Consider the following 1072765-nt stretch of genomic DNA (forward strand, 5'->3'; position numbering starts at 1 on the left):
TTTTAAAAAAAAAAAAAGAACTCACTGGTTAAAAGGAGAAGACAGTGTTCTTTGGGGGGAACCCAAGGCCCACATCCAGCAAAACACTTACACCAACATGAATTTAGACATACTATTGAATTTAGTAAGAGTACCCTTCTCTTTAAAACCGCATACAAATGTGTGCCTACAGCATAGATGGTAGGAAAAAATGCCCAGAAAACATTGTGGACAAACACTTACATGCAACTGCCTAGTCAAGCAAATTATGCTATGGTTGACTCTGTGTTGGAGATTTTACTGAATAATTCAGAATCATCTTTATAAACCATGTGGCCATTGGCCCTCCTGAAGCATACATGCCTTAGGGAATGTAAGGAATGTAATGATTTTTGCCTTTTTATGTTTATGCATACTTTATTTTCTTAATTCCTTTAGTCTTTTGGCTCACAGCCTCAAGCAAGGGAATGAAGCGTAGTGTTAATGTAACTTACTGGAGGATGTTTGAAGCACAGAATAAGACATTAAATGTGTATCTACTATGCTGCTGAGAGCTTGAGACTAATTTCCAGATGACATATGTTGTTACCACTACTATGTGGATTACAGCTTAGGGGCCAAAGTCATAGATCAAGACACCCACTGAGATAGAAGCTGTGCAAACATGTGGTGAAAAGAAGATCTCTGGGTTGCAGAACTTTACTATAACCTCTGCACACTTCTTTGTTCAACCTACTATCATTTTTCTCCCAAGATTATTTTCTTACATCCATTAACAGCAATAGATTTTCCTCGTCTGGAAATTGCATGCCTTGCTTAGTGTTTGTTTCATGAAATCAATAAGTGAAAAATGTCTGTGTTAACATGGTAGATTCCTCGCTCTTGCGTCTACTGGCATCAATGAATCATTCCCACTTCAAATAGCAGATTTAGAATGTAATCAAATATCTCTCCTTTCCAAGACAGCATCGCTTCCCACACTGTGTTCCTGAGTGTTTTACCTCTTCTGGTGTTAATCATTCACACAGGCAGTTCACAAACATCTGAAAAAGTCTGTATCTGGTTTGGGTGCTGTTGTTCGAGTTTTTTTTTTGTTTTTTTTTTACTTAGGGCACTTGGGCTGGCCAGCTTTTCCTCCAACAGTTCTTAGAAGCACAAATGCTGCTTATGTAATTTATTTTATCTGCCAACATTTAAACAGCACATTCACTGTGTCAGTGTTTCTGAACAGTTTCTCCTGGGGTCTAAACCTGAAAATCAAATCCTCCAGTGCTAATACCTCTTTGATACCTGGCCCAGAGAAGAGAGAGCTTTTTCAGAACCCAAATGCAGCACTTAGCTGTCCTGCCCCAGCTCATGTATTCAGTTTCAGAAAGCCCTAGCTCAGTCCGTGCTGTTGGCAAGCTGTCACGCTGATGTCTATCATACTGGTACATTAGAAGAGGCTTGTCTGGCACTGGACTTTTTGTCCAATGCCAGCCACTGGACTGTACGTGCCACATACTTGACAAAAATTAACTTCTCTGTGGTGGCCTCTATCTTGATGGCACTGATGACTGAAGAGGAAATGTTGTGAGCTGGTGCTTTGCCGAGTTACCCCGAGAAGCCCGAGAGCACAGGGAGGTGGGAGAGCACAGAAAGAACTGGGAGAGAGGAGTCACACTGGTAAATGACCAAGTACTGCATGAATACAGCAAGTAAGCACTAGGCATACATTCAACACTGCCTAAAGAAAATACATAATCTTATATGGCAATACATAATCATAATGGCAAGTGAGTAAATGATTGCCCAAAATACAGGGAAAAAATACACTACCACATTCTTTTAATTCTTTTAAGTCTTTTAAGCATGCACAACTCCACTGCTTTAGAATTTATCTATTCTGTAACTGAACATACGTGAGCTCACTTGGTAGCAGGTAGTGAGCTAGGTAGCAGGTTCAGGCAGCATGTAAAGAAAAGATAAGAATAAATGAGCTGATTGTTTCTTATATTGTATCATTTGTTACTATGATTTCTATGAATCTGACCATTTTTCTTTCCTGTCTTCTGGCCTAATAGTTTTCAGTGATCAGCTGAAACCAAACTGCTTTGAAACCAGTTAAGAAGCCTGATTGCCAGACTTTTTGAAAAAGGGGATATTTGGAATGCTTTTGTGCTCGATTTCAAGATGACATTTTCTAGCAAAACTACTGGTATGGTTGTTAGTGTCTGTGTCAGACAAGGACTCCAGTGAGGTAGGCACTGAGTACTTAGTGACATGAAGAGATCAGAAGGAATAGGGAGAGAAGAGGAACAGAGAATGTTATGTGAAAGATTATTAAGAGCACAGGCAGTGTTTACTGGTTCTCAAATTATTGCCAGGCCCCATAAACTGCAGTGAATTTATGGGGCTGAAGTGGTTTGACCCCTAGCACTCTTGCTGCTACTCTGTCCTCAGGTGGGGACCCTGATGGAAACCACCAAGACTTGTGCAAAATCCCCATTTGTGAGCACACTCAAAAATACTTTCCTTGCTTGAAATAAGCCCCACTGACTGATGCAAGAAAAGGTCACTATTGGGCTCATAGCAGGAACAGTTTATATAAACAACATGCCTTGCCACCAACATAATTTTACCTTAGCATTTTCCCTTCTATGCTTTTTCCCCTGTGAGGGCTGTCGGCCGCTCTATTGAAGATTCCCGTAATTTCAGCAGTAAGCCACAGCGGCTCCTTTCAATCAACAGCAGCAGCATCACAGCAAGCAACACAAGTAATACGTTTACCTCCAAGGAAGCATGTTCTGACTTCATTCAGGCACACAGATGTACTCCAAATCCCAAATCACCATCTCCCAGCCCAGCAAGACAAAGGCTGCAAACTGAGTTAAGACAAAACAGATAAGCAAGTTGAAACATTTTCTTCTTGCAGAAAAATAACCCAAATATTTGTACTTTGCCTACCTGTGGTAACCTCTGCTCCTTCTCATGGTCCCACTGTAGTGTTTCTCTCCTCTGGGCTGAGGGCCCAAGCCCATGGTGTGGGAAACACAACCATTCTCTGACTGGAAGTTGAGAATTCCTCATGTTTCTTGAGAGATATGAAGAGACTCCTACTTTTGGGAACCTTGGTACCAAAGGAAACAGCCTTGAAAAGCTGCTTTCATTGATATTAATCAAATTTTCTCTTCCAAGCAATGGAGAAAGGAACCATGGTTTCTTCACCTTTATTTCTTGAACTTCCAGTTCACAATTTGCTTAACTGCTGTAGCCTTGTTTTCCAACTGAAGGCACAATGGGTCTTTCATTAAACAGACAGAGAGACAGAGTAGATGCTGGAGGTCGTTGTTACTTCTGAGCATTGGCATTTGCTGAGCAGTGAGACCATAAGTAACTCCCTGCTAGGAAATGCTTGCTGAGAAGCAGAAGAGACATTTTCATACGCACCCCAGAAAGGGTACTGCTAGAAGTTAATGCCATATCTAGGGGTCTAGTAAGATTTATAATTGCCCATGAATGCTATTTCTCACAAATGCAGTCTGAAGCTATTTTAAAATATTATACTTAAAAAGAGGTAAAATCACAAATTCATACAAAAATAACACATTACATCGTGCCATTTCTACATACCAGATGTAGAAAATACTTTAGAATATAGGGCTGCACTACTTTTCCTCCTTTCTTTTTTATAGAAGGGTGTAGAAAGATTTAAAAAAAAAAAAGAATGTCAGAAAAGACATGAAATATGTAGAACATAAAGGGTGATAAGGACAACTGTGAAGGTTGCAGTAGGTCTGAAGAACATTAAAATCTGGACCAGTTTGTCATCAGTCTAATTTTTATCAGAGCAGGAGAAACTCAGCATGAGCCCATTCTGTATTGAGCACTCTTTCCTCTTCTGTCCTGACAGATTCCCTCTTGAAGAATTGGAAGCATATAAGATATATAAAACACTTTAACAGACTATTATTATTTAAAAGTTTAATTACTTTTCAATTGAAAAAATATTTTAAAATATTAAATTGTTATCTTTAAACAAAAGCATAATTAAAATGTGAATTAAATTTGACATTAATTTACTTCTTTAAAATGTCATCACAGATTTCTCAGACAAAAATATGTTATTGTATCTAAATAATTTTTTACATAATAAGGTCTTGTGACAGCATCAAATCAATGGAATCTACAGGGCTGCAAACACTGGAGATCTTAGAAAACCAGAGTGATGGACATAACTGATTTTCCACTTCTGTGCAGACTATACTGTGTGGAAAAAATCCTTCCCCTTACTAACTAAGCATGACTATTCCAAACTGTGTGTCCAATTGTACTCTAATGAGAAAAAAAAATTGCAGTTGTGAATGTATGTTATCCTGCAGGTTTATCTTCAGGGGTCAGGTTCATTTCTCACAGCTGATGGGTTGCTAAGGCCAGCTGATGGATACAGATATAGTCTGCTTGTGGCCTGCATATATGGACTGTACTGAAGACATTCAAATGGATTCTGCTCTTGGTTCTTCTATACAATTTTCTGTTTGAACAATTTTTTGAATACAATTTGAGATACGCCTGGAGTGTAACACAGAACCAAATGCTGAGTGGTCTGTATATACCAGAGACTCCGCCAACATTTTTTCCATAAACTGTGTTTTGGGATTTTTTTTTTCAAGAAGGAAGAAAAAAGAAAGAACAGTAAATTCCACAGTCAGCCCACTGATATGCTGTTGCATGTCCATGATAACTGCAGAAATTTCAATGGAGGAAAAAAAACAACAACAAACACAAACAAACAAAAAAACAACCAACCAAACAAAACAACAACAAAACACAACACAGGAAATAGGGGCTAAAGCCTCTTTGAAGCCAGGCAGTAAGAAGCCTGGAGACATCTTCTGTATCTAAATTAGCAGCTGGTGCAGGGCAGACCCAAGGTAAATTGCAAGGTGCCAGATACATAACTCCTGCTAGTTTTACCAGGTGCAATTAACTTATTGTTCACTTTCCAAAACCATGTCTCTCTCAAACACTAGTAGGCCTCACTCACAAAGCATGTTTAAGCCTATCCCTCCTACCTTGTCTCTTTTGCCATCCTATTGCATTGATTATGCTCTAGTGTGCATATGTTAAATGAATGTGCAGCAAATCTCTTTCTAAGGGCAGGAGATGTGGTTAAATCTGACTGGTAAAACAAACAAACCAGAGGAAAATATACATCTTTTAGACATCTTTCTTTCAGCTACAATCTTGTAGCTTTTTTTCTGAAAATTATTGTAAAGTGTTTATATTCTACTTTCTAAGCAATTAAGGTAGTGGAAAATGGTAAAATTATTAATTTCTAGAACACTTACAAAATTCGGAGTTCTTATCCATATTGCTCAGCAGACATGTAGCAACCTTCAAACTCTGTCTAAAGGTTCTGTAAATTTGAATGTGAATTTTGCCCCTTTGCTGCAAGCTTGAACAATTCATGAACACATCTGTCAAGGCTTTACTCCACTCTGACAGATTTTAGCAAATAGCTTTAATGGGATATTCAACAAATAATGGTTTTACTTATTTGACAAATCTAATTAATTTTGATAACATTTCCTTCAGGTGCCACTTTTGTGAAAAACTGTTTTTTTCTTTCTTTTATTGCTCAGCTCTTGGTGTACAAAATCATCATGGCCCAGTACATACCCCCTTGGACAAAACTCAACCAACATGGGCTTTCTATGTGACCTTCAGTAGATGATTTATTTTTTTCAAATTATGAGTTTATATTTTCTTATCTGTGAGATGAGAATGCATATCTTGAGCTGTTTTAGTGCTTTATGTCCAAGTTAAAGGAAGGAGGGAAGGAGGGAAGGAAGGAAGAAAGGAAGGGAGGGAGAGAAGAAAGAAAGAGAGAGAGAGAAACGTGCTATAATCCTGAGAAGCAAGGAGAGCTGTAAGTCACCCCGGCACCTCTATTTGGTGTTTGCTTTAATAGCCCAAAACTTAATAGCTCTAAAAGACAGCCTCTTAACTGTTCTGCTAAGTAGGGCTCTTCATCACTTGAGCTACTTTCTGAGTTCTTGAAAGACACTCTGCAGGCTAGGAAAGATTGGGAAGTCTATAATTTTACATCAATCAATACTACTGATAAATTGCCAGTCACAAGAAAGGATGTGACAAAATACAATAGGACAAGCTATTAACAGAGAATCCCCAGTGCACCAGATATAGCTTTATTACATGAAGAATGGAAGAAAAAAATCATTAAGCAGTAAAGCTTATTAAACAGCTAAGATTGAGGGGAACATAAACTACATGAGGCCGCTATGGGTTGTGAAAGAGAGCAGCCGGGCTGTTTCACTGCAGGAAAATGGTTGCAGCTCAGAACAGCAGGGCACCCAGAACAGACTGCTCAAGGAAGCACTGGTCTAATCTGACCTCTTTTGGAATAATTACTGTGGGGAGAGGCAGGAGGTATGATGGGTTACTGACAGGTTCTTTTAGCATTTATGCTGGGAACAAGCCAATGCGTTATTCATGAGACATTCAGGGGCTGTATATGTCTTGTCTGCTCTTGCATTGCCCTGTTCTTCTCCAGCAACACATACACTTCCCAACCTGTCCCTGGAACCAGTTTGCCTCCCTAAAGAAATGGAAAGATACTTCAGATGTTTCATTTGCCCGTTCCTCAGTTGCAAGTACTCTGCTTTGAAAAAAAAAAAAAAAAGAGTACAAAAAAATCCCTGATGTAAAGACAAAGCGTGCAGTGATCACGGACCATGAGCAGCAGGAGTGGAACTTGGGAGTCCCTGGTCTCAGTTTCATGCCCAAGCTGAACTTTGTCATGTTCAAGCACATGATGTTGCAGTAAATTGAACACAGTGAGGTCTTATGGTCTCTGAAGTCTTTTATCATATATGTTTTTATATCCTCAACTGGTTTAGAAAGATCCTTTTCTGACATCCCAAATACAAAGCTACAGGCTATAATTACCCATACAGACATAAAATGTTCTGCCCTGCTTTTTACTGATGTACCTACATGCAGTGAGGACCAATAATCAGCTTTTTATTTTATTTTTTATTTTTTGCTTAACACTGCTAATATCTTGACCCTGCTCCCATCACAGAACAGACACAGAATTTTGCTTTCTCCTTCAGTGGTCTTCAAACCTTTAGTCATACCAAGGAAGGAACTTACAAAAAACTTTCATCTTTTTACAAAAACAAACTTTGTCATCTTATTTCTGTGCTGAGGGAAATACATAATAAATACTAAACTGAATTTTACAGAAATGGGTAAAAGCTAGAAAAGAATAAAAATGTTTCTATTTTAAGTGATTTCAGCTACGTACTGCAGTAAAAATTGCTTAGGTTTATCTGTGATTTAGTGTAACAGTGTCAAATCACGAGACAGGCATAAGGGACCTGATCAGGCTATGACTAAAGCCAATTGCAAAAACATGACTCGGTAGTTATGTGTCTGAACTGGGGCCAACAGTTCTGGAGCTGCAGTCATTCCTGATCTCTGATTCCAGTAACTTCAATTTCTTTTCACTCCTTGAATACACACAGGAAGTTGGCTTAATTTCCACAGACAATTGCATTTTCTGAGAGACTCCAGTGGTTTGAAGACTGTTTCTAGAGCTGATGCTGTCTGGAATTGTGTTTCCGGTGCATACAGGCAAAGTATTCAGTTTTGATTACTTGGGTGGTATCACAGTATTGTATAGATAAAGGATGTATGATAAGTAAGACTAAAACTTAGAAGTCCAAACTCAAAGCTCCTGCAATTTGGACCTCAATGTATTCAATGTACTGCAGAATGTATTCTCCCCTTCTTAACAATTTTGGGTTCTGTACAAAGAAATAGTTCTGGTTTCTAATACATCACTTTATGTCCAATGTATTGTAAAGCTGCTGAGGTCAAGGCCTTCTGTGATTTCCCAGGCTTAGCTCTCCAGGAAACCCCAAGTTTTTTCCAGGAAACTGTGCAGTATGAACACAGTGCATCTGTGAGAGGTGAAGATAGCCAACCCAGTGATGTTTGTGCTGCAGTGCTCTTAACCACTGTGTACACAAAGCAGCTGAAACCCTTGCACTCTCTGGAACTTGTAAACGAAATGCAGGGTGGAAAAGCTGGAATTATTCCATTGATCTACCAGAAATTTTGTTGCATCTGGGAGACTTTGACCCTTAGCGATTTTTTGGAGTCTGCTGGCATGAAATATTAGAACTGCGTAAGATCAGTGAACCCTGGTGTTTTCAGCAGAAGCTTAGCTGGGATAAGACACTTTCTTTCTCTCCTGAAACAAGTCTCAGCGTACAGAAGGTCTCTGAGTAAAGGCTAAAGCTGTGCCGAGATCACACTGATGACATGCAAGTGAAGCAGCTGGCTAGCAAGCAGCCTTTTATAAAACTTACTGAATGTTGGTCTCGCTGTAAAATGGAGGATGGGAGCAGACACACTCACAATCTGGCCATGGGATTTGTTTCTGCACAATATGGCTACATGTCTATTCCATACTCCATTAACTTTTCTAAGGGAAAGGTTCAAACCCCTCTAAGTCTTCCCGCAAATGCATGCCTGGATGACCCACAGTGGGATTGGTTCAAAATCTGCTCAAACCTTCATTATGCTTTACATTTGTGTCTTGGGGATAGGAGTTAGGGCTGTTGGGGAAGGAGCAGTTGGGAGAGCAGTTTGGGAAGCCAAATGAAACCACTATTTTGCAAGGGCATAACTCTAGCAAAGTAAAGGGAGATTTGATCTGTGCTCGGACCAATTCTTGCACCTTGACACTTGTGTGAGCATACCAGGTGATGCCAATTAGATTCACTGTTGCTCATGGTAAACGTCAATAAAGCTACAGTGTTTTAACACCCTCCTGATAGAACCTTGGGAAAACAATTCTTTCAGAGTCATCCAGGAATGAAATAGGACTCCCTATTTCATCAGGGATGAAATGGGAAATTTACATAGGTTTTGACATTTCTTGGGAACAGCAACCCTGAAGAGTGAAAACTGTTGGTGTCAATGTGTATTTCAGGTTCTTGTCTATTGCTGGCTTCTTTAGTGAGTAATCCCAATACATAAATTTCCCAAAACACAAATTGTAAAGGGTAGAGGGCATGTTCCAACAGTGAACTACAGAAAAGATCAAAATTTTCTTTCTGATTTCAGTATCTTCTGACTTTAATCACATCTTAGTGGGCTGAATAGGGTGGGGCAGCAGATGTGATTTGGAAGGAGTTTGGCAGCTTTAGCACTGCCCTAGCTTCCCCCCAGTAAGTAGCTATAGCAAGCTTACTGTGCGCCAGAGCAAAGTGAAAGGAGTTGATTTAAACTGCAGGTCCTGTTTTCATGCTGAACTGAGAACTTGACTACAACGGAAAGTTTCTAACTCCTTAACCTGCTTGGACTTTCTCCTGAGAACAAAGCTGACAACATCACCAGTTAGTAGTTCTTGGTGAACTGGAAAAGCAGTAATATTTGTGCTCCTCCCTCGCAGATTCCCACTTTAAAAATCCTACTTCCTCTTGATGAGCACGGCTGTGCTCTTTGTCTCTGCTATGTCAATAAGAACTTACAACAGCAACTCTGACTCTTTTCAGGAAAGAAGCAAGCAGAGGTAACCAGCTCCGTGGGGACCATACTGGTTTCCAAGGGGGACTATATTTAACCCATCTCTTCATTTTAAAATAGTCATAATCATAAAGATGAGATACTTTTTTTAATATCTTGTTTGTTAACTCTGGGGTAGTATTCAAACTCCAAAATGTCATTGTAAACACTCTGCAATTTACAAATATTAGCATATCAACAGGATATGCTTTGAAATCAAGAACCGTAAGGTCACCCTGTAAGTCTCATCAGAAGCATTTTAATACAAAAGCTGTAATCACAGAATTACTGACCTTAAACTACTAAATTCCCTAAGGGAAGTTTTATAGTGCAAAGGAGTGTAATCATGTTTGATTTTCTTTATTGCTAACTCTGCATGGAGATCTGAAAAAAAAAATCACTATTAATCTAAGCCAGACAACATAGGCCTTAAATGAAAATGTAAAACAATGTCTTAAAATGATGTTCATACTGATTGCAGCTTCTGATTTATGGGGAAAAAAAAAAAGTCTACTAAAATGTCCTTTTTTCCTGCTGTGTTTCTGCATATGCTATGCAGTGTTTATGTGCTAAAAATAAAAAACCTTTTTAAGACTAGAACTTGGTTTATCTCAAGCAAAACCTGGTGATTTTAGGAGAGCAGATAAGCGGGAATTTGGATTTGGTCCTGGTCTTCAAAGACTTACAAATTTTGATTTCTTGTAGCTTAGAAATCTCTGTTCCAGAAGAGTAAATATTGAATTATTCTGAAAAAAATCAGTCTTCAGAGAGTTTTGTTGATACATACACTGTTCTGATATGGGATTTCAGACTTATTTTTGATTTACAAAAGCAATTGGAAAAACACATGAGTAATTGTTCCTGAAAAATTGTTGCTAAATTTGGAAAGGATGCAGTGGCATTCAGACTGTTTTGAGTAGCATTAAAAAAAAAAAAAAAAAAAAAAAAGAGAGATACTGAAGTTATGTGACTGTTCAGAATCCAGGACCATGTGAATAGGCAGCTTATATATTCAAGGCTTGATATTACTCATATTGAAATTACTGGAAAATTGCCATTGATTTCTTTGAGTCTTTGCTGGGCCTTGAGCACACATCTGGCCTTGATGCCCTCTGTTCCATTGGACACCATTAAGAAAATAACATTTGATTTAGCTGCAGAAATGCTGATGCTACCAGGAAGATGGTAAGTGTAATCCAAAAAATCTTTGTTTGGAACAAAAGCACTGTGGCAGTGAATATATTGTATTGCCTTTAGAACAGCACAATTCTTGTCAATTGATCATTTTTTGGTGTGTTTTTATAGATGACTGTGAAGATAATGTCTGTCAATATTCAAGTGCAGGAGTTATAGAGGAACATAAAGTTATCAGTAAATAAGTCATGAATGAATGGCTCATCAATACTTTATTAATATATGTTAATTTTTCACATCTCACATTAACACAGTGTGCTGTTTGTCTTAACTGCCTAGCTATGTTGATGTTTAAACATAAGTCAGGAGTTTACACAAATGAAGGGCAAATGGATTGAAAAGCTGTAATAATCCAAATAGGAGTCAAAAAGACATGTCAGTCTATTAGGAATGACTATTTAATGAACAGAGACAACTCACTGCTCTGCAAGTTGTTAGAACTATTTTGGTTCACGGAGGGTCTTGTCATGTGAAATCATGAAAGACATTTTGGAAGACTCATTAGGCTCTCAGTCTACAAGGAGGAAGTCAGATGTAAAAAGAAATAGAGTAACTCTTGGATGCTGTTTGGAGTAATTTTTTATGACTTCATATTTTCTGCATGCAAAGCAATCCCAAACTGCTCCTGCTTATACCATGTCTGTATTCTATGAATGTGTTTCTTGTGCACAAAACAATCACATGAAGATTGGGGGTTTACTGGCAAATTAGTTATTCCCTTTATTTGGAATGTCACTTTAAAGTCCTTTCACAAGAATTTAAGCAATTACATTAACAGGATGTAAGCCCTTGGCTTGGTTAGAAGGTAACTCTTAGCAGTTGAAATGTGTTAAACTATAAATGCAGTTCTCCTTTGCTAATGCAAAAGGAAATGGGTTAACTTAAGCACCGTGCTGAAAGGCAGTGATTTCTATATGCTACTGCTATCGTCTGCTTGAATGAACATAACCTCAGTAACATGATATGCTTCTGTTTTTTGACTGGATGACTAAAGCTTTGAATGGGTGAGTAATAAACAAAAGAATAACAAAAGCAAGTGATGCTTTCCAGACAACATTTTAGATGAATAGTCATGGATCAATGTTTTGAAAGCTTCCCTATTTTGCACACACTTTTACATGTAAATAGTGGCAATCCAGCTAATTAAGTATGGGATATCAGCTGGTGATACAATCTGTCCATGTCTACTTATGGAAAATATCACTAGGTCTGAATTTATCAGCTCTCTGGATTTGTAGATGCTGCAAGCTCTGAGCTCACAGCCACCAGCTCAGGGTCTCACCCACTGCATTCAATTCTAATCAATCTTTCCCTGAAAGGTTACAGCAGGATTATATTGGTTTCAAAGGTAGGTGATGCAAGTAACACAGGTAGTTAAAAATCATAAGCAGAGAGACTGAAAGTTCCCCTACTTCATATGAATTTGTTCCTTTTTTTTTTTTTTTTTTTTTCCTTCCCAAAATCAGTTATTCTGAAAGAACGGTGGTAGATACCACAGGGGAACATTAGAACCTCTAATTTATATGAAAATACACATCATTTGGCTCCTATCATTTTAATCTCTTCACCATTATGGAGAAACCAAAAACACAACTTCCTTTTGGTTTTTATTCTGTGGGTTTACCCTACAGGAACTGCACAGATTTTAACTTCAATACAATAATAATGTGGATATGCTTTTCACCTGTTTCCATTTGGCACAAATTTCACAAGAAATCATTCCTATTTACCTCAAAAACTGTGAATGGCAGTAACATTTTCATAAGCGGGGGCTGGTGGGCTATTTCCCTGTATAAATACCACCAGCAATTCTTTTTGTCGGGGGCCTACTGGAGTCGCCGGGCTGGGGGACATCCCCGGGGGATGTTCGGCCGGCAGGGCGGTAGGGGGCTGTGCCGGGCCGGGCCGGGCCGGGCCGGAGCATCCACGGAGCATCCCTGCAGCCGCCGCTCCCCAAGACGGGGGCGGGTCCCAGAAGAAGGAGAAAGGGAAGGGAAATTTTCTCTCTTTTCCTCATCCCCTTTATGAACTCGGGGAAGTTCGGCCAACCGGCCCCGCTGCTACCCCCCCGCTTTCCCAATCCTAGCGGGGAGGGAAAAAAAGATAATCTCGACCCAACGCAGCGCTTGCACCCCACAAGCCCCCACCGTCCTCGGTGCCGGGACCCCCAGGTGCCGGTGGTGCTCAGCTCCTCCGGGGGGCACTGATGTCCTCCCCAGCCGGGGAGTGCCGCCGGGGCAGCGCAGGGCACGGATTCCGGCCACCCTGCGGGGCTCCGCGCTCCCCAGCGGGGGTCTGGGAGGAGAAAAAGCAGAGGGAGGATCCGCGAGGATCCAGGTAGATCCAGCTTTTACAGCTCACCAAAAGGCACCAGCAGCAGGACCTCCGCCTCTTCCCTCCCTCCTTCCCTCCCTCCTCCCCTAACTCCCTCCCTCCCCTGCCCTCCGCGATGAGAGCCGGGCCAAGTCCCTGCGAGCCAGCAGCGAGCGCTGCCAGGGGCGCCCGGATCTCTGGCATGTCGCAGGGTGACCGAACCCTGCCTACGAGGCTTCCCCCGGGCCGGGCCGGGCTGGGACCACGGCGGCGGCGGGCGGACAGACGGACGGACGGGCGGTCGGTCGGTCGGGCAGCTGCCCGGCCCCGGGGTGCCTGCCGGCGCGCCCCGCGGGATGCTGGCGGCGGGGGATGAGGACTAACATGGGGGGCAGCCACTCCCACAGGGCGCCCGTGTTCGACGAGAACGAGGACGGTGAGTGCGGAGCTGTCCGGTACCCCACCGAATCCCGGCGCTGCCGGCCTTGGGTTATCCTCGGGCCGAAGGTAGCATCCTCACCCTCAGCCGGGTGCCGGCAGCCTTCCTCCGGTGAGGCGTTTTGGCTGGATCCTCCAGCGGGCTGTTTTCTCCCGGTAAACTCCCTGGAGATGGAGGAGGGAGAACCCACCTTTGTTTAGCCGGTCGCGCTCGTTGTGTAGGTTTTTTGCTTTTATCCGAGCTAATCCGGAGTCTAGCACACCGCGCTTGGGTTTTAAACACATGGCAGGTAACTTCATAAACGCGTTTGTGAACCGCATTGTTTTGGAGATGGATGCCTGCTTTTCTGTTTTCATTTGTGGTTGAGTCTTTGCCCACCTTCCCATTCTAAATGGTGGTGTATCTGCCAGTCACCGTACTTCTACAACCACCTTTACTTTCTGAAACTTTTTTTTATCTTGTTCTATTACTTTGAGATTCCTCCCCCCCCCCCCCCCCCCCCCCCCCCCCCCCCCCCCCCCCCCCCCCCCCCCCCCCCCCCCCCCCCCCCCCCCGGTTAGATAATAAGTCAGAAGAAAGTGTATCCTGTAAAGTTTTTGGAAAACAATGAGAAAGTTTGCACAAAACATGTCATTTCTTCATTTTATGTGTTTCATGTCATTTCATAAAACAATTATGTTTGTCTGGGATTATGTGACTTTCAATTGCAATCATTTTGGCTTTTAAAGCAAGGAGAACACAGAACTTTTAAGAATCAGCTATTTGCATATTATTGGTATAAATGTTTTAACATTACTTATGGCATACATGTTGATGCATATCTGGAAAATTGAGACATTTTTGAATATATTCCTTTCAACATAGTTCCCAATATATTGACTGAGAGGTGGTTGTGCCTCAGCAGACTATCACATTGCTTTGCCTTTCTGAGGCTGATAACAAATCAGAGACATTTATGCTCTTCCCTATAATTCAGGACATATGGAAACAATTGTATTGTTTGCTAGTACGGAGGAAATATATTAAATGCTTGTAAAGTGTTTAAAAAGGTGAATACATATTTACTTGTATTTAAAACACAGATATCATTCCCTAATGCTTGACAAATCCTGAAGAGGTATTTGGTGAGGTTTGGTTTACAAGACTTCATCATTTGTGTAGAGAATGGGACGGATTGTTCAGTAGTGGTGTGTCGTGATGCAATAGCTGTGATTTTCCTGTAATGACATAAAATTTCAGTCATTTACTATATGTCATGCTATGTCATTTACTATATGTCATACTATAGGTCATGCTATGTAAACAAGTGAGAGAGAAAGAAACCATCCCCTGTTGTAAAATTCCAGGTTGATCATTTATAACTAGTCGTGTAAATCTTGATGCAACACCCAAGACTGAAAGCACAGTGTTAATCGTCTAGATACCCTAAAGTAAAAAATAGCCATGCCTTTGCCTTTGTATTTGACTGAGCTGTCTTGAGTTAACGGGTCTGTGAATTATTACCATTTTTTTTCTTTTTTCTTTTCTTTTTTTCAATAAGACAAGGTGTGGTCAGTTTCGAACAAAATGAACAAAGTTGAATAATGAATTACTACAGAGAAGACTTCCTGCCACTTTGTTCTTTTATCTTCAGGAAAACATTTCTGTAGTGCAGCCATTACTAAGACCTAATAAAAACAAGAGCATAAAGTATTTATGGATTCTATTAGGTCATTATTTATTCTTGCTTGTTCACCCACCCCACAATATGAATATTCCTAACATTGTCTTTTTTTCTTGTAAGATATAATCCTTACCACAGCCATCTAGTTCAGAAGAGACCATTGCTTTTGAAAAAATAGCCTATTTTCTATACTACGTATGAATTATTATTCAGAATGGAATTTTTCCAAGTGCCTAAATGATATGGGAAAATATCTCATTTAAAAATCCATCTTGCAAGTTTTAGTCCAAAACCAAACAGTATTTCATACTCCCCTAGCAACTACAAGAGTCACTGTATTCCACAGTATGGGACTCAGTTTGAAAATTTCAAAAAAACACTGTAACAAGAGAACTAGATTTGTTTCTTGAGACAGTATAATTTTGCTCAAGTGACAATACTTACCAATTCAAATAAAACTAGAATAAATGAGTTGTGTGTGAATATGTAGGTATAATAAAAAGCAAGGTATTTAAAGTATTGTGTGCAATGTCACAGCTGCCTCTTAATATGAGAAAATGAGCAAGAAAAAAATATTGTCATTTATGTTCATACATAAAACATGTATCCATCATATGTCAGTGACAGATGTGGAATAAAACATGAAATTTGGAAGAGGCTTAAAACAATTTATTGTCACTTTGTAAATCATAGAAAAAGTTGCATATTCAGTGTACTATTTAAGAAACAAGTATATGGAAATAGTACTTGAAGAGCAGCCAAGTACTGCCTGACAAGCCTGTTCTGGGGTTACCACTCATGCCTTCTGTCTAATGAAGATAGGTGTTGATCCATTGAGTAGATCTAAAAAATACAAATTGCTTGTAGAGTTCTCACTGTGCATAGGATAGACAAAAATAATCCAGCCAGAAAGCTGGAAGGCATGCTGGAAGCCATGTTGTTCCATCCCCAGTTATCACAGTACTGTAACCTATCATTATTGTACATTGATCTTTTAAAAGGCCACACTATACACCGTTTTTAACTAGCTATATTTGTTCTCTATGTCCTATTTTTGTTAGAAGGATCTTGCAGAACCTCACTCTTCAAATGGGTAGAAACATCTGCTTTCTTGATTAAAAGATTCTTGACCTATATATCAGATTTATGTTTATTTTAACTTTATTTTTGTTGGCTTAAGCAGCTCTTCACCCTCCATGATGATTACTCAGTGTGTAGACAGGACAATAGCAAGCCTCCTTTTACTCTTTTTTTTTTTTTTTTGTAAGAAAAACCTCTCCTAGTTTTCTTTGTTTTCTCCCACTTTTTCATTCCCATGTCCCCGCATCTCCATGTATATGAACTCATCTCAATTACACACAGATAAGCCAAATTATACACAGAATTATGGGTAAGTTTTCACCGGAACCTTGTACTGGAAACAGTATCTCCTGATCTCTACTGGAACTTACTTTCCCAGTATGGCCTAAAACAACATATGCCCTTTGCATGGACATATCATATGGATAGTATATGGTCATCTTGTGAACAATTGGCTCACTAGTACCATGTTCAGTAACTTCCACTGATGAGCTCCAATCTGCAGCAGGAATTTTTGGTGTTCCTATGTATGTTACCTTGCACTTTGCACTGAAGTGGACTGAATTTCAGTCGATTTCTCGTGTTCAGATTCTCACTGAATCTAACCTCAACTTCTTTCCTTGTAATGCTCTGACTGTCCATTACTTTAATAATGTTTTGTATTATCACAACTCTCACTAGCTCAATGGCAGTTTCAATATTTTGTGGACATACTAAATTGTATCATTTCCAGACCTCATCATCTTTGCAGTTAACCCTCTTCAGCCTGATAATTCTCATTTCAAAATAATATTGTGTTCTGTATCTGCTGTCTTCTTGCATTTTGTCAGATAATCCTCAACTTCTTCAGCCTTGCTTATGCTTTCACTCTACTAAAATTCAGAAAAATGAAATCTAAGGCAAGTGTACTGTACACGATATGAATTTCTCATCAAAGAAAAGTATTTTATTAGTCTCATGCATCAACTTTTGGTAGACTCATGCTGATTTTATTTTATTTTTTCTTCTTAGCCTAGGTTAAAGCACAACAAGAGCTAGGAAAATCCAGTGAACAGAATACTTTATTTGCCTAAACTTACACCCTTGCTAAGAAAGGTCAATGAAAAAAATATGCGTCATTTCTTGATTTTCATTACTGTATGGTTTGGATAGACCATTATGTTTATGTTTGGGTGTAGCAGCACCACTACCTCATCTCAAAGCTAAATGCTTTAATGGGTTGGAATTGCAAGATTTTTTTTCCCCAGACATTTTAAATTGTCTTCAAGCTAGATACTACACAGTTGTGTAGTCAGTTCAGTATGCAGAAAAAAGGAAAACAGTTTCATTTTGATTAATGTTGCTGAAGCAAGAGAACTTTGACTCTTTTTATCTGGAATATTTCCTCATAAAGAAACAGAACAGCTTTCCTCTCCTGAATATGCGTTTCCAGAGGAAGGGAAAGGAGTATATCTTTCCTCAGATTCAGCTCCTGGGAATAACACTAAGTTCATAAGAATAGCAATAGAAGGTTGCAAGGAATATTCACCATTGGTAACTGTTACTTGCAAATTCTTAGTAAATATCATAAGTAACAAAATGTTAGCAATAGCCTGGTGAGTCTAAGGAATATCTTTCATGTTAGATCTGCTTGACCGTGCTCTGTTAAAACTTTAATGATATTTAACAGTTGAAAATGAATAATAGGAAAGAGTCATTTACTACTATCAAGTAGTAATAACACTTATTTGCCTATGTGATGGTGGAAGATACACAGGGAAGGATAAGAAACAGAAGTGTTAGAATCTAGAAAGTGAACTGATATGGCAGATGCATTTGCGTTTGATTATTTGGGGCTTAACAAGTCAGTTTTGCTACAGTGGCTTTTAAAAACAAGTGGGCTGAACTTTTTAAAAGCTTGCTTTTATTTCTGATAAAGTCACTTTACGTTTAAAGCAAACATGTATTTCCAAAGAACCTTTCACTAAGCATCCTGAAGCTATAAAGTTTGAACATTCCATTGCAGAGGTCAGTGTGTCATGCTATGCCTCAGTACTATAATCTTATATGAGGGAAATGAGGCATAGCACCATGCCTTGACTTATATCTACATGGCGAGTCCATGATTCCCTGTGGTGCTTATGTATGTACTTCAAGCAAGTGCTGAAGTCCCACTGCCTCCCCTGAGCCATAAGGTTTCGTTCTGCTGTAGTGTCATAGCTATAGAGCTCAACAGGAATCTTATGTTAGGAAATAAACTTTAAATTCTAAGTTGTAATTTCAAATTGATTTCAACCTCTCCTCTTTAGACAAGACTTCAGCTTAAATGAAGAATTTTAAGTTGTTGGGGAGTTGCAGAAAAAGTCATAATTAAATGACCAGCTGTTCAAAAGACCGTCTTGTACTAGCAGTGTAAAAAAATAGATACATATCCTAACAAAAGGCCTGCAATTAATATAGATTCAGGTAGCTAAATTCAGAGCATAATGGCTGAGTTTATATAAAGTACTGTGGAAACTGAAGATCTATAAAAGTGACACAGGGAAAAAAATGACACACAAGGGTTTCACTTGGAAACCAATTTAAAGCCATGGTTAAATGTCAAAATGAGTTAGATTCAAAATAGAGTATGCAGTGTCCAGTTACTGTCGGTGATATGATAGAGGTCTTCAGCCTGCTGCCACAAAGCTGTAATAGAAAATGTCCTGAGACATCCACGTAATAACTGTAAACAGCCTAAATCACAATATGAACAACATACTCTTTTCTAACTAATTATTTAATAAGATATAACCCTGCATTGCAGTTATGGTGAAATAAGTCAAATAAAGGGTTTAAAATCTAAATAAGGCTTGATATTTTGGGTCTGTATATGCAATTTCTACAGCAGGTTATGTAGCATTTAATTTGTCCTTTTGAAAGATGAATATTCCAATTCCCTTTTAGAACTGAATTGGGTAGGAATACCACATTGTCATTTAAAAATCTTCCATGTCAAAAAAAAAAAAAAAAAAAAAAAAAAAAGATTAACCACTGATTTTGAAGTCATTGTTTTATGAAGGTGTTTAATAACCAAATCCAAACCATTCGATTTCTACATTTTGTTTTATGACCATGTTGGATTATGCAATTTTATTTTTTATTTATCAAACTTTAAACTTTAATTCATATAGTACAATATAATTCAAAAACCCTGATGCTTGTTAGGGCCTCTGTCTTAGATAAAGGTGTTGTGTCAGTCTCTGCTGCTGCTTTTGTAGTCTTCCAGAATTTACACAGGTTGTTGGTGTGGCACCTACCTCCGAGAGTGTTACAGAATTTCTTTGTGGCTTGTTATGTAAGAAGTGTGAGTATTTAGGTAGCATTTTACCGATGTTGATGTGCGTGTTACATAGTGTGCCTGGAACTCAGGATAGACTTTTGGGGTAACTGAATATAAATAGTTCAAGGCTAACCAAGCATCAAGATAAGCTTAGAGAATCCAAATCAAGATCAGGACAAAACTCTGAATGTTAAAGGAACTGGGATAAAACATGATTGTTATCTAAATCAGCACCACTTCTTTTGCAATCACTCCTTTACAAAATTATGTTTCCCATATCTGCCCATAGATGACTGTTGCAGGTCCTGCTCCTGCAGCTGTGCTGCTGTGGTGTTCTGTGCCAAAAGAACAGGCTTTCAGAGAGCTGGGTTCTGCAGGACTAGAGAAGCTGAAAGGTGAAAGAAGCACACTGGAAAAGTAAATGTTCCTGGACTGGCTTTTAGTTTGCAGGGGACTGAGTGTTGTTGTGGAGAGAATCAACAGCGTAACAGGCTTAGGCACATGTAATGTCGATTTTATACTCTTAAAGAATAGCATGAGCTGGAACTAGAAGATTTAAATTAACCTGAAATTAATATGTAGATCAACATCTGAGTACCTCTTTGCTGACTTCTGTACAAAACTTCAGAAGAAGCTGTCTTAGGAAAACTTTCTCATTATGTGGGATTGCCTGTGGAAAAGTACCTGAAAAAGCTTGATTTTCTCATAGACATATGGTGTTTGAATTTATGGAGGTATGACTCTAGAGTATGACTCTACTCCACAATTTTGTCTTCACTCCTAGCTGCATTCAAAACACCAATCTTCTGTCAGGGTAATCATCAGGCTGGTTGCATTCATTCCTCTGACACCTTTCCATAGGGTGAGTTGAAAAAGGTGTACCTCCTCACAGCAGGCAATGTGACATCCAATGGGTCATCGGTTGCATTTGGCACAAAAGCAAAAGACTTCCCTGATGTGGGTGTGTGGACACGGCTTACAAAGCCAGCAATAACGTGAGAATGCAGTTTCTTGTGAATCTTGAGTACCGTTTGTGGTGGTTTTACTCTGCTGGGCAGCTAAACTCCAGCTCAACCATTCTCTCACTCTCCCTCAAAAGAAGACCAAGAAAATCTTTGGAGAAAAAATAATGAGGAATTATGATCTTACTCACAAATACTCAAAGAAGCTAGGTCTGAATTCCATCAGGATTATTAGAATTATACAAACTCTTCTGAATGTGAGTGTGAGAATGAAGAAGGGAGGGATTTTGCTGGCCAAACACAAGACTCACTTTCATCTAGATTCCTCCTGGCACAGCAAGGCTGGGAAAGCATAAACAGAAACCTTCCTGATGCTAAACCTAGTGGGCAGTGGAATCTGGGACCAAGTACTGCAAGGCAGAAAAGAGGAAAGGATTGCCAGGTTCATTTTGGTGGTTCCACAGTATTTTGAAGTAGCTGGAGTGAGCTAATGCTGAGGTGGCAGGAAAGGTGTAGAGGAGAAAAAGATGTTACTGAGATCAATCAATGTGAAACAAAAAATTATGAGGGTGTATGCAAGAGAAAAGAATGAGAACTTCAAGATCAGCCTGTTAGTGGAACTCAGTGGCATTTTTCCATTGTAAAAAGAGAGAAATGACAAAGCTCAGGGGAGTTACACAGTGAATTCAGCAGGAAAAGCAGGGATTTCTGGAGGGGATAAAGGAGCAGTAGTAAGCAGTGTGCACTGGCCAGTTCAGCTGACCTGATATCTCTTGAGCACAATTCTGCTTAATTTCATGAACTAGTTAAATCAATTACCTTAAACTACATTACCTAATGCCTAATGTAAGCCTATATTTAGCTGTTGATGAATTTGCTGATGTATTTCTGAATACTGTATACATATGTATACATAAACTTCCCTAAAACAGGAAAAAGCAAAAGATCATTATTATATAAAGATCAAAATCTTGTGCTGGCAATAAACACTTCTCCTAACCAAATCTTATCCTGAATTTCCTTCGACTCAATCACAGTTTTGCAAGTATAGCAAATAGGGGTGTTTCCAGAAACAGAACAGGCTAACGTCTGTGTATTTTCCTCTTTTGTTAAAGAAGAAGAAAGCTGTCTTGCTGTCTGGGGTTCAGTCTCTAATACAATAACTATTCTGAAGAATTATGCTGGCTTTATTTGTCCACATTTGATGCCAAGAAACTAATTACTTTATGAGAAATACTTGTTCATATTGCACAGTATCTTCAGATGAGTGTTGATGAGACTCAAGGTGCCTATACCATCTCAGTATGCACGGAGGTTAAGTACTTATAACAGAGCTATCAGGACCTAGAACTGATTCTCTTAATACTGTGTCTCATAGAACATCTGATTTCATTTTAAATTCTGAGAATTTAACATTATACTCTATGTATTACACATTATGTGTGTACGGTATAACATTACACTGTACATTTCAAGTTCTTAATCTTTATTTTAATATTTTGGAGGATGTAGTAGATGGGCTTTTATTGTACTTCCTGTGTACAGAGAGTTTTTGAATAGATACTAACATTTACTCCTATAAAACACAAACAAATTTTCAGAGAAAAAAGGAAAGAAGAAAGGCAGTCGTTGCTTCACAGGTGAGTACTACCAGTCTTTCCTTTTCACATTCTTTGCTTAACAGAATCTTACAAAAATAATGAAAGTGCAACACGTGACCTGTTTTTGGGAAAGTCTTAGTGAGTCAACATTCTTCTGAAGTGTTCAGCAACAAGGGGCTCTAAGAATATAGGTGTACTTTTGTGTCACAGAAATGAGGACTTTCCTCCTTTTATTCCCAAACACGTTCTTTTTTTACCCCAAGAGCCAGAAGAATTGTTTGCACTGTAATTATCTGATCAGCTGATCAGTCTGACCTTATCTTTAGCTTCCATATTTCCACAGTGACTCTTATCAAAGCGTGTATTTTCTTAAGGAAATCAAACAGTCTAAATGAACAGGGTAGGATTTGTAAGGCAATTTGACAGTTTTGGTTTTAACTGCTGGAAATTAGAACTCTGTAAAAAGCATCCATAGAATCATAGAATCATGGAATATCCCAAGTTGGAAGGGACCCATAAGGTTCATCGAGTCCAACTCCTGGCACTACACAGGTCTACCCAAAAATTCATAAAAGTCTGACATCTCTACTTAAATTACCCAGGTCTAGAGACTGTCAGCTTTCAGTATTTTCCAATCTGGCCTTCTCTGTCCATCAGGAGATTTAGCAGTATGCACTCATGAAAGCTTACTGGATATTGCAGTTTATCGTACTTGTATGCAGTCCATCAAGGTTCTTTTTTCATTTTTGTGTATGCTTAGTTTCTTCTCAAACTCATGGAAGATTCTTTCTATCTATAATCAGTTTTTCTTCTACATCCTTTTTCTGTGATGTCGGTCACAAGTCTTGACACAAGAGTATTAACTTCTATAAATCTTTTATTCTTAGAAATGTTTTACCCTATTTTCTGATATGCTTATTAAATGCAATATAATCACATAAGTTATTTTCATTTATTCTATAATCAACACAAATACATTTTCCTTTTAAATTAAAGGAGACCCTCTTAGAATGTAATTACACAGCATTACTGGAGTTGGTGGCAGCCTATTATGCAGGTTTCTAAGGCTTTAATAATAACTAAACATGGTTGATGAAACTGTAATTTATTTACCAAATTTTATATCCCTGAAAGTATTTTCTTCACAATATCATATCATAAAACTCTGTTTTATATTTCATTAATCCTTTTCTACATTTTTTGAAAATATTTATTTTGCATATATTCTATCAAGTCAACCCTACATTTTTGTTATCTGACTCAAATTTAAATATATATTAATAATGCGATTTTTAGCCTCCTACTTCTATTTGTCAATATTTTCCTTTTTATTTTACTTCCACTTAATCTCTCATTTTCTCTCTCTTTTTTTTTTTTTTTAATTTCAGTTCCTTGAAGTTTGAAAACTTTTGGATACCTGCCAAAGCTGATATACTTTTCTGCCCTGTCATTTTTAATGTTTTTTATTATTATTATTATTTTTTTACCAAGGAAAATAGAGCGCTAGCTGTGTCAAAGTATTACTAACACTATTCTCTATAAGACTGCTGTATTAAGTAAGATAAATACATCTATGAAGAAATCTACACCAACGGATCATACAAAAAATATTTTCCTTCTTTTTCCAACATTTGAAATAATAGTAAGGGAACACCTGCCATTCCGTATTTAAGATCTAAAAATGCAAACTGAGTTAATCCCTCCAGTAATTATTATTTCCTTATGATATTGTTCTGCCTCTCCTGCTGAGCGATAAAAACTGTTCTTAGTTTTCATTCACTGTTTCCTGTGATTAGCTGTTGCCCTGATAAAACAGAGATGTAATGTAATTGTGAAATTGCCATTAGCCTCCTGAGTGTCCTCCACATCTCTGAAACCATCTTCTGCTTTCTCCTGGATTGCTTTCTCATTATGTTATGACTATCGTGTTTATGTCTTTTGGGGTTAGGTTTAGAAAAATCTTTGTTCAATCTGTAAAGCCTGCAAACTCTTGGAACAATACTGCACCTTAAGCACTGTGATTACAAAGGACTTGAAGTCAAAGAACAAACTAATCAAAAGATTCTTTCTAAGAAGTAGGAAAAAGTTATTATTTTATGCTCAGCTCCACATTTGACTGTTTTGCCTATGAAGACTACAGAGGTAGCTACACAATCCCTTGTGTAGGGTATTACTAAGTTAGGCTTTACTGAGATAGATTTGGATATAATGGGAGGAAAAGTCACCAATAAGCGCTGTAAGATTTTGCTAACAAACGGTCATAGAATAGGGAAATTTCTTCTAATGATCCAAACTTTCAGCAGGGAAGCCCCTGTTCTTTTAGAGTTAGGGAGCTCTCTACTAATGAACCAGAGAAGAGAGCAGCTCGAGAGTAGTTGTAGGTGGTGGTAGACATTGTCTGTGGGAGACAGGACATGCAAGTGGAGCTGGTCTGGTGGTCAGGCAAATTCTTGCTGTTGCTAGGATTGCATTTTCCCTCTGAAAGGCTTTTCACAAGGCTTTTCTGGGAGTTGGGAGAGTTTATGTCTGCTGCTTAGAAAAGATTAACTAATACATGACAGTTAAGAAATGCCATGTTTTCAGTGGTTTTTGAGCACTTATATTGAGTGCTCCCCTGACTTCAGACCTTTGGTTCTCCTAAGCCAGGAGTCATCAGTCTATTTTACAGGTATTGAAGGAAAAACAGTCACAGGTTTTAAATATTTGAATAGAAAGCCACATTTTCAGTATAGATGTTATCTCTTAGAAAGAAAAGATACTGCTTGTGGCATTCAGTTTTCTCAGTTTCCAGTGAGATGTGGAGAATTTTGAATGTTTCCCTGGGCATACAAATGCTAATGAACAGCTACAGGATCGGCTCTCAGCATCCTAGCCTTCCTCTGCTGGGTAGATCATACACATCTTTTGATCCACAGACATATGTGGATCAACAGCATCCTAATGTTTCAAGTGACAGGATATCCTGGATGTTGCAAAGAACATCCTGTGGTGCTACATTCTAATTTGGAAAAGAAAAATGTAGCCCAGCAGACCACCTGGGAAAGATTGCTGATTACTATCATACGCAATATATTTCTTCTAGTCTCTAATGACTTTAAGCTGATTTCCTGACCTTTTTTCATCTGTGTTTGTTGATTAACATAGCCAAAACAAACAAACAAAAAAGGATAGACCTGGTGGTGGGAAATAAATTTTTTTTTCTATTCTGAAAGTTTTTCTTTTTGAAATGTGAAGAAAGCACGAGTGTTCAATATTCTTTTTATAAACAGCCAGACAAAACTCTGATCTACCAATTTACCATATTATCCCAGTTAAGAAAATATAGATACACGTATATTTATAGACCTCTCTCTTTCCATAGATGTTTTTTTTATATGTACATTCTTCTCGTCAAAACAAACCCAGTGTACATGGTAGAGAGCACTAGAAATGAGTTAACAATATTCATTATTTTCATCTAACATCTATAATTAATCTTGTTTGAGATTCTATTTCTGTGTTTATAGAGAACTGGTATGAGCACACTTAATAGCACCAAATGTTTCAGGCATTAAGACTAACAAACCTTCTGCTGCATTGAACAATTTTATCCTCTGCAGTTTGCTATTTGTTTATGCTTTGCAGCTAATCATTTCTGTTGTTAAAATTAGAAGTTATGTTCCTTCCATTAATACCTGTTAGCTACACACCCTCTAGATTAAATTAATCTTTTTATTCATTCCTTTTGTGTGGTGATATAAGGTAAGTCTTTGTAAGTTAAGTTGTGGCTAAAAGAAGCAAATGACTTTCTACTGTTACTGGGTACCCCTAGACATAAATCTGGGAAACATGTCTGGTCTGAAGTCCTCCTCCCCTCAGTCACCCCTGTGCCAGCTGACATGGAGCCTATTAGCAGAGATGGGGTGGATTTGTTTTGTTTTGTTTTGTTTTCTGAGTGTATCTATGCTTACATTAAATCTTTCATGTACCAGTGGAAAAATCAGACAAAGGCTCCAATTTTCTTACTCATATTTACTGTTTTCAACAGTGCTTGGGTATATCAGCTTTGGTATAATTGCTTGTGGTGTGTAAATAAGCATACTTTTATCAGGATGGAACTATCTCAGCTTCTCCACTGGAAGGATTCCCCAGAGGTAGGTAGAGCAATGATGAGAGAATAAATAATGAGCTCCAAATAAAAAACTGCTACATTTAGGTGGCTATTGTATGTACAGCAGCTAAACCATCTTTTTTAGTCTCAGTACCAAAACTACCAATTCTATCATCATTAAATATTTACCTGTAAACCTTGAGATGAAGGAATTTGAGTTGCACTGAAATTCTGCAGGTTCTTTATGAATTAAACATTGCTGTTACCATCAAGACTTTTTTCTTCCCTTTCTATGCACCTTGAAGGAAAAAGTTACAAAAAAAATGAAATACCAAAACAGAAAAGAAAAGAGAAAGTATTTTAATGCTAACTAATAATTCAGGTTACTGCTTCAACTGAAGTTGAGAAAAATTGATCATTTTGGAACAATGATTCAAATTCAACAAAAGTTTTATCTTGAACATGTAGATAAAATAAATAAATAAATAAAATAAAATAAAAACTTGGGAGTCCCACAGGAGATTTTACTCCAAAACGGCAGGCAAAGTGAAGTGATTCTCATGAAATTAAATTATTCATAAAGTGAAATAGTAAGAATCTTAGCAATAATAATAATAATAATAATAATAATAATAATAATGTGCCTTTTCAACTCCAGATCATTTCAAAAATCAAAACTGTAAAGATAGATTCAGGTCAGTTTCCCTGGAATCTCAAAGGTTTGGACTTGAGGTTCCATCCCTAAAATGGATTTTATTTTCGTTTAGAAGTACAGTTTAGTTTTAAATGTTTATGACACCTATACCATAAGTGAGATGTAACTCAAGTGCTAATTTATATAGTGAAAATCATTTCATTGCAGAGCATAGTGGATGATGAGTGGGCTAATGGGTGGAGTTAATGGAGGATATCACCCCCCCTTAAAAGTCAATGGAAATCTGGTTGGTATAAGAGATGTCTGTGGGATTCTAAGGCTCTTCTTTGTGCCCATGCACTATTGCAGTACTCGAAATTTTCTTTAATTCTTCCATATGGGAGCACAGGGACTTAATTGTACTCATTATATGTGTTGTTAATTTAAATAAACACTGCCCTTTTCCGTAATGAGAGATGATTTTTCCTGTTTCCAGTCTCCATACTATCCTCAGTTACTGTTGTGCAGCTTTGCTACCTGCAGTTACATGCCATTACTGTAAAACCATTGCCCAGGCTGGAAATGGCACTGCACAGCAGGAGCAGCCAGGGGTGGTGGCCTCAATGCAGGTTCAGCCTGCTGTCCGCAAGCCAGATGAGCAGAGTAGGTCAGTGATGGAAAGGACAGGGTCAGCCAAGAGTCTGAACAGCAGACCAGGCATGGACATAACTGCAGCCCAGCTCAGGTGAAGCACAGCTCAACAAAGGCAGGACAGGTCCCAGCCAGGCTTCTCGCAGCTCTTTTACACACAGTGGGTTTCACAGTGGCCTGATCCAGGCCTCAGCATCAGTGGGGCTCCTGAGCCCATGTGCAGTGTGGTGATGGAGAGTGGGGGAGCAGGGGAAGAGGTTCGTGGCCAGTAGATTTAATTGGTGCCTTCACAACACGGAGACATATAGATTGTTCTTCATGTTAACACTTGTGACTTTTTTGACGAGGAAGAACCATGAGACAGAAATGCCTGGACATCCACAGAAGTGAATCTCAGTGTTCTGAAAGTTTTTGCTATTTTGATATTAGTTTCATATCCTAAAAGATAAACCAGACCTAGACAGCCACATTTACATCTGGCAGGTTTTCCTACTTGTTTTGAAAGTTTTTTCCCTGAGGGAACATCACTGGTATCAAACCGAGGAACAGTAATCTTACAATGACAAATGTAAAACAAGTCTATTGCTTCACATTTCAGGCACGCTCCTGCTACATGTTAGAACTGTCATAATTCTTTTGAAATCTATGAAGCTTGCTTGAGTTTAAAAACACTAAATGGGAAGTAATGCCAATTGAAAAATGCATCTTTCTGATCCTTTAGTGTCCTTATTTGCCACCAGGGTTTTGTTTGTAGTCATGATTAAAAATAAACAAACAAATAAACAAAAGAGTTAATTCTTCCATATTCAATTTTAGAGACAGAAAGGGACCTGAACTTGAAAGAAAAAGAGGGCAACAACTCATAATTTGTCTAGATGTTTGGATTAAGTCTTATTCACATGGTTTCCTAGCCTCCTATAAACATAGTACTAAGACTCATTTTCTGAAACCTATCTGCAAGAAAAGTGGTCTTGGAGCCAACACCCAAAGAATCCTAAAGCAACAGGGTTTCTTAGCCTCCCCTGCCCCATTTGGCATTATAGAGGCCTCCATCTGGATAAGATTGACTAATGCCTTGCTGATAATTTTGTCAATAACTTCATTTAAAGAATTGTTTTTCACCTGGAGGTGACTCTGGTGAATTTTATTGTAGGAGAAAACAGTTTGGTCCACTGAAATTTGACATTTTATTCCCATAGCAACTTCCCTCAGCCTTCCAGTTCAGTTATTAATGAGGTTATCCTCATAGTAACTGAGGGAGGTGAATATTCCTACTTTCTAGTTGGAAAAAAAAAAAAAAAAAAAGCTTCATAGTCTGTTGTGTATTTACTGATCTCACGGGGAAGGCTATTATAGCTAAAGTGGAATTTAGACCTTCTGTATTTTAGCAATACATTTTCTTAAAGATTACCTTTTCTATTGGACGTACCTGTCAGCCTATTTCTCCTAGCAATAGATTTCAGAGATTCTTTTTGTCAGCTCATTCATAAGTAAGCAATACCATCAGTCAGAAACCCTCTTTTCTCAACAAAAGGGAGATACGTTTCATTACTTATGAAAAGTCTTAAAGGCATTTTATACTTGAGCAGGTCCCGAAACTTTTCTCCTTAGTTTCAATGTCACGCTTACCCACTGAAAGAGCTTAAGAACAGCATGAGTCTCAGAAAGGCTTCCTTGCTATTCACTGGCAGCGATAAGGTCTATTACGTCAGTTCTGTTCTTGATGATTTTTGATGTTTCCACTGTTGCTACTAAGTTAATAGCTTTTTTGAATTAAAGCTCAATCCTGTAGCAAAATGGAACTGTTTTCATAATAACTTAATTAAAATGTTCATTGATCTTAAAAAAAATAAATTTACTGACTCGTGAATTTATAATAGTAAAATTGTATAAATTATTACTTTATAATAGAATACCTGGATGAGTGATTAAGATGACAATAGAAGTTCTAATTACCTTCCACTAAAGAATTTAGTCTATGCAAAAGAAACCTTTCTACACTAGAAAAAGGTTACCTGAATGTTATGTGCTAACAGAATGTAGATACAACTAAAGCAGTTGCAAGATCTTATGCTGAGGTAAACTAACCTATGGTTATCCTGAAGATTTGACAGTGCCTAACTAAGTCCTAGTTATTTTGAATTGGCAATTGACGTCATGGCTTGGAATTAAGTTGCAATTGATGGCCATTATTACCCAATGCACCAAGCCCCATAACCTAATAATTTAAATTCTTCATGTCATGTAACTCCAGTGCCAGCTTACCTGGAGAAAGAATCATGTGCTTTCATGCAGCCAGTCACAATGAATCTTGTGCACAATAAGTGAACATCCCTACAGCACTAATACAGTACTAATACATAACTGTTCCCAGCTACAACCAAAACTTTTCTGGGCTTTAGGCTGGTGTGGTTACACAGGCTCTGGCCACTGATAAACACCAACAATAGCTATATGGCAAAGGTGAGAATTTTTACATTTCAGTCCATTCTAAGGAACATCTGACTTCTGATGTTATTTTTCATAACATTAAATTATACACCAATACATAAAATCCATGATCAGTCATTACAGGCCTTTCACAACAATCTGTGGTTATTTGCTGCTTGTGGAAAAAGAGTAGTTGATTTGGTAATGCAAATTCCTTTCACTTTTACGTTAAACCTAAAAGTGAAAGTCCCTGTATTTGAAGTCCAATTATATTTTCAGCTTAATGTACGGATGATTGACCAGTCATTGTGTCAGAAGACCAATGAGCTGCTGAGAAAGGTTGCTTCAAAATAATGCTGCAAAAGGTTTACACTAATCTGACCCACAGGAGCAAGACCATCTAGGTAGAAGGACCATCATCAGACTCTTGCTCTCAGTCTAAGGTACCAAATTACTATTTTCAGACCGATCTAATCAACAGTCCTCCACCCCCATGGGTATGGAAGTAGCATTAGAAGAATGTCTTTTCTGTGGTTCCCCTGCTTGGCTTGGCTCTGCAGAGATTCCTCTTCTTAGTTACAGCCTCAGTCTCTTCCCCACCCCAGGTCTGCACTATCCTATAGTTCTACTTTTTTTCAGAACTTGTAGATGCTTTTCATTTAAATGACATCCTGTATCAGGAAATATAAATTGAGTTGCTTTTTCACAGTATTGTTTTCCATTCATGTTTGCCACTATTGTATTTTGTCTATTTTTTCTTTTGGAGCTGTTTCAGCCACTGCTATTTTAAATCTTAGGTACCCATCAAGGGAGCTTCATCTTGGTTGTTGCCTGTACCATTACTCATCACTGGAATTTCTGAAGACCTTGCCTGATCCCTACAAAAAAGACAAGTAAAACATATCACACTCTGTGCTAATTTTTGCAGCTCACATCATCAATGGTGACGTTAAACAGACAGTCATTCTTTTCTATTTTATACTGCACTCCACATGAGGACATGCCATCAGCTTGGGTTGGATCCCTACAAGATGGGAATGCTGGCTTTTTGCAAATACAACAACAAATTTGGTGTTCCTTCTATTTTCTGCCTAGCTGTCAGGTTTATTCAGCTTTTTATTGTTGTTGTTGTTTTGTTTTGTTAATAAGAAATAATTTTAAATCCATTAGATTAAATGAGTAACAATGTTTTCAAATATGAGTGGTTGTACATTAGACTATATTAATTTAAATCTTTCTGGCTTAGCATGTTTTTTACTATTCCTATTTATTTTCAATAGGCAGATTGGTTGCCTTTACCTTTATTGCCTGTGCTTGCTTAAGTTTGAGGAGAAAATGGAGGAATCGTGGTCAGCATATTTTAGTAGAAGAGGGATGAGTGTTTGATCCCCCCTTTTGCATAAAAAAGTCTGTAAATGTATAATACATAAACTGCGGGTTTTACAGACTGTAATGTCTATATGATAGGTATAAATTAGCAAAAATGATCAAGTTAGACCATCTCAGATTTACTTTCTTTACAATAAAATTTCTTTGAGCTGATTTACCTTTTTTTTTTTTTTTTTTTTCCAATACAAAAAATGTTTTCTATAGCGCAAAGTGAGCAGGATTCTGGATGCATTCAAACTGCTCAGCTTTGACATCTTGCTCATTTGCTTAAATAGTGAAGTGCCTGCAGACTCCCTTTGTACACTGACAGAACAGATTATCTGCTTTCATAGGGTTTCCTACGGTAGTAAGTGAAAAAAACTTCCTTATGAAGGTGACTATCTCATTCTACTGCCCTTGAAAGTAGACTTATAATAAAACTAACCTTGTAGTATATCATGAGGTACACCCAACTAGTTTAATCCAATCTAAAAGTCCATCTGCCACCAGAAGGGATGCTCCTGCTCTCCTCCCTGTTTTCTGTCACATGAATGATGTTGGGAAATAGAAGTGTTTTCTACTTCATTTCATTTTTAGGTTGATGGAAAACGAAATCTTTAAAAAGATAAAAAACAAATGATTTTTTTTTGAAATATACTGATTTCAGCAAAGAAGCACTCAGAAATGCATACATTCAATGCAGACACAAATGGACAATAACAGAAAAACAAAAATGATCATAAATATTCAACAGCAAGGAATTTTGAATTTCAGCTGAGACCAAAACTTCTTCATTTTGTAATTCCTTCACTTCCTTCTCAAGTGAAAAAGAGGTAAAATGGAAAGCAGGCACAAAGCAAAAAGATGAGAAATCTAGATAATTTTCTATTTGCTTTCCTTGGAGATAAAATTGAATTCTTAATCAAAAGATCAGAACTTTCAAACTGCTTTTGCATGCTTCACATTGGAAATATTTATTAAAAGAAACTATTTTTTTTTCCTTTAATCTCTCCTTATATTTGCTCAAGCAAACCATCACAAGCAAACATTTGCTTTTCAATTACATTCTTTTTCCCAGGTACCTCAATGTGTGTGTGCTGCTGAAACAGAGTAAGCTGTCTGAAGACCACAGAGGCAGCACACCAAGCGCTCTGAATATGATTTATAATGGTTAAATTTTGGACAAGTTTTAGAGGCATAAAGCCAAGAAATATTTATTTCTTAATCTAATGCTCCTAAGAAAGACTGTGGCAGAGATATGCAGTCACAAGAGCTTTTCTGATTGATATCATTATCTTGTGCCATTAAACACCTCTACGGGCTCAATCATTCAGAATGCAGGAGCTAATTTCATTCAGTTGGTGTTAAAATTCTCATGGGGCAATGCAACCACCAAACATTCCCACACCTACCACAGAGCAAGAGCCTTTTTGCTTTTCTCCTGTGTAATGCTCACAATAATCCCTGCCATTCCAGGAGCTTCTGATGAAGCTTCTGAAGAGCTTATTAAGGTAACTTTGAGAAGATTTTAGGCATAAAAGAATGGCAGTGCTCAAATCAGAATGCTACTATGGTTTATGGCTATAGGACTTTTTGTATTGATTTCAGTGACTTGTGGACAAGTCTCTGCTATTTGTAAATCCCTCCCAGTAGCTCATGGCATACAACATTCTCAAATCCTAGGTATTACTTTTTTTTTTTGGGGGGGGTGGGGGGGGATGGGATGATGTGTCTCAAATTCCACAGAACAGGTATTCAGGTTGTAGAATGGCACTCAGTAGTTTCAGTTTAAGCTCCTCTCAGAAAGCTGTAATGATTTGCAGCTTGTATGACTTGCCCAAGGAGCACACTTTATTTTACAGTTTTCAGCTTGCTGCTTGAAATATTTTACAAACTAGATGTATTTAATGGCAATATAATTTTATTTTGCCTTATTAGAAGAGTAAACAGCTCTGGAGAGAAATTATTTCACTTAAATCCTAGGCTTAAGCAGATTCTTGTTTTCCTAGGTGTCACAACCTTCTTGGGAATGCAAAACTGCATCTTTATTTCTTTTCCAACATTTGCAAAATAACGTTACAAAAGGTTTTATGTTCTTTTACAGCATTAAAAGGGAAAGCAGATTTTGAGTATCAGTCCTAGCATCTTTTTCTTTAGCAGCTTGGTTGTTTTCAAATATTATGTAATGCATCACAACAGATGTTATTGTATCTTCAATCTATAGTAACAGATATTTCTTAAGAGAATATACAAATAAGAGATATAGAACGATACTTTTCCATAGTACTAAGGTTTTATCCCAGTTTCCGGCAATCTAGAGCAGAGGTTGTTACACTTCACCATGTTTTAAAGATGACGTAGCTGGGAGATATCAAACAATACTGACAATCACTCCCCTCCATCCCCCCCCCCCCCCCCCCGAAAAGTAATTTTTTTCAAAAAAAAATTGAACTTTCCTCTGAATAATTTTTAATGTGAAATTAAAACTTATGGAAAATGGGAAACACTGCAAAATTAAAATGCTGTTAATTTCTGTTACAAAAAGTAAGTTTTATATTGGGAAAACAAGGCTGGTTTTGGAATGGAATTCAAATTTATCTTTTCAAGCTGATTTCCTTTTGGGTCCATTTAAAGCTATACTACATTTCTGTGATAGGATATTTCTACAAAGATGTTGGATTCTGATACTCCTTTTCCTTTACAAAGACCCAAATCTTGTACCTGACTACATCTTCCATTATCCAACACACCACCGCCTCTGAGTGAACAAAATGTGCATCATTCAAGTGCTAAGAGTATACCGAAGTTATGGAAGATATAGTTCGGTCAATGACCTCTGGTCATAGATGACTGGATACAGTCATAATCACAAGACATAGATCTTAGTACTGAACAAACTGTAAAGAAACCACTCTTGATCAATCAGGAAGTCTGAAATGGAAGTTTCTCAGTATCACGAAAACATTTCATTTTGATAGAGAAAACCGAAATACATATTTCCCTTTGTAAGATTAACTCTTTTCTGAACTTCTTCAGCTGGAGTTGTAGTAGGGTGGAAGTTGATTATTATTGTGATCTGCTTCTGATATTTTAAAATACAAGAAATGGTATCAGTTCAAAATGAAAAGGTTATTTCAAATGATAATAGGAAAGTTACTTTTAAAAATCAGTAGTCATAACTATTCTTCTCCATTTGAAATAATTTTTATTTTGAGAATAGACTAATGTTCAAGTATCAGAATTTTCCATGAGACAGGAATTACACTTTCCATATGTTCAGACTGCAAACATAATCAGGCTGAAATGTGTTTTTAAATTCAAAGAAAAATTAGCTGAATTTTGAATTACATTTATCTAACATAAAAAGATCTTCAATTTTTTCTAATTGCAACTAAACTCTGGATAATTATAAAAAAAGATTAACATAATAATTAGAAACAGTTTATACTGAGACTAAAACACTCATTAAGCTTGAAGAATTGAGCCATCGTAATGCAATTTAAATGCAAGGCCCCTAAATACAATGATAAAAAATGCCATGCTCCATCATTAATGAGATAAAATCAGCTCTGAAACTATTTTTTTTCGTGTCCTTCAGTTATGTAACTTTCTAATTAGCATGTTCCCCAATCAATTAGTATATAGGGATGGCTCATTCCACCCATAAACCTAATGAAGCTACACAGATTTCGTATTCTTTGCTAGCCTCAAAGGTATGGCTGGCTTTTCTGTTCCATCAACAAAAATTCATTTCATACTTAAACAGAATCTTTCTTCACTAGTGCATTTCCCATCAATAGAGCATGATGGAATGTGACTCTTTATGACTACCTTAACCATTTTATGCCTCTTAATCTAATTTTTAAGCACTCGTCATGTTTCTCCTGTCTATATCCATTCAAGCTGGTGACTCCAGCTTGAGTACTAAATCATGAGTACTGAATATATATGACTGTATCTACTTAGTTATTCATCTTGTGTGTTTCTGTATAGAAGTACTATAGTAATTTTAACAAGCTTTGAAGGCTGCTGAGACATACTGAGGTTCTGCCAGCACAGCATAGTGGCTCTCTCTGAGAAAGGCTGGAGAATCTGAAAAGTAGACACACATAAAGACTGCAGAACTAGTCTGAAACCCTAATAGCAGTGCTGTTCAGTGAGTACAGCAGGTCTAAAGCAGGACTTACAGGCCAAATCTAGAAGAAAAAAGTGATTTAGGTATTATTACGTTTTTCTGATTCACCCAGAAGGAGGAATCATTAAAACACCCTGAAATAGAGTTGCAACATCTAAGAGAGTGCTCAGACTTAAACAAAAGTCTGTTTCCTTGGCTGATGGCCATATCACATTTCCTGATTCTGTTTCCTGTGAAAATGAAGCTAGATGTCTTGAAATGCTTTGTGTTACAAATATGGCTTTATTGTACACTTCCTAATGCTTTAGAAGTCATGTTCTGGTTTTGACTACTGCCACAGAGACCAGTGGAAAGTCAGTGGGAATCAGCTAGAGAAGAAAAGTTGGATTTAGCTCTGGAAGCTTGTCAAGTTATTTATTTATTTATCTTAATTAATTATTATTATTTTTTAATAAAGTTCCTAATTTCTTTTATGTGATGCAAAGTAAGTCAGTGTTTTTCCTTTGACCACTTTCAATTGGATAGTTGCTCTTGTAGATACAAAATTATTTCAGATAATGGTTATTAATTGTCTTTGGACTAATCACGTAAGTATACTATCAATATCCCTCAGCTGCAGTAAGAGCAACAGCTCTTTGTAGCATCCACCTCATATACATATTTCCTCTTGAGCTAGACTTAATTTACACTCAAACAAATGCTAGGTAGCATGAGAATATTTTAGAGTAGTAAAACTACAATTCAAAGGGTAGAAATGTTGGGTTCTTGTGTGATATCATAAATGAAATATAAAGATTTGTAATGAGGTAACAGTTTGCTTGTTTTGGCTTCATTCAAATCACTGTACTGTTTGTGAATAACATAGCAGAAGTAAATTCATATAAAATAATTATTTTAACACATCATTATTCATATAATGGTGAGTAATTTGTACAAAAGAAAAAAAAAAAAAAACAAAGAAAGAAAAAGAATAATAGTCCTTTCTATTAAAGCTATTCAGTGTTTTCGCAGGATAGCTGTAAAAAAAAATAATAGTTTCTGAGGTGCAAATTTTCCCCATAGTTTACGTTATCCTTGAGCAAGAGTTGAGCAAGAAAAATTTATTTTATCTTTCACCACAAAGTTTTATATTAAATGGCTGCTCCATCAAAACTCATGCAGTTGGAAAGATGTGCCAGAGAAAATGGTGTGGTCTGAAGAGGGACCTAGGTTCTGTTCTCAGCTCTGCAGAAACTTGACGTGTGAGATTAGAGTCAACCATCTACTTATTTCTGTACCTCCACTTCCACAGCAGGATATACTTTTCATCACTTTGAAAATTGCTTTCAATCTTTATAGGGAAAACACTATTACTTGAATTGACTGTCACTACTCTCCTGAATACTTGTGTGTCCGAGCACTAAACTACTTCCTATACCTAATTTTAGAGCTGCTTAGAAATGTAATGATTCCCTTTTCTACAGACAGGGGCAGAAGGTATTGAAGCACTTATCCAAGGTCACATGAAAAGGCTGTGCCAGAAGAGAGACTCTTGTAACCAAGCTGGTCACAAACCACTGTGTTATCCTTCTAAATATGCCTGATATTTTTGAGTGAAATAATGTATTTGATCAAGTATCTGTACTAGCTAGGACCACCTTTTTTTCACTTTTTCATGGCAGGCAGGGTGCAAACTTTCATTCATATTGTAAGTTCCATCACCATCATCCAAGATTTTATTAGTTCTATATTAAACTACTGGAAAAAGAAACACAAGGTTATTTCAAAACCATGAAAATGATCAAAGCAAGGTATACTTGTAGTTATAATAATTAACAAAGACTTGGAGCTGTGCAATGGAATTCATTTAAGATTTGAGTTTAACTAAACTTAAAGAAACAAAATTCTTTATTTTATATGCATATCTCATTACTGAAATTAACAGGTGTCAGTCACTCTGATACTGTATCATGCAACAGACACCATAAACACTGATCTATTTTCTCCCTTAGTTAGCCTAATATCTTTGTTTTATTCCATAGTCTTTCTCAGCTTTTAATTAATGGTGACTTTTTTTGGTGGAAGATGATGAGTGGAAAACACGGTTCTTCTTGATTTTTCCAAAATGTTGAAAATCAAAGAAACTGAAAGGAAATCCCCTCATATTGTTGTGGGATCACTCATAATTTCATTCTGTGGATTTGTCTTTATGAAAAAATAGCTGAAGACAATATAAACTAATTTTGGTTTCTGAAAAATGTCTGTTCTCTAAAACTGAAGTTCAAAGGTGGTATCTCAGATCACCTAAGTATGGCATAATAGTAAAATTAAAGAAATTATCAGAAAGTTGCAACATATTTTTTTTTTCCTTCTTGAGTAAAATATCATAGAATCATAGAATCATAGAATATCCCGAGTTGGAAGGGACCCATAAGGATCATCAAGTCCAACTTTTGGCACCGCACAGGTTTACCCAAAAGTTTAGACCATGTGATTAAGTGCACAGTCCAATCTCTTCTTAAATTCAGACAGGCTTGGTGCAGTGACTACTTCACTGGGGAGCCTGTTCCAGTGTGCAACCACCCTTTCGGTGAAGAGCCTCTTCCTGATGTCCAGCCTAAACTTCCCGTGCTTCAGCTTAACATCGTTCCCACGGGTCCTGTCACTGGTGATAACGGAGAATAGGTCACCTGCCTCTCCACTCCCCCTTGCGAGGAAGTTGTAGACTGCAATGAGGTCCCCTCTCAGCCTCCTCTTCTCCAGGCTGAACAGTCCAAGTGACCTCAGCCGCTCCTCATATGTCTTCCCCTCTAGGCCCTTCACCATCTTCGTTGCCCTCCTCTGGACACTCTCCAACAGTTTAACGTCCTTTTTGTACTGTGGTGCCCAAAACAGCACACAGTACTCAAGGTGAGGCCGCACCAGCGCAGAGTAGAGTGGGACAATCACTTCCCTTGACCGACTAGCAATGCTGTGCTTGATGCATCCCAGGATACGGTTGGCCCTCCTGGCTGCCAGGGCACACTGCTGGCTCATATTCAACTTGCTGTCAACCACAACCCCCAGATCCCTCTCTGCAGGGCTGCTCTCCATCGTCTTGTCGCCCAGTCTGTACATATAGCCAGGAGTCTGTACGTATAGCCAGGACAAATATGACAAACTATTTCTAAAAAGGTAATAGTTATATTAGTGTTACTGAAGAAATTGTCCTTCTGCAACCACACCATTATCTCAGCTGGGCTTTGTGCTAGGAAAATGTCATTAGCTACAACACCAGGCTCCACAAGAGAGTTAGACATGTCATGTTTTAGAGGACAAGAATACAATACTTGTGATATCTTCTTTACACAGAGGAAAAGGCAGTGTCTGATCTTGATGATATTTTGAACATTGGAAATGCTAGAGGTCATAGAGAGCTGTAATTCTTCTCAGAATAAGTGGTGACCCAGTGGTGTTGAATTTTCACTGGAAGGGAGAAAAATACATACAGAACAGAAAAAAAAAATAAATAAAAGTGTGATGAACAAAATAAGCCATAAAATCGGACAGTTGGAGATTAAAAAAGCCTGAAGAGAATGATTAGTCTAGCAACAAGGTGTCAGTAAACTTAACTTGACTGTTCACTCTTTATTAGGATTGTGGTGCTAACATTACTTCTACATGGCTGATGTGCCATTGATGGAACTGTTTCTTAAAACATCTTAATTTTGCCTCAGCTGAACTTGGCATTGGTCTTAACTGCAAAATTATCCCTTTTATTATCCTTTCCTACCATCCCAAGGGATGAACTTCACCAGTATCTGAGTATACACTGAGAGTATATTTGGATGGTTAAAAGAGATCAAGTTGTCTCAGCTTAGGGAATTAACCCTTTTCAGAAAACTGCAGTGGCTACAACTTCAGCTCATTTCAAATGCAGACTCATGTTTTCAAATACTTCAACAGTCATTTAAGATGATTTTTCTTTTCTGTCACGCAAAACATTGCAATCACTGTCCCTTGATTTAAGATAAGGCTTATGATACAGTGAACTACAGAAAGAAAGTACTCTTTTTTCTTAATGAAGGTTTGAAATTGTTACATCCCACTTTCTAGTCATGTTAAATATAAAAATTGAGAAAATTTGATCAATTATTATAGTTATGTTTTTTAACCACTTATTTGACTTACTAATAATCCATGGCCATATAACTCATGGCCAAATGCATTATTTAATAATTTCTTTCTTATGGAAGTCCAATTTATAATTAAATCCAATAACAAAAGAAGTTGCTTTACTTGTTCAGAGCAATAAGGACCACTAGAGAAATACAGATAAACAGAATAAAAATTATATGGACAACAAAAAATGTCCTTCTCATAGCTAATAATAAATGCTTTATTGCAGTTTCATAAAAAAAAAAATCAAAATGAAAATGAAAAAATGAAATAGTTTATCAAACTGATATATTTCAAAACCAGCCAGGCTTCAGCTCAATAATATAGTCAAGTTCTACTGAAATGTGACTTGAATTAAAACCAGATAATTATAGACTGCATCACCAGTTTTCCAGTTGTACTTGGGAGCTGGCCTCAGTTGGATGCCTGCAAGGTAAAGGACAAAGTCAAAATAAGCTTTCTTTAATTAAAATTTTTGTTAAAACTTGGTAAGATGAACAGGAAACATCAGAAGGCTTGAAAGCAGGGGAGTGACCTGAAGAACACCAGCTGGAGGTGATGGAGGGAAAAGCCGCAGAATTTTCCACACTGAATAAATGAATGAGATGAACATATTGTTTTGCACCTTTTCAATGCTGTGTTCAATTCCTATGAGAACTTAATGATCATCTTAAAGATTGCAGTCATTACTTGGGAAGGATGACTTGTGGGAACAAGATTTAAGTTGACATGACTGTGTGGAAGGCATTATTCTAAACTGACCATCTTGCCTATCACACCAGTAATGACCAACAAGAGCTCCAAGACAGCATCCCACTGCTAAAATCTGTGGGCAGGGAACAAACATGCAAGTCATTGACAGAAAATCTTGCTTCTTTCAAACATTTGGATAACCCTAACTCTTACATGATTCATCACAAAATTTGTTTTCCAGCGATAACAGCTTATTAATCCTTTGCAAAGTTATGCATTTTTTAATTTTAGTAACCAAATCCCAAAACTACTGTATTCACAATTAACATCTTTGCTCAAGATGAGAGTCAGCTGCTTTCAGATCTGTTAGCTCTGGATTTGATTTAGTCTCCAGCAATTACCAGGAAGATGGTTGCTATAGCTGCACTAATGAAAGGGGTAACCATGTTTCCTTGAAGACAGTGTAAGCAAGCATAAATAAACAAATGTTTAAATATATTATGTGATATTAATAGTGTAAATGAGATACCACTGCAAAAGGGAAAATAAGATTTTTGCCTCTTTCAGTGGCTTGATATACATCGACCTTACAGCACTCTACTCATAACGTAGCTTGAGCTGATATAATTTTTTTATATAAATATTTAACCTATTATTAGATTTATATGATTTCCTTCTTCATCATGATGTAAGTCATATTTTATTGTATTTGTTCATGTTATCACATTTTTACAGTGACAGTCTGTTTGCATAATTTTGCTGATTACTCTTATGGCAATAATAGGCATATAGTTGAAGGTACATGACCAAAGCCAGGAACATAGAAGAAAAAAAAATCCTGTTAAGTTGCAGTGAACTTTGTCAACTTCAGTTCACTGAATTTAGCTTTAAGTGAGATTCTTTTTTGACAAATGACTGTAAAATCTGTATCACACATTGTCATGTTTGTGTTTCAATGACTCTAAATCAATTCTGTTCAGGATGTTGTTGGATTTTTTTAACCACCAGACCTACCAATGAACCAGAGATTTGAAGGTCATGCTGTGTTCAGTCTCATACAACACCAACAATAATGACATTTCTGAAAAATGAAATCTCTCACTCACTTTCACAGTAAACCACTTTAATGTTTAGGACAGACTCTGTCAGATTTTCATGAAATGGGAGTAAATCCGTTCTACTGACAAGCTAAAATGAAAATTTCCCAAACAAATTTATTCTACATCTACAAAATAGTCTTAAAATATTAGAATTATGTACTGTATTAAGGTGGCAAAGTCTAGAAGGGTTGATCCTACTAGTTCACCATGTGGCAAGCTTTCATCACTATAAAAGAATATGGTAATCACTGCACGGTGATTACTTGAAAAATACTATCCTTATATCACTGCATATTCTGTTAGCAGGTAGTATTTATTACTTGAATTATTCAATACCCACTTAAAAGGTCTTAATTGTTCTAAAAAACACTGAGCAGTTTTCTCTTGTAGATGTGTAATTGTAACCTTGTCTTGTTACTTGGTTAAGGCAGGTTAATTGTCTTGTTTCTAGGTTAAGGCAGGGATATGTTTTTTTTGGTGATACTGGGCATTGGATGTATTGGGCCAACATGGATTGATGAATAAAATTAATGGAACTTGTTTTAATGGAAACTTTTTGTTAGCTATTAAATATATTTAGTGTTTTAAGGGTAGAAGGTAAATATCACATGGTAAAATGACATTAATTGGAATCATTGTCATTTCTTTTGTTATCTGTTTTCTGATTCTGACTTACCACTCTACAAACTGTACTCCTTCTCTTCTCTTCTCTCCTTTGTTTTGCAGTTAACTTTGACCATTTTCAAATATTGCGGGCTATTGGGAAGGGGAGTTTTGGAAAGGTAAGAATGAATTTATTTTTAGCAGTTAAAAATCTAATAGAGAATTCATTTGTTTTTCCATCCTTGATCAGGTTAAAGGAATGTACGTTTGTAGTCTTTTGCTTCTAAAGAACATCTCATCACAACCATACTGACTCTCATTATTCATTAAACCATTTCTGTTACAATGTATTCACTCAGCTAAGTGATTAAAAAATGATTATAATAATTAAGCCTTTTCAATGGGGATTAGGAAAGTTTAGAAATCAGTCCCCAAGACAAGAATATACAAAAAAGTAAGAGCATACTACTTTTTTAGACAGTCCACCAGAGAGCTCTTGTTCTGAAATCTTTGGACTCATTCATGTCTCTAAAATAATTGAAATATTTTAAAGGCACTTTGCATAGATTCAACGCGCTTCAGACTGTATAAACTGACATACACTGTAATTATGATCATTGAGTAAATGTTTGTTTAATTCAATGGGCTTTTGCTGAAACAGAGAAGATTAATGGTTTGTTTACACATGAGTAGATGACCTTTCTTTGCTATAATAAAGACTATAACAAGGTTTTAAATTTTAATATGGGTAAATACAAGGCCATGCAGCCAGAGAAAATCATATTATAAAAACATTAGAAACCATTACTTGCAGGAATACATTTGGATGTGAAATATAACTTCAGTTACTGATCAAGCAATATCTCTCTAGATCTTATTTTAAATGATTCTCCAATATATGCCAGATGAGTGCTAGTGAGATACTGTATTTACACATTAAACTCTTACATAGGATTTTGTTGGCTTTTGGTCTTCCATGCATAAAAATTACTTCCAGTTTGCAGTAGGCTGAAATACTTTGTGAAGAACCTCATGGTCCTTCATAGTATGGTCCTTATCTGGTTCAGTATATTCCAAGAGAAGCCCTCTCTGAAGTAAACGGGAGAATATACTGCTAGCACAAAATACAGGTTAAGAATCCCTTAAAAGTAAGGGCAGCTGGAGATTTGTGACTGTTTATTATCACAATACACTGATGGAATATCATGTCAAACCAAACAGAGGTCCATTGCTGGACTGAAGTTAGGTCCAGAATAAACTATTAAAGGTATATCTAAATCATGCTGGTCATCACAAAGATTACCGCACCCATCTTTCCTCGAAGCCTTCCCATTCACACCTCTATTGTCTGTGCCTTCTCAAACGGGCCCTCATCTTTCCACGTCATGCAGAAAAAATAACATAAGCCTACACACTTTTTATAAGTTTGTTGTTTGATGGTGACCCATTCTTCTCCATAGCATTTAGGAAACATTTATGAATGTTTCTAAGACATTTATAGAAACTTCTAATTTTCTAACAGGTTCATATGGCTGCAATGTCCTTGTGAACCCATTTAGATGATATGTGTGTGTGAGAATAGTTTCACTACCCTGAGAGAACATGTTACTCATGCCTAAGGTCCCCTTTAAACTTGAATCCTTATTTTGTAGTTGTCTATGCAACAGTCCTTGGCGTAACAGTCTTATTTTTCCCAAATGAATGCAAGTATCTAACCAATCAGCTGATTTTTCCTTCTACAGACAGGGAAAGAAAGGAACACATTTCAAAATGACCTATTATACCACAGCCAAAAGTGCAATAGCAAATCAGTCACCATTTCAAGTGTCTTTCTCAGTGAGTCAGTCTTGCCTTTAACATTCATTTAGAAGCCCCTTTGCTGGCAACTTTTCCTATTACAGTCTTTCTGGAAGCACCTGGCAGCAGAAAATGTCAACAAATGATGCAAAGTCTTTAATCTCTATTGACTCGCTGTTTACTGTTTGGGGTATATTGTGCTCTAGCATCCTACAACATGTAAAAAGCCATGTTTGGTATTACACTTTCCTTAAACTGCTTTATTCCTTTATGATTACTCTGTGGCCTTTTTGTTTTCTGACAGCACTAGAATTTTTTAAGGTATGTTCTACTTTTTTATTTTATTACTGTTGGTACAATCACTTTTTCTCTCTCAATATTTCACAGAATCACAGAATGGTTTGGAAAGGACAGAATGTCAGAAAGGACATTAATGGTCACCCATTTCCAACCCCCCTGCCATGGGCAGGGACACTTCCCACTAGACCAGGCAGCTCAAAGCCCCATCTAACCTGGCCTTGAACACTTCCAGAAATGGGGCTTCCACAGCTTTTCTGGGCAACCTGTTACAGTGCTTCACTGCTCTCTGAGTGAAGAATTTCTTCTGAAGATCTAATCTAAATCTACCCTCTTTTGGTTTAAAGCCATTATCTCTTGTCCCATCACTACATACCCTTGTAAAAAGTCCCTCTTCAGCTTTCTTGTAGGCCTCCTTTAGATACCGAAAGGTGACTATAAGGTCTTCCTGAAGCCTTCTCTTCTCCAGGCTGAATAACCACAACTCTCCATCATTCTTCATAGGAGAGGTTCTCCAGCCCTCTGATCATCCTTGTGGCCCTCCTTTTGACTTTTTCCAACAGGTGCATGTCCTTCTTATGTTGGGTGCCCCACAGTTGAATGCAGTACCTCAGGTGTGACATGTCAGTGACAAAGACGCTGCTGGTTTCTGTACTGACCCCTGAGGAATGTCACTCACTGATCTCCAATTGGACATTGACCCACTGACCACAATTCTTTGAGTGCAACCGAGTGGTCCATCCCTCAAATCCATGTCTCCAACTGAGTGGTCCATCCCTTAAATCCATGTCTCTAATTTAGAGAGAAGGATGTTGTGTAGGACGGTGTCAAATGCTTTGCACAAGTCCAGGCAAATGATGTCAGTTGCTCTTCACCTATCCACCAGTGCTGTAACCCCATCATAGAAGACCACAAGATTTTCAGGCACAATCTGCCCTTAGGTGAAGCCATGCTGGCTGTCATCAATCACTTCCTTATTTTCCATGTGCCTTAGCATAGTTTCCATGAGGATCTGCTTCATGATCTTGCCAGGCACAGATGTGAGACTGACTGGTCTGTCGTTTCCTGGGTCTTCCTTTTTCTCCTTTTTAAAAATGGGGGTTATATTTCCCCTCTTCCAGTCAGTGGGAAATTCACCAGACTGCCACGAGTTCCCTTTGGACCTATGGATGCATCTAATCTGATCTCATGGACTTGCACTCCTTCAGGTTCCTTAGATGGTCTTGAACCTTGTCTTGTCTTACAGTGGGCAGTTCTTAAATATTTCTTAAATTACTGTGGTTGCTACAGCAACCTTAGGCCTCAACAGGATATTGCTGCAGTAGGTATCTGATATAGCAGAGATTCCATGCATTTCAGCTTTCATTTGTGCACAGAGCTCAAGGTGGTCCTCAGCACCTTCCCTCCTGTGATAGGTATGTGGCATTCCTCTAAAAGTGTCTTTGCTGGCTTCAGTGAACTTGCTTTGCTAGGTTGATGAAGGTAGCTCTTTTCTTAAACCTTGGTGTCCATTGAATGTAGTTGGAAATAAATTCTCTCTCTCTTTTTTTTTTTTTTTTTTTAAGACCTGTAGGCTGATTATGCTTTACACATTTCAGCTGTTAGTATTTCTAAACACATTTGAGATAGTCAAGGTCAGAAATTATTTCCTCCAAAGAGCTTTTTATTCACATATTAAATATTTTTCTTCTAAGTAAATTCAGAAGCCAACAATTTAAAATCCTCAAAACAGAAATTCCAAACACTGGTCTAAGTAGATATTTCTCTATGCCATGTCTTAACTTAGAACCATTCTCTTACATTTAATATGGCTAATTTTTCTGTTTTTTTATATGTAGAGCCATCATTCCTATCAACTAAAATATCCCCCCAAAATTGGATATTTATCCCCTCAGTAACTACGATACTGACTAGGAATGAAATACAAGAATTAACATTGTTCTTTACAATGATAGTAACCATATAACTGGTTTTGCAGGCTTATAATTCCAGGCGAAATAATTTGTATTCAGGTGCAACAACAAGTTTTAAGGGATGTTATAGTACCAATTTTCTTTAAGTTCTCTGTTCATGTGAGTAGGTATATTGAACAATCTGACCTGCTTAAATTAAATTCAAATTATAACGTGAACGTACAGACTCTTTCTCCTATCTGTCTACGATGTTGAGACACAGGACTTAGTTTTGATTAATTTGGTGGTATAAAACAGTGACTTCCTTCACTGAAGTAATTGAAATTGCACTGGTGTAAAACAGATGGGAGCCCAGAATCACGTCTGCACTGATCAAGGGTACTTTACTAAATAATATGCAAAGTATTTCAGAAAAAAAAAATAAATCTGCTGCTATCCTTAAAGCAATATAATGCACTACTGCAGAATATTAATATTGTTTGGCAGTGTAGCCACCTTTTTCTTTAGCTTGAGTTAATATGAAACGATACTAAGCAGATGCTTGGTCCCTTCTCCAGCTGTCATGCTTTGCTCAGGGGAATGTGGGAATGAATCTCCCTATTTCAAGGGAATTCCCTAACAGTGTAAATCCAAACTTATGACATCCATTCTCCAGCTTCTGTGTGTATATCTTTCCAAGACTGTTTGTAGGCTGAGACTATGATCATTAATTTTTTAGAGTATCTGGGTAAGAAAAAATAAGGTGGCAATATTTCAAGCCCATGCTTCATAGCAGATTTACCAATTCACAAACTCAGTGTGAAACATACAGATGATTTCTGTCTTGTAGTCCCCTATGTCTAGGTGAGTCTCTTCTGCCTATGCAGTGCCACAGTCCTCTCCTGGACTGTAATTACTCATGGCAGCTGTAGGTACCTCACTTGGTCTACTGACCTGACATCCACGAAGCATAAGACAGGAGTCTTATGCACAGGAGTCTTAAGCATAGTACAGGAGAAAGGCTGAGGTGGGTTCTACAGCTGCTAGCCCTCCACCTACCAGCAATGCTGCACAGAGGATTTTTCTCTGGCTGCAGTTTTGCATCTCTCATGATTCACGACCTGTCATGAAACCATATTATATGGTAGTTAGAGAAGTCGAAGTACTGATATACCAAACTCAGACAAAAAATGGCTTTATTGAGACTAAGTGCACCTGTTCTCTCTGGACCGAGCACAAGACAGCTAGAAATCTTTTGAGGTTAACGGGAAAGAGAAGGGAAGAGCTTCCCTGAATCTGCCTATGGCTGCTCCTATGTAGCAGTGTGCAGCCTGTGGCAGCAAACCAGTAGCAAATTCTGGCCCACAACAGCTTGTGTGATCTATTAATCTGTAGATCAGACTGGATCTGTATGTGCTCTATTTTTTTACATGTGAAATCACAGGAAACCAGAGATGGTAGTTAGAAGTGGACCATAGAATATTTTTCTTCTGAAAAGTGTAGTTTAGTCCTGCAGTCATACCCTATGGGTTTTCTTCCTCTGGTTCTAAGGGTAAGTGGCTCTAAGTCACACTGGTGAAATTTCTTTTAACTTGTTAGTTCTGAAAACAATTCATTTTTATCTTCTGACAAATATATATATATATATATTAAAAAAACAAAACAAAACAAAACAAAAAAACTCAGTGCTAACAGTTATGACACATCGCCCTTTTAGGAAAGGGAATATTTTCACATGAGACTTTTCAAATATAAGGACCATTTGACTCCAAAGAAAATTAATGAGGATTTGTATTACGTACGTTTTGACTTGCCTACATTCAAGCTAGTCATCTACAGTCACTTTAGAGGGACTTCAGAAGAGAAGACATCCTTCTAGAGGTGGTTTCCTGGATCTATTTAGACCCATACCTTAGGCAGAGATGGATGTGTCTATCACTGCTGACTATAAAGCTATATTGGGTTTGAAGTATCTCCTACAGAGACTGATGAAGCAGTGATATCAATTTGAGCAAGGCACAGTCTGGGCTCTGGTAAATGATATTCACAGAAAAATTGAAAGAGGATGTTTTCGTAATGTGAGCAAGACAGGCTTCTATGTTGATATGTGTAAATTCTGTAAACTCTGCTCAGACTTCCACAATAATGAGTCATCACAGAATTTGTTGGTTGAGGTGCCAAAGCACCTGTTTGTCCCTATTTTAAATAACTCCTTTGGAAATAATAACCATAAACAAACAAAACAAAACAACAACAACAACAAAACAATTTAAACATTCCCCATTAAGACTGCACATGTGAGGAAAGCTGGAGGTTTTTTCCCTTCTTTCCTGCAGCAGTGGAGTATTTTCAGCCCATTAACATCCTGCTCAGAAGAAGAGATGACAGCCAGCAGGTAAAAATGCCAGGGAGGATCTTCACTACTATTCAACACTGACATAGAAATGTCAAACATTTTTCACAATAATATCAATGTGATCATAGCTTGGATTTCCTTATTTCCAGCAGAGCAACTTTTGTATATTAATGAAAATCCCATTGACTCTGAAAACGTTAGAAGATCTGTATAGATACACATTGCTAGAAAATGTTTGCTATGATTCTAGCAACAGAAAGCCTGCTTTTGCCTTGATGAATACCCTTGCCGTGATGAATACCCTTGTCTTTACTGGAAGATGAGAGAAATGAATACATTCTCCAGTCACACCAGTGTTTTAAAACTGAATCTATTTACATTACCTATTTAGGTGCTGTATATGACCCTAGTTTAACCCATTTGTGAAACCTGTCAATTCTCAGTTGAGTAAAGCCCCATTCTTAGTCATCAATTGTTTAATGGAAAGGCTTTTCATGTAATGAAACGAGAGACTTCCACAAACAGCTCAGTCTCAGCCAAGCTTCATAAGAAAATCACACCATAAATTCATATAATTGAATGAAGTTCTAGTCTTAGGTCCTGAGCCAAAATCTATAAACATAATATTTTATAATGTAGAAACATTATATTTTATAATGTGATTCACTAAATTGGAGCGTCCACATAATCTCAGCAAGGATATCAGGAATTGCCACAATGAATCCTGCTTACACTTTTTAAGAACCTGTGGAAGCTCGAACTACTCCTTTCCATCCCTCCACTTCAGTTCAGACCCACATATTGTCTCTTCCACAAAAAGACCAATGTCACTTCCCCATAGTTCCACAGCTTGGCTTCTTTCTATATCATTTTGAACACTTACTTATCTTAAGCACATCACAAACATTCAGACTTTCCATAACAGTCCCAGGGAAGAAAATGAAACAAAATTTTGGTACTTACCATTGTGCAGCATTGATGGGCTCAAGACAAAATACTGCCTTCCATATTTTACTTAATTAGCAGAACACCTCCTGATTTAGGAGAGATAATTAGAAACTCTGCTTAAGCACATCTTATCATTATATGTTAAAAGTACTCTATTAACTCCTATGTTTGGAGTAGATTTGAGCCCGAGAACACACTTCCTGGAAAAAGAGTTGCAGAGAAATAATCGTTTCACTGAGACAATTCCTCTTGGAGGCACTGGAAAAAGGTAGAGCAAGTAAAGTATGATGATTGTACATTCCTGGAACCTTCCCTCTAAGATTAAGATAGAAGTGACGATGGAGTACCTCTCTCTAGGCCCCTCACCCTAGCGCTGGTGGTTCATTACCAGGCCTAGAATTCAGATGACATCTTTTAAAGTCGCTGAAGAGGTTTCAGCTGTTGAAAATTGCCTCAGTTGCTCCAGATCATTTCTGAATTTTGAGTACCCAAAACCCTTTTTTTGTTTTGTTTGTTTTGTTTGTTGGCACAGTGTTGTAATTTGATCTCTGAGCATTAATTTTAGGTATGTATATATATGCATATATTATAGTATGTGTGTGTGTGTAAGTGTGTATGTACATATATATATATATAAAATAATAATGTCCATACCAAATAAATTCTTCATACTCTTGAACTTAGGCACCACAGAGCTATGACACAGAAACCAGATGCTTTCAGCGCATAGTCTACATATGCCCTGATGGTGAAAAATTCTGATTAGAGCCTATGGCTCTATCAGCAATAGAAATGCTGCACCAAAATAAAATTTTCAGCTAATATTTTATTGGCTGTCAAGACACACCGGATCTGTCAGTTTAAAAAGCCCTGATCAGTTAATGAGAAAGGCCTTCAGAGTTAAAGTCTGTTGGAGAAGTAGTTTTGCCCTGTGTGTGCATGTAGGGCTTTTATGAAGAGAAGATTCATACCACCTTTGGGGATGAAATGTTCATCTATAATATATTTCTGTGTTGACAAAAATCATATTTAAAATGATGGTTCTTAGATGTGGTGCAAGGTACAGTTTCCAGCTTTATTCACAAGGAAAGCTATCACAATGGCAAATGAAAATAAATAAATAAAAATAAAGAAAAATCCAGGCATGTTACATGGGTGTTCTCAAGATTTTTACGTTGCATTTACAAAATTTTGTCAAAAAAGGTAAATAATGTTAAAGCAAAGAAAATTACTGTTAGAGACTAAGTCATTGTAATTGTGACTTCAAAAATAACATGATGAACCTCTGTATGAAAAATTCATTTCAACTATAATGAAGGGAGAATAATTTTGATACTAAGACTAAATATTGAGCCTTCTGAACATAGGTTATGTTTATGATGCAATAATCACAATGAGGGTATCAACCTGTAGGAATGAGGACAGTAATTGTGCATTTTCCTAAGCAGGAGGCAATAATTTCTGTGACTAACAAAATAGACTGTGATTCAAGCAATTCAAGTATATTACTCCTAGAATAAATTCTGGAAATTACGATGCCACTTTTCTGGGTTTCTCACTCTGTAGGGATATCTGTTCTTTTGTTAATTTATTAATTGAAGTCTAATCCTGCCTAGCTATAACATGGACTTTGAGAAGTTGTTCTTTGGTTGTGGTATCCAGATCTCCTTAGAATCTTGAAAAAATTGTGAAAAACTTTTTTTTTTTTTTTCCAAAGTCACAACTGAATTTCCTTTTGTAGGTGTCAAACTTTGCCTTTTTCTTTGCTGTCAATTAGGTGTGCATTGTACAGAAGAGAGACACCAAGAAAATGTATGCCATGAAATACATGAATAAACAGAAATGTATTGAGAGAGATGAAGTTCGAAATGTTTTTCGGGAGCTACAGATAATGCAAGGCCTGGAGCATCCCTTCCTAGTCAATCTGTGGTAAGAAACTGAAATTCTTTCAAGGGTCTCTTGTTTGCTCCTTATTGCTGAATCAGTTCAGGCTGTGGAAGGCTGGAAAATGAAAAATATGAAAAAAAATATTGGTGACATCTTTTTTAAGGTATTTTGGTTTTGAAGAGCTTTTTATTTTTCATGAATATTTCAAAAGTGCCCTTTTACACTGGAATATTTAAACATCACATTCACCTTTTCATTTCTAGTGTGGTTTCTCTCCATGTTGTTACAGCAGCACATGGAGATGTGTAGTTCTGTCCAGCTTCATCATTTCTTTTTGACAATACCTGGATTAAATAACTGTTACAAGGTTGTGAAATATCAAAACCAACTATTCAATTAAAAATGTTTTGAGTCAATTCACAGAAAATTTGAAATTCAACTACTATTTTAAAAATGGGTGACATGGAACAACAGAAAAACATCTTTTCAGCACCTGGAATTTCTCTTATCTTCCCTATAATAGCCACTGAAAGCTTCATTCACATATGAGTATGAGAAAATGTTGGTCAAGTAATGAGTAGCTTCAACTACACCACCAACTTAAAATATTTGATGGTTTTTATGTAGTGATAGTTATAATGGGATGCATACTTTTCCTCTCTTATCTAAAAATGACCAATATCATTAAAAAAAAAAAAAAAGTATACATAGGATACATAAATCATGATGATATGTTTTTTTTTTCCAGTTTGTGAATAGCTTGATTGGCTGTAGATGGTCAGAGTGCATACAGACCTTCAGTTTTGTGAGTTTTAGCTGTCATACTGGAGGTCATTGCTTTTTGCTCTTACTTTACTTCACTTTATAGGCGAGCAATTTCTTGTAGACATCTTAGCACTTTTCAAGAGCTAAAAGCCAAATGATTTTCTGGCTTTGGTGAGCATAGTTTTAGTATAGTTGCACGCACTTATACCAGCAGAGAATTTGATCACAAAATTCATTTGAAAGGGACCTAATCATATACATATGTCTCAAGTGCTCTACTCTTGACATGGATGATCATACTTGAGCTAACCTAATGTCTTGTTGGAAGGTTAAAGAAAAATTGCACACATTGTAAGTGTAATACAAAATTTTCCTTGTATATTTCCAAGGTTCCAGCAACATGTACTCTAGGGATCTCATCACCAAAATAGTGGTATCTCTTATCTTAAGAGCCTGTGGAATTTTCTTTCATGCATTTGAATAATGTCTTTTGAACCCATGAAAACTTTTGTTCTTTAACAAAAGAGGGCAAAGATTTCCACTGTGTACCTAAACACTGTGCAGAAACAGAAAAAGATTGATATGACTGACAAGATATTTCAGTAAACATAATGATGCTGAAGAATTAAATATCAAACATTTATTGTGAAACAAAAAATATGCTAGATTACAATTACTGAATTAAAACCAGCTAACAAACTTTCATCCTTCCTATTTTCATGCCAAAGATTAAACATGGAACAGGCAATAGTTTAAAATGTGTTGGATGTGATGATGATTTCTGTTTCAAGTAATTAATTTATTCTTCTCATGCTTCTGAGATATTGTCACAAGATCTCAAGACTCAAATGTTATACTATATGTTTATTTGAGAAAAGTAGAAAATGAAAGATAACTCTAGAATTAGCAAAACATTTCAGGCAAAAAGGACACTATTCAAAATACACCAGTGCATGAACAGTGTTCTACATTCAATGTCTCTAGCAATGCTTATAGCTGACCAGTCTGTCTGGGGTACTTATTTGGGAAAATGACAAGATTTTTCTTCGAAGGGAAGGCACAGAAGAATCCTGCCCACCCTGTCAGATCATGTAATAAGGGACAGGACACCTGCCACATATGGGGCCTGGAATTCATCACCTGCATTAATGCATATGACACATCACCAAGGTTATTTTTCAAGATTATGATATGAGAGAAGATAATATGTAATAGCCTGAAGACTTACATCTGGGTCTAAAAGCACTAGCCACATTCAATGGGTAGTCTTGTGAAGACATGCAGTTGACTTGTACAATCATAAAGCCCTTGTTGCTGTAGCATACACAGTGCTTTGTAGCCTGAAATGTCCATGTAGACAGCCTTTGATTATCCTTATGGCTAAAACATGATCTTGCAAAGGTACATCTAACCTAGTAGGGAAAAGAGCATCTGGGAGCACTTCCAGGGACTGCCTGGTGCAGCTGGACCAACCCTTGGCATGTGCATGTCCCGTATGAGCCAGCCATTTCCCAAAGAAGCTCCTGGGATAGTTCCAGAGTTACAGTGTCCCAGGGATCACCCTGGTGTGGCTGGCACAGCAGTAGGGACTTCTTAGCAGAGGCAGAAGTTCTCTGTCAGCTGGTCTGAAATGCTCCCCAGCATGTTTAGTCTACTATTATAACCAGAGTGGCTAAGCTGTAGCATACCCTGCCCTAGGGATCTCTCTCCATTCTTCCTACCGAAAGTGGATACCATGTGGTCAAACCCCAGATATGTGTGACATTGATGATTGAAGGACTTGGACATGCACAATGAGAGTTGTAGAAAATTAACCAGAAACAATGTTATTAACAAATACATAATATTTTCAGCTGAAGTGTTCACTTCAAACACTAAACATTCAAATTTCCAGCGATTCCAAGCCTTGACTCCAGAGTGAGCTACCAAACCACTTGAGAGCCTATATCACACCAAAGGAAACTCTTGAAACCAGGCCTCCCCAGAATTAATCTTGTCTACCCCAAATAACTTTTTCTTTGTACCAAGACCATAATATGATTCTATAATTAGCCTTGCACAATCATAAATGCATTTAAAATAGCTTCTGATATATTTCTGGAGTGTCTCCTCTTGCAGATGACAGTCACACAATCCCAACCTTCAAACACTCTATCTCAGCTTTTGCCTGAATTTCAAGATATTCTGCACCTTGTCTTCAAATAATGGCTTTTGTTGTTGAACTACCGGGGCAAAACACAAAAATCACAACTAACCCATTAATACCAGTCACACCTGTTTTAACAGTTCTAAGCCATATGAAGCTATTAAATATATTAAACATATTGCATTTATTTAATAATTGAAACAATTTTATTTGTTTATTTACTAGAATGAAAAATGGAACACTGCAAGTACAAATGGAATATTCCTTAAATATACTTCATGCGTTCCCAGCAATAATCTCTTAAAATAACAGCATTTTCATTGATTGTTTGTGAATTAGCAGCCTGTTTAATGTATTTTCACTTGCAGTCTAGATGCAATAATAATTTGCATCCAATACGCTTACATTGTAGCTATAACATGTATTAGATGATTAGCAGGAATCCATGGGATTTCCTCTTGAGTCAATTCCTGGCATACTAATGGAAGGAAACAGTTGAAGCTGCATTTCTTCTATAGCAACTGCAGCTATATTTGTGTCTTGTTTTTCTGAGTCAGATTTTTTTTCTGTTCATTTTGTTCATTGCATTGTAAATGTACAAAGGGATGGTAACAGGAGCTGCTAACTCTATCTTGTCTCACAAACTGGAATATGAGTATAAAAAGAGAAAGTTATGTCATGGTGTATGGGTATGAACAGAGCTGCAGCTCATGTAAAGGTTGCATTCCCTTTTTCTGTGACATTTTGGACTGATTTGTCTTTCTAGACTCTATCACGCTCACTAAGGGCATATGCTTTCATGTCAGTTTTCAGTAATCCAGCATAAGGTATGATTTTTGGTGAATAAAACACAGAAACCCCATCAGTCTACTAAATGTAAGTTGCATCTCCCTAATTAGCTAGGGTATCCAACTTTGATTTCCCACAGATATTCAGACGTAGTTGTTCAGAGAAGGTAAGTACTAACGTGCCACCTAAAGCTCTGTTGCAACCCCTGTTTAAGTAGACAGTCAATGACACTGTTCACCTAACTAAAAAAACACTAGCAGCCCTATAGAAAGTCAGAAATTCAGTTGTAAGCAGGACTCACACCAAGATGAGCAGTGGTGCACAGCTTTTCAAAAATGTTTAAATCATGGTGTATATGTGTTTTACATTAGATTTTCACTGGATAAAGGCCAAAACCAGCCTTAGGAACTGTAGTAAAGTTTGTATAAAATACTTTGTGAGCTTGTAGTTAAACAGTTTTGTAGTCTATGAAAAAAAAAAAACACACAACCAAGTGACCAAACAGGAATCTGGCTGCCCAGGCTGAGCAGAACCTAGGGCTTGTGTCTCCTACTTCTCCTACTTTCCAGGAGTGATGGTAGTGCCAACAGCATTTTTCTGATATAAATGTATCTTATTTGCCCCCTTGCCATCTTTTATCTGGAAGGGATGATGGAAAAAATAAGGAATTTATTATCAAAATACTTGCAATTTTAACAAAATATTTTCTATAAGAACTTCAGTATCATCAGATTTGGTGTTTGTTTTTTTTTTTTTAAAGATTCTTATAAAATTAAAAAGAATAAAATATATAATACATAAGAAATTTTATAAAATCATATGTCTTATTTCATTCAAAATGTCAAATCCCCAAATTCATACTGAAAAACATAGTTGGAGGAAATTCCACTGTTGGCAATTTTTCTTGAGTTTGTAGGACTTTCTTACCAGAATTGCTGATTTTCAAATGTTAATCATCCAACCTTTCAAGATATAGAATAAAATGAATATAGCATTAAATCTCAAAACAGTTCCTTGAACCAAAGGGAATACTAACCAATCACATTGATCTTTCTTTGAGGAATTGCATCATGAGAGAGAAAGGTTCGCAACTCAGGAAACAAATATGAAGACAAGAAAGCCCTGTAGTTATATATTTATAACTGCACAAAGAGGTAATGAGACATAGAATCAGTTAAATCCTTCTGTGAAGAAAGAGAAGAGGAAAGAATGTAAAGCTTCTGTAGTGGGTAATCTGTTAATATCCACCTGTAATCCCAGTATATACCAGAATACAGAACAGCTAATATAAAACAAGGGTAGCATCTTGACTCCAAAAGTTCTCTATTAAAAAGCTTTTTGAGGCTCATGAATCTTCTCTGAGCTTTATTAAATTTAACTTCACAGTCTGAACTCATAAATCATATTATTTGAAGTATGAACTGTCTTTTATAACATCTGACACAGAAAAGAATCATTCTTCTGTAAATGTCCATAATAGCTTGGAGGATAACTGTTTTTCAGGAAGGGCTTGGGATAGATTTATAACCTTCATTTTAGAAATGAAATTGAATAAATGCTTAAAGATACGTGAGCCTTGTAGCCAGTTTTATCATTGTTAGAGGCATTTCTGGTAATAGAAATTTCTTCTTAAAATGAAAAGCAGTCCTGTATTTTTATCAGACCCTTTGTATGTTATGTGTATTTTGCATAGATGAATGAGCTGTAGAAATGTCAGCTCATAACACAGTCCCACCTGGGACTACAACATGCTCCTCCAGGATCTAGCATTTTATCCTGTGTTTATCCTTCCCCAAATATCTGAACGTCCCTTGAGCAAGATAAGCAGCATTTCTGAAACCACCCATATTTTAAATATCTTTCTTACACCATGCATTAGGACTGAGCCAAGATCCAAGTTACTCCTTATCTACCAATGTGGTTGTCACTTGTCATTATGTTCAAACATGAGTAGATACACTGGCTACTTTGAAAATAATACAGTTTAGTACAAAAGACAGAAGTTTTTGACCAAAAAAAAAAAAAAAAAGCTATCAAAATGCTTTTTTTCTGATGATTTTGATCAGAAAAATATGTTTTGTAGACCATTCCTCAAAACTTCTGGAAAATAAGTGATCTTATTTTTAATAGCTTAGCTTAAAGCTGTTATGTCATTTTTTTAATTGTTAGAACATATTCAAAGGCAGCAGAGGGAGACAAATGAGGATTTACTTTTGTCAGCTTACAGGTCATTTCCTAGTATAGCCAGAACAATATGCTTGATATATTTAACAACCCATAAAGAAGTGTTAGCTGCATTCACAGAGTGGCTCTATATTTTGAAGTATTTTTCTTTCTACTAATCAGTTTCTGGAAAATGCATGTATTCTGTAAGATAGACCTACAAGAGTACATTACTCCTACCAGCTACAGTAAGACTAAGTTTCAAATACAGTGAAAACTGGAAGAAGTAAAGAACACATGTCATAGCAGAAATGTTCGTGGATGTCTGAATTTACATAATACTCCAGTCGGTCTTAAAAAAAAAAAAAGAAGAAGAAAAAAAAAAGGAGGGAAAAGAAGGATGGAAAAAAGAGCTGGAGAGAAGAAATTATCTATTGTCTCAAGAGCTGGATGGATAATGTACAGACACATACAAATATCACTTCGCTGTGAAAGCGTCATCTCTAGATTAGACAGGAAGAAACAGCATTTTGGACTGCCCCATAAAACAGCTCTTCTCCTCAGACTGGAATCAGAAATGTGCATGAACCTAAAAACTCAGTGAAGCAAGCACACCTGGTCAAACATCCTGCTGCTGGCTGGAGCTGTAAATAACTCATCCAGGTGCACCAGTTACCTATCAGAGACCTGGAGCACCAACTGTAGGTGGTTCAGTTCAGTTCCAGCTGAGTTTCCTTAGTGGCTGTACTGTTGTGGATGTGAAACTTGCCCTGACCTAGCAGATCTAATCTAGAGAGAAAATATTTTATAAGACATGGAAAAATTCTTTTCTGAGATCTAATATGACCAGCTTTCTGAGCTTCACGAGTCTCCATACCAAAGGCTGAGTAAAAGCCATGATCTAACAGAAAAATGATTTAATATTTTTGGAAGGGAGTGAGGGCTTGTGGTGGTTCCTGTTAGGGCATAGCTCTGTGCTGGGATTGCAACTAGCCTGACAGCCTCTGCAAAGTATAGTGTGCTGCTGAAAATGAAAGTCAGTCCATAATGATGTCTATCTTTCTAAAGTATGTGGTGGATCCCCAAAAAGTCATGAAACCACAGATCCTGACAAGCAATCAGTCTTTCTGGAGAGTAATGAAGGTGTCCAATGCTCTTAGCTTTCTTTTGGTTATACTCAGTTCCTCTAAGCTTACTCCATGTTGCTAATTTTTTTTGAACGTACTCCTGCAGATGAGAGCTGGGGCATGAGCCTTCCCAGGAAAACCCCAGGTGCAGCCAGAGACTGCTCCCAATAGGCAGCTTGCATGCCATCAGCCTGTTTTGGAAGCTGACTGTTTAATAATACAGGCACAAGCTTTTCTGTGCCATTTGGTCACAGTGCTGGAGAACAGTCACGGACATGTTATACAGCATGTGTTTCTTACTTCTTTTGTGAATCTAGCAGAGGTCATGAACCCCAGGTCACATAATTCTAGGTCATTCTAGATATCTAATGGGCTCCAAGATTCCATTCTAGGCAAGAAGATCCTGCAAATCAATGGAGAAAGGTATATTTAGAATACGTCTTGCAATGACATTAGATGGGTGAAATCCTTTCATTGTAGAGGGAGCCAAGGGTGAGTACTTTCCTCAAAAAGCTAGATCAGTTCACCACTGAATAAATATAAATCTGGAATAGGTAAAGATATAGAAATCTTAGATGTAAGACTGAAAAAAATAGTAATAAATCTGTTCTCCAGAGCCTGCTAAAAGATAACAATGGAGGAAAAAGGGCTGTGAAAGGTGACAAGGCAGCAGGAAGGGTAGTCTAATTGGAAGAAGAGAATACAGGAAAGATTTGTCTTCAGTTGTAAATATTCAGGATATTATTTCTGGCTGTGAAAAGTATATTGGACTCAGCACTGCCAATAGGTAACCTTTGAATTCTTGTGCTAAATGAGAGCATTAGCTGCATGACCCAACAATTCTTTATTTTGTGCTGATTTTAGTACCCTAAGATACTATCTGCCAGTATTGGAATGCTGTCTTGAGTCTACCTATATTGAATTTTGTTCTACTGACTAATTGCTTCCTGTGAGAAATTGCTGTCACCTTGAAATATATATCTTTGGAATTATTTTAATTCTTTCCTCCTAAAAGCATGTTGGAATTGGCCTTTGGCATGGTTTAAGTTTTGATCTTTTTTGCATTAAAAATACTGCAATAGGTATTTCACATCTTTTATGTCTTGTTGCATTCTGGGACTATTCTTAAGAGCTTGTTTTCTGCATCAATCTTACTGAGACAAAGACCTTATTTACTGACCCATAATAAATTTTCTCATGCAAAACTTTCACTGCAAGAGGAATTTTATTATAAACACTGGTAAATTTCAAGCTGCTGAGAAAAATAGTCCCTTTAAGTGTTCAGTTTTGGTCAAGTTCCTCTTATGAATTCAGGATTATTGCCCCAATCTGACTTCACAGGGAGATAGTTATTCCATATCCATATGCAGACCCTCATGAATATGTGGTTAGCCTTGCCTCTGCGCTGGGTCTGTGGTGCACAGTCACGATAATCATTCTCTTGATTCTGAAGCAGTGCTGGGGAGTGGGTATTCTCAGGAGACCTTGCTGGAGAGCAGGATTGCAGTGCTCTCAGCCTAATGAGGTGGGAAAGACAGCCCTGAAGACATAGACATTGCTTCAGACTCCTCAATTGCCAATTTAGGAAAACAGTGCTTTTTTTTTTTCTTTTTTTTTTTCTCTCTCTTTGCTTTGCTTTAAAGGTTATGAATGCCAAACATGATATCTAGAGTGTGTAATTAAACTGATAACCAAGGTCCTATAGGTAAAGCAGTTCTCATAATCAGTGCCAGAGTAATGAGTTCATCATGCACAACTACTATTTTCAGGCAGGCACAAGTGATTCTTACCTATGCTATGGAAACAAGGACTGCAATTAGCCTGTAGTAAAAGCTCTGCTAGAGGCAGACTATACAAGATGCAGCTCAGCGCTGCGTTAACAAAGCCTTGCAATTGTGGAATAGCTGTCAGATTGTAATACTGTCTTGCATGTACTTGTAAAATAGTTCATAAATATACATCCAGAGAGTGAATGCAAAGTAGGTGATCATTAGAGAATGAAAATAAGTGCCTAATAGTTGCACTGCAAAATACTGATACTGAACAGATCCTGCAGATCTACACATAATCTCCAAGAATAATTTTAACATTTTTGGACTATAAGTGGTGTAATATGGCTTTGAAATTACTCCTAGTAGTTTATCCTAAAATATATTTTAGGTTTTAGAACACTTTTAGTTCAAAGCAGAGATAAAACATATAGCTAAGTTCCTCTTTATGAATAACAGGTTGATAAGTCAGGGCCTCGATATTATAAATAAACAAACAAACAACCTCATGGAACTAGCAAGCAATATGAAAACAGTGATAATTATAGTAATAGTATAGTAATTATAAGTCCTATGAGGAGCGGCTGAGGGAACTGGAGTTGTCTAGTCTAGAGAAGAGGAGGCTCATGGGAGACCTTATTGGTCTCTACAGCTACCTGAAAGGAAGGTGTGGGGAGCTGCGGGTCAGCCTCTTCTTACAGGTAAACTAGTGACAGGACTAGAGGGAATGGCCTCAAGTTGCAATAGGAGAGGTTCAGGTTTGAAATTAGGAGACATTTCTTTTCAGAAAGAGCAGTCAGGCATTCCAATGCCTGGATAAAGGTTGCCCAGGAAGGTGGTAGAGTCACTGTCCCTGGGGGTGTTCAAGGAAAGGTTGGATGTGATGCTTAGGAAAATGGCTTAGTGGGTGACATTAGTAGTAGGGGGATGGCTGGACCAGATGATCTTGAAGGTCTCTTCCAACCTTTTCTATGATTCTATGATTCTATGATTCTATAATTATGTTCTTTGGGTAATAAGTTCAGATCTTTTCTTTTTACATCTGCTAGAATGCCAAGACTATTTTTCATATTACTAAATATTAAAAGTTGAGAACCTTTTTGAACAAATTTGCAAAGGACAGAACAGAAGCTGAAAGTCTATCTGTATACATATGAGATAAATAAATAAATAAATAAATAAATCAGTCATGAGTGCAAGACAATTTACACTTTGCATTAAAAAACAAACAAACAAACAAACAAAAAGTATCAGAGTGGTTTTAAAATAGTAGATAGTGGAATTGAAGCAAAGAGGAAAGTTCCAGATGCATTGTTGTTTTAATATTGCCTGCCTGTTTAAGAGATTCTTTGCCTTAGTTCATTAAAATTTATCAAAGCTTATTTTAAGATCAGACTCCAGACTTTTACAACATAAGAATGCATTTAATTCAATTTTATTGAACTATAATGGTATTTATTGTACTTGCAGAGTGCAGAGAGGAACTCATACTAAGACTTCAGAAAAATGATTAATGGTATCCTGTTTCTAAATTAATGACAGTTTTGCAGTGTAAAGTTCTCCTTAGAGAGACTAACTCTCATGTTTCATCAGTATATGCCACATAAAGGAGGATTTAGGGTTCCTTTTTTCTTGATGATGTACTTTTTACAGGTTGTGTCCTGACCATGGAAATGTCATGGCCTCTGAAGAAGATGGATATTTAAATTCCTCTGTGAAACAGTTATGGACAGGATGAACATGACTTCTGCCTGTGACATTCTCTCTAACTATCTAAACTAGAATTTATTCAGGACATAGGGAGTAATCTCTTTCTTGCCAAAACCCAGGGTGCTGGGACTGAGTCTTGATGCCCAACTGATAAGCGAAACAGAACTAATAGAAATAACTCTTCTTCTTGACTATAACTTTCATTGCCTCAACAACAGATGGCCTGGGAGAAGGTTGAGAGAAGACAAGAAAGCAAACAGAAGTGATAATGAGCCTGGGGAGGGATGTAAACTGTGGAATGAAAAGAGAAGGCATTTTTCCCGTTCAGTCTTCACAAAAAATGAAGCCTAATCACAAAATGTAGGCAGTATGGGTGTAAAAATCAGATTTTTCAATATCTGAGCTTGAAGACCAACATTTACTTTAAAAACATTTGAAAATAAATTAATAAATAAATCTTGTAAAGTTTTGGTGGCAAATAATTTTAATGAGATTTAAATTAATGTCACTGAAAAAAACTATCTGAAAACACTTGGTGTCCGAAAATAATCCATGGGACATGAAATTCAGTAGTTTTCATAACTTAGTCATTGAAATCTCATAAAGTATTTGTCAGACTGAACACTACTCAGCCACTTCAGTCTTTTCTAGCGTTTTTTTTTTCTTAATTCACTGCTATCTTTTTTGATATCAAATTCTCCAATATATGTAGATACTATTAGGAGTTTCTTCTGAGTATATGAAGAATACCTTCTGGCTATATTTAATAACCCAATTCCTAGTTTTTAAACAAGATAAGTATCTGCTACTTTATGCTGGAAAACCTCTCAGATTCTGAGTGGGTGTGCCCATGTTTTTAAACATTCCTGTATTCTTAAAAGTATAATAGCATCCATCTCAATTTTAAAGAGAAAATAAACAAAATCCTGTGTCAAGAAATAAATTTGCTATTGCTGAATTTAAATTGGAGAATATGCATTTTCCATCATCCTAGAAAGCAGCAGAGTAGGTTAGGTTTTGTATTTCAGATCTCTCAAAAGAGGAAGAGAGAACAATTACAGACCTCTGGACATACTGTTTTTCCTGTGGGAGCTGAAAGCTCTACAGTCAGTTTTAAAAAATGACCAAAATACTTTTGCATACCTTGAACTAGAACTCTTAAAATGCTCCCTTGAGAAAAATCTCTATTTGCAGACAATACTCTGAAATTGAAATGAAAATGAAAATGTTCTGTCATACAGAAAATTTGAAAATGATAATCAAATAATTTGATAAAAAATGGAACAGCATATTCTAAGCTATATGCATTTAAAAGGAATTTTAGGAATTAAGATTCATAGGACACTGGAAAAATATAGAAGTATCACTTAAGATATTAACATCTAAGAAGGACAAAATATGTTATGCTGGTCTCAACTGTTGTTGGCTTATTGTTTATCACGTAGCAAATAGTCTTGCCTATAGTTTTGTTAGTGCAGTACTTAGAGAAGTGTAAGCATTGTTTTTTTATAGTCAGTACAACTAATTCTGTATGAATGATGAGTAATACAGTTTTCACCTCTTGAAACAGCTTTACTGGATAATCTGGGTTTGTCTGTGAACACCTGCATATTTTTACTAGATCTGGGAGGCAACATCAACATCATCTTCTTCCCTTTGTGTTCAGTACAGTTTAGTTTGCCTGCATTTAAGCCTGTCATTAGTGAAGTATGGGCTTAGATAAGTTACTTGCAGTTCTGTTATCACTATTCTGAAAGCCTGGTGTCATCTGATGTTTAAAAAGGTATTTATAAAAAAAAAAAAAAAAAAAAAAAAAAAAGGGAAAAAGTCTGATTCTGATCAATATTTGGAACCACAAAATCATGGGGCAATACTAATGAAGCATGGTGTTGTTTGCTAACATTTTTTTAACAGGAAAGAAGACTTTTTACTTTACAGAAAAAGCAGGTTAAGCTGTGAGGGTATAAAAATGTAGAAAGATGAATTAAGTGTTTGTTTGTTTGTTTGTTTGTTTTAAGAAACTGAGACATTGAAAATGATATTGTGAGCATCTAGAACCACAGAAAGCAGTGTCTTTGGCAGTAGCTCTGATGTGGTGTCCTCATGTACATGTGTTATTGAGAAATGAACAACTTTTCCTCCATATCCCAGATAGAAGTCTCTAACATACTGCATATGGACAGGGACAGCCTGGGACAGCTGAACAGCACAATATGATTCACTCAGGAAGAGGGGGAAAATACTACATTTATGACTCTTTGATCCAGTTCAGTGCTGAGAAAGAAATAAAACTTTTCTGTCGGCACTGCTCTGTTATCTGTTTAAGTGAACTTGTATTTCATTTTCATCTGAGCACCTAAACAACTCCAAACTGCATCTCTGCTCCTGATCAATCAAGTCAGGCCTTATCTTGCTCAGCTAGGTATAGTAATCACTTGTGATGTACAGAGAAATTTTTGCTTGACTGTAGTCTTCTGGATTTCCTCTCTTGTTCCTCAGTCCCATGATTCTCTGGAGCTGTCTGGCTGGGGGCGTGTTTCATTTTATGAACATTGGCAATGTCTGGTGAACTCTTTAAACTTTATTTATTTCCTGAAATTCATCTGAATAACCTGAGTATTTATTATTATTATTATTATTACTATTTATTCATTTTATTTCTATTTTTATGTAAATAATTCAAAAGTATGTTAAAATATTTTGAATACTGTTCTGACATGCCAAGTTTGGGATGCCCCATCAACAAATACCGAGTTGCCTGTGGTTCCATTTTTTGCTGTTTGGTACACCTGATGCCCAATACACTTTAACTGCATAACTAGTGGCAATGGCTAATACATTTAGATGAAATAACATCTTTAATTAGTGCTATCACAATCTTTGACAAGTATAGCCTGCTTGAATGACATCCTACATTCATTATTCTGTAACTGTTCATTAGAACAGTTTCATTTCACAGTCCAGAAAGTCACTTTTGTTTGCTTTTATCTCGCTTACTCAGGAGACGACTGCAGGCTTAGCACGTCGCTAAGGCTCTTTTGCTCTCCTGAGGTGTCTATACTCTTTTCCAATGACAAGAGACAACTGAGGCCCTTCAGATCAGTCTCTGCTCAAGCAGGGAGTCCTGTCTGTATAACACCTTCTGCGTACTGGCAGGCACGACCTGTTTTTATGTATGAGGCACAAGCAACTAAGGGCACTGTCAGTGACTTCAGAATAATGAAGTTGTCAAGTGCAATCATATTGGGAGAAGCAGAACTGCGCACAGAAAAGGACAGGAGTCATGGCCAAGACTTCCCAGCCAGGCTGATGATCCAGGGCAGTGGGCAGCAGGGTCCGATTACTGCCGCTGTCAGCCCTTACAGTGCTGTGTTAGCAGAAACAGGTCCACTCTCTGCTCAAACATTTTTTTTCCTGCCTCCTCCCTATCTCCCCTCCATTTCATCAGTTGTGTGTAAATTGATTCAGATGCTTTGTTCTGGTTTATTCATTCATACTCCAAAAGTGGAGAAAGCATAGTTATAGTGAAATTAAATGACAGTGTCTCTTTCACTGAGACGTGGTGTTTTTTGTTAGGTGATCAGTGGTAAAGGCAAAGTCTTATAACCATCTATTAATTAATTTGGGGAAAACAAACAAACAACAACAACAAAAAAAACACGCCACATTTCTTTTAATCTCCTGTCTTCCTTACTTAGAGAACTTGAACAAAAAAAAAAAAAAAGTTGTGCTATCCTCTACCCTATTCCATGTTCTCAATGAATAATGAATTTTCACCTGAAGCTGAAGCAGGAACATAAAAGCATCACCTGTTTTTGTCACACCTGCAGAACATTCTTCTAAGGACCAGTCTAGAAAAGTAAGATGTGATGGTTCCTACATTTTCAAACATCAAACATTTGGAGAAAAATCATGTCTGTAAATAATATATATAGATATCATTGCAGATGAATGAGAGAAGGTGGATGGCAAAATGTTTAACAAGGAGAAATCCTTCTTTTCCAACTATTTCTTTAACATCCTCTTGTTACCACCTTGATGCTTCCTCCCTCTACCAGTGTCTATACCCTTATGTCTCCTCACAAGGCAACCTTACAGGCTGTTGTTTCTAACCAGGCCAGTTTTTGCTCTTATGGAGCAACTGCCAGGCTTCAGAAAGTAAATGAAAGGTCAGCTCAAATTGACCTTTTGCCCTTTAATACTACACACCCTCCAAAATATGTGAGGTAGAGAGGGAGGTGGAGTCTCTTCCATCCATCCTGTGCTTGTGCCATCTCATTTCTCTTTATATATTTTTATATTTTATACACATACTTTTATTTATTCCTTTATTTATTGGAGAAGCAATGCTTGGACTATGCATTTGAAAAGCATGTCATGGGTGCTGCCATAATGTTCCGAATAACTGCACAGTACTTCTGCTGTACAGGAGATGCATGGGACATTAATTAATTAGGTTCTATTGTTTCTTTGTCTTTAATTTTATGTGGGTTTCCATGACAGCAAAGAGAGACAAATCAATCAAAGCCAGTAGTTAAAACTGACAATTCACATTCTAGTCACTAGCCTTAAAAATGTGACATACATTTAAATAATTAGATTGAGTGTTTGGTCACATGTTATACTGCTGTCTCTTCATTTACAGCAGCCTTCTATAAAAGTGTAAACTATTATGGGCTGTTGATCTGCAACTCCAGTTCTTTGCTATTTACAGAGTAGTATGTTTAAATCTAAGAAGGATTTTTATCCTAACTGATGCAGTAATAACAGTAGTGAAACAGAGCGTGGCTGTCATGCTGTATGTCAACTACATGTTTATAAGAAAGTTGTATATAAGAGGTCTTTGAAAGTTGTTTTAACAATAAATTTAATGGAAAATAGCTTGTTGATTAAAATTATTTATTTTTTGAAATATCTTTCTTCTACTGGAAAACTTCAGAATATTTGGAAACATCTTGATTCTCTAATGCTGACCCCAGTTCTGCTGCAAATTGAAGTCATACATTTGCTCACTGCTTCAGTCAGGAGGCAAAGACAAGAAGAGCTCAGGTACCTGCAACAGTCTCATTTGCATACATATTTTAGAGAAAGCTTGTTTCTTACCATAAGAAGTGTTTAGAGAAACGCCTCTTTAAACATAAGTCATATTACTACTCTTAATCATTAGTGTTACCCTGTAGCATTTAAGATAGCTGTAGGCTTCCCCATGGGGGGAGATATGAAGTCAATGTACATTTTCACAAATGCCGGCAGAGAAGAAACTTGGGGCAAGTAAAGGTCTGAATACTCTCTGCACACTTACTGTCAAATTGATCTGATTAAGGTCTTCAAAATATGGCAGCCATCTCCAAAATGGTCAGCTGACTTTGTATGAACAGTGTATTCCACTTTAAAATGCTATTTCTGTTTTGTGAGATGGAGAGCACTGACATATTTTGTCGAAACACACACATGCAGAATATCTCTTCCTATTTTCAGCTGCCTTTCTAGAGCATCAGTGTCGGTGAATACTTCTCCTAAAATAGCTCCAAAAATAATTAAACATGAGGTGTTGCATCTGTGTCTCTGGCACAAGCCAGAGAAGTTGCTGTGCTTGTGGTTCCCCCTCCCCACAAGAAAAATTCAAAGCAGAAGAAGCTTCAAAGTATGATGAAACTCAGGCTCAGACACCTGTGGGGCAGTTGCCATAGTTTATGACAAAACAAATAAAAGTGCCTAATTCAACTAATGAGCATATTCAGTTGAAAAATACGTAGCAGCATCTGGAGAGGATGATCTGAAGTCTCTGCCTCGATAAGCCCCCATTCTTGGTGGTAGGCAAAAGTTGGTCAGCTACAAAAACTGTGTGTGTGTGTCCCCTGCTCCACACACACACTATCACTCTGAGCCCTTCTAGAGGTGGTCTTATGGAAGTCTAAGAATGCTCAAACAATTGACTGCAGGATATCTGGTTACAAGCAAGCCCTGGTACGTACCCACCCTGCTCCACCTAACTAGTAATGTGCTATCCGTAAGAAATGATATTTCATACCTTATATAATCATATGACAAATGGTAGAAAACTTTGCAGGACTTCAATACCAAAACCACTAAACAGCACAAAGATGTATACTCTGAAGGGGGCTAGAGTGCTGGGAAAAGGACTTGCTTGTTTTGTTTGGGGTTTTTAAGGAAAACAAACACTGAAAACAACTGCAGTGAGAAAGAAGACAAGGTCACATCCAGATTTTTGAGACAAACAGTCTCACATTAAGGTTTAATCAAGTATTGGGATGCATCTTATAGACTTCTATTGAGTAGGTAACTTGGGACTTCAGTAAGTGCTTGCTGTTACTACTTGCCTCTAAGGAGAAATACCAGGCAAAAATTGATTTTTTTAAATTCTGCCTTTGACAATTAAAAGGTCCACTTTGTACAAGGAGTTTGCCAAATCAAACCTGTTGATTCTGTTAACATTTTAGGAAAGCAAAGCATTGCCTGCTGAGAAAAATAAGTCTGAAAAATAAGCAAAGCCTGAGGATGGAAGTATGAGGTAGCTATGTGAAAAAGGAACCTCTGAAAGTGGACTTGATGTGTAAAGATGTGATGGAGAGTGAAAAGAATTACAAATGAAAGCCCAAACTGAACCTCCTAATACAGGATGCATTGGAGAATTAGGTCATTACAAAAATGGATGGGTTGAATAGGCGTCTGATTACAGTGGTGACAGCCTTCATTCAAAGAGAAGGAATTACAGGAGAGTGTTAGAGACTGGTTCATTATTTGTGGGGATACTCAAAACCCTCCCCTTTGGCTCAGTTTATCTTAGAGTAATACTGCCTTCCCTTCTATGTACTGCTGACATAATCTGAGTATAAGACAAAGTTGAAAGCATCTGAAGAAGCAGAAATAATGACAGTGACAATAGTAATGGGGCTTTTGGAAATGAATAAGTCTTGGAGATGAAGGATGGATTAACTTTTTGTCTGTAAAGGGTTATTGAAAGAGTATGTGCAATCCTCTCCTACTGATCCTGGAGACTGATCTGACAGGAAATATGCATAGAAGCTCTAAGGGATGTGGTACTGTGGTTTATCTATGAAACTACCACAGAAAACACAAGCCTGTTTAGTCCAATCACTAACCTTCCACCTCTGCCACCACCCCTGCCCCCACTCCCCACCTCCCTCACCCAAAAAAAAAAGAAAAAAAAAGAAAGAAAAGAAAGCATGAAGTGGGCCAGAAGAGAACTAAATACAGTTCTAGTGATTTTCAAGTCAGACGCAGGACAGTAGAGGAGTGCAGGGGCCAGGGAGATGGGGGTGCCTTGTATTTAAGCCCATTGGTAGTTCCTGGGCAAAAGAGTAGATATTCTTTAGCGCTGGGAGGCTTATTCAAGATAATTTTTCAGTATCTCGGGGTCTGTTTTTAGGCTGAATTTAGTCAAGATTGACATTTATACAAATTAATCCAGGAGCAGTTTACTGCAAACTGTTGTGACACACAGGCATATTTAAGCTGTAACTGGTTCTATGAATAGTAACTATGCTACACAAGGAAAGAAGTATGTCCAAAAAGCTGGGAAGCAGGAGGTCTTAAGTACTTGGCAGAAGAACTCTTTGACCCTGAAATTGCCAAAGGAAATTTTTTATTATTCTTTTTTATTAATTTAAAAATGGGAACAATCAAAATTCTAGTAAGTGGTAACTTCCCCTGCAATAATGTTCTTCTGGCATGTAACATAAAGCAATGTAAAGATATCTTAAAGAAAAAAAAAAAAGTCTCAATTCCCTTCTTTGCCAAAAGGAAAGGGAAAAATTCAACAGTGCAAAATACCATGTGAAAAGTACCCAATGCCTGTAACTTCAATAGCTCCTAACCCTCACAAAGGCTTCTGTAATCCCCCCAGCCCCCTCAGGGGCAAGAGAACTAGAAGAGCTCTTCTGGAGGGAGGAAGATGCTTCTTGACTTTGGTGGGGGAGAAAAAGCAGCATGATGGGATAAACAGGGTATAGCTGAAGTCTAACTGGTGCAGAAAAAAAGGGGATTCTGTGCCAAAAAAAAATGGGGTACAGTCTGAAAAAGTCTTTTATTTTTAAGGGTTTGTTGTGCATGTTTTGCCTTTGTTTTTCATAGTATCCTGACCTGTATTTCCCACATGAGATCTACCTATCAAAGCACCTCACTAACTCACAGGAAAAAAACACATTAGACAACTAAGCTTAGGTCTATAGTTCATCTGGGGCCCAATAAAGGAAAGATACTTACTTTAGACATGTTTGCTTGTTTTTTAAGATATTGTTGCAAAAGATATATTAAAGTTGCCTTCTACTCTTCTTAATTTTTAGGCTAATAAATGCATTACCTTCTCTACTGAAAAGCAAAGCTTTCTATCCAGACTGGCAATGTAAATGTCCTTTCCTACTAATGCAATCATAAACTTTCCTTCATGACCTTGAGAAAACTTAGCTAGGTAGAGTTATTTCCTATGATTTGAGTTTGATGTTGTCCTCTCATCTAAGTTGCAGCAGATTGTTTTGCATGATGAACTGGTTTTTTGAACTGAGAATTCAAATGAAGCTAACATCTCTTCTGTAGGAGACTGTGAAGGAGACCAAAGATTCAAGGCTTTTGTTTTTTTCTCTTTAGTTAGTCTTCCAAAACCCACAGGCTTATTAGTTCAGGTCAGTTTTGATTGAGAATGAACTGGGACATCTTGGTCTTTATTACAGAAACATAAAATGATGATGAATGATGGGTGAAGAGGTAGATGAATTTATCCATAGAACAGCAGTAAGTGACAGTTCTGTTTGGAGAAACAGGAAAAACTTTTACAACCAGCAGTCAATAGATAACAGGTAACTAAAATTTCTGACTACATTTTATTATGTTCTCTAAGGCTGTGTTTATACTAGCAAGAAGAACACGACTTGCCCTTTTGGAATGGATTTGTAGAATTAAGCAATTGTTGCTGAGGGTTTAAGAACCCCGTTATATTAATTTAAAGGTGCTTTACTTCAACCTAAATCTAGGGCCTGTGGGCTGTGTGTCTCATGATGTGTACCAGCTGCATCTCTAAAGTGCATCTTCCTGTTCATTCCAAATGAATGGGCTTCTAGACTGCTCAGTAAAGTGTATCAGACCACAGTAGCTGGGGCTGTGGGGCTAATCACTTCAGAATTATGCCCCTCATCTAAAGCTGTAATTTAGACACACTTTGTGGTATCTCTCAACTGTCTCAATGTAATTCTCAATATAGTATGGAGCTCTAGGCTTATGTCACTTAGAAGACATTTAAAAGCACACCTGTAATGCCTTACTTAGACACTGAAATCAAGAGCCTATCAAAAAAAAAAAAAAAAAAAAAGGAAACAGCAAAGCTCTCCTAGAGGACACCGATGTCCAAAGGAGCACCAATATGGTGCAAAAAAAGTTGAGACAAGCTTGCCTGCTGAAAGGTATAGCAGCAGGGTCCACAACTGATGGCACAAAGTTAGCAGAGAGAAGAGAGTCGTGTGTGTGTGTGTGTGTCCTGTTGCATTAAGAAAAGAGGAGGAAAAATAGAGATGGGAAAAACTCAGTAGTGGCCAGCTGGAAGATGTGGCAGGGAAGTGCCAGATGGACATTCTTTCCAGTGCACAAGTGTCTACAAACACTTTTCCATGGGAATGACGTACCTTTCCTCAGGATTCCCTCAATCTTCCTGGCATTTTCTTGCTTATGATGCCATTAGAACTCATGGGAGAACACTTCACATGCATGTTTCATATGATGACTGGCTGCTAAGCTCTGTGAATGGATATTGTTAGGCAACTTTGAGATATGTAACCAATTACATACTATATTATCTACTGGGTTGTGAGGTTACAAACTAGAAGCTGCAAGGAGTATCGGGTAACAGAATAAAAGCTATAGGGCCAACTTGCAAGCATAGTGTTGCAGAATCTGGCAATGCAGTGCTGTGATAGGGATGGTTCTCTTTAAGGTGAAGACACTGACACTGCCTCTTTGGGGTTAGCAGGTAAAATGTTAGAACTGAAGGGTGGGCAGCATGATTAGAAATTAAAGGTCTTCAGTAGTACAGTAGTTAAAGCACCTAAGGCACCGTGCAACAAATATTGTTTTGGAATCGGTCTCCAAGGACCCAGTTCAGAACAGTGAAAAGCTTTAAGCCTCATTAAGTGATAAACACCCCACAGTTCATACATACTGCAAATAACTATATCTTTGTCCTTTCAGACATCCGCTGCTGATTTAAATGCCTTTGTGTTCAGAGAAGTCTCCTGCTAATTGCCAGTCCTAAATATCCACATTTTGTTCCTTCCTGTCACTGAAAGTAAAATTATTTGATCAGTATTTTATATTGGTGACTTCTTTAGAGGCAGAATCATTGATTCTAATATTTTAAGTCAAAGATAGAGGGCTGTCATAATTCCACAATGGTAATTACCTTGTCATAATTAGAGTTAGGTACTTAGCAATAAGTAACAATGGTAGAATGCAAAAATAATAACTGGAGGCTTTTATAATTAAAATTGCTAATAGTGAGTCACAAACAGGAGCAACTGAAAGGGAGGAAATGAAAGATGCATCTGTGTGGCACTTTCAGCAATCAAATCTGTCTCTGTTTAAACAGGAAGCAGTCAGGGCATCAGAATAATTTTTTATGTTTCAGAGAAATAAACAGACAGCTATGGAAAAGTGGTACCTCTCCTTCCTTCAGTGAAGCATGTACCTATTTGACGAATGTGACTGTGCTTCCCTTTGGGCTGGAGTTCTTATCCATATAAGAAAAGAAGAATGTATCTGTAATGTAAAAAAATAGCTACCCCATGTCTAGATGAAAGATTAGGAGCTGGCTGTGGAGAGACAAGTTATTACTTACTCTTCATCTAGACTTTCCCCTATCCTTGAATTTCCTGAGCTTCAGAAGTCCACAGGTCAGTGCTGTCACATGTGCTCTTGGTGTGTCCATGGCATTTGTCTTTCCTCTAGGTGTCTACCCTTTCCTGGTAACATCTCACTTTTCCCTCACCTTCTGAAGGTACTGCTAGGAAAAAAATATAACCCAAGGGTGATTTTGCCTCAGTTTACTTAAAATTAAAGTTTAAAATGAAGATGAAAATTTCTTCTACTTCAGGAAGAGGTTCTTGAGATCCACTGAATTTACTAACAGCATTTAATTTTTACTTGTAATTTTACTTTAATTTTAACTTGTAATTTTTGTTTTACGCTTAAAGTAGAAAACAGAGAACAACAGAGAACAGAGAGAACAGAGAACAACAGCAGAGAATTAGTTTAAATATGACAAGCTTTTTTTTGGCTGAAGTCTCTGCTGTTTTGAATCATATATACATTCCCACAGAGAATGGGTGTGAAATGCTTTCATTCGGTTATGACAGCACTTTTACAGCAATTAGCACCATTCATGCCTTCTTTGTGCTAACAGAAAGGATTACAGCAGGTTGGAAACAAGGAAATGTCTGACCTAACTACTACATATTTGGGGTTTTTGTTTTGTGTTCTAGCTGTATGGACAAGAATATTTTCATTAAATCTGAGTTGTATCACCAGATTTGCATCAGTGTTATTTTTTGAGTTAACAAGACTACTCTAATTTCGCTCTTAGCTCAGAATACTCTCTCTAATTTTTTTCCTTTAGATCAAAATATGAAAGTAAAACTGTTCACAGAAATAGGTTTTCTAGTTGTTTAGAAGTCTGTTTTTTTCCTTAGACTTGTTTTCATCCTCCTTTTCCTTTTGTTCTCCAGGGTGTTGACTGAAAAACAATTAAAATTTCTTGCTGTGGAAACTAAGCTTTACCTCAGAATTACATCGGTAGCTGTCACCACCCACCCTTCTCTGTCTTCAGTAGGTCCCAAGACTTTTTGGCTGGGGATTTATAAAGTTGAAAGTTGTGAAACGTACAAACTTATCTCTTGTGTGCCATTACCTGTAGCAGTCTTCAGAGGAGCCTCAGGTCATCCAAGTGTAACTGATTTGTGCTCTGGGACTGACAAATTTCTGCCTTATTTCTTATCATCCCTTTTCTGTCCTCTCCATGCCTGCTCCTTCGTCCTTTTTTCTTTCCTGATCTTTGTTTCTTTTTCAGCTGTTTGCTCATATTATTCGTCTTTTTAGCATATTTTTTCTTTACTTTCTTTCTATGAAAGTAGCACCAATAACACCCTATATTTTCGCATCTATTTGTAAATATTAATGTAATATTTTCTAGAACACAGGAAATATGACCTCACTTTCCCAACGTTGCAGATGTTTTCCACCCGTATATCAGCCTCTCATGCATATCTTGTAAATACAGTTATCTGACTAAAAACATTCTATATGGTCAAGAACCAGTTCTATCTTTAGCAAGCAATCTATTGAATGCAAGTACAAGACACTGAGATATCTGAGAGATCATTGCATCTATTTCTAAGGATCCAACACTAATTTTCTGTCCTATTGGATGCTTCAACCTAATATTGTTACAGTATTGTGTCCAAGGCATTGTGCAAGTACGTGGGACTATTGCATCTGACTTTGTCCTTGCCTTGTAATCAGCAGACCATTTGTTATAGCTGTATTGCTCTGTGGGTTTCTCTTTTTTTGTACTTTTGCAGGTGATGTACAACCTTAAAGCCCTTACCCATAGAAACATTTGGTACTAAAGTAAAGTTCAGCACTATAAGTAGAGTTTCACTGAAATTAATTTATTTAATGTAGACAGGTTTTATTAGAGCTAAAACTTTCTGAAGATTTTTTTTTCTCATGTAAGCCAATGCTGTGTCTGCTTCAGGAACACTGAAGTGGTCATAATAGATATAAACAAGAGAGGAACTTGTTTATTCTGTCATGAATGTAAGAGGAAGTGTGGCACGTAAGAGGAAAATGTAAGGATATTTTTGCTACCTAAATAGAAAAAAAAATATATCAGAAATACCTGATTGAATAAAATAACCTGTAAACTGACCAAACTATCTTTCTTAGATTTGAGATTTACTGATATTACACTGTATAGATGAAGGTTTTAAGGTTGTACAATTGTTTCTGAGAGTAAAATTTAGTCTTTTGTATTATGCTATCTGTAAGACAGATTATGACAAATGTATACAAGATGCCCAAATGTCTCAATGGTTTGCCTCCAGCAGACTCTACACAGATTCAGATTTTAAAACAGATGCATCTTTGCCATCACATATATTTCATTTTATAAGAGGATAGGACTAAGACATCATCTAAAACCTTTGGATCTGTGATTAGTTGGCAGTGAAGCTTTAGGTAATCTTTTTATGAGAAGAATTCATTGACAAATCTTCCAATAATAAAGTGTTAGGTCAGAGTTAATTTGAAGGCTGTGCACTGAGATGTCCTTCTTTCCTTGCATTAACATTGCACTGCATTAAGGCAGGCTAATAATACTGTGTTGCATCCAAACTGTCAGCAGTGCTCTCCTGTGATTTATTAAATTTCTTTTTCCTGAGGGCTGCTGTGATGACAGTCTTCATTTTCCTGTACTAAGATGGTGCAGATTTTGGACCACTCATTTCTTCTCAAACACTCCAACTCCTGACTCTAAGGACATCTTTGTTATGCTATTGTTTGTTGTTGTTGTTGCTTTTTCAATTTGTTTTGCTTTTGTACTTTTCAGTAAATTTACTGTTTATTTGCTACTTCCATATGTCCCTTGAACTCCCTTAGAGTTTGGAAAATGGTAGCACTTTTTCCTTGTGCTATACTTGTAAAGTCTGCCCTCAAAGATTTTTTGCTGCAGACTGATATCTATAGCACTGCCACAGTCGCAATAGTTAAATGTGCAAATCTTTTCTGAAATGAGCATTTTGGAGCAACTGCTCCAGTTAGGATTGAATTGGTCGCATTCATGATATTATGTTTTCGTCAGTGGGAAAGTATGTGATCTATCTGTGAGCTGCAACCTCTTCGTTATTCAGAACCACATGGTCCTTGATCTCTAAGAAGTGTCTTAAGGTTAGCTCATTTTCTGTTTCCTCTCAGGAAAAGGTGTGTAGAAATCTCTAGAATTTAAGAAACCATAAGTCAAACACTTTTTCTAGTAAAACATATATTTTTTGGTAATAGTAAAAGAACGGTATTTATATCTCTCTACAAAATATGTTACTGATATGAATTCACTTATTTTGTATGTAAATTTGTATTTTGAAAAAGGGATACATTTTCTATATCATTAGATACTGCTTGTTGAACCTGCTCCCCCCCCAAAAAAAAAAACAAACAACCAACCAAACAAACAAACAAAAACCTCCCAACAGTACAACATAAAATATTTTCAGAAAACAAGACAACAACAACAAACAGAGACATATTCTGCTGGAAAAAGAAAGTACCAATTACCATGCAAATGACAAAATTTGGTAGAAGAAAAAGTAGTCCATTAGCAATGTTCATAGTCCCCCTTTTATTAAAAAAAATATCATTTTTTACCAGAACAGGTCAGTTTTGTCACATTCTTCAATCTATTACTGGAAAACAAAAACATATTCTTTGGTCTGAAGTATTTCATTGTCAAAAGAAAAAAAAAAATGAGAGAAGAAAAAAAGGTAAGTTTTAATGACAATGAAATAGAGATACAGATGTTTCATCAGACCTGCTACAGTTTATAATATGTACAGGTTGTAAAGGATTTTAATAATATAATTATTAATATATTAATAATTTTAATAATTTCTAAGATATTGTACTACCAAAGTGATTTATTTCAGTTGCTTCCTAAAGCATTTCACAAAATTCAGATATGCTAACATTTTCTTCAAAATCTCAAATAAGAAATGGTTTTAAAACCTTAATATTACATTTTAGATGGAAAGCCCATTTTCATCTGTTGCTCCTCAGAGCACTTTTATTTATTCTATATTTAAAATTGTATCATGACACCATTCAGTTAAAACTTCATCAGCTTTCATCCTCAACTTAAAAAAAAAATAAAAATATTGTCAATCTCCCAAAATTTGACCAGATCAAAATCCAGTAATTCCCACTATGACCATAGATATGTGTATTTTTAAATATATTTAAAATAAGTAAGTTAAATTCTATTCATATTTGTTTAAACCCACACACTCTACCTATTCACTTTTAATCTTGGATGCCTAAAGATGTATTTCTGAATCATAGTTGGCTTTTTGTTTTGCTGTAAGATTGGTTTCTTTGTTTGCTTGTTTTTTAAATGCCCAGCTACTTCATTTCATGCCAAAGCTAATGGGAACAATAGGAAACCAGAGTGGCATTTTATTTTTTTCCCTAATTAATCTATACAGTTGAAACAGTCATTTGGATTTAAAAGTGATGGTCATTGCAGTGAGACAAATCCCATAAATATTCCATCACCCTGTAGGGCTCTGCTTTCCTGTTTCTAAGGACGTTATTTTAGCCAGTGTCACACAGCCTTCTCTTTGATACAAGCAACACTTCCATTGCAGGCACTCTCACAGCTGACCTAGCTTCCTGTAAGTTACCAATACACAGCTGTCTATGAAAACATGGCAAATCTAGCATTTCTGACTGTTGAGAAAGAACATTCAGCCAGAAGCTATCTATACATGGAAATGCAGCAATAAATATGTCAATGTCTGTGTTAAAAGCTAAGATAGCCCCACAGGACACGCTTGAAGAGCAGCAGCCCTGTTGTACCCATTGTGACAATTTCACATTGGACTAACTCTGGTCTGGTCCTGCTAACTGAATGCCATTTAGTGGCTGGAGAACATGAAAAGCAATACTATACTCTGCCTTAACATTTAATTTCATCCAAAAAGAACTTTGCTTGTGTCCTGCCAGACCAGTCTCATGTAAGACGTGGTCCTGAACCAAACTAAAAGGATAGTGTAATCATATCCTCTGCTAGAAACAGGCTGTTCATTCATTAGCCTTTCAAATACAAAATTAACGGACACAGGAGTGGAAGTCTCTTTATATGTATTTTAATTATAAGTCTAGCTAAATACTGTGACAGGTTTGCTTTTTAGAAATGAAAAGCTAATGACCCATGTAATGAATAAATTAAATGGTTTTATTCATTTTGCACATGTTTTCTTACAAAATGAATCAGAAATGGAGAAGCTTGTTTAATCAAAGAATGTCTTGTTGAAACGGATGTTTATCAGCCTCCCAAACGGAATATTTGCTGTCAAAGCTTCTGTGCAAAACTTTTGTGTATTTGGCTTTCACTGGAAGGAGTCGTAACTAAGCAGCCCCTTAATTAGTATTTTGTCACATCTTTCCTCAAGCAATGTTTGTTTGTGACTGTGTTATTGCTATGCAGGATGTAAGGGTGTCACAGCTAATTTTTTTTGAGGAAGATCAAGAATATCATATTTTCACTGGGAAGCTCTATGACCCACACACCACTACGCTCCCTTAGGAGCCAACAATAGTTTGAAAGATGTAGCTGTCTACCTTTGTTTAATAGCTACTTTGGTAAGAGTGCAGAGATTTTGTTCAGATACTGTGTTTAAAAACTAGTTAGTGTTACTAACTCCCGCTGCTATTGTCATGTCACTTTTCACCCCTTAATTTCAGGTTTTCTAAAGCTTTGAGTCCTTTGGAGCAGCACCAGGAGAACAGGGTAAAGTGAAACGTAACAGATAACTCCATCAACAATGGTTTAGGTTTCAGATGTAGAGGTTGATCATATAGACTTCCACCTTAACAGAGGAACAGTGTATAACTACATTGTATGATTCAATGCAGTCTGTTGCATGCATTTTTTTTATTTTTATTTTTTATTTTTTGCTATCAGTAAAAGTTGGAGGTTTTCTGAAAGTTACTTTTTAGTTACTCAATTATAGACTAGGAAAATTGGTTTCAGAACTCAACTTTGGTCAGATTGGTATATATCTCCTGACGAAAAGCTGTTTCAGTAGTGAATTTGGAGAGAGAATTTAACTTCAACCAGAATAACTCTCTGTTTATGTCTGGTGTATATTCCTAACTTCAAGGAAGACCAATTTGTCTGCAATGACCATTGCTTTTTATTTTCTTTCTATAAAATACATATTGACCTCATAGCATCATATAACATAAACTATGGTTTCATTCCATATTGAGCAGGAGTTTCTTTTACAATCTTAACTTCTACAAATCACACGTAAAAATGGTGTATTAATAATTATATATTACTCTTTCTTTATTGTGGTCATAACTCAAGAATAAAAATATTTTTGCTACTCATTAAGTTTTCTAGATTCGATTTTTGGGTTTATTTGTAAAAGGTCTGTGATTTTGGAAAAAAAAGGGGGGGGAGGGGGGGGCTTATGAACAATTTGAGGGCAGAATGAAACCCATTGTGTTCTGTTTTCACATCCCATAGCAGAGCTCTGATATTACTGATAGTCTAAGAGTGGTGTGGTGTTCTTTGATGGTTTCTTTTTTTGGTGTGTATGTGTGTTTGTGTGTGTGCTTGTTTGTTTTTTAAGAAAAAAACATATGAGGATGCTTCTAATATTCAAAGAAAATCCAAAAATATCTTGTAAGAACTTCCATTTTAATATTTTAATCTTGCTTCTACACACCTAAGAACTTTCTGCACTCTTTCATCTGAACCATCTAAACGAGTGAGTTTGATTCACTTAAATGCCTGGAAGCTACTTTATGTAGTCAAATCCAGATTACTGAACTCAATACATGAGAGCTTGAGTGAAATTCTTCTGACCCATGCTGTGTGGTACTCTAGGGGAGATAAGCCACTAGTTATTTCTGAATGTAGACTAAACACAGTCAAAAAAAAAATAGAACATGCATAATGAATTGTGCTCAGCAGCACGGGAGAAAATATGTAACTGGGCATCTAGAATGTTCTGTTTTCCACTTGCACATCTCAATAAATTGCAATGAACCTCAGAAGTGATTGCGCATGATCAGACTTAATTAAATTCTGAGATTTAGTCCCCAAGATATGCATTTGTATAGGACGTCTGACTGTTTTTATGAATTGGGCTTTTTAGGATGTAGGGAAGCATAAATGGCAGTCTTGGAGACAAATTGAGATGCTTTAATATCTCTCCCACAAAATTAAAAAATACTCTCATAAACATTATGGGACATGCAGGAGTACCACAAAGAGTTATTGTGTTCTGTTTTCCTGATTGAATCTGGCCTGCAAATGTGAAAAAGCAGAATTTTAGTCCTGCTTTAAATGCAGATCACAGAACAACAGTAGAAAGCAATCACTACTGACTTTGCCAGATCTGGTACACGTATGTGTTACAGAAAGGAACAGCAATAACGAAATAGGAACTTGTGCCCTGAGCAGTTGTGGGTATAAGTTAGTCAGCATTGGCCGTAAGTGCGGTATATATCTTTATTGCTAACAATCTGAGCTTTTCCATCAGGCAGCCCTGGATTTTTCTCAGTGTTACGTTATTTGGGAACCCCACCTGAATTCCTGCTAAATTGCTAGCAGCTCTGTTTGTATCTCAGTCTGTGTCTTTGGGTCTTTACAGACAAATGGGGGCCCTTGGGGCAAGGACCTAGGTCCTGGATCATTTTGTCTCCAGGTGCCTCAAGCACAAAGATACACACACACCTGTAAATGGCTCTCTCAGTCAGCCTGCAGATCATCCCACAGCCTCCCTGGCAGTTGTCCAGGACCTTGTGGACCCTCCCATAGTCAGCTCCCCCTGTTGTCTCACTCATAGAGATGAGTATGTCCAGCCCAGACTTATTACCCTATCAATACTTGGCTCCCAGTCCGCTTATCCTGCTCACCTTCCCTACATCCTATAACCACTAGGTCCTAACTAACTCTCCTGTTCCCTCTGAAAAGTGATCTGGAGAGCCTCTCCCATTGCCTCATAGTGGTGAGAAATGTGCCCGGCCCATAAGGCTGATAGATCTTGTGGTAGTCCTGGAAACAGCCAGGTGAGGGAACATTTTCATTCTTAGAATGGTTTAGATTGGAAGGGACTCTGGAGGTTATCTGTTCCAAACCCCAGCTCAAGTAGGGACACACAGAGCAGGTTGCCCATGACCGTGTTGAGATTGCTTTTGAAGATCTCCAAGGAGGAGACAATATAACCTCTCTGGGAAACCCATGCCAGTGCTTCATCACCTGCATAGTAAAGTTTTCCCTCCTGTTTAGATGGAGCCTCTCATGTTTCAGTTTGGGCCCATTGCCTCTTGCCCTGGCACTGGGAAACACTGAAAAGAGCCTGGCTCTGTCCTCTTTGCACCCTCCCTTCAGGTGTTTATACACGTTGATACCCTCTTCTCCAGGCTGAACAGTCCCAGTTCTCTCCCTTCTGCCATTGTTCATCTGAGATCTTTTGCATGTGTACTTGTCAAAATGACTCTTACCATAAAACCCAATAGCTTTTGTATTATCTTCATGAACTTCTAAGCAAAGGTTTAGAATTTCTGCTAAATATTAGCTCAAGTCTAGATGAATGTGGCTTGAATTCTGCTTCAAGCATGAACCCCGTGTTGCCACTACAGTCCCAGGGTCACATTTAAAAAGGCATCACCATATACTTACTAGATTCAGAAGGGCACTGAAGGTCTGCCACAATGATCCTGTGAGATTAGTAGAAAGCCATTGCAACATGGCTGAAAAATGAATGAAGCTTATGCATAAAGCACCAGCATAGTAAAGGCCTTTTGGCACATTAACGCCATGTGGGCTTATTTATCTTCTACAGGAAGAGTCAACACCTACTCTTCTAACCATTAATGTAAAACAGCTGCTGTCTACTAACAGTACACACGTGCCATAATTTTGAAATGTTCCTTGTACAGAATAAATCAGAACCTCACATCTCATTCTTTGTTTTTATGTCTGTTCTCACAGGCGGATCTAACATCAGAGTAACACCAGGATTAGACGGAGATTGATGAGATTTTCTTTTCTACTCAGAAAGTCTCATAGGTGTGTTTTTCCTCTTTTGAGCACCAAGCAGCCTATTAAGAGGGGAGTCTTCTTCAAGGAGACAATCTTCATTTCTCCTCTTCAAGAGAATCTGTAACAGTTTTGAAATATTGAGAGTTTTGATATATTGAGCATGTCTCAAAGCAGTAAAGAAAAGAACAGAAGCAATTTCTCTGAGCTGTAGAGGAAATGCTAGTGTACACTTTCAATGCAGGACCTACAGCCTCACTGGTTGAGGTATAGAATGTAAGTGTTATTTGATAAAGATCAACTCATATGTGCTGTGTGTGTACAAGAGACTTCTCAAGCTGTGTTTTCTGTGTTATTTATAACCTGAGATATTTGAAGTTCATTGAAACAGATGGAAAAAGTGGTTGGTTCAGCAGCCATATGGTATTGCTCTCCCCAAAACATTGCTTTGTGCTTTGGTTTTCATTTGGGAACATCTTCCGATTGTTAGGAAATAGTTGACTTGTTTTGTGTGGTGCTATCTGACTAATTTTGACAAATAAGTGAGGAATTCCCTGCTGAGATACTGTTTGTCCTCATTGCTCTCCCTTCATGTATTTTCATGTGTTGTTTTTTTCCCTTCAAATTACTCTTCTACATATAAATTAAAGCAATCTTGCTTGTTAGGTTTTGTTTTCCAATCTTCCATAGAAATTGAAAAGCTTGTAAATTAACTTCTCTTTTCTTGTGTATCTTGATTCCATTGCAGATTATTAGCTGCTATTTTGCCTTTCTATTCGTGCAAAGATAATACAGCCATCCATAATTCAAAACTCAGAGTTGAGCTCAAATCACATTCCACCTCCTGCTATAATTCTCTTTCATTCCATTAAGTACATAGCCAAGTAGAAAAGTTCAGAAATAATAGTGCAACTATAGCTCTGCTACTCTGAAATTAACTGAAACTCTGGGGTATATCTTTTCTTTGATTCATGCGTACATGTCTTCCAAATTAAGGGCTTAGATGTTCACATCAAAGGCAGAATATGCAGTACTTCATTATACATTTTCCATGTCTGAGTTTCAGGAATCAGTGGCTAGCAAATTTGGCATCTTGGCTGCAAAAGTTGTATTTCACCATACAGCAGCAATCACTTCAATCAAATACAGTTCAGTAACATTTCTAATGCTCTATAAGCAAACCCATTGTGCCCAGGGACTTCTATTGGTTAAATTTTTTTTAGACAAATCATTTTTTCACCAAAGCGAATAAACAGTTATGAGTAACCTGAGTCCTTCAGAAGCAAATCCAAAAGATCAGAGTGTTCATAAGATGGGAAATTAAATACAGTGGAATAAGAAAGACTAACCCTGATGGAGTATTTGAGAAAGTCTGAAAGACTCTTTGTTTGTTTGTTTGTTTGTTTGTTTTTTAACATGTGCTATTTTTATGTATTTATCAGTTTCTGGAGATGAGAAACTGTTGAAAACAGATTCACATCTGAAGCACATTACTTAGTATGAGGCTATCATATGAAGAACTCAAATATATTAATTTAAAAAAAAAAAAAAGAAAAGAAAAGCCTGAAAAACATATTTGTTTGGCCTTAAATCATATTTTTATTCAAACATTATGGCTTGGGAGGCACATGAGTGTATTTGGCTTATCAATATTAGTATTCTTTACTGCCCAAATGTCACTATCTTTCTGTGGGCTTAACAGAAAAATGCTGTTGATTAATTAACAAAATCAACCATGAAATCTTTTTATACTGAATTGTATTCCAACAGTTAAATTAAATGAGTATTTTCAAACAGATGGAGTTTTGAGAGAGGGAAAAAGTAAGGAATGAACATGGCACTATCAACTATCCCTTTCATAAAGTGAAAATGGCATCTTGTGCCACAGGAATGTTCAGCTAATTGATTGCTCTTAAACCCTTACTCTCCTCCAAAAGTATGCAAAACTACTTTTGACTTTTGTAGGCTGAATAAATTGGACATTTGTGTATCAAATGGATATTTATTCTTTCAATTAATGGTGGTCAAAAGTGGAACTGATAGTTTACTGGTTTGACAAATGTACAGGGTCTCCCATACGCCTTCTCCAAAACTTCTACATTTTGGAAAATTTTCAGATGCTCTTTACTCATCTTATCCTAATTGTTTATTTGCACTGGCTTGGGATAATTTTCTTAAGTAACCCTTCCTCCTCTTCTTCCCGCCGCCCCCCTCGCTTTTTTATTTAAAAAACACTCACTGTATTTTCTTTGCTATGAAATCCCTTACACATGAGCTGTGAGTTAAGAAATAGCTCCAAATGTTTGTTCATCCAAGGTCATGGTTTATCATAGTTAATCTTAGTTAACCACTATCATGAGATGACCCCTCATATTCAAGTGGAATATATTCAAGTGGAATCACTTGAATATCCCAGCACCAGTAGCAAATTATATTTGCAGACAAAATAGCTCAGGAACCATTCTGGTAGAAGAGCACTCACATTCTCACATTCCTATGAGCAGTAGCTGACAACTGGTCAGCTAGTGGTTAAAATGTCTGGTAATTCACCTAAAGAAGCAGCACATCGTTTTCATTATTAAGTAGCAAATCTCAGTTAGACTTTTCAGCTCACTTGTTTCCCAAGTTGTTTTTTTCATGGGTGAATTCCAAATGTCCTGACTCTTACATCTTTCTTCTAAGAATTTGTCAAAATATCCAGATTAAAAGATCATGGCATTATACCACACATTCAGGTAGTGCTTCTGCAACATGTATTAAAACTGAGGTTTAGATCATATGTTTGTTTGTTTTTCTTTTTTTTTTCTTTTGAAACATCTGAAATATCAATATCCTAATTTTCTATTTAAGAAAAAACTGTAACTATGACATACTAACAAATTGGTTCATAATTATAATCATCCATTCGAGAAAAAAACAATTACTTTCACTATTTCACATAGTGAAATGATACACACCACAACATTGAACTTTATTTCTTTTTATGATAGAAGTGAGCTGAACTCTTATGGCAGAATTGGGATAGGAATTGGGAAATCCTGTCTTTTTTAATGTCAGGTTCCTGTGCTGATGAGATAAAGCAACTTAAGGTTATCTGAGTGTTTCAAATATATATTACTAGAATGGACACATGAATGTTGCCCACACAATTTGCAGGAATGTTATGGTGCAATTAGTAATCATTAATCAGCATTGCACTTGAGATCTATTAATCCTTTAATTCATATCAATGTGATATTCTTTCTCTTTAATGGCCTTTTCTGCATAAAAATGACTGAAGAAGACTTGCTTTTGCAGGAAGCTCATATCTTTTGTTTTGAAAAGCTCGGTATGGTTCTGCTGTATCTCATCACTCCTGAGGTATGGGGGGAAACAACTGTAGACAAAAAGAACAGAAAAAGGGAGACAAAGCAAGCAGTGAATTTATGCAGGAAGATTTTCTTCTGACGTAAAAAAGGCCAGCCCTGCTAGAATTAGCACCCCTGACATTATTGTATGAATAACTGCTCACACAGTCTCATGTTGCCTCTGTGGGCAGACTATGACATGGAGAGATAGAAGGAGGGGATGGAGCAGTTTGCACATGCACCTCTTCTTGGTGCTGGTGACTTGGTGAGCTGAACTTGAATAGTCAGACAGAAGCAAAGAAAAAGCAGGATATGGCTTGAGATGAAGAATTAATTTCTGGAATGAGAGGCAGTGGGGAACAATAACTCCCATGACAAGAAATGGGTCCTAGTGTTCTGGGAGATGTGACAGCAATCATGATTTAATAGACAGGGTAAGTGCTAATGAACTGTGAGCACTTTAGTCTTAATTTTAACCAAGGGATTGATTCCCTGAGTTGGTACTACCCCTGACACTGAGTGTGCTCAACTGGAATGGGAGTTGATAGCAAAATGAGGAGGACTGCATTTAGAAATTGCTTACATTTATATAAAGTTTAGAACGAAAAGTGAGCGATGTGCTGATATAGCTAATTTATTAGAAATTGAAGCTGGCATTTTTAAAGTCACACGCCTCACTAATTTGACTTCATGAAATAAAGATTCAGCTAATATTATCTCTTTCTTCTACTTCTTAGTCTGCTTCATTTTGGTGCTAGTAGGAATAGTAATTGATGTGACCATGGAAAATGGGAGAAATGGTGGCTGCTAGAAAGTCTTATCATTCAGAGTTGTCCTAAGCTACAAAATTCAGATTTTGAGCCACTATGTCAAAATGCAAGAGATATGAGGGTAAAAAGAGACCTAAACCAATCAATAACTTTTCGTGAATTATTGTTCAGATGTGCAAGCACACACACACAAAATCTCTGTTGGGAATCAAACAAATACTCAGTATGGTGTATTAAGTATATATAGGTGAAGTCATAAAAAAAAAAAAAGGCAAAAAAAAGCAGAATATGATACTTATTTCTTGTCTAAATGTACTTTGGTAACTTTTTTGTTTCACAGAAATGCCAGAAAAGACTAATCCACTAGTACGAGGGGTGAAATTGCTAACTTGCTAAAACAGTATTCTACCCTTCTCCTTCCCATTCCCTTCAAATCTGAAGTCTGGATAACTAGAAAAGTAGGAAAAAGACTTGCTGTAGCTGAGGAAAAAAAGCATACCTCAGGATATTTGAAAAATTCAGATGTACACATCACCATGTCTGACAAATGTGTGAGCACATGCAAAGAATTTAATCGTGCTGCTGATTTGGAAAAAAGCTGGGGATCTATGGAAAGTACAGAAGATGTAACTTTCCCAGCTGTCAAACTGTTGATCTGAAAATATTTAGGTAGGGATATCCGGTGGCCTTTTTCTGTGGTCTCTGATGAGACCCTGGTGCTTCAAAGGACTTCCTCCCTGCCTTTTAAATATTCATTTCATACACAATTTATGCCATTGGCACATAGACCAAACTTCAGTACTGCTGGTGCCTTGATGGCCTCATGCTGCCATCAGCTGATTGTGCAGTTTTTACCCTTTTAGCATTTCAATAATCGCTGATGTTCTTCTGTTTCCCTTTCCCACCGAATTGTCTCTTTGAGAACTGGTGCATCAGTGGTGTCAATAGCAAAGCAAGTGGGCTATAACAGTGGCAAAGAAAGAAACAAATGGTTCATAATTCCTTACGAGTACTTTAAATAGATCTTGTAAAGGTACTTTTTACTTTGCTAGTAATTGCTTTGCCTGTTTTTGTTGAGTTCTGTGGAGTTTTGTGCCATGAATGTAATGTGAATTTTTATAACTGATTATTTCTCTTCCATATTGTGACAGCAGACTTGAATTTGTGAGGCAAGGTGACTTACCATACGGCATGTGGGAAAATAATTGTACTAGCACACTTTTATGCTAAATATTACTCCCTTGATAATTCTTTTGAGGTGAATTGTTATCTTCTGCTCTGCCCTTATCTTTCTGAGCACCTTCATCACATATACCACCATCACAAATTTCATGTTACAGATGCGATTACGAGATCTTCTGATTCAATTCTGATTTTCTTTCCTCATTTTATAAGTAACAAAATGCCAGCTAGTTATAATACTGGTTCAAAAATATTGAACTTCATTTTGAAAGACCTACCTCCCAACAGGTGAGAAGACTTGCTTATAAGATGTGCTTTTCCAGACTGGATCTACTTTTCCATAGGAAGTAATGTAAATAGTCAAGTCTCTGCTCTGCTGGCTGTTACCCAGCTTCATTCTCAGAATTTCAGCTCTCTTGTCTGTTTTCACTGTATTTCTGAAGCAATAGTAAAAACTACAACTAGCCCATGTGTTCACAGAGGATGATTTCTTCAGCTCTTTGCCTCTGTCAGAAGATAAGTTTACTACTTCAGTCTACATATGTATATGCTAAAAGTATTTTTCTACTTTCAATTACTATAGTATGTAAATTGCCATCAGCTACTGTTAGAGGCTTTAGTTAATGTCTACAAGTGGCATTTCTTTCCTAGTCCCAACCCAAGATGTTTTTCAGTCTCACACTAGCTTATTAAAGCAATATATTGTTTCCATTGTCCTATCCAATTTAGCTACAGCTGCCAGCCTTAGCACCTAAAGCCAGATCCACTGCAATTATTACTTCAAATTAAGATAAATACAACTTGGGAGAACAACTTATAATGATTTTCTCTTTGTGCATAGTAAGATAAATTTGCTGTTATTGGAGCTGGATGTAATTTTTCCAGGGGAATTTTATATGAGGAAAAACTCAAGGTGAATCAAATGGTCTGGAGATGTATGCCAATTAAGACAAAATTTTGTTGGAAACTTGCACCCTTCTCATCTTGCCTGGAGGAATGTTTGACAACAAGGATCCAGGTTCCTTTCTTGTTCTAGGTTGTGAACAAGAAAGGGCTCCCAGCTGGACTTTCTGCCTGCTTCCCCTGCATACAGCCAGAAGATCTCCACCTGCTTTGGTGCCTAGACTATCCAGCTCTGAGTCTGTCACATCTGCAGGTCACTGGTGACTCTTCTGTACCGCACAGGAACAAGCTCTGTAGCAACATGTAAGCTCAGGAGCTTCTGGTGCAAGCTTTCCTCAGGGAAATACTTCAAAGGAAATACTCAGAATGCTATAGTCCCAGAAACTCTTCCCCTCTACTCCACTTGTATCCAGAATTAAGGATAATAATATTTTTAAATACAAGACTCTTGTACTCTGGCTGTGGTAGTTCTTCTACCAACTTTTGCAGTGATTAATTATAAGGTTAAAAAGGAAAAAAAAAAAATAAAAAGGAAAAAAAATGAAAAGGATAAAAACCTGAGATTTCCAGGTATGTTTTGAACACCAGTGAACAAATTTTGAAGCATTTATCTTGAATCTCCTTCCTCCTCCTATTTTATTTATAAAGAAAGGGGTTGAGAGACATGCATTGTAAGATCCAGCCATACATGTGATGACATAAGATGAGTCATGAAAGGAAGTATTACTGGATCATATCATGAGCCACCTAAAGAAGAACCTGTTCAGCCATTAGTTTAGCAATACAGAGAAAGAACTGTAACTCTTCAGCTGTAGATAGGGACACCCACAGGAATTGCAGCCAACTTATTCCCTATCTTGCTGTCTTAACCAATAACACAACCTGCCTCTATCAGGAGGCCTATACTGGTGCAGGCCATACAGCCAGGGAATTCTTCCCGAAAGACACCAGTAAGTCCACTGATAGCTACTGTGTGCAATTAATACTCACTGGATTCTTAATATTTAAAAAATGACTCAAGAAGATCTACATGTGGAAGCTGGGAAGTAGTGCTTGGAAGGAAGTATGTGTGCTTTCAGTGTTACTCCTTCATATCTGGTCCTGTTTGCTGCTAGAGATCAGATGCCTGATGACATAGGCTCAGGGTGCAGCCCCAGAGTTAATGATCCCTTTTTAATGCAATGTTGTTTTCGGAGATGATCTTCTTTACTGTCACTGGGGCCTCTCTCTTATTCCTGACAGTACGATATGCTCCTCCTCACTGCACCTCAGTTATGCCAAGTGCTGTTACCACAAATAACATCACTGTGCCACGTTAAAATTAATAAAAACGAGTAAACCTTGAAGGCTTGGCAGGCTATCTTGCAGAATAAATTTAAATGTCGAGATAGAATGATTGTAGTTGACAACTGAAGTTCCTTCTTCGTGATTGCTCTGAATCAACCTGATAAACTGAACTGTAAACTAAGATGGTAAGAGGTAACTGAGTTTTATAATAAATCTTGCCAGTTATTGTGATTAAAATTGGAAGTGGCAAAAAAGATGCCGAATCTAAGTGACAATGAGATCTGATTATTCATATTCTGAAATAAAATTCCACTATACGAAAAACATTGTTCTTTGGTAGTAGTTACAATGATTAAAGAATAGTGAGTAATTTACAGTAGTTCCCAGAAAATAATAATAATAATAAAAAATAAAAAAAAATAATAATAAAATAAAGAGAAAAAATAGAATTAAAGTTCATTATTATTTGAATATCAAAAGGTCATAAAATCCTATTCCTGGGCAAAGGGGTCCAAGCTCTAGGTCATGCTCTGTATATATTTGTGCCAGGTGTTCTGCTTGGAGGATGGGTTGAGGAAGACCTAACCACTCAGCAGCTGCCATTCTGCTGGTTGTTCTCCTAGGACTTAGATAACCATACAGTGCTCAGGCTTATTCAGAGCCTTGGCTAATTCATGACACTGAAGTTGGATAAAGTAATGTAGTAGAAGTATTTTTTTCTTTTTTCTTTTTTTTTTTTTTTTAGAGACATAGACTACCCCACGATCTGAGGGCCATATCAAACCACTTATCTTTCTGCAGAGAAAAATAAAGAGCTTTTCTAACAGTAAATAAGAGCTTTTCTAACACATTTCTCACAATGTTATATAATTAGGAAAACAAAAAGACCCAAAAGCTCTGCTAAGGGAAGATGTCCCACTCTACTTGCTAAGAAAAGGTGGGAAGGGCATGAACATACGACACATATGCAGTGGTGTCATGCAAAATACTGACAAAAGCCCTTAGTTCTTATGGTGATGAGTATGGCACAAGAAATACCATGAAACATAATGCTAAAAAAGAAAAAGGATTTGGTTATATGGCTGCTTGTATTCAAATTAATTTAGTTTTAAAGGCTGAGAAATAGCCATAGATGTATTCTAGCCTGTATCTTTATAGCTATGCTAACTGATGTAGGCTATTTTGTGACCAGATGTGCGCCTGATCACTATGGTTTGTGTGCCAACTCAGTTGCATATAGTTGAATGAGAGTAAGATGTGTGAGAGAAGTGATTTTTCAGTAGCTTTTCTTCCTTTAAGTTTCACTGATATGCTGGTATTAAGTTAGAGACAACGATATAAGAGATCAAATTTTTTTTATGTAATCTAAAGGGGTATACTGCTCTCAAAAGCATAGGGAAATGGTTTATTGTTAAATTCTACTTATTTCTAGATTTATAACTGCCTTAAAAACCTTCTTTTCTGACTACAGGATCCCTAACCTAAAGGGTTCCTCGTTATGTCCATGTCTCCTTCACGTGAATCTTGTTCTTGTTGAAGAAGAAGGTGTCATTTACATGGGATTGAACAGGAATTAACAGCTGCTTCAGAAGTGGTTGAGGAACAGAGACAGAAAATTAGGGAAGTTCTCATTTTCTTCTCCTTGGATTATGCATTGTGATTTATTGCATTTGTAACTTAATACCTTTCCTCTCCTTTTAATGTGAATAAATGGAAGTCTGTTTTCCTGGAGCTAAATGTAAAATTGATTAGGTGATCAGAAGCCAGATATGCACCACAGTTAAAAGAAGGAACTCAGAACTTGTAAGACCAGCATAAATCAGAAATGTTGTCTTTTTTCTTGCTTTTGCTGATTGAACAAAAAAAATATGTTCACTGTCAGTTACATTTACCAATCCTTCTTTAGCAGCCAGAATGTACAGGTGAATGTGATGCGCTGCTCATATTAGTGACTTCCCAAAACACAAGAGACAAGCTCTAGTGGACTTGAATTCTTCCTGGCTGACTTCTCATATCAGCCCCATCTCCTTAGGCTACCTCTGTAATCAGTAGAAAAAGGAAGGGCTCTCCAGAGAGTAGTTCAGTACACCCACAATCAGGACTGTGTCCTTACTATGTAGTGATCCTAGGGAAACTACTCTCCTAACCCACAGCACGTTAATAAAATGCCTGAAGGTAGTCAGGGCAAAACTAGGTCTAAAGTAGCTCAATCACAGTAAGCTGTTGAGTTAAGCCCATCTTGTCCCATTGAATTTATGACTAATGTTCTAGAAAGTAAACCAAAATATTTTTAATTCTATGTTTTCAAAGTTTTCTCTTAAATTTGGTGTGCAGGTGATAACAATAAAAAGAAAAGGTTGCTTTGTGTATGCTTGTGCTGTGTGAGGAATCACTTAAATCACACTACTGTCTTATGTCTCTTCCAGAAGAATCAATTGTAAGAAAATTTTTCTGAAGAAAAAATTATCTCTAAGTTGAAACTACAGACAGCTTTCTGTCCTCAGTTAAAATGACTGAGACAATAAGCTTGATTTTCTCTGTTCTATATTCTTCACATTACTATTCAGATTTTTACTCTGTCTTTTGGGCCTGGAAAGCTTGCAAAACATCTTTTATGCCAATTCAGAAGGTATGCGTGAAATGAGCTAGTACAGATTCAACAGTGTGAACAGTGTTTCCATCCAACTTCATTAATTTATTTTGATGGTTTAGAAATGTTCACAAATAAAAAATGAGATATATATTGTTAAGAGGTATGTCTGGTTTCACTGAAAATGTTAGTGAGCATCTACTTGTATTTGAAAGTCTTACACTTGAGCACCTCAGTTTTAAAATAACTAATTTTGGGGGAAAAAAAGAAAAGAGAGAACAAAAAGCTGCTTGTGTGAAACCTTTTGAGTGGTGAGTTTTATTCACCAGCAATAATACAATAATATCACAGTGGAGGACATTCTGCTAGAAACAGGATGAAAAGTGTTTGGGTGTTTCTGACAAAAAAAAAAAAGAAGATAAAGCATTCATTGCAGTAGCAGAGAGAGGTTTTAGTCTACAGTAAAGTCAGGGTTGTAAATGGAAATCTGCCAATTCCAGTGAGATACAGAAGGCGTACACATGCAAGGAAAACCTAACGTGCTTTTTCTAGGTCACATAAAAGGAAAAATGAAGGTTTTCATGTAGCTCAGAGGGAAAACCTGGTTCATAACTAAACAAATAAAAAAGAAAAGCACTATTTTAAGTCTCTCAACCCGTGCAGCTCCACACACACAGGTGTGTGTACAACCACTGTAGTGTCTAAGGTTATATACTGCAAGGACTTATGCCTATTCTTAATTCCAAAATGTGTTCATTTATTTTTCATTCAATGAAGTTTTTCATGTGCTGAAGGTTAAATTTTGTTATGATTGAAGCTTAATGGTGAGCACTGCAACTTTGATGTTTCTTTTCTTTATAGACCTGAAAAAGAAAAAAAAAAAATCTTACAAAATTGTTTCCAAAACAGAACAGTGTTTGAAGTTAAAAATAGAGAAGATTTAGAAATCATTTATTGTAATCTATAACAAGTTTGCTTACTGAACCTTGGGTTACAATAAAGTATGAATCCAGACTTTCAACAGATCTGTTACCCCAGCTAAACCTAAGATTTAAATACTTTGAAACTTTGGGTTATTTATCTTGCTGAAATTCTTGTTTAGTAACTAAAAGTTATCCCTATTTAGAAATATGGCAATTTTAAAAAATCTTCCATTAAATTAAGTATTGTGTACCTCAGATAATGAGGTTGTGTGAAAGAGGGAAGTGAAGCAAAGGATATGCTCCATGAGACAAATATATGCTTGAACTCCATTCTTTGACACTCTTTTTCTTGTATGTAGCCACACTTTAGAGAGTCAGTCTGCTGGTGTCAGCCTCCAGCTGACCCAGGTCCTTCTGATGGCAGTACACCCAGCTGGTGTATATGCCATTCTTCCCAGGTTTGTATTATGTGTGATCTTGCTGGAGGTGCACTCCTGTCCCAACATGTAGGTCATTAATGAAGATCAGGTTATTCAAGCATGATTTCCCCTTCATAAATCTTTGTTGACTACTAATTACCTTCCTGCACTTCATGTGTTTGGAGATGATTTCCAGGTTTAGTTGCTCCACCACTTTCCTAAGTAAAAATGTGAGGCTGACCAGACTGTAGCTTCCCAGATCTTCCTCATTGCCTTTCTTGAAGTCTGGAGTGACGTTTGCTTTTCTCTAGTCCTCAGGCACCTTTCACAATTGCCAGGACCTTCCAAAGATAATTGTCAGCAGACTTGAAATGACATCAGCCAGCTCTCTCAGCTATAATGGGGGCAACCCATTTATATATCCCCAGTTTGTTAAATTGCTTCCTAATCTGGTCCTTTTCCTCCCAGGCTAAATTCCTGCTCCAGGCTTTCCCTGTGGTTTTAGGGCCATTGATAATGCAGCATTGCCTGAGAAGTATTTTTCCTGAGTTCTTCATATACGCTCTCTGCTGCTTGCTTTATTTGGGTGTGTTTGTGACAAACAGAAGACAAGAGCAACTATCTAGTACTGTACAAAGAATTGCTACTGCTGCAATGTCATGTGCATATTGAAGTGATATAAATTAACAGTGGTAATAACACAAAATGATAACAAGAACTTGTCAAACATTTACTAAGTACAACAAGCATAACCAGTCACAGCACATCTCTGACACAGCTGAATGGATTTTAAAGACTAGGTTCAGATCAGCAAATTCCAAGTACCTTCTATATATGCTCTTGTTCACTCAACTGGAATGGAGCTTTCATGAGTAATTATAATGTACCTACTCTAAAGAAGGCTGTACACAGAACATAAGATAGGAGAGATTTTTCTTTAATCCCCTTAACAAAATATATATGAAAGATAAAACACTTGGAAAAAACAAACAAACAAAAAAACCCCAAAATTAAAACAAAAACAAAAACAAAACAACTTGATGAAGAATGAAGCTAATTTGGGACTCAGTAAAACTGAGTGAACTTGGTGAAAGCTGCAGTGCTCTTTGTAATAGATCAATTAAAATGAGCTTTGATGATATTGCATCCAAGTCTGCTAAAATATCCTAAACGAATAGTCTGAGACATGAGACTATTTTGCATTCATTTGCAAGTCTTACTTTATCATGGGTCTAATAATATTTGAGAAAACAGACTTTATCATGAGACTGTGCCATTAAGTCTACGAGTATATGAGCAAATGAGCCAGAAAGTAATTAATTTTCTCCTGAAAAACAAATTATCAGAAAGTACTTTTAGAGATGGACCACTTGAAAAAAAATGGATCACTTAGTGTATGAGCATAAAAATATTGTCAGAGTCATAGTAATTGCTGTCAATTGTGGCCGCTTGGTAGTTTTTCCATTTTCAGTCGTTCACAGTGTTCCAAAAGTTCGTTCTATTTGTCTGGAACTTTATAAGCCCCTAATAAATGTTTGTGAAGGGTTCAGAAAATGTCATGGATTATCTCAAAAATTACCTCCTGTGGGGTCTGTCTTGGAAAATGTTATTGTCTACAAGATTATTATGTTTTGGAGGAGCACTGTCACTTCTGGGTTAGAGAGCAGAGCTGGGATATGATGCTGCTGAGCTCCGACTTTGATTCTGCCTGTCCTCATGGTCTTTGGGAAGACCACGCAGCACATACTAAGGTTCAGTAGCAAAATCATAGCCAGCACATGATGGAAACTCTGGCACCTGTGAGTCACATCTGGAGAACTGTGTCAAGTTTGGGGTCTTCCAGTGCAAGCAAGATGTCAGCAAACTGGAGGAAGTCCAATGGAGGTCCACTAAAATGACTGAGGGCAGGCACATTTGATGTTCAAGTGGATACTGGTAGGTTGTTAAACTTGGAGAAGAAAGGAGTAAAGGACAGGAGTATGAGGGAAAAAACTAATTAGAATCCTTCACTACCCATGGGGGTGGTGGTGATGACATAAAGATGGCAACATCTAAAGATGCAGAAAAACCCTTTTTAGAGATGTACACTGAGAGGACAATTGGCAAAAGTGACATGGTGCAGCAAGGGAAATCCCAGCTGGACAGAGGAAAAAAAATCTCTTCAAAACTCAGTGACTGGCCGGAACAGTATCCTTGCAGAAGCTGCAGAACTTCCATCCTTGGAAATTTCCAAACTTCCTTTGGTGAGGCCCTGAGCAACCTGACCTAAGTTTAAAATTAGCCCTGAGTAATACAGTAAGAAGTTGAACTTGGTGACCCTCAGAGAACCCTTCAAACCTAAATTATTGTATGAGTCTTTTTCAATGTTCAGTGAACACTATTCAAAAACAATACAAAAAATGTGTATCTCACTTGACGGTGGGTATTAAGCAATATCTGGCTTTAAGCTCTTCATCTCCAGTCTAGAGGAACAGAAAACAGTTTAAACAGTGAGAATGTTCTTCTAGTACAGAAGATGACCAGAAATATTTTGATTACATGGTTTGTCTACCATATTGGAAAGGACATCAGGATTGTGGTCAGGCAAAATATCCACAGTTATCATCATAACTCACATCTCAAATAACCTCATCTTCAGCATGTGCAAAATCAGAGGCAGAAATTAAGTTACTTTTAGAGGGAGTTAACTATTAGTCGATTACAGCCAGGTGAAGGACAAAAATAGAAGCAGCTCGGAGGTACACCATCTCAAATGATCAGGATTTACAAAGCACTTGAACAGTTCAAAAAAGTTTTATTAATAACCTATAGTTTATGTATATGAAAGTAGAGTAATGAGGTTTATTTCATTAGGTGAAGGCAAAGTGCATAGTAAAACAGTAAACACCAGTTATTTGTTTTGCATTTTGATTGTATATCTTCAGTTCATTACTGTTTGTTGCTGCCTGCCTGCTGTATGGTTGGACAGTGTGTTGAGGATGAGCTGAGACAAATGTTATGGCAGTGCACATGGGAACGACAAGCAGTTGTTTTTCATACCAGTGAGGGTTTGTGACCTCTCCTCATCCTCCTGGAGGGAAAAAAAACAACTTTTCTCCACGTGTGGATGAATACTAAACTGGCTCTAATTGACAACACTTAGCTGGTTGGGAGCTAATATTAATTGGTGTTGGTTATATAAATATATACCATTCTAATGACTCTACTTACATATTTCTTACTATTATTGTTGAGACAGAAATTCAGGGCAACTTTCAGCTTCATTTCAGGCTATTTTTTATGTAGTCAATTTTCTTAGCTGTCCCCTCTGGTCACATCTGCTCTAAACAGAATTTGAAAAGGTGTTTCAAATAAGCATAAAAAATTTAATTTTTATGGAATTGTTTTCCTGTTCTTAAAAGTTTTTTTTTAAATAATCTTGAAAGGTATTTTTTACATTTTTATAAAGAAATAAAGGAAGTAATCTTCCTTTGTTCTTTACAGCATTTGGAGAAATAACTTGTTTTTCTGAGCTTCAAAATAAATGTATTTCAATTTCTTTGCAACAATAGACTTCTATTAAATGTTTTGCAAGCAGAAATTGCAAATTCCAATAACCTATGTTTACCCAGTTTCCAAAAAGAAAAAAGAAATCTACAGAAATGTAAGCAAAACAGACGTTATGAAGGAACATTTCAAACATGCCTCCATAATACTTGCATACTCAGAATCACAGAATCACAGAACGCTCTGGGTTGGAAGAATCCTTAAAAATCATCTAATTCCAAACCCCTACCATGGGCAGGGACACCTCTCACCAGACCAGGTTGCTCAAAGCCCCATCCAGCCTGGCCTTGAACACCTCCAGGGATGAGGCATCCACAGCTTCTCTGGGCTACCTGTGCCAGTGCCTCACCACCCTCTGAGTGAAGAATTTCTTCTGAATATCTAATCTAAATCACACCTCTTTCAGTTTAAAGCCATCTTCCCTTGTATTATCACTATACTCCCTGACAAAGAGTCCTTCTCCAGCTTTCCTGTACGCTCCTTTTAGGTATTGGAAAGTTGCTATAAGGTCTCCCTTAAGCCTTCTCTTCTCCAGGCTGAACAGCCTCAGCTGTCTCAGCCTTTATTCATAGGAGAGGTGCTCCAGCCCTCTGACCATCTTCATGGTCCTCCTCTGGGCTCATTCTAATGTCCATGTCCTTCTTGTGCTGGGGGCCCCAGAGCTGAACACAGCATTCCAGGTAGGGTCTCACAAGAGCAGAGTAGAGAGGGAGATTCACCCCCCTTGACCTGCCTGACATGTTTCTTTTGATGCAGCCCAGGATATGTTGTCTTTCTGTTTCAACAGTTTTTTGGTTCAACTCTTTGCTCTTTTTCAGGTAACTAAACATAACAAAGCTTTGTGTTTTACTTTGTAAAGGAAGGATAAAATGTGTATTTTTTATCGTGTCAAAATACAAACCCTCATACAAACTACAAGGCAGTTAGATATGGCATCATAGTTACCTAGAATACAAATCTTAGTGAATGTTATTCTGTTATCAACACTTAGGTACCCTAGCCTTGGTGTCTTCTTTATGCTATGTATCATGCAGACATTACAGAAAAGTTTCTCCTGTCCCCAAAAGCTTGGAGGACAAGTAGAAGAACTGGGAAAGTTCCCAGAGTGCTTGCACTGGAGGGAGGAAGGGCAGTGCAGCCAGGAAGCTTCAGATTCCCTGTGTTTTCTATTGTCCTCTATCCGCAGGCTGTTTCTATCCATGCTTATTTTGTGCAGAAACCAAAGTCCTGTTTTAGTAGTCTCATGACATTCACTGTGTATCTTAGGCAAATACAACTGCAGCATTAACATCCTCTGTTTAGCTATGTAGCAAGATGATTTCTTCAAGTTAGGAGTCATGTAGAATTATTCATAATGTAAAAACAAATTCAGTAACAATTATGCTGGTAAAAATTTCTGTTTCACCAATATGAAAACCAAGCAGAATAAGCTGTGGTAATGTGAGGATTCACATTGGCTTTCCAGCAGAAAGCAAGAGTTTTCAAAAGAGCTTGTCCTCAAGTAAAAGTCCCAGTTTTCAGATTTGCTGTACCTTCCAAGATGTTTTTCCAGATCTTTGGGATCCACTTCTTACTGGCATAGTTTCCTAGGAGATGGTATTAACATCAACACTCTACTGGTTCTGAAGAAAGCTGCTATGAGATCTACAGATCCCTGGAAACATCTGGAGATTCCTAGCTCAGAGCTAGAAATTGTGAGAGCCTGGTTTGGGCTAATGGCTCTGAAATTTGCATGAAAATTAGCTTTTGAACAATCTGTTTGAAATTAGAAACTTTTATTTTCTTCAGAATTTCCCTTCTATGGGAATCTTGAAATTCTTCTTTTCATTCTAAAGATGAGAACCATTTTTAGCATAGTGCTGGAGGTTCTTACAGAAGGGAAGTTCTTACTCATGGACAGGGTTAGTGGTAACTCAGGCAATTCAAAATCCATCTGAACATTTCAACACCAGTGAGGCACTGGTAAACAGAACTTACTTCCCAGAGAAGCTGCTATGTTCACACAACACTGCACAGAGGTGCCAGTTTAGGCTCAGGAAGCCAGACTGGCCTAATTAGGCTAGCCTCATGCTTTGACAGAGATAATAAATTCTGCTTTCACAAAAGGGGCAGCACCAGGGTACTGTAACTAATGTTATGTCTGGGTGAGGTGGTTTCTTCAGACCCATCTCAGAAATCTCCATGAGATTCCACTAGGCAGTCCAGATGTCGCCACATGATTTCTTGGAAAGAGACCAGTTAATGAGGGTTAAGCCATTAACTGCCTGCCCCCTCTTGGACAGGCTGGCTTACACAATTTAGAGAAGAGTTATCCTTATTGGGATTTGTATGCGTCTGAAAGGTTACTCAAGGCCTTGCTAATTCAGACCAAGACCGAACAGCTCTGCAACAGGTATTGAGAAGAGCTCACAGAGAGAATCCAAAAGACACCAAGACACAAGGCCAGTTCTTCCTAAGCCCTTTGCATTACTTGTTTTGACTGTAAATTTAGGAACCAGTGCACTGCTGCAGTTCTCTGCTTTGCACTATTCTGGAATGTAAAATGTCTGTAAAGAGAACGTCAGGCTCTGGTATGTTCTGTTAACTTTTCTAACACACAGGAAAATATACATTTATTAGCAGCTTCATGTCACACAAATAATAAATAAATAACATTGCCTCCTCCTCTTAATATTACCAGCGGAAAAATGGAAAATGATCCCTTTTAAATTTCTAGGTAGGAGCTACACAGACTTAATCATTTATCATATTCAATAAAGACCAAAGGTGTTATCTGAATATCTGAACTGCATATATCTTGCTTTAACTGATTACCTCAGATTATGAAGTTTGGTTTGGGCTTAATGATGAAAATTATGTAATACATTTTTTACTCTTAATTAAAGTCATACACAGAATATCATCCTGATTTCCTTTTCCCCAGGTAATATATATGAAACAAAAGCTCTGGATAGTGAGTACCTCATCTAGTAGGATTTCAGCAAAAAATACCCTAACTAACTAAGATGATGGAATGTAAAGGGGAAAAAATGACGTTAATAACTCATCTGTAACTGCTTTTGTGAAGAGACAGAGATATAAATAACGAATATAAATATAAATATAAATATATATTATTAAAACAAGTATACAGATAAAAATATGAAAACAGATATAACTTATTCAGAAAGTACTCTGTTTAAATTGTTCCATGGAGGATTTTGTTCAACTGTAATTTATCTTCCAGTCTGAAGATAATCAAAATCCAATTTGCTTTTGCTAGGGGCATTATTATTTTATCTTAATTTGAAGAAAAGCTTATTCTAATGTATTAAAGCTTCTCTTCAAGCAAAAGAAAGCAGAGGCTAGCTTTGTAATTAGAACAGTTTTCCTACAACTGGCTCATGACACTACTTAAAATCAAAACAAAACAAAACAAAACAAAACAAACAAACAAAAAACACAGGAAATTTACTCCAAGCCATTTATTCTTTCATTTCACTGAGGTTTAAAGTTTGGGTTTTACAGCAACTTAGTAATGTAGTATTCAATATGAGACACGAAACTGTAATACATTCAGTAAGGTATTTCTCACCTGGTTAACATAAAGATCCCAAATAACCCCTGATTTTACTTCAAAACCAATCAGTCTTTTTGTGTGTTATTTGCCTTTGATCAGATAAGAAGCTTTGCAAAAGTAAAATTACAGTGCTTACACAAAAAACTAATCTCCATTGGGTTGATTTGCCACCAGCCCCTCCCTAGACTACAGCAATAGTTTCAAAGATTCATTTTTCATGTTCCTAATATTTCACTTGCTGTCAATTTCAATTCTTAGACCAATAAATCAAAACCACTTATTTCTTGAAATATTGAAAAGCAAGAAGCTAAAAGGGAATACTTCATTTCTTGTATAAAGAAAGAATATTGGATTTGTATAAGGGAGAAAGACAGAGGACAAAACTGCTTGTGATCATGACAAACGAAACCAGTCAGGAGCTGGTACAACCAAGTCCTATGAATCCTTAACACAGAGCAGGAGCCACAGTATTTGGTACTATCAGCTGCACAGCAAGACCTGGAGCAATTCCTTCTGTGCATTCAGTGGCTTAACAATTTGTAGCTGCGGGAGCTACTTAGTGGAGTGCCCATCAGCTCCAGAGGCCTTCGGCTGTTGTTCATGTCCAAGCTCTCCTCTAGGCCGTAGGCACATAATTTCTCTATGATCAACTCATTACCCTCAAAAAAAAATCTCCTGGAATGGTCTTGTTTCCAGCACCTTTTATCTCACCCTGGTCTGATCCAGATAGCCAGAGAAATGCCATCCACAGAGGTTTGAGCCAACTGGACTTACTGTGCAGGAAAAACATCACTATTCATAGATATATTTGTATGTTTAGCATAGTGATGTGTGTCAGGTGCAATATAATTTAGCATGGGTGAAAATGTCTGCTCTGTATACTGAACATACCCATTTACAGCATCTGTTCTTTCAAACTGGACATATGCAGCTCACATCTTTACTACACCAGTATGAATACACAACACTGCTGACAGGACCAACAGAATTACCACACATATACATCAATAAAAAATGGAAGCAAATTCTGGCTCCAAGTGAAGGAGAGGATATACAGAACTCCTTAAGAGCTGTGTCTGGGGTCTGCATCATTTTAGCTTTAATGTCTAAATAAAACTGGCGTTTGAGCCATTTAGAGGGTTGTGACAGATACAGGAAGACTGGTGAATGGAAACATTAACCATGTTTCTGAATCCTGGTTTGGTTTGTTCTTATTTCATTTGTTATCTCTTATTTTTATTGGTTATCTCTTATTAATTTTTTATCTCTTTTTAAATCATTCATGATTGACAGATGTGCCAAAGGCTGCTTGGGAAATAATGCAAGATCACCATTCTCCCGCCCAGAAGCACAGGAACCAAAGAGCCTCAGCATAAATACAAGCTTGGAGTACAAACCCAGATCCATTAAGTGTTATCATACACCTGGATATGCACAAGATTTCATTTATTTCTTGATTGTTCTGATGGCTCTTTTATTTGGACTAAATATTATAAGTACTCTTTCTAACACATTCATTTTTCTCCCAGAAATGGGAATAGTTGTTGCATTTAAAAACAATTCACAGCAGTCAATCTTTACCCTGCTTTCACCCTCTGCCTCGTGATGGCTGAGTCAGTAAAGAAATGACTCAGGACATTTTCTTTCTTGAGATCAGAGTAGTATCATCATAACCATCTCTACAAGCATGTCATCATATGATTCTAGACACAAGAGCTCTGTAGTCCCAGACTAAACACAGTATTTCAATCCATGACTTTTCATTTCATATATACATATTTTAATTGTAAGAGGGAACCAGACAAAATCTACACTTCACTTAGTAATAATTGAAGAAAAAAAAATAATAGCATCTTTCACTACATCTGCTCAAAGCTACAACTACTCTATTAAAAAACATACCAGTGTCAAAAAAACAAAAAACAAAAAACAAAAAAACAAAAACAAAAACAACACAACAACAACAACAAAAACAACTTAAACATAGTTATATGTTTAATCTTTTCTTTTGCAATTGCTCCAGGCTTAATAATGTGCAACATTCAGTGGAATTTGAATATAATTGAAGCCTTCTCTTTTTAGCACATGTTATGAAATTCTGAGGTCTCTGGAGGTGAGCAGACACCATGTTCCACCCACTTTATGATTTTGTTTCAGAGATTTGACTTCTTGAGAAGTAAGCTTAATGCAAATAAAATGGTTTTCCCCTCCTGGCATTTGGCAGGCATATAGACACATAACAGAAGAGTAGAGTACTTAGAGACACTCACTTCTCAGAAGTGTGTTCAGAAAGAATAGAAAGCATTTAAATTCAAAACAAATCATTTGTGACAACCCCTAAGCAGTGCCTCATTTCAGAAAATGCAAACCTGGGAATGAAAGTGAAACTGTATGTAACTGTCAATTAAAATAAGCTAATATTGACTTTTCTGCCTTTTTTTTTTAGTACAGATTTTCTGGAAATCCACTCTTTTCAATTTCCTTATATATTTTACAGTTCAGGACAACTGAATCTAATCTATAACCAACATATGTTACACACCTCATAGGATAAAAGATGATGGAAAAGGCACTGTCGTTGTGGATCACTTCTCAGTAGTTCATATCCACAACAGATATAAGCTATTATAACTTCACAACTAAATGAATTCTAAAACCATTTCTCAGAGAAGATTGACTTCGTATTAGAAATAAGGTATTCATCATTCTCTATTTGGGAAATCTAAAATACTATGTCTTAGATAGTTGCATTCAGAAATTAAATCCAGTGAGTTTCTGTCAGTTTTCTCAGATCAGAAGAAAGTAGAGCAATGGCAGCTTATCCATGGTAAGTAGAAACACATGGAAATTCCTGCTTGCCCAAGCACTATGTACACTATACATTGGCTGGCTACACCTTTGGATTTACAGGCTTTAAATCAGATCAGAATTTGGTCCTCAGAGTATTCAACATGCGGTTCTGGGAAAGGATCCAGAAGAATTCAGTCAGTAACCATGAAGACTGTCATTTTGTAAGATGTAAGTTGGAGGCTGAAAAAATATGTATTGTTACAGTAAAGTTGCAGTGTTATTTCTTATTGAATTTGGAACTACGTTGGAAGCTATTGAAAATACTCAGCTAATAGAACACTGCATATGTTTAATGAATGTGGAATATATCCCTGGGACAGCAGCTCTCAATTCTGTGAGGATACTTTCTGTAGGTGCTGAACTACAGTCATATGTGTGTGAATACCAAGTGTGTTTCAAGGCCTTCCATTTTAACTGCTGCTACTTAGTAAGCCATTTTGACAAGTGAATGTCTATATAGGCTATTTTAAAATGTATAAACCTGAAATGTATTTTTAGCACTGTTTTATCAACATTCAGGTGTTATTTTATGGTTAAAACAGTTGCTAGTAGCACAGCAGCAGTCCACGCTCTGCTTGCCTTGAATACACAGAGTCTATCACAATCAAAGAAAGTTTGGCCATAGATTGGACCACAGCAGTGGAGAAATCAGATTTGCCTTTTGAACAAATCATGGACTTGCAATGAGCAGATCTACATCTGAGAGCTACCCTAGGGCCACAGCTGTGGCTGCTTCACTGACCCTGAAATCTCTGCTGTAACTCCTTCTTCCAGGTATTCCTTTCAAGATGAAGAAGACATGTTCATGGTGGTTGATCTCTTACTTGGAGGAGATCTGCGCTACCATTTGCAGCAGAACGGCCACGTTAACGAAGGAACTGTTAAACTGTACATCTGTGAGCTGGCACTTTCCCTGGATTATTTGCAGAGATACCACATCATTCACAGGTGAGAGATTCTCATTTGAGGGATGGGCTGCTTTCTTTTCACAGACTAGAGGAATTTGACCACATATCAGATTATATGGCTCTGTTTATTCAGAAACTGTGCACCCCTTTGAAAAGTTTTTATCATTGTTGTACAGGTGTGTCCTAGGGCAGAATTTGGCTCTGAAAAGGTATTTCAAGTGTTTTCTTTCAGTAGCTCCCTTTCCATACGTCCTTTTCATGTTCTTGTTTTATCTCATACTATGATGTACATTTTTTAAACACTAAATACAACACGTAACAGCCTCCTGGCTGCTTTTAATTTAGTTTAAATTCTCCAGTGCCACAAAGTTCCTGAACGCACAAAAATTATAATTCAAGGCAACAACTTCACACAGCATCAGGGAAAGGTCACAACATCAAAGGCTGGGAATGAAGAATAACTTGTTTGTTTCCAGAATCTGCACGAAGGTCACAGGGAGAAGAGGTGGGGAAACTAGAGAAATAGTAGAATAAATTGGAACAGGAATAGATGGTGTATCCTTTTTGCACTTCTGAGATTACAACAATCTATCACTTTTACTGCCTAACTGCTGGCAATCACATATTCGTGTCAAAAAAAGGTGTCAAGCAACAGGGTCTGTTTGTTTTTGTTGAACAATTGAGTATTTAAGTGAACAGTGGAGTAAATTCTTTTTTATGTTAGCACCGCAACTATGAAATTATAAAATGATAGGCTTGATCCTCTACTTTACTCATTTTAGGCTAAATTCAGGATATTTTCTCCCTGATTTAATGGCCACTGGTCTGAAAAAAAAAAAAAAAATAGTTTTGTGTGTTACTAAAGTTGGCTGTGAGTTTCAGAGAGCAAACTGAACTAAACCGCCATAGATCGTCCAGTAGCCAGTATAAATAAGTTCCTCCAAAGGTATTAATTGACAGTTTTCTAGTTAAAAAAAAAAAAAAAAAGTGTGATCCAACTTTATGAAGAGGGAGGGTCAATACAAAATCTCTCTCATCTGAGGTCCAATGGTAGTTGTGTGTCCTGTATTACTGAAACTGTGCAAGAAAAAATAATAAATCAAGTAAACATTGCAACAGTTGTTTTGTTTGCAATTTAAATGCCAGCAAATGTTGTAAGCATTTTCTGAAGTTTTGTATCTTCAACACGCTGTTATTATTTCAGCGCAGTTCCATATATTCTGCATACGTTTTCCTTTCTCAGTGAATATTTAAAAGTTGAGCTCAGAATTTCAGCTGACCTTTGTTTCTATGCCTTGAGGAATGCTCTTGTGAAAAACAAATTGATGAGCATTTTTCTCACCCTCATTTTAATGATGAGACATTTTATGCAAATAGGCTCTCAAAACATTCATGAGAGAATCTAGTTTGTAATCAAAACTTGTATTTTATTACAGGCCTGTGACTTAAAAATGTTTCACAGAAAAGTCTTTGAAAGGTGGCAGATGTCTTAAGAGAATGGAAGACTGGATTCAAGGTCAATGTATTTTGTAGGTTTTTTTCTGACTGTATGCATTGCCATGGTCCACCTGTGACATTGGGCAATGCTATTTTGTTCTTTTCGTATTAATTTATCATGGCTGGTAAACAATTTTACTTAATTTTCTGGTTTGCACTGGTTGTAGTAACACCACTGACTTCAAAATTAGTTGTTGATTTGCACCAAGGCAGGTGGGAGGTGTAGGAACACCAGGAGCAGCTGGAGCTGTTTTGGGGCTCCATTTGGTGGCAAGTTCTGGAACTGGGATTTTGCTTTCAACTTACAGTGGAAGTTTCCACAAAACCAGACATATTAAAATACCTGGTTCTTAGCCTGTGGTGGGTCTCACTGGCTGGTGTGTTAGGACTGTTGTTTAGGACATGAAGGACCTGGCTCTCCCACTCCACTGTTGCTATTGAAGAGAAGCAGACCTGAGGCCTGCATGTGGCTCTCCCACTTCACTGCTTACTGCCCAAATCATCCAGCTGTGGCACAAGGAGCCTTTTGTCCTTCATTTTCACACCAAGTACCAGAAAACCCCAGATGATCCACTTGCCAGGAAGGGGATTATTTACTCAGGAACATCCTGTCACGTTCTGCTGTTCACCAGGCCTCAGCTGCAGCCTAGAGCAGTGCTCTGTGGGGCAGGCCTTCAGCTGCCACGCATGTCACCAGCATTATTAACATCACAAACACAATGCTGATTTACGTTGGCTAAGGAGCTGAGCCAGCAGTATTGCACAGCAGGGAAATGTGTTGTCATTACTTTCCTGCCACAAACACCCCATCTTAGTCAAAAATTAAACCAATGAGCTGGCTGGTATTTACGCTTGGTGGTAGCAGACCTCAGCACTATCATTATGAGGAAGCCCTTCTAGTCAGCGTTCACATGTTAACCTACAAAACTGTATTAGATCTTTCACTTTTAAATGAGCATATTGGTAGCAAAAAAAAAAAAAAAAAGGTTAGTGAGTCAGAGAGTCATTGAGAAACCCTACTAGATTTTATCTGTTCTACGAAGAATAGTTGAATGATTCATCAGACTGGGTAGGTGGATTTTCAAATCACAGTATTATAAAGAGCTGAATTTATGATGTGTGAGTCAGGAACTTAAGTCCTCCTCAATATTTACAGATGTGTGTGAAATGTGTACAGGTTTCCATTACTATTACATCCGGCAGCATGACAGAAGGGATTTTTCAAGATTAACCTGTGGCCCCAGGATTTTACTAGAAAAGGAGGTGGGAATGAGGGGGGCAGGAATTATCAGGCATGTGTGAATAGGTGTAGGAGTGCCTAGGTCAGTGCTATACCAATTCCTGTCAGAGCTGCCATACAATGTCCCTGCATTTGCTGATGTGGTTAGTTTTTTGTGTTTTGAATGTGGCAATCATTTCAGCACAAATAGTGTTTCTGCAGGGACAACTTAATCTGTAGTGTAAAAACTACTACCATTCTGTTTATTAAAACTGCCATTTTTATTAATTGCATACTTGTATATAAATCCATAGTTGTCACACAATCCTGCAAATGTGATTTTATTTCTTATGGCAGCATTATAACAAATGCTGCACTGTGTGTCTGTCACTTGCAGCTCTATTGTAAATGTTTTCATTTACACATATGATCAGCCAGAATTATAAACACTTTAAAAGAAAAAAATGCTCTAAGTTTCAGGCTATGACCTGAAGCCTATTCTGGGCAAATTTTTCACTTTACCTTAAACAATGGCTAACTAAATATTGAGATATCTCTGTTGCTCATTGGTAACAGCTACATCAAAAACCTGTATTTTCCCACAGCTCTGCCATAATAATATCTTATCCACATAAAATTTAAAAATACTTGCTTAAAATCTGGATGAGTGGGCCCTCATGGAATCTTGGATCCAATACATACAGAAAGGCTTCTGACAATTCACGTGGTCTCATTCGCTCCAAAATGTTGGATCAAATCCAGCATACTGCATTAGCTGACATCAAGTTTCAAGACTGTATGACTAAATGTATTCTTCCCAGTGCTGCTTGTAATACCAGTGAATAATATAGGACAAAAGTTTTCCCATCAAAGGCTGAATAAACTTATTTCAGACATGAGCAACGCAACCTCCTCCTTTCACAAATGTTGCTGTTCATACATTTCAGTAAAACCACCTGCTTCCTCGCTGAAGTAGGCTGCACATTTTCATTCAGTTATTTCTTCCAGCAGTAGCTGTGCAGTTGTCCCTCCCAGGATACTCTTGCAGACAGAGCCTTGGCTCGGAGCAACACAGCGGCTGCAGCCCAAGTAACATGCTTGTGCTGATAACACTACATTTTCTTTCTAAGGGGGCAAGTGTTAGCTGCATTTCCCTTACAACTTTTCATCATTGTTTGGCTCCGTTGGTTTCATCTGGTCAGAAAGGAGGCTGGATGTGACAGATGTCTGGAAAAGAAAATGCAGTAACCTTCCAGCCCAATTTTAGGATACTGGACTAGCTGTTTGATCTACATGCCTAGGGCTTTTCAGTGGGTTTTTGTTGTTGTTATTGTTTGTTTGTTTGTTGAATGCAAAACCATGTGTGTAAGTATACATCTAAATCTTTGGTTGAAGCATTATTTGACCAGAATTTGTGCAGGTGGCAGGTCTGTGCTTTGTTGTTTCTGTGATCACTGCTCTCTACCTTCTATCCCCACAAGCACCAGGAGTCATTTGAGCTTTGAACAGCTATTCAGCAGCAGTGCAGGGGGGACAAAAACTAATGGAAAACAGTGACAAATTGAGCATGGTGTTCCGTTGCAGAGTAAGGGTGTCTTGCTACTACCAGCTAGGCAAGAGGTACTTATTCAACACTTCCAGGTGTGTGTTATGGGTAGGAGATTCCTGTTTGTTCATTACCATTGAGCTCTTCACGGTGGCCAGCAGTCTAGTGAAGCAAGATAATGTGTCCAAATGACAAAAGCCTCTCTCATTAAAATGGGCCTTCCTAGTCTCACTTGTGAAACTAACAGCCCAAAAGAACAAACTGGTATTAAAAATGGTCCCTTCATAATGCTGTCCATTTAGCGTGTAAGCAGTAAATAAGTTTTGGAAATTATTTGAAAACAAGAGACTTCTCGCTTCATTGGTTTTCACAGATGTTACAGGCAGAATAGTGCCAACATGAGGTATACCAGGACAAGTTAAGAGGACAATATTCCTTACCAATTTCAGCTCATACTAGTAGTCTTTTTGTTTCTGGTAAGAGTGTGCAGATAAAGAATAAAATGCAGTAGATTCTGAAGCAGACATAATGAAAAACCCAATAACCATAATGTCACTATTATTCACGTGTACTCCCAGGGATCATGACAGGTCAAGAGGCCTGTCCATTGAATTTTCTTCATTTGTCTCCCCATGTCTCTTCCATTTCTTTGTATAATGTTCTTTAACCAAGTGCAAACCCTCATTGTTTCCAAGGACGAATTGCAGGAACTGCACAATAAGTTATGTAAGAGAATCAAATCAGAAAATATATCAAAACCAGCTAATAAATAAATAAATAAATAAATAAATAAAAGCTGTGTAAACACAAAGCACAGAAAATCTGCTGAATGCTTATGAACCAGCACTGATCAAAAAGAAAGTGATTTACAAATTTTATGCACAAAAGATGTTTGGATTTTACTTGAGTCCTTAGGAAGAAAAAAAGATTACATATCACCAGATATGAATATGTAGAGAACAAGCCTTTCAACTTTTGAACAGAGTTCTTTACCTACAAGAATAAATTACTTGTTTGGCAAGAGTAAAAGAAAAATTATTAGATATCTCAGATGACATACTGCAAATAAAAGAAGTTGGTTTGAAAACACTCTGAGACTTCAATATCCAGAGACTACATTACAAGTAAAAATGCTTGTGTCAGGAAAGAGACAGAGGGAGCATGCAGAGATGTATGCTGCAACATCAGGTGATCCAGTCTTGCCACCGCCACTGATATATCTTTTATTGTGGACATAAGTGTACTCTTCCTTCCTCACTCACGCCAAATATTAGAAGATAACCATCATGCCCTCACTTCTTTTTTACCCCGTTGCTGAGAGATTCGCCTTGCAGTCAACAGAGGATTGTTTGGTTCCTTACAGTTTTGCAGTGAGTAAATGAAGTCTATTCACCAGATATGAAGGACTGTTGGTCCTTTCATCCTCCTTCTTTCATTATTGAGATGTTGCAACAATGTGCTGACATGAAATATTTGCTTAGCCAAAGAAAATTAATCTTAAAAGCCCCACATCGTTTAAAATTTAGCTGTTCAAACAAAGTTGGGGAAAGTCTGAACTGCAGATGGAGGCTGGCCAACTATCTTGCATTAGGTGACAAATTTCCAGTGACCAAACACAACTTAAGCCAACATAATCCTAGATTTTTTTTTTTTTTTGGTGCTGTATAGAGCTCTAGAGAACAAGTGTCCTTCACTAAAAAAATAATTAAAAAAAATAAAAAAATTGTTTTGTCACTGTAGTTGGTTTTCTTATTACTCATTTCTTCTTAATCACAGACACCCAAACAAGCATAGATATAATGTAGAACTAGATTTAGATTTAGAAGAAAGTTATGTATTAATGCTGAGTATCATTTTTACTGATTCTTCTATAACTCAACTAAAATAATTTCAAATAATTTTATCTGAATTCTATGTTTTATAAACATTTGATGTTTTTTTCTGAATCCTTCTTGCCTCACCTCTATGCCATTTACCTGCAACCAATACAATGAACACAAACAATCCTGTTTTTTCTTAAACTCTAAAATCCCAGTACCATAATTAGGGCATTGTGGACTCCTGTGTGTCTGACTTGCTCTTATTAGTTGTAGATCCATATTCCTTACTGACAGAAAACCCAACTCCCTTGGAGAAAGCATTCCAGAGACCATAGAGGGAATCAGTACTTTATTCTGTTTCTAGCTAAGAACACAGGAAAAGGAGACAGTGTTAAGTCAGTGGAAGAGGGCCAGCTGAAGGTTTTCAGAGCTGCTCAAGGTCACCATCCATTTAACCCTTCCTTACAATTCTGAATCATCTTGTGAACCAGAAACTTCTGGAAAAAGTAGAAACCAATAAGTAGTAACTACTGGGAGGAGAGGCAGTTATGGACAGCACTGGAAAAGCTTTTACCACCCCAGCAGAATGCAATCCTACTGGATTATTCATTCTGAAGTAGTTTCACCTCTGAGGGTATACAGAAACTGAGGGTCAGGTAAATTCAGACCTTTGACACATGTCAGGAGGTACAAATGCAAATTGAAAATGAGCAATAAAAAGCTACTAGGCAATTACCTTGCTGTAGAGCTGCTGCTCCAGTTAAGTGCGATAGCCAGCATCCACACTGCTGTGTACTAGCAAGGGTCACTGTTTTAATAGCATATTGTTATAATTCCAAATATAATTATCAGAGTACTAATAACTATAGTTGATTAACTTTGATGAAGTAATACATCTAGAAAGGCATTACAGTATCCACAATATTAATTGCCTTCCTCATGTGGTGCTGCCTGGTTAACTTGGTTTTGTGGGTCCTCCACACCCCATCCCAGGGCAGTGCTGCTGCCTCGACCCTACCTGCTCTAGCTGGGAGAGGAATGAAGTCTCCTCTTACCAGAAAGATCAGATTCAGAATGAATTCATATCTTAATAAAAGGGGTGATGTTGTAAGAGGAAAAAAAAAAACCCACAACAACAAAAAAAAAACAAACAGCAAAACCCTCTGATAGATTCTTTCAGAGGAAGAATTGCTTGATTCTTCCTTGGGAAGTTTGGTGTTAAAGTGGTATAAAAGCATTCTCATATGTTTGCTATTACTGTCTTGGAAATTTCACAAATCACTGCTGTCCATCAGGTATATTCTCCCACTAAAGTGGCAGATTGCATGCAGTGCACTTGAGTTATTTTTGTTTGTAAACTAGAAGAAATTTAAAATCTTGATTAAGTAGGTAGATGGAGAGTGGTAATATGGAAAAAGAATGTAAAATTAAGGCTGAGGAAGTAGAAACCATATAGCACAGATGGACATTGCTTCTTTTCTCCAGTTTCAGCTTTAATGGCTGCATCATTTCTTCAGCTTGGATGAGCATTACATATAGAATTATTCTAGCATTCCCTTGAGATTTCCTTACAATTTTAATACTATGGCAAAATAACACGACTTAAGGCAAAAAAAAACGCACATTTGCGTTAATTGTTTCTGAATGCTGTAGTCTTTTATATCTCAGGAATTTAGAAGGTTGTCCATGGTGCAGTAGAAAGAATTTCATTAAAGGATATTGCCAATTTTAGCTTCTTTCTTTGCTTAAAAATGCATTCAGCAGCTTTCAGCACAACTCTAATATTCCAGGTGAGATGTGGTCTGAACTGCATAATTTTTGGCTTAGATACACCCTCCAGAGGGCTGAGAAAGAGAGGAAGTTATAATACTGATCATCTTTCAAAACAAAAGGCAGGGACTGTAATTAAGGTAGAGATTTCTGAGTTTTGTTCTGCTGAAGTTGCCTTCTAGACTTTTTTTCTCCTGTATTTATTCTTCATATATTTCATGGGAGCTCCTCAGGAAAATTCCCTTGAGGTTATTTTGAACATATCTATATCCTCTGTGAATTTCTGTCCTGAATTCCCCAGATAAGTTTTACAGAGGAGAAAACACAGAAGCTCAAAGCTTTGATGCTGTATGACAGTCCTATCGACAAGACTACTTCTCCCAACATGTATGTATGCTCACACCCATGGGAATTTCCTATTGACCCAGTGGGAACAATTACGGTTTTTCTCCAGCAGAGGAGACAAGGCAAGCCTGCGATTCAGCAGCCATGGTGTTCTCATGTATGCAGAAATGTTATCAGAAGGGAAAGACGTTAAAATATGTTGCTGAACTAAGGCCTTGTAAGGTGAGAACAGCACTTGGTAGCCAGTAACTAATGCACCAAAAATGTATTAATGAACCAAAATTTATTAAATGAGATTGTGTTGAATTTGGTCATCTGTACGCAGTCAGACTAACAAGACGAGAAACCACGTCTCACCAGTGCCAACATTTTTTGTTCACATCATTTATTTGTTCATTTTGGTATGCATATGAAACTCGGCACAGTTCTGGGTGCAGGATGCAGAGGAGGTGCTTTCTAGTCTGATGATAAAAATAATACAAGGCTTCAGCTTCTCTCTCTCTTTTTTTTTTTTCTTTCACAGTGACTATTCTGCATGTAATCAGATTAAAGTCTCTCAGTTTATTTCAGTCATATAACATATTTCACACTTTTTTCTTTTTTTTTTTTTTTTTTGTCTTGGATGTTTACATCTGAGCACAGGTTCTTTAGAAAATAAGTATGAGTTACTTGTTACTTATAATAAAACTGTGGCCCTCTTCCTATGCACAGAGATTGTCTCTATCCACGGCCAGTTTTAGTTCAGATCGTATTTTGAGGTTCAAAGCATAATTTTCTATGGCTTTATACAGCTCTCAAACTGTTAAGTTTTAGTAAAAAGCAGCACTGCTTAAAATCTCATCTTTCTTTGTATTTGTTATAATTCAACATCAAATGATATGCCATGGAACTGGAATGACAAAAGACCTCAGAAATTAAAAAAAAAAAAAAAAAAAAAAAAAAAGATGAAAAAAAGATGAAAAATAACAGGCAGAAGGTATCAATTTTTTAACAGTGTCAGAAGAACAAACTTGTCAGACAGTCTTGCTCTGAACTCTGGATGTCTGGCCCATGTGCTCATAATGAAAGTGGCCAAGTTTTCAACCAGCTGAGCATCTACTCTTTGTAGAGTCAATAGCAAGGAAAGACAAAATTGGGGGTAAGATAGCTTACCAAGAAGAAAAAGGATGTCATCTCCCTGTTCAAGAGTTTGGGGAAGTTGCTGGGAAATAACCAGGGAAATGAAAAGGGGAGCATTCATGATGCAGCTTGGCAGGAGAAAAAGGAAATTTGGAAGCATTTCCAGAGAGTGGATAAAAGATTAATATCCTGGGGGGAACTTCTGCATTAAGCATGGAGGAGATGGCCAGACAGTCTCTGGGAGGTCTGAAGAAGAGATCGGGGAATGCAGAGCATGGATTGGGAAGTGGGCAAGGGAAACATGCTGGGGAGAGGGACAGTCCCTGAAACTCCAATTCAGGAGTGACCAGAAGATTGGAGAATGTGCAAGAGCTACTATGAAGTGGGGGGATGCATAACAGGTGAAATAGGGAATACCTATCAGTATATGAATTCTGGTAAGGTTAAATGAAGGTTGAGTGGTTTTAAATATGTCTTGGTCAAACAGCTTTATTTGCCAGCTGTGAAGAACCCTGCCTCTAGTTCTTCATAAAGATAGGAAAAATTAAATTGTATGTGTATACCTAGGAAAAGTGCTGATGTGGGGAAACACAGTCTTAGATTTGCTGTTACTCTCTCAAGTTGCTACAAAAGTTAAGAGATGGTCTTTGAAAAGGTCAGATCATTATGTCTACTCAATGTGTTTTATAGGTCTATTTTGAATTCAAGTCAATAAACAATTGAGACATTGATTATTAAGACTTACTCTTATTAAGACTTACTCTAAATAATCAATAACAAATACTAATATGTCACTTAGCAAGACATGCTGATGTGAAAACCTTTTGCCAGAAAGCTGCATTTCTCAGCTTTCATGCTAATTAAATATATTAATTATCTAGAGTTCTGCCTTTAAAATCTACAGGGACTTGTAGCTTGCCTCTTAATTTGAGACACTGCAGAATTTTCCCATGATGGTTCTCCTTCAACTCTCTTTTGCAAACCAACTCTCAGCCACAGAAATGCTCTACAGACAGACCATGATGCAGACACATGCACTTACATATGTATGGAGAGTTGAACACTAATTAAAGTACCATCTTATTTCCCTGAGTCCCAGAGTACCTCTGCTGCTGAAACTAAGAATTATGAGCACACAGGCAAAGATCTCCATTTGCAGTCAACACACTTTCTTCCAATCATTATTATTTAATGTTTGCTTTTGGAAGAAACAGTGTCAAAAGATATAGCATAGGAGATCTAAAGCTGAGAAATTGAATTATTATGCCCTAGCTGTCTAGATTTCTGAATACGTTTATCAAGCTAGTGTAACTCTTTGGTTAGTGAGAACAGCGGTGCTTGGTCATTGCCTACTCTTCCCTCCTAAGGAATTCTAGATTACCAGTTTCCTTCCATCAGGCAAGATTTTATCTCTCAGAGATGAAATGTGTCTCCAGCTGTTTGAAAGCAGCTCTGTGTGGCAGTGTCAGGTCCCTCAAATGACATAGATGGCTGGGCTTTTGATGGCCACCTGTCTAGGACGGAGCAAGGAACCCGCAGGCTCGGACATCCCTCTCTTAATCATACCCTGGGAGAAGGCCATGCAGAACCTCAGAGTCTTTCATCCCACAAATGATGAGGATGTTTTATTTGATGGCACCAGCTAAGAACATTCTTAGCCATACAACCTATTTTAGCTATGACTCAATTTATCATGTGTGAAGGATTGAGCTCTTTGTGGTGTGAGATGACGTCAAACGAGATGATGAGCGCCAGAAGCGTGACTCCTGCAAGAGGCTTAAGTACCTGCCTGTGCCTCTGTGATAACACATTACAATAATTTGACTCAAGAACATCCCCAGTTGTTTTCATAATCCTGTGCTGCATGCAAGATGTTTCTTATGTTTTTAAAAACTTATTCCTCAGTTCACCAAGATATAAATGCAAGAGTCTATATTTGAATTGGCTGTCCAAGCAAATGGATACCTAGTCAAAACAACCATCAGAATCTAAAAAGCTATTCAGCTCATCCAAACATAGACATTTAGTCATCTGGCTGATTCTTTACACTCCGGTGACTGGATTGTCTAGACATCCATTGAATAAAAATTGGAATGTAAACACCTAATTCACAATAGAACCTAATCCAAGTGTCTTAATTTAAGAGTTGCTTCCCATCTCAATTTTCGGTTGAATAAGTAGCAAGAATAATCCTTATAGTAATGTCACTACTAGGAGTTACTGTAACAACTGTTTCTTTGCAGAGTCTTATTTAAAAACACCTTCACTTGTACTGTATTCTTGCCTAGTGGTCTTAACTAGAATGATGCCACTACAGTCTGTGAACTTAAGTAATATTGCAGATCCTTCATTCCTTATCCAGATTCATCAAGAAGACTTGGAATAATTAGGTAATTGATTGCAAGCAACATTTTGCTGCATCTCTTAGAATAGAGAGGCTTCTTAAAAAGGTGGTGTACTGATTCAAATGGTTCTTGTCAAATCTCGACTATCCTAAACAGGAATCTGCAGGAATACACATATTTATTGCTGTGGGAGTTTCTTAGAAAGTTTTCCTTCTTAAAAAACATCCAGAGTTGTTCTTAGAAGCAATTTATTATATTTCTTCCGAGGATAGGTGAGGCTGGAGACAGAAAATTGTCATGAAACTTGTGTTTGATGTGTTAGACTGGTTGGAGGGAGGTGATGCAGCATAAAGTCAGATATTAACCCCTCTACTCCATAGAATTAATCCATCTATTGGTGCTTTTCACAAGAAGACCTGGCAGCTGCAACTGCCAGTTCAGGTAGTAACAGGTCAAGTTTTTTAATCATTTACCAAATATGATTTTCTTTTCACATACCTACCAGCCTGTATTACTGCAGCTCAATATTACATATATTAAATGCATAGAACCACTCAGAAGGGGAACCATGAAAAGGAAGCCAAAGCCTACTTGTGTGTGGAACATATTCAGCCTCCTCTGTATCATATCTCCCAATCGTATGTATCACAGGGTCAGAGATGGTCAATTTGAAGAATAAAGGCCCAACTACTTATATCCATGCTTTTCTTGTCACAGGCACAACCCAACAGCAAATGATGGTGGTGGTGAGGGTGATGGGGTATCTTACATTCAAGCTAGTATTTGGGGTTTTGGATCAGGGAGAACAAGACAGCATTGTTTACAGGTATATTGTTGTTTTCTGCTTGCTGGTCAGTAGCCCTTCTCCCTGATGCATTGTAGTGCTGAAACTCAGATTAGCAGAAAATGTGCTTGGTGGGATGCTTCACAACCACACTAAAGGGGGCGACTGCTGAGGCACTCAATGACAGCCTGAAACCATTGAATCTTCCTTGGCCTGCATGTGAAGTCCACCATGTTATATATAAAATAAATATAAATATATATATAAAATAAAGACATACTTTAATTACCAGCCACATTGTCTGTAATCTGTGTAGTCTGCATTGCACTTTCGTATGCATGAAGGAAACAGTTGTTAAACAATGTTTTATTATTTTTTTGTGTATAATGCTCTTCCAACAACTTCTGATGAACTTTTATATAGAGATGTCAACAGAGTTTTTAAGGCAAATTTTAGAGATATACATTGTGAGCAGTGGTTGACTCAGGTATAGTCTCTTAAGCATGTGTGTTTGGTATTTATTTTCATTTTGAGTTTGAATGGTAAGCTGAGCAAACTCTGAGAGATCTGATACATCCAAGTGTATCTATTCCATATTTCAATTAGTGGAAAATGATGGAAGAGCTATACATATTTCAGTCATTGCAAAAACACCAGTTTCCACTCTAGCTTTTTACAACAGACAAAGCCAAATGTGCTTATCAGTAACAATGTTCTCCTGATTTATCTTTAGGCAGAGGACAAACGTCATCAATTCCTTCTTTCATTTGCTCTCATACATGATTTTCTGCCTGTATAAATTAGGAGAGGGCCTGTGTCTTTTACTGGAAGCAGACCAACACTTGTGCAACGGCTGGCAGAGTACATGCCGAGCACATTTTTCCCCTTCTTCCCAGTCAAAAGCTCTCATATGGTATCTCTGAGGAAAGAAGTGTCCCCATTGGAATGTATATACTTTTCTGCTGGACCAGATAATTCTTTCCAAATGCCACTCTCTAGTAAGTGTCTAATAAGCTGTGCATTTCCCATGGTTATCAGAGATGTCACCTGTTCTTGCAAGCTGATTCACACATAAAGGTATGACACTTATATGCACAGAATGTCTCAGAAAATCTTGAAGCTACAACACAGAAAAGATTACAGTCCTTGACAGTGAGGTTATCAACAAGTTATTGCTACATGGTGATTCTTCACATCTCCTCCATGCACACTGGAGAAACATTTGACTGAAAAGATTTTTTGTTTTGAAATGTGGTGATGTTTTGGCATCACCACAGTGCTAACAGTTATTCAAGGTTCCTCCCAGAGATACCTAAAAGTCCAAGTGCTCTAGATGTGAGGCATGTCCAGTGTTAGCTCTAGAAAGTTGTTCTAACAAAGGAAGCAGCACATTTGCCATTGAGTCCTACATGCAAGATAAAAGCTAACTATTGAATTGCCTGCCAGTCATTTAGGCTGGGTAATGCTCACTTGGAAGAGAACATCTGCATCCACAAGAGGAATCCTGGGTACCATAGTCTGGGTTTTGTAATGTAAAAGCTCAGTTTATATGGCCACAGTGGTGCTTTTCTGAGACATTATTCAATGAAACATAGAGGAGTCAAAGTGCAGGTTCACATTTTCCTTTGGTCAAATCTTTCTAGCTTTTATAGCATATAAGAATCTTCATCATTTTTTCTTGCAGCTGAAGAATATAATTACCTTTATGATAAAATCTTATTGGATCTTCAGGAAGAACAATATAATGAAATATTCTGTATTTGCTATTTTTTATTTTAATCTAGTATCTATGCAAATTCAGATGCCAAACCTAGCCAAAAACAATTGCTATCTGCCAATATGTGCCCAGAAAAGTGGAAGTCTCAGTATTGAATTCCTGTTCTTAAAAAGGCCATTTTCTTCAACCTATGATAACAATATCTATTACAGCTATTTCTCTAAACCATACTTGACAAATACAGCGTTCCCAAGACCACTGGCCGAACAGACAAATGTAGATGTCATTACTGCCACCTATTGTTACAAGTAGAGAACTGAACATATTTTCATAATTACATTTGTTCAAAAGGAAATATAATTGGAAAATAACAACCTTGTTCCAGCTGAAATATTTGTAAATAAGCATGCTTTAGTTGCATCTTTACTAGCTTTATCTTCAGATCTATTAAAAATTGGCTATTACAAGTGCTAAGAAAATTCAAGATTCATGGATGCCTGGTAAAAAATATCACTAAACCAAAAGGAATGACAGGTGCCATAACACTCAACAGCAGAGTAACTTATTTCCATACATAATACAACTCCAAACGTGGAGCCAAGCCCCCATGCTCTCTTTAGAGGTGTGCGGGGAGAGGTAGGGTCCTTAGAGTCCTTCACTAGTGAGAGCTTTTTCACTTATCCTGTGATAATTACTACGGTAATTATATCTTGCATTTGAACCAGAAAACTGTCTTGTTGCCACACAGGCTGCCACACAGAAGGAAAAAGCCCCAAAGTGTGATAATGGACTGGGTGATAGGATTCTGATTAGTGTCATATGATTGCATGCTAATAAATAATTAGTTGGAAGTAGTTATGGATTTTTTTTTCTGCATTAAAGCCCCAGGAGTGGGAATTGCAGAGAAAACAAAAGATTTCAAACAACACAGAAGAATTTAAATAGGAAAACCCAATATAATATCAGTTTATTTTTGTAAAGGCAACTGAATTTTTAGGTACTTCAGGTTCACAAGTAATATGACACAGATTGTATAATAACAAAATTACATGTTTCTGTTTGGCGATAAATATTTTATTTGGGACTAAATGTATAGAATCTTGGAAAAGACATTTCAGTTTTATGGAATGGTTTTTAAACCCTGAAGTCTTTACTGATTTCTTTTTTACATAGAATTCTGTGTGATTCTATCAATTTTTAATTAAAATATCATACAAGAATTTAAACACAGTGATAAAAAGAGACCTTTTTCAACTTGTAAAGTTGAATGTTTGTTAGTCTGAGTCTTTCTTCAGGGAAAGAAAGAGTTAATCTTTTAAAAACATCTAATATATATCTATCCATATCCATATTCATATCTATATGTATATTATTTTTTTAATATATATGTTTTCCTGGATGGAAATAGGACTAAGTAAGTTCCACTGGATGGATTTCAGACCAATTAATATTTTAGGCTTTTTGATATTTCAAACTAGAACAGGGCACTGTAAATGATGCCCTTTGACATTGCAAGTCCTCTGCATAACAGGCTGCAGAAGGTGCATATGGAAATGGCAGAGTTGATTGAATGAACTGTTGTACCCTTAGCTTCTCAAAAGATAAATTCATGCATGCACATCCTGGTGCTAAATAACAGTTTATTTTGCTTTCAGGCAGAATTACTGAAACTCAACTGTAGCGAAGTTTACTCCTTTCTCAAGGGAGAAATAGCTAAAAAAGGTGGATTCTTCTTTATAAATAGCTTGGCTTAGCAAAAGCCATGTAACACGAAATAACCTGCCTCTGCAACTTGTCTCTGGCTGTCAGTGAATAAGCCTAAGTCTAAATAGGTAAAGTTCAGGACTTTGAGATTTCAGCATCTCAGTTGCTTGTTTCTGCATTTCATTTCCACACATATAACCAGTGGCTTTTATTAACAGAAATTGTTTCTTCCTTCCTGCTTTGTTCAGACACCATGATCTGGGAAAGTCCACTTCTGAAATTAAGTATTTTGGTGGTTTTGGTGTTAATGTGGCAGGTGCCTTGTGGAAGCATATCCAGATTCATACAAACAAACAGCTACAAGATATATATATGTATATTTCCAGATCTCTCATAATCTAATACCACATATACTCAGCTAATTTCCAATTATACTGAAGACTTTAAATTTCAAAATTACAGTGATTCACAGTGTCATGTCATGCCATGGTGTTCATTAGAGCAAGAACAGAAGACTCTGAAGGTCATTTTATAAAGACAGTACACAACAGCAATTACTAGTGAGAACTAAGTGAGGGGTACATGAACTAGCAATCAGAGGTCTGGAGCATTTTATTGCCATCCATCTGATAGGAAGTCACAGCAAATAACTCTCAGGTTCTTTCTGTGATTTTGTTTTAATACCATTTAATGTTTCTTGAGACTAGGAAGGATGTTGGTCAGAAGCAAAAAGCTAAAAAGATAAATGAGTGATAAGGTGTCGATGACAGAAAGAAAGGACACAGCAGACTTCATTAAGACTACTTCTTGAACAAGCACTCTGTGTAGAAACTCTGCATAGTTTGGCTCCTGGGGATACATCATTTCTATGCTACCCTTATAGAAGCAGAGTCGTTGACTAAATTCCTCTCTTGTCTATACAGTGGCCCATAAATATTCAGTTTTCCTTCATCCAAAGCTTCAACAAATTTGCCTTATATAATCATTATATATGCACTCACTGTCTTTACTAACTACATACCTTATACATGTGTATTATTTATGAATCTAAATATCAAATCAGAAGGAAGTGAGGTTCTTATCTGTGAAAAAACAGAAATTGTTCACTTTTCTTTCTATAATCAGGAGAAGCCCCTTTATAATGTATTGATATGGTTCACTTCACATCTCTGATATAATGATAAGTCTCATGTGGACTTGAATATTCCATAGCTGAAACTTATATTTCCCAACTCACTGCAATTTTTATGGCTGTTAAGAACTGTTCTACAGCTAATACTAATCTTAATGAAAATTGTCCGGGATTACTCATGTCATATTAGTTTATCATGATGTGGCAGGTATATGTTTGTGATTTAATGTGAAACATTAGTGTGACTAACTGAACCTTAAAAAATAAAATAAAATGAAAAAATAACAGGCTCTGTTCAGGTATAGTCTGTAGCATATAAAAGGGTTATAAGCAAATAAATGAGAATAATTTAATATTTGAGAGAATCAGGTACTTGGTAAACTGAGGTTATTGTAATTATCCCTGCACGACTTGAGGTTGCTATTCAGAAGTTGTTGTTTCTTTACTATGTTTCTTAATGATAGCAGCTGCCCTCTAGAATTTAACACATAGCTAATGGTGCAGACTACAAGTCTTTGTCTAGCATTCCCTATATCCAAGAGTACAACTAATGCTCACTTTCAGGCATTATTATTGGGACTGTCTTGACACAGTGCAGACCAGTAGGATTGGAAAAGGGGATAGTGAATGTCATTGTAGGTTAAAAAACAGTTAATGTGATTTTCTGTGATCTTAACACAATGTTCTTATTCTTAGTGGAAAAAAAAAAAAAAAAAAAAGTAATTTCAAATACCTATTTCTGCATAAAGAGAAAAATATTAATATAAGAAATGAGCTGCATAATTAAGAAATAGAAAGACTTACCTAAACATTTAGGTTCAGTTTTTCAAGGTTCAACCTATACGGCATACAGTTAGATTGTTAGCACTAAAAAGAAAAGAGCACAAGAACAATTGTTAAGGATGAAGCAACATCTCCTGAATCCATTGTAATCCTTCCACTGATTTCAAGGGCCTTTGTCTGGATCTTGCTTCTTTTGTATCCTTATAAGAAGGCAAAATCCTTTTAATTTAATTTCCCTGTTGTATATTTTGACATGATCTCTGAGAAAAAAATCTTAGCATTCTGCAAGGGCATAGGCTGCCTTAACTGTAAGTCAGTGAACTCTGGTGATATACATATAAATTTGGGCCCACCTCATACAGGCTAAAATGAGCATCTCTTGTGACCCATGGTGTTTTGTTGTCAGTAGGCTGCAAGCATCCTCAGTGCTCCTGGAGGAGGTTTGTAAGTGGGTAAGGTAGTTTACAGGAACCTACTCAGCTGCTGCTGCCAACCTGGATAATAGAGAAAACCCTCTTTGTTCCCTGCAGAACTCACCTATAGATATAGGAGCACAGAGAAATTTAAGGTTGGAAGGGACCTCAAGGGGTTTCTAGACCAACTTCCTGCTCAAAGCTTGATGAGGTATGAGATCAGACCAGGCTTCCCAGGGCTTTATGTAGCCATGTCAGTCAGGGACAGCACAACCCTTGTGGGCAGCCTGTTTCACTGTTCAGCTACCCTCAGAGTAATATTTTTTCTTTATATCCAGTCTGAACCTCTTTTGTTTTATATTATACCTCTTCTTTGTATGTTAGTTTCTGTCTTTTGAATAAGAGTGAATATGTTTTCTGTCTATCCAAATGAAAGCAGCTAAGAGTGGCTTTTTAAAAAAATCTAAGACTTCATTTTGTGAGTTTGTACACAACTGAGCTTTCTTTGTAAGTTATCTTAGGTTAGTGAAGAGTTGAAACCTCAACATTCCACATTCAGAGAAAACCAATCACCATTAAAAAGTGAAAATACTTCTAATGAGTCATGCTGGTAAAACTGCTATCAACCAAAATGCTCATAGATGCTACTGTGGGAATTTAGACGGCCAAGAGAATGGAAATATGATAATACATTAAATCTTGTTCTGAGACAGCAAGGCAAAGAATGAAATCCACCAGATATAAAGTCGAAAGAATGTACTTTGCATTTTACTGATACAAATAAAGGGTTAAAGTTTACTACACATATAAATTCAGACCTATCCAGAACTGTTATAGCTGAAATAACTCCTCTGATAATATTAAAAAGTAGCTTGGACTGGCAAAGAGCAGCTGTCCATTTGTTGGGAACAAAAGAATACATGAAATCTTTTGATGAAATAAAGAGAAAACATAGGCAGAAGAAGGAAATCATAATTTTTTAATGGCAGGAATTTAGTCTGTGTTGACTGTATGTTTGCTGCAAATACAAAAGCAGAATAAAACAGATGGGCAATGTTAATTTTTCAATTCTCACAGGTTTAAGAACAAGCATAGACCTTGCATTTAGAATTATTATTGATGTGTTTCAAAAAGGTGAGGCGAAGCCAGCATCTGTACTTGCTGTAGAAGTGCTTTCCTAAATCAATTAGATTAATCTTAGCTGGAGGAGCTCTAGCTGGTATTCCTGTTACTCACATCAATGGCTAAATCTTTTTTTAAGCTTCCTAAGCATTTTTATGCAATTATGTCTTGTAGTAATCAACATGAGTTTAATTCTCAGTTGTATAAATAAAATCCTGTTTGTTTAGTTCACTTCATTTTTATGAAATATGAACCTTGCTTTCATGTTCCAAAAGCAAATACAAAAGCTCTATTGACCATTTAGATACTATTTATTATTTGATATACCTGTCACATAACATCTTACAGATCTCTTCTGTTAACTAAACAGCTCAGTCTATTGGTTGTTTCATCTCAGCATTTTTTTTGTTTGATTTTTTTTGTTTTGCCTTCCCCACACCTTTTCTTTTTTTTGGCTGTTTTCTTTCAAATGACATGAAATCAGGTAACCTGAAAGACCTACCATTGTTCTAAATTACAACAAAATATATTTTTTTTAATATTTCCTTCAGGAAACTGTTGATTTCACCAACCACAAGCTTTTCATTTCTAGATCAGTGTTTGAAGTCTAGGCAAGATTAATAGAAAACAGAAGTGACATCCTGGTTGCAAGTTTGTAGCAGTACATGTAAAACGTTTTGGAGATTGCTCTGGATTTCAAACTTTAGAGCACATACCATCACCACATGCTTTGCAGTCTTCACAGAATCATCACAGAATGTCTTGGTTTGGAAGGGACCTTAAAGATCATCTAATTCCAACCCCCCTGCCATGGGCAGGGATGTCACCCGCCAGACCAGGTTGCCCAGGGACTCATCCAACCTGGCCTTGAACATCTCCAGGGATGGGGCATCCACAGCTTCTCTGGGCAACCTGTTCCAGTGCCTCGCCATCCTCTGAGTGAAGAATTTCCACATAACATCTAATCTAAATCTACACTCTTTTAGTTTAAGACCATTCCCCCTTTTCCTATCACTGGCTGCCCAAGCAAAAAGTTGCACTCTTTTTTATAAGCCCTCTTCAAGTACTGAAAGGCTGCAATGAGGTCTCCCCGGAGCCTTCCTATCTGCAGGCTGAACATCCCCAGCTCTCTCAGCCTTTCCCCATAGGACAGGTGCTCCAGCCCTCTGATCATCTTTGTGGCCCTCCTCTGGACCTGCTCTAACAGCTCCAAATTCTTCTTGTGCTGAGGGCCCCAGACCTGGCTGTAGCACTCCAAGTGGGGCCTCACAAGGGCAGAGCAGAGGGGGAAAATCCCCTCCCTTCACCTGCAGGCCACTCTGCTGTTGTAGCCCAGGATGCAGTTGGCCTTCTGGGCTGCTGGCTCATGTTGAGCTTTTCATCCACCAGAACCCCCAAATCCCTCTCAGTGAGTACTTCTCCCAGTCTCATGTCTGTGATTGCCCTGACACAAGTGCAGCACCTTGCACTCGGACTTGTTGAACTTCATTAGGTTCACGTGGGCCTAATTTTCTGGTTTGCCCAGGTCCCTTTGGGTGACATCCCTTCCTTTTGTTGTATCAGCTACATAACACAGCTTGGTGTCATCTGCCAACTTGCTGAGGGTGCACTCGATCCCATTGTCTATGTCACTGATAAGGCTCTTAAACTGTACCGCTCCCAAGATAGAACCCTGAGGAACACCACTCACCACCAGGCTCCACCTGGACACAGAGCCATTGATCTCTGGTGTGGCCATTCAGCCAATTCCTTATCCACCAAATAGTCCACCCTTCAAATGCATCTCCAGTTTAGAGAAAGGATGTCACGTGGGACTGTGTCAAAGACATTATAGAAGTCCAGGTAGATGAAATCAGTCATTCTTCCCTTGTCAACTGATGCAGTCTCTCTAACACAGAAGGCTGCCAGATTGACCAGGCATGATTTGTCCTTGGTGAAGCTGTGGTAGCTGTCGTGGATCACCTCCTTGTCTTGCATGTGCCTTGATACTGCTTCCAGTAGGATCTGTTCCATGATCTTGCCAGGCTGACCGGTTGCCAGTCCCCATGGGTCCTCCTTTCTAACCTTTTTAAAAGTGGGAGTGATGTTTCCCTTTTTCCAGTCACCAGGGACTTCACCTGACTGCCAGGACTTTTCAAATATGATGGAGAGAGGCATGACAACTCCATCAGCCAATTCATTCAGGACACAAAGATGCATGTCATCAGGCCCCTTGGACTTGGATTTGTTCATTTTCATCAGGTGGTCTCGAACTTGCTCTTTGCTTACAGTGGGAGGGACTTTGCTTCCCCAGTCCTCATCTACAGGTTCAGGGAAATGAGAGACACGGGAAGCCTGATTGGCAGTGAAGACAGAGGCAAAGAAGTTGTTGAGTACCTTCAGCCTTCTCCATGTCTGTTGTTACCATTCTCCCTTCTCGCTTATCAGAGGGGTATACTCTCCTTGACCTTTATTTGCTGACAAATGTACCTACAGAATTTCTTCTTGTTATTCTTTGCATCCCTTGCCATGTTCAATTCCATCTGTGCCTTGGCTTTCCTGATCGCATCCCTACACATCCCTGGATGGTAAATGATACATGTAAACATAAATATTATTTTACACCTATAATGAGCTGCAGATTATTTGAATTTTAAACTGCTTTCATTCTGGAGATAGGCTATTTATTCCTATTATTTTCTTCATGAGTATTCAAGCCCCAGGACAAATTTTAACATGTGGGAGTTCTGACTAGCTTCCAACTGCACTGGACTATACCAAAGACTCACTGAATACACATATATAGTCCCTTTCCAAGTCCCTTTTATATCTTTCATGAACTTCCTTGCAGCTAAACAGAGGAGGGAAAAGAACAATGGACAATTAGATACATTATGTTTCATAGACTCACAAACTAATTCATGTTGGAAGGAACGCCCAGAGGCCTCTAGTCCACGATTCTGCTCACTACAGGGTCAGTTGTATCTGACCTGGTTGTTTGGCTTTTATCTAGTCAGGTCTTGAAAACCTCAGAGGATGTAGACTGTGCAACCTTTTCATTTCTGAGTTTAGAAAATCACTTCTACCCCACCTAGTAATACCAGAAAGGAACATAGATAGAAGCAGTGATTTGAACTGAAAATACTTGAATCTTAGTCCTTTATAATCATTGTGAGCCTTTCAAGTGAGCTCAGGGGACTCTGATTGGTATATGAAGTGAACATGAGTTGAGCAACACTCATGGATTTCCTGCATGTAGAGGGAATGTCTTAAAGCAGTGAATGTCCCCTCAGTCTAGACATTATAGAAGATACAAATAGATTATTAATCATTCTTTATTACTTAGAAAGTATATAGAGCACCTTAATGTGCTTTCAGGCAGCTTTATTTGACATTTCTAGCTGGGCAACTGAAGAAAGCTATAAAAAGTTTCACAGGCAGTAGCAACAAGTGGAATGATTTTTTTTTTCAAATATTTTTCTCATCTGTCTTCAACTGTGAGGTTTCGGGTCAGCTGTTATATTAGTTATACTTGGTCCTGTCACTGAGTGAAGACTTTGAAGGCCTCTTTAATTCCTTTTCTATGAGTGTCTGATTTTTCCGTGTGTAAAAAAAAAAGAGCTGGAGTAGCAACAGTACAGACTGGGAAAGTTGTGGTTATGAAATCAGTGTCAACGACAGCTGCCAGTGAAAGGTTTGAAGGCAGCCCAGGGCTCTTCTGAATCTTTAACGTAAGTTAATTTTCTATTTGCAAAAGTCATTAGGTTTCTCTTGTGAGCTAGATCATGATACTTGGATTATGAAACATGTCTTTCAATTCATCCTCTCAGCTGGGGATATGCATAGCAGGAAAACTCTGAAGTTAAAGCACTGGATTTCACATACTGCTTGTGCATGTTTGAACATGCTTGCTAACATGGGAAATGTTCTGAAAATTTGATGTGCAGTCAAAACAGAATTTCACTTATTTAACATTTTTGAATTTAAACTGCTTAACTAAAGATTTTTTTATCTTTTAAATCCACCTTTGTACATAAACAGTGTTTTCACTATTTAAATGAATTTAACCAAAGTATTTATTTAAAGGAAATATCTGTCTTCTGGATAAAACTGCAAGCTGTCCATTCTGAATATATCCAGCAACTATAATTGCAATGCTCCTAGACCTGCCAAGTCTTCACACTGAGTCTGTTGAATCCTCCCCACTGGCCACTGAAAGGTCTCAAAAGTGTTAAGTCGTGGCTGTGGGCTTGTTCCTGTACAGTGTGTGGAGATTTCAACAAACTGCTTCTGGAGCTCTGATCTTCTAGAGCTGTGCAGAAAACTGGTGATAAGCACATCACAGACTGCTATTGGAAGGCACACAGGCACACTCTTCACTGTTAATCTGTGCTTTGCTTTCTCACTTGTCATGCGAATCTATGCATCTCCAGGCACGTGATCCGAAAACAGCAGTATCTTACATTCGGGGGGGAAAAAATACTTAGGAAACTTGTTCTCCTTCTGGCTTAAGTTAGCCCATGACATTTGCTTGCTGTAAAAGCAGTTTAAAATAGGTTGAGATCTGAGACATGGTTATGAGTCTATCAAAGTTGCCTCAGAGACGGATGAGTCTATCAAGTTGCCGCTGCAAGGTGATACACCCTGCTGTACATGCCCCCAGCTGCAGTCCTGCCTCAGAGCAAAATGAGCAAAACCAGTAGTGGAAAAGATCCTTTAGGTAGGAAAGGCTCTATGGTCTGTGTGCATTTGTACCAAGTATAAGCTACTGCCTGAGTTAGTCACAGGAAGACAAGCACTGATCTAATTTTACTGCTCAACTTTCTGAATGTTGCAGATACAACTGCACGTAGAATATATTTGGTGTTATATGCAGTTGTCAAGTGGATTTGTCAATGTCTTTTCTGGTGGCAATAAAAATATATAGTCTATGTTATGGTGCAAAACCACAGCACATATTCATATTGTTCAAACTCTTCTTAAAAAAACATTGAAAAATCATGGGCTTGTAATGACCAATCCCTGGGAACAGCATTCCTATAGACATGACAGTAGCTCTTAAAGCTGAATTTCTCCTTTTCCTCAGTTTTATTCTCAATGAAGTACTAGTGATTTTACCATTCCAATTCTATTTTTTTTTTGTTTGTTTCTTTAAGTTGGGGAAAACAGTTTGAAGTGATGTTGTACATATCACTGATATTATTAAGCCACAGAAAGATCCTAATGTACCTGGCTGTGACTCCATTATTTTTACCCATGTGAGAAGTGCAGAGTCCATTTTATTCCATTTACGGGAACACTGGACAAAACTTATTAGTGAAGTCTAAGTATATATAAGTACATATTTCAGTCAGGAGAGGTTTTACTGAGAAATGTTTAAATTGGAATAATCAAGTCATCCCTTGGCTAAAATAAGATACACAGTTAGAAAGAAGTCTTTGGAATTCATTTGCAGGCTCATTTGTTGGATTATTCTGACAGTTTGCAGTGCCTTCTCTTTTGAGATCAGTGGAGAAATTAGCTAAAGGGGCTAAATATTTTGCTCAAGGTGGACCAATGCATCGCCCCTTCTGGCAGTGCCACAGCAAGAACACTGCTCCAAAATTGCATTAGGTGCAAGCTGCAGTGAGAAGGCAGTGCCATGTACCAGCTCCACAACACACTCACCAAGCCACAGGATGAGCCAAATGAGGGAGCATGTCAGGCTGGCAAAAGGAAGAGATGGGTTTCCCCAGAATTTCTCCATGCCAAGAGGAATTCTGGCCCAAGAAAGAGGGTGTGAATTCCCAGCAGTGGTGGGGAAAAGCTGTCTCCATCCTTTTTGAGAGCAGCCTGAATGTAGGTCAACTTAAAATGATCCTGAAGGAGATGATCTCAAAGGCAATGCATTTTCCTTGTGCCAAGAATTGCGGAGTTAAGCTGATGTTTTGCACATCATGATCTCCACCCTTCCTTAGACCCACTCCTTCCCCCAGATGCTACCTGCCATTATAGACAACTAAGGGGGGATTCAAGGGCTAAAAGGGGATCTGCTAGACCTACCCGGGCAGTATAAGATAGCTAGCTGGACTCTACAATATGTGAGTGATCATGTCCATGAGCATGGCAGATTAGTGGGGTATGACAGAAAGGTTAGATCACTGATGTTTCCAATTAAGTGATTTCTTGGGTCTGTCAAACGCAGAGTCCCTGAGGCAATCAGGCACCTCCAAGATGCAAATCTTCCATTTCATTGTTCTGACTGCTATAAAGAATAATGTAATAATCTCGAAAACCAAATCCATGTCAATGCTAACCATATGAAAACAAAACCACATGAAATGGAAAGCTAGAAAGCCTCTTTAGTATGCATGTTTTTTCAGGCCAATAAAAAGATGTAGATAAAAATCATTTGCCTTTTTGCATGACATGGTTTTCATTGGTTTTATAATAATTTAAATGACTTGGCCCACATAACCAGATGGGAAAACCTTTAAAATTGCAGGTCTTCTTTTGGTATGAAATATGACGTATTCATGTCCTTATTTTACAGGGATATCAAACCTGACAACATACTACTGGATGAGCACGGTAAGTGAATTTTGACTGTTTTCTCTCAGATATCTCTAATTCGTGAGCTCTCTGTAACATGGTGGCTCATGCTTTGTGAGTCAGCCTGAGATGATGGATTCCAATCTAAATCTGGATGTTCTCTGCATGTCCCTCTGTCCATCTTGGGCCTTTTGTAATATCCCTTCCTATTGAAAACAAAAAAAAATGCTGATCTGACACTTGAAAGACCTGAACATGAAGGAATTTAATATGACTGGAGATCACAAGGGACATCTGTCAAAACAAAGTTAATATTTTAATAACACAATTAAAGTAAGTCACTGCAATCACTGTTCAGGGACCTTCCAGTAGAACAGTACCAAGCGTTTATTTTCTCTTCTTCTGAACTCCTGAAGGGCTAGAAAATTTCAAATAACAAATTATTTCTCATGTAGGTATCTGAAATTATTTTTCTGAATTTAAATATGGAATTTGGAAATGTGCATCTAAAGTCTCTGTAAAATTTTGAAGGTTCCATATATTGTTTTGGCACAAATGATGCCAAAAAATGACTAGGCAACATAATCAGCTTTGAAGTTTAAACACTAATTCCATGATCTCAAGCTAAAAATGTGGGGTATGAATATGTGGTATGAAATACTATTTTTTTTTCAATGTAAACCTTATACATATAGGCAATATACGAAGCATTTTTCTAAAATGTCATGCATCTTTTTGCAACTATTCATAACAAGGACATGAGAAAATAAAAATAAAGAAAACATTAACCTTGTATCAGTTAGAAAAGAAATATAAGGGGAAGACAATATGGAAAAAAGATGTGTGTTTGCTGCTGTGGGAAAGCTTTGTTTTGCTTTGTACACCTCAGAAATTGATTAAGAACAGTTAATCTCTGAGAAAATACAGACTTGAAATGATGCCAAAGTTACCATTATTTTTCAAAATCTATTGCAGAGCTGCTGGGTATACAAGTTAAAATTGATTAAAGAGGTAACATTGCAAACAGCTGGAGTTTGTCCCTGGGAATATTGAAGCCAATAAAGCTAAATCACATTTGAGTTTTAAACCATCTAGGACTTTGGGTATTCAGTGTTTCAGACTCGTAAGCGTTAATGTTCCCTAGACACAAATATCTGCAAATAAGCATGAAATAGAAATCTCTTGTCTTTAAGTCCTGGGTGAATTAAAGATGTCAAAGGCAACATGAAATGACTGAGAGTGTTAAATCTCTGATTGACAGACTTTGAAGTACTGTTACCCTTATCTCTCCTTGCCCCTCATCAAGGTCAATTACAGCATAAAATCAGCCTCTTGGAAGAGTTTTCCTATGGGAGCTCAAGTGTTGTAGAGAAGAAGCAACACCAGAGTCAGTAATATGCTGCAAAATCATTTTTTTGGTGACTATAAAATGATCAGCAAAGTTATCTATAGAGAGTTTGGAAATTTGGGGATGGATAGCCCCTTTTTTTGCAAAGCAGCATACTGCTGCTCCCTCATAGCACACCTGCAGACAGGTGATGAAATAACCGTGCTTCTCCTGGCTTGCAGATAGGCCTTGGTTGGCACAATTAATCAGCTCACAGATCCTTGGCTCACAAACAAGTTATGTGACTGGGACATGTAGTTCTCCTAACCTAGGTAAGAGTTCATGCACTCACTATATGATGTGACACCAATAGGACAGGCATCCGTACCATGCTAGTCATCTTAGGCTTCTTTTACAGATAACAGAATGATGTAGGCACACTTAAATCTGATTTAAATCTGATTAAACCTGATCTATTTTGGATGTTCGCACTAAACACTAGCATCTATTTCTTTTCAGTGAATAATACTTAGGAAGTTTTGTGTGGATAACCAGCTCATAGATTCGCATTTAGCCAGATGAATCCTATCCCTGAAGTCCAAAAAAGCTTCAATTAAACTGCGACATGTCACAATAACATATTTTTTTAAGGAACCATCAGCTTTCACTTAACAGAAAAATGTGCTCAATATATGCACCGTAAATATGGTAGGCTGTATAAGAAGCATAACACATTCACCTAATACAAGTCTAACCAGGTGCACAGGAACTTTATTTTAGCCTGTGGCCTCCAGGATGGTATAATAGTTTCCTATATGCTTCACTGTACTCTTCATTCTTTCTTACAGTTTATAAAACAACCGTGTTTACCCAAAAGTGTTATGGAATTGGATATGCTCAAAATTTAGGACTGAGAGTTTGTCTCAATAAATTACATTTATTTGACCTCACTGAAGAAACCTGTTTTGGCTGAAGTCCTTTCACATTGCCTTACATCTTCAAGCCATTACAGAATCACAGAATCACATTACGCTGACTGAATTTCATAGCTTACACTAAGATCATAGATATTTCTGTTTGTTAAAACCAGTTGCTCTACAGTTTATCTGTATGGCTTAGGAAACCTACCTCAGGAATACGAAAGTAGTAAAACCAGGAGATTTTTCTCAATCCATTAAAATGGTTAATCTAAACTTCAAAGCAAAAAGCATGAAATATATGCATCTTGTTCAAAATCATTCTATCAGACCAAGCCTGAATTTTCCCATATACTTTTCAGCAAAGCCACATCTCAACATTGCTGAGCAGATGTTCTGTTGCATCGATGGATATAAATGTTTGATGATCACAAGACATGTAATGCTATATGAGAACTGGGAAAACAGATGCTTAAAATAATGTTTCAGCCCCTACCAGAAGATGACCTCCTGCAGAGATTTACTCCCTCATAGAAGAGTCTTCCTTGAGTAGTGAGATTAGGAATGTTTTCAGTGTGCTGGAGCAGGAGCAGTGTGGTGTTTCATTTCAGTTCTCTCTCTAAATCAGAATTAGACCTCACTAAGGAAACGAATGCTGCCTATAAAGCTCTTCTGTTTTATTTGCCTATCTCCTGTCTCAGAAAGCTCTCTTATAACTAACACTAATCTCTGAATTTAGTAGTAGTGCTCTGTCCTGCTAACATGCATCTGAAACAGTTATTCCACGATAACTGAAGGGACTAGCTTGTGGTTCAGGAGAGCTATTATTACTGTGTTGTACACAGAAAAGCATTACAGAATTCTCATAATAACAGTATTCTGCTTCCCCCACTACTCCTTTCACTTTAATGGTTTAGATCAATATGTCTGAAATGACAGTGTTTAGAACTGAGCACTGGCAAATCTCATCCATGTTGTATTTTTCTTGAATTGTCAAAGAAATTAAAGATGCCTTAAAATCTCTTAAGGATCTATTAGCTATTATGTAATCTGAAGAGACATGGAATGGCTAAAACACAGGCAAAGAAGATGTGGCAACCAGATTAGTACATTGTCTTTTTTTCCAGAGATGATTACTTGCTATTTCTATAGCTACTTGGTAGTATCATTGATAATAACATTTCTGGTCATCCTGCAGAAATCATAAAGCTCTGCTCTGGGCATCCAGGTTTCACATTGTGCAGGGTGACCACACCATTGTTATGCTCTACTTACAGAAAATTTGCAAGGGTTTTATGTCCTCTTGGGCAAGCATTTCAAGGCATTATTTCACACAACCCTGTAAGGTCCCTGCATGGCTTACCAAGGAAGAATTCCCTGTAGGATCAGACACAGGATCTCAGCCAGCATTCTGTCACAGACAGCGGCAAAAGGAGATACTCATCACAGGGAGTGCCCTTTGCCACTTTTAGTCAACAAATGATTCAGCACTCCCTATTATCCACATTTTTAATAGTTTTTTTGTCTTTGTATATTCCTGTTAGAATCTGGATGGGCTTTTGTTAATGCATTCTTCTACTTCCTATTTGAAGTTGCTGCTATTATTGCTCCAACCACATGGAGAAACAAGTTCTAGAAGTTCACCATCCTTCATGAAAGAAAAATTTTCTTTTATCTGTTTTGAAATGTTCCTTTCTAAAAACTGTCCCCTGCTTCTAAAATTGCAGAATTTGATTAATAATAGCTTACATTTACCTTTTTCTCCATCTTCATGATATTAAAAAAAATGCAACCTCTTTTTATAGATTGGATTTTTGCATCTCTAATAGTGATAATTTTACTCAGTAATCGTTTCTCATATGAGGGAGTAAGGCAGACTCAAGTTGGCATTTTTATGTGCCTTTTTATATATGATTATATTATTTTATGATCATCAAAGTTTTCCTTAAAACTCTATTTCCTTGGTTATATGAGACTCAGCTCTCATTTGAAAATTAACAGCAAGGTTGAAAAATACAGCCAACAAGCAATCTTGGCCTTAAAACCAGAAATAGGATGAAAAAAAAAAAAAAAAAAAAAAAAAAACAACAAATAAACAAAAATTAAAAACTTTGAGCCCTGACTGCTGACTTCTGAACAGCATAACTGACAACATTGACTCTGCATAAAGATGTCTGGGAGTCATAAAGTCTCCACTGAAGATGTACCTGGTGTGTCTGCAGTAGGGCTTATCCCCATAGTATCCACAGACAATATTCAGGGACTTTATGTCATTTAACGCTCTGATGTTGATTAATAGAGTGTTCTGAGCATAACTCTTAAACCTGAAGCTTTCTGCACTTTGAAAATGTATTCGAAAGTTTTGCATGCCTACACAAGCCATTAAGCAGCCTATCCCTTTGAAACACACAGCCTTTCTGAACCCACCTATAGCAGGAACATCAGGTTTCTAACAGTCTCCCTGATGATAAGTGGCAGGCTGCCAAGTCATGCCAAGTTCACCAGGATACAAGCTGATGCTCTTGTACATGGTATAGATGAACCCAAAAAGATGTTTTTTAAATAGTTCATAGGGTTTGACCCTCTAAAGGCATACTGGATCTGAATTTGCTCCAAAACATTTCTATGCTGATACTTGCCATCAGCTCTGATGCATATTGAGCTGGCAGTATTAACTCTAGTCTGATATTTTTTTCTCTCTGCCCTCACATTCACCCCTTCAATTTCTTACCCTGGGAAATTCAATAAGGTTTGAAATCATGTACTTTTTTCTCTGCTAAATGTTAGTCAGCCAGCCTCAGCCACCTTTAAGGACTTGTTTTAGCTGTAATTATGAGTTATTCTCATTTAATAAAAATTTAATAATAGTCAAAAATGAGTAGCTGTTTGCCTCAGATATTGGGATTTGGAGAAGTGAGGTATATATGCCATTCGGCACTTCTGAGATGCATGTATAAAGCTTCACAAAGTCACACACTGCTGAAGGTATTAACTTACAAATTCTCCCTCTAGATGAATGCAATTCTTAAAACAACTGCCATCGATATATATTCTGCTTAGAATGTATGTGTTGATATACATGAAATCTTATACAAGCCACTCTGCAGAGAACCAGAAGAATGTGGTCTTTCGTCTTCTTTTCTCTCCAACAGCCTCTTACTACCAAAAGGGGTCATGCAGTCAGGGAGATTAAGCAATGAGCTCTTCCCCTGTGATATCTGAATTTAGTCAGTATTGCTGAACCTGCTGTGTGCTCCTGGTCTTTATAGCCCTTAACAACTAAACCCAAGTGGTACTGACGTACTGCCCAGTTCAGTACCTGACACCTGAGGAGAGAGTGAGGGTACTGGGCTTAGGTTTGGTCATCGCTTATTGTTCAAGATAATATCCAGAAATGGAGATCAAGTACAAAGACGTGAAGCTCAGATGGGAAAATGTTCCCATGAACTGAAATCTTGGAAACAGTGTGAAGTAGCCAGTATTGTAGCATATTTACTGCAGCAATAGCTATCTTTCTCTTTCCTACACGCAACAGTCAAAGTAAAAATGTCTTAGAGGCTGATTAGAAAGACTCCTATAGAAAACCGGGGTCTTCTTGTCACCTGATATATTTACACCAGGAATAATAACAACAACAACAACAACAACAACAATAATAATAATAATAACAACAACAATAACAATAATATGTATTTATTATTATTTATTATTATTATAAAATGTAATATAATGCATTATAGTAATTTATTATTATTATTATTATTATTATTATTATTATTATTATTACTATTACTATTTTAAATACAAGTCCCTGGGCTCAAAGAAGTTGAAACTACTGAAAGTTGTGTGCAGACAGGCAGAACTCTGCTTCACCATCCCTCCAGCCCTCCTCCACTGCCAAAACTGCAGCAGGGTTGCACTGTAGGGGGGGAATGTTCCCCATCACCCCCTGCTCTGGCTCCATCCCAGGGTTTGTTCCCCATCAGCCCCTGCTCTAGCTTCATCCCAGACATAGCTTCTCTCCCTCCCCCAGCTCCCACCACGTGCTGTTTGCTGTCCCCATGGCAGCACAGCCACCTACCTGCCCTCAGGACATCTTGCTTGTACTCCACAGTAAATTAGCAGCCCTCTGAGCCACTGAGGCAAAAGCTGTCTGCAGGCAGCCCGTGGGCCATGGAAGAAAAAAGGTAGATTTTTTTTCCAGCGGCCACTCCCGCAGTGGTATAGATGTGGTTTTGCTGTGTGGTTCTATGAGCACAGGAGCAGAGCATTGCTGCTGTATCAGCAGCAGGATGCAGAGGAGCTCTGTAGGTCCTACCCCTTACCCTGCAGAAGGCATTTTTTACAAAAAACATCAACCGGCATAGATAACACCTCATGTGTGTGCTATTTTGGTTTTGTTAAATGAAAACAAATCTAATAAAAGGGATAGAAAACAGTGCACTGCAGGAGAAGCAATTTTCATTGCAAATCAACTGTTTGGATCAGTCTGAACGGATATTATGTGATAGGTGTTTTGCAACAGGCTATCATGCTGGCACTCTAATAGGGAGAATCACTTACAATGGTGTCATTTAAATGACAGAACTTCATATTTATCTGTCAAAGGAAAAAAAAAGAGAGAGAGAGAGAGAAAGAAAAGAAAGTATCAGACTGCTGGGATCCTTATAGCTTTTCATTGTATGATGCACATGGAATTACTTAAAACATTGCTACCATGGGGTGGCTGTGTGTGGTTCAATTATCTTTTTCAAGAAGCTTTCTGCCGTGGTGTTTTACTGCAGGAATAATCTGCAGACATGTTCCTCACCAGCCATGAACTGCAGCCACCAGGAAGGAGAAATGCCATTTTGAAACCTGAGGGCAGGCCAGGCCGTGCACGCTATTTTTTGTTATGGGAACCCAAATCCCTCGACCCTTTATGAGTGATTACTTACGTTTGCCCACAGTTTTTGCCTGCCTTCTGTGAATGTATTCTGGGAAGGGTGTCTTAGAAGCAAAGTGTCAACAAAATGTAAGAAGTCTTTGAGAAAACTGCAAAAAGCATGCAAACCACTTCATCAGTAATTTCTGCTGTGTCTTCCATTTGAAGAAATTGGTTTAAGTTTGGCAGTGAGATGTGCCTTCTTATTTTTTAGTTTCAAAACCAGCTCAGACCTGGCCAAATGAGGGGACCGTGAATTTCAGTTCACACGTGGGTGACTGCAGGCTTCTTAGAGGCTGGCAGGTACATTTCCTGCAGACTTCAAGCAGGATCTACGTTAGACTGTCAGAGCAGCGTAATCGTCTGTTAAGATTGCTGTTCCTCAGTCAGGCACTGGGGAAATGTTCAGTGTCAGGACCAAAAGCAAGTCATTTGTTACACTCTTTTCAACTTTGGCAGCAAGTATGATAACAACCTCCTTCACTTAATAACCGCATCATGCCCAAAGCCTGCTCCATGCTATGGACTGAATGAGGTTGAGATCCTGATCAGAAAAACAAACAAACAAAAAAACCAAAAACACAGAGGAATCTGTCATTCACGACTCTAGCTAAAGACGAGATGTCTTAATCCTGATCTGAGTTGATCTGAGCACATGGTTAAGCTGAGGAAGGGAGCACCTTTCTCTGTACTCCGCCTTCCACAATGGTATTGCCAAGTGAATGTCTGCATCTCTCCACAGAATGAAATTAGCCCTTAGAAGATGCAAAATCTACCAGCAGACTTATCAGGCTAAAAGTCTGCAGATACATTTTCAGGCTGGATTTGCATTTATTTACCTGCTTAGGGCAAGTCAGGATTAGCAACTATTGCCTCACTGTGGTGGAGTAATTTAACCTACACTTGTCATAAACTACCCTAGGGAAAAAATAATGATGGCAGGTTGGGGCTATCCAACCTGATTAGCTGAGTTTAAATCAGCTGTCTTGCTGGTCAGGCAGCAAGTCCACGGGCTGCCTTGTGTCACATATCTTTCATCTAGTAATCTGCTGTCAAATGAGGGATCATTTGGGACCTGCTGTTGTTGCATACATGCTGTTCTCCTACCATGAATCTAATTTTGTAGTTATTGTACTATAAAAATACCCTTTTTCTTCTCAGCTCCCTTTTTGCCCTGAGGAGACTGTGAAAAGCCAGGCTGATTGTAACCCAAAGTGGATGTGATGGCAGACAGGTGTCACGAGTACATGAGATTGTGAGGGACAGCTCTAGTTAGAGATAAGGTGAGGGAGATTTCACACATCATTACAGCAAATTCAGTGCTGCTCCTGCACATCACTGCTCTGAAAAAACAGTTACTGTCCTTGTTGTTCACAGCAGGAGGAGGTTCAGGGGTGACCAACACATAAGGTTCAGCATGCAAGCAAATAATGGGAACAACACAAGAAAAGAAGCATGACATCATTTTGTTGTCATTATAGTTTTTCTAGCTATGAACAATGTTTAATAGTAATTTGTTTAATTGACAATTTATTTTATTTCTATTATCTCTTAAACACTGAATAAAGCAAGGAATGTTTGTATGATGTGCTATTTTGACTTCTGTTTTTATTACGTGTAATTGCAGGACATGTTCATATCACTGACTTCAACATTGCAACCATAGTGAAAGGCTCAGAAAAGGCTTCTTCTATGGCTGGCACAAAACCTTATATGGGTAAGTTTTCAAGACAATTAAAAAGATAAAAGAAATTTCATACATTGATGTGGACTAATGGTATTTTAAAAGGATTTCAACTTGTAAAACCACATAATAAATGATAAATGTGATTTATTTATTTATTTATTTTTATAGCATCTGTGTATTGACAATGGAAAATATCAGAGAGGAAGGAATTGGACAGGACTTGGTCTCTACAGTGCTTTTAGTCTGGTTCTGCTTGGTTTTGTGAAGCAAACTGAAGAGAGACTCAGCTGTTATTTTGTGCAAACCCCCACAGCTGGAGACAAGAATACATGATCATGTTTGCACTGCTCTGGCTATGATCTAGCAGAGAACATGTCATGTCAGTTAAAAAGAATCTAGGCACATCTTTAATTGCATTGCTTTGTTGAATTCCTCAAAAAAATTTCTGCTTAATTACAGTCCTAGGTAACTACCCACTTAAGTGTTTGACCTGTGGTGTTAAGGGGCATTTTATACATTTTAATAACATATTTTAAATGCATAGATTGAAGGCTGGGAGAGTAAAATGCAGTTCATCTGTCTTTGTGTGTCTAAAAGCTAAGCATCTGGGATAAGTTAATGATTCAAACTTCCCCTGGAGCTGAAGGACAGAAGGCATCTCCTAAAGATCATTTGTCCCACCAAATTGTCCACTAGCTTCCATGACTAAGAATAGGAGTGATTTATCCTACCTGTGACTTCCTACACATCTGCTGTTTTAATTTTCTTTATACAGAATTGCTGTAACGTGAGGAGATGGTTAGCTAGAAACTAAACATATTTTGGTTCTAGAAAATAGATACGTGTGTCTACAAAAGACTTTCTCTAACAGGCATGCTCAGAGCACGTGTAAAAACCACGCAATGGCAAAATATCAGAAAATTACCATATTCTGAAAATGTCATTCAGGGAAATGAAGGTCACTGTGCTACTTCACTTCTGCATAATAACAGAGAGTAAAAGTGTTTGCCCAAGAAATCGGAATTAATCCATTATGCATTTTCACAGCAAAAAATGCACTGTGTAAACCTGCAAGTAGATGAAGCAGGCAGGCATCTTCAGGACACCTCTGTACCAGCTGTGAATGTGTCAGAGCAGTCCCAGGCACTGGAGCAGACTTGTATTTTTCAGAAATAGCTCTCCTGTTTGGGGGATTAATAGGATACAACAGCATACATTTGACCAGAACGGGCCACTTGCCCCTGTGCCCAGACTGCTGACTTGACGCTGGGCAGCTTACTTCTACAAATGTACTCAAAACATGCCAAGAAATATTTTATGTAGTCCTGACTCAAGCATTTAAGTGATGCAGAGGAACAAGACTTCAGACAAATTTTCTGTTTTGCACTGATTAGCTCTAGCTGAGTGTCTGGTGTCCTTTACTTGGAAGAGATGGCAAACACGGCATGGGCATCAGATATAGAATGTGAGGAGACCAGATCTGGGTCCTGTGCTTCCTCTTGTGGCCAGTACCTGAGTGTTCGATGCTGCACCACAGGTTCCCTACTGGATGTGGTGAAATGAGAGGGGGAGAGATGCTGCAACCTTACTTACATCAACGGCTTTAATTTTAAAGAATTCCCTTGAGTGGTTTTGCCAGTATGCGATGGTTTTATTCATGGTAAAGAAACAAAAAATAAAAATTCAGAAAACAAGCAATTTTTCTCTGTAAGTAATTTGACCTTACCCCCAACACGTACGGACAAATAGCCATACAATTTACACGTTCAACTGATTACACTCACGGAAATGCCTTTACACACACGATGAGAGGAATATTAAAAAATTCCAAAATTTTAAGGATTGTAGTTTTGCATTTCTATGAAAAGTTTGTCTCAGGGTTCACGCATTCTGCTTAAATAGCTACCTACAATCTTCTAGTAGACATAGTCATTAGATGTGCAAATTCTTATTACATAGATTATTCAAAAATACTCTTGAAGAACAGACATTTTGCAGGAGCTCAGATTCAGAATAGACATTTTCCACATTTAAATGTGATGATGACAGCAGGCATAACAATAGAGTCTTTTCTGAGATTTAATTTGCTAGTCGATTAAATGACAGTTTTGATGGCCTTACATTTTTAATCTTGAAGCGGTTGCACAGTTTTACATTAGAAAGCAGAATTATTATGAAAGCAGAAGAAAGCTGAGTACTTGCTTAGGGGTCAGTTAGCATTTTAGCATCTGTCTGTCACCGTCTGAATGTGTGTAATGAAGGGATCGTCTGGCTGCTAATGATCAGAGGCAGATTAGTTAAAGCAGCTGTACAAGAATGTGAGTATTCTTCAAAGATTCTGCTGAGAGTTAACAGGAAACTTAACATTTTTTGGAACATCTTTCAGTCCATCTTTATTCATAGGTGAACACCACCTTTTTGTTCATTAGTGGCCTTTGTTTGCAGGCTTTTCTCATAAGAGAAAAAGAAAAAGCTAATTTTTAACAACTGAAAGCACAAAATTTTTTAGCAAGTGCTAAGTAAAGTAATTTGTTATTTTAGAGATAAAATTACAAGAAATGACTCCATCCTGTTTGAATTCCAAGTCTCCAACCCCACCCTAAGGAGGAGGAGTAACCTGTTCTTTGTTGAGTTGACATTTGCGAAGAGATGGTACAAGGAAGGGAAATGTTGAGATTCATCTTAAGAAAAGTGTCTATTCAATGCAGAAACTCGCAAACCCCATCCATCCTGCCTAAACTCCACTTACATCCCCCTCCATGGTATTGCCCGTTTGCTAGAAAATTCAGGAGTTCTTGTACCCAATAGGAAATGCTAATCTCTGGCATAGGTATGTCCTTACAAACTTGTTTTGTAATCACCTCCCCAGCTTAACATTGTGACAAATAGTTTCTCTGACCTAAGTCTGAAGTGCCACAATAGCTGAGCCAGGGTTGCCACTATCTTCTCCTCTCATTCATTCTCCCTCTTCACCCGTCTTCCTCGCTGCCTCATCCTCTTCCTTCTTGACGGAGTGTGTCAGAAACCTTCACTGAGCCAATGCAACTCATTATGGCAGAATGCTATCTCCTTTTTCCTGGCAGCAGTTGTGGTGGGTTTTTGCCTTTCGTGGGTGCTAAATGAGCTGGAGGAGTATTCCCATGAGATCCTGAGCCGACCCAAGGTGTTACAGAGCTGGAGAGGGGTAGAGATGAGAGTAAGAGCAAGACTTTACCTTCACAAGCTGCTGAGGTGTTATCTAGGTTCACCTCAGTTCATGGAGCCATTCTGTCCCTGAACCTTCCTCCCTCATATCCAACAATCTCACAACAAAAGAAACAGTAAAAGAAAAATGCTCTTTCCCTTTTTGTAGAGACTACAGCACCATCCACCAGCACACTTTCTCTCCTGTGCACCTTGCTCACCTGTTGGAAATGTAAAAATACTGCAGAAGTCACGGGTTCAGTCTCTGCTACTCAGAAAGAGTCAGAAGAGTCATCTTTGCATTTATTTGGAGCTGTGAGAAGGCAGGAAAGCTTTTAGAGCTGTTAACTTTCTCTGCTTTGTCTGAAAAGTGAGGGGTAAGAATTTTCTGTTGCACAAGTTGGGTATCAAAGCATCAGCAAAGAGCCTGACAGATATGGTTAGACACTTGTAAATGTCACTGTTTTCTCTAAAAGCATTGATTTCATTTTTTTTCCTCTTAATTTTGTGAATAGTTATATCTTTAAGTGAAATGCTACAAGTACTCTTCAACTGCAGTGTTCAAATTAGAAAAGCTTTGTTTTCAGCCAAGATGTTCATTTAAGTCCGTATGATTTCTGGCTTTAAGGCTGTATCCCAGACTTAAATGTGGATTTACGTAAGCCATTTTAGACAATGACCAAAACAAGGGGAAAAAAAGGCATGGGGACTGTGGCACCATGTTTGGTGACAAGCTTTCATTATAGAATCATCTAGGTTGGAAAAGACCTTCAAGATAAGTCCAACCATCAACCTGACCGATCAAGTCCCATCACAAAACCTTGTCACGTCCACCCATCTCTTCAATACCTCCAGGGATAGGAACTCCACCGCTTTCCTGGGCAGCCCGTTCCAGTGCTTGACCACTGTCTCCATGAAGAAATTCTTCCAAAAATCCTGTCTAAACCTCCTCTGATGCAACTTGAGGCCACTTCCTCACTCCCTATCACTTGGCACTTGAGAAAAGATTACCAGGAGATTAAATCATACTTTAACCTCACTGCAAGAAGACAAAATCACCTTCAGGCAAGTCACTTGCTGAGCACCAAAACCAAGGAAATTTAGTGGTTCCTGGAAGACATGCCTTATGCTGTGCTGGTTTTTATGGCAATGAGGGTATGAGATGTGATGAAAGTTGTTTCCCTATCTGGGATGTTTATATAGTCTTGCTCCCATGTGGATCCTGTTACATTTAATCAGATATGAGGGCTCACTCCAGCCTTTCCCTTACTAGAAGTACTTAAAGATTTCTCACTTCTTCCTATGGTCAATTTAAAGAAATATATAGGAAAATGTTATCTTTAAAGCCTCTATTCCTATTTGAAATCTGATTGGAATAGGCTGAGAAATTGCTAGGGAGCAATTCACTTGCATGCAGCATGACCGCATGAAAACGGTATCCAGAAAAAAATGCAGTGAATTGATATTGTAAAAATGCACTAGCTGTTCTGATTAAGATACCTATCTTGTAATTCTAAGCATTGTGTGAGTCAGCTCTCATAGCCTTTGCTTAATCCCACTTCATGGGGCCTTTCTGCCCCTAAGTCTTTCTCAGCCTGAAATTTTCCATGCTTATTTCCCTATTTACTAAATGGTTACACTGAACACGATGTATTTGAACCTGAACAGTTCTCCAGAAACCTTGGTGGTTTCTCTATGTTCCTCCTTTCCAGCTGATTCATCCAGGCAAGTAAAATACCTGCCACACATAGGCAACAAAAACATGGAAACAGTGAATCTGGAAGGAACGAGACCAACAGCCTGGTGAGACAAGCTATTTCCATCTACTTCTGCAGTTTTAGTTCTCAAAGCCATTAACTTGAAATGCTGAAGTGAATTCAGCTTCTTAACATTCAGGGGTCTTTAAACCCTCTGTCTCATACTCTTCAGATAACTGCAGCCATGAAACACAGTGTGTGCCTTAATTGAGCTAAGGAAACTTTTGTGTCTCGCCCATGCATGATTTTATCATTACAAATTTACTGCTCAAACCTTCTACACCACTAGTGACTGTGGGTGCTGTCAAAGGTTTTACTGTACCAGCAGCCTTTGGAAACTCATAGGTTTTCAGGCTGTCATACTCCTGTGTAACAAGCATTGCAAAATGTGCTTTGAGATGCAGCTGACCTTTAACAGACGTATGCTATCAACAATTGCCCACAAGTATGTGTGGGTATCCCCCTTCAATCTGCTCTGGTAGCATGGATCAGCACAGGGCAGGATGAAGCCCCTGGCATCAGCCTGTGCCTGGGATATTATGTTTTGACTCTTTCTTCTTTCAGAAGGCTGTTCATTAGGGCTGTTGTGTTTTAAAGAAAGTCTGCATTTGTCTGGCTGGAACACAATCAGGAAAAAAAAAAAAGGTTTCTTATATTGCCCCTCGTACAAGTTGCAAGCAATACACTTGTGTCACAGAGTGCTGGGCACCAGTTTGCAATATTGGACCTTCCACCCTGGAGCAGTCTGGCAAACTACAAAGCAAAATGTTAAATACTAAAATATATCCAGAAAATGTTACAGATACTACCTTTTGCTTATTCCTCACACTTGGGTAATTTAGAAGTACTAGAGTCCTATAGCACATGATTTTTGCTCATTGGAATGTTTCCTTTCTGAATGGTGTATTTCTGTACATCTGTGTGTTATTTGGGAGTGTTGCAGAAACTGTCCATTCACAGGTTACATATTTTTCTATTATTTTCTGTTTCTGGTGGTAGAGGAGTTAGAGGCTTTGGGGCTTTTTTCAGCAGAGACTGGAGTTATCCAAGTAATGCACCATGTCTTAACTTCAAATCAAACTAATAAAATACATTTTATGATATGAATAAACCTGGAAAAAAAATTCAAAGTCAATAAAATCAGCAGTAAATTACTTGAAAAGTTTCAGCTACACCTTCCTACCTTACAGACTTATTATCTCAGATTTTCACAGCTGCTTTCATACGTTGTTGTCAGTGTGAATAATGGCTGCATGTCTGAGATTACCAGAAGAATGTGGATTTACAGAGAGGTCCACTGGATTTTTAAAATGTGTGAGCCGTCCATATCTATTAATTAATGCTGTGTGGGAGTACTATTTGGAGTCAGAGAAGAGCTAGTGGATGTCCTGATAGCAACCATACAGGTAAAGCAAAAATATTCTGTAGGACCAAATTTGTTCCTGAGGTAGTTACAATATATCAGGGATAAATTTGGAGTTGGATTTTCAAAATTGTTCAATGCTGGCCTTATTTGTGTTCATAATAAGCAATGCTCTGAAATGAAATAGTGCTTAGCAGGTCATCGCTTTTGGTGTGCAGTCAAGGCAGTGTTTAGGTTTTTAAAAATCAAACTCTTTTCCTATGGAGGGTTTGACTGCCTATATATAGAGTCTCTCTGGTAATGTCTCTACCTGCCCTTTTGATCTCAGAGAAATATCACAACTTCTGCTGCTTCTGATAAGCAAGAACTGAGAGCAGACACGAGGCTTGGAGGCGCCCAAATAAAGGCTCCCCTGTGCTGATGAGTTTTCAGCTTGTGCTAGCAGCACCACAGCTGAGGGGGTTAAACACTGAGCTGCAAGTGGGTATTCAGGTTTTAGTTCTGCTCTGGCATTAAATGTAGATGCACAATTAGCTGTAAAACCTCAGGAGATCAGGAAAGATGTTCCTGTCTCCAGCCACTTTTTTCCTCTCTGTGCTCTCCAACCTGCTACTACTCTTTTCTTCCAGCAAAACTGCTAATGTAATCATTTATTTGACTATTTTAGTCAAAAATAAACAAAATTCAAATTTCTCTACACAAACACAAGGACAAGAATTCGATTCTGTTCAGTGGTTAAGTAATGCAGAGGGTTTTATGAGGACAGCACTCTATGAGTGAGGGCGGGTGGGGTAGCTTGGCCATAGAGTAAACCAACAAGGCATTCTGAATGCGGTATCGATATTCAGACAGTGGTATGTAAAATTGATTTGAATAATTTTGATTCAAACTTTGATTGAATAATTGCACTAAATATAAGTATTAAAACTATTGAGGTGTATTATGTGAATAAAGGTAGAAAATCAGTTACACTGCTGTAACGCTTCTAGACTTCATACCAGAAAATTGGCAGCCCAGCATGGTCAGGCTTTAAGCAGCACTTCACCTTGTATGATAGAAGTTAGCAGTTTGATAGACTGTAGCTCTAAGTCAGAAAGTTGTCCATTATAATTTAGACCTTTTTAGCACATGAGAAAGTAAATTCTAGGAGGTAAATTGATAGTTTACCAAAGTCCACGTGTAGTTTCAGGGAGAGAGAAGTTTTCCTCCATTTTGCTCTTAAAAAGTCTTCTTCAGTAAACAGAATATCACTTGTCATCACTATAGTCTGATTTCTGTTTTCTATTTAAACTGTGACCTGGAAGAATTAATGACCTTCTCTGTTTTTATTTTTCTGAGGAGAAAAAAAAATATCTTACCACAGTGTTACTATTTCACTGTACCGTCTCAGTCTAAGGCTTTTGGAATATTATTTTAAAAATCAAGTTCACTTTTTATACAGCTCAGCCTGTCATCCATTAAACCCGAGTCAGCAAAGCACATGCATGTGGCTAAACTATAACCATGTTATATGCATCAAGTCATCCACACATTTTAAAACTGGAAATCTCTAAGCTTTTTGCTGCTTATCCTGTGCTAGACAATGCAAATGTTGTTTATACTGTATACATTGTATGTGTGTGTATATATTTACTTATATTCCTAGAGAGCAATATGTGGAAGCAGAATGATACCTGACAGCATGGTATTTCTCTGAACCTCAGTTAATGACACTGGAATTGCTTTTCCTATCTATGGAATCTCAGGCACTACATTAAAGTTTACATTACTGAGGTATGATTTGCTACATGGCAGAGTGCATTTCTTTGCAGCCCCTGAAGCACACCACGTACATCTGATTCCTCTTACTGACATGTAGGGTCTCTGCTAAGATGCAATTTGGCTACAGAGAGCTCTAACCAACCAACTGGATGACTAATGTCAGTGCTTTCAGTCTTGAGAAATGTTTTAGACATGCACATCTGAACTTGGTCATCAAAAAAACAAACAAAAAAAAAAGAGAAAAAAAAATGAGGCCAAACCATTATGGCTTTATTTTAAAATCTATTTTCAGTCTGTCATATTAATAACATTGACACAGGGCATTTTGTGGGAATTTACAGCCAGCTCTTCTGGCAACATTTACTTATGCACGGACGATTAGCTCTTTACAGCTAATCGATCTGCAGGAATCACTTGCAATTTATTGCTTAAATATACTGTAAACAAGGAGACTTGTTAGTATGTAGCAAAAACCACTTGAAGACAGGTCTGGTGCATTTGTGCATTCATCTCACTGCACTTCCCCTCTCACCGTTTTTGCAAAGTTTCAAGGCAGCCCATGGAAGTCAGCAATGCTTCAGAATAACAGCTCTGTAAGCTTCTTAATCAACACTCGGTAGTCTCCCGTGTAGTGACAGGAAAGTACACCACTCTTTGATTAGGTTCTTGCTAAGGAAATGAACCTCAAATCAGTTCATCAGACAAAAAACTTCACGTTGTGATATTTGAGATTTGTATCAGAGCCACTCCAAGCCTTTCATTTTATGTTTTAGCCTGATGAATTGTCTTTATGATTGAACCAGTATGCTCCATTGAAAACGATAACAGCTTTTCTCTGTGCCAACCATAATAAGTGATGGGCCACTAATTGACTATTTTACCACGGATAGCCTTTTCAAACTCACTATTGGACACCAAATTAAAATGGCCTGAATTTCAGAGACCTAGAGCACTTACAATTTAACCATGGAGTTCAGTGATACCTAGGAATGCTCAGCAGATTTTTAAAAACCCTACTTAAAAGCATTTTATTCTACATACAAAATGATCTTTCATAGCAAGAAAAAAGTTAAAATTGGGTTCAGTGTGTTTGCACTTACAGCTATACTCTCTTTTATTTCAAGCTTATGAAACATATCAGTTGATACTGATAACCTTCCAAAAATGGGATACGGTATTACCAGCCAGTTAACAAAAATTTCAGTTTTGTAATTTTTTTTTAAACTCATCTTTTGGGAAATATGCATACAATAAGAAATCCATCCCCTACATCATTTACAATGTAGATCATCTGACTGCTGTGACAATTGCAATGGGTAGTTGTATCTATGAACTGATTTGTCAGAAATTACTCTTTTTCTCAAAATTATTTGGAGCTGCAAATATGGCAAAACCCCCAGAACAGGAGAATGGGTATCACAGGAAGCTGCTGTTTCTGAGATGGATGTAGACTCACTAGGTTTGCTTTCACATTCATGTTTTTCTTAGCCATTCTCTAGTATGGTTTTATTCTAAAGTGAAATAACCATTTATTTACTTCCATGGAATCACCTGCTGAGTACAGAGAGAGTCTACAATGATATGGTATTAATAGAAGGACGCAGTGAAAAAAAAAAAAAAAAAAAAGTAAAAATCACAGGATAAAGCTCTAGAGGAGGGTTTATTTTAATTTAATATTTGGGGAAAAAAAGAAAAAGAAAAAGCACCATTAACTAGAAATACATATTAGGGACAGCCATGGAAGGCACTGAAACACATTTAATGCAACAAAAGCTTGTGTTCACTTTATTATTTTTCAAGAAGCAAAGCAGATAGACAGTGAAAACATGAAAGTATATTACTAAGAGAAAATAACGGAGTGGAAGTTGAAAAGGAAAAATAAATCTGTTTTTTTAGCTCATTGTGTTGCTGAAGTTGTGTCCATTTGTTCATTACCATACAAGCCAAGTAAACAGTCCTGATTATATTGCTTGCCTTGTTAAAATTAGCACAGATGTCCTACCTTGGAATGGCAATAGTTTTGAAGTGCTCTGTGTTTATAGTTACTGAAGCCTTTTATGAAAGGTGGCTGGTCACACTCCTACCACACGTGAAGAGAATTCCCTGCCTAGGCCAAAAGATTGTGTGGCTTCTCAGATCTGGTTTTCAGAAGTCCCCAGTTCTTTCAGTGACAGGTTTCCCATGTGTCTGAGCAGAGGTGAAGAGCCATGCAGTTTATGGTGATTACTGAGAGGAACAGGCTGTAATGACCCCATTGAGACTTCTAGCTTTAGACACCTTCATCACCCCACTAAGGGAGGCTTAGCACGAATATGGTCACTTGACCTTCATTAGCATCAATCAGGGTGATTCACATTGTCAGTCCTCAGAAGTCTCTAGTCCAATCTCCTGCTCAAAGCAGGGTGAGCAATGAGGCTGGACCAGGTTTCTGCTGTTGAAGATGCTCTTTTGGGCAGGTCTAGTAAAGCAGTTCTCCGTTACATCAAAGATACCTAGAGAGCCATGAAGATCCATAAGACCTACTGATTACATTGCTTCTCCACTTGTCTTGAATTCTTTCTTGCTGCTAGACTGGCTATTACTTGATTTAGATTCATTAATTATAAGCTGTGCTTCCACCATGCACCATTCTACTGCCTCCTCTCTGACTGTATGGGGTAATAACCACAAGCCTCAACCAAAACAATCTGCAGGATCAAAACAATGTTAACGCTACATATTCTTCGCCCCCAAAAAACCCTTTGTTCAATAGAACTTTCTTGGAGAAAAAGATCTGAAACTGTTGTTCTTACAAGCATTCTTTCACTTTTGTTCCTATGAATGAACTTTTGCAGGCAGTATCCTTTCATTTAGATAGATGTATGGGGGTAAAAGACATAAGTATTCTTTTCTTCCAGAAACTGAAGTTATGATATGAGAAGCTGCTTGCAGAAAGGGTGCACGCAGCAAAGCTGTTGCCCTTGCTCCTATCTGGTGAGCTCAACTGTTATGTTCCTTGTAAAGAACCTAAGAACCTACCCACATCAGGCTTCAGGCTGCACGATGGCTGTCCAAGCAGAGACTGAGATCAAATTCAAGTTTTAAAAGATTACAAATAGACTATTTCAATGATAATCTTAAAGAAAATCAATGTAGAATTTTAACTTTCAGATTTTTTTACTAACTTTAATCCACCATCCAATTTATGCTCAGAATTGGTTCTTAGAGGAGAAAAACAAACAAACAAACAAACAAACAAACAAAAAGAAACCTGACATTTCTTTCTGTATTTCACAGCTACAGCTCTTCAGGTCTAGTCTAACATATATCACTTGGAGGATCTGCTGTCTTTCTGAACTGAGCAAGGATCCTGAAGCAGGCAAACTACCGAATTCTTCTGTACAGGCTAGAGGCCTTCATTTGGACCTAATGTCTCAGATCCAAAAGGTTTTTAGACTCATTAAGCACAAGCTTAGTGTGAGATCGGTATTCAGCTTTGCTAAACTAGGGAAAGGTCTTTTGATTTCAGTAGGGTTGCGATTTCTCCCTGAGAATAAACTTGTGTGTAGGAAACCACAAATCATATTTCACCTTCCAGCAGTCTCTCCTTGTCTTGCAAAGCACGTGCTTACAGGAGTTCCTCTGGAGCTAGCTGGATGCAAAGAGTCAGTCCAGCTGGACCCCAAATACTGCTAACACAGGGAAAAGTGGATATCTGCTTTAAGAAGCAGGATCCCAGCTGCCCATTTTCTGACCTTAGGATGCTGTTATCAGCTTAAGGTGAGAAAACAGGGTTTCAAAATACTGGGGCTAGTGGGTAAAAGAAAGCATTTTCTGCCGATCTGCTTAATGTGGAATCAGTTGGTGCTGAAGCTTTTGGAACAAGCAAATACAATAAAAGTGGATCTCAGTCACTGAATTAGCAAAACAGCTGCACTGTTCTGGCAATGTCATAGGTTACATCAATAAAGTACTCTCATCTCTACCTCACAGAAATCAGATAGTGATCCTTCACATTATTACAATGCTAAAGCTATAAAAGAAAGAATGAAACCAATATTATACATATTTAACTGAGTAAAAAAGTCCACAAAGGTTATTTTCTTTAATGAGATATTATGCGTCATCTAGGCACTGCTGGCAAAAGCCATTCCAAATGTGGAAAAAAAAAAACCCAAAAAATAATAATAAAAAAAATCTTTCACTAAAAGGTGCCTATGGTGATATTCAAAATATTGCTTTAGTGCCTAATGTGCAGTTTAGGAAGAATTGAGGTGCATTTATCCACTAAAGTAAAACAAGAAAACCTGTCTGCCCTCTTAGCATCTATCTATATAATAAACCACATACATAAGTAAGTTGTGCCCATACAGAGCCTTAGAAGAATGTAAACGATCTGAAGTATATCTGAATATATAACATGCCAGGTTAAGCTACCTGGAGGTGAGACAGAGTTAACTCAGAAAGACAACTTTTACAGTTTTGTTGGCTCATGCCATGGGTCACAAAACAACTTTACATATAGCTGAGATTCAATCTTTAACTATTCTCTAGCTATTCATATTGTAGCAAAAAAAGAAGTGTTTACTTAGGTACCTGCGGTTCTCCTACCACACCTATTTAGAGACAGTCCTACCAGGTAAAGAATATAGGACCATTTCCATTCACTCATTGCTTTTTATTCTTTAGATTTGAGTTTTGTCACAATAAATTCATGGATGCCAAAATCCTCTATTGGGTTTGTCTCTTCAGGACTCTGAACTCAGCTCTGGAGTTGTATATTTTTAGTTTGCCATCTGTAATGATGCATGTACTGCAAAAACTCCTCTGGAGGGAAAGCCTTTTCTTTAATTAAAGGTGCTTCTCTAGGTGCCATGCATAGTCAAATCCCAAACTGCCAGTCAGAACTAAGTGTGACCAGACTATGTTATTCATTGCAGTATGCACATTAGAAAGAGATGAGATGGTAATCAGGTGGTAATGTGGTACATTGGACTCAGTATCATGGCCAGAAGAGGCTCACATGGTAATTGCAATCTAGCATGATGTTATGGTTGGTGATAGTGTTGTTCAGAGAATCCCCAGGGAAAGTGTTGTTTTCACAAAGTGTACTGAGATTCTGCTGTGAAATAATTAGAAAAGCATGACTAACTTTTCATTTCATTTCATATCCTGTCTTATTTATATATGGTATTCTGAAAGAACTACAGCAACATTATTTAGTATGTCTTCATTGCTGAAATTAGCCAACTGGATCCTTGTTTTGAAAAGATCAAATTTTCCCCCTAGGAAAGATATTTTTATGGAATCCATTACTTTATTGATAAGGTATTTTTTTCCAGTCATGACAGAGTTTCTCATGGTATTAAACCACTGTCAGGATTTGTATTTAATTATCATTTTCCTGTGTTAAATATCTTTAAAAGCCCTCTGATTAATTCTACCCAAATGTAGAATTGAGGCTGAGGCTGAGATCTACCATGTTCAGTATCTCCATCAATCTCACAAAGAATGACCTCGCGTGAAAATATTTGTCCCAGAAAATGTATACATTATCCTAAACATTCCAAGTCACACTTCAGTTTAGAAATTCCTCTGCTGTAACTTATTTTTATTCACAAAACATTAAATCTAAAAGGACCAGACTGGAAACAACATGAAATTGAAAAATTCTGGCCAGTGAAGGTTCCCTAGAAGCATATAATGCAGATGATAAAATAGGGGGTTCGATTTGAGAGCCAGGCATAAAGGTAATCTGGGATCCAACTCTGACCCACCTTGATTACCCTCCTGGCTCCAGCTCTGCTCAGCACTAGGTGAAACATGGCAAGAATCATGGAATAACCCACAGCTCAAGCAGTGTGTGTGGCTGGTCAAAACCTGGTGTGTGTGTATACAGAGAGAGACCTTGCTTTGGTGGAGTGCCATGTGAGAGTATTGCATTGTAGAAAAACCCAGCCAGGGTCAAGCCTTCCCTGCCTTCTAACCTTTCAGCAAAGCAACAAACACACGAAGCCCAGCACACTGCCTGTTGTACAAACCACTCATTGTCAGTGAACCAAGGCACTAAAACTGTGTCCTGAAAATGTTGTGTTTGCGAATGTCTTTAATTCTATTTTATTGTATCCTTGTTCATTATTCAAATACAAATGTGAATGATACATACTCTAACCTTAATATAATGGTTTTTGTTTGGTCTGATTTGATTTATTATTTTAGCTCCAGAAGTGTTCCAGGCCTTTATGGATGGAGGCCCAGGATACTCATACCCTGTCGACTGGTGGTCACTAGGAATTACAGCATACGAATTGCTGAGGGGCTGGGTAAGAATGATAGATTTTGTTGTTATTTAGTGCATTGCCTGACAGAAGGCCAAATGTTTACAGTGCCCCTGAGCATACCCTTAGTGATAAAATGTGAGTGACCAAGGCTGAGTCTGTGCTCAGGAATGCAGTCCTGAGCTCTTCCCAGCTGAAAACATTTTCGGGAAAGTTTCACCCCAAACTCATTTACGTTATAAAGTTTGCCTAAAGTGGATGCAGGCTTTCAGTGTGTGCTCAGGAAGAGCCAAATGTTTTAATGGCTACTCAAAGTGCTGAATTGGAAATAATGACATTTTTTTCCAAATAATGGTTTACTTCAGGCTTTACTATATCTTTGATTGTCTTGGCTAATACCTTAAAAGAGCTAATATAATATCCTAAGATGCTTGGCCCAACTACGGAAAATGCTTATCTGCCAGTACAACCATTAGTTATCTAATCAATTATGTGAATAAGCTTAATGAAAAATCTTCCTGAGCATGGTCAAATATCACAGAAGATAATGGAAAATTCTTTTCCATTTTGGTTCAAAGGGCTTAATTTGGTTGCTTAAATATTTACTATTCCCTATGGAAAACAGTAATTTAGATACCATTTAAGGATAATGACATATAGTTAAAGTAACTGGTTTTTGTTGTTGTTGTTGTTTTATGTTGTTTTTGTTTTTAACAGTCTTAATTCCTACTTTGGCTACTTTGGCAAAAAGATTTCGTTGCACTGCAGCATGCTGTCTTTAAGGGAGGATTATTTATTATTATATGGCACTAGCACAGTACTTCTATCCTGTCCTGATAAGCACTTTGTAATGTAAAACAGTTCATCCCACAAAGATCTCACAGTTTCATATGGGATGACAAATAAAGGAAACTGGGAATAAAAAAACAATTATTATTCCCATTTTTAGAGAGAAAACTAAGTTTCATTGTTACGTCAATCCAGAAGCTATATTTTTCAAAGATCTAGATCTTTGCCAAACTTTTTTCTTTCCATAGGAATGGCAAAAGTCACACTCCTGATACAAAGATCTCTCCCATGCCAAATATCAGTTCCTGCTCTCAAACGCTAGGTGTATTAAAAACATATTAAAAAAAAAAAAAGTCTTTGTATTTTTTCTTTATCATCATTCTCCAAAAAATTACTGGGTGTTTACCTGACATTCTTCCCAAGATGGAAAATTTTAACCTGAAGAGCAAAGTTCTGGCAATGATAATCAAAACACATTCTGAACCCCAGCCACAGAGGGAAGTATTGGATGGACATATAATACATTGAAAAAATATCCAGCTGTTTTTATATCACTCCTTTCACCAGAGTGTCTCCAAGAAAGGAGCACAATGCGTGATCATGTAAGGATAGCTGAACTCCCAAGACTAATCACAAAAGCTGCATAGTCACTTCAATAAATGAAAAACCATCTAGAAAGGTATCCATTTGCCAAGACCAGTACAGTTGTCTCTGAATGTCTGTCTGGCTAGAGATAAGGCAAAGCTGAGACTGAACCAAAATGTTCTGTTAAAATGAAAACATTGCCATCTGTCCATGCTCTAGTCAACCAAGCCAGCTGCTTGTTTTCTTCTGAAGAGCAGCCGTTGCCCACTCAGCAAGGCAGAGGGTGACTTGGCAGCACACACCTTTGTATAGACTAGGAAAAGGTGTATTTTTCCTGAATTGTATTTCTAATTTTTTTTTAGTCTAGTTAAGACCTAAACTGACAGGGGTGATGACAAGGGAAGTAGTGGCGGGTTGTGGAACTGTGCTTAACTTGAGGCATATCACCGTCTGCAAAAACCGTGAACTCCAAAGCTCCATCTGCAGCAGCAGCACTGTGCAGATGGCTGCAAAGAGACGGCTCACGCGTGCAAGGCTCCAAATTAAAATAGCAGGCCAGCAGCCCCCTCCTCCGCCATGCAGCCCACCCATTCCTATTACGGCAGCCCTGGGGAAAGAGGAGAATGTGTCAATGGGCAGAGCCACCTGGAGATATGGCTCTCTCCATTTGGAGCACGGCATATCCTTGTGTACTGGGAGAGAAGGAAGGAAAGGTGAAAGACAGCAAGGAGGGAAGGAAGCAAGGAAGGAAGGAGCAAGCAAGCAAGCAAGCAAAAAAATAATGAGGTTCTTTAAATCATTTTACACCTCTGAGCTGTGGGTAGCATATGAAGTTACCTGCCTGAGTTCAAGAGGAGCTAAGCAAAGATGAGTTGCTTTTTGTTGATCTGAATTTTTTTTTATTTGCCTCTAATGTTATTGATAGAAGAGTTGTCAGAGGAGTCTCTGGTCAAAGGCATTGCAGCACATTGCTGGAAATGAGGCTGGAGATTCCAGCTACAGCTGCAACTGGTGCTAAGCAGTCTGGTTCTTTTTTCTTTTTTTCTTTATTTTTTCTTCTTTTTTTGATAATTCACAATAGGATGAGCATTTCACACATCGCATGCACATTTCTCTCCTTAGCCAGTTGCTAGTAAAAGAAATAATAACCCAAAAACCAAACAAATAAACAAACAAAAAAGTAAAGCTTGGCATCAAATTTTTCTTTTTCCCCAAGTCCATGATGCATACCTTAACACTTGTTAGTCTGTTCCCATGTCATAGACAATGACTGTATATACCATGTCCTCAGTGGAGACTAAGTGAAATGAGGATGAAGGAAAAAAGCAGTAGGCGGGATTCTTGGACTTGGACTTGGTTCCATACTTATTCAAAGTTAAACATGTACATGAATCTTCTCAAGATAAAAATATTTGCTGGCCCTTTATGAGGAGTTGTTATAATTCATTATCAGATTACATAACTAATCCCTAGAAATGTGCCAATAACCTGTTGAAAAAGTCAAGGTGATTCAGTTCTCATTGAAGGCAATAAGTGTCAGCTCTCTGCTGTTGAGGATCTTGGATTTCAAGGTAACTCTGTGTACTGTATGAATTATGATCCATCAATTTGCACATTGTTGCTCTTATGGCATTTGGCTGCAGATCTTATATCAGGTATCACACATTTGTTACCTACTGGGTACAACTTAATTCACAAGGAATCCACACTCTATCCTAGTTTTAAAAAGTACATCAACAGAGTAACATTCTAACTTGCTTCAGAAACGCATGCCTTTAAAAAATACATATATAATAATTAAGAAGAAAATACATTTATAGGTAGTACTTTCATTTACAAATGGTATGTTTAATAAACAAAAAACAAACATTAAAAAAAAAAAGAAAAAAAAAGATAAATTACAGCAATCTTTGTGAACAAAGCACTGTGAAGTCTAGGGCCTCTCTTTACCTATAATTGAATTTAGGCACTGCATATAGTCCATAGGTCCATGCAGTGAATTAATTAATTTTAGATTTTGAAAAGGGCAGTGAAGAAGAATTGGGATTTGGAAGGTCTAAATTTTTACTGTAATTCTTACACAGGTTTTTGTATGCCTATACATCATCTCTTAATTTATCTTTCTACTACTCATTAAAATCAGGATGATAAAGCTTTCTTTAGCCAGCAGTATTGCATTTTGTCACTTTAGATTACAAGACTTTCTAGTACTACAAGTAAAAAATAGCAAATCCAATTTCATATAAAATGCCACAGGAACAAAATTATTCAGCCACCTAATTTAAAATGGATTCTTCTTAACAAGTGTCCTAGTTTCACCTGAGATAGAGTTAATTTTCTTCCTAGCAGCTGGTATTGTGCTGTGTTTTGTATTTAGGATGAGAATAACGCTGATAACACGCTGATGTTTTAGTTGTTGCTGAGTGGTGTTTATGCTAAGTCAAGGGCTTTTCAGCTGCTCGTGCTGCCCTGCCAGCGAGGAGGCTGGTGTGCACCAAGAGCTGGGAGGGAACAGAACCAGGACAGCTGGCCCAGACTGTCAGAAGGACTGTCCCGTATCCCATATCACATGGCATCATGCTCAGCAATAAAAGTGGGGGGAGTTGAGTGCCAGGTTAAACCACAACAGCGTAAGAGAAAAATTTGCAGAGGAAATGCATCTATGAGTAATTACATTCATTATAACCAAAGAAGAGCACGCACACAAAGAAGGATTAGCCTCAGAATTGTTACAAGATGTTTTGGTGTTTCGATATTTCCAGTATAAACAATACTGAGCTCAGGGAAATGTGAATTGTCTGTAGTCTTTTATCCATTCTTGCTGACTTGATATTGCTTTAATTTTATCCCAGAGGCCCTATGAAATTCATTCAGCCACCCCCATTGATGAGATACTCAACATGTTCAAGATAGAAAGAGTTCACTACTCATCTACATGGTGCAAGGGCATGATAGCATTACTGAAAAAGGTAAGAAAGCACCAACACCTTCCATCCTCTTTTCTCTCTTCTCCCAGAAACCCCTTCAACAGTGCAGGTCATCTGGCAAGTACACTCATTAGTCAAAATTTCAAGGACAAAAAGGGAGTATTTTTTCCTAGTCTTTTCTGAATGGTGTTGGTGCCGTATTTTCTTTTGAGAAGCTGGATTATTCTTATTCTCAAACTCAGGCTTTTAATGGCCTGAAAGAAATAGAAACCTTTTATTTTATTATTATTATTATTATTTTAAAACTGATTCGCTAACAAAAACTGATAACAAAACTATGGGAAACAGTAATTCCCACTCTGTGCCTTAGCCCCATTATCTCCAGCCCCAGTTGTGCATGTGAAAGAGGGAAGGAAGGACTGTTATGCCCTTTGAATTTCTGATGCAGTTTCCAGACATTAAGTTTAGAAATGAAAAGGGCTGAATTTCTCCCTGTCCCACGTTGCTATAGTTGCAACAACAAAAGTCAAGCCATTTTTCTGGAAATGTCACTAAGCTACAAGATAGGGTTCTTTCTGAATGCATCATGACACTGCAAGTTGCTTTCTTCCTAAAATCCCAGTTTGTTTTAATTTTTTGGCCATGCTGCAAGGTTCATCTATCTTTTAGGTATTTCAAATCATCTATAATGATGATTCTGAGCAGGAAATATTTGTGAATGTGCGAATAGAGCAACAAAAGATCAATTTCCTTTGCAGCTATGAGCAATATATTTTTGATAGATGGAGCAACGAAGTGGTTAATTTTAATTGCTGCCAGGATGTTCAGGGTAACTATATCTTCAAATAAATTGAAGACAAAATGCAAACTGGGGTTGCATTGAACTGTGATGTTTCATATCACTTGGACTCTTGTCTATTTGCAAAAACTTTTGTTACTAATTCATGTACACAGTTCAGGCCTGCAATAGCTGTCTGGTGGCAATTAAATTAGATTAATATCAAATGAGTTATTACTTTCATTTTTTTAGATTGTGCCTGCTAGGAGTTGTTAGAGGATCCCTTGACCATTTGCTCACTCTAATTTTGCAACATACAATTTATGGGTGTGACACATTTACTATTTTATATGGCATCCGGTCCCTTAGAAACTGCCTTGTTCTCGATCACAGCTCCTCACTAAGGATGCAGAGTGCCGTCTTTCAAGTCTCGCAGATATCCAAAGCTCTCCATACCTAGCTGATGTCAACTGGGATGCTGTTCTAGAGAAATCTGTGACCCCAGGCTTTGTTCCTAATGTAAGTTGATATTGCAGCTGAACTGCGTTTGCAAATTCCAACTTTAATTATCACTGCTGTTTTACTTGTTTACACATGTATTTATTGGTCTTCAGTGATTTACCTCTCACAGAAGCTTTACTTTGGATTCTACTTTTGTTTACTCAGTCACAGCTAAGAAAATTTGGCCCATTTCATTAGACCACAATAAAAACTAATTAACCTTGGTTCATGTTTTGTTCTCTTTCAAATAAAAGATATTTTCCAGACTTTGCATTTCAGCTGTTAGAGCAACAGATTGTCAGTGTTAACTCTGAGCCAAAGAATGCCAAGAAGATTGTTGTTTTTCTGAAAATTAGATATCTGGCATAACATTTACAAGACTTTTTAATATCCTAATATTCTGACCATTTTTCACTTTAAAAAAAAAAAAAAAAAGGTTAAAAAGACTGACCTACTTCCTTTCTGCAAGTTTCCTACATTAAAACATTCAGATTCTGTGAGACGATTTTGTGGGAATTCGTTTTTCTGTGATTCCATTTTGTTGATATTTTCTGAATATTTTGGTTTTGTTCCTTTGGAAGTTGAATGGATTTGAGGACCATGAATAAAAGGCAATGACTGTGGAGTTAACATGTTTCTTCACTTTGTTCAGATATAGAAGCTATATTGCACCATAATTCTTCTCCAAACAATACATACGTAGCATACTAAGGATTTTTTTTTCTTTTCTTTTGATGCAACTGTGAATAAAGACAAGAAATGCGGAATAGCTGGATCCTGTCCTCACCTAGGTACATGTTAGAGTTCTTGCTAAATCTGATAGGGACAGGATCCAGCCCTGCAGGAGCTGAGTGAGAGAGAGAATTTCCTAATGGAGCAGAGGTAGCCAGGTGGGTTGCCAAGGCAATGCTAGGACTGTTTTCTGCGTTTCTTGGCACTTGAACAGAGCCCTTCCTGGAGCAACATCCTGCAGGAGTAGAGCTGTGGGTGGACAAACAGGGCTTCCCTCACAGAGCGTAGGGAAAGACCAGAAACTCAACAGGTAACTAGCACAACAATCAAGGAGAGGGTTTCCCATACCCTTTATATTTTTTATAATTATTTTATATTATTATTATTATATAATTATCATATAATCATTATATTATTATTATACAATTATTATGTTATTATATTATTATTATATTATTTTATTTATTTATAATATTATTATTATATTATTATTATATTGTTATTATTATTTTATAATTATTTTATATTATTTTATACTGCAAATATGCAGTATACACAGGGATCCAGGGATATGGACTTTACAGTCCCAGATTCTCTAAAGCCCATTTATGCGTAGGTACATATTTTATGGCTTAAAATCAAGAGAAAAGACTTCAACCTGCTTCAGCAAAATCAGATACTGACGTCTGTCTTTGGCAAACCTGTTCTCTGCTTTCATTTCTCTCCCAGCATTATCCTTCCCCCAAACATTTCTTTGGTCTTCTCCCTGCTACAGCTCATGTTTGAATTTCTAGGGACATAAACTCCATCTTCACTTGCTCCTGAGGACTGGACATGAGTGTACAGCCAACTAATGTGATGTGTGTCACTCTGCTAGCCCTGTCTGCTGAACAGTGAGGTGTGGTATTTTGACTGTAGTTGCCACTGCAAATTTTCCATATACAGCTGGCTCACGCCCAGTCTGCCCAGAGTCTGGGCACAACCAATGGTCTCTATCTAGCCATAGAGGAACATCTTGAACTCCTTAATTCAAAGTTCCTATGTGGATGTTTGGTTCTTTCCACTTGGGTTTAGATTTATTTGAGGGTACCTTACTCCTGAGAGAGTGTATCTAAGTTCCTGACTTCCTAAGGAGGCTGAAAAAAAGTCATTTTAGATACAACTTCAGAAAGAATTGTGGAACCTATCAGTCTGGTACTGCTCTGTTGGCCAAGTGTTTTTTTCTCTGTGGCTGTTTTTGACAATGGTGAACATAATGGAGACTGTGAAAAGAAGCAGCTTTCCTGAAATACTTTCAACTCTCTACCATTAAATATGCATCCAAAGACATATATTCTTGTCATATTGGAATTCATCTCACTCATATTTTGGAGACATTACAGAAGTAAGACTTGAGAAAGTTAATTTGCTCAAATAACATTGTGGCGCTAAAGACAATTAGATGGAAAAGGATTCAAAACCTAAAATTTCTTGACTTACTCATTTTTGTTTTCCTCATTTTACAACTGAAGAAGAATTGCAAGAGGGAAAATGATACCAGTAAAATCTAATAGCCAGAATAGTTCAGAAATTTGAAGATTAAGGTTCAGTTTGGAAGACTCTGGTCCTCACTTGGTGCTAGGAAAATAATATTCTATGTCTAAAAGCAAATAATAGTAAAACGGTTTTATCTACACAGATTAATCTGCAAGTCCTATTAAAAAGTCTACTAGACACTTCAGGATAAAGGTTGATATTGCAGGACTTTCTCCACTTGATCTATCAGGTATATTAGGAAAATCAGTGACAAGGTGAAAGTCAAAGTGTCTTTTCCAGGATGACACATCTTTATATAGTATGCTTTGGTATTTCAGGACATCAGGTTTGGACAGGGATTTTCCAAGAACATTTCCCTCTCTTGGCCAAGCAAAGTATTCACTGATTAACTGGGGCCACGCAACAAAATATTTCGTTTCTAGTCTTTGGGTGAGAGGTGAGTTGAAGTCAATATATGCTGTGGTCTGGGTAGAGTTTTATACCTTTTTTACAGATTGGTATTTCAGACAGGAGCTTGCCTCCCTTCTCCAGGCAACAAGGCACATGGGAAGCATGTGATAGGAATGCCCCCATAGATTAATTTCTCCCTCTGCAGTCTGATCCATGGACATCATTCTTACTTAACTGCTACATGTATTTCTTTATAATTTACCTAGTTTCTTTATATTCAGCTTGGAGTCATAAATTATTTATAGCTTTTTGTATTGTTAAATATTTGATAAAGGAAGCAAGAAATTATTTAAGTGTAATTTGGTTTCATTTTTTAAACTTCAGAAGTAATGTAATTTTAAAGTGCTCCAAAAAAGTCTTAAAACTGCACGTGCTCACAAAAAGAACCGAGAATGATCAAAAGTAAATATTTATTTATTTATAAATAAACATAAATAAGTTATAAACCTCTACTAATGAAAAAATAAATCAAATTTTCTAAACCTGGCTGGGTAGTATGCAAGAAAAGGAAGCATAGAGCTTAATATTCTAGTTTGATTATATAGATGTTGCTGGAAATAAAAATGATGGAGTGATCTCTAAATCAAATGTTTCAGTGCAGGACACCAAAAGTTTTATAAATGGTTTCTGATGTGATTTTACTGTTTATAAATAATATCTGCCACATATGTGTGACTTGTTTTAGTCCTTCCACCTTGACAGTGAAAATAGAGTGCTTGAACTCCCAGAAGTTCAAGAGGAAAACAGTCTGCTTTTAAGATCCACTTCCTGAAGCAATCCATCACACAGTTCAAGTTGTTTGCAAATTTTTTGAAATGCTTTGAGAGAATGAGGAAAAGAAAGGAGCTCATGTTATTCTGATCATAGGAGTAACAAAACAATGATCCAGTAGTCTGGATGCCAACTATTGTACTGGGTTCTGCTGAAGCTTTTCTGTAAATTTTCTGAACATAACCTAGATTTTATCCCTAAATAAGAGATGTGTAGTTCATCCCAAATGCTGTGAAAAGACAGCTATACTTTATTAACAAATAGAATAATAAATAATAATTCAAGACCTAACCTATGTTCCTGTAAACTTTTGTGATGAACAGATCTCAAAATCAAGGAAGGAAATGACCATATAGAAATGGTATTCCCAATCACCCTTATTAATCAGGGACTCCCTGATACAACAACAAATCTTAAGATTTGGTTCAAGCTTCATAAATTAATGTAAAAATGGAGAGTCCAGAATACTTAGGTAATGTATGTAATGGGTATGAAACTAATAATAATAAAGTCAGTTTTTGAGTTTATTCTATGGGGATATAAATGCTTTTAACAGGAAAAACAAACAAACAAAACACTTTAAAAACTACTAGTTCTTCCTTTGGCATCATGTATAGGATCAAGGTAACAGAATCTACCTGCAGCTCTTCAGAAAATCACATTTTTGTAAGTCAGGTCTCAGAGGTACCTCTCATTCTTCCTGCACCATTACAGTTACCATTGAAGTTCTAAGACGCTAACTTATATTCTGATGAAGACCTTGCATCAGATTCCTCTCATTGGGATAACATAATTCTAGTCACTCAGAGGATCTAACTCTTTATTCTTTCTTTATAATATGATTTTTATCTTAATACCTTTATTTAAACTTTAACCATGACTCCAGGCCCAAAAAAAGATAGTTTTCATTTTACAGCTGTGTTTGGGAAGCCAGCTCATTATTAATGCTATTAACATTGGCCAGACAAACTAAAAAAATACAATGGCTCTTCAAAGAGTGACTTTGAATCCTTTTGTACCAGAAAGGAAGACTGAACTGTGATCCAACATTTGAACTTGAAGAAATGATTTTAGAGTCCAAGCCTCTCCATAAAAAGAAAAAGCGACTTGCCAAAAATAAATCCAAGGATGGAGCTAAGGAAACCTGCCCACTGGTAAGTTGTAGGCTGTGGCTTCAGTCAGTGGCATTTAATTTATATTCTCTAATGGGCATAATAATATAATTTCAATTTTACCATCTCTGAAAATAGTCTTGGTCCCCATGTCTGCCACTTTACATATAGTTGCATAAACCATTTCCAAAGCAAGATGAAAAACAACCATTTATTTCAGTCAAATAGTAACAGCATGTTGTAGCTATAGTCAATTTAAAGATTCTCACAGATGCTCATTTAAAGTATGAAGAAGTGTTGCCAGTTAGCAAATAAGCTTCCCACACATGGACAGATAGTTAGGAGGAGTATTTATTCACTGCTAGTACCAAAAATGAAAAGTATGCAGTGGAAAGCTTGTTATTTATATATGTTTTAAAGCTGTCTCTCATGGACTTGACTAATGTGTTCCACATAGAAAGACCCATTGTATAAACAGTGTAAACCTCTGAGGAGATTAAGAAATAACCATTTCTGAAACCTGAAATATCAATTCAGTGATTTTTTTAATGACTTCTGTTGCTACTCCTGATAATTTTGAATGCTCATACAAACTATTCTTCTTAGAGCTATCAGAATTAAAAATCCTCAGGAATTCTTTGTGGGGAACATCTCCCAAAAGAAAGATTGATTGTGCTATCATGGCCCACTTTTGAACAGTCTTCAAAATGTCTTTTGGTAGTATTCATTCATAAGATGTTTTGTTCAGTATCATTTCTGTTGTGATTTTGTCTACGATTTTCTGTCACTTTTAATCAACCTATTCATGCTGTCTTTTGAAGAATGTACACCTGCAGCAGTGCTTGGAAACCGTTAGGAAAGAATTCATCATATTCAACAGAGAGAAGTAAGTGCATTTCTAAACGCCTGTTTAGCATTCACTACTGAAATTAATTTGAGAAAGATTTTTTTTTCTTCCAGTGTAAAGAAAAGTGATTAATGATCACAGCAGCAGCAGCTAAAAGGCTGGGTTTCCAATGACTTTTTCCTCTTAGTTTCTGGTGTGACAGTTTTGTAGTTCCATCTCTGAAAGCAAGCAGAAGTGCTTATGGTGAAAGTATGTTATAGAGAGAAGGTAAATGTCACCAACACTTCTCCAGATAAGTCATTAACAAATAAGGAAAGGGAATAATATACAAGGGGCTGCTTTTTCACAATTCAGACAACACCAAAGGAAATGACACCTCATGAAATTTTGATGATATGAACTGAAATGTTCTGACTTGGAAACCCTATTCGTATTTCACCACCATGAAACAGGTTATTTCATCATAGGCTATTTCAACAGGACTAAATATTAAAACTACATCAGACAGAGAGAAAATGCTTCATATTTTAGGTATCAGCCAGAATCAGTAGAGACACATGTCTGAATCCCAGGGATGTCAATAATCTTCCTAGTCCTATTAATACACCACATTTCAGATTGTTTACTGTATTAGAGCCACTCTGGACCTGTTTTTATTATGGATATAGCTCGTAACAGGAGAGTTGTTTGTGCCTTTGATCAATTTTTTCCATTTCATCCTAGTATGTTCCGTGGTTTCATTTGACCTAATTATATCTGCAAGCTTTTCTAATGGAGTTGTGAAATGTTAGAAATTAATGTAAAAGTTCTGAATATCTTAATGCTTATAATGCAAGTAATTACTGTTTTATGTAATTAAAACTGGGAAAGGCATTGTCAACTTTGCACAGTTGACACAATGTCATAAAAGAAATTAGCACCCTGTTTTTCTGCTGCAAAGGACTCTGAGAGGCTGATGAGAGATCAAAAAGTTTAAATGGAATACCAGTAAAATGGAAGAGAAGGCTAAAACACATGCACTTTATTCAGAATATGTGTTTCAGGCATTGCTAGATTATCTTTGGCAAGTTAAAGGAAAAATATCTTGTATAGACCCACAACAGATCCTGTGTTGTCTTATGCCAGATCCCTATCATTTATTTAAATTGTGTTAGAGCTGAAGAAGGACACAGAGAAATTTCTGTAATACCTTTCAAAGACAAAAAGAAAAAAAGTTAAAGAAAAACAAATTTGGGGAGAAGCAGAGGTCAAATTTTTGAAGCACAAAGTAAATTCAGGTTAATAGGAACAAAACAAGAACAACAACAGACACAGATATCATAGTGGAGAGAAGAGGCTATACAGTGTATGCCAGTGTAACTCACCCTGGGTTTCCTTAGAGCTTCCTGTGAGTACAGGCTTAGGACTGGGTGTACAGGTTGAGGATGCATTTACGTGGATTTCCAAAGACATGAGCTGTTCCTATGAAAACCATATCCAGTAAGTGATTATATCATTTGCATAGGTGTTAATCTCAAGAAGTCTCAGATTAGTTTTAAATTAGTCTCAGATTAGCACAGCTGGATGTTTTGATATTCATCCACGTTCCTCTGCACAGAGCAGAACTGATTATATAGTCTAGCTGTTTGAAAATATCTGCATATTTACTTAGATATTCATTACAGTCAGCTTAAAAAGTCACATTTCATTGTGATATAAGCCTTCCACTCAGTTTACTTCAGTGGCACAGAGTAGCACGTAAATCCTAAGAAATCATAGATGAAAAAATTTAGCCCATATTTCAAGGTAAAAGAAACTCCAAACTAGAAGTAGGCTAGGGAAAAATAAATAAATAAATAAATAATCAGGTGTTTCTAATTGAGCAACATAGAGTCATGTAGTAATGTCATACCGATAGAGTGCAGTATTAACCATTGCAATTCCACATCTTGCAGTGCAGTACTTGCTAAACATCTCCTATGAAAAGCAGACTTTGTTTTTATTGAACATCTTGTTGATAATCCCAAACGGTGTCTCTTTTTAACTTTGTATCTTTCATCCCACAACAGATATTACAAATCTTTGAATAAGCCATATTAATTTCCTTTCAAAGAAGTACAGGAGGAAAAACCGAACTTTTCGGTTAAAGAAAAGTCTCACTATGCTGAAAATAATTCAAAAAAGAATCAAGAGACCAAATGAAATAACTTAATAGTGCAAATTAATGCTGGCAAATAGAGAATGTGTACATTTTCATTTTCCTATTGCTTTCAGAAGTTAGGTAATTTGTAATGAGTATTTATGGGAATGTTTTAAGGAAAATGAGAGAATGAGGAAGGAAGAATCCATTTTAGCTAAGCCATGCAGTCAAATGAGTACACAGTTAAAAGAACTAATGTTTTTTCCAGATAGCAGCGTTCAGCAATATACTTTCTCAGTAAGACTTGCATTGTCCTTGACCTTAATTTATTTGGTTGGACTGTGGTTTAACTATGTAGCTGATATCTTCACTTTTACTACTTAATGAGAGAGGATGAAACGATTTGAAGAATTGCAAAGAAGTAAGATGTTGTGTACAGTCAGAGAGCACAAACATACACTAGAGAATGATAAGGCAGGTGTGTTTTCTTAAAATAAGAACTCGGAAAGAAAGAATTGGAGTCACAATGTTAGCTGTTTTCTTTATATGTTGGATTGAACTGTACATGGCTTCCTGAGTAAAGTGTAGTCAGTGTTTGTCATCAACGGGTAACAAAAGTTATATTTTTGTGCCTTTACTTACAAATAGCTGACGACACAGCTTCTTCTGGTGATACTATTCAGAATTCACTAGGCTGATGAGAAAGACTGAAGGGAGGACCAACTATTCCCAGTTTCTCTCTAGAAAAAGCCAGAAAACAACTATATCAAACAGAGATGCTTCCATAACATGAAAAAAATATATCAATTTTCCTAAGATTTTTATTAGTGCAAAAATCTGTCCTATGTACTAAAAATAACATTTATAGAAGAGAACTCCAAGTGTAGTTCTGTGTTTCAGTTTAGCTAGGTTTGTTCTCATTACTGTTAATCCTATAAAACAGTCAGGAGAAACTTAAGAAATCTGATGGGAATGCAGCCTTCATGTCTGTGAAATGGATCCTGAACACTCCGGTCTTTTTGTGATTGAGTCAACAGTCATTCCTATGATACCCCATTTCTTCTAAGGAAATAGTTTATGAAAACTGAATCTGAGCCACATTCAGCCTCCAAACCCAATGTCCTTTACTTTTGGGACACTTATATACAACTCCAAATAATGTAATAGCAGATGAGGAGCAGCTTCAGGGATGTGCAATGTACATGGTTTGCAAATGCTTTCTATTTCATGTAAAATGCTTAAGCTTTTCTGAAGACGTAGTTTTATACCTTCATCTGCATTTATGCAGGAAAACATAAAGTATCCATAATATAATCCCTTACATTGTAAATCGATTTTATCCTGATTTTATTTTTCCCAGCGCTTCAGATATCTGAGTGGCTGAAGTATCTCTAGATGGAAGTCTTTACTCTTATTAACATCAATATGTCACTAAATGGGAGCTACAAATTAAGATATAACACAAGTGTATGTCATCTGTACACACTGGTTTTATTTTGCAGTAACTTTAAGACAGAGTTACACAATGTCCCAGTGCAAAGTAAAATAATAATAAAAAAAACAGCCTTTTGCAATACAAGTTTGAAAGTGGTGGAGACAATGTTTTCTATTCTTCTGCAAGAGTTTCAGTAAAATCTCTTGCTTAACTTTGAATGTGTAAACTAAATAAACTGTGATCTAAAATGGTCTGTGTGCTGGTTCTTAGTTGGAGAATATTGTCTGATGTTGATTTCATGGACCTGGTTGGCTCTTTCTGCTGACAAATGGAATTTATCTGTTTTTAAATATATTTCTACAGATAAATGTTTTATTATATCTAGAAATGACACACTGAATGTTCTGCACTATCTGAACATGTAGTCCCATAATATTGCCAGCAATTTTTTGAGAAGTTGATCTTATTTAGAAGCTGTAGACTACACTTTATTCAGGGTTAAAAAAAAAAAAAAAAAATGATTGCACAGATAAAGCCACAATGTTTGTTCATAGCTTTATTAAAAAGCTGAGCAGAGATTATATTGCTATTTTAGTGCTGTTATCGCTAAACAAATATTCGTGTACAACTACATTTGTTTATGAACATCCAAAACGTGAAATAGCCAAAAATGAAGAAATAGAGGCAATATTTGCTTGTAGTAGAATCAAATTTCTTACCCTTTATGGTTCCTGAGCCTCTTCCTCTCCCTGAAAGACGTCTTTAAGATTAAAGAGATGAGCAAACAAAGAACAGCAGAGAAAACACAGGAAATATCTGCACCTCAGGCAGAATAATCCTTCAGCTGAATGCTTCACAAACTTGTCATCAAAATTATCAGCTTACTAATGAAAGCAAAATCATATAGCCACATTTTACTGAACGGAACAGGCATTTCATATATACAATGGATATTAAAATGGATTCAAATTCTGCAGAGCTACTTTAATAAAAGGGATGGAGCGATGAGAAAAATATCCATATTTTTATCAATCTTAGTGGAAACTTTCAAAAACTTTCTAATGATTTTAAAGTTGGAGTTTTTTCACTTAATACTAATATCCTGTAATAACACTGCTATGATATTCAGCTTTCTAGTTTCCATTGATTTGAGCAGTCTTGCCTCTTTCTTAAGCCCCTGGGACACCTTATTTTTCTTAATATTCATTCAAAGCAAACACACTAAAAATTATACCACGAACTGAAGCAGTCAGATGGCTGCTTCACAATTTCTCCTCTTTTCCAGCCACAGTACATACTGTTTGGCCATACCTAGTTTTTCCTAAAAGATGCTAAACAACTCTAGGTAAACAGACAGAAATCTACTTCCAGAATAAACAGCAAAAGGTGAGGGACCAAATTTTAAGCATATTATGATGTTTAAAATCACATTGCATGATTTTGTCCATATCACATGCAAAAAACTGACATAATATTCTCTGCATTTTTATAAGACCAAAATTATTTTCTCTTTCCTGTAGTTCCTTTTCTTTCCTTTCAATTGTCTTTTCAGATTCAAAACCAGAGTTCTGGAGAGCTGTCTCTCATTTCAGTTTGATTGGAATAGAATATTCATAATGATTTGCAGTACACCTCTCTCAATGTGCTTTTCTTAGTAGATATTTTATGTCATTCAGTATCTCTGGAGATATTTATATTTTCACAATCCCCACAATATCTGAATGCTTTTTGGCTGGGGCTACAGCACAACTTTTCTTCTCCTGCCACTTCTGATGACCTTGATTCAACTTAAACCCATCTCTATCGGAGCATTTCAAGTGGTTCTGCTGCTCTTCACTGATGTCTTTCTTGTCGCTTTTGTAATGGATATGTCTGCTTTTGGAGATTGCTCCTGCAATCTCACCTAATTAGAAAGATGCCTTACTAAACATGATTAAATCTAACTTGTTTTTCAGTGCTAATAACCACTGCATGGTCACACAGACCCTTTCACTTCTGTCTTTGATTCCCACTCATTATTACTGGCTTAGAATTGTCAAGCCAAATGTGTCTCCTTTCTTGGCAAGCCACACTGCCTAGATTTAAGCATTAGCAAGTCCAAGCTGATTATTTTTCTGTAGACGTACCTTCAAATTCACTGTTTTGAGAAAACAGGAGTCACACAAAAGCCATTGTTTCAATAATGTCTTTCTTTCATACTTTCATGGAAGGAAAATAAAAAGGTTAATGAATATATGGAACCTCTTTTTCAAAGCCTCCCAGGAAAAATGGCCTAAGTTTTCCCAAGAAAGTAGGCACATCTTTGTGGTAGATACACTTTATCAAGTGAACGTCCAGGGAAGGTTGCATATATCAGAGCAATCTCACTGTCACAGCAGTGGAGAGGATTAAAGGTTCAGGATAATCAATACAGATCCTCAGCACTGTTGGCCAGCAATTCTTTTTCATTTATATCAAAACTTAAAACAAATACACATGAAATACACATTTCATACTCGAAAACAAAAGTCTATTCAAATGCAGAGAAAAGGCAAAAATATCTTCATTGTTGCACCTCAGAATTCAGAATCAATTTTTTATGGTTCTTATCATCATAGAATACATTTTTTTAAATAAGTTACATTGGAAAAATCATGTCTATGATAAATGAAGACTGTATACATAACACAGCACAAATATTGTCTGTAGGGCACTACCTTCATGATTTTCCTTCATTTCTCCTCATGTCCTACACTGGCATAAATTCTCACTCATTAGGAGTCTCCATAAGTTAAGAATGAATCATTGAGGCTGAGCTCCTCACCCTGGAGTAGGGAAGCACTGGGAACTGTTGCTGAAGTAATGCAGAAATAAACTAATTATGATATTACCTGATTATTGAGAGCCATTCTGATACTTTGTGTATTTACTAAATATATTCATAGATAGGTTGGAAAGGGAGATGAATGCTGAGGTGACAAAATCCACTTAAGATACCAGGATAGCCAAAATTATATCTGTTGCAAAGAGCTGCAGTAGATGATGATAGTCACAGGTTTGAGTTGCAGGGTAATAAGAAAATGGCAGCTGAAATTCAGCTGATAATTGCATAGAAGTTAGGAAGAAATTAATCTAAAATTTACCTTTAAGACGATAGACTATAACTTAGCTTCAGTTATGAAGGGGAGAGATTTTGAAAAATGAGTGGTTAGCCCAATGTCTAGTGGACATCCGAGAGCTGTTAATTTGTTCAAAATTGCAAAGAAAGCTATAAAGAAATGAACATCAAGATGCTATCGTGTTCATACATGTATATGTTCAAATACATATATCTGCACAATTTTGTGTATAAGTTCACTTCCTTATTTCAAAAAAAAATAATTGTAGACTTAGAATGATAAAAAACAAACAAACAAACAACGAAAAAAAAACAGAAATAAAAGGAAAAACAAAAACAGGATTAAAAAAAATGTGTCAGGGCTTACACTGAAGAATTTCATAGACTCAAAGTAGTTTAAACTCAGAGAAGAGACAACTGAAAAGAAGGAAACTGGCTAAATAATAATATGTTATGAAAGTTATTGAAGAGACAGCTAAGAAATGAATATTCACTCTTTCTGGTAACTCAAGGGCATAAAGTTATCAGGCTGCAGGTTAAAAAGAAAACAAACCATGCCTTGTAGTGCAATGCAGCATATCACCAAGGGGTGTTCTTGGTATTAAAAGTATGAAAAGATTCAAAGAGAAAGAGAAATTCATGGCGAAAAATCCATCAAGGTCCATGGGTCCCCCACGTGTTCATTGGCTTAGAAAGTCTGGAAATTTCAGCAGAGGGGAGGATAAGCCACAGCAGACATTTGTCTCCATTTGACTTGTTCTTTGACATTGTCCACTCTGAGATGAGAAGAGGGCCACTCTGAGATGGGAGTCTGTGTTAGATGGGATGGCTGAATATGTGCTTTTATGTTATCTCAGTGCTTATATTGTCTCCAACTTCATATAGAGTCTTCATAATAGCACAAGGTTTGCAGTAAAATGTACATACATATGTATATGGATGTATATATACAGGTATATATATATTCTTTTCATAAATAAGGAAAGTAAAGCAAATTTTTGACAGTAAGAGATTTAGGGAAGATTCAATGTCTCCTGCTGTGTTTTAGGGGATGTCTGGTGTCCCGTCTGTGTTGTGGTGGGTATAACTCAGAGACTAACCCAGACAGCTTTGTGTTCAACACAGTGGCTTCTGTGGATCCCTCTGTTAGACACCAACTTTCCATGCATTGTGAAAGGAGGTTTGGTGATTACTGAAGGCTGATATTTTGCTGTGTGATCACAAGCAAGCTACTTGCTAAGTCTCCTTTTGGTGAGGGTGTCTCTCCTTCAGCGAATAAAAGAGCTACACAAGATCTAGACTTCTTGTGAGTCTAAGTTTTGGACTTTAGCAGAGAAATCTCTAATGAAGAATAGGTGGAGAGACATGAGACAGCAGGGAGGTCAGTGCAGGCTGTGGTTGTTCCCTGGAAACTCACAGCACAATTCCTGGAAACTTGTTGTTGCAAGAGTAGGAGAAGTGAATTACTGCACCAGCCACCTCCCTCGCACTTATTCCAGTTTGAGAGTGTTTATTGTCAAGTCCCAATAATCAGGCAGAGCCAGACTAGCTTTCCACATACCTTAATTCTTAAATTATTGATTGCATGGCTCTTATGGAGCTGCAGTTTTAATTAGAGATGCCACATTAAAGAAATTGGAGATGATATGCAAAAAAAAAGATGTCATAGCTATGATACTCCTTACTCATCTCTGAACCAGGATCCTCTCCTCAGCAGTAGGGGACAGGGATGAAAGGCAAAGAGAAGAAATGAGATGGGATTGAATGACAACATCACAGTGATGGCTGGCTGCCCATTTGTTCAGTCCTGCTTTGTGATGGTAATCGACCACGCTGGGTAACTGGCACAGAGCTGCAGACACCATCACTGCAAAGGCAGCAGGCATGTCACAGGCACCACGTTACTATTTGCCTTTAAGTTCTCAGTCTGTTAGTAGAACTATGCTCACTGGTGTGATCTGCTGTCTGTCAACAGGCATCTTCACTCCATCTCCTCTGTAACATGTTCTGAGTCTCAGTGTCTCAATGGAGATAGCTGTTGTCGTTTTCCAGTAAAGTAGGTCTCCCTCTGCATGCAGACAAGGAATTGTCCTTCTCCCCATATATTTCATTTGGATGTGACTCAAAAGATCACTCTACCTAGAAACTTCCACCAAAAGAATAAAGAGAATATGCCAAAGCAACTCCTGTGAGCTCCCTAATTGCTGACAGGGTGACGCCGTGTCTTTCAGGAGATACACCTGAGGCAGGCTAGGAAGCATGTGTCCTTTTTGAGAATGAGTTTTGGCTCACGCTGCTGAGAGATGTCCTTATTCACAGGCAAGTATTTGCAGTTTATAAACTGGATTCTAACAAATTGGGAAAAAAAATCTTCTTGTATTCCCACAGTCTAATAACCAATACATTACTGGGAAAATTCAGAGCTGCTTTCCTGTTGCTTGTGCATGTGGATCTGTAGATACAGCTAAACTAAAACATTTCACATTTTACAATGTGAATTTGAAAAGAACAGGACATATATTGTTCATGCATCTGGTCTTGGACAGCCAATAGCCCATTTCTAAGAGACACCTATGCTTCTAGTCTGAGCATGGTTTTAATGTTAGTGATAATCGGTTGTTTTACTTTCATTTTCTTAAATGCTTGCACCTCATTTGCTGTTTTCATTTATTTACTTCATCTCGTCTCTCTTATTTTGCTTTATCAATTCCCAAGGTAAACCTGAGATCTCAAGACACTATAGGTCAACATGCTGCAGCATCCAGTATAATTTGTTACTTGACTTCCACATACTAGTATTTCACATGTCACTCACTCCATATGTGCACCTGAACCCATTATGCTTGATTATAAATTGCTGGTTGATAGAAAATTATATTCACAGGCATTTAGTGAGTGTAATTACTCAGCAGGAACCATCAACCTGAATCAATTACCCATAGTGTAAGCATATTTCCCGAAGGATTTTTGGAAAAGGTGGAAGTAAATGTCATGAGTGTCAATGGTGCAAGAAGACATCTGTGCTACACAGGGATACTTCTCCAAAATTTTCCTTTTCACATTCAGCTGTAATAAAGCATAACTTCTAGTCTGTGCCTCAGTCATTTAAATTTAAATGGAGTTAAAACAGAGTTATTTGAATGATTACATGGTAATCTACTGAGCAATCAAAACACATACGTCACAGTGTATTAGGAAAACAGATCTGAGAATGTGCTTGTTTCTACTGAAGCAGTCAAAACCAAGGGGACATGTTTAGGGTCAAAAACAGACTGAGTTAAATATTGGTTAGATGCAGAACAACAACTACTTCAAAGGGTTTGTGCAAGATTTTCAAAGGTATCTGAAATAAATAGGAATTAGATGGCATGTCTGCATGGATGAACAGGTAATTGCGCCCCTGTGCTTCAGAGTGACTTCCTTACCCAGCCCTTGGCAGTGTTTATCAGCTTGTGGTATGTGCCAGGCTGATGGGACTATTCAGCTTCTGCTCGCCTGAACATTGTGGGTATAAATTAGCTCTAATCCAGAAGCAAATTGCCTCTGCTAAGCAGTGCAGCATGCAGAGAGTTTATACAGCTGCTAGACAGGAAGGGACTTGAGTCTGTGGTTCAGAGAGGGAAGGGTATCTCTATTTTTCTGGGGAAGCAACAGGACTGTATTCCTCTAAACTAATCAATTTAAAATCATTCATTTAGTTTAAGCTCCTTTAGTAGTCAGTGAGGAGGGACTTGTATCTCTCAAGGTTGGTCTGTGACACATATATCAGATAACTTAGGCTGGAACTCATTATTCTATGTCAGAGCCTCTATTTATCTTGTACAGAGAGCCTGAACTAATCTTTCAGTTGTCTACAGTTAGCTGGCATAAAATCTATCCCACAGCTGTGGGCTCAGTTCATTTATGTGAAAATAAATGCCTAGCTGCCAGTCCAACAGGCACAACTCTTCTGTGGTCTGCTGTTGTATCTGCTTTCTGTCGATGTCAGGTAATCGAGGGCATCTCATATGGCACTAAACTCCGCTTTTGGGGCAACCGCATTTGAGCTGTATGTACCTAGCCATGTGAGCAGGCCAAGAACAAGCAAATTGTAAGAGCAAATGTTTTTAAAGTAGAGCTAAGGACTCATGAGACTTCCACCCTTGCTACTGGTTTGGTGAGGATACTGCTTGGAGCCAGGTCTCCCAAAATGCATGCCCACTATTACATAAGCAAACAATACCATTGTGTTTCACTTAGAGCTTCTGTGTATAAGCTGGTTCGCCACACAAAATCTAGAGTGGGGAAAAATTATCTGACTTTGCAGACTCTTCTTTTCAGTCTGGAGTTGTGTGACTCAACGCTGATGTTGCTGCATGATGAGTGTTGAGTCTGCTCCAGCCCATCCTTAAGTCTGTCCTGGTCTGCCCCAAACCTCCTCTGGCACAGAGTTCTTTGTTTATTTGAAAATCTTTCTAAATTCGAGCACTTTTCAGATATTTCTGTTTTCATGAAAACACAACACGAGCTGTACACAGACTAAAGAAAAGAAGAGCTCAATATTAACTCTGCCATGGTTACTGCCCATCTGCTGTGTGTAAAGACTTCATTAAATAAAGAAGCACATTAGCTATATACAACTGTCTCAGGAGTTAGTTTCAATTAGATGTATGATTAGTTAGTTAAATTAATTAGATCTCCAATTTTGACATTCTTTTAAATACTTTCTCATTTTTCAGGTGTCTAGTTCTTTTTCCACTTCCATTTCCTTTCTTTTTCTTATTCTGCATTTTACACCTTCAATGCTGTATTTTTTCTACTTTTACTTCTTTATTCTACATTTTTTTCCTATGTATTTCATGTCTACCTATGTCTCTTCCAAATGGGTAAAGGGCAGCACAATCATTAAGCTGGTATTATCAAATATTTAAAAGGAGGAATATAGGCAGTCTTCCATGGTCCCTGGCATATTTCTTTGCCTGACCAAAATCATTCCCTGAAGCAAACTCCTTCACATTTCAAAGATTAATATAGAAAAAAAAAAAAGTATTTTGGAGATTAGAGAGTTTATCCAAAAAGATGCAACCCAGCCTATGCCACTTAGCTTCCAGGCATCTATCCCTCCACCATTTTATCTTCTGGTATGAATGCAGTCAATGAGATCAATGACATTTACACGCAGAACATTATTTGCTGTTTGTCATAAGAACCCTCCTGGATAGCACTGGGGGCTATGACATAAATTCGTAGTTTGGCAGATACTCAGGTTACCAGGTAACTTAATCTTATGCTGGATTATTATTTCAATTAGTTCTGATATATATTGTAATGAAATCAAAACTCTTCTTTTACAAATGAGAAATTTCTAAGACTTAGGCCAGAGACTGAAGACCAGGACTTACCTCTGTTCATGTGTTCTAGTCATACGCCAGCTCTTCAGCCTGCACCATTGGAAAGCAGTCCTAAGCATGAAAGGTCACAATGGAATCTGTAGCTTGCACCAACGGGATTTCCTGTGAGGACAATCCAGAAGTGTTCTATTTGCTCTTTTTTGTTAGCATGTTTCCTTAATATTTACTTTGGGCAAAAGGTAGTGTTCTTTTTATGCATGGAAGTATAAAGTAAGCAACTTTTCTGAACTTCTAATCTACTCGCAAACTCATTTTAGTTAGCTTTTTAGAAAAGAAACCAGACAGGAATTTTAACACTTTTCTGATATATTTGGTGGCTATTTTGTTTCAGAAATTAAAAGTACTCTTTCCAAATACACCCATTCAGGTAAAAAAAAATTTCATCAGATGTTTTGCTCACTTCTTTGTTCTTCTTTATTTTACCTTTTCACTAAAAAATATAGTTGAATAAAAAACCTGGCAGATGAGAACTAGTAAGCAGAATAATGGAGATATAAGAGAAAGAGTAGAACTCATTTACAATTGCAAAATACTGCCAGCTTCTTCAATTTTATAAAATAGGAAAAAGCAAGAGTCAATTTTTAAGAAAAACCTTCAAAAATGTAGGCAGAAAATTATTAAGTGTCCATGTATCAAATTCAATTCTTATTCCCCACAGTGGCAGCCAGATGACAAGCCAAGCTGCTTATTGTCCCAGAAATCATGCTCAGTTATCAATATTTCTACAGTCATTGCCTGCAATTGATGATAAAATGATGGCACAAAAATAGCAGGGAAAATTTTCAAAGTGGAGTATAAGATGCGTATGCATAAAACCCATTATTTTTGAAAAAGACGTGTGCACACTGCAGGACCTACATATTATTGCCAAATAACTGCCCTGATTTTGTAGTATGTACACTTTTGCTGAAGGGTACAAGCTTCTATAAAGCTTAAATAAGGGATTTAAAAAAAATAAAGAAATAAAATAAAATAAAATAAAATAAAATAAAATAAAATAAAATAAAATAAAATATTGCACGTGCTTGGGGAAGTAAATCTGTTCTGGCTAAACCACAACAAATTATGGGTGCCATGAACGTTTTTACTGAGCATGAAACAAGGGAACAGAGTCTTTTTGGATCTGCTGGAAGAGCTGATCCAGAAAATGAGCTGCTATGACAAACATTGTTAGCTTTTCCCTGTTTTATTTAGGTTGGAGAGTTGGACCAAAACATATGCTTTCTCTTAACAGTTATACAGACATGTAATGTTCAAGTTATCCAGCAGCTTTCTGCTTATACTTTCTATCACACTCCAAGTTAGCAATACCAAGGGTAATGTTGGACTTTAGGTGACAAGATGAGTGCTTTTGAATCTTCACAGTCCAAATGCTTTCTCAGAACAAGTTTCTCTGTGTAAAACCACTCCAAAATGTAAGGAACACAGTTATATACTTGTTCCACAAGGAAGAAATAAAAAAGTTTTATTGCCAGTTAGACTCCAAAATCCCATTAAGTTTTCTTTTAACACCTTTTGACTGGAATGAAGGAAATGGGTGGGGATATACTTTGTGGAGCTCTAGAGTGCCATATCAGTTTACCAAAATGTTTGAGTTGAAAGTCTCATCTTTGCTTTATGTGTAACAGAGCAGGGAACACAGTTCTGATGAGGTTACAACCAGCCACTAACCATTTTCCTTTCTTTAGATAGCAAATTCTTGACTATTTGGTAAAACAGTGCTTAGTTATTATCACCACAGATTAGTTATCATTATGGACATATGGGAAGTTATCCCATGGCTACCACCCTGAGGAAGCAGTCATATTGACCACATCTGATTCCTTCACCCAGAGTTTTTTGCTGCCTTGCTCCAGCCCTTCCCAGCCACATAGAGAGGGCAGGGAATCCAGATTTCACCCTCAAGGTGGTGTTATCTCTTTACTGCCTGCTATCAATCCCTGGGGGATAATATTAGGGCTTCACCACAGCCCTTTTCTGGCATATAGTGGAAGGAGACTTTGTACATATGTAGTACTTACTCAGTTCTGGTCATTATCAACCATATTTGTTACACAGGCTTCAGTTTGTTCACAGATTTTGTTGCATCATTATCATATTGAACAATGACTAAGATTAAAAAAAATAGTGGTGATAGTAGCGGGCACCAGACTGACACCTAGTGTACCATCAGCACCTTGACTTTCTACAGCTAGCCAGTATCTTGGCTAGAGACATTGGGTATTCCCAGATCTGTAAGTATCCCTGTGAGATGTTGCTGCTGTAGGATACTTCGTGATTTATGGGGTCCACCTTTACAGTATTATATCGCTCTGTAAAAATCATTTTCAGTTTGGCTGGGATTTTTGCAATGTTGCTGGATGTTTTCCAGAATACCCATCAGTTTTAGTTATATTGCATAATTTCCACATTTCTATTTTTTAGAACCAGGATATAACAAAACAATACCTGTGTCTGTAACTTTCTGGTTTCTTCCTTACAAAATGTCATTGATAGCTATTTTCTATTGAGAATGAAAATGTTCAGTGTACTGAGAGGATACTGACTTACAAAAAGTCTATGTTTACTGACTGATATTCTAACAATATGGTATTTGGAGTGTCTTTATTGTTGCTCTGAAATCCCCCTTGTAACATCTGTATTTGTGCTCCAGTAGGCAAGCCAGACTGATATGCATAGAGACAATACAGTTGAAATAGTGTTTTTCTTAGCACTGTCATTTATCGTAGTATATCAGTTGCTTTTTCTTTTTTTTTCTTTTTTTTTCTTCATTTTCTTTTCCTCCTGATTTGGACATGTTTGTAATTAGCCTTCCAGAAAGGCCATCTGCAGAAGACATCAGCATTACTTACATGTAGCTACTAAATCATAGAACTGAGGTGTGTTTCTAACTATTTAGCAATCTGTCCCCCAGGATACTTGAATTTGAAAAGCTAGCAGAGACATGCTTGCTCTTTTCTGACCTCAGACCTCCCCCCTTGTGAAGAATAACTGGGATAAAATGTTCCACAGATTTATCTACTCCTAAGGGTTTCTTTCAAGAGATGTAAAAGTTTCCTTTAGTGGAACTCTTTTTACTGCAATAAAGCTACAATTTCTAAAGATTGACTTATTATTCCCAGTTTCTAAAGCTTGACTTATTAAGCTCACCTTCTCCCCAAACCACAAGCAAATGCATCTGTTTTCACTGGAAAGGGGGTGGAAATATCAATAGGCCAAGGTAAAATGCTAAATCTAGAAATGATAAAGCAAATTCCACTATCCACTCACACCATTTTCTTTCTTACACACCCAGGACACTGATTTGTAAAACTGGCAAGCTCACTTGCAAATTATCTGTAATAAAAAGAGTGTCCTGTAGGACCTGGTACACATGGAGTGGAAGTTCTGGCTGGCTTAAATTATCTTTCTGTTAATAGAAGTTCTTTCCTGTATGGTTGCTGAGTGTATTCCCACTGTTTGAAATGCTTCTGAGGGTTTGGTTTCAAACTGGCAGCTGGACAGCACCCACTGGTAAGTATACCAGCTGCACCAAGGTGTTATCATCAAGGTATGGCCTGGCTAGAACAAACAAGAGTGACAGGCAGCATAACAGACTTCTTAAAGCTCTCAAACAGGACATTTTGCAAGCCTGATGCCACTGCTTTACATTGATACAGAGTTGTTGTTTTTTTTAGGGGGGGGGCAATAATTTTTCCCTCTTATTTGAATTTTCTTCTACTTACCAATATCTGATTCAAGACCCAGCACTAGAAATTGACACTGCAGGGATTCCACTATAATTTCTGGAAATCAAGATAAGAATCTTTAAAACCTCTTCATACATGACAGAGCCACTTTTCCTTAACCAGAAATGCTGATGAAGCCCAAGACTTGACTGAGGGCTCAGTTACTTTTCTTGATGCATTCCCAAATGGTCAGTACAGCCTCTTTCTTCCTCGCTGCCAGAGAGGAGGTTGCTCTATGCTCAGTGTCACACATTACTGATATTGCATGGATCTATGGTGAAGGCAAAGAAATCTGTGCTTATCTATTCATTGGTTCAGCAGAGCCACTCTTAATTCCCAGCATAACTGTCTCTGAGCTTACTTATCTATTTGTACAGAATTTTGTGGCATAAATATAATAGACATTGTGCAAACTCCTTTTCAGCCTCTTTTCCCTGCAGGTTTTTTCTTCCTAAATATTCACTAGAGCCACTTGTTCACTTTTTTCACCCACAGCTGGACATTTCACTATTTAACCTCTCTTCATAACATTCAGCAAAGGAATAGCTACCTGGTTTGGATCCACAGCAGCTAAGTCCCCATCAACTCATTCATTTTCCCTGGGCCTTTATCAAGTTATTGCAGGCTGTAGCTGTATCAACTTAAAGGAAAGAAAAGTCACACACTAGAAAGCAGTTTCTGACAAATGTTTTATTGCACTAGTGCTATTTTTAAACAGAATGGACCAGAGTGCATTCATTTTGCAATGATCACAGGGACTGTGTTGAGCTATCCGTGTTTTTGTAAATCTGAGAAACTCTCATGGAAAATGGCCCAACCTTTTAATTGAAGAGACTGCTTGTTCACACACTCCTGCTGTGGTGAGATTTGTTTAGGTCTTGACCTGAGCCTCTTTGCACTTTAGAGCTAGATGGAAATACAAACCAATTGCCTTATTTTACTTTTTCACTACAGTGGTTTGAAGGGAGAGAAAATATTCTCCACTAACATTTCTGAGACCGATTAGATGATTATGATTGGGATTTCCTATGCCTTAGTCTTTTACAAATCTGAAATTATAACTGTCATGTTGAATCTGCAACTTTTGTTCCTTTTCTATTAAACTTATTATACAGCCTAAAGACAAACTTTTGAGATTTTTGTTCACCTGGTGAACAAAGCTGAGCCTTAAACACTTTCCTGCGGATTCCAAGTTTACTACCAGGTTTCGTTAGATGTTTGTGATACTCTGACCTCCCATAGTTGTTTCAATCTTCTTTTTTTTTTTTTTTTCATATTTCTCATGCAAGTCTTTGGCCAGTCTGCTGTCTTTGCTTTTGTATTTTTATACATGCTTTTTTGCTAGTTTTTAGCCACAATTTTTCCAGCTCAGATGTATGACTATCTCCAGTCCATGTGAGATTCTAGACAGATATTATTCCATCTCAGCTTCACTCCCCTACATTGTCTCCACGTGTTGGGAGAGAGGCTGAGGAACAGAAAAGGGCTGCAATTTCCCCACAGGGTGACAGAGGTAGAAACAGAATCAGCATCTCCTGATTCTTAGTCTAATTTCCCATTCTCCAAGACACACTAGTAGGTAGTTGTTAGCATGCCCATAATAAATCCTTATAACGGAATCTTTAACATAATTTTAAACACTGAATAAAGTGATTTATAAATTATTAAATAGCTAAATAACAGTTAAATTTTTGACTACATGATCTGATATATAGCCTATTGCTTACTTTGGTAGTTTATAAATATCTGTAGTGAATCTAGGTAGAGAAATAGAAAATGTCTGAAAAGAGAATACAATGAAGCACTGCTAAAACAATATACTTTTTTTTACCACTTCCAACCTCCCATAATCCAATTATGCTTCAATAAGAGCCCTTGGGAGCAGGGATAGGATAAAAGAAAATAACTGGAAATAAAACAACAATAGAAAATATCTCTATGAAGAGTGGGAATTTCAAGGCTGGTCTGTCATGTTTTTTGAACCTTTACATGCTGCCTTTGAGCCAGTTTGAGTGATTTGGAAAAATATAAAAATAAAAAAGCAACAACAAACAAAACCAACAAACTTGTGTTTTTCTGTTTTATGCTGTTATTGAGAGACTTAGTTTCCAAACACTGTAGCCTTTTGCCTTGATGCCTACAAATACCTTACTCTTGTAAGGGCCAGTAGCTCAGACCCTGAGCTTCAAGGCTTTGTCTGATTCAGTTGCTCCCCTGGTAGTCCCATGGATCTTCTCTGAAGCCCTTATAAAATAAAAGGCAACAAATCAAACAAAAAAACCCACACTATCACATTTGCTGCCTTGCAATCATTGGTGTCAAGATAGTTTCAACAGTAAGTTATATACTCCATTCAGCTGTGCAGAAATTATATATTTCAGTGTTCTTAGAGCCATTGGTTGAAAATCTTCTGTCTTGATGATTTGTCAACATTCATTTGAAAAAACAGTTTGAAAAAACGGTTTGACTGGAGATGATGGACAAGTTTCTCATAAAGAAAGGAATGTCCCTCAGCTCATTTGTCATGAGTATTGGTGAAGATAATTCATTGGCCTTTCAGCTAGGGACTAATATTTCTTGTGCTATCCTCTAATAACTCAGTCATCCACTGGCCTATAGACTCACTGCTAGACTTCATTTCTGGTGCACTGCTTTTAGTAATTTTTTCCTTTAACATAGTGTTTTGGTTTTTTTGTGTGCGTTTTGGTTTGTTGGTTTGTTTTTTTTGGGGGGGGGGATTGGTTGTTTGTTTGGTTTTAGTACGCCTTATATTTTTTATTTAATGTGTCAATGTTTGTGCTCTTTTAAACTTAACCTATTTGGACAGTATTTTGTTTATTTTAATATTAAATAGTCTCCTTAATTCCTCTATTTACCTATGACAGAATTTTAAAGAGAATTTCTCATTCTTTTCTGAGTCTTCAGTTTGTGTCTTTATTTTACCCTTTTTTAAACTGACCCTTTATGTTTCATTTTTGCACGCTTTTCATTATTGAATAATTTCTATGTATTCAATGTTACTTGCAAAGGTTTTTTTTTGTTTTGGTTTGTTTTTGTGTTTTTTTTTTTTAATATATCATACATACCACTTATAGTCACTGTTAAAAACAGCTTCTTCCACAGTGTCTCTGGTGCCAATTCTTTGTGCATTTTTGGGGAATACATCACCAGCTGTTTCCCATTTTAAGAAAACAAATGGAGAAAAATTCCTAAAAAAAAAAAAAAAAAGGCTGTTAATTTTCCTAAAACTGGTCTCTACTATATAGCTTCCCCCTTGAAGCTTTCCCCCCCTTCCCCCATGAATTTTCCCCCTCCTCATGAAAATACTTACATTGTGCCTTTTGTTTTTGGAAAACAACATTAAGTATCACAAGAATCACAATAAAATCACAGACGTTGATACTAGGGTTGTACAGAAAGGCTGAGAAATTTGCTGATAAAATTACAGGTGGGGAATGCAAGTGCCACCAGGGCTGTGACTGTTCTCCAGAAAATAATACCTGCAGAAGATGACTTTGCAAAGTCCTTAAACAATGCAGGATTTTTTGTTGTTGTTGTCCCTTGAAACCACTTTGGAAGCTTTGACCATGTATGAAGTAATAACAAGAGGAACACTGAATATACATTCACCTCATGTTTTTTCCTTTGCTGGTGGAGGCTTTGTCAAGTTATGTCCAGGCAAAGGTGCCAAACCCAGGGAAAGCACAATCCTCTGCTGGCCCTTTGTGATAGGATTTAATGGGAACAGTATTTAACCAAGATTCAACCACACATATTTAGGAGGAGGAATTCATCAGTGTTTAAAAGACAAATAAAGATAGTGAAGTTAACAGAGATTGAATGGTGCAGGAGTCTATTTTATACTCAGGTGTATGTAGTTATCCATAAAACAGACAATGGCTGTTATTCTCATGCAGTTATCTGCATATCATAGCTATAAACCTTTTGATGTTTTTAACCTCGGGCAGACTAAGAAGACAGCAGGATCAAAGCGGACAGACTTCCAGCACAGAGAGCAGAGCATCCCTGCAGAGCCACGGGAAACTTCAAGATGGACGTAACAACAACTTACTCGGACACGGATGCACAAGAGGCTGCAGCAGCTAGTGAGCTACAGCCCCATTCTTGCTTTCACCCTGGGGGGGGGCCGGGGGCAAGGAAAGGTCCTCTCCACGCATGCCTTCACATTTGCCTGTTGGATCCCAAGCAATCTTACTTCTCCAGCAGGATCCCCAGCTGAGGACATGTCCATGGAGCACACCGGTTGAGAAATTCTACCTATGACCCTGCTCTTCATTTGACTCTGCCACTGGAAAAAATGACCATCAGCAACAAAATACAGTTTTATAGGTTTGACTCTCCTTTTCAAAATCCTGGAAGAAAACTTGAAACAATTCATTAGGCAGCCTCTCAAAGATTGCCATGTTTCTGGCTACCTGCAAGAGACAAGGTTATACTGGGGCCAGCTTTATCTTGAAGGCTTTACATTGTCCTCTCTGTCTCTGTTAATCAAAATGGTCCAGTATGGAATTCCGTGAAACTGCTAGACATAGCTGTTTCTGAACATCTGCTGTTGAATTTATAACAGATGTATATGATGTAAATACGCGAATGTAGTGTCAAATAGGCTAAACACTGAATAATTTCATTTAACTACCTGAAACCCATTGGAAATGTTACAGGGTGAATGTCTTCACTTTGTTGTTTAACTTCATGCATTCTGCTTTGTAGTAAGAGATGTGACCCTGGCCAAGTCAAAGTTTTGCTAGTGACTTTTGTGGATGCAGGTTTAGACACATTAGCAGTGTTTCATAATTATGACAAAGAAAGACCTTTTTATTTGTAAGAATAAGCTGACTGAGCCAGAGTTGAAAAGCAACTTAGCAAGGAGAGCTAAAAACATTAGGAAATTTCTCAGATTCATAGCTAGTTGTTATAAAATGTGAAGAAGTTACATGTGTCTTTGTTTTCATGGCTCTATTTTGGATGAGGATTGTCTTTAAAAGAAAAATACTTTATCCAAAGTATTCTTGACATGAAAAGTTTTTTTGTTTGTTTGTTTTTAAGAGCATCCACATATCCATACATCTATGTATTTTACAACTTGTACATCCACATTTTGATAATAAATGCTTATTTGTTCTGTCCTATTGTGCTTTTATTTTTAAAGGGTTATCATTCATAAGCAAATTTCATTTCAACTTTTTTAAAAAAGTAAGTTAGGCTTTTGGAAGTGATAAACATTTTGTTTGTAGTAATCTGTTTTTACTGTATTGTTTCCATTTTATCTTTTACAAAACGAAGTTCTTTGTAATTGAATCAATTTTTAAATTTGGTTTCACATTATATGTAATTTTTGTCACAAAATTTTCATAAAATACAGATTTTTATTGCTTCATGAAATGATATGGTGTTCCTATCAACAACAGAGAAGTTTACTAATGTACTAAGGTACATATTTTATATCTGTCATGAGCATGGTATGGGTTTATTTGTTTAATTTGAGCAGAGACTGAAATCACAGGATCAAGCAAAGGGGCAGAGTTTGTTCTTTAGAGGACAGTTTTCATTTCCCAGAATAAACTGTTTCATGCTCATCCCTTCTTACAATGACCTTTTATATTTTTATTTTTATTTTTATTTTTTTCCCTTAATATTTATTTAACTTGGGAAGGACCAAAGTGAATAACATTTGACATAATTTCCAGAAAAATCTATTTCTCTGTTTCAATTAAAATACATCATGATCTTGGATCTCAGTCTGGATCTTGATCCTAGGCAGAAATGAAAGATTTTATTTACTTAAGTAATCCTACAGAAATTAATAACACTACTTGTTAGTGCTTGCAGGATCCATGCTGTATCAGATAATATAAGTTAAAGCCATGAAGCTTTTGGAAGTAAGGTCAGTAACATGTGAAACAGGAAATATTCCTGGGATGTGCCTCATGTGGATGTCAGGTCTGCATCCACTCTGCAGAGCGCCTCCTGCCAGGCTACGCTGCCTGCTAAAGCACAGACAGCCACCACACAGACTGAATTTATAGGATCACAAGTCACAATCCACAGTCTTTAAAGTATAAGAATTTCATCAATGGCATATTAAAATCTGAGGGGTCTTCCTGCAGGTAGAATTTAATTAACAGCAGGAGCCTTCTGAACATTTGCAATCCGATCTGGCTGGCCGCAGGGTGTCTTTTTGCCAATGCTTCACTAAGCTGTTTTTGAGATGAGCCTGGTTATTTGATGGATGGCACCTCCTTGAATATGTGTGTAGAGTATTATGCATGAATGCAAGCCCACTCAGACACTTTAATTTCATGGTCGTTACCACATGGTCATTTCTCAAACAACCTTACTACTTGAAAAAAAAAAATAAATCATGGCAGTGATGCTCAGCTTTATTTGGAGACCATGACACTGACTGCAAATTGAACCTTATGTTGCATATAACTGTCTTCCTCAACTTACTACACAGGTCAATGAATACTCTCAGCTACATTTTGGTGGCACAATGCTCTCTTAGTTCATCTTTCTTTTCAAATGCTGTAAGGAACTGGCCTGTCATGCAGGCACCAATAACGGTTCAGCAGAAGAAAAAGAAGACAGCTCGTTCTTTATAAGACGATCATTGTGAGGATCAAACAAGTATTACAAGGAAAATCACACAGCCTAGTAATAATTCTGAGAAATTCTGGCGTAGGACTTTTCCTCTCTAGCTTTAGACATGAACAAAATGTACATTCCTGCAGTTCAGTTAGCCAGATCTAGGCTCAAAGATATAAAGAGGGGAGAAAAAATGCTTTTAGGATGTGATACATTTGGTCTGTCTTGATTGTCTCCTTCAGCAGATGGATCTCCCTGTAGCTCTGCCTCTATGGAGGATAAAGTCAATATACACAAGCAGTCCAGATTCAGATGTGCACATTGTGCACTGACATTTAGTTAGATGAATCCTGTTTGTTATGGCACAGACATTTTGTGGAGATACAGTCTAATCCTTATGAAAAAATGGGAACAATTCTGATCATTTCAGCAGGAGTAAGAATGAGCCATTTAAACAGTTTCTATCCTTCCATGGGAAAGTGGTATTAGAGTGCTGGAGAAATTATGCAAAAAGACATACTTGCAATGAATGTTGCCTTGTTTCTCCAGAAGAAATGAAAACAAGGAAGGCAACCCAAATAAGATGTGGAGGTTTTTTTACAAAACAGTCTGTGAGATGGAGGGGAAAAACAAAGTGTGGAAGTCATAAAGCCAAAAGAAGCTCCTCGGGACTCATTTATTCTATGCAGCTTTATTGCTTTGCAAAAGCAGCCAGTGATCTTAACTCCCAAAGTCTCATCTGGTTTCTTCACATCATTTCAAGGGTAAAATATTTTTTCTCATTTCTCTTCCAGGGGAGAGAGAAGAAAGTCTAACACAGCTGGAAAAGCAGTTTGCTGCTGCAACATTTTATTGCAATGCCATTTGCTCTGCAGTGTTACAGTTCTGCTCACACACGCACATTCCCACAGCATCACTCCACCTTAAACTCTGCCAAATTTACCTTCTGTTCAGTTTGCTCCTTCTAGATTGTATATAAATATTGGCACAGTACTGTAAATGTTTAATTACCAACTGTCATAAAATACAAATGGCTCCTTTTATCTTTAGTCTTGAACAAAATGATTAATGAAATATTTCCAGAAGTTTTTTTCTTTAGATTTGAGGAGGTGGGAGGGATGGTGATAGATCTTGGCACACTAGTTAAAATTATATCGAAGTACATAACAGAGTAAGTACTAGGCAGCAATTCATTCCATCCATGTAGATGTTTTCTGTTTGCAGAAATACATGAGCACAATTTAAAACTGATTTCTAGCAGTTTAAGCTAAAGCTAAATATTGGTGTATTGGGATGTACTAGGGAACAGTGACTGGCTGAGTAAGAAAAAAAAAGCATTTTTCTGTTTTCCCATTGTGTAGCTATGCCAACACTTCTATTAGAAAAAAAAAAAAAGTGTCTGTCAACACAGGAGAAGTTTGGAGGTTTTGGAGAGGTACATTTACAGCTGTAATTGGAGATGGAAAGCAAGCAGATATTCAAAGTGCATTCATGTAAAAAAAATCCACAGGTATACTCTTGAACCTCCTGTGCTAGAATCTTCCTCAAGAGCAGATCTGGAACAAATCACTGTCCAGCAAATAATCACCATTATGTCTATATCTGCCCCAAATTTCACCCTTGGCTAAACAGGCTCTTACTACAAGTGAGAGAAGGCAAGACACTACCTGCTTGCAGTGCGGGGCTGCTCAGACTCCACCTTCTTGTATGCCAAAAGGAACAACAACTTGTAGCAGCTGCTGGAGCCAAAGTCATTAGCCCTGCTAGGGAAACTAGAAATTATTTTTTCCTATGCAGCAGCTGCAACTTAGTCCCTCAGCACGTGCTGCCAACAGGCCCTGTGGTAAATTTTGAATGAGAAATAATATAAGGCTTTTGTAGATCCTTCTGGTGCCACACAAAAGCTTCGATTGGTGTAATTTTTAAACAAGAGCTTTGCTGTTCTTCTTGGGAGCATATTGTTAGATAAATAACTAATTTTGTATGCATATTGTGCTTAATCGTCTTAGCTTCCATCAGAGTAGTTACTTCTGTTTATCTTTATTTTAATGATTGGATCAACTACTCTCTGGCCAGTAGAGAAAAATGTTTTGATATTTTTAGCATTCGTTTAGCAATGCAAATTAGCTTGCTATAATCATGTTTACAAGAAAACTCACAGTACAATCAGGGTTTTAATAATAGTTGATATTAACCATGCTCTATACATCAGTGAGCTTGGCTCAGATACACAAACTCCATTTTTTGGTAATTTTTAATTGGGAAGGACATATGTATCTAATCAATTAGAGTACTTTCTAACAAAATACCCAAACAGCCCTCTTGAGTCCTCCCAGACACTCAAAATCATAACATAGGACAGAGTTTTGTCGCTGAATCTTTAAGTCAGTTATAAACAATAAAGCAAGGATATCAAAATCTCATTAAGATTCAATAGTCATTAAGAGAAACAGCACTAAAAAATAGTCCTAAAATCCAAGTCCTTCTAAAATTTATGTCCATGAATATAAAATCAGATAAAATCAGTGTCCTTTGAATCTAATTACTTCAATAGATTTAGTCATAGACACTTTCATGGGCAAAAATATGTTGGAACTTGAGCTCTAGAGAATTTTTTCATTTTACTTTTTCATTGTTTTGATATGTGCTATATTACATTCCTAAAATTTTCCCACAGTGATTATTCTGTACTTGAAAAATCCCTCTTGGAAGAGTACTGTACAATTTAATTAGTAGTTATAACTTTGCTATACAATTCTGCAGTGAGGATAATATTCCACAGTCAATGAGCTAAGATAGCGAGGCAATTTCTGTGTGATTAATTAGTAATGAGGGAATGATTTAAGTCTTGAGCCCTATCATGATATATCCATACTATATCCATACATTAAGGTAAGTCAGACACTGCTGCAAGGAATTTAGATTTTGAACTGGCTTTATAAGATGTAACTTGAAGACAGAGATAAACTGGAGAAAGCATTGTTCAGGGAGGCAGGTAATAGTGAAATCAGCTTATTAACTGTAATAAGCAACCATATAATGCAGATTTATGGATTTTTTCTCTGTTAAATTATATGCAAAATCTCCCTTAAGGCTATAAGTTTCCCATTTAATTTGAAAGTTGAGGCTAAACAGTCTCGGCGAGAAGGGAATGTGGTGAGGGTGTGGAGAGGAGGCCTTGTCGTCTGTCCAGCTTAGGCCAACAGGAGCACAGGACATTGGTTTCAGTGAGTGAAAAATCTCTGCAACTGCATAATTTAAAAAAAAAGAGACCAGTGAAGACCTGAAATGAAGAAGTACGTGAGGAGGATTAGAGCCACAAGCAGAGATAGCTTGTTCCTTGAGAGAAGCATCACATTAGCCTAAACAATGTGCAGAGCAGACACTGTCCTTCAGCTGTGATGTATTCCTTATGAAGGGTCATCCATTGAGTTTTAATTTTCCTTTACACCTTGAAAATGATCCCTGACAGAAGTCCACCAGTGGACATAGTGCCTGTAAGTGAGAAGCAAGCCTGCCTGCATGCAGCATGCCAGATGCAATTGGCATCAGGAGCAAGCAAGCCCTTCCACCAAAAATGCCTGCTGAAAATACATAAACATATATAAGCCATGCCTGGGGGTGTTCACTCCCCCTGCTCCTCCTTCGGGGACATCCACACACAAACACTGCAGGGCAGAGAGATATCGATCTCCACTGAGCACCGGCCATTTTGACTGACACAGATTGGGCACTTCTCTCCCAAAGTCCTGCCCTGCACTACACAAGGACGTACATCCCACCTCCTTCTTCTACCCAGTCAAACAAAAGATTCAGCTTGTAACAGACATACACTGTTACTGTAAAGATGAGTCACAGTCTCCCGGAAATAAAGTTCCTGGAAATAGTGATGGCCTGCTGAAAACCTACCAAATAGACTGATCGCAGTGCTACAGAGTCTTTTCCTGTAGCTAACATTCCTCTTACTTCAGTACAGGGCTTTATTTTCCATTTTTCAGAGATGCACATTAATACTGAACATCTAATAAAAAAGAAAGAACACAAAATAGATCAAGACAACCAGCAAAATAATATTTATTTTAAAGAGACTCCTGAAATAAATATTTTTGTCACCATCTCATAAGCACAGCTTTGAATAAGCAAAGTAGTCTTCTTGCAAATAAGAGACGCAGTTACTCAATCTGGGCAGAGAAATGTCCCTAAATATACATAAATGTTAGTGTACTTTCCTTAGTAGAGGAGCAACTTCCATTACCACCTTCTCATTATTTTCTTCAAGGTAAAACCCTGTTAAAGCCTGTGTTAGTAACATTATGTGAACTATCCTGAGAACAATAATACTATTTCATATTATTATATTTTAATTTTATTCCACTTCTTTTTTTTTCTTTTTTTTTCTTTTTTTTTTCTTTTTTTTTAAGCTGAATAGGAGTACTCTACCATTCTTTTCTGGATCCTTCATTGCTTCACGTTATCCTCACTCATATTTACGTCCTCTTTAAAAACACAAATATTCCCCTGTTAACACAGAACACAAACACCCTCCTGTCACTAGGTTTTCAATTTTTCCACAGAAATGAAGCTCTCTGCATCTCTAAGACATCAAGCTATCCATCTCTGGAAAAACTCTCTGAACTGCAGTGTTTTTTTAAATTTACAGGACAGTAAATTATTCATGTGAAGCTGCAAAATCATTTTAAGCTGTATGAATTTAGTAGTGTTTCATACAATCACATTCTTCATACTACTGTATGATCTTGGGAAGAGGGTTTTTTTAAGGAGTTAAGGATTTATTTATTTATTTGACTATTAATAAGTGTTCAGCAGCTACTTGCATAACAAAGCCCTGGGCTATCTTATTGCATGGCTTTAGCTCATTTATACTATATGAATACAGATGCATGTAATGCCCCAATCCGGCTCATTTTAACCCTGAATACATCAATACTGACTTCCACCTTCCACCCTGTTGTACTACCATCTCTTATTGGTAGGACCAAGGTTATTGGTTTATTGAGCCAGTACCTATATGAGGAGCATATCCCTGGCTTTTTTTGAAGAGCACAGATATGCATAAACAGATTAACTGACAGTATTTGTCTCCTTAAAGAAAAAGAAGTATTTACTTTGGCTAGCTGAGAATAATATATCAAACTTTCTCCATTTAGCACACTTCATACTAAAACTTTTCTCACTTCGCATCAACTGCTCAAGTCAGTTAATCAATGAATGTCATGAGATTTAAAATGTATTACCTGCTGAAAATGTGTTTCTATTTTTCTGGAAGACATTTATTCTAAAACTCCTATAGAAATAATGCAGTGATCCCTGTGATTTTTTTACACAGCGACATACCCATTATGTGGCATATACACATTAATGTATAATGAAAAGGGTTGGATGTGGGAGATACATCTTATCAAAGCTGCCTTACTAGCAGCTTTGGAAAGTCTGTCTCTTTACAAGTGACAAGTATGGGAAAAAAATAGTGGCATTAAAAACAGATTTTTCCTGTCAATAGGTGGCAGAAACCTCAGTCTCCCGAGCTAAATAGTGCACTTAAATATAATGAGACATAATGCAAACACATCTGCAAGTGTGTTAGAAAATAAAATCTTTCTCGCTTTCTCTCCAGGGACTTGAGACTTGCGCATTTTCTGCCAGAAAACATAGAAAATGGATTTAGAGTAGGCTGGAGAGAAAGAAGTGATTCTAGGAGACAGAATATGCACTCTGGACCAATATTTGGAATATGATAATGTTTTGCTATTAAGTCCTGTGTCTTCCTGAATAACAGTGATTTTCTTGATATAACAAGCCAAGAGTAAGCATAATACAAACTTTTAAACATATTTGTGAAGCTCCAGTCCTAGTTTATTGTTACTTGATGTTCTGTACTGAAAGGGAAAGATTTTATTTGCAACAAGTTTCTATGTGATGTATATTCTGTCATATTATCAGGAGTAATTACAGACTTTTCTATGTATTTATGAGAATTTTCTGAAGCTTTTTGATCTTCTCTTCAGCATTACTCCTTTCTACACTGATGTGATTAGCTCCTCTTCTTCTCTCATGATTTCAGTTCAACTCTGAACTAAGCACCTCTGCTTCCACCAAGTCTAATTTTCAAGTAGAATCAACTTTTTATCAGCTTTAGTGACAGCAAATTTTGTACTTCAAAGAAAGGTCTACCTTAACCATAATAGATATCATTTCTGCCACGGAGATAAGAAATTTTCATTTCTATGACCGTCCTTCCTGGATCCATGCTTAGCCATATATTCTGGCTCTTATGATCTAGAAGATATTATGAGGTAGATCTAAGAAGGGGCTTCAGTGGCTAAAATACTGGAGTGCTCTAAATCTGGATGTCTGAATCACAGTACCCAGGAAAACCTGTGTTTAGAGCCTACTCTTTTCTACTATTTCACAGGGAGACTAAGGCACCTCAAGGGCCCAGAGCAGCTACGTCAGACACCAGTAAAATGTTCTAACCACGGGTCTATTTCCTCCTTTTCTTGAGGTAATGGAGCTTCTCTATAGCTCATATCTACAGCTATCCTAGAGATTTTTTACTTCTAGACCAGAAATACCTATGGCAGCTTCACAGTGAGAAGATTCATCCAGCAAATGGAAAAATTGACTATAAAGCTTTCCACAGCTTGGGAAGCTTAAAATATGTCCTTCCAGGGGGCTCTCTTTTTTTTCCCAGTCTCTGAAGAAAGAATTCAAGATTAACAGAACCATCTTAAAAATCTTCAACTAGGGGGGAAAAAGGTTTAAAAAAAAAAAAAAAAAAGAGAAAGAAAAAAAAAAGATACCATTATATAGAAGACTGTAGAGAAGAGCACAAAGTGTGCAGTACACTCAACATAAAATTCAAACAAAACTAAATATGTGCCTTTCAAGTTCCACATCTATGTTACTTGCTCTCAAGATCAGCCACAGTACAAAAAGTGATTGCTATTTAATCAGTATTCATATGAAAGTGTTCAAACTTTAATTTAGGATCCTGAGAGACTGGAACCTTTCTTAGCCCATCTTTTTAAAATGAGAATTAATTTCATTTCAAATATTAGCTTTGATATATTTCATATACTTTTTCACACTGGTTGGAAGAAAATAATTTGTTCCAACAAGTCTTAATGACTGTATGTTTTGCTTTTTTTCCTTTACTATACATTTGGTAGCAAACATTTTTTTTATTTTTTATTTTTTTAGGAAAGAAAAAACATTTTATGAAGGCATATTTAAAAACATCTATCTCCTGATTTTAAGACATACTAGAAATTAGGCTTGCTTTAAATAGTACAACTATTTTGAGTGATCTTTGTTGTTACGTGAAAACATTGTCATAGTGTGTAGGGTGAGAGAGAAGTTTTTTTGTTGTTTTTTTTTTCTTTTTTTAAACACATAATGCAAATGGAAAAAGTTGTTCATTAACACTCATGCTGTATTTTACTGTGATGGAAGGACAAGAAGTGTGTACCACAGGGAAAGATGAGGGACATAAGGCTAAGAAAATTCATTCAATTTTCTGCAAAATGAATTGGCAAGTGAACACCATTAGGCCAAAGTAAGGAGCTCTATATCCCTTGGTCTTTTATCAACAAATCATTCCCTGAAATGGTCTTTTCAATTTAAAGTATGCAAGGAAAGCTACTAGTGCTATTACAGATCCATTTCCATTGGATGATGAAAGCAGTAACATAAAAGCAAGTGTCAGCTGAAGTATTTTGAGTTTCAAAGTAAAAGGTAAAAACTGTTGAATGGAAACCTATCGAAATATTTTCTTCTGACATCCTCTTGGTAATTATCAGGACTGACATGAACCCTGTTAAACAGCCACTGGTGTCTGCTAGAAAAGCAGAGAATGGAGTCCCTTCCCACCACCAGTGTAAATATAAATGTCTTAGGGAAAGACAACCAAGATGAAAAAGTTCTTTGGTTACAACTGAGCACAAACAGATGTATAGACAAACATTATTTATACTGTAAGTAAGTTTTGCTTACCACTTTACATTTCCAGGAGCATTTTTCTTTCTCCAATTTTAATTTGGCATTTGGTGCAGGTTGATTTTATTTTTAAGGTAACAGAAAGCTTTATGGTGCTTTACTCACCTTTTTAAAAAAGCCGTCTTCATCTCTAGCACCATTCTCACACACTGTTCCCACTTCACAGCTGCAAGCAGATGGAAAGAAATCAACACAGTCCAAAGACTGGGCTTCTCTGCAGAGGCACAACCCAAACACACCTAGCACCTGGGCATAATCTCAAATTCACTCTGTCTGAAGAACTGGGTGAAAACAAGGCCAAGTTTGCTACAGCCGCAACCACAAGCAGCTCTCTGGATGTCACCTTATTCTATCTCTATGACAGCCTTTTTGTTCCCAATAAAAGCCAAGTTACTGCCAATAATCTGGGCGGAAAGATGACGGGCATAGGGAGGCTGATGCTCTCTGATGACATGACCCACTAGTGTATTGCACCAAGTTCAGTAAAATGCTAAGAAACTTAAAATCAAAGTGGTGTATGATATCTAAACATTCTCTGGTATGATTGTGTATGTGAACAAAGAGAGATAGACTGGAAGACAAGGAACAAAGCTGGGGTTAGTTGAGGGGAAATTCTGGAATTACATGGACAGAAAAGCTGAGTCTGAGAACAGAGAAATGGAAAACCAAGGAAAGAGTCTACAACCTGAGACTACACAAGGAGACTGGTCTGGAGATCCGGGTTGGGATACAGTCAACAAAGAGACAGACAATACCTGGATCCTGTGACTGTTGGCAGAGCTCAGGCAGGGACAGGCTGCATGGATGAAAGAGCCCAGGGGTGAGTAAGTGAGAAGGGGAGGGAGAACACAAAGAACAAGGGCAGGGAGAGACCCGGGACGAAGATGAATTTGACAGAGAGGGACAAAGCAGGCTTCTGAGGAGTGGATGAAAGTGTTGGTGCCCAGTGGGTCATATTCCCTTCCAGAGATGGGAAATAAGGGAAAATACAGCTACTGGGGACAGAGGTGTGTGTAACAGACCAAACAGCCCCAGGCTTGCTGAGGAAACGTGAGTGCAAATAAAATAACGTATGATTAGAGCTCACCAGCTCTGAGCAAGACATTGTTTCAAAAACATCATTTGATTTCTTTTTCAGGGACCAGAAGGTGCATTTGTTCACCTTGAAACAATCAAAGCACTCTCACAGCAGGCATTTCTTGGTGCCTCCAAAACTGGAGAGCAGCAAAGCTGACACCCCATGGGCTGCCAGGATTCAGCGGGTGGGGAAGGCGCTGGCAGGAAGGCTCCCTCTGACCTTTCATGGAAACAAAGATATCCCTTGAAACCTGGGGATTTCTGCAAATTTGTTTATTTATTTATTTATTTTATAGAACACACTGTCTTGAAAATTTCCAAATGGCTCAAAACAAGAAGGAATTCCTGGTTTTCTGGATTCTTGACAAAGTTAGTGATTTACACAGAAAAGTAATATTAAGAGATGGTTATGGAAAACAGCCAAAACTTAGAGAATGCCAGAACAAAGATGTGTTGCCACAAGAGCCTGATAAAAAAAAAAAAAAAAAAAAAAAAAAAAAAAAAAAAGAAAGACAGAAAGATAGAAAGCCCAAACACGATTTAGCAGTCAGTGGAAAAATTCTGTTTTCTTTTTTTTTTTTTTTTTTTAACAGCAACTTTTTTTTTTTTTTGTAGATATGTTTTTTCTCTTCTGGAGGAGATTGTTTAATGGCCAGCAATTATGGTCAGTGTTTATATTAGTCAAGTAATAAGAAATTATAGAGCGTCACAGATTTATAACAAGAAAGGTTTTTGGATCCTCAGTAGGATTTATAGGGAAGCAGGATGTGGTAAAGCCCCTTTCCACTCTCAGCATCCTTCTGTCTTTATATATGCTCGTCAGTTGTGGGGCTTCAATAAGAGTCATGGCAAATGCACCCACAGAGAAAACCTTTTTTCTGTGTATGGTTAATGAACACTGAAAAACTACTTCCCCCTGATCACTTGAAATGGAAACACCTTCACCTTGGAAGGAAGATTTTAAAGGGAAAGGTCTCACAGGAGGAGCAGAGAGTCTCAGCTCAGTGCTACAGAGACTGAATGATAAATGCATTTCCCTGGGATCCTGAGGTTTTGGGAACCTACAAGAAATCTGTCGAAGGCATTCATTGCTCAAGTTAAACACTGGGAATGGTTTGCATCACAAATCTCATGGGTACACATTAGGTTTGAATACAAAAAGGAAAAAAGAAATTGAGGTTGCTTGCCTCTGTTTCCATTTTCTGTGAAGACTGAACATTTCCAGTTTTTCTCTTATTTGTTTAGGATCGTGCATTATTTCAATACTCAGCATCTGGTCTCAAAAAGCCCAGCAGAAACCACTTGCAAAACTCAAATGCCATGGGACATTAGTCCTCTGCAACAGACAAACATCCCGCCTCATTAAAATGCGTTGATGGGAAAAGGAAACCACAGGCAAGAGCAGAGCCCTGGGTCCCTCCCAGGGCAGAAGACGGAAAAACAAAACTACACTTGCAAAACTCCCGTAAACATACTGCACAATAAGGTACAACAGTCCTGTGGAAACGAACAGTTGATGGACAGCGATTTGGGATGATTTTCCTGTGAGCAGCCACTGAACTTCAGAGATGGGTGTTCAGTCCCTCGTGCTTGTGGAGATGCAGCTGCTCAGGCAGCTGAGAAAAGGGTCCAGGCACCCAGCACTGCCCTGTCAGGAAACGAGTGCTGCACTGGGGGATGCTGCCAGCCCCTAAGCAAAACCAGAGGGGTGGGGGATTTTTTTTTTGGTCTTATGCTCTTTTAGTTAATGTCTGGATTCAATGGGACAAGAAGTGAAAGAAATCCTGTCTTTCTAACCTTCCTTCATGGTGATTTCATGAGGTTTAATGGATAAGTGTTGGTAGTCTCTTAAGTACATCCATGTTAAGATTAACTTCCCACAGTCTTGTTTTCTATGCAAATATTCAGCACCTTTCTTTCTCCAGTTTTGATTCCCTTTCTGGAAAGCTATTGAACCTTTTCACCTTGTTTTATTACACAATTTTATCGAAGCTGGGACATTCACATGGAAAGTAATCTGAAAAAAAAAAAGGATTTGGGGGTACTGCCAGTGCCCCAGTGGACACTGAAAGTTCAAGTACACAGGTGATGTCTTTAATGTCTCATTTAGGATTCTAACCTCCACTTCAGGAGCAAGAATCAAAGAACCTAGTTTGTTAGCAGGATTTGGTAGCTCATAACAGGAGCACACAAATACATGTCCAGCAGTATGCAGTAGGTTTTGCACATGAAAGCTTAGAGGTAAACAACAGGGGAAAGCTAAGGGCAGGAATAAGACCAGAAGCCCTCACCTCTCGCTGCATATATCATCTAGTCCTTTTACACAAAACAGAAAAGAGATGTGGAGAGTGCCCGCATTTTACCCCTTCCAGCAGTCTAGTTGGTCAGAGCTCGCTCTCCTGAGACATCAAAACATGGGTTGGGATCTGCCGTCGCCTAAGGGAGGCGTTGAACTTTCTGAGTGACTGCTATTTAACAAAATGTAAGAAGTGTCTGCTCTTCAGGCTATGACTTGAAAGAAAAAATAAGAAAAAAAAATGAAAAAAAAAAAAAAGAGCTGATGCACTGATGCTTCATAAAGTAATCACAATGCGGGGATCGCAGTCCAGGAGGGCAAGGGAGGCAGAGCCCAGAAGTGATGCAGGGTGTTTGTACCTCTCCTCTCCCATGTTGATGCTGGTCCGCACCAGCACGAGCACTGGGTTGGGCTGGGGGAACCTCCTTCCTCCTTCCCCGGTCCCTGCTCCCCATGCTGCACAGGGAAGTGGGGCAGCACCTCTGCCAAAGCCAGGCATGCTGGACCTGACTGCTGGTTTTGACATTACACCCCCACCGTAATACAATATTAATAACATTTCCCTTCACTGCATGCCTGATAACGAATTGCTCTAATTTCCAAAGTTACTGTGCATTTGTTCTTGTCGCATGTTCAGGTTCAGTAAGTGTCACATCAATGCGCAGCTGTAAAGGAATATTTAAGCACTTTGGAAAGAGGCTACTTACTAGGGAGGGATTTTCTATTCTTGATATTTTGCTGGGATCAGTGTTTAAGACAGCATAGATTGCTTTGTCTGAATCACACATTTCTAATAACTTCAAAACAGGAAACCTATAGAGTGTTGAATTCTCATATATTTAGTTTTTTAGTGTACATGGAGACAACTCTTATGTCCTTCCATGTATTTGCCTGTCAGGCTTGCACAGATTAGATAGCATTTCTAGTCTTTGTCCTTCATCTAAGAGTAAGACAAAACAATAAATGGAAGCTGAAAATTAATGATGGAAAAAATATTTTCTTGTCTTGAACAGTTAATGCCAAGTCATTGTTTACTATTTTTGATTCCCCCTTTTAAAATCTTACCATTTTTATATTATCATTTTTGTTATATACCTTTTTCTTCAGACTTTTTTTTTCCTTTTCTCATGCATGTTTGAGGTAGCCAACTGTTGTAGTTATATGCAGTCACTAATACTCCTGAGAAACACTACATATCCCTGTTTGGACTCTGACCTAACCTGGGCATCATGGACAATTTTCACTCTTGAGTTATGGTAGATAAAGAGAAGGGCTTTGCTCTTTGACTCCTTCCAAATAATGTGGCCATGGTGCTGATGACTTCTAGCTTATTAGGGTCAGCAGGAATTTCAAATTCTGCCTGACATATTCTACTGATACTATCATCTTTCAAAGAGAATTGAAATTCAATGATCATTACAGGTCTTTTGGTATTTACAGCAAAGGAATGTATCATAAATCTGAAGACGGAACAGGATTTCACCCTCCTCCCTATTCTATTATGATATTGCCTAGGAGCTTATGTTCCAGTGTCTAATGAGAAACTGGAAATGGGTAAGGAGAGAATACTAATCTGAAGATAGGGCACGTAAGAATAAACCAAAGACCTTGCAGAATTTAGTTTGAGTACAAAGACCTCTGACGCAGCAGGTCTAGATACTAGTTGCCAAAGAGAAACAGGTAACATACACAGGACAATTTTTAACAGAGTCTCCATTTGATAATATGACAAAAATCCAGTTTAAATGTAATTTCTGAATTTCATGTCATTTAAATTTATCCAGTTCCTATGAGCTAGAAAGACTTTAAGGTAATTTTATCAGCAATAACTTACCTCCAATAGCAATACTGTGTCTAGATAATACATTTTATTCATATTCTATAAAAGTTATGTGGTAGATGGGGAAAAATAGTGATGAGTTGGTTTATACTGAATGTGAAGCACAATTAGAACCAGCAGTCAATATTATCACTAGGCTTCTTTGTTCTGGGAAGGATTTCCTCAAAGGACGTCGTTACATTTTTTAGTATTTTTTGCAGGTTCTCCAAAAACTTATTGGAATAGTAGGTGCCTATTTACCATATTTGTTCTTGAAATGTAAATAAATGTGCCACATCATCATTCCTACACAAGTTTTACTAGAATTAATTCTGTATTAACCTTTTATTTCTTTGAAATAACTTTTTTTTAATTATTATTATTTTTATACTATAAATAAAGGCAAAAAGGTGGGTGTGAAAAGCAACTACAGAAATTTGCAGCAGCCTATGGCAGATATAATGCACCTGAATTAAATTTGTTTGTTTCAGTGGAAATTCTAAGTTCATTATTGTTCAGGAAGTTTCTAGCAATACAGTGACAGTTTTAGAAATCAAACTCTCTCAGGAAATTTGTTTATACTTCTTTTTTTATTTAAAAAAAATCATAATTCTTGATTTTTTCTTTGTCAAACAAAAACTGATTTTTGTCTTTTGTGAACAAGGAAAATCAAACTGATGCAATGTTCATTGTTTTTTGCACAGCATTTCAAAATTCAAGGCAAAATATAATTGAAATAGAAGAATATTCCATAGACTGCAAATTATGGATAGACAATTTTCTAGCTAGTTCCAGTACATAGTTTCAATAGTTCCTCAGTTACAAGTCTTTTAAAGGTATTTTACATATTTAGCATGCTGAGCTTCAATTACCTGGTTTATTTTCAGAAATGTTAGCAATGGTTCACAGGCTCCCCAAACACCTACTTTTTTAAAAAATAGGCTCAGTTTCTGCATCCCACTCCTTTAAGCTCCTTCTGAGCTGGCTGATTACTGTAATAACTTGGCCTCATGTTATGGCAAATTTGCCCTCGGGTTAGCCCTATTAAATTACAATTTCAGAAGCTGTGTTACACAAAAGCTTACAACAAACATGGGGAAGGTCTAGTATTAGATTGAGTCATCAACTAAACAATTTATTTAGAATGTGAATAGGTGTAGCTCAACAGCACTTTATGTATTTTAGGCTTTTTTCTTTCTTTTTTTTTTTTTTTTAATCTGCCAAAGAACACTAGAATGTAATAAAAGGAATGTCAGAAATAGTGTTCTTATCCCCCAGAAGCCTCATCAGTTATTTATACATCAATTGCTGCTATTTTTGGGGGTTTTATTACTTTTTAAAAGTGTCTCCTAGAGATGTCACCCAAGTCTGCAGCTCTGTTATGCTTGGACCTGCAGTGTTAGATAAATAAAGCCTTAGCCTCAAGTCGACCTGACTGGGAGAGGAACAGCTATTTTCTACATATGAAGTGGTAATACATATTTATAAGTTTAAGTATGGGACTCCAGCATTTGCATTTTAGGGCCTATTCATCTGCAAGTTTGTCACTATTTACATTTGATCTTCCAAGAATGGCTTGCTATTAAATGCCACACCATTTCACCCATAACTTATTTTATGAGCACCTTAGAACATGAGAAGAAAACCAAGTATCTTTTAGTTGTATAGCAAATCAGAAAATCTCTTGAATGTTCAGCCCAGAACAAAATAATGCAAGACTTGAATGTTCAGCCCAGAACAAAATAATGCAAGACTTGGACTTACTAGTCTGTGTCAAAGCTATATGAATGGTATTTGAAAATGTGGAGGAAGTAAAGAATGATGGAAATAAAAAATATGGACCTAGAGATTCAGTCTGCAGATCAGTGTTGTGCAATAAGCCCAAACTTATCTAGTTAGCCACTTAATTAAATGAATGAAGTACTAAAATAAACATCCTGCTGTAATGGATTTGGTAATAGTTGCATCTGAATGATTTATTTTCACCGTTTCAGGTTTTTATGCAGTTGATTGATTACTAAATTCAGTCTTGTAGTTTAATAGTAAATATATGTAGTGGCCCACATGATTTAATGACCAAAGAATTCAGCTTTAATTTACTATGAGACCAAAAGAGCCAGAAAAAAATCATGTTTCAATTGCTGGCAGTTGTTATTGCTGTATTTTATAAATTCAGGGGCTAGCATACATATAGGAGACCTAGTCATATCACTAGCATTCTAGCACAAACTAGTAGTTAGCCAAAAATACAGTTTTGGTTAAATTAGCTCTGTCCTACTTTTCTACTTATTTGTAAGTACATGTGTAGTACCACCTAAAATCACAGTAGCATTTCACAGCAAGAACTGCTCCACTGGGAGTAAAGATCCCTCCCTCCATGACTGCTATTTTTGCTAGCAATGTCTAAGTATTTCTTATGACTGTTTCAGGAATATTCATCCAGCAATATATCATACTTGCTTATATCCTACATTGTTTGCCTTCCTCTGGAACTGTAAGCAGTTTTTGAAAGGTGGAACTCAGAAGAACATTTGTGTTAGTAAAACTTCTTCAATGAGTGTTAAGTACAGTAATGGAGTCATTCAATTGAACTAGGGGAAAAAAAAGAAAGAAAGAAAAAAAAAGGAAACAAATTCACACTAATGTTTTAGGCTATTTTGTGGAAATGTTATAACACTTTAAAAATAAATTCTCATTCAACATCCTAGAAAAAAATAAATATGCAGAGAAAGTAACTAAAAAAAAAAAAAAAAAAGAGAGAGTTTTCAGAATATGTCTTCCCCTGTTGCTTCCAAAAGCAAAGTAGAAAAGTAAGAGTTAAAATAAGAAAGAGGGGACAGCAACTATATGGCATTTTTTATTCACATACAAAACTTAATTTTACATGGTCTGTTGCCACAGAAAATGAATTATTAGAGAACTATTTATCACTGGAGGAAATCTTTGGAAAAATTAGGATGTATAAATTGTATCAAAATACAGTAGCTTACCCTACTAGATCCACTTCAAGAAAATAACGTAGCAGTCTGATGCTGCCAATATTTTCTGATCCCGAGAGAAAATAAAATTGTATCAGTGCTCCTTCACCCACTGGTCTATAGTTTTGGAAACTGCACTTTTTAATTGATTACAAACATTAAGCAGAAAATGCATGACAGGCATCAAAATATTTTAATCATTTCCACGTTAGAGTTGAAGATGAATGGGTAAATTGTGACAAGCCAAAACACCCCAAAATCTGGAAAGATATAGAAAAAGAGGGAAAAACTGGTCCAGGGGTTAAAATACTGATCTGTTACTCTGTTCTCAGCTCTGCCACTGACTCCTTGTTTGACCTTTAGCAAGCAGGCTTGTCATCCACTTTCCTGGGTGTTAGACCAGCTCTTTAATGCCTCAGCTCTCCCTATGTAAAAGAAGGATAATAATGCCCTGGAGAGCAATTGTGATGATAAATTGTGAGAGGCTTAGACACTGTGGTGATAAGCACCATACAAAAACAAACCACAGCAACATAAAACTTGGGGTGTCACTCACTGTGCTGCTAGGAGGTATTATTCAAAGTGACATTTTCATATTATTTATTATAAAGAAGGGAAAAATTTACTTCTCTTTTCAATTAGCAGTAGAGCAGATGAGATAAGAGAGAGAGGAGTAAACACTGAGTGATGCCATGCCATGCTAAGACTCGTATTTACACCTCTCCCTCTGGCAGCCCACTTGAAGTCCCAAGAAAGCAGAGATGGAGCTGGTGACGGATGGACTGCAGAAAAGACACTTTGAAGGGGCTTGGCACACTGTTATTCATGTCCTAAGCCAATTCCTTTTTATACAAAAGAAGTGAAATTACGTGCTTCTTAACAAATAGATCTGTGGAACTGCTTGCCAAAGGATGCTGTGAGTGTTAAAATTTATGTGGGTACAAGGGTGGAGAAAGAGATGAAAGAGAAACCCAAAGAAAACATAGAAAACACTAGATGTCATAGAGTTAAAAATAGTAGCTAGCTGGGAAAGGATGATACCTGCTTGCCCAGTTGTTGTTTTTCACTTGGCACTGACTTATGATACCACTGGGGACAGCACACTGACTTTAAAAGACCCTCAGATGGACCTGCTCAAGCCTTTCTTAAGTCATTTTGAAATAAACATGCCAGGACACACACACTTTCTTGTTGCCAAGACCTAACTCACACCTGGCTCCAAGGGGAGCGTACAAGGTGGTACATCTTCACACCACATGCTGAGGCTGCGTTAGGAACAGCACCGCCAAGGCCAGTAGCTTCAGCAGAGACCTTCCTCCATGTTAAAGGGGGAGCTTCTCTTTCTCCTCTAATACAAGGAGTCCACATTTCTCAAGTTGTCCTTTCTTCAGAAATAAGGACCCAAATTTTTTTTTTCACATCAACAGGAAAGTGAGCCTTTATTTTGGAACAAGTATGATTATCTGCTGAGGAACATTTCCTTGTCACAGAGGAAAAAGCTGCCATGCTAAATCAGAACAACTGCACGTCTCACGCGGTACATCTTGAGTTGTGTTTCTCCAGGGTATCCGATTAACCTCTGGAGAGAGGATAACAAATATGTGACCTAAAACCACTCTTGGTACTTACTAAGTAAATGACTGATGCTGCTGTCAGCTCACAAATGGAGGAATAGTAAAGAACTACAGTAAAAAGATGTATAGCCATCAGAAACTCAAGCTCTCGCAGTTCCCTGTGTGTGTTCACTCATGCATTAGCATTGTTCAGCGTGCCCTATATATGGGCCTCCACTCACAGAAAAAGCAGCACCTTTGGATTGAAACGTGCTTCAGCTCTAAGACAAACACTTTAATAGAAGGTATTTGCTACCGGTACAAGATACAGAGTGCAGTTTAATTACACAGCCTGTGATAGTGGATTTTTCTCTTTTAATTTCATTAGAGTGCAATAATGCTAATCCATGCCCTGACCTGCTGGTGTGTTTAGAAAAGCTATCGGTCTTATGCCACTGATATAAGTCTGAGGCACTGGTGTGTGCAAGGGCAGGACAGGGTTTGGACATGGCAGAGCTTCCAGGGGGCAAGGCCACCTGTGTCACCAAGAGGTGCTCCACAGCGTGGCAGCTCCTTCACACAAAGGCTGGGCTGGAGCTCAGCCTCTCACTGGTGGCCAGGGCTTCAGTGCAGGATGTGCAAAGGGCTGTGAATCTCCTCTGCTCTGTGTCCAGAGAAAGGATGCAAGATTTACCTGGTCTATAACAGCTAGGTGCCGGTGTGATATCTGCATCACAGCAAATTAAACCAGCATTAAAAAAAAAATGATGACCACTAATGCTAGAGCAGGGAGCTATGGTACAGCTCAGACTCACAGTAAATGTTATTTTATTTGGTTGATTTGGTTTTGGTTTTGATTTTGTTTTGTTGTTGTTGCTGTTATTTGTTTTGTTTTGTTTTGTTTTCATGAGGCTCCATTGATGATTTTATTCCAGAGGACCTCTTTGTGATGTCAGCTGGCATGGACTGCATAATGTTTTGTAAAGTTGTAAATAAATAAATTGTCCCCTAGTTTGCACATGTTGACAAACACAGCATCTCTCATGTCTGTCTCTGCACACACCCATTCTGAGTCTACTGAAACACTTGAGAAGTGTTAAAAAACAGGCCTGCAGACCTTTCTTTCACATTGCATTTATTCTACATTTTCTCAAGGCAAAAACAAGCACAATTTCTCTACCAGCTGGGGTACACTGTGTTAATTTTTATAGAGTAAATAGATGCAGACAGACAAAGCTGTAAACATGTACAAGAGCTATCCAAGGTTCAGGGATATGACTACAGACGCCCTAGTATGAGCACCATAGCAACAACCTCTATTACAGCTTTTTAACCTTATCTTAAAGATATAAAGAAGGAGAGGAAAATGGTTAAGGCATTTGAAATGTGAAAGATGAAGTGAAATTCAATTAAACACCATGGTTTACCTCTTTCTCTTCAGCTGTAGAGAGGAATTCTTTTAGACATAAAATACGTTTATTTTTCAGTCTTTTTAATGACATTAAAGTATTTAACTGTCTCTTTAGGGAAAAGAGAGGACCCAGGATTGTTGCTGCTCCTTGAGCCTGATTCTGATTCTTCAAAGACAAAATAAGAGAGGACAGAAGAGCAGAGAGACTTGTTTAGATCTGGTACATCTCAGACTGGTGGAGCATTACAGAGAGATGCATTCACTGCCTCTCGTTGTGCTGTTGCTAAAGATACCTATTTTTTAATTTTTTTTTCTTCTCCGCTTTCTTTCTTTTTTTTTATTTTATACTTTTCCTTCCTTCCTTCCTTCCTTCCTTCCTTCCTTCCTTCCTTCCTTCTTTCCTTCCTTCTTTCCTTCCTCCATCCCTCCCTCCCTTCCTCTCTTTCTTTCACTTTTCTTACCTCTTTTTCCCTAGCAGAAACCAAAAGGCAATGGATGCTCCACCCCAGGAACAGCATGGGGAAGGCACGGAGGAGACCAGAGCCCTGCGGGAGCCCAGGACAAAGGTGGTGGCAGGCCCAGCCTCAGCTGCCCTTTCCCTGTTTCCATCTTCGTGGAGGATCAGAGCAATGATGGACCCATGGTAGCACAGTGAGGGTCCCCAAACACCCCAGAGATGATCTGGCTCCTGGCCCACCGGCCTTGTTTCTCCTTTGGGTACCAAAGGCAGCCCCAGGCTGAGACGTGACAGGAAGGGCCTAAGTCCATGCCTGCCCCTGGTGCCAGCAGGTGAGCCCTGCCCATAGCAGGGATAGCAAGGGGACACATTCCTAGCCCAGGCACTTGAGGTTTGAGCTGAGTGTTCCTTATGTGAACTTTGTGGAAACAAATTGAAATTTTCTTCAAGAAAAAGCAACCAGAATAGCTATTTTCCAATCAGCTACAATCAACAGTTATGATTATAGTAATTTAAATATCATTATTTCATGTTATTAATAGCACCAGCATTCAGACAAAACATGAAGTGACTAATCTGAGACAACATAAATGATAACCATGAACTCGAGTTCTCCCAATTCAGTGCTCACACTGCCATGCCAGGAAAAATGCATGCATTTGAAAACTGCCACCTGAAACTGCCTCAGGAGCGCTGCACCCACACACAGCCTTTTACAGTTTTTATACTCCCCGCGTGCTGACTGCAGCCCTTCCTGATGGCTCCATCCTTACTTGTGAATTTTAGATCTGACTCCATATCCATTTAACCTCTTGACAACCTGAACAGATTTCTATCCAAGGTAGAAAAGAAAGAAACTCGCATCCCATCTGTATCTTTCTCCACACATTTCCCTGAAATAGTACTGGTGGAATAGGCTTGATAGCCCTTCATGGCACACTAACTTTTTTGTAATCAACTCTTTGTTTCTTTCTTTCCTTCTTTCTTTCTTGCCTTCCTTCTTTCCTTTCTCTTTCTCTCTCTTTCTCTCTTTCTTTCTCTCTCTCTCTCTCTCTTTCCTTCTTTCTTTCTTTCTTTGATTAGTTTTAGCTTCACAATGGCATAGAAACTAAACCACTTCTGAACACATTTTATTCTCAAGGAATAACTGAAATAATGTCAGCAATAGAGATGGGATTTTTTAATAACCAGCATGCATCACCTAAGATAAAGAGTTCCAGTTCTTCATTTACATTGTTTTCCTCACTTAAAAAGGGGAAGAAAGGGCATGCTCCATTGTACTTCTCTCATTGCCTTGTTTTTCCCATCTGCTCTCACTGGCCTTCGTGCTCAGGGCACGTGCAAAAATGCCAGCTGTTCTTCACTCTTTGGAAAGGGATGGCATCACCTACTCATAACTGAGGCTCATGGAATAAGTGCCACCTGACAGCACTTGCTGAAAAGTCCACTCTCTTTCCTTGAATCTATTTATTCTGTGCTTCATTTCTCCCTCTGATAAATGGCAGTAGAAATGCTTCTTTACCGTGTTTATTCAAAACAAATACTGGAAGAATGGAAGTAAGGAGAAGTCCGTATTGCTTAAACACAAATAACTGCTTTTTAAATGAAAAAAAAAAAAATCAAGCAAAGTGAGTATAAGGGATGCAAATTATGCGTTGATGTATGGGCCCAAAATGTGCGGCATCAGAATGGTAATTGTCAATCCACCTGCAATTCCCTACACCCTGCAAGACTGCTTGGTATTACCAGACAGTCCACATGCATAGTTAGAATTACAACTGAATCATGTGCCAATGGAAGGATAGACAAGGATGAATAGAGAGAAATGGATTTCAGGCCTAAGAATTTGTTTCCAGTTACAACACAGAAATCATGCACAGATGTATTTATTTCTTCTGTTTATATGTTTATGCTAAACAACAACAAAAAAAAAAGAAGAGAGCAAAAACACATGAATCATCAAGAGAGCTTCAAGGGGTACCAATTAGGATGCATCTGTTAACATCAATGGATCTGTGCTCAAGATCTGGCTGTAAGTGCAATTTTCACAGATGTGTAATATAACAGTACTGTTTCATAAAGGACATATGCATACTTCGCTTGCTGGTTATTTAATTCAAGCCTCGGGAAGAACTGGGGAAAGAAAAACACCATACAATTTCCTCTTGGGACTGATGGAAAGACACCCACAGATATGATCAACACTCTAAACTTCTGTAACACAACTGGATGGCACGTGAGTAACTACTTGCATTTCAGACCACCGCCGCAGCAGTTCCCGGACACGATGGCATCGTCTTCGACAAAAAGACCTGGCGGATTTCTATGTCAGCAGCATGGCAGTGCACTCCCAGGCAGCCTTTTAGGCTCTTTAGATATTAGCTTTCACAAAAGGAGTCTAAAGATTTGTTGGTGTTCATCTTGATTAACACTATCTGCAGCGATGAAACCAGCACTCGTGCCCACAGCACATCTTCCCATCAGGTTGCACAAAGGGTCCGGAATGAGGCAAACACTGAGGCTGGATGAATCTAATAGTTCTCAATCAACTAATTTGGGGTGGCAGTTTTAATCTCTCAAATTAAGACATTTGAGTGATTGATTTTCAGACTTTAGACAAGTATATATAGGATTTTAGAGAATTTAGACAGTGTAGAGGCTAACTCTATAGCAGTATCATGAACCAGCTGCGCAGTGGGAATACCTCTGCTTTCAAGCTTACGTTGCCCCCATTCATACAAGCAGTGCAACGCTCTAAAGTTGTATCTCTGCAAAAATTCTAGGGCTGTTTTTTAAGCATTTGACTGTTTCCTGAAGATGAAACACTAAAACATCTTTTACAAAAACACTCTTACCTTGTAAAGCCTTGGTGGCTCACCAGGAAGGCATCAGAAGGAAAAAATAAACATAACAAGCAAAACAAAACAAAACAAGAAACACATACAAAAAAGCTTGTGTGTGAAGCATAGCTTGATTCCTCTAGTATGTGTCATTACCAATAAACATTTAGGTAACTGGAAAATAAAATTTCAAGGCTTATAAATTTTAGGTGCTTCTAGAATTAGACTGTAGTGGAGGAAAATTCATTGAATATCACATTTTGGGTGCTGAATATTTAAATACATACTCTAAGTACTAATACAAGCTCCCAAGATCATGGATTTAGCCCAATATGACTGGTTTAAAATGACCGGTTTAAAATGACCAACTCTTCCAACTCTTTTATCCAAGTATTTTGTAGTATGTTTTGTGTCTATTAAAAAAGGCTTATTTTCATAAATTCAAGGAAAAGGGAAAATAAGATTTTCAGCCATTTAAAAGGATTAAGCAAAAGAAGAGAAAGGAAGCGGAAACAAATCAGACTAAATGTTTTTATTTCCAATTTTGTTTAATATGTGCTACACAAGTTTGTGTTGAAAATGAAAACCATTCTTTCATTAAAAATATTGACCAGCTGTAATCATGTATTTGTTTGAAATTGTTCCCATGGCAACTGCAGCCAGAAGCTGAAAAGAGCTTCTGTTTTTGTTTGAAGAAAGACTTAAACCCTGAAAAGCTCCTCTGCTTTGCCCAGTTACTAGCTAGTCTCATAAAATACAGTTCTGCCCTCCAACCATGATTTCTTGCATTCAATATCTTTTCTAAGAGGAGGTTCTAAGACCCACACTGAAAGTGTATAGAAGAGCCCAAGAGAAGGATAAATAGATTTTTATCTGAATATTTTTTTCCTACTCAGTGGCATAAAGTCAAATTTCCCAGTTCTTCCTCTTTTGTACTCTCTGTAACAAAGCAGTAAGAGACTCAAAGCACACCTTATATTGCCTGTTGAAGGTGTTACATGAAACATCCTACAGGAGTGCCTGCACCTGCCTCTCAGCTATGGGGAGAGCCACAACATTTAGCTTCGATTAGACACTGTGACATTTAGATGGTCAAAATAAAGCAAAATAAATTGTGGCGTATACCTTGTGTACAGAGCATGCTCTGACAGCCAGAACATATTAGCAGGAGTTTGTGCCACACTGCATTACTCTGTTCTGACACTCAATTACAGTGTACGTGGGGTTGTATTAACCAAATCCTGACATCTTTATTTAGGTAAATAATACTGTTGCATTTAAGGAGCTATTCACTTGCATAAGTACTAGAGGAGCCAGGAAGCTGCATGGTCATGTCTGCAGGGCTTTTTTCTCCCCAGGATTTACAGAGCTCTTTGTCACATTTTCCTTATCACATATTCTTGGCAAATACTATTTCCACATGCCAGAATTAGAGTGCTCTCTTTCTCAATACACTCCGATTAGGAAGAAAACCTCTCGAAAACACACACAATGGCAGCACTACAACTATTCTCAGAATAAAGTCATTTCATAATCTCATTTCCCTCATTCCACAGTATAGGCCTGGTATCAAAAAATCACTTCACTCTTGACAGCAACATGCATGATGCTTTTGAAGATCTTTATCAGCAGATGCTGCATGGAGTATTACAGCTTCCTGCTTTGCATCAAGCACATACCAAAGTAAATTTGCTAAACCCATGGCTTTGCTGTACCCAGTTTGTAGGAGACAGACGGCGCCTGAAATTGCTCTCCTGTTGCAGTGCTATTCATGAGTCAATTCTCCTGAGAGACCACATTGCATATTCAGCAGTTGTCTGAGAGCTGCCTTATCCTGGTGCTGGTGATTTTTCAGTCACTGTTTTATTCACAAATGAAATGCAGTGCACTGGGGCTCTGTTCCCCAACCTTTATTCAGTCACCTCTGGGAGGCTTCCTGCTTTAACTCCCTCACAACAGAAAAGCAAATCCAGATGAAAGGAATTGACAAGAAAGCCTGGAGCTCTCCCCAGGTTGTGTGCTCCCAGCTTATCTAACAAATTGTCACATTTCAGTGCAACAAGGCAGACTGGATGGTACACGAGAAGCTGACCTCTAAGGAATCACTTTATCCCTGGTGCTTCATAGGGGTGTTGAGCAGAGATAGAAGAAAAGCGATCAGATAACTCATCAGATAAACTGGTGCTCTCACTGGAAGCAGAATGATTATCTGGGCTTGGTGGCTGAAGATATGGACCCAACAACGTAGGCAGTTCCTTAAGTGATAGTGCAATTAGGACCACAGGCAAAAGAGATTATAAAGTAAGCCTATAATTCTATATTTAAACTTCCTAGCAGACCTCATAAAAATATAAAAATAAAATAAAAAGCGACCCCCAAGGATTCTCTTCCTAAACTGGGACCACAACGGGTTTCTAGGACACTGCTGCCAGCACTAGCTGTTGCACAGAGCCACTCTTCGTAGCGGGAGCATCCCACAATTTCAGCTCTGCAGTGGCCTGGAGCTGTCTGAGACCAGCACAGTACTGTTCCTGCTGACAGGTTTTATCTGCACAACCAGCTCTTCACCACCGGCACTGACAGAGCCTAATGCGTCTGGCTTTCCTTCTGCAACGCACCGATCCTGCACAGGTGCAACCTGCAACCTCATTTATTCTGGTATCCCTGCAACCACAAACAAAGACTATATTCCTTCAAAATAAAATTAGGTTAACAGCATGCTGACTTCTGCAAATAAACAAATGTACCTTATACAAATAAGGTCAAAAGTCAATGAACAGAATTGTGAATTTAACATTTATGTACATGGAAATAGCTAGATGCAGCTTATCCTCTTCTTTACTGGGGAAGAGTTGCAGTCTTGTTCTTGTTCTAAGGCTCATTCATATCTGTAAGGCTGCACAAATTGTACTGAGGGATTCTGTGGTAAACATGGTACCATTTTTGTATAATTTTTTTCTAAAACTTATTTTTTTAAACGCAGCACAGCTTTTAAGTGAATGTATTTAAAAGCAAAACACTTTTCAGCCCTCCCACCCTTCAGAATCCCATGATTTGGCTTATGTGGAACAATCCTTGCAACAAAACAGAGCATCATGTACCCTTCTCTTTAGAAGTTCTCTGTCTTCAGGTATGAGCTGAAGATGTGACTTCAGGTCTTGGGTTACTCCTGATTTCCTTTCTATTTCACTGTGACTGCTAACAACTGTAGCTTCTTGTACTGAAATTTGTAAAACATCCCATTTTTTTTTACTGATCATCTGGAAAATGAAATAGAGAGCATTCTTACTAAATGTGTGAACAATACTTAAGTGGGAAGGGCAGCAAGCACACTGAAGGAAAACATCACACAGTGACGAAATGGAGACACGGTTAGCATAGATAGTCTGTTGTACAGAAGATATAAAGAAAATACTGTACTTCATTTACATGAAGTGGATGAGCTGTATCAGTATGGGAGACAATTCTGAACACCTCAAATTTCCTGCATTTTTATATGGCTGGCAGGACTGAGCATTAGCTGGGCAGAAGCGTAAGAGGGCCCTGGGTGGTACTTTCTCAGAAGGAAAACCAGTGTGCATCAAGACAGACTTGGCCCTATCAGGCCTCCAGTTAACCATGAAGCTCCTCACTGTTCGTCAAACCACTTTGTAACCTTCCAACCACATGGAAAATAAATAAATTAAAAATTTATATGTAGGTATTCATTTGGGTTTAAAACAGTCAAGGAGCATCACATTTTCTAAACTATTCATCCTGCCTGGGGGAAAAAAAAAAAAAAGAGGGAAAAAAAAAAAAAGGATGTTGATTATGAAGGAAACCTATGTTAAAGCACAGACTTGATCTCCCAGCTTTCAGGATGGAGATACAGCTTTTTCTGTGTTCCCCAGTGAAAAGCAGACATCAAAGAGACAAATCTTTTCTTAAGGATTTTTTTTGTGTGTGTGTGTGTGAGAGAAAAATATATCTTACATTTTTAAAACAGAACAACTGAAACAACTGTGTTAAAACTGTCATGGATTACTCTTCCTTCTCATTTGATAAGCTGAGAAAATGCGAAAATCTATTAATTGCATAGGAGTTGTAAAAGAAAGAAAGATATTGTTTATGGAAGATTGAGATTTTTTTTGTATTATCAGAACACAAATTTTGTTAAAAATATTGCAAGAAAGAATATTTTAGATAGTCTGAAGATCCGAAAAAATAAACTCTCAAGGACAGCTTCTAATTCCTGATGTGCCCTTTATATTCTCCAAGATAGAACCATGTGAAATGACTACCTTTGAAAGAGGCCACTTTCAAAAATGATGCAACCCTGAATTACTATATATTCCTATAGTGTACAAAGAGGAATGACAAACATACTCCTGTGTAAGTAGTACACAAGCCAATCTGCAGATACAGACACAATGGTAATTTTAGAACAATGAATTACCAGTGATCAACAGCAAATTAAGAAAAAACAGCTGGCATACATTACTAGATTTATGTCTAGTAACAGTCAAGCCATAAGCAGAATGAAAATATACTGGGAAAATATACTTTTACTCCAATTAGCACAGACATTGCCCATCTATCCACTCAAAATATTTTGTAAAGGCCTTTCAATGCATACTTTTTATGAAGTAACTTTTTCTCTTCCTGAAACACTCTGCATATGAATATTTTTGTTCAGTTGAACAACCACAAAACCACTCAGACTTTTTTAAAAAGATGTCATTCTCAAATGCATTTTATCAAGGGCTAAAGCCTAACACCAATGCTCAAACTTATCCAAGTTCTGACCTCAGATTCTGAGTGCTAATTTGGCTTGTACCTGCCACTTTCAGGTTTTAATTTATTTCCTTACTTAGTCATCTTCCTTCAAACAAAAGTGTTTGAAAGTACAAAATCTCTTTTCTGAAGGTAGGTCTCTGGCATAATTAAGAACAAGCTCCAAAGAAGTTGGCTTTTTCCAATTATAATTGAATTTCCTGCATGTATAGCCAACTAAGCTATGTTGTGCTAAAACCAAATGCCTATCTCCTGCTCTCCGGAGGAATGCTTGAACATTGGGAAAAAAAAACTGCTTTCAGTTGATGTGGCTTTCAGGCTTCTTGATACAACTGAGATGGAAAAAATAATTAGGGTAAAAAAATAATACACGAGAAAGCACAGACTGTCCAAGTACAGAGATGGACTTTATCAGTTTGCACTAAATAGCCCATTTATATTACAGCTTGTCTGCAACACAAAGGCAAGCAGTGAGCACACCGTGAAGTCTTTCACAAGCATTGAGTCTGACCTTCCCTATCTTGTTCCCTGTGAACGACAAGAAAATGAATAGAAAGAAAGCTCTGCAGACCGGAGCTGCTGGCCTTGCCAGCCATTTTGCAGAAGGGGAACTGGGCGGACAAGCCGCAAAGGCTGGATCCCACCAGGAGCACTCTGCTGGCAGGATCACGTTTATCACTTTCACCATATTGCCTGACCAGTACACATGTTCATACGAACTCTCATGCAGCACTCAATGACCTGTGACAATAAAACTTCTCCTAAAGTAGCTTTCACAATTTGGTAGGCAAAATCAGAATGCTTGATGCTGGGACAGCTATGTCTGCACCAGTCGTATCAGCACAGCAGCAAAAGCTGTCAGCACAGAGCAGAGGAGGAAGTGGGTCAGCTGAATTAGGGGACTTGGCATTTGGTGCTTTGAAAATCCTGCTCTCAGACTCTCAGGAAGCAAGAGCCATCTATGAAAGGCAGTATAATTACTGGCTCTAGGTTGTATTAAGATAGCTGCATAAAAACTTAACATTCCCCAGAAGAAATAAAGGTGTTAAAATAGCAACTGGGTAAATACAAGATAATGAAAGAAAGCAGCATGATTTCCCCAGGTTCAAATAAAGCAGATGAGCATTTTGCAGAATTGACCTTATTAAAGAGACATTGTCATTTTAGAAGTTAATCTGAAAACAAAATTATGATAGCCATGAGTAAAGATATCTATTTATAGATATCTATATATCTATATAGCCATGATAAAGATATCTACTAAATACAATGATTATTTCCACAAAAATGTTAATCTTTTCAATTCCATTTTTACATTTTTTTCATTGCAGAAGTGCCAAGTCCACGTAGGTATTTTCACTTTCTTTTACAGTTGATTGAATTTTTGACATAATGTTGATTGTTTCTACCAGAATATCCAGTCATTCATTCTTGGTATTAATTATCCTTTATTAGGCTTAGAATGTATACTGTATTTCATAACAAATTAATATATAATAGTGAGGACAGGGAAATGAAATCTCAACTTCGTTGTTTCAAGGAAACATTTTCAGTTCAGTCACTGCAGAACTCTTTATAGAGAGAACACTTTTCCCTAGGGTGTATTTTTTTTTTTTAACAATATCTTTCTTGTTAAAGAAACCTTTAAAATTGAATCTTTTTTTAAAAAAAAAAAAACAGCTTGACTTCAGAGACAAACTAAACAACTGAGTAAGGAACATTTCTGGCATGCTAATCCAGTATCTGTATCTCTGATAAGCCAAACCAGAAAAAGAGATAGGAAAATAAACAAGCTTTTAAAATCCTACCTTGTCTAAAGGGCACTCTGCAGGTTGTACACTGTTATCTACAACGTGATTTTGTTTCAACCTCTCTTAAGAGACGTAGCAAAGAACTTCATTACTCTAATTAATTACACTTCAGTAAATGCACTCATGAAGAAACTGCAGCATACATGAACACCACTACCATAACAACACCGCAGAAAATGTGATAGATACATACCTCACTGCAAATGGCTGCACAGGTCCAGAAGCCTATGGATACTGCATGTTTTTTAATCTATGGACACCGAGGATCGTGTCAATTTCAAACATTCCAGTAAGTGCCCATTTCATTTTAAAAGGACTGAAGTATTTTAAAATCTTTTCCTTTGAGTCTTTATATGGTGCTAGCACCAAGTTTGTATGATAACATGGAAAAGCAAATCTCTCTCAGCAAGAGCTCCTCTTAGAGCTTTTCTGGGGCATTTCGTTCCCTACCAGTGCAAACCTTTAATTTACAAACACCACATGGTCCTTCAGGAGGGATCACACTATCAGTGGAAAACCGGGATAATGATAATGCTAAGAGGAGCCTACAGCAGAGCCCCCACATCTGCTAAACCTGAGGACTGACCATTTTGCACAACTGATAAGACTCCTGAAAATCCAGAAGTGGGGCCAGTTAGTGAACAGGAATTGCCTCTGGACATGAGAGAGGTGCTGTGCACAGTGGAAGCTAACATTAAGTGCCCAGTGAAGAAAGGATAACAAAGCTACAGTCCAACATAGAGAATTCACTTCTTCAATAAATTACACCATTATTTCTCCTGTGTAGATTAAAGTGTCACTGCCCAACAACTGCTATTTTTTCCTGTTCTCTCCATGTTTTGGCTCCTTGGTCAACGGCCTCAGGTAGAGGGGAGATGACAACCACGATGTGGGTATAATGTCCAGGGTCAGGGACAAGATGAAAAATAATGAACTTCCAGGGGAAAGCAATTAAATGGGGTGTTAATGAGAGGCTCCTTCATTTCCAATACTTTCGATCCAAGTAAAATGCATTATATAACCAGGCAGAAACCAGGAGAGTTGCTAAACAACGCTGGGGTGGTTTTGTGTTTTTGTTTGTCTTGTTTTTGTTTTTTTTTGGTTGTTGTTGTTTTGTTTTTTGATTTTTTAATAAGTCCTAATTCTACAGTCAGCACAGTATTAAGCACCAGTATCAGATACTTGAAGCGTTTTATTTTTGCTTCATCTGTTTAAAAATAAGAGACTGATAAGACATCCTTTTCTCATGCTAGTCTAGTGAGAATGAAGAACAATTTGCCCCATGTGGATAATGTTCAAAATGCTGAAGAATTTGGCTTTATATTAGTTATTTTATTGACAATGACAATTAAACCCAATGGGCTTAATTTGACCAGCTTGTCCAGTATGCACATCTTGGAAGACTTCAACTGTGAAATAAGGATGCTAATACCTATAGTACACACACAGGAACTGCACACACACCAAGGGCCTTCCCCTGTCTTCTGAGTGACTCAAAGATGAATATAAATCAAACATTTATTGAAGTGGGCAGTTACCTAGATAGTACCTATTTTGTAAGGTGAGAGAGATTTTAAGGTTAGCACATTTCTTTGAATATGCACTGCATGATATGAAACTGATCCAGATCAGGGTATGACAGTTCCCCACTAGAACAGTTACAATCACTGAGCTGCTTCAAATTTGTGATGAGTTAGAGTTGCAAATTAGCCTTCTGCTACTAGACATGCAGATTATCTGTTGAGGATAATAAATTGACATTGCAATCAATATTCAGATTTCGCATTGTATCAACATCTTATCTGTGAGTAGTGCTGCTGTTTCCCTTTTCATATAGTAACAGCCTAAGGTCTGGGCTTGGGAGAAGTCTTACTTGCATCAGGTGAGGATACTACAGCTTTCAAGTGCTCCTTGCAGCCCTGACTACAGCTCAGCTTTTCCTACTGCTTAGTCTTGCACAGGGGCTGTTGGAGACATGACTCTTCTGAACCTTTTTCTGAAACACCTGAGCCTCCTCCAGAGGCAGCTCTGACCTGCCTCAAAATAGGGCAGACCTTACCTTAACCTACCCTAGCCTTCAGGAGGACATACAAGATGCCTTAAAACACAGCAACTCTGAACTCCCACTACCCTGACACGCTCCTTTTTCTGTGAGAGTGATGACTTCTTTCAAGAGACTGAAGAATGCAATCAGAAAATAATTAGGATTATCAGGCTAATTACTACATAGAACATTTTCTAATGTTAATAGTGATAAGAAACACTAATTGCTGTTTACTGTGGAATGAATATTTAAACTTGTCAAGTGAAGAGGGAAAAAATGTTTTTTTCCACTGGGAATAGATGACAACTGCAGACACACATACAAAGTAACATTTTAATTTTTAAAATGAAATTGGTGTCCTATTAATACAAAGGCATAGAAACTTCATACCTCAAAAACAGCAAAATACACAATCACAGTACCCTCACAGCACAGCATTTGAACACAGTTCAAAAAATCCTTTGAAACCAGCTTGAATATCGTGAATTATCAAATACATGCATTCCTTTTAATTTATATTTTCCTACTACAGTTTTTAGGGTTCATATTTACGGACTTCTTTCCATCAACTAGAAGGGTTTGAAAATTAACTCTTTTTTGAAATGTAAAACGATATCCTCGTAATTTAGAGAAATTTGGGAATAAGAACTTCAAAAATACCCACATAAAATTACAACAGTTGGCAGCACTGTAATAAAAAAAAAAAAAAAAAGAAAACTTTTGAAGGTATTACATGTCCATTTACAAGTTTCCCTTTTCTACTAACATATATGATGACATTGCTTCAAGAAGAAAAACACTGCTACGGGTTGCAAATATTTAAGACTTAAAACTTAAATTCTGAACTGAAGCCACATTCCTAGTTCTACTGAAGTAAATTTATAAACAAAAGTGAAAAGATGAAACTACTCTGGGTTGAAAGGCTTAGTGCATATGCATACACTGAAGATCTGGACTATCAGCTACCACTGGAGAACACAGACTGCAGAAGTAACATTCAAAGCTTATTAACAGCACAAGATTAAACTAAATTAGCTAGACTAAGAGAAAATCAGACAACAGAGGACTTGTGGGTCATCTACTTCATCTCTTCATGTCATCTGCTATACCACAGCTTATTACAAGAATACATAAATACAAGAACAGTAAATCAGTACCTGCTTTATATAATAAATAACCTTTCTATATAAATTATGAACAGCTACAGTAAAATCAGTGCAAAGCACTGAAGGAACACTGAGTCCTGTCTGCCAGAACGTGCATCACAAAACACCCATATTTCATCTGTTGCATCATTAAACGAATCATCGAATGGTTTGGGTTGGAAGGGACCTTAAAGATCACTCAGTTCCAACCTCCTGCCATGGGCAGGGACACCTCCCACCAGACCAGGTTGCTCAAAGCCCCATCCAACCTGGCCCTGAACACTTCCAGGGATAGGGCATCCACAGCTTCTCTGGGCAACCCAATCCAGTGCCTCACTGCCCTCAGAGTAAAGAATTTCTTCCAAATATCTAATCTAAATCCCCCTTTTTTCAGTTTAAAACCATTACTGTTGTGGTATCACTACACCCCCATAAGAGTCCTTCCCCAGCTTTTCTGTAGGCCCCCTTTAAGTACTGGAAGGCCACTATAAGGTCTCCCTGGAGCCTTCTCCAGGCTGAAGAACCCCAACTCTCTCAGCCTTTCTTCACAGGAGAGGTGCTTCAGTCCTTTGATCATCTTCATGGCCCTCCTCTGGACTTGTTTTAATACATCCATGTCTTTTTTGTTCTGGGGGCCCCAGAGCTGAACACAGTACTCTAGGTGGGGTCTCACAAGAGCAGAGGGGGAGAATCACCTTGCTCAATGTACTGGCCATGCTTCTTTTGATGCAGCCCAGGATACGGTTGGCTTTTTGGTCTGCAAGCGCACATTGCCAGCTCATGTTGAGCTTCTCATCAACCAACACCTCCAGATTCATCTCATCAGGGCTGCTCTCAATCCATTCTCCACCCAGCCTGTGTTTATGCTTAGGGTTGCCCCAGCCCAGATGCAGGACCTTGCACCTGGCCTTGAACTTCTTGAGGTTTGTATAGGCCCACCTTTCAAACCTGTCCAGGTCCCTCTGGATGGTATCCTTTCCTCCAGCATTATGACCGCACAACACAGCGTGGTGTCATGGGCAAACATGCTGAGAGTGCACTCAATCCCACTGTCCACATCACCAACAAAGATGTTAAACAGTGCCTATCCCAGCACTGACTTGTGAGGAACACTGTTCATTACTGATCTTCAACTGGACATTGAGCCATTGACCGCAACTCTTTGAGTGTGACCATTCAACCAATTCCTTACACACTGAGTGGTCCATCCATCAGAAGATGCACTGATGAGAACTGAAAGATGCACAACGCTCATTGTGAAGTTCGACAACGTAAAACTACAACTATTTACAATGTCAGAAAATTGATATTAAAACAATACAAGTGTTATCTAAGCTGCATACTTCATTCTTTCTAATTTTTAAATAACTTCCTCTTCCCTAATTGATTCTTCAAATGGAAGTCTCCCTCATTAATCCATACTTGCATGTGCAGCTTTTTTGGAATTAAGAAAGTTCTTTTTCTTTTTCCTTGGAGAATTATGAAAAGAAAGTACTGGATCACTCTGCTCACGGAACAAAAATACCTTCTCCCCTGTGTCTAATACTTCTATGGATTCAACGGTTGCAGTGTTCAAGGAAACATATTGACCAGACTGTTCCATAGGAGGATGCGTAGACAAACATCCACGATGAATGAATGCTTCTTCTTCCAGGAGGACAAGTTGCTTCTTCTTTATCAAGCTACATTAATGAGAAAAAAAAAAAAAAAAAAAGAATTAAAAATGAAAACTTGGCAGAAAAACAGCATCACTTTCTGTATCATACCATGACATAGGAGTGGTGACTTTCCTCTGGAAGCTAAAGAAAATCTTATTTTAGACAGAAATGTAATTTCTCTTCCAATCCCCAATAATTTGCATAACATTTTACAAGATACAAAACTGCATAAGAAAAGTTAACCTTATACTAAGTAACATAGGGAAGGTGAGGCAATGTTTATGAAAAATGTGTGAATTTTGTTGGTAAGTACAGAAAAACCTTTTTAGGTATTTAATATTATTGCATATTATGTATAAATGTGTTGCATAAGCATAAAAGATTAGAACAGTGTCAGAAAAGGCACATTTATGAACTTATTTTCTGAGAGATGTAGAAGAAACTTTGGAGATGAAAAAGTATAAGAAAATAATAATTTTAAAAAATCATGTGTTTCGTCCTCTTTTTTTTTTCCTTTACCTGTCTTCTCTCCTGTTTAGAGAAGGAATTCTTTCCAAACTTCTGTTTATCAGATCTTCCCTTACTTTGTTCTCCAGTGCTTGCCACCTCTCTTGGTTCTTCCTGAAGGAGAAGGAAAGAAAAAATTCCCAGCAGCAAACCCCTAACTACACATACTTTTTCCCCTTTTCTTATTTTAACTACCAAAACCCTAACATTAATGCAATAAATGCAACCAGTAAGAGCACACAAGGGTTTCTGCACAAGTTATTTAAATCACATAAGATCATATGGTCCCAAGGACCCTTAGCCATTCCTTGACAACTCACATCCAACAACTAGAGGGTTCAGTGCCATGTCTGCTTTTCATAGAATCATACCATAGAATGGCTTGGGTTGGAAGGGACCTTAAAGATCACCCAGTTCCAACCCCCCTGCCATGGGCAGGGATGCCACCCACTAGACCAGGCTGCTCAGGGCCTCGTCCAACCTGGCCTTGAACACCTCCAGGGATGGGGCATCCACAGCTTCTCTGGGCAACCTGTTCCAGTGCCTCACCAACCTCTGAGTGAAGAATTTCCCCCTAACATCTAATGCAAATCTCCCCTAAACTTAAGATTAGTTTACAACTATTCCCCCTTGTCCTGTCACTATCTGCCCAAGCAAAAAGTTGCTCTCCATCTTTTTTATAGTAGTACTGAAATACTTTAAGTACCGAAGCCTTTAAGTACTGAAAGGCTGCAATGAGGTCTCCCTGGAGCTTTCTCTTCACGCTGAATAGCCCCCGCTCTCAGCCTTTCTTCACGGGAAAGTTGCTATGATCATCAGCCCTCTGATCATCTTCATGGACCTCCTCTGGCTCTAACAGGTCCATATCCTTCTTTTTCTGAGGGACACCCTTCAAACCCAACTCTCTCCAATTTGGAGATATTTTTTTTTAATTTAAAAATAATCTTTTCTCCTTTTCTCATGTCATGCACAGCAGGGAGTTGGGAGAGAGACTTCATTATTTTAATAAACTCAAGTCAACAAAAAGAAAATGATCAGAGTAAGGTTTATAAATCTATAAAATAATTGCCTAATTCAGTTAAATTATACTCCTAAACTTATAAAACTTATGAGCTTTTCATCAATCAATTTTATTTCATAAAATAAAGCACCAGTTTCAAAACACTTTACACCATGAAAATATTTCACAGAAGAAACTTACGAACCCCCTATTTTTCTATCATCAATCTGCCTGTCAAGCAAATAAATATATAAAGAAAGCAATAATCTTTTGCAACAGTCTACCAGAAAAGATCACACTTACCTTTTTTTACAGCTGCCAGACTCATCTGCAGCACTATCACCTTCAGCAACAGCATCTGTATATTTATTGATGGAATCAAGGACAGAAAGAACCTCACTTTGTGAACTGGAGGGCAGCAACAAGTTCAGAATCCCGTGCAACGTTCCCATTGGCACCCTTGTCAGTTTGGATAAATAACCTGCCAGTCGGAGCTCCTGGAGGATTAATGAGTGGAAGCAGCATAGGAAGAGAAGGGAAGGAAAGGGTTAGTGAATTTTAATTGCTAGTGGTAAAAAATAATTCATCATAGAAACAAAAAGTATTACTGAAAATCATTTTAGTGGTTTTGGTGTCAAGTGGTCACAGTCCTGCGTTCATTGCTTCCATCCACACTGGCCCACATGCATTGAAGTATTCCATTTCATTACAAATACATGCAATTTAAATTCTAAACAACCGGTTCCTCTCATTTTGTCTGCTTAAAGGAGATACTCAATGCCAGAAAAATCACAATGCAATCATATTCTAGAATGTAAGGTTTACTTAATTTATGGATTGTAATGTTATCAACATAGGAATGAAGCAATATGGCATTTTTTGGTCTGCAAAATCAGAAAAAAATAACCTCTGAAACCTAATGACAACATTTACATGTCACCATGGTTGGGCATTTCATTGTTTAGCTTCTCATAACACCACATTCTGTGATAAGCTCAGAGAATAGCTTGTAATACTTGTCAGTAAGAGAAGGAAACATCTTCAGCCCCCTAAAAATGTTTTTTCTTTTCTTTTCTGGCCCAAAGGTTGTTGGTAAATTATATTCACACAGTGTCCAAACAGACTAAGTTCAAATTCAGTTGTTCCCTAGACGATGAATCAGACCAATTCCCTGTCTCTCTCTAAGCACCCAAACCACATTGTTACTTGCTGCTCAGCTGTCAAAACTACTCTGTCCCCAGGGCTGTTTCTGCAGATTTCTCATGTGTATCAAATATAAAACAGCCTACAGTATACTGAGACAAGCAGAGATTTCTCTCCAAAATGCAGAAGTAGTCACTCCCCAAAGTCTCCTAGGCTCTTAAGTATTGCTGCATGTTTTCCATGGAAACCACTGAGATACCAGAATGAATGAGACAAAATGCTAAGATTGATCACAGATTACTAAGTTGTTGGGTATTTCAAATATCCATTATTTTCATCCTGAAATGGGTACCGTAGTTAGGAAAGAGAGACATCTGTTCATGGTTCTTAAGTAAGAAGTCATTTGATTCTTCTGTAGGGAAGATGTAAAGAAGGCCTTAAATCTTAATACAGACAGATAAGTTTAATTTCTGTAGTCAATGTATACAGACTGCTTGGTCTTTAAAAACTGTTGTTCCAGAAACTTGCAAAAAAACATAAAAATGGCATCTCTGTGACCCATCCGTCCCTCTGACAGAATGGTCTCAGCAGGACCTTTAACTCCATAATTTATATGCGGATGATTATTTATATGCGTCATGACTTCAGTACTGCTTTCCTCTGTAATAGTTTCCTCTTTAAAATATTCCTTCCTCCACTCTGACCCTTACCTTTCTGCATCAAGTATGATTTGTACTGGAAGGCAACCCTCAGTGGTATTCTAACCCAGCAGAATTCATGATTAAGTCATCCTCCAAGGTGCCACAGTGCTGTCAACAGTACCAAAAGTGGCACCAGCCAGGTGCACCTAGCATATGTCTGACAAAGTGAGTGCTGATGTGTGAGCAGGCACCTGCAGTAGCACTTAGAAAAACCCACAGGTACCTGGACCAGCTTGCGTAAACAGGAAGGAGAAGTGAATGTGCATTCAAATACAGGAATGGTCATGCTAGTCAGACCAAAGGCTCTCCAGTATGGGGTGAATTTCAATCTTCAGGCATATTAGAGACAGTAAAGTACTGCAAAGATTAGAAATTTGTGTGTTTTGTAACATTAATGGATAAAAATGTTATTTGTGCCACCAATAACCTCATCTGTATTCTCTGAATTTCGCCAGAGTATAAATAGGGATGTATGAACTGTGGTTTGCAAACAGTAGAATTACTTTTAAGTATTTTGTCTGAGCAATGTGTATTTAAACACCTATATGCAAGAATCAATTAACTTGATTCATGCTGTGTTTCAAGCTTACCGTGCTGTTACCCCATGACAGTCTGTCTCCATCATTTGTTTTCTCTAAAAATCAACTAGTGTACCTGGGGCTATAGCTACATGCTCATTTATAAGTAACTTCTCACCGAGAGGCTTATGATCCTGAACTCACTATCATTCTAGCAAATCTCTTATCGACCTAGATCTGCTTCCATAGGGACATAAGCTGCAAGACAAAATGTAGGAAAGTGAAACTTATCTGGTTTTCCAAGAAGGCTACATCCACAGTTCTAAAAACTAGTTTAAAGGAGAAAATCCTCTATAAAGAAAAGAATAAGTGTAAGATACAGAGGTACAATACTATAGTTTCTTAATACGTGTCAGTATAATGTGCCTATAAATTGTAAGAAAACGGGGAAAAAAGATTTAAAAATCAATTCCTATATCAACACACAGGATAAACATATCCCAAAGAAGGAACATATTACACTGTGAGCCTTAATAAATTAATAAACTCCTATTCTACTAAGTGTGTACTTCTTTACAGTTGAATTACTACTATTCAAGTTTGGAATTACAGTTGGAATTATTATATTATGAAAATTGCTGTGAACAGAATTCATTTTTGTGTATCTGAAGGGGCTATCTGTATAGGTCTTATGGAATTTCATAAACTCCATGTCCCAAAGTATCCCTGGACTACCTTTTATAACACTAAATGTAAATACAAAAAATCCCACTCTGGTGTATCTAATACATATTTCTACACGCTAAAAATTTCTTCAGGGAATCTTATGAACAAAACATACAGCACAGTCCCCCAGGTATACACTGAACAGTGTGTCCAGTTTTTCAGCTGTAGTGAGTTGACAATAATGCTCATAAACCTCCTTCTGTCTTCAAGATATAAAAATTATAGTTATCAAGGTCACTGCTCACCTGCTAGGGTGCTAAAGGGACTGGGTACTGTGAAAATTATGACATACTGTTTGCATGCATCTGTAATCTGCACAACAATTATTTTAATTTCTGAACTTGCAGAATGCCTACCATGCTGTTCAGAAGCTGTTTCAGGATACATCTGTGCCAAAGGATTAGAAACCCAACAGTCATCACAAGAAGACAATTGAATTGTCAGCAACATAATCAACAGGGTATACCTATGCTGTAGAAAAGCAAGATCCAGCTTTCCCCAAGCCAAATGGTAAGATCTTCGGGAATGTAACACAAGAAGTGTCACTATTAAAAAACTTCTAGAATAGACACTAGCTTACAGTAACATGCAAAACCAGAATATTCCTGGTTAGTACTGGGCAGTTAATTGATAAACATAATCAATACTTCCCAATGAAAAAGAGCATTATATTTGAACTGAAATGCTAAGAAAAGAGCGAAGGTCTGTTGGGAAAGGACCAACATTTCTCTTGTAATGATTCAAAGTCAGAAGAAGTAGCACTTAGCCACTGGGTTTGCCTCTCTTCTTGGTGTCCCTTCCACTAAGTCCTACACTGCTGCTTCATCATTCAGCTGATCTTAATATGGCACACATCTTGAATTTAATGCCTTCACGAGAGAGGTAAATGTTGAGGCTCTATCACACACAGCTAACTCAGAAGCAGCAGAAAACCATTTCACATCATCCTTTGCAAGATAAGAAGTCTTCTGCTGAGCAGCTGTCTTGTTATATGCAACTTCTTCCTACCGTTCTATGCCCAGGGGTATGGCAAGCTAAGAACCAGAGTACAAGATTAATGCAGTGTTCATGCTCTTTTTTAAGAGTTCCCACTTAGTGCTGAGTGTTTTCACCAGCCCAGGAAATAGCTAAATGAACACTGTACAAGGCCCCAGCCATTCCTTCAATTAGTCCAAAATCACAAAGCAACAGCAGATTTAAAAGCACTGAAATTACACTATGATAATGGTCTCAGTAGTGTTAATCTGGAAGAGTTGGTCTGTGCTGTTTAAAGCCTACGTAACAGTCAGCATTTCTGGATGCAAAATGTTTTGTCAGATAAAAATATAATGAACTAGGAAAAAAAAGTATAAAAGAATTTACAAGACTGGTCCACCAAGACCTATGACTTAAACTACAGCAGTATAGGGAAAGACGAGCAAAGGCCAAAGGACCTTTCAAAGCATTTTCAATTTCTGTATGTGTTCTGATGTTTATTTTTCACTGATGCTGAAAATAATTTATTTCTTATCTTACATTTACGATATTTAACAAGTATCTGAAGTATTGTATGTTTCAGCAAAACATTCATAGAAGCCTGTTAAATCCTTACCCGTTTTACCAAATTAAAAAAAAAAAAAAAAATGTTGAACAGGACAAAAGATCCATTCTCTTTTCACCTAGAAACATGTTCTGAAATTTTCAGTTGTTACACAAACTGCAATTACAAATGGGAAAATGAAGCCTCAATTTAATATCACCTCTGAAAAGTGTTATAGCTGTTGCTGCCCATGTTACTGTTCCACAACTTAATGCATAACTGAAAATAGTTGGTGACTGCCTCATCAGCAGTACACAGGTTATTTTAATGGAACATAAATGAATACATGTAAAATTTAAAGCTATAAAGAAATAATCAGATTAAAACTCACCATCTTGTGAATATTTACCACATAAACATCCTACAAAGGCAGACAGCAGAAAGTTTTTTTCAGGAGCTCTGCGTGCAGCAGCCATGGGGGCAGGAAACACAATGAGAAGGAGTTTAAGGCTGCAGTAGAATTCAGCAGTTGCTGACAGCCATATCTGTTTACCATATGCCAAACTGTCAAGGTGAATATGGTAGCAAGACAGTTTGAAAAAAAGGGGTTGCAACATAAAAATTAAAGAGAAAAACAATAATAATAAAAAAGCTACAAAAACACATAGCTTGGATTTAAAACTAGAAGGCTGGTAAAGCTGGTTGTGACCTCCTCAGCAACACCTTCAAATGCTACACTTTGTAAAACATGTCAGAATGGATTTTTGGTGCTTATATTATTATGCCCAGAGAATAGGAAACCTTGAAAGCATAAGACCAGGTTTGAATTCCACTCTAACTTAATTCATTAGCACAAAGTGAGATAGTCCATTCCAGGACAGCACCTTAACCATCAGGCTGCCAGATGAGTCAAGTCTCTTCCAGTGAGGCTAATGCAATGATTCCACTTTGAATGGAGCCCGAGTGTCCCCATGAGAGACAGACTGAAGTGATTATCAAACTCCTGTGAGCTTTAGGAGATCTTGCTGCAAGTTCCTTGCCCAAATCAGAGTAAGGGTCTGAAAGCATGTGTGACCTACCACGTGAATCTCCTAATGCAAATATAATATACAGGAGTCCCGCTCCAAGCTGATCTCAAGTAGACATCTAACTCAACAGAAGATAAAGAGTTCAGAAACCTGAGTAGAAACAAACCCGAGACTCAGGAAAAGCTGACAGCCCCTTAGTCTAAGTTATCCCTCCTTGGCTCGCTAGCATATGAAGTTCCCAATTTGTGATACAGGTGGCTGCAACTGCAACTGTCCTTGAAAGGTAAGACACCTAGATGGTAAAAGCTGTAGAACCTATAGTCTTTTTTTTTTTTTTTTTACCCTGATATTAGTTACTTAGCTAAACCAAAACCTGCAAATAGAATTTAGGAACAACAGTGATTCACTTTTAATGCCCTTTGTGGCACTGACAGGCAGCCAACAAACAATAAATTATGACCAACGAAGAAGAAATGTTCTTTCTGAAAATAGTATGAGTAATGACACTAGAAAATTTAACTAGCAGTGCTTTTATCATTTAGTTTTGTAACACAATCAATGCTATTCATTTCTCACATAGACTGAAACCTAAACAGAACCCCTGTCTTAACACGTGGAAATCAAACAATAAATCTGTCTGTAAACCAGAAACTCATGCAATTTAGTTCTCTCCACAGAATGAAATGCAGTAAGACAACTGCTGGAAAGGATTTATAAGTGAAGAAGAAGTAGTGTAACTTAGTAAAATTAAAAAAGCTGAAAAGTAGATCAGAATTAATTGAAGTCAACAGTAATATATGCTGCAAACACCAGAACTGGTAGTGACTATTAGCAGAACTGGGTCCAAATATATCTGCAACAGTTCCCAAAAAAGAAGAAAAGCTGATCTGCTGATACAGCTGTAATTTAAACCTGGAAGCTTTGTTCAATTTCATGCTTACCTGACTATAAAGTGCCAAAAATGCATCCATTTCTATATTTTCCAGAAGATCTTCAAGCACCATGCAATTCCACTGCTCATCTCTCAAGCTGAAGTGAAAGACAGAATTAACATTGAAATCTTCTCAGGTGCAATGACTGTATTATAGGAAACAATAACTGAAAGTCATCCATTCAGGAGGCAAAACTCTGTCAGCCAAGTTGGCTGAGCAGCATAACCTCTAAAATAAGTCAGTTTCTCCTCCTCTCTTCTCCCCTAAACCACAACACAAAATCAGAGCAGAATCTGAGGCCATGTTCTTGCACATAATACAAATCTGAAATTGCTCCAAAGGACTGTCATTCAACCAGTCCCCCCATCACCTCATTTTCATCACAATGCTTTTCAGCATTTTGTGGACTTTTTTGTTTCTGAAATAACAATAAATTGTTACCTTCCTCATTACTGATTTTTTTTCTTTCCAGACCAACTTATGAAGCCATTACAATGTTATCTGGGAAAAGTGCAAGATTCATTTCTTCCATTATGTTTACAGGTAAATAGTAAAGACTAGCTGTTGCTCCTTTGAAGGCCTGACTGACACACCTGTATCCTGTAGTATTCCCAAGCCAGTAACCTGTTTGCTCTTCTAAGAGAGACATCAATGACAGCTCCAGCCCCTTTAGAGTTAAAACAGACTTAAGAGTGCTACAACTCCACTCAAAGCCTATCTAAGCTATTTTAATAAACCAATTGGTTCAAAGGAAACCCTCTTTGTAATGGAAAACACCCTCTACGAATCTTACATGAAACTTGAGATGTGGTAGGCTTTTAATAGTGTGCAATACAAGTGGAAATGTACTTTCTAACTCCTGTAACCCTAATGTAATACAGTATTTTGTAATTTTGCACATTATCATCTATTTTTGCTAGGTGACCTTCATACAAGACAGGTATTTCTACATCTCTCCTAAGAGGCATTTTTTTTTCCCCACTGACACCTTTACTTAAAGGTACTTAACTTTTCCACTGATACCTTTACTTATATATGACATCAAAAATAACTGTGGGACAGGGAATTCAGTCTACAGTGGAGATGGAAATTCGATTTTATTTTCTCAGTTACTTCCTCTGACCCCAACTGAGCAGGTTTCATTGAAGTCCTTAGTCACCTTCTTGGGAGATGAAGAAACAGGATTAGAATTCTTTTCCCCCTTGCTGCTAGAAGTATTGTTACGTTTTCACTGGCTCCATCAAGATATGGTGACTGTCACGAAGAACATCACCATCCAAATGCAACTAAGTTATTTCCTATTTCTTATTTCAGTGCTCCTGAGACTTCTCAGTTATGCTCTGGGCCACAGTCCCTCTCCAGCACAGCAGACATTTCGTCTGTTGTTTCTCTGTGCTATCTTAAAGTCTGTAATGACTGTGGTGATTTAGCAATACCTGAGACCAAAGCACTCACCTTTGCTGGTGCAGATTTATAAATTGGTTACATTTATTCATGGCCTGTCTTAGCAGAACTGTCACCTGTCTGTCTGCATTCATTTCTACAGGTTCACTTGAAAGCCCCAATCCATCCGGTGTCCACCTCTGCTTATTCATTAGATGTTGTTGCTGCTGAGCTGACTCCTTATGCAACATTTCATACTCCAGCTTCCTGTCAAGTTCTTCAATCTCCTAGAGGTTGAAAACACAATCTTGAAGTTCATAAATTATCTTACAAGAACAAGTTCTAATTGGAGTGAAGAAAGAAGAGGGTATCGTAGCTTGTGTTATTAGTTTATTCATTTTCTCATTCCACCCAGCCACGTGCAGTCATTACACTTTCCAACTCATTGAATGGCTTCAGTAAACATGACTTGCATGCTGTGAACATATGAGAACAATGCCTAAAGGTATGAGCCAATTTTCATTGCGTTAAACGCTGATACTCTCTGAAACCTTCCTATGTAGAAGACATCTAGAAAGAAGACTACCGGCAAGCCTGAGATCCAAACAAAAGAATGGCACCATCAGAATTAATCTATGAGCTACATAAAGCCACCGGAACAGCTTGTGAAACTCAGCAAGACTAGTTTTAGTTATATTGCATCAATGGCTAGTATCAAAGAGATGTGAGTTCAAAGACAGTAATTCAATAAATTCACAATAGTACACTAAATTGTGTAATAAAATTAGGATTCAAATACAATGGTCTAAAAATCAAAGGTTTAAAACCCAAAGTTTTAAGTGGACTGGATCTCTCATGCCAAAGACCTCTTTGAACAAAGAATCAAAGTAGACATCAGAAGGAAGGGTTCATATTCCAGTCTTCCAATGTCATTTTTGTCTGACCTCAAAAAAGTTGCTTACTAAATATCTTAGCACCTTTCTTCCCAACCTGTAGCTTGGAAAAAATACTGAATTTTTTATCTAACTATTCTTCCACTTCATCAGCTGTATTCACACTACACATTCATTAAAGTATGGTATCTCTAAGTAAGCATCTGCTCCCTGGTCAGCAAGATGTGACACTGGAGCTCAGATCTACTCTCCTAACACCTAAAAATAATATTAACTTGCTATCTCTAAGAGTATAAAGCAAATTCACATACAGCCAGATGTGCTTTGTTTCATTGATTGGTAAAACTATCACTGATGTAGTTAAGCATTAGAGAATCCTGTGTAATCTGACATATTTGTTTTAAAGTAACAGGTGTTAATGTTTGTCAGGCAGAGGAACAAAGGAGCAGAAATAAAACACAGCAAGAGACAAAGGTTTGATTACCAGGAGATAGTTTCTGTAAACCAACAATGCCTAAAATATATTTTTCCCCAAATAAGGCTTAGCTCAGTTCCTGCACACTGGGTAAAGAATTCAGTGCTAGTTATTCTATCTTCAGTCTCTCCTTCAATACTTTTTTGCCATTTCTTCAAGGACAGAGAAGCTAAAAGCAGCCTCTTTGCAGAGGATGGGACAAAGCCCCATCTTTTCTTTGGGACTTCTTAAAATTCCTGCATTAAAAGCAATAATCCCAGATTAAATAATTTTAATACTCTGTCTATGCAGAACTTTCTCCATTCTCTACAGATTTAATGATTTATTTTTTAAATGGAATAGTATAAGCATACTAACTGCCATTTTAAGAGAAGCTCTATAGAGATGAGAGCATTAAAATTTAAGCTGGAGTTTTCATAGCAATAGCTTTCTAATGATGCCCTCAAGCAAAGAGATTCTGCTCTTAAAAAATCATTTTGTTTGTTCAACTCCAATGCTCTCCCAAGCCTCACTTGGATGGTCACAAATAGCAGACAAAACCCATCCTTATGAATACAGAGCACTGAAGTATTAAAAAAGGAATAGAAAACTGTCACATACATGTAACGTGTGTAATAAATCCAATGAACAATGAAGGGAAGAGGTCTTTCTGAAGTTTCTACTATAGAAACAATGTGAGTATGCTTGGAGGGAGACAGACAGGTAAGTATATTTATACATTTTTATTTATATATATATATAAAAAAAAAACTTTAAAAGCTCCATGATTTAAGTATATTGTGTATTTATGGATTTTCCTGTATGGCTAGCATCATATTGTCAAAAAATTTGTAACACATTCATGACGAATCATGACACTATCTCTTCCCAACGTTCTTTCTTGTAATCAACAAAATTTAACTAGTCATCAAAATACTGCTCTTCCTGACTGTATATCTCTGGATGGTACTGTAACAAAAATAAATAATCACAATATACAATCTTCTCTGGCACTAATATTTTCCTTTACTTTAGTTCTTTTATATAGAACAGTAGAGTGCACATAAACACAGAAATTCAAGGCAAGACCATCAAGAGCTGCAAACCAGTGCAACTAAATCAAAGTCAAATAAACCACTGTCACAGTTGCTGTCTCCTAATAGGAGTTTTTCTTTCTCACAACCTCATTACTTACTGGATTATGGGCTTCCAAAATCTGAATACATTCCAATTTTGACATGGTTTTTGACATGCTCAGTTGCTCAAAGAGCAAAGCTTGTACACTTATGATAGCAGTATATAGCTCCAACATTTTGATTTTTTTAACAGTCTTTTGAAACTGTAAAGAAGCAATATACTCTCCAAGTTTATTTTCCAGATCACGCAGCTGACAGTCTTTCTCAAGCAGCAACTCGTAATTAACCTAAAAAAATAATGAAACACAAAAGATAACAAGATTAACATAAAACCTTAAAACCTTACATGAACACTCATGATTTTACTACTCTGCAATTAACAAGCTGGATTAAAGCAGCAAAGAAATCAAAGCTGTTATCTTATAATGAGATACATTGTTTAAAAGAGTGTTTTTAAACATTCAATTCCAAGCTTTTACTGTATATAAATGATCACAAAATACTGCAGGAAGGTGAGATACCAATTAGATCAGGCTTTTTTTTTTTTTTTTTTTGGGGGGGGGAGGGGGGGTACAGATAACTCTAATAATACTAACCTGGAATACAGGAATACAGGGTCTATATTAATTTTTAATATAACAAAGGTAAAAATTAATAACACAAACAAATCTCTGCTTACATACATGAGTGACTAAAGAGGAAGACAAAATACATCCTTCCAATTAGTTAAAACAATACAAAGTTTATAGAAAGACTATAGTTTCAACTTAGCATGTGTTAGTTGATATTGACCAATAAAATTCAACCTACAATTCTTTAACCAAATAATGAAAAATCCTCTTATACAAACAGGTTAAACTCTAAATCAAGAGTCCACTGGTAATGGATTTCAAACAGAATTAAAATTGGACTGAATAGACTCAAACAGGATTAAATCAATATGCTTTAACTCAATTACTATGTTGCTGCCACGTATCTAACGGGATATACACAGAGAAAACCCAAGGGTGAAAGGCAAACTCTGCATTCCCAAGCACAGAATCAGATGCAATGGCATTGACAAGCCCTCCATACTCCACCACTGACATTCAGAGACAGTGAAATTGCCCCTGAATCTGTTTTTCTGCAGGACAATGTGGCCAGTGAGCAGCTGTGATTACCCTGTTTAGATGCTTCCATCTGAGCTTGTCACTCTAAGCCCCCTTTACAGTCAAAGAAAAGGGAAAAGGTGCCTGTTGGTGCGTGTCATACCCTAAAAAAACTCTTTCTACTGACATTTAAGTGTGGATGTCTAGGTTAGACTACACTGCACATATAACATTTGGGTAAGTGAATCCTCAAAGACATCAAATAATTTTCATCTTAGTTTTATTCTCTCTCGCTGTGTTACCTATCCATGCCGGCCCAGAATTTTTATTGTAAGAGAGGGAAGACAGAGCGAGCATACACAAGCATGAGAGCTGCAACCCCATTACTTAGAATTTACATCAAGTGCTGCACTACAGACTGGATTTTGAATCCAGAATCTACACACAGAAACAGCCCAACTATGACACTGCTGGGTATCTGAGTGCAGGGTTTTTCCTCTCACTCCATCTCTAAATTCTCTTCTGCTCCTAAAAAAAATCTAAGAAGTTTCACAGCATGTAAAAAAGTTTTCAGAAATAATATTGGAAACTTAAGAAAATGCTTATTTATTTTAACAGAAATGCACAAGCAACCGCTCCCTGTGACAGAATGGAAGGACCACAGCCACCAGAGGAGGCATCTCAAAACCTTTTAAAGATGTTTTGATTAATTTACTGTCACTCAGAGCAGGTATTCCCATTTGCATGCTATGGAAAGGTAGTTATCCCATCCAGTTTGGCCCCTCTCTTAAAGAATGGGAAGAGATGAACATCCCTATTTAATTCAGATATCTACATGGTAGGTATCTTAGCACGGATCCTAAGGCATCCGGTGAGATACATTTATATGTGCAGCCTTAATCTCTCTACAGTTCTGTCTAGAAAATAGGAATAATAATAAAGACCAGTATGTTTATTAGAAAGGTTAGCATTACATTTATAGTCCTCCAAGATACTCTGCTATACGGCACCACAGAGTTCTTACACAATAAATTCAATAATCTCAAACGAGATTTCTTTAAAAATATCTGAAGTTAGTTACAACATTTCATTAGTGTAAATAGCACTGTGTTGCACCACCATACATACTCTTAGCCTTATCCCTTCATTAAAATATTTGAGATGCCCACAATTAACAATAGTACCTGAGAAGCCCAGCTTAAGGAGGTGCTCCAGCAGGCCCTGCCACTTGCTCTGTGGAAAGGCCCCAGGGAGAGGTGAAGGGCAAAGCTCTACCAGGCACGTGTCAACATATACCCTGTGGCACTGGTGAGTCACACCATTTATAGGAAAAAGAATTATCAAGTAGTTGTCCATCAAGTGTGAACAATAACACTGAAGGTGAACTGCAGTCTTTAGACACTATATGACTTGCCATTGGCGCAGATCTGATTTGGCCCCTCAGTATCTCTCTGCACAAATAAAGAAAGATGATGCATATTCAAGTCATTAACACCTTATTAGCTTTCCATTCATGTTAGCTTTGTATTCTATTTGTGTTAATCAGAATTATATATCTTTTACTCTATTCACAATTAGCCTTAAAGCATCATTTATGGAGACTGCCACCAATCTTTTAGATCCCTGAGACAATATACATGCAATATGATGCCCAAGAATTTTCTCTGGAAATTATATTGATAAGAAACTTGCCAAGAGAGATTGTGTTTCATCCAAATTCTATTACCCGATAGACGGAGTTAAATTTACAATGTGATTTGCAACCAAATATGCTTGTGATATGTTCATGTGATATTCTCCAAAGTCTCCATTATATCATCTGGAATGTCCTTGAACACAAGGGAAGGAAGGTTACCATCAGGAAGTATTTCCTACTAATGTGAATTAAGCCAAGTACAACTCAAGAGTAAGAAACCACGCTACAGTCACAAAGTAGAGACAAGAATAATTTTCTTGTTATTTTTAACAAGTCTCCATCTTAAAAGACAGACATTGTCTTTCAACATTACTGTTATCTAAAGAATTGATCTTGAAAAATATAGGTGTAGGACACTAAAAACTAAGAAAGCATATGGGTAACACACACATTGGATATTTGGGTTTGGAAGAGAATTCAGCTCAGAGATCACACTGGAAATACAGTAAAACAAAATTCTAAAAACTAAGTTGTTATTTTTTAGCACTGGAGGCAGAGATCTCTAGTGAAAACCAAAAGTAATGGCCGAAATTTGGAGTTTATGGAAAAAGAGCTGAGCTGCCTCCAAGTGCTCATAAAAAAAACCACAACATTAAAAAGTAGATGACTTGTACCTTAGGCCAGACACAGAAATATCCATTGCTTGTTCCTACGTTCCAGTTTTTAGTAGGAAATATTCAATACTAATATTACTTTTATGTATATATCTTCTATATTCTTTGCAGGCAGGTGAGAAACAAGTAAAATGAATTTGAGACCTTTTCTTCTCTGTGTAATGCTTTTTACTGAAAAGCTAGTAACTTTAACATTTCCCATCTAACCTCACAATCCAACAGCTCATAAGCATTCAGAGCCCCATACTGTACTCTAGCAACACCAATTGGAAATCAAATAAAATCAAAAACTGCAGAACATTCTACGAATCATGACTTTGAATTAGATTGCACAAGACAGACAAGCCCACCTGACTGGGGTTTGTTTGTTGTTGTTTCATTGTTTTATCTCCCCAAAGCAAACTGATTTCCAAAATCCAAATAGTTATTTCAAGATATTCTTATGAGCCATTGACACAAGACAAAGGCCTGGAAGCAAGACTATTCCACACATCAGTGCTGAGGCAAATTTTTAAACAAAATCTTCCTTTGAAAGCCTGCGCACAAGACAAACTTCTCCAATAAGACTCAAGTTTTTGTTTTGAAAGGCATGTTGAATTAATGATTATACTACTGATCTTTGTTACATTCTGCCCTTTGCGACAGAGGATAAAGCTCTCAAAAGCAATTAGCAATTTTCAGAGCCACACTGTCTGACTATCTGATCTTTCAAGGTCTCAGTTCTTAAGTTCCCACTGACTTGCCCTGAAAATGTATTTCATTACCTGTAATTCTAAAGACTTTTCTCATGCATGTCTATTACTATTGATTTTTTTTAGCCCAGAAGGGTAAACAGAAGAAACAATGTATTTTACTACTGTCTTTCTTTCGATACAGGTAAATGCTTTTTCAGAAAGGAACTGCTACATAATCATGCCAAGTGCACAGGACACCTCAACACAGCTATGAAACGCAGATGAATTAGATAGTCCGCATACTGTAAGACTAGGCCGTAAACTTTCTTCCATGGCCTCTCAGCTCACTACATCCTGTCTAAAATTTCTTCTCTGGCATGTCTGTTTTATAGGATTTCAAAACAATATATCCCACTGCTGTTTTCATAAGCACTGGCTAGAAAAAAGTTTATAGCCATCCTGTAGGCTGCAAAACAGAGACAAGAACCCACAACACCATGCGAACACCGCAGGAGAAAAGCAACAGTGAACAGAGGAGAAATAAAGCAGAACATTGCTCCATTGTTCCCCCCCCCTTTGAATTGGCTGTGAAAAATCGGATAGTTAATTCTGAGTTAGATGACAGAAGTGTTTACATTAATGCAAAATTTAGAAGCATAAGATTCTAAATGAGGAATGAGGCAACAAACTGCAAAAGGCAGAAAAAAAAAAAACAAAAACTTTTCTTCTGTGATCAACATAATGTTTATTGTAGTACTTCTTTGTTCTAATGATAATGTGAGAACTAATGAGTTTCCTTAACAATAGTTTAGTTTCCTTATTGGGAAAAGCTCAAAGCATTTGGCTTTTCACAACTAATATGCAGCTGTACAATTAAAACAACAACAGGTATGCCAGATGGCACATGTAAAACTAAAATAATGAGGCTTAGAGAAGCTAACTTTCCAATTTTAAAACAAGATTCTAACAAAAGTTTAAGTCAATGATCACACCAAATGTGTTATCAAAACGAATGCCTAAGAGAAGGACCTATACTCAATTGTCCTTTTAAGCAACAGTAAAAAAAAAAAAAATTAAAAATGAAAGGAGATTTTGGAGGTCATGATATTAGGAATTGAAAACAAAAGTACAAATGCCTCCAGTTATGAATTAGATACAATTAGATACATCCTTGGATAAAAGCTGTTAAATTATTAAAGACTGGTAAAACACACTTGGCCACTCTTTGCGTTCTTGTCTAAGCATCTGCTCTCAGTTTCAAAGACTGGATGTTGGACTAGATAAACCTTTGCTTTTACCATCTGCAACCAATAATAACAATATGCTAATCTCACATAAAATTATTTCTGAATAAACATATTGACCCATTCCTTGGGATCCAGGTACAAAAAGCAGAAGAAACAGGTGTACAAAATTTCTTCCAAATTTATGATAAAATTGGTATTGCAGTCATTCGTGAAATTATTTTTTATCTGCCATTGGAACAATTTGCCCAGGGAGGTGGTGGAGTCACCATCACTGTGGGTGTTTAAGGAAAGACTGGGCATGGTGCTTAGGGACATGGTTTAGCGGGTGATATTGGTGGTAGGGAGGTGTTTGGACCAGATGATCTTGAAGGTCTTTTCCAACCTTAATAATTCTATGATTCTACCAATTTCAACTTCCAATGACACTTGCTCTGGCTAGTGCTTATATAGCTGAGCACTACTTATGTCTAACTGTTGTCATTGTAATATACCTCAGATACAGAGAAGTAATATTACTCATATTTCACAAATGGGAAAATGAAGCAGAGAGAGGTTAAAGAAGATGAATATCTCATGGAAAGTCTACTGGCAGAGAAGGAAAAAACCTCCAAAACCCCATATTGACACTGGTCCTTCCATTCCTTAAGGATTAACAATAGATTGGGACTGGGACCCTTTCAAAAGGTACCAACAAGAATCAAGGCTCCCCTTCAATGAGTTGTGTATAAATAAACTCAGTATAAAACTACCCAAAATGTATTGGAATCTAAGAACCCGTTTCTGTGTTTTCAGTAGCATTAACAAGGCCCATGAATAAAAAATCTTGTTCAGTAGTGAAGCACAATCCACTGTTCTATGATTCTATGATTTCAAAGGTCTGCTAGGAAACCCAGAGGACCTAGGGGAATCTTGCAATCATGCATAAACCAAGCCCCAGAACCATCAGAGGAAAAAAAGAGTGAGACACGAAAGCAGTTCTGTAATTAAGGTGCAAAAATTAAAACAAAGCCAAAACTATCTTTAAATACATCTTGACAAATGCAGGTATGAGTAAAAAGATAGATCATGCCACTGCACCTCATGCCTTCTTTATCTGGATATTATTCATGACTGAGAACTGTTATTCTTTAATTACTTAAAATATAGGTTCTGACCCCAGAACAGGAAAATCTTACTTTTACCTTATTCACATTTGCATCTTTCACTGAGTCTTCATAAATGAAAATTTTGTCCTGTAAAGATTTCTTCAGAATATCTATTTTATTTCTACTCCTGGATCCTGATTTTTTCATTTTAGAATGCTGCTGTGATAAGATGAGCAAAAAAGACATTATTTGTAAGAGGTAGATGGGGATGGTACCATTAAGATTACTACTTACTATTTTGGGCAGATTCACCAATTAATGAAACACTTGACAAGGACAAATTTCACTAAGAAAATATTTCTGAAATGCATGTGCTGTGCATTCATTCTGATGATTCCTTTCAGACATTCAGATAAAACTGGAAACTCCTTTTTAAAATTTCATTCATTTCATTTAAATTTCATTCATTCACCCTTTCCATGAAAACTGCTATAAATTTGATTTTATACAACCTTTAGTAGTGACAATAAAAGAAGATGTTAACTGATACATACTGATACATAGTTTCCTCAGCACAGTTAAAAATGAACAAAGAAAATTAATTTAAGAACTGCATTGTTTTCGAGAGACAGTATATGAATCACAAATGAACCTGATAGTATTAATAGGCACCAATTTATGTAATCAAATTATTCTTGACCTTTATATATCTTTACAAGAATATCAACTAAGTATAATGAACTCTGACGGAAATGGTAACACTTGTTCAACTATAAAGCTATTGCAAAGTCATTTTCCTTCTTAAGTAATTCAGAAATTATTAAGGTTTTGAACTAGCCTACTTCCCAATATAATTATACCAAGTTAGTTTACACATTTAGAAAACATAACTGAACCAAAACAAAGCAAGGGAAAGTACTCCTTTTACGATTGTATCAGAAAAATTATACAGGAAACAATTTTCTTTCTCATGTTTAAGAACAGAAAACAATTTATGATTCCACAGATTTTACATCTTACAAAAGGAATTTAACACCCTTCAGTGTTATTAAAAACAAAACAAAACAGACAAACAAAAAAAGTGCTACATTTGATAGATATTTCTTGTTGGGAAAGTCTCTCTAACTTTAAATCTACTTATTAGACTATCTAGATTATCTTATTATCTAGATTTAAAATAAACAAAGTAAAACTACCTCTGTACGTGTCCAATTATTTTGGAAAGAAGAATCTGAAATCAAGCCCATATTATTATCAAGAGGCAATAGTGTCCTTCCTTACTTTAGTGCCAAATTTAGTGAAGTGAAGGGTTTGCAAGAGAAATCTCAGTTTGGGTTGTAAAGGACCTAACTTGTCCCTGATATTCAGAGTCAGGCTTATCATCTCTCCAGTTTTTGACATTTCAGTGGACTCTCCTCAGATGAAAAGTCCCCTTTTGGTCACCCAACCGTTTCTTTATACAGATGCCTTCATCTTGGCAAGGCTGGAGGACACACAAGCAGTAGATCTATGCAGGTGTGCAGGTGTATGTGAAGGAAGTATATCTGACTGCTGCTCAAACAGTTATCTTTAAGGTTTACCAATCCACACACAGGAGAAGCATACATCGCTGTCATCTCTATGGAGAAGCTATGGACTTCATCTGCAGATCAGGCCGACAACTGTGGATGCATGCATGAACACCTCACCCATCCCCACACCGATCCCACATTGTGCCTACCTGTTTATTGGTCATTGCTAAATTCTGATCAACTTTCAGCAGCTCCGCATCCCTTTGCTCCAGCTCAAAAGCCTGAAGCAAAGTTCTAGCTCTTATCTTGGGCAGAGCCAAGCTGCTATCCACCTGAGAAAAGCAGCAGTGGAACTCTTGTCTCATTTTAACCAATTCCTCTTCGGATAGTGAAAGGGGCAAACTTAGAAGATGCCTGTTAAAAGAAAAAAATAAACAATGAAAGCCATTTGCTGTTCAGTGATACAGACAATTTTCCATAAAATTTTAAAGACATGCACAAGAATACTTTACAGGACCATGATCATTCTTCTTTACATTGTGTATAAATCAGTTATTCATCTCACATAGGACTGAGCTGCTCAGTATGTTTAAAATACCCATGAGCATACCTTAAATTCTAAGTACAGTACCTCCTTGACTGTAAAACATCATTTTCAAAAGGAAACACGTTTGGAATAAAAAATAATACAAATTTGAGCAAACTTCCTAAGTACAGAATCTTTCTACCACTTCAGACAATACAAACCCCAAATTTAGGGCTGTTAGGGCTGTAATCAAGACAAAGGCTTCTTGTAAAGCCTCCCTGTGCTGTTTCTCAGCACTTAGCAGTCCAAGCGACTGAGAGGGGAGAAAAATAAAATGAAAAAGTATGTCTGTATTATAAACTCACGTATGTCACCTGCCCCATCACCAAGTGGTTTGACCTATTCTTTGTAAAAAAGCTTTTAGCAGTCTGAACAACATGGATTATATTTTAACAATTTGAATCACTCAAAAAGTTCCTATTTTGTCAAAGGAAGGTTCTCAACACAGAAGTCTAGGGAACTATGCATCAGGCCAAGCTGAAGTTGACTTAAAAATAGAACATGCTAAAGCCTAAATTCATCTTCCAGTTTTGACGAACCTTAGACTATACTCATGTTCTGATCTTGTGACTGAAATATTTAAGAGTATTTCATAAAAGTAGTTTAACTTTTCTTTTGAACAAATTCTCTTTCCCAAAAATGCATTTGCATTAAAAGCATGAACATCACTTTTTTTAAAGTAGCTTATTATTATTATATTATACTGTATGTTCCATTAAGATTGAAGCTTATTCAACATATCATAGTTATACAGTACCTCATAGTTCCACTAAAATATTCCTGGGTTTAGAAATCCTGCGTCTAAATAGATCTTATTTCTGCTTACTGATTCAGCAAAGTACCGTTACATCCTAAATTAAAACATCTTAATATGCTCTAAAGTTTTCACCTAAAAAAATTAATGCAGTATTACTCTAAATAAGCATTTCCAATATACTTACCATTTCTCATGTTGTCTTAAGACATTCATTAGGAGAAAATACAGTGTGTGTGCGTGTGTATACGTGTATGTGTGTGTGTGTGTGTATGTAAAGACTGCAAATCACAATTTTGTAAAGTCTATACTTAATAAGGACTTTCAGCATTGAAAAAAAAAGTCTTCACAGGAATTTTGGACTAACTTATTATCTCTTCAGTAGCAACAGAAATGAAAAGCTATCATTCAAAATAATTCTTTGTGAAAAATAGCAGATGAGAACACAAAAGAAAGAGCTGGGAACTGTGATAGAAATCTCAGAATTGACAGTGGACTGAACATAAAGTGACAGATTTTAAGAGACTTTTGGTAGAATAGTTGCGTAATGCTGCAGTTTTTGTATGTATTTGCCAGTATTTTACTGGAAAAAACAATCAGCTTACTATTGCAGTAAACAGATAGCATCTAACAATACATCAGGTGACACTGCAGACTAGAACACAATTATCGTGGAATCATAAGTTATAAAAACGAAAGACTTGCTGGGTCATACAATCTACTTCCTTGTTCTTGCAGTTCTGTTCTCAGCAATATATTCAGAGATAATAAGACAAGTTAGAAGATACACTGAAATAGCTTACAGAAAAAGTATTTAAAATGCTGAATAAAGTACAAGGGCTTTGAAATTAAAAACTAAACTAAGACACAAATGGATTTTTTTCCTCTAACAAAGCAAACATGCAATGGGCAAGGTTTCTTTTCCTATTTCTTTTATGTGGCTTTACACGGTACAGCAGAAAAACTAACAGAGATGCTGTCAGGACAAAACTGCCTGCACAAAACTGTTTTACTTTAAAGAAGAGGTATGAAGCAGCTAGGGGCCTCGGTATCAGCAGCACTTTGAGAGCAGGACAGATTGGCCAAGTGTCATGTGTGGATCTCTTGAACCACACAGGTACGCTACTGTGCTGTATATTTATGAAATACGTAGAAATGCTTCTGTAAAGCATAAAATGAGCACCCGATGAATAAGGCTTGACTTGTAGCTGGAACGAATGTATCAAAATTGAGTGCAGGGCTCATTAGGCTTGACATACAAAATGACATTTGCTGGACATTTGTTGGACCTCTGAGAATGAACCAAGAATAATAATGAACAATGCACAAGTGACACCTGATACAAAGTGAAGTCAAGTATAAAAATACCACTACACCTTTTGGTTTCAAAAATTCTGTTTCCTGGAAACTCTACTGAAGTGTCAGACTGTCAGTGCATGTTGCTGGCTCTGCAGGGGCTGAGCACTTGTGAGAAATCAATTCCCAGGTGCATGACATATAATTGATCATTAACAATTACATTCAGACAGGTATGACAACTCCTAGCTCATCATTGTTTACAAGAATAACTAAGAAAAAGGCATAGAGATACTTGCATGAATACCGACTGTTCCCAGCTCCTTAGTTTTTTTTGTTCCGAAAACCTAGCTTCCAGTTCTTGGCTTAGTTTTTGTCTCGTGAGCTGCAGCAATTCTTCAACAACCATGCTCTTTTCATGTTCTTCCCTTTCAAGCTGTTCACGTTTAACAATGATCTCCTTTTTATGCTCTTCCACAGCTTCCAGCAGGAACATCTTTGGCACGTTGAGCTTTACCAGCTCTTGCACAAATATTCCATACTGAACACGCTTAAGCTCCTCAACAGCTTTCTCTGTTAGACTAAATATAAGGTCTTTCAGGTCTTCACTGGCCTCATTATCAAGCTTTTCAGTAAGTTCTTCAAATTCAATGGCGTGATCATTCAGAAGATTTTTCCAGTGGCTCAGGTAGTGAGTGACCTCCTTAGTGGTTTTGAAGGGGTCCCCTAGTGACAGCTGCTCCTTTCGATGCTCTTTCTGCTGATTCATTTTTGAAAAGAGGAACAAGATTAAGAGAAGGAACAGCTCTCAAATTCCAGCTCTTTAATTACACATTTCATAGCAAAGCAAAGTTTCTACTTTTGGTTTTGAGTGCTCTCGAAACTGCTTTTCAGCATCCAGAGACTAACTTAATCCTCAACATCATGGCTTTGTGTGCAACAAGCAGGCCTGTGATAATTTGGATTATTGTTAGATAGAAGGGCTAACACCTAAAAAAAGTATGACCTCGCAGTTTGACATAATGACAAACAGCTGAATTGTAATGATCTGGCAGTGTTCCAGAAGTAAATCTGGATCAAATAAATACCGATGAAGAAGAAAATAAAATAAAAATGTTTTGTTGTTGTTCTTTGTATTTGTTTTTGATTTTCCCCGTCTTACAGCAAGCAGCAATTTCATCAGAAAGCTAAACCAAAGCTACCTATACTGAGAATAAAGACAACAAATGGAAGTCTCCATCTTTATACCTACCGTCCCTCTTTGCAGCGACATCTGTTAAAGAGTAGAAAACACTGAAACACATATCCCACAAAAGGTAAAATTAATCTCACCTAATTTTGGTCACCTAGAGATATATCACCTAATCCAATGTAAAGAACCTAATGTAGTTTTTTCTACATCCTTTAGGCAGAGTTTTGTAGTTGACCTGCAGGAATTTTAACTGTGCAATAAAAAAACATTTAAGTCCCAGCCAGAAAATCCACAGGAAACAATGACTGTCACAGATCTGTGGCATCTCCCTCACTGATTCCAGAACCTCGCTGGTCTTTTGCCTGTCTGCACAGAGGCTTCTAACACCTCCCTGGAACAGGTAAGACTAAGTAGATAGGGTTCATGAGTTTCTCTACTTAGGTCAATTTCTTGCATTTTTAAAATTTTTAATTTTTAAAGAACAGCTATTAATTTCTGAATACTTAACACAGCAAATGGTGGCACACAGATAAAAAGAACAGACATTTATTTTCATCTGTGCTCCTGGCAGTGTCGACCCCCATCCTAAGAACTATGCTTTACTTTTTAACTCATTCAATTTTTTCTTCATGTTAAGCCCTGTGAAAATAAATATACTGAAAATAATTACCTTTTGCAACATTTCCCGCCTTCGCTTGATAATGAGTTTCTGATGAAGCTTTTGCTTTTCTTGTTTCAAATCATGATCAAATTTCTGTTTAACAGAATTAATTTCAGTCTCAGCTCGATCCAGCAGAAGTCCCAAATGACTTTCAGGTAGATGACCCGCTCTGTAATAATAGTGTTTGAAGTCTGTTATCCTAAATTCTTATGAGCAAACGGATATTTGAAGTAATTAGTACCATTCTACTGCTAAAAAAAAATAAAGATCTTTCTGTGTGGCTACTTTGTTGAGCCTTTGAATGAAAGGCTCAACAAAGTAGCCACACAGAAAGATCTTTATTTTTTTTAGCAGTAATATCTGGGGAGACTCAAAGAAACAAGTGGATAATAGAGAGTCGTAATCTCAAAGATGAGTGCAAAATGAAGCCAGTTTGTGAGGGTAGAGTGAAGGTTTATAAAGAAGGAATGTGAAGAAGGAAGGAAGGGAAGGCAAATGCAAAACCAACTACATATCAGTTAGTAATGTAAGCAATATTCAAATGAGACATTTTAAACCTTATATATTATTCATAATATTTACATTTTTCATTTAACGCCACTGGAATGCAACTCTGGATGTCCTTTATAAATCATAATTAGAAACAATTTTCTCTTTTAAGGATGTAATTTAACCAAATAAAAACACTTAAAAAATATTTTAAAGATACAAAGCAATCATATCCATGAACAGACTTATATTCACATTTTCTATTGCATTTAAATCAGAACATTTTTAAACATTTCAAGCTAACAGTGAAATACAATACTCTGGCAGCGCAAATCCTCACTCTTAAGCGCACAGTGCTTTCAAATTGAAGTTTAGGACAATGATCTACCTCCAGCTGCTGTATTACTTAACATCAAAGAGTAAGCAAAATCCCAATCGTAGTTACTTAGACAGCATGATGGTTAAGAAAATCTCCCTCTATATAAACTGAAATTGAACTTCTAAAATTTCCCACTATCCTATCTACACCAGAATTTTCCCAAATCTTTCTCAGAAAACAGAAGAATAAATGAAAATCTTAATGCAGTCAGACAAGGCTGTTGGGCATTTTTAACTTGTAATTTTTAATATTAAGCATAGTGAGCTTCCAAAATGCAGGGTTAAAAAGGTCAAAATGGAATTTTGAACAGAAAGCACCAATTCCTAAACTGAATTTGGATGTTGTCTAAACACCTTCTGGTTTATTTTCCAAATCCCCATTTTCATAAGACATGAACATTATTTTTCAATTTTCATTCAAAATAATTTTGCAAAATCTCTGAAAATCAAGACATTAATATGTTGCTCTTCCAAATCCCCATTCCAAAAATAATACCTAGCCCAAATAATAAACTAGAGATGTGGCTAAAGATTGCAATCTACCACCAGAATCCTTTTCCAGAAAGTACAGGATCCTACTCTATTAGGATTTGTTGATACTGTCATAGCTTTATTCCAAGTAAAATCTTCAACATATAAATATGTTCACTCAAAACATATAAATAACGCAGAAGATGTACGTCTTAGCTTGTTTGCAGGCACTGCAATAGAAATGTGGTATCCAGATTCCACAATTCACACCTCTCTATCTACTGCTCAAGCAGCTGCAGGTATCTGAGTAGGCCAGAAAATATCCCCTGCGTACTGAAAGTGCTGGAAAGAAACTCTGAGCTGCTTTATTACACAGTTATGTCAACCAGACAGGGCTTTCTTTTACAAAGGTTTCTTCCAATGTCTGCTGAATTTTTCTAATATTCTACAGAAGGCAGATTAAAATACCTCTCAGTAACTTGAGAGCATCATTCACCAGACATCATTCACAGATCTTCTGGCAAAGTCATTTTTGTCTTGAAAGCAAATAATTTCAGTGTTATGTTCAAAAAACCCCCAACAATAACAGACTCAACAGCACCAAGTTTTCTATCTATACTTGTTAGCTCTAATACCTCCTTTTCATCAAGCCCAACGCAAAAGATTAGTGAATCAAAGGTAGATTTATTATAGTAAGAAAGTAAGGTAAGATAATAACCAAGATATTATTTTTAACACCTTCAGCCTGCCTCGTGTTGAAGAAATAAACCCAGCCTTGCTGCATCCAATTAAAATCCCCGTCCAGGGCAGTGAAAGGGACTGCAATAGAAAAAGATGGATGTGCTGGAACCATCCCACAAGTGAAAGATTTCAGAATAGCCATGCAACATTGAACGACTGGAAGACGATATATACCCACCTATTCTTAGGATTAAAAAAAAAAAAAAAAAAAAAAGAGTTACGTTATTTCAGTTTGGGGTTGTTGATTTATTTAGAGATCCAGCAGGTCCACAACCCAAACTGCATGTTATGTAGTACTGTAAGATCTATCTCTTTATTTATTTGGAATCTACTTATTTAGAAAGCCCAGGTAACAAAATAGTGCCACTATGACAGTCTATAGAAATTTAATTAGTATTATGGTAATTCTATGGCAAGAGACCTTCATTTCTGGTTTCATATAAATACAGTATAAAAGTAATTAGAATACTAGAATTAAAAGACGCCCTGTTCCCAAAGGACTGTGAACTAAAATACAAAATAAAAGGAGAGAAGAAAGATAGTGAGACAGTATAGACTGTGTGATAAACTGCTTGCTCTCCGCATATGAGACATCTAATCACCGAAGAAATGTGCAGACACATGTTTAATGTCTTTGAACAAGGAGAATGTTAATGAAGGAAAATACTGCAGTAACGACAAGGATGTTTACAGGCGGATTCGCCTAAATGCAGTAAGCATCTTTGAAGGTACAGAGATGAAATGTGCACTCATGAGCAGCCAGTATCAGAGGTCAATTGGAGGCAAACCTTGATTTCGTTGTACTGAGCAAAAGTCAACAAGTTTAGGAGAAAATGTGAAATGAGGGTACTAAAAGTAAAAAGCAGCAGTTCATATTACATGCTATGGAGAACTGTCTATGGAAAGCTGGACCAGAGCAAAGGAAGATTGATTTATGAAAGCTAGAGAAGATGCAGGAGAGACTGAAGCATAACTGATGAAGCAGAAAAACTGTGTATGGAGGTTGACACAGAACAAACCATACAGACAGAACCTGTAAGACAATGTTGATGTTACTGAACTTCAGCTACTTCAGGATTTCACCCATGAGCTAGCATATTGCCATCACAATTGAGGGAAATAATTCAGGACAATAAATGCCTTATACAGAAAAGAGCTGCAAGCAGAAAAGGTTAAGAGATTATGAGAAAGCTTTATACTGATGCATTACCACTGGATGCGTTCACTTTCCAGTGCCTACTTCCTGAAAGGTCCAGCAAGACAGATTGGAAAACTACTTTGGTTATATCAAGATCCACATAAATGAAGAATATTCACAAGAATAAGAGACCAACATAAGATGTTTTGCTTTGATCTTTTATGTCAAAGATAATCAACTGCCTACTTTAAAAACAATTCACAAGAAATGCTTGAGGTCTCATAAATATTACAATTTTTGGAGAAATTTATAAAGGAGCTTGAATTGTTCATAACTAGTGAATCAGCAGAACTGGACTAAGCTTTTTAGGAGAGCAAACAAGAAATTAAACTTCTTGTGGGAGTTCAGATACTCACTAAAGAACAATGCAACATGCTACAAATGCTGTAGTTTAAATATGTCACGAACCTGGCACCTCTGGGTATACCCAGAACAACATCAGGGTAAATATTGCCTCAAGTATCACTTTTTGACTCATTTATTTGTTAAGGGAAAACACAAAACGCCTAGCTAGACAACCCTACAAATCTATAATTACCATCTGAATTTTAGAACTTGCTTTCCTGCGTTTTGGCACTGCAGCTCACAGACTTGCTTTCCAAACAGCATTGAGTACACACAGCCAGTCCTAACAAATGGGATATTTTATTTAACTGCTATCTTTAGAAAGCTCAGCTTGAAAACCATGGCTGCTTTACTTCATTTAAAATCTTCACAAATCTCTCTAGAATTGTTTTGGCTTGGTTTCATTTTGCTTTTTATAACCTTTTTTTCTGGCTACACATAATCTTTTTCATGTTAATTTTGAATTGCCTTTCTATCTGATAAATTTTAAACATCTTATTACGACCTCTCCCCTCATCATTTATGTGCTGTTTTATGTATTCCTCAATTCTGTTTACCTGTGGTATATCAGTTTCTCTTCTCAATATAAATAGCTCTGCATTTTAGAATTCCATTTTTTAACTGTAAGTTTAAGTACCATTATCAATGTTAGGCGTAACAGATTAAGACAGACCTGTATTTATATTTAGACAAGCAAATTCAATGCTAATATGAAACTTAAGAGGATATTATGGATACAAATTTAAAGTACCAAACCATCAAACCAAACTACACCTGCTCAAATTGTAACACCCCGAATTATAAATATTCCCCAAATCAGTTTAGAGTTAAAAACTGAAATTTAAGCCTTCCTAGCACAGATTGTAACTTCCTCTGGGTTTATACAGAGATATTTCAGTTTGCTTGTAGAAAAAGGTCTAGCAAATAATCTGTATTACTAGATTCTGCAGCTTTATAATCTCAACATCTAAAGAATAAATAACATAACAGTTTGGCCAAAATGTGCTTGAATGGAATTCATGCCCCAGCAGGTATGGGAAGTTAGAGAAAAATAAGTAGTTCTACACCCAAAAAATCAGATGGGATTTCTTCTCTACAAATGCCATCTGCAACTACGGTCACGTTTCCTTTGCCTGCAGAGTACTACCACTCTATGAAGTTTGAAAAGAGAGTGCTACAGAATTTATTTTTCCTCATGTTAACGATGCTTTAAGGGGAAAGAGGTTGATTGTTTTTGCAGAGAGTTTTGTTTTTTTGTGTGCAAGCATCCCTCCCATTAAAATGTATTTTTGGGGATGAGATCTACAAGGTCTTGGATTACTAATACTAGATGTTTCCTCCCCGTCCTGTTGTTAATATGTTTTTTGACTATTAAGTGCAGCAACAGGCATACAACTATTTTTCCAGCTTGAGAAGTCCCAGTTGTTCATTTCAATGATTTGATCCATGGATGCAGTGGTCGTACAGAAAAGAGTTTCTCATTAAGGCTCTTCACATAACGACATCTGTGAAAACATCTCGGAACATTTCTTATATAATCCAATTCTAAAAAGAAGCATGAACTTATGGAAAGGAACTCTCTGTGGAAGATGTGCCTAAATTGTATTTCCTATGCCAAGAGATTTATTTTTGTCTTTGAGCCACACAGCTGCAGATTTTAGCAAAACAGGCAAATCAGTGCAAGCATACTGGAAGAACCTCTCTGATCAACAAAATCTTGAGGCTAAACTTAAGAGTATGATTCCAACATGGCAGCAAACAGGACAAGTAAAAAGATGAGCAAGCAAAGGTTAAAAAAAAATAGGTAAATCAGATTATCATACCAACAGATGCAATATTTGGTAATTTTTAAACTGACTTTAAAACTGACTTAAAAAATCAGCTGAGATATTTACCTTTCCATCTTATTAATGAGAGCTGATATCTGGGTTGCTGCTGCATTTATAAGAGTAGAAGCTTGAGAATCCATTAACTGTACCTTACTTATAAGATACTCTCTGTAAGCAAATCTTCTATTCAGATGGTATTTCTTGCTAGCTTGCAAAAAATCCATTAACTCTTCAATGTCTCCCTACAGGTAGGAAGGAATGTGAACAAATATATCTACTTAGATGTAATGTTAATTTCAACTAACACCTATGGATATCAGGCCAAATTTGTTCATTAATAATGAAAAGTTAAAAATTTCTTACAGGTGAAAAAACAGTGAGCTTATATATATATATAACAACATATGTACGTTGTGTAGATATCTAAATGTCCATAATGATAGCAATATATATTTTGAATGTTATTCCTACGAAAATTAGTTATAAAAAGTGCTAACATATGGATAATATCTTCTATATATGAGTGCAGATATTTTCCTGAAACATTTCACAGAAGTTACTGTGCGTTTGGATTCTGTCATTAAGTTAGGAATGAAGCTGTCATCCTATTACCTGTATTATAGAGTAATCTTGCACTAATGCTTTAGCTGCTTCCAATTTCAGTTCTCCCTTTAAGGTAGCATTTGTTATCTGTGTAAAAAAGATGTTATGGAGCTCCTTTCTCTGGGAAATAGCCAGTTGTCTATAAGCTTTTGCAAAATATTCCTCCTGCTTCACCAGAAGGAACCTCTTCAGGTGGTCCTGCTCCAGCCTGTGAAGTCTATCCAGAAGAGTTCTGTATTCAACAGCAGGCTGCAGAGAAGAGAAAAATAAATATATCTGAAGTGATATTCAGTATTCAACATTTTTTAAAGTATCATTGCTACTAGTTCATATGTATTTTATGCATACTCTGATTACTGTCGTTTCAGGTTTGAATGCAGACTAATACTAAATCAATGTACACTTCCCATGTTTTTCATCTCTTGGAATGATGGGTTGTACAACAGTCAGTTTATAACCCAGGTAACACTTCCAAGGCATTATGAAGTCTTTTTAGAATATACATGTAATGAATTTCTTATGTTTCATCAATTCTGCAATCATATTAAAATTGAATAGACTTCCAGAATTCAGAAAGAATGAAAGAACAATAAACACGCATTTTAAAAACAATATAAATTAGAAAAAATACTCTACTGCAAATCTTCAGAAGTTCTTATTATCAGTGACCTACTTTATCTATTGGTTTCTACAAATTAATCCAAGAGCACCACTTTAGAGTTACAACAATGGTGCAGAATTAAATGGCAATTAATTTAAAAGCCTCTTTGCAAGAAATACTTTCTCATAGTTCTCTAGTAAGACTTAACATATTCATAGTTTTAATCTCAGACGGCATAAACTCATTTTAGAATCAAAAAATACATTTCCCAAAGAGCAAAGGAAGTTTCTAATGTCAGCAGAACTACTAAACAATAGGCATGTTGGTCTTGTTCCGAATTTCATCCTATTAATATGGGGAGAACTGTCCTCTGCACTGAGCCCCCCCACAGGTCACCCCTCATTCCCAAGTGATGCATTGAAGGCAGCAAACAATTAATCCAAAAGGGTAGGGAATATATATTGTGTTTTGACTGAGAAGGGTGAAGAGGCTGGTGCTGCAGCTGTTTTTTTACTGCTGTTTTTCAGATGTCACCCACTGGCAGGAGTTCTAGTGTGAGCCATGCCTAGCTCCCCAGCATGTCCTTTTGGACCAGGTTCCACAGGGAGTATTAAAACACATTCCTTCATAGATCCTGGTGCTTCTTGCTGTGTTCAGAAAGCATAATTAGTATTACGGTTTTAGGGGATAAAGGTGGATAACAGGACATAAGTAGATGATAAATGCACGAGGACAAGAATTGGATTGGCTTTAATTCTTTCACTGACTCCTAACACTGAGGATTTCTAATATAAACCAGACTGAAACAATATCAAATGTATTTTGTGCAAAGAAAAATTGCCAGACTAAGAGCATATTGAGAGTTCACTAAATATGGTTCACTGGAGTCACAATCTAAAATTATCTGGAAACCCCAAAGAAGTTCAGCTGGCTTACTAAGTCCACCAGCTTTCTCCACACAACAGCCTGATAAATTAAAGTTCTTCCAGAGAACCTCAGCATACTATAGTACCTTTGCCTACAATTACAGCATACATAAGCATGTGCAAGGGAATATACTGGTGTAACAGAACCTATTCCAAACAAAACTTATTTTGTCTCTATAACCCATATGAAACAGCTGAAAATTCAGAAGTGCCGCATCCAATACTCACGCATCCACTTGCACATCCAGAAACAAATCCCCACTGGTAAATAACAAACTGTACTATTTATTCCCACAAGTCATCCTAATAAGCTGAGTTATAGACAAGCATGGAACATTAACTTGGGTATGTTAGCATTTTAAGGTTACAGAGGTAGAATATTCAAAACCTAGCAGACTTCCCTCCAGACATAAAAAATGAAAAGGAAAAAGATCAGTCCATTTTATTGTAAAAAAATCATTATACCTGAAAGATGACATTGAAGAACAGAGCATGATTTTGCAGATAGGATATTGGACCAGAGGATGTTAAGACTTAGGCACTGCTTCCAGCTAATGACTATCTATGAAATCCTAGGCAATAATACCCATTCAGAAAGAGATCTTTGGATGAAAGTAACACACATAAGCATTAAGCTTTTACTTAAGCAGAGCCCCTAAACTTGTAAAGGATTATATTCTGTCTTAACACAACTTATCTCTCTGCTCCCCAGAGGCTATTTTCAAGAGAAGTCCACTACCTGCTTTGCATATAGACTGTTCTGCGTGCCTTTACTTGGCCTGGAAGAAATCAGTCTTTGGTGGAGCTTATATTTTCATTTCCTTCAAAATAAGAATATAAATCTTGGAGAATTTTTACCTAGATTGTTAAGGTGTATGATGCAGATAAGGTTTATGATTCTGCTCTGAATGTGCAATATACTTTACACAGTGTCTGACTGGATTTCTTTGGAATCACTACCATACAAAATAACAAATAATAACACACTACTTTGCAAGGGTGGCTAAAAGTGACTATACAATAAATAAATAAATAAATAAATAAAAATCAGGGTAATAATAGTCTTCTGTTTTCAAGTGTCGATACTCTTGATATAATTTCATTTTCCTGGTAAAGTAAAACACGCAGAAAATGTCTATTCAATCACTCTATTTATCAAATCTGAGTTTCTGAACACATTTAAATTGTATAGTCTTAGTCTTCTAAGCAAACAACTCACCATCCTAGTCTAAAAGAGAAACCATCTACATAAAACCACATCATGCAAAGTATCTTGATTTTATACAAGATTTACCTTTTCATTCACTTTCTTCATTAATTCTTCAGCTTCTTCATTCGCAGCTCTCTCTTTTTGGCGTTGAGCCTCCATTTTCTTCCTAGTTTCCAGATTACATTCAGCTGTGAAAGCCACAACCTTTCTTTCATACTCTTCCTGAATCTCCTTCTCCATTGCAAGAAACTGTTTTTTAAAAATTGAACTCATCCTCTTCTCCACATGAGGAAAGAGGCTGTGACTTAAAACCATGTTCTTCATCATCATAGCAATCACTTCTTTACATATCTGCATTCGATATGCCTCCAAATCAGCATCTGCCCGAGTCAGGCTGGCAACCTCCAGGCTGTAGAAAGGCAATTGGGACTGTTTAAAATCTCAGACCACAGGAAATTTCTATCATAAAACAAGGATATCTAGACTTATTGTGTAACTGAGAATGGCACTCAGACAAGTGCAGAAATATCTCAGCACATGAGTTTACTAATCATGATAGTAATCATTCATTTAAAAGCAGAGTGAACTAATTTCTACTAAACTAACTTCTATTTTATATATATATATATATATATATATATATATATATATATATATGTATTCATACACTTCTGGTTTAGACCAAAAAAGGAAAAGCTTTACTTTGGAACACAAAACTTTCCCTCAATTTAAAAGCAAACAAAAACCTCCAACAGAAAATAAACTTATGTTGGGAAGCACACAGTGCAGATGAAGTATCTGAATGGACTATAAATTCTGCTGACTCTGTAAAATAGTTCTAAACTCACTGACCCATCCATATTAATGCATTACTGGTTTGTGTTCTCCTCTGGTATATTTCCTTCCCTGCAGGGAAGAGGGAAAAGTTTTTTGATTATGTGCTGATATAAACAAATTAAAGAAGCTGAAAAAGCTGATGCCTCTGTCTCTCATTAAGAGTAACAGAGTCCTAGAAAAGACCAGAGGTGTTTTTTTGTTTAAAAAAACAAACAAACAAAAAAAAAAACCACCAAAATACAGTAAATGAATACAGTCTTATTTATATTAATTTAAACTGGAATGACACTCTCATTTCATACAATACTTATCTATTGTAATTTCTGTAGCTTTGCCTATTCTCCAGTTGATTCAGTATTGGAGAACTTGATATTTTTTGCCCTCGTATGCCAGTTTACATGAACACACAGCAGTATATGCTTCTGTGTGCAGATTAAGTACACAGTAATTTTTTGGGACCTAAAATATACACTATTAAAAACTTAAATCCATTCTTTTTTTTTTTTTCAGTTAGGCTAAAGCATTGATTGGTTCTGCAGCCAAATCTTAGACTAAATTTCAAATCCACAGAAAAGGTCTTGGGAAGATTTGCAAAGTATGAGAATGTTACTACATTTAGAATGCTATATATGAAAGCACACGGATCTGTAAGCACCTCGCCTTTTTGTTAATTTTTCCTTTCCTTATATAAGCAAATTAAGTTTAATTAAAAGAAAGTTAGTGATATATTATCACTACCCCTCTGTTAAACATGAGAGATGTACTTTTCCCATTCAGAAATCAATGTGATGTAATTAAGTTACTTTCTTACCATGACTCAAATTCTCTCCAAGTATTTAAGAGGTAATAGATTAAGTTTTGTTAGTTAATCATAAAGAAGCAGAGAGACATTTCTGTTGCAGTCTCTCAAAAGCCCAGAAGCACACTGGTGATGCCCATATTTGTCTTGCTGATCTCCTGCAAGGCTACCTGTTGCATCCGCAAAACCAATGGTGGAACAGAGGTCCTTTCCTTCTGATCTTTTCTCCCATATAGAAGCAGGAATCAGACCTCTGTGCCTGAAACAGCTTGTGCCTGAAACATTCCTCACAGTAATTTGAAGATCCTGTAAGAGCTAATATTTTCTGCAACATCGCCAAGAAAATACAACAATCCAGCTCCTACGTGCAGCATGCAGGTGGATATTGCAGGAGAGCGTCTGCAGGTACAGCCTTCTTGGGTGGTGGTAGAGGACTGGCACAGCTACACCCACACTGACCATGGTCAAGTCCCCCAGGACACTGACATGCTCCCTCTCCCTGGCGAGAGTACTTCTTGCTCCAGCACAGTGAAAAAGCCACAGAGGACACATGACGGCAGGGTCAAGGGAACAGGATGCCAAAGCAACACAGCAAGCACTTCAAATTGGCAGCACAGATGCGTACTTCTGTCTCAGTCTTCTCTGTTTACAGAAGACCTAGGACACTTGCTGATATAGCCAGCTAGTGCTAAGCTGTTTACTTAAGACAACTTCTACTTACCAACTTTTAAAAAGTAAGTGTATCAGTTTCATGTAAATGTACTTAAATAAAAAGAAGGATCCAAAAAAAATGGGAGATTTATGCTATAACATTTCCCTAATGACTGTCCCAATTAATTATTAGCCTGCAAAATTCAAGCCACTAGAGTTATGTCTCTGAATTCCTGTTTCAAGTCTCGTAGCTGTTTTAACTGAAGCGTATCTGTCTTCCGCAAGAAATAGCACATCTTGGTTTTCAAGCATTCCCTACTGGAGAACCAAAAAACATTTCACTTCCTAATTCCTTTAAGGCCTAAAAAAGGTCGCCTTATCCTCAGCTTGAATTTGACTAGTTTCCGCTTCCAACTATCTTTGTCTGCTGGAGTAACAAATTCCTTAGTCGCTATTTTTCTCCTCTTCATTTGTGCACTGATAGATGGTGCTCACAGCACTCCATAACCCTTTCTTATTGAAGTGTGAAAGACTGAATTCCTTAACTCTCTCACTGGAAGGCAACACCTCGCAGTTTCATTGTGCTGATACACAGCTGGTAACACAACATTAATTTCTTATCACATATGCAGGATTTTTTCCACCGTGCTTGGAATAAAAAGTTAAGCCATTCCTCATCCACCTCCTTACTAGTTAGTTTTATGGTCTTCAGCAGTGATCCAAGAATGAAAATCAAAACCAAACACCATTACAAAATTTTCTGTCGTTATCTTTCTCTTAGTCTTCTCCTAGCACTTCTTTCTTTTCCTGCAAGTTATTACAGACTAGACTTGATTTCATTTTGAGCAAGATTTCCATGCTCCTTCCTGTCTACAGAAAGAACTATGGTACCCACCTGGCAGCAAATCTGTGAAGAAGAGAATGAAGCAGAGGAAGCACATGAGCAGTTCCACCAATCCAAGGTTAATAACATGGAGAACAAGTAATTAGAAGCCACACTTCTCCCATGTCACATCCTGGCATACAGCAGTCTTTTTTCAATGGAAGCTGAAGAAAGGTTGTGTCTATTAAAACTTGGTATCTACCTTACATGTGATGTGCTCTGCTTCTGGTTTGCCTCCTCCACAGCAGGCTGAAGGAGTGAATCAAGCCTACCACATGTGCACCTTGCCTCAAGCTCTCACGCCAAATGAGATATGTGCCCAGTATTGAGGGCAGCCCTGATCCTTAGCAAGCTGCATCAATATTGTCTTGGAGTCTAAGATGTCAACTGGCAGTCTTTAACCTACTTCTTTCAATTTTTGACACTAACAGCCAGTAAAAAACAGGAATCTTCTACATACAATAAAACTAATGTTTTCAGACACAAGTCTCCCAGAAGAACAATGCTTACAATCATCCAGATTAAATGTGCAATAGTGACTCATATGAAAAAAAAAAATATCATAACCTGACGCTGTGCATCCTGAGACCAAGGTAGATTTAGTAAGTTGCTTTTAACGATCTGCGCTCTTCCTGTTACAGCAATTCATGTTTAAAAGGTCTTGTATCTCTTCCTAAGCATATTCAACATAATAGTAACATGAAAGCCAATAAAGTACAGTTAGCAGATTGCAATCTATTGATGAAACAGATCAAAGCTTCTTTTGGGCAAAGCATGCAGAGAAAGGATAAGGACAGGACAGCAGGTACGTAATACAAAAGGGGAGTGGAAATGAGAAGCAAACAGACATAGAAAATGAAGCTGCAAACAGCAAGTGTAAAGATTTTTCACTCACTTGAAGAGGAAGAGTGTTTAAAGATCTGTCAGAGAAGATCTGGGAGGTGAGAATCCCAGATGCCAAACACAGAGAAGCAGAGAGAGTGTCTGAACATCTGATGTCTTCCACAGACCTAATGAAAGAATACAGGAAAGCAACTAGAGTCAGGGAAGAAACAAGCATAGTTAATTAAAACAAACAACAAAGGAAAAGTTTTAACTAACTACAAAATAATTACGTCTTTAAGTTTTATTACTAAAATTAGAGGCCCAGAGAGGGAATTTTAAAACAGGAGAATTAATAGCTGCTGAATGGCACAGTCCTAAAATGAACTAAGTGCTTTTAGACACATTTTTAAGTGTCTGGAGAGTTCAAAAAGGTAAGAAACTACTGTGACACAATTTTCTGAATTCTAAAGGGATGAGGAACATCAATCAAATTCCCCTTCAGTGATATTTTTCACCAAAACTAACCAAATCATTTACTTTTAGAAAACTCATCTCTCATCTGCAAATGGTACTCAATTAGTAACATACTACAACAGCATCCTGAGGAGACTGGAGCCCCGTGCTGGCGGTTTCTGCAAAGGCCTCCCTTCATGGTACGCAGCGTTGCCAAAAAGCATACGACTTAAGGCTATTTGTGGATGGCTTGTGACTCCACCATGCTGCACACATTGCTGTAGCCATGACCTGGGGCACCATGGCCTGATGGCTGCACCAGCTCCTGCTGGGGAGAGGAGGAAGGGGGGGAAAACACGGCCCCTCCAGCCCGGGGGCACCCATTGCAGCCTGCACATGGCACCGCACTCGCAGGCACAATGTCAGCGGGCAAGCTGCGGCATGGAAGGGAAGAGGGGATGAGAAAGAAGTGCTGAGGTCCATGTTGCCTTGTTACACTTCACAGAAGTGAACATGGACAGAGGGAAACCCCTCTGGGGTCAGACAGGAGAATCACACAGCTGTGACTTCAAACAGTACCTTCCAGTGGTGGCTCTAGTAACAGTAAGCGGAAAAAGCCAATTGCAGTATAATGGGCATCAAACGCATTCAGCTGCAGATGTGGTTTGTTTCCTAAATCATCCATTTATTGACAGATTAATAATATAGTAAGTTGGGCTGTATTGTTTTTTAAACAGGGGAATGCTTTTATTATAAAAGCTCATGACTATACTTGAGATTTCCAACCCCCCAGAGTCAGACTATGAAGCATATCAATGCTAATATTTTACAGAATCCTGGTTCTAAAACAGAAAGAAAGAGGAGAACAAAAATTAATCTCCTGGTGACCCTCTTGTGCTTTAAACACCACAGGAAATTACATAACAGCAAACACTGATCAACTACTGTCACTATTATTTCATTCATTTCAGTGAACATGAAATTACTGTGCTGATGTGGCCCATTTGTGGTGACATAGCTTGCTCCTTTCTGCCTCTCCCTCCCTTCTTCCTCCCTCTGCTTCTCATGCTCTCCAGCTGTGTCAAGTCACAAAAGAGACTGCAAACACTCTGGAGCAGGCATCTTACCCACGCTGCACCATGATGAGGTGAAAATCTCTGCGAGAAACCCAAACTGTGCTACAGTAGAAGCAGATGTAAAGACGTGAGGTCTAAATGACCACTAACAGCTACCAAATGCCCAAAGCCAAAGTCTTCAGCCCTCATGTGCAGGGCGTATTGCCTTGCCCATCTGCGTTGGTGGACATCAGAAGATGCTTTGCACTATACCAGTAGCTGTAATGGTCTGCAGCCAGCTCTGAACTGGGAGAGGTCATCCATCAGTCCTACGACACTGCTACACAACTAAGCATAAACTCAGCACCTGAAATGTGAGCCTACAGAGAACACAGGACATCTCGTAAATAAATAAAATAGTTAAGAAAGGGACTTGACTATTATCTAAGGATATATTCACATGGATGAGTCACAGATTAAGTTTAGCTTTCCTAAAAAAGACTACATGCTGACAAACACAGAAATAGGATTGTCGTGGTAGATAGATAAAGATTTAAGGAAAAATAAAAAAGATGATAAATTGAGCTGAGAGATCACTGTTTCTTCTTCAGAGAAAACTGACTCATGAAAAATTGCTGAACATGTAAGTACCAGATTTGGCAGCTGTTTCATCATGAAATTCTTTTAAGTTGCCACAGCAAGAGAGCAGAGGTATTTCAATTCTTAAATTCTTTCTTTGCTTCCTCTACCTTATGAGCTACTTCCTATTACCTATCAAGCATTTGTGTTTCTCTCATGGAAAAAAAAAAAAAGGATACTTTATGCATTTCTCAGATTTATAACAGCATTTATAACACAGAACTACAAACGCAGGGTCTGGAGTTCATTCCATGTGTAGGTGCTTTATCTTACTGTTACATCTACGTGATTATTATTTATTTTTATATTCCTGCATTGTACACATTGCACAAAAACAGAGCTATGAATATGACCTCCCTCCAAAAATTCTAAAATTTCTGTTATACATTTTATAAGTTATGAAGTACAGAAATTTAGCACCTCCATTTTTTTGCATTAAAAACGTAATTATTTGTCACCATTTTCTATGGAGGAATATTCAGGTCTAGCTGCTATGACAATGTGATCTTTTTCTTCTTACGTTTCATTTGAATTCAGGTTTAAAAAACAACAAAAACACATTGACTTCATAGCAAATTAAACTGAGATGTATGGCAAAAAATTTACATTTAGAAAGAAAAGGTGAACTTCTAATATGGTAGTAAATTGTTTTTGACTTTTCTGTCAAGCATCTCTGGAAACGTTTTGATCTTGTTCTCTAGTACGTTGGCCTCAATGCCCTCTACCATCAGAAAAAAATAAGCTTCAGTGAATACATATTACTTAGTGATCTGCCAAAATAATTGGCAGAGTTTATTGTGTATCAGCAATGAGGTCAAGTTCAGCCAGAAATTCAGCTAGAGCTTTGCAAAATTCAAGTAAGCTGAGTTGTAGGAAATAAAGATGAAAAAGAAAAGCTGTAGCAGTGGAAAGTCATTTAAAGAAATAAAGTTGCCTTTAAAATAGCTGTATCTTCTGATACTATGAGCGTGGTCAGACTTCATCACATTGGACACAAAGCCAAACTGCTCAGCTATTTTCACATTCTGTTCCAGATACACAGTAAAAGAGACCTACAACATTTTACAACACAATTTTCTAGTGCTTATGTTAAATATTCAAATCATATAGCTTCTTCTCATTAGCATTCATTGCCAATGGGCCAATATTAAGGAATATACACAGTAAGGAACCTACTGAGAATAAAAGCCAAACTATTTTGCTGCATAATGTACATCAAGGATATGACTTACTAAGACTAAACTCACAAAGTAAGTAACTAAGAAGCTTTCTTATGAAATATTAAAAGTATGTTTTGTTCTCTTGCCAATCCTCCTGACATCGCAAACTGTCTACACCCCAAAGATGTCCCTGTCCATAAATATTGAACGCATGCTCCTAATGTATTTGCTAAACAATTTGGCACTGTCACTTCTTAAAAGATATTAACTATTAACCTAGCTTCATGCTATAAAGAGGACAAAAAATTCTGTGGCTCTTAGTTTTCTGAGTAATTTTCTCATTTGTGTCTGGACAACTGAACAAAACACCAGAATGATTACACCTGTTTACTATCACAGTGTAATTCAAAAAGAATATATCAGTTACGTTGGCAAGTTTATATGTTCACCATGTAGAGAAAATGACACACAGCTACACTGAAAGAATTATCAAACTAGAATATGCTTGCTGAATAAAAATATAAGCAAGATTTTGTTGGTTGAAATATGTGAAGTATCAACCCATCTCTAACAAAAGCCCATATATTTTTGCCTCCCTAAATAAAAAAATGCAGGATTATGATGCTGAAATTCATATTCAGTATACACATGACATGAAAACACTGCGTTCAAAATACAAGCTCAGCTCTTAGTATACTGTCACTCCTCTGAGACAAATCAATCCTCAACCCTTTGTTCCTTACAGAACACCCAACCATTCTACTGGGTAACACTAAATGTAAAAAAATAAAAAATAAAAAATAAAAAAATAAAAATGCAATGTTGTTGAAAAAATGATTCTGTGACCATAATCAGTAAAACTATAACATTTCATCCCAGCACAAAGTCCATTCAAATCGACTGCAATTATCCATTAATAAGTTACAAATGCACATTCTTTCTTTTCCCATTATGTTTTGCAAAGCACTATCCTTAAAACAGATAATTCAGTAAAAATAAGGATTACTCTATTCTGTTTTTAGCACAGATTGTTGTCATAGAAGCCCCTAAGGCAATGGTACAGTATTTTATCTTTGTCTTTCGAATCTGCTAAAAGCCTGGATAATGTACAACAGTTTATATATTAAAATACTAAGATGAAAACCTTTAAGGAATATAGATGTGAAACTAAAGGACTGTCTTCCCCAGCTTATGTAAAGAATATGGAACAAAAATTAAGAGACAGGGAAGCATCCCAGGCTTAGTATCATAAAAGAGTGCTAACAATGAGAGATAAAACAAGGTTTATATTCTAGCTGTTGAAAAATGCAGGAACAATATTACATATACCTAATATAGGCATTAAGTTAATGCTGTAGCGTTTTAGACCCACCATCCTGCAAGACTGGGATTTGTCTCACTTACCTCCAGACTCCTGTATCTGGGTTAATCAGCCCAGGCTTCAGACTTTGCAATCAGTGGGCACAGCATTCATATGACTAATTTCTGGATGTCTACTTTAGGTTAAGAGGGGTTATACCCTAGAAGTGCTCTTTTTCACCACTGAGTAAAAAAGGGAACTCACGACAAGTTAGTGTAGAAGTTTCCATCACAGAGATCCTCATTTGGCCAGATAAACTGTGTCGCCAGCAAGAGAAGGGACAGGCATGCAGTAATTTAAAACCCATGAGTGCCAATGAATGGTCAATTCACCTGTGTGTTATCTCCTAACAGTAAATAAACTAGACAAAAAAAATACATGAAAGAAGATTTGGGATAATGTAAATATCAATGGCTACTTCCTAACCCCTAACAGAGGCTGATCTGAGCCCTTCACAGTAACATCTATCACCCTTTCAATCCTCTCTTAAAGGAGGAACCACAGCAATTCTGGATGTTTTTGTGGTCCATCTATCATTCTCATCCCAGAAAAATCAATAGAAAACTCAAAAACTGAAAAAGATTAGTGACTGTTTGCTAACAAGCATTTATTTTATTTGCTATGATGCTCTACCTCCTTACAAAAGCATGAACAAATTGAAGACTATCAAAGTTTTCTCTTGAAAAAAGCAACTTGCCCAGAATAGAGTAAATTTGTTTCATCTGCCATCAACACTGATGCTGCTTGTTGTGTCTCCCATTCCTGACGGAGAAGGGGATTAAGGAAGTGATTTCCTCTCCCTAAGACTCTTTCAGACATTTCTAGTTGCCTAACTGCCAAATTTTGAAATGACCAGCGATGGTAACCTACGTAAAGGGATTGAAAACTCAAATGCAAAGGTTTGGGGCAAAAAGTTAGACATCTGCACTAAATCAACAGTCCACCATAATGTCTATCAGAGGAGAATTCTTCTACAAAAAGATGTTGTCTCCCACATGCAGAATATAAAATCACACTTTTAAAAATCTTACAAGCTCTTTCTGCTTCCTATGATCAGTGAAATCCTGTGCAAATTCCAAGCCTGATAACTATTTACATTGATTTTAAATCAGCCAAAAATATTCAACAGAAATACAGATGCTCTTCAATCCAATAATGTGGAATAGTGGTTTCAGTGGAGACCATACACAATGCTTAAAATAAGCTGATGGCCACTGTAGTCTTTTACAATCACAGCTCTCTGCATGATAAAATCATTGTATGCTCTATCAGCAACTGAAAAGTCATCAGTAAGGATAAGCTGGTCCAGTATGTTTCCAAAAGAGACACAGATGAATCCAGGTGCCCTAAGACAGATAAATCCCCCAAATGGGTCTAGTGAGCATCATATCTACTGTTGTTCGTGTAGGATGGTGTAATGACATGAAAGCATTCCTTTCTATTCCAGCTATTTCAGACTATACCAGCATTTTTATCTAATATTTTACACTATAGCTGAGAAAATCCTTTTATTTTCTTGAACATCCAAAGAGACAAGACAATCTCTGCATTTCTGCTTTCAGGAGAACTGCCAACTCAAGCAGTTCTGAGGCCATTTTTGAGGCAGTATTTTCAATTTTGCGTAAGTGACTTTGTAACTTATATCCTACTGGACACCTTTACTGCCTTCAATGAGGAATGCTTCAAACAAGTGCCTGTTTTGGGGCCAGACCTGACTCCATACAGTTGCAAGGACTTCCTACAAGTACTCCAATCATATAACAAGCATCGGCTGTACACTAATTCCACTTGTGTTCTAAAATTACTTCCTTTATTACAATGGAAAATCAATTAAATCAGTTATAAAATTTCAAACTGTTACCTAAAGGAAATTGTTGGAATGGGAAGCAGATAAATGAAGTGGTTTGATTAAAAAAAAAAAGAAAAGAAAAAAAGGATATGGAAGGGGGGAAAGAAGCAGAAACAAGAGAGACATTTGCATTAACTGCATAAGAATATTACAAAAACATGGCCCTAGGACACGTACTCAAACTAAGAAATGAATCCCATTTTAAGGGTTTAGCTATATAAATAATCCAGTTATTCAAATAACCCTTTTCAAGGGTTTGCAAGAATATTTACCTTTCTAAATCACAACGTGTCTCAAAACAGTCCAGTATTTTTGTTAAATCTAGCAAGATATTCTCTATCTCTAATATAAAATAATACTGAAATGAGTTTAAAAAATGTTTGACCCTCTTCTTTTTAACATTCACATAACAATTTCTAGGATAAGTCTTTTAAAAACCTGCATTGCTTTATAGTTATAAAAGCAAAGACCAACGTGCAATTCACAGAGATAAGCATCCCAATTATCAACAAAATGCAGGAAATAATAATGCTGTTAGTTACCCTTTAACAAAGAAAATTACTTCCATGGTCCCTTAACTTTTCGTCTTCTGCAGATTTTATAGTTGCATAATACTGCCTGTAACCTGACTTGCCAGGAGCTAACTATAAGACTGAACAAACAAAATCTGCTCTGTCCTCACATCAGACCTTTTTTTCCAGTTCTACTGAAGAACAGATGCCCTTTATTAGCTGCATGTTTCTGTCAAACAACCCTGACTGGCCTTTCAACAAAACCAGGAGAGTTTCTCTGCTCTACCCAGTGGTCCTGCTGATCCCATCTACATGGTATCTTTCTGTTAGCACTACAAACTGTCACTCCTTAGACTCTGATCCAGGTGTTTCCAAAATATGCTGCTACACAGAAATGCCAGCACCCAGAAGGGGTGCGCTAGGATAAAAGCCGCAGTTCTGAAAGCAGAACTGTGTTCAGCAATTGTAGAATATACCCTTTCAACATCATCTTGTACACAGAAGTTTCCCCTCATTTAATGAACCACAGGGAAGCAAAAACAGATGTTCATTTGAATTGGAAAACTTGCATGCCTCAGGCCTATCTAGAGCTGTGACTTCTATAAGTGAAGCAATGTAAATTATAACAATTTTCAGTTCCCACAGATGGCTATCTTAATACATTTCAAAAATCTAAGGTAACACAGTCATATGTGCAAATGGACACTACAAAAATAACAATTAAAGGGTAGATAGTCAAAACATGTTCAAAGATTTAGATGACGATAAACGTGATTAATGTGATGTAACAGCAGTAATTCTTACTCTTCTAAAGCCTGAAGCATATTCCCCGATTCTTCAAAGGTCAGTATATCAATGATTTGGTCATTCATAATTACATCTTCACTAAAGAGATCACCTGAACTGAACTGAGAATGTTCCAGTTTGTGATTTTGACTGAGTTCATGTTGTATCTCCTAAAAAAGAAGACGACAAAAGTAAGCTTCAGATTATAAAAAAACTTACAGTGAAGTTGATCTCATTTTATTGCAGGTAACCCTGAGTTACTGGAAAGACTCCCACTTATCATCACATTGTACAGCTGGAAACGGTATAGAGCGATTGTGTAGTTCAAATACATATCTAGGATCAACTGTAACACTTTTGTCTCAGGCTGAACTTTTTTTATATAACTGATCAGGAGTACTAATGAAGAAATTAATGCAAAGGATAGCAGACTTTACATTGACATCAGTAGGCTTGCAAAAGCCTTCCAAGGAGGTTATTTTCTACTATAAACTTTCTAGTAAAATTTTTAAAAAATTTCTATGGTATACACATTACATATGGCAAGATTATACTACTAGACAGTTCACAGGTCAGTGAGGCTCCCTTGAGATGGGCTAAGAAAATCACTATACGGAAAATTGCTGTAAGTAGCTCATGCTAGGACCAAATCGGTCTTTTTTTTATAACAATGTTATCTGAGGTTTTTCTGTTAAAAAAAAAAAAAAAGACAAGCCGTTTAAATGGAAAGGGATTATTTCTTCAGGCCTAAAAGAAATAAAAATTGTTAATGTAGTAATTTTCAACCAGAGAGAGTAAAGCTGGAAGTGATTTCTGAGCTCATCTGGTCCATCCACTGGTCTGAGACTGGATCCCCTCTGCATAATGAGACGAATTAGAAATTTACCTATCATTAGATAGAAAAATTACTGCAAATATATTTAAAAAAATAAATAAAACCTTCTTTTGTCATTTGTCAAAAATAATAGAAAAGATAAGTTGTTCACAGAATTTAAATCACAAAGAAAATACATCTTCTTTCCTCACTTTTTGTTGCTTCAGTAGAGCAAATATAGATGACTTAGCACATGCACTGTCTTCAAAATCTATCGTACATTGTAAAAAGTTACATCTGACACAGCATTTTTACCTAGAGATAGGAAACCAATACTCGTAGTTGTATAAAGCAAACTGCACACATCTAGTCCTGAAACAAATTATCTCCAGCAAGACCACCCCAGCCTCTGAAATCTGCTATGCCCCACTGCAATGCTTCCCAGATAGCCTGTCTCAAGCAGAGCAATATGTGGAAGCTGAGGTCTCCGAGCAGAGTGCTACGTCTGGGTACATGCTTCTCAACACATCTGTCCTCTGTGCAAAAGCACTCCAACTGCTATGCAGAAGAGCAGAGCACTGCAAGTGCATTACCATCCCTGGACTGCCTCCACACTCCACAAATGCCACAGCACAGCAGTGTCCCTGAGAAACACATCTAAAGGGTTTCTTCATTTTGAAGTCGGTTGGCATAGGAAGAATAAAACCCCAATGTGCTCTCCAGACAGCCAGATTAATGTGCCTACAGAAATGTTTCAACCAAATCTTTAAACTTAACGTGGAATTTTTTTGAAACCTTTAAACAGACACTTTCATTATAGATTATAAATTAAAGCTTTCTGGGCGTTTGAAAAATCAGATCACTGAAGAAAAAATATCAAACTGAAATCCAAAAGTAGAGTGAGAACACAGCCACCACTTACATTTCTGTCAGTCTTAATTGCCTCAATTTGACAGCACCAGCCAGCACAGTTTATACTATCCAACAGCCCCAGAGGGAGTCTCAAATGATATGTCTCTCACCTGTACCATCGCCTCCAACCTAAACCAACATATTCAGACCATGCCCAAGTGAAACTGCAATAGACAGAGTGACGCTGCCTGCTTGACCTGGCAACCCAGTAGGAGATCTACCACCACCTGAGCAGAGGAAGGTTTCAAACCTTTGACACCCCCCTTTCTTAGAGGATTGTTCTCATCACTGTAATAGTGATTGAGGTCTCTATCTCCCTCCCACTGAAGTTGTTCTACTTCATATAAATATCAAAATAATTTTAAAAAGCAAGGACTGGAACTTGGGCCAATCTGATGAACATTCATCAGACTGTATTTTCTCTCTCTGACCCAGTATGTACTGAAATACTTTCTAAGAACTGGAATGATCTGGATAAAGAGCACTGTAAGTGCTCCATCTCCAGACCCAACTGTTTTGCTTAATCACTCGAGAGACCAAGGTAAATCCAAAGATCTAAGAGACCCAGATTCAAACCCCTGTTCCTGATAATCAGAAATACAATTTGGACTCATGTCTTCTGCATTCAAGGTGAGTGGTCTACTCAGAGTTATTCTGCCTCTCATTCTGGGAGCAAAAGAAGAGATGAGGACAAGGAAGAAGATGAAAACAAATGCAAAGCCAGTGGGTAGTATCGCTCCCCTATGAAGCTTAACAACCAGTTATTGACAGCAGTTCTTTTGATCGGACTATTCTTACATCACCTCTAAATCTGACTGTGCTAAAGATTTAGGGTTGTAAAGATTATAGTACCAGTGAATTCAATCCAGCACTTGGTGCCTTTTTATTTAGCCTCAAAAACACTTTAGGCAATCCGTATTAGTTTGCATGTTATATCAGCAGAGATGGTTAATAACAAAGTTATATAAAGTACTGTTACACAAAGTATGACTCACCTGGTTTTTACTATGGAAATTCCATTTTAATATTTTGGTTTGATAAAGAATGAAAAAAACAGCACATGTCAATACAAAGGAAACGAAAAAAGCAATGAAGAACCCTGAAGCATGGATGGCATGGCTGTATGAAATCTGAAATGGAAAGACCATATTATTTAAATTAAATTTCCTATATATACAAAGATCAGACTTAAAGATCACAGCAGTAAGCAACATAGTAAATTACTTTTAAATGGCTTCATAAAACTTCAGTGTTACTCACCATTAAATTACAATTAGTAATTTTTATTTATTAATATTTTCCAACAAGTGTCTATTTTCCATAGATTTTGAAGTCTGCACGCCTTTATGTCCACCTAGTCCAAATGCCTCTGTAATTCCAACAACAGATCTCTCATGGATTGAATTGTAGCTGCTGTGACTTTTGGGAAGGCTGTACTTAATAGCCTGTGTTGCCAATCTCTCCAAAATCTCATCGAAATTAATGGCATTTGACATTGCCCAGAGCCTCTGAAAAATCAGTCTGATGTTGACTTCCTGAAATTAATGGCCATTTCTTGATTCAATAAAACTCAGTAAACAACACTGGGATAAAGCACTAACGGGAGTTCAGAATAAACAGGTAACCGACAATTGATAAAACTCCCTAATTTGTGTACATCGTACCAGTTTCTCCATGAGACAGAGTCAGAAAAGAATAACAGGAGCACTGGAACTACAATTCAACTAATATCTTTGCAGGCCTTTCACTTCAGGTCTTAATTTAATCTTTAAATGGAATGGCATTAAAAATTAATTTTTACTTCATGCTCCATGTAGCAAAAGTTAATTTAATGTTTGTTTAGTTCTTTGAAATGTCTGCATGAAAAATATAGCACAGCTACTAGTATAATGTTTCACCACAAAATAATCACTCTGCTGGGGCTAGAAAGTGTAAATAATTAACATGCCGCTTGCCAGCAGGGCTTGGTCATCTCATAAAGCAGAAAGCTGGGAGCATTCCATAGAACAAACAGAATTCGGCACAGGAAGCAACAATCAAATGCAGTCTGCAATTTAGAAAGTATTTATTCTAATTTAACAGCAGAATTTGATCCTTTTACTGGCTGCTTATGGAAAAAAGTCCTTGGATAGGGAATTATCTGTGCTTTTATACAACAGTAAAACGAGTTTTGGAGGTACAGTCCATTTCCCTGGATACAGCCTTGGATTACAGGCTGTAATGCCTGAAAGCATCATGGTGGATGCTGTGGCATAGGGAACCAGAGACCCCATACAAACAATGCCATAGGACCAGTTCAGCACTGCAGGCTGACCTCCAAACCACTGGCACATCAGTGAGCTTCAAGACCCATATGCAAAGTTAACTTCTTAAGCCATCTCAATAGTGTGAGGTGAAGAGGCATTCCAGGCCTGATTTTCTTTCAAACGTTGCTGCGCTCCCACTGATTTAAAGGATGCTGAGGGAAACAAGCTTGGGAACAATCAGGTCAACGTAATTATTATCACAAATCCCATGCAATGTAGATAGACAGGAAAAATGCTTTTTGCTTTCACTACAGCTTCCTATTCAGCATCAAAACCGCTCAGCCAAGGGCAGAGGCATGCAGTATTCACAGCCCCTGAAGCACTGTGGGAAGACATCTGGCATGGGCCAACAGGTAAGCTACGCTCATATTTTTTCATAACCCACATTTTTCATAACCCATATTTTTTCATTTACCTTGTCACAGGCAACCAAGCACTTTCTTTCAGCAACACAGAAGAGAAAATCCACAGGGTATGAAAAACTTTAAAGAACAGCACAACAACAAGTGTGCAATTAAATCACACGTAAGCTCACAGGACCAGCTTAGGATGGTACTGCCATGGCTGTGTAAGTAATTCTTCATTTTTCTAGCCCCAACTCAACATTTAGAATCCATGTAGTCACATAAGCATTTTGGTTGTTCACTGTTCACCACAATCATGAACAGTTTTAAATAATTTTTAATAAAATAAAATTCAAGATTGAGAACATTTATGATACCTGAAGCTATGGACAAAATACAGTCTTACAAAATACATCTCAATCATTTCAGCATGATACACAAACATTTTCTCAATAGGTGGAGGATAACTCCACACTTTTGGAAAGGCAAACAGCTTTCTTGTGGTAGCTATGCCCACGAGCACGTGAGCAATTTCCTCACCACAGTTCTCTGTGGCTGGACAATGCTTCAGACAAAAAAAAAAAAAAAGGCTACAAATATAATGGAACTTTGTAGATTTTCTATGCTAAATATTGCTGCTTTAAGACAACAAAGCCCCACTACCTTGACTCCTGTTTTCTTCCTCTTAAAATTGGAGAAGGCAGAACTTGTCTATGATTAATAGCCAGATGAGATTTAAGTACCTAAGTACATTCTTAGCCCCCTAAGATTTAGTTTAGATTATCCATGAGTTTAAGAAGAGGAGTCAGTGTAATGCCAAGTCATAGCATTTACCTTGGTCTTTTCTTCTTCAGTTATGGTGAACGATGCCATCAATGATACAAGATGTGTTTTATTCTGAGAGAAATATAAAAACATTACAAGCATTAAAAAATGAGCAGAATCCAATTTATAACACTGGCAAATAGCCCAGAATTGTTACAAAAGCTTCTCCTCAAAAGAAATGCTATATTTCTCACGAAGTGTAAAGCTGAATAAAATCTGATAGCTAAATGTACCGGTAACAGTGCTCTGTGGGATATACTCCCCTCCTAACCATGCACAGGCTTATTCAGTGCTCACAGATTTACGCTTTTTCTACACTTATAAAATCCGTGGTGACTGAAAGTGTACAGAACAGGAGTCAAAATCACTGCATATGTCTTGCAGGGATCAAAGTTTGCAGCTCAGAGTCTATCAGTTCTGCTAAACATCCACCTGTATCCTCTACTCTTATTGTTCCTTGGTTTTTGAAGTCTTGCTGTCTCTCTAGTATGCCCTCATGCGCATCGATCATTTTTTCCTCTAAAACAAGCGAGATACAGCAGCTGGAAATGAAAATATATCTGCAAGGTCTAACTACATGCACTTAAGAAAACCATGGGGAAAATATCAAACCATATTTAAGAATGAGGAATAAGTTACTTTGGAGGAAACCACTTTTCCTGTGTCATTAGTTCTGCTTCCTACTTAGGCTAATTCCAGTGTTGTTAGATCTATGATCAGTTCTCTTGGAGCCTGGTGCAACTGAGTTCTCAAAAAATCACCTAAGATGGAGATTGCCCAGCTTCTCTCGATTTTTGATCTTCAAGGTCCTTAAAACACTCATATTAAAACAGTGGTTTTGGTTACAAGAAAATATTTTTTTTAATAAAAACGTGTCAAAACTTCAACCTCTCACAGACTACAGGAAGACACATATAAGGAGGTGGGATACTGTTATTTTCAGGATACACAGATAAACTGGAAAGAAATATAAAAAGTAGAGAGAAATGCTACAGGACAACACACAAACATCCTTTACCTATTTAAGGAGGCCTAAGACTTCCTAACCTTTGAAGAATAACTCACATATTTAAAAATTCATGTTAAACAACCAGGGAGCCTAAGAACTTCATTGCAGTACATGCACGCCTCATCACAGGTCTCGTAGCTTAGGCAGACAACCATAGAATCACAGAATAGCTTGGGCTGGAAGGGACCTTAAAGACCGTCTAACTCCAACCCCCCTGCCATAGGCAGGGCTGCCACCCACTAGATCAGGCTGGCCAAGGCCCCATCCAGCCTGACCTTGAACACCTCCAGGGACGGGGCATCCACAGCTTCTCTGGGCAACCTGTTCCAGTGCCTCACCACCTTTACAGTGAAGAATTTCTTCCTAATGTCTAATCTAATCCATCCTCTTTCAGTTTAAGACCATTCGCCCTTCTCCTATCATTATCTACCCAAGTAAAGAGTCCCTCTCCACTCTTTTTATAAGACCCCTCTAGGTACTGAAAGGCTGCAGTGAGGTCTCCCTGGAGCCTTCTCTTCTCCAGGATGAACATTCCCAGCTCTCTTAGCCTTTCTTCATAGGAGAGGTACTCCAGCCCTCTGAACAAGAACTGCTTTCAAGACTTGTACAGGAAATACCTGTGATGAACTCCTGAAAGTTAACTTTGCAGGCAATGTCAAGACCCTGCCATTCCATGTTTCCTTTGCATCAAGAAGTGCAGTGTAGTTGATTGCAAAGTATTCTCCAACTGTTAAAAGAAAGGGAAAAAGTTTGTAGATGAGGTACATTTACCTATACAATATTGGCCCCTTAAGGAATTGTCTGCATTTTCTTAAATAAAACAGTAGCTACACTGTCTCGAAAATAACCCAGCAGAGTTGCACTTTTTTTTTTTTAACACAAGAAGACTGAAGAGTTGAGCACCCAGCTGAGCTCAGCTGCAGTTACAGATGTTTGCAAAATATGAAAAGCAAGTCCAATATGAATAAAACATCTGAGAGGCTTTTCAGGCTCCCCTTTAGACTGTGCTTCCTCACTGGCAAAAGTGCTCTCCTAGGAGCCTAGCTGCAGTAAGCTCCTCAGTAGGGGAGGCAGCCAGAGCCTACCAGCATAGTCCAGAGAGGAAGAATATGGATAAATTTACTTTATCCCAGGAAAATTTCTCAAAGTTCTCTGAGGAAGACCTGGGTCAGCACTGGAGCTTTTCTTTTCCAACACAGCACAACCCCCACGTGAAAAAATCGTAACCCTAACAAGCAATTTATTAATTTTCTATGGACATGTGCTTAGAAAAGGAGAGAGAAAGAAATCAAGAAAGAAAAATTTTCATGAATGTGCAAGGATCCAACTGCTATCTAAGGAACAAACTAACTCCAAGACTGGAATGGTCATTTTGGTCTATTATTTGCTTCAATTTTATAATTTGCTCAAGTCAGTGGAAAATGGATACAGAGCAGAGCTGCCTTCTTTCTGATTAATCATTCTGCCTGTTTGCATGGCCTTTTGCAATTCCAGTGTACTCCTACCTCAGCAAGCTAATCTGCCATGGTTTTAAAGCCACTACTCAGTAAAGTGTTTGCTTACTTTCTACCTTTTTAGCTTGGCTAAATAAGAAAGACATTTCAATTAAAATTGTTTGTGCAGCAGTTTTTTAAAATATCCAAAACAAACAAATACCATCATGAAAGATTCTGTTTCGGTTTGATAGCAGTGACTTTTACAGAGCACAAGGGCTCACTTCCGTGCCTGGAAGAGGCAGTTCAAAGGTGGGAGCCAAAATGGGAATTAATAGAATTTTGAACTGCAGCACAAAACTTGTTATAGGGTATTTCACCAATATCAACTAATAATTACAGAGTTTACATCATCAAAAATAAATAAATATCCTGATTTGAACAGATGCTCTTCCACATGTGTAATCAGAGCTACTTCTCTGCGGGATTTGTTACCTTGCAAGAATCTTTTCCTGTAAATCTGTACACCATCTGTTGTCTTATTACCACTGTTTTTTTGAACATGTAGACCGGTGATATTGTCCAGGAGGATAAGATCAGTAATGTTCCTTGAGAGCAGTGTGTTGGTGTTATTAATCAGAAGTCTAACATAGGCAGTTTGAGGATCATGTTCAACATCCACCTGAAAACAGAGATATTAACGGTGCAAAACATGTATGTGCATCAACAGCAAAATCTGTAGTCTTGATTGCTAGTGAATAGTTCACTCTTTGTGTAACCCAATTTTCTGAAGGCATTCTGAGAAACCTGCAAACAGCATTACACTCAGTTTGATCGCAAACTCCCAAGGAGATTTTAATCTTTGGTATGCCTGGATGTTGCTCAGAGAAAAAGGGACATAAAACAGAAGTTGGAAACCCAGTTCCTGCTAAGCCAGAAGTAAGTGAAAACAAGAATACGAATACCCCTGTGGCACACAGAACTGGAACATAACTTCATAACCAGATTCTGGAAAATTCTTAGCTTTTGTATCATGAAGATGTTTCTTTTGCAAGCTGTCCTCATTGCCAATTCATTCTCTTCATGCATTTTTGTTCTCTAGTTCTCTTTTTCCACAGCAACCACACGCTGAAAAGGGTGCCAGCTGCTTCCATTTGTCCTTCCCACATAAGGGCTGACAGAGCCACTAGCAGACTTGGAGTTCAAGGCTCTGTTTCCAGTTAGAGATGAAGTTCATAAATTAATAGGCAATCTCTAGCAACACAGTCACATGACTTTATCTATTTATTCCATTAGGCATTCATTAACTCTCACTGAATAATTACACCCTCTAAATGAAATTACCTTGAGCACAGAGTCACTTACTGACCTCTCACTTTTCAAAGTGCCTTCCCTTATAAAACTGTATTAAACCAAAACTGTCCAAAACTCCATCAGGCCTATAATATGATGGCCCATAACATAGCCATGATGGCATAGTGGTCTTCTAATAATGACACCAAATTAACACTTTGTGAAATAACCAAAGTGTGATTCAGGGACAATCTTTCCCTTTTCCCCTCCTTTTTTTTTTTTTTTTTTTGTTTAAGGAAATGTCTCTTCTCTATCTGGACACTAGGAAAAATAGTAATAAAGCAGCCCCCCTGAAATGAGTACTAAAAACATTAATTGTGAGAGATGTCAGAAATCATATAATTTATTGCAGCCACAGGATTCAACATATGTAGTTATGGTTTTATTGTACACCTCGATCCCTGCATTTCATTTTAATTCAGCATAGAAACAGATGAAAGTTTCGGAATGTTTTATGAATCAAGGAGAAAAAAAAGCTTTATTAAAATTATATTTGCTTAGTTTGCATTTTCCTACATAAACGACAATAATTGCATTTGAATAAATCTGTTTATGTAAGTAGCTCTTCTCATTATACTACACTAAATTTTCCAAACTCATTACAGCAAGTTCAAACTCAACTGTATTAAATAAATCTTATGGGGGAAAAAAGCAACTACCTATTGTACCAGATTCTGCAAATAAATGCCAGCAGGTATGAAAGTAGGCCTGATCATATTTGTGAAGAAAGCTTTGCCAATTTCATACGTTCATATGTCATGAACTAGACCCAACATTTATGAGATTTAAAAACACCAAATGTTAAAAGTGTGATATATTTGGGGCAGATTGTCTCCTGGTTTTCTGAACTGGTATGATGCAGTCAGCATATCTTTCAGCCTTTCCTATGCAGTCACAAAGCTAGAAACTTGTTTTAGAAAACACAACAAAATGAAACAGGAAAAAAAGCTTCAAAGCACAAAAAGAAAATCCAAAGCCACAAAGCAGAGACCCTGACCCAATCAATGAATCAAGAAAGCACACATTGAAAGACCCCAGGTTCAAACTGCATGAGTTGTTAATACAATATTATGTTCCACAATAAGCGTGGATGGGCTTGTGCACACAAATAATTATGCACTACCAAGAGAAGGAGCTGGGAAAAGTTGGGAAAACAGAAAGCCTTTCCCTTCCTTTACTATCCCATACCTTTCTCTTGCTCTTCTCTGAGATGAAGGCAAAAATTAGGATTTCATGATCTCTTCCCATGCTTTTAACCAGACACAAATATATTCCTTTACATCTGGAGCAAGGAGATGTAAACAGTAATTTAGCTAAATTCTTACAATAGAATAGGCAGAAAAAGTAGGATGTGTATATTCATAGGTAGGTGAAGGAATATGGCAGCGCTACTCTCCTTCCTTTAGTTAGGAGGTTTAATATACACTCCCACATACAGTTCATTATCTTTCTCCAACTAAATTTGCATTTTCTCTTCTTTTCATTTAACAAAATTCTTAATTCAGTGACTTAACAAAGCAACCCTTCTGAGGAATCAAAAATCTATCACCTATCTCCTACTGCAATTTTTCTCAGGCAGCCAAAAGGTTGTGTTTTTTACATTTGTCAATGACTTCAAATAGAGGTTTTACTTTCATTATTTCTGAATGGCAATGAATTTTAAGCTAAATGGCAATAGGGAAAATTTGGATTATTTTTCATCTACTGATAGCAGTGGATGAAATAGCAGAAGAGAATGAAGCAGCAGGTAATCCGTTGGGTTTGACCTCTCCTAGAAAGAATCTCCTCCATATGCCGCTGCCATTGGGATCACTGGCCACTGGACATCTCCTTTGAGTTGCTATTCTAAGTAGCAACAAGATATTTTTTCTTGCATTTGGAGCAGATGATTACGCTGCCAGCCACCTACAGAAACAAAGCACAATGGCAGCCACTGACAATGGTGATTAAGTGCTTTATTTCGGTTTTCCTCTGCCACTGAAGTGTTATCACCCCCTACAACAGATGTCACTTCAGGTACATGGGTGAGTGGAATGAAAGAACCACAGCAAGAGCAAAAACATTTTATGAGGAATTGGCTTAGGAGTGAAAGGAACAGAGGATCTCCAAGAAGTTTGAACAAAGATGACATGCAATGAAAGAACGCTTAGAAAACAGAAATGAGACAGGTAAAAGTTTTAAAAGCCAAACAGACAAATTTAAAGATTTATTTCAGCTCTGCTAAAGATTACTATCATTATGAAGTACTACCTCAGAAGTGTTCATGCCACACTGTGGCATGAAGTCCTACAGGAACTTCTTTCTTGTGAAAGAATGAAGGACTGCGCCCTCAAAGCATGGGTAAATTTTAAACACCCCAATTTCAACCATGGTATTTCTATGATTAGATGTTGGAAAAATACTGCCTTCAAGAAGTAAACATATGTCATCTCCATGCTCTGAGGAGTCACTTACAGGTGGTGGGTAGGAAATGTGCCAAATTCACTTTTTTTTCATTTAAAACAGCTAAAGACAACCATATGGCCAGTCTGCCTCTTAGCAGAAAACCATCTGTTCAAATGAATTAAGATTGAAGAGGATGACAAGGTAAGCAAAGAGAAATAAAACATGAAATGCATTTCAACATGGAAGACAATTCACATACAGTTGCACAGTTTTCAGTAATGTACAGCAGGTAGCACATTACAATTATTTTCTGGTAATCCTAGCATCTACAACTGACTATCTTTCATCTGGTACAGCAGGATTTCACAATTTTTAATGAGTCTGTATGAGGCTGTGCTATGAATAGCAGAAAAAACAATATGTAATTGTCTCAAACTCTCATTCTGAGAAGCTTTGATACAAAAATTGAGAATCCACAGTGCAAAACCCTGAAGATTCTGTGTCACTGCTTCTTATGCTTGAAATGCTCACTATTTGGCCTCATTAATTATGATATGCAGCTACTTCAATAATGACATTATACATAATTAGTGCCATGTGATGTGATGCATATTCATTCTCTGTGTAAATGATCCGGCGCAGGTCATAATGTCACCTCTTCTGTACTGGGTACTAAATTCTCTGTCATCATATGAAACATTTCAGTGGCTGAATTCAGATTTGCCTTAAAGTTGGATGCACGTTCTCCCTCAAAGGGACAGGCATGGTGAACTGTCTCTAATGATAAAAAATTCAGATTTGATTCATCCAGTGTGGGAAAAAGAAAAAAGAAAATAGGAGAAAAAATGAAAGGAAAAATAATAGTCTAGGTAGATCTATGCCACCTAAAAATGTAAAATGGAAAGTTTAAAAATTCTTTACAGCAGGGAGGTCTTTGCTCCTCATATGCATTTTATGCAAGCCAAATGAAAACTTTTATCTATTAAATACTGTAGCTGAGTCCCACTAAGTATGCTGATGGTGACACATGGGCTCTTCCATGGCTTTGTGACAGGATGTCCCCAGACACAGTGGACTTCACAGGGCTCAGCTCCCCATGATTGGAAAGGAGTCCACACTTGACACAGTTAGGGCACACATGGAAGACAGAGGAACACCTAAAAAGGCTCATCACATTCTCTAAAGAAATTTCTCTCTGTCATTACCCAGCCTCCTGATTGATACACAGAACTCACTAACTTTTGCACATTTATACTCTTTATAGATTCATACCGAGGTATTTAACACTGGTCAAAAACCCCAATCCCCTGTAGTCTGAGAAAATATTTCACTGACTTAATTCAGTTTTGAACCAACAATGCAAAATTGCTCCTCTTGCGGAGGGTGCAACCATCTCAACAGAAAAATGGAAATATTCCCAAATACACAGTACGGGTACAATTCTGTTTCCAGTTTTAAAGGACACTTTTTGAGTACAAATTTCCTATCAAATTAACAAGAGAAATGAAAAAAAAAACAGAAAACAAAACAAAAAAAAAACACCAAACAACTTACCACAGCACATTTCTGAAGGGTTATTCCAAATCCAGAGGACACATCTTCAGGCTGTGGAGGAAGAGGAAAAGTCTACACAGTGCAGGAAACTATCATAAGTCACGAACTGCAGCACAAGTAAAATTACGTAAATAAGGAAATGAGAAAAATAATTAATCACCTTCAAGTTTAAGAGCTTTGTTATCCCAGCAATTACTTTTTTTTTTTTAAGTCCAAATCTGTTTGAACTACTTATTCCCACTTGACATATGCATCTTTTGGCTATCAGACTTCCTTAAGTTCATTAGACTATATGGATGCAATTCATTTTTATGTGTCTATCAGAGTTTACACAGCAATCACGTAGCTGTATCTGTCACAATAATTATTTGGAAGTCTCACAACCAGTTGGTATTTCTGAAACCATCTAAAGTGAACACGACCACCTGAGACAGAATTAGAAACATACTAATTGGGTAGTAAGTTCCAAGCAACATCCAGTTTTGATGTAATTGCTATGATGCTTATAAATACTATAAGTAGCAAACTATGATTTACTGACCAGCTCATGGTTAACGGAAGACTCTCGTTTAAACAAAATCTTCTTTGTCCATGAAGGTATCAAAGCAAAAACCGAATGGCTCCACTGATCATCCGAGGCTGCAGAAGTCAAGAGCAGGTCATGGACTTCACTTGCTTGAATTACCAGAGGCAACTGCAGTGCTGAAAACCAAGGCAAGACTCTGCATTAGAGCTAAAGGCAGCTCCGGCGCGGCAGCCGCTTGGTGTGTGTCACCCCTGAAGATTCCAGCCAGAGACAGGGCTTGTGGTACCTGGTGCTCAGCATGCACACCATGAGCAGCACACTCTCCCCCAAAGAATTTAAAATGTAAATAGGCAATAAAGATGAGAGGGTAGGTAGGAAGCAGAGATGGGACTTGCCCCAGAAAAGCCAGCAAGAGTTAAAACAAAACCGTGTCCTACCTAGGGAACTCCACTGAAAATTTCTTGCCACTTAACCATAAATCATCTAATCCATGAATTAAAAGGTTCCCACATTAAATCAACTGTTAATATTTTCAACACAAAGAATTTTACAGCAAGGCATAAATAATTGAAGCACTCTACAATGTGAGTGGCCTCATTGCTAAGGGTGTTCTGCTTCAAAGATACAGTCTGCCAATTAACCGTCACGTATTTCAGTACATAGAACAAAAATACTTCAGTTGACTAAGGGTGTCAATTACTTTTCAGATTAATTGGAGTGCAATCAAATCAAATACTCCGCAATTTGGTAATTTGCAATATCAATGCTATCCTATACCCCCTCTCTCACATTTTTTAGTAGAGATTAGCCCAGGATATCACATGAAACTACAATAATACCTTTGGAATTGCAATATGATAATCATTTTCATCTAATGAAGTAAAAGCACCTATGACATTAATAATAGGAGCTTATACTAAAAATCAGTAATTTAATCTAATTGTAAAACAGTACAGCTGCTGAACAGAGAAAAAAATGTAGTGAAAATTTATAAAAGGACTGTGGGCTTTCTGTGTTTAAAGAAGATACATTTTTATCATTCTTTGCAAAATAGTTTTAATTTATTACTTATTTTTAAACCCCACATTTTAATCATTAGTTTATCATATTTTAATCATTAATTTATCATTATATATTCATATGAACAAAAAACTAATCAAAAAGCAAAGATTTTTGGCAAATGACACTGTTACGTAAGCTTTCATTTTTTTCAGCTATTAAATGTTAATGAAACATGAAAAGTTGAACATACTGACAATCTCAGAAAAAATGAGAAGCTTCATGTTTTTGGAAACGCACTGTTCTGTTGGAAGAACAATACAGAGAAATACTGTCAGTTGTAAATGTAAAAGACATGCACAGCGCATTCAGAACTAGATGTTTAGAAGAAGGTCCTATAAAGTGCCTTGAGGCATTGATGGGTTTCTGTTAACATAATGAATGAGATGCATTCCTGCTGCTTACAGAACCCAGATGGACATGTACACCTCAGGGACCTTCACTGTCTTCCCATGGAGGAATAGCATGCTTTTAATTTGGGAGAGTGTGGTTTATACTGGATAAAAATGTGATTATACCCACCAGGAAAAGCTACTCGTTTATATTTTACAATTAGCTTTAATTCACTTCCCTAAATTTCACTTACATACTTAAACCATTATTACACAGTGAAACAGACTCAGACTAATCTAGGGGCCGTAAAAATAAGGAAAATTTGGCGAGGAGAACAGTGGTATGTAATTACAATACCAAATGCCTGCATACCTTTTGGGTTGGTATTTTCAAGGGTAGTCACGCATGCTGCATTTCAGTTTCGATACTAAGCAACAGCCCAAATCACTCAGAATGCCACCAGTGCTGAACTGATGTGCTGGCTACCAGTCTGAACCCACCTGGCCATTGCACTCCCCAGCAGATCAAGTATGATACTATATCCAGCCTAACATGGCTCTAAACCTATATTCTGACAACTTAATCATGCCTCTTCTTAGTTTTGTACAGATATATCCAAACATCAAAAGGATTCATTTCATATTTGCTGTGCCTCTGAGATGTTAATCCAATTGCCACCCCATTCCTATGGAGGTAGGAAATCAGCTCTCCTTTTCATTTTCTTGCCAGACTACCATAGATGAACTTTCCCTTATAATAAACAGAAACTCTAATTGACAACATGAAGCAGCTTCTTAGAGCTTCAAAAGAGCCAGAATTCAATACAGAAAAATGTATGGGCTTGGCTGAACAACTACTGCCTTGAAAGTGCTTCTTGCTTAGCAGATCACCTCCTTTTGTATTTCCTATGAGGGAGGTTAGTCAACAAGAATTTGTTTTATGAAATACCTTTTGTTCTCGTGCCCTATGTAGCATGAGATCTCTCCATCATTATACCCAACTGTATTTTCCATGTGACAGCAAATCCTGATACTCCCCTCTGGAAAGTACCAAGTCCATAGTAACCAATTTGATTAACTGATCGTGTTCTTTGCCTCTGAATAAATCTCTGGATTATTAATTATACGAGATGACTGTTTTCAAGTTGTGCTTTGTCATCACTTACAATCCTGCAATAATGTGGCTAGCTCCCAGACTAAGTCTCCAGGCACATTATTTGGCTGCTCCATCATTGGTAACGAGAGGTTGGGGATTTTGCAGGTTCTTGACATTATGCTAAGCAGCCTCAATGGTGATGATGATTACAAGGATACTTCTGCAAATTCACTTGTACTTTCCCAGCATTTAGTGGAAGGCTTTGCTCAAGAAGATACAATCAGTGTGAGGTACATCCATAATGCAACACGTGCCACTGCCTCGCTCCAGATTTTTTCTCATCCTTTATATTTATTTTTAACAGCACAGGCTGTTTGCTAATACCCTGGTCTCCCTTGCCAGTAAAGCAGCACTATTCTATCTCATTATTTTTTGTAGTTTCAAATGTCAGTTAAAAAAAATACTCTTTTCCTGATCCCCAAATATTTATCTGTCACTAGAACATTACACACACCTCAGTCCAGCTGACCTACAAGAACATAACCGCTTTTCCACATAAGTCATTGAATACTCGTAACCTCAAGCCAACATAATTGTACTTATCAATTAATCTTGATAGGTGAATTTCAGACTTGTCTCTTTTCAGACAAGGTCTAGATCGATTATAGATAGCTGATCATTGCTTGAAAAGCCAGACACTGAACACCTGAGAAAGGATGTTACAGGCATAACACATTCTGCGGTTTTCAAGTTTATCCCAGATTTCTGTTCTGAAATTGTTTTTGTTACAAGTAATCTACTTGTCTGAGGTCTGATTTGTCTGAGGTTAGAAAATACAAAATACTAACGCTTGACTCCTGAGGCCTTTCACTAACAAGCATCCAGCTTTCTTTTTGATACCCTGCTGTTCAGAAATGAGAGCACAGCATTGTCAGTGCCTCTTCAGAGGTGCATCCCAATCCTTACACTAGCTCTGCACTCTCTTTATTCCTTCCACTCTCTTTTCTTACAGTTTCAATCTTTGCCACTTTTCTGGCTGTTTAAAAAAAAAAAAAAAAAAAGACATTATTTGAGCTGCACAGTCTTCACTGCCATTAGTTCCTAGATGGAAGCTATTCCCATTCCTTTTTGAAACAGAAATTTTGCTAAGCAGAGGAACAGTTTCAGCTGCACAGCCCAAATCTCAGCCCAGATTGCCAGGCTGCTGCTGGGAGCACCCGGGTACAGCACCTCAGGCCAAAACATTTCCCGGCGAGCAAAGCAGCAAGGCATGAGGCTTCATCGGGGGCTTTTCTGTAAACATCCCCAAAGATGTCAAATCAAACAGTTCATCAAAGAAAGGCAACAATTTCACTTTTTTTTTTTTGAGATGTGAGAAAATATAACTGTCTCCAAGATGAAATTTTCTTTGTTTTCCTTAATGACATAAATTAAACATTCCACACATTTACAGTCTACGATCAAGTTGTTAAATATTTTATCTCCCTTTCATCAGCATGTTATTAAAATATTTTCTCATTATTTAATCCTTCATAAACCAAATAGAAACAGACATACCAGAACCCTGTCTTAAATTGCATATTCCTAGATAATTACCAGCACTGGTAGGTTGACTTTGTATTGAATTACCAAAGGAAAACATGAAATTAAATATTAATGTAGCTGAAACAACTGGAAGATTGTCATAATATTTTACCACACCAATATTTTCCTATAACATTCACTCAGTCCCACATACACACAGTGCCACAACAATGGAAAACGACAAGTGCACAATTGATCAGCACACTCTCAAATGCAAAACCAGATCAGAACAACAATTGGATGCTGCTCAAATTTCTTTGCTGCTACCCCCAGGCAGTCGATTGCCAACTCCTTTGCTTTGTGCACTACTGCTTTGTGTGGTGATCTTCTGTTTTGGACTCCTAGCAGCCACAGTCAAGCCACATACAGCACATTTAGAGAGAAGTCTCCTACTACCACCTCTCATTTCACTTGCTTGCTGCAAATTACAGAGAGGATCCAATGTGGTACCAAATGCACCTACAGTGTGAAGTCTGTGGTGATGGTGGGTCTGTGTTCATATTGGCTGGAGATGGAAGAATAGGTATGCAAGAAAAGGAACCGTCCTCTGTGATCAGTCCTTTGCTAAGAAGTCAGTTTTGAGTAATGACAAGGACCTTCAGCGTCAGGTTCAGCCTTACATACTGGACTAAAAAGGCTGCATCCTGAACGTGTTAGTGGTGCTGATTAATACCCGTGGACGACCATTAAAAGGGTAGGTATAACACGCAAGAACTATAATGCCTTATTTGTTCTTGATAGCAGTTAAGATTATTATTAGGCGCAGCAATTAAGTAGGATGATACGAAATTAAATGGTCTTGTAATAGGTTTCCAGCAAAGACTCCAGTAGGTCCTTAAGGCCCCCATACCTTTACAACATCTCCTAAGCTGTTAATATACAATAGAAAAGTGAAGACTGAGACAAGTTTGTGAAATGTCAAGTCAACTATTAAAAATTAATTGACACTAGGAGGAAAAAAGCAATTTAGCAAAACATGTTAATTGTTAGCTCTCACAGGTTGCATATTGCAAGTCCCAAATCTGCAGTCTGATTTGCTTTTCCCCAGAATTTATCCGTAAAGCTTCGAATTATCTTGCTTTATTTCGGTGTGGAAGAAGAGTTGAATATACTTGTTTACTATGGTTTTGTTGTTGTTGTTCTGAATTATGCCTTGTCCTGAAAACCAACCAGGATACAAGATCCAATTTAAAGTCCATTCAATTACACGCAACAATGAACAAGCAAAGGTAGTAATTTACTGTATTCCAGTTTTGAATGCTGCTATTACCTTTCCTTGTTACAAAGTCAAAGAAACTATGGGCATCGATGACACAAAACAAATCTACTTTTCATGCCTTGTTTTGATAAGTCAGGCCAGACTAGAACATAATTCTAAAAATCCACTATGTTCCCCAATTATATGGCTATTCTGGGGCTGTTTTTGTCATCGTATCCAGAAACAACTTGAAAAAACTTCAAGCAGAAACTATAAGATCAGTGTGCTGTCACAAACAATTTCAATTCAATACACTGCCATTTTCAATGACAAATGTTTTATGCAGTTTTTCTTTCACTGGGAACTTCTTCAGTAGGAATAAACATTCTAGTATCTTGATTAAGCAAACCACTAAGAACTTAGCTGTAAATATGTTAAAATTTATGCTTACTAGAATGGGACAATTCTCAGTCATAAAATCAGCACACAATTCAGTGTTTGTAGCAGCCCTTCCTTTAACATGAATATTTACCTACTAACAAAATGGAAAACTAATCAATCACTAACACAAAACTATACTCTCAAAATCCTCCAATTGCGCCACTTTGTCTAACACCATTAGGTTCTTCTGAACTATAAAACCACATGCATTTCCTTTCTCAGTGGACAGTACCTTATTAATTTGCAACCCATCAGCAAGGAAGATGTGAGCAGCAAACATTATGTTGTATAAACACAGGAAAAAAAAAACAACAACAAGGAAGCTAAGCAAATCTGAATTATTTGCTTTCATATTTAAATTAATAAACTCATTTCTGAATTAGCCATGGCATAGGGCAAAGAAATTAGAGGCATCTCACTGGATGACTGCTTCAGAGCGTGTAATTTCTTGGCAAATGCATGTTATGGAATCACCTCCTGGGGAATGGTATCCTCTGCCATGGGGGAAGGGTCTATTACAGACATTACATTGCCCCTCTTAATGTGCTATATGAGAATGTCATAACCTTTCAGTGTACTCATCTCCACCACACTTCAATGAAGTAGCACGCTGTTTATTATCTCCATGTAAAGAACACGAAGACCAGAGTCTCTGAGAAACTAAATGATTTGTTCAAATGTAGACAAAGTCTGGCAGTCAGCCCTCTGATGCAAATCTTCTAAGATGTGACTCCTCTAAGTATAGGACCACCCTATTTCAACCAGATTAGGCGAAAACCACTAAATACGTGCTGTGTATTTGAGATCAGTAACCAGTACACTTGATACCCACTGTAAACCGAATTTGAACTTATTATTTGAACTTGAACACTGGGACAAGATCTCAGGTACTAACCTTGATGGGATGCCTCCAGAACCAGACTGCTTCACTTTTTCTCCCTTTCCTTCCTCCAAAGTCAGAGAGCAAGTAAAATCTGGGCATGGCTTCAGAAACCTGCCCACCTACACACCCATCCCCCTGTAGAGCTGAGACCCCCACAGGCTGAAAATAGAGAGAAAGCAATTGCATACCTGCCATTCCCAGGCATTCAGTCCCATTTTGTAGCCACAGATCATCTATAATAACCTAGAGTTAACAGAGAAGACAGCAATTATAAAAAAAAAATTGTTTTCATAAATATTGCTTAATTAAATTTTTAAGCTGAATTTATGCTTTACAATTAGACAGAATCCTGTTCCACAAAGCCTTGAGTTTCCCAAAATTAACTAGTAGAAGAAATACAACACTGGTCTAGAGGCAGTTTGTCAAGCAGTATGAGGCACTGCTGCTTCCTAGCATGGGTATGCATGCTTGGGGCTCAGACTGTGTTTACAGTGGATATTACGAGGCTGAGACTTCGCACAATAGTGGAGCAGAAGTGTTTGCTATGAAGTATTAGTTTGTTCTTATAAAATAATTCTTCTTGTCATTTCCAAATGCAGAACTGAGGACCCAGGAAAATCTTATCACTAGGAGTCAGCAGGAATTTGTCCATATCGGATGAATGAGTCTACACAGATCCACTCGAAGAGCCCACAGGCTAAAATCTGTAGCTTATGAGACTCCTGGCTGTGCCCAGACCGTGGAGATCAGAAATCACATCTCTAAAACTTCCGTAAAAGAAACCAGTGCTTTTAAGGATTTTAATGCCCAGTGTTTTGATCAGGATGAAGTAGTCACACAAGCAAGTTCTCATTTAATAAAAATGTTTCCCTGCGGGAGAAAAGACAGTTACGAATACCAGCTGATTAACAGCTATCGTCTACATCCGCTGAATGCGTGAGTAATGTTAGTTCTGACTCATGTCAACACTACTGTTATAGTAGAGTGAGTTATGGGCAATTTTATTCTTCACCTGCTTGAGCAATTCATCATTTAGATTATTGATAGAGCTGTAACTTTAGTTAACCTTGTGTAGAAGCAGTTCTCACTTCCGATAGGACACTTTCCATCAACATAACAGAAAATGCAAGACGTTTCATAAATTTGGATGCACCAGGAGCCGTGGGTCTTAAGCAGAAAACAAGTACAGATAGCTAGCTGGGAGACAGACAGCTCTTGTGGAGGAGGAAGAAAGGACAAAGAACTCTGGGAAGCCCTGGCATGCAGCTCGGGGAGGCACGAGGCACTGAGCTCTTCACTGCGTGCTATTCGCATCTCTCTCACATATCCAATTGTACCGTTCTTCCTGTATAACAAAATTATTGCATGCAAACTAAATTATGCCAGAGATCTCTAGTTCCACGACTAATTTCTTCTCATTAGTTAAATGATCAATTAAATGAATCTGAGTTTTGACTAGTCAAAACACAAAAACCAACAGGAAACTCCATTAGAAAACTTAAACAAAAAAATTGCCTGGTGACGATATATATATATGTATATACTCACATATTTGTCATATATATGGATATACAGCAATAGAAATCTCATTAGAAGGGAATTAACCTTTGCCAGATATTTCTAGAGCAGTCTTTGAGGGAATGTGTACCAGTACAGTAAATGGCTGGAATGACACTAGTGTAAAACACTGATGAAAAGATAGTAGGACAGCCTATTATGTTAAGTATTAACATAAATCTTGTTCATGAACATAAATACTAAATATGACTCTCCTGCATTACATGACATGGGCATTAAATGCCAACAGTTTCTTTGTAAATAAGCCTGTAACAGAAGTAGACAAACACTGGTTCAAGCATGTATAAAGACATGTATAAAATGTGGCTTGCTAGATGATCCTGCTTCCTATGAAATTTATGTACAAATGGCTCAGGATTTCCAGAGACACCAGGCAGTCATTCATCTGCGGTTTTACAACAGCTCACACAAAAACCTGTGGTGTTTGTATAGGCATTTGCATCAACTATGAATGACACTACAGCACTCCTTGCTTTCTCTTCTGCCTTATCTGACATTCTGTCCTCACTACTCTGCGCTGAATATTTAACATATTTCTTCCAGTCTATTGTAGAGTGCATCCGTAATACCAGAGGGCATCATGAGGAGCTCCACATCAGCCAACAGGGAGCCCAGTGCCAACCCTACAGGCCAGCAGTGACATTAAGCATCAAAAGTAATTAATTTAATGCAGCAAAATTGCCAGCACACATTTTCCCAAGTTTTACATTATTTTTATGGTGGAAAAAATAAAGTTTGGGGAAAAAAAAAAACACTACTATTTCCTCCTGATTAGTGTTTTTTGTAAACAAAGCACACAGTAATTGTTTGTAACTCTCTTCATCCTGCACCACACATTTTCTGGTACTCTTCACATGGTCAAAAGAAAACTGTGCTGGCACAGCCTGCTGGATAGATAACTAGAAACAGAAATAAAAATAAGAGCTGTATCTTAAAACACCGATGGCATCCCAAACAGCAGGCTGACACCAGTGAGCTGGAGTGCTGTTATTTGATAACAAAATCAAATGCATCCGCTCAGGAAGAGATAAACAGTGTCAGTGTCAGCGTGTGGGGTTTTGCAGTGGCCCCATCATGACGATCCATGGGAGGTGTTCCCATCTTCGATACCACCACAAGGTCCGTGGTGCCTGCAGGGCCACAGAAGGGTGCCTGACATGGTTTTGGCTGCAGAGGATGCCTGCTAGAGCACCCACCCCACGTTGGACCTGGGAGCCTTCCAAGGGAAATTAGCTCCCTTTGCTTCAGTAGGGCAAGGCTTAACCACAACTACTCGCACCACAGGGCCCTCCTGGGGCGAAAGAGATGGGACCAGCCTGCGACGACGGCTGCACCCCGGGCTGCCAAACCACCCGGGGCCACCAGGCCGGGGCACCCCTCTACCCTCAGGGTCCCCGAGCCCGCCGCCGAGGCTCCTTCCCCCGCCGCAGCCCCCTGAGGAGGGGTTCGGCCCCGCGGCGCCCCCGCCTTACCCCAGCCGCCGTTCTCCCGCAGGGCTCCCGGGGCGGGCCGGCTGGGGGGCGCCAGGCGGCCGCTCCGAGGGGCCGAGCGGGGAGCAGCGCCATGAGGACGGCGGCCAGCAGCCGCCGGGCCCCCCGCGGGGGCGCAGGAGCTCCGCGGAGCCCTCCTCGCCGCTGCCCCCAGCCAGGCCGGGCCGCAGCCATCCGCCATCGGTCTCCTCCCACGATAGGCGGGGGGAACGGGCGGCGGGACCTCCCTTTTCTCTCCCTCCCCTCCGGCCGAGCCGAGCCGGGGCCCGATGGCGGGGGTCGGGGCGTGCTTGCGGACGGTGGGGCTGCAGTTCTGGGCCGGCTCGCTGCGGGTGCTGCCCGCCTTGCTGGCCCCCGCCGTGCTGCTGGGGCTGCTGCTGGGCGTCGCCGCCGCTGCCCTGCTCTGCCGCTGCGCCACGGGGCCGCGCCGGCGGAGAGAGGTACGGGGAGGCCGGGCGGGGAAAAGGGGCGCCCGGGGGGCTCGGAGAAAGGACTTCAAGCGACTTTGGGACGGGCCCCGCAGCGCTGCTGGCCCGGCCCGTCGAGGGGAAGCATCGCTGGGCCCCGGTCCGGCGTCGGATTAACTCCGGATCGGCTGCGGGTGAACTCAGCGGTGGGTGGCGTAACTCGCGACACCCCTCTTTAAAGTGGTTTTACTGCTTACTCCTTTAAAAACGTACCCAAAGTAAATGGGTTGACTCAAAACACAACAACACCGCTTTTGGAATGTAAACGGGTTGACTCAAAAAAAAACAACACTGTTTTTGGTTTATATGTATTCTGAATAGTGCCCTCCTGGCCTTTATCCCTGAAAATACCTTCAGCTGACCCACTAGTTGTCTCTCACAGCCATCACTTCGTGTAGAAGGCTGTGCAGCTTTTTGGGGACAGCGGAAGATGAACCCCGTTTGCAGAAACTTCCTGAGATACTTGAAAATGACCACTTGTTTGTTTCCATTCTGCAACAGGAGGAACAACTCGATTTCCAGAGCAGGAAAATGAACAGCGTAAGCAGAGAGGATGAATACTCACCCACAGCAATAAATTTGCCCTGTGGGTACACTCGTAGACGTGAGACACACAGGAGGCAGAATATATTTGGCAGTTTGCTCAATGCAAAAGTATCAGGGTTTTCTAAAGTGTATGATTTTGTTAATGACATACCTGGCTCGCTGTTTTAAGGACGGGGGTGTAAGGCTCATACGTCTTTATTACACAGCGTTTGTTTTGACCACAGAATAACAGAGGTAGCACATACCTGCAGAATCACTACCCGGCAGGTACGTTTTCCGAGAATTGTTACCAACTTCTGCTACCTTTGTGGACCACGTTTGGTCTCGGGTCATGTTGGGTTACCTGGGTGCAGCAGTGGTTGGCACAGCTGGGAAATTCGGAGCCCCGCAAAGCATTGTCAGTGTTCAACGGGGTGTCTGGTTCAGCCTGATTTTTAACTGCACCTTTTTTCAACTATAACTGGTTTGCTGCACGTGCATATCTGCTAGGGTTGATCATCACCAAGTATGACATAAGAGAAAAATCCTCTTGCTCCCAACTGCTTTTAAGTGGGAGGTTTGAAACTCTGTTTGAAGCCATGCTTTAGCCTAATAATGGATTCACTTCAAATGCTGGATCAATGCATCCTATGTGAGTGTAAGCCTCTCTGATTCAGTTGCTCATTTTCCCTGCCTTAATAGACGGTATCTTTATTGTACTGTCACTACTAACTCAAATATAGCCAAGTACAATTTTATCCTTTATGTCACTTATGTCAATAGGGAATAGAGGCTGTCAGTTCTCTCTGGCCCAGATCTTTAGATGCGTTTAGGTGCTTAAATGCCGTTAAAATCAATGCTGCTGCTGTAAAAGAGTTGTTTATTTCAAAAGAAAAATAAACTGCCTGCTGCTGCATACAGAACACATTGCAGGGTGGTCAGATTGTATCCTAGGGGTCTGATTTCCCAAATGCAAACAGGGTGACATTAAGCTCTACCCATTCCTTTCGCATACTGTCTGCTGCACCTGTGCTGTGGAGCAGCTTACTGCATGTATAGCAGTTCTGAACTATTATTCTTACTGTATCATAGTTACTATATAGTTGCTACTATAATATGGTAGTATTCTGACTAGTTACTATATAGTTACTACTATAATATAGTAACATGCTTACTATATCATAAATACTATGTTGTTACGATTATAATATAGTAGTTACTCTATTATAGCCTTCTGTACCCAAAATAAAAGCAGGGATATTTTACCTGTTTTACCATGTTGCTTCCCAAGCATCTGAGTTATACGTGCAGTGGGAGCAGGGCAAGTACCTGGAGTACAGAGCATCTGTAGGAACTGCAGTAAGCCACCAGCATTTGTCACTCAGCCCCATTTAATTAGTTCTATATATTCAGCCTGAATCTGTGGGACTTGAATGCATGCAGTTAAGTGCCTTATTGGTGTAAGGATCTGTGCATACTGGGAAAGTTTTAAGAAAGCTTTACCATGGTAACTTCAGACATTACAGTGCACTGTAATGCATTTCTATCAATAAAACTCTCCTGTTAGACTTAATGGCATTGCCTAGAGGCTCTTGTGACCCTTTGGGTTGGAGCTTGTCTCATTATGATATTAGATTAGCTTGAAGAAGTATTACAGTAATTACAGTTAAACTCAGTTTTATTAAACTTCTTAATGATCTGAAAGGGAAGCTCGGTAGCACTTCAGTTTCATTTGTAGATATTATTCAGGAGGAGTTGCAAAAACAAGGACAAAAATGGTGAGGAAAGGCATGAGATCAGAAATGCTAGCAAAAAATGAATGTATCCTGGAAAAAATTAAAATGCAGTACAAAACTGCAAAGATGAGAAAAGAAAATTCTGAATGGCTGTGGTGTGATGGACAGTGTTGAATCCAATGTGGCTAATTCCACAGCTGCCAGTCACTCGACCTAAATTTTGCAAACTCATGGTTCAGGGCAAATAAGTGATAAAATTGAGAAAGTAGATTTGTAGCTGTTCTTTTGTCATTAATTGATTTTTAGAAAACAATATCTTATATTTAGCATGTCTTGGAGACTTTAACACAAGAACATGACCTGTATTATTGAGCACCTATGTTCCAGAGAGGTGACAGAGGCAAGTCATAAGAAATGAAATCTATTCCAAGGCTAGGCAATTCTCTCAATAAAATGGACTATTTTACATGCCGAGTGACCAAACAATTCAAGGAGAATTTTTCCATAAGACAGTTATTTGCATAGTGGCTGCAGCCATATAATTCGACTACGTCAGAAAGCAGTTAGTTGAACGAAAACCTGAAAAGTAAAAGAAAAAAGTCATCAGGGTAGGGTGGCTGCCCTTGTCCACAAGATCTTTTCCATCACTACAAGATTCCTTGCAGTGCTGCGTTTGGATGCATTGACTGGTGTTAGCATTTTTTGGTCTATGCTAGTGCACAGAGAAGCGTGCATGCAGAACTTTGTGCCCTCACAGTTTGTGTCTGTACCAGAGGCTGTGTGTGTTTGTTAGGGAAGTAGGGACCAGTAATGTATGCTGCTTTTGGGGAAGGAAAATTGTAAACATTTTGTGATGGTTAGTTGTTCTTGACAGGAACTTTCCCACACAAAAAACTTCATTTAGGAAGTTTTTCTTGTGGCAGGTGAGCAAAAATATTGGGCATTCTCCTTGTTTTAAACAATTACAGACAATTTTAGTTAACTTGCTTTAAGTAAGGAGTTTGAACCAAGACTGTGAGCTTGATAGTAATCAGGAGTAAGACATTTTGAGAGCAGGTGGATTGATTTGACACATTCACAGCCTTCTACAAATTTTGGGGATAAAGTTCTACTTCCAGGCTGACAAATCAAATTCATAATGTTCAGTAATTTAGAAAAAAATTATTCTTGAATATATAAAACTCTTTTTTTCATTCATTTTCAGTTCATATTTTTCCAAAATTATCATTTTCAACTGATACTGAAATCATTTTCAGAATGGAGATGTGAGAGTATCCAGGCTGCTGTCAGAGATCTTCCAGGTGAATCTGTATGATCTCAGAGTTACATTTTACCTGTTTTCTCTCGGAATTTCAGAAGGATGATTCCCAGAGACTTCTGGAAAGCTTCAACTGTGATGAAAAAGAGCACACACTCACAAAAAGTAAAGCAGAGCCCTATACTTCAGAAGAGGAAATGGTGCTGGAGGTAAAGCTACATTCTTTTTGGTGGATGTCCATTTTTTTTGGATGTAGTAATCGGCACATTAAGGGCCTTGTCCAAGCTGTCTTGATTGTAGTGGTTTGGAATTGAGCCCCTAAAAAACATTCAGGAAAAGTGTAAGGAGATTGAGCATCTTCTTAGGAATGCAACCATTTCAGGTATTCATTTCCCATATGAATTCTTTTTAATTTGAGCTACTTGTTTGGACATTTCAGTCAAGATCCTCAGTTCTTTTTGGACATGGGCTTGTTTTAGTTTAAGGTTTAACATCCTTGATTTCAAAAGGTTGGTGAAAACAGTTCACACTATTAACATAGGAAGAAGTACATAAATACTGAAATCAGTCCTGGTAGTTGATAATGGATTCTTTTCTGGAGAAGTTTTATTAGAGAAAATTTGACAGTGACAAAGTTGTTTCATCAGATCTAATCTGGAACAAATACTTCTTCCTAGTGCCTCTTTAGGATATGGGTATAGATCTGGGTTGGATTGTATAGGTCAATGGAGGGACATAGAATAAATGAACCAAACTTAGTATGTTTGAGAACAGCATCTTTAATGTCTTTCTCATATAGGAAACTCTCTCATCAAGTACCAGCTGAAGATAGAGTGCAGAGGTCAAATGACCTCAAGTAGTGAAACACCCACTAGTAGCAAGCTGGGATACAAGGACAAATAGAAGAATAATTTGGAGAGAATGTGGTAGAAGGTACAGGGTTAACCCACCCTCACTAAAAAATCCAAATAACTCTTTCTTTTTCTTTTTTTTTGTGGTAATCTCAAAATAATCATGAGAACCAGTCCTACCGTGTAGCTTTGCCTTTCACCCAAGGCTGATTTTACTGCTCTTGAAGAAGCTAAAAGTTGAGAGTAGAAATACTTAAAAATTGTGCAGTCCAACTCACTCTATTATGCGTAAATTAAATACATGCAGAAAGTGTCAGTTAAAGCCAGACAGCCTGTTGCTTAGCTTGTAATGAGGATTGGTTCCAAGACAAAGAGAAGATAGACATCATTGTAAACATTTTACTGTTGATTTAAATCCTGGCAGGCAATTAATCTTCATTTCAGTTTTGTGATGAAGAATGGTGACAAACTATGGTTGGTCCTTTTCCTTGAGTTAAATTACAGCATAACAAGTGAGCATTGAATAGATTCTCTTTTGGAGTGTAAATCCTGTGAGAGAAATTATGCAACGATATAAATGTGTGAATATTACCAACCCTTTTGAAATGATACCACAGCCTTTAAAAGGTTATCCTTCACAACTATATCCATTTCTCAAACAAGCCAACTCATTTATAACACATTAAGAAGTAGCCTTGTTATTTGAAAGGGCTTTCTCCTGTCTATTTGCCAAACTACTGAAGTTATATGTGTTTTTTTTCTACTCATTTGCTCCAATTCCCAGAGGCTTTGGCTTTTACTGACATCAGATTGACAGTTCAGGAAGATGCATAGTTGGAAAAATGCTTTTAGTTAGGTTAGAGCACTTCAGAAGAACAGATATTTTCATTCTGAGACCTTCCACACTGCAATAATACCACAATTACCATATTAATAATAACTGTGTATTACTCATGCCTGCTGAGAAGCAGGATGTATGAGCTCCAGCATACTGTGACATGGCTTTATGGCTTTGGACTGGAGCTGCTTTGCTCCCAGCCATTTCAGAGCAATGGATCTGTCGGGTTCTATCCCTGAATATGTAGCAGTGGGGCTACTTAGTATAAGCAAATGTTTTACATGCTGACCCCTTGCTTTTTACTTTATCAGTAAATCCAAAAATGACTTCTGGAAATAAATGAAATAGAGATGAAAAGGTGCAACAATAAAAGAGTCTAATGAATGACGTGGTTTGCTCCTCTCTTCCCATCTCTATTTTTAGATTCTATTAGTGATTTGATATTTCCTAGAAAAATCTATATAAAGAAAATTATTTTAACAAATCAGATTCTTTCATTTCATGTTAAAAAAAAAAAAAAAAAAAAAGGGTTAGAACAGGAAATCTCCTAAAGCTTGAGTTTAACTATTCTATTTGTTGCATACAGCCAACCAACCTTTTAATTGGCCGTGCATAACCTCACAAAACAAAGCTGATTACCCCATTGTTCCAGTGCATAAAGCAGTGGATAGGAGAGAGGAGGAGCACAAAGTCAGACTATGTGAAATAGCAGATTGTATGAAAAGAATGAATTCTCTATAAAAAGTTCTTTGGAGGAACATGGGTATTTTCTCTAGATTATAGGTGAGGGTTGCACTATAAAAGCTCTTCCTGGAAAAATGACTAGTTTTGTTTAATCTATTGTTTCTTTATTTAAATTGAAAGGCAGAATTTATAGCCATGATGATATCTGTGGAGCTTATTCCTCAGTACTTTCTATTATTAAGATTATTTCAATCTCCCATGTGAAGTCTTTACTTGCTGCTTAAAGGGAAAAGAAAGGAAATGAAAATAACTTGTGAATATAATAAACTATTGCTCATTTTCCCTTGCAGGTGTGAAAAAATTCTGGAGCAGTGCTAATGACAGAGTTCTCTTTTCTGAATTTTAAGCTCTGACCTGAATTGAGTCCTAGGAGAAGACTCCTCATGCCAAAGCTGAAAGTCAATAAGCATTCTGTTATCAATTGGAATTTCTGGGTTATATAACCAAAAGTGGCATGCAGTAGTTATAGTGAACAACCATCAGGTCCGCTGCCATTCTCAAACTTTAAAGTAGTTTTCTGTTCTTTTCCATACAGGAAAATGAGTCTCCTCTGAACAGTAACATCACGGCATTTGCATTAAAGGCAAAAGTCATCTATCCTATCAATCAGAAATTTAGGGTAAGATTTTAGACTCTACTTGTAAATATTAATAACAAACGTTCTGTGTCAAAGTAAATTGCAGAATCAAGTACCAGAAGAAAACTTACTGCCAATCTGCTTAATAGGGATCTTTGTTTATGGTCCATTGACTTGGGGTTTATTCTGTAAGGCATCAGCTGCTTTCATCTCCCCCTGAAACCTGCAGTGCTTTACATGATGTTCAGTCCATTTTCACTGTAGTCAAGAAACCTTTTCTTCCCATTAACATTAATGAAGGTTGTATCTGTCCAAGGAGACACAAGAAACACCCCACAAGGATCTGCCCTTCAGTCAGGAAGAATGCCCCAAACAGATAACCTCAACAGAAGAGTGCTTTTCCAGGCAATGCAGAAACCTGTCAGGATGATAAATGTTAATTCATGTGGAAACACTTTCACTGTGTATGTTGTTTAATTTTTTGCTTGAAAGCAAACACTGCAAATTGATGAGATGTTTATCTCCAGATTGTGTTGTATTAATTAACCTTGTAAATTTTCTTTGACTGTAGCCTTTGGCAGATGGCTCGTCCAATCCATCTTTGCATGAGAATCCAAAGCAGGCAGTTCTGCCTAATCAGGTAATGGAGACATCTACGTCAGGCAGCCTGGGATCCCTTAGCCAGGGAGACAAGGAGGACTGTAGTTCCTCCACAACGATACATTCCACGACAAGTGATGACAGATTTCAGGCTCGAGCCTTCCTCAAGGTGACCTGCTTCCCTGAAGTGCTAACGTGTGAGAGGTAAGCAGTAAATCTGGCCTCGTGTTTGGTTGTTTCCTAGTGCCCTAGTGGTTTTCAGGACAACCAGTAAAAGGCTGGCATAAATGAAAGACTGGGCTTGTGTGCATACATTCACCACATCGAGACAGGGTTTTGGCCTATAGCCCTAAAGCAGTGGTTGGAGAGACTAAAGAAATGCATTGTGCTGTACACTGAAAGTCAGTTTATTCTTTATGAAATTTGGGGAATCAGAACTTCAGAAAAGAAGTCTCATGAAAGGAATTATCACTGTTACAATAAGGAGATCCCTTTGTTTTGTCTTGTATGCTCAGTTCACTCGTGTAGTAGATTGTTGCTCATCTGGAGCCCTCTGCACTGTACAAAATCAAGTCACACAACTTGTGTCTTGAGAACAGCAAATGGCAGAGGTCTGTTCTCTTTGTTTTAGTAGGAACTATTCCTGTCATGTCTTGATACTGTACGCTTCTCAGATGCACAGTTGATGAGTATGTAGAGCTAATCTAAATGGACTATCAGCTCTATTTTTCTTTTAGCTACACAACAGTGAGATACCCTTAGATGAATGTGTGTCTGTATTCTCATTAGTGAAAATAAAGAAAATTGTATTTATGTCACCTTGAGGACTGAGGAAGGAACTAGCAATGAAAAATTATTTTCTAAATGTCCGCTCTTATGACAACTGTTTTAATTAAAAGCTTTGTTTTTGCTTTGTTGTAGCCATTCATGCTTATATTTACCATTCCTTTTTCTAAAGAGAACTGCATCTCCAACTTTGTATGTAGAGATATTTTATCTGAAATAGAAGGCAATGTAGAAATGAAGTGACTCAGCTGCTGTTCTAGAGGCAATGCTTTTAGAAGAATTTAGCAATTAAATGAAACCATTATATGTTGTTGCTCTTTTATGTGACCTTTATTTAGATTGATTTTAACACTTTTTAAATCTTTGTTTTAGTTTTGATATTAAGCTCTGCCTTTGCAGTCTTCTTTTAAAAGATCTCATGCTTCTTGATACTGAGCTCAGAAAAGAAAAGCATGTGGTAGGTACTCATGTCTCATTTATAGATATTTGATCTGAACACATTAGTTGAATATCAGTTTAGGGAATAATCAACATTAACCACTGGCTACATTGGAAGTAGTTTAGCAGAGTTGCACCTTTATAGTATTCTGTATTTTTCCTCTCTGTTCTGCGTGTGTATGATCTTCACAAAGGAGTAAAATATAATGAAATATATTGGGCTATGAAATACAGGAGGCCAAACTGCATAATCTAACAATTTAAATTTTTATTCCAGATAATAATATATAGTATTTGGGATTCACAAAAAGAGAAAAAAAATAAAATGAGTTTATGTTTTTGGGACAATGCTTATACATTGCAGCTCCAGGGACCCTAAGTGTTTTGGATAAAATTGAAAATTCAGTTCAGCTGAATCAGTACTATTGTGAGAAGTACAATAGTCTTGATTTTGTAGGGCAAAGGAACTAAGGTACCCTTTTAAACCATAGATAGATACCTTCATCAAGTCACAGCATCCAAAGCTGACAGGAAAATAAAAGGATTTATACAATTAAAGCCACAGAATACTTGGTTAGGAGAATTGTTTATGGTAACTGATTGCGATCAAGTGCAGAATCAATACCATTAATGAGTTTTAGCACAGGTAATATAAATCTAGACATACAGTACATAGATTTCTCCTCCCCTTCTTTCTTGACCTTAGACTGATCATTTGTGATATAATTTGTTAAAAGTGCTAGGAATATTTCAAGACGTGAGATTTCCTGAGCTAATTTATAAACAATCCTAAAGAGGAAGCATGAAAGTAAACCTGGAAAGCAATTTCACTTCTGATGGGTTTTTACTCTGTGAGTAGATGAGAAAGGGAACTTGAGATCAGCTTCCAGAAAGACATTCAGTTTGACTAGGGAAGGTTAAACTTGATCTCAAAGTTAATCATCAATTTGTAAATGAAGATAAAATAACAACATGGTGATGTAACCACAGAAACACTGAGGAAAAAAAAGCATTTAGCACACTTTGTGGCCCACCAGAAATTACCACAACAGGCTGGTGACTTGACCTTTAGCTGAAGCTTTGAATAAATTTGTATTTTCGCTAGAAGGGAACAAAGGCAAAAAAAGCTGGGGAATAGTTCCTTCTTCTTCCACTGTCATTTCTCTGACTTCAGAGTCAGTCTTTCTTAGAACCAGGTCTAGGAAAAGGAAACAAAACCTCTTTCATCAATGCTTTCCTGAATTCTTCACACACACACACATCCTTTTTGCAGTATGTGGTGTCTTGGTGCTTTGTGTTCAAAACTTGGCAAAATCCCATCCAAAGCATTGTCAAGTGAGATCCAAAACATGGCTACTTTAGCATTTTCTGTGCTGGGCAATAATGATAACATATTTCCCAGATTTTGCTCTTTTTTAATAGGTAAATGTGTTTTTATGTGTTTTTACATTAAATGTTAAAAACAGTTAACTTCTGCATCATCTGTTTTCAAGTACATGAGTAATATGCAAGTGGCTGTTAAATTTCATGTTTTTGCCTTCATCTTGGAAAAGCATCTTCTACAGCAGATAAGTAAATTGTCTGACATTCTAAAACAGTCAAGGGGGTAAGAGGTTAATGAAGAATTATCCTGGGGTTCAAAAATATCTTTTTGAAGAAACTAGTCTGACAATCTTAAATAAAAGAAAAAAAATAGTCATACCTTTTGTAAAAGAAGGTAGCTAAAACTTGAGATGACTACTTTTGGGTTACAGGTTTTATATAAAAATGTTTGATACTTTTTCTTAACTACAGTTGAAACCATTGTAATGAATATATTAGTATCCTTCATCTTAGGGGTTCATTAAACTTTAGAAAAATGGGCTTTCTATTTTTGAGTGATCTGTACTCTCCAGTAAAGGATAGTTTCAAATGTGTCAGTTTGGTTACAAGGATATATTAGATTAGTCCTTGTCTTCGTGTGAACATAACACCATCTTCCAGTACTCTTACTGAAGACAAAGCCAAATAATTTTTTTGTAATGGAAATACTACAGAGTTGCTGATGATGTTTCTGTTATTTTCTTATGACTCACTACAGTCTCAATGATTGACTTCAATCCACAAAACTTACCACAACAATATCCATATCATGTTCAATAGGCACTTACCATGAGTTTTGTTTCTTTCCTTTTAAATAGATGTTTATTCAGATTCTCAAAATATACCTCACAGACTTCTGTCATAAAAAGAAGATTAATGATGATTTGTTCAAGAAGATCCTTTTAATTCAGGAAAATGTAAGTGTTTTTGTTGGTTAATATTTCAGACAACAAAACATAGGAGTTAATCCCACCAACTGGTGCAGGCTGCCACAGCAGGCTATCTCACCTACTATTTTTAAACAGCAATGTCATTGGTAATCTATTTCAGAAGAAATTCAAAGAAACTCGCTTGTTAGTTGATTCTCTACATTACCTCTCCATGACCTTGTTTGCATTTCCCCTTTGCTGTTGTCTGAGGAGATCAGGACAGCTATGTGTGTAATCTGTTAAGAACAGAAGTATTTTGTAGTTGAATCCACTCAAGTAAACAGAACACCATGAATCTTATTCACTCAGAATTAATAATTTCTAATTATCAGGTCTTCGTCTGGTCCCATGAATCATAATTTATAATAAAACAGCAGGAAATAAAGTACCAGAAGGAAACTCAGGGTTTCTATCAACAGAAAATATACATAATGTCCTCTTTGTCCCTTTTTCTTCCATATACTTTTATCAAAATCCATTTTCCACTTCTGAACCAGAAGACATATGTATACAGTCAACATGCATTTCAGGTGGAGTCACAATACTATTTTTAATATTATTAGGAGGAAAAAAAAGGCTTTACAAAACTGAACAAAATAGGAGAGCTGCTGGTTCCACATTCCATTTTCCAGATCAGAATCACAGAAAAGTCTACATTGAAAGACACCCATGGAGATTTACTAAACTTCTGTAGGAAGCAAGGCCTTCAGTAAAGTTATCCAGTGTCCTGTCAAGCCAACTCTTGAATATTTCCAGTGAAGGGGAGTACACTATTTCTCTGGGCAGTCTAGTCCAATATCTAATTGCACTCACAGTAATGTTTGGTTGGTTTGTTGTTGTTTTGCATCGATTTAATGCATTGACACCCAAAGTTGTGTGATATAAAAAATAAATGCTTGTTACGTAAGGCATGTTTAAGCAACTGAAGGATCATACATTGCAGTACCAATCTACTAAGTAAGGGCAGAGGAGTAGTATTTGTCATTATTATTAGCTTTGAGGAAAAATCATCCAGGTTTCAACGTATTGAAAAACTTGAAAACCCAGATAATCATGTAAACTACAGTTTGTCACTTATGAACATTACAGGTATGTTCATCCATGTGTGTTAGCACTCTGCAAGCAACACTATCTGATTAGCATATCCAGATGCTTACCTGTACTTTTAAACACACATGTACACTCATAGCTGCCATGTAAGATGGGGCATGTGTGTTAAAATTAAAACATTTGTGGATAGATTCAGAGTACAAAAGCTCATGGACCAGTATTTACTAAAACTTGAGTTCAGTGGAGGTGAACAACAGTACTTACTAGTAGAAATGTATATATTTGTATTAAGTGTAAATCAGAGCTGCCGTATACTTCAAGTTTTCTTTCCTTGCTGCTGGAAGTGCATTACCCAGAGAGCGAGCTTTCTGAATCCTGTTGTTCAGTTTCTTTGTCATATGCAAGAATCAACATACAGATACACCCCCAAAATTAGAAATAATATATGTTTTCCAGTTTAACAAATCATCTGCCTTTTTTTTCAGGATTTTGAAGAATTACAGAAGCAACTTGATTGTAGACTCCAGAATACTGAGATGTCAGGAGCCCATAATTCAGAGTACCAAACTCTACAAGACTTAGAAAGGAAAGAAAGGGAATATTCTGAGCACATAATAGACAATGTAACTTTCTAATTTTTCTCTCATAAAATTTTATTCCAATGTTATTCTTTTGATGGGGAATGTTTGTTTTTGTTTTTGTTTCTTTAATGCTTTTTTAACTCTTGTGTTGACTAGTCCATGGTTAGTACTTCAGATGTCCATGAGTTCAGAAAACATTTTTATATTGCTCTAGCAGAGTATTTCGAACTCCCTTCGGCAGCCAACATTTTTTATACAAACACTTGTTTTATCACACTGGGTTTAGAGATGAAAAATGTCTACTGCTTGTCTGATGGTAAGATATATTTCAAGCCTAGGTGTATAGTCTGACTTCCAGGAATTTTATCATAGCACCTTGTTTTCTTCAATACTGTATAACTGAAAGAGTATTAAGAAAATATAATTTCTTTTCAGCTGAAATAATTACTAAGAAAATAATTATGTACAACCTTTTAGTATACTTTGCATATTTGCATTAGCAAAGCATTTTGCTTTAGCAGTTTTGCACATTATAATACATTTACATGCTTTTAATGTAAAAAAGCTTAATTGTAGGCATTTAAAAAAATGCAAGTTTTTTTCTCTTCAGTAGTATCCCTGTATCCAAACTAGCTTGTTGTCCAGAAAACTGGAGGTTAAAAGTATTCTGCATATTATTTCCCAGTATACCACATAACCTGGATGATAATCTACTTCCCAGTCCTGTTTCTGAGGTTTGAGCAAATTCACTGCTGATGAAAAGGAGAGACTGACAAGTCAGACTGATGGCTCTGTGGGCTGCCTGCACTGATTGACCACAGCACTTCAGCTCTGAACTAAACAGTCCATTATCTCAGCCTTGGGCCTTTCTTGTAGAGGAGTTAACATTTTTTAGTGTCTGATGGTTAAGTGCTTCACTAGAAATTTTCTCAGCTTTCTTTTGGTTCTCTGTGCATTTCGCTTTATAGGGGAAGAAGTCCTAGTAACGATGGTAGACCTTTGTGAGGTTTCTTTTGCAGTTTAATTTTGTTCTGTGAGAAGTTGATTGTTTAGCGTTCTGCAGTGTTAGTCACATAAAAACTCCCCGGCAGCCTTGCTGAGCAACATGAGGCAGTTATTCACTGATGGCAGTCATCCTTCAGTGGATCTGTCACTCTTAATGACAGCAGAAGCTTTTTATCTGTGTTTAGAATTATTTCCCTCTATGCAGATTCTTATACATCAGGACCTTGAACTAATCCACTCTCTCCCAGTAATATAAAGGTTTCCTTTGCCATATAACTGCAGAACTCACAGAACTTTAACATAAATCTTGCTGACAAATACATTTGCTTATCTTTATGCATGCTAGTAATCCCACTGAAGCCCACAGAATATTCACAGTTGTGCACAGTCATAAGTGTTTGTGGGATCAGAGCCTAAAACTAGAAATTGCCCTTACAATAATATATTAGAATCGACACATGCACTCTGCCAATACTGCATAAAGTAGTTAATTCTGGTACAGTTAATAAAGTCATTATGTAGCATGTGGCTGTGAAAGGTTTTGATGGTGAAAAACAGTGAAGATTTTTAGTTTTCCTTTTTCAGCAAAAATCATGTTTGACTGGAATTCCTACTCTTATAGATGAAGAAACTTTCCAGAAAATAAGTTTGTTACCCTTTCTACTTTTCCTATTAACACTAACAATATCATGGGCTTTAGCAGATGCAGTATGTGGAGAAGTAACAAACTCAGGATTTGTTACTTCTAAAAAGTCAGGATTGGCCAAACATACAACATACTGTTTATGTGCCATCAACACGTATATCATCATACGGTAAATAGTCTCAGGATAATGCTTTCTGCTGTAATTAACACTGATAGCTGTGTGTAGTTGCAGTGACTTGAATCTCATAGTATACTCATATGCCTCTCAGGGTAATGAAATACTAGATGATTAATGAGGGAAAATGGATTGTTATTTGATTCGTATTCGACAGATGGAAGCTTTCTGGAAGCAGACTGACAAAGCCCAGCAGGTTTTTTTGGACCAATCAAAATGCTCAAGTGCCAAAGCAACAAAGATAACGATGGATCTGACCGAGAGGATGATTGCAGTAGAAGGCTTATTAAATGAATGCCAGGATTTGCAGGCAATGGTAAAGTACAAAAAGAAGTGAAAGTTGAGAAATCTGTAGTCAATCTGAACACAAAGCATGATGCAAGTGTACAGAGTCTGTCAGTCCTATCTTCAGAATGCTGTAGACTGCTTACTCCAATTGTGTTTCTTTCAGCTTCATTGCAAAGACTTCAGCTTCTGTTGGCACTTTATAAAGACTCACAGGAGGGTGAACTCTCTCCCCATCAGTTCTAATTCTCAACATACAGTTTAGGCGGTCATGTTAGGAAAAAGTGATGTGCACGATATAAATGCAGCCAGTGAGCCAGGAGCCGAGAGCATTAGATCCAGTGTGAGGGAGAATCATTACCATGGGCATTAGGACATTTTTTTTCTTTCAAAATATTTACTACACTTTGTCTGAGAAATTCTAATTTAGATTGAGATTGTCATTTGAGGGCAATTCTGTGTGTCCAGTGACTTTAACTGAAATTGAAAACCCTTAGCATCTCTTAGGGTTATGGTCTTAAAAAGGAAAAATACGCTTATAGATGCATCAACACTGTGCTTTTTGTTCTGTTACCTTGCCCATATCTTTGCTTTGCTTTGCATAGGAGATACTGAAAGAGTTACTTAGAATTTATAGATTAACAGTACAATCAGAATCTGTCCCACTGCATTTTCTAGTAACTTGGAGAATAAGTGGATAGCTATCTTTATTTTGATAACTAATAAAAAGATGCAGTGATTATTAACTTGTTCGTTTTGCAGCTAAGTAAACCAAGCTGGCCATATATTAATATAATCTTTGCAGCTGCTCACACTTGACCCACGCTGTGCTTTTGTACAGTAATTCTTTCAAGTGGGCAGTCTTCAAATGAGGTGTTTGGATACAAAATAGAGCAAATATTCCTGCCTGAGGTCACTACCATTATACTTGCATCTCATTGCAAAGTCAGAGTCTGTGTGTCTCCATTAACTAGAGTAGTTGTCATGCTCTTTCCAAACTTACATCATTTACTAAAGTAGTTCCAGTTTCACACAGGAAATTTTGCTTCCTACTGTAATCCTGGGCTTCTCTAATAATGCAATGGAAGCTACTAGGTCATAAGCAGTTACAGTCATTTTTCATATATTTACTGAACTCCAGCTAACCAAACACTTGATGGAATCCCAGCAGTGTCAAAATGAGATATGTGTTCTCAATTCAAAATAAAGGCATGCAGTTGTGTGCCATACAGTATCTTGAAAAAAGGTCAAGGATTTACATGTTGTCCTTCTCTCCATCTTTACCCCATGAGAATTTGAGTTTGTTCTGCAAGCTTGTTATTGTTTTTTTCCCTCTTTAACATCTTGACATTGCAGGTAGTGAAAAGAGCAGTAGTTTTAAATTTGCTTTGTCAAGTGAATGTGCACTAAAACCTGCTGCTATCCTAAACAGGTCAAGATTTTCTGAAGTATTTAAGTACATCAAGGTTATTATCCATGTGGTCTTGAGAAGCCTTCTGAGTTTTTTGCATTGTTGGGAATTGAATAATAAAAGGACAAGCACAACCAAAGACCCATTCTTAGTTTCTTAACAGGATTGTTTGTTTGTTTGTTTTAGGACATTCAGGAAAGGTTATTTAATTGGGAGCTTATGGTGAAAATGATTGATTCATTGAAGTCCTATATACCAGAAGAGTGTAAGTGTAGATTAAATATTGTATCAAATATTCTGGACCATTTAACTGTAAAGAATAACCTCTCAGTCCGACAAAAGGAAGAACTTTTAACAGACCTGCACAAGGCATTCTGGGAACAACTAGCACATTTCACTAATGGTGAGTACGTAGACAGGACGTCATGACTTAACTAATTTGGGTATGAGTTGTCATAATTTTATTAAGTAGTACAAAAATTACGGCTTTGGTCCTATATCCCTCTGTTTTAAAAACATTGATGAATTGGCCAAGAATTCTGTTATTGTGAAGGGTGGACGCTTTGGGTTTAAGCCTTCTAGGTTTTGTTCCAGGCATCGCTTTGTACTTACTCTGCAGTTCATATAATCTATATCTTATTTCATTGATTTGAAGATTGAAGAAGAGTCACATCTGCTGCAAGTATTTTTTTTTAAGATTTCTCCATTTACTGTTTATGTACTTGACATTGTTGGTGATACTGGCTAATGTTAGGAACAGAAATACCTAGATATGTGAAAAATGTTGTTTTATGATCTATTACTACTACCATGTGGAGCCAAGAGAAGGTACACAAAAACAGTTCTGCTGTCACTCTTGTGAGAAGATAATTTTAACAGTTACTATCTTTAGAAATTATTCTGTTTTGCTGTGTCAGACTTAAGATATTCTAAATAGTCTTTTCTTCTTCCTTGTACAACCATTCAGATTGCCTAGCTGTAAAGTATGCAATTGTAATGAAGTCTCATCTGACTGTCTTACTGATTTAAGGTTCTTCTTGGTGTCACTTTGGGTGTTACCTAATGTCCACTATGTTGCAAAACATGCCCCCACCTTCTCAGATAGGTGCTGAATGAAGGGCTTAGTGATTCCCATCAGCACTCATGGAAAATGTTAGTATTTGTTCAGTCAAAAGCAGAATAATGAGAAGTGTTTTAATCTCACCGATTTTTTCAGAACCATATCTATTACTCATGGGCATACTTAAAGAAAACTGTTCTAGTGGAACAGCGTCAGGGTTGGAGTTCAGTAAAAGAAATAGTCAGACAATATATATTCTTGTTGCAGTATATTATTTCTGCATGCAAGAATATATCATCACTAAGCTTGAATATGAAATTGTGCCATATCTCAGGGTCAGCAATTCATAGAATCACAGAATGTTTGAGGTTGGAAGGGACCTCTGGATGTCATCTGGTTCAAACCCCTTCTGCTTCAAAATTCCCATGCTACAGACTAGCTCCACTTGAAAAGCATCAACTAATCATGTGAACAGTTTGCTGGTACTCACAGACTCAAACAACTCATGTCACAGATTATTTCATGGATGTTTATTTCTATAACTGGCACGCCTAATTCATCGTCTTCGCATATGTTCAGCCACTAACATTCCTTAAAAATCAACTTATATCTATGTTTGTTTGTGTTTTTTTTTTTCCTCTGGTTTTGTAATGCTTCTCTTGTTCCACAGCAGAAATATCTCTGTCAAGGCTTTGATTTTATGCAAAGTTGGTGTTTATAAATGATTATAAAATACCTATAGTCAGTAAAACCTAAATGCAGAAGGGCATTATTTAACAACCTCCTTATTTTAGATAGAAGTGAAACCAGTGAAGGGGAGGGTGTAGGATGGTAGTGAACCAAAAAAACTGATAGATTTAAGTCCCATGTAGCAACCCAAAAGTTTGCATCTAAAAAGACCATCAGAGTAAGAAACAAATTTGAAATCCTGTTTGGTAATTACTTTCCTGTTTTGTTCACTAACAGCTTTCCATGAGCTTATGTTGTGCGACAGCAGCAGATGCTACTTTCTCCCTGTGGAGTTAGGGTATCTAATCATTGGTGTTTTATGTTCCAGAATGTATCCAGCAAAGTAAAGACCTGATGCTGAAACGACTGGAGTGCCGTGCAAAGAAGAGAGAAGAGTTCAAACACAAACAGAAAGCTGAACAAGAGAGTCTCCTTAGTAAAACATTTCATACTGGAAATTTTGATGATTTTCTTAAGGTGAGCACATAAAAATGTTATATTAGTTTTTAAGGCTATATATGCTTCAGATTTCTCCCAGTTCCATAAAATTGGATGGTTCTCCTGAAAATCGTCTACAGTAGCACAGGTAGGAAAGGGTCCGACATCCTGTTGTCTAGGCTTGCCTGGGGTGTTTTCTTCCAGTGTTGGACTTGTCACATTGAAACCAAATGCCAAAGGGAGTTAATGCTAGATTGCATGTAGAAAACATCCTTTACTTAGATACTTTGTGTTTGGTTCAATACAGGAAATCTCAGGATGAAAGTATCTGGCCTACATTACAGGACTGCACTGATCTAATTGCATTCTATGAGTGAGGTTACTGAGGCTCAAAAGGCTATTAAATTTCACATAAGCAGAGGGAAAACTCATTATGAACACTGGCAGGATACCTTAGAGAAGGTTTGCAATAGATAATTTAATATGGTATACAGTGACCAATGTAATATTTTCTTGGCCATATTTTCTATAGAGAAAAATACCTCTGTTGTTACTGTTCAGAATGTATATAGTAAATCAGAGCTCTCAGCTGTAAATGCTGACAGGTGCAAAACTCCTGTAACTACTGAGAACCATAGACCCAAGTTATTAAAAAATAAAAATAAAAAAAATCAATGGTCAGTTTTCATGAAAGAAGTAATTTCAGGTTAAAATTGTTATATCCAGCAGCGTTAAAATTTTGATGAAATCTAATAACTTTGATAAACTGCTACATGAGAAGACCCAGATTCCAACTGTAGCAAACTGTCAAAGTTAGTTACTCTCAACAATCTTGTACTGCACACCAAGTTCTATATTGTATGAATTAGATAATGCCATTACTGTTCTTATTTGCCACACCTGTCTGGCATAGTTCTCTTCAATACTCCTTTTACTATCACATATAGACAAATGAGGTTTCAGGCACTTTAAAATACTAGAACACATTTTACTTCTTTGTCTTTTCATAACTTGAGACAGATAATTGTCACACATTTTTGTATCCACTGAGCACTTGTGAATGGATTTATCTTTATATACATCACTCATAAACGTCCTTGACACATCCCAACTTAGTTAAACAAAGCTTAGAAATTGTGTCAAAATCTCTCCCCTACAAAGTTACAGCCACACAGCTTCATGCAGGAAATGCTCTATTCTGTTTGCCTTAGAAAGCTAACAATTACACTTAGTTAAACTGTAGAGTAATGAGCTGCTTATGTCAGGCTAATCAGGAATGTGCAGAAGTAACAATTTGTTCTTTATGCTGCAGAACAGAACACAATTCTTAATGTTATAAAATGCCTGCGAGCAAGTATTAAAGGACAGAAATGTAAGCCTTTCTACTACCACAATGGAGAGACCCTCTTGTACTAAAACAGATGGGGCCTTGAGTCCAGAGACTCTTTGAATAGTAAGAAAAATATGTATATATGCAGCTCCCTAGTTTGATTTTAATAGTCCAATAATTATTTTGCGCAAACAGTCCCATTAACCTTGAGGAGCTATTTTAAACCTGGTTCACAGTTTCAGAGATAGTCCAGCAGTGAAGGAGTTGGCCTGAATCATCACCATAAGCCATCAAATACCCATCAAATGCACTTTTTTCTCTGCCTTCCCAGCGCCACCCCACCAAAGGGCTCATACCACCATGGTTACAGCCTGCACAGTAACTGACCTTTCTGATGGACTTGAAGTTGTTGCCAATCAGGGAGGTGAATTTTACAGTAAACCTTCTTCACATTGGTTTCTCCTGAACACCCACAAGTTAGATGGTAATGATTTTCTTGCTGCAACTCTGTTTTGTGTTTTTTTATATGACAGCATGACAGATTATAAAGTAAAGGTTAGAGTCCTCACATCCTTCTGTCTCCTTCATCTATGTTTCCACTGGGAAAGAAGCATTTTATTTATTTTTTACTGGCAGAAAACATAGGAATGATCCAGTGAAGCACCCAAGCCAAAAAGTCCCAGTTGTAGTAAGCCAGTCTTGCTCAGCCCTACCTCCAGTGGATATACAAGTCACAGTTATGAAAGACAGTCCAGTTAGACAGAGATTCTCCTCTATCAGGTTACCACATCCTTGGCTTCAGCTGCATTTTTCAATTTGAAAGTCTAGTAAGAAGGTCTTGAAATCAGAGTAGTGTGTTCCAACACAAAAACTGTGGGTTTAGGGCATAGGTGATTTTTATTTTTATTTTTTAAATATTAGTCTGATAGGAAGACAGAAGTTGACTCTGTCCTGAGTTTGTTCAGGCTTAATGGGATAAATGAACTTGTGTGCATGCAGGCCTTTAATATTATATACTGCAGCAGCAGATGCTGCTGGCTGGAAGAATAACGGTAAGAAATACGAAGCCAAAGGGAAATGGTATCAGAAACAACAACTCAAAAAAAAAAAAAAAAGAAAACAACATACAAACAGGAAAAAAAAAGCATCAAGAATATTGCCCTGCAATTTGGTCATAGTATCTCTGCAGCCCTATTGTCAACCGGTGTCTAGCAATGTTGCAGCCCATTAGTACTGTAGTCTGCCTGAGGTTCCCCAGTCGTGAACCATGACCTCTCTTCTTTCTCCCATCTTCACTGTTGCAGGTATGGCTAACACAGATGTTTCTGGACTACCACAGGGCTCATTAATGCGCAGTTAGGCCAGTGACGTATGTTACAGTGACAGATGTTCTGTGTCACAGCCTTCAGTCACTGCTGATAGTGGAGTGGGCGGTTGTTTTGGCATTCGTTTTAGCTATCATTCTAGGCAATGTTATGAGAGGATGCAGTTGGGCATGCAAAGCTGTTTTCCTTCATGCACCAGGAACATATTAAAGCTCTCTTCTGTTTTTTTGTTTTGTTTTGTTTTCATTTTTCTTTCTATTTTTCTAAATAAAAAATAATAATTTATTTTTTAATAAAGAAAAAAAGCCACCTTACATTTTCCCACTTGCTCTTGCAAATCAGATACTGGATCTTTTTTTCCCTACTCTGTGAATGGGAAAAGTATCTGTTAGATACCTACAAAGTATTTCAGATATTGGGGAAGAAAAAAGGACTAAAGTGGAACATTATGACAAGAGAGGATTGCTCTGCAGAGACAGAGGAAGATCATAAGTGCTCCATTTTCTGCATGTTCTGCTAACTCTGCAAAGCCTTTTGCAAAAATTGTATTGGAAAAGCTGCCAGGTCCTTGTCTCTGACTGAAATTTCCTATACACTGCCCTTGAACAAGTGTCTACCTCACATCCAGGACCAAGTCTTAGATCAGCCTTTCAGGTGGAGAGCCATCTGACCATGCTATGGGACACAATGATCAACCCCAATGCAAAAGTCCCGTACAGTGTGATAGAGTTATAAGAGATGTTTATGTTGGTTATTCTGCACCTCAGTCCTGGGTATGATGAGGTGATACACATACAGAGGCAAGCAGTATGTGAATCAGGTGATTTCAAATGTTTTCCAGTATTAGGTACCCCAAACTGCCTAGGCTGTAGAGTCTCATACATAAGACTGAATATGCCCAAATTAAGGTGCTAAGGTTTCATGTCCCTCTGAGTTATGATTCCACATAACCACTTATTATTATGGGGGTACATGAGAAGGTGCTGCGGAAGGGGAGGGAGAGGATCACAAGGTATTAAAACAACATTTCCAGCTACTTAAATATACTATTTATATACCTATTGTTTTTCTCTTAGGCTTACCATGATCTGTTAGAGAAGCATTGGCAGGCGCAGTGGGAACTGGAAGAGGAAGATGACTATGAGAGCACAGAGGCTGTTGCAATTCTCTACAAGGTACCACCTCTAGTGATATGTTATTAACTAAAATAATTCTGAAGATCCAGTAGCTTCGTGACACAGTGTGTGGTCTCAGGGAGGGACTGGAGAATTGCAGAAGAGATGGTGGCTTTTCCAGAAAGCTAGGTTGGCAAAACAGATTGAAACAGTCTCCCATTAGCTTGCCTTTTCCATTTTATTCCCAACACAGTATGTTTCCTAACCTTGTATAAGTCAGAAAATACCTAAATGGTCTGCCAAAATGTGCTACCTGAGTGGCTGACAAATCTGTAATAACATTTAGAGTATACTATGCCTGGCATTAATATCAGGAGAGAGACTTCATTTATGTGACATAATTATCTCCTCCACACTGTGGTGGGATGATACTATTCTTAACTTCACTACATGTCCAAAAATAGTTTTCTCATCCCTTTTTCCTCTCAAAAAATTATTTTGACTCTAGTTAGTTTCTTGAAATAAGTTCAGATCTTTGTTATAAGTAATATTTTTACACCTCTTAATCTTACTGATTTGGAAAATATGTAGATGCATCATGCCTTTGCGTCATCTTTAATTATTTTCTGTCTGTACTGAAAAAATAAGATAACATGATCTATCTGATGAAGACTAAAAGCGTATCTGGCAGTGACCTTTAATTAGGCTGAAACTAATCACTTTCAGCTCAACAGGATCCTTGTCATGATTAATTATGACCAGATCAGGGTGTTATGGAAACTTGTAGTCTCCAGCACATCAAGATAAGATACCCACACAATCTTAATTAGCACTGGTCCACATGCACTTTTTGAAATTCAACTGAAAAAAAAATAATAATTTTCTGTATTTAGAACAAAAAAGCAGTTTTTACCATGGTTTTATGTAATAAAGCAAACAACAGGATGTTTGAGAAAAATTACTGCTTTGGAGAAGGAAAAAATTTTCTTGGAGGGCTATGCCCATGAATCAGAGTAGATTAATTGTAGAAAACTATATAAGAAAAGTCAGCATGTCTGCTGATATTACTGTGAGCACTCAGTTCTCCAGAGTTACTGACTTCTTCTCCAGCCCCTTCCTCATTTCACATGAAGTCTCTGGAGACCAAACATTTTTTTCCCCTGCACAGTTTCACTTATTTGTAAAGTTATATTGCTTTCCTTTGTTGAGTACTCTGCTTTACTGACACTAAAACCAGACTGAACATCCTACTTCTTTCAGCAGTGTAGCTAAGTTTTCTTTTTCATTAAAGAAAAATTGGTTTGGGTGAATTAAGTGTTTCTAGAATGGCCAAGTTGCCAGGAGAGCTGCACAAACTTGATCTCTGCCAATTCACTCAGCTCAAAGCCATTATGTTCCATATTACAGCTGCTCTCTTATTCCTAGACCCATACAAATACTGCCAGAAATGAAAAACTGCAAGAAGTACTGTAATCCAACTGGCATCTATTGGATGAGGGTCCACAAATCTTGTTTTCCAGCTATTTTTACAATAAAACATTTTTATTGTGACATTTAACATGGTGCACACCTGCACTTTACTCTCTTAGCCCTAAATGCAGATAGTACAGACTGTTTCAGAAGGGCATACCGCTTCTCAGTATACCTTGCAAGCAGCAGAAGCTAGAAAGAAGAGAAAATACAAGAGCACAGCCCTACTATAGATAAATGGAACTGCTCTGACTTCTACAGATGAGGGAAGTGCAGTAGTTAAACAATTTGCCTGTTACCCAGGGCATAAAAGCAAACATAGATTTAACACTGAGGGAAGGAATTGCATCTCACAACCACAATGCCTTTGCTTCTTCCTCTGTTTCACCACACTTTCAGAGCAAAACTGCACCTTGGACAACCAGAAGCCTTTCCCTGAACAGCAGGGCTTCACCTCTTTGCTTCATTTCTCCATCCTTCTGCTAGGGAGAAGCTCCTGCTTCCAATGGCGAGGGCAAGACACTCCTGGGAAGGCAAAAAGAATTTGAGATACTCCACAGTGCAGTGGTGTGACTGCAGCTCAAGTAGACCCAAGCAAGCAAACATTAGACTAACCAGCTGGTACCAGCAACCCTCCCAAGGCAATATTCAGCCCTGTGCTGCAAGAGCTATGTCCCACATGGGTTTGAAACAGCTAGTTTGTAGAAACAGCTGTTTTGGGCACATCTGCCAACACTGCAGAGCTCCATGTTGTTGTTCCAGAAGGTCTGTACTCCGTGTAGCTTAACTGATAGTCATTTGCTTTGCAGTCATTTGTAGGGTTTGGACTCCGTTGTTGCTGTTCTACCACAAGCAAGGAAGAGGATAAACTAAAGACTGTTTTTAAACAATCTATTGTTCACTTAATCTCCATGTTTTCATAATTGTCAGCATGTGTGACTAAATAAGTTAGAAGAAAAGACTTCTAACAATAGAGAGTTCTGTTCAGTTGCTTTTTATCCCTCCAGTAGAAACTGAAGCCTAGTAATATTACTGAAAAACTGCTTGAAACTCTGTATAGCCACATTAGCATGCTCTTCATGTATGTAGATAAATAGTCCTCGGACTATGGTCCTCAAGGCATCCAAAGAATGCAAGACGATTTCAAAAAGATTAATTCATATATTTGTAAACACAGAGTGGAAAAAACTAGTAGTAGTTAAATATTTAGCATTAAGCCTAATTTTTATTTTGTTGCAAATAACAATTAGCTCTCCAAAGCTGCACATGGTACTTACTCTTTCCCCCCTCCAACACACACACAAATTAAATAGCCCCTGGATTTAGGAGAAATAGGACTGAGGTGTCCTACTAGGAGCTAATTACCTAAACCCAAGAGGAGCAAAGTGTTACATAGATCACAACTTCTCCATAACCATGATTTAGCAATGCTATTCTATATACCCCCTTTACCAAGTAGCTCATATTCTCTGCTGGCCCAGGACTAAAAGCAATCACTTACCTATTTTTTCTGGGCTGAACAATCTAATATCATCCAGTACCCACAGTATTTAGGGTTCCAGTCAAGTTCCTGCTTGTGTACCCATTGCCATCTTGGCTTTAGCTGTAAGCCCCCGGAACTGGAATCAATCCCAGTGTTCTGTTCAGATTAATGGCAGTAGAACCCAAAGTAAGTTGTTTTTTTCCACATCCAAGTCCTCTGCTCTTTTAAGTTGGTCCTTGGAGCTTCATCAATACTGAAATTAATCAGACAAACACCAATATCATAGTAAAGAGCAACCATGTTGGCTGAGATAGAAGACCATTTGGTCCAATACCCAGTAAGTTCATCTACCAATGTAACAGCACCAGTGCTGGAGAGGTGCATAGCACCCAGTTAGATAAAGTCCCTTTCTAGGGTATAACTTCAGCTAAGGACATTTACTAGCAGCTTTCAAAGCAACTGTCATAGAGCATACAGGTGCAAACTTTCTAAACCATCCACTCTTAGTTAAGTACCATATCAAAACCTGCACTGTAGATTACCAGCTGGAAGAAATCCTCAAAGACAACAGCAGAATGCCATCACCATCAGGCCCTGTTTTGTCCAGCCCCTTGCTGGCTGCTGCCTATGCTGAGCAAGCCTGCATCTGCAGCACATTGTGGTCCCCACAAGCATCATGGTCCTCTGCTTGCTCAGCCAAGGCACAAAGTTCTCAAGAGCTGCACCCTGACAGATTCACTTGGCCAAGCGCAGAAACCCGGGTGCCTGGGCACGGTCCTAAACTGCTGTATTGGAAGGTCATTCCACCTTTTTTTCAAGGGAAGAGGACTTGGCAAGACTCAGATCTGCCTTCCCCAAGGCCCAGCTCCACACCCTCAGAACCATTCTTTTTGCTGTTTTTCACCCCACATTTCTACCATCCTTTCTAAAAACTTTTATCACCTCTGTATTTACTCTTATTCTGTTCAAACTGCAGTCATTTACAGCAGCTGTTTCCACATAGTTGAGTGGTGTTTATTTATTTTTATAATTTTGTTTTTGTAACAGATTGTGGAGACCTCTTAACACCTCTTCCTAGGATGGTGTAATGCATAAACATGATCATAGCCACTAAAATGCTATTTTGTGGTAGTTTAAAAGCAAATCACCAAAGCTCTAATTCCCTATAAGAAGCTAAAAAAGCAATTTGGTCTTTAAATTATAGGTTGTCCAGCTTATACGTGATAGAAAGTTTAGGTCCTCCTTTCTTCCTTCAGTTGCACACTAGTGTTACTTGATTTCTTTCCGCAGAGTTACCTTGGTTTGTTCTAGTATAAGCAAGCAGGAAGGCAAACCTGACAGACTTAGTTTCATGAATAAGTAGAATATTCTAGGTACTGGATGAATAAGTGAGTATCCTAGGTACGGAAAAAAAAAAAGTCACTTCACTACAAGTGCCACTCACTTGTGGGAGAACAACCTAATCTTGTTCTCACAATGTTCTAATAAGCCCTTCTCACTTTTTTTTTTTCATTTTTTCACCTTTTAAACAGTTTGTGAGTTCACCAAGATTTATGTAGCCCTGTAGCGCTACCGTACCCTGTGGTGCTACAGTACATTAAAAAATTATTCAAATTGGTGAAGAAATATATAAAAATGCAATGGTCTGGAAGCTGACTGTGTTTGCAAAGAATAATTGAGTAGGTTTGTTTTGTGTACACATGAATAAATCAATTAAAATTGTTTAACTAAGGTCAGTGGAATCTGTTGATGCCTGAAGTGAATGAAGGAGTTGTATTTGGATTGCATAGGACTTTTCAGCCATAGCAGTGGATTAAAATAGTGCACTGTAGGTGAGTAGTCTTGTGTCTAAGCACAAGCTCCGTAACTAATTTTTGAAGTGCAAGTTGAGGAATGGGGGACAAGTGATTTTGATTCTTGCAGTATGTCATAACTGAAGAAGGAGTTGTGTCAGAGCTAATGGAAAGGCTTAGCCTAATACTTTCAGTAAACATAGTCTTCAGAGTTTTCCCATACACAAGGGATACTGTGTCACAATAACAGTTTTGTATTGGCTTGGGTAGCTTTTGAGTTGGAAAATTATTACTGTAATTTTCTTTCACAGGTCAGTTAAAGCATCTCCTTCTCCTCCCATACCCATTATGTTCTCTTCTGTTTTTCCTGAACTCTGGGAAGGATTAATGAATAGCTCCTCGCACGTCTGTCTCGAGTTTACCATATGAGAGAGGTGTTAACCAACCTTTAATCTTTTCTTTCTCCTTCTATTTATTTATTTATTTATTTTGGTGAACTACCTGCTTATTTCAGCAGGGAAGGGAGAATTGAAAAGAGCTTGGTGGTTAACAGCTCGTTATTAAGAAAACAGACATGCAGATTACACAAAAGGAAATCAATTAACAGACGGGAATTACATAGTCCCTCGTAAAATAATTATTTTTCCTCAGCCTTAACATCAAAACCATAAAAATACAAAATTTACTGTCATTTATAATTCCTCTTTGCTGATAGCAGTTCACCAGAATGTTATTTGATTTGACTTGACAGAACATAGAAATGCACAAGAATTTAGATTAAAAGCTATTAAGTAGTGAGTATTATCAACAGGCAAGGCAATAAACATTTTATGAATGGGTAAACATTGAATGTGAGGTTGAAGCAAAGTATTTGATGTTTTCCTCGGTTAATAGAAGGGGAAAAATTATCTTTGTCAAAATCATGAGTACAGATTCTTAGAGATTTGCTCTTTCTTTGCTTCCTTTATATAATTTAATTAACATGAGATATGGTTGGGGATGCTTTCATAGAGTGGATGGCATGTGTGGCTATTCAAAGCTAGCTGCTTTTCAAGCTGAGTCACCCACAGCTTGTCTCAAATGCTCACTTTTGAAAATTTTGCTGTGTGACTTGACGCAAAAAGGTTGAAAGACTGTGTGATCTGGTAGATTAAATATGTGAACTCTTACCACATGAACTCACTCTAATTCCGGGTTGGTGGACTGATTAAATTTGGTCTGGTCATTTCAGTCAAAGCTTTGAGCTCCTTATCTCTACTATGTTTGCACATTCAGTTAAAGTTCTGAAAATGTTTGTTATATTTGTAAAATCATACCCAAATGTTTCATCCATTAGCCACTACTAAAGTTTATATGAAGTTGATGAGTTTATAGCTGTGTATTACCTAGAACCTTGATAGAAGTCCTAATAGCCTTCTTGGCATTTCCTATCTCATCACCAAACAACATGGATCATTCTGGGTGCCCAAAGCGATTGGCTGGCCTCAGTCACGAGTCAGCAATGAGGTGAAGAAATTCAGCCCAGCTGTAGGTATTCTCAAAGAGTCACTATGAACATATGTGCTGATATGAAATACAGGGTGTGTGGTATGGATAGGCTTATTTCTGAAGTTTTCTTCTTGCCTTATTACATAAGAAAATGTGTTTTATCTCTGTAAGGATTCATAGTCTGCTGATAGCTTGATCTAGTAAAGGATATCACTATATCTCAGAGGCACATTCCTAGAAAGGTAGGAGAGTACAGAAAGCTAGGGTTGGAACTGCCTCCTGAATTAATCAAGGACCAATGAGAGGGCAAACTGTAATTTCAAGGAAGTCCCATTTTTATTGTATGGAATTCAAAGTATTTTTTATTATTATTAGCTTGTGCCTAAGGATGACTTCCATGTCATCGTGTTGTGTTGGTGTCGATGCTTAAAAGCAGGGTGCAGTAAGCATGCCAGAATTCTTCTTGTGGAATAGAGGAAGAAATGTATGCAGTCAGCTTTTCCCCACTTAGCCTGAGTTTTTGATGGGAAGTATCTTCTAGTGGCTAGTGGTGTCCAAGAACATTTGGAATTGTTGTAGGTTGTATGATCTACTGAATTTCTTTCCTCAATAAGACACAGTATGAGTTGGGAGACGAATCTCTTGCCCCCTAAAAAAGTGTCCTAGCCTTTGGACATGGGGTGCAGAAGTGTTCTACAGCTTTGACCAGAAATGTTAATTATTTTAATGAAATGTTGTTGTATCTGAAGTTAACAAGTAACTATCGCAAGTCAACAAATAACTATGCAGTTGCCTCTTAGAGATAATAAATACTAGACAGTGGCATTTAAAATACAATGCAACCAGCATTTCTAAATATATTTTCCTGCTTCACAATTTAATTATTTGCTTTATTCTCATCTGCATGTAGGAACCCTTTAATCATTTGTCTTTAAGGGAAAGCATTAATACTGATTTTCGGATTTGTAGTGAAATCTGATAAACTGTGTATTTCCCTTGGTTTTTGACAAAATTATATATTTACTGCCTTGTTTGAAATTCAGATGTACTCAGCATTTCAATCTGAGCCCATTTTATTTCTGCATCTACCCTGTGGTATCTCTTTATGCTTGATGAATTTCTCTTGAGATTTTTTGAAAAGCTTTCAGACTAACTGCCAGGTACTACGAACAGGTTCATTCAGCGTTGCAATCAGCTATTCTATTAATGGAATCAATTTGAATAAATTTCATTAAGTAAAAGTTCTACAAACAAGAAATGGCATATCAGGAAGTTTATACGAACTATTTCATAGGGGTTCTAGTCCAAAAATCAGATGCTCAAGCAGTAGGATTTCTAACTGGTTTTGTTCTTTTCCTAGAGAAAATAGCCTTTATAATATGCAGCACACTATCCTTGTTTCAGATGGACTTTATTGCTGTTTCATATTGAGTATATTCCTTAGGGTACAAATATTTTGAACTATTTTCTTAGCTTGAGTCATACTCATAGAACTAAATCACATCTGCATTTTTTTTCTTAAATGGAGACTTACCATTTCACCTACCAAATCTTACAAGGCCATTCTACTGCATTTCTACAAGTGTTGCATTAAACCATGTAGCCATCACATTGTACGTGTGCTATGTTCTCTGTGTAGGGCATGCTGTAATGTTAGGGTTTTTGCTGGACTGCATGGGCTGTAATGTACATCCTATTACGTGTTCAGGTTAAAAAACCCAGTGACCAGCTGAAGGGAAGTTAGTATTTTGATAGTCATCACTGATGGAGGTTTATTTTTTGATCCCAGACTGCAGCTGAGACCAGTAAGTGCAGGATTTGTGTCCTGCACAGAACAGAATTTATAATAGAAGTTAAAGTGTTCAGTACTGTTGAAAATCACTCTCAGAGGGACTTAGAGCACTTGACCAAGCTTTCTGTTCCTCTGTCTGTTGGCAGCATCTGTGAGATGAGAAGTACGTACCACTCAGTCCTGTTTGTTTTCCATGTATTTGCCCAGCTTTGTCCTTTCTAAAGGAACTGTTGATGTGAAAAACTGTTCCTGGATTTCTAGTCCTGCTTTCTTGTCCTTTCACACCAATTTCAGCAGAGGACCATGAAGTATTTTGCAAATAATTAAGCACCTGTGATCTGAAGATAGCTTTGCCCATCACACTAACGAGGTTGTATAGTTAAGTATGTTGTGGGAACAGGATGTAGTCACAGTTTTCCTGGGTATCTGTGTTCCCGCTCTGGTAGCACCAACAGTAAGTATACAATATAAGCATAGTGTCTTTGCAGTGATATATGCAGCCTGAGGCACTTCTGTGCTGTATGGGGCACGTTTCAACCAATAATTTAGGACTGGTGTGGTAGATTTCATTCCACTTTTCAGTGTTTCCTAGTGCCCAGTCTAGCTGTTTAATCTGGGAGATTTTAGCAGAGCAGACATAGCCACATTCAGCACCTGCACAGTAGGCATCTGTGGACAGGTATCCAGAATTCTTTGGACTGCAGTTCCGTGTAAAACCATCTTCAGTTTATTGCAGAATAGTTGTTTAACATTGTCTCCCCACTGCCCTGTTCCTGTGCTGCCAGAAACACCATGAGACCAAGTTTTCCATGCATCCACAGAGTCAGGCCTCAATGTGTGTGCCAGCAGCAGTAACCACGGGCACCAAGCAGGTCCCAGCACAGTCACTCCAGTGTCACCTCCAGCAGTAGAGCAGCCCCATCACCGGGTGCACTCTGACCACAAAGTGCCTCAAACCAAACTACCAAAGAGTGAAGAACTTTGCTTTTTGACAGAAGTTGTTGCATACTAAGCAGGCTAGCCCAGCCAGCCAAACCATTTCATAGTAAGAAAAGGCACTGCATAGAGAAATATATCACTGGTCAGACGTTACCCTAATGACACTGTCATGTCCAGATTGTGAGCAATAGCCAGAAATGAGGGAAGTGTTACCAGAAATGAGGTATCCAATTGTGTCTCCAACTATCATTTCTGGCCAGGACCCAGTCGGAGGTTAAACAAAGTCAATGGGAGCTGGATTCATAAAATTCTGCATGTTTTTAACAAGTAAGAGAGTGGAAAAAAAGAGACATCTCATCTCGAAGGTGTAGTGAACACTTCTGATAGTGTTGTGCCTCGATTTTATCCATAAGAAGAGGTTGCTGCAGGGAGCTATTAAACTAAGCTATTTATTGTTTGTGAAACAGCTCATTAATATGGTGATTAGCATCCTACAGGGATCCCAGGAGGAAAATAATAATTTAGTATTCAGTGCACAGCTTGGGTATTTTACAATAACTGAGACATACAAAATAAATTAAAAAAAAAAAAGAATTAAAAATCTGTCCACTCAATGGGTATTGATAAACCTAAACATTGAACAAATAAAGGTTCTGTGGAAACAGTATGTGAAGCCAAAATTGATCATTAAGGGGGCATATGCACAGAGCCAGATTTAATGTGCAGCCTAAATTATGTTCGTTGCTTGTTTCTGAGTAGTTTGCAAATTTAACATCCTTCTTCATTTATTTATTTATTTTTATGATACCACATCTAGAAATTGGAATGGGTTCTTAGACAGTAATACATTATATCAGTGTGTCCCCCAAAACCAGACAAGTCCACTAGAAATTTTCACGTTTATGAGCTGCAGACAAATGTTTTTGACATTTGGATGAATGTGACTGTGCTTCTTTTGAGAGATTCTGGATTTTAATCACTTACGAGATTGTGATTAAACATATTTAACGGAAAGCTACAGCTAGAAGGCTTGACTTGGTTTTGCAAGAGAAATGCTTAAAAGAGTTTTAAAAATATTAACTGTATTTTACAGGAAAAGATATAAATTTAAGTATTTTCAGGAGGGCTAACAATGATTTACAATGAAAGCAAAAACTCGCAGACAATAAAGCTTTTTTGATTGGTATGACGATGGTGAACTCGCACAAAAACAGCTCTTCATATGCTGGAATACTGCAGTGTCTGTGTGACCTTTCCAATGTCTTTGTTTTCTCTCTTCCTCTAGGGAAAGCTACCTGCACTCAGTTATCTCAGGGATTATCTCAAATTTCTAGCAAGTTTGCAAAGGCAGCTCATATCATCACTGTGTATTTGACATTGAAATTACAGGTTTTGAAAAGATTTAGTAGCTTGGATGCCATCTGACTAAATCACCCAAACTCCTCTTGCGAATGAAACAGGCTCAGCAATTCAAAAACAGAAGATGTTTGTTTTCTTAGGCTTGAAGCTGTTCTGTATCAAGATGGATTTGAATAATTCTGTCCTTCCAGAAGGCATTGAAGAATGTCATATTTCAGAGCAGCAACTGTTAACATGACTAGTGTCAATTTTGTCTACCTAAATGCCACACTGTGCCTTTTAACTCTTCTTTATTTCTTGCCTTTATTCAGTTTATGTCACCACCTTTAAAAATATGCCTATGAGGTGTTGTGCTACACAGGATTCTTCCCACAGTGACAGGCAAAATCTGTGGAATTTACAACACCTCACTACAGCCAGTAGAACATGATATTACTTGCATTGGAGTTGCAGGTAGGCAGCAGTTAGGGTTCAAAATCTTGTGCTAATGCCACTATTGCATTTGAAATTCCTTTGTGTGCCTTAAACTAAAACATGTATGTTGTTGCAGGTTCCATCTACAAAACCTGGTATAACTCAGGTGTTACTGGCATTGGATTTTATCTCTAGGGGTTACTGGTCCAATGTGTTAACTGAGACAGGGTTCCCTCACTGGCATTGTACAGCATGCAGTCATATAGCTCCAAAGGGACATGAGGTTCGCTTTCTCACCTGCCTCATTTTGTCCCTCTTTGTCCCCCTAGGAGCTGTATTCTAAAGCTTCCAGTGTTTTAGCAGAGTTGGTGAATGAGCTGTTTCTTCAGACCCTGCCTGTTGTGACCGGCCTCTCTGTAAGAGAATGTGAACTGTTGAAAGAGGAATGGCAGGAGAATTTGGTCCCTCAGCTGGAGAAGTGGGACACCCACCACCAGAAACGCTGGAAGCTTTTTCAGGAACAGCTACTACAAGAAAAAAAGGTAAGACCCATATCACATCTTGGGACCCCAGGTTCTGAAACAGAGCTATGGAAAGAAATTGTCAAGGTACTAATCTGTGGGGAGTATTTTTTGTGTAGATATACAGCCCAGATCCAGACACAAATCCAGACTCAGGATGGGCACTTTGAGCTGCATTATGAAGTGAATATATATGCTGTGCATGTAGACTTAGCATAGAGGAGTCAGAGAATAATTACTGAACATCTGTCCACAGTGTTTGACAGCTTTGTCAGCACATAAACATTTTTTGGCAAGGCTTCTGTCTGATTTCACAGTGTCCTCAGTTCTTGAGCATCTACAGAAACAGTTCAAAAAACCCCTTCAGCTGGTCCTTCTGGAGAGAGTATACTTTACAGGAAAGGAAGCCTTACAATGATAAATGTTTCTTAATAATTTCTTTGTATTAATACTATAATAATTGGAAACACATGATAAACTTTTTATATAAAACATACTTTTTACTCTGAGGAGGTGAAGAAACACACATCCCTCTTTTTTGTTCTGTTTGCGTCCATCAAAGGAGGTATTGAGACCAGAGGAGAAAACCAACAGCAATAAATTCATGTTAGGGCTCCTTTGCCTGGTGCTTTCACTGTCCTATTGAATCTCAACCATTGCTCAGGGTCAGAGAGGATGTACTTTAACAGCTAGGATAAACCCCACAGAGGGGGTGATCTCAAGTCTAAATGTTTTTTTTCCAAAGACACTTTATGCATTCCTCCAGCACTATCATTGGACACAGTATGTACAAATATGAAGTGGAGAAACCAGCACCCCTGGGATTGCTTCTCAAGAGATTAAAAGAATTAGTTTGTCTCCAGCAGTCAATTGCTGGATAATAGTTCCTTGAACAGCACTGTATGATGAATTCATTGTATGTGAATTCAGATATTCCAGTAATAGCATAGGATAGTTAAAATTAAACATTGACTTTCCATACTTTCTGTGTACTGTAGCATTCATAATATAAAGCAGATGGCTTCCTAGCTGGGAGAATAAAAAAAAAACACAAAAACAGTAAAGGATTTGCTGACATCATTAACAGTAATTACTGAGCTATAGGGAAATTCACTTAAACAAGGACATAGCTTTCACATTGGTCTCTGGGTCACCAGCACTGTAGCTGGACATTCTTCAACGTAAAAATTGCCTGAGCAACAGACAGAGCTTTCCTATGGATGAGTGGATAAGTGTGGGATAAAATTCTAGAAGAGGGTTTCTCCTGTTGGGAATATGTATGATTCTTCAAGACGATAGTCTTTGCAGCTTTTTTCACTTACACGTGGCCTTTCAGAAGTAGTTTGAACTAAACTGGAAAAAAGACTGCTATATCTCTATCTGAAGAGAGTATGCAGGGAAACGGCTATTCCACCAAGGCTAGGCTGGCAGATTTTCGTGTATAAACAAGTTTGAAAAGTATCACACAACTCACTATATTACATTTAAATGCCAAGTGCATTTATTGGCACATTCATAGTATAAAAACAGCAACATGTACACTTAAACAATAAGTTGACACTTGTATCCTACTGAAAAGAACAGGGCTTTAGAAAAGAAGAGAGATCAGACACTTGTGGCAGGTGATCATGTCATCTGGGAGATCCCATAGATGTTACAGTGCTGAAAATATGTGAAGATCCATAAATAAACATTCATATTGACAGGCCTTTTAATTTATCAGGCATTTTCCAGCAGGAGATAAGTCTCTCATTTTCCTTTTGATAAATATGATATACTGAGAGTTACATAGTCACTTGCTTTACAGACCTTGGAAGTCTACCACCAGAAGGCTTTTCGCCAGGATATTTAAGCTTTCCAAGGTGGCTCAAAAAGACATTTTCCCCATTTATCTGAACTACATTTATTTTGAGATTACCTTTCCTAGCATTTATACATATCTGGAATATAATGTGCTTTGGGGAAACAGAATCTCTTTTGTGCTTGAAAAGGAAAATTTAGTTTCATATTTAACTTTTGTCTTATAAGCTTGACTATGTAAGTGAGGCAAAATATAGGAATTTAGGAATAAATGACTAATGAAAATAAATTATGAGCATTTTCCCACATAGCTCCTACCTCATGATGTCTCTGGAAGAGCACTGCTGCACTAGGGTAAGGTACTTGCTTGACATTCAGTGTGCATCACACACCATCTACAGGCTGTTAGAGAGAAATTGCTTTCCTCTGATTTCCTGAAGAATCTGTGCTAAAAATGTCAGAGAGCTGCAGAAGAAACCGTGCTTACTTGGGTCTAATTTGCTGTTTTATCTGAAGTCTAACTCAAAACATTTTATGGGTTTCATTACTTACTAAAGGCATATTCCACACATTTATTGCCAAAGAGTAATGCTTAATGTTAGCTCTGCTGCAGAAGGTCTTACAATGGACTTGTTGCCAGGAGACAAAACACCAAGAAACTTACAGAGACAAAATGGGGTGAGGAGATTTCCTTCCATTCACACACCATTGCTTGGCACCCAGAGAGGTGAATCAGCATCTGCTTATCAGCCTTGACATGCTGTGCTTTTTTGCCTTCTCTTTGTTTTACAGATACTGATTTCTTTCACAGTGATTGGAATGACTCTTCTTTTCAAATAGCCAAACATTCCTCGGAGCTTTACTGCGCCAGTGATGATGATTTTGTCCCTGGTTTTAGTGGTTAAATGCAGGTTAGGAATCAGAGAGCCAAGCTCTTTTCCAGCCACTGTCAGTGTTTAATAGTATTTTGGAGACAGGCTATAGTGGACGACTGTGGGGATGAAAAGGCAAGTGATGTGGGATGCCAGGTCAGGAGAGGTGAGAGCTGGCAGTCCCACAGGGGACAGTGCTGTTCCTCTCCAGGCAGCCCAGGCCCAGGCTGACTTTCTGGTAGCCTCTCAGCCTTTTCGATTCTCCACTCAGTGCTCCCAATGCCAAGCCATAGAGGAAAAACCACAACACAGGTACAAGATTCTTGTCTAATAGTGTTAGGTCTCAAAGCAATGTAAGGCCATTCCCAAGAAAACAAAACTTTTGAAAGGCAGCTGGCAACTTGGCCTGGTATTGGAAGAGTAGTGCAGTGCATCAAAGCACTTTTCCACCTGGATAGATTAAATAGTTGTGTCTGTTTTGCTATTTATCAGCCATAAATTAAGATTCCCTTCAGTGTTGCATTTGGGTCTGTATGTTTGAGTTCTTGTAGTGTTTTGGGGAGTCAAAAATACCCAGCCCTCCAGTTCTATCCCAGTGAGCAGCTGAAGTATTGCTTCCAGTAAAATATGCAATAACTGTTCTGTTCCTACCCCCATCTGATCCTTCCCTTCTTGATCATCTTGTTCCTTAAGGAAGCAAAACACTGGCTTAGTATTTGGTCCAAATCTCAATCTTCCTTATTTAACACCCCTACTTAAATGCATAGTAATGTCCATTCTTTCCTCTTTGTTCTCATGCTACTTTATGGCTGATGTACTTGTACTGCTAAGTTTAACAACAGTGCATGGGGGGAATTTTTTGCTGTGTTCTAAGCTTTCTGTTGGTCTCAGAGGATTGAAGAGACTCATTATAAATTTTGCATACAGGTTATGTTAGATGCACTCTCAATTAAAAGGTGACTCATTCTTTTCCGCTAAAAGAAAGTCTGTGCTCACCACTACAGAACTACACTATTTCCTCAGAAACAGTAAGAAGTAAACAATTCCTGCTGCAATTCCTACTACAGTCCCTGTCTGTGTTATCATTCTGAGTGTCTTTTTGGATAGGTTTTATGGGCAGCAGCTGAGGTGTTACATTTTTGTTTCTTGACTGTAATATTATATCATTTACAATTCCAGTAAACCTCTCCTGTATCTTGGTGGACTACTTCTGATTTAAACTGCATGCTGTTGGAGAGCAGGTGGGCAGACAGGCCCTTCAAGAACAACTTCTTGATGAATACCAAGTCTCCAAAAATAATGGGGAGCCACATCTGAGCCACAGGCAGCATCTCGTTGAAAAAGCTTCTCTAGAAAGTAAAAGGTCCTTTTCAGCCCTATTTTAACGGCTGAAAGAGACAGTGAAATATGCAGTGCAGTGTATCAGCTTGGTCAACCAAAGAATTTACTAGACACATGCAGAGAGGTGTGAAACACTAGGGAACCATATCCATAAAGCTGCTAAAGGGAAATACTGATACAGCTATTATTGGCATCTGTCACAGTGATACCTGGAGACCTGGTAGACTTTAATTTGTCACTCACAGTATGCAGTTGGAGATGACACTGTGCGTGGCTGTGCTCTGTGATTTTCAGAATCACCCAGGCTCAAATCAGTTGAGGTCTGGCTACCCGGGCATATCTTGCAGCAACTTGTGAAAGTAGCTCAGGGGGCTCCCCAGCACTGTGCAGACTTAAGTGCTGTGCCTCTCATGCCCTTTCCATCTGTAATGTTGACTGACAGCCCATACTTCCCAGGCACCCCGCGCGGGAGAACGTGCTTTGGTAAGGTTTTCTTCATGGAGAGGCAATAACAGTATGTGCTGCTGTGTATGCTGCAGAGAATGCACTGTCCGAGAAAGAGATGCATTTTTCTTTTAAAGCCAAAGATGAAGTGCTTTCTGATGTTCTGCACTTCCCTGGGGAGTTAATTCTGTGTTCACATATAAAGCCTCTCCTGCACAGATCACTGCTTCCCAGGGAAAAGACTATCAAATCCAATATGAAGGCCCAGGACCACTCCTAATACCTTGCACTAAGAGAGGCTGCACTTATGCATCTAATTCTTTGCTGGACATATTGATCTAGTGAAATCTTGCTGTCTACAATAACAGAAAATTTACTCCCTCATGTTCTGAATGAAGATGGAACATGAAGTAAAGCTGTCAGAGAGCCAGAGTATTATATTTAATTTAGGACTCTGCATATGTCTGCAAGCAACCTGCTTTTACCCAGCTGCCAGTGTAGCCTGATATATACTCTTCATCTCACAGTAATGGAGTTTGAGCCTTACAGTCATTTCATCTTATGGCCTATTATTCATTAAACGCTGGCAATACACTAAACAAAATCTAAGTCTGTATCTCCAAAAGTTTACAGTCTAATGGTGAGTCCATCAAAACATTTCAAGATTAAATTCTTTGATCTAAATATCACCTTGAAGGAGCTGTAAACTCACAGTCCTAAACCTAATCACAACATCTCCATTTCTAACTAGTAGCACTGTGTACTATATACAAAGTGTAATGAAAGATACTTTTATTTTGTTAGGTGAAAGTAAAAACTACATCTCTACTAGTGAAAAAAATGAAACAGAAAGCCCACTGCAACCTGCTGATAAGAGTCGATGCAGTATTTTGTGCCACGTTGTTCTTTTTTCCATTGGTTCTCTGTTGATGAAACCAGGGAATCTGTAGGAGACACAGCTCAGGGCTGATCCAAATCAGTGCAGTTTCTTTTCAGTGAATTTTGATTAAGACTTTGATCATTAAGAAAAAAATATTCCTAAGAAAATAATTTGAATTCAGCATAAATTTGTTTCATGGAAGAGGGGAATTACTGTTTCTAACCAGAACAAAACAAAACAAAACCAACTTTAGATAATTGATATGGTTACTGAAATCAGAGTATCTTACAGTTGTGATTTTTTCCCTGCTTTTAGCTATGGATAAATGAATATGCTCTCTCTAATGTGATGCAAAAGCACCTGTCTGAGAAACAGGAGAAGATAATTCAAGGTGTCGTGAGCAGACTAGGCTGCCTCAGTGATGAGTAAGTATGGTTTTATCGGTAAGCAGTGCAGTAAAACTGCAATGCTGCATGCACAGATAAAAACCCATATATATTACATTGCAGAAAGCAGTGTTGAGGGATTCTGAGCATCCTCAGACAGAGAGACAGTTTCTGTAGGTTTTAGTCTGAATATTAAGACAAAATGCCGACAGATAGGATGATTCCTGGTAAGGCAAACGTAAAGTCTTCTTTGATTTGTCAAGTGGTGTACATTCTGTATATCTGTTCCTGTGTTTGTGAGTTATTCCTAATCTCAAAAGTACATCGAAGTTCGCTTTGTACTCTGTATCTCATGCTGGAGTTGGATATCTGTCAATATAAAATGTTCAGTCACTCACCTCTACCTTTGCTTTCTGATATTACAATACTACTGACCATATCTTTGCATGTAAATGACTCCTGTCTTGCATTATCTGTCTATATTCACCAAGGAAACTTGTAGTTTTGTCTCATCTTTGTTCAACTAAAGTCTCTTTGAGAGACATACCTCTCAATAAATAAATAGATAGATAAATAAAATTTGTGTTATCTGCCTTATTTTGATTAAGATAACAAATGACTTCATTCATCATAGTATCCACATTATCAAAGATCAATGCAGTTAAAGACTTGACTATCTGGAATATTGGTGTTATTGCCAATGCACTCCTGTATTTTGCATCTACTTCTCAGTTCAGCCTCCCCTTTTCATGTTCTCTGACTTCAACATTGCCCAAGATTCAGTACCTAGAGAGCTCGTTGCACACAGTAAGTAGAGACACAAACCCGCCTTGAAGAGTATCATCCCAAATGTGCACACAGCACATTTCATTCATTTTGTCCATAATCTACTTCAAAATGTGTTCTTTTGAAAATTCACCAAAAACTTGCTCCAGCCATGTCTGCACTGCCAGCTAACACTATCCCCTTCAGTGTCTCATCCCCCCCTGTTAATCCAAGACATGCATTTTCTTCAGCTTGAAATAGCTTTCCTGTAGGTCTGATTACATTCTCCTTTAATCTTATTTCAAGTCTCTTATTTAAAAAAAATGTAATCACAGATGTTTATTTATCTTTTTCTTCCTATTTTTATTTTAATTTAACTTCAGAGTGACAGAATTATATGTATATCACAGTGTTATCCATTCATTACACCTGAGAAACATTGTAAGGCATGCTTAAAATGTGTGAGATGTCACAGAGTGAATAGTAGCTGTCATCTTTCAGCAATGACTTTTCCTGAGCATGGGTGTGCAAAATCAGCAAGTAGCTTAGCTGGTTGATTTTTAATGAATTTTTTTTACAGGTCTGTTAACTACATATTGCAAAAACACCGGCTCCTGCTGTGTTCAGTACTGAGAAGGTTAACTCTTCGAAGCATTGGAATGGCAGCTCTGGCCTGCATGAGGATGTCCAGGAAGAAGAGCTTGCTTCAGGAGCTCAGAGAGCAGCACATCCTGCAGAAGGGCTCTTCCCACTGCCAAGACGAAGACCAGTGGCAGCTGCAGAAGGCAGTGGTAGGACTGTTGTCATTTTTCATTTTTCTCTTTTCTTTCTCCTCTGTCGATGAGATGCTCAGCATCTGTTCAACTGACATCTTTCAAAATAATCTGATTCCTGTAGGTCGGGAGATGGGAGAAAATTTAACAGATTTTTAGACTTGATATTCCCACAGGTCACTTTCATATCTATTTGCAACTGTGTTTTTAGGGTTACTCTTCCTGGTTAATATTAGGTTTTGTAGGTTATTTATTTACTTGGACTGGATACTTACCTAGAACAACACTGCATTGCTGATGTCAGCATCAGAGGACCCTTCCCAGCTGGCATCAGTGTTAGCCCCTGCCCAACCCAGTGCTGCTGCACATCTGGATTGAACCCACCCAACACCTCGTAGCTGTGTGCTCCATGCCATCACTGTGCAATTAGCAGAGAATTAATATTGTGTATGCCTTCCAATTTTGATGTGCGTAACGTGAACGCTAATTCTCTTCTTGAAAGAGGAATAAGGAAATTCTGTCTGCTGCCAGTTTCATATTTGATACTTCTATCGAAGTAGTTCCTCTTAAGTGTGAAAATCTCAAAATATCATTAACCTTCACAAGAAGTAAAATAAAATACAAATGCATGTGACTGCATTCCTCTTGTTTCTGCATTTGTGTGCTTTCCACTGTTACATCTCACTTAGTTCCCACAGGGACATTAATTGATTCAATCACTGTGTTCCCTAGAAAAATGATATGTTCCCAGGTATTACTGTTATTTTGGTCTCTCTCCATTACAGCCTCTTTCCAAGGCCAGCTAAAACCAATCTCACAAAGACATCCTAAAAATACACATATAAGATCCTTGCTGCCAAACAAGTAGAGCCTAGATGTGGAACTGTGAAAAGTCAGCAAGAAAAAAAATGTTAGGAACAACTTCCAAAACTAGAACCAATGTATAAGGAGTTAAGGAAGAGGTTAATTTGCAGACACTCAAACAGAGTTTAAGGCATACTGTGTTGTTTTAACTAAATTTAATTTAAGTTTGTTCCAATTTTAGGCTAGTGTAGATATTGTTATGCCAGTCTGTTTATTTCATATAAAATGTAAACTTTATTCAGGAAAATACCACTATAAAATCCTACCTTGGTCAGAATGACATGACCAAAAAAAAAAAAAAAAGAGAATAATTTTAATGATATTCCATCTGTCTTTAAAAAATGTCAAAAACATGTCTGAGCTATAAATGAAGACATGTCAGAATAGCCAGCATTAATAGGGACATCGTTATTTTCCACAGATGAATGTGGGCAGAGCAGGTTCTTTTCCTACTTGCATTTTTTATTTCCAAGAGGGAATCAAATAGGTAGTGTTGAATCCCCCAGAATAATTTAATTATATTTAGGCTTAAATGAGAGTATTAGTATAAGAGAGACATCAGCAACTCAATAGAAGGCTATCTGTGGAAGACTGTGATACACATAAGAAAGAAAGAGCAGGTTATTCTGGTGTGTCCTATTGTGTGCTGAAGAGAGTTTGGAGTGAAAGTGAGTTTAAAAAGAAGCATAGAAAATGGATGGTCCAAAGGACTCAAGGGACTGGAAGCCTTAAGAAGATGCATCTTCTGAAGTGTCATAAGTTTTAAAACTGGCATAAAGTATGTAAGTAGGGAACAATTTTTCACTTGTTTCTTATTTCTTGTTTCTAATAAAAGAACAAGAGAGCACCAAGCAAAGCTACTAGATGGCAGGTTCAAAATTAATATGTTAAGCCACAGAACTCACCAGGTGCACAGAGTGCAAGTGGTCTCCAAGTGCTATTAAGCACATTCATGAAAGGCTGGAAATACAAATATGCCAAGTTTTTCTCAGGTAGACCCCAAAACTGTTAGAGTGTTCCAGAAACATAACTGCATGCTTGCCTTGTTCTTCTGCTCTTTATCAAGGTATCCACAACTATCCCTTACTGGAGTCAGGGTATTTGAGCTTGATTGTATTTTTAATGGAAATAAGACCCAATTCAACAGTACAGAACACAAAAACAGGAATGCATCACATGGAAATGACTAGTTGGACAGGATATAGCTGTTGTACATATCATGACAGAGACAATAGCTTTGGTGCCAAGACAAATATATTAAGTGGCTGTACTGGAACTATACTGGAATTAAGCATTACGCTTGATAATTATTATATAAAGAAATTATACTGGAATTAAGTGACTGTACTGACTTATGCTGGAAATGAGATTAAGTATTAAAACAGTAACATTCTGAGTGGCTGTAGGACTTTCTTTTACAGTGATGCTGACTAAATTTGTGAATGCATTTAAACGGCAGTGCCTGCTATCATTTTGTCTGATTACCAGGAGTCCCACATTTTGGAAGAGGAAGAGAAGCTTGTGGAAGAAATGCAGCAAACCCGTTTAGAATTTCACCAGCAGTTAGTCACAGAAATGCAAGAAGCTCTTCAGTTTCTTCAGCAACACATGGAGCAAGTGATTGGGCGGACACTGCTACAGCATGCCCGACAGGAAGCTGGAAAAAAGAAATCAGATGATGAACAGGATTTCAAGGTATGGAATTGTTCAATAGCAGCTTTCTTAACAAATTGAGTACTACTTTAATAAATTGGAGGGCAACCTTATATATATGCATTACCCTATGTCTAGAAGTATCAACAGGAGAACATTACAACCTGTTTTAAAACTGAAGATAACTTGCTGTCTATTTACAAACTTAACACCAATGTCAACCTACTGTATTTTTGATGGACTCACTGGAACAGTCAGAAGAGGTTTTACTAAACCAAACCTCAGAACATAAAAAGAATGGAAAGTTCTTGATGACAGAAAATCACAAACATGAGGAAGAAATGGAGAATTATCTATTGATAAAGATTTTGAAGTTAATTAATAGTATTCATATATTAACAGCTTAATGGATATATTAAATAGATTAAATTATCTTGTAGATAAACACATAAAAATGAAACTCAATTCATAGATTAATAAATGCAGTTGTTGCAAATATTTGGATTTTCTATATAAAGGAAAATTGTACCAGAACTACACATATATTGATTTACTGTACTGGCAGTGGGGTTGACATGCAAAATGGGCTATGGAGATAGAACAGATAGAAGAATGGTCCCTTCCCAGATGTAGTTGAGGCACATTAGAAAGATTTTACTGTAATTTTTCATGTTGAAGTGTTCCATGGATGAATAGAAATACCTGTTTTCCAGGATATCAGTTTGTAACTTTTTTAAAGCACAAAATTCATAATCTTTTATGCACATTAAAAATTAAATTTGGTGTTCAGTTTTAGGCAGATCAAAGCAACTAGTTTTTGACTTAGAAAATGAGTCATTGCTTGTACTGTGTACTGCAGGAGAGGCTGGTGGAAGCTGCTGTAGAAAGTGTATATGGGACCAGCAATAATATCAATAGACTGGTGCAAAACTACTACCAGCAGGTAGGAAAAATCACGGAAGGCTATGAAGGGAAAAAAATTCAGCAACTGAAATCCTTACAAGGTATGTATGGTATTAACTGTAAGATAATACTTGTTTTTTAGTAGATAAATTCATTTTCTTATTGCTGTAAAGATCTCATAAAGATAACAGAAATACATTATTTTAAATCAAACAAAGTAAAATAAATGTGTACGTCCATTTCCATCTTTGAAGGAAAAGTAGTAGAGCTATTATCATCAATAATTTCTTGAATTGCAGTCATAGATGCAGGATGTTGTTACTCAAGGTTTGTATAACCACACATAGAATAATGACTTAGTATCAGATAGTTTAACCATGAATTCTGATTCACCAAGCTAAGATCAGAGATACTACCACCGTCACAACCACCAGTAACTGATTTTCTGGTGCTCTAAAGCTTAACACAAGGCAGAAGGATTTAGAATGCGACAGCTGTACAAGTCTTAGGTTGTACATCCAACCTCTACCATGAGCACAGTTCAACTTACTATATTTATCTATGAAACTAAAATGAATTAATGGATTAAATACTGATAGGGAAAGTGAGAGGGTATATGACTGGAGTCTACAAGTTGGATCTTTCTCCTATAATGGGGGAGATCTGTGTCTTCAGTCCTCGCTCCCACATTAGAAAACATAAGCATCATTGGCAGACAGTCTGCTTCCTCTGAGGTGACTGCCCTCAATTTTAAGAAGGAGATTCTCTTTTTTGACTCAGTGAAATGTTGTTCTCTCTGCAATAGAGAAGATTCATGGGAGGATCAGCAAAAAGTCAATCATTCCTATCCTGGAATGACGTATGAACTTCTGCATTATTTCTTAACTGTCAACTATGACCCTCTCACAGGTTGTGAAACTGCTGATGAGGTTTATGAACTCCTGGATCCCACAGAAACACAGGCTCTTTTTCTTGGAATTATTTCTAATTGTTCAGTTCCTTTAGGACAGGAAAAAAAGCAAGCTGTAATTATTGATTTTTTCTGTAAACACTCTCCCCTCCCCTGGATGAAGGCTGTTGGCATTAAATGAAGATAGCGAGTTAGTAGAATGGCAATAGCATCTAAGACTAAGTATTTGAGACACGTGGAGTGGATAAATAAAAACTGTTTTCAAAATGAAAGTTAGCAAATTTAAATAAATTTGATTCTTTAACCACAAAAGAGAATTTTTGAAGAGAAACAGGCCTATCCACTCAAGGCTTGGGTCCAGAGATAAGGCATACTTGGGTAGGAAAGATTCATGAGCCCCAGTTAACAGATAGCTATGCTTACTGGTTACAGGAGAACCCATGTGTTTTGCAGTGCCCTGCTGTGGACCTTTAAGCCTTTAATATTGGAAGCTGAAATAAAAGGGTTAGGCAAAATCTGTGCAGGGATTTTTGATGATCTATGTTGTAGACATCGGCAGCCAACAAGGCATCCAGTTACTCAAGTTCTCACGAAGTCTCTCTGAAGACTTCTTTGGCCCTGATTCAGCCGACTACAAGCAGAGTCTAAAATCCCTTCGATGTGGATTGCTTTAAGCAGGAACTACAACAGAAGCTTGTTCCAGAACACTCCTCTGACGTGAACTGAGCTGATCCAGTATCATTACATACTTGAATGTTTTGCTTCATTGGCATTTTGGTATTGCTGTCTACTGGTTTCCCAAATAGCCTGTGAGACCTGGAATACCAGTCACTAGAGCCACAGTCAGCCTGGTAATTGCTCTTTTAGATCATTTCTTTCTCCTACTGTTTGTGTGGATATATTGTTGTTTCAGTGCATTGATGTTCCATGAACTATGAGAAAGAAAATTAAGTGTGTAAGCAGCTACTAAAAGAGCACATTTTCTTTTCAACTGAGGAAAAATAAAATCCTTTCTTGCTGCAGTGTAAGCCTACAGGCATGGGGGAAGATGAGAGAATTTATGTTGATAATAAAAGCAGGCGTGTTTTAGATTTGGGTGACCAGAGAGAAACCAAGCTGAAACTGAAAGGTCAGATGAACTGGTACAGTGAAAAAAATACTGCAAACGTATATAAACGTGCATACTCTAAACTGGCTCGTTTTTTCTGTAACAGCTCCTTCAACTCCTTCTGCTTTGTTGGTAGCTTTTCCATTAGGAGGAGTGAGCAGTGGGTCTAATGAGGGTCTCTGATGTTTAGTTCACATAAGTCCTTTTTTAACCTGAGTCTAATTTGTGATGCAGACTGCATGTCTTTCTCATTTCAGTTGTTGTATGGCCCCCAGAAGCACTTAAATTTCTCCCTGTGATTCTTAACAGCCTGAAGTGCTGCCCCTGGGCACAGCCAGACCCTCTATGCCCTGCCATCGAGCCAGGAGGCAGGACACACGTTTCTTAATTTTCAGAAGGGCCTGATCTGTTATGTGATCTTCAAGCACGTTTACCACAATGAGAGAGCGATTCCCCTCACCAAATACACTGTCAACCTCAGAGGTGCCTGCCATCCTCTCCCAGCATTCAGAAAAAGTTGGATGCCCCCCATATAAATGTTATATACCTAAATTTGTTGTATACCCATCCATCTCCCTCCTGTATTTTAGAAAAAAACAGTGGTCCACAGCAGTAGGTGTGAGGAAATAGGTCGTATCTGGCAGATTGCTACTAGGCAGGACTTTGAAGACAAGACTCAGGACCCTGCTCAGCAGATAAACACCAAGCAGAACTACCAGAATTACTTCCCCTTCAAACGAGGGGAAGCATAGTGAAGTTAGGCATTCCCAGGACTAAGTGGCCTCGGAGCTGAGGGTTTTTTTGTTTGGCAGTTTTCATTTAGGTATTTCAGTTTTTGCTTAAGGCATTAGGGTGTTTTCATAAAATGTCTCCTTTGAATTCTGTGTTAATCAATCACTTAGTGGGAGAAGCGGATAAGAATAATAAGAATTCCCTGACATTACCATCACAGCTGAACAATGCACAACTTATTGTCTGATGTTTCAGCAAATCACAGTGGCAGAGCAAGTGGATGTAAGAAGTACTTGAGATCTCTAAGGAGCAGTGACTTTGGAAGGACTACCTAGAACAGGAATTAATTTATGCTGATGAAAGGCATAAATTGTCAGGTTGCCAGAACTCAAAGCGGGGTTTGTAGTTTTGAGCAGAAGATTTTACTGAACCATTATTTCAGCAGAAAGAAGTGAAAGGAACAGACTTAGAAAGAAAGAAGAGAATGAACAGACAATGAAAGAAGAACAGACCAAAGGCATCCTGAACATATCATCCACAGTCCACCAAAGGTAAGAGCAGGCACAAGTGCTACTGACTCAGTTTAAATGCTTTGACTTTTTGCAGATCTATATAAATGTCTAGCTGAATAAATCTTCTGGGCTTGCATTTTATATTTTGTCCCTGATGGAAAAGAAATATCTGTTGCCAAATTTTGTCTACTCTTTGATCTCGAGAATTACTTTTTGATGCTCATTAATTACAGACTGAAGAACTATATAGAGACAGTTTGAAAAGAGAGAGTGAAAAGCAATGCCAAAACACATGCCAAATTAAAAAAAAAAAGATAATACAAATGTAGGATGGGAGCTGATGGTGTCCAATTCATTACATTCCATTGTTTCTGCTTTAAAAATCAAGAATATATATTAATTTGCTGTTGAGTAAATATACCATATTAGATAGCATTTTTGAAGTATAAATAATATCAAAATGGCAAAATTTCATTGAATGCCTTTGGACAGTCAAGATTACTTGCACAAAATTTAGGCTTGAGTGCCACAAATGTTAAATAAAAATCATGTTTAATACATTATTTATTTTTTGAAATTTAGACTCTAGACAAAAAGCACTGACAATACAAAGGAATAAGTTGTCATAAAAAGCTGTATTATATAAGTTTGAAGGACTTTCAAAATGACATGCACATAATGTATTTTTGTAATCCTTTTATTTTCTTTACTCTTGGTTTATTATCCAAAATAACATAGCCTGTGCAATTTTTTCATTGTAAAGAGGTTCATTCTTTTTTAGACATTCTGCTACTTCTAAATTGAAAGAAATTATTGCCCACTTTCTGTTTTTCATCCGTGTTTGAATTAGTATAGAAATAGATTCATCTAACAAAGGGCTTCAGAAAAGATCTGTTAAGTATTCATTATCAAGTTCATCGTTTATTCTGACATACAAATTCACTTTTAGCTGTTCTCTCAATTTTTTCTCCCATAACCTGTTCTAGTACCTTAAAATAAAATACAATTAAATTGGGCTTCATGCAAGCAGTAAAAATGTAACAATTTTTTTATCTAAGCTGGTCTCATAACAATCAGTCAGTAATCAAATTCAGTTTCTTGTTGCCATTCTGATTTCTTTTAGGGTCAAATCCCAGTCGTGCATTAAATCAATGACAAAATTTCTATTAATTATCTAACTCCTGTTAAACTCAGCAGAATTTTTTATTTGCTTTTGCCCTTGATGGGAGGTTATGAGTGTGAGTGCAAAGAACAAATTTTGAAAGCTAACCTTCTGTGAGCATTGACCATTACAATAGCAACTGCAGTATGTGTAAATGTCAGAAACGTTTTGTGTTATCTCCTTCCCTGGGGAATGCGATGGGTGATTGACAGTTTTGCTTCAAGGTAGATCAGGTAGAACAGAAGAATTACAGATTCAGCAAAGTTGCAGCCGTTCAGGTTCTACTGTATTAATATTAACATTAATCCTTAACAAGCACAATAAAACAAGCAATGAATATAGTTGTCAATGCTCACAACACTGGGTTTCAGATTATCATGTTTCTGGCTCAGTGTCAACTTGGTACTGAAGAGCCCTGAATGAGATGCCTAATTCTTAATCCATTATCCTCACACCTGATCTTCTAACAGCTTGTCTTTTTGGCAAGCAGATAGGAAAAGTGACTTGATTCATTGCAGAAAACATACAATGGTTTTGAAAACAAACTTCAAAATTAGAGCTGAACTCCAGCTCCCAAAGTCCAGGCGTGGATGGCCCAAACTGCTCCACCCTTAGAAAGGAGCTTGTATTCTGTGGTGCAGGCAGGTTATTAAAATAAGTAAAGCTAATTAAAAATCTACAGCAAAATTATTTGTCCCAGCAGAGACTGGATGGGCTGATACTGCCTTTCTCTCTACAAAATCTTCTAAATGCCCTTCAGCAATATTGTATTCCTCCCTTGAACTGAACAACAAAGGTACTTTAAAATTTCCCTTTACCAGGATGATGCTGCAGCAAAAGAAGGTTCTGAGTCAGTTTGAACTGCACCAGCAGATTCGTCTGGAGTCTCTGAAACAGAAGCTGCAGGGATTGCATCACCTAGAAACAGAGCTGGAGAATCAGCTGAGGGTAAATCAGGATAAAATGACTCACAGATCTGAACCAGTCAATGGCAAAACATCTGTTGTTTTGACTCTTATTGTTTGACAGATTGTAAGGGTCTCTTCACTGGCCCAGTTGAAATTAATGCTAAGATTCACTACTGGTTTCACCCCTGAAGCTATGGCTCAGACCCCAGCAACACATGTGGACAGTTAACAGTTTGAAACCATATACTACAAAGAGAACCTGGGACTTGGATGAGGGCATTATATTCTTTATCTTATTTATTGACAGTTCTGCATCATGTCTATGGTGAGTACAGGCTCACATTTTGGTTACTTGAACGTCTCTGTCTAATCAGATGGAGACTGTTCAACCTCTTTACTAGTACATCGGTGTGCTTGAGTTCACAGCCACAACAAGGAGGATCAGGCCCAAATGCCAGGTAGTCGCAACCAGCCAGGTTGCACAGCAGATCTCCTACTCTTCATCACACACATGCACTCAGCATGTTTGAGTTTAGTGCTGTTAATGGGATGCTGTATTTTGTTGTCCTCAGTGAATCCCTTTCCATTAGGAAACACATCCCCAGTGTGTTCACATTGTTTCATGTGCTTCCGCAATGACATACACATTTTTTTGTCATGCCACGTGTAGAATAACATAACCAGAATCAAAACGTTTTGTGTTAACTGACTGCTGCTTTATCCTTGCATGTAGAATGCAGAGCAGGACTTTGTTACTGAGTTGGCTGCGCTGGCCCGAATTCCAGTCACTGTGAAGAAGCAGCCTTCCAAAAGGAGCAAGCCAGCAGGTTGGTACGATCCTGGATTGTCTTAAAAACATATCATTCCATTTAATCGGTTCATAGAGTGCAATATGACAAGATAGAGTTTTAGGAGAGATTTATTTTTTTTTTTCATCAGTGACATGTCCCTAATAGATGAGGGAATTGGGGTGTAGAAAAGTAAAGTGACCTTCCAAGATCATCTGGGTTGCCTGTAGCTGAACCACAAGTAAATGTCTCCATTGCTGACTCCAAAGCTGTCCTTTAGCCAATAGACCACATTTTGTCCATTGAGGTAAGGCTTTGCCTTGCTCAGTCTCAAATTATTTTTCATGTCTTTATCATGTTCTTTAAAAAGGTCTCTGTTCACCTTGATCACTAGGTTTCTGGGAGTACAGCAGGACTGAATCACCCAGCTTTCATTCTCTTGGTAGAATGGAAGAATCAGCTATCCCACACACATACTCAAAAGTAAAATCTTACTGAATCAGGAAGATTGAAATATTTATATGAATTTGTTGCAGGTTTAACAGATTAGACTATTTTATTATTCAAGAGATACTTAGGGACAAATTGTCAGAATAGCAGTTGTGTTCCCTGATGCATATTTGGAATGGGGTGTACATACTCTCATCCTTTGAGCCATGAAATCATCCTGTCATTATCAAAAGGAGACATTTTGCATTACACCTGAAAGATGCTGAAAGGTGAGATCAGTGTCTGAAAGGGAAAAGCAACTCACTCACTTGGACAATTTTGAATCTCTTTCCCCAGTCAGTTTTTTCCAAGCGTGCAGAGCTGTTTGTCCTGGTATGGACAGTGACCCCAGGGATACATGTGGAAGCGTGGCTCAGGACACTAAAAGCAGTGACTTTTTAACGTCCCAGTGTACTGCTTCAAATCACATAAAATGATGTAGTGACTGTACCTCTGTTCGCTAGTGGTAAGGAGCCATTTTCAATTACTTGCTAAGAAAATATGTGATAGCGCTTTCCATGGTTGCACCTTGCAGACACTTACATCAGCCTGCAGCAAATTTGAAAGTTGAAGTCTACTCTGTGAGAACTTATAGTCAAAAAACAATATTCTAGATTAATGTAAAGTTGAGTGATTTTCTTGTAATAACTTTTATGTATAAAGTGCTACTGTGCTAGAAGTTAGTGTTTTGTTTTGCTTTAAATTAATCAAAACCAAACAAGCTCTAATATCTGTGATCTATTTATTTATTTGTTAATCCACATATCTTTGGTAATTCAGGGGAAAGAACAGAAAGAAGGAGTATTCACTCTCCAGAATCGGAAGACAAAGATAATTATTGTGAAAATATTCAAGAGCCTCCTGGACTGAAGTCCAGTTTATGCAGGTACAGTAGAGGCTATAAAAAAAAAGGCTTGTGAAAAAAACTGTTTACACAAAGCAGTAAAACATCTACTTCACAAGCAGGTATGCCAATCAAAACTAAAATATAACACCTACACTAGCTGATCTTCTTCCTTAACACTTATTTCTCCCATGTACTTGACCTTTTTTCCCATATTCTTTTTTAAATGTTGGAAAATCATCTGAGTTTGCTTGTCTGTGTTGTTATGTATTTTATAAATAACTTCTGAAGTAGAGAAATGAGAAATTCTGTTTCCAAATTTCCTTTAATTAGATTTTTAAAAACCTGAGTCACAGACAGCATAAATCAGCACAGACAATTGAATCCAGTGGAACTAGGCTGACTTGTAGCAACCAAAATATGGCCTGTGGTATTTAGGCTTTCAACTACCACCTTTATTTCATGAACAAAGGAAAGCGCCAGTCTTTGGCTGATGAGGGTAGCAGTTCTAACAATGATTTTCTTGATAGATGTTTCAGTTGGCTTATGCTGGGGTGCTAACTAGAGGAGAAGAAATGGCTACAAACCTGAAAGATGCCAGCTGATTAGTACAGGCAGATCAAACCAGCCAGCTGGTCACTGGGGCTTGATATATTGAGCAGAGAAAATCCTGTTGACAGGCAAAGCAAACAGTTGGTTCTCAGGAGCCACAGGCCTTTGGGGAAAAGTATTTATCCCCTGAGTGACCTCAGCCTGGGACTGACTTTAGGAGATGGCTCCTTTCCCTGATGGCATCAACCCTTTTCACACACTCCTTTCCCACAGCCAACAAGGGATACGTGTGTAGGGAACAGGGACGCAACAAAGGAACATTGATCTTTATGCAACTTTGTTCTGGCAGCCTAAACAGAGGCAGCTGAAACCAGTGAGTGCAAAAGTTATAGTCACATAGCAAGTGCCTTTCTTCTTATATCAAAATGAATTTAGTTTAAGACAGAATTGTAGCCTTCGAAAAACTTGGTCTACAATTTTGTTTTATTGTTTATTTTTTTCAGAGAGAAGTTACAGAGGCCACATAAAGAGCAGGCTGAACCAAGGAAAAACTCAAAGATGCTAAAAAAAAAAGGGAACAGGTAGTAAAAGTATTTCTATGAGCTGTCTGAACACAGAGTACCAAAGCATTCTTCTGGGAGATCTCAGCAGCTATAAATACTTACTGAGCTGGTTTACTGAGGAACAATGAAGAACATCAATAATAACCGAGAAATCTTCTTTAGCTACAGACCGAGACTCAACCCCATGTGTTTGTCTCGCTGTTAATGAAACATTCGCACTTGATTTTGGCAAGGGGGAACAAAGAAGGCTTTAAGGTCTTCCAGATCGTGTTGGGAACATGAGAGGAAGATCGTTTTAGATTAGGAATATACCTGAGGAAAGTGCAGAACAGATAGATACACACTAGACTGAATGAGGTTAGTACATCTCAGGAAGGTTTCGTTGTAATATTGATGTACCATTTGCTTTTGAGCCTTAAATGTTGTGGATCTGGTCTTAGTATTTTGTGATTGATGCTTTGGACTAAAAAAAAAATAGAAAGAAATTTAAAGAATACTTAAAGAGACTTCAGATTTTATTGGTACATCGAAAGATTGTTTGGTTTCTCCTTTGATATGTTTTAATGCTTCCAAGGCTACATATGTTTTTTAAAATTTGTACAAAGATTTTTGTAAATCTGTTTCCCTGTGTTTGTCTCAGATTTCAAATTATTTTTTTTTTTTTGGAAAGAGACAAAACTGGCTATTTGATTTTTTTATACTTCACTTTCTATTCTTTGATAAATAAACTTGTTTTCAGCATACTTTGTTGTGCTCTTTATGTTTCTTACAGGAAGTCTTGTTATGCAAAGCAGCTAATTCTCACTGTCTCTATAGAGCACCTGTATTGTGTAATTAATTGCCCCACTTAAGCAATCTTACAGCTTTCAAGAAATTAAAATTTTCTGTCTTTTTAAAATGAACATATGAACATATATGAATATAATAATATATAATATATATATTCATATATAGTCATATATATATAATATATACGAACATGTATATTCATTATAAAATGAACATATAAACATATATTATGTTTATTTTATGCCTAACTAAAAGGCCGTCCTTTGGCACTTGATGTAAAATCCTGCATCAGTTATGCAGTTTACTTCAGATAAAAGTGCCACCACACAAATGATTTTACTAGGCATGTTACACACAATTGTTAAATGGTTAATTTTCACTGCAATCATTGTCAAAACCACTTTTCTTTTTTTTTCTAAATTGTACCACTTTGAGCATTAGATTCTGCTGTTTCAGCAATTGCTCTCCATGGTCTCTCTGCCTTACTGAAGGAGACATTTTATTGCCTGTTCGATGTGCTTTTTTTCAAAAGGATGCAGCCTACTTCCCTCTATTTGAACATCTTAATTCTGCAGTGGACTCTATACAGATAGCGAGAAGGCAGCTTTTCATAATAGTTGATTATGTCTAAAGATGCTGTTATAAACCGTGCAGTGTGGTAGAGCCACAGTCAGGATGCAGCAGTCCGCCTGGATGCACTGTGTGATTCATTTAACTAGGCAGGGCTTATATGGCTTTTTCTCTGTCTTCGAGAGGTTCAGCTTATCCCAAAAGCAGGGCAGCAGTGCCCTCTCTCGGAGATCTAGCAGGCTTTCTTTCCCTTGCTGGTGGAGGTCACCAGAGGAGCAGGGAAGGGTCGCTGGGCTCAGGCAGCTGGTACCAGCTCTTCCCACAGCCCCTCGAGGTGGGACCCCTTCTGCTACCTTCCCCATGCCACTGGGTCTGCCCTGCAGGCATCTCCCTGCCCTCTCATCTCTCTGGGCTCTAATCTCTACGAACAGCCATTTCTCCTATTCTCTCTCAGAATCACCTTCGCTTCATGACAAAAATCAACTGCTACTCTTGTCCCTGTTACTAACTTCAGTCTTCCTGCATTACTCCCAGATTCACTGTCCTGCTTAAATTAAAGTCCTGTACAGATTTCATGGGCGGTGTGGCACTCATAATTCCCTGTCAGCGATGCAGGTATTGAACAAGGACACTTGTGAGAACTTCATTGGCCTAAGAAACAAGTATAGTAAATGCCAAGTTAATCTCACAACAGTTGCTCTGTGTATTACGTTGTTCAACCTTAACCACTGTGCCAGTCAGTATCTATATCCTGATGCCAAACCCCCCCCTCATCCTCTGATAGTCATTACAGATGGATTTTTTTTTATCTGATCCCCTCAGTTCAGTTTAAGTCCATGTGACTGCTTATTGCCAAGACAATACAAAGTAACACAAAGATTTTTCCTGATGTTGTGAAATACTTTGTCACCAGCAGACATGCACATTGCAACAGTCCTAAGTTTTAGCACAGAAGTTCCAATTACTTACTCTTCAGGAAAAACAAAATTCTTTGCCAGGAACAGGTTATTCAAGGGAGGGTGCAGAATATCCATCCATGCAGACTTTCAGCACTCAGCTGGACAAGATCCTGAGCAACCTGTTTTAACTTGGAAGTTAGCCCTGCTTGGAGTAGGAGGCTGGACTACCTGACCTCCAGGTACCTTTTCCAACCTAATTTTTTCCATGAGTCTAATATTCCTTCCTACTGATCTGTTGCTGATTTTTTTTCCTTTCCTTTTTTATCTTCCCTGTGTCTTAAGGGACCATAGAAATAGCCTTTGAGCCAGGGATTGCGTCTAGAGAGTCCCTGGAAGATTGCTAAGCAGGTTTTCCAGCAAAGAGCAGTCTCCAGCATAGTGGGTGTCAGATAGGGGAAAATGGAGATCCCTAGGCACCCATCACAGCTCAAAACACCTTCTTTATAGCATAAAGCTGTAAAGCACTATCTTTTAGTTCATTCAGGAGAGACTCACAAGGAGCTTTGATCGTGCTTTACAGATACGTACAACAAATACTGCAGAAATTTAAGAAAAAAAAGTCTTTTTTTCTTAACATCAAGGCTAACAACTATAACAACAGCTTCTGGTTGCGCTGAACCTCATTCACAACTTTATGACAACAGGATATCTAAAATCCTAGGCGTGGTGTTGAGAGTCACTGAGTGCACTGTATATCATCAAAAAATAAAATAGCCCATCACAGTGGTCACTCTGCTGTAGAAAAAGCTGTTAGAGCTTAAAGATTTTTTTTTAAACCAGTGTATACGACTGTATAAAGTTAGCTTTGCACCTCCCTGTGCTAGAAAATTACAGAATATGCAGTCAGGGAGCAGAAGGACAGGGTGCTGAGACCTAACTACTTTATCCATATCACTGCAAATACTTTCTGTTATGTGATACTCAAAGAAACGGTATCCATAAGTGCATTTTTACTGTATTGGAAGACATTATTCCCTCTCCTGCACACAATTTAATTGAATACCACTTACTGTCATCACTGAAATACAGCTGGAAAGCATGTGCAAAGTTCACCAAAATTGAGATGGAAAACCGTTCTCAAATCAGTTTGTTTTGATCACTGAGATTTAATACTGGCCAAGGCTAAATAGCAAGAATTAACTGGTGTCAAGTAAATAACTTGACAGTGATGGCAGATTTAAAAGGAAGCACTTAGAACATTAAGCTGTGCAAATCCTTGCCTCAGGAAGCCACAAATGCCCAGATTTTACATTGGTTTTAAAGGTGCCTTAGCAAATTCACGGCAAAACAATCCACTGAGAGCTACGGAGCGGAGAGATGCTACTGCTTCTTAAAGGATATATTCAGAAGAATATTGGCATTGTAAGTTTCCTCTTTTTTCCTAACTTCCCTTAAGCTTACGTTGTTGCTAATGGAACAACATAATGCTAACAGTTCCTGTGGTTTTAATTCTTAAGGGTGAAGATCACTGTATTGCTAGCAAGAAATATTTATCAGCTGGGACAGGTCAGTTTTGGAACAGCCTTAGCATCATCATTAACAGACTTGTCAAGGGAGGTGCAGGAGAAGGTCGGACCCGTGGAGAGTTTCTCAAGTGATAGTTTGGACAAGTTTGCTTTACGATTTGCCTGCTACCAGAGTAATGCAGTTACATGTTTAAATCTTGGAGTTTGTAACAAAGATAGTCCTCAGACTGTTTAGATCATAGGGACTAACTTTAAGGGGGTCTGCAAATGGCAATGGGGAAGAGCTAGTTTTACATCATTAGGGCTATTTTATAAACTATTAAAACGTTAAAGCCCTGCTACATTTTTTTTTTAGAAGTTTGACAATTCAAAAACCATGAAAATGACTTCTCAAACTATAAGAAAGCAGGGAGGTAACAACTGCTCCCACCCACATGCTTACAGATTGAACATTGCCCAGATGGGTGTTCCTGCAAGAGAGCAAATTCCAGAATAGTTTCCTGCTCTGCAAATGTAACCAGGATCACAAACCAATTTACTTTTTTTTTTTTTTTTTTTTTTTAAGGATAACTTAGCAATGTAGGGGCAGGGACACTGCTGTGAAATAGGCCTTGGAGTGGGAAGGGAAGCACCACTTACCTTGTTCAAACCCCCCCTTGGTGCCAGCTCTCTGGTGGTGTATCACAGTAGCTGTCCAGGTGAGGTATCCATCTTTCACCTTACCGTGCTGGTGACCACGCAGTAAGCTCCCTGTGCTCAAACGTAAAAGAGGTCTTTGAACCACATCCAGGTAGTAGTTCTTGTCCAGAGTGGCGAGACCCAGGCACAGCACAGGATCCACAAGCTTAATGCAGGCTCTCCCCAGGCAGTGGCACAGGAGCGTGCTCAGGCTGCAGGGGCTTCCGAACACCATGAGCACACCGGCACATTTCTCCTCAGAGAAATCACAGCAGAGTTAGACTGACCTGACAGGCACAGTCTTGTCATGCAGAACCACTGAGCCACGAAGCACCTTACAAACGTGTAGGTGTATTCATTCACAGACACCACAGACACTTCAGCATGAAAAATGTGTGTTAACAACAATGGAGCTTGACTGGCTCACACGCAAAGGGTTCTTTGGTTTAGGATTATGTTTTGCATGGAGGAAAAGTGGAATCTGTCAATACTAGTTACACAATTCCTTGTTATCACCTCAAAGGTGAAAAGCCTCGTAGATTGAGTAGTGTTACTCGGAGGTAAGCAAACATTGCTACCCAGACAAACACAGAAGAAAATCACTACGGAAACTGAAATCAGCGGTTCCAAAATTTTCACACTATGTCATATTTGCCAGATGATAGTTTCACAAGCCAGCTTGCTTTCTGTTTTCAGGGTTAGATCACCAGACCTGTTGCTGGCACTGTCAACACTTAGAGCAAACAGGCTGAAATAAGACAGTGGAGGTGGAGTCTTGGTTCAAGACTGCTAACAAGATGGGTCACCTGGTAGGCTGTAGGTTATTCCAGAGCAGTTTGTCCTCAGACTTCTATGCTGCCATTGCTTTATATAATAAAATACACAGATCTCCAAGCAAGCAAGCAAGCAAGCCTGGAGATGAGGGCACTCTCCAGGCAATAGGAAACATGGATTTGAATCCTTGGGCAGGGGGAAGGGTGTTGGTTTATTTTTGTTTGTTTACAAGCACAAGAAGGAAAATAATTGTATTCATGAAAGGCGATATTTTTCTTCTATTTTGGAAACAGAATCAATTCAGTTGACTTCAGGCTGAATTGCAGTGTTTGTTCACTGGTTCAGATCAAAGCCAAAGCAAAAAGAAAAGCCGGTTATCAGACCAGCTCTGCTGCCAGGTTTTCAGGCCAAGCTAACAGAAATGAAGTTTTCTAGGGTAGTGGTTCCCTTCCTAGGAAAGTTGGAGGTAATAGCGCACTGCCTTCAGAGTAAGATGACAGGCTTCAGGTAGGCTATCTTCCAGAACTTGACCAGTGCTACATGGTCAAGCCCGAGACTAGGTAAAATCATTCCACTGGCACTGTGCTCCTACAGTACTTTTCCTGTTGCAGCTTGGTAGTGTAGGAAATTGCACAAGGCCAGTGGGAGATGTTTTGCTGACCTGCTTAATTTCAGAGCACCCCACCCTCTGCTATAGCACCCACTTCCCACAACATCTGCAACACAATCAGACAGGTAAAAAGTGATAGAAAATGTTCCTTTTTCTAATTATCTCACAGACTATGTAAAACAGGACAAAACATTTCTTTCACTCTTACAGAAAAAGATAATACAAGTCCATGTCCTCTCACCTTTTCTGCATCATGTCTTGTTCATGACATGCCTAAACACTGCCAAAGGGCAGATAGATCAGCACAGAGCACACCAAGAAAACCAATACTAAGTCAAATACAGCTTCGGTCAAACTGGAACATTGCTTACTCTTTCTGTACAGATGAAGATGCTGGCAATCAAGTCCATTTGAAACAAGTTAGGTAAACTTGAAAGCCTTGGAAGAAAGCTAATTTAGGTTTCACTTGGCCAAAATTGAGGCAGCTGCAATATAAGTGGTAAGTATATTTTTACAGTGAGCTCTAATTAAGACAGATTATGGCATGCTTACAGTATGCATATGCAGACATCTATACAAGGCCCCTTGTGATCTAGGGAGGTCAGTTCCTTCTTTCACATGATGCCAACCTAAAAGACAGTTTCTCATGAGTTTCTCCATTCTACATTTTCAATCATTGAGTAACAGCACTGGAAAGCAGAGGAAGACGCTTACCCATCAATTAATTTCCTTTATTTCACAAGCTTTGAATTCAGAAATAGAACCACAACTAGTAGATCTTGATACGGTAGAGTAAGTAAAAATGCATGTGATTACAAAGGAAAAACTTTGTACAAAAAACTTTAAAAATCCGACGGCAACTTGGATTATCTGTAAGTACCAAAAAACTCATGCAGAAGGAGAGCACTACTGTCCAGGTGGAGAAATCCCTGCAGGGGTGGCAATGGCATTGCTTTGCATAAATTATGGCGCTGTTGAAAATGGAAACAATGAAGACACAGACTTGAAACCTACTGAGTGGGTACAGACAGGTGCTACAAAGACCATTTGTCATTCTAAGTTCTGGTGATTTTCTGTGTCTGACAAATTCTGAAGTGCTTCTTGGGTTTATAATAAATTAAAGATAAAACAGAAGCTGCCTATACTACTCTACTGCATACTTTCAAGATGGCCATTTTCTTCCTTCATAAGTGTTTTTGGTGATAGTTATCAAATACAGACATTAATCTTGGCATTGTGTCTAGTCAATTGTTGGCAACGTGTTCTATAGGGTCTCACTCACTGAATGCAACTTGCATAAATAACTCAGTAACATGCATTAACTATTCTAATACAGCGAAAGGGTGCAAAGGAACCATCATTCAGTTACGAGACGAAGCTAAAACCTGTAGTCACTAAAGGGGCAATGGAAGCACCATGCTTTAAGGTGACTATGGCATGAAAGCACAATTGTGAGGCAAGTAGTTCCAAGCAAACACACCACACTATTATCACCTCTTCCTATACAAAAAAAAAAAGACATTTTTTATTTCCATTAGTACCAAATAAAACTGTGGGTTTGATAACACAGATATTGAAGGGAATGTACATTATTCCCATGATACTTCCTCCTTGTGTTTCTGTCCATCATCATTTTTCAGCCAAGACTGGTAATATTAGAGCGACCACCAGGAGGTGCCACGATGCGGTGTCCAGTACGGCGTGGGTTATTGTCATCTATCTGAGCTCCTGCAACAAGAGGAATACAGGAAAAAAATCTATGAAAAGGAAAAAATCATTAGCGGTGATGTTTTACCTGACATTCCAGCTATGTTTCCCTCACATCAGTTGGTTTATCCTGAGTCAGACCCCTGCCTGAAGTGCTAGAGAGATCTTCAAAGGCACACTTCTGTGCCTAGCTCCAGTCATCTTCAATCAGAACTGTAGGCTTAAATGTTTGGGATCAGACTGATGCTCATCCTACATGGGCAATTGTCTTCCACTAACGTGACAAAGAGCCCATGCAGGGATGACAATCTACAGACTGGATTCCCTTCATGAGATCAGACCCTGAAAAATATTGCTGCTCTAACTGGGAAATCACTTATGTGTAGAGTGGCTTTTTCAAACCTGCCTCATTGATTTAGAACACCTTTCCCCACTGGGTCCATGGGTTAACAGTACAGAAAATTTGATGTTAGTGATCGTAAGTCCACATGAAAAGGAACATGGATCTGATGTAAACTCACACCCGCTTCAAAATGCATTTTAAAATGCTGTAAGATTAAACTTGTGACAGCAAGCTTTCTGCCAGACCAAATATCATGTGATCACAGTACAAGCTTCTTATAGGTAACATAACACTACTATGAAAGTGTAGGATCATATTAAATGCTATCATAAGTCTCTGGTTCTGCTTAATTCCATAAACAGTAATGTGCATTTGCCTGATTTGGATCATACTTGTTAGCACCAGATGCCATGGTAATACACAGATCCAGCAGTGGACTGTGAAACCTCAGCTTCAGGTGCTTTTGAAAATCCCACTTGTTTATTATTCTTAGAGGTCAAGATTGAAAGCACTTTTGTTGCTTTATAGAGATTTACATATTTGTATATGCTCACCATGGACCTAACTGTACAGGGAAAAATGCACTCCAATTCACCAGAAGGGTCTTTAAAATATTTGCTCTCCTTAGGCATTCTTCCAGAGGTTTCATTTAGTTTCTAAAGACAGGATCTGTCAGGGATGAAAACTCCACCAATTGGCTCCCACAGGGGAGAAAATCCAGTCACTTTCATAACATAAAGAGCCACTTATTTACCAATTGGGCCATAGACTTTTGAAGGACAATGATTTGGCACACTTGTCTCTTCAAACGTCAGGAATTATTTCCAACAACCCCAAAGGATGATTTTCTTGTCTATTTCTTATGTACCACAGAAAATGTTTTGGGCACCAAGAGCAAAGAGACAAGAAATACTATAATCGGCATATTAATAGATTCTGCACGTGGTTTTCCAACCATGGACAAGGACAGTTGAAGTTTCTGTGTCTAGCAGTTTCTGGTGATGCAGCAAGAAGGAAATCTGAGGTGTTTGAGCCACATGAGTCACACCAGGCCCAAGTCCATCAACCATACATACCAACAGGCCTCAGTCGTATCAACCAGAGACCTCAGCTAACCATAAGGTGTCAGGTAAATAATACTAAAAGACTGCAAGCAGATAAATATTTTAGATGACAAACATTTTGAATATTTGGTAATTTGTAAAATATTCCTAGGGAAAGAATGTATATGAACATACCTAACTACAGATGTTCTTACGTACACGTATATATGTGCATATATATTTCATACATATATGGTTAAAGAGGTAATTTTTATAATTGAAATTTATCAGCAACAATCCATACATACTGAAGGCTTTAAAGGCATTTCGAATGAGTCAGGTTGACTTACCTGATAAGCTAAAATTAGACTGGTGGAGGTTCCTGATTGGTGGGGGCTGGTTTTTGGCAGGAGAAGATTTAGTTGAGGGTGCAGGAGTTGCATATTTTGGCGTAGCTGGGATTTCATACACAGGCCCATCATACATTCCTCTGGAGACTCCTTGCAGTCCTCCCACCTAGAGCAAATAAATATCAGAGAATAAATACAGAATAAAATCAGACACTGAATGCTCTGATAATGCTGCCTAATGATACTGGTATACAGAGGCCACTGAGCACAGACCTATATTCTTCATTAGCTGAAGTAAAAACACATCTGTATTCTTGTCAAAGCTACAGTCTGCTTTATATACAAAGGAAGCTATAAAGTCACCTCTCATCATTTTATAAATGTATATATATAATAAACATATATAAAACATGAGATCAAGACTTAATAGGCTTCCTTCGCAGTCAATGGAGAGAGATTGGATCTCAAAAAGAACAATAGATCTCACCTACGACATTATTTTAAGTAAGATCAATCATTGTCATCTCTTTTCTCTCCATTCAAAGGGTTTTCAGCAGGGTTGGATCAGGTGAGTCTCACATCTGAGCTTCTGAATCCCATTTTGGTTGTGGTAAGACTGATAGTCACTGTACTGATCGTAGCAATTTCACTCTTACCTGCTTTCTCTGCTCCTCCCCTTCAAATATCACATTATTTTCATTAGAACCTCATTGAAAAGCAGTGACAATTTTTTAAATAAAATTTCAAAAGTTTCCACTTCTTGTCACGAACTAGAAAAGCAATTATACAACAGACTGTGGCATGGGACCCATCTTTCATTATCTGTCAATAGACTACCTGTCACCTGAGCTTTGATTTCAGTTTAAGGTCTCTGTATCTTATCCCTGTACAGTTCCTATGACAACTATGAGAAAAGAGAATCATAACAGTCTCATTGGCCTTAAAAACACAGAAATCTAGGAAACAGTATTTTAAGAAACACTTTAAATTTTCAGGAAGAATCAGAAGCCACTGAATTTCTTAATCCAAAGCCCATCCTAAAGATTATAAATCTAAGGGTTACACGACTATTGTTTCAGGACCGTTTCCCCAGTGAGTTAACAGTACAATTAAAGTACTGGGGAGGAAGGGCACGCTATTCACAGGGGTCTGATCTTGTTCTTACATAAATCAGTGCATTTTCCTTGCTTTTGGTGACAGGGACATCAGGCTCAGAAGAGACGCTGTCTCGCAAGCTGAGCCAAAGCTAATGCCCAGAGGGAAGCAGCTGCTGATCACAGCAGTGAATCCACTATCCAGGGCTCCACAAAGGCAGGGATTTGCACTGCTATCCCTGTTCCAGGAGGTTTTTCCTGGGCCAGCTAAAGCTTTGCAGACCCTTGTGTGATGGGTTTTGCTGTGTGGTGACATAGCCACATGATGGTGGCTGATATCACCATCAGTGGGTTTTTCTAAATCTTTTCCATTAAAAAAATTTGACTGTGAAAAGAAACACAAGATATAAGACTGCTCTCACTTCCTCTCGGCAGGCAGCAGAGGGAGCTGGACGAGCAATAATGTCAATGCCTCACTTGGTCCCTCTGCAGACCTTTGCCTATGTATCGAGAATCAAAGGTCTTTCCCCAAATCCGGGCCCACTGCAAGATGCAAGTTATTTGGGCCGGTTACTTTTGAGCAAATACCCGGCGTAAGGCACTACTCTCTGATACTTGTTTTTCAAGTGCTGTTTTCACTATTTAAATAACATCGTCACTCCAATTTATATAGCATTCCCATGTGCTAAACCCTTGAAAGGCAGATGTGGAGACGCATGTCATCTAACTGATTAATGTAAAAAAAAAATAAGAAGAAAGAAAGAAAAATTAACTTGTTGGTATTTTGCAAAACTCCTTTGCAGATGCATTTTATTTTTATGCCTCTTATCCTTCCCACTTGTAGACTTAATTTCAGCTGCCACCCTTACAGGCAATGGCATATGCCTTGTTGAAGAAAATACATTTTTTTTGGTAAATTTGTCTTTGTTACCTGTTCTCACAAAGTACTGTATTGCCCAGTGGCAAAAAGCAATTTCCAAACCACCCAAAACTAGTGCCAAGCCAACTGGTTTTCAACAGAGGAGCGTGAATATAATTCAAAACCAGAACTGACCCAGTCATGATCTTGGTCATTTCCCAAGCTTCTATTTAAATACACAATAAAAGCTTTCTGAGCTGTGAATGCTGCTAATTCTCAGCTTAGCAAATGCACCAACAGCAGTTCAGAGATGCCAAATATTATAATAAGCATCTCTGACTTAGATGCTTTTCTTCTCTGCAATGGGGCTGTTCAGTATGCAAAGCTTAGTAGCAATTTAAAATGCTATTTTTCTTCTGGCTAACCCTCCTTCCAAAGAATCTATCTTTTTGCTGACATCTAACTAAAAGTAAATTCTATCACTATTCCACCTCCCTTCAAAAGACTGCACAGCTGGGCATACGGCAATTATATACCCAAATGGCACTTACGTGCTCTACCCACTGAAGTGCAATTTTAAGTTATATCAGCTCGCACTTGCAGAGGAGCCAGTTTTGGTCATATTTTGACCATATACAAACATAGGTCAGACATATGTCATACATAGGTCATCTTATACAGATTTATATTAGCACACTAGTAATAATAATTAAAATTTGCTAATGTGGTTCTGAAAAGGTATGCCTTGGAAGAAAATTAAGTAATATCTGACATTACCTTATTCCTGATTTTGACGCGCTGGTAAAGATACTCAGGGAAAGGTTTGCGAGGGATGAAGCGGCCCATTCCTTTATTTACGTGCAGGTTTCCATCTTCAAACACTATCTTCCCTTGGCTTATGACCACTAGCGGGGCACCGTGGCACTCCATTCCTTCAAAGATGTTGTACTCAACAGCCTGAGGATCAACCAACATACTGCAAGTTCAGTACAAGGTCTCCTTCAGTTAGTAACTTACAATACACATTTGTAGTCATATTTTTAAGCAACTGCCATTAACAGGCATATAAAATTGCTTTTTCTGAAGGAAAAGCAATGCATTTCTATGCATTATTATTGATTAAATGATTAAAAAGAATCTGTCCAATCAGACTGCCCTGTATGTATTGCTCACTTTCCATCAAGACTTTATCTCATTTGCTCTTGAGGACTTACCCTGTTTATCCAGAACCTCTAGAAATTCAGTAATCTTAATAAGAAGGAAAATTCTGACTCAGCTGTTGGATACCCAGAAGCCTGAGTCCCATCATGTACACGCTGTGACTGGATAAGGGAATTTCAAAGGCCTAGCAGAGCAAGCTTCAGACTTGCAGCAAGTACTGAGTTTTCAGAGCCAGCATATTTCTGTCTGAACTTTTCTGTCTGAAAAAGCCCAGAAAGGACCAGGAAAGCTTGAAACTAAATGGAAATGACTGTCAAGTGGCAGGTGATTATTACTTTCTCAAAAATACTGCGATATCTCAAGACAGAGAAATAAAAAATGCATCATCTAAAGCTTTTAAAGGTTTTCAAATGTTTGTGCCTTTTTAATATAAACCATATCACTGGATATTCAGTACAATTTTTGGAAGAATTTCCCAATATAAAAAAACAAAGCACTGAACAACAAGATAAAAACTTTGAGATAGATAACACATAAGATAAACACATAAGACCTGTAACTGCCAAAATGAAAGTGACTGTGAGTCACTGGTATTCTGTGCTATGGGAAAGAGTAGTACACATCAAGGATTTGGAATTAAATACGAAATCCCATCCATGAAGCTGATCAGAGCTGTATTATCAAAATATTCAATCATCTATAATATGCTAGAATACTGTTGATTTAACTGTGCATTTTCTATCAGGTGTTTTTCATACAAGCAAAAGAAGTAAGCTGGTTTTAGATTTATTTTCACAGCTTTTATTAACCTCAGCTGCAGACCTGCTGATTCACACCTGTTTACAGATCAGGCACAAGCATATAAAAATAGTGCAATTGTATACGCTGAGAGAAAAGAAATCCTTCCTGATCCCAGTGCTTCCAATGCAAGATTCATTACTTTCATTTTCAGAAATATTTACATGTTTTAGAAAAGGATCAGGCAGTTACCCCAACTCCTCTATATCCAATATGTTAGTTCACGTAATTTCGACATTTGAAAAGCAAGAGAGACATTTCATTGCTTGTTTTCTTTTTCTTCTTACCGATTTATGGCTTTTAGCTGTTATAGTCTTCACCTTATCAGGGTCCCAAATAACAACATCGGCATCCGATCCTACAGCAATCCGTCCTTTTCTTGGATACAGATTAAAGATTTTGGCAGCATTGGTGCTGGTGACAGCTACAAACTGGCTTTCGTCCATCTTACCTGTGGCCTAAAAACAACATGTTTATAAGATAGCAATTGAGTATTCAGAGTGCTGAATGGCTGAGGAGACATGGGAAAGGGTGTAGTTCATATATCTGGTGATGCTGCGTGAAACAGAGGCTTTATTAAGCAGGTTTTTATACAAGGCACATTACTTTGGAGTTTCCGGTAAGTGAATGTGTTATTCCTGGCATCCCAAAGAACAGACAATAAAACCTGAATGCAGATGATACCATCAAGTTTCTCAGCTAAGGTCCCTTTCCCTACACTGATGCATGTGTGCTTTTCTGCTAGTCCTAGTAATTTCCATTTAAACATTTTACTGATTTTAAACCAGGGAAATTATATGAGTATTACAAGATTAAATAAAATTTCAAGTCTAAAGAATGCTCAGACTGTTTTAGAAACTTTTTTTTTTTTTTTTTGCAAATTAAGTCCATTCTACTCGTAGCATTACAAAATCTATAAATCTAAGTAATACAACCCCAGTTATAAAGCTCTTGCCTGGAGAAATGTCACCACCAATTGAACTTTTTATACAGTCAGTGATAGCTTAATAGCAGCTGTTCACTGCACCTTTTGATTTTTCAGCAGAGTATTTTGGGGTCTTCCCTGGAAACAAAAAAGAGCAATGTTTATTTGTTTAACACGTATTTTCTGCCTAGTCAACCAGGAGATTCCCAAAATATAAGCTACTCAGTGGTCCAGGAATTAATGTCACCTGTAAATCCCATTTTGTAACACTTGTGGCAGCTCTTTCCCTTCATATGAGTAACAAAAGGGAAACATCACTGGCTGGTTGCATTTTGCTTGCTTTCCTGCTTTGCTCCTACATGGCAGATACCAGAAGCTGCTTCTGTGCTTCTAAACTCAATAGCATTCCCTGAAGAAAGGGGTTATTAAACACAGTCTGGGTAAAGTGCTCATGAGAGCATTTTAAATACTACCACCTTGCAGTCTGCAATATGCATTCCAGTGCAATGCAGTGTAAGGTAATAAGTGTGTGTGCGAGTGAGACTGGGTGTTTATGTGAAGACGGGCAATGGAGGGAAGATATCATTTTATATTAGGATCCATGGAACCATCAAAAAATTGCTAACATACACCAGCACACCACAGCAAAATATGCCAGTATGAATTACATGCAGTGTTCTCCTTCAAAGCATTTTATGGTGTAGCCTCAGGCTCAGCTGCCATCCATTTGTAATTTCTCAAAAACGATGAGACACTTCCCAAATTCAAACAATCCATTCATCACGTTTATACAGGGTCTACTTCAAAATCATTAAACTGCTTCCAGATCCTATGTCTGTGGGAAGCAACCACTCTGACAACTGAAAAAATTAGTGGTTTAGTCTGTGAAGCCTTAGGTCTGATAAAACACTATGGCTTTGTGCTGTCAGAAGTAAAACACAGACCTGAGTTTATAAAACTTTGAAACAAACAGTTCATCTTGCAGTAGGCCTCTGGGAATTCTCAGAAATATATTAGGAAGTCACTGAAGTACTGGCCAAGAGTCTCCTGGCTTGCATCATTCAGCCAACAGTCAATTTCTTTTTAATCCATACAAGTAATTACTTACTACAGCCTTGTCCCAGACAACAGTCATTCTTTCCTCAATTCCATTGACCCCTTCAGGAATCATAGTGAAGTTGTCCTTTCCAATGGCTTTCTGGGCAGTGCTATATGGGCAATGTCCACTTCCCGTCACCTGCAGGTCCCCACTGCGGAGTTAACACACAGAAGGTTTAGAGCAGTCACCAAGGTTACCTTGGTCTCAGACTAGCTCGAATGGACCTTTCAAGCCTACGCGATGGAGGTATAGGCTACAAGTCATGTCAGCAGCCTCTACACGTTGGCTACAGGTCACTGAAGAGCAACAGCAGTATTGGACATCTCCACTTTCCCCCAGGAACATCCTGAATTCCCAGATTACAGCCCCCTCGGGTTTAAGGCTGCTTATCGACAGAGATCAGGCACAAGCACTAACCAGGACAAAGGATTATTATAAGATCAAGGAAGTGATCAGAAGCTTGTATGAAATGTCTGACACACTCAGGATAAATTCATAACCATATGTAGAAATAAAAGCATATTTTACAATGCAAAGTAATGAGCATCAAGCTTGTTTCCCTGCATTTCTCCTCTGCACATACACTTCTCTTGTAATTCTTACACAAATGACTGGCCTACCAAAACAGAATGATGAGAATAAAAAAGGGAAGAATATTCTAAAAAAGGAAGTAGTATTGTAATCAAACAACAACAAAAAAAGGATAGTGCAAGTGAAATGTACTCTGGATTTCTCTAATTTAAAAGTCTTACACAGAGAAAAGTATGGAGTAAAACACAGAAAGAGCAACCAAACAATAATGATTTATTTTTTTTCACCTTAGAGAAAAATTCTTTGCAGAGATCAGAACTGGTACACTGCCACTTTGAGGAATAAGAAGGAAGAACATAACCAATACGCAGTATCTTGCTGTCCTGGTTTCAGTTAGGACAGAGTTAATTTTCCTCCTAGTAGCTGGCAGGGTGCTATGTTTTGGATTAGAATGAGAAGAGCACTGATAACATGCTGATGTTTTAATTGTTGCAGAGCAGTGCTTACACCAAGCCAAGGACTTTTCAGCTTCTCGTTCTGTCCTGCCAGCGAGCAGGCTAGGGGTGCAGCAGGAGCTGGGAGGGGACAGACCCAGGACAGCTGACCCAAACTGGCCAAAGGGGTATTCCATACCATCTGACGTCATGCTGAACAATATATAGGGGTGGCTAGCCGGGGGGGGGGCCGGCTGCTCGGGGATAGGCTGGGCATCGGTCAGCGGGTGGTGAGCAATTGCATTGTGCATCACTTGTTTCGTACACATTATTAGTAGTAGTACTATTATCATTATTATTATTGTTGTTATTATTATTTTCCTGTCTTAATAAACTGTCTTTATCTCAACTCACAGACTTCACTTTCCCGTTTCTCTCCCCCATCCCAGAGAGGGAGGGGGGAGGGTGAGCAAACGACTGTGTGGTGTTTAGCTGCCGGCCGGGTTAAACCACAACACTTGTAAAAACAGAAAAAAAGAAAAAAAAACAGGTTCTTTACTATCCACAGGAAACAGCTAATATTTTTAGATCTTGACTAAGCTTACAGGAGTCAAGCACATTAAAATAAACTACAATTGCTTCTATCACTCCAGAAGGGTGATGTCCAGAAGAGGCTGTCATCCTTTTTTAAAATTGATTATGTAAGTTCCAGCTCTGAAACACCTGAATGATTTTGATCCACAGATTTAGATTCCAACAAGTTAACAAATAGCCAAGTACAGAAAAAAAGGGGTCACACATCAGTAATTCTAATGCAATTTTCTGGGCTGCCAGCCCTAATGATTGCTGACAGTCAGAGAAGACCCTTTGGCCTCCTTTTTGGTTCTTCACTATGTTCACAACCAGCCATTCATTTTTTGTTAGAAGGCAAAGTCATGTATTTATTGGTGAAAAGGCAGATACGTTTTAGCTATTCCTAATTATTAATGAGTGTCTGGTATTACTCCGTAGGATTAAACCAAATCCATCAGCAAAACATTAATTTCTTCACTCAGAAACAAAGATATGAACTGCATGCCATTTCTTCTTTCTCACTGTTCTTCCGTCAGCTAAGTTCTTCATGACTTAAACTCTATCCTCTTTTTTACTTTTCTGGCCTTAACATAGCCACAAAAACATCAATGTCACAGCCAGGCCCTATATCCCTGTCCATTTCCTTGTGTTTATGTTGTTATGCTCTCCTTCCACTATGCTATTAACTCCACTTTCCTTCTCCTCTAACATCTAATAACACACTCTGCACTCCCCAGTCTAGCCAACAGAAGACTCCGGCAGCTGACAAATGTCACTCTCGGGAGATACCCAACAACTCAGGGTTACACACGAGCACTCCTACTGATAGATCTCCTCTACTAACAGCTAACAGATCAGCTAGCAAATTGAGAGATGAAGGGATCACCACAGAAAACATCTCAGAAAAAGAAACTGGCGGGAATTAACAGAAGACATATATATATATATATATATATATCTTTAAACACCTCACTAATACTTCATGATGTTATTCTTCACCATAAACAGTGTTTTCAAGGCAGATGACATCTTCCATGTAGCACCAAGATCTCACATCTCTGGTTCAGAAGAAACAGCATGTCACAGCAGCAATAATGCAGCAGTACACCATGGAAGATGAAAGCTACCCAAGGTGTATGGCCCGTGGACGAAAAAAGGACCAAATCTCATGAGACAAATCCAATCTGCAAACCTCGTGAGACACCTTTGATTTTTATACTTTCCACTTTTTAGAAAAAAAAGTCAACAGATTCTGTGGGAAACAACATAAGCAGTATGCATACTTGCAGAAGAAGATTGTTGTGAGGATTCTTTAATGAATGTAAATTACCAGTCTCCTGATGAACAGTGAAATAGAAAAGTGAATTATTATCTTTACCATCATTCTTGCATAAAATTCCCCACAAACGCATGGCAGAGGGATAATATATACAGCTCTTTTTAGTTTCACAGTATAGATTTAAAGTATTAAAACCAAAAGTAGGCTAAGCTGCTGTCATTTATGATCTAGGACTTTAAGCCAGTAAGGAAAAAAAAAAGTCATTTTTGCATGCTTGGAGGATAATGAAAACTTCTCTGCCTCCTCAATTGGTCTTTCTGATGTTAATGTTAATGTCATTATTTGGATTCCAGGTCTAAAATTTCTCTTGCTGTTTCAACTGATTTGTTTTAACCCACATACCATTATTTGGGGACTCTTTCTGAAATCATATAGCTGTGTCTGACAGAGTAAAGGACCAAACATTCTTATACACATTCACATATGCTGGCTAAGAGCCTTTCCCTCACACAATGAGCTTCACTCTTTATGATGCTGACAATGACATGTGAGGCCAGAAAAATAAATTTTCCTTCTTGTTCTTATTTTAAGGAACAGAAAGCTCAATTATGGAAAATCAGGCCACCAGGCCTTCGGAACAGTGCAAATGCCTGCATGTTCTTACCAGGAATGCATGTAACTCAGAGCTTGACTACACACTCATTAACAGTGCAGCGCATTCATTAACAGTTGCAGTGCAACGCAGTGTAAATGAACATTTACAATTTAGTTTAAGACAGACTAATTCTACAAAGTGCTCCAGCTTACATACCTGCACCAGCTCTGACAAAAATGGCTCCAAGAAAGCTATCTTGGTTCCAGGTATCTCTCTGCATGGGGACAACTCTAATTTCAGGACCTGTGCTTGTGATATATGACTGGGGCTTAAAACTGAGACTATGCTCACAGGTGGGGGTTTATCCACCAGGCTATTGCTTATGGATGGTGATGTGATCCAACTATGTATTAACTATTTGGCTAGAGAAAACAGAGAATTAGAAAGAAAGCTAGTTTGATGTCCTAGGCTAAAGACTGTTTATCTAGCTGTGCAACTAGGAATCAATTGAAAAGCAGAAGGAAAAAGAAATAACTTGAATAGCCAGCAGTTGTATCTTGAATGTGCTAACTAGAAACTGGAGGGTCCAGGCCTGCTCACCAGACTGGCAGCCTGAACACAGGGGCAAAACAATCCCCCTTGTTTTTCTACCATTTCTTCTCTGCTGTGTCATGTATGGAACTGGTTTAAAGGAAACTCAGCTGATCCCTGGGTGCAAATGCCACATGGAATAAAGCACCTGCCCAGCCACCAGACTGTTAAAAAAAAAGTCTTACCATGCTAAGAGTGAATTCAGGTAATCTGGAGTGGTAGGATCAGGGCTCAGAGGTGGCGAGGTCACAAAAGCAGCAGCCTTGGCCCAGTTTTTGCTCCAGTAATGTGTCCCATCTGTCCCCAAGCTGGCAGTGATTGGCTCTCCAAAAACAAGGGGACCTTGGGGAAAGCAAGAATATACAGGAACTGATTACAATCCTCTCTTTCCAGCACATTACAGAGCTTGCTGCACACAGCCATGCATAATTTATGCATTGCTACATGGTCAGCGTAGCTCCCAGAAAATTAAGCAGCGTTGGCTTTGTCTGTATGATAAAAAATTTATCAGGAGGCTCTCTGAGTTACACATGCTTTTGATCAGGATATTTACAAAGCTCTCTTTCTAATCCGGAAGGAGACAGTTCAGACCTGGTTTTAATTTGTACTATTTTAATCACAGCCACGTTCTCTCTGGTGCTCTGCTTCAGAGTGAATTTAGGTGGAGGATGGGCCCCAGCTGACAGATGCCTTTTTACCACTCTCAGGTTGGGCACAGCACCAGCATATAACAGCATATGGTCCCACCAGCAAACTCTAAGTCTCCATGAATACAAATACCAAGATAATATTTAGCTCTTTGGCTTCTCTATGGTGCTCATGCGCTTCCTAGCACCAACCAGCAGAACAGTCCTGACTCCGTTGCCCTCCTTCATTCTCAAATGAAATGAAGGGAAAACTGACATTGAGAAAAAGATGGAAAAAGTGTGTATCAGCTCTTTTGGGCCTGACCTTTGTCCTCACCACCTTTGTAAACAGGGGCAAGTGGAAGAAGAGGAGAGGCACTGTGGAAATAGTCAGAGAAACAGAGGAAACAGAAGACAAAGTGGGAGAAGAACAGGAAAAGGAAAAGAAGGAAGGAAAAAGTATGGGAAAACACTGACAATTCAGGAGAAAAGAGGGGAGCAGAGGAGAGGAATTATTAATAAGACGCAGTTTGTGGCAGAAAGTGAGGATTGCAAAAGAAAGATTGTGACTGTGAAAGGACAAAGCTTTTCAGTCTCTTGAGTGGCCCCATGCCATGCTATGTCCTGGCCCACCACCTGTGAGGAAGAGCCGAGTCTCCCAGCACTGCAGCACTTCAGGTGCCGTTTCTGTGAGGCACTCGTTTCAGCAAACAAAGGTAGCTTCAAAATGGGCACCCTCCAGGCTCACAAGTCCCTTTTGGGTGGTCTTTAACCTGGACCCTTGCACGGCTGCAGTGAGCAATGCTGACCCACAGACATCCCCATGCACAAGGGTCACACCACAGTCTTTGAGGGGATGGGGGGTGCTTAGAGTTTCTGGAGTGAGACAAGGGGGAATGGCCTCAAGTTGTGCCAGGGGAGGTTCAGGTTGGAAATGAGGAGACATTTCTTCTCAGAACGAGCAATCAGGCTTTGGAACAGGTTGCCCAGGGAGGTAGTGGTGTCACCATCCCTGGGGGTGTTTAAGGAAAGGTTGGACGTGGTGCTTAGGGACATGGTTTAGTGCATGATACTGGTGGTAGGGCAACGGTTGGACCAGATGGATCTTGGAGGTCTTTTCGAACCTTAATGATTCTATGATTCTCAGTGGAAAAGCATAGAAGGGCCTCTTTTCAGTTTTCTCAGCCCTAAATATTTAGCATCTGTGATTTGGGTCAAGATGTACAGATCAGTCTGCCAGCAACTTATTTTTTTCCACTGAGCTTCTATTCAACACAAAATCCAAGTCTGGGGGCAGAAAATGAAGTCTCTTACCTCTCTTTCTAGCCAGTGCAATGATATCAGCTGCACTCTTACTCATCACCTTGGTGATGTACACTGGGCAGTTTATTCGACTGGCAATGGTGATGGCACGGAAAACTGCTTCTGCTTCAAGCTGAGGGTAAAAGAATGAAAGAAGTTAACTGCAAAAGCAGACAAGAAAAAATGAACTGGAGTACTGAGCCATATTTCTCATTGTTTAGCAACAATACTTCAGGACTAGATTCTGCTTTTTCCATAGTGGGATATGCAGTGCTGGAAAGCAGGAGCTAACCCCCTCAGGCATTTCGTGGTAAGAGTAATCACAGCCAGGCTGTACTCGCTAAGGGGGTACAGTCGTCCTAGTGCTAATACAGCTCGCTGGCCTGCAAGGAAGATCACATCCAAGTGGCTGGCAGGGCTCCTTCTTATCTCCCTCCCAAGCCTGTACTTTGGGCCTCTCACTGTATTCTGCAGCTGGAAGGAGAACGAAGCAAGGGAACAGTGCCCCAGCTTGGAGCTCTCCCTGGCAGCTTACCCTCTGAAATCTTTACATAAGGATAAGAGGACAGTGAACGTAAAGTATTCTCAAACAGCAGCTTCAGCATTATGGACTGAATTTAGCCCATAATCCATAAAAGCCTTTGAAACATCGCCCAGTAAGTCCTCTCTGTCAGCAAGCATAAATACAATCTTCTTTCAAGGAGTCATCTGGGACATAGGCACAAAGCAGTCATCTTCATATGGAGGAGCAGTGCTTCCCAGTGGCTCCAAGACTGCTTTACCCAATCATCAGTTTTATTCCTCCTTCCTAGACAGACTCACAGCATTGGCAATACCTAAAAATCTGTTACAACTGAAAATACTGACTAGACAATGCACAAAATCCTCTCCCAAAGCTGTGCTAGAAAAGTTGAGCAATTTAACCTGTCCAAAACCACATGCCTTAGTTCTTCACAGATTTGTAAAATATCTTTTTCTTAAAATCAGATTGTCACTTCAGGTTCTCCTAGGACTTTTATCCCAATATTTGCTCTCAAATCCCCAAAGTCACCTATAGAAAAAAGAGGAAAATCAGGAAAAAAGGAAAAAAAAGAAAAAAAAAAGGAAAGCAGGACCTCTATGCCTCAGCACTGGGGTTGAGGCCATCAGATGGCACAGTCAGAAAGACAAAATTCCTTCCTGGAAATTGCAAATGCAGATTTTCCTTAGGCCCTTACTCTCATTAAAAGGAAACGCCTCAATTATTTCAGAATAATTTAAGTGGAAGTTAAACAGAAAAATGAAAAAAACACAAACAGTTCAATAGAAGAATGTGACCAATTAAGTTTATTCCTCTTGCCTTGGGGAGAGGTTATATAAAGATCTGCAAACCACAACAATCTCTTCAAGTTTAGCCTCAAATCCCCAGGGCCTTGTCTCTTAGTCTTCAAGGAAGGCAGTCACTTCCCACTACTGCCCCCATCATGCTATTAGCAGCCTGAACTGTCTACATTAAGAGACATCGACATGTCTCCGTCTTTTCATTCTCATTAAAGAAACCCTTTCCAGATGTCTGAGATGATCCTTGCAAGCGGCCCATTTTATTACAAGAGAATTGCATAAATTGAGCTGCCTCGCAGCATCTTTCCATTCTCACATATTTGCATTACTACAGTCTGCATTTCTACTACAAATGTATCTGCTGACATAAACATAGATTCATATGTTGGCGAACATTTATGCACAGCATATACGTACACAGGCATTGTATAGGAGGTTTTCATCCAAGGCAATTTAATGAATCCGGTAAACTCAAAGTCTATCCCATAAGCTGTGCTGCTGGCATTCAGCCTGCTATGCCTTCTCCAATCCTAGAGAGTCAGAGCACAGCTGAAATGGGATTTGGAAATGGAGAGAAATCTGAAATTCAGCCCGGTATTTGTAGTCACAGACCAAACCGCCGGGGTCACAGTCCAAAAGGCCTGCAGGCCTGACACAGCGCGGTGGTGGAGCTGTGACAGAGCACGAGGACACCTCAGGCCTGCGGGGATGCACCCGCGGCCGGCAGCAGAAGGGTATTTCATACAAACAGGCTGAAGGGGACCTGGACTTACACAATTTTGAGTAATTCTGGAAGTCATGGGAGAAACAGACTACCTACCCCATGCACCCATCTGTCACCTGCACGTACAGAGGCCACGCAGGGGTACAATGTGCCTGACAAAAGATTTCCATGAACGACAAGAGGAGAGAAGCCTCTTACCTCCTCGGGCCTGCTCAGGGCATGTCCCTCGGGTCCCGTGATTCCCATCTCCAGGATGCGTTTTTGTTCCTGGAACAAAACAGATAAATACTGACAACCTTGCCAGGACAAGACTCTTGTACCAGTTAGCCCCCAGCAGGCTAACAGCCGTGCTTTCTGACCGTCCCTTTTCTGTTAGTGCAAATGCAGCTGTGTAAGCCTGCTGAAGTCTCTGTCTTCCAGAAAGTCCTATCTGACACCAAGACACCAGCCTAGGGAACAGGCTTCAACCAATATTTTAAATAGTAATTATGAATATTTCCATCCTGCAATTCTTTCTTTACTCCCAGAAGTTCCTTTCTGTCTGCAACCTATGAAGTGCTGTTATCTTCATTAAAGTTTTAGCATTGCTGACACTTCATCAAATAAAGTCTTGCCTTTGTCACTGGGCTTTCTGTTACACTTTTTTTCCTACAGAGGGAATCACTAAGATTATGCTTCCACGAAAGTAAAAAAGTGCACTCCAGTTGTGAGGGCACTGTGTCCACACCAAAAAGCCTTGCTTAGGACCAATGGGGGTTTGTCATTAAAAATCTGTGCTACCAAGCTTTGGTGCAATTAGGTCAATTTTTTTAAATAGAAAAGGAGCTTCGCTTTTCTTTAATTTAAGACCAAGCAGTGGTATTGGAATAAAGCTCCCTTGTTGTAGAAAGTGTTATTCAGCCACTTCTGATCTGAGTTTGGTACAGGTCTGCTAAGAGAGCAGATATGGGAACAGAGCTGCTAATGTCCCTCAAACCCTGGCCTGCTGTGCCCACAGGTAACGAGCAGAGTGCAACAACTGTAATGTCTCTGACACAAACAAATGTCCCCAAGAGACAAGCATAGAGTTACCGAACATACTTTACTATTTCATCTAATAAATATTTGATCCCAGGTCCCCAGGGGTGCAAAGCTCACACATTACCAATATACTTGAGCAAAACCTAAGTTAATATTCACGTATACTTTTGCCTTCTCTGCAATCAAAGCTGATTAATAGGAATGTATTAATTCAACTGTGTAATAAAGATTATTTTGGTTGGAAAATCATAATGTTTCATAGATATTCTTAAAAGCAGATGTTCTAAATCATTAATGCAACAGTTCTAAACACTGAGTTAAAGACTTCAGATAATTAAAATACAATAAAAAATAAACAGTTGCATCCATATAATACAAAAAAATAGCAAGACAGCAAAATAGGATCCATTTGCATCTTGAAGGAAGTCATAAAATCAGATCATATAAATTTTTTCACTGTAAGAGGATTTGATAGTGCTAGTATGATAGAGTATTTGTTTGATAAGATCAAATTTTTATTTCCACATGAGATAGTCCTGCAAAACACCTCTGCACCCAGCTTTCTTTTCACCATCCAAATAATCCTTCTAAATAAAAACATAAGGACCAGATTGATTTTATAAGACATGGCAATGCTGGGGAAATACGTTGATGTATAACATAATTCACTTTTCTTTACTGCTTCCTCTTTTCCTAATGTTTCTTTCCTGTATGCTCATATTCCATAGCTGTATGTTAAAGCTGATCAAAGAAAAAGCTAACAAACAGATTTTTATCAAAAATGCAATTCCACAAGTGTACATTGATTTTAATGGAGCACATATCAAAACATCATGGGTGCCATTTGATTTGTTTCCGTTTGCCATTCATACAGTAATACTGAGTTATGTTTATTATTATTGATTTTGCTTCCACTGGACATTTACTGTCATGCTAAAACTATAAATTATATACATTGGTAGTTTTAAATCATGCTAGTCTTCATGGAAAATCAGCATTGTTTTTCTCTTGAATCCAAATGACAGTTTTCACTTGGTTTTAATGGGAGAAAGATACAGCTGTGCTGTATGTGCCTGCTGACTCCTCACTAGTATCTTTGGAGTCCACTGGTTATTTTGGCCAAACTTGACCTAGGGAAAGAAGGCTGTTAAAGGCAGTAAGTTCGTACCACATAGGTAAAAGACAGAAATCCCACTGAGGGGAAAACAACAAAATAAACCCTTATGGGCAAGAGTGCTTATACGCTCACAGTCATTCAAACATTCACTTAAGAGCCTCCCTTATGCATGAGACAACAAGCATGTGGCTTCCCGAGTGTAGAGCTCAAAGACAACTTGTTTTCAGCTATTGTTATTGTAATTTCCCTGTCAGCTCTGTTGCTTAGTCTTTAGCTGATAAACCAGCAGATAAAGAGCTGAGCAGATAAATCAGTCAGCTCACTCGGAGCCTCACAGATACCTGAGGTGCTCTACACACATAAAAGGGACCAGAGGAGTGAGACATCTCTGCTACAGCCTTAAAATATTCATCTGTCCCAGATATATGCACTCATAACGATACCCAGTCAGACCTCCCCATTCTGTTTTATAGGGGAATCCTCTCCTCAGAAGGACCAGTGAGAGATTTACTATTGACTACTGTCCTTGGGATACCTCTTTCGATCTGCTTCTATTGCACAGATCACGCTTTAGTGTGAGGATAATCCCTACTTGGGAGACCTTACCTGCAAAGAGGTCACTGGGGATCTGGGACTTTTTAATGGAACACATTGAATTTGATTCCACTTTTCTGGTTCTGGGAGGTGTCTTTAAAAAAGATGACTTATACTTCAATGCACAGTTTTTAAATGTTTGAAGATCATTGTGGATTCTTATACTCAAACCTCAGAGATCTATAAGAATATTCTCAAAAAAAATAGTTCTGAGAGCTTTACCACCTGCTCTAAATTCACTATAATATTTATGCTGATAGTTGCAACAAGAGACATTCGCATAAAGTTTCACGCATCCACTTTCTGTCCCCCAAATCTCTGAGTAAGGCTTTAGGTTGTTCTGCTTCACTTGTGTCTGCTGGATTCAGAAGAGATCTTGTTTCCTTCTGTCCCCCTCACCAGTCCCCATTTGCAGCCAAGGCAAGGAGCTGTCTGGATCACAGCTATACCTCACAGATGTTCTGCCAAAGCATGCAGAAGGGCCTCCATCCTCTCATGCCAGGGTTTACACCAGCAGTGCATAAGGCATCAGGCTCAATAAATGTGCTTACTAGCTAGTTCCCTTTTTTCCTACCTATACTCAGACTGGAGGGCCTTTTACTTCCCATCTCTTGTGTGAATCTTCTCACAAAGTGAAGCAAAAATCACAGTTCACTCACCTGAGCTATCAAGTCTCCATTTTCAGCATGCACCAGGATCACAGCCCCAAGACTTTTTAGAAAGGTGAAGGCTTCATAGAGCTGCAGGTGGTACAAAGAAGGAAATACCGCTGAATAAGGAAAACACATTCACACTCAGAACTCTGTTCAGATTGCTTTTACTGAAATTTTCTGATATTATACTTACTGAAATCGTAGTTCCCTTTTCAACAGGTATTGAGCTAATGTATTCTTTGCATAAATCAGACTTAAGTAACACAGTAACACATTTTTCAAACACAGATCAAATACCAAAGACGAGGTTTCTTCAGTGCCCGCTTTCTCTCTACATCACTTCAGCTAGTATTAAACGGGGCAGAATACATAGCTTGCAACATGCGCATTTGCACAGGGTAACAAGCATTAGTCCAGCTGCACATTTAACATTTTGAAGCACTTCTGGTAATTCCAACCAGGACATGAAGCTGGTGTGCACTGCCTCCCAGAGAATATATATGTATTATTTTGTCTAAAATTGCAATTAAAACCACATGTATTGGAGGTGTAGCATCAGTTATTTAAGAGACTGAGAGCTATAGCTCTAGGAATCAGTACAATTTAAACATTTTCTCAACTGAATAAGCAAACATTATTATTACTAACAGATGCCATTGTCCATTTATAATGACCTGATACTTTTGAATGGGAAAGCTGAAGAGGGTGGAATCTGTAATGAGCACTGGAGAAACAAGCTCATTGTTATCTCCAGCCCTAATGAGAAAAGGCCATCTCCCCCAAACAGCAACACTGTTTAGCTGTTTGCAGCAACTGAGAAACTCTTGAAATCTCAGAACTGTCACTGCCTCATGTGTTTCACCATTTTCTCCCTCTCTGACATAGAGTTCTTGAAAGGCAAAGTAAAGTGGAGGGCAAAATCTTGGGCAGTGTTGAGCAGTTACAATGTCAGGGAAACCAAATAATCCCTGCAGAAGTTGAAAGTCATACACTCTATGGAACACATTCAGATTTTCACCACCTCTCAGCACTGGCCCTTCAGAGAGAAAAACTCCTCAGCTGCAAATTCTCATCAGTGCCACTCAGACCACTGGAAATGTTCCTCTGGGATTCAATCTTAGCAGCTCCCCAACTGACAGGAGGGAGATCACAGAAGAAAAGACAGATCACAGCAATGAGAAACATTCAGAGCAATACCTGGCTGTCAGACATTTGGTAGAGATCTTTGTAGGCCATGTAGACTTGAAAAGAGTTAACACCTGTTCAAGACAAAATGCAAAAGCGTTGTCAGGTTAAGTGGATTCTTAAATTGTATTTGAACAAAACCAATCAGGAAAAACAGATCATACATTATTCATAAGGAATTTCACCAATGAATGACAGAAATAAAGCAGGACTCCACAGCTGTCTTACAGCTACTATGACCAGAAGCCTAAATCCCCTCTTTTCAGAGGGAATTTGCTGGATTCTGTGGATTGCAGTGTTCAGCCCTGGAGCAACCCAGCCACCACTGCAGATGAGATTGTTTGGAGCCAAATCACAGACAAATGACAGTGGCTAAAACAAGTATGTAAAGTATGTAAAGTTAAAACAAAAACAAACAAAAACAACAACAAACCTTGCAAAGTTTTAGGTTCTGGGAATTGCCAGGGTTTTTTTTTTTAAGGTTTCTTTAACTAATCAGGAAAGCATTTCAATTTGACCTGAAACCGTGCTTTTAAACAGAAAAACTTCCAGTTATGCTTCCCCAAAGTGCTGAAGAGCTAGCTGTAGGAATGGTGTCGGAACTAACATACTGGCTTGCTTTTTCTTGATCCTACTGCCCAAAGCACCCAGCTGAGCTGATACCAGACCCAGAATCAAAGCCTGAAATCAGCTACAAAGGGCAGCTTGCCATACATCTCCCTCCACATTCCAAAGACGGAAGGATTTATGTTGGCAGCAATACAGAACCATGAAGGATGACACCACCAAATTTTAGAAATCAGTAAGAAATGCTAGTGTTGAGCGTTGGTGGCCAAGTATCAACTGTACTCACACCACTACGTTTTGCTATTTGTTTCAAAGATTTGCACAGAGGGATTACACAGCTTCATGTTTTAAGGGAATGGGAATTCCAGACATCTTCTGTTGATATCTTCTGTACGTATGAATTTATATTAGTTATAAACTTGCGTTACTCTTTAGTCTACTGACAACATCCCCAGCTTGGTACAGGGACTGATCTCAGTTTTCTAGCTTCAAAGAAAAGTAAATTCCAAGCTAAGCCATGTATGCTGCATTTCAAAACAGCTGTCAGGAAAACTGTGCTTCCTGTGGCAGAAGGAAATAAGAAAGAGAACTGTGCATACTATTCACATTGGTTATGCTGAACGAATAAGGCTCCCTGATGAAGATACACCTTCTTCATGGGTCTAGACGTGCACAGCTATATCCTCAACCAGAGGGTTTGGTTGCTCACAGTCATGCACAGGGCTTGCTTATTCACAATTATAAGGCTAAAATACCCTGGGATACACAGAGGATAAAACCTTGAAATGATCCCTGGTATTATGTCTTCCTGCTAAGGCCAGGCAGCTCAGGATAAATACGAAGGGGGAGCTGGCCCCTCCTCACTGACTGCCAACCTGAGCAAATCCACCCTGAACCATGGAGCCCCCTCAGCTGGTGAGTCTATCTTTGTTTCTGTTTCTCAGGATCCCATAAAACATACATGGGCTTTACTAATTGTAATGCCTCAGCCTGTTCCATATTATACAGTTTCAATGCAGTCAGTATGTCCCAGCTTTAAAATCTTGAAGTTTAACTATGTTTTCCCTGAGACCAATGCTTACAGCCTCACACCTGCAGTCCTGTCTACCCTCTGACTGACTACAGCAGCGTTCAGCACATCCGCCCAACCAGCCTTTGACGAAAGCTCTGTTTTCTCTTCACAATCCCCCACAGTGTCTTAGATGTTAGCTGCACCTGGGAGCCACCTTTCTGCACGGGTGACCAATATCAAAGCTAGTCCAAGCCACGCAGACTAGCCCTAGTGACAGCTTGTGACTGAATCCTCTTGTATGCATTTCTCTGTAAGCAAAGAGCTAGGTGACCTATTGCTCTCCCTTATCCACTGAGATCTAGCCAAAGGTAATTCATTTAATCACAGCCCTGCAGGAGGTAAGGCAGTTTTCTCTAGGTATTATGGTTGGAAGACATGCATTGCCCAAGTATCAAAAATTCTCTTCCAATTTCTTTTAGGCCCTTTTCTGACCTTGGAAACATGACGATGAGTTTTGCTCCCACTCAAGGTAATGTTGTCCCTGAACTCCATATGAGAGTAGAAAGCATCTCAGAAGGGACCCTGTTGTGGGACCTTGAGCCTGCTCCCTTTCTGACAGCTCCCGCAGTGCAGAAGCAGAGGTTGCAGAAGCAGAGGTCACTGATGTAAACCAAAAACCACATCAGATACACACAAAATGAAAGGGCACTTCACAGGCTGCCTTTACTGCTAACAGGAAAGATAGCTTAAACCATCCAATCTTGCAAAGACAGTGCCTTTGCAAGATAACCATAGTAAAATAACACCAATTTACATACACAGATATCCAGCTTGAGATTTTTTGCCCAATGCCTAGGTCTGGTGCCTTGATCTTCTCACTGGGAATATGTGGCTTTTTAAAAGACCTAGTTCACTGCATATTTAACTTCATGTTTAACATTTGTTGCATACTATACTCTTTCCCATATCATGCGTAGATGCTTGTTCTCACACCAAGAGTGCTCAACAGAATCCTCTGCAAATTTCAAACAATTTTTTAACAGTGAAAAAGAACAGTAGTTAAAGGAATCATCAAGGCCTCTGTCAACACAGTTCAGGCTGTTGTTCCTTTACATACATTAGAGAATCACAGTCACAAATTAGCTGCTGAACTGCTACAAGTCTGATTCTTTACAAATCCACATTTGGCTCTAAAAACCTCCAGGCCCATCCAAAGCCTGTGTCTCTTTAAATTATCTTTGTATTGATTTAAAACTGATTAATTAGTAAATTATACCTCATGACAGGGCACCTCATCAGCAGCTCCTGTTACTCATATGAGCCAAGATCGTATTAGGTGCACAGAGCACTGAAATGTGATTAACTGAGCCCTGCTCCTTGCCTAACTCACCCACCAGACAATCAGCTGAGAACAAATTCAACCCGGATTCTCAGATGATGAAAACCAGTGTCACTCCATTCACATCAAGTCTATTTGCACCAGCTGGCTCAAATGTTTCCAATTATCAGCAAATATTAACTGTTAATTTGAAATATTTCCTATTGTGCTCATGCTTTCATACTCTCCCATACCTTGTGCCTCCTCGCACATGAGAGTAATTCTCATTGACTAACTGAGCCATATTGCAGCATCCATGAGAACAAAGGTGACCTCCTAGTGCTGCTGCAACCAAAGAGGCCACCAAGGGCCACATCATACATCCCACTTCAGGAACCAATCAACTGATTCCTGCTTCCCCTGAAAATTGAAGGCAGGTCAGAGGTATATTGAAAATTCACTTTTCCACAGTCGGAAAAAACTGTTAACCCAACTGTCTGCACCAGGCTTTTAACGTAAGCCCCAGGCACATGTGAGAGTGTGGAGCTGTCCGTAATCCATGTGTTCTGGAAAATAACACCCACCCTTTGAAACAAGGCACAGTACACTTGCCTGATGGTCAGCTAATGCACAGCAGTGTATCCATGTTAACACTGATAACAGGGAAACAGCACCATCAGTGTCAACAGATGTCATCACCTTGTAAAAATCACCTATATATATATAAAGACCTATGTAAGACCAGTAGCAGTTTGTCTAAATTATGTGTAATCTTGCTGATTGAAGAGTTTTGTTGCCTAAACACTGGTTATACAGCACATGTTCAGCTACCACGCTGCGATACAGAATAAATTCCTCTATGTGACTTCACCTCCACAGTAACTCAGTGAACAACTGCTCACTCAAAAAAACAGGATTTTGCTTAAATTTTCTACTTTGATGGTATATTTCTACATGAAGAGAATTTTTCAAATCTAAGTCATCACTAGCACTACACCAGACAAATATGCATATATGTACTAAGACTTCCTAACAAAAAGGTTGTTCTGATTTACTTAAGAAAATATTTTTTATATTTTCAGAAAAGATTTCCCTAATTAATATCCATACATTTGCAAAGAAAATATCAAGTGAAAAACATTTGAAAAAATATGCTTCTGGACAGAAAATCCACACTGTTAGGCAGGAACTAGACCAAAACTTACTTTCTGAAGGCTCGATTTAATTGCCCGCACATAGGCATATGGTGCTACCAAGATGCCTGCCATATAGGACACTTCCAAACTCAAGTGGCAGGTGTGGAAGAGGATTTATGAGCTGTTTTATCTGTCCTAGTCCCGAATGGTAGCTGGAGTCCGGATAGGGTAACCTACAGTATCTCACATGACAGTAGACCTGTTAATTGAACTGTATCCTGAATTTAGATTCCTAAATTAGTGACCTAGATTTTGTGAGTCCTGATACAAATCATTTTCCAGTAACTTCAGGGAAAGCCACTGGAGACCAAACACTTGAGAAAATCAGGACGCTTTTTCATTATTAGATACCTAACTTTAGGCTCTCTTTTCTTCAATAATTTGAACCTATTTTAAAAACATAGCCACGTTTTATAAAATTTCTAGCAGAAGTAAAGTATCTCAGACAACTGCTGAGGAATTAGCAACAGCCTGTGATGTAAATTTCTCAGACACATATGCTGACCTGGCCTTTCATATTTGGGGTTGATTTGATGAAGCTAAATGGACAGGTTCCAGTCTAGTAAAAATCTGAACTCAATGTCTCATTCTCTCCATTCATGAAATAAGATGACTGATGATTACTTTAAATGCTGCTCTCTGAATTTTCTCTTAAAATAAAGTCTCATTATGCAATGTCTGAGCCTACTTCCACATGTAAAAGCAAGTGTAAAATGGTATGTTAGTGTCTGATAACATACATGGTCCATTTTACAAAGCAGCAAAAGCAGCAAGGGAATACAAAAAGTTCAAGGTAGGGCACAATCTTGGACAGCATATCCAGCACCTGTGTATTTCTTTTCTAGACGATGTATTCTTTAACATCATTCATTTCACCTCTGTATGACATTTCACATTTCAATAAAAACAAAAATACTGTTTGTTTTCACTCACTAACCTTTATCTTGCACCAGTACTTCCAACTCTTCTCGAATTCCATCATACCAGCTAGTGATATCCACATGGAGAGAATAATCACAACAAGATTTGGTGTCAGCTGCCTCGTGCCACTTCTCAAAGGAGGTCAGTAAACTCGATCCAGGTTCGGGAAGCACATGGTCAACTGAAAAAGAGATTCAGTGTCTGTTACCCAGACTACACACTGCTCAGATTTCCTTAGTTCCTGTAATTAACCTTCAAGAATCTTGGCCAAAACAGCAGCCTTTGTGTCAGTTTGTGTGGAGACAGTAACTTTGGGATGTTAGCCAGATCCTGTTGTATCAGGCATCACAGACTTTGTGGATAGTCTACACTAAAAGTGAGTTTTTTTTGGCAAGCTGCTTGGTGCAGCAATAGATGCACAGTGGGAGACCCAAACATCTCACCATTTAGGGCATATTTATCTTTCCATTTACAGTTTTCTGAGAGTCTTAAGGTTCTGGACTTAGCTGTATTCATTGTCTGGTGTGTCCATTTCTATGTATTTCACAGTTAGCATTATTAACCAGTCCATCATAGTCATTGAATTGGCTCACTCTGCCTTACCAACGGATCACTGAAGATGCTGAATGCTTTCTCAGCAGTCAGAATTGGAAATACGGCCAAATATTTGAACAGAGAGGATGTAGAGCACAAAAAGATCAGCCACACTACATGGCAGATTGAATATGCTGTAACAACACATCTTCACTGTCTTAAGATTTCTGCATCTGATAATGTCACAAAGTCAAATGACATAAAATAAGAACATGACTATATATACTTATCCTTTTGAAGAGCTAGGTCAAAAGAATGTATGGAAACAAAAATGTGCTTACTGATGGCATATGTAAACCTAATGTATCACAGGAAACTTGAATAGAAGAACATACACTGAAAAAATTGCTAACAAAAGTAATGAACAGCAGTGTATTTTGTGCTTATTGCCAGACATCCTTTCAGCTGATATTTGCTTCTGAACATAGGTAATAGATAACACCACTCATCAAAAGTAGCTACATCTCAATTCAGAGGGAGCAAACCTCTACCCCAGAGGGGCAGCTCCTCTGCACAAAGAAGCTAAGACAATTTGTCACCTGAACAACTGCCTCTCAAAGTCTAGTGAAGGGTCAAACTGCTACTGGTAGGAGAGAGATAAATCTTTTCCTGCCATATAGTCCACGGAGGAAGGGTATTTAAAAATTAGAAACTCTTCTCCCTTTCACCAAGGATTCCAGGACATTTCCAGTGAGGACTTCTTCAACTCTTTGTTCCACATCCAAGTTCAGAAATAAGCATCTCGTTATTTCCAAAGCCCCTGAAATGTCACTAGGTGGAAACAACAGATTTTTGCCAGATTTTCTATATCATATAGCTATGGCATTAACTACATTGTTTTTAAAAAAATAAAAAAAATGTATATTATCCCTTATGCTTGTTCTGTATTTCAGAGGGAAATCCAAGAGACAGTTCCCTATGCTGCTGTTTCTTTCTGAGTGTAGGTTCATTTTCAGACCAGCCCCAGGTCACAGTGCTCAATGAATTCCCAACATAGTGCCCAGAAATGTGAAGATTCACTGGAAAAGATCTCAGAGTATCAGTATGGAGCCTCCTGTAGCTATCCCCACCAATGATACGTGGTCTTCAACTTGGGGTGGGAAGAATTAGCATTGCCAATACTCACTGATCATGGTGGTGCCCCCTGCTAGTGCTGCTTTTGTGCCTTGATAGAAGTCATCAACAGCAGTCATTCCTTGGTAGGGCTTTTGTAGGTAAGTGTTGACATCTATTCCGCCAGGAATAACCATACGCCCATTAGCCTCTATGGTCTTGACTCCTCCAGGTACAATCAGATTCTCTCCTATTTGCCTAGGCAGCAAAGAAAGGCAGTATTATTTTACTTAAACAAAGAACCAAAGGGGACAGAAGCTATTTGAGGCACATAGTGGAGAGAAACCTAGGGACCATACAAGAGACAGAAAGAACTGAGACCCCAAAGGAAAGGAGAAATTCAAACACCTGCTCTGGCTGCTGTGCACTGCCCTGGCAGAACAAAGCATCCCTGAGAGCCTGTGCAGCTGGGCCACGTGCTCTTATTGCTTATCTTATTGCTCTAGCAGCCAATAAGGAAGCTGTAATGCACCAGCATTAAAAAATGATTTTTTAAATTATTATTATTATTTATATATGATTCAGGGTGAGACTTAAGTGTCCTATCTTTCAACAAGGACAGATATCTGGGGTTAACTTTCTCTTGGAGGCTCCAATATTTTACATTAAGTTCTTAAATGAAAATGGAAAAACATAGATCAAATATGACAGTAAGCTGGAATTGTAAATATACAGCAGAAGCAAAAGGTGTATCAGAAAGGAATCATAATTACTTTGTAATCAAGCAATGCAAATTTACCCTTAAACAACATCTAAATGTGCTAAGATATAGAAATACACATTTGAGAGTCAAACAACTCTAGTCTACCAAGTCACATATTCTTCATCCTCCCACAATTAAAGCTTAGTGAAACATTCTGCACAACTGTGTGGAAACAATGTCAATTACCTGCTGCCATCTTTCCCCTTTTAGTTCTTCAAAACAGGATTGTTTTCACTATTAAAAGTATTAATCTGTCCCCAGGTTGATATCAAGCAAATTCTAGATACTTAAAATACTTTCAGTGTTCATGGACATAACTGTAAGTAAATTAACCTTTAGCTTTTCAAGTCACGTTATGTTTTCATAAGTCTATTTTGTATGATTCCAAACAGGAAAATGTACTGTTCTGTGTGGGAGCCATGTCTCTGCACTGTTATCTGTAATCTATCTGGGCTTAGAGATAACTATAACATAGTTTAAGTTCAATTGTTTATCTCATATTGCTGACACACAGTCCCTGTCCTAATTTCCTTTTGTCTGGGATAAAATAACGTTTACCCACAGCTAAACAAACACCCCAGACATCTGTGCTGCTCAATCTGTTTCTCTCATATGAAAATGCAACTCCCACCTATGGAACAAAACACAGCACCTGATTAACAGCCAATCACAAGTTAGAACAGAAAACGAATATAACTGTTAATTAAAGCCAGTGGGGGGGGGCGGGACAAAAAAAAAACAGGGTAATTATTCAAATTGGAATTTGGCCAAACCACCAGAGTTAATAAAAAAAAAAGTATTGACCTCTTGGGGCTATTTATACCCTATGCAAAAATGTCACCTCCAGCAGCTAGGTTCCCCAGTGCTGTGGGTTTTGGCTGGAGAGAAGCAGAGCCATTCCGTGAGCAAACTCCCCAGCAGCAGCCGGAGCTGTGGTCTCAATTGCTCAGTGCTAAACAAATCCAAAAGTGCTTAGCTTGTGAGAGTTGGTAATATCACAGCTTGAAGCCCGCTGAAGCAACCCCACGTCTGATGTCTAATACTCATAAACACATAAAGCACTGGGAGCATGCTGTAACCTGTTTACAGCTGGGAGGAGTGCTGATGATACCATGACAAACACGGAATCGATATGCGGAAGCAGCCCAGCACATCAAATTGCACAAACGTGTTGCAAGAAGCTTCTCTACTGTCAAAATTTGAATTGCAAAGGCATACCGTAAGGCACTCCAACCCATGAGCAGATTGGGAGCTTATATAAAGTTATGTAGACCCACGGATAATAATGGCGTGGCACCAATTTTTGTTAGTGGAATCCATTCCCAAAATTTTAATCAGAACAATCCTCAAGTATTGTACAGTGCTTGTGTGGCTACAAAACTTGGAAGTGGAAAAAAAATTACTCTGACCAATCTCACTTAAAAATGTTTACGCTGGAATTGCACTCCAAGGACTACCACACCTTCTAAAAATAACATTATTAAAGCAAACCTATGCAAAAATATAAAAGCAATTCACTTTTTTTTTTTTTCCCCACAACCAATATCTACCAGTTCCCTATTCAAGAGGACACACATCCTAACAAAGCAAAAGGGTGCTAAGTATGAAGTTTTTTGATGACTCATTGCTCATTATTTTCCATGTACCATCAAGTATCAGCTTATTTGGCAATAGCCGAAGTCACCTGAAGTGACATGGAACCAAATAGCCTTTGTGGATGATGCTGTGCTATCACCTGCCGGGATCCTGTCTCATCTCTTGCCCTGCCTTCAAGATTAAGGCTCGGAGAAGCCTCATCTTCACTGGCATCCAAGGTTATTTTTACTCTGACTGACTCAAACACAGAGTAGGATAATGTGACAGGATTCCTGAATTGCTAACTCGTTAATACTAACTGTATGTTAATAAGAATGGGGTTCAGTTACTTGTGGGTGAAAAAATACAATAGCACAGATAACTCTATTCTAGGCACTGCATAAATGATTGAGCTGCTTTTCTGATGCACCAGCAACTTAGCAAACTAGAAAACTCAGACTGATGGATTGATGCAGTCTATAATCTTCAACTGAGCAAACTGGCACATTCTGTCATATGCAGGCTGATTTAAACACAAGGGAAACATCAGGCTTCCAACTCTTCGTAAGCTTAACTTGAGAAAGCTGGAAAACTCCCCCAGTAATGGAGTTATTTCAGTCATTATCAAGCCCAGGTCTCTTTTAGACACCTCAGGCTCCCTCTAGCTTGGCTTGTCGTCTGTCCAGCTCTGGTCCCCAGCCACCCATCCTGCACACTTGGTAGTCCCCACCCGCCAGGAGTGACCCAAAACCTTCCTTTCGCAGGGATGGAGCAGAGGACAGCAAACAGCAGACAGTGTGACCTACTGCTTCACACCGAGACCAAGGCTCATTTCCTTATGTGGATGAGAAAGACAGGATACATGTAGGCAAAATACATTATTTATGTAATAACAGTAATTTAAATTACTAAATATCTAAATTACTATTTAGATAATGAAGAATAGTCTCTCAGCTGCTATTTGAGTGTGAATTTCACTCAAAAATTCATGGCTTAAATTACAGCTGGAAAAAATGCACATGTACCAGTGCTCCCTTGTAGCAAGGGAGCCAGTTTGAGCCTTGATAGATTGGAAAAAGCATCTACCATCCTCCAAACTATAGATAATCTTCAAATGCATTCAAGTTTAAGTGTACATGCCTCTCTGCAGAACAATTTGCAGGTACACAGGCCTAAAAAGACCCTACTCTATTTCATTAGACTGCAAGAGAAACGCAACCCTCTATCTTCTAATCAGTTTCCACTGCAGAACAGTAAAACAAACCCCAATCTTTTATATCCCAGCAAAGCCATCAAACTATTGCCTATTTGGAGCTCAGTGGTTTAGTGTCCATTCCATTTTGTGGAAAGAATTCTGTGTTAACAGTAGGATCTGCAGCCGGAGGGTTAGGACACAACTGAAATGTGGCTGCCTGAGGTTCAAGATCCAGCTCCAAAGGATCTTGAGCAACACTGAACAACTATGTTAACCATTTAGACACAATGGGCAGTTTCAGCTGGAGAAACTGAAAAAGACCAATCCCAGAAAATACAGCACTTTCCTGGGCTGCAGAGTTTATCATCTGAACAGAGCTAAGAGCCAAGCCCCTCTCGCATCAGGCTGCGCTCACAAATTAGCAGCTGAGTGTTTCAGAGCAGGACTTCTTGCAGCTTGCACAGAAAAATGTCAGGTCACCTAAACTCGGGACACCAGTCTTGACTCAGGATGTTGAACAGCAAATTTGCTCCCTCTGGGAAAGATAAAGGAGTTTTAAAAATTAAGGTATCATCCATACATTCATTATTAATCCCAGCTATCTTCAGCAGCTGGGATACATTGCAGAGGTACAGATTTCAGAGGGAGTCTATGTACTTAACAAAGGGCTGCTAAATGGCAGGGCAGCTGAAAACTTGGCATTGCTAACCTTCCTAAGGAGTACCACTGCGTTTCTGGAATCGAGGCCAAAAATTCACAGCAGTTTCAGACTCAGCATCTCATGCACTTAGTTGCTGAATCAGTTCTGATGCTCACAAGTATTAACAGAAAACGTGCGTCTGAACAAACAAAAGCAGAAAAAAAATCAACTAAAATATCTATCATAGAGTACAACTTGATTAATTGTTGCTCTTAAAAAAAAAAAAGGTATGTGTTCAAAATTTTGTGCCTTCTCTACTTATAACAACAGGTTCATTTTGTTTCTTCTGCAATGCATATTACACTATATCTGGAAAAGCAGAGTGAAATACTAAAAAGGAAACCATACAGTCCATGGATAAAAGTGTTCCAAATTTTTTCTGTTAAAAAAACCTGAATCATGAATAATGTAAGTAGGCACAAATATGTAAAGGAGCAGATTTTTAATCTGATGATATCTTCTCAAGAAAAGGAGCTCTGGAAACAAGTATGTAACTAATTATTTACCATATAGCCATAATAAAACTTCTGTGCAATAAATTTTAGCCTCTGGAGACCAAACTTGTTAGATCAAAAAGGAGAATGTTTAGCAGTCAAGAAAAAGGTTTTAATCCTTGTATACATTATAGTGCTTATAAACATACATAATTCAGCAAAGTTATCCTTCATCCCCACTAAGTCAAGCTGTGACCAGTAGAGCTACATGATATCTCTGTTACTGTTTACTGGGCTTTCAGTAATACCTATTTACATTCAGCTAAGAATACTTTCCCAGTTTCTATATTATATATCATAATAAGTCTGTAGGATTCTCTTTCTAACTGTGTGAAGATTTAAGATCAAATAGTTTTTCTAAGCAAGAAGAGGGACATATGAGAAATATATAACACTGTTGTACAAACAGAATGTGCTATACTTCAGCATTAACCAACAGCAGGACTGAGAAGGAGTTAGTCCCTCTCAGCATTGCATAACACTGATATTTCTGTGCTGCACAATACCGTACAGCATGTCTGTATTTGCCCTGATTAGATTTGGGGGAAAAAATGCTGTAATAACCCTCCTGCTATACATGGACTCAAAAAATATTCAATGCATTGACCATTACTTCTTCCTTTGAGAGATCCTATGTCTTTGCCTCAGTTTGACTGTTTTGGAAGAAGCTAGAACTGAACTGCTCGAAGAGCAAAGATCCTCTACTAACAATAAAGGTATTTTCTACTTATTGAATCCTAGCAAGGATAAAATGGCAGAATTTCATTATTTAGCACTCCTCTACAATGACCCCACATCTAGAGATAACCAAGATGCTGTTTGCAAGATGTCTGGTCAACACAATCAAGAAATCACATTAGTCTATACTAATAGGCATGCAAAAAAAGTTCAATGTTTAAAAAACCAACTTTATAAGTCCATCTTCCAGGTATATGTCTGCATAGAAGGAGTGGTCATCATTGATAATTCTTCCACCTTTAATGAGTAGTCGGTCACTCTGGGGGGAAAAAAGGAAGAAATGTGGGTTTGTTCAAAATAGTAAACATAACAACAGATTGATGATACCAAATAGGCTTATACTATATGCAAAGCCATTAACATCAAAACACTCACCCTAAGTATAGATCTATACCATAGATTCAGGGGGGTACATAGGCAGTAGAAGAGAAAGACTTAGTTTCTCTGAGTGCTTATGACTGACTTTTGGGACATTAGGCCTCACGATGGTCACACAGTTTTACCCTCAAAGCAGAAAACATAGAAACACTTGAAATCCTGCTCCATCCCCTTTTTACCACTACCTTACATTAAGGAGGCCAAAAAGGAATGCGAACCCTGGAGACCAAACTGCCCAACACTGTACATTAGCTCAAATGGGATTCTTAGCACCCCTGGAAGAGTGACAGAGCTTCAAACGGGTAGAGACAAGATGGGAAGAGGCTGCACAGCCCACAGCTTGTGCTTCCTGTACTGTGTTACAGAGGTGCAGCAGAAAAAACAGTTTCTAGTTGGCTGTTTCTGCATGGAGACTGAGGGCATGACCAAGGAATTGCTGTCTGTCGGCTCATGATTCCTGCAGGTACGTGCCAAACATTGTTACAAGTTAGGTGGCTGGGGGCAGTCTGCACTGGGGCTCCCCAGGCTGTGTATCAGTCCCTGAGTGCAGTCTCCAAAGTTAGGTTTACCTAAAATAGCACGTGGTACATCGGGAACAGACCAACCTAAATGATTCTGTGATTCTATATCAAGTCTGCTGGGACACTGCTCACAACCATCATCTGTTTTCATTTTTCTCTATTCAAACGGTTACACTCTGTTCTCAAAAAAACCCACAGATTTTACAGAAAAAAATTTTTACCACGTTATATTCCCCAGAACCAATATTTGAATTCCCCCACTGAAGAAGTCATACTGGAAACGCCAGCACCCTACCACCTACCCAGAGACAAGGAAAGGCTGCAACTTCAGTGCATGATACTTTTGAAAGGCATTTGCCAAGTGACAGTGAATGCTGCAGTCTGAACCTTCTTTTCCCATTCATATATAAATAGGCCGTTTATTATAAATTAATTTCTTGGCTCACCAAACAGTAACCCACAATCTCCATTTTGTCCATGCTTTATTACTTCTCACTCCAGACTCAGTTCACGGTTTAATTACAGGATGACTCACACATATAAACCACGTGTGTCTCAAGTTCCCAGTTTAGAAAACAACTGAACAAGCTGATATGCCTTCTCGTCTATAAAACTAGGGCAACAACCGAGAGCTCCTAAAAAAAAATATTGATAAAAAAATGCTAAGTCAGAATTAGGGTTGTTGTAACAACCTTTCTTCAATGCAACTTCATAGTTACAGGCATAACGTTGAATATTTACTATTGAGCTTGTACTTGAATGTTTTGTAGGTTTGAAGCCTATGTACCCCTCTGTATCATTCTAGAAAAGCAAGAACAGAGAAAGTAGCCATCATTTATAGACATTTTAAATACAGTGCATGACAAAAGAGTACATATACAGAAAGTTTGAGACTCCTCTCCATGTGCTGAAGCAGTCAGATGACCTTGGGGGGGAAATCAAGGTCCAAAACTGCACTGAAATACATCCCCGGGATCTGCCTCACATGTTGGCACCCTTCCACTGAGGCACAGAGACAAGTGCAAGTCCTCATTCTGCAAGTTGCCAGACCAGGCTCCATGTTTTCTCCCCAGCCTCTCTACTGTCACTTATAATTGTAGCATTTGTGAATCAGCAGCCTGAAAGGTAATGAATTTTGTCATGTGCTGGCAGTAGCATCTCCTCACCATGATGATGAACTGCACTGCCCACTGACCTGCAGAGACCACCATCTTGTGAGCTCTTTCTAAGCTCATTCAATTGCCTTCCTACACATTAATACTGTCCTGCCACAAAGAGGCAAGAGCTCATTGACACCGGCAGGGAATGCTCCCGGAGCACCGCATCTGCCACAGATGATGAGTTAAATCTGCATGCTCATCAAGATGTTCTACTCTTTTTTTTTTCTTTTTTTTTTTTTTTTTTTACACTTAGGAGAAGATGCATAATACATAGAAACAAATGTAGCAGGCTGAGAAAATAAAACAGACTAAAATAAAACAAAGCACAACCCCAGAAGAATAACTGTATACATAAGGATTTTATATGCTTTTATATATATATGTATGTGGCAAAACAACATATTAGAAGAATCTGAAACCAAAAAGGATACAAATCTAGTTTCAAGAAAGCACTCAATTATGTGTCACCCATTACATTAAGTCTCACTTACAGTTTATAAAGGATTACTGAATGTTTAGCTATAAAGTCAGCATTTCAGAGGGTCTAAGAAATTCTGGTGAAGAAAGCAATCTGCACTTTACAGAGGCTTTCAATGTTTAAATTCTTGACATCTTCCTGCTCAAAAGAAAATACAAACCTCCCAAAACTGTTGAAAAAGAAAGCAGCATCTAAGCTGGCCTGTGGCTAAGACTGTGCCCAGCCAGGAACAGGAAGCCATGGGATGGAGATGAGGCTGCCAAATTCCCCACAAATTTTGATGCTCCCCACTGCTCCCCAAGTCTGCCAAGCTACCAGGGACACAAGCTACCAGGCAGGTGTCCATGGAGCCGTGCCCAGCTTTCATCAGGACTGATCAATGCGGAAACATCCCTGACATACATTTGATCCCAGTGAATCAGCAAATTCTGATGAAAAGGGTTTTGTTGGCACTTTTCCCAACCGCTCAAAACCATAAGTGCGTCTGTAGGACGTGTTACAGATCGCAACAAGCCAGGAGCGAAGCTGGGTACATTTACACAGACGGTGCTCACGGGCACAAGCAAATCAGGTTGGGTTTGGGTGCTGCACAGACATCTCAGCAGCACGCTGTGCCCCCGTACTCCCTGCGGGGACCAGCAGTGGCTCATCTCCAGCCTGAACAGCAGTACCAAATGCCTGTGTGCACCTGTCCTTGCTGATGCACTTCCATGACCATGCTGGAAAAATGATACAAGCATAACTGGCTAATAGGGAGGTGTGGGTTCATGCTTACAAGCAATTTGTGAAATTGTTGATGAAGTAAGCTTTGGTTGACATGTGAATAATCAGAGCCCATCACAGCCTAAGCTTTGGGCACAGGCATGACCCTGGCCAAAACACAAAGGGATGCTGCACCCCTACTCTGCTGTGATGCCCACTGGTGCCAGGATGCTTCCTGCGCTGTTCCAGGTCACTGGTACTTGCTGCAGTGAGATCCTGGACAGAAATCTGGGCACACAGGGACTGAGAAGTAGGTTAGCCTTTATTCCCCAGCATAAAGGCTGGCTGTGTGTGGTCGGGGGCCATTTACTCTTTACCAGGGGCCTGATGTCAGGCAGGCTGCTTGCAATTTTCCTTATCAAGTGCCAAACATCCAGAAAAACTAGTGACCAAAGTCCTCTTCTTCCTGTTAACACTCCAGACTGGAGGACAGCCACGGTCTGCTGTGCCCTTGGGAAAGCAGGGGGAGGGAGGAGTGACCCAAAACTCATGAATTAATCATGCAGCACTGGCCCATATTTCCCCTTCCCAGCTGTAAATCCCTCAAGGCAGGCCATTTTCTTTGCCTAGCTCTCAGATGTACCCTCAGCCACTGGGGTGACCTTCAGATGCTCTCACAATACAAACAGCAGCGCGCTCATTACTCAACCCAGGCAGTGACAGCAGTATAAACCTTTATATCGGACAGACAGCAGGGACACAGCAAAACAGAGAGGAGGAATTACAACGAGCATAAAAACTGAGCAATTCACCGGGTGCCAAGACTCAAGGCAATAAAAACCCTGCGCTCATTGACATGGGAGGTGTGGATTCATGCAATTGCTCAGCATTTAGCGGGAGGATTGGAGTCGAGGTGGCTCTCCAGCCATCACTGCAGCATCGATGCGGCAGCACCAACGCGGAGCTGTTCGCTTCCGGGTTTTGGGGCTGGGCATGAGACAGCATCAGCTCAGCAAGGAAACGATGCGTGTCTTGTGCATCCCCACAGCTCCATTTTACAAGCGCTCCAGCACTGCACAGCTCGGCTTGCTGCTCAGTACGATACAGCCATTCCTATCGTTCACAGCTCTCCACCTCCCAACCCTGCACGCTGCGTTCCCGGTGATTTTTTTGCTAATCTCAGGCTAGCTTTTCCTGCTTAATCTGGCAGCAAAGCCACCGATCTTAGCCAGTGACATGACAGCAATTTTCACGGCAGCAGAAGGAGATGCTACAACCTCAGCATCGTTTGCTGCAGGAGGAGGGGCTGTCTGCCCACACACAAGGCTTTTGCTCAGTTACAACTATTGTTTGCTTTACAGCAAGAGCAACATGAAACATCTGTAAACTGGTGACAATTTGTACAGATTGCCTGTTTTGATTTTTTTTAAGTCAGTTTGTCTTAGCTCTTCGTGAAATATATCCATATTTTCACATTCTCAATGGTTAAGAGCCAGCAGAGACAAACAGGGTCTGAATCAACCTGCCAGATGATCCTGATGATGAACCCCACGCTGTGGTCCTGAATTTTGCAGAGGGCCCTGCACAATTACAAGGGAAGTCAAATTCCTTCGGTCAGTAAATCACTCAACTCCGAAAAATTTGAAAATACGATCCCAATGTTAGATTACAATGCTGGAGGAAGATCAACTGCAAAGAAATTTAAAATTATCCTTTTTTTTTTTTTTTCATTCACCTACTGCACTTAAGCCACATAAATTTAAAATTATTACACACAAAAATCTTCAAAAAAAACGTGCAATTCTCAATCTACTTCTAGAACTACTGAAAAACACGGCAACAGAAGAAATAAATCTGCCATTGTCTGATATAAGATTCATTAAACAAACGTAATTTCAACCTGGTGTATCATGCCACAGTACAATGCAGCACAAGCTATAGTAAAACACACACTTCTCTGCAACATCAATATCCATTGTACTGCACTTGCACACACCTTTCAGAGAAAAACCACACCTACACAGCACAAGATGGAGCTTGAAGGGGAAAAAAAAGGCAAGAAAGAATCTAACATTATCTATTCTAGACATATGAAAACGTTCAAAGAAATTTTGAAGTGATATTTTAACCAAATAGCAGCATCTGTCCAGACTGCAACTCTGATATATGCTATTATATTTTTGCTTCTCTTTCACAAACGGAATGTCTATGTATTAAACCTCCAGCTCTAAATCAAGCAAGTAATGCCTTTTTAATTATTTAGTTTGCTTTACAATTTAACTACAACGAAATTCATGTGACATACCCAGAAAATGGGTCTCAGCACCGCTTCATGTTTAGATTTGGAGTTTTACAATTGCTGCATTGCAGCCGTTGCCAACTGAAGAGGTCTTTGCAACACTTTTAGCCCAAATTTTCCAGTCCTACAGAAGGAGAAAACACTCAGCAGTAATTTCACCCTTTGCATAATTCTAAGGACTTACTAGAATATACCATTGTCCTCAGATCTCCACAGCAACAATGGGCGTATTCTCTAAAATCCAGATTAGTTCACAGCCCTGAAGATGAGTAAGGATTTTATGCTAAATAGCAGTTAGAGAACAGGTGAACTTCTAAATCCACCTCCATTTCCAGTTCTCCGCCTGTAAGTACGTGGTTTAAAAGACATCAAGTTAAACATAACAGACATAAGAATGCATTAAGCTATGTTATCACACATGCAGCCGAGGCATTCCTCTTTACTTTTTCAGCATTTGAGAGGTAGAATCCTTTGTTACCAAGACTGTAAAAGGACCACTGAGAGTTAAAAAGGCACATCCTCATTTTAAGAGGTAAAGTTCAAAATCCCCAGGCTGATGTTTGTGTTCTCCTTGGCTATCAAAATCTCAATGTGAATATTTGGGAGGGAGCAGTGCCTCAAAAGCAAAACTTCCACTGGCAGACAATGGAGGGAAATATTCAGAGCTCTTCTGTACTTCCATGCATCCATTCTTGCAGTTATTTTCCATAATAAATGAGAGATTTAAAAGATATTTGGCTGTCTATTTTCAGAGCTGCTCAGACTCAGAACCGGTTGTGACACAACACAGTTCAGTTACCTCGGTTCTACCAAAGTACTTACAAATAAGGAACATTTTTTAATTTAATGGCAAAGGAAGAAAGACATCCTCCCCAGGAGGAATGCTTGTTTAAAATCCTTTCATAAGGATCAAAGAGCTGTAAATGGGATTTCATGAAGTACTGTCTGCTTATAGAAGATCTGCTTTTAATCAGCACTACCCTCCCTCTTGAATTTTATGTCTAGGTTACACTCCATAGGAAGTAATTTTTAGCTAGGGTGAGCCCTGAATCAACCGAGGGAATTCCTTGTAAATCTCTGTATCCTTGAGGCATCGTTTCTGCTAGGCTACTAATGGAGAATCCTGCTTTTAAGGTCCTTTTCTTAGTAAACACGCCCTGGTATATGGCAATTCATTTAGGAAGGATTATGTTGATTGTAGTAATGCTGTATCTTGGTCTGTAGCCAATGTATTCATTCATCTTTATTCATTTAAAAGATATAATGTTCTTTTGTTTCTCCTTTGGAGACAGAGCTTTTTATTCATCTAGCAATTTCAGTCCTTAATCACACAGTCTAAAAGGACTACTCCTACGGCTCAAACTCCATGGGGATTTCTTTGCTGTAAATGTCATCTTTGCTTTGCTTTTTGGACAGAAACACAACAGACATCTTACTGATGACAAAGTTCATTGGCATCAGCAGGAGTTTCACCTAAGTATGGGCTGGAGGGTTAAAGCCGTTGCATCATGCATCATAAGACACATCTCTTGGGTTACACACCGGTTATGTCAATTAGAGCTGATAGCAAAATCTCAGCAAGCCATTCACATGAAAGGTTAAATCTGGGAAAAAAATAACAGCAATTCAGCACGGCTTCCTACTACGTGCCACTGAATTAAAATCAGTTTTATTTATGTTCTGGTCAGAAACCTGCACCAGGTTGCCAGGACACATCAGCCTTGGCACCAGTCAGGGGCACTACACACAATCAAAATCTGGCTGAGACCATAAGGAACCCCTTCTCTGGCAGAGGAGGTGGAAACAAGAGAAACAGAAGAAGAGAATATATCCTTGAATATGGTGTTAGCAATGGTGGTTCATGATCAACTAAATGCAGTGCATGCACACGCATATTGTTTGCATGTAGACATGTGCCAGCCACAGCAATTCATGACACCTCCCTCAGTATGAGCACTGGTCCAGGAACAACTCTTCCACAGTCTTACAGCTCTAAGCACTGAGCCAGCCACAAATAAGGTGGGTGAGAGTCATCATCTTTATTTGTGTCCTCGCTATTACACTCAGAAGATTATAGAGTGTAGATTTTACTGAAAACTGTGGGGATATTTATTACTCGATAGAAATATAAGCAAGAGCTGTGGCTTTAAGCCTCATCAGGACACTTACTACAGGTTGAAACTTCATCTGGTTACAAGCACAGTAACAGAAGAGGAAAACTAATCCTGAAGTATCTCTGTCCCAAGGTACAATGCTGCCATCTTTACATGTATCAAGATTAGAAAACTACAAATTATTTTGCTGCTTCTCTCTGTTCCACCTCTCTCACACCTGCAAAAGCAGCAAGAAATGTATCCCAACTAGGCCGCACATTGCCTGAGTGCCTGACAGGCCTGTGGGCTCTTCTAGCTCCCAACGCTGCAAAGGAAAATGAGGTTCCTCCCTTCACCGTATGTATAAACTTGCTTATGAAAGAAGCAGAAAGCAGATCCCTCATGCGTCAGGAAAGTGGTTCACTGCCAGTGGTGGCTCTTGGCACTTGTTGTTGAGGAAGTCTAAGATTCCCTCTCACCACCTCACCGTATCAGCTGTTTTCCCAGACAGCAACTGCTCATCTTCCAAAGCCATGTGGCTTCCAGCAAAAGGCAGCTCAGCTCCCCATGGTAGCACCAGCTCTGACACTGAAAACCCTCATGTGCACAGCTGAGGGCACTGACTGACAAACTTGCTGTGGCAGTTTGAGGAACCACTGCCTCAAACTGTTCTTCCTGTCCCTCTGCCAAAGGTTTCAGTCTCCACAGAAGATGATGATTGAAAGACAGGTCACCAAAAAGACCTACTGTGAATAAGTCAGTAGATGGAAGTGGCTGAAGCAAGGGTTTACTCTCCTGTAGAAAAAGGAAAGATGACGACTTACCACAGAATCATAGAAATAGTGGTTGGAAGTCCAATGACTTCTACCCAACCAACTAAAGCGTCTCCAGGGCTGCCAAATTCAAGATCAGTATAACAGACAGTGTGAATTCACAAATGTTGACAGCAGACAGGCAAACTGAGAGCATCCAAGCCTATCAGAAAGCTACTGATAGAAAAAAATATAACTTTGGGTATTAAGCAAATATACAAGAGTTAGAATGGACCTGGAAGTCCCAGGCCCAGGTGTTTTTAAAGCAGCATAAAAAGTGCTGTCTAAGTCAGTCTAGAACTTGCACCAACACCAGAATAATAATGTGAGAATTTTTTCCTATGCCAAGCTCTTTGCAGTGGCTTTTCAAACACTTTTGGCAAGACATACACCCATCTGCAGCTTCATACTTTTAAACAAAGGTGGCTGGGAAAACAGCATGGCCAGGGGAGACATGGAATAGATCCATACCCAGACCAGGACCAAAGATTCCCCATTCCAGGCACTCACCATGCCTTGCACCTCTAGGAGGTGTCACCCCTGGTGTCAAAGATGAATCAGCTCCAGGCTGCTACTCTCTCACACCAGAACACCCTACATTACCCCAGCACTACGCCCAGGCTCAACACAAGTTACCCGTCTTGACCCTCAGCAGCCAGCCTGAGACCAGTCTCACAACAGAGAAGTCCAGATATATTTTGTCTGGATTTGTCTCCCTCAGAGCATTCTGTCGCGTGCAGCTGAAGCCCACTTATTTCTCAGATCTCTTCATGCCAATCAATTCAAAAGGCTACAACTAAAATTATTCTCTGTGCCCACTCCTCTGAATTTCTCCACCCTCTCTTCATTTTCCTGCATCTCCTGCTGCTTCTGATCTCATACCAGTTCTCCTCTTTACTTGCTAAGCTCAATAGCAAGAGAGCCTTTCCCTCTAACACCTCATTTTTGAGCGCTCTCTCCCCATTTCTCAGTCTGTCAGCTCAGGGCCAGCAGCTCCTTCCCCCATTGATGTGACAACTCTTGGACCACTCCCAGGAATACCATTCCCTTCCCTAAGCGATTCAGGCACCATTTGCCTCTTGCACATGCCCCCCTGCATTTGCTTTCGTGACTAGCTATTTTCCCTTTGCTCTGTGGAGTTGTCTTCACACCTCCTCTTCACTGAGCTCACGCTGGTTCTGCTTTAATGGCTGCAACCGCTACTGGAACAAACAAGCCCCGTAACAGACATTTTACATGCCATATGCTTTTTTACTTGTGCTCTGTATATACTGTAATTTCGAGTTCATCTGGGCTGAGGCCCTGCTTGAAACGTGCCGAGCACTACCAAAACAACCAAGCCAAAATAATGTGTGATGGATATTTCAGTGTCATAATCCCCATTGATTCCCTGTAGCATCCAGCACAAGAGGAGTGTAATAGTGATGTTAAAGCAAGGGGTGGGGGGAACGTACCCTGGAAAATCTGGTCTGTGTGAGAGCACGCCTGCACAACCAAAGCACAAAAGATTGCCACCTCACGCAGAAAAACACCTCAGCACTGGATGTGGTGGGTAACTGTACTACACACATGGAAAAATACACCCCTGCAGATGCATTTGTGCCCACCCTTGCATTAAACATAACCGTCCCCTCCCCAGCTAACGTTCCTGAATCAGGGGAGAGAGACCCCCAAGGGCCTCAACAAAGTGGGGAGGACATCACCAAAATGCTCACACTTTGTGGCTCAGCGTTGTCTCTATTTTACATCACCCAGATACCCGCCTGGAGCTTCAAAAACAGAGCTCCTTCCCACAGCAGCGACAGCAAAAGGCACCCAGTTTCTCCAGCCTGACTGCCAGCTGAATGCCACCGTACACTGGAGCAGTGCTCACACAGCAGCCTGGATGCTCTGCAGGATGCGCGAAGGGAAGCAGGGCAAATTGCAAGAAGCAAGGATGTTCAGGGGCTGAAATGAAAAGCGGGAGCAGATCCAGCATGTGAAAGCAGGGAGCTGCCCTGCTGCTTTGGGGGAAAGGGGTGAAGGGGGTATCACTCGGGCACTGCTGATAGCCTGATAGGTGCACATAATGTGGTGCAGCCAGACAAGGCATGAGTAGGCAGCTATGCCCACCTACCCCTGAAGGTAACCCAGCCGGGACACCACAGTGGTCTTTCCAAGTGCTGTACCTGCTCCCACACTGACCAGAGTTGAAACCACCCCCTGCTTCTTCCTTCAGGAAGTTCCTGATGCTGCAGACCTGACTCACAGAATGCTCCCAGAGGGAAGTCTCAGAGAAGCCCTGACTGCAGGCACGTGGCTGGCCTGGTGCAGGATGCTGCGTGATGTTCCTGTGAGCTCAGGACAGCTCCTGGCCCCAGGCAAGGAACACAGGTTTGGCACAGGAAAATCCGCAGCAATGTATCAGCACACAGGGCACCATCAAAAATGAGCTTCCCATTATTTCACTGAACCTAGGTGATGTAGCTCCAAAAAGCAGGAGTGTTGGGGGGGGGAACATCATGCCAGTAACAAATGACATTTTTGTAAGATTTTATCATTGCTGTTGTTGTTACATAACTTTAGAGAGCTATTGCATTTCCTCAGAGCCCAGAGGTTTGAAGCAGCAATGTATTTCCTCAGTGGCAGGACAAAATATCCAATTTGCCATACTGGAATGGGGCTTTCAGAAGATGCATGGAGCCAGAGGCAGTAGACTCCTCTGGGCCGGGAAGTCAGTATAAAGTGTAACACAGAGTGCCTGATTTGCTTTTGCTGGAGAGGAAGAAGTGTAAAACATTGAAATAAAAACGGCAGTCCAAGTCGGACGCCTGCCAACTTCACTAATGTTAATCTATGCCTTTGCTTTGGTCATGAAACTCAACACTAACGTTAATGAATATTAATTTATGGAAGCTTCCACACATCCCATTCCAAAGGGAACAGGCTGGGGTTTGGGCTTTCTTTTTCCCAGCAATCCCCTCACCAGCAGAAAAAGAAATCTGGGAGAAGTCAAGAAATTAAAACGAACTGTTGATTCCAAGGCAAAGACCTTGCAGTTCATCCAATTTCTTCTTTTACTCTGAACTGGAGAGCAACCAAGCAGCTATGGGTGGGTGTGAACCTGCTACACCCTGGCTGCAAATGAAGGTCGAGCCCTGCACGGGGCACTTGATGCCCACCCAGCAGTCAGCCAGGACCTCCCCTGGTCTTGGGGGAACAGAGGCTGGCCGGCAAGCACCAATACCCCGAGCTACAACAAGTCACACAACGTGTGTTGGACCAAAGTAGGACGAGCTCTCACCCAGCACAGCCCTGCTCACCTTGGCCACCAGGCACTGGTGCCTGTTGATAGCGGGAAGCCGTGTCTGTGGTATCACCCAGCCCTGCTTTCAGAAAGGTGCTGCTCCCCTTTTAGCCAAAGATTCCGGCTAAAGGATTTTTTTTTAAATAACGAGAAAGCCTTGAGGTGCTTACAAGCCTTGCAACACCGGCTCAGATAATGCCTTTAGGGTACATTTTCCCTTCTCCTGAGGCAAAGAGCCCTCCTGAAACCTGTCTCTCTGCTCACCACCATGGTGTTTGCTCAGGCAGCCACCACACCCACCTCTCAGCCTTGTCTCCAGCTACAGAAACTCGCCCAGCTTCCCAGCACCCCAACGGTGCCAGCTCAGCTTAACACACCTAAACCTCTTTCAAGCTCACCCCAATTCCCCATCATCCCCCATCCAGCCCCCCAAGAGCAAAGCAGGCCCCAGCTGGGAGACCCACGCTGCAAAATCTCTGCGTGGCCAAAATCCGGGAGAAATTTCCCATGAAAGCCCCCTCCCTCTGCCTCGCCTTTATCCCCAGCCTGTAGGCAGGGGGATAAAACAATATACAGACTCCAAGGACCCGGAGCTTTCTTTTCTGGCGTGGAAAGCCCGCTCCATTGTAGGGGGATAAAAGCATCTAGCAGGAGACAGGCACCGACAGCACGGGGATGGTTATGATTAACTCTTTGACTTCTGATCCCCACCCTGCCTGATGCAGGCACGGCGCGCGGAGGTGCTGGCATCATGGCGCTCTTCCCTTTTTCCACGCTTTCTCCCCACCTCCCCTCCTTCCCTCCCTCCCCCCGCGCCCCCAGCCCCCCCGGACCCCCTCCCCTGCCCGCCGGGGGCGCCTTGTGCCGCAGCTCCGTCCCCTCCCTCTTTTGTTCTGCCTCGCCCGGCGGCCGAGCCTCCCGGGGCCCAGCTCCGCCGACCCTACACCGGCCCCCCTCCTTGGTCCCCCGGTCCCCCAAACCCTCCAGCACTGGGGTACAGCCGCTACCGGCCCCCCCCCCACCCCGCCCCAAAGCCACCGCCACCGGGATGGGGGCTGGCGAGGGAGCACGGTGCGCGGAGGACGAGGGATGGGGAAAACATAAAATAAATTAAAATAACGTTGATAAATAAATAAATAAATAAATAACGGAATCAAAGACAATGGAGACAATATCACAGCCCTACGATAAAAGGAAATCGAACAACGAAATAAAAGCACTCCCAGCCCGGAGCTGCAGAAGGAGGAGAAGGCACCGGAGCCGGTACCCAGGCGAGCCCCGGGGACCCCCGGAGGCAGCTCCGGGAGATGGGGCTCCCCGCCGCCCCCCCGGCCCGCTAACAAAGGAGCGAGGGCACCGGCCCGGGCTGCGCTTACCGTTATGTGCGGGATGCTCTTCTTGCCCTGGTAAGACATGTCGGCTCTCGCTAGCGCCGGCACCCGCAACGCGCCCCGAGGACCGGCAGCGAAAAAAAAAATAATTAAAAAATAATAATAATAAAAAAAAAATAATCCCGGTTGGAAATAACGGGAATAAAAAAATCGGAGCCCGCTCGGGTGATGGGGTGGGGCGGGGGCGACCCGGCAGAGCTGTGTAATGGAGGCAAAGTTTCCTCGCCCAGAGGAAGGGGAGAGCCAGGCAAACCCGGCACCTTTTTTTTTTTTTTTTTTTTCTTTTTTTTTCCCCCGGCTGCAATAAAACAGGGACGCGGCTCCCGAAGGGGAGGGGGGGGAGAGGGGGGGGTGTCGGCGAGTGCTGCCTCTCCCGGCGGCAGCAGCGCCCTCCCGGCTGCAGGTCGGAGCGGGATTCGCTCAGCTCAACCCAGGAAGCGTTTCCTTCCCTCCTGGCCCCCACCCCTAGCCCCCCCCCAGCCCCCCTTTCCCTGCCCATCAAGCCAGCCGGAGCCTCCCCCCCGCACCGGCGCTGGGAAACGCCGCCCCCCAGCCCCGCCGCCGCCCTGCTCGCACGTTTGGGGTCACCGCCAGGGTCCCACGGGGGGGGTCCCACGGGGGGGGTGAGATGGGGGGGCGCATTTCTGCGGCTGCGGGAGCAGGCAGTGGCACTGCCGGCTCCGTCCCCAGCACCGCTGCCCTCCTTGTCGCTGACCCTGCAGCGCTCTCGGCTCTGCTCTGTCCCCAAGGGGGGGGGGGGCATAGGATCGGCATGGCCAGGCCAAGGGGGCGCTTTGCCAAAGGGGAAACGTGGCTAAATGGAAGCTTCCCTTCTTTTCTAGCACCGGGGGTCCACCCATTGCTTGATTAAGGCTCCACGTACAGCTGTGGGGAGGGTAAAAGCTGCTCCCACGTTAGCCCCCTTCCCAGGCACGAGGAGCCAGGGGCACGCTGCACACACAGCCCTGCCACATGCACACAGGCACAGGGTGTCCCCCAGCCAGGTGTCCCTGACACATCCCCAAAAATCTCCATTCAGAGCTTACAAACAGCTCTGGTCCCCGCTGCTCAAGGGTCAGACAGGTGGGTGGCTGCTCACTGCACTCCTCCTGAAGCCAGGGAGCTTTGTCCCCAACCTCCTCCTCACCCCTGGATGCAATCCAGAGAAAGGTTGGAAGCACGGTGACACCCATGGGGGTAGTGTGCAATGTGCTCGCCAGCTGGGGCTTCCAGGCTGAACTCGGAAGCAGCCCACATGGAAAACTGGGGGGAGGCACCATGGATGTCCCAAGAGATGGGGGATGCTCAGGGTGCCCTCCAACAGCTCGTGGCATGGGGGTTCATGGGGTGAGGTGGGAAAGGAAAGGCTGCACTGCAGCTGGCAGCCTCCGCAGGCGGTCCCAAGGTTACTGCGGGGTGGTTGCGGGTGCTGCGTCCCACCAGGTGCTGCTCGACACCCACCTGCACTGGGGACCCCCCGGGGGGACACCAGCACCCCTTCGTACTCAAACTGAAGAAGGGGAGAAAAGAGGGGAAAAGCTCAGTTTCACCTGCAGAAAGAGCAGATCGTGGGCAGGCCACAGAGCCTCCAGGCGGGGTGCTGAGGCAGAGGGGGGGGATCTGCACCGAGTGGCTGTGCGGGGCAGGGACAGGGCTGCCAGCCTGCGTGTCTTCTGAAGGGGAAATCACTGACCCGGTTCCCAGCAGAGCCAGCCCCCGGCTGTGCCCCCAGCCCACATGCCACGATTTGGGGTGAGATGGAGAAGCCCACCGGCCTCACTTCTCCTTTCCCTTCACTCTCCTGCAGCCCCAGGGCGGGGAAGCCGTGGCAGACGTTTGGGGCGATGCTCCCGCCTTCCACCCGCTCCCTGCCCGGCAGACAATGAAAGCTGCCGGGGCTCCAGCAGGGGGTCGGGGCAGAGCCAGGGGCTCCCCTGGGACAGCCTCGGCCGAGTTTTCCCGACCAGCCCAAAAGTGCGGCGGGGCCGAGCCGGGCCGTGCCGGGCCGCTTTGTTCCGCCGCTGGCCCCGTCCGGCCCGGGCTGCGGGGCCGGGGGGAGGTGGAGGGGGGGTGGATACAGGGGTAATAGGGCGGTATGGAGGGGTCGTGCTGCCCTCCAGCCCCCTCCTCCGCCCAGCCGGCGTGTGCGGCGTTTAGCCGGCAGGAAGGGAAACTCATCGCCATCACTTACAAAGGAAAACGATTTCTGCTGCGTGCCCCCCCAGACACCCCCTGGAAGCTCAGGCAAGTAGATAGTTCACGGGCCGGGACAGAGGGGGCACTGCCCCGACCTTCCGAGCCGAAAGACCCCCGGCAAAGAGACCCCGTCCCCCCCGTGCCCCCCTTACCCCCCTTGCCCGGGCTCTGCGGCACGCCCCCCCCCCCCCCCGGCCAGGGGGTCTCCCCGCTCACCTGCCCGTTGTCGTGGCCCTGCAGCAGCTCCTTCCCCGCGGGGTAGCGGATCTCCACGCCGGGGGTCTTGTCCTCCCGCTCCCCTGGGGAGCTGATGACCGAGCCCGAGACCTCGCTGATGTCGCTGGCCGTCTCGCTGTAGTTGTCCCCTCCGTCCAGCATGTCGTGCCGGCTGCCGCTGCGAGGGGTCCGGGACCCCTTCTTCCCCACGCTGTAGGCGTCGAAGTCGATGGTTTTGTTCTCGTAAGCCCCCTCCACGGAGGCGAACATCCCCCCGTATTTCTGCCGCGGTGTCTGGGCTGTCGTGCCCGGCCTAGCCAGATAGACGGGCAGGTCATCTTCTTTATTCCAGTTCCTCTTTCTCTCGGCCATTCTCGCTGTCCGGAGCTCTCCCTCCCTCCCTCGCTCTCTTCTCTCTCTGCCTCCCACTTCTCGGCACCTTCTACTACCGGGATAGGCTGCTGGTGACCATAAAAATGAATGGATGGATGCAGCAGTGGCGGAGCTGGGTTGGCTGGTGGGATCTTTCCCTCAGGGAGATGCAAACGGTAACCTCCCTCCCCCCATCCACCCCCTCCAAAAGGATTAAAAAAAAAAAAAAAAAAGAAAGAAAAAAAAGAGAAAGAAATAAATCCAAGCGGTATTTAAAAATAGCCGTGTTAGTAAAGAGCACGTGAAAATAAAGTACAAAGAGAGGAGAGGAGAGGGTGGCAGAGGCAGGTGATTGGAAAGCCCTTGACGAATAGGAAGCGCAGCAGCAATTCCCCGAGCAAGGACCGCAATGCACACGCTCCCCCGGTATAAAGAGCGAGCCGGGGGGGCGGCGGGAGGGAAGGGAAGGGGAGGAGGGAGCCCGCTGCGCGCACCCCCCCGTGCGGTGCGAACGAGGAAAAAAAAAATTAAAAAGCCAAAAAAAATCTGAAATCTCTGCAGGCCGGCTGGGGGGGCAGTTTCTCCCACTTTGCACACTCCCCGCCTCCCTCCCTCCCTTCCTCCCTCCCTCCCTCTCTCCGCAGGAGGAGGCTGCGGCGGTGCCCGGGGAGGGGCCGGGGGTCCCCCGCTCCGCCCTGCAGCCCCCGGCCGCGCTGCGCGGTCCCGCGGCGCGGAGCCTCGCTGCCACCGCCGGGCGCGCCCCCGCGGAACATCCTCCCCCCACCCCTCCCAATGGAGCCCCGGGAGCGCGGGCGCGCCCCCGCGGAGCTGTCCCTTCAGCACCCGGCGGGCCCGCAGGCGGCAGATGCAAGCGGTGGAGGAGTTGGGGGGCTGGAGGTCCCCGGGGATTCATTGGGGTTCCATCGGAAGCTGACCCGGGCGGCCAGCTGGGTCATGAACAGCTGCCTGCGGGCCCAAATAATGCACCAAGCAGCGATGTAACACACCTGGGCAAGTCAGAGGCAAGCATCCTCCTCTGCTGCGTTTCCCAGCTTGGATGCCCTGGAACACCAGGTTGTTCGCATGAGGGTGTCAGGGAACCAGGCAAAAGTTATGGTTATTAGCGCTCCGAGTCTGAGTAGGTGCAGCATCACGGCTGGTGTCTCTGAGCATGGATGCCCAGGATTCCACGGTTCACTTAATAAACCTTGCTACTTCATTAATACAGTCATATCACATGGAGTTTTCATTGCCGTGTGGAAAAAAAATAAATAAATGTATAAGCTTCTAGGGCATTGCTTTGATGCTTCCTTAAATAATTCCCTAGTATGTAGGCAAATCCTTTTTTTTTTTTTCCTGTAAATGGTAACATTGAGATTTATTGATCATGTTGGGGGGAAATAAAACAAACAAACAAAAAGTCCACTTGCTCCTACACAGGACACCAAACCCTCATAGTTATTGAAATACGTGGGTAGTAGATATAGTGTGATGTGTGACCTTCATGTCTTCCTAAGTGATGGGAAAATTATTCATTTTATGAAATCTATCCTTCTAATCAAGTGATGAATTTTAAGCTCCAGAAATAAATGTTTCTGATGGTCCCACAGTAGGTCAGATATGTGATATGTGATGCATGCGTCTGCTCAATGACTCAGAGCTGAAGAGCACCTTTTGTTTAACATCCACAAAGCCAAGAAAGACGGACTCTATTTACACGTGGCTTCTAGTTAGCTAACATTGCTCAAGTTTCTAAAACTGCTCAGGTTTTTTGAAATAACAAGGAAAAATGCTATTTTTTAACATTAAGTTAACACATTCATCTTAATGCTACTGCATTAAGAGACCACAAGACTCTGAGAACACATCAAATCAATGTTTTAGAAAACAGCATTAAACTTTCAAGTTATAAATAAGCATAAAATCATATCAGACTTTCTTTGCTTTTAAATTATTTGTTCTTTGAACTGTATCCCCTAGTTTACTGAAACCCGTGTTCTAAATGAACAGATGCGTACTGTTCTTCTGTTCACTATGAGATGAAATTGTAGTTTTATCTGCTCCAGAAGAAGACCCAGTTACAGCCTGGTACCCTGTCACCCTGTGAGTTTACCTAAAAATATGTATGCAGCTTTGGAGAAATATAGTGTTTTGTTATATTTTCCTGCAGACATTGCATCTCATCCTGTCTTGGCATAACTTGGTGAAAAGAGGACAGAACTTGACTGCAAGTGCATCCCCTTCCTATAGGACCTTTAATCTTTATATTGACATAGCATAGCATCAATGGAAAATGAATTATATTCCAAATAGGTTAGATGAGAGACAGCAGAAGACCTGGAGACATGCTTGCTTCACTCAACAAAAACCTTCAATTAAAGTCCAACAAGTTGACAGACTTGGCAGTTGTATCTGGAACTCTTCCTTCAGCATTGTGAATGTCAAGAGTTGGAACAGGACTTCCCTGGTGCAGGGGCTCAGAGAACATTCAATGTACATTTTGTACCTCTTTTTGCTATTGTATATTTTAGAACAGAATTATCAGAAAAAAGAAAGGAAGGAAGGAAGGAAGGGAGGGAGGGAGGGAGGGAGGAGAAACGAGCTGCCCTGAAGGAGTGAGAGAGACCCAAGATTTCTTTCTCCCAGAGAAGGGAGCTGAGTCACTGAGACTCCGTCTCTCTGCTCCACGTGACTGCTACATTTCTGGCTGCCATGTCTTCCTCCCCTACAAAATCCCATCCTATGCTTTGGTGATTTGGATGGCCCCTTGACATGTAGGAACCATAGATCCAAGACTCCACAAGCTGGTGAAGATTCAGGTTTCCCACTTCCTGAGCAAGTGATCCAGTCAATAGCATTCTGTTAAATCACATTAATTCTGCTAAGTCACCAAAAGCTGAATGGCAGCTCCTCTGCCAAGCAGAGTGAGAGCTTGGGCTTCCTTACCCTGTTAGCAGACCAAATAGCTGATGGTTGGTGGCCTTTCCTCGAAATGGAGACTTTCTAGGTTTCTGTGCAGGGATACAGCTGCATTTACAACTATATTTCAGAAGCTCCATCACCATTTTAGAGTTAAAAATAATTAAAATTATAAAGTTTTTAATTTAAAATATGCATACATTTAATATACAAAATTATACAAATTATACATTTAACTAACATAGAAAAATACATCTTGTTAACAAGATAAAATGTCAACATATCTTACATAATTTAAGTGAGAGTTACAAATCTGTGATAATCATCAAGTAGACTTTGTGACTTCATTACAATTCTGTATCCTCCCTAGTTACACTGAAAATTAGTACATATGTACAGTTCATATCCATGACATATGTCTTAGAGTGGAAATCTTTGCTGAAAAGTTATCTGTAAGGTTTTACTGGAACAGATCAAAGCAAGAGAGGCCTCTTTAATATTACTGAAACTTCTCAGTTAGCTTCTCCACTTTGACACCAAAAAGTTTAAACTTTTTGCATTTATTTACAACCCCACCCCCCCTGAAAAAAAAACACACCTAAGTTGTTACATCTGTTTAGCAAGTATCAAACCGTAAACCCCAGCCTTTTTGTGCATCCTTTGGCACCTCTTCAAATGGAAGGAACCCAGTTTGCATCCCTAACAACTTCTCTTCATGACTTCTGGTTACCATCACACTGGTGGCTGTGCAGAAGAGTTAAATATCTGCACAGCAATAGAGCTCAAAAGGCAAGATCTCCATACATTATTCATCCCAGATTTCTCAAGAATACCTCAGGAGGTGGGGAAATATCTTTGTTTCAGTCCAATGTGAGCAGTGAGTCTTTACTCTTTATTTAATTTACATGGTTTCTTTTTCTAAGTTCCAAACAAAAGACAGAAGCCTAATTTATAAACAAGCTATTAAAATCTGTTCCATGCTGCATCTTGTCTGACGTACTGTGAGCCGTGTAATGATTTTCTTTGAACTATTTACATATTCTTTAAAACTTGTTTGTCATCACAGGCAGCAAAATAGAGAACCACCACTTTGAACTCTCTGATTCTCAGGCCTACATTTTTTTTTCTCCTTTTCCTTTTTTTTTCCATTTTCCTTTTTATTTTTTTTCCTTCTTGTTCTTTTTTTTGGTAGCTCTGTACCATCAAATTACTCCTAATTCCTAGAAGATAAAATTCCCCCTTGTGCTAAAGGCTTATTCATTTTTTCCTAAGATCCACTTAGGACCATCAGTGAGTACATGAATTGCCTCACACAGGCTTTTTGTGTATTTTTTTTTTATGCAAAAAGTGTTTTTGTCCTGTTAACTACATTTTTCTTCACTTTATAGAGGACAAAACCACAATTCAGAGAGTGGAGACATGCAGATATTCAGCATCGGTTGGTGCACACTGCACAGTAACCTCCCATATTGGAATTTACATTTGCATATTCATATTCCAATAGCAAGAGTCTGATACATAAAGAAATAACAGTGAACAGAAATTTATACCACAGATTGCAACAACTCCAAATCAAGGTAGGTCTCCACAACTACTCTTTTCCCCTCCTATGTGTATAGAAAACATTAAACCGAGTGTAATGCTTTAGTACCTATCAAATGTGAGCACTTATTTAGCCAAGTAGAAGACAGCATGAAATCTTGGTCCCAGGGAGAAATTTTCCCAGTGGAAATTTGCCGGACCCTTCAGTGGTACAAGTGTTTCATCTAATACATTTAAACTTCCTCCTTTTTTTGGCTTTACCTTCAACTTGCAAGTCATTGTCAAATAATGGTTTGTGCATGGATGCCAATGTAGAACTTGTTAGCTGTATTTTTAATTCACATCCTACATAAGAAACAGTATACTTTCTTTCCTAACATTTGCACAGGGACAAAAATTCCTGTCCATAATCCCATAGCTACTGATTTCTAATGCAAATATGTTTGGAGCCAAAGGCACAATATATTTTAAAGTAACTCTGCTGAAGCAGGAAAGAGGTTTGAGCAAATTTCTGTAATCCTCATGTCTGTTTCCCCTCTGCCTCCTTAAGGCACTAAAGGATTTCCGAAGGATTAGTGGCAAAACCCAGCATGCACATGTCCCTCCCTCCACCCCACAACCATGGAAAATTCAAATACTGAAATCCTTCATCTGCAAGTTAGAAACGCGGGTAGATTTGTGAAGCACAGAGCAGGGCTTCCACTTTTTAAAAGCCCACAAGGACAAACATCAGCCATGCCTTAGCAGAAGGTTTAACTTGGGAACTGAAGTGTGTATGTGAAATATTTCCTGGCAATTGTATTATTGTGAATGTAACATGATTATCGTGCAGGAGTCAATCACTGTACTCCCAGCATATGCCATCCATATTGGTGTGAAGAACAGAATTCAGGCTCTCAAGGTTGCATAAGGAGCTGTGGAAATACTGTAAGCTGCATTTTCAATATCTTGTGATGCTCTATACGGTACAGTATATGGAAATAAATGAACTGCCAAAGAAATCCTCATGTAATACTGCCCATTTTGTCCACATAGAGTGACAGAAGAAGGCTGTATTTACTTAGGCAGAACTTAGCAGCGTCTCGATTCTCTGACTGTAAGGAATTTGGTCAAAGCAATATTGTGCACATAAAGCAATCCAAACAAAGTGCCCCATTTTGCATTCTGAGAAAGTTTAACACAAAACAATCACACATGTAAAGCAGCGCCTGGCACATTTGCCATAGACAGCACATCTAAACAAGTTAGCTCCTGCTTAGTGAAAGGAAACTGAACAGACTCTATAGCAACTAGACAGCACTTTCCACCATAAGGCAACCAGAAAATAATAGCTAGGCTCTCAGTCTCAGCTGATAATCTCACATTAAAAACTTTACCACTTTATTACAGTGATTTCAGGTAAAGTTGGGATTTTAATTGCCAATCCTCAGCCACATGAAATGCACCCACCAGTCTGTCAATTTAAATAATAAACAGGGTTTTCCAATATTGGTAAGACGATTTTCATATTAGGAGGTGGCAGAATTTAAAGATCGATGTGGTACAAACTCAAGGAATGATACATGCTTTATATTCCTTACACTAATCATTTTAAAATGAAACCGAATGGTAGAAAGCCTAAGATGTCACAAAATGCACAGGTTCATTATCAACATTTATAACTCATGGTGGGAAATTATGCATAACTACTAAGAAAGAGGCATGATGTTTTAGTTCAGCACTTAATTCAAAAGTAAGAAGTAGGGTTTAATTGCTTGAGAGTTGTGGAAATGATACGTGTTTTCAGGTGGAGGGGATGCACATGGAGAGAAACCTACACATATGTCATTGCTTTATTTTAAGAACTTGTAGTTAAGCTTCAAGTGTTACCATGCCAACGTGTCATCTTGTTACTAATCATAATCTAGAAATGCACATTACATTAATCTGATTTGGGATTCCACAGTTTATATCCTTCTGCCTCCTTTCAAAGAATATCTGCTATTACCGGGAGACAAAGCTTTGTAAAGACCAGCACATTCTAGCAGCTAGCTCAACATCAAAAAAAAAAAAAAAAAAAAAAAAAGAGGAAGTACAAGTCATAACACAGTTATCAACACTGAAAGGGCATTACATTGTAAGGGAGTGTTTTGGAGAGCAGTACCCATAGCTACTCCCACTCAGGTCAACCTAAGTATTGCCTTCAACAGTGCTGTGTGCAAGCCTTTAGTTACAAAAGCAATGTACATATCCATACGACCACCTATGCACAAGTGTTCACATCTCCCTGCCTTCACAAATAGGTATTCAGATATGAATAGCAGGGGATATGGGTGCATAAACATGCTTTATACATAGTGATGCAAAAACATTTTGCAACTACATGTAATATTACCAACCAGTGTGCACAAAAATACCTACTTCAGGAAGAGCATGTATGCATGTGAATAACTTATCCAAAAATTAAATTCCGTGTGGCCTATTCATGTGGTTGAAATAATCAATCTAGACTGTTATGACACAGTGTTTTGATGTTCCAAGTGCCTCCTCAATTCCTACTTACCCTTTTAAAAATCTCATTTCATAGCCAGCACCTCAAGTAACGTGTCCTCAGAATTACTCAGCATCCTAACTCAGATCAAAGCATTGTTTAGGAATTCTCAAGACCATACGAGGCTGAAGATATTACATGCCTACATAAGCAGACCCATAAAGACTGAGGTCTGTACTTAACATAGAATTTTCTTTAAAATGCAAATGCTGAGATCCTAAGAAAAACAAACAAACAAACAAAATCTCAAACCACACAGCAGTTTGGCTCACAAGGCCAACTTTCACTACAAGTTGTGGCTAAAACATGGCAGATGGTAAATCAGTGCAGCTTCTCAGTTTTCCCATAACGAAGCAGCTGTGGTAACCTCCAGGTCAAAGAACTTTTCAGTGTTCTTTCAGAGCAGTATTGCTTCTTCTATGTGAGTGATACATTGTTCCCTGGATAAAAGGAAGGAGAAAATACAAAGAGAAAAACATAAGAGAAGAATCTGGATTTCCACAATTTAAAGAAACATTATTCATTTAAGGCCAAAATAAAATATTTGGAAAGCAGTGTGCCTTGGTGCTTCCATACAAACACAATAATTCCAGCATTAAGAGAACATGTTGTGGAAACTGAATTGTTTTAAACACATCAAGATGTTTCCCCATGATTCACTGATTTTAAGATGAAAAGCATATCATATACTTTTGCTACTCCTTCCTGTAGACAAGTTCCTCTCATCCATTTATCAATACGAGAAAGAGCAATTCCTGCCATCTTCCCAACACTGTTTCATAATCCCCTTGGCTGGGATCCACAGAAGTAGGCTTTTGGATAAAGTTCATTCCAGGGTTGACAACCATCACAAATCCAACCTTCCAAGTAAGCTCTATTTCTATGCCTCTTCCCAGAACAACTTCAAATTCATCATTTGAATCCTCCTTCAAATATCAAGTTTCAAAGTCTGGCTTTGCAATTTCCAATGGGGAATCATTATTACTGTTAAATAACATCAATGCGTTGCCTGCATTTGTTGGCTAAAACTTGATATCTGTTACAGAAACATACATCTTAGTACATCAAGAGCATGGGAAATGATATCCACATACAAAATTCTAAAACATTGATATATTGTAATCATTATTATAATAACCAGCTGGCAATAGTAATTTACTGTCATCAATAAAACACGTCCCATTCTCCAACATGTGCCCCAAAAGAATAAAATCAGAAACTGGAGGGGGTGAAAGAGCCCTTATGGCTTGTACCTTAGGATAGGAAAACTTTTCCAAGCAGGAAGAGGAAGAACAGAACTAGAAAAAAATATCTTGCAGAATGAGGCAGAGTAATAACGGGGAGGCCATAATTTTTGGAGAAGAAGCTATATGGGATATTGTAGGAAACAAAAACAGTAAGGTATGCAAGAGACAGTAATTGAGCCAGAAGTGTGCCAGCTGTGCAAGAGCACAGCTGTGAATCCTAGAGATGAGAGATTTGAAATCAGTCCTTCCGTACTCACTAGTTGGGATTTCCATCTTGGATCAGAAGGTGGCAAATGTTCAGACCTACTTCTGATTCGATAAAACACCAGAAGCTTTCTGCAGACTTCTTAAGATATTACTCTTCATCTCTGCTGTAGGTGTATCCAAACCAGTTTTTGGAGTTTCCTCTCTTTTCATGGTCACATAGAGCCCTAAGCTGTACCGCCAACAAGCAGAGTCCATTGCAGGTCGTTCTTGTCCTCAGGTGAAGAAAGGGAAGGCTACAAGAGTGCTGGTGCTAGGCTAAAGAATCACAGAATCATTTAGGTTGGGAAAGACCCATGAGATCATCAAGCCCAACCATCACCTAACACTACCAGTCAGGAACACATTCCTGTTTCTTGCCTTCCACTAACCGAAAATCTCTTATCTGTTATCCTGTCAGTGCACATAGGAACTATGCAGGATCAGAGAGATGAGTTCCTAGGACCCCCTAAAACTCATCTTATTTTAGAAGACAGAGAATTTGCACTTTCAGCCTTTCATTTGCTTGCACAGGAGCCACCCATCATTGCCAGTATTTACTGACTATTTCAAGGGGAAAACAATCCTTAACATATCAGGTCTGAAAACTGGTATGGCCAGAATAATAGAGCCCGATTCAAACTTCATTAATTCAATGATCATACTTTTTTTGTTGTTTTGCTTTGTTTTGTTTTCACTTTAGTGACCACATTTTTGTCAGCCACCAATTTAAATTTAAATCAAATTCTTCAATTTTCTAAAGTCAACATTAAAGGATATTTGTGAAACAGGCACTGCAAAACTTGGGAGCATTTACAGTCTTAAAGTCATTATTTGCATAAAATTTCCTTCCATTTTTATAGCTTGTTTCTTGAAAGTTAGTCATCAATTAAGTTTCTTATTTTTGTCAGACTCTTCACCTTCTCTTTCACATTCCTTCCATTGCTCCTTCCCATATGAACTTATTTATCCCTCATTTTATTCTCTACTCCAGGTCTTTTTCGACCTTTATGCTCCTTGCAGTATTATTTTCCTGACATATTTATTATTCACCCACCTCCTATTCTTTTTCTTCATACCACTTATCTAACTCTAAGTAATATGGCAATGTAAATGACTACTGAACTGTTTTGTAATTACTCTTGTCAGCGAGGATGTCTCTTTTGTAAAATGCTTGAGGCAAATAAAGGTGGTCTTCATGATGTCACTTTACCAAAGAAAAGTATCAACCAAGCATGTGCAGTGCATAAGCACAAAGGTGCAGTTTCCAGCAGGGCTTCATAATGATTAAAAACCAGCTGAGTCTTTATCAACAGTGAACCTATAAGTTTCAGCATGGGTATTTCTGGTGCTCAGAAATCTGCTGGCTTCCTGTTCTTTGTTATGGCTAAAGCACTTGCTTGAGCAGCGATGCAGAGGCCGGGTTCATGCTCCTCCACATCACAAAAGGAGCAAAATCAATTTCAGTCACCAGCACAAAGAACTGCTAATGCAGAAGGTCATTAAACAAAGCTGATTTCTTCATGAAATTGAAGCCTTAAAGGTAACTTACAAAATAAAAATGTGCTCCACTGCCTAAGCCAGGGTTGAATCATTCCCAACATAGCAAAGATCAGCGATCCATTTTCATGTGCCTACTTGATGTTCTTCAATATTTTATAACCTCTGTGTGGCGCCTGCATTTATTTGTTCTAGCTGCTCCTTACCATACCCATCTATCCTTGTTCATCATGCACTAAGTCTCAGGAAACCATAAGATCATAGGAAGGACACAATTTTCTTCTGATTCTCTGAAAGAGGGCATGAAAACTTGTGATACCTCTGTAAAAAGCATATCAAAATGATGTCTGCTAACTTTCCAAGTATTTGAGGCAGTAGACCATCACGTAATTCCAACAGCATCACTCTGCTTTTTGACTAATCTCAGCCAATGCATACTGGGAATATTTGCTGATAATAACTAACACACAACATCAAAGATCTGATGTCACCAACACACAGTGAGTGCTTTATGCCTCAGCCCTGATATACAGGGTAGGTACACCATTGTTTTTGTTGTTGTTTTTGTTGTTGTTAGAGGTATTTAAAGGAAAGAAAGTGAAAAATTCAACGAATTAATAAAATTTCTTTATCTCCAACAAGGACATACATATAATCTGTGAACACGTTTGAAGAATATACAGTGAACACCTGAAAATAACGTATGCTGCAAAATATAGAATAATTACTCTGCTCTTTTTGGCCATTACCAAGCATCACATATTATCCCCTCTTTGGCATCATTGAAGCACCACTGGCTTTTACCATTGTTCTGGAGCTACAGCAGCACAAATGAGAGAAAATGGCAGGCATGAAGGCTTGTGATGTTCTTCAGCATTTGATAATGAAGTTAAAGATACTTTACTTGGTCTGACTAATGTAATCACGAGCATCCAGTCATTTTTATAATTTCTATTAATTACAGAAAATTAAAAGTCTGTGGCATACGTCTTAATAAAAAATGATCTACCATAAATTGTTTCATGTATGTCTTACAGTACAACCTGATTTCATAATATAAACTTCTTTATTTAGACAAAGTTTGATTATCTGAATATAGAAAAACTGGTGAAGGAGATTGCAAGAAAGGAAATGTTGCAAAGCTGCTTTTTACTACAATACACATGGCATCCCTCAGCCATTTGGTAAATAAATGTTGTTTAACCAAAAGCATACTGATCTTCACAAAAACGTTTGATTTCTGTACTTGGAAAAAGAAAATCAATTAGTATTTGATGTGGTCTTCTCATTCACAACTTGCTGTTTATAAAGTTAATTTTTAATTGATGGATTCATGTTGGAGCTCAAGAGGTGTGAATCTCATTAAATTCTGAATGAAGACATATTGATCCCAATTACAACTAAAGGCCAACAGAGCTTGGCTATATCTCAGAGGAAAGGAAAAGCTATGCCAATTGCATCCCAGGGGAAAAATAAAACAAACAAAAAAAAACCACCAACAACAACAAAAAAACAAACCAACAACCGAACAGCCATGGCTGCTTGAAACCATAAATAAATTATCTTCTGTTAGAAAATGAAATCATGGTAATCTAATTTTTTGTGCTTAATAAAGGTATTACATACTAAATTGTGTTACATTTATAGATCTGATTCAACGTTGTTGCTCTGGATTTATGGCAATTTCTTTCTTTTCAAACTAACAGAGTAACCCTGGGAAAATGAATTCAAGCAGTGATGAATGAGGTCTGTTTTAATCAAATTCTATGCAAAATGCATTACTTTCATTAACAGTTGAATCTGGTCAATATAAAACATATGAGCAATGCTATTTAACGGTATGGAACTTTTCAGGAAAATGTAACACACACTTATATTCACACTGATTGGAGAAGAACAATTTAGGAGTCTTAATTGGGGTTGGGTAACCACAGTGACCAGGTGTTGCAAATGTAAATCTCACAAATGGGCATGGAGAGGAATTCACCACTGTGCTGAGCACCATCCTGGAAGTTTATTTCTTTTAATAATGACATAACTATATATATATATCTATATATATATTTATATATTCATATATAAATAATATATTTGCTTTCAAAAATATCTTCTAAAATAACATCCTTGCAAATACTTCTTGCTCTGATGCAAGACACCCAGCTTTGACAGACTAATGCTTACAGAAGACTCCCAATTCCTAACCTCCTGCTCATCAGACATTCCAGAACTTTGCAGGTGGGCAGCAGTAACATGTGAACTTACAAGATCAATCTCTAACCCATAGTCTTGAAAATGCAGCCAAGGCAAGCCAGCTTGCCAAGGAGCTTAGCTTGAAACATGTTGGAATGAAGCAGTCCAAAAATTGGAAATGACAAACTAAGAAACCTCAAAGTCTGATCACAGATTGTTGAGAAACACAAAGACAAAAGATAAAACCAGCTGGAATCTTTTTTTTTTTTTTTTAATGATAAAAAGTTCACCCAGTGCTAGTCCTAGTTAAAGAATGGCCCTATTCCAATTTACAATAAGAAGCAATTAAACCACCTTTATATTCAAAGCATCTTCCACAGGAAGATGTTTACTGATTTGATTTTCCTGTACAGACATCACTCCATTTATACACTCCAGAGCTTTTACTAGCCTTGAAAATCTATTGGCACTTATTAAGTATGGGGTCTTTTCATCCTAAGGTAAACTGAAGACATGAACTTGGTGTTATTTACGTCTCTTTACATCTCTCATTAAGACAGTTATAATGGATTTAAAAGCTAATACAAATGAGTTAACTTCACACTATAGAGACAAGAAGAGCACAGCACCCCCAAATATGACAGCAGCATGTCACTGTCTATGTGTGTGCAACTAGAACACATGGTGTTTATTTCAGTGATGAACATCTTACACCCAGGTTGACACACAACACTCGTGCAGCCCTAAAACCCATATGCAAATAGAAGCACGATCAGCTCAGTTATTTTCAAACCTTAAGGGGCTGGTGGGCCACTCCTTTTCCCTGCAGGTTCTCAGAGAGGTATCCTTAACATCATAATTTTAAAGATAAGATTCTGCCGCTAATGTGCAATTCAAGTTTCTCAGAACTGGAACAGATTTACTTAGAGTAAGTAACAGATATGAAGCTTGTAAAAAAACATGCTTCATTTTCTGGGCTTGATTCAACCTCCTTGCAGCAAGGCATTGCAAACTGAATCAGCAGACAACGAGGGGAAACCCTGTGCCTCAGAGCGGGTCTGTGGGCGATGCTGGGGAAGCCAAGGAGGTAAGCGCAACCATGAGCATTTGAAAGACCTGCTGGCAGAAAAGAGTACACGTGAGCAGGAAAACATAAGATCTTTGGAAGTAGAAGCCATCTGGGCCTTTCAGTCTCGGGAGGGTGCTGTCTCTTTACCACATGATCTTCCCAGACAGACGTATTCATATTTGCATGGCTAAAATCTACCCAGAAGACCAAGGGTTGCATTCATCTATGCCACAGCAACCTTTGTGCCAGAGGGGCTTTGTCATGGGAAGAGCAGTAGTGCCTGCAAATGTAGGGCTGCCGTTGTCCTTCAGGATGTTCGGCGATCTGGAAAGCACCACAAATGTCCTTTAGAAAAAAACATTCATTTACATTATTTGAGTTAGGGGGAGTCACAGACATTTTCTTTAAAAGTCAAGGTCATTAAGAATGGCTCACTCAATATAAGACAAGATTTTATGATTCACAGGAGACCAGGAAAAATCAGCAGCAGCACTGCATATTTAGAGAATAACGTTTAGTCACCAAAGACACTTACAGAGTTATTGTGACCTCCTTAAGCACTTTTTTTTTTAATTGCTGCAGCAGAGCTGTAGCAGTAACAAAGAAATATCTTCCCCTTAAATGCACAGTCATACAAGTAATTGATCAGCAGGTTTGCCTCGCTGCTGTCAGCATAAGAAAAATGGGCAAGTAAATTCACATTTCATCAAGGCATTTTAGATCTCACTACCCCTTCAGCCATGCAGGAGAAAATGATGTATGCTCATCCAGAACAGATTAGATAGCATCTGAGATAAGGATTTCTGGATGCTCTGCACATCAGAGCAAAAGCTTAGGAAGACAGGAACACAAAGATATTTGAGATTTTTATTTATTTTTATTTTGATTCATCTTTACAAAAAACTGTTGCAAGCCAGAATAACTGCTAGAGTAGGTAGGATGTTTTTTTAAGTAACAATCAAAAAAAGTGTCACTAGAATAGAAAATCAATAGGAAATCGTAGGCTTTCTGTGGTTGCTTCCTCACTCTGCTGCCAAACCAACCTGCAGGAGATTTGTGGCAGCCTGCACAGCCCTGTCTGCCAGAGGCAATGGGTGCAGGGCCTTGGACACCCCACAGCTCAGCTGGACAGTCCCCTAGTCATTTGGAAAGCATAAGGACCAACACCAAATTTTGCTCAGAGGCAACAATCTAAAGCCTGCAGAGTTTAATAAATGATTTTATCACAAATCTAGCTGCTTTAAAATTATTGATGAAAAAACATTTGTTCCCATCAATATTTACAGACGCAAAACAAGTTTCCCTGGTTAAGCTTTATCCCTGTGGTGGAGGATTCAGCATATGACCTCCATAGAAGGAAGTCAACATTTTACAATCCTGTCCCCTTGAGCACTGAAAAATTTGGAAATCAGACAAAATGAACACAGTGGCCCAGATTCTCTCTGTCATTTGGGCAGGTTTGCATTGCATCATTAGTCCTAATTCACCCTACAGGGGCCATCATGAGCCCCAAAGTCTGTTGTACTACCATCCTCCTGATAACATGATCACCCTCCAGGGACCTCTGACTGCTGAAATGTCAGTCTGTAGCTGTGGATAAGTATAAATTACAGCAGGCTTTAGGCTGCTATAACTTATATTGGGGATGTCTACTGAATTTTAAGTACATGCTTGGGACACACGTGCCCAGACAATTCTCCTATCTGTGCTGGACCAATATCTCTGCTTAGACACAGACTTCAAGGTCAGCCATAAAGTAAGCAGGGGAAAAAGTGCAGGGTGCCAACACATATTTCATCTGCCTTTGCAGTACCGTCGTATCAGCTGCTAGGCTTCCTAGAATACCCATGTCCTCAAATACCATAAGGAAAACAGGGATTTGTAGGCCATCAGACTACAGGCAGCCTGGTACTATGTGAAGAGCTGCTGCTGACCTGCATCCCAGCTACAGAGCTACATAAAGGTGGGGGTGGCAAGGAGCTGATTTCCAGGCTGCTGCTTGACCCAGCATATGGTTGTATATGGGTATAACCAGTAAATCCCAGACCAGTACAGAGATGATCCCAAACTAACGGAGCCACTAGGATGATGTACCTATCTCTTTATCCTCTTTTCCTCCTCACTGGGCTTTGCATGCACTATATCTAAAGCAAGGAGATGCAGGACCTCCAAGATCAGGTGCTGGCTTGTAAGGGTTTCCACACGGGGGTACTAAGAGCGGTCAGAAACACTTTTCACAGAACATTGGATTTTGATGAGGCTGCAGGAATCACGCCTGATTTCCTGCCAGGTCCTCTTCCCTGGTCTTCCACAGCACTGCTGGCAGATTGACAGAGAGTGGGAGTTTGAAAGAAGTTATTGCTCCAGGATCGCCTCAGAGATTGCAGAGCTCCTAAGCTGTTGGCTCCTCTACAGATCTCATTAGGGAGCTTGCCAAGAAACTCAGAGCGGAGTATCCCTGCTCGTAGACTCCAAGGCTGCCAGCTCCCTGTTAGCCCACCATGCAGAAGGACAAGAAGCAAGAGTCTGGAAGCTCTGGAAACGTGCAACTCCTTGGCATCCCCATCAGCCAGAGGATGCAGACAGAGTGCCTTGAGTTGGGGACCCCGAAGCTTCTGATGCTTCCAGTTCCAGGTCTTAATTAAGGACTGGGTAAAACAAACAAACAAACAAAAATAATTTTCATTTCAAATCCAAAAAAAGCCAAATATATCAAAATCCTCTGCAAAATGGAATGATCTTTTTCCATCTACACCACTTAAATAATAGGCCACTATGGCTGGTCTACAACACATCTTGTGGTCCAGACCCCTAAACATATGGATTCACTCAGCAAACAGCACTTTCATTTCCTTCAGAGGCTTTTCACTCTTCCTCCTTACCTCAGGTATTCATTCCCTCCCCACTTTACTTTCAAAAGCAAGCCCTTCAAGGAATAACACGTTTTGTGGGGTTTTCCCCATTAAACATATCTATATAACTGTGCAGCTCCAGAGAAAGCAACAAAGAAGCTCAAAAAGACACTAATTTCATATGTTCGCATCGGCTAAGTTGAAAAGGATTTATTTTTCTCAAATTCCTATTATCCCAAAGCTCTCTACGCAGGTCAGCAGGCTTATGTAACAGTGATGCATCTGGCTCTCTGTCCCAAATAAGACAGAATATGCTGTGACTGCTACATAACCTTCTGTGCTGTTCATTAAACGCTTGTATCCATCTATTTTCCTATTAAAGGAGACCCACTAAAATCTCATCCTTCAATTTTCCAAAGACCTGTTCCCAGCCTGAAGCTTACAGTCAGACACAATGAATCATTTTCCTAAGGCACTCTCTCTCTCTCTCTCCCTCTCACTTTTTAAAATTCCCTAGTGCCCATCAATTCAACAACAGTTTTGCTTCTGGAAAGAAAAGTTTTTGAGTTAATTAACATTAGTTATATTTCAACATGTTCTTTTAAGTTCAGTTGTTAATTTGTGTATTCACTCCATCGTATTTTCTTACTGATGCTACTTGCTCAGCCCTTTCCTATAACCGTCTCCATTTTGTCATACATCCACCAGTAACCCCTCTGAAATGGCCATGGGCAATGCTCAGGGAATTTATACATCTGCACAGGACCATCTGCAATTTATACATCTGCACCAAGGAGATGCTATCCAGACTTGGATGTTGTAAACATTTTTTCTGCATTAAAACCAGGACAAGGTATTGGGAAGGGGAGAGGACACAAATCAACAGCAGGTGCCCAGCACTCATGCTGCCATGAAGTAAGTACATGCATATCCATGGAATGCATTCAGACTTGAGAACAACAAATTTGACCCTCTATTGTAGTCACTATAACATGTTTCATTCAGCTATTAAATAAATGTAGACATCTATGCAAATCCCAGTTCTAGACCAAGAAGGTAACTCTAATTTGCAATTCCAATCTCCAGCTAGCATGGAAATGAAGCCACTGGCTTTCTATTAATATTCTAATATGGTTAAATGCGGGATGATGCACTAGGAGCAACATGTGCAGCCCATGCCTGCAGAATAGAAGACCATGTCCAGAACAGCACCAAAAATGATGCAGAGACTTTTCTAGACAACAAGAAGTCAGCACGACCATAAAGCACAGACCAGAATGGGTTAGGATTATAGGATAAGGGATGTAAACTAGCAGCCTGATTGACAGACAAGCATTTGAGATCTCCTGGGGGCACCTGCACTAAGTGGCATGTGTGAACTGGGGATTCCCTAGCATTGTTTCTGAGTATGAGGCTTTTCAGAATATACATTCTAAAGGTATAACTTCCACATTTCTTTTTACATTTGTTTCCATTTTTACTACAAATGAAAATATTGACACTAGAACAGGAAAACAATTTGATACCAATTTCACAAAAAACAGTGGCTTTATCTGCATGAGTATAACTAAAACTTCAAAAATTCACATGTGCAATAACATCCAGAGCATGGCCTGTTAAGTTTATCCAAATAGTAGGCATTTTCCAAGTAGCAGGAACAATTTTATGCTCAGTTAACATATGTAGTGCTATACTAAGCCCAGTTAATCAACAGTATCTATTCTGCAAACAGGAAAAAAATTCTGTATGTCTATCACACTCCATCAGCTTTCTCCACCTACTTTAAGCAATTAGTTTCAGACTTTCTGACTACATTTCTATAAAATACACCCTTTCCTCCTACAGCTTGTTAATGCATTAGACTGTAATTTTATAAGGAGCTCTTGGAGATAACCTTGATTACCTCATCACCTTCAACAGACTTGCATGCCTGTGGAGCAAGAATCCTATTTACCACCAGAGATCCTCTGGGTGTGCCTGCGGAGAGAAGGCCATGGATGCAGATAACCTCTGCCCTTTTAAGCTCTGCTGTGAATAGGTGGATGAGAAAAGAATGGCTCTCATCAAGCTACAGATAAAAGATAGGACAGACTCACTAGAAAACCCCTGGAAGTGGGAAGTTCAGTCAGTCACTTGCAAAGGAAGAAGCAGATAGTGCAAACTGTCTGGGTGGGATTTGAGAGGAGGGCTTCTTATGGTCAAAATGTTTGGTTACTAAGTGCTTTCAGCCAGGACTTCAGCTGGCATAGCTTCATGGGTGAGCTCACTTCTAGACTGATGGCTTAAGCAGCTGGTTATGTACTTGTGGCTTTTAGTTAATGGGCTCGGTCTTGCAAACCCTCCTCACACAGATCTGTTCAAGAGGGTTGGAATGAGAACAGTGCAGTCAGGAGACAGAAAATTAAGCCCAAAGTACTAGGACGCAACAGTTCTGCTGGCACCAAGTTACTGCAAACAGTTGCATAAGCTGAAGAAAAGCAAAAGCAATAGTTACAAGTGTCTGCTTTTAGCATTATATTTACAGCTTTTTCCTGACTGTGCATATATTAAGCAGATTGCAAACTTGTAGTGAGTGGAGGGAACAATCTGGATATTTATAAAGCAGTTAACCTTTAGGAATGACCTTTGTATTAACATTAAACCAGTCTGCTTCATGTTCAGAGGACCAGTATTTTCATTATTTGGAAAATGAGAAAACATTCTATAATTATCTGTGAAGATAGCCAGAAAGAAGATTTCAGCCTCATACTCTGAAAGATCTTGGCTGGTACAGACTGTACAAGAGATGGAATCAATGCAGCCCTGAGACAGTAATGAAGCACAAGCGGACAGTGCCACAATGAAGCTATTACATAAAACAGCCCAGGACTGGGGTGAAAAACAAAATCTTTTTTGTGTTTTTCCAGACATGGTGACCCTTCACTGCAAAGTGTTCCCGCTGACTTTCTCCTAATCCAAACAAACATACCACACCTGTCTTTGTTGAGAAGTTACTGCCAGTATCAGCTAACAGCTGGACTCCTCAGCGATATCATTTATCCGGTACTAAGCTGGGACCAAAAAACTAGGAACAATGCTTGGCATGCCACCATTTTTCTGACCTTACCTCAGTGTTTTCTTGTTTCCCTGGCAACTCACAAAACTCACTGAAAAAAAAAATCCCTATTATAATGGAAAAAGTAGATTTTTATATTTAGATTTGGCTAACCCATCCATTAAGAAAAGGAAACAAAATCAAATGACATTGATAGTGGCAGTAACACTGATGTAAGATAAACACGTTATTGTCAATGACTACATCTGCAGAAACAATTAACTGAAAGTACAAGACACGGTTGTTTGTGGACGTCCTGGTCTGATTTGCTCAATTTACTTTGTACCTTACCAAGGTATTTCATGAAAATATTTCACACATGTTGTGAATGCTCTAACTTCATTGCAATTTCTTTCACTTGCTTAGCTGATTCAAAATTAGCTCCCTGATAAAAGACCATGTGACCCAAGCCCTGCTTTCCATTCACATTCAAAGATACAAAAACAGTGAAGCAATCTTTGGTTTTCTCCAGAGAGAATATATGATGGTCCCAAACTGCATATTAATACAATGAATTATTCAAAATCACAGCAGGTAACAACAAACATTTTGTTAGGTGTAATGATACAGCTTAAGCATGAAAAAAAAAAACCAAACCACAACATAAAAGGAGTACAATTAGCAGCTACAAAAGCAGAGTTCAATTAAACAGGAATACCGCTGTTGCCTATGCACTTCATCAGTGGATGGTTTCTGCTGCTTCAGCAGCACAGAACCATTCCAGCCCCAGGAGACACCAAGGTCTCAAAGATCCTCTCTTGCTTTGTGGGAAGACAAACCCAGAGGCCCATAAGAAGGACAGGTACATATCCCCCTCACAAGTCCTCCTTCACTTCAGCAAACAGGAGGCAAGTCTACATCTACTTCCAATTTGCTCATTCTCACTGGTAATATTTGGAGAGGAATTCGATAGATCATCCACTTCTCCCTTCTCCAGCACATTTGCCCAGTACAATCCTGTCCCTAATAACTCAGTTTCACTACATCATAAACTATTATTGCAAATAATTCCAGCCCCATTTTTGTAAATGTGAAAAATGAGGTCTGGAGTTTAAGAAATATGCCCTCTATCATTCAACAAAGCACAAAGGATACTTCTTGGGGCTAATTAGTAATTCTTATACACTGCTGTCTGACTCAGCATGATGTAAGGCATACTTTAATAATGTTTCTGGAAAAAAAAAAAGTTTCAATTACATTACAGGAACATGGATTATGGGAAATGAGGCTTAATGTGTGCATGGTCTGAGTTGTTACACACCAGTGAAGAGCAGTCATTCAGCACACTACAGATCCTTACTCTCTCCTGAAACACAAAATCTATCACAGAATAATATAATTTAGGAAGCCTAACAAGAAGACATAGAACATGTCTCCTCAGAAAAGCACCGCACTGTTTATGTGAAGAAAATTCAACTCAAAAAAGAAGAAATATGAAACATAAACACCCGGTGCTGCGTTCTTTAACATTAACAGATGACCTTCTCTTTTGACTGAAGGCCTCAGGTTGGAGATAATACTTCTAATATATCATCAGCTCTTCCTCATTCATTTATAATTTACATGTTGTATCTCCCCAGGTAAACATTATTTAGCAATACAGAAAAGACAATTTAAATCTTCCTTACACCCAGAAGTAATTTTTATTCTAAGTGATATGTGTTAAGGGATTTTGGCAAGCTCACAGGGAGCTTCTAAATAAGGTAGTTCATTCACCCTCATTTCCTTCCACCCTTCCTCACTCCTGCATAAATAGATATTCATGTGATGCCTTCATGAGATTCATTGACAGCACTGGGATGCAGCCAGTTCAACGGGTTTTCTCCTCTGATGGAGGGCAGCTCTCCCATGGCTCATCTGTGCACAGGCAGCAGCAAGGAAGAGGATGACCTTTCTTTCTCCCCATTCAAAGCCCAAGACAACATTTTAACTTGCAGTACCAAACACCAGAGTCTGTTCTCTAAACCGTTATAGCCAAAAGAACTGGAAAGAGACTGTGAAGGCTAGCCTAGATGTCCTGCATCCTGTACTTTTGCTTGAGCATATGAAGCTGCTGAGGATTATGTGCCTGATTATCCTGCAAACTGCATGGCCTTGAGCCTGAGAAAGGGCACACAGCTCTTAAAGAATGACACCAGACCACTTCCCATGTACGTTCAGGTCATTTACTTTTCTCATGGAGACAATAGGTTTTCTTTCTTTGCTTCAAAATATGTAAATCCCTGCCATTTGCAGCAGCAAAAGGTGATAAATGCACACATTTCTCCTAACTTCCTCCACTATTGCCTAAGGGACTCCAGCACAGAGCAAGGCACTCAGTTACCCAGATGGTTTTTTGCCTTACTGCCCTGGGTACATGGGCCTTCCTCCTGCTGTAAGCTAAACCTTGAAATGTGCTCAGCAGTTCTCTGCTTGCAAGACCTCTTTCTGTAAGACTAATAGACACAAGAGACTCCCACATATTCAGTATATCTGCTTCATTGCTGACAGGAAGAAGAATAACGTGGATAATTCTCTGAGTTTGCAAATCCTTGCTTACATAAAAAAAGTGATTAGATTAACTCCTAGGTGAATAAGACCTTTGCAGAATCAGAACCTATTTTATCATCAGAAATTACACGAGAGGGAACTACTGGGAGAACTTCTATTTTTATTTCAATAACTCTAATGTTATTCAACCTGCTCAAGTAAGGACCATCTTGATATGCCTGGGTGGGTGTTGGCTGCAAGGATTAACTGCTCTGCATCTCCCACATTTCTGACAGCACCAAAGATTTTGAACAAAAACAAATGCCAATGTGAACAAAACAAATACTCAGCCATAGAGTCCCACTAATGTGGTGAAAGAACCTTTTTCTTTCAAGTTCTCACCCGACTACCACACTAAATTACTTCTGTCAAGGATGCAAACCCAGCAACTGCTGCCTCATTAGCTGCTGCACAGCTGTGTGAAACAAGACAACAACTGGCTAACACAAAAACCATCTTCACTGGGTAACCTGGAGGAGGGGGCATGCAGAAGTTTGTGTTCTGCAGCCACCAGCCACATCGTCTACCCCTTCCCTCTTCTCCAGAGGAGAGCTCATTGCACAGCCAAACTTTTTTGTTGGCTCTTGAGCATGAACAAAACCACCTTTGTGCTGGGAAGGAGGGGGGGAAAGCAATGTAAATTGAATTGCTGATGCAAGAATCTTTCTTCCCTTATTTCTCCTACAGAAAGCTGTCAGGACGGCACTAGCCCCACTCAGGGAGCAGGCTGACAGTCTCAACAAAGCAAGTCACAAAACTGATCTGGCTTTTCAGGGCCAGACAAAAAGGAAAATTGCTGGGACCCTTCTCAAGCAATGAGAGGTTTTCGTTGTAGCACTGCAGGCCAAATGAAGGCTCACGAGAGACTACAACTTTAACTCTTTTTTTTATTTCACTGGCTTAGACTCTAGTGCTGTTTCACAGGCTTAGCCAGAAGCTTCAAGTAGTAGCACAGTTGAGCTGTGGCTACATGAATATTTTTAGATTGGTTTCCAATGGAAACAGAGCATTCACCACTACTGTGCCTCTCCATACCTCCATTCCTCCATCACTTTTGAACCCAGAGGCCATATTTAACTAAAACCAACATAGGAGAAAAGCCTCAAAGTTCCCCCAAGTTCCTGAGAACTAGGAGACCCAATTCAAGAAAGCAACTCCTACAAAAGTAAGCTTTCTCACTACAGGAAAAGCTACACAAGTTAGATTTTTTCCCCCTAGGGAATGCACTTGGGACCTCTGTGTACCCAAATACTGCAAAGTTTCAGCTGGGGCATAACTCAGAAATCTTCAACACACAGGAAAATCTGATTCAGAAATCTGCTGCTTCTTCCCAAGTACCACTTCTCATCACTTTGTCATCAGTACAGGCCCCCACAATAGACCAGCATGAAACCACGCCTGTTATCCAACTACAGAAGGATCTAGCCTTTTCTCCTGAAAGATGAAGTTGCCTTGTCCCTACTCTAGCACACAGTCACGTGCTTCAAAAATTTCATTCAGCACCAGGAACTTAGCTTCACAGAAACCACCCTTTCTCCATGCTGGAAATATCCAAACAACATCTGCTTCCGAGGGGCACATTCACATGTGGGATCAGTACCAGGACTGTCTTTTGATGGTGTGGTTGCAGACTGCAGCAATGAAGCTCACATGGCATCACGTAAGGGCTTTCCCAGTGAATGACACCTCTGTGATTACACCTGTTCCACAAAAATTTGGCTTCAAGTGCCAGTTTTTCTCATACTCCACAAGTGAAGGGCCTAATCCACGTGGGACTGAGTACTCACTCAAAGGGCCTATGCATTACATTGATGAGGGTGCTGGTTGCAAAAAAACCCTCAATTACTTTATTTATATAGATAGCCAGATCCTTCAGTGTCTTTACATTGGTAATGCAAGGTTACTATAGCAACCTCTGTATGACCCGCATAGTCAGGATAGCAGGGAAGAGCTGATAGCTGAATTAATGCATTTTCAGCCTTGAATAGGAAATGTTAAAGATTAATGGTCTATGAAATTCATATATGCTCTACTCATTATGTTATATTTATCCTTTTCCATCTCCTTTTTGAAATACATTTATCTTTAAATGTTAAACTAGCGCACATGATACAAACATTAAGAAAACATCATTTAAGCTTATTTCTTTTCTGTTTTCAGTTTAGCAAGGAGTTAAACTACTTTAAAAAAGTCCAAAGACTAAAGTACTTTTCACAGTATGGCTGACCAAATTAATAGCATCTTGTTAGAAACCAGAGTTCACAACTACATTTGCAGATTATGCATGTTTCCACAATATTTAAAATAAACAAATTCAGAACTAGCTAGCTAGTTTAGGAAGCATCAAGCACAGAGATCATATTTTCGTTCAATTTGCTTTTTATTTTCCTATATTTAACTGTTTCTTAGGAGGTCACTAACTTTCATTCAACTAGACACTTGCTTGCCAGCAGTCTACTATAAGTTCATAGTGCATCAAAACAAAAATTAAAAATTTGCTTGACAGTACCTCAGCAGACAAAAGGAGACATTGCTCCTGGATGCAGGACCAGATGAATGTTATTCACACAACCAGGATCACCATGATATGAAGGAAATGTACTGTGTAGGGAGATAGTGGGGAACAGCAGCAATTTTTTTCTTTCCTTTTGCTGGAGTGTCATTACCATGTTCACCTACTACAAGAATGACAGGTAGCATGCATAGTTTTAGTCTGCATTTCCTTCATTACTACTGCACAAATTGCTTGTGTGTGCATACATCATAGTAGACAGAAAAGACGTGGGTGGCTTTATCTGCCTTTTAACTGCTTCAGGTTCAGGACAGGCAAGAAATTCTCATTCAGATCAGGGCTTCAAGTGAGATTTAAATAGCATATAAGTGATATGGCAACCTTCCATATAGACATGAAATTCTTTCTTCACAAGACAGTAAATAAATGTTCATTGTTCTCTCTCAGGCAAGTTCCTTTTTTATTATTTTTTTTTTATATATGTCATGGTAATATAATTCTTCTCTGAGCCAACTCCTTCTCCCAAAGGCAACAGGATTATTTTTCTATTTTCAGGAAGGACAGAAATTGAGCTTCAAAATGCTGTGCCTGAAAGCCATACACTATAAGGGGAAAAAAAAAAAAAGACCAAAGAAACCCCACACCAATATCAGTGGAGGAACTGATGGGGATGAACTAAATCCAGTAAAAGAATCTTCCATCACTACAGTCTTGACACAAAATGCCGAAGTGCTTTTGTCCTTGGAGTCTCATAAAGAAGACAGCAGCTTAAGGGATTCTTGGACTGAATAACTCTGTCATCCAAAGGATAGTTGGGATTTTGGGGGCGCTTTTGCTTAGTTGGTTGATTTTTAGCTTTGTTTGATTTCTCACTGTGGGAGATTTAGCTAACAAAGAACTTGGGTATCTCTTGTATTTTTATTTTTTATTTTAATTACTTCTATTGCCATTTGTAGACAGTATGGGAAGGATAGGCCCTCACAAGTGCAGTGAAAAATTCACCCTTGTTAGTCCACAGTCATTTACCAATAAACCCACCATTTTTTATGTAAGACTGGGGCAGCAGGGAGGGGAGAGAAACAGTTAAACTGGCTCCATCCAATCACTTCCCCAATATTAAGAGAGTTTTACTTAATTCCAATCAACTTGCATAATTGACAGCAACCCAAAAACCATCACACCATATGTCTAACTTCACACTTGCAACATTCAGACTTATTTCTCTTTGATATTTTAAGGCTTTTAGCTAAGATTTTTAAAACTTGCCTTCCTTAGCCTACCAGCTATATTTAAATGGCCTGCTTTTTAAAAATGCTGAGTATGTCGCACCGTCATGGGGGTCTGAATGCTGCTTAGCTTTTCTTGGTTGTGGTCTCACATGTCATGAGTTAGTCTTCATAAAGTCTTAGACCACGCTTTTTGCGGCAGATATCAGACATTAGTTTTGTAGTTTTTTTAGTTTACTAGTCCTAGTGTAAAAGAGAATGAGAAGAGATTTTTGGGAGCCAATCACCATTGCATTCCCTCCTGTTTTTGAAAGTGAATATCACATCTCTCCAGCTGATTTGACTGTACATCTGTTCTCTTCACCCCTCTGCCCCCTCCTGTGTTCTAAGCCTTTTATTTTAATTGGCTTCAGAAAAGGTTTCATTAAATAAGACAGCATTCTGGCTAGCAATTAAAGTGTATCAACATCATTTCTGCAACCCTCCTTTGAATACTAGCCCATCTCTCATCTTCTGTAGAAAAAAGTCAGTCCTCTAAAACAACATACAGACAAGCAAAAATATCCACAGATGTAACAAAGTATTGCCTGAACCCTTTATAAATTATTCTTGTGTTAAAGGTTTCAGTGACGTTCTTTAATAAAATTTAATATTAAAATATCTATCTAAAAACATCTAGTAAAAATCCCTGTAGTACAATGACTCCATCTTTTCCCATTGCACCAAATTTTGTGTCAACAAGTAGCAATGCTAAGACACTGCCTGCAATGGTGCAGAAACTTTTAAGGGTGACTTTGTAGGTCACTCTCGTGCTTCAGACACTCAGACCCAAGAAAATTGCACAGGCTTCTTTCTCCTCCACAGTCTTCTTGGGAAATGCTGGGGAAATCACTTGGCCACTCTGTGTCTTAATAGTCCCCTTGTAAAAACAAGGATATAAAAACTACTCCAATTTTTAAACACCTGCTTAAACCCTCAGATTATCTATAACGTTTAATTATGTACCTTTTTCTGTTGAAGTTCCCAAAATGTCTTTATATCTTTAAACACACATTTAAGCAGTTTTGCTGATATGGTGCTAGGGTGTACATAGAGTATTCCCATCTCTATGGTGATATTTTAAGCTATATAAGAATGCATTTTAAGATTATGTCAATATTTTTATTTATTATTATTTATTAAGTCAATATTTTCTTTCCTAAGTCCCAAGCAATCATGTCCGTTCTGCTTTTGCTAAAGAATCAATGTGGTACTTGGCTGCATGTGTCCAAATTGAAGCCATTAATCTTTCCTGTTTGTCACCTCCAGATTAAAGTGCTTTTGCAACCACTGATAATGCAGCATACTCCTGATGTTGAAACAAAATTGCATGTCTCTAAGGAGGCTCTACTTAGATGTAAAGGATAAAAATTGAATGCTTTATGAATAGCACCATGAGCAAGAAGGAAATTGTTTGTGTATTCACAAACTTTGGTCCTGGCTAATTGTAGTGAACTATAATTTACTTTTGACTTTAATAGGAGCTATTTTATTGCTACTAAGAGCATGCAAGTAAGTATTTAATATACTGTTAACAGCAAGTATCTTTTCAGTTCCAAAGTACCATCTTTTTTGAGACTGAATGATTATAAGAATAAAGACCATATGTTAGCAGCTGGTTGAAAAGTATGTGGTTACACAATATTTTTTTTTTGGTTGTGTTTTTGTAGTTGTTGGTTTGGTGCTTTGTTATCATTGCTTCTTTGTTTTTAGCTCATACTTGTTTTTAAAGGCATTTCCTATTTTGTGAAACATATTTAGGAGCAAGTAGAAATATTTTTATTTGGTTAAATTTTTAACATTTTGGTACAGAGCACTGAAAATGAGTTTGCTGTCACAGAGCATGTCTACTGATATATTTCCAGTGTCTCTGGTGATTTACAAAAACATCTAAAACCCAGCAAAATTCTCACATATCTAAGTCATGTCTAAGTCTACTAGTAATGAAGTGCAATAGAAGCAGACAGAGCAGAAAGTTGGTGTTAAGGCCCTAATATCCATACCATACAAGTTTGGGCAGGCTTGATTTTGGAGTAGCTTTAGTCTGGTCTCGTGGACTGAAAGCCATTAGCAACTGGAGAACATTTCGCAGTTTAGACTGATCTAGAAAAATTAATTTTGCCTACTCCACTGTAATCTAAAGAACAGCAAAGAAGGGATGACCAGAAGATTCACTTCAGCAGATTAAACATTCAGGCCAACAGATCTAACCTGAATACAAATTAGGTATTTACAGCATGTAGAGACTTACGTACACAAACTAGCCATCCATCTATTTTTCTTTGTAAATTTGGCACTGCAAACATTAATGTTCACAACCTGGTTCTGAAAATCAGTGACTTCCAAATTTGTTAACAGGGGAATCACTCCTATTATTGTACACTGAATAAATGGTGTCATACAAATTCATATACATCTTAAAGAGACACCTTCACAAAAGAAATTTAGATTTCCATCTGAAAAACATTCCATCTACTTTAGTTAAAAGCAAAACCTACAGTGTTACAATTAATATCAGCATATATTTCTTACCTAAGCTTTAAAAATTTCCATCTCTTGCTTGAGCATCAAGCTCAAGAAGAGACGGTCTGTTCCATGCAGGCCAGATGTGCTTCAGTTCTTGCATTTTTCTCTCATTTCTTACTCTGCATCTGCCCCCATACGAGCTCTCTAAACAACAACAAAAGAGGCTGGGGCAAAGATGATCAAAAGCATGACTTTGAGTGTCCAGGCATGGACACAGCAGGTAGAACATTAGTACTTCACCCCTCAGAAACCCATCTACAACCCTACGCAATCTGGACGTGTTAGATCAACTTGTCCATGTGATGATCTCAGTCAATCATTTCTTATAAAAACTATGAAACAAAGAAGTATTGCAGATCAGCACTCATGGAACTTTTGCTTTTATTGAGGAAAACCTTTATCATTAGCTTTCTATTCCCTTTCTACAGTTTGGTGTGGTATGTGCCAGGACAGTTGTCAGTTTGATCTGACATATGCCAGACAAGATCTATGCTTTTTTAAAAAAGAGGGTCTTAAAATATTTTTTAATCTTATATCTGCTTCTGTTGAATAAGCTATTCAATTGATCAGCAACATTAAAAGTCTTGTGTGAAGAGCTTTGACTAAAGCTTTACAAGCATTATTAAAAATAAGCTTAAACCTAATAAATTAATCTAAGGTATAACACAAGAATGACTGGATTCTCATTTAGGTGGGTAAAACTATCTTGCCTTGACTGGAATATGTTATTAAAAAGGAAGGAATCCCTCTCTTATTTGTCTGGATTGACATTGTCTCATTTTATTTTGTCAGATTTGCCACCAAGACCAATTCTGTTGTATGAAATTGATGGTTTTCACATTTTGATTTCAAAAGTAAAAAAATAAATAAAAAAAAAATCTAGAAGTTAACAAGGTTGTGTTTCAAATGGGTAAATTTGTGTTGCATTTATAGTCTGACAGGCTGACCAATTTCATTTCTGCAGTGACACACAGCACAGCCTGGACACACACAGCACAGAGACGCTCAACAGGGGAGGCACGTCCATAAGTAAGAAATGGGAGGGTTGCCTCTCTGAAGGCAACAGCAAGAAGGGAACAGTACAAAGGATGCTTGTGCCTGAACACTCAGCCCCTCTGACCTGGATAAAAACCACCTTTAGACCTAAATATCTATTCATATATAAAAGTTACAATATCATAAATATTCTTTTAAGCTAAAGGGACCTGCCACAGCTCCCCGCTGAAGGGCTGACTGGAGGTGGCTTTTCAAACACACTTCAGAGGGTTTCAAAAACCAAACAAATAAAAACATTTAAATAAACAAATATCATTGCTTAACTTATGTCAGCCTGTTCATGCAGGGCATGCAACAGCAGTATTCATTATTTCCATTTGTATTCCTGGATGTGTATTATGCAGAATTATTCAGGTCTCTGAGTAGCCAGAACTGTGTAACAATTTTGCAGCAAAACCCAAAGTCAAACTCAGATGTCACGTTTTACAGACTAGGGATTCTTGTCAAGGAAATCTGATCTGACTCTTTTGCTTCATGTGCTGCAGAAACCTAACTTTCCAAGACATTTGGGTTACTGTGGATGGACCTGACTAAAACCTGTTTACCAGAGACACTCTGCCTAGCCAGTATTTTTCTCCACCCTTCACCAATATACAGCTTTCTGCCTCTTACTTTCTTCAGTAAGAGAAGGCACAGATTTCTTAACAAAATTACAGAATATCCTCCAAACTTTGAGCACGCTGTAATTCTAACCCACAAGTCTTTACATATTAATTTTAAATTCTCAAGGCAAACTTTTCCATAGACAAGTCCTCTTTATCGTGACATTACTAACAATCAGTCCATGTTACAGTGAATAAAAACAGGTCTTAACCAGGTCACCTGAGGTTGTTTTTTATCTTCCTGTTCTGGTAATCTCCTTATCAATCTGTATCTGATCCAGATATTTTCATGTTAACCATGGCAGGAGGTTGGATTCTTAAAACTGAAACCAAAAGCCATCAACTTTTCTTATAATTAGTCCCAGCTCCAACTCCATCCATCTGCTGTCACTTGGATCTCTCCTTTAACGAGACACTGAAACATTGTTCATCAGATACATGATATATAGTCAGGAATCACAAACAGATACTCTAGTTAAAAAAAAAAAAAGAAAAAAGTGGCTCTAAAACACTTAGCATTTCTGCTGAATTACCATAATGAACTACTGATTTTTACAGGTTCTGTAGTAATAAATAAATAAATAAATAAATAAAATCTCCTTATTAGAACATGCATATGTTTGAGTTAGACACTTTTGCAAGAATGACAATAGCATGGATGCACACAGAGATGCTCAAAGGATAAATATCAGCATTACTATTCATATGGAAGTACAACCCTACTTGCTGCTACCTTACAGGAGCTGGCTACAGACTGTTGTTTTGCAGAGCAAGACTGAGCTTCAGACCATGGGACTTTTCTCCTAAAACTGCACTGAGCACTCGATTTCTCAGACACCAAGCCAGAGATACCAGCAGTTTGAACACTGATTTAAAATGTTACAAAGAGATTGTGATTATTTTTAAAGACAATCTGCAAAGGGAAAAAATATTAATTGCAAAATTAGTTAGTTTTCTTTTAGCAATACTACTCACTAGGCAGCATTTTCTGCTAAAATACTAAAACTGTTTTTTGTTGGAGTAAATAAGTACTTCTTTGATTTGAAAGGATTTTACCTCGCTGCAGCAGCAGAGCTTGCAATACTTTTTGTGGTACGTAATATAGATACGTAATACGGTGTACATTAAGTGAAATACAGAGGAGAAATACCACAGAATTTTATTTTATTCTTGAAGAGTTAGCTTACACAGAAGCATCAGACTGCTTGTGAGTAACGCAGGTCTTCTTAAATTCTTATCAACTGAAAAGTAATTCTTTAACTCTTCAAGAGTAAATTCTTACTAATTGAAAAGTTCACAAAGGTCATAAAATTGTTTAAAAATTAAATTAATTCCTTCATGCTAAAAGTTTGTATGGTTTCAAGACTACGATTCCAATTTTTTAGGGAACTGGAAGTGTTAAATCGCACTGAAAAAAATATTCTCCCTTTCCTGTGGGAGAGAATGCAACAATATTCTGGACTTTAACAATTATCCTTGACACAAAAATGCTTATGTTTAATGGCTCCTGAGAGAATCTTAGCCCCTTCATAGAACCCACAATAGAGTGATTTGAATCTCTGAGAATTTCACAAGAAATAAAAAAAAAAATATCTTGCCTGATGTATTTTTAATGGCAGCTGTTAGCTCAGTGGCACAGTGTGCTGAAGAGTTCCCAGGAGCAGAGACCAGGTGGAGGGGCCAAACGGGCAAATTAAACTAATTTATCATGTGGCCATATTGTTTATGGCATTTCCATTGTCTTTATCATATTTTTATCACCTGAACAAACAGTTGACGCATAGGTAGGAAGACAGAGAAAGGAACCGGTATCAGCAGTGAGAGAAGCTATGATACTGAATTTCTATGAACAGATGCAAGGTATTGACGTGAGAAACAAGAGGTCAAATAGGCTATGCAATTTAGGCCACAGACAGAATCAAATAACAAGAGACAATTAAGCCATCTGGGGAAAAGGACGTATAGGCAAAGCAGCATGGGTAGTGATTTCACAGAATTTGTTTGGAATAGCATTCAGGGTGAATGTTTCTAAGCTCAGAGAAATAAACCTAACCTCAGTGCGCTTTAGCTTTAACTGCAAATAATGACATTAAAGAGCTGCCATAACAGACTCAGAGGATGTGTCAGCATTTGGATCTAACAACAGGCATGGAAAAAGCTAACCAGCAGTAACTCTGCCAAGAGCAATCTGACCCCACTGCTTACGGAGACTGACTGGGTGTCTGCTCAGTGCTCACTGCAGGGAGAACGACAGATCCCAGGAGAAGCTAAATGCATCTAAGAAGGGCCATCCCATGTCATGTGTTGTGTCCTGGGAACCAACCTCAGAGTGCCAGGAAGCCCCTGAGCAACCAGCAGGCTAAGGGGCCCCGCTGAGCTCCCAAGAGACTTCCAGAAAAACTGCCAGGAACATGTGTGTGCAATACAAAGCACTATTATCTTGCTTCATGATTTTTTTTTTTTTTATCAGAACACAGCATTTGGTGTTTATTCTCTTACATCGTTTCTAAAATGTGAAGAAAGAATGACAGCTTTAGAGGTGTTCAAAAAGCAGTACACCCATCTATACCAAATTATGTGGTTCAATGGTTCCTCACATTAAATATTGATAGAATAGACGATGTCGTTCAACAAAGACTTGGGTTACTTTGGTACTTGCTGAATTCATAGCAGACTTGCACAATTCCTCATCTGTGTATAAACATGCACAAAATAAAAATAGGTATGCAAAACACAACTTGTTTAAGTGATTTAATATAGGATAGATATTGTCTTTGGTGGTCATGAAGTCTTAGGTGGATATTAAAGGGTTTCATAGCATCTACTTTATCATGATTTGATTAAATGGACTCAAATGGCAAATAGACTTTCTGTCAGACTTAGAAACAAACAATATAAAAACCTCTCTGACCATAGCATAGCTACAGTATTCACATGGGTGACTAGAAATTGTCCTAGTAAAGATTTCTCATGTCTGGTTCCAGACCCATCTTCTGTTTCATACTTACCAATGAATTCAAAAAGGCAACCCGAGAGAGTAATATATATTTAACAACTTAGAGCCCAGGCTAACTATATTAGGCTAAATCCAATAGTCACTACCCTCCATCCCCTGCTCCACATATGCATATTTAGGTAACAGAACTGCTTAGACATCTTTAAATAATTAAACACCTTTGACATTCAGGAAACTCTCATTCTATTTTCAAGCACAAGATACATTTCCAGTCTTTCAGGAAGTTACCAGCTTGGTTTGCCTGTGCCCTGCATTACAGAAAACCATAGGAATGCCTCTGACCTGACCCAACACATCCTGCATAGGTGAGGTGGCACAGGTTCCTGCCAGCCAGCCTCTGCTTGGTGCTGCACTGATGTATTCAAATTCTCTTTTAAGTTGGTGTCCATATGTAGAGTCCATTCAACTCAGCTTGGGTTATTTGGATTCAATTTCAGCTTTGCACGGCAAGGTGCAACTTAATCCTCAGGAAGCAATGGATTTAGAGGGGACTGCTCAAAGAATCAGCTCTTAGGGTAATGCTGAGCAAGGGCTTCAGCCATGAAACTATAATTTCTGCTTGCAAAAAAAATCTCCTGAGTACCACACTATAAATGCTGACCAAAAAAAACACAGCTACAGACATATGGTAACCATGAGCAATAATAATTCTTCAGCTACTGTCTTAATATGATGAAACACAAAGAACAATTTAAACAGCCTAAAGAGTTGTTCCTAAATGCATATATATAAAAATATATATATACAGATCTGTCTTAAACCACGAGTTATGGATGGTGTTGTGTTATTATGCAAATTGCTCTTAGTAAATAAAACAGTCCCACTATGTTTTTAATAAGGCAGGATCAAGCCCTTGATTAGAAGATGGAAACAACATCCCTTCTTTAAAAGTTCCTAAGCCATTTCAGATAATATGTGCATAAATCCAAATGACAGAATGACAACAAGTAGCGATGTTACACTCATTGGGACTATGTATAGAGAAATGGAAAAGCAGCAAAGACATATATTTAAATTAATTATGCATAGGAAGATGTGGAAGAACGGAAAAGAGTACATCATTTCAAACTACAGATGAGAGTGGCAGATGATTGTGTATCTTTACTATTGCATCTATACCAAAGCAGTATAAAGAAGACAATGTACTAAATTTATATATTGTAGATTATAGAACATGCTTTCAGCAGTTAATTGGAAAGGAGTCTCTTTTTTTCATAAGAAAAAAAAACCAACACAGGTGATCCTGAATCAGTCAGCACATATATGCTGGTTAACATGAGATACAAGTGAGCTTCAGCAAGTACCTAGCCAGTTGTCAGGATATATAAGAAATGGCTAAGAGTGTTGTAGGATCTCTGAAGAAAGTGAAATGGGGAAGCTGCATAGTGGGACAGACCTGAGGAAACACTGAACTTAACAGTGAAAGCTAGGAAAGTCACTGAACTAGGATAGGGGAAGATGGAGCAGTTGATTGGAAAGAAATATTCTCTCATAATGAATTGAAGAGCGTATGTCCCCCATTAATAGCAATGCAACCAAACGATCAAAGTATGGACTACAAACCCTCATTCTGTAGAAAAGTATCTCTTTCAAGCCTACACAGGTTTTCAATAGCTATATAAAAGTAAATTATTGTATCTATTAATGAACATAGATTTTTCCTTTTCTTCCAGGTAAACCGTCTAGCACTTTTCACAAGAATTAAATCTATTTAATACAAATAAAACAATTTCCTATTAACATTATGTCAACTTTTAATATTTTTATACGTGTTGGGTAAAACTTCATTTCTCAACTCTTCCTTCCTGACATAGGATGATCCAGTGGTTACTGCACTGCCTTTGGATTTAGACCAGACTTTGATACCCTGGTTTGCTACAGACTATGCAGGACCTTGGACTTACACTTAATCCTTTTGTACCTCAGTAAAAGATAAAAATGCTCTATTTTAAAGGCATGGTGAGAGGTGGCAAAGGTCTAAGAGTGCAAGCATCTTGAACTTGATCAAAGCAAGTGTTACATAGTTCATGAAAGGCAGGTAAATAGTTGATTCAAATTGAGTGACTGAACAGTGTGCAACCTATTAAAGTCAGGTCTAAGTCCAAGTGTTGGACCAGAACCAATAAGGAGCTGGAAATCCTCTTCTGTGAATAGGAAATATAATTAAATTTGGTATTTCATCTAAAAATACTGTCATAATGTGATGAGAATTTTTAAAGAGTTTATTTCAGAACCATCTTAATTACATATACTTCTACTTAGTTTGCTGGCTTTTTTTTTTTTTCCTTTTTGTAAGACAACATGATAGATTATGTGTCATTGACCATCATGCAAAAAGTGTCAAATCTGTGTTTGTCATCAGAAATGGTTATATTGATTTTATTGAGCGTTTCAAGATCAATGTGCTTTATGTGAAAATTAACACTTCTAAAATTAACATACAGGGTTTTCTGTATCTAAATTAAAATATACAAAAAAAAAAAAAAGCAGTATCGCAATTAACTAAAAATTATTAAAAGTCTTTGGAGATGAGACATTAAATGTTTGTTTATGTTAAGCCTGTATTATCCTGTGTCCTGCAATGAAAGTCATATTGCAACATCCTAATGCATCACTTACAGGTCTCTCTGAACCAGCTATCAGGCTGCTTTTCCCCACTGTTTTAATAAAGCAGACCAAACCAACTGGCAAAGTGATCCCTGGAGAAAAAACAAAAACCATACAGCAAGAATACAATTCTCATTGGCTTTTCACATCCCTGACATAACACAAATGCATGCACTGCAGTTTTCTCCCTTTTAGTGAGGAAAGTCAATTTAACAGTGTCCCCAGTTCAGTACATTTCACCTGAGTCCTTACAATTAATTCAATTGTCAACCTGTTGGCCAGTTCAGCATCAAGGTTTCAATACAATTTCAGCATTTGATTCAATAGGGGCATATCTTTCTAGTATCAATACTTCCTCATCAATACTGTGATTTTCTCCATTATCTCTATACTTTGGAGGTTATCAGAACTTAAACAGTTTTTCATCTCAGTCACTATCTTCTGCTTTAGCTACAGTCTAATAGTTTTCATCAAAAGTTGAAACACATGGTAGTAGGATTACTTTAAGGAATGGGGACTTCAGCAGGCAAAAGAGTGAATGAAAAGAAGCAGGTGTAATAGCATAGGAGAGGAAAAAAAAAAAAAAAAGAAAGAAAAGCAATATCTGAAAAAAGTTGCTAAATTCCCAGGGCAGGCATCTGAGAAAAACACTTAAACCAGAAAAGGCCAACTGCCTTCCTCAATATTCAACAGCAGGATGAATATTTGGCCTAGAAATAGATCTTAAAGTCATAAAGACTTTGGCTTTAAAAGTTCACATTGGAACTGACAGCAACTAAAAAAAGAGAAAGAGGAATCATGGAGATGTTAGTTGTGCATACACAGCGTTAAAGAGCTGAAAAGAAGATATTCTCGTACTGTTGTTACATAACCCCAAAATCCACTTCATGCCTTGCCTGTATTAACCTGAGACAAGAATTTGTGAGGCCGAGGATTTCCAGTGCACAAAAATTCTCTGCAGTTGTACAGAGGAGAGAGCAGTATGATAAATATCAAATGTTTCCAAAGGAAGTACTTACATGGAATAGAAAAGAAATGGTACCCCCTTGTTTCCTAATGTAGTCCACCTCCCCCACTACCTATCATTGTCTGATTTACCTTACAAGGTCTGATAAGGAACTCAGCTTGCAACGTCAGTCATAGCTCCAAAAGTTCTGTCTGTGCTCTGGAACTGGCCCAGTGAGTACTTTTTCTTGCCTAAATAAAGAAAGAAAAAACAGCAAGTGGCCATTTACATTAAAGCCTGCTAGATTGGAGAAGAAAGGTTTTAGGGCTTTTCAAAATTGTTTGTATTATATATGGCCTGAGATGGTTTTGGAAATCTGAGTCCAAAAACAATGTAAACAATGCTGCTGTTTGCTAGAAAGATTCCTCTGTAAACTTTATGCGCTACAATGAAGACAGATTCTTGGGTAAATGTGCATCTAAGTGGAGAGGGAAACCAGGAACAAGAGCCAGGGTGCACTAATGAAGTTGCTGGTAACAGGTTGCCAACAAAGTAGTTCTTAACATGCAATGCAGTGGTGAGCATCCTGCCAGGGTACAGAGCAACATGCAGAAAGCTTACAGGGGTTCAGAGAGACCTGACAACCTAAGGGAAGAGAAATCTACCAAGGTTCATTAAATGAATAGAAACCACTGCTGCTTCAGGAAGTCCTTGAACTGCAAATGATCAAATGATTAAAACCTTGGAAAGCATCAGTCTGTCCTGGTATTTTCCCCTAGGTATCTGCATTCACCTGCTGTCAGGTGTTTTTTCGTTTGTTTGTTTGTTTTGTTTAATGGATCTTCCTTTTCTGTCCACAAGCAGGTTTTCATTCTCTAAGCATGAGAAAAAACATAAAATTTTGACTATTTGACTTCCTGAGGTACGACCTAGTATATGCCTACAGCATACAAGAGGATGTGACCTCTCAAGCAAGCATAAATTTTAAGAAATTATTCCTAAAACAACTGCACCAATAATTTGAGTGCTGTAGCTTGGTTGTTCACTGGATGTCTGGAGCACGGTGTCGGCACACGTGGGGGTACCACAGAGGCACAGCTCACACATCCCTGCGCTGCCACGACCTGCAGCAGCAAGCACAAAGCCCCTTTTGGCAGCAGTAGCAGATGTCATCTTGTAACAAAATGGTCTGAAAAAGACTTCAAGGCATAAAATAAACTCTCAGTGATGCTGCCTTCCTTAATAGTTTATGAAGGATGTAGATATTAGCCAGATCAAACTGTCACACAGCACCAGCAAGGAAACAGCCATGATCTATCTGGATAAAATCTTAGAGTACAAAGAGAGCTGTAACAGCTTTGGCAAAGGAAGAAAAACTCATTTGGCTATTTAATTTGTGCTAGCAAACCAGATATTACTTCTGTCTCATTTAAAGCTACTTCCAGAGAAGGAGAAGAAAATCCCCGGCTGTAACTGAAGTGACATGACAGTAACAAACATCAGCTCTCTGCACGGAAAACAAAGTACTGTATTTGTCATAGCTAGTCTTATAAAAAGGCCATCAGCTGAATGCATATGTTCTTTGTCACAGAGCTCCCTCAATAGCCAGGTGAGTAAACAAAATGAATGTGAATTCCTGCGTAGACAGCATCTGTTTCACTTTAACCCATTTCCTCTGCCCTCCCCAAGAAGCCCTTCAGCACCAGGCTCCGCACAGCTGCACACACATGCTTCCCCTGCCCTGAACACACGTGTTTTGCTGTCTCACTTTATTTACCAAGTCTGAGCCAGCCCACCTGAAGATCTCTAATCCCGGCTGTATACTGTGGAGGAACAAAGGCCTCCAGCATGATGGGACTGAATTTCACATGAAAGATGTGTGCATTGACTGGCTCAGCCAGGAGTTCATGAAACTCTGGGGAACAGAAGGGAGACTCCACACATCTTCCTTTCATTTCACCCCTTTTTAAAAAATAGCGTAATATGACATTGACATTTTAAAATGCACCCAAAAAAATCTAATAAAAATATTTTTTCCTCCTTCATAATCAGTGCATGAACAACAGAGATGCAAGGCAATCCAGGATATTTCTGGTGCTATGGTGCTTTGCTCCTTCAACAACCTGACTGCATTCCCTGGAAATACCAACACAGGGAAACACAGGCGATGACAGAACTTAGATTATTTGTTTTCACTCTGTCATTTAGAAGTATAAAAGTCCCTCCACCACTAGAGGAAGCTGTTTGTATCCCACCACAAATCACAGTGCCTCTGGCTTTCACTGTGCTTTACTGAGGAATTAAATGCATTCTGACAAATTGAGAATGTATACACATCTATAAAATATAATCATAAGTACTGAGAATGAGGCATTCAAGCCCCAAATATTGTCCTGCCTGACACAAATTTGCCTGTTTGGCTTTTACCCTTCCCCCCAGCACAACTTCATTTCTTCTTCTACCGGCGTTTTTCTTCTGCTCCCAGATGGATTTTTTTTTCCTCTGTCCCTTCCTTGCATCTTTCTCCAGTTCTTCCTTGCCTCCTTTAAAGTGAGGTATGAAAGAAACATCATTAGCCAACTTGGCCAAAATTCTTAATATTTTTTACTGTAGTTTGTGGACTTCTTGCATAATGAGGCTCCATATCACCAGAAACTTGGCCACCATCTCCTAAATGAGAGTTTAGAAGCAGTCCTGAAGGAGATAGCCACCCAAGTGAGCCTGGAATTAAAGCTAACTCCTGTATTTCCAGCCACAGGGCTATTCAAAACTTCTCACTGTAGTGAGAAAACTCCTGTTGTGGGAGCAGGAAGGTAAGTCCTGGTGCCCCCTTCCAGAGCAGGAGGTGCAAAGGGTGAGAGCCTTTCTCCTGGCTGTTTTGTTCATTGGTGCAGATTGTTAAAGGTCAGGACAGGAAAAAAAGAAAAGCTTTTCTGGAAGTTAGGAATCTTCCATGTCTTTTGGATTACATATCCTAACCACAAGTTATGGCCTGGACTCACTTTAAACCTACAAGTAAGCATTCAGGGCTTGCCCCCTCTCAGGTTACTTGTGTCCAGTCTGAACCTAGCCAACAGCTAGCAAGTACAACGGAAAAAGAAATAGGCATTCAGATCCCAAACGGATGACTCATGGATGAGATGTATAATTGCCAATGCACTGAAATCACCCAAGAACCAGGCCTGAACTGAATTTCACCTGAATCAGTATAAACCTCCATTGAGTCTGGAGTTATACTACCCTTCACAGACTTCTTTAGAGCACACAAGTATTTGCAAGCCAGAGGTATTAATTTACATTGTTTGATAAATATTAACATTAATTACCATTCCAGTTGCAAAATGTTAAGGAGCAATCGCTGCAAAAACTACAGCTCTGATGCTGAATTCTTCCATTTCGAAGCCATCCATGCTCTCATGGATCTGATGCTGTGGTGGCAACTTTTGCTGATTGTGCAAATGGCTGTAGGTAGCAGCGAAGAAAAGGCTGTTTTAATTTCAAACATTTCTGTGGATGATCTTCCAGCTGAGCTGCCCAGGCACACCTAGAACAGCAGTGCTCACAGGATATAGTAAACCAAAACTCAAAACTCACTGCTGAAAGAGCCCAGCAAGCCAAACCAAACCAAGAAAGAGAGAATAATCATTATCCAGGGACCACTAGCAAGAGGAGGATGAAGGAGGCATGGTCCTAAAATACCAGCTTTTTATTTGTAATATTTTCTTTATTTTCTTAATTTTTTACCTTTTTTGTTTGGTTGGTTGGTTCCCCATGGGTTAGCCAATACAATGATCATAGAGATTCTCTTAACATTTAGAATACCGTTATAAAGTAGGGGAAACCCTGAGATAAAGCTTGCTTAATTTATGACAGAGATTACAAGACTTGGATCCCACAATAACGAGGAGCTAGAATTGCAGACCCGTGTTCCTCCAGCATCATCAGGCCAAGAGGGACAATGATTATACTGTTATCTTTACAGGTATCTTGCTTTCCAGTCCCTCAAGTAAAATTTCTTTTTAGTAAACTAAGTGACACATGTCCATAAAGAGTAAGGTGTACCTTTCCCCTCCCTTATTCATTTTTGGACAGGAAAAAAAGAAAAAGGAAAAAAAAAAAAGAAAAAAAAAAGAAAAAAAGGAAATTCAATCCCCATCTCAACCCACCCAGGGATTAAGAGTGCTTAGAGGGTCTGGATAAAATGAGAGATGAACAACATATTTGTTAGATGTAATAATGTATGCTCATATGGAAGGAATAGCTAAACTGTCCTTTCCTGTAAAAGAAACTGAACAGATTGCCTAGAAATAGGCAGCTCCTGTTCCCTTTAAAGAGAGAAGCAAATGCCATCCAGATGGAAATTATCAAATGGATCAAACAGATACATTTTATTCCCAAATGATCTTTGTTCTATTTATCACTCGTTATACCAGGAAAACTCTTTTCCCCATATATCTCATGTGCAGGCAAGAGAACATTAATCATTGTATGCTCATTCAAAATATTCCATATTGAAGGGTTTCTTGATGAGATATTGATCTTTTCAGACAAAAAGAGGGAGAAAAAGAGTGACCTTCGCAATGAGAACATTCATATAAGATCTCTGGGTTCCACGTAAACCCAACATGTGAATGAATGAGGACTACATTGTTCCTGTGGCAGAGCAGTCAACTCTGCAGCTGCTTCTTGACGCCCAGTGTGACTAAATGCCTTTTCAACACCCCTATTGCTTGCTTAGCTTTACAAAAGTGAATGCTACAAAGTCCCAGCGAAACAATCAAGAGGTTTTTCATCTACTCTTATTTATACACCCCCATGTGTAAATATTTCATATGGAAGTTTGCACTGAATAAAAGTACAACATAGAAATCACCAAGAATCCTCATCTTTGGTCCTACATAAATATGTACAAGCATGTATAATCAAATTCAATAAATTAGGGGATATTTTCAAAGGGTTAAGAGGAATTAGTTACCAACTACAGTAGAAAGGCAATGAAATCTGTACACCTAATTCCTTCTAATAGCTCTGAAAAAAATCCGTAACATTTTACGTGGCAAAAAAACATATTTATTTCAGCATATCCTCCCATAAATTTCTGATTATACTTACAGATGTTTATCTCTTATCCTATTGAGTTATAGATGCTCTGCTTATATACTTGATTATAACATGATTTCTTTCTTTAACCTGAAAAAACACAGCAGCACAGGTACTTTCTTTTATGAGGATGTAAAACTTATCAGCTGTGGCTAAATGACAGATACAGAGCATCTAATCTATCTGGGCCATGTAACACTATACCTTTTATTTCACATTAATTACTGAGCATGAGTTCAACTTGTGTCACAGGTCTATCAGGTGGGCCTATAAATTAGAAGTTGCTTTTTTTTTAATGGCATGGTCATCAACAGATAACACAGTTTAGCTGCAGCAGTTGAAAAAATAAAATAAAATACCAAGGATCTCAGAGCTTCAGAAATCACAAGAACAGCACCAAGAGGGTGAAAGTGATCAGGGTACCAGTGCACCTTCCAGGGCCTGAGGTTTGTGTGATGTTTTAATCTCTTTCAGAGTGTCAATGGATAGATGGATGTGAGTTTTGCAGTGGCTGGGGGTACGATGGCAGCTCTGCCAAGGGAAAACATGCCAGAGACTCTTACTGGGGGAGTAATACAAACTCTGTCAAGGAACAAAGGGAGATCCTGATGCATTGGGGTCCCAATGTGAAGTATACAGATGGAAATACAGTTCCTTCCACTGATAATCCAAGGAACAGATTGACAAGCAGATTCAGACATTTTGTACAACACTATGACTTGGTAATCAGCCCCAAAACAATTGTTTTGGAGCAGGAAGCAGCCCCTGATGTTAAGCTGCCACAGTGCCTAGGTGAGATGCACAAAGCAATATATTGCTACAACATCTGTTTAACCGGGAGCTCAAAGGTAGTAATTCATAATAGGACATACAACATGACATTACAATTAAGTCTTACAGACAAGACAACCTCTTCTGAGGGAAAATCTAGTTTAGGAAATAAAATATGCATGTTTATAAATTCAAAAAGGATCACATCCGCAACAGAGGTCATTACTCCTAATAATGCTAATAATATTTTTCTTATTCATAAACCATTATAACAGGTTTAACCTACTGCAGAAGAAATAAAAGGGTGTTTATTTTAAAAGAAAAGAGTGTTTACTTTCATGCTAGAGTTTAGAATTTTTTTTCCAAGGAGCGCTATTAAACTGAGGCAGAGCCTTCTTCTCAAAAATGGTTTATTAAACTGAAGGATGTGTCTTGACAATCACATTATTCTTTCTCCAGCACCCAGTTTGCCAGTGCACGGAGCTGCAGTTGTTGTTAGCAGATATGTCATCTTCCAGAGACTTCCAGGAGTTTGAGCAATTGCTTTTAATTTAGAAGCAGCAGAAACCACTTCCCTCCTTTACACTCTTTAAAGCTCCCAAGGAAGCATACAATCAAGGATTTCTTTTAATATTACCTTACTTAGGACACAGAAATTAAAGAGAAGAACACAGAGGTCAGAAGCCTTCTGAAGGAAACACATGTGGCTGTGTCATTTCCCAGAAGAATGGCAGTGACTGCAGTTATTATTCCACTGAAGAAAACTCACCACAGACCAGTCCGAATCCACCCATCTGAATACACCATTTTATAAGTTGTTGCCCTCTCTTCTACATTGTTCTATTTTATGCTGTTCAAGGGGAAGTACACAGAAGTAAAGAGCAGTTCACAGATAAAGACCAGTGAATTCAGCTTATTATTATGCAAAAGCTCCTGAGTATTAGCACGAGACCTGGCATATGCTCAATGCCTCACTTGATGAATGTTGTCTCTGATCTCCTGTGGCCTCAAGAGAAATTATGTCAGGTCAATAAGGCCTCAGATCTACATACACATTTTATTTTCCTATTTAATATACGTATCATCTGTTACCTAAATGTCTCACATTGAATCCAAAAGAGCTGAAGACTATAAATAAAGACAAAACTACATAGTTAATCCAAGGAATGAGTACAAAGGAAAAGTCCTCAGGCTGAACATTAAAAAAAGATAGAGAACATCAAAAAAGCGAAGGTTCCCAAGTGTTAATGGCAATTATCTCTTACAAGAAGGCTAGTCCAGTGTTCAGAGCAGTTGCGTAGGATGCAGGAGGAGGATTTCAGCTCCTTGTCCTGCTAGGCGCTGCCAGCTCACCACAGCAAGTCACATATAACCTTGATTGTATTTAGTGCTGAAGTACTTCGGGTGGAAATCACCTTCCCATTCTCCCGCAGTGTAGATCTCACATCTGAGGTAGTCCTCCTCAGTTCATTTTTATATTCAGTGAGTTGAAAAGACAGCTCTAGAGTATGGATCATAATCCCTGTTTTAGATCTACATTATGGTGAGATGAATCCTGTCCTGCAGACCAAGTGCCGATTTTTGTTCAGGACTATTAGGGGCCCCAGGAGACTAAGTCAGACTTACACTTGGTCCAAGGAATCCTATTCCTTGGACTGGGAATCCCTAGATCATGAATCACGCAGAATTCAAGCTTAGTTCCTAAACAGATGATAACAAATTTCCTGCTTCGGAGACAGCTATCTAACATTCGCTGCTATGACGGTCCTCAGTGTTGGCTGAGCTGTCCTAAACTTGTTTGGGGTTCATAGTGAGGCATCTCTGTGATAAAGTCTTCACAGAAAAGCAAATGAGTGCTGTTCAGCCTAGGAACCACTTCACTCAAAATGCAAAATGTGTGCAAGAGGCTTTACCTTTAGACAAAAATCTGATTTAAGTTATACAGTGGATTACATGAAATTCACCTGTGTTCATCAGCCTCATTAAGGCTAAAGGGATTCAAACCCACATAACTCTTAAACCTCAGGAGAAGTAACCTAAGTATAGGCTAGCCTTGCTCTGGAGAGGACACACTGTACCCTCTTCCCTTTGCAAGTTCTGCCGTTTTTCAGAAGACAAATAAATTTCAGATGAATGAAATGAGAGGCAACAAAGAGCTTACATCTGTAGCATGGTGAAGATGTCACGTCGCCTGAAAACAACCAGGAAATGCTGAGTCAATTGTCTGTCCACATCCAAAAGTCAGTGAAAATCCCAGTCTAAACCCCTTGCTGTCCACACAGCAGCCAAATGCTAGATTGGGGTTTCTCCCACAGATCTGCTGCTCTGAGAGCCAGGAACAGCTCCATGTCCCCCAGGGAACACTCCAATCAGAGTTGTAAACCACCAGAGCCCCCAGGTGCTGCCAAAGGCAGCCTCACCCCCAGATTTTAAAGCCCACTCAGCAGAAGAGACTGTCTGCAGCCAGCTGGAAACAAAGATGTGGCTGCTGAGAGACAGAGTCTCCTGCCCACAGATGGGGAAGCAGAGAGGCAGCTCCCAGCAGATGGTGGGGGCAAGGGAAGGCAACACTGGACGGCCACATTCTCCCTTCCTAGCTGCGGCTTTCGCTAAGAGTGAGAAGGAATTGCTCACGACTTTCAGACCTGGAACCATTTCCAAAAAAATGACAATGCACTCAAGGAGCTCCCAGTTTCAAGAAGGCTTTGCCAGACAGCCATATGCTGAGAGGCCACAGCGTTCAAAGCTTCTCTTGCCCAAATACAACTAGTATAAGTCCAACCCAAAGGAGCTTCAAGGAATCCTGTGCTGAAATTCCCCTTAACTCTGCTCCATGTTCTGCACCATGACCAAGCTGCAGTGGCTAGGCAGAAAACAAAACATCTTCATTTCTGATTAACTGTCAACTGAATGTTCCCTGTAGCCCACCATAAAAAAAAAAAAAAAAAAAAAGCGGAGAGGGAAAATTTTTCATTCTTTCCATGGATGTTTGACCTCAATGCCTGAGAAGCCAGGCTTACAGCTGGTCTCTGTCACCAGACTGAAACAGAGCTGCTGCAGCACAGTGCTGAACCTGACCCATCATCTGTAACAAGATCCTCTAGCTCCTTTACCAGAGTTCAAAAGATCTTTAACAAGGGTGCAAGTCAGTCTAGTTTCCAGTACAGGAGCAAAGGTTCAATAGTTTATGCACATTAAAAAAGACAGAGTTTTGGGAGTATTTTATACAGACACTGATCCTTTTTCATTCCCCTCTTTCAGCAGCATCGAGGCCAAAGGAGATGAGGGACATCTAAACTGCTACAGGACAAGTGTCTCCCACTGGCCTGGTCCCACTGTCATCTACACGTGGGCTTGCAGTGGAGCACACATACAAGTTTCCTTCCCATGGAAACTAAAGTATTTGGGAAACCGATGGTAGATTGAGATGCACCTGCATTTTAACTTGCAGCAGAGTCAAGGTACAACCAGAACTCCCACTGCATAGTCTTAAGTTAAGGTTTAAATTCAGTCTTTAAAATAAAAATTTCAGTCTATTTCCCCACTTCTATTATTGACTCCCAAAGGGGAGAGGAAAAAAAAAAAAGAAAAAGAAATAGAGAAATATCTGCAGAAAGTGATTTCTCCCTATTATTGTATCTCACCTTCATTTATGCCTATCCCCTGCATTTATACATACATAAGTATAAAAATATACATAAATATTTCATACATATGTAAATTAACACATTATTTTATGGCTCCCCATTATCCTGACTGATAAGATTGAGGCCACGGACAATACTCCTAAGTGTTCTGGCCAAGGTTTCTGAAATATTTAGCTTTCTTCCATAGCCCCTCCTGCCCTCTTTATTCTAAAGAAAAAACTGCTGAGAGAATGACGGGCTTAAGTCAGAGCTACCAGCTGGCTGACCTGCTAAGAATATAGTTGCACAATTAGATCTGTGAGTTTCTTGGTTTAATCAGGCCTTAAGAGAAAGGTCTGCACTGCAGAAGCCTTCCATGCATTATCTGGTTTTAATAAGCAGCTTTAATATTCATCAGCTTAAGGGATAGATGAAAAGACTAAAAAGATATTAGTGCTCTTGCACATCAGAATTGCCACCCAAAAAAATATAAACATGATTTATTAAGGACTACAGAAAATTTAATCATTGGCAACTCATTTTTGTCCTGACCCACACCAATGTCAGTCCTGAGCATGGGACTGTCATCGTAGGCTGAGCCTCAGATCTGATCCCCAAACCTCCTCTGCACATAAAGTTTTTCATAGTAGATGGAGAGTGGTAGGCTTCCAGAGCAATCCCTCTCCATTTTCTACAAATATTTAATCTCCAAGGAAACCTTGTGGTTTGAACAGTGAACAGTGGCATCATTTACATTGAACACACCAAGCTTTGTGGTCTTCCTGAGTTTCCAGTACCTCCCAGGCCTTTCTCCAGTGCACTCACTCACATTCTCAAAGGGGGGACACAGACCACATTCCTTCCACATCCTGCTGCTATTGATTCTGACCAAACTATGTCTGGTTTAGATATTCCTAATATGTAACTGTCAACTGACTTTAACTATCAAGAATTCACGACGCAAGTTCAGGCAAGACTGGATAAGATAGGTGAATGAAGACAAAACATAAGACAGGTTATTATTTTTCTTTTTCAATATTATGCACACTACTTTCCTGAAAAATAAGAAGAATAGAAGAATCAGTCTAATACAGGAACTGCATTGACTAAAGACAACTTCCTTAATATACACATGATCTGTCATTGTAGGTGTTCTGTTTCTTTTCATCTGAACACAAAACTAGCTTTATGTTCCTGTTTATGACCGTTCCTACCAGATGAAAGCAAAAAAAGATAATGCAAGAATGCAGGAGAATTTGTAGCTTCCTTTGACTACATAAAACTGCTTGTTCAGTACTGGAAGATTTTTATTATTATTATTTTTATATTTTACAGCTTTCACAGGAAAACAGCTATTCCTTCTGGTGGTTTTTGATTTTCAGATCCCACTCCCTCCCCCAGTGCATGTGCAAACTACTCTGCAGTGCATTTGTTGCCTCAGGTACACCATGGTTTTCTTGTTTAAAGTTTATCTTTCACACAGCCTTTAAAAAGCACTAAATATGCACAATTGCCATGTATTCCGTTCGTATGCTATTTCTAAATGATATTTCTGTTAACACTAGAGAGAAAAAAAAGGACCTTGCTGCTAAAATACAACATTTTTACTTTAGTACTGGGGAGTTCAAGCACAGAAAAAACAACAGCGTGAATATTGCCTGAACATATTTAACAGGCATTCATTTGATGCGAACTATTGATCCTAGCAAATAGTTTTGTGATGTTTCTAACCAGTTCTTTGTAAGTGGAAGAGTCTGAATGGGAAACAGCCTCTGTGAGTGAGGAAACACTGATGTCCTGCTTCCTTCCAAGTGTTCTGATCATCCCATCAAGATCTTTTGAATTGGATGTTCCTTGGACACCAAAGAGCAGATAATTCAACACAAGTCAACTGTTCAGATACATTCTTTAAGCACACTGCTACCATTCACCCTCAATTTAAAAAAAAAAATCATTTACAGAATAAGGGGCAATATTAATTATTCTGTCTGAGTCCCTCAGCATACTCAGACTCCCAAAGGACCTCAGCTTGGCAGGACACCAATATACGAACCATCTGGCCTGCCAGTGTAGGTCTTGGAGCTGGTTTCTATAAATGACAATGTTTAAAGAATTTGAAGGACCTTGTTTGCTGGTGTAAAGCATCATCTAATCTTGTACATCAATTAGCACATAATTATTTGGCATAATCTGATCATCATTTCTCATTTGCCCATTCAGTGGTGGAATGAAATGGAGTAGGACAGAAGTTTAAAACAGAAAGCCTTTAGGTGACCCATATTTTCTAGTGCTATTGCAGGCAGCACTGCAAGCTGATCACTGTTAAATTATTAGCACTCCTCCACTGCAGTATCTAAAATTTTCCATTTTTACTTAAGAGAAATAAAAAGCAACTGAAATAATTAGACAGATGATAACTGTGATATCTGCACATATTTACACAACTTTTTGTAGTAGGAAGAATTAATTTCTTAAAGAATTAAAAACGCAGAGGGCTACAGGATTTTAGTTAAAATCTATGACTTTCAAAACAAAGATACAAAGTGCCAGCAGAGAATTTGTTTGCCTGCAGAATTGTTTAAGTCAAAGTGGACTTAGGCAGTACATGGTTTGCAAGTGTCTGTTCCCTACCTAATACTGTGTGTGTCTGCAGCCCTTGTTCAGGAAATCATTAATTCCCAAGGGAGGAAAAATGGGGCCAAATAACCTAATTAGCTGTAAAATGAAGCATGATAGTTAAACCACAGTTGCCTTTTATAGAAAGGGACTGGACCAAGAAAGGCTTAATTTTGTGGTACGATACTATGGTATCAATGATAACAGGCTACTATCTTACTGTCATATGGTATTATTATTAATACCCTTATTACTAACACACTTCACGTATGATGTGACTTCCCACCTGAACTACCAGGCCCTGTAATTTACTGTCAGCATGAAAAAGTTCCAAAATAGTTTTCGTTAAGTGCTGATTCTTAAAGCATCATTTTATCAATATGAATGTTACCGTGTCAAATATTTATAAGTGTTTTTCCCCATCAAAATCTCTTAGTGTTAAACAAAACAGCTGTTGGTAGGGTGTCAGCTATGTTTTCAGAACTGCTGGCCAGCATCAGGAAGAACAGGAAGACACATGAGAGCAGACTTCCAGATTTTGGATCCTCACAGGTGTCTCCTCTGCTTACACAGTGCTTCAAAACATCAATTCCAGAGGCTATTTCCTGTGGCATCTGGTGTGTATTTTCTAAAGAGGTGTTGGATGAAGACCAATTCAGTTACTGCTGTAAGCAATTGCACTGCTATGTTACTGAGCAAACGAAGATGGGTTTCGCACCGTAAAGCGTGAACATATGCATTAGTATTTCTTCAAAACCACTCATTTCGTTTCTGCTTTCCAAAGAGCAGCATCAAGTAAAGCAGCAACGTACTATGAACCAACTGGGGGGTAATCAATGAAGGCAGAGAAAGAGTGCAGAACAATGCCACATATTAAAAATTAAGTGTGTTAAAAATGCCCTTTTCTTGTAACAGTGCTTAAACATAAAGATAGCTCTGAGATTTGAATAATGGAGGGTTTCCAAAAGTATTAATGCTAGTAGGATCCCAACATGAATGACACTTCAGTGTCCTGGAGAATTTACAAACACGCTCGGTTAAACTTCCCCAACTCGAGCAGTGTCGGTCACACATGCAGCTAGCTGCGCACACACCTCCTTCCTCCTCCTTCCCACTACCCCAGGATCCATCAGAGGGTCACACAGAGCAGACCACATCTGTTTGTGATTCAGGGTGGCAAGGAAGCAGTGTTACAGCTGTGCTAGCACAGCTGGCTTGGCACTTCTGCTTACTGCAGGGACAGGGGTTTGGCAGCACCGCATCCACCCCTGGAACGCTGAAGTTACTGTACTCACGATGTCCAAGCAGTCACCTAAAGAAGTGCTCTGAAACAAGTCCAGAAAAGCTACTCAAGTTAAACTGCAGCTTGAATAAGGAGCTTAAAGGTAACAATTGAAGGAGGATAATTTACATATACTACCAACTACAGGAACACATTGAGTATCTGGCTGTAGGTCAGTTTATAAAGGTAAGAAAGAAGAAAAATCCTGAGACATTAAGGAAACACCACCAGCAACATTACCCTCAAATTTCTGTAAAATGTGATTTTAGGAAGCCCATGGCACAACATCTCAGAAGCCAGACATTTTTTCAGAACTTGCCACTGCAAGCTGAAGAAATGGATTATCCATAAAAGCAAAAGTGATTTAATAGATTGTTTCACAGTCTCAGCTAAAGGAAAAGTAAATCATAAACAGGTGGTATGCAGTTATGCAATTTTGCAGTCATCTCAAACAAGTTGCTAGGCCATGCTAACTAGTAAAATATTTTTGTTTTATAAAATTATGTCTTTTTATACATACATAGAAAATGTATGTACAAAAAAATAAAAAAATAAAATCACATTGCTAAGATGCTTTACCTGGTTTTATTTCTGAGGTTTATATTCTTTCCCGTGCAGCTGATTTCTCCCCATAGGATTTCAACCTTTATTACTTGCTGACAACACGTCTGACAAATAGCTTTTTGCTGCGGTAGCTGAGGTTGAGCCATCTGTTTTATCTCTAGAGAGCCACACATTATTCGTAATGACATTTTTGTTTCATTCTCTGGGGAATAGCACCTGCATGCTGATTTCCTATTTGACCCCAAAATACATCATCCCGTTTGGACAAGCGGTCCCTCCCTTTCATGGCCCAGGAAGCACCATGCTCTGAAGGCTCCAGTGTCTCCTTCATCTTTGAGAGCGGAGGCCAAGGGGTTTCCTCCTGGATCACGGGCAGGTTGCGGTCACCTGTCAGGTTCGCATCGGAGGGATCAGCTGAAGGTATCTGAGGAGGAACGAAGAGAAGAAAACCTTGGATGTCCCAGTGTGTTTCTGCACCCTATATGGAAACAGGTCACCCTGGGCATTGTGGCTGATTTCAGCCATTGCTTCCCATTTAATTGTACAGTAGGTCTGTGTCATGCTCTCCCTGGGATTTAATTAAAGCACACATGGTGTGTATATATATATATATATATATATATATATACATATATATATATAAATAATCCATGAATTAACAAAGATCAGGGCCATCAAAGAGCCGTTTGCAGTTTGCTTTCTCTACTAATTCTCCTCTATTACAATATTTTTACCAATCATTTTTATATATGACTGTGATAAAGAAGATGACCGCGAAAGCAGCTTGAATTATCACATAAACCCCCGGAATAAATAATTTAAGGATTCCATATGTTATCAGAATTCTGAGTCAACATTTTGTTCTAGTTTCTTAACTACAAAGAGACATCAGTATCTTGCATGATTTTTTTTTCAATTATTCTTGTCAAAAGCAAAAACAATGTTTTTGTTTGTTTTATTCCTTTTATTTTAAACTGAGATTATAAAGAAAATTCATTAGATCAATATTTGTAACTACACTAGCTAAGTGGCTCGGGTAATTGCATATTTAAATTTTGTTTCTATAAAATTATGGAGAGGTTATGTTGTCTTAGAAAGGGTGAAATCTCCTGCAAGTTTAGGTTAGCAGCAGACTGTCACAAATGCAATTTCAATTGATCAACTCTGGTCTTAACAGGATTCCTGCAGTTAATGGAAATTACTATAAAGAGCTTCAGGGCATAGGAATAATTGGATCACTAAAAAAAAACAAAATGGAGGGGGAAAAAAAAAAGGTAGGACAGGATCAACATGATAACTACTTCAAAAAAAAAAAAATAATCCAACAATTTTCAGAGACAATCTCGCCAAGAGTATACCATGATTAAAACAACAACTTTTAATTGTTTTACATGCCCCAAGCCATTCTTAAACAATAGGGAAGAAAAAGCATAATGAAAAACATTAAGTACATGTTATCTTCAGCTTGTTTAAACTAACAATAAAATGTGCATCTCTGGAAACGATCATTCAAATATTTATGTGATCTGAAAAAGGACTGCCAAGAAAAGTAGATTTCAAAAAACTAAAAATGATGAAAAAATTTTACTGACCTGGCAATTTTTGCAATGGTTTTGTCTTAGTTCCCGATGCGAGGCTATGATCTTCTCTGGACTTCTTAATTTTATAGGAGAACTGGCATACACATTTGGAATGATGTGAGAACTGCGGATGCCATCCACCTCTCGTAGAGAGTTTGCAGGTTTTGACCCTGTCATCCCGTTCACTCTGACATATGTCTCCTGATCCTTTGACTGTCCACTAGCCTCCGAAATGTCTGTGGAAGAAGGCAGCAGCTGCAAGAAAAAGTACCATTTTTGGAAATTCATAGTAGATGAAGTTTTCCAACACTGTGTATTTTGAATTAGTAGAATCTGCTTAGATTAATTCATCACAGTAAACATTCATAGGAATTAAATGTAAAGAAGTTATATTTACTGAAATAAGAAAAAAGTTAGTTTACCAATTATTTTAACTATGAAACATTCTTGTATCCATTTAAAATGGAATCCTACATCTCTCAATTTTTCTCCAAGAACTAAAAATTCCAAATTTGCATATGGATATTAAGAGAAACTATTAAAAATAAATAAATGAATAAGGTAGTTTTTTGATTGCATGATTGCATGTTTCCTCTTGAAGAATCTCAAAATTTGCATTTCTTTTGCATATTCTCTCACTCCACGACAAATTCAGGTTTGTCTACCTAAGAATGCTCAAGACAGTTCAGCATTACGGATTTTTAGAGTATATTAGTTCAACTGCAAAAACTCTTCCACAGACTCCCATATTCTGAATTAAATTTTTCCTAATTGAATTGATTTCATTGCATGACCAGATTGACTAACACCACAACAAAGCTTTCAGATTATCCCTCCTGAATATCCTTTTCACTGAACTGAAGCTACATTTAGAGAGAAATGCAGCTTGTTTAATTATGCACATTTTCATAATAGTTGGAAACAGGAAGATCTCACTGAAAATAAATGACTACCACAGGGCAGTAGCATTTCATCATCCAAATACAAATTTATTAAAGCAACAGGATTAATGCTACATTTTTTTCTTGCAGTTGCACAACGAATTTAAGATCGTTAGCAAATTTTTCAGCCTTTTGTTGTTGTTTTAATTATTTCCAAAATTAAAACATCTGCTTAGGCAATGAAGTTATCACCTCATTGTAATTAGTCCTCTTGTAAAAGCTCCAGAAATGAAAATACTATAAATATCCCAGATCAGAAATTGTTATTTAAGATAAAACACATTTTACTTAAAACAATGCTTTGTTTTTCCTCTGTATATCTTTAATGAGCATTAGCTACATCACTTGTGTTCACGGAAAAAAAAACCACAAAGGGTTCTGAAATGTTGTAGTGTTGTAAGATTACTCTGATGTGAGTACCCCCCCAAAAAAGATGAGCATTTATTGACAAGCTGATCCACCAAACTAAAATGCTATGACAGCTTAAAGGACTGTGTATGGTGTGTGAACTGTTGCCATTGCTGAGGAAAGAAGTTTCACCATCTTGCAGTAGTGATCACCATGGAGCTTTCTGAGAAACGTGCAAGCACTTCAAGAGCAGCTCCAAGGCCAGGGAGAGAGCACACAGATATCAATTGTGCTGTACTGTCCGTAGCCTTTAGAGCCTGAATCCCTGCAGGGTACAACCTAGCCTCACCTGAGAAAGGTCATCGCTCTTATCTCCTGCTTGCAAAGAAACCCTCAAAGCTGTTGGTCTTGGAGTATGAATCTTATAATTCTTAAATACACCAACATGCTGAGAGTCAGCCCATAGGGTCAGGAGGGTGGGACATGCCTGTCTGTCTCCACCACTGTGCTGCAGGAAAGACCTTTCCCCAGGATAATACACCAGGATAATAATAATATCCCCAGGATATCACATCCCCAAGATGTGATAGAATGTGAATGATATACACGAGTGATGGACACTGACTTTGATCCCATTCCTCCTTCTGTTCTTGGCTCCCCATCATGAGAGGTGGGAACCAACACTGCTGAATTCTGGCCATTGGTCCCATTAACATACCCAACTCAAACATGTTCGGCCAGCTGAGACACCGACTGCTCCTTGGTGGCGGCTACCACCTGGCTCATTTACTTCAGGCTGAGCAGGGAACAAGACAGTGACATCCGGGAACTGAAGGAGCACTCATATGGAACAACTTTGGACACATAATTTAGATGGGTGTTCCTCCCTAGGGGACTTGCTTTCTCCATGCTGATAACAGGGTGTCTGTGATCTGGATAGTGTTTATTTAGATAAGGTGGTATGAATACCCAATCATATCCTAGTACCACAGCCATAGATAAGTTGGAAAGCAAAAGCTGTACATTTGGATGGTTGCCTATAAACACTGAAGCCAAAGGCAGCTTCCGAAGTCCTTGGTTTCTAACCAAGGTTATGAAAACAGTGACTGTCTCCAGCACTCACAAAAAAATGCTGCCTGGCTGAAAGCGATGGAGGGGTTACAAAGGGCAGCCCTGAAATGTTCTGAGGCATGAAGAGATTGGATCTAAAATTATTTGATGAGAATTTCCTCACTGCAGGAAGCACAGTTAGAGGCATCCCTAGTGATAGATGAGAATCAGCAGGAGCAGCACAAGTTCTGGAGTTCAATGACCCGTGCAAAGGCAAATCACTGTCTTCCTCGGTAGACAGGATTGCTGGCAAAGCTACCAGGAAAAAAACAGCACCAAATCAAAGCTGGGATACTGGTAGATATTGCTAGGGAAAAAAAAAAAAAGAAAAAAAAAGTCATCGAAGGGTCTTTTCTTCTATTTCCTTCAACTATTCAACCCACCAACTTTTTTGAGTTCCAGGATTACTCAATTCTGCTGCAGCCGATATAGCAAAGCTCAGCAGAAATGTGAGTTAATGTAAACACTGGTGAGTGGTTTGGGCTATATATGAAAGCTGGTATGATTCTTCCCAAAACACAGTTCTTCAGCATTTCATAAGACTTTGTGAAACACTAAAAGTCAGATTTTCAATAGCACTACAGATGCGGCCCAGCATTTTCAATAGAATCATAGAATCATTAGCATTGGAAAAGACCTTCAAGATCATCTGGTTCAACCATCATCCTACCACCAGTATCTCCCACTAAACCATGTCCCTAAGCACCACGTCCAACCTTTCCTTAAATTCCCCCAGAGATGGTGACTCCACCACCTCCCTGGGCAACCTGTTCCAATGCCTGATTGCTCGTTCTGAGAAGAAATGTCTCCTAATTTCCAACCTGAACATCTCCTATTGCAGCTTGAGGCCATTCCCTCTAGTCCTATCACTAGTTATCTGCGAGAAGAGGCCAACTCCCAGCTCCCCACACCTTCCTTTCAGGTAGTTGTAGAGCAGTAAGGTCTCCCCTGAGCCTCCTTTTCTGCAGACTAAACAACCCCCGTTCCCTCAGCTGTTCCTCATAGGACTTGTGTTCCAGGCCCTTCACCAGTTTTGTAGCCCTTCTCCAGACATGTTCCAAGGCCTCAATGTCCTTCTTGTAGTGAGGGGCCCAAAGCTGAACATGGTACTCGAGGTGCGGCCTCACCAGAGCTGAGTACATTTTTATTCATGAACACAAAAATTCCTGCGTTTTGTCTCAATGTGTATTTCATCCATTACCTAATTATCACACTTTACCTTTTTACAGTGTTAGTTCTATTTTCCTTTGATGTTTGTTTTTACTTTCCTGTAAAGTTTCCACAAATTCCCCCACCTAGGTAGAAATGACAGTATTGTGATATTCCACCAAAATTGGCAGCATGCAAGTTTACCCTTCAAGTTCTTGAAAGGATGAATATTAAAACCAAAAAATACTACCCTTTCCCCCATTACAAAAATGAAAAGATAATGGTTTCATAGATAAGAATAAAAAGTTTTAATTCCTCTGGATAATTTTAATTGAATATTTTAACTTAATATAAATTCTGGTATTTATGAGGAGGGTTCATTTTCAAAGTTATTTTATTTCTTTTTAATCACGGCTATTAGTCTCCTTGCATTTACTGTTCTAGACAAACTCCCACCGTTTCCTATGTACTAGAGCAAAACCCATTGCTAAAATATCTCTTTTATGTATGCAGTCAGAAAACAGGTCTAAATCTTTGTCAGACAAATACAATTTTACTTTTAAATGGCACTAGACTTGAGTATGTACTAACTCCTCAGCTACCAAAAATTCTTGAGAGTCCCTCTCTAAGAACATTAATTTACATAATAGTTGAACTGCTTTATCGGTTATTTCTCTGGAAAGGACAGGCTGCCCTTAAGTGTTTTTAATCCATATTTTATACTCTTCAGTATTTTTAATAATTTTTTCCTGAAGGTCAAAAACAACATATCTCACAATGAATTTTACTGTTCTTTTGAAAAAATGACTAAACAACAACCACCAGCTTTGTTCTTCCATCTCCTTGGAATTCCAATTGATTCAGGTCATATTCTCTATAACGTTAGAAAAAGAAGCCTCTTCCTGTGAAAAACTTTGTCTGGAAAGGTCCCTTGGTCTTGATCAGCACTGTCCCCAAAAGACTGAAACCCCAGAGTTAAACTGTTTTTCTACTCTAAGAGTGGGACTCACCTGACTAAAGTACATCTCTTGCTGACCCCTGTGACAATGGAGAGAAAGCCACTTCTTAGACTCTTTTCAAGTTATCTAAAGCAGATACCTAAAATGAGCAGGGTAACTCCTTGTCAGTACCTCTTTCTCTTTACTAACAATGAAAGAAGAAGAGAAACTACCACAGATGTAACTGTCTGAAGTACAGATATCAGACATGAAATGTATCTCATCCTCAGTGTCAGAAAAGCTTCTGATCTTAACAGCAACACACAAATCATTTTACGATGAGAGAATGTTATTTCTGGCCTGTTTCCTTCAAATATGATTCACAGGAAAGCAGTAAGTGCTTTCTTGCAAAGAAATGTGCAGAGAAAAAAACAAAATAAAACAAACAAAAAAAACCAACAAAGCATTGTTCTACTTTAATGCAAAGACAATAAAGCTACACTGTTCTGCACATTTATTCCTTATTCTGTAAAACAAATACTTCACTCCACTGGACACATTCTCTACTTGGAGCTTTCCATACATGAGGTTTAAGATGACTCCATGAAAAGCAATAAAAAGCACTACCATTTATCCTTACATTCCTTGCACAAATTCCCTCTCAGATCTGAGAAACAGCCGCAATGGTTTCATATCCACTGCTGGAAGAATATAAAAAATACATCATCAAGTCAAAGGCTTCCAGTGCAAGAGAAATCGAAGTGAATGAGTACAGCAGCATTATCCATTACAGCCATCAGTCATCATGACAGAGACTGTTGACATAAAACCAGGACTGGTTGGCTCAGACATCTGCAGGAAAAAATTGAACATACTCCTGTTTCTCCATGTGCACCCTGAAAAGAGAGAAAAGGCCTAAAAATACCACACAGCTGCACAGGCTGGGATTAGCTCATGTGAAGGGTGAGTCAAGCTCTCTTGCTCCTCTTTGTGGTTCTGCAATATATCAAAAGCAGCATGGACACAGCCTCATATTCAAGCTAGTCAGAGTGGGTAAAGCCTATTTCATAAACCACAAGTAGACACCCAATTTCAGAAAAAAATGGAAGCTTCTCTTTCACATTTCCTATTAGTTATCTGAAGCATCTTCTCTTCCTTCCCACTGTTACCAATCTAAGTAAACCAGCTGTTGCAAAGCCCAGTCCCAGTCCTTTTTGTCAGCTGTCCAGTGAGCATGCATATCTATCATAAGCTGATGAAAGCTGCCCTGTGTAGTTTTCATTGGAAATTGCAGAGAAGCAGTAACTGTTAATAATGTCCATAAATTAATCCTATAACAACAAGAAAACAAAGATGAGAACAGGTCCCTTCCAACTGAAAAAAAAATAAATAATAATCAGCATTTAAAAGATTACAAAAGTGCTTCTTACATTCTTTCCACAAATTGCCTCTCAGATGTGAGAAATGGGAGCTAACCAAAGGACTGAAACAGAGATTGGCCACATGTTTTGTGTCTGACATTGGGCCCGTGAACACCAGCCACAGCACTGTGCTGAGTGCCATGTACACCTGTTGGAGGCTGCCCTTGTTCCTGGGGTGCATCCACTCTTTAAACACATGCTTTTTATTTTCCAAACACAAAATAAGACCAAATTTTAATTATTTTGGTTGTCAAAATTTATTACCGGTCCACTACAAGGGGTTTAAATGGTTTCTCAATTTGGGTCTTTTAAAAGGAGAGTATATCTCAAAGTCTAGAAATCTAGTTAACTTCTTCATGACTCTTAAAGTTTCAAGTCCATATTAGACATAGATTGTAATTCCTATGGCTTCCCAAGAGCTTATTTTTTTCAAAACCAAGTGACAGGAACGATGAACCTTTTCTTCATCATCCTGCACAAAATCATCACTTTCACTAGACTTATGTAGGTGTTCATCTGCATGAAAAAGAACTGAAATAAAACCTTCAGTGTAATCTTGTATGTTTATTATGATGAACTAAAATAAAATTAAACTGATTACACTAAATTACTAAGTTAAACTAAATGACAAATGAAGGGATTTCATGGTTTACAGTTTTATAGTGAGAAAAAGTCATTCAAAATCTACTCTTTACAGGGACTTGAAAAGTATATTAAGAGAAGGAAAATTGCATTTCCTTCCTAAACAGATTACTCCAATGTATATCTGGTGTCAGCAAAAAGTATACTGCTGGACCAATATAAGGAACACTACATGATTCAAGAACATTTTAATTCTCACTCAAAAACATTTGAATGCAACATTGAGCAGTGACAATAATCAAGAACAACAAAACTCAACATGAGTGCTGCTCTGCTGAACCAAACTGATTTGAAATATTCAGTTAGTGTAAATCAGCAAGATTGAGCCATTGGGACAACAGTGATTTACAGTGTCTGAGAATACAGTTTCCAACACGGAAAGTGAAGCACAGCTCTGATGATGATTGGTTTTGCATCACATTGCCTTAGTGTTTTACTATTTTAATTGGGATGGGTATTAGGAAGAAAATACTTCTGGCAAACAGTAGGGAATACCCGATCATCTGTTGTGCCCTGAATAAGAAAAGAACTAGGTTAGTGGTTTTTTTTAAACATGAGTAACTTGTGGATGCCCATAAGCCTTCCACTGAAGTTAGAGCTTTCTAGCACACAGTTAGGGCAAATCTGTTCCATCTACATGTAATTCCAACACAGCGGGGAGGGGGCGAAGAGTTCTGAAAACAATTTTAAAATACATTTTTTCTGAGAACCCAGCACAGAATTTTTTACTGCCCTACACAAGACCAGGCACTGAATTGAATGCAGAGTCCCCTTCTGTTCAAAGGGCTCTGGATCAGCCCTCCATGCATCACTGCATACATTCAGATGAAATTCTTTGGTAAGCTAAAACTGGCAAGTCTGCTGCCAATGTGCAACAGACTTCTGTTTGTCTCTGGATGTAGAAATGAATAAAGCCAATTGCAAATTTTTATTTTAAGAAGGAAAAAAATGCATCTGTCCACCAAGTTTTCTCTAGAAGCATTCAAATGTTAGGAATGATTTAGAAGTAAAAATCTCAGGGGAAGGAAGGGAATGAGCTTTCAAAGGAGTTTTACGTCAGTAAAAGCTGGGAATCTTAGATGTGAATTTCAGCAAGAATACGAGTTGAAATGCAAAAAGTAATTCTCAAAGATGAAAGGTCAATTCAGTTTACAATATGTTGGCAGAATTCAGTGCAAGATTTTGAAAACCAAAGGAATGTATCACATGAATATGAAACATTCTCTCTTCTTCGTGATTACAACCACTACTTATTAAACTAGCAGCAGTGCCACTTGGAAATTTTCTCACTAAAATGTTTTCCATTGGACAACTGAATTCACAGAAATCTAAATTTTTCATGAGAACATGCAGATCTGCCTTGGCAGGAAGGGTTTCTCCTATTACACATGGAATTACTTACCACAGCCAGCTGAAGCAGCTGGACCCAGGATAGTCTGAAGTGCAGCATCATGGTGCCAGCGAGAGACAGCCTGTTGTCTGCATGCTCCAGAAACCAGGCATGAATCCCCACCTCCCTGAGCCCAGGTGGGACCTCTGGCCACTAGAGTGCTGTGCACTATGGAGAGGGATTTCTGATCCACCCAGTGAACAGGTAAATGTCTTTTGGAGCAGTGAATCGTATCTGGTGCTCCTACATCCCAGATGAACTCATTGGCCATCAGGATTTAGATTTAGTCTAATTCTGTCTTGGTAAAGTTGTTATATTTTGTGATAATTGAACATTCAGGAAGACAGTGTGAATGCGCACAATATTTTGATACTTTGTTTATTGGGAAGCTTTACACTATGCTCATTCATCACAGCAATGTCTGAGAAAACGTCTGAAGGCAGTGAAGTATTATCTCCCTTTCTGACAGACGAGTTATTAATTCCTGACACACAGAACATTCATTCTCAGTGCGAGCTTGGGCAAGACAGGAGGGGGACCAGACTTGACATACTCAAAGGAGACATAGCCAGATACAAATTCCAGTCCCATCCCGCAACCACACTGCTATTTCTTTTTCTTTTGATTCCTTCAGAAATCTGGGACGAAGCATTGTGCAGGAAGAAAATGCAGAAAATTTATTTAAAGTCAAATTGTATCATATATGCTGCATTATCCACTAGGCTCAGTATTTTGTCTAAGTATTAGGTAAGTGTTTTTGCAATGTGCACAGACATACTTGGTGATAAGCTCCAGAAGAATTAAACCCCAACCAAAACTGCAGTAAAACAGCTAACGCCACTGACTTGCCTGAAGCAATATTTATATTAGGTGCCCAGATATATTTTATAACTATACACTGAGTCTCACTGAACACTATAAAAAAATCGCCGACTTAATACAGAAGCTGAAACCAGAGGATCCTACAAGGACATACAAACACTAACCTCTTGATTACACATTGGTGTAAAAGTGGCTGCGTACTCTGCCAGGGCCATGTCGTTCACCAGGCGTTTCACCTCTTCATCAAATGTGGAGTTCTTAAATCCTCGCTGGTGAAATTCACTGTGCATCCTGGTAATGAAGCTGTTCCTTTCCTGGCATTTTCGTGTGAGGCAAGCCAACTTAGCCTATGCAGTATGAACACATACACATTGATCTCACTCCCTGCTGAGACCTCAGTATTGCATTTTGTGTTTGACGGAATTCCACACATTGTGACCCAAAGCTGTACATCGCAGCCCTATGCTTCTAGGCCATCTAGGTGCTTCTGCACCCTGCAGCAGAGGGGCACACACACATAAACTGGACAGAAGTGTTCACTTTTCCATCTGTGAAGACCCACTTTCCCAAACTGAACAGTACCCTTAGCAATAATGTCAAGCAACCCTTGCCTAAAAGCTCAAGAGCAAGCAGCTAAGCCGGAAGCATCTGCAAAGGCAGGTGCACACACAGAGAATGGCTACAATACACTGAAAAATAAAACAAGCCTGTAAACACAGGGATACCCCTTTGCAGAGGCCCTGCTTCAGTCTCAAGGAACACACACTACCTTCAGAGGAGCTAGTGTCAGCTTCACATCAGACTTTCTCTTCTGAAGTTCTTTTGTCTGAAAAGTTGAAAAACATAATTTATTAACTTATTCAAAGGTAACTTTAAAATATCGCAGCAATTTGTTGATATTTGTTTTAGACCTGACTTTCAAGGCATACACTTCACATAGCTATGTGACCCTGCATCACAAACACCATGAAGCAGTGTAAGGAGTTGTTTGTACATCGATAAGCCCTGGCACTGAAACATTGCCCTAGCATTGATGTTGGGTTTATGTATTACCAAGTGCTTTGGATGCTTTTTAGATGTAGCCCCATATCACTGGGGTTATTTCATCACAGCAGAATCACATTAAAGGCTTGGTATCATTCATTATGCATTAATACTCCCATTTGGACTATGAATCTTCCAAAATACTCTTTTGGGGAAAAGTTTTCCCTTTTCTTGTTTAAATTATCTTGTAGAATGCAAGAAACACAGGAGGATTTTCTGTATGTGCATTCCATGGCAGGTTTTGAAATGTGAACATCAACAACTTTCTACTTCGACATGATTGATATATTTCCACTACTATGAGATGAGCCAGATGACCTGGTCTGTATCTTATAAGTAAAATGTTTATTATTCATGGGAAACCTGCTTTCTGATTATGCAGAAATGTAGTGTTCTGCCAGGTCAAATCTATTTCTATTATAAATCAATACAGTATTATTTGGCAATAAAGTACAGATTCCTTTGCATTCATTTTGCTTGAGAATTTGTATTTCTATAAAGCCTGCAGTAAATATATCACATGCATCCAAAAAAAAAAAAAAAAAAAGAAGACTCCCTTTATAAGAACTCAGTTATGCTGAAAGAGGTCACATGGTCCTCTGCCAAAAAAACACAGGCTTGGGAAAGAACATAGTATGCAGGACAGAAGAGACATGTCTTTACATTGCACTAGCTCTGAGGGAACAAAGAAAAAGCTGGCAGTAGGTCCCTTCACTGGTAACATTAAATTTTTGATGAGGCACAGAACAAAACGCTTTGTTGATCCTATAGGACAGTTAAGAGCTGCCCATTTATGTGGATAGCACGTCTCACCCTTTGCTCACCTACCATCTCATATGCAACATCCATCAACGCAGGCAGCAGACACTATAAAGCAAATTCATTTTACCAACACTACTCTGTTAAGAGGCAGCCTAATCAACTCCTGAGAGAAGCCACTAGGCCTCCACAGAGGGTTGGTTAAAGTAAATCACAGCACATGACAAGGCAGTGGATTTATTGTGGAGGAAGGACGATGAAGCTGGCACTCTGCAGGAAGAATAAAATTCTCTGTCTCCTATATTTCAGAGAAAAGAGAGGGGAGAAGAATGTTCTGTTCATTGTGTAGTGTGCTATTGAGAAAATGCCATTTGCTAACTGTTTCAGAGCACAATGGGCAATTCCAATTTGGCTCATATCGTAGCAATCATCTCTTTCAAAAAATTAGTTCCAAAGAAATGGAAATTAAAATCTAAGGAAACAAAGCCTTAACAGGAATTCATTCCACCTCTGAGCTCAGCTGTTGCAGTCACACTGAGAGCAGTTTGACTTTAAGGCGGCAGCTCTACAAATGTTAATGGAAGTACCTGCCCTGGTTTGCCAGGTGAAATACAATGCACATGTGTAAAAACTGCTTGTGTAAGCATACTTGCATGTATATGGAGGCTCTCATGAGAATAACCATGCCAGTAAAATAAACAAATAAACACTACAACACACACCAAAACTGAAAACGAGTTAATGAAATTCATAGTGTGTAACCCTAAGAGCTGGGTCTTAAAAAAAAAGCTACAAAAACTATTAAAATTCTACCCCTAGCTCACTTTATCTCCTGGTCTGATACAGTGCAACAAGAGAGCTGGGAATGTTAAAAATCCTGACAATTTAAGCCAAGAAGGTGGCTCTGTAAAAAAAAATCAGCACTACTTTGCTTGCATTATGCTATGGGGATTATAGCAGAGACTGGTGGCAACTTTTATTATGTACTATCATCTTCCCATAATGTTGACCACCCAGACAGTTTATATCTTTTCCCTATTTCTGTGAAGTAAGGGTTACTTTCACATGTTTGTAAACCATTTAATTATCCACAGACCCATTCCCAGGAAAGATTGCTATTTTGGTTTTCTCTTTTGAGACGAGGTAAAATCTGAAGTCTAAGCTCACATCAGTCCGCCCTTTCAAGCACACAGACAACAGCTTTCCTGTACCTTTTCACATAGCTGAGTCTGAAGGAGTTCCACTTCATTTTGCAAGCCGTGAAACTGATTTTGTAACGCAGCCTGGTCCCTGAGCTGGGCTTTCAAGGTCAGCACTTGCTGCTGTAATCTCTTACTGGCTATTTTATTCTCCTCTATTTCCTGGACATCTTTCACATTGTACACAGGCTAGAGAACAAGTACAGATTTTCAAATTAGATGTAGAAAATAATAAAAATGTTCTCAATCAAGTTTTAAAGCAACATACCTACCTTGTAACTCATTTTAAACCTAATATGAAATGTCTGACTTCAAACCTTCATAAACACTGTAGCATATCTTGCACTAATCTTAAAACTGTTTATGAGCAAGGAGTTCTTGATCCCCTCTGAGAGTAGGTGTCGGACTGGGATTCCACAAAGTTCCTTCAAGGTAAGTACTGAATTATAATCATTTCATACTTGGAGAAACTGGGGCACAGGCAGATTAAGTGACTAACCTAAGGTCACAGAGTGAGTAAGAATGGAATTCAAAAGTTCCCCATCTCCTGTTCTAACTTCTATATAATATGCCCCTTGGTTTTCCATGTGTTTATCTCAGAAAGCAAATTGCATGCTTGCAGTTATATTTTTGTTATGGAAGATTATTAATAAAACTAATCTAATTTTAAGTACAAATATTAAAAATACTAAAAAATATTAATTACATTGAAGTGCAATAATAGTGGTACAGAATAAGTGTACCACTGGGGGAGCTCCTCCTTCCCCCCCCCCCCCCCCCCCCCCACTTTTTTGTTTGTTTGTTTGTTTCATGCTCTTACATTGAAAGGATTAGTGAGAGTTTTAGATCTATGGTCAGCATCGTAATGTCAGCTCCTGGAAGTGATACTATCAGGCTAAATATTCACATGTACAGTCTAAGAATGAGAAAAAGGGAAGGAAGAGTGAAGAAAGTCTTGTGAAAAAATGTTAATGCTGTTGTGAATTTACATTTTATAAATACTGAGTTGATACACACAGCTGTTCAAATTTTCCTGTAATGTTATACATGCAATTCTAAAGAGATCAAGCATTTTGTTGATTAAGCTAAATATCCTAGACAGACCTACCATAAAACCACATAATCTTCTGAGAAAATGTGCAAGAAGATGGTTTGATTTTCACGGGTATTAACACTGAAACAGCTGAGAGAAGAGCTAGTGTTCAGCCATAGCAGCACAGTGTAATTCTCCATGGCTTTCTGAACATCTTTTGAACTTGAACACCTTGGTGACTAGAATATATTAAACGTACCCTTTCACAGAAAACAGCAAACTGTATTGATAGATCATGTCATTCTGGCTGCAACACATCACTGCAACACAGATAAAAACATGAGTATGACATTTTCATAGTCTTCCAAATGAAGCACGTTCTCTATGTGTAGCACTCTAATAATTCGTGCATGCTTTGTATCAAAATTGTTGGCTCCCTCTTGTGTTAAGAGAAAAGAACAAAAGCAAGTGTTGGATACATCAAGATTGATTAAACTAGGGTTGCACTGACAAAAGCATAAGAATGAGTCTGAGTCTAAGACATGGTATTTTCCTCATCTGCTCTCCTACACACACACACAAAACAAAAGCACTTTAAATGAGAAATGGAAGCACTCCCTGACTGAAGATGCTTAATAGAAAAGAGGTGGAAAAAATAATTTGCGTGAAGGTTAAAGACAGGCAAGGGTTGCCTCGTTCCTTTTACACTTTGCTGGCCTGCTAGAAGATTTCTGTAGTTTCAAAGCACAAATGAGGCATACAAGATTTATTTCTGATCACTGTCAGGTGTCCCAATTAACAGTAATCATTGGGCAAGCTCCAAAAGGGTGAAGGACTCAGCAACTGGGAAATAACTGAAGGATAACTAAACCCAAAACTTAGTATTTAACACACTGCATTCTATAAAATCTGACAAGATCTCTAGCATTTAAAGTTGATGCCTAAACATTAAAAAAATATATATTCCTTCTCTATGTGCTGCGCTTGTCTCAAAACTGAAAATTAGAGGAAATATGACCTTTTGGCAACAGGCCATGATAAGAGTTGGGAGACCACTGGGGAAACACGGCACCTTATTTACTGTGTACATTTCATCCAAAATGCATTTTCAAAGCTGCAAATAGTACACTGCTCTCTTGCTGCTCACCCACAGATTTGTCTGAACTCCTACTACAATGCTAGAGTTCAGAAAGCCACCTCAACATCCTAGAAAATTTCCCCAAATATTCTTATGTTAAATGGTACTTTCCCTGTTAGCAACACCACTGAAACAAGAAGCCTTAGAAGTAATTTTGAGGTATATTATCTCAGCTTTCATTTGTGATGTATAATATCACAACAGTCTTTTGAAGTCTTAGCTGAGAACTAGAATCCCTGGCAACAGAGGCTGTAGAACATAAGGCACAAGGTACAGCCTTGGGTTCTAGATTGAGAGTGCTCACATCCTCACTTTTTTCAAGCATCACAGACAGATGTCTTCCATAAAAGGAAGTTCAGAAGAGGAAAAAACCAAAGATTATTGTGATTTACCATATTTTTTTAATTGATCTTTGAGGAATGAAAAGCACTTTTGGATAGTATGACAACCAACTGAAAATAGGAACAGGATCAGCAGTCTTAAGTGTTAACTTAAAACCCCATGATACACTTCTGTTTGTTGTCCAACAATTCGGGGGATTATTCTTCTTGCTTGAAATAAATTTTATTAAGTTATAAGATGTTACATGACAATACTGAGATAAAAAGTCTGTGCTTCATTTTCAATTAGCAATCAGAATTCAGTTGCCTAAACATCATGCCATGTGAGGCGTAAAAGCCGAAATAAAGTACACAGGGCTTGCAGATGGCCAACTATGCTCTCGGCCAGGATGCCTTAAGGCATTTCAGTGGGATAAACAGTGACATTTAGGCAACTGAACTGAGCCCAGAATCCTTACATGTTCCAGAATGTGTCTTTATTCTTCTGAAGCCGTATCTATCTAACAGGTTCAAACTAAATTTGCAAATATTGCAGGTTATTACAAGATTTCTTTTCAACTGATGTATGTTTCAAATTTCATCTTTGCAGTTCTCCTGTCAAGAAGGAGAGAAATATTTTGGAGGCTATCTAAAAAGTCTTTTTGAAAGCTGCTTCCAGGAGATTATTCAATAATTAAAAATATTTCATTAAAACAGTTTATTTGGGGGGGGAGGGGGGAGGGGGAATAAAGACTTTATCAAGACACAGAACCCCCTGAAAATTCCAAAAGTTTTCATTAACGGCAAAAACACAGAATTTCTGTGTTATAGATACATTCCAATTATTTTTTTTCTCCCCCATGTGATAGATTTCCTGGATTGTGGGGATACACAGTTGAGCTGCTTGGATCAGTTAGATTTTGACTCCCCATTAATCCACACCTCCTGCTCACTTGCAAATGAAGTTGCGCCACAAAATGTCCAGCATCACAGCTTCTTTTTGCCTGTCCAAAACTAGTTCTGTGCACTGGAAGGCAAAATGATGCAGTGGCCCAATACCAGAAACATGGGAGTATTCTCAAACTGCAGAGCGGGAAAAGCAAAGAGCACTCAAAGGAAACACCTTCAACTTGGGGTGGCTTCATTAAGGTCACCTGAAAATCCACTTTGCATAACATCTCCTCACTTTAAAGTTTACATCTGCATTGGCTCTAGGTGCCCTATACTTGCTTCAGATTTCTTGTCAATAACATTAACAGGTGTCTCATCATCCAAAACATCCTGTCCAAAGGAATGTGCTTTTCTTGATTCCATTTACATACATACCATTAATTTGCAGTGCTGCTTTTGAAGCATTTTGTCCCCAGCTTCTTGTTTAAGATGGTCTAATTCGGACAGAACCTGTATCAAACGAGTTTTGATTTCTTCATATCTCGTTTCAGCAAAGCCAAGTTCCCTGTACCACTTCTGAGCCTAACAGGAAAAAATAAAAAGCAAAATTACTGAGTGCAGTTAGTCTACCAGTGATACCTTTTCACAATACTGGCTTACAACCATGGACTTGAGTCTGATCTTCATGTTACAAGTTTTAAATCATTGTTAATTGGTTTAAATAAATGGAATTATACCATAATATACCATCTTATAACAATAAATTAGTACGAAATCTTAAATCAAGTTCTATAGAAATATATCTAACTGGAGTTATGCAGTATAGTAGACTAAAACTGAAGTTGGTTTCTAAATTTGAAGCTACCTGGATGACTCTGAATGATGCTTAAAAAAAAATGTGGTGAATGTACTTACAGTTTCAGAGATTATATCTTTGAAAGCCATCAGAGCAAAATGAAAGTAAGATTTTATCAGCAAGGGTTAAAAAAATCCCGAAAAATGTCATAAATGAAAAATACTGTGGTGGAAGAAAGAAGCCTATAGACTTGTGAGCCTATACCTTTGTATTACTTCTAAGATGTGTTTTCCCTGCTTATACACATTAACTGTCATTTCAGAAAACAACAAAAAACACTCAATAGATAATCTGGCTGCCTAACAGCAAGCTCCCTTCCTCATGAGGCATCATTTCTGCTCCCTTCTGAATCAAAGGCTTTACATTCTTTTAAATAAACTGAGGAAGTTGCAGTAATACACAAAATGATTAGAAGGACTCAAGTGAATCATATTTTAAAAATTAAAAAAAAGAAAAAGAAATGATCTATTTGCAGCAAACTATAAGGTCAGGAGTCAGCCATCAACCCACCACTTCATTTCATTTGCCTCATCTGAAATCAGGGAATTCACACAGTGGTTGTCGAAGGACATCCATTTTGTACACCCACCATGTGTAATCCTACTGCTCTTTTACATATTCAGTGTAACACTTGTAATTGCCAGTGTTATTCCACAGGCAGTCTAAGCAATGCCTGTTACCATGTGAAACAGCTCCATAAATACAAGCTTGACATAAAGCAATACATTCTGCTTAGATAAGCAAGCACTGGAGATTGTTCAACAAAAGCAGGAATGTTAAAGCTAATGTGTCAGGAAAGGCACAACACAGAAAGCTTCCTCAGTTGGTATTAAAACCTCAGATTTGCTGTACACAGGCACAGAATTAGCTGACCATCCAAATAAGAATTTCCACGTAGGTGGTGGTGGACTTTGTGCTTCCTACATAGATGTCAAGACAAGAGGCAGTGTGCGTGCTTTGCACTCTCACTAGGTATAAAAAACACTTGACTGTATCAGTTTTTGTCATTTTGCCTCTTAATCAAAAATTAGTCTGAATTCAGGTTTGCCATAATCCTCAGTGTTTCTGCTGCTTTCTGTTCTTCATTTCTAGTGAGGGGGAGGAAGCACTCTGCCCAGAAGTGGCTACAGCAGATATTTTTGTTTGGTGTGTCTTTATTAAGCACTCAGCTTCTCTCAAAGTCCGCTGAAGGAATGCACTTTCACTTGAAATTCCAGCCAACAATGAATAACTGCGCAATTCATCACTCACCTGAAAGATCACAGAGATACAGTTTGGTTCTGCAGATCAGAGACTTCCCCATTTTGTAAAAGCATTAAACACTTGTAGAAAGAACAGCCATGTAAGAAAACAAAATATAAAACAAATTTGTTCCTCAGAATTACGTCAGAGTGGGAGCTTACCTCTTTTTTTGATTTTTCCAATTCCTTTTGCTGTATTTTTAGTTCCTCTTTTGCCTTTTCCACTTGCTCTTTCATCACACTGTAGCTTTCAAATGTGCTGCCCTGAATACACAACAGAAAGACATGACTCCTCTCACCTATACACAACGGTGTACACATTTTTACTAAAAACATACACTTTCATTTTATCTGAATTACTACAAATATTTGCATACAATCAAAATATTAGAGATAAATGTTCCCCTGTTGATCATTCTCAAATAAAGTAACAATTCTGCTTCTAGAAGAACATTGTAATCTCCATAGAATTACACTGCAGTGTAAGATTCATGGTTGCAGAGGAAAAATACAGATGAGAAATTGAGAATAATTAAAGATCTTGTCTTTACACATATGTTTCACAAGAATAAAAACAATTTAAAATAGACCCTATCAGAATAGAAGTTAGTAAGTGAACATGTACCTCTGCAACAGAAATTTGTGGAAATCCCTCTACCAGAAGTTTTCACTCTTGCAAGCAAATAAATAAGAAGTTCCCTGAGCCAATGCACTCAAGTATCATTTTTGACTTTTGAAGCCTGCTATAGCACTTTAAAATTCTCTAATACAACATTCAGAAAAAACTCTCTGGTATATTGCCGGTATTTTGCCTTCTGTTTCAAAGTTAACTGCAGCACCTCAGATCTCCAGGACATGGCAGCTTACAAAACCTTCTATATTTCGAAGTTAATTAATCTTTGTCCTCCAAATGGCATTTTTAAAGAGGATCCTGCTTGATAACATTCCTTATTGGTACTACTTACCTCTTTGTTGGTGAAATAGCCGGAGGGGTCTACTCCTTCTTCTTCAGTCTGAGTTACACTGCATGATGTTTCAACTTTCTTTGGATTAAGATCATGTTGTTGACTTCTATTTTCTTCTTTTAGGTTTACTACCTTTTCCTTTGTTCCCAAGCATTTTTCTTTTATCAGATCTTCACAGGTGAAACCCAAAGAAGATATTAATTCTTTTAATTTGTTGTTTTCTAAAATAAAGTTTGCATTTTCTTTTTGAAATTCATTAAGTTGTTCCACAGTTTCTTTCTTGATTCTGTCTATAGCTCTTTTTAGTGCACATTTTTCCTCCCGTAAATCAGAAATAGTTTGATAACAACTGGCTTTGCACTCTTGAAGTTCTGAAACCAAGGCTTGGTACTTGTCTTGTTCACATTTTACTTCTGCCAAACTTCTCAATAAAGTTTCTTTTTCATCTTCTAAAAGAGATATTCTTTGCAAGTTTCTCTCTCTCTCTTTAATTAATTCATTATATTTTGCTACATAGTTCTCCTTGTCATGTAATAATTTAGCTATTTCTATGAAGCATCTACTTCTTTCTTCTTTCAGGTTAGAAAGCAGCTGTAAATACCTCATTTTCCTTCCATCAAGGGATAAAACACTCTTGGGAAGTTGATTTGACTCAATTGTCAATGAATCTTTTTCAGAATTCCTACTTTTATCTTCAACATACGAGAGATTCTTAGAGAAGGTTTCAGCAAAAATTGCTCCTGGGCTCATTCTATTTTCTTCTGATATGTCGTTATAACATTCACCAGAAACTTCATTCTCATTAAGTAAATTTTGAAAAGAAGCAATGTTAACTTCTTCTACTTCTAAAGCGTATTGAAAATATGCGTTCATCTCCTCTTCCAGTGCACACATCTTCTGAACATATCTCTCATTCTCCTCTTGTAATAAACAGACCTTTTTTGAGTAATTTTCATTCTCTTGCATCAGTACAAATATCTTCTGAGAACACATAGCCACTGCTTTTTTCAATGTATAAATTTTCACGTTATGCTCATTAACTGCTTCCAGTGGTGACAGATGACAGAAATACTCATAAAAATTGCTTTTTGGTAGGAGTTGTTTGCTTAAGCACACAGCCCTCTTTTGCATAGGAGACAGTATTTTTAGTGGATAACTCTCTTCCTCTGACCAAAAACTTTTCTGAGGATATGCATATTGCGTGTTTTCAGCAGCCACCTTTTGACAAGAGAAATTCTTCTCTTTTGATTTATGTAATTTCATGGCCTGATCTTTATTTTCTTTCAGTCCAATATTCCTGGAAGAGTTTATTTGGTGAGTTGGTTTCTGAGGTTGCTCCCCTTTCTCTTCCATTTTCATTATGTCTACTCCAGTGCATGCCCTGGTCACATCAGAGATGCAGGTTTCTGAGAGGGTTTCTTGTTTCTTCTTTAGTACAAGACTATTATTGAAATGATTCTGTAAGTCCTTAAAATCAACAGATATATTGTGGAAAACTTCTGGGCTACCTGGCTTGTCTTTGGTATCCATTCCTTGCTTCCCCAGCCTAATCAACTCAGTTTTATTTAAAATTTCAGAATTTTCCTCAAAAACACAGGTAACCTGTTGTGCTTGGGCTTTCTCAGTCTGTATTTCTTCTCCTTTAACTCTCCTTCTAAAGATTTTTTTGTGATACTTTATATCATTAACACCTTTATCCAGACTTCTATTTTTACATTTACTTTTTGGTAGAATTTGTTTGTTTTGCTGATGTTTTTCCAAACAGTATTTTTCTAGAGAGGATGTGAAATTGTCATTCACAAAGCAAGGCATGTTTCCATGAAGAACTACAGAAGCTTTTTCAGAAAAACCTTGTTCTGCAACAACACAGAGGCCATCAGAGCAAAAAGTGGTATTTGCCTCACTGAAATCCAGACTCCTCACTTTCTTCACCGTCATGACAGCTGCTATGTGGTAGCTTCCAGGTTTTACCAAGGTAAGGCGGGGCTTGTTTCTCATCAAAGCTTCAACCACAGAAACAGGGAACATCTTTGCTGGTAGATTTGTAGCTTGTTCCCTCAAAAGAGAAAAGCATTCCTCATCTTTGTTTTCCTTACATGTCTCATCATTAGTTAACCTCTCAGAGCAAGGTGGAAGGCATCTTGCTGCAGGATAGCTTGGAATACATCTAAACAAAGTGAAACTATCTTCTAGACCTCCTGGCTTTTTTGTCCCAAGGGAGACCTGGTAATAGCAAAACAGAAATGTTTCAAACTGAAAAATACAAGACAAGGTATATCATTCCATGTCATCATAAGTCATTTTTCACTTCATTCATAAAATGCTTATTTACAGACAGATGAGAAAAACATTGCCATATAAAGAGTTTTCAAATAATCCCAATATTTGAAATAGAATAAAGGTACAAATAAGAAGGTACAAATCATTTTCTTAGTGCACACCTTTATCCATATTGAATAACATCTTTAGTAGATATGATTTCACTATACTTTTATATTCAACTTTAAATACACCAACTCCTCTTTTTATCTCAAAATTCACAGACTCACTGTGCTCACAAAGATAACAAGAATATCAGGAACTTTTCTTCTCACCATTTTGATCTCAGCTAAACCAACTTCTTCAGCAATGTTTGCAAAGGGTCCGGAATTTTGTTCCAAAACTGGTAGAATTTCTTCCTGTAGCTTCTCTGTCTGCTTTAGCCCATCACAGCTGCATCCTGGTGTTTCTGTTATAGTAAAGCACTGGGTAAGTGTGATGCCACTCACACTCACAAGATGAAAAACAAACCCAAAAACATCTGACCAGATATTTTGAACAGAAAGTATTTTAGTCAGAGTATGCCCAAGACTACCTTTTCTAGAAAAAGTGCATATGAACTAAGATGCAGAGATAAGCATGACATTAAACAAGAAAACATATTTCGTAAGAAAATATAAATATTAAGCTCTAAATTTAGAAATGTTTGGGAGGCTGTTCCCCACAATTCTCAAAGCATTTAAAAATGAAAAATATATCTCATTATAGTGGCTGGAGGAAAACTAATGGGTTAAACTTACAGGTTAAACCTAAGGGCTAAAATATTCAGTGCAGGTCTGCATTTGCATAAACTGAAATTTGCCATAAAATTCCCATTAATTTCAGTTGGAAGAATTAGCCTGATACAACTTGTCAAAATTAGAGCTTTCATGTAATGTTTGGTCTAAAAAAAAAAAAAAAAAAAGCAAATCTGACAGCTACACAGCATTCCCAAACACTATACTTTGGTCTATACATGGTAAGTGTCCCCTAAATCCTCAGCTCTATAGCCTCTGGCAGTTCCAGGATTTCTAGGGAAAGCTCATATCTAAATGCTAGCAACATACTTGTGAATAGTTATTCCCTCACCTTCTCAAGATATAGTCTGCAGATTAGGAGGTTTTTAGAATGTCTTTTACCTTCTAAGTCATGCATACCACATGAATGAAGTCACCTTCACTTTTGCTGCACAAAAATGAAATCAAAATTGCAATTTGTTTTCATACCGTACTCTTTGGCATGTAGCAGTACAACTGGACTTTGTGTAGCTCTGCTTCTGAGTGTATCTGAGACTGCTCCCCATTTCAGATTTTGAATGTCATCCTGGACTAGATCTCCATTCTTAATGGGAAAAGGAGGAGACAAATAAAAAGCAGACCATAAGCACACAGTGTTTCTGATATGAGAAACAGGCACACTAATTTCCTTTCCTATTACCATTTACATTCAAAAGACCCATTATTTCATTATATATATAATTGCTGCTAGTTCATACAGTTTTCTCATTGCAACATTTTCCAGTAAATGTCATGGTAGCTAGACTTCACCCTTTCATACTCTACAACTACTTAAGGAAGAAATCTGGGTAATAAGCATGTAATATGTTGGAACACAGATGGACCACTAGCAGGGCGGAGTCTAACTGGTATGTCCATGAACAAAGAAAAGAAAGTCTAATCAAAGAGGAAATGAGACTAATAGTTTGGTGCCCAGCGTCCTGCAGGCTACAAAGACAATTGCTCCTAGACTGGAAGAGTTCTTTACAAAAAGTAGAATAATTGTTCAGAACAAATTTTTCTTTACAGTTAACACTGTAATTATAGATTTCATATCCTGCTCATCTATCTTCACTCTCTGATTGACTTTATATACTGGGACAATTTCTGGTGCAAAGCAGATACCCTTAATGTTTGATACACTGCAGATCATTTCGCATCTACCCTGCTCATTTTTAGTGAACAGAATAATCAGGTTTGATTTCTCAACAAAAGACATAATTGAGGCTGTAGCCAGAACAGGCTACAGCACAGAAACCAAGCCAACACAGTCACTTTTGTCTTCCCACACATCAGATGCCAGCAATAAAAATCTCATTCCCTCTGGGTTGAGCTGCAGCTTTACAGTTAGATACAGATGGAAAAGGCAGTGACTTCAAAGTCTTCAACTCTATTGTGAGTCTGCAAAAGCCACTTGATTTTCCACACTATTACCAGAATAATTTTGTGTGAGAATAATTTTGATTTCAACCCAAGCCATATTCTGCATTATAATGCCCAATTATGATACCTTGACTGGGTGGCATGATTTAAGTGGAAACCACAGTACTTCCAAGATTTCTTCCTTCTTTTTCTCAGTAATACTGAAGCTAATGTTAGTTCCTTGAAACACACTCATTCTTTACCTGCAAGTTTGCCTCTATTTTGTCCCAGATATCTTTTCTTTATTAATATGTGGGTTCCATCAAAAGACGGTTATACAAGAAGGTGTAAAAGATACTATGCTTGAATGCCAGAAACATCACAGCACGAAACCCATGCTTTGAATGTCATATGAAAGCTGTAGGAAGGTGCATCACTTAGTGTTTCTTAACTTTCCTTCACCAAAACTGTGAATAAATCCCTGATAATCACATCTAGAAATTGCCTGATAAATAAAGACAGAGGTACATGGTACCAGCTGCTTTTTTGTGCATTTTTCATTCAGGCATAAGCTGTAATCAAGACACTGCAGACAAGATCCTGATACCAATCCTGGAAATTCACATTTCTAATGAGATTTATGTGACTACACTCCTCCATTAGATTCATTTCACCTAGTTTTCAAGAATAATTGATGTGCTTGGCAGTTTGAATGACAAAACATTGAGTGAGGAATCTCATACCATGTGTATTTCACATGGGTCTGCTAAGCCTGCCTTCACAAACTAATTTTTTCCTGGCTGAGGAATAGACAAATGATCGTATTTGCTCTTTCAGTGAAAAATGATACACCAGCAGCTTTCCAGAAAAGTAACAGCATGAAAATCTTTCTTGTATTGCACACAACTCCTCATCTGTATGCCTGGTGATAAAGTATGATGAGCTTAAATAGGATTTTTCTTGTAACTCTTTTGGTTTGAATACTCCAAGACCAATGTAATGAGATTAGGAAATTCTTTTTTAATAGGTGATACTAAAACATGAGTTGAGGGGAAAAAGCCCTCTTCAGTTTTACAATACAACACCAGAGGTCTCCCTCCTCCTTTTATCATAGATATTGAAATGTATTTCCTACTATTTCAAGCCACTATTTTCTACAGGAAAAATCCATGTGAATTCAGAGCAGTTCCAAAAAAGGAGGAAAATACAACCAGCAATGCAGAATACACAAGGTTTGACGCTGCTGATGCTATGTACAGGATTTAAGGAACACAATCTACTGTGCATCAGAACAAAGTACACCGGCTTAGCATGTATTATGGCATGTTCATTTATACCAAAGACTGGGTAACTCGGTAAACTCTTAAGACAACATAGCTATAAATGAATAGTTGGAAAAGAAATGATTAGTAAACTTTGTGTAGGAGAAAAAAATAACTTTTTACCATGGTACAGCATAGAATGAAAGACACTTGGTTCTATTTCTTGAAGACTTTCTGGATTAGCCTCAGGCCATTAGTCAGCTGATATATCTTGCTCTCACACCTTCAAATAACTCAACATTTACTTTCTCCCTTTCTGAATATTCTCAAACAAAATAATTCTCCACTACTTATTCTCTGGCTCTGAAAGCCCTCAACCCTCCTGATTTTAGTTGGGCAGCCTCCTCACAGTGCACTAGGTTGTTGTACCTGTGTATGACCCACTGCAAGTCTCTCTAAAAATATCTTAAGCTTGGCTCAGGTGATGTATAAAAATAAGCAACAGCAGTGAGTCCTTCTGCCAAATCAGAGCAGCTAAGTAGAGGTCATCTATGCGCTGCAGAAGGATCTTACCAATCGTTCTCTGGTACACACCCACACCCAAAAAAAAAAAAAAAAAAAGCTCCTGGAACTTACTTCTTTGGGATTATAGAGCCAGAAATGGTACCAAATCACTACTTTTGTTAAGATGTGTTCAAGTACCAGATTAAAATCTTCTTGATTTCTTCTAGGCTTTTATGCACAAAGGATCCTCTCTATTTTCTCCCAGTCCTGGAATTATTCAGTGTGATTGTCCTCCTACACTAAGGGGGTTTTATTCATGCCCATTACCTCTCAGTTAATTGCAGTTAAAATTGGGATAGTTCTAGGGATATCAGGTCACAATCTGAATGGGATAGCTGAGCATGAAGCTTAACTTATTTCACTTTATTTAACAAATCATCAGACTAAAAATACCCTCTAACCGAGTGCATAAAGAATAAAACCTTGTTTGAGTCCTCTCCATGAAAAGAATTATTCTTTGTCAGCAAAATGAATTGGCAGAGGCTGAATGCCATATTACAGTAAATGCAGAGCTTTCCCATGCAATGCTGGAGTGAACTGCTTGAAGCAAAGAAATCCTATTCAGTGTATTCAGAGCACATCACAATACTGTGGAGCTGCAAACCATCAAATATCTCAACTCACTCCTTGCCATGAATACGGTATCCATCTTCCCTTGTTTTCCATTATCCAGATCTCATAGCCAAGATTTATTTTCAGTTATGCTTTTTTTCTTCAGCATCCGGGCATGAATAAGATGCAAAAACTCACCTAACCATATGTGTACTCTTCCTCTGAATGGTGTTCACGAGTCTTAGAAGTTCTCCCAGGCTTTCTTTCAGGTGCCAACTGAGACTTTTTGCCTTGGGCACATCACTTTAAAATGTGAGGAAACAAGATTTGTGAAGTGCCCTCAATGTGCACCTAATAAAAGCAGTGATGCAATGAAACTCTGGCTACTGATTCCAGTCGGTGTGAATTAAGACACTGAAGTTCTAATACATCAACAGAAATAAAGGACAGAAATTCAGGAAGGAAAAAGCCTGTCTTGCATCTCCTTTGTACACCTAATGACAAGTGTAATCTGAGGTGATACAAAGATAAAAGTTTGTTATACTTCACCTTACATTTACTTACCAGGTCAGCACTGCTGTCTCCATTTTCCAATCTCGTAAATTGTGAGTCCTTTTCTTCCTTCTTTTTTAACTTCACCCTACCTTGATCTTTTAAAACCCTGTTTTCATCCAAAAGGTCTTCCACTTGTTTCTGTAGTTTGATTTCAGATAATTTCAGATTATAAACATAATTGCAAGATTCTTCCAATTTTCTCCTGAGAAAGTCTTCAGTGTCCTGGGAGCACTGGAGTTCAGTCAGCAGGTCTGCCTGTTCTCTTCTGTTGTCCTCCCCTTTTTCCCTTAAGAACTTCAGATTTTGCTGAAATGACTCAACATGGCTTTTCATGTCATGCTCCATGTTTTCAATGCAAGTTTTCAATTCCATTACTTCCATTTCAGAAAGTTTATAGCCCTGAGTCCCAGTGGACGCTGATTCCAGCTTCTGTTGGAGACACTGTGCCATTCCCTCTTCTAACTCAGATGTCAAACGAGCAATATGGGCATTGAGATCTAACACTTGCTTTTCCAGCCTCGACACCTCTCCCCGCAGGTAACATTCCCTTTCTCTCTGCACTGTTGTTTGTCGCTTCTGCTTTCGCTTGTAGTGCTCAAAATATTCTGACTGGCTTTTTACTTCATCTTCTTTTGTCTTCAGCTGCTCCTGAAGCCAATGTAATTTTTCCTTTTGCTTCTTCTCTGACTTTTCTTGGTTTTCAACCTACAATTTCAGTGATTTGTATGGTTAACATCTCAATACCAAATCTCTTCTTCTCTTACCGTTTTTCTTATTTTTTTCTTAATTTTAATTCTGCCTTTTTTCTGAGAACTCAGAAAAGTAGCAATATTCAAAAGCCAGTAAAATCCTACATTCAGAGCAAAACTGACCTGTTGTTTTATCATTTCACAGAAATATCTCAGAAGGAAAAACAAAGCAAAAAATACAGGAAGTTTTTAAACACATTCTTTTGCATGTTTTACAATACATATTAAATAAAAAGAAACCTTGGACTGAAATTCATACAACCAGCTCTGAACTATACAATAATACATCCTTGACACTGACACTCACACAGCACTGAGATGTTACAGACAGAGAAGCCATGGTTCTTTTAAAGAAAACAGAAGATGCGCTTGTAAGAGACCAAGTTTTTTTTTTTGCCCTTTGCCCTTCCCCATACCTGTCATCTGTCAGCTCCTTTTATGAGCTCACAGTAAAAGGAGAAAAGAACAGATGACTTTTGAATCTTTTTGAGAAAGACTTTAGTATTTTTGTTTGCACCAAAGTGTGCTTGAACGTATAGAGGTGAAAGAGGTCTACGAAAGGCAGAGGCAGAAAAAGCTTTCATGATTCACTCGCTGCCCTTGTTTTGAGCAGAGAAACAGCCACCAGTATCATAGTGCCATTGTGGCAACTTTTAAGCAAGACCGAAGGACAGAGACATTGCTGTATTTCTTCGAGCACTTCTTTGGTCAGTCTTTTTGATCTCTGGTATGTTCCCATCAGAAGTGTTCACGAGCAAGGACAAGACAGGAGGAACACCAGGCTGAAATGCTATACAAAGTCAAGTAGGTGTGGTTGTTATTTCGGTTTGTTTCACTGTTGATGGGAACATATAAAAATACAAGTTTCCTGAATCTTGAAAAGTACGTTTCACTTTTAATCAAAAAAGCAAAGACTACTGCTCATATTCATGAGTTGTACCACATAGTGCTAGTGTCCTGTCAGATTATTCAACCTTGACTTAAAATGCTGATAAAATGGAAGTGTATATTACGATAAACTGAATTAAAAGACATTGTTTCACTGTAGACTGTCCCAGAAGAACATTGATTCCTTCTCCATTTTAATGGATCCATCCAATGAGCTGTGCAAACTAGGGGAAAAAAGTCTGTTGTATGTGTTATCAGACAACAGCCGAGCCTCCTGATACATAAATATTTATTCCTATGCATTTATGAATGCTCAAGAGAACTGAGGGTTTTCCACTGAAGAGCTGATAATTTCAAAATGTGGGGGAGAGGCAGCTGCAAGGGAAGGAAATCAGCAGTAGGAGGTGCCTTGCAATGAGCTTGCTCCATGCACCCTGAAGAGAAAGGCTCACATAGGATGGGATCTGCAGAGCTGTGACCCACATGACTGCACATCACAGTGAAAAAGGCAAGACACAGATCAGCCTGGGAAGGCTGGAGGGGGCTACACGGACCCAAAGCCTAGCAGGAAGATGGAAGTGGTTGCAACGGCAGACGGGGCCCAGCTTGAAAATACGTGAGCAATTCAAGAATCAGATGACAGGCTGAGCAGCTGCATTTTGTACAGGAACCAGGTTGTAATGGTTGTGTTGTGTTGTTGTATCACATGGAGGGGGGAGAGGGGTGTGTGAAAAAAATTGTTTACTATGATGCCAGAAAGATAAGTCTGACTTTTCGAGAAGGAATAGGTTGATTGGGGAGAAAGAAGGAAGTGAGAGCATATATCCCAAAGATCAAGGGCTCAAATGAAAACAATGTCAGTGCTGTCATAAACATTAGAGAAACACAAAGTGAGGTACAAACAGAAAATGTTCTTCTAATTGCTCAGGTTATATAAAAAGAGCAAGGCTGAGATGATATATTGCCTAAAAAAAGACAGGTCACTGGAGATGAGATTGACTTATAAATTATTACCATAAAGAGGAGCTAAACTAGGTCATTTGAAACAATATCCTCCTTACCAAGTTCATCAGCTCCTCCCAAATGACTCGCAGTTTCTCTTTAACGCGCACATTTGCATTTTCAACCTTGTGCACCTTCACATCTAGCTGATCAGTCATCACAAGAAGGGTTTTGTGTGACAGCTCCAGCTCTTTCATCCTGTGATATTGAGAATAAAGATCTTTGCTGAGTAAATACTGAACAGTATAGTTCCACATGGATAAGCTGTCATCAGCAATGCATCTATTTATCCTTATTTTTTCATTTTTTCTCCCAACAATAAAAATAGTAACACATATTTGATTACTACTAATAAACACTTCATTATGAGTAAGAGTCTCGGGGTTTGCACATTTCACTGGAGACTCTCAAAGCTGTTAAAGACAGTGTCTATGTTCATTCTCTCTCTGCTTGTTTAATATGAAAACCATAAGCAAACACATTTACAAGATCAAAGTTCACTGAAGGTTGGCATGTTTTACGAAGTAACAATGATAAATCATTAAGGATAACCACAACTCTGGTCTCTACATGTATCCAATCACAGGATTTTGCCAGGCTCATGTTTAGCAAACTCAAATTTTATGACAACAGAGAATGCTTTCCATCATATTAACATAACAGGATAAAGATAGAAAACACATCATTAAATAAGTACCTACTCATTTATCAAAGTGAACCTGATGAGGTTCTCCCCATCACCGGCACTAACAGAGCCTAATCCAGCACAGGTACCGTAGAAAACTTGGCCACATCAGCCCCAAACTCTGCCCTGACTAGAGAGAGTTACTGACTTGGGTTCTGTGTATTTTCCAACAGTTCTGCCTTCCACATCATTCCTTGCCTTGTCTATTTGTGCTTCAGCCACAAGAACTTGTGTCACAGAATTGCTTTTCTTTCTACTGGATACCCAAGATACATGAAAACAGGCTTCCTATAACCCGGGCAGGTTTCTCCTGGTCATCTACTCTCCTTGAACTGTTTTCTCATACTTTCTCTGTTTTGGTTTTAAATATAGTTCTTCCCATCTCCCCTCTTCCCAAAAATCTTTGTTAAAATAGGCCTATTCCCATGAGAGCTTCTATTCAAAATAAATGAGTAAATAAATAGTCATTTTTATTTTGACAAAAAGCACATTATTAAAACATTTCTGGCCAAATTTCTTGATGAAACAAAGCAATTCAGAAATTATACAAGTAGTCATTTTAAATGCCATTTAAATTTTCTATCCTTTAAAGTCTCTAGCTTTGTTTAGAATAGTGCAATTGCCAGGCATCAAAAACTTGATTTTATTATTCCAGTCAACTACATAATTAATGCTTAATGACATCTTTAGCTACACTAATGATTAGCATTAACATACATGTCTCCATGCTTCTTTTTGAAACCAGGAATTTCTTCTATGCAGCACAAAACTTCAAATTTAAACATAATTACATTTTCCTATTCCAAAATTAACTCTTAAAAGAAAAGTGATATATTCTGCAAGGAGAATTTACACCTTATGAACATTTAAGGATGAAATATCCTGAGGAAGCTCTCTGGTTATGTGCTAGTATATTCTAGATCGTACTATAAATCTGATGTAAAAAAATTGAATATTGAATTTCTATTCTGACAGCTACACAAAACACTTCTAAATTCATTTTATTAGACACCCTAAAAATGGATAGTCTTTCTTTTTGCTAGTTTTGCACGAATCATTTGACATCCACTAAATGGAGCAAAATGAAGGGTCAGTTTGTCATATAACATTAATTTCAAATGCAAAGAAAGAAATTTATTTACCTATTTCTTAGCATGGAATCTGAATCCATGTAGTCTTCTAAAACACCTTTCAGTTCTTGCTCTGATTTCTCCAGCTCTTTTATTCTGAGGTTCAAATTCTCTTGCTCAGCACTGTTTGCTTGTTTTTCAGGTTTGCTTGCATCTTCTAATTCCTGGAAAATCCAGGAAGTATCAATTTTAACATTAAAATTCGGAGTATCATAACCTTCATCACTAAGCATTTTAATACAGTAACAGAATTTTTGTTCTCTCCCAGATGAAGGATCCATGATTAAAAAAATTAAATTCTCAATGTATTACAGTCTAAGCATGCAACGAGTCTAAGCCTCTCTGATGGTCAAATGAACAGTCCTCAGTTCTGAAAACATTTATTATTTATGAGAGAATCTTATTTCATTAGCCTCAAAGTAATTCAGCATGTGAAACTCAAAGGAGTTTCAGTTTACAATATGAGATCATTATAAAAGATACAATTAGACTAATTCACGAAGGAATTAGGTATCAAACTTTTTAAAAGGGAATAATTTTCTACTAAATAGAAAAGTTGATAAAACTGAGTACTTTTATCATAAAAGATCTTATTTTGGATAAATATATGATATTTTTATTATTTTAAGACAATAGAGGAATTTTCAAACTTGGGGTTTCAAAGTCAAGATGTTTCTTTCTTTACCTATTTCAGCAATAGTTCCTCAGCCCATAGTTCACCTTCATTTATATACACTGCCTTCATTAAAAAATAGGCCAATAATTGACACCAGAAATGCCTTTGCTTTCTCTAAATTTGTACAGGTTTGGAATTGGACCTATAATTGGAATTCAGCCACCAAGACTAGACCTCTTTGTCACAAAATAATGCAATTACATTTTCGTGCTTTTGCTTGTTTGTTTGTTTTGTATTTTGTTTTGTTTTCTAAACAAGTGCTGGATCTGCAGCACCAAGAAGAAAAAAAAAAAAAGTAACATTATTTTGCCACTGAAGAGAAAAAAATAACATCAAATCAGTGCAAAAAGAATAAAAACAGTTCTCTTAGTGCCCCATGTTTTGATAGGTGCTATTCGCACCCATGGTGAATTACATAAAATGGTATTATTTTGGCCTATTGTACCACTCTTTGGCTTTATATCAGCTATGCAAGGTCTACTACCTAGACCTGAAAAGATTCAGCCGCTCCTCAATCCCTTGAGAAGCCATAATACTTAAAAACTAGAAGTGTGGAAAGGCAAACAGAGTACAAATCCATGTACATAGAGAACAAAACCAAAACACTTATGAAGAGCTTCTCTAGACTTACCAGCCCAAGTCCCTCCTTGGTTTCCCAAGACCTGTAAGCACATTCTTTTTTTTTTTTTTTTTTCCCTGGCCTGTATAATTTGCCAAAGGGAACAGAATCTTTGATTTTGAGCTCCTTGAGACACTAACATTTTCTCTGTATGTATTATTTGTAAAGTGAATTTGAATGGGCAGCATGCTCCCAGAAAATAAGCACCCCTGTGTACTACCACAAAATAAATATATGTAGTAATAGCGGACATTATTACTCTGCACATTAACAATTTACAGTGCAAGCTAAATTAATGTGATTTTCAACCATGCCCCAGACTAGTATATGACTCATAAGCTGAAAAAGGAAAAACTCTTAGTGGTACATTTTGCAGAAAGTAGCCACCACATAAAAAAAGAGAGAAAAGACCAGGCAGGAAATAAACTAGCACTTAAAATCATTACACTGATTTCCACTCACATATTTCTACTGTAAGTTCTTGCTTATAAGTGGACTTTTAGTCACTGATATAAATATCATGAAAGTTGATAGAACAGTTTCTAAAATCTTTTCATTCCCCATGATCCAGGAGGTTTCTATGCTTCTCATGCTTCATCCTGAAAAGTACTGAGTACTTCAACATAAGACCAGCAAAACTGTTACAACTGATCTCAGAAATCAGAAACTCATCATTCCCTTCTTTGTTTATACAGGTGGGAGAGATTATTTAAAATCTGTGTCACAAAAAGTAATAATCTGGCACAGCATCTTCCATAGACTGAATACAATCAGTTAGTACATTATACCTTAGACTGAATATAACCAGTTAGTACATAATACCTGTTTTCAGTTTTATAGTAGATAGCAACATGCAATGGATAGCAAGACTGGAATGCTGCATTCAGTTTTTCAAAACTACAATCCTGTTAGCTGAGGACAGAATAAAAACATCATGAATGTCATAGAAAATTTCTCCCAAATCAGCCAGTTTCTTTGAGAAAATTGTCACGTCTGAATTACAATATAATGAAATGCATAGAAGATAATAAAAACTGCTCATACCTCTTCTGCTTTGTAACAAGACCATCTCCTGTCTTTACTGAGCACTTACCATTGCAGAAACATGCTGAATGACCATCCCGCGTTTATGCTTCTGGTTCAATTTCCAAAGCAGTGATGAGCAAACATATTTAGTAGAAGAAAGTGTTTCTTCACCAAGTAAATCTAATCTCACTTTCCAATTTCTGTTCCATCACCGGTACCTGGTTCCATTATCCAAAGCTCTGACTATCTCTGGTTATGGTCCTTCTCTTCAGAGTTATGACAAAACTTTTCCTTTTGCAGCGAAGACCTCTCATTTTTCCACATTCTGTCATCACACTGCTAAAAGCTTTAACACATTATTTAAATGCTTATTTCTTTTTGAACAAAACATTGCGAGCAACACATTCTTCTGGGCATAGAGTTTCCAAACTTTTGCATGATCCTTGTGACTGGCTTGATCATTTCTAACTTAAATTGTGCTTTATGTCAGGAAACAGGATTATTCAGATCCTCACATGAACCGCAGTTTGCTGCATCTGACTGAATTAATCTTGTTGAGTGCCTCAGCTCCTTCAGCAGATGAATGACCTTGTCTAGTGATTCTTCATGAAGGCTACATCTCTGATCTTACTTCAGAGCCTAAAATATTATCTGAGACAACTGGCTTCTTTTGAGGCTGCTTCCTGCACCTCCAACAGTGAGATATGCAGTTGCTATGATACATCTGTTCCCTAGCTTTCTTTGTGCTGCCTTGATTGTTCTTTGCCTCGTATTATTTTTTTTCAATCATAATTTCCACTTTATCTGATATATTATCATAACCATCATTCCACTCTACATTTGTGTTGGAGTTCAGTGCATCCATGGGAGCAGACTTGTCTATCTGTAGTTTTGCACATAGCCCTTTTAACACAGAGATGATTTTCAAGAAAATGCTTAGGAGGAGAAACTTTAAATATTGTGCTTTTAATAGTGTCAGCTTGCCTCTACATTCCAGAAATAATTAAAATTACCTCTTTCTCCATATTGTCTTTCCAGCTCTGAAACAGCTATTTGCTTTTCTCTTTTTGAAAGAAAAGGCTAACCTTTTTGAATTTTCTAACCATTCTCCACCTTATATAACTCTTTTCAACTTCCATTTTTTTCAGTCTGTGCTTCACCCAAAAATTTTCTTGCAGTTCACATAGTCAATGTCCTTGACCGTGTAAATTCAGCTTTGCTGGTTGAGGTTGTGCTATTTTTGCTTCCTGATGGCAAATATCAACCTTCTTTCATGAGGATACCATCTTTTCAAAATATTTCTTTCCAAATACTTCTGTGCTTATCATATTCATTTACACATCAATTTCTTCAAGCCCGTTTTTCTTCTTGATGAGATAACTGAGCACAGAGTATTATTCGTTCTGTTTTCCTGACTTCACAGTCCATCTCAGAATCTTCTATTCTCCCAGGGCTATTTTTATAAGTTATTGCCTTAATTTTCAAGAAATATTCAAAAAATTCACTTCTCCCATGCAGCTGTTAGCCACTTCAAAGATCTCTTAGTTCAATCTTCTATTTTGCCTTTTCTTTAAAACCCATTTCTTCTCCATCTGTGGATTTCCAGCTTTTGAAATTAATATTAATTTTGTCACTGTGGGGCTCTAAATCTCTATTTGTTTCCAACTTACGATAGTTTTGTTTTTGTTTTTTTGTCTTTTGTTTTTTATTCTGTCAGCTATTTACTATAGAGAACTCATTGTCAAACACTTAGGTTTTTATATAGATATTAAAAAGGAGATTTTGTGTTTGCTGGGTGAAATGAAAACAACATTTGCTGAAAGCATGCAGAATGGAGACAAAGATCTCAGTACTGTAAGAAAACCATTTGGTAGATAACAGTTCACATAGCAGCCAGTAATTGCACTTGTATTTTTTTCCAGTGTTTGATTGGTGTAGGAGTGTAAATTCTGTTTAGACTTTTTTTCAGTGTTTATGATGTGCTGGTCCCTATTTGATTATTAAATCATTCCAGCTTGAAGCTATATGTTTAAAAAATCTCTAATTTTAAATTCAAATATTTTGCAGCTTCAAGTATTATGCAAACAGTTTTATGAAAAAAATGCACCAATTTAAAGCTGCTCAATAAATATTTTCTATATTTTTGCATGTGGACTCAGCTGTTCACTCCATAGGTTCTTTTAATAGCCTGTATAACAAAACAAAACAGAAGAAAAAAAAATTCTTCTCAGCTTTAGATAGACAAAATTAGTTTAGGAATAAGTGTTGGCGTTCATTCCATCACAAACTCTTCCTAAAAGTTTGATGTTAGCTTCAAAACAACAAGAACCAAAACTACCATCAGTAGAACCAAAACTACCATCCCGTTTCTTCAAACACATCTTTATAATCATATGCTCTTTTTTAAATTTTTATGTTTCTATTTTTATTCTTATATTTTTACAAAAGAAAGGCAAAATCAAAATGAAGGGTTAAAAAACTGTAAAAAATATAGCTGAATTTCACCTAATTTTCAATACCCATCTGATAATCAAAAGAAAGCTACTGCACTTGTAGCAAGTCAGTAATACTTGCATTATATTATACCCACCAGCATCTACCATTGTTTCATTTCAAAACATAAAACCTATGCAGAAATTGTAGTAATGGAAGACCTGAGCCAGTTCCCAAGAGGAACTGAATAGCAGGGCTTACCAGGAGCTGAATAAACTTGTAAAAGAGGCCATAATACAGGACTGATTTTTCAGAAGTACTTGCAGTCTGGGCAGAAGGTAATACAGTTTCAGGCTTAATATAAGGTAAATATAATAGCTTTTTTTGGATTGACTGTTGTCATCATGCTTCATCATATAGTACTTGACAGCAGCTTATAAATGTGTTGATTGAATTGACCACAATCTCTTACCATAAGCAGTTTCCATGAATGTAATTCAAAACAGATTTCAATGAAGAAAAAGAATTGAAAACATGCAAAAGTAAAAATATAGCATATTTTCAGTTTAAAAAAAAAAAAAGACTACATAAATCTTCTATAGTTTTAAATCATATCTTAATCTTCTGTCAGTTAGATTGTGGAGCTATCATCCTCACTGAAAGACAGCATGCCACTTACATTGCTCCAGGGAAGAAGGCTTGGACTGATTTTGTCTCTAACCTGTAGTTCCTTCCTGTTCTGTGTGAAAGGTAAGCCTCTCTAAGTCTTTAGCTATAGCTATTGCTACAGCTAAAGAAATTCACTCTGTCTTTTGCATTGAGCTGAAAGAGTCAGCACGCTGTGGAAGGGGTAGTGGGAATGATGGTTGTGTCTGAAGGGAGACACATGCAGATTTGCAGATTTCTTAGTCTCATCCTTACTATATTGCATGGGCACAAAGAAGGTCAGTCATATTCCAATTTTCTTGCATGACAGAAGGTACGATCCTATAGCAATAGCTGAACTTTTAGGTTAAAATGTACCCACTCTACAGAACTGAGAAAAACCCATTGTAGTTCAGGCAGTCAATATCTTAGAATGCAAAATCATATCTTGTTGAAAACTGAATGACCTTCTGCAGAAGCCTAGGAAGCTAACTGAAGGCATCCAATTTGGATCTTAAAGGTGACTCTTCCTCTATGTGCAAGGAAAATCAGTAAAGCCTTCCCAGAGTATCAGGGTCTTACATAGATGATTCTTAAAACATGGCAAAATCTAGGAGTTAAAAATTGAGTACAAAACAATATAAAGAATACCAACCACACGTCTTGGCTCAGTTGTGTCATCAAGGCCACAGAATGAATGCTAGTGAAAAAAACAAAAAAAGGAACAAAAACTATAAAATAAGATCAAAAGAAAATGAGGAAAAAAAGAAAAGAAAAAAGATGTAAGATATGTAATATGAAATCCGATGACATAATTTTACAGCAGTTAGTCTTACATCAATATTACTTGAGTTGATTTGAAAGAGAGACAGTATACCAATCTTACTCTGAAAAGAGGGTACAAAAAGAGGGTACAGGGTACAAAATTCAGTATTTGAGGGCAACATTTGTGGATTATGTAAACTTCAGAAACATCAGGCTTGGCTGTGTAACTTAGTCAAGCATGTACTTATAATTACATTTGTGAAAGCTTGCCTGAATCAAGACTTACCCAGCCGAGGGCACAAACTACATGTAACTAAAAGGGCAGAGAATCAGTTATGAGAAAATCATGAAGTGTTTAAGTGGCACTTTTTCCTCATATATTGGCCAGAAGAACAAAACTGAGATTTTACATTATTGTTATGTATAGCATTCGGAAGCAGGACAGTTTGTTGAAGAATACATAGGGCAAAAATACTACCACCCTTATTTTCTGATTTGACAGAATTTTACATAAAACTTAAAAATTGAATACATTCCTAGGGGCGAATACAAAGCCATACTCATGACAAAGTAAGTATAAGTGACCCGCTGCCCGTAGCTACAACCAGCAACAGGCATCAGATATACAAACTGCTGCTCCTTCAAAAGAAAGGATTTCCCTCCACAAGCAATCATTGTGCTCAGTGTCAGCGGCAAGTAGATGCCAGTCTCTATCCACTGACATATTAAACCTTCAAAAGACCAATGAAGTAGAAGTGTATCACTCATTGATTCTCTGACAACAAAAATTTCCTTCAGGCAGTCAAATTCAGAAAGAGATTTAATCTCAAGGAAAAAAGTTAAATATGATACAGATAGAAGGAAGTCCTCCACCCACCCAGGAGCAGAAGGATATCAGAAAATGATGAAGCCTTGAGAGGTCTCCTGCTAATGCAACATTAACGTAAAGAAAACATTATTCATTTTAACTGATTACCAGTTTTCAGTTCAGTTTGTGGTTACCTCATTTAATACAGTGCTGAACTTCAGATTTGATGTTTCTTGTATTAAAATAGATCTCTTGATATTAGGTTAAATACTACTAACATCAGCATAACTGGGAAAAATAAATTACTGAGGGGAAGGAGGAGGGAACATTGGCATTGCCCAGGCATTTATTTACCTTTTCCTCAATTTCTTTGAGTTGCCTCTTTTGAAGTTCTATTTTATCTTCTAGTTCTCGAATCCGCTGAAACAAAAAAGTGAAATAGAACTTATAATATCTACTTTAAAAAAACATATGAACCAAAAATATATGAAATAAATTAAAAATGAAGAAAACAAATGTCCATTATTAATGTAACACTTCCTGTTCAGTCATATTGGACATGCTGATGGCAGGATTGCTCCATGTTTCAACAAAACCATAGCATTTTAAACAAGATGCACCTTCAGGCCATCATGTTTGCTATCAGGAATTCTAATCTCACCATTCATAAATTGTAAATTTAACATATATAAACAGATAGCACCACAGTTCCAAGTACAACACAACTACATGCTCTGCAACTCCCAGAAGGTTTTCTACTACCTATACAGTCAGCAGATGATACTATTACATTTCATTGTAACTCTCTCTTTTCCTATAAAACATAATTATGCTTCTGGCACGTTTATGCTATGCCAGAAAAATAGATATACCAGCACACTTAGATTTTCAGGTCACCACCAAGATGCCACTCAGACGTTCAAACCCATTCCATTACCAGGACCATCTCCCACCACAGTTAGAGCGAACGTCTCCAACGTATCTTTCCCTATTTGTAACATTTTTTTTTGTTCAGTTCTACAAAGCGTCTCCAAAAATATGACTGTGGTTGAGTCTGAACGTCCTACTTATTTCCACCCCCTTCTTTCCTTTTTATAAATTCCTTTAAAACATATATATATTCTTATTATTATTATGTTTTGGGCTTCTAGACTAAGAGGATGCATTTTATTACACTATTAGCATATTGAACTTCTTACAGATTTTATGAACTAACTTCATAATTTTTTTTTTTTATAGGCAGAAACCTGGGTTCTCCCTTGGGAATCAAGGAGAGACTTTATAATCTATCAGTTTTTTTTCAGGATTAACTACCTGACATTTGCCTGGCCTACAAAAATTAAGGTTATTAGCAGTTCATGAACTTTGAAAGGGAAATTATCATCTAGTCTAACTTCTATGCACAGGCCAACAAGTTTAATGTAGGAACTGTGCACCACTCCCAAATTATTGTATTACTCCCAAATTCTTTTGAACAACATCTCTTTCAGAAGAGCACCCAGGCATTACTTATAAATTGGTGTGATTAACTGACAACTTAATAGTCAATCATCTGCATTCAAGTCAAAAACCTCTGATGGTGGGAAATGCCCCACACCCATGGCAACCCACAACAGTCCCAACAGCAGCAGTGGATCCACTGACGGCTCAGTATTGCATTGGGAACCACAGCGCTTGGTTTCAGCATTGGGAATCTAATCTGGAATTACCCCAAAGACGAGGTACATCCACCCCACAAGATCACCTTGCCCAGGGCATGCTATTCTCCACCCGAATATTGCAGGCAGGTCACAAGCAACAGCTTTGATATTGTTGCTGCCGTTTTTTGAAGAAAAGACTTTGCTTCAAGGATTGTTTTGCACATTGTGCAGTTGGAAGAAGTTAATCAGCCCCTCCCCTGTATCATGCTGCATTGCTCAGAGATTTCCCCAGATAATACAAATGCACAAAGCAGATTACCCTCATGTGACACAAGTGCATGCAGCCTTGCTGACAAATGCCTGGAGCACAGCTGTATTAATTTCACTTTCCCTCTATTACATCTGAACTGATTTATACTTCTTTTACTCCCTGCTTGAGGTATGTCTATCTCTCAAGCACTTATTTTCATATACTGTATGTACCAGAAATATTACAAGAACGGTAAGAAGCCATGGGATGAGAAACAGGCAGGTGTCTCTGAGAAGTCCGGTCCATCAGGTTACACTCCTATTTCCCTCCCACTAATTTACGTTCTGCTGATTCCTGCTTACAACCACATCCCACATGCAAGTGACAGACTTCTACATTCTGGGGGTCCCGCTATGCTCTGTGACAAAATCTGACCATGGTGAGGTAAATGGAGAGAAGTAATAATTTTAAACACCATTTTTCACCTTCAAGATTTATTGTGTGAGCTATTGTTTCAATATGTGCTGAGAAAATGCCTCCAGAAAAAAAAAAAAAAAAAAAGTCCCCAAATATCTGGTGGCTTCCTCACCTCAGGGTTTTGAGTAAGTGTTCTTTTATAAAAGAATATTTTAATTAGGATTAGATAGCATTTTTCAGATTAGGGAATTCTGTTAATTAAGTAAAAATTGAGATGTTATTACTCCCTTATGAATTTTTAATCCTTTCAAAAGATTCCAGCTACTCAGTTATTCTCTTCAGCTATTAAGAAAAGTTCTAAAAATAAGGGCTGAGATTTCTGTTTTGCAGTTCTCACCTATAACCTGTCGTAACTGTTAAACTTGGTGAGACTAAAGCAGAGAACAGTTTTATGGTGAAAAAAATTTACACTGCTAAGAATCAGTTTAAATACAGAGATAACCTAGGAATCTAAACAGAATACACATAGGGTTGCATTTCTTTGCAGTGAAAATCCATCTACATAAAATCCTCAAAATGACTAGGTCTATGTCGGTAAGGCAAACATACACAGGGTGGATATATCCCATGGTGCAGAATTTGTTCTAAAATTTAACAGTGGGCTGGAATTTTCCACCAGGTATAAGAGCTTGGGGTTGTTTACTTGCACTTGCTTACTTGTGTTCCCCTGGAGTGTGGTAGGAAGATTATCCAGGGGGATGAAGTAGGCATAACTATTTCAGTCAATACCCTGTCAGCACTGCCAGATAACCAGCCTAGTTCAGCTATTTATATATCCTGAAAAATCTGACTGTTATCTATTTCCATTTAACTGCAGACATGACTTTAAAAATATAGATATATCTTTGCAATGTATTAACAGGAAAAACAAAACAGATTTACAGATGTACAGTAGGTAACATAAAAAATCATTATTTTTCCCCTTTGTGCCTCTCTGTACTTATAGCATTATCTTGATCACATAAAGATAATAATTTGCAGAATATGACTTAAAAATATACATAAGCTACATAAAATAAATATAGCTTTAACAAAGAGTATCTTCTAGAAGCAGCAACAGATGTTCCTTAGTCAAGAGTTATATTAAACCACTGAGAAGGAAATTATACAAAAATTTCACATCTTAATTAAGACTAAAGGCAGGACTGCTTGAGTTTCAATATAAGCACTTACATCTTTATCTTCTCTTCCTTTTATTTGCAAGTACTATTAGCAATCAAGAAGCTGTGGACTCACTCTTAGGTCTTCAGCACCTGATGAGTTGTTTTCAACGAACTCTGATTTGTTTGTGTTTGCAAAAGCACAACTGTGACAACAAATCATGCAGAGATATTTTATTGTCATCAAGAAATTCTACCTACTGTCATGCTTCAGGGCACAAATCGACGATCAGTAAGTCAAGCTTTTCCTACTGTGTCATATAGAGGTATAACTATTGCACTCTAAAAGATCCATTCAGCTCTAGCCTTGAAAAAGTTTTTCAGGAACCTCGCAGAGTAAATCCAGTGCATTTTCAATAGAACAGACTGCGTGAGGAAGCCACAAAACCTATGGTACCCTCCTGTCAAAACACTGAGAAGTCTTTGTTGAGAATAGACCCAAAGGCCATTGTTTTACTTTATTATTATTATCAGAAAGGGACAGAAGACATGGGTAGACAGTCCAAAAGCATGACAGTGTTTACGTTTCCAGTAACCCCCCCAGTATTTGGCCACGATCAGAGCAAGGATCAGGGACAAAGTGCAGCAGTGTTCTGCTGGGTTCCTACGGTTAATAGCTGCCCATTAGTCACATGAGTGCACCTTTTGGGGACTGGCAGGGTTGATGAGAGTAACACTGTGCTGTCAAGTCACGAAGCCATACAAAGGAATGACTGTAGGCAAACAAAGAGCCACAGTCAGAAACAGTGTAACAGGAACGTAACCCTGAAAGAGATGCTTGGATTCTTAATGCTGCCCACCTGGCCTGCATTCACATCCAACCTGCCAAAATAATGAATACAAATCTGCCATTCATTATATTGCAATAGCAAATAAAAGCTCACAAAACTTCAGGATGATGGATGGGCAGATCTATGAATACTCCCTGTCACTACTTCCCCCACATAGAGGTCTCCTGAGGTTTGGAAAGAAGGCTGGCCGAGCATCCATTTTAGTAAGGAAAGCACCTACTTGACAAATCATACGTCCATGAGCAATGAAGTTTGTTGCCGCTTCTGGGTAGGTGCTTGCAAGCAGCCAGAAAGCAGTAGGGCCTGCTGCAATGCCGAGCTAACAGCAGATGGCTCTGCCAGCCAGGCTATGCTAGAACAGCAAACGAAGCTCATTTAGCAATGAGGCTCATCTTTAAAACTATTTGCATTTCCAGACAGCCATAGAAAAAGCAAACTGAAGACGGATAATATATATGCCTTACTTATTACTTAAGTGCAATTTAAACAGACTTCTAAGATCCATTATAAATTATTTTTAGGAGTAATTATATATGCTTTAGCAAAAGCAGATGGCACTCAGCCTCATGGCACTCACCCTAAAGGACAAAAAGCTAACAGTTTGGTAAGGGAGAGAGCATCCAGAAAGCTAAGGCAGTGAAAGCATACATTTTCTTTGGAAACCTGTGGTTTAGTGATAGGCATATGACTGAAAGGTAGCTAAAGCACCCCTAACAAGGCACTATTTATGATATTAATTAACTGAACAGAGCCGTAAAAGGGAAATTTAACATCAGTCAATTCCAAGTATATGAAGAGAGTTCACTGACTGCCTTGGTCATATACTGCCCTTCCTCTCCAGTTCCATGCTTGGAGAGCTTCCAAACACAAAGGGCTGTCAAATTGCCCCAAAACAAGAAATCAAATATTTTCTTGGCACAAGCTTCCGAATGCACAGAAGATTCCTCCCAAATCTCATAACTGTCGTTTCCTTTCACCTCATGATGGGAAGTTCATCTTTCTGGGAAACAGGATGTATGTCTTGAAGTGCAATCATTCACTTAGGCAATTATTCCATTTTTGTAAGTTTGGATGGCAAGTGTCCTTGCTGTGCAGCTTCCAGTACTGGTAGGGAATTTTTGACAGTCAATTCATACGTTCTGAGGTAACAGAGAGATGAGATACCAAGATGGGAGTACATAACATTACCGTACCTAGCTGGCTGCTGCAAAGCATAGCCAGTTCCATGATGCCTTATTACTTTGGTGACAACACTTCATGAAAATAAGTAGCCAGCACAGATCTGAAAAGAGCATACAAGTGGGTTTATGCAGCATTATGTCAGGGCTAACGTGAGGTTCCAGAAGCAGGGTGGCTGGATAGCAACTTCAGAATGCACCAAAGGATGTCCCTGCATTTCCGACCAATTCAGAGGTCTCTGCACCCACATCTCAGTTTTCCTAACAGTTGGATATTTTTGCTAGAGATAATGGTTGTTTTCCAAATACACCCAACCAACAAAAAGCAAAACACCAGCAAAAGGCTAGATAACACCAGATGCAAGTTCATTATTGTCAGGAATCCCATAGGTACAAAAATAATAGTTTTAAAAACTTTTAAAAAAAAAAAAAAGTCATTGGGTTCCTTGCAGACCGTTCAAATCAGAGATGAGGTCTAACAGAATGATGTTAATGCATTGTTCATGGAGAACCAGCTAGATATGCTATGTACTGACTTCAAAAGGGAATTTACATACTAATTTCAAAAGGGAATTTTCTTCAGTTTTTAGTATGGTCTAACTCCCATGCCTATACTGCAGCTTCAAGGACATAAACATCTCTGGACCATCTGAGGAATTAAGGTTTATGTGAAATGCAGCAGCAAGATGATGGATATGTGCCTCAGAATATTCCTCTGCTTTCAGTAATAGATAAATTGCAATAGCACTGGCTTCAAAAACTCAGCTTGCATTAAGGATCAAAGAAGTACAAATAATGAAGCTAGTAGTGAAAAAGATAACATTGCACTTTGGTTACTTCTTATCATTGAACGCTTTAACAAAAATGAAAAAAAATGCTCAATTAAAAAAAGCTGATTACATTCCCACACTGTACACATGAAGTATGTATGTGCAATTGGTGTTGCAATAGCAATCCATCTACATTAAGTACCATTTCCATGAATATAGTGCCCATTCGAAAGGAGCACTTAATAAATGCAAATCCTTCGGCTGAGCTCAGTGAGCCCTGGACTGCAGTCACTGAGCCATCATCTTTTTCTTCTGGAGGTAATAAATCAGCCCAGTAATGATTTGTCATCATTTTGAGAGTTTGGCATCACAGGAACTTCAGCTTTACAAAGAAAGATCTCAGAGGTAAAGAATTGCTTCTAGGATCCTAGGTTCAAATTCTTCTTACCAGCTAACCAGAATGTGGGGATTTTTCTTTTACAATACCTCCGATTCCTATGAGAAATGTACTATGCCTCTCTACAATTACGCAGTCCATTCCTTGCATTCGGGTATTTTGCCCCATCTCCCAGTTACCTTCCTGGTAGCAAACAGATTCTGAGAATTCTGGTGTTTTCTGCTTCTGGACAGTGATGCACACCGCCTAGTATGCACTGAATGCTCACTAGATGAAACGGGACTTCTTTATTTAAGCCCTTTGTCCTCTCCAATTCACTCATGGCATTAGCCAGCCATTCACAGTTCTGAAACAACATTTTGGATGGTTTCAAGTCCTCAAGGAGCTTTACCAAATGAGGAAAATGCCACAGGAAAGGAACTTCTGTGGGAAATTTCAGCTGCTGAAACAATGACACTTCATCCTTCTTTTAGTATCCAGCTGCAGAACTTATGTTCTTGTTTTCTAGATAATTGTGTAAGTTAAGGGTCCATATGAACAAACACATTGTTTTACTGACAGTGACACCAAGAAAATGAATTTATTTGCCATGCTACTATAATTGTGAAAACACAAGAGCGTACTAAACAGGGGGCATAGAAATCACCTTAATAGTTCCTGTGACTCATTCTTATTGGATTTACACTCATCAGCAAATCCAAGAAAACAATTTGATAATTTTAGCACAAGGCAGACAAAGAAGGATTTGCTAAGCTGCTTACAGCCTCGGCTCTGAAATGTCTGAAAGGTTCAGGTTGATATACATTTACAGAATATGCACCATGAATGGACTATATCAGACATGAAAGATGTTTCAAAACATCTTTCAAAACAAGATGTTTCTTTGAATCCAGCATGTGATCAAGAATGTATCTAATTCTGCAGCAAAAGTTAGCAAGTGAAATATTTTATCAATCCAACATAGGGAAGAATCAATATTGCTTCATTATATCACTCTTTTAACCAGCATCTCAACGATATTAGGACACAGGTATGTAAGATATTTAATAATGTGAACAGCATAACTATGTTATATGTATAAATTTAAACAAAGATGAATATAAACTGCTATGTCTTTAGCTATTATTTGAATCACTTAGCTGATGGATAAAATTCCTTAATGAAATACAAATATATGTATTTAGATCTAATGCATTTTAACAGCTGTTTAAAAGACCCTACTGTGTTTACAATACAATTTACATGGGTAATTGCTAGATGAATTTACTCAAGCTGTTGTATCTGCTACTGTAACAGGCCTGGACTCAGGAATCCAAATGCTCCCTTTAGTCCCATATTCCTAGAATGTGATTTTGCATAATGAACGTAAGGAAATGAGCAAACACATTGTAACATCAATAGCTTAAGCTATTTCTGTTGCCATCTTGTTTTACTTTATGATCAAAAACTTAATATAAATTTCAGACATTTGAATATAATAATAATACTTCATTTTTGGATATACTATACCTCTCTGAATCTCATCAAGATATTTCTTTAGAAAGCAGGCAAAAACTTCATTCTTTTCCATGTTCTGTAATCTCAACTATGATAATCCAATTAACTGTTACTGAAGTAGGAGAGTTGTTCTTGTTAATCTTTATTATGCATTTGTAATTTCTTTATTTGCCTTCCTGAGGAGAATGAATCTTTTAGCAGCTCCACTGATGCATCTCAGCATGAACATTAATATGTATTCAATTACATTGGTCCTAGCAGTAAATCAGTGAATTTTATAAATGCATTTCAATTAAAATAAACATTTATTATTAGCTGATACTGAATGATTATTTGCATGTGAAGATATGGCTTAATATTTATAAGTAAGCTTGATCTTTATTTTTTTATTTTTTTTAGCACTGAGAGTCTTCGAATTTATGCTATGATAAAACTACATCCTACATTGATAGCTAGCAGCAGAAAGAACTGCTCATTTCATTAGGGAAAAACAATAATTAAAGCCATATGAGCGTTATATCTATACAGAAAGGCTATTCTAAGTCTATGGGAGCTCAGAGGACAAAACATGTTCAGTATATGAAAATTGACTGCTTGTCAGTCCAGGCTCATTATCTAGTAAATAATAAGAATAATAAAATTAATATTAAAATCTACAATATTTATTTAGCATTACATTTAGATTATTTTATATTCTTGTGTTTTTGAATTGCAAATTTCCATTTAAATAATTATATGTATGAACTGTGCATATGAAAATACATTTAGTCTCCACTTCTGTAACAGACTTCAGTATACTTTTTTTTTTTTTTTAATTACCTTTCCTCAACTCCCACTAAGAAACACAGGGCATTCAGGATTTCAGATGAAAGGATTTCAGCATTTAAACTTCAGATGAGAGTCTGAATCACACCTCTTTGAGAAGGTGAAGACTTTTCAAAGTCTTCAAAGACTTTGAAAAAAGGAGAAGACTTTTCAGATATACTTGGTATATCTGGTATTCAGATATATTCAGGTATTGGACCAGCCCTGCTATCATCCCTTATGCAGACAAGTAGCACTGCTAAGGCAGTTAGCAAAGCAGACATGATTTGATCCGAACCCTAAATATACAGAAAACATATATAAGAAAACATGGTAGGATAGATATATAAAATTACTAAAATTAACTCTCATTTATCATGTCATCTGTGGGAAATCACCAAAGTTTATTGTACTCCTGTTGTTATAGCAGCAACGATGGCTTGAAAGACTCAACATTCACTCCTGCACTATAAATCAATACCACAGGTCAACTATGATTAACCTAGTCATGATATACTTGATGACTGTAGATTACAGTTAGATACCTATGGTATCTGATGCCCTCAAGAGCATTCATGAATATCAAAAATGCACCATTACCAGTACTCTATCATATACTGAACAGTCAATATTTTGCAACTGCAAGCATTAGAAAACACAATAAAAGATCCCTGGTTGCCCTATGGATTCTTCTTTGTGTACAGCTGCATGCAAATAGCTGGGGATGAACTTTGCTAGCACCATAACACTTTAGATTTAAAATTAAAGCATCAAAACAGATATTATCTATAAAGGGTTAGAAGTAAATTGTCTGAGATTTTCCCCAAATACTGTTGTGTAAGTATCCTCAGTAAAACTTACACCTACTTCCTGAATTCTCTGAAAAATCTGTGGGCATTTGGCCAAGCCAAGCTCTCTTTAGCACAAAGCAATGTGCCAAAGAGGACAAATGGAAGACAACACCTCCTCATGCCTATCAGCACGGTATGCTGAGCTTAGCATCCTCTTCTAATTCAATAAAGTAAGCTTTCATCTCTTTGTCTCTCTCCAGAGCATCCAGAGTCTAACATTAAGCCTTAATAATTCTCCCTGGGTGACAAAAAGATGGTCTATCAACCATAACAGATTACACAGCAAAGAGAAACAGAGCTACTGCATTTATCCAAGCTTTACCTGAAATCAGTAACATATCAAGCAACAAATTTCAGGTTCCTACTTCACATGGGCAATTAATATTTTAACAAATTAATGTTTTAAAATGAAGGTTTTCAGCAAAAACCCTATAAAACAACAAAAGCATGTTTTCTGAATGGCTCAGAATCTGATAGAAACAGTGACATCCAACCCTATGGGACTGTGAGCAAACTGGTCCCCGAGACATACCAAATGATAGCAATGTGAAAAAGTCATCCTGCCTACGAGAGAGTGGGGAGAACTCAGGGAGGAATTGCATCCACCATAACTTTACTTGATCTATTAGCAGTAAGAACGTAGCTCCTTAGGACAGAAAAAAAAAAAAAAAAAGAGAAAAAAAGAGAGAGAGAGAAAAAAGAAACAGAGTTCGGAGTTTCCTGATTTCAAGCTACATTTTGATATTTCAAGATGAAATAAGACCTAACTTCTGCTTCTGACTTTTCCTCAGTGCCCATGAAAACAATTGCCTGAGGCACCACATTTGCAGTGAACCCATCCCATGACAGTGACATGCAGAGGGCAGTTTGAGTTACACCTTTTTGGCATAAAGGATTGTCCTATACCTTCTTCTAGTAAAACATGCGAAGTGGTAGTTTCTGCTTTTATTACCAATGAATAATCCAAACTAGTCATTTGAGTAAAGGCTACAGTTTAAACAAAACATAGTTAACATAATTACATCTGTATTCCGACTGTATAAAGCTGGAATTTGGATGCTTTCAGCATTCCACAGATGCATTATTTTCAGGTTTAGAAATGAAGTGATGGTTTGCTTTACTCTGTAAAACTGAGCTCCACCCAACAATATTCTAAACCAAATTAGATTAACTCCCCCCCACTCCGGTTTAGCACAGTGACTACAAAGCAACTCAGAGAGAACAGTTTTACACCTTCTGATGACACGGTGAACACACACACCTTTTCTATTTCTTTTTCTTGTAATTTTAAACAAAGACAAGACTGCTCTGGGAAATTAGTGGATTACATTAATAAAATCTGTCTCTCACATCCTTCCTGATTGGCAGCAACCATTTTTGGAACTGAAAGTGTATCAGTCTGCCGTCCTTCAAGGATTTTCTCGTTTCTCTTTGTACTTAATATAGAATGAAATCAGAATAAATTCTATTATACATTTTCCTCATGTTTGAAGACTGCCAACAGTGCAATGTGAATTAATCTATCCTAATTTAGAGCCTGGTTCTGGTTACTTTCCATGGTGTCTTACTCCAGAAACACCTACACCCAAACCAACAGGAATATATTTCAAGTTAGGTCCTATATGATAGACATACAGCAGAAACTGACCTTTAAAATTTATTAATTTCAACAGAGAACAAAATCACAACCTTCTTTTCAGGAGATCTGGACATGTGACTCTCTCTCTCTCTCTCTCTTTTTTAAACTGTAAATAGAGCTTGCTTAATTAAGAAGTTGATATCACTACTTCAGAAACATATGGTATTGCTCTGTTTGAAACATTCTTTTCTAAGAGATTATTTTTATAGCTACGCCACCACATTTTTTCTTTCTCTCTAGATATTGCTTACCATGAAGCATGTTATTTATATAATATATCCTGCTTCACAGAACCTGCTAGTAATGATCCCCATAATTGCCAAAATGCACAAAAGTCATGCCACTGCATGGGCTAGAGCACAAATGTTACTTTAAGTGAAGTCTTGCTAGAAATAAACCAGACACTAGCTTATAAAAGCTTATAAAGATACTGCAGCACAATGAGATACTTTTTTGATGGCAATATACACAGGAACAGCAGTTGAACTGCATATACCCTATGGCTAGGAGCAAATAGCACAAGCTGCTCATGACAGATTTTTAATTAACATATCTTGCCTCCCACAAATAGAGAGGATGGTGGCACCTTCCCTGACTTAAAGGGAATACTGTCAATGTGCTTCAGCCAAGGATCTGTCCCCCACATTTGTATGTTGCAATCAGAGTTTAATAAAAGCTTTGTATGTCTTAGCAAGAAGATCTAATCACACAGTCTATTTAATTTGGTTCCACAGAAGCCTGGTTTCCTTAATACTCAGGGGGTATACACAAGTAATTCTACCTATTTTAATGAACAGTAATAATGTGGGGTTATACACACTAAAGATGAACAGAGCTACCAAATTAAAACAGGGCCTAACATCTTAAAATACGTTTATTTCACTAGAACAACACCAATACCTAGTGACTAAGAACTATGGCTTTACACCTAGAAAAAGAAGCACACACAGAGCAGCATAGGCTCACATGTGGACAGCTTTCACCCATACGCATCCCTGTCCTTTTCAGACAGTCCTTTTCAGCCTGAAAAAGAACATTTACAAAACTAAACTTCTCCATCACTAGTTGGAGAAACATAGTTTCTGCTTCAGAGAAGCAGAAATTTAAAAGTGTTTGTAACACGGACATTTCATATTGAAGGTCCACCATGCTGCCATGTCATTCTCCTTAACCTCCACTTCAGGAGATTAAGAACAGTACATACTGCAAAGGCACTGCACAGTGCACAAATACGAACAGGTCTAGACTACAGTTTTGCCGGAATAAATGTAGTGGGTGCTTACTAATGATATTGTGTCAGCAAAACCTCTTATGGCCATAAATATATCAAGAAAAGAGGAAGGTTCATTTAACGTAGCATCTAAGGACGTAGGACATTTAGAACATCAGGACTCTGCTAACACAGGTATTCTCTCATTTTTGTAGCATTTCAGCTTCTGTCATCTGCTAGCGCAGATGAATGCAATCCTATGAGGATTAGCCCTGTGACACTATTGTTCCATGCTATGGCATTTTGTTTGGTTGTTTTGTTGTTGTTTTTTAAGCTGTGCACATTGCACACAACCACTGGTTATCAGGGTTGACCACTATTCCCATAAGAACCCACAAATACAACCTTCAGAAAGGAAACAACCGAGAAGAATCTGAGTGACGGATTTGAAATGCAATATGCTCATTTCCCTTACACTGGGCAAATTAACTCTTTGCCTTTGGTTTTCCTGTCTACTACAGGGGGTTAAAAATAGATGACAAAAATGATAAAAATGCATAGCTCCTTATTAGGCATGAGAATTAGTTTAACGTGTCCTCCAGGGTTGTAACATTAGCATGTCTAATGAGATGGGCACAACATGAAACTCTAATGACACACCGTAAAATTCATCTGGAGACAGGCACATAAATATCCATGGCTAATGAGGCTTTGCTTATGTTAATATTTTGCTTTAGAGCAGGAGCAAAGTTTTATTCCATACCCATCATATTTAACTTTATATTGTGGAATAATCTGTGAGTACATAAACCATACCCAAATGAGGATGTGCTCCAACTGGCAGTGAGCAGTCCCTGGGACCAAACACACACCTGAAATGCACATAGCATGCCTGTTGGGTTCTTGGGAAAACTTTTTCACTCTACGAATCTATTCCTACCAGTACATCCTATTTGCCAATGTCATATGAACTTAAATCAGAAGCTCTGCCCAGGTGTCCACAGCAGGCCACAGAAAGGTCCTAGCCAATTGTGGTCCTTCAAAGAGCATCATACTACATGTCTAGTGGAAGTGAAGGACTAGGCTACATCTGGTCTGATGTAAAAACCTCAGACTGCATATTGCTTAGATGTAGAGGCTTTACCATCAAGTTTTCATGTGGTGTTATCTGCTCCTCTGAAACCCTTGAAAACCTCTTGAAAATGTAGACATAAAACTCTATCATCTACCAGATCCAGCAGAACTGAAACAGGCCAACTTGCAGGAAAATCTGAAAAGTTGTGAGCCTCTGTAGCACATGGTTGAATGGGTCTGTGTTCCTGATGAGAGACATTTATACAGCTAATAAAATAAAATTCTTATTCCACAGATATGTAAGCTATTGTTTCAGAGGTTTTGGGTAAAGACAGACTTGTGGTTGCTTGGAGCCCAAAGTGTTTTTTTTGATCTTTCAGAGCTGTAATAGGACCTAAAATGATTAATGCTGTATTCACTAGTCAATGAATAGAGTCAACACAAAATACCATTCACACCCATTAAATGTCAGTGATAAATAATATTTACCTAACTGAAAAGCACTGCATTATCATTCTGAGGAAAAAAAAAAAAGTACAAAAACACCACAAGTGTGGCTAGATTAGACTAGCAAATAAAATCCAGAGCAACTGGAGGGCAGGCTCCAAGACCTAAGACATCTGGCTGCATCTTCCAGAGGTTACTATAATGAGGAACCATGCAGGAAAAATTATTCCCGCTGGAATAATTAACACCCTGAGACATGCAGTTCTCTTCTTTCCCTGAATATTTGCGCAGAAAAAACAATAATCCTACCAAAGAATTCTCCAGTAATTAATTAGTGCGCTTCCAGAAGCTGGGAACTTGCCTGAATCTAAGTTGTCAATATTTGTCCCAAAGGAAGTTGTTTAGAGACAAGGCTATTCTAAACCAAATTAAAGGCATGAAGGCTTGTTAATAGCCCCATAAAAGATTTCCTGATTTCCTTTTCTCCTTATTCTTTTTTTTTTAAACAAACAAACAAAAAACTTTTCACAAATGGCTATAGGAAGAAAGAGGGGGAAAAGAAACAACAGCCAAAAATTGGATTCCTGTAACTACTGCTTTTGCCTTTCCTCTTTTCATAGTGTTACAGTCTTACAACCATCCTTCCATTCAAGCTTCCCATAATTTAGGTCTTAAATGTGCAACAAGCCCTTTGTGGAGCCCCGTGGCTGTCTGTAGTTCCACGCACAAGAAGCAGATTGTGCAACACGACTTATTAGCGAGACAGTGACCCATTTAGCGTGCATACCATGCCCAGGACAACAGGGTCCTCACATTGCTCATCTTCTTGACACGGGAGCAGTACAAAGCCTAGAGTAAGCATGACTCAGCAAGGTGAGGGTGAGGTGGTTCTGCTGTATGGGCAGTGGTGGCAACCACAGTGGTAACACCGACAGGAGGGAGGAGAGAGACCAGGGATTACCTGCTGTGCCTGCTGCAGCAGCTCCATTCGCTCGTGCAAGATCTGGCTGTCAAACTCGCGGCTCTGCCTCAGGATCTGCCGCCGCACCTTCTCCACTGCCGCCCGCAAATCCTCCCTCTGGGCCTCAGTCAGCGACTCGCTCGCCCGCCTTCCTGGATCCTGCTGCAGGGCATTATACAGCGTAGCTTCCAGCTCCTGGATTTTCTAAGGCAACCCAAATCACATACAGACAGGCTGCCGTTTGAATCCAGCAAGCAAACAACCTGCCCAGAGCTAGAGGAGAAGGCTAGCAAGCAAAGCGATAGGCAGGAGGGGAGGACGGACACAGACAGCTGGACAGAAAGCGGCAGCCGTGAGCAGTGAGCAGCATTGCATATGCAGTGCACAGAACCACCCGGCACCTATTTACACCTGGGCTATGGTTTCTATTCTACTAAATGACCAATTTCTTCTGTTTGGGAAAGATTCAGATGATAGGTCTGCATTAATATGTGGCAAAACCCCCAAATCCCTGATGCTGAAACTTACAAGATCAATGCAAACTAAGATTCCCTTCAACTGCAACTGAATTGTTAAATCATTCTGTAAAATAACAAGCCCACAGCATACAAAGGGAAAGCTGTGAACAACAAAAATAGTGCTGTCCTCTCTCCCTTTTGTCCTTATTGTCCTGCTATCCATTGTTCGACGTCTACTTCACTCGCTTTATTACCAGCTGCCAAAAGCAGTGAGGAAAAAAACACTTAAGGGTACACTAATCCCTGCTCAGTCTCCTGCCATTTGTCAGATTGCTAATTAGATTTTCATACGCTAACCAAAACTGCAGTAGTCTGCAAAGCAGAGAGCACAGGAGAACTTTACTTTCATACGGAGAACTGTATTCCCAAGAGGAAAGAAATAAAGGAATCATGGCAGTATTTCTGTTGCTACTGGGGTTAGTATGTTCCTATTACAAAACAACATACAATGACATTTAGATCAAAAGCATCTGACAACATCTCTTTAGTCCTCGTAACACCTTTGTGAGGTAGGTAATTCTATCCATATTAGTGACGCATAAACAGCGGCAGAGAGGTTAAATGGCTTGCCCAAGGTCACGGTGCTAGAAATAGAGCCTGCTTGCTTCCATCTGTTATCTGCTCTGAGCACTAGACCTTGCTCCTTCCCTGCAAATGTTTTGCCCGTAAGAAATATTTGTGATGTATAAACATTTCTTCAGGTCATCATATTTTGATTTCCTGAAGTCACACTCTTAAGGAAGTGGGGTGTACAGTTTTGCCAATTCCTCAATAATTCATGAGGCTTCATTTTATGGTGCTTAGCCTGGGAGAAGGTGAGGTTGCAGCTTTTCCTTTGAAAAGTAGGAAAAGTAAAGTTGGATAGGGCAGCACAGGAAGGGATCACATAGGAAGAATAAGCATTCCCAACTTGGGATAGGTTAGCAGCAGCAGTATTTACAAATGGTTAGGGAAAAGCAGTATCAGAGGAGTTCTGAAGTTATTTCTGGTATATTTTACCAGGATAGTTTCATGCACATATAGGCCAGCTCTTCCCATTCTAGATGTACTAACAAGATGTTCACGCATTTTAGAATTAAAAAATAATAATAAATCAAAACCATGACACTTCTCAATAATATCATCCATTTCCTAAGTCCCCATTTAAGTTGTAATTGATTTCCTACTCTGGCAGAACAGTAAGTCAATTAAAAGAGAACCCTATTTATAATTAAAAGAGAAAAAACCACCACCAACTGTATTTTATCAAATCTGTTCAAACAAGAAAATTTAATGACTGTTCTTTTCCTACCATGTATGCCTGGTCCAGGGCTTGTTTCCTGTAGTCGAGTTCTTCCTCTAAATAACCCTTCTGTTTACTGAACAGGTCCTGAGCAATAATAAAAACAAGGGAGTGTTTGTTCTTTATCCTAAATCATGAAGAGTCATAAATGCCATCATTTTTTTTATGTGAGCTTTCCACTTGAAAACAAAAGAAAAGCTTAGCTAATGACCACATTTATCATAACGATATTTGGAATATCAAATTTTCAATATGAGCACTTAAAGTACATGTATCCTACTAACAAGTTGTACCTAGAAAGCGCAGACCTCTGCACCAGTGTACAAACCTGCCTTGACCTGCCAGAGGTGCACACAAAGGCTGAGAGGTTGTGAATGTGAGAGTGCATGCATTTGGTCCAAGAGCCGTTATTTGCACCAGGCAGGCCAAGAGAGGGATGAGAGTAACAACTGTGAGGTCACTTTATTGTTTTTCTAAAATTATACAATATACACCCCTAAGGAATTCATGGCAAACCATAATCCATGTTGCCTAGCCTCTTCTAGTCAGGAAATCAGAGCATGCCCTAGCTGGAACCTGCAGCAATGATCCCTGATGTGTTGGCAAAGCCATAGAAATTCAGTTCTCAACTGTTAAAGGTCAATTTGAAATGGGTGAAGTGATGCCCAGAGAGGTTAAGTGACTTAAGCTAAAGGGCTGAAGGTGTTTTAAACACACCAAGGTTTTATAGGGATTTTTTTTTGCTTTGTAATCAAACGCACTAACTTTCACAGAAGCAACACCTTACAACAGAGAAGTTATAAGACAGGCTGGAATTTCGGTTCGACTCGGTATCCAAAAGCATGATGTTGCAGGAAGATTGTGGACGCTTGAATGGTTGAATGAATAGTTAAACTAGAAGGGACTGGTGACAGTGGTTTCACAAAACATGCCATTAGAGTGTTTTGATGATAATAAATAGATCATAAATTAATTAGTTGGTTTTATTAACTCTCTCTCAAGGCACGTTGTCATTCTCAAAAATAAAAAATAAAATAGTAGTAGTCCTGAAGCAGAGATGCCTTTTGATTGAATTTAGTATTTTTTCATTGATTTTTTTCTATTCAACAAACTCTTGCATTCCTTATAGACATACATATATAATGTAACACATAGAATAGATCCCAATTTAAATATACAGGAGTCTTGTATGTTGTTTGGTGATGTTTGTTTGTAGCTTTTTTAGCAGTATAAAAAGCTAATCTTGCTGGTCTGCTTACTTTTATTGATTTATTTTAATACCACAACCATTTCCAAATATAACAGAAGGGTGTTGCTTGTAAACTGCATTAACTATTATGACAATACAAAAAGATATTGAGGATTGCCCCTCAGTCATTTATTTGGCCAAATTTCACCTTCAGACATACATGTGCAAGCCCAACAGTTTTTTCTGTTAGTTGTTGGTGTAGCACTGGCATAGCATTTGCCTAACCATGAACAGTACTGATGATGAATTGTTAGTCCAAATATCTTGTTTTAAAATAAATGCACTCTGATCAGCAAATTAATGTTTGAGGGGGGCTGTGAGCACAAAATGACTACAAATACATTTGTACCTGTAGATGACCTGCCGGCCCCTTGTTAAGAACAATTCGTAATTGGTGACAGCAGCAACATACAAAGCCAATATTGGAAGACTAATTAAATTGCTGTTTTCTGTATAAGGTTATAATCTTCATTATTCAGGTGTTTGTAATTTTTTTCATTATTATTATTATTTTGTTCATGAAGCTCTTAATTACTTATCAATTAATACTGAAACTAGAACCAAAGTTTAAGCCAGGCTTTGATCCTGGGGCTGGAATTCCCTTACAGATGGGTGTCTGCTGCTATTGTAGCCACTTTAGGGAATGCTACTTCAGCTGTCCAGAAGGGCAGGGGTCTCCAACAGGTCCTACAGGACATATTTCCCAGCCCCTCTTGTACATAACTCTGAGGAATGTAATATATGTTAGATACTATGCTGATGCAGCTGAATTCCACCTTGATTACCCAGGTGGCATTATTTTCTTAGGCAGATTACAGCAACAGTGGCACGGCTGTTGTAGAAGATACAGTTCCACCATGCACTGTTCAACACATAGTAAAGGACAGGCCTGGTCTACATACACTTACAAGTGGCTTACACCAGAGAAGTAGACTGACTTGCCCAAGACCACGGAGATGGTCAGAGACACCAGCAGATCCCAGAATAGCAATGCAGTTACCCTGATCATGTCACTTCTCCAGAAGCCATTGTAAAAGACAGCCAGATAAAGGGAGAGAAGGAAATGAACAAGATCTCAAATTCTTAAGATGGGTTTCAAGGACAACTGAAATTCAACCCTTCTCAAAGTGGAATACTGGAATATTACTTCTAAACTCATCTCACAATTCAGTTTTAGGAGATACAGTCATTGTCAATAAAGACTTCCAGATTGCTGTGCTAAACAAATACAGGGCTATCCAGAGTAATACTTGAAAAACATCACAGATAATAAGTGGGAGAATAATAAACTGAGTTAGAAAGAAACTATTGTTTACCAATTCCTTTTATAAAAGAATCAAGTATTTGTTTGTATTTGTATTCTGTTACAACCAGTACGATAAACTACACTCAATTCAGAACACAGTCTTAGCACTTCTGTTTTTGCATGGCCCAAATACACACTTCTTCAGTGGCCCTGGGCAAATCACTTAACCTCTCTGTCTCAGTTTCCCATTCTCTAAGATGGATGTAATGCTGATTACTTATCTACCTGGAAAAGGTGTGGTGAGGATTAATCTGTGTTTTTAAAGCTTTTTGAAGATGAGAAGCACAACATGTATAGTAAACCAATAAAACCAAACACTCATTTCAAAACTCTTTGTCCATCATATGGAAAAATAAGGTGAGTATAACACTGAGTTTCTTATGTAAGACAGAATTGCTTTTGAGAAAACATTCTGCCTTTAAACAGGAAGACAGTGCAAGGAAGGTTTCCTGCAGACAGGAAACAGTGCAAGAAAGGTCATCTGGATTAGGAAGAGGTCTTTACAACTTGTCCAGAAACTGAATACCAGAGACCAAAGGATTATATTTAACAATGCTTCAAGCATGATTTAAAAGATGATGCTGTTGCCAGACAAATTTATATACAGAGAAAGCACAAAGACAATTTCACACTGTTTGGTTAATATGCTTTGTAAAGTTATGCCTTCACATGCTATTTCGTATATATTTTGCTATTTTTGCTCTATATGGCTTTGACACTTCCCTCCCATTCCAAAGAACACAAGCATTAAACTGGGATACTTCTTACCAGTTCCACCATGAAGCAATCTCAGTCAAGCAGAGAAAGGCAGCAGGTCAACCTGTGTTGAAGTTTATACACTTTCCCTTGAAAAGAGTTTTAGCTAAATGAATTCTGGTTTTGGTGACCTTTACTTACCTTCTCATTCTCCAGGTCTAACATCTTCTGTGTCAGTGCAGCTTCTGTCCCCTCTATCTGTTTTAACCACTGCATGAACATAGCAGTATGAAGAGGAAAAAATGAAAAGTGAAAAAACAGAGCTTGTGAAAAATTTTCACTGAACATTTTGCAAGTTTGTTGCCAACACTACCAGGCATATGCTTCCCCCTTATTAACTATTCACTTTGAAGTTACACTTGAATAAGCAGGTTGTGAAAACAGGCAGAATGGAGGACTGTAGAAACACAATCAAAAACAATAAGTGGCTATTTTCTTATTAAAGTTTCTTTCCTCCTGTAAACTTCAAGATGCAACATAGACTTGGGTGAACAATGCAAAATTAATCTTTTTTTTTTTTTTTTCCAACTTGATATACTTGTTGGCTACATTTGCAAAATCATAAGATTTCAGGGCACCAGTCCTGCACTTTTCCAGATGGTGTTTTAAACAAAAGAGAAGGTGGTAAACTTGATACTTTATTTCACAGTTTGGCGTGTCTTTACTGGGAAGATGCACACTTCTAAAACATTGGTGGTATAGAAGAAATAATAAAATGGACAGACAAATGGGCTTTGTGTGGTTGCTGTCATGAATTAAAAAAAAAAAAAAAAATTCAGTCAGAATGAAGAAGAATAGGTATTGTATTCCAAATGGATAATCACATATTGCAAAAGTTAAGTGCATGGATAGAAAGTTCTTGCTGAATTACTGACATCACCAGGACTATATTAATATTTAGCATTTACCAGAATGGGTAGGAATGCTCGGCTCTGAATTCTTATATTTCATTTCATTTTTATTGGTCCAAAATAAGGATCACTGACTAGTTTTCAGAGAGTGCAGTTTAGACTAACTCTTCTTTTTGTAGGCCAGTTCCCATTAAGATCAACCATAGCTTTGCCAATGATGAATGGATAATTATCACTTTCATCAGATGCTTTGCTTGCTAATATTAGATTACTCCTATTTAGTTTAATTCTTTGATAAACATTACACAACTTTTTTTTTTTTCTTTTTTTTTTTTTCTTTTTTTTTAATTTGGGATTTTAATTTCAAGATAAGCAAAATGTGAATTCATGAATTCATGCATTTGGACCTTCCACTATTTAAGAGACTAATGGATAAAAAATTGAAGCTTGCTTTATCTACTTAGTATATTTAGCTCTGCATACAAAGTTGAAAGAAGTGAACAGGAACATCGTATCCCCCAGAGATTCTGTTCTCATCATAATCTTTGTTTTCTTCATTTTGAAGGTGACAGACTGAAGATATCGCTAAACAAAGCCCCACTGCTGATAAAGGATACTGCAAGACAGTGAGCATTCTGAGCCCTTTAAATGAATAGAAATTGGAAGTACTCAGCATCTCTCACAGTTACTCTCAATAAAGGCAAATGAAGGATTATTTGGAAGAATTAAAGGTCTAATTTTTGGAGTTAATAGAATTGATAAAAAATAACCATTGAGCGTGAATAATTAGCATACATGAGTGTAACTGACACATCTTCTGCACTACATAGTGTAGCACCCTTACTTTATCAAAACCTCATTATGAGGTGATTATTATACGGTACTTTGTAATTAAGGAACTATAGGAAGGCACATGGGATGTTGTGTGTTCCTCATGTAGCAGGACATCTGAGATAGTTACATTATACTGGAAGAGGCAGTAGTAGAGTTGTTTTAATCTAAATTCAGTCTGTACATTCAGTAGAACGGATGTTAAAGCAATAATCTAGTTTTACTTATCAGATTTTTTCTTTTCTTTTTCAGTTTAGCTTCTCAGTGAGTGCTGTAAAACATTCAATATTATGCAAATATGTCGTATCATGTTTCTCTTGTTAAGGACAACATAAAACTATTTTCTCCTATTCTTTGTCTTGGTAAACTTTGGATATGGATAGTGTCTCCTCTTATGGAGAAACTTAGAGTTATTTATGTCATTCATTACCCTGTACCTCAAATGTTCATCAGGAAAAAGGACAAAAGATTTTGTGTTTCTCAGAGTATCCTCTTGATTCAATTGGCTGTCAGGTTGTGCTTATGAGGTTACTGTGAGAGACTTCACTATGGCAAAAAATTGATAGAGTCCACAGATAAAATGAACTATTTTCTTTTCAGTCTTAAAGTGCAGTCTATTAAACTATGTAAGATAAAATGAAAAATTTCATCTTTCTGATAGAGTGTTGAGTTTCTGATCACCAGATTATATGGTAAGACCACCATAAAATTCCGTTAAGGCAAACTATGACTGCACAAAACAAAGAAACGAAACCAATCAACCAAACAAATAAAACCCCCACAATTTTACATGGGTAGAAATTACACTATAACTTTCACATTCAAAAATAAATAAATAAGGCTTAATTTTTAATTTTATGGTTCTATTTATTTAAGGATTTACTTCTATTGACAAAGCTGCCAATCCCTTATTACTAATGGAAATAACTTATAGATAACAAAGTGTATGTTCTACATTGCACTGACACCAATTAAACAAACTCACTAATTCCACTGGCACTTTTTATGCAGGCATTTATTTACCTGAACAATATCAACCTAATCTGACCCCTAAAGTCTGGCCATGTCTTAGCCTTGCATACTGGGGTTCTTCCACCTTATTTATTGAATTTAAAGGAAACTTAAAGGATCATCAGCTCCTCTTTTTCATGCGATAAGGCAATCAAAAGGATAGCGCTTTTAGCCCTCCTCCTCCTTTTTATATTGCTTATAGCAATTGCTCAGTTAGGCTAACGATTATCAAATTACCTTATTTAGATTACCTACATTAAGATATTTGGAAAAGTAGATTATCTAAATTATGTCAATTAAAGCAATAATTACTTATTAACCAAAATACTCAAATTTTATTTTTAAAGTTCTGTTTCTGAATTTTAAAAGTGAATCTAGGAAAGATGTACTAGCAGCCTACAAAAGGGTGAAGCTTCTTCAGAAAAAAAGACAAGTCCTTCTTAGTTCTAAATGACATCGTTATTCATATACAGATTATATTCTCTCTGTAATTGGAGAATTAAAGAGCTAGCCATGTGGAATTGAGTGACCTGACTAATTATCTGTCTTGCACAAGTTCTTTTTTGTTATCTATGCCCATTAATTTACAGATGAAAGCAGCACAGGCCACTCAGAGATTTTTCAGTCATATGTAGTGTGATTTACAGAGAACCTCACAGCACACCTGGTCCCAAAAGGGCATTGGCACTTCTCGGAATGAAGTTGCTCTTCTTTAGTGACTTCTTAGTAATTTATTCTAAGGGAGCATCCCCAGAAGAAATTTTTATTTTTAAATTGGGTTTATTTTGAATGTTTGATTGTACCTCAAGATATCACAATCCCAACAAAGCCATGTAAGGATGAATACATGCATCCATGCATGCAATACAATGCATCCAGATGCATTTAACAGAAAAGCTATGCTTCCTTGGCAGTTACATCAGATCTCAGCAGACATGGTCAGTCTTTAGGCAGACAAAAATCTTTACGGAATTCTACCTTTTCACAGAGAGAAAGTACAGTCCCAGCTTGGATTATTGCAACCTGTTCTTCATTTCTCAAATTCTAAAATACAAAAAAAAAAAAGATGCATTTTAAATTGGATTGGAAATCTGTTCTTCAACACAAGTGATAAATTTTAAATTAAATTACAGTTATAAATTCTGTACACTTCAGAATCAAAGTAAAGAAGCTATAACATTTAGTATTTTATAAACGAGACCAAAAAGGGTCCCATGATTGAAAATATTAAAAGTATTTAATTTCTGCTCTAATTCAGTATGACACTCAGTAATAATTTTGCAATTGCTCATTATTTAGTGAGACCTGAGTGTTTTCTGTTGAGGATTTTGATTTTTTTTTTTTGACAGAAAAATTCCACTGCTGTGAGGAAAAAAAGTGCTTTAAAATAACCACAAAACTAGAATTATATTTGAAAGTGAAAAATTGTTACCCCATTATCTCCAAGAATATCTAGCTTCTTCATAAGTTCTGATATATTCACATCCTGAAAAAGATGTTCAACACATTTTTATAAAGGAGGTGAGAAACAGTTTTGCATGCTACATTTTATGTACCCTTCATTCACTTTGCATGCAAAAAGACTTGAAATGCAAATAAATTAAATGTTAGTTTTGCATCATAATTATAAAAGTGTTACTGATACTTTCAGAAACAAAGCCAAATGTCACTTGATTATAGAAAGCAATCCCAAGGTCTGTGCATTAGGTCAGACTGTACTGTTCACGTTTATCATCCTGCTGATGGATACAGAAGAAAAATCAAAACTGATAAACAGGCCTAAATGACTGCTTTTTTTCTGTCGCTGCAATTAAGAAAAACCCTCCACTAATCAAAAAAAAAAAAAAAAAAGAGGAGGAATGAATCTGCAGATGATGCCTGCATTTTAGATTAAACAATGCCAGGGACCATTCTTAGGCACCAGAACTCTATTTTATACTATAAAAGTTGTTGAAAATATTCATGGAACTGTTTAATATCTGATAACAGCAGAACTGTTGGAACTCCAGAACTAGCCCGAGTGTGGCCCACCAGTTAATGTGGGCCAAAGATATTCCCATTGACAGCTTGTATGCAGCCATGCTGTTTGTGAAGGTAGTGAGTCTTGACAGCATGAGCAAAGACCAGCTGATGTTAGTCCGAAATTCTTAATATACACACAAAAACGACAGCCATGATAATGCGGGTACTCTCAACTTCTCATATTCAGCAGTTCTTAGAAGAGGTCAGCAGTTCACAGTGGCTGTGTCTTGGCTCATTAGTTTCATTACTTACAGTGCATAATGCTGGTTTACATCTGTGTTGCACAACTGCATTATTTGGGAGTCAGGATGATTGATCTTTCAATTTCTTTAAAGCCAAACTAGCTATGCTTGCAAATTACATAACTACATCAGAACAGATCTGCTCATGATTCTATATCCAACAGACTCCAGAGAGTAAGGCTTAATAATGAATTGAAAGATTTCTTGAAAACCAGACACCATTGTGGGAAAAAGTCCATACAAATTAGACTATCCTGATATCCAAATATCCGAAATAGGAATAATGTGTTGTTTTCAAGTTGGTCTATCCTGGGAAGTGCCCTTCCTCTCTCCCCTCTCTCCCCCAACACCAGCAGTGTCTCCAAATGCAACAGTAGTTTCTAAACAGTGCACATCAGTAATTTTAGAATGGTGCAGACCTTAAAATACACTTCTAGTTGAAATGGATTAACATTGAAGCTATTGATTTTGATCAGCAGTGACAATGTTGAATAGGAACTTCTTAAGTTGATCAGTTACACTGGTGAGGAATGGAATTCAGCAAGATATGCCAGTTCTTGGCCCTATTAACCCATGTATACTCATTCTAATTAACTATTTCCATGAAGAAGCATATAGAAAGATTTAAAAATCAGATCAGACTTTCCATCATTGTAATATCTAGTTTTCTGCCAATGGCTAACAATTTTGAAAGATACTGAAAACATAAAAAGCAAACAATTTCAGTATGCCCATATCAGGCGACTGTCCCTGCTTCCAGGCAAGTAAGCTGAAAAGAGGATTCAAAAAAAAAACAAAAAACATTTAGGAAAAAAATGTTCTGCAACAGAAGGCAATGGATAAAAATGAGTTCCAGAACCTGTACATGCAAGTTAGAATAACAGATAAGTTAAAAAACAGATATGACATCCCATGGAAGCTCTATTTGAAAGGCAATACGCTGATTGACTATAACTGATGACTTGCTGTGATGTTGGAAAATGACTAACCAAGCAATCCTGTAGGTGGGAATCAGGTTTAACTTTTTTTTTTTTTTTTTTTTTTTTAAGACTACTCAGTCTTCCCTATACATCTAAGAGAAGGAGAGGGACTATATAGCCTGCAATTTTATTTTCCACTACTGAAAGTATTGCTTATTAAGGAACTGAATAGAAACAAGTCTTCTGTTAGGGAGCTTGTAAACACAATTACAAATACAGGCAAAAAATACTAGTGTGTGCTATGGATTGTAACACAGAGATATTCCACTTAAGTTACTGATGGAGAAGTCAACCTGGCCTGTTACACAACATTACTATCAAGGCAAGCCTGAATTCAGTCTTCGGTGAACCAGTATGCAAATCAGTTTGTATGGCTAGCCTATTCAAAGGGGTATAGAAGTAGAAAGAACAACCTTTTCTTTCTAGTAACACAAGCTAACCAAGTGAGATCCCAATGTTTGTCTTTTGCTTGATCTAAAATGATAGTCTCACCTGTTTGAATAGCTTTTGGATCAGGCGCCTCATGATTCAAGGCCCTGACCCAGGCAAATAACCTAGGCATATTAATTCAACACACGAAATGTCTAGGGACTTCACGAAATTGGTTGTAAAATAGTATGTGAATGTGGCATTTCTGACCTTAGATGAAATCATTTATTGTGAAGAAAAGACAAAAGTACTGTAGCTAGCCTGACAAGGACTCGTATCAAACCCCACATTCTTCTCTGTAATATTTTTACAGCAGTTACCTAGACTGTACACTAATTATCTTGACTGGCTAGCCTTCATTTTCATGAATGAACTCCTGACAGACTACTAGATTCCTATCAGATCATATTCTTATGAAATCCTTTTCCCAGTTATAAATATCTTTGCTTACTATATGTATTTTTCATATTTTCTTCCCTACAGTGAGACGATAAAAATGGCAAACCATTCATTTGGGTATTGGGTTCTTCATTCTGGCCATCCAACTGTTCCTAACTTCCCCCATATACCTTTATTCCTTCATGTTGACAGAACAGTTGAAGCGCACTTCCATTGTTTTCAGGGAAGGTGGTTATATGAAGATTAAATGCTGGTGACCTTCGTTCTCTCTCCTGAGGAAAGATTTTGTTTAAAAACAATATGTGTGATTATACGTAAACAATTATTTCCCACCTTTACAAAATAGACTTGTACATTAAAAAGACAGATTCCTATTCATATTCCAAATATTTCCTCCTACCATACTCCTACCATACAAATATTTCTTTCTACCATACTTGTAGGATGTTGGGCATAGCTAAGAACAAAAATGGTTTCAGGTTCCAACAAATTCCATGCACACAGTTTCTGCAAAGTTCACAGACATACTCCAGAGCCAGAAACCCTTGTATGTTGCCCAAATAATTGACTGGAGCTGCAAAAAAATTCTTTGCAATAATTAATGTCAATTATAACCTCATTTCACTATTGCTTTCTTTCATTGAACAAAGGATTAGTTAGGAAGAATAAACTGCAGGAAAAAAAAAATCAACAAATATTATCACAGATTTTTTCAATAAAATTAAAGGTGTGTATCTACTCCCTGTTTATTCTTCAGTTAACTTTTGTATTAAAGCATGTGAAATCCCCAGACCTATTCTCTGTACAACCCAGGATGCTGGGTTTTAGCACAAATATGCCTTTGTGCTAAAGCTAAAAAATTATGAATTTTTATTTGTCTAAAACTAATAGTGTTTCTAAAACATCCAGCCCATCTACTTGATTTTCATATGTTTCTTCAAAATATCAATGCTATTATTTCTTCGGAAGACAAAAGTACAGTAAAACAATAAATAAGACATCTTACTTAAATGAAGTTTTAACATGGTTGTGAAAATGACTGGACTGAAGACCCTGGAAACCGAGGCCCTGGGTCTTACTCTGAACTCACTATGGCCGTGGGAACATGAGCGAAGAAAATCAGATTTCTTCTCCATACAACGAGAGGTACTGACAACAAGACCTTCAGTTTCAATGAAAAAGAGTTTCTGCAAATATTTTACTTCTTATGTCCATCCATGCATGCCTGATTTCCTAAACCATAAAATGTGGCACTTTAATTGATAACGGCAAGAGGGCTGAATCCATTCACTTAAGTAGATTACAAAGCATGGCAACTCTTGTTCATTAACTAGTCTAAACCTAATTTGAAATTACAATGTTGAGAGAAATATCTCTGTGCTCTGTATATTCCCCCCCCCCCCCCCCCCAAAGGCTCTATTTTAAATAATTTTCCTGTTAACAGCCTAATTTTGAAATAGACTTAAGTGACATAGCTATTGTAATACAAAACCAGAAGCTTAATTCTTGTCCACGTTCAGTGATCATTATAGATTTTTTTTTGAATTAATCATTTGCTATTGCACTAAACTTACATGAATTTGCTTGCATTAAATGATAAACAAATGGTTCAGTTTTCTACCCTAATCAATTTTTTATCTGAAATAATTTAACTGTTCTGAGAAAAATACTGTTCTGATTATGAGAAGCATTTACAATTTTACTAAAGAATTCACATTGTCAATCACATTTGTGTCTACGTGCTTGCCTACTAAGGAGAAAAATCTTTTATTGCAATCACACAAAAATATTCTCATTGTTATTCTGTGAAACAAGTCCTCAAAGATTTGGCAGATAACAAAACTAGACACATTATACTGAGCTACTTTTCATGCAATTCTTGTATGTGGAAAATACTTTTATGAAGGATGTTTTGAAGCACTTTTTTTTTTCTTTTACAAATATTTTTTTTTCAGATTTCTAAAAACACTTATGTTTTAGGGAGCAGATTCTAGGGTAACTGCCAATTTAACGCTAAACTGTTCAGCATTTTACTCTACAGTTGCTTAACAGAATATAAAGAACATATATTAGAAAGCATTTTTATCTTCCAGAATACCTACTGAAATTCTAATAATCTAAATTCTTAATTTAGAATATAATGTGCTATAACATTAAAAGGTATGGTAGATAAAATAAATGATTAAAAAATAGACTAAGAACTATCAAAGACAAAATGCAGAATGTCCATATAACAGGATGACATGACATATTCATCTTTATCAGAAAAGTTACACATGCCAAGATTTTTGGTGAAACGTGCTGGGTGAAAATTATGGAGGAGTGACATTGACAGGTTTCTTGGAGAGTTTATTCTAGATGGTGTTAAGAAGGCTGATGATCTTTGAAACTGAACAATGTGTTATCAGGTGATACAACTGTGTGACAATGCATCACACCCAACTAGTTTACTAAATTCTGTATGGGCCCCATTTATGAGAACCATTGCTTTCTACTGTGATCACAGGCTACATGTTCAAATTGTTATTCACAAAAATTATTCACAGTTATTTCATTAACTCAAAGTATAGAATTTTTTAAAGAAGTTTGCTAGGGGCAACATACTACTTCCACTTACACATTGTGCAAGTGGTGTACTTCACCACTAACTGACATTCTCAGAGGGGTTTTTTCCTTCTTTTAACTGAGTGATGAAAATTATTTCTATTCCATGACCATTTTATCCAATCAGAAAACGGATTTCAGGTAAGAGAAATGATTTCAAAGCTGCTATCAAAATGTGTTCTTTTAAGATCATTTTACTTCATATTAATGCTGTCAATCTTAAATCAATGTAGTTAAAAGCAGTTATACATTGATGTGATGGATGTGTCAGATCTTTAGATTTCACTGCATGCAAGACGTGAGAAGGTGTGTTAATTGAAGCAATGCCAACCAAGGCTGTAGTATATATACTGAGTGATTTTACATGCAGGAAAGGAGTAGTTATGGAAATGAAACAAATAAAAAAGGCAAATACTGCAAAACAAAATATTTTATTAGATGTAAAACAAACTATATGCAATATATATTAGCTATATTACATCTTCATAAACATTAGTGAGTACTCTCTCCAAAACACATTAAGGCAGCGGTATCAATTTCATTATCCCAAGATACAACATTTAAAAAATAGATACCTAAGTGATTTCCCTTAAACATGCACCAGACATGAGTAATCTTTACAGGAATTTCAGCTTGGGTTCAAACATAATTTCTGCTCCATTTGAGAGTTTGCAACAGAGAGAATCTCTTACTTCAAGCTCTAGCACTCTGAATTCTAACAGCTCATTCTGGTCTTTTGCATCTTGCATCTCATTCTTCAGCTGATGCTCTTCTTGTTCCATTCTGTAAATCTAGGAGACAAATACAACATCATTAACACCCTGTAAACAATGGAAAAGGCATCATACTAAGTTATGGATCAGGGCTTTAGGCAAAACTGTTTTTTCAGTTTCTCAGCAGCTGTTGGACCTTGTCTTGGAGATAAAGAAGGAACTTCCCATCAGAAAAGTATTTTTAAGAACTGACAGCAGAAAATAGTCTATGATCTCTTAGAATAATAATGCGGAAGCCAGTATGAAAAGTGATATGAATACTGTATCTAAACAAGTTAAAAATATAAACTTTCTTTTAAAATCTGAATAAAGATTGGTGAATAAAAAAGGTGAATAAAAAAAAAGTGAAAAAAAGGTGAATAAAACTGGATTGGATTAACATTTGCACAGACTGTTCTTATTGTCTTTGCATAACCAGACATTTACATTTTACAGCATATGAAACACAATAATGGAGAATATTTTAATGCCTAATTTTTAATTTTCCAGACTTCTGCTTTAGGTCACTAACAATGACAAAACAGAAATTCAAAACTGACTCTTTGTTATGCCACCTATAGATTTGGTCTACTGGCTAGCTTAACTGGGTGATCTTTTTATTTGTATGAAACTAAACAGAAGTGTAGCACCTGGTGGAATGTGCTATAGCATTTAGAATACCTATGTAAGTGTCTGAATAAATGAAGTCCAGCTGTAGCTGCTTTTAGTCATGCACTTTTCTTTATCTTATTTCTATTGTATTAATATTGATCTGCTAATAACAATAATAATAGTTACATTCTGAGTAACAACTAACATTCCCCCCAGCATCAGTGAAGAACAATGAGGATGCTTAGCTCTGAATACTTCAGAAAGGAAATAATACAATAGATTTAAATCAACTAGTATTACTTAATGTGTGGAAAAAGTATAAAAATCCAAGGCGGGAGCGAGCAGGAAATTTTAGCTGAGGTTTAAAATTCAGTGGTCCTGACAATAGTCATCTTTGTGTAACTGTTAAAATACAAGCATTCCACATTATCATGAATATTTTAGATTATGTTTTGGCAGAAACTAGAAACATCAGAAGGCTTAGGTCCCACTGTGGCCTATACAAAATGTAATTCCACAGTAAAGAGTAGCTTCCATTCCCAAAGAATACAAAAGCATATTGATAACGGTACTTTAATCAGAATTTCTGTTTCTGGAGAGAAATAAAGTGTGCAACTTTTAAGTCGATGTTCCAGTATTTGGTACATTCATTTCCTTTTACCATTCATTCATTTTATGATAAAGGGCAGCAATTGTGAAAAAAATCCCAGACTCTGAACACATACCTTCTCTAGCAACTCCTGATTTGTTCTGATTAGCAGCTGCTTTTCTTCTACCCATTTTGAATCCTATGAAGAAGAAGAGGATTAAAAAGATATATATATACATATATATATATATAGTTAAACAAGACAAATAAACATACTAATTACAAGATCCCAGACACCATTGCACATTCAAGTATAGAAATGGTCACACATCAAAGAATCATAAGTATTTCAAGGACAAACCGCAACTGAAACTACAGAGAAAATAAAAGTTCATTTTTTTTTCCTGAAGCTGTCTCCTGTCTCCTAAGCATTTATTTTAAAATGTTTGCATATTGCAATTGTGGGTGAAGACAGTTACATAACATTTTGTGATTTAAAAAACAAACAAACAAAAAATTATTTATTCAGGTATTTATTTTTCCATTGTAAAGAGTTGGGGAGTTTCTTGCAAAAGCATCCCATTTTGTGTTCTACAACATAAATCCCAATGGAGAAAGGGAAGAAAAAGGAAAATAACTTTCAGGGACATACAGTTAATTGTCCTCCTCAAAAAAGTGTGAGAATCAAGCTAATACACAGTATTTATGACAAGGAATTCAAGGTATGGAGGAAAGACAGTGATATATGATGTTCTTCAAATAAAAACTGTTTCTATTTGATCATTTGCTCCAAAGCTGCTCTTTGCTTTTCTGTTTTTCCATGGCTTTAAAAGGCTTCATCAAATATCCTTATAAAGACCCAAAATACAAAAACAAAGTTGGACATTCGGATTTAATGGATTTTAACAGTCAAATTCACTCTGTTCTCTCTGTAGAGAAACATACAACCTAGTTCATTGTGCTCTAATTAGTTTCGTAATACAATGTCCAACAACTAATATGACATTCCATCCTTAAATCAAATTATTTTCTTGCTAAAAAGGACAATTCATTTAAAATCTAAATGTCTTCACTACAGCATTAAGGCTGATACTTTTTTTGTCAGCAAGGTATTTGCACATTGACGCTGCACTAGAAATTAAGGAAATCTGGCTAGCCAAGCCCCTCAACTAGCTTTGAAAAGTCAAACAAAAACACTCCAAGACAATATTTATTCCAAATACCCTGTTTTGAAGAGTTTAAAGGTTTTTTTTTTCTACTTACTGTAGACAGCAGTTTCATATTCTACCATTTTTTCTCCTTTTCTCACTTACATACAAGAATAGGCAAGCACATTTTAATTTTCATGCAGTAAACAAGTTCTTCAGTGTTATGATGTTAAAAGTAACATGCTAAGAAAAATGTACTAAAATAAGTACTGGAAAAATTGTATTTGGAAAGAATTTTTGAAATAAATGAAATGAAGGAGTCAAGTTTCAAAATATTTTTTAACAACACGATTTTAATCTTCTGCTTTGAATTTGACTTCAGGAAAACTGTGAAGGTATTTGCAGTTTCTGTTTCCTACAGCTGTAATATAAGACTAAAAATTCCTGGGATAATGCACTAGAATTTTTTATTTCACTGTTTATTTTTGGAAAACATTTTAAGGACGGATTCCCCAAATGAACATTTCACAAGTATTACTAAGTCATCAGCACTACCTTCTAGATGAGGGAAAAAAAATAAAATAAAAAAATCACATAGTGTACAAAGAAGTCAGTTTATCATCATCACCTTTTATTTTGTTGAATATAAATACTAACAGGTTAGGAAAACTGAATAGGTTCTCAGGCTCTCAGGAAGACACTGTGACCACTTCTGTGAAAAGGTTGTGCTAGCGTACAAACTAGCCCACTAGGGACAATATTGTATTGCTCCTTGTGATGTCACATCCCTGTTGGCCATCTCAGATTACCAAGAGATACAAGGTTGTAAATGTGGTTACGAGGTGTTATTATTAAGAGTTATTATTATTATAAAGTAATAACTAACTGAATTCTAATTTCCGAGTATACGTTTTTCATGTACCACTCCAGAAACAGAAGTCACAGAAGTAATTTCTTACATGTGTATCCATGGTTGCTTATCTTATTCACATACATTGTACTTATATCTTACACTGTAATAGTCCATTATTTTGTTAATGTTTTCAATTACACAGCAATTTGCCTACAGCACCTTAATCATTGACAAACTAAAATGTCCGCAGTTGATCCTCAAGAGGTTTTCAGTTCCAATTATTATTCTAAAACCTCAGTGGGCCAATATTGTTAGATTGATAACATATTCTTTATTTCAGTAATATTTTATTTACATAGAATTTACTAAGGAAATTGCAATTTGTGTGGAAGTGAGCATAAACAATTTTTATCAATTTTTATCCTTAACATGAATATGGTCCCCTTTGAATTTATACAGAATTTTACAGAAAACTTTCTTACACAGAATAAATAGCATTATTTGTAAGTTGCTTTTATTTGATGCTACAGGATCATTAGTCTTTGAAATGCATCTCTATAGATAAATGTATCTTATTTTATTACCATATGCTACCTGCAATCTTAAATTACTATTTTAAAAAATAAACAAAGCACAAAATAACCTCCTTGATATTCTCTGTGTGTTCTAGTAGTTATGCAACTGAACATCTTTTAAATGCAGTCTTAAAACTCTAACCAGCCTTCCTGAAGATCCTAGACTTTTTTAAATACGCACTAGTAGCGTTTACAAGGTACACTGAAGCATGAGGCCTAATTTTATCCTGTGTGGCAGTATGGAAGCATCCTTTTCCTACACTATGCACCAAAAATATTCTAAAATACAAATACAGAATACACATCTTGTTGGAATATATAGCAAAGAAACAAAACAGAAGAAAAGCCTGCACTGAATGGGAACAGAATTTAGAATGCATGTATATGTGGCTATTCCAATATTATGCTTTGGTGTTAGAAAATTAGTCTTTGATGGACTTTTTTTTTAGTGTATGTAATATTTTCCTCTAAGTAATCCACTGCTGGAGTAATAATTAAGCTGCATCAGTCACACTAACACACCAGCAAGCAATGAAGATGGCAAGGGCACCACTGCATGCAAGGGAGAAAATGATGTGGCAGATGACATTAAGAGAGCCTTTTACCTGTCCTTTCTCGATTAGAGCTTTCTCCAGGTCCTCAATTTTTGCCTGACACCTGAGAAGATCAGCTTGCAGTTGTTCACGAGTCTGGGGGGAGAAGAAAGGTGTTATGAATTGTGTGCATATCATGCACATACAAATGAACAGATATATTTAATCTTATACAGAATCAAAGGATGCTTTTCACCCACATGTGGGTCATCCAGTCAGCTTTTAATGTTTTTTATTAAAGTAATTGTTTTTGGTTCTATGTTACAAAATACTTAAAGCCATCAGTTAAACAACATTTTTCTTTCCTAACCTATGAAGATATTAACATCACATATTCAGTGACAAAGTCTTCCCGGAAGAGAAAGAAAACAATGTTAGGAGCAGAAAGAGCAATTCATAAGAAGAAGATATTCGTAAGGTAACTAGGGCAGAAAGGGCAAGACAGAATTGCAAAAAGCGGTGAACAAATTAATAACAGCCTCTGATTTTTAAAAGGGCTAAGAATGAGTAAAATGTATAGACCCAAAATAATTCGTTTATCCCATAAACAGCATATACCACACAATTTTCCTCTTTCTACATGACTCTTAAACTATCAAATAGGTATTACCCACTGAGTTCAGAGATGACCTAGAAGCATCTGCATCATACTAGGTACTAAATAAAAGATGTACAAAACTAAGGATATGTGGATATCCTCAGTCAACGAGACTCCTTGGAACTGCTGCAAGAATTTTCTGACCCAACTTTAGGCACTTTTTCACCCACACAGTTCAAAAATTCCCACAAGGATTTCCTTCTGCATCTTCAAATCCTTGTTGTTTATCTTAAGCCTCATCCAAATGTAGCAGGAAATGTTCATCACACCAGAACACTGGGACAAAACTAACCATGAAAAAAGCTGCCGTCTGACTCCCTCAAACAATGGATTTGTATGAATGTGACAAAAAAGATGAAAATGCCTTTAACAAGGAAGACCAACCATTCTAAAGTGTACTAAGGGGACATTTTACAAATGCCTGCAAAATAAATTTTTTAAAGCTATTACAAAAATATTCATATCAGTGCTTCCCTTCCCATGAAGGCAGATGGAATATATAATGGTCTCTCATAACTGTCAAATACATCAGTACCTCTGAAATCTTAATTTAACAGCAGATGTAAAAATGCTTCTTTTTTTTTTTTTGAAAGAAATAAAACAATTCCTTTGCTCATCTTTGAGATTAAATGAACATCAGCTGCAATCACCTGATATTGTTAACAATATAACAGCCTTTTGGAATAGTAGAAATTGCCACAGTAATGGCCAGGAGATAAGCAATTCTTCTTATACCAACCAAAAGCATGTGTGGTGAAATACTACCACAAATATTCTTCAACCATAGAATCACAGAATCATCTAGGTTGGAAGAGACCTCCAAGCTCACCGAGTCCAACCTCTGACCTAACACTAATAAGTCCTCCACTAAACCATATCACTGAGCTCTACATCTAAACGTCTTTTAAAGCATGCTATAATACATCACAGAGGCTTGAAATAAAAATAAAAATAAAAATAAAAATGGTAAATATTAAAGGAAAATGTCTAACAGGTGACGGTAGCAAGACTATGGCATTAGACCACCCAGTTCTTCCTCTAGATTTACATCTAGCTTGAGAAATTATCCACAAAGTCCCTGCTCTGTTCCTTAGCTGAGCTTCCTAGTTAGGGTCTCAAATGTGACTAAGCTTTTGTATGATGCTGAGAACTCTAACAAATAAAGCTGTATAGCAAGAATTCCTCTGTTATAAGAACTGTATTTCACAGAAAAGAAAAAGTGAAGGTAGTTGAAAACCACTTCAAACAAACTTGGGAAAAAAAAAAAAATTTTAAAGTACAATCTGAATTTCCTGCATACTGGCTCTGGGGATAATAGACTAGCATTTTAAGTTGTAAGTAAATGCAGATAATGTCAAGCAGTCTACTTTCTTTGTAACTTTTATCTGAAAAGCTTTTTGTATTAAGACACAGCAATTCTGCTCCCACAAACATACTGCTTCTATGCTTGAGAAAATTCTGTAAGTGGAGTTTAAAATGCTTGCCAGAGAAAATGATGTGGATGAAATGGTGAAGTGAGTAATATATGCTCATCTGCAATCTAGCAATATGCAATTTTGTGAGAATTTTATTAACTGTTTTAAGCAGTAGAAACATCAAGTTAGCAGCAGCTCTTACCTTGGGGATAAATTGAGTCTCTCTCCACCAGTAACTGATAAGCCTCATAAAAATCTTTGCCTTTCTGCATTATTAGCAGCATGTTGTGGTGGCACAAGACAAGGCAACATGTAGCAAGGCAGTAGTATGTAGTAAGTCACAACACGTAACACGTTTCTACAGTTTTGTGGTTTGGGGTTATTTTTTGCATTTTTTTTTCTTTTTAATTCTTAAATATGTTTTTAGAATCAGTCTTACTGAGCTTGAAAGGGAGCTCTGGAGATTTTCTAGTCCAACTGCTGTGCTCAAAGTAGGGGGGCACGTATAGCAGGTTGTTTGTCTATCTGTGTTTTGAATATCTCCGGGGATGGAGATGCCTGAACCTCTCTGAGAAACATGTTCCGGTATTTGACCGCCACATTCTTCCCCACATGCAGGACTTTGTAGTTCCCTTTGTTGAATTTCATGAGATTCCTGCTTACACTATTCTCCAGCCTGTCAAGGACCCTCTGACTGGCAGCACAAGTATCTCATGTATCAACTAATTCTCTCAGTTTCATATCATCTGGAAACTTGCTGAGGGTTCACTCTGTCTAATCATCCAGGTCATTAGTGAAGAAGTTAACAGTAGTGGAACCAGCAGCTACCACTGCAGTACATCACTGGTGACTCACCTGCAGCTGAATTTGTGCCACCGGTCACAAACCTTTATGCCATTTCAGCCAGTTTTCAGTCCAACTCATTGTCCACTTATCTAGTCTGTACTTCATCAGTTTGTCCACGAGAACCTTATGGGGGAGAGTGTCAAATGTGTGGCCTCAAAGAGTGGCCTCACAATGACATCAGCCAGTTCCTTCAGCAGTCAGTACTCTACAGGTTCAAGCTGTACTTGATGCAGAGTGAAGGACATGAGGTGAAGGTGAAATTTCCAGTCCTATGACTAGTTCTTACCCCTTTAGATGTTGCATGGTTTTTGCTCATTGATCACAATAGTCATTCAAGTAGAGAGCGACCTGTAGATAAGCTACATTTCTAGACATGCCCCTACCTGCAAGGAGTTGGGATAAAGCAGAAAAGATGTTGTATCTAGTAAATCCAGCTCTTTTTTTCATGACAGAGCTGTTCAGTGAATAATTGTGAGGCATGAAAATACTAGTCACCAAATCATTATGAAGTGACTGCTCTGCTCCCCAGTTTAGAAAACCAGCATGCAAGATGTTGGCATGATTTCTGCTGACCTCATCCCTGTACTAAATGGTTAAACATAGTGATGGCAGAAGTGTAAATGAAAAAAAGAATACATACTATCCTATACCTCAAATATCTCGTTAAAATCTTACTAAACAGATTGCTGTGAGGTTAAAAAAGCATTAATTTCAGAGAGAGTCAAACAATCGTGCTGACCTAATAGAAATAATAGTACTTTTTAATGGAAGAATGCTCTCTCTATCTGAGATTGTAAAAACAAGTTGAGACTTCATACATTCAGCAAAACACTTTAAGAGAAACTCTTACTGTGTCAGATTGGGATCAGATTTTTAATATACCCATGATAAAGGTACTAGAGTACACATTACAACTTTTTCTCCAAATAATTTTAAATCCATCATGCTACTATCCAAATTTCAGGTTCAACTGATTCTGTGCAATATCATTCTCAATAAAAGCATCTTACTCCTGAAATCTTTTACACATTAAGCACACTAGAATGAAGTATAATGATATTTTGTTCACATCACACCAGATGAATCTAAATTGTTGCCTAACTGATAATATCCTCTAATCCTCAAGAACATCATACTATGCATTTTACTGACCTGCAAAGGTATCTCCTACAAGACATCATTTTTTTTCAGCTTTTTCAACTATTTCAGAGCTAAAAGAAATTCCAGTTAAAAAAATAAAAATAAAAAAAATTACCCTTGCTTCTCTCTCTGCATCCAGGGTTCCACCAACTTGTTCTTGAAGCAATGCGTATGCTCTTTGCAAAGCTTGATACTCTCTTGTTAGCTGGCAGAATCTTAGTTCAGCTTCTTCCTTTGGTGTGCTCTTAATGAAGAGGAAAAAGAAGTGGGTTTGTTTATGTAATGACAAATATATATGATAATGTGTTTGTATACATAAACAGAGACACAAACACACAGCAAGAAACACAATTGTCCTGAGTCTCAAAGTTCAAGAAAGCTTTAAAAAAAACATCACAAGTAGAAATGGAAGGAAAGATGACTTGAGTATAAGGTAGAAATGCAGAGGATGAGGTAGAAATGCAGAGATCAGTAGCTGTATCAATTCAATAATTTCAGGACAGTGTAAGATACTAGGTAAAGCAGTAATGCATAGAAATGGCAAGAAACTGACTGAGGAATGTCAAGGGGGATCAGTTCTATGCACCATTTTCTTCAGTAACTCCAGTGCCACAAGGTGTTCAGAAGGGGTTTGTCCTACTTGTCATGCAGTCCACCGCATCCTTACTCTTTGTCTGTACTACACATAAAGCAATTTGCCAGAAAAAACAAACAAACAAACACTAACACAGAAGTTACATTTACAAAGCCATAAGATTTTTTTTTAAAAAACAATCTTTTTTTTTTTACTTGAAGTAATTTTAATATCTTAATTTGCTTTGAATTTTGAGCAACTGACATCAACACTTTCAATGTCTTTTCTATAATGCTAAGAGCAAGAAATGTCCTTCACTTTAATTAATTTTTGCTCCAGGAACTCAGGCTCCAAGGAACAGAGATTAAAATATTATTAGATATTAAAGCTAGGAAAATAGGAAGCCTGCTGTGAGTGAGGAGTTTGAGACACAAGTGAGTGAACAGGATAGAAAGATGAAAGAGAGTATCTAACTCATGCTTTGTCCTCAGCCTTGCGACCTCCTAAAGTAGGCCAGCTGCAGTGTATATCACAGAGCTCAGTCAAAACATGACAGTGGGTATTTACTACCTATGATCATTTAAGCCTTAATGAATTGCAAAAGCCTCTCTTACTATCACAAAAACAATAAGAAAATCCTGGTTGTAACAGAACAGTAAAATAAATTACAAGGTTGAAGGGCAAACTATTGTCTAGTAACTATTGACTTTTGGCAAAGCAACATGCCTATTCATTTTCTTTTCACAACTAAGAAATGGTTTGAGAAAAACATTTTTGTTTCTCAGCCCAATTATCTACCAAGTATGTAAGGCAGAATATTAACTTATTAATTCTATTGCAATGACTGTGGTTTTTTTTACTGGACTTGAAACAAAACAAAACAATTCCTTGCCAAATCTTTTTTAGTTCCTACGGCAGAATAGTTGAAAAATGTTTGCATTTATACTCCATGCCAATTTCTGTAGAAGTTAAAAACAAATCATCTGCTACTTACATCATCCAAATCTTCCTCTGGTGTTGCTGGTGTCCTGTCTGTTTTATCTGTGTTATATGAAGTTACAGATGATGTTTCTGAATCTATGGATTCTTCATCAAATCCAAAAAATGTCTCCACAACATGCCTCTGAAAAGTTAGTTTTCCTTAGTTACTAGCAAAAGAGTTAGAAAACCCCAGTGACCCAGTAAACAGCAGCCAAGGTCTTCTCTGACCATTGTTTTAGTATTCAGGAAGAAAAATGGTTCCTGTGTAAACTCTTGTTCTATGAATTCCACTGGATTAGTTAACTTTCCAGCACCATTTGATTAAGTAGATTCAAGAAGTAAATTGCACATAGCACTGGGTAATTGCCAGTACAATAAGGCTTTAACACAAATACCAAAGCTAATTATCAAAATCATACAGATCTTGAATATTTCAAGATTCACAGTGGAGGACTGCAGTATCCGTACAGAAGAAAGTAACCCAACAGGATGTAACATATATGATGTAGTACCAAAAAAAAATAAAAAAATACTCCAAAGAATTATGTGGAACTAACTTTGACATTCATATTGCTTAAAAAAAAAAAAAAAAAAAGAGATCCATTTATAGTATTTATTTTGCACAATCCTACTTAAAGGTATGCATTATTCCTTTCCATTTATTTTTCCAACACCATCATTCTGAATTTTTTCAAAAGTTTGCTCCAATAGCAAAAAAAAAAAGTACAAAACCCAAATTTTAAAAACTGTGCACAATGTAATGCATGCTTGTAGACAACTAGAGAAAAATTGTAGCCAAAGTGAATAATACAATATTAGTACTAACAAATGTGACATTTTACATAAAATGTCACAACTGCAATAATCCTTCCACCATTTCCAGCAGTTTCCTAATACATACTTAGAAAGCAGAAAATTTCTATAGAAAATGTTGCTGTCCAAAAAAATCAAAATACTGTTTTAACATTTAACTGAGAAATAAGTTTCTCAGGCATTGCTCCTTCCAAAATACCATTAATAAATGTTAACTATTATTAATCAATAGGAGTCTAACTTTCTACACTACACAAGTGTTCTGGTAACCCCCAGAAATTCAAAGAACCAAGGAAATTAAGATAAAGATACAAGTTGCTGGAAAAATTAAGTCAGGTTATGAAGCATTGTTGACAGAGAGGCTGGTGGAGAGAAGTGGCTCTAAGAAGACGAAGGAAAAAAAATCTGTCTACCTGTCTATTTTTTGGCCCTGCTTGATGCTGAATCACAGATTCTGATGTCAGTATTTTTTGTTTGCTTTGGTTTTGTTTTGTTTGTTTTTAAACTACAAGCCACAGGTTGTACATGAGAAGCCCTTTTCATTAAATAAGCCTAAAGGATAAAAAATAAATAAATTAGTTGTTATTACTTCTGAACATCATTTTACATCTCAGCAAGGCCAAACTGGCTAACTGAGGGGCATTGTGAGCTGTCATTTTCTTTCAACGTATTGAAAGGCTTTATTTTATCTATATTGCTCTATCTCATTATGAATTCTGAATACTTACTTTTCACTGAAGTCTTCTAGACTTACTTAACTTTATCCATTCTTCCTTATAGGTATGAAAAATACTATCTCCACTTTTGCGTAAAGCCCCATAATGTATGGTACATTCTTTTGGCTTAGCTCTAATCAACAGCCAAAATTCCCTATCTTGAACGAAGTGGTACCGTAAAATAAAGGGGTGAGTTGGTGCCTGCACACATAACACTGTGCACTGCATTTCCAGCCTGCAGCCCATGGTCCAGGTCACCAGGTTATCACAATCCACCAAGTCCCATCTAACTGAACAGCTCCATAGTTGTTTCACATTACAGCTAATCCAACTCAAGCTACTGAAGACAACTTTAAGGCCCTGTCCTAAGACATTTAATTGCTTTACTTAAGATGTGTCCTTCACATAATAATTTAAAAAATTCATTCAGACTGCATTTTCAAATTAACTGGTTTTACTAAAAGCTTCTGAAAGGATATTATGCACTCAGAAAAAAAAAAAAGTCACATTTTTTCCAAATTGAATATGGTTCTACATCCATCCATGGATATGCAGATAAAGATGATGCTGCAGAGATTGCAGAAAGCTTTTGAACAATCTTTAAAAACCAACCTTACTTTTGTAAGCTACTAGACCACTAGCATTACTATCAGGTATATTCAAAAGAAAAGAAAAGAAATGCAGTTTTAGTACTAAAACCCTATAAAGGCACATTTCTGTTCTCTCAGTCATTTTGGAAGCACTGCATTCCCAGCACTGTGAGCCTAGCAGAACTGTCTTAAAGCCAAACACTTCCCTGGGAAAATTTAATTCTTTTTTCCAACATTCACATTCTACACCAGTTTGTTCACCATTCTGCCCCGCTCAACAAAACAAAGGACACAGGGAATAGATTTAAGCTGTATTCTAGAAAGATAAATACTTATCCAGAAAAATAATTTGTTCTCTCACATTCAAATTACAAACATTTCAGACCCCTCTCTCATCAGAACAAAGGTTTACCAAGAAAACTGAGGTGAACGAAAACTAGACCTTGGGAGATCCAAGCCCATCCAGCTTTCCTCCCACACTGGACACTGGCTACAGCCTACAATCATCTAACAGTAGTACTACAAGTAGATACTGGGAGTTGAAAATGGGGCTAAATAGACTGCACTCAAGTTATAAGGAAGGCCACAAGACTGCTTTATGACTCCAGACCAATGAAGAGAGATAGTTTCATAAAAATGAAAGCAGATGATATGGATGTAAGGAAGAAGAGAGCAGGCAAACAAAAACCAAGAGACTCCCACCAAGATTGCATCCTCATTTCTCAATGTGGATACCTTTTACTCAAAGGTGCTGAGAGTAAACCCAAAACAAAGCTGCATGCAGACTTTTATTCCAATGCTTTTGTATCCTGCTCTTCCATCTGTATTAGCTTGTCTGTGGATTCAGTTCAGAATATTTGGACTGTGCTTTGGATGAACCTAGCCAAGGACAACCAACTCAGAGGACTGAAGAATGGCTGACCCTGCTCATGCTTAAAACTTCAAGACTGCTCAGCCTCATGAAAATGATAAACACACTACAGCAAAGTTCAAAGAAAGTCTGAAATGACATATAGGCTTGAGGGCTGACACAGGGAGTAAAACTCAAGACTTGATCTTAAAAAGGCTGGTAGAAGGGACTTCAAAAGATGGAGAGCAAAACGCCAATGGCACAGATAATACACACATATATGGCACAGATAATACAGTAGCATGAAGGTCAGCAGCTTCCTAGTTAAACACATTTGTATACCAAGTCTTACTTTTAGGTGTTTTTTGTATTATTTTTTTTTCTATATCTCAAACTACAAGCATTTTTGCAGATAACTCAGCTTAAATATGCATCTTGCTTAAACCATGTACACACACACCTGTGCACTGTTTCAAGGAGTTTAAATAAATAAATAAATAAAATAGTCAAACAACAGTTTTTTTGACTTTACATAAATGTATAAGGGTTTGAGAAGATCCTTGAGAAGAAATGTCACCAATTTGACAAAAGATACTAGCATGTAAATATTTATGTTTGCCTATATTCATAAATAATACACTTGATTATTTGATGGAAGGGAAATATGCAAGAAAATTAGTATTTACTATGATACTAAAAAATCCCTAAGCTTAAAAGAAATTTAAAAGTCAAAACCTATTAAATGCTATGCTATGGCTATAATATTGGAGTTATGAGTGAACCATTTATTTGCTTTTTAATGCCTCATTCCTCTACAGAGAAGCTGTGTATTTATCATTTTGTGGATAAGATACTTTCCACAGAAATAGAGATAAGGCATTTAACCATTGTGTATTAATCATACATGTATGAATTTCTCCATGACATAATTACAAAATAGCTGGTTTTATTGTTGATCATCTAATATTTGAAGCAATTATCTGCAAGAAGTGATTCACAGCAAAATCAGAACGAATTAACTGATAAAGAACAGCTGTAGAGAAAAAAAAGATGACATCTGAGTCAGACAAGTTTGTTGATTAAAAGCATAAATAAATACAGTGACTTCTAGGGAGATCCACATATAGTTTAAGAGCTGGATCACAATGGCTTTTGTAAAGTATATGTGAGCATGTACAATACTCACTGGATTTTTGTAACTATACAGTTTTCATTCAAGTTTCATTCAAGCTTTTCTTAAGAGGCACAAACATTCTCGAAACATTCCCGAAACATTCCCAATCAACAAATTATTCTTTTATATTGATTTGTGCATTCTATTGTTACCTCTAAATCATAACTGAGAAAATAGTCATATCAGTTGCTAAAAATTTGATTTAAATTCTAATTTCCTTTGGCTACTATCATGTATTTGATAGCAAGTATTTTTCACATGAATTTGTATCAATGCTTTCAAGTAATTTTAAAGTAAAATCATGCATTTGGCCTTTGTAACTCAAGTATTAAGTTTTCTACTGAAGTATAATGCTCAGTAAACATAACAGTTTAGACTATTATAAATCAATACATAGAACATATTACATGCATATTTCAACATACCTTCATTTTTAATGGTTTGGGCTGGATATACTTACATATAAATAATCTAATTTCTCTGTTCCTAAAGGAGGAACTTTACAGTTAAATATCTCGTTTTCAATAAATTAATCTAACATGATAAAAATAATCCAGGACGAATTTCCTTGTAATTCAATCAGATGAACTTATCAGTAACTTCTTACCTTCATGCTTATAAGTCATTTCTTGGCAGCCAGAAAAATACAGGCACACCAAAGCACAGAGGCAGATAAAAAACGAAAAATATAAAACGAGAAATATGAACTCCATCACACTGGCATGCAGGCCTTCCACTATCACAAATAGAGTTCATTTGTTAAAGTTTACGTAAAGAAACAAATCTGCAGAGTCCTGCAGTTACCAAACAAACTGGGCAATCACTGTTATTCCATTCCGTGTGTTAAAAAAATATATATAAATAAATAAAGGAAAGAAAGAAAAAAATACACTGTTTCCAGACTTTGTTATTTCACTACCAAAACTGGGAGGAGAAAACAACAGCAACAACAAAAAAATCAAAGAAAACAAACAAAAACACACTCATTGCACCTGAAAAAAAATGCATGCCTTGAACAGCAAAAGGAAGATTCACTCTGTGACTTGCAGTCACAGAGGTTATAAAGCCCCATCCCACTATGCTGCTCCTTTCCTCATGGGTGACCTGAGCTTGTTGCCAGTGCTCGTCCATGGACCTGTATGTCCCTTGGTAATTAAACGAGTGCTCAGTTAAAGCTACACTAGCAACAGTAACCTAGTGCACTTACACTGCTCCAGCAATAACATAGATATCTAATTGCAAGAAGAAATAATTAAATGCCTGGTACTTTCAAAAGCTTTTCAGCTGAACTAATGCTATTTAGACACAATAGGGCTATAAAGGCTATTGGATTAGTTTGAAAGATCATTCCCACAAGCTGTTTTACAGACCAAGAAAGGTATGCCATGGGTACTGTTCTACCTAACAGGAATCACTGTTAGGAAAACACTCATTTTAGAAACGTCCATATACTGGACATTGTTTAGTCAGAGTACTGTGAAAATTAAGGAAGCTGGAGTGTAAGCGTACCCATTCAGGAAAAGCTACAACAGTACATGAGTGCAATAGAACCACAGAACGGTTTGAGTTGGAAGGGACCTTAAAGACCACCCAGTTCCAACTCTCTGCCATGGGCAAGGACACCTCCCACCAGACCAGGTTGCTCAAAGCCCCATCCAACCTGGACTTCAACACTTCTAAGGATGGGGCATCCACAGCTTCTCTGGGCAACCTGTTCCAATGCTTCACCACCCTCATAGTCTTCCACCCGTGCACTGGTTTATTAAAAGAAAAAACGAAACTTCCTATACCTTCTAGTGTAAGCTTATCTGACCACATTCATGAACTCAGTTCCCATCAGTTATTTCCTTTTTCACTTTGTCAAAGAAAGTGAGGCACAGATCTGGAAATAGATCCAACTCCAACAGCCAAACTTGATAATTAACTAGTGTTAAAGATGATTTTACACTTAACAAAACTTAGAAAAGCAAAGCCAAAGATTTACATCAGTAATTTCTCCTTCTGAGTGGTTGGTTAGGACAGATACAGCCATAATTTCTTCTACTGTTATATATAGGTTATCATCTGTAGGATATAAAAATCTTGTGCAGATCATAGACAGAAACACACTTGCAGTGTACATGTCTCTATATAAAGCAACTCACCCTAGACTGCATTTATAGTCCATGGAGAGAGAGAGAGGCAATTTCAGGACAAAACCCATATGGCCTATTTAGATATCTACTTCCAGAGGAGAACAATCACAACATTACCACTCTGTCCAGAGAGAGATGTCTGCATCTCAGTGATGTTAATGACATCTAACCAAGCATTTGGTTTGATGAGTTCTACCATTTTCAACTAGATTCCAGAGATGGGCTGTAAAACCAGACAGGATGGTACAATCCCAACAGCAAGATTGTACCAAGATGGTACAATCCCAACAGCATATCCAGATGAGCAGTCCATTCTACATGGATTGTTTAAATAAAAAGTGCTGGAAGTTTACATAGCTTTGAGGATTTTGATTTATCTTTCTGGATTTAGAACCTAACGAAAGTATTCCAAACTCTTTTGACTCCCTGTCCATGAAATGTAGGAGTCAAGAAAACATGGAGAAATTCCTGACCTGAGATAACCTTTTGAAAGTCCTGTTAAACTAACCTTTAAGTAGGAGCAAGGCAGGTACAACTAAGACAAAGCACATTTTGCAATGAACTTTGAGAAGATTTTAAATGGTATAATATACCTTTTCAATATAGCTGCCTATGTGGATTTTGCATTGGAGTCAAGCTATAGTGCCTCTATATAAAAATAATGTAATAACAAAAAATGTAAATTTCTTTGGCTTATAACAATCATTAAAATAAAATAAAAAATAAAAATATTTTAAAATTAAGGTATGAAATTTTAAAATGTACCTATCACAATTATACTATTATTTGATAAAGGCCTTAATGAACAGTGGGAGAAAGGATGGTTCTTTGATTTGAACATTAAGGGGGGGGGTTGGGTGGGGGAGAGGAAGAGAGGATGCTTTTTGTTTTGTTTTGTTTTTAGGTTTTAGAGTGTAGTTGTTCTAATTTTTGTTAAATTCTCAACCCCAGCTGTAACTCAATATATTTTTATAGAGAATTAGAGTGAGAAATAACAATTAGATCTAAAACAGTAAGGCAAAAAACAAGAAAATTTACTTAGACGATTTGATATTAAGATATAACAGATTAGCTGTGCAAAGTTTCAAAGCATAATTTTGAAGGAAGTTATAGTTCTGCCTTTACACAGGGGCTGATAGTAATCATAACCCAAATTACACATAACATACAAGCAAGTACACATAGCAAGTAATAGGACCCTAACAAATATATTATTGATGACTTATTTCCTTCATTAAAGAATTAGCGCATTTAAAAACTACATATCTGCACATATATGTATGTATATATAACATAAAACGCACCCAATTTTCAACTAGATCTGCCTTTTCTCTTTTCCCAGATTGACCCATTCTGTCTAGCTGTTCCTCCACTTGCATTTTCTTCAGAAGTCTCTATCACTGTCCCCTCTGTAACACACACAAGTGACTCTTTACACCCTTATTTAAAAGTCAGGTGGAGAATTTTATACCCCCAAAACCCAGGTCCATAGAGCGCCAGTCCAACTTAACAAACCTTCTCTTTTAATTGTTATGTTGTTTGTTGCCCCTCACTCTACCAATAGCAATTCACATTTCCCTACCTAACTCTTTCACTGAGAAAATTATAGGATGTTCTCAAATTGCAAGTAAGTAAAGACAAGCTTTATGATAGGAATGAAGACTTGCTACATATCACATTAGTTCCTAAAAATCCTCCCAAGAACCTTTAGCAAGGGGAAGGTCTTCCACAACAAGGTCTACCTCATTTTTCTAGCTCAGGCCTCAGTCTCACAACTCACGGTCACGTCCTCAGGGCGCTCACTTGGGCTCACAAGTCTAGAGGAGGACAGCCAGATCACCATGTAGAGAAATACTGGTACAGAAGAGTGATGAGCAAAGGAAGGAAGCAGCTGGCAAAAGCTCAAGCTTTTCCTCAACAGGTAGCATGGACGGAAATAAGAAGCAAAGCACTAGTAACTCCGCTGCTCATATGCACACAACTCTTGCTGTAAACTCTGCAGAATACAGCATTCTTGCCACATGAAGAATAGCAATGCAATAAAGTTTTCAGTGAAATCAAACCCATTTCGCAAACCTTCATGTTGTACAACTCTTGTTCTGTTCAGTAAGGAAAAGAAGATGATATCACTAAGGAAGCATCTCACTCAGGGAAAAATAGGTAAAGAGAAGGGGTTCAGAGTGTAGGTCAGCTGAAGTTCTGTCAACCCAGGCTATTTTTAATACATAAATTAATAATTATGGGTGTTTTCAGCCTATGGAAATTAGCACTATTAGTTATCAAATCATAGATTTTCTTTTCATTTAGGAACTTTGCAGTTTAGCCAAAGAACTACGCAATTTATTTAAAATATGAGGAGGGCTGATAATTAGAGAAGACATAAAAAATATGGTGTCAGATTAGGTACATACTTTTTTTTTTTTTAATCCTGTTTTAAACTTGCTCACAATACATAAACTTCCAGGTATAGTACACAAAGAAAGAACAGTTAAGGTTTGCTGTAAACACATTTGGCCTCTATCAGCCTTACATTATATAAAAGAAGAAGGTATGTAAAATTTATTATTGCATTTGAATTTTTCTTTTTTTTTGTATGACAAAGACATATCATTATTAGAAGCATCATTTGAAGAATTACCACCAATACAGAGAACTGAAAAGGAGAAATATTTCAGAATGCAGCTATTACAGAGCACAGAGCAATAAAAAAGCACCACCTGGAGGTCATCAGGAGTATACTACGCAGAATACATCAACACAAAACAAAAAAAAAAATACTAAAAGCATGCATCTTAAACCATGATATACTTGATAATAACCTCTCTTCATTTCCATTTTCTCCCTCTTACCCTATTCTCCTCCCCTTACATGCTCCAGGCTGCTCATGCTCAACTTCACAAAAAAAACAGTATTTAGCAATTACTTAAAACACATATTGCAATAAACACTGAAGGTACATTCAGAAACAAAACTTTCCTTTTCTTAGTTCTCTTTTTTTCTTTGCATTCTAGAACAAAACAGTTACAAGAGAAAAATAGTTATATCTTTTTTTTTTCTATTTATATATCTACATAAATATCATTTCAATAACATCCTTAACATGAGTTAAAGTTTTCAATGCAATTAAGCAGTAACTTTGTGCAAGTGCTTTAAAGGGGTATATTGTCTTTAAAAAGGACTGAGAATTTGCCCTCTAAAATATTGGTTGTTTCAAGTCATTATATCATTTAGGCCTCAAGACACTTGAATTTAGGCCACAATGGCTAAAACTGCAATTATTTTGTGTATTAAAAACAAACTTGTGTGCAGTACAAAACTCCTTAAGCAGCTCCTACATTATCCAAAAAAAAACTTAATAGGACCTTACTAGAGAAAACAGGAGAATTACATGAAATGTTATCATTCTAAATGATAACAATTAAATAGAGTTCTAATTTCAGTATTTGAAACTACTGTTGTTCACAGCAATCAAAAAGCACAGAAAATGAAGATTTGCTCACCTTTGGAGGCTTCAAACTTTTCCTCCTCTGTTTTTTAGACCGTAATAACCGTTCCCTTTCCTAGAAGGAAAGATAACATTTTAGTAAAGATTTCTTTTGGAATCTATATTTATTTATGTCGACCACAAAGAAATATTACAATTTTCTTAAAGCCTGAGATAAAGCTAACACAAAGACAATGTCTTTATCTTTTGAATAACACCATGTTGGTGTAACACCACCTCATACTGCAGTTTTATCTCTTTAAGCAAACATTCAGCCACATGCTTTACACGCTTGATTGGAAGTTGACAAGAAGAGGCTTCATTAAATATTGGGCACAGATTTCTGAAGGTTCCTTTGACTCTTTTACCAAGAAGCTCACTATGGAAACAGAATTAACGTTCTCAGTCCAGCGTTCCGCCATCCTGAAGAAGCGGTTTGGTAGCCAAAAATGAATCCAACTTTAGTAATCATATCAGGCATCCTCTGACATACAGTTTGATAGTGCACATGTGACTTACCCTTGTATGGCAAAAGTCTAAAATCCAAAGGTGTTCTCTTATTAAGGGAAATTAGCCCTACATTTAACTTAGTACATCAAAACAAAGACTGCTTCAGATCAAGCATATTCAGAATAGCCCATGTCTTTTTTCTAATGTGGCCTTGGAATAAGATCACAATTAACTAAGTCATAATACAGCTATAATTGGAAAAACACTGGGTTGAGAAACATTGAAGTGCAAGAATATTGTCTTGAATTCCAAAGAAGAGGAGAAAGACAAGGTAAGAAATGCAAAGGAGGGCATAAATTAAAAAGAAAAAAAAAGTGGGTGATTTATCTCCTTGCTTTTTTCCCAATTCTTTCATTAGCTCTGCATCTTTGTTTGCAACACCTCTATTTTTAAAGGAGTGATAGCAGTAGCAAGTGCATCTCTAGCAGTTATTGCTCACTGTATGGTATTTTTCTATTCAGAGTTACTTGTTATACATTCAGTTCAGAAACTGGACAAATAAGAAGCACCCAGTAGAAATCACAATAAAATAATTCATCTTTATCAGCACGTTGTCCCAAGAAAGAAGTTTTGGAAAGTAAGAAATAATTCAGAAAAGCACAACGCTTACTATTGCACCTTTAATACATCTGGCTTTTGAAATAAGGAAAAGTAACAACTGCCGAGGTAGACTGAAACAGATATTCCATGGTGTAGGAAAACATAATATATAAAGCTAAACCTGAAACCACACAGTTGAATTTTAGACACTGCAGGAGAAGAATGTTCCTTCCTCAGGGACCTGGTTAAAGCACAGTCTCTGATTTAACCTAGGTCTCCTGCATTAAAAGCAGGTGTTCAAATAATTGGAGAAACTAGCTAGTCTTCTCACTGTCTTTCCTTTTCTTTCCTCTCACTCCACTGAAGAATGAACAAACACTTCCTAAACCCCTCACTCCTTACTGTTACTAATTTTGTTTGCAAGAAGACTGCTCAATTTACTTTCTGTCTCAATCACACATCAAACTACCAGAACAATAATAATGCCAATTAAAAAAATAAAAAAAATTTAAAAAATTGTTAAATCACTAGCATGTTTTGCAAGCATCTGAGTTTATCTTGACAGCTTTACTGTTAAGACCTGATCAGGAAATCCTGTCATCAGAGAACTCAAGTTGATAGGGATTCAAGAGCATCAAAGATACTCTTCAAAGGACAAGGTAAATCGATTCAGACAACACTATTGCCTAAGACTATCATTCTTTTGTCTGTGTATCACATTGGTCTCAGCTGGAGTTAAGCTGATGACTTTTATATTAATCAGGTATGTGACATGTGGGTCATTTTTAATATTTACGATACATTTGTATTCTCCTGAGGTGTGATTTGAACCAGAAATAATAGCTAAAAAGCACAATGGAAGTGCAGAGTTCCACTGCATTCATATTGCAGGTGAAGCATCAATTAGTTTGTACCGCCAATCAAAGCAGTAACATAGTTAATGATTTAACGTATTTTTGCCCCTGAAAATGTATCTGTAAATAGGAGATAAAGCAACAATGAAACCATATTTTAAAATGCTTATTAATTTTATTTTCATACGTAAAACTATTTAATACTAGTTGACCAAAGTTAGGATAGGATACATTTCCTCAAATTACTGGCTGAGATGGAGTGAGTAGAGTTCTTTCATACCTACTTCACGAAGAAATATAAATTGAGTTATATCTGCATATATTGGGAATTTAATGTAGTGACACAGACCTTGCCTGTAAAGTTGTATTTGGAAGGTAAAGCAGCAACCCTTTGTGAATCAGACCTTCCATTAGAGTCTGGCAAAGATCCTACTGCTTGCAACACTGTGACACTGGAGAATGCACACAGACATTGGCACTAATTACAGAGAGAAATCCTGGGTCAAAATCTGAAGGGAACTGTCAAGAATAGAGACAATATTCCAGACCGAGCGATAACATATCTTCTTTTTTTATATTTTGTATCTTCTATTTTTATTTTCAGTGTTCTAATCGATTGCTTAATCTTTTATTTAGACAGAGCGATCTTAAATTTGTTTCATCATCATGTAGCTTTCAGTAGTGCCAATCTAAGATCCTCTAGAACAGCCTGCCTGAGTTCCAGGTGCTGCTCCAAAAGGGCATGGATCTCTCAGAGATGATAAATAATTTCTTCCAGCACCAGAATGGTGTATCCTAATGTCCAAAATACATCTAGAACAACTAAAGTGAGTCCCAAACAGTGCAAAAATCTCTGATCATCATCTTAAGTAGTCTTCACAGAGGGTAACAGCTGTGCCAAATACCAAAATACACTGCTACCTTTAGTTAAATTAGTCATGCAAATTTCTCTCTATTTGCTATAAATACAGCTAGTGTGGGCAGCTCAGTTAGGTGAAATGAATGCCATTCTGCATGTTCCTTTTTTTCAAGAGAACTTCTAGATCAAGAGAGAGGTTGGGTTTACAGTAGGGTCTACATCCAACATGTTTCAGTCATTAAGTTTTGGAAAGCTTCCTTTCCTCCAGGTTCCTCAGCTGTTGACAGCCAGTTTTGTAAGATGAATGGATTGATACACCTCTTTCCACAAGCAGCCCATAAATGGTAAGTGCTTTAAGACCCAGAGATTTATACACATTGCAAAGGAATTCATTCACCACTTGGGAAATAACAAGAACCCTTCAATGCTGAAGAACTACTTATATGCCACTACTACAACTGGAGTTAAAATATTGCTCTCAAATCTTCAGTTTGCCTATAGATGTGTATGCATGCATATATGTGTACCAGACGTGAGAAGTATTACCACTGTGAGATCATCAATAACATGCTGCTTTTCTTTGACTTGCAGTCTAAGAAATTCAATTTCTTGTTCCTCCCGTGTGCTACTAAGATCATTTAAAGATGTGTGCCTCTTCAGTGCTGGTTGTGCAGATAACTTCTCTTTCTACAAAATTAAAATAAAATCTGTTATTAAACACAAGAATGTTTTAAAGGGTCTTCCCATAACAGTAGGAATATCCTCACATGTGATGTAGCAATCAAGAATTCTGCATACTCATCACTGCATCCTCCACCACAACATAAGGCCTCTTTCACCAACAAAATATTATACATTTTGTGTGCCTTAGTGTCAGTACTTCACATAAGGTAGTTTAGGGCAGCATCAAGGACCAGTCAGGGACAAAATTAGAGGCAAGCAAACTCAAGATTCTACAATGGTAGAGCCATTGGCACATGCATTTAAATCCAGTTTTGACTTTTAATCAAAAAAGCAGCATTACTAAAGCTGATTTTGTCATAAATTTTTACAGCCTCCAAACACATTTTTAACTATTTGTGATCCTTTTCTTTAATCAGTGTGAATTGATACAACACAAAGACAAAAAAGATATGTCACTCTGAATTTAGAATAGGAATATTCAAGTGCATTGGCTGAATTTGACAGACATACCATCCTACTGTTGAGACTCTGAAATGTCTGTACCAGAGCAAAAGCCTCACAAGCACTTCCACCTTGAAGCAACTGTGTTCTCACAACGTGACATTAGATATGATTACTTACCAATTCTATATTTTCCCTGGAAAGATTTTTTATTTTTTCTTCCATTCTCTGGATGCACTGCATCATATCATCATTTTTTTTGCTCATCCTCTTATTTTTTTCAACCAAAGGCTTCAGCTGACTTTCTGTCTCTCGAGAACGTTTCAGCTGTAAATGGCAAGGAACAAAGTAAGCTGTGCTTTAGTTTGTAATTGCAGGAAAGAAGAAATTTGTGGGTTTTCTCTTTCCTTTTTTCCTTCATTCAGAAAGTTTAGTTCTTTTGTTAAGTGGCATCTGATAGGCTATTGCTAAACTAAGAACTAAAGGAGTCCAAACAAATAAGAAATAGGTCTGGTCCCTATATCGCTCCTGGAAAATGCTTATGATTATCTATAAAATTGATTTCTTGATAAGCTAATCTTGTTGCATATAAACTTATTGTGAGCAATTATGTCTAGGGTAGCAATCTTTTACCAACTCAACTATCCCTTAGTAAACTCTTCCTCCTTTACTTTAAAAAAAAACATATACTTAATGTGTAATTAGAGCAATGAGAGTCAGCCAGAGGGCACAGATTCAATCTCAGCATTCTGCTGACATTTCCAAGCTGCTCAATTTTGCTCCTGTGGTCTTATGATGTTAGACAATTATGTGAAGCAAATTACTGCCCTTTCTTGTATTTGTGTGCTTTCAGTATTCAGTATTCTGCTATTTTATTAATCCTTGAGTCCTTTTCTATATTTTTTTCCCAATAAAAAGATTTTTCAATTTTCTGAGTTTTAACCAGAAATGAGAAAAAGATAATCTCTCCTGAGCTAATTTCTATGAATATTTGGTTTTCTGTTTCATTCTCATAAGAAAATGATTTTTACAGTACTTAATCACAAGAGCTTACTGATATTACTGGGTTTATGTAGTATTGTCTATGTAGTATTATGTATTATATATTATATGTATAGTAGTATTATTATGTAGTATTGTCTATATGACAAAACCTCTTCCACATGATTTCCAAAATGCATTTCTGAAACCTCAGCATTTGACTGAGTCATACATGCCTTCCATTTAGAGGGACACTGCAGTAAAGATGTTGCAGTACTTTAGCATTCTTCGGGGATGTTTTGAATGACTTATGTCCACAGAAAGGATTAGGAGGCTGAATAATCTTGTCTTTATATAATGAAACCTTGAAAGAAAGCATTATGTTCTTGTGAGTACAGAGTAGAGGAAAGTAACTGTACTGGTAAAAGTGGAAGAAAAAGAAAAAGAAAAACCACACCACTCAGCATCTAGGCAAAGTAGTGAAAACAGCTAATAGTACCCAGGTTAAAAAGCATGCTCTTACCCCCAATAAAATAAAATAATTAACGAGGAATCAATTTTGTCATATGAAAAGGCAGTTTAGACTATATAGCTACTTAAAATGGAATAGATTTTTTGTTCCTTTTTTTTTTTTTAAATACATGATTATGTTCTCAATTGATCCAATTTTACTCTAGTATGGTTCAATTAACTTTGCTAGTCTAGATTCAGCCAAGATTTTGGACAAGAAAATTTCGAAAATTAGTTTTGATAATCATCAATATATTGCAACTAAATTTAGTCCTTTCATCATAAAGCAAAGCCCTCAAATCTCAACACGAAAAACTAAGCACGTCAAAGCAACTGTGAAGACGTCAGTGCTTCACTCAATTTATTGCATTGAAATTCTACCCTCACCATAAATAATAGCATTGCTTTACAGTCAGATACACAGGTTGCATGAGGGCAAAAATCCACCTGATTAGAATGAGAAATCCTTTCTACTGCCATTGGGAATACAGCATTATAACAGGACACGTATAAAAATTCTTATTGTTAAAACTCACTTTCCATTGCAGTCAATGGGAGTTTTTACCATTAATCTCATTACAAGCAATTAAGAAGCAATGCAGGCTAGTAAAATTCATTCTTAAATTACTGTCATATCCATTCTTTCATGAGTTACTATCATTCTCCTAGGACAATTTCACCTACTTAAGAGATTACCCTTGAGAAAGGGGATGGCAGATTAGCCATCTCCAGTACATGAGAGCTTTTTAACTCCTAGCTAGCATAAGCATGTCACAAAACTAATGTCAATTTTGTCTATTTCAAAGATTAATATAGTAATTTGAGTGCATGGATTATGCATGTTTTATACAACATTATTACACAGTGCCACAGGCAAGCTACCAGTCTATTTGGTTACGATGGTCCCAAAATAAATTTATAAAGCTTTATTACTCTGGAACAAAAGGGATTCCACCCATGTCTATGGTGACAAAGTGAATATCCATAGAAATCTCTCTTACCTTTAGATATAATTGATTGTGGTCAAGCAGGACTAATTTGTAAATTATTTATAACAGTGACTTTCCAGCATTAATTCATTTACCATAAAGATGCCCTCCCAGTCACCATCTGTGTTGTTACTAATTAATTTACCAGTTCATTTCTTTCATCCGCTAAGAGAGTATTTCTGTCTTCCAGCTTCCTTATTACAGCATTCAGTTCAGCGATTTTCAGCTGAAATCTCCGCACATCTCGTTCATCCAAATGCTGCTCCTTTATATCAAAAACATACAGACATAAAATTATCTTATAAAATATACTTTACTACCCATAAATTTAATGTCATGGTTTAACAAGTAGACTGTGTAAATCTAAAATCAACTCTTACATCAATATCTGGAAAACTTATTTTAATTAAAAGAAAAACTAAACAATAACATACTGTGGAAGTGCTACATGATATCTTACATTAAAAGGATCTACTTGCCAAATGTATGTAAAGATTTAAGAGTTTAAAAAAAAACCAAAGGTTGATATAAATAATATTTTATATATTACTGGTAACTTCTCACAAGATTTCTTACTATCAGTAGAACAAAGCTAATGCATAGCACATGGATTAAAATCACATGGCAGTTTTGAAAACTATAGTTTCTATTTTATAATTCTAAAATTATGAAATAACTATATGAAAATAATGGGATTATAGATAAAGAAAGTTCCTTTTCAGTCACAGAAAACTAGTTAGTTCATAGATGAAGCTCACTCTTAGCTCACAAGCTAAAAGCTCTGTATCACCTATTTTTCAACATTTTTTGAAATTGAAGAGGTCTAAGGAGTTTCTAACCATCAGCAAAACACCACAATGTAGTGTGGTACAAGGCCATTTATCGTGAATTAGTTCTTCTAGTATTTTAAAAGTAGCCACAAAAACAATGTGAATACGCAGGCAGTAATTGTCCCATGCTGAACATTTGAAGGGAATACAATTTTCTTACCGGGCTTCCCATCAGCTCAGTGATATCCCCCACTCCTGCAGGAAGCTCTCTCTTAGGGCTACTGTGGTATCGTTCTGCCTCCTTCACTTGGACAAGCTGCTCATCCAAAGCTTCTTTCTGAAGGAGGAGTTTCTGTGTATGGCCTGCCTGGATGCCAAGGTCTTTCTCCAGAGCCAGAATCACTCTGTCTTTGCCTTTTATTTCATCCATCTGGAAAGAAAAAAAGCAAGAAGGAAATTTCTATAACATCCCCAAGTGTTTACCGCATGCATATCCACAAACTTGCAAAAACAAAGTTCTGTTTCTCTCAGATTTATACCAGCAGCCAAACTGGGGTTGCTAAAAGGAAGATATCTCTTCTCTGAAGTCTTTTTCCCTTCCCTTAAGAGTTTCAGCCTTCACTTAATCATGAGTTTGCTGGGTGCAGTCTCAATTCAAGTAACAAACAAAAATAGATGCAAACACACTGAAACAGAATATATAGCCACTGAAATTGTCTCCACTTTATCTGACTATACACACTTCTATAAGCTGAAGAGAAATCTCCCTTCACTATGTTCCAGAGAAGAAACAAAAGGCTAGTATGAGGTAAGACAAGAAGACCCTTTAAAACTCACCTAAGCTATATTTTGAAGTTTGAGCAATAAACATCTGCTGACTCCCCTCTTTATTAGTGAAAAATCACGCAGGGTGAATCTCTTCACAGTCATTTTAAAATTAGTAGCATATACACACACACACGTTTCAACATCAATTCCTAAGCATACCTAAGCATTTTGTGTGCCTTTGCTATAAGATTCAAAGGAGGCCTAGTCTTTGTATAGAAGGAAAAAAGCAAATGCATGCCAAGCATTAGAATAAATGGTAGGGAGAACTAGTTTTTAAACACCATCTATGGTTACTGAACTGTGTTGTTCATACATCTCGATACCAAATAAAGCATGCTGCTAGCAGGGATCTATTGCAGCTCTCATAGGATTTGTCCCTCCCAGCATCAGTGTTAAATTCACTTTGGTACTATTCCAAATGCTAGAAGTGGGAATCTGCAGCAGTTACTATAGAAACACAACTCTTAACAAGAATATTAAACATTAATGATATATTTATTAGAACCATGCTCTATCTCCTTCAGTTTACTAAATCATTTTCTTGGCCAACAAACTCATGGAATTTTGGAAGTCAGAGTATTATATTTGTATGCAAAAAGAAAAAGAAAAAGAAAACCATGAACTTGTTAAATCATTCATGTATTGTTTATTACAGCTACATGCATTATTTATTATAGTCCTACACCCACAGAAGTCCTTCAGTCAAGTTCTAACCCACCCTCCCACGCCCCAGCCAAAAAAAAAAAAAAAAGAGAGAGAGACAGAAATGCTAGAAAAAAATAAAACTTTGTCAAGTCTGAGAGTCTGAGTGATGCACAGGATTAACACAACCAGATTACATCATCAGATACAACTTGCTTCTTCAGGATTCCAGTCTTATTCCTTGCTACAAAACAAGTGAAATTAGTTTTCTGGATCTGAGTGGCAGGAGATGGCATGAGATGAACTCATGACATGATCACAGAAAAAAGGTCAGATTTGAAGTGAATAAACCAGGCTACACTGCTCTTAAATCCCAATTATTGGTTCTGATGTAGATTTCCTTCCTGATTTGGGAAGGTCATTGGGTCTCGATTCCTCATCCAGTAAATGGGGGTAATAATTCCCAGTAAGTTAATTCAGATCTGTGAGTTTCAAATATGTCAAAAAGGACTACCAGAAAAGCATGCAGTTTTTATTACTGGAAGAATCTGCAACATGCAGGGTTTCAGAGAGACTGTGCAGAGAACAGCAATGACAAAAATTAAGCAGCTGCCTCATTCACTGAATGCTATCTGTCATGCACACTGATCTGTTTGGGATCTCTTCAGAGGAAAAAATGTCATGTAACTAAATACTGTGGACAAAGTTTGGCTCTCAACAACACAGGTGTTCATACTGAAATAAGTGGAACTGCATCTATGTAACTGAGATAGAAATTTGGCCATGTGAGGCACACACTTAACAAGGAAGAGCTAACGTTATGTAGGCAGCCTTGATTTTAATTACCCAATTAGTCACACATTTTGTACTCTTCATATTCTCACAACTTAAATGTTAAATGGAACAATATAGATGTTTAAGTTGGAAATAAAAAGAAAGCAACAATTTTGGTATAGACTGATAGATGCTGAACCACAGCAGAACAAACCTTCTGAAACATGTCATCAGTGAAATGGTGCCCAGGTCACCCTTCACAGACACTTCCATGGATGAAGGCACACAAGCTCACACACATTACAAAGAAAGGCCATGAAAGAGCATGGTTTAGGGTGGGGTTAGGGGAAGGCAGGGAAGAAGGCAGAATTACCCTCTACTCTTCATACTGCTTTTTCTTCTACCATAAATTCTATGTGGTGAAAATTTTTGGAAAAAAAAGTTTCAGTCAAAAAGAAAAATCATTGAGACATTGATAATAATTGAAAATAGTAACACAATAGCCATTACTACACACTATTTTTTTTTAATTTGGACTTATACCTTGAGTTACACAGTAGAGAATCCTTGCACGAGTCAACATGCATATATACACACACATACGGAATACTGCAAGAGTACTAATTTCATTACAAGCACAAACTAGCAGGATTTACTAAGCAATTTTACTCATGTAACTTAAAACAAACCGACAGAGATGAATAGAGGAGCAGTAATAACACCTCTGCCTTGAATTCTGTTTTAGATGCCTGGTTCACAACACAACTCTCCTTTCCTGAAGGGGACAGTTACACACATGATTTCAATGTAAATATATCAGCCCAGTCACTACCTCACTTTCCTTAAATTTACCCCAATGCCTGACCCAAAGATTTACCATCTTTCTTCTCACTTGCATACTACAGAGCAAATTTGTTCATCTTCCCCATCTGCTTTCTTAGCAGAGACTACAAATTAGGAAAAAAGAAGAAAAAAGAAAAGGGGGGGGAGGCAGGGCGAGATGAATTTTTGGGGATGCAACATCCCTCAGCTCCAAGTGGGTGAGGTGCCAGGTCAAGGGGCAGGCAGGCAAAGCAAGAGAAGACACAAGACTAAACCCAAGTGATATCTCTCCTTTTCCTAGACTGAACATACACTGATAGTCAGAGACAAAACAACAACTCTTCAAAGAGGCTTAAGCATTGTGTAGCCTTATTTTAACAGTTGTAAAAGCATTCACATAGTCACCAAGCCAGTTCAACACCACTGCAGAACTATTCTTTTCCTGAAGAAGCCTTGCCAGGTTTGTTATACAAAACAAACAAACAAACAAAAAAGGTAGCAGGATAAAGCAAAACAGCCTTATATTATCAGACTATGTATTACGGTTTTTATTTTAGCAGCAAGCAGAGTATTTTCCATTAGGAAAATGAAATACAAAGTGAATTAATCTGGTTTCCCTGTAGGTTGCTCTTTTGACCAAACACATGTTGTGAAAGTAACATTGTCATAGCCAAGACTGTCTGGGAATCCACATGGTCTAAATAAAAGCAATATTTTTTATTACAGCATGCTATGTGGCAAGGAAAAAAAAAAGCCTTCAGGTAGAGAAGCCCTTCAGCAGATTAAGAAGCCTTTTGCTTAAAAGCTTTTTCTACCTTTCCACAAGTTTGCTTTTCCCATAAATGTAGTATGTATTCATATGTTTGTATATATATACATATATATATAAAAAAAATATGTACACAAATACACTCAGGTGTGCTAAGGTCATCACTGAGCTGAAGCTGATAAACCTGGATGGATCAGGTCTCACCTGATGATTCATGACATGATTCTGAGCAAGCACAAGCCTTTCCACTGCATTCCTCAGCCCCCCGTGGTCCTGGGAACATGGTACAGGACTTGCCACAGCAGCTGCCTACAGGACATTTCTGCATCTGTGGCACAATATAGCTGAGACAAGCAACTGAAAGCTTGTCCCACTGCTTTTGTGTATTCCTCCCTGTACTACTATTCATTTGAGACCTCTTGGTAAGATACAAAGGGTAGAGACCATCTTTTATTCCAACATATTTAGCATGGTGAAATCCCAATCCATGCATTGGCTCACACGCAAGGTATTACATTGAATCAAATCCCAGAAACTCCTTCCAACTGCTTGTTTTGGCTGTTAATTTGTTCTGTTTTAAAAAATTGAACTTTTTTTTATTCTTTTTGTTTTTCTGCAGCTATACAGTACAACAGGGTCACACATATTCTTTTGCATTCTGCTCTGTATGGATTTTAGAACATTTTAGAAAAGTCACATTTTTCTTTATGCAGTTAAGCATGGCAAAATTCAGTATAAAAAGCGATTCTGTGATCAGAAGGCAAGATGATCAGAGCAGCAAGAGGTTAGAACTCGTTTTCAATTATATGCTTTGAGAAGGGAAGTAGTAGAAATAACTTCAGAAAGAGCATTGAAAAGAAAATAAGGTCATCAACCAGCAGCTGCAGAAGGGTATTACTACAAAATCACCTTGGAAGTAACTCTGGTGTTGTTGGTTAAAATTACCGCTTTCTGAAGTATCATTTCTTAATTAATGGGTTTTGTACTGTCATATGTTAGGTGCTGAACACAGCAATTACCTGCATTATATCCGTGAAGAGCTAATGTTTATAGCCTGTGCCAAAATTGCACGGTTTCCTAAGAACAGGTATCTAAGCCTCCTAAAAGCTATGAGAAATGAGCAGAAATAAGTGTTGTAATAATATTTATCAGACATGAAAGAAAATCAAGCAGCCACTGGAAAAAGTATCTCTGTGCCAATTATCCTACACTTCAATAGCTGCAATGAAAGAAAGTCAGAGACCTTTGGGGGAACTTTAGCCTCTCACCAAGTTGAAAGAGAAATTCCCAGGGAATTAAAAGCGATATCTATCAAGGCGGTCACATACTCAGTTTTCAAAGTGGAAAAAGCCAGCTGCTGCATGGCCAAATGTAAGACCCATCCATACCAAAGTTATCTCCTAGCCAACTGCAGAACAGAATTCTACAGTGCTTTTCTCCAGAAGAAGTTGAATTGATCTTTATACTAAATGCTTGACATTGAAAATAGGGTTATCTTGACAGGAGGACTGCTAGTTACGTGGAAAAATAGAAAGGAGAGGCTACTCAAATAAATAGTTAGAACTAATTAGAATTAACAACTTTTACATTAATAAAAGGCCAGTAAGATCTAACAGCAATATTCTACACTGAAAGCGCACCTGGAGAGAGGAACCAAAACATTTCTAGGCTGTGCGTAGTCTCCTCTACAGCAGACATGGTCACCTATTTATTTAAATGCTTGCTGCTTATCTAGGAACCTCAGGGAAAGAGGGAGAAAAGATGCCAGGCATCCAGTGGAGAAGTAAGGGTTATATGCGCAAGTAGTTGGGACTTACTCTTCAATTTCATTCTTGTAATTTTCCTAAACCAATAGTCAATATTTTCCACCATTTTTTTTTTTTTTAAGTAAGTAAGTAAATCTAAGGAATATATTAAAAGTTCTGATAAATTATACAAGATACACTATAAAGGCAGACAATTCCAGAACTTTTTGATAGGTTTCCGGTATATTTCTCAAAAGCACCTTGCAGTACTGTAGGTGACTGCAGCCTCTTAACTGTTCATTGAAAGAACTGAAACAAAAGTAGGCAAATGGTGGAAAAGTTAGAAAAACTCAGTAATCCAAACTTCATGAGCTTTTTTCCACGTGCCACACCATACATCATTTCTGTGGGTTTTTAATACTGTCTAAAGAGTTGCATACTTTTTAAACAGACATAAAAGTCTGATTTGTGACCTACCTACAATAATAGAGTCCAAAGAAAATACTAAGAATACACAGAAAATGCTGAGTCTGTATTATAAAGCACTTTCATTAGATCTGTGTGATTCAGGAAAAAAACAAGGCTCGGGTGGAATGCTGCCGTGTTAGTTCCTGAGAGGACAAGCATAAATCTTCAGAGGTCTGAAAGCAAAGTATTATTTGCAGTCCTAAAATGCTGAAGGTGGTAGAAGGGTCTTTGCAGGAGATTAGTTCAGCCTTGGAACGTAACTGAAACAGGCTTCTCAAACAGATGGCAAAATCCAGAGAAGCAGCATACAATTTGATATCAGCAGCTGCGTGCAAAATACATACACATTTAAGTGGGTGATAAGAAGCATGTCACAGCAATCTCTACCCAACCATGCATGACTGCACACACTTAAAAGATTCAAAGACACACTTGGAAGATTCAAAACTCAGCTTCCAGTTTCAAAAATTAACTATTTGGAAGAAACAATACTCTTGCTTACACCCACTGCACAAGTGAAGTGAAAAAAGCCATGCCCCATCACTCTTTTCAAGTCTCAGGGCAGCAGAGGAACAAAAAGTCCCCCTGCCAATAGCCAACTACCAGAATTTTGAGAGAGAAAAAGACTCTTTATCACTCATGCTCCAGAGTGTAACCTAGAGATAGAAATACCAGTGCCTTAAAATGGCAAAATCCTAGTAACAGGAATGTGAGAGAAATGTTACAAGGAAATAGTTGCAGCCATTACAAAGGATGTAATTTTGTTTTTTGATGGAGAGTTAAACTTTTGCTCCTACTGTTTTTCATGTTTTACTGAAAAGAATTGCTGAATCTTGCAAGACAGATTTTTATTTGGACATATAAATTTTACTCCTTAAAAATTGAAGAGAATAATGCATGTTAACTTCTTCATCAACTATCCAGATAAAGAAATGGAACACCACATTTTGGGAGCTGCTACAATAGAGAAGATGTCTGCCATTCAGAGGGACTTTGACGTGCTGGAGAAATCTCATGGAGTTCACCTAAAACAGAAACTCCTGACCCTTAAATAGTTTAAGCTCTGCAACAGAAAAATATGGAAGCCAGCTGAAGTTGGCAGTTCAGCAGAGGAAAAAGGAAAAGGATTAAAAAAAAAAAAAAAAAAAAAAAACAAGAAAAGCCTTTGGTGCTGATACCACTGCAGCTATCTAAATGGGAACATTGGGGTGAACCAGGCAGATCTTTCTCAAAGATGCATGGCAAATGAAATATCAAAATGAAAAGCATGGCAATCAGTGGTAACAGAAAGAGGAATTCCAACTAGGTCAAAGAAGAAAGAAATTTCACTCCACAGGCAATTAAATATTGGGGCTGCCATAGAGGATGTGGAATCTTCATCTTCAGAGATTTTCAGATTTGTCTGGATGAGGCCCTGAGTAACCTGATCCAACTTTTAAGGTAGCCCTGATTCGAACAGGACTTTGGGATAACCTTGAGACAACCCTCACAATCTATTTTTTCTATGATTTTATGATACTCCAGTTCACTTATGAAATTCTAATGCTAAGAAATACACTAATGCATTATACGCAGACACACACAGTAAGAGCTGTGCAAGGTTAGAAAACACCAACTTACTAACGACTAGAGTTGAAATCTGGCCTTTGGTTTTGTTTTGAACTGGAACAATTCTTGCTTTGAATTTAAATCCAAAAAACTACTTAATCTATTAGGTTGAATTATATTCTTTCAGGTATGGCATTTCGTATATTTGGGAAACACTAAACTGCAGTAGAGTTCCACGATGGAAGGAGTTTATAATTCATGCAACAATTGGCTGACAGGTCAGGCTCAAAGGGTTACAGTAAATGAGGTTACATTGGGCTGGTGGCCAGTACATTGATTTTGTGGATAAGAAAATTGTGTCTATTTTACATTAAAGTGACATAAGTCTTTCAATTCATTTAAATCTGAACTGCTTAGGAATATTCAGGAAGACCATGTGTGCGAAGATTTTAACTATTTATCTATTACTATTTAACTATTTATTATTAATAGAATGATATTTATCTGTAAAGTGGATGAAAGGTTTTGATGTTAAAGAAATTTCCAATAGAGGAAACCTGTTGCATGTCATTTACATGACAAGCTTACTGGAGGCTCAGGAAAAAATGAAAAAATGTACTTTTTAGCATTTATCAGGTATTTTATTAAATTAACTTATACCAGCCCAGACCTCAGAGGGAAACTAGACATAATGTCTACAAGGTTGCTATTAAAACAGAAGTCTGTTGATATAGAGGTATTTAGGTATGTACACACTTGCCTCCATCTGAATATATGTTTTGGAACTGCTTATACTGATGTTCAGTGAATAAAAATGTGCTAGTATGATTCTGCATGTTCTTTTTCTTTGAAAAATCTGATCCAGAAAAACAGGCTTTTTCTGCACTTTTCCTTCTTGCAGATTATTTTTCAGTTTGCTATTATTGATTTTATTCCTATTTGCTGTTTTTAACGTTATTTCTATATTTAAGAAATGCCTCAATCTGTGTCGTAACAGTTTTTGTTCTACACTGAATACTACTCAGACTCACCTACTTGGAAAATATTGTCTGAAAAAAGAAAAAGAAATAATTGTTATTGCATTCTTCTTCTTCAAGTTGTCTCTTTACTTTTAAAGCCTCTCTGATTCACTTGTACCTCCATTTAGTTTACGAGTTATTTTTACTTCAAAGTTTTTTGTATTTTCTTTTGGGAAGACGGAAAAAAAAAAAAAAAGAAAGAAATCCATGTCCATAAGCATTCCTTGAATCAATGAAAACATTTATATAACTGTTATATGAAGTCAGTTACAGGAACTGACAAATTCCAATACAATTTCATACTATATCAAGAAAAAGAGTAACATATTCTTTGTAAAGTAGCTGTTTTAATTTCCCTTATTAGGAACTAGAATCTTCCCATTCATCTTGTTTGCATTGAGGCTTATTGGGTATTTTTCATGGCTCAGTTCAGAAGTGTGAAGACATATCTCAAAATCAATGAATGATATTTCTAAAATACTAACATTTGTACAATACAAGCACGGCTGTTAATGCACCCAATGTAATTACATGCATATATTCATAGATAATAGATTTTTATTTTTTCCTTTCTCAATGCTTTTTTTTTTCATTATTTTTTTGACTGAAAGCCAAGAAAAAGCAAAACTTTACTCAAATTAGTCATGGGTATTAAAACCATTGGTAATAGTACTGATTTTTTCCCCAGCTGCAATATTTATTTATTTTTATTTATTTATTTATTTATTTATATTTATTTAATAATTATTTATACATGGAATAAATCTGCAAAGCCAATCTGTGATCTAAAAATATAAAAATAAATCTGCCAAGTCTAACAAGACAATCATACACTGAATCCTGATTTACTCCATCTGATTTTCAATTATGGTATGTCCAGCCCATTTCAGCCATTAATACCAAAGATGCAGATTTCTTAATACTGTCATAAAACAGCACAAACAAAAAGCATGTTAAATGAAGTTCAGTTACAATCTGTGGTAATACTGCCTGCCACATTCTTGCCATTTCATTTCACAAGGGTACAATCTAAAATAATAGAGTACCCCAAATCTGCTGCAGATACAGTTGATTTAAAATTGAAGGCAAGCATCCTTTGCACTATTTAAAATTAGAGGGCAGGAGGGAGGGAAATATCCAGATAATCTGACTCAAATCCCACTTATTCTCCCAGTGGAAGATAGCAGCACCTAAAAACTCTGCAGTGATTTTTTTTGTTTGTTTATTCGTTTTGCTTTTTACCTTGCCCCAGATTAAAAGAGTGCCCTATACAGAAACAGCTGCCTAAATCATGAATTCCTGGAAGAAACACTTCTTTTTTTTTTTTTTCAATAAAAACTCACACAATTTAATGAAAAAATTGAAATTCATAATCTGAAAGGGGTTAAGCCACTACAAGGCAACACCAGACTTCTGATATTTTTTCTGATATTTTTCCCCACCTTAAGGTGGAGAGGGATATGAACACTTCTAGTGAAAGCCCATGAAAACAATGGCAGAATTCCACCAGAGCTGGGAGTAGATAACAGGAGTTATCTACACACGCTTCAAATATAGTCATCTTTTATAGACATAGTTGTACTGGATAATGGAGGAAGAAATGGATTAGCCCAGTAAGGCTCCAATTACTGTTCTGAATGATTTGACAGAATTGTTTTGTGCCAGATGAGAAACCCTGAATGCCCCCCTTCACCACTTTCATATCACAGCAGGCTGAAAGGTTCGACTGTTGAAAGAGAAGTGCAGTTCCTTTACAGTACCACTCAAAGACACACCGTAGGTGTGTTTACTGGCGTAATTTATGATGACAAAATCTGGGGTGCATATGTGCCTCACTTCACCATTTCTTGAGTTTCAGAAGACTAAATTTAATATAAACTATTTTCTAGAAAAACACAAGCGACAATGTAGTAAGCGTCTTGCCTCCTTAACACTTTTTAAAATTACCTGTGCTTTGTAGTCATGATTTTAAAACTCTAGCTGTATAATATGGAACAAAACATGAAAGAAATTATGCTCACAGCAATATCATGTTGTCAGTTTTTGAAGTGGTCATTATCAAGTGTGTTTATCAAGGAAATGATACCCCTGAGAGTTGATCAATATCCAATTTATTTAAAGCACAAATATTAACTGCATTAAAAGCTTTAATTGCCCCAGAAAGAAAATCACCACCCATTCGTAGCTTGCCCTCACCATCTTTTTTCCTAAGGAACCAAAGAAATAAGAGGACATATCTGTATAAGCACAAACTAATAAAATATTTTTTGCTTCAGAAAAAGGATGTTTTCTTCCATTTAAAATGCAGACTTTACATATGAGAAATATTTAATATATTTTTTATAATTTTACATTTTATTTGCATAACTATTGTACTGTTAGTTTAGCCAGATTAACTATCAGATCTTGAATGCGCTTAGAAAGTATCATGGTACCAACAGAAATGTCCTTTGATGTTGAACTACTCTGCGTATACGGATGTGTACGACCCACGTTATAGATTCTTTACCTTTTACAAAGCTGCAGAACTCGAAATATTTGGGGCACTCGCTGTCAGGAAATTTTGTCTGTTCTTGCATTTTATACAAATAGCATAGTCTGGCCATCTGTGCTGAAGTTCTACAGCTTATGAAACATGACAAAAGCCTGCTGTCCTGCACCCTATTTTTTCTGCCCCTAAAAGGCATCATATAAACCCAGAAATTTTAAAAAGCCAAAAAGAGCAACAATAGTTAAAATTGAATGAGCAGGACAATGATTCAGAAGGAGAAAATATATTGTCTTGGTTCATCGCAATTGGTTCCCCACATAAAATTATAAAATTGCTCTGAAAATTTAGTTTTGCCATCTCACAAAGGTGTTGTTGAACTGACAAATGATGAATGCCTCACTGTTTTCATCGAAGGGACTTTTGTAAAGAAATACAGCTCAGGCAAGTAGGAAAGGGAAAATCAATTTCTTTGATCTGCTGAAAAAAATCACTCTGGAAATTTTTGGTTTACTCACATTTGACTTTATGGGACATAAAACTTTGAATTGGGTTGGGACAGCCATGGAACCAAGGCTCATCTATGCTGTACAGAAGAAAAAGTAGTGGAAGTAGCAGCCTATTGTACCAACCAACACTGATAAAATATGTCACTGCAGAACAGGTTAGATATTTGTTTGTGGGCAGATAAAGCAATATATTAAAAACTGCCATAAACTGCTATAAGCATGTACAACTTAATGAACTTACCAGCCTGCGGATATCTCTCTCACATTCACGCTTTATTCTATTAATCTCATCCTGATGGGACTGATAAGCCATGCGCAGATCAGCAGCTTTCATTTTATCTGCCTGCATAATGTTGTTCAAAGCTTCTTCAAGCTGCTTTTTACCAGATTTCAGCTCCAAGATCTCCTGTTGCAACTTCATTCGTTCGCTGTCAAACGCCTTCCGAGCCTCCTCTTTTGCTTCACTTAGCAGTGCTGTCTTCACTTTGTCAGCTGCCCCGTCCCGCAGGACATTGACTGTTGACTGCAAACGCTGAATTTCACCATCTTTGATTTTCACCATTCTCGCTACTTCCTGCTCATGCTGCCGGATCAGTAGCTCTCTGACGCTCTGAAGCTCCTTCATTTTCTCCTCATGGAGCTTAGCTTTCAGTTCAGAAACATAGGCAGTGTGTTTGTGCTGCTCCTGCTCCCTTTCTTGCTTAACCTCTTGGATTTTCTCTCTCAATTTACCCACCTGGAACATCAATACAAAATATTGATTAGCAAGTATCACCACACCTTTAAAAGTCATCAAGGGAGCTTTGTTTTAAACCTTCTTAAGAACTCATCCTGAATACTGAAAAGCAAAGACCGCATACCTGAAATTTCTCTCTTCAGTAAACAGCTAGAGAACTAGAGCTTGAAAAAGGCTATGTTTGTTCCTGTGTGTGCAAAGGAATCTGCTGTGCAGATGTGTTACTGGCAACAAGATCTCAAAGTATTAGGGGATAAAATAACACCAAGCAGCAACCCTGTCCTTATTTCCCCCATCAACCATCCCAGATTACTCTTATCCACAACCCCTCTATTGTGCCCAACATGATGACAGAAAAAGAAGCAGAGAGAGAGGTGTTCATATTTACGCTGCAAAGGAAATGCTAGAAAACCTTCTAGTATTCGAAGGACCATACTTCAAGGATCCTCATAGTGACTTAGATCTTTACATACACTCAATTATTTTATTCCCACAACATCCTTCTGTAGCTAAGAAGCCCTACCACTGTGTTACAGATGGGATCCCCAGCCAGGCATAGATTGATTTATCTAATTTACGCACACACACTGTCTTTGTGATTTGATTCCCAAATTCCTACACCTGAATCCACTACTTGACCTAAGATACTTCCTGCTAATAAGATGAGGAGGATAGGAGGATCTTACCTTGAAGCAACAGAAAGAAAAAACTGTATTAAAAAGGTGGATTATTATTAGTAGAAACATGGGGGAGGAAGTAAGTAGAGGGAAAATAAAATGAAATTGATTTTGTATTTCTTAATTTCTTAGCCACTTTAATGGGAAAGTCCTTACTGGATAAACCAAATGAATCGTTCTGAAAAAAAAAATCAAGTCTACTCAAGGGGTTTCAGATTGGACACCCCAAAACTGAGGTATTTAGAGTCCCAGACATCTCAGAAAATGTAGGCCAGTGACTCTAAGGGCTGGGGAGGAGGTCTTATAGCCCATTATAGTAATACCCACTGTGATGAAACCTCATTATAAGATGATGCTCAGCAGGCTGCACATGAAGCAATGTTTTTTCCAGGTGGGATTAGACATTAATATAGAAGGGGAGGGGAAAAAAAAAAAAAAAAAGAAAAAAAAAAAAGAGAAAGGCTTGCTTCTCTATTGTAATATACCAGAAAGGGTATAATGTATCCAATCACACATAATATCAGTAATAATATCAGCATCTTCCTACAACCCCTATAGGAGTGTCAGCCAAAATATGAGCTCTACACATGATCTGCTACTATTAAGGGAAGTCAGAGAGAAGCAGAGATTTCAAACATTTGTGTTTTAACCTTGAGTGGCAATACAAATATATAAACCACGTAGTACTTCATGGTAAAATGAGGTTACTGAGCAGCTGGATGTTAGGCACTGCCGCAGTATTCCTAGACTGCTTGCATCTCTGCTATGCACAGCTGGGATCTGTAGTCACACAATGCATTTCATTTATGCTAAACTAAGGTAAAGTTGCAACTCGCCTCAGATTTTAGTGCAATATGGAGGGGAGACCTCTATTAATATTCAGAGTAACATTTACTATTAAGGCATAATTAATACAATTTATTTCTTCACAGGTCTACATTCTGCAGTCATAGAATCACAGAATACCCTGAGCTGGAAGGGACCCAAGATCATCAAGTCTGACTCCTGGCTACACATAGAGCCACCCCAAAATCAGACCCTATGTCTGACAGCATTGTCCAAACGCTTCTTGAACTCCAGCAGGATTGGTGCTATGGGGAGCCGTCCCAGTGCCCGACCACCCTCTGGGTGATGAACCTCTTCCTAACACCCAGCCTGACCCTCCCCTGTCCCAGCTCCATGCCGTTCCCTCAGCTCCTGTCGCTGTCCCCAGAGAGCAGAGCTCAGCGCCTGCCCCTCCACTCCCCTCATGAGGGAGCTGCAGGCCGCCATGAGGCCTCACCTCAGTCTGCTCTGCTCTGGAGTGAACAAACCAAGGGACCTTAGGCACTCCTCATACGTCTTTCCCTCTAGACTCTTCCCCATCTTTGTTGCCCTCCTTTGGACACTCTCTAACAGTTTTAAGTCCTTCTTATGCTGTGGTGCCCCAAACTGCTCACAGTACTCATGGTGAGGCTGCACCAGTGCAGAGTAGAGTGGGACAATCCCTTCCCTCGACTGGCTAGCAATGTCGTGCCTGATGCACTCGAAGATATGGTTGGCCCTCCTGGGCTCTCTATCCTTGATGGAGTCAGCTGCTCCTCCCAATTTAGTGTCATCCACAAACTTACTCAGTATACCTTAACATCCTACATCCAAATCATTTATGAAACCATTGAGGAGACTGGCTCTAAAATGGAGCCCTGTGGAACCCCACTAGTGAACCCCACCAGCCTGATGTAACTTTATTTACTATAACCTTTTGAGTCCAAAGAAGAGTAAAGGGTTAAAATATAAGCAGTAATACCACTTCAGGCAGCATTTAGAAGGCTTCATTATTTTTGTTTATTGGAGCAGAATAGGGAGGGAAGGTATCTACATTTTCATGAAAGCAATCTCCTAGATCCACTGTGGATTAAACACCAGCTGGGACAGCACTATAATTATATATGTGGAAAAAGTAACAGTTCTGAATCAGGCACCATCAGACCTGGATATTATTGCACAGGTACTGTTATCCTATTACTAGATGATTCAGATAATATTTCTTTATGAAAAAAAAAAAATCAACCCCAAATGGTAAATCTGGCTACTGGAAATTATCTTCTTTAGACACCCATATTTTATTTTATAACATCCAGTTCCAATCCTATGGTCAATAACACTGATTTTCAGTGCTTGCATTAGGGTACCCAATTCCATATAAGACAAAGCTAAGCCTATTTACTATCACAAGTGGATGAATTTATAGACAAATTTGCAAATGAACCAACACTCACAGTGACTTAAATATATTAGTTATTTCCCTACTGATGTGTAAAGAAAATTGCAATGAAACTGAGAAATGAAACCCACAAACAATTACACAGGAAAGCAAATTGTATAATGGCAATTATAAACAAGGTTAGTACTTCTCCAGAACTACAGTAATTTAAAATTAGTCATACTGTACATTAAGTATGCAACTAAAAGGCAGTTTCCAATCTAACACATTATTGATTGTTACTTCCTAAAACCATTTTAATATATGAAAAATGGATTCCAAAATTTTGGAGGAGTACTGGTTTACACAAAAGGGTATGCTTGCTCAGTGGTTTTCATCTTTCTCTGAATGCATGCCAATATCTATATGGATTGCTGCTGTCTGTGACAATACATATTAAACCACTCAAAGTAACTGAATATCATCACGTATCATCCAGTCATTTCACTTACAAAGTTTTAGCATGGGCAATGTAAACAAAAAGAATAACAGTCCTTCTAAAACCACTGGATTTTACATGGCATCTTAAATGCATATCACTCTTCATGACCCAGTAAAACAGATGCATCCTAATTTTCAAGGTCTTTAAAAAGTCTTTTCTTGTTATTGCTTCTTATCAGAGAAGATAGACAGATCTGTCTGTTAGGTCTTCCCTGAAAGCCATGAACTCTCTGTCCTTCTCTCCTTCTGTCCCCCTCTCCCTCACAATATGCAGATCTCTACACTTCTTGCTTCCAGATCAACCAATGGAATGAAAATAGTAATATGGCATTTTCCCATATGCCTTACTCTCAGTTTCAAAATGAACTTAAACGCAATTTGTCTTTCTTTAATTTCCGGCGTTCCTTATTTTTTTAAATGAGAAAGCTGTTCTGTTAACAGGAACAATATCAAGCATAACCAAGAAATGAAGCCAATAAGCAAACAGATTCATGCAGGCTTTCAGGGCACCACTGAGAGTGTCTGGCTCCATCTTTTCTCCCCCTATCAGCTATTTATGCAATTTTATAGTCCCTCTAAGACTTCTCCATCTCAACAGTCCCAACTTTCACAGCCTTTCCCTGTACGTCACGTGCTCCAAGCCATCCATCATTTTCATGATCCTTTACTGGATTTGCTCCAGCACGTCCATGGCCCTTGTACTGGGGATCCCAGCACTGGTCCCAGCTCTCAAGACATGGCCCCACCAGTTCTGAGTATAGGGGGAAGCATCACCACCCTTGATCTGCTGGCAACACTCTTCCTAAGGCAGACCAGGATGCAGGTGACCTTTGCTGCAAGGGCACATTGTTGGCTCCTGTTCAAATACATTTTTGCATCACTGCAAACACACACTGAGCAGATTCATACATACTAGTTTAATTCCACAGGGATTCTACCATCACCAGAAAGAGTCCTCAAAACATTTTTACATTTAAAACAAGGGTCACATAATCTGATACAAACTGATATTTGAAAAAGCATTCAGCAGCATTTCGTTCTGTTTCTCTTAAATATTTACCTTGAATTTACCTTTTGGGTTAAAGTTAGAGATCAAATAACTGTAGGTAAAAGGACAAGAAATAAAAAAGCTGACAAATTATCCTACTGTGTGACTAAATATAGCTTCACTGAATTGCAGCAATATCTACAGCAACATCTTAAAAACTTTCTCTGTAACGGAATACGGTAATCCAAATGTGTCATTTTGGAAAGTGTGTAGGGAAGAAAACACTTTTAGTATGGATCTCATTTCCAGTGACATGATGAGACAAAACAAAACAAACCAACCAAACAAACAAAAAAAACACACAAAACCACAAAAGAACAATACCAGTAAAATAAGAACTCTTTTTGGTACATCCGGGTACATATAAATCCAGTGGTAACCAATGCACCTCAAACCTGCTCCAGCCAAGATCATCTGAAGAATATTAACAATATTTAATAGAAATACTTTGTTCTGGGCCTGATCTTGAATAATCTGCAAACTGCTCTGAACCATCAGCTCTCCACAATACAGGTAACACAAGCTTTCATTGCTCCAAATTCAGAGCCAAGGCTATCTACTCTAAATTAAATTGGAAAAACATAGCATTAACAGGTTGTAACCAGACATGTCAAGTGAATTTGCCATATGCTTCTGAAATTCTACATTTGGTAAGTACATCATGCACAATTCTCTTTTTTCTCCTTCTTTTCTGCTTTTCGAGGTAGCAAAGAACATCTTCCTCTACATATATACCTTCCATTCTGCAGCAGGCTAGAGAAGGAAACTATTGTTGCCTTCATAGCAATCTTCCTACACCACCACGAGGGTCAAGGTGCCTAACCAAGCATCTGAACATCAATGAGTTGTTGTTACGCCACTTGAAAAGCTCTTCACAAAAAGTTTTTTTGCATCCCCATCAGCCACATTGAAACTGTAAGATGTCACCATCCGCTGAATGAGCTTTGCCTGTCTGGTCTTTTCCAAGGGGGCTAGTTATAACCTACAAAAGGCTGCTATTGAAACTGGAGAGGGATCAGCTTTGCAGTCTCTGCATAATACCCACTCACATCAGGAATGCACTTGGAGGTGGGGTGGGAGAGTCTAGAAGATTCATTGAGGACACCTATTTGGAACAACTTTAATATGTCTATTCCAGTACGGAGTCCAAGGATAAGGAGGAGAAGTGCTAAGCAACCCCAAAAGCTGTGCCTCTGTGAGGCACTCCACACAATACCACACAGGGAATCTTAGCAGAATCATCAGCTGCAATCACCATCCCCTCCAACACAAACTCACACTTTGGTCTTTGTATCAGAGCCTACTCAGACAACCTTGGGCACTGGGTGACTTACAACTGTTGGATCCCTGAAGTTCCTTCTTGGAAGTGACGTGGCATTCCAATCAATCTCAGCGTAAGAAAAAATGACTTGGCAACAAGCTAGTTTCAGAATGAGGAGATGATGAAAATACTCAGCATGGGAAGTTCATAACTACCCGAATTGGTTTGTGTGTCACAGGATAAAGTATCTACCAACTGGATTGCAAGAATTCTGTGCTAAAATTAAATTTAAAACAATTTTGGGGAATAAAAACAAGCTAAAAATGTCTATTTTTGGGGATTTTATAATTTTTCTGTGGAATATTAAGCTTGTAATGTAGATCCCTGAAACTTAAGCAAGATAGTGAAAGACTACCAGAGAATTCACAGGCCTGATTCAATCTCTTTATCGGAGGTGACAGATTGTCACATCAGTCCACAGCCTAGGAACTCTTCTGGCTTCTTTCCTGATTGCACCGTTGCATCACACCTTCACAAAGTAACAGCTTTTATCACTTCCAGTTATATAAGATAGATATCTAAGTTATCTGTCTGCCCAAATACCACTTTTTCTTTCCACCTGCCTCTACTGCTTCTTTCTTACTCATTGTTCTTTCTCCATAGCAAAAAACCTGTTGTTTTCACTCTTTATTCTGTCCACCTTTGTAATCATCCAGTTCTAGCATATTTGTTTTCAGCAGTAACTCTTTAAAATAAATTAATATATATATATCCATCTTACATTTCTATTGTAATCTTTCTTGCCTCAAGATTTTCCACTTCCAATAATCTTTTAACCTAAACTCTCAAGATTATGTGACAATATTATAGAAAATGTGTTTCTACTCATATCTGAGGATATTTTCCTGTTCTGTATTGGTGGAATCCTCTAGAAACTTCTGAAGGCTGCAGAAGGCTGCCTCTTATTCCAGATCAAAATAGCTTACATATATAATTTGACAGATACATTAATTACATAGGCCCCAATAGAGTTTTAAATAGAATTTTCCTGTGGGTCACATTGTAACATCTGACTTTTTTAAGGATGCCTTGCACCGCATTTTCTGTCAACGTCTTCCAACATGACAGTATCATAATCATAATTATCATACTTTCTTGTTGATTCTTCCAATTTAAGTATAATCATTGTTTAATATCTGTCTATTGATGTCTTACTCTGCTCTAATATGTGTTTTACCGGGACTAGAAATTACATTATCATGTCTAGTGTATTCACTCCTTTACTAATTTTGAACTCTAATAGAAGTAACACTGTCACATTTATTCCTAATAACTTTCTGTTACTTACTATGTTTGACAGTTGCCCCAGATTTTCTCATTTTAGTGGTTTTGTTAAACATTATGAATTTGACTTTATACATCAAGAATACGGAGCTGAGTTCAAATGCCCTTCGACTTTAATTGGAAAAACCTTTACACATTGTTTTACCAATACATCATCCATTTCCCTGCCTCAAGACGATTGCCAATTATAACCCCCTACTACCTCCTTGTTGTTCATGAGGCTCTTTACAGTTCAGTAAGTTATCTGCTTATTTGTTTTTCCATACATGGAAGATGGTAGTAACATTCACTTATATACGTTCAGTTTGTCTGGATTCTCAAATTAACAGCTGTATGAATTCTTCCATACGTACTAACCATAACTCTTTCCTATGTTACTTTTTTAATCCCCAGCACATACAGCTGTTTAGCCAGAATTATATGCCACTGCTTTTTTTTTTTTTAATTTCACATATTGAAAATAGAGTTTTCAGAACTTACATTAAATCTCTGTTACACAGAGATTCAGTATCTGACACCAAAGCTGAAAAAAAAAAAAAAAAGCTAAGAAATCTGGGGAAAAGCATAAAGACTTGCAAAAACAAGCTGTGAAATTGCAGGGTAGCACAGAGACAACTGGGTTGAAATGTCTCATTTATTCTAGCTCTGTAGCCTGTGGGACATAAATGTATTAGGAAAGGTAATGAATTCTGGTGGGGCTAATTCATTTAATTTAATTCTCCTAAACTATTTTCTCCCTCATGTATATGTGTATACTAATGATTTATCTGAGGAGAAACCTTCTAATTGATGAGAGACATCACAAATGGAAATTAGACTTAACATATTTCCGCATGCAGAATACTGTTTTGTGATCTCAACTCTATAAAATGTACAGTCAAATGCAGAACACTGATATTTAAAGACAATATCATAATTCAGTGAAGATGGAACGGCAGTGACAGCAAACACTGTAACACCTTGTTTTCAGGAAAAAATGAAGTGTTGGAAGACTATCTTCTAATGTTTGCTAACCATCTCAGTAGGAATATATACTTGATAATATTCTTTTCTAAACGTTCATGGAACTCAGGGTAGGCACTTAACCACTGAGCTGATTCACATTTTCCTGAGTCTGGCTACCAACACGATGCTTATTCACTGCATCTCCTTGTGCTTACTGCACAGGACTTTAAGGTTCAGACAGAGTGAGTCCTGTCTCCATTCATTTTGAAGTAACTACAATTTTTGTACAATCCAGATGCTCTTATGCCAGATGACCAAAACACCAACAGCAAGAGCCACAGCAGTGCATATTCAGAGAACTGCAAACACATCGCTTTTAGATCAGGCATTGTATAAACATGGAGGGGAACAGTTTTACAGGAGAAATTTCTTGGACGGGCTCAACAATAAATGAAACAAAAATGAATTGGGAAAACATTCACAAAGTCTTCCATGTCTCTTGGATAAAATTCCCCGCCCCACCAAAAAAAACACACAACAACAAAACCAAAAACAACCAACATCAGTACTTTGCACACAGAAATATATTACAACTAATTTCCATTTGTGATGTCTCTCATCAATTAGAAGGTTCCTTCTCAGATAATTCATTAATAAATGCATATACATGAGGAAGAAAATAGTTTAGGAGAATAAAATTAAATGAATTAGCCCCACAAGAGTTTGTTACCTTTCCTAATACGGTTTATATCCCACAGGCCACAGAAATGTCTTTTTCACAGCTTTAATACATTCCCTCTTACTCATTCCCCTCAATAAAGCCATTTAATTTATTTAGAATCCTCTAGGCACAGTGTTTTTACTACTCTGATACTAAGCTGTAATTCCTGTTGGTTTTGTTACTCATTTTTAAGTTGCAGTCTAAAGAGGTAAAATCTCTGTAGCTATAATTCAATCATCTCGTCAGTCAGGCCTTCACCATCTTACACAGCCAACACATACACAGATAGCAGGCTGTTGCCTTGATGCGTCTGAGAAAGAAGCTTTATGGCCTCAATTCCAGTCAAATGATTTACAGCAAACATCACAGCAAAAATGCAGAAGAGGTTGAAGATAGCACTTCCCCGCTCCTCCCAGAAATGCATCCATGCAGCAGACCTTACTATGGAGCGTACCGTACATTCAGTATACAGTATGCGTATATATAAGAACCTCAATATTCAAAAATGCAAAATTCTCAAACTGCAAAAAGATGAACGAGTAACCAAACTAAATAAACTGTTGCCAGAATGGACATAAGTAAATAAGCAGACCAGTTTTAGAAGAAGAGTGGTAGTGTTTTGAAAGCGTCTTAAAGCTATCCTTCAATCTTCATTGAATCAGAGTTAAACTTGACACTATTAAAGCATCAAACTTTGAAGCATACCAGGACTAAACTCTTCTTAGTGTTTGTGTAGTCTTCAGTGTGAACACTCAAGATTAATTCATTCTTCTGTCCTATGTATAAGATAACTTTATAATTTTTGTGCTCTTTCTAAGGTAATTAAAAGGAGATAAAATTCACATTCTGCATTTCTACATAAAAAGTGATACAGAACAAAATAACTAAACAAAAGAAATGACTAGCCAAATGTACCAGCCCTTTCAATTCTCTTCCCAAACAGAAGCAGATAATAAATAAATTAAAAAAGACACTGATACAATACAATATATGAGCTTATAAATTCAATTTTAGAGGGTTTCAGCCACTGGTAAATTTCATGTAGTGATGTTTTAAGAAGCAGAAGGAGTTTGCCCCGCTCTTGTACTATAGTTTATTAACATCATATGAAAGAAGAGTAGAAGTTGTTAGATGAGGAAGCTAATACCAACATAACTGGCTTTTCTGTTCACTCATCAATACTGGTGACCCGTAAGAGACAGGAAGAAAGGATGAGACAGACAGCAGTTCATAGCCTCTGCAGTCTAAAAGGCAATCAAAGCAACAGTAGGAAAAAAGCAAATATAAAATAACATCAGAATTCTCAAATTTCCATTGTGTAAAGTGTATCATCCTAAGACCTTTTGCTTTAGTCTGTGCAGCAGAAAAAAATCTAAGTTACCAGAAATTTCCATTTTCCAAATAAATTTAGTTTCTCTGATATATACTGAATCTATTACTTTCAGCCAAGAATTAAGGCCTTATTGTTTATTTTTTCCTCTCTGAGAAATAAATTCTGAAGATTCTATTCACAGGTTTACTTGTTTGTTTTATGAAATAATAAAATGAAATAAAATAAGAAAGATAGCACCATTCAAAGCTGAGTATCACATAAGGCTGTTAAAGAAACTTGAACATACTGGAATATTACTTTTCAGGTGTTCCAAAGATGTTCTGAATTTTACACTGATATAAAGAAGCAACTACAGAACAAAGCTATTTTGTATAAAGTGAACACATTTTTAGTGCATACTTGTTCTACTGGTAAGTCCTTGATACCCTTAGAAATATAATATCACCAAGCAAAAACAGATAAATCAATCTCCACATGGATTCATCTCCAGGACTGTATTGTGCAAAGTCAAATGCACTAATTGTGATTAATTAACTTATAAAATAGAAATAACCTTATTGGCTTACCATATTTTAAAATGCTACAGAGACACATAAAAGTAAATATAAAAATAAATAAAAAGTAAATATTAAGTTTTATAAACATCACAAACCATATACACATACCTTGCTTTTTTCTTGCTGAAATTCTATCTGGATGTTGGTTAGTTTAGTTCGTAGCTCCTCATTAGCAGCTTGCAGTGCTTCAGTATCCATATCGGACTTCTCTCCCTTGGAACGACTTTTCTTTGACATAATTATTTTTGAAGTTTCAAATAAAATTTTTGCTCCACACTGAGCTACCAGCTAGTGCCTTCTGCTTTTAGCATTTAAGAGTCATGCAGTGTTCAATAAAATCTTTCGCATAAATCTCAGCCATTGTGGGTGCCGTCCCTCATGTCCTGGAAGAAACAAAGTAGTAGGAACAGAATTAGACTACATCACTGAGCAGAATCAAGCATCAGACCTGACATCCTGTTTTAAAGCACACTGAACTATATACTTTGTAGTGTACACTAGCATAGTGTACTAGACTTAGAAAGCAATAGATGAGAAAAGAAGAAGTTATATAATATTTCATCATCTTATCTAAAACCATATACATTCCCATCCTATGCTCACAGAAATAAAAGTTTTTGATGACTATAGCGTATAAATATAAATATTATCTTATTCAGGACCCAAGTTGAACCACATACAGGATTATCAAGAGGCACTGAGACAGTCATAAATTAATTGAACCTGTGTTTCAGCAGGAATAGTCTACTTCCTCTAGTAAGAAGTACCCACTTTTCACATTAGTTTATCAGTTACACTGCATTACTCAAAATTACCGAGGAGTCTCACAACATCAGAATATATGGAAAAAGTATTACAAAGCTAGACAAACATTTTAAAAGACTTAAATGCGCGTGCTTGTGTGTATAAACTGCATACATTCAGGGTTGATAGTTTGAAATAACCTAATAAAAACATTAAAGTGGTAGTTTATTTTTATTCCCTAGCATGCATCTAAGCTTAAAAAGTATTAAATTATTTAAATCAGCTTTATATTCAAGGAAAATATCAGCAACAAAGAACTCTAATTTCAATAATTAGGAAATCCCATGGTTAGTTTACTTCATGGGTAGTTATAAAAACTTAATCTTTCCCCCCAACCCTACCCCAGCACTGCTCTAAGAACCCGGTGCTCCACAGGAACAAACTGAGCAACAAGTGCTGTCAATGTTAACTAGCTTCCAAAACCACAGCCCCTGCTCATTTTAAATATCCACATAATTTTCATCATTAAATTCCTGACAAGGCAGAGACATTCCTACCTTAACACTGAATTACATTCATGGAGTGTTATATTTCCAAGAAAATTGCTACGAGTTTGCTTTCAGACAATAAATTACTCTTTTCCACCTACAACTACCTGAGAGTTATTTTAGAGATTGTACTATAACAAAAATCATGTGTGTTCTTTAGTGCATACATTTTAAAGGGTTAAGAATTCATATGCATACCAACACTCCATTTGGTGGATTCAACTAAATACTTAAGCTTTATTCTCATTTTTAAAGACTGGTAAACAAAAACTGAGGAGTTAAATCTTGGTCAAATGACTGGTCAAGTCAGGTGAAAAGGGAACAGAACTCAGGAGGCCACCTCTCTAGTTTGACAATATTTAATGATTCTACAATTTCCACTGAGTTGTGTTATCTGTTAAAAACAGTTGATAAAAGACCAACTATACCAATTATTTTCTAATGTAACAAGTGAAACCAGTGTTCTGCTTTGTACTATTAGATGACTTCCCTTCCAAACTTAATAATCAATTTATCATACACAATAAAACTTAATCTGTTCCTTAAATCCTTATATCGAGCATTTAGAACACATAATTAATGAAAAATGGGGAATTGAATTAAACTTTAATTTTATTTATATATCAAAATTACCTTAAAAACAAATAAAAATTTGTAGTACTTTTATTTTACATGTAATTGGTAAATCAAGAATAATAAAATAGTAATATTCTTATAGTAACTTGAAACAAGAACTCTTCAGTGCATAGAAGAAACTTGAGGAAGTATTGTTCTTAATAAAGGAATTTCATGTTATTAATCTTTGTAGTTTCTATTATTGCTAACTAAAGACTTTTTAATCAATATATTTCATCCAAAATCCTTAACTTTATGGAAAATTGGACTTCAAAATCAGTTTCTAGTGCTATTTCCTTGGCCAATTTGTAAAAAAAAAAAAATCTAAGATGATAGCATAGATGTGCAATCCAGTATCTAATAATCATTAACCATTCAGAGTGGTGGAAGGAGAAATGAATGGTTCCTTATCTCAAAAGCTATCTGGGTTACTCAGATACTATCCAGGAATTATTCCTGCAGTCCTTATTAAAACAAAATTCTTAATGCAGCCAGATTATATATTCCTTAGTTCAGCAGATCATTAATTTAGTTAAGGAAACCAAAAGTGTCCCTTGCTGGTTTGGCTTCAGGAATTTTAACCTCATTAGATCCTTCCATCTGCCCCCATCTCAGTTACAGTTTGACATAAAGAATATTTAAATGATAGAACAAGAATGTGAGGTAACTTTGCTTGATGTGGATAAAACTGACATCCAGAGAACAGAAAAAGAGGTTTGAAATTACCATGTACATCTTGTTCAGTAACAGTAAGCTCCCCTGATTGTACCATGCTCCCAAGCATATCACGAAGGTGCTATACCATCCAACACGAACATCTAAACTTACACTTCTGCACCTCAATGGGTGGTCTCTCCATGAAGTTTTGATGGTGTATAATTCTCAAGGACTTCGAAGTTCATATTCTATCACAATTCACCATCACTCAAACCCTTTAACAAACCAGGTCCTATACAAGATACCAGAATAATCCTCTTATCTACCTTTGAAAATTTGGGGGTCTAAATATAATAAGTATTATTTACAGCTGTTCCAATTACATTTAGCACTAATGTTAGCCTTAAAACTAAAGTTCAGCACTATTCTTTGAAGTATTCTTGAGTACTTAAAATGGAAATCTCAAGAGATTGCTATTAATCTTTTTTGTGTAACTCATAAGAGTTAAAAAGTGTACCTATTAAGTGAAATAAAAACTTTGCTCCAGGACCTGAAGAAAATCACCTACATCTCTGGTAAGCTTTGAAGGAAAACAAAACAAAACAAAAAACAGCCTGTGGTGCTGGGCACAGAAATATTTCCATTTTTACTCTCCTTTACATTCATCTTCCAGCCTATCTATTTCAAAAGCAGAAACTATGGAATCACAAAGCCTCTCTTAACACTGACAAAGGCACCAAGTCCAGCTATACAAGGGTTGCAGCAGAAGAGGATGCATCTTGGCTCCCGAATGGTTGGGACCAGTGAGTACCAGGATTCTGTGCTGTTTGACTAGTTGTGCTTACTGTTTGCATGACTCTAAGGACAGAAAATATTAAACTTGTAAACGCAGCAAGAAAAAGGAAGGAAGAAATATTCTACTCTGATAAAATTTGTATTTTACTGACTCAGAAGCTTTATATAACAACATACTTATTAACTCACAATACATCCACAACAGTCCTTCAATCACTGTATGAATACAAATAACCACTTCCAGTGCTGTTGAGTTCTACACACTTATTCACTTATTGCAAATCTTGAGAACTTTTGAATATATGCTATCATTTCAAGAGGAGAGGGGGAGAGAGAGAGAGGGAGAGAGAGAGAGAGAGAGAGGGAGAAGACTAATGGCCTCCAAGTCAAAAGTCACCTTTTCAACAGTCTCTGGAACATACCAAATGTCTCGCTTTACCTGATAGGTAAAGGGACACTTGTAATTCAAAATAAAGAACAGCAAAAGAAATAAACTTGATTAGATTTGAATCAACTGTTCAACAGTTTGGGGGACTAGTACATGAAAGGCAATATTTCACAAGTGAAACAAGTACGTGAACCGATATTTCACATGGTTAAGAAATTATGACTCTATTTCTGTTATATTTGTCATCCCAAACTCAGCATTCTAGCCTTGATTCAATCGGGAACAATGTTATTCAGATTGAATAAGATTTCTGGAAGGTGAACTTGTTAATGAGTCATCTCAGCTGAAGCATAAAGCAAAAGCACAGAGACAAAAATGCTTGGAGGAGAAAATAGTTTGTGTCAGTTAAAAAGGTATCTCCCTACATACCGCATGGAATCAGTTGCTCTTTCATCTTATGTGAAAGAAAATTGCTGGGTTGCGAGTACAGTTTCATTTTAGACTAGGAGTTTTCATTCAGAGAAAGATTTCATCTTTCAAATGCAACACAAAAACCAACAGTGCTAAAATCCGTAGTAAATGAAAGAGTTTTACTGAATTTTAGGAAGAAAAAAAAATCTTACACATCTCCACCAAACAAACAAACAAACAAAAAAAGATAGACACATCCAGGCAAGCAGTTTTCTGAAGAAATGATACATAATGATAAATAAACTGAAGATTAATTATTCTTACCTGAAGCCTCCTGAAAAAACAATACCATTTCATGGTTCTTGCATAAGAGATTAAACTGTCAGCCTTTAGCAACATAACTTATAAAAAGAAGACATCTAGGACTAAGACATAAATAGACATCTGCAAATGTGTATACAAGCACATAGTATTAAACGTCCAAGTTCATATTATCAAGGACATCAATTAACCTAATCATAAATACTTCTTTGACTACACATATTTTTACTTTGAGAACAACAACATCGTCCTCTCCTTCAGATCTGACATGCATTTTCTTTTTATCTGACATACAAGCAAGACAAATGGAGAAACAGAGGACAATAACAATTACTACATATAATAAACCTTACTGCTGAAATTTTCACATTGATTCTACTTTAAAAACAAAACAAAACACCATACCACACCTTCTGGCTAGGGCTCTTACACAACAGATACATTCCTCAGTTCATCTATTTCTACACTGTCATTGCCCATATTTGCCATCTCTGTCTAACATGGAAACCAACAGCATAGCTCTGGTTCCTCTTCTCCCCAAGAAATATTTTAGAAGGATTCACTCAGCATTTGTCTGCACGACTATCTTCATTTTCTGTATGATTACATATTGCTTTTAACCTTCTATTTCCAATTTTAATTTCTTCTGAAAACTCAGATTTTTAAGTTGCAGACATCTTTGCAAGAAACAGAAAGAACTGCAACCCTTAAAGCTCTCAAGGATGCCTGAATACTGAATTTTGCCATACTCACCATTTCAACAAATCTATGTTTCTAACATTTTAGCTGTGGGAAAACATTTCTGTAAAATCATTGAATATTTATATATTCATTGAATATATATATATTTATATATAAAAAAAATAATACATTTCCACAGACTAAAACTGCTCACTTTAATATATTATTTTTGAAAGGATACTTGGTTACCTTCCAGAAGTTCCCAGAAGGCCAACGGTAATTCATGAAACTGTGTATAAAATACATATATAAATACATTAAAAAATAAATTTAAAAAATAATAAATAGAAGCTTCTTCATCTAGACATTTTGCCTCCATTCAGATTAAGGTGTTTTCTTTTTTTTTTTTTTTTCATTTTAATTCATTCTTTCTTTTACAATATTACAAAGCCCTACTGTGGCCTAACCACAATCTTTATTATGCTTGTGAACATGAGATGAGACAAAAGTACCTCATCAGTACAGCACAATTCTGAATGTTCAAGAAGTTTAAAATAAAATTTATTACCCTTGCACCTGATAAAAGTAAACTCAGTGGACACAGGTACAATATGGTATCTTCGGAAGTGCTAGTTCGTCTATATTAGAATTTTAAAAATGTGATAATCAGCCAATGGCTGTATGGGAAAAAGGACATTCGTGGCTGTCAATGCCCAAGGCATATTTCCCACAAGGTTCAGATGACCTACATTTCCTGCTTCAGTTCTCAGTTATATGTAATAAAACATTGAATGAATAAAAGCAAAAGCATCTCTAGAGGATGAAAAAGAATACTTTTCCAAGCCAAGAAATATAAATCAAAATTATCAGGATGATTTTTTAAGTATATTGTAGACTAGTAATATTTTAGATACCCATTTGTCAGCTACCTAAGAAATCTATTTCTGTAACAGTACAGCTTTCAAGGATTACTTTAAATCCTATTGTACTTAGGGTATTGCTGAGTTTCCTCATAGTGGAACACTTTTAAGTGCTACTTATGACTTTTTTTCAGAGGATTATACATATATATACATACATATATATATATATATATATATATACACACCTTTAGAACCAAACTATATGGAAAGCAATCACCAAGAAGCACTAAACTGTTCAAATTGGTGTTTTGCAACAAGAGCTCATATTAACATAATTGTGTCAAGCATAGTTGAAGAGAGGAATTTATTTTATAGAGATTTATTTTATAGAGATTTTAGTGTAGCATGAGTTCAACTTTCATGATGCCTGGCTTAGGAGGGTCTGTAACAGATGATACCTTGTGTATGAACATGGTATTTGTAAGTCACTTAACTCTTCTGTCAAGGATTGTAAGTACCACCATTATTTTTTACCATGGCACCTCAGCTATAGACATGTGCTGAGATTCTTCACCTCCACAGTCTTTCAGAAAATTTCTCATTGCTCCCAGGGATCAGTAGCTGTGTTTTAACACCTCATCACAAATCGCTGCCTTCCAGGTCCTTATTGTGCAGTTAGCAGAACTGGAATTTGGCAAGCTTCAGAATGAATTTCACCAATAAATCCATTTTCACTTCAGTTAATTGGTTGCCTGTGTCATGTATGCATCTGCTAAAACACATGCAACAAAAATATGCTTCCAAGTCACTGCATGACACACACAAAAAATCAAAGCATTTCAAACTCATTTAAACCCTATACACAGACTCAAACATATGTGTACCTACTAATACAATACTGAATAATTAGTTTTGATTGGTAGTACTGCAGGCCACTGGATAGCACCCAGTACATTAATGGCCTCATTCTAGTCAAAGAACATAAGCAGCCCATCCAAAAAAAAAAAAAAAAAAGAAAAAAAAGGCAGAAACAAAAAGCAAGCTAGCTCTTATTTGCAATAAATTATCACAAGTACATATGCAGTAAAAAGGAATGTTAGAGCTGAAGAGGACAAGGGAAGGGAAGGAATCACAAATGCATTTAGCCACTAGGATTAACTTGAACTTATGTACATAATTAAAAAAATTAAAAAAAAAAAATAATAAAAAAACCACTGTGTTGAAGCTACTTACAGGAGGGACAATATTGTCAGTAGTCCTGGCAAGCCATTTAGAACAGGAACCACAGACTAATTACACAATGAAAAAAGATTTAAAGGAACAACAGGTCTCTGATTTTACAGATTGCTCTGCAGGGCAACTGAAGGACCAGTTCAGAAACATAACTTAGAATGGGCTATTTACTGTGACTACAGACATCTGTCATTGTCAATGCACCACAAAGCAGCAATAGAAATGCAGTTTTGGGTGCAACAACGCTAACCTTGGATATGAGAACCCTGTCTGATATCCTGAAATTTATACTTTTCCTCACATCACTACAGCTGCTCATATCAAAGCTACTAGAACATTAGAGAACAAGAAATAAACAAACAAAAATAATTAAAAAAAAACCTTACCTAATGGGATGGAAAAATTAAATAAATAAAAGGCCTGTACACACTGCAAATGTGTTTGCACAGCAACACAGCTTGTTCAGAGACATCTTGGTGCTCACTGAGCAGTATAGCTGCCTTACAGCACAATAGCATAGGGTCCTCTTGTAGAAAAGTGGTGGAAAATGCTGGCTCCATCGCAGCCACCCTAAGAGAGGAAGAGAACCTCCACACTTACATCCTCCCCAGTGCTGTTCCTCCTCTGGCTCTGCTGGCCTCAAGACCCTGTGTAGATGCACTCCGCAGCTCCCTTTCTGCACTACCCAGCACTATAACAGACCGGAAATTACCAAGACCTTGACCTGAATCTCTTCTAAAAATGCTATGAACTTGAACCCGGGCCTCTGAGGCAAATAAAAAGTTTTCATTGGTTTCAACGAATATTAGATTGGCCTCTGTTAATATTTACTCAATTTCAAGTGTAGTTTGTGAATTAATCCTTATAATCACCCTGCTAAACATATTAAAAGATAAACTGTTTGAAACAGCAATCCTGTGACACACAAAATCGAAGATGGAAGCACCACAATGGGATGTTCAAACGCAACTAAAAATAATAGAACCAGACCCTCCCTCCACAGTCTTCCAAAGTCAGCTCTCCTACAGAGCCTGAGCCCTTTAAGGTGCTGGGTTAACTGCAATGTGAGGCCGGCAGCTCAAGGCAGAGCCGTTCCTCTGATCCTTGTGCCAATTCCTTTCCCTTGAGCACATGCAGGAGACCTGACGAGATGCCTGCTGTCCAGCGCAACCTATGTCCAGCCTCCGATCCTTCTGCTTGTACTGGGGCTGTGATTCAGGGACCCCTGGTCTCACTGACGAGCAGCTCTTCCTTTGAAGCACGGTATTTAAGAACAAAGAAGCGGGGATAGGAAGAAAGATCAAATTGTAGCACTTCCCAATTAGGGCTACAGAAACAGCGAATACAGAGACAGACTGCAACATCGTCATTCACTCTCACTGACACCCTGCAACTTAATCATCCTGTCAAACCTAGGCCTTTGGATTATACTGGATTACTTCTGTTTATCTATTTATCTGAATTTTGCAGGAAATTTCCTTTGTTGGTGGTGGTAGATTTTTTTTTCTTCGTTGGTATGTATTTTCATTATTATCATCATTATTATTACTATTGTAGAGGTTTGGAGTAGTTAAAACCTGAAACCAGAAAAAAAAAAAAAAAAAAAGAAAAGAAAAATTGACAGATGTGGAGGAAATGTGCAAAACAGTCAGACTGGGGGAGAGAGGCTCAGATTCTCAGTCAAATGACTTAAAAGAGAAAAATTGAACCTTAGGAGGAGAAAAACTGGGGTAGTCTAACACTTTACAAAATGTTGAATGCTTATTTCATAAATCTAATATTTTTTGTAAATCTGGCCTCTGACAGACCTCAGTCAAGTAAGTGTAAGGAGAAGAACTCAAACTTCTTACAGTTGGCAGTTATTATCAAGGACTTCTGCCAAAGAAAGTTGCTGAAGTAGGACACCCCACATTCAACTCTAATTTCAAATCTAACTGAATTATAACAGTAATGTTTTTTATTTCATGGGAAACAGATTGGACTAAGGCTTGATGGATTTTGGTTTCACCTATGGTTCTGCCAGAGATTCCTTTTATGACCATGAACAAATCACTTGACCTCAGAAAAATTGATATTACACTTGCATACCTCATATTCTGAGGACAATATTAAAATATGAAGCAGTGAATAGGGATTATGAGAAAAGAGGATTATGAGAAACTACCAAGAGTTTGCAACAATTGTTAGTTGGCAGGAACCATCAAATTTAGCATATCACAAAGCTGCAATTCCCTCAAAGGATCTATCCAGGAATTCCTAATAGAAGTGCTCTTAAAAAATGAGTATTTCCTTGACCAAATGAGTTCAGAAACAAGGCAAAGTATTTTGGATACAGGTTCATAAGATTACTTGAGTGTCCCATATCGGACTAGACAAAAAATAATATCCAAAAATCAGTCCTCCAATGCTCTCCTTATTTCTGTAGGCATCTAATACGTAATGTAAAATCCTTATATATTCAATTGTTTCTTCTCCATAAAGAATTTGCATAATCCTTCCACACAGAGCATAATCTAACCACTGCAGTACAGACTAAGGCATTTAAAGCTCTAGTGAAGCAAGACTGCATGCCATCTTATTAATGTTTTCTAGTGGGTGGCTTAGATAACTCTCATGTTAGTATTTTAGATACTGTTCTGCAGGTACATAATACCCTGTCCCCATATACTGTATTGAGAGATAACACCTCATTCTGATCAGAAGATTTCAGGGATGCTAGATCCTGTGTGATCAGACACCATGCTGGCCAATTCACTGAGTGTCCTTCCTGGCTGAGGGAAGCAGTGAACATATTTTTTCACATGCATGCCTACCAGTGGTGACAATGCGAGGTGACTCACTTCTATTTATTCTTAAAACAGTGCTCTGATAGTCAGCCAGCTAACACTGATATTTCAATTATTGATAATTGAATGACTGTTCATTGGAGTGAACAGAGTTTAAGTCACTCTGGTTCTGCAGTACAGGCTGATGGAACAGCATCACCTAGGATAAAATACTAAAAATGGATATTTCAGTCAGATATTAGCTTCTTTCCTATTTTCCCTCAGTTCCATAAGGGAGCAGCAGCTTAAAATTACAGCCAGTAAAATGCACAGCTAGATGGTAATGCACTAAGAGCCTGAAGACAAACTTCCACTTCTTACACAGATAACAGACAGAGACAAGCATGACAAAGCACAAGAAAAGCACAGCAGAGAATCTTTGTAAACTAAAGACTTCTGTTGCATAACTGTCTTCCGACAAACTGGAAACTTCACCACCGTGAGAAGACTACCAATAAAACATAGTTCTGGGAACTGCCAGCAATTTTGATTCAAAGCATGCCAGGCTAGTTGGAATGGTTGTTGGCAAGTCGCTCAACAGAAGTACAAAGGTGCCCTCTGGCAATGCTCAGAGTAGAATGTGCTGTCCAGGAGCACTTGCAGAAAATACTTTTATTCAGATATGCGTGTCAAAATCATAGCGTTAAGGATAGCATCCCTCACAATGCTAAAAAACAAACAAACAAAAAATAAATTGACAAATCAGTCATACATTGGCTTAAAAAGAAACATGCAAAACAAAACCCCAGAATTACTCTGTGACCAGCTACTACAAAATGAGACTGAGTGCTGCCCAGGTTAGACTGTACTAAGGTCCCAAGGTATTTTGGAGTTCAGAATATAATCAATGCATGCAAATTTTAACTTTTCCAGTAAGAAAGCTGGGCATCCAACTTCAAGTTATGTGGGTACAGCATTGGTACCAGTGTATCTTACAGTGCTGAATGCTGTCAGTCAGGCTATTTTGTCTTATTTAGGGGAATTAAAAAGTGATTTATTGTTCACTCTCAGAAAAACTTTTCCTTATATAACATTTTTCCCTATATGTTTTTTTCCTATTTGTACCTATATAATATTTTTCTATTACTGTGAAATAAAGATTTTATTTCAGTATTTTGTTTCAGAAAGCTAACCATTGTTTAACTCAAAGTGAAGGCCTAGGTATGTCACCTATGGCTTCCCAGAAGCCTGTATGGTTGAAGGAAATACGTTTATGCATCTGAAATCCTTATAAACACAGCTTCTTTCTTTCCACGGTCTAAATGCTTCTGTAAATCATCTTTGACTATGGACAAAATTTTTATTCAAGTTTCATTATCACATAAATAGGAGACTTTTTGTCCAGTTGTGTGAAATTGTATTCATGTAATTTCTGCTATCCAGTTTTGTCACTCTCCCAATCTCATCTTTGAGAAGAAGTGGCAGGAAGAAGCCTGAAAAGTTAGGGCACCAACAGTGACTGTGTAGGCACAAGTAGCCTTAATGAAGGCTTCATGGAGAAATACAGAAATAGGTATTGCCACATCACTCATCATCTCCCCAAGTGAAATCTCCGAATAAGATTTTGCTTTAAGGTTAAAGTTAGCACAGCTAAGGCAGTAATAATGCTATTTTTCACCTCTTAAACAGCAAAACTGTATTAGCAAAACTGTAACAGTTTCCAAAGCAGGAAAGAAAAAAAAGCAGGGGTGAATATACCCTTGGGAACACCATTCCAGAACAGAGCCTCTAATCTAATAGAGCCCACTCCTTACCACTAGCCCAAATAAGAGTCCTATCTGCTGTTTGTCTATTAGCCCCCCAGCACCCTGTGGAGTCTGTCCCAGCTCTTTTCCTCACAACCACCAGTCCTCAAAAAGAGGAAAAGGGAAAGGAAGAGAAGTGCGTATGAGAACAGGAAGAGGAAAAAAAACAAAACACGTAAGGGTGAAATGAAAAGCTGAGTTGAACACAGATCAAGATTTAGTTGTTACCTAGACATATTCCGTTTGCACAGGAACAAGAAAATGCTGAAACACTGCCTGTTAATGAACAATGTGAAAACTAGAAGCTCTGAATTCTAACCATGGTGTTTCCCTCTAGGGAATGTGAATTCAAACAGCTATGCTGCACACACATTTATATTTTTGTTATATAGTAAAAACATGGAAGCATCACATCAAAGATTTTCACTAACACTTCTCAAATGTAATGAGGGATTAAAGATAGGAAATTAGTAGATGTTTTCTTTGATATGCAGGTCTTCCCCAGTAAATAGCTACATAATGAGTCCAGTTTTAAATCTTAGATTGATCTTTGGAAGTTAACTGAAATACCCAAATACTCTCCACCTCTCTTCTACTACACAATTTCTCTTTTTTTTTCTTGGGTTGTAATAACTTACAGCACACCTGGAAACTGCTGTCATGCCTCTACCAGCATTATAACCCACTTTCCTTGCTACCCTTCTTTCACTGACTTCTATTTACTTGAAAAAGTCATTCATGTATGGATCTCTAAATGTAAAGTCAAGGAAAATATTAAGTTTTACCTAAACAGGAAATAGTTACCACTGCAGTCTTGCAAGCAGTTTAGCACAAGTTCTTTTACTTGAGAAAAATGGAAGTCAGCTTTCTACAGTTTCCTGATAAGCACAGAAATATTAAACTGCCACAACCGAACAGATGGAATAAAGCACAACTGATCCCAAAGGTGAAACAGTACCATAAGTCCCAGAAGGACAATAAAATACTATATTTTTTTTAAAATCCCTTCCCACTTTCTTGTCTGAAACAACCACAAGGCAATAAAATATTGCCTCAATAAAGCTCCTGAATGAAGCAATAGAAACATCTCTGCTGTAGATTGGAAACTTGTAATTTACATCTCAGTATATTCCCTCACCCACTTCCCCTATGCATTTCTTAATTTTAAGCTAGATTTAACATAACTGAAACAGAATTTGTTTCTTTCCCCTGAACCTTACTTTGGTTTTAATTGCAATGAGCAGTGCTTAGGCTAGCAGTGCTGTAGCAAAGATGCTTATCAAGGTCGTGCATCACTTTTTGGGGTTGCTGACTAATCTGATGGCAGCCTGTGAATTTCAACCTTCCCTGGCCGTTGTTCCAACCACGACCACCTTTCTCACTTCTTTCCCACCTCTGGAGATTGCATACAGCTATGAAGTCACCCTAGCGTTCAAAGAAGGATTTTTGTCTGTTCTTCTTGCCTGTCCTTATCCATACGTAACATCCGCATACTGCTGCTTCTTCCTTCCAACCTCCAAGTAAAGACCCTTTTTAGCAGTCCTTTCAGTGAAAGCAAATGTTACCACCATCACCACGTTCTCCTCTGGCTGGAAGTTACTCATTGCCAACCCACACGCAACATGCTTGCTCATTTACTTTTTAAACTGATATTGTTCTCTTTGCTACCAGTCAGGAGATCAAATTTAAGTTTTTCTCCCATCCAAATGATTTAATTAAGTCTGATTCCTCCCACCCCTCAACATGTTGTTCATCTTTAAGATGAAATACATATTTGCATCCCTGATGGTACTGACTTCAGAGCACACCTACAAACCCCCTCATTCTGTCTACATACTATTCTGCCACACTCTTTAACAGACTCATGTGGTCAGTTTCTGTTATTCCCCTTTCCTAAACTGTAAGAGGATTCTTCCTAGAGGATGAACCACTACTGTCCTCAGGGCAGGGGAAAGACAGGGAAGGGTACTGTGGTAATAAGCATCTGATAAACCTCCAGTAGCACAGAGAACTTCTGGTTTCAATAACATGATAATTCTTCTAGACAATAAATGTTTAACACACCTGTTCATCAGTTTTGGTCATAACTTCTCAACATGGCTCAACATCTAAAAATAATTCAGGTAAAGAGGATCACAGAGATTTAATCAGTGAAATAAGTTTCAGAGTTCACAGCAGACAATGTATTTTTCCAAGATCAAATCACTTGTTTAGAAGTGGATAAAATGGAATTTAAGAGAATTTCTGAAAGTGATGCCATCTAGTAGCCTATCCTCATACTGTATCTTCAAATTAAAATCTTTGATGAGCAAGCAGTTTTTCAACACCAATCTGAATTCTGTTGGTCAATTTTGCAATTAGGAAGTATATCTATGCTATTCAGCCTCATTCTGACACAAAAGAGTGAATTCTCTGGAAAAGGCTTTTTTCTTCATTATGATGGTTTGTGTTTTCTAGCTAGCATTGGTAGGTTCATGTTCTGCTTTATTCATTCAGTTTCTGTACTCACACATACTTTATTTTTCCCCATATTTTCCCTTCCTCATCTCTGTTCCCTGCTATAACCAAAATACAAAAGATCTACTAGTACAATTCTAAATAGGAAATGTTAATAAATGTAATTCTACCAAATAAGTTAACATCTGAAATCCCCTTTTCAAAGAAATTTAAGGTAGACATTCTAGTCTGTCTTGAAGTTTGGTTTTTGACAGTTCACACTAAATAAAAAATGAACTCAGCTGTGAGATGGGAGTGTTTTGGTATGCAGCATTTTTCAAGCACACTGACTCTAAATTTAATATGAAAGATACGGAACAAAAAGTGGAAAAGGAACAGAAAAGTCTCAATGAATTAAAAAAAAAATCCAATATCATTATCAAAATAATACAAACGCACCCTGTAGTACTGAAGAAATGCAATATTGAGATACCGAGCGACAACCTGAAATTGATTGTTATTGTCCAAGATGATTATAATATGGAAATATATAAGGTACATTTTAAAATACATTGTTGCTTAAGTTTACTTGTAATACAATATTAACATTATATATTCAACATAAATGTGTATATTTATAGTATGTATGTATGTGCACAGGATAGGTTTCCTTCAGAAAGGATAAGTTTTAAGTGGTAAGATAATTTGTGTCCTACAAAACTACTCTCCTGAAAATCAACATTTATAATATTGCTATGCATAAAGTGTGCTTTTTTTTAATTACTTATATTGCCAGAATTAGACCATATCATCAAGGTTATTCAATATTCATAATGCACTGTTCAGAGTTATTGATGTTTTCAACAAATCAATTGAATAGTAGAGCTGAAAAAGAAACACAAAACCCCACAACAAAACACTTAAAGAGCTAGAAAGAGAACCACAAGGAAGAGAGATCCTATGTATCAAGAGAAGTATGTTATTACAAAGATGGCATCATACGGAGATGTCAAAACTCTCAGCTTCTTGTTCTCATACTATTTATTGAGTGTATACCATGTAGGCTAAAGGTTTCTCATGGTTCATTCATACCTTCCTTTTTCCATTCATACCCATTTACGAATAGACAAGTAGCTTCATAACAGACTGAAGATCTGTTTTGCTTAATATCCAACACCAAGTCTTAAATATATGAAAGACCTTTCTGTGATATGGGAAAGGTCTTTTTATCACCTCTTGCAAACATTCAAAACAGAGAAGTCCTTTTACATAACTAAGCTATCTTATCTTAACGAGACCATTACCAGCCATGTACTTATCTAACTGTAAAACGCATGTGGGAATTCTGCCAGCAGCTTAAGAGCTATCAGCTGTCTAAAAGTAGTACCTTTTTAGTAAAGCTGAATATTTGCAAGAGAAACTATCCAGACATAAGCATGTTATAGTAATTCTTTGTTGTGTTTGAAGAGTAATAGATCTGTAGTCACATGGTAGGGAACATAAACAATATTTGTGCAGATAATTAGTCAGTACAGATAGATTGTTCAAAGGCTGTTAAGAAAAAAAAAAGGAAATATATGAGTAATACCAAAGTTTATGTAGATTTAAATTACATTAATTTAAAGAGAGAGAGAAGGAAAGAAGAAGAAGAAAAAAAAAAGACTGTAAAATCTGCTAAAATTGCAATCAGTCAGCAAAACAAAGAAAGAGATATTTAAAAAACACAAATGTGCCTGGCCCCACACCCACTACATTGTAGCAATCCTAAATTTTCACAGAAAAAGCCAGCCAGTCTTTAAAGCAAAGTGCCCACACATAGCTGCATGATGTAGCAGTCCCCATTCAAATCAGTACTGTTCCTGCACAAACATGTTTGTGTTTACAAAGCCATTCTGAGGAGATAGTTTGGAAATATCAGAAACAGTCTAACCAAATAAATACAACATTGATATGCAAGAAATATGACTAATCAAATAAACAGGGACCAGATTTTTATTTTTATTTTTTCTGTAGCATCAGGCAGATCTGCATAAGCAATACAGAGGATGAAATTCCTGCGCTCACATTTTCATAAAGTAGTATATGAGGTAATGAGGTAAAGTATATGAGGCCAGGTAATATGAGGCCTCCTTATACATAATTTGCACGTGACAAAATAAGTTTCAGAAATACATTAGTTGTTGAAGGCTCTCGTATCTTGAACATTTCATTTTCATTATGCTGAGTCAGCTAAATAAAATATTCAGTCTAAATCAATTTGTTAATGTATGTTCATCTGTTTAGATGTACAGGAACAGGATGGAACTCAAGGACAAAAGAATAAAAATCTTTAAATAGCACTCCTTTGAGATTTAAAATCAAAATGCATTCATCTTAGCAGAAAGTCAAGCCAAAATAATCAGCATTTTTACTCTTTTCAAAAGCATTATCATCTACTTTCTATTATTATTAAATAGATATGAAAATGGTTTTTAGATGCATCTGTCACTGAAGCTCCTCCTTCAGTTTACCATAAAGAGAAGGTCAGAAGTAAATGTTGAAGTGCCTACCCAATTACAGAAGAAAGAATTTAGGATCACATTAGTGTGTCTGTTGCCCTCAAAACACACTTAGTTACAATAATTCTTCTCTATACTAAAATGTAATTAATGAACACAAAATTATTTTAGACATATCGTTTCACTCTTTATCTACTGTTTGATAATGACTACGCTATTCTCTCTCAAGCATTAAAATAGAAAATACTAATGAACTATTAGCTGTACTTGAGTGTCACAGAAGACAATCAAATACTACCCAGAGAGGCCCTAAGACATTTCTCTTATGTTTGTTTTATTCTGTTTCATTTTGTTTGTTTTTCTTTTCTTTTGTTTGTTTGTTTAAAAAGAAAACAAAAACTTTACCCTTTCCAACTTCAGGACGTTTTCAGTAATGATTATGCACTGTACAGCTGTCATTTCTCATAGCACTCTCCTTGCTTAGGGTCATAATTTATCCTTCCATCAGAAGTGGAAGATAAGTGTTTTTCACTACCCACTATACTTAATAAAATTGCAGGGTTTATGAGCAAAAAAGAGGCAACAATTTCAATATGCAAACTGCAAAATATACACCAGGAAAGGATATTTTCTAGGTTTCTGCTACTTTCTTTATTTTTCAGCAATATAGTTTTTTGACAAACCTTGATGGTATTCAGTGTCTTTCTAGAAGTATTTCATTTCTAGGATCCAATGGCATTTTGCTGCATTTTGCATTTTGCAGAAGTTACAGAGTAGGGGTTGTCCAGTCTTCTTACTATTTCTAAATCTAGTAACTGCATTATCACTGCAGTTCCGCTGTAGGAATACTACATGTAAAAGCCAGGAGTTAGGCATTGCGTTAAACTCTTACCCTTGCCATAGTTCTCCAATAGGAGGAAACTGATATTTTTCCCCATATAAGTAGATGGTCTCTCAAGGCAACCAAACCATTGGCTTTCCATGCACAGCATATAAAGCTGCTTTCTGAATGCCCAGACTTGTACACACAATAAACACACAAAAGTCAACAGAAGGTTTGGAAAGTCTGTCGAAGCTTAGCATCAACAGGGTCCAAACTAGTCAGAAGCATTCGGACAACACCTCTCCGACCTATGGTTTGATTTTTGTGTGGTCCTGTCTGTAGCCAGGAGTTGGACTCAATGATCCTTGTGGGTCCCTTCCAATTCAGGATATTCTGTAGTTCTATGATTCTAGTGAAAGACTTTCTTCTTTATCAATGGTGACAGGTATACAGGACACAGAAACTGTGGTGAGGTTAGAAAGCATATGACAAATGTATGACACTGGGCAACATTTCTGTACTGAGGACTTAAGATTTTATGAGGGGAAAAAAAAACACAATTAATGAAAAATATCACGAGTATGAAAATGTTGATATCAAGAAATGTATTCACTGAACATAGGAAGGCTCCATGTAAAGGGAACCACATTAAAGCAGATAGAAACTTAGTACTGATTTGGTTTATTTTACTGACTGCACATCTGATTGGATTGAAAGTATATCTCAGCACAAAGAAAAAATATAACCCTTGAAGTTTCGAGTGATATTTTCTGTAATAAATTGATAAACATGTAACTATTTCTTAGCTTTTATCTTCTTCTGAGCAATCAACATGGTGGCAATGCACAGTACCTTTCTCTTGTCCTCAGGTCCCGAGGCAGTTGTGTCTGATTTTACATTAAAGAAGTTAACAGTGAGCAGCACCAGTAGCGAAGTCAGGAAGTATGTTTGTACTGGAATTTTCCACACCACAAGTCCTACTCCTATTGGCACATCCTCTTTTTCATCAGCAAGGAGGGATTTCTGAGCAATATTAGTGACATCATCTGTCAAACAAAAGAAAAAAAGAGATTTAATTCAAATCAGATTTGATGAACAGCTTTGACGGTAGTAATGCAATGAAAACAATTACACAGGGTAACAAAATGCAACAGAAAAAAAAGCATGCAAAACTACAACCGTGGCATCTTCTTTCTATTAACCACACATCCACACGTATGCAGAGTCTAATTCATGGTTGTTTTGGCCAAATGATCCCCAACGAAAGTGGGATGAAAACTGTTAAGCTACTTTACCATTAGAACAGGGCAGCACAGACTGGTAACTGAGCATAGCTAACGCTAAGGTTGTATTCCTTTTCGAAACAAATTACTTGTTTGAGGATTACAGGCTTAAGTTGTGGTGACTACCTAAAAATTGTCACATGCCCACTTGCCCTTGTCTTTGATCTTCATAAATACCCAAAATATACCAACAAAAGGAAGTTATCACATGTCCTATTGAACAAAGGACTAGACTGAATTTCAGAAACTTAAATTCTATTCTTTCTGTGTCTGTCCTGCATGGTGAAGGTAAAGATGCTAATTTCCTCTCTTAAAAAAATACTGAAAATAGATGCACAAAGCCCTGATATTGTTTCACTTCACATTTATTGAAAATACTTCAACATATTTTGATCATAAGGGGAAGCAATAGAAGCATGACAGCACCTTTACTTAAAACTGTGGAGTACAGAAAAGAGAGTGAAATCTCCTAAGCAACAAGTCTTGCAGTACACCCTTTGTGTTAGTCAGTCACAGACTTACACTTCAAAAGGGATTCAGACAAGGAAAACAAATTTCAATAATGTAATAACGTCTAATGCAAGCCACACTAGGGGCTCCAAAGCAGAGGGTGGGCAGACGTGACACAGAACCTATCAAAGTCCAGGGTCCTTCTGGCAGAGAGCTGCAAGCCAGACAAGATGCCGTGTCAGAACAGCACTGAAACATGACGGACATATCTATTACCTTGCACTTGGTTCAAGCCTTCACCAAAAGCTGTACCTCACACAGAATACACCAGGCTTGTGTCCAATGGTACCAGCCCCCAGAATGTTAACTCCTAACTGATTTCCTTTCTTTTGAAGTATTCCGTTCATTTCAAGTGGTTTGTTAAAGATTTTGTCAATTCTCAAATGTTAGTGGGATAAAAACTAAATCCTCAGGGAATAACTTAGCAGCTTGTTTGCTCAATAAGGACAACCACCTAGGCAGGATTTAATGGAAAAAAGGGGAAAAAATATCCGCATGCTTATTCCTTAGGGCCAAATTCTCTGCTGTGAGAGAATACATTTTAAGGGGATGAAAGTAGAACTAGGACCGTATCATGGCAAGAGATCAAAGTGCTGAAACAGCTTAGTCAGCATCTTTAAGTAGCACAGGAGGCTGGAAAAGAGGAATTCAATTTGTTTCTGTAGTACCAAACCTCCTCAGGGGACAGGGAGACCAAGAACCTGAATTTTTATGACGTCAGACTTCACCTCATCTTCATTATCCTTTTGGAGCTGCCCTGTTTCTAAATATTCCAGTCGTCATTCCACATAAAAGAACATCTTATTTTTTTTCTTCTTGCTTACAGAAGCTAATTTGAACATATTTGAATAAAAGGGAAAGAAGAGTTTTTGCAGTGCTAAGAGGTAAATGCAGAAATGTCTAAGAGAACAAGAATTTACTTGTCAAAAATACCAAAACACAGCAATCAGGCCAGCAAGAAAGCAGAGTTAGAAGACAGTTCTTGCTAAGTGGTCACAGAATAAATCTTTTCAAATTCAAGTTACCCTGATGAGTTTCCTACATTTAAAAATGTATTCGAGTTTCAACAGATCTATTCATTCCATAGTACTAACATTTTAAAGGAGAAGTTCTTGCATTCTAGCAAGCTTGTTTAAACAGCAGATGTATTTGAATTCTCCAGTAAATTTGGGAATAAAAAGTATCTTAATCATATTCTTGACCAGGAGGCCTTCCTATGTAAAGGGGACATTGTTTACAAAGTTTTGAGAAGGATGAACATAAATCAAGGACATGCAATTTCCAGCTGCTGAAATAACAGTATATATAATAAAAACAGTACCGCAATAGAACAATATACCCTTTTTAAAATGGAAGTTTCACAGGTATAGTATATCAGTGAGATTAAAACAGAAGAAGAATTGGGAGTAAGTTTTACAAAAACTATTGCAGGCTTGAAACGTATTTAATTATGCCTTTATGTCACTAGATATTATCAGAATGCTTCTTGTAATAAATTATCAGTAACCACTGGAAACCTACAACCCAATAATCCTTTAGTAGTTTTCCCACAGTTTCTTAAAAGATATGGTAATATAGAAATAATTTAAAGTAATTGGATATTTAATTTCCCATTTCCAGTAACTGTTATGCTGAATCAACTTCTGAATGTGGGAGGAAGGATAAAGAGGAGAGGGAAGTGGTTGGTTTGGATATGTATTTCTTAATCTACAAACAAACAAGAGCATTAACCGTACTCATTCAAATTCATTCAGAACTCAAAAGATATCATATATGCCAAAAACTCCTCAAAGAACCAAAGCTATTATAGAAATAATATGACAGTTAAGCTGATGTTTGATAAATGAGTAATTTCTCTCAGTGTAATGAAGTCACCAACATATTCATATCCTGTACTTAGGGCAGAACATGCTAAATAAGGAAAGTCGATTAAATTATGTGCTTTGTTATATAATGGCTCTCTAGACAAAAGTTCAGTGTTATAATAATGAAGGTTTTATTTCTGTTTACATGGCAATGACTTGCAATTCTGTCAACACTTCCCAAATACTTAGAAAAGGGATATATCCAAGATATTTTTTTCTGAAATGACAAACTGAAATACAAAGAATCTTCAGTGAAAATTCTGTTCCTGACACTTTATGTCATCATCTCTGATAGCATCATCTCTTGAGATCAACATAAATTTAAAGGTAAGAGCATAACAGATTGATGCTCTTTGCTTTAGATTCTCTAAACAGGCAAAGCACCCAGCGTTTATAGATTTTAGCCAGAGCTGCTCGTACAGGGCATCCTAATCCATTTTAACTCTTAAGGGAGTGCATTACCTGAGGAACATTAAAACCATAAGGTTAACAGATATTTTAGAGATTTCTTCTTGGAAAGTATAACACTTGAGGAAAGTTCCTCTGACAACTGGGGGAATGTTGCATATGGTCCACACATGCAGGGTCTGTAGACTACAAAAGGAAAAAAAAACACTCAGAAGACCTTTTGCAGTACAAGAGAGATAGTAGCCTTCCCTCCTCTGTCCTCCAAACCTCAAACAATCATAAGGCATGGGCCAACTCATCTTCAGAGCAGAAAGACAAGATAAATAACAGCCACATCCTTACCCTGTGGTAAGAGAAGAGTATTTTCCCTGAATATTTCAGATGCCCTCCTTATATTCTTGTACAGCTGATCCACATTTTGAAGGTTTTTTGGAAACAAGACTTTCTGGTTTTAGGATGACTAAGTGTAAAGCATGGTAGACAGTGACAAGAACGACCCAAATAAAAGGCAATTCCTTTGCAATGTGGCAATACAGTGCTGAGCACATCTGCGAGTTCTTTGCAGTAGTTGCTAGAAATTTTGCTTGGCAAATGCTTTGTAATAGGAATTTAATTAGAATAACTTCTTAAAAAAAAAAAAAAGGTAATCAAAAATTAGATAAGGGTAGGGTGGGGGTTCTTTCTTATTACCAAATGTTCACATATTAAAAAATAATAATACAGAAATCACACTTCTTTCCAAAAACCCGTGACATCTCACTATAGTACCTTGTTTTCTAACCTAAAGCTTTAAATTCATAATATTAATTTGATTTATTTGATTTATAATCTTCTAGCAGGACATATACATGTCTGGCACACAAGTTATATGCAAGAAGACTGCATCTTCCCAGTGGTGCCTCCAATCTTTGATTTCTAACAATGTGATATTTACTTTGGTACCAGATTTTCTGTAATTCCCAAGGGAGCAAAGAATTTACATGCACATAAATCAGTGGCACAGCCACAGCCCTTCGTGAATGGGACTCGACATGTCGACAGCCCAAACACGCCAGCAACACTTGTACACAATGTATATTGCTTGCTCTCTATTTTACCCATTTAGTCTCCACCTAATACACCACATTATAATCAGGAAATGTGAAGTCTTACAATGTGGCTGCACCAAAAGCAGACAGAAGAAGACCCGTATTTAACATAATCGCCAGCACAATATTTTTAGAGCATTCTACATATCCTCAATCAACATACACACAGCCAAATGTACAACCACCATCATTTTTATAGGGAACACACTTAGATCTTAATAGGTGCTGACAGAATGAGTGAGGACTTTTTCCTACTTTACTTATTTTTATATCATATTTGAAGTTGATAATAACAAAAAGCAAAGACATTATAAGCAGCGAGTTCTTGCCTACTTCTTCAACAAGTCTATCAAGGACACTGACAGAAACTTTCCTGATCTGTTTTAGTCTGTTGTTTTTATTGCAAAATATGTCTTCATTGGACAGAATTTTTATTTGGATAGTAGCAATGACCTGCTCTAGGTGGCCCTGCTTGAGCAGGCTGGGGTTTTAGACCAGATGACCAGAGGTCCCTTCCAAACTCAACCATTCTGTGGTTCTGTGACCTGAGCTGTCACAAAGCAACGAGAAGTAGAAGCAGTAACTCATTTTCCTGTCTCCACCATACTAGAGCTTTTTGTTTTGGCAACTACTTAACAAGTCACTCCCAGGGTCCATTTAAACTTCTGACAGCAATGGTGGACTACCAAAAAATAGGTCAACCATTGGTTTGTTTCTGCGTCGATTTTGCTGTACTGAAGATTAGTGTGACAGTTCGCATAGGCCCTAATGATGGTTTGTAAACAGCATGTCATGTAATACTGGTTTCATAGGAATTGGTATCATTCCTGCCACCTTGTTGTTTTAATTGGATTTTCAATGCTAGGAAAAATCTTCCTCTTTTTTTTTTTTTTTTTCCCTGAAGTGGGAAGCAATAGGCATTCATCAGCAAGTGTTGCAGAAGAACATGAGTGTGACTTCCGTGTACAGCTGATTTAACACCGTAAAACACACTTGGAAAAGAAGTTAATTACAGCATTTACTAGATTTTACATGAAAATTAGCATAGATTGCAAACTGCAGGACAGTTGCTTTTGTGTGTAGAAGTAGGCAAATCTATGTTACATAGTGCATATGTGTAACAAATATATTTTTGTAAATCTTCTTGGTAATTAAAATGACTGTGATGCAGAAGCATTTGTGTAGGGAAGAGTTATACAAGTGAAACTGTCTCCTTAAATACTAACAATAATTAAAACATTATTTAAGAATGACATTCTTTATTCATGAAATATCAAACACATTAATGTCTGTTAAAAAAAATCAAAAACAACAACAACAACAAAAATTTCAATGAGCTTTTGTGGCCATAGCCAATGGCCAGAGACTACACAGTCCCATTCACACTAAGAATCAGTCTTTTTATACATAAAGAAAAATAATATAACATTCAACATAAAAGTTTTTTACCCAACTCAGATTTCCTTCCTGGAGGCTGTGATGGGTGACACCTCTCAGCCCATTTACACAAGTCTATGGGTTCTTTTTGTTCCCAAATGTGCCCAAGGAGTCAACCTACTTCCTGGAGGCTCCAGCCCCCGAAATCCCTTCCTTCTGCTGAAATTAGCTTTCAGATAGTTCCACAGTGCTACAAGGTCTGAGGCTTCTTAGTCCTTACAAAAATAGACTATCCTTTTACACATGGTAACGTAAACGTTAATGTTACCATAGGATTTATATACGCAAGAAGGACGGGGATGTCAAACATACGTTACTACATCACACCATACCACATCATCTACAGTACAGGATAAAGTCGGTGGGTTTAGCACTTCAGCAGGAGCAGTACTGAGTGAGTTATGAATGTTGCTGTTATATTGTTTTTATAGAGTCTTAAAGGTTAAAAACACCAGTCACTTTACTAAGGAACTTTCAAGAACAAACTAATGTTTTTTATAGAAACTGATTTCTACAAAACCTTTGCATGTTATATAGATCCAACGTGCCCTCCTAGACTTGTAAACAGAGAGGTTCTAATGGGTGAAGTGGCAATTGGCAGACATCTTGGCCACAGTGACCATGAAGTAGTCGAGCCTAAAATCTTTGGTGATAGGAGGAAAACTGCTAGCAAAAACTCAATCCTGGATTTAGGGAGAGCATACTTCAGGCTGCTCAGGGAACTAGCTAGTAAGGTCCAGTGGGAGTCTGCTTTTTAAGGTGCCAGAGTCCATCAGTGCTAGTCAGTTTTTAAGAGCCATCTCTTAAGAGCACAGGAGCAGGCAATTCCAAAGTGTTGGATGTCAAGCAAGGGGAGCAGAAGGCCAGCTTGGCTGAGCTGGGATCTTCTAGAACTTAGGCAGAAAAGGAAAGCATATGGACACTGGAAGCAAGGTCAGGCAACACAGGAGGACTACAGAGATGCTGTTCGCCATAGTAGGGAGAAAATTTGTGCATCCAAAGCTCAATTAGGGTTGAAGTTGGCCAGTACTGTGGGGGACAACAAAAAGAACTTTTTAAAAGCATATTGACAGCAAGAGGAGGACCAGATATAACACTGGTCTGTTAGTTGATGAGGTTGGTCACCTCAGAATTGTAGAAAAAGCAAAGACAGATGTAAAGAACACATTAAACGTCTCTAGCACCGATGATGGGCCCTGGACCTGCCAGAGCCCTGAATTGGAGGACTGTGACTACAAGAATGACAAATTCTCAGCCAGCTCTGAATTTGTGCAGGAGTTGCTGCTCCAGCTGGATGCATGTAAGTCTATCGGGCCTGACGGGATTTATCCCAGGTTACTCAGAGAGCTGGCTGATATCATCACAAGACCTCTCCCAGTTATTCTGCAACAGTCCTGGGAATCTGGAGAGGACTCAATTGACTGGAAGCTGGCAAATGTTGTCCCAGTTTTTAAGAAGGGTAAGAAAGAAAATCCTAGTAATTACAGTCCTGTTAGTCTCACTTCAGTGCCTAGTAAATTATGCAGAAGATTATTCTGGAAGTTACTGAAAAACACTTGAAAGACAGCAGTCATTGGTCACAGCCAAGACGAGATCACAAGGTGAAAGTCCTAAGGAATTAAACTAACTTAATTTCATTTTATGACAAGGTTACCCATCCATCTGACCAACAGAAGCCAGTTGATGTAATATGCTTGGATTTCAGCAGAGCCTTCAATATTGTTTCTTACTTCTCAACAAAATGTCCAGCATACAGCTAGACATATGCATAATATGATAGGTGAACAATTGGCTGATGGGTTGGGCTCTAAGGGTTATAGCAAATGGGTTTACACCAGACTGGCAGCCAGTCACTAATGTGGCTCCCCAGGGCTCTATTTTAGAGCCAGTTTTCTTCAATGTTTTTTTAAGTGATCTCAAATGCACACTAAGCTTGCAAATAATACTAAACCAGGAGGAGGAGCTGTCAACTCCTTTGAGGGTAGAGAGGCCTTGCAGAGAGATTTTGACAAATTAGAGAGCTGGGCAATCACCAACCACATGACATTTAACAAGAACATGTGCAAGATTCTACACCTGGGAAGGGGCAACCCTGGCTGCATGTACAGACTGGTGGATGACAAGCTGGAAAGCAGCCCTGCAGAATGGGAATTGGGGGTTTTGGTCGATGGCAAGTTTAATGTGAGCCAGCAGTGTTCCCTAGCACCCAGGCGGGCCAACCATATCTTGGGATGCATCAGGCACAGCACTGCCAGCTGATCGAGGGGATTGTCCTGCACTGCTCTGTGCTGGTGCAGCCTCACCATGAGTACTGTGAGCAGTTTGGGGCACCACAGCATAAGAAGGACATAAAACTACTAGAGAGTGTCCAAAGGAGGGCTACGAAGATGGGGAAGGAGCTAGAGTGGAAGACATATGAGGAGTGGCTGAAGTCACTAGGATTGTTCAGCCCAGAGCAGAGCAGGCTGAGGGGAGGCCTCATGGCGGCCTACAGCTCCCTCACAAGGGGAACGGAGGGGCAGGCGCTGAGCTCTGCTCTCTGGGGACAGCGACAGGACGCGAGGGAACGACATGGAGCTGGGACAGGGGAGGGTCAGGCTGGGTGTTAGGGAAAGGTTCATCACCCAGAGGGTGGTCAGGTACTGGGACAGGCTCCCTAGGGCAGCGGTCACAGCACCGAAGCTGCCAGAATTCAATACAAGTTTGGACAACATTCTCAGACACAGGGCCTGATTTTGAGGTAGTCCTACATGTAGTCAGGTGTCAGACTCAATGATCCTTGTGGGTCCCTTTTTACTCATGATATTCTGTGATTCTATGATCCATGGACAGTTTCTAACCATTTCTCTCTAACGGAAGCTTGTTTCCAGATCAGTTTCAAGCTGCTGAATACCATTTTTTGTGCCCTGGACTTACCCAGCACTTGCAACTATTTTGTCTTGCTATTATACGACTTACTCAAAGGCATAGTCTGGAGCAATAAAGGTTTTCAAGACTATTTTTATTTTCCACTCCTACACGGAGTTTAGTAGTACCTTAGCAAAGTGACTGAGATTGCTGAGGCAAGATTGCCAATTAGACTGGCCCTCAAGGGGCCTTATTCATGTACTAATTTTCTTCCTCACTATTTCAGCTATTACAGACTTGTAGTTCTGTCTGAAGTGTTTTTCATACCTAAGTCACTGATAAGGCAATTATGTCCGAAGTCCTTCCATGATGGAAGAGTAAAGATCGACACTTTTAAAAACAGCTATTTTTCCACTGGTGCTCCTCAGGCCCTAGAATTTGCTAAACTTAAGCCTAATTCAAGATTTATTAGGCTGTTCTGGCCTTTATGTTTCCCACACACATGGCTTGTTTATTTGCTGTTATGCCTCAGCAGTTGATTCAAAACAGGTGGATGTGGTGCTTAGGGACATGGTTTAATGGGTGATAGTGGTGGTAGGGGGATGGTTGGACCACATGATCTTGGAGGTCTTTTCCAACCTTAATGATTCTATGATTGGGTTTATGTGGCAAGATTGTGGTAGGGGGTAGGGGAATGCAGAGGTGGCCTCTGTGAGAAGAGGCTAGGGGCTCCCTCTTCTCACAGCAAGCCCCCATCAGCTGCCTTGGCCTCCTACTACTACTGTAGTACATAAATATGGAAGACATTCATTCAGCATTTATAAGGGTATGAGCACATATATGTTGGTGGCCCTTTACAAAAACAACTGGATTTCTAAGCCTAAACAACCTGCAAGCTGTTTCTCATATCTCAACCCTGAAAGCCTCTATGCAAAGGCTAGAATTTACTCATTTAACTTCTTAATTTAAGTCAAAGTCAATTAAGCAAGAAACTTTCACATCGGTAAGCTATTAGCATGAGTCCGGAAATAGACAAAAGTGACTTTCTACAAATAATAGCATTCCCATTAAATTGCCTTGTGCACCAATAAGGAAACTGCACTGTGCCATAACAGTTATACTTCATGGTATGCATTTTATTTTTCAGAGGTTTTAACAAACTACTCAAAAATTTTTTCTTGCAGCTCTATGGCAGTTCTTTCCTTTAAAAGCCAGATCCTAACAGCTATCAGCAGTCTTAAAATACACTGTTCAGTAAGAGAAAAATTGAAATTAATACATTTAAAATTCCAACCAAAATGAAAGCCAAAAGTTATACTCTCTTTGTCAGGTTAGAAGTTGGCATCATGTGAAGAACTGGAAAAATATAAATTTCTGCTTCATTATGTTACAAATACCTTGTAGGATACAATCACATAGTATGCCACTTAAACCTTTCCACTAATATCAGAATAAAATTTCTGACTTGAGTTGCTGCTCTTGTATTTTTATAATTTTTTGCACAGCTAGTTCGAAAAATGAAGAACAGTAGCTATCTGAAAATTGCCAAAGATTCAGAAAGTTAGAATATACTCTGCCTGAACAGGCTAAAATTGTTTGTCAAAAGGAGGCATTCAAGATGTCAAAGACTCATTACAGAGGCAGTCCACTATAGTGCTATAATCTCCTAATTCCATAAATTATGCATTCCTAAATACAGACATGTATGCATACAAAAAAAAAAAAGCATACCTAGTTAAATCAGAAATAACATTAAGTTGGAAGAAATTTGTTGATATACCTACCATGAATTTCAGCACTAGCTTTACTTACTATTTTTCCTGTTTAAAACTTATCCCTCTTACAAACTTCAAATCAATGTTGCAGGATCAAATTGCATATACTCTAAAATCAAGGAAGCCAAAGATAAAGTCATTTAACCCTCATTTCCAGTTTTCTTCTTTGTATCCCTTGAAACATGTATTCTCTATCTTCCTTTTCATTACTAATACACAGTGCCTAACATAATACTGGTAAAACATCTAACACCACAGATCAGTCTCATCAAATCTGCCGTTTCAGCCATCCAGGAACACCTACACAGGTGATGACCAGTACTTCTTTGCAGATACAGTATGCCAAGGGAAAAGGTGTCCTCAAGGTCACACAATGAGTCAGCAATGAATTGCAAAAAGGACTTGGGGCAGCCACGTTGCACATGCTTCAAATGCAGTTCAGCACTTAGCCCTTGGAATAAAACCTACGTTTTCCATACCTAAATGCATCAATTAGCTGTGTGTTATGACACAGATTGAGCATCCTCTTTGATGTTCAGTTTAGAGTACATTACTACTAAACGCTTCAGTTCCAACAGCAAAGTTGCAGATCTCTACGTTTCTTAGAGTTACACAGAAACCATTAAGTACACGGATCCTGCATGCTTAAGGACTTCATAGTGATCATTAAAATGACAGATGTACATAAATGTGTAAATTCTGAGCTTCTCTCTGCTCTCTTCTGGATTTCTACAATGACTTAAAATTTAATAATATCAGAACCTGGTTAACATATTTTTCCACCTACTCATAAAATGTATTTAACATGCTGTCTCTGACTAGAAAAAGCGATGTACAATAAAAGCTGATAGAAGTTTAATTCTCCCAGAAACCTCGTCGAGTCCAATTAAACACTGACAAGCGTAACAGTTTGAAACAGGCACTGTTTGATACAAAGACATTACTATCTTCCAATAAAGGACTTCACTCTAGTTTTACATGAACAAAGAGCTGCTTCCAGTTAGAATCATAATAATGGGGGATGGGAGAAGAAATAAATCCGAGTGATCTTTAGATACTTGCCTTTATGGAACAATTACCCTGTGGTCTGATCACATCCTTCTTCAGCCTTTTCACCAACTGCATGGTAAGCAAAAGTGCTGAAGAGATGTGGTAATGTGTAATCATACTAGGTATTAAATTCCAGTTTTCTGCTAATTCCCTTCCAGTTATGTACCAAACTGAATTCTTCAGATGCCACTATTAGGAGGATTTCATGCCTGACAGTAGCACACTTCACAACAGGACATACAAAAATTTTACAACTATTACTGAAAATGCATCTACTTGTCGAAAGATATTTAGGTGTCTGGAGATGTAAAGAGCTAGTCGTATTCCTTAAAACTGACAAGCAATGTATGCTGATACTTAAAATCCTTTTTCCTTTCTCTCCTCAGGCATTTTTATATTATATAAATACACACACGCACACAGAGTAACATACATATTACATACCAAAACAGAATGCTGTCAAACACATTGCAGAAGTGGCCACGGATTTGGAAGAATAAGTCAGTTTCCGGGATGCTTAATGTCCTGCACTCTCATCCCCAGAAACAGCGACCCAACCAAGGCACTATGCTCGTGTTCACAAAGGCCAGGAGGAATTTTAACTGGGTTGTGCAATACCACAGTAAAACAGCCACGCTCTGTACTGCTGGGAGGAAAGAGGTGACAGACAACAGGAGGAGCCAGCCTGCAGGGCACAGTGCCTACAAAGTACTCTGTGTAGTGCGTTTTTTTCCTGGATTTGTTACACTCCCTTTGACATTTCAAAGATCTGTTTATAAAACTGTGCAAAATATCTATCTTTCGAGAACATGAGCATGGGGACTAAGCACAGACACAAGCTTAGTTCTAACATTCCTACAAAGAAGTTCCTCACAGCTCTCATCACCGTGACACATGCTGAGCTTAAAATTCTTGCAGGCCTGTCAGCAGTAACATAGCTCAGCTTATTTTACTTTGCCAGTTCAAAAAGTTCAAGCTCAGCAGCCGTAAGTGCAACTCTGTGTTGTTCTCTCATTTCCACACCTGTGCAGAGTGAACCTTCCCCTCTTCTGCTGGCTCAGGGCACCCTTGGTTTTTAAAAGTGTCCTGCTGCCCTAATAGATTTGCAAAACAAAATGAACTCAGTTCCAGGAGAAGTCTCAACTTCCTTTAATTTGTCTGCTCCATAATGAATTAATTTTGAAATGAATATTCTTCTAACATTATGTCAGGAAGTATCAACTCAAAACATTTGCAATACCAAATACATTGTACCAAGTATTTTTATTCATGATTCAGTTAAGCAGGTTTATCTCAAAATTATTCATCATACTAACTATGACTTTGGTCTATTTTCCTGACATTGTTAAGAGTATTAATTTATTTTTCACTTTCTTTATAACACCACTTTTAATAAAGAATCATAAAATAATGACTTTAAAAAAAATAATGCGCATTGCATTGCCATATAAAACTTGAATGCTACACAGAAAGGTTTCAAGAAATTCTTTGTTTGGTTTCAGTTTTCTTGGATGGTTGGTTGGTTTTAGTTTTTGCTTTTCCCACATTTAATAAATGATTTTATTCCACATTATGTTTACTGCATATTTATATAATCACCTCTTAGTAAATAAAATTTCAGGTGAAATAGACTGCTGCTCGAGTCAGTGAAGATGTATTAGAAAAAGAGACTAACATATTCATGCTGGTGTATCAAAGGATCCATATTTATTAAGGACAATGGGACAAAAAGTCAAGGAAATTGCAACCATCAGCAGAAGTGCATGTGTTGCTGATAAAATATATTTCAGAAGCCATGTAAAAGGAATACAGTCCTCAGATATAGTTCAGCTGGATTGTACACTCCTTTACACAGCTAACGTTTGTATATAGAGATAAAAGTGTATATATATATATATATATATATATATAAAACATACACAAAAAAAAGATTTATTTTTTTGACCAGCATCCATTTTCAAATCTCTCTCTAAAGCAGGAGAAAATAACACTTTTAATATCACTTCCTTCAGAAGGGTTTAAAATGAATACACATACACTTTGAACTTTCTGGCATAGTTTGACTTTTGTCAAATGGTAGGTACATTGGTACATGGCAGGCCTAATGCTGTGGACATGACCATTTATGTGGTACTAAAGGCAGTTCAGTACCAACTACCACCCTCTATGCTTATCACCTGATACATCAGGCAGAGTGTTGAGTTCTTTCTGGTTCAGCACAACCTTTTAATTAAGCTGTTCACAAGGTTGCGTGTATCTATTGTAATTTAAAATCTGGCAGACTTCACAATTGTCCATTTGTACATCCATCATCTTGAGCAAACCTGCACTAAATTTCTTCTTGTCACCATACAGCCAACACATCCGCAAGCTTTGTAAAATCCTTGTTTTTTTTGTTTGTTTTTTTACAATATTCACTCACTAACACAATTTATTTGTTGAAAGCATAACAGCTGTTATAAAGCAAACAAAATACAGTTAAACTGTATACTGGAACACTGCTAAGTATGAAGTGTTATTGTCTTTCAAATTTGATGGGTTCAAAGTTAGTTAATTTCAGACCACCGAACACTTAATGCACAACAAAAGAGAAATTGTTTTAAAGTTTCTCAGAAGTAACTTAATTAAGGATTATAGGATATATCTATAAATACATACATAATATATCTGTATCTGTGACTTAGCCACCTAGTTAATATCATTTTTAAAATACCAAGCCAATCAGCAGCATTTGAGGAAAAAAATAAATAAAAGTTACCTATAAGATAATTGATGTTTCTTGGTACTTCAACAGGAAGGCAACAGAAAGGAAGTCATAATCCCACAAGATCCTCTAGCTGCTGTATGACAATAGGATAAATATTCCCTTTCTTTTGGTTTTACTGTTCCTAAAATATGACTTAGTACTCCCACAACCAAGTGATCAACATGTTTACAGAGGGAGGAGGAGACGATTTATGCACACGGAACTAGATTTTCCTATGTATACACTACTTGTTTACTCTAAACTCCATAAAACTTGGTAATTGTACAAGAAAGTTTTAATATAGTCTGCTCTAATTCCAAAGTCTGGAGGCATGGAGTAAAAAAGTATTCCCCCATCAGTATGCTGCTCTTTGGAAGCGTGTTGTGACCTGAAGAGTTTCTCCAATCATTCTTGTTAAGGAGCAAAGTTATTCCAAAATTTATAAATACCATTATAACATCTCAATAAGAAAATGTTGAAATCAAGAAAATTGATGACTGAAGTTTCAAACAGGCCTGAGATCCTAATTCAAGAGCAGCACCAGAGTCTTTTAAGAGAGAGACTTGATGAATCAGTAATATGGATACATTGATCAACTGGAAATCTGGCAAAGACTTGATACATAATATTCCGTTCTAATACAGAATTATTTTTATTGCAATTATTATCATCTATTACAGAATTATGTAAAATACTTGATTTAAATTATATATATATATATATATATATAAATCTAAAGTGAGGCCAGGGTTAGAAGAGCAACATAAATAATGCAATTTTGACCAAAAAAAAAAAAAGGAAGATACATAACTTTATTCCAACTCGCATCTTGTGCAAACTACAAAGGTGGGGTAAGAAGCTAAAAAACACTTGTCCCTTGACCTGGCTCTTGCTAATTACCAGTTCTAGCATTAATTAAATTTCTTAATTAGGCTAAAATCCAATAAAGTCCAACCTATACTACAAATGATAACTGTACTAGAGCATAGCATCTTGCTGGCTTTGCTGCATCATTAGTGCCTCTCAGCGAGTGTCAGCTGCAGGACAGGCGTGCTTTTGCACCTCAGCTCTGGAGCCAGGGGAAGCCATCCAGCAAAGTGAGCACTCCTTCAGCTACCCCAGAAATTACTACCTGTTACTCAGAACATCACACAGCCCAGTAGATTCAAGTAAATATAAACCAATAAAAAGGCTTTATAAAGGCACAAAACCATGTTTTTTATTATTTGTAACACCGGCTTTCACATTTCTTAGTTGAGTGCCAGTAGGACAAAGATCATATTGGAATTCCCTTTAAAGTTAAAATAATGCAACTATATATAATGATATTTTATTGAAAAATATGGTGTATTGCACATACTAAAACATTTGCTATCTACATTTTTTTTCAATTTAGAGAAAGGATGAGCTTGAAATGTCAAAACCTGGAGTTCTGCCTAAAAAAAGTTTACCGTGTGAGCTCCAAGAAGGAATTCTTAAGTTACCATCCACAAGCAACAAAAAGATGTATATAATTATGTCTACATCAAAAATTTCTTCTGAAACAAAGGAGATAGTTTGGTTAAAATGCTGTGAATGATAAACTATCTAGAAGGTCCCAAGTAGCACATACCAAGAAGTGTCTTTAGCAACTTAACCTCATACTGTGCATCTGTCCCAAAAAGCAGACAAATTAGTGCCTAAAACATACCACCTCTCCAGGATCTTGGAGACAGTAACAGAAGAAAATGAAACTGGGTTGTAATAAGCAAATTGGAGACATTAATACTTTATCCAAAGTAATTAACATTATGTTTTGCTCAATTACAAGTTAACATTGCAAACAGCCAAAATATATCTGGTATGGTTATCACCACATGAGGTGGTTCCTTCCTTCTTTTCAGACTAGACTACTGCATCCAATTTTATGCAGAAATAGGCCATTAAAGGAGTCTAGAGGGAAGCAACAAGAAATAACCTAAAAAGTGTGGCTGAAAAGAAAATAAGAAGTGTGAAGCACCTTCCTATATGTGAAAGGTTTTTGCCAAGAGAATGAGGAATAAACTCCTCACCAGATGAGGTGTGAGGCAGGTGAGAAAGGAGCAGGATTTAGGTTAGATAATGTGAGGGAGAGGGGGGATCCAGTAAGACTGGCTTAGTGAAATAAGCTAGAAAGAAGAAACCTGGAAAGATCTATCAAATCTTTTTTGACAAGTCAACTCCACCAGGCAGGCCGTTAAGAACAAGCTGAATAAATATGTGCTTTATATACCAGTGCCTCTCTCAAAGAGGACAACACACCAAATAATGTCGAATCCCATGTTTAAAGATTTCTGTTTAGCTATTTTCTGCTAAATTTCTTGTTACAGATTTGTAGGGGGGAGTGAATAGGTAACTTGCAGATTAGTGCATTTAATACAGCTCATGAACATTTAACATTTGGGCAAAGTAAAACACAGACAGGGTGCAATGGGAAGGAAATAAACATCCAACTGAAATGATTGCTCCAAATCTATTCCACGTCAATATACAGTTCAACACAAAAAGCATCTGCCTTATCATCTAACATCTACAATGATGGTGAACCTATTTGCACAAGTACCAGCAGTGACTTTTCTTTGCATGCTCAAAGACAACACGGACAACTCCCTTTTTAAGCATCAGTTCACTACACATTAAAATAGTTGCCTGGTATTCTACTGACTCCTCTGCAGTTATTCAAGTTTTTCAGAGGCATAACTTCTGAGAAGAAAAAAGAAGAGAAACACACACACTACATGGTTAACTTAACTGGCATTGCTCCGAAAATGACAGACACATCTGTTGAAAACAAAACAAAACATAAATGCTGTAATTGTTCAACTAACTGCAAGCTTCTACAGTCCTCTTAAAGCAGGTTTGATCCAGCAAAACACAAAATATGAACATTCTTCATTACAGAAGAATTCAAAACACTCAAGAGTTCCTAAATCTTCAGCAGCTACAACTGACCTGATGTGTTGATATACAGCATGTTTGAGAGATCTGCCTTTATAAACCACAACTTTTATAAGAGAATAAAGGACTTGAAAAGAAATTGTTCACACTTTTTCCATATCATGTGTTTTATAATAGAAATGCAAACAATTAAAAATGTCATTCTATATCTAATTTTGTATCTTACCTGCTTTGTACATGATAGACTGACATAATAAGATTAATATCAGCTTAGCAACTTCTTGCTTCCTGTAGATCAGTATTACCTATTGGTATTAGAAGAAAATCCCAAACACCAAATAGTTATTTGCACTTTTTATAACACAGCTTGACTATTATTTATCAGTCAGGTCACCATGTTGATTTTTTTTTTTTTTTTTTATATTATGTATTGCTGTGTTTTACTGGAATATGTTATGACCACACAATCTCTGCAGGAATAAAATGATTTTGGTTAAGGAAGGAACATCAGCCCTTACTGGTATGTTTGTGGATATTAAAATAACCTAGAAAGGGCGAAGTCGGACAAGTACTATGTTGACAGCACTTTTGTCCACGTTACTCTTTACAGAGTCCAAAAGTAAATAAATTATAATAATAAAAAAACTCTCTGCTTCTTTCTTCTATGGGGAGAATGTTAGAAATCTGTATTACCATGACAGAGATTGCAGCAGTCAAAACCATTTCCCCAAACTGGAAAAGTTTAACAGAATAAATGCATAAAAAAATAAAATACAATCAGGCATCCACAAAATTTTCCTGATTGCCTACAAGTTAGTAACACACTGGTAGCATCTGTGGTACAAACAGTCAACAGCCTACCAATTCCCTTATTTTATCCCTCTTACAACTTTATTTCAAACATAAGCAGAAGCAGCCTCTCAAACTGCTAACTTTAGGAAATCCAAAATCAGACCCCTAAATAATTTTCAATATTGAATGAAATTCTAGCCATACCACTTGAAACATTACAGCATCACTAGAAATGTCTCAAAGTAGTCAGATCTATCATATGTATCCACATTTTCAGTTTCAACAAATCATGTGCATACAAAGAATGGGGTTGTCAAAACAGAAAGAATGACAGCTTAAATGACACAGCTAGGGGAAATTCATCCTAAATATTTAGATTCGTAATTGTTTTGAAACAAGCAGCTCACAGCATTGGGATTTTGTAACTATAATCTCACCTAAGGATGCTTTCTGACCTAAATCTGTAAACTACATTACAGTTTCCAACTGATGATACATAAATTAATTTGATGAGAGAAAGGTTCATTATTGAAGACTTAGGGTCACAGGGTCCAGGGTCATACATTAAAGTCTAGGGGCTGTGAACTTAAGGAAATTGTCTCACATCAACTTCCACAGTAACGTTAATAAATGGAAAAAATAAATAAATCACTGTAGGATCTGCAATGCCTATCAAAAACAAAACAGTTTTTGACATGCGCCAAAAAGCAGAGCATAGAGCATATTCCCTTCATTCCACTTATGTTGGCCAAACAAAAATTACATCTTCACTGTGAACACACAAGCTAAAAAGATATATAACAGGAGTAAAAACAAATGATACAAAGGTAATCTTAAATGTTGTTTGGATGTGAATGGCTTGTAAATGTTTGCTATTTGTATATAGCCTGCCCAGATGCGAACAGAAGTCTTACTGCATTACTTACATTTATTTAAGTAACAGAAATTAAGGATAGAAAGACATAACCAACATTAACTGAGTACTCACACAGGTAAGAACCCTAGAATTTTTCTGTCTTAACAGATGAGTCAGATTAATCCATTAGGATAATATATCTAAAAAAAAAAAATAATCTAGCAACATCTGCTTAATATTTGAGTAGCAGTCTGGTCAAATGGGCTGACGCCCATACACGAGCGTTTAATGAGCACGTGAAGAATTCTTTCTAAATATAAACCTCGGTAAACTTTACTGTAGGTGGGAGAACCAGACTTCCTTCTGTGTGTATTTTTCTAAATTACTTGCAGATTCACCATCTGTATTGTTTAGACAACATGCAATACTAGACAACAGCACAGGCTGCTGAAGAGCTTAAGCATAACCATACAGGCTCAGACCACGATCATACGTACAGGCAAGCATACTGACTCTGCCAGTAACTGGGTACTAATCCAACAGCAGATGTCTTTGGATAAAAAGGAGAACAAACCAAATGGGGGGGAGGGAGGGGAAGACAAAAAGTATGGAACAGCTCCTGGGCAAAGAACAATCAAGTGAAGAACTCATCAGCTTAGAGAGGCAGTTTGAAGGTGGATATTTACATGATTATTAACGTGAAAAAGATACTCAAGAATCAACTGGACACTTTTCTGGAACAAAAATTTAGTAGGATTCAGGTTTAGGGGAGGGAGGAAAGGGAGGAAATCTTCAAGCAACAGGTAGTGAAGCTTTAATGAAAAGACGTGTGGCACTAAAAATTTAGATGGGTCAAAGGGGAGAATGAACAGATCTCTGAGAAAAAAAATCCACTAATGGTTACTAAAGACAAAGAAAATTATATTCAGCATGGAAAACCACTGAGCTACAGACAACTGGAAGCTGGAAGAGTTAAGTGGAAAGTATCATGTATTCTTGACCTGCTTTTACCCTTACCCTGTCCTCAGATTAGTTACGCTTAGGATACCAGATGCTGTGTTAAGTAAGATGCAATATGACACAGTATGATGTGTCATAAATATTACAAGAACATACAAGAATTGGTCAGCTCAAGATTACGCTTAAGACCTATACTGAAAGTTTCTTGACCCTCACTCCAAAAATATTATGGTACTTGTTACAGCCAGCATTAGAAGAGTGGACTTGAGTTGTTTAGCTGCAAACATTTCAATGTTTTACTTGGAAAAGAAACAAACACCTTTCTTAATGTCTTGTTTTCCATAAAACTGGATCATTTTAATTAGATACAAGTTATTGAAGGACACACAGATCATATTATCATTTTTTTCTTTTAGAACATCTCTGAAATATGATTTTTACTGAATTAAGTTTTCATAATTTCCTTAATAGTGAGTAATACTTGAAAAATATTATGCCATTATCTTTGTATTTCTAAGCATAGTGTTTATGCAGATTTTTTGTTGCTGTTGGATAAAATTAGAGAACAAGCCTATTTCTAGTTTCAGAAATGAATAACGGACATTAAAGTACAGTTTGGGATGAAGGGGGGTGAAGTAATTGCCTAAAGACTGGTTACCATCTTCATCCTGTATTATGGTGTCAAGCTGTCATGTTGAAATGCATATAAAAAAACACAGAAAAGAAAAAGCAATCTGACAGTAATTTATACAGCAGATTTCCTAAAGCTGTAGGAAAAACAAGTTCTGTTTGATACACCTTGTTTTTTTTTCCCCCACTCATATCTTGAGGGCTTTTCTCAACATCACTGGAACTACTTCTTACGGAAGGTTTAGGAAAATTCATACCTAAGGCATTGCATGATTTTTTTTTCACTCCATGACATTTATTACATTTCATGCTCTGAAAAGCTGCTCAGCTTTCTGAAAATTCTTTAAGGAATGACATGAGTAATATACACTTGATATTCATATTATGTACGATTTTCCCATTGATATTGTGGATATTCATATTACTGTAATACATTGCTGAAAACCTACAAATCTGTTTGCTTACTTTTAAGGGGAGGAACAACTATAATATGTGGAAATGATGTATGAATGACAGATATATTTCAGAGTTTTTAGTATTTCAGCAGTGTTCCACAAAAGATGTTCATCATGCTATAGACTTGTACCATTGCCTACTCACTGGATAAATTTTGTCTGTAATATATAATAACGCCACACAACTGCTTTATAGCTGTATTAGCAGCATACCTATTTCAAATAATAGTGATCATACACAAAACTGCTAGGCCAATGAAATAAAACATGAAGGCTAGGGAAGTTTGTGTTTTAGATGTTAATCATATGTAAAAACCTTTAAGGAAAAAGAGAAAGTCGTCACAAAAATGTTTATACATGTCCTTCAGGTAGCATACTCTTAGACAAAACCTGATGGTTTCAATTATTATGAGACACTCTAGCACAAAAAAAATATAACTTTCTGAAACAGAATTTGTCATTTTGTGACCAGGTGGGTTAGCGTCCTTCACAGTGACAGATGACCTGCAGTCCTTCTCCTTTGAGCCCACAAAGAAGCTGTATGAGACCTATGTCAGAAGTACCCTGCGTGATACTGCGATGCTATCTCAGTCTCCTGCTCCTCCCTCTTCCACTCAGAGATTTTCTTCCCTGCTCAGCTGGTCTCCCACCTATTGACTCCAACTGCTAGAAAATGCCTGCAGCATTAATGTGTATTCTTCCATTTATTAGAAGAATGGTTAATTGACATTTTATGCCTCTTTTCATCCCAACATACTGAATTGATACCATGCACATAAAATCTATATTTAGAAACCAGTCTGTAGGTTCCATTATGTGCTTGTTTACAGCACATAAAAGCCAGCTCTCCATTATCAAAAAATGAAACACAGAAGTAAGAAGGCGCTTTTTATTGTTGCCATCCTTTCAAGAGGATTTTCTTTTCTTCGAAGTGGGAAGTACCAGTATAGTGGCACAGATCAGCCCGTATCAACCATGCTATAGGTTCACATCAAGAAGAGTTAAAAGGGAAAAGGTCTAACAAAGCTGAATTCACCCTTTACAATGCTGAAGTTCAATTATTTCTACCTTGCTTCCTTAGCAAAACCAGAAGGAAGCATAGCAACACTTTCTATTGAAAAAAGCTTCATTTGTCTAACACCCCAACATGCAATGGCATGTGCATATATGCTTCACAACAGGAAGGAAGAAACTTCAGCATTAAGGTACTTTGGTTAACAAAAATTTGTTCCTGTTTTTTTCCTTTAAAATGAAAGAAAATGATTCCTGCAGAAAATGACTGCTTCATAGCTTCAATCCCTCCATTTCTATTGAAATTCTGAGAACTAACAGCTTGAAGTTTCCCTAGAGGAGAAATGAAGAGAGAAAAGCTCTGAGGAAAAAAGAACATATATATATATAAAATCTTCTCCTGAAAGATTCTACAAAAAAAAAAAAGAAAGAAGAAATTGCTCATCTTTTCTATGAGAAATTCTCTAAGTGGGGAACTGAGGCAAAAGGATTTTAAAACCTGTCCAGGATTACACGTGCAGCCTGTGACAGAAATAAACCAGGATAATCCATTTAAATCTTATCATAACAACTGTTACTAATCTTGTTATGAAAGCCTTACTTTTGCTGAGGGTAGGGCACAAATTTCTGAGTTGCTTCAACTCTCCTCTCTCAGTATCCCATTAGACTTCATAGTAACCACTACCCAAGTGTGCAAAGGCACATGGAATCTTTCCATGAGTTTTTGTTTGTTTAGTTGGTTGGTTTTGTTGTTTGATTGTTTTTTCCTTCCAGAAGTTATGAAGGTATTGCATTTCTAACTACTTTTTCACATAATGAATAAACCTACCCCGTAACTACCCCTTTAGTCTTTAGGGCAATCCTTAGGCACATATTGAAATGAATTAGTGTAACTCCCCCTCAAAAGCAAACAAGAGTACTTTTAGTTGACAAAACTTCCATAGGAAAACAATCCTAAACTCAGAGCCCTTCTTAGGTGTAGTCCATTCCATTCTCTCTAATTTATTTCATTTAGTTATCAAGATTTTCTTTACAGAGCAGGATTATAGGCTACTAACTATGAAAAATAGTACTTGGATTTTTCAGCTCCCCATCTGCTGGTAATATCATAACATCATATTACTTCTTGTAAAACAGGCTAGCTACATCTTCAGTAGCATCACTGGCCCTCAGTAACATTTCTTTTTTCTTGTAGTGCTGTGTTTGATTTTTTTATTATATTAGAAAAGTCTTAATCTGTTGTTATTCATGTGCAACTGGAAACAACAGAAAGACAGCATCTCATCTAAGTTGCCACTTAAGCTTCAGATACAATGATTTACAGGACTTCTATCTCCCACTACGTCAAAGACTCCTGAGCACACAGTGGTACTGTAGGGCAGAAGTTCCCAAAGTGATACAAACTCATCATCGATGGTCCTCCTCCCAAGTACACTTAGCAGAAGGCTGCCTCCTCAACTCCCAGCATGTGGAAATCTTGCGGGAAGGACTTCCAGATGCAGCATCCAGTACAGGAGTGCATGTCTCTTCCTGGGCAATCCTATTGGCTTCAGCATACTCCCAGACATTATTTGCGGGTACTAGTGGTCTCCAGACAAGTTAATGAGACAGAAAGCATCCTCTGCATATTTATGTTGCCAGTTTCATCCATGTCTGCAGCTGTATACTAAATTTTCATCCTCATGTCCAGCAAAATTTAAAAGGATGTCTAATCTCTCTGGTTTAGTTGCAAATCAAGCTAGTTGCAGAAAGAGAGAGTTAGGAGATAACTATTCCTTACATGACTATAAACAGAACATAAAATACTTGTAACATTACTAAGTAGCAAGGCAAGAATATCTTCCATTTTCAAAGGAGTTTCAGACAGACAAATCTTCCCCAAAACAAGAGGAATACACAAACTACCTCATTTGCAAGCATTCAAATGACTACGGTTACTGTGGGTTCCTGAGTGAGATGTTCAATTTAGAGCACCAGAATTGTAAGACTGATGGATAACTCAGGTCACACAAACTCCAGGGAACAACATAGATAACTTCGATCACTCCCAGTTCATACAACGCAAACACAAGAAATAGTCCCAGTCTTTGACACACACAAAAAAATACCCACATAAATCTGTGGATTAGAAAAGAATACATGTGGCTATTCCAACCCCAAATTTTCACTTCTCACTGAAATTTTAAAGTTGCAGTGTTTAGTAATATATTCTAGTTTCTCCCTTCATGCTAGTAACAAAACCTGAAACTTCCCCCAAGTAATTTTTTTTGATTTATCTCCCCTTATAAATACAAAATACATCTTTCTGCTCTCCCCTAGCTAACTGCCAGCCCTGAAAACTAAACGTTATCCCATTTAGAGAAAGAAGATAGGCCAAAAAATAAAAAACAACTCTCTCTTACAAATAAAAAATAAAGTGCATTTTCTGTGCACACATAAAAATATTTTCTAGATGTAGAAAATCTTCTGTAGAAGAGACTTTTTCCTATAGAAATAACAAAAAGCAATATATTAGTGTTTCAAACAGGCAGATCACATCAGGAAACTCACCCCACACTTTGAGAAATTATTTATTGATTATTTACTGTCAAGGATCTTACCAATAGTGCAACTGGCTTTTCTTAGATTCAAGATATACTTGGACTCAGATTTCCACATGAACTCCAATAGGCCTCCCTTTGGAGGGACAAAGCCAAGGCCGTTTGAATTAAAAAAAAGAAGCTGGGGGGAAGCAACCATACTGAACATTTTCCTAACTGGGGAGAAAGACAGCCCAAAGGCAAAGAAACCACAATAACCAACTAGGTTAATTCTTTGCTTAAAAATTGCTCAAAAAGTGGCAGAACAGGTGCTGATGATTTTGGTTAATGAGATAATTTTCAGCCTGTTTTTGTACTGGCAGGCTGCCACCTTGTCATGGTGTGATTAGTTTTAATTATCTTTATTAGTCAGCTTAATAGAATCACCATAAAAAGGAAACCATAGTTGTAATGCCTTTTCTAGCAGTGCGTTGCTTGCATATCACAACTCCTCAGAAGCTCCACTTTACACCAAAAGCTATTTTTCAATAAATTTCTGCATTACTGATCCTGACAGCATATGACACACTCTTCTTTGCAGTCTTAACTATGTTTCATTTATTTAAAGATATGAAATTGGCAAGAAGTTGTTTTCCATCTTTTCTATAAGCCCCCTTTAAGTACTGAAAGGCCACAATGAGGTTTCCCCGGAGCTTTCTGTTATGCAGGCTGAACATCTCCAGCTCTCTCAGCCTTTCTCCATAGGAGAGGTGCTCCAGCCCACTGATCATCTTTGTGGCCCTCCTCTGGACCCGCTCTAACAGCTCCAAATTCTTCTTGTGCTGGGGGCCTCAGGCCTGCACACAGTATTCCAGGTGAGGCCTCAGAAGGGCAGAGTAGAAGGGGACAAACCTCCCTCCCCTGCTGGCCACCCCTCTGTTGGTGCAGCCCAGGACACCGTTGGCCTTCTGGGCTACAAGCACACACTGCTGCCCGGTGTCAAGCTTTTTGTCCACCAGAGCCCCCAGTTCCTTCTCTGCGGGGCTGCTCTCGGTGAGTTCTTCTCCCAGCCTGTGCTCATGTCTGGGAGAGCCCTGACCCAGGTGCAGGACCTTGCACTTGTACTTGTTGAACCTCATTAGGTTCACATGAGCCCAATTCTCAAACTTGTCCAGGTCTCTTCCTAACTTTGCATTTGCCAAGTTTTCTTTCAACTTCATTGTGTAACCAAACCGTTATGTCCTACATGTAATCAAACAGTTATGTCCTGTCCTACGTGAAGTAGGGTAGGATAACTGGGAAGGCTTCTTAAGCTTCCTTTAACTATGAATTAATCTGACAAAATCCTGAGAAGCACCCTGGGTTACCATCAGACATCTTCCGTCCAACTAAATTAAGACTATTTACAGTGGAAACAGCGTTTTTTTCAGGCAAGGAGAGTCATGCCCAAGAGCCCCTTCTGCAGTTCTGTAGCCTGGCACTTCTAGTGTGCCAGAACAAAAGGTGCCCTCCGCAGACTTCAGCATTGTTAACACCATGTCCAGCCAGTCTTTCTTACCTATGATACCACTAGCACAAGATTATATTGATGTCTTTGTAGTACAAAGCCACAGGCTTTTATAGAACTCATTCTTGAACAACCACATATAAGTTGAGAGATGCAAAGTGGACCACTGCTACACACTACAACCTCCCTCCCTCCCTCAAAAAAAAAAAAAAAAAAAAAAGTCTTCATTAGTATTCCAATAACACATAATCCATAATTACGCTTTTAAAGTGCAGGAGGAGTAAAAAGGAAGTGCTCCTGAGAAATATCCTGACTGTAAAAAAATAACACACTTAAATGGTAATAGAGTTATAAAAGCAAAATTACAATAGAGCATTTCTGTAAAGTGTTTTTTTCTTACCAAATGCATCCTTTCAAAGGAAAGAAATGCTTTCTAAGTTCAGAGGGAAGTAAAAAACAGTTCTTTACTACACAGAATCATGCTGATAATTACAAGAAGTAACTGAACTCCTACTGCAAAATTATACTTCAAAAAGACACATACACTGGGTTCATAATCCTTTTTAGTTTAATTTAAAATTCTGTTACAGATAAACAAAATCTGGATGGGAGAAGAGACCAGTGAAGACACTATTTTCTCTTCAGGTTATATTGCTGCCTTTGGACAGTGTATAGATAATTGTTTTAGCTTCCTGGCCCTGGCATTAAAAACTTCACTGATGACTTGTACAGTGGCATTTCACCCTGTACGTGTGAAACCCTAATGACTCACAGAGGAAATTGAGAGCATCGGGGTTTTGCTAGGTTTTGCTGTTTTTAAACAGGATTAGACTTCATTTCATCTACGGTATTATTTAAGAAAGAGATAGAAACCCTTCTGAGTTACTAAAAAATATCAGTGTTAGATCTGGCCATCCCATCTGCAGCTCGGCAAGCTGCCAGCAGAACACTATGGTGACACTCAGGTGATTCTCATGAAATTACCCGGGCACTTCAAGAACAGTATAGTTAGAGAAGTAAATGCATCCAGGAGAAACATTTGGAACAGATGTTTTGCTTTGAAATATCTCTAAAACAAAAAGGAGAACTTTCTGGCAGAACAGGGAATTGCATTTCATTCAATTATGGAACAGCCTCTGTTTGATCCTCAGTGACCAGTCAGCATCATCAAACCTTAACGCTAACTGAAACCCTGCTGCTTCTGAGAGCACTTGGTGACTTCTATGAACACTGAACCACTTTTGATTATGGCTTTTTGATTTTTCATTACTACTTTTTGCTTGAATAAGAGGCAGACTAGTATTGTGTTGTAAAGATACACTATGCTTTTCAAGAATAGCAAAATTCTTCTGTTAAATACCAGTGACTTGAAGAAAATAAATCCAATCCAACCCTAGCAGAAGCAAATAAGCCTGAAATCTCCCTTTATCTGGGACAAACTTTCCTGTTACACAACACAAGAGAGAGCAGATACTACAGGACCCAAGGGCATTATGCAAAGGCATCTACAACAGAGTCAGGACCAAGAATTAAACTGAATATTGGCTGGAGCCAATTTTATTGCAAGAAGCTATTCAAAAACTGAAGAGTTCTCAAAAGATCTAACAAATGAAGATGTTGGACAGTTAAGCAGGAAATGTAAAAATACTAAGAGGAGATAATGAAATCAACAATATACTGTTTGCCTTCTTTCATTTTGGTTACTGCTAGCTATTGTTGGGTACAAACATGAGTACACGAGGCACTAACACTGGAAATAATGTGAGGTGAAATGGCTTAACAAATCCAAAAGTGTATTTATTTCTCATTATCAGAAAGTGGAGAAAAAATTTCATCGGCTTTCTGAAGCCAACTATTGAAATCAATATAAAATTTTCATGCTATGAACTAGAAGTGCTACATCAGTTACCTAAAATGTATCATTGCCACAAACTACTATCTGCTGGTACACTGCACTTTCAAACCCAAATAAACTACAGAACAAAATAGATCCTTATTTTTCTGTTCCTTCCTTATAAACTGTAATAGTCATCCATGTCCTAAAAATTCACAATAATAGAGTATGGTGTCCTTCAGTAATAAAAAACAAAAAACAAACCCAAACTGTATATCTCTTCATAAGGCCTGAAAGTTTATTTGTCTGGCAGAATGTTATCAAAGCATAAGATACCCTCCCTTGCACGAACTTAGGTGTAGAAAGAGAGTAAAGTTTACCATTAAGGGATAACGATTATTATATTCAGGACCTGCAGCCAAGAACTTATCCTCTGGCAAATGCTTCAAATCAAAACAGCAATGCTGCAAGCAGATAAAAGAATGGTATAAAAAATAACATGATTTAACCTTTCATGTCTAACTCAAGTCCTGCTATGTGATAATATGCTTTTGAATTAATTAAATAAATAACTCATTATTTTTATTCCTTCAGCAGACAATGCAGCCATGTCAAATATCATTAAAAATATGCCATTTATCATCCTGCAGAAAGTCTGCTTTGCTGTGGTACATTGACAGAAACAGAATAGATGTTGCCTTCCTGACAACATAAAGTATCTGTACAGCTTTGCATAACTACATATGTTAAATTAGGATGGACGTCCTGATTTTGTGGGGTATTCCCAGCTACATGCATTAACTTGCAATTTCTACCTTGCTTTCCAATGGATCTTAGAGATACTCACTTATCTGTACTAGCCTGGAAGAGAACCACATCACAGCATTGCTTCCACCTACCACTTGGCTGCTCTGCATGCTGTCTGGCTAGTGGAAAATATATTCGGGAGGAGGAAAGAAAAATATTCTACTAACAGTCACTAAATGATGCAATTTTATTTTCTATAACCTAGAGAAGACAAGAAAACTGTACATAATGATACATTACCATGACAAAGGAAAGATAAACACATTTTTGAAGTTCAGATTAAGAAGTATAACAGTGATGCCCTTATTCTAAACAAACAGTTATTTAGGAGTCTTCTTATACAGTTCCTCTTTATGACAAAGGACAAAGTTTAAGTCAGCTTCATCTTTAGCATACCTGGTGACTGTAAAAGCTTCCCATCAATAGCTGCATATTTGTGCAGCTGATATTTCTTCTTAACCTGCTTGTTTTAGTATCAGATTAGAGTACAAGCAGAATTTCTGACTGCAATTATGAAGTTGCTCCACTTGAAATGATAGAAATTTTGTAAATATTATTTTAAATCTTATTTTAGTACATAAACCTTCTCAGGAGAGGTCACCTCTGTTACATACATACATTTGAAAGTGACAATTCAATCTCATCTATCTTCCCCTTCAACTCAACTTCAGTGAGTTTATAATATTTGCAGAAAAGAAAAGCAATGAAAAAAGATTACACTGGATAAAAGTGAACTTAGCACAGGAGCTGAAAGCAGAAGCAAGTCAGAATACCAGAAAATCTATAGGCACAGAGAATATATATTTAAAGTAATTTTTTAGAGAGCAGGAAGGAATTAGATTTACTTTTTTTTTTCCCCTTCATTTCAGAAAGCTAATTTAAATTAGTACTCAGATTAATTAGGGCAGCTAACTTTGCAGGTACAAAGGAGAGATGTTCTCAACTAGAGAAAAAACTCTCCATAACAATGTTAGAACAAACAAACAAACCAAAACAAAAACAAACAAAAAAAGGATTAGTTGCTTCACTGTTTGTAGCTAATAATAATAATAAAAAAAAATATTAAAAAAAACATGATAGTATCCAGTTCTCTCTTAATGCTCTTAATGACAGGCAGTGTTACCTTGCTTTATTTTACCCACTGGGGATCTGAGATGCACAACTTTGGAAGCTGCAGTCCTTTGCAAAGACGTTTTACTTCTGTAACGAGCAGACTACCCAGATAAAATGCTCATGGTGGGCCCCCTGCCATATGAGTGAGCTGTCCAGCGTTTGGGCTAAATCAGGCCGAATTCTAACTATGTAAGAATGTTGCATTTCTTATAACCTTCATTTGGATGGTTTTCTTTTAGCCTTATGACATTTAGCCTGAGCCAAGACAATATCAAGTCTCATTTTTTTGCTGCAGTTGAGAACCATCACTAATTGATGTCATTTAGAAAACTGTCTTTTTAAATATCATTCCCGTGAAACACTTAACTGTAAACAATGCATTGATGAATGAGTTAGGAATACTTGATAGAGAAGCTGCCATTCAATTTCTCACTATTCTTTGATGTTACTCATGCTGTTTTCTTTTAACTGTGTCTCTGCTGTTCCAGTTGCCCAGTGCATTGAGATCATCCAGAGGTGAAAGAACAGCTTAGGTCGTCAATATTCCAAGAATTCAAGTTCCTGTCACTTGAGGTACTTTCAGAGAAGGAAAAGCAAGCATTTCTAACTCTGTCCAGATGCTGCTACTGAGAAGAAAGAAAAAAGACACGACTTCTAAATTTCAAGGTTATTCTGAATATTTGAGATGGTAGCTTGCTGAACTGCTGGGAGCTGCACCCGGTGTTAGCGGTGATGGTATTGCAACATTTTTAGTTAATGATTTGGGGCTAGATCTGCAGAGGGATTTGGCAGCTACAGCACTACAAAATGCACAGCTCTGATGCTGATCACTTGAGAGAAGCAGAATATCCAGCCTTCTGCTAAGCCCTTCCACTACCTCTGTTGTGCATGGGAAAGTTTACTTTCCCCTCTCTACACAATCCTCAGCAGAAAACAGACAAAAAGATGCATTTCTGACACTAAGATTTCCTAAGATGGCATCTCCACAGAACACAGCTCTAACCCCTCTTTTGTAGTTCAATTTTTCTTGCCAGTTTCTTCAAAGATGAAGCAAGGGTCGATTTTATCTTTAGGATGCAATCGGAAGACTGTGCTGTAGCAGCCCTTCACACAAAGATAATGATTGCAGTCCTTGCCCTGAACACAAGTGATTCATTATTCTCCGCTGAGTGCCCCAAACATTTGTCTAGAGAGCTAGGTCCTTCCCTAAGGACCAATAAATCTTTAATTATTTTATATGAAGTGACCTAGTTTCAATAGGGAACTAGCATCCTATAATATTTTGTAGTAGGATTGCTACTGATTTGAACACAAAGAATTCTGCAAGCACAGAGAAAGCTCTCTTCCTCTGATTATATTTCTGAGCAAAAATTCCAGTAATACATTCTTTAAGGCCCCCAGTTTACCAGTGTATTTTAGCACAGCACATCTACTGACTTAGTCCACTTTTGGGAAACAGGTTAGGTTAAACACAGATAAATAGTGACTGGTTCAGCCATGGAAAAACATGGAATAACTTGGAAATATGTAAAACCTGAGCTACAGATACACAGGAAACTTGCTTTTAGAAACTCACTTACAGAATGGAAGATACCAAGCAGACATTTTGAGAATTGCACCTTTAGATTCAGGTAATTCAAACAGAGGAAGGGGATAGAAGAGATGACTGCTAAGGCAGGTACTCCAAGAAAATACCATCTTGAGAAAAGTTTCTATCCAGTGATATTTGGGGTAATCCCCCAATGGGCATAGAAGGAAAGCTATCATTCTCTCCCTTCAGCATGCCTCAGTTAAGACCACAATTTTATGAACATTTCAAACTGGTGTAAACCTTAAAAATATATGTTATTACCTTGAGTCAGCACAGATGTTGTAATTATAAAAAAAAAAAAAAAGAGAGAACCAATTCCAGATAATAGCCAGTCATTTGCTGTTCTCAATATCTTTAACCTTTATCACTTTCTCTGAGCCAATTTCTCTCATAATCTGTAAAACGCTGGAGCCAACACAGAGAGGCTGGCAGAGGAAAAGGCAACTGGGTGTGGAGGAAGAACTGGAACACCTCCTTCAATTGAGGTGTTGGCTTCAAAAACATTTCTGAGGTTATGGCTTAACTGTATCTCAAACCCACTTCCAGCTTTTTCATCCACTTCTGTCTACTGAACATCTAATGAGATTTTAGTGTCCTACAACCCACTTGATTTTTTTTAACTTAAAAACACATAGTAGAATAGATGTGATCATTTTTTTCCAACTATTAATATATTAAATAAGCATACTAATCTGATTATATGAAATTATACATAGCTGTAAAAAAGGAGGAGAAATTCAACAAGCTGTACTTTACAACTTGTTACAAACAGACACAAAAGCTGTTAATCCCATTATTTTGTTGTTGGTTTTGTTTTGTTTTGGTTTTAATTTAGAGTTCCTGCCTAAAATATAATGGTATTTCCTATTCATCTTTTTTTTTTTTTTTTTTTTTTGGAGAAAGAATCACAGACTCACAGAATATCCCAAGCTAGAAGGAACCCACAAGGATCATCAAGTCCATCTCTTGGCTCCATGCAGGAAGAAATTAAGACCATTTAACCCATTCCCTGTTCCAAAACACTACAAACAATCTGCATGCGCCTCACTTTATATTTGCAGTAAATGGGTACATTTGTTAAATAATGGATTTTTAAACCATCTAAATTGGTACAGACATTTTTAAGCATTTCCACTGTTATCAGACTTCAAGCCCTGTATTAGAAATGTTGCAGAGATTTCTGGAACTGGCAGAGATTAAAAGAAGAGGAATAATCTACTTTACTTGGGCACTGGACAGTATTTTGTACAGTGTTGGATTTCCCAATATCTGCAAGACCTTTACAGAATAATGGAAGAGACAACCAAAGGGATATTTGAAAAAGATGCGATATGGCATGATATGATATAAGAAAGACAGAAAATGTCAGATGTTGGGTCTAAGTAAGATAGGCCTGGGACAAGTTGTGTCTCAGAAATAGCCCTTTAAGAAATTAAACTCGGTTGATTTAATATCCTTCTGTAGAGATAAACTAAAGAAGATCCTAATCAGAACATTACTATGAGATGGTTTCTTTCTCTGTGAGCACTGAGCAAACGGGAAGCTGTCACTTGATAAGACAGGGCAGGAAGCGGAAGCTGGCAGTTGAATATATGAGACACTCAATGGAATTTATGAGCAAAGTTTTAGTACTCCGGAGGAAGAAGAAATTGTTTTAACGAATAAAACAAACCTGCCATATAATAGCGCATGTATTCAGATACTAAGTAAAGCTTCTTGTGAATCAGGCTTTTTGTAGGCCTCCCTCTTGCTAGGAACCATGAAGAAAAAGTGCCATCCCTCTGTCAAACAAGGGAATATTATAAAAATAAGGCAATAGTTGTTCCTAAAAACTGAATATTTATCTTCTCACTGGGAAGTTTAATATGTTTTTAATCAAAGAAATTTTAATAAATAATATTGTGTAGATGACATATTATCTCCTTAAAATAGAACCATTCAAAGGTAAAGGACTATTACCGAAGTCTCTCCATTTCACTTATTCTGCCTTAACCAGTTTCATAAGCAAGCAACATTTATAGCAAGAAAGCTGAGATGTCAAATGCAAACTACCAGGTAGCACAAACCCCTCGGTCTTCACAATTAAGCTAGTATTTTGTAGTGAAAGGACAGCTTAGTAAACAAAAAGCAAAACCAAATTATACAACCGTACCTGGACTCCCGGTATTAACATGGGGAGCTCTGCTATAGCCCCAATCAAATTAGTGACCAAGTAACCATGTCATACAGACTATTGCTGTGTTCATTAAAGTGGATCAAACTCACTGTCATTCTTACATGTACACAAAGGAAACTCTTTTGTCTCATTGGATATGACTCCTTCCTTATGTAAAAGGTGAAATCAGTCTTTCCTTTGTGCTCTACCTATCTTTAGGCCTCTTTTTTTCACCTTTAACAAACAACAACAACAACAACGAAACACATTTATTATTACAGTATGGCCTGGTCTTTCCCTTTCCACACTATAATTGCATTTTAATTTCCATCACTTATTCCTGTAGTGACATGACTCCAATAAAATCAAGTACCAGTCTGGGGAACCACTATAACCAGGATTTACAGAGGCCCTCTCCAAAGCGCTACCCTAAAAGTGAAGAATTGCGTGCTGCTGCGAACAACCACACTGGTTCAGGTAGGTCCAACTCCATCTCGCACCGTATCCTGCCTCTGACAGCAGCCAAAGGTGCCAGCTCAGAGACAGTTTAGAACAGAGCATGCAGATATGACAGCACTTCACCTAACTTCTGGCTCAGGAGACTTCGTAAGCCTATGTGGAAATTCAAAGAAAAGTAATACAGAAAAGAAAAGGCATTACAGGATTTTTCCAAGTATTGTAGAAGAGGAAGGAATTCAGAAGGACAATGAGCAAAAACTCCACCACTGGTGCAAATCCATCACTCAGTACTTCAGCAAAATGTGTTGGGAGTTACAGAATGATGACAGGATGCCACACAGGTAGCATACATGATGTTGAGCTGATTTCTGTTGCTGCTCTTTTTGTCATCCATACTTCTAGATAAATCAAGGGTCTATGTGTATGCTGTAATGCTGCTGTTCTTTTCTTCCTCTCTGGCCTGATATAGTCACTGTGATCTGGGAACATTCATGAAGTACCTTGTTTGTTACAAAACACAGTGCAAAATGACCTGGGTTATACCTGAACATTTTGACTTCTCCTGCGTAGAAAGAAATATGTACTTGTCAAGATCATTAAAAAAAATCTGGACACATAGACTATACATATATGATATGCATAGTGAGCAAGCCAAGACTTATAAGAACGTGGAAATTACTGCCCGTGAACAGCAAATCTGATGCCCTTACTAAGCACCTAGGGCATGCAAAAGCACTTCATTACAGTACATCTGCACATTCTTCTGCCTGGGAAATTCCAGGCAGAAATACAGCTGCCCTGTCACTGCTGGCTTTCTAAACCACTCTTACAGCTCCTCTCCACATTTTTTAACTTAAATATCATGTTTGTGACTTTGCATTCCCATTACTAAGGCATGCATCAAACTTCTGGCAAATGTTGCACTGCAAATTACTTAAAACATAAATCAGATAAAGAGACTTCTGATAGAAGTTATTTTTACAGTAACACCTGCAAAATAGCTTGTTAGCAAGAAAGAAGCTGAAATCCTTACAGACTATTGAGGGCAATTTGAGTTCACTCACACACCCCTGAAATCAAAATGGGTGTGAATATACGTGTTATTACAGTTCTTCAGGTACTTATTTCTAGAACATCTATCAAAGCATTAAACATACACCCAAATAGACTTAGGAGAGCATAGACAACTGTGTGAGTTGAAAATCAAACAATTTCAAAGCTAACCTGAACAAAGTAGAGGGATAATGGCAGTAAGTACTGTTATTATTTGGAATTTCAGAAATGCTCAGAGAATCTAGCTGAAAATTGGACTGCTCATCCCATAAACATGCTAGTTTTTATCCCTAGGTGAAGAGAAGATATTAGAATACAATAAGAGTCTTGTCCAGGTGAAAAACAAACGAAAAAACCCTCTATCCTTATATCACCTAAGCTGGTACAGATAAAAATCTGAAGGATAGACAGACTGAAACTAGCAAAGCCCCATCTTGTTAAAGCATATGTTGCCTGTCTCCGATACTTCTAACACATGCTAGAACATACTGGATGCATTATCACATTTATTGCCTTGACAACAAAGCCAGAATTAATAGTACAGGGTAGACCTTGTTCCAAAGAACTTAAATTCAAGAGGAAGCAAAGGAAGAATTACGTGTATTTTCAGATACAAACTGAGAAGATACTTTTCTTTTTGAAACAAAGCAACAAAAAGGGAAGATTTTTTTTTTTTTAATTTACTAGTTAACTGAGGAAATATGTGATTTTTCACAAGGCCTTCCCAACTGACGCTCTCTGCCAGGCAAAATAACCAAAACAAGAAATTTAAGGAAAGCTATTTGAACATTTTTGTACAAAAACTTTTTAAAGAATAAAACCTTTCCATCTTGCAGGTTGCTCTTATGTTTTGTCTTACAGTTGAAGTTAAGAAGAAGCTTAAAGTCTATGGAAATAGAATCTGCTGCAATAACCAAGTTTTTATTTTTTCCCTACAAGTTTCAAAAGAAATAATTTCCCCAATTCTGATCTTAGATACCATGTTTAGGAAAGCTCTACTGAAAACACCTTAAATGTGCTTGGTCTCAAGTACTAAATTCTCATTGCTTTTTAATAAAAAAAAAGATTCCAGTTTTATTTTTCTTCCATGATACCTCAGTTTACTACAACCAGAAAAATCCTGAAGTACCCTAAAAACATTTATCAGCCAAAAATTTGTCACACATGACATGGGGCAACAATGCAATACTGCCCAACTTACAGTGTTAAATCTAACAATTTAATTAACCACAGCATTTTAGGGGGGAACATGGCTTGTGGAAAGGTAACAAATGTTGAATAAATACATAGATAAAAACACCAAGGGTGACTTCTCAGTTTAACAATGCTCATAAAACAGCTAATGACTTGCTAATTCATCAGCCAAGCTAATAATGAGATGGTAAATAAGATTTATAATACATCAATTACTAACGGATTTTCTAGAAAGAAGCAATCTTACTTTTGGCTTTTAATTATTTCACTTAAATTTTGAGAACCTAGTTTTTTACATTTCTAATGCGTGACCTAAGAACACTTTTATTTTTGCCTTTAGAAGATTCTAATAAAAACAATGAGGTGTTACTAATAGAAATACTCCAGTGAGAATCATTTTTGTTCTATATATACAAAACAGGATTTCCAGAGCTCCTAGGCTTTAAAGAAAAAAGTAAGACTTAAGGTCCATAAATAATTTCTGCTCCATTACTAAAGTGAAGAGTGTGAAGTTAATTATCTTTATGTCCTCATTAACTTGTTAAACAGATCCTCTGTTTAGGATGAAACATAAAAACAGCAGCAAATTTACTGTGTACAATGAATTAAGAAAGGGACTGAGATTTGCAACTACCCACGTTTTTTTGTTTTGTTTAAACAAAATTTTACTAATATCACTTGAACTTGGTAGACATGGCATGAGTTTATCATATTTGGATAATCTTATCTGAGAAAAAAAAATGCAACCATGCATTATGACCAGACAATTACCCTCTTCACACCTTCAGGTAAGGCTTTCAATCACGACAAGCCATGCTTCTCTCTAGACATGGATATATGGCACTGACTTCATACCTGAAACTGTAGATAACCTGGCATCTGGTGTGATCACAGACAAAAAGCAATGCTACACTGAAAAATGCAACTCAGTGAGTATAACAGACTGCAGTTGAAAACTTTAGTACTGTCAAAAGCAGTGCTGCTTACCCAACAGCTAATAGATACTGATGCCATTAGAATGAAACCTTGCAGTGCCAACACCAGGCTTTGTAAGACTAGAAAGTTTAACCAAGGCACTGGGAAGGACCCTTTCAATTTCTCTGCCTGCTGTGTAAAATCATTGATATATACAGGTCCATGCAAACATACACACTGCCAACTGTATAAAAATTATGTCATCTCTGACCACATGGGAAGCCCTATAGAAAAACTGATAAACAAACCTGTTTAAAATGTGCTGCAATCCCTGCATCTGTTCCCTCTGTGAGTATGTGTTTTTGTTCTGGTTTGCTTCAAACATTTGAATGGAAACCTGAAAGTGATGCATAATGTCACTAGAAAATAGTGCTTATAAATAATGATACAAGTAGTTAAGTATTTATAGAATAGTAGCATAATAGAAATACCATTCAGTATCTTACTAAGATACTGCTTCTACAAGACCATGATGGTTCATAATTTTATTGGAAAGTTCTCAAAAAATTGCCTAATGGGAAGCTATACATTCCTTTAATATATAAATATCCTATAAATTCATTTATATTACTTTCTTGTTGATTGTGATATATTGCAAACTCATATTTCATAATTGGTAGATTTTTATAGCTAGTAGTATCTGTACTTTTGCAGCAGCACCCTTCAAGATTGTATCCCTAAAACAGAAAAAGGAAGGCAATTTCTTTAGATAACTTCATTAAAGGGAAAATAGATTAATGAAATATATGCTGCCTATGCTTCAAGTTTATTCCAATCTGAGTAGTTAATTATATTTTTAATTTAAAAACAAAACCAAACCAAACACCAACACAACACTCTAAATAACAGCAGAAAACTCACAATGAATTCCATGGAAGATTCACTGGCGAATCTTATTTCTGTTTTTGTTGTTGTTTTGTTTTTAATGGTAGCACTGAAAAGGTGAACAAATCAGACGACTGCTGACAGTCAAGACTGAGTGACTATGGTAGCCACATATTAGATTAAACTACAGAACTATATTTAACCTGACAAGACAGGGTCCCATTTATGTAATCCTGCTTTAGAAGCTTCTAATGAGTTACTGCAGCCTAACCCAGATATGCCTGCCAGCTACTTCACTGTTGGTTTGGTTTTTACTTTTTTTTCTAGTCTACACAACAATGAGAGTACAATTTTATTGTAAAAATTGCTGCACAACACAAAGAACACTCTTGTTTAATGTGTTGGTCATCAGTATAACCAGTAACCTAACAAATATACTACTGCCTAATTTAACTCAGAAAGTTTATTTTTGTTTGTATTAAATTTGCTATATACCTGTAGTCACCAAGTTAGTTAGAGACTCTTGCGGCAGGGGAATAAGTTGTCACTGGAATTAGGTAAGTAAAGAAATTGGTAAATTCCTTGGCAGTAGAGTGTTCTCGGTGAGAGCTGATGCCTACATTTACAAGTTAATGGAACGCATGCAGAAATCAGTGAAAGTGAGTTCTTATCACAGTGACCTCTAAGAAAATGTACCACCAAGAAAATTCTTCCATCTTAGAAATGTCTCCATGTTTCGGTGAGGGCATCCGCTGAGGGCCACGCCACCCCGCTGCAGTCCTGCGTTCAGCCACCTGCCGCGCAGACACATATGGCTCTTGGGGATCAGCGGGGGCTGAGCGGGGTGAGCGGCGGTCACTCAGTAACATCTGCCAGCTGATCGAAAGGGGCATGAATGACATTCTAAAAGGAGGTTGGTTCACTCCTTCTTGCTGAAAGACAGCTGTGGTGACGAAAGGTGTACAGAAAAATTAAGACTGTAGATGTAATGGCGCAGGGAAAAGGATGGAGCTTTTCAGAACGTGCTTTTTGACCCAAGTCGTCTACAGGAAACATCTTACAAAATAAGCTGTACATACTGTCTGGAATCAAACACAGCATGGAATATAAAACAATGACATAAAAAATAAGGTAAGAATGGTAAAGTTACAAACAGAAGAAAAAATAAGATTTCAGTGATATGATTTGTCATTACATCACTTCAATAGCTGTTGTTCTGAGATTCAGCTATATTTAGGATTGCTAGTTTTAAGATCACCTCAATCAATGATCATAATGCAAGCATGATATATGCATAAAATTACTTTGGATTTGCAGTACCTCTAGTTGTTTTCTTTACCCTGTGCCTACTGATATATACAGGAGAAGCACTAAAAATTCAGTGGTACAATGAGCTATAGTTTCAGGTCACCACATTTTCTGCTAGGGACCAGGATGCCATTCTCTGTTGCTATATCAGGTCAACAGATTTAAAGATTCAGGGAACAGTGGCTATACTGGGGATGAAGATACAGCATTCCAAAAGGTAAACAAGGTAAATAGACCATAAACATAGTATCTTGGCTTCAAATGGTAATTATTTCCCTACAAAGCTAAAGCCATAGTCCAGTGGAAACTTCTTCCACTAATTTAGCTCTTCACAAAGAAAACAATGAGGTGCCTCAAAGAAAAACAGTTTACATTTATTTTACTCAAGTATTTAATTAAAAAACAAAACAAATGAAAAAAAAACAACAAAACATGGTGACAAGAAAAAATAAAATAATGGCCTCTATTTAGCAAAAGAATACAAGAATTAAAAGTTTATGTATGGAAAAAAAAAAGTAAAAAAAAAAAAAGTAAGAGAACACCAACATTGATGACTGGCAATCCAAGCCCTAAACTTGTTTAACTATTACATACAAACAAATCAGAGATTTTATTCTGTGATGGGAATGAGACAGAATGTGAATCCCATTATCTTTTCCATCATGTGGTGGATCTACCAATTAAGGCAGAATTTCTGCACCATGTGCATGCAATACAAACACATCTCATTACAGTCTGCCTGCTAGTCAAGCTATATGAAGACTTTTTTGTTGCTAAGATATTTCTTGTCTTAAGCTACCACCCGAAACATAGAAAACTGCCCTTGCAGAAAGTCATACTCAGTCATTAGAATCAATTGCACAAGAAGGGCCAGGTTCTGAACCATCCTGCGAGAACCATTCACGTAGGGCTTTGTGTGTATCATATATTGCACAGTGAGCTAAAACATAGAGGAGAAAAGTCTAAATATCACTTTTGATAAACGTCTTCTTTGATATACTCAGAGTGAATTTCAGCCTTCTTCCCAAGTGCAAAAAAGTGAATCTATGGGTCTGAGAACGAAAACACTTCAACCACTTCAATCTTTGGATAATAAATTTGTAACATACTGAAAATTTAGAAGGATCATTACACTCATTCAAAAAGAAAAAAGAATAGAGAGATAAGTGAGGCCTGATGATAACTAAAAAGCAAAATCAGAAATTAGAAAAAACAGTAGCTTGCTATTTACAAGAAAGAAAAAAAAATGGTCACTTTTCTTATTGTAAAGGCAATTCAGAAAAGCACTGCACATTCTCTGTAAATGTGAAGTCATCCAACAGCACGTAATCTTCAAATAGAAAGGTAATTTGGAATTCAAAAAGATAAATCCCATGTTTAGCAGCAACAAAACTTATGTAAAATTTTTTTTTTTGGCACAACACAGGTAGAATGATATTAACATTTATGATTAAACTTGCATAATAACAAAACATACTATGAATATTAATAAGGATAAATTACAAGAATACACATACAGATTATCTGTTCAGACAAATATATATTCTGTCCTAAAGAGACAGACAATCTCAAATGAAAAGAAGCAATTATATAAAAAGGAATCACAGAATGAAACAGATGTTGGAAAAAGGCTGAAATGCAAGTTACACTTAGGTTTAGGTGCTTCATGAAAAAGGAGGAAGGAAACTTCAGTAACAGAGAACTCGTACTATGGAGGAGGAGTTACTAAAGCAACTGAGTTTAAAATATACAGATTATTGTATGGAGATAGGACTTATCTAAATATAAATTCCACCTATCAAAAACAGAATCAGTTTTTGCAGTATCAGACAAAAATGCTAAGCTAAGAGCTCCAAATTGCATTCAGATCGATATTATGAACATGGCATTTTCCTGCTGGCCCAGTATCTCATGTAAAAGGGTGAGAAAAAAAAGTCTCTTTGCCATGTGGTTATGCAGAAGGATAACTAAACAACTACCAGTTTCCAGAACTGTGCTTTCTGTGTATCAGGAACAGGATGATAGTTTTGTCTCCTTGACATACTTCCACAGAGACTATTCCAAACACAGAAGGAACAGATCAAACTCCTCTGACAATAAAAGATGAAATAAATTTCTGTACAGAGACTATTATTCCCCATACACATATTCACGAACAGAAGCAGTCAAATTCTGATCCAGCTTGCACATTGTCTCTTTGTTAGTTGAGATTTATGCATTAATTCTGTAACGCATTACATGGCTTCACTACAGGTATACACACGTCAAAATCATACAAGCATAAAAGTCTGGCCACGTCTTGCAGGTTAAGGCCCCCATACAACCAAACATTATTAGAAATGCTTTCAAAATTTTAATTTCCTCCAATAAAAAAAAATATTAAGTGTTTACATTTCTTTAAATACAAATGCCACAGCACTTGCCAGTCTACTCCAGCATTACAAAACCAAAGAAGTGCAAAATTTAATCAAATAGGTTAAGTAATGAAGTGTTGAATTTGAATTTGGTTGAAATTGTAAACGGCTAAAAAAAAGAAAACATGGTTTTAATCTGGCAGTCCCGTTGAGACTAACATTTCTCACTGCACTGCAAGCTTATTTAGTCTGCTTATTAGCATAATACTACTAACAGCCTTCAGAAAAGAAATCTCAGATCTAGAGTTGGCTTTGAACCTAAGCTTGCCACAGTTACAGGTTAAAGCTGCGCTTTAGCATCTGCACAGGTACTACGCAACCCAACCAGAAGGCCAAACAGAACTGGGTGCTGACAGTCATCAGTGCCACTCTGGAGCTATATAATTCCATACTTCCTGCAACTCTTTCCCCATGTTCCTCTTGAGCTTCAAAAGCCCTTTGTTAGTTTATGTGGAATTACACATCATTTAAGTCTTCAGCTACATGGTTGGCATGATTTCTCCAACAACCTGCTCGTACAAGTCAAACGACCCTAGATACCACAATGCAGAATGATGCAAGCTGACCAGAGAATCACAGTATATATTTGTTTAGTGTGATCTATATGCTTTGGTGCAGCTGGAACATGCCGTCAAAATCTCCAGAGCAATGAAAACTCCGTAATGAACAGGATGAAGTCACTGTATAGGGATATCAAACTACAGAGTGTTTGGTCCTGTACAACTGGCCGTAATTTTTCAAACGGATTCAAAGAGGGTGGAAATGGCACCAGAAGAGACCTTGCTGGCAGGGAGAGAAGAGGAACAAACCAGAGCTCCTGCAGTCTGCAGCGTGAGTGGGTGTATTGAGGGTTACTGCAGGGCCATATTCCGAAGGGAAGCAGTTTTGCTGTCAATGAGCCATTACATCCAAGTCCAGCATTCTGAAAACATTTACCTGAAAAAGCGGGGAAAAATAAATCAGGAACTACTTGACAGTTCTCCAAAGGCTTGTCCAGGAATTTCAACACATAGATTACAAGCCATCCCTCTGCTCTTGACATTTTGTTTAATCAGCAGACAGTAAAATTTTATGTGCTACCCTGTCCATAGATGGCAGATTCCAGCATATTAGAGGTCTCTAAGCTGATAGCAGGTTAAATCCCATATGGAAAAGACTCCTGCAGTTTGCTGTCAAGGCAAACACAGTCAGGTAGCCTACTACCCTCCTCTTACTCCATTTAAGCTGAAATGTTTATCAGCACTTTAAAAGTGGCTTGTACAAAGGAATAAAATGAGATTTTATTTATTTATTTATTTATTTATTTATTTATTTTTGGAGTGGTATATGTGCTATTTGTGCAGCACATTACAGGAAAGACAGCAAGAGTCCTGTTCACATTCCAGTGGTCTTGACGTGCAGCAGCCAGCAGCTTCAGCCAGCCAAATGCACATGGCATGCAGCATTTCCACCAAACATCTCCGGGCCAAGCTTTCAGAAGCCATAGCAAAAATGAACAAGAAAGTTCTTGCAGTCTGAAGAAAGGCAATCTGATATGTTATCTGAAGGAAGTTAAATCCTATTTGCCCAAAACAGATAAGGAAGATATCAGCACCCAACACACAACATCTGAGGATTTCCACACTGATGCTCATAAAGACGACTCTGTGGTTAACTGAGACCTACAAACATATCAGCATTATTCTTGAATGCTGTTGTGCTGCATGCAACATATAAGCTGTAGGTATGCACGTTTCTGATGGAGATCAGTCTTAAAGCTGTTTTTGTAATTGATACGGTGGCCAGCAACACCGCCTGCAGAACTGATTGCAGCTTTGCACCAAAAACTGTCTTTCCAATACTGAACTGGAGGCTCACAGACCTGGAGTGACCTCACATGTCGATAGTTACTGGCTTCTCTATTGCCTTAGTCATCTCACTGGCATACTCCAGTACTGCAAGGGTGAGGAAAGCTACAAGAATCCTGTAACTACTGTAAGAATTCCTCTGCTTCAAATGCACAGCCATTTCTTGGCAGCCAAAATCTACTACGTGGTGTGATATAGTGAGTATACATACACTGCCTGCCCTTCACCCAAAGTGTCAGTGTATCTGTCAAGACTCTACAGCAATTCTCAATACGGCAAAATCACACAGCCAGTAACTGTTCTGCCAGGTCAACATACAGAGGTTCTCTCTGTGACCTGTCAACACTTTGGAGATTCAGAAACTAAAGGAGAATTTCTTGTACATCTCCAGTGCCTTCTACACATACCACACACCTTCTGGGAAACTTCATCCAGCCATACCAGTCTGCTGCCAAATGAAAGAGACTCAAGGAGAAGAGACTCAAGCATAGAGCATGGGCAGGTGGAAGTAAAATACATTGATGGATTAAGAGATTGGCTCCAGAGATAAACAGAAGACATGAGCTTACCTACAAAACACTGATAAACACATTCTAGAGAGGTTCAAATTAGAAAGACTCAGCTCTTGAACTCACTGCAAGCTGATGACAGAACTAAGCACAACCAGTGAAGTCCTAGTGACGGAGGCATGCATCACGTGAAGCTTCGTGACATGGATGTTCACAGGCAGGTTCAATGAGTGACAACTACAGTACAACTGCTTTGAATAAATTTATTCACATTCTAATTTACTAACTTACAGAATTAATTTTATATCAGGAAGAAGGTCTGTGCATGTCTTCAGTCACTAAAGTTTTGGACCATGACCCTGAGGTCACATTTGTCTATTAAAATCTTAAGAATATACACAAGCACCCGCTTACAGCCCTACTTTTCAGGGCAGCATTCATCAGTCAGAAATACTTGTGGCATGAGCCACAATAAAAGCTCTAAAAATCCCGTTTCTAGACTTTATTGTAGATTGAAGAAAGATATATATATATAGATGTACTCAAACCCCCAAAACTGTAGCAGCTCTTCCAATGTGCAAAGGATAAGGCTGTTGGTCATAATCCCAGCCATAGAATCATAGAATGGTTCGGGTTGGAAGGGACCTTAAAAATGGCCTAGTTCCAACCCCCTGCCATCGGGAGGGACACCTCCCACCAGACCAGGTTGCCCAAAGCCCCATCCAGCCTGGCCTTGAATACCTCCAGGGATGGGGCATCCACAGCTTCTCTGGGCAACGTGTTACAGTGCCTCACCACCCTCTGAGTAAAGAATTTCTTTTGAATAACTAATCTAAACCTATCCCGTTAATTTAAAACCATTACCCTTGTCCTATCAGTCCACTCCGACAAAAAGTCCCTCCCCAGCGTTCCTGTAGCCCCCTTCAGGTATTGGAAGGCCACTGTAAGGCCTCCCTGGAGCTTTCTCTTCTCCAGGCTGAACAACCCCAACTCCCTCAGCCTGTCTTTGCAGGAGAGGTGCTCCAGCCCCTTGATCATCCCCGTGGCCCTCCTATGGACTCATTCTAACAGGTCCATGTCCCTCTTGTGCTGGGGACCCCAAAGCTGAACGCAGGGCTCCAGGTGGGGCCTCACAAGAGCAGAGCAGAGGGGGACAATCCCCTCCCTCCCCTGCTGGCCATGCTGCTTTTGATGCAGCCCAGGATGCAGTTGGCCTTCTGGGCTATAAGTGCACATTGCTTCCTCATGTCAAGTGTAACTACTACAGTCAACCTCTCTGCCCAAAGAAGTTGTCATTTACATCCAGTTTAAATTCAAATGCATGCAATAAAGTTGATGGACGTATGGATGATAGATCCATGTTACACGTGCTGTGGCTGAAATCACAATTAAGGTAGTCAGTACCAAGAGGGTACTTATTTTCCTGTTTAAAAAGCCACAACCATTACAACAGAGAACACATGAAAAGAAGAAAAAAAAAAAAAAAAGGTATCACCTGTGGGGTGTCTCGGGCAATATAAATCAGGACAAAAAGAAGAGTGGTTTGTTTAACTCAAGAACTCTCAAAAATGTGTGTTTCCCATTTTACAGTTCCATTACTGAGGAGATCTTAGCCTTAAATTAACTATACCCTTCCTATACATAAAAAAAAAATTACAACAGAAGACAGAATGGCATGGCTTAAACTGTGCAGAACATCCATTCCTTCATCACGAAAAAGAGCACAGCAAAATAAGAACATGTAGCAGTTTGCCATCAACAAAGCTGCTTACATAGACACCCACTCTTTCCTATTTCCTTTTGTAGCATGTTCTTTTAACTCACTCATCTCCTTCTGCATCTTCCACTGACTATTCTTTGACTTACCAGCTTCTTCAGACTGTTTCTACAAGAAAACCGACCAAGGAAATAGTTATTTTGTTACAATCAGTTCAGAATAAATCATCCGTTTTAATTTTCCCTCTCCCAAAATATTCAGATGCCAATAAAAATAATTTCCTTGAGAAAGCGAGGGGTTATTTCCAGGGTATCTGAAATCTGAAATAACTGGAGCAGGATAGTTATTCTGCAGATCTAATCTTCATGCTGTGATAGATTCATTCATTTGGTCGCACCTCCCAGGAAGGAGCTGGCAATTACTGCATTCCAGTGAAGGACCGTGGATTTCTTCCAGCACCGTGACTCCATATGCCAGTTACAGCTGCTTGTGGCAGCCAAACCAGTAATGCATTTTTGCATCAGATGCAGAAGAGCTAGATATACTAGTTATGAAGGAGCAAACCTGCAGCAAATTAGTTTTTTTCTCTTTTCGCAGACAAGAATTATTTTTCTTGATAATAATGATGTTTCTGGCTCTGTTTTACTGAAATACAATAGGGTTTTAGATTTACAGATGCAGATCTGTAAGAAATACATCTATAAGAAATGCACGGCAGTTATCACCTACAGTGATACCGGGACACCTCCCTCTTTTTTGAGATTCATTTGCTTTGTGTGACCAATCTGAAACTATCTTCTAAGTTAGAAATTGTAGGTAATTATAATCCTATGTTACTTTTGTGCTCCTCCAAGAATTAACCTCAATATATACATTGAGTAAACTAAGTACTATAATTAGAGCTTAAACAGTTTTTAAATCAAACACATCCCCAGTACATCCCCTCTTAAAGCCTAATCTGGCATTATTATGAAGTTCTTTTATAGCACTAGAATGTGGGAACCATCTATTTCATCCAGTTTGTCAGATAAACTGTCTCCAGACACATATTTATTTGTATGTTAATTCGCGAAGTATTTTCTTAGTGCATGTGTACACACACACAAACTCTCTGTGTTTACCACTGGTACTCTTAGAAAGCACTGTTTTGTTACCCTATAGCTAGACTGGTAGTAGTTAGTTAACTAGATAGAGTAAACCTAACTCAGCCATACCATGTAACCACAGCTGTGGTCACAGTTCCCCATTGTGGAGCAGAAATAGCCAGCTAGTCTAGAAGCCATCTAGGAAAGGCTAAGGTGGGAATGTGGGAAAAAATCACAAGAAAAAAAATAAAAATCTTAGGGGCTTTTTCACACAGTGGACAATTAAAAAAAAAAAACACAACAATACAGAGCATATTTGTTATTAATATAAAGCTATATTAGTACAATTAGCATACATCTGAGTGCAGGAAATCTTGGTATTTTGCTGCAAGACACAGTAATAGCCCTGACTTTTTGGTTGTTAGAATGCAGAGTCTAAAGAGAAATGGTAACACATGATAGCAGTCCATTAAAAACAAGGAAAAAAAATGAACCTGAAAGCATTAATGGGACATAATGAGGTATCAGGAAAAAAAAGAAATAGCCCTAGAATTTTCACTTTTCAAGGTTACTCTTTACACAGAAAGCAATAGTGAAACTGCTTTAATAATTATTATTAGGAAAAACAAACAAAAAACAAAACAAAAACACAACAACTCATCTAACCATCCCATTCAAATATACACATCTTGAGTTCTGGGGCAGGAGCATTATCTTTGAGACTTCAACTCCTCTTACATATGCAGCTTGAGCAACAAATTTGGCCAACAAATTCAAAAATTAGTCATAGGGCAGTAAGAGACAGCAGAAGCAATTAACTCTCATTTCCATATGAGGCAAATATAATTAAAGTTTTTAGTAAGAGTTTGCCATTTTACTAAGTGACTCTGAATTGCTAGAACAGGCATTAAGTGTTGGGGGCACAGAAACCCATCCTTCTTCCCCATGCTACGTGGTAGTGGCCAAAGCCTTGTGCAAAAGCTAATAGGGTGATTATCTGCTAGGATTATGCAGAACAGAGAAGCTGAAGTCTGTCTTTGTGAGAATTAAGTCCATCATCCTATTGGTCAATGGAATTATTTTATTTTACCATAGTGCAGATAGATTTCCACTCTGATCTTTTTTTAAATGAGTGAATATCAAAGGACATCAGTTTGAGAAGCTGGCATAGAATGCACTTACAGGTCATTCTCTTCGGTTTAAGAATTAAAAGTCCAGGAAAGGAAATGATGTATTCTTCTTTAAGAAGTAAGCTCCACTGAATTAACAAGAGGATAATTACAATATAGTCTGTATCTAACTAGTTTGGTAATGAATGACTAAGACGGGTTCTGTTCTGCAGGAAATGTCAAGATGTGACTCTAACTACATCAACAGAAGGTAGAAACATTGTGAAAGTGATGTTTTACACCTCTATAGGTAAAACAGCTGTATTCATGGGGTTTCATCCCCCATTTCTAAGCAGTTTAGAGAAGCAACACATCACAAAACACTGTCCCCATCCTGACAGGGACCACGGTGACTTTGTATCCCGATAGGGCAGAAAGAACTGAAGGAAGTACTTAAATCATCACAGAAGTGCCTGCAGCTTAGACACTTAAACAGAGATGGCATCGCTGTCTCACAAAATACAACCCCCTCCCCAGAAATGTGCCCTGATTGGGTTCAGAGTAGCAGTGCATTGCCACAAGTATTTATAAAGTGGTGAACAAGCTTGTTCAGAGATTTAGTAGTCTACAAGAAGGCTTGTACCTTTGTCTGGCAGGTAAAATCCAAGTCAGTGAAAAGAAATGCAAAATATTTAACAGGATTTTCATAGCACAAGTGGAAGTATTATGGTGCAGTAAATAGTTATCAGATGCTGGTTACTGGACTAGACAGAAAACAGAAAAACAAGATGAAATCTCAGCCCCATAACCAATGACAATTCAGAAAGTCTTATTAAAAAAAAAAGTCTGTTTTGGATAGATAAGATGTTCCTCATTCTGATCATTAAAGAAGAGAAATAAGACAATTTTGGAAGAAGTCAAGGAAGATTGCTCTGCATACTTTTATTCTCACCATATAATAATTATTATTATTATACTTCAGTTTCAATTACACTAACGTGCCACTTGGCTCACTTTAATCCTTGTGTTATCTATTTGGTTTAAGATAAACTTGAACATACTATACTTAAGAGGAAAAAATAAGCACCTGCATAGTGAAGTCAAAGCAAACAGATAAGCAGTCAATGCCCAGAATGAAGGCTGACAACCATGCTTACCTTAACTAAAGGTACGCCATTTACTGAAGTTATTGCCAGGGAGCTGTGCATTTCTTCTGCAGCACATGCTCAACATCAGTGCTAAATCAAAAGTGAAACTGCAAAAAAACAGCAGTGGGGCACTAATGACACTTCCGTAACGAATGAAGAGGTAACAGCTATCACAAAAGTGACTAAAACTGTTCCATACATATGTCTTGTCACAGACAATGAAATGGAGGACATCTTTCAGCTATCCTAGAGGATGAAAGTTAAGTCAAAATGAAACTAAGAAACATGAAAAACATACTTTCTAATACAATTCCAATCTTCCTTACTTTCTAGTGTGCTAGAGAACAGACAAAATACTGTTAGGGTGGACTGAAAATGAGAAGAAAACAGCACAAAACCTCAAAGAATAATGACAAGAGTTACAAGAGACATCTTGATCCTCCTATGGTTATGGCTATGTTCAGTAGGGATTTACTGATATGGTTTAGTAAGGAACAAGAAAGCAACACATTAACAAAAACACACTGAGCTGATAGCAGAAATAGCATCCCTCTTAATTTTATACTGATTACACAATGCGAGCTCACAGTCTAAATATATGTATTTTTTAAAAATCTACAAGAAACAAAGCAAGTAATATTTACATCAAAGGTCTTGTCATCATCAAAGTAATATGATGTTCATCAACCATCTTCCATTAATATCAAAGCAAAGCAAAAAAAAAAAACGGCACAACAAACTAATGGAAACTGCTTTTCGAGGAAGACATAGCCAATATAAAAAAGCCTATTCACTATTTCTAAACATATTGTTTTTGCTTATCTTTCAGACTTTCACCTCTAGAAACTTGTGTCAGTTAATTAGATTTTTCACCACATTAGCAAAGGAGTAAAATAACTGAGTATATATATGTTTTTATATAATGTATAATCAGAGGATAAAAAGATATATTCAAAATGGCCAGTCACTCCGTATCTTGCTCTTTTATATTGACATATAATTTCCCATTGTGAACAGTTAACAAGATACTTTGTGATTCCAAATTTTTGTGCCTAAAAGACATCAAAACCAAAACAGGAAATGCAACCTTTCACACTGTTCCTCATTACATCAAGCACCTTTTCCACTCCTCATCTAATTTATAACAACAGCTGTAGGTGGGAGATTCCCAGATACATTTGGCTCTTCGTTTGCATTTATGCATTTGTTTGAAAGTACATATGGTAAAGAAAGAATGAATCAAATTCAAGAAAAACTGTGGAAAGATGCCAAGTCTTTGAGCCTGGAATTGGGTTGAGGGAAAATGGGGGAGAACTCATTTATCACAGCACGCTGAGTTAGTTTCTCTTAAGCTGCCATTCCTATGAGATGAATGGAGCTAAGAGATGGAATATTGCAAGTAAGGAATCAACCAACTTAAAGCTTTAAAGATCACAGTTCCATTTTGCACTGTTGACAATGAATCTGTACCATTTTTATTGCAATACTGAAGGTGACCTATTACTGAAGTTAGGGATAGTTACACTTTATATTTAAAAAAAAATCTTAGCAGAAGTTAAAAAGAAATTGGTTACAAAGTTCACATATATGAGGAAGATCACAGAACATGTTTTCTCATATGGAATGTTTTAGTGAGCTGTTCTATGATTTACCACTTAAAAAAAATGAGTTAAAAATGAATTTAAACTACTACAGTTCCATTTTGCAAAGTTGAGAATGAATCTGTACCATTTTTATTGCAATACTGAAGGTGACCTATTACTTAAGTCAGGGATAGTAATACTTTATATTTTAAAAAAATCTTAGCAAAAGTTAAAAAGAAATTGGTTACAAAGTTCACATAGATGAGGAAGCCTTCCCAAGGTGGGAAGAAAAATAAGCACTTTTTTAGACCTTGAATTGTCCAGAATATTTTATCATAACATCTGAATAACCTATAAAACAATGACTATGAAATTGGTTTTCCTGAATAATGCAGAATAACATTGCAATAAGTACCATAAATCAGCAACTGTTCTAAATATGCAACTTTTTATTTTTAAATTAAAAACAAAGACTTGGAATGTGTTTCTGTGTATCAGTGCACAAAGCTGCAATTAAGGCTTCATATTGTCTCTTCGAAATGAAGCAGAATAGAGTTAATGAAAGTTGAGAGAAAAAAAATGAATCAGGAGGATTACAGATGAGAACACGAGGAAGAATGTAATGGTTTTTGTTTCCTGGATGGCAGAGTAATTGTAGTCCAAAGTTAATATATGAATAGATAAATTGAGACTGATCGGTAGCCCGGCAGTAATCAGTGGTACACGTCCATATATCCTCTTGGAAGGTGGCAGCATGCAGCCTTGCTTCTTGACAGAGGCAATCCAACGACACCAACTGCATTGTGTGCTGTTCCTGACACATATTTATACCAGCTGGCCTTACACTGTCCAGAAATGTGGCCCATTTATTACCTCAACATACTTGCTAATTCTATATCCCCTATTTTTCTATCATATTCTAATCAAAATATTCAACAGAAAGAAAAAAAAAAAAACTATACATGAAAATAACTATTAACATTTAAATGCTGAGAAATAGTATTTAAAAGCAGAAACTGACAGCACAGCTGGGGTAAACTGCAAGAAAGATGGTGCTGGAGGGAAACTGGAATGCACATTAGCAGAGACACAAAAATACTAATGAAAACAAATAGGGACTTGAATGAGATGGGCCTCTAAGAGAAAAAGCATAATGATAAATATTGGGTCTATCACTGTGTAGTAGAGATTAACTTTTTAACAAAGCACATCTCTTCCAATTCAAGCCTCATTTTTAGCTCTGGTTCAAACCATGGCCTCTTAAGGATATTTCCAACTCTTACGTTCCCATAACAACTGTCTAAGACACTCAAGGAACATACATTTAAGTGAAGAATGAACATCATTCAGAGCATTTCAAAGAAGAAGGGGAAAAAATGCTTTATGTGCATGCAGGAGAACTTAAAGGTGATCTCTACAAATCTCTACACCAATGAACTCCCACAGTACTAGTACCTCAGCGTCTCAGGCTGAAGCCCCAGGAGGTGGCCTCCTTCTCAAACCTGTGGGGCACTGCTCCAAACACCTGCTCCCTCCATCCATAAGCAGAACCACCTCTTCTAGCAGATCCTACATTCTTGGCCCTCCTGTTTAAAACTCCAGCGTATGAATTAACTTCACATTAACATCCTCAACACCTCCACCAATCCAAAACAAACACCCAAACCCCAGAAAGACGCCGCTCTCCCTCAGGTGCAAGAAACAAAGTCATCCCAATGGAATGAGAAATATAAACAACAGGGAACAGAAATTGAAAGCAAATTTATAAACCCTAGAGAATACCACAGCTCCTCTATTACAGTAACTAATTTTAGCATTATTAATAGTAAGCATGCATATTTTCAATGCAGAACAAAAGCACCACCTCAAACAATAATTAAGCAGAATTTAAAACTCTTTATAAAACCTTCCTGCCTAAATGCACCATGAATTAGTGTCTCTTACAATCAGAAAACATTTATTTTAAGCAGGCTTTAGAAAACCTACACAAAGCGTATTCACCCCTAGCTATATAAAACCTGAAACCGGAACAGGCATCTCACAGAGATAAAACACGTAAGACCCTAATAAGCATTACAGAATCCCATTCCTGCATAAATGCATACGCGCATCATGCTTACTGTCAGTGAAACCAACCAAGGAAGAAAAGACGTTACTGTGTATACATGATAGGTCCTAAGTATATGGCAGGGATCTTAGGGAGCAAAAGGAATCTGGAAATGAAATGGGACTCATTTTCTTCCTCCTTATGAAATTTGCTAGGATTTCCTTCTAATAATTCCATGATCTCAATATATATATATATATAATATCAAATGTGTTTAAATTAATATCATTCCTTAGAATTTGTTGTTTATTTATAGGCAGCACGGTACATTTAAGGCATTAGTCAGGCTAGTAATATATGACTTCTAATCTGTAAAAACCTAACAAAAATTGTTCCTAATTGCTTGTGGAAGCTGTGCCTGCTCCATCCCCTCTTTAAATAGAGATCCGGCAGATCTGCAGTGACCCACGGGCCTACTGGCTGCCTTAAGGGCTGAGATGAGGAACTTTCCCCCAAACCTCAGTTATTCCCCATGACAAACCAATCCTAATGGGCAGCTGACAAACCCAAATCACCCTGTATCTCGATATTCCTCTCATCCAGCCCCCCCCCAGCTATCCGTTCTGTGGTGTTGCCATAGAAAATGGCAAGGAAGCCTCCAATTAGAGAAGAGGTCACACTTAAGCAGGGATATTATGTAAATAACAGCCTGCCAGCACCCCTCACGGAAAAAATCAAATCAAATAAAGGCCTCATCTTGCGAGTCTTTCGAGGGCAGGCCTGGGATTTGCTCCTGGGATCCCCAGGGAGCAGGGCTGGGCTGACAGGAGCCGGGCTGGGCCCCAGGTAGGGCGGGCAGGAGGGCGGCGGGGCGCCGGGCATCGCTGTGCGCCCCTCCCGACCCGGGGGGGGCACGGAGGTGGGTAGGGACACGGGGACGACCCCTCAGGGGGGTCCGGGGCGGCTCTGGGGCTCTCCCTTCCCGCAGCAGCCGCGCCCCAGCTCGCCGCCCCGGGACAGGCGGCGCCCAGCCCCGCCGAGGACCGGCCGCCCTGCCCGGTTCAGCGGCACCGAGGGGCGAGCGGAGACCGGGCACGGCCTCGCCCAGCCGCGGGCTGACACTTTTATCCCCTCGCACGGTCAAAGTCTCCGAGCACGGCAGCATCCTGCCTGCCTCCCCCGCTCATCCCTCCCGCCGCCGCTACTCACCCACGCCGCAGCCGGCACCGGCGGCAGCGCCCCGCCGGCTGCCCGAGCCCCCTTGTCCCCTCTTCGCCCCCTCAGGGACCCTCCTGGACCCGCAGCGCTGCGGGCGGAGCCGCCGGAGCGAGCGGCGGCTGCACCTCGGATGCCGGCTCCGGTCCCCACCCCGGGCTCCCTCCCCGGCTGTCACCGGCGGCCCGCCCTCGGGAGGCGGCGGCCCCGAGCCGAGCTCGCCAGTGGCGCCGGGCCCTGCCGCTCCCCGCAGCCCCGCCTCGGGCGGGCGGGGAGCCCCGCCGCCGCCACACCGGGGAGCGGTGGTGGTCGTGGTGGTGGTCGCGGTGGTGGTGGCGGTGAGGGGTGGCGGTGGTGGCGGCTGAGGGGCGCGGTGATGGCGCTGAGGGGAGCGGGGCGGCGGCTGAGGGGTGCGGTGGTGGCGCTGAGGGGAGCGGGGCGGCTCTCTGTGGATAAGGAGGGGACAGCGGACACGAGGCGGCCGCTCCGCGGGTCCTGGTGGTTTTTAGTCCCAGCTCTTTGGGCAGCGTTTGCAGGGTCCCCCCAGCAACCTACCCCCACTGCCCGAAGCGCGATGTGCCCCCCGAAACATCCCCAGCCTGAGGGGAGCGGTGCGGCCGAAGCTGTGCTAGTCCGGCTGGGCCCCCTTTTGGGACCCTTCTTCTTGGCTCGCCACCCGAGTACAGGTGGGCCCCAACCCTCCAAGAGTACAGTGCTGAAAATGATTTATCGAATTAATTTTTTTATGTTAGGCGCTATCGTTGCACAGAAGAATTAGAGCTGTCAGATTAACTCAACTGCTAGCGCGTGCTATCCACGCCAGACGGCTGTAAATCCTAATGCCATTTAAAACCTCATTATTTTGTTAGAATGGAAGAGAATATCTGCTTGAGGCTCGGAGGCCCAGGCTTCGTTTCCAACCAGGCTGCCTCTTCGGCGCTGTTGTATCTTGGCTTCGAACACACCTGAGCTGAAGCGCTGCTTGTGAGTACGTGTCTGATGGGCCAGGTTTGGTGGCTGTCCAAGTCCACGGAGCAGAAACATGCTTCGGTTAGTAAAATACCAAGATCTCAGCAGGTGGGGACTGTCCCGATAATTCGTTCAATGTTACATTGATGGCTAATGTAGCGTTTGTATAGACAGACCCAGCCTCAAGGAGAAAATAAGCTGTGTTACCAGTGTATTGTTTTTTTTTCTTCACTTTATTGCAGCTGGGGTTCAAGATCCATACTTAGTTTCACAACACGAGATGGGTATGGGAAAATAGCTAGATGGATTTGAAAGAGGAACCACAAACACAAGGAAATTGCATCCATCTTGAAACATACTCAGAGAGGTAGGTTGAGGCAATTCATCGGAAGGAGAGCTCTGGGGTGACTAGGCTACAACATGGCAATAGAAATTTGATGATGGGATACTTCAGTCCAGCAGGCAAAAGCATAATGCTATTGACGGCCAAACTGAATGGCCAAAATCTAAATCTGAAACAGAATGTACATTTTAAATGAGAAAGGCAATTAACAGTCAGGACTACATATTAAAGCCAAAAAGGAACATTCATTGCAGGGCAGTATTAAGCAACATTTAAACAAATCTCTTTCCAAAGGGAGGTATTTCTGACAGGAGCTGGAAGAATTCTTGTAGTCAGAATAACCCTGGAAATTTCTCTTCTATATTGAAAACGCTGCTTTTAATTTTAAAATTAATGACTTGAATATCCTGGCTGGCATTAATTACTTCATATAGTTTATTTGTTCCATTTTCCAAGACACTATCAAGTATAAATGTTTGATATATACACTCTAAAAATGTCAATACATTTATTAGTTGCTGTGTTCCAAGTCTGGATTAATGAAACAATAATAAGCAGCCCCTTATGCTTTAGCTACACTGTAACTCTTTTTTTATAGAAATAGGATTTCTGGCCCTTAGTTCTGGCCCTGATCAGGGATGAAGGAAATTGAAGCTCATCCATAATATATGTGTAGCCTTTTATCAGTGTTTTGTCTTGTGCAGGGATGCAGGATTGTCTTCTGAAAAAAGGAAGGATGTTCTGTATAGGATTTGCTTATAATGGGCTGATGCATAGGGTTGTACCATGCAAGCTACTTTTCTTATGTGTGAAACCATTTTTGCTTGACAGTACTTACAAATGAAAGAGGTGAAATTTATAACCTAGCTTACACTTTGTTTCTCAATATTTGTCATTAATAGAAGTGTTTGAGCTTTTTAAATGTACATAAATTGGGCTTCATTTGAAAGTAAGGGTATGTGATCATCTTGCCTGCACAAGTCAAAAAGATTAGCTTCTTGTCACACATAGATATAATGTTCTGTCCCTTTCAGTTGGAAAGCACTTTCACTTTACAAACTCTAGAGAATTCTTTTAAGAGCATGTGGTTTGGTATATCCACTAATGTCTAGAAATCAGTATTGGATTCATGCTGAGGGACCCATTGCACTGTTTGTGCGGCACAGATGTACTGCAGAGTTTCCGCCCCTAAAGCACTAATGTTCCTAGTAAGCATGCAGTATCCAAGATGACTGGAATATAAAGTAAAGATTTAAAATCTGACCTTTTTTTTGTTGTTGTTGCTGTTTTTTTTTTTTTTATTTGTTTGTTTTTGTTTCTATTTTCTAGTGTTGTATCAGTGGAGCTATGTTAGTCTCAGTTGGGAGCTTGACTTACTTCAAGAAAAAAACTGGGTCCTCCAAGACTTGCCTAAATCCACCCAGGAATTCTATGGATTGGCCAGAAATTAATCCAGATATATCCTGATAACTGTAGTGCCCCTGACAGCGTGGGAGGCTTCTGAAAAATACACATGGAGTACACAGTTGTGAACTGCACAAGTCTAAAAGGAAAACAGACATTTTGCCCAGTCAGTGTCTGACATATCATTACTGTTTGTTTGTGTATTGTGTTACCAGCTTTCTAAGTCTGCCCTTAGTCATTAGTAAAGCAGATTGAAATACCAAATACAAAAAGTGCTATGTGAGACAAGTGCAAGAAAATACTAGGTTCTGTTTGGAATCCCTCAAAATGAATGCAAATTCCTCATTTAGGTTAGTGGGAATAGAATGGGGGCTTAAAAGTAACACTTTAAAAATTCATCAAAAAACTCTTGCTGACTTTATAGCTATGGAGTTTAGAATTAGAGGCATTTTGACTTTCTTGTACTTATGCCAAAGTAACTATATTAAGTAGAAAGCAAAATGAAATTTCAAGGACAGGCCATAATTGAAAAGTTAATCCATTTTTAATATTGATAGACTCATCTTAAAGAGCTTTAAGCATGTGGCTTAGCAGAAGGATATCAGAATCCATGCTCTAAATTTGCCCTACCTTTTTAATAGTAAGAAGAATGCCTTGCAAACAGTGGTGGCCTTCCTACTCAGTCAAAACTGAAAGTATGAGAAGTTTTTAAAACTTTGGCTCTGAATAATAGTAATGCTTTGAGTTCTTACATTCTATCATAAAAAGCATTCCAGACCACTTCCAATACTGATTTACATACAGGGGAACAAATTATCTGCTGCTGTAAATGTAGAATGATTGCATTGATTTATTAGATTCTTTTACTGTTTTAGAAATCAGAAATACACATTGAAGGACAGAATTTTGTTTTATGCAGTATGTTTTTTGTCCATTGAAATGCAGCCACCTGCAGGCAAATATTTAATAGTGCATAGAACCACTGCAGCAATTATGTATAATATATGGCCATATTTAAAACTTCTCACTGCTCAGCTCTGATTATTATTAATGTTACTATTGTTTATGAGAGGAAAGGAAAAATAAATTACTCTTAGGGGGATCCTTAAGCAGACTGGCTGTCATTATGCACCCTAAAGGATTTTTGTGTGATATGTTGTATGGGAATGATTTTTCTATGAAAGATGGATTTAAGACATCCTTTTCAGAGAGCCTGGGAGATTCAGAGTAGCTGAAACAGAATAATTTTTATTCTTGTAAGTTATTACAAGCACTGCAAAACTTGCCTTAGATTTTCATTTAAAATAATAATGGTTTCCTATTCATCAAAAAAAAAAAAAAAAGTAAAATATTGCTGAACCAAAAGGGAGACCGATGCTGGTGTCTGCAGATCATATTTCCGAATCTTAGTGGGGTGGAGACACCGTTCGGTTTGGCCAAAGGCAAAAGCTGCCTGCAGCTGCCTACAGCCTCCTGTGAGTGGAACAAATTATTTCCACAACACATATTTTGTCAGAATCAAATCTTCTACAAAGGGTAGAAACCCTGATATGACAAGGTGTATTGTTTCTTCTTAGCAATGTTCTTCACTCTCTCTCACCCTATTAATTGGTTCTGTCATAGGTGGATATTGGTAGCAAACTCCAGAAATAGCATGTGCTTCTGTTAGGGAATACTTTCCATGCACTCTTATCAATAGCAGGCAAAGGAATCAGACTGCAATTAAGAGTTGAAATATGTTATTTTCCAAATTTAATTTTGACAATCATAATTTACATTTCTACGTTGCACGGAGTAGATTGTACACTATTCCTTTCTTTTGTGTGTGGACATATGTCTGACTGGATATGCATGCACTTTTAATATTTTTTTGCACCTGTTTTTGAGAAGCCTCATTTTCTATAATAGAGGGAGAAGAGTCTTCTGGGAATATACACCCTAAAATTAAGATTTATTATAGACTTCATATACAGCTGACTTGGTTAAAGGCTGCCTTGCTGTGTAGTCACATATCAAATTGATAATGACAATATAAATAGATGAAGTTAATGACTGTACTGTGGAATAGGGGAATAAAGCATTTGGCCCATGTTGAATCAAAGGGGAAAACTGAAGATTTACAATACATTAACCCACATTTGGTAAAAGATAGGGCTACTGAAATAAGCACGAGAGGTTTGGGTGGCAATTGATTTCTAGTGCTAACTGTATAGCTCTCTTTAACACATATGTTGAGATGATTAGCTCTAATAAAGAGAGACTGGGGATTAGAGTAACAGCCACAATACTTAGAAAGAATTCTCTGTGGACGTGTCTGTGATTCACTCATGCTTGCTGTAGTACATAGTGCACTGTGAGCTGTTGAGAGCTTTTCTGGAAAAAGGCTGCTAAGCATGGACATTAAAAACATTACATTTTGGCGGCTTTTTTCTCTTCATGATTCACATTCTTTCTTTTGAAGGATGAGTAGTTTAATGGCCACCTCAACTTTCTAAAGACATCATTGTAATATTGTATATATTGATAATACTGTGTATGTTTGGCAATCCTGAGTTGCAACATTCCTTTAACACAAACTTTAGGTACAAAGGAAAAAAGTGAAGAAAGTCTGTCTTATTAATAATATAATTCATATTAGAATTTCATCATATTGAAGATTTTAGTGCTTTTAAAGCAGTTTATGTGGTAAGAAAAGTAGATGTACTTTTCTTGTATCTGTGTATTCAGAATTGTAGGCTGTCAGGACATAATACAAGGTTATGTGTCGTTTCAAAGGACAGCAGCCACTTGGAAATCTTTGTTAAGAAATACCACAGCTTCTGTTACTCTTTCTTATAGAATAGAAAAATGTTGCTGTCATAAAGTTCATTTTCATGAGGAAAGAAAGGGTGTTAGAGAAATGAATAGATCAGCTGACAAATTCATTCCTTTTTCTCTATTAAAAGAGGAGACGATAAATAAATTTGTTTATCTTTGCAAGCTAGGATGCAATTGAGGATAGGAAATCTGCAAGGTCTGCTGTTTCTCACTTGAAAGAAGCTCTCTTTAAAGACAGAGTAGCACTTTGAATCTTGAATGTGGTCTTTTCTTTAGAGGTAGAAATTGGATAGGATCAGCTGCTATCCAAAGGAGAAGATGCTGGAATCAGTGAGTTATATGCTGTGGAAGATGAACTAGACACTTCATTACTCATCCCAGTGATGCACTAGCATGATATTTGTCAATGAAGACACTGCAATTGGTTTTGTATTATCATCATATTCTAGAAGCTCAAAGGCAAAATAACTGAAGTTTTTCCTAACAGTCTGTAAATTGCTTAGTACTGCAGAATTCGGATGCTCACGTACTTAATGAAAGCATACTTAATCTCTGTTAAGTGACAGGGTAATGTGCAACAGAGGAAAATAAAACAAAAATACTTATCAATTTTAAAAATTAATTGTATCAGTGTCAGATATAATTAAACTTACCATAAGAACAAATATTTTTAATTAATTGCCATTATAATTCAGCTTTCCTTTTACCACTTTAAAGACAATTTCACCATTTAATAAAACAGAATACAATAAGAAGACATTTTTGACAGGGTTAATGACATTAGCTCTGTCCTTACTACATTTGTCCTTTGGAAAGGCTAGAAAATCAATTAATCTCTTAAAGTACAGTGCCCAGAGTTCAGTCACAACTTGAGTAATTAAGATTGCATAAACATAAACTTCTGTCCAAATAACACGGGATGTTTTTCAATTTTCTTATGTCCTCAGGCATGTTTTAGTGAGCTTTATCTATAGCACTTTATCTATAGCACTTTTTTTCACCCCTCTTTTCTTTAGATGGCTTCGGAACAAATGTCTTCCAGAACTCAGATATTTGACAACTATCCCAGTGCTTCATTGTTGTGTGTACTTCAACATGTTCCATTAGCAGCACAGCCATAATCGAGAAAAGTAAGACTGATCAAAAGGTATGTATTTGGTATGACAAAATACGAACAGATACATTGTATGCAACTGAATAATACATGCTGGCATAGATTGTGACTGTCATTTTATAGTGGAGGGGAGAATCACATTGCAAATAAAGAATAGGACACAATGTGGATGCATGTCAAACAAAATCTAATTAAACTGTGTAATTACAGTCCTAGTTAAAGAGCAACAGTATGAAAATGTTGTGGTGAGGATTTCCCATAAGATGATATTATACACTTAACAGTTTGAAAAAGGTCCAGTCAACTGTTGTCTAGCCATGGTAATACAGCAGGAACCTGATAATAGAAAGGGTATAGAAATTAGGTTATAAGAAGATACAAAGAACATGTAATTGAGGAAAGGGTAGTCAATGACAGGTGACTGAACTGCTGAGACCTCTCAGCTACCACTTGTTGTAAGCTGGTTAATTCACAGCCTGATGGGATAATGGCCATGCAGCTTCCTGAAAGGCAGCTTGGTTAATCTCTGTATGGGCAGCTGAGGGCTGGCACTAACCACGTTACTTCCTCACATGGGCTTTCCCTCTGTGGCTCTTCTTCGGTTGTGTTTCATGATTTACATCAAAAAGAGAGGGCTGCTGAGATGACAAATCTATGCTGCAGGTATTGTATACAAATTTATTCGCTTTCTGTACAGTCTTGCCAATTTCCCGAAGGCCATCTAAGGAGACTGCAGGGAAAAAAACAAACAAACAAAAAACAAACAAGCAAATAGATCACTGTTTGTCAGTAACCCAGACCTTAGTGTACAAAATTGTTTTAATCTGATAATGCCAGGTAAATCTGGCAAAGCACTCAGAAGGTGCTCAAAATTTCCTTAGCTTTTTTTTTTTTTTTTTTTTTTTTTTGAGACATCTGTGCAACTGCATTTGGAATTCAGACTGCCTATTTCCTACAGAAGCCCTTCCTGCTCAAATGGAATGAATCAAGCACAATGTATATAAAATGCTTTGTGGTGGTAGATGTGAGACAGCGTAATAAAGTATTACCCTGCTTCAGAAAGGAAACGGTAGCTAACCTACAGGGAAAATAAAATTAAACCTCCAAAGGAATTGTCAGCTCCTTGCATCCCTTTCAGAGGGTATGATGTAACTTGCCCTCTTGGAGTATGCTATAATATGAGTCATTCAAGTGGTTTGGGCCTTTAGTTGAAAAAATCTTGGCATATGCTAAAGACTTTGAGAATGGCCCAGAGGAAAGAGGAAGTGAATTAAAAATTTAAAGCCTAGAAAATTTTGTGAACTTCTAATTGCATTTTAATGAAATCATCTTTTTAGTCTTGACAGCTAACTTTAAAAAATAAAAAAATAAAAAGTCCATGCACCCTTCTCTGCCCCTTTGTAATCCACCAAAGAAGTTCAGGGTGGGATTAAGATAACTAAAAGGAATCTAAGTTAAGAATTAAATCCATCCTTTCTTTTTTCTTGTGTCCTGAGAGTTTTTTGAAGATTTGTTTCTATGCTGCTACTGGAAGCTTTATCTTAAAACCAGAAAATGTCACCCTGAACATGCGTAAACAGCAGATTTCTTACTCTTTGAAGTAGTAAGGAAATACTCTATTAATGCAATAATTCATATATGTATGTCAACAAAATAATAAAAAAAAAAGACAAATGGATTACAGGTTATTAAATAGCTAACTGTGAATATATTGTCAACCTTTGTGTTAGCTGTGCTGCATTTTGAGTAAGCAAAGCATTATGTTCATCAGATACCCATCTTTGGCTTTTACTGAGAAACAAGATGCTATCTGATCGGTGCTCTCAGCTGTGTCAAGCAAAAAACAAACAAATAAAGAAACAAAAAACAACAGTGGGATTAAAAGAGACAGCAAATAATAAGGGAGTATTCTAACTATACCTTTTTTAAGTGTTATTTAAGTGGTATATTGCAAGAGAGAAATGGAATTAAATGCATGCCAAAATAGTGACACTTATCAAACCTTCTTTAAAAGAAGCGCAGTTCAAAAAAATAATACTTTTTGTGGTAAAATGAGAAACAATTTACATTTGAAGAATAAAGGAATGTTGATAAAAATCTCAGAGCTGGATCTGAGAACTATCTTGTTCTCCAAGGCATTCTTCCTATGGCTGGGATGTCCCTTATAGAGGTTTATATCACCCTCTTGTAAAAACAACAACAAACTCTGATGATGGTTTCACAGATGGTCTGTTTCAGTGTTCTTGTAAAGTTTTAATTAACATCTAATCTAAACCTCCTTTGCTGCAAGTTCTTTCTAACAGTTTGATCTACTTTGTGTTCTAAAAGCATTCTCTTTGCAGAAGATTTTGCATATTTTGAAATATCTTCTTTTATAGAGCCGGAAGACTGTTTTTCTACCTTTTCTCTGAATTCCTCCTAGGTTTTTGACCACCCACTGTTCGTCTCTAGACTTTGTCCATGTGATTCATATCTTTATCATAGTGTGGACTTGGCTTTTGAAGCGTGGCAGCTGTGGCCTTACAGTCCTGAGTAGTGGTAGGATTACCTCTTCTGCCTTACATGCCAAGATGGCCTTTATCTGAAATAGAATGACATTCTTGATTTATCAGTTTTTAATCTACTGTAATCCCCAATATATCTCTACCTTGCTGGTTATTCTTCACCTTGTGTTTCTTACTTGATCCATCCTGTTATTGACCTACCCTAGATCACTGATTAGCTGGGGAAAATGTAATATTCTCTACTTGTTCCTATTACTTTTCATCTGGGAGGCGAGGATGGTTTGTTTGTTTGTTTGTTTTTGTTTTGCAGTCTATTAAAATCATTTTAATGGTAACATCAGTGAAGAACCATAGCAAATTTTCTTGTGAGAAGTCATTTTGTTTAATCTTTCCTGGATGAATTTCAACAAAAGAGAATTGGATCCTGCATTAGGATAGGAGTAGTAGAGGATTGGTTTTGAATCTCTTCCAGTCCTGTGTTTTTGTAATCATATAGTGATATTTTTTTTTTAATAGTTCCCTTTGCAGTTAACAAACTCAGCAGGAGACTGAGGACAGTCCTCAGTAGCGAACTGTGTGAACTGTTATAGTTTGTTTTAAGCCATATTGATAAACTCTAATTCCATTGAGGAAGATACATTATCTCCCTCAATGAAAAATGCATCTGAATTTTGGATTTAATACCAGAATATAACAGTATCTTCTGATTATTATTTTGGGAAAACAAACAAACAAACAAACAGGGAACTGCAGATTCTGTTTTGTTGAAAATGTGCTAGCATTCCTTTTCTTTTATGAAAGTCAGAATACTACTATTCATTTGTTCAACAGGAGGAGTATTTCTAGGAAATAAATCTCAGAATAAAGCATATATACCCGTGACTGATGCAAGTGCTTTAAAACTGAATGTTAGCAGTGGAGAGGAATAGATGGCACATGTTCAAAGCCTGATAGCTGATATTACCTTGATGGGTTTTTGTAAGTATTTGCTTAAATATGCATGGACCTAAGATAAAGGATATTAAGAATAAAAAGTGCTCCAATATTAGGAGAGAGCACAATTATACTTGCCTTTGCAACCTGCTTCTGTCCTCTTATGTATATTTGCTGTGGATTTTGCCTTTACTGGCATCCTAATTTATTTTTATCTGTACTTTTTATCTTATTCAGCTTTTTGTGAAAGAATCACTGTTCTGTATAGCTGTTTGTTTTTTGTTGGGGGGAAGGGAGGAGGAAGGTACAAAAAAGTCACTTCTATAATGAATTTAAAGTTTGTGTTCTTACTATAAACTACGTAAATGGGAACAGAAGTAGCAGTAATTGCGTGACCAAAAATATTAGGTTAGTTTTTAGATGGGTTCTTGTTAGTGTTTAATGTCTTAGAAATTTTGTAATGTTTCATAATACCTGGAGTGTTTGTGTGTCCACAAACTTGGATGGCCTTTCCTCCAGCTATAATTCTTTGTCTAATAAACAATATTACCTCTCTCTAAATCTTTGCCTTATTTAATGATTGGTAAGATACTTCATAAAGGCAATTAACTAGTTCTTGCAGATAGAGAAGCAGGTATCGAAAATGACAAATATGAGACCTGGGGCAAGGCAGCAATTCAGTGGGACAATTAGGACTAGAACTCACATTTCTCCAATTCTAATATGAGGTACAGTTAATATGGTTTACTGAGCTCATTGCTCCATCATGGTTATGGGGAGTATGGTTTTCCTGCATCCTGTTCTTTATTGTGGTAGAACAATGTGAAAAATTAATCTCTGTTTATATTTCTCAGCTTTAATTCTGCACCATACATTCAAGTAACTGTCAGGGTTTCTTTTTGTCCTTGAGGAAGCATTATATTCATGATTTTTATGTCTTACAATGACTCACCTTCTGTTGTTAGCTGATTCTGACCCTGGTTAAAGTATGTTTGTTTTCATTTTAGAAGTGTTACATGCAGCTCTTGACAGGTAAGAAGACAGCCATGGTCCTCTCATTAGGAAGAAAGAGACAGTACTACAGAACAAAGCTTCTCAGACTGAAAATCTCTGGTTAGATCAAGTAACTTCTTTAAATGTTGACATGGGAACTCCAAAGAGAAAAAGGAGATGAGTGGTGTACCTCTAGAAACAAAGTCCTTTATAACAGAGCTATGAGAGCTAGAAGTTAAACATGGCTTGTCTTACATTCTCTGACAGTGTTCAAGGTTGGAAGGTAAGAGGACAAAGGGCTTCTGTGTATGCATGTCTGCGATGTGTCCCTGCAATTGCAGTGACAGTTACTGAACATATATGCACCTGCATGAAATGTGTTTGCAGAGTCCCATTGCATTAAAAAATCCATCATATCTGTGGAATTAGGATTTGCCCAAGAGTCTTAAAAGCATTTCTTGGGTAGTTGTTTCTGTTCCATGTAGTCATTTCTCTGTAAACCTTGGTGGCAGTTTTCCCCTTTCAGCAAATACTGGGTTTGATTTACTTGTTATTTAGTGCATACGAGCTTCTAGCATTGCTAAATGCTTTTGGCCTTCACTACTGTTTGCTGTTTTTTTTTTGGTTTGGTTTGGTTTTCCCTATATAAACAGAGGAATGAAACAATTACTTGTTTTGTGGAACGCATAACTGGTGATGGTTTTTTGTTGTCTTTTTTGTTTGTGTTTTACCCTTCAGTTCTACTAATGACAAAGGAAGAGCCCCTTATGGAAAAGCAGCACATTACAGAACTCTGATAACATTTAAGTGTTGTTTTTGGTTGTTTGTTCGTTTTCTTTATCCAGGCTAAAAACCCCTAACTTTGCAATGCATTTCATGTATTTGTCCTGTAGATCATATCTGTCATGTGCATGAAGTAGCTGGCATTTAGAGCCCATTGCTTTCAGTAATTCACCAGATAAATTCAGTAACTGAAAACAAGGGAGCTGTGAGACTGGGGCTCTTTTTAAATGTTTTGAAGAGGTATAACAAAATGTACCTGCTTTTCAGTGACATACCGTTAAGCTTAACTAGCTGGTCTCTTTCTAGCTTTGTGCAAGTAGTTAATGTTTTTTTGTTGTTGTTTTTGTTTGTTAGTTTTTGTTCACACAGTCACATACCAGAACTGTGTATGCTACACTTTGTTTCCTGTTAAAAGAGAGTTGGTGGTGTTATTTGCTTTAAATTATAAAATTTACAATACTTTCACTGAAAACACATTCTCTTCCCTTAATAAAAAGGTCAGATAGTACAAGTGAACCCCTAAGTCTTTCTCTGGATGTGTGTTCCTCTTCCAAGACAATAAGAAAATCTCTCACGACCCTAGAGAAATTTCCATAAGTGATTTAGGTATACATCTGTGATGTGTAATGATACACCTCAGGGAAATTTATTTATATATATTCACATGCAGTCATCAATGCTGCATTTTTAATGGTTTAAAAAAAAGCAGTACTCCAAGAGACCAATTATGATCATTATACTGAATTGCTCTGCTACCAATAAATATAGTTGTTTCATGTGTTTAGCATTACATTTTTTTATATTTATATTGTAGTTTAGTATACTGTATGAATATAAAGTAATTGAGAGTTTCAGTCATTTGTAGTCAAAAAGGCATGCCCTGAATGCCTTTTTTTTTTTGCATATTTGCACTGTAGTTGCTGATTTTAGTGAAGAATCTCATTATGCATTAATAACATAAGGATGTGCAGAGATGACTTTAAGTCTTTAAAACAAGTTTGATGTTTTTAGGACAGCTGCCTGATTCAGCACTGAAATTTGGGAGTCCATTCTGCCATCATTTTTTTTTTCTTTCCCTTGCAGTTATCAAAATGTAAATTATAGGGTATGTTTGCTTCCAGACTCTGTAAAGAAAGCCACATTTTCAAATCTGTATTTTACGTGTGTTTTTTTTGTTTTGTTTTGTTTTTAAATGCGGTTGCATTTTACATGTTCAGTTTGAAATAATCAAACTGCCCATTTCTCCAACCAGTTGAGGTATCTCTGGATGACAGCACAACAATGTGGTGTATCAGCCACTCCTCCCAGTTTTGTACTGTCTGCACGCTTGCTAAGTGTGCAGTCTGTCCCATCATCCAGGTCATTTGTGATGGGCTTAAACAGTCCTGGAGGCAGTGTATCAGCCTCTGGGGTGCAACTCCAGTGCCTGGCCTCCAGCTGGACTTCATGCTGCTGATCACAACCCTCTGAGCCTGGTAGTTCAGGCAGTTTTCAGTCCATCTCACTGTCCAATTACCTAGTCTGTACTTTGTCAGCTTTCCTGTGAGGGTGTTATTGGTGGACAGTGTCATAAGGCTGTCCACTAAGCTGGTCACCTCATCATAGAAGGCTATCAGGTTGGTTAAGCATGATTGCCCCCTCATGAGGAAAGGAAATGAAAGATGAATTCTAACACAATTAAAATAATTATTGAAGCAGAGTCTGGAAATATGAGCTCTCATTATAAAATCTCAACCAAACAGCTAGTCCTCTTTTGTAACACTTGCGTTTTTAAGCTTTGCTTATTATTACCACAATTTGTTTTAATGCTGACATTTTTATAAATATGTCTAGGTACACTGACTTGATTCATTTAAAACATACAGATTTATTTCTGTTCAGTGTTAAAAGAGGCTATGGTGTTGTAATACTGATTCGTCTCCATCACTGCTGGATACATACAAAACCTTCAGTGTTGGTCTTTATCTCTTCAAAGCCAGAAAATTGTAACTTACGAGTAGAAATGTAACAATGAAATGATTAAAGCAGGGATTTTTAAAAATGACATGCCTAAAGAGAATTAAAATGGTAATGGATGCCTTCTCTAGACTCCAGGCTGCCTAAGTGAATGTAAGTGTATTTGCAGGGTTTCTTTACAACTTTGGAGTGTGAACTTTCAAACCTGCTGTGTAACTATTCAGATGCTGAATCTGTCTGGGAATGGTATGATTAGAAGGCTTTGGGGCATGCATAGTGAAAACTATGCGAAAGGCAAATTATTCCTTATAAAACAGAATAAATGTGATCATGAGTCTTCTTACCTGTAGAGAAAAATTCATAAGTCTGAAGATGCACTGAATGGTGCTTTAATTGTATATGCTAGAAATAGACTGAACATAGCCTTCCTATTTGGGAGGGAAAGAAAACAAGCAATTAGAGGATGGATAATAATGGTGAGGGCTATGAATTAAAGAGTATCTGCAGTCCAGACCTAGGGAATCTAGTGAACTCAATAGGCTTTTTCTGCACCTTCAGTGGCAATTTGAAGCCTTGAAATCCTGTGCCAGAAGAGTAACATTCATACAAGAATCTCTAGCCTAGAGAATTTAAAAACATAAATAAAAAAAAAAAACTTATTTTTTGTGTTTTGCCTTTGAGGCACGTTTAAATGAGCTTTCTGAGGATTGAAAGAGACATTCGCTGGAAAATGTTATTCAGGGAAACATATTTTTCAAGAAAAACTAAATTCATTCATTTGTTAGGATTAGAGTAGAATTTGAGGCATGGCAGCAGGTGTAAAGAACACCTTGTGGCTGCAGAATTATTCTGCCGATGCTTTGCTTCACAGATTTCTTCCACAGTCCTTGCAGAAAACTGGTACACAAAATGGGACTGTTGTATAACATTCTTCAGTTACGTAAACCTCAGTTCTAGCATAGGTGGTCTTGACTAAATGTAATGGCATACTGATGGCATTTAATGGCATACTGATGCTGATGCCCATATAGTTATCTTTCAGATAGGTGCAGCAAAAGTGTTAAGTACACTTTCGGTTCGTAAAAGGCAAGGAGTTGGAACTTGGTGAATTAAAGAGAAGCTTGGAAATGGAATATGAAGGGCAAGAAAGTTTAGAAAAGGCAACTGGATTTTTAAAGGCAAGATCTGTACAATATATACATGTTAGGTATTTATTCCTTATAAAATACATATATGAAGAATATTTTTTTTGTTTATTTTTTGTTTGCTTGTCTGTTTTTTACAGTAGAGCAATATAAATTGCATATGGATGAATAGCCAAGAGTAGCTTGCATAACATGATAATAATATTTGCTTCTTCCCTTCTCTCTCTACCCTGCTAATCGATTTGTGTTTTCCCTGCTGCATGCCAGGTTCACATTTGGGTTTTATTGGTGGATGTTTTGGGCACTAGTGACAGTAAATGATGGCACTTCTTTTCAACATCTTGCCATGCATTTTCACAGGTTTGTTTGCTTTTTTTCTTTTCCCCAGAATATAAAAAATAAATTATTTATCTTGTGCCAAATTCTCAAATTAGGGTAAATCAATGTGGCATTTGAAATTATCTACAGTGCTTCATTTTGTTAGTGAAGGATGTTTCCTTGTTTCCTTATGTCTGTCACTCAGCAATAAATTCTCTGGAGTTTGCAGAGTCTGAAACTCAAAAGACAGTTTTGTAAGCAGTTGAATAACCACTCCATTTGTTCTTCCTGACCTTGCATGCCAAGACCACTTGCTCACTTTTGATGAGCATTAGATTTTAAAATTGACTTATTCCAACTCAGAGTTGACGTGAACAGATTAACCACTAAATCAGCAGTAGTTACTTGCTTGAAAGAAGTCTTTTTTTTTTTTCATCTGTTCATTCATCCTTCATCTGTTTTGATTCTGTAAATTCTACCCATACAGAGCAAGGGGATGATTGCAGTAGCTTTGGTATTTGGTACTTCCACAACAGAACTATAAAACTTCCTATAAAAGGGAGTAGATTTCAGCTGCCTTCAGAAATGGAAGCAAACATCATCCTACCTTCCTGGCCTGATGCTGCCAACCACAGGGCTGTAGGGCAGCTGAGCTACACGGAGCTACCTCCTCTGATTTCGGTAGGAGTAGCCCATCCTTCACTGAGTTCCACCTCCACAAGACAGGACCAACAAAGTATTTCCTCTGCTCCCATACAGCAAAAGTAGAACTATAATGATTTATTTAACTTGCAGATCAGTCTGCTGTTCTTAACGGTGTATACTTGCTATTGCTAGTCTTACTGCCTCGGTTTTCATGTTGATCTTGATTCAGTGTTTATTGATCTAAGTAATTTCAAAAGCTGAAAAAGTGAAGTTGATTTTCATCTGCCTTCCACTAACATTATCCAGAATTCATTGTTCCTCTGAAGAAGTTACCCACTTATTGGCACAACACTTTGAATAGAAACAAACAAACAAAAAAAGTTTCCTAGTGTATTTGCTGGACTGTTTGCTTTCAAGTTTGAACTACTGAGAAAGAATCAAATTAGGGCTCAACAATGACAGCATTATTAATATTCTTGTATTGTCATCTATCTCCTCAAGTGAAGCAGCTTTTATGCAGTTTTAGAAATCGACATTTTGAGTTGGGAACAGATTTTATGTCTCTCAAGTTACTTTTAAATTCTTTTTTAAAAGTCTAAAAATTCAAACATTATTCTTGTGCACTCCCTGTTTCATTTGCAAATACTGAATGATGGTAAGTCATTTTTCTGTGATAGACCATCTCTGGTATTGTTACTAAAATGATAGCTGTATATCATATTTAAGATTACAAAAGCTTTTAAGACCTTTTAAGACTTCTGAGAGCCTTTCTGTGAATTAATGCCAGCCTGTTCAGAACAAGCAGAAAAGAATCTTGAGGTCATTAAAAAGACTTCCCCTATCCAACATAAGCTTATGTCTGTTAAAATGTATCAGATATCTTCTCTCAGGCTCATTGTTTTTTCCAAATGTAATTGTTCAGGACTGCGAGTGATCTCAGTCACGTGTCTGTCAAGGTAGTGTCTTTTCCCTGATTTCATAATTGGACCAAGATGCAGTCTGTAGTGAATCAGCCATGATTCACCACACCAAGTCTACTTTTTTTTTTTCTTCTTCTGGAACAATTAAATTGGCCATCAGTTATCAAATGTTCTCCTTACCATAGAGCATTGTTAATTAGAATTAAAAAAAAATATATGAAAGAAGCTGTATTTATTCTGAAACAACAAAACACAGACATCTTTCTTATCAGTTGTCTGTCCATCTTCCTTTCTAAGACAGTCTACCTTGCTCCCTGCAAATTAATCCTGAAGGCTTCTCTTAATTTCTCATCCCACCAGATATGGTTTGATCCATAACAACGTACATCAATCAGTTACCATTTTTGAAGAAATTAAGTATTTTATAAAAAATTCTTAACGCTTTTATACGGTTGTAGCCTTTTAACCAGCTAAAAAGGGTTATGGCTATTTCTAAAATTACTCAGTTCTTTCCAACTCCCAACTGTTAAAACAGTTATTTCAGCCTGCAGGCTGGAATACATCTGCCCTTTATTTCTTTATGATATTAGTTTACAAGACTCCTGGTCTGAAAGTATTGCTGAATCCTTGTTTTCTTCATACAACCCTAACTTAAATCAGGGCAACACATTAATACTGGGAAGACTTAACACCTTGACAAGGCCAAGACATGTAGCATCCATATACATCAGTATCCATAGCCGTATGTCATACTAACTTCCTTTATGCACATTAAAATGAACACAGCAGAGGTGCACTGCCATCCTGAATACGCCGTCTCTCAGGTCACAGAATTTTTGCAGATGTATGTCACCATTTATCTCCCTCACAAAGTCTTGCAATATTTTGTTGCTTATTTTTAAGCAGGACACATAGAAAACTAGCAGATGGATGAAAAAAGAAATTTGCCATTTTAAGTCCTGTCTAAGCCTTATTTAAGTTTTATTTAACAGAGACATTCAGGCTAATTCTAGGGATAATTCAGGAATATAGTTGCATGGAGAGTTCATGAAACTCAGAGTCTAAATGCATAGACCAAAACATATGAAGTAAGATTCATCTTTGAACTACCAATCTACATGGGAAAAAGGCAGTCCAAGTCATACATCCGTACTAGCCATCTGAGCAAAGAGTAATTAGAATGACTTAAAGCATATAGCAGAATAAATTAGACCTTACAATACAGTGAGGAAAAAAAAGTATTTATTGTGTATGCTGTGCCAAACCAAAGAATTTACAAGTATCTGACTCAGCAATAATGGTTAGAGCATTTAATGCATACTGGAGAGCCCAAAATACTCATAAACCAAATACTGATGGCTGAAGTACTGAGTATAAAGAATTGTAATAACATGTCTTAAAAAAAAAAAATACATGTGGTTAATCAACTCTCTCTTATCCAGATGTAGTTCATCTGCATTGCAGATTAATTGTGCCAAAAATACAAAGCAAATTTTCATCAGAAAGCATATAAAATTTCAGACACATATTACATCAGTGTACTACTACTGATACTGGAGTCTTCTTGGATCCAGAAATGACAGAGAGACATACTTCCACCACTGTGTTTGAGTGTGTTGGAAGTAGGAGGGGTGAGGTGAAGGGTGACACTATACATAAAGCAGAAAGTATCATCAGGAAATAATTGAAAGAGAGACTTTTGCAGGGAATTAGGATGAGTGGGGCAAGAAATATGCACCAGAAGTTACTGAATTAAAGTACGAGGAACATCAGTGCATCTCCATGTAATTTTTGCTACTGACACTCCACCACTTGTGAAACTCAGCTAAGGCTGCCTACTGCTTTTTGGGCACCATTCCTGGGGATAGTAATAGGAAAAATCCCTTATTTACATTAGAAAAGGCAGCTGAATAGTGTGAAAGAAGAATAAAACATCAAGTATGGGTATAGTATTTGACTATGTCCTCTGTGACTTCTAAATGCAAAATATTAACTTAAAATTTCTACATAATGGATGTACGTATGAGTATGGGAAAGCATGGTCTATAGAGTGCAGTTGCACTGCCCTTATTTATTTATTTATTTATTTTTAACACTGTGAAAAGAAATTTAGAGTTCTTCATCTTTTCCTTCTGTTGCAGTACATCACATATAATTATGTTGCTTTTGTGGAGAACAATTTTGTAACAAAAATTTTGTCCTGTTGTATCTTTAACAGGGAATGGGAGCCGCTGTTTATGACCTGTGCTCCCTAATGGTTCTGGCATCCTGAGCGTTAAATTGACCCTGTTCCAAAATTTGGCTGAACATGTATTTTCTACTTTTATTCTTAATTGTTTTGCATTGTAATGGTATTTACAGAAAAAGGAAAAAATATTCATTAAGTAAGCAAAATAAAAACATTAATGCAGCAACCCACATTGGACAGAATTAGGTCTATGATAGTAAATGTCCGACGTCATCAGGTTGGGGACATTTTTGATTAATTATCACTAAGCTCCACTTCAGTGAATTACATCATTATTAGGCCCTCCTAGTGAAGTCCATTTATACATAGTTGAGAATATACCTTAGATATCCTGCAAGTATTTAGCTCTGTTGCTGTATAGGATGGTTTGAATTTGTAGTGAGCTTCTTCGGCTTGAATTTTCCTGTACTCGAATGATTCCTTCCATTGAAGCAGAATATGCCTTAGTATTACTAGACCTTTCAAGAATATATATGGCAGTAAAGGTTTTATTTCTGCACACAACATTCCCTACTCAAACATGTTTTACACTCATTTTTTTAAAGTGAACTGAAAAAGAAAGCAAAACCTAACTCACATTCTTTTTCAAGAATAAGTTTTGCAGGCTTTTTGTCTTAGCTATTCATGTTCAAAGGGCTTTCATCCAAAAAGCTATTAGAAACACACTAAAAGTGGTATTAAATGACACATTAAATATATTTTTCCAAGTTTGTGAGTATTTCATGATATACTCAGTCATATAAAACTAGCAATTATTTTTCATAAGCTGTTACATCAAAAACAGTAACTTGCAACCACCTTACATTTTCTCTAAACTGAACCAAATGCAATATCCTATTTCAACCAATGCTATAAATTACTTTTTCTTGCAGCAGCTTTTTCTTTATTCCAAGTGTAAGCATTTTGGAGAAAAGAAAAATGAAAATGGGCAGTTTATGCAATCAGACAAGTTGCAATAGGTTAAAAATCAGAACACACAAGAAGGGATTCTGACCAGATCTATTTTTTTAAGTTACTATGAAATGGTTCAGAAATACTTATGAAATTTTATGCATGTACACCTTTATGTGAGGGAGCAGGAAAAATTTACATTACTTACATAGGATTTGTGGAAAATGTGAACTGACGGTTATAGTGCTGGAACATAGAGTTCTGCTGAGTGAAAATGTACAAAAGAACTGCATGCAAAGTATGCAAGATGACCTAAGTTCTTAAAAATACAGTAGGTTGCATTGTAATAGCAGAAATAAGCATTTGTTCTAAACAGTTTCCTCTGTACGAGAAAGTTTGTAATGTTTGTCTCCATCTCCTTCCGCAGAACTTTCTACTTGCCTGGATAGATGCTGTCCTGTTCATTCCTTGTGAAGCCCTCTTTGGGCACTTACATCTTCTCACACATTATTATAGGGAACTCCAGAAAATAACAGCACGTGGCATGCCTCTGCATGATAACATACTGAAGAGTTGAGACAACTATTGTGAAACTAGTTTTAGATACCACAACTGTCATGTTTTTCCTCAGAATTACTCTCTTTTTCTTCCTGATATATGTATTTTTTTTCCTCTCACTGGCCAAGAACTTTTTGCATGCTGTCAGACCAGTGACTTTAACTGAGCTGCAACATCTGGAAACCCTGAATTTGTGGAACACGTACTGCTGGTCTAAGCAGGTGCACAGATCTGCAGGTGAAGTACATTTGTATAAAGATTGCTGACTACTTGCAGAGCATCTGAAAAGTGAGCACACAGCAAGTAATATGTTCTCCTCTAGAAATATACGATAGGAATATAGCAGGTGTACAGCACTTACACAAATGGAACTAGATTAAAAATCTAAAATGTACAATTATATTGTAGATACAGGTGTGGATTTGATCAGTCTAAATTTGAGCTAAAATTGTGAGATCGCTGAGAGGTTTAAAGTCGTACTAGTAAATTAGCATTTCATGCTGTCTGCTGCCTGGGGTTTCATCAAAAGGCAAGTATAAACAATTTTAGTTTGTCAGGAACCAAGTTGCTATTGCTTGTATTTATATTGAAATAGATTGTAAAAATCTAATAATGGATATTGCCTAGCACAAGGCACTCTGTTGTCACTTACAAATGACTTTTCCTAAGTGCCTGTAGAATCACAGGATCACAGAATGGTTTGGGTTGGAAGGGACCTTAAAGCCCATCCAGGTCCAACCCCCTGCCATGGGCACGGACACCAACCAGACCAGGTTGCTCAAAGCCGCATCCAGCCTGGCCTTGAACACTGCCACGGATGGGGCATCCACAGCTTGTCGTTATTATAAATCACATTTTTCCCTCTAATTACTACAGAAAATACATTTCTACCAGCCAAGATTCAGCAAATGCTTTAAAGAATGAAGTGTTATTGCCACCTGGTGGGAGCCGTGTGCGTATCAACTTAATTAACAGAGGATTGTGAAGATGTTGAACAACTCAAGCCGACTACCACCACCCGGAGGAAATCCACTAACTACATTTTGCACCAAGATAATAATTTGCTGATTGCATTTGCTATGACAAAACAGAAAAAATTGTACAAAATTAGTGAGCTGCAACCTGTCCTTCCACTCCTTTTGAAGCCAGGTGAAGTCACTGTTAAAGTTACCAAATCCCACTATTTTAATGTTAATCAATAGGATTGGAATACTGAAATGTATAAATCAAATCTGAACAAGCACGGTGAGGTCTGTAGCAGAAAAGTTGTATCTAAAAGGTATGGGGGAGATAAGAACTGAATGGACAAAGAACACGTGTTTTAATCTGCATTTCAAATTGACCGAAGCCTTTCTCTTGATTTTATATAATTGACAAGGAATAATGTGAAAATTTGCAGATATTATCAATCTGAATTTCTCTATTTAATATTTAATTAATTTGCTTATATCATTAATTAACTCACATCACAGTTCACTTTATTTTCATGTTTCTGACAATGTGTTTTTAGGCAGGAAGTAGTGAGATTTGGAAATAGAACTATTCACATAGATATGATTTGAAAATTTAATGACTAATATGACTCTATGGGGGCTTCCTGACTAAAACCTTGAAAGCCACAATATGACAGAATTTGATCTGACAGGTATAGGACTAACAGCATATATTCCTGTCAGAAATGTAACTTGCAATATGACAGTTTTGCACAATTTTGAAAACTTAATTAAATGCTACACAATGTCTGTTACAGAATCCTTTACATTAAACATACCTGCAATTGAGACATAGCAACGCAGTTTTTCAGATAGCAATTTATACATCGTGTTTTCTGGATGGAGAACAAAATGTTTGCTGCTGGGTAGCAGATGGAATCCTGGAAAGGACAGAAGGTAGTTTATAGAAACATTTTTGTAGTATCCTTTGTAAATTACTAACACTTTGCATTTCAAGCCATGTGAACTGGCTTGACAAAGAAATGGTAATTTCTATTTGTCCAAAGTGAGCCAGAGACGATTTCCTCCTGAATTGTGGGAAGATGCTTACAGCATGAATTCTTAATATCCAGGGACTGAATTGACTATTTCCCTAGCTAAATTCCCTACAACTGTTAGATTCCAGATTTAACACTGCCAAGCATCAGAACTTTTCCATGATAACTTACTTCCTATAACGATCTGCTCTATTTCTCCTTTTCTCCTGCAGTTTTATAGAAACCAGACAGAAAAATCTTTGATTTAGAGCAAATTATTCTACAGATAAAAAGGGGGAAATGGTTACTTGGATACTTAGGTATACTGGGGTAAAAAAATAAAAGTATGTATGATATTGAGGTTAACTCAGTAAAGCGGGGTCAGGAGTTGGAAAATCTGTAAATTTTAGAGCAATCCTTGTAAAAATTCTTGCATCACTACTTTCTGATTTGTATCTCAGATACAAAGTCTAATACAAGGCTGTTTTTCTAAAATTAAGAGTAATCTCATGCATCTGGGAATGCTGGAAATTACCTGCATCATATATAGTTGGGCTTGTTGGTCGTTTTTTTTGTTTGTTTTTGTCTGTGTTTGTTTTCTTTTGTTTTGTTTTTGATCCATAAAGAAAAATCTAAACAAAACTACACAGCAATCAAGAAAGATTTTTAAATTCTTTATTTATTTATTATGGCTGAAGGAATGTTTTTGTTTTTATGGTTTTCTGTTCACGCTTTGCGTGCTTGTTTAATCCATAAAACAGGCTGTTACACAGTCAAACAGATGGCATGCATATGTGTCTCCTCAGACAGGTAACGGTATCAATGCTTATAATGTTCTACATGCACTGCACTGCATCTGAACTGTGCTTGTGCCTGAAATCAATTCATAGCAGCATCCAAATTGTTTCATTCATTTACACTAGAGGTCACTGTAAGCAAAAGATTATGCTCAACTGGTGAAGGAAAGAACATTAATATATCAATTTACTGAACAAAATTTGCGGCATACTTTGTAATTTGAAAGCTTGATGCAAACTCATCGATGTTAAATATGATGTTTGAGACACGTAGTACCCACGGTCCTTCTTGGTACAACCTCATTTATTTACAAGCTATTTACAACCTAGAGTGAGAAGTTACCTCTACCAACAAATTCTGTGTTTGAAGACATCAAATTGTAATGTTAGAACAAATTTCATCTCCAGTAACACCAACTTGATTTGAGATATAGTGCCAGACTCTGTTAGCACTTGCTGTTTTTTCCAGGTATAAAGATTTGAACTAATATTCCTCTACTCTAGAACTGCTCTGTTTTCCCTAGGCTGCAGCAGAACAAATACAACTTTGATCCAGGTACAGCTTCAGGCTTTAGAGCCAAGTCTCATTTAGGTTTAGACTAGCAATGAACCAGTAGCTCTCTCATAGCAAAAAGAACGAGCAAGAACATTAAAGAAGTGAAAGAGGAGCACATTCTCCTTCACCTGCTCAGCTGGGAATGCATCCAGCTGTGGCATTACCTCAGAGAAGCTGCTATGTCAGACGTTCACAGCCTTAATTATCACCTGTGTGGTTACTGTGCCTGTACAGTACAGCAAAACTGGCTATGGCATCTGTGCACATTTTTATAACCTTTTCCTTTTCCACAGTGTATGTCCATGATTAGAAAACAGCTGAGATATAAATACAAAACTGATCATCTGATGCCACGTAAGTGACCTATAGCATTGATATTCGTGAAAAGGAGAATGCTGACCCTCTGCTCCCAGCTGAGAGAGCTTAAGGGAGAATTACAGTGTTGCTGATTACTACTTGCCTGCTGCCACAGAGAGTACTTGGCATAAGGACAGTGGAATAAAGAGAAGCTAAGAGAGCAGTGGAAAGATGCTCGCATTACCCTATGTAATGCACATGAAAACAGGTGCTTATGCAAAAGCCCATTCACCCCTGAGGTAAGAGTGGTATTTAACATGCAGATCTGACAAGATTCATCGTCAGTCTTCACAGATTTGCTTCCTTATTTGCTATTTTTACCTGCTTTTTGAGCCCACCTTTCTATATTTTTCTTTCCATTTCCTCCCACCCTTGCTTTTTATTAATTCTCCCTCCCAAATGTCCATCCCAAAGGGCACCAACACCCTAGTTACTGACATCACATTGTTCATTTTCTAGATTCTATGTCTGTCATCTCAGTGTGCTTAAAGCATTGAGCTCAGATTTCTGGCAGACGCCTGCTGCTTTAGATTTACACCCCCCAAAAAAAGCCTGTTTTCAGGTTGGTCCTTAGTCTAACGAAACAATAGTGCCCCAGCTGCTCATGAGGTATGCTGGAGCTTTTATTGCACTAATTTTATGCTGATGTAATTCCTCCATCTATCAAATTATGCTGTAAAAATGGGTATAACAGAGTAAACAACAAAACCTATTATTTTGAAATAGCAGCTGTTCACTTAATTGGAAAGGTGGGGCAAACAAAAAAAAGGATATTTAAGACAGTTTTTAGTACAGTTTATTTAGCATCAATTAAATATTTTTATTTCCATAATGTACTTCCTTTCATAATATATAACTACTGAAGACACACATGGCATTTTTCTCTGGATTTTACAGCTCTCCTTATTCTTTACAACAACAGCACTGCTGACAATGTTTTTTGTTAGGATTTACATATTCTGGAAACATCCAGCCTAATTACATCAAATCTGTTTCTGACTGTACCATAGAATAAAGAAATGGACTCCTATTCAAAGCTATTATGACAGAGTTGAAGGCTATTCATTGGAATGATTCATGCAGGTCTATTTTCTTGGATTATCACTGCTTTCTCTCATCATTTTAGGAACTATTTGATTAAAGATTTTTCTCTGGACTGTTGAGAAACTGCTTGTATGCCAACAATGCTACAAATGTGATTTCAGCAGTATGAAAGGTAAATCAGTTTGAATTGACTGATTTAATAACAAAATGTTGTATGTAACATTGCTTACCATGATGTCTTCTCTCTACCGTTACAAATTAAGTTTTCCAAGAAACAGACTTTTTTTTAAACGTTTCAATAGTACACTCATACCTAAATGCTGGAATACAAATTTCGCAACAGAATGTAAAAATGTCAAGTTTGTATCACATTCCAGAGTCACTGCAGTTTAACACAGGCTACATATGAGCTGCTTAGATCACTAGATGTCCCTGTTCATGTGAGTTTCTAGAACTCCTTGATGTTTATATGGAAAAGCCGTTAATTTCAGCCTATAGCTCAGTACCACACCTAAGACATTCAGGCAGTCACTCAGATCTTATCCTATCTTGAATAAACAATGTTTACAGAAATCAGCTAAAGCCAATACCACTTTGTAAATTTACAAAATATTTGTAAAAGGATTATTGGTTCTCTAATACAAAAAGCAACTGGCTGAACTTCAAGCTTTTTTGTTTTTGTTAGGATTTTCTTTTATTCATAGCACATAACTGAAATTGAAAAGGTGTTGCGATGAGTTTTTACAGTACTTCCATGGTTTGTCTCTTTAGCTGAAACAAATGGCAACTGTAATTACGCCAAATGCAAATTAACATTTGTGATAGAGTGAGAGCCAAAGTGAAGTTAGCGAAGTTGGTATTGGTTGCTGCCACCATGTTTCAGCTTGGTTTACTCTCCCTCAAGTTACGTGTATTTATATACCCGCGTACATAAAGTATGTGACAATCCAGTCACTGTAGAGGTTTAGGTGTCATTTTCTAAACTCAGGAGCTGATTAAGTTCAGCAATTGCACTAATATACATATCCACTGTACGATCACTCATAAACAACCACAGAATGTACTTTATATAGACAGCTTCACTGTTAAACTGGTTAGTATTCAGTGGAGACAGTTTTAACCTTGAACTGAGCTCCTCGGGAACGGCTTATGCCATGTGTGACTGTGCCTTGTGTTGGAAAGGAGCGGACATAAGCAGCAGAGGGAGGCTTTATTTTACACTTCCTTGTTAGTTACTTTTCCAGCTACCGCCCTCATTTCCACCTGTTCCCAAAGCAAGTTACATCCGTTAAGCACACCCACTAAATATCAAATCAATTGTATAAAATAATATCTTAAAGCAAATGTGAATAGCAGGGGGAGCAGATTGCAGCAGTAAAAGTTGTCGTATCAGAGCTAAGTCGTACTGTCAGAACAAAGAAACAACTGAACTGATAACACAATACAGGCGTTTTAGGTTCCTGCTAAAACTATATTAGATTCAGACTGCAAAAGCATCTTCTGAAAAGTGACTGCTTTCTTTTTCAAAGTTTTATTTTAAGTAACTGGAAGCCAAACTTCATGCTCATTGATGTTTATTTCGGGTAAAAGGTATGATTTTGTTACAGGTTCCAAGGTATGGACATAGTGAATAAAGAAGATGCTGGGGACTACATTTTTGTTTGGGGACTAAAAAATAAAAAAAATGCAGCAACATCAACTAGTATTTGCTGTTTTAAAAATGAGACATATCACAGCACCCCATGATCCGCTGCAAACTTGGAACTTATGAAAACTCAGTGACTAAATTACTCGTATAAATTACTCCAAAGTTGAAATTTCATCTCCTATTTTGAGTTTGTGAGGCTTTTTTTTTTTTTTTTAATTAAAGGTGTTCACAGTACTGTGTAGAGACTGATTTATTTTAGGTATCTCAGAAATGAAAAGTAAAGTAGTATTTGTAAAAAGAAATGAGTTTACTACCAGTACAATGCCAACACTTTCAGATACGTACCCATTTCACTACCAGCCCAGCAGCTTTCAGTGTATGTCACAGAAATACAAGCACATTTAGTAGCAACTTTTAAGTTCATTTCTTAACTTCATAGTTACCACTTTTTTCTTCCCTTCTCTTTGCTCCTTTAGTTCTCTACAAGTACAGCCCGGGGGAAGCAGGTTCAGCCTGCCCCAGCCGGCAGCACCAACCCCCGGCCACCTCCTTGTTCAATAACGACGAGGTATTTCAGCAAGAACCGGCCCAAATCCTCACTTTTGTCCCCTAAAAGCACAACTTAAGGGCCTATCTCGAGAAAAAGGCTTCATCCGCACCTCGGACGCCTCAAGGGGGAGCCGTGAGGCGCGGCCCAACGACGCTCGGTCCCCACCGCCCTCAGCGCCCCGCGCTGCCATTTTGGAGCTGCCGAAGCCCTCCCCGGCCGCCCCCCTCATAGCCACCAGCCCTCAGCAGGCAGCCCCCTCCTAAGCACGGGCAACGCCCGCTGCCGGCACCCTCTTCCCGGCCTCTCCCCTCCCCCGGAACAGCGGGCGGGGAATGGCGGCGGCGCTGCCCCCTCGCAAGGCGCCGCGGGAAGGGGGCCGCGGCATGGGGCGGGACGGGGCCGCCCCTTAGGGCCGCCGCCACCGCCCCACTCGGCGCCCAGCAGCAGGCGGAGAAACTTTCCGCCGGCAGTCCCTGCTGCTGCCTTCCCCCCGCAGGGCTCGGGGGAGGACAGCCCGAGCTTCCCTGCCTTCGTCCCTCCCGCTCCCCGCAGGGTTTCTTGGCCTTCTGGGTGAACCCCGGCACCGAGGGAAACTTGGGGAGTCCTTTATAGGACGGGGAGAGCACGGAGCGGCGTTTGAGAGGGGAGTGCTTTTGGTAGCTCGCTCAGCCCGAGGTAAGTCCCATCCGACTCACAGCACTCCCACGGACCGAGGCCTCCGGTGCCCGGTTCCCCGTCCCGGATCGGGGCCGCCCCACAGGCGCTGGGGGTCCGCAGTGGGGCACATCCCCGGGCTGGTCCTACACTGCTCTGCTTCCCTGGGCCAAGGTCACGCTCACAACAAGATGCTGAGTAACTTTTGTGCTTGTATAGTGGTTAAAAATACTCTTGATGGCTTACTGGAAAGTATTTTAATCTCTCTGTTTTCCTAGGGCTTGTCCGAAGGTTGGGTGAACTGAGCTGTGTTGGTTTATTTATAACTTGATAGAGACTTAAGACAGAAATGCATTTCTTTTTTTCAGTAAAACGTTTTTTGGTGGTTTAAGTAAGTTAATTTTGGCAAGCGCGTTGTCTAAGTTGCAAAGAATGCTGTGTGCTGATAATACAGCTGGTACTTCTCGCATCCTGCCGTGATTTTAGTGCTCTCTAATTAGAGGTGGAGATGTTGCCTGAATTAGGGACTGCATTTTCAGTTTTGGCTTATTACTTCCACTTCTGTGAAAACATCTTTAAGCCAGCATTCTGAATGTACAGAATTTTAAGAATACAGCTTGTAGGCAGACACCTTTTACAGTGTTTGCTGTGAATTGCCACACTCCGGGGAAGTTGCTTTTGAGCAGCTGGAGTTACTCCGTGTTGCGCCGTGGTGGTGTACGTGTACCTCTCTGCTTCCTGCCTTGTAAAAGCTAAGCTTTCAGTAAGCACTTACATGAAAGTTTACTAACGTAAGTAATCAAACTGCAGAACAGAGATCCCCTCCTCGTTCAGGAGAGGCTTTACAGTGGGAGTTCGGGCCTTCTCTTGTAAGGAATTGTAAGGCCTCTCCTTCCCTGCCTTACTGTTTTCAATGTAAAAGCTCTTTAATAAAATAAGATAGTAGCTAAGTAGTAAATCAAGTGACTTTATTTTGTATCTTGTCTGTTTCAACAAAGCGTGTCTTTGGTGGCGTACCTCCTCACATTTCCAGTGTCATAGCTCCACATCTCCTCTTCCTTTGCCTTATCCTTCTCTTCTTACCCTGCTACCGAATTGAGGTGGTGGCTGTGAACCAGGCTTTTGATATGAAGTGATTTTTCTATTGCTTTAGGATGGTTGATATTGTTCTATAAAAAGTTAGGGGCTAGTCCTTTTTTGTTGCATGTGGAAGTGCAACATTAGGTTCAGATAAATTATTTATATGCAGTTTTTATGGGATCGATTCATGATTTTTATTTTGTCAAGACTTGAAAACCAATTCTCATTTAGTTAAGGAAAAAAGGCAGTAGATGTTCTTGCTTAATTATACATATATGAAGATTCTTATTCAATAATAACTGCTAATGCTTAGAATTATTCAAGGATGTTTTTATATGTCTTGTGGTTGCTATTGACATCCTTGCCCTTTTCAAGGCTTTTTGTTGAAATAATTACATGAATATATTCCCACTTTAAGTTTTATTCAGTTTTCATGTATTAATCATGTTACCTGATAATTAAGTACAGTTCTCTTCTTTTGCAGCTAAAATGAATTCAGATCCTGATCCCCAGTCAAGTCCTCCTCAGCCACAGCAACATCTTGGAAGGTCCCAGCTGAACGCTGCTGCAGTGGACCACAGCGAGAACAATCGGAGGTCAGGACCACCCTCAGGAGATGCTGCAACTTTTCCTTCGGGTTCTGACTATTCCCATAGCAGGGAGAAAGCTGAAAAAAATGGTAAGCATAAAAGCAATTTTTCTGCAAAATTGGGTTATGGTAAACATAAAGAGAATAAAGTATGTACACACATTCAGCTCTTGCTTTAAAGAGACACTGTCAAGTAAAAAAATAAATGGCTCTAATTTCTTAACGTATTGTTTTGGAAGAGAAGTTTTTTGCTGCTTATTTTGTACATATTTTTGTGTTTTTTTCCATCCACTTTTTCTTACATACACAGAGAAACAGGAAAGAAGTTTCTGTGAAAAATTGGCAGGAAGAATTAAATGTAATTTAGCAGAATATTAAGGTTTCAATTTAATTTCTTTAACTAGTTTGACTGCTTGTTAACTGTAGCTTTAATATGAGTTTTAATCTGGATGAATAGATACTACTGTAATGTAGACTGAGGGAATAATAAACTGATATATAAAATGGGAGTGACAAAAATAAAGTTAAGATTAGCAGTCAAGAAGATTAAGAATGAAGATACATTTTGAAAGGCAGAAGAATACTTTTTCTTCATCATTGTGAACCCATTCGGTTTCATGAACTTTGAAAACTGATCGTGGGATGAGAGAAAAGTTTCTTACAAAAAGTAGAAAGAAAAGTATCTGGCTTCGGTGTTCAGCTGCTGAGTTCCACTTTAAATTCGGTTTGTAATCTAACACTTCTGCAAGAAGTTTGCTATTCCATGTATAACACAGTTACTGCTGTTTAATTTTCTTTAAAATTGGACTTTCAATTCTGAAACTGTGTGCATGCCTTAATACTCATGTATACATATGACTTGCTTTACTGAAGGTAATAAAACTATCCAAGAATTTAAAATTATTAAATGTGTGAATATCTCCATGTCACGCATCGGATGTAGGTAAGGCCAATATCGTGGCTGTGTTAGTGTTTCTTACATCTAATTCAGAATTGACTGCTGGAACTTTCTTGGTTCTTTGGTACCAAAGGGCTCGTTCCTGACAGAAGAAAATAAAGAAAATTGATACCTGAATTTCTAACGTGCTTCAAGGTATCACTACAGACTTTGTCATCTCACCCACCAGTAAAACAATTCAGAGATGTTGGAGAATTGACAATTCTGACATTAATTACATGATTCTTAATTTAGGATTAGTGCTAACAGCTGTTTTCTTCCTTTCTTCATTCCTCGGTTTCTTAGTATGCTTCAACAAGAAGAGAATAGCAACAATATTAGGAATGTGGTATGGAGTTATCTTGCACTTTTTTATAGTATCACTTAAAATGGAAAGGCATAGGTTTCTGCTGTTGGTGCCCACATTCATGCAAGATTCTGAAAATTAATACATACTATCAATATAGTGTTATTTTAAACAGAGATTCTGTCAGGTATTTTTTAGCTAATCTGGAGATTTTCTATTCTGTATCAATATCGGGCTTTTAAAGTCATATCAAGCTTTGTCTCAATCCTGTCTCTTTACAGGCCTGTGTATTTACTGATGATCTCTGTGCTGGTTTTTGTATTAAAGGTGCTTCTCTTTGTGCCCCTATAAAAGAGGACTGTCAAGAATTGATATATTTCTTCATTTCAGTTGTTACTCATTTCTGATTATTTAAATCAATTCCTATAAAAATCTTTTCAGTACTGGTAACACTGTCATTGCCCTTTACATCCCCTTAATATACTCAAGTATTTAATGCTGTAGAATGAGCTACTATTGCAATTCTATCTTGCCAGAGTCTCTTAACAGCCAAGATTTGAGCGGATTTGGGTACCAAGTGTGTTCAGTGAGAGCATGTTTCTTCATCCAGTATTTTCTTCTACAGTACTTTTAGACTTGAACGATTTGTCATAATACTAATAGTTTCTAGAACTGAAAAACTCTCTTAAAGAGAGGTAGCAGAGAATTTTTCTCCTACCCACAGCAGCAGTGGACATCAAAACTTAAAAACAGGGATTTAAGTAGCACTTCAGAAAGAGAAGCACAAATCCACAAAAGTTCACACATTCATATATCTGCTTATTGAAACATAAACATGAAAATCTCAAATTGAAAATTGGCACTTTGGCAATCTTCAGAATATTCAGACAGAATAGATATTCATTTGAATCACTAGAGCCTTTACCAATAAATTATGTTCCAGTTGCTGATAGATCTAGGAAGAGCAAAGGATCTAGTCTCATAGCCATGACGTGTAGCTGTTGCATTCTGGTTTTATGAAAGGACATAGAACAGATGCTTTGAGAAGAGCTATTGCCACTTCTTCCTTGGAAAAGTAAGCCAGTTGCTTTGAACAGTCACTGTGTGTCACTAGTTCCTCTGATGACTGCAACCGATGCAAAAGAGGACAGATAGGACCAACACATTGGTGTACAGAAAGCTATCACAATAAGAATTATTAAAGGTTTAGAACACTTCCTCTTTGTGACTTAAGTATCTCACAATACAAATTTAAGCTTGTAGCATTTTATACAAGTAATGTAGTCTTTTATTAAAGTGCTATGATTTCAGATGGAGGAGGAGTGGTGTGCTGTGTCTGCTGTATGATGATCTTGAAAGACAGTTTCACCTCAAACCTACCTGCCACGTGTCCATGTGCCCCTGCAGCCAAAGAGGCAGATCCTGTCCTGGGCCTTAGGAGGAGCACTGCCAGCAGGTCGAGGGAGGTGATCTTTCCTCTCTGCTCAGCACTGCTGAGGCCACTCAAGGTACTGGGCTCGGTTCTGGGCTTCACAGTATGAGAGATGTGCAGCTGCTGGAGAGAGCCCAGTGAAGGGCCACAAAAGTGATTAAGGGACTGGAGCATCTCTTCTGTGAAGAAAGGCTGAGAGGTGGGACTCTTCAGCCTAGAGGAGAGGGGGCTCGGTGGAGGACTGATACAGTCTGTTTTCAGTGGTGCCCAGGGACAGGACAAAAGGCAACGGGCACAAGCTGAGACATGGTAGGTTCTGTCTGAACACCAGGAAGCACTTCATTACTGTGTGGGTGACTGAGCACTGGCACAGGTTGCCCAGAGAGGGTGTAGAGTCTCCTTCTTGGAGATTTTTGAAAGCTGTTTGGATGTGGTCCTGGGCAACCTGCTGTAGGTGGTCCTGCTTGAGCAGGGGTTGGACCAGATGTCCTCCTGGGAGCCCTTTCAGCCTCATCCATTCTGTTACTCTTGGAATATTCTTGCCAAAATATCTGTATTTCTGATACATGCTTTTCCTTACATTTTCTGCTTATGCATACTGTGTTCAAAGCTATAGCATTGATATGAACATGAAGTAATTTGTTTCCAGGAAACACCTATCTTCTTCTCCTGCAGCTTTATCGGTATCTTGCGGCATAATCTAGCAATGGAGCCAATGCCCCTGGCTCTGACTCAGTAAAGCACTTAAGCACAATACATATCCTCAACTGCGTAGGTACTTCATTTGGGTCAAAAGCCTATACTGAAGGCTTTTTCTTGGCAGTTTTTCAGTTCATCTTAGGCTAAGACATCATTAGTTAGTGTTTGTTATTCCTTATATAATCAATTTCACAATAAGGGGTAACAGCAATAGTAGAATGTATTGTGTAAATCAAACCGGGATTTCATGGGAAAAAATACATTCAATTGATGAGCTTAAAGTGATTTGTAATCTTTTTTGTTGTTTTGTTTTTAATGGGGGTTCTTCTACCCAAAGCTGTTGTTTTCTCTGCAAAACTTCTGCCTACATAAGTTAGTGCTTTTGTGTATGGAATGAGTTAGGAATGAATGCATATCATCAGTATGTTGACTCTTGTGTTGTTGTTTTCTTTTTTTAAAGAAAAACTAAGTTGTTACTCTTTCATGAATGTTCCTGGGCAGGAAGTTTACTGGTGAGCAAAGCATATGCACTACTAATTAAGGTTTCCAAAATTTTAAAACCATTGAGTCATCAGTATTCATGTAAGCAAATTACAGGAGAGTTGCCAGTTGCTTAAATAAGTTCTGTCATTGTTTTGGTAGTCTTCATCAGTAGGAACATGGTATATAGCAAAGAAGACCAATGGCTGCTTGCTCATGAAACTTGAAGTTTGTTGAAACAGACTAAGACTCAAATCTTCTAAAACACTTCTGTGCCTCTCCCAGGTGCACATGCCCTCAATTTCTATCCATGTGCTATGTACCTTGTAAGAACACTGGGTCCTCCAAAATAGGCTTAAAAGCATAATTCTTTCTAGTGGAATTGTTTCCCATGTGTGTACATGGATCATGGCTTTAAAAAAAAAAAAAAAGCACCATCAACATGTTCACTTAGTCAGCTGAGTATCTAGATCCTGCTCCTATTAATGTTTTTGGAAGAGTGAAAGAGGCTTATGAATCTCTATTCTAGGTAAGCGTGATAATGATAGGATGCTTGCCTGGGATGTCTGCGTCCAAGTCATTAGTTTGAGTCAGCCATAATGGTAACTTGAGCTGGACTGACTCTCATCCCAGCTTATCTGGAGGTGCTTCTCTTTATTGTAGGGCCTAAACTGCTTTCAAGTATGCAAAGTGTCTTTCTTAAAAATTGTTAGCGAACTGTCTGCTGGTCAGCAATAGAAGAGAAGGTAAGAGGACATTCTAGGATAACAGAAATCTGGTACGCAGTATGAGAGTGACAATTTCGTATATGTGCATGAAAGGGATTTTATTTGTGTAGGTTTTTTCTTTTTACATTGTTCACATACATTTGCTAGCCAGTACAGCTGGAGAAAAGGAATCAGGTAGGATCTCAAAGGTGAGTTTGGGAAGTTTTGAGAGGACTGCAGAACAGAGTTGCAGTGCTTCGAGAAATGTCTCTTTGGTTAGAGGAATATTTTTCCTTTGTCCATGTTTTTGTTATTAAGGCAATATACACAAATTTCTTGCTCCAGAATTGAGAACATCGGGGGGAGGTATTTTTTACCGAGAGCTTTGAGGACAGAAAAAAGTCTTATGTTTGTAGATGAGTGGATTTCTGCATGTACTTTGGAAGGTTAGAAGGTTTTTTGTATCTCTTAGAGGATTATTTTATAAATTGTATGACTTAAAATTTATAAATAGTACACACAAAAAAACACCTTGCAAACAATTTACAACACTGTAACAGCGTGCCACAGTGCATCCCCAATACATTGCTAAATGAAAGCTAACAAATAGGAAACATTGCTAACTTACAAATATTTTCCAAATGTTAACCTATTCCACTTAAGGTTACAAAGAACCTTTGCTTCAAAGCTCTATTTTAGCACTTCTTTGTCTTCATTTTCTGGCAGTTTGCTTATACAGGCTAACTCTGGAGACAAAGTGAAATGTTTGTGCAAAGCTTGAAGAAAACTCAGAAAAATCTTTGATTGTTACAAAGGGAGGATTATGCCTTGAAGTATTAATTACTTAACAATTTATCTGTCATTTTATTGATGTCCCTTCAAGCTTTACCTGTAATTACTAGGGCTTCTGGAAAGCTCATTTGCCAAGCATTACTGTGGGGGAGAAAGGATTCTATACAAACCAAAGTAAATGACTGTATTTTCAGATAAAATTTTGGGACGTAGTCATAATTAGCGAAGAACAGTGGAAATCAGCATTTTTCAGGTCTGCTGCTATTGGTGTCAGTAAGGTTCTGTTTTTACCATCTGTGGAAGTAGGATTGGATGCTCGTTTATGAGGAAGACTATTCCTTCCTGGCTTTTTTCACTATTTATAAACATTTTCTTTGGCAGATAAACAAAGGCTTACAGGTCCCTTAACAGAAGTAAGTCTTGCATCTTTGAACCTGATGCTGGCTGGGTATCTGGGGGTGGCTTAAGTATAAAAAAAAAAGTTTCTCCACAGGTAGATGAAGTTTGTTTCTTCCCCATTCAGTCCTACCACTGGGCTGTGCCAGCATAATAAATCTTTTGCCCACGCAGTGAGCCAGATTAAGGAAAGTGCCCTGTCTGGATCATCTTCTCCATAATTTTTACAGGTGGATCAATTCCTTAATCTGTTTTAGTATATGATAACAAAATGTTTGTTCTAGCAAAGTCCCAAGGTGTTAGAAGGATAGAAATGAGCAGTAGAAGGGAAAGAGCTACATCCCCGTGAATACATTGTGTAATGAATGTGTAGTCAATTGTTTAGTGCTGAGGATCCAGGGTTCATATTGTATCTATCTTGTAGGATTTATTTATACCAAACTTCAGCTGGTCTAAATTACATCTAGTAGTTGGAAATACATTTTTTCCATTTAGTTTCCTCCAGAAGGCATCCAGTATGTGTGCTCCAGCGTGCTAACAAAATGCATTAAATGGGACCAGCTGGGAAGTTAAAAGCACATTCCTCATCTGAACCAAGGCTCTAGCAGAATGCGCCTGAACTCGGCAGCAGCAAGAACCTCTGGAGACCGGCTAACCTCTGCAGATATTTTGCAGAGGTTTTGGAGGAAAACATTTGGAAGTGCCTAATCCGTACACTGATGTTTAAATAAAACCGCAGCAAATTAATGCATAGGAGAGATTTGAAACCGTGTTGTTAGAGTGGCCCTTTCCAGCAGCAGAAGGCTTACTTCCTTACAAAAGTTAGGAGATGAGAGTGGAAAAAGTAAACTGGGAAATGAAACCAACCCTTTGCAAAGTTCGCTATTTGAAGTGCTTAGTGAGCAAGTTAACAAGGAACTATGGACCTGCAAAACAACCTTTTATTTTTTAAGGGTCATCTATTTTGATGGTAAGTTAACGAACCGATAGTGTCTAAGTTGAAGAGCATCCATTGCAGAATTACTGAAATTCTGAGTGTTGTGCAGGTTGTTACGATAACTTCAGGTCTTCACCTACAAAAATATGTGGGCTTGGTAAGGTTTATGATTGCAACTCTTTCTCATGTTGCTTTTCTGCAGGTTGATTTTCTTAGTTTTGTTTTGGTGGGGAGGGTTAGCAGTGTTTAATTTCAACTGAGAAATGACAAAAAGCTTATTTACTTTTAACTCTCCAGTTTTGGAACATGTTTGATCAAATCTTTTATTGATAAATTGGGATAAATCTGAGGTGCCTGCATAGAAAAAGTAGCAGGGCTATATTATTAGTCGTGTGTAAAATTATTTTAAATTACTTTAAATGATCATTGTACAATAATAGCTACGCTAGAAAAAAATACCTTTTAAGAATAGTTTTCCCTCCACTTTTAAAATTTATACTCTCTATAATATCATCACTCTTAGTCTTCCGCCTACATGCTTTTTTCACTGCTCTCCTGACAATTTGCCTTCATTTTGTGGGGGTGCAGAAGTTGTTCCCTTTTCAATTTAATGCTATTTGATGACTTGCAATTGTGGTGTGACTAAGACTGTTATCGTATCTACAAAGCCGTTGCTGCTCCCATAGGAAGCAAAACTGAGTCCTAGACTTTAGCACTTCTCTAAACAAATGTTATTCCCCTCGCTCTCATCCTTGTTATCACCTTTCAGAATAGAATGCCTCACAGTGTGTGCTTTTACAAATATATTTAACTGTTCTTGGGGCAAGCAGGACTGTCTTAAGATTACTGTGTAAGTAGAAGTACACTTTGAAAAACAAAAAGTGCATTATACTCTTAATTGTACCCAGCCCTTATTTTACAGTTAGAGAAGAATACAGAAGGCTTCTGAATGGATGAAAGGATTGAACATTCGTGGGTGAGCAAGTAATGGTCTGAAGTAGTAAAACCATTTATTAAAACAGCGATGTTTGTTTTACAAAATGTTTCTCCCTCTCCAGTCAGTTCCTCTGTTTGTATCATATTCTGTATGAACAGATCGTGTTTCTGACATGATGCTTAATGTCTGCTCTGAAGTGGAACATCAGTCAGTCTTTCTAGAAACTTTAGTGCTACACAGGTACTGCACACAATAGCACTGAACTCCCGGAGCTTGTGCAAAGCGAGTAGGAGGATTTCTCTAGAGATTCAGACTGGCTCCTCTGAACACTGAAAGCTCTATAGTACAATCCAGTGACACACAAAAGCTATTAGAACATTAATTTTTGTTACAAAATGTACAGACCAACTTTTTCTAAAAGCCCATTTATAATAGACGTTTTGCCTGCGACGAACAGTTTAAATCTCTCATTCCTGAAAGGTGTTTGATTTTTTTTTTTTCCCTTTCATTTGGATTATATGTTTACATAGCTGCTTCTAGCAATAAAATGATTCTTTTTGTCATTAATATGTATATGCCTTTGTTTCTAAGTGTGGTTGAGTTTTTAGAGAGCTTGTTTCGTAGTGGAAAATAAAATCTGTATTAAAAAACTGTGGACTGTTGCTTGAAAACTGGTTTTGTTGGATCTAGTTAAATTCCACAAATTTGTGTTTTTTAAAAGGAACTCACTTCCTGCAAAAAAAGAGCTACTGTAACACTTCCCTTTAGAAGTGCATTAATAGGAATTGACTCCGAAAGAAATACCTTCTAGTGAGATTTAGCACAAAATGTATTCTGCTGTATCTGTTTAGGTCAATATGCCAGTGTGGGCATGCCCTGAAGCTTTCTTTTTCCTAGTTTTTTCATGACATTTATTGCTTGAACAGACTATGCCTGCATTATTTACTGTGCATGTGCATGCATTCTTGTTGCTTATTTCCTGTCTAATATTATAAAATCTTCCATTTTCAACATTGTTAAACTTATTTACGCCAGCAAGTAGGCTACTGCAGAGATCTGCAAGAAAATGTTATACTGTAGTTAGTATATTTCACTTGTGAACTCCTTAAAGCAAACTTGTTCAAGTCTTCTAACAAACTAACTGCTTCACTTGGGTGACAGGCTGTTATTTCTGATGCTTCAGTCATGTGTTGTTTCTTTTTTAGTAGTCCAAAAAGACCAGATGATTACAATACAGTCCTAGCATAGTTTTGAGCTCCGCAGCAAGGCCTCCACTCTCTTTGATGTAACAGCTTCTTTTTCTGCCTGTAACTATAGCAAAGGTAAATACTGGAGGAGTAGAGAACAAGGCTGACGAAAGCCAAGGAGTAGGAGACGCTTTTCTTGGAACGGTGGCTTAAGAATCTTGCGCTGTTGGTCAGAGCTGGAAGATGTCAATGCTTCAAGGCAGTCTGCAAATACAGGGGGTTGTTTTTTAGCTGCTGGATGCTTTTTAAGAAGCCAGACAATGATTCATTGATACTAGCTTTATTTTACAGAAGGCATTGAAATCCAGGGGACGGAGAGTGCGTTTTGGGGTCCTTTAATACAAATTGAGGACAGAAAATGAATTATAAAAACTACTGGCACCCAGGAAGCTGATTCTGTTTTTGTGGATGCTTTTGGTTACCATAAACGTGGTACGCATCCCTGCTGTGTACCAGCCTAACTGCCTTTGGGACAGGATTTATAGCACGGTTTTGAGCTGTTCCTGGCTGCTACTTTTTCAAGCTAACCCAGATTTGGGTTAGATAGCTATGGTGTAATATAAACTCTAGCTTTCCTGTTGAAACTCGTGGCGCAGAGTGCATTTGTTATTATGAACTAAAGTACTTAATGATAGCAGAACAGTTTGGTTTTATCTGCAAGTAGTACTTTGGTGTCTTTATCTTGACCTTAAGTATGAGATAAGCTTTACATGTTGCACTTCAGAGGCATGTTTTTGTGTCAAAAGATTTAAGAAAAAAAAGCTTCAAGCTTATCACATAATGAAAGTCATGGAAGAGGCTTTTTCAAACACAATAGCTAACCCTGTATCTGTCTTCTGTCATGTCTGCACATACGGATTTATTTGTTCAGTGTTGTGTTGAGCATGATAGGAAGAGTAGAGTTTAGCAGTGAACATAGGTTATTCATACTAGTATCAGTAATTTTCATTGTAATTCAGACACTTTCCTTTCAGATCCTTTTACAGTAAGGCCTCCTTGCTAAAGGATCTCAAAGCAGTAAAATGATGGATGCCTGGAGCTTCACAGAAGTTCAGGACTGTACAGCACAGTACTAATCAGTTGGGACATCAGTATGTTTAATGGTATATGGAGAATTTGTTCAAGTGTGGGAGAAGATCTGATGTCAAAGATGACATCTTTTTTCCTCCTCTCTTCCCCCAGTGACTTAGCTGCCGAAAAGACCTGTGGGTGAAAGCTTGTTCCATGCTACTCTTCATCAAACATGTAAATTATCCTTCCCTGTTTCATGCTATTAACTGACAAATGCTTGACATCCTGTGACTCCTTATAAGTAAGGAACCCATTTACATAAGTAGACAGCTTACTGGATAAAGCTATTAAAGTACGAAGTTGTGTTTTTCTTCCTCTGGGTATCATTTAGATTTTCTTCTCTCCTACATGAGCTAGTGCGGGAGTTAGTCTGTGAACTCTGCGTGAAGGCCTGCAGAAGGTGCTATCAGTGCTCGGTATTGCCGCTGCTGGAGAGTCTGAACGGTGACAAACACTTTCCAGTTACACAGTTTTTCGTACCTTTTTCATGTGAATCCTTTACACTATTGTTTACAGCATGCCTGCTACACCTAGGGAGATTTTTCTACATGCAGTGCTAGTGCTCTCCTCATCAATTTTACTCGTACGTTACTGCCATGCTAAAGGTGTGCAGGAGCTGCTGGTTATTTCTCAGCATGTTTAGCACTTTACAGCCTAGAGATTTCCTGGCTGACAGGTGAGGTCTTTATATTTGAGAGTGCTCTGTGGGTGTTTCTTCTGCCGTTGTTGTCTCCAGTAGCTTTTTAAGCTCATGCAGATAAAGCAGTTTGTTACAGCTCCAAGGTTTCAGTCTGAGTGATGGTAGTGAGTTCAGAGCTTATCACTGTGCATACAATGATAGGATAGCTTTTTCTTATTTTGCTTGTACTGTTTCATCTTTTATCACTTAATCAATCATTAAATCCTTCTGCAGTTTATCATAGGTCATGTTTTTTGTTGTTTTATTTCCGCTGTGTAACACAAAATCATCAGCAGAATTTGGCATCTCTGTATATGTCTATTTTTTTCACGTCACACATAAATATGTTAAATAATACAGGTCTTATTGTATATTAGTCTAAACCAATAATCATTTCCCTGGGAGTGTGTGAGCTGTGTATTTCTACTCTTCATTTCTTTATTTCTTAGTCTATTATTTATCCATGTAACAGCCTTCTTTTATAATTTCTTTAGAAAACTTCTGTGAGAAGCCTTACACACCACCCTTAGAGCGATAAATACAAGCTGGATCTGCCTGTCCTCCAGCACTTTTACTCCTACAAGGGTGTCACGTCAAGGCTTTTTATTCTCATTTTACCTGGTATATCTTTTTTTTTTTTTCCCACACTTCACAGGCTTACATTTTTTCTTCCTTTTATGTATTTACATTGTATGGATATCAGACAATGGTCTCTGTTACTGTGGATCTCTGGTATCGTTTGCCAGTTTCATTTCTCATCTTTAAGTGAGAAGTTACATGCTGCAATATGTAGTTCAATAGGTTTTAGTCCATTTGAACACTTGGATAAACGAAGAGAAACTATAGGTTTTTTGTTTGTTTGTTTTTTTATATAGTTTTCATCTACAATTGAAAGTAACAGTAGTTTCTTTAAAAAAAAAAAAAAAAAAGGCATTTGAGCTTCCTGCACAGGAGCCTCTCAATGCTATCCTCTGTTGGGAGAGGAGGGGAGTATATCTGTTAGTAAATCTTTCACCGTGCCCTTCTCTTTTTTAAAATATTCAGTTTCCTGTGAATTGTGTATAGTCTGCCTGACAGGCTGCTGCAACCTATGTGCTGGAAAAAGGAATAGAAAGAAGTAACAGATTGTGCATTGAGTTGTTCTGCAAACCTTCTCCTCTTGGTCTATCATGGTATAGGTTTTAAATTTAAATGTCTTAGATTCATTGATTTTCTATTTTTCTTTGTTTTGGCATGAGCTCAGCTTTATAATGATTTATGCCTATTTCTAAATAACTTTCTATGTCTTCTCCTTTATTTTTCTTTTTTTCCTCCAATCCTGTTTTGCTTTTGAATATGACTGTAGCAGACTCTTAGCTTCTGACGTGCCTAGATGAGTACTAAATCTAAAGTGCTGTTAGAGTAGCTCACTAACATCTAGGTTCTGTGCACTGCTCAATTATAGGAAAAAAAATCTTTTCTATCAGTTGCTTTATTTATTAAATGTAGCTAAAATCTTACATTTATATCGCTCTAATGTAATACTCACTTTCTCTCCGGGAGGAATTGAGATTGTTACTGCTGTTTTCTGGCCTTTTTGCTGCTCCAGTTTTTCTCAGTATGTCTTAATCGTGTTTATTCAAACAAAGCAAAAAGGAAACGGCATGTACAATCTTAAATTTAAAAATAAAAATGTAGCGTTTGCAAGATCAACTGTGAGATTGACTACTTATCATTTTTTGGCCCGCCTTGCTGGGATACCGTGATAGCAGTTTTCATATGTGACAACTGTCATGTCTTCTCATGAAATAATTTTGAAAAAAAAAGTTTCTGTACTTTTCTGGCTGTGTATTCAGTGAGCTTGGAAGTATGTTACCACTGGCTAGGTCTGAATGTAGCATATGTATTGTGCATATGCTTAACTTACTATTTTCAGTTGCTTCAGGAATACTTGCTGTAATAATAAAATGGGAAGGCCAATCCAGAAGTCTTGTTTCATATCTTGTCATCTAAGATCCTTTATTCTCCCAAACACATGGTTTTTCCTCCTCCTCCTGCACGTCCCTGTCACTTTCTTTTCTCAGCCCAAATGAATGCTTGTAGTCGTGATCATGCAAAGTGTGTGTGCCGTACAGGTTTCCTTCATACACTGCCTGGGGGTGTTGCCTAATGCATTCATCTTTTGTTCCGTAGCGTTTCTATGCAGCTCTCATATTCACTTGTAAAACCTGTAATTTCTTTTAAATTTATATATTTCAAATTAATACTTTGTCTTCATTATTGCTTCCTGTCTGAGAAGCTGCTTTCAGTTTTCCTCCTATCCTGTGCTCATTAGGTTTCTGCTGCTCAAAAGACATGGAAGTGCCTGCCTTGTGTTTGTGTACAAATTGATTTATTAGGTGCAGTACCACAACTCTCTTGTAGCTGGCCCCAATAACAGTGTGAACAAAGAAGATAATAAGCTCAAAAGGTTTGTGATTGAGATTGTGATCCCGTAAAATACCAGTTTTTGGTGTTGGTGTTCCTTGTTCATGGTTTTCGTTCTCCTCTTTTATCTGGAGAATTCAGGTGATATAGCTGTGACCTAAACGGGGAGAAGAAAGAGCTGTGTGCACCTGGCCAGCAGGTGATGAAAGCAGGCAAGGTGCTAAAACCTTGCCTCCTTCTTCTGGCAAAGTCCATTCTGCTGGGAGCTGTGATATGCTTGTGTTGGTAGGAAATTACATCAATAAACACTTGTATTATTCAGTCTGCATCCTGTTGACTCTTTCTGCATGAAGTAACTTGAAAGAATATTTTTGAAGGAAGGCAGTGTTACCTAGCAGTTAGAAAAGCACAGAGAAAACGGAGGTTGTTTTATGTGCTGGGTGAGCGTGTATGATCTACTCTGTGTATATATAACTAAAAATCTTTCCTTATATGTAAAGATTATTATTTATGTATGTGCATTACGTATTTTAAAGCTTATGAATGGTGATGCATGGTGTATATTAAATGCTATTTTTTTTTTTGAAACAGTATTTGTCTAAAGCGTGTGCAAGACATCTTGCTAAATATGTCATCGGACACTGAGTCAGCCTGTCTACAGCAATGCACACATGGTGTGTTTCAGTTGGAGATGTGACGGATAGTAGAAAAAACAGGAATCTATTGCAGCCATCACTGATTTGTGCTAGAATACCGGGAAAGAAATTTTATGACAACTTTTGTCTTCTACAAAATCTTTTGCATTGAAAAGATTTCTTATCTAAACTGTAGAGGTTCATGCAAAACGTTCCGTGGATGTTGAAGCATTTGTTGGGTTTTAGTCCTTGATGTAGCCCAAAGATGAGGCTTATATGTATTATTTAACCTATGATGGCATCTTCCTTTTCTGATTTATTATTAAACACTAATATCTTTGAATATCACGCACACAAATCCCCTACTATATATAAAGTGGCTTTTTGTCAATTTAATTGTTAAGTGTCAGAGATGAGGGACAATAACTGCATCCTAACGTAGTATTCGGCTTAGTACTATTAACGTAGGATTAGACTTCTTGAAAAAACAGGATGTTTTCCTCTAGTACAACATTTCTTCTTTCTGATCAAAACCTAACAAAGATTAAAAATGCCTGCCCATGCAAAAATGAACAATAAATTTCCATTTAAGCCTTCAGCAGCAATGCTGAATTCCAAATTGGAATCTCTTTAGAGTAACACAAAGTAATGTATAAAATTTCAGGAAGGAGATTGTCTTCAGTTTTCATCAGCTTACTTGCAGTCTATGTATATAGACAGCTGTGTTCAGACTTGTGTAGTGTGGGTTGTAAAACATACTTTTAACTAGTAAACGAGTGGCTCTAAGAAATGGTTTTGATGGCATCTTTTAAGTGCTACCAGTTAATAGTGCATCAGTTAATGATATGCAGCTTTGGCTTATTCTGGCAGCTAAATGCTGCTGTACAGCTTCAACCTTTTAAATGAAAGGCCTGAATAAAAAAAAAAAATGGATATTTCTGCAACTTTTCAGAGGTTTAAATGCCTTCTGTAGTATAAGGATATAAATGCAGTGGACTGGAAAGTATGCATGTGCTTCATCCTTTGCAGATTGCAAATCTCTCTAATTCTACTTTTTTGAGGGGAACTGAGAAAATTAAGGGATACTATATAATTTCATATATTAAGTTTGACTTAAATAGAACTTTTTTAAATTATTCTTTTAATAATGTCATTGTTCTGATGAACAATTTGTGATTTTGAGTGGCCTGTCTCTGAAAAGGTAGAACTAGCTTGTTTTATGAATCAAGAGCTGAACCATGGGGTAGCCTGATGATGGTCACCATAGGGTCTTGGTGGCAGAGTAGGATCTAAAGGTAAATATGAAGTACTATCCTCCCTTCTGCTTCATGATCCTGTCTTAATTTGTTTCTTATATGAATGCTATGTACCATTTTAAATTTGTGTGCTTTCACCTGCCTGCTTTCATTTGAATGACTACAGTGCTTGTGAACCTTGAATAACTGATAGACTTCATTGGCTTATATAAATGCACCTGACACACAACAGCTAGTGAAGTCTATTTTAATTGTCATAAAAGATGCATGAAGTATTGTAAGATGAATGCTCCTCTCTTCTGGAAATTTTTATATTCAAGACAGAGTAAGATTTGACATTAAAAAGACATCATTTTTTAGCAAAGCTGGAAAATAAAAGCTTCTACTGACAGCACTTCCATTGCAGTACTACTGTGTGGGAGGAATAAACATTAGGAGGTTAAAGCACTAAAAACATGCTTAAGCACACGGGTGCTAAGTTATAGATCATCACTTAGCCTTTTTATGGTGGGCAAGTCTTTCATAGTGCCTGTCCTCCTAGCATTGAACTGAACTGGAAGAAAGTGTCTGTCCATCCTGGTTCCTAAACACATTTTGACTGTGTACCTTTTACCTTCGGAGACTGACCTAAATACTTTGAGAAAGTAAATGGATAGGGCAGGCATGCAACCTGAGTCATTCACACCCGATCCTTTTGCTCATCTTGTAGGCCTTCCTCAGACAAAGCACAGCAAAATATTGATAGTTGTGGAAATGCTTTGGTACAAAGCTATTCTAACCTTGACCTCCAGAACTCATCACAGTCTGCTCTTTTGCCCTCACCATGTAACTACAGAATCAACCCACAGCGATAATTTAAATTAGCTATCTTCATTTATATTTACAGGTTCCACGTGACAGAGCATAGACTAAGTGATAACGGGGTGGGAGGGATTGGGCTATAGGTAGAAAACAGCAGCAGGAAGCGTTTCTTTCCGCTGGAAGTCTGCTCCTTTAAAGCAAACACTTCAACAGGCTTGCCTGCGGTGTCAGCATGTTTTACTTTCTCTTCCCAGTGAAGGTGGCAGTCGGACTGTAAGGTAATTATATCCCAGTACTGAAGAAACAAAGGAACAAAATGGGAATGCATTAGGGATTTATATTGTAATAAACGTGCTTATCTAACAAACTTCATTCTGAGCAAAAGGTGGAAGGGATCAGAGCAGTGCTGTGCTCCTGCACATGCCAAATGGAGCAGGAGAGAAAGGAAGCTGCTTGGCCTGTGTAAACGGCCAGAGAACAACTGATATTGTTGGGGTTTATATGGGCTTGGCAAACTGCTCTCTCTGACTTTTGTGTGTAAATTCCACTTAGTTAGCAAACGCTTCTGACCAGTGCCTCCTTTATTGGTTCATCCAGAGTGTCACAAACATAAATGGTGTTTTCTTTTCAACACGTAGAAAACGCTGAACGGGAAAAAAAAAATCTGTAGCCAAGATTGTTGCTGCTGAAATTCTGATTTGAAAGGCTTACAAATAAGTCAAAACACAGGAAGCAGCAGGGCAGTGCTGTATTACCCAACTTTTTTCATTTGTGTGGGGTAGATGAATGAATATTATATTCATTTCAAACAATACACTCTTTTCTGTAACTTCTGCTTTATTGTTAGCAGAGAGCCCCTGCAGGATGGGTGCTGGTGTGTGTGGTGCCATCCGGAAGACAGGTTTCTGACTTGTGTAGGGTTCAGTGCTCTTGGTTGTACATCAGGGCAAGGAGATTAAGTAGTTAATCTTCCTGGGATGTTGTTTGCCTATCTTACAATAATATTTTTACAGCTTTCTGAAAAGAGGGAGTAGTAAATGAAAATTATTTTTCATTATATGCCTTGTTTAGCCAGACAACATGTTATAATCTGGCATTAGTGTTTTTCTAAGTGGAGGTTGGCAGACAAAACTGTGGCATGGTGACGGAGAGAACTTACTTCATGGTTTGTTCTTGTTAAAATAAACCCGTTTTAATGAAAGAGTTGGCTTGTAGCCTGTTCTCGTTTGGAAATAGTCCCAGTCCCAGTGATATTAAAGAACGTAAGTAGCCCTGTTCTTTGGGAGATCATCTGGAAATGAGTTTTTCTTCCTTCCTCCCACCTTTTGAAAAATCAGTGATACTAAATGGCACCTCGGCTAGCTGGGCTGCTTACCAAGCTTCTCGCATTATTGCTGCCCATAGTAGGCAGAGACTGAAATCTGTAGCTTTGAGCAGGTGCCAGAATGCGTCTCTCAAGTTTTTTCCTACATTTGGAAACTGTGCTTCTTAACCATGCTTTCTCATGCTGTCTGCCCTAAATACATAGCTGCCAAGCATCATGATGTGGTTGGTGACCTTACGGGTTAATGGGGTAAGGCTCGAGCTTTGGAGCTTGATGTTGAGTTTGGATCTGACTTTCTAGTTAAGTTTTATCTTGGCTAGTAAACAGGGTAGCAGACCACTGATTAAGAACGTTTCTCTCACACTCTCAGTTGAGTAAACTGTAAGTTACATTGTTTTTCTCCTTATCGTTTTTCCAAACTAACTTCAGATTATAAATTCTCGTGGGTGGGGTGGGGAGAGGGAGTAGCTGTTCACAGGCTTTGTTAGCTTTTGCATTAAACTTGCTCTTCGTTCGTAAAATTGTTCCCAGCATGACATTATTTACAAACCCTGGATATCAGATAAAGCTCTGAAAATTTTTCGTGATGACTGACCTGTAGAGCAATGTGATGCTTTTGAAGAAGAAAAAATAAAATGTTCATCCGTATGTATGCAGTCAGATAGGAAAGGAGAAAAAAAATAGACGTGAGTGCTGAACTGGACTCAGTATAATGAATTTTATAATCATTTAATCATTTTGTTGTTTCTATGTACTCTGGGGACTGAGAAGCTGAGCTTTCAAATATACTGGATAAGTTTTTCAGGCTCTTTGATTTTTTTCAAAATGCCTGAGAAGGTTCCACTACTAAATAAGCCATCAGTCAGGTGAAGGACTCAAGGGCTATCAGGAGTAAGAATAACGACAGTACAAAAGTTGATCCATACTGCAGGTTCCATGTGTGCTTATATTTACTGTAATGAAATTCCTTCTATTGAGAGATTAATCCTGTGGAAGTAAATGAGAAACTGTAAACTGTGTACCATCCTGTGGCAGGTACCAAATAACAAGTAACAGTGCCTACGCTGAGGTGGAGAGAAAATATTAGTTAATTTCCACAGCTGTTCTGCTGTTCTCGTAAAAACCCTTGCGTTGGATTTTGTAGATACGATCCTGTAATTCTTCAACCAAATATAGTAACGATTTAGAAAACTTCAAATTTTGCTAACAAACTGTTTTCTTTCTCAAATTCATTTAGAGGCTATGAAGGAAGAACCTGAAGTGCTCTTTGAGGAACTGCTCGAGAGGGCCAAAGCAGGAGAACCAAAAGCACAAACAGAGGTAATTTTATGTGCTCTTTGTCCAGTGCTGTTTGCTCTCAATTCCAAAAATAGCATTGCCAGCTTTTAGTGGAACTCTTATCTCTTCCAAAGACACTTAGTTGAACAGTATCTGTTTTGATCATAAACTGTTCAAAGAAAGGTGAGGAGAGTGATGGCAGGTGGTTTCTCAGCCTTGAGCATTGCTGCCTACTTGGGTTTCAGGTCCCACTCCTGCATAAGCCTTTAGGATGAATATCAAAATGGGGTAGGGGGTAGGGGAAGGATTAGGCTCAGAGCGTGGAGAAGCCACAGTGCTTGACTTTTATTTTTATATTGTTATGTACCAGAATTATTTGTGGAGGTAGTGATTATTAAATGCTGTTTGGATTTTTGGTGTTGGATTTAATTTTATCATTGGAGCAAAATTGTTTATCAAAATGAAAGTTGTGTCAACACTGTTGGTTCAGTACTTCACTATGTACAAAGACTCTTAGGCTGGACTCTGTGGAAGAAACGGTCACTGAGCTGCTTCAGCAGGAACATCAGAGGTTGGTTTTTGCTCTGTCACCATTTCTACATTGAATTAACATCTTTTAGAAAAGAAGCCCTTCATGGTTTATTGAAGCTATCTATATTTAGTTGTGTAATGATAGATCCAATTAAATGGTAATGGTAATTCTATCCCTGTATATGTTGGTATTTGGGTTTCCCATAGGTTTCAGAAAAGTTTTCTTTCCTGTCCATTGCATTATGCTGGTATATTGGTCTTGTTGATCTAGTATAAATAGCCTGAAACTTCAGAGAAGTTTTTGAATTCCTGCTTAATTTGGCTGGTGACTGACTTAAGCATTCTTTTCCAGCTTTGGCTTTGACAAGGAGTGCTCATGGTCTCTTACAAGCTCATTGGTGGTTTGTTGTTTTTTAACCCAGGGATCACTTTTCAAGAAAAAAAAATAATAAAAAATATTGCAATGCCAGGCTCTCTCCCCACTCCATCTCAACTTGTTTGAGGGCAGGCTGTCCTTGGAGCTGTAACATGAGACAGTAAGGAATTCCTCACCTCTGAAACAGCCAGCGGCTTTGCAGAGGATGGAGCTTTAACCTTGAGGGGATTGCTGCTACAAAGTCCACATCTTGGCTCTATTCCTCCACACAAAAGAGCAAGTCATAATATATTCTTTCAGGATATAAGTTCCATCTGAGTAAGAAATTCCTTGTGTAATCTAAGCCTATGATGTGTGTGCATGTATCTATATAAATAATAAGTTTTTACCCTTCTCCTTCACTCCTTTCCTTTAGCTCTTTAACTGCGTACGCTTCCTATTTCCACACAATAACAATGCTTTTTTTTTTTTTTTTTTTTTCAAAAAAAGATCCAACATACAATTTTGCTATATTATGCACTCAGGATGAATTGACTGTCTGAAAAGGAACCCTAAATACAGTTGTTTCCCTTCTAGGGGACCAAATTTCTTCTGGCATGTGGAGAGGGAATTACCTTTTATTTCCAGAAAGCAAAAATAAAATATATATATTTCATGTATGCTTCTTTTTCTATCATGGCACACATCCCTTTAGAATCCAGTCAGACAAATGTATTTTAACTTGTTACCGTTGTAGCATTAAGAGTAAGAAGCTGAGATGGCATCGTTGTGCTTCTTGCTGATAATTACCAAATCAAATGTAAGGAATCACTCAGCTCATTGGCATGTAGTTATTTTTGAATAAACTCATAGTAATAACCTTGCAATGACTATGGAAATAAATGCACTGTGAGTGGATGTCAGCCTGCATTACCGTAGCTTTATATAATTCTTTATTGAGAAATAACTGTGCAGCGTTTACAAAAATGAGACACCCACAGATGGATTCTGTAACGGAGCAGAGGCAGCTCTGTGTCTAACGAGAGGCTCTCTGCAAAGGGACTGCCTGAGAGAACTGCTTCAGTTAGCGAAGCCCAAAGGTGAGAGGCAGGCAACAACCTTTGCAGAAATACAGTATGAAGATCTGTGTTTAGCCATTACCAGCTGTGACTTCATTTCCCAGTTTTACTTCATGGGAAAGAGAAAATCCGTGATTTATCACCTAAGCAGTCTGAGGCTAATGCTTTTCCCTATCGGTTCTTCATCGTTTGATTGCCACATGCCAGAGCTGTGCGGCCATCCTCGGGTGGTTCCACGTAGAAGCTTTGCTATGGAAGTGAAAAGCAGCTGCTGCATGGGGCTTGTTCAGAAGTCGACCTTTCAGCAGTATTTCATGGAAAGGCTAGATGTTTGTTATGGGACGTGGAGGTGTGGTTTTGCTACTAAAACATTCAAAAATGCACAAAAGCTTGTCATTTTGTAATCAAAATGAAGGGCAAATGTTTTCTGGTTGATCAGATTTTGGGAGTGGTATCTGTGGTTTGTTTTTTTTTGAGGGGGGTTAAATAATTAAATCTTGATGCTGACCTTCAAAACCAAATCAACAACAAAACTATAGGAAAAAAAATCTATCATAAAACCACAGTATTATGCTTTTTCCTTTCCCTTTTTCCTTTCTGCTTCTTTATGTTGCAGTACAAGTTTTTATGACCGAGAGATCTTCATAACTTGAAGGGGTTGCGTCAAGTGCTGCTACTCCTGAAGCTTTGCTCAAAATTTCAATGGCTATAAATATAAACACACTCAAGAAACAACTATTCTTGTCAGAGGATGTTATTTACCATGCAACTTATTTCAGGAAGCAATTGCTTGAATAAATAGCTGCAGTTGGGTGATAATTTATCAGGCAATTGCACTATCGAGGTTGAAATCTTAAAAATCCTGTCTCAAATACTCTTCTTGGTCTGCCGCTATACGTGTGCAGTGCTTGTTGAACTCTGGCATGTATTCATAAAAAGTGTTCTGTCTTTTGTGTATCTTAGTATTGGATAGCTTTGCTGCATATACTATGGGTTTAGTCATTCTGGGGTCTACCCAAAAACTGTCTAAATAGAAGCTGTTTGAGCACCCGCTTTGGTGTTGGAACCCAGTTGCAAGGCTGAAGGCTTAATCTTTAATGGTTAAGAAAACAATAATTTGGTGAGATCAATGTGTTCTATCTGTATGTAATAACTCTATATTATTAATATTTCAAAGGTATTTCTGTAGTCACCTTTATTGGTAATATCAAAAACAAAGTTTCAGAGAAACTGTCAAACAGTTATTTTTTGTTTTGTTTTGTTTTTGCAGCAGATACTACTGTGGGTTTATGGAGCAGTACTCTATTTCCAGTTACATTCTTGGTGTAATTAATACAATACCTTAGAGAGAGGAGTGCAGTGAACTAAGCGAAAACATTCCCAGATTCTCTGGACATACAAATAAAATGTCCAGTAGTTTTGTCTAATTTCTGCCACATAACACTTTGGGGTATGATAAGCAGGAGTGTTTTGTGCTGCTGCGTGAGTGTGTTTACATTACCATATATTTCAATTTTATAGAAGGAATGAAGGTGGTGTCTTACCTGTAAAACAGTGATATAGGCAATTGTTCCATAATTTCTGTAATCCGAAATGGTAGGGATTTTACAGGCTATATCACTAACATTGCTTAAGCATTAAGCAATTTAAGTTTTATTCCATTCGCTAATTAATCACGAGTTTGCTTGGACCTTCAGTGGCTAAACTGCTGTAAGTCAGGCATTTCCTTCCTGAGCCTTCCTTCCATCTCAAGGCCCTCTGCCAATTTACCTCGTTTGAATTTCTGAATGTTACTGGCACCAGTAATTACACTTAATTATTGTATTTTTTTAAATAATGTTAACAACATTGTCTGACCATTTTTATAGAAAGAAAACAGTCCAAGAAAAGACTGCTGTTAATACCGTGTGTAATACCAGAATCTTTACCTGATCCTTCTAGGTTCCGAAAGACCAGTGGCAACTAATTCATTGACCTAGTCAAATGTACTGCGATTCCTTCTTACTTCCACTTCTGGAAAGTGATCTTTCTCTGCAGAATATCAACTTACAGCTATGTTCTTCAGTGCTGGGAGCAAATGTTTTGACCTTTTGTTCAAGAGAATTTATTCTAGCAGAGGGAGGAGGGAGACAGAGGCTAGAGTGTATTTCAGGTTAACCGAAGGAATTCTGTTTGCTGCTTGTTCTAGGTGGGAAAACACTTCTTGAGATTAGCGGAAGAGGAGGATGAAGAACTTAACAATTGTAGTGCGGTTGACTGGTTCATCCTTGCTGCTAAGCAAGGTCGAAGGGAGGCCGTCAAATTGTTACGTAGATGCCTAGCAGACAGAAGAGGTATGGGATCTCTGAGACTTTTTGCTTGCACTTTCTCCTTTGTCTGAAATAATGCTCACTACGTTTCAATACTGAAAAGAGGGGTTAAAATATGGTGGGAATGTTCATGGAAAAATTATGTGAGTAGTTCCTGACAGCACATTCAAGTAGGTAATTTTAAATGCTTTTATGAGCTGAGACTTTTTTTGTGTTGTTTGCTTGAATTCCTTCATGGGATTCATGCTCAGACTTCCTCTCCCCACCTTTCATTGAATCTTCTTTTACTTGACCATGAAGATCATATGTAACCATACGCCACCTACACGTCTGCTGTTTTTTCATTCTTTTGCCCCTTTCCAACCTCTCTCCTAATTGGACTTTTTCTCTGTCTTCTCCCACTTCAAGATTCACACCTTCCTTCATGCTGCTTCCCACGCTTGGAATGGGGCTCCTCTTGTCTGCCAACTATCTGAACTCTTATTTAAAAAATAAATAAATGATATTCTTTCTGCTTTTAATGTCAACCATAGATATCTGCACCATCTTTTGACTGATCTGTTGTGCTTCAAAAATTGAAAAAGACAAAAGGATAATGCATGTCATGCACAGTTTTTGAAGTACGGTTTATACTTAAGTAATGTAATTTGATTTTGATAAGCAATGGGCACAGAAGTGCATTTGAGTAACTTACTTTTAAGGGGTCAAGAAGTGAATGAAACTTCAAAAGTTTCAGACTAAACTGAGAAAAATAAATTGTGGGCAAATCTGTCATTTCAGCATGGGTGTGGGATAATAGTATCTAATGTATTTTTCTTTTCTTGAGGCATCACTTCTGAGAATGAGCAAGAAGTGAAAAAATTATCATCAGAGACTGACTTGGAGAGAGCTGTGAGAAAAGCTGCCTTAGTCATGTATTGGAAATTAAATCCTAAAAAGAAGAAGCAATTAGCAGTTTCTGAACTACTGGAAAATGTTGGGCAAGTTGACAACGAAGGTTTGTTTCTGAACCAATTTATGGCATTGATGAAATATAAGCTTGCAGGCTAGAAACCTAAAGACTTTTACTTCTGTCTCATGCCTGATTTATAAATGTATGATTTAGTTGAGAAAAAGTAACTGTCCTAATGACTAACTATTTTAATAAACCTGTTCTGTGGACCGGTGAAATTATTTTCTAAAGGTCTGCCAACTCTTGTTGTAGGTTGTGATTTGGTTAAGCCCTTATACAAGTGACAGAATATTAAAGATACCTTCATTCTCAGCACTGTTGTTGGAAGGTAGATGTTTTATGATGTTGCTGTGTTTAACTTTTTTCTTTAACAATCAACCTTATATTTTGCCAGATATTTCAATTTGCAAATTCAGTATTTAAGACACCTGTCTCATTCTGCCATTCTGACAATATGTTACCTGTCAATGATCTTCCGTTTTTTCAGTATAGTAATACAGATATAAAAAGCAATATAGCCACTTTCTGCATGTGTATATATATACATTTGTCTTGTGCTAAGTTTGATGAAATACTATTCTCCAGATATTGCAGCTTTAACAACCTTCTAGTTTTTGTTTGATCACTTTAATTGGCTGCTTTGACTTTCCATGAACTTCTGTTATTGAACCAGGTGGTGAGAAGCAGCCCGGCCCAGTCCCAAAGTCAGTGCAGAAGCAGAGGAGGATGTTGGAGCGATTAGTGAGCAGTGAATGTGAGTGCGCGATGCTTCTTTCAATCTTTGACTGTAGTTTAGTTTCTGTTTAGTTTTGCTAAGCAATTCTGTGCTGCCAGAGTAAGGCTGTATAGCAAGTTTGGGTTGCTATAAACTGATGGTGTCTATTCATTATGTGTGCAAGGTAAATGTAACTGATCTGCATGTGAAGTTGTAGATGTTACCATTCTCGTCAACTTGTCAGTGATTAGTATGCTAAAGGTGTTTGCATGTAACTTGTCATCTTTGTTCTTCCTATTCGAGCACTTAAAAGGCTATTCAATGCTAAATAAATAAATTGCACTTTCAGTATTTTTTTTACTTATGAATTGCAGTAAGCTTTCTGATTACAATAAGGGAATGAATTATGCAATCTTTAAATGTGGACAGATCCCTCATTCTATTTGCCTTGCTTCTGTTTGCCTTTCCCTCATAAATAATGCTTGTGTTTTTGTATATGTTAAAGAATTTATATAAGAAAGATGTACCAAGATACTCCTTTCATAACGTAAATAGAGAGGAGCAGCTCAGTTCATGTAGTGGGGAGATCTAAACCACTCAATGCACATGGTTCAGCCTCATGGAGTCAAATATGAATTTTGTAGGGTTGGGAGGGCTGGACTTCGAAACAAGTTCTCTCTAGCCCCACATACCTAAGAAATGCAGCCATGCTCCTGGGCCTTCAGGAGGAAAGTCAAATCATTAGTGGTCCTACTGCATATTTTCTGCATATTTGCACTTGTTGGATGGGGAAGGAACCCCTGGATATAAAACTCACTCTCCCCAATGAGTGAGAATGCAACTGAGAGTTCTGTTGTTTGTCATAGTAGCACAGAAAACAGAATGAACAGACCTGAAAACTTACAAGTCTGATCCCAGTCATGAATAGCCTAAAAGATAGGAGTGACTGGTTGGGCCTGGTTGGACAGGTTCTTAACATTGGGATTTTTTATAGGTGGTGTAGTAGAAAAGGTCAGAAGAAGAATCCCATCGCAAGCTGATGAAAAAGAGCTTTACATAGATTCACTTGCAGTACAAGAGTAGATGTGCAATATGGAAAAAAAAAAAAAAAAGAAAGAAAATCAAAACCTAATTGAAAGAACAGGAAAGACTCTGTCTCCACTTTGCCCAAAGTATTAAAACGCTTAGCAGAAAATTGAGGACTGGCAAAAGAGGAGTGGCAAATAAAATTAAGGATGTGTTCAATATGAATGTTTTGTGGTTTTCAGTCCTAAAGGAGATGAGTTAAGTTTTCTAAGGATTTCATGAAGAAACCAGATGATTGTGGTTATGCATCTTCCTCTAGGGCATTATCACTGGTGTCAAAGGAGATTGGACTTTGTGGAGCATTGCTCTGGCTTACTCTGAATTTCTGTGCTAATAGTATGCTTGTACTGCTAATACTTAGATGCGTTGATTACTTTTATAACTGAAAAAAAAGAAAATTGGAAAACAGGTTAAAATTAAAGAAGGCTTTAAATTAAGAAAATGTTTTACAAACAGTGCAGCATATGTACTTTTCAAATCATGTTATCTAGCAAGGTTTAATTAATTGCTTGTCATGAAAATCTCATTTCCTTGAAATGCATTAGTTTATACAAAATCTAGATCAATTCTTGAAAAACTCTGTTAAATGTCCCACATCATATAACTAATATATCTGTTGCTTAGAATACATGCAACTAAGGTGTCACACATGGATTGGTGAGCTAAACCTGGGTTTTGTGCATTTAAACCTCTTGAAAGATTAAATTTACATTTCACCAGCTCAGTTTGGCCTTTACCTTCAAGGATCGTGTTCATTACACAGGTGACTTCAGAATCAAGTTATGCAACTGGCACTCCATAGAACAGAGTATTTCAGATTTGTTAATTTTAATAGAAGTGAAAGTGGAGGAGGGACACGTGCCTGTGTATATAAATGAGGGAGTCATGACAGGGAGAAATAGTATTTTGAAGACCAAACTTCTAGGCCTATCAAAATTTCTGTGAAAGTAGGCCAGATGTTCCTGTAACTAATTGGCCACTTTTGGAAAGCTCAAAATAGGATAAGGATAAAATTGCTGTGTTTCACTGTCTGGTCATCGTATTGTAAAGCAGATGTATGTGAGTTCATTGGAGTTGCATCGCATAGGTGCACTGGATGACACTGGTGCTTTTTCCATTCCTTAGCTGAAATGACACGTGCTGATAGAGCATGAGTGCAAAGCAAGTCACTTGTTCTGGATTCTTCAGTAATTCAAAGTTTCAGAAAAGGAACTAGGTTCCCCCCCCCTTTTTTTTTTTAAGGCTTAAATGGCAGATAAAATAACAGGAGAGTAAATGAACCTACACGTAAGCGTAGGCAGAAATTGATGTGCATATTTTTCTTTTCCTATGGCGGATGGGGGAGGCAGGGAAATTTGTCATAACCAAATTGAAGAAAAAAATCTATGAATAATGAAGTAGAATCTACAACATACGCTTTTTATATCAATTTGAGAGACACTTGGGTGACAAAATACTAATAACATTTAAAAACGAAAAGTTTTCATCAAACACTTAAAGTAGGAGTTAAGCTGTTACCTTCTCCTCTAGAGAGCTTTTATCTTTTCATGGATGAGCAAGACAGCTGTTACTATCCTGCATTTACTTCTCTGATCCGCAGAGTTTCTGCATTTCTCTTGCCAGCAAGAAATTTTTCCTTCAGTTTTAATACATTGCCAATGCTTGGAAGATAATTCTTAAGCCAGTACCATGTTCCCAGACACCTGATCTGGGGTATCCTTAATGAAGGCATAAATAGAATATTAAAGCTGATGTTTGTCAATGGACAGTCGTTGCATGCTTGAGAATATACATGCCATTACACTTTGCAGGCCATCTATACCCAGTAAATTAATAACTCTTTCCTTCTCAGGATACCCCATGAACCTGTAGGAGTGCCTTTAAGGAACTTTTGTGAGGTTCTAGTCATGTCTGCTTGCTGATTCCACACCAGAAAGACCATCTTGCTTCTATATATCTTGTCCAAAGACAACAATAAATGTAGATAGCCTGTTTGGTATTGGGCCTGACCTGGAGCCCACCAAGGACAAGTGAGGAGCCTCCCTGATCTCTGTGTGCCAGTGATGCGGCCCTACAGTTGGTGAATGAAAAGAATAGCTAGCAGAAAACTAAACTGCTTCTTGGGAGGCATACCATGTGGTATTTTTCAGTGCATACAGGTTCATACAATGGCAAAATAAAAAATTTAAAAATAAAAGCAAAAGAAAACATCCAAGTTGTGGGACTGAAGGAGAAGATAAATCGTACGTTGCCATTTTTCCATTGAACTCCTTTAACACACCTCTTCCTGTAGCATGTATCTTGACACAAATGCTTTTTGTTCTGTATCTACAGGTTTTTATAAAATATTTGTATCTTTTTAATATTAAATGGCTTCCATAAATACTGTGTTTTTGTAAAAGTTGAAGAAAAACAGACTCAAACCCACTAATCCTCTGGTGTTAAACTTAGTGAATCAATTCAGTTTTCTGTCTCTTTAAAATCTTAAACTAGTATTAAGCAAGCCAGCTTTGTTATCTTTTTATCAGCTGACTAGCTAAACTGACTGTGTAGGAGGTGTGTTACAGATCTTTGTCATTCAAAAGTCTTTCATATCTACAGCAGTGTCATTTGCTTTAGCGTATGGAAAAAGTTGCTGTTAATTATCCTACTTTACAAACGACATCAAGCTTGTCTACCATAGAAACTGGCTAATTCATGCTAATTCAAGGCACTGGCTATGAAACGAGTTTGAAGCAGTGTATAAATCATCTTGCAGCATCCCTAGAGATCTCTGAAGTAATCTCTTGCTTCCCTTCTACTCACAGGAGTGGGTAAGGATTTCCAGAGCTGCTGGCCATCAGTGTTTGTGTCCTTGTGCTCCTGATACTGCACAACAGTGTCACTGCTCCCTGACCTTTCTCTTGTAGTGAGAGCTTGGGGAACAGCAATGTAATGATGTTGCAAAACTTGATAATTTTAAATTGTGTTTGTTACAGATTACTATTTCAGTTTCCTCAGTTACTATCTCAGTTTCCTTCTGAACTTCGAGAGAAAGCATCTTACTTGATTTTAGCTTACACTATTCTGAAACTCTTGAGACGTTTGTCTGAGGGCCTCTAGCAAAAGCCTTCATTGTGTTGTGTGTTGCAGTGTGTTGCCACTGAATTGCAACCGTATTATCAAGTTGGTGACAAAATGTTAGTGGAAAAGATGCATCATACCAGTAAATAAATCATGCTTCATATTCAGATACTTTACAAATAGGCAGTGATAGTTTTTTGTCTCTGTGTACAACAGAGCAAAGTGTATTTTGTGGCTGGGTATTTCAAATCATAGTTAATATAGTTTGAAGGAGGACTTTTGTATAGACAAAGCATATTAAATTAATACACTAAGTTAACTTATAGTCCTGTAGTATAAATAATTGGACATTTCCCACGATCACATCTGTCTGTAAGGTATGAAATTGGAAAAATGTCTCTTAAACACCTAATCAGAAGTCAGTTTTCAGTTAATAGTGTACAGATAAATCGTTACTAAATCAGTACTGTTTCTGTGCAATTATTTCTTTTCGGTGTAGATGTTAGTTAAAGATTTCTCGCAAAGTTACCAGAGCTATGATAACTTGTGATTAAAACTGTGTAACCTAATCCAGCAGTCTATTTTCCTTGGAATACTTGCAGATAAGCTACAGTCACTCACTGTTTTCCTACTTACAAGTAAAATAAAATTACCTACTGGTCTGACAAGATTTAGAGTAGTCATATTGCTGGCAAAAGCAGCTGGTTGTTTTCAGCACAGATTTTGGAGCAAGTTGCTAGGGAAGCCTGTGTTATCAGTAGTTCAGTTTTTGAAGCTCAGAGTAGGTCTTTAATAACAGGGAAGAAAATATCAGGCTCTCCAGGAACGTAGTCACGGCACCGAGCCTCTTGGAGTTTAAGAAGCATTTGGACTGTGCTCTTAGTCATATGGTCTGAATTTTTGGGTAGACCTGTGAAGTGCCAAGAGTTGGACTCAGTGATCTTTGTGGGTCCCTTTCAACTCGGGATATTCAATGATTCTAAAATTAATATTCTAATGCATATAATCAGGAGGGTGTTGTAGGGATACTACTTATCTAAAAATCTGTATTTTGTCTCTTAGCTAAAAAATTTATTGCTCTGGATGACTTCGTGGAGATTACCAAGAAATATGCAAAGGGAATCATCCCATCTAACCTGATTATGCAGGAAGAGGAAGATGATGAACTGGCAGGGAAGACTCCTGAAGAGTTACCCCTGCGACTGAAGGTAAAAAGACAATAATGAACAGGTTATTTTGAAGAACTCTCAACTTGCACATTTCAGACAGAGGAGACTTGCACTCGACTCTCAAAGCTGATGTTTAGTCTCAGTAGAACAGTATGAGAATTATTGTTACAATTTGGTTTTGAACTTTACTTCGTATATGTGTTTACAGCTTCATATATACGAGGCATATATTTAAGAGAGAGGAGTAATGGTTTTCCTTGCAAGGGGACAATCTAACTTCATTAGATCTCAATGAGGATTCAAATGGCCCTATCATAACAGCCACGTTTTTATTACAGTTATTTTTGTATACTTCAAATCTTTCTTACATAAACAGGAACAAGAAGGTGGGAAAAATTATCCATAACCTTGAAGTATAAAAAGGTTGTATTATGAAGGAATTCAAGAATGATGAAACTTGCTGTCAGTGGCTATCAGAATACTGATAATTCTCTAGGTGTAGTGAAAGGAGAAGGGAAAATTAAGGAGCACGCATTCAATACCAGTGTAAATTTCAAGTGAGGAAGCGGGTTTTTGACTACTGACATGAGTTTGTTGTCATTGTTGTCATTTCGTTGTCCGTTATCATATGGTAGGGTTTTTTAATTTTTTTTTGTTTTTGTTTGTTTTTTAAAAAGGGATGGGAGGTGTCTTTTTTTCCAATATTTTGAATAACTATTATTCTGAAAGAGATGCATTTATAAAGAACAACACAGATACTTCTGCTAGTAAATAGGCTTATGCCAAAGTCATTGTGTTTGTTACCCCGCTTCATCACAATGCATAGATCTTCACTGAAGCATTCTTGGACTTACCACTGCTGTAAATAATATAAAAGCATAAGTTCTGGGACAACATTAAAAATTGGCTTTTTACGGGGGAGGGTTTGCTTGCAGTATCTAACGTGCAGATGGTAATATTTGAATAACTGTTTGGGAAAAAAAAAAGATCCTGTAACTTTTTGTTGTTCAGAGGTTAAGTGTGTGGTTGGCAGAGGATTTGATCCAGCATTTCTTCTGTTGTCATATGACTGAATTGGGAAATGCCACAAGACAGAATTTTAAGACCATTTACAGTTACTCTTATGAGGTTAAAAGAACAGCTGTAATTACTACATATGAATACACACGTGCATGTAAATATAAAGGTATTTCTGCTGTTTACAAAACAGACTTTGACAGCTGCATCCATAGGTACTTGGGAAGGATTTTTTCTTAAACCACAGCTGTAAAGACTTTCTGTAAGTCCTTTTCATTAGAACCTATAACATAATCCCTGCAGAACAGTGGTGGAGTTAAATGCTTTAAAGCTACGGTACTCACGCCTCAAGTAATGATTTAAGATTAACTACATGACTGCAGTTCTGTATTATCTTCGGTAAGAAGTTAGCAGAGCAGAGTATTTGACAAGGAAGCCATTTAATTATGTGTCAAAGGTAATGAAATTCATCTTTCCTGAAATCAAAATAGCCTCTGTGCTTCACCTGACTGAATTAATCAAAACAGATCTAATAATATCAGACAAAGTAATCTCAGTTTATTGGCAACATTCTTTTCAAATAAATATCTTTTCATGTCAACTAAGGTTAGACAATTTACTGCTACTGCTTCAGCTATGATCATCTGTGATGTACAGATACAAAACTGCTCATAAATAAAATGCTTCTCTCTCTCTCTCTTTCCAGGTTGTAAAATACCCACTTCATGCCATTATGGAAATTAAAGAATATCTGATAGATATGGCATCAAAGGCAGGAATGCACTGGTTGTCTACCATTATTCCAACACACCATATCAATGCTCTCATCTTCTTCTTCATCATCAGTAATCTGACAATTGATTTTTTTGCCTTCATTATTCCATTAGTCATATTCTATTTGTCCTTCATTTCTATGGTTATTTGCACACTGAAAGTTTTTCAGGACAGTAAGGCCTGGGAAAACTTCCGCACTTTGACTGACTTACTCCTTCGTTTTGAACCAAACCTAGATGTTGAGCAAGCTGAAGTGAACTTTGGATGGAATCACTTAGAGCCATACATTTATTTTTTACTCTCTGTATTCTTTGTAATTTTTTCCTTCCCTATAGCAAGCAAAGACTGTATACCGTGTTCAGAGTTAGCTACCATCTCCGTTTTCTTCACAGTGACAAGTTACATGAGTTTAAGCACATGTGCAGAACCTTACACACGAAGAGCATTAATGACCGAGATAGCAACTGGTTGCTTATCCCTATTGCAAATATTACCTGGGAATTTTGGCTTCTTGAAATTCTTAGGTAAAACTTTCTTCACGGTTCCTGTAGGCCATTTCTTTGTGATAAATGTAAGTATCCCATGCCTTTTGTTCTTGTATTTGTTCTATCTTTTCTTTAGAATGGCACAACTACGGAATTTTAAAGGCACCTACTGTTACCTGGTCCCATATCTAGTCTGCTTTATGTGGTGTGAACTCTCTGTGGTCATTCTGCAGGAGTCCTCTGGCATTGGGCTCATTCGTGCATCAATTGGTTATTTTCTGTTTCTCTTTGCACTCCCAGTGCTAGGCGTAGGCATTGCACTGATGTGTCTTGTCCATTTCATTAAGTGGTTTGTGTCTCTAGAGCTTGTGAAAATCGTAGTGACTCTAGTTTTGTGTGCTGTTCCTCTGCTCTTCCGATGGTGGACGAAAGTCAACTTCTCTGTAGTTGACATGGTTAAATCCCTTACTCGAAGCTCGATTGTGAAACTCATTTTGGTGTGGATTACAGCTGTAGTGTTGTTCTGTTGGTTCTATGTGTATCGATCAGAGGGAATGAAAGTTTACAACTCCACGTTGACATGGAATCAGTATGCTTTCCTCTGTGGACCCCGATCGTGGAAGGAGACTAACATGGCACGTACTCAGATTTTATGTAGTCACCTGGAAGGACACAGAGTGACATGGACTGGGCGGTTCAAGTATGTGCGTGTTACAGAAATTGACAATAGTGCAGAGTCTGCAATAAATATGCTTCCACTTTTTATCGGTGATTGGATGAGATGCTTGTATGGTGAAACGTACCCTCTCTGTGACCCCAAAAATGTCACTATGGAGGAGGAAGAATTGTGTCGTCTCAAGTATTTGACAAAGCATAACTGCCACATGAAAATGTTTGATCGGTACAAATTTGAAATAACTGTGGGTATGCCTTTCAGCAGCAAAAACGGAACCAAGTCAGTAGAGGAAGATGACATAACCAAAGATATTGTGCTGAAGGCAAGCAATGAGTTTAAGAAAGTGTTGTTGAATTTGAGGCAGGGAAGTATAATTGAATTCAGCACAATTCTGGAAGGTCGTCTTGGCAGTAAATGGCCTGTCTTTGAACTGAAAGCAATCACTTGCTTGAATTGCATGTCTAAACTCCTACCTGCAGGGAGGCATGTGAAAATAGAGCATGACTGGAGGAGCACAGTGCATAAAGCCATTAAATTTGCTTTTGATTTTTTCTTCTTTCCATTCCTGTCAGCTGCATAATGAGGTCATATTGGTTCAGTGGTATCTTCAATGTACGGTGCATTTATACTACCAAAGGTTTGGCTTAAAAAGGAAAATAAAAAAAACCACCCTGCTGTAGCAATGCTCAAGATGTATGTTAATGTAGAGCATTGGTTGAGTTTTGTAAGTGTATACGCTGTATCCTGACTTTAAAACCCCATATGACTGAAGTGATATTATACTAGTTTAATATTGTAAATGAATGCAGGGGATTGCTGCTGACTAATTGCATGGAGACTCATTTGTCCAAAATGAACATGCTGTTTGCCTGTGGTATGACACTAGATACATTTACTTGCTCGATGTTAAAAGCACTTTACCGTTTAAATATTCACAACATGCCCATATGTATTTTCACAGGCATGAGTTAGAATAGGTACCTGACAACAGCTTATGTTGCATATGTTGCTTGTATTTATTTGGTGTATTCTAGAAAAAGGTGATCATATAATCAGTACCTGGTGGTGTTATTTATGTACAGAGCTCATTGTTTCACTATTTGTCCAGAAGGTGATGATTTTAAGCTTTTTTGAAAGGCACACCATTTCACACCTCAGCAAGGCTGTAAAAAATAAAAAAGGAAAAAAAAACTCTCAAGTTTTTATTTTGCATTAAATATTCTGTACAAAACACAGTATTTGTTCTAACTAGTTACGATCACTACATGTATGACACTAAGGTATAATCCATGCTGGCATGTGAATGTCAAACACCAGATAATAAGATTGTGATGGTACAGACAAGCCAAAGCAACTGAAAACAGTATGTAAAAGTCTATGGTGGAAACTGAAAAGAACGTCTGTTTAATGATTTGTATTGTGCAAATAAATACAAAAGGTAAACTTGAATTAAATGAGTAGAACATTTGTTCATTCTGCTTTGACACTTTGAGCAGTTGTTCACGTTGCACTGATAATTGTGTTTTCCAGTGAAAGCTGTTTGTTTAGGATTAAAATTTTCTTGCATGAGATACCTGAAGTTGTACTTCACATTATTTCAAGCTAGCAGTAAAATGTGAGTACATTAGGCCAAGTTTTTATAGCTATGAAATCTTAAACATACTGTATGCCTCTGCTTTCATTGTGACTTACTAATTTCTGAACCATTGGATGTGTATCACATGCATCATGTTATTTCCTCGACTACTTTCACTGATCCTGTATTCATATTGTTTTTGCCTTGGCATACCAGTCATCAACTTGGGGTGTGTGGGGGAAGCATTGTCAGTGAAAATTGATAGAGAAGGGGAAACCTGGAAAAAATCAAGCATTTGGCTGTGCTCCAACTATCAGCACCATCTTGAACATCACACTTCAGGCTGCAGCTGGGAAGGAGAACCCAAAAGCACCTACAGCCACACTGCCAGATTCCCAGGCAATTAGCTGTGCCTGATGTTGCAGACCTGGTCATGTCTGAGCCAATCAGAAAATTGGAAATAGAATTATGTCTTCAGGGTAGTTTTCAAAATTAAAAGTATCAGCCATTTCTTCTTTCTACCTGGGGAAAATAAATAGTATAAGGTTTACCTGCAGGTAAATGCAAATTTTGACATAGACTGGCTTATTTCCAGCCAAAAGGAGACCAGCTAAACTAAACTTTGCCTTTTCTCCTCCTTTTTTCCTAGGAAATCTGTAGGCTTCTTTTGAAGATCTAAATGCTCTTCCTGGTTCTGAAATTTAGGTTCCAAAGATGCATTTTTCCTTAGATACACATAATTTTGAAACTTCTATTCACATGTTTGTCAGGAGGAAAAAAAAGCAGTCTTGGTATTCAGAACTAGCATTAATTTTTTTAAAAAGAGCTTTTACTCCTTGCATAAAGATGTCAATTTACTAACTTAGGTGCATTGTGAAGAAGTTATTACATGTCACAAAAAGGGAAAATTTGACTGAAGTCAGATGGAAAGGGTTGCAAGACAAAAAGCATTAATCCAGGTACCTCTGTTCCCATATATAACATTATGAGGCTTAACTCCAACAACTTTGAAAATTGTAGTTTATGACTTTCTCAGGAAATTATTAGGTGATACTGGCTTATAGTTGTAAGGGAAAAATAGCTCACCTGCTCAGTACTAGCAGGTTAGATGATAAGCTAGATTTCTAAAGCTGCTATCTGCACACAACTCCTCTAATCTTTGCACGTCTGTCTTTATGCTTCAGCCCAGGGCAAACAGCCGAGTTGGACTTTGAATCCTTGTGAGAACAGGGAGCTGAGAAGTGGCCCCCTAGTGCTCTCAGTGCCTGTGTCAGCTTCCACACCGTAGAGAGGAAAGAAAACAATTCTGACCAACTCACTGTAGGAACCGTAACAGCAGAGAGCCTCTGACACAAGACTACAATATGGTAGGAAGGAAATGAGTGTTTTGTTGTCATTACTTACGCAGTCACTTTGCCCTCCGAAACACCACTGCCTCATTCAGTGCTGCTTAGAAGGAAATTTGGGGGGTTGTCATGAAGCAAACTGCTGGCTGGAGGCTGTTTCCCTATTCAGGGGTCAATAGGGAAACCTTGTGATGCTCTTAAAAACGAATTAGGCGAAGACCTCCAAGTCTGAGAGGAATTAATAGGGAAAGCACAGAGAGGCACAGCCCTGTTTGATAGGGACAATTCAATTTTTTAATGGAAAAAGAGGGTATATTAACAGTAATATGATGGATAGGTACTCCATTTTCTTGTCTGTATAGTGTTCAACATTCTGAAACCTTTCGCAACTATTTCTAAATTATAGTAAGAATTAGTGATTTCATCAGCTAAGTGTGATTGCAATCCCAGGCAAGGTGTTTTTGCAAAGGGTGTTTACAACTACCTCAAATCTTGCAGGCAAACAGAGCACAAAATAACTTTGTTCTACTGCTGTGTGCCACATCTTTATATTCCAAAACAGTTTATCTTCCTGAACTGCAAAGGAGAGAGACAGAATGTGGCAGCTGCTGTTAATTATTCAATTCTACATTTATTATTTTCTTATTTAATTTTGAAGACATAATGAATTATAAACAGTTCCAAAGATAGGTGCCCTTTTTCTAGGCTGATAATTCAATCTTTTGAATTAGTATTAATTAACTGAGGAGGAGGAAAAAGATATTACATGGCTATTGACACATCTAAATTAGGTTCAGCTGTTCTGTAAGCTCAGCTTTAGCATTTAGAATATACAAAATTAAAGTAAATATTCATTATTTGAATTCCATCCTCTAACATGTAAAAGTACTGCTTGTTCTCAAACTGGTACATTCTTCTGTAAGCACAGAACAACAATTCGGCACATATAGAAATTCTGAATAACTTAAGAGCCCACTCTGTAATGACTAACAGCCTCTTGCTTTAGGCAGGAATGCAAGGAGTTTATACTTTGCATTTTGCCCAGTGCTTCTGGAGAAAGAAATGAGTAGATATGTAGGAATTACATGTTTTGTTTTTTTATTTCCCAGAACAAACTGGTCTTCTCAAGTGTCATAAAATCGCTGTTATTAATTACGGATTTGCTTGCAATTTTTCATAATACGTGGTAATAAGGATGTTACCTTAGGGGTAGCACCATGCTTCCTTACAAAGTTGAGCATGAGCCTTTGACATAAAGTGATATGCCAGCTTCCGGAGCACTTCAATGTCCATCTGTCTCTTGGCTTCTCTATTTCCACTGAAAAAGAGAAAATGAATTTCACAATTATAAATACATTCTTAACACTAGCCAGATGCATTGCAGCCTTTCAATGTAAGGGTTATGGTCAGTAGCAAATGAAGGGGACTGTCCTTCACTGGGGGCTGTGCTCCCATCTCAGCTTTACACCTGCAATTGTTTGAACAGCAGAGAGTTATGACAGAAGAACAGCCATTTAATGATTAAGTTAAGCAAATACTAATCCATGCAGCAAAAGTTAGTTGGAACTCATCAAAATATGAAGAGATAATATAGCTGCTCTAACAGCTAATACATACGTGCAAATGTCATTTAAATGCAAATAGGGATGGCTAGAAACCAAACAAACAGCTTTTGGTTATATGCCTTAAAATGGTTCCTTTGCTTTCCTTCCTTTACTCACAAGCTGTAATTAACTTTTGTTCTGGGAAAAAATAAAATAAAAATAAAAGGTCATTAGCATCCTGCAACCTCCTCTTGTAAGTTATAATCCAAAGTGCAAAAAATGAGATTCACCCTCCAATTAAGGAAGGACATTCTGCACTGGGAAAACTTGCATTTTCATCATCTCCAATCAAATGAAACTTTTCTTTAGGTTTTGAAGCCAGACATGAACATGGACAAACTACTTTCACCCTTCCTTTACAAAATATTTTACACTGGTATAGAAGCAAGCATACAGAATAGAATCTTCCCACTGCCAGCTACAGCAAACAGCTTCTGTAAGACTGCAGCTTCACAATTCACTCCTCAGCATGTCTGACAATTTTTCATGTAACTTTGTGCAATAAGTGATGTGATCTATGGCACATTCTTAGTTGAGGACTGAGTTTCTTAGAGTCTTTCCTCTGAGGGGCTGAAACTGATGGTGAGGCCACCAATTTCTTTGCAATTCTATGGAAAAGAATGTGTGTAATCACACTTCCCAAAACGTAGCGGAAAACAAATAGCAGGAGGTTATTGATAGTCAGCATTTTAGTCAAGAAGCAGGTACACATCCAGCACGTGAGTAAGGTGGGGCATGTCTGTAGTCAGTACATACATAGTTGTTGCACCAGAGCCATCTGACACTTTAGTATGCCCACATCTTATAAAACATGCCCTTAGGGTTTTCCTCAGGACTAGATGTTGGCAGTCCATCCCCAACCTCTTTTCTCTGGTAAGCTTTCTTAGCCTTAACTCCGCTCTTCTTGTTTCCCAGATGGCCTGTGGGTTGGAACATGAATTCCTCCTTAACTGTCTCACTTTGCAACAAGGAAAACAAAGCAGTGAAATTCTGATGTTTTCCAGTGCCTTCTCACTACTCCTCCAGAACAACAAGCAAGTTTTCCCACAATTGAGTGCAAACAGAAGGTCACTAGATTCAAACACACGCAAAATTAAGATGTTCTCCCAAGGCAGTGAGATACTAACAATTCAAGCACAACCTCACAGCCCAGACATTCATAGCCTGATCTAGGTTGGTGGGTGTAGTCCCAGAGACTGATAGCACTACCTGTTTGAAGATGGTTCACTGGGCTTCACGTGAGCCTCAGCAGAAGTAATCCCCCTGCAGTGGATCCATCCAGATTATCTGCCCCAACAGAATTACAGTCTGCTGCATCCTCCTTCCTTCTACAGATTCACCACTACAGAGAGAAAAAGAGACAGCTTTATAAGGTTTGTGTGGGGAGATAGATTTAACAAGTGAGGCTGAGTACAATTAGTCACCTTTCACACCTGCCACCACTAATACAATCAGACCAGGACAAAATCAGCCTACTCCGGTGCTGTGCTGTCTCTGTTACCCTGGGTCAGCACTGGCAGAAGCTGCCTGCTGAGAGGTGGTGCATCTTTTATTGATGGCACCGTGCAGATGGGATTGCTGATGTGAAGGTTGAGTCTCTTTTCTGCCACAAAACGTTTCCCTTGCACCCTCCTTAGCTCAGCGTGAAGCACAGCAATGCCACTCTACTGCTGATGGCACAACCGCTGCATTTCCAGTTAAGTTCCTTTGGCATTACCGATGCATCTGACTTTATTCCTGCTCTTAAGACAGCTGGAATTTCTCATAACCCTTTTCCTGAATTTTTCAATTAGATGCCCGTGTGCATTTTAAGAAAACAAACGAAGTTTTAAGAGAAAAAGGGCAAGTGCTCTTTATGGACTAGAACCCACCAGACACTAAGCTTGATTTTTAAATCCCTTCATTGTGTAGTTTTCATTTCATTAGTTCTAAGGCTGGATTAGTCAGGGTTAGCGACATCTGCATCAGCTTTATGGAGACGTCAGTGAGTGATGAACAAAGGTAATCAATAATTCACATTTCCATTCTCAATTACTGGCAGATATTTAGTTTTCATGTACGATTTGACGTAGAATGCCAAAAACATCATGGTACAAGTCATTACCCAACTGTTGATGAGTTATACTTTTGCAATGTGTGTTCTTTAAAAAGTCAGAAAATATGGTCTTGGGGAGTCTAGTTAATGTGCTCATTGAGGGGTGCTGCCTGTGAATTATATATGTTTCATTAATGTCCAGAAAGAGCCGATTTGTGTCTGGAGCCTCTGTGCACTTGTTTTCCTTTTCTGTTCAATAATTCTTGCAAGAAAGTGGTACTTTTCTGTTTTTTTAAAGGGTACCTGCCCTTTTTCTAGCAAGCACATGAGCCATGTGGTTTTAATTTTGTGCCATCAGATGGCACTCCAGGTTCACTTTGCATTTTCTCTCCCTCTCCTGCTGTCTCCGGAGGGCACCGGCAGTGAACAAAAGAATCAGGCTCTGGTTTTACTCCATTTCAGGGAGGAAATGCAACTAGAAAATATTTTGTGAAAAAATAGATAACTATTTGCAGACCCAATTTAAAGCCCTCTCCCCCACAAACAGTAACTAGCAAAGTCATGACTGCAGTGTTTCTATAACCCGAGACCATAATAATGGAAAAAATAACCTTGTGATAACATACTGCGTAATGATAAACTAAGAGAATATGAAACAGTGCGTGGCAATCTTCTGAAATGCACTTTCTGGCTACTTTGTTCTTTAGCAGTTTTTTGAGGAGGTTCCTTTTTCTAACATCTTTTATCACAGATCTTGCAGTGTTAATCTGCATTGTCTGCTTCTGCTGTCATTTGCGTGGTGACAACGGGCAGCCCTGATGTCCATTCTGGTGGAAACTGTTTCCTCCATTGCCTTCATGGGTTAGATGCAAAACAAACAAACAAAACGGGGCTTATCACAGCTTAAATCTTCTTATAATCTTTTTATTAACCTCCTATTACCTGTCTGATAAGAAAGAGAGAAAATCTGTCACAGAGTTTAATTATAACTTATGTAGAAGACATGTTGTTTTAAGGGAAATTCTGGCTGCAACTCTTGCTTTAGATGTTCATGCACTAGAAATTTGTGCATGGATTCGGGGAAAGCAGAAAGGTTGGGTCAAGATCACGCACCAGGTAAAAGCTGATAAAAGAAACCCTGAAAGTCAGAGTTTACATACTTTGTAAATGAGAGATGATAACAGGTGGGGGCTGCTGTTGTTTTGTTTTGTGTTTCAGCAGGTTGTTGCAGAGTTTTTGTTCCAGTTTTGAAGACGGCAGGATTTTTCTGTACTAATAGCAGGTTTGGCATCGGAAAGGGCCTTGCAAATGTTGCAGTTAACCATGGGAGATGGCAGGAGCTGTATCATGCTAAATTAGAAAGGGCTTGAACCAAGCCCACAGACCCCCTAACACCTCAGAAATCAGTGTGCATTGAAACCCTAGCTTAGCTCTGGACCTGTCTTTATCTCAAATAATTTCTTCACTTTAAAGAGTGAGGCATTTCAACAAAGCATCTCTTCTCTAGTTCCCCCTCCTGTCCCTCCCTCCCTATTCGGTGCTGGTGACAGCCAAGATGTTTCCACGACAACAATGCATTCTGTTGCCTCAGGTGACAAACTAGAACTTCAGCAAGTAATCACTGAGAATAGCTTCAAACAATTAATTAGGTAATGGAAATGTTATTTCAATAGGGCTTAGGTGCTTTGGCAGTCTGCTTGAACAGATTGAATTCTGATCAGGAATCTGTCCGCAAGCAAAGCTGAAAGCACCACCCAAAGGTCAGGGTGGATGTCAGTGTCTGAGTACCCTAACAGGCCTCTAGTTTTAAAAAGAACATCAAAAAAAAATCAATCAAAAATCCAGGTGTGTTCCTTGAGGATGTCATACAAAGGAAATTTAATTCATTTTGGTGCTAAATTTTGTTGAAAGCACATCCTGGCACGAAGTACATTTAAGGAATTTATTAACCTTTCACAGTCACCAAATCCAGTTAGAGGCCAGAGCCCTGTTTGTTCGTGCAGCGTGCCCCCGCACCAGCATGAGAGACAGATGATGATTCCAGCAAATGGTTTAGCAATAAATGGATTTTTCAGTCTTCTCTGTACAGAAGATGCTTTCCTAGAGTTATAAATGGATGATTCATAAATCTCTCCTAATGCTGCTTCTAGTAACAGTTCAATTGATCTTTAATCGTTATTTAAAAAGTGGGTCTCCATGGGAATGTTTCAATCCTGTTTCCTGAAGTTTCTCTAGCCCAGGGTAGCTCTTCTGTCTTGCAGCTTGGAGATAAAATAGTCTTTAAGCACAAATAGGTACACTGAGTACATGTGTGTGCCAGTTCTCATACAGCACTGGTACTCTTTGGTAATGGTAGTTGTCCTGGCAGAATTTCTTTTTTGCTTTATTTTTGCTTTCATTATTACATTCAGTTTCTCCAAAATAGTGCATCCGTGAGGGAAGAGCAAGAAGGACAATGGCTGCCGCCTTTCCTAGTCCCGTGGAAGCCCGTGGGTTTTGTACACACCAGCTTTGCAATGCCAGGTGTGCTTCCAAGACTGGTTAGGGATTATGACCTGCCTTTCTGTGCAGAAAAATTGTAATCTGTAGGTGAGGAACTCTGCACCACTCTTACTGTTTTTCTCAAGCAGCTGCTTTTTGGGGGACTAGGCATTTTGTTTCCAAAAAATAAAGGTGCCCTAGTACCTCTCTTTGGAGTACGCTGGGTTCATCTCGCTGTTGCAGTGTGTCCCTGCACAACAAGGATCACACAGTTCAAAATAAGGAAAATGGAATGGAATGGGCACTAAAAGCCAGCAGTAATTACTTCACAGGAAGCTTTTGAGGCAGAAAATGGTGATTCATCCAAATGAAGTTTTGCAGAGCCCCTACTGCTTTTCTTATAACTTTGTCAGTTCAGGAATGAAATTCAGGCGTGTTGCAGGCGTAGCCAGAAAAATCTGCCAGCAGTGTTGTTTGGGGTGTTCACATAAAGCATGGGGAGGCCAGGCTCTGTTTGTAGCTTGGCTCACATGGTATGGAAGAAGAGAACTGAGGGGAAGATGCCTGTTTCTGAAGAGTGATAAATAAGGTATTGCCCTGAAAGGGAAGATAACAGCTGTCATTCCCATGTTTAAGCTGTACAAACCACAGAAGAGAGTCTGCATCGCATCACCTCATGTGATCTCATTATTTCATATTGGGGAAAATTTCTTAACTGGAAGGTTTGTGAGGCATTGGAACAGGCTGCCCAGGGAAGTGGCTGGGTCGCCATCCCTGGAGGCATTCACAGGACGTGTAGATGTGGCGCTCAGGGATGTGGCATAGTGGTAGACTTGGCAGTGCTGGGTTAGTGGTTGGACTTGATGGTCTTGGAGGTCTTTTCCAACCTCTGTTATCCTCCATAGGCTGATCACAGCCACGTGCCTATTTCAGTGAGTTTTCGTGGTGGGAGTTCTCTGTTCCCTCCTGGAAACTGTTCAAAACCTTGCTGTGGCTCCTCTGAGACCAATGCACAAAACCTCAGGGTTTCTCTGCAAAAAGCAGCCCTTTCTCCATTCTTCCTTCTGCAGGAGAGCCAATGACTTGGCCGTGGGCCATCTCTCCTCCTGACTTGCCTGTGCAGGGAAGGAAAAAGGCTCAGGTCACGTTGGCACATGGGTGTATGTGCGGCAGCCGCGTCCCTCCTGACGAAGGCTGGAGCGGCCTTGTGTGTTGTGCGCGCCCCTGCCTCTGCGTGGTGCACTCTTTAACTGAAAACTTAAACAGCTCACCTGCTTTCCTAACGCATCGCTGGTTGCTAAGATACAACCTCTGCGACCCTGTAAATCTTCCGCTTGAAGCTGCTCTGTGTTGGCAAACGGGCCTTTCCTCTGCGACTGCTCGGGAGATGGGGAGACCGCGGTGTTTGGTCCTGGGGTGGGACTCGGTGCGGCTTCTGTGAGGCCCAAGGCTCAACGGGGAACGTGCAAAGCCATGGGATGAGAGGGTGGAAAGGAAGGCAGCGCAGGGAGAACGAGCAGGTAGGCAGCAAAATGGGGTCGGATACATCAGGGGCAGGCAGCGTCTTTCTGTACCCCGCTCTTCAATAGCCTCAGGCTGCAGTTACAGCAGGAACTGCCTCCTCTGCCCTCCTGCAATGACGGGCAGATCTGGGGACAGTCTGGGTTTGGGACTGGTCAGACTGGGCAGGCTTTCCTTAGGGATAAGCTGTGCCAGCAGAGATTTCTTGCGGCTCTGCCAAGTGATGAGGAGACATCAGATTGAAAGGTAGCCCTGGATTCCTGGAAGCTCATGAGCAAGCTTGCAGTGACAGCCCAAAATAGCCAAACGTTTTGAAAAGAAGCCTAGCTGAGCCCTACTTGTTTGCAAAATGTGTGGAGGAAGGTGGGATAAAACAGTACAGCTTAGCTTGTTCTGCTGTTAAGTAAGCCTTTAGCTGTTTAAGGTTGCAGAGAGTATTTTAATGCTATTGACAGGGTGCAATTGCTGCAGCACCATTTCTCCGGGTTTGCAGAGGCCTGGATCAATAGCTGTGAGAAATGGAGACTGCAGCCCTTCGTCTCCGGGAGGTGTGAGCAGAGATGTCAGAGGACGATAATTGAAACAGCGACGTTCTCCTCCCCGCCTCTTCCCCGAGCCAACCCGAGGTGTGTGTACGCTTATGGTGAGCACTCTCCTGCCTCACACAGCCCGCAGTGCCAGCATTGCTTGTATCCGAGGGAAACCTCTGCTTCCTTCCACGTCTTCCCACTAACTGAGAAGGAGCTCGGCCCAGTGTAACCCGCAGGGATGTTTGGATGGGTTCAAGCCTCGCCAAGGGAAAATTAAAAAGATGTAGCCTGCCAAGGCTGGAATATTGGCGTAAGTTCTTGACAGGGGGATCCCACTCTGGAGTCAGCGTTTATAGGTAGAGCAGGGAAGGATACCACCCCCTCTACCCCCAGTCTGACACCCTAATTCCAGTCTGAATTACTTATTTATCATTTACAATTAACATTTCCCAGGATTTGTTCCTCCAATTGGAGAAACGATGAGAAAGCCACTGACCCTCAGAAGGAGGCTACAGAATTTTGTTATTCTGGGGTTCTCCCTGCTAAGGACTCTTGCTGGGGCACTCTCAGTTTGTTACCTGCTCAAGAATTTGGTCCTGTAATTGAAGTTAGAGCTGCTGAGCTATCTTGGGTCAGGATGCCCATGCTACTAGTATGACTAGTGCTACCCTGCATCCTTTAGCAGTCACTACAGTAGGTTTTATTCTTTTTAGCAGCCATGTTATACAAAGTATATATATAGTCACCATGATCATTAAAATAATTGTCTGATGGAATTGTTGGTTTAAGTATCTTGTCCTACTCATTGACTGTCTCCGCTTAGCAAATGGCAAGACAAGTAATTATCTGTACCCTGATGGGCTGATCTGTATTCAGGGGAGCTTTTAGAGCTGAAGGAGCTCAGGAGTTTGCTCTGTCAGGTGCTTCACATGAAATGCTTCGCGTCTCAGGCTTGACTTAGGCTCTAGAAGTGCCTAAAGAGTTGTGCTCACTTTCATGTGAGTAGAAGTTTGATCCTAGTCCAACTTCAGAGAGAAGGAAAAAAAAAAAACGCTGCTAATAAAAGCTTTCACTCTGAAAGCAAACCTTTCCAGCATGCGTGTCAAGCTGTCACGTACCGAACATCGAGACTGTTTCATGGCTTCACAAAACCAAAGAAACATACCTTGTCCCAAGCGTCTTATAAAATTAGGGCCAATTTTTTGAATCTCTACCCACTCTAGTAATCCTGTTGCCTTTTGAGGTTCTGCCACACGGGCAAGATAAGTGAATTCATGCTCTAATTTTAGACTTAATGCAATTTGCTGAGAAGACAGCAAATGGAAAAGGATTACTACTGGGAGTGGGAGCAAATTGATGGTAATAATGTTACTGAAAATTGGACGTAGAAGGTGAACAATCCTTATACTTCCCCTCTCACCAGGGATTGAAAACCACAGCCATGGCAGGAACCAAAGGACGTAAGGCTGCCTGAGAGCAAGACAACTTGCTGGCTGCACATGGGGGAAGCAGGTGGCTCTGCCAGCATTTCCCCACACCCCCACTCCACGCAGAGTGAGATTGCTGTATGCGGCTACTAAATCTGCTGATGACAATTTTGAGAGCAGGAGAGCTAGCCATCTGGCTTCTGCTTGTCCTGGGCATTTAGGGATGAAAAAGGAAACTGGAAAGGTAAATAGTGAATTGCTTCATGTGTTGATTTTCAGCCGAGATTTCTCTCTGCAGTGCCTAGACACATTTGCCCATCTAAGTGAGTGGGATTGACTGTGTCTTCCCAGAAAGGGGAGAGAGGGGTGGAATTAGCGTGTAAGCTCTGGGAGAGCTGTGCAAAGCAATACACTGCCAAATCTAACAGCTGAGGCGATGTATTCTGGTCTGCATCCAGGAAAAGGACTTAACTTTTCAGGGTGTAACTCACACGTGCCAATGCCCAGGAGGCGTCTCCAACCCCGCAGCTCTGTGACGAACATGCAGGCAGGGTGAGAGATTCAAAAGAAAGGCCCAAGGTCTGGGGCAAGCATCACAGTTGCCAGGGGAGGCTCGGGCATCGATCTTTCTTAGCATTAAGTGTGTGCCAAACCAGCTTGCTGAGGTTCAGCCCCTCTCCCAGGTAGAGGGCAAAAAGAGAGAGGTGGTGACAAGGAGGATGCTCCTCGGCTGCTCCTCAGGTTCTTCACCTGGGCCAGTGTCGATCTTACCCTGATCCCTAACTTACCTTACCTGCTTACCCCTAACTCTTCCTCCTTTGTAAAAGGAGCTAAACAACCCTCTCATGTCTAGCTTAAAAATACGCTGTGCCTTGAAGCCATCTCCTTATGCCTTTTTTGTCGTAGTTTTATTGAAAAAGCTGGTATTAACATATTTATATTTTTATTCAACAACAGTTAGCTAATTTGTGCAACACAAAGAATGCAGCCATGAACAACAGCTTTCAAAACAATCAGATTTACCAACTTTACCATCACTTACTCTACACCACTGAAAGCTCAAACTAAAAAGAGAAAGAAAGTTGGAAACGTTCACAATGACGATGTTAACTTTCCATACATTCAAGAAGACCAGGAAACCGAGCTGTAGTAGCAAAGTCAAAGACGTGAAGGGAATACTGGTCTTTGAAAGATTTCTATTTATTTCCTCTGTAATCACTTCATGGTATTTTGGTTGGGTAGTTCATTAGTTTTATAAAGCTCCAAAGATATATTTACTTATTTAATTTTAACAAGATCTTTTTGGTACCCAGTGCTGTAACAGAGTAAGGTACTTCAAATTAAGAAAAAGAAAGAAAAAAAGTTGTATTAAGATCTGCTTTATAATGTTATCTATAGACTCTTACTTGAGAATGTTAAAAGCTAAATATATGTTCTACAGTACTTCTAGCTGTAAATGCCAATATGCGCTCATAGCATTTTTTTTTAATCTTTATTTTTTGAGCTGCAAAGATTAATGAGGAGGCCAAAAGTCAAAGAAATCGTATGACACCCTTGAAGCAGTAGTTTGGCATTAGCAATTTTTCTATACAATTTACCACATTCTTAAACCTTTTTACAAGGAAAAAAAAAAAAAAAAAAGCAGTTTTGTTAAATTTCATTAGAATAAATATGTACATATACTGTCCATGCCTGCTAGAGCATACAGTATTTTATAAACAAACATTCCTCATTCCCTTTAAAACTAACCTACACATTTCATACCGTATGTGTTTAGTATGGCCGGAAACTGATGCACATGCGTTTGTGCTTCTACACACAAAATTTACAGCGTTGATGTAGAAAACTTCAAACATACAGATTTCACGCGCTGCATTAAGATGTCCTATAAAAGAGCTGTAGACTTGGTTTTTCTACTTCTTGTAAGCAGATTTTCACCCACCCTTTCTCCCAAACCCAAATACAAAAGCATGCAGATCTCTTTATCAGTACATTCTTCACTCACCAAAGAAATCAGTGCATAATGGCTTAAAGATTTTTATTTTTAATTTTTTCTGAGGAGTTTTAATATGGGCAGATAAACAGGTCATCTCAGTTGTGCTCTTGTATTCGTGATCTGAGAAGAAATTCTTTGGGATATCAATTTTTCTGCCAGAGCTATTAGGGAGGCAGATAATTTTCTCCTGGATGAAGAGGACTTCCTGCCCACTACGCTTTTCCCATAAACTTCCCGAATGAGGTACATCAATTCCTTGTACTTTCACTTGCCATTTCCATCACTATTCATTTGGAAATAGTGATAGAGAGCTAGATTTCACAGAAATGTATTTACGTGGAAGAAGGTTTGGTTTGGAGGGTTTGTGTTTTCCTGTTTTTCCAGAAATACCTTTGTCATCTAGCAGTGGACTTAAAAACTTTAAAATTCACTGAGCAATGCTACATCTCACAGTACCTTTTTTTTTTTTGTAGTGACAGAGATCGTGGCATTGTCTGTGTTCCCCAAATGCCAGGATGAAAACAATTGTGCTGCAAAAAGCAAACAAGGGATTTTCTGAGGTGTCTAGAAGTGATGCAACTTTGCTTCCACTGGTATTTTTAGCCAAGACTTCCAGAACTCCAAAACCCCAAACAATGGTGTGGGTTTATGTATTAACTCTGCCAGGCCGTGTTTGAACAGCCAGCCCCCGTGGAGTAGTAATACCAAGGTCTTAAATAGTCCTCCACCTGGTGAGGATGCTAATTATTGTTTTAAACAGAGCAAAGAGATTGCTGGAGAATGAACTTCTTAAAATACGCTGGCTAGCTCTATCAATCTGTCACTTACTCACTTGGGAAGTTAAAGCACGCAGTTAGTAATGTGACTAAATACTGAAGAGATGTCGTAAAGAAGGGAACAAGGCAGGTGAGACAGGACAGCCTTTCACCAGCAGGACTTTTGGAGGCCCTTCCACCGTGCCATGTGGCCTAAAGGGATGCAGCTATTTGTTCATTGACTCACAAACAGACTTGGCTTGGTTGAAAGACAGAAAAATGTTACTTGAAAAAAGTAAAATAAAATAAAGCAAAAAGCTCTAACAATGTGGTAAATGCCGTGGACTGCAAAAGCAGGCAGCGCACCAGAACAGCGTGGTCTTGTGAACCACTGAGACCCTCAAAAGGACTGTCAGGAGTTGAGGAGTCTCAGCCCTCCTCAGGAACGCTCCCCAAATAAATAAATACCCCTGTTTGGTAAAGGAACCGATACAGACCACAGTACTGGATTTGCAGTCGTGCCTTTTACTTATACAGTTGCAGTGATGGAAAATAGTTGGCTTGCCACCAATAATGATACAGGCGGAGGGATGAAAGGATGCAACCTACAAATCCCACCACAGAAGCCACAATTTTTGTGAGGATCACATCCTTCTACAATTCTCAAGAGGCTGGTTTGTAAGTAGAGAGGGATATTGATAAATCTAGTGCATTTCTGAGTTCACTTTATCCTGAAATATGTACAGATTGTTTGTCGCTGCTATAGCAATGATGTTCTCGGTTGGGTGCCACGCCGTGTGCAAGATCTTCTTCGTAAAGTCCAAACTGTCAACACTGATGTCATCTTTCCTCCGTTTGCCACCGACGCAGACTCTCCGGGGCTTAAGGATAGCTCGTGGTTTGCTGCTCTCTCGGGATGCCTCCAAGGTAACATCCCGCTTGGTGTTTCGGTCAAACATTCGGAAAAAGTTGTTATATGCACCTGTCATGATGACGCTGGAGAGAGGGGGGGGAAAAGACATGATTAAACAGCAGGTTGGGGGAAGTCTACTGACGTGAATGGACAGAGACAGCTGAGTGTTGACCTTAGAATAAGATGGCTTCTGGTTTCAGAAACAGTACAAAACATGGGATTTTCCCCAGAGTGAACGGTTTTCTCCCCTCCAATGTATTCAATGAAATTTCCAGTTACCCCAAAACTAGCTTCTGTACAAAAAAATCATGTCAGGGCCCTGACATCATGAGACTGACTTCACAGGACAATAAAAGCGACATGTTCACCTAAGTTCTTTTTAATTACCCTCCAGCTTTTTACAAGCTTTTAAGGGTCATAGTTCCAGGCTTTTTTCTTTCTCCAGAGCCTTACCTTTTTTGACAGCTGAGATTACCGTGATTCCAGAAACACTCTTTAAGAAAAAAAAGAGCTTTGCAGAAGTAAATTTATTTTCAGAATAAACCCTTTTCCTTTCTGAAGCCATAGACCCATTAGAAAGTGTAGGCGCTATTAAAATTTTTATCTACAATACTTCTTAAAAATAAATACATTGATAAATAGGATTCTTTTATCTTCCATGTAAAGTTTGACTGAAGCATCAAGTCAGGATATATTTCTGGATCTGGGAGAAAGGGACAAAAAGCATACCTCGCCCTGTATAAAAATTACCCCATTAATCAGCTTGTAGCTTGAAATAATGAATTTTCAGTTGCTTCATTTCCCCATTCCCCAGGGGGGGGATATTTTGTCACTGACTTTAATGAATTCAGGATTTCATCCATGGCCCTCAGGTTATTGGATTAGCATAATCATGGATCTTAGAGCCTTGTTTGAGAGCTCATCCCCTGAAAACTTTTTCTCTATCTGAGTCTAGGGCCACACTCCTCTCACCTTTCCCATCAGAGCCCAAATACAGTGAATTTAGTGAATTTTTGTGCTTCCATTCCAGAAGAGGAACCCACCCTGAACTGTCAGGTCTCCATGGGAGAAGCTGTGCTTTTAGTTCTAAGAAAGACTTGGGCAACCAGTAAATATTTGCCTTTCTGGTACAGCCCAACAGAGCATATTTAACGTGCCTTGCATTTAATAAACTCATCTCCATCGCAGATGACAGCTGCGTTGCTGGAGCATTTGGCTGTGGTTTCCCACCCGGGAGGAGCTGCGCAGAGCTGCGGGCTGGCCCCACGGCAGCTGCATATGAACAGTGGGAGAAGTCAGAGCCAGAAACTGTGCTCTCTGCTGGACGTGCTAGCTGGTGAGAGCTGGTGCCCCTGGATTCAGGAGCTGTCTTACACCACATGCATAGACCCAGCCAGTGTTGCCTTGATCTCATTTGGGGCCATCAGTAGCTGCTGTAATACCGATGAGCGATACACCCCAACCCCACCAACAGAGCCATGGAGCTAACTGCGGTTGCGCTACAGCTACCAAATGGCAGCAGCTCTGCTCCTTCAGGGATTCTGCAGGGTGGCTGGCTCAGGGGAGCTGGATGTGCACAGAGTCACCAGCAGGACTGGCAGCTCTGCCCTGCCCTGGTGTTAGTTGGTAGCACGCAGCCTTCCCTTTGCTCAAGGGCTGCTGCTCCTGCTTGCTACTGAGCCCAGGGTGGCCAGGGGAGGCACTGCCCATAGGTGGTTACGGCCAGCCCTGGCTGACTGCAGCTAGGCTGTCTGCAGAGGTTTTTTTTTTCCCTCACCTTCCCCACTTGCAAAGGCCTGGCACAGTTCTGCTCATTAAGCCCACGCAAACAACCTTGCATGCTTTAAAAAAAAAAAAAAAGTCAGTGTGACAGCTTGATAAAACGTACCCCAGAAGCTGCAGAAAGCCTATTGATCAAGATTAGTGCCCAGTTCAGAAATTGAATCAACAGCAGTAAATCTAATGTTTCACTCCTTCCGAATCACCGTGTCTTGTCATTAGGGCTCCTGCTACGATGGTTGGTCACAACACGAAGCAGCAGAGGTGATTCTGTACCTCAGCGCTCACACCCACAATTAGCGATGCTGACAGTACTGTGGTGGGGTTAGCTGGTTGGCTGGTTTGTTCTTTTTTTTTTTTTTTCCCCCTCGGGCAAAATTTTGAAACAGGCTCCCAGAGCAGGGCACCACGTGCCACGGGCTGCAGAGCTGCGCTGGCTGGGACTCGGCTCCCCCGGGAATAAGGAGCCTGCACCAGATGAAGGCAGGCGCCATCGGGGAGCAGTTTTCATGCAGGCAATGTACCAATGCACCAACTGCACGGAGAAGTGCTTGTCAAAAAATCTTTTTTTAGGTTTTGCTTGCAGTAAAGCTGCTTTTACAGTCCATTTGCTTTTTAATTTCTTCAACTCACATATTTTTAAAAGTCTGTTTCCTTCAGTTGGATTTATTGCAGGGCTTTTTTTAACATATGTAGATGACTACTTTTCATGCTGGCCCTGTTTTTCTGTAGTTTAATGGCTCAGTAAAAAATAGCATTATGTAAATGAGAAAGTGCCCGTTCGTGTTTGAGATCACAAACCCAGATGGATTATAACCTTACCTGCCGCTTAAAATAACAGTAAATGAGAGCGAGAACTAGATGTAACCCTGCAATTTATTCCTGTTCACGTAAATATACAATAATGGAATGTATGTGATAAGGAGGATTATAAATATACATATGTACAAGAATTAAAATGGTAGCTGAGTCTAGGAAGTGCCTACCCTGTATTTCCAGACTGCGTGCCAGGCACAGCAGTGCTACAAGGAGTGCCTGCACCCCATGCTGGTTCAAGAAACCAAAGCCTCCCAGCCCAAAGCTCCCCCACACGAACTCACGGGTGTGTAAGGCAGCAGCCCCAAAAAGCTCTGCCTCAGCTCCTTGAATTTTGCTGCAAAGCATGGCCAGAGTCCCACGTCATCTGGGCAGGGGCGTTTGGGGCTCAAAGCACGCAGCGGTGGCCCCTGAGGAGCAGCAGACTGATGGCTCAGGCAGAAGCAAAGCTGCACCCTGTGCAAACCACCACAGCCAGAGGCAGGAGGATTATTAAAAAAAAAAAAGGTGGGGGGGGGGGGTGGGGTGGGGACACACACACATACACACACACTAGCAGCACCCCAGGCCAACCCCTGTGCTGCCCTGGGAACCAGGCCGCCCTCGGTGCAGCACACTGTGAGCACGCTCTGCCTGCTCCTTCAGAGCTGCTCCAAGCAAGCACTGAGAGTTTCTGACAATCCTGCGCACATGCTTTGAGCGACAACACGCGCTGTGAGTAATTCTTCCTGCCTGTGCTGACACTGTGGCATTTTTCCTTACCAAGGAGACAATCTGAGGCAGCTCACTGCCACGCTTAAGTCCCACAGCCCTGGGTCACTTGGGCACAGAGCCTTACCCCTTATTTTACCTTTACAAGCAGAACAAATATATTCTTACGGGGGTAAAGGAAAAATCCAGTGCAATCCTACTTTCATTATATTGACTTTTCTGTTCACTCCCTCCCTAGTTGCCATTCTGTTCTCTCTTTCTATTTCTCCCCTTCTAATGAAATTGCAGTCTTTACCACAGTTTGCAGTTAGGTTTTCCTTTGCCATGTCCTCTTATTCCCCTCTCTTCCATTTCCCTTTATCCTGCTTCTCTCCTCCCTGCCAGTGATGTGTCCTCCCCAGCTCTGCCCTCAGCTCCCTGCTCCCTCCTGTCTCTCCTGCTTCCCTTTGTCTTTTCCCTTTGTCTGTTCCTTTTTCCTTCCTCTTTGCTCTTCATGTTAGTCCAGGGGGTCCCACTGCTCGCCCATCCCTTGCCATCTCCCACTGTCTCCACCTTACCCTCACAGACAGCTTGCTCAGCCCTCAGGGGCTTCAGGCTGCCACCCGTGCCTTCTCCTTTGGGCTGCAGGCCGAACAAAGCAGCAGATGGGCAGATTTACTCTCTCAGCAGGTACAAACGAGTGGTTCCTGTGCCCTTGAATCTGGCAGAAGTTTGGTAGCAGTGGCCCCAGACGTGTCAGGGTGCTAGGAGATCAGCAGAGCCTGTCTGGCCATACAAAGCCTACCAGATCACCAGGGGATGCGGGGGGGAGATGCTCTATGGCTCGTCTATTCCACGTGAATACTTGCCATGGGCTGTAAAAGAGACTTCTGCGTGCAACGTGCACATAATCTGCTTTTGAGCTGGGCACTCAGAGCACAGGGCCTGAGGACCTTAGCACAAAATCCCAGGAACTGGAGCCCATTGCAGCAGGAGGGAGGGGCTGTTTCAAATCAGCACAGCACTAACTGCTGCCTCTTAAACCAGTGCCCACTGGGCGCAGGTTTCTTCACCCATACTCTGCTGAGCCGGTAGCCAGTGATATTTCAGGTAAACTCTATTATTTAAAAAAAAAATAAAAAAAAAATCAATTTCCCATCTGTACAATTGTCTGGAGCAAAGGACTTGAGACTAAGAGTTCTTCCTACTTGCACTGCAAGAAGAATACACAGCACTAAACAGGCAGACGTTTACCTATGGAGAACTATCTTATTTTGCATGACACCAGTAGTTGTTCCTCTAGGGTTTCATTTAGGGCCAGAGTTTTAGGGTCTACAGCAGCACCGCAGCAACTACTGATGTCTTCAGCATCTTTAAGCACCTTAATGCCATAAAGCATCTGGCTTTCAATATTTTGGTTTCGGTAATGACTCTGTTAAACAAAAAGCTTCGGTATGTAGCTTTCCTCTCTAAAACATTCTGCTTCTGTTGGAAGGTCAACACATTTCCTATTCCACCAACCTCAAGGGTATCTGAATAGGCTTTCAACATTTGTACTAAACAGCAGTGAGATTTTCTTCCACGATACTCTTTAAGCATTGACATTTCATCAGACATGTCAGTCACTGAGGACTGGGATACCTCTGTCTCCAGACCCTGCGGTACATCTCAGCACAGGAAGGGGACATTTCTTTGACCTGAAACCACCTCCCCAGTTACACTTTGAGCCCTACGTGTGCAAGAGCTCAATACCACACCTGCCAGTGCAGAATAGCACGTCTGCAGCCTTCTGGGACTACCATGCAAAGCCCAACAGACCTTTTTGTGGCAATCATCTGACCTTATGAGAAGAAAGGATTTGTCCCAGGAAAAGTCTTCAAAATATTTTTCATGGGAATAAATAATGATGAGATTTATTACGACAAAGGGAAGGGAGGGAGCACCGCTGCAAACAAGTTTTCTCTCACCACTAGACTGCTATATGCGTTATGCGGTAGGTCTGTAGGTTTTACAGTTTTACTGTATCCTGCGCTGAGTGAAGCAACTGACCTCACATCCTAAAGGAGCTTCTTTAAACTCCCTGGGGATATGCGATGGAAAAGCTTGAGGTTCAGGGCTGCAACACTCTGGGACAGTTGGCTGGGATAACACTGGATATAAGAACAGGGAATTCCCAAGTCCTTCCAAGCTAATATTTGACATGCCGAGCCTTGATAGTGAAATGATATCTTCTAGCTCCCCAGCACGGAGTATGCTGCCAGACGGGCATAAATGGTTAACGTTTGGTGCACTTGGACCTGCCAATCCTGCCTGATTGGAGTGAAGGCTGACGGGTTTTCACCAGGATGACTGACAGTTCAGTAGGAAAGGGCTGACTGAACAGCTGTACGTGACTCCATTCATCTGCTTACAGCATATCACTTATCACAATGGTATTCAGAAGCCTCCCTGGAAGGGGTCCTATACACCCATTCATTTGAAATCTTAAAAAAAAAAAAATAGTAATTAAGGTATTCATTTACTACCATGTAGAATATACTACACTTTTTTGCTTTTACTGGTTTCTTCTGTAACACACAAAAAGCTCCGTAAGTGCTAAGTTTAGAGGTAAAACTGAAATACAGAAGGGGTATGGTTGGCAATGAGAAGGGTCTTGTGGGTCCTTATTGAAAGTCTTGACTTTGGAAGTGAATGGAAGAACAAAATGCGATTGTTGTACAAAGCAGGGCTCACACATTCTCCATAGTCACATAAAGATGTATACATAACAAAGATGACGTGATTTTAGTGTACTATACTCCACCACAGATAATATGTGCTCATCTGCCTGCATTACTGTAAGACCCTTGCTTGACTCCCTCCCTGACCACAGTTCCTGCCCAAGCACCTAGTGATTAATGTGCCCTTCAGCAAATGAGATAGGGTCTGTCTGATCGTATTAGTTCCTGTTCATTGGAGTAACTGAGCATCAATCACGTTCTAATCAGAGCCCACGTACATTGATTTTTTTTTTGTAAACGGCCTCACCATCGGGTTCTATCGTAGCCTAGATTAACTCCTTAATAATGACAACATTAATAAGAAGTATTTTCTGCTAAATAATAAACACGCTTTCATTTTTAACCGAACAGTCCTGTCACTTTAATTTGTCATTGTAACTTTAAAGTCTACAAAAGATAAAAATACCAAGTTTAGAAATGCAATTATTAATGTTATGTATATGAATTAGTGTTATAAATGTTATAGTACAGCATCTCTTGTGAGTACTGTTGTTAACAGGTATTGCTTACCTTTAACAGTAGGTCTTTTTAAAAAATACATACCAAAAAGACCAAATGAAGTGACCTTACTATTAAAATGAACTGTTCTTTAAGGGTTACTGGTACCCAAATATAATTTAAATTATGATCTGCCAAAACCAAAATAATCTTGCAGTGTGTAGCAAAACAATAAAATACGTGTCAAGCACAGAAGCAAGAAGCTGAGAAAAGTGAACATGAATTTCCTCACCTCAAGAGATGAACATCAGTGCCGATATATTTGACTATTAAAAAGAAAACTAAATTAAAGTGAGCCCTTATCTTTTGTCAAATGTTGCCAGCTACTCCACTCAACAGTTTCTTCCAATCAAGAGCGGTGTGTTGTGCTTAGTGACAGATCTGGTAATTGTGCAAGACTAACAACCCCCCGATGCTTGGGCAGTACAACAAATTAAGCTCTCACGGTGTAAGGCTCCCACTTAATAATTACTCACTACGTCAATCTTTCTGATCTGTCAAGTAGGAACTAAAATATTACACTCACTTTAAATCCTGATACTGAATAAAACTTCTGTTATTACCAACTATCTGGATAGCGGTCTCACTTATCAGTGGATGGCAGTGCTTAATTCGACTACAAGAGAAAGACCCTGAGCCTGTGAACATGTAGCTGCCCATCCTGCATGACACATTGGGAATTCCCACTAAGGAAAAACAAAATGGTCTGAAAGGACCTGAAATCCTCTGAGTGTTTGTTGAAGTTTCAAAATATCTGAACGATTTGATTCCGTGGTTCTTTAGTGCCAGGTTTAGGCGGGGATCAGCCCCACCTGTATTTCCAAGAAAGGCTTTTATTTTGGTATTTCCAGTAGGAGCAAACTACCAAGTAGGTCCCACGTAGGCCCAAGCAGTAATCACCTCCTGTGCTATTACCGTTAGCGTTTAGCTCAGCGAGATCCTCATCCTCCCTACAAATACCTCCTTGGTGTATGTAGTAGAAGCAAGTATAATCTTGGCTCCTCTTTTGCCAGGCTGATCCAAAACCGAACTCTCCCCCTCCTCTCTTCAGAGCAGCTGCCCATTTGCCTGATTAGCTCATCTGCCTTGAAGATGAGGGACAAAAAATGTGTAACTGTAGTCCAAAGATCTTTCAATAAGACCCCAACACAACATCAGCACTGCTCCCCTCTCTGTTGGATATCCCAGTCTTGCCCACCCAAGGATCACGTTTGTCTTTGTCTCAGCTGCCCCACGCTCTGTCTCACAGTCCCTGCCCAGCCTGGGGGGGCAGGCCTGCTTCAATGCAATGAGACGGACTGCTTTTCCCAAATACGAGGCTAAGTGACCTGAAGGCATAGTTCCAGGCTCTCTGTGAGTGCCAAAGTGATCAGCAGCACTTGCCACTTGGCTTCCAGCTTTGCTGAGACCAGAGTCATAGTGTGCCGTTCAAAATTGTCTTGTGCACTCTCTTTCACATGCATCCTGTAGTTGGCTAATCCCTTCCACAGCCACCTAGTGCATGAATGTCCCTGTGAGTTGTTTCCAACTGATAAGATGAAGGTTTGTGTTTTCTGTCAACTAAAATCCTCACCTTGCATCATATGCTTGGATTTCATCCATTTTTATTGTCTTGGTCCTGTAGACTGCTCAGTTCTTCCTGTACAATATTCCTACTCCCCAAAGTACCACTGCTATTTGCTAGGATTAGGGCACTGGAAAATTTAATCCTCTCTCTCACTTGTTGTGCTAGTATCTCTCCTGAAAATATCCAACAAGATACTGTGTCTTGGATATCTTGGGTAAACATAAGGAAAGGGGCTGCTCTGACCAGGGGTAGGCATCAGAAGAATCAGTGGGAAGGTGGCAGAAGTTTGCAGAGCGTCGGTGGGTCCCTGTGACTGCCTGTCCCCTCTCCCCATTTCTAGTAAATGAACTGGGTATCTGAAGTAGCTCCTGCGTAAATGCAGGATCACACAAACCTCCTTAGTGCATTGGTGGGGCAGTGTAAATTAGCAGCATTCATTTTATTCTTGCAGCCTACTTACAGTTTTGGTGAAAAAAGGACTGGATTTGAGTTTTTTTCCCCTAAGGCATGAGCCAAGATTAACAAGAAGGATAGAGACCCAGCTGCACCAATATCCACACACCTTTTATCAGCCTGAACACTGATATGTAGGGATGTAAATTTATGTGGAAAATAACCATATATCATACTGTATTTTCTGATTGTTCCCCAACATATGGGAGCTCTTGCTAAATGAAGACAATGATGTACGTAAGGGTGGATTACCTGTCCGATCCATTCCATGCACATTCAAACTTGTCAAAGATGCAGTCATTTTCATAGAGGGAACACAACTTGCTCCTAAGGTAATCATGGACCTGTTTTGTAGAAAACAACTGCTGTTATTCATGAAACAAAGCAAAACATAACTCCCAAACCAATCCCTCGATCTCTGCTTTGTCTCCCACGTTCACTTTCCAAATATGCTGCACAGATTGGTAACTTTGCAGCAGATACCGTGTTTAAACTCTAAAGAAGCTATCTGCGTCATCCCCCAACCCAATTAACCAGGTGCTACAGAATTATTGTTGCAGGAAGGCACGAAGCATACCTCGCTCAGCAGGCTGCAGACCACCCCTCCTCAACACACTTGTTTCTTGCTTGGGTGATTTTCTCAACGCTAGCCTAATTCCCAAAGACGTTTCACCAGCTGATACCCTAGATGTGCTAATTAATGTGCAAGAAATCTAATTTAAATTGTAACAAAAATGTCATATTCCAAGATAAGTGGATTATCACTTCTTGCAGCAGAAAGAACCTGGCTCAATTAAAAGGACCTGTAGTGTATGGTAGCACATCATTTGGGTACGGTATTTCGGAAGCATAATACAGTACAAGGTTGCAGATGCATAGACTGCAAATTAGAACACTAATTTAGCCCAAGGATACTTCATATTTGGCTGAGACTTAAAAAAAACATTGTAAATTTTCACATACCTACTTGAAAAGTGAGATTAACCAGTAGAAGACCTCTCCTCTGGGCTATATATACCTCTGCTGAGCAAGGGTTATCAGAAAAAGACAAATATCATGCAAACTGTTCCATCCCTTTGCTGGATTTGATTAGTTTTCCTTCTGGATGATTGCTTTAATTTCACAGGGAAATAATGAGCTAGAAAATCCCTGCGCAGGAGAATTTACTAATGCACTTTCATTCCTTATGTTTTCTTCTAGCTGTTGTGGAAACCGTAACACCAAGCTGTGTGGATGACCTCTAGGAGCACACACACCAGTAGGACAGCCAAGGGCATTACAGAGCTCTGGCCACAGTGGTACTGGCTGTTGTGTCCTTGCAGACTGCTCCTGCTCAGCACCACCTGAATTAGGGTCTCCTGACTGTGGTCCTTTCAGCACATGCTCAGCATCCTCCTCTGGCCTGAGGGCTTAAACATTTCTGCTAGCAACTGCTACCAAGACCAGAGTAGAGACAATGACCCTTCGCTAATGTTTTATTTAAACTAAACCACCTTCAGAAGCCAAATTGTAAAGTTTACCAAGAATATTTGTAACATAAGGCTATGAAGGACTATACATTTTAGTTATGGATCAATTTTCAGCAATAGATGAGTGAACACTAAGCTGTGTATCAACAGATAATGTCTTAATATGCAAATGGTAGATGCAAATAAAACATTTCACAACTACATGCATTTACTCCCATAGGTCAGAACACTTTCAGAAGGTCAGAACATGGAGAACTGATGCAGTTTCTTGCACCCCCTGTAATTAAATCCTTCCATTTTCTCTTTACTTAAAGGTTTTTTTGTGTGTGTGTGTTACCCATGTAATTTGTTACCGAACTGGATTTTTTTCCATTATTTTTTGTTTGTAAGCTCCCAAGACTTGGAAGAAGTAGCAAGGCTGGGTAAGGCAGGCCAAGGAAGTAGATTGCCTTTGCCTCACTGACTGCCATTTCCAGGTCTTCCTCTTCACCATTTCCAGCAGCCATCTGTCACAACCACCATCATGCACACACCCTGTGCAAGGAGTGTCCGACTCCACAGCTTAGAGCTGTGCCTTTCTACTAGCTCTACCAAAAAGCATTTTGCAGTTTCTCTCTCAGTTGTCTGATTTCTTCAAGGTCTCAGCTCCTTTTTCTTGACTGCCCCTGCCAGCTTGCACTGCTGCCAGGGACAAGCATTCACCCTTTGATTACCACATTTGTCCACATTCAGACCCTCAGAGACTATGGAGAACTAACTGGAGGAAACACTTAATTTTCACTTTGTTTTCACATTCATCTGCCACTGCAGATTGAGGGTAAATTCAGATTTGCTTTGTCTGTACATATTGTTCTTACCACGTATTAATAATACCTGAATCCCAATCAAGTTCACTCCTAACCGATCACCCCAGGCATCCTCCTTTTCTTCATTGCACTGTTTCAGGTCAGACCTTCCTGGAATTATCTAGTCATTTTGTGCTCCGGAATTACACAGCGATACGACTACGTGGGGAGCTATTTCACTGGGGCTGCACATTCACTATCAGGAATTGTGCTGATAAGTGACACATTAGTCCAAATCCCTACACAATAAACCTTGCCAAAAGGGGATCAAGCTATTATCAGCTATGAATATGTTCATAGTTCAAGGTTGCTGAGAGCAGTTGGACTGTGTGAATACTACGCAGTCCTGTGCCTATGGCCTTTGAGCTCTGGGTTCTCCTTCAGTCAGCTACAGCACTTGTCAAGGCACCGCACAGGTATTTGAGAATGAAAGGAAATCCGTTGGTTAAAGTAAATCAGCCAGAACACAGTTACATTTTCTTGCTATTTTTCATAAGCTTCTGACTCTATTAAGCAGTACTGAAAATTTTACGTTGTATTCTTTTTCCGTATCTCAGCATGGAGAAACATAACTTTTTAATTGGCCCCACTGTTGGGTGTCAAACTGATTTAAAGGTAGCCACCTTGTTACATGGCTACCTACATGATGAAATAAAAGCAGATGTCAAAGTCAAGACAAACAGATTGGCTTGACCAGCTATTCCTCTCCAGGGAGAAGGCTGCCTAATCTATTAGCATAAGTATAAAATAATGTATTACCTAAGTTCCTAAAAATCTGAGATACAGTTCTGTTACATAAAACACAGTCTCACCCTTACCCTCCCACTCCGTTTTTACAGCACACCAACATTTCTAACACATTTAGCATTACAAGTATGGCCATTTTCAGAGCAAAACCAATTCTGTAGTTTTAAAGGTACACGGGCTCAGACTTCTCAGTGCTAACAGGAGGTACAGTGAGGAGCGTCCACTGAAATGCAATGGGTGTACTGGGAAACATTGCCCACTTCGTCTACTAAACACCAGCTAATAAACACGTCCAATGTTACTGATGTCAAATTTTGGTTGTTTTGACATTTTCTACCACCAAAGTCTCCTTCCATGTTATTTGAAAAATAACTTTAATAACAGTTACTGTGAACTACTGTACCCCACCTGCCATTTTATAGACACAAGGGGACAGAAAACAGGGATTGCTCTATCAGTACTGCAGCACTGTCCCTATGTAAGCAGTATGAGCTAGATGAATGACATTTTTCCTGCTTTGCATACTCTTCTGTAGGCATCCTAACATTTCTTTCTCATTGCATTTTCACAGCAAGCATTTTCTGTGTCACAGACATATTTTCCCTCTTCAAGGCAGAGTCAAAAATGTAGGCTCAGACCTCTATTGCCAACTAGAACAGATGTCAGAGTACAAGCTCAGCGCTGGCTGGAGCCACTGGCATTTTGTCTGGATAATATCACAATGAATTCAGGCAACCAGATGTGTCTGTCTGGCATTCACAAATCGCTGTGTCAGTGGCGATGTTAGGATTTAACAACGATCCCTTCTAGAACTAGACACAAGGGAGGAATGTGTAGATGAAGGTTTAAAAAGAAGTTCTGAAATGACAAAGGTGTAAACTCTCAGCAGTCCCAGAGGGACCAGGATGCTAAGCAATTTGCAAAATCCTTTCCTCAGTTTCTTTTAAATGTTAATAGTGGAATACATCATTTGAAAATGGATGCCAAAGTGATGAGATGATTTCCCTTGCTGAAAGCATTTTTTTTTTTCAAAAGCCCATTCCACTGTTACTCTGACTCCCTAGGAGTTACACATCTTTACTAATGCTGAAGTTGCCCTTTTGCAACTACAAGGATGCCACTATAAGGATTTTAATCATCTTGATTAGCAGCTCTTAAATATGTGCTCCTCAGACCAAGCAGTGAGAAGTTTGGGAAAACCTTCAGTAAGAAGTTTTTCTATTGTTACATTTCAGTAAGCAGGAGACACCTACCTGGTATGTTTCTACAGGCTTTGTTTCCATGTTCAGATCCCAAACCTTGACAGTGAGGTAATCTCTTGTTAGCATATATCTACCGCTGTGACTGAATTTGACATCTGACACTGAAGAGATAATTTCTGAAAAAAATGATCTGTTACTGGGGTCTTCTGGTTCTTCATAAACTGTTTAAAGAAAAAGAAGCAAGAGAGAAATTAGAATTCTGTAGAAGGAATGCTTTGTTACACAATCTGTGCTGTGTATTTCTTGTGAAACAAGGTAATCCAGTGTACCGATGCACATGATATAGAATTAATTATATGCCCAGCACCTTAATCCTTTTTCTTTTATCTTTATAAAAAGCTTCCTTTATCTTTATATAAAAATACAAGGAGTAAGCTTTGAATTTTACAATAATTAACCTTATCACTATGCTCCCACAGCATCACTCTGGGAAATCCCATAAATATACCAGTTAGTTGACTACAGCTACGGAACAGCAAGGCAGTTCATCCACGGTCACCTTCCCAGGGGTCCCACATCCAGTTTCCCGACACATAAAGAAAATTCAGGGGCTCTGACACATGAAAGGTGTCCATGTGGTCTCACAACAGCCTTGGCATCCCCAGGAAGGGTGGTTATTCAAAGCCTGCCCTGCCTGCCAGAACCAGCTGGCCTGTCTGCAGGCACCTCACAGCTCTTGTCTGAAGGCACCGGAGACTAAACATGAGAATTTTGAGAAGCAATTGCAAGCTGCAATTATCTCCTTCCAATGAAGGGAGCAGGGAACAGACAGTGATTTACCACGTGCATACATGAGCTGTTTAGTTGATGTGCAAAAGCTGACAGTCCTGGGAAGCACTAAATTCACTGCACGCTCTGGTTAACTGCTCTGTGCACTGCACGATCCGACAAGGCAGAGGATCATGAAATATTGCTTGGAGTATTCCATGCGGGGATACTTAGCTCTTGTAGCTAGAAGCAGTCACAGCACCAAGCCTACATGAGTTTGAGAAGTGTTTGGACAACACTCTCAGACATATGGTCTGATTTTTGTGTGGTCCTGTGCTGAGCCAGGAGTTGGACTCAGTGATCCCTGTGGGTCCCTTCCAACTCAGATATTCTGTGATTCTATGAGATCAGTAATCCCTATTCAACTGCGTATAATAATAATAATGATACTTGATGACACAAAATGAATCGCAGGAACTTGAAACAACTGGTTTTAGTAGACCCCACTTCATCAGCTACAAGCCCACTTCTAACCAGCTCTCTTCATCCTTCCCCCAAAAGCCTGCACTAGTTCCAGCCCTGGAAGAGTCGGAAAATGAGGAGCCCACAGGAAGGGGATGCTGCTGGTGTCAGGTCCCCCAGCTGGTTGAGGTGAGCATTAATTCCTTAACTCCTACCAGGAGCCTATAGGACTTCTGATGTCTTTTTGCAGATCTCAGTGGCCCAGAGACACAAATGACCTCATATGGTGAAGTTTAGTAGAAAGTCAGAATTTTGGGATCTTTCAGTTATCAGTAAAATCAATGCAGTTCTGGCACCTACATCTAGAATATTTTTTGAAAATTGGCAATTTGGTGAGTGTCACTTCCAAGTTTCAAAAGCAGGTGAAGGAAAGCCATTAGATGACACATGAAAACGTGCTGAAAGTGGAACAACTTTTAGCTGTCAGTCAAAACAGACTTTTTTGTGTAGTCCATTGGAATATTTGTTCTCGGTTCATTTATCTATGGCTATGATTCAGACTGTTGAAAGCAACAAGGTTCCAGTTTCCGTCAGGTGAAATAATGTTCGGCAGAAAGCTAAGGGTGAGTATGTGGGCGAAGCATGTGGGGTAATGCAAAAAATTATGGGCAATTTTCTTTGGGGGTGGGCAGTGCAATGCAGCCCGGCATGCACATGAGAATAAGGTCTATATTTGAACACGTATAACACATCTAGATGGCAATGTACTTCAAAATGGGGGGGGGACTTTTCAGACAGACTGTAAACGAACAACTTTAAATAGCTCTTTAAAAATTTGCCTAGACATTCTGCAAAGCAGATATTTTGCAATTATCCTGTCAGATTTTCAATAGAAATCTGACGAGCACAAAGCAATTATCATTTCTCATACCTCTTCCCTTTAATCTGTCCAAACTATGCAATTGGCTGGCAGGAATTTCATCCTCCTAATTATGATGTGAAGTTGCTATTAAAGCCAGGAACGGAAAAAAAAAAAAAAAGAAAAAAAACAACCTAACTGAACTACACCTTCATTTACAGCTTAGATATATTTTTTCAGCTTTATGTGTCTCATCCAACTCCCAGTGATTAGAGAGGAGTAATATTTGTACCTGGATGCTCTGTATTTTGTTAATTAATGAGATTAAACAATTTCATCCCTTATCTGCACTGTGTATTGCTTTTCTAGCCTTACCACAGTAAGTATTAGAAAGACTTAGATTAATTAAACTGCAAAACCTACTGCAGGCATGAAAGCCCTGTATCACTACAGAAAGAAAGGTAGCAATTTTAGAGGCAGAAATTCATTGCAGATAGTTCCTACAGTCAGCACAACCGAACCAGGAAAAATGTTAAAGGAAATTAGGAAGTGACTCCCAGTGACACAGAGAAAGCGCAGCAACTAGCAGCGTGTGGCTGAACACCCAGATCAAGGCACTGGCCTCAGGAAATGAAGGTGAGATAGAGCATCTACAGCTCTTTGCTATTTCTGGTTTAGCAGCAACATACAGGTGCACACAGACTGCAAAAAGGCATAGTGGAAGTTCAGTCTGGCTAATGAAAGCTAAGTGAAGACAGAACAGCAGCAAAGACCACGTAACTAAGCCTCTAGTTCCGGCAGGCAATACAAATTCTGCCCTGGCTTCTTCAAGCTGACAGGAGGCAACGTTGTGCTAGCCCACTGTCCGCAAGGTCAGGTTTGCCAGACTGCACTGGAAACACACGTTCTGCTCACTACAGTTTATATTTACCTTGGGGAGGCTGCTCTTACACCAGGGAACCATCAGCACCCAAGGCACAAGACTTCAAATTGAACGTACTTTTCTCTATCTAAGCACATCTTGTTAGACTAGAATCTGGAATCTGAACTTTACCGAGATTCGATTACAAATTCTATTACACTCCTCCATTAATTTCTTATTAACTTCTTAATAAGTAACTTTTGTCATAAAAAGGGTATTTAATTTTCATGAATATTGTTATTGAAAGCATTCTCAGTGCTCATTACATGAAAGATGAAGCTACCTGTCCAGCTGCCAGCTGATGAACTCACAAACAGAGTAGTGTGCTCAGCTTTCACATGCCACTGCTCAGACTTAAATATGACCTTGATGGCAGGGGCTGGGGAACAGAGAAATACCAGGGGATGACGGGGGGAAACTGAGTGTCTCTAAGTACAGCCAATGCTGAAGAGGAGCCTCCAAGGCAGACACCATTCCTGCTCTTCGCTCCACAGGCAGAGACAGGAGGAAGCTGGGAAGTCAGCTTAAGGAAATAAAAATGCTCTGTCCCTCTCTGCATGCCTTTCTGCTCATAAGTCAAAAACCAGCGTAGCTTTTCACAGAAGTAATTCCAGATTTTGGGTAGAAGGATGGGTCGGGTGAAGAATACTTGCCAGAGCACTCTTTTCCCAGATCCTGAAGAAAGTCTGCAGCACAAAAATATGCCCCTTCTTTCTCAAAAGGAACTGCCACCTGCTTAATGAGCTCTCAACTCACTTAAAAATATCTTAGCATGCCTTGAATTTCTCTGACCTAATATACGGAGACTCTCTAGCATCAGTGGATAGAAAAGGCACTGCCCAGGTGTGCATTTATTGTGCAGAAATATATGCACGTCTACAAAAAAAGCCAAGAACAGTTAGGGTGGGTAGGAAGGTCCATCTCTCTCAGCTTCCCTTCCAGACAGAGGCTAAAAGCAGATGGCTTGGGCAGGACCTACTGACATTCTTGGAGCTCTCATCAAGCTGGTGAATAGCAATCTGGGTGTGATAGGTGCTGCCACTGAAACTTCCCATTTGTTTTAACATGGGCCTGATTACACAGACCTGGAAGGTATACGGTTTGGACAAGACACATCCAATAATGAACAAATAACCCTAATAGTCAAGTTAAATTCTAAACAAGAACTAATGGCTGACAAAAACTAAGGGCTGCACATGCAAATGTAACCTTTCTTAAAACTATTGTTTCTTATTTTTCTTTTAATTGCCAAAAACACTGATAACATGCAGAGTGGAATTTCTCACTCCACTCAACACACACCATACAAACCACAAGGTCCATGGGGGGTGAATGCATGCTTTGAAATCCCACTTCAGTGGCCTGGAGAGAGACCAGGTATTGCTGATACTGCCTTCCTCTTCAGCTTCACTAGCTACATTTTGCTGCAGTACAATATTCCAATTTCTCATATACATAACTGTGGCAGATGAAGGAGGGATATCAAACTGCTAGCAACACAGGAAAGTGATAAATCAAACAGCATCACCGTGCACACTCTGTTGAAGAGCAGTGGGTAGATTGTAGCTAAATGATATTTTAGGAGCCAACCAGCCATCACCCCAGCAATAGCCAAAATGTAACTTCAGCCTCAGAAAACATAAAAGCTCATGCTTTCATAAAAGGTTTTTCTCTGTGATTTTTTGGTCCCCCTTCCAAAGGCGCACATTTTTGGTGGAGTCATTGGGATCTCCAGACTGCAGTACCACTGAAAATTACTAATTTGCTTGCTGGCCTGAGCATTAATCATCTCAGGGTATAAATTCTGGCATATGTGAACTTTAAAAAATAATAATGCTAAAAATGGCTCATGTGGTGGGTGCAGTGTCATGATCCAAAAAAGCACACACAATGCTGTATTCCTCAACAAGGAAAATGCATACTCCTTTACTTTACATTAGAGGACCTTGGCTAATGCCTCGACTTAATTTTCAACACTCTTATCACTTCCCCTTTTCCTCTTACCTTCTTTCTTTTGCCTGGATGAAATAAAACCATGAGCTCCTCACAATGCTGCTGCAAGGCAGATGGTTCCCAAATTCAAATGTGAATAATGTTTTTCAAAGCACAAAGAAGAAAGATCTATTTAAAGGGAAAGCAATAACAGTATCTGAGATAATATGGGGCAGGGGTTAGAAAAGCTATCTATCTAATATAATGAAAGTTTATCTGGAGCTACTTTTTATTTTCTACAGGAATTTATAAGTGTATAATGGATTGATGGGATAAAAGAAATGTCAACTGTATTCAGTTAAACAAATCTTCCATCGCTTTTAAAGGGGAGAAACATAGAGTACAAGGTTTGGCAAAAAAAATTGTTATCAAGGCCTGAGCACTTGATAATAACTGAAAGGGTTTTACTGTGAAATATCAGTAAACAAAACAAAGAGAAAGAGAGCTTGCAAGGGAGAAGACCGTGATAATGCTGCATACTCCTTAAGGCACAAAGATATGAACCTTGAAAATTTCCGTTACTGCCAGCCAAAAGCAGAACTATAGATAAAAACAACTTTTTTCTATTACAAAGCCAAATAGATTTAAAAAGAAAACTAAAGATGAATCATGCTTACATATATTTCAGAACATGTAATTATCTGAAAGGAAAGAAAAAACTTGAAGATGGAAGCTTAGCAGCTCCAGAGCTGATAAGAAATTCCATCACTCATAGGATAAAATTATAAGTGGCCTTAAAAAGCCATTCCCTATAACAGAAAAACAGCTACTTTCTTTCTATTTAAGAACAAGCATAAACTTTCAAAAGCGCTTTTTTTTTTCTTTTTCTTCCTAGAGGATACTGTTAGTATTAAAAAACAACTGGATGAAAAAGTGAGACTGGACAACTGACTCCTCGCTGCTGACTGCTTCTCCTGTTAAAAAAGCCCATTGCAGTGACTGTATTTTCACATACAGTCAGTGCCCACCCCTATAAGAGCCATTACTTAGATTTAAGGACCCAGAAATCCTGCACCGTGAAATAACAACTCTCCCTCTCCCTCCAAAGACAGCTCATGGATGTACAAAAATCTCCAGCTCCTGTTCAAGGGCCACATCTACAAATCAGTGAAGACTGTTTGGGGAACAGCAGAAAAAAGGCAGTGGGACTGACTTACGAGGGGGCAGTGGACTGTAGAGGCCAGAGCCAGGGAAGATGCTGGAACAACAAGAGCGGGAGAACAATTTTCTTTGTCCAAGCATGCAAACAGCCTGCAGTTGGGCTGAATTAAGGACTTGTTACAGATAGCACCTACACACACAGTAGGTGTATTTCAAATGGACACACGTACTGGTGGTGGATCAGGTATTCTCTCAGTGGGCTTGAAGTTTCATAAGCACAGAAAAGAGCTGCAGTCCCAGCCCAAACAATTTATCACCTAAATTAAGGCTTTCCTGCATTCAGATCCCAAATTGAAGTAGCTGCAATACCTAATTGAAATGTACTGAAAATGGTACTTGGAAATGAAGGAATTCTGCCCCTCTGGACAGACTGGCCACAGCAGCTTGCAAGAGGGACAAGAAGAAATATACAGTCTTGACAGCTGATAAACACTTTTAAACATTCTTACTTTCTGGACTACATAGTTATACTTATGAAATGTCTCCCATAAAATATGATTCTAAGCTGAAAACCTTACTAAAAACTTAACTATAATACATTTAGATGGCAAATTAGCACCGTTCCACAGGACAGCTGTGATTTGCCCCACAGTTTCATAATTTAATTTCATAAAGCTTAGTATAAAAAACCTAAGCTAAATTTCATGAAATTTATATAAAACTACTAACACGTTCATTCAACTCCACAACACTTCCTGCTATTTTCTACTTCTTACTATTTTCCGACCGAGAAAGCTCTTTTTTTTTTTTTTTTTTTGGTGCCATTTAGATTCAAGATGTGATCATATCCTGAGATATGTGTAGCTCTGGTCTTATCTCTAAAGCGGTAGGGGACTGAAGAAGACACAATAAAAGGCAATAACAATGACCAAAAGCATCAAATAACTCCCATGCAGGGAATGGCTAAATAGACTGGGACTCCTCAGCATAGGAAAGAGTGCTCTGAGAGGTCTGTAATTGTGGCACAGGGAGGATGAATAGGGAAGGACAGCTCCCGTTGTACACTGTCTCTTCCAGTCAACAACTAAGGGGTCGCCACGGGAAACTAGGAAGGGGCAAGTACAGAACAGGCAGGAGCAGACCACACTATGCCTAATTAAGTTAGAGATTTACTGATAGATATTGGGAGTGGTAAAAATTATACACAGGTTCAAAAGTAAACGCACAAATTCAAGGAAAAAAAATCCATTTGACCTCTGCTAAATGCAAATAAGTTCACTCTTGCTAGAGACCCTGAACCCCAGGTTTCCAACTGCAAACTGCAAAAGCTTATACATTTGCTCCAGTATATGCTTATACAATGCTTGTACATTTGCTCTAGTCTTACATTTTTTGTTACATTTCAGAGCCAGAATACAGTGCTGGAAGGACCTATGGTCTACCCAGGTATAGTCTTTCTACACAATTTGAAATCTACTTTTGGATTTTGTACTAAAAAGTTCCTGAGTTTATTATGAGTGAATCAAGATCAGGTGCAAGGCTCCCTTCGAAATTCATGGTCTCTTTATTCCTTTTTAGTTTCGCTGTTTATGATAATAGTTTGATTTACCATTATTATTTACTTTATCTTTCACTACCTCTGAGTCTTTTATTGTCTGGCATTAAGCCAATCCTCTCATATATTCACCTCCTTCAGAAATTCTCTTTCAAGATCAGGGTATATTGCTAGTGTGAAAATCTTGCCTTTCTGTTTTACAAGGATTAATACAGATATAGGCATATGGGATTTTTTTTCTCCACCTTCATAAGCAACTTATAATACATTTATCTGATTAGACATGAAGTATAAATAACTAACCGCAATTACTTAACATTTCACATTATTATAGCCTTATCACTGTATTTGCTCATCCCTTTTTAAACTGAAAAAGTGATTTCTTTTTTATTACTCCAATTTTCTATGTCTTTTCATGAAATTTGGAGAGCACCTCTTCTCTTACATGTCATTTTCCTTCTCTGAGTAAGGGTAAGTTTTGGAAGCTATTCCTACACTTCAAGGCCAAAATTCCACCTACCGCAAAGCATTCCTTTATCCAATGACCCCTTATTAAAACTGGGCTTCTCATCAATACCTCTAGAGAGTCTGACTTTTAAAAGCGGAGCCCGAAATCAATATTTAAGAATCTGTTTTACCATCTGTGGTGAGTTGCTGCAGCTTGTCACAAACCACAAGGGACAGTGCATTAGTGCTGAAGGGCAAAGCCAGATCAATAGCTAAGGATCAGTGGGTGGGAGCTTCACTATGGAGCTGCTTCTATTAATGTAACTTTGCCAGTGAGTTTGTTAATAAAGAGAAATGGTGCTAAAGAGAGCAAGGAAGTGAAAAAATGCGAGGCTAATCTGGAGGATCAAGCTTCTTTAAACCTCAGTCTCACAAAGACTTATGTGCATGTTTAATGCCACGCGTTGTGAGCAATGCCATGGAAGGTAATGGGACATGAAACTACTCCTGTACAGCCAAATTCATGCATAAGTCTTTCCAATCTTGATACATAAGGTTAGCAATAAATGTTTTGTTTCCCCAGTGAAACAGGATCTTGAAAGAATAATGTTGGTTTCAAGAGACATTGAAAAGCAGTATTTGTTGCTATTAAAAAAAATTAAGCAAACAAGAAAGGAATTTTAATAGTCTGAATAATTAAAGCAATCTTACAGCAATTATTTGCTTTATCTGTGTGTGGTTGGGGGAGAGGGGTTAATGAAACACCTCTTCAATCATAAATCATTTACCATTGCTTCAGGCTTTTCTCTTTCTTCTTAATATTTGATAGGTAGAAGTACATAAATCAGTCTTTTTCTTACTCTGATTTAATTTTAACATATCTTGCACAACAATATTATGTCTGCTACATAGACATAATCGTATTTCTGTAGAAGCATTTTCTAATTTTCATTAGCCATGTTATGAATGTCTTTATTATACATTAACATAAACTGAGCAGAATGGAAACTCTGGAGCTCATGCTAAAGTCAATATTCCACCAAATTTCAATGAGATTCCTGTACAAAGAAGGATCCCATCCAGGATCTAGTTTAGTCTGTGTGTAATTGGAATAATAGATCTTTATGACAGTCATAATTACAAAGTTATCAGGATACAGGCACATTTTTTCATTGTGGATATAAAACCAGCAATGAATATATGCCTTCATAGTGCATCCTTAAAAAATAAATCCAGAATTAGGATAAGGAGAATAAACTCTTATTAAAGCATGCAGTCAAATCATTAGGGAAGCTCAGATAAGTTCCACTCCTGTCACATGAAACATTGCAGATTTTGCCTGAAGTGGACATTACTTTGACAGTGGCTTCTCAATGCACAAAGGGAGAATGCTGGCTGTCTCTCTCTCAGATAACTTGACATGAAACCAGATGCAGAAATAAAAAGCGAATTTCCAATGTAAAGCTCACATAAAAGAAAAACAAGTTGTCTCTCTTCCAGTCATACAATAAGCATCATTCATTTGGAAAGGTCAATATTAATTAGCAAATCCAGCAGGGATGCTCTGTCACAGGCTTTTTTTGTGCATCTGGTTGTTCTCTGTTGCAAATGAAAGATAATCCATATTCACTCAGAGGTCTGAAAGCTGTCTTGTCTCTGTAATTGCAATCTCCCTTAAAAGGTTAGTAAATATCATTCATGTAACTTTTAAAATTCAACACGTTCAAGCATATTTTCTTTGATTTCTGCTTTGGTTGCTTCCGCAGTTCTGAATTCTTAAGTTTAAAATCAAAAATAAACTCAAAAAAAAAAAAAAAAAGATAGCCAAATTCAGTTAAAGGGCAGACCGACAGAATAGTGGTATTTATCCTAGTGGAGGGGCTGACATTTATTTCATGCCTGAATTTCATTTAAAAATGTGGTAAAGGGCTCTCATTGAAAGGAGAGGGTTCCACCACATATCCAGGTCCCAAACCAAACCCCAGATTCACCCTGCATTGCTCTGAAGACCAGTCTATATGTTTTAGATATTGATTATCCATGCTATGGAACTGGGGAAGGCACAAGCTCAAATGCTTTGCACCTTTCAGGAGGAGTCTAGAGACTGTTAGGATTGTCTGTCATCTCTAAGTGCTTCTCTGCGCAAAATAACGTGAAGGACAGTCCCAAAGTTTGTATTTTAAAGACCACCATGGCACACAAAAGAATAAACATGAAAATGCAGCTCCTTCTTCCTTGAAATATTTTGTTGTAAATTTTGCACATGGGTAATGGATAATTAGAAATAGTGTTTTTTTTTTCTCTTTAGTCTGCAAAGATATATTAAGAAATGAATACTAAAAAAGAGCTTAAAGCAACATATGACATTTAAGTAGATTACAACTCCTGCAGTATGCAATAACTAAGATATTAAGGCTATTAGACAGAATATCAATAAGAGTTATACTTGAGTGACTTAAATTTGCATGTTGCATAAATATAAAATTTCCATTTTCCACTTAATTCTGAGTTTAGTAATTCTGATGAACTTCTGAAAAAGCTTTTCATTCCTTTTTGACTTCACATGCTTAAGCTCAGTTTTCTTTCACTGGCTGCTTTATTAGATGATTTGCTGAAACAGCAGTATTTACCTATCTAGTCTACAAGTTGTTTGGAAGAATGATATTATCTCCATGCACGATCAAAACCAAATTAGAAATTTTTTGTTAGTCAGTTGTGCTTTAAATTGCTTCAGTCAAGAGAGTCTTACTGCACCAAAACTTACTGCAAGTCCTTAGCTTGTCTTCCGTGTTAGCTGAATTCCTCAAATTAGGGACAGAGTGGGTAGTTCCTCTGTTTCTTGGATGCTTCTAGCTAACTGCTCTAACAGTGATACTTTTTTAGCTGTTAGCTTCCCTTGTTTTGCTACTCTCAGAGAGTCCCGGTATACTTTCTTTCTGCATTGCACTGCCACACATTGCCTGAATTATACCTCAAAGACAACCTTATTATTCCATGTTATTTAGATTAAAATTTTAATATTAATTTAAATATTAATATTTTCCTATAATATTTAAATAATTCCCTATTTCTTGCTGCTGGATTCTGACTTCCGTAACTATTTTAAATCTTTACCTATAACCCTGTGGATTGCAAGAACACTTTCTTCCTTATTCCCATCCCTCTAATATTCCAAATAAGCAAGGACATGCATCTTTTTTCTCTTCCTCTCCAGAATATTTTGATGGAATTATCTCCCACTACTTGCAAAGTCTGATAATAACATGGAGCTGTATTATGTATGTATCTCTCCTACAGTTACAGATTGGGCTTTCCTGGATATCCATTTGTAATGGCCACATATATTTTGCTTCTGATTGCTCACCCAGAATTGCATGATCTATTAAAGAGGTGTTATACGAAGCAGTTCCAGGTAGTCTATTAGAAAAACAACACATTCTATCACACCTTATCGGTATCTCAATGACCATTTAAAACTCAGCTACTGACCTGATACTCTTTCAGTGCCTTATGGATGGATTTGGTGGTTTGAGACAGTTTTTCTAAGGGACAGAGGTCCCCCATTAAAACTCATCATACAAATTGGCAGCTTGTTAATAAATCTCAGCATAGGCACCAAGGATAAGCAGATACGAAGGAAGTCTCTTGTCTCTTCCATGTCAGAGCCATGAAAGATTAATAAGGGAAACCTTGTAATGTTGCTGTCACTAATGCAGAACAGAGAGATTTCACCACTGAATTTAGCAAACCAGAAATCTTCAAGAACACTATAATTTATTAACATCCTGGGTCCGTGACTTACACTACAGATATTAAGCATGTGATTTATTTATACAGTATAACACAGTAATTATTCATGGCACACTCTAGACTTGTAGAAATGGAAGGGCCCTTCCTCCAAAAGCTGCAACAGTTTTTAGCCAGACCACAGAGATCTGGATAACAAAGGGCCTGCAAAAAGAGTAAAACCAGAAGTTCACAATATATGCTCAGCATCCAGGTACTTTTAATAAGTTTTACATTGAACCTTTTTTCCATAAAATACAAGTATCTATTGCAGTCTCAGAGCAGCATCTGAAGTACAGATCACCATGATATGAGACAGAGTGAAGAAAGCAGGGTTCCATTGCAGAACGTGAGGGTTTATAGTGACTCTAGTTGTACCTCTTTTATTTGAAAAGTCACATCAGTCATGAGGAAAGGTGTGAAGACAAGCTGAGCTAGGAGAGTAGGGTACTGATCATGCATGTGCCCATGCAGAAAGCAATGGTAAAGAGGATCCAGATGCACTGAGAAGGGACTAGAGAGATGATCATGCAAATATTTGATTTCCCAGATTGCTCATTTCTAAATATATATCCTTTTAGGTTGCTACAGACTTTACATAATTAGTTTTGCATGCCACTGAGAGCTATACTGAAACCACTCCAATCAGCAGTACATGAGCCTACTCCTTGTAACGCTTTGGAAGCTCTACCATTAGCTTCTCAATTTTGTACTGTACATGCTCTACGCACTCGGCTTCTCAATGAGCTTGACTTGAGTTCAGTGCAGCAATGCTACATTAAATGGCTATTTTCTAACTCATAGATCTGGAAAATAGGGTTTAATCAATGACCATTAGACCTCACGCTCCCTTCTGGGATAAAATGCCTTCCTTCATCCACGGTTACTGTATTGTTGTTTTAATAGGTTATGATTGGCATTTGGCACTGAGGTACAGGGGCAAGTAGGCCCTATTAGCAGGAAGAAATGAATGTACTAAGGAAGAAGACAATTAAGTGGGAAAGGATAACTCACAACAATGCACCAGATCACATCGTGCTTGCATTTCACTTCATGGTATTGAATTCCCCCTACAAGTATAAGGGGATAGAGCTAACAAACATAAAACACTTGTCTGCTTAGGAAATTGTCCTGAAAGCTTATTTTCTATAATTGGAGATCTCATCCTAAGAGGTTCTGAGCGTATGCAATTCTCCTTGCAGCCAAAAGGTCTAATCATAAACTCTTTAATACATCTGCTTCAGTTAAAAAAATAACTTTTGTGCAACATGTATGTCACACTTAAATCTTTAAACATTTTCTTTCCCCTCTCCTACTAGTAAGACCCACCTGCCTCAAAAGGTTCAGGCAGGAACTGATTGGTACAAAAAAACCTCTAAAGTGCTTGAATTTCTCCTGAATTTCCTTCCCAGTGATTGAACATTTCCAAAGACACCAAAGACCCACTTCTGTGAGATGGAAGTGTCCTAGAAGCCCCAGTCCTGAAGGTGGCTAAAGCAGAGCCACCAGAGCTCATTAGGTTCCTAGCTCCTCATAGGAAACAGCCACATGACACAATGTCGTTGTCTGCTGTTTTTCACTCTTAGGAGAGCAGGAATAAACAGATTGTTTGCAGAAGGCAAAATGCCTGGGCTTGCCATAGTACTGGTGCGATAATCTATATTCTGTCAAAGAGCTACAAAGAGCTGATAGCAAGATGTTACAAATACACATTTTCCTTCATCCCTTACTTTGAGAACAAAGACAGCCTCACATTGTACTTCCTTGGTCTTACACAGCCTTCAAATACAAACTGTCATGAACTGGTGGCTCTGTCTCAGTCATACAGGATATATAAAATCACATTAGGGCAGATGACATCTTCTATGACAACACAATACGGTGGGTGTTTTTTTGTTTGTTTGGAGTTGCTCAATATTACTTATTGCATTAATTATTTTCTCTGTATCTATACAAACACATTATTGATAAAGTATCACAGAATCACAGAAGTCTTGAGGATGGAAAAGACCTCTGGAGGTCATCTGGTCCAACATTTTTGAATCCAGAAAACAGAGAGTTTGAATGACAGAATTTTCTTGGTGCAGAATTTAGAACAGTAGCTGTGTATTCAAACCAGTAGGGTCACCTACTTAAATACGCCCCTCTCCCAAATAATTCATTTGTTAGGAATCATCTGTCTTTTGCTAAACAGTTGTGGATTCTTCAATAATGCCTTCAATAAGAATCAAAAGGGTGACCAGTCACAGACACAACACTAATCAACCTCATAGATAATACTTGTATGGATGAGAACATTTTTCTCCATTTTTTTGCTGTTTTCTTTTCAACTGTGCCTGCAATTAAGAAGCTAACACATTGGGATATTCATACATCTCCAAGCTGTTCACAAACAAGGAGACTTCAATGACACCTGGAGGTAAATATAAGGAAGGACTTACGCTTGGAATGTTTGTCACAGAGTGCTGATGCCCGCATGTCGCAGAGTCTCAGGGAGCCTTTGCTGCTGCTGTAGACAAAGAGATTGCAGTGATGGGGATGAAACTCCGAGGCTGTAATCACTTCTGTTAGGTCCTCCATGTTGGCTGGCTTTATATCTACAATGTCTGAATGGAAGTTTCATTAAGGAAAATGGAGTTGTCTGCAGGCTAACTATGACTCTTATCGCCTTGTTGAAGGAAGCATGGCTATCTAAAAAGTGACCATAAATGTAATACTCTTAGATGAAGATCTGTTTGCCCCATCTAGATGAAACTTGAAGAACCCCTATTCAACAACAGTTTTAGAGCAGATGTCATTAGTGGGTCAACATTTGCCTATACCGTGTACACAAGGACATCCAAGAAATACTATTTCAGTATTTCAGATTTGGAATTCTCACTTTCATTAAACTAATAGAGAGTAGGTAGCTAAATCTCCTGTATTTGCTATTGACCTTACTGCTCTAGCCCAGATAATACTTATTGATAGGGAACAATGTATAGCTCTGAGCTGCTCACTCTAGTAAAGATGCACTGCATTTTACAATCACACAACTTAAGCTAAATATATGTGTGACTTAAGTTAGAAGTCTCAAACAAACATACATTTTTGCAAAGGCAGATGTGGACAAAAACAAGCACTTACGCAAATACTTTTGGGTGATTATCTACTAGTATAATATACTTTCTTAAAAAATAAAAATTTAACTGCAACATAAGATTGTGCACAGTATTGATTTTGCTACTCAGCTTTGAACACTTGCAAAAGAAGTATCTGAAATGGCTTTCTTCTTTTTTTCATGTAAAAGATGCTCACTACTGACATCAATATGAATTTTCGTGACTGAGAAGTGTACATATGAATCATTTAAATGGACATAATCTGGAACAAGAATACATTGAAGATGTAGTCTTCGAAGCACAGACCTGTCAGGTGGATCACCAAATATTTTCCACCTGAAGTACAACTCGCATAAGACCTCTCCAACGCATACATATCCACACATACATGTTACCTGCTTTGGTGAGCTTAAAACCCAGGGAGGACCTAGCAAGCATGTATTTGGAGGAGAAAGCCAGCCTGTGGAAGATTGCTGATAAAAAAAAGAATGAAAGAGTCCCATGAGGCAGCTGTAAGAAAGCAGCAGGTGTAGAGGCAATAAAATGAAAGAAGGATGTATATGTAAAGCAGTATATTTAAATAAGATTGTACATTTTCATATGGCCCTCAGCAATCCACTGTAGATAAGCCAACCAAATGTTAACAAATCCTTCGAACACAAAGAGTAACATTACCCTATTTTACTGATGAGGCACAGAGAGGCAAAAAATTATTTGCATAAGACCACATGGGAAATGCATGGCAGAACAAACCCAGATCTACCGAGTCCCACTTCAGTGCCCTAAACACAAATCATCTCAGTGCCTGGATTCCCCAAACATAAAATTTGAATCAGCTGACATTCAAAATTTAAACATCTCAGAGGATAAGATAAATGAGAAAAGCTGTTTTACTGATGGCGAGAGAAACCACGTATCATGATACTAAGCTGGTTTCTGCTCCCACTGTTCCCACTACCCAATGGAAGACCTTTAATTGATTTCTGTGGGAACAGGGTACAGTCTATCACCAACGTTATGCTCTATACTTTGATCTTTCTCAAACATGCAGATTTAGAGGCATTACAGTGAAATTAAACATAACAATACAAAAGATTCATAGATAATTACCTTGATTTTGCATAGACAAATACATCACACTGATTTTTTTTGCTTGTTTGTTTTTTTGTTTTCACACCAAGTGCTTTGAAAAGGAAAATATCAGCAAAACTATGAATACCTTGTGACATTTAATAACAGCTGGGAATTAATTAATGTTTCACTTCAACTGCATTCCCACTTACTTGCACTATCACTTTTGCTTCCATCTCCAAGAATCTATCATGATTAATATTAGTGCAATGAATATTAAAATGTAGCTACATTGATTTAGCTTCTCTTATAAAGCATCACTAAATATTCTTGAAAATTAACAGGAAAAAATAACCTTTATTCAGTTATTGGTATTTGTTGAATCTGTCTCAAGAAATATATTTAAGTAAAAGCAATTGCTTTCAGTGATTGAATTGCTTTCAGGAGTTCAGAGAAATTATAGTAACTCAATACAAGAATTTCACCTCTCAGCAGAGAGATGAATAACTGCTGAGTGATGAGAAAGATATAAAATATAAATAGAGTATGTGAAACAGTCATGGTAAGTATCATTTTTCTGGATGCTGAAGACAATATTGATGAATTTCCCTTCATTGCATGAAATGAATAACCCTATGCTGAATAATGAAATTAAGTATTCCATTCTCCTGCCAGAAAAGCATAAAATACTTGAAACAGACTGCATTTCCAGATGTGAGCTAAATCTCCACTGAGAAAGAACCTCATTGCCTAGTGAGGATCATACAGCAAATGCACCACAGAAAACTCATTGTTTCATTAGATTTAGAAAAAAATAAAACAGTAACACTTATATCAAAGAAAACAATCAAAGGAATAGAGAGTTGGGGAAGAGACTTACTCCAGATACATTTGTAATAATAGATGGAAAAACAGACTTTGCTTTGACAGCTACAGAACCCAATGTATCAAATGAAGAACTTGTCACACAAAAGAACTTTTTCCTCCTCTCATGATTTTTTGCCATCTATTTGAAAACAATCAAGTACAGCTTGACATGTGATGTGTGGGAACTGTATTTAAACTAGCATAACATGGTAAGGGCAAGCATCTCCCATGAGACACTTTGCATTTCTATTTTTCCATCTTCCCTTTGTGTCTTTTTCCCCCCTTTTTAAGCACAATGTCATATGGCAGAAAAGTATTTTAAAAATTGGACCAGAGAGCGTGCTTCAGAAACAGGCCATTTGCTGAAATCAAAGAGCTCAATGAAGAGGGAATTTGGCAAAAACTGATCAAATGAAAATTCCATTGCTAAAGGGAAAAATATTCCCTTTAGCAGGCACAGAGCTGTAGAGCCACTTCCTATGCTAATGGTTTCCTAGCAATTGTATCTTGTGGAGGGATGTCTTGACTTGGTCACAGTCCTTCTCCCCAGTTGACTCACATCTGAAGTACCACAGTCACTTCTGAGTCCTGTTGTACCACATCATGCGGTCCATTTCCAGGCTGCGGAAAAAAAACTAGGATCAAAGCTTTCTAAGAGACCAAAACGCTTAACAGTCCACTGGTGGCAGTACACAGGGATATAATTCTGTTGTCCTAAAAAAAATAAAATATAATGGTGTTCCTATGCCTGAACAGGGTAGGAATTTCCCTAAGAAAATGAGAAAGGTCTTCACGCTGTTTTCACTCCCGCACATACATGACAAGGAGGCATTTCCATCCCTGGTACATACTTGCACTGAGGGAAGGCTGAACTGGTGCCTTGGCAGCTACTGAGGGTGCACTGGCAGACTTTTAAGTCATTAACATTAAAAGAAGGAAAAGAAACTATCTTGTTGCTCAAAAAAATAAAAGAGGTCTCAGTTCCTCCTAACCAAGCTGTTTGCCACCTTACACACCACGACTCCCCACCATTTCCTGGCTCAGTGAAATGGGATAAAGCTAGGAAGAGGCCAGCAGATGCTCTTCACAGCAAAATGGAAATGGAAGGTGACACAACAGTGAGAAACAATGTTCTCACAGTTGGGTTAGTAGAGCTACAAGACCAGGAATTAATTATGTTAAAGGCAACAAATCTCAGGTAACATAATCTTGAGCTTTGGCTAAGGCTGACTAGGTCGCCTCTACCAACACCACTCAACAGCAGAGGCAGACCACAGCAGAACTACCAGGCAGGACAGGACCTGACTGAGAGGGGGAATGAGGCTATAGGGAAAGATCTGAGGGAGGAGAGGAAGGGAAGCAAAACACTGCAAGAGGAAGTAGGAAAGAGCATAAGGAAAGTCATGATCAGCAATCTGCGAGAGTACCCAGTAAGAGGGATGCAAACTGAATGCAGACTTCAGTTATATTTTTTGTTTAGTTCTAGTCCAGTGTTTTGTCTGCTGTTGTGCAGCTGATATTAAAATGAGAATAATAAGAGGAAGATGATTTGTTCTACTGCCTTTGGGCCACTGGTCTACCAAAAATATTCCCTTCTGTGAGACGTCCATCCGTAAATTTTCTTTTAGGGCAGGTCACAAAGATGGCCCTCACCTTGATCCAAAATGTACATTGTTCAGCCTTCTCCATTTGATCAGCTAGAATATAAATGAACACGCCTGCTTTATGTTCATGCCAAAACGTGCATAACAAGACTGTGGAAAATACATAAGGTTCCTGCTGAGCAAAAAAGGTTCCAGAATGAGTTTCCTTGTATGATAATGTGTACATAGCAGTTTCCTCAAAACAGATTAAATTCCCTTTGAAGTGAACAGTATGCATAAACAAACAGCTGCTTTATCTTCTAGAAACCATGAAGGAATACTATTAGAAACTGAATTTTGTAGAAGCCAAACTTGCAATTCAGAAGTTATAGCACATAAAGGACTGAATCTTACATCATTATTTTGGAATCATTTTTGCAAGGCCTGCGGGTTCATTACAGGAAGGAAATCATTGGTATGCTTGGATTCAGGCTACAGAAAATAATTTAACTGAACCCCCTTTATTCAACTGCAATGCAGGGCAGAGGCTTTATTTAGAAAGCCAGACAGAATTTTCCATAATAACTTTATAAGAAAAAAAATGTCCTCATCTTTCTTATTTCAATATATGCTGTTTTGACACTTCATTTTTACCCCTGAGTGGGACTTGGTATTTTGAAATTTGCACACTTTTCCAAAAAATAAAATTCACCATAACACATCTTCCCAAACCTGGCGTTCCCTGTGTTTTTCACAGGAGGTTTTTCCAGCTCCTAATTTTGTCTGCATCTCACACCTACATTCTAGCCTAGACCTAGAAAGATTCACTGACTAGGAGTCGAAATCAATAGCAATTCATGGAAGCTGCCAGGGCTTCACTTTAGGGTAATTGATTGCTGTGGTCCTGCTGAGGCTCTACACTGTTTTAATATAAGCATTTCTCTGAGTGATTTCCTCTGTTAGGCATTTAGTGCACACCATTTTCTTTATAAGGAGGGAACTGTGATGCTTACAAATCTAGCTCTACCAGTTTTACACTTCCTACATGGTGGTTATATCATTCCTATACCATGCGTCAACTGAGAGAATTAGTTCCAAATGCCCACAGTTTTCTTAGAGGTTGTATATTTCTGAGCAGCAGGCACAGAATCAGGCCTCAGTATGCTTGATAACACCGTGATGTGATTACATCAACTTACTATGAAAGAAAGAAGCAAGCCCTAACTTTTACATAGTTACCTCCTTGCTCCTTTCTTTTTATTTCTTAAAGACATTGTTTATGTTTTCACTGTTGAAGGACAATTCCACTATAGGCATGTCACGACTGTATGGACACCACTGGATAGAGTGCAGCTTTTGAATCTCTAACTCTCAGACCTGTTGTCCAAGAGTCAACGGTCTCTGGAATGGATTATCAATAGGTTAATGAATTTGGCCTTTTCATCCAATTCCAGTCTCTTACCTTAGGCAGAGAGATGACCTGGTATTTATACTCCAAGTACTCCTAATAGCCACAATGTCAATGCTTTTTATCATGCAGCATTCTTCCACTGCTTTACTAAAAGCATGTGCTATATGGGCTTTATTAAAAGCCCAGAGAGTTGCAATTACATTGTCTGTACCATTTGACTCTTCTGAACCACAAGAAAAGAAACTGCTGCATAAGAGTGCTCCTTCAAGCTGTCTTGTACCTAATATCTGCTAATGCAAGGTATTGATCCATACTTGAAAATGACTTAGTAGTAAAATGTCAGCCCAATTCCATTTTTACTTCCATGGTCTTTACAACAATGATTCTTCAAGATATTGTACTGGAGTTGGGAAATCTGGCAACAGTCCCACACTGGTGGAAATTTGCTGATGTGGATTGGCAAGAAAATGTTTCCATCAAAGGCATTTAGATGGTGCCATTATGATAGTACAAAGGGTTCTGGCTGCTTTTTTCTGCATTTTTCCTCATCAGGATTATGAGATAGAGAAATAGTAAAACTGCTACAGGCCTTTTAGCCCTATGTGGAAAGCCAACTCATGATCAATTATGTTAGGTGCTGGGCAAACACAAAGCAAAAGGATTGCTCATAATATAAAGAGCAAGTACAAAGCACATACAGAGACTAAGTAATGTTAACAAAGTTCTTTGAACTTCTGAGGTTTCTTATAACTCAAAGATTACAGCCTAAATTAGATGAAAAAGAGATGTTAGTGGCAGAAGAAAAGCCACGGTAATAGCCAAGAGGCTGCAGCAGCAATGAAGTTTTCAGCTACTCAGCTAGGACTAGTCATGAAGGAGAATTAGGCAGACAGTTAAACAAGTAATACAATTAGGTAAACAAGTGATATAAAAACTAAGGTAATGTTGAGATCTAGCTTACCCAGAGATAGGCTGATATATTCAGCACATCCTCTGCCTTACTGATAATAATAAGCATTTATATGACATAGATAATATGAGGGTCATGTGCTGCAGTGGTGCTCCTTGGGCAGTGGCATCACACGTACTGAGGGCAACACTGTTGGTGCAAAAGGTGGCCCATGTTTCCTCACAAGCTAATAGCTACAGCTGCAGCCAGATTCATGTCCAATTTAGTTCTCTACTTATGTTTTCTAACACCATAAAACTTAAAAACCCAAGAAGAGCAGAGAGGTGAATATTCAGACCCTTTAAACATGTTTAGAAAGCAAGATTTCATTGGTTCCACCAGCAGCTAACAGGAACCAGAGCCCCTCAAGACTAAGGGACTAACAAGATTCATCCAAGCCTAAACAGGGAACCAGCGACGGACCTTAAATACATTATCCCAAACCTCTGAACCAAAGGTGCCTTTCCTGGGCTTAGTCTCATATTTAATTCAGAATTGGAGATATTCAGTAAGAAATTAAAAGTAGTGAAAGGAAACATTTTCCATTTGTTAAGTTCAAAGCAGAGGAGAGTCAGTATCAGGGTCAATGCTCTCTAGATAAGAGACTGAGGCATGACGTGACAAAGTTTTTTGAGAGATTTTTCTGTTAGCATCACATTTGTCTTTTGGAACTGCAATGCCACAAATGACATGCAAACTTTCTCATACATAGGCCTGTTCATACACATTGCAACCACTAACTTACTTAAAGAATAATGAATTTAGAAGTAGCCACTGGAATTTTTTAATGTAATTAAAAAATGAATTTTCAGCTTGCTTTTTACAGCAGAACACACGCATTTTCTTCTGTAGACACAGTCACATCTGTTTTAGCTGCAACCACATGCACTTTCAAATTTTCAAGAGTAAAGAAATTATTTTTTGTATATACAGGCAGCTGAGAGCAAAATCAAGTGGATGAGTCAACAGAAGAAGAATGGTCTTTTTAAAGGCACATCTGCAGTTTCCAGCGTACAGTACTCAATCACTGAAAGGTCTCAAAGTCATTTAGTTGATATATTTGCATGCTAATTAATTATGATTTGTCTGAAACTGTTGTGGAATGCTTAACATTACATTTGAAACACAGCAGATACCAGTCATGAGATATTTAGGTATCAATGAGATATTTAGAAAAGAACTGAGAGGGACCTATTTGGTTTGCTGAATGCAGTCTCCCAAAGAGTACAGAGAAATACAACATATATAACTCACTGAACTGCATCTTTGAAGTTGCCAGGGATTGCCTCCCACAGAACTTATGGGAAACCAGAAATAAAATGTCTTCTTTTTTTTCCTTTCTCTCTCTCTCTCTATTTTTTTTTTTTTTAAGAATAGTCTATGCACTAACAGACAATACCATCAAGAAATGTATTTCTTGATACTTATTAGAATCTCATGCAGCGTAGGAAGACCTGCCTATTAAGAGACAGGTGCAGAATTTCCAGCTGGAGGGTATAGACCCTTCAGAGAATTTTGGTGGGGATACTTCCTTTCCTATATGCAATTTATTCTTCCACATACCTTGTGGAAATCCTCAGTGCAGCAGTATTTGTACCATATTATAGTAAAATAATTCCATATTTTAAATGAATTTATATTTGAACTCAAAGGACTAATTCTTTTGCAGAATCTAGCTACCTAGAAATGTCTTTTAGAGCATAATGCTCTCTCCCTCCCTGCATGTTTGTTATAGAAGTAGCCAAATAAAACTATCTTTAAAATATCTAGATGTTTCTGAAAAAGTTACTTTAAAAATAGTAATAAAGGCTTCACTTTAGCATTTATACAGGCACTTCTGCATTCAAGCATCTTTGCACTGCCAAGAAATCCTTGAAAATCAGCAATGTGAAAATGAAAATGAGGAACAGATTCGGTTCTCATGAGAATCTCCAGAGTGAAAGTTTTCAAAATCATCTCTATTAAATTATATGACACCTATTAAAACCTTTTGGCAGGAGTATTAGCTAGTTGCTTAATCTATGTGAAAGGATTTACAAAAATGCCCATCAGCTTTGTCTCTAGGCACTGCAGAGAAATATGGATTCTGGAAGTTCGAAACATCCCGGTTACTCTCTGAGGCAAAGGAGTTCGATATTCACAGCTGTCTGTTTGCTTGATCTCTTTTCAGAACATTGATCCCAGACAAGCCACATAACTCTATTCAGTATGAAAACAGTCACAACAGACATATCCTTAACTCTGGTCCTGTCACTTTGCTTAAATTAACATGATTTTTATTTACAAGAGCATTTTCATTCCAAAGGCCCTAAAAGTGAACTCCCTAAATGGAAAGTATTGTAATTTCATATGCAATGGCACTACTTCAGTGCAATCCTTCCCAGTGTGTATTATGATAGCAGATGAAAAATTGAAATGTCTACATTAATAAGAAGTACCCTGGCTACCTCAATAGCAAAAAAAGCCTTTCAGGGTCTCGGGTTTTAAAGACTCAGACAGAGCACTGAGGTACAGACTACGTGGCTTTCAATACTGAGATGACTGCATGGGCATTTTTATTATATCTCCATTCTTCTATGGAATGCTTTTCAAGTTAAAAGATTTTAGCTGCTGAACACAGCAAGTTACATTTTCTTCTTTATATTAATACTCCACAAAAGACTGTGCTTTGCAAGGTTAATTTCAAGTCCAAACTCATAAGGGAATGAGAATAATTAGACCCATTTAAGAGAATTCTCCCCTCTGGCAGAGCTGATTGAATTATTTATACATTATCTTTTCACATAATTGTACCTGGAACTGTGTAAATGTTTTTTTTTCCTCTCTAACTTTCAATAAATTCATAATACGTGTTTTTCAGGTTGGACACACTGCCTGCACCTGTGACAATACAGAATGGTTCATTTTTAAAATGCTTCAGTGAGACATTAATCCAAAGGGAAACAGAAGCATGCAATTTAAAATCTTCCACATTGACACCATACTGATTAAAACTCATCAACTGAAGAAATAAAATTAGTAGGACAATAAATCTTGGACTGAATCTTGTTACCCACTTCCACAGGAATAACTTCATTGACTGCAATCATGTTACGGTAAATGTGAGTGCTACTTAGCTGAGTATCATTTCTGTGATGAGACCTTTTAGCTGCAATTTAATACTCTTACTATGGTTTCTAAGTCCCTCTCTGCTGAAGGATCTCAGATTCCAGATAAAACCTGAAAAATCTCATGGTATAAACTGCTAGGGTGAAAAAAATCTGTCTGATGATGTTAACATCAATTTCAGCTCTTCTAAGTGCTGTTTCTCTCTCCAACAGTAACAAACTTGAGAAAGTTTGAGATCATGAGATTTTAAATGGCATTTCTGGTACAAAATGGTTATTTGTTTGCTACAAGCAGAACAGTCCCAAGTAGACTGGAAAGCAATTAACTCTGTGGAGATCTATGAAAAGACATCTTTGTACCTATCGTAAAATTCTAAGTGTCTTTTATAGTTGTGTCACCTTGCTCACTCTACAAAGACACGAACACAGTGAAATCCTAGTGCTGTTCTTTAGTGTACTATTAAAGGGTTTTGACATGGCTTTTATGGGCTCAGGATTTCACGCTATGCTTTATCATCTGCTGCAACTCCAGACAATTTTCTTCCTTTCTTTCTTTTTTTTTCAATTCACTGTATGGTTCTAAAAACCAAGAGTATTTTAATGCCTCTGGCTATATTTTTCCTTACCTCTGCAGCAACTACGTAATGGGTATGCATCTCTATTTGGGGACAACTGCATTAGAGAAGATGGAGGCCCAGATAAAGGAGAAATCCATTAAAAGAATAACTGAATCACATTCTTATTCATTCAAATTGTGTGTGGACAGGAGTGATAAGTAAGAAAATTAGGTATTCTGATTAACAAATTAATATTTTTATTAAACAATAAATCTGCAGTGCAGTAATTATCCCAAGGCTATAGCTATGCTCAAATCACTTTAAATTAACTTCTTTAAAAACAATTCCAGAAAAAGGAAAAGACTCATCTTTGCCAAGAATGCAAAGGCCTCAGCTATAATTAGTTTTTCACAGCCAGGCTCAACTCTTTCGATTTATGTATTTTTGGAGGACAGCTAGATAGGGAATATTTTCATAGTTCAATCCCATGCCCTGAAGACACTGATATCTGATCCTCCAGCCATGTATTGTTTGCTTTCACTACAATGAACATTTCAGCAGTCTGGCAGAATGGTCTCAGACAGTGATTCGATGCTAAAATACTGTTTAACTAGCTCTGATCTCTCACCTTTAGCTATCAGATGTGATTTTTCATCCAATTCTGTTTGACTGGCTGATAGTCAAATTCTTGAGATATGAGTCAACTTAAGATGATGAGAATAGTTAAAATGCAGTGGTTTCCCACAAGGATCATAAGGTATCCTTGGGCAAGAAACAAAATCAAACAAAAGTTTCAAAGACTACTTTTGCAAATTTATTCATCATTTTCATAGCTCCCAGAATCTGGTATCAGAGTCCCCTAAAAGATGAGGAGACTTCACTGTATTTCTTGAAAACGAATCACCCTTAAGGTTCTTAGAGTCACTATTCACACAGCCTTACTGGTTAGAATTAATATCTGTTAGTTGAATCACATCAGTTAGTTATAGATAAAGTCCACAATTTGCACAAGATAAACACAGGACCGTTTTGGCTCTGAAAAGCTTAAAAACTGTAATCAATTATGATATTCTACAGTACATGATGATCATGTCAAAAATAATGCTGTGTCCTTCTGTCGGGCATAGTTTTACCTCAACCAACTCAATGCCTGTATTCTTCTGAATAACAGTATTGTAGAAGCTATATCTATGTCAGTGGCTATAAGACAAAATCCTTTCAGTAACTCTAGAAATGCAGTTTCCTCCTGGCACTTTACACTAGTGACACAGCATTTTTCTTACAGATGAATTTGGTGAGAGTTTATGAAAGGCCCTGTTACTATCAGGATTCTATATGGTTCAGAGAAGACAGCAATTTACAGTTATACATACTTAATTTTTAATTAATTTTAGTCTTTTCATTAATTTTAGTCTTCAACTGACACTAAAAACACTCGTGTGATTTAAATAAAATAATCCCTACTGTATTATTCCTAACAGGCAGCAAAAACACACATCAAGGATTTCCCCAGCTACCACGTTTCAAAAAATCCTCATTTTAGTAGTCATATGAGATATTTTGTTGAAAGCTTAAATTTCTTCATTTTATGCCGTATTTGACTACAGTGGTTATGAAGAACAGGTGCCAGACGCATTGTTTAATTACATACCCATGGAGTCAGTGTGGTCCCCAGTCTAGCAGTCAGAGAATTCTTTCCTCTTCTTCTATTCTTCTTAATTATTATTTATCTATTATTACATATCTAATTAGTGTGGACCCCTACAGAATATAAAACAGTTTAAAGAAAAACAGGCTTTATTTGATCATTGATATCTAGTAATATTGCTTAACAGCTCCATTAAAATGATGATAGGGTTTTATTCTAAGTTATTTCTCCAATTTAATCTGTATTAAGTCTTTTTATGGTGCATACATAATTTTGATATTGGAACTCTATCTAGCTTTGCTTGTACACATCAGTAATTTTTGGTATGTAGTTCATATTTCAGCTTAAACAAAATGATTATTGGACTTCATCAAAATCATCATATTTTGCAACATTAAATTAGGCCTCAAACATATAAAGTAAATGCTGATTGACCCATGAAAAAAAAGGAAGAGAGGACACAGCTTTTTTTTTTCTCCAAAATACTGATTAAAGTTACTTTAACTCTTACCTTGTCTAACAGAGATTGTCCCCTTCCTAGCTCTTGTATCTCCTGGGATGATGCATAAACTTTTGATAGTTGTAAATTCAGGCTATTCCAACCCACCTGACTACAAATGTGTGTCTTGATCTCCAATGGGGTTTATTTTGGGTAACATTATTCATGAACTTCTCAGCACAATGCAGAAGTCCCTCTCCCAACAACTACAGAAAACAAAAATATTTTTACTTTCATGCAGCCAAGGGTATATTTCTGAATAAGCTCACCAAGAGGAAAAGAGAAGAAGAATATCAGAATGTGGGTGGGTCAGACCTTTAGACAAGAAATAACATACATACACTTCACCTTGACAGTGGCAAAGCATCCTTCTTTCCTCCTCAATAGCTACTGCAATCACTTCAAAGAGTATAGCCATGCTTGCTTTTCCAAGTCCATAATACTCGTTGAAAAAGCCCTAAAATATTGTTGAAGAGCCCAACTTCAGGCAATCATTTATAAACTTGATATATTTGTTAAGCTTTGAATGATCAATATGGAAAAGGCATGGAAACTCTACTCAGACAGGAAAGACACCTCATGCCTCACTACAAAACAGAAGTTTATCCTCTCTTTTCCAGGCATCTGAAAAAGGCAATCTGAATTGCATATAATTAAATGAGAAGACTCTTTCCAGAAATTATGGGTTATTTTTCACAATTTCAAGAATTCTCTTAAGAACCCTTAAGCACCATTGCATGTATACAGGACAGCACTTTCGTAAGGTCCCATCAGCAGCACTTTACATGGTTCATGCTGGAGCTTGTTCCTATTTCTGAGCCTTGAGATTCAGTCAGTGACAGTATATGACCTATAATTTGTCACCATCTGTGGTTCTTTGCTAACATAGTTAGAAAGATTCAGCATTAGGGATAAGAACTACAGTACCTGCTCCTGATCTATTAATGACATGATGGAAAAACTAAATACTAAATTACCTCTGCGTACACAATCCTCAAATTAGTGGGTGATTTTGTATCTAAAGTTGTAGAAGTAATTTCAAAATCACCTATCATAGAATGGATTGGGTTGGAAGAGACCTTAAAGACCATCCAGTTCCAACCCCCCTGCCATGGGCAGGGACACCTCCCACCAGCCCAGGTTCCTCAAAGCCCCATCCAGCCTGGCCTCTTCCAGGGCCAGGGATCTGGCCAGGGTCAGGGAATACTTACAGGGATCAACAGCTTCTCTGGGCAACCTGTTCCAGTGCCTCAGTACCTTCACAGTAAAGAATTTCCTCCTTATATCTAACCTAAATCTACCCTCTTTTAGTTTAAAACCATTACCCCTTGTCCTATCACTACAATCCCTGACAGAATCCCTTCCTACTGTCAGCTCTTATTTTTACAAGGCCAGTATTACCCCACTGAAAAAAAAAAAAAAAAAAGAGAGATTAAAGAATACATTACATCAATCCAGAATCTAAGCAGCTTGTTGAAAATAGCTTTTTTTCCCCTTAGTTATTCATATAGGAGTGTTTTAATTAGGAGAGCAAAGCAACCATTCCTCAACAGCTACACCCTAAAAGAACTTGCCAAACTGTACAGATAGTTTGTCCATACAGCAATCCCTTCTGCAATCCCCTACTTCTGACTTACAGATGTGATTTTAGCTTTGCAGACATCTTCATTTTGCCTTTAAAGGAGAGAGACAGAGAAAATGCATGTGGGAGAAGGGGGGACTCTGGGAAGTAAAAAATACAAGAACATCACCAGTTTGAGGAAAAGCTACTCAAAGTTTGCTGGTAGCCACTCTGCTAGAATATGGCTTCCTGGTACAGTATGTACCTTTTAATCACATGATGCAGGTGGCAGAAACTTTCTTGATAGAATAGGAAGTGCTAAAATATATTATGCATTTCTCTCAAAAGAAGAGAAATAATGTCTGCAAACTCTCCAAACAGAAAGTGTACGCTTGAGGAAAACCGAGCTGGGGTGGGGGAACAAGCAGGTTCTCATGCAGTGAAGGCAATTTTTTGAGAGCATGGAAAATGCATTGTGAATACAGCTTGTGCACAATCATCGCGTGTGAGGAATTTTTATAGAAGCAACCTTATCTCACTCAATGGCATAAACCTGCCATCTTCCAGCTCCATGAACACCAAGAGAATACTGCATATTTGTTTTCAGCTTAGCAGTCAAATGCATAGCACCGAGGCAGGTAACAGGAATTTTGTAAGACTAGATATCTTCCCCAGCCTGTTGGCAGCCCCCAGAACATGATGTTAAAAGCCCCGTGTTATTCAGGTGCACAAGCTGCCACAAACTTGGTCTCCATCTATGTACTGTGATGTTTTGGTTTTACTATTTCTTTGCTTTTATTGTTGTTGTTTGCTTTGTAAGTAAATTAACTTCCCCAAGATACAGTGCCTAACGATCTGACTATCCACGATATGCTTCAAATGCTGGAATATATTAGACTATAAGAAGGCCCTATGGTGATTTGCTAATTAGCTTAACCCTTTTGGGACACAGAAGAAGGAATTTTTTATTAAAACGGGATAACACTGGACTATATTGATCTGACTGAGAAATGAGTATTTTAGTCAAGATGAGTCTCAAGATGAGTACATGCTGGAAACGGTGATGTTGTTTCCATAGCAATGCCATGACAGCCTCCAGAGTGAAATAGTGTGCTACCAGGAAATGAAGGGAGTTCAAGTGCTATGAGCTACACAGTTCTATGAGTGATCCAAATACATTCTCATAAAGAATATTTAGTGCAGCTAGATAGTCCAAAGATTGCTGCTGATGCGAAGTAAGCCTTATCAGTATGCTTCCAGCTGTCCTGTTTTCTCATTCGCTACACCCAAGATGACTTATCTAAAGGTTTAAGCTATGGGCAACACTGCTACACCATTTCAGACAGAACATTAACAAATACAGCAACCTTTCCCTCACTTCTTTTCCACTGAAGAGTATCATCTATAATTAAGGACAGTGAGACCTGCTCTCCATAACACAACCAAACCCATAAAACCTTTCAGTGAAGAAAAGCCTCATATGCGTAATTACTTACCAGCTGACCTTCCCCCTTCTTTTCCTCTCACCTCCTCTTCTCCATTGCCTCCTCCTGCCCAAACAATACTGAGCAAATCTGCTTGCAAGTGGGAAGTAACGTCCAGAAGTCTTGCATATTGCTCATGAAAATTTACACAGCCATAGCACAAAATTCACTTGTCTGCTTTTCCCCCCCAAATAGTGTTCATGCTAATAAAAAAGCAAACCAGAAAAAAAACTAATTGCATTTGATTTGCCTAAGGCTTTATCTAAAGCATATATTCTGGTCAATTTTTGCAAAGCTGAACTACAATATTTTCCAAGGGGGCCAGCAAGAGAATTAACTTAAGATCTGCATTGATTTGTCTTTTTGTTTTCAAAGAAATAAATAATTCTTAGTGATATGTAAAACTGCTAGAATAATGGTTATAACCCAACTGTTCTCAAAAAATCTACAAGACAAACTATTTTACTTGAAAAAAAAACAACAACTAGAATATCACTGCTAATCTGACAGTGTTTCTCCAGCCTTTCCCATGTAATTTGCAAAGATGTTCAAACATGAGCTGAATGTCCAGAAACTCCACCACTGTATTTGTTGTGTCATTGTCACAACCAGCCTCTTGGGTAAACAGATTGCAGTTCATTATATGGAGCAGTGCTGTCTCTGAGGGAAAGTAGAAAGACAAATACATATCACTGCCAGATCCCTTATTAACAAATGCCACTTTGGACCAAAATATTTCCTACTTAGTGTTTTACATGTAAACATGTACTTCAAGGAATCAAGCCTGGAGTGGAAAAATCAAGATGTTTCATTTCCATTTTACATCTAATAAAAAGGTGTGAAGCAAGCATTTTTAAAACTGCCTGAGCCTTCTCCTGCCTGTCCTCCTAGCTGTGTAGCAGAAGGCACCAAGCCCAGCAACATTCATTTATAATTTAAACTGTTTGCTTGGCAGAATTTTTTCATCTTAATATGTCTAGTCCTAATTGCAACTTGCATGCCTGATGCTTTTACCAGAAGCTAATCTACTTCCAGGAGAGTTTTATGTAACTGGGTTTTCTGTAGGACAGAAATGAATTTTCTTTATTGGACAGATTTCAAAACCTAGTAGAAAGCATGCCCCTGCAATTTTACAAGGCACTATATGGAATAATAATAATAACAATAATTAAAAAAAAAAAAAGTGGAAAATCTGATACATGTTTACCTTACTCATTCCCTTCTTCCAGTAATCTTGATTGTCCAGTAATTCCTTGTTATGAGCAATACTCTGAACCTATTATTTTGGCATGCCTACCTCAACTTTTCTGTTTGTCAAAGATTTAAGTAAAAGTAATCTGCCTGATGGTCTGGGTCAGACAACAGAGTACAGGTACAATCTCTACTGCCTGAAGCAGAAGTGAATACAGTCTATTTAAGTCAAACTACACTCATGAATATGTGCCTGGTATCCAGACACAAAAGTCAATCTGCTACCACTATGGCCAATGTAGCAAACACAGTTTGCCCCCTAACATTAACCATCTCTTTATCAAATATTCTCTCCTACTGCTGTCTAAACTCTCTCATCACAATTCTGCCAAGTGCTCATTCACATGTACCAACAAGAAGCAGCAAGACCTCTATCTGAATCCAGCATAGAAATCCAGTTATCCCAAAATTAGCCACATTACTATCCCAATGCTACTGCATCAGATACAACAAAATGTTTCCCATCCAAAAACTCAGAAACATAGTCTGAATTTCTCCCTTCATCAACAGTCCTAGAACGTCCTCAAACATCCTCAGAAATTGAACAGGCTACTATAAACTACATAGTGTTTTAGGAGCTAAATCAAAGATTCAATCACAAACTCTAAAAAACTTACTGATCAGTAAGTATTCCACAACAGGAATGTGCTGATGCTTGAAACACAGTCCGCACAGCTGTGGCTGAATACAACAGTTGAACATACAGGAGCAGAAGCAGTAACATCCTAAACAGTTATTCAATCTCAAATACCTTCGGTGTCCATACTGTACCATCAAGACACATAGTAGCAGTTATGATCATAGAACTCTGTTTTCCAGCTCTTTGCAGGTATATTGCTAGAATTTAAAGCATCTTTGGAGGCCAAGCACTTTGGAAGACTGCATAAAAATGTTTTCATACAAAGAGTAAATGAAATAAAATGTTCTTAATCAGGCTATGAAATTTATAGCTTTCATAAGCAATTTCTTTAAACTTTCTGCCTCGGCTTCCTCATCCACAATACAGCAGACAAATCCATCCATCTACCAGCCTTTTATTATTTTGTGAAGATAAACTGATCAATATATATAAATTATTTGAAAATAAAAGGCTCTGCATAAATGCTAAGAATTGTTTACCACCAACACATTCACAAAACTTCTGTTCTGATTGTATCAATACCCCCATAGCGAGTCTTTTATTTTCAAGGATTTACACACACTTGGGGTTTAAAAATTCATTTGGGGCTGATATTTCAGTCAGTAAGCTCTTAACCATGGGAAATGCCTTAATAAAAACTCATGTTGTCCTCATGAGCTATAACAAATATACATATTTTTTTAAGTTGTCAGAAATATTTCTCTTGACAACCCATATTTTATAAAACAGCTTTTAACACAACAAAAGCAAAGACATAAGTATTCTGGAGTGTTATCGTATACAGACACACAGAGACTGCTGTGCTTGTTCTGACTCGCTGTTCTGCTTTAGAAGAAAGGAAGAAAACACACAGCAGGCACCTACAGAAGTGTCCAGGACAGATACAAGACTGGAGGGTGAAGCTACAGTGAGAAGGACGCTGTCAGAAACTATGCTGCTACTCCATACAGGTGTGCTGGCAAAAAAAAACTGTCCCACTCTGTTCTCTTCTATGAAATGACAGAAGTACAGTTGCTTGGATATCAACGGCAGATACTGCTGTGCTTTGAAAGACCACATATAAATTGGTCCAAAAACCAATCTTATTAAAGAAGGCACCATTGAGGTCACTTAATCTAGACAGCTGAAAGACAGAAAAGGACTATCTCCTCAATTTGCTTCCAATTTCACATTATCTACAATCCCGAAGAGTAAAGGCACCTGTCATTTGACACTGCAAAGGCACAAAAAACATTTGGTTTTTGTTTTTAAGAACATCAATAGTTGTTTGATTTAATGATTCATTTTCTTTTCCTGTGACTTAACCAGAGCATGGGCCAAGCTCCATAGATGAACAAGCTTATGAAGGAAGAAACATGGAAGACTGCTATGGACAGGAAGAACACCCCTTCATGTTGGTGTTTTCTTTCAGGAATTTGTCCCCAGGAGAACAACAATTTCCCTTTAACATCTAATAGTCCCTCATATGCCTCCATGGAGAAATATTCTTCTAATTCCTTTCTAAATACAAAACAAACAAACAAACAAAACAGCAGAAATCACAAAAGGAAGACAATATTCTGAGCTGGCCTCATAACCTATTTCTTGTCTTGCTGGTCCCTTTATGTTCTGCAAAACACAGAGAATCACTTTTCTTGGCTCCCTTCATTCTGCTCCTCCTGCAAGTCATCCCACTGCAGTGCAGGGGCAGCCTCACAGATGACTGGAATGATCCCGCAACACAGCTTTCAGGACGATGCCAGTGCTTGATACCACAACAACTGCACTAACCCCAAACACAACTCACATGAAGCAGCTGAGCCTAACCCCCAAACTGTGCACACCTCAGACATAAAGGTTTTGTGAAGAAGGATGATGGAGAACAGGGGACACCAACACAGTAAGGACAGACCTTTCAGCAAAAAAAAATGTGGGGTAGCTCAGCATGAAACGTCTTCAGGAAATAATGGTATAAATTATGCTAGTCAGGTGGATAGTTATCATTTGGTCAGCATCACTTTCCTGTTTACTTGTCATTAACCAACTCCAAGACTGCTATTTTTCACACACAATTCCCTGAATTTTGCAACCTCTTAGTTTTACTTTTATGATATCTGAGTGTTTTCTGTTACAAACACTGCAGGGTTTCTGATAGGTGTAAGGTATTTTTTTTAATCTGCAGAAAAATATTTTAAAATGGCTCTCTTAAGCCCCACTAATGCTATCAACACCGAGAAAAGAAACACAATAAAGGATACTGAAGCTTCTATCCGTGATTGCTAAATGCCAGAGGTTAATCCTGAGATCATCTGCTGACATGTATGTCTCACAGTCACTGTTGACAGATATTGAGTTGACATGATAGGTGTGACCATTAGCAAAGATTCTCCGGGGAGTGACTTCTACCATCAAATCCATAGGTTTCAGTACAGGCACCTGCCAAAAAACAAACCAGAAAAGAGTATGATTTTAATTTTTATTTTTTTGCTAGCATGATGAGAGTCTGATGGAGAGCAAGCATTCAAAGATTGTGAAATTATAAAATTTCTCAGTGGTGTATGCAAATTGAATTTCTCTATGGATGAATAGCTGGGCTAGGCCATCCTTGCCAAGGGGGAAAGAACAGACACAAGAGCCATGGAGAGCCAGGCAGAGTGACAGAAAGTGTGGACCGTTGGAAGAGAGGCACTGGCAGCTGCCACAGTGCAGGCCAGTCTCACAGCAGGAGCTAGTGTCCCACATATGCAGGAGGTTGTGGCTCTAGCAAGCAATGAATTCCTAGTATTTGATTTTCCTAAAGAGTTTGTTGTTTAAGTCACTTACAGTATTTCTTTTGATGTCTCTATCTCATAAAAAAAGACAAGGGACAAAAAGGTTATAATCTCTGCAAAATATAATCAATGAAATCTTATAAAACAAAGCCAACTGATCATTGCACCCTTGTTATTTCCCTCTGTGTCACTTCAGTGTCATGCTTCAATATCTAGACAATGCCAATCTATTCCATGTTGGTAAAGCATTAAACACAGACAGGCTTTGAAGCTCGATTCGGACTGTTTAATGTGGTTGACTATGCATCAGAAACAATCTATCATACATCAGTCCACAATCATTTAAAGAGGAACACAGAGAAGTTAAAGCTTTGAGTTTAACTTGCTACTAAAGGAACAAAACAATGGTTCTCTGAATTCTCAGGTTATAAGCAATCCTAAACATTTTTGCTTAATCATACAGAATAGGTATTTCATCCTACTTGTATTCCGTTCATGTAGATCTTCAAACTTTGGAGGTTTTTCTTCACAATAGACAATATTGGTTTGGTTTGGAAGTGGGAGTTGACTGTTTTTAACATGGATGAAATAGCAGCATTTGTACAACATAGCCTTCTAGTTATAACCTTTAGCCACTTCCTTTGGAAAAACACCTGAAGTGAATTCAGCCATTAAAGTCTGAGAACAAAAATCTATTACAACATCATACATGCTTATATGAGCTCCATGACTGCATTCATCAGCAATGCAGAGCCCTGCATTCACTGGAGCACAAACTACTGCAAATCCCACTCTTCAGAAAGGAGATAATTCTTTTATACTACTGTAATAAAGATGAGACTGAACTTCGCTGTACTAATTCAGTTACTCTGAATGAAGTGAGTACACTCTTTAATATTAAGCAGACTGCTTCCAGCACACGAGGTTCCAGAATCCCATGTGAAAGTACGTTAAGTCATGTTGAGATAATTTTATAAGGAAGAATAAAACTGATGATAAACTGTTGAAACATTTCTGTGCTGGTCACTAATCATAAAGCACTTGTGTCTTGAAAAACATGCTATAGATTCAAGTCAGCTAAAACTTCAGTGAGAATAATCATATATATTCTTAGCACTACTTACATATTTAAATCTTTTACTGAGTTAGTAAGACATAACTACCTTCTTTGTACAGGAACAACTGGATTTTGGACAAAGACAACAGCTTACCTGTAGTGATGTTACTGTAGAAAGATCTTTAAGTTTTCCTTCTTCATCTTTTAAGTTGTACCCCTCTGGTCTCTTATCTCTTTCAGTAATTTTCCATAACTTGATTGTTTTATCTTTAAAAGAAAAGACAGCTTTCTGTCAACATAGGAATTCTGAATGTGGTTACTTCCCATTTCACATACAATTCCTTAAAGAAGTTTCTGCACCTTGGCTCAGCCAAATCCCACACTGAAACAGTCTGTGTCCCTAAAGGTTGCACATCCAACCAATGTTGCCAACTGAAAAAAATACTTATAAAGAAAATCCCATACCCTCAAGTGAGTCAGAGGGTTCTGTTGGTTGACAGACCCTGCAGAGCACATGCATATCCAACTCAGCAGTTTGCAGGTGGAACGGACCAAAACCACTCATAGCTCACTGCTGAAGGCCAATCTTGACAATTTGACTATGCAAGGAAACAATCCAGATACTAAAGCCAGTTTGCTAAGTTGCTTCTTAACTATATAAGAAGAGAGACCAATGATACCTGCCTGGCCTGTTGTGGGAGTGGGCAGTGATGTATTGGTACAACATCACGAGTTCCAGCAAAGAAAACATTGTGTGAAATAGAAAAAAATTTGCCCTCCTAACAAGGGAAAGCAGCAGAAATAACTGCTAAGAAAACAGAGAGAAATGTGTTGCAAGGGTAAGAGAAAAAAGGGGGTAAAAAAAAAGTATTAATCTCACAGAGAATGGAATGAAACCTAAGTTCGCGCTTTTTGGTGATGGTTATGATCATGACGCATGATGACAGAATAAGGATGCCTCCTTAAGCAAGAGGTTATGAAGCCAATAAATAGATGTTTAAAACATTTCACATGGAGTTTCTCCTCAATTTAAAGCTGCAGATTTCCCTGATACTGTCTACTCCCAAGTCCAACCTGCCAGCCCTAGGCAGAAAAATAAATGCCAACTCTTCTCCTGAAAAAATAAAAATAAAATTAAGGAAGAAGGAAAGAAAAAAAGAAAAAAAAAGGCCTTCTAACAGTTGTTTTACACATCTGTTCATGGAGCAGTCAAAGACTTTCCAAAGCTTCTGCACTTCAGGTGCCACCACAGCCTTTGGTAACCTCCATTCCTGCATCATTTTCATTTTGTTCCCTTTCCTTCCTTCACCCCCGTTTCATCAAAATTCTTTCCCCAGTGTGGGTGATCCAAATACTTCTTTCAAATGCTAGTGCAAATTATTTTAAAGGCGGTATATATGAATACACAAATCACTTCTCATTTCTATAGCAACTTCAACTTTGACCATTTTTTATTTTAAAAATCAATCAATCGCTCCACTTCTCTGAGTGTTTTTATCATTAGGCATCTCCTAAAGATACTGATATGCTAATTTTCAAGCAACAAAAATAGTACAGTTGATCAATCTACAGAACAAGAGGTTATTTCAATTTGCAGCTGAAGAGCTCCATATAAACGTTCAACACATTTCATTTGTATCAGTCACATTGATTACTAAAAATATATATAGGCTACATCACATACTTGGGATTTTTATTACGCTACATATTTCTATTTAGTGTTTTTCTGCTTATCTAGTCTAATATTTATAGATGCAGCAATTACAAAATAAATAAGAAAAATGAAAAGTGTATTTTCCATTGTTGGACTTTTATTGATAAACCCATCCCTTTCCCAAGGGAAAACTGGCTGTTAGTGGTTATGGATATCATGTGTTGGTTTTCTTCTCCTTCATCTGCCTTCTGGATTTTAAAAACTCCCTAGAAATTTTAAGCATGCTTATGTTTCACAAAATATAGAAATATCTTTGTGAGGTTCAGTATTCCTTCAGTCTCAAGGGTGCTGTGAAGTTTAAATTAATTAATGTCTGGTAAGAAGTCTGAAATCCTCAGATGAAAGGATCTGTATGGGTCACATGCTGATCTACCCAACGAACCAACACTTTCTGGTACAAAAGATACCAATGAATCTTAATAATTTATTATTACACTACAAAATTAGTTCAGTTTACAACGCAAAGCAGGAATTTGCTAAATGTGAGCACTGCAAATCCACAGTGGGATTTGAAAGCCTTGGTGGCTTCCTTCTGTCTCCATTAATTAAGACGCTGCAGTCAAAGCTTAGCTGATAACTTGTTGGTAACACGTGAACTAGAAAGGAACCAAGATCACCTCTGATAGAGAGGTGATGTGCAGGAACAGGCAAAAGATCTCCTTAGAAGGATGGAAACATATTGGTGCAGGTGCAGACCTGTCTTGCTCTGTAAAAGTTTTATAGGATGCTGCTTCACGGTTCTCATTTTTCTGACCAAAACTCTGCTTAAGATCCTAAACTAGAAGAGGACTACAACTTCAAAAGTCGCATTAAAATACCAGGCCTAGAAATGGGTAAATATAAGCCAGTATTCAAGGTGTTTCTACAACTGGCCCCATGCGAGCATGTATAGCACGTAATGTCTTCATTCTCTACAAGTTAGGGAAAATTCTATTATCCCCTTCTAATAGGCATGGAATTGATATACACTGTAAATAAATTCTCACAGAAAGTCTATGAGACAGCAATAATGAGTTCAACACGGGCCTTCTGTATCCTAAAGTTAAAACTGTTTTCACCAGTATGCATGAGATGAATCTTCAGACTTCAGCCTTACTGTGCCTGAACACTAGGAATCTTCCCTGACACAGAAAAACATTCTGCAATCCAAAGCCAACTTCCACAGCCTATGCCCATGGCACTGCTTCTGTTCTCCTCACCATAAAGAGGTCAGCCAGGATGCTCCAGAGTTAGGAAGAAGGGAAAATAGATGGCAAAACATTTTGCTGGATCTTCGGCTGTCAGCTGGATTAACCCCTTGCAACAGTGATTATTCCTTCCATTCTCCCCTCCCACCTTAATATCGATCAGAAATTTGATATAAAAGTCTACTAGACCAACTGTAAATGTAGCATATCTGAGGACTAGGGTGTATTGCTCAGCATTTCCAAAAACAAACTTTAAAATAAAAATGTAGAGCTTTACTTTTAATAATCTGCTTTGCATCATGAACTCAGAAGAAGCAGTTCTTAAAGTTATCTGAAGTAGAGGGATATTTCAAATGAGGGAAAAGTGCAGAAGTAAACTCCCAAACTCCATAATTAGCTGCATTAAATTATCACAAATTAGCTAGCTATAACAGACACGTTGTCTTTCAAATATTGCAACAGTGACCCCCAAAAGTAAAAGGCAACTTTAACGAAACATAAAATGACGCACTGCCTACTGTGAATTAATGTAAATACTATTTATTGCTATAAATTTTAACTAGAAGTAATCATTATGCTCTAAAACAGTAATTCCCAAAGGTGAGATTACGCTATTTTTCTATCAGCAATTCCCAGTTATGCTCAGACATTTAAAAAAAAAAATAATAATTTCTGATTACAGTGTGATTTAAAGATTTAAAGATACGATTTAAGATTGGATATTTTTGTCTCATGCATCACCAGCAGTAATAACAGTTGTGGGTGTCCAAATCTTTCCTAAATGATACCTGTGCACATTAGGATCCATTCAGGTTCTTCCCACTGTCACATCTGCATATCCCCTCTTAGCAGTGATACTGCATTTCTTAATCAATAGGCCTTAAGCATGTGAAAAGATGAGTCAGTATCAATATCTTGTTATTATTCCTACTGTCTTCCAAAGACTGTGTAACTCTTTAGAACTTAAATAAACCATTCTGATGATAATGAATGAAAAATAAATTCGTTTCTCTCGCCTGCATTCATTTACACATCCACAAAGAATAAAAGTTATGACAAATACAGCAGACAAAATTCTAAATCCCCAGTGAAACACAGCTGCTGAGTAAGGGGATGCCTTTGTTACAGAATTAATTTCAGGATAGCACTGCACACAAAGAGCAGAAATGGATAGCACTCTAAATGTCTATAGATAGTCAAAAGGAAAAAAACTGTGACTATGAATAAAATGAATAAATAAGAGATATCAGAGTCAGCATGACAGTCTCAGTAAACTCTGAAACAGGAAATTACTAAAACAGTAGATTAAAATGAACATAGAATTTAAATATATACAGTCAGCTCAAAAATATACAAGAACAAAAGGCCAGTATGTCCTACATACTCTCTTCTATCTTACCATTTGTTGATAAAAGCGAGTGAGCTGCATTTTGCTGTGGTAACCACTTGATCTTGTTTATTTTTTCTTCTATCTCCAAGCTCTTCAAATAATCAAATTCTGGTTCATGGCTCTGGAAAGTGCTGTAAACATTGTACTCCCCCTGATTGTAAGGCTCATTTTTACTCTATGGAGAATAAGAACAACAAAAACATGTGTTTTATGATGGCAATATATTATCTCCAGCTCTTGGGGAAGATGTATAAGCAGCCTTATAAATATAAAAGTATTGAAAGTATAATTTAATTTCTCATTTAAAACAAGATTGACAGATTTGTTTTTACAGGAATGAAATTTCCCGTAAGTACTGAAGCAACATTTAACAAAAGACAGAATTTTTGAAGAAATGTCAATTATTCAGTAAAGCTTTGTACCAAAGATAGTGCAGATGGACTGAATTTAAAACTGAAGCAGAAAAGGTAACACAGGACAAACATTGTTTTAAATGGAACAGTTCCATCAAACAGGCAAAAGTGATTAAAAGTGATTTAAGTAAAAGAAAAATAACCATCTTTCTTCTTAGCTTAGAATTTTGGAGCTCTGAAGCATTTTTATTTGGGGCAGGAAAAAGAGCAAACTTCTGAAGAAAAGACCCTTACCCTCTTTCACTTCCTTACCAAAGAGATGATATTCTGTTTTACTCAGTCTTGAAATTATAAACAGATTTTTCAGGTAGATTGAATTGAAGTATTAAAAATAAAAACCATTTTTAGCAAGCTGTTAACTCACATACCTCAGGTTCCCTTTGGAATATAACAACCCGACCCCCCTTGTCACCAGTAGCCAGCAGTTCTCCAGTGTGGTTGAACTCAACTGTAGAAATAATATCAGCTGGAAAGGAAAAAAGAAAGAAAAAGGCAAATTTCAGAGTGGTGCTACAACACCAAGCCATTAGAAATATCACGCACTCCACAAAAATGCAACAAATGAAGGATTTGAAGGAATACGGATGAATTCACCAGCAAGGCACTAATGCAAACAGGCTGCATGCCGCTAGAACCTGAGGTTGCTACACAGTGAAACAAGTACAAACATAACGAGGCAAACTTGTGTTTCCAGCACATCTGCAGTTTGGAGTGGAGGAGATCTTTGGAGAGGTTACGACTGAGGAAGAGCAAACTCAGACTGCTACAAAGCTTTTTTCACTACTGGAGATAGCAGACAGCACTGGCCTCCTGCTATTTTCACCAACTTCAAGGCTCGTTCCCGTTGCTTGTGTCATTTATTCTTCACCCTTTCTGAGGGTTTTAATAAAACCCTGAGCACTGGTTTCCTCTACCGTGTGTCTGAGCCAAGAGTGCAAAAGCAAAGCACACATGGCTTGTCCTGCCACAGAGGAACTGCTCACTATGCCATGCTGCCAAGAGCCCATTCAAATCCGAGTTTTCAGTAAATCATTTCAGCACCATAAAAATGTGTCATCAGAAGATAAAAAGATCGCAGTCTCTTCTTTTTCTAATTTTCAACAATTCTCCTTCCCTAAGTAATTGCATCAGCTTATACAAGAAACCTCATCAAAACCTGAGGCCAATCTTGAGCACAAAATACTAAACATCAGCATGAGAAGGGAGAAAAGAGACGACAGGAGCAAAAGAACTGGTTCTTCTGCTCGTATGACAGCAAATGCTAGAATCATAATCCGCAGTTAATCCTACACTATTAGCATAATTTAAATTAAAATGCCTAGTGCAATAGTAAATTAAGAAGCCATCGTATATACAATCACAGAAAAACGCAGGGTATTACTCAGAGACTGCATGTATGAATCCTCTATAATGATCGGTATTCACTCATCAGAAACACGGGCCACGTTTTGAGAAGTGTCAGTAGTTAGCAGCTTCCCTTTAGGCATTAAAAGCTGTGGTTTTCAAACGTGTTCATCATCCATCAGTTTATACCGAGAACAATGGGCCTGCAAGTGGGCTAAGCGCTTCTGAAAACCTAGCCCCAAATGAGTTCACTAAAATTCAAAAGATTTGAAAAAACAAGTGGATGTACCATTTATTTGATACATTTTATGAATTGAAAACATCTGCTCCTATTATTCTCTTAATAAACCAGTAGTTGAGTGTTAGAAAGCTTCTGTTGCCAGTAGCTCTCGTCAGTGACACAGCTTCCCAAAAGCCAGATTTCTACTGGAAGGTTTTTCAACAATTCACCATCTAAAGATGGAAAACCTTACACTAAAAACAACAAAGACGTATCTCTTTCGATCTTTTTAAGAATTCTGTATCATTAAATTCTCTTTGAGTAAGAAAAAAGTTCATCTTTTTTATTCTTTTTTACCACATACTGCATATGTAAAGAAGGGAGGGGGAATCATAAAGTATGTATGTGATTTTCATTTTTTGCTGAATAAAATGCATGGATGTGTACTCTTTGAGAGAAACGGAACTTGGTGACTTATGAAATTTGGGGCCAACACAAAGCTTCCCAAAGCTATTGGACTTTGATCTTTATGTGAACTTCCACAGGCTATATTTTACAGATAACTACCCCAAAAGCCCTAGTCCTATTAGAGTACAGGAAGAGTAGAGAGGCTATGGCTGGTGATGCTCTGGGGCTTGGGAGGGATTGGGCTGGATCTAAAAAATTGCATTTTTTTACATACAAAAATTAAATATTTTTTTCTGGCATGTAAAGTTCATTCATAGTTCTTCCAGTGGAAGAATATTTCTTGGTTATTTTGTTCTTATCATGCTAAATTCATACCAATGGTAGGTGTGGGTTCCTGCTTATAAAAGAATACCTGCATGATTTTACTAATTTAAACCTGTATCTGACCCCAGCCATACAGGCAGACCTAAAGACATTTCATAATGGTGTTGCTTTTGGAATGGAGACTCTTCTCATCAGCATGCATGGGGGCAGGAGGGCAAATCAGAGGGGATGAACATAATATATATATGTGTATTATATCTTGTGTATACAAGATTTTCACAACAGGTCACAAAAGAAGCAGAAAAAAAGAATTGTGTGCAAAAGGAATGAATGGTATTTAAAGTTGGATGTGTGCATACACTTGCTATTGGTTTGGAATATCTCCACAATGGCATGGCATGGTCTGTAAGTGGTCACAAAATACTACAGAGGGCATCAGCCAATGTCAGTGAAATTATTAGGAGTACTTGCACAGATTACGATAGCAACTGAACCAGGGTTATAACGAAATATCTCAGCATTTTGTTATTATGTTCTGTTTATTAAAGTATTGTGTGCGGTTAAATGATTATTGTTTAAATAAAAGCAGCTATAGCTTAGGTATCTGTATGCAGTGGATTGTGATGTAGTTTTGAGAAAAAATTCTTTCCCCCTCAAGGCGTTTCTTCCAGAGGCATCCCTCCGTTCTATTAGAGAAGTGAATTCTGAACTGGAAGCTACCTATGGTTTTTAAATTAACTTGTTCTGAAAAAAAAAAAAAAAAAAAGGAAAAAAAAAAAGTGCAGAACCAATATTCTGACCTTACATGCTATGCAGCTTGTTGGCAAAAAAATTAGCCCTGAATTGCAAAATCACTTTTATTGATCCAGTAAATAACAGCTGAAAACAAGAGCCAAAATATCTTCTCCAACCTATCAGTTCAGCAGGCAAGGATTAGTCATGCTGTTTTCATAAAGATTAGCTGGGCTGGCTCTTTCTAAGACAGAGGAGGTAGGAACAGAATCAATCCACAAAGCTATTCGTCCCCTTCAGCAGAACATTCCCCTACATATTTGTCAATGCTATAGCAACATAAGCCACTATGGTCACATCCTGCATATTCTTACATTGGAGAACGCCCCCCTGAGAGTACAGAGCAGTTAACTACCAGATTTCACCCTCTCAGGGATATATAAATGCTCCACAATGCAAGAGCTTGTGAATTTGCATGTACAGTAAGCCCTTGACAAGGGATGGCAGAGATGAAAGGCTTTGTTCAGCCTCGTTCTGCACTACACCTTCCATATCTCTGCTGGCAGTGCCACGCTAACAATTAGGATTATCAGAGAGAGAGATAATTTACCTATTAAGAACAATTATGGGTAACCTCAATAGTCAATGGGCAAATGTTTCCAACCAGATTGCAAATCTCCACTTTTATCCTATATTAATCTTCCTGTTCTGTTTGTAAATTCCCCATTTTGTCTATGCAGAAATGTATGTAAATTTGTATTCAAAAGTCACAATGCTCAACATTTTCACACAATTAAAAAGCAGAGGATAGATATTCATCATGCAGATGCTAACTGCGAAAAGCAAACCAAAACCCTTCAAAAGACGAGAGAACGCTCCAGGGAGGTATACACCTGATCATCTGTTCCACATCCTGCCACAGCAAATTTTTCCAGCAGGTATTACATATTTCATTCCCCAGATCACTTTTACATATTCACAGAAACACAGCATATTGGGAGATTATTCTACAGCCTGCACCAACAGGAAGTTTTTTCTGATCTAGTCTAAAGAATTTCATTCCCTGACTCCTAGTCGTCTCTGTCTTTTTGTACCTCATTAACTAATTTCTCTGCAGCTTCACAATTTACAGTCTTTAAGGGTATTTAATGGTGATGTTGTACTGAACAGCTGCTGCTTAGCTATATATATTCAGCTTTTTTAATAGATCTAAGTATATCAGCGTAAGTCTATGTACATCAAGACACTTCTAGCTGTTTGTACTGCTCTCCCCTCAGCTTTACTACTACTGTTCCTGCACAGTTGCAGGCAAATAAACTCTCCAACAGACTCTGCTCAGACTCACTGTGGGGTGGGATGAAACAAAGATAGGTACATGCAGCCCAAATTATTTTGGCATTTACTTACTTTTTACCATCACTTACTTTTGTGTGTTCACTTTCTAGTCTCTCACAGGTTTATTTTAAAAGTTATTAATAGCGTATTCCTCGAGATTTAAGTAAAAGGTAACACAAGACTGGTCCTAATACCTTTACGAATAATTAGAAAACCCTTATCTGTATAATGAATTTTTGTATCACTTAGGGGGACTCTACCATAATGTATTACACGAGCCAAAGCCTCAACTTACTTGTCTTTATACAGTCTTTTGGTCAGAAACCTCAAGCAACTCTAATAAATGCTCAACTGTACTTTTCTGTATGCTACGTTTAATTAATAATTTCTGCCTTTCTGGGGCCCTTCATTTGAAGGTACTGGTATACTTTATATACATTAATTTTGCTTCAGAATATTGGGTAGGTAATGAAATTTTCAGAACTATTTCTTCCAACACAGAAATGCAGATTTTCGGACAGTGATAGTAAGTTTTGAGGGCAAACAACAGCATGCAGTGGTATAGGGAATAGACGATCAAAGAATATAATATACAGCTCAATTGCAGTATAATCAAGATAGAGAACTGAAGGATTTGGAATAGGCCAGAACAGTAGAATTAACATCAGTATTTTTCTCACAAAAGCCTGTGAAATCCTACTGACTGGAATAGGTCTGAACTTCTCCTTTATACCACATCCACCAGAACCAGCATCACAACACAGGGCCTGAGCTGACTAAAGCAGCATCTCTGTCAGGTTTTTGTTGTGTGTGTTCCCAGTGGCTAGAAGGCAATCTTGTAGCCTACGTTATTTCAGCCAAGTTCTGACCTGGCCTAACCTTGGCTTGAGAAATCCAATAAGATCACAGCACAATCTGGCATGGCTGCAAGCAATGTTCAGTGATACTGATACAAAAGCCCCTGAGGAGAATAATCTGGAAGAAACAACAAAGAAGCTTGCAACAAAAAGAGATATAAAACAAGAGGACAAATGGTAGATAAAAGATGAGAACTATTACAGTATCTCATAAGAAGGGAGGCCATTAGAGTGAGCTGTGCTGTCAGAATTTAGTTTAGACTTGGTCAAAAAAAAAAAAAAAAAAAGGCAAATAAAAAAATTGGATGCAAAGAAAGAGCCCTATACATTTTTTTTAAGCTGAAGTTTCAAAGGTTTCCTCCAGAATACTAGAATATGTTGTTTTATGCAAACCTCAAAGGTATGAGGGTCAGATGGATCCTTCATTTCTGAAGTAGCTGGTAGAAGGCTTTTTGACAATAGTGAAGTTTCCTACTTGACACAGTAGGCTGTGTAACATGCATTCCTTCTGGTTCACAGCACTGTCATACAAACATGACATCAGAAACCACCCCACAAAATGCAAGCAAGCACAATGAAAAATCTCACACGTCACACTGTCCTGCTTGGCAGTGCTAAAGCTGACACACCAGAAAGCCAACTCGCTCTATTGGAAGACATTTTGCTGACGAACCACCTTACCACCTCTCCAGGTAATCAGAGCAGCATAGGACAAGCTAGTACACAGCTGGGTGGCCATTTGAGGACAGATGTGAGAAAAAGAGCAGGCAAATGTGCACAAAACACAGAGAGAAAAAGGATTTGCAGAGCATGAAAAAGGTAGCAAAAGAGCATATGTGAGAGAGCACGTGCAAGAGCTTGAGCGTGAAAGAGCACAAGTAAATGTCACAACAGAAGGTAAGAAAGTAGTCTGAAATGAAGGATCTGTCGCCGCTTTGCCCCAACATTATTTGTCACCTGGCTAAATCACTCCCTTTACAATTTTTCTTGCTCATTATGGCTTTAAACCTGGATGATGATTGTTCTATTAAATGGTGCTTGTTCCATAATAGGTGTATGGGCAATGCAAGCACAACAGGCAGCTGATTTTGGCCAAGGCAACTTCTGAACATAGGTGGTAATAGTGTAAGTGCTTCAGGGATCAGCGAAACAAGGTGATCAATCAGCAGAACAAAGTCCAGAGAAGTGTGTTCGCTGCACTTTGTGTCATTGTTTTCCTAACTTATGGCTTGCCTGGCTTCATTTCCAGCAAGGACAAGTATATCAAGGGCAGTATCCATTTAATCCTGACAAGCAATAAAAAGTAAGTTTATTGTCAAATATCACCTTGCTTCTTGAGTATAGTAATTTCCTTCTGATGTGAAATCCAAAACAACAGGCTTCAATGCTGAATAGTTCCTGAAGGGCAGCTTTAAACATGAACATTTCACTTGGGCACAGTAGTATAAAGTAGTAAAAAAATAAGGGCAGTAAAGATCTCCTAACCTCAAATCCTCACCAGCACTGAGTAAATCTTTTACTTTTTTTTTTTTTTCATCCTTAATCATCCAACTTTTGAATTTTAGAAATGCTATGCATACACACCTCAGTGAGCTGCATCTGCCTTGGCTGATCATGATACCGCACCAGGATGGTGCAGAGTTTCACAGGTCTGTACATCTCTATAGCTTCAAGGACCAAAGAAAGTGCATTCCCTTCCAGAACATTTGAATGCAGGTTCAGTGCTCACTCAAAGAACAAACTTATTTAAGAAACTCCAGAAACCAAATCCAAAATTTGACTGGCGAGTGAGAGGCTGGAAAGCAGCACTGAGGAAAGGGATCTGGGGATTTTGGTCAACTGCAAGCTGAATATGAGTCAATAGCGTGCCCTGGCAGCCAGGAGGGCCAACCATATCTTGGGGTGCATCAGGCACAGCACTGCCAGCCGGTCGAGGGAAGGGATTGTCCTGATCTGCTCTGCGCTGCTGTGGCCTCACCTTGAGTACTGTGTGCTGTTTGGGACACCACAGCATAAGAAGGACATAAAACTATTAGAGAGTGTCCAAAGGAGGGCTACAAAGATGGCGAGGGGCCTAGAAGGGAAGACGTACGAGGAGCAGCTGAGGTCCCTCTGTTTGTTCAGCCCAGAGCAGAGCAGGCTGAGGGGAGGCCTCATGGCGGCCTGCAGCTCCCTCATGAGGGGAGCGGAGGGGCAGGCGCTGAGCTCTGCTCTCTGGGGACAGCGACAGGACCCGAGGGAACGGCATGGAGCTGGGACAGGGGAGGGTCAGGCTGGGTGTTAGGGAAAGGTTCTGCACCCAGAGGGTGGTGGGGCACTGGGACAGGCTCCCCAGGGCAGTGGCGTGGCATCAAGCCAGCTGGAGCTCAAGAAGCATCTGGAAGCATTCTCAGACATAGGGTCTGATTTTGAGGTAGTCTTTTGGGGACCCAGGAGTTGGACTCGATGATCCTTGTGGGTCCTTTCCAACTCAGAATATTCTATGATTCTTTGAGCACCTACCACCACTGTGATTTACTATTTGTAGCCTTGAGCTTTAATACAGCTTTTTCCTCCAATATTTTTATAGGTATTTATTTTTAGAGCTTAGAAAATGTTTTCAACAGTTTTTTAATCACATGCTAATTTCTAGTGGTATTTCTCAAATTAGAAAATCAGGAAATGACATGCAACTATTGGAGCACAGTCAATGTGAAAAAATATTTTTTGCCTACAGCACAAATATGTAAAGCAGATTATCTGGGTTCTGTGCTCTGTGCTAAAAAAGACTTCACACTGAATATAAGTCACAGATTCAGATTTTCATAAAGTGACCCATGTTTTTATTCCTAATTTAAAATCTCAAAGCCCTTATTTCAGAGGTTCTGGCACCCATCTCCCTCCTGCAGAGTACAAGACCTTTGGGATTAGAGAGTTGACCTTATGCCCACTGGAGTAAATGGGAAGTTTCCCACTACTTCAGTGATAAATAAGGTCAAGGAACATTTGTTAGATGCAGTGTAGCTGAAAATTAGGACACAGTTCTTAAAATTCTGGCTACAGTTTACATACACTTCAGTTTCTTCCTGTTCAAGGTGACCTGCTTAGATCAGCAAGACTGCAATGCTTCAGTCATTAGTTCTGCAGAACCCCTAATTAATGTTACTATTTTTCTTAATGAAGTCAGTAAGTGCACTGTTTGTACCTTTATAATCTGAAATACTCAATGGACTGATAAAAAGCTTACCGTAATTTCTTTTAATACCTATTTAGGGGCTCCCAAATAGTGGCGCTGCATCACCCGAAGCACGGTGCTAGAAGAACACCAGCCTTCCATGTGCATGCTCAGGCAACGCTGGGCCTTACTCTGCCTCTGGCAGGCACTTCTGCCATTGGGGATGTCCAAAGCAGCTAAGCCTGGGAATCACTGATCCCTCCATCCTATTCAAATTGAACAAATTGGAAAAAACCACTAGAAAGCCTTTCATCTTTGGTAATTGTAAGCCACTCAGTAACACTGCTTATAGCTGCTATTCTTACAAGCAACACTTCAATAAACCACTGAAGATCAATCTACATTACTCAAAGATATCCACAAAAAGCTTCCAAGCTGCATATCCCCAAAAAGCTTCTCCACAGTTTATACAGTGTAACATATGATAGCAATTTATTCTTCTGAGATTTCTGTAAAAAAATAAAATAAATAAAAAAGTACATCTGGTTGTTCCTTTCTTTCTGTGTTTGCTGTCAAATGAGGCAGGCCTAACTGTGACAGCTAAGGATTCAGCAACAAGCTTAAAACCCTCTGCTTCACCAACATTAGCACAATTAGGAAATGTGCCAGTCTGCTCTTCTTACCAACTAACAGTGAAGGGCAAAAAAGAAAAAAAAATTGCCACGGGCACCACATTATGTATTTACAATTTCCAGAGTGGGGTTTAAACCGGTCCTCACAGAGCAAAGCCTGCTTGAGCTGGGAGCTCCTGCTCGGCTCCATGTTATTTCACAGCAAGGAGCTGCACAGCCTGGCTGCCAGCAAAAGACAGATTAGAAATGGTGCTGCCAAGTGCTAAAAATGCTAGGCAACCGGGTTTTATTGAGAGCACAGAAGGACCTTGAACCTAACCCCTTATTTTCAAGCAAACAAATGCCAAAAATTGAAATTGTACAAATTATTAATATATATTAATTTTGGGTTCACTGTCTGAAGTGAATACTTGTGCACAATAAATACAGTGGTCTACAAGGAACAAACATTAAGTTTTGTTAAAAGATTATTATTAAAGACAGACAAAAACAAAAACATATTTAGAATTTTAAAATAAAATTATTAATGTAAAATATATCCAAGGGTAATGAAAAGTCATCCAAAATTTAAAATGTGATACTGAATAACCTGATTCAATATGAATGTTATTTCCCACATAATATGTATGAACTTCAATAGAATATTCCTGCCAGCTGGTTCTCAACTCTTTTTTTATTTTTAAGGGAGCAATTAAATTCCAGAAGCAAAGCTCTCAGTAATTCTGTCACAGCAGTTCTTGTGTTCAAAGTGCTTTACTGGCATTAAAACTCCCAGCAACCCAGGGAAGTCAGTAAGGAAATGTTAGCATTCCCATTTCACACAAAGGAAAAAAAATGAAACAGATCCTTGAGAGTTTTTATCGAAGATCAGAGAAGCAGTTTTGATTATACACATACTAAGGCACAGATAATCCAGGCTATGCCTCAGCAAAACGTGTCTGTTTAGCAAAGCACTTAATCACTTGTTGAGATACTTAAATGCTCCTGAATTCAGTTCTAATGATTATGCATGTTGTTAAATGAATATGCTGATGGAGACCTAACAAAGCATCGCAATAACACACACCATGGAAGAAAAAGTCCTACTGAGCAAGCTTTTGAGTGAAGCTGGGGGTATATAATCTTAAAAATCATGAAGGGCTGGAGCTAGGAGCTGGCCTAGAGCCAGAGTCCTTAAGCGCAGAGTGATGACAAGGAAAGCAGGGGACACAACGGGATCTGCACAAGTAAATGAAGGAGAGCTCCAGTACATTCCTGGGCTTTGTGTTATAATTAATACTGTTAAATCGTTAAGAGTGGGCCTTGACAGGTTTTTGGCTTGTGATAATCTACTCTCCCCCAAATGACACTTCAGCATGCTCCAGGTGTTACCACAAGCCATGGACGTTTCCCAGCAAGTAGCACGCATGCAGCCCCGACATTTTGGAGACTGGAAGTTTACCAGTATAGACAAGGGCCGCTTCATGCCAGTTGTGTGCAGTGCTCAGGAACACTCACTGTACTCGCAATTAGTGAATGTTACTCCTAGCAATTGGTGCTGCACATAGACGGACAACATTTACACTCCATTGTGTCAAATTATATTAGGGTTTTCTGCTAAAAGTGGCTGAGGCTTGGGGCCTCAGAGCAGAAGGGGCTCTGGAGACTGCAGAACTAGCACAGTTTCAGTCTTAATGCAGGAGGGTAGATGGCAGTGTTTAAATTTACTGATCAGACACACCAATTACAGGATCCAATAAACTATATCCAAACACTGTGGGCAACATACAGCTCTATCTTAAACATCGCTGGGCATCTCCTCTGTGATTCCCAGCAGTGGACCAGCAAGCTAAGGTCACAACAGGGCTTGTTGGCTGTCAGGGGAGCTTGATGCCAAGCTGTGTAGATACTCATCTAACATTAGCATCTGTTTGCTTGGCAGGCTCCAAAGGCAATTCAGCTGACAACTCCGAATTTGCCTCTGGGTCTGTCACAAGATCATATAACTGTGGGACTTCTGGGAGTGCCTAATGCTTCTTTGATGAAGATCATGCACATCATAATGCATTAGATCCTTTCTAAGCATCCTTTGAAATCAGCATTTGTGACCTCTCAGAATTATCCAGGTACTGTTGTTGGCTTAAGCGTGTAAACTAATGCCAAGATTGAAGATCATGCATTTAGGTCCTATGGATTATATCAAGATGTCTTCAACAAGTTTATATAATGATCTCAAGAACAGAAAAATCCCATTTTTTTTATATATGTTAGTAGGGGTTACTGCTACTGATAGAACACCTAGGCCGCTCCCAGGCTTGTGTAAAAATGAACAAGACAACTGTTCTGAATCCATTTCACTACCAACCATACTGCTTTAAGGTTTGATATGAACGTGGAAAGGACTAATGTTAACAATTCAGTAGTGTCTTACACAACTTTACATTAGTCTAAAAGCTCATCTCACAATACTCAGTTCATGAAAGACTAAAGCCCCCAGGCTTAGGTTGGATACCCATATCCAACTAAATAAATGTGATGAAGGATGGGGTTACTCATGAACTCAAAATGAGTAAGTGCTAAATCACCCTAGTATATCAGGAACTAAAGGCACCGCTGGCCCCAAAAGACTGATTTCTAGAGAGCTGCAGTGTGCAAAAACCAACAATAAATTTGCAATCAAGTCTAAGTGCATCACATTTCTATAATTACTCATTTGAAAAAATCACAAAGAACAGAAGACATTAAAAATCAATGTACCTTTCCTCAGTCTGTATCTTATAAAGAAACTTCAAACACTGTTAACAGCCTCAGGAAACAAACATCCCCATTTTGCGATGCTCCCAAAGGATACCAATTACATAACAGGACTAGGTCAGCATATATTACAAACTCTACAGACTGTGCCTAAAACAGCAACTGTATTGTTTGCTGGTCAGACAATTTAAGATTTTTTCCTACTCTGAGGAATGCAGCAGCATTCTAGTAATTTCATAAAACAGCCCTGAAAGCCGTTTCCCATCCAATAACACAATACTGCAAGTAGGACTCAGACCACTCCCGCTTCATTTGCGGCTGGGGAACACAGACTTCCAAGTTTCAATCTTATCACATTTGAAGACTAAGCGTAATCATTTCTTCTGCACCAAAAAGTTAAATGCAAAATGCAGCATCTGCTAGCATAACGCTGAAGCTCAACATTTAAGAACAAAGTAGGCTGGAACAACAAACATCAGCAGGTCAGATTTCTGTCTCACATACGCTGACAGAGCTAGAGCAGTTTTCTTAGAAGCCTCCCCAGCTCAGGGGCTTCAAAGCGTACAGCAATGGCTCACAAATCTGCAGGCACCTTCCCCAAGGCCACCTAACCTGGAGCCATATTGTTGGAGAACTGCTAATTTGCAGCTCACACAGATAACATTTAGACATCTAAGGCTTTGACAGATGTGCAGGGCTGCCCCCCGCCCCCATATCCTTGAAGATGCGCCTTGCAATCATCACTGGTTGTTAAAACACAGTCCGCAGTAATTATTGCTGTGCTCTCCAAGCCTTTGCTGCAATACAGCAGTGCTGCGGCACGAGGCCAACTGAAGGCTCGACTCTATTTTAATCCCACTATAATTGTAAATGATGGATATGCAGTCGAGATGCTTTTGAATTTTTCTTTGCACGAGGGGGTATTTATGCATTGCAAAAGAGCACTGCAGAGAAATATCTGAGCTAGCACCGACTGAACTGGCATCAGAGCCGATGGAACAATGGTGGCTCTATGCTGTGCCTGTGACAGCGCTGCTGTCAGGGCGCACCGCCGCGCTCAAGAGCCAAGTACAAAACACACCTTTTCACCATCCTCCATTAAGCAACGTTGACATATCTATTAAATGCAGAATGAAGAGAGAAGGTGTTGACAGGTTTCTCTGAGGCAAAGCAGAGGAGAAACACGCTGATTAGTTGTTCAAAGGACCGTGGTAAGTAAAAAGTTTTTGCATGAGTTGGAACTGGAGGGCACACGCTGGAAAATTTGCCATAGGGTGACTGGGTTGAGAGAGCCACCATGTCCCCCAGGCTGGCAGGGGGTTGCCATTGCCATCAGGCCTTGCACTGCAGTGAAAAGGACAGATGCAGACCCAGACACCATTTCTTAATCTTGGAAGAAGCTGGCTCACTACAACAATATTTTTTTTTCGTGTTTTTATCCATAAATGATTCAATACTTATCAGCAAATATATATATATATATCTTTTACTTTGGAAAGCAACATGTCCCTGCACTTTGATAGGAACATCACTTCAGATGAAATACACACTGTTCCTATTTTAGTGGCCGCCTATGCACTTGCACAATTATCAGCTAATTCGAATGAGAAAGAGCTTTGCTTCTACATGTTTTTCACTACCTGATGGGTCCGGCATGAAGCAGTACCATACTAATGATTGTGTAAGTACCAAATGGTCTTTGCACTGAAACCAGTGAGAAGTTCTGTACTTATTTTCAGTACAGGTCTTCTCCAGATCATAGCTGTTGTGGGTTTTTTTTTCCAAGCACCAAGGACTAAAAGAGCATAAGACATGAAAGAAAGGAGTTATATTGCTATTATTGTGTTTCACAGATAGAGAATAAAGATGAGTAAAAACAAAATAATTTCCTTAGAATTCTGTTATTTGGAGATAATAAAATCAGTCTAGTAAATCTTGAACTGGTGCCTTAGAATATGTCAGCTCAACATATGTGTCCTTCAATTAAAGTCAACAAGAAATCATACGACCAATGTATAATGACAAGTTTTGGATGAATATTCAGACAAGGCATTCACCATATGTGAGGGAGGAATACAAATTTAATCCTATATATATATATATGAGGAATCTTCCTCAGGTTCATATCAGAAAGGAGGCTCTTATATTATGTTGTTTATGCTTAGAATGGATGCCTGAAGAAAATAGCCATGGTCTGGAAATTCTTTACCAGTGCCTCTCTTCTCAAGTCCAGATCTATGCTCCCAGGTTATTTAAGGCAAAAAGAGCTTGCAGCAAGACGTGGGGAAATACAAGGATGTTACTTTGGGCTAAATGAATCTACCAGAGAGAGGAACAATTCTGGAGGGAGACTCCAGCCCTCAATAAGGACCTTAGGATGACATATCTCCAAGTGCTCTCACACAGGGAAGCAGAAATAGACAGTGAAGCTTCTTTCCCCAATGATTTACACACATTTCAGAGCTCCTTTCAATATAAGAAATTCTTTTATCTGTTCACTTTCATCTCACTGTTGATTCTTCCAAATACACCATTTCCACTGGGAAACTGCTTGCCGCAAACATCCAGCCATCAAGGAGTCACTAAGAAAGTCCCTTTTTAGGGACACAGGCAAATGAGAATCATTATCATAAAGGCCTAATTATGAGGAAAGAAACATATTGTTGCACTAAAGTTTCTCCTGATGAAGAGAGATGAGAGTCCTTCAAAAGGTGTCAGAGTAGTACCTGGCCAGTTGGAGCACTGAAAACTTCCGAAATTAAGCATTAAAACTGCATGGCCTTATAAAACCTTATTATTATTGTTGTTATCGCTGTTAATTATTGTTATTATTGTTGATAAAGGAAAACAAGATATTATAAACTATGAACCACACTGAAAAATGTCATATTTGTCTTAAATATTTTTGAGCACCATGATTTACTAGCCAGCTGGTCGAGTAATAAATGAATAGAGGCCAGTAAAACTACACAAAGCTAAGAGAAACTGCCTTGCACTAATTAGAAACAACGTGCAGTCTGATGACACTTTATAGACTTCAATTATCATACTCGGCAGGAAGGAGCTTTCAAACATCTGTATGATGATTATTCTCCACTGGGATGTCATTTACAGTGCAAAGTATTAAAAACAGAGCCAAAAAATCAATTATAATCTTGGTAAATGAGCATATTCTTGATCTAGGGGATTTGAACTTCTGTATGAAAATTGGCTTAAAAAAAAGAGACAGAAACTGATTCAACATCAACAACAACAAAAAAAAAATGGCAGAAAACCCCCCTCACATTTGATTTGCACAAAATTAAACCTAAGGATCATTAAAATAATAATTTGTATATAAAGTGTGAGAACAAAAGAATATTAGAAGTCATGCCTAATGAAGCAGTGACTACCACAAGGAAGGTTCAAGCAGAGTTTTTCTTTATTGAAGCTTTTAGGTTAATATCCAGAAACACTTTCCATTAACCAGTATTACTTGGATGAGGAAAGATAATGCACACACTAGGCAGGAATGCAAAATCAGATCTTTTATCGTTTCTAAATTGTTCTAAACAAATATTTTCATATTTACATAGCAAAACACAAATATGCAAAAGTAATAATAGGGAAAGTAAAAACCATGCAATAGCCAATAAGAATGGCATTGCAATTGGTCAGTATTTAACATATTAGTGCAGAAGATTAAGTATTTTACAATCAAGGGAAAACAGTACAATGTGGAAAAACATAAATTACCAGAGAAAATATAAATACCAAAAAAAACAAAACAAACAAATAAAAAACTCCAACCACTTTTAGATGAAATAAAAAAGGTTGTTTGAATGGACTGAAGGTTTTCTTTTCTTATCTACTGATTTTCAGACACAGCTGTGTTATCTCAGAGGATATGCTTTGAAGGTATGAGAGAGCAACGCTGAGTTCTAAGAGCAAATGGGAATAGTAATGGTCAACCACAGAAAACTGCTAGAAAACATGCCAGGCATTTCATCAGAATCCTTAATCTTGGTAAAACATCTAACAGTGTTAACCTGACTTTGCAGACAGCCAATATGACCAAGCACCATGAATGTTTTGCACAGACGTTGAGACAACTTTTCCTCTTGGAGGCAAAACTTATTTGCCTTTGTAAGGACAGATTAATGAACTAGTGAAATGCTGCTGTACTTTAAGAATATTTTAAAGTGCAAACTAATGCAGACTGCAGAAACTTGCTTGCTGAGTAATGCAAAAGGCATACTTTTCCTGTGGTCTAGAGGTTGTATCCTGGTAATTAAGGAGGCACTAACCTAAGGTGTTGGTTTTGACCTTTAAAGCTCCAAGCAATCTGAAAATCCAGCCAAGAGACCACATTTTCTGTGCGCTTTCCCTCTCTTTCTTCTCCCATTTTGCTTTTCTAGTGATGATTAGAGAGAAGCTGTCATTTGGTCAGACAGGACCTGGACCTATTAAATTCCCATTCAAACTTCACAGCTCATTTCTCCCATTGGGAACCTGGGGAGAAAACTAAGGATAACCAGCAAGAGGTATTTTATGAAGTTACCACTCCATTTTGTAGTAGGCTACTATGCAGATGACCAATTTTAGAATGACAGCATGATTTTTATGGTTAAGAAGTGGAAGGCCATCCAGACCATAGGATGAGATCTCAGCCAGCTGTGTCTAATCAAAGGTGGAGGATGCTTTCACAATCCCTGGTCCCTTCATTGCCATGGAACATCACAGCTGTCACTGCACAGTGAATTTAATATCATGTACTCCACAGCATTAAAATAAAAGTCTGAATTTCACATGAAAATTCAAGATAACTAGGGTAATGCAGGATGTCTGCAGCCGAATTTCCGCAGCACAGCAGTCTCAGATGCTATTCTGAGCAGTAGCAACTACTTAAATAAGTAGAATCAGCAAGTGGCCACATTCCCTATTGTTGGAAATAACAAAGCTGGAACACCTCTAACAGGCTACCTAGGGATTACCTCAGCTAAATACAGCTTTGTTATCCAGAAAGAAAAGGATTTTTTTCAGCCTGACAGCACCATAAAAACTTTTGTTCATGCTGAATGGCACATGAGCAGAGATTGGCGTTTATAATTTTCTGCTGGTTAAAGACTCATTGTTGGTCCCATTGAACTAAATGAGGCAAAACTGCCATTGATTTCAGTCAGATTGTCAGCAGACCTTAAAGACGCCAACCATCAGCACTTATTAATATGGAATTATCAGCATAAAACATATTGACTGCTTGATCTAAATACTTTATCTTCATTCATCACAACACTTCCTCCAAACGAACAAAGACAGAAAACTAAACCCCGACCAAAGGTCACGCTGAACTTACAAATTGCAGTGACTGCCGATACCCATTACTGTCAGCAGCAGCATAATGTGTATTGCACCCGATCAAACCGGTAGACATAATACAAAGCAAAAAATACACAGCAGCCCCCCTCTGCTGCCTCAGCCAGAAACGTCCTCCACCCTTCCACATAAAACATGAAAAACCCATAAAAATGAATTCCCACTACTGGCTGCTTATTTGCAGAATGCCTTTAAAAATAAAAGCCAGCATCAACTTGTGACTATAAATGCCACAACTCTAGTAAAAAGCTCTTAAACTTCATTAGTATTCTTTTTTAACTTAAGAGAAATAATTAATGTACTATAAAGGAGAAAAAGAGTGGTAAAAATCCTAAATTTAATTATATGAATGGTATTCTATATACATTTAATTGCATAGCAGTAACACAACCACTTTCATTACTCTTTATAGCTTCAGATGCCCATTAGCACAATCCCCAAGGTTCCTTATGAATAATTAGATTAGGAAAGGGGGACTCTGATGAAACACAATAGGATGCAGTGCTTATGAAACAGCACATCTTGAATCCAGATGCTGACATGACAACATCATGAAGAGCTAATTTGCACATCCAAATTAATACCATCATGATGATAATATAAAAGAAAGATATGCATATAAAACGAGCTACAGAAAATAATGCCAAAAGGAATTGAGGTACTTATATTACAAAAATACATCTTTTTGACATTTTAACCCAGTTGGAAAGGTGTAAATAGACTAAGTGTCATACTCATGAATATAGCTCTACTTAAGCAGACTTACCAGAATTTAATTCACTATTTGGCAACACATGGGCAGGCTGTTTATTAAATAGTTCTACCCATCAAACATGTGCAGCACTCACATAAACAGGTAAATAAATTTCATTACACTTTATTACACATCTGTTTCCATTCGATGCACTGAGTGTTTTTGTATTATTTGGTGCTTCTCAGACATGTAACATCAACAAAATCAGCTGTGATATATCTTTTGAAGAGTATCTACATGGGCATGAAAGACACAAACAAATAAGGTTGTAAAGATATTTTAAAGAGAGTCAGATATGCCTGAAGCTCTCATAACTTGTCTGTCTGCATATTTACATGTCTGAATAGTTAAGAAATCTCCCCCTCAAATCCATTCAACAGAAACTAATGGTATCTTCATAGAAAGGGAAATCATTTTCTTCCACTTCTGTGGTTCTTGTTCATATGAAGTTTAAAACACAAATAGGGATTTGCAAGGCAGAATCTACCATTTGCTGCTCAAGAAATGTCAAAGGTGTCTGTTTGCTCTCCATATTTTCCAGCATGTAACATACATTTATCCTGTTTGCCCTATGCATTTGAGAATACATCCTGCCAATGTGCACTTCTTAAAAATTTGAATTCCTGTCAAGCTGATGGGATCCCTTTGGAATAATGAAACATTATACATAAACTCTGAAGAAATTTTAATACTGCTGAAAAGGATATGGCAAAAACAGAAGGATAAAGGTGAACAGACGGGACACCAGCAAGAGCCATAGCACTGGAGGCATAACATTAAAGATGATAAAACAACAATTTGTGCAAATGAAATCATTTGCAATTATCTTATGATACAAGTATGGAGAACCTCAATTAATTGGAAAAAAAACAACACATCATATTTAAAGCTAATAATAACAATGTTCTACACAGGAGGTACTTAACATGAGAGGAATCAGTACATCACTGAGACAAGGAGTTCAATAGAATACAAGTGAGATGCATGCATTTATGCACTTACCCACTGATAGCACTAATTATGGCCAGAGTTCTACTAACAGAAAGATCTATATATCTAGATAGATAGATAGATGTAAATATATATTAAAAAAAAAAATCCTCAAAACAATCATCTCAACATTGTGGAAAATACAAGAAACGTTTTTCTGCACAACTGAAATATTCTTAGAAGTAGATGGGATGCTAACAGTGGCAGGACAGCAAACTTTTTGACTTGGTATTGGGAAGTTAAGATGAAGCATGTATTATTTTTGTGCATAATATTACACCTACTCCATGAGCAACAAAAATTACAGGGTGCTTCATTATTTGTTCTAACAAAACATTTCCTTTTAAAAAGTTCAGAGTGCCAGGCATCTTCCCTACCACATCCCACCAGTCTTTGCTTACTGAGATTGATCCAACACTGTTTAAATCGCTAGGAGTTCCTTCCAGGGACTTCAAGGGAAACAATATCAGGACAAAAGTCTGAGTAGAATATGTTAGCAAAACCAAAAATCAAATAACCAGCAAGACACATAGGCAACATGCAGTGAGGAAACATATGTGAGGCATAAGTGAAAGCTTTCACAGGTATATGAAAGCATTTTCATGAGCTTTTGCCACTGTTACCCTCATGCTTCCTGTACTTATCTGCCTGTTTTTTGTCACCTCTTGCTGTGCTCTGTCTAAGTTATAAGGTTCTGGTGGCATGTTCATTTTAATCACCTATAAGGCATCACACGCTCTTGTGGCACTGATATGAATAAATAACAGGAGGCCTTTTATATTGAAAAGGCACAACTAACTGCTCTTAGTGCTGTACTGATCCACATTGAAGACAGCCACAATTTGATGTAGCCCATTACTTCTAAAGCCCAAATTTTTGAAATATTTTTGAAATATATATATATATTGAAATATATATATATTTTAAAAGCTCCTATGCGTCACCATACAGCTAGTAGTCTCCCAAACACTAACACACAACTGTACAAAACACCATGACTAATCCCTGAGCCGTCATCCTGGAGTTTTTTCTCCTCCCAGTCTGCCTGCCCTGCGGTCTCTCTCAGTAGCAGCACCGATTCCCATTGCTGGACTTACATTTTACAAAGGGATGACATCGGCGTTCCCTCATTCCCTCATCTGCTTTCCTGTAATTCTCTATTTAAAGGTATTTGTAGAACAACAGCAGGACAACAGGAGGTTGGTTTTATTGCTACCTCCATTACATCCCCGCTGTATTCAGATCTTGAATCAGTCTGGCAACTTCATAGAGGATTTATGCTGATTTTTTTTTAATATAAAGAAATAATTTACAGATAAGATCTGCAATAAAGCTCATCATTCATTCCTCCTCACTAGTCTTTTTATTAGTCTCATTAATATTGCTTTTCTGTCTACAGACCTGAGACCTCAAGTGCTTTCTGATCTTTAATTTCTCTCACCTAAATAGGCCCATGGGACTTATCTCAAGGGCAATATCAAGTATGTGCACATGACTTTCCAAATTTTTATGCACACATCTAGTCTCTGATTTTCAGTGATCACAACTGGATCCTTAACTGTCATTCCCTTCTCCGGGAATCAACTAGATCAAGAGAGATGCAAATTTGCCCGGTTTGGTGACAACACTTCAGACTGTTTAAGTGCATTCACAGTTCTGGTAGCAGAAGTTGTTATTAAAAGAAACCCTTGGGAATCTACATGGTTAAATTTTTACTGAAGCCCTCATATCTCTACAGCCACCTAGGTTTTATAGTTGCCTGAACATCATACTCATCAAAGAGAGACACGTCTTAAAGACTACAACATTAGGTTATCAAAGCATCCTGCCCTGAAAAAAAAAAATAAATTAATTAATTAAAAACAAACAAACAAACAACAACAAGGGGAAAAAAAAGAAAAGGAAAATGAAGTACTAGCACTGGGGAAAGATGATTATTGTGTCCACATCTATTTAAAGCAAAGATGTGTACAAGCCATTTCATAAGTATTCAGCTAGGTCTGGAATTTGAGGGGGGGAAATTGTGTCAGCTGATGAATTACAAGCTTAATTACATCTGGGATAAGACATTTTAGAACCCAAAGGAAAAATGATTTGCTGAATGTCAGTATGCTCAGATGCCCACCAGTGAGCAGTCCCTCCTCTATTCCAGGGTTTCAGTGAAGACAACATACATGTCAACCACAGCAGAAGAAACACAAACTAATGAAACTGTGTGTAAGCTGTAATTACACTGTCTCAGTGAATGGCACTTGGGGTATTGTGAACAGATTGTACATGTTAATTCACACAGGGCTTAATGAAGCATTCCCTGTTCTACAAACTTCACCACTTGATTTAATTAACCTTCATACCTATACATGCACCACCTACCAATCATAAATGTTGGAAAACCCTCAAATAAAATGCAATGCTTTGGAGCTACATGAGCAGGGTAACAGAGGCTCAGTTTATGTTCAGTCTGACAGCTCAAAAGCAAATTATAAGGTTCTTAGGTGAAAAAAATTCATGTGACAAATCTGGCCTTAAGTCAGCTCTCCCAGATGCAAGACTTAGTCCCTTAAAATGAAATTGCAACAAAGCAGAATCAGTTCATTCACAGCAATAAAACTTTCCCAGATTTTACTAGCAGAGCATCAAACATTAACATAATCTAGGAGACACTACGTAGATATTAAAAGATGACGGGCTGCAGTACAAAACAGAGAGCTAAGTCACATCTGAAGATGTACGCATAGTTTTGTACAAGACAAATAAATAAATACATAAAATTACCGCATTTTCACCAACTCTTAAAAAAGTAAAGGACACTCATCATTCTTCCTTAAACATAAAGACCATCACCTCAGAGACCAGGGCAGAGACTCCTTTTACATGCCCGGGATGGAACAGGCTGCCTACACCCCGCAGGCCTCACACTGGCCTGAATCTTCATGTTTGCCAATGGCACAGCTTTCTAGGCTTGCTGCTTCAATCAATGCTAGAGCCTGGCTTACCTTAAGTCTCTGCTTTAGTCATTTGTGGCAAGATACTGGGACACTGCAAATAAATGGTGCTTTCCTGCTTCTAAGAATGAAGCATGCACCAAACACAAACACATGTGCATAGTTTCTTCCTATATGAGTGTAAATTCCTGCTCAGACCCTCCAGAACTTGAGGGCCAATATTTAGAAGTTAAAAGGCAAAAACTGAGGGAACGAAGAATCAGAACTGCACCTCAGAAAGACATTTCTGTGGCATAGGAGCAGGCAGGGATCCTCTTGGCAGGCTGAGCTCTGCTGAATTTGGTTCACAGAGGTATAACAGCTGTGCAAACGATAAAGCAGACCTCACTTCCTTTGCCTCCTTTCCGCGATGACTAAAATTTACATAACATACTTAACATCTTAGCATTTTACTTCATTAAAAAAAATCAAGCTGGAATTACTTAATGCACAAATTAGAAAAACACTCAGCACTGGCTTAGAGAACACATGCGGCACTGGAGAAACATTAGCAAAATCTTCACAACAGCAAAGAGTAAGGGAAAGCTGTGGAGATAATTTATGTGAATCTCCAAAGTCACTTTAATGGTATCTCTCATAAAAAATTAATCTGCAAAAGTTAGCAAGCATGACAGAGGGGAGGAGAACCAGTGGACTGGAGAGAAGTTGGCTGAGGGATAAAAGGGAAAGTTTGCCAGCCACACAAGATGAGGACTCTGTTTGCATTTTAAAATTGAATTGGCCAAATTTATCAGTCCAATCCTAAAGGCTTACATTACAAGCAAAGAGAAATAGAAAGACCTTCCTACACACTTATAGAACAGCATAGATTCTTGCTTTAAAAAGAACAAAACCAAAACCACGTACAGTAAAATAGAAAAAAAAAATCCATAAAGAGCAACCACATTTCTGGTTACATTCTGTCACTCCGGAAGAGAGATTTTGAGGAGGGGGCAGAAACCTGTGTAATAGAGGCCATAAAACAGGATTTTGAATTAACTGAGAATTCAGACAACCATGACAATTTAAACAGAAGGTACCAAATCTGTCTTTTTACTTCAGTGGTGCTATGCTATTCAGTCCGCAAGAGAATCTCGACCAATGTCAATGCCATTTTGGCATAAAGGATAATAATAATTGTATTTATAATATATCCCTCCAAGGCAGCATGCAAGATCACTCAAGCAAGTTAAAACACACCATGAAAATATTTAAAACGCTATAAACCTGTATTTACTATTTCTCACTGCAGTAGAAAATTCGCAGTCACTGTAAAGCAGTGCAGCATTTTATTTTACGAGATTTTATTGATGCAACCAAATGAACAAGTGCGTTGCTCATTAATACAAAGAGAGGAGTAGCTAAGCCCATGTGCTTACCTCCCTGAACTGATGCTAACTGCTCAAGGGCCAGCATTCACCTTTGCTACTCTCTCCCTGACTTCCAGCTCTCGGGCCCTGGCTGCCTGGTGGTAATTTGAACCTCAAGAGAATGGATACAGAGAGAAATATTATGGTGCCAGAAGGTGGTATCTCCTCCAGGAAGACTAGAGCAGAACAGATGACACTGCCAATGGTGTGGACCATTTTGGGGAGGGTTTGGCAGGGAACATGCTTCGAGTCCGCTGTGGTGGTACCACAGATCGCATTGGCCAGGGTGGCACAGACTGCGAGCAGAAATGCTGGAGGTCCCAGTCCAGCTTTGCCTCTCACCTGGTAGAAAGTGAAATTGCAACTGGTGCCTTCAAACTCCCCTGAGCTAAGTCTGACACCAAATTCTCTCAGTTCCCTGAGTCATCTCAGCATGGGTAGTGCACAGAAATGGGGCCCCCTTCCTCCTGACATTTCCTCCTCTTCTTCTGCAGTATTGCTGAACAAACTGGACACTAACCAACAACTCCACACAGTCCAGCACAATCTGAATTAATTAACAAGACTGAGCACAGCTAACAGTTCAGGATGCTCAATGGACTTGGTAAGAATTTGGGCCTACCCCTACCAGAATTAGGTGAGAATGGGATGAGTTTTTTTTTTAAGCTAAGTCACTTCTGACTAACATACTCGAGTGCTCAGGGAAGCCTTCCGTTTCAAAACAGAAGCACTAATTTACTTTAGAAATCTCTACAGGTCATGTGGAACTGGGGAACAGGCATTCCTGTTTTCTGAGCTTTAGGCAACTACTAAAGAGCCTTTAACTGCGTTAAAGAAGCTCAGTTTGAGCAAGCTGAACAGAACTAAGTGATGCCTTAGTCAGGGTCCTGCAGTCCTGAAATGCCCAGGGCAGAAGCTCATCTTTTGGGGATGTGTCCATGCGCTCTCCCATCCTCCCTGCACAACCACCTCACAAATGGACCTCACCACACCTCACGCTGTGCAAGGGTTGCTGCTGCCCAACACAGAAGGCTGCTGCTGCCCCTTTACAGACAGACTCCTCACCCGTTGCTCACAACTCTTGAGGGGCAGTAGGAGCAATAGTTGGCTGCCGAGACATTGCTCAGCCGACTGCTTCTCTACACCTCCTCTAGAGAGGAGTCACAGCAGGGTGGCAGGCTTGGCCCAAGTATCCTTCCCCACTGTAGTCAATACACTGCACATCAGGACTATGCTTCTGAGAGGCCTAAAAACCAAGGAAATGGTCTAAATGTGGTGATAAGCATTCTTGTTCAAACTGCTATGTTCATCACTAAAAAAGTAGCTGTAGCTTTTATAAACATTACCAAGAGGAATATCTTCTGGGTTCCTTATGGGGATCACTTCCTCAAGAGTCTGAAGTTCCTGTCTTGTCTGGAGTGGTGGAAGAGTAATACATTGGGTATAATCCCGGATTTATAAGAATATTGAACTGAACAGGCAGAGAATTAAGCTCACTGCAATTTTAACACCCTCAAATTCTAGTAACTGCAAATAAAGGAAATCTCCCTGAACTAGCCCAGACAGCACATTGAGTTCATTACTGTAAAGCAGGGTAAGTATTAACAGTGAGGACAGTGTCCTCTCATCTTCCTTACAAAACAAAAGCATAAACAATATGCTATTGTTCATGGACCACAGAAAACACCCTGGTCTTCTGGGTTTGTAATCAGACCTCTTCTCCAAGACCAAAGCTGAAAAGTAACTTACGGCCCCAATTCACATGTACTTGTTACGACGAAACAAAGCCAGTGGGGCTGACTCCCTGCTTCACAGCTCCAACTAAAAAGCTTTTTCCACCCTTACCAATGTTATTATGGAACTGAATAAATTATTAAACCTAAATCACCTCCCCATGTTGCAAAACAGTCAAAGGTGAACCAACAACAGGTGTTTTGTTTTTCCTGGGACTCTGAAAAATCAGAGGGCACTGAACCAAGCTGTTTGTGTACCACACAAATAGACCTCAGTGGGAAACAGCAAAATCTATATCATATTCATGGCTTCAGAGTTCAATGGATTGGAGACATTTTTATTCTGGTCTGCAATTTAACAATACAGTGCAGAGCAGAATAAAGCAATAGACTTGGAAAAGCTATTTATAGTGCATATGCCCCAAGGAGATATCGCTAATAACTAATTCATTTCACATCACGCATCTGAATGCAATATGAAAACTTCCCAGTTTCTTATCTGCACAGGAGAAAAGACCCCACTGTGGCTTTCTTTAAAATAATTAAGGATTCCTTACCAAAACATTTTAATCAAACTGAGTCTCTACAGCAGTCTTTTCTTTCCCTGCCTTCTATTTGATTCCTTAAGAGATCCATGCCTATTAACGTTTTGATAAAAGCATTTCACAACATAGCAGTTTGCCAACCTATTAAAACTGACACTCATTTTCCTAGATAACACATTTGTTTATCACATGGTTTTCTACAAGCTGGATTAAAATCCAATATATTATTGGTTGTATCAACAGGAAACAAATGGAACAATCTGCTAAAGAAACAGTGAGCAATGCAACTGTTATATCTGCATCTGTGGAGATTTGGGTTTAGTTTAGTTTTTTGTTGTAGGGAAACAGATCGGCTAAGTATTATTCAGAGGATGAGACAGCTGAATATTTATTTTATTAGAAATGATTAAGAATTAAAGAAAAGTTAAGAAAAAAAGATAAGGATCTGTAGTATTTAAGAGACATCCATAACCACAGTGAGCTTCCCTTTTGTTGCAACTGAGGCAGGAACAAAGCAGCAGACAGACACAATACTCAGTGCAATGATAGCCTTCTAATGATAGCTTTCTAATTTCTCCACACCCACAATTTATGTTTTCTTTTTCTGTTCTTCCACATGCTGATTCCAGGTGTTACAACAGCTTGACTTCAGTGAGACTGTCCTGAGAACAGTGTGGTTTCAGCAAGTACTAGTGCCAAGGCTGTGTCGCAAATAAGCCTGTAGGGGATGCTGCAAGGAGACCCACCTGGTGTCCTACTGGAGCAACCTTTGTCACAGGACTGCACCCAACTCTCCGAGAAAAATAAGGGCCCTTGTGGGCAACAACAACAAATAAAACTGCTGTAGATGATATATAAAGACTTTGCAAACAAGGACCCATTATTCAACTCAGAACTTCCCAGAACTTCTCTTACTTTGTAATTAAAAGGCTAGTTTGAGTTAACAGGTTTTATGCTGAAATTGTCATTAATTTCTGTAAGAAACAATGCAATTAGCTCCATTAGTTTGTAATTCAGTACCCCTAGGGTCCCCAGTTTATACTCTAGCAACATCCTAATTTACTTTTACCACAGCAGAAGCAGCACAGAAAAAATATTTAGAACACGCATAAAGCATAACTAGATATAGTGAGCTTATCCAGTTGTTTATTTACATTGAAGGTTCCATTAACATGGTAGGAAACACCAGGGCCAAACACATACATACACATCCTAATGACTTAAACAAAACTTCCTTTCCAGTGAGCGACCTGTGCCAAAAGCAGTTACCTTATAGATGGAGTGCTCGTTTTCAAATTTCTCAGTCATAAAGTTTAATGGGTAAAATCTGGATAAACTTGTTCTAAATCCCTAATTAAATTTAACAGAAAGAACGCAGATCTCCTTCAATAACCCTAAGGGCTTTCAGGTTTTGTTTTGTTTTGTTTTCCCCCCTTTAGTAGAATAATCAGGCAGCATTAGGAAGTACTAATCAGATGGCAGCTGAACAGCTGGTTCCAGAATTGGACCTTTTCTAGGCTTTTAAAGGATATAGTACTTTTTATTTGCGTGTGCTGGTTTTCTTTGGGAAATGGAGAGGAGTCACCTTGAGGTTTGTTCATTTTTATACTGGGGGAGGGCTCCTGGGGTTTTTAGTTCTGTTTTCACTTTTGCTGTTTGCTCCTCTCATTATCTTTACTGACCCTGTGCTTTAGTCTGAATCATATTAATCAGAAAAGAATTATTTGCAGCAATTGAACAGCAATATATAAACTACTAAGATCATTAAAGAAGCTGTCTAAATTACACTGACAAACAGGTAAGTAATGAAAAGTTGCTAAGTGTAGTTATTAATGGGTTTTAAAATAATTGCTAAATAAAACAGTTGCAGCTGCATAATTTTTCAGATTTTGCTTGAGCTACAATATGTCCAGACGCCATGCTACACATTAACATGCAAAGGGCTCCACACAACTTCTGCAGAAAGAAATCAATTTAGCTGTTTAGACTCCTAAATGTATTCAGATAAGGCTATTAAGATAAGGTTAACAACACCAGCTATTCAAAGTGACTGCTACTTGTTAATTTTTGCTCACACAGTATTTAAAACTTTGAAGACATGATGTGCTACCCAGTTATTCCATTGACTCTTTAATCGCGACTTCTGCCCATCAACTTGGTGGCAGATGACTCTTTTTTTAAGCTAATATTTAAACTAATCTTCATTAATTGCTGCCCTACTGTAAACTAGTTAAAGGCTTCATTACACAAATAGGTGAAGAGATAAAAACCCAAAATAGAACAGAAGAAAATGCTATAATGAAATAACTAATAATATTAGATGAAAGCTTTTCTCTGTTTCCTTTGAAGGTCAGAATTATTTATTTTTGCAGGGAAGTTCCTGGCATTTCACTTCTAACATTTTGTAAAAAATAAAAGAAAAACGCATAGGTGTGCAAGTTTGTTAGTTATTACCCTTGCACGTTTTAATGGTGGAAAACACACCACTGCACATAAACTGCATCTAGAGGCATGTAATAGCACATCAGGTTTATGAAGCCTTTAATTACCCAGTATCAGACCGGTCGCATTAGCACCACCTCCGTAATACAGAACAGTGCAAGACGAGAAGGCGAAGAAGTGATCTCCTCATGAAGTGTATTTATAACCACGGCACCGCAAGGGAACACAGTTACCGATCATCCTGTCTCCCTATGATGTACCAATACAGGATCCTGATGTGCCAGTACATCAACTTGTCAGGAGCAGCTAGAGCACTGCTAAATAGCAGCACAGCCAGCAGCCGCTCGATGATGTTGCAGTGCTGAGCACACAGAGAAGTTCGGATCAGTATGCTGCTGCTGAAGAAACATCACTTGAGCTGCTGACCACGTTTGCTGTGTTTTTTGATGGGGATGCAGTGAGATAAAATGAACGGCTATAAAAGCAACCACCACACAATACCATATTATATGTGGTTCGCAGATAGAACAAGAATAACAACAGCCCTCTTGCCTGTCTATTGTTGTGAAGAACTGTAGCCTCGTTTTGAAACCCTCCTCCATGCCAAATTCATGCTCTAGCTGTGAATTTCAACAGGATGTAAAGCTCTGCCTATTCCTGGTTTTCTGCCATATCCCCCACCATGTTTCCCACCCTGCATCACTTCATCAATGCAACAAATCCATTAGGCCCTTGTGTTACAGAGACCTCTGGCTATATGGACTGCTCTTTAATGCATCAGACTTTCCCTCCATATTAAATGCTCGATGGTATTAGTTAGTAACTCTTTTATCTCCACAGAATCCCTTTACTAGTTGAAAATGTAAAACAACTTTTCTATTATTTTCTGCATTGCTCTGCCCCTAAACTTTTCTTTGTTATTTGTCTCCTAATGCTGCAAGGTCTCTCTCAGTGTGTGTTTATTACATTAGCACAGCCCGTTTTCTCCAAGAACAGCTTTTAGATTTTTTCCACTGAACACTTCAAATCTGCATCCTCTGCTACTTTCTTCTAATGATGTTCATCACCAGCCCTTTGTGCTGGTGAATTGGAGCTAAGGTGATCCGTATATTGCTATGCTCCAACTCAAGCTAATATCTAGCTGGAACATCTTGTGTGTTATTACAAATGTTTAGTTATATATGAAGACTTCTAAAATAAAGGAAAAACATCTGGGTCAAGCACTCAAAGACAATGATAAAAGAAACTAATTTACCACGGGAATTTCAAGATTCGTTTCTATAAGTTTTATTCCTTCAGTGAATGACTACTGAGGTAAAATAAAGTTCACTTGTGATTGTACAGTTAACTACAAAAGCAGCTAACAACAAAAAATAAATAATAATAATAAAATAAATCCAACTTTTCCTAACATTTATGCACTTCTCTTCAGGGAATGTTTTCATTCCACATTTTTAATGTCCACGGGTCTCAGGTATTTCTAAATTATGTAATTAGCAAGTATTAAAACCCTTTTATTTACTAGCAGGATTTAACGGTTGTATGTTCAGACTACAGCCACCATTACAGTGCTATCTATGTTAACAGAAATCTATCATCCCACAAGGACCTGACCCATCCTCTCTTCTCACAGCAGGCATTAAACAGCAGTGCCTTGTGCCAAAGCCTATGGGTAGCTATAGCTTCCTTCGCCAGCTCCCAGATATTCCCAATGTGGTGCTCACAGTTCCTCCTGCAGTAGGAGAAACCTCTCTCAAGGCCTCTCCTGTCCAGAAATTGTTTTATTGGCAGTCAGAATTTTCCTGAGAATTGCAAATAGAGTACCGCAATACTTTTTCTAACCTAAAACAACCATTAAATAATACCAGAATTTCCATGTACAAAGAAAATGAATTTACCTTACCCAAGTGCTTTGACCTGCCAACTGCTGAACAGATAGATATAAAATAGATATAAACTCTTATCACAAAACACTGGGGGTGGAGAAGGATGGCAAGTATTTGACGCAGACCACTCCAGGCTAGCTAAATGTCATCGGAGATAGTACCATTACTCAGCAAATGGCAATGTGCTTATCTTCCTGCTTCACTAATAACAGAGAAAAATTACCTTTTTGTGCACCAAAGGTGTGATCTGACGCTATTGATTGAAAAGGCAGACATATATTTAATTATTCATTATATTGTACTAACTAAACAGGAGAATGATGGGAACTCTTCATCAACCTCTCAGCAAGTACATATATTTTAAAATAATTGTATTCAAAAGCATAACAATCTGTAGACCAACTCTGCCAGCCTGAACCTCCATGGCATTCATTCTTTAAATCCAGTATCTTTTGCCAGAGAACAGAAAACAGATTTTGTGTAACAGCCTGAAAGCCACATGCAACTTGTAAATTCTTTGTGCATGACCTACAGACTTCTTTATTGTGGTCATGCTCCACAGGACCAGCCGATCATTTACTTCATGCTGATCATGGTTGCTATAGGATATCCCCCAGAAAACCTGGACGTTCACAAGAGGCCAAAAGTGCCAGCCAATCTATCTCAGGACCGCCTGTTCCGGATTCAGCAGCTCTCCCAAGTCCTTTGTGCTCTCTGGAGAAGCCACTGGAAGATTTTGTATCTGGTCACATCCAAAATAAAGGTAAAGCTCAACATCTGAAGGTGGAGACATGGAACAGCTGCAGCTCAATATGCAGCATGAAGGAACTGAGAAGACACAACCAGGAAACATTCCCCCATCTTTGGCCAAAAGGAATGACAGCTCTGAAGTCTTCCAGTTCAATATCCAATCACATCACAATTTTAATAGCCTCTGTGCAACTGGATTAATATTCAACCAATGTCATACTCAGATAAAGCAATAAAAAAAAGGTTCAGTAATCATAATTTTAAGATCTCATGCACTGTCCAAGCAGAGCTAAATATTTTATTGGATACCAGAGGAAGTAAGTTCTTTAACATGTGAACCAACACAATCACACCAAAAAAAACATTGTGAAACTGGTGATATTCTGTGTTACTAAATCACCTTCCCTAGAGTTTAGAAGAGACACAGGTAGGAGACAGAAGATACCCCCATCTAAAACAAACACAAAGAGAAGCTCTAGCCTCAGAAAGCAAGCCAGTTGGCACTGAGATTGCTTGCTTGTTTCCAAAGCTAGCTGAAGTGCCAAAGCGGATATAAACAAACCTAATTATTAACTATCATTTAACATTATACTTTATTGATTTTTTTCTTTTGATAACAGAGCTGTTATCTTACAGTCAAAATCTAAGCTTTGTTAGAACACAGTCTGTTTTCATTTTATGATTGCTGAGTACACAAAGTAATTGCAGAATATATGTCAAAAAGGTGGAGTTTGGTTTTAGGTTTTCACTTCTTTCTTTTCCACAGGTAGTAAGACAAAATAAAGTTGTGCTGCCAACAATCCCACTGCCTACCTGCCACTGAAGGCAAGTCTGTAAATCATAGCAGTGGGTAAGCTTCCCACCAAGCTGCAAGCCTGTAAGCAGCTGGCAACATCAAATGCCAGAGCCAGGCCAGAAATCTCTTTCAATTAATTGTTTTAAGAGCACTTTTAGCAGGAGGCAGATGATGAAAAGACAGTCCATAACAATGGGGACAAACCATACTGTCACAACTATCCAAAAAGCAACAGAATCAAGAGTAAAATGAGATCAAAAATGGTGAGTATACATGACTGTACCTTGGTCTATCATTTGGAAGATATAATCTATCAGTGCAAGCAGTGCAGCTTGTCTACTATATTTAGGGCTAAAACCAGATGAATTCAGTCAAGGATATCTGAGGATTCTAGATGCCACCACAGTCGCCTTGCGCACAAGCTTCCTTATAGCTTTCCCTAAAAAACAAAGAAATTCAAGACAAAAAAATACGGTGAAAATTTTCCTCATCTAAGGTTCATTTTTCAAGCAGGAACAAAACTGTTGACCCTGTAAGCAAGCAAGCACCTTGTTCTCTCAATCACTTTCAATAACAGAAAAATACTTCCTCAATGGACTTTCCCAGACTTGTAAATCACAAGCTTCAGCCCAGATCTCTCTAGCTCCTATACTCACTTCCATCTGTTTAATTAGCTGACACTCAAGAGAGTTTCCTCTCTCGAGTTTCCTAATTTCTTGAATTACCAGGCAGGTACCAATAGTTCAGTCCTGACCTAAGTCATTGAAATAATTAAGTACCTTGAAAATTCCTTAGTCTGAAACCCTTTGTACAGCTATTGAAGGGATTCCACTCAGATTAATCAATTTACCCTCCATCAAGAACAGTTCTACAGAATACCTGTTGAAGCAGGGTTTTAAGAAGCATTAACTGCTTCATTCAATAAAATTTTAAACAGACCCCAGAGCCTCAGACTACAGGATTTAGAGAACAGGTGCCCTTTTCTCTTTTACTGGAAGGCAGGATCTTCCTAATGAAAAATCAAAAAGTGGTAGGAAAGAAAAAAGGTATCACATAAGCATACAAATAAAATGCTCTATTTCAGAAAAACAAACTGCATTCCTGTCATCAGGACATAAGGAGATGAAGTTAAGGAACCCATTTTACATTAATATTGATATTCAAACCAGAGCAGCCCAAGCTATCAACCCCTCATCCCAGGTCTGTATAGCATCAAAGAGAATAACTTGGTGGATCCTTGTGGATATATATTTTCTATTTTAATTTGTATCTTTCAATTTTCTCCAAAAGCCTTTCTTTTCTAGAAGGTATATTGGAAGAAAAATAAATGCAAGTACTGAATAGGAAAAAAAAATCTATTATACATGCCAGGATGATTTCAATGCTTATTTACACATGCTTACATTTAGATTTGTAGATCTTTGAAATTCAGAAAGATGAAGTGCTGTATCAAAGCAGTCCTTTTTATGAAGGCATTTGTCATTATGTGAATCTAGTCCAGACAGCAGCAATCCATTCAACTTAAGTCACTCAGGTGTGTGTTTGCACACATCCTACTCACTGCAGAGTTTTTCTTCTACTTTCCTTTTTACTATTAAAAGCACCACTCTTAATAAACGGTGAATGTGAATCAAGCCCACAGTATTCTTTCGGTAGAAATGGGGCAAGTCCTCTGGGTATGCAAACCATCATAACTATTATAATTTCCAAAAGCAGCAGAGCTATGATAAGTTACACCAGCAGGGGAGTGGTATATATGATTACTTGCAGAGATTCATTATAAACAGTGAAGAACTATCAGTATGTGTATGCAACATGTGAAAGGTAAATAAAGGGACGTGCAGCAAGCCGAGTCTTTGAACACCGTATCAGTGCACAGAGAATTCTTTATGTAACTGAAGTGAAATTTGCTTCCCACCTCTTATACTGCACTTTCCTTAAAATGACAGGGCTCTGTTAAATGAAATCAAATCCCTTATGACTTGCCTTGCAAGCTGAGTGACAAGTAGATAAGGGCATTTAATAGTCAAAGGCAATTTCTAAGTGAAAGCATATAGGAATATATGTGTAGTAAAGATGTTAATTAAAAAACAAAAAACAACAACAAAAAAAAACTAAAATAACATCTCACATATAATTTCTTGCTAAAGTATTAAAATTCAATGGCCATTGCAGAAAATACTTTCAAGACCTTGAATATTCTTCTCCACTTTCTGGCTTAAGAATTTTATATGCTCTTCTTTTTTTAAATGACTGTGGCTTCAGTGACTGCAGTGCTTGAGCAACAAATAAATTCATTTATCTCTAGATCACCTACGCCACCACTGGGAGACCTCATCCAAGCATTTATTTGCAGCAGACAACTACAAGAGAACTTTGGTAAATTCTCCTGTCATTACACTGGGAGTCATTTGTTGAGGTTTTCTAGTTCTACATTTCGAACCGTCATCCCTTAATAAACTACAACACACTACATCCCAGTCACCAGGCAAAAACCTGGACCAAAGACATAACTTGCAACTTAAAGAATACTGGCACTGTACTTATGAGCATTTCAATTTCATAATAACCTTTGGGATGTTTTCCACTGAATTTTTAATGTTTGCAACAATTCCAAATTAGCATTATTTTTCCTAAGATTCCTGTAAACATTGTGAATGCCACCCACCAAAAGACCGTGTCCAAGAAGAAACTCTTTGTTCTCCCTCCTCCAAATTTATTTCTAGATGAAGGTAAGAATCAGTATAAAATATCCCACATTATTATAGTGAAAAACTATCTTCTATTCTCTACTGACCTTCCATAGTGACTGCTGGTCATCGATATATGGTCAATGATAATTATGAGGTGGTTCTCTTCATACCAGGTGAGAGCAGAGATATCAGTATTCACTGTCAGCACTTTAGCCCACAGTGGAACATTATTACCTCCATATAGAAAAAGAAGGGATCAGGGAAAGGAACCAAAAGCTCTCATCAAAGGCTTAAAATAGGAGTATCTGATATCCACTGGGAAAGGATATTGTGCCAAAGACAAAAGGTCTTCCTAGAGTAAATCTCCACTTTTTTTTTTTTGTCTATTTATTTCCAAATTCAAATATGTGTTTTCACATACCTGTTGTTATCAGGTGTACTGTCTGGGTTTTTGATGGGCTTTGGCATATAACATTGTATTCCTCAAGTGTGATTTCTAGCAATTTCTAAATTAAAATGAAGAAGTTTTATTTGTGTATAACCATGACTTCAAAGAGAAAAGGGTTGTATAAAAGCAGCAGTATTTTTCATTTGTCCTACTGATACAATTGCAGACAGATTGGGGATGAAAACAAACCTGCCTGCAAGCACAGAAGAGCTTCTTAAAAATCTGTAGAAGACTTTGTCCACAGAAGTCCATACATCCTTTTTGGATAGTTCATCTCACACAATATGTTACCTCTAACCAACTTGTCGTTCTTATGACCTTAGATCACTGCAGTGACACAGCACCATTATGACCTTCAAAGTCATTCCACATTACATAGCAGCCTTCCAGAATTTTCTGATTAGCCAAGACACAACACTAAAATTGAGAAGACAAGCAGCAAGTCTTCTCAAGCACTACAAAACAAGCAAGTAATCTTCCACTAGCAAGTAATAATTTCAGAAACATACTGCCTTTTAGTAACATAATGAAAAACGTGAGGCCTATGTGTTGTAGTTCAATTGCAAATGGCCACAGAATAATAATTTAAAAAATTAGCTGTAAATTACTGAAGTCTTTGAGGTGACAACATACAGAAACTAGTCCACTGATTAAGTTTTTGTCACCATCCTGAAAATTTTGGCTGGGACCTGTTACTAACATTTAGTTATGTCTTAGAAAACACACCAAAAACACTGCCTGTGATACATATTTTCTCAAAACTCAAATTCTGCTGTTCTCCCTACCTCTGCAGATTTTCAAGCCAACAATAGCTGCTCTTTTGATTACAGCTCTAGTCTGTGTGACCGATTCCCTATTCTGGGCTGAATCATCACAAAAGCAAGCGGATTGGCTAAGTCAAATGCCGAATACCATAGCAACTGACTTCCAGCCTTGCTAACGTGCAGCAAGGATTTTAGACTTGAACAAGAGCTACAAGTGAAAACAGCAGGCTAAAAGCAGACCTGGTGTAACATCAGTAATGCAACAGAACTAGAAAAGTCACTTAACCCCTCCCTAATCTTTTCTCCTTAATACCTTTCAACTGCAAAGGGCAGCAACAAATCTTCAGATTCTCATTAAAATACAATACAGCAAGCAAGGAAAAATGTGTGCTAAGGTATTGATTCAGCATATATATCTAGCCAATGCAGACTCTTTGCCAAAACAAATGGGATTAAGTATTGGAAAATCAAGTCAGGGAAATGGAACAATAATAGAGGTTGATCTCGGTTTTAATTAATAATCATATCACAATAATAAAAAGGATTGAAAGCTTCTAAAGAAACACCTCAAAATATACTTAACCCTACTTTGTCTAAGTTAGTGACTACCTTCAGGAACATGTTAAAGTATCCAAGATGCTAACAATAAGACAACCACCTAATGGCAACATCCTCTAAGAACTGCATCAGGTCTACAAGAAAAATACAGGAAGCAGCACGTTGCTCTAGAGTAACAGCAAGAGTCCTTCTGCTTCAGGACAGCTTAACATTCTTCCAGGCAGCTGAAGCTATGAAGTCTTTGCTTGGAAGTAGATGTGTCCATATATTCTAGGTGAGCTATAACAGGCCTTCAGTGCATTGCACAGTGAAGAATTACAGCCTTCTCTCTTCTCCACCATGTTTGGGGCAGCTTGTATGCTGGAGACTCTATTCCTTCTTTGTGTTTGGGCTTTATAGTCCAGGAATAAACTCAGCTCCATCCTTCTTTGTGCATCCACTGAAGTGACATTGAAAACCTGCTATGAAGTAACCTATCAAGAGAACCAAATATAAGACCCAAAGCACAGCTACCTAAACTATTTTTAATATTAGGGCTAGTTTTTAAATCTGAGTTAGGACTATAAATCTACAGTATCAAATTAACTTACTTGATCTCTCTATAAACATCATTACTCCTGAGCTCTTGCTGACATTGAGTACTATAATCCACCCACATCTATGAAAATCGAGACACTTGTTTGCAGTTAAAATAAGGAAGGACCTTACTTCAGGTTCCTGAATTTGAAAACACTGGTCTGATTTTCTTTCAACGAAATAAAATTTTTAGTTAGTTAGCTGGTTGACTTTGACAATGAAAACCCACAGAATTCTTAAGGTCTTTTGACCCTCAAATTCAGGCAGTCTCCTACGGAGTTTATGGTCACAGGAAACACTTCCATCAGAGACTAGACACTGTGAATTAACAAAGCGTAGTTGGTTTTTAGAGATAATTTCATTGTACTCATAAATTTCTTGACATGTTCTATTCGTGTTGCTACAACAGGCATATTTCTCTTTTGTCTCAAGTCTCTGATATATCATAATTCAGACATCAATCAGCCTAATTGCAAAGACACACTTGTATTCAATATGTACGTAACTCCAGGTATATCTGTATTTATAGTATTTAGGGTGTATACACAATTGTTGTATGCCACTGAAACATAAGTACCTATCTTCCACAAATGGCGGATAGTGCTTTATTTTAAAGTCAATTTTTTATTTAGTTCACATTCTGTAAAACAGTGCTGAGTCCCCCAGTTAGGCTCCATAAATAGCATGTCCTTGTCGTTCTCACATCTCAAGTAGAAACAGACAGAATTCTAAGTTTGATTTTAGAAATACAGGAATTTCCAACATTTCCCTTACCTGTCAGGTAAATGTGCTCAAAGGGCTGATCAAAACATAGACCTAGCTCTTGCCTATACCTCATGCTTTCAGAATGGGATTGTTTGTTAAGTTTGTTTTGATATATCTTGGTTTTGTTCATAAGGGAAGAAGCAAGGAATTTTTTTTAAATTGGGTTTTATCCAGCAATTCACACAGAGAATACCATCTGTTTTCTGAAACATGCGAAATAGCACTCTGTGGTTAGTACCACATGTGCAAGCACTCTGTCTAAAATAGCACCATATATATGTTGACGATATTGATATGCTGCTGTAAATACAGCCCTTTCACATACAAGATCAGATTTTTTTTCTCATACCAGTAATTCTATTAAACACAAATAAATGACAGTTTATTATTGTGATTTCCCAAGATGAGTAAATTTCCTCTGAAGAGTTTATAGTCTTAAATCAGAATCCAAAGAGAGGAAAGACAGGAGAATGAGCTAGAAGTACATTTGCCCATTCTGTGTACTTACACACGCACTCACTCTTGCCTACACAAATTAGAAAATGTAGATCAAGGACAATAAATTATTTTAACAGCAAAGGTCAGACTCAAGGAGGGCTGGAATTGTCTTTGACCTCAGCTCTGAAAGAATTTTTCCATGCACAAAGTGGCATGAAAGAAATGACAAAGATGCAGTACTGCAGCAGAGATTCAGTGACTGAAGGACATAACGGTAAGGCCAGAAAACGAGTGCTTGAGAGAGGACATGAAATGAAAAAGTACCCTAATGACTAATGGTCAGACAACGGCTCTAGCTGCAGTGTTTCAGAAACTCTGGGACAGGACAAGATGAATGCTCAGAAAGCAAAAGGGAATGCTGCTGCTCTATTCCACCTAGCAAAAGGGCATTACTTGAGCATAAATACTTTTATTGTTCTTGTAATAACATTTATTACAATAAAATAATTATTTAATAGATGGTATTATCAGAAAATTTAAAAGCAATTTGAAGTACCAAAGGTGTTTTTTTGTTTGTTTCTTTTTTTTAAAGTATTTTTTTAAAGGTACATATCTACATGTTATCCCACCTGAGGAATATATGGAAGCAACTCATTAATGAGAGGGGAACTCTGTGCTAAGGCAGTGGTAGCTGTTCCTTTTAGTATATAGTATGCTGATACAACTAAGGCCCAAGTAAAGTATTGCAAAAGTATTAAACACAAAAAGGAGCTTTTCAACAAGCACAGTACACTCAACCAGAATCACCTGCCTGGTTACGGAGATCACCACAGGAAACACCCAAGCCATCAAACAGTTGTACAGCTCACCAAATCTTGCATTACTACAACATTCTAGTATCTTTCTTTTTTGTTGTTTTTCTTTCTTTTTCCTTCTTTTTCCCCCAAGTAGAACCTCTTTCCTTCCCTTTAGACATTTAGACTTCTGAGTTCAAAAGTGAGTTGACCTAGGCAGTTCAAGGTGCTGCAAACTAGGTAAAGTGTTTCCCATTCGGTCTCAGAATAAACTTTGTTAAATGAGGAATTTAAAAACAGATGGGAAAAGACAGTAGCATGAGCTATGTCATCAGTCTGAGAACTCTGCCAAAGTTCCCCAGTGTTATACACAAACAACAACATCCCTGTACAAGTATGTAGTAAAACCTCTAAGAAGCTGTTCACCCTACTATGAAAATGATAAACTACAGCAGTGAGGTTGGCTAAATTGCCCAAGGACACCTGTAGAATTAGTGGCTATGTAAGAAACAGAACAAGAACTCTTATTTATTTTTTTTAGGTCAAAGAAACATCTACACATGTGCCTAGAGTATAAAAGACAGTCAGTGCCATTTCATGCAGTTTTCTACAGTCCGGTTAAAAAAAAAAAAAGCAGATTGCATGTGCAACAGAATTACTCAGCAAGTGAGAGACAGAAAAAGAAGGAACAAAGAAAGAGGAAAAGGCTACATGCCTTTACTTTTATTGTAAATCTTTAGGGTTTGCATCATTTTTAGAAAATCTCAGACTCCAAATAACAACACTGTACATGCAGCTTCCAAGCGTGCCACTTCCTCTAGGAGACGGGTGTTTTCAAATCACTTTTATTCGTTGCTTATAAAGTGACACAATACAATCAATGAGCTGTAGACATCTTTATTACAATTGCTTTTTGTGGCTTCCGTAGTCCATTGTCATAAGGGCTCACCTGCAACCAGCCATCTGGGATGAAAACAGAAATAAGTGACAGGCATCCTTACCTCCAAGTCCATCTCCAGAATCAACCTCGTAGATGCTTTCCCCTTCCATGTTGTCTGTAGGACCCAGAAGAAAAACAAGATCTCCCACTGATGATTTGCTCAGAGTCCAGAAGGAAGATGAATCCACTCACTCTGCAGCCAGCAAGTGATATCTTTCAAACAAAAACATAAAAACAAAGCCATTGATCCACTTCTGCTACAAAAAGGAGTAGTCATTTCATTTCTCCCTCAAGTCCCCAACATTTCAAAACTGTACGTCAGTTAGTTCCACTTCCAATATCCCAGGTCTTTTATATATCAACACAGTCTCTTCAGTGGGCATCTGAGCTCCTTTTAACTTCAAAATTCAACTGTCATTCACACTATAAATAAAGAATTTGCATCAGGCCACATTCCAGAACTATATTGAGGGGAAAGCCACAGCACAGACCCATGCTCTCACTCATATGGCTTGACATGACCAGAAGTGGGCAAAATGGAGCAATATACTACCCATCCAGAGGATTAACTCTTCTCTGGCACACCATGGACACAGCAAGACCAAATAATACTCAGGTTGCAAACAGCAGCACAGCCTGAAGGTACACAGATCATGGGGGTCAGCTTTCTTAACACTGCTCTTAGGGTCACTTTAAAATTAGGCTGAGAAAACATCTCAGTTTAGCAATGGATTTGATTTGCAGATGAAAGTAAAGAAGAGTGTAAAGTTTAAGTGTGGACAAAAGAACAAAACCACCCATTGGCATATTTAAGAAAGACAGAAAGGGATCAAAGTCTCTTTTCCCTAAACTAAGCTTGAGTAACTAGTGGCTTTTATATTGCCCTGCTCCAACATGGCAAGTTTTTACCACCTCCTCCTTTTGAATAAAAGAGAAATCACTCTCAATGAATTTAAAAAAAAAAAAAGTACTAATGAGTCAGGAAACATCCACACATAGTGTCTTTGAGTGGAAGAGACAAAAAGCAATCAAAACAGCATGGAGTTACTGGAGTAGCTGTGAAGCAAGCAGAGAACTGTCACGCATCAGATGCTCGTGATCCAGACAGCAAAACCAGGATAAGCTCCAGCACTCATCCCCATGTATAAGATTTGCAATCTGATTATTTTTAAAAAAGAGGAAAACAGAAACAGAAAGCCATCCAAAAAGAGCACAGAGGCCTCTCTCTGCCACACATGAACTCAAAGAGGCCAAGAACATAAAACAGGATGAGTGAATGATGATTAATTACATGAATGATGTTATTTATAAAACACAGTTCAGGTACCGTTGGTAACCTAAAGCTAGTTATGGAGCAATGCATTGACTGTTGCCTTGCCAGTTTCAAATGAGTAAATCATTAATTTTTATTTGCAAGTCTGTGGCCTTCTCTTTTGCTTTTCCATGTCATTAGGACTACATTCAAATTGTCCCGTGCCACTGCACTTCATTTAGAGGATGGAAAAGGAAGAAAAATTCTGCATTAACATGAACTGCCCTGTGTGTTTTGTTCATCTCCCTTCTTCAACTTCCTATCAACAAGAAAGCAGTAAACATTATGAGCAAATTTGTATTCAGACATCAAGTAAAAGAAAATCAATTTTTCAAGCACTGTGTCATTTTGTTGATAAAAAGAAGGGCATACCTAGAAGCTTCACACCAGATGACCTCTACTTCTTCAACTTCTTCAAGCATCTCTCAGCATCTGCATGCTTTTGTCGATTTTCCGCTGGTTGAGCCAGTGTAGGTGTATGCCATGTAACTGAGCATGTATGGCACTGCAAAACACTGAGCAGACTTTCCACGGAGTGAAAACTGTAGTGTAGTCATCTTACAGTGCTGGTGCCTCCCCTTCAACTCACTTCAGTGATTCAAGGTGTTATTCTGAATGAAGTCATGTTTTTCAGGTGTGCTACTGCAATTTGCTAGACTGAAGACTGAGAAAGGATCCATGATAATGCTGATTTTTAGTGATGAAGTATCCATTGCAAAAATTTTAGTTTGGAAAAAAAATTCCACACATTTTTAAAAATATGAAAATACTTACCAAATAAATAACTGGAACACAGTGGTTATAGTGTTAAGCTCTGGCTGAATATTCACTCCTGAAATATGTATGTTCCAAATGCTGATCTAGGACACCCACAAGAACATTAAAGATTGTAGTTCTTGTTTATAAAAGCAAAAGCATTAAGCAATGAATACTGGATTCCCATGATCACAAAAGCACTACTGTAGATGTCATAGGATTTAGAACTGTTTTTACAGGACAAATGGGTCAGATGAGAAAATAAACAATTTCAGAAAGTCAACTACAGCCTTTCAAATGAAATAACTTTTCTTACATAATTCCTTTTGTAAAGTTTGTGTTATTCCACTGAGATCTCATTGCCAACCCTGGCTTTTATGATGAACACTACAGTCCTGCACAGTAATACAGAAATCACTTCTGTGTAAAGTAACTGCTGATCAAAGGACACTGGGCAATGTCTAAAACCTAAACATTATCTTTTTATCCAGGCTTTATGCCTATTTACATGGAGAAAAAAAATCCTGTGCCCAGCATAAATACCTATTTCTACATCTGCTGAGGCACACGTGTTACACAGCTCAATGTCTTTATCCATCTATAAACAAAAATGTATGTCCTTGTGAAAAACTCATGAGCTGTTTCATTCTGCATTATAGTAATGAACTAACAGAAACCTACATGCCTCTACTGAAACCTGTAAGTGTAGAGAGTAGTAAATTTCATGATAACTAATGTATAAGTGTTGATTATTAAAATTAGATATCAGTATTGTGAAATACTAGTATTTCAGTGCAAGATTACTGAGGCATTAAGTTGAACCAATCTTTATCACCTAGTTATAAAATTAGTATTATAATTATTATGGAAAGCTGATTCAAAAAAAAAAAAAAAAGAGAGAGAGAGAGAAACAGAAGAAAACCTGTTTTTAAATCATTTATTACATGTATTCCTTCTAAAACAAATTGACTGCTGCTTCTTTATTACACGCTTGCTCTCTCTTCCCAATTGGCATCCACACAATTATTGCGTTTAATAGCATTTCACTTACAGTTGAACCTTTTTTGGGGTGGGGTGGATATGAAAAACCCTATTGTTCTGCTCCGTGGCTACGAGAACATTTTAATTAAAAATTGAAAGCAAAATGATGTGGCAGCACAGAACCATAGAGCCACTCAAATGTAATCACACCAACAGGAGTAAACACAGCGATGGGATGGTTAGCACAGAACTGCTTCTTGCGTGGCTGTGCTGGCTATGAGTTTATCCCTTCTATTAGGGATAGAAGAACCTGAAATGTTTAAGGTTAGCCTCATCACAAAGTAAAAATGCCACAGCAGAGAAGCAGTTAAGCATGAGGTATGACCAAAGCTGTTTCAAAACAGATAGAGTGCACTAATGTGCTTGATACTTTTTAAAATTATAGAGCGTCTGAAACCTACAGTACCAGGACTCCTTTTGTCATAAAGTTTAGTTTTTTTGACAGCGTTTGCTTCTTGCTCATACAAATCCTTTCCTTTGCTAACGCCATAGAGTAAGCCCTATCTTCCACCATCACACTAACTGTAAAGCCATACAGGAACAACCCATCATTCAGTGCTGGTTTCTGGTCTTTGAGGAAAAGGCTATCATGAGAGAAACCAAACAAACCAAAAAAGCTATGAACGTATTTGCTTAAATTGTGTAATCTGAAGTCTTTGTCAGTTACCGGGACACTGTTGCTGGTGTTGAGAGAAGAACACACAGAAGGAGGCTCAGGAAGAGCCTCACTGAGACCGGTTGCTCATAGTTTCTGCCTGCGTGCAGGTTGCAGAACCACCCGTGAGGGGACAAGGCACCAGGTGGCAGGAATACAAAGTCGAGAATGCCAAACTCAATACTGTTTGCATGATGGTGTTTTTTCCTGAGAGGGGTTAAAGAAGCCTCACTGCTATTTTAACATGTGCCATGTTATATTCCCAAAGAGATGTGCAGAGAGCAGCAAGGAGAACCACCTCTGGGCTCCCACTGGAAGTTGCAGTCTTCAGAGCAGGGCCTGGCACCAGGCGTTGCAGGCCGGGGCCTGCCAAAACGGCACGCGCTGCTCCACAATCCCACAGACTGGAGGAACCCACGGCCACACACGCGGGGGTGATTTCTGCTCTTTTTGACCTGCCTGAGTCCGATAAAGCCCTATCTAATGTAAACGTCTACGGCCCCTTGATCTTTCTGAAATGATCTGGTTTGCCCTCCAGCTGCACATATTGGATTTGGGGGAATTAAACCCCACTGAAGTAACAGAGACATATACTGGAGGATACGCACATTTTGATAATATTTGAAAAAGCACAAATTGTGTCACAAAAATCAAAAGTATGCTAAGAATATTTATATTTACATGCTTTAAACCTTCAGGGAAATTTACAAACTTAGTTCTCTAATTAAAGTCAGAAATATCCTACAGTTTAGTAGATTTTGCATCACATGCTGAGATAACAAACAAGCCAGAATTAAAATAAAACGGGGAGACCAAAGTCACCACAATAGCACACTTCTCTGCTACCTCAAAGACCAATACAGTCCCAACACATACCGAGAGCAGACTTTTTCAAATCACTTTTTCCTAAATAAGCCCCAACTTCCAGGCTGCAGCTAGACAGACCTTCCCCAGGTGTGTACTGCCAAATCCCACCTATAAATCCCAGAGAGTCTTTTCAGGTAGTCTGCACAGGAGAGCATTCATCTTCCCTCATTCATCTCCATTCTCTTGTCTCTCTGGAGCCTATTGCAGAGGACGCAAGTGGTGAGACTGCTTACTCCTCCCTGCTCACCACATCAGCCTTTTTCTGTTCTGTTTGTTGCAAACACCCTTTTTCAGTATTATTCATTAGGTATCACTGGAGAACGGTTCCACGTCGGGAACATGGAGGACATGAGAATGAGGTGACTGCAGAGAGTGACTTTGCAAACTTTTAGGAATACAACTGATGTCAAGGAAAATCCTAAAGTAGTAGTAGAAGGCCAGATTTCTAGCACTATTATTTTCTTACACCAACCTCATCACAATACAAGAGTAAAACAGATCAGTAGGTTTTTCCATCTAGTTCTTGGAGAAAAAAGGAGAGGAAAAGAAGGAAATAAATGAAAATCTGAAGATCTGAACTACTGCATCAATACAACGGCCAGTGCAGAATCTACTTCTGAAAAGGTTCTGTTCCTTCAAGACTTACTTTCAGGTAGATCTACAGTGATTTATGAGATACATCTGTACTAGTCCTGTGCCTCTGCAGGTGGCCAGCCACACACGAGGAGTCCTGCTTAACTAGTTATTTATGCTTTCTCTTCATTTCCCCCATTTGTCATAGGAATTTATTCAAAGTTAACGAATCAGTCTGAGATTCTTCATACATATTTAAGTGCTTTTCAAAAAAAGAAATCAACATTCCAAAAATGGCTGGAAATCTTTTATTCAGTCAGGCATAACCACACTTTAGTTAGTCCTGCAGCAATACCCTAACGAGAAGCCTTCCTGACTACCAGCCTTGATAATCATAATTCCATCTAACAAGGCTTTCAGTGAGACTGTTTTATTATTCAGGGAAGGTCTGAGTTGAATTGATGCTGAGTTGAATCTCATGCATTTTTGGAGATAGCTCCATATGGAAATCTCAAGGAAGTCAAAGTGAAAGTATCCATTCTTTATGGATACATGCATTTTTAAGTGCTGGTAAAAATGTTCAGTTTGCAATACCTCCAGATAAGCTCCCAAGTAAAGATTTTGCAAAATAAGATCAAGTGCTAACAAAATGGCTTGCTGGAAACAGCTGTGAAAGGAGAGCTGTCTATTCTAATCCAGCAAAAAAACAGTTCTGGGAGGGGATAAGAGTCAGTATGAACAGATGAATTTCACAACCTCATTCCTCCAAAACAGCCCTCTAAATTGGAAAAAGTAGTGAATTTTAAGCCTGAGGTACTTCATTTCTGCATGTTTCTTTTTTCTTAATAAAGTTTATATTTTCAAATAACTCCACACCTGTTTTACCTGCAAAACTGTTTTATTAGTTTCATCAGACACTTTCCTTTCTGGTGTTTTTCTCTACATACATATTGCAACCTCTGTGAGAGTTATTTCATGCACTGACATTTAAAGTTTCCCAGAGTCAGCAATTCAGCCTCTATGGTAGTATAACGAGAGTACCACAAAACATTCGACATGCTGTTCTCTTCCTCGTGGACCAGTGTGATGGAGTAACTGAGAAAGCTTGCTGATTTTAAAAACATGCAAGAAAGAAGTGCAAACATCCTCTAAAAGATATGCAAAGACTCAAGAACATCAGTTCCCGAAGTCTGCACAATACCAACAGGAGCAAAGAACAGAGGAAAACTTCAGCATCAGCCGATTTTAGAGATGCCCTTTCTTTCTTTGTTTTCACTGTTTCAAGCTGCATCTCTGCAACAGAATGCTGTATAATGTACAGTACAAACTGTGCACTACAAACCAGCAATTGCCATCCAGCAAACGTAACACTCTGAGTCTTAGAGAAATAACTTCACAATTTGGTTCCTCTGCTAATGGCAGAAACAGTAACTCTGACACTTAGAGGCAAAACCAATGTTCGTAAAACCACCTGATGAAGCCGATTACAGCCTGAACATACACTACATACTGTGACTTCCGCTAACTCAGCTGTACTAACTCAGACAGGAAGGGAAGAGGCAGGAGATTACATCAGATATATTTTCTTTCACGATGGGTCTAAGAAGCCAATTTTTGTACCTTAAAATTTATGTTATAGTTACTAGGAAACTGCATTGCATCGAAGTTGCATAGAGGAGTTATACATCATTGTCAATTACACAAATTGATCATTGCACACAGTGTCACTCTACTGTCATTACCAACACAAAGCATACCTTAAAAAAGAGAAAGACAAACAAACAAAAAAAATCAACCAACAACATACAAACACCACCACCTTGATTTGGGGGAATTTTCAGTTTAGAGTCTAAATGCTCCTTCAGTACACAAGACACTGTGTTTTAAATTTGAGTGAAAGATAATAAAATAATAGGATATAGGATTTCTCTATTTCTAACAGGACTGTCTACTTCTACATGACAGAAACTATATTCTGTCTTCTTCTTCTTCCATCCACTTTCCTATTATAATTAGCAATAACTCCAGGAGCATGTAACAAAAACAAAGAACTAATCAACACATTGATCAAAACATGATTTCCCAAAAACTGTACAGAAGATCTGTTAACAAAGTAAGTGAGACAATGAAATAACAAATAAACAAACAAAAAAGAACAAGTAAAAAAAAAAAAGCTTCAGATCAGTAATAACATGGTTTCACTTAGAAGCCTGCAGTATAAAAACAATTTGCTTTCCTTAGGTTTTAACTGAAGGTCTAAATTAAAGCATGCAGTACATACTTATAGTATTTTCTCATTTGCTTTAGTATTAATTTTCAAGACAATGTAGAAAAGCTGAATTTATGCCCAGCTGTAGTTTTTATAACCAACCAAGAGAAATTTAGTTTGTATGCTAGAGCAACTGTGGAAATCAATTCTTAATCTATGACCTTGCTTACCGCAGCTTGAAGCCTTGCAATAAATAAATGCCTTGAGCCACAAATAAGAAACATTTGGTGAATCAAAGAGACAAATAACACAAATCTATATGTGTATATACAGCATTAGAAAGGTCATATAAAATACAATATTGGCTCTTTTCTTGCTGTAACATAATAATGTCTGAAAGGCAGGACACAGTAATTGGCTGCATTAATACCCAGGTGGTGAACAGTCATGAGTACCTATTTTCTTTTCAAATGACAATGTTCATCTCTTTAGAGGACTTCTTGTAGCCTGATGCTTTTCTCTTTCTTTTTTTTTTCTTTTTTTTTTTTTTTTTTTTTTTTTTAATATGGACAATGCAGCGGTACTTAGAAACACAGAATCTCTGAAAAATACCTATTTTCTTTGTCCTAGCATATGTAAAGGTTTTCCCTAATGCACATTTAAGCTTCATTGTGAAATTGCTCAGTGCTTCACTACTAACAAAAGAAAAAAAACTCCAGATCTCACATCTGCCTGCCCCTAGTCACAACCACCCTTCTCCTTTCTAAGCTGAACCTCTCAAATTCACACACTAGATGTTATTACTTTTCTCCACAAGCATTACTAAAACAAATTTGACTTCAATAGCATTACTCACAGGAGTAAAATCTAAAAGAAAAAAAAGCACCTATAGTAACCTTTCATTATTAATATTTTACAGTTACAGTTTACAAGAACATCCCTCACTTTCTGTAAACAGACCTGTACATCTTCAAAAACACACCTTCCACTCTTTATGCACTTGTTTGACTGTAGACTTTATTCAGGCAGTTGCTTTTAAAATTTATTAGTACAAAAAAAAAAGCACTAGTTCAGCTAATTTCCCTCTTTTAATTGTCTCCTTCCTGCTACACTGGAATTCAAATGTGCCTGTGACTGACACTCCCTTTTAGATTAGCATGGCATTATTAGCTGGCACAGCAGGTGGCCGAAGTAACTGATGGACTGATGGGAAGGTTTCCCTTATTTTAACTCTAAGGAAAGCATGTAATCTAATAAAAAATTAAGGGATGTGACATTCAGAATTATCCTTGGAGTTTTGTGTAGAAAATTTAAATTTATATGTATATATCCCCTCATTAAATATAGTGAAAATTTTAGAAAAAAAAAAAAAAACAGGAAAAAAGGAAAAAAATGGGAGACCAGTACTGACAGAACTAGAATGCCATCAGAGCAAAGGCTAGCCTTACACTGAAATTCCTTGGCTCATCCTACTTAGTCTACCTGTTAGCATAGGCTTCACCAGCTAACATCCAAAAAACAACTCAGGAGACTTCTGAACTTCTCTTCTGCACAGAAGCACAACCTTTTGTCTGCATTGTAGGATTTATTCCAGACTAAGGGTCACTTTTGTGGAAATGATGCAAAGTATGTATCAGTCCGAAGCAGTAACTGGAAATAGGGGAGCAACTGTCCGAGCCTGGATGCAGGAATGCTTTCATACTGAAAAGTCAGGCCTGCTCCAGCCTACCCAACAACAGACTAACTTAGCTTACAGCTGAAGCAGAGCAGGAGGAAGTCAGATTTCACATCTGCTTTCCCATAGCCCAAGAGCAGGAATTTTAGCTTGGTGACGGCCTCTGTTTTATGCCAATGTGGAGGAAAGAACTTGCATCCCAAACTAAATCCCTCGGGCAATAGCAGTGCTTTACAGGTACAAAGCAGATGCAGTTCCCCAGTTTCCAAGGGCTGGGAATGGCATTAACCAGACCCCTCCACGGCTGCTCCTGGGCAGGTATTAACAGGGGGTCTCAAATGTGGGGAAAGCAGCACAGCAGGCTTACTGGGAGGCAATCACATGCATCGTCCTGACCAGCGCTCACAAACTTTCAATACTAAGCATCGCTTAATACCAACGCCCTACCCAAGTCCACCTGTCGTGGCATATAACACATGGCATTTTACATTAGCTTTCATGGTACAATCTTAAAATTAACTTTTTTCCCCACATTCAAGCTGTAAACGACCTCTTAGGTAATGACACAAACCATTTACAGGCAGTTTGTCCCAACTGCAGAAGGAGAGCTGCTCAGGGTATTAACCTAGCTTAGAAGAAACTACTGCCCCACCAACGAAACAACAGATTCGCATTACAGTGTGTAGCTGATTATAACCAACGACCTTACAAAATAATTTAAGATTCAGTACTTGTGAAATAAAGTAATGTATTCACTGATGGCTTTGTATCAGCATAAATGACTAATTACTTTAATCAGGAAGCTCAAAAGATAAAGAATTTGATTTATTATAAATACAGGGACTTGCTCTCATAAAAATGACTTGCTCTGCAGTTCAGGACACACTTTGATTTATGGCACTACTTGTAATTCCCTTATTTTTTATTTTTACATTTAATAAGAGGTGAAAAATGGATTAAGAGTAAACTAAAGCAAGCTATATTCCCAATATAATTTTATTCAGTTCCACAGCAGTACTCGTACATTATCTATATCCTAATATTTCACTAATAGCAAACATACAAAACTATTTTGAAAAACATGCAGGGAGTAAAAGATTAATTTAGCCAAGATTACAGAAAGAATGACTATTCTTGCCTTTCTCATACATGACTGTTCATTATTTAATGACATCTGAAATCTGTTGCTGAGACCATCTGAACACAACCCAAATCCAGTTTAGCTGGGAATAACTGTGAGAGTCATAAACATTTCTGAAGATAGATTATGAACCAATTATGGTCGGGGAACCCATCAGAGAGAGAGAATGAGAATGAATCTGCCTGGAGTCTGGTAGTGGACAAGCACGGATCTTCATCTCTTTGCTGTCAGTGACTTCAGAAAGCACTTTGTTCCCTCCTGACCCCTGTGTTACCACTTCTTATCTCACTGCCTTACACTAAGATGAAATTGTTTGGTAGTCTCTCACCCACCTGAAGTCCTCCAGGTTTGTCCTAACAAGATGATTGCCTCTTTCTGCATATTTATGTTGAGGATTTTTGAGGAAATCTCATGCATCTTTATGTATTTTGCTGCATGGGTGAAGGGGGAATGAGCATGCAAGAGATTAGAAAAAAATGTACATTTTCCGTAGTTTGCTGTTAGCCAGCAAAGTTCTCTAGCTTATGTTAAGTTATTGGAGTCATCACTGGAGCCCCAGGGTCTCTAGGAAGACTGTCACACAGCTGTGTGAATAGGGAGACAATTGCTCAGTCAGATATTACAGTGTTAGGATTATCTGTTCCATCAGCATTTGCCAGAAAATGGTGATTAAGGGCAACGTGAGAATATTTTCAACATGAAGAATGTTTTCACAGACTGGAAGATCTGATTGATCTAACTTCAGCTCTGAGCTTAGCTAAAGCAAACCGTAGTCCCCAGGGCGCTGCGACAAACGGATTAGCATCACGTAAAGACCCTCGGCAGCGAGGTTCTTGTGACAGCTGCTGCTTGTGCTGACCAGCACGGTCACCGTGACCTCACATTCCCCCTCTTTTTAATAATATTTCCACGCATCGCCTCTTGTCTCCTGCTTAACAGAAACATTCCTCCAGGCACAAACCACCTCCTTGTGGTGTGTTTACAGAACCAGCTGCGCCGAGTGACTCTTAGGGCTGCCGCACTATAAACAACAAGCTGTACATCTGATTGTGATTTATGGCAGAGATGAACCATGTATTCCATCAAATATCTGCACAATTCAAGTCAATGGACAGTTTTGTTCAGGAAGCCGGGGTTTTTCCTGTTGTACTATGGTGGTTGATGTCTTAGTATAAATCCTCTTTCGCATTAAAAAATAATAAAAAAAAAAAGTTTTGCAGCCACCAGTTCTGACTCCTTGCAGTTACCACCACAACTACATAACATGGCAAAAAGGGGAGTACTTCCACCAGCAGTTTTGTCAAATATTCTCTTGCTATCAAGCAATTCTTCAGAGTCAGAGGATGCACAGAGGAAGTCCTGGAATTCAGATTACTGCAGCTTGGAAGATATCCAGCAAAAGATTGCAGAAAGATATCTGCTTCAGGCCTTAAGGGGCATACAATGGACTGACCCACACTGGCCCCGCCATCTTCTATACCCACTCACTGATGCCACCAAAACCCACCTCTGCATAGCTGCAAAAAAAATGCCATGCTAGTATAGTAATTAGAAAAGAGATCAGAAAATATGGGATATTGACCAACATAACAAAGGCTTCTAATATATTTAATCAGCCTTAGATAGCTCTGACAGCTCTCTGATAGCCTGTGAAAAAATTGGGAAGTCTTTAAAGGTCTTTGAAATCCAGCGCTGTGCTACAACTCACAGATGTCTGAAGCTGCATACATAATTTTTAAGGATTGCTGATTAAGATGGTTTATTTTCTTTGTTGGATTTTTAACTCACATGACTGGTTTCATACTTAAATCCCTGTCAAATAAAGGTGCCCTCATTACATGAAGTGGACCATCTGGAGTTCTGCGATTTTTTTAATCCACAGTATTAGAGGTCAGACACAGGCAAGTGTTCAGGGGAGAATTTGGAGCAAACTACAGAACAATGAAAAAAATCAGTTCAAACAGAATCTGACATAAAAAGTGGAATTCTCATCAACAAAATGAAATTCCAACATTTTACACAATTCTTTAATTATTTGAAAATTGGTGGTGGTTACATACAGAACTATCAGAGCAGTAATAGTAGTGCTACAGAGCAGCACTCACAAGCATCACAAACACTATTCCAACCCATAAAACTCTTAACTAATTATGTTTCAGGAGGAATATTTGTTTTGAACAGAAATTTTATGTTAAATCTTAATTTTTAAAAGGTACGTCTACAGTTTCAGAGCAGCGTTAAGACTGAAAGCTCCCTCTCCCAGGCATTTATTTTGTAACGATCATTTACTTTCGTAGTTTGCTACATTCCACAACTCCCATGGGGAGCTAAATCCCCTCCTTTGCAGCTATTGTGATTACTGAGAGAAAAATAAGAGATACCGCTGAAAATAATAGGCTGACTAGTGGGCTGGTTCTGCTGAGCTCAGCACCGAGGAAAGGCTGCCCAGTATCTCCACTGGGGCAGCCGCACCTAGAGGCTATTCTGACTTGCACTTACTGGCAGAAGTCCCTACAGGACCATCTGCCAGCAAGAGCAGCAGGGAAAAAATTGCACTGAGGTACTACCAAGTCCTTTCCTACTCTGAAAAATAGTAGAAGCTACCACAAGCAAGATTTAAGACTTTACTATTCTGACTTTACCTGTTGTGGAGTCTTCAAGATAAGAGCACTTCACCAGAAGAGACCAAGAGAGTCTTCATAAAAAGAGGACAAGGAGAAAACTGAACAGATAAATGAATTCATCTTTTGTATGCTGACTAGTATGGTGAGTGCCACAGAATGATGGTCAATGTTACCATGTACTGCAGGTTACCTATAATGAAAAGCTTTGTCTAAGAAAGGCTTATTGGGAAAAAAAGAAAAAAAAGAGAAGTCAAATATATACAGAAGAGGTGTGCACACTAAGCTCTTATCTTCAAAACTGCTGCTAAAGATCTATTTACTTATTTCTACAGAAACCCCATAACTATCCTAAAGCATTCAGAATAAGAGATGCATGGCCGAGCAGCCTGTTCCAATAACAGAACACACTGCTGCCCTGAAATGCATGCTCTGTTTGAAAGAGACAGATCAAGGAGAAAACATCTAAAATTAAATGCAAGACCTTATTCTAATTAGGTAAAAGAAAAAAGACATGTATATCTACTTGCAATATATTTTACATATATACGTATAAAATATTGCAAAATTAGAGCTTCATTGGCTTAACTTGCCCTGTTACGTTTACCCATTCCCGTCCTGACAATTTTGTCTTTTGTAAAGTGCCCCCTTGAAGGCATCAGCTTGTAGAGAAGAGCAACAGCTGTTTTTTCTGGGTCAGACCAGACACAGTACGTACCATCAGGGTTGACTGCATGTTGTGCTTTCTCAAGAATACTCACAGGGCTCCTTCCGCCTTTGCTATTCCTACCAAAAGCATGTTTGTGTATGCTCCTGGTGTGACTGGGCTTTTCTGCCTTTATGGGACCTGTTTGAGGAGTAAGGTGATGATCCTAAGTGATTACACCCTCCTATTTTACTGCTACAGCCTCATCTTCCTTCCCCATCCCACCATTCCTCTCTGCCTCCATCCCATTCTCCATTACACATTTTCAAGTGGCACCTAACATTTAGATCACACTCAGTCTTGGACATAGCCCAAAAGTCTTCACCGACATTACTAACGCTGACTTCAGTGAGATGTTTGCTCTCATACCACAGCTCTCTGTGCCTTCAAGCACAGCGCTGGACCCTGTGAAAATGAGCAACAACAGTGGCGTTTGTTTGTTTTTCCCTATTTCCAAATGCTCAGTTCAGATTTTAAGTTTATTTGGTTCATGGAAAGAAAAAAGAAAAAAAGAAAAAGAAAAAAAGACCTACGTTACTGCCCAGATGAAGTACAGCATTGTGGAGAACTGGAGATCTTGTTTTGCTGCATTGTCTGCAACAAAAGACATCTAATCTAAACTGACAACTAATACCGCAACTAATCTAAACTGTGAAGCCTCAGTCAGGGGAGAAATTTATCAGATAGCTGGCACAGTTTACAAAATTTTCCAGCATGGGAGAAGGTTTTCTTTTTGTTGTTGCTGTTGTTTTGTTTTACTGTGATTTGTTTTTTGGTAATGCTAACCATTCCTTCACTCCCATTACCAAGCAGTTCTCCATCTACCTGCCAGAAATAGCAAGCTTCAAAATTTGCACATAGCTTCAAAATTAATCTGAATAAACTCAGGTCATTGATGCTACAAAACCGATCCTGTAAACAGGGAAGACTTCCTCTGTATCTAATATTAAAACAATAACATTTTATTCATTAATTTCCTGTTCTTGTGAAAAGATGTCAATGACTAGGGTCAATGAGGGGAATGGGTCTCTACACACAGCCTCATCTACAAGCAGACCATAAACACGCAGACCATATATAACTCAACTAACAGCACAAGCAAGGCAGTATAAATACTAAGGAAGAAAAATACCATCATGAGGGAAACACTAGAAAATAATGATCCCCACCCGTGTGCAACCAGCAGCACTGTGGATTGAAAAATGTTATTATTTCCAGGCAAGGCATAACTCGATTTGTCTTCCAGGTTCTTTTACCTTGTGTAGAGTCACCAAGTTCACAGTGTACTTGGCACAATCACTACACCACCAGCTGTATAACTAAGACAGGAGAAGTACACAGGCCACAACATATTCTCTGTACCTTCTGCAGCCACTGGGCAGGACGGCAGCAGCACACAATCTTGAATCAAATGCTCCAAAACAGACCTTCAAATTATTCCCAAGACATTCCTTTTATGAAAGGTTACTGCCTGCAACTCCTTACCGAGCTAGCACTGAGACTCCATGAAATTACAAGGCTGGTGTAGATGCTGCTGACAGAAATATGGCAGAGTTTTCCAAACAGCAATTGGTATCCAGAATCAATGCTTTTGTTCACAATTTCTCTCAACTGCTCCTATCCTAGAAAACAAACAGCACCTTGTCCTCCCAGCCCTGGTCACAAATTGCTAGAAAACAGTGTATCATTCTCTCCCACTTAATTAGAAAAATAAGCCTTTTTTTTCCCCCCTTGGCAAACCACAGAGCGATACAAATGTCACTATGTCATTCAGCACTGCACAGAAATATCCACAGATTGGCACTGGTAGACAATGCTATAGTGAACTCCATAAATTCCAGCCATCTTTGCCCTAAAATTCCAGCTCACATCTCAAATTTGGTCATCTTTCTTCACAATTTCCTTGGATTTCTTTTTTCATTACAGATAAATTTTAATCAATCCTTCAATTTTTATTAAAGTACTTATTAATATTAATCTGTCCTTTAAAAAAAAAGTTTGAAGTTTTCCTTTTCTTGAAGCACATTCTTATGTATTGCAAAAAAGAGCACATTTCCTAATTTGCCTCATCTTCCTAGGAGAGCCTAAAGCATTTGACCAAGCAAAAGAATGTCCACAAAGGTCCATAGCATCCTGGCACAGTATCTATTAAAGTTAGTGAAACATTCTCTTTCAACTCCAAATGTAGAATGGATTACGCTAAATCAGAAAGTGCAAACAGTATTCAAAAGCAAACAAACTTGCTCTTTGCCCTGGAAAATCTCACAGTTCCAGGGTCTTAGAATTTATTCTGTTAACTTTGAATTTGCTACACCTGCATACTAGAGCAGAAAGAAATTTTTAAAAACTCACCCTTGATACTCTTGAGTTGCTACCTCTCACTAGTCTTCCAAGGAATATGAGAATGGTTTTAAAAAAGCAACAATTTGACATTGGATTTTGCAGCTGATCCGATATTGTCTTTTATGAAAATTCAATTCTGATTTGTAAGCTAGGTTTTTATGGCACGCAGAGGATGAAACAGGTATCTGTATGTTTATAGTAAGATGACACTGGAAGAAGATTCACATTCTGTATCACCTTTTTATTTTTACCTGCATATCTCATACTGTGTTTGCAATATTTTGTCTCCGCTTCAGTGTCTGAGTTCAAATACACTGCTACAAGACAAAGGTGACATTCTCAAAAGCAATTTCGATAGATTTTCCAGGTGCTCAAAAGAAAATAATTAAATGGGTTAAATAGTTATTGTGGGTTTTGATGGATTGTTACCTTCTTTGCTCCCCTTGCGCAGAGATGTTACAAATACTTATTTCCATATTATCTGCATTACAGAGTATTCAAAAGTCTCAGGCAGGATGGGGGTGTACAAACACAAGAATGCATTTCCTGCCCTTGAGAATTCACAGTGTCAGTTGATCCTACAATGAGTTGCATGCATGCAAACACTTGAACCCTTACAAATGCCATAGTAACGCTGCAGACTTCTATGAACTAAATAAATACATAAATCAACATTCTTCAAATACACTCTTATATGGGTGCTAACTGACAAACTGGGTCACCAACGAACTTGACTGGACTAAAACTGCCAACCTAGAGATAAATGGAGGGTGCAAACTTAACCCTCCCTGAAACCTGGGAAGACAAGTGACAAATTAATTCCTGTGACCACAGTAATACTAAATGATGTCATGCTTGGAGCCCATGATAACTACATGGTATATCAATGAAACCAGTTGCACAGCCTGATACCTGAGTAATAAGCTTTCAATTCCAATAGCTTTGGTTCTTTAGTCTCCCTTTTTCTTACAGACTCCAGTGACAAAGTTGAGATTATAAGGAATTTCCTTCTGCTGTGTCTCAATCATTTATATTTAGAAGTCCAATGCTGACAAGTGACACATTGCTAAGTACACCAAATAAACACTTGCTTTTGAACAATCTAACATTACACAGCTCCTTCTAGAAGACCACACACTGCCTGCTGTCTCCACACTAGCTTCAAACCTGTTACGGAAATGCTTTCCTACAGCCACCTCCAGCAGATCAGGCACATGCGAAGCCCATTCCAGATCATCGGCATATAATACAGATCTCTATTATCTTCATAGACAGAAACAAAACAAAGTTTTAGCAAGGGGTTTTCCCACCTGTGGCCACTCACAGTCCACACATTATTCAATGTGAACCTAAAGAGTTACTTATTCCTTCTTCGCAACCTCTGCCTCTGACACTTGACCCAAAATTCTAGGCATGTCCCTCCAACTCTCTTGTTATCTAATGGTCTGGGAGAAAAATGAGTTTGTGAAGTGAACCTGAAGTCTTCAAGCCAACTCACCGTGGTTCAGTCAAGACATTGAGATATGTTCTCCAAGGACTGGTTTAACTTTGCTCTGCTCCCAGTCCTTGGACATAGTCAGTAAGGCTGTAAAATCATTAGGATATAACTGGAGGTAAAGAAAGGATGATAAGATTGAAGCTCTTGAAATAGCACTCTGTACCTATGAACATAATGCTGATGCCTTTTCTCATGTGACCAGTCCTACTGGAGTCAACAGAATTGCTTATATAGGTGAGGACTCCAGGATCAAGGTTATGAGGATTATCTTATTTATTTATGCTCTGGCTAATACCATGTTTTACAAGCACACTCCTTTACGTCACCATTATTCAAGGTAAATGCATACAAATATCAGGCTCTTTATTAATTAGAATTTGAAGGTAACACATGAAGAAACAGAAAGACAAATGCAGTATGAATAAAACGCAATGTGAGAAAATCTCCTTTTCCACACCTTTGTGTTTGTACCAATGATTTAACTGTATTTTTGTACTTGAATTTAAAATATACTTGTCTATGTCTACTATAAAAAGGGTTTAATGGTAATAGGTTGTATAGTTATCTTCAAAGGTCTGTGTGGCCTAGTGGTAGGTCTGGACTTAGTCTACAGAGGAGAGTGGGAGGCCAGTCTGCCTTCACTAGGGCTTTGGCAGTGACAGTGAGAAGACTGCAATCTGCACTGCATTTGAAAGAGCTGAATAATAAATTCCACAGTGATTTATTAGCACCATAAAAACACTAAATAAGCTGACTTATTAGCAAATATGCCTAATATTATACTACCTAATGCCACTGATTGTCATGACAAGGATCCTGAAACTCTTTTTTCACTTAAACTGAATTTATGGATCAGTCATAAATTATTTTGCAACAGGACGCTACTACTGATTTTGATTATGAACCAAATCCTGTATCACTTGCCACCATGACAAAAAAAAAAGTCAGAAATTGCTTTAGCTGTACATGGAATTAATAATACTCTGAAACCTAGCTAGGTAGGAAAATTAACTTCTTATGAATTAACTTCTTAACTTCTATCTTGTGGAAACAGTATTAATGCTAAATTTGAATTGTAGTATGCTCTCCTGTTATCCTACCTGTTTACGAACAGCCGTACAAGCAGAGTTAAACAGACCTTCAGGCTTCAACTACAAAAGATAATGAAGTTGTTACAAATCCTTCACAAAGCATCTGAAGCTGCAAAAGTGATTCACCATAGCCTAACAGCCTTGCTAAGCTTTTGTTTCCATTTTCTGTATTACATTTGTATATTTAAGAGATTTAAATTTGACTGAAAACAGAACAATACAGTGTAATACAGTGTCTGAAGTATGCAGCACTTAAATAAATCCAGGAACGTACATGAAAATTCATTCGTCACGCATATAAGCACCCATTATTTTTATTCTGAAAACTCCTATCAGTCATATTATTTCTCTCATTATCTATCACATATCTTCTGTCTGGATGACAACTACACTGCAACCGCAACACATACCCAATACTTTCATATAGCGTAGGACATTGCATGTCTAACTTTAGATAGACAGATTTCATTAGTTGCAAAATAATCTGAAAAAGAGCGTTAGTTTACCAGCTTAATCGGTGCTAATATTTAAATTACACAGTAATCATGAAAAGAGAAAATGTTAAGATATGGCTTTACAACAGAAACCTAATAGTTCATTTAGATACTGGAAACCAACATTCACTTTCTTATCGATTTCTGGTGCATTTCAAAGCATGCCTCCTGGTCTAGTGCTCTAGCGCCCCTCTTGCATACAAGGCTGCCATCAGTAACCGCTCTTCTGCATCACATTTACAACCAGACTGCATTCAGTTATTCGCATGCTACTTCATAGACGTGTACATAAAGCATTGACAAAATCTCTGAAAACAAAACAGTGCAAAAAGAAAAAAATATAAGGGTGCCATCCAACCACAAAGAAATACCAAAATGTGACAGCAGTCAAGCAGAATAATGCAACCTCAATGAATCCAGCCCACGTTGTTTTACCATACATGAAGTGATTATCTGTTAAAGACTGGTGGATCATTCAAGACACGGGGGCAGTCTCCGTCCAACAGCCTGTCCTGCAAGAACCACTGCCTGGCAGCAATAACTGCGTGGACAGAGACTCATCCACCCACTCACCTCCAGAAGTGACCTCTTCAGAACTGGGTTGAGGAACATTGGCAGGACAGTGTGGGGAAGCTTGCATTGCTGCTGCCCTTGCTATACCTCTCCTGTGGAGAAATAGAGGACTTAATTTCCAGGGCTGTCAGCCAGCACCTTCCACATTACAAGTGAAGAAAAAGAGAAACTAATACATTTTGGGGTGTAGTGAAGAACCCCCATTTCCTACTGAAGCATTTGGGTTACTTTCACATCTTCTGTGGAGCTCCATTTGTCTGCTTGGACTGCAAGCTGGATTCTTTGGTTCATGAGTTGATGTTGCCAGTTACCTATACAGCAAGCTGGGATGTGACCATTAAGAATCAACTTTACTAAATACAAAGCCTAAATAAAATAAAATAAATAAGGAAATCATGTTCAAATTAATCTCACAACCCAGACTTGAACAAGTATGTGCCATCAGTAACTCTCTCCCCTCTCCCTCCCTTTCAAAATGGCAAGTTTCTTAGTCTGCTCTTCACGTTTCCTTTACAGAGACCATAACCATAAGAGAGAAGCAGTTCTTTTCCTTTTCATGTTCCATTCATTCCATAGATGCATTTTATTTAATTCCACATTAATCCAAATAGGGTTAACACAAGAATCAGCCCTAAATAATACAGCTTTTATAGAAAGAAAAAAAGAAAGAGAGAGAGAAAACCTTTCACTATCTTCATGGTTTCCAGCTTGGACAGCACTTTTCAGCCACCAGACACATACAAATGATTTGTATCTAACAAACTGCAATCCATTAGAGAGAAAAAGAAACAACAAAAAAAAACTATCCAAAGTATATGAATAAATCATTCTTTTGAGTGTGGCGATGAATTCAATGTTTTACAATTTCAAAAACAATTCTCTGAAGCCTTACTAAAACAAGTATGTTTGCTTCCAAAAGTGATCTCTGCGTATCTTTCAGTAGTACCACGATGTTTTTTGTTGGAGAAAATGCTGTCAAGCTTAGACACAGAGGCATGGAAGCTTAAGACCAACCATTTTTTTTCTAGTAGGATTGTGCAATACATACTGATGCTCACAGGCAGGCACAATTTCCCATAATTAATTAGAAACTTATCAGCCTTCATTGCATTTGCTTAACTTCGGTCAACAGCAATGTTGATCTTGTAAGTGAATTGAAAGACAAGACAAAGCCCATAAATGTGCACTTTATATATGCTTCAGAGCTGCTGAAAAGCATGGGAAGCAAGCCAAGAAAATGATTATAAAAATATGACAGAGAAGCTTTGCTAGAAAAAAAAAAATGTATCAACGTTTATTGTGTCAATTACTTAAATTCAATCTTTCCACTAGGTGTATGCTAAAGGGTGAACGTAGAGATAAATAGGATTTTTTATTTTTTATTTGCGCAAAACAAATTTATATATTGCTCACTTCCTGAACAAAGACACCAAACAGAATGTTTTCCTCGTTTTCATGTCTTTATTTGGTAAAACTCTATACTGTTTTTTCTTCATGAAGCTCCCAATTTCCAACATAACAAGCAACAAAACAGCTCATCTCTGACTATCTGCTGCCTTTGACTATGACTGCCCATGGACTATGATTATAAGCAGAATCTGGTCAGGATGAGGTATCTCCAAGAAAAATAATAACAATTGTTAGTGCCATATTTTATATACCCAATGTTTAAGTGTTAAGGTTAGACATAGTAAATTGGCTCAAAACCACAGGACAATGATTGTGTCCTGAGCACTACAGGTGGGTGTTCCATTCACCTTCCAGGTTGGTACTTCATGGGCAGTGTTGGCCAAGGCTGTTATTAAAACTTAGGTATACCAAAATACATATCACTGAAATATATTCTCAATATTTCCGAACTTCTAACACAGGTGGTAAAATGTTGTAACTAGATACGATTACTATGATCACAAAGAATTGCCCACAATGGTAAACATTTAGGCAAGCACAGCTCTGCCTATACTAGTTAAAATATCAGAAATGGGGAAAAGGTACTTTGAGTAAAATTATAGTTTTGTTCCCTGGACAAATGAGACAGCAATTCTTCTAACAGGAATTTTTGTAAACTTGTTCCTTTTCTTCATGTGAAAAATACGAAGGGAATCCAAAAGAAAGAACATCAGTGGGGAACACTGATGACCTTAGATTTCACACATGACCTAAGCCTCTCTCAGAGTCACCAAAAAGCTGCCCAAAAAAGACCATGATACATGGATAATCTACATATTCCAGTAACAATGCATGGATATCACCAATGATTTTCTCTCCAGACAGAGAAAAGAACTCACACACTCTGAAATGTTTGGGGATAATTTCTAATAATCCATCCTTCCCCAAAGCCTTTACTGCCTTTATCCTACCTCAAATGCAATGTTATTTCATAATTTGAAGGTAACCTACATTTGCTTCAAAAATGATCCTTAAGCAATCAAGAACAAGCACCTTGTATGTTAAATGCTTCAAAGAGCCATTCCTTTGCTTACATCCTCTGGATTTTCTCCCCACAATTTAACTATTGTTCTTAAATCTGCCCTGCAGTCAATGTCGACCTCTGTATCTCAAGCACTTCAAGAGGCTGTTTAATCATATGGGATAATTCTTAAATGTATGACAATTTTAAGTGTCTGGGGAAGTAGTTCATGGAATGAAAAAGAAAGCAATTTCTCCACTGAAGACTGATGCACGTTCCAGGGATTAGTCCAATTAAAACTGAAAGCTCTTTCATGACAGAAATCACGTGTTATTTTTAGGATGAACTCACATCCTGCTACCCTACCCAAGCTGGAATTTTCTCTCTACTTCTGGTTGGAATATTGGGTAGAATCTATTGTGTGAATAAGGACTGTAATATAGCTCCTGGACGTCGTGCTCAGATCTACCAGAGATTTTCCTGTGGGACCTATGGAAATCACAGTTTTTTCTATCTTTTTTTTTTTTCTTCATTTGAGAACTGAAGAAAACCTACCTTTCAATCTTCATTACTGGAAAAAAAGAAATGATGCGAGGTCCTTTGTGCAGATCTTTAGATGAACAAATTTATGCATCTATGGCTGCAACAGTGGATTCCTCACCTCCAGTCCTTACCTAGTGACAACATTCAGAAGGTGCTTGAACATTTCCTCTTTTGTTTCCTGCACAATGTGAAAGGACAGGACTGCTGCAAATTGTAGTCCCACTTAAGTCTCACAAGCCAACAAGGCAGCTGAAGGAAAATGAGCCTGACAGTTTGTACCTACAGCTGAATCAGATTAGTAGTCATCACTGGTAGGGAGCCCATCCTTAAGTTCCAGCATCCAAAACTGAGGTTGCTGGTACCTGAGCTTTAATGGACAATCTCTGCAGAAAAAGAAGTAATGACAGTTTCAATATCATATATGCTATGACTTTGCTAAGAACCTATGAAGTTTTTTTTCTATAAAATCTGAAAAGAATATTGATTTACTTGAAGTGCACCGCACACCAAATGCAATTCCCCCTGTTGCTACTCGAGGTATTAAATAAAAATGTCATCTTTCTGACTAAGAAAAAAACCGACAAGTCTTCCATGAAGCAAACATGTCTATGGCTCTTTGGTATATTTCAAATAATGTTGTCAGCTGGAGGTAGCCAAAACCTTATAGTGATTCATGAAAAAACATACAGAAAATTCGCTTTGGTGCCATCCAAACTTAGCGTATATTCTCTGTGCACTTCAGTCTGCAAGACATTGCCAATCTATGAACATATGTTGTGATATAACTAGCAATACAAACTCCCTGCTTCACCTCTCAGTTACAAACCAAGGGAAAACAAGAAATGGCTCTACAGCTGAAAAAAAAAAAAAATGGCACCCGTGAGGAATCTAGATGGACCCTGAGAAATCTGACGAGGTTCAGCAAGGGGAAGTGCAAAATTCTACACTGGGGTCAGAAGAGCTCCAAACGTCAGGATAGGCTGGAGAGCGACCAGCAGTGCAGAAACCCAGCTGGAAAGGCCCTGGGGTCATCCTGCATGCTAGGTGGAATATGGCAATGGCAGGCTCACATCGGCAAGCCACAAGCTGGAATGTAGCCAGCAGAAGAAGAGTGGCCACAGATCACTCCCTACTCATGTTTTCAAGACATTAAACTCCCTGGTGTTCTGTGGAAAAATAGGTAATTTTTACAAGATTCCTTTGCTAAGCCTCTGCTCCTTGCTTGTCTGAGATTTTAAAGGGAAACTAACAAGTTCTGAGTAACCACAGCACAGTGAGAATCTATAGAAAGACAGCTAAGCAAACAAATGGCTGTTCCAAAGGGCTGGATGACCATGCCCCACTCTGCGTCACTAACAACCCCCAAAATGCACAAAGACATGACGTTTGCACCAAAAAATGTGCTTCAGAGACCCCGAGCTAGAACAGGTGACTTATTTCTTCCCTACAGCTCGCTGGATTTGACCACAAGACCTGACGCACTGCCACAAGTGACTGAACCAGGTTATGCTAAAGGTAACCACCGCTTGTTAAATTGATTAATTGAAGTGACTAATCCTACATCTGGCACGTGATTTTTTTTATTTTTATTTTTCCCCAACAATGCATCTGTTATAATTTTTCAGCCATCACCTATTCCTTGACACTGGGTTCATTTTTGAGATTATTGCCTCAACCAACAAAAGCTCTCTGGAATGCTCCTACCAGGGATCATCACCTACAGGGATGCTCCAGGTTGAGGATTTGCCCACTTGTTCTGCACACGCAAAAAGTGTCATTTTGCTACTACCATAACAGGTTTTTTTTGGAAACCGTAAAAGCATAACAGGGGGACAGTATGAACCTAATAAATCTGCACAAACCCAAAAGTACCAGAATAAGCAGCAGATCAAGGGGAAGAACTACTATTTTAGTAAGACATGTACGTTTCTTAAACTTCTGATACAGATAACCCTGAAAAACATCTGTAATGAAGACATTTATTTAAGGGCTGAAACTATGTTACTGACATTCATGAAATATCCTGTAATTTTTTTCAGAGATTTAATTATACCTTTTGTGCTCCTCACCTATTAAGATATTCTGGTTAGCATTAATTTGAATTTTATTGCCACATAAATTAGTACAACTTAGACACATTTATCAGCCCTTTAAATAACAAACTGATGATGTGTCCAGGCAGTATATACTTGAAAAGAAGAAAAAGACATACAATTAAAATCTGAACTACAATTACTTTGCATTTCAGAAAGTTAAAAAGTAGCCTGAAGCAACATTATCTCAAAGAGAAAATCTGGACAGTAGCTTTGCTTCAAGCAAATCTGTGAGAATATATAACTGAAAACAATAAGCAGAAGGGATAGATCATACACAAGGAAAAGGAAAAAATGTCAAAGAAAAGGAAATGGGTTCAGGTTATTAAAAATTTGTGTACACTAAGCTCCAAAGAAACTTGCAGAGACAGTATTAAGGTCACAGTATGGAACAGGATAATTTTAATAGTACATTAAATTAATTTATATATATATAATGCTTTTTCACAAGCAATTAGTTTAACTGTTCTCACACTGAGTCAGATAAAATCTCTAAAAAAATACTGTTGCATCATCAAGTGTTATACACTATACATCCACTACACATATAATGTGGTACTGAAAACAAAAGTACATAAGTGTTCAAAGTAATTAAAAAAAATAGATGTAGAGATTAAAACAAGGACTCTCAAAAGACAAAACTATGTACTTCTATATACAGACATTTTTATGGACTTACAATGTGTACATACAGTACAGCTATGCACCGTGATCTAGTGTCACCCAATGGCAGGTTCTAAATAGACTCATTGGATACCAAGTCACAAGTACATAAAGGCTGTAACAACCTGTCAGGATTTTAAAGAAGAAATTGTTGTTGCTTGAAGGAAACACAGATCTGTTTCCTAACAAAAATGAATATAGTGTTTCCATTAAAAAACAAACAAACAAAGACTATCAGAGTAGAAAAAAATACAATTTAATAAAAATAAAATTCTTCAAGCAATTTTCATTACTTCCAGTCACTTCCAATTCTATGTCTTCTTTTGATAAACTTAAAAAAGGACCCACCACTAGCCTTTCCCTCACGATATCAGGGTAAAATCCTGACCCCGCTGCTCAGACAAGCACGTTGTAACTACCCTACTTAGCTGGGACTTCACCCAGGGAGCCCACCAGACCTTCCAAAGTCAAAAATATCTTTTCAGCAGAATGGTGAAGGAGGAGAGGCTCTTAAAATTTCAGAGAGCCTCCCTTGCACCTGCGGTTCACATACAGACTAATGAACTCCTCCAAGGCCAAGATGATTGAGTCATTTCTGTGCCATTTAATGACAAAAAAGAATGGAAGAATGGCACAGGGGTGCAATCCAGGGTCTTGCTCTCACACAATTCAATGGATGTAAATACAGAGAGCAGAAAGAATAGCAAACAGAGTGCCAAATGAGCTACTGTTCTAATTTCTTTTTTTTTTTCTTTTTTTTTCTTTTTAATTAAGAGTTCTGTAGCTTGAAGCCTAGCAAGTACTGCAGATAGAAGGCAAGCATCACTACAATCAAAAAAGTGGCAAATGGAAAGAGAACAACTGTAGTCAAGGAAGGAATGCCTGTATTTCTGTCTGCTTATTTTTTTTCCCCAGCATTGCCAGGATCTACATATTCCTGACTTCTCCTAGAGTCTGAGCAGGGAGTATTATTTCCAGGAAGAGACATGTTGAGAATTTAAAGCTTTGGGGCCCTGCTGGAACAGAGATAGAACAGTTACCTTCTGGCAGGAATTAAAGCTGATACAGAAATTTCACAAAAGGAATTAAAAGATGGTCTGGATACTGGCCAAAAATAGATCAAAGGAACTTTAGCAGCATGAAGACACATACCAGAAACATATGAAAGGCTACTTCAAGGCAGACCATTAAGTTTAAGAAAGTATCTGTTTTTTGGGCAGAAGTCTGCATGAACCAGGGGAAAAATTAAGTTATTCTTCTGAAATATTTAGTCCCAAAATGTCCATACTGTCTTGTGTAATTTCCACAGTCTTGACCACGTGAGACATCTAGTCAAAGAGACGCATTTTAGATTCTGCCCTAATTTTGAACTCCAAGAATTGATCAGCATGCCGTTCTTCCTCCTCTTCAAGTGTCATATGTTACTGGAGCTGAGATTGAGGTTCAGGAAAACTCCAGCTACCTGTGAGTTAAAACATTAAATACAGAGAAACTAGACCTCGTTTATTACATCACATTTATTGTGGTAAATATATGATACAGGCATGAGTAGTTGTGATGGTAAACTGAAACTTTCCAAAATCAGAGGTAGGAAGATATTCACCTCAACTAGAAACAAGTGACAGAAGAAAGAAAATTGGAAAGATGGCATGGGGCACAGAGAGAGCTGGACAGCTTTAAAGCAGCTGAAGACTCTGGTAGGCTTGGTTACTTCTAACAGGCCAACCATGGTAGCGCTGAGCTCATCAATGGGTATTTGTAACATTATTAAAGGCTCGGTCCTAGAACAAGTATTAAGGGTAAACAAAATGTGATTGTCATGTTTCCAATGCTGTCAAGGGGCCAGGAGCAGCAGCTCTGGGTGCACCCCGAGGCTGGCGTATTTGGCACCTCAGTGACGCTGCAGGAGGGGAGAGGAACAGCGAAGGGAGCCCAGCCAGGGCCTGCATGCCCATCCAGGTATTCACCGCACGGCCAAAGCATTTCTCTTTTAGTCTTTATTCTGCGTTTGGTTTGTCTGCAATGCAGAATGCCTCTCCTCTCTGAACCAAGCTCATAAAACTTTCAAAATCATTTTTTTCCCCTCACCTTTCATACAAAGGCCACAGACAGCAGGGGAGGCCAGAGCAGGTCTTCAGTGAGAGTCGTCGCGTAACCACAGAGCTGGGCCCTGAACAAGCAGTCATTTTACTAAAACAAAACATCAAAAGTGGATAGTTTTTTTAAGTGGCTAGCTTCAAAAGAAGAAATGGACCATCCGTGGGTATGATCTGTGTAGCCCCAGAGCTGAAATGAGGTGCTCTGGGAATTCTGAATTGGATAAAAGCTTCAGGGAACTGTTGGATTATTGCTTTTAAAAGCTATTAGGATGAATAGGCGCTTTGCCTGCTCTCTGTTTCTGCCCTATATGCTACAATAGCACTGTCAATAAACTCTGAGCATCCTCCCATCAGTAAAAACTGCTTTTGAAAAATAAAATGGAAACACTTAGAGAAAATCTTCCTGTACTCCAGCAGAAGGTTTCTCAGTGACTACAGAACAAAGGAAAAAAAAAAAAAAAAAGAAAGACTATACAAATTCATAAGAACCACCACTTATAGGCTAAAAAACAAGACTTCCCCAAATGCCTGGCCCAAGAAGGACAAGGCAGCTGGTGGAGCTACTATTTTTATTGGAAACAACAGTGCTCAGGAGTGCTGGAAATGTGCTCCACAGTGCCAGGTTCCACCCATGACAGCAGGTCCTTGCCAAAATGTTTAGGGATCTCATTTTGTCACATGGAGTCAAATCTTACCTATCTAACTTTTATACATTTCATATGCACGTGTTACCAGTGTTTATCTGGCACATCTTCTCTTGCAGTTCCTATGGGGATTCACTTACACAATAACAACTCAAATTTTGGAGTCACAATTTCTAGACTGCATCGCAAAACCGCAAAAGGCAAAGAAAACGAATACTTCCATTGCCCAGTTTTGAAAACATACCACAGTAGGTTCCTTTACTCATCCTTCAAATTCAATTATTTGGATGTGATTATTGTGGTAGAGCATATGTTTCAGACATCCTTTGTTACCAAGTTGGTAATTCAAATACTGACCCCATTAACATAAGATGTAGATCTTTCAAAGAATGCAAAACTACAAAATTAGTATTTTCTCTTAAGTTATTTTAAATCTGTCAAGCTGCAGAATGAAACAGTTTAGAAATGGCCAAAAGATGAATACTCTAGAAAAAAATCAGATTTAAAAGACAGTTAAATTTGTCAGAGTTAGCTCTCAAGCTAAGAGCATTTTTAACATAGAAATTTACACTTTAAACCTTGGAAAATTCAGATAACTTTTTCTATTTAGTCTTAATACTTCAAAAGTGTTTGAAGTTATTGGATGCATTACTGTCTTGAACAATGAAGATCCACAAATGTATACACTCATGCACAAACAAATTTATGAATAGAGATTTCTGGAGCAGAGATGACTTAGCAAGAGGAACACAAAGAGCTTGGAAATATTTGCAACATTTCAGGAAAGGAATCTTGGCCAAACTGTTTATTTTTTTTTTTTTAAAGAAAACTACGTAAATTCAATTGCTAACAATAATATGCCAACCGTACAGATTGAATTTGGTCATTAAAATGTGAAACAAAGGAAGAGCTTCCTGTTCTAACCTCGATATAACTACATCTATCAAGTCCCACCTGTAATAACCAGGCTGATGTTTGCTCTGTGGGGTCTGAATCACTAATTCCTCCAATTTACACCAACTCCTTGGCTTTCAGGAATAAAAATCGTTTTCTGTCTAAATATACTTACACTTAACAATCAGAAATGAATCCCTGTGCAAACAAGCTCCATGTTGGCAATCATCTTTGTTAGTATTTATTAATAGAGCAGAAGCATTACAGCTTCCCGCTATCAGATTTAACATGACTACTACCATTACCCAGGTACATCCAGGAAAACCACCATTTTTCCAATATACTTGTAGCTCATATTTCCCCCTTTCCTTCTACTGTTCACAAATATTACAAAAGCCTTATAAAAAGGTGGTTTTGATGAATTATTACAGTAAGCATCACCAGTTTACACCTTTTCAGTCCTTACAACACTGTCTGAAACACCGATGCTTCGGATGCACACTTAACAGTGAACACAGAGCAATGATAGGATGATGCCAGACAGCAACCTTGTCCCTGCACAAGTCAGCACTGGTCACAGCAACCTTTGCTCCCAGAAGACAGGCATTGTGTTTCCTTCTCTCTAGCAAGGGAGAAATTTAAAAACTGGCCAAGTTTGCTGGCACAACCAGAGAGGTTGTGGAACCTCCCTCTCTAGACACCTTCAAAAGCCACCTGGATGTGGTCCTGGGTAACCTGCTGCAGGTGGTCCTGCTTGAGCAGGAATTGGACAGGGTCACCTCCAGATCATCTCAGCCATTCTGTGGTTTTCTGAAGTTGCTGGACTCAGGTTGGTGGGCTAACCAGTGCCTCTTTCACTCCTGTCTCCTGACACTCCCCTGGCCACAGGGGAGGCTGTATCAGCAGTTTCCAAGGCAGAGTAAGAAAGGTGAGCGGCATGTACTACAGCTTTCCCTGGAGAACAAACAATTTGCCTCCAAAAACTGCATCCACAAGCAGTTTCAAACCAAACCACAAGTGTAAAGCACCTTGAAATTTATCTGAAAGTGTGAAAAGGTAAAAGAAACATGCTCATTATTTCAACCTAACCAAAAATCTGGGGAAGATAATGCAACAACTAACCAATTGTTTATACTCTGGATAAATCATATTCTGCTTTCATTTCTGCAAGACACTTCAAAATTTAAGAAAAACCTTCACCTGCGTGTAGTGTAAATCCTTGCAGCTAGTCAATTTTAAAAAGTGTAATACAATTGGTCGATTTGCAATATCATTGTTGCTTAGAGGTGCAACTTATTATTATCTATTTTTCACCTAACAACTTTATAACATTCACAACACGTCACAAAATGTCTCTACTGCACATGACCCATTTTCTGAAATGCAAGGGGAAGCACAGACATGCACAACTATTAAGTGCATACCTAATCCTGAAAAGTAAAATCCGTGTTCAAGTAATCCACTTTTTCAGAGAATCTGTAGGTCATCATTACCACAGGGGAAGAGCAGAAATGCAAGGACACTGCTTCTTATACCCACTGTATAAAGAAAGCTTCGTTCCAAACAAAGCAAGTCTCACTTCCGTTTAGCAAACACTGATGTACATAGACCGAAATAGCCTGTAAACCACATGGGAAGTGAAAGACACGCAGTGCCCTACATATAAGCTTTTACTGTCCCATCTCACAGTGCTGAATCTTGTAAGCAATCATACTAATGCTTCTGGTTTCCCATGTCAAGCATAGCAGCTGGCAGGAATAAAGACACACAAGACAGCATGTACTAGCAGTCATCCACAGGACTTCTGAATATAACACACATACGAGTGCACACCACACGTACAAAATCATGCTTCATAATGCTGGGTATTCTTGGGTATTGGCTACCCAGAACTGTGGAGCAGATTTATACCTTATGAGGGTCCTACCACAATCACACTTTCCTGAAGACCAGTTAAATAGGATAAATAAACAACCAAATAAATCATATTTAACCATGTCTTTCCCAAACAACAATACAACAATCTAGAAAAAAGAAGTGTGTGTAATCAAGATCTGCAGGTCAAGCACTACACACTATCCTTATCTCTAGCAGTCACATATTTGTCAGTTAATTATCAGAAATTACAAATGCCTAATGCTAAACTACAGGCCAAATTCCAAGTTTGTTTACTTGAAAAGAAAGGCCATCTGGCAGAGTAATGAAGTTGTATTTCATCAGGTGCTTGGGGACAGGGTGCTGATTTTAGCCTGCAATACATGCCTCTGCACAGCGGAGAGCACCACCATCCAAATGACTACCTCTTTGTTCTTAGCATCAGATGCCCCAGGAATTTCTTTAAGATCCATAATAATTCACAGCTACCTATTTCAAAAACACTACATACCTGAGAATTCTGCTTTGAGATGCACTGCTGATTAAAGAGGATATACTTGACCTAGATGTTCCATTCCTAAGATGAATGCTGGATCCACAGCTAACTTCCTCTAGTACTGGTTACTATACCTGCGTGCAGAAATGGAAAATGTCTAATGGAGCAGTGCCAAAGTTAACATGTAGCGTGACAAGAGTCTTGTGTGCTACTTTGGCAGCCTGTTATGCTCTGCACTGGTCACTCTGCTGGGCCTTTTTGTTGAATTTTATTTCCTAATTATTTTTATTAGTTGAATTTTTTATTATATCGAAATAGAGAAATAAACATATATCAGAAATTATTTATGAAATAAAGACATAAGTAGCCTGATTTACAGCTCTAACTATGAGAGCCCTGGAAAGGCTTTATTAAAGACCTTGTGCCAACTTCTACCATAAATGGAAACCTTCCGAGGTTAATAGAACATGAGGTTTTACTGACTGGATAAAAGTTTAGAATTAAATTATTAAAATTTGCAGACCGGCTCACTGTTTGAGAACTATTTTTACTCTGTTAGAAATAAACCTTTAACATCTTAGATTATGGATAAAGAATATGAATCTACTAAGAAGAAAAAGGAGATGAACAATTTCTTTTCTTTTTTCTTTCTTCCTTTCTTTTTTTCTTTAAAGAAATAAAACTGAACTCTGATGATCTTCATTTTTGACTAGAAACTGGCCCGACAGACAGAAGATAGTATGGCTGTCTTTACTGCAACCAATACAACGGCAGGCAGCATTAACCTCAGCCTTGTATAAATGGTCTTATTTTGCACAATCACCAACTACTTGCAATGCCTGGGACACATAAACAACAAAACCACTACACGCTGGAAGAATTAAGGTGACAATTAATTATGTTCTATTCAAACTTGAGCTGAACTAGAACTACAGGACAATAAAACAATTCTCAGTCCTTTTCTTACTTCTGTACTGTGCTCTTAATTAAAACACACACAAATGCCACTGTATTACACATAGATGTTTCCATCATTATTTTATAAATAAATAAGTACGAAATGCAAAGCACTGCTATACTTAATGATACAGATTGCAAATCCCATCATATTAAAAATTCACAAAAGCTACTGAACTATGTGACATGTTGTGCTGAAGGATTTATTAGAAATAGTCTCTTGATGTATATTTTTATTACCTGCATTTGCACAAGCCAAATACAGTCTGTTCTCACTTGCATTTAAGAAACAAAATTAAGAGGTCCAATAGTTCATCAACAGGAAAAATCCTGAGAAAATGAACTCTCTTACCACATATAATGCTGCTTTGCCAGGGTTTCTTGTATTCCTATCGGTAACAAATTGGGGAACTTTTGCCAGGAATCAATAATATAGGCCACATTCATTGCTAAAGGCTTGTTCAGCCTGGGGACTACAGAAATGGTTGATCAGGAAAGTGCCTTAGTATGGCTAGAAGTACATTTAAAATCCTTTCTTGTTTAAAAACAAAAATTCCCATACTAACTTCCCCTAATTCTCTGAGATAATTACCTACTCTACCATCCGTTCCCCAGTCAAAACAACTACACTGAGATTAGCCAGTTTTTTAGCCAAGATCAACCTTGTCTTCTCTTAACATATATTCCTCTATTCAAAGTCTTAGTAAGGTATCCACCTTATAAACTGTACAAATATTAGAGAAATAAACTGTAATAATAAAGAAGTCTCAAAGATCCAAGAATCAACACAACGTAAGCAGTAATGATTGATTACCTTTTTATGGCTGTAATAAAAGATACTCAGTTCTTTTACTATTATAAAATATTCAGTGTTAGTGTATCATGTTTCACATTTTAAACTGATGTAAGAACCACATCTATTATTCTCTAAACTCACTGTTTAAATATATGGTACAATGTTGAAATGTCTGCGGTCTGTGTAGAAAACAAAATATATAGCAAGGTAGTTTTCTCTCCGTAACGATGCATATGCTAAATAAACTGTTCCTGCAGTGAATGATGACACTTACTCTACCTGCACTGTGTTGTTTAGTTTTACATTATTCAATGCTTTTGAATTGTCAGATTCAATTAGAAAGAAATCCGGCACAGATAGAGGAGAGGTCTTGCATAAATCCACGTTATGCTGCATTTCATCTTTTACATACAGAGTACTGTTGACCTCCTGAACTTCAGTTTCCAAGGTTTCTGTGTAGTTAAATATATTATATATAGTATCTACATGGTTAAATATACTGTAAACATTTCTATTTCTAATATGGTTCTAATCTATATTTCTTTATATAGCACAAGTGCTTATGAATAAACTGCATGTAGCCTAAATTGTTGAAAACAACCACCTTTTGTGCCATCAGACACCTGTTGGCACCTGAATCTGAGCAGCTGATGAACACCCTTGGCTGGTGCCCGCAGCCTCTTCTGCACCTCTCTGTTCACTGCTGTGGAGGCGGCTCAGCGCCTAGCTTGCTCAGCACATAGCCAGTAGTCCAGATGCTTTTCTTTTGTTAATACAGCTCCTTCACTTCTCCAGGACCTCTAACTTTACACAGCAATTATATATCGTTTTTATTTATTGAGTGGGAGACAATCTATTGGCTATGTATGTGTGCAGAGAGCTAAAGTGGCCATCGATCCCTGAGGGAAACCCACCAAAACCAGCACATTAGAGATTTATGGCTTTGCAAGGGGAAAGATCTGCCACCCCGTTTAGTCACATCTGGTAACGTTTTACAAGGTACATGCGACACCAGTGAATAATTGTCATTTGGAGGCCTGACATTAAATGCAGCTCCAGAGCGAGTTAACTCCGTGCCTTGTATGCGTGGCCTGCAGCACAGAGGCGTGAAGTGCTCTCCTAGGAGGCTCTAGCAGCCCCCTTCCTCCCAGAAACAGATTAAGAAACTCCAAACTCCCAGTCTAGAGTGCAAACCGTCCTAATCCTACCCCTGCAGATTTGGCAGATTAAGCAGCTAAATGCAGGTTGAGGATGGCTTGCCTGAACAAACTGTTGCCCCCATTTTGCTCATACTGGATGCAGCCTTAATGTCCCAGACTTTGGAAAGCACCGAGTTGGGTTTCCTACATGCTGAAGCACACATCCAGCTGCAGGCTAGAGCAGGTGAGCAAATGGTTCAGGCTTCAGCATGGGACGGTGCACCAGCTCTGCCTCCTTTGCTTGTCCCAGGTAAACTGCACGAATAAAGATTACAAAGTCAGCATGCCACGTGGATGGAATAAACGTTATTAATCCAAATCTTCAAGGCTACCCAAAACGTTCACCTGAGTTGTGTTCCAAATAAAAGAAGAACTGAATCCTGCACAAAAAGACGTAATTATGTTCTGTTTACCAAGGGGCTTTAACAAGTTTACCCCTGTTCATATCTGACTTGGGGAAAAAAATGAGTAACGCAACTGACTGGAATAAGAATGAGTGATTATTTCTACGGTTGTTGTAAAACTTTCTAAATGAGTTTTTATAAAAAGATTATAAAACCTATCAATATTTGCAATATAAATCTTGAATTGCTGGAGGTTAAGGCAGGAGGAGTTACCCCTTGCAGTTTTCTCCATAAGCCTGTTCCCAGCTCTTCTCAGAAATAAGTGAACCGACTAGACCGATGGGGAGCCTGAGCCAGTAGAGCAGTACCTGTTCTCTACATTCATCCAATATTCTCAAGTAGTCAGCTCTTATTCAAATTGCATTTGAGATGTTTATGAAAGGCACGTTCATAAATAAATGTCTTCTTAGCATATGAGAATGGATAATTTCCCTTAACTTTGATTAATGAAGAGCAGAGATACTAACTTCTCTGGTTAAGTGGAAAAAAGACCCCTAAATCTGTTTTCATTATCCACAGAGGATTTTTCTTTTAAAATCATTACCAAAAAACTCTCTATAATAAACGTTTTACATGGTTATGTTTCAATATGTTTTACACTGCACTGGTAATTCTCATTATTTTTCAAATATCACATTTGAGGGGGTTAATACACCATTAACATGATTAACTTTATAATAGAAGTTAAGCCATATGGAACCAATCTGCACCATTTGACCACATAAATGACTAGATACTGAAGGTCAGCTTCTGCCCCACTGCACCTGTGCATCTTCACCAGCTTTGCTGGAACTTGGAGGCATAGACCAAGGCAGGAACCTGGCTCTCTCCAGAAACAGAGAGGACAAGCAACTTTTTAATTCTTCTCAAAATAGGGACGATCCATGAAAAGGCAGGGGTGAATTGGTATGTTAGACACGTCTGCATACAACCTGCAGAGTGCCTTTGCCACCAGAGAAGCATTTCTCCAGATAAATTTGGGTTCATGGACATTAACCATGCTCATTAACACTGTTTCGTAAGGATGGTGAATTTTGTTCCTTATTTATCTGCCAGTCATTATACCTGGAAAATACAGAGTAGCTGAATCAGCAGTATAACTAATTGATCAAGGGAGCAGCACCGCCATTTCCCAAACTTCCTCCCTCTGCCCGGAGTACAGTGAGCGTACCACACAACTCACTGTTCTGAATCAGATCCTGGGTGGCTGGTCCCAAGGTCCTGAGACAGCAAAGCATGTCAGTAATCCTGTTGATTTTACTGTTAATCTTAAGCGAAGGTAATAATGCCAAGGCAACCCTCAGACTGAAGGGTGCTCACTGTCCCCAAAAGCACTCAATCACTTTCCCTCCTTTACACCATCCCCCAACTCACTGTCCACTATTTTCTCGCCATCTTCCCTAACAGACTGCCTGCAAGCAAAGCTTGCATGTCTCCCATCCAGCCCATCTCCTTTGCCATGTTTCACTGTACCTCCCTGCTCTTCACTGTTGCTTGGAAGGATTTTACTAACGCCACACCTCCTGGGCAGCTGGGGTACAAGAGGCAACAAAGCTAAAGCAGAGCTCGGCAATGAATCACGAGCCTCAACAGACCTTGGAGGCCATCGAGCCCATCCTTTGCCCCCAGGGAGGATCAGCTAGCTCGATGTCACTTCTTACACACACCCACGTAACTTGCTTGCAAAGACTGCCAGTGACAGAAACTCCACAAGCTCCCTAGGCGATATATCCCAGTGTTACACTATCTTTACATTAACAAGTTCAATCTCTTCTCACAGGTCACATTTTGTAGGCCTCGGGTCTGTCCTCCCTCTCTCTTTATGTCTCACCAGTTCTTTTTTGTTTTTACCACACAAACAACTCCAATTAAAGCAGTTCCCTCAAAAACCACTCTTGAAAGCGATCATTGAAAAAGCTACTGCATAGTGCTGCTGAAATCAAACTGCCTTTTTTCCATCGTGCAACTGTAGCATACTTTTAAGACTTACAGTGACAAAATGATTCAGGTCCTGCTTGGTTAAAGTCCATTAATTTTATTGCTGATATGCACACGTAACAGGAGAAACAGGTCCAGGTACTCACTGCTGTCAATGGCTGTAATGCCTATTGCCAGAAACAGTGCAACATTCACACACCATCAATCAAATCGAGAAACTTTTGAGATTGAGAAAACAATTCAAGTTCCAATAGTCAAGGTAAGTTGGTACGTAACCCCATGTTTGGTACATAACCCCAACGTTACAAAATAATGCCTTGCATACCAAAGAGATTAAATTCTCCTCTGCTCCAGCAAGCAATCCAGTAGGAACATGCTAGGGCCGCTAGCGAGAGCATCACAAATCAGACTCGGCTCACAGCTGTCCTACACCCTGTGCATTCATATTGCACCTATGGCTTTTTCTTTTTCTGGGTTTTTTTTTTTTTTTTTTTTTTTTTTTAGGTCAATGAAGTAAAAAGAAGAGAAGAAATGAAGCAATACTCTAGTTAACCCACATCTTCTTGATTGTTGTTGGCTTTACTCTCCTCAGGGAACAGCCAGGAAAGAAGTGCATATAAAGGTCAGAAACACCTCCTTCTGCTAGTAAATTTAGTCTGCTGCATGGAGCAGCAGGGGTAGAAGACAACCCTTACCAAGATCTTAAACTCTGAAAGCAAAAGAGAAAACCGTAATTATTCACAGACAACAAGAAATCAGTAACTTTTCTACTGCACTTGGTAAAATGTAAAGTATTTATTTGTTTTCAACAGTGGATTATAAAAGCTAAAAAAAAAAGACAGACTTGGGTTTGGTCCAAATAAAATGATTTTCTGATATAAGAAAATAATGCATTACTGCCTGCTGTATGGCATTGCTGTGTTTCTAGATGTACATTGCTGTCATACACAAAGTACTAACATATTATAGGAAAAATGCAAGGGCTGTGAAAGGACTTCAGGCCTTTGCAGATGAGAAGTGTTAATGGCTGTTTCATGGAGACAAATCTTTAAATTAATTAAAAAAAAAAAAAAAGAACAAAGCACATTTTAAGCACCAGTTTAACTTCCATATTCATTAAGCATTTTAAACAAAGTGTATCAATGAGAAATTCAAATTTGTGATAGTCCTCTGAGCTGAATACCTGAAGTCATCCCTGGAAAAATTGCACAAATAAATCCATTCCCTCATGACTTTCCTGCTGTTTTAAAAGGTGTGACAATCTCAGGTATAACAGACGTGAAGAATTTTATTACAGCTGGCCAGCTGAGCACTCCCAAGAAACATGGCGCTAGTCAGAGCTGAAGAACTGACACTAATTTAATAACCTTTGCTATTGACAGTTTTCTACACATCGTCTACCTCAAAATCAACGTATTTTGCAATAACTCCTGATCCCTGAGAAAATACAGGATGACATTGACATTCAAGGTATATTTTGATCCATTTCAGACAAGCCACTCCACGTTCAAGCATGGAAGAACATCCAGCCCTTCTGACCCAAACATCAAGTGAGGATAGAAAAATCCCACACTTCAGTCAGGAGCATGCCCAAAAATACTGAAAATCGCCATCTAATCTTTAAAACACCCCCAGCATACAAAGGAGAAGACTGATTTGCAAAATCCACAAGGGATTCTTTTTCTCAGTTACAAAACTGACAGACTTGAAAGTCCAAATTTTCACATAGCCTCACACGCACATTAAATATACATCTGAATCTCAACATGTAGCAAGTACACTGCAGTAACTACATGGTGCATTTTGCAGAAGCAAAGGTGTAAATTTATAAATGTAATAAATAGAAGACAAAGTTTCTTCAAATGTTCTCACAGATGACAACATCTCAAAACACAAAGCATCGTTCAGACAAAAAGCATCAACCAAAAACTGAAAACAAATAAAAAAAAACGCACAGAACCAGAGTGCAAAGGATGTCCTGGAGGCAAAATTATCAAACAGTTACACCAGATGGGGTAACACAGTTACAGTACACAGCTTTCTCTATTTTTCTTCTGAAAAATCTGCTTTGTGTTCCGGCTCTGGCGAAATCACCCTGCTCTTCTCCACATTCTAAAAAAATGCAAATCACCAATAACCGAGGGCACCAGCTGATCGCGTTTTGGGCTGCAGCATGGGAGTATTGAGTGACTGAGCGCTGATCAAATGACGACACAATCTGGAGACTGAGCCTCAAGTAGTGCTGGGTGACCCCGACGTTAAGTATGCTCATATTATATAAGCCTACATTGAAGTACTGATTCTGCTGCTGGAAAGTGGTGTTAAAACTCAGCACACGCAAATCCATTTGCCAAGTCAAGCACCTACAAACACATTTCTCCTGTGCAATCGATCCGTCTCAAAATGGCCCGCTCTTAAACCAACTTTTTGGCATGGAAAACAGGATCTGTACCCGACCCAACCATTTCGCTTGTCTCAAGGTAAAATCTCTCAGCATTTAATGTGTGTCACCTGCCGGAAAAATCTTTTTTTTATGTAATAAACCAGCAGCCATTGAATGACTTAAAATGAGGGTACATTTTCTTTTCTCTCATCCCTTGCACATGCACAGAGGATGGAAAGAAAGCAGCAGCATTTCAAAAGATTATGCACACACATCCCTTCTAAATTTATACAGTTCTCAAGGGAACAATCAACTCAGCAATGTCTGTGATGCTCAGGCTACAATTACCAAAATGAGATGCATAACCTTTATTACACCAACGAACAGTTAACTTTTCAGATTATTTCTTTTACTGTAGTGCTCTCAAATCTTTCATCTTATTCAAGTAATCAGCTGCTTCCAGTCTTTCACACTGCAGCTCCTGTGCATTCAATGCCAGGTGCTGCACACCTCACTAGCACAAACTCAGCACAATGCAAGACCTTCCTTAGCCCATATAGTTTCATATATCACCATAGCATGACAGAACGCCTTTGGGATTGAGCAGATTCAAACAGATCCTGTTGTTACATCACACAGAAAAACGCCTTGAAAGTCTGCTTAGAAAAAAAGAAAGAAAAAAAAAAACAGGAGCAGCCTACATCTCCAAACATGACAGTGCATTCCAGGCAGAGAATATGCAATGCAAGAAGAGAATAATGACAGTATTTCTGTTACCTTCAGTCACATAGTTGTGGTCTCGAAGAAAGCTGTGGTTAATTTTTCGTGTGTCCGTGTCCTCGCCCATTTACAGCAGGATTACTCAGCATGCCTATCCGCAGTGGACTGATAGCATCAGCAGAGGTCGTCACAAGAGCACCATCCATGCTGCCACTGCCTAGCAGAGGCGGAGAACACACTGGGCTACTGAGCACAGCATAATGAGAGCCAGTGATGCAGCACAGATTTGGGGGGTGAATAACGATCAAAAAAATAAATAAAAAATAAGAAAAAAAAAAAAAAAAAAAGAAGAAGTAACGGGAGGAAGACGGAGGGAGAAACGGCTCCAATGAATTAAGGATATAGAAAGCCAGTAGGGAGCTTGCGTGAAGGGAATACAGGCACTTCTCCCGCAGTTAAAGAATAACCCAATTGTTTAGTCAGGTACTCCTTAAACAAGTGCCCACGCAGAGTCTCCTCCAAGTGCCTGCTGCTGAGGCTCCTGCCGGATGCTATGAAGTGGCAATCAGCGTACTGCAGCAAAAGCCGCCTGGAGAAGGTCTGTGCCTGCTGCTGCTGCTGCTGTCATATGCCTGTGCTGCATCAGAGCAGGCCCCTCCCCGTCCGCCTCTCGCTGCCCAACCACGCAGGATCTGCATGTAGGAAAGTGAAAAATGAGACTGCAGGTAATTATTTTAGCTCTTCTGCTGCTAAGACGGGCACCGGAGAATTTAAGGGAGGGGATGCGAGCGGAAAAAAACTTGGAGCTGCTTAAATGGGTTTGCATCGACACGTATTGCACGCTGACGGGAGGCCCCGATCCTGTGCTAGTCGATACTGTCGTATGCAGCAAAAGCAACAGTCGGTCACTGTCAGCCTGGGCAAATGTTACAGAAATTGCCAAATACCTGTCCACGAAAATGAAATGCTCAGAGACCATGCAACCATTAGGAAAAAGTAAGGTAAAGTAACTGTGCTTTATCTTCTCATTTTTGCCCATTTTGTAGATAAAAGACAAAATACAAAGTATGGGGAAAAAAAGAAATGAGGGCCAGAAAACAAGCTCAGTGGCTTCACTGCACTGGAAAGGAAAGCTGGACAAAGGGAATGTCTGCAGGTTTTGCCATTTTCTTAGAGATGCTCTTTTCATTCCTTGTATTAGCCAATCTTCTGGGAAAAGCCATGCTGAAATCTGTAAACTCAGGAATACGAAAAGAAATAGAAGAGAAAGACTATGCGCTTGTATTATAAAATAAAGCTTGTTTTTCAGTGCTTGCGTTTAAATTAAGTGCAGTTGCTATCGGATATATTAAAACAAAATTATTTGAACTGTACAGACAAGCAGGTTCCTTGGACTTTTAGTTCCTGTTCAGGGAAGTCGGAACTGTTGGCTGCAGAGGGCACGTCATCTGAGAAGGTATAAGCGCCACTGAAGGATAGAAATTTGAATAGAAGGCTGCATACCAAAGGCACTATTACAGCAAGAAAAGGGAGTACATAGTCACAAAGCCGATTCAAAGGAGAGAAGGATGGTCCTGCGGTTTAGGCCCTGGACTTGAACACAAAACATACAGCTCAGTTGTCAGCATTACTACAGCTTTTTTGTGTAATCTTGCATGGGTGCTGCAGATTTGGGGGATTGGTCTTGTTTCTTTTTAAGGAAGCTAGCACATATGGTTCTTGAAAGTAAACTCAAGTGCCTTGCTATTACTACAAAAATGGTATGAGACTGGAAAAAAGTAGAGAACTATGTAAAGTACCAGCTGTAATAACTGTCCAGGGATCAACATCTAATTTCAGAATGAAGAAATGTTGGGGGAGAAAGAAAAATAGCAATACAATGACCTTCTTTCCTTTCTCATTGATGATGGAAAATAAAACAGAAACATCCTCAACTTCGAAAGTAAAAATTATCAAATCTTCACCTCTGAAAAGGTGGGAAAGTAGAAGATATTTGGTCCTTGCACCTGTGTAGACCACATTTATTTACACACAGCACCTCAAGGTGCCGACACCAGAACCCCTATGTCTGCACTGGCAGTACCAGCCAGTGCTGTGGTGGAACCCGGAGCTCTCCAGAGCCTGACCTATCCCGTCCTGTCCACTCCTCTCCACGCACAAAATCCTTTCAACCTCAGGATGTCCTGTCTGCTTACACACCGGTACCATCAAGTTTTCAAGGTTGTGCACAAAACCAATTCTCTTTTTCAGGTCAGAGGGAAAGCATGTCAGCAGCAATGCCAAACGAGCCAGGGCCTGCTACCTTATGATCACGAACATTTTCTTTATGGACATGCATGGCCTGGTACGTAGCTGAAGCCTCAGGTACAGGGATGTGTCCCAAAACAAGGATCCAGTCCTTCCAGCAGCTTTGGGTGAACTATTCTGGAGTCTAATATTCTGAATTTTGTACCTGGTTATTGGAAGCAAGTACAGCATAAATAGTGGCTGACAATGCTACCTACAGTTCAGAAAGTAACTGTGAGAGCCTGTAAATATAATAAATGGGAAAATATTCCTAGAACTTGACAGAAATAAGAGAGGAAGCCTTGAAAATAGTGGTATTTGTTTTGTATAAAATGACCCTAATCTATCTGATAGAGCTGGTTTATTTTGTCCCTCCCTCACGCGTTATTTTATTGTTTTGGATTTTTTCTTGCAAAGACAAAAGGTTTTGTGAGCAATGCACAGTGCACATGAAATCCCAACTCCCTGAAGACAGTGGCAAAGAGTACAAGGAGCAAGTTTACACCCAAATACACAACACCATGGTTAAACCAGTTTGAATCAAGAAGACACTTCCCTTCAGCATCCGTGCAGAAGATATTCAAACTCTCTGGTTGTAGAAAAATAACCTAGATGCTTCTGTTAGTAACCTAAGCTTGCTACGTGCTCTGTGAAGCTTTGGGGGAGACAATTCAGGGCACTGAAGTCAGAGAATCTCTCTTTCTCCATTTTGTATAATGGATGCTTAAGACTCCCACTCAGACACCAAGTTAGACGGTATCAGAGTGTGGATTCCTCTGTGGAGACGGGAGATGGCACTGAAATGTTCTTTTAGGAGCTTCCTCTGATTGCTCTGACAGCTGTAACTGGAAGAAATTCACCTTGCAGGGCATTTGATCCCAAAAGTTAACCAACACAGTTGACTAAAAATGCATCGCATAATTTATATCTACAAACAGAGAAAATGAACATGTTCTCTTCTCTCCATGAGAAAGAATTATAATAGAAAAATTATTAGTGAAAATAAATCAGTAATAAATTACTTGAATGAGGTATACAAAGTCTCAAAAAAACACATTGGTGGTTTGGGGTGGGGGGGGGGGGTGGGGGGAAGCAAATCATTTTTGTAAATGCATCTAAATTTCTGTGACCAAAGCTTTTGCAATTTCTACAGCTCCTGAGAGCCTCTCAACAGAAGCTCAGCAATCACTGTCCCTTGTGTGTCCTCAATCTGTTGAAATTTATGATTTTTATCGTCTACCATTTTAAGCCTGCCCCCCTGCCCTTAACTGTTAAGTGCAGTGCTTTCATTTTTTCCAGGAGCCAAGTGGACTTCTTTTTGTGAAGTTGATATAAAAACTCTCATACAGAGATAATTTTCTTCTCTCACCATTTGAATTAGAGATGTTTATAGACCACCTCCTTGGGCATCATGTCAAGTTTACCTTGTTACTCCCACTTTTACATTAAAAATCTCATGAGGAGGAATGGAATGAGGAGAAAGCCTTTAACAAAACCAACAGACAACATTCCCCGTGTGCATGCAAATGCTTTCCCCAAGATTATGAGCCAAATCCTTACTGTGTGGCAAATATTAGTTGTCCACCGACTTAAGTAGGTCAGTTCACATGAGAAAGATTAGCAGAATTCTGCTCTAAATTTGCAGTGCAATGCAAATCTGTGAGACTACATTTGTGGATAACCTGCCATGCCATTTAAAAATCCTACTTATAATCAATCCCTGTAACAACGTACATAATCTGATCTGGTCAAAATATACAAGAGGATGAGGGGAAAAGAACCTTTGATCAAAAATATATTTATTTGTTATTTCATAGCAGTTCAGTCCTCCTCATATAACAGCCCACTAATTGAGCTGAATACTGTACAAACAGAAATAAAAGAGCACCTTATCCTAAAGAATTTACAGGCAAACTACAAAATGGAAGAGCTAAGTACAGATCAGTCAAGAGACACACAAGTAAACACTGAGTCAGTAATGAGGATGGAGGCCTGGTTTTGAGCTTTCTTTAAGAGAAGGTCATTAAAGGCTTTGTGGAGAGCAGCAATAAACAAAACCTGGCTTCAAGAGGCTGGAAAACAACTGCATAACAAGAATAGAGCTAGCTTCGAGGTAAAAGGAGGAAGACAGGCTGGCAGGTCAGGTCAAGAGATTTTTCTATTTTATTCCCTCCCCAAAGATGGAAAAGACTAAGTGTATTAAGAAGCGTACTAAAGAGTGCAAGATGTTCTGAGAAAGAGTCAGTAAAGAGCAAGAGATAAGGAGAAAAGTAAAAGACAAGAGCAGGCTCAAGACAGATACCAATACAGACTGAAGGTGCTAGTAAGAAAACAGAACAGTTAAAAGGAGGATAGCAAACAAAAACTGGGTCTGTGCCAAGAGGAGAAAAACCTGTGGACTGGGAGAGAAATGAGGAAGAAACCCATCGACCTCACTTTGTCAAGAGTTTTGGGGAAAAGGAGTGGAGAAAGGTGAAGATGGAGAAACAAGAAAGGAAGGATCCACAAATTGAAGCAGGAGGCAGCCAGTACCTTAAGAAATAAATCAAAAATAGCAAAAATGTAAATAGGATTGAGAAGTAAGATTGGATAACAGTGTAATTTAGCTGGATGACGAAGGAATTGAAGCAGAAGAGAACAAACCTGGTCTGAACAACCGTTGACCGTGTTTGTTCATTGTAGCTCCATAAGGAAGCTCTGCAGCATGAGAGTGGGAAGAATTAGGTATTTGAAGACACCTGGTCCTATGTGATCCTGTCTATAAATATCTGGTGAATGTATGGGCTTCCTGTTTTGCTCCCGCAGAACATTTTTGTTCTTCTCTTAAACACATTCACACAAAGAGCTTCCATTTAACTTTGTTAGAAACTGGTATCAGAGCAAAATCTTTAATAATTTATACTCTCAGTATCTGAAATAGAGCAGAGCAGTCAGTACTTCTTTTCCATTTTACTACCTCCCAACGCATCACAGTCTGAATTAGAACAATTAAACTTGAACAGCAACAGAAAGAAAAAATATGGTGGTTGAATACTTCAATACTTTCTTTGTCTAACAAAACTTTTCACATACAGATCACTCTGTAGTTCATTTCCTAAAACCCGATGACTTTAAATCAAATGGAACTGAATTTTGAATTGGCACTGAACTTCAAACTAATGGTTTTTGAAGAATAAGAGATTCAAAGAACTGTGAGGTTAAAAATCCTTCGAAGTTACAGATTGTAACAAAAGCAGACTATTTTCTTAAAGTTTGTGTAGTCACCTGAGTCTTTTTAGTGCTTTGACAGAATTTGCTTCTAAACATATCGTAACATCTGCAAATTGTATGAAGCAGTACCAACTTTCTCTTCTCGTCTTGAAATGGAATAGGATAGCATATACAGTCAACTGCAGAAAAATGCAATAAAATACTTAGCCAACCCTTTAAGTTTATATTTCATTGCAATTGAATTTGTTCACCAACAGAGGATATTTATGAGCCAGATGTTCTCTTCCGTGTGTGCATATCTAGTTTATGTACTGAGATATAAAAAGCTCAGCTACTGACCTCTCCAATTAGGCCATTGGCATATTAGCTTGGCTTTTTATTTATTTATTTATTTTTAATGCCCAGGAAAATAAGATTATATAGTACAGTCATACTCCTGTTCAGAAATATTGGAGCTCATTGTCTGCCACTCATCTGAAGGAGAAAACAAGGAATTATCCTGTGATAGAAAGCTCCTCACCTGGTCTTCCTCCAGCCTTGTTCAGCATGGCAGAGGAGGGACTCGGAGCTCTCAGCCAGGGAAAAGCATTTTGCAGGATTGCAAATACACTCCCTCTGGGTTTGAGTTGTTTTACTTCTCACGGTTTGAGAATGCTACCTTTAAAATAGTGTTTTTCTCTGCTGTCTAATCCTCCTTTAGTACTTTCAGCCAGAACGGACGTTCACTCCGGATCATACTCCCCTATGTGAGACAAGACCTACACTGCAAGTAGCGGTGGGAATACCCAGGCTCGCTTTGAGCAAGTTAGATCTTAGAAACCCTCTAGCCCTGACAGCACAGACCTCTGCATGAGCTGTACGCCTTGGAGGGAAGTTACCCCAAGGTGATTAAAGTAGCAATGGTACAAACATCTTTCCACCTTCCCTCATTTTGAAGACATTGAAGTACATCTCATTACACGATGCCCATTCGGCAAAGGAAATAATCTAATCGCTTTGTTATATATAGCAATGAGTGTACCATAAATGATCATGATAAGAGTTTGCATTAAAAATAAAAATCTGTATGCCCATATATTTCTGAATAGCCCTCTTTATATTTCTTGTCTAACAAAGACAAATATAAGATACAGAACTATTATACGATTTCATTAATTCTTTGACAGCTTAAACGCAAACAAATAGTTACTGCCAAAAGTTAACATATAAAAAGTAATAAAAGAAAAATTGTATCAATCATAACCCTCAAGTAAAAAGTAAATCATCGTCTTATGCTAGCAGCTCTGTAGTAACTGCTCAGAATCTTCAAATTTATAGCCTTTCATTTACATTTCAGTATACATTCTTTGGTTACTGTATGTTGAATTGAATATTTAATATTGAAAACGATGAAGTAGCCCAACAATTTTGGAAAACCTAATAGCTACTATCACAACTGGAAACTACCCTATAATTCACAAAGAGGCAGCTCCTTTAACACGCTACCTTTTGCCATGTTAAACCTAAAAATAACACCACCCCAGAAGAAATCATTTATTTTTAGCCAATATACTCTAGACACAGAATAAAACTGATGCCTCCCAGCACCTGGCAATTTTAGAAAGCAAGCAATTAAAAATTACCACCAAGCAATTTAAACAACAGAGCCAGACTTCCCTGAACATCCTTCACCCTGCCTGTTCCTGTGAAGGTGGCGTGAGGATCCACGGCAGAGACAGCACCATTTGAAGGTTTGCAGACAGGAAGAACTGACTCCACCACACACACACAGCTTTCCACGCAGCAGCCAGCAGTTCTGCTCTTCTCTTTTGCAGGGGGCAGTGGTGATGGCAGAGCTAACCAGCACATGCCTAATGTAATGATCTTTTCCACAGCTGAGAGAATGCAGCCAGGCTATTTGGACGTGGTGGTTCCTGCAAGGAGTCCCCTTGAGGCTGAGCCAGGATGGGTGCCCTTCACTGTGACATCCCTGTGCCCCCAGGATGCGCTCCCCTGTGACGCCAGCTCTCCTCTAGGGCCTATGTCTCAGGTCGGTGGGGAAGGGGCAGGTTCTCCCATCCTGTCCCAGCAGCCGCACACACCGCAGCCCTCTCCAAGCTCTGCGATGTCACATTACTCCAGTCTGGCAAACCTGCACTGGGCACTACGTGCAGGGGTTTCCTTCAGAGAAAGGAAGAAATTGGAAAACTAAACAGTTTCTTGTCTATGGGCTTAGGACTGCTCAGAGAAAGCAAGCAGTGGAAGAGCAGGAGCTACCAGGCAAAAATCATAGTATCTGGCAAGGGGGAAAAGTGCCCAGAGGCCCAAATCTGGTGAGTTCACAGCCTTGGACAGCACCAAAGTACTATATTAGAGACAACAACCACATCTTTGCACCAGTCTTCTGTGGTTTAAAATCACATCTAAGCCAAATCTTGCAGTTTCTCAGCTGAGGAGTGCCAGGAACAGGTTAACAAGGGCACAGAGAAATTACCGTCGACACTAATGGAGTGAGCTGTGCGTGCTCTAGGGGCAAGTTTTTATTTGGCAGATTTCAGAACACCATAACAGACTCCAGAAGGGTCTAGGTTTCACCGGAGAGATGGAAAGCAAAGATGCAAAATTACAAGGGAAGGAAAAGCAGAAAGAACTGGTGAGATGCCAAACAGAGAAGCTGGAAATTCTCCCAAAACTTACTAATTTGGAGATGAAGCCTATTAAGTGACTGCAGCAGGAATGGGAAGACTGGTCCAAGGGAAAGAGCACTGGACTGGGAATCAGTGACCAAGACTTTCAACAGCGGTTACTGTGCTCCCAACAGTTTCTCAAATGGAAAAACACAAATATATAGTACATACATACACACATACACATATACACGTATATATATATCTTCCAAAAGAGAAGCATATTATACGTTTTGAAAATGGAGTTTAGTTTTATAAATACTTTATACCAGCGTTCATTAACTTATGTACTTAGAGCATCACTTGCGTGCTGCCTCATACCTAGTGCATGAGGCAGCGTGCACCTTGCTGCACTGCCTGGTGTGTACTGGACACTTCCTGTCTAAAGTGATGCCTGTGACAGCATCCTCTCTCCAAATTACCCTACAACAGCAATTCACTGCCACGTTCTACTGTTGTGAAGGGGAGAAAAATTGCTGAGATGTATGCCTCTGCATACTGCTATCCTACATATTCACGATATATGCATTTTATTCAAATTAACATTATTATTCCATGCTTTTATCCACACAAAAAGCAGGAAATCTGCCCACACCACTTACAACTGATTAACCTGCAAAGCAGGAATAGGTCCTAAGGACAGGTCCTGCTGGAAAGGGCTGGAAATAATGAAGGAAAGAAGTTTCAGCAACTGCTCATGATCACAAGGACAGATGACAGGCAGCACGGCACAGCGTTGGAGGTTGCTGATGGGCGCTGTCACGGTGGTGGAGCCTCAGGAGCTGAAGTGCACGCGCCTCCGCAGAGCTTCACCCAGCACGCAGCCCGAAGGGCTCCCGGGGGAGACCCTCCAGTCCACAACCACCCAGGGCAGCAATTACAAAACCAACTTCATACTCTAAGATCTACATACTGAATATCTTCATGACTGTCAGGCTCTGGACTAGGGCGTGAAGCTATCTGAGACAGGGAAGCTTGAAAAGAGGCTAACAGAGAACATGCTAATATGCACATGGTGTGAATAAATATGAAATTGCCACTCAGGGGCTGAAGAGATGGCCCTGAAAAACACAGAACAGAAAGTGGTGTGAGAAAGGAGTTTACAGCAGAAGAACCAGTACTGACAGAACTAAGACACTGCGTGCATATTTGTGCGAGAAAGAAAGTGGGAGGAGAGGGAGGAAGTGTGGTGAGAGCAGGATGCAAACCCGCACTGCTGGTCACATTCATGCTTCCTGACTGGCAATGGATTCCCAAAACATTGGGAAAGGAAAGCAGTTTCTAAAAGAGCTTCCAAAAGCAGCACTGAAGGGATTCAGAGTTCAGTGGAGGGCTATGAAGATAATAAGATGACTGGAGCACCTGTTGTACGAGGACAGGCTGAGAGAACTGGGCCTGTTTAGCTTGGAAAAGAGAAGACTGAGGGGAGACCTCATCAATGTGTATAAGTATCTGAGGGGAGGGTGTTGAGTGGATGGAGCCGGTCTCTTTTTGGTTGTGCCCAGTGACAGGATGAGAGGCAAAGGGCGCAAACTGAAGCACAGGAGGTTCCGGCTCAATATGAGGAGGCACTTTGCTGTTAGAGTGACAGAGCACTGGGACAGGTTGCCCAGAGAGGCTGTGGGGTCCTCCTTCTCTGGAGATACTCAAACCCCGCCTGGATGCCATCCTGCGCAATGTGCTCTAGGTGATCCTGCTCAGCGGGGGGGGGTTGGACTAGATGATCTTCAGCGGTCCATTCCAACCTCAGCCATGCTGTGATTAAGCTGGTAAGATACAGAAATCCTGGACAGATGGAGCTTGAACAATTTCAACAGCAAAAATTAAGAGAAGACGCATTAAAACAGACATAACGAGACAAACTTTTTACACAAGACCAGGAGAGGAAACAGAGGAAATTCTTTTAAATATTATGACCCGTCATAAAATACCAGAAGTTGCCTGAGAATTTGTAAAAATATCAAAACTATTTTTGAGACTTAAGCAAATAATTAAGAAATCAAATCAAATCAACACATTGTGTTGGCTTTCACATTAAAAAGCAAACCACAGCCACTCTTCTTAACATTTTGCTAATTCAAAACCGGAAATATTTCTGGAAATAATAATTTGGGAACACTTCCAGCACATGACAAGTGTAACAAAACAAAACAAAATCAGCATAGAGGATCATTTATTACTGTCTTTGCATTCTACACACAATCACACTAAGATGACAACTTTGAAGGGAACTTAGCCCAAAAGACTATGCTCTTCACAGGGCTGGAGAGAAATGACATGACGTGTGACATGACATTCCCCCTGCCTCCTCCTTTTCACCAATGGCTTTAATTAATTCAGAGATCTAAAGCACAAAGAGCTTCTCCTCCAGAATTTCCTCACACCACAAAGAGTAGTTACCTATTTCTCTGCTCTACAACAACTGAGAATCTGGCCATTTTGGGGTGCATGCACAACCCAGCTATGCTGGGCCTGTAAGAAGGAACTGCTGCAGAACAAAAAGGCTGTTCTACAAAGCAATACAGCACTATATTTTTTCTGATATCAATTTTTTTCAGACAAAATTTACTGTAGACACAGCCTGAAAAGAGATGCAATCTCTCAAATTTAAAAAACAACAACAAATTGCATCAATATAAGCAGTGATTTTGTTCTTAGACTCTCCTCCAGATCATCCAAATATTTAAGCTACAGTAGCATCTGAAGCACCTGCTGCAAGAGCTGCAGTCTCTGAAATAATAAAACAACAGCTAAAAATAAATTTAAGCTATTAAATGCACAACAAAAACAAACAAAATACAGCTATCAGATATCAAAAAAACAAATACATAAGCATTCAATGCAATAATAATAATAAAATATTTGTAGACAGAAACGTAGAAATAAAGCTAGCACTGAATGGAAATAGAAGTTCATGAGGCATGCTTAAGCCCAAATTTTGAGGGCATTTCACATAATGAAACCCTAAACTACATTGCCGTAAGCAACAAATGCCCCTATATGTCATGTTCCACTTCTGGCCACCCTTATATCAACAGCAGGAATCAAATTCAGAAAAAGAACAAATCACAGAGGTGATTTGGCATTGGAAATGGATAATTACAAGAAAGGATGGCTGCAGACAGCTCCTTATAGGAGTAAGTTGGGAGGAATGTAAGCACAACTATCCAAAGGAATTATTTGTATTGCACACAGTGAGTGCAAATTAAATAAAGGAAACTACCCGTTGCTTATTTTGAACAATACTTACAAGGGTGGGTATAGCTGAAAAGCTATTAATTGATTTTTCAACCTAATAAAAGGACCGAGCACCTGCAAATTAAGTGTTGCAATGAAAACAGAAGAGATGCCTGGCCCCAGGAGGATCTGAAAATGCCAGGTGAAGTGCTTCGCCTACCCAGCACAGAAACTGCCAGCTGAGGAGGGGGATCACTGGAATCAGCCGGCTGAAAACACTGAACACAAAGATGTTCCCTTCCAGAGCTTCAAGGTCTCAGATAAGGTCACAAAGGACACAAGCTTCTTGATGTAACATCTTGGTGCCACCAAATATTCCCTGAAAAACTGGGAGACAGTCTCACCTTATCATACAATAGCATGGTGACAACTCGTATGGGAAATCCAATATCATTTCATTTCATTTGAGAGAATTATATTCTAGGTGTATTCTGCAACTTCACCTCCTGCATCAAGTGGCAACAACAACAACAACAAATTGTATTTGCGGAACTGGAAATAATCCCAACTAAAAAGAACAAAAATCTGTGTTTTAGTGATTGAGATGCTCACCTTGGGCAAGGGAAATTTTGGGCTCTACCCTGCTTTATAAGAGAAGGAAAGAACAAGAGCCCTCACCCAGCACCAGTCTAAAGGCCTTTGGAAGGTCTGCTAAGCAGACACAAGCCCTACCATGTCACAGAATCATTAAGGCTGGAAAAGACCTTCAAGATCATATGGTCCAACCATACCCATATGTCACCAGCCACTCCAACAAAAGGAGGGGAGTGGTGGCTCCTTAACCATACAATTTTTGCTGAACTCCAAAAAACTGTATTTAAGGTTACTTACAGCCAGATAGGGACTAACCCAGTCACCGTGCAAGCACAACTTCTAGATCTTAAAATACCCTTAGACTGTAACAGAATGAACTAATTTCAACTAATGGATTGCTGAGCCAGCACAATGAAAAGAACAGAACATGGGCAAAGTAATGCAATAATGGTGTGGTTATGACAATTATAAATCAAAGGAAAGAGAATGATGTCTCCATGTTTCAAGGAACAGCTCCCCAGGGAGGGTCAAGGAAGACCATCTGCGAGACAGGGACACCATGCCCAAGGGCACAGTGACCAGTGATCTAATCGCATCATGACCTACCTCTGTGCCTGCCTGCCGCCCTTCCTTGCTCTGATTATCCCACTGCTGCAGGCCACCAAGTCTTAGCTGTGCTGCTGGTTGTCCATAAATACTGCCAACCAGTACAAGCTGTTAAAAACCATATCTACCTCCTCATATAACCAATCTCTGTTCTTGCAAGGTAACACCGTTGCACAGCCACTCCACAGAAGCTAACCTATACTAACCTGATGTTAAAAAACAAAACAAAAAGAAAATACTGTTGCATTTTCAGTTGGGCTAAATGCATGCATGCAAGAAATGCTCTAAGCCTGGGCTGAGCTTCCAGGAAAACTCACCGCTTACTTTCAGAAACTGCATGGTGCTTTGGTAGGGTCTCACCAGCTAGCAGCTCGGGCCTTGCTATTCTAGGCTTCTGCCCACCAGAAATGCTAAGTGTTTAGCAATTTTTCAGATCTCAATGGGAGCACTCCAGTAAATTCAGCCATTTCAACAAGTAGGCAGGCAACAAACTTGATGCCATGTATTTGTATTTATAACATTTGTATTTAAGCACAGACCTAAGCCCTATTCAGGATCCAACTATAAATCTCATCCTCACACCAGTTAAGCACTTGTAAAAAACTTTAACCAGATGAAATTAGATTATAGAAGAGCCTTTATAATCAGATGTGACATGCAGCTCTGGTAGTATGTATATTGCACAGTTCTATTTAAAGAAGCTTAATCTAAAAATTTTCTTGGTAACACAGTAGTTTAACTTCTATGACTCCTTTAGGCAGTAATTAAGAGTGGCTTCTTAATTATTCAACTTATCTATAATAAACCGGGAAGATTTATCTTTGATTCGTGCCAATGTGACCAATGAAAATAAGCATTTCACATTCAACAGAAAACACATGAATAATTTAATACAATTAATACAAAGTAATTTAATACAGTATTATTTCAGAAGAAGCACAGTAAACTATCTATCTATACATATTGGTAGGTAAAATAGAAATCACAAAAGCCATTTAACCTGAAAGTTTAATTGAAGATTTTTAGGAACGCTGTAGCCAAGAGGACCCCTTTCTACAGGCATGCCATTCACCAGCTACCTGTGCACGGTGATGGAGAGGCTGAGACACGGAGGTTCAATCCCTGCTTACTACTTCTGAAACAACACTTCAGAACTGCCATCTTGCTCCTTTCCATTAGCTGAACTGAAGTTTTCCATTAGCTGAACTGAAGTGGGGTTTCACCTTAGAGTTTGTGGGACGAAAGACCCCAAACGGGACGAAACAATGGCTGCAGCCCCGCAGCTCGGGGATCTGAGAGCATCCCACCAGCGCCTTGCCCAGCTGCACTCCCTCAGGTGCAGGAACCCCACTCAGCCCCCACATTGTGCTCAGACAGACAGTTTTAAATGCTGAGATTTCAACGTTTCCTCTGTGTTGTCTTTTCCTCGTAGCACAACACCAAGAACACTCACTTGCTAAAGGCCCAATACTCTGAGAGTCCCAGACCTACCACGGGCAGGCACTGGGTGCTCTCTGAGCTCAACTCCTTCACCCTTTGGCAGTATGACCCTGACCACCAAACACCGTAACAGGGATTTACTAACATTTCACTTTAATGCAAGCGATTTTCTATACCAAGCCTCCTAAATGTCGCATTTTTGAAAGTCTACCTTTTTTTTTTTTTTTTTTTGGGGGGGGGGGGGGGGGAGGGGACAGAAAGAGCCTTTTTGCATGAAACAAGATTGTCTACAACCATTGTATTCTGAGCAAAAATCCCTTTTCATTTCACCATTTTGAAATTCAGCATTTTGGTGGCATGCAAATCAGAGTGAAACACACGAGTAGTAATGTAATATTTCTGTATTTTGCCACATTATGCTAATTTTCCAAAAAGGAAATAATCCAGAATCAACTGGGAAGGCATGTTTAATCAGGATTAAAATATCAATTGTGCTTCAGAGTATGGAAAGTTTTATAAAATGGCAACTCACCTTTGAGGTGACAGTAATCAGAAAGAGAAAGAGGCAAGTAAAGAAACCCATACCAGCTGTAAGCAATCAAAGCTGTGAGTTTGTCCATTCACAGCTTCCAACACCAGGAACGACAAAGTGAGTACAACCAGAAAGCACAGGCTGAGAGCACATCAACTGATTAAAGAGGCAGAATCAACCCAGCCCTTGGCAATAACTGCTATTACGGCTGTAAATATATCAAAAAGAAGCAATATAGGCAAAAAACTGTTAATGGGAAGTTTGGTACCTGACGCTATGAAAGTCTTCAATAGTGTTCTTTAACAGCATGGCAGCTTTTCTGCAGCATAGCCAGACTTCTAGGCAATTGCTGAGAAAAATGCAATCAGAACTAGTGTCTACCTTACATTTCATGGATATCTCATTAAGATTTTATATTTACACTTGAAAGTCTTATTTTTGAGATCTGACCATACCAGCCATTGCTCCTGCTTAAAATACTGAAAGTCCATGAGGTCTTTAAGGCTTTACGATGACATCACTCAAATACTGCGGTCTGAATTCATGAAATGGTGATGACATTCAGTGTAACCATAACCAAACGAAGGGAAGAATTTATAATACCAAATAAGAAAAGAGTTCTGAGAAGCAGTGTTTGTCCTTGAAATAAAACAGAGAGCACACGTGGAAAAAAAATAAATAAAAAAATCACTATTTTCAAGTCATGGGATGATCCATGATTTCTTCCGCTCTTAGAAACTTGCCTTACCCTCCAGCATCACCAGTCCTCAAAGCCAACACTTTGCAGCTGTGGGAGAAGGTGCATGACCCAGCCCCCAGTTACTCACTGCAATAGCTGGAATTTGTCTGATAACTCTCAGACCACCTTCTTACAGGCAAAGTTCAAGAAGAAAAGAGTAGGTAAACATATGATGGCAGTATATGAAATAGTAACAAAAGGATGAAAAGGGAACAAAAGAAACGCAATTCTACATTTCATTTAACAATCAGATTCCCTCAGAGTCACTTCACCACCACATATAATTTGTGAAGATGGTAAATTTGTCCCAACCTCTGCTCTACAACTGGGCTGTCCTAAAGCTTGTCCATACAAGTAAGCATCAGCTGCATCCTGTAAGAAAGCTCTGGCCAGCATAGGTGGCAGGGCTTGTTCAGGGCTTTGGGACCAGCTGGCCACTCCCTGGCTTTGAGGACAGCTGGGGGTGTCACACAAGCTACCAGAGGATGCACAGTCACTCTCCTCCCTTCTCTTCCCTGGCTTTGGGGGCTCTCCCCTCCTCCCCACCTTTTCTTACCTGCCATTTCTGTTGCTCCTGAATTAGCACATTCCTTCCACTTCAAGATCAGTTGGCTTGTTTCTCTCTCTCCCTCACACACACACACACTAACATGAAAACTCCTGAAAACCTTTGAAGTCACATATCATGAGATATAGTTGTTCTAACAGAGATTCTGCTAAATTAGGTTGCTGCCACCACAGCAGAGTGTGTGCCATTCACAAGAGTCTCACTCGCTCCCACTTCTTTCTATGGTAAAGAGCTGTTACTGTTGTATTTACTGCATAGAACCTGTTTGGAAAAAAATAAATAATCCAATTAGAGATGGATTCACAACAAGCTGGACTTCGACCCTTAGTTTTGACTTTGCCTGTCTTTTGTTTGTTTGTGAAGCCCTGTAATTGTTTATATTCAATATAAATTGAATCTGCAGCATGCAAAACCTGGACTCTGCAGACTCTGTAGGTAACCTAGGGTTAGAGGTTAAAAAACATTGACATCATGACAAATTGCTGTAATTTGAAGAATAATCTGAAATCCTGCTGGGACACAATTGAGTCTGTGAGCCTAGTTGTTAATGATAATAAAAGCTGACATAGTAAAAATGATAAAATTAAAGAGAACACCCAGTAATATAAGTGCCTCCAGCATATGACATTGACGATCCAGTTAAGAGGGCTGGTAAAAATCTCGTTGGCAAGTATCTTACTGCTCCACTTCCAGTTTCAGAGAGCTTCACTTGTTTGGGGAAACACAATGACTGTGGGCTTTTGTCTTTTCTTGCTTACTTGCTCTCTGTTTGTCATCACTTTAAAAACATGCAGTTTACATAAGGACTTCAGTAATGCAAGGTCATAATTCTACTTTCCTGATTAGTTTATATCTATGTAGCAATAGATAAAAACTGTATTTTTAATGTATTACACCCATGATACATTTCTCCGTGTCTTTGACATACCATAAACCAGCTGGCAACATAAAATATAAATTGGCTAGCAATAAGAACAGATGAATCATTAATTACTCTGTACCAAAATGAGAAAGATCAGTTTTACAGTATTAAATGGCATGTGTAGCTGGTAATTAAAAATTATATTTAAATAAAAAGATCTCGATAAGCATTATTTAGAACACTATTACATATTTTTACTTTAAAATATTAATATTTCTCAGGCAGAATTTTAAAGTCTGGGCTACTGAAATTTGCTCTGGCTTTGCTTCTTTATTTTTTACTCTCGACCAATACCTAGATATTATGGATTACTGCATATCTTTATAAACATTGTAAGATTTTTATTAAAATTTCACACTGAATTGTATTTTTCACAGGCCTCACACTTCAGCTTATTATTCTCAGCTTTGCAGGATCAGGGTGTAATGTCTTCTCACAAAGACAATTTAGAAGACAAGTAAACCATATGCTGCTAATGGTAAAAAACAAAACAAAAATAACGCTCCCCAAACTAAAGCAAAGAGAACTCTGACATCTCTTCTTCTGATGGTATGGTCAAATGGGGTAGAAGGTAGTCACATCAAGAATTGCCTGTACAATTGGAAAATGAATACAAGAGAATAGGTAGATCAGCTAAACCCAAGAAACCGCTTGGATTTGCTTCAGAAGTGCAAGAAGACTCAGATCCATCCTTTGGACCGGATGCTGTGATGAAGACTACAACAGTAACACCACCAACACTGGCTTGCTTCCAAACCTTTGCCAGCTTAATCCCTAAAATAAGCACTCAAAATTGAAGATCGCAAGGTTAAAAAATGCTATGTCTTTATTCATAATTAGCAGCCAACTGCTACTGCTACCCTATCTTATCGTATAGAAAATGAATGCAATTGATCTCTGCCTTTGAATGGCAAATCGCATTTGCAATTATCTCCAGGGTGGGTTTTTTCTTTTTCTCTCTCTCTCTCTCTATTTTATTTTATTATTATTTTTTTTTTTACATGAATGAAAGCTGTGCCTGGGGATCAAAAGCTGCACACTCAGCCTGTTATCTTCATCCAGAGGATTCTGAAGGCACTGACTGGTACACAAAAATCCAGTATCCTTTAACACACTTCTATGTTGCACAACATGTAGGTGTTATTTTTGATTACTACTTAATCAAAGAAGTTCTTATATTTCTACTCATTCTCTTAAATATTTAGCTTATTCTCATCTGCTAGGTAGCTTGTTCTCATCAGCTAATTTCTCCTAAGATCTTGTCTTCCTTCTGCTCTTTCCACATCCAGCAGCTTCTTACTGACACCTGCCAAAGTAAGCATCCAGGTTGAGCCGACCAATTTTCTTCTTGTGAAAGTAGGATTTTTTATTTTTTTTTGATGAAGTAGGAGCCAGAAAGGAAATGGCTTCCAACTGCCCGTCTCCTGAACAAAAAGGGGAAATGCTGTCCAAACCAAAATATTTGCAAATCACGTTTTCCTTCAGGGCACGCAATCCAACCATATCACAGCAGCTACGGAAAAGCAGCAGGAAGCCCTTCACTGGTGTGAGGCACGTTGAAGAAACAGTTCAAAGGCAACTTCATGAAAGCCACGAGTCCCCAGGATAAGCTGAATGCTCATTTCTTCACCCAAAGTGCTGTCATTGATCATGGGGCTGCCCAGTTGGTGTCTTTGAAGTGCTGCAGGCTTTTCACAGAGATACTAAATTTCCTCCACTCAAACTGTTTAAGAGTTCCAGGTTCAAATTTTAAAGTAATATTTCAAGAGGACTATTTCCAATCTAGAAATTGGAAAAAGTGTCAGAAAAATGTATGCAGTCATGTGTTGTGAATTGGCACACAATTAATTATAATGAATACTGCTCCCACTCTGAACACCATAGGGTATGGGAAGCAGACCTAGTTATTTGGTTTGTCAAGAGAAGGTGAATCACGTTACTCAATTTTCATTTTCACTAACAATAAAGTATTCTAAATACAAACTTATTTTAAAACCATACCACAACAGAGCAATCCTAATTATACAACGTTGATATGTGCTTTGTTCTACTTTGTACATCAGATTTTTGCAGCCCTCTGTAACCAGGCTTTAACTGGTTTTCTATCACTAAAAAGCAGCGCTATACAAACAAACAAATGAAGGCTCCACACTGATCCCAGTCCTTATTTCCCTTGGACCGTCACAGACTTCACAAAGGAGTCCCTCGTAAAGCAGGCTGACTTTGTAGGAACTTTTGCACAGATCAGATTATGCAAGGCTGGGGCCCTGCTTGCTTTGTTCTTGTACGAATGAGCATCTGCTTTGGCACACTTGGCACTAAGCCTGCATTTCTAAAATTCAAGTGTTTTTCTGGGCACATCCCCAGCCCCTTGAAGAGAAACAACGATGGAAAAACTGCAGAAGAGTGACATAGTTTCTTACTTCAACGGTATCACTGCTTTTTGAAAAACACCATAGGTTCTTAGATAAGATGTAAAATTTATAAATTTACTCCTCCCAAACCCATCAAAAACCACAACCAACTCTGGAACACAAATTATGCTCAATTCAACTGCACTACAGGTTAAAGGAGAATATCCAGCACATAAATTAAATATATATATATATAAAAGAAAAACTTTACAAAGATATTTTAAGAACCAAATCATAACGTCGGATGAAAGATAGAAAATAAATTCTAGCAAGTTCTACTGTATTTCCACAGAAACTAGTTACAAGTCCAAAAAATGGAGCTAAGAAAAGATGACATAAACACACAACACGAGGTCTCATGAGTATTTTTGCAGACTTGGCATTAAGACATTAGGGCATCTAAGGAAGCAGCTAATCTTCACTACACCAACAGATTCTCTCTAACATAGCCTTTCTGACTTTCAAATCTTGTTCCACATATTAGGGATCAGAGAAACATATTTTGAAGAAAATACGTAATTACATTAATGTAAGTATATAATAATATAAAATATTAAGAAAATATTTTAAAGAAAAAATATTATAAAATTTATATAAATATAAAAAATATTATAAAATTTAAGAAAATATTATAAAGAAAAAATAGCTTTAATTTTAATGATTTTTGAAAAGCTGAACAAGAAACAGCTGAATACATCTGATATTTTCTAAAGAAGATTCAGACAAAATGAGCCATAGAAGCATTACTCTTGCGTAATAAGAGTACTTAGGTATTCCAGCGTTCATTGCAAATCCATAAAACACACAATAAATTTAGATTTTCTAACCATCTCAATGACACATATGTACCTGGATTTACAGTTCCCATTGGGAACTTAAAGAATGAAAAAAAAATAAAAAAGCCAAAGCAAAACATGACATGGCTTTTTCATGACACGCCAGCACATCTATGAAATATTAAACAGCTCAACAGAACAACTCAAAAGTTATTTTCCATTCTTAATGCAAACACCGCAGTTTTAGAAAGTGGCTGTCTCCAGGTTTCAAAGTGCACCTGACAACTTACAGCCTAGGGGTCAGGCTTGGCTTTTATTAATCCAAGGAACGCCTCTTACTCCAAATCAGCTGCACTTTCAGAAGGTTTAGGAGAAATCATTTGAACACCACCATCAATATTTAACACCATATGAAACTTCATCTTCATATTAAAACTGGGCATATAAAAGTGCACGTGGGAGGTAAATGGGCATTATTTCATACTGTAGAAAAATCTGAGATCTTCACTGCATGCACACATTTGGAACTTGGCTTTTATAGCTTCTAAATTAAACAGTGGCTTGTAAAATGATTGGAAAATGCAGAAGTTTTGAGGACAAATCGGGAAGGAACAGCTCTCAACTGTCATGACTAAAAATAGATTTCAACAACTTGTGAACAGAAAACGTGGCTGTAGGTGGATTTATCAGTTTCATATCATATTAGCAAGGCTTTTGTCTGTCATTTTTAAAAATATGCTGAACTTCAAGTAAACTTTAGTCAGGAGTTCAGGACATGACCCATTTTTAGGATGCACCTGACTTTATACTGAAGATGTGTATTATCTAACACAACACAAATAGGCCAGTGCTTCTGTTCTAGTTCTTTTTGTTATAACTAAAATCAGCACAGACTAAAATTAATACACAGAGCAGATAAAGAAAATAGAAGTTATTACCATAGCAATACTCAAGAGAGACAATCAGGTCACACAAACTGGAAAAAAAAAAGCACAAGTGTCACTTAGAGATATGATCAGCTCAGTGACTGCAAAAACAACTGTGCATTGAGCAAATAACCACTATGTAATGAAGGGAAAAGGTGTTTAGCAAACATGTTCAAAAATACAAATTCAGTAACACATGCTACCACAGTACTACTAAAGCATAAGACAACGTACCAGAAAGCCTCTAATGGACCTTACCTGTGATCTGATCATTTTAAGCAAAAAATTAATAACTTATTCATAAAACTTCAGTAACAGAAAGGTAAGGAGCTGCCAGTATCAATTTAAGTCTATAAACCAAAGCTGTTCATGTTTAAGCCCACAAATGTAAGTCAAATGCCATTTTCTTCTAGAATTACAATATGCTTAGTAAGGCATGAAGAACTGAAGTGTTTTTCATCGTATATATGATGTAGCACAAGTTAAAGAGCAAAGTTTAGCCATGATTCTCAATTTTCTTGTAATCATAGCTGATAGTAAAAGAAAAAGACCAAAAAAAAAAGTGAAACTGAATATCTGTTGCAACTACAAGCCCTAATGAATGTCCCTGTTAGTGGCAGCGTGTGGACAGGTAGCATGTGGATGGTGACACCGAGATGCCCTTTCTGTTCTTGATGGAAACAGCTTATGGGATTCCTGAGGCAGCTTCTGCTGGCCCCTTCCCCTCTCCCACTTCCTTCATTGCTTCTCACTTCTGTTATAATGGCCAATTTACCAAGTTATAAATTAAAACAAACAAACACAAAAAATCTCTAGTTTCATTTAAAAATAAAAATAAAACACACAAAAAGAACAGGACTACACCACTACTTGTATATAACTAAACTGTGCCAGCTCTTTAATATGCTTCTTGTCCAGTATGCTATGTTCTCATTCCCCAGTCACCTTCTATTTGTATCTTTCAGAAAATCAGCCCTAAGGGATACAACATCTGTATGCTCTGCAGTAACATTCATGCATCACCATTCTCTTACATAATACTGCTGTGGTATGACAAAGTTTCTAGCTCTGTGAAGTACAATGTCAACAAGAAGCACATGAGGAATTTACTCTTCATGTGCAGCAGTTTCTTTTTTAAACAGCTCTTATTCCCTTCACCAAAATGAGACTGAATATGGCTGAGCATGAAGATCAAAAGTCCAACACTTGCAACAGCAGGTATTATTGGGATCTGTGAATAAGAACAAACAAATAATTAAATAAATAAATCAGCTGTATGTGGTCAAAGACCCCTGTAGCTAAGCATCCATCAGGAACCAGAACCTCAACACGCCCTGTGAAAAGCAGGGGCAGAGCACAGAGCCCTCTCCTGGACTCCAGCCACGTGTAGGTCAGGAACGACCTCAGAGTACAGCTTTTGGATTTCATTCTGTCTCTCCTGGATCTTTCTTCCATGAATGGATGTAATTGTTTTTAAGCATGTGACAGTTATTAATGTGTTAATTTCCTTGTGGCAGGAAAGTCCACCAAGTCCTCTGTCAGGACATTTTGAATAGTGTATAGGGCACTTACACATGAGCAACTTTGGCCCAACTCATAATTATATACATTTTAATCAGAAAATAGAAAACTGGGGGTGTGTCCATTTTTGGAACAGAAATACTTTTCAGTTAGAGCATCTCAGGGTTTAATACAGGGCTTTTTAAATGCAAGATCAGTTAGCGCCTTTAAGTCTGAATATTACCATACCGCAACTTTGGGTAAGAAATGGCAACATTTGGCACTTTACCAATCCTAACAAGAGCAGCTTGCCTCACACAGAAACAAGATGTGACCACCCATACATGGACCTCACATCTGTGGAGCAGTCACAGCCAGCCTTGTTCCCTGCTCTAGCGAGAGCCGTTTGTGTCTGCGTGGCCGTGACCTTTCTGATCGGCTGGGTTCATGCTCGCGTTGCGAAGCACTTGTCTCCTCGGGGCTACATGAGGTGCCCTTGTGACACAGTGTTTAGCCTTTTCAGGTCAAAGCACTTGAAAAGCTGTGGAAGTTGTGCTGCACCACGCCAGAGGGTGCTGCAAAAGGCACAGGCGCAGCAGTAGGTCAGGCTGGGGCACGCGAAGATGCCAGGGACAGTGCTGAAGCACTGCCAAGGAGAAGGGAAGCGAACTTGCCACGGTCCATGGGTTTGCTCTATCCTGCTCACTGTGCTCAAGTAGCGCTAACCACAGAGCGAGAGTGTGGGGCTGGGTGCTGCCGCGCCACTTCGCTGCTGCTAAGCTGTTAGCACTGCTCCTGCCATGGTTTTTGTCTTGGACAGCTAGTGTGCTCCTACAAAATGTCCAGAAATGGTTCGGCGGGTGCCTGTGCCAGGGACGGTTCCCAGTGGGCAGTCTGGATGTGCCATCCAGCTTTCCTCGGGAGGGTGAAAGGGTTTGTGTACTCTTCTTTCTAAGTCCCTTGGCTGTAGAACCAAAGCAGAAATCCTGGTCCTTTTTATTTACTAGTTCTGTCCTTTACAGCTCCAGCTGAATCCCTTGCTCAGCATGAGCCAGGAGTTCAAGGCAAGATCACACCCCTTCCTATACTTTCCTTCCTTTCACGGAAGCAAGGTCCAAGCATGCCCATTCACTGACAACAGTTTAAGAGTAAAGAATCATAAGAGCACTGTTATCTATACCAAAGTACCAAATGAATTAAGTGGACCAAATTGGCTCTAATTGAAAAGATTTAAGGGGATCACAGTGGAGATGCATTCACCCAGCTCACTTTTCCCAGTTCAGATATTTCTGTTCATTTCTCCCATCCGTGTTATTCCATATCTCTTCACATGACAACAATTTGTATTGCAGTGCAGTGTTCCAGTGTTCACTTTTACTCTTGTAATTTTCTTGTTGCACCATCAGATGGTGACTCAAGCTGATTATCAAACAACATGCTCGTTAAACCTTGTCATTAATCCCTACAATGAAATTCTTGAATTACTATCAGACAATGTGAGACCCACTGTTGAGAATCACGACCATTAGAGCTCATAAAGCAAATGGGATGACAAGCATGCCTTCAGAGCCACTTTGGAGCTGGCTCGGTAGCTTCACTGAGCTCTTTGCAGAAATCTGTTACAATTTACAAAAGGATTCTCCACAAAGGCTTTGGGTTGCCATTCTCATGTCTTCTGATTTTCAGGGTACGTTGGGGCAAGGCATTTTCCAGAATTATTTTCCCCACTGTAGCCCATAGGCTGAGGGAGTAGAAAGGCAACTGATAGCTGCGATGATCTGCAAAAAACTATTCAATATAGAAAGATCTTGGTCAAAACGGCAGTGAACAAGCCAGAAGGATAAACGCTATGGTTCTTTAACAAGATGAAAATCCCCTCTGCTAGTACAGAAGTGGAACAAAATCAATAGCTATACAGAAGTCCCCAGAGCTGTCTTGCTTTGCAGCTTATGTGAGACGAGAGACTACTACCTTTGCCTTAAGTACTTTTTTTATGACAACTACAAAACTTACAGCATTGTACTGCAGTTGTTTTACACATACAGATACATTTGGAAATGTTTTAATTTCAACCATTTAACAAATGCAGAGCTCATTAATACTTTCCTGAAAACTTTCCTTTTTCTGTACCAGGTACTGTGGAGACACACAACTATCTATCCACTGTGTAATTTTTTAAATCATTACACGACCTCATGAACAGGAAGAGCTGTGAGGAGTTGCAAGAGGAAGGAGGGCAGACTCATTAGTAAAAATAAAGAGATGGAGACATAAAGGATCTGAATTACAAACCATAAAAATTATCATAAAAGCTCATACAGAAAAACAAAGATTAATATGCATTTGACCAAAAGCAAATGCTGCATCTTGGTTCCACCAGTACACAGATGTCACAGCTGGAATGAAACGAATCACTTCAGCTTCCTGGAGTCAAATTAAAAGGTTAAGTACATGTACTTAAAAAGGAAAAAAAAAAAAAGGGGGGGGGGGGGTAGGCTCATATTTTAAAATGTGGAAAACTCTCTATTTCCGCTAATGCTCCCTGTCTGTGTCCTCTGCAAAGAGCAAGAACATGCCAAATATGCATGCCTGCTGTCTCAGTTTGTCTGCAGGGGCTGGTAAAAACTACACAGTAAGAAATTGTTTTGGTCCTCTTCAGCCTTGACTCACCATTAGGCATTGATGTTTCAGTGCCCAGACCGCATAATCAACATTAATCTCCAATCAGGATTCTCAGCTCTTCAGGTTCAGGCTTGTCTTTGGCAATCTCACTATTCACCTCCTCTCCCACCAGCACTACTCATTATGGCTGATAGCATAATTTGCTATGCTAATGCCTACTGTAAAAGCAGTAAACATGGCTTTTTTCCAAAAGACAAGAAGGAAGATTATAAAGTCATAATTCCTGATCTTCTCATAAAATAGCTGTCCAGGCACTCTGTTCTCCATCTGCTCTGTGGTTATCAATCTGTGATGCACCACCTCATAGCAAGGGCTCAAGCTGTGAGGGAGGCGCCATGTCAGATGAAAACAGAAACACAGAATTCTCCTACCTGTGCAGTTTTATAAGGCTGGAACAGTGTTGGTCATGGTTTTGTAAACCTCTTCAAACAGGTACGATTATATTTAAGTAAGGGCACAAATTCGTAAGCAATTTCAGTTACCTAAAATAGCCAGAATATTTAAGTCGGAGCTGTATTCCTTGCAAGCTTAATCTAAATTATGGTAGACTACTTAATTTTTCTGATTAAATCTCCACTCAACACTATAGGTGAAACCAGATCCTACCTTATTAACTCTCACTGTTTTACATTGCTCCCAGCTTCCAAACATGGTGAATACCAACATTTTTGTTTTAAAAAGACTTTTTTTGTGACTCAGTACATCTCATGTTGCCTTGGTTAAATGGCAATGGCAATGCTTCTGTTTCAGCTGGCACAGTAAATACATAGCTGCTGTTTGTTCTATTAAACAGGCTGAAGCCTCGCAGTCTGGGCTTTTGTTTTGTAATCACTCAGACAGGAGAATGAGAGGACAGATTTCGTTATAAATATTAGGAAAATACTTTAATTCACGCTTTCAAAGCTAAATAGGCCATAAAAAATAAAGACCCCAGTTATTCCCCATTCCCTCTCCAGAACCTTCTAATTAATTTTCCATAATAAAAGGAAGGTTAAAGATAGGGTAATTGGCAAAAAACTTTACTGCTGAAAGACAGAGTGGTCTATTATGCCCCCAGAAAATACACCTTGCATGACCTCTTTTCAAGCAAGAAAGATGTATGAACAACTCCTGATTCCATTTTAATTGATGCTCTCTATGCAGTACTGCCCTGCTCATCTTACTTTTGTGTTTGTAAGCTTCTGCACATAGCAAGCTTTCTCATACGCAATACCAGTCAGCATTTCTCTGAGCTCTAAAAGTCAGTATTCACAGCCAGCCATTGCAGCTCATTCACCGAGACATTCACAGCAACGCTAATTTCTTTTTTTCCCCCCAGAGATTCAAAACTAAACTCTCAGATAAAGTCTAAATAACAGCTTTAAAAATATATATATAAAAAAATCAGAAAATCTTGAACAAATGGATTCCAGAAATTAACTAGACTTGACATTTCCAACGTCTGTTACCTGTATACACATGTAGAAGGCATCCACTTCCAGGTTTCCCAAAAAAGCTGCGAGACACTGGGAATCGTGGCTATTTCATATCCATTTAGTGGTGTTTCTACTTAGCGCGGTTATTCTTTTGATTCTATGAAGATCAATGGAAGAAAGATTCAGACCGATGGGTTTCAGTGATTCCAAGATTCATAAGCAAGCCCCAGGGTGACTTGGCCTGACCTTCTGAACATACTGTGCAATTTTTAGCAAAGTAAATTAGATTGGGCAGGGCAGCAGGCTAACGCATCCGTTCAGCTTCCAGTGCCTTTGTATTACTCTGGGTAGCTCTACCTCTCACATTCTTTCTTGCTAACACGCTGATTTTTCATCAGTCACTTACCTGAAGAGACACACCATCCATCATCCACTTACCAGTTACAAAATAACATTTTTTTTGTTTAGCCATTAAAACTGTTATAGATTATCTACGGTTTTGTATTGGGTTTACGTGACAAGGGTTTGATAGCGGGCGCCTGCAGGGGTGGCCTCTCTGAGCAGAGCCCAGCAGCTGCCCCGTGTCAGAGCAGAGCCAGCTCCAGCCAGCTCCAAAGGGACCCACTGCTGGCCAGAACCAAGCCAGTGAGCAACGCTGGTTGGGCCTAAGGAAGAGCAGATTGAAGAAAGTGGAAAAAAAAAAAATGCTGTGCAACAGCAGCTGGGAGAGAGAGGAGTGAGGGAATGTGAGAGAACCAGCCCTGCAGACCCCAGGGTCAGTGCAGCAGGAGGGCAGGAGGTGCTCCAGGCACACAGCAGAAGTCCTCCTGCAGCCTGTGGAGAGGCCCCTGGTGGAGCAGGCTGTCCCCCTGCAGCCCATGGGTCCCACATGGAGCAGATCTCCACGCTGCAGCCCGTGGAGGAGCCCCCAGTGGAGCAGGAGGATGTGGCCTGGAGGAGGCTGCGGCCCATGGAGAGCCCCCACAGGAGCAGGCTCCAGGCTGGAGCTACACCCGTGGAGAGGGGCCCACGCAGGAGCAGGGGTCTGGGGAGAGCTGCCGACCATGGGGGACCCGTGCTGGAGCAGTTTGCTCCTGGGGACCCCATGGTACAGACCCATGTGGGAGCAGTTCTTGAAGAGCTGCTGCCTGTGGGAAGCCCACACAGGCTCAGTTCGGGAAGGACGGCATCCCGTGGGAGGGACCCCACGTGGAGCAGGGGCAGAGAGGGACCGTGAAGGAGCGGCAGAGATGGAGCATCAGGGACTGACCGCAGCCCCCATTCCACTGTGCCACTCGGGGGCAGGAGGTGGAAGAAGGTCTATGGGGGGCAAGGTATCTTTAGTTTGCTTTTAGTTCTCACCACTCCAGTTTGTTACTAATTAGCAATAAATTACATTAATCTTCCCTACGCCTAATTTGCTTTACCAATGACAGGAACTGGTGAGCGATCTCCCTGACCTTATCTCAACCCATGAGCTTTTTTTCCATCATATTTTTCTCTGTTTGTTCTGTGAAGGTAGGGGAATGAGAGAAGAGCTGTGAGATGCTTAGTTGCACATTGGTGTTAAACCACGACATTTTGACCCATTTCTATCATCTCCATGTCAGCATATTCACATAGTTCTATGTGAGCTACTCAAGAGGGACTCCCTTTTTATTATTATTATGTCTCTATGATTACATTTAGCTCATTTTTTCCAAACTAAGACTTTTCATCATCAACATTAAAGATTTTTTCTTCCTTTTTTTTTTTTTCTTCCAACTGTGGCTGATTCTATCATATTTAATCATTCCGCTTCTTCCAGCTAAAATCTCCATCTGCTAAAATTTATTCTCACATTTAACTGTTTTAATTCCAGAAATTATGAAAATTACTTTGTTTTATTTTCAGATAAACAATTTGTTTTAAAAAAAGTTATTGAAAAATGTGATTATGCTATCTTCATTTTCAAGGTCATGAAGTTAAGTGGCAGTCCTGTAACTACCTTGATTTATTTTATCGCCTTGCAAGTAGTCTCAAAAAGCTCTTCATACAGAGAATAATAAGATTATGCAAGCCGTCTTCAACTGAATTGAAGAATTCATGATATCGTCCCACCTGTGAGAGAAAATGGCTTCAAGAAGGTAGGGATAAATCTGGTTATGTCTTCTTATTGGTACAGGCTTTCTAGTTTTCTTAAAAGTGCAGGCTGAGTCTGCATGCTGCCTCACGATCAGATGAAGCTCACCAAAATCTGTGTTGCTATAACATATTTAAAGAAGCTGCCAGGATGAACTTCCAATTTATAGAGCAAAACATCATTAGATCTGAATGCAAAAGCCATCCTTGAATTCTAAAGTCAGCACTCTCCTACTACACAAAGGTAGTTCTGAACAGTTACAAGAGGCCTCTAGGGCACTGCTGAGCATGACAGTGAAAAAAGTGAAAGCTGAAGCAGCTGAAGTCTGTACTGTGCAATGGTGGCTTTTAGCATTTGTACTTTACTAGTGCCTAGAGATTCCTGTGATAGACCAGAGCCCTTTGCACTAGGCACCACACAGAAAAAAACACTGTAAATCTTCCAGGAATTACATCTCTTAAACTCATTAGAACAATACTTCAGTGTAGTCACTATTGCCACTTAAAGCTTAAACTGCAAATAGGGCTTTCCACTCTGACAAATAAATACGCAGATTCTGCATGCTAAAACCTGTCAGCAGACCCAAAAGAAAACTAGTAATTTCACAGAAGACATAGCCAGAAGATAACTGGAAAAGAGATAGTAAGAACTTGGGATCAGTTCCACAGGACAAATTCAAAAAAGGAAATCAGAAAGTTGTATACAGATAACAAATTGGTCTCCATTATGCAGAAGATCAGATTAAGGTATATTCCACCCACATTACAATGCTCTGCAGAGACAAACAAACTGGCTTAGATGCCACAAACAGTACAGAGCAGCGTTCAGCCTGCTCTAAGCAGCACAACTGTGGAAATGGAAAACAAACCCAAAAGAGTGCAGCAGGCTAAAATGGCTCTTCATTTATGGGATTATAGCTTGGATCTCCCTGCAGATCACAGTTCTGCACCATGGAGCCAGATCCATGATGTCCCCAAGCTGCCTTACATGTTTTGAATTCTTACCAGACAAAGGGCCCAAGTAGGAGCAAATACATCTGCAGACCATCACCAGACTGCAGAGTTGGTGTCGCCAGCAAGGATCTGGCTTCCTCAACCACAGCATCTTGTCTGCAGCAAAGAACAAGAACCACTGCTGGCGAGAAACAGAACCCACCTGACCAGGAAGAACATCTCTGTAAGCAGGCTCGCTACCCAGATGAGGTGGCTTTAAACAATTTTTTCCAGGGAACGGGGACCAAGGCCCTGAGGCGTGAGCAGAAGAGTTTTACAGTTGTGGGCAGGGGTCTGTTGCAGGCTTCCTGATGAAGTGGAGGGTTTCTAACCACTTGCACATCTGCTGAGACAACACCACAGCACTACACTGCCAGGCCAAATTCTTGCTCTGCATTGGTGACAATTTCCTCATACAAATGCTGCAGGGGCTCGCTAGCAGTAACACTGCATAAGCTGATGCTCACAAAGAGGAGAGAACTGGCAAAGGAACCTTGTCCAACAGCTTGGGTCGCATGGACCTCAAGAGGAATGAGTTGAAGATGTAGAGGAGCACTGGAAAGGTGGGCAGCAAACCAGGAGGAATTTTAGAAGAGCTGATTTAAGCCTATTCAAGGGAACCGTAGGATAAAATCCCAGGAGAGCTCCCTGATTTTTAAAGAAACTTCACTAAGAGTTCAGGAAGGAATGAAACCCTTGTGCCGGAAGACCACCAGTTTTGGCACAAGGTCCTGTTGGCTTAGGAAGAAGCTTTTTGGTTAACTAAAAAAGGGACATGAAAACGTGGACAGGCAAAAAAAAGAAAGAGTACAAAAGCGCTGCTCAGGAGCCTGGGGACAAAATCAGGGAGGCTGGAGCTCACCTGATGACAGAGCTAGGGAGAGACACTTCAGGTAGCACATTGGGAAGCCATGGGCCTTCCAGCTGCAAAATGGAGTTCAGAGAACGCGTGGGTGACAAACAGGGGATAGAACCTCGTGACGGATGATGAGAGAAAGGCTCAATGTCGTTTTGGTCTTGATCTTTACAAGAAAAGTGTCTGTAGATACTGAAGCATGCTTCAAGTGGAAGGCTGGTCTAAGTAACATGTAAGTCTTTTCAAACCAACACTTCTGTGACTAAACCAGCAAGCCAAATAATGAAACCTTTCAATAACATGCTGAAGCACAGTAAAGGACTTCTTTTGTAATCACTGTGTACTCCCTAGTTTTCCTTTTACTGACTTCATACTGAAAGCTAGACACATCCTTTAAAGAAATATTCTTGGGGGATTTGATGTATAATTTACTTGCTCCAATTACAGTTGTGCATCAGTATGAGCAAGCCATTTTGAAATAAAGTTCTGAGTCTGTTATTCTCTGCAAATTACAATCAGAGATACAGACTGCCTCATCAATCAAGGCAAGTCTGAAAAACTATGTTGACAGAAGACTTTAACTGCTCATAAGCAATGATAATTTTGTCCTGTTGCATTGCTTAGCTCCTTGTAACACCGCTGTAAAGGACAAGCAAGCTAGAGCTCCAGCCAGAAGGAATGGGGGAAGCAGGAGGAAAGCGCTGCTCCTGTAACGTTAAGAGGTCTTTTACTACCCTCTCCATCAGGGCATGTGAAATGCGTCCCTTCAGTGCCTTTCTAGAGCCTCCATTGTGCCAGGCGATGTTTGCTCTCCTATGCTTTTCCCCGGGTATGCAATGGTGCAGGAGAAGGTGGTTTTGATTTTAGCACTTACGCAGTTGTCTGTAGCTGGAAAACATAAAATGCGTTCTTTATGCAAGGAAAAACAAGCAAAGCTGCTTTTACTGTGTTTAGAAGGAATGTTTTTGCCTTTTTTTTTTTCCACTGAGAACTCACAAAATATACTCACGCTACAGAAAGAGCGAAACATGAGATGATTGCCTAAAACTATCTTTTTAACTTCTTACACTTGCCAAGATCTAATTATATTATTGAAATCATTGATTTTAAGATAATTTAATTTTAAAATGTCACATGTAAGAACTTACCTACAAACTACTTACTCGTCTCTGTTCTCACCTAACCTGAACCCTAGAGGAAGCCCCATCCCTTCCCCCAGAGCAGTCCAGCAACAGTTGTTTCACACCATCTTGAACAGAATGGCAAGCACCACAGCTGATAACACTGTTCCTTTAGCTTGACAGTTACTTTCTAAAATTAACCTTTCCTATTTAGTTACTTAATCTTCCTACAGCCCAATTATGAAGGCATTTCTTATTGAGCACAGTATTAACTTATAAATATTAATGAAATCATAAACCTTGTCTATTGAGCATGATATTGACCTGGTATTCTCTTAATTATCATTTAAATCTATATAAAGAAAATTAAATTTCTCAATTAAACAGACAAAATCCCGCAGAAAAAAAAATATATATCTATTTTATAAATTAGAGAACATAATTAAGAAAAATGAGTAATATTGAGTTATAATCTTTTTAAAAAAAAAAAACTTTCAAGGCGAGACATATCTACAATAGCTTAGTATCAAATTCTGTGAAGAAAGAATCATTCTGGAGACAAAACCTATTTTTCACTTGGATTTAGACTTCGATTTGGTATTATCCACTTAGAAACTACTTTGTATTTTTCTAAATGACTAAGCTGGATCAAATTTTTGACATTGTAATAGTTATTGATGCATTTTTAGTTTCTTAAAGGAATATTTATGTTTTAAAAGTCACACTGGATTGAATCAATAAAAGCAAATATCATTATTTCTGTGAGGCAATCAAACATGGACAGTAGTAAAAACATCTGCTTCCAAATATTCATACTAACTCAACACTCAAAAGAAAGATGAGATTTCTTCTTCTATCAACAGTATATAAACTCCGAGGCAGCTGTCAATAACACCCCCCACAGAAACCTACATAAAAATCTGGTTATAAACAGACCTTTTCCCCTCAAAGGCAGGGGAAAAAAAAATGAACCAACCCTCTAGCCTCTGTGATACACGAGCCGAGTTTTAATGCAAAAGTTTGTGCTAGTGAACCTCTGTGAACCTCAGCTTTCATCAGGCAGGCAGATCCTGAAGGTACCAGGGGTTCCCCTAGATTTACACACCATAAACTGCCAACGCATGTTGTGAAATAAGGAAAATCATACCCTAAAAATCACACCAAAATAACATACTAACACAAGCTTCTGACATCTTAGTACTAAGGGGTATAATTCTTAAAGGTTTTTTACTAAAAACAAAATAAAACATTTTCGTGCCAAAAATACTGAGACTATTGGCTTATTTTGAAGCACCTGAAAGACCTCTCTCATCAGACTTCAATTCCCAATGAAATCACAAAAGGACAAAAATCACAAAGATAGTTTTTAGGAACTCAACCAAGACTGCAGCAAAAGGGAGTTTGGATCAGAGCACAGACGTAGATGAGAGACAAGAGGAGGTCAGAGGAGTCTCTTCCTCTCGGAGCCCATCCCAGAGCAGCTCACCACCATGGTGGAGCAGCTTTAGAGACCTGGGTAACAGCTCCAAGTTTTGATTCACTTGACAGCAGTGAGAGCCGATGCACAAACCCTCAATGCTGTACCTCAGTTTAGAGTCCCCTGGTGGAAGAACTCTTCATAACCCCAAAGATCCAATCAGAGACACAATTCAGATCCAGAGAGAAACCACTGTGGCACATTTTCATCAAGCTTCATCTCTCTCATCCGTTGAATTATCCTTCACTTGCCCTGATGCTTAACAACCGTAAGGCTTTTAGTGCAGTGAAACAGAAGGGGCGGCCAAACAAAGTGGCCAGCCAGGAGGCAGACGAGGGCTCCACGGTCACTGAAGGGAACAAAACCAGCCATCACTCCAATGACTGGAAGCACAGCTACACAAAGCTGTACAAAACAATAGCATTTTGTCAGAGCTAATTAGAAAATATCCAGCACTTCCAGCTGTGTGCATCGTGTCCTTAATACACACCCATGAAGGGACGGATACGAAGGGTCTTTGTTGTGTGTACAGGTTGGGACAGAAGGGAATGGGGAAGATCACTCAGATCACTGCCTCGTGGACAGCACAGCATCAGCTTCCCCCTTCCCAAGGGAAACGGGAGGAGCACTTACCTTACAGTGCTATGCTACAAGAGTCCCACACAGAAATTCATCAGCAGCAAAGTTCTCGGGGCCATCAACTCCCAGGCCCAGCATAAAAATATCTTCTAAAGGTATCCAGAGTGCAATACCAACCCTCTGAAATCAATTACAGTGCCTCCCTCCGCAAACAGCGTGAGTCAAGTTCTTACCTAATTGGGTTTAAAGCGTACCTTGTTAGGGCATCACTCATCAACAAATTGTTTGTGCTACTTCTTTGATTGCTAGAAGCCACTGGAAAAGTTACGGCTTTCTCCCTCCTTCCTAGCTCTAAATCCTCATTCTTTCAAAAGCGATCATGATAATATTTCATTTTGATTACATTAAGAGTTCCTACACACTGAAGAATTACTGATTATATTTAAATGATGTATACAGTTGAACAGAGGAGTACCAAATAACCTAATTAAAAAGCATATTTGAATTTACTCCAGTAGCATGTTAGCAAGTAACTCAAATTTTATTTATAGCTTCCAGCCTTTGAGAATTAACAGAATTGTAACCCCAATGCCAACAGCTGCCAAACTAAAATAGAAACCTCTCTGGTATCACAACCTGCCAGGCCACAATACTGCATCTTTCGGATACTGAATAGTCCCTTCCCTTTGACTTGAGTAAAAATAAATTAATGAGTTTGCCATGATTGTTTCTAAGCCTGTTCTTTTTTGTTCAAGCACACAAGCACTGTATCCCTACCACAAGGAATTCCCAATAAGTCCTCTAAAAGCTTTAAATGTACTACCAAAAAATGCAGAATCTGTCAAGCAGACACAGCCAGAAAGTGAGGCTGTGTGTCGTTTACAACAAGTTTCACTTATGAAAAAATATTAAACAAAATTAATAACAATATTTTATACGTGAATCATCTGAATAAGCCAGTAATTAGTTACCATATGTGGCGCATATAGATTATCTCATTTTCGTTCATAAATAGCTCTTAGGGAAGCTCTTGCAGGGTCACCATCTAAGTCCTGAAACAATAAAACACAGGCAAAATTCCAAAATTTTTGCTCCTTATGTGAAAGAAATGACCAACACAACCATCTCCTAATGTGAAACAAGCACACTACCTCTCTAAAATTATCCATCACTTTTACCGGAGGATAACTTAGACTTTCCTGAGTCTCCATGAAGTGAGTGCTGTACCACAGACACATTCGGCTTTGGACAATAATCTTGAGAATTCAGTGGTACCGTGGCCCTGGACTGGATATCTGCACGTGAGCCTGAGTTTAACATTTTTTATAATAGTTATTCTGAGGGAGTATCCCACAGCTTCAGCTTGACAATTGAGCTAGGCACTGCAGAAACATATCTGAAGACATAAACCTTCTCCGAAGGGATCATGGTACAAAAGTTAATTTTAAACTTCCCTAAAAGCTAGTGTCAGGTATAAAATTAGAGGTTCAGAAAAAAGCAAAGACGCTTGATGTATTGTATCAATACACTTACCACGAGTCTAAATCCTGCACTGTATTTAAATAGCATTTGAATACTTAGCTAAATGGAAAGCACTCAAATTATGAGCTACAGCTGTAAAAATAACAGCTGTTCTACTTATTCTTCCTTGAGGATCTGGCTAGATTAACACACATGTAACACTTATGATTTATTCATTGGTTTCTGAGTAGAAACATAAAGTAGCTAGACTGAACTATAAAAAACAGGTTAGTATAATTTCTCCTTTTAACATACTTAAGAAATAGCAATGCACTCCCTCTCAGCTTGTACAGGGCTTTTTTTCTCATTTTAGAAAAGCTAATTTTTGTACGTGATTCAGTTTTCATCACACCAGTGATAGATTAGGACAGGAAAATACAGTCTGCAGCATTTTAAGAATGTCTTGATTCTCAGCTCCTAAATTCAAGTACTGTAAAATCTAAATACAAACTGAAAAAGTTATACCATCATCTGGACAGAAAGCTTTGGGCTTCTCTAAACACACATTCTTTTAAGCTGTTAATTTAAAAATTAATACTGAAATCATTCAGGAGCCTGTTGATGCACTGAAGTGGTTACTATGAGGTTCTACAAGTGCAGTTCTTCCTTAATGCCCTCTTGGCCCATATGGACAAGCCTGAAAGCATCACATGCCTTTAATATCAACTAGATTAGCAAGACTTTGATAAATGCTGACAGACATTGCACTTATGTGACATTTCTCAGTTTTTTACACTCGTGCTTACAATTGGAAGCAGAGGTGCGAGGCTTCTCTAGCAGACATAAGACTCAAAAAGATGTTTTCCATGAAAAAAGAACCCTTCCTTCTAAGCTGCTCTAAGGCAGGTGCAAACGGCTTCAGTGCGCAGCAATTAAATCTCTCTTTCATTTGATTTCTGAAGTTCATTTGGCAAGAAAGAAAGTAAAATCAGCATTTCTCGAAGAACTCTGATCCATTCTCTTGTCACGTTGTAGGCAAGAGTTTTATGATCTCCCTGGCAAAGGCATGATGATTTTGGCTGATACTCAGAGATATCTGGCAAAGGCACCAAGGTTGTTTTTTTTCTTGGAAGAAAATGATTTGCAGCTCCTCATTCTATTGTTTGAGTTCATACAGGATCTCCAAATAAATATGTACTATCTACAAACTAGATTATTTACAGATTGGCCTCAAACAGATTCTAAAATCACATGCAATTTTCCCAGTCTTCTACATGAAGCTATATAGTCCATATGTTCCCAATTTCAAAACAATCCTTATGGAAGTAAACATTTTTTATTAGGTTTTACTAGAACAACATTTCAAATAAATCTCAAGGTCACACCACAGTTGTTTGAGTTAAACATGTACCTTTCTAAACACATTAGAGGTTTTTTGTTTTTGTTTTTTTAACTGGAAAAAGACAACTAGGTAATCATAATGCAAGTTAGGCTGTGTCTACAAAGAGGTGATGCACACGGTGTAGAACAGACTGCGGGATATGGGGGACTGCCCATCACCAGTTACACTATCAGCTGGCATTACAACAGAAGAAAGTTTTAAGAATGGATTTTAGAATACTGGAAGGAAGCACAGAACTGCATTATGGATGAAAACTGTTTATTCAGAGTGAGCAATGGTTGTTGAATCAGCCCCAATTAAGCATGAGAACGTACAATTACAGTGAACAGGTGTACATGGAATAAAATAAAATAAAATAAAATAAAATAAAATAAAATAAAATAAAATAAAATAAAATAAAATAAAGCATCTTAATACACTAAAAATGATGTGTATACACCTAGGTCTTTAAAGTAAACGAGCCAAATCCTTCCAGTTTTCCCTTAAACAAATTCCCAATAAAGCCAAGGACAGCTTGCTTGTTCAGGCCCTTTGCTCCACGACTTGCAGCTTCCAGGACTGCTGCTCCCCACATGGGCTGCCCATAAAACCAAGATCTCTCGTACTGAAAGCAGCGTGAATATTGCATATGCATACAAGTTGTCTTTATGGAAGCAATTCTTCCCTTGCCCAGGCACAAATTACTCCTTTAACACTCCATCACTGTGTCAGGGAACAGGCCTCCCTTTCCTCAGCCTGCATCCGAAAATTTGCTAGCAGGATATCAAAGCAACAGGTGACAGCTTTCCCCAGGAGAAGCTCTAATAATGCAATTGCACCGAGCACAATGTTTCCTACACTTTAATTTTATAAGCAACTCCCCTAGATAGTATAACAATGCTTTCCTAACTTTTATAGATGAAATTACACTAAAGCAAAACTGCAAAATCTCTATCTAGTCTGTTCATCCTCTACATCTGATCTACAACTGAAAAGCATTTTAGAATAGAGCAGAACAGATTGGTTCAGCTGGCAGGGACCCACAAAGATCACCCAGTCCAACTGCCTGACCACTTCAGGGCTAACCAAAAGTATGTATGACTATAGTATATAAAAGGACTGAAAGAAAGAGAATCAAAAAAAGAGTTTTACAGATTAACGTCAGATTTCAATAACAGGTAGAATTATAAGAACTGCTATAAAGACTGTTCCTGAGTGGAGCTTGTTTGTTTTTTATATGAAAACAAATGTATAGCTTCCCAAAGGGCTGCTTTTTGTTGCGAACACCTTCACCTGCCTGATCTCTGATGCTGGACATTTTGGTACCAAGGATCAACTGCTGTGGTACCCCAGTGACTGTGCCAAATAAGGAGGCATAAATGGCTCTGAGTTAGATGTGGCTAGAATTTTCCGTAAAGAATAAGGAGTTTGCATTCTTACAAGGGTGTTACCTACATTCGTTATATATGGCTTTATTGAGCTGCCTGTAAAAAAATCGTGTCTTCAAGAAATGTTTAAATATTTTATAGTCAGTTAAAATGAGCAATAGTTGTAGCCTTAGGCCTGCAGCTTCCATTTTCTGTACGTATCACAAATATAAGTCTTCAGTAGCCTGCACCATCAAAACTGTGCTTTCACAGGACTAGCAATAATGAAAAGAAAGCACGCTGACTGTTAAGTAGAAGTATCAGTGTGATGGACTCATGAAAAGATAACATCCTCTACATGCCACCAGGGAAAAATGAAGAGGCTACCTGAAATAACAGACACGGTTCTAATAGCAAATAAAAAATGAAAAAGAATGAAGAACAGGGAAGAATAAGGAATATTCTAAACATTTATTTATGTAATTCAGAAAAAAAAAACAAACAGCAAAAAAACAAAACAAACAAAAAACATGACTCAAGGAATACAAACATCTAACAGTAGATAAGAACAAAGAAAAATGCAGTATCAAAAGATCTTTGTAGATCAAGCTTAGTTTATTACAATTCTTTTTTTGAGTATCTTACTCAAGACAGTGTTAAAAATAAGAGTTTATTAACCTGTGTGTACCTACAGCACTAGAATGATAACCAGCTTAAATCCTGCACATCTGTTGCTTTATTTTCCCAGTCTCTGAAGGACACTGAGCTTAAACTTTGCCATACACTCACCTCTCACCAGTCAGAGTCTCCTTCTACAGGTGATGGACTGTTTCTTTGTCAAAAGCCAGGGCACTGCACCTGATCTAGGGAAACTGGAGAGGGAACATCTCCCATCAGCTGCCCCAGCACAGCCTGGCAAAGGGCTGCAGAGGTAAAAGCAAGCGTGTCCCGAACTGCAGGCTGGATTTCAGCACGTGGCTGTCATCCCAGCTCCTTCTATCAGCGCCCCTAATAATTAAATACACAACATGCCTGTCATGTTGTAAGTCATCTGAGCTGTAGCAATCACAATTCCTGTTTGAAAAACATAAATCATGGTAACGCAACCTAAGGCCCCCCTGTACAGTCAGCAGCACAAACAGTCGCTCCGCCGCGCTCCGATGGTGACCTCTGAGACTTCAGGCAGAGCCGACTGCCCACTGACAAGTCTGGAAATATGGCATGACAAGCTCGACCATAAAAATACAACAAATAGCCCTCCTGCTTTTATTACGTGTCATCTACTACCTGTATAAAAAATATTTGAAGCAATTCTCCTCTGGGAGGATCTGAAGAGCTGTGATTTAACAGACATTTCCTTGCTTTCAGAAAAGCAACTGTCTAGGCTCCGTGTCCCTGAATCCCACCCCAAAGAGCGGAACAAAGACAGCAGCCACCACTTCGTGGTTTCAAGCAATACTTTATAACTGTTCCCTATAGAAAAACAGCTATCACCTCATCAGCAAGAATTGATATGAAAAGCCGGGTTTCTGCTCCTAATGAAGTCCATGAAAGTTTTACTATAGCATTCAGTAGGTTCTAAATTGACTCCCATTGGGATAGAAGTCATTTTTGAAGGATCTTTTCCTTAAAAAAAAAAAAAAAAAGAGAGAGAGAGAAGAAAAAAAGCAAAATAAGTATGCATTTTTGAAATATTAATTATCAGCTACCATCAAGTACAACAGAACCTTGCTACTTCTTAATAATGACAGAGATAGCCATGGAGTAATACAGAATTTTGCAAATTAGCAATTGAGTGAAAAAAAAACACAATAAGAAAGGAACACTAATTTAATAAATTTAGTTTAAATTGTTTATGCTACTTCATAACGTATCAGTCGATGTGCTATGTTGTATCTCAGCAATAGTAAATCTTCAGAACCATCACCCACATTCCCATATTATCTATTATCTACTCTCCATTGAGGAACAGAGGGAGAGCTGTGAAGTACAGCATGCCATCCTCCTGAACCCAATAAAAAGATTTTTATTTCTTACCTAAATCCAAAGACTCATATTTACTTTAGTTCTATCTTGCATTCAACTAGAAAGGAGCCCAAAGCCTCAAGGCTGGAATGGAAGCTTAATTTTCACAAATGCAGACCGAGTTCAGATTTCCTATATTTTAAACATTATTAGTCTACTTCAAAACATGATATATGAATTTGCATTTTTCATAATTATCGCCACAAGTTCAATGCCACATAAAATTATGACATAACATTATTACAGCTGAAATAGATGTGTGAAAATTCTCTCTCCCTCATTTACTTTTGCCTTTTATAGCAATTTGTAAGTATTTAGTCAAGACCTCCAGCACTTTTCATTTCACTTCTGCACATAATTGTTTCTCTGTATTTGTACAGAACTTCCAAGTTGCTTAAGCCAATTGGAGGAAAAAAAAAAGTGAAGATGAAAAAAAATATTTTTTAATTAGCAAGACACTATATGGGAAGATATTGTACCTATAACTATTTCAACATATTTCTTTAATATATCCCTTTTCAGGCTAAATATTTTTGGAAAGCCAGGCCATTCATCAAAAATACGCTGAATTTTGATGTGTTTAATTATGTACAGTGCCTCTCTTTCTTCCTTATACACACAATTCTTAAGAAGTCATTTACCATTTCAAATGCAAACAGCCAGAAATTAAGAAATGCCAAAATATGCATACCTCTGATTGGTACATGCTCTGTACCATCTGAAAATGTTTACCTTAATTTATTCGACGCTTGAGATGGATATAGCTCACTTAATGTCATACCTGCCGCTGTCTTCTCCACATTATTCAGCATGTGGCCCAATCCCTTACGGTTATTACATTGTTTGTACCTTTCTGTAAGGATAGATTTCCACTGACTTTAGTACTTACTCAGCAATTCAGCATCTCCATCTAGTCAAAACCTGTGATTAGATACAACACATATAAAAGTGTACTGACTCCTACCTTACGTAGAAACCTCACTACAAGGGCAGTGATAAATTCCAGGTCTCAAAATGGTGATCGACATCTTTACTGACAATGCGTCTTCCAAGTTCTGCAATAGAGCAGACCAGGCTCCCACAGAAGAGCCTGCTTCATTTCACTGCTCTGATTCATCTGCTCAACAGGGTGAAAACTAAAACTGCACTCATCAGATAATTATTATACTACAATGCATACACACAGGGCATTTATATTAAGCTGCACAGGCAATTGCATGCTTGATATGGCAATTCTGAAGTTTTGCTTTAAAAGTATGCAAAGTTATAAAATTTTTAAGTTCTTAAAAAAGGAAACACAATTCCAATTAATTATTATTAGCCTCAATGCTTAAGAGGTGGTCAAACTTGGAAACGGTAAATATTACCCTGCAAAAGGAAGTGCCTCCTTCAATAACAGAGCGCTGCCAACTCCTCTATAAAACTCGGATCAGTTAACAAGTATAATTCAAACATCTTCCTGGTAATTTTGACTGGATGACAGCATAAATGATTACAGATAGATGTAAAATACTCTATATTCTCAAAATTTAAACTGAAAAATTGCAAAAACTTTTCATTATTTTTTTCCCAGCTAATTGTAATTGACAAAAATATGTATTTTCAAACAAAGAGAGATGACAAAAATCCCTAACAGATGGGACACGGCATACTCCGTACGAGCAACAACCAGAAAGCCCTCCCTGCCATTTACTAATGGCTACTAACAAGTGAAAGTCAAATCGTATCTCACACCTAACAGCCCATGACGCAAGCAGATGGTTTTAGTCCCACTGCGGAAGATTTTCTTCTCCGCTGAGAACACCGAGGTGACACGGCCATCCACTCTCATCAAAGTCCTCCGTTCCATTAGGAAATCCGCATCTCTGGGGCCGCACGTGCACACTGGAAGATACATGCTCGAGGAAAAACACATGCATTAGGAGAGTTGCACCGATGGGATCTGTCTAAAGAAAATGAGGTCCTGAGATCCCTGGCAGTATCAATAGAGCATTTCCCTTCCCTGGGCTTAAAAGCAGAGCGACATTGCATAAAATAACAATTCATCACTGCACCAAATTGTCCAGCAACACTGTTATTATCCACTTGTAATGAAACTAATGTAAACTTGGTGTTTCCTAGCCCCTCTCCCTACTTATATGTCACCATTTCCTAGCAATAGCTCAGTGTCAGGTGAATTTCAGTGTCAGGTGAATTGTCAGGCTGTTTGCTGATACCCCTAATCGTCCCAGGACATTTCTTAGCGTCCACTGAAGTTTGCTCTTATCTATTTCAGTCCGGATATTAACTCCACAGTTACTAGGGGTAAGAGGATAACCAGAAGAAAATAAAGCCATCCTTGTAACTATTCACACTTTACAAACGCCAAAAACCATTACACTGAAGCAAGAAATGTCAGGATGTTGGTGCAAGCTTATGGCCCCAACTCTTGACCACAGGGTAGCCAGAATGTACCTAATCTTTCTGCATGCATCTATCAACAAATTGTTGAGCCATTGGCAATGTTTTGCTTTTAATTTTCAGATGGAGTTCAAACTTCAGTACATAAGCTCTCACACAAGCAAACCTGCATCTTCTATCAACGAATAATTTTATTTTAAACAAGCCCACGTACAAAAATACCCCTGCTGTTCATAACCAGCTTTTGAGCAGAAAAATAAAGGCTTTGGGAAGGCTGCGGACTGCAGAGCAAATTCCCCTACCCCTGCCTTTGAGGTAGACTGTGACGGTCCCTGTAGGACCCTGCCTAGCAGAGATAAGAGACGCTGTCAAAACAGGTTTCCTGGAGCAGATTGCCTAACTATCCGGGAAGGGCAGATCCAAGGATTTCCCAAGGAGAGCATTTTCACATCCAATCAGCCTTTCAGCTCTGCCCAGACCATCCGTAAAAGGGCTCAACTTGGAGGCTAAGATGTGACAGAGGGCTGAGAAAAATCAGTTTGGTAGAAACTAGATGGAGTCCGAATTATTTTGTACTTTACTGAAGAGAAAATCTTATCACTAACCTCCTCTATCCTGTGTCACTTCCTATGTGCTTTTTTCTAATGATCGGTGGGATACAGTTACATTGTGATGGATTTTATAAATAAATTAGGAGCTATTAGCATATGCCTCAGTCAAAGGAGATGTGGTTGATTAATAATAATAATAATAATAATAGTTCAACCCAACCTACAGACAATGAGAAAGGGGTTTAATACATCTTCAGACATCACAGTCTGTCTCTACTGGCCTGATCCAAACGGTTCAAGTAAAATTATCATGGTTATATTTCAGCCAACCAACTTCTGAAAATACTGGATGTATTTTTTATAAAATACTTTCTGTGTTAAGTATCTACCACACTTGAAATATTTACATACTTCTAATTTCAAAACAAGGACACATCCACCTGTTCACTAACTGCTAATAATGAAATTTCCGACGTGACCAAATCAAGAAACTGGCAGACCCAGCTGACAAACAAACAAAATCCGAATAAACATTGAAAAGAAATACATTCCATATGCTTTGGGATGTTTTATGATGGAGCTTTACACCACAGATGTGGTTGAATATCAGGATGCCAGATTACATGTGGACAAATATCTGGCTTCTTTTATCCTTGGTAGGTAAATGAATATACCTCATTAGCTGCTGTTCAGGAATAGGGCTAAATGAAGAGGGAAAAATAGAATCAGATAAGGAAGCAGGCCAGATTATATTTCACATTCAATATTACTTACTTTGAAATAAAGGAAAACTCCACAAAAAGGATAGGATAGATAGGAATATAATCAATGCATTGTTATGCATTGCAAGAAAGCAAAAAGATACACTAATGCAACTGGCCTCTTTTCCTCAGTTCTTCATTACTGCACCGTTTCCATAAAATACAAATAATTATAGATACAAACCGTGAATCCAAAAAACCTCTGGAAATTAAAATTTAGGGCTCTCCTAGCAACTGTATCTCACACACTTGCACACATGCAGTACTCTGTATGGTGTTTGGTGTGGGCTTTTGTGCTTTCACAGCAATGAGGTTGAATTATGGTTGCTGTGGGAACTATATCTTTGAATTTCTTGACTTGCGCTACCATCTCAACTAAATGTTACATTAACATAGGTAAGCATGTGCTGTTTTTTTCCAGAAAAGGGAACCTATATGGATGGTTACATATTTAACTGTTCTTACCAAAGAAACAACACACGGCTGTGTCTGTCAAAGTACAGAGCTCTAATTGTGCTCACACTGCATACACAAGAAGTAAAACAGAGCCACATAAAACCTGTGAGTCAAATGTGGCAGAAAATAACAGAAAAGTGATAATGTCACTAAAAGCTTGATTTTGCAATCTTCCTAAATTTGTTCGACTTTTTAATTTCGGAGTTTGGGTACAGGCTTTCTTCCAGGGCCCTAGCAGAGGATATATATACATTTGTCATCTTCCTCGCAAGTGAGCACGAGTGTGACAGGGCTGTCACAGCCAGTATTGCCAAGCCCAGTCAGCACAGGCATTGCTCTGGGTACTCTGAACATACAGCAAAAGGCCGTGATTTCTGCCATAAGAGTATTGAGGACTGACATTTGATGTGCAGTATAGGTCACAAGCTGTTACAGCGGCACACGTCAGCATAGGAGAGAGGCACAGCCTCTCGCTGCCACTGGAGATGTTCTTCAGTGGAGGTGAGCTGTCCCATGGCAGAACCAAGAAACTCAAACTTCAAGGTCACTTTCTTTGATCCAAAACATTCTTTTTGCTGTTTCCCCACTAGTACCTTTTGTCTTTTGACACCACCAGGAAAAAGGGAGTCACACCTCTTCTTATTTTGGAATTGTCACCCAACAATTATGCCTCTAAAATCATCAGATTAGACATTGCAGATACCAAGTAAATATTACAGCATTTTAAAATTGGAGTAAATTCTATTGCACAGTTGCTACTTCCAAAAAAGTCAACGTCGGTATTACTCTTTAAGTAAGATTTTTTTTTACCTTGGAGGAGCTTGGGGAGGGGGGGGGAAATCAAGAAGCAAAACAACGTCACAAAGCTGCTGAGACACAGTGGCACATTTCTGAAGAGCATAAAGCAATGCTCAGCTGCTCTGCCAAGGCACTCAGCGGGCCAGCAAGGTCTCATGAGCTTCCACTTACAAGAGGAAACGTGAATGTCCCACCAGGGCAAGCTGGAGCAAAACGTCAAAGAAATCCAGGGAAAACAGCCAAAGTGAAACACAGCTGGGCTCTCCTGGTGTGGAACAGAGGTGACAGCACACTTGAAAGTAACACTTTAGGAAACTTAAGAAAGTATCTGTTCACATGGAAAATTTCAAGTTAAAAATAAAAAAAAAAAAGTCACATTTTTTCATATTGTAAGAGCATGAAAAATAAGAATTTAGCTTAAAATGTGAGTTCACAATTATCTTAAATTGCCTATATCTCCTTTGCATAGCATTATGAAGGACTCCAAGTGAGGGCTTCTTTCAAATAAAATCTGAAGCACTGGGTATTTCCAGAGTAAATATTCAATTTCCAAGCAGTTTATAATGTTAACGCAAGAGATTATCAGAGAACCTTCAAAAATAAGAGTGATCTGATCAATAAAAACAGAGCCTTGATGTTAAAACTTTCAAAGATCTAGAAGATTACTCAATATGACAGACCTAACAAGAAACTATTAAGTGTTGCAAGAATAATACTTCTAGTGTTAGACTTGCAGCTTTAAAGATGCAGCTATTTAAGTCTAGTCATAACACAAGAAATTAGTCTGGCTACAAAGAGAAAGAAGATTACTATACTTTGTGTCTGCCAACGAAATTGTGGATAATTTTAGTTTCAGGGTTCCAAGATGACTATTAAATACAGTAATTAAGGTAGTTGGGTGAAATGGAAAGGCACGTTACTAACAATACAACTGTGCTAAGTAGTTTTACAAGTCACTTTTGAATGACACGTGCCCTCTCTGTAAGTACAGAAGGCAAGGCACTGGCCCCTCTTAGCATCAAGACTTAATCGTCTCTGAACCGAACACATTGTCTTTAACTGCAATACCAAAATGGTTCCAACTGAAATAATGGAACTGCCTCTTGCATCATACTTCTGAATGTTTTCTGAAAATTGCTTAATGCAATAGATGGAGAAAGATTTATGAGGTTAACATTTTACATATTCCTGCAATCATCCCAACTGTCAATGCTATTCACATGTGACATGAGCCTCTATAAAACGGGCTTGTAAATAAACATAGCCAAAACACCTGGGAGTATGTGTGTTCTGGAAAGAAATTGTATTTTATGAAGGACTTAAAAACATACAAATAGGTCATCAGTTTTAAGAACATAAAAACAGGTCAATTTTTTCCATATTGCTAAATCTTTTTTATTTGCACCATTACAAACATACATAACGTATAAAATATTATGTGTGTCAAGTGAATAGTATTTATTCTAAAAATTCCTGGAGGAAGAAGTCAAACACATATACATTGATCTAATTTAACTTTCTTTGATTTTTATATAAATCTCACATGAAGATAAGAAAGTGTGCATGTACGCGCATTTGTGCGGCTATAAAAAAAACAAACAAAAAAACAAAAAACAAAAAACACAAAATTCTCAAAAGTATTTTACAATATAACTAAAAATAAGTCACAGAGTTCTTCATTTTGGTACATTTAAGTTTTGGAATACTGTACACAACTTCTTAATATAACGTCTAAATATTCTAGCAGGACAGCTTGCATGCGTAACCTGAAGGGCACATGACGATACCACACAGAGGTATGAAAGGAATCCAGCAGTACCCTCCATGAAAGCAGCCATATTTCAAGATTTCTTTTTATTAAAAGGAAACCTGAAGGCAGCCAACAGCAGGACACTACCACATCCAGGAGTAGTCAATGTCGCTAACAAGAGAAACGCTTCATTCTCACCCTCCGGTGGCACTGCAAGGACATTTACCAGCTTGTATTTCTCTCCAGGAAAAGAAGGCTCCATTGGCACCCCAAAACCCTCATGAAATTTATCAAGGTGATTGCCCACAAGAAGCACAGTGCTGCATTTACTCTTCTCGATGAAGAACAAAGACAAGTTTCATAATGCTGAGAGCATCTCCCATAGCTCTTAAGGACGAAACAGAGGGAACACAGAAATCAGGTGGAAGGAGACTCACCTGTTTCCCAGAACTCTAAGAATGAAATGAAGAAATGAAGTGCCACCACTGCATCAGTTCTTAACAGAAAATGCCCATCAATGAACCTGGAGGTACGAGAACTTTGACAAGTTATGTCATCATTATCGCACGTAGCAATCTAGAGCTCCACCACCAACTACCAAGACTGAGGGACAGCATGCATTAGTTTTGCTATTTTATTTACATATTGCCATTTTCAAATTCTGTCTGCATCTGCTTACTGGGACAAACCAAAGAAACACCCCTCAAACAGAAAACAAAGCCCAAACCCAAGTGCAATGTCCCATGAGCTGCCTACATCTCAAGTGCAGAAAGACGAAGGTCAGCCACCACGAAGTTCTCCCTTTCATGCTACAGAAAACACCTGTAAACATGGTAAACATCCACGGCACACTAGGCAGATAATCGATGTTTAGAAAGGACTCAGCACGTTAAATAGATGAGACCGCAGTCTAACCATCAACTAAAGGTTTCACAGCTTTATACTAATGCAGTATTTAAAGACAAACACTGAACTGATACTTGAAAACTGAAAGAAATCATAAGACTAAGCCTATAAGAAAATCCTTAGAAATAAACAAGTGATGAACTGAGTGACAAAATAAAGCATCACATGAAATCTCTGGATTCAGTCTTCCAAAAATAATAATAATAACCCATGAGGGTTTAAGACTTTATGTTCAAAACGCCTGGAACTTTATGAAGTAGCTCCCTCTTCTGGTTTACCAAACAATGGCAATCCAACGTAAACGTCAAGATGCAGAATTCAGCCTGGAAACAATACCTTTCGCCGTTTTTTGGCTTCGGTCCTGTATCATCAAGTGATCACACAGAGGATTAGGAAAATGCGAGCTGCTGCCCCTTATTTTGAATAAGGAGTTCATAGCTGAGGACAGAAAGGCTTAAACATGCTGGGACAGAAAGGTCCAACCTCAACACACAGTACAACAGAAAGCTGGTTGAACCCCGTGAATAGCTTGGTATCCTTGAAGACATTTTTTCATCAGACAGCACAAACAAACAGAAGAAAAGAAATTCATTTCTCATTTTAAGCTCTCAGCATGTTACTAGATAAAATGCACTTCACTGCATTTTACAAAAAGAACTTACAAATAACAATATTAAGAACAGTTCACTTTCCTACCTATATGGCCTGCAATATGACTTCTGGATTCATATTTGTAGAACTTCGTTTGCAACTTCTGGGTTACAATTCTTGAAACGGAACAATTTATATATATATTTTTTAATTTCTTTCAGCTTTGACATCTTCATAAAGATCAACACAAATTGCCCAGTGGTTTCTGACTTGAACTGTTAGAGGAAGCTTGACTTCCACTGTTAGAGGAAGCTTGGTGAAGAGCTGGTTATTTTTCAGCATCCCAGCTGGAGCTACAGGCAATCCTATACCCTTCAAATTGTTCATCACTATTGAAGCTGAATGTTTGACCAAATACAAAAACTAGTGTAAATGGCAAAGATGTGGCACCACTGAAATCAGTTTCCTTCATCAGTGTTATTATTTATAACAAAATCATGGTATAAATTAAATTATTGTGTATTTCATGAGAAAGAGAGAGCATAAAGGATGTCCCTGTTAAATTCTGGGCTGGATAATTTGAAAGCTTCAAGTTTGACTTGCTAATACCTGCATAATCAGGCACACAACAGCGTGACTTCATCTTTCATGATATGTATACCAAGTGCATCATAGAGGATGCAGCCAACTGAAACACCCAAGGAAATTCTGATCGTTCAACCACAGATAAAACCGAAATTGCCAGGAGTTATTTGGATGGAATTGAAAGGATCATATAAAATGGTAGGCCTTGGAGACCTGGAAATAGTGAGGGACAGAGGGAAAAGAGCTAAGATTTGCTGTGCGGGCACCTGCTGCAAATGGCAGGCTTCCAGTGACACAGAGGGGAGACCCCTCTGCCAGACTCTGCAACAGTCAATGGGCTGAGACCCCCCACAACCCTCTTGGCAGAGAGAAGAGTTAAAGGGACAAAGAGAAAGTGAAACAAAAGCTGAGGAAATCAACAGAAAATAGAAAATGTGACCCAGTATGTAAGTGGAGATATTAAAATGGGGCAGACTGGAAGGAAAGTTTGTTACTAAGAGTTGTTAACTCTTAATAGAAAACATGCTCTAGCACCCATATCAAGTTCCAATAGAAACACTGTGAAAACAGAGATTTTATAAATCAGTTCAATTCAATCTTCTTCCCGTATTTCATTAATTTATTCCATAAAAATTAAACCAATTCTTATTTAAAATACAAAATTAGGTAACAGCAAGTGAGAAGTGTAAATAAGCCATTCAACTTTTCCTTTTTATAGCAAGTGTATACACAAGTATATTTGAGTATTTTATTGTCATTCAATAAGTATTTTGTGTAGTAATCTACAGAATGTTTGAATGAAAGACTATTACAAAACCCATGTCACATATAAACAAAGACTCCAAAAACAATGAATGAAAATACCACAAAATGGGCTATTGCTGTAGATAAGTATCATTATCAGCAAAGCTATCATATGAATAAACAGAGCCTCAATGTACCTCAAGCCCTTTGTCCGTAGTGAGGAACTTTGCATATTGAAGCTAAGCATCTGATTCTGCAGCAACAGATCAAATACCCACATTTTCTTGTAAAAAATCATCTGCTAGGTCTGGTCTTACACAGCCACTTATAACATCATAACAAGAGCAAAGTATGATGGTAGCACTTTTCAGAAAGTGTGCAAGCTAACAGGATCCTAAACATAATCTGGGGTGAGACGATGGTCTCACTGGTCCCTCCCAGAACTGTGGGGCACAGAAGAGGCAAGGTTCAGATATGTACAACGCCAATTTGGACAGCTGGGATCCCAGAACTGCAAAGTATGTCCAACCAACTAAGGCCTCACAGAAATACATCCTCTCTAGGGGATCATACCTCAAAAGAAATGTTGACTAACTGTTAAGAGCTGCTACCGTGCCTATTTATAAGAAACAAAGCAAAATCAGTTGTTTGGTTCAGCCAAAAGAGGACTGAAAGGCCAAAGCATCTACAGATGGAGACTTCCTATTTAATTGCACCTGACTAATGAAGACATGACTTGAAAGGACATTACTTCAATTGCAAGCCTGAGCAATTACATTGTCTTCCATGGAATTCATGGAATACTGGAAAAGACAATATTGAACCAAACCCAGACTAATTGGCTATGATTGAAAACTACAGAAAGCAATAAAATATTGCATGTAAACCCAACAATGATTAAATTCAAATTCATCACTTCCCAAGGCTTTGAGCTCCTTCAAAGAGTACATTATTCAAATGTATCTTTACAATAAAAATAGTGTTTTATCCATGTTATCTACTCAATGCATCTCTCCAAATTACTCAGGAAAAATAGAACAGTAGAACGGTCTAAGGCAAGTAACAGGAAAGTTGATATCACATGATTCACAAGGCACTAATGTTGTGGCTTTCAGTCACTTGAGAGCATAAACTTACAAAACAGGTTAAAAGAAAATTCAAACTGCAAATCAATTTCAACTTACCAGTCTCTGATGAGTTATCTTTAAGAATGAAAACTAAAAATGTGAATTTTGACTCAATCTTTTCCTTAGCCATATAGTCATTAGTAAATACAATGCTATCTACAACTTGTATAAAAACTGACAGTTTGGAGTTCACCTCTCAGAATACCTAAAACACTCTTTAATTTACACAAAGTTCTCAAGAAGCTAGTATGAATTGTAATTCAAAGAGAAGGGTCTGGAATAAGCAGTCCTGCCATCAGTCCACTTGACAGTATGGGCAAACAGCACGAGATCTGGCTTTTCAGAAGTTAAATGTACCAACTGCTCGATAGTGTAAGTTTAGCTCCTACCAAATAAATCACATCCTTAATTCAATATTTCATTTTGCTAGCCTGTAGGTGGATACTCTAATACTGCTCCTCATGTAGCTTTTGTGAGGCTGCACTTAATGTGAGCAAAGAGCTTTGAGATCTTTAGCATGAATAAAATATATTTTGCATTTAGATGTTAATTATAGAAGTACCAATATTTGAAATAGTGTTTTGTTTCAAAGCAGCAAGACTAAATCAAACATGAATATCTTGGCTTTGATTGTTATGTTTTACTTACTATGCTCTATTTTTCCTTGCATTTGAAATATGCAATTTTGCATTTCTGTTATGTAAATGAATGTTTTTCATCTAACGTCTATTTTTGAAAAAAGAATCATTTTCTTTCCTAGTCCAAGACAGAAATGTTGCTGAGCACAATTCTGGAGTCTAACTGACAGAGTCCTGTAATGCCATTGCACGCATTCAGTAACAAAAGCAGCAAGACATGCCCAGAGGACTCACTTAATTTGGAATATTAATATATAAGTGGTTATATATTCAGATATATATCTTGATAAACACTGAATTATATTTAATATAGATTTATATATATTTAATATAGAATATATAGCAATCTGCACTGAAAGTCCTAAGAACAATCAATTATAAGCTAAAGGTTCTTTTTGCCTCTGTGTAATTTAAGCTATTTTAGAGGCAAATTTCAAGAAAATAAAAGGTTTGAACTTTATCCAAAACTGTCATGCAAGAGGTCAAGTCACCTATCATGGTACTTCCTTTTATATGTTAAATGTGTTGTTTTTCACTTCTAAAAAGTGTGCCAATTATATTGCTGTATGTGTCCCTAGATATCAGTTGCACTTAGTAGATAACGTATTCTGGAAAATGGAAAAGAAGTGAAAAATGCATGCCATATATAAGCCTATTAACATAAATGGTGTTTACTACCTGCAGAGGATTTTGATTCTATGGTTTGTGTGACCAAATTACGGTGTTTCAGCCTGTCTCTTGTTCTCTGAAATTCACATATTCCCTGGCTGAGTAAGGAAGAGAAAGCATTTAAGATTTCCATTTAAGTCATGGAGTAAATTTGGGCATCCATAAATTGCCAGTGTTAAAGAAAACTGAAGTCAGGGTTAGCAAACCAATTTAAAAAATTGTGGTTGATTCTGTCATGTGGCAAAGAACAGCCCAATAAATCAAAGGAATACAACACCTGTTTAGAAGAAAATATTATACTCTCAAAGCAGTGCTGAAACACTGATATTTACCCAGACGAGTAAGGTTAAGAAGCATATCCCACTCACTCAAATCTTTAAATAAAATTAAATGCCAACCTAAAGCTTGTTTTCAACATTCTATGATGCCTGAGAAATGCTGTCACTCACTCATTACACTCCCTCACACGGATGTAATTTCCACCCCCACCTATCGTCATCACATCTGGTTTGGTATGCAGTTTCAGACAAAAAAAATAATCTAGGCACCAAATCACAACATATTTTGAGAAATATTCTAGTATACGTGTGTGTAATTATAGACAGCATTAAGTATATCTTCAAATATAAACCATCATTGAATCTTTTGGGAAAAAAAAAAAATAGCCTAAAGCCTTGTTAGAACTGTAGCTTATTAGTAGTACACTGGGGTTTAAATCACTTCTCTAAATAGCAAAACACAAGATAACCCAAAACTTTGCATCCCACAGAATCACAGATAGCACAGCTGAAGATGACCTCAAACCATTAGTCTATCTACCAGCCCAACAGCAAGATCTGCAACTTTATCACCTCAACCAATGTTTGTGAAACAGACTTTAAATAACTCAAGTGAGTGAGATTTCACTGTCTACCCACCCCACCTATTCCAGTGTTTCATCACTGGAAAGCTTTTCCTAACCTGACCCCAAACTATTACAGCATTTCACTTTCCTCCCTGCTGGGAAGTTTTTAAGTCTAGCTTGAACTTGTAATGCATTTACACCCTTTCAAACAGTAAGGCACTCCCCTCAGAAGTGCATGGTAACAACAGACAAAAAAACTTTGAGACAAGGTCCTAGCTCCACTTAACTCACTGGAAACAAAACCTGTGGAGACGCTGAAATATGCTCTCTGACATTTGCAACACTGCATATAGGACATACTAGAAAATACAGGTTGACACTTAAGTTTGAAGCACACTGTGCGTATTCAAAACCATACATGGTTCAGAGCCAGAAGGGAGGGTTTTTTGCCCTGGCACCCAAAGGCTGCTCCTTCTGTTTCCACAGAATATTCAAAAAGAAAACTTTCCAGGTTACCTCTTCAAAGTCAAGAAAACAAAAAGAAGGCAAGAAAACTTTCCACGTGTACTACACAGCCTCACTCGCACCAATAGCCACCAACGTCAAGGCCAAGAAGACTGTTGCCACCTAGGCCATGAGCGACAAACCTCAACATCTCCCAGCAGAAGACAACCAGCATGGACGCTTACACGAGGTGGGGCACGCAAACCTCCAGCGGCCCCACTGCGATCCCCTCCTGCTCTGGCAGCACCTCCACCACCCAAAGCCATCCCCATGGGCCGCCATGTTGTGCCGCCGCCATGTTGTGCCACCGCCAGCCTCGAGCCTGCCAGCCACCCATGGGTGGTGGGACATGGTGGTGGCCACGGGGTCGAGCCGCAGCACCCCACACTCACCTTCGGAGACCTCAAACTCGGCCGCTCCATTGAGCTGGTAGAGGCACCAGTCAACCGTGCTGTTGTCGCCTGGGGGGCCGCCAACTGGAAGAGAAGGAGGAGGATCAAACGCATGGTCAGTCTGGGGTACCCAGCACCCACAGGGAGAGGGAAGAGGGGATGGGGCCATGGGGAGAGGACTGAGGAAGGGACAACAGGCAGTGGGGTGGAGGAGAGAGGGCTGAGGATGGGTCAAGAGGCAGTGGGGTGGAGGAGAGAGGACGAGCCGCAGCAGTGGGGAGGAGGGCAAGGAGAGATGGAGAGGGCAGCGAACGGAACAGAGGGATGAGAGGGGGCTACAGCGAGGCGGGAGGAGGGAGAGCGTTAACGAAATACCCTGCTTTTGGGACATGTGTGCCGCCCTGCGGAAGGTGCCCAGTGCTCTGAACTGTTATTTTGCTTTGCTCCCAGCGCCGGTAGCTAGCTCGGGGCGCCTCCTCCTCCTCCCAGCGGAGCGGGCGGCGCAGGCAGCCGGCGCTGCCTCGGGGCGCTGAGGGAGCCGGGGGAGGGAGGACGGGCAGGAGGGAAGGCTCCGCCCGGAGCTCCGGGGGAAGGCGGCGCAGCCTCTCCAGGACCCGCCGCGGCCCCAACAGGTGCCAGCGGGCCCGGCAGGCCTGTGGGGAGCCTCCCTCAGCACGGCCGGCTGCCAGGCTGCCGCCCGCCCGCCTGCCTTCATCCCTCCTCCGTGCTCCCGTTTCAACTTCAGTCCCCGAGTTCCCCTTCAGGGCATCCCGCCGTGCCACACTTCACTTCACTTCTTACCTGCCTTGGGCTGTGTAGCCTGTTAGGGATGAAGGCTGCACATGCCAGCTAGCTTCTCAGGTTTTACGTACGCTAAAATCATTGCGAGGCTAGAGAGCGTTTCTCATCTTCCAGACTGTGAATCCGCAAGCTGTCTTCACAGCATGCATGAAAGGTAACTAAGAAAGCAAACCTTTTATCAAGTAAACCAAAGTGCTCTGTGGAGCGACACTTGCCTCCACTGGAAAATTATTAGGGGAGCAGAAAATTTTAAAGTGCTGAAACAGTCAGTTATAGCAAGCATACTTTATAAACGTCTTTATTCTTACAGACATCCACCCCAAAAACACCATAGGAGGGAAATCTAAAGGTATGTTAATTGTTCTGTACACCATGTGGCTTTCTTGGCATTTTATTTAACACAAAGATTGTGACTTTTTAGCTTACAGCTGGCAGCATTGTGCCTACATCTGTCTTTTTGAGGCGACATTGTGAGAGGCCCACATATACCATAGCTCATGTCAAAGAAAGCAAACACACTTTGTATGGGCAAATGAGAAAAGCTTAAGAAATAGTACAGGAAGACTATAATCAAGGCATGGTAAGAGATTAGGAGCACAAGAGAACAAAATATCAATGTAGGCAGCTGTCGTGACCCAATTACACTGGATCCTCCATTATCTTTGGTACAAATTCTAAGTGATAAGCCAACATTCATTCCTTTTTGTAGCATGTGAAGACCCTCCTGATACCTTTAGATTTGTATGCACTTTCATAAGCTGTAGGTAGTTTGATTTGATTTTTACTAATGTAAGTATTCTATTCAAACAGGTATGTTCTTCTCTACTCTGTACAAGACAGTGTAATACTGTGGCCTGTGGAAAGAGTAAGGAGGACAATTACATGTTCTGATGGAAATAGGTTTAAAATGGGAGTAACGGTCTGCAAACATTCTCAGCTACTTTAGCAGCAGAGCAAAATGCCAACGCTTAAGCTTTCCTGGGAACTTCACCTAAATTACAAGACCATAATGCCTTCTGAGGTAAAAGAACATCACTTCATTTAGACTGTGTATATATATTTATCTCTAAGCCATATGTTTGCTGGATGTGTGCTAGCTTTCTTGGAACTGAAAAGGTTTAAGCTGATGATTTGGGGAAAAACAGAGTATCATAGAGTTGTATTAAAGCTTCATCCAGCTGCTTACAGATACTAACTCTCTCATTAAAGTACCTACAGACCTTGATTGCTCTCCACAAAGTATTATCTTAAATAAAATTAACCTTAACATTCCAGTACAAGCCTCCTCTTTTTGGAGAAAATTATAGTCTCACATATTAATAAGCAAACAAGGGCACCGCTGTAGGAGAATCCATTCATATTAGCCATATTTTTATAAAATGTAGTGATTTTATGCTCTTCAGCTCAGTATTACAGAGTTACATACTGTTTTTCATTCTGGACTTCAAAAATTTACACACTTCATACGTAAAAAAAAAAAAATCAGTTTGGCATGTAAGGCAGTACATTATATATTTCTTTTTTTTCCTAAAATGGGAGGATAGATACAGATCTTACTTAGAGTGTGATCTGTTTCTACAGGTAACTTAAATATTGAGATGGGTTAATTTGCACCCAAGGGCTAGGAAGTTCAGCATGAATTTATCAGTGCAAGTCTGTAGAGGGATACTGTAAAACTATTTGTGATGGTTTCATCACAAATAGTGATGTGACTGCTTGAACTAAATCTAGTTAAACTACTAATTCTAAATCAACAGACAAACTTGAAGGTGAGAGCAGATACCACTTTCATCTGACTTCCTTTACTTTTGAATTGTTGGAAATGAGTTTGGTATGATACTTTTTATCATTTCAGGATTGTAACATTGTTAGAAGCACGTACTTTACTCAAACTACAATTTAAGCAGGGTAGCCAAATTAGACTAATGTGCATTTTAAAGAATGAATCAGCGAAAGAACTATTTGGGCTTTTAATATCATAGCGATGTATTGGACAGAAACAGGTACAACTGCAGACCAAATTTCTACGGAGACTGGGCTACCTTACCTATATAACATTTTTTAAATTATGGACTTTTTCCCTTTTCACAAGGGCTATCAGCAGACCTAGGAGTATGGCTGTTTCAGTCTTCAGCACAGCAGCCAGCACTCACTAATGGTAAGAAAGCAAGTGAGAAATCCAATTTAAATGGGATCAGAAGGTCAACCCTATAAAATAAAACTTAATCTTGCTACAACTTCAAAACGCAAAGACAATAATCTGTATTGCAGTACCAGGCCCAGAAATAAAGAATTCCATTCAAAATAGAATTTCCACAAAGAGAAATCACCAGGATTTCTAGTCAGCAAGGATGCAGAACAGAACACCTCTCTGAACAATATGGTTTTATAGAAAGAAAAAGTTAAAAATAAAACAGCTCCAGGGGCAGCGCTAACAGCTACCTCCCGGGGGCCGCTGTTTTCATGGGGTCCTGCACCCTGCTGCAGGAACCCCACGTACCAGCAGCACCTCGGGGCTGCCAGCCACCCCCTGGGGGCCAATTCCCCTCCCCATATCCTCCGATTTAACCAAAAAGTGCTTTAAAGGGAAAAAAAAAAAAAAAAAAAAAAAGCAGCGCCTTCGGGCGAGCAGGCCCGCCGCTCCCGTTCCCTCAAGATGGTGGCGGCCCGGCCGGGAGGCGGCGCCGGAGCCGGGGGCGGGACGCGACGGGGAAAGCCCCGGCTTCGGCCCCGGCCCTGGCCGGCTGTGGAGTCGCCATGGGGCCTCTGCTGCTGCTCTTCAGCCTCATCCTGCCGGCTGCTGGCCGCGGGCAGCTGCGGGCCTTCGTGGTCGCCCACAGCCACATGGACGTCGGCTGGGTTTACACGGTGCAGGTGGGGCCCGCTGAGGAGGGAGGGAGGCAGGCCGGGGAGTGGGGGGTGGCGGGGCTGAGCCTCCCTGCTGTTCCTCGGCTCGGTGCCGGGTTAAAAAAAAAAAAAAAAAGGAAAAAAAAAAAAAAAAAAAAGGCGTAAATCGCTGAGAGGACAACTCCCCGGTCTGTCCCGCAGTGCGGCTGGTCGCCCGGTTTTGTGGGATCACCTTGGCGGGGGAAGGCAGGGTTGGCATAGGGGCTCGGCGCGTCGCTTGGGGTTTCCTGCTGCCGGCGTTCAGTGGGATGCTCGCGGTGTGTTTTGGTGTTGTTTTTAAAAAGGAGAACCTTCTAGCTCTCAAAGGGTGCTTTAGCTGCTTGGCAGGCTTTCTTGGGCTTTCAGGGTGCCCTGTTACTGAGCCAAAAACTGAAGGAAATTCTCAGTCCTCAGAGACAGCCTACTGGCCAAGGCAGAGTCGGTGCCTAGGGCCACGGAAGTGTGGCGGTAAAATTTTTGCTCAGTGAGTGAGTTGCAGAGCAAAAATAAATCAGGTGAGGCATTAATACCCTTTTGTATTTGTTAGTCTAAATCCTGCATCCTTTTTTATGTAATTACAATGAATTTCTTTAGATGATGCAGAAGATGCTGTGGATACTTTACTTGCTAGAGTGATATGACATCGCATGCTTAAAAATAACTATAATAAAAAAAAATAATGTCTTACCAAGAAAATTTTTACTGTTGCTTGCAAGTAGCCTAGGTTGTGAGAACAATAATTTTCAATTCCAACCCAGACCACTGGGCTTTATCAACTTTGCAGGTGTTCTGGTATAGTTTAAGTTTGTGTCATGATGCAGATTGGCTTGTTTTAATCTCCAAAATACATCAAGAAAATATTTTCAATAGGTTACCACACTGAATATTTTACTAGTATATCACATTTCAGGAGTCCTTCATCAACTCTTAAAATATAGCATACTCCACTGACCTATTCAGAATTAAAATTGAGCACGATGTTGTAATCCTTGTAAATATACTTGGATTTTAGGTTATATTGTTTGCAGACATTTGTGAAACAAATGAAAGCTTAGCAGGCATTTGAGCGTGTCACTATTGAGTAATAGTAAAACTTGAAGGCTATTCCCTTAGTTAAAATTTAACATTGTGTAACAACGAGTGTCTAATCATAATTTTGATTATAAAAAGTCCTGCAGAAATGATTGAAAAGTCATTGAACAAGCAATTATTTAGATAAGCTCTGAAATATTTTAAGCCATTCCTCCTACACTCAAAAATTTTTGCTTTTCTAGCGACAGTTAGCAAAGATAGCTGGATTTCAGTTGTGGAAAGCAAGGGGATAGGAAAAGTTAGTTTCTGATTTGGATCACATCATCCTGCTCTTATTTCAGAGCGTGCTTTTCTTTCTTACAGGAAAATTGCCCAAATTAAAATTATGGATTCATGTTTTATATATCATGCCCAGTGGTTGTAGTTGGATGAGGGATCTGTTAATCACTTTCAGGTGCATGTTTGTGTTGTGGTGCTTATTTTTTAAGCATGTATCATTACCTTTAAGTAGAAAAACAATATTGTTGATGTTAAAGTAACTATGCTATTATAGATACACATGGAAACTGTTGCAAGAAAATACAGGCACTCCAGGAAATTCTAGTATCTCTGCTGTTGCTTTTAGGTGTTGTATATCGCTTTGATGTTAAGTAAGGGGTGAATCACTGCATATGGCCAAGCAAAAGTTTTTCTGGCAAGGAAAAGTGTATCCAAAATATTACCATTTGCACAACTTTAAACTAATATGGTGTTGTTTCTTTGATACCATATGATACGATATAACTGCGTGATAGATCACAGAATCACAGAATTGTAGGGGTTGGAAGGGACCTCAAGAGATCATCGTGTCCAACCCCCTTATTTGATTATTTGACGATTTGATGAATATAGCTCACATATTTGCATTCCAATTCCATAGGCCTTCTGGAATCAAAGTTGCTTTAGGAACAGGAGACACATGGAGTAGGTGCTCTGATTCTCACACTGGATGATTCTACATCAACAGTCAGATCTGTTCTGAGTCCTTTGCCTCTGTTCTAAATCGTCAAGCAGGATGGAGTTATTTTTCCTGACTAAAACTTCTAGGGTCATAGTAGAATAAATTACAGTTTATGTAAAACTGTATTATACCAGCAACACACACCCACAGCACAGTCATACTCGCACAGCAAAAACAATTCTGATAATTCAGGACACCAGCAGAAGAGCAGAAATGGAAGGGTAAAGTAGGCGTGTGGATTTCTTTCCAGCTACATTGGTGGAAAGACTTACCATGCCTGGTACTGATGATGGAAGGTAAGCAGTGAGGGACAGGGTGAGCTGTTCCCAGTAGATCAAAAAGAAAGCTTTTATTGATGTCTGCTGGTCTTGGGGGAAGCTACAGCATGATCTGGTCAGGTCCTCCATCAGAGAATAGTTTTTGGAACCAAAGGCACACAGGGTGTTTATAACCAGGGAGAACTCGGCCTTTCTGAGAGTACAAAAGAAGTTTGCAACAAACTTGACATTTTCATCTCTTTCATCTCAAGCCCCATGAGTGTTCAAAACAGCCCCCTTAATGTAGGCCAAGCACCTCTTTCCAAAATGCAGTTTCTTTTCTACGTTATTTTGCAGGAGAGTATGCATGCTTACGCAGCAAATGTCTACACCTCTGTTGTAGAAGAGCTAACAAAAGGAAAGCAACGCAAATTTATTGCTGTGGAGCAGGAATTCTTTCGACTCTGGTGGGATGCAGTAGCCACAGATAAACACAAGCAGCAGGTAAGTTGTACTAGAGCCAAATGTACTGCTAACAAGGAATCCATGCTTTTTTCAGAGGGCAAGGAGGGGGCAAAGTATGTCAGCATTTGCTTTTTACCCACATCTTGTGCAATCTGTCTGGAATCTAGCGCTTCTTATGAAAGGACCTTACCTCTAAAGGCAGTTACAAGAGGTTAAAACCCCAGCTATAGATCAGAGTGGTAGGAGGTAGCAGCCTTTGCACTAAGACTCTTTACACTTTGCAATTCTTGTTTCATCGGTGACTTTTTTTATTTGGGGGCATGCTAGTATAAGATCTGGGTGATTCTGAAAGAGGCTGCACCAATATCCGTCAAACATCTGAAGCTTACAAACTGGTAATGCTGATCACAGGAAGGAACTTCTTTCTTTCCAGTTAAGTGTTGCTCAGAAAAACCTGCTGTTTCTAAACAAGGTTAGTGCTGCAAAAAGAAAAATGTAGGATTCAACAGCAATAGCTGTTTCTTGGGTTTGCTTATTTATGAACTGTGATCCCTTTCAGTCTTAAGAGTTTTAACTCAAGAATTATTTTTTTTTCCTAGTAAAGACATTGTGAAATTTTGTTTGTTATTTCTTGTTTCATGACAGAGGAAAGAATCATGCTAAAATCAAAGACCGGGCTGGCAGCCCGTTGCAATGTGTGACGTTTAAACTTCGGATCCTAACACTAGTGGGTACTCATGTGCAGCTCCCCGTAGGTACTTTTGCTGAACTCCAGGCAACAACAACAACATATTACTTGTAGTATGTTAAATTTTATTTGGTTTAAAGACATCTGGTTTGATTTTTGGCTGGTCTTGTGCAGAGCCAGGATTTGGACTCAACGATCCTTCTTGGGTGCCTTTCAACTCAGGATAGTCTGTGGTTCTATGAAAGTGCTAGATGTGTAAAGTGTCATATGAAAAAGTCACCTCCTGTCTGGTTTTTGTTTAAACCTAGTCCTTCAATAAATTCTGAGTTTTCTGTAATGTTTTGTATTTGAATAATAGCTTGCAACCTGTGTGCAGCTGACCTTTGTAAATAGGTTTTGCTGTGGTGGCAGTTCTTTGCCCGTACCTGCCCCATGCAAGACAGATCCCTTGTCTATTCTTAATTAGAAAATTGCATTGTAAATCCAGGGTGGGGAAATTAAAGAAAATAGCATAGGAACTGCTTTGTGCAGGACAGGAAAATACTCTTTCTAATGGAAGTTGTTCTTATTTGAAGGATGTTGTGTGGCAGTAAGCCAAGCTATAAGGAAAAGACCTATAATTCCCTGTAGTTCCTATTCTGTGGTATCCAAAAGAGTAAATGTTTATCATGTTTGACCTCAGCAGCACAAAACTAGTAGTGAGGATTCAGCCCTTAATTTTCTTGTCTATATTCCTGTGCCTTTTCTGCATTTTAGTCAGTTCTCTATTACTTTTATAATAGCTTCTCAGAAAATTAAAATGATTAAAAACAAATTTCTGTGAAACCTGTTTGTCAGACATTGAACCTCAAGAAGCTATGATGCTCGTTGATAAGCGACGTGATTTTCACATTAGCAAGTTGCAAATATTGGGCCTTGAAGTTAGGTCACTGTGGTTATTGTCTTGCTTTTTCCACTTGAACTCTAGCACTAACTATTTTCTGTGGTACAGCCCACAGGTTTTGATGTAGTACTTTACTTGAAATACAGGATTTAATTCTAGTTTCTTTTGGAAAATCTGCTTTGGATTAGTAATATCAGCATTAAAAATTAGTAAAAACCACAGCCTGAGCACTGAAGCTGGTTTTACAATTCAGACAAGAGCATACGTAGGAGCGAAAGGGGCTGCAGCAGTACGCAGCCAGATGTGAACCTCTTAGTTCTCCGTGCATGTTGTTCCCACATGATGTGTGGGTGCTTTAACTAGTGGGGAGAAAAGATATGTAGCCACTTGTAGCTGGGATGTACGAATGGGTTGATGTAAGGGTAGTACCGTTTGTCCCAGGGTCCATGGATATGTTCTACTGCTGTAACAGCCTGCTGCTTGTAGAACTGTTGTGTCTCTTTCCTAGGTTCCCATTGCCTTTTTCCAGCTCAGGTCAGTGCAAGGGCATGTAATTACAGATTTTTCTGTTTTCTGGGGTTGGATATAATTTAAATTATTTGAAAATACTAAAAAAATAATAATAATTCAACCTCCCTATGATTCCATGAAACTTAAAGTTTCCATGGCCTAAAGTCTGGTTCAAAGGTATCCTTTTTGGACATCCATCCAAATGGGGAATAATAGCTACAGATGCTTTTCATGTAGGTCAGGACCAGTTCTGTGCTGACACCAGATATCAGTTATCTGGTCTCCCAGCATGCTAATCAGTCACCACAGTCGGCTGGAACTAATTTATGAATGCTGAGCCCTGAAGCATTTTCACAACATTGTGAATGAGAGAAATGATTATAATCAAAATTGACAATCTGGCATCGTATCTGAGCAGACACAGGGGCATTCACTGAAGGTTCCTGGGGAAATGAGCATAATAGGTCTGGAACTAGCATCCTGCATGACAGATTTAAAAATAAAAAATAATAATAAAAAAAAAACAATGGTGAAGAATAAAATATGTATTTAGACTATCTGTTGAAAGTTTGAGGTATGTATCTTTGAAGTTTTAGGTAGCAAAGTAACTATGACAAAAGCAGAAGCCCCTCTAAGACTTTCAGAAAGGGGCACAGATTATTACCCCCTCCCTACACACCCACATCCAGCAAGTTTGCCAAAAGCTGCGCTTAGTGGCATACTTGCTGTTTCTAGTGGTTGAAGTTAAATAAAATCTTGTACAGGTCATAATGTATTGACAGGCTTTAAACTTGGAAAAAGAACAGCAAAGAAGGTCAGCAGCATGTTTAATCATATGGGCCAACCCACTACATGTGAAATATCTATTTCTTAATAAAGCTTACGGAGAGAAGCTTTCTCAAGAAAAAAAAATCTGGAAACTTTCCCCTTATTTTATTATTTTCTAGGAAGATTTGCCATCCTTCAGTGGGTTTTGTTTTTTTTTTTCCAGTTGGTTGGTGTGGTTTTTTTTTGGTTGGGCTTTTTGTTTGTTTTTTTGGTGTTTTTTTTTCTTGTTTGTTTGTTTTAAACTAGTGTTTGTAGTTCAGAGTTATTTGAAATAACCTTGATTGTACTCTTACATCCAACCTCTGAAGGCAAGGTCGATGCTTACAGTATTGAAGAGATGTGAGCATAGCCACAGCACCCTGCCTTCCTCCTGGATCCCACCCCGTTTGATCTCCAATCTGTTACTGAGCTCGGGGACTAGGGGAAGCCCCAGGAGCCTGGCCATCGCTGCTTGCACGGAGTTGCACATGGCTCACTCATCCAGCTTCCTAATGCTGTTTCAAAGCCAGGATGCGGCAAGAGGAAGACTTTGGGAGAAGCAAGAGTATCTTTTTTTAATCCTCCAGCTCTAGCTGCCTTGAGGCAGGATTCTAGGCTGCTGCAAGTGTGTGGGGACAAGAGCGATGCTTAGATAGCATAAATCATGATGAGGAGTACCTCATCACGATCAAAATCTCTGCGGAGGAGTACCAGGTCAGTGTCTATATGGCAGTACATCTTCCGTGCCTACTACCTGGTTTCAGTGTAAGCTGGGGAAATCGGTGCACTGTGCAGTATATTCGCTTGCTTCCCCTCCCATCACCCTGAGATATCAAAAATATCTCTTTTTGATAGCACTCAGTACAGACAGCGTGTTATCCCACTTTTGTCCTGGATGCCTTCTTGACAAGTGTTGTGTCTGGGTAATACGCTGCGGTCTGAAATGAGTTTGCAGCCTTTTTGGATAAGACTGAAATGACATTTATGTCCTGTGTCTTAATTTCAATATCATAGGTGCATCAGTTGCTTCAGGAGGGACAACTGGAATTTGTCATTGGAGGGCAAGTGATGCACGATGAAGCTGTGACATTAATTGATGATCAGATTTTACAGTTGACAGGTATGTGTATTTGCATTTAGCTTTTGTTTTCCGTTGTTATGACCTTGGGGGTGGTTGCTTTTCCATTTCTCCACCCCAATTTTGCTATTATTTTTTTCCTATTCTTTAGGAACTGATTAAAGTATTTCTTCTTATTTGCTGATGGGTCATCTGTATAAAAAACATCTTTGCATTTAAAAGAAAAAAAGAACGACTGACTTGTAGTTTAATTTATGTCAATTATAAACTTTTTTGAAACAGAGGCCTTTTTAGTTTGTGTCTGTTGGAGGGCTTAAGTTCCTGCAAAGATAGTTATGGTGAAACTGAGGGCTTGAAAAACTCTGGAAGAAAATACCTGATAACGATTCAGAGTGTGAGGGGGTTGTATTGCTTAGGCAAAGTCTCCTGCAGAACATGGGCCACAGAGTGTCACCAAGGTCATCTTAGCTTAGCTGAAAGTCTTGCTTGATAAAGAAACCTCCATTTATAATCATTAACTACAACCTCTGTTAGAAATCAGCACTTATTTCCAAGAGATACGCTGTCTCCCATTTTAATTTTCTAGCATCTGCTTCCAGCCATTTGTATGTTATGCCTCTCCATCAGGTAGCATAAAGGGTCTTTTAGTATTTTGGCTTATCTCCATTTGGTTAAAGGAAAAAAAATATGTCATGAGGGAGTGGTGTGGTTTTGGAGGGTAAGAGGATATATTAGCACCAGCTGGCCGTCGTGGCTGATACAAACCCTGCCTGTTTCAGGGCTATACGCTGGGCAGCTTTTTACAGGAGAGTAATGCAGTTCAGACAGCAGCGTTTCCATTTGCTGAACCTGACTGCGCAGTAACACTGGCCATGTTCCCTGCTTGTCAGTGTTTGTCAGGAGCACAAGGAGAGCAGCTGATTTGCTTCTCAGTGAGTCACCACATCGCACTCCGGCCAAAAGGAGGAGGGAGAATGGACGTCTTCTTTCAGCTGACTCCTGTATTTATAGGTGGTTCTGAAGGCTTTGTACGTCCAAGCCAGGATTTTTCCAAAGAAAATACTTATATTGACTGTTGAGTCCTTTTCTTGAATGCTAATATAGCTTCTTATTTCATTGAAGTTAGTTGCACAAATCAGTATTTCTAATCTAATATTTAATTCTGTGTATAAACTAAAAGATTCAAATTTACTAGTTAATTTAACAGGAACAGAAATATTAATGTATTTTAATATCCCCATTAATTTTTCCTGAAAGCACTCAGCTCAGTTTCCACTGTTAGGAGTACTTGCAAGCAAAAGATGTATCCTTGCGTTGTGTGTGGAGTACAGCTTGAAAAGAGAAAGCCAATGCGGACATTCGGGGTCTACAATTTATATCTTCTCCTAGCTGTGTTTAGGAAGGGTCTAGCAAACTGTGCCAAAAATGTGCTTCAGTGAGAAGAATTAAAATAACTCATTCGTTGAGAATGTTTTCACTAAAAACAACATCAACCGTGGGAAAAATGAAGTGAAAAGAGGGTGCCTTGCAACCTCAGTTACTTAAATGTGGTCTTTGGAATGGAAGTAATACAAAATGAGCAGAAGTGGTTGTATGTTCAAGTAGTTATGTGCACAATTCCAGAACTATAAAATTAACATCTGCTTTTCTCTCTTTTTTTGACAATAAGAATCATAGTGCAATATACTAAAGTCATTCCTAAAAGCAACTGCTTATCTGGTTGGTATACTTTTATTTAAATGGTTTGCCTGAGTTGATCCTGTTGGCTGGTCTTTCTGTTTTTTGTGGTTTTATTTATTAATTGAAACTCAATTTAATACTATATTAATAACATTAGTTGTAAATCACATCTAACAAGATTGCTGTTAACCTTTGACTTTTTCTGTTTTTTATGATCTTCAGTCACATTCATGTTAGTTTTGTTCACTTGTTCCTTTGCCATTCACGTGAGACTGAAATTTCCTGAGACGTCTGATTTTTAGCAAACACAAACTCAGACTTGAACCCATCAGCCTTAACGTAATCTTTCTCTAAGTAGTTTCCCAGGCCTGTCTCTAATCATAATTCCTGTTTGTTGTTCATCTTTTATGATGTTAATAAGTTATACCTGGCACAGTAAAATAAATATTGCCAGTGTGAAAGTTTCTGCTGTGAATCATTAAATTCCTGAAACTTTAAATGCTTTGGAAAACATCAGCGAAGAGCTATCCTTTAAGTGCTTATCTGTAATACTACGTGCATATTGCACTGATAAAATGAACTTGTAGGAGTGTTCCTAATGTAAACAAATTTTGCTTTGCAGAGGGCCATGGGTTTTTATACGAAACTTTTGGGATCAGGCCTCAGTTTTCTTGGCATGTTGATCCTTTCGGAGCTTCAGCTACAACACCAACTCTTTTTGCTCTGGCTGGTTTTAATGCTCATCTTATCTCTCGAATTGACTATGACCTGAAGGCTGACATGCAGAAAAACAAGGTAAAAAATACCCAAAGACTGAAACCTGTGTCAGTGTGTCCTTATAATAATGTAAGCTATTCAGTTAAGAAAGGCATCCCAGAGTTGTGCAAGAAAATGTAGGTATTTCTTCTCCAAAATTAACACGCCAATTGCACGTTGGTAATGGTAAAATGTATTGTGTCTGTGTAATGCTGTCAGTAATATCTCTGACTTCTGGTCAAGAGCAAAATATAGTCTAGCCTGAGAAAGATACAAAATGTGGGCAGGTAGGCAAAGAAAAAGTGGGCCTGGAACCAGGACTGTTAGAATTGGAGGCTTTTAGGATGGGTTTCAGTCTAGCCTGAGAAAATCTTAGATATGTCATTTTTATGAACACAGCTTTAAAATACAGTGTGTGTGTTTGGGGCTGGTGGCTGTCATGCTTGGAACATTTATTTGTGGCTGTAAAAGCGATGATACCAGGTCTGTCAGAGGGGTAGCTAAACGCTATTTTGCTGCATTCAATTTCTGTTTCAATTTCTGCCTTCTCTTGATCGAAGTGTCCCAGATGCAGTAAGGATTTTTCTCTTCGTTACACAGTGTTGGGTCCTGTCTTGTCAACAATTGTATGCCCTAAATTATGTGCAATAAAGGGCTTTCATTGGTATGAGGTGGGCATTAGGCAAAGATTTTATGAATGTTGCATGAAAGTCAAGCATCCCTGAAGAAAACAAGATTTCTGTTGAATTTGATGAAGCCAGGACCTACCACCTTAAGCTTGCAGTATATTGTGATTCTTCCTTTCTGCTTTTACGAGCTTCCGAGAATCTTTTCCCATCTAAATGTTTTCAGGCAGCTGACAGTCTGGGGGCTTCCAAAATGGTACTTCTGTGCTTGTCATTGGGGTAATGGTTTCTTATTTTGCTTGTTTTCCAGAGGCTCCAGTTCGTATGGCAGGGCTCTCCTTCTTTATCTGAAAGTCAGCAGATCTTCACCCATGTCATGGATCAGTACAGCTACTGTACCCCATCGCAAATACCTTTTTCAAACAGGTCTGAAGATTTCTGAAATAGGCAGAAATATTGATTGCTTCTGAGAGTTTATATGGTCAGAGCTTAAGCGTTTTCTTTGACTGTTTTCTTTCAACAGTATTCTTCTGCTTTGCTCCATAGATGTGTGGTAGGTCAAGGAGGTGTCTAGACTCTGTAGATCTGAATCAGGGTTATTAAGCACGCCCCCACTACCTACCATAATACATGAAGTTTGCTCATTACCTAACAACTGAATCCTCAAAAGTGACACTTTCTACTGACAGGCATTAGAAATGCTTCAAAGTATTCTCAGACTTTAATCTTTTCTACCACCAGGAGGCTTAGAGCATGGGTATAACTTTCATCTACATATATATTGTGTCAGTTCCTATCAAAAAATAAATATAGAATAAAAATGTGAAACAAATCAGTTACTATAAACAGAAAATATCCAAAGCAGGACTGGGATTTTTGTTTTTCTGCCTGAAAAGTTAAGATTTAAAAACTCCAGAAAGCTCAGCAGGGACTTGGCTATTGCTAATTGATTGTCTATGGGAGATTTTCAGCGCTATATTGGGCTGAAATTGTGTGCATTATCAGTGTATAAAGTGAAGAGGCTCAAATTTTCCATTTACTTTGTGGAAAAACTCTGAGAGCTGTGAACTGAGAACTTCATTTCTTTCTCTGTTTTATCCAGTAATCCACACCATGTAAACAAAGTCTGCTTGGGGTGATGTCCTCATTGGTACAGAGCTTGCTGGTTTGTTCTGTGATTTCTTTGTTCTACGCCAGTAAGCAGCAGGGACTTGGGAAGATGCATGGTGCAAAAATAAAACAGACAGCCTTTCCCCTACCACACCCCCAAATGAACACTAAAATCTGAGCATTGGCAGTGAATAGAAACTGAATTTCTTGCTCTTATTTCCTATGTGTCTGCATTTTATCCCAGCACCTTTCAATGTGTTTCTCCCAGTTAGATGAATAAATCCTGTTTATAGCCTATTGCTTTCTTTTTCTACTTAGATCAGGGTTTTATTGGAATGGATTTGCAGTATTCCCAGATCCACCAAAAGACGGTGTGTATCCAAACATGAGTCTCCCTGTTACAGATACCAACATCCATCCGTATGCACAGGCCATGGTGGCAAACATTAAGGAGAGAGCGGCCTGGTTCCGAACAAGTGATGTTTTGTGGCCATGGGTAAGTGCATCGTCATCCGTGTTCGCTTGAGAAGCGCCAAGTACACCTGCAGAATGGACAGGAGGTAGTTGCTTCTTCGCTACACTGCCCAAATGCAAGTTCAAACCACATGACTGTGAAGTATTTTTCTAATAAGTGGGGCCTACATGTCTGACTAGTGAATAGTTTTAAAAACTGGAGCATTCTTGTACAGTCTGCTAATTGTCTAGCAAGTCTTCAGCCCTACTTAATATAGAAAGAGATGTAACAGAATTGTAAAGATATCCTCTTGCCAAGCTACGTACTACGATACTGCATCTTCTTTCCTTACCTTGTATTGTCGATTTCAATGATCTCTTTACATTACTGCTTGGCACAACATAATTGTGTTAACAAAAATGTTAGTGTTACTGGAAAATGTACTAAGTATTAGGTAGACAAGGTATTTTTGAACTGATGTTAATCTTTTTCTTTTTTTTTCATACAATCTTTGTATTTTAGTTAGAAACAGAAGCATATCCCAGCTGGGTCATCCAAACATTTTTTTTAGCAATCTGCTATGTTAATTACCTCCTCCATGTACAAATCACACTGGTATGCTTTTAGCTAGCTTTAAGTCATTAGAAAAGGAAAAGCTTTGCCCAAACTGAATGTACAGTCTGTTTTTGAAATTTGATAGATGCTGTAGGTCTCATAATTACAATTAAAATACGTGTTCTCAAGGCAGCTATTTTACCAGAATATCTGTTGTCACAAAGAGCAAACATGTTCTGATGAATGCAGTTTTCTGAGTCATTGTTGTTTCTCTCCTGTATCTGTGCCACTGTTACTTATATTGTGCTGGATTTTTGTTGTTTTCTGGTTTCGTTGTTGTAGGTTGGGGGCGTGGGGTGTGGAGGGGGAGAGAAGTGGGCTATAACACTCTGGAGTGGTGGTGCAGGGACAGTTATGGGAAGGAGGGAGTCTGGAATTTAAATTCCAGTTGTCTTGGTCCAAACCTGCAGTTTTGCAATAACGTAAGAAAATTTCAGTCTCTGATTTCCTGACTTGCATTGCTTTGTGATTATTACTCTGTTTAAAGTTTGTTAAAGTTTGCTACCCATTCAGAGCAATTTGTGAGAAAGTGGAAAGAAATAGATATCTGGATACCTCTGTAGCTAAGCTTAATTTTTTTTCATATTTACAGTTTGAAGTACTTGGATTTTTTTTTTTCTCCAGTTAAGAATTAGGAAATAGGCACCTTCCCGTTTCAGGTCAGACCTCACATCTCGACTATTGGCAGTTTTGTGATGAGCTATATGGACAAACAAGTGTGTGTTCATGATCTGAAGAGCCTGTTTGTGCAGGAGGTGCCACTGGGCTGTGGTGCAGTGTAAACTTTCAAACCTGCCTCTCTAGAGACTGTAGAAAGATGTAGGCGGGGGGGAAGGAGTTGTCTTAAGGACTGGAACTGATCCTTGAGATCTCATTTGGCCTGTGTCTTTAAACTAGTTGTACAGTAATGCATAACATTCCTATGTGAAGTTTTGTTCACATAATGAGTGGATGCAATGACTAAATGCAGCAGGTTCTCCTGGATATCCTTGTTCTGCAGGGCTGTTCCATTAAGCTCAATTCCTTAATGAGTTAAGTCACCAGGTTAAAGTTACTGAGCTTGTTAGGTAAAAGGTTGGGGTGAAAGATGGGATTGCAGAGAAAATAGAGACTCCTTAGACATCTTCTTTCAAACAACTGCTAATTTTTGAAGACAAATCACTGAGAGCATCTTTATTTTGAAAATGAGATCAGGTTGTTTTGTAGTACAAAAAGAGTTGACCTCTTGTGCAACGTTTCTGTCTGAAGCACAGAGACGTGAAAATGAGGATGCATTAAGCTGGTGTCAGTTAAACTTCTGTTAAGCCCTTTTTTTTGTGGAGAGGAGGGTTTCTTAATGTGTTACTGTGCTTCAGACAGATGCCTATACTGTAACACTGATATTCAAGAACATACATGCCATGGCTGAGTAACTCGTTTCCCTGTTCGGGTGCCATAGCTGAACAAAGACATTCTTATCATTTTTTGGAATGTTTGTACATACAGATAGTATGTATTGAGATGCCTTCTACAGAAGGCAGAGGTTGTGCAAGCATACTCACAAATGAGGCTTTGCTACCCTGTGTATTACTTCGCTTAAAAATCAGGATGAACATCAGAGGTACTGTAGTCTACTGTCGGGGCAGGGGATCAGCAACACAGTGTGACATTTGTACTGCGGGGTTCACTTTCCAGAGAGTTTTTTTACATCATCTCCACAACACTTCCTAAAGCTTATTTTCTGCTTTTAAGAAAGCTTACAGAACTTCCTTGTTTTCTGCTAAGTGTTAGAAATGCAGTGTAAAAAGAAACAAAGGCCTCTCTTCTAGGCATATATGCATGCATTCTCCAATTGCTGCTACGGAATTTTACGTTCTTGCACAATACGGTGCATCAACACACTTCTCCTTATCTGGAAGGAGCTGGTCAGCTGGTTATCAGCTGATCTGTACAAGTGACCCTACCCCTGCGTGACGTTTTTTAACAAAAAACTTCTATATGGGCAGTAAAGATAGAAGAAATACCAGTTCAACATATACTAGTGTTTAAAAAAAAAAAAATCCTTCTAAATTACATGACCCAAAGTTATTTTACTGTTCTGTTTTCTGAATTTCAGGGCTGTGACAAACAGTTCTTTAATGCGTCTGTTCAGTACTCCAACATGGACCTATTGTTGGATTACATTAACACGCATTCTGATGAGTTTGGAGTGACCGTCCAGTATGCCACTGTCAGTGATTACTTCCAAGCAGTTCATAGCAAAAATCTCACGTGGGAAATCCGGGATTCTCAGGACTTTCTTCCATATTCAACAGGTAATTGAGTTAAAAACTCTGTAATACCTGTCCCAAATGTATATATTTAATAAAGGGAAATTGAAAAAACGAGAGAAAAGAGCAAAAATACATTCTTATATTTATTTACACTACCAGATCCCATAAAAATATGACAAATTGATCCAAAGTTAGTGGCACAAGAAAGATGGTAGGGCAGTGGTTGGAATATTTCTTTGGGACAGCTAGAAGCAATGGCTGAAAAAAGAGGTCCTGAGAGTATAGAAATAGGAAAACTTGGCAAGTAATCTAACTTGAGATTTTTGTTTTGCTGCCTTTGAATAATAATAGATTGCAAAGGACAGCTAAGCATAAGGCATATCCATGAGTGTGTCATGTCATCTAATTTTTTGTTAATGACCCAAAGAAATGGATATATGCTGTATGAGTTGGTTTCTGTTACAGTGAAAACAGTGAGCAATGAGATAAGCCTGTAGGCCTAAGCCACCTGGCTGAAATTCGGCAACATGTATCAGGGGATGGATGTAGGAAAAATACTGTAAATTGTATAGCACACTGTGAAACAGTTATCAGACAGCAGTAGCAGCAGAAGTGCTTCACAGAGGTGTGTCAGCGTAAGGTGTAAGCCTTTCATAAAATCAGAGGGGTCTTGTTTGACATCTTGAAAGCAGAAATCCTAGAACACTATTCTGCTTGAATTATAATTTTTGAGTAATTTGGTTCATGTTTAGACATAAAACTTGGAAATAATTGTTTTCTCTTCCTCCCACACATCAGCATGCACAAATACCTGTAGTCTCCTAGGCGTTCTGCAGTATTAAATGTGTGTTAGACCCCTCTGCCTCTTTCCCCAAGATGATCTGTAATAGGACACAGAGGTGCTACAGGACCCAGGGAACTGAAAGGAAACTAATAAACCAAAAGATACCATGAAACAGTTGGCTGCGTGGCCAAACAGAGCAATGTCCTGTTATTACTGTTTAAAAAACCCGGTTTGTGCACAAATTAGAGCAGAGATGAGAGCAGTGACATGGAGTAATCTGTGAATGTCTGAAGGAGAAGTGAGTCGGTTGAGGAAGGGAGGAGCAAGTGAATCTGAAAGCTGAGGTTCCTGGTTCCTTCTGTGTTAGTGCAGTGGAACAGGGGTGGATCAAAGTGAAACAGTTGGTGCGGAGGATTTGATGTCCACACTCCATGCATTTCCAGGAAAACTAGATGGAATCTGGTCACATGGACTAAGTGCCCATTAATGCTTGTCACATACCTTCAGGTTTATTTCAGGTTTATTGTAACATGAAAGGAATCCAGTTTGTGAGCTCAAAAACTTGATATATCAAGTAAAACATAATAGGTAAGGGTGACCAGTGAATTCATCCAAAATCATGTTACTAGTCAAAGCAAAACACTATGGCAGCTGTACCCACCCAAGTCTCCTTAGCTCTAGGAGAAAGTCTTTTTCATTAAAGAAAACTGATTTAAGTTCTGGAAGAAAATGTGTGAAGCCTCAAAAAAGAAAAATAAACCTTGTATTTGTGAAGTTCCATAGTACAATGCAGTTTATTCATTGAAGTTTCTTGTTGCTTGCTTGTTACTTACTGCACTATATCAGCTCTTCAGATAGAGCTGGGAGTATATGAAGGCAGGCATGCCATAACCAACATCCCTTTAATCGCTTTCCCCAGTAAACTTACCCTTGAATCTTTTTTGTTTTAGGCCTCACATATCAAAGTATACAGAGAGAAGAAAACAGCAACTTCTCAGTTTTGAAACTCATTAGTTTGTTTCATTGCAGGGATAAAATTATCATTAAAATACCTTTTTATATAACCGTAGCTACCACTGCTTCATCACATGCTTGACACTGGATGTATATCTTGGACTATTATGACCTAAATTTAGCTTATATATCCAATATTCTGTAGCATGTCTGTTAACTTTTAAATGAACAAAAATAACCATTGCTTCCTGTGAGTCACTGCATGGACTGATTCCTGACTCACTCACCTCCCCCCAGGGATCATGTCATGTCTAGCAATTTGCCGATAAATGCATTGCCAGCTCTAACTGCTAATATCCTTTTACATCTGGGCTCTTACCTGTATCTTTTGGCATAACTTACAAGCAGTAGTCACTTGTCGCTAGCCTGTATAACAGCAGCACCCATCATGTTCCAGGTGGGTGCCCACACATAGATGCAATCTCTTCCCCACATAGATGCAATCTCTTCCCCAAACGTCTTACTGTGCCTTGCAATTGCAGGATAGATTTGAGTGCACTTTCTCCCACATACTGTTTTGCTTCTTGATGATTAATCCTCTCTCATTCTTTCTATGCCATTTTATTATGAGTCACTTGTTGGGCTCAGTGTAACTTCTGAAATATGCCTTGGAAGCTCAAGTTTTAAGTCCCAGAGAAGTATTTCCTTCTACTCTATGTTGGTTGTACCATGCTGCTGTGCATGTGCAACACTTGCTTGTAACCTTGAAAACTCTTTCAATTCCTGGCATTTTTTCAGGCCCAAAAGAATGACCTACAGTTTTTGACCAAAAGATCCTGTTTTCTAATTGTTGCTTTTAATTATAGGGTGATAGCAGATTGTTAGCTGTACATATTCACTTTAGAAAGCACTGTCTGCAACTTGTATCTAGAAAAACAATACAGCAGTCATTTATCCATTAAAAAAAAAAAGTGACTAAGATTTGGAGGGTTTAAAAACGTGTAACTTGTTTTTCTAGTTTACTCTATGGGATACTGGAACACGTTAGCCCAAATGAACCGCTGAAATACTTTCTACTGACCACTTGAGGGCATATTTTGGTGTAGTTTGGAGCACTGCGGTAGTATGGGGTCATACTGTCACATCACTGTTTCTACTCCGTTTTGGGGATCTTAAATTTAAGATCAGTCCTTTCATCTGACTAAAAGTTGGGAGTATGGAGGACTCTAACTTTATTAACAAATAACATAATGTGCGTCAGTGAAGCTTAAAAGGTGTTTTGTGCAAAGAAGAAATTTCTGCAGATACAGGTTAATGTAGTAGGTAATAGCTTTGTATCAACAGTCATGTTGCTAGGCCTGTAGGAAAGGCTGTACCCTTCCAAAGGGGGTGTTTAAGGCTCTGTTTCTTTGTAGGGCTTATGACTATTCCCTTTGGTGGCTGATGTGTATAATCCACAGCAGTTTTCATGTAAGAAGCTGTATGGTACTAGCCTAACAAGCAATAACTGAAATGCTTTTTTGGTATGTTTTGGGTCTCTTCAACTCTTAATAGAGCCATTTCAAGCATGGACTGGGTTTTATACTTCTCGAAGCACGTTAAAAGGAGTTGCAAGGAGAGCAAGTTCACTACTTTATGCTGGAGAGTCCTTTTTCACACAGTATGTCCGGCAACACCCAGAAAGTTCTATTTGCAAATGTGGAGCTCTAAAGCAACTTCAGAGTCTGAGATGGGCAGTTTCAGAGGTAAAGTTTGATTATTTTTTATTATTTTTTAATAAAAATATTTCTTGTCTAAAGGCAAAGCTTTTCTTTTGCATTCCAGTTGGAGTGTCTCCATGTCACTTTTATATTTTAGCCATAATTTTCCTTTGTAGCAATTTGTTTGTGATTTAGCAAACAACTGTCATGAAATGAGACTTCAGCCCCTTAGCCACAAATTCAAGATACAGTTGCTGGGAAATGTTTTCTTCTACTGGGGGAAGGGTACGTGGTTCCAAACTTTACACAAATGAAAGTCCTTTTCTCAGTTCTATTATTTAGAAAAGGGTTACAATAAAAACCTGAACCCACTCAAAGTTGCTAATAATCTCTACTTGTGCAAGTTAGAAAAGACAGATTTGTTTCTTCAAAGTTAAGCAGCTAAGTGATCAGCCTCATGCCATTAAGCATTTACAGACCATAGTCCTTTTGCTGGTAATAAATATTTTGTCAGCTAACTTACTGACCAGATATTAGTAGCAAATGAAAAACCTGTCTTTCTATGGTATTTATGCAGTACAGTTGTGGTTTTTTTGTTTGTTTGTTTTTTAATTTGCCTTTTCTCCTCTAAATACATAACTTAGAAGTTTATAAATATTAAAAACCAAGTATGTGTAGATGGAAATCTGTGTGTGTCTTGTCTTTGACCATTTAATTCTGATAGCAATATATTGCAAATAGCAATTTGGAATAGGCAAAAAGTGAATGTGTGAATATGGCTGTAATACCATTTTTTTTAAATGAAATGATTTACTGGATTGTGCTTTTTTTTTTAATAAAAATATAAAGAAGGCTGGGGGGGAGGCAAACCAGTTGCATTGTAACCTTTGAAACTACTCTTAAATGTAAGGTCCAGCACCATGACGGTATAACAGGCACAGAGTCTCCCAAGGTGAAGAACATGTACATGGATAATTTAATGTACGGAATGTTCAATGTAAAGAAGCTAATGGCTTCCCTAATCTTTGACATGAACAATGCTAAAAAGAATGGAGACGTCTATTCTTCTGTTTACAGTAAAGACTCAGGAAAACCAGGTACTTTTAACATAGCTTTTCCAATTTCCAGGGTACCTTATGAAAGTTAATGTGCTCTCCTTGGAGAAAGTCAACATGCTGTTTACCACTGAACCGCTGCTGGAAAATCCTGCTCACCTTCTGAGACCTGCTAGGCCTGAGGAAACTCACATGAATTTTTGAGCTCTCAGGTCTCAAGCACCTGAAAACAGGACCTTTTAGCTGTGTGGCACTGGGTCAGAGCTCTGCCTATATCAGACCTGGCTCCTAGATTCAGACCTCAGCCATATAACAAAGGGGAGAAAGAGGTGGTGATTGGTGTAATTATTAAATAAAGCTTATTACACAGCATAGTCCTATGCAGTAAAAAACAATCACAGTTAAAGGTTCTTGCTATGGCATACTGCCAGCAAGTGTAAAAATATAGAAGAATTTTCAGGAGTCTTCTAAAGACTGTGTTGCTTTTTTTCTTGACTTTGGAATTTTTTTAAATTGTCAAATGTAAACTGTGCCATAGGCTGCACAGCAGACTGATTCATTTTTTTTTTACAGGGTTGTTTTTAGATTAGGCTTCTCATTTGATCTTCTGTATAACTCATAAAGTTAATACTGCATAACATTGAGTTGTGGTAAGCTGCTTGTTTTCACTAAATGCTTTTACATTCAACTCAGATGTCATTGGCTGAATACAGGGTATCTTTTATTAGGTAAATAATAGGGGGACAAAAAGCAGAAGGCTTTTTATGAAGTACTGTAAAATGTGCTACTTCTTTCAATCATAAAGTTTTACTGCAGGGTTTTACACTAAAATGTTGTAAGATGGTTGTACCTAGACAGATCTCTTAACTATATATTTTTAAAATGTGATGTTGAAAAGTAGTTGTAGTGACTGATGGCTCTTCTTGTTCCTTTGTGTACCCAAAGGTACTACAGATGTTGACCAGTATGTTATTGTCTATAATCCACTGGCATGGAACATCACCACCTCTGTCACTGTCTCTGTCAGCCACTCATCGATGAGTGTATATGATGAACTGGGACATTTTGTACCGGCACAGGTACTTCACAATTTTTTTTTTCTGTTGCTTTTCTCTCACTTGCCAGTTCTCACTGACTTGATGCTACATGGTAATACATAATATTACAGTGAAAATAAGGATTATTTCAAGTTGGGGTTTCCTAGGAGTCCTTTAAATGTTTTCCTTTTTTTTAATTTTCTTGTCTGCGCTCTCAAATAGAGGTGTTTTTTTTTCCCTTAATGTCCAAAAGGGCTTCCTGCTATTCTTGTCAGTTTGGTTTGTCCTTTGCATGTCTGCTCTCTACCACGCTGCACTTCTTTACTTTTTGTTTAAAAAAAAAAAAAGTTTCCAATAAAGCCCTGGCCCTGCCCTCTAATTGACAAGTCGGTTTGTACAACTGATGGCTGGCGTTGGGAAGGAGGAAAGATTTTAGAAGTGTAAGTCTCAGAAGCCCAAAAGGAACAGGGGACAATTTGCTGCCAAGGCGACCCACCTCATTCTATATCGTAGTCAAGCTCCAAGGCAAGGCCAGCTGTTCCCCAGGAGGGAAGAAGATGGCCTCATGTGAAAGCTAGCATTAGCTGTTCTCAGGAGCATCCGCTTTGGAGAGCGCATCACTATCAATGGCTTGATAAACCTGTAGGAATGTCTCCAGCACATAAAGGCCTGAAGAGGCTGCACACACTTCCAGATGCTCCCCTCTGTCCCCAGCATGCCTGATAGCTCAGCAACTTCTGCTGGCCAGACAGAGTTGTGAGTATTAATGCCGTGGCTTATTACTACCCACATGTGTCAAGGCACATTGTGGTCAGGTAGTGACTGTCTGGTGTTTCTGCATATGTATATGGTGATGGTATAAGGCTATATTGCCTTTACCTGGAAGCTATCAGTCTCTTCAGTTAGTGCATGGTCACACCTTTCAGCCACTTAACCTCCCAGAATTCCTGTCATCTTAATTATTTTAGCCTTGTAACATACAAGTGGGAGACAGAAATGTATTTTAAAGCATTTATTTCAGGATTTAGGATGCCCTGAAGTCAAGCTGTCACTTTTAAATAAAAAGTTCTCTGTTCCAGAGTTGGTCTATGTTCTTTTTTTTGCTAAAAGTTACGTATATGTGCACATGGATGGTCACTTAAGGCTAAATGAAATCTATTTACCGGTAAAGAGAAAGTGGTTTGGGATCTTTTTCTTCTAGTATGTGCTGCTGAAATGTTCATTTATATCACAAATTCCTTCCCCTTGGGAGAGAAATCTTTAGTTTAGAACCTTGACACAAGTATAGGTTGAGGGGAAACAAGGCTTGGCAAATACTCTGCCTCTTCTGTACCACACACATGAGCTGTGTAGGGAAGGCAGAGAATAGGAGGTAGGCCCTCTTGGTACTAAGGATAGGAGGTCTGTGGTGTGAGTAGGCGGCCATATGCCAATCCCCGGTGTGAAGGTAAAGACGACTTTAATTTCTGGGTAGTGGTAACTAACCCAGTTGTCTATGTAATCTGTACGGTATTTATGGAGTCCACTTTCTTTCACCAAATAGATAGTAACAAATTATATAATATTAATGAGAAGGATATGTGTAATTTAAAAAAAAAAAAAAGTAATTTTATTAAATTGTTTAAGGTATTTTGATATTCAATAGCACTGGTGTTCTCTTTACACAGAAGTATGGCACATGCTTCCACCTCCCTCTCTTTATGTCTTGCTTAAGGTGAGGGTGTGCCTGGTTGCTTTGTCCTCTTGCCACCAATTTTCTCACATGTCATGTCTCACACGTGTCACTTCCTTTATGTTTCAGTCTGTTATGTCACTTAACTGATTAGATTTACTTGTGGTTATTTCTGCTTACATATACATATTGCAATGTGATCTTAAATCAAGATCGGTGACCCCACGTTCCCATTAAAATAAGATCCAACTCTGGACTTCGCTTAGCAACCCTCTTCCCCTCAGTACTATGGCAAAGCTTAATCTGAGGTCACTAAACTCCTAATTAAAAGCAGCATGGATCTACATTATAATTAAGAAGTGTAAGAGTGGCATGTTTAGAAATGTATTTTTCTAGCACTAGTTAATTTTCATAATTTAGGGCTTACAACATGTGAGGTCAGTTGCCTTGCTAATAATTTTCCGTAATGGAGCATTGTTGTATGTGTTAACTTACAGATTCAAAGTTCAGCAGAGTCCCATTCTACCTATGACCTGTATATTCTAGTTGAAATAAGTGGTTTGAGCTACAAAAAATATATTGTTAAGCCCTCGAATGGTAAGCAATCTGTATTTATTGGAAAATCAGTTAAATACCAGCGGAAAGACACAACACGTGGGGACCAACAAAGCCCAGATCTGCTTCCTGTGGTTAACGACTGCTACCAGATCATGTTTGACCGAAGCAATAATCTAATGCACAGCATTACAGACAGGTGAGATTGCCTGCTTTTTTAATAACATTTCAGATTCTGTAAAACCTTTTTGTAAAAAATAAGTCGAAGTACTCTATTGTGTGCCTTAAATCTGAGACTTAACTAACAAAGTGTTTGTTATAATTATTTTTTTCTCTGCAGTTCACATTTCCTGTAGAAAGGAGGATGCTATCATGGACGTGATTCCATACTGTTTCTGTGATGTTGTTGCCCTGTTTAACCATGCAGTCAGCATAAGATAGCGTGACAGATCACAGTATTAACTAGTAAATCAGAAGAATCTCATTGTACTCTTAAGCTAAAGAGAAGCATGACTGTGTGTGTTAAAAATAAGTGACACATACACTCTGCTTACCCAATGAGCAGATAAGTGACAGAGCAAGAGCTTATACTCATTAGTGTTTTACAAGCCCTGTATCACTGTTTCTATGATAGGAAGCTACACAAATTTTTGAAAGGAAGTATTTTGGCAAATTCTACTTAATTAGGCAAATAATATGGAAAAGCAATCAAGATGGAGGTGAGATATACAGTTTGCAGCTTGTCTTTCTTGGCTAATGTGAATTGGTCTGATTTCTTGAGTTTCAGTGGAGCTGTGCTGCTTTTTGCCTGCTTGGGATTAAGATTCTCAGCTATGTACTGCTGGAAGATCTGACCTCTTTTCCATTGACCTAGTGACTGCAAGACCTCTTTCACCTTTGTGGTTTTGTTAGTAACTCTCTCTCCTAGAGTGAGAAATCGTTGTCTAGTATAGTTAGAAATCAGCTTTAAAAACTATAGATGGGCATGAGCCAAGAGCCCTGAAGTACTTCCTATAACTGTCTCCAGATTTCTTGAGGAATCCTTAAGGAATATAATAAAGATGAACAAAAATCTGAATTCAAATTCAATTTTTTCTTCACCCTGTTCTGGCAGGCAGCAAAAGCTGGAATTCAGCATGTAGGAAAAGTGGGATATTCATTTTCATTATACAGCTTCAGGCAAGCCAAGAATATTTGGGTTTCAGCAAGTTTGGTTTGGAGTAGTAGAAAAGAGTGGAGTATTAGAGCTGGAAATGTCCGTGGGAGTAATAGGAAAACTTGGATGTGTTTTGATCCTCAATTATTACAGTTCATAGGTTGCTATATTAACACTAGCTAGGACTGTTGGCAGTTTGCGTTTGTATGCTAGACCAAGTGATTTTTTTGTTTTGCCAGCAAGGCTCCAGTAGAGGTGCAAAGCTGATGGCTGAGGGCAGTAGCATCTTAAATTACCTTCATGTGACTTTGCAGAGTGTGAAATGAGGTCCTAAATAGTTTAACTGCAGGCTTTGGGAGAGAAAAAGGAGACAAAGTAGGTACTGAGTGTGTGACTTTTGTTACCCTGTTGCCAGTATATTCTTGTTACCATTGCTAAATATGGAAATCATTTTTAAATATGGTTCTGTACAGCTACAAAATCAGACAAAATAATCTGATTATTCATTATTATGTCATGATGTACCTTATTGTTGTACAACGGGTCGTTTTTGATCCTGTAGCAACTCTCATTTGTACTTCAAAGTATGAGGTAATGTAAGCATTGTTTCTGTTTTAACATGTTGCTATTTTACAGAAGTATAAAATGCATGAAGCTCATTTTATTTACACGCTGACAGCTGTCTTAACAGGGAGCACTTTAGTTCTCTGCTGTTCTCATTTCCTAAGTTTTATCAAATCTGTTACTTTGAGGAAACAGATTTTTCTTACATTCCAAACCTCATTCCAGCTTTGCATCTGTTATGTACGAAATGTGCTTATAGGTAATACAACTTCTTTCCTCTGTGGATTTGCAGGGAGACTAACCAGACTGTCCAGTTGACCCAGGAGTTCCTTGAGTACCACGTGAATGGAGACGTGATGAAAGGACCCATTTCAGATAACTACTTATTTGCCCCAAATTCTTCTGCTGTTCCAGTATCAAAAGCAGTGGAAATGGAAATAGTTTTTGGAAACTTAGTGACAGAGATACGGCAATATTTCTACAGGTGCAACGCCATTACAGCTTCACTTTGCTTGAATGTTTAGTCATCTGTAGATGTATGTGAGAGTAGCTCTGTGTAATTCCTCCTGAACAGTGGAGTCTGTGTTCTGTGAAAGTTTTAGACAACAGAACTATGCTTAGCAGATACGTGCTAACGCTGAGAAAGTGCTTCCTTTAGATAAGTCATATTACTGGGGAGATGGAGGGGAAGATTGCTCAGTTACGTTTGCAGTTTGTTTCATAATGTAGTTTCTGCTGGAATCCTCTTTCCATTCAATTCAGTGAAATTTGCAGCTCACGTCTTCTATACGAGTGGAATTTGGACATAATGGTTCATTTTCCTACATGTAGAAATCTTTCTTACAACTAAATTTAAGACAAAGAAGGGAATCCTACACAAGGACACTCAGGCTCCTTAATGAGCTAGTGACTTTTCTGTGTTAAAATCATATCCATCTATAACCTCCTCACCTTCTTTTAAATCTGGTTATTTGATTAAAGCCTTTTGCTTTAAGTTATATTGTACAAGGATTGTAGCTGAGAAACACTGAAAACAGTGGAATTTTTCCATCAAAATGAATGTTGCGGGATTGAAAAAATACAGAGGTAGAACTATGCGTATTCTTGCAGTATGTGTGTTGCTTAGGGAGTCATAATTGTTTCTAAACTTGATTGGTAATTTTCAGGAAATACAGAACCTTTCTAGTCAAATGAACAGTCCTTTTTACACTTGCAACACTAAAGAAAATTGTCAAGTATCATTTATTTCAGCTGAATATCTGTACATTTGAAAATTAAACTGAAAATAATTTCAATAATTACGTAGGTTGAATACAGGCAACAAAGTTGTTCTGTGTGTGTGATAACATCATGAAAGATTTGTAAGTCTTGACATAACTGATCTAGCGCTCCGCTTGATAAACTGTGCATATCCTTCTCCTCCTTACAGTAACGTTACTGCCCAGTATTATATATATGCCATGTATACAAGGCTGTATTTAGTACCAGAAGGCTATGATGGGAAGCTGCTTTGCCGTAGGATAGAGCAAGAATACAGTGTTGGGCCTTTGGAAGTAAATCGTGAGGCAATTCTAAGAACCAGCACGAATTTGAACACTGGACAGCTACTCTACACTGATGACAATGGATATCAGATTCAGAAAAGACCATTCAAGACATACGTGAATAACACAGTAGCTCGGGTGAGTGACAAGGCATAATCCAAACTCAATCGTGTTTTATCTTCATTCTCCATTACTTTTACCTAGGTTAATATCAACACTGCATGATTTCCTATGTGTTTTCAGAACTATTATCCTATGGTCCAGACTGCCTACATTGAAGACAATGCTACAAGGCTGACGCTGCTTGCAGAAAGAGCTCATGGTGTATCAAGTCAAGGGAACGGACAAATGGAGGTAACAAATAGGCATGTGTGTTGGTTGGCGTTTTTTTGTCTCCCAAGGAGACATTTCATGGCTGGTAACTGTTGTGATACTTCCCTTATCAATACAGGTGATGCTTCACAGGAGACTGTGGAACAACCTTCAGTGGGACCTGAATTACAATCTCACTTTGAATGACTCTTCAGTGGTTCATCCTGTGTTTTGGCTTATTTTAGGAACCAAATCTGTCACCAGTGTTTTGTATCGGACAAGCCAGCAGGCTTTAGAACACAGGCCAATTGTAATGTTTGGACAATTATCAGGTAACTCCTTCCATCCTCTCTGCTATCTTTAGCATCTGAATGACTTAATTGTTTTGCTTTGATTTGTGCTGTTAAGTTTGTAAATGCAGACTTCAAGCCTCCTGTGTGGTGAAGTTAGTATACAGTGAGTTAGAAGGCAGATTTAGAGACTGTTAATTACTTTGCATTAATTTCAAATATGGATGTTGTCCAAGTCTGTGAAATGTTTCTCGTTATGTAATTATCTCTTACTCTTGGAGGAGAATAAATTTTAAAACATCTAATGAGAACAAAATGTCCACACGGGGAATTAGTGCAAAGTAGCTAGTATATCATACATCGGCTTCCTGGATGCTGAGTCCTTAATGACCCTTTTTGAGTCATTCTTTTAAAAATATTTGTTTGACTTGTTAACTAAAACTGAAGTCTGGTAGTGGAATAGCAACTTCAGGCTGCAGTGAAATCTGCTTTGTTGGAAGCTTCCCCAGCAGTTAAAATCATTTTGCTTTCTGCTTTGTATCTCAGAAGGCCTCGGAGGAGAAAGTCTAGCATCTGCTTTGGATCTGCCTTGGCAGAAAAAGCGAAAATCTCTTTACCCTTGCACAGTACTGTAGCCAGCCGCGTGTGCGTGATGGATGTTTGATGTCCATTTTTGTTCCTTTTTGCATGGAGGAGATAAACCAGAGCTACCCAGACAACTTCAGCAGAAATCAGTCGACAGTTCTCCTATAACTGTCCCACCCAATCTTCACGTCCAGACCCTGAGCATTCCAGGGTGGAGATACAGCTCTAATCATGCACAGCAGGTCCGCAGCATTCGCATGGGTAGGTCCAAAATAGTAGCTGGATGTTATATTTCAAAAAGTTGGCTTTCTATTTTTCCCTCTTTTGTGAATAATACATTTATTTATTCAGTGTTAAAATCCTTTATCAAGACAGTTAATTGTACCCTATGATCGCTTTACTCAATTATTAAAATACATCTCCTGTATTAGTGTCATGTCCTGTTAACAGTGGGAACTGGGTGCTTCTTGCTGTTAGTACTCTAGCTAGTGTTCCAAAATGTGAATCAAGTTCAAGCGCTGAGAGTGTAAAGCTCAAAAAACTGTTTGAAAACTGGTTTTATTCTTCAAGTAAGAAAATGCTTGCCTTTTGTTTTCTCTTAAAGGTAAACAGAAACAAGGTGATGCAGACTTCAGTCGTGTCCTGCTAAGAATTAGGCACCTGTATGAAGTTGGAGAGGATCCTGTGCTGTCTCAACCTGTAACAGTGAATTTGAAGGTAAATCTAGTCCTTCTAGGTAGAACAATGCTGAAGGTGGTTTTGTTCCAGAGAGAACAGGTTCTACCATGAAATGTCGTGAGTTCTACAGACACCACGAAAGGTGGATATGATACTGTATGATCTGTATGAAAGGTGGATATGGTACAGTTACTGCTGTAACTGTAGCCTCAGAGGAAATCGGGTCTTATTTTTAATCAGCTTTGCACCACAGAAGCTCTTACTTCATGTAAAGTTGCCATAGGCACAGTATGAAGATCTGCATAAATATCTGTAGGACTGATTTCATTGAGCTCTTGGTTGTATAACACTTCCTTAGCAGAGGGTGAGTCTATTTTGCTGTTTCTTTAGTTATGGCAAGTTGTACTTACAGTTAAAGAAATGTGGACACAACTAAAGAAAGCAAACATTTTTTCCTCTATATTTTATTTCTGCATGTTAATGAAACTTTCATCACTTTTGTAATACTGTGTATTTTTAGTTTCTTGTTTGTCCGATCTTTCATATGGAAGTAGATTGTTTTATAATACATGGCAGGTGTATATTTGAAAACATGAAATATTGATTTTGATGACAATAACTGGTGAAACAAGGTGTAGGGTTCTCCATTTTGTTTTTAAAAGTTCAGTAAGAGTTTCAGTTCTTGAAAGGAGAGATAAGTAGGCTCGGAACTCTGCTACAACGCAGAGGAGACTCTCAGCATCTCAGCTTCTTAGTTGCAGCCTGGTGAGTCTGTAGTTGCCTTTGTGTTGTGGGACCTAGCAGACTTTTGAAGTCACTACTGCTCTGCTTGGCAGATCAGTGCTATAGATGAAGTTCTGCTCTGGACTAACTGTGTACTAGACCGGTGGGTGTTAAGCTAGTCTCAGCAAATTGTGTTTCTTTACTCACAGTCTTTGCTAAAGGGATTAGGATCAGTGAAGTCAGTGGAAGAGCGATCACTCACTGGCACCTGGGACATAAACACTTTGAAGCGGTGGAAGTGGAAGACTGCACAAAATCTAAGCAAAGGTAGGTGAAACAAGGTGGTTGGTGTCTGAAGCTTGATGAGTTGTCTGATTGAAAATATTTCTGCATTTGCAAGACTAAAAATCTGTTCATCTGTATGACAAACCCGGTAGCCAGCATAGCCTGCAAGCAGTAGCATTTAGCAAAGATTCCCTGCAAGCCCTGATGGCTTGTTTTGCCTGGAAGTGTCAACTCCAGAAAGATTTCAAACTTTTATCTGTGTCCAGATACAAGTGGCTACTCTGCGAAGTCACACTTGTTACACATTGACTTTCTTAGATGCTGATGAGTTGTGTTAATCTAAATTTAAGCCTATGCTCCAGAAAAACAGACAGCAGGAATTAAAAATCCACCACCGTAATCAGCTTGAAGGACTGTGTGTGGATAGGATTCAAGTTACGGCTGACACTCAGGTTGAGTTCTGTGGGTGACTTCGTTTCATTTCTCATTCCAGTTAGTTACTTGGACATTCTCCTTACTGTCACTTACCACCATATATGTGCCTTGTAAAAAGTTTGCAGACATTTTGGCCTGGGCTAGCTGGGATTTCAGAGCTTTACTTGACTTGCAGCTAGGAACTTGCTTGCTGTTTAATCATAATGAAGAAAAATGCATGACTGGGGAGTTGCTTGCATTTTCTGGTATGAGTCAATATGCGAAAAGTAAATGTATATTTTAATATTATGAATAAGTGCATCTTAGGTCCCATGCTACTTATAGCTTTAAGGAGAACCTGCTCAAACACTAGCTTTTACGGAACAGATGAGTTAAAACTTTTAAGATAGAATAATATGTACATTTGAGTAAAGCTGCTGCTTGAATAAATTACCACCTTTTCTGTGTCTTACAGGATTCTCCAACAGTAGAAACATATCAGAAAACTACATAGTGACTGTTCACCCAAAGGAAATAAGAACTTTCTTTGTGTACTTTCAAGATCAATAAAGTTTGATGTTATATTTCAGGACTGAATATGTAATAGCTTCCAGCCTCTGTTTAAAGACATGAGTGATGGTCTTGGAAAACATTCTACTGCTGTTAATGAAAGGAATAGCCATTTTGGAAAAAACTCTAAATTTAATTAAACTGTTGGCCTGTGTTGTGGGTATTTTTGTTGGTTAATTACTTACAACGCGTGTTTTCTGAAATTTGTTCAATTTGAAAATACAAAAATGACCTTAGTGTTTCAGTGCAAGCATTCTTGAACACTTTCATATTTGCTGTGGGAAGTTTATAAGTGGTTGCTTCTATCATGTTTCATTGTGGAGTACTGTCAGAATTGTGTTAGTCCACTAGTCTGGAGTTTTCTTTTATAGTGGTAATTTCAAGAGTCTTTTCTCAGGGTTTTTATTGTTAGAGGAGATGACTTCCAAGTCACAGAGCAGACATTTGCCGAATGTCACTCTGTTCTATATGCCTGTCATATTTTTGAGCTACTTTGTCTTTCGGGCAAAAACTACAAAGCTTCTGCTTCCCTGTAAACTGAAGTTGAATGGAGTGTTGGTATTCCTCTGCACTAAGGTCATTAAAATTGACTAGATTTGCTTCATGCTCTCCCATCAGTCTTGTGTTCTGGGTAAACTGGAGCTAGTCTGGGGACAGATGATGTATTGCCACATGGCTCCTAACTAATTCACATACCCTGAAGCAAGAACACTGTTTTTATGGCACTGTGAACTTTCATACTTCTCAGGATCAAAGAACATGCACAGTAGTAACAGGAAATGTTACATTAGCATCAAGTTCTAGTTAGTTATGAAGGACTGTGTTTAGAGAGAAACTAGCAGGAACTGTAAATTCTGAGCAGGTCTGACTGAGCAGCAGCTAAAGGAAACACAGACAGTGGCTGGCTTTCCTAACAGTTTTCCCCAAAATATGGTTTGGGGTTCAAAAGAAAAGTTGCATTTTTCTTCTTAGCTCTAAACAATGTGAAGCTGTAGAGTCTGATTCTGTTCATATGGCATTGGACATCGCCACATATTTTACTAGTTCACCATGAAAATACACATGGCTGAGATGAGAATCAAGTTGGTCATTTTAATTCATCGCTACCACTACCAAGTAGGCTTGGTAGATACAATGCTGAACAAAACTATTTCTGACCAGCAGACATGAAACTGAAAGAGAAAATATAGAGGATACAAAGGGAAAAAATAGGTGCCTTTTAGTCAATTAATAATTCCAGATCTACAATCATGTAAAAATGACGTTTTGCTCTGGTAATTGTTCTGATGTAATCCAGCTGTTCAGCAGTAATTTCCTCCATGTGGAGACACTGTTCAAGAACAAAGAAGACTGTAAAGTACAGCTGTTGTGAAATAGCTCTGCTGGAAGAGCTGCACTGGTGGTCAGCTTTTCCACGGAGACAGCCTGTTTATACTAACTGATGGCATCTCATTAAAATCACCACACAAACTGCCACTTCTCAGTTACTGGGTGAAGAAAGGCCTTGTCATATTTTCTATTGGTTATTTTTCACACCTGGCTATAAATATTTAGTGATAGACCAATCTAACCTGCCCTGCTGCAGGGAAAGGCATTTTTCTGCAACATTAAGCCCCTAGGGCAGATTACACAGTAACTAGGATGCAGTAAAGCATGATGGCAGCTATTTTCATTTTGTTTTGTGTATGTATCTGGAAAATGAAATACGTTTGGCTGAGTCACTTTTCTTGGTAATCTTTTCTCAATCCCTATGTTCAGTTACCGTGTATTACAATGGGTATACTGTGTAGGTCAAACAGTGCTATGATTTCACTTCATGTTTTTGTGTCTGGAATGGTGTTGACTAATGCACGTGCTGGTAACAGCAGGTCATGCTGGTAGATTATAAAAATTGAGCTGTATCTTCCATGGGCAAGGCAAATCCTGCCCAAGAAGCACCTGCTCTGCAAGAAGTATAGGATGCTACAACTGCTAGCTCTGGGCACTGCTTTCCCAGGTTGTTATGTTTCTAGGAGGCTCTGTTAGAACAAATCCTGCAAAAAACTCTAAACAGGAATACCGCAGAAACTTTAAACAGGAATACCTCATCACCAGCTAATTTATCGGTTTTGTTTCTTTCTTAACTTCAATTTGTACCGACTTTCTGATTTAATGGGGGGAGGAGGGCAGGCATGGGACAACACTGGAATATTTTATTTGGAGTTATTTAAGTGCAATTGGCCATCAGGGAATAATTTGCCAGAGTAGAATCTTATATTCCACCAGAGACATCCAAGAAGGTGGTCTGTTAAAAGCATGGCATTCCTCTAGAAGATGGTACTGCATATTTGATAAGTTCTTTTTCCTAAGAAATCTCAGCCCAAGCAAATGGAAGCCTGCAGGCATTCAAATCTCTGTAGAGGGACCATCAACCAAATGATCCAACTAATCATCCTTTTTCTTTCCTCACATGAATCAAGACAGCGAGGGGAGATATTGCAGTGCTACGTCAAAACTTAATAGAAATCGAGGCATTCAGTGCTCACCTACCACTTCAAACCATAGATCAGGAAGGATGCACAAAGGAAAAGAGGGTGAATATAATATTACAAGCAGAGGAAAAAGTGCGTGCGTGCAGCACATTTGTGCTGTGGTAAGTGATCTTTGTTTTAATTCTGGTTGAGTTAGGGAAGTAGCAGTCGCAGCGTGGGAGAGTTCAGAGGGCATAGCAAGGCACCTGGGTGTTGAGAAAGGAGAACACGTGAAGAATGAAACTCATACAAGAAGTCTGAAGTCTAGAATCTTCTGAAAACACGTTGTCTTGGTCACAGCTCCCAGCTGCGGAGCTTGCAAGGTGTTTCTGTTCTGGATCTTGTGGGAGACTGGCTTATTCGGCCTGGGAAGCCGAATTGTATCTGTTCCATCATTTGGTGCAGTTTTGAGGGATAGGAGCCTGAATGGGCTTCTGAGGTGCTGGAGTTCTACTTTGGGAGTAAAGGGTGGCTCTCAGTAAACCCTGTTGTAGCCCCTCTCCCAGTGCACGAGGCTGCCTTTTCATGTCTCCAGGCTTAGGCATTGCTCAGTATCCGATATGGCTCTGGCAGCAGAAACACAATTGTCAGATACAAGTAGAAAAAAACCACTTCCAAACGTCAAAGATATCAGGTTTTGCCTGTTTGCCAGCACATGGTCAGGTTTTTTACATTGCACTTTTCTTCCCATTTTTCTTCCCATTGCCCTGTTCTATCTCAAATAATTGCAGTTACATCCACTAAAGTACACACCGGTTATGCAGGCTCACAAGAGAAATGCCTCTTTTTTAGTTTTTTATTTTCTAGGAGAACTCCATTTACAGACCTTACTTTACATTAAGCCAGATGCAAACTTAAATTAAAGCTAAATGAAATGGTTCCTCTTGCAAGATAGCATTTACCTTGTTTGAGAAGGTACTCTTGATGAATGTATTGATACCACTACCCTGACCAATTTTTTTGTTATGTAAGAATTACAGTCTTTTAAGGGGAAAATATTGCAGATCACTTCTCTAATCACTAGGTCAGGCAAAAGAATGACTTTCACTCTTAAATTTATTTGAAATTTAATTGTGGTATGCACAATTGGCCTATTTGTTTTGTTGGTCTGTGTGTGCTGTGGAGCCGTTTTTCTCCTCAGATGTAATTTATTAGTCTTTGTTGGAAAACAGACTGGGTGGGTTTTATTTCTATGCTAATAAATGCTTTAAGAAAAGTCCTGGAGATGATATCAAATTAAGTTGGATTTTTTTGTTGTTGTTTGGGTCATAGCTGGACAAAATTAATATTGTGGATGTATCATATAAAGCTCTGCTGACTGTAATGAGAAGTTATGAGGTCTGTTTTGCTGAAGTTGGGTACTGAATAAAAAGCCCAAGTGCTTTGCATGGTGTGCTTGAGTTAGAGGAGGGGAGGAATCATGAGTTAGGAACAACAAAAGACACTTTACCATTTTCAGAACTTTCTTTTGGCACATCTGCAACTTTCAAAAGCATTATGATTTGAAGAAGAGGCTGAAAGGGCAAATGTGAATTTGAACATTTTTTTTTAAACATTTCTAATGAAGTGTGTTTAACTTAGTACCTCATACCTTTGTTTCAAGTATCAAAATTTCAGTTTAAGTTTTCGTAACAAATGAATGTGAATGGGTTTTGCTCCATCTTCTTTTTCCACTGCAGCACAGACTCATTTGACTACCTTGAGTTTCACACATAATCTCCTTGAAGCTGCTGCAGTTTAATAAAGTTTCCCAGTGATACCTGAAAGTGCTGCTGGCATCAATACTCGTTGCAAGATTTCTAACAAATCTGATGTGTAAGGAAGGGAGAGGGGGCTTAGATCCTCCTTAGATTTAGATGGTTTAAGTGTCTTTTCAGTATGCTTCAACTGGTGTTCTCTGAACACTGTGGGTTAAAATTTTTGGGAGACGGATTTGCACAAAGCATGCAGAAGAGACTGGCTGTAACTGTCCCTGCCTCCCTGAGAATGCAGCGCCTCTGTGCAGAGCAATCATTCCCGGCACACCAGTGAGTTACATGTTTACAGAGTCCAAATGTGTGGATGCATTTTCAAAGGTTTAGCAAGTTTCAGATGAAGAACACAAGCTGAAAAGAATCTTTCTATAGTAGATATCTTCCTGACCCACACAATCATTTTGTGTGATGCACTTCCCTGGCAGCCCAGCTGGCTTAAGAAATTTTCTCACCATATTTTTCTACCCACTCAGTAGTACCACAATGAGAGTTTGTGCAGTTGTGTTGTAAACGGGTACAATGAACTAACCTGGGCTAAAAATAAACTTGTTTCCCAACCCCTTTTTCTGTGTGCTAGTTCGTTTCATCTCTGACAGTAGATGATTTAGATTAGAACCAGAGCATCTTTCAGAGTAAATATAAACTGCTATCAGCGCTGTTGGGAAAGTTTCACCTGGTCTCTAGACAAAGTATTCTGCCTGTTAGAGCTGCCGAGCTCTATACCTCAACACTAATTGCACAAATGTACATATTTATATACAATAAAACTAACTTCTCCTGGGGGTTTACACGTGTACTTGACTTAGTCTATGCTAAAGATAATGTGAATGTCAATATTAATACAGGTAATGGAATTAAATAATATCTTTAAGTACAATTTACTTAATATATCCTTTAAATCACTTCAATTTAAAGGTATTTATTTTGTCCTCACTAGTGTAGCCAGCTGGATAGCATCAGATGGGGATAGCCTACAGCAAAGTCCTAAAATTCACTGTCTTTGTGACATGTTTATCTTTGCTGTTATCTTGAGGGTGGTTTTGTGTTTAACCTGGCAATGTAAATGACACTGGAAACTACTTCAGTAAGGCAGATGCTGAGAAGCAGGCAGACTGATGCATCATGTTTTGTTGCTGACAAATGAGAACAGTGCTTCAGGCTTTAAATGTGGCTGTGTCTTCATTACAAATTGCAGTTCTGCTGTTCTGGACACGTGCCTGGTGCTGCTAAAGCCAGATGTTAGCACTAGAACTTTTTGTGGATAAGACAGGTTTGTGTCAAGTCCTTAATTTAGCCAATTCATGTTCTATTTTATTTATCTCTTTTTAAAACTTCTGTCACTGCAATTTTGATGTAATACAACTGAACATGTTTGTGGAACAATTTTGTGTGGCCTGCTATTTTTGCATTTGAAACATCTTCCGTCAAGGGAATAAGACTGGGTATGTTTTGTCTTCCCCATTTCTAGCCAGACAGTATAAATGATTCTGAATTGGAGCCAAAAATCAGTGCTGGAAAACATTAAGCACCATACAGTTGTCTGTGTTTAAAGATTTTATTTTATTTTTAATAATTGGAGGGAGATGAGTTTCATCAACATGGTCGTTAACTTGATGACATAACTGTAGCTTATTTTGTATAACCCATGCTCACAATCTTCCCTAGCCAGACCTTAGGTAATATACATGACACTGATAATGCATTAAGGCAGTTGCAGTGCGGTGCTAATAGTAGGGCACGTGGTCCTGCATCGTCTCCTGCTGGTGGTGCATGGTGTTGGGCCTGTTTCAAGCGTGGTATCTGAGGTCAGCCTTTTTCCAGTGCTCCCCGCAATGGGGCTATGCTGCTGTAAAGGCAACAGGAGGAAAAAATAGGCAAGATTTCAGCAAGATGACAATGAAACGTGTAATAAAGAAAGACAGGAGTAATACTTGGTATCAATGTAACATATGTATGATCATCGTCTCTTTGGCTTTGGATAAAATTACTCCGTTTGGATGGAAGAGGCTATTGACAAGCGTGGAAACAGAGTACCTAAAGAAGCCTAATCTTCATAAAATGAAGGATTGCAGAAGTGCCATGCTAAACTTTGGAATGGAATTGCTCAAGTATTGAAAATTAGCTCTTCGTGTCATAGAAAAAAAGAGGCTCACCTGCCAGTGAGGAAAGGTAACTAGTTATGGCATGAAGAGATCTTCTAGAAGAAATGTTCTGATTTCAGACGGGATAACTGAGCTGTGAAGCAGAGGCATCTATGACTGCATTCTCAAGAAAGAGTGTAGGGAAAAACTGGGTTGTGTGTAGGTCTCTGTCGTCACCACAGGAGGGAAGAGGAAGCTGGGTTACGAATCTGACACGCTTTCATTTGTTGTTTTGCTGATCTTCGACAAAGACAACCTGATGCAAGTACTAATAATCCTGCGTGATGATCATAATTTCACTGAAACTTCTTTTGACAATGTGTTTTGGCTCCTTAGGTAAGTGCTGTTTATTGCGTTCCTTTCTTTATAGTCATTTGTAATACTTGAGCTGGATTTAGAAAAAGGAGAAGAAAAATGTTCTCAAAGTATATCAACCTCAGATAGACTTGTGTGTGTGTATGAGGCAAGGAGGATGTAATGTATATTATCATAATGTAGAGATCAAAGTGTGTAATCAAAAAGCATTTTTACCAAGAGATTGTTGTGGAAAAAATGTAGAGGAACAAATCTTAAACACCCAAAATGATGCTAGGTTAATGCAAGCGTTGTTTTTGTTAGACCTTTGCACTTGAATAGTTATTGTAGCAAACACCAGCTGTAGAATTTTAAAATGTTGAGGCTTTCTTCTAGATCATGCAGGTACCAAAATATGAAGCAGGTCAGGTTTCATTTTTCTTCAATACAGATTGCATTGGATAACACTGAATGCTTGTAGTATAACCTTAAAAAAAATAAGAGGGAAAGAAAGGGAGAAAATAAGAGGTGAAGCAACGGCAAAAAGATGTTTTTAGTGGTGAGGTTTTTAGGAAGACAATAAAGCAACAAGACCAATATAACAAAGCCTGTAACACTACTGTGTTTTAAATGACAAAACAAGCGAGCAGAAGAACTGAAATTAATGATCAGTTCTTTGAACAGCTTCTAAGTTGTTGTTTATACACTACAATTCTTTCCCTTATTTTTCTGCTGTTTATTACCCCTATACTGTCCATGCTGTTCTTTGCTTTTAATTTAGGCAGACTGTTTTAGTCTACATCTTAACGTGAAGTAGTGCTGTTATGCACACATTGACAACAATATACTGCCTTCGTATTTGGAAGGAGCCTACATGGCGAGTGAAAAAAGGTTGGCTTTTAACATGAAGTACTCATAGCTCATGATAGAAATTCAAACTGCTTTTGTAAGCCTCTGCTCCTGTTTTTTTTTTTCCCATCTATATCCAACAAGAGTTTTTTAAGAGATCCCTGTGAGAGAGGGGTCAGGGTTCTTCATAGTGCAGCTGGGGGCATTGGGGTGGTTGAAATGGAGCTGTTATTGAGCACTGCACAGTGGAAAAAAATAGAGGTGCTGAAATTCATTAGGTATGATGAATATTTGCCTTCTTCTAAGAGCAAAGGAAGTACATAATTTGTGTAATTCTGATAAGACTTGCCATTTTAGGACCAGATAAGGGCCAAGTCATTGCATTCCTTATATATTGTTGTAAAGTGAATCTGTGTTACAGGATAAAAACTGGAAGAAAATCATGCAGGTTATGCTCACTATGAGTAGTTCCTTACTTCAACAGTACACATGCTAGAAGAACAACAATTCTTCACGCAGCATAAGTATCATAGAATCATAGAAATTAATGGTCTCAGCAGTCTGAGAATAGATTTTTATAGGACTGGCATATTTGTGATGAGCATCAATGTCATTAGAATTGAGGGGAAAAAAAAAGTTATCCGATAACCACAGAGTAATCTCACATCAGAAGAACATTTTGTACATCATTGCACATTACTTCATGTAGATAATCTTGAATCTTGGCGGCAAGTAATGAAGAGTTTCAAAGCAAGAAAGGTTTGCTTTCCTCTGATACTGTCCGAGTCACACTTAGCTAAACGTTTTGCCACAGACCTGATGAAATTACTGTGGTCTGAGCGGAATACTAAACCGCTTCTGCAGCAGCAACTTAAAATGAAAGAAGTTTAAACAAAAGTACAGAACTCAAAACAACAAAAATGCTGTAAGTCTTGTCACTAATTAGAAGCAGGGCAGGACAAGAACTCCTACATAGTGACAAAAAAATTGTAGTGGGTTTTTCTTTCACTTTGATGAGTATTTCATTATTGATGAATCATTCTGGATGATTCCTTTTGGTCATTCTTTATCTGGCAGACAAAAGCAGAGTGTTTAATAAGTTTCAAACTCAACTCTTACAAAAGCTTTTTATTTAAAAGAAAGAAAAAGTATATCAGCAAATACAAAGAAAAACTTTGTGTTTCACGCAAACAATGATGGAGGGATTTAATGCACAGATAAGTTTCCTTCAGCTGTAATGTAGTTGCCAGTATTCAAGACAGAAGTGTGTAGTAACTAATCTTTAAAAATTAATGGTATAATTATTTTATAGTATTAGCATTATTTTAAATACTATGATTGTAGATATGATAGGTGTTGTCATCTTCTTGCCTCTTTCATTTTACATGTATGTGTATTTCTCCCAGTAGCTACAGGTCCCAATAATTTAACAGTCATCCAAACACCAACAAAAATACATCTATCAATTGGAGACTCCGCTGAAATTGCCTGTATTTGGGAAAAATCAATTGCAAGGTATAGAATAAGCTGGTATCTTGTTACTAAGGAGAATATCACTAAAACTATATCATCAAGCCTTTTCTATTTACCCAACGTCACCCATGACAACAAGGATGTGCTAGTGATAAAAGCTGTCAATGTAAATTACACTGGATTTTACTACTGTGAGATAATTATTGAAATACCTTTCTGTAAAAAACTCTGCGGAAGTGGAACAACACTGATCGTTGAAGAGAAAGGTAAGCTAGCAAGAGCATGTGCATGCCTCATAGATTGTCATCATAGTCTTCAGTCTGAACTGCTACACATTCCCTCCTTCTCCCACATACTTCTTTCAACACTGAACATCTCAAAATGAGTGTTATGAACAGAGGGAGGGAGGACTTGACTGACTCCTTATGACAATCAACTTACGGTCTCTGCCTTAACATCCCCAGTGTAAGGCATTTGTTTTATTCTCTAAGGGTTTTTCTAAGAAGAATTAGTACTGTTAGGATCCACAAAGCCAGTGTATCAGCAGTGTACTTCATAAAAGACCCAAACACAATCCCTTCTTTAGAGGGATCCAGTAAGGTGAGACGATGAAGATGTGAGACGATGAATTTATCTGTTGTGTGGTGGGGAGCTGCTGAAATAATCACGTGGTCACTCTGTTCAGTAATATGCATTTTGTCTTTTTTATTTTTTTAACATGTTCTTAATAATAAAAAATAGGGAGGAGTCAAATCAACGTGGGAGATGTATAATGTCTATGAGAATTTTTGTCCATTAAGTTATGACAAATTCTTTTCTTGTGGTTGTCGTCTTTAAAGGTTAGTATGTGACATTAATAGAGGGGAACAATTTAAGGTCCCAGTTCTGAATTAAGCATTGAAAACCATTAATACAATGAGTATTCATTCACAATTAAACTCATAGGCAGTGAGGATGAGATATGCTTTACCTAACATCAGAGATTGTGTCATACCTAGAAATCAATTTACCTCACTTCTGTTCCACAGCTGTCTCAAAATACTATACATCACTTCCTGAAAATGCTGATCTTTCTTTTTCTGCCTCTCAATTATAGAGAAAGACTAGGTGACTAGTTCTGACCAGACCTTTAACGTTATCACATATCTGATATTAACTGCTTGAGTCATGGGAATTAAACTTTCTGCTCATCCAGCACAGCCCAGTTTTGGACACTACTTTACACTTCTGACCAACTGGTAGTCCAAATGGAGGCAGAAAAATGATCAAAAACTTAGAAAATACCAATGAATGGGGAAAAAAAAAAGAGTGAATGAAAGTGTTTTCCTTAAAGGAATTAAATGATATGATCTATCACTTGGTCAAGTATTAGTAGCTTTAGAGCACAGCAGAAAAGATTCAGATTCACTTGGTGAGGGGAGAACGACTTTCGTTACTGTAGGAATAGTGAGCTATAGGTGGGATTGATCTTAATGGTCATCATGTAGGCATCCATCAGGAATGAAGAAGTATGGATGACCTTGCACATGGGTAGGGAGGATAGACTAATTAACTCCCGAAGTTCTTTCAGTTCTTTTGTTTTATTTTGTTGTGATGTTGTTCTTCAATTGTGTCTTTGAGTTGTGTATAACTTTACCTTAAAAATGTAACTGCAGAAGCTCAGTCATCGGAGAAGAAAGTTTTGGCAGTTTGGGCCATCATTCCTTTCTTAGTGGCAGTGGGAAGCTTGTATTGCTGCTACAAAAAGAAACGGAACTCAAAATTTTCTGGTGAGTGGCAATATTTCCATTAACACACAGTTTCTAAGCCGAATGCTTATTTTGAGGTGGCTGAACAGGTGCGCTTGAGACATCACTGAGAGGAATTTCAAAGTATGACTTTTGCTCACCTACTCTTGTACTCCAACGGGTGCCTCAAGCTGAGCAACTTGAGAGGAGGGATCAGAAGGCACTGCTCAGTGAATGTTCACTGTTCAAGTGAGCATTCTTGCAGCCTCTTGCCTCTGTTATTTCTCTTTCCAGAAAGAGTGGTTACTTAGAAAGCAACCTCCAGAATAACCAGATCTCCATCGCATAAGGCGTGCTGAGAAACCTGGAGGTAGTTGATTTCATCTGCAAGCTGAATACTGCTCTAGCACCTGTCATTGACTAGTCATACACGAGCTCTTCACTCTTCATTTCAGTGCTCTATACATCTCTTTACATTTACTCTGGTAAACTTACCAGTGTGAATCTGCAAATGGACAATAAGCAAGAAGTGACCATAACTTTCCTTTTGCTAAGGTTCTGCCCCACTTCCTGTGCCAGAAGGAGGGCGTCAGGACGAGCAGACCCTTGAGGCAGCAGAACTTTATGGGAGAAATGAATCCACCAGTGAAGAAGCTGAATGGGTAAGTGGTTTATAAAAAGACTTTCTCTTGGTTTAAAATATATTATTATAAGTGCCAACGCTCTGAAATAAGGAAAAAGATGTTACATACTAGGAAAGTATTGGATTATGTTTTTATGTTTATATTTAATGACTCTCTTGAGTCTGGAAAGGAAGGCAGCAAAAAGTGGACAACATCAACAACGTAAAGACGGTGTGGAAGAAATGTAGAAGCCAAAAATGGCAATAATGTCACTTGTGTGTGTCTCTCTCTCAGGAGATTCATCCCATATTTCTTGAGTTGAGATGCTCAGGGAATGTTTCCCCAGTGGTTCTGCCAGTTGCAAGGGAATCTGTCCCTTGAGGAAATTCTTGGAGCAGCTGATGATTTTTTCCACTGCTAAATTTTGCAGGTTCCAGCTTAAATCTAAAGTTTGCTGTAGCTTTAATGCAAAGTCCCAGTCCCATGGAAGCACACAAAACCCACTCTCCTGAGGGCCTCTGACTGTGCAAAAATGAGTGGAAGCATGGTCTGGATGAGTTAGCCATGCTTCCTCTTTAATATTCAGCCAGCAAGTCTCTCTTGGTGATCTGAACATCTGTTATTAAAGCAAAAGCAGTAAACCTCCATAATGAAGTGATGGCTTTTTGTCTTCATGCTTTTACAACATCCACCTTTTCACTATTTTACAGTCAGGTTTTTTTGTTGGTTTTTTTTTTTGACACGTGTCTGTGAGCACAGACCTGTGTGCACATTTCAGAGAGATCACTATTTTTCAGGTTTTGCTAAAGAACTTTCTTGAAGATCCATAATTCTACATATGCTTAGAAAATGAAAATAGGATGATTTTTGCACAGTCCAGGATTCGAAGTTGTGTCCGAACTCTACAGCAGAATTTACCTTTACAGACTTTACCTTTAAATGTTAGTAATGAAGGCACTCTTTCCCTTTGAAATTATAACTCCATGGTTCTGTGATGTGTCTTGAGTACAAGTTCCTTTTAAATAGACTTTACTGGTAAAAGTTTTGACTGAAGTTTTCCTTGCTTTTTAAGGCTGTGTCTACACTTTATGAATCACTTGATTCTTTTTACAATGAATCAAAATAAAAGATGACAAATCCACCATCACTACTGTATCCAGTGCAACAGATGAGCAAATCCCACAACGAGGGCAGCTGCAAAGTGTAGAACAAGAGTGAGGCGAGGATCTGCCATCTACTTTGACATTCAGAATTAAAGGACCATGTAATAAATACAATATGGTTCAAGATTTTATGAAACTGAAAACATTATAATAATATGCTGCTGAAAAATGGATTACATGAGTTTCCTGTGAGAAACATGCAAGAGAGACAATATACAAGAAAAAAAAAAGGTTGGTTTGAAAGAGTTTCTGAATGTTTTGTCACTAACTTTATTGTAAGGAGTCTGAATTTTGAGAGTATGTAAGTTTAGAAGACCGTCTTCAACTCTTCCCCCATGTATCCAGAGTGCAGGAATAATAAAGGATGCATTATACTTTGAAAAATCTTCTGGACTGAACAACTTTCTCCAAAGAAAGCTTTTCTTTAGGCAGCCCATGTATACATAGCAGAAGGTAATGAAAAACTTCACATCATGGTCATCACTTGACCAAACAGACAATACTACAAATAGGATGAAGTCCAGTCTCTGAGAAGATCATCTGTGCTGACCACATCATAGCAAAAGTGGTGTGCCAGGAGGCTTTATGTTGCTGTGGAAGGGTACAGCTTCTATTCATTCACAGTGCCGTGAGAAGTCTTCCAGAGAAGGTAGTCTCCTATGTACAAAGAAATACTTGGTTTAAATGAAGTTATATATGATATAGTTATGTATAATTATTGCCTGCTCAAGGGGATTTGTCTGGAACAGATGTGAATGTTAACACTTTTTCCCCTTTTGCCAGCTCTAAAACTTTATAAAATCACTGAAGGACTAAATCAAAACTGAAAATGTAAGTAAAAGCTGGCTTCCAAGGTCTGATCAGTGGGTGAGAGCAGAACAACTGGCAGTTGTCCAAGGACTGCCAACTGCAAAGAACAGATATCGGAAATGTGAATGTATTTATGTGACAGGGTTGTTTTGTCCTCTGAAGGATTTTCAGAGCTTAGCTGGAGGTGAGACCATCTTGCTGATGATGTAGGGAGAAACAGCTCCACTGCGCTTCCAGAAGTTTGTTACAACCTGGGCAGTGCTGTAGGCACAGACCAGCTTCCCCAGAGGCCCTGAAAGCAGTTGGTACTGTCTAAATGTGTGACCGACTTGCTGCTCAGAATCCTGCAATGAAATCTTTAGGGCTGCACAGCTCATGCTCTGGCTCTTCCTGTGCTGTAGTGACTACAGTTTGCAAAGCTAGCTCTCGAAGTGCTGTAGCTCAGTTCTGGCTTCCTGCCTGGTGTGTGTCCTGGTCCCTGGGATGTTCTGTAACCTGCCCTGAGGCATTCTGCAGAGTGTGCTGATGTCTGAAATACTCTGTAATCGCTTTGTGAACATATCCCATATGAGAGAAACAGTTTCATATACTGCATCTTATACTACAATTTATGTATAAATTAAATAAAGCAAGAGGATTTTCTTTTCCTCCTTCTGAACTTCAGTCATTTTAAAATCTTATTATTTTTTGTCCTGAAACTCATTACAGATGTTTCCTGTACTGCATGGTGAAACACTACCCTGTGACATATTCTTTTGAGGTTCACAAACATGACTCTGCTGGATTTCTGCAAGCCCTGTAACTTTGTCCCCTACACAAGAAAGTCAAAATCGGTAAAAGGGCTGATGACCTTTATACCAGGTCAAGGAAGCTCTCAGTTATATAACTGGTTATTTCTATATTTAAGCACTGTGAGGAAATGTACAATATTCGGGAAATTTTTAAAGGAAAACTACCAAATGTGGCTTGGTGGCAATCTCTTAGTCCGTAAATCACATTTTCATTAAAACACCAGAAACAAAATGTTGATTAAATGTGGTTCCTACCAGCAGAGTGTCACCTTTCTAACAGCTGCTCCTGTTTTGTATGTTAACATGGTAATTTCCAACATCTGGCATTTGAAGATTACGCCCAATTTATCCATGACCTGTGAGCCAGCAGGCTGTTTTCAGAGCTCCAGCTGGTGGCCCAACTCAGTCGAAGGACTTTGACACCTCTACATCATGTGTATCACCTTTCTCTGCTTCTGCACCACTTGTAAGTGACAAACCCTGCCCCAGGCAGGCAGACTTGTCAGGCAGACTTTACCTTCTTCATGGTTATTTTGCTAGACTTAAAAGAAAAAGAGCTCTTGAAGAGAATCCTGGGCATTTATTTTTAGCCAGTTCTGGTGGTCATCATCTCTTGGACAGACTGCTGCGAAGTGATGTATCCAACAGTTTAATTTGAGATTTAAAGTCTTGCTTTAAACACAGGCCAAAACACACTAATTTAAGAGCAAGAGTGGCACAACATATTCTAAAGCCTCATATGTCTTCTACTGTGCTTTCAGTGTCTCAGCAAAGTACTGGGCTTACTCCTAGGCCTACAGCTGAAGCTCCCTCTCTGTTTCTGTCACACTCAGGGCACTGGTTTAGAGCACTGGACTTTTCAGTCTCTTCTATTCAATTTGAGACTGCTGCCCTCAGCTCTTGCTCTTCCTGCTCCATTGCACGCAGATCCAAGCTTGATTAATCTACCTGGCCCTTGGGCAGCCGGTCTTAGCAGCTGGTACTGGTTGTCTCAGTCAAACCACGCTTACTTTCCGAAGTAGTCCTTCATAGCATCTGTAGAAGAAGAGTCTGGAGCAGTATTTCTGCCTGCATAATGTCAGGCACCCTTGGTAGCAGGCAGGATGAGGCGGAGCCCCAACCAACATTCTGGTGAAATCGTAGTGTTTGTGTGTGTGATGATATGACTAATGTTTTTGTGTCTGATAATAGTGCTTTCAGAACGGCAGTGACATTAACTTGGTTGACTAAAATTCATTTGAAAGCTGGTTTTATCTAAAGTGATTTCTCTGTACTGCTGACATCAAGAACTATGGCAAAGCTGCCACTGTTCACAAAAATACAACACCTACAGCCCAGGCTTAAATTGACTTAAGGAAGCCTGTGTGCATTAGTTAAGAACACTCTCAGTTTAAAAACACTCCTCCGTTAGGCAGCGGTACTGCTGGATCCAGGCTACGTCTATAGAGAAAAGCCGATCTACGCAAACAGGAAGGGTCTTATTTGAATGGTAATTCTTGCCTAGTTCCTAGCGTTGCTTAGGAAATGAAAGTTGAAATCAATACTTCGTCTGAGATAAAATGTTTTGTTTGCTTTTCAATTAAAGACTGTGATCCTCAACTACATCACCAATTTAAGGAAAAATACTGCTCTTACAAGAAGCACCTGAGGAGGAACTGGTGTGCGTTATGGGGTCCATATGGTCTGTGTTTCCACTGACCTAAGGGCTTCTTATCTTATTTTTATTCTAGGCCTTCAAACCTAAAGGCAATAGTGTGTGCCGCGTTTATTTCAGTCAGACTCCAAACCAATGTCTATTGCCACATCCTCTGTAAACAACAGCACAAACAAACCGGAGTAAATCTATGATATGATCAGAATTTATTTTTGCCATTATGCTTGTATTGGGTGGTTACAGTGAGGACAGCCGTAAGCATTTTTTTTATTTTTTAATGTCATCTTGTATCGCTCTTTTGGGAACAGGAAACATAGAAAATACAACTGAAAATTAGATATGAAGACAAAAGAACAACAACCAATTTCTCTGAACATGAGACAGGGCAGATGATAATATATTAACACTTCTCATTTTCTGTGTAGTATAATGGAACGGTTCTGATAAACCAGCACTTTCTAATTACAGGGCTTTGGTTGTGTTGGTCTGGTGCTGTGGGCTGGTAGGCTTCGGCCGGTGGGAAGTGACACCAGTTCAATTCCTCATCCTTGTTCCTCTGGCCAGAGCAGAGCCAGGTGGCAGGACTCAGCAAAGCCCTCCAGTCATGTTAAATGGAGAGCATCAGTCATAGCTGGGGGACCCGGTACCCGAGTGGGAGCTGAGACCACGGCCCGCATGGGTCGCGGTGTTGTTCTGAGGGTGGAGAGGGAGCGGAGACCATCAGAGAGACCAGGCAGAAACATCGTACGTGGCTAGAGCTGCTCTTACTGAAGTTACTTGAGAACTTTGTCTCGGTAAAGTATCAGATCTACAGGGGTAGAGGATTATAGAAAGGATAAAGCAGAGACAGCAAGTGCAGCGCCTGTGTTCAGCGTCGTTACTGCAGTGCAGACAGAAGACAGAGAAGTTACGCAAGGTAAGGGTTCAAGATACTAACAAAAAATTGGGTCTACCGCCTACATCCGCTCTGAAATGCTCCATGCTCTGTTACCTGCTCGTGTGCTTGTCTTGTCCTAAATGTCAGGCTCCATGAGCCAAGGTGAGCTATCTGCGCGCTGCCTGCCGCAGCGGGATTGCAGTCCATGGTTAGGGCTTCTGAAACTGTGTGAAAATAAATCATGAAAGCAAGCAATAGGTATTGTGCTCTGTTACTTTATAGCCTTTAATTCTGGAAAGAGAAAAAAAGATAAACATCTCTAATGAACACAGCAGAAAAGGTTAGGTGGTAAGGTGACAGACACTACAAAAATAACCCTGGCCTGACTGGGTTTGCTCAGGCAGAGTAGCTCTCCTTTCTCACATAAGCAGCTGTAAGATATTAAATACAGTTGGTCCTTTTAAGTTTTCATTTTACGTGCGACCTGACCTTAACCTAAACAGTCTAGAGCTAAACTACATCGGGCCTGCTATTGAGCAAGAAAGGAAATGGAAAAAGCAGCTCCCATGTCATTGAAGCTCTGCACGGGGGGAAAGTGAGCTGAGAGCCTCTGGGCAGAAAGGCTGGCGGCTGGTTTGTCGGCTCGCCCTCACGCTGCAGCATGGCAGCGGAGCTCTGAGGGCGGTGGGCACTGGGTCTGGGCCAAGCACGGGCACCACAGGTGGGCCAAGGATGTCTCCAGGGAGCTGTAACCTCCCTTCTGGCCTCGGTTGGTGTTACTCTGCGCCAGCATAGCCGAGAGCAGTGTTTGTTGCTCATTGTTTCTGCTCTGAAGCCACGTAATATTTTAACAGAGAACCGGCGTGCTGCATTTTGGTGGCCTGTTTCACCTTTGCTGTGGTGCTGTGCTGGAAGTTCACCTCACGACCTGTGTTAAAATGACTCCCGTTGAGCGTTCCCAACCCAGGGATGTTTCGCTGTCGAGCTTTAGTTAACCGGCAGAGGGTAGGCCCAACAGGGTGCCAAGGGGAACAGGGCTTAGGGCAGGGTCTGGAAGGCAGCGGGGACCGGTCTCCTCCCATGAGGTCCATCACAGCCGGGCAGCTCCCAGTCCCATGGGCAGGAGAAGGAAGGAGGGCAGAGCAACGTGCCGGCAGGGCATGAATCCAGGGAGGTGACAGCAGAGGGCGTGGAGGTCGCGGTACCCAAGACAAGGGATGGATGGGAATGGAGCAGGACACGGGCTACAACAGCAGCTGGAAACTAGTGTTCATTTTGGTGTCTGCTTCGACGACCCAGGCTGAGCGGTGCACACCTGGCATAGCTCTGTGCACGCTGAAGTGAGCCCTTGAAACCAAATGTGCTTTGAGCTGCAAGTAACTGCCAGCCCATAGCACAGGCCTCCTCTCCTGAGGCATCTTCAAGCTTGTGACGTCTTAAACAGAGAAGTCAGGTGTGTCTTACTGGAAGGTGGCTCATACAAATTAAGAATACACAGGAACATACAACTCTTAATGCTCCTGTATTTATCCATTTTAGAAATGAATGCAAAACAAAACCTAGGATTTTATAAGCATTAAGGTAGGGCAAATCACAATTGGACTGCCTGTGTGAGAGTGGCTGAGGAATCGTGGTGCATAGAAATCATGACTGAAGCGCTTGAGTGGACAACATCAGTTACCTCAGGGTGTGACCTCTCCTTCTGTCATTATAATAAGAAAATAAAAGTAGTCATGGAAGCCTTAATATGATCCTTAAACCTGAACATAGAAATCCTGTAAAGAGCATCCAGGAAATTATTCAATCATGGACTGAAAACTAGACAGAAGTATTTACACTGTAAATATTAATTTACTGGCTGTAGTATATGCATTGATTTTACAGTCTAATATGGCTAAATCTAGTGCACTAGTAAATGTGTTTAAGTCGAGTCAATATACAATGGTAAAATACATTTCCCATGCTTCAGCTTTGCCTGACGGCAGTACTTCAGCTCTCAACTCAGAAATTCACAGCCCATTAATTGACCTCGGTCTTCACGATTTTACCTGTCTTTAAACTTCATTTAAATAGTATGTGACTTTAATAACTGGATTTATGAAATAAATGTTAAGGGTATTTTGAGAAGTAAATGATAATAAGATGATGAAGACTACTGCCTATTTGAAGAACCCTCAAAATAACTAACAGAACTGATTCATCATGTCACCGAGCATCACATGTGCTGGTAAGACCTTCTTCCTGTTTACACATCACTGTTGCCTGTTTAGTTTAGTCTCTTTGTGTTTTGCAGAACAACGTAGTAGTTGCATCATTTAGACATACGTAAATTTGCTGTGCATTGTGGAAACAAAATGACCTTTAAAAATCATTACCCAGACTTACAGCAAGTTTTCAGAGTCAGTGCAAAGGAAAACTCCACTCTTCAGTAAATAAAGTGTGTTGGTAGGCTAAATTCAACAGAATATCCAGGACACTGGAAAAGATTTTTTTTTATATATATAATTTTGTCTTAGTGTGGAATATGCAATGCTTGGTTTTGAGTAAAATGCTACCCTCACATCAAGAGAAAAATAAAGTGCTTTTTAGTACTGCTGCTGAGATGGAACTTATGAAAAACAGTGAATTCGTCATTTCAAATTGTGCTTTCTTCCCCCTGCGCTTCTTACATTCTAATACATAACACATTTGTGAAAATTGTCAAAAGGTTGTTCTCCTGTAACTTCCTGAACCTTTTGGAATAAATGTTAAGGGATGATAAGCTCTAATAGAAGTTTAACTTTTCAACTGTCCCAGCGGTGACTGTGACACAAATGGCTCTTCAGAGCTGATAAATGTATTTATTCAGACTTTTCCAAAACAGACGCTGCTGAGAAAAGCATAGGATAAAATTTATTCTCAAAGAGAAAATCATCACAAAGTCACACAGATCTCATGTAAGTCTGAATGTCTGGCCAAATACCATGAAATTTAAATATCTGGATGGTTTTTGGAAATGACTTGACTCTGCACATTAGTATCATATAAATAATTTAAATTTTTGGCCCAAGTCAGGGACAGCAAGACCTAATTCTGGATAAACCCTCAGTAACACCTCACCCAAGCTGTTGTCTATACTGTTCCTTGAAGAAAGAAACCTGAGAGAAGTGACCGATGGCAATTATTTGCATGAAAATAATAATATAAATTTTAACCAAACCCACAGGAAATCGCTTGTCTCGCAGGGAAGCTGGACAGGCGTCGAAATACTTCTTGCTGTCCTACAAATACCTCTTATTTGTGCTCGTCTTTGTTTTTGTGTTTTGTTCTTATTTTGCAAACAGTTGTAATAGTCTGTTTTGTGCCTTGTGCTCCAAGCTGCTATTTTTAATGAAAAACAAATTAGAAGAAAATATTTAAACAATACAAAAAATGTGAATTGAAAAGTCTGAGCAGCACTGATGTGTATGCATGCACATGAATACAAATATGCCATGTTAAAAAGAAAAAAGATAAAAAGAAGATGTTACTAGTATGGTGACCATTTGTAGAAATTCAAGTCCTGTGGTTTATTTTGTGTTTTTGCACTTTTGGAGGCACTTCCTCAAAAACTGCGTCACCTTTGTTCGCACAGAAAAGTGGGTCAAGAATGAGGATAACTTTTCTGCCGGGTTATGTGAAAAAGGTGTGGCCATAAAGACATATCCTACTGACCGAGACTGATGATCTCCCCCCTCTGTCTTTTTGCGGTACTTTTTTTTTTTTTTTTTTCTCTTCCTCTGTGTTACTAACAGGGATGAAAATGATTCAAAGTCATAAGAATGAGTGAAGTAGACACCTGATTTTGTTGGGGTTTCTTCCAGAGGGAGGAACTGATTTCTCTCCAATGGCCATGTTTAACATTGATGTTACGGTTGTGTGTCAACCAACAAGTTCCTGGCCCTCAGAGCACCAGTGATTGACACTGTGTGTGCATACAAACACCAGACCATGCTCATTGCTGGTGAGGCCTCATTGTTTCCTTTCTTCTTCTTCCTTCTTCTGAGGAAAACCACAGGTTTCAACAGGCACTTTAATGTAAAAACCTTCAAACTTTACTGAAAACCATTACCCATTTAATGCAAATCAATTGCAACTGTGTCATAAAGTTGAAGCCATGGGAACAAACAGCTCTTGCGAACTGTTTGAATAAAGCACACAGCTTGAGACATTGCAGTGGTTTTCCAGAAGATACCAAATCAGTTACTGGGGAACATAAGAAGGAAAATCATGCTGTTGTTTCTTTCAAGGATGTACTAGATTTACGTATATTTGTGATGTGTCGACTTGCTCTGAGGCATCATAAATGTCACAGAATACATTTTGTCTGATGAACAAGTGGCTACAGCTGTCTGTCAGAAGAGTTAATTTTTAAAATTCTTCTCAATTAAAAACAAATTCTGGCTAATTTCTTTGTAGCATGACACAACTGGAAACTTACCTTCACACATGCAGAGGTACACCCAAAGACATCCAAATTCAGCCTTAATTTTGGGAAGCCGTAATCAGGGTCTTCTACAGAGAACATTTCACCATGGGATGCATCAGGCTATTCATGCACAGTGCCCTAGTTTTGAGAGGTTCCCCCAAATCATTTTCTCACACTGCATCCACTTACTTCTAGGATAGACATAACACACCTTCAGTGAGCTCCTGCATGTTTAGTGTAGCTGCCTGGCATTCAATAGAGTGACCCTGCTGCTTGGACAGAAGTTTTAACCTGTTCCCTGTTGAGTGTAGCTATACCTGGTCACCTTCTGCCACCTGAGCTTCCACTTCCATGTAATGTCCTCTGCTGTGTGCAGGCAGCAGCTGGAGACTGAGCAACGTGGGTCCAGTGCGTTTTGTGCCAGCCGCTCCGGCACAATAATGCTGGAGCTGCGAAGAGCTGTCAGTACTGAGGCGTGCAGTACCCCGAGCGGCACTCGGTATGGGTATTTGCTGACTGATAACTGTCCCTCTGGTGAGCAACCCCTGGATGGGACAGGGGCATAAAGCACCTCCAATAAGGCCAGTCTCCGTCCTTCAAAAGAGACCCGAGGCTGTTCCTGCTGAGGAGAAAGCCAGACCCCAGCCGCAATATGTCCCAGCTGGAAACCGCGATGGGAATGGCCACGGCTGTCTTTGACAAGTATGCAAAGACAGAAGACGACACACAAACCCTCACCAAAGCAGAACTGAAAACCCTCCTGGAAAAAGAGCTCCCAAACTTCCTCTCAGTAAGAGAAGAGCATGGCATAATTTCTGTATAATGGCAAGGGCCACAGGCTGCGTAGGTGTTACACATTACAGGGGAAGTTGCATCCAGAAACATGCAGTTGTTTGTAGAAACATTTTAAAATACATCACCTGACTAAAAATGGAGTAAATGTAAAACTGATTCTGATAATCAGAGCTATTCTCCATTTACGGAATTCATCACTCAATTTGTCAGGACCACGGCTTTGAAATAGGTTGGCTTTTGTCTGCAGAATTAATCTACTTTTTATTCCCGGATTTATAATCTTATGCGATGTCACAGCTGCTGCAAAGGTGGTTATCTTGTCAGCAACCGAAGATCTTGACTGGAGAGGCAGAATCTCACACTTACTTTCCCTAGGTATTTATATTTACATACTCAGTATGCGCTTAAAAAGGATGCATAAACACAAAGAACAACAGATGAACTCAGAGCAAACTGTTTAGCATCTGCCTTTAATAGTAAAAGGCCTGAAAAAGTATTTTACATCACAGGTTTACATGTAAGCATCATGTACATTTAAATAGTTTTTATATATATATATATATATATAAAATTTCTCTAGATAGGTATTCAGAATTCTTAATACATTATAGCAAAAGCTTTAGTTGCCTAGGAGACAAAATGCTTTTCCTTTTCAATTGTTTTTTATTTGCTTCCCTTCACTAAAAAATCTAGAAAATGTTTTTTAAAGTCTTGATCTTTGCACTCAGGACTAACATTTATTTGTCCGTCCACTTATTCTTCTTAAATGCAAAAACCTAGAGCCAAATGTTCCAAATGTAGCTACCACTTTTTGTATCCTGTATAATTAAATTTTTTAACAACTACTTCAGGGCACTGCAGACAGCACTTGATATGAGTTAGTCTCTTTACAAGCAAGCTGCATGAAATCATGGTATGAAATCCATGCCTGCTGGATTTATGACTCACAAATTAAATACAGATGCGATATTCAGAATAAAAATCTGGATGGCTCTGCATGAATAGAATAAAATGTCTCTGAAATTATTTTAGATCAGTGGTTGTGACCCAAAAGATTCATAGTAAGTGTCCTGTTCCTGGTCTGGGACTTGCATGTTAGTCATAGCGTCTCTACATGAAGAAAATCAAAAACAAAACACAACAAACAAGCAACAACAACAAAACATAATTATAAAGGGGTATGAAATCCCCCCAAAACTTGACATTTGACGTTTGGCCTATGAAGAGCTGGGGAGCCCGTGCCCCAATGACAGCCGAACGGGACGATGCTCAGGGCCAGCCCTGGGTACCTTTGCTGGCAGGGCACCACCTGCTCCAGTTGCACGCAGCTGCTGTTCCCGTCCTAACCACTTCCTGAAATTGCTGGAAACAGACCAGCATTTTCCAGGAGGGTAATTAGCTAAATGTGCTATCATCTTTTAGTCTCCATCTCCATTTCCCATCTTTACTTACTCTAGAGGAAAAAAAAAAAAAAAGAAGAAGAAGAAGAAGAAAAAAAGAAAAAGAAAAAGAAAGAAAAAGAAAAAGAAAAAGAAAAAGAAAAAGAAAAAGAAAAAGAAAAAGAAAAAGAAAAAGAAAAAGAAAAAGAAAAAGGAAAAGGAAAAGGAAAAGAAAAAGAAAAAGAAAAAGAAAAAGAAAAAGAAAAAGAAAAAGAAAAAGGAAAAGAAAAAGGAAAAGAAAGAAAAAGGAAAAGAAAGAAAAAGGAAAAGAAAGAAAAAGAAAAAGGAAAAGAAAGAAAAAGAAAAAGAAAGAAAAAGAAAAAGGAAAAGGAAAAGGAAAAGGAAAAGGAAAAAAAAGAAAAAAGAAAAAGAAAAAGAAAAAGGAAAAAGAAAAAAAGAAAAAGAAAAAGAAAAAGAAAAAGAAAAAGAAAAAGAAAAAGAAAAAGAAAAAGAAAGAAAGAAAAAGAAAGAAAGAAAAAGAAAAAGAAGAAAAAGAAAGAAAAAGAAAAAGAAAAAGAAAGAAAAAGAAAAAGAAAAAGAAAAAGAAAAAGAAAAAGAAAAAGAAAAAGAAAAAGAAAAAGAAAAAAAGAAAGAAAAAGAAAAAAAGAAAAGAGAAAAGAAAGGGAAAGGGAAAGAAATAAACAGGGAAAGGGAAAGAAATAAAAAGGGAAAGGCAAAGAAAAATGAAAAGAAAAAGGAAAAGAAAAAAAAGTATTAGTATTAGAAAAAAATACTTTTAAAAAAAAATAAATTTGAAACAACAATGCCTTGTTTTGCAAACTAATAACTGCAGGAAAGCAATGGAGAATATAAATCTGTTTCAGGAAAAAAAAAAAAAAAAGGAAAATTACTGTTTTACCTGCATTTTACTGACTTTTTTTTTTCCAAGAATGTTCTGAGAAAGAGGGTCCTTTAAATATACCTGGTTTATATTAATATTTCTGGTTTTAGGATTAGTTACAACTAGCAGAGCTCACAACTGCCTGGAAAGCCCTTGAGTCAATCAGAAGCAGAAGTAAATCCATGTCATAGGACTGAAGGATTGCACTAGGTTATAAAGAGTTTGAAAAAAAAATTTCCCACATCAGAAGTAAAATTCAGAAGTAAAAACAAGTTAATGTGCTTCACTGAATAGTTTTAAATATGCGCTTATAAATTTAAAATTGATGATTGAAAAGGAATAGAATTTTCCAGACACATTCATCAATCAATCTGGGCAATTGCTTCAACTTTTAGGGATCTAAAGGTGCACATTTTTTAAAGTGAAACATGAAATTACAGAATGCAATATTTAATTAGACCGTGATCAAGCAGTGCCTCCAGGTTTCAGTTCAGGTAGTCATTCCTGTAAATTCCTTGAACATTTCCGAAAGTTTTTATATTTTCTTTCGATTATAATAGCAGATTTGGGTTTGTTTAGCTTCAGCAAAAGTCCCGCGGTAGTTTCCTATGTTACGTGGGTCTCTACTGCCATCAAATGCTTATTTTTCAAACTGCGTTTTTCCTAAAATTGGAGTCGATCAGTGCCGGGACTCAAGCCAAAAAAGACCTCCTGTGAGGTTTCCTAGAAAAACCTTTTTTTTTTATTTTGTCAAAATGTATACATATATACATATATATCTTTTTACTTGGCCATTGTCTTGCTTAATATCGTCCTCAAGATGGACTGGACTGGTGAGGCAGGCAGAAAGATACCAAGTTGGAAGGAATAAAGTTTGTTTTCTCATGTTTTTGCCTGTGATGCCTGCAGCCCGGGCCCAGGGAGCACCCTGGCACTGCTCGGGCTGCCCGCAGCCTTGCTGGAATGGCAGTGCTTGAAGCTTACATCTGACATTTGCCCCCAGGAAAGCATCCTTTTGGCTTTTTCTAGGCTGTAAAGACCTTCAGGGGAGCAGGTGGGGAATGTGCAGGATTGAACTCAGCTGTGCAGTGTCCTTAGGGCTTTGCACGATGCTGCTTTAACCATGATGAAGGCTGTGTTAAAGGTAGAAAACATGCATCTCCGTGCTGGTGTGTGGCCACAGCTCCCGGGTGCAATAAAACCAGGAGCATGCCTTTAGCGGGAGCCAATGCACTTGCTGCTGCCTTTAGCACCCTTGGCATGGGGATGCCACCAGCACACACACAAACTTGTCCCCAGTGCCACCCAAAGCCCCTGACCTCTGCATGCTCCCTGTGATGCTTCTGGGCTTTGCATAGCCTCCCACTGCAGCCTGCTGCTTTTCTTTTGCAGACGGGGAAGGACAAGGGCGCTATCGATAAAGTCTTCAGGAATCTGGATGAAAACGGTGATTTCCAAGTGGACTTCAAAGAATTTGTCATCTTTGTGGCAGCTCTGACTTGCTGCTGTCATAAATATTTTGAGCAGAAAGCAGCCAAACAGTTGTCGAAATGTTCAGAAGACACTGTCTTTGCCTGTGCTCCATATGCTAATGCTATGGATCCTGTCATCCCTTCCACGTACTGCGCTGCAGTTTACAAGCATGCTGGGCTGTAAAAATAAATCCTCCTGTGCTTACATCCCTGTCTTGAATGCTAAAATCCACTCCTTTGTGGAAGAGCCTGGGCTTAATGGGTTCCACTAACAAGTATGGAGCAGTTTTTCTCTTTCTCTGCTTTCTGAAATACTGTTCTTAACCAAAAGGCTCAATATCCATCCCAGGCAGGGCGGTAAACTGCCTTTCCAAGCCCATATGGATTTATTTCCTATTACAAGATAAGGCCCTTGTACCAGTATAGTGATATTGCCGTGCAGTTGCAAGGTAGATAGGGGTGCACACTGCAACCATAGAACCATGAAGGGATGGAAAAGACCTTAAAGATCACCCAGTTCCAACCCCCTGCCATGGGCAGGGACACCTCCCACCAGACCAGGCTGCCCAAAGCCCCACCCAACCATGAAATAACGCCGAGTAAGGCTGAAGCTAAGCCACAGGTTTTACCCATTCATAACCCTGTGCAGGTGGGCATATGTGGAAGTGTATTCATCCTTTAGGGAAGCCGCTGAGAGAAGTCTGGGCCTATTGGATTACTTTGGGCTGTTTTAGGCTGTCCTTTTGCCTAGCCACCTTTCGTTCCTCAGTTGGCTCTACCAACTAAATGGTGCAAGCACCACCTAAAACTTCATTCCTAACGCCTCGGGCACAGGATCCCAATGCACATTACTGGATGTGACAGCCGGCTGCTTCAGGAAAGGGGGTGGCCTTCTCTTCCCCATCACTGGGTGGGATCAAGCAATCTCCATCCAGGGGCCGGGATTCCCCTCAGTCCCTACCAGCCGCTGGCAGGACCCCAAGCCCCACATTCCCCTTGCTCCCCTCGCCATATGTGCCCAGTGTTCACGCCAGCACTACACCAAGCACCGCGGCCACCTGCAGTGGGTGCAGGTGTTGTCTTTAAGTGCGTGTGTGCCTGTCCCCTGCCCCAGGGACCACAAGGATGTGTCCCCGCTCCAGCGCTGCTACGGACGGAGCTCACACAACACAACATTTAGAACAAGGGCCTGACGTCTGTCCCCACATCATTTTGGTCATGCTGGATGACGCTCGGGGGGGTGCTGAGGTCCCAGAGACAAGTTCATCTCATACATTACTCCTGCAGGAGTACCATTACTTGATTTGTTGGCAGCAGTGATCTTTTCTCTGCACTACCCAAGCAAGACAACTATGAAACTGAACTATATATGAAAAGGGACAAAATTCTTGCCAAGCCAGGGATCAAAAATCAGCCTTTTCTCCATATTATTCCGTTTGTTTGAGGCATCTTCACAGCTCTAATCCAGTACAGCCCCACCTGCTGACTGCTGTGCAGCTCAGCCCTTGCCAGGCTGGCAGAGCCCAGGATCCCCTCGCTCACTGGTTTGTCAGGGCTCACCTGAGAAAAGGTGAGCCCTGAGAAAAGATCTTTACACCTCATTGTAAAGGCAGTTGATTATAATTTATAAATTATATGAATATTACATATTCAGAGGTATTTACAGAGGAAAATTTCATGTATAGCATGGCTGAGTAGCTAGCTATATAAACCATCCTCAGGTGAGGAAATTCAGTTGTCACCAATTGATTGGTGTTCGTTAATTTATTTTTTAAAATGTATTTTTCCTTTTATCATTTAGCATTAGTATCTGAAAGGTTTCCTCTGCATTGCTTCACAACACCCATCCCCACAGAAATTATATTTTTTACCACTGTGTGGCACTACACGCAGCCTTTTCAGTACCTGCTGGGTCCAAAACTCTACATCACAGCTGAGGCAGAATTTGAAGAACTGGTGGTAAGACTCGAAAAATCCCACAAGGGTGCTTTGCACCGTGGCGATCTCCTCTCTGAATCATCGCTGTACATCCTATGGAGAGCGGGACAATTCGCCCACAGTGGGCATTTCACCGAGCCCTGCGGAGGCTGCATCTCCTGGGCGTTGCTGCACCCTGCAGCCACCCAAGTGCTGCCCCTTGCTTGCCAGTCTCGGGTCTCTGGGGAAATCACCACAGCACAGTTCCAAACACCACCGCAATCTCCTTTCAAACGCATCTGTTAAAGAGCACACAGGTGAAAAGCTGTCCTGTCAGCCAAGAGATTCACCTTATTACTCCATTTTATCTCTAATTTTAAAGAACGCACTGTTCAGTGGTGAGAGCTGTATCCCATTACGAGCAATACTGTAATTTACCCCAAATTGCACTCTTATTTCCTAAACTCCCTGCCTCTGGTGTCTGCTAGCCTCACAACTGCACTCACTCTCTAATTCCATTTTGCTCCTTTTCCCGTTTTTCTGAGGTTTTACCTGTGTTTGTAGGACATTTGAAGGCTGGCTTTACTCCGCTTGGCCACAGCACAAAGCTAAATTCTTTTTGACCCATCACCCCCCCCCCCCCCCCAGACTGTGAAACACCCTAAATCCTAGCACTGTGCTGAGCTAAAGCACGCTGCCTTTTGTGGGGGAGGACCTGAGCCTTCTCTCTCGCCACCAACTCAAGCATGCTAGGAAATGAGTGGGATATCATTTTTCTTGTTGTTCCTGCAGCCCCCAGTCCTGTAAACCCTTAGGTTTGTGTTTAACTCCCATCGGGTCCCACGGTCCCACCGTGGAGATACCTGGAGAGCTACAGGAACATCCCTGGGAGTGCAGAGCCCTGCTTGCCCCAGGGCTGCAGCCTGGTTGGAGAACCAGAGGGAGCCTCCCGTGTTCACTGCTGCAGAGAGGGGGACGAAAAGGGTTTGAGGGGTTTGTGTTGTGTTTTTTTGTGTTTGTTTTTTTTTTTTTCTTTCCCCCTGCAGATCTTTCAAAAGCTCTGTGATGAATATTCATTTCAATGTAGTACTGAAAATTCAACTGATGACACCTCAAAGAGAAAATGATCCAGGAATAAAAGAAATTAACATATAGCTCCCACCTTAGCAAAGAACAAAAGTGACTTTTCAGAATATATTATTCAACCTAAAAGCATTTCGGTAGAGTCACTTTAATATCTTTCAATCCACTGATTTTCATCCCCAGTACTATTAATTTCCTCCACATCTACCCAGAATGTGCCATGCATTTCCTTCCCTGGATAAACTTTTATAATTCAGAATTTGAGTTGCAGAGATGTTAGACCTGTTTTTGTGCCTACAGGTTAATCTTAGCTCTTAGGCCCAAGTATTATGTAGGACGAGATCATTTAAGAAACAGTATAAGGCAGCTTTAAGGGAACGAAAATGACAAGATAAATAGCAGCTCAGCAAATATGAGCTAACAGATGCTGGCAGCACATGTTTGACTTAGTTATGGTAACAGAAAATAAAAGATATGGGAAGAAAAAGTATTACAAATAAAGATTTGGGAAATAATTTGTGGTGAGTTTCAAATTAGACAAGGCTTATAAAGGCAGGGCCCAGAAAGTCAGCTAAGCAGCAAACCAGCGAATAGGTATTTTTATTTCCTTCCACAGAACAATATACGTTTACATTAACGGTAGATACCTTCAAGAGATTAAGATACTCCAGTATAAATATTTGCTATTTTGAGATTTTTTGGGGTTCTGTTAAGCCTTTTCAGTTTTAAAAAAGGAAGTGTATATACAGGAGATACACAATCAGCATAATGCTACCTAACCCTGAAGACACTTACCTCGTGGTTTTGCGTGAGAAGATCCCTCATTATTTTACCTTCAGAATAATCATGGAGAAAAATAGGGATTCATGGAAAAAAATACATCACCCAGGCAAGCATTTTGTTTGTCTTCCCAGTAAGCCCAGTTTGGAGCTTGAAACTGGACACTTCTCTCCCCCTGCATATCTGAGCATGCCACGCTGGCAACATGTACCTTCAACACCTGACCTACATTGCCAAGATCAAGCCCTTTACAAAATACACTTTAGCTCCCTGTTTCCATATAAAAAGTGAGTAGAGAAGGAGGAGGAGGTGGCGGAGGAGGAGGAGGAGATGTTACCTGTCTTTTATGCAATAGTCTCATGGTAAAACACTCTTGTAAGAGCTGGGAAATTGCATTCAAGTCTTTCCTCAAGTGAAACCCACACGTGTCAGCTGAGTGCACTACATTGCAGGATCAGGGCTAGCATCGGGGTACCTGCCACCTGCTCCCCCTGTTGCACAAGAGACAGGTAAGGCCTGAACAAGGGCAGATGAGAAGCAGCATGTCTCTGTAGCCTGGCAGATCGAGTATTTTGCCAGCAGTGCAGGGGGGTCTGCATAGTCTGTAGGGTCAGATTTTGTATTTTAATCAGTAACTACTTAAAACAGACATCTGGCATAATTAAAAGTCTTTGCCAGGTGAGTTCCTAAGCCACTGAAGGGCTGAGCTACACTCCAGCTCCGTCCCTCTCTCTAGAGCCATGCAGCAGGCTGGAAGGATCTCAGCAGAGCAGGAGGCATCTCCTCCTTCTCATCCTCATCATTGTCATCGTCGTCATCATCCTCCTCCTCCTTCTCCTCCAGCTCAGAGTAGATGGTCACCCCTGTAAGATGGTGTAACATGGTGGGTGATGCTTGACTCAGCAAAGTCCTGCCAGCACATCCCCATCCCCGGGTGTGTGCAGTGCTCCAGGAAGCTCTTAAATACAAACAAGCTGACTCCTGCTCAGATACCTGGAAGGAAGGATCCAGATCTCTCTTTTGCTGAAGAAGTTTCATGTTCGCAGTGTCCTCTGAGACCTTACCCACCATCCTGTGCTCCCTGCATGGTCCCCGATGGACGTACTCATGCTTGGGGGTCCCTTTCTGAGACACTTCTCTGTGCTGGGAGCAGAGCCTTGGTGCTTAGCCCAGGTTTCTGCAGCCTGCTCTCTGAGCCACCCACCTGGAAATTAGTCATTACAGCACCTAATTGACTGTGCTTTTATATGGCTTTTTCTGGCCATTTTCTTCCCTAGACTCATTCCCTTCTTTTTTTTTCCCTAGTCAACATTTTTATTTTCACTCCTGTACGTGAAAACCTTTGAAAACCTTGAGAAAGAAAACTTAAGTTTTTATGGGCGCAGCTCTTCTGCTCTCCAGCAGGTGATAAATAGGTGCATACATCATATAATGCTGCAGGACTAGGCAAAAGAATAGACTATAAATAGGCTTAATTTTGCCTAGTAAACATTACATCCAAATAAACACATAGAATTTTTTTCCTCATGATTTTATAGCTTCCCACTTTGACACAATTGCCAATAACAATTCCTTTTGTTTTATGACAGGCAGAAGTAGGTCTCTGAAGCATTAGGTAGCTATTGACTGTTGCATGCAGAAGGAACAAAAGGTTCCTGAAAAGAAACAGGTAAGAGAGCTGAGCGGAGATGTGCTGGGAGCAGCAGAAGCCTCCTCCCCAGGATGTAAGCACCAGCACAGAGCCTGCAGCAGCCTGCAGCTCACTGCACAGTTTTAGCCTTGCTACCTAAAGGGGTTTAAGTCTGATGAAGACTGGAAATCCTAGGATTGTGCGTTTGCTTTGGAAACATTTTAATGTTCAAAAAATTGTTGTCTCTTAACACCTCTAAATCATCACTGCAGTGATTATAGTTCCCTTCTCTCTCCTCATTTCCAAACCCTGCTCTGTAATTCAAGTCTGCTCTGCTTTGACCAAGTAGTTTCAGCCCTAGGTGTTCTGGAAGCCACCAATGCATCACAAAAGTTATTTTTATGTTTCTGAATTAACATCCTCACCTGTACTGACCTCAGCTGGTTCAGTCGCCCCATATACTCCATGGGACCTTGTATCTGTCAGTGCAAGTTAACAGGTTTAAAAGGCTGAGCAGTAAAGCCCATAGAAGAGGTAAAAGGCCAGAGACCCTGTGCCCTCGGCTGCTCTTCCTGGAGGGACTAAGGCCGGACTGAAATGCATATTTGGTCTCCCATGACAGAAAGAGCTTCTTCTTCCCCATCACTTACTTCCCAAATGAAACAGCTAGAGAAAGAGAAAGCCCAGGCCTGCAGCTGGAGGGGAGCTGGAGAGGATCTGATGTAAATCCTAAATCCCAAGTAAACCAGGAGTGATGTCAGATTTGTCCTCTGAGGGATCTGTAGTCAGGGGAAAGACGTATGCCTTGCCTGGGGTTGGGGCTGGGAGCAAGGGAAGGCGCAGAGCTGGTCTGGTCCCTCTCCTGCCGAATGCTTGGTTAAACGTGGAGCTGGGTCCCCACCAAGTGCCACCTCCTGCTTCCAAGTCAAAGGCATCGGGGCTGAAAGCTGTGCACTGGTACCATTCTCAGCTGTAATGTCAACAGCAGGAGGATTTTAGCCTGGTTTTGGCAGGGATGAGCGCAATCCCAGCATAGGAGGGACTGCTGCTTGGTGGTTTATGTTGTAAATAGCAAACTGGAGCACTTCTCTCCTGCTAAGCCCCCCAAAATCAAGCAAAAGAGCTGTCCTCCTCCTGATATAGGAAGCTGCAATTTAGACTTGCAGTTTAGCCAGTACAATTTGTCAGCTCCATCTTTCAGTACTCAGAGAAGGAGCATGTTAGTAGCTGAATATAAGCAACATTTGCTTCCAATTTGCTCAAGCTATGCCCAATTACTTTATTAATGGACCGGTTTGCATCATGGTTCAGATAAAGCTGTGCTTTAGGCTTGCTTTTGCAAGCCCTCCCAGTTTTACAGCAATAAAGATGAAGCAATGTTAACTTTCATTCTGTGGGATATCATCTACAGAAGTATAAGCAAGAGATCTCTCTGCAGGCAGCCTCTTTTCTGTGGAGCTCAACGTTAATGAAAGCAGGACAAACCATTTTATTTTCCTGGTACGTTTGATTAGGGAAGGATGGCTCTTCAAGAGTCAGTTCAATAGCTTTAATAATCGATTCAAGTAATCCATTTAGTAATTAATTTAATAATTAATTTAATAATTATTTGGGGATAATAAGTGTGGTGCTGCCCTCCACCAAGCCAGTCCATAGTCATTTGGGGTCTCCTCCTGAAATCCCACTTTTGGGCTGAAATTCTCCCCCACAGGAGTTTCAGGTCCCCAAAAAGCTGCTTTGAACTGGCCCCAAGCTGGGACAGAGACCCAGCTGTGCTGCATGCTGTCCCACCCCCAGACTTCTCTGTAACTCAAGGAGGTCATCTTTAAACCAAAGGTTTTAGGGGTGGCTACCAGCGGCTGGGCTGTGTAACCTGTGCTGTGACCTCTGCCACATTTTAAAATCTACCTGTTCTCTGAAAGGAGGATAATCTCTAAAAAAACATGATTTAAACTATGTTTAGGGTATTTACTGTTCTGTGGTGCCTGTCACTGTATTTCTTTTATTATTTTTTTAAAGACTTGGGCTTCATATAACATTGAAAAAATAAATCAGAAATTGTCTAGATATTTTACAATAAATATATACCTCCTCTTGAAACTTTTCTTTTAATCTTTGTCAAAGTACGCTGTACTGAAGCACACCTAGAAAAGAATATAAGAAGGAAAGGAGAAAGTACAGATCTGGTAAGTGTCCCGCTTTGTAACCACATGGCCTCTTCTGTCAGCACCGAATGTCAGCTGTACGTGGGGATCAGAGGTGGTGGCCCTCCTCCTCACAGCCTGCAGGAAAGCTGGTGTACCGTCATCAAACAAGGCACAGGCCTTGACAGAAAGGTGTGGGGATTAAGATCCTTGTTTGGAAAAAGCTCTGAAAGCAATTTGGAAAAAGTGCTGGGTCCCCAGTCCCAACTGATAGCAAAGAGCAGTAGGTTTTGCAACTTGTCAACACCATGGGGATTATGGAAGAGATTCATGATAACAAACAAAAGAGCTATAGAAGCTTTGTTATAGGATATCATTTGTTCTCAATTTACATATTGCCTTTGTTTCAAAGTACAAATGAAGGATAACAGCAGTGAAATGGGAAGCAAAAACTGACAATGAAAGCAAACAAGCCATCAGCTCAGGATCTCAAGTGAGAACAATGCATTGGGATTACAAAGGAAAAGAAAAGATCAAGACAGTGGGAGAAGAATAAAAGAAAGAAAATAGGTTCCAATGGCTATATTTAAAGTTGAAATAGTGAATGCTAAGGAAGCACTTTTTTGCTGCATCATCTTGAGGAAATAGGCAGAGGCCACGAATAGACCCTTCCTCATGTCCTTCCTTGAAGGTGATGGTGCCTCTGAAGTAACATATTGCTACGCATGCTGCAAGTTTGAAAGCACCTGCAGACTATGTCTACATTGCACTGATGCCTCTGACCTTCTCAGAAGCTCTGCAGGACTCTCAGCAAAGCCAGTTTAGCTTTGCTTTTGCCTCTCAAACGTCTGAATCACCCACACCCCATCCCCAAAGAGATGACAAGGCCTTAGCCTTGTCATCATCCACCAGGGACTCTGTCTCCACTCAAGAGGGCTCTGAGACAGACTCTTGAACTGAGACAGTAGGTATAATTTCCGTCTAGGATCAAATCCTTTTATTGTTGTCCAGATACAAAAAGCGTATTCATTTGCACAGGCCATAGGCAAAGAAGTGCTACACAGAGCCAGCAGCTGAAGGACAGAAGGTGGTGGCCTTGGTGTCCTGCAGTCAACTCTACCGTGACGCGCGGGGCAGGAGAGGGCTTTGTCTTCCCGGTCCTCCCTGGAAAATCCTGAAAGCAAATGCTTCAGGACATGTGGAGTAGGACAGGGCCCCAAAATAAGTGAGAGACTCTGCCCAAGACAGGCAGTTTTAGCAGACATTGACTACGGCCTTCTAAAAGCCCAGGAATTACAATTATAATTAACAGCTGTGCCAACAGGTTTGGGCTCCACTTAACAAAACCCCTCCAACAAAGTCCTGAGCCTTCATTTTCTTTCCAGATCAGCTTCTGCTGCAAGATCAAGGACTATTTTCTCCACCAGGCCGGCCACTGACCTACATAAAGCAGCAAAGCTAAATGAAATAAAGGGCAAAGCTGAACTTCCTTTTAAAAAATAATCTAAGTTTAGAAACAATTTAGATGCCGGTGGAGCCATGTGACTGCAGAAGCTGCAGAACCTAAAGCCGGTGGCTACCTGGCTCTTGGCAAACCACGAGCTGCTGCTGATTTTGCACCTAAAAATCTCTGTTCAGGGTGTTATTAATTCTGATTGGCAGAGTCATAGATGGAGGCACAAAGAATACATATTTCTTAATATGTATCAGTCTCTAAACATAGTATTTTGTATTAATTTAAAGAAGTCTGCTCTAATTTACACATAATGCCTAGCCGCAAGGAGGTTTAGATTCCCAACTCAAGGCTCCAGGCACTATGGCATGATAAGTAAAGAATGTTAATAGCATCGTTATGCGTCTCTAGTTGCTTATATGTCCTTTAACAGTTCTTATGGCTGGGATTTTGAGAACTACTCAGTACTGGTCTAACTCTGACCTTACTGCTCCCAGTGACTGAGGTATTCATTCAAAATAGATCCCAATATGAATATATCATTTGGGACACAGAAGTAATTATTTTTTTCTAATCTTATGGAGTTATGTTTTATTTTCTTGTTAAATCACATTAACTCAATCTTATGCCAGCCCTGAAATAATTTGCCCTGGTAGATCCCATATTCATCTTGCTGTTATTGAAAGTGGTTTATGTTTGACGATCCAAGCACATAGTCAATCTTCTAATTTCTTAATTTGTATCAGGAGATTTTAAAAGTTCAACTTATGTCATATCTAAGCAAAAACCCATTACATGTGAGAAATTACTGTCCGTCCATTTTGTGATCGAACGCATACAGCAAGATTAGTGATCATCTGTGGCTCAGCTGTTATTTTTACTGGGTTATCAAAGCCCTGGCGAGGATTTTGTAAAGCTATTTAGCCTGAAGGAAGGGATTAGAGAGGTTTCTCCCCGTGAAACATCTGTTGCAAAAGTACTTTCTAATATTCAGAGTTGAAATGTTGAAATTAATCAGAAAGGGGAAGAGTTTCTTTACTGTTCAGCAGCCACCCCATGGGTCAACCTACTGGTTTTTCCTTCCACAAAACAGAAACTGTCCCCACCACTGTGTAACAGAGGACTTCTTTCAATGTCGTGTCCCTCAAAACTTTGATGGGATACTTCAAATTTTTCCTTACATTCCCTTCCCTTTTGTCAACTAATGAGAAACCAGAACCTGAAGTGACTGTTACGGTCAGAAAGGCCAACCATCCGTGATTTCCTTCCCTTCTTTCCCTAATTCCCAGACTCTGCATGTGCACATGCTTTTGTGGTATATGCATGTGAACAGGCATTGTTTTCAGTCAGGTACCTGAAGGAATAGTGCATAATCATGCCTACTCTGAGCAATAGAAGCTGGTTATTTTCCCAGAGAGCCCATTATCTACAATCCTCTTATTCGTGTGATTTAAAACAAAAAAAAGAAAGCTCACCGAAAAAAAAAAGGGGGGGGAGGGGGAGAAAAGAAAAAAAGAATGGCACATTAAACAAACTTGGGTAGTAGCAATCCCGAAACTGACATGGCCCAAGATTTTTCCTGTACCTTTTCCCTCCTCTCTCAATGCTCTCTCAAGCCCACTTATCCCAACCCCGGCATTTTTACTGCTTACAGTATTGCTTTCTATAATATTTTAGGGAAGAGGAGATACCCAGTAATAAATGAGCTCATTCACTACAGAGCAATATATACTGTGCAAACTTAAGTGCTAAAAGAAGTTGGATGAAAACAAACTCTCAGTTTATTCCCCTGGTTCACGCACAGGAGATTTGCAGAGAAATTGAGGAAAGCAGACTTGATGTTCCTTATTCTCTGTGCTTTTTTTCTTTTTTCCTGAGTCAGATTTTTTTTTTAAAGCAAAAGGAAAAGTAATTTAATTCTTTTCCTCTATATAAGAGGAGAAAGAATTACAGGCACATGTTTATGCATGCTAGGCTCAGTGAACTGAAGCTTCAGAAGGGTGAGAGAAGAGCTTCCTGGTAGCATCCGTAAGTTTCATCAATTATACTGCATTGCTGTCTTCCGTTCTGCCATGGACAGGTGACAATGTCTTTTTAAAACACATTATTGTTGATGCTGATGATATTCTATCAAACACAAAAAGAGGGAGAGCATGACCGGTGGCTGCTGAAGGCTTAGCAGAACATAGTTGTCCTTGTCGTGCCATGCTCAGAGGAAGGGACTGAAGCATCCTGTTCCCCCTGTGCCATGTTTCCCTGCCCCAGGTGAGCTGCAGCCAGCAGGTGTGAGCGCAGAAGATGCTGGTGAGGCAATGATGCACCTGCTACGCATGTGTTATGAAATGAAGAAGCAAGGATACTAAGAGGAGAAACTCCCAAAGCTGGATACTTGGGAAGCTCCTAGGGGGAGCCCAGCATTTGCACCCCATGGTCATCCAGGAATAGGAGAAGTTTCATCTTGCAAAGCCAGGTTATAGCAACAGAAAGTAGAACAGAAAATTTTGTAAAGACTCTTTCAGGCTGACATACAGAAGAGTTAGAGATGCAATTTCTAGTGCTGAGTATGAGGATAAGGATCATAAATAAGAAGGCAGACAATAAAACAACAGCAAATGCCTGCGCCCACTGGAATAAACTGCATCTCAAAGATTAACTGGTATGGTTATACAACTCAAGCTTTTCTACTTTGGTATGGGCTTTAAAAAGTCCTTAGGCACTTCACCTGGTTGAGGTTGCAGCAGAAGCCCTGGCAATACAGCCTGAAACCTGAAAATGGGTATGGTGGCTGAACAACCAGGATGGCCTTCTGAGGCAGCAAGGAAGGGACCACTGGGTTTATCCCATCACCAGCAGCATGGGCTATGCTGTGGTAATTCAAGAGTCTGCTTTTGGTGCATTTTCGGAGCATCTGATTGAGAATAACAAAATGGTGAAACGCATGAGCTCTTGTCTACCAGAAAACAGAATATATCCAGAGTCACATCGCAGGGGACATAAAACAACCTGTAAATAACTGCTGAAAACCTGTGCTATATTAAAACTGGTGATATGCGATTAAAACACAGCTGTCATTGCCTTCAGCCACTGCCCACACCCAGGTGACATGCTGTCCCCTCCTCAGGGATGGCTGGGAAGCAGCAGTTGACTTGGCAACTGCTGCGGTAATAAAATACTTTTCCTCTGAAAGTATTAAAAACATACCGACAAAATGCACCCTGCATTTTTCTCATGTAATAAATCTGCCTTTATATTTAAAGACCATACTTCTTCCCCTGGCAGGGATATACGGTGCCAGCCCAGTTTCTGGAGGGCCTGTAAAGGGGCGACATAGGAGTGCAAAAGAGGAGCTTTGTGCAGTTTGCTGTGACGGAGGCACAGGAGATGTTCAAGGGACGTCTGTGGGCTTTGCCAGAGATACTGCAAGGAGCAAACCATGATACAGCTCGCAGCCTCAGCTGGCTAATGCAGGACGGAGGTCTGCCAAACCCCTCCCTACCCTGCTGAAAGGAATGCCACTCGGTCATGGCAAAAATGTCCTGCATTCCCCTTAGTGCATGGGATCCCAGTCCAGCTTGCTCCTGGGCACGGCCCAAGGCAGGTCAGAGCATTTACTCACATTGTAAGACCCCTACAGAATCTGTACAGGCCATTGCGATCTATTTTGACAAGAGCTGCTCAGGTCGTGTCTCCTGCTGAGGGGTGGATGTGCGAGAAGGAAGCTCAGACAGCCTCCAGGTAAGATACAGCCTGCCTTCAGGGCTGCTGCCTGGCTGTAGAGGGCACGGAGCTGTACCCTTGAAGGGGTAACCAGAAATAACTGCAGCCTTACGTGACATCTGCGGCCATCCCAAACAGATGACAAATATCGTGCCTTGAATATAATCTTGGCTATTCTGTTTGATAAGGGTATATATAAATAAGTGGTGCCCAGTGGTTATAGCACACTCCCAAGCACGGCAGAACCAGGACTTGTGGTGTGAGTGGTAGCTGCTGCTTTTTCCTACATTTTTTGCAGAATAACTCTGGGGAGGCACGCAGAGAAGCAAAGCCTCTGAAATGCATTTAATTAGATAAACTGAATCTGCAATGTAGCGTTTGGAAACCATCCAGGTTCAGGATGGGTAATTCAGTAATCTGGCTGGGTGATAGCAGATTCTGCTGATTTATGTGTGAGTCAACTGCTGCTCTTCTGGGTTTCCTTCCCCTCTCCAGCCCAGCGGTTCATTCGGCCACTGCTGTGGTTTTTCACATCACAACCTCTCTGCCCTGCAACCCACATGGACTCACTTTTTGAGGACCGGTTTTGTAGGGGTAGAGGCAGGGGTGGACAGATGAGAGGGACCATTGCACTCAGGGGGTGCTGAGGCCCTGGGGGAATGTGGCTTCTCCGGGTCCTCGCTCCTGCAGGATTGCTGCTGTATCCTTTTCTTAACCAACAAGCTCCCACTGCAAGGGGAAGAAAGAAGGCTCTCTGTGTCTCCTGCTGCAGGCCTCACTGATTTTTATCTCCCTGGAAGCAGCCTGTAGAAACAGAGGAATCAAAGGGACAAGACTTCAACTTGCACGAGGGGTGAGGAGCTTCTTGAAGTAACTCCAGGACCAATTACAGTTGCTGAGCTGTCATGAATTAGTAGCACCGTGTGGGTGTTGAAGGACACCCAGATGAAGAAACACAGATTATCCTTCGTATTGGCAAAGTAATATCTGGGACAAGCTTGCACAACATTATAATCTAGAACTCAAGGTGTCCATGGTCAGGTAGCTGTACCCAGACCAGTGACTACTCGCTGCTTGAGGTTAGTTCACCAGAGCTGCAGTCACAACCTTTTAATTTTGTCTGAAAAGTGCTGTAACCATCACGTTGCCTGCGTGCTCATACCTGGGGGGCAAATCCAAGACCCGAGCTGCTCTGTCAGAGCTGGGTCAGCAGGGCAGGCAGAGCTCGCAGTGGGCAGCATGGGCTCCTCCTCTACTCTGCCCTGGTCAGGCCGCACCTGGAGTACTGTGCCCAGTTCTGGGCTCGCCGGTACAAAAAAGACAGGGTTGTCCTGGAAAGAGTCCAGCGGAGGGCCACAAAGATGGTACGGGGCCTGGAGCATCTCCCATGTGAGGAAAGGCTGAGAGACCTGGGTCTGTTCAGCCTGGACAAAAGATGACTGAGAGGGGATCTTCTCAATGTGTATAAATACCTGAAGTGTGGGAGACAGAGGGATTTGGCCAACCTCTTTTCAGTGGTTTGTGGGGACAGGACAAGGGGCCATGGCCACAAAATGGATCACAGGAAGTTCCGCACCAGCATGAGAAAGAACTTCTTCACAGTGAGGGTGACGGAGCGCTGGAACAGGCTGCCCAGGGAGGTTGTGGAGTCTCCTTCTCTGGAGATATTCAAGGCCCGTCTGGACGCCTACCTGGGCAGCCTGCTCTAGGGAACCTGCTTTGGCAGGGGGGTTGGACCCGATGATCTCTTGAGGTCCCTTCCAACCCCTACAGTTCTGTGATTCTGTGATTATTCTGTGTTTAAAAAGAGGCAGGCACTGACTAAAGTATTTCCTGCAGCCCTCCCTTCCCTTGTGTAAGCTCTCTGGTTGTCGGTCATGTATTTGCTGTCCTAGTGTCTGTCTTCTGTCTTTCCACAAGGGGTGCTCACTTTCCTCTGTCCTACCACCGAAGTTTGGCAAACCTGTGAAAACAGACCGTGTTTGAGATTTCTAACACTTAATTCATTTTGGTTGAAAAGTTTGGTTTTCCTTTTGGGGAAAACGGTTGTGATGCAACTCCATCACAGGAGGACATGTAGAAAAACTAATGTCTGATGTCAGTTCAATACATCATACTTTCCAAAATATTTATTTAATATGCCAGAGCTCAACAGAAGTGCAGGTAAGTCACACACATGCAATATATATTACCCAGTCAACTTTAATATCATTTGAGCTTTATGAGATTCCTTTGCTGGTACCTGGGCCCATCAGCTCAAAAAGTTCTGCATAAATCTGGTCTACTCGAGTCAGAACTAAGCCCATTTTTTGTGACAGAGTGGGGAAGGGAGGCTGCACTTCACTATTTTTAACAGAAGAACAAGAAGCAGCAGACTTTTCTGTTCTCAAGATCCTCCAGTGGGTATTTTTCACATGTAATGTATTTTCTTATTTCACCATAAATATGTTGCTCTCTTGCTGGTTCAAACATGAAGCCAAGAAATCTATATTAATCTCATCATTTTAAGCTGAAAAAAAGCACCTGTACTCTAAGAAGCTAACAAGAACAGATAGCTGACCAGCATCGAGTCTTCCACCATGGTTTGACACCTTTCCACCATGGTTTGACACTTACTGCTATCCAGACATTTCTTTGAATACAAAGGCCAGAGCAAAAATGTTGCCTTTTATACTGTATACATGCACATCAGCTCAAGCAAATTTAGCCATGGACACATCCTGACTCCGTTTCTCCTAACAAACATCTCACTGCCCCTCTCACCAACACATACGAGCACCTTTCCTGCAGAACTGTGACTACCACTGCTGCTTCTGCAAGTGATGTATGCATGCGTGCATCCCGAAGCAAAGAACTGAGGAAGCTGCAAGCCAAACCAAATGGCACCAGCCCTAGGTATTGTAGGAATATGGTGAGACTGGAACAAAATAATTCACAGTTAACAAACCAATTTTCCATGGGAGCAAAAGGCCTTGCCACAGCCACACTAGAAACTTTTATTCTTTCTAAGAAATTCATTGGCACCTGAGTCATGCAATTACTAGAGCTATTGTCCCACAAGCTGCAGAGACAATCAAGTCTGGTTCATATAGATTTGGTTATATAGTCTGGTTCATATAGATTTTGGTAGTCTGGTTTCATACAGATTTGTGCCCTGCATCCTTATATGTGTATTCCCCTTTTCCCCTCTACCAGACCTCCTCACCCCCATGTCTTCTCCGAGCTCTCTCTCGTCACCTAGCCTTTCTCCAAGATGCGCACACCTTTGTCCCACATGTGGTAACTCCCAGCTTGAGCAAGAGGTGGTATAGCCGTGTCTGGTTCTGAAATATATGTATTTAAATATATGTCTGGTTTGTGTACTCGTACTGGGTTGGCTGCCCACAGCACACATAACAATTTGCTAGCAGCAGATCAGATACTGCTGAGCACACAGTCAAAACTTTCTCCTAGTGGATGCCCTTCTCCCACAAGCCTTACAGGAATTTGTTGTGAGACTTTCACCTTCCTGGCTAATTTCAATCAAATCTGATAAACAGGTCCAGAAAATTACTGGTGTGAGTGACAAGAGAGGTGAACAAGCAGACAGAAGGATCCTTACAAAACCAGAACAAAAAAAAATGTACACAGGGACTGCTCAGCTTAAAAAACATATACCCACTCATACACAAATTTCCAAAAGGAAATTTTCAGAAGAGTGCAGGGACACCAGGTGCCTGAGGCTTGGCTCTGGACACTTCACTGCTTTGAGATCCCCTTGAAAATGCCTGGTTGTACAGGAGGACAGTGAGAGAAACTGCATGCGATGTGCTACAGATGGTTTCTACAGCTCACTTAGAGAGTGTGAATTATAAAGAAAACAGTTATTCTTTTTACATGTTGTAAAAGGGGAGCATTAGAGACAAATGAAATATTAAGAATCAAGTAGTATTGTTATATTGAACAATCTTTTACAGTACCTAAATCTGTCCTGCACTCTCTCTTGCACCAAGACCAGTCTAGCAGTGTAAGGCCCAAAATGTATTTCCCATGAAGTCCAGAGGAAAATCCTTACATCACACCCAATGTAAATGTGAACACTGGGGTAATCTGCTGTCCTAGATATTTTCAGGCACAATGTCTCATTTACACTAAGTTACCTGTCAGTGTCTTGAGGCTGAACCGCCAGTAGTGGCATATCCACTGGAGTTGATTAGTTTAATATGTTGTTGTTTTTTTTAATATGATAATGCAAATTCTATCCTGATATCATGAATAAAAGGCTATTAATAAGTTCAAAACTCCCTATTTAAAAGTACAAAGTTATCTTACTCCCCAAACTAATACGCGCTAATAGTATTTGGATGGTTCCTATGTGCGTCTACAACAAGATAGAATGATGTAGAAAAGTTTCCAGCACTGTTCACTGATGTATTAGGATGTGATTTAGAAGGAATAAATTGTTGTAAAAAGCATGTAGTGGAGAGACAGAGCTGCAAGGAAAGGTGTCAGACAGCCCCCAGCTGGGTGACACTTTCTCTGGGTACCCACCAGTATCACCTTGAGATTACAGCCTTTCCTCCCAGATTAAAGATGGACTGATGGGCTGTCAGATTAGCCCTACCCCTGAGCAGATTTGCCTTTCCCTTTTATCTCCCAGCTTTCACTGCCTGCTGCCTTTCTCCACCTGTTTACGTGAACTATCAAAGCATACTTTTGGGATGAGCAGAGAACCCCATCCCAGTGCAGCATGGACTGATTTGCAGAAGAACCTAATCTTGGTTTTGGTCAGCCTTTTGATGAACCAAGAAGACAAAGCCCATTAGTGTGTGCAGCAAGTCCAGCAGCTCTCCTGGATGTCTCCTGCAGCCAGAGCTGGAGCCGAGCCCAACCTCAGCAGAGTTTATCAGCTCGGGATCTGCTAGCGACAGGTCCTGGCCCCCACTTCTGCTGCGCGAGGCATTGCAGAACCTCAATGTCACCCAAAGGCACCAGAGACCTGCAGCACGGTTCCCTCCTGCTGCATGCCGCCGCGACCGGAGCCTCTGAACAAATTACTATGTCTACATATCACCGCAATCAGAAATAGTAGCTTCAGTCTGGAAGTCGGTATGAGCATGGTGCTGCACCCAGATTAATGACCGCACGCACTCTTGGCAGGGTCAGTGAGCCGGGGCAGGCTGCTAGGTCAATTCAGTTCCAGAGCCGGCTTGTTTTCTAGTTCCAGAGCGACCTCGTTTGCCTCTCATTGGGGTCTCTTCACGTGTTGTCACACCGCATCTTGAGACCTCACAGCATCTGTGCCACTTCTGAAATGCGACGTAGCCATTTCGTTCCCATAAGCCCTGTCTGGCTCAGCAGAGCTGTACATAAATCTGTTTTAGGTATCTGAGCACTAGTGGACTTCTCAGGTGGATTGGGAAGTCTGCCTATGCAGCACTTTTATGCCAACCTGAGACTGGCTGATTACTGTTTATTTCATGCAAAACCCAGCCTGACATATTGCTACATCCATCACAATAGTAAACCAACTTGCAATATAGAATACAGGAGTTAAATGAAAATACTACTGATCACCCTTTCCGCTGCTTTGCAGGAAGCGGGGACAGGCAGGATGAATACCTAAAAGTCTGGAAATCCACTGGAAAATATAAATTCAGTGGCAAACCTTGAGAACTGCTTGCATTTATTTGAAGAAAAAAAAAAAAGCCAGGAGAAAATATACTTTACCATTACCCACTGTACCTCCAACAATCTGAATTACTGTACCATAGCCATACTTTAGTATTACCCAGTCATCAAGGTTGAAATACCCTGTCATTGCTATAATTCTCCAAGAAGCAATTGTACTACTAAAGATATTATGAAAAAAAAAAAAAGAGGAAATTTTCTGATTGGTATGAATGATGCAGCAGGACAAAGTTTATATCATTTTATTCAGTATCTCTGAGGAACAGACAGAACCAAATTTCTGAAAAATAGCCTATTTCATCCCTCAGAAAATTGAGCCTGTAATTATATTCTAGATCTTGATACAGACAGTATTTATATCATTGCTATGCACTTGTTCTTTATAGGTATGTTAACGTGCCATTTTTTAAGTTTACCTAATTTTTATGTATAGATGATTCATTTTTTAGCAGCAGTAAAGGAACATTGAAAACTTTAATCTTTTTTGCACACTTTTTTTTTTTTTGCAAAAATCCAGGCACAGCTTCCCATAGACGGGCTCATAACGGAGCATTTGCAGCCTCTTTATTTACAGAAGGCCATCTGACGTGACACAAAGCAGCCAGCGAAAGCTGAATTCTTCCTCAGCGGAGCAAAGGGGTGAGGAAATACTGAAAACGTGATCCCATGAGGGATAACTTGGCCAGACTGCACATGCAGCAGCTCCTGGCAGTGTGAGCAGGGTTTGGTAGGGCTCACGGGGGAGGCAGGCAGGTGGGGAGCTGCGATTAGCCGGGGCCTCAGCGGGGACGGACGGGGTTATCGGCAGTGGGACGCCTGCCAGGTCACGTGCAGATATTTCTCTGAAGCAGGCGATCGGCAGGAGTTTAGCAATAATAAAACGGGATAAAGCGTGTTTGCGTAAACACGGAAAGGAGGCAGGCTCACACCGCAAAAAGAGCTGCAAAAACTGTTGGCGTTTTGGGGTCGGCCGCTTTCAGGTTTAACTGTAAAGATATTTAATTCTTCGTAGAGTATTTAAACTGGAAACAGTGTTTGTAAATAGAAATTAAAAGTGGAAAAAAAAAAAAGGTATTTTCAAGGGCATGCAGTGTTTGGGAATTTGCTTTTGCAAAACATGGTAAAAACAGGGAATTGGGGCGGGGGGGAAGGAAGTGATCTTTTTTTATCTATCTGCCTTGTTTTCCCGCAGAGTGATCGGTGAGGCCAAGAGGCTTGTTTCAAGTTGTACAAATCTCCGGTTTAGGGAAGTACACGAATATCACAGTGGAAGTTTCAGAATTAGAAGCTGGTCTCTTTCAGACCCAGATGCTGTACGGAGAAGCCAGAAGAGAAATCTTGAGCCGGGCTGGCAGCTCCAAGATTGTCTCCGTAGCTGCAGAGCCCTGCTCACCTTAAACTCATCGTGGGGTGGTTATGTCCCTCTGCAGCTGTAACGCTGCTGCACGGTGATAACTCAGGATGAAAGTGCGTGGGGCTCCTCTGGGTGCTTTCATCTCCGCTCCCATGCTGGGCTGATCTTTCAGACCGAGCCACACCAGCTGCACTGCTGGGGCTCTGGGTAGCTATATGGCATGTATTTTATTATTTTTTTTTTTTTAGAAACAAGAGTTTTCTCTCTGTCTGCATTACAATATCTCTCTATTTCACGCTGTGTTGATTCACACCTTCTTTTTTTGCTTATAAAAAGGTTTCCCTTTTTAATGCCTTAATTCCTGTTCGAGTTGTAGGGATTTGCCAAAAGATTAAAAAAAAAAAAAAAAAGTGCATAGGCACCTAAATGTTCAACATAGCTCGGTGTCTATTATGAGATGCCTTCGGCCTCCCTCATGTACTCTTGCAGGGATCAGGAAGCTCGTGGTCGCAGATCCCTCGCAGGACTAGGACCACACATCATGAGCTAAGAGCAGCTCTCCACGCTCAGCCGTCTTTGGCTTTGGCATGTTGCATATGACAAGGCCAGCTGTACTTGTAGGGCTCTGGACATCTAATCGACTAGAAAGAGCAAGCAGCTATCTCTGGTGTCCTCCCCCGTCCCCCAGCAGAGCACATTTTTCTAGGGTCACTGATACCCTCGCAGCCGGCAGCTGATTTATGACCGGTGCCTTTCAGAGCCACTGCGCTGCACACCATTAATGTGGTAGCAATAGCAGCACGGGCTGAGAACATTTGCAGGGGATCTTTCTGCAAATGCCATCGGACAAAAAGTTGAGTTACTAATTTCCACCTGTTCAAGTACATTAAGCAATTAGCAGCACTGCTTTGGGAATTAACTTCTGTATACCCTGCCGGAGGGGTTGGTGTCCTCGCTTTGCAAGAGGTGCTCACCGCCGAGCTGCAGCGCAGGCTGAACCTGCAGACCCCTGCCATTTGCTGCAAAACGGTCTGCATGTGGCAGCAGGGTGTCTCCTATTAACTGAACTGTTTGCAGATGAGTGTTTTTAAGCTCGGGACATGATTCGTTTGATGCAAGGCAATATACCAAGGTGAAAAGCCGCCGTGCAGGTCCATCCCCGTGACCGCAGCGCCGTGCTCCGCAGCAGCACGCAGCAGCCGCGTGGGCTTTTTGTGCCCAGGATTAGCGGGGATTGGGAATGATGCAGAAGCAGCGTGCTGAGTCCAGGGGGGGAAATTGCTTTGCAGGGCAATTTCTCTGGGAAGATTCAAAACTGGTGATGATTTCCAAGTACAAACAAACATGTTAATGTCCTATATTCAGAGTCTGTTTAATCTCCTGCTTATTTTTTTGCAGCAAGTGGTGCAACTCAGAGTTTGTAGTGCTGATGAGCTGACTGCTGCATTTCATGTCACAAAGGTTTGCCTGCAAGTGACACAACTATCAGAAAACTTGAGAGAAGTGAATGCAAATAAGTTTGTTAAACTTTGACAGCAAATGAGAAAAAAAAAAGAGAACTTGTTTTCAGTCAGAGACATCTGTGTCATGCCCTGCTTCCCGTATCACGAAAGGCAATGAAGCATTTCTGCTTATGCCAAACTTACTCTTGTAGCTGTGGACACAATTAGTTTCAAATATGCATTATCTTTAAAAATCTTTACCTCCTAACTTCATATTGAACTTTGATGGAGAAAAAAAAAAAAGGAAAAAAAAAAAAGGAGCCATGCTCAGTTAGATGGATTCCCACCTCTATGTTCACGCTTATTTTTTTTTTCCCTAATGTTTGTTGGGGCCTTTTTCAGGGTACTGTACTAAGATACTGTACTAAGGAAAGTGAAACTTTTTTTTTTTTAAATGCTTCCCCAAGTAAAAGCAACATGCTTCTTTTCCTAATCATCTTTGATCCTCTGTCCCTTTGGTCCACTTCTTCTCCATAGTGTTCATGCATCACAAAAGCCACAGCTCTCTTTTCCCTAGGTTTCTAATAACTACCTCTTGTTTCTACAGCCTTGCTCCTATTCCCTTTAAGAGAATTGCCAGCCCTCTACAAACTGCATAATGAATAATAATGAACTATTTTATTGCACACTTAGCTGTAAGCACACTTGTTAATTATCCAAGTTGCATTGTGAATGAAGATTTACACTTAACCTTGCTTCAGAGATGTAGGTGCATTAAGAATATGTGTAATATCTGTGGCAGACAGAAATGTCTCCAAGTCTCTGTAACAAAGGAGAAAATCATGTCTTGATTTGCTCTTCAGCAGTCTCAATAATATGTCTGTGGAATAAAAGTATTTTTTTTCTTAGCTGAAAGACAGAGCTACATAGTTCACTGTGGCAAGCTAATATACTTATGGTCCAAAGGGCTCTCCTCACCCCCAGACTTGAGGCTTACAGAGGAATCCAAGGTATGTAATGATGATGTGAACATGATACACTTTACTGTAACCTGTGCTGCAGGCAGCTGTTAATGCCAGTCTAACTTCTGCAGTATGCAGCCAAAGGAAAGCTGTCTGCAGCATATGTATAGCTTCAGTCTGCAGCATACTTACTGTGAAGTCAATGGCATGCTGAAGTGGATGCCGCAGAAGCAGAGAGCCATTTGTTAAAATTCAAGTCTCAGATGTTAATATATATTTGGGATAATTTCTCTGCCTGTGAAAGAAATTCATTTCCTCCCCGCTAAATTACTACTGCAGTAGCGTCTACAGTGTCGTACAAGGACCCAGAGACTCATTGTGCTAAACGCTGGGGAAACACAGGGAAAGATCGGCAGGCTCCAAAGAAGTAAAAGTCAAAGGTGGCAAAAAGATCAAAATACATAATGGAGAAAACAAGAAGTACAGTGGGAAGCGAAAGAGAGAGAAACACTGACCTTAACACAACTGCTGAGTGGGTCAATAACAGAAGGATTTGCATTCAGTCTGTTGGCTCCTCGTCTAATCTCCTATTGTACGCTGCTGCCTCTGACAATCTTGGCCAGGAGAGAGATGCCTTGCTACTTCAGCATTGCCCCAATATAATCTCTTTCTAAGTCGCTCTTGCTATAGAGACCCTTAAATTTTCAGCCCCAGTTTATGCAAAGGTCTGTGCTGCTTTGTGAACAGGGCGGTCATTATATTTTTCACCAAGTGTAAATACTTTCAGTGGCATGTAGGTCAATAATATCTCACTCCCTGCTTAGTTTATGAACATCCAACACTTACACAAATCATCTAGATCCAAAAATGCGCACAGTAAATTTCTCTGCAGCATCTCAGTTAGTGGTTCTGGTCCTGAAGAACCAGGGAAGGCAATGAGTCCTGTTGCTCTTCCTTAGATTCTTGCTCTCATTGATCTACAAAAACAGACACAATTAATTTTTAAGTTCAGACCTTTAACACGGTGAGTAGTGTGAAAGGATTGTTTGGTTTTACTTAAATGAAACACTCATCTAAATACCACCTCATAGGATGTTTGCTTTTGTGCAGCAATATGTTGTTGACTCATCTGTGCCTTTTTTCTTCTATAATCTTCAAATACTTTTTTACTGAAGTGCTGCTAGTAAGCAGTTCCCATTTTTAAATTATTAATGTTACTTTATTAACATTAAATGATGTTTATTGGTAGTATATCTCAGCAGTGAAAACACCAAGTGAAGTACTAACCTCATCATATATACATACAGTTTCTCCCTGTACTCTTATTTATGTGCATACATTAGTGAGAGCAATGGCAACATGTATCGATTGTACTGTGGATTTAGATTTTCATTATTACAGTTTGTAAATAAAGACATAATTAAGTTCATGTAATTTACAGCTGCTGTAGGATAACTCTACCTTCTTTGCAACATTTTCTAGAAAATTTCTAGAAAGCTGTGACTCTGTTTTTAATCACACTGCCTAAATGTAAAATTGTGTTCATAACCCAGGTGCTGCACACCAAGTACATCTTCACCGTGGAGGTCTCAACACGTTTTTGGAATGCATGGGCATCACCCATGCTTACGGAGAGGTGGAGCTCAGGTATGGGCCCAGCTATCACGTGTCTGAATTTCTCACCTACACAGCCAGCCATCAGGTGCCTGACTGAATTTGCAGGTGCACACTGAGGCTTAGTGGATGACAGAAGGTAAGAAGGAGATGCAAGATTTGCAGCAGATCAATTTGGACAGCATAGACCATTTGTCTTCCTGGAGCTCCTTGGAAAGGGCTCAAGATACCTTCAAGGGCATTTCCTCTTAGAAGGAGGAAGCTGATCACCTTTGTGGCTAAATTTTGTAGTGATCTATAACAGTTTAAGCATTAGGGGGAAACATCAAGAGCCAAAGTCCTGTCATTGATTTTTGGCAGATGGGAGCACTCAACAAACCACACAGATTTTGTAGTAACAGACAAAACTGATTCTTTGGATTTAACGCTGCACAGAAGTATTAAAAGGGCATAGAGAAAGGAAAAAATAACAGCAAGATAACAGGGCAAAACCAGAACAGGCCACATGTTAAGAAAAGAGGAGGAAAAAAATATATCAAAAAAAAATATATTAGTGGCCTTTTTTCTTTCCACAAAAGCCTCATTTTCTACTTGATTTTTTTCCACTTTACCTTAGCCTTTGATGTCAGTGAATGGTATCTGTTCATTCTAGCAATCAATCCAACCTCCAGTTTCCAGATCCCACTATTCGACAAGATTTTGGAACAATGTCATTTGATTATTTGCACTTTTATATCTGATTATTTGCACATTCCTATTGATGTATTTGCCTGTGCGATATTCTGACTACTATATCCATCACAAAACACCATGATACACCTTGTAGTAAGTGCTACAGTGGGTTTTGCTTGCCTGAGCTTTTTAAAAACTGAAATGCAGTGCACTTCCAAAAGAGGAGCTAACCTGCATGTGAAGAATCATGAGACTAGTTTAGCATCCTGCAAACACCTTTGGAGAGGACAAAATTAAACATTTAAGCATGCTGATTAAGGCATTGATTCTGCAAATACTTACTACCAGACACAATCTCTTTGAAATCAGGGGGACTATTCATGGTCATAAAAGCTGTGCCTGTGAGTAAACATTTGCCTGGCTGAGCCCTTGAAAGCAATTGCAGACAATACTTTTCTTCTAGATGGACAGTACTTACTTGCCAGCAGTCCATAGCTCTGAAATTACGTATATTGTAATTGTGGCTGTGTGGTGAGGTGAGGAGCGCCTCATCACCCTGCGAGAGGCCTACAGGAAATGCCTAGACGTGCTGTTGTAATTAGACACATATCATTATTATTTATTAAAACACAACTAGTTACACTGGTTGTGCATATTCTGTAGGCAGACCTTTTGAAAAAGTGAGCAATCTAGCCTTGGCTGTGCAATATAGGCCTTGTTTACGATAGAAAGTTGTGCTGACCTGACTATATTTCTACAGTTAAAGCTGTACTTCTCCAATTTAGGTGGCACTGTGTCATTACGTGTTCTCCTATGAAGAAAGGCTGAGAGAGCTGGAGATGTTCAGCCTGAGGAAGAGAAGGCTCTGGGGTGACCTTATTGCAGCTTTTCAGTACTTAAAGGGGGCTTATAAAAAAGATGGAGAGCAACTTTTTGCTCAGGCAGACAGTGACAGGACAAAGGGGAATGGTTTTAAACTAAGAGGGGAGATTTAGATTAGAATTTAGGAGAAAATTTTTCACTCAGAGGGTGGTGAGGCACTGTAACGCGTCGCCCAGAGACGCTGTGGATGCCCCATCCCTGGAGGTGTTCAAGGCCAGGCTGGATGGGGCCCTGGGCAACCTGGTCTGGTGGGAGGTGTCCCTGCCCATGGCAGGGGGTTGGAACTGGGTGGTCTTTAATGTCCCTTCCAACCCGAGCTGTTCTATAGTTCTATGATTCCATGACTGTAGCTCATGTTTTCCTTAGCAGAAGGAAAAACAGTGACAGTGTAAAACACCTTCATACCAGTATAACCACACATCAATTTAAACAGTACAATTAAATGGGTTGTAAAAGCTTACTCAGCTCAGATAGCTAAATTGCTACATGACTTATGAAGAGATCAGATTCCCTGTTCCACAAATAAATGATAATAAGTGAATCTTACCCCTCTCACACACAGGAAAGAGGAGGAGAAAAGAGAAGCAAACATGTCCCTTGTTTAAGATAGAGCCTTTCATGTCTGAGCATCTTGTGACTTAACCAGCATTTGCAGCTCAGTGAAATGCAATGTATTCGTCTGGCTGCTGCCTGTGAAAGTGCTTGAATCAGTCTCAACTGATTCTTTGAACAGGCACAAAGAGGGAATCACAAAGACTGCAGGGAGAGAAGCTGCTCATTTAAAGAAAACAGGGAAAGGTCACAGAGGGATAAATGTTCCTGCCAGCACTAATTTTACTACAATGCTCCACTTTCTCATCTTGAAAATTGAAGGGATTTTTTCCTTGTTCTTCCAGTCTGAGAAAGCAAGGGGATATACATGTATACAAAGGAGAAACACACCGCATGACAGTGGAAGGTGATGCACACTGTCTACAGAAGGTTTTTGTCTGCTCATGGTGACCAGCGAGCACCAGGGTGCCGGCAGACAAGGCCGCAGGACTAGGCCAAGGAGGCATGGGCGCTGCCTCCGGCCTGCTCTGAGGCCTCCAGGAAACCACCTTATCTCTCTGCGCCTCTTTCTTCCTCCATAAAATGAAAGAAGGCCAATTTGTAGAGCAGTCTGGGGAGTAACATGACAAACAAGTGGTACATATTAGCTGGGGAATTGCTATTAGCTCCAATACCTTTTTATTTGCTTGTGCAATAGCCACCATTAAAGGGAGAAGCTGCAGCTCTGATTGTTAGGTAATTTGCTAATTTTGGCTCCAAATCAGAATCTGGATTTCAGATGAAGTTCAAAGCTCCAAATTCTTGAATGCAATTTTTCAGTTTGAGGTATTAATTTCTGTAAAATGTCCCTGTTAAAGAAAACACAAATTTTCATACAGACTACCTCAATCAAGCACACTTTTTTTTTCCGATTTACTCTCTCAAATACCCAAATGGACACAATTGATCTGCTTGGCAGAATTACCTCTTTTTGAAGTTTCCCCTCATTATGTGTTTATAGAGAGATGGCTGCGAGTAACTCCATTACCAGTTGCGACCAGTAATTCCATTAGGCTGAATCATCGAGTAACCTTGTTTCTGACACTGTAACCAGGTGTGTCCTGTGAAGCAGTGAACTGAATGCATCATGCACTGCCTGGCAGCTGGGAAGGACATACAGCATGCTTGGAAACGAGAAAACAGTACACAGACATGGGATCTAATAAACTGAGCCAAGATTTGGAGTCCATTGTTCCTTGCTGTCCCTTAGTAGTAAATTTACTACAGTTAAACTGAAAAAAAAAAAAAAAAGACTTTTTATTTGGATAATTATCTGGCATGTGGCACATCTTTTATGTAAATCTCAAATACAGAAAAAAAAATCATATGTGAAAATATTTTCAGGATTGGAATTGTCAGGTGTTCCCATAAGTAAGTTCCAGGCAGTCTGTTCTGCCACTGCAAGATCACATTTGGCCTCACTTACACTGCTTTGGTTCTGTAAGGGATCAAATGTAAGCAGCACTAAACTGGAATAAAGGAAACAAAAGCTAGTCCTATTTTTTTTGCATGGTATGTGTGGGTGACTAGCTACACTTGCTTACTTGAAATTGCCTCTATTTCTCTTTTACAATTGCCTCTGTTTTATATATACTGGCTAAAGTTGCACATATTAGCAATACTTTCTTAATATTTGAAATGTTTATATTCTATTTTTATTGGAATAGCACAGAGAAGAATCTAAAGGATGCATGTGTTTTTGGTTTTGTTTTTCAAGTTATTTAAAGTATTTCATAATGGACTGATCTTTTCCTTTTTTATATTTCCCATACTCTTGGTATATGTAAGAAATTCTCTTAAATGGCACCAAATCTTTGAATTGTATTAATGCATTATTTTCTATAAAGTAGAAACTCCCTTAGGTATGGAAAATATTCATTCTGCAAGTCCAGGTAAATCCCTCCAATATTTAAGGTATAGTCTTGAATACTGATAACCATGCTCCATTGGCTTTATCTGTATCAATTCTACTAAGCTGTTTGCCAGGATGCATGTCATTAAATACATGAATAGCTTTTGTTTTATTAATTGGCTTTTGGATATCATCCCAGTGTCTACTGACCATTCCAAATCATGTTTGCTGTAGAGAATAGGTTTGAATTAATTCTCCAAATTCAATGACTTCTAAGTTCAGATGCAGGCTCTGATGTACTCCTTTCTCTCTTTTACAGATTTCCTACCTGTATCCCTTAATCTTGTCCTGTGCTATTATCTGAAAACCTTACGCAAATTATGAACTCCTTTTAAAGAGCTCTAATTTTGTCCAGATTTATATGAAAATGACATTTTTAACATGTGTATATGGATGACAAGAGCAGACCAAAACCTTAACTGTGTTCCTCCTTCTCAATTAGCTATAAATTGTTTATTTTTACCAGCCCGTATTCAAGAAACCGCTTTAACCTGTGATTAAATCCCAGAGAAATCAAGGACATCTCAGCACATGTTTAAGTCTCAGTATACACCTCAGTTTTTAAAAGAGCAGCTTAACAGCATGTACTCCTGAAGGAATATTTATCATTGTAAACCAGTATTTCACTATGACTGGGGCACAGTCTTCAGACATTGTAAACCGGTATTTCAATATTACTGGGGCACAGTCTTCAGACAACCCACCAAAAGAGATCTAAGAGACGACGAGATGCTGAAAAATGTATTAAATGACACAGAGACAACTTAAATATTCAACTTCTGTGAGGTCTGACATATTAAATTTAGTAGCTCCACCCTTTTCATACCCTGCAGGTGACTCTCTGCATTATCTTAGTGCTCCACAACCCGCACTCCCTTATCATTCACCTTCAAGAATTCAGTCAATCTCTTGAAACACACATGGAAATGATGTACATGTATACTGAGAAATGCCCAGACATACCATTCAACGCTCCTATCTGAAATACCAGCATAATTTCTAGACATGTATGTATACTAACATATTAATGTACATTTATGTATATATGCTTTTATTTTTATGGACCTTGCAACAAACTTTGCAACCAGTATTTTCTTCTTCCCGGGGGAGTAAGGGATTTTTTTATATTAGCCATAGATTCGTCTCAGTATAGTTTCACCTCTAACATTTTGCTGTATTGAAAATGTGGGTGTATCACTGTTATTCTGTGCTTTCTAGAAGTCCACAACCTAAATGGCAGAATTCTGGAGGTGGGAAACATATATATGCTATAGGCTCAGAAAGAGCTTGTATGGTCCTTCCCCCAGAGCCCTTCCCGGCATTGAGACTTACAGTGTATGTTCTCTACTGCAAAACTAAATGCAGACCACATTTTTCACTTATCTTCAGAGCAAGTTTTTCAGTGCAAGTTTTTCAATACAATATAAGCATTCTGTTATGACTTCTTGTGGACTCCCTTACATTGTAGCATACACATTGTTTTTTTTTTTTTTTCATTATATGTTGGAAAAAGGACTGAAAGCAAAACAACCCTTACGCAGGAAGAAAACAGCATTTATAGCTGTATGTGGTAAAACTTTCCCAACTAGATAACTTAAATTATGAAGCTTACTTCTTTTGTTGGCATTATGTTCATCTCTTCCTGAGACATTTAGCCACTGCAAACAGTAACTGATACTGTCTGCAAATATGATACACTACCGTGGGTGTTGTGCAAGCCAAATACAGCCCACAGGACAATTCCTCTCGTACCATCATTACCATCTTGTACAAGCTTGGAGTGGAGATGAAAGGAAATGACTAATTCAGAAGGTGCATGAATCTCAGCAGAAGTTGCTGCTTCCACATTAAGGAGTGGTTTGCCATCACTTGGCAAGCAGAGACTGGTGTACGTATTTGTCCTCCAGCATTAAAAAAGTGGAGAATGCAGGTGCATGAACCTTCGATGAACCCTCCCAGCTCCTTCTGAGGATGGGTTGCTGCTGCAATAGTATTAGCACAAGAGCTTGTCTGTAGAGACAAGCTGAACTCACTCCGTTGTCGTGAGTTCAGGAACATGTTGGTACAGCCCTCTCTATTCAGCCCTGAGGAGACTGAGAGCCTGGCGAGACCGGCAGAGACACAGAGCCTCTACTCAATGGAGCAGTCCCACACTGCCCACTGTGCCTATGATGAAGTACACTTGACAGGTGATGAATCACGGTAACCTCCCTAGCTGCCGTAATGTTTCCATTGCAGTTGTATCTACATCCCTATTTACTGTGATGTTTTATCTTGCAGATTTTAAATATGATGTATTAAAACACAGTGCAGTGTAATCCAAATGCAATGAGGCAAGTAACTGTAAAAGCCAAAATTAGGATACAGAGAACAATGTATTTCAAATTAAGTGGGAACAAGATTACTTGTTAGCTGAAAATAATGAGCACCTTCAGTGCCTTATGTGCATGCAAATGATAGGTGTGCCAAAGGAATATAATATCAGCTGACATTACAAAACCTACCACCACAGAAAATAAGAGAAGTGCATTGGAGAACATAATCATTACAGAATTAAAAAGAAATTCCTCCAAAATCAACATGACAAGCAAAGAAGTATGCTGATTTAACCTGCCACTGCACAAACTGAAGGACTAGCTACCCTCTATGAGACATGTGTCAAGTGGACACCTGAAATGGGATGGTGAGCCAGAAAAAAGCGTGCAGATAGAATGTTCTCTGCATTTACGGGTAAAAATATAAATAAATAAAATAAATGTAACAAATCATGGAAGTTTCTTATCATTTCATGTAACTAGAGCAAGCAGAATATTTGCAATCATGCACTCAAATCTGAGAACAATCACAGAAAAATCTAAGCACTGGTCTTGACTTTGGATGAGACCGCTAACACCGGTGAAATCAGGCAGTTGTTAAATTTCAGCTTAGCTATTGCTAATTTAATTAGGTATATGTATATTAGGTTTTCTTTGTAAAACCAATGGGACAGTTCTTTCTGTCAGTAGCTCATATAAGTTTTCAAAACTCCCTTGTCACAAGTAATGACAAGCAGTGACTGTCTAGAAAAGTCAGTTAATGAGTATGCTGAAAAGAAATCAGAGCTGAATGTCTTATATCACTGCACGGTAAGCTATTAGACAATGCTAAATCTAAGAAACAAGGAACATGAAGACTACTATTATATGGTTAACCTCATTCACAGAAGAAATAGTGCACATAGGCAAAACAAATCTATCAAATATCTCAAAGAGGTGAATCGGAACTATGGGAATTTACCCCCCCACTCAAAAAGTTGAGTGACTGTGTTCAGGGAAGCTGCCTTCCACACTTTTCCAAATGTGCATGTCTTTTAAAAGAAAGGGCAAATAACACATTTCAGTTATAATAGCCTATCTCTGCTCAGTGGTCTTCCTACTAGCTCTTTCCTACTAGCTCTGGTCTGCATGGTGCCTAAATCCAAGAGAGCTAGTCAGGTCTCCTATTACCCAAGGAAGAGCTTAAAACTTACTAAAATTTCCACATTGGACTGCAAAATCTTCTACAGAGACTCTCATACTTAGATACTTAGATGTATCCCAAAATGAACTCTTAAAGTTGTAATTGAGAAAGAAGTGTCTAAACTCATCCCCAGAGAGCCCATTCCCACGAATAGCACTGAGTTTAGCTCAAAATCCATTTAGTGCTCCCAGTTGACATTAGCAGTCTTATCCTGCCTGTGGAGAGAGCTCTTCCAGAAGACTGCTCTCACCAGCAGCTGAGAGAATAGCTTAGGATGAGGTCCACGTCTGCCCTCCTGGTAACTTGCAGTAATTCATGAGCTGGGGATAATATTTACATTTTCCATTATGGACTTGAATAAACTGAAAATAGAACTTGCATCCAAAACTTCTCATTTCAAAGGAGTATTTTCAGCAGCAGGAGATAGGGAGTTTGGGTCTGTTTTGATATTCTTTGACATTCTACTTACTCCTAAAAACTTCTTGGTGGCCAAAGACACTTCTGGCAAGGCCAAATCTGCTAACACTTCAGATGATTTCAATACCATTTTCCACTGATGAGCTCCAAGTTGATCTCCACTTCAGTATAGGGGACTCCTGAATCAGCTGGTGGTCCAATGCACTTGTGGCAGAGATGCCAGTGCCTCATACAGGTGCACTGAATTCCTTTTTACAAGGGCTTACAGTTTTTCATTGACTGTGAAAGAAATCTTGCCATAGTATTTGTGGCACTGCGGTGTTTCTTGTCCAGATACAGAAATAACTTTTATGCACAACAGTGATGCATGGGCTTTTCAGCTTTTTTCTTAACAAGGATTTCATTTCCTCCCTGAAAAAAACGTTGCAGTGAAGTACCGTTCACTGTGCAGAAGCACATGCTTCTGTGAAAGTATGCTCCCAGAAAGAAAAATCTCAAAAACCAAAGTATTGCAACAAGCCAAGAAGCAATACTCTTGACTGCCAATTCATATTCACCCCTCTGAATATTGACACTGACATTTAGGGAGAAAATACTTGTAAGAAGCAGTTCTCTCATTTAATGATACTGCATTCATTATACCCCTTTGATAACTAAAATCTAAGTGATCCCTCTCATAGGAGTATATTCCTATCTGTGATCTGTAGTTCTGTCCCAAATCTGGCATCTAATATTCTCCTCTGGTACACCTCCACTGCATTAGCTTGGACTACAGTGCCTCCTCCTTGTGCTACCTGATCAGGGTATGTTCCCGGATTAGCTCTATCTGGACCTACAGTCAGCCTCAAAGAAAAAAAATAAAAATAAAATGTTCCTGTATTAGGTGAAAAGACTGACGTCTTCGCTATGCCTGGGGAGGCTGGCTGGGTCTAGACATCTAACCATTCCTTTATTTCACAACCTCTTCAACTGCCAAAATGTGTGTTGTTGTTGTTTTCACATCAAGACAGAATTTTCAATCAGCCAGTTAAAGCTATGCCTGCTTTTTGTCCCTCGGGAGTGGGTATTAAAATAGTATCAAACTCAAAAGACACACCAATTTCAACATCAAATCCAGCAAGCAGCAGTTTTCGTCTCAACAGAGAGAGCTTTCTTGGGAGAAAACACTTTTATAATGTAAATACCAAATCCAAAATAGCCTTGGAAAGTCAGATAGTTTTGCTCCTTTTAACAAGTGCCATCAAGTAAATCTTCAAATGAGCCTCTAAATATAATTCAGTTAGAATTACAAAACAAATTATCACAAAAGATATTTTAGAGGGGTATCGGTGTAGTTGAAAAGTATAAAAACGTAAGTTACTTCTTGACAGAAAAACATCCTTTCCTTCTCTTCTGCTGCTCAATTCTTTCTGTTTCAGCCTGACAGCCCTGCAGTCAATCACACAAGCTGGAAAACTCCCCTTGGTGTAGTTACAGTATTGGAAATTCAGGTATTAGATCTCAGCAGGTATTTTGAAATGTTTTTTTCCAAGATTAAAATAGTAAATGATTTTTGGTTGGGATTCACTACCCCTTTTTAAAATACTGCTTTTGCCAAACTTGACTTTTTTTTCCCTATTCTATACAAACTCTGTAATGGCTGCTGGCATTAATCAGCCACTCTTAATGCTTCTCCAACATATGTGAAATTAGTTATTTTAATGGCAGCACTTTTCAGATTATCAGTCACATCTATGACCATTCTCCCTCCTGCTTCTGCACAGATAAAACAGTTAGCTCAAACAAAGAAATAAACAGAAAAAGCATAAGTTTATTACAGCCTATAAATCATGCATACAGATTCACTTACCTGCCACAGATTTCAAAATATGGATTTCATTTTTTAAAAGTATCTGAAAACAAGCAGTATTTTTGTTTTGCAGTTTTTTTACCATAGGATCAGATAAAAAAGCTTTTTTTTTTTTTGATCAGCTAAAACATAATGTCAAAGTACCACAACAATAAGCCTTTAACAGACAAAGGATCTTTGCTTTTACCAGGGTATGTGACAGAATACCACGTTAAGAAAATACGTGTTTTGGATAAAAAGAATATCATCTTCGGTGCTTTAAGAACTTGATTTATTTTCACGTGTTTATTTCACTTTTAATTTCATGTAAATCATTAATAGAGACTGAATAACTCTCTTAGTATAGTCGTCTTTTTAAAGTCTTCATTTGAAAATATATGGCCAGATTGGCAGCTAGTATAATGCAACCAACTCTATTCTCAGCATCTTCACTGACTGAAAATATGGCCAATATATGAAAAAAATGCTTGGCGGAATTACTGTGGAACAATAATTATATTTCTGACGAGTAAGGCAAGGATTGGATGCTGATGCTGCAGGCTACTCAAGGATGGTTAATTGTATTCATGAACTATTTGTAAGACAGCAAGCTGCCAAAACCTCAGACATTTCCAACATGGTAATTCTGGAATGCTGTAGTAAATAGGAAAAAACAGATGTCATAATGTGTTTCATCTAGTTTAAAACTTAACATGTAATTAACTTAATGGCTTGACAATAGCTGATGTAGCAACAAATATAATGCAATCGAATTAGTACCTCATTACGACTTCATGTTTTTCTACATATGCATTACAAAAAAAAGATCAGATTTTGAGACATTGGTATATTTTATAGTGACTGTCCTTGAAATGCAATCACATGTAATACTTGCTTTGTATTTCACCACTTGTGGAAATTGTTTCACTTTTATAACACTGTACTTTCTGTACCATTTTCATTACATCCCTAGTGAAAGCTGATCCTTGGTTTAATTGTTTCAAATGCTTATATCTAGGCACTTGGACTTTTACACTCATTATGTGGTATAAAGGTTTCATTTTCTTTATCTTTTGTACTGTTTGGCTGTTTGTCCAAAGTGTAGGCGATTATCACAGTGCTTTCACATCTGTTCTTATGGTAGACTTCAGGTGGTCTGTTTTAGGCGCAAAGCAGCATGTTGTGACAGAGGCCTGTGCATGTATTATTTTGGACTTCCCAAAGGCTTCTCAAGGTATTATTAGGGTTTCCCACCTGCTAGTGCTGCAGGATGAAAAACGGCAAGTGTACACCAAAGCAGGATGTTTGAAAAAAAAAAAAAAGAAAGAAAGAAAGAAAGAAAGAAATACCAACACCAAACCCAGACTTTCTTTTTCATTACAGAACCCAACCTAATTGCCTACCCTGCAATTTCTGAGGCAGTTTCCTATGGGAAGTTTTTGTTCAGAAAAAGTAAAAGTACATTTTGAGGTTAGAGCAATGTAGTCGAATTAAATAGGAAAAAAAATAACAACTTTGAATTATGAAATTGATTTTTCAAGTGACTCACCTGAAACCTGTTACAGCAAAGTCTAGAAGGAAAAAGGTCTAACTGGCCTAATACAGATCCTACTGAAATTTAGCACTACTTTCCATTCATGTAGATGAGGTCCTTAATGCTAGTAAGAAAGTGAGCTTGGTTCCAGTGGCCCTCTGCTGCTGCGGGTATCTACAGCTTGCTTATCCACCACGCAGTGAAAGGGGGGTCAGTAAAAAGGAATCTGAAACCTGATCTAGTGCTGAGGAATGCCTTTTGAACGTGTCATTTGTACCTAGTAATTACTTCTGGGAGGTGTGAACGTTTTGCATGAGTCTTAACTCAAAACCTGAAACTGACCGTGAAGAGTAGTAAAAAAGTTATGCAAGCCTTCACGCAATTAAGCAAAGTAATTTCAAAAAGATAATTATATACTTCTTAAGCTGTACATCATGATATCCAATAAAACACGTCACGTATCTATTGGACATTCCTTGTTTCACCTTACGTTAAGGTCCATCCATTTTCTGGATTTTAAAGTTATCTACAAATTTCTGTATATATTTGGATTTAGATCTTGCAAACTTGGGTGATCGTTTTTGTTCTTAGACTACATTTATTCCCTTACGGACGTTGCTCTGTCTCCATTTCTAAAATGCTGAATGGGCAGACTGTTTCTATCAAGCATTTTATACGAACAGTTTATGAAGTATGAACAATAGGGGACTGATTGGTTATCATGAATTTCAAAGTTAACAGATACAGAACCCCCGCTCAGGGAAAATCGGCTTTTTATTGCACCTAGCAGGAAATTTTAGAGAATATTATAAACTGACCAATTTCAAGGAAGTAAGATGTGTGTCTGATGGTAAAATGCTTACAAGCCACGATTATTATAATGCTGAATTGCTGTGCAACTCCTCCTTTAGTATACTCCTGAATAGGAAAAAATACTACATGGTGAACCTTATATACATTTAAAAAAAATAAAATTCATTGGAGACCCTTTCCAGCAGGGGTCAGAATGAAAAAGGGAAACAGTGGCACTTGCTGAGGCTGACGGCAAAAGGCAAAAATCTGTCAGTCATTCAGTCGGTTCAGCATTCTTTTCAGCACAAACCATTTCGTCTTGATTTTCCAAACACATGTTGTTACCTACAGTACACACCCAAATAGTTGGTGTAGATTGTCACAGGGGGGCAACACAAAACATTCCCTTAGAGAACTTCCACCTTTGATAGCAGTTCTGAAAGGAAAGGCCACTGACTGGAGTTAGCATGCTCTATCCTTACAGCTTTTCAGAGAAAAAGTTCATTAGCTGCTTCACATGCCAAGGGACCAGCTGTCCTTGGAGCAGGTCTGATTGACCAGGAGGACAAGTGGGAAATAAGCTCACAGCACTGCCAGCATGGCATATGGTCATGTACCAGCTGTTTCTGAAATGCTTGCCAAAGGGAGACCAGAATCTGGTCGGCTGTTAGGAAAATAAAAACCCACAAAAAACAACAACAAGAAAACAAACAAACAAACAAATCCACTATGAGTATTCCTTAGATCTGACCACAAAGCCAGGACTTGATTTGAAATGTCACACAGCAACTATGTAAATATTCAGAATAACCTGTCATTTGTTTGCATGCTCTGGCTTCTTCCATTAGGAGGACCCTGATATCCGGAGCATCTGGCCCTTCCACAGAGCTTTTGGCAGAAGAAAACTATAGAAAGGGTTAAATAAGGGAAGTGGATTTGTACTAGTGATATACATTACTAATACACTGACAATACGTCCAGGAGACCACGTGGAGATTGATTTAAACCGGAGCCAATTTTTACTACAGACAAATCCCAGGTGTCCCACATTTTACTATGTTATTTCTACCTTCAAAAGGGGAATTCAGATTCTGAGCTCACAAACAAAAGATTTGATTTTGATTGGCACGAGTCGTATTACATTGTTGGTGAAATGCTTTTGATAAACCAGTGGAGTGACTCAGCAGAAAACACCCAGCAGGATTTTTCCCCCAAGCTTTTCCGTTTTCAGTTTCAGCTCTTCTTAACAAGAAAATAACTTAAACAGTAACTAAATAGCCCAGAGAACGACTCTGCCCTTCTAGCACGGGGTTTAAAGTACTACTTTCTCTTTTGAGCTTTCCCATAATACTCGCTCAAGGTTCGGAGGGAACTGCACTGATCAGCTCCACGTTCATATGACATCAATTACTGCCTCGGCAGCATTTAAGAGAACGTCAGTAGCTCATGTAGCCACATAATCCTGCCTATTTAACTTTAAAAAACTTAGGCTTACTTGACTAGCCTAAGCCAAATTTACAACTAAATTAGGTGCTTGGTAAGGGACGTTTAAAAAAAGATGAAGCCTAGCTAAAAAAAAAAAAAAAGGGAAAACTAGAGTAATGCCGCTCTTGTGTCACGAACAGAGGCTGGGAGGCAGCAGCTACTACCTTGGCCTGCATTCATGGTTTATGAGACATGGTTTTATGTACAGGCTTAACTCGTCAAAAGGCCTGCATCCGGGGTGCGGGCATCAATCTTTCAAAGGTGAGCTTGGTTCCAGTGGCTGAGGGAAGATTTTGTTCACACAAAAGGCGCAGTGTTGGCCAATTTCGATGACATACCTCGCTGCGGATCTCTGAGAACCACACATTCAGCTGTGAATAAAAGGAAAGCAAGCCTCCGGATTATGCACGGACAGAGGACTTACTTTGACATCTTACGTAATATTGACTTTCCTCTGACCTGGACGTGCTCATACACCCGAGAAACGCACAGACCTAATGCGCACCCAAAAAGGGCGTTATTATTTTCCCAACTAACCCGCGTAACTAGCACTTGGGTGCGCCTTTTGTCGTATTTTCGGTCCTACGGTGGCCCATTTCTAACAATGTACTATACTAAAAACCTCCTCACTCCCCGGCGGCGCCTACAGCCCCGATCCGGGCGGCATTTTATCGCAGGGAACCGAAGTTTCACGGCTCCCTAACGAAACCCAGCCTCCAGCGGCACCCTCCCTCCCCGGGCGGGCTTCCCTTCAGCACCACCCTCACCCGCCAACCCCTCCCAGCGAGCCCTGTCACGACAAACTATCGCAATCCCCCGATTCCCTCCCCACCCCTCAGTGTCCCCACACAGCACACCCGCTTCCCCCTTCCCCTCCATCCCTCCCCTACAGCAGCCCGTCGGCGGCGGGATCCGTGCCGCCCCGCGAGCGGAAGGATACAGGGAGGAGCCCGCGGCGCGGTCCGCCGGGGCGCTGCGGCTTGTTGCCTAGTGACGGAGCGGCCGCCCCCCCCCCCTCCCCGCCCGTACCGCCTCACGGGGCAGGGCCCGGCCCCGGCCCGCCCGCCTCGCTCGGGGACGGCAGCAGCGGGACGGAGCCCGCCGCCGCCTCCTCCTCCTCCTCCTCCTCCTCCTTCTTCTTCTTCTCCGCCTGCCACAGGCCCCGGGGCCCCGCTCTGCGCCGCCACGGCAGGTAACGACCCGCTGAGGAGGGCAGGAGGGAGCGCCGGGGTCCGGCCCCGGTGTGGGGTTGGCGGGGGGGGGGAGGAGGAGGAGGAGCTGTGGGGCCGGGGAGGGGAACGAGGGGGAAAAGGGGGGGGAAAGGGGAGCAAAAGGGGGGCTGGGGGCTGGAGGCCGGCGGCGAGGCGGGGCCGGGGGTGCCCCGGTGTGAGCGGAGCCCTGGGGGCAGCCGGCGGCAGGTGAGCGTGGGCCGGGAGCGGGAGGAGGAGGAGGATGAGGAGGGTGAGGATGAGGATGAGGAGAGGCAGAGGAAGGCGGCTCCGGAGCCCGCCCGGGGGACAGGGGGGTGGCAGGGTTTGGGGGGGGAGCCCCGCGGCCGTGCCCTGCCCGGGGGCCGCTCCCCGGCTGCCTCCCCGCCGGGTCACCGCCCCCCCCTACCTCCCCTCCCGGTCCTTTTTTCCTCCCCCCAGCATTGTCCTTTAGGGGCCTACGGAAGGCAAAAGGCGGCCAGAAAGGCTCGGGCTGCCTCCGGAGGAGGAGGAGGAGGAGGAGGAGGAGGAGCCGTGCTGACGGGCGACTGATGGCAGCCGCATCCTATGGCCGCGCCGAGCTGCGCAGCCGGGGCGGGCCCGGCGGGGCCGCAGCCGCTGAGCGGCAGCGGGCGGGGCGGGGGGGGCCAAGGTTTGGCGAAGGTTACAGCTCCTCGCAGGGCTGCCACGGCCCGGAGACCCCTGGCCGCACCCCCCCGGCCGCCTCCTCCTCCCAGGGATGGCCATTATACGGGTGGTGGACGCCCGGCCGTCCTCGGAAAGTTTGGGAGAAGTGGGAGCCCGCCGCCGCTCTGCCTTTGTGTTAATTGCTCGCTGCAGTACCCGGTGCTCAGCTGAAGGGTGACAGTGGTACGGGTTGCTTGTCCTTTTAGGAGAAGACATTGCTGTGCTTCCAGTGTTTTCTGTCCGGGTGTGATTTCGGGTGTAGCTTGGAGGTCCAGGACCTGAGAACAGCATGTTACAGGCAGTTGATTTTCCCCCCTGTAAACCTTTTAAACGTTTTGCTTTCTGCCCTTCCGTCGCACACCGTCTATTACTTCTCAGTCCCTGTGATGAAGTGGAAATTGCAGATCAAATTTGGTGTCTTGGCTGTCAAAAGTGAGCTCGCGATGATTCAGTAGATAATTGTGTAAAACAAACTACTCCACTGCAGTGCTTAAAACCCAAGTATTGCAGGCTGCTCGCAATCCGTGGCGGTCTGAAACAGCCTTCTTAAAAAATTTATTGTTTAGGACAAAAATATTCCCTATAAAAGTAAATGACATGTAACTTGATTGTTACTTGACATGTAACTCTACAGATTTTATTTTGTACTAATCCTCCATCTGCTGTTTCTTGTCAGTATGGATATGCTAAAATGGTAGCGTACAACCCCTCCCTTCCAATCAATACAGCACACTGTGTGTGTATCAGAACCCTCAGTCCCCAACGCCAAGATGTGAGAGGGCACGTAGGTAACAGATAAGGTGAGTAGCACGTTGTCTGTTTGTAATGCTCTTCATGTTCAAAGGCTAAGGATTTTAGGGGACATCCCAATTTGTACGCTCCATTGAAAGCATCAGCAGTTTACATCCCCGCCATGTTCTGCCTGGCAGGTATTCCCACACACTCCTGGAACTTTACCTCAGATCATTTGTTTTGTGCTCCATTGGCGGCAGTGATCATTTCGGACCACAGATTCTGTATGTTTGCGTTAGGTACCTGACCCCACAGCCCTTCTGCTTATCGGCAGGTGAATCAGAAGGAGGGGAAGGGGCAAACAGACTTATATGTGACCCAAGAGGAAAAGTAGGAGGCCGTGAACATCTGTTACCTTAATTTGCTGATTTCACAGTCTGCACTCCCCATTGCTTTTCTTCTTGTTGCTATTCATTATTCTTCCAAGTAAGAGAAATTCCATAGGGGTAAAATGATGTCAGCATTTTCCTTTGCTAGCTTGCTGGGCGTTCTGGCAGGAACAGGGACAGAGGAAGATCTAGATGCTGCTCATAACTTAGCGTCAACTCCATTATTTGTCCTTCTTGAGCATCTTGTTCCTAGGTGAATAGGGGCAAGGAAGGAAGCCAATAGGTTGGTTTTATAATTAGCACGGGTGAATTTTCTGTGGAATTTTCCTAGTTTTTAGGTTTAGTGCTGTAGAGTCAGAATAGACTTTTTCTATCTATTTAGCTAATTCCCAGCAAAATCATCTGTTGGTTTAGACTCTGCTTGAAGAAGTATGCAAAATGCATAGTGGTGGATGTTGAAAGTGGTATGTGCTAAATATTTCCTTAAAATCCATCTAAATGTTAATATATTCAAAGAATATGTGTATAGATATATTTAAATCCAGGGGTTTCTGTGGATTGTGAGAGAAAAAGACCCTTATTTCCTGCTACCCTTTTTCTTCCTTAAGACATGCGTTGATAGCATATGTTTCATACGTGTCCGATGGAATGATTATGTGGAGCCCCTAAAATTGTCTAATGGTAATGACAGCTAATGGCTAATAACTGCAGGTAATAACTTCCTACGGTAAGATGATGAGTAATAACGTCTGGTAAAGCAGAAGGTGATGAGGGCAGCAAGACTTGGGATTCCTGTAGGCTAAGAGAAGTAGCAGGGACTATTCTAGTTATCTGTGCTGCTCGTGGAGCCTGGAATGCAGGTGATCTTCTGGAAGCTCTTTAACGTGCCCTGTTTCTTGGGGTACTTTCTTCTGTATTGGGGGACAGAAGTTGGAATCCTTCACTTCAGTCCAAGACCAATGACAGGCTGCGTAGGTCATTTGGAAACATAATTATTGAAATGAGTTGTCTTCTGTTTGCTTTGTTCTGTTTTTTTTTTTTTTTTCCCCAAGAAATTTTCTCAGTAAAGTTAATTTCATGATGCAAAATAAAAATGTTCAAATGAATATTTGAATGCTCGGTTGCATTTGAGTAGATAGATAAAACGAAAATTGGCTGTTATGAGGGAAAAGCATGTTTTCTTTTTAATTTGGAAACCATTTACCAGATTTTTCTAGGCAGAAATATCAGCTAACTGCAGGACTTCTCGAATGCTTTAGTAGAAAGAGATCTATACCAGCCAGTTACAACATTTTTACTGTAAGGGATCTTGTACTTTCCCAGCAGCTGTTTGGGTGCATTTATGATGGTTGTTGAGGGATCCAATGTGCATTTTATTGGCCATGACGGTTTTTTGTTGTTCTTTTTTGAACATTCAGTGAAAAGATTCTCCTTTTATAAGCTTCTTACTAAACGTTCTTTCTCTAGCTATATTGGAAGCTACTGAGAATTTTGAATTTTTAATGTGTTATTTCCTTTCTAATTTCACATGCAAGTATCTGGATTTACCCCCATAAAACTGTTCCTTGGTTATCTAGATTCTGTTTATAACCTAGTATCCGTATGTCCACTTGGGCACCTGTCCTTCCAAGAGTTTGATTTCCAAGGAAGCAGTGTGGACACTCAATTATAGATTTAATTTCATTTTTAACTTTTTTTTTGTTGAGTGTAAATTAATTTAAATTCATTTTACTGTTATGATATTATATACAGTAGATTTAATTATATCCTGCTGAGTTTATGCATAGTCTGTATGCAGGCTTGCTGTAAAAATTTTCATTTTTAATGTAATTTGGGAATGTTTAAATTTCTCATTTTAGTGATTTAGTGTCTTGAGGAGGAAGTTCCAAACATACAGTCAACGTGAGCTTTACTCACGGCTGTAACTTTCTAGGTCTTATCTCAGAAAGGATTGCAGGTGAAAACTTACTCTCTGTGCCAAAAGAAAAAAACATTTAGAAATTAAATTGTAATAGGGATAAGATCTGAATATTGTTTTTTTGAATATTGTTACTTTCTGTAACTTAAAAAAAAAATCTCCCCCATGTCATTATTAAATTGATGTAAAAGCACCAAGGGAACAAGGGTGCTCGATGGAGCACCGGGCTGGGCTGGACGAGACCGGCATTTTCCTATCAGCTGTGTCACTGAGTGAATCGAAGCAGAAGCACGTTGTTTCATCTTAACGTGCCTGTGTTTGAGATGCTGGATGGAAAGGAGGAGCTGTTAAGCCATTCACACGTTATTAAATTGGGTGTGGGTTGGGTTTTCGCTGCTGTTTTGGAGACTCAGTTCGATGAGCAAGTCGGGTTGTAGAAGAGTTGTGTAGTCGTGCTGCAGGAGGGGCTGTGCGTCCCGTTAAAGAAAGTGCAGAGATAAGAGTAAGAGATTAGGGGCTAGCTGAAAGCCAGAGAAAATAAAGCCGTTTTCATAAGATTGTGTAGTTTTACCATCAGAACAGCGGGGCTGAGTTGCAAGATACGCTCTGCAAGGTTATCCCAGGTAATGTTAGCTTAGTCAAGATTTGGATTGAGATAATCTTTAACAGTAAAGTGGCAAAACACGCTCAAACATACAGAGTGATTAAAGAAATTATTTTCTTAAAAAGCATATATGACACATCCCAAATGACCAAAATAAAATGTTTTATTAGCCTAAAGGAAAAAGGCTGCTCGAAGCATCGCTAATGAAGAAATCAGGAATGCATATTGCTGCCACTGAATGAGTAATTAATTCTCGCTAAATCCTTGTGACACCGTAATCTGTTATTACAAACTTGAAACGAATTTGAAGACTCTGTGGCTGAGTGGGAGTGCAACCTTAAAACAGGACAGGGAATTTGGGGTGCTGGAGTGTCCTGAAAGAAACAGAGCTGGCGTCCAGTGGTATGTCTGAGTGGTGACCTTCCTTAGGAAATTGAAGGAGTAGCTTCTGCTTTTTCATGGTGTTTTAATTCAGCTGGCTGAAGGTTTTGAGCTAATGATTGTTACTAGTTAGCTAAAGGTTGCTGTTGAGTGACTTTCATTCTGGTTCTGTCTTCTGGGGTAGAAGTTCACTCTGCCGCTTATATGGCCGCTGTGCTCGGCAGGGGCACGGAACGACCCAGGGGGCTTCTTGCCTTAAGTCTCCTATTGAAGTCTTTGGAACTGCTTTGCTGGAGGTCACGTTGAGTTGTGTGGGGTGACACGAGTTATAAAATGATTCTGTAGGTCCAGCTGTTAGTTTAATTTTCACATTTATGTAGATGTTTTTTTCACCAGCTACTCTGAACAGGATATCTTATCGGCTTGAGAAAAACCTCAGAGTTCCAGTTTTTAGTAACTTTGAACTTGAGTTGTGAAAGAAATACCTTGGTTAACAGCACAGTAACTTCCTTGAAGAGAAGTAATATAATGCTGAGCCGGTGTTTTTGTAAGAGTTTTTCTGCGGTGATGGTTAAATATTCTGTGTTTCAGTAAAAATACATTTTCCAGCTGTCCTTTGAAGTAGCAAGCACTAAGTTTTGTTTTAAAAGCAATATTAACCTGTCCTACCTGCTTAGTTTGTAAACATTTTTTTTGAATAATCAGTAGTATTTTTGAGGAATTTATCTAGTCATATAAGTGAGACAGAACATGGCGAAAAAAGGCAGCACCATTTTTAAGGAAGAAGAAGAAGAAAATTTTTTTCCCAAGGGTGTGACAATATAAACTGAACAAAATACATATTAAAATGCAATTGAATGCCAAAATATATATTAATTCTTTCTTTAATTGTTACTCTGTTCAAAATTGCCAAGTCTCCTGCTTCTGTACTCCATTTGATAAATATATGGAATTTTATTTACTAATACTTGGGATTAAAAATTAGAGGTGATAAGGGTGCAGGGGAAAAGCCAGTGTAACAATTTCCTTTGTAGCTCTGCCATATTTTCTTCACTGCTAAGTCAATATCTTCTCTGCTGGTTAATTCATAGAGCTTGAGAGTTAATTTCAGAGCTCTTCATTAGCATCGAGCTTCTCGTGCCTGAGTTATTATACATTTTTGCACAATTATTAATGAAATGAAAACCTTCTCTATATGTAGCTCCCAACTGAATTTATGATACCATTTTTTTAATGGAAAGAGATACTGAAAATACTGTATAGTCAGGCAAGTATATTTGATTTTTAAACCCTTCGTGGGGCTGTTTTTAGGCTTTTCAAAAAGACAGTAACGAACGCTTTGAATCACAGGCCAAGTACAGAAAACCTCAACCAAATATAGAAGACCTCAGTAGTAAGCATTCAGAGAAGAACCACGTACAAGTTAATGAAATAAAGTAAAACGTATAGCGTGGTCATTACTGGGTATTGACTCTGAAGGTATAAATAGCTGGAGAAATACCTCTGCCTTTAAATGGACAGTAGCTATTGCATGTCAGGAATTCATAATTCACTCTCCTTTTCCCTCCCCAGCTCAAAGATGCAAAGTATGCCTAAGACTAAATTTCATTTTAACTGTATTAAATGCTATACGGTTGCGCGAAAAGAGTGGCCGCTGGGCAGTGAAGAGCACCCAATGCTTTATCGGGGTGGCCCCGCTGCCGCTGGGGGGTGATGCCCCATGGGTGTCTGTGCCTGGCAGCCCGGTAGGGCACACGGGTGGCTGTGTCCATCCTTGGAGAGGCTCTGAAGCTGGAGGCAGGTCTGCTGCGATGGACACCTGCAGGACTTTGGCCTCCAGGCCATTACCGCCCTCCTGGGGAGGGGAGTTCTGGCTCTGGCTGAGAGCTGCTTGCTTGAACTGCTCCAGAGGTTGGGCAAGGCGTCAAGAAGGCAGGAAGCAGAGGGGTCAAAACAGTAGAGCGTGTGTGCCTGATCTTTCCGTGACATGGCTGCATCCTTCTCAGTGGAAAGCCCCCCGTACGTTCTAGGTGGCAGAAAAATCAGTAGGTCTATTGAGATGCGAGTGGTAGGGAGCTTACAGGTTTTACGTGCCAAAAGTTCTGAAGATAAATGTCTCGGTGGGTTTAAAACGTGCCCCCTTTGTGATGTTAGTTATATATTCGGATTTGTTTTTTATTAACTCCGTTTCTCTTCTTAAACCTGAGAGAATTATCAAAGAATGATGATGGTAATCAGTAATGTGCAGTCTGCTGCTTTTGTACATGCACATAGGAAAAGATAGAGCTTTTGATAAATATGTCCTTGTAAAAAACTCTCCTGGGTTTGAACAAAAAAGACTGTCTCCTCCTTGAAGTTACAGCTAGACAGGGACTTCTCTCCGGCCCTGTAGCAGTCCATCCAAGCGTTCCCTGGGTGTAACAGACGTGAGGTGTGCTGCTGAGACCTGCAGTTTGAAATTGAAACGCTTAAATCATACTGATACCTTCACTGGTAAAAAGAAACAAAGCAGAACTGTCGGAAAGCTGGTGTTGGCGCGGCACTTTGGAGGTGCGTGTATGCCTTCCTCTGAACCAGCACCCCGTGTTCCTCTTGCATTCTCCACACCTTGGTGATCCGCAATATTGCAGGCTAGCCGCAGTGTGCTGTTAACCTCTCTGTTACCAAAACCTGCAGCAGCCAGTACTGTGACGTCTCCAGGCTGCCGTTGCACTGGGATTCTGCTTGTTTTAAGGCTGAGTCTGCTGAATTACGTGAAGGCGGCAGTGCCACTTCCTCTCTTACACCTGATGGAGAAATTTTGTGGCAACAAAAGTTGACCGCTTACTTGTGCTTGCTGAAGACCCACCCACCAAAAATGATTTTTCTTTGGTGTACAACAAACCGCTCCCATTCATCCGTGCAGCCACGCAGTGGATAGGTTTTGTACAAGGCCAAACTGCTGAGAGTCTCCTACCATTCCTTCCAGGTAGATGCTGGGACATCCTCTTGTGGTAGCAGTGTGCTGCTGAGGTGTGGTTTACGTTACCCTTTGTGTCGGCAGGTTTCCCCATGAAGGTGCTGCTGCTGGTGGTGTCCTTCTCTTGAAAGTGCGTTACTGCTAGGATAAAAGCCCTCACTTCTAGTTGTTTTTTTTTGTTGTTGTTTTTTTACAAACTGGTACTTGTGCCAGCAGTAACAGTAATTGCTTCAAAATTTTGTCAGTTACCTGTAGTTTCTTAAGTTCACTTTTAATGTAGAAAATATTAAAATTCCTTGTCTGCAGATTCCACTTTATATTTTTAAGCTTATTAAAAAAAATCTTATTTCTAAGTTAGGTGATATGTGTACGTGTTGCCTTTTTCAGATAGGATTTTAAAAAGACTGTAGTCTTGTTTAAACAAGTAAAATTTAGTTCAAGCACCAGTTCTAAATTTAGTTCAAAAGCTTTAACTTTAGTTCAAAATTCAGTTTTGGACGGTAACAAACTAAACTGGAAAAAAGGCTTTCTCATGGCAGCATATCTATATTTTTTGTGAAGAGAATCATTAGGATTGTATTGATAGATGGCTAACCTCGTTTGGACAAATTCTTACTGAAATGATGTAAATGTTGCCAATGTTAATGATGGCTGGCCAGTGAGGCAGCATTTCACTCCTGTAGCTTCATACGTCTATAAACATCTTTTGGTTTATTAAAGCTGATCAATATCTGAAGGTGTTTTTAGCAGTAGAAAGCCCTGTTTGTAATGAATACTGAAATTTTTGGAGACGTGGTGGTTTTGGCAGAAGCGGGGGGAGCAGTTTACAAGTATGCTGCCCCTAAACTTGTCTGGCATGGCCACACAACAGATGTGTGGTACCAGAAATTGCTTTATTTATCAGCTGCGTGAGTTTTATCAGAACTGCTCCGGACTCCCTGAAGTTAATGGAAACGGATGTACTGGTTACATGCTGTAAAATGAGGTTACTGCTTTTGGATTTTTTTAATACACCTTTGATACTGAGCCTTGATCTCCTGAAAGTTTCCCGGGTGATGCTCTGAGACGACAACACTCCTGTCTTGAAGACAAAATTTGCTCACTAACGCATTAAGACACTGTTGAAAGAAGTTCTGCAAAACTTGCTGACTGATAGGGCTTATGAGTTACATCCATACGTCCTGTTAGTGGAGAGCCACTTCTTATGTATTCACCATGTAAAGGCGCTTCTTAGAAGTGTGCTGTACTAACAGGAACCCTTTCAAAAGAGTCTGCTTGTGAAGCCACTTCCAGATCTTGTAATTCTGTAAAGCAATGAAGTTCTGATATGTGACGGACGTAGGGTGCTGTGACTGTTCACAGCATCCGTAGGTTTTGCTGCTCAGTCATGCTTTTTCCTCTATCTCGCCTTTTTAAAACTAACAAATTGTACATCTCCCAGTTTATATCACACTTTTTGAGGAAGTGGATAACATCCAGCTTACCAAGAATATTGGCATCTCGGCTGTGCAGCTGGACCTTGTGCAGGCGCTTCACCAGCTTACTCGGCAGGCCTCCGTGACTGTTCCCCCCAGCTCAGTTAATGCTCTGCTCTCTGGCAGGATTGATGTTCTGACATCTTGTCACAAAGTTCATGTATGTTAATGTGCAGCTCTGCGAGTGGATCAGGTAATTGAACTCCTCCAGCTACTTTTCTTTGGAGTGGTGTTCTTGTATTATGGTGAACATGAATGTTTTATGAGAACAACTGTACTGGTGCAGACAAAGGCTTTGTCAAATCTGGTACTTGTCTGCGGCAGCATCTGTAAGTGAGCTGTAACAGAAGAAAAAAAATGGGGAATATATAGGATACCTCTCCCAGTTAGTGCCTCTGCCCCTCGCTGTTCTCAGTCTAAGGGGTGTGCCTTGTTGGAAACTCTGAAGGGACCTCTCCTCAATTTTGTTTGGAGCCGAACGAAATATGCATGTTTTGTGTCCTCAAATCTTCTGACAAGGAATTCCTCATACCTCTCGTGTGAAGTTTTATATGTAGCTCTTGCAGTCCTTCCCTATCCAGGGAGGGCACATCTGTTCTGATATCGCAGGACCAAGGCTCTGTGGGCCGCTGTGGGTTAGCTGACACCGCCCAGCTGCCTGCTCGCTTTCCCCCAGCAGGGTGGGGAAGAGGATCAGAAGGGTAAAAGGGAGAAGACTTGTGGGCTGAGATAAGACAATTCAATGGGTAAAGCAAAAGAAAGAATGAACTGGCTGCTTCCCCCTGAAGGCAGATGTTTTGCCATTGCCAGGAAAGCAGGGCTCCCTCATGCGTAGCGGGTACGTGGGAGCACAGATGCCCCAACTCCCAATGTCTGCGTGTCATCCCCCTGTCAGCACGTTTTCCCCAAGCTTTTACAGCTGAGCATGATGCTTCACAGCATGGGACATCCCGTTGGCTGCCCTGGGTCTGCCCTCTCCTAGCCCAGCCTCCTCGCTGGCCCTGGCCGGGCAGCCTGAGAGCCAGAGAAGGCCCTGACACGGTGTGAGCGCCGCTCTCAATAGCTGCAGCATCCCGCTGTTACCAAGGCTGGGTTGGTCGCAAAGCCAAAACGTAGCGGGATACGGGCTGCCGTGAAGAAAATTAATTCTAGCCCAGCCCAAGCCAGTGCAATTTCCACCCCATGCTCCATACCATTCATGTATGTGTATGTTAAGCATGGGTCAGGATCATTTAAAGGTCTATCCATTGCAGCAGTGTACGGCGTGTGGGCAAAATGTGAATGTGGTGACATAGATGGCTTTGGTTTTGTAATGTGGTTTGGTCTTTCGACTGCTTCTGGCTCCTAGTTTATGGTTTCATGAAATTTCCAACATACTACTTAGGAGCTTGTTTCTGCGGTGAGCAGTGAGCTCAGAGCTCACTGTTCTGTATAAGGAGCTTGGTAGTAGTAGCACGAGGGTTTTATTCCTGCCTTGTCTCCCTTCAAGTTTATCTGCACCGAATTTTGTTTGATTTTTATTGCAGAGTTGCTCAGTTTCATAAGGTCCTTCTGCAGTTTTTCAGTTGCTCTGTGCTCACAGTCTCTGCTAGCTTGCTGTAACTTGCTAAATTCTTCACTGTGTCACTTAGCCCATCTTTCAGGTCATTTATAAATTTATTAAGCAACACGGGTCCCAGTGCAAAATCCTACAGAACTGTGCTCATGCCTTCCTTTGTGTCATCTTGGTTATATCTGCATTCTTTCTCTTTGCTAAGAAGCTAAGAAAATGAGGCTTATATGGTAACTCATGAATTCTTTCAGTAATTCCTTTAAGCATTTACACAGGATTAGCAGCTTCAGATTTTCATTTGGATAAGTGTTATGAAAATACGCAAGCAGATTTTTCAAGGAAAAAAAATCCTGCAGTGACAGCCACACACTGGTTTCTGTCCTGTGTGTGCTTCTCTGAGATGACCGAGGTACTCTAGAACCTATATCCGTTGTCAAAACATAACTATACTACTATTGCACTTCTCAGTAATACTCCTTTTTTTAAAAAAAAAAAAAAAAGGAATTCAATGTGTATCTAAAAGTTAATTCACAGAGCTGTGTGTACGTTTCTGACTACTTTAGCACTTCTTGCTTTGATTCCATTTGGGTGTTTTAATCGGTGTTTGTTGTGACACAAAGCTTCTGAAGCTTCGTGGCAGGAATTGTCTGAAATGGGGTGGAGGGAGAGGTTAGTTTATAGCACAAGCATTATCAATTTTTTTGGTTTACGGTAGTGGTTCAGAGCCTTGGTCATGAATCGAGTCCCTGCTCTGCTATTTGTTGTACAATAACATCTACCATCGCCAAGACATAAAAAGGCTGTCCTTGCTCTGAAGACAACACAGCCAAATTTCTTAGATTGTCAAAGCATGTGATTAAAAAATAACAACTTCTGGATTCACATGTCTTTTAAATGCCATGTGAAATTTATTAAGGACACAGATTCCATTGTTCACTGGATTTTTAAATAGGCTTTGTTTCTGGGCTTTGACAGTGCTTTCCCCTGTGTGTGACTGTTTGGTTTGCATATTAAGGATTTATTGAGTTTTTTCACTAAAAGAAACAAAACAAATGATGGTAAAATTGATGATTCCTCCATAATACATCAGAAAAAATGTGGACTTCTGTTACCATCATATGATGTGACAGTACTTTTGATTATCAGTCTTCTAGAGGGGACCGAAAGTTACTAAAGTGAATTCATAACTTTTAATGTTATTGACCGCACATGATAAAATTTTCACTTTTGATTTATACCAGTTAGGATTTGCAGATTTATCTACATGTAGTTGTCAGGGAGAGGAAGGATTGTTTGTTGGCTTTTAATAAAACTATTCTGTGAAAAAAGTACTACTTGTGAAATTTATTTTCAAGTTTAGAAGTGTGGACTTTCATATTCACATTTAAAAAACTAAGAATTCTGTAATTGAAAAATTGTCATACATTGTTAGAGATGGTAGCAAAAAAAAAAACTTTAATAAATGACAGCTTTTAATTGTAAACTACATAATGTACTAGCCTATTTCACAGAATATTAAAGGAAATTTTTCGTAAAACAGCACTTAACTACTGTGTGACAATGTTTGGTCTAATTGTTAACATGAATGAATCTCTGGAGGCCCAGGTGTGATGGTTATCCCTCCTGGGAATGAAAGGAAAGAAGAAGGTGGTGTCTGTAGCTTTACCTAAGAGGCTGACTTCTGTGTAGTAGGTGCACAGCGGTGTGTAAGAAAGATTTGTTGCCTGAAGGTCTTTATTTGCAGGTTATGCAAAGAAATGGATCCTATTGTAGATCCTGTTTTTTTTTCCGGTTGGGTATAGACCCTGGTATTGTGAATTTAAGTCTGCAAACGGTTTGCCTCCTTTTTAAGCTATATTTTTATGATCTACAAGAAGCAGTCTTGTCCTTTAGTTTACTGAAAGGACAGTAATAAGGCACATTTTTTTCCAATTCCAATGTTTTCTACTCCTTTAAGTCTTGATATTAGGTGTGTCCTTAGGAAAGCTTGTTAAAGCATGAAGTCTATTTACTTTTTTCATTTAAAGGTGTTTGTTCAGAACCTTGCCATATAAATGTGTAATTTTCAGGGGCCTCTTGGTGCTGATAAAATACAGATGAGGCAACCTTAGATTAATTCAGTGGGTTTTGTGGTTTGGCTTTGTTCACTGTTTTCCAAGATTAGAAACAATTGGGGGGAAAAAAAGAACCTACTTTCCCTCTTAAGTTATGTAAAATAACTTCTTTTTGTACAAAAGGGAATGATGGAGAAAAAAGTTGGTGAAGATGTGGAAATGTCTCACCTGGCATGATTTTATAGTGAGTTTGCTCTTTCTGTTGGTATGCTAGCACTTTCTGGGTGGGCCTGTGTCAGTTTAAATGAAGAGTGATTTAATTACATCTTTATTTTACTGTACTCTTTAGTAATCTTAGTGTAATTTTACAGTATAAAACTTCCTATCTGTAGACACAACTGTCACGAAGGTGTTTGCGTGGCTCAAGATGCTCTGAATTATTTTTGTGAATTTGTCACAGCAATAGCTACATCCCATTTTGCTTACAAGGAAGACTAAGATTATTTTGTCTTCAAAAAAGACTATTTGCCATAAAAGACAGCATCATAGGAACTGGCATGGAGTGTTCAGCTTCAATTTCCATACCATTGGTCCTCCTCCTGTTCTTTTTTTACTACAGAACACTTAGTTACAGCAAAGGCAACAGCTCTACATGTAAGCATACTAAAACCAAGTGATTGTCTACAGCTGTTTGTTTTGGGTCCAAAGAACGTTTAGTGGTTATCACACTGAGTCAAGTTTTGAGGAAGAGAATCTATTCTAAAGCAGTCGGAGTGGTGAAGTCAGTGTTTATTTACACAATATCGCAGTCTGTTTCCTGCACAGGACACTTCATAGGTTGGCTGTCAATGACCTTGTGAAGGTCATTGATTAGTGTTATAAAAACTGAAGGTTACTTAAAAGGAAGATGTACTAGTTAGTGGAGTAAGTAGAAATTCTTTTGAAAGAATTTCATCCTGTGTTTTTGACTTTGGCATTTGTAAGTAATCAGTATAGTTTTCACAAACTACTGGTATGTACGTGCAGATTTTTATTTAGTAATTGTCATTACGAGGCGTGTCCCTCCATCATATTTTACAGCTGGAAATGGAGAATTCTTTCCAACTTGGTAGTTAAAGTAACAAGCTCTGCACTAATTCCTAAAGCTTCATTGTAGTGTCTGTTCAGGTTAGCCATGACCATTGTGAGGATGGAGGCTGTATTAACAAGGCTGTGAAAAAGATCAAAAAGGGATGCGAACTTACTTCTCAGATAATGTTATCTGTAAAGTTGAGCTTCGCATCTGTTAGCAGAAATGTTTACTAGTTGAGTGACTTGTGTTAATTTGATTTGAAAAACCTCTGTCTAGTGCTGGGCTGGGAAAATATTTCCCAGTTTGCATGGAATTTTGTTCTGAAACATAACGGGAATAGATGCTTAGCACTTTCTGTAAAGCAGAGTACTCGAGAGAGTTGTAAAATGAGAACTCTCAAAGACTATTTCAGATTTTTTTCCAATTTCCAGTTATTAGATTATGTATATTTTTTGAAACATAATAAAATAATATTAAAAAGAGGAATTGAAATGTGATATTCAAAAAAACTTGTCCACAATACTTGAACATCCTAGAAATTTTGTTGTCTTGTTTCTTAACTCCAGCGATGATCTCTGTCTCTCTTGCTGCCTCTCCCCACCCATCTAAGAAAGCCAGGCGTACTGTAACTGGTCAGCCGAAGCAATGTTTTGTCACCCTACATATAAAGAACTGAAGTTCTCAAATGCCTCATATAAATACATGTCAGGATAGGAAAGAGAGGCTGTGTTTTCACCTTATTCAGGGAAAAGCTGAAGCATAAACTGAGTCCTTACAAGATGCTAAACATGTAGCCGTGTGTCTAAGTAACTCTGGGTTGAAACGACTCATTTTCCAGAAGCCCTTTGCTATGCTGCGTCTGTCAGATAGTCAAAGCATTCAGTGGAAAATGTCACCACCTTAAGCAAGCCCTCCCCACGCTCTCCCCTGGACTTGTTTCAATGGTATCTTTGCAAACCACAGACTGCTTCAGATGTGTCTTCTGTTCCCCCTCCGTTCTCTGCACACTCTGTAAAAGAAAAGATGAGGGGTAGGTGAGAGAGCTACAGGATTAGAAGCAATACGTTTCTTGGTTATGCGCCCCCCCCCCTTTTTTTTCCCTTTTTGTTTCCCTCTTTTCATAATTGCACTCCCCAGTGGAACTTTCTATCAGCTCTGCCCAAACCACGCTGATTTCCTGAACGTTCAGCTAGTGCTGCTCCCTGCCCCAAAAAAGACAACTCAGGAGGGCAGTTTTCCCAGATCTTTAAAACGTGGTGTTTGGGTGGTGCATTGAATGAGTGAGTGTTCATCACATGAAGCAATCCACATCTCTTCTTGTGCCAGTGGGAGAAGGAAAGAAAAAAAAAAAGTTGAGTGGAATTTTGCTCTTCAGCATTCAGGAGAGTATGGACTGCTTGAGAGTTTGGGCTTGTGGCTCTTGATTTGGAATATGTTGGTTGCTGTATTAGAGTTTTTGCGTAATTACATGGCAAAACAGCAAACCGGCCCTTTGCAAGATGTGTGGATGTACCGTTACTTATGCTTGCCTGTGAGAGTCTGACCAATACAGACATGCTACTGACACAGCCTGAATGCTGTTGTGTTACCTTCTTACTCAAACAGAGATTGCTGTCAGAGTGATAAGGTGGCTTTAACTGTCGGGCAGGCTTTTGTCAGCTCTGTAGCAACTGATCATAATGCTTTTTTTTTTTTTCTCCCTGATGCTGTCGCAGTTGATTCAGTAAAGCTCTGGAATATGCAGCTGTACCGGGGCAGTGACGCAAAGAAAAACACAACTCCTAAAAACTGTGATCTTTTGTTGTGTAGACATAGGTGTCAGCTGTAAGGGCACCCTTTAGTTTTGTTTGCCCACCAAACATATGCTGTGCGTGCTGTATTTTTCAGTTACGTCAGGCGATGGCTGTTCTGAGCAAGTTGCTCCCGGTGTCTTGCAGGGGGGTTGAACCAAAGCAGTAGGTACCGCTTAGATGCTTCAGGCTTCTTGTTCCCTTTCCTTTCCTTCAGGGGTTGTTTCCTGAAGGACCTGCCTTCCTCGGGGTTGGGGGGGAGAACGCCTGCATGTGTGGGGCTTGCGTGTTCTGCCCCTTGCTTGGCCAGGCTTGGTTTGGGGTTGCAGGTGTTCCCATTCTTAGGCTGTTTTTTCCATTTTAGAATATGATTTAGAGTGTAAGCTTGCTAAGGTAAGACTGGGGAATTCATTTATGTAGAGAAGGTTAAATGTTAATTCTTACATGAACAAATTATTCTGCTCAATTTTTTTGAAGTTGTTTCAGAAATTTATATTTATGTGGACAGATCTTGGATGATGAAATGCTTTGTTGGCCTGAGGCAAGGCAAATACTGAAACTAAAAAAATAGAAAAATCCTAAACCCAGTGATAGCAGCTATTTAGTGATAGGGTATGAGAAGCAGGTCTTTGGTCTGATGAAACTCCTGGCCAGAAGAATTTCATAAATTCAGTGTTTTATAAACATTATACCCTTTTTTGTTTCATAAATGAAAATCACAGCAAAACAACAGGATTATGTTGTTTTCTAGTGATGCAAAATACAGTCTTGATATGAACTAAAGTAAATTTCTTTGTTCAAAGCGTCTCTTTTCAGTTGATAGTGAAAGTAGTAAAATCTCAACTTGCTCGTAAAGCTAGGCCAAACATGTATTTCAATCGGTGCATTAATTGTGAAGTGTTTGATAAAGGAGTCTGTCTTTCTGCATTAGAAAGTGTCATTCCTGAAGTCACCTTTAACTTGGAATAATGCCTGTTACTCTTGGAAAGGACTCTGAACAGCTGTACTGTATAGGTGGAGTCAGCAGTATCTAAATGACTAGTTTTGACTTTGTTTATTTTTCACTGTTTAATATTATTCGTGTATAGATATATAATATCACAACTTCTCATTTTTTCCTCCTTATAGGTCCTGCTGGGGACTTGCATCTGGCCTCAATGTGAAATTAAGGTAGAAAAACACATCTACATATGTGTTTGCTATTAGGATTTAGTTTATTCACTGGTCATGCCTGAAGAGTGATGTTCGTCTCTAGACGGCTAACTGCCAGGAAATATAAATGATTGTCCTAGAAGTCAAGCCTCTCTCCTATTTACTGGAGTGAAAATCACCTCCAGATACCGACGGATATCAACTACAGAAAATGCTTCACGTTATAAGGATGCCAACCACCTAGATTCATGCGCCCTATCTGTACAGTTGTTGTGGATGGTTTGCCATCTGAAAGCTCCTCAAGCTCTTATCCAGGCCCTGTATCTGTTTCTGAAATGTCTCTGCTACATGCTTTGGGTCCAGTGCAGACCTGGCTGGGACAAGAGCTAGAGAAGTGTGGCATTGATGCCATGATTTATACTCGGTATGTCCTCAGTCTTCTGCTGCATGATAGCTATGACTACGACCTGCAGGAACAGGTATTTACATATTTTAGATGTTGTCCAGTGAAAGTGAGTTTTTGTATTAGTTATGTTTTGTGTATTGTACTTGGGCATGGCTCACGTGGTGGGGGGTGGTTGTCTTTCAGTGTGTGGGTGGAAGGGGGGTATAAACACACGGGGGATCAAATTTGGTGGGTGAGCTGAGGTTGCTATAGTGAGTTTGCTTTATCAGCAATTACGCTGAACAAAATTTTAGCATTACTGCAATCAATAGTAGAGTTATTAACGCCGGAATGTCTTGTATCATAAACATAGACCTTCAGTACTCGTGCCTATAAGGCTTGTTTAATATTGGAACATGAGTAAACTTGTGTAATTTCTGTAAGCTGTGTGTCAGATTAGGCTGCTTCACAGTAGCCTGTAGACTTCCCATCACTTCTTACGGATTTCATCTCATGCTATTTTCAGTAAAGAATAAAAAGGAATACGTATTTTAGTGTCCAAGGATCTAGACTATTTTATTGCAAATAGTGTTTATCTTCTAAAAGAATGTTAATGCTGAGTCCTGACAAAAGGCATGCAAAAGAGTTGTGGAACAGCGAGTTGCGATACATGGCCCTAATCCAAAACGGGTTGGGGAGCAAAAGTGAAGCCATACAACAAACAACTCAATTACTGTTCCCATGTGCCTTTATTGCTAAAGATTTTGTGTGTCCCAAGAATATTCTTTGCTCCTAATTTCAGCTCCTTTTTTATTATTTTTAGGTGTGTGTGTTTGTTTGTTTTATTTCTCTGCATCATGAAGCTTTATCAAAATACTGTTAATAGAGGATTTTTTGGGGGGGATGGAGAACTTGAAGTTCTGTAATTTTCAAGGAGTAAGGGTGCTGCCTGGACTGCATCTTTATAAGGTGGTTGCAATTAATGTGAAAAGGGGAAGGAAGGAAAGCATATACCACTTATTTGGTGGCTTCATTCTTTTTTCTTGCTGTTGTTTTGGTGATGCTTTGAATACTGCAACCTAAGTCCTTCAGATTTTTTTTCTAGTCTACCTTTTTTAAAATTGAGCAAGAGCAGGGCAGGGTATTGTGGAACAGATGTGAAAATAGCTGAAACAAGAGGAAAAAAGTCAGATACTGCTAGTTTCTGAACTTTTAGCAACCGTTACTGTGCGTGAAAGCCCTCATGTATCTGTTGTGCAGAACAGAAAACTTCATGTGCAAAAGTAATTTATGTGCAAAAGTTCATCTGAGAACAGTGGAAGCCACCAGGAACAACCTCATGATTTATAATAATAGTAATGAAAATAAAGCAAAAAGCAAAAATGCCGTAAGCACTAGTTAGAAGATACCTAAACAGAGAACTTATTTAGGTCTTAGTCAGACGTGAATGGCTGCATTTTGGAAAGTGGACAGTTCTACAACCCATTAAAAAGGAGGGCTTAGGGGGAGGACAAAAAAAACCAATCAAGTGAAACCCACCCGAATTTTAGAAACTTGAAAAATAACCCTGTGGCCAGACTTTACAGTCCATTTTGGAGTATAGTCATAACTGTAAATCACTACTGTGATAAACTAATTTTGGCACTTCAGTAATTTTAAATTTCTTTTTATCACGCCTTGCAAGAAGCAGAATTAACTGTATTATGAAAACCTCATTCATTTTATTTCTCATCTCGATATCTTAGCTGGGCACTTTGTGGGGTGATAGCAGAGCTTTAAGGAATGTTCCTGTTCTCTTTCCGAGTTGATTATCTGAACTTAACGAGCCAAAGAGAGAAGAGTAGCATATGCTGGCAGAGTAGTCCAAATGCATGTTGCTGCACTGGTGCTGTAAGAGACCTATAGAATGTCTTCTGAATGGTGTCTAGATACTAAGCTTGAAAGTTTCTGTCCTACCTCCTCCAATTTAATCCCTGCTTATAACACACTGTTACCATATTTGTTCACGTTATTTCAATAACCGTTCTCTAAGTTTCGAGGTCTAGTATCAATTGTATCAATTTGGTTTTGTGATGGCACTCTGTAAAAATGATTGGATGCGTATGTTATCAAACACACTGCTACCTAATTCCTTTCTTGAATAGCTTAGTCTTTGAAAACTGAAAATATATAGGAAGAATTGAAGAAATTTAAAACACGCTCCTCTGTATTTTTTAGGACCTTGCATTTTAAAACGAATTTTGGTTTAGTTAAGTCATTCAGAAACAAGAGTCTATATTCTGAAAAGCAAGTTTGCATTGAAGCAGTTTCAGTTCAATTTTGATGATAGGTGCAATATTAAGACAGACAGAGGAAGAACAAATACCAGCACTGTTTACAGGTAGACATCAGGGAAAAGTGCAGCAATTAAATATCTAAAGGAGAGAGAAATATTTTAGGAGTAAAATATTGAGAGATGCTGAGATCCTCTAATTCTGATCAATTCCAGGGGAAGAATTGGTTCTTGGCGTCTCAGGAATTTTTCCTCCATGCAGTTCTTTTGATTCTTGAGAAATACGACAATTTCCAGGGGAAGAAATATCCTCAATAGTGGATTTATTTAAATGATTTTTCTTTTCTTTCTGCGGGGCATGATTAGCCATCACTTCTTTCCAAAAATACAGCAGTGATGTCTGTTTTGAACAGGTTAAAGGGAATCTCTGGTCTCTAAGCACTGCATGGAATAACAGATGACCCTGGAATCCATTCTGATGCTTGGGGTAGGAGAGTGCCGCAGGGGACAAACTATTTAGGAAATACTAATCTTAAGGATACTGTATAATCATCTTCATTGGAGAAGTTCTAAACTGCAGTTTAGATAGTCATTAAGATCTTTTCTCCTCAGGATGTTGATGACATCATTAGCACTGTTTTAATTGCTTTAGGAAGCCTCCTTCCTTGTTTTTTTTATGGTGTTTTGGTGTCATCAACTGCAGCAGGGAAAATTGATGCATGAAGTCCTGGACTGAGTTTACATCAGGTAAGTACAGAAAGATTTAAAATTAAAAAATGAAGCAAAAAGCATCCCCAGCCTTAATGAGTGAACCCAGCTATTTAAGATGTCAGTGTTATTGTGTTAGCATTTGCTTCTGTTTACAGTGACAAAATAAGTATTTCAAGAGAATATGGGAGTCTTAATTGACTAGCTCTTCAGGGTTTAGTGTTGAGAATAAGCAAGATGTTCCCTTCTGTTCTGTTAGCAATACATGATACGTGGTTCCCGTTCTTGATTATGCTGCTAACTTCTATTCCTCTTATCACTTGATCGTTTTTCCTCCAATATTACCCAGCTCTGTATGGTGAGGTAGTTCAATATCTGGATAGAAGATACAATGTGGTTAAGGGTTTGGGATGTGTATTTTTTTGTTTGGTTGGTTGCTTTTCTTATTTTTTTTGTTTTATTTTCACTGTTAATACCATGGCTTGCCCAATTAGAGTGGTTTCTGTTGGGTATAGTTATATTTTAGCAGGTTTAATATTGCTGAATGCTAGATAAGTAAGCTGTGAGTTCTTAGAGACTTAATATTGCCTTTTTTCAAGGCTTGTGTGTAGAAGACATAGGTGTTTTCTGTACAGAAATGATAGATGAAAGTGAAACCGTAATTCACTGCAACCAACTTTTGCTGGAATGTTTGCATTTTTTGTTCTGACTCACTGGCTTGAATCTAAAAATATTGGGAAAATGGATAAGCAGCTATGTTTTGCCCAGCTGTGTTTCCAAGTCCTAGAGAGCCTTTAAGGAAGGGATCTTGTTTATGCTGAATTGCGCAGTGCCCCCAGAGCTGTTATACATTGCATGCTGCAGTTTTGTGTGTATTAGGCATACCTGTCAATATTTCTATAACATATGCACTGTAAATGTTGTAAAGAAAAATAAATACTGAAGTTAACTTGATTATCATTGACATTTATAACATAATTTTCATTCAAGCCAGTTGTATCTGTGAATACTTGCTATCTTTGGAAATGTAAAAACTTAAGATTTGAAAGATCTTAAGCAGTCCTTAATTCTTAGTGCTTTTGGTCTGTAAAGGAAAAACTTATAAAAATTGGTATGGATTTAAGCAATAGACTATGATGGAAACTTAAATGCAGAATGTTTCTTTTAAGTGTATAAGCTTTATCATTTGCATTTTATTTTTGTTTGTTTGTTTAGAAATAAATGATAAATAAAAGTTAAAACCCCGTGGAATTACTGAGGAATCTTTAAGTTTGGGGGACCGGAGAAATGCTGCTGGGGGATGGCTGAAAATTCTGAGACGCCCATTTGACCGCAAATTAGATTGACTTTTAACCAGAATGCCTTGATCTTAGTGGTTCCTGACGTTCAACCAACTAGGCGCTTTTAAGATTTCTGACTGTAGTTTAAATGCTAATTAAAAGTATATTTATAGATACATGTGCTCTCAAACCAGTGTATGGTACAGAAATATTGCACTAAGATAGCATACTCTGCAGCACTAAGCATTGCCTTAAAATATATTGTGTGAAACTGTGTTTCACTGGTCTTCATTTGCTCTGTATTAAAGTCAGTGTTCTGTGATATCTCTTGTATCCTAGTTGTAAGCACAGCTCTTTCTGAATATAACAGGTTCGTTATTTTTTTTGCCTGCGGACAGTTCTTCCTTTTGAAGGAAACAGAACAAACAAACCAACACCCCAACACACAAGCAAACTAACCCCCAACAGCTAGACGCTCTGTGAGATAAAGGCTTTGTTTGTCACCCTCTGGTCATGCAGCAGGAAGGTCTAAAGGCATTTGTTATGCATACTTTCCATATCAAGTGCTGTCTGTTGGTTTTTACCTCCTTCTTTTCACTTTTTTTTGAAGTTGACCTTTTTTCTGACCCTCAAAAGTAAAAATCCTAGAGAAGTTTTTTTTAGAGAGGCAGTACTTTCCGAAATCTTGGAATTAAGTAGCTGTTGTACTGCAAACCGTGCTCTTCTGTGACTACCGTGAGATTATCTCTTGATTTTGAAGTTGGGGGAGGATGGCAGGAGGCCTTTCTTGAAGACAGACTCATTTGAAATAGTTTTGTTCAGGTGATCTTTTACATACGGGGGTAGAAACAGTCTTCGGAATAACAGCTACACTTCTGCTGACTCTGATCATAGCTTTTAGTCTTACTTTTTCATCGTTAGCATATACTCAGAGCCCCAAAATGCAATTTCCTCCTTTATGTAAAGGGAAGAACAGGGTGGTGGAAAAGAGGCCTCAGCCCACACATGATAATTTTTAGCTCCGTGCCCTGTGGCTGTACCTCCACAGATGCTTTTGGCCTAGCTTTGTGAAATGGGCTGGGGATGCCGCCACCAGCCGTCCTGCACTTGGTGACATGTGCTGGTGACACGAGACACTTCTTGCTGGCAGCACTGGGCCACCAGCCCGGGTTATAGGATCCAGCCCAAAGCAGGGCATTGCTCTGCCAGCCATCCCACGGGAACCCAGCAGAGGGACCCGATGACTGGATTCACGTCGGAGTAATGGGTATTTAGTGGTTAAGGGTTTATTTCAGGGAGATAGAGGTTGTGTTTTGTTGTGGCTGTTTTGTTTGGAAGTGAAAAACGCACCTGCAACATAAAGGTGTGAGGGGAAAGGAGGGTTTGGTCCCATGTACTAAACTAAACCTGTATTAAACATTAACTGGCTAGTGTGCCTTTCTAGCAGGACACGACAATGAAGGTTGCAATTGCTCTTTTGTCATCCCTAAGAAACAACTGGGTCATTGAGAAATGATTTGTTAACGCATTAAAATATGCAGAGTACAGTTCCGTTACCGTAGGGTAATGCGTGTGACTGTTACATGCAAGTGTTAGTGAGTTCACCAGCAATGTATAAATTTAAAGCCCTTAGGGTAATCCCATGTATATGTGTTTGCAAGATTGGGAATAAAGCTTTTTCTCATACATAAACCTGGAAACTGAGTTTGACCAATGCAGCTCAGTTTCTTACTGGTGCAGCACCTCTAAGGGACTCATCCCCCCCCTCCCATTACTTGGCATTTGTCCTGTTAATTCAAAGATGATTGCTCTATTCCGTATTTCTGTCTTGGTGATTGCACGACAAGGGCTAGAGTTGGTGCACCACGGATGGTGCATTTGTATTCTTATTCTCTTTTAAGGATAGGAAGTGTGATGGCAGGGTTGGAGCTCAGCAGCAGGCTCCTCAGTAGTCTGCTTCAGCTGATGCCTTAGTGCAAAATGCTGTGGGAGCTATTGGAAAGCATTTGTTCTCAACAAATGTGGTTACCAGATATTTTTTTCTCTTTCATACAAACTTCTGTCTTTGTACTGGTGCGTGCGATCATGTTTAAACACCAACGCCTTCGCAAGCATGTCTGTTCCATGATGCGAAACATCATTTCAGGACATCAGAGTTACCTGGGCTCTTTGGTGCCTCTCAGGTGTGCTAGCCTGCTGAAGTAGGCGCATCTATGGCATCTATGTAATCTAGTTAATGTTATCATCAGCTTCTCTTCTGAGTAATCAAAGCAATCTTTGAAACACGTACTACATTACCTTCTTGTGACTTTCTAAATAGCATCTAATGCTTAGTTATCCTATATCTCTCATTCACAGTCACCCAAGAATAATAGAATCACTTTTGTGTTGTTACCGCTGCTGATCTATTCTTAAAAAGGCTTGCAGGACGCAGAGCAGAGATACAAAATCAACTGCCAGGCTGGTTATTCATCCTGAGGGTCAGGATTTATTAGCAGCCATCTCTGTGCTGATATAATTGTCCCGGTTCTGATTGTGGCACTGGCTGAGGTACCTCGTTAGTGTTCTTCATACTGCAGACCAGTGTATGACAGTACGCTCACCACGTCTCCAAGCACAGGTGTGCACTACCTAAATTCTGTGAAATCAGATGATTACAGTAGTCTGTGATGTTTGCCCCACAACTTAATTCCTGAGTTCAAGAGAACAATGATGACATGCTGTGAAATAACTTCCTAAGTCATAACGTGTCCCTGTCAGACATCTGGACCATGTAGTGGCAGTTTCTGTTGAATTTCTGTCTTTCTCTGCCGTGTAGGTAAGGCATGTAAGTAACATGATTTCTTTGTAGCCCTGGCTATAGCCTTACTACGTTTTCTTTTCTACGTTTACTTTAATTGGAAAACTCTTAAGGCAGCCTGCTCTACAAACATAGGATTTCAACAGATGCAGCATTTGCATGTTCTCTAGCTCTTGGGAGTGGGTGTGATCAAATTGCTTTTGGTTGGTTTCAGCCTAGAGTGAACAGCACGTAGACTGCTCTTTCAAGTCCGCAGGATTATAAGCAAGAGTTTGTAATTGACACACACTCAATTTACGGTATTTTATACCTGGTTTGATTGGCTGTGATATGTCCAGTTCTTCGCTGCCTGCAAATTGTGGACTCGTCGGTTCTGAATGCCTTGAGGACCTTGAAGTCGTAGCAGTGCATGCTGTGGTCTCATGTACCGTCAGCTCTTCTATTACAATTCAGCCGCGTAGGATTGTTGTGCTCCACTTGGAGCAGCTGGGAACGAGGTGGCTGCAGTGGCTTTGCAGGTACTTTGCTATACCCAGAGGTTATAATGTGGTTCTCTGCTTCTTCACAAAAAGTCCAAGGTGAATTCTTCCACTGGTAAGAACGGCATTTGGAATAATTATCTAATAATAAAGAATGCTTTTCAGTCTCCTCCTTTCTCTGGCCAGCATGGCTTCTGACACGGAGAAAGCTTGTGCTGCTCTTGTTGAATGTCTTTTGACTAAGCTGAGCTGGTGCCACTGTTTTCATGTACGTCTTCTGAACTCTAGCATATGTATTAACTCATTATCTTTGTCTCAGTCTGACGCAAGTCTCAGTCGGGAATGTCAGAGCCAGTCCTCATCCATTAGACCTTTAACTTTCATTGTAATGAGATGCAATTCTCTTAAGCTTTTCACAAAAGCCATGATGAATAGATAGATGTCTCTGTGTCTCTAAGCAAATTCTGAAAGTTTTTGTCCTCACTCTCAGTTTAGGGGAAGTATTTTATTTTTTTTCCAGGAAAGATCACTTAAGCTGTTTATGCAGTCTGCTTCTTGAATAATTTTAAAGATGCAGTTTTCTCCTTACTCTCCATTATAAGATCCTCCTACAGGTAGTAAGGACCTAATTGATTTTTTTATATCATTTATGGCTATTTTCTTCCATTCCTTTGCCTATCCCAACATCTCAGAGTTGACTTAGAGTTCTTTGAAATTTTTGGAAAAGCTTTCTTGCAGTGCACAGTAGCTCATACCCAAATATCCGAACATTGTATTTAATTATTAACTGCGAAATTAATTTAACTTTGCTGCCAGAAAAAGCCAGAATGCTGTACCCCCTTGATTTTCATTAGGTCAGATTATGTAGCCTAGGCTTTTTGTGTTTATTCTTCCCTTACAAGTCTTGATAGCTGACACTACCTTAAAATAAATTGTTGATAGACTTTAGCAGAGAAGTTTTATGGACCACATGTTAATACTCAAATTCTTTTGAGTGTGTTTGCAGAGAAGGAACATGAGTGCCTTTGGAGAACACTGCTGCCTTGAGTTTAGGCTATTCCATCTCAGAGGCAGAGTAAAGATTTGCAAATTTGGGGTTTGGAATGTCGTATACAATTCATGACCTCGATGTTGCAGTTGTTTTGGGTGATCTGTCTTTTCCTGCTTTTGAGCTTCTCTCTAAGGAAGTAAGGCTCATGCATTCATCATTCTCCATGTGAGCGTCCATTCTAATTTTTTTCCCTTTGGCGTATCCAGTAATTTGATTATGTATTTTGTTTGCATTTGGACATTTCAAAAGTCTTGTAAGAAAGGTTTCTCCTGCAGCTTGGTAGAGGCTAATGCCCCGCTTTGGAACAAGCAGACAAATCTTAATCGTTCTATACGGCACTTGACAGGAACTGTCCCTCCATTCGTTCAGCAGGCATACAACTCCAAACTATTTACGGCACAAATATGTCAGCTGTCCTATTGAATCTTTGGCAAATGTTTGTTCCTCATTTAAAAACTGTGTGGTTATTTTTTTTTCCTTTAGTTATCTCTTAATCTGTTTGTTGAGAGTTAAAAGAGGAGAAAATTGTTCATATGTGTTTTATGTAGTCTTGCAGGACTCTGCATACCTTAAACATCATGGGCAATTTTTTTCACGTTAAAAATTAGATAACCGACTTTGATATTCTTCGAGTTGGAATCTTAAAGGGAGAGACTCTATATTTATTTCATATTTGAGAAATTATAGAATCGTAGAATGATTTAGGTTGGAAAAGACCTCTAAGATCATCACATCCAACCGTTATCCCATTGCTGCCAGCTCTACCACTGAACCATGTCCCTGTGCACCATACCTACACGGCTTTTGAAGCTGTGAACCACGCTATGCCCATTAGCCAGAGAGCCACAAGGAATTGAATCCCTCTTATTTTTTGTATGAACTTGTTACCTGAGTTTGCCTGTTGAAGCAATGCTATTTGACTGGCCAGCAGTGACATTTAGGGGAGCAAAAAAATGCTGAACCCGTAACATGCTCGAATCGCAAGTGGTTTGTACTGAAATTAAAATGCTGAAAAAAGAGGAGTGTTTCAGAATTCCCCATGTCAGCATTTTTTTTTAACTCGGTATGTTCTTCAGTCCTCTAAGAGAATTGAATTTCTTGCCCTAAAATCTCTTATTCATGCTTCGAAATAGGAATGTTGACCAAGTAGGTAATTGCAGCTATTCAATTTGTTATCTAAAAACTAGAGAAAATTTGTATTTGATCATCATTTTATTGTGTGTCTAATTTAATCTGCAGTATATGCAGAGAGAATCTTAGGCCCCTGGGTTCTCTGAGCTTCCTTGAAGAAGAAAATTCTGGTATCTTAAACATATTTTTCTGCTGATTTGATTTCCCCATTTTGGGAGTATGTTGATCAGCTTGCTTACTTGTGTGTTCTGCTGATAAGGCAAAATTGAAGTTTGTTTGCTTACCTGAGTATAAACTCAAGGTCCTGGTGTTTCTGCATCCCTGATCTTGACTCCAGCTTTTATGGGTAGTTTCTGCAGGATTCTTGAGATAAATTTTAACACTGATTTTTCCTGTTACGTAGACCATGACTTTCAAAACAATTTTCATTCAGACTAATCACAAGGTGTCACCTTTGTTCTCTTACTGATAGTAGTATTTCTCTACTGTCTTTAAAACAAATGAGACTAAGTAGAATCACTGCCTAAGTTGCTTTTTTTTTTTTTTTTTGCTTCCCCAAATTCTTGGTAAGTGGGGGAACTGCTGCAGTTGCGTAGTTGAGCAGGAGAAACAATTTAGAAAGCTATTTCTAAAATTTGCATCTGTATATTAATTTAGTATTGAATTAAGCACCAGATTTCTTGAGGCAGCATTAGCAGAGTACAGGTACTTTACCAGCACTCCTTTAGCCATGTTTATAGTTCTTAAATTATTCTCATAATAAGATTTTGCACGTTATGTCTTTGCAAATTAAAAATCTCTACTATGAACTCACCTAGTTATGTGGTAGTTAAAGTAGGACTCTGAAGAATGGATAATTAAATAGCAGTTTTGATATTTTTCCAATATCCAGATGGCTTTCTGTTTCTGTTGATATATATTTAATATTGGGTAGTTAAGCTGCCCAATATTGGGCATTTTGTTTTAAATGTTAGGATTTTATAAGCCAGACTTCTGTTTGCTTGTGTGTTTTTGTTGTTGTTTTGGTTTTGTTTTTTCTTTTGCATGCACACTTTTCAGACCCATAAGATCAGAGTGGTGTTGCTTCTATGAAAAGTTCAGCAACCACTGAACAGAATTGTGAAAATGCAAAGTTACTGTAAAGTTCTTGCATTAAAACGAGCCTTATAATGTGACCTCTAGTTCTGTTAGGAAGCAAAGGTAACTGAAGGCATCTAGCTGCTGAAGAGAACAGAAGTCCGTAGTGATTCTTTCCACGTGAAGTAACTCGTTTATTCTGCTTCGTGCATACAGAATGTTTTGTTGAGCTGCTTTCTTTACTGTTCGTCATGGACTTAACATTTTCCAGTCTAAAGAGTAAACCTACTAATGGGCTTCTCACCATCAGAAAAAAAAAAGGCAAAAGGTTAATTTAAAATATTTGAAACTCTTGGATTGCCTTTTTGTCAATTTGGTCAGCATACAGGCACTTAGTTTGTGTGGCACCTCAAGTTCTAAAACGTCACTGTAAGAGTACATGATGTTTTCTAGTTTTTTTTTCCTTTTCTTCTTTCTTCCTTTTAAATCGTTTCAGACAGGTGCCAACGCATTATAACACAAGAATGACGTGTAAGGAATTTATTTCCTTCACTGTTTGGTAGTGTTTTATGGGTATTTGAATTATGTGCAGTAAGTGTAAGGTACTTGATAAATACTGGCTGCATCTGCTGATAAATGTTGTAATTTATCTGAGGATTTGAAACAGTAATTTATGGTGTTTGCTAATGTTATGAAATGAGAGGCTTAAAAAAGGGAAGAAAACAGTGACAGGAAAAAATCAAAACCTCACGTTTTCAGTAGGTTTTTTTTCCTATAAAAGTGAAATGCTGATGTGAAGCACTGGCAGCCAGATGTGACTCAAAACCCTGTGTTCAGAAACAAGCTTTCTGTGGATTGCCTAGAGAGGCAGAAAGGAGAGAAGATTCTCCCAGAGCACGGTCCCTGGTCACTGTACCCTACAAGATGAGTCACATTGGTCCCAGAGTGCCCGAACAAAGCGCTTGCTCCAAAAGGAAGGATGAGATGGTGAAAATCCAGCTCTGAGCTGGATGCTTCAGAGAAAATTCTACTCAGCCCCACATTCCCCATTAGAAAGGGATATTTTTATTGCTAAGAGTAAATATTTAAAATTGCAAAATAGCAAAAGTAATAGAGATTTGTCAGGTGTCATTCAAATTTGCACGTGTGGAGAACTGAATCAAATGCTTTATAGCAATAGGTTCTTGGTGCTCTGCTGACAGACCGCTAGCACGTGTGGTGAGTAACACAGCCCTTCACAGAATCACAGAACTGTAGGGGTTGGAAGGGACCTCAGGAGATCATCAGGTCCAACCCCCCTGCCAAAGCAGGTTCCCTAGAGCAGGCTGCCCAGGTAGGCATCCAGACGGGCCTTGAATATCTCCAGAGAAGGAGACTCCACAACCTCCCTGGGCAGCCTGTTCCAGCGCTCCGTCACCCTCACTGTGAAGAAGTTCTTTCTCATGTTGGTGCGGAACTTCCTGTGATCCATTTTGTGGCCATGGCCCCTTGTCCTGTCCCCACAAACCACTGAAAAGAGGTTGGCCAAATCCCTCTGTCTCCCACACTTCAGGTATTTATACACATTGAGAAGATCCCCTCTCAGTCATCTTTTGTCCAGGCTGAACAGACCCAGGTCTCTCAGCCTTTCCTCACAGGGGAGATGCTCCAGGCCTCGTATCAGGCCCTTGCTGAGGCCAGCTGGGCTGCGCTTGTACAAAGCCAGGCTGCAGTATAGATAAAGCAAAGTATGCTAGTACATACACTAGGAAAATGTTACCAAAATGCTAAGATGTTGCCTTAATCAACTTTCCACCTAAAAGCAGAACAAATGAAGTCACCTAATGCATGTTAGCTTGTGTGCCTGGATTTTCATTAAGAACCTTTTGCAAGTGGATATATGATTTTTTGGCAGTTGTGCCCACATGTGGATGAGCAGGACAGGCTTTGGAAGGTGGTAGGGGTAGGTGGGTCTCACCAGTGTGCATGCTTCCATGTGAACGTTGAGTTAGTTAACCTCCTCATTGTGGATGGAGAAACATACCAATACCATTCTGGAAAACATTATTTATTTATTTTTAAATTGGAGTGTAGAGGTGCATAGTCTATTGAACCTATTTTGTGATAGTTTAAGTGAGGGTAGGCTTTCGACTGGGTTTCATTAGGAGCAGATGAGAGGTATGTTGAAAAGCATTGGGTTTTTGTGAATCCCGCTGAAGATGATGATTTAGGCCAGCATGCATTGAAAGGCATAAAGATGATTTTCCTGGTAGTCAAAGTATTTCTTTGATCGGATGAACACGGGAAATCATATGTATAGATGTGAACGGACAGCGAGGAATAAGCAAGTCTGATAATATATTTCAGGAACGAGATGAGTATTTACCCAGATGTGGAAGAATGGGTAGGGGAGACAGGCAACTGCAGAAGGATTGGAAGTGCACTGTGATTGCTGCTGGTATGATTTGGCTTTTGAAAAGTGATGTAAAACACATGCTATGTATCTTTAGATGATTACAAATAATACAATAGCATTCTTCTTTGATTTTATTTTTCCTAATGGAAGTTCTCCCTATCCACGAGTGCCTGACTTTCTTTAAAATCAGTTTAGGTTTAATGGAAGATAGACACTATTATCTCTAGTCATAAAGACTGAGCTGAAGTCTTTCAGATCTAATGTTGCAATTTCTTCTTTTGGCTTATTTCACTTTCTCTTAAGTTTGATCCTAACTCTGAACATCTTGCTTTTCATCCTTATTTCAGAGATCGGTGCGACTCTAGCATATTTTGTGTAAATTACAGTGATACATTCAACCATAAGTTGGCCCTAAAATGATCGTTATGGTTTTCGTAGAATCATAGAAAGACTTGGGTTGGAAGGGACCTTAAAGATCATCCTATTCCATCCCCCTTGCCTTAGGCAGGGACACCTCCCACCAGTCCAGGCTGCCCAAAGCCCCATCCAGCCTGGTCTTGAACACCTCCAGGGATGGGGCATCCACAGCTTCTCTGGGCAACCTATTCCAATGCCTCACCGCTCTCATAGTAAAGAATTTCTTCCTAATATCTAATCTAAATCTCCCCTCTTTTAGTTTAAAACCATTTCCCTGTGTCCAGGTCTCTTTGGATGGCAGCCCTTCCTTCTGGTCTATCGACTGCACCACTCAGCTTGGAGTCACCTGCAGACTTGCTGAGGGTGCACTCGATCCTATTGGCTATGTCATTCATAAAGATATTAAACAGCACCAGTCCCAAGACAGATCCCTGTGGGACACCACTCATCGCTGGCCTCCATCTGGACATAGAGCCATTGACGTAGCTCTCTGGCTGCCTTGCAATTGGAAAACAACGGCATTACAGTGTGAGTAGCCTCCATGTCCAGAGAAAAAAGTACATGTACTTTTCTGAATAGTAAGTGTCTTATAAATAGTAAGGTCTTCTGTAGGCATTGGTTTTAATCAAACTACACTTTAATTTGTCAAACAGCAGTTTTTAGTGGATAGGGTGAGTTTGTTTGTCTTTTGAACAGTATGTTGTTTGTAGTCTTGTAGTCTATTTACATATCTTAAATAACGTAATTTTCTTTATTTTGATTTTTAGGAGAATGACATCTTCCTGGGCTGGGAAAAGGGAGCTTACAAAAAATGGGGAAAGAGTAAGAAAAAGTGCTCCGATCTAACACTAGAGGAAATGAAAAAACAGGCTGCTGTCCAGTGTCTTCGCTCTGCTTCTGATGAAGTAAGTTGGGATTATTTAACGGATTCTTAAGACTTTATGCCATTCTTTGAGTTAGATATATTTAACTTGTGATGGTTAATCTTCTGGTCTGTGGCCTCTTAAAATACAATATCCCCAAGAGTTCTCTTGAGTGTTCTTGTTCTTCTTTAGGAAATTATGAAACCTTTATGTGGCAGCAGGATTTCACAAAAGATTCTGTACCATGTAGTGTCATGCCTTCCTTTCTGCAAGCCCTCACCTATTATTGTTGAGGACAGTTGCAATGCACCAGTTTGTGCTGAAATTACCACAAAGCTTTGCATAAGGGTAGTTGTTAAAATTCTGGATTTACTTTGCGTTGAACTCTGTCTGAGCAGCAAGGAGTAGAGTATTATTTGGGCGGAAAGTCATTTTGCTTTGTGTGTGGTGCATGTGCAATCCAGAATTGCTAAATAAGATGCAGTGTTAGTACCAAACGTTAATTTTCTACATTGCATCATTAAGTGGAAGCGGAGTTGGAACACGCTGACTGGAGAAGGTAAGGAGAGGTGAAGGCAGCAATGGAAAAGTGGTGAAAGGGAGACTGTAGAAGGAGTTGTTTTTTAAAACAAAAATCAATCTGTGGCATAGATCAGTGAAAGCTCTTCAGGGAGACTTTCCAGACAACAGAAATCAGAAAGTCTATCTTTTAGTTACAAAACTACAAATACTTTCATCTGTCACTACTGTGAGGTGAAACTCTCCCCCCCGTCTATGCAGCTTGGTTGTGTTATTGCTCCATACAACTTCCTTGTCACAGTTTGTGATTGCACAGGCATTTGTGTGGTTGTGTGGGGAGCACGATTGGGAAAGAGAATCAGTATCCTGAGATTAACCTGGTTGGGGTGGAGGAAATGTTAACCTAGAGAAGTTTCCCGGTCAGATTTGTACAGAGACTTGCCCCAGCAAGAAAGGGGAAAGTATGCAACCAAGAATAGTGGAGGATGTCCTATTGGTTTATGTGGTTATTTCCTGCAGCACCATCTTCAACAGCATTCCCATCATATATCGACTTATTTTTTGTGAAGCTACTTGGGCATTTGTTCAGTTACTAAAGTGTTAACTGACTAATTGGGGAGTTTTCTGAACTCCCTTTTTCCCTTTACTTACAATCTGAGGAAAGTGATGCAAAATGTAATTTTCTTGGTAATTTACTGTGCTCTTGTAGTTGCAGAATATTGAGGTCAGCACTCTGACTACTGTAAAACTAAAAGTAAATATGAAGCAAGTATGGAGAAATAATTGCAAGAGGTAATGCCTTTCTGATGGTATGACTGTCTTTGTGTACTCGTTTCATAAACAACAAAAAACAGTAGTCCCATACATAGACTATAGGAATATTGATTGATTTTTAGCTTTAGGAATGATTCTATGCATCATCACATAAGTGAAAATGAAGGAGCATCACTCAGAGCTAAATTTATGTTTAGAAAAACAGTTGAAAAGAAAAAAGGAAGGAGATCAATTTATTACTAATCCCTGCTCTGCTTCCACTTGAATGTTTTTATAATCTAAAACAGAGTAAGAAGGGAAGAAGCCTTCAACTAGGGTTTTAAAAGAATGAAAAGATGTATGATCTGAAACTCTGAACAAGTAACTTCCTCTGACTCCTGCCACATTGTCAGATTTTATCGTTCAGTGTGAAACTATAATCTATAACCTGTAGACTCCTGTTTTTATATCAGGGCTATTTTGACATCTGCTACGTGCCCAGATAGTTAAGCTTGCACATTTGGTGTCTTTAACAAAACTGTAGGTTATGTTATTTTTTCTCCTGTTTTCAAACACAGAGTGGAACCTTTAAACCTTTGTCAAGGTTTGAACATTGTTGTTTAATGCTGTTTTGTAGGTAATTTAATGTGTATTGTAGAAGAGACAAGCATTTTCTAAACCCTAGAGTTGAGAGAGGGAGGTGATCCTGCTTTGATATGAGTGATACCTTAAGATAACTTTTAGGGTATCTTTTCTTCCTGCTTTTGAAACATGTTTCCTATGTTGGCTGATGTCTGTATGTATTTTTGGGTGCTGATTCAACAGGAGTACTTAGTGGTTCTCGTACTCTGAAACAGTACTGTAGTACCATTCAGGCTTCTCTATGCAATGTTCATGACTTAATTGCAAGATAAAAATACTCCAAGTGGTGCGTGACAAGTGTTCCTATAAACTGCTAAAATATAAATAAACAATTCTTTCCAATGCCACTTGAAATTTTAACTGTTTCCTGAATCATCTGAAAATGTTTACCTTTTTGTCAAAGCAAAAGAAAAAAGTATCTAATAGGAAGAAGTCGCATGTGTTTGTTACATCTTCATCAATATGCTAAGTAGAAGCTTCTAAAAATCCATCCTGGACTAGGCTAGGCTTAGTCCTCTCAATCAGGTAGGATGCCAGTTAATGTAAATCACCCTCCTTATACGTGCTAGTTTTCCTTTTTTTTTTAATTCCAGTTATGAGTTTTCCTGTGATCTGAAAGAGTACTGAAAAATATATTTTTTTTTTCTCTGTGGTCCTTTTTTCCAAAGTAAGTGGATACAGAAATACCAGTATCCTCACCCAGACATGTAACTCATCCAGCCTAACCTCTTCTTTCAACCTTAGCACTGGAGCAAAGCAAGCGAGGTTGAGGTAGTTCCATGATTTGGAACAATCTAAAGAAGTCTAAGTGCACTTAAACTGAAGTGTATTTAATTAATATTGTATTTAAGTGAAAATGCCTAGATTTGATCTGTGTGTGTGTCTGTAGAAAGAGTATACAGACATACGTACATGCACACAAAGTTTTCTTTTGTTTTAAAAAAGGAGACAAAAACATTAGGATTCTGCAGCCTGATCTTTTTTAGGGGTGCAAAAGCATGCAGAGAATGAAAGCGTATTGAGGGGTACCAATAACTTATTCTGACTCTCATAGGCAATGCAAGAGATCCAGATACCATAATTTTGATCTTCATACTATATTATTTAAACTAATGCGTTGAGAAATCTGCCTCCTCCCATTCAATAGTAATCAAAGGCCTGAAAGTTGAGTGATTGCGTCAAGAAGATCTTGTCTGATGTGTGGTAGGGAGAGGAAATCATAAAATAGGTGAAAATTGCCTTGATAAGAGTAAACACTGTTTTGTCAGTCTGTTGTGTGAAGGCTGAAATAAATATTTTGAAAATTTGTTTTTTGTGGATTTTAATTCTTAGGGAGCGTTTTGTTTGGTAGCTTAGTTGTGTTCCTGTTAGAATTCAGTACTGTGTCTCATTAAAAAGAAACAAAACGCAGTAACAACTAATGTTGTAAAACATTAGTCTGAGACAGAAATCCAAGATTCTGGTTATAAATTTTTTATTAAATTTATAGTGCAGAAAACAAGCATTTGACATCACAAAGCCTAAGTTGATTTCTGAAACATTTCCTAAGTTATGCAGTATAACAAGTTAGGGAGGCTGACCAGTTAGCATCACTTGTGTCTCACAGTGGCTGAGTATGTTGTGCACTAAGTATTTTTGTGAGAGAAGACCTGGTTTTGACAAGTACTCTCTGGGACCCATAAGAATGTAAACAGTTTACATACGTATATTTTGAGGACAGTATTTTTTGTGTGACAAGCATTTTGATGTCTCAAGGTGTCGGTTTTTCAAGTGCTGCAGACACTCTTGATGCGGTTAGAAGCAGAAAAGATGCAAGTGCATTGCAACTTACCATAAAATGAAGACAGAAGGACGATGAGAAGAACCTTCAAGACAAGTACTTCAGTGCAGTACTTGCAAACCAGTTGCTATTTTTACTGCCAGTTCTAAAGTTAATTTTTTTCCGAAACACTTGAATGGAATATAAAGAGCAGTTCAAAGAGATGTGCTGAAGAATTTGTTCAAATTCTAAAATGCTCATTAATTATTGACTTTTCATAGAGATCTTATTTTCTTATCCTTCTGAAATGTAGAAGTAACTTAAAAATGTTGCTTTGCAATTAACTGGCAGAGTAAGGATATCCATTCTAATGGAATGCTGGGCTGAAAAAACAACTGCTTAGGACCGAGGAATATCTATGTAAAATTCCTTATTTTTGTCAAAGGACTTTTATCCTGAAAATACTGCCTCAAAATTTGAGTAAAAATAGTAGTTGCTGTCATTATTGAATGACTTTTCGTTGTTGTTCTGTCTGGTACATCTGAAACCGAGAAGGTCAGTTTGTTCGTGTATGGTTTCTGAGATAGGTTTACTTTTTAAACCTCTTAGAAGAAAGTCAGTAAATTGCTTTGGATCTGAATAATGCAACGTGTCAGTAAGAGGACAGAACGCAGTATCTCTGATACCCTGAAGTTTAGCAAGGTGAGTACTGTCTGAGCAAGACTGGAATTCTAGGTTATTTTTTGGAAACTGATACATGTGAGGCTTTTCAGTAGGTGCATTTCCTACTAATAATGTTGAAAACTACTTACGTTACATGTCCCTTGGTCACAAATCCAGGCCTGATCGCCTTTTGACTGACTGTGCTCAGTACAGTGAGCAGATTTGTTATTGAAGTTCCTGTATCATACAGTTCATTCACTGAACATGTGTAGTGTGACATGTGAAAGTCCACCCCAAGATGGTGCTAGAGCTTTAATTAAAGTAATTGGAGTACCTTTATTCTGCTGAACTGTGTGAGGACATTTTAAGGTGTGGGCATGCTGCAGTTTGGAGCATTGGCTTTGCTTGCTTTGAACTATGAGGGAGGATCACCCTTCGGATGGCTGTTATCATATGGGAGCGCTTAGGGGACCCTGTCCTCCACTAGACAAGTTATACCTGGATTGTTGTTTCATGATGTCTCCCCTAGTTTGAATTCCTTAACTCTCAATTTTCTTTGGTTTTACATGCCAACATGCAAAATGTTTGTCCTTCCTGATGAATTCTAAATGGTTAAGTAGTAAACATTTCTGTGCATCTGAGAAGGACGATTGTTGGATTTCTTTTCCAGGAAATTCATAAATACTTCACAACATCAGAGAATATAATTATCCTTCTGGAAAGGCGTATACTATCTGTCTTTAGAACACACAGCATTGTTTAGGAAAGGATTTTTAAATTAGTCAAGATGCTAAGAAGGATTTTAAATGAGATGTATGTTTTAAAAAGTAAAACTGAGCTAGAACTGGTATCACTTTTTTTTTTTCTGTGAGATATCGCCATAGGGTTTTATTATTTCCAACCAGTCATTGTTTCTATACACTAATTTCATTTGTATTGGTTTAAGGGAATTTGTATTGGCTCTGTATTAACCAAATCTGTTGGCTTACAAAACTTGTACTAATCTGTGTTGTACTGAATTTGACAGACTGTTAAGCTAGCTATATTTTATAACTTCAGGTACCATATAGAAAACTAAAGTGAATTTGTCTTGACAAGATAATCATCACAGAATAAAATAATGGCAATAAATCAATTCCTTTCTCCTTATGACTTTTGCAGTCCAGTAACATTCATTGTAACGTGTATCTGCATTGTTAGGTTACTGAAGCTGCTACCCTGAGTATAATAGTAATTTTCAATGAAGCTGACAAAGTTTTAATTATTCCAATGTTTATACCAGTTTTCTTGATACAGAATAAGTATATATCCAACTGGAAAAGTTCTTCACAGGCACTAAGTCTATATGGAAGTTACATTTAAAAGTTACTTCATCTCACGTGTGCTCCCAACAATAATGGGAGCACAGAGGGGCAAGGGGATTCTTAAGCCAGCAGCTTCTCTGAGAAGTCTGGGAAAGAAAGAAGTTTGTATATGCACATGTCTTGAGGAGAGAAGAAGGTACGCTGTTTCAGATACACAGCCATGGCCGTGAGAAAGCTAGAGAGGTCAGTTATGGAATATCAACTTGGGTTTCATCACAAACTTTACTAGATTATGATTTTCCTTAATGTAGAAGAACCGTTTTCCCAAAAAACGTAATTGGAGCCAATTATGAATTCTTATTTTAAGTAGAATTTTTATGAATTCTTATTTTAAGTAGTGGATATGGCAGAGTACCTAACAGGGAATTTCCAGGTGTCCCTTCTGCAGTTTACCCTATGCAAAAAATCACTTTTGCATGACTGTAAAAACACACTTTTAAAAGTTTCTCCCATTACATTGGGATACATACGGATAAGAATAGTTCAGCATCTTAAAGCTGAAGTACTGTGATTAAGCAGTAAGCGCTGCTTACAAGGATACTAAGTCTATTCTGGCTTTGAAGTCAGCATTATTTGTTTACAAGCGATTAATGATAAGAACATTTTTTTTCAGAGACAAATCATCCTTTCTCTAAGAAAGAACTTTAATTTCAATGTAGCCCACTTTAGGATTAAAAATCTATAGTGGCTAGAACGTAGCCACTGTAGAGTTAAGTTATTTAACTCTTGTTTAACAGTTCAGCTGGTTTGGTAACCCGCATATAGGGATAGTGTGTTCATGTTAAGCCACTTTGAGCTGGTGGTTTGCCTCTTATCTAGAATTACTAAATAATACTTACTGTGATCTCTCTTAGGACGTGGTTTGTAAAGTGGAGAGTAATATTTCTGAAACCTGAGCCTGATTCTAGCTACATGATTTACCTTTCCTAATGCTGTCTTAGTAAAGACGACAGGACTAAGAGAGTTGCAAGAAAGTATTTTTATCTCCTTGTTGGAGTGCTGTTGCTTACATATTGCTTGAAGTTGGATTTCTTTATATTGTCTGTCTTCTAAAGGGAATCAGACATTCCAAGATCACACATCTGTTGAAGATTATTCAGATTATGTATCCATAGCCCCAGAAGAGAAGATAATAAAAACATTTTTTTAGGTTGTTCCAACATCTTCAGTGTAAATCATTATGTATTCAAGTAAAAAGATAAAGATTTTCATCCTTTCTACTGAAAGTACCAACAGTGTTGTTCAAATACATTCTCTAATGTAATCTATCTTATTTTATTAGAGGAAAATACCGAAATGCAAACTGGAGCCTTCTTTTATTCCTTAGAACTCTACAGGGATTGAACCCTCCAGGAGGGATGTTGTTTTGGTGGATTTATTTATTTATATATTTAGCAGTGATCTTGGGGGTGGGGATTTCTTCAGTCCTTCCTATCTCTTGAGTACCTCTTTTGAGAGTACTTTATTGGCAGAGATTCTTGGATTTACTTGGAAATTGGACACCTTTTTTAGCAAGTCCAGATATAACAGTTATCATTTTCTATGCAAGTTCAAATAATAATTCTCCTGCTGAGCCTTAAAACCAGGTCCAGGTAACAGTGACAAGGCTGGCCAGCAATCAGCTTGCTTTTGCAAGACAGCACTAAATTGGCCAGATCATTTAATCTTTCTATTTATGAACATAGAGATAATGCTTTTTGCTTGTTTTGGTTTTAGACTTTGTGAAACTACTCAGCACACTATATAGTGCTCAGCTTATTTTGGGTGCCCATATTTACAGGACTGTCCTGCTTCCCCACACAGGTGTGTTGTTCTGAAGATCGGTTAAAGCTGATGCGGGACATTAAGCACAAAAGGAACACATATCTGAATTTACCGGGAGTTTTTTTCTTGAGTAATAGACCTGCAGACACAGCTTACACTGGAGATAAATGGAGCGTTCCTCATATAGATGAACAGTAGATCCAAGAATTTTCAGTTTAACTGGAAATTGCTCCATGCAGTTAGCAAGGGAAACAGTAAGTTATTTGTCATGTATGTTTAATAAAATTTGTAACCTCAAGAAAATTTATGTACTATGGCAGTAACTGGAGGAAACGGGAGGAAATTTCAGGAGTTTGGGAGGCAGTGAAGATGCTTGTTTTTAGTTAGCCCTCTCTTCTTGTGTGCTCCTGTCCCCTTGACCATTGATTGGCAAGTTACAGTCTGCTCTCATCCTGGAAGCAGTCTGAGGTGCTTATTGCAGCTACTTTTTATTGAACGTCAATTTAAGAAAGGCAACCTTGTGACTCTTTCTTTCAGACTTCTACAAAAAATAAAAATCTGAGACGTATATACCTATAACCAGGTGTACCGTACCGTACCAAAATTTTAGAAAATGAAACCATAGACTTCTATCTAGCTCTCTTCATCCTACAAAACATAGAAATAGATGTGTGGTTGCAGTGAATCACATCTTGTGTCTTATTCAGTTCACGTGGCTTAACAGCTGATTCATATGGAATAGCTACCTAATCCTTTGCTTGGTGACAGGCTGCATGCCAAGAAAACAACCCCGATGCATTACAACCAAAGTACATCTTGGTCTGGAGAGTCTGACCTGGTAAAAGAATGATTTGAAACTATGGATATATTGATTAACCTTAATTTCTAGATTGTTTGAACTCGTTCTGTGAAAGAAGTGTCAGAATTCTGCTCCAGATGACCCTGCATGAGCAGGGGTTTGGACCGCATGAACTCCATAGGTACTTTCAAACCTGCACAGTTCAGTGAGTCTCTGAAATGTGATGAAAACGTGAAAGTGAAATGAGGACTTGTTTCAAAAATATAAGCTAGAAAGCACTTTAAAAAAGAAAAAGAAAAAAGAAAACATGATTTTTTTTTTTGGTTGTTATACTGAAGTGTAATGCTTCTCTTTCCAAAGAGCTTGAAGAGGAACAAGGAACTTTCCTCATACCTTACAGGCCTCAAGTAACAAGCCATGTTTAGTAAATAATCCAGGGTACACAGTTCAAAGCTTCTGGAGGAAGGTATTAACTTAGGTTAAGCTAGAAGGTGGGGGGGGGGGGGGGGGGGGGGGGGGGAATGCCACAACCTTTGCCTTATGAGTTGTGTAACCTGATGGAATTTTTCTGTTTCTGCAGATAAGTTATGGTACATCAGATTTGGAAAGCTCATTCTAAATGAACTTTTTTTTTTCCGTTGACATGTTTTCTCCTTTTTTTTGTACAGAGTTTTTGGCAATTCCTTATGTACAAATCTGCAGAATTATGTATGTATTTGCCTGGCATTTTTTGGATGGAAGTGTGCAAGCCATAACTAGACGACGTTACATGGGCTGCAGAACCAGTAGAAAAGCAAAATTCTGTTGATCTGTGCTATCCTCAGTTCTGTAGAATAACCACATGAAATAATAGTGGTGCTAGAACATTTGTGATCAAATTCGGGGGAAAATAAAGGCATTAAATCTTTAGGACAGTGACTGTGTGGTGCTTGTTTGCAGCCTTCAGAAGTAATCTGCTAGCGGAGATAAAGGTCAGCAAGAATTGAAGTGGTAGGGCCTAATGTTAACAGCTTCATCCTAAAAACTCTCAGAGCATTAGAAGCCAGAGTCCACTGCTACATAGGCAACAGTTTTTAGTGGACTCTAATTTTGTGTACATGATTATATTTTGTTTCCATGGTTCACAATTCATTACATTGATTATTATGAATTTATAAAAGAATTTCTGAAGTAATTAAATTTACAGATTTAGTATCTTCTGGGAACTTTTTCTGCAGTTTTACAGGGGCGCAAACATACGTTCAAAAGCAACTTAGTTGCTGGAAGCTTGTTGTCTCTGACTGCTCAGTTTGAAAAGCAGAGCATGTTAAAAATCTTCAAGTTTTGTCATTGCCTATGCATACTTTCGAATGCATGTGTCTATACACATGTTTGTATGCAATATTATATTGCAGTATTACATGCAGTATGTATGAATACTTTTATATTTACCTATAAACAGTGAGCTTTGCTTTTTTTTAATTGCTCTCATTCCTCATTATGCAGAACTACATTAATTTGCCTCTGAACGTTGGTCCGTAAGCAAGGCTATTAGAGAGCGTCCTATAACTGTAGCAGTCAGATTGACTGTTCTTTTCATGCTGGGTGAGTTCAGAAGCTTAATTTATCTATTAGCACAGTCGTTCCTGTGCCAGTAATATAACACCTCTCCTTTATGTAAGCCTTCCCTTGCCTCAGCCAGCTGATGAAAAGCCAAAAAGCACAGCTTTTGGTGGAACTGGATGTAAGTTAAAGCAGAGGAAAGAAATAGGATGTTTGAAAAAGTAGAATAGAATAAAAATGTGTGGAGGAGGATTTGAGCAAAATGTAAGTATGAATTTTAAATAAAAAAAAATGATGCTGCCTTTTGTAGTTGGAATGAGAGCAAAGGGTTAGTGGAAATCTGGGTCAATAGTTTAAATAATCTCACAGGTGATCATGAGATTTAAGCTTTTCATGTTGGAATTACAAAAGCAATCCTAATTAAGTGCTAAGACTTCCACATTGGAAAGTACTTTTAAGATACTCTAGTATTTTTCCTGTTTGGGGACTGTCTTTAAATTTAAACCTAAGCAAAGCACTTCAGGCAGATCACCTAATTTTGTGAGGGCAGTGCCTGAAATATCCTGCTTTCTGGCACTGGGATTGCTGCAACTACAATGCATTAACTTAAACAATGAAAAATTACATTTAATAAATCACATATTCAGCCAAGAACATGGTCATATATAGAATAGTTGCTGTGGCATTTGCTTCATTGTCTGCAGCCTGTTTTTACATACTGCAGCAAGAGGTTGAGTAAGTGGTCTCTAGAGACTTGGCATTCTGCACAGTGCCGCCTTTTTTTTTTTTCCCTTTTAACCTAGCACTAGCTACATAGGAGTGCTATGCAGGACAGCATGCAGCGTGTCAGCTGACTCAAGTATTAGTTTCATGGTACGGGAGGAAATGAAGTGTTTGATACGAAAAGTTTTCCCTTCTTCAGTGTAATGGTGAGCATATCGTTGCTGTTTTGTGTTGATTTTTTTGATTTGACATGATGGTGTAGACTCCCTTCCTTAACTTATTTATATTGCTTAGGTTTTGAGCATTTGCTACAAGTGTCTGCTCAGTTAGAGGGTTCAGAGAGCTAGGCAAAAACAAGGCCAGCTCCTCCTCTGTTGCCCTTTTGCGGGGAGGAAGGGGGAGTCAGAAGTGATAAAGGTATAAACTGACAATTGTTACAGCTACATAGGTTTGTCCATTTTACTATGCTGCTTAGCTCTTTCTAAATAATATGATTTCTGCTAGTAAATTTACTGATATAGAACATATCTTCTAATGCTTAATATTGCTAAGTCATCCTCAGTTAAGTACGTGGCATAAAGTTTTATATTTTAGACTTCAGTGCAGCAATGCTGATGCAAACAGAAAATTGCTTTCTCACTTGACTGCAAATAATTAACATTTAGAGATTAGCATTAAGTCAGTTATTCAGTATATGATTTTTCAAGTGTGTTTCTGACGGATTTAAACAAGCTGGTTTCACTGTATAATTTCATATTCCCTTTTCCATAAAATTTACTTGTGCTTTAACATCATTTATTCACATTTCTTAGCAATTTCTAGCCAGTGGGCAGGAGAAAGAAGGAACTCCTAGACCTTGGAAAAACAAAATCTGCCACGACAGTGACACAGCAAATCTTAAAGTTCTTTTTATGCATTTCTTTACCTTGACGTGTTGTTCATGTTACTTCTGGAAAGCGTGCAAATTCCCTGACTATATGCACACAAGATCATGCTAAATTCAGGTGAGGTAGTTCTGTAGGAGGGTTTGTAGCAGTCTCAGTCTCCAGGTGGGATGGGGACAAGATGCTGGAGCTGTTATTTGGGAAAACTGCGTAAAGGGTACAAGAAGCTGCCCAAGTCTCCGTAGTTAGCACTCCCAGCTGTGAGGTAATGGGAAGGGGGCTTCCCACGTCCTCCTCATGTGTTTCAGATTGCCTTTTTGCTGTGATTCCAGCCTTCTGTTTGCAGTTGGAAAAGTGCAGTGTAATCTCCAAATGCGGCCCCTGCATATCGAAATAATAGCACAGTGCTCACCTCACCTGGTTTTCTTCCAAAAGGAATTAACATTCCAGGCTGTAGGTTGGTATTCAGTATTTCACTAACTGGCATGCAAGTTTAATTCTATTAGAATAGCGTGGTGTTTTCTCCAGTGGGACAGTTGGCAGCACACTGTCCTGCTTTATGTGAGTGTTTTTTTCAGTGTTTTGCTGCTCTTGTACTGCTGCTTTATCTAGAACTGCTCACAAGTGTAGGTAGATAGTAAAAGCAGAAAAATGCATGTGCAAACAGCATTGAAATTGGATTTAAAAGGAAACTTGAATGTAAAGGTTTATGTGTGGGAATAGAGGAGGAGAATAGAGGCTGATAAGGGAAGATGAATAAGCTATTTTTCCCTCTGTTCTCCGAAGCAAACAACACAATGTTTTAAAATAAGTAAAAATAAAAAATTGGGCATTGCAAACTGACAGAGCAATGAGATGTTTTGTATGAATATACTTCGGGAACTTTTCCTCTCCGTCCTTGCTAAATACCTTTTCATAGTGTTCTACTTTTCACCTTCACTTCTGATTTTCTGTGTCCTTTTAACAGTGCCTTTCTCGCAGGTATAAATTGTGCAGCAAAAAGGGTCAGGCTTAGCTGTTTGAAATGTGTCTCAGTGATGAGCTGATTCTGGGACTTTTATCCTGAGACACTCAGCAAAACCAGGTGATACAGGGCAGTAAATATGATGATGTAGTTTGCAAAACCTTGGATATACGGTAATTTGTGACTTGCAGTTTGAATGTATTCACTTGTTTTGTGGAATCGTTTTTACGTCTGATTAATGTATTTACAGGAAGGGATTTATACTTAGGAATAATTTTTCATGCTTTTTAATGCATAGTTACCATGCAAAAATACATGGCTGCCAAGATATGTTTACTCTATCGATGTCTTTGTATAAAATGAATATTCTTTTATTTTTGGTAAGCTATATTTTCTATTTTTTCCCTTTTTTGTGGTTTTGTTTTTTGTTATTGTGCAGAGCTCTGGGATTGAAACTTTAGTGGAGGAGCTTTGCTCCAGACTGAAAGACCTTCAGAGTAAGCAAGGTAAGGAATAAATCTTGAAACTTTTGAGGCTGTATATTGTATTTACTAACTGTATACCCTTCTGAGATTTGGGAGAAGAGGGGATGGGCTGTTACTTCAGTAGCTCTTCCTTTAGGCCATGCAATTTAAAAATACGCTGAATAATTTAATTCAAATAGTTTAAACAATTGTATACTGGTATGCTTTATTTACCTAAGAAATAGCCATTCACAAAGGGAATTCTTGTGAAAAGAAGTAACTGTTCAAAAGAAGTAACTGTCCAGCTAGGCATGCTTTTTTAGTAAATATTCCATATTCAGCATTGTCTCTTCCCGCCAAAAGAAATTAAAATAAAGTGGGCTTGGTTCTTTTCCTTTTGTATATTGATATTTGCAAAGAATAGCTATTCTTGTGAAAATCATCCAAGTAGCTGTCACAGAGGTGTACTTAAAATCCCTGGTCTTTAGGGGAGTGGTAATGAGGATATTATGTTCCCAAGTGTATGGCAGGGAGCATAATATAAAATTATGTCTCCAATGGAAGTTCATTGCACTTAAATGTTTGTTCAGGCACAAAGCAGCAGCCTTTGGCACCTTACAGTAAAAATAATATGGGTCCGGTGTAGTATAGATAGCAATGAAGAATAAGTATTTGCCTGCTTAAAGCATAATTTTAGTTGTTTCAATTCCCTTTTTATGTTTTTAAACAGTAATCACTAGTCTCTCGCTATTTCATAATGCTGTGATACTTGCTTGTTGAGCCAAGGTGATGCAGACCATTTATTTAGAAAAAAAGTTGAATTTGTCTGCATCTCTCAGCATTTTTTTTATTTTTTGTATTTTATATATTTTATATTAATAGAAATAAAAATCAGTAGAGTCACCTCTCACACAGGAAATATGCTTTTATATCCACACAAAACACAGCAATTACTGCCAGGGTACTTTCTTTTGGTGAAATATTTGAGAAATTAGGTGTAACTATTCATAAAAATGCTTAGTTAAAGAAATTGTGGTTTTGTTTTGCTTTGTTTTTGTTATATGTAGCAATGTAAGGAGGGGATAAGGTTTTGAATATGAAATAAGTAAAAAAAAAAAAAAAAAAACTCCATAGGAAGTCTCCTAGTGGGGGCATTGTTAACTACGAAAAGGCCTGCTGCTAGCCTGTCATGTTTGAAATTTGTGGGGTTTAGTGAGACAACTGTGGAAAACTTGAATCTTTGATTTCTTGACTTCTGTATGCATAATACTCAGACCATGCTTTGTTCTGTTATTTATAGTGTTTTATGAAAAAAAGCTGCACATCCTTGTGCTTTTTGTTAAAGACTGTTATAAAATGCATTGGATTTTTGAATTTTTCTGTTAAGCATTTGGAATTTTTTTCCAAAACAGAGGAGAAGATTCACAAAAAGTTAGAAGGCTCTTTGTCTCCTGAGACTGATTTATCTCCCACAGCAAAGGATCAAGTAGAAATGTATGTTGTTGTTTATTATCTTAGACCATTCTCTCTTCTATCCTTTTACACCCATATTTTAAAACAGTGAAGTTAACTTAGTGGTAAATCTGGAGCTTTTTGGATATTAAGCAATACTTTTTTTTTTCCTGCCATCCTCTTTTGTTCATCTTAAATATTTAAGCATAATCATTTAGTGTCATAGGCTAGTTTAATTTCTGGCAAGTCCGTACTACTTCGTTTTGCTGCCTTCTTTTGGCTATATGCAGAACTCAAACCATACTGTATTTTGGTTTCCTTGAGACCAAGTCAGCTAGGCAAATTAAAAGCCCCTAAAATGGTATTAATTGACACATTTCAGGGAGAGAATCAGTTTTCTGTCTTCAGAACTCTGTCTTCTGTTGCAGAAATGGGAAACTGCAACTCTTTATAACCCTTAAATTCTTTATAACCAAAGTGGTCTCCTGATTACCAAGTACCTGAGCCTGGTGTTCTTGTACCCAGGAGCTTTATCGTTGTCTTCTCTTGGAGATATGACTGTCTGTATCTTTTACTAACAACCATTGCTAGCAACAGTCTAGTCCAAGCGTTGCTATATGGATGCTACTTCTTCAGGGAGCTGATTGTGCTGACGGTTAACTTGACTGACTTCTTGTTTTTAAAAACAATATTGAAATACATGAGAATTGGTATAAATCTCTTTACTGCCAAACACATGCTGCTTTCATGTGGCAGAAAAACATTTTTTAATCTTGTCCCTGTTGGACAAAGCTGTGATGCGTCTTAAACTACTGTATAACTATACTTTCTTGCAATAACTAAGACTTTTTTTAGAATTTGGAGCTTATTGTCTGTCTATGCAAAACCATGTTGATGATTGATTTCTGCAGTAACTTTTTTTTAATAACTGAAAGAACAAGCTATGTAGAAGCTAACAGTTCGTGTTTTACAAAGGAGAACTAACTGGCCACTGAAATTCAGAACTGAATTGACTGAGAATCAAAACTTCCTCATTTATACTTTAAACTGAACACACGTAAGACTGGTATAGCAAATTGCTACGTTATCTAATAAATTTGGAGTCAGGCCTTCAGTGTTCTAAGCATTCACAATTTCTGTCTATGATGAAATTTAATAGTTCCTAGAACTGGGATTGTTTTACTTTGCTGTGTATTTTTAATCATTTATAAGTACTTCTAAAGTTATCTTAATCTCCCCTTTGTTGTCATTCAAATAAACAGTGCTAAGAGTGGAATGTGTGTAAGTAGAACAAACTAGATTTTTTTGACAATCGTATTGGTAGTGATTTGATGTGTTTCTACCTTCTAATTTTAATGCCTGTCTGAAGTTCAAAGATACGAATGTCACCTTTTTGTATTGTTTTCAGGTACTATGAAGCGTTTCCTCCTCTTTCTGAAAAGCCAGTTTGCCTGCAGGAAATTATGACTGTATGGAATAAATCCAAAGTATGCTCTTACTCTAGCTCCTCATCTTCATCCACTGCTCCACCAACTAGCACGGATACATCTTCTCCAAAGGACTGCAATAGTGAAAGTGAAGTAACGAAAGATAGAAGTAATAAAGTACCTGCCACTGTACATGAAAGAACCCAGCAGAAGAAAAGTAAAAATGAGAAAGAAAACAAGTTTAGTAACAATGCTGTTGAAGATAAGCCTGTTTTGTACAAAAAGCAAGTCCGACATAAGTCTGAGGGAAAGATGCGTCCTCGCTCCTGGTCTTCTGGATCCAGTGAGGCTGGCTCAAGTTCTAGTGGTAATCAAGGTGAATACAAGGCATCGATGAAATGTATAAAAGTAAGACATAAAACAAGAGAGGTTCGAAACAAAAAGGGGCGTAACGGGCAAAGCAGGCTTGCAGTGAAATCTGGTGAAAAGGCTGATAGAAAAGTCCACAGCGGAAGCAGTAGCAGCAGTAGCAGCGGGTCCATCAAACAGCTGTGCAAAAGAGGTAAAAGGCCATTAAAAGAAATTGGAAGAAAAGAAGCTGGCGGTAATGATGGAAAAGATTTGTATTTAGACAGCAGAAATGAAAAGGAATATAAAGAAGAACCCTTGTGGTATACTGAGCCGATCACAGAGTACTTTGTTCCTCTTAGCAGAAAAAGCAAGCTGGAGACTACGTACCGCAACCGAGAAGATATATGTGGCGTAACATCAGAGGCTGTAGAAGAGTTGTCTGAATCAGTGCATGGTCTTTGTATTAGCAACAATAATATTCATAAAACATACCTCGCAGCAGGTACTTTCATCGATGGTCACTTTGTAGAAATGCCTGCAGTTCTAAATGAGGATATTGACCTCGCTGGGACCTCAATTTGTTCTCAACCGGAGGACGACAAATATTTAGATGATGTTCATCTATCAGAACTAACGCACTTCTATGAAGTGGATATTGATCAATCCATGTTGGATCCTGGTGCCTCAGATACGATGCAAGGGGAGAGTCGGATTTTAAATATGATTCGACAAAAGAGTAAAGAAAAAACTGATTTTGAGGCAGAATGTTGCATAGTGTTAGATGGAATGGAGTTGCAAGGGGAAAGTGCAATATGGACAGATTCGACCAGCTCTGTTGGTGCTGAAGGGTGGTTCTTGCAAGACCTTAGTAATTTAGCTCAATTTTGGGAGTGCTGTTCATCTTCTAGTTCTGGTGATGCGGATGGGGAAAGTTTCGGAGGAGATTCTCCTATCAGATTCTCCCCCATCTTAGACAGCACAATGCTTAATTCACATATGCTTGCTGGCAATCAAGAGCTCTTTTCAGATATTAATGAAGGGTCTGGTATAAACTCTTGTTTTTCAGTGTTTGAAGTGCAATGCAGTAACTCTGTTTTACCATTTTCTTTTGAAACACTCAACTTGGGAAATGAAAATGCAGATTCTAGTAGCACTGGTAATATTCTTGGGAAAACACAGTCTAGATTGCTAATATGGACCAAAAATAGTGCCTTTGATGAAAATGAACACTGTTCCAATCTTTCAACAAGAACTTGTAGTCCATGGTCACACTCAGAAGAAACACGTTCAGATAATGAGACTTTAAATATTCCGTATGAAGAATCCACGCAATTTAATGCAGAAGATATTAATTATGTAGTTCCTAGAGTGTCTTCAAGTTATGTAGATGAAGAAATTCTAGACTTTTTGCCAGAAGAAACCTGCCAGCAACAAGCTAGAACTTTAGGAGAAATGCCCACTTTGATTTTCAAAAAAAAATCTAAGCTAGAATCTGTCTGTGGTATTCAGCTAGAACAAAAAGCAGAAAGTAAAGACTATGAAACTACACAAGGGTGTAGTGAAAGCAGTCCACATGGAGATGGCTACAGCTCAGGGGTTATTAAAGATATTTGGACAAATATGACAGACAGAAATTCTGCAGCAATGGTAGAAATAGAAGGAATAGAAGATGAATTGTTTTCAACTGATGTAAATAACTATTGCTGCTGTTTGGATACAGAAGCAAAAGTTGAAACCCTCCAGGAGCCCAATAAAGCAGTGCAGAGATCAGAGTATCACCTTTGGGAAGGTCAAAAAGAGAATTTAGAGAAGAGAGCCTTTGTCTCAAATGATTTATCAAAAGTAGATGGTGGTGACTATACAACACCATCGAAACCTTGGGATGTTAACCAAGATAAAGAAAACTCTTTTATACTTGGTGGTGTGTATGGGGAGCTGAAAACATTTAACAGTGATGGAGAATGGGCGGTGGTGCCACCTAGTCACTCAAAAGGGAGCTTATTACAATGTGCAGCTTCTGATGTGGTGACGATAGCTGGTACAGATGTTTTTATGACTCCAGGTAACAGCTTTGCCCCTGGTCATAGGCAATTATGGAGGCCATTTGTATCATTTGAACAGAATGAGCAATCGAAGAGTGGAGATAATGGATTAAATAAGGGTTTCTCTTTTATCTTCCATGAAGACTTATTGGGAGCTTGTGGTAACTTTCAAGTTGAAGAACCAGGGCTTGAGTACTCATTCTCTTCCTTTGACCTGAACAATCCATTTTCTCAAGTTCTTCATGTAGAGTGTTCGTTTGAGCCAGAAGGAATTGCATCTTTCAGCCCTAGTTTTAAACCTAAGTCAATTCTGTGCTCTGATTCAGACAGTGAGGTTTTACACCCCAGGATATGTGGTGTTGATCGAACGCAGTACAGGGCTATACGGATTTCTCCGAGGACTCACTTTCGCCCAATTTCTGCATCTGAACTTTCTCCAGGTGGTGGAAGTGAGTCAGAATTTGAGTCAGAAAAAGATGAGGGAAGTATTGCTGTCCCTTCTCAAGTAGATGTGTTTGAGGATCCGCAAGCAGATCTCAAACCTCTGGAAGAAGATGCAGAAAAGGAAGGGCATTATTATGGAAAATCAGAGCTTGAATCTGGAAAGTTCCTTCCCAGATTAAAAAAGTCTGGAATGGAGAAGAGTGCACAAACATCATTGGATTCCCAAGAAGAATCGGCTGGGATGTTGCCAGTAGGAAACCAAGATCCATGTTTAGAATGCAGTATGAAAGAATCCCTAGATGGGAGGGCGATGGAGAGCTCTAAAGTAAACTGCAGAATAGTGGAGCCACGTGAGGAGACTAGCAGGTTTTGCAGTTGTAAAGCAGGGTGCCATTTCCCCACATACGAGGATAATCCTGTTTCTTCAGGAGAGCTTGAAGAGGTATGTGGATGTGTAAAATTATGGAATTTGCAGCTAACAGCTGATAACCAGCAGTTCATCATGTGACAGTTCAATTTAAATGATTGTAATTGTATAGCTCTCTAGAAAAATGTAGTCCTATAGAAACACAGGAGGTTCTGCCTGAACATCAGGAAACACTTTTTTGCTGTGAGGGTGACCAAGCAATGGCACGGGTTGCCCAGAGAGGTTGTGGAGTCACCCTCCTTGGAGGTACTCAGAAGCCGTCTGGACATGGTCCTGGTCAACCTCCTCTTGGTGGCCCTGCTTCAGCAGGGGGGTTGGACACGATGGCCTCCAGAGGTCCCTTTGAACCTTGATCATTCTGTGGTTCTGTGAAAAAAATAACCATCTTCAGGAGTTACAGTGTCATCTTGCATAGCTTTAGAAATATATGCATGTGTACACTCATGTGACTTTAAGATCTGTTTACCTTAGGTTTTTATTTTTTCCTGATTTACATATGTTAAAATGTGCATAAATTTTGAATAGTGAGATATTACTGATTTTGATTCAAGTCTATTTTAAAATACTGAAGAGGAAAATATGAAGTCGGTCTTTTCAATATGAATTTCAACATGAATTGTAATTACTTCCAAGTAGAAGACTATGGAGTTGAATTACTGCATGTAAACTTAAGCAAAGAAGGGTTTCTAGAAAGGTTTAATTAATCTGAAAAATAAAGTGTTCTCCTGTTGGTGTTAGACACAAAAAGAAACAAAACGCGGATGCAAAACGTACATTGCTACTGCAGCACCGTAAGGAGGCCTCAGTCTAACTAAGACTTAAGCTCAGAATTTTGTTTCAGGTCATTGTAGTCATAGGTTAAGTAACAATCAAGAGCAAAAACTCTTCCAGACATAAATAGCCAAGTCTTTCTTGCTGTTCGTTCCCTTTGCTCTTGAGGGGAAAATAATAATAAAAAAAAATTGACCTGCAAAATCATTTCACTGAGTGGCCAGCTCAGAGAAATTGTCTGGTTAGTTAGCAGTTGGATCTTACACTCTCTTTTCCTCTTCAGTCTCTTCTTACGCATACTTGGCAGTTGTAGCACCTCCATTGGGAAGGCATTCTTTTATGCTTTTAACTGGAGAGTTGTGCCTTGCTTGTGTTGTGCTGACTGTATGCTCCTCAATTACAAGTTTGAAATGCTAATTCATATATGGGAAAGCTAACCATTTTCTCGCTAAAACTAAAGCTAACCTTTTTGTTGAATGAAAACAGTTCCTTATTTTGCTTCTTCCCCATTTGTTTCTTCTTTCACTCACCTTTAAATTAATTACTATTACTGCTTCTCTTACCAGTGTCAGTAAGCCGTTGTCTGCTGCTTGTACAAGAAAATCAAATAATTGTGGTTCCTGCTTCCCTGGAGTCTGGGGATTTTCTGTGTTTGTGCCAGGCCTTGCAATAAAAGTTACCAAAAAAACATGAGTAAACTTAGGCTGTATGTCAGAAGAGATTCTGGAACTTACCTTTTACTGGGCAAACAGAATCTAGCTTTATCATACAGTAGGGCATAATAAATGAATAAATGGTATAATGCACTTATCTGTGATAGTGAGAGACTGAAGTTCCTTCCAGCCTCTTTACAGATCTCCTTTCTGGTTGCTTGGTGCTCCACAAGGATGCTTATTCTCATCTTTTCTTCAACTACTTACCCATACAAGAAAGTAATACGTTTCTGGTATAGGATAAGAAGTTTACAGTGGTTTACAGAGTTTATAGTAGCTATAAGGCTTGAAAAAAACTTAGTTACCCATTACTGGTCAGAAATTTCCAGTATTCTGTTTTGCTTAAGTTCCCTACAACAAGACGCAAGCCAACTGCTTCCTGTGTTCAGGTCACGTAATTTTATAGTAATTTTCATAGCTTCAAAATTAAAAGCTACTGTTAAGTACAAAGGGCCAGTAACTATCTTGGCAGTCTGTACTCCAATTTGGTTTGAAATTAAGCTCTTCCTAGGGGGCTTGAGGAGCTTCATTACAACTTAAACTCAGAAAGACTGGGTTAACCAGCCCTCCTATATCTAGTGTGTCTCAAGAGGATGTGTATGCACTCTGAGCTTTCCTAAGAGCCATTAGTGTGCATCTGAAGTTAATTGGCTTTCTGGTTTGAGAACAGTTATCTACGTTTATTTATGGAGTTATATCTATTTGTAAAAGAGAAGCTTTATAAGCATTAAAACAATACATTCTAATGTGTTGGTTATGAAGTAAACTTCAGTCAGTAAAGATGATGACTATTTTGTGCCCAGGAATGGGTGTCATACAATTAGATCTTCTACATGTGAACTTTCTGTAAGAGTAGTAGTATTTTCATGGGTGTTAAATTCAGTATAAAATATGTAGAATTAGAACAGTTTAGGAGAGGCATTCCTCTTTGACACCCCATATGTATATGCACAGGAAAAAGTTTTAACCTGAGCAGAGGCTTGAAGAGAATTGACTGATTAGTAGAGATTAATATTTGTAAATTCATTTTAAATGAGGCTTTCATGCTTTGTTTTATTGACTTCTGATAACATTTAAATGTATTGTTTTAACTCGCTGTTACCCAACAAAGTTTGAGTTGTGTTCTGAGATACGGGTTTCTCCAACGTTTTGCATAAGTAATGGACTTGAAAATACTAATGTAGACCACAGGGTAATAGTGGATGAGTATGTTTTGTGTCACATTAACTTGAATTATATACATGCTGTGCAAATATACATCTTGGAATACCTTCTATTCATAAGAACGTATGAGAATCTTGTTGAGTTTCCTCCCTCGTACCTTCTTTAGTAGCATACCTTCTTTAGCAGAGCACTTCTTCAGGATTATAGCGTGTTTTGCGGCAGGAATTTGGTGATAGATCCTGGAGAAGTTATTCAAAATTGAATTATATTTATATACTTAGCCTTAAGATTTAGCTTAAAAGAAAATAAAAATGGGGGCGGAGGGTTGGGGGACACTGAGGTACAATCCTTTTTCTTCCAAGTAAATGCTCTTACCACTTAGCTCTGGAGTAGTGGGTAAGTATGCACTGTGGTCCAGTTAATGGTCTATAACTAATAACACTGAAACTCTTATCAATAAATGTTATATGGACTCTGATCTAGTAGTTGTGCCTAAGAATGCTTATACTGCTGAGTCCTTGACATAGATAAAGGAACTTGTGGGTTCTGTTGGGATCATTACCAAATTTCTGAGGTCTGAACATGCCAACAGTGCCTGTAAGGCTAGGAAATTTGACTGGCAAAGGCACGTAAGTGTTTATGGTTCTTGCGACTGAATTGGCGTGTTAGATTTGGTGAGGTGCTGTGTTTGACTGGAGTACTGTGATGCCAGTATCTAACTGCTGTAGGAAGGGCGAGTGGAAGAGGAAGGGAGGAGGGGTACCTTACATACGTTGGTTCTGAGAATAGTGTATGGGGTAACCTGCTGTAAACCACTACGGAGGTTCACAGGAGAGACAGGTGGAAAAGCACAGAGTCATCAATATACAAAGCAAAGTACTCCTTTGTAAAAGGGATAGTAATCGTGGGGCTATCTGAGAAAGGATTGGTCCAGATAGTTCTGATAAGTGCAGATCATGGCAGATGATGAAAACAGCTACAGAGACTCTAGGCTCTAACTTTCTGATTAATGAGACGTAATTTGTTGAGATTTTGAAAGATGAAAGTGTCTGGTAGGAGAGGGACCCTAAAAAGATGGAGTTCACAGTGTTGGTTTAAAAGTCACGATGAAAAAATAAGGTATGAAGTAAGCCAAAAAGGTAAAGGTTTGGTCTTCCTCTAAGTCCTAGAAGTAAATCAGGCACAGAAGAATTTCTGAAGAGGGATTTTTCTGAGACGCACAGTGCACAAGCTTGGAAAACTACGAAATGGTAATGACAAAAAGGTCCTGTAATGCTTTTTTGGTCATTGTTTGAATTATTTATGAAAAGACAATTGACCAAGCAAAAGAGAAATACAGATTATGAATTACACTGGCTTTGCTAGTCGTGGGAATATTCAGCTAAATATCCCAATGAGCAGCAACTAATTTGAAAACAACCTAGAAGAATACTTGTTTGAGAACACACAGAAGATAGAAAATGCAGAAAAGGCAAGCACATTTCCATCTTTTGTAAGAAGGAAAATGGAACAAGGGTATTGTCAATGACTCTTAAGTTACCTGAATAAATGTTTTAACCAGTAAATGGCACGGATGCACCATTAAGTGTAGAAGTTAAGTATTGGCTTGACAAAAAGAGATTGTGCACTCAAAGTAACTGTCACTGGCTTACTGTTATTTTGAAAGTATTTCTAGTGGACAAGGGAGATCATTAATTTTGTGGTCTGGGGAGTAAAAAACATGTTTATGAAGATCCCTGATGATATCAAACTTGGAAAGCCTACAGTTATACTGGAAGACAGGATTAGAATCAAAAGGCTGTTGAAATGGAGAAATGATCTGGAAAATAAAACGCAATCCAGCATGGACACATGAAAACTTCTGAAGAAAAAATAATCCTTTTCACAAACACAGCATGAGGAGTGACAGGCAAGGATATGATGCGAAACAGAAAAGCACCGTCAAGTGTATTATAAGCTGAGCGTAAATCAGCAATGACACAGTTTGCAGAAGACAGCAGCAACATTGTGATCTATAAATAGGAATGCCCTTCTGTAAGAGGGGAAGTAATTGCTCCTCTGTAGCTGGAACTAGCAAGCCCTCTGCTGGAGTCCCGTGCTCGGTTTTGATTACCTTCTTTCAAGCAAGATATCCTGAAGAGAGCAACACAAAGATCGCTGCTGCTAAAAACAGGGTGAAGGAACCGAGGTGGTTGTATCTCAAAGAGAAACTTGAAAGAGTACCCAGTAGTCTTGCAGAAGCCGTTCTCACAGTCACAGAAGAAAAGGCAAAAGCTGTGCTTGTCCTGTAAGCTCTGGCAGACAGAGGAGGTGGATGTGATGGCCTTAAAGCACGGCAAGGGAGATTGCAGGACAGGAATTTTAACAAGAAAATGAGCTCCCTGTAAGGCTTAGTTGTTTTCAGGGAAGCAGTATGAATTCTCTCTTGAAGAGACTTAGAGTGTAGGCAAATATCTGTTAGGCATAGTGCATTGTAGTTTGTTTCTGGCTTTGTGCAAAGAGTAGAGACTAGATGACCTCCTGGCTTCCCTTACAGGTGTGTTTTCAGCGAAATTCCAAAATGAGGTGACTGCCAGATAGGCTTTAAGGATATAAAGTTTAGATCCTTTGACTAGCTTCTAGAGCCAGATGTGTATTCCCTGAGTATCTGCTGCGCTAAAATTTGGATCTGATCATTTAGAATAGGACTCAGTGTGTTCATTGCTGCTGTGACTTCTAAATTGTGTGTTTGTGTTCTCCCTAATTGTAAGGGGTTGCAGAGCAGCTTCAAGGAAACTTCCACTTCAGGATTTTTTTCTGTACAGTTACTTACAGACTTCAATTTTTCTGTTGTTGGTTATGAAACTGACAGTCATAACACCTCAAATAATGCTCAGATACTAATGAGGCTTTAGTGTTTGTTGTGTTCAGATTCTGCAATGCTCTTGTCACTGCCTTGATCCTTGTCAGCATGCATTCTGAAACAGCAGAAATGTTTAATGCTGGTGTTGTCAAATCAGTATCTAAAGAAAGTGGTGTCGGTCTTGAGGTGTTTAGATGAGAGTTGGAAAGAAAGGAATTTTAAATTTGGGTAGCAAAGTTTTGCCAAAAAACTGGAGAAAATAGTGGAAAAGCTTAAGCCTTTTTTTTTGTGTATTGATTTTTGTTGTCCTCATTATTGAAGCAATTTAAATAATCTCAATTGTCCAATTTTGGCACTGTGGAAACGAGGGAAATCTAGGGTCTGCTATTTTAGAGTTCAGTCTAGTGATCAAGTGTCAATTCCGTGTACAAATTGAAAACATTTTGTATATAGTGAGCTGTATTATGTTGATTAAAGCTACTGAAAAGATAATTTTCTTTAATGCGCTGTTTTCATGTTTGGTATCTGTGCTTTTAAAATAATGCAAGCATTACAAATGGTAACATAGCTTAGATTCTTCTAAAAAAAAAAAAAAAAGAAAATGCCATAGATATCTTGCAGAACTCTGCAGAAATAGTTAACTTGTTTCAGAGTCTACCCCTTTAACATGCTGTATATGTTCATATAACTTAGTATACATATTTACATATATGAAAGTCTTAAACACAGGACATTTCATGAGCTTGGATTTCACAGTTGTTCAAATCTTCATTGCATAGAAGTCTTAAAGAGTGGTGAAAAATAGAATAAACTTAGGGTTGTGCTTTTGCATTGATAAATACAAACATTTGTTTACTTTGTGAAGTAGATGAATAAAACTGCAGGGAAGGATGCAAAAATAGAACTCAAAGGCACACAGTGTTTATGTTTAGATTTGTAACAGCGGGTTGAATTATATTTGTTTACTTTTACATAAGTATTTATGGAAAAGTAAAAATCTAGCTAAGGAAATCTTAGCTACCTGTCCTTTCCCTCTTCTTTTACATTGGTTTCTCAAAAAGAACTTGAGTTCCTTAGCAGCAATGTTTCTGTACTTGAGCAAAACATTTTATTTACGTGGAGCCAAACGCTGAGATTTGGGGTTAGAATTGCTGTTTTACTAACTGCAATTACAGCCTTTAACCAGAAATATGGAAACAGAATTAAATGTACACGGTGCTTGGAAAGGACATAGTTTTATCAGACAAAAGTCAAGTGTGTTCCGTCTCACCTTGGTCTCAGTCTTGCTATTTGATTTGGAAAGACACTATATGTGCTGTTTCCTCCATCCATGAAGAGATGGAGGAAGCAATTTCATGTAGAGAGTTGGCACTGTAGGAGAGAAATACCTGTTGAGGTAAAGGAGTGAGAATTTTGACAGTTGTTTAAGGCTGCAAGAAACAAAGATAGAAGGGACTGAAAAATCTATCTTGTATAGAGGGGAAGAAAAAACAACTAGCAGTATGATGGACAAAACGATCTAGCAAAGCTTCTCTTTTTAAAAGCCATGAAGCTTAAAGTGCCATTGAAGAGTACGAGAAGGCAGCTTGCCTTTGTTTCAAGGGCTTGAGCCAGATGGTCCTTTAAACCAATCCGCAGCTCTGAGATCAGGTTTTGATATACAAAAAAAAAGAAAGAAAGAAAAACAAAGCCTGGAAGAGTGGAACAGCAAAAAGATTGGCAGAAAGGCAGGTGTGGGTGGGCAGAGGGATTATTTGATGCTTTGCATAAATTTTGCTTGAAGACTAAAGTTCTTGTCCATGCAACTTTTCTAGCTAGCAGCTGACTAATCTGCCATGTGAACTTGCCAGGGGGCTTTGTCCCTAACTACAGGGAAGAACTTGCGATGGATGCAAGGAAATAAACAAAAATTATTGCCTCTTCTCATACAAAATTAAATGTTAGTTCAATATTTTTTTTCTGTTTCTTAACTAACATTTCCCCTACATTTCCCCTCCTACAGGCTATTGATAAGATTTAAGTTGTTAAGCAAATCCGAAGCCAGTTCTTGGGGGAGAAGAAAATGTGTTTCATACTCATAAATGCAAAGAAATTTGAGAAGTTGCAAAATAAAACATTTTTTATCTGTTGTTTATTCCTGGCAGAAAAATAACAAATTCCTAATGAACTACTTGTATGAGCAGTCAAGCTCTTACCTGAGGAGAAATATTTTAGGAAATAAAGAAGAAAAAGGGGGGGGAGATGTATTTGGGGATTTGTGGTTGTCTTTTAAATTTGCAACATGAACTTCCCTTTTAAAGTATTTGTATGCATGAGGAGAGGGAAGGGGGGGAATCCCCAACCCACATCCCCTGGGGTTTTTCCTACACTTCGTTCCTTACCATTTCCATCTGTACGTCCATCGTTCGTGTAACCCCACCTTGTACTGCAGGTGTGATAGAACCAGGTCTGTGGGTGGACCATCGTAGCATTGGGTCATCTTCCTCGAATTCTAGTTTCATACTTTTAGACCTAGGCTTTCTCGGCTTTGGTAGTCACTGTAGTGACACTGTAGGTAGTCATACACCTAAATGCCCCTGTCAGAGGTATCCTAAAAAGGTGAGTGTAGTGTCCTGTAGGGAGAAGAGTTTCATTCCATCAGTGTCAGCATGCCAACAGCGCCACTTGAATGTGCTGCTTATCAGGCTGCCTGGTGGTCACCGCTGAAAAATTCGGCGTTAGATACCTCAGTTGCTTCCTGTAGTGGATATGGAACAAATTGTGCAAGTAAAACAAGTAGCATAATAAAATGCTTCTCCTGGGATTCGTTCTGGTAGGCCCAGCTCGGCCGACAGAAGTGGTAACCGTGCCAGAGTGGCTTGCCCTTCTCGCCAGGTGGACGTAAGGTGGTGTGCTGCTGCGTGCTCGCAGGGCAGCTTCCTCGCCTGAGGAATTAGTTACTGCTCTCTGTGGCGGTCCTGCAAAGAAAGCAGCAGTACACTAAAGCTGTGCAGAACAGTAATCTTCCTCAGCTGCCTTATTTCAAGCACATATGTGAGTGGGAGAGGTGAGGAAAAACCGCATCTGCTATAGGAAACGCCATTGATGGGGCAGGAAACAATCTTTCACTTCTCTGCCTGTTTTCCCCTTTATTCACTTGTATCCTTAGCACAACACTCAATTGCTATTCCACCACAATGCTAGTGATCAAATATCCTGCTTAAAACGGTCATCATCCACTAAAATTAATAAAATCTCTCTTTCATGTTAGCTGCTTTAGCCTGGCTAGGTTAGGGTTGTTTCACTGTAATCAGATCTTTGAAACAGCACGTAGCTGAAAAAAACAAAACTGTTACTTGCCTTTATTGCTTTAGAAAGTAAATGTTGGATGTTTGCAATGAATAATAATTTTTTGTATACGAGAGGTTTAATTTGAAATTTTAGATGAGAGACCTTAGTGGATAGCCCTGCTGTTGTATGAAGTTCTTAGGTTTATTTGAGACAGACACAAAATGATGTTGGAAGGAACAAAAGTGAGCTAGTAGCCAATGAAAGGCATATAAATACTGGTTAAAGTTTTGAGGGTATTTTTCTTGTCTTTCAAACTCTTGCATAAATGATAGCAAACATTAAAATGATTTTGTTCTGCTGTTGGCTTAACTCTGTACGGGGAAGGGGACAGAAACAAATACAGGCAATGAAAGAAAAGGATTGAAGTTTGAGTTTCCACATGTAACTGTGCAATTCTGACCTCATTACTGCAAATGAGTAGAAGGTTGTGGCCAAAATTAACCAGGATTCAGAGGCAAGAGAAGCTTGCATAACTATAACATAGAGTAGTTTGGGGAATTCCGAAGTCCTCAAGTGATTTTACGTGTCCTTAACCAGAGGCTCTAAGCAAAGCCTCAGTTAGCCCATGTCTAGCTGTAACACACAGGTAACCCACCCATCAGTCTTCTCTCAGAGCTGCAGCAAGACCAGGAGTGAAGCAGTCGCTGCAGTTGGTTTGGCCTTGTTGTCTTTGAGCTCTGGGTAAGAAAAGTAAAATAACTATGACCAGTTTTAGAGAGGAAAGACTGCAACTTGCAGTTTGTAATACTAGTAAAGTTTGAGAATAACAGCTGTTTAGATGGGTAGCTGGAAAACTTAAAACATTTCATAAAGCACTGGAGGTGTATGTGTGAGAAGGAGGCATACGTTGAAAATGCAGTTTGAACAGAACGCCAAATTGGTATTTCGTATTTACTAGTTAAGGGTGCTTCAGATCACAGAAACGGTCGTGATGACAGATGAGCAATTGTAGTAAACATCTCGGCAACTGTAGGGAAAAATGGTGTTCTTCAGTGATCATACGGAGTAGACAGCAGCTCCTGCCCCCTGTCCCCTCCCAAACAAAAAGGATTTGGTATTGGCTTTCTTTTTGTCTATGGCTTAATTTCCTCAAATCTTTTCTCTGGAGCTGGGGTTTGAGCTTTTGGATGGTGGTTCCAAAAGGAGAGCGTCGCGATAGGAAACCAGCATGGGGAATTTTGATATTCCTTATAGAAGAACTTCATGGGGAGAAAAGAAAGTTACATCTGGCAGGCACTTCTGAATACAGCACTCTTGAGTTGCTCGTTTGGTTTGAGAGGGACTTCTGTCTATTAAAAATGTGTAAGTTCAGGTTCTGTAGGTTCGTAGTTCTGCGGTAGCTTAAAGGGGAGCAAAAGGAGGCTCATTGGTTTTCCGTGCTTCAGTGTTCTCGGGTTTACGGAGGAGGAGGCTGGATAGAGAGAGACTGTGTTGAAACTCCTTTGTCAACACTTTATAGTAGCTAGTAGCAGTGTAGTTTGTATGAATTGTTCCACCTAGCATCTATAGGGGATGCTACAAGCTGGCATAACCTATTGAAGGTCATTGGGGTTACCGCAGATGCAGTCATAAAACCAGGAGCATGACTTCAGTATTTTAGCTATGTCCATTAATTTCACAAGGAAAAGGATCTGGTAAACTTAAATTAGCGTTAAAATACAGCATGGGGAGACTACTTAGGCAGAAAAATGTAGATTAAAATAGATAAAAATGTGAGATTAAAGTGTAAATAATTGTAAATAAAAACGTGAGCAGATTGAGACAATGTTTTAACAAAAATATAGATTATCAACTAGTTTTTCCTCATGTTGACACATTAATTCTCTAGATGAAATTTTTCTTATTGCTCATGGTAATGGTACTGCTAATTCATCCTTCCAGAATTTAAGCATTAAGTTTTGCTGCTTTCTGTTTACTTTCTTCTCTGTGTTGTTTTACACTGAACTATTTATCATGTTGGCTAATGCTGTTTCATTATGTCACTGTAATTTTCACCTCTTGGGTACCTGTGTGTTCTCACTAAGACCATAAAGTGTAGAGCTGGAAATCACGTTTTTGTTCTGGGTTTGTACAACTCTGTATCGGTACAGTACGAGCCCTTGAGTGGGATTCATACTAGCAGTAATAGTTCAGGTAATGGCTGTAGCCTGACAGTCCTTTCCCATTAGTGTTAGAAATTGAACAGTGTGACCTATACTACCTAGCAAATTGGTTGTAACACCAGAGTTCCCTCCTTTACGTGTAAGTATATTATTTATGGCATAACGAAGCATGATTATTGTCTAAACCGTTTCCTATATTGAATACTGATCTGCAGAGAATGAGTGGCAGCCAGGAAAAGCAATGCTGGTGGGAAAAGGCGCTCTATTCTCCCCTTTTTCCTGCATCGCAGTGTGAAGGTAAGAAGCTGTGCATGTTCAAACTAACTTGCTCTTGCACCCATGCTAGAATTTGTTAGTGATCTTCGTTATGGATTTGAATTGTTGCAGATGAATTAGAAATGTAATTTGTATTAAAAATAAATAAGTAAGTTTTCATAGTAATCTGAGAGAGAGCTGGGATTTCTAGATGAGAGAGATTTGTCATCTCTGGCACGCTTCTAAATAGTTCTTGAACAAAAGTGCTTTTAAAATGGTCTTACCATTTTTGCAAGTTCACTCAATTCCAGAGCTTGGCTTTGCACAGGATGTTAACCTCTGACTCTGAAAATTGCATTGCATTTTTGAGTATCTTTCAACCCGTGTCATGCTTTTTAGGCGGCTAATTTTACCAGAATGTGAAAATATGATAACTATGTTTCCTGGGTTCGCATAAACACCACGCCAGCTATTCAGTGAACGTGTGGAATTTCTCTCAAGCCGGGAAGCAGGGGGATCTGCCTCTTGGCCACTCCTTTCCAGTGACAGTCTGGGAGTCTTTCTGTCCCGTCTTGGTAGGCAGGCTGCTCGTAAGCAAAAGCAGGTGTGCTTCCAGCACTCTCTGTTGCCTCCCAAGAATTTGTAGCATCTGACAGCTGGCCCAAGGCCAGTTTTTTCTGTGGACACAGGCAAGAATCCAGAGCTTTTTTTTTTCTTCTGGATTTTGCTGCGTAACAACTTATCTTTTCGGGGGAGAAGGCAAGAAGGTAAACAAAAGCGTTCTGCATGCTGAATTGATGGATATCTGGTGGCTTCTGTTTGGCAGAGGCTCAGTGCAAGAAGCTTTTGATCAGAGACCTGGTTCTGTAATAATATGGAAGCAGATTAGCAAGTAGCTGCTACTGAATTATTTTTAAAGTGCAGCCAACTTCGTGAGTGCCCTCACTTTGATGTTCAAGACAGCGGAGGTTAATTTCAAAACTATCTTTGCTTACTGAACTCCCAGCCATAGAGATATTTGCTCTGTGAAAGGGGTTATTCCTACAGGACTTTGATTTGCCTCCTGGGCCTCCCATACTAGAAAAATATTTGGTAACTTGAAGGAGTAAAGTTATTTGGTGTTCTCTGAAAGTTTGTTTTCCACGTCGGGAATTGCAGAGAGATCATTGGTGTAATAGCAAATGCAGTGACTCGCAACCCTGAGTATGTATTTTATGCAGAGTAATCCTTTAATTTCTTCAAGTGACTTGTGTAATCTTTTTGCTGACATCTACTGGTGATTTTGCAAACTATCTAGTGTTTCACCACCTTATTTCAGCAGGGGAAGACAATATATATAGTGTAAAATACTGTGTCCAGAACTTGTCCAGAAACAAGTCCAGAACTTGTTTAATACAGTCACAGAATTTCTGTGAGGTTGAGTAATTCCAGGATTTCATCTTTTAGACAAAGTTGACCAGAGTTAATGTTGTTCTTCCATAAATCTTCAGTTTTCTGTATGGATAGTTTTATATATGGACATTGCATGTGATCCATATATATTGATACAATATATGTCATTATGTATGGAAGTTTACTCTGGTAAATACAAACTACAGCCATTTACATCAAATGTTCGTTCGGTTTTGAGTTTCAATCGGTATCAGGCTGCACTTAGTGTAAATTTCAAGCATACTTCTCTAGGTGCATTTATTCTGGCTAAATGTAAATAACGGTGTTCCTCAAATCTGTTTTTTCTTCCTCTTTTCCTCACGCACTGTAAGAATGTTATACAAATGCCAAGGGAGAGAATGGTGTAGGAGAATTTGCAGATGTAAAGGAAATATCCAATGATGATGAACATCTTTTAGATTTTAATATGGTAAGTTTGTCATTGCTTTGGGGGAGGTATTTTCTATTTTATAAGGGTGTGCCACTATGTCTTTCTGTGCAGAGTTCTCAGTCTGATCTCAAGTGAAATTCCTACAAAAACCTTCAAAAGCTTTTCTACCCTTACTTTGTTTTTTAATCTCCTCTGTGTCTTGAGCTTTCTTCTGAAAACTCTACAGAGTGCTGAGCGTTGTACTTGTAATAATTCAGCATATTCAGTTTCCTTTGGGAACACTTGGCTTTTGTGAGTTGGGTGTTAAACGTATGAGTCTTTTTCCTCGACTTCAAATTTCGCCAACCATAGGGCTGGCTGATGTACACTATGAAGCCAGAAAGGACCAGTAATTAAAGGACTAAACACAATGTATGCTGAATTCTGTCCTCCTTACAAGCAAAAATTGATGTATTTAAGTCATTTTTGCTGTAGGGAAAATCTTCATGTATACGTGCGCTTACTGATGTACTTTCCAACTGATGTGCTTTCAAACTTGATAGTGATGATAGCAGTTAAATTTAATACTGTGACATGCTTGCTGTAACTTCACTGATTCAGATGAAAATATACAGGCTTTGCTTGAAATACAATTGGATTTGTGCTGTTTTCTTGATATTTGATACTTACTAACAAAATTTGGAGACAGCATTTACAGCAATTTTGTGTTTAAAAAAAAAAGTGGCAATGACACATTGAGTTCACTTTCAATTTTCTTGCTGTTTTGTGCAAGTCCTAAAGTTAAAGGGCCCTGAAATACTAATGCCCTACAATTAAAAAATAAAATGAAAATCTAACCTTTTTTTTCCTGCTGTTTTGTAATCCCTCGTACATAATGGACAAGAGGAGATAAGTAATGGAAAGAGGATAATTTGCCCTTAATTGTGCCATTTCTCTTGACCATGTAGAAGACGATACAATTTACCAGCCTAGAAAAAAGCAGGCATGTTTTTATTGTTCCCCATCAACACTGTCAGTTTAAATCCTTAGGTTTCTTCTGTTTATGAAGCAAGATGTGCAGATGATATAGATGCTGAGGCAAAACCAAATGGCTTCAGGAAGAAGATCTACTCCAGTGATAGCTCCAGCTCTGAAGACACAGCTTCAGAAGGTGGAAGTGAATGGGCTGATCCGTGTGAGGAGGAGCTTTTTTCTCGAACTCAACTCTGAAAACTGCAGAGTAGAACAGATGATTTAAAAGTAACATGAGATGGAAAACTATCCTTCCTGAGGGTCTGTAGCTCTAAAACAACAACTTGAGTTTCCTCTTCAGTTAATGGATTCAGATGTGTATTTATCTTTCTCTTCTTGCTTATTTTATAGATGGGGACACAGCTGTCCTGTTGAAGATTTTTTTTCACCCCCAAACTGTTAAATTCTTGGCTATTTGAACTAGACTAGATTGTGTTGTCAAATCAAGAATGGATGTGCATGTGCTTGTCTTAGTAGTACCACTGCTTCTTTGCATCTTAATTGCAGTTATTTTCATTCGTAACTGTAGCCCTACCACTATTACTATCTTCTTAGCATCGCAGTGTCTACAACTACTTCTGCTATTCAGAGACTTTAGCTTTTGGCACATTAGGCTTTGTTCTTTAAGAACTGGGAGATAAATACTTAACACTGTAATCTATCAGTGCCTTTCTGAATGCAGGAGAAAAGCATGAATGACTTGTCCAGTCTTCATTCAGTAAATCTCATAACTTTGAAGTAGGAACAACAGGGTTGTGCTTTAGAGACTTACAGAAACTGTGTTTTCTATCCTATGATTCCCCCTCTCCCCCCCTCCCGCAAACCAACACTGAGGATACCATGGTTTGTATTTTTGCTAACTGGAGAAGCCAAGGATTTTTTGTAGGTATGGAGGCAATGTGGATTTTTTTTTCTTTTTTCTTTTTTTGTCCTTTTTAGCAACTTGCCGATGTAGGGCAGGACTTTAAAAAAGAAGTAACACCAAAAATAATAAACCACTGGGGTGATGTGTGGATTGTTGTGAATTCTGTAACAAGTAATGAGAATGTTGTCTTGTTGCAAATGATGGCATTTGTGTAACCTGCAAAAGCATCCTTTACTGAATTTGAGCCTGAACGACTGAAACTATCTAAAATGCTCAGAGTATTCGATGTTTTAAATGCAAAGGGTCAGTGCTTCACTTGAAAGAAATCCTGTGGCTGCTGCAGTTAGCTGCTGTTGTGGCTGTAATTTAGTAAATCTCGTAGTTCATTTTGTGTTTCTGAGAGAATGTGTGGGGCAAGCTATGTGTGTGGTGGGTGGGGGTCGGGAAAGTGATGACTTCAAACATACATGTGTGATTGCAGTAGTGATTGTTGCTTTATGTGACTTGCTTTTAAATTTTATTTTGTTAACTTAGAAAGTCAATACATTGTCAAGTTGCATCTGTACAAGACTATCAACTCCTTGTGCTTTTAACACATTATGCAAAACGTATAAGCCAGGAGGAGCAATATTTGCAAAACTAAACGTTCTAAGTTTTTACCAACTCATAGTTTAAAAAACAACAAACAACTAATTATACAGTAGCAGCATGTCTATAACATCAGGAAGTGCAGAAAGTCCAATACTGACTTGAAAAGCTTAACCATTAATTTTGACAGGCAATAAACCTCATGAGAACTAGAGCTGTTTGAAATGTGAGCTGAACTGGCTTTGAAATATGTTCTGTGCGAGAAGGGTTTTTTTGAATAACTGGGTTTGGTTGCCTTTATTCAAACAATAGTTTAAGAATTGAAATACATGGTTAGAAAATCATGCCATTCTTTGTGCAACATTTTTGTTGAGATCCTTACCTAAAATTGGCTTGGTTTGTCCTTACCCAGGGACTTTCTTTTTTGGTCCTCCTATTAAACTATGCTTTAGGGTTTGTATTCATACGACGAGTCTTTTGACACTTTACAGTTTCTTTTCTTAATTTATTTGCAGACTTTGGATAGATTTTTATATATTTTACTTTCTTCTGGAGCTTCCTTGAGAGGTTGTTTAGCACCTGCACTGAGAACTAGTTAACTGTAACATGAAAGTAAAAAAGAACTTTACACGTAAATTCTTCAAATCACTACATTGAAGAACGGAAAAGAACTTCATTCAAGAACAAGAAATGACCAAATGGACATATTTCAAACACAAACTTCAGCTCAGTTAATTTTGGCTAGAGCTGCTTTTTTGGTAAGAAAGGGCTCAAAAAGAACAAAGGTGTTGCTTATAGTTACATTGGGGCATGTAATAATTCCAGCACCTTTGGGGAAAATAAAATCGTATTTTGAGCTTGGGCAATAACAAATTGTCTTTACTTGTTTTCATAGTTTAATGGCTAAAGCTCTAAAGCTTTCAGTGAGAGTTGAAGTGTGGTTTTTAGTTTTTCTGTATGGATAGAAACACAAAACAACAACAAAAGCATTAAAGATTGGCATACGCTGAACCGCACTGTGGTATGAAGCGCATTGCATATCCATAGCACTGAAGTATCAGTTTTCCATTCCTGGGCTGAAATTTGTTTCTACTTTTTGCTTCAAGTGGTTGTATTGTTCTGATTTCACGTACACCAGAGTAACTGATTTTGTTTTCTTGTGGAGTTACTTAACACCAAATAAAAAATATAAAAGGACAATTGGACGCTGTGTGTGTGTCTTCATTTTCTTTGGCTGCTGTATATAATTTAGATACAACATGCCAGTTAGGAATTAAACTTTCTGAATAGATAGCTTGAGGTATCTAATCTGGGAGTCCTTCTCATTGTAGTATTTTTTCCTGTTTTGTATTGAAAAAAGCATAAAAAAAAATACTGCATATGTATTTTTTTTTGGGGGGGGGTGGGCGCTAGGCTGATACTCAGCTTGGTGGAAACAAGCATTGTCTTTGTAAGACATATTGTGTCTTTGTAAGTTTACAGCTGTAGTGACGTGAGCTTCTGCGTAGAATGTTCTGACTCCCCAGAATTAGAAGTGAAGTGAGAGCAATACATACATACATATTTGAGAAAATACGGGGAAATAGTTGCTCTGTAAGGAGCTTGGGTGAATACTTTCATTCACAGATATGTACCAAGCTTTGCCTTTTTTAAACTTCACAGAATTTTCATACTCATCTTGATAACAAATTATTTTGAATTCTTTTAAATAGTACGGCAAAAGGAGTTTCATTGTGTTCATAGATGCTTGATAAAAGAGTTAAATATGATCAGCAAGGCCTTTCACTTTTTGTATCTAAATTAGCATCAACTCCACCTATCTTAAGGAATTAGTTTCCAGTATAAACCCTGTTTCTATCACGCAAAAAACACTGAATATTCTAGGCAGCAGTTGCTGCTGTCTGTGGCAGGGCAGGCTTTAAATGCAGAAGCCGTGCCTGCAGGGGAGCGCAGGTGCTGTCCACAGTGAAGATGCATGGAAAGGTCCTGCGCTTCCCGGAGAGCAGGTCTTGCCAGGATTCCTCGTCAGTAACTCATTGTTTTCCTGCTAGCAGCTGCATATTTAAATATTGCCAATGAATTCATCGTCTACCCTTCACGTTTAGCATCTCAATTTTGTCTTATGCCCCATGAAACAAGCAGCAACAAAACTGTTAGGTTTTGGGCAAATGAAACTTACCTGATAGCTGTAGCTTCATACAATAAGATCCCTTTTCCAGTGTTCAAGTTGCTCTCAATACGTATGTCAATAGGCAGGCGCTTATAAACTTTTGAGCTACCTATAGGCTGAATATGATCATAATGGGACTTAAAGGAAAGACAAAGCTGGCAGAGTTGGCTGCGGGGCAGTAGGCTGTGGAGATAAGTGAGTGGCAAAACTTTGGTTCCCCTGCCCTACTTCATCATTCCCTCCCTATAGCATCACCTACAAAGAACACACTGTGGACATGGACTGAGAGGAGAGACTTCTACCTGACAGCTTTCTTGCAGGAAAAGTGTTTCTGGAAGACCTGTACCTCTTGCTGTAATTTGTTTGCTACCGTAGAACCCAGTAAATCCTAGACCATGAGGAGGTGTGAAAGCTGTAGTTAAGTCTCTTTAATTGTCACCATGCAGCAGGGTCGCTTTTATTTACATTAGCAATGTCTATGTAATATTGCTACAATTCATATTCACATAAAGGTTTTAGGAATCATCATAATTGTTAATGAAGAAGGTTTCACTGCCCATCATTTCTGCGTAGACATTTTTCTCACTACAAGGAAGCAGAGACCCAGTGACATGTAGCTGCTTCCCTTACTGCGCAGAATTGAGTATTCTCAAATTCTTATTTTCTTCTTTCTTCTATACTCAATCTAAACAAATAAGCATGTTAAAAAGTATAGATGATTATGTTTTCATTTCATCTCAGTGTTTTTTTCTTATCGTAGACAAGGAAACGCTCTAGCAAATGGCATTACAGTACTGTCGGGGTACTGAGAGCAAATACATAAGCACTGGAATAGACTGCCTAAAAAATTGACACTACCTCCCCCATTAGAGATTTTTAGGAACAGATTAGACAAATGTGTCAGAAATTATTTAGGTATGTATGCATACATCTTGCCTTAGGGGAAAAAGGAGGAACAAACTGAACTCTCGAGCTCTGTGAATCCTCTTTCCATACAGGAACAGCTTATATCCAGAAGGGCTTTTAAATTGATTCATAGTTTAAAGAAGGAAAAAAAAAACACAATAGATTGCCTATGTGACCTTAAATCTTGTGCAATTTTTCCTTTATTCATCCCAGTAGCTTGCGTTTGAAAAAATTACAATGTTTGAGTGGTTAAAACCCATCTTCCAAGGAATAATTTGCCTCATAATCCCTACTATGGTAGGCTACCCTGATCCCTTCCACATGCAGGACAGAAATTGGTACTGAATGTTTCCTTTATTGGTATTGCATGTTTCTTTTTCACTCCTAATACTCATCAGTAGGATTTTACTCTTTCTCTCTTATATTTTTTTACGTTCTGTAACTTCTAATTTTTGTACTGATGTTTGGCTTTTAATTGTCTTCGCTTTAAGATGGGATTTTAGCCCTTACTCTATTGATTCTGGAACCTTTATCTATTTGACAACAAAGTCATCTTCTCATTCATGCTGTTAAAATATTTTTTCTTCCCTTTTCCCTACAATCCTATTCAAGACAGAAATATCAAGTCTTTTGAAGCACTACAGTTCCATAGAGAATATTAATTGGATCTGTTATCTGCCCAAGCTGAGTATTACTTTATTGCATTCAACATTACTAGCTCTAGACAACAACTGATTTTAGTTCGGTACTCGCTTTTTTCCTAGCAAGTTCCAATAGAAAGCTACCGTACGCTGGGTGCAATGCCTTTTGTGTTACAGAATTGATCTATTTGCTTTTGGAAACACAATTTAAATTGTGTTGAGATACTAATACAAGAAGCAGTATTTTTAGTATGTATAGTCTTACTCTTCACACCTTTTTACTCATTTTGTCTTTCCTAAATAGCTTGTAGACAACGATAGAAACATTCTGGTCACATACATATGGCTTCAGTAGTATCAATTCAAAAGTGCTGCAAAGTCTCACAGTACCTTCTCCTAGTTTTATTTTTCTTGTTGTCTCATAGATGGAAGCTTTGAACCATAAAAGTCTGTTTTTACCCAGTGGTAACGGAAGGATGAACAGTAATGGCAGTTATAGACCTGGTTTCACTTTCCTCATCCTTTTGCATTTATCAGAATTAAATTCCTTTAAAAGGAGCCATCCTTTGGGGACAATAACATGGCAGTTTCTCTAGCTGTTCCCAACTCATCCCAAACCTATTGAACTGTTTTGGTGGACAGACTTGCCTTGGACAGTCCATGCAGGTGATGGCTGTGCTGGAAATTGACTGCTACCAAGCACAGATGTACAAAAAACAGGCAAGTATTAGTTTGGCGAGAGTGAAATTAATTTGTGATGACTTCGAAGGAGAACAGCATAATTATTCTCCATTTGTCAAAAACATCACCATTTGCTTGTCAGGTAATAATTTTTGATCAAATCATCTTGCTCATTGTTGCAAGTCAGTAGCAGAAACATGAATTCACTGTTCCCTTTTCCTGTGCCACGGAACAGGCATTAGTTACCCATATGTACAAGCAATTCTGTAAAGCAAGGAGGAAAAAGATCAATGTCTCATTTCTGTTCTGACACTCACCTTCAAGAGTGACCTTCTCTGTCTCTGCACGATGGACTGTATGTATCAGAGATTATCCATCACTTGTTACACTCAGCATGCTTGCTCTCTGGCTTGCATGAGCTAAAACAAACAAACAAACAAACAAAACCTACCTTAAATGACAGTGATGGGAAATCCAGGCAGGGGTTGCTGATCAGCTGGCATACAGTGTTGTGTGAATGCTGGATCTTCACAACATGCAAACCTTTGGTTAACTGGGGAAGAAATATTACAGTGGAATTTCTACTAGTTTATGACAGAGTTGCTGACCTCCAGATCGATAGGGAACTGCACAGCTGATTCACACAAAGCTCAGTTTGGCTGTCTGAAACCCGCTTGCATCATACTTGGCTTGCAATGAATGAAACTACAATCTAGATGGTTCCCCCCAGTTCTTTAAAAGTTTCCTCAATTGCAAAATTGTTGAAGCTTCAAAACAGAGCTGAAAGAGTAAGCAGAGAATGATTTCCCACCATCTATAGGCTAAAGAAGCACAAGGGGAGCTTGCATTTCCATTCCTTAACTCTTTCTTAACTCTACTCTAAAAGAACAAAGGACTGTTACTTTGCATACTTTTTCCATAGGCATGTATATTTTTGAGAAATTGTTGAGACAGAACAGAGTACACGAAACCCTTCCTGCTTTCTTGCAAAGTAATCATAAAACCGGTGCATCTAACTCTGCTGGTATGGATATAAATTTGTATGGCAGGGCTTTTGAAATATGTTTTCTAGAAATTAAATTCTCTACCACTAAGCTATTATTAGACCACTTAGATGTTTTTTTGCCTGCTAGGTGAACATCAGTTACCAATCCCAGGCTGCTCTATCCAGTGCTTCATTTCTACCCAGCAGCTGCAGGCAAAACACTCTTGCACTTTAAAATATCAGGATTTTGTCCTGGAATTTTTACAAACCTAAATATTTATTTTACAGCTTTACCTGACTCTAAGTCAATGCCAGAACACTGATGCTAACCGCCCTGAGTGGTTAGTGTAAATGTTTCTCAGGGATTTTTTATTTTTGCCCGTCTCATTGTGCCAGGCTACTCAAATTATGGTGAAGGCTGAACATATTTTTATTTAGGTTTATTTTTCATTTCACGTTTCACTATTTTAAGAAGTATTTAGTAGGTTCCAAATAATTCAGGAAGGATACAGCTCACCTAGTACCAAAAAACCTCAAGCTACTGCAAACATTTTTCCTGTATACTCTGTGGTCATGACACTTCATGCAAATTTCTGTTTTTCAAACTCCTTAAGCAGTCAAGCAGGTTTAGACATAAATAACACTAACAAGCACATGACGTTAGCAAAAAATGCAGCATCAAAGCTGACTTTTTATCATGCTTTTGGGGGTTTACTTACAGTCCAACTACTAAAATGAACAGGCCATTTCTCAGCTTGCTGTTCTGGATGAAGTCCTTTAAATGTTGCACAGCAGAAAAACAAAGGTTTCTAAAGCACTCCTTTAATCTTAGTTATGCATTTATGCTTCCTGTACCTGGTAGTACCTGTTCAGCTTCCTTTTAGTAATTAGGACATTCCACACTTCCATGAAGGCTAATGAAGCTGTATTTAGTCACATAATTTCAGCCCTTCATCAATACAGAATAATAATACACAATACTTGCAGAGAGAAAATACATTATCTCTGATGGAGGCAGCTTTAACAGAACTAATGCTAACTGTTGCTGGAAAAAGTAAACTTTACTAGTAGCTCACAACAACCAAAATGCTACTACTTATTTCAACGAAGTACACGGTCATTCACACGTAGTAAAGAGTATATATTTTACACTGACTAGGCTGTGATTTTCTGCAAGCATTTTAAGGCTGACCCTGGTATTTTTATGCTGCCTAGCAGAGTGGGGTCCTGGCTGTTCTTACATGTGTCTTCAGTGCAAAGAACAATATGAGTTTTGTTGTGAGTAGGTGTCAAGAAGTATACAAGCTGAACAGGAGGAGTCATCAGTGGATTGGAAATGGAAAAATCCACTAAAATAAATCAGTTTAGAATGGGCATTTCAAGGCAAGATTTCAAGGCATTATGACTGTTAGGGCACAACTCTACTCTTAAATAAGTACTGACTCAAAAAGTCTTTAAGTGCCTAACTCCCTTGGTTGATGTGAAACTTTTAGCTTACTCTCTTTTCTCTAAACCTTTAGCTCACTCTGCTACTGCTGAAAGATCTCTTATGGCAGATTTTTTTAAGTTTCTTCATTCTAAATAAAATTGCAAAGATAGGAGTGTAATTAGTTCCTTTGGAGACACTTCACAGATACAGAATTCATGACTGCGTACTTTCATTCTGTTATTTACCCTAGGACCTAACAACTTTGACCAAAGATAGATGATACCATGGTGACGGTACAATCTTCTAGCTGCTACAAAAGAGGGATTGATTTCCATTCTCCAAAACGAAAGGAAAATATTAATACTGAAAAAGGAATTGGTGTATCTTCCAAAATAGTATCTCTTGCATAAACTATATACATATAACATTATACTACAACACTATATTATAGTGTTTCAAAGCAGTTTTTCTTTTATTTACTCTGTTTTAAAGGTAATACAAAAGGTTTCTTACAGAGGTAGGAGTGATTTTCTAAGATAAGGAAAAATGTGACATTTTAACTGTTTCATATTCTTTCTGATATTCATCTTACAAATCCAGCAGAACAAAAGCTGAAATTTATCTCTCTCTGAACCAGACATATACCTGCAGAGGTATAATTTTTGGTTGTTGATGATAAGTGCCTTCTTCTCATCTTGATAATGCACTAATTCTCATCTTGATACCATGGAATTGCTGTCAATGGGGTCACAGTGGCAAGTACTTCAGTGTACGTTCACCTCAGACTGACAATTTATTCAGGTGTAACTTGCCCACATCAAAGCTTAAATAATCATGGGTTTGCTCTTCTTATTATTTAACTAATTACATTAATACAAGTTCAGATATTCCTGTATTTGCTGCATTCACACTTCCAGCTTTACGGTAGATTTAACACGTGTGAGTGAGATCATGAGAAGTTCGTATTTACATACGCTCTTAAGGTGGATGACAGCTTTGCTACCTTAATATATCTTAACATAATCTATAGACACGATCGCTGAGTTTGGGTGCTACCTAGA

The 1072765-nt window shown here is 38.6% G+C and overlaps 12 protein-coding genes and 4 long non-coding RNA genes across 49 annotated transcripts; 8 read left to right on the forward strand and 8 right to left on the reverse strand.

Annotated features, from left to right (window-relative positions):
- The first annotated feature begins 13164 nt into the window (after positions 1 to 13164).
- Positions 13165 to 205959, forward strand: STK32B (serine/threonine kinase 32B). Of its 9 annotated transcripts, none has more exons than XM_040556328.1 (13): positions 13167 to 13504; positions 42079 to 42134; positions 51023 to 51174; positions 103601 to 103774; positions 129562 to 129599; positions 138356 to 138445; positions 152678 to 152781; positions 156963 to 157079; positions 158209 to 158334; positions 162828 to 162959; positions 163739 to 163803; positions 183502 to 183639; positions 183758 to 184849. In XM_040556328.1, the coding sequence occupies exons 1-13, from the start codon at positions 13441 to 13443 to the stop codon at positions 183771 to 183773; spliced, it is 1272 nt and encodes a 423-aa protein (XP_040412262.1). In that variant the 5' UTR covers positions 13167 to 13440; the 3' UTR covers positions 183774 to 184849. The 9 variants fall into 9 exon arrangements, with proteins under 9 accessions (XP_040412261.1, XP_040412267.1, XP_040412266.1 ...); XM_040556330.1 differs by having other exon boundaries at positions 183761 to 184847; XM_040556327.1 differs by lacking the exons at positions 183502 to 183639; positions 183758 to 184849 and adding an exon at positions 205768 to 205959 and having other exon boundaries at positions 13165 to 13504.
- An 11574-nt stretch (positions 205960 to 217533) lies between these two features.
- On the reverse strand, positions 217534 to 288257 carry EVC2 (EvC ciliary complex subunit 2). 5 transcript variants are annotated; one of them, XM_040555507.1, is made up of 22 exons: positions 288066 to 288257; positions 285204 to 285258; positions 278438 to 278598; positions 277897 to 277947; positions 273100 to 273286; positions 271789 to 271898; positions 270172 to 270234; positions 267683 to 267817; positions 264980 to 265131; positions 253237 to 253561; positions 250425 to 250664; positions 249879 to 250054; positions 244371 to 244530; positions 242808 to 243265; positions 240082 to 240286; positions 238458 to 238580; positions 232017 to 232244; positions 229547 to 229761; positions 228101 to 228188; positions 221828 to 222021; positions 220537 to 220638; positions 217534 to 220041 (listed from the first exon to the last, which is right to left on the reverse strand). In XM_040555507.1, exons 1-22 carry the CDS (start codon positions 288255 to 288257, stop codon positions 219771 to 219773), a joined length of 3891 nt encoding a protein of 1296 aa, XP_040411441.1. In that variant the 3' UTR covers positions 217534 to 219770. The 5 variants fall into 5 exon arrangements, with proteins under 5 accessions (XP_040411441.1, XP_040411442.1, XP_040411440.1 ...); XM_040555508.1 differs by having other exon boundaries at positions 238458 to 238577; positions 242808 to 243268; XM_040555506.1 differs by having other exon boundaries at positions 242808 to 243268.
- Positions 288258 to 288340: 83 nt separating this feature from the next.
- EVC (EvC ciliary complex subunit 1) lies at positions 288341 to 341593 on the forward strand. Of its 3 annotated transcripts, none has more exons than XM_040555511.1 (21): positions 288341 to 288523; positions 292168 to 292278; positions 295038 to 295121; positions 295651 to 295883; positions 296838 to 296922; positions 299084 to 299182; positions 300730 to 300867; positions 302809 to 302967; positions 304534 to 304750; positions 306465 to 306613; positions 310306 to 310404; positions 321412 to 321624; positions 327256 to 327365; positions 328672 to 328882; positions 331217 to 331423; positions 332241 to 332385; positions 335477 to 335585; positions 337530 to 337656; positions 338350 to 338443; positions 339674 to 339779; positions 340793 to 341593. In XM_040555511.1, the coding sequence occupies exons 1-21, from the start codon at positions 288353 to 288355 to the stop codon at positions 340872 to 340874; spliced, it is 2949 nt and encodes a 982-aa protein (XP_040411445.1). In that variant the 5' UTR covers positions 288341 to 288352; the 3' UTR covers positions 340875 to 341593. The 3 variants fall into 3 exon arrangements, with proteins under 3 accessions (XP_040411445.1, XP_040411446.1, XP_040411447.1); XM_040555512.1 differs by having other exon boundaries at positions 288353 to 288523; positions 335480 to 335585; XM_040555513.1 differs by lacking the exons at positions 337530 to 337656; positions 338350 to 338443; positions 339674 to 339779; positions 340793 to 341593 and having other exon boundaries at positions 288353 to 288523; positions 335290 to 335500.
- A 5822-nt stretch (positions 341594 to 347415) lies between these two features.
- CRMP1 (collapsin response mediator protein 1) lies at positions 347416 to 397121 on the reverse strand. 2 transcript variants are annotated; one of them, XM_040556055.1, is made up of 14 exons: positions 396280 to 397121; positions 380918 to 381006; positions 375356 to 375540; positions 373652 to 373816; positions 368634 to 368695; positions 367443 to 367523; positions 364251 to 364319; positions 362021 to 362141; positions 360266 to 360422; positions 356087 to 356228; positions 354341 to 354511; positions 352872 to 353051; positions 350142 to 350307; positions 347416 to 348426 (listed from the first exon to the last, which is right to left on the reverse strand). In XM_040556055.1, the coding sequence occupies exons 1-14, from the start codon at positions 396649 to 396651 to the stop codon at positions 348335 to 348337; spliced, it is 2052 nt and encodes a 683-aa protein (XP_040411989.1). In that variant the 5' UTR covers positions 396652 to 397121; the 3' UTR covers positions 347416 to 348334. The 2 variants fall into 2 exon arrangements, with proteins under 2 accessions (XP_040411989.1, XP_040411990.1); XM_040556056.1 differs by lacking the exon at positions 396280 to 397121 and adding an exon at positions 393853 to 394219.
- Positions 397122 to 399589: 2468 nt separating this feature from the next.
- On the reverse strand, positions 399590 to 482642 carry C4H4orf50 (chromosome 4 C4orf50 homolog). Of its 2 annotated transcripts, none has more exons than XM_040556150.1 (15): positions 480854 to 482642; positions 478478 to 478629; positions 476710 to 476848; positions 474021 to 474716; positions 470167 to 470281; positions 469237 to 469370; positions 466643 to 468865; positions 465840 to 465941; positions 464016 to 464162; positions 460211 to 460387; positions 457966 to 458022; positions 457361 to 457543; positions 448448 to 448690; positions 446871 to 447279; positions 399590 to 404082 (listed from the first exon to the last, which is right to left on the reverse strand). In XM_040556150.1, the coding sequence occupies exons 1-14, from the start codon at positions 480878 to 480880 to the stop codon at positions 447028 to 447030; spliced, it is 4647 nt and encodes a 1548-aa protein (XP_040412084.1). In that variant the 5' UTR covers positions 480881 to 482642; the 3' UTR covers positions 399590 to 404082; positions 446871 to 447027. The 2 variants fall into 2 exon arrangements, with proteins under 2 accessions (XP_040412084.1, XP_040412083.1); XM_040556149.1 differs by having other exon boundaries at positions 446871 to 447333.
- A 122-nt stretch (positions 482643 to 482764) lies between these two features.
- Positions 482765 to 637942, reverse strand: JAKMIP1 (janus kinase and microtubule interacting protein 1). 6 transcript variants are annotated; one of them, XM_040556155.1, is made up of 23 exons: positions 637777 to 637942; positions 583992 to 584185; positions 565665 to 565939; positions 554493 to 554987; positions 542860 to 543069; positions 542015 to 542134; positions 539570 to 539716; positions 538811 to 538951; positions 535518 to 535577; positions 525753 to 525881; positions 524300 to 524428; positions 520198 to 520281; positions 517153 to 517215; positions 515756 to 515854; positions 512630 to 512731; positions 509820 to 509873; positions 509366 to 509431; positions 505836 to 505904; positions 502393 to 502470; positions 500584 to 500787; positions 485792 to 485857; positions 484520 to 484564; positions 482765 to 482974 (listed from the first exon to the last, which is right to left on the reverse strand). In XM_040556155.1, the coding sequence occupies exons 3-23, from the start codon at positions 565791 to 565793 to the stop codon at positions 482942 to 482944; spliced, it is 2523 nt and encodes an 840-aa protein (XP_040412089.1). In that variant the 5' UTR covers positions 565794 to 565939; positions 583992 to 584185; positions 637777 to 637942; the 3' UTR covers positions 482765 to 482941. The 6 variants fall into 6 exon arrangements, with proteins under 6 accessions (XP_040412089.1, XP_040412086.1, XP_040412088.1 ...); XM_040556152.1 differs by lacking the exon at positions 637777 to 637942 and adding an exon at positions 632947 to 633044; XM_040556154.1 differs by lacking the exon at positions 637777 to 637942 and adding an exon at positions 632947 to 633044 and having other exon boundaries at positions 484520 to 484595.
- On the forward strand, positions 637323 to 654833 carry LOC121069720. Of its 2 annotated transcripts, none has more exons than XR_005819576.1 (5): positions 637323 to 637413; positions 644332 to 644462; positions 647765 to 647911; positions 648874 to 653103; positions 653549 to 654833. It is a non-coding gene; the product is annotated as an uncharacterized LOC121069720 (long non-coding RNA). The 2 variants fall into 2 exon arrangements; XR_005819575.1 differs by lacking the exon at positions 637323 to 637413 and adding an exon at positions 638204 to 639118.
- Positions 644021 to 665452, reverse strand: LOC121069722. Its single transcript, XR_005819578.1, has 3 exons — positions 665354 to 665452; positions 660095 to 660196; positions 644021 to 645159 (listed from the first exon to the last, which is right to left on the reverse strand). It is a non-coding gene; the product is annotated as an uncharacterized LOC121069722 (long non-coding RNA).
- WFS1 (wolframin ER transmembrane glycoprotein) lies at positions 665379 to 700756 on the forward strand. Its single transcript, XM_040556151.1, has 8 exons — positions 665379 to 665919; positions 667463 to 667657; positions 685848 to 685930; positions 690042 to 690186; positions 690989 to 691159; positions 691788 to 691868; positions 697041 to 697186; positions 698871 to 700756. Exons 2-8 carry the CDS (start codon positions 667468 to 667470, stop codon positions 700677 to 700679), a joined length of 2625 nt encoding a protein of 874 aa, XP_040412085.1. The 5' UTR covers positions 665379 to 665919; positions 667463 to 667467; the 3' UTR covers positions 700680 to 700756.
- A 2330-nt stretch (positions 700757 to 703086) lies between these two features.
- LOC121069721 lies at positions 703087 to 705941 on the reverse strand. The gene is made up of 3 exons (XR_005819577.1): positions 705835 to 705941; positions 704224 to 704339; positions 703087 to 703249 (listed from the first exon to the last, which is right to left on the reverse strand). It is a non-coding gene; the product is annotated as an uncharacterized LOC121069721 (long non-coding RNA).
- An 8703-nt stretch (positions 705942 to 714644) lies between these two features.
- PPP2R2C (protein phosphatase 2 regulatory subunit Bgamma) lies at positions 714645 to 902332 on the reverse strand. 9 transcript variants are annotated; one of them, XM_040556161.1, is made up of 10 exons: positions 902176 to 902332; positions 901801 to 901884; positions 769630 to 769727; positions 768858 to 769023; positions 764712 to 764824; positions 762988 to 763165; positions 743463 to 743627; positions 729181 to 729350; positions 725119 to 725210; positions 714645 to 716366 (listed from the first exon to the last, which is right to left on the reverse strand). In XM_040556161.1, exons 1-10 carry the CDS (start codon positions 902189 to 902191, stop codon positions 716075 to 716077), a joined length of 1374 nt encoding a protein of 457 aa, XP_040412095.1. In that variant the 5' UTR covers positions 902192 to 902332; the 3' UTR covers positions 714645 to 716074. The 9 variants fall into 9 exon arrangements, with proteins under 9 accessions (XP_040412095.1, XP_040412102.1, XP_040412100.1 ...); XM_040556168.1 differs by lacking the exon at positions 902176 to 902332 and adding an exon at positions 800889 to 801044 and having other exon boundaries at positions 901801 to 901859; XM_040556166.1 differs by lacking the exons at positions 901801 to 901884; positions 902176 to 902332 and adding exons at positions 800889 to 801044; positions 848308 to 848871.
- Positions 880278 to 882349, reverse strand: LOC121069727. Its single transcript, XR_005819579.1, has 2 exons — positions 881905 to 882349; positions 880278 to 881620 (listed from the first exon to the last, which is right to left on the reverse strand). It is a non-coding gene; the product is annotated as an uncharacterized LOC121069727 (long non-coding RNA).
- A 2957-nt stretch (positions 902333 to 905289) lies between the features above and the next one.
- Positions 905290 to 934741, forward strand: MAN2B2 (mannosidase alpha class 2B member 2). Its single transcript, XM_040556159.1, has 19 exons — positions 905290 to 905475; positions 908134 to 908280; positions 912144 to 912249; positions 914510 to 914682; positions 915580 to 915695; positions 916698 to 916875; positions 919544 to 919742; positions 922993 to 923183; positions 924049 to 924235; positions 925139 to 925272; positions 927400 to 927656; positions 929470 to 929661; positions 930607 to 930859; positions 930965 to 931075; positions 931173 to 931365; positions 932017 to 932169; positions 932513 to 932625; positions 933519 to 933636; positions 934484 to 934741. The coding sequence occupies exons 1-19, from the start codon at positions 905359 to 905361 to the stop codon at positions 934576 to 934578; spliced, it is 3033 nt and encodes a 1010-aa protein (XP_040412093.1). The 5' UTR covers positions 905290 to 905358; the 3' UTR covers positions 934579 to 934741.
- Positions 934742 to 940880: 6139 nt separating this feature from the next.
- Positions 940881 to 948049, forward strand: LOC121069726. Of its 2 annotated transcripts, none has more exons than XM_040556170.1 (5): positions 940881 to 941319; positions 943533 to 943865; positions 945255 to 945368; positions 945882 to 945988; positions 947022 to 948049. In XM_040556170.1, exons 1-5 carry the CDS (start codon positions 941268 to 941270, stop codon positions 947073 to 947075), a joined length of 660 nt encoding a protein of 219 aa, XP_040412104.1. In that variant the 5' UTR covers positions 940881 to 941267; the 3' UTR covers positions 947076 to 948049. The 2 variants fall into 2 exon arrangements, with proteins under 2 accessions (XP_040412104.1, XP_040412103.1); XM_040556169.1 differs by having other exon boundaries at positions 941168 to 941319; positions 943536 to 943865.
- A 7602-nt stretch (positions 948050 to 955651) lies between these two features.
- Positions 955652 to 960637, forward strand: LOC121069584 (S100 calcium binding protein P). The gene is made up of 2 exons (XM_040555902.1): positions 955652 to 956481; positions 960159 to 960637. Exons 1-2 carry the CDS (start codon positions 956344 to 956346, stop codon positions 960420 to 960422), a joined length of 402 nt encoding a protein of 133 aa, XP_040411836.1. The 5' UTR covers positions 955652 to 956343; the 3' UTR covers positions 960423 to 960637.
- Positions 960638 to 998665: 38028 nt separating this feature from the next.
- Positions 998666 to 1066092, forward strand: KIAA0232 (KIAA0232 ortholog). 3 transcript variants are annotated; one of them, XM_040555619.1, is made up of 9 exons: positions 998666 to 998807; positions 1015565 to 1016067; positions 1030351 to 1030488; positions 1043262 to 1043328; positions 1044699 to 1044780; positions 1046147 to 1049444; positions 1060567 to 1060648; positions 1062370 to 1062467; positions 1063458 to 1066092. In XM_040555619.1, the coding sequence occupies exons 2-9, from the start codon at positions 1015837 to 1015839 to the stop codon at positions 1063635 to 1063637; spliced, it is 4176 nt and encodes a 1391-aa protein (XP_040411553.1). In that variant the 5' UTR covers positions 998666 to 998807; positions 1015565 to 1015836; the 3' UTR covers positions 1063638 to 1066092. The 3 variants fall into 3 exon arrangements, with proteins under 3 accessions (XP_040411553.1, XP_040411554.1, XP_040411555.1); XM_040555620.1 differs by lacking the exon at positions 998666 to 998807 and adding an exon at positions 998960 to 999033; XM_040555621.1 differs by lacking the exons at positions 998666 to 998807; positions 1015565 to 1016067 and adding an exon at positions 1018906 to 1018992.
- Positions 1066093 to 1072765: the final 6673 nt, after the last annotated feature.

Source organism: Cygnus olor, chromosome 4 (genome assembly GCF_009769625.2).
Source record: "Cygnus olor isolate bCygOlo1 chromosome 4, bCygOlo1.pri.v2, whole genome shotgun sequence".
NCBI classification, from domain to species: Eukaryota; Metazoa; Chordata; class Aves; order Anseriformes; family Anatidae; genus Cygnus; species Cygnus olor.

Excerpts from the sequence above, each read along its gene's own strand:
- STK32B (XM_040556327.1), top strand. The coding sequence starts at position 13,441 with ATGAGGACTAACATGGGGGGCAGCCACTCCCACAGGGCGCCCGTGTTC. Across the intron at positions 13,505-42,078 it reads GTTCGACGAGAACGAGGACG|TTAACTTTGACCATTTTCAA; the intron begins GTGAGTGCGGAG and ends TTTGTTTTGCAG. Across the intron at positions 157,080-158,208 it reads TGATAGCATTACTGAAAAAG|CTCCTCACTAAGGATGCAGA; the intron begins GTAAGAAAGCAC and ends TCTCGATCACAG.
- EVC2 (XM_040555506.1), bottom strand. The coding sequence starts at position 288,257 with ATGGCTGCGGCCCGGCCTGGCTGGGGGCAGCGGCGAGGAGGGCTCCGC. Across the intron at positions 277,948-278,437 it reads CTTCCGTTAACCATGAGCTG|CCTGAAGATGTGTCCTCTGG; the intron begins GTCAGTAAATCA and ends CTTCCTCCACAG. Across the intron at positions 232,245-238,457 it reads AAGATGCAAATGTGAATAAG|GTTAATTACGAGTTGCTGCT; the intron begins GTAAAAGTAAGA and ends TTATTTTTTTAG.
- EVC (XM_040555511.1), top strand. The coding sequence starts at position 288,353 with ATGGCGGGGGTCGGGGCGTGCTTGCGGACGGTGGGGCTGCAGTTCTGG. Across the intron at positions 296,923-299,083 it reads TCAGAAAAGAAAAGCATGTG|ATGTTTATTCAGATTCTCAA; the intron begins GTAGGTACTCAT and ends CCTTTTAAATAG. Across the intron at positions 337,657-338,349 it reads AGCTGGAGAATCAGCTGAGG|AATGCAGAGCAGGACTTTGT; the intron begins GTAAATCAGGAT and ends CCTTGCATGTAG.
- CRMP1 (XM_040556055.1), bottom strand. The coding sequence starts at position 396,651 with ATGGCCGAGAGAAAGAGGAACTGGAATAAAGAAGATGACCTGCCCGTC. Across the intron at positions 373,817-375,355 it reads AGGGGGCACCACCATGATCA|TTGACCATGTGCTTCCCGAA; the intron begins GTGAGTATTGGC and ends TCTCTTTTTCAG. Across the intron at positions 353,052-354,340 it reads CAGCTAAAAGCCATAAATCG|GCTGTTGAGTACAACATCTT; the intron begins GTAAGAAGAAAA and ends GTTGATCCTCAG.
- C4H4orf50 (XM_040556149.1), bottom strand. The coding sequence starts at position 480,880 with ATGGTCATTCAGCATGTTTCTGCAATG. Across the intron at positions 478,630-480,853 it reads TTCAGCATGTTTCTGCAATG|GAATTAGAAGATGCAAGCAA; the intron begins GTAAGTGCTCAG and ends TGGATTTTCCAG. Across the intron at positions 474,717-476,709 it reads GGGAGGAGCTGATGAACTTG|GTTGAAAACCAAGAAAAGTC; the intron begins GTAAGGAGGATA and ends CTGAAATTGTAG.
- JAKMIP1 (XM_040556155.1), bottom strand. The coding sequence starts at position 565,793 with ATGTCAAAGAAAAGTCGTTCCAAGGGAGAGAAGTCCGATATGGATACT. Across the intron at positions 500,788-502,392 it reads CCCTGGACCAGGCATACATG|AAAATCCAGGAGCTGGAAGC; the intron begins GTAGGAAAAGAA and ends GGGTTGCCTTAG. Across the intron at positions 484,565-485,791 it reads TCAAAGAAATTGAGGAAAAG|CATTCATTCTGTGGCCTTGA; the intron begins GTAAATAAATGC and ends TTTTTTCACTAG.
- WFS1 (XM_040556151.1), top strand. The coding sequence starts at position 667,468 with ATGAATTCAGATCCTGATCCCCAGTCAAGTCCTCCTCAGCCACAGCAA. Across the intron at positions 667,658-685,847 it reads GGAGAAAGCTGAAAAAAATG|AGGCTATGAAGGAAGAACCT; the intron begins GTAAGCATAAAA and ends AAATTCATTTAG. Across the intron at positions 685,931-690,041 it reads AACCAAAAGCACAAACAGAG|GTGGGAAAACACTTCTTGAG; the intron begins GTAATTTTATGT and ends TGCTTGTTCTAG.
- PPP2R2C (XM_040556160.1), bottom strand. The coding sequence starts at position 901,969 with ATGGCCCCATCCCCTCTTCCCTCTCCCTGTGGGTGCTGGGTACCCCAG. Across the intron at positions 729,351-743,462 it reads CTGTGACAAACATTCCAAGC|TTTATGAAGAACCAGAAGAC; the intron begins GTAAGTCCTTCC and ends TTCTTTAAACAG. Across the intron at positions 716,367-725,118 it reads GCATGGAATGGATCGGACAG|CGTCATCATGACAGGTGCAT; the intron begins GTAATCCACCCT and ends CCCTCTCTCCAG.
- MAN2B2 (XM_040556159.1), top strand. The coding sequence starts at position 905,359 with ATGGGGCCTCTGCTGCTGCTCTTCAGCCTCATCCTGCCGGCTGCTGGC. Across the intron at positions 927,657-929,469 it reads ATGCACAGCATTACAGACAG|GGAGACTAACCAGACTGTCC; the intron begins GTGAGATTGCCT and ends GTGGATTTGCAG. Across the intron at positions 931,076-931,172 it reads AAGGGAACGGACAAATGGAG|GTGATGCTTCACAGGAGACT; the intron begins GTAACAAATAGG and ends TTATCAATACAG.
- LOC121069726 (XM_040556170.1), top strand. The coding sequence starts at position 941,268 with ATGATCATAATTTCACTGAAACTTCTTTTGACAATGTGTTTTGGCTCC. Across the intron at positions 943,866-945,254 it reads ACTGATCGTTGAAGAGAAAG|AAGCTCAGTCATCGGAGAAG; the intron begins GTAAGCTAGCAA and ends ATGTAACTGCAG. Across the intron at positions 945,989-947,021 it reads CCAGTGAAGAAGCTGAATGG|GCTGTGTCTACACTTTATGA; the intron begins GTAAGTGGTTTA and ends TTGCTTTTTAAG.
- LOC121069584 (XM_040555902.1), top strand. The coding sequence starts at position 956,344 with ATGTCCCAGCTGGAAACCGCGATGGGAATGGCCACGGCTGTCTTTGAC. Across the intron at positions 956,482-960,158 it reads AGCTCCCAAACTTCCTCTCA|ACGGGGAAGGACAAGGGCGC; the intron begins GTAAGAGAAGAG and ends TTTCTTTTGCAG.
- KIAA0232 (XM_040555619.1), top strand. The coding sequence starts at position 1,015,837 with ATGCGCCCTATCTGTACAGTTGTTGTGGATGGTTTGCCATCTGAAAGC. Across the intron at positions 1,044,781-1,046,146 it reads GCAAAGGATCAAGTAGAAAT|GTACTATGAAGCGTTTCCTC; the intron begins GTATGTTGTTGT and ends TATTGTTTTCAG. Across the intron at positions 1,062,468-1,063,457 it reads ATCTTTTAGATTTTAATATG|GTTTCTTCTGTTTATGAAGC; the intron begins GTAAGTTTGTCA and ends TTAAATCCTTAG.